The sequence below is a fragment of the Ursus arctos genome, unplaced genomic scaffold (genome assembly GCF_023065955.2).
Source record: "Ursus arctos isolate Adak ecotype North America unplaced genomic scaffold, UrsArc2.0 scaffold_25, whole genome shotgun sequence".
NCBI lineage: Eukaryota > Metazoa > Chordata > Mammalia > Carnivora > Ursidae > Ursus > Ursus arctos.
Genome location: NW_026622930.1, coordinates 20,436,261 through 21,589,693, shown reverse-complemented (window position 1 = coordinate 21,589,693; position 1,153,433 = coordinate 20,436,261). Strand labels below are relative to the sequence as shown.

The following is a 1,153,433-nucleotide window of genomic DNA, read 5'->3' as shown; positions in this document are numbered from 1 at the left end:
ACATTTACCCAGGACCCATAGCATCGTGCCCCAGATATTCTCCTTGCCAGGGAGACAAAGACGGGCAGAGGAAAACTAATGTGACTACATCCAACCACTAACTGAGTCAGTGACTCTTTCATCAGTAGTTATCATTCGCACACTAGTCACCTCTGCACATCCCCGTCTCCCTCTCCGGGTGCCCGATTACTTGGGCTAGTGATAGAGTCTGGCAATAATGTGATGCAAAACTAAGTAAAACTGGCCAACATTCCCTACCCAATATCTTTTAATTGCTTTGGTTATAAAGTGCTGGATACTTATGTCTTCATAGTCTCTCATCCCAATACACATAAAAAGTACATGGGCCAGTGACATAGTCTGGAGAAGTCTTGAGACATTTTTATTTATTCCCCACCCTCTTCTGTGGGCTTCTTTCATTTATATGTTTACCTGTTTGCTTTGGTGGGGGGGAAGAAGGGGGAGTTTTGAACCCAAATAGTGACTTCATTCAACATCTCCTGGGTCCTTGAGATCTCCTCAGTAAATATTAAATAAACTCCCTGGAGCTCTGGTGCCACTGCCCCAGATGGGCAGCAAGCCCTGACTTGCGTGAGCAGTCTTGTTTGAATGTCTGTGCATGTTTGCTTTCTATTGGTTCAGACTCACCTTAGAATAGAGCTGTGTCTCTTAAGCCTGAGACCTTGCCTCTGCTGCTGTCCAGAACATAAGGCATTAAGAAGTGGCCCAATGTTTGCCTCATTCTAAAGTCATTCATAGACACCTAGCAGCCTTCTTCCATTGGTGAGAAGTTTCTTTTCAAATTCTCCCAAATCAGTAGACCAAATGGTCAGGGCCTAGCTTTTCCCAGTTAGCAACTTCCTGACTCTCCCAGGCCCTACTTCCTTCTTTCATGGAGGACCTCAAGATACTCCAAGAGAATGCTGATCACCAAGCAGAGAATAATACTTGTGCCCATTCTGGATGTACATATGAAGCCTAAGTTTGGATCCTATTGTTAAGATAAAAGAGAAAGTAGGGAGAAAGTTGAACTATAACCAAAAACATTTTTGCTCTGATTTTTGGCAATATCATTTTGTTTTAAGTTACTGGAATTGGAATTCTTACTGTTAATCTCTACTGCTGAGAGACATGACATTGGACATGTTCTAAAAAGCTCTAAGTGCTGGAGAGGTTTTCATTAACTCTTCAATGGGACAGAAATTGGTGTCTACATTTTCCCCTTTGCAATGGCCATATGATTCTAATTTAGCTAATTTTTCAAACCATCAGTCAGATTTACAGAATGTAAAGTCCTGTACATCAGTGCATTCCTTTTGCTGTGGATATAACCCATAGGGCATGCTAAGAGCACCTTGTTTCCAGCTGGGAATTCTCCCAAAGGCATAGATATTGTCTGATATTTTATGCAGCAAGGCAGTACCCACACATGACCTCACCACAATTCATATTTTTTATTCAAGAGCCCAAATAGTGAAGTACACTTCAGGCAAAATAAAAGACAGCAGGCTTCTCTTCTTTCCTTGGTCATAGAATAGGCATTTTCTGCTTAAAGGCAGAATTTAAATCAGTAGGCCATTTAGAACTTGATATTACCAAAAATCAAGGGTACATTCTATAAACAAGGCGAAGACATAGTACCAGAGATCCAAAACACGAAATAAAAAGTCATATAAGTTAAAGGACTGTCACTTTAGCTATACAAAGAACAGTTACTAGTCTGCCTCTAAGGAGGTCAGTTACATCTTAACATCTATATCAAATATTTCTACATTATTGTGTGGGCATTCATTCATGCCCATTCAAGAAAGTCATTGTTGATTCCACTAATATTTTTTCTAAGCAATAAAATAAAGTAAGCTTGAATAGTTCCAAGACATACGTCTTTCAAACACTAAATGTTTGAGTAAATCCAGATGCTATAATATCTAATATCGCTTAGAAACTATTTCAGTAATAGACAAGCTAATTCAGTTTAAAAGGCTAAACTGATAGCTCCATGTAAACAGCCTATGGGAGACGGGATGTTTAAATCTCAATTGTTCAAAGGAACATACTTTACAAAGTATGTTTGAACAATTGTTCAAAGGAACATATTTTACAAAGACAAGATGGTGGGGTGGATATTGATGATCTAATAATTTCTGAGCATACCAGCTAAGCATTGATTCTCCTCTATTTCAACTAATGAGTTCTTGTTATGTTCATAAAAGATACACTATAGGAAATCATAAAAAATCATGTTGAGATAAATAGGTTATCTAATTACAGGTTTATCATAACTCTGGTAACACCAAGCCATTCTACATACTGTAGGATTCCTGAGCTTTGTCAATTCACTTTCTTCATTGGCCCCTAACTGCCTGTCTTCCAGAAAGTCTTCTATGTTCTATTGAACATATCTTTTTCCCTGATATTCAGCCTATGCCTTTGTATATTTACTTCCACTGCTTCATTTTTCCATTGGAATATCCTCACGGAGAGGAACTGCACACACACGACCTTCTTTTTCCTTAAACATATATCACGACTGGGTGCTTTTTCCATCATCCTTTTTTCCCAGACAACTAGCCCTGCCTTAGCCAAATCTCATCCCCCCACCAGCTTCTCTAACATCCTGTTCCATTATTGTACATGTAGAACAAAGGGGAAGTTTAAGGACAACGGGGCGAGTGTGCTGCAACCAAGTTTTCATTTTACTTTTCTAGGGTACCACATAATCTTGACACTGTTTTAAAGATAAAATTCAATGGGGCCCACTGAGCAGTCTGGAGTATAGAGTTTAACAACTGAGAACTCTGAAATAATCTGTTCTCCATGGGAATTTCCAGAAATTTGTTAGATGATGCCACATTTTCAAAATTTGCTTTGTTTCTTTGCGGGTGTGTTTTATAGACTTTAAGACATTGGAAAGGTTAAATGTTGCTGTAAAGAAAATAATCAGTTAAAATAGTACTAATGTATCTAAACAATAACTAGTGATATGACTGATACATTGCTCCAGTTCTGTTTTGTTTTTTTTTAATATACTTATGGTTCTTACACACTCAGTTCCCACCTTTTTCTTATTTCAGGCAACTAGTTCCAGAAGATATTTTCAACTTGAGATTTTTTTTTTCTATGACTTTTATTTTATGGTTCAATTATTAATGGAATGATCATAAGAACCTTTGATTGTACATATCAATACAACCATATACTGTGATTTGACAGCATCCTCAAATTTACAATAAAAAATTTATAATACAAAATTAATTGGTCTATTCTTTGGGGGTTATGATATTTAGATATTATATTATAGGTAAAACTATAGTAACTTTATTTTAAAGAGAAATATGGTGTGTGTGTGTGTATATATATATACACACACACATACATTGTGTGTATATATATAAATATATAGCATTACGATGATGATAAAGGCCTTAATTTACTAGACCTCAGCTAATTGGAACAAACGAAGACCCCAGTCCAAATTTAAATGTAAATGGGAATTCCATTTTGCCAAATTCCACGCCACTGAGGGTTGCCTTATATGAAAGCCTTCAAAATTATTAATGAGAATTGTCTCAAACTAACTTTCTCTTCCTCTATTTTGTAACTGAAGAAATGTTTATGCACCTATTATTCATTATAGTTCACCTAGTTTGGGAGGAGAACAGTGCTATAGCTGAATGGCCAGGGCACCTACCTCCCACAGCAGCTGAGAATATACTTATATATATTAAAGAGAATATATTATGAAGAATGTACTACCCAGCTCAGCCACCATCATGGAGACTGAGAAACCAAGAATGAGTGGGGCCACATCATAACTGTAGGAATGGAGAGGGACAGACCAGCACCACCAGACCTACTGGTTTTCCATTTAATCAGTATCATGGGGTATAATTCACCCACTGAAAATATACATAAACTTGTTTCAAAAAGAAATTATTTCTACCAAAGAATCCTCATAATTACAAATAATGAAGTACGTTTTTTTCCCCTTTCCATCCCTCTTTCTCCCTCAATCGAGGAGTATATCATAAATACATTGATTTCATGTGTATATTCTCAATGCTAATTTCAGTTGAGCTGCTTCTTTTTCTGGCCCATGCATGTTTTATGTTTCCCTGTTTCTGTGACTAACAAATTAGTCCCACTCTCTATAGCTTCAAGGTGAAACTCTGTGAAGCCTCCTCATCCTTCTGCCTCCTGTCCCTAGCTTGTCAATTTGATTTTCTTCTAGGGCTTTCCCCACCTGCCTAGAAAGGAACCCTCAGATTTCAGATAATCATCCTAATCCTCTGGGTAGGGATCATTCTTGATATCTGCAAATACACCTGTGAGTTCTGGGATGTTTAGACTGGCATAGAGCACCACATGGCTAGAAGCTAGAACAGCAGAAACTACTCGAACATTGTTAAACACGAAAGCCTTAACCACAAGGACTGGGCTCAAGGACTCGTTATAAGCAAATATTTGGGAACTTTCCAGATGGGCTCTATCCGTGCTGAATAAAGCATAGGCAATATCCCTTATACTAATAAGGACAATAGTTCCCTAACATAGTAGTTATTCAGGTAAGTCTTTTCTTCAAGTCCCAAAGCATGCATCAGCTGTATTACTTCTTTCCCAAGGCAGAATGAACACATGTTGAAACAGGGTTTCTTCCTCTCCATCTTGGGATCTTTTCACCCCGGGGGGCTCTTCACTAGGAAGAGTTGTCCTGGGGCTACTATTTAGCCAAACTCCATTTGAGTGGTAAAAGGAGCATGAAGATGTTAGAGGTTTATGTTCTTCTGACATGTAAATTTCCGTCTTTCAGCAAGACAATGGGACTCCGTTGAAATAGTGGATTCAGTTCTTAGTTTCCTTTTCTTTACATAATTAAAAAAAAAACTCTTTTACCATCATACCTTTAACCAGCTAATCTAGATTTCATCTTTTGCTGAAATTCTTCTCCAGCCAACGCCGGACTTCTTGAAGGTTGTAGCAGAAGGGACCCTTTCCTCCCAGATAAGCAATTTTCTGTCTCTGCACAATACACACACGTTCAAAGGCTACCCCATAAGCTACATTGGCATTATTGTCCATGCGGTCAGCCACAACTCGGCACTGGGGCGGCAAGGAGAAATGCTCCAGAAGCTGGTGGGCTGCTGCACATCGGTCTTCCTGGTTCCGGTGCTTCTTCACTTCAAAAGACAAAGAAGAATCACCAGGCACTGCCCAACCATCTGAAGGATGAGCCTCATCAATGTAGACCAACAGGAAGTCAGCCACTGATGAGAACTCTTCCACCAGTTTGCTGAAGGCTGGCAGCTGGCTGGTAAAAGGAGGTCAAGTGGCTGAGCCAAAGTTGACCACCAGTGGGCGCTCGGGGCTGGCAAAGTCAAGAAGGTGGCACTCGGCTCCATCAACCATCGTCACCTGGGCACCATTTCTACCGTTGTCACCTCCTTCAGAATTGGAGACATGCACCACACTGGAATTGGGGGCATCTTCACCCAATTTCACCTGGTGGTGAACAAAAGAAAAAAGGGAGAGAATACCGTATGAAATGCACTGTCACTCCATTTCACCGTATCCAAAAACACCTGGCTCTCATCAAATGTGGTATTTCCTTCAGAGGATATCATTAACATATATTGATTTAAGTAAAGAGGCATCATGGCAGGTAATGTAAAAAATGGCCCTAAAAGAGTAGAAGTCCTTTTCATTCTGTATAGTCACTGAGGATAATTGTTTTCATCATCGAAGGCACCTTGGTGAACTCTCTTCATCATTACATTGAGGCTGGTATTCTCTACCACCCTTTCTTTGCTGTCAGTGGTTAGCACACATTATATAACAAATGATTAATTGGCTTCATTTTAAAAGTTAAAAGTGAATGGTTTACTTTAAGAGAAATTATCAGAGTTGTGGGAGTTAGGTACCACCTTCTGAATTTTAAAATACTCCCGAAAGACCTTTTTATTCTTGCATGATGCTAATTCATTTAATCTCAACCAACGGTCAATGATCCCAATGAGATGTATTTCTGGCCGGAGCTAGAAAACCTGGGCTCTGCCATTTACTGGAAGAGCTACTCCAACTTCACGTCTTCAGTGCCTCGGCTCTTCCATCTGTAAAATGGTGATAATAGTGCCTGCCTTCCTTGGATAGTTATAGGGTGATAACATAAGAAAATGAGCTCTTGTACGCTATAAATCATCTTGTGGGTATAGGTGGCATTATTAAATGCCACCCAAACATGTGAAACAGCATACCATCTTTCTGGGAAATTCTACATTTTAAAAAAAGATTATCCTTAGAAATGATTTGAGCTCTTCTCAATATGATGTCCTTCCTGGAGGTTTCTTGAGCTGCTGCTGACTTTCAGGTTTCCTACAACTAGAACCTTACCATTTCCATAGAGCAAATTATTAACAAAAACATGCAATTATTCCAGAATTCTTTTAATTCCTCATTTTTCATGTGTTTTTGGTTTGGTTTTATTTTCTTGTTTTTATCTAGGAAATCACAAACCATTTACTTGTCTATCATACATTCTATTAGCAAGCTCCTCTGAACTATAAAATATTCAGGCAGGTATAGAAGAAGGTATGCAAGAAAATTGTTCCACGTGTCCCTTTGCAAGTGGTTTAAATAGCTGAACACAGACTGAAGGAAAGTTTGCTGGCCTTTGGATCTGTAAATTGATAGTAAAAAGCTGGCAACGTAAAAGAACCAATTACTTCAGTTTGAATTAACACAATCGGATCTTCCCCTAGAATGGTTTAATCAAAGCCAATAACATTAGGGACAACTTACGACAGCCCAGTTGATTTTTATACACTATACTTAATATTACAAAACACTTCCAACTGGATCGACTTATTCCCTTCATATAAATACAGCCACACATAACACTGCTAGTAATTGAAGGAAGTCACTTAGAAGTAGATGTTAAAGACCCAACAATCCAAACTGATGTAAAATACTCAAGGGCTTTTATTCAGAAGCTTCTATCTAATGTGAATGCATAACTCATTTTAACTGTAGAGAAAGAAGTAAAGAAGTTCTTTCTCTCCCTTCTGAAAAATCCTAGCAATGCAGATTTGAAATGATACTATTAGTTTTTCTAAAAAATCTTAGAATAACAACCTTCGTTTTTAAAAAAGGAAGCTGTTGGTATGATTTAAATAAATACGTTTTCAGTTAGTATCAGGGAGAAAGTTACTTTATTGATATTAATTTTCTTGGTTAATTTGCAAGCTACACTAGATGGAGAATCTCTTAAGCCACTTTCAGCCGGGTTATTTTATACGTGATAAATAATACCTCACTCATCTCTGAGGTGTTAAAATATACTTACAATTTAAAAATACACATTTTAAAGGTATCATAAACCTTTTAATCTACGGGTACTTCTTATACTTCTTTGTAGATCTAGGTTGTGGGTAGCATTACCATTACCTTCTCATTAGATTTTCCCCACTTAAAGTACAGGTAACAATTCCAGGAGGGCTGCTTTCAACAGTATTGTGCTGTGTTCCTCAATATACTGTCATGTAAAGATCGGAACGCATTCAGACGAGTCTAAATCCATGAACTGTCCTAGTGACTTCTTGTTAAGTAAGCAGCCCATACGAAGGAGAAAAATCATCTCTGGACTGTAGACTTGGAGGTTCTTGGTAGGTGAAAACAACCATCTGTTGCTGGAGTCATTTTAAAGACCTCTGACGCCCCTAACTCTCACCCAAGCAGAACTGCTGATCCTTGCATTATTCTGGATTATTCAACTGAGTAATCAAATCTGATGCTTCAGTCACAGGTGACTCTCTTATTACCTGTGGTTAATTTTCTTGGAAAGTTAAAGCACCTTCTCCTTCTTCCAGGGACACATAGTTCAGCCATATAATTCTTTTCAAAATACAGACTAGTCTACCTCAGAAAATTTCAAACAAGTATAATACATTCACTCTAAAATTTAAAAAGTTACCAAATACATAATGTGTGTGTGTGTGTGTGTGTGTGTGTGTGTGTGTGTGTGTGTGTGTAGTGCTGTGTGTGTAGTGCCAGGGGCAGGGCTGGCATTTTGTTAAGCTGGGAATTTTGCTGAGTGACTTACTGAATGAATGATAGCTATTATAATCCTAGGAGTAGGGGTCAATGAAGAAAGTTACACTTAATAATAATCTTGACCTGCAATGAACATAACTGTGCTTGGCTGATGGATATGCTCACTGAGTCAGACAATTTGGAAATGTAAATCCTGGAGCCCTATTGTAGAGTTCTGCCATCATCAACACCAAATACTATCAATCTGTTCTTGATTATCTCTGCTGGTCTGTGTATGAAATGAAAGTAGCCAATCCTCTTTATTTTGCTAAGCAGCCTCTTTATTTTGCTAAGCAGCCATGGGACCCTACTGCAGATTGGAAAGTCATAAGCAGATATCTTGTTCATGAGGGTGACTAGGTTAGAGAAAATGTGTAGGTAAGACCGATGACATTAATAACCCTATGAAGGATAAAAAGCCACACCCATTATTTGTAAGTCCCAACGTAAGCAGACCAGTGGTCTGCTTTTGTAAACCTCATCTACTAACTGTGAAAAACTTGTCCATTTTGCTAGAACGTTCTGATGACAACTTAGCAATGATAAAGAAAAAATAAACTTTAGAAATTTAAGAAATGAAAGTTCCCTTTAAACTACAAAAATAAATCTTTTAAGAGGACATTATTGTCCTTTCTCAATTGCCATTTGAGGCCAATGTCATTTCTCATCTTTCCATTTGATCTCCGTGACAATTAAATTCCTATTATGACCAGAGTTTCAAATGAAGACTTTCTTGGTTTGCTCAGTTGTATGCCCTGCTGAGACGGAATGGGAGAATCACCATTGTCTTCAATGATGGAAGATTCTTTGCTTTCCCCAGGAGCAAAGCATTCCTTGACAAAGAGCCAGAATGATGAAGAAAATAAAGTTCGTCCCACAATAACATTTGGGCTGCAGGAAAGACACTCAACAAAAACAAGTTATCCCCTGGTACTCCCAAACTTTGTTTTAATTTCCCACAGTGGCACAGAAAGTCTCCTGGCCACAAGTTACCTATCATCTTAATTTCTCCTTCTTAGAGGGTTTGTGTTTGGTTTTTGTCCTTAATGAGACATATTTGCCAAAGAGGCATTCAAAAGGCATTTTTTACTCTTGCGGAAGAGTAATTAGGTCGGTACCTCTTTCCCTGCCAGCATTAGCTGCTCTAAAGAGAACCCTGCCCAGTATTTAATGCCCAAACACAAGAAGCATCATTTCCACTAATTGGTCTTGAAGTTCCGATGTTCCCAAAGGGTCCCTTTATTTTGCAAGGATCAGAAAGGACATACGTAAAATGTAATATCGTCATCACTGACTTTCTCTCTCATCTGCGCTATTAGTTGTCCTTTCTTATGTTTGTGTAATCAACATCAACACACCACCAACAAGGGAGGTAAATAAAGGGTTGCATTTTTACAACACAGGGCATCTCTAGGCAGAGCGCAAATGTTGCGATAGCCATATTTATGAATATGAACAAGAGTGTAAATATATGGCATATGAATTTGACTCCCTTGATGATGGCATTCCTTTTCCTGACAGTGTTCAGTGCATGAGGAAAAGGATAATACTGCTTTAGCATGTGGACTGTGAAATGCAGGGCAAGGGGAAAAAAGAACCATTCATCAAGCAGAAGCTGGAAGTAGAGCATATACTACTAACCTTGTTTTTTTTTTTTTTTTTTTTTTTTTTGCCCTTTCCACAGCCTGAGAAAGGCTTCTGGACAAAATATCACCTAATCTCATGATAGGAAGTAAGACAAATGATAAAAATGGGGGTGGGTGGGTGGGTGTGTGGCAGAACAATATTTACACATCCTTCTTGCTACCCAAAGCCCTGCAATGGCTTTATTAACCATCAAGAAACTTCAGATTCTTTGACATAAAGACCAGGCTACATCAGTGTCCTTACAAACATGGCCAAACAATTATTAAGCAGCGATTTACCCATTTACTTTCAGATTGGCCAAATAAACCAGGTTGGAGAGGGAGCTACCTACTCTTTCCTCTGAGTCCGATTCCCTTTTGGTCCTTCTCCTTCCGATTTGTGCCTTGCAAACGTAGCTCTGAGCTCTATCACTTCCTACTGTTTTATCTAAGTGATGGATAAGCACTGGCTGTGGCTCCTTTGTGTTCCTTTGGGACCGTTTCTCTCTTAAAAGGGCCATTTTCCATTGTAGAAATTAGTGTCAAAAGGTTTGAGGTGAATGAAGAGGAGGAGGAGATCAGAGACCCTTTCAAAACCAAAATTATGTGTTCAAATGAATATGTTTTCTGTGCTCCTGCAACATTAGCTAACCTGCTTGTCAGCATCTATACGGTGTGTTTACTTTTACACATCATTTAGGTACGAGCCAGGCTCCCAGACAGGGTGGTTTGCTTATTGGTTGCATTTTTGAGTCCTGGAGCACGAGCACAAGGATGCAGTGTTAGATGCAATGACACAGATTAGGAAAACTTAAAGAACACACATCTGGTGTTCACCTCTGTCACAAGTTTCCGTAGACTTTATTTTTCATCAAAACCATGCACGGAACTCCCTCTAACCAAGCGCAAGTTCTCTTGAAAGGTTTCCCTCTGAAGTTAATGTTAAAGCCCATTCAATATTTTAATGTAGATGGGTTGTTTTATTTTATTCTGTTGATTTCCTTGCGGCCTCCTGCCGGAGCCAAATACAGGGATAGCACTGCTAGAGCACTTTTTCTAAATATCTTCCCAAATATCTGACCTTCCACAAAGGGAATTAGGAAGGACGTGCCTAACGTATCACAGGTGCCCAAACCCCTTCACCGGGAAAACTCTGCTTCTGCAGGTGGCAGCCTCAAACCAACGCAAGTCAGGATTGTGAAATATGGTGGTGCTGTGTCACACAGAGCCGCCTGCAGTGTGGCCCTACATCGGCTACACCCAAAGACAGTGGCACAGATGACAACAGCAGCCCGGAAAGTGATTCAACCTGTTCCAGAGATTCGGCGTGACCCTTAAATGCCACCACAGCTACCACCACCTTGTCATACTTGGGAGACAGAAGGAGACCTAAAATCAAGGCAAGCTGTGTTCACAACGTTTCTATTAATTAAACACCCAGTCCAGTCTTGTCTCTGGATATATGGGTTCTTGAGTTGCTTCTTCTCATGGTATCTATTATATAAACCATGAAAAGCAAACATAAGAACATCAGTTGTGAACTTGGTCACTAATCAAATCAATAGAAACAATACTGGAGAAGAATACATAAGCCATATGCGAAAGAAAAGAAAAGAAAAGAAAAGAAAAGAAAAGAAAAGAAAAGAAAAGAAAGAGAAAAAGAAAAATCACTTGTCCTTGTCAATTTCTTGGTCTACAAATCAAAAAATTGGAACACTATATAGTAGTGAAAAAAATAAATAATAAAGTTTCTTGAAGAGGAATTTGTTTTTCCCTTTTTATTCCAATAAGCTGGCTTAAGAGGAGAGACACTCTCACTTAATACTTGTGGGTAACAGCACAGCCCCCATATTTTACGTGAGATATTTATACAAAAGCATATATGCATATAAGTAAAATTCTTCCAAGTGGTGACTTTCCTTTTATAGGCAAAAAGTCAATTATCTTTCAAAGAAATAAGAGCTTAATATGCTGAGTTCAAGCCACTGGCATGGCCATGTTATCTTCCTAATACCTACAAAGTACAGATGTCAATGAGGGAACTTGCCAATTAATAACGTGCCTGACATACATGGCATTCTCCACCCTCTTCTGAAGTCTTCACTCCCAAATCAAAACATAAAAAGTTCACAGTCAGTAATACATTGGTGGGAATGTATTACTCCCTCCATCAACTCCCTCCATCAACTCCCCTTCGCCCAGCATATGTAACATAAAGGAGATTATATGGTTAGAACTGTAAGCATTGTTTCCTATTATTATAAAGGAACTTTCACTTACTGAAAAGAGCTCTTACCATTCTTTGGCCTTCAGGACAACACATGCAGACCTTCCACAGGTAACTTTTGATAACAAAGATGTGTGATATAGTAAAACGCCCCTAACTCATGATGAATATTTCCTTCTTGAATACTTGTTTCACTTTCAGTGGAACAAGCCTACTCTGGATTCTTTGTGACTAGAAGTTACTTCTGTTCCTTTCCTGGTGCGTAGATGTCTTTTTCTAGAGCTTATTGATGGGGGACTCATTCCCTTCCCCCTCCCTGATTCTGAGTTTTCACCCTGTTTCTGAGGTGTCGCTTGTCTATAATGTACCACTTCACTGGCTTCCCTACGCCTCCCAAACTCCCTTGCTTGGCATCTCGGACAAGGTCCCCCGTACGGTTAGGGAAAACCAAGGTTGTCTACTTTGACTGCAACTTCTGCCAAATGAGTCCGTTCTTCTTAATGAAGCCCAGAGATCTTTAGGGCTCATGTGGGCGGGCACAGGGACAACCAACAAAGGGGCATTTCCCCTCTGCCCCTTGAGATCTGAGTTGCGGATGTCCTACCAACATCTCCAAGGAGCCAAAAGGCTGGGATGTCAGTAAGTCTTAGGAACGACAATCAGCCACTCTGGTTCTGAGCAGCAGCCCCAGACGTGAGTTCCACAGCTAAGTGAGGCCACTGCTCCAGTGCTCCAGACGCGTGTTCTACCAGTTTTGAGACCATAACGAACCATAGACTTATCTGCTCTTTCTAGGACAACTTGTTTTCCTTTTAGAGGGCAAATGTGGTTTCCCCTACAAAGTCTGGATTTCTGACAGCTAGTTCTCAGCTCTCTCTTTTTTTGCAAATTGATATCCAGTAACCCGGGACTCGGGACTCGTTGCCTGATAACCACTTCAAAGGGTTCAAATCAAATAAGTCACGGGGATGAAAAGTGTAGCATAGGGAATATAGTAATTTTGTAATAACTTTGTATGGTGACAGATGGTAACCACACGTATCATGGTGAACATTTCTTAATATATGTAACTGTCGAATCACCATGTTGGACACCTGTTCATTGTATGTCAACTATTCTTCAATGACAAAAATGTCCGTGTAGAGGAGGACACTGCACGCAGGGCTGCTGTCATTAACTCTTACCTCTACCAGGAAGGAGGGGGCTATTATGCCAAACCACACAGGCTGTGACCATTTTCTTACATCTTGCCAACTCTGAGGGTTCTGCGCAGCATTTTCTTTTTTTGCCCTTGCTTCTCCGTGCCCACCACTGAACCGTCTTTCCCCACGCACCTCTGCGTTTATCAAGCAGAACGTCAAACTCCCAGTTCGTGGTGAGAGCAGGTTAAACGCAGCAGTCTCCCCTCCCCCGACACTTTCTGACTTTTCCCCAAGTTGTCTAACCGACACAAATATCCTCTACTCCAAAATTGCAGCGAGACAGGAATGACCCTTATTAGAAAGCCTCCTCACTAGGTCACGCAGAGTCATGACGGCTTAATACCTGTCACCCGCAAATCCAGCCTGTGTGACAGGTGTGGAAGGTGCAGGCAGGAGCTCCCCGGAACGTAACCACCAGCCCCCCCAAATAGAGCTCCACGGTCCCAGCCCAGGGCTCCCCAGGGGCTGCCGTCCCTGGCTTGCCAGCCCCTGCCCCTGCTGACCGCGGGAGAAGCCCCTGTCGGAGCAGCTCACCTGCTTGTAGGCATCGAGGAGGAAGCTCTTCCAGATGCAGCGCATTCCCTCTGAGGTCAGCATGCGCCTCCACTCCCCGCGAGTGGACTTGGAGCGGCTCAGCAGCAGCACCACGTGCTTGAGGAGAATGACCGAGTCATAGAGTGCCAGGAAGAGGCAGTTGGAGAAAAAAACTGGCAGAATTTGCAGTGTGATCAGCAAGTCTACGCTGAGGATGCCCATCTTCTCTGCCTCCCAGTCAGTTCCCTTGTGCGCTCTGGTTCCCCTTCACCCTCTTATTTAAAAGGGGGGTGGTGATAGAGGGGGTGGGGGAGATAAAGGGGAAGGCCGGGGGTGGGGGGAGAAGGAGAAAAACTAAATTAAAAGGAAGCCCAAGTTGTCTCCTCTTTCAAAGAAGCAGAAATGGCAAGACCAAGTCCAGTCTCTCCAGCCCAGCAGTTGGAGTGTGCCCATCAATTCATTCAATTCGGAGCTGCTGCTTTTTTTTTTTTTCAGGATTTAAGATGTTAAAAAAAAAAAAAAAAAAAAAACCACACACACAAACTGGCGTCCCCGTCCCTAATCCAGTTACCCCTCTCAGAGTCGGTTAAAGACGGGCAGTCCTACTTTCATTTCCAAGCACCTATGAGACTGTGGCAGAGACTGCAAAATTTTCTTTAGCTTTTCATTGTCTCTATGTTCAGAAACGTAGCCTGTTTCCTTCTTGAATTGCCAGAGTTTTAAAAAATGTGCTTTAAGGGTAGTTTTTCCCCTTCTTTACTCCGTTTTACACACACTTTCTGTTCTCCTTCTCCCAGGCTGTCTCTCTCTCCCTTCCCCAGGAGCGACTGACTCCTCTTTTCCTCACTCCCTCTGGCTTTTCCTTCGTGCTATCTGTCTGTGGTGCACAGTGCCTCTCTCTCTGCAGCCCAGTGAGTCTCCCTGAAGCCTTTTATACATTCCCTGGCTAATTGCTGCAATAGAGAAATGAAAGCCTAATCTTGGTAAAGATCTTGACGTCATTGAGAAAGAGGGCTTTACTTTGGCCAGAACTGCAGTGAATAGAAAAGCAAAACTCGACAACTTTTTTTTTTTTTTTAGAAAGGGGGGGGTTGGTAGAGGGACAGTGGAATTTTGCTTTGTGATTTAAAAAGAGGGAGAGAGAGAGAAAAAAAAATTAATACCTTTGACAGTTTTCAGGAAATGCTTCCAGACTTTGGGAAAACTAATTTAATGTAACTTGTAAATTGATAGGGAAACACTCTCTCCTCTGATGATGATGATTGTTACCGTTCATTTATGAGGGGGGTTTGGAAAGCAAGGATACTGGATGGCAGGTAGAAAAGAGGAAGAGTACTCAGGGATGGTCTCTGTTCTATTTTTTGGAAGATGCGGATGCTTACATCTGGTCTTTATACCTTTATACTGTGACAGTTTCTCGTCAGATTTGTGACCTAGGCTCTTTAAATATTTTTGAGTCATGATCTTATTTAAGAAAATTCAGAGTTGTGAGGTGGAAAACTTTTCAACTCTTTGAGTCCCATCACAGCATTTCTCTAAAGCTTTTTGCAGAAAATTAATACAAGTTTTCTTTTCAGTGTTACTGAAATTTCCAATGCAAAAAAGAAAAGAAAAAAAAAACTTCCAGACAACCATGAAAGTAGCTAGGTGACCAGACCTTTTAGTTCCATTTTGCCTATATGCAGATTAAATTAAACCTTTCTATCAAATGGCATTAAGATGCCATAAGACTGAGAAATAAATTTCTTTATAAGCGAGCTCTTTAAGTTCTGCACTTTCCCTGCTTCTATTAACATAATTCTTAAGAGACCTGAAGCTTTAGGGAATCTTCCTTTTTCCTTGAAAAAAAATTTTAATTAAACTTGTAGGTGGTGAGGAGCAGACTTTGAATGGGTTCAAGAGCCACACTGAGCATTGCTCCATGGCTTGCCTCTGCCACGAGTCTCCAGGACCGATGTCTAGTTAGGCAGACGATGCTTTGGCAGAATGCCATGACCCCCACCTCATTCTAGTTTTCCTTCCTCGCTTACCTAACCGATCATCTCTAAGAATTATGTTTTCTTGGAAGAAGGAGTAGTACGTACAGACACTGGGGTGGGGATATAGAATTTAAATTGAAAATTAATTAGGAGACCTTTCTATGTACACCGTGCTCTCATTAAGCACAAGCTAAGCAGGAGATGCAAACCTGTCTTCAGTATATTTTGTGTTTGGTCCCTGTGGCTATAAACTGCAAGATTACAGAAATAATTTAAAAGACTACAGCAGGGGTCATTAATTGGTGGGCCAATGGGCCAAATTCTGCACATATATGCACTTTATTTGGTTGGCACAGTGCTTTTTGCCTTGAAAAAAAAAAAAACAAAACAAAACAATGAGAAAGCTTTTAGTTTTCACAAGACCAGGATTCCTATCTGCTTTCTCCATTGCTCTCTTCCACCAGTTAGGACCATGCCTGGCACAGAGTAAATTCACGGAGGATGTACCGAATGGACCAATGGGCAGGGTATGCATTGCTCCACACTAGGGGGCACCATTCACATACAATATGATATGATTAGGCCGCCCCAGAATTGTACACCTGGCTGGCCCACGATGTGGCCCCTCCCATTGACACAATCCTGGCCATTCCCTAGTGTCTTAAAACCCGGATTCCGCCAGTTTAGCCCATTAGGAATCTTGGATTTATATTCCATGGACTACATTTTGAGAGATTTCAGAGCTTAGAAAAATGCATATAAACCACACAGAAAAGTATTTTCCTGCAACTAGTATACATTGTTGGCTAAAGAATACTATTCATATAGATCATATACATTTACTCCATTCAATCTCTCAATCTTCTCAATGTCCCTATTGAAGAAAAAAAAGACAAAAAGAGGGAAGTGACAACATGGCATTTTAACTAGCGTAGAAGGGAAAGCTACAGTGCCAGATGAAGTCCTACTCCACAATGACAGAAGGTCTGGAGGCAGGAAATGATGTTTCCACTCACTGTTTCAGCCTTAAAATCTCAAACATTCATTTTGACCTGTTTGAATGAAAGCAGTGCTCATTAAGGCGGAGACTTTAACAGCTTCTTTCTCACTTGTCATTTGCTTTCAAGGAGAAAGATATGATTAGAAACGTCAAGCTAAGGGGTGGAATTGGTAGAAAATCAGAAAAATGTTTTCTTTTTAAATGCAAAGTTCAAGGCACATCCAAACTACAAATGATTATAAAACAAAATGGCTTTTTTTTTTTTTTTGGTCTTTTTATTTTCCTTTATTTTTCTTTCTTTCTTTTTTTTCTTTGGAAGTCAGATGTGTTTGAGGGTTTTTTTAATATAGAAGAACAAATAAACACATAACCAACCTCTTCGTATCATTTCTCAGATTTCTCCCATCATTTTTTTAAATGAATGAATAAATGAACCACAAAACTGAGAGCCATTCTTTTACCTGTTAGACCATCTGTCCATTCTAGAAGTTACGTCTTTCCAAAGCCCTTTTTTACACACAGTTTGCTTGCTCTAATTATTAACAGTATTCAGCATTTGGGTTTTCAAGTGATTTTATAACCATAAAGTAAAAAAATAACACATATGTTGACAGAGAATGATTTGCCCCATCATATAGATGAGAGAAAGTGGATCATGAAGGCTATAGAGTCAGAGCTCATGCTAGGATATTTTCCCTAAAGCTGAACCTTACTTTTTTCTTGCGTAATTGTTTTGTGGGTCTTGGTCATACTCTGAAAATCAAAACCCTTGCCAAAAGTGGTTGTGCTAAATTATTTTACCTTCTAAATTGCAAAGGATATCTGGGATTTCACATCTGTTTAATATTGCCCCAATTCAAGCTCCTGGTTTAGATTTCATATGGTCATTTCAAAGGTTTGGATATCTTCTTGGCCATACAAGCATTCTTAGCAATCAACATTGTAATCAGCTAACGGCAAACCAATGTGTGGCATGTTGGTTGAACTTCTCCATACAACGTTGTACACAGGTTTCAAATTCTAAACAAAGGCAGCTTAGGGCAAAATGCTTTGGGGTTTTTAGTAAGTGCAGAACCGCTATAAAATTGTTTAATTGTATTCTCTTTCTATAGAAAGAGAGCATCATGCCATCATTGCTTCCTTCTGGTTGGAGAAGAAAGAATATGAGTGATAAGTCTTCCTTTGGTCCACCTTTTGTCTCAGGCTGAGACAGAGACCATGAAGGTGGATAACCTGAGAGCAGACTTGGAAATTTCAGGGGTGGAAACTGTCACTGCTATCTCGTTAGTGTTTTATGAAGGAGCCAAAGAACATCCAAAGAATTCTGTGGAGTTAATAATTCATGCTGCGGACTTTTAAGAAGTCTTACTTCACACAATTTTACTCCTTGTAATTCAAACAATGTTAAATATAGTTTAAAAATGGAGCTTAATTCTTAATAAACGTGTCAAATAAATAGATTATAAATAAAAAAATGTCTGGTCAGGACAGGTGTGTTGATTTGGGAATATGATTGCCATACACACCACCCCCCAAATATCACAGTTCGTTATCAGAGAAGGGAATCAAAAACCGCACGACCTTCCGTCTCTCCTAACTCCTGGTTGTGCGCAAGAGGGAGTTATAATGAAGGGTTTGTACTACCACTACTGAATCATTCAGAATTCCCTGTGGGCCCATCCATTTTACAAACACAGCCGTGTTCCCTGCCTTGTGATGAAAGAAGCTCAATGGATAAAATAGACAACCCCAGAGTAAACTCTGACACACCTTGAGCAAAGCAGCTCAGAGCTGGGGCAGAGAAGGCAGACGCTGTGGGAGGTATGAGCATTCTATCCCAACAGCTGGTCTTAGGTCCCTTTGCAAGCCCTGGCAGAAAACAACAGGCCGAGGTGTTAATGCATTTCTCCCGGAGGAACTGCTGCTACTCTTTTGTTTCCAGGCCACCTACTGGTAAAACAGAGAAGGGGAAAGGGAAGAGAGGACCGGAAGGGGAAAGCAGAAATGAAGAGAAGGAAGAGGAGGGTGGAGAGGAGAAGGGAAGGGAGAAAAGAGAAATTTCAATGAACTGCCTGCAGGAGGCTATGAGCAAGAGAGCCAATTAATGCCAATTGTGGCAATGCTTTCTGTGAGGAAGACAGCTGTCCAGAAACTGGATGGAAGCCATCATTTCACGGAGGCCACCGAACAGCTGTTTCAAGACAACAGCCTTCGTTTGCTGTTGACCTGGTCTAGATCTGAATTGATGGCTAATCCACACCCCCAGCTGCCCAAACCTCTCTGGTCCTACGAGGCTCTCGAGGCTCTCGGAATGTTATTTAGTTTTGTTGAGAATAGTTTATTAACCTCTAGAGACAGCCAAGGTTGGTGGTGGGAAGGGCAGGAGAATAGAGAAGAACACTCCGTAAAGTTGAACAAGATGAATTCCTTGAGGACAAGAAGCTCTCAGGATGAATACGTTGAACTCATCCTCTTCGCCTAAAATTTGACTCAATGTCTCCGTTCTCCCTAACTCTTTGACCCAATGAAGCAGACCAAAAGAAACAAAGGAAAATGGTCAAAAAGTCATCATCTTTGGAACAGCTTTTCTTCTACTTTGTTCCACTCTATAGCTCATAGGAAACCACCAGCTGATACTAGTTTTAAAATAAAATAGGCCATTCTTTATAAACGGTTTTACAGTTGCCTTTTAAAAAATCACTTCTACATCGCCTCACTCATATCCTGAGTACATGAACTGAGCATGACAAAATATATTAAGATTCATGCTGGTTCATGCAATTCCAGAGGCCACAGTAGCTTGTTCTTACTGAGAGCAAAGGAAGCCACACCTCCTCTCCCAAGAATTGGTAGACACTGATGCACAGAGAAAATAAGCTAGGTATTTTATTCTAATCTCAGTGCAGATGGTGAAACTAATAGAATTACCGTAGCATAAAAAAATACCCATTTGATATGGGGATAAAATACCTGCAATGAGGATGACTATACAATGATATATGTTACCAAGGGAGGTTATGAAAATGTTATCAGTGGGCTTATTTTCAAGGTAGGGAGAGAGGCTAAGAAGACAATCTCTCAAAACCTCCTTAAGCCCATGGTGCTCTTAAAATAATAGTTTAGAATTAGTATGCAACACATACATAAAACCATCCAACTGGGCTAATGGCAGAATACCATAATGATAAATTATTGCTCTGTTTCCATTTCAGTTTTAAAGACACATTTTTTTTTTGGTAAATTAAGTAAAACCTATGCTTTTCTAAAAGGTAGTAGGCAGGAAAGCATTTGTATGTCTTCTACGGACACAATATAAGGCATGAAACTCAAATCTATTTTTAAAATCCAGCCTCATTTATTAGACGGATACTTGTAGTCTTTTATCAAGACACAACCACTTAGCTAAATGATTATTTTAAAAACAGATGTGTACAAATTCCTGAATACTCTTATTTTGTTTTCTCAGGAGAAATTTTCTATCATGATTTAAAGACTCAAAATCTGTTTTCCCAAAGTAAAACCAATACACTTCATGATTTTTGCATCAGTAATGAACTAAATGATACACAAATCTAAGATGCTGAACTTCTCAACCCAAGTATCTCAATTTCTTCTTGATAAATGTTAAATAATAGCAGCTCACTTAGCAAACTGGCATTCAGCAATCATCAAGAGATGTTTTGTTCTAGCGGACTTCAATCATCAGAGACAGAATCTATTTCTGGGGCCATATAGGCCCATAGGATCAGAAACAAACCTCTGGATTGATTTTCTACCTATAAAATGGAGCTAAAGATGTCTTCCCATACTCATCTCATGTTGATGGCTAATGTATTCATGTTTTTAAGAAACTTAGTCTCGTTCTAAAAATTTTCAAAATAAAAAGCAATCCTGGCTGGTAAGTTTATTTGGACCTATCTGTATCAACAGATCCCCTCCAATAAAAACCTCTGGAAAAAAATATTCCTAGCAGGCCAGATCTGATTTTAGTATGAATTACCGACCTGTTCTAAATGATTTTAAGGAAACTTTGGTTACTTAGTGGAAAACAGAAAAGATTACCTGTAATGGTGGATATTAGGAATGCACAAACTTTGCCTAAAAAATAATAATAATCGACCCAAATCTTTAACCACACTCAACCCTGAAATGAACCCATTTGAGAGCACTTTAGAGAGGCATGTTCCTTAACTCTATAAATTATTCACCATATAACCACTCTTGCATCTTCCATGATTCTTGAGAGACTAGAAAGAAATATCCCTGGATCCTAGAAAACAATTGATCTCCTAAGCTTTCTTGGACCAGAATGGGGTAAAAAAGTGCTCAATAGCAAAGGACGAAAACCACTGATATTTTAATGGACAATGTATTTGTCAAAGTGAAGCCTCAACAAAAGCCAGGGCCTGCCATTATGTGTGGCACTACCTTGTATCTTATTTAAGAGACTCTACTCACCCAGCATAGAACTATTTCTCTCCTACATGGGACTTCAGAACTATGGGTCTGGGAGCTATCAAAGCTATTTGGTTTTTTAAACAAAATGACTTTTCTAGAAAGGGTTAATAGGCAGTGGGGGTGGGGGAGAAAAGGCATAAGGCAGAAAAATAGAAGACAAGGCTGGATTTAGAAGAATGAATATAATAAGGATTTGGGAGGGCAGTGCACATTCAATAACATTTGATTCTCTGATCACAATAGATATTGGATCTATTAATTAATATATTAAATATTGGGAGAACAGAGAAACACAAAGAATGTAGAGGTTAGTTCAGTGAAAGGACGAGAAATTAGAAGTCAGTGGGTCAAGTATTTTCCTCTTCTGTGTGTAGCCCCAGTGAAAGGATATGGGCAGGGTGAGAAGAAGGATAGGAAACAGCCAAAGTCATCTCCTTACATAATAAAATAAGCTCAAATTCACTCAAAAGGTCAGCCACCAGAAGACATTTATTCAATTTGCCAATCTACTTACAACAAACATTTATTAAAACCTACATAGAGCTTGTCATTTTGCAGGGCATTGAAAAGGATTACTGGCCTAAAACAAATTTGGAGTCCAGTAGGGGGAGACAAACGTGTAAACTAAAGAAGGCAACTCGTGGTATAGTTGCTATAATAAATAAAGTTGCAGTATGCAGTATGGTATAAAAGAAGAATTAGCCAATTCTACGTCGGATAAGAGTCAAGAAAGTGTTAATGGAGGAAATATACAAGCTGCACTAAATACAGTACTGCAAAATCAAATTCAGAAATGTGGCATTTGATAGAACCAGTTCAAAACAATATGTATTACTCTAATAGAGACTACTGACAAAATAATCTCTATTAGAGTTATACATACATAGTGGTTTTTTTTTGGCCTTGGAACTAAGTTATTTAGGTATAGATAACCTTTTCTTGATAAATGATAAAATTGTTATGGTTACACAAAATGAAAAAAAAGTTTGATTAAAGCTTTGTTCTGACAGATTCTACCAGTAACAGCCAGGAACAGGGACCTAAATGTATCTTTTCTCTCCTTGTATAATTGAAAGTTAGTATGTACAAGTTCAATCTTAATATCTGAATGTTATGGACATATCATGGAAGGTAGGAAGTACTTCTTGATAATGCTGTTCACATCCAGTTAAAGAATAATCAGTGACGGGGATAAGAATAATCAGATCAATTCTAGTCTAGTCTTCCAGTACCAACCACACTTGTATGATTTCAAGCCATTCGCTTCATTTTTAGGTTCTCCAGGTACATCACAAAGGCAAGCTCATAAAGTGCACTGAGATTCCAAATTAGTGACTATCTAATACGGTAGCCTTTGGAACCTTTATGCTACTACAGGGAAAAAATGGGTTGAGTAACTCAGAATCTAAATTTTCATTCTTCCAGTTCTCTTTAGTCTATAGCTTAGGGTATCCCTCTTGCTTCTTCTTTTGTGATTTTTATGACTTCTGTCTTCTCATGACAAATCACCCTGACAGTGTATAGGATGCAGGGTCAGAAACATTGAATATGTTTACTTGTTGGAAAATTTTATAAGCTACTGCAAGAAAGATGTGGATATCAAGATTTTATGAATATAGGAAATATTTATAAAATATAGAGACTGCAGTATACATGCACAAACGAACATTCTTGTTTCCATATTTAGAGTATAAACTCTTGCTGGGAAATAGTTAAATCCTGGAATTTTAGAAAAACTTATTATGGAAAAATTCAAACATATGCAAAAGTAGAGTGATGAGAATAAGGAATCTCATGTATCCATCAACCAACTTCAAGACAAATAAACTCATGACCAATCTTGTTTGATCTCTACCACCCTCACCCACTTCCCTGCTTTCCATGTAATTCTGAAGGAAGTTCAGGTCAGGTTTTTTTTTTTTTTTTTTCCCAAAGCATCTGTGATGTTTCTTTGCTTTCCTCCCCATTATTTTTGAGCTTGAATCCAATTTTTCATCTGAGTACCCCGGTGCTACAGTGATGGGTGTTGTAAAAAAAAAAATGCATAAACAATAAAACCGTAATATTTTTCATAAATTATTGAACCAGTCATTTCCTTTTTTCCCCCATTTTTAATGGTAGGCAGTACACATGTGGACTCAGAGTGAGATTGCTTTTTAAATTATGAGGTGGTCTCAGCTGACTCATTTACATCCATCCCAAAATGCACTGTGCTACAAGGTACAACATGAAATTGCCAACTAGGTCATAAGAATCGGACGATTGTGATAGAACAAAAGCTGATAAGAACTCAAGGAAGTGATCAATGACAAGCTGATATGTCTCTTAATGTGAAATTTCTCACAGGGAAACTTCATTAACACAAGAAAATCATGATATTTGCCATAAGAAACAAAAATCATATGAATGTAAAACCTAACTTCTTAGTGAAACCCATAATAATAGGTCTGTGTGCCTGTTGCCTAAAGTCATTCTCCTTCCCTGAGTCATCAAACATTCCCCAAAGGTAATAATCTCTTCCATTAGAGATTTTTCCATCTTCCCAACTACTTACCATTACAGAACAACTCCCAGCCTAAAAACTGTTGAATGGATGTTTGGAGGGTTTTATGGAAAATATAATACCTTTCCCCATATCACTGATCACTAAGGGAGAGTGTGGAGGGTGGGAGGGCAGAAGTGTGTGCATCTGTTTGAGTGTCTGCATCTTCTCCAACAGAAAGTATAAAATTTTACCTGATGCTGTGCCGGAATAGTGTACTTGCATATGCATGTACATTAAATTTTGTAGGTGTGCTTTGCTATATTGGAAAACATATTCAAATAATAAATCTCAATAAATGAAAATGACTTCCTTTTCCTACAGTATATAAAAATGCCAGGGCAATCTGCTTTCCACGTTCAGACACCAAAGAGCTAAACATTGAGTGATATCCAACTTTATGAGACACATAAAAATGAAATAAAAATGGGTAAGAAGATAAACATTTAAAGAGATAAACATTGTCAAACAGAAATGATTACAAAGTTTGTAACAATCTGCAGTTTTCATTGTTTTCTGTTTACCTAGCTTTCCCCACTATGAATTTCTTGAGCTCATTTCCCTTCTTTTAATAATGCATGTTCCCATAATCATTGACATTAAAGTAAAGGATGTGAAACAGGACCCAGTTTATATTTATTGGGAGAAATATCAGTAACTTGAAAATGCAAAAATTTCCTTATATACTTGAATGTTTCATCTAGCTACTTTCATTTAATAGCTCTGGAAAACTGAGCTCCTTCTTCACGGGGTGCTGTATATTTACTTGTACTATATGAAACCACCACATTCAACCTTTTTTGACCTACTAAAACGGCAATTTCATATTATTTAACCTAATAATATTTCAAATGTCAAAAGGTCTACAGATGCCACTGCACTTGAGCTTACATATGGTTATATATTTCTTGGTGAAATGCACAGAGAAAAATGGAAATATTCCCAATGGTGCACCCTTGATATTATTTGAAATTTTATTTTTTAAAAATCATATTAATAATGGAAAACGGATTAATATTATTTTTTAGTCTGGCCTGTCATTGTCTCTGTCAGTGGCCTAATGTAGCCCCTGGAAGAAATTATGTCCCCTACCAATTAGTGCAATATGCCCAGTGGTTCCTTCTTCAAAATGATGACACCTAATGTGTGTGAGAACACAGAATGTCACCAGAAAACCCAGTAATACCTTTGGCTAGAAAATGTTTTGTAGACAATATGCTGTTTTATCACTAACAAATTAGATGTCCTTTTACTGCAATAATGATGGGGGGAAAGGACAATCTAAAGTGTTAGAGGTAGAAAGACCAATTTGAATGGGAGACTGATATTAAACAAGCCAAGTCATTAAGGATGGTACTCAAATTCAGCAGGAAAAGATTTCTGTTACAGTCTAAAAATTTGAGATTTTACGTATATCCATAAGCAGTTGAAAAGTGACTCAAACATTTTCAGAGTATAGAAAGATTTCTTCTTTGAGAGAATACTACATCTCTGCTATTCCTAAAGCTATTGTTCTTAATGGGAACTTCTGTAAGAAGTTGGTTTCTGAGTTGCCCTCTCAATTTGGGGGTTAACTTAGTCTGTCCCTATTGTAGAAAAGTTAAATGAACTCCACAAAACAGATTAAACACATTCTGGAGACACTAAGTCACCACTTTACTTCTGTGACTCACCTTCATTAAATTTATCAAAGCAAAATAAAGTAACAGTAAAGAAATGTGGATTATATCATAGGCCACCAAGCAAGTACCCAATTATCTTCTCACATAATCCTTTTTTTTATAATATTGATAATATCAACACAAACAGCACCAACAAGTACTGATGGCTGACACTTCCCGAGAACTTCTTATATAACAGTAACTCTTCTAAATATTTTAATTGTATTGCGTCATTTAATCTTTGCGACAACCTTATTGGCCTAAATACCATTATTAGGCTCATTTCATAAGTGAGAAAATCAAGGCTTAGGGAGGGATGAAACAAATTTCCAAAGGTCACAATCTTTGGATCACAAAATCCTAATGCTGGAAGGTACCCATGAAGGAGGGAAACAGGTTATTCCTCAATTTGTGTGGTTGGCTAAAAAGAAACAAAAAAATAAAATAAAAAATAAAAAGTCTCCCCTCCTAAAAAAAGAATTTTAAATCCTAATTCTTGAAACCCATTAACTGTTACCTTATTTGGAAAAAGGGTCTTTGCAGATGTGATTATGTCAAGGATTTTGAGATGGGGAAATTATCCTGGATTATTCTGATGGGCCCTACATGCCATCTCACGCATTCTTGTAAAAGAAAAGCAGAGGGACATTTCACACACAAGCGTGTGCATGCACACGCACTGCCCCCCCCACCCCCCAAAGGCAATGAGAAGACAGCAAAAAGAGATTTGAAGACGTTGGCCTTGAAGACTGGAGTGATGTGGTCACAAATCAAGGAATGATGGTGAAAGAGGCAAAGTAAGATCTTCCCTACCACCTCTGACCTGACCGACACCTTGATTTGTGGCCCAAAGATACTGATTCCAGACTTCTGGTCTCTGGAACTGTGAGAGAATAATTTCTATTGGCTGGAGCCAACCAGTTTGTGCTAATCTGTTACAACAGCCTTTGGAAACTGACACAGGCCACAATAAAAAGAATATCTAAACTGTTGAAAATAAGTTGAATATTCTGGTTTTTAAAAACTCTAAAAAAGAGACAATTTTTCCTTCAGTAATGTATTACAACATTTGACCATCCCACTTTCAGGAAATAATCCCTTCTAATTTGTGAATCATTCACTTCCTTTTGCTCTGCTTTCTGAAGGAACAGATACTAGTCTGTTGCTGTTCTTTATGAAATCTTCCATACTCTAAGTAACTTTATGTCACTGTTATATACATAGGATGAACAATGCTCATTTATCTAGTCTCTTTATTACAGGACCAATTTCTGGTGTTACAATTATCTTTCTAGTTTTCCTCTGATATCCCACTGTAGTTATGAAATTCAGAAATGGTTCCAGAATTCAAATAAACTAGATTTTCTTCAAGCTCTAAGCATAATGGAGAGACATATGGGATGGGATGAATATGGTTGTATGATTTTCCAAATCAAATGGATCTTTAATTCAAAAACACTTAGATTAATTCAGTCAAAACCCCCGATTATGTATTCCATAAACATTCCTAACAATTCCACAAATTTACTTTTAGTCATCCATATGGACTGTAAAAAATTGTTAAATAATGTCATGTTATTTCTATATTGAGTTTAATCTATAAGATAGTATTACTAATTGACCAATATTACAATTAATTACAATTAACCAATATTTACTTAATAGCGATAGATAAGAATTTGTGCATACAAAGTCAGACCTCTAGTTTACTTACAGAAATTATAAAAATTACAGATACACTTACTTGCCTTAAGCTATGGCAGACTTTACACCTACTTGATTTCTCTAAAACAACAACTAGATTACTCCATCATAGAAGAGCAAGCAGAGGTGAAGATGTCCACCCCAACCCATTCCTCTTTCTCAGTGAAAATGAAAATAGGATTCAGCAATCAGAACCTGTTTTACTTGAGCCAGTTGAAGAAGCCATAATTAACAATGACACAAGAGACTTGGGAGCTCATGGTAGAAGGGAGGCATTTTCAGGTTGCCTGTAAAACTTTCAACGCATCATCATCAAAAGGATTTTACTTTTTCTACTTTATGTGCACTGTTTTAGACCAGGGTTTCTCAAACTCAGTGCTATTAACCATTTGGGCCAAATAATGCTTTGTTTTCATGGCTGTCCTGCGCATTGTAGGATATTTGGCGCTATCCCTGGTCTTTACCTACTAGATGCCAGTTGCAACACCTTACCTGATGCCCCAATCAAAAATGTCTCCAGATATTGTCAAATGTCCCAGGGAATGAAATTACCCCTAGATGAAAACAACCGTTTTAGAGCAAGTATAAATGCTAATGAATATAGCCAACTGGCCGAAAAGAGACAAGAAACAAAGAATGGAACTAATATGCCTCTTCTACAGTGGTCTTGTTTTAAAGGAAATCATATAGCTGTAAAGCAGGCAAACAAGGACCCCCTTTAACAGTAAAGATAAACTTCTTTAAAAAAAAACAATTGAGAGTTTATTTTTAATCAGACAACTCTGTGTCTGGTCTTGAGGCCAAAGGACAGCTTGTTCATTTTCCATATCTCTTCAATACTTCTTAACTCAGGTTTCTGAGAATGAGGATTTTAAAGCCAATCCTTGATTTACATGGATTACACGGACATTCAGGGCAGGTGTGCATCTATTCATATATGTATCTAGAGCATATGGAGGTGATGTTCCTGCATTAGACATTAGCAGTTTCATTAATTTAAGTGGCCAGGAGGCACATTTTTAATTCTTCTGGTGATTTAGAAATGAAGGTAAAGAGAAAAGGAATTAGGAGAAGGTCAATTAACATGTTTTTCCCTTGTTTCACCCCAAGATGGGATCTTTGTTCTTTCTATAGCAGATAAAAATAAAACTAAGGCATATGGGTGATAGGGCTCCTGAGAGTGATAAGCTATCATGACCTTTAAGAGAAATAGAAACTTGTGAAGCAGATTCTCAGCTCTTCATATTTTTTAAAGATTTATTTCTTTATCTGAGAGAGAGCAAGGGAGAAAGTGAGTACAGAGGGAGGGGCAGAGGGAGAGGGAGAGAAAAGCTCAAGCAGACTCCCCTCATAGCTCAGAGCCCAATGCAGGGCTCGATCCCACAACCTGGAGATCATGATCTGAGCTGAAATCAAGAGTCGACACTTAACCTACCGAGCCACCTCTAGGGGCCCCAGCTCTTTATTTTCAAAATAATGGAATAAATGTATAAGCACTAAAGTGTTTAAAATCCATCAACAGAATGGATTTTTGGGAATGTTTATAGAAATAACACCATATGAGCTGTCAGAACTTCTAGAAGTTTCAACTTGCACTGTGATTTCTCTTCAAATTGTGTAAATACTTGCTCTTGTCTTGCTTTTGTTAATAATACCAGGGGTTACATGATACACTCTAGACATCTACTTTACTTGCATTAGGGTCAAAAAATTACAACTCTGCTTTCAGATCTAAATAATCCTCACAACCCCAAAAGACAGTCATTGCAGTCTTCCTCCTATTACCAAGTGAAGGCAAAGCTTAATAACTAGCTTTCACTTCTAATACCCTCAGCCAGCCCTTCATTTCTGCTCATCCTGCAAAGATAATGCATGTATAAACAAATATGGGCAAGTGTTTATTGTTGTTATTTTTAATCAGACATCATTTGTGAGAGTATTTGGGCAAAGTTGTTGTAACCCTCCTGTTCCTGGCATCACAACCACTCCCTTCCAAGGCAGAGAACACAAGCCCTGCCCTAGCTCTTGTACCAGCAAGTCGAAAACTTCTGCTGAGGATCACTTTCACAGTCATGCAAAAATTAGTATAAGAAGCTCTGTAGACTGAAAGTAGATGGGGCCAGTTCTGTTGCCAGAGATATGCATTCCTGCCCCTCCTTCTGATTAAGTGTTTTGCTCTTTTGACTGAGGGAGTTTCAGTGGGTGAGGAAAGCTACCCTTGAATTGTCATCTCTTAAGAGGAAGCTGACAGTGCTAATAGTTCAAGCACAGGTTGATTGATGAGACTGTCCCAGCCTAAGAGGCTGGCAATCTTTGTCATTGTCAGGATCAGGTAAGCAGTTTCACCTGCCAAAATTCTCCCTCTACCTCATCCTACCTACCCCCAAAGAGAGAGGAGTAGAACTGTTACTGAAAATAGAAGTTCCATGTGATTTGAGTTCTGTTGACTTTGAAGATCCAAGGACTTTGGTTTGCAAATTGGAGAGTACTTTACCAGTTCTTTGTAGTGAATAAGGTAGCATAAGAGAGAACACAGGAATAAATGCAGGTTTTATGAGGCCAGAAGTTTCTATAGCTTGGGAGGGTCCTCTTTAAGAAAAAGAACATGTAGTTATAAATACAAAAATTAGGTATAAAAGTGAATAGCTGTTCAGAATGTTGAAAAGATATGACAACAAATTACAAATTTTAAAAGGCTGAGAAATACCACAAACATCACAAAATCCGGGAAAAAAGCAGAGTATTTTTTTATTAATTAACTACAGGATACTTTTCTTAAATTTTTGTGACTGTATATTCTTTGATCATCTCTTCATGATATAATAAATAATATTATCAAATAAAAAGATAATAGTCTCATATAAAATTGCAAACAGGAATACAATTTCTTCTTATTGCTCATTTAGAAGATTTCAACTGTATAACTCATTAAAGTCAATATAAAATTTTAGAAGGGATGTCAAATGTTCTTTCATAAGAGAGTTGTAAGGGTGGCTATTCCAGCAGTAAGCTTCTGATTTTATATATTTCCAACCTTATCTGTCTTGCACAATCACAATATCAGTTGATTTGTTATAGAGGGCAACATTCCTAGAAACAATTCCATACCAGGACAGCTAGCAGTAGCTTAACTATGCACCAGTGTCTGCAAATAACATAAATACATCCCACTAAACCTGAACTAAATGCATTTCTACTAAAAATATCTGCTGCTCTCTAACACCACTGAACACAAAAGTACGAAAGAATAAAAGGATGTAAAAAGACAGTTGATTTAACCAATTGTGGTTAAAATACCTCCCCTCTGTCCACACATTCCTATCCCTCCCTTATTTTTCCCCACATACTTCACACCCTGTACTACAAAGTGACTGGCAAAAAGCTTAGTCATGTAGTTTTCATTAGGGAAATTTCCAATACTAGAATGACTATATTAATTGTAAGAAGAAGATGTCATGAGGATTTAAACACACAGGATCCCAGGAACAGGGTAAAGCAAAGACATAGAGATGGTGTAGTTGAAGAAATAACTCATGAAGAGATAAGCACATGAAGACAACTTCATTCTGTACACATTCATTAAACTACAGGTATGATGTACCTGTTGGTCCAAGCACTTAGTGTTAGAGACAAAAATAGGACTACCATTTGGACCTTGCCCTCTGAAGGGGCCTCATTTTAAAAATAATTTGTGTAATTAAATTCACATGTGTGAAATATGTTTCTACATAAAAACTCATAAAACCATGAAAAAAAATTATGAGAAAAGATAGGTAAATATTTAACTTATCTCTTTTGGAGGATGGATAATTACAGCATATAATGGAAGAAATCACAAGGAAAATCTGTAGATATTATATGGAAATACTATTCTACTTACAAACTATTATCAACCAAGTTAAAAGGCAAAGAATAAACTGGAAAAAAAAGTCCAACATATTCATTGCAAATGGAGGGTAAATATAATTTCTCTATAAAGAGTTATTTAAATTAGTTGAAAAAAGATCAGCCCAATAGAATAAGCAAGAGACATGAATAGGCAATATAAGAAAAAATATAGCCAAAACAAATATATATGAATATACATTTAAAACAAATAGTAATCAAAGATATGTAAATTAAATCAATTGATTTTATTCTTCACTTAGAAAATTACAAATATCTTTTGTTTTTAAAGACATAAATTGGGGCGCCTGGGTGGCACAGCGGTTAAGTGTCTGCCTTCGGCTCAGGGTGTGATCCCAGAGTTATGGGATCGAGCCCCACATCAGGCTCCTCCGCTATGAGCCTGCTTCTTCCTCTCCCACTCCCCCTGCTTGTGTTCCCTCTCTCGCTGGCTGTCTCTATGTCTGTCGAATAAATAAATAAAATCTTTAAAAATATATATATAATAAAGACATAAATTAACCCTGATCAGGATATATTGAGATGACAACTCTAAAATATTATTAAAAGGAGTGTCAATTAGTATAAATATTCTGGTAGAATGAATAATGGCTCCCAAAAATAATGAGGTAAAAAATGAACAAATACTTCTTTTTAAAGTATCCTAAGAAATAATCAAAGATTTTTTTTTTACGATTTTATTTATTTATTTGACAGAGAGAGAGAGAGAGAACAAGCAGGGGGAGTGCCAGGAAGAGGGAGAGAGAGAGAGAAGCAGACTCCCCACTGAGCAGGGAGCCCGATGTGGGGCTTGATCCCAGGATACTGGGATCATGACCTGAGCCAAAGGCAGACACTTAAACAACTGAGCCACCCAGGTACACCCAAAGATTTTTTTTTTAAATGGAGAAACGCTGTTCATAATAGTATTACTTTCAATGGCAAAATAGTAGAGAAAAACTACATGCCCAATAATAGGGAATAATACAGTAAATTATGGTGTGTGCATATAAATAAATATTTTACAATCATGGATTTTTTTGAGGCTCATTCAATATTAAAACTATGCCATATGTATAATACAGAGATTTTTTTAAATAGATCATAAGAATGTATATGTATGAAAAATTTTACAGAATGAGGTTCATCACAGCTTGCCTATAATAATGGAAAAGGTGTGAAAAACATGAATGTGCAACAATAAATAAATTATAGTCCACCATGTGACAGGATACTATGGAGCTATATCAGGGACTACAGGTCACTTGCCTAATATTCATTCTACTCTATTCTTATTTCTTAATATCATAACCCCATTCTATTTGAGACTACTTACCAGATAAAATTCTATATTACCAACCCTCTTTACAGGTAGGTGATCCTGACACTACATCCTAGCCAATGAGATAAAAGCAAAATCTGTTAGGTGGAACTTCTGAAAATATTCCCTAAAAGGTTAGATAACTGGTAGGTTTTCTTTTTTCCATTCTTCCATTTATGTGTCTAACGAGGACATGGTGGCTAGCGTCCTGGCAGCCATCTGAGACTCTGTGACAAACTTGAGGAGGGAAACCACATGCTAAGTCTAGTAGAAGAGAAATATAAAAACATTCTAGGTCCCTAATGACCACAGAAATGCCAAACAAGCACTAGATGGATTATTTCTGGTCTTCTTTAATGTAAGAGAGATATAAACCTTTATGGTATTCAAGTCACTGGTGTTTGCTGTTTTAAGCATCCAAACTTAACTAACACAATAGTTATTTTAGAATTGTGTTTGGCGATACTGCCAAAATAGGTAATTTAAGCAAAACCTCCCACTGAAAACAAATAGAAAAGTTAGACAAAAATTTTTTTAAGATTCCCTGAAGCTGTGAGTCCTAAGGAGACAGTAAAAAATTATAGGTCAAAGATTTAAGAGAAAAGGCCCCGAGAGGTGTGTCTGACCTTTGGGGCCACTTTAATGGTAAGAGTGCAGATTCTAGAAAAGCCGCTGAGAGGCTAAGAACCTAAGAACAACTTTTGAAAAACTTTTATGGTAGAGAGACAAGAATCAAAATCCAAGATCCCAATGCTTTATATGAAGACCTCAAAAAGCTACACCATAAGAGTAGCAATAAATCAGAAATACACCAAACCTCACAGGGGATAAAGGTAATAATTTCAAATCCTGAAATTAGACTAATGTTGCCCAGATTGTCTGTGCCCCTATCCCCTTGTCAAGCAAATGTAAAGCCTTGCTGAGGAAAAGTAACATTATCCTTAGTTTACAAATTATTTATATACAATGCCTTACACTCAATCAAAAATAAATACACACATACACACAATACAAAACTGTGATGGGGGGCTGGAATGATAGTCAAAGAAACAAAGCAATCAAATATCTAGATAATGGAGTTACCAAAAATAAATGCTGAACCAAGTATCAATAATAGACAAACATTTGATGAATATGTGTGAAGAAATAGCATTCAAGTGGGAAGTGTTAAAAAAAAAACCCTAGAAATTATAAAAGAAGTGAATCAAATCAACATTTCAGAAAGCAAAACTACAATAATCAAAATTAAGAACTCAATGGATAAACAAGAAGAGCTAAGTTGCAGTTGAAGAGAGAATCAGTGAATTCAAAGACAATTGGGTAGAAGGAAAGGGTTCAGAATAAAGCACTTATTTTTAAAAGCATGGAAAAATACAAAAAAAAAAAACCCACTAAGAGAATAAGAGTCTAAGGAGATACATTAAGAAGGTCTACTGTACCTTCAGGACTACTAGAAGAAGAGAAACAAAGAGCTGAGAACATTCCAAAAATGATGAAAATGCCATAGTTTATTTAGTTCATAGTTTTTCTCATATTATCTTGACTGGAGCATGCTGAACTTCTTAAATCTTTGTAGTGCTAGCTTTCACCTGTTTTGGACAATTCTTGCCCATTATATCTTCAAATATTGCTTAAGTCTCATTCTTTTGCTTTTTTACTTTTTTGAGACTCCACTTATATGTTTGACTGTCTTGCACATCTCTCAAACTCTTCTTATTCATTCATTTCAATTTCTATTGACTCACTTTTGAGTTGTCTTATTTTATCCAGCACGTGCAACCTAATACTAAGCCATTCCCATGAAATCTTAATTTCAGATGCTGTTTTTGTTTTCAGACCCATAGTATCTGCTTGGAGAATTTTTTAAAATTATATTTATCTGTCAAAATTCACCACCTTTCCATCAAATTTATCCATTTTTTTCCCCTATTTTCCATAACAAATTGTAATAATCATTTCAAAGTCCTTGTCTACTAATCCCAACATCTAGATCATCTGGGGGTCAGGATATGTATTCCTCTTTGATTATGGATCACATTTTCCTCCTTCTTCATATGCTGCATAATTATTTTATGTATGCCAAAAAGGAAAATAGAGACTGGAGTCAATATTTTCCCTCAGAGGGCATGACTTTTCTTTGTCAGGCAGACATGGAGGGTGACTGGCTCTTTTGAACTAATTAGGAATTGAGCTGTGTAAACATTTTGGGTTGTCATTTTAGTTAGACTAAGTCACAAAGGTATGAGCTGTTCTGTGTTTATTATAAACTTTTCCACCTCACAGAACTTTGGCTTCTAAGTATTGCGACTAGAAATTTCTGGTTTTTATTGAGTGTTTCGGCCCAGTCTCCTTCCTGCAGAACCCTAGACAAGAGTCTTGTGGAGAAATATGGTGGGGGATAATAGCTATCCATTTAGGACCCACCCAGTTTCCAAGTGGCGATGCCATCCTTCCATTAAAAGCTCCTCTGGTCTCTCTTTTCCTCAGCAATTTCTGCCTGTCTGTGTGGAAACCTCAACTTACGAGTGGACTTGGTAAAAGCCCCCAGAGGAGCATGGCTGCCAAACTTTGTCCATGTAGAGAGTCTCTTCCATCTCTGGAAAGTAATTCCTCTAGACCTCTACACATTCACAATTTTCTGATGACTTTTGTAGACATAGATACAGAGATAGAGATATAAGTAACAGGTATACATAATTTTTAAATTCATCCAGGTTTTTTCTAGTTGTTACAGAAAAAGCAATGTTCTGCCACTATTTTATATATCTCAAAGGAATATAGAAGTTCTTGGAACTATAAAATAATTTAATTCAATTAAAATTTTTTTCTATTCAGAAAACTCCATGCCTGCATGACTTTGTAGATAAATTATACCAAATACTTAAGGAAGCACTAATACCAATCTTAAATAAGCTTTTCAAGAGAACAGAAAAAAAGAAACACTCTCCAACTCATTGTTTGAGGCAGCATAACCTTGATATCAAACCCTATAAGGGAAATTATAGCCAAATCTCTGTCAGGATTATAACTGTAAAAACAACACAAAACAACAAAAATTGCAAGATTTCACTCTAATCTAAATTTATTTGCAAACACCAAAAGAATAATACAACACAACCGGTTGCGTTTACTTCAGTAATGTGAGGTTTATCATTTGAAAACTTAACATAACTTCCCAGATTAACAGAGAAAGAAGTAAAATCATATTGAGTATCTCAATATAGTCAGAGAAAACAGTTACCAAAACTCAACAATTCATAATAGAAGCTCATTGCAAACTAGAAGAAAACTTCTTTAATCTGATGAAAGTTATTTCAACAAAATTACAGCAAATGCCCTACATAATAGTGATATGTTAAAGCTCTCCCTCTACTATCAGTAACAAAACAAGGATTCCCATTATCACCAATTTAATAAACATGTATGAGAAGTAGCAAAGAAGAAATAAAAACTGATAAACGATTTTATACATAGAAAAATGAAAAGAATCTACAGATTGGGGGCAAAGTCAGTATATAAAACTCAATAGTATGTTTTAAACATCAATGAACAGAAAATATATCATATATAACAACATCCAAATACATTACGTGTTTAGAAACTATTCTAAGTAAATATGTAAGGAGTCCCACACAGAGAAATACAAAACATTATGAAAAGAAATATGCAATATTCAAATGAGAGGCAAGCAGGTATTTTTTCTAAAGGGTCGGATATTAAATATTTTTACCTTTTCAGGCTAGATAGTCTCTGCCACAACCACCCAACCCTGCCCTGTAATGCCAATGCAGAAATAGACAACATGCAAACAAGTGGGTGTGGCTTGCTCCCACAAAACTTTATTTTCAAAAATAGGCAGAGGACCATACTTAGCCAATGGGCTGTCATTAAATAATCAGAGGAATAAAATATATTAAGATATAATGAAGATACAATAAACGTATCTATTCTCCTCAAATTGACCTTTCCATTCAAATTTCTTGCAGTCAAAATTCAGGAAGTGGGTTTTTGTTGTTGCTGTTTGGTAGAGAGTGACAAGCAAATACTGAAATGAAGTAAATTTACAAAGGGCACACGTTTGCCAATCTTGAAGGACAAGAACTAAAGGACTTCAACAGATGTTAGGACTTAAAGTTTCAGTGATTAAGGGAGCATGGCATTGCCAGCAGAATAGATGCCTAGATCAGCAGAACTGAACAGTCCATTCATACGCTTACATATACATCCAATAGGTTCATGACAAAGGTGGCACAGTGGAGAAAGAATGGCGGTCATTCTAAAAAATTATTCTAGGTCATCTAGATAGGTGTCTCATGAAAGAAAATATTCCTCATATTATGCACAAAGATCAACTAAAGGTACATGGTAGATCTAAACGTGAAAGATAAAACAGTGAAGCCCCTAGAAGAAACTATGGAAGAATATCCTCAGTAATTTGAAGTAAGCCAAAATGTCTTCATTAGGACACGTAGAGCATGAATGCTAAAGGAAAAGAGACTAAAATTAAAAACTTCCATTTATCAAAGGATTTTTAAGAGAGCAAAAAGGTAAGGTGTTTATTGGGAGAAGATATTTATGGAGACTTAGTCATATAGAAGATACCAGATGAAAAGACACTCAACATTAGGACACTTTAAGAAAATATAAACCAAAACCACAAGAAGATATCAACACACACCAGTTGGAATGGCTACAATAAAACTGGTGATCTTGGTGTTGGTGAGAATATGGGACATCTAAGATTCACACAGAGAGCTGCTGGATTCTAATTCACGGGACCACTCTGGAAACGTACCTCCTATGCTAACGTTGCATATATAGATGTCCTACTAACAATTCCATTTTTAGACTCATTTCAAAGAGAAATACATGTGTGCGTACACAAGAATGTTCGTAGCAGCACGATTCATGATAACCTCACGCTGGAAGTCGCCCAGATGTTAATCAATACTATAGGAGATAAGTGTTTTGTGGCACAGTTACTCAATGGAATACTACACAATAATAAAAATGAATAAACTCCTGTCCCACACACAATGTGAATAGAGCTCACCAACATAATATAGGAAATAATTTGCCAGACACAAAAAGGATGTATATTACTTCATTTAAATAAATGTTTAAAAAACAAGCAAAAGGAACTATGATACTCTAAATCACTACAGAAACATTTGTAGAGGGGAGAAAGTAGTCACAGAGAGAGCATATGAGGATTATCTGGGTATTTGCCATATCTATCTCTGGACAGGGCGATAATCACATAGATAGTTCCTTATTATTCTTTTATCTATGTGCATTCACATTATATTAAAAGTTTTGCTTATTCAGGCAAGTGAATAATGACTGTTTCTCTAATGCATGGAACAATGACTGAAGGGTAAATAGCAATAAAAAATGCTCATTTCTAGATGGAGGTTATGAATATTTATTTTAATTTTTATTTATATCATTATACTACTAATTTTCTTTTTAAAATAACAGGATCTTACATCCGTCTATACCAAGGAAAGTATCAATATGATTTTTTAAATTGAAAAACAACTACTTCAAGTTTGTCAGGACTGAATGAGAGGATGTTAAAGTCATTAATCAATATAGATAATAATAAAGGGAAAAGGGCAGGTTTTGGTAAAAAGAAAATCCTGCATGTAGCTTAATTTTGTGGAGGGTGAAGCAGCCAAATGGAGGAGTCAATCACATATAAACATTTAGTCAAGGCTGAAGGTATAGATTTAGGTCTTGCCAACAAAGATGTGACAGTTTACTGTGAGAATGGGGGAAATTTTTTTTTTTTTTTAAAGATTTTATTTTATTTATTTATGTGACAGAGAGACAGCCAGCGAGAGAGGGAACACAGCAGAGGGAGTGGGAGAGGAAGAAGCAGGCTCATAGCGGAGGAGCCTGATGTGGGACTCGATCCCCGTACGCCAGGATCACGCCCTGAGCCGAAGGCAGACGCTTTAACGACTGCGCTACCCAGGCGCCCCATGAATGGGGGAAATTTTTAAAGGGAAACGTAGATTGTAAATCTTGTGCCAATTTTTATCAAATATCAAAAGTTTTTGATTTTGAGAGCATTAACTATTTGGAGAGAAGTCTTTACCCTGGAGTATCTCCATTTTAATGTTTTTATTTACTACTGGGCTGAACATTGTATTACCTAGCACATTACCTTATACATGGTCATTTTTAAATAAATGCTCAATTAATGAAATACTTGTTTACCAAATTTGCTAATAATGCAAATCTAGGAAGAAAAGTAACACACAGATGTCAGAATCAGGACTGAAAAGATCTCCGTAGGCTAGAACAACGTAACCAAATTTCCAAGATAAAACAATAGGAATAAATGTGAAGTCCCAAATACAGTTTTTTTTTTTAAAGATTTTATTTATTTATTCGACAGAGATAGAGACAGCCAGCGAGAGAGGAAACACAAGCAGGGGGAGTGGGAGAGGAAGAAGCAGGCTTATAGCAGAGGAGCCTGATGTGGGGCTCGATCCCATAACGCTGGGATCATGCCCTGAGCCGAAGGCAGACGCTTAACCGCTGTGCCACCCAGGCGCCCCCCAAATACAGTTTTTAAAAAATTAACCTGACAAGTATAGGATGAGAAAGAAAATCTTATTACATAGACTTTTATGTGAAAAGACTTCAGGTTTGAAGTGACGCAGAGCCCAAGATAAATTCATGAGGTGTACAAGGCTACAAAAACCTAGGTCAGTTTTAGGCTATATCAATAAATGCAGTGTCCCAAACAAGAAAGTTAATAGTCCCATCAGACATTTTGCTAGCCAGAACAAACTGGAATGTTGCACTTGGTTCTGGCTGAAGTGTCCAAGGGAAGGTAGCCAAAACGGTGAGGTAGCTGGAAACCTGATTTAAGGAAGGGTGATTTTGGGGAAAAAAAAAAAAAAAAGCAGCCTAAAAGGGGACAAGGCAAACTGTCTTTGAGTACTTAAAAAGCTGCCATGTGTAAGCAGATCTGATTCTCTAAGACCAAATAAGAGTAAGAGCTGAATGTTTCAGCTTAACATAAAGAAAGAGATCATAAGGTAGACAGGTTCCAAACCAGAATGGGGTATTCATGAGACTGATCTGTCACTGAAACTTTTTTTTTATTATGTAGAAACATTTCATAAAGTGGTACATTAAACCAATTTCAAGATTAAACAATAATATTTAAAAACCCATATATTTAGCACTAAGGTAAAGGAAAAAAAATCAGCGGTATTTTAGAAGCCCCTGTGGGACAGAAATATCTTGAATTTATATTTATCGCATCTTTGTTTTTCTTAGAGTTTTAACACCTATGTAGGTTTCCCTAAATAATAGATTGTTAGTATTAAACTTTGTAGGAATTAACCATGCCAATATATTACTTTGCCTCATGTTTTTTCTCCCTTAACCTGCAATTTTGCATCCATGCTGACAGTGATGTGTTGTGATGGTTGGTTTGTTTTTGCTACTGAATAGTACTCCATTTGTCTGACTATATCACAATGCATTAATTAATGATGTACATTTCAGCTGTTCCCAGCTGCTCTTAGACATGACCCACTAAGAACATGCTTGTTTTGTATGTTTCCTGATGCACAGTATGGAGTTACTTTGGGTTCTAGAGCAAAGAAGAAACACACAAGTTCAACTTCGCTTGGTAACCCCAGACAGTTGCGAAGCAGTTGTACCAACTGACCATCCCGCAGCATCCGATGAGAGCTTCAAGTTATCACCATCCCTTGGTATTTTCAGACTTTTAAAGTGGCCCAACTGACTCTGGGAAACAAACTGAAGGCTTCAGAGGGGACAGGGGTGGGGAATTGGGATAGGCCAGTGATGGGTATTAAGCAGGGCACATATTGCATGGTGCACTGGGTGTTATACGCAAATAATGAATCATGGAACATTGCATCAAAAACTGGGGATGTACTATATGGTGACTAATATAACAAAATAAAAATTATTTAAAAAAATTAAAAAATTTAAAAAAACTAAAAAAATAAAGTGGCCCAACTGGTGTGTGAAATTTATCTAATCGTGATTTTAATCTGTTATTCTCTTAATGCAAATGAGGTTGAGTGGCTCTTATATGTTCATGAACCATTTGTGTTTCATATTCTGTGTAAACCTCTTCATGGTTTTTTGTTTGTTTGTTGTTTTCCTATTTCTCTACTGAGTTCTTATCTTTCTTTCTGATGTTAGCTACTAATCCTTTTTTGGTTGTTTGTTTGATCTTCCGGAATATGTCTTGCTGTTTTGCATTCGTTATGGAATTTTTAAATATTAATTTAATATCTTTAAATGTTAATTTAGTACCACTCATCAGTCTTTTCCTTTATGGTTTACCTTTATTTAACTTTTTAAAAAATTAATAATATATTCTTCATTATTGAATCCTAAAGTGTTCTCTAGTTTTGGCTTTGGCATTAAGTCTTTATTCAATCTAGAATTGATAGTTGATTATGGTATATGGTAGGGATTCGATTTATTTTATCATTATCATTTATCATTTTCATATGATCACTGATATAAAAGGTATTTGATAATTTTTTTGATAATTTGATAATTATTTTTATAATTGCATGAGTGTGAGGACTCCCTTTTCTGTTCCATTTGTCCTTCCCTGCATGTATATCACGTATGTGGCAGGGTAAGATGTACACACACACACACACACACACACACACATACACACACAGAGGCTGCCTTTCCTCTTCAGGAGCATGGGGCCTTAGTTTCTTGGACATATGCTCTACAAAATCTATTTTAAAATCAGCTTATCCAATACCAGAAAAACAAAACAATAGGAGAAATCTTACTGAGGTTTGGTAGAGAATTCCTAACCTAAAAATCAACTTGGAGAGATCTGACAATTTATGCCATTGAAATCTTCCTATCCAAGAACATTATTTAGGTTGGTTGGTTTACTGTTTTTTAATAACGAAAAAATCGTATCGTAGAAATTTTAAACACCTTTTGTTAGATTTTGTCACTTTCATGCCTTTTGTCGTTGCGTTTCATAGATATCAAACACCTCTTCTGCACCATTTCATTACCGCTTACTCCAGCCCTCTTGACAATGTAATTTCTAATCCGATTCGGCCAGCAGAATTACATGCAACCTTATAGATAGTACAGCGCCTTCGTTCATATTTCACACGGGCTAACACCTGCCCCGAGCCTCTCTGACACTCAGTGGAATATACTCATGGAAACTCATCCCACTCATCTGTAGGCGGTCTGGAAGTGCAAGGGAGTTAGCACTCCTGCGGCCACCCTTGAGCACCGGTGGGCAGGAACATATGGATAAATGCTTCCCCCCATCACACAGCAGGAGGACATTTCTGAGATGTGCTGCATAAGATCTTCAGAAGTTCTTGTGGCCAGATCACTAACACAGACTTACCTTGGCTTTCTTTCCTTTTTTATTTATTCCCCCATCTCTCACAACGGCTACACGGCATCACATTTTCCACTTACCTAATTGCACAAAAACCTTTGTTTCAGACTCTACTTCTAAACAAACCTAGGCTAAGACAGTAATTTCAAATTACAGTATCTAGTTGCTGATGTACAGGGACACAACTGACTTTTTTTTAACATCAATAACAATTCTACCATTGGAGTTTCAGGTGATAAGTGCTTTATGGACATTACCCACTTTAATTCCTCACAGACTCTATTATACAGCTATATTATCATACCCAACAATAAACTTTAGTATAAGACTTTTGTATATAACGATGTTGCTAAATTCATATTAATTATAATAAAAGTCTTTATAATAAAAGTCCTATAGAATCTTTAGAATTTTCCATCTAAATTTTTTTAAAGGCATATTGCTTTTTTTTTTTAAGATTTTATTTATTTATTCGACAGAGAGTGAGAGATAGAGCAAGTGTGCATAAGCAGGGGGAGGGACAGAGAGAGAAGCAGGCTCCCCGCTGAGGAGGGAGCCCGATGCGGGACTCGATCCCAGGGTCCTGGGATCATGACCTGAGCCGAAGGCAGACGCTTAACCGACTGAGCCACCCGGGAGCCGCTCCATCTAAATTTTTTTACTTCATTTGGTTATAAAAAGAAATACTTTCAACATTTCATGGTTAAATATGATGCTTTCCATAGGATTTTTGCAGATCCTTATATTAGATCAAGTTTCTTTTATTACCAGTATGCAAGGAGCGTTTATTTAAAATGGATATTCAGTTCCACCAAATGCTTTCCTTTTAAACCTATTTAGTATTTTGGCATTTGGTTTCCCCTCTCTGTTAATGTGATAATTTATTTAATTGATCTTAGACTATCATTGAAATAAACCTACCTTAGTCATGGTTATCTCTTTTATATAGGTCACTTGATTTTATTTGCTATTATTATTGTGTTCATACTTAATAATAAAATTGACCTAATACTTATTAATAGTTTTGTCTGATATTAAGTATCAAGGTAATATTAGCCTTATTAGATGCACTGGGGAATAATCTTTTCTGTCTTCTTCATGAGTTTATTTGAATTTAGAATTATCTTATCATTGACAATTTAGTAAAACTCGCCCATAAAGCCATCTGAGCATGGTGCTTTCTTTATGGAAATGTTTTTAAACTCCAATTAAACTTTCTTAATGATTATATAATTAGTCATATATTTCTTCTTGCGTCAGTTTCAAAAACTGTATTTTTCTCTAATTTATTGACTTCACCAAGGTTTTTAGATACTTTGGCATAGGTTATTTATAATATTCTCTTAATTTGCATAACATCTGTCTCCTTTTTCATTTCTAATATTGCTTATTTGTAATTTCCATCAAATTTTTCCTGATTAATCTTGTCAGTGTTTCATTTATTAGTATTTTCAAAGAACCAACTTCTAGTTTTGTGGATTTTCATATTTCCTCATTTTCTATTTTATTACTTTCTGTTCTTATTGTTTTCTTCCTTCCACTTTTTTAGGATTATCTTGCTGTTCTAACTTTTTTAAGTTCAATGCGTAAGTTACTTGAGTTACTAATTTTGAGCCTAATTGCTTTCTAATACCACTTCAAATACATAACAAGATTTCGACAGGAGTTTCATTATTATTAAATTCTAATTATATTCCAAATTTATGATTTGTTCTTTGACCCATGAGTGTATTTCATAACATATATTTTAAATTTCAATCATTTTTTCATATTTTTAAGGAATTAATGACTTCTGTCTTAATGGCACTGAGATTAGACAATGTGGTATTTATGTTATCAATCCTTTGAAATTTGTTGTAGTTAACTTTATGACATAGCACATGATCAGTTTTCATAAATATTTTGTATGTGTTTGAAAAGAATGATTGTTATCTAATTGTTGGATGCAATATTCCATATAGGTGAATTAGACCAATTTTGCTGTTCAAATCTTCTATACATATAGATATAAAATTATTTCAGTTGGCTTGTGCTGTCAAAGACAGAGATAGAGTGCCAATATTGATGGTTTTGTGTACATTTCTCCTTGCAATTTTGTCAGTTTTTAAATCAAATTTTTGAGGTAATTATGTACATAAAATTCGAGAATGTTTTTCCTAAACTTATCCTTTCATCATTTTTTTGTATTTCTCAAAATCACAAGTAATTCTTTCCCCTTCAAGTTTACTTTGGATGATACTGATGATACTGATATTGATATAGCCGCTTCTTTTGGTTAGTATTCAACTTGAAGTCCAGAGGAGTTGCATGACAGCCTCAAGTTCACACAAATAATTCACAGAAGTAGAGCTAAGACCCACCCTTCCTGACTCCCAGTCCAGGACTCTTGCTAAGGGTCCCAACAGAATGAGCAGGATGTGGTAGAGAGGGCAGGAGAGAATCAGAAGAGAGTGAATGTTACGTGCAAATGAGCAACGGGGAATGGCAGGCACAGCTATCGAGGAACAATGGGGGACAACTGAAGCTGGCACTGAGTTTGAATTTTATGACAAGGTGTCATGACAAAGTAGGATTTAAGGAAGCCTATAATTTTAGCAATATTCAGGAGAGAGAGGGAGAAGGAAATGAGACTGCTTACGAGGGTCCTTGGCCTCCAAATCCCATATGATGTCATGAGCAATTGAATCAAGGCAGTGGGAATGCAGAGGGAAAGGTAGACTCAAGAGCCACCTTATGGAGAAAATGACACATGAAAATGACTTCATGGATTTTAGAGATGGAGAAAATCATAGAGTCAAAGGCACTACACCTCATTTATGTCTGTCGTATCTTGACAGCTTCATTATTTCTTAGGTTAGAAACCTGAGTTGGAACACAGTAGTTGGCCTAGAGGAAGAGAGAAAATAATGAGTTTTCTCTCTATGCAGTGAGTCTGATATTTCTAGTAGACAACTGAAAATAGAAGACTAAGAACAGATCCAGATCCAGACGTGTGAGGGTTTTAATTTTCTTTTGTTGCTGACGATGAAGGGGGCTACCTGAATGGAAATGATAGCTGAATGGTTAGATTGGGCTCTAAGTTTCTTAAACACTTCTGTTTTTTAAAAACCAGGTATTTTTTTTTTGCCAAACTTTTTAAATTAAAAATGTCCGTAATTTATTACTGTCCTCTTTTAAAAATTGATATCAAGGATAATGGCCACATGAATCAACTTCTGGACAACCCAGTGTGCTTTCTGGGACAACCACTACACTCCAGGTTGCTCTCGAACGCTACTATATCAAAAAGCAAGGTTCATTGCTGCAGAACTTTAAAATTCCTTGTAGACCTCCCCTGAAAGCAGCGGCAAGGCTCAACCCTTTTTAATTCACAACCATTAAGATCAAAGCTTTAAGTGGTACATCTGCTTGTGTAATTATCACTAATGCCAGAACATGGCTTTGTGAATTTGGTCACAATGAACTCTGAGGGAATAAGCAGCTGGAAAGGCTCTAAGAGCTTTCTCCCCAGAAGTTTAAAAAACTGTACTCAACCCAGTGAATTTTTTTTCAGTGAGTTTGGTTTTGTTTTTTGTTTTTCCAACTGGATATAATAAAAATGTCTGAGATTTTGCTACATAATATGATCTTTTTGGAAGGGTCAACACTAATGTTTTAGGCCAGTTCAGCAGGCTTCAGTTCAACTGTGGAAGTGTATAAGTTTCAACAGGATTCTAACAAATCCACCCAAAAGAGCCGGCATTTGTCCATGGATTATTTATGTTGACTTCCTCCACTGGTAGAATAGGGAAGGCCTGGGGGAATCATTTAGTTGTCTGCGTATCCACTGTAAAATACTTGGAAGCTCTGAAATCACAAATCCAAATCCCCACAAGGCCCACTCGGCCCCCTCGGCCCTCCCTACAAGGTGCATTCATGGAATATAATGCTCTCTGCTAAAGAAGGCTTCAGGATGAGACTTTTATATTAATACAGAGCACATGGAACTCTGGCTTTAAAGATCCCCAGCCATATTAGGTATCAGGAGAGGCTTGTCTTAGTGCTCTCCGCCAAAATTTCTGGGACTCGGCTAAAGTTTTAGAGCCATTGAAAACTTGGCTATATATATATAATCTCAGATTAATAATAAAAGACATATTTCTTTATTTAAAATATCAAAATGTATTGGATATCTAGGGTAAATAAAGTGCTTCAAAAATGTCTCCCTACAACAGAACTAGAAGAATCTATATTGGCCAAGTTTTCACCTCTGAACTTCACATAGAACCATGAAGGATTTCCAAAAATTTTGGTAAATATAAAGTTCTTTAAAGTTTTTTGGAAAAAGCGATTTTCTTCTGTTTGTTTCACCGAGAAACCTGCTAGCTGTTCATGTTTATCTTAAAGCACCATCTCTTGCTTCTCTCACCCCTTTCCCATGCAAGAATGAATGGGGCATGAATGAGACTAATTGTAGTCTCCTACATTGCTCTCCACCCCCTCCCCACCCCGTGCATTTTCATGTGTGTTTCCTCCTGCTTCCTAGGTTGACCTATCCTACACTCTCTTTCAGTTAAGTTCTAAGGATCCTTTAGCACTCAGCTGAGCTATCCCTTCTTCCAGAAATCTCTAGAAACCCTAATTGTCTTTCTTCTCCTTTGACAAGGTTAGGAACCTTCCCCCAGCTTCCACAGTCACATTTGCTTCTTTCTGTCCTAACACTCCTCTGTGTGTCTCGCCCTCCGGTGAGACTCCCTTAAACACAGATTGCCTGATTTGTACCTGCAGTCCCAGCACCTAGCTGAATAAACATTTGTTAATAAGTACATAATGAAGTTCTGGTAAACTGCTTTTTCACTCATCTGGCAGAAGTACAAAAGTGGATCTTTTAAAGTGGTTAACAGATTGCATTCATTCATTAATCCATTAAAGATATTTATTGAGAAACTTCTGTGTCTGGCACTTTAGACGCAGAAGGCAGAGTGATGAACAAACCAAAAATTGTCCCTCTTCTCATAAGCTTGTATTCTCGTGGGGTGGACATACTACCAAGCAAACCAAAGCAAACAAACACGAAATCTACAAAAGGATGTCAATTAGTGTTAAGTTCTATGAAGAAAACGCTTTCAGAGCCAGGCATAGGAAGTGAATGTGTGGGGTGGGGTAGGGTGTCATGGGGGTGGGGAGCTCAGGGAAGCCCTTTCTGGCCTGGATAATGTGAATGAATGAGAGTTAGCTGTGGAGAGAAGAGCATTCCAGCTAGGGGAACAGGAAGTGCAAGGATGCTGAAATGTAAGCACGTTTGATGTGTGTGGAGAACAAGAAGCCAGAATGGCTACCGCAGAGAGAGTGAGGGCAGAGTGAAAAGAGATGGATATAAAGGTGGTTGCGATGAGATAGATACAAAGAGCTCAGACCATCCCTCTTAGGGACTTCGCATGGCATGCATATACTGCAACTGTGAAGGGACCCCTTTGCTAAGGGACATGATGTGGTCTGATATAGATCTTAGACGGAGCACACTGGTTGCTAGGTAGAATCAGAATGTAGGAGCACACGGAAAATTATAAGGACGTTCTTGGAGTAATCTGAGAAGGGATGATGGCCACTTTAGCTAAGGTGACCACAGTGGAGGTGGTGGGAAGTAGTCCGATTTCAGATCAATTTTGAAGGCAGAGAGACTAGGATTTGGCACTTAGTACTGTGAAGTTATGTTTTAAATTTATTACAAAGTAAATTGGGATCAGGCTAATCCTGTGATTGATTATAATACTAACAACACACACAGACACAGACACATATGCATAAGTACACATGTATCAAGCAGATATGACACAGAATACAGGAAGCCCTTGGTTTGGTCTGATCTGAGGCCTTAGGTACCACTTTCAGATGGTATGGGTGACTTAGGAGAACTGCTGAGCAATTGTTCCAAATGAGCCACCTCTGGACGCTCTGCCCATCTGATTAGTCTACGACAGTTTGTCAGCATTCATTTCACACATGCGTTGCCCTATGTGAGCCTGAATGTGAGTGTGCCCATGAGAGTTACTTCTACCCCTCCACTATCACAAAACCCTGGTTTGGCGTCAGCCCAGAGAGGCTGAGCTACCCTGACCTCCACTTCAGAGATATGATGGAAAGAGGAGAGGCTTGGAGTTTGAATCTTGACTCTGCCAATGAACTGGCTGAGTAACCTTGGATTGCTTCCTTAACCTCTCTGAACCTTAGTCTACTCATTTGTGAAATGCAGATGTTTAACAAACTTAAAGAGATGCAAAGATAGTCTCCCTTATTCTGCCTCCTGTGCTTCTGGACCTCATTCGAAGTCTTTCCCAGGAAAGTATGGCATCAAGGTAACACTGGTAAAACCACCGACAGGGACACCAGTGGCATATTCAACATTCATAGTCATGTCCAAGGCCAGAATCTGTCTCTGCTCTAAAGACCTTCAGCTTGGAACAACTCCTGTGTACAGTGACATCACCGGGACTGCTTGCTGTCTCGTAACAGAGTCCAATGACCGTTTCTAGTCTCGAGTTTCCATTAAAATCCTTGGCGCTCTTAAGGGTAATAATACTGCCAGCATGGCAATGCACACACAGATGATAATGATGTCTCAGAAAGGAGCCATCAAACTGAGATGTTCTCAAGATTTGGTAAGTCTGTCTCTTTATCTTGCTCTTTTGGTCACTGAAGGGCTAAGGCCACTTTAGTTTCATTAAATTTAAAGTAGTATTTTAGGATAAAGGCTAAAATTGCTCCAGTAGGAGGGAGAGAGAGGGTAGACAAGAGCCAAGGGTTGAGTGTTGTGCAATGTGTCAATACAAACAATGGAAATCATCAGCAGACACTGAGGGCAAATTGCTTTCATATATAGAAATTATACCACAATAAAAGACTGATAGATGCTTACACAGCTGTGGTTATTAGGGCGACATAATAGCGTTTGTTCAAAGCAAATAATGGAGTAACAGCAGGCTCGATATGACAGGCTTTCAGACCTTACCAACAATAAAGAAAGGACAAGTACCAGATAAGGCAATAAAATAATCAGGGACAAAGAATAAAGATCGAGCCCTGGGTTGATGTGATGGAGTGCAAGTGATGTGAGGAGGGTTTTAACAAGGTGACTTTTCTAGCGTAGTGGTGAATTCTAAATATCTAACAGGTTAACAACTTTCAGACAATTTTATAACCTGCGTGTAATTGAAATGGTGTTTGCGAGTTCGTCTGGTTTCTAATTGAAATTTGGAATTTGGACTTGTAATGATTGGTGTCAGAGGGAGATGGTACATGCAACGCGCTGGCAACTTGTCCTCTTTCGAAGGAGATGCCTATGAGCCCCACAGATAACGTACCCTAAAAAACTCTTTCCTGGCAGTACCTTAGAATGTATAATTTAGATAAAGTGTATTATTGGAAATGGTGGTCAACAATGAACTAAAATAAGTGTCCCTTCTGTTGACATCATCTTTTCTTTTTTTTAAGATTTATTTATTTGACAGAGAGAGACAGCCAGTGAGAAGGAACACAGGCGGGGGGAGTGGGAGAGGAAGAAGCAGGCTCCCAGCGGAGGAGCCTGATGTGGGGCTCGATCCTGGGACTCTGCGATCAAGCCCTGAGCCAAAGGCAGACGCGTAACGACCGAGCCACCCAGACGCCCCTGTTGACATCATCTTTTAATACCCCCCCAGGTAAAACTAGGCTCTCTCTTCTCAAGAAATGATACGTCTTCTTCCTTTCCTTGGACAAATTTTACCTGAGCAGTAGTGTTTGGTTTTGATAAATATACCCTTCGATGCCATAAGAAAGACAATCACTATATTTCCTACATGTCTCAACCTGATAGGACTCTGGAATGCTATGCATTGAAGGTGCCAAGAAGATGAACAACTTCACCTATTATATAAAGTTGAATATTATCATATAGTGATTATTACACAGTGATTTTTACAAATTTGTGGCAAAAAGCAGGATCTATAGCTATTGTTAAAAAGTTATTGGCATCATCACCCAAGCAACACTAATTGAAGGAATGCTATAACCCACTGACTAAAATCCCCTGATTGTATTTTCTGCAAGCTGTATTTCAGGCCCTGTGACACCCTTAAAAATGCCTTGTTCTTTGGAGCCTGAGAGTCCACTGGTAATGGAAGAGTTAATCATGAGTTTGTAAAGCTTAAGGGCTTCACAGTCTCATTTGTTTCTTTTTGTTCAACAGAAAGAGGCCTTGAGAAAGTTTGACTGACATTTATGATAATTACATTTGAAGATTAAAATAATTTAGGGTTTTGAAAGGTTTAAAAATTATACACCATATTGGGCCTCACATGATTATGGCTTCCTCCATATCATTTTAGTTGGGTGTTGAAATCCATTTGATGTGAATGTAATAGTCATTTTAATGGATATTGTTAATTCCTTGTTTTCAGCATAATAGATAAAGGGGATTTTAATTAAATTCATTGTGTGAGCACTTATCGGGGGTAAAAAGGTTCACAGAATTATTATTTTGCTGGCATGACATGTAAAGAACATTGTAAAAGGGAAGAGAGCAATATCAAAGTGTGGCTGGCAAGAGAAGTCAGGCTCGTTTCATCTCCTGTGCAGATGATGAGACGAGGCCGGCTTCAAACACTGAAAAAGCAGAGCCTTGAAACATAGTTTCCACAAGGGACCAGAGCCATGTAACAACATTGCCTTCTTTCTTCTTCAAACCTAATGGAACTCTTTAGGTCAGAGATCAAGTTTCTCCAAAAGTCTCAATAGAGAGCCAAATCCTAAGTCCCATTAGCAGTCAGCTAGAAACATGGCAAGAAATGGCAAGAGCTTGTGTCCCAGTGGTTCTGCTGCCCGTGCTAGCTCAGAAAACCAGCAGAGAGCCTCTCCCTCAAGGTTTTAGGACACTCCTGGTTATAATTACTGGGTGACTGAAGGGCTCCAAAGGAGCTGGTTACAAAGGAGCTATGACGTCGTGGAGGGTAGCATTCAGGGAATCAAAGGCCCAACAAGAACTGCTGAGATGGTGAGTTTATTTTGGTAGCAGAGAAAAGCCTGAATTATTTATTCTGTAGAATTTTTACAACATATTATCGATTGACCATATCTCTTTGGGTCATTAAGCTCAGAACACTGGCCTTAGCTTGCTACTCACAAACCTCTGTCATAAATTCCTCAACGTTGTTAGACTACATTCAAACAGCATAGTCATTAAATGTAAAAGTATATTGGGAGCTTCCACTGGAAAAAATAGTTATCAGCAGTTCCAACCAGCAGCCATAGCACACGAACTCTACAATAAATAAACCCACTACCCTCCTATCTAATCTTTAAAATTTTGAGTTAGGATGCTAAAAGTCATGAAATAGGTGTACACACACACACACACACACACACACACACACACACACACACACTATGGATATGCTAATAGTTTTCTCTGGGAAGAGGAATTACATGTGATTTTTTCTTTTTATATGACTATATTAAATGATAATATGTGTTACTTTTTAAAAATCTGTATGCATACTTGACAAATTGAAAAATTAACTAAGTAACTTATATACGAAGGTCTCTCCCTTTCTCTCTCTCTCCAACACTTGGGCATATATATACACGTATGTATCAGGTTTCCCAAGCCAAACTCAATTCCTTACACATTCAACATTTATCCTAACAATCGCTTCAAGATTCAGAAGTAGTTGGTGTGCAGAAGAAGGCATAAAACGTGACTCCATCACTTTTTTCAACTTTCTCAAATTAAGTGGAAGGGGTGGTTTTAATACGTATCTTGGGGGGAGAATTTCTATTTCTAACATGAGCTCCATGATACCACTCTTCCTATCTTGATTAAAATTCTCAGGGGCACTTCTTGCCAAGCTCCTTGCCACACATTTCTCAGTGTTTACCATGTGGCTTCTACCTCCCACCCACTAATCCCTTTAAACTCTTCCCCCAAACCTCACCAATGAGTTCCTAATTACCCAATTATGATATCTTTGCTCACTCTCTCTCTTCTTTGATCCTTCTGCTATATTTGACACTTTTGTATTTCCTCCTCCTCCTCCTTTAGAAACCAAAGGTAAATGGATTTTATTACTCAACAGTCTGGTCATTCTTCTCTAATTCCAATGGCTATTCCTGTCTTCTCTAATTTCAGTGGCTATTCTTTCTTTCTTTGTTTCAGCCATTCTCTCTCTTTCCCCGGCTCTGCTTTCTCCTCCCACTCCCCATGTGAAAGTCATTCCCAAGTCTGTTTCCGGTCTTCATGCCATTTTATTTCAGCAAACATGAATTTAAAAACTTGCTATATATTTAGGACTGTGTTAGGCACTGGTTTTGGATTGAAAACAGAGTGATATGCATACAAAGGAGAAAGTGGCAGATTCTGCTTGCAGAGGAGTTTGGAATGACCTCTGCCAAGAAAGGACAGTCTCATAGGTGATAATAAAGAGATTAAACTTCTTAGACTTCATCCCATGGATGAAGAGAAACTGAGGATTTTTAAGCCAGAAGTAACACTGATTTGCATTTTAGAAAGATTGTTGAAAGCAGTGGAAGCAATGGGAGAACATACTCAGCTAGAGATGAGGCGACATTGGAATTGTTGGCTGGGTGAGAACTGATGCAGGCATGACCTAAATAAGAATCAGGAAGGATAGAAAAGGGAAGATGGACAGGCGTGAAGGAAGTGGAGAAGAGTAAGGATCAAAAGGTAAAATCTATAGGATTTGACCCTGATTCCATATAAAAAGGAGGGAGAGAGAGAAAGAAAACCAAGATGACTCCCACGACTCTGAATGGATGCTGCTGGTGCCTTATCTTACAGACAGGCAATACAGGAAGAAATCTATGTTGGTGGGAAAAACAGTGGCTTGGGTTTTAGAAACAATGAGATCGAGATATCTCTGGGGAATCTGGGGAGTACTGGCTAGATGGGTCTGGACTTTGTGCTTTCAAGTGGAATATAATTTGGTACTCCTAAGTATAAGAGAGTTCAATCATATGATTATAATAGGAAAATAGATGAGGGAGTCAGGGGAAAAGAACAGAATAAAGAGAAAATAATACCAAACCAGAGTCCAGGAAGTATCAGAACTTAATTGATAAGCAGAAGAAAAGTCAGCAAAGGAAAAAGAAATGATTGCCAATTCTATAAACGTACCTGCAGTGGCAGTCACATCCCTGTATTCTTTCTTGCTACAAGTGAAGCGTCCCACTAGTATTTCCTACCCTCTCAAGCAAATTTGTAAATAACTCCAAAATCTGTATCAATTAATCAACCTCTCTTCTAAACTCCTTAAAAAAGCTCTCCAAATCTGAATCAAGTCTATTTTCTTTCCTACCATAACTCTCACATAGCCCCTGATTTTTAGACAATCAAAATTATCCCTTTTCTTCAAATTTTGCATTCCCTATTCTGCCTTCTGCTTTTGCTCAGGCTGCCCTCTCTTCTTGGGATTCCCACATACCCCACACCCAGCATCTCCACCAGCCATCATTCATCATCATTACCCATGGCCTACAAGAAGCTAAAAAGAGCCCAAACTGAGGTCAGTAACATCAAAGGGTAAAGGAGGAAGGGTACTAACATATATTCAGAATTTACTCACATACTAGAACTGTGCCAGGCTGTGAAAGTGTGAGTACTTGTGAATAAATATCACTGAACCTTCACGGCAACCCGAAAGAGTCCCTTTTGTATATGAACATACCAAGGCTCATTCATGACTTAATAAATATTTATCAAATAAACACCTATTATTTGCTAGGCACTTTGCTAGGTGCTAATGACAGCGCCTCCAGGTTGCACCTACCAAGGGCTAACATTGTGGGAGAGACAAATATTAAAAATATAATTATGTTAATGTATAATAGAAAGTTGGAGCAAGGGCTATAAAGTTGAAGGATTGGGAAGATAATTCAGGAAAGCAGTCCTTTTTTCTAAGATAGGAACACTTTAGCTAAGACTTCAACATTGAGTACCCAGGTGAAAGGAAGAACAATGATGTGTGAGGCAAAGGAAAGAGTCTTTTGAAAGTGTAAGGAACTAACGAAAAGCCAGTGAGGTTGGAGTGGCTGAAGCAAACTGGAAAGAGGTGCTCCTTGAGGTGGGAAAAGTAGGCAAGGACAAGATTTGCATGCCCTTATAGGCTGTGTTCAAGAGTTTAGATTTTAGGGGCGCATGGGGGGCTCAGTTTGTTAAGCGTCAGCCTTCAGCTCAGGTCATGATCCCAGGATGGAGACCTACATCACCCACATTGGGCTCCCTGCTCAGTGGGGAGTCTGCTTCTCCCTCTCCCTCTGCCTGTCGCTCCACCTGTTTGTGCTCTCTCTGTCATATAAATAAAGACAATCTTTTTTTTTTTTAAAGAAGAGCTTAGATTTTACTCACCAAGCAATTAGAAGAGAGTGAAGGATTTTTAAGCAGCACAGTTACATAAGGCTAACATTTAAAACAAATCAGGAAAGCTAAATAAATAATGTCATCCAGTTAATAAATGGTAGAGCCAAAGATTCAATGCTAGGTCTGGTGCCTACCATTTGCAGGAGGCTTGTAATCTCAGTGCAAACCTAATCCGAAAAATCTGGCCACCCCTTATTTGGCATGGGGGGTCTCAAGTCAGATTCTGATGCTTCTTGTTCATAGGCAAAGACTTAGCTGACAATCTGGATTATAGAAACTTTCCCTTTGCCATAGAGAACCCTAGGGCTATCCTTCAAGTGATGGGTGCCTTAAAAGGGCATCAGCCTTTAGTAAAGGCAAATGTGTATGCCTTTCAACTCAGGATCATCCCCTAGAATGACATTTGTGGTTCAACAAGGTGTTTGGGTTGGTGCCGCTGCTGTGAACATCAGGCCTGTCATCATCACAGTTTACTAGAAATACAGCCAGCTAACCAAAGCAGCATAGAGCGATGGAGCCTGATTGCCTAGGCTCCAAATCTGGCTTCACCACTTACTAGCTGTATAACTCTGGGCTAAGTGCTCTGAGCCTATTTTCTCATCTATAAAATAGGGATGGTGATGGTGATGATGATGATGATGATAAAAAACAACTCATAGTTGTAAGGATTAAATGAACTCATATATATAAAGCACTTGCAATAGTCCCTAGCACAGAAAAAGTGTTGCCTAAGTGACATCTGTTACTGTCACCAGCTAGACCCTAAGACCTGACCTTTACTGCTTACCTACTCACTGACTTTCGTCCCCCATTTTTCCTGAAGCTCTTTTTTTCCAGCTTATCTCTTAGCTCAGGCCAATGGAAACTGAAAACACCCCTCAAGTGGTAGTGTCTGCCCTGACAAGACCTCCACCAGCCCAGACCACCAAGGCCAGTTAGAACATGACCCCCTGACTCATATCGGCGCAGATGGACCTTTGGAGTGACCTCTAGAATCACCGATGACTATTTTTACCTCATTGTAATACTAAAGTCTCCACCCAAGGAGGGGCACAAGCCTCATTTACATAACATATAATGTATGTAAAGGCATGTTTCCTTAAGGTGCTTCCATGGCCTTATGCCCACCTCTACATAGATGACAGGCTTCTCTATCTAAAAATTCATCCTAACCCTAAATAAAAGGAACCCATTTACTTTTGCTCGGGGAGTCGTGGCTTTGGAAGTTCTTCCCCGTGATCTCCTTATTTGCTGCCAATGATGTTTACTGTGTGTGACAACTGCACCTGGTGTATCTGCGACTCACCAAGGAGCGAATGAACTCATGTTTTTGGGTTATATTATTACCAACAGTTATGAAGCATTCATAATTTCAGCTGTTTCTTAGGAAAAAAAGATGCCTCTATTCTTTATAACCATTGTTTCTAAATGGACTAGACTTTTAAGGTGGAGAATCCAAAACAAAGAGACATGGTCTTTCTTATCCCTACTGTAATATGTTAATGCTCGTGCTTCCAGATGCTTCAGGACCACTCTGGTGCTTCTGTCCCTACGTGAGAAGTAGGAAACCCAGCTAAATGGGCTCTGTTCCATCTGGAGTCTGGTGGAAAGTGTACCCTCACAGCACCACTTCTGAAAACACAGTGGCTGGCAGGATCTGAAAGCTACCCAGCAACCTTCTGAGACTGTTTCTGGTGCTTATCAAATCAACAGCCACCAATAAGGAACTGAAACAAAACTTAGAGACCATATCGGATTGCATACTTCACTAAGGGGAGCACTCATCAAAAGATTCTAACTAGAGTCTAGACAAATTACTTGAATAATGTTACAAGTGGTCTCCATACCTAATCCCTGCAAGAGAGAATGCAGAGCTGAAGGGGAGGGGCGCCCCTGATCCTACTACTACACCGAAGAAATGCAAAGGCTTTGAATCCATTGGTTATTTAAATGGCATGAGTTACTTTGGTTTATTGCTGCCATGTTTTGCCAAAAGTTGAATCTAGCCCTAAATTGATGTAGGGAGAGGAAAGAAAGGGAGACTTTAAAAATATTTACAAAACTAAGAGAAAAAGTGTAGAAGAAGTGGAAAGTGGATAAAATCACGGTAATCTTAATTTGGGGGGTGGTGAGGGGCTGTTGCAAGGAAGGGAGAGTAACTAAGCACAAACATACAATTTCAAAGAACAACAGGAGGGAAGGATGCTGGGGAAGGAGAGAGTGGCAATACCCCCTCCAGCCTGATGCCACTGTGTACGTGATGTGAGGGCGAGATCAGAGACTGGCTGATGTGAAGGCAAGGTCCAAGACTCAACTGCATACTTTGGAAATCTGACCTGCAACTCAACAAATCCAACTTCCTATTTGAAATGTTGACATTGGGGGCGCCTGGGTGGCACAGCGGTTAAGCGTCTGCCTTCAGCTCAGGGCGTGATCCCGGCGTTACGGGATCGAGCCCCACATCAGGCTCCTCTGCTGTGAGCCTGCTTCTTCCTCTCCCACTCCCCGGCTGCGTTCCCTCTCTAACTGGCTGTCTCTATCTCTGTCAAATAAATAAATAAAATCTTTAAAAAAAAAAAAAGAAAAAAAAAAAGAAATGTTGACATTGCAGCAAGAATTGCACCTATCTTGGGATTTTTGTATATATATATATTTCTAGTTGATGGTGTATGAGTAGAGTAGGTGGTAGGTGCATATTTTTGCATATTTAAAATATTTTCTAATAAAAAAGTGTTTTAGAAGGACTGAAACACTATTACATGAAATGTACCCATCAATTAGAAGATGCTTCACAATGCCAAAAATAATAACACACGGGGTAAGCCTGGGGGTGGGGGGAGGGGGTAGTCTGATGTACAGTCAAGAAGCACAGTGTTTGTGGACTGCTTCAAACAGCAGCAACCACAAACAGAGTAGAACCTACAAATTTTCTTTTTTTAAAAGCTTTTTAAAAATCAGACTTGGGGTTTTCTTAGAGAAAGGTACCCTTGGCTCATTTATCTTGTTGCCTTTATGTCAGGCAACTTCCTTCAAACATGCCTAAGGAATGAATGAGTTCCTTTCATGGTTTATTTGGAAATCTGATACAAGTTATGGACAAAACGACTGAGCCAAAAAAAAAAAAAAAAACCATGAAAATATATGTATTACAATATCTAGTCCAAACTAAAAACAGGTTGGAAAAGATAAGCTGAAAAATGCCCAAGGATTCAATTCCTTGTGTGACTCATTTGTTGATTTTAAATGAGAAGATAGTTCTTTAAAAATCTTCAATCTTAACATTTTATATTACTTATTTAGACTACAAAGAAACATGAATTTATAAAGTTTGGAAAACTTATTATATAAGTTATATTATAAACTTTGGAACTATAGACAAAATTAAGGAAAAATTTCAAGTCTCCATAATATGTCTACCTAGATAATCGTTAACCTTTTGACATGCATACTTATATTTTTCATGGATATATTTATATAAACTTAAATAAAATTGGAATTATCTTTATGTATTGATTTATCAGCCTTTCACTTAACTAACATTTAAATTATTACTCTTATAAATTATCATTTTTTATAACTACATAGAATCTCCTTATATGGCTATACTCTAAATTATTCAATCAATAACTCCTTGTTGGTCATTTCAATTGCTTGCAATTATAGTAATATTGCAATAAGCATCCTTGACATAATTTTGGGACTGTATCAGATTATTTCCTTATACTAAGTACATGGAAGAAGAATTATTAGGTTGAAGAATATAAACATTTTAAGACATATGATATATATTGTAACTTGTGCCATGAAAGTGTACCAATTTGCTTTTCCAATAACAGTATAATCTACATCGATTAAAAAACAAACTACAGACCCTGAATTTAAAGCTACATAACAATTTCTGCTTCTAGCTAGAACCAAACAAGAAGATGGCAAAAACAAAGGGCTCTAAGTAGTAAGCATAGTTTTTCTTAAATTAGTGAGTATATAAACTGGATACATTTATTTAGGCACTCATTCTAATGTTCTCTAAACTTCAATAAAAACCTCACCTAGTCTTTTAAAAATGTGGTAGAGAATGACTCGGAAAGGTTTTGGAGTGAGAGAGAAGTGGGTTCAAGTCCTAGTCCTCCATTCGAAAAGTGTGGGTTGCTGGAACTCCGGGAGATTAAATTCGTTCCTATGTAAAATGAGCATAAGCAAACTTCTCAGGGCTGTTGGGAAGACTGCAGGACATGATGGATGGACGTTGCCTAGCACAGTGCTTGATTCTTAGTAGGTCTTCACTCCTGGAGAATCTTCCACCTCTTTTAAACATGTTCCATTCATGGTATTTTTTTCAATACTGTGGGAATATGCTGGTAAGTTGTTGAAATGAATCTAAAAACTTTTGTACCCATTCATTTGTTAATTGGCTTTCTTTCAGCAGGCACTAATAAGAGAGAGGCCATAAATCCTGACATAAATATTTAAGAGAAAGTTTTATTCGTTCAATGTTTTAAAAATTAAAAGTACCAAATCAAACCAGAAAAATGCAGGATCTGTCCAGCAAATGCCACCTGTGTTATCTAAACTCTTTCTCCATTACATCTCTGTGGTTATGAAGGACTTTCCCTCAGGGAATCTGCCCACTAAAATAGCCATTTTGGTCTCTTTGTCCTCATTGTTTTCATATGTTGCCCACATCTTCTCTAATGATTAATCTTTCCCATAAAGCCCGTGCATCCAGAGTTCTTCCTTTCTGCTCCATTTTGTGATTTAAATTCTAGCAGGCAGGAGGGGTGGGGGGCCGAAAAGCTTATAATGAGAGACACTGAAGAATAAAGTGGTAGAGACTTGTCTAATACACTGATGAATAGCTAACATAATTGACTCAAACATAGGAACAAAAGAAAGTCATGAGAACTAAAAATGTGTGGGCATTGAAATATGTCATAAACAAGGGATTAGCTCAATGAGTCACAAAACCATGCTCTCTGAATATGAGAATATGGATCAAGAGAGGAAAATAGATGAATTTCCACCTTTTGCTCCAGAAATTTCATTTTTTCACTGTGAATAAATTAAGCTTTAACATGTTTAAAATTCTAATACTGAATGTGAGTGTATGTGTTGACACATGTCATTTTGTCGGCATTTAATGTTCACTGCAAAGTTACCCTTGGGAATCAGCATCCCATTCAAGAAAGCTATAAGTGACCAGATGTTCAAATTGGCCTCTGTAATGACACAAAGATGAATGCATTTCAAAGGAGGATGTTTGTCCTTTAGGTTTATATAAAATTAGGGATTTTTAAAAGGAGATTACTCAATTGTTGCTATAAACTGCATGTTTTTGCCCCTTCCCCCAATTTATAGGTTGAAACCTAATCCCCAATGTGATCATATTGGGAAGTGGGGCCTTTAGGAAATAATTAGGTGTAGATAAGGTCATGGGGGTGGAGTTCTCATGATGGGATTGGTGTCCTATGAGTTCAGAGCCACTATGTACCAGGAAGTGGGTCCTCACCAGACATTGAATTGATTGGTATCTTGATCTTAGACTTTCCCAACCTGCAGAACTGTGAGAAATGTCTGTTGTTTAAGCCATGATATTTTTGTGGTAGCAGACTCAACTGATTAAGACAGTTGTCAATATTGGTGAAGTTTGCCACAGTGCATCGATAAAGAAAAGAAAAAATAATAGGGTAAGGGATTTATTCTATGTGATTATTAGAAAATGGAAACAGGTAACATAACATTTTCCCAGTGAAGTTTGTTTTATTTTCTTATATAAACCAGATCATACACTTGCCAAACCTCACAGAAGTTTTGAAGGTAAAAGTAGAGGCCATACCATAAGCCCAAAACCAATACTGTATTTCTATGTTGCCAACACATCCAGAAAGTCTACTAAAAAAAAAAAAAAAAAATCTATTGGCCCCATACTTGAATGTCTATTTTTCTCAAATCGCAACTGTAATTTAGTGCCAGGAGTTACCCAAAGATGCAATTTATATAAATGATTGAAATCAAGATAATATTTACTGAGATGGTCACCCATTCCAAATGTTTAATCTTGAATAGAAAACATAAATCTTGTATCCGTGCATAGTAGACACCACCGGTGTTACCCTCTTTGTTTGCTAAGAGAATCATCATGTTATTCTTCTAGGAAAAGCAGTGTGTTCAGAGAAGGTAAGAACCTCCTCAGACATTATTGTTCCAAGTTAATCATAGCAATTCCATTTCTTTTTACCAGTAATTATTTAGAAGTAGACATCTGAACCTGTTCTAGCTAATGAGATAAGAGGAGTGACCTAAAAATAAAACCATCACACCAAGGTGGCAGGAGAGAAAAGTAAAACTCTATGTCAGTGCACACATCCTTCTAATACTGAATGAATCCTAAAATTCATCACCTTAAAACTTCTTGTGTAATGATATAATGCATATTTTTGTTTTGTTCTTCAAGTTACTTTTAATTAAATATTTTGTTACTTGCAGCTGAGATTATCATAAGTTATAACTGGTGAGACATTAGATATTACTTCCAGAAATGGCCATAAACTGCCCATCTACTTAGCTCTAGCCTAGTCCCTTTCTATATCATTGTGTCTTTGTCCATTATGTTCTTTCCATCTAGAGTGCCCTTCCTCTTTCTTCCCTGAGCAAATGGCCCAATATCCCCTTTGTAATGCTATCCTACATTCCCCTGCAAGAATAAAGTTACTCCATTACCTCTGTTTCTGTATTATTTAGCCATTGTAATTATTATTGCTGTTATTGTACAATTACCAAACAATATATTTATACTCTGTGCCAGACATTGTACTGAATGCTTTACATATATTACATCTTGTAGTAGATTGTATTTGTTCATGGACGTTTATCTGCTTCTCACTTGTGCCATGCTCCTAGAAGGCAGAGTATTCTTCCTTATCTATTGACTTTGGGCTTGGCCATGAGCCTTGATGTGTAACTGGATACAGGTAGTGAAGGAAGGTAAGGGGAACACATATGGGATGCATTAGAATTCTCCAGAGAAACAAACAGAACGGATGGATGGGTGAATGGATGGATGGATTGAGAGATATTACAGGGAATTAGGTCATGCAATTATGGAGACTAAGAAGTCCCGAGCTTTGCAGTTGGCAAGCTAGAGGCCCCAGAGAGCCAATGCATGACTCCAGCCTGAGTCCAAAGGCCTGAGAATTAGGAGAGCCAATGGTGTAAGCCCCAGTCCAAATGTTGGCAGGCTGGAAACCCAAGAAGAGCTGATGTTTCAGGTCATAAAAGACCCATGTCCAGCTCAAGCAGTCAGCCAGGAGGAGTTCCCTCTTACTCAGCCTTTTTGTTCTAGTCAAGTCTTCAACTGATTGGATTAGGTCTGCCCACATTAGGGACAGAGGTCTACCAATTCAAATGTTAATCTCATCCAGAAACACCCTCACAGACACACTCAGAATAGTATTTGGCCAGATGTCTGTGCCCTCTTTAGCCCAGTCAAATTGACACATTAAAATTACCCATCACACAGTATTCCCTCATGTAATGAATATACACTCAATGTGTTAAATGCCTACTCTATGCTTGAAATCAATCTTCCTATCAACATCCCCGTAGTAACTGAATTTTCATCTTTCATCAAAGAATTTTAAAAGTGATCTTAGAAACTATGTTGTTCAGCTGAGTCATTTATACAGGTAAGAAAAATAAGATTCAGAGATACTAAGTGACTTGCTCCAAGCAACATAATTTTACCAGTAAAGATAGAGGTAAGACTAGAGCCAAGGTCAAGAGTCAATGCTCTTTCCATTATACTACATGGTTCCACTTCTTCTCAGTACTTGATTGTGAATCCCAATCCCAGAACAAAAAGAAATTAATAGACATACATATATAAGTCTTGTGAAGTGTTTATCTTGCTGCAGATTTATACACACAAGCATTTATGAACACGGGCAGAGATAAAAGCTTTATTATAGCTTCCAAGCAATAGTAAAACACATTTTAGATATAAAAGACAAGATTCCCATAGATAAAAATGCATCCTTTGTAGTTTTTCATCCATTAGAGGAAAATATAATAAAACACCCAATTTCTATTCCTGAATGGACTATTTCAGAAGTTTAATTTTTCTTGCAAACATGCAAGTAACCCAATGATGTTCATCTAAAAATGAGGGTAAAAGGTATTAAATTCATCAGCATATAAATGACTTTTCTAGAATGTAAAGATGGATCACAGTGAAAGACATCCATGATTTCAAATATTATTACTTACCAAGGAAAAATAAAGTCAAGTTTTTTATGCCATCGTTTACAAACTATTTCACTGAACTGTACTTATATTACCACTTTCTGTTTTACGATTTTCCCTCAGAGAAATTAACTAAAAAATGATGTGTATGACTCAATATTCTTTAAATCTTAACACATTTCTTCTCTCATTGTTTCCCTAGACAATCCTGTCAGCAAAAAAACATTGGTAATTGACCCACACTGACTGAATATAAGTGGCACCAGCTCGGAGTGACTTTCAAAATGGTTGTCATCTTGTTTCCATGCCACAGAAAACATGATGTGACCACGAAGAAAGATAGGAATAAATGCCAGTGAATGCTTATATACTCTAGTTTAATTTTAGTACATAGATACATAGATAGTTGAGGACTATTATTTCATGATCTCTTATGAACTGTTAATAAAAGTATATGACCAATCAAAAATCTCTCATAAGCTGACGAAAGTTCAATTGTTTATTTAGCCAGTCACCATTTACTCAACAAGCATGTCTTGTTAGGCTAACAAAGGTCACATGCTAAGCCTGGTACTATCAAATATTTTAGAAGCTGAATTCATAAAACGTAATAACTAATTGGATAGGAGTAGGAAAACAATTATATGAATACAGTATGGCTCCTACATTTAAGGGGGGCACAGGGTTTGGGGAGGTCTAAGCAAATAATGGAGTCCAGGTATATTACAATACCCTATGGAAGCAAGGAAAGAGAACAACTACCTGCTCGACAAAGATTCAGATGGCTACTCAGAGGAGATGACACTTGGGACCTATCTTTCTTTATCCAGCAACGAAGAAGGATGAGGTTATTACTGAGAGTGTGAAGAATATCAAAAGACTTAGAGGTATAAAACAGCAATATAGTTTTTGATGAACACTGAATAGTTCAAAAAGAAAGGAGCATGTGCAGGTATGAAAGATGGAACTGAAAAAGTAGGTTCAGGCTAATCTATATTGTTATGCTGATATATTTAAATATGTCCCTTCAGTATTGGGGTTAACACTGAAAGTTTTTACACTGAAATGTGACAAGATTAATCATGACCTCTAAAAAAACAGTAGGAGGAGGAATTAAGAGAGACCTGAGTCAATGATCATAGGCAAATATAACCCAGGAAAAAAGAGACGAGCACCTGAAGGGAACAATGAAGGATGGGGATTCAACTGTTCAAGTGGGTCCTAAGTACCTGCGAGGTCTGTATTTGCAAATACTCCTACTTACCAAAATTTTTAGTAACCCTTAACTCAGTACATGTGTCCCTTTCATAGTCATTTGAGGACTTGAACAGGTTGGGGAAAATTTTGAGTTGTCCAATGTGCATATTCTCAGCTGAGATCAAGCAAGGTGATGCTCTGCTTTTTCTGTTTCCGTTTTCATACTGAAAATACGAGTTCTTTTCAGAGTCTATGTAGTGCCATGTTTTTCACATCTTTGTACTTTTTGTTGGTTATTTCATGGCTTAAAATGGCCCCCAAGCACAGTGCTGTCTAGAGTTCTTATGTGCAAGATGACAGTGATATGCCTTATGGAGAAAATACCTGTGTTAGATAACTTCATTCAGGCATGAGTTATAACGCTGTTTGCTGGCCATGAGTTCAATGTTAACAGATCAACAATATATCATAATTAAGGTGTTTTTAGAGAAAAACTCATAAATAAAGTTATCCATTATTTAGTTGACAAAAATTTTTACCAGAGGCTCACAGGAAACTAACCTTGTGTTTCCTCTAGGAGCAATGGTTCATATTCACTAATTCATTGTTCAAAGTGACTTTATAAAACATAACTACTGTGAATAATAAAAATCAATTTCATTTTAGACTTTATAAGATTCAGTGGTTGGCTAGATATGGAGGAGAAAGGAAAAGTCAAGAATAAACATTACTTATCTTGCTTGAGTATTTGAGAAGATGGTAATGCTATAACCTGCAACAGGCAGATGGGAGATGGTACAAATTTTAAGAATTGGTGTTGAATAGATTAGATTTGAATATGTTAACAGAAGAGACATACAGCCAGAGAAATTTAGAAAGCTTTAGGGCATAAAGGTGTGAGACTTAGGGGTGGTGATATAGACTAGAAAATCAGCAGCATGGAGATCAGGGTTATAGTCAAGGGAATGAATGGGTCATGGTAGGAAAATGTATAGTAAGAGAAGTGGGGCTGAGGAAGACCAATTCTCCTTGCAAAAGTAAACAGAGAGAGTTCTGAAAGGGAGCCATAAATAAGCAATAATTTAGGAAGAGAGCCAGGGGAAAGGGAAAAATAAAAACCAAGGAAAAGGAGACAGGCTAAGAGATCCAATTCTCCAAAAGAGTCAAGTGAGAGAGAGACTAGAAGAGACTTGGATCGTCCCAATCTCAAAATTGGGAGACGTTTGGTGACGTTAGTGACCCGGAAATGGTAGGAGAGAAGCTGGACTGAAATGGGAGGAGGAAGTAAGGAGGTTGACCCATCAGCAAAGGAGTAGAGACAGGTTGTTCCTGCAAAGACTTCGGCAGTAAAGGAGATATAGAATGTAGGCTCTCAGCTTGAAGACAAAGCAACTTACTGTAAAAAAAAAAAAAGGAGAAGTTCACGAGGTTTGCCTTCTGGGATCATCTGGAAGTTTTAAGTAAGATAAATGTATTCCTTTACCAACGGTATTTGGAAAACTGGATTTAAATGACTATTTCAATTCCATTTTTTTTAAATCGCTACAATTTACCTGAAGATTAAATTGCCATTTATCACTCATTCACTCCACAAAACATAGGAACATACCATGTGCCCAGCATTATTCTAGACACTGGGGATATAGTAGTGAAAAAAAAGAGACAAAATTCCTTGTCCCTGTGAAGATTATGTTCTAGCGTAGCGTATCTTCTAGGAAGAGAAATGGCATTCTCCAAGTATAACATAAGCCAATGGATGATATATGAAAGTCAGAAAATTACATACAAGATGAAATAAAAAATAAAGAGCAGGTCTCCTAGAATCGTGTTAAGGATAGGAAGGAGTTTCCAAAAAATCACAGTAAAGAATGATAAGAATGACCTTACTAACCAATAAAAATAGCAACTGAAGATCACTTCTGGCAGTTTCGTGGTGAATGGAATGGCAGGGAATGTTGGAACTCTACTTGCTTATTTAAAAACTATCAAGTGTAATTTTTCAACTGGCATACATGCCTTTTGAAGTACCAGCTAAGTATTATATTCCTTTGGCAAATCCCCAATAACCCTAGCATAGGGATGAACCCAGCTAATTTAATACCCCAAGGGCATCCTTATATGCCCCTCAAAGATAACTAATAAGAAGACTCATGATGGCTCTCCTTTCAAAATCAGAGAGAATCAGCCATCCTAGAGTGGCACGGCCCTGGGGTGGAATTCTAGTGTAAACATGAAAAAGTATCTTCAGCCTTTAAACTGCTTATCCCTTAAGTGACAGCTGAGGATAGACACAATAAGACTGACAGACCTGAATAGATTTTGTAACATTTTTGAGTATCCAGAAATATACTATTAATAGTGTAATACTTTTTTGCAGTTATAGCAATGCATAATGATGGTTCACTGATTTTTAGAAAATGTGTACATGTTATCAACCTATATAAATAATCTGATATACAAATAATTGCTTTGTTTGGATGTAATTTTAATCCTGGGAAACCCTGAAGATCAAAGTATTATGAAAACACTTTATTAGTTAATTCATAATCTACTCATTTTGAATTTTTGATAGATCAGAAAAAGACTAAAAGAAAAATGGTATATTAATGAAATGGCAAATATGTATGGTACTGCAAAGTTTATGTTTAACTGACTAGAAAAATTTTGAGTACCTCATTTTTTATCAATCCTTAAGTAATGTATTATGAATTCTTCTTATCCATTCACTTTTTAGGAATTTAGCAAATTCCTTAATGGCCTCTGACAAACACTTTAGTTATCAATTGGGGGGATTAAGTAGTACAAACTTCCAGTTATAAAACAAATAGGTCATGGAGATGAAAAGTACAGCATAGGGAATATAGTCAATAATCTATGTCATCTTTGGATGGTGACAGATTATGACCACCATTACCATGGTGAGCATTTCATAATATTTATAATTGTTGAATCACTACATTACACACCTAAAATATGTTATATCAACATACTTCAATTAAATACACATATAACTCAAATTTAATATTTCTGTGACTATGTCTCAATTAACCTGCGTTAGTAAGATTTAATGCCATTCCTATTTAGCTGCTAGGTAAAAGGCCTGATTTTTCTACATATCCTGGATACTCCTAAATAATTAACTTTTATTAGTCAATATCAGTAATTGTACCCATTTGAGATCTCAAACTACTTTGATTTCTGTTCTCCATAAAAACAGGCTGCCCAAATTACTTACAACAGTAAAACAGTTGTCAAAATATTTCAAAAGCATTAAGCCAGATTTTTAACTCTGCAGAGACAACTGTTAATTTATTCATACCAGGACACTGGAATCTTGATGCTACCAGTTGCCTTTTGAAGTGTTTGCCAAGAAAACAAAAGTGGAACCCAGACCAAAAAATCCACTGTTTTACTTATGAATAGATGATGTGAAACAAGAATTGAGATGTAAGGTAAAAGAATAAAAGGAGTTTGCTGTTTTTTTAACCAGAGCATCAACTTAACCAAAAGCAGAGACATCTAGGTATCTATAATAGAGGCAATTAAGGAGTCACTTTAAAAATGATATGAATTTGTACGGCTACCCTCCAGAAGAGCTAAAAGAAAAAGAAAAAAAACAAAATTGGTGAGGGAAGTAAGGATGCAAAGCAAATCTGAACTCACATGTGCTGCTCATGGTGTGTAAATGGATACAACCACTTTGGAGAATTGCTTGATGATATCTACATACCCTAGGGCTTAGCAATTCTACTCCCAGGTATAAACTCAACAGAAATGTACCATATGTTCACCAAAAAATGCACTGCAATATTCATAGAAGCACACTTCATAATTGCCCAAAACGAGATACTCCTCAAAAATACATCAATGGTGGAGTGAATCAATAAATTATAGGATATTCTCACAATGAAATACTATGTGACAATGAAAATAAACAATCTACAACTACAGGCAACAATGTGGATGGTCTCTTACAAACAAAACAGGTTAGTGAAAGAAGCCAGTTACAAGAATATATTATTCCATTTGTATCCAGTGAAAAAAAGTTGGGGGGGGAATCTAATCTATATTGTTAGAAATTGAGATAGTGGTTAGTCATGGCAGGCGGGTAATGGTTAGAAAGAGCTACATGGGGGTTCCTGGTATGCCGGTATTGTTCTATTTCTTGATTTGAGTGTTGGTTACAAAAGTTAAGTTCAAGTTTATTAAAATCCACCAAGCTATATAATTATGCTCTATGCATATTTTTAAAAATAGACATTTCTTAGAGCAGTTTTAGATTCAACAGCAAAATTGCGGGGAAGGTACAGAGATTTACCATACAATCCCTGACCCCACATGTTCCCCCTGCATAGCCTCCCCTATTACATTCCCCACCATAGAGGTAAATTTGTTATAACTGATGAACCTATATGGACATATCATTATTAACCCAAGTTCATAGTTTACATTACAGTTCACTTTTGGTTAAGGTTCCTCTGCCTTTTCGTGGCTCGACAGCTCATTTCTTTTCAGCATGAATAATATTCCATTGTCTAGGTGTAATACTGTTTATCCATTCATCTGCTGAAGGACATCTTGGTTTCTTCTAAGTTTTGGCAATTATGAATACAGCTTCTCTATGCATCCATGTCCTGGGTTTGTGTGGATATAAGTTTTCAACTCCTTTGAGTAAATACCAAAAATCATGGTTGCTGGTGCATATGGTAAGAGTATATTTATTTTTATAAGAAATGGTCAAATCGTCTTTCATAGTGGCTGTACCATTTTGCATACCCACTAGCAATGAATGAGAGCTCTTGTTGCTCCACGTCCTTGCTAACATTTGTGTCAGAGCTCTGGATTTGACCATCCTATTGGTGTGTAGTAATATCTCATTTCTGTTTTAATTTGCATGCCCCTAATGACGTGATGCGGAACATCTTTTCATATGCTATTTGTCATCTGAACACCTTCTTTGGTGAGATGTCTTTTAAAGTCTTTGGCCCATTTAATTGAGTTGTTCATTCTCTTATTGTTGAGTTTTAAGAGTTCTTTTAGGGGCGCCTGGTGGCTCAGTTGGTAAAGTGTCTGCCTTCGGCTCAGGTCATGATTTCAGGGTCCTGGATCTGGGATCAGGCTCCCTGCTCAGCAGGGAGTCTGCTTCTTGCTCTCCCTCTGCCCCTCTCCTCCGTCCCTCTGCCCTGCTCCTGCTCTCTCTCTCTCAAATAAATGAATAAACTCTTAAAAAAAAAAAAGAGTTCTTTGTATATTGCAGTAACAGTCCTTTTCAAATATGTTTTTAACAAATACTTTTTCACAGTTTGTAACACTGTTTTTGAATTTGCGGCGTTTACATTATATCATTATTTTGTATTAAGCAGTTTACCTTTGTTATTGTGGTATATATATATATATATATATATATATATATATATATAATGCAAAATTAGCTGCAAATTTAACCATTTTTAAGTGTACAGTTCAGTGGCATTAAATACATTCACATTGTTATGCAATCATCACCACTACCTATCTCCAGAACTTTTTCACCATCCCAAACTTAAAAACTCTCTGTCCATTAAACAGTAACTCTCCATTTCCCTTTTTCCCCCAGCCTGGAAAATTACTATTCTGTCTCTATGAATTTGACTATTCTAGATATCTCATATAATTGTGATCATACCAAATTTGTCCTTTTGTGTCTGACTTACTTCACTTAGCATAATGTTTTCAAGGTTCATCCATCTTGTAGCATGTGTTAGAATTTTGTACCTTTTTAAGGACTGAATACTATTTCACTGTATGTCACCATTTTAAAATGTCATATAAATGGCCATTACATCAAACTCATGAAGCCAAACATCCTTGGCCAATTAGCTGATAATTTGTATAATACCATGAGCAAGTTGGCCAGAATCATATGTAAATAGGTATGTGATAATTTCCATAGTATTATTTAAAGGAACTGAGAGTGTCCTTGTACCCTTAAATGTCTCTCTTCCTCACCTGTGATATGTTATTTAAAATTCTACACAGGTTATTTCTAAACTCAAATATTCCTGGAAGAGACTAACTTATTAAGACAGTAACATCTTAGGATGGTTTAGATACGCTGCTTTCTTTTGTGACAGGAGAAATCTTAAGAGGGAAAGAAAATAAACATTTCTTCTGTTTCAAGTACTCTGTGAAGTGCCATATAATGCTCATATCAGCTCCATAAAGCAGGACTGATAATCCTCCTCTTGGAAATGAGGAAATAGAGACTCAGGTTCAGCAACTGGGACCAGATGAACAACTGCTCTATGGGAAACTGGATTTCATTTTCAGGTCCAATACTTTTCTACTACACCATGCTGCCTACCAGGAAGAGAGCGGATTTACGAACGAAGAAGTAAAAGAAAGAAAATACCAAGAACAACTCTATCAACTTCCTAATTTTGTCTAAAGCTAGCATAGGTTGTCATTTCAACTGACCTATTTCACTAGAAGTTGCTTCTTATCATGGAATGACTAACATAAAACACATTAAAACTAATTTAAAATTTAGTCCATACTGAACTTTTCCAATCAAAAAAAAAAAAAAAGATTTGCTGAGGGAAAAAAAAGTATCTGATTGGTTCATTGGATTCCAGGGAAGTCCTCTGCCTCTAACCATTATGTCCACAGTGGCTCCCATGCATTGCTTTTGTCCTATGGATGGGGCGGGGGGGAATGCCAGGCTTATGTTTGGTAAGTCATGTCAGTGTTTGAAATCCTTATTCTTAGGAATTTCTTCCTTAGACATTAACAGAAATCTTCTTGCTTTAAAACTATTTCTCAGAGTTGATAGAGACGAACGGGCCATTATTTTTCAAGATTCTATCCTAGATGATTCTCAATGAGCTTGCTTTCCCCAGGTGAGATAATGTTAATGTCTTTCATCTTATCTCCTAAAATAATCAGAATTTTCTTAGACTTTAATAAGAAGTGTCAAGACTGAGAAAGCAACAGTTCATCCGCAGCCACTCAACATCAGGAATGATCCAGAAATGCCAAGTGCATCTGCTAACATCAAGAATAAACCTGAAAGTGGTTTTATTAGTTTAGGCACATTAAACTGAAATAACCTGAACTGATATTTATTAAAACATGGGAAGACATAAGCTATATCACCCAGATTTTAAAATGTATCTTAGTATGGTGTTGTAATTTTATAGGCTGAATTATATAGAGAGAGATACAGATAGATACAGATACGTGGAGATAGAAATGGAGGTGAAGATTATGAAACTCGATTGCTTTAGATAAGACCTGAAAAAAAAATCACAAAATCTATTGTTAAGATCTTTATAAAGTCCTAACATCAACTGTAGAGGAATCACAAAAGTTCTCAACTCTACAGAATGAAATAAAGTCTTTCATGTGTTTCTTTGAAATGTAAACAAGTCACATGATATACCTTTGTTGCAGTTTGTTACCCTACAGTATAGAAGTCAAGCAATATTAGATCATAAAATAGTCCAAGAAAAACCACTTCTCCCTTTGACCTAGTTTCAAAAGCATTTTCCCCTGGCTTTGAAGATGAATATATATGCTTGTTAAAGTACTATATCAGGCCATCCACTCTTAGTAATGGATTCTATTAATTATCAACTAGTCCCTATTAAAGTGATTTTAAAATTGACTTGGAAAAAAATCTTTATTTTTTTTTAAAGGTTTTATTTATTTATTTGACAGAGAGATAGACAGCCAGTGAGAGAGGGAACACAGGGAGGGGGAGTGGGAGAGGCAGAAGCAGGCTCCCAGCAGAGGAGCCCGACGTGGGACTCGATCCCAGAACGCCGGGATCACGCCCTGAGCCAGAGGCAGACGCTTAACAACTGCGCTACCCAGGAGCCCCCCAAAAAATCTTTATTGTATAAGCCTTCTAATTTCTTTCTTTCTTTCTTTCTTTCTTTTTTACTAAATGATTGCATATTGGTTGCTCAAGAGATTTCTAGTTATTCTTAGTCTTTGATTATCCCTTTAATAGAAACAAACTTGAACAATATTCCCAATGCTATACAAGTATCATGATTAAGAAACTTAAAAACAACCTCTCCTCTTAGCCCCCTTAGTTATTCCTGGAATGTTTAAATACTGGAACTACCATTTCCTTTAATAAAGACATTTCTTCAAAACAGCCATTATTATCCATTATATTTCTTAAGCACCACTATGCTTGTTATATAAGCCAGAATTATAGAAGATAAATTTTTGCCCAGCAACAGCTAAAGGAAAAATGTTAGTCATAATCCTTAGTTCTATTAAGACAAAATATTGGCAAAGAGATTGTGATTATTTCCTTTTCAAATTGGTTGGCATTTCCTAGCTCCAAATGCACTAGAAATTTAAAACTGACTTGGGAGAATAAGTAATTTCATACTTTTTGTCTAATAAATGGTTCAGTAGTCCTTCCCCTTTAGTATGCCATAAGTTCGTGTGCTAAGTGAATAATACAAATTTTAAGATAAGAATACATTTGCAAATGTAGCATATCCCCATTGCTATTTGGTGATATATATAGTTGGTTTTGGAAAGGTTTAATTTACCAGTATCTAAAAGGTTGTGCCTAAAGAAATCATCAAGTTATTTATCCTCTAGGTAGTTTAATAATGATAGTTTTAAAAAAAATTAGTTTTATACATAGGCAGTCAATACTAATTATTACTATGAATCTGAATGCTTGGAAATGTATCAGATTATTTACAGTTAAAATAAAAGTTAGAATACCCAAAGATTTGGGTGACTTACAATTGCCTTCTTACAAAAGAGTAAACAATTATCAAAGTGCATCTTTCTTTTGGTATCTCATGGAACTAATCATGTTCTACAAAATATTTAGCAAAGAGGAGTATTAAAACCAAGAAAAAAATTATCTTTAGCTTTAATAGGCAATGATGATATCTACTAGACTCTTTCAACCTGTTGCCATTCTACTTCTATTACCTGTCTTTGTGGGAAACAAACTTGCAACTCTGTGAAGAAAGGGCATAAGGATGAGAACACCTAAATTTTAGAGAAGTTATGTAAGTTGAGTGAGGTCACATTGCAAACAATGACAGAAACTTGATTCAAGTTCAAGTGGATCTAACTCAAAATTACATGGACCTTTTCTCATTATACCACTACATTATGCTTTTCTCTACAGCGAGCAGCAACTAATGCTATTCTCAATACCACCATCACCATGATCTTGCCTCCTAATTCCTTGAACTACATACATCTAAACCTTCACAACAATGTAGTATGCATGTTGTCAGGTGATTTAAAGTAGAATTGGGGGTTCCAGGGAACGGAGCCTAACTTGAAGGTGACTTCGAATCTAGGTATTTAAAAAGCTACAAACAAAGAAGCTTGTTCTGCATAATAGAAGCCTCCAAGAACAATAAATGCCAGGGTAAAAGGGACAGAGAAAAGCAGAGTGTAGCCCAGATGTTCTCAAATGTACCAGCTCTGTGCTGTCTCTGTGTCGGGGGTACTCTGTTATCTCACAGTTCTTCTAAAGAATCCATCTACACCAAAGTACTCAGGAGCAGTGCTGATTTTACTGAAGATTTTGTAGGAAAGATGGAGGAGGAGATTTAAATTGCACATCTCTCTAAAACCTTTAAAGGCTTCCATTAGATGTTTCTTTTCTTTTCCAAATGACTATCAAGACATTATTATTATTATTATTATTATTATTATTATTATTATTATTTTGCCTCTTCTCTTTCTCCACATGCTGGCTAACTTTGATTATTCTTCTCTTTCCTCCCCCAAATTCTCAGAATCTTCAAGCACAGCTCCTCTTCAGAATGCTGAAAATTTCAGCTCTGCCTCAGGGACTACCTCCAAATTGCACTCAATCCCCTTGACATGCAGAAAAATAAAGGCCTTCTGATTTACATCACTCATCTTCCATTAAGGCAATGAGAAATTACAGCATTTTCTGAAATAAACTTGGCTCTCTGGAATCAGTGTCCATAAAAATTTATCCAGAATCACCGTTCATGAACATTATGTGGACTGATGCTATTCTCTACAGAAACTCTGCCTGTCTCCAGTGCTCATTCTAGAGGTCCTCACCTCAATCTCATTCTCACCTCACCCTCACTTATTTCAAATGCTGAACATTGAGTCTGACTTTGGCCAAAAATCAGAATGGACCCTGCTTCCAAAGATGTCCATTGATAAAAATCAGCAACACCTCATTTACTTAGTATTTCCTGTGCACGTGGCAGTGTGGTGAACACGTTAAAAATAAGCGATTTAAACCTCCCAAGAAGTCTATGAAGTAGATATCACTGTTCACATCTGCCCCTTGGCCTTTCCCTTGCATGAAACAAGACTTTCATCGTGGTGCTCATACGTTAGTGATAAAGAGACGGTTTGCTCAGTAAGCAGCTGGGAACAGCACAGATAGGTAGGTAACAATTACTTAGTACTGACCTTGATCTCACATCTTAGTGATTTAATGGGACAAAGAAACTATGCCATTTTAAAAATTTAATTCACTGAAGTTATGTAGTGCTAAATAACTTCTCAAATGGTGTGGCCTACATAATCTTCCCCAAACTTCACAGTAACATTAAGAAGCAAATATTGTTATGACCCCATTTTCAGACACCAGGAAAGGAGACTCATAGATGTTAAGAAACCTACACAAAAACCTACTAGCAAATGGCAGATGTAACAGCTGTCTTAGAATCTCCCTCCAGACCTATGCACTTTGAATAATATTGTGACTCTGTATAACTATATTAACTATGTAGATAGTTAACTGTAGAACTCTATAAACCCACACACACAGCATAGTATGTGTTGTAGGGGCCAAGGCCGAGATGGGCCACTTCGGCATGAACATTATTTTGAGCTGAAGGCAATCAAGACCCTGCAGCCTCAAGAAAAACTTTTACCCCTCCCTTAACTATATAGAAGAATCTAAATTGGGCATCTTTCTCAGAATAAGAGTTATTAGCAAAGATAATTTTTATATAAGTGACCCATTTGTATGGCAAGGTAACATCTAATTATTGAACATCTGCTCTTCTTATTGCCCTGGGAATTGCATTCTTTCTTCTGAATTCCCAGACCCCTACCCCTTCTCCTTAATTCAGGATGACATATATACCTCATTTTGCCTGTCTTTCGAATTTCCATGTGTTTGTGGATTCCCTAAGCATATGCTATTAAATTTGATTTTCTCCTATTAATTGGTCTCATGTCAAATTGATTCTTAGTCCTGCTAGAAGGACCTTTGAGGGGACAAGAATTCTTGTTCACTGACTGTGTATATGGGTGTGACTGTGTGTGCCAAAGAAATGGCAACAGGCTTAACAAGGCTGACTTACTTAATGCAGAGATTAATAGCTCAACAGTTACCCCTCTGAAAAAGTAAAAAGTTCAAGTACAGTGAATTGACTCAGAAATTTATAACCATAGCATGAAAAATCTCCTTTAATTTCATCATTCAAAGCTCATATTTTTCATCTGTAAACTAGAGATTATTATTATACGATTCTGTGTTATTTCAAGAAATACAACTTTACTTTGACTTATGTATGGATGGGTCCTGGGGGTGGGGGCGTACCACAGTGTTTTCAGAGCTGACAACTTCTAAAATTCTGAATCCAGAGTTGATAATATAGAACATTCCTTCACACTATGTCTACTGAAAGGAGAAAAATAGGGCGATAGGTAAAAGGAAAAATGTAGGTAAGGAGCAACTTGAATGGGTAGGAAAACTGAAAACAAGACAACATATATTACATATATTACCAAGTGAATATGAACTGCAAAGTGCAGATCAAATTTCAAATACAAAAGAACTTCCGAGAAATGAGATGATGACAATGGTAACTATTGTTAACATTTCTCTCACAATGACAATTTGCCAAGAACATTATATGCATTTGTTTAATCCTCACATTGATTACACAAGGTATTATTATTATCATCTGCATTTTGTAGACAAGAGAGTAAGGCCTGAAGGGGTTATGCAAGAGCTCTAAGTCACCAGCCTGTGAATGGTCCTTGCCACCATTTCCAAAGTGTGGCCACCAGCAGCGGCATTCTCTCAGGCAAAAGGGAAGGTAGGGGTGGGAAGAGCAAAATCTGGAGCTGCCAAACCACGTGAATTTACAAAACAAAGAAATTAGAGTAATTTCAAACTCAGAAGTTAAAAAAAAAATGGAGTAATTCATGGCAGCTCAAACATTAGAAACTAAGGAAGTTCTGTAGCAACAGGGGCTTACTGAAATGAATAAGATAGACTATAAATAGATAAAATGTGTAATTTAACAAACGTGTTCAAGCTGGCTCCTCCTGTAGAGCAGCTATGTGATGGGGGAGGGGAAGGGCTTATGTGGGGAGGGGAGGGGAATCGTGACTGGAAAAGATACCAGAGACTCATCCTAAGAGTAATGCAAGGAATTCTCACTGAGAACAATGAAAAGAGAATAGGAAAAAGTTTCAGTGTCATAAAATCTCAAACATTTGGGCAAGTATTTGAGTTAATTGCTTGAAATAAGGTTTGGAAAATGATTGCTTAGCTAATGTCTTCTTAGAAAGAACAGAAGAACATTAAGTAATTTGATCACAATCATTACAAGCGAGGTTTATATAAAATCCCCTGCTTCTCAGAGCCTCACCTTAACTCTTGCTATTCACATCACCATTTTTGATTCCGGAGGACTGGAAACCAAGACAGTGCAATCATGAACGGAAAGTAAACATGCCGCGGTGGGTTTGTTTTCCCTTAGTCAGGGCTTTCCGCGGGGTGTATATGGCAGGGGTTCCATCATGCACAGCCAATTGTATTCTGTTCATCAGCTGATTATAGACATCCGTTCCAGGAAAGCTTCCATCCCTGATACGCTCAACTCTATTACCCAACTCGGAGGCACAATGAAAGATTCATGAGGACGATGACAGTATAGAGGTGTGAAATGTGAGATACCCAGGAGAAGATGAAATTCATTGCTCAATCACAATGTGTTTTCTATAATACAGTGTGGCAAGCCGCATACATGATCAAAAACATATCTTTATAAACTATGGCACCTCATACTTTAATTACCATCTCCGCAGATACGCAAAGGAATACCTCACCTACGCAGAATGCTAATGAGCAGAAGATGGTCATATCTCTGTCTAGCTCGTGCACACTTACTTCCAAAGCTCATACCTAAAACTTCCATATTTCATTCAGTGAAAAGTTTATTGGACTCTCACTTAGAACCTTTTTACTTTTATTTTATACGCAGTTCTAAGAAATTTAGTATAGCATAGGATTAACCTATATCAAAATCTCAGGCTTTCCCATCTATTAGTTGGTGAGGGATTTCATATTTCAAAGCCTCCATTGACTCACCTGTAAAATGGGTATTGCACAGAATAGGTATGAAAAGGTAATCGGCACACTGATGTAAAGTATAAACACAAAGCAAGTGCCCCAGAGTTTAAATGCAGATATTTTTTCATAGAACCTGGTACCACATTGTGAACCAACTACCTTACCTGAGCCTCAATCAGAGGAAAAGCAAGCCTTGCCAATGCCAAAGAAAAATGGGCTATTCTGGAATTCTTGAGAGACTGATTAAGGGGAAACTCCCTAGGGGATATTCAAAGGTAACTGTAATTTATAGGATTGACTTTTATTGCTAGTGTTGATATCTCCCTAAGAATTCAAACTGCACAGCAATCTTAACCTAACTAGCACAGGGGTAAAGACCTATTCCTAACCTCATGCACTGCGTTCTAGCACAGTATAGTAATCAGTACTCGTGATGATGAATAAGAAAGGGTGAAGTGTGTGTTCTTTACTGCTCTGACAAAGAAGACAACGTAAAGACACATGTTTAGCCAGATCACCCCTTCCAAAACCTAGCATTTAAACAGCATGTTTTTCAGGAAACCTAGGAGGTTTCAATCAAGAAAACTCATTCATTCCAAACAGAGCTGATCACAATGCCAAAATATAGGACCATTGTCTTCCCATTCATTTATAAAGATGGTGTAATACTGTTTTCAGGACTTGAACTCAAGACTACCAAGATAACTCTTTTTTTTGGTGGAAAGAAGCAATTACCTAAACATGCCCTTTCATGACCTTTGCCTACTGTATTAAGTTGTTGATCTTTTGTTACTCATTTGGAGGGCTTTCCAAAGGCCCTTGAGGATATTAAGGATATGAGCCTTTACATCTGAATTGTAAATACATTTCCACAGCTTACCCTTTGTTTTATGGTTATTATTTTTTTTTGTCAGAGGTCTTAAATTTTAGTGTCATGAAATATGACATATTTTTCTCTTACGATCCCTGAGTTGCTTTTCCAATCTGAGATGATTAAAATATCCTCCTCTACTTTCTCCTATTCCCTGTGTGCCTTTAGTTTCACACGTAAGTCATTAATTCAATTGTAGCTTATGTTTGCATCAGGCAAGGTAAACAAATTCCCAATAAAACATCTTGTTTGAAAATATAATTCTTTGTTTCTTAATCCATGCAGGTAAAAGCATGGGATTTTTATACTATGTCTAGGAAAAATAAGTGGAATAGCTTTTTCATGTTACTCTAAGTTATCAAACATTCATATCTGTTAAAATAAGTAAACATTTTGGTGTCATGATGAGAAGGAAGAAAGGAACTAACACTCACAGAATGCCAAAAATGTGCCAAGCACTGTCCTGGGTACACTATGTACACCATTTCATCAAATTCTAGTGAAGGTGAGATTCAGAGGGAATAACAACTTACCCCCGAGTCACGTAGCTGGTAACATGGAGCAATGGTTCAAAACCAGTTTGTTCTAACTTCAAAATGTATATTCTTTCTGCACAAAGACACAGAAATGTTACAACATGTCTAAGGGATGCATGATTATAATATCTAATGGTTAATGCTGTCTTTTTCCCCAAATGCTAGGTAGCCCATTCAATGCTTTGGATAACAGTTACTATCATCATGTTGTATCAAAGTATATAAAGAGCAAAAATGATAATATAAACGGAATTCTATTCCTGAGTAAGATGAGGGCTGGAAAATGTATCGTTATGCTTTTTCTAATTCTGTGTTCTGAATTTCTAGACTGGAACTTAGTACGGAGGTGACATGATAATCCACAAAAGTTGTAGGCAGTTGGGGAATTTTGTGCTTCTAGGTACTGCTCCCAGCCTCTATACACTCATCCGGAATGATTAAGGACCTAGGTATAATGGCTATGTGAAGTAAAATCAAAGTAAAGTAAATTCTGTTGTTTGCACATACAGCCCCAAAGAAATATTTATGTTAATGTTATGCACACTATTTTTCCTGTTAATACCATGTCAACACAAAAGGTTTAAGCACTTTATTACATGAAACACATCACGACATCCGCTATCACAACTGATTTCCACAATCACCATATAAAAGGAAAAGCAGGGCAGACATTATTTCCTCTGCTTTGACAAGGTGACAGAAGTTGCACTGCTTACCTAGATCCCAAGACAGGGAAAGGAATGAATGAAGGAGCAGGGGCTACAGCTCAGCTCCTGGGATTCCTAATTCAGTTCTTCCCACTTTGCTGTACTCCTTTAAAAAGAAAAGGAAAGAAAAACCCAGATTTCATTTTAAAATTCAATGAAAGTCTAATAAAATAATTTTTAAATAATTTAAAAATAATTTTTAAATGAGTTATTAACATCTGCTCTGTGGACCTACCCTCTTACAAAAAGAGATACTGTAATCTTGGTTCCTAGAGCTATTTGAGAAGTTAACAGGACCAGTATCTGTCCTTGAGGATTGAGAAAAATAGCAGGTTGACAAGAAAGTCTGCTGGGTTTCATGCTAAGCCAATAATGAATAGTCATAAAGGACTTACACCCACTTTCATATCTTTTTGGAAAAAGTTCAATTCTTGACACGCTCATACACTTCCTATGTACAGAGCATGTGGAGGGGTATTAAAAAATACAGTGGTAAGTGAGATGCTTGAAACCAATGTTTACTGTGGCTGCCTCTAAGAGTGTGAGATTTAAGGGAGTTCTTTGACATAACTCTATTTCCAAAAATTTACCTAATTGGCAAGCATGTGTTTTAGAATAAGAAATAAATAAATAGAAAACGTATGGAAAAGGATATAGTATTGTACGTTCTTATTTCTAATAGAATAGGCCTCCCATGTTAAGCCCCTTTGAACATGCTATCCAGCTATGTGGAAAGAGAGGAAAGCCACACTGATTGAGCAATGACTATGTCCAGGCATTTTCTTAGATGGTTAGAAACATTAATCTGATTTACTTCTCACCACAACTTCGCAAGGAGAACATTAACATCCTCATTCCATAGATTTAGAAACTGGCTCTTACTGAGAGTGTATGACTTGCCTTTGGTCACACAACAAGGTTTCAGACCCCAAGTACGGTACTCTTTGCACATTCCCATAATACCTTTCTTTTTAGTCCTATAGACAACAGGCTTGCCTGTTGCTGAGAATACCAGTCTGATTTACGACTACAAAGGAAAATCATGTGCAGTCCCTAGGAGCGCCATATTCTTTTTTATTTGTAGTTCCCTAATATACCAAATATCAATTCTTGATGAATTATTCCGAGTTGCAATGAATTATTACACCGAGTCTAGTACATCCGACCAATTGGTTTGATTCTTGATCAAGTTTTCCCAATAGATAAAATGGAAAAAAATGTCAGCCACTTGTTTTAAACTAATGTAGTTCAAACAATTGCCTGAAGTGTTCCATAATTGATATTAACTACACGCTTAGTACCACCCTGAAATTTGAATTCGCGCATTCCAGGTTAGAAACAAAACATGGAGCAAACAAATGATTCAAGTTGAATGTAGAGACTGTCACTTAATGAAAGAAAAATTCTAGAATTATAAATTAGCAAAACAAAAGGTTTGTTTTTTTTTTTTAAAGTTAGCTTGTAGTCAGGAAAGTTCAGATTGGATTAATATAGATCGGCAAGGTGCTGAAGGTTCCAATATGGGCAGCAAGATTAGCATTGACAGAAAAAATAAGTAAAATGATTAGATGTTTTTGAGAAATAAAATTACTTCTAGCCATCAGGAAAATGGTTTTTCTTGGAAAGCTTTAGTGACTGAAATTAGGGACTAATGGGATTTCTGGGGTATCAGTGAGGTTCTGGTGCTGGATCTCAATACTGGTTCAATGCGATGCTCAGTTTGTTTATTTTCTTTTTGTATATCCCAGTTCAACAAACATTTCTAAGAAATGACTCCTAGCAGTGAGGACAAAAACACCCTGACTGGGTTTTAATGATGTTTTTTGCATCTTTGCACTATAAATTAAAAAAAAACAGAGTCATGAGAATAGCTTGTATGGTGGATACCTATTCATTTGCAAAAAGCAAAAGACAAAATAGAGGCACCTGGGTGGCTCAGTTGGTTGGGTGTCTGCCTTTGGCTCAAGTCATGATCCCAGGGTCCTGCGATTGAGGCCCACATGGAGCTATCTGCTGGCAGGGAGTCTGCTTCTCCCTCTCCCTGTGCCCCTCCCCTGGCGCATGCTCACTCTCTCCCTCTTGTGCACTCTCTCTTTCAAATAAATAAATAAAACCTAAAAAAAAAAAAGGTGAAAGAAAATCTCTTAAAATCATTTCACTATAGGAAAAAAAGATGAGTTCTTCTTAGTATTCTGTAAGTATTTGACCTGGGATAAGAAGTGGTGATCTAAAGTCCTCAGACACAACAGGCCCCCAATTAACTCCCCTTTCTTCTTACATGCATATGCATACACGCACAAATACACTAACACACACACACACACACACACACACACACACACACGCATGCACTCCAAACATGTGAACCATCCCTGAAAATAAGTCTCTGACCTAAAGAGTCACTATTGAGCAGGACTCAGACACTTACATTTCTAAGAGTTAACTTTAGGATAATTTTAATTAGTGTCAAATCTGACAAGTCAAGAATGTGTTGTAGGGCTATTGCTGATCCATGAAACCCTTATTTCTAAAGTCAATTATTTTATTTGAACCCCCAATTCTATTGAAAGCCTATTAGAAGATAATTTTAAGATAGCACACTTAATTTCAACAGAAGCTAGTAGTTCTCTAACTTTAGCATTCATAAGCATTGTCTGGAACATTTGTTGACCACATAGACTTTAAATCTTTATGTCAGAGACCTTGATTCAGTAGATCTTTAGGGCCCGTCCCAGAAATCTATGCTTTCCAGAGCATGCCAGGTAATTCTGAAACAGATAATCAGCTCACCACACCTTGAGAAACACTGCCACTATTAGAACCTCGAATATTAATTTCCTGCCAAGCTCTGCATGGGATTCAGAGAGATCACAATACAAGCAGTGTGCATGGACCTGAAAAACCAGATGGTTTCCATCCTGGAAATCTAACAATCGATGATTTAACACCACGCTAGAGTAAAACAAGGGAGAACAGCACAACAGGACAGGTGACTTCATCATGTTCTCTTAGTAAGTTTGACAAGATGTACCCTGGCTAAAGTATTGTACATTTGTAAACTTTCTTCCAGTACTTTCACAAGCCTTCATCCTATGAGACACAATAGCTTATGTGAGAGAAAAGGGTTCAACTCAATAAACTTTTATGACACCCTGACCCATGGTTGGTTAACACCTAACAAAGACTTTGGCTAGCTAGGAGGCAAACCCTCCATTTGGAGACAAGTCCCATCCATGGAGGCTGTAACATACCCTGTCACAGCAAGTGTAAAAGCATTACATCTGGACTGTCATGGGCTGTCAGTCACAGGGTGGTTTACTAATTTTCTGCAGCTCAGAACCTCATCATGCTAGAAGCAGCAGCTACCTTGTTTACCCTCATTCTTAGGCAATCTTTCTCTGCATTATCATTTTGATCATTAATGTGCTTGCATTGACAAGAGCCAAAGAAAATTCAAATGCAACCCAGAAACAACAGAAATGTGTCATCCTGGAACGGACATGTGGTTCGTCCAACCTAGGCACCTGCTTTTTATGATGAGTAATGCCAGATGTTTCAGGGAAAGATATAAGTCTCTATTACACATGTGCTTTATGCAATTGTGCAATGATACATCACAAGGGAGTTTTCTTTTTCTGACCCTGGGTTAACCAACCATCAGTTGCAGCCTAATATTTCAAGACATCAGCCCTTGAACTCATTACCCCTACATCCTTTACAGCACTCTCTTAAGAAAGAAAAGAAAAGAAAAAATAATATTTGAATATTTGTTCAATATGTTTCCTTATCAACTCTGGACCAAAGTAATTATACTTGTAAACAACATTTTCTGGTTTCTATTAAGGAGATGGCTGGATATTTGATATAAGGACAATATTTGTTGGATACAGTAGGTAAATGAGAACTAGCTCACATTTGCAAATAGCTTGGAGATGAAAATCATTATGTTGTAAATGTTCAAAGTTGGTATTAGTAAAACCTTCCAGAATCTGTATAGCTAACAGCATAATTTGGGTAAAATGACAAAAACAAAAACAAAAACAACTAGCAACAATTGCAAGAATTGAAAAACACTAACAATTTCTCTTTGATTATATACTGTTGAAAAAATTCAATAAGAAATATAACAACAGTATGGCTTATTCATTTGTTGAACATGAACAGATACTATAGAGTACCTTCTCTATTCACTGTGTTAAGGACTAGGGAAATAGTCATGGGTTTTACCCTTAATATGGTCCAAGAGAGGAAATGGACAATTGTTAGAGAAAGAAATAGATTATATAATGCCAAATTGAGATATATGCTGTGAAGGAAAGCAGCATGGTTATAATAGACCAAAACCTGGAGGAACCTCCTTAGAGTGGTGAGGTACATTTTCTCCAAGAGGTGACCATTACGCTGAAATGAAAGGTTAAGAAAATTAAGATCATGCCCAGAGCAGAAGGGAAGTATTCAGAGTAAAGGAAACAATGAGGCAAGTCCTACAGGTAAAACCAAGTTTGATGTGTTGTAAGAACTGAAAGAGAGGGGAAGTCAGTGTGCCTGGTAGTTGGTAAGAATCAGATTTTGTAGGACTTTGTAGGTTATTGCGAAGAGTTGGGGCTTTATAATAAGTGAGATGGGAAGCCATTAAAGAACTTCAAGTAGCAAAATGGTATAAACATATGTACGTTTTTCAAAGATCACACTGGATACTGGGGGAGAATGTAATGGAGAAGGCAAAGAGAGTGTGGGGAGGTCTGCTAGAGCACTGCTTCTTTAATTTAAAGTACACAGGAATATCTGGTGATCTGGTTAAAATGCAGATTCTGATTCTTCAAGTCCAGGGTGGGACATGAGATTCAGCATTTCTAACAAGCTCCCACGCGATGCAAATGCTACTGGTCTCTGGACCACACTCTGAATAGTAAAGTATAAGAATACTTTCAGCGCAGTCCACACGTTTGTCTCTTTCAAGATGGTGGCTTGAGTTAGGATGGAAAATGTGGTAATGGAGGAAATTTGACAGATTTGAGATCCATCTGGGAGTTAGAACTACCAGATTTGCTATAGCATGCTTCTTTACATCATAGCAGTGTAGAATTAAGACCTCTGAAACCAAAAATTATGAAAGTAAAAGGGGATCCAGAAGTTGTAGTCTCAACACTGGGTATGACTGGAGATAACAGCTGAGGAATTAAAGGCAGAGGTGGAACTTTCAATGATAGACCAGAGCTTAGTTTGGGGGATAACTTAGAGGGGGTTGAAGGAGGTGGTAGGTAGGATAGAGCTGTTGCCTGGGGCTCAGCCTGACAGCCAGGGAGTTATTGACAGTGTGCCAGTGAGAGAAGATGAACACAGATGCACAAGAAAGAACCTCAAACCTCAAACTCAGAAACTTTGTTCTGCCACATTTTAGCTCTGTGTCTCTGAAAAACAAAAACAAAACCACAACACACCAGTCTCTTATAGCTATTTCTTCATTTAACAAAATATGATGCAATGAGAACATGCACATGAAAACACTTAGCATGACACCTTTCATAATGAGAAGGTATTAATAAATATCAAGCAAATGACACGTGTTTCCATGGGGGACCACTTCTGCTTCTTCTGAAGATATAAAAAGAAAATTGCTTACGTAGCTGTAGAAGGGAGTGATTTCATATCATGGAGTGTGTCCACGAGCAACCCATGTTATTTCTGTTTTGGTAAAGATGCTTTCCGACAGTGAAGTTGGAAAGCCTTTTCTTAGTTAGAGGCAATTAATAAGTATCTTTAAATTCAAAAATAGTCCACCCTTCTGCAAATGTTTCAAAGGTAATTTCCAATTAAATATAGTATTGTCAATACAGAACTTAACAGAGCTTATCCAATCCCTTCACCACATCTGAAAGCATCCCTAAAAGGTAGCCGACTCTGATCAGTTATCAAAACTCTTAAAAAGAGATTGGCAACACTGAGGCTGGCTCTTTCAGGTCACCCTGCAGTGACCATCAAGATGTTTTTCTTGATTCGATCTCAGTCTTCTACTGTTGTTTATTATATTACTTGTACTAAGAACAAGGCTTGCTGACTTTATCTTTCCTGCTTAAATTTAAAGTCATTCGTCTTTACCACACTTGCAGAGGAAATAGAAAATACCTGGTCACCATACTCTATTACTCAGGTCTGGTGTGAAGCGAGACTGACTTCAATTAAGCCTCTTTTGTAATTAACAGCAAATATTTGCATACAAGCAAAGTGCCAGAAGTCCCCCCAAAGCTGTTTGATCTCTAAGAGGGTAAAACATGACCCCTGTAAACATACTCTGCATCATTAATTCATAGTGATTATAGTTTTCCCAGTGATACAAAGGCAAACTCAGTCTTTTCAAATTATAAATATAAAACAATTAGCTTCTTTATAATCTTAAAAGTCATGGACTTTGTGACTCTCTCAGGATAGGGAAGAATTTACAAGAGTACAACTTGTATAGCCCTAGAGTTTGTTTACTTGGTGAACCCTACGCCTGAAATAAACAACCAGGGATTTTCTCCCAAAACCCACTGTATCCACCCCAGGCAAGGCAGATGTAGTCTCAGTGCCCACATTCTTTTTCTTTCTTTGCACTAGAATAATTCTCAGATTCCGAAAGAGGGCCTCTGAAATTTCCATTGGCAATCCACTCTGATAGAAAAGAAGTAATAATTTTGGTCATTAACATTGCGCACGTTCTCTTAGGCAACATTTAGGACCATGTCCAAAATGTCACATGCAACTCTAGCCCTCTATGAGAACTTGTCACAAAACATTTCTAAGTCAATTCCTCAATTGCACAGAACCTCTCCAACTCAGAGGAAACATCCAGGCATTTCCCACTCCTGCAAAACAATCACTGTCCACTTCCACTCACAACCAAGGCAACATCAAGGAACTAAATATTCCAACCACACAAACTTCTGAATCCTATAAACCAGTCCTTCCCTTTACTTGGTCTCATAATAAATAATGCCAAGTTTTTGGGTTTCAGAGTTGAAAAATCTTTCAAGAACCTAACAGGCACTTACCTCTCACGTATATTTCTGAAATGACCTTGATCAAGCTCTCCCTACTTCCAATTCACCTCACTGAAGTCCATCCTACACACTGACCCCAAAGGGAACTATCCAAGGTGCAGATTTGATCATGGTGCTCAGGCAATGGAAGAGCTTGTACTTAACACCTTAAACCCATTGATATTCTTGTCTGACTCTCTGACTAAACTGTAAAACCTTTAAGGCAAGGAACAAATCATATTCATCCCATTAATCCTACAAGCTAACACCAGCATGGCATTTAATAGATACTTCATAAATGCTTATTGAATGAGTAAATGTTAGTTCTTCAGAATCACAGAGTCCCAAAAATGGAGATCAAGGAAGAAAGTGGGGGGAAAAAACAGTAAATGACAAAGATGCCAAACTATAGAGTTTCTGTTGTATCTTCCTTTTGTTCCCCAGAGCAGTTACAGTAATATCTGAAGTAAATACTTTCTATCACAACCTCCTGCTACATTCAGAGCTTCTCAGATCACCATTACTTCCCAAGTGATATGCAAGGAAATCACACTTTACACCAACACATTATTACTGAAACAAAGCAAAGCTGTCCTCTAGGTTTTAAGTAGAATGGAATGGAATGATGTTTTCTGAACTCAGTTTCACTAAAATGGATTTCAGTACATATCCTCCAATAATGGTATCTCAATATCATCTGTCTGTCTATGCCCACCCCCCCCCACACACACATACAGGTTTTCGATACAGCAAATCTTACTTAGATATACGGGGGTAAAGCTTACTCACCCTTAACTACCATTCCTCCTCGGGCTCCCCTAACTGCATTATAATCATAGTCATTACTGCCTTAATGATAGTAATAATGCTTTGTGCTTCTACAGCACTTCTCAGATGATCTCAAAGCATGACTGCATCGTGACTGTAAAAATTAAGAACGTTTGCCTCCTCTGGAGATGGTGTTTATAATAAGGGCGGGAACTCACAGACTTGCCTGACACCCACAAGTCAAAATTATGAGGAGGCTTGCACAGATTCGTTTCTTTTATTTAGCTAGGAAAGGGTGATTTTATGGACACAGGTCAAGACAAGTCTCCAGAGGAGCCCATCAAAGAAGAAAGACCTATTTCTTATTCAACACTCTCTGACCTTATCAAATACATTTTATACTGACAAGGAGGAAGAAAAATTTAATGCTTCCATAGTTTAAATCTGCAGAGTGCCTTTCAAGTCGTGACAACAAATTGACCAGCTGCCCCATGTTGTCTTGTTCTTTGGTCTCAAGCCAAATTTCTGTAGGACTCAAACTTCTTGTCCCCATTTCAGGTGACACTTTCACAGCTTCCCCAATATTTCACTGCAAGTTCTATATGGTCATTATTACAATTATGTTTCCATGATCCCAGGAAATCACTTAGAAAACTCTAGAAAACATAAGGAACCCAATTCACCCTTCATGAGGACTAACCATCTGTGAGAAGGGTCCTAAGTTGTGAGAGGTTAAGATAGTTCTGCCCCAGTCTAAGAAATTTCCCTCACTCACCCCTCCAGGCTTTTTTCAGTAGTTATCAAGTACCCATGTAGTGCCAGGATAAGGCAAAGTACTGGGAACAATATGTAGAGATGTAGTCTGTGCCCTTGAGGAGCTCATAGTCTTCGTAGGCTAGAGATCATGAGAAGGGATAACTGGTCCTGCTTCCACACCATGACTGCCCCAAGAAATTTAGTCTCTACATGGCAGCAGAAAGAGGAATTCAAAATACAAATGAGATCATATTGCTCACCAGCTCAAAACCCTTTGATAGTTTCTCAGCACACTTAGAATGATATCTAAATTCTAACCATTACCTACACCGGACTCCCTGGATCTCTTGTTGCCTGCCTACTTCTCCAGTTTCATTCTTTTCCCTGTGAACCTTCCAACTTAAGGCACACTCTATTCCTCTCTGCATCTCTAAAAATCTAAGCGTAATCACCTCTAGGCTTCCATGCTTGCTGCTCCATCCTCTTATAACACACATCTAGGCCATCATATGACTTGTTCCCTCATTTTATTCAGCTCTCTCCTGCAGCCTTAACTTCTCAGAGAAGTCTTCCTTGACTACTTCCTCTAATGTGACTATCCCAATCTGTGATAGGTCAACTCTATCTTTATATATTTCTTCACCATACTTACCCCTATCTGGCATTACAATATATGTGTTCATGTGGCCGATTGGTCACCATGCATCCTCTCTACCAGAGTGTAAGCTCTATATGGGTAGGGATTTTATTGTGTTCATTACTGTTATCCAAGCACCTAGAATAACACTTTGCACATAGTGTCTGCTCAATAAATATTTCTTGATAAATAAATAGTGGAAAATTCTCTATACCAATATTTCACTTAATAACACCACTGGGTCACCTATTTGCTCCTAGTACCATAAGGATTCTTTAAGGTCTTCAAGATGGGAAAGGAAAGGGAATGGATCTTTACCTGTTAAACCCAAACACACTAAGGTGGGCTGCAAGTAATACCTATTTGCCCACAGTCATCCTTTACTGCCCATAATCCCAGGTGTCTTTCTTCTTTACATATAAGGCACTATAATTATGATTTTATTACTGGAGACTGGTTGTCCAGCCATCAGGGAGCATCCTTCACTGACATGTGTTGCCCCATGGATATAGATAGGACCGATAACTGTGCCTCTTTGTCTACATCTGCTTCTGTTTCTTTTGAGCAGGCTTAAACTTGATGCATTCACATATCCCAAGAAAGTTTCCTCATGAGAGCAATAACAGGAACTGGACTGTTTTCATAAAGCTTCATGTCAATCTTGTTAGCCCCCAGGGGTCAATTTTTTCATCTTGCTTTCTTATGGGGTATTTCAAACTATCAAAACAAGTTTGTGCAACGGAAAAGCCTACTTGGTTGGATGAACCAAGAGCCTGGCTGCCTATCTATAAACACACACAATTATTTGTGCAAAATATTCATGGGCAAAATGCAAGGACACAAAAGCTCAAGCCTATCAAAATGAGTACACAAGTCATGAGATATACCACACTGGTGCTTCTGAAGTTCTGATAGGTTCAAATAAGTCTTGGAACTTACTGTAAATGTCTCATTCATAATTGCCCCTAATTCTCTATAAAGCTGCCTCCCCAACAAAGATCACTCCCTCCTTTCCACCCCAATGCCCAATAAGGATATTGGTTCCCATTGCCAGAAGGCAGCACTCTGCGGCCTGTGAGAAAACAGGCTGATGGCATTGTTTTTATACCTCTTTTTTGCTTTAACAATCACTTAACGGTCGGCTTGATCTCATTGGCTGACAACAATACTAATTCAGAAATGTGGTTTCCAGTCACACAGGATAAGCCTTATTTTCTCAGCAGTATTTCATGCCATCACCTGTCTTTCTAGAAAATGAGGTAAAACACTGCAGTCTTACCAAAATATTTAGTAGGTCATGATGTTGGTTTTCTTTGAAAACTGTATTGGGCTGAGCGAAAGAGAATATCAAAAACTACTTTTCCATTTTCTGAACGTAAAAATGAGCCAGAGCTATGTAGCCACCCACCCATCTGTTCATCCATTCACCTAGCCCTTCTAACATGCACTAAACATCTACTCCAGGGCAGACCCTGCTGGAACTGAACTATAAGTATTAAAAGACACAGTCCTTGCTCTAAATCAATTATCTACATTCAACCAAAGTTTTTGTCTTCAACAATAGCAATAGCTTTTAGGTCCAAACGTATGTAGTCTGTGGAGCTTTACACCTACGAATTTCCGTTTCATGACTCTCTACCAAAGCTTTAACTGAATCCACGCTACATATCTGTGATGTTGGGATTCTCCTATTTCCTTGATTGATTATTCACAGTCCATGATTTACAAAGTACTTTTCACATATAGCGTTTCAATTAATCTTCATAACAATCTGTGAGTTAGATGTCATAAACCTAATTTTATTTATTATTTTAAACTTTTATTTTAATCACCCAGTGCTCATCACAAGTGCACTCCTTAATCCCCATCACCTATTTAACCCACCCCACCCCCACTCACTTCCTCTCTGGTAACCATCAGTTTGTTCTCTATAGTTAAGAGACTGTTTCTTGGTTTGCCTATTTTTTTTTTTTACCTTTGCTCCTGCTTTGTTTCTTAAATTCCACCTATGTGAAATCATGTGGTATTTGCCTTTCTCTGATTTATTTCGCTTAGCATAATACTCTCTAGCTCCATCTCCGTTGTTGCAAATGGGAAGATTTCATTCTTTATGGCTGAATAATATTCTATTGTTTATTCATGGACCTCATTTTATAGAAGCAGCAGCAGAACTTCAGGAATGCTGTGTCACTTGCCCAGGGTTACAAATGGTCTTCGGGGTAGAAATGGACATTTCTGACTCCACATAACTGTACTGTGGCTTCCAGTTATCAACTATATTATCTCCGTTTAGTCTTCTTTGGTTGCATACTCCATTAGCAAATATTTGTTAAGCATGAACTGACTGTGTGCAAAATATTTGCTAGGCAGGAGTATCCAATCCTTGCCAGGTTGGTCAGTTTCTTCAGTTCTGAAATTGATCAAGTTGTTTATCTCCGTGTTCCCTGAATTTAGAACTAGTTTTCTCTACAATTTCTAGACAAATACCATAAAATACCATGCAGAATCTGACTTTGTAACTAAATGTCCATTTCAACTCCATTTCAGAAAGGGTCAAAGCTTTTCTCCATAACTCATATCCTTTTTTAAGTTCTTTTCTTATTTCACATAGTAGTTTTTAGCCATAGTCCTTTTTCCCCTTGCCCCACCTAGAGAGAGACGTAAGTGGATTAGAGGAGAAAGGGATAAGTCATGTTGCAATTCTGCAGTACTTGAGAAACACAGGTGGATGAGCAACTAGATGTTCCAGAGCCCGCGGCAAGTGTAAATGGGAGACCATGAATGTAGATGACTACACCAAAGCTCAGGTTACATAGATAGTTCTGTAATTTCTGCCACTTTTTAACCAGAACCACTTCCCTCATTACCTTCATCTCACACTTGCTGCTTGTTGAGCAACTTTAAACCCTAGCTCAGAAAGATGGCCCTTAAGATAGATGTGAAATCAAAAGCAGATGCTTTAATGTACTGGGGTCATGTCTGGGTCTGGAAATGGAAACAGGGACAGCAGGTTTTTATATTCTCTTGAGCAAATCCCAGGACATTCTTTAAAATGAAGCCATCAAAAAATATAAATATTTCCATTAGTCAAAGGATAGCAGATCAAGGTTTGTCAAATCAGGAACCACGAGAATGTCTCCAAGTGGGGAGGTTTACATGAGTACTGAGGCACTCATTGTTACCAAGAACTTTTGTGAGACGTATGCACCCTTCTGCCTCACTTTCCAGATATGATGGCATGGGATGTTAAAGAAAACAAGAATTAAAGGACACAGGCACTAAAAGGAAAAGGGTGGGGAAGGTGAAAAGAAAGGAGAGAGGGTGGATGGTATTAAAAAAAAAAAGAGCAATTTTTTTTTAATTAAGATTTTATTTATTTATTTGAGAAAGAGAGAGAGAGCATGTGTGAGTAGCGGGGAGGAGCAGAGGGAGGGGGACGGGGGAAAGCATCCCAAGCAGACTCCATGCTGAGCATAGAACCCGACAAGGGCCTTTTTCAGGACTCTGAGATCATGACCTAGGCTGAAACCAAGAGCCAGAGACTTAACTGACTGAGCCACCCAGGTGCCCCCAAAAGAACAAGTTTTGAAATCAGATAGGCATTAATTTAAATTTTGGCTTTTGCTATGTGTCTTTGCCCAAACTGGCTCATCTCTACAGTGGACACAGTTATATTTACGTAGGACAAATGTAAAGATTAAATGAGATTTTGAATGAAAAGAGCCAGCATGGTGCTTGACAGAGCAGACCCTCAATAAAGACAGGTGGCAGTGACTTTTTATTTATTTATTTATTTTTAGGGTAAAAGATTGAAGAAAGAGAGAGAAGAAAAGATGTTCTCACTGAATGGCATGTCATTCTCAAACCAGATTTTTAAGAAATTTCTAGTTCTAAAAATCTACCTGGATAGTCCAGGATCTTTTAAATGGATTATTATTTGAACTATTCTGATAATTCTATAGTGTATGGCTACAAAGGTAAAGCTGCCCAAAATAAAAACTGAAAAAAAGTTTTGCGTGCACTGTTCTTCTCAATCAGAATCACCTGTGGAGCTTTTGAAAGAAATAAAATCCCCAGGTCTGACCTCCACCTAATTTGTTTTTAGTAGGTCTTTGGCAGAGCTTAGACATTTGTACTTTTTTTTTTTTTTAAGTTCCACAGGTATTCCAACACCCAGACAAGGTAGTACACTGCTGTTATAAACACTACATAGAGTTGGGCATTTGGGCAATGTGAGGCTCCTCCTACCACTATCCTAAATTAATGCAAAACATCAGCAGGGAAATAGATATTCAACATCGCAACTTTATCAGATTGAAACCGACAGTTACAAAATATTTTAGTTTCTGCATCTATTTGCTCAAACTTCCTCTGTGTTTATACCCATAGAGGAAATCAAGATGTACCCTATAAGAGAGACTATGGAAATACAGTAAACCTTTCCTCTAGAATGCACTCCAAGCTGTAACCAATCCTTCATGGGTCTATATAATGACATTTATAACTTAATGACATCTACTTCAAATGCGTAGAGAAGCACACCCTTGAGAATGGGGCAATGACTGTATGTAGCATGTCATGTTCTTAGGAGCGATGGGGGTAACATTATGTAATTTGACATTTTGCTTCAATTTGTTTGGCTGCCTCCAACTGCATGAGTTACCGATTGGTGTACGGAAAATGAATTACTTCACTTCCGAATGGGTCATGAGGGAATTAAAACAATCAAGGCTAAATGGCTAATAATGTACCATGTTCCAGTAGAAGACCCTTGATTGCCCACTGATCCTTGTGGAGTACACTTTTCATTCAAGATTATAGCTTTGATTGCTTAAAAAACTATCATTTCTACCATCCCAAAAGGAAAATTGTTATAAGAACACAAAGTGTTTATCCTTCTAACGTTAACCATTTTGCAAAGCCTTGTTTGCAAAACCCAAATGAGCTTATAATGCATTTGTTTTTAAATATGCAACAGAAATATTGTTCCAAATAAATTTTAAAATGAAATGCCAGAAACTTGGGAAAATGTACTCAGTGGGCCAAGAAAACAAAAGAATGGATGGTGATCAGAGTTTCCCTTCTCTTTCATCAGGTTCCACTTAGCTAAGGTCAGTCATGCAATTGCAGATAAACAAAGGAACTTACATCTAAACATGGTACATTCCTAACAGGACTTCTCAGCACAGGGGAGAGAGACCATCTCGGTGCTTCCCTACCTCATGGAAGCACCAGCTGCTCCTCATCACTTGGGGAGCAAGTTGCGAAGCACACTAGTGACTTATAATTAAAGTGAAGAAATTCCATTCAGATGTAATCATAAAGGGAAATGACAGAGACACAAAAGAAATGCAGAAATTAAAAAAAAAAATTAAACCCACTAAAACCTTAAAGGCCTGAAGTGACCCCAGATTATTAAAAAACAAAACAAAACAAAACAACCCAGATTGGCCTTAAAAGAATTTTCCCTTTTGATAGGAAAGCCACATCAATTGAGATGAATTCTGAGAAAAGAAGGGCTTGTTGGTATGAACAGATACCATGTTAATAGCTTAACAATGCAGATCAGCTGGTGGAAAAGGAAGGGTTGTGGCTCATCAATCGTCTAATTATTTACCTTCTTTAGGACACTGGAAGCTTTTACAGGAGTTTCCAACGCTGAGTTTATTAAATGCGTTTAGTCTTACCAAATAAGTTTAAGGTAAAATCACTTTGAGACACCCTGCATATCTTCCGTCTCTCATAAACATTTAAATATAATGGAAGTTTCTATTCAATAATTTTATTTTATTCCATGGCTCGTTTGCACTTTCTCTCCTTTCTTTCTCCCGCATCCTCTGTCTTCTCTCTCTCCCTCTCTTTTCTCTGAATAAAGAGAAAAGGTCCAATGTCTTTTTCACAATGTTCTCAAGACATCTAAGGAGAAACACACCACTGTGGTATGAAACAGATTAATCTTTCACTGAAATCGTCCTTCATACATTTTTTTAACCTGAAATAAAATTAACCAAACAACCTAGCCTCATGGGCATAGTGATGCAGGCAAGGCACCATCCAAAGTATTTGTGTGGGCCATTAGTTTCATTAGTACAATGGGTATATGGCAAAAGAGTGGCCTGATGTGGAAGAGGAGAGAAAAAACAATGATGCATCAAATATATTTGCACCATTTGTTTGCCAAGTTACCAAAGTACTGGCCTCCTATAGGTATCAAAGACAGCTGGGGCCCTTCAGCTTCACTTTCTATATTCCCAGACCTGAGTCACTGGCCCTACGTTGACTTGTATCACTGGGGGTAACTTTACATTATAAACAGCTAGTTCTACTATTCGAATAGTTGGGAACCTAAAACACTGTATGCAAGAAGAGACGTTAATGAAAGTCTATTAAAACCTGTGCACCAGACTCCATCAGCTCTCTTGGTGACAGCACATTCATTAGCTTCACTCTTCAGAAGCAGCGTGAAATAGAGGAAAGCACATGGACTGAAGAGCAGCGGAGACCACATTTTAGAAGCTCCACCACAGGCCATGTGACTTAGGAAATAACATTTACTGAGAAATTAGTACTTCCCAGGCATTGTTATTAGCACCTGACGTGTATTAAGTATAGTCTATATAATAGCTGTATGAATTAGATATTATTTTACTGATGTTGAAACAGAGTTTCAAATGGCTAATTAGTGAAAAAGCCAATATTTGAACTCATGGTGCTAGCTGGGAAGCGATGCTCTTAACCTCTATGCTATACCATTCCTCAGCATTATTTAATTTGTCTGACTCTAGTCTATGAGAAGGTAAGGATTGTGATGATTAAATAATACATAAAATGTCCTTAGCATTAAATAGTGCTACCCTGAAGGGGACTTCTAATTCCAGTCATGAGGAGGTAACATTGACCAGATTTATCCTCCTACCTTAAACAAGAAAATTAGTGGGGGATGGGGTGATGTGAAACAATGATATTCAAATATACAACTGGCAACACAGGCCAGTGGTCCCCGAGAAAAATGAAACCAAAGGATCTCTATGATTGCCCCCACCTACTGCCTACAGAGTTTTCAGGCTGCAGTACAGAAAAGGGGATCCCAAATAGAACCAGAGGTCTTTCTGAACTGAGGAGACAAGAGACTGGAGTTCAAGGAGGCTAAAAGAACTAGAATTAGTGGGGCAGAGTACCAGAGAGGGAGTTACACAGAGAGCAGCCCCCAGAAATCTGATGAGGGGGTGCCCTTGAGTTTTTGGCTGAATACTGATGTGCGTGCGTGTGAAAGGAAACTATCCAAGAGTAAGGGAAGAAGATGTGAGCAATTCCTGAAACTCACACAGGGCTGAGAATAGTTCTATTCCAACCACACTGATGGGAAAGATTGCCTTATACATGGGGAACTGAGTCTTCAGTATGGCATTACCTTAGAAGTAGAGCTAAATTAGTCTTAGACTACACACTGCATTTGGGTCTGTCCTAATGAAACTTAAAAGCAAGGCTTAAAAGGATCCAAATGATTCCAAGAACTTTAACTGAAAACTAGAACAAAGCCAAACAAAGGTCATCATTCAAGTACATATGATTCACACAATCAAAAATTACCAGGCATGCAAATAAGGGGGAAACTATGACCCATTTTTAGGAGAAAAATCAATCAATAGAAATAGATCCAGAGATAGAAATATGACAAAATTAGTAGACGAGGATATTAAAACAGCTACTATAAATAGGTTCAAGAAGGTAGAGGGGAAAAACATGAACACGACAAAGAGAAATGGAATATGCAAAAAGAACCAAATCTGACATGAAAAAAAGCACTGAATGCGATTGAAAATGGATTAGACATTGCAGAAGAGAAGATCAGTGAACTTGGAGACAGAGCAAGAGAAAATATCCTAAATAAAACAAAGAGGAAAAAAAGACTTAAATATGAACAGACAATAAACGTGGGACAATATCAAATGATCTAACAGTCAAATGGAGAGGGGAAATGTTTGAAAAGAAATGGCAAAAATTTTCTGAATTTAATAAAAACTATAAACTCATAGATCCTATAAGCTCACCACACCCCAAGCAAAATAAACATGAAGAAAACCAATCTAATGCACATATTTAAATTGCTGAAACCAGTAATAAAGAGAACATCTTAAAAACATTCAATAAAAAACGCATTACATATAGAAAACTGAAAGTAATAATGACAGCAGACTTCCTCTGAGAAACTATGCAAGCAAGAAGACCATGTAGTGACAGCTTTAAAAGTACTGAAATCAAAACACTTGCAACCAAGAATTCTACACCCAGGAAAAATACATATAAAAACTGAAGGTGAATTTAAAACTTTTTCAAACAAAAGCTTTAATAATTTATCACTAGAAATTCTTCAGACAGAGGGAAAATGATACCAGAGAGAAATTCAAATACCCACAGAAACATGAAGAGCACCAGAAATAGTAATATGTGAGTAAATATAAAAAACATTTTTTTTGCATTTGTTAAATTTTCTTTGAAATATAATTCACAGTTTAGAATAAAATTAATAATAATGTAGTATGGACTTTATAATATATGTAGGAGTAAAATGTATGATACTGATATAAAGGATTTGGTTTGGCATGAGTCAATTTCAGTTTAATGCTATACAAATGGGGGTATTTGCATTAATTCAATCACTTCATTTAAAGCACTTAACATAGGACCTAGCACATAGTCATTAATGCTAACAATTGATGTTACATTTATTCCTGAATAATTTGGATTTTTACACTAGAAGGTAGAAGTACATTATTCAGTGCCATGACAAACCATATTGATGTTGAGGAAAAAAAGAAAATCAGAAATGCTGATCCTGTTTTTATTTAAAATTTTGATATTGTGTTCACATGGACTTTTTCATTATTTTTTATTTTTTAAAATATTATATGAACATATTATTAATGGGGGAGGGGCTGATGCCTAAGTCTAGTGCCTCATCCTCATCCCAGCCCTGTAACTGATGTAAATAAAAGTAGTTGGAGAGAGGCTTATTCATTGATTACATGGCCCACTGATCAAATATTGGAGAGTTATAGGCATGGCTTCCCACTCTGAAAGAATGGGAGATGTATCCTAAGGGTGAAGTGTTTTTTCACTATTCAAGGCATTTCCTGTGCCTTCTTTCAAATACCCACTTCTCCTAAAAGTATTTCTACAAAGAATTCAGTTTACTGAAAAGTTGTTTGCACAACTCTTCATAAAAAATGTTTGGCTGGCAAAATGACCTCAAATAAGAATAGTAATTTGGTAACACTTAGTGTTCTGTTTGTGTCAAGTATTGTTCTAAGCATTCTACATATGTCAAATGATTTACTTCTCTCCATAGTCCTATGAAATAAGTACTATTTTTATCTCTATGTTTATAGATGAGGAAATTGAGATCCTTTAAAGTTCTCAACATCACACAACTGGAAAGTGACAGTCAGGATTTGAACCTAGGCTTCTTGACCTGGGGCCTCAGTCTTAACCACCACACTACATGGCCTTTCACTTCCAAACTTAGGAGGCAGAGATCCAGAAAACCATAGGATGTTGGTAGGCAGCAAACACATTTAGGACCCTTAAATTCCTGCTTTTTATGTTCCCAGAAATTGACTTGACTAATATCATGGATGGGTAAACCACATCAACAGCTGGTTCCACTGCCTAAATATTCAGGAATATAAAAGAACATTCTCCGTGATTTATAGTTAAATTGGCTGTTCATTGGCAGAAAGAAACACAGAACACACACACATACATCCTTCGAGTATACATGGGAAATCATTCCACTTGTCCAGAGAGATTTGTGTAGAAAGCAAGAACACTGGAATCACTTAGGCCTGCGCCCCCTTTTTCTCATTATGATATCTTTGCTGTCATGAAGTCCTCTGACAACATGTCAACTTGGAAAATGGTATCTCTGTTAAAAGCTTGATGAGTACATCTTATTTTTAATGCTAATTCCTGCTTGCAGATAATCCTCCTCAAGTGATGTTTACATAAGATACACAGAAATGACAAGACAAAAATAGTTACTATGAAATACTCCACAGGCTATAAACAGTTTTAACTTTTGGCAAAAGGACTTTATTATTTACATACTCAGACAAATATAGGTCATACTCTTCTCTGATTATTAATGTTTTTCTGCAAATAATTGACAGCATGTAAATATACCAATTGAACCCCTTACTGTGTCTTCATTAAATTCTAGCAATTTTGTTCAGAGTCTTGTATATTTGGTTTATCTTAGGATCATCATTAATATATATCAATAATATTATAGTCAGAGATCTTTTCTTGCCTTCTTTTTCTAAAAACAAATACAGCCAGAAGTAATTTATTTCCAATGATAGATAATGTCTAACTCCAAAATCTCAAGATTCCAATCTCCCACTGTCCAAATGTCCATAAACTTCAAATAACATCAACTCAAATGCCATAATCTTAGTAGAGAATGAGGCGGCAGATTCCATAACTGAAGTAAAGAACACACTGGTTTACATTAAAACAGTTGTTTCTCTGTCAAATCCTCACAGCAAGAACAGAATCTCAGTTCAACTTTTTTAGGCCAAATGAAGCATCATGTTTATAAATAAAGCCTTCAGTCCTTTTCCTCTCTAAGCAGTAAATTCTTTGCAACCTCTGGCATTTGCAGTATGAACATCTGTCTGATTTAGTTGCAGGACAAAGGTACTCTGTTATGGGAAAAGCAGCATTTCTCCACTCACCCATATCCCAAAACATTCCTAAAATGTAGGTGTCCTATGGAGTCTGTGGTAGGTGGAATAAAGATTCCCAAAATATGTCCACATCTTCATCCCTCGAACCTATGAATATGTAAATTATATGGCACAAAAGACTTTGCAGATTCAGTTAAGGTTAAGGATCTTCAGAGGATGAAATTATTCTCGATTATTCAGGTTGACCCAATTAATCACATGGGTATTTAAAATGGAAAACCTTTCTCAAATGGGCTTAGAATCAGAAAGAGAGATAAGACTAATGGCCAGAGAGATGCAGTGTTGCTAGCTTTGAGACAAAGCAGAGACTGGACTTGGGTCCCCATCATGAAATCCAGCATTCCTTGACAGCTGAACCCCTACGCCCTATGCCTGTTGAGTGGCATATCTTACAGGAATGCAGAAGCAGGATGCTTACCAAAGGAGGGACTCAGCTACAAAGACTGGTGAAGACTGGATCAAGGTAGGCCCCTGTGCTGACCTTTCATCTACATTTTCTCTCATTTTAATACTAAGAATTATGCCCAGGGGTGGAAATTTAATATGCTAATGAGACATGTACATGTTTTATCCACTGTGCCAATGGGCCCAACTTTCCGTATCTCTCCCCACCCCTCCATGCTTAGATGTCACTCCTTTCCTGCCTCAGCCTCTTTAAAAAGAGTTCCCGGTCTTTGTCCTCAGAGTCAGTAGGAAGGGCCCTTTCCTTCGTGCCGCCTCCCTTGTAAATTGAGCATAAGCCCCAGTAAAAACCTTGCCTGGAAATTCTCACTTGGTCCCATTTGACTCCACTTCTTGCAGAGCTCAAGGACCTGAGTCAGTAACAGCTTTGAAGATACAGGAAGGGACCACAAGCCAAGGAACATGGAGCACTCTCTAGAAGCTGGAATGGGCAAGAAAACAGACTGCCTCCTAGAGCCTTCAGAAAGAAATACAGTCATGTCAACTCCTTGATTCTAGCCCAATCACACCTGTGTCACACTTCCAACCTGTAGAACTGTAATAAATGTGTGTGTTTTAAGTCACTAAGTTGGTAGTAATTTGTTACAGCAGCAATAGGATACTAATACAAAATATATTCAAGTTAAGAGGCAGCTCAGCTTCACGAGGAATATGATTGCACCTTTACAATAGGTATTTTTAGCATCTATTCCTACCAAAGGAAATGCGTTGTGATGGGTTAATTTTATGTGTCAGATAGGCTAGTCACGGGGTTCCCAGAACAAACTCTATTTCTGGGTGTGTCTGTGACGGTGTTTCCTGATGAGATTAGCATTTGAATCATAGACTCAGTAAAGCAGATTACCCTCCCAAATGGACATCATCCAACCACTGAGGGCCTGGAGAGAACAAAAGGTGGAGGAAGAGGTAATTTTCCCCTTTTGCTTCCTGCCTGCCTAAATCAGGATATCTCATCCCCTTTTTTTTTGTGGTCCCAGACTACAATTTATACCCTTAGCTTCCCCAGTTCTCAGGACTCAGAATTTTATTTTATTTGAGAGAGAGAGACTGAGAGAATGAAAGGGAGGGGGGCACAGGGACAAGCAGACACCCCGCTGAGCAGGGAGCATGACTTAGGGCTCTATCCCAGGACCCTGAGATCAGGCCCTGAGCTGAAGTCAGACACTTAACCAACTGAGCCACCCAGACACACCTGAACTTTCTTTTCTTTATATAAAACCATGAATGCTATTAGGACATAAAGAATTTATTAATCTTCTATTTTCCAAGAAATAAACTAAAAGAGTGTTCTTAACTGAAACCAAAACCACAGAACTATAAACCTCAAGCTTCAACAATTTCTCATCTGTCCCTAAGATACAAGATCCCCAGAATTTTCTAACAATTAACTTCTGATTTTCCCTATCTTGGGTTTGCCATCAGGTTGTAAGGATAAGAGGTGGGGGCGGAGAGGTGAGCGCCATAGGCCTGACTCCTGGGTGATTTCCTTAAAGCACCAGAGTTTCACACCTACCTGGCAGATCAATTTATCATTTACTCATTCCTTAAGCAAATATGGATCGTGCCTCTGTAATTTTCAGGCACTGTGCTGGGTGCTGGGGATGCTGTGGTGAATGTGACAGGCCGTGCTTCCATCCCAGAAGCTGGTATTTACTGAGTTTACAGACCAATGAAAGCTAATTGGACAGTAAGACTTTCTCCCCAAGCTCATGAGTCGCTAGTAGAGACTTTTGCTCTACAAGTATGAAGAAAAATGACTTAGTAACTACTGAGACTCACTTCACCCTCCCGGTGACTTCTAGCTTTGCATCTAAACCCATTCCTGACCAGCAAGAGCAGTAAACCACAGAGGCCCTACAACTTTACTCTGTTCTCTGCTCTATAAAATGCTTTCCTTGTGCACAAGCTGAGCAAGCCTTTTAACCTGGTTGTTCTCAAATTCTAGTGTGCAAAAGAACCACCTGGAGTGCTTGTTTAAAATACAAGTTCCTGGGCTCTCATCAAGATCGCCTGATTAGGTGGGGGGGGAGGGCATGAAATCCAAGAGTAAGAATTTTTAAAGAAATACTCCCCCTGAAATCTGCTCGGATGACTACAGATTGCACTTTGACAAACACTGATTTAACTCCTACATTTTTCATATCCATAAGGCTATGCTGTTACTACCTTTTTAAAAAATTTTTTCATTCTGAATTTTAAAAAAGTTTTATTTATGTTGAAGGAAAAAAAAATCACGCAAACAAATCAGCCCACCTTCTACTATACAGAGATAACCACTATTAACACTTGGTAGGTTTTCTCCCATCTGTTTCCTAACTGAACTAAAAAATATTTAAGTCATGCTGTATATGAAGCTCTGGGTCTTGCCAATTTCAAGTAAGTATTATAAACAATTACTTACATGATTAAATCCTTCAAAAATAGAATAGCTTTTGACTTGGTGTTCTTTTAGTTTGCTTAGTAAAGCCTATAAATTTTCTGTCAATTTTTTTTTAAGATTTTATTTATTTATTGGACAGAGAGAGACACAGCGAGAGAGGGAACACCAGTAGGGGGAGTGGGAAAGGGAGAAGCAGGTTTCCTGCTGAGCAGGAGCCTGATGCGGGACTCGATCCCAGGACCCTGGGTTGATGACCTGAGCCAAAGACAGACGCTTAACGACTGAGCCACCCAGGTGCCCCAAATTTTCTGTCAAATATACATACTTTGTAATAACCTTATTCTTAGATATTTTCAAATTTTGTGATTATTAAAGAAATTGTTTCTATTATCTTTTCACATTTTAAAATATGAACATGTAGGAAATCTAATTCTTACGTGTTTAAGTTTTAGAAGGATACCTTGTTTCATTCTCTGCTGGGAATGGCCAGCAATCCCTGTACCGACGGGTGAATGATTACTCCAAACACTGCTATGAAAGAGAGGAGAAGGCAAAGGGGTCAAAGCTCAGAGGCAAAGACCCTTTGCTCTTCTTTGCTCCTGCCTTTACTGGTCCTTCAGGACAATCCCAAATCCTTATCACTGTTTCTCAAGCAGGTGATGCGTGACAAGGGTCTTACGGGAACTGGGAGGATCTGTTTACGGGAGAGATACGATATGCTAATCTCTGTGTTCTCCGAGGGCTGCTAAACACAGCCTTAGGGACAATGCCTGCATCTCTTAGATCCCAGGGCAGCTGTCTGGGCTAAGAAAGCTTCAGCAAAGGCAACTCCCTGGGGCATTCCAACTGCAGAGTGGTCACCCGTCCTCTGCATTCCAAAGGTCTACGCCCTTCTCCTTCCAACACCTTCACCTTCCATCACCCCCAACAGCCTCCGTGTTACATTTTAGCAAGCTAGGTATTATGACTGATTTCATACTCTACATTAACGCCAACATCTCCCCCTTTTTATTTCTTTAAAGTGGCAGCAAGCAGTTCCTGAGACAGTTGTGCTGTGTGAATATGCTTCACATCTCTGGCAGGGGATAGGGCGTGCATTCCAATTTTGCACATTATGATGAGAAGAAAAACAGTAATTACTATTACAAGAGCAACTCCTAAGAATCCCCATTTGTGGAAGAGAACCATGTGGCCAGGTTAAGCCATTCCTGATTGTTAGAAAGAGATTGCCAAGCTTCTGCATGAAGCTTATGATTTTCCACCACCATCAATGAGACGAGGATTTGATCCTTTAGTTGCTACACGTCAAAAGTTAAAATATCAAGGAGTGATCCATGCATTTGTTTCTTTATCTTTTCCCAACCCTGTATGGTCTGGCTCCAGGGCATGGGGATAACACAGATGGATCTGTGAGCCAGTCACATAAGAGGCCTTGCCGGTAGACTAAAGCTTCTTGTTTTTCCCCAAGAGGTTCAATAGCAGCTTCCATTAGTTGAAGACGTCCTAATATTTTTGGATCGATAGTTTGTTGAAGTTGAAATTCCCTTGTAGTATTAACAGCCAGGTGATCCACAAAGGCAGGAGTCTGAACTGAGTGAGAAAGAGAGACACCTGCCACACTAGTGGCGTACTCACTGAGATAGCTGCGGTAAGGCCAGCAACGCGCACACCCAGGAAGTGCTTGGATTGTCTAAAATTTCCTCGGCTTTCTGGGTCTTTTTTTTTTTTTTAAGATTTTATTTTATTTATTTGACAGAGACAGCCAGTGAGAGAGGGAACACAAGCAGGGGGAGTGGGAGAGGAAGAAGCAGGCTCCTAGCGGAGGAGCCTGATGTGGGGCTCGATCCCATAACGCTGGGATCACGCCCTGAGCCAAAGGCAGACGCTTAACCGCTGTGCCACCCAGGCACCCCTATGGGTCATCTTCTTGAGGTCTCCCCAGGTCATGAATTTGGCCTTGTGGGTACTGGGGGGCACTAATGGGTGGCTGTTTTTCTTCTAGATTCAGGTGACTCATCTGAGGGACTGGATTCGGCCTTGCCAGGCCATGGTAATGTTTAACGTGTCTAGCGGGGATCCACGCTGGTCAGTCCTGAGTGGAAACACAAGCATAACCTCGCCCCCATGTTATGAGTTCTACTGGTCCTTGCCAAATGCCCATGTTTGGGTCCTTCCAGAGTACTTGGGCTTGTGTTTTTGGTGGGGAGTGAGGTTTAAAATGTTTTTCTTTGGCTGGAGTTTCAAAATCAGAATTTAAATTAAAAAGATTTAGAGTAAGCCATGCTTTCTGTAATTGTGCTATAGGACCCATATCTCCCTTTTTTTGTTTTGTATCATGTGTTTAAGGGTAGAATATGCTCTCTCAATAATAGCTGGATTATGACTGATTTGTCTCCGAATAGCTTGCTGTAATTTATTGATGAATTCGATAAAGGTTATTGGGGACCCTGCTTAACACAGGCAAAAGAACCTTGAGAAGTGCCCTGATCAGGGATCCATTCCCAAGCTCATTTGCACAAAGAGAGCATTGTGCAAAGACTCGAGGGTCCATAAGAAGGTGTTGTCCTACACCTACATGTGGCCCCCTCCCCTGAAGCATATTAGCCACCAAAGGAACTCCTGCTAAGTGATTGAGGAGCTTGTTGTTCACATAAATGGTCATATTCAGTACGCCAGACCGAATACTGAGGGGCCCCAAGTCTGCTTTACATAAATGCTTTGTTGACAAATGAATATTTTATCACATTTCTGTAAGTCATTGATATCTTAAGAGAAAGTTTCCTTAATCTGGAAGAGCAAACATTACAGAATCGGCAATGTTTTAAATAAGACTCACAAAACTGTAATAATCTTTTAGTTCATTTAGTCCCATGTTACAAATTCTTGTTTAATTTGAATGCAGCTTTAGTTAGTTCTGGAAGTTTTTACCCATTTCAGTTTTTTTAAGTTTTTAAAGATATCAAAAACCTGCATTTGTCCTAAGTCTTTATATGAATTTCCTGGAAGATGGACCTCACTTGGTAAGAGAATAAGAACAATTATAAATGACAAAAACTCAGAAATGGACATTGTTAATGATCTGATATGAGAATTCTTTATGATGCAATTGACAAGGAAACTCAGTTATTTCTGCGACACATGAAACACTTCAATAGCCAGAATATCAAGTGTTCGGTAACATACCAAACAACCCTAATAAGTCAATGAGACTTTGTTCATGATTTAAATCTTGGGGAAGTTTGTAAAAACCTTAGAAGTTTTTAAAGCACGTACCTAAATAGGATTACAGATCATTACAAAACTCAACTTTTATTTGACCAAGGTGACATTAAGAGATTCCAAAGGCAAATATGTAGGGTTATATAGTTGTCAGCAAAACTTAGCTCCTTTAATATTGAGAAGTTTTAACTAAGTAATTGAAGACCTGATAATGATATAACATAGAAAATGGTTTTTTGGGCAGACAAAAGAGAAAAAAACCTTTGTTTACATTTTCTTATCAAGAGCAGACCAACAGTTCAAGAAAACTTTGTCTTTTGAACAGAGAGAGAAATTCAATCTTATACCACTATTCAGATAATTATCATCCAATACGTCAGAAGGGAGTTTACTAGCCAAACACATTCAGGCAAACCCATTCTGTAAGGCCCTTAGATTGGGGTCCTGGTGTAGAGCAATGAAGGCCTATGTATGAGCAATGGGCACTCTACGTCCATTTATCTTTAGCTCTGAAGGGATCTAACTGATAGAACCCACTGAGACCATGCAGTGTTACAGGAGATCAATCCTTTCCTAAGTTTTGCAATCCGAATTGTTTCCAGTGGGTTAAAAGGCACCCCAAGGGAGAGTCCTTGGGAACTGAAGAAAAGAGGTTCATTACCTAGAAAATCCCCCCGACTCCTGGGTGGTGTCCTATGAGGGATGTGTCAGAGGTTCCTGGTATCAAAGTCACCAGAGGCGCCCCCTGAACCAAATCACTATGACTACCGCCACTGACATAGGCCCCTGTAGGAGGGAGGCCTGTCCTCCCTGCACCCCGCTTCCCCATCATATTCTAGACTACCATGGGTGCTGGCGTATGGACTGAGATACCGTGGTAGTGTGCTTGAAGGTCGCACTGTGAAGGTCACGCCTTATTTTACCTTGCCTTGAAGGTCATGCCACAGAAGGTCGTGCCTTATTTTACCTTGCCTTGAGCCTTGAAGAACCTGCTGTTTTTAACCCATGGAGAACACTAGAAAAGTTTTACAAGGGGAAATCACCCAGTTTTGTAGTGTAAGTAGTTAGTAGAGGACATTGATGGAAAACAGTAAAGAGAGAAATCCATCATGGTCTAAGCAACATTCCAACACATATAGTCCTTAGAGTCAACTTCCCTAGGAAATGGTCCCCTGTAAGCATCACTTCCCAGATGTTGCCTCCAGTAAGTGTTGACTAAGTGAGGGGTGAAGGGGGGAAGGTAGTGGAATTTCCTAGTTGGGGGTAGGAGGGAGTTCTTCTTCTTTGCTGGTTCTAACTTAAGAAGTAAAGGGGCTAATTTGGGGAGCTGAAGGAGTCATAGGTTCCCCTTCTTTTTCTTTAAAAATACTTGAGGTGTCCTCAGTATGTAAAGGGGCCAGGGCAGACCTGACTAGACGCACATACTAAAGGAAGCAAGGGCTACCTCTGTACCTTGTTTATGGCAATGGTTCAAATTCTTTCCAATTCTCTCCCATACTTCTAAATCTAAAGTTCCTCAGTCAGGGAACCATGGGTTCTGTTCAATAACAGCCTCTAACAAACCCTGAAGTTGGTCCTCCTTTACAGAGGCCCCACTTACCTCAAGGAGCTGTTTCTCATTTATAGTAGCCCCATTAGCCTTTAAAAGTTGCTTTAAGGAAAAATATGATAAAGAAACAACAAAAAAACAAAAACAAAGCAAGGAATACATCATCGACCCAGAACAACCAGTACCAAGGCACACTTTTGTAAATTTACTGGTTTTTAAAGAGAAAGAAAAAATTCTTTAGGCACTCTGGGCATGTAGGCAAAAAAGAAATAAAATGAGATTCACATCATAGTCTTCAACAGCAATGCTTTAAGCCAGAAGGAAGTAGTATAACATAGGTAAGATACTCAAAGAATGTACCAAGAATTTATATCCAGCAAAACTGACCTTCTATAAAGACCCATTACTACCTTGCAAACACTCAGTGTTTTTTTATGAACCCTGGCTGAGTTGTCTACTGACAATGAGCTCCAGCCCATCAACATGCCTGGAGAGACATTGTCATGAGGACTGGTGGTAAGCACTCAGTATATATTTACTTGGAGAAGTAACACTAAATGATAGTTAAAAGAGAAACAAGTTTGTAGTGCCTATATGCTTTAAAAATGTAGTAATAGTACAGTCCCCCAAAGTGGTGGGGAAGGGGCATAGTAGATGCAAACATTTTTGTATCCATTCTCAGTACTCTAGTTGGTAGTGGCAGTTTTATCGTTGTTATTCTGAGACTGTCGCATGTATAAAGAGGCAAATCAGTTATTGTAGAATCTTTCAAATTTTTCATCTCCTGTGTCCTTGGAAACCAGTTACATTCCAGGTATGCATGTGTGTGTGTGTGTGTACTCTATAATCTATATTAATAAATATATAATAAAATCTATGTCTATATTTATATAAAATACCTAATTCTATTCACTAAGAAGGCCTAGAAACAACCAATCTAGTAGCAGTGAGCATACATAACACTCAGTTTATAGTCTTGAAATGCTCTTTCCTATTTAAGAAAATAGAGGGACCTCTTGGAAAAATTGATGATTCTAGAGGTGTGGCAGGAAATATACAAGATGAGCCTGGAATATCTTGTTTTACCAGATAATAAGGAAGCCACTGAGGCTATCAAATGGACTTAGAAGCCAACCTAATGTTGGTACAATTTCAGCTGCAACAAAGATTATAACTGCAGTCGACTGAAATGCATCAAATACATTTCAATAAGTTCATAATGATATTTGGCAAAAACACAAACTGATCACCTTCTGAAGATGGTATAGAAACAAATTATATTCTTCAAAACTATGTAAATAAAGCAGAAGAATCAAGTATTTGTTCCACCTTTCCTATATGAACTATACCACTGGGTGACCAAATAATAGATTAAGACAAACATCTTCTTATAAAATTATTACAACTGATACAGGAAAACAAAATGACGCAATATTGCCATTTTGCAACCTGCCGTGAATTAGTATGTAGCCATTGTACAACAATAGCAGCTAATAGCAAAGAAGAGCAAACTCTAGCCGTATTTGTGCTTCTTGATAAAAGAACACAGAATCATCTATAATCATGCCAGAGGGATGGAAACTGGACGACTCAGTTGCTAATATGCAGAAAATGCAGAGGGAAAAGGCCATGTTGAATTGGACTGTGAGGATGCAGTAGACAAAATCCAGACTTTGAGAAACTCTATGGGTCAAACAGCATAACAGATAAACTACAAGGAAAAGAACGCAATATGGGGGAAATCTATGGCTTAAAACACATACTGGTTTTTTTTTTTTTTAATGGGTAAAATGGAGCTATAATGTCTAGGGATGTGTATTCAAATGATTAAGCTAAGGAAATAATTACTATAAGAGTCAGGCTGGGAGTTACTTTTGGGGGTAGGGGCTATGATTGAGATGGGGTACATGGAAGGGCTCCTGGGGTCACTGGCAAAGTTTTATTTCTAGACCTGGTTGGTGGTTACCAGGATGTTTGCCCCCAAAATAATCACTAAGCTACACATTTAATTTGTATGATTTTCTACATCTGTGATTTGTTTTATAAAGTTTTTAAAAGATGAAAACAGAACTACCTAACTCACAGTGTATGGGTGTGTGCGCATATACACGTTTGAATATCTGGTTTCTGGTACATAGTAGGTACTCAATAAATATGAGTCCTCTTCCCTTTAATCCTGTTGAACAGCCTTGCCGGTGTGAATCAGCACCACTGCTAACATTACTAACTTGTGTGACTAATCAAAAACAGTTAATACTCAGGGCACCCGGGTGGCTCAGTTGGTTGGGCAACTGCCTTTGCCTCAGGTCATGATCGTGGAGTCCCAGGATCGAGTTCCATGTTGTGCTCCCTGCTTGTTGGAGAGTCTGTTTCTCCCTCTGACCTGCCCCCGTCTCATGCGCTCTCTCTCACAAAGAAATAAATAAAATCTTTAAAAAATAATAAAATTTTTAAAAATATAAAATAAATAAAAATTGCTTTAAAACCTTACTATATTGTCTGTGTTTGGAAAGAGAGGTTTTCCCCCATATCTGGAGTTCTTAGAGACCTTTTAATTCCATAAAAATACCCAAGCCAGAAACTTCCCAGAACTTAGCCCTGAGCAGGTGCCAACTTACTGCACGCAGACTTTTCGTTTTCGGGTAGTGCTTTCAGTGTCCGTTGCAAGATGATCACGTTGGGGTCACCACTTGCTGGGAATGGCCAGCAATCCCTGTACCGATGATGAAAGATTACTCCAAACTTTGCTGTGAAAGAGGAGAAGGGAAGAGACGAAGACCCTTTGGTAATCTTTGCTCCCGCTTTTATTGGTCCTTCAGGATAATCACAGATCTTTATCAATGTTTCTCAAGCACGTGATGTGTGCCAAGGGGTCTTACTGGAACCAGGAGGACCTGTTTATGGGAAAGATATGCTAATCTGCATGTTTTCCCAGTTCCGCTAAACATAGCCTAAGGGACAATGCCTGCATCTCTTAGATCACAGGATGACTGGGCTAAGAAAGCTTCAGGGAAGGAACTGCCAGCGGCATTCTGACGGCAGAGTGGTCAAGCAGGCCTCAGCATTCCAAAGGCCTACGCCCTTCTTTGAAACCTTTCCTGCCCTCAGCGGCCTCTGTGATACATTTTAGCAAGCCAGGTACTCTGACTGATTCCATGCTCTACATTAACCCTAACAATTCTCTTGCTAGTTAAATTAGCACTTAAGTTGATTTAGCTTTTTACATGATTTGCAAATAACAACTGTCTCCTCCTTTCTAATATTTATAACTCATTTATTTTTTTCTTATTCCATCTGTTAAAAAGCAATACTAAGTAAATTAGTAATAACATATATTTATTCTTGATTTTGACATTATTCTAGCCTTTTGCCTTTAAATATCACATTTTCTATTTATTTCAGACTGATAATTTTAGTATTTAAAGCAAGTTTTGGGGCGCCTGGGTGGCGCAGTCATTAAGCGTTTGCCTTCGGCTCAGGGCGTGATCCTGGCGTTATGAGATTGAGCCCCACATCAGGCTCCTCCGCTATGAGCCTGCTTCCTCCTCTCCCACACCCCCTGCTGTGTTCCGTCTCTCGCTGGCTGTCTCTATCTCTTCAAATAAATTTAAAAAAAAAATCTTAAAAAAATCTTAAAGCAAATTTTCTCCGGTCATAGATTACTAAGACTCTTATTTTTAAAGTCAAAAGGTGAAACATTTTACCAAATAATTTTTTGCATCTACTAAGAAAACAATATACATTTTTTTTTCAGTTTAGCCTAGTATAGTAAAACAAATTGAGAAGATGTCCATCTTATATTAAGCTTTGTTTCAGAGCATAGATATATCTTTTCTTCAGAGAATTAGAAGAATTTGCCTTTAAAACAATATTAAATTTCTGAGAATTTCTTTTTGATGCCATTATTGTGAAAAATAGGTTGAGTGAGTATAAAATTCTTGTCATATTTTTCCCTCAAAATCTAAAGATTGTCTCATAGCATTTAATATTGTAAAAGGGATGTAATTCATAAATGACTTGTTTCTTCTGCCTAATATTTGTAGGAATTTTCCCCTTTTTTCTTCAAATTTAAAATATGTTGAGGTTAAGTGTAGGTGCAGTTTCTTTTTATTTCACCTGAATTTGATATGATAATTGCTTGCAAGGTAGAAACTCAAGTGTTCACTTGTGGGAAACTTTCTCTTCTTCATTTTTAAAAATTATTTATTTGTCCTTTTTCCTCATATTCCTACATTGAATAGCCTGGGACTGCTCTTCATATTTCTTATATTTTCTCTTATACTTATTATTTAAATTTTTCCATGAGTTTTGTGATAATTTCTCAAAGATAGTTGAAGATAGTCATAACAAACTCATCAATGTGTTTTCAAGTTTGTCTTCCATGTTTGTTACAGCAGCTGTAAGTTAGCTAGGCATGTGATCTTGCTTCCTTAACTGAGGTGACTGTCCCTATAAAGTACTTCAGAGAGGTCTCTACTTCATTCAGTGGGCTGCTTCAATCAAGCACAAGCTATGGGCATCATAGCAGTAGCTCAAGGTGCACATCTCAGAGATTTTACTGAGATTGGTATTTGTGTGCTACTTCCTTTATCTGCTGATTACCCCACAATTAAATTGTCCCAAGTCTATGTCACTCTAAGGAAAGACCAACCAGCCTGTGAGTCCCCACAGGCAAAGAAAAGCCTGCCTGGTGAAATCCCTTTAATATTTGCCACCTCAAGCACTCTCCTTTATCAGATCCTTAAAAAAAATTAATTCTTTAATAAGATTATGGTAGTTAGACCTAGTTTTCAGTTGTGATAAGCAGTTTCCCTTCTTATTATGGCCTGTTGTCAAATGGACATGTGGGACAGAGACTACAGTGACAGACTCAGGCCATGTCCTCATATGAGAACACCATCATTCTCATAAATACCTCAACATAAAGACAAAAAAGAAAAAAAGAATAGAGGATTAAAACAAAGCATTCAAAACTGTTAGACAATAGCAACGATTTAACATGAAATTACTAAGCTCCAAGAAGAGAAAGAGAATAGAACATCAAAACCTTTAGAGACAGTGGCTAACAATTTTCTCAAACAAATGAAAGACAATGCATCACAGATCTGATAAGCTTAGAGAATCCCATACTGGATAAACATGAAAAAACACACACAGACACATCATGGTCAAACTGATGAAAAGCAAAGATAAAGAGAAAATCCTCAAGATAGACAAAAGGAATATACATAGAGAGAAACAAAGACATGAATTACAGTAGATATTTTGTCAGAGATTACACAAGCTCAAAGATAATAGACTCACATATTTAAAGAATTGAAGGAACAAAACAATAACAAAACAAATAACAAACAAAAAAACTGTTGACCTAGAATTTTATATTTAGCAAAGATAGCTTTCAATAGTGAAAGGAAAATCTTTTTCATAAACCTAAAGCTGAAATAATTGTTAGATGTGTACTTAAAAATTTTTAAAGAAAAATCTTCCATCAAAAGAAGTATGATACTATTTAGAAATATGGATTTTATATAGAAAAATTGAGGGCAGAGAAATAGCTTTTTAAAAGGATGCTCTATAGGAAAGATACAGTGCTCTAGCAGACCTATCCACAAAGACCTAGCAGGGCAGAAAGGACTACATGATATATTTGGGGTACTACATGAGAAAAATAGGCAGCCAAGAATACTTTATCCAGCTAGGTTGCCATTGAAAATAGAAGGAGCAATAAAAAGCTTCCAGGACAAACAGAAACTAAAAAAAAATTGCGATCACCAAACCAACCCTACAAGAAATATTGAAAGGGGTCCTCTAAGCAAAGAGAGAGCCCAAAAGTAACACACCAGAAAGGAACAGAGACAATATACAGTAACAGTCACCTTACAACCAATACAAAGGCACTAAATTAATATCTTTCAATAGTTATCCTGAGTGTAAATAGGCTAAATGTCCCAATCAAAAGACATGGGTATCAGATTGGATAAAAAGTCAAGACCCATCAATATGCTGTCTGCAAGAGACTCATTTTAGACCCAAAGACACCTCCATATTGAAAGTAAGGGGGTGGAAAACCATTTATCATGCTAATAGACATCAAATGAAAGCTGGGGTGGCAAGCCTCATAACAGACAAATTAGATTTTCAACCAAAGACTGCAATAAGAGATGAGGAAGGACACTAAATCATACTTAAAGAGTCTATCCAACAAGGAGATCTAATAATTGTAAATATTTATGCCCCTAACATGGGAGTAGCCAATTATATAAGCCAACTAATAACAAAATCAAGGAAACACATTGACAGTAATACAATAATAATAGGGGAATTTAACACCCCCTCACTGAAATGGACAGATCATCTAAGCAAAAGATCAACAAGGAAATAAGGGCTTTAAATGACACAATGGACCAGATGGATTTCACAGATATATTCAGAACATTCCATTCCTAAGCTACAGAATACACATTCTTCTCGAGTGCACACGGAACATTCTCCAGAATAGATCACATCCCGGGTCACAAATCAGGTCTCAACTGGTACCAAAAGATTGGGATCACTCCCTGCATATTTTCAGACCACAATACTTCAAAACTTGAACTCAATCACAAGAGGAAAGTTGGAAAGAACTCAAATACATGGAGACTAAAGAGCATCCTATTAAAGAATGAATGGGTCAACCAGAAAATTAAAGAAGAATTTAAAAAATTCATGGAAACAAATAAAAATGAAAACACAACTGTTGAAAATCTTTGGGATGCAACAAAGGCAGTCCTAAGAGGGAAGTATATAGCAATACAAGCTTTTCTCAAGAAACAAGAAAGGTCTCAAATATACAACCTGACCCTACACCTAAAAGATCTGGAGAAAGAACAGCAAATAATGCCTAAACCCAGCAGAAGAAGAGAAATGACAAAGATTAGAGCAGAAATCAATGAAATAGAAACCAAAAGAACAGTCGAACAGATCAACAAAATTAGGAGCTTGTTCTTTGAAAGAATTAGTAAGATTGATAAATCCCTGGCCAGACTTATCAAAAAGAAAAGAGAAAGAACCCTAATAAATAAAATCATGAATGAAAGAGGAGAGATCACAACTAACACCAAAGAAATACAAACAATTATAAGAGCATATTATGAGCAACTATATGCCAACAAATTAGACAATCTGGAAGAAATGGATGCATTCCTAGAGATGTATAAGCTACCAAAACTGAACCAGGAAGAAATAGAAAACCTGAACAGACCCATAACCAGCAAGGAAATTGAGGCAGTAATCAAAAATCTCCCAACGAACAAGAGCTGAGGGCCAGATGGCATCCCAGGGGAATCCTACCAAACATTAAAAGAGGAATCAATACCTATTCTTCTGAAACTGTTCCCAAAAAATAGAAATGGAAGGGAAACTTCCAAACTCATTTTATGAGGCCAGCATTACTTTGATCCCAAAACCAGAGAAAGACCCCACCAAAAGGAGAATTACAGACCAATATCCCTGATGAACATGGATGCAAAAATTCTCACCAAAATACTAGCCAATAAGATCCAACAGTACATTAAAAGGATTATTCACAATGACCAAGTGGGATTTATTCCTGGGCTGCAAAGTTGGTTCAATATCTGCAAATCAATCAATGTGATACACTACATTAATGAAAGAACGGACAAGAACCATATGATACTCTCAATAGATGCAGAAAAAGCATTTGACAAAGTACAGCATCTTTTCTTTATTAAAACTCTCCACAGTGTAGGGATAGAGGGAACATACCTCAATATCATAAAAGCCATCTGTGAAAAATCCACAGTGAATATCATTTTCAATGGGGAAAAAATGAGAACTTTTTCCTTAAGGTCAGGAACACGACAGGGATGTCCACTCTCACCACTATTGTTCAACATAGTGCTAGAAGTCCTAGCATCAGCAATCAGACAACAAAAAGAAATAAAGGCATCCAAATTGGCAAAGAAGTCAACCTCTCTCTCTTCACAGATGACATGATATGTTATGTGGAAAACCCAAAAGACTCCACCCCCAAATTACTAGAACTCATACAGGAATTCAGTAAAGTGGCAGGGTATCAAATCAATGCACAGAAATCAGTTGCATTTCTATACACCAACAAGACAGAAGGAAGAGAAATTAAGGAGTCGCTCCCATTTACAGTTGCACCCAAAACCATAAGACACCTAGGAATAAATCTAACCAAAGAGGCAAAGGATCTGTACTCAGAAAACTATAGAACACTCATGAAAGAAACTGAGGAAGACACAAAGAAATGGAAAAAAAACATTCCATGCTCATGGACTGGAAGAAGAAATCTTGTGAAAATGTCTATGCTACCTAGAGCAATCTACACATTCAACGCAATCCCTATCAAAATACCATCAACTTTTTTCACAGAAATGGAACAAATAATCCTAAAATTTGTATGGAACCAGAAAAGACCCCAAATAGCCAGAGGAATACTGAAAAAGAAAACCAAAGCTGGTGGCATCGCAATTCCAGACTTCAAGCTCTATTACAATGCTGTAATCATCAAGACAGTAGGGTACTGGCACAAAAACAGACACATAGATCAATGAAACAGAATAGAGAACTCAGAAATGGACCCTCAACTCTATGTTCAACTAATCTTTGACAAAGCAGAAAAGAATATCCAATGGAAAAAAGACAGTCTCTTCAACAAATGGTATTGGGAAAGTTGGACAATCACATGCAGAAGAATGAAACTGGACCATTTCCTTACACCATACACAAAAGTAGACTCAAAATGGATGAAAGACCTAAATGTGAGACAGGAATCCATCAAAATCCTTGAGGAGAACATAGGCACCAACCTCTTCAACCTCGGCCCCAGCAACTTCTTCCTAGACACATTGCCAAAAGCAAGGGAAGCAAGGCAAAAATGAACTATTGGGACTTCATCAAGATAAAAACCTTTTGCACAGCAAAGGAAACAGTCAACAAATCCAAAAGACAACCAACAGAATAGGAGAAGATATTTGCAAATGGCGTATCAGATAAAGGGCTAGTATCCAGAATCTATAAAGAACGTACCAAACTCAACACCCAAAAAACAAATAATCTAATCAAGTAATGGGCAGAAGACATGAACAGGTATTTCTGCAAAGACACCCAAATGGTCAACAGACTCATGAAAAAGTGCTCAACATCACTTGGCCTCAGGGAATTACAAATCAAAACCACAATATGATACAACCTCACACCAGTCAGATTGGCTAAAATTAACAAGTCAGGAAATGGCAGATGTTGGCAAGGATACAGAGAAAGGGGAACCCTCCTACATTGTTGGTGGGAATGCAAGCTGGTGCAGCCGCTCTGGAAAACAGTATGGAGGTTCCTCAAAAAGTTGAAAATAGAGCTACCCTAATACCTAGCAATTGCACTACTGGATATTTACCCCAAAGATACAAATGTAGTGACCTGAAGGGGCACCTGCACCCCAATGTTCATAGCAGCAATGTCCACAAAGCCAAACTATGGAAAGAGCTCAGGTGTCCATCGACAGATGAATGGATAAAGAAGTGATACACACACATATACACACAATGGAATATTATGCAGCCATCAAAAAGATGAAATCTTGCCATTTCCAATGACATGGATGGAACTAGAGGGTATTATGTTAAGTGAAGTAAGTCAATCAGAGAAAGACAAGTATCATATGATCTCACTGATATGTGGAATTTGAGAAACAAGGCAGAGGATCATAGGGGAAGAGAGGAAAAAATGAAACAAGAAGAAACCAGAGAGGGAGACAAACCATAAGAGACTTTAATCTCAGGAAACAAACTGAGGGTTGTTGGAGTGGAGGGGGGATGCGAAGATGGAGTGACTGGGTGATGTACATTGGGGAGGGTATATGTTGTGGTGAGTGCTGTGTATTATGTAAGACTGATGAATCACAGACCTGTACCCCTGAAACAAATAATACATTATATGCTAATAATAATAAAAATAGAAAGATATAGTGCTCTTATTTTCATGGTTTTAACCATAATTAACTGTCTAAAGCAAAAACAATGTCTTGCCAGATTTATAACATGTAAAAGTAAAATGTATGAAACAATCTCACAACCTATGAGAGAAAGGAAATGAAAGTACATTGTTGAAAGTTTCTTATGCTATCTGTGAAATAGTGTAACATAATTTCAATGTCAACTATTTTAAGTCAAAGATATAGATTTCAACCTTAGAGAAATCTTGAAAAAATTTAAAAGAGGTATAGCTAATAAGCTCATAATGGAGAGAAAACTGAATTTAAAAAGGGGGGAAAAGAGGGAAAGGACAACTAAGAATAGATGGAGCAAATAGAAGAGAAGCAACAATATGTTAACTCTAAGCATATCAATAATTACATTAACATAAATGGTCTAATATCCAATTAAAAGGCAAAGATCGTTAGATTGGATTTTTTAAAAAGCAAGACACAACTATTTTCTATCCATAAGAATCCACTTTACCTATAAAGACATAGGCAGATAATAGTAAAAGGTTGAGAAAAGATATACTATGCAGACACAAATCGGAAGAAAGTTAGAGCAGCTGTCATATCAGAAAGACCTTGGCACAAAGAATATTACCAGGCATATATAGGGACATTTCATAATGAAATGACAACTGTAAATGTGACTGCACCCAAAAGCAGAGCTTCAAAACATATGAAACAAAACTAAGAGAACTACAAGAAAAAGTCAAATCCACAATTGTTGGTTATTTCCAAGATCTTCTCTTAGTAATTCATAAAGCAGTAGAAAATCAGCGAGGATATAGAAGACCCGAACAACACTATCAACTAACTTCATCAAACTGATATTTATAGGCTCTTCCATTCAACAATAGAATGGCATGTTTTATTTTCTAGTGGTATGGAACATTCACCATGATAGGCTACACTCTAGGCCTTAAAGTGAATCTCAACAAAATTTTAAAACTTTAAATCATACAGGGGCGCCTGGGTGGCTCAGTCGGTTAAGCATCTGCCTTCAGCTCTGGTCATGATCCCAGGGTCCTGAGATCGAGCCCTGCATCAGGTTCCCCGCTCAGTGGAGAGTCTGCTTCTCCCTCTCCCTGCCACTGCCCCTCACCCCCCCCCATGCTCTTGCTCTGTCTCTCTCAAATGAATAAATTAAAAAATCTTTAAAAAATTTTTGAATCATACAAAATATAATTTCTGACCACAATGAAATTAAACTATGGCAATAACACATAAATATCTAGAAAATAACCCACTATTTAGGAATTACAAAATCGGTTTCTTATAAGTCTCTCAAATTTATCCTTTTTCTCCTGAAACCTAAGTTCATTTTTGGGTTTTTGCCTCGGAGGACATCACCAGCTTCCCATGCTCTAAGACATTAAATTTTTCTATTTTTTCTTTTTTAACCCCCCAACTCCTCTATCAAATACAGACTCATCTGTTGAAAGATTTGTGAGGTTACCTCGGAGAAGTCTCTATCTCACAATCCCACTTAGCCCCAGTTCAGGTTCTTATTACCTCCCCTGTGGCTATTTGCTTAACTTTCTAAACAATCTTCTTTCATTTACTCCTTCAATCCAGTCTTACAACAAGTGTTATCTTCCTAAAACAGGATTTCCAGTGGAGTGTGCACAATGATCTGTTAATCCTTTTAGATACACTATCACAAAGTATTTCTGTGACCAAAAGTATTAGGAAAACATAGCTTATTACATCTGTCTCTTTGAGTCTTACAACACCTCTTGGCATATTAAGATTATTTGAAGTATTGCAGTAAAAAAACAAAACAACAACAACAACAAACACCTTTTTAATGTTGCTTAACCTAGCACATCCCAAATTTGTTTGGAAATTAAGTTGTTGTTAGTTTTTCTTCATGTAATACCAATAATCTAAGCGTTGAAAAGAATGTCCTTCAGAAAATACTTTCCTAAATCACAACAAAACTTCACTTTTCCCCCTCCTTTAAAAGTCTGATGTTTAGAGCTGGTTATGAAATGACACCCAGGTTCTGTGGTTTAGTTGCAAGATCTTTCATGGTCTGGCTTCAAGCTTCCCTTTGAGCCGGTCTTCCTTATACCCCCCATGTTCAGTCCACCAAACCATTCATGATTCAGCCGTTCTGGACTAGTGCCCATGACTCAAAAATACCTGTACTTTCCTGCTGCTCCTCTTGTTCTTTCCCCTGTGTTCACCATTTGGTTATTTCCAAGATCTTCTCTTAGTAATTCATAATCCTATCCTTCCATCCTATCCTTCCATCCCTAGCACAAATACAGCATCATCGATGATGAGGTGTCATTCATTTATCTAGAAAACATTAATTAATATTTACTAAGTACTGGGTCCCAGGGTCTATTCCAAGAAGGCTCCAGCTGGAAATAATCTCTCTTTCCAAAATAATTCAACAGCAGGCTCTGCCTATGTTACCACTGTGCTTATATTTTATGTGTATTAAAGCACTGATCAAAAGCTGATCCTCAAACACACTAGGCTCTCTCTTGCCAAAGGTTTACGATTGCTACGCCCTCTCCTGGACTACTCTCCTAGGTATCTGTGTGGCCATGTCCTTACTTCTTCAAGTCTTGATACAAATGGGATTTTCTCCATGTGACCTTCTCACACCATTCTTTAAAATTGTAGCTGCCCTTCTCTCTTTTTTACCTTACTTTTCACTGTAATATTTACCATGTGTTACAACGGAACTTTTACATATCTGTGTGTTGTAAACTGCATAATCACAGGGATCTTTATCTATCTCGTTCACTGCTGTATGCTTAGTACCAAGAACAATGCTCACTACTTAGTAGATGTGATGGCTGATTTTATGTCTCAACTTGGCTAAACCATGGTAACCACATATCTGGTCAAACACCAGTCCAGATGTCACTGTGAAGGCATTTCTAGATGAGATTAATATTTAAATCAGATTTTTGAGTAAAATAGACAAGGCTTCATAAAGTGGGTGGGCCTCATTCAATCAGCTGAGGGCCATAAGAGAAAAAAACCTGAGCTCCCCCAAAGAAGGAGGAATTCTGCCTTCAGACTGCATTCCAGCTGCGACATCCACTCTTTTCTGGATCTCCAGCCTGCTATCCTACTTCACCGATTTCAGACTTGCCGGAACTCACAATCTTGTGAGCCAATTTCTTAAAATAAATCTATCTATGGATATAGATAACTTATACCCATTTGTGTCTCTAACTATCATCTATCTATCTATCTATCTATCTATCTATCTATATCTATCAAGAGACAGAGATTCTACTAATTCTCTTTTCCTGGGGAACTCTAATATAGCAAATACTCAGTAAATATTTGTAGAACGAATAATGACTTATTAGTTTTTTACAGCTTTGACTCTAAGCTACTAGAAGGGGGTATAACTTATATACCCTTCTATTTGTTTGGTGCCTAGCACCATGTTTCTTTCATTGATTCATTGATTCATTTATTCATACATTCAACATATATTGGTTGATTATTGATCTAGTACCAGGCATTAAGCCCATGCCACATACATGTCTCGTACTTCCCTACCTCTGGCTTTATCATCCCCGCAAATCCGTTCACTTATTTAATTCTACCTATCCTTCAAAATCCAGTTCAAATACAACATCTTCTATGAATAGGAAGCCATTCATCTATTCAGCAAACATTAATTAAATGTCTACTATGTACCAAGTACTGGGTTATATTTGTTGAATAAACATATGAGCTTCTAAAAAGAAAGTGTTACATAAAGAGAAAGGAGGCATGATTTTAAAAAAAAGCATACTTATTAGAGCCGAACTTGTTAGAGAGCCTATAGGTTAATAGCATCACAAACAGCAAAAATACATAGATCAATTGATTGGAATCACTTGAGCCATGTGAAATGCAGTCCGCAGGTAGCCAAAGGACCAGCACTGAAGCATTTAGTACAGGAAAGTAGCACATTCATATGAAATCAGAAGGTCAAGCAAATGCAGGAGGTAAGAAGTGGACAAGTTCAAATAGGAGTTGGGGTGAGAAAGAAGGAAAATGATAAAGGGTTTTCAAAGGAACATCACTTTTGCACCTTATCCATATTTCCCACCCATCAAAGGTGATTAGTCCAGGTTTAGCATCAGCACTAGCAAGCTAAAGCTTTATGTATGAGGTAAAGAGCAGTCTTCTTGGCTCCCGCCTCGCGCTGAAATGATATATGAGGATAACAGAGATTGACAGCTTGGAAAGGTCACTTGTCCAGTCAGCCCAGCGCACCTCATCTTGCCTCCACGTCATAATAAACTTCGCTTGCAGACCCTGTCTGAACGCACATCCGTATGCCTTGGACGCTCCAGGAATGGAAAGGTCATGTTGGACCTGAGTGCCTCTCGGTCACGTGTGGGTGCTCCTGGTCTCCCCTGACTTGCATATATTTGTATTTAAAGCCACAAGCAGGTAAGTTTCCATCTCTTGTTCAGCCTGTCAGCCCGGGTCTGAATCATAAATTATCTATTTTTTTTCATCTTATACTCAGAAAAATCTCCTCTTCAATGATAATAAAATCAGTGGACCAGATTCTGCCCTTCGTTACTTATGTACAAATCCGGCTGAAGTCAGCAAAACTTAAGGGCATGCAACTTTGGGCAGAATGTAATTCCAACTTTTTTTTTTCCTTGCTGGATTTTTATTACCTGACATCTTTCTGATTCCTCTGGATTGCACAATAAGGGAAGGGTGGCCCAGTTTGGGTAAAATAAAAAATGACCCAAACCACTGACCTAAATCCTGTCTTTGAAATTTAAAATTACATTTACTAGGAAGGAAAATAGTTTTTTGAGTGTGGGTGGTTTTCTCTTTCAAAACCCATTTTCAAAAGCTGACCTCCTGAATGTTATCATACCAGTTTGGATTGGAAAACAGAAGGGTAGGTAAACATTTTTTTAAGCTTGGTGGGGGGAGGTCATCCTTTCTGAATTCATTATCTGTGAAGAAGCAGGAAATACCAAGAACTTTTTTTTTTTTCCAAAAGATTTCCTGGTCACATTGCCAGATTTGACTCCAAAAGTAAATTGTCCAATTTTGTGAAATATTGAGACTTTTTGTCTTCCCTTCTTTCAAAGGTGAATTCAGGTAGTGAAGAAGCAAAGGCAGGAAAGCTTTGCTTGGGGAAAGAGATAAGAGATGGAGGTGATGAATTCTCCTTTGCACAAATAAAGGGGCCACATGCATAGTTGCCACATAGATGCCCGTCCTCATAATTTGATGTAATGACTCAAAGACTACCCCACCATAACCCTCGAAGCTTTTCCCTTGAGATGCTTACTGATGTCAGTCTTTTACAGTAAGATGCCATCTCTAGAAGCACTCTGTAAAATATCTGGGATATAGGACTCTAACTCATGATAGCCATATACTCAATTATTTACCAATTCTCTATCTGAGATTAGAGCCCTGACCTAATGGAACATGACACAGGCAAATTTTGATAAGAAAGAAGAAGGATAGGGGCGCCTGGGTGGCACAGCGGTTAAGCGTCTGCCTTCGGCTCAGGGCGTGATCCTGGCGTTATGGGATCGAGCCCCACATCAGGCTCCTCCGTTATGAGCCTGCTTCTTCCTCTCCCACTCCCCCTGCTTGTGTTCCCTCTCTCGCTGGCTGTCTCTATCTCTGTCAAATAAATAAATAAAATCTTTAAAAAAAAAAAAAAAGAAAGAAAGAAGGATAGATGTGATAATGGAGGAAGGAAAGATTTGGAACAAAGCCCTCTGTGCATTACATTAACACTATCCCACTGTGTTGTCATTCTTTGTATAAATAACTAGTCCTTGAACTAAACTGATCTCCTTAAAATTGGGGTCTCTGGTTCATTCATTTTTGTTTCACCAGTCCTGGACTTCGGGCCTGATAACATGGAAGCAGGTTAACACAGTGCTTTGATTTTACAGTCCTGGGCTTGAATTCAAATTTTGCCAATTACAAGTTGTATGGCTTTGGATAAGATATTGCACCTCATTAAGCTTAATCTATAAAATGGATGTGGTAATTCCTTCCTCCAAATATTCTTTTGGGAACAAAGTAAGATACACTTTTAAGTGCTTTTCACAATGCTTGACACAGAGTTCACACTTCATAAAAATCATTGTTATTACTATATATTCAAAAAGTTTGTTGAATGAATAAATGACTCTATCAGTGGATCAACCCCAAATTAAGAATTAACAAGGGAACAGAGAAAGTATGTGAGAGCTTTGTCATAGGGAGACATTTAAAGGGTCCGGGTGGGGAGTGCCTAAAATAGGCACTTCGTTCTCAGCACATTTTCAAAAACTCTTTGCATTTGGTGGGACACTTGAATAGAATAAAAGCCCACAAATAGTACTAAAGTAGCAATAATTTAGAATACCAGTGCTTCACAATGTAAATACGATGCGTTGGTAATCTTTCAGCCCTGGGTAACTATTCAAGTAAACTATGTATGTGCTCTTTTAAATTCTTATAGAGCAAAGTCACCACATGTTCTAGGAAACATGTACTCTTTCTTTCCTGCCGCCATGATGTTCATTAGGCCTCTGACCTCATCCCGGTCAGGTTATGTCTCATGCTACATCATAAAAAGTAACATTACAGAGCATTTACTATGCACTCAGCACACTTCTAAGTACTTTACATGAATCAATGTATTCAATTCTTACAACTTCATGATGTTAAGTGCTACCTATGTGGAAGTTACCAGTATCGACTTTATTTTACAGATGAGGAAACTGAGGCCCATGGAATCAAATAGCTTGGCAAAGGTCACAGAGGTAGCAAGAGCTGCAGTGTATATTTGAAGCCAACCAGGTAGACTCCAGAGTTTTTAACCACTATGTCATATGCCCCACAAGGCACACTAGCTCCAGCTGCCTAATGCAGGCACCATCAGACCAGTGTTTGTAAATTACACTGTAGCTAAATAAATTTTTCACATTGGTGGAAATACACCTGTATACTGGCAGATGCTCTCAACACATGGTATGAGATCTGCTGGCAGAGGCACAGTGTCTTATTGCCAAATTTTTTAAAATGTTTTTTTATTATATATATGTTAGTCACCATACAGTACATCCCTGGTTTTTGATGTAAAGTTCGATGATTCATTAGTTGCGTATAACACCCAGTGCACCATGCAATACGTGCCCTCCTTACTACCCATCACCAGCCTATCCCATTCCCGCACCCCCCTCCCCTCTGAAGCCCTCAGTTTGTTTCTCAGAGTCCATAGTCTCTCATGCTTCATTCCCCCTTCTGATTACCCCCCCTTTCTTTATCCCTTTCTTCCCCTACCGATCTTCCTAGTTCTTATGTTCCATAGATGAGAGAAATCATATAATTGTCTTTCTCTGCTTGACTTATTTCACTTAGCATTACCTCCTCCAGTGCCGTCCATGTTGCAGCAAATGTTGAGAACTCATTCTTTCTGATAGCTGAGTAATATTCCATTGTATATATGGACCACAACTTCTTAATCCAGTCATCTGTTGAAGGGCATCTCAGTTCCTTCCACTCTTTGGCTATTGTGGACAATGCTGCTATGAACATTGGGGTGCATATGGCGGCCCTTCTCTTCACTACGTCTGTATCTTTGGGGTAAATACCCAGTAGTTTATTGCCAAATTCTGCTTAGATCACAAATATGCCAAGGGCCAACATGCCAAGCTGAGGAAGTGAGGCAAAAATTGACCATATTCTCAAGCACGTAATTCTCAAATGAAATGTGGCCCATCATAAGATCTTAACAATAATCCCTGTTTCTACTGGGATGCTACTGAAGCCCTCTTCAACCCACTTTCCAAATTTTCTGTCAACGGAGCAAACCTACAGATAACAGCTGGGCAATTATGAGGCATAGCCAGAGCCCCTTAAAATCTCCTAGCTCAACTTCCAAATCATTAGTAATTCCTCGCTCATGATAATCTTGCTTAAAAATAAACTTGAGCATGACAATCACCAAAAGAAAGGACAACAATTATTAAAGACAGTAATCAACATGGGGAATACAGAATCTTCCATCCAGTTTGTGTTCTCGGCCCAGGCCTGTGTGTCTGAATACCAGTAGGTCTTGGCAATACTGTCATACACCAAGTTACTGCCCTCAGAAACTTTGCTCACACGTATTTTTATATCTGTGCATGAGCTGGTTAATAGAGCTCCCCACTTTGATTTGTTGCCCTTGGATTTATTGTATCTAGATACTAAGATTCAGCAATAGCATCCATTGTTAATTTTCTGTACAATAGCAGGATTCGGTAACTCTCGTCTAACTGAATATGTCAAAACTGTTGCAATTGTACACTGTATTGCATCCAAATAAAATGTTAGTTCTGTCCTAGAACAGCCAGATTGGATTGCATGTTTATTAAAATTGGGAAAACAGGCCAAAGACTTTGAGGAGCTCAACTTTGTTACCCCTGGGATCTTTACCATTGCAAGCTACCTTTCTCCTCAGCTGGAACAGTCATGACCAGTAATGGAGAACTGGTAAACTCCTTTGAGAGTCTCAGTTGAAAAATTCTTAAATAGTCCTTAGAATACTTTTAATTTTGCATATAACCTTTCATCTCTAGAGCTGTCCCTGCCGACTTATTCATCTTCTCCGTTGTCTCTATCTCAAAAGGGAGATGGCCCTTGAAAACAAGGAGCATTCCCACTTGGCAGATGGAGAAAATGGGCATCTGATTGTGCTCTACTCACATAATCAATATTCCAGAAAATTATGTGGCTCAAGATAGAATCCATGGAATGATAAGAGTGCCAATTCAAAAGTAATCCTTAGATCCCATTGAGGTTACCAAATAAATTGAGAAGAGTATTTCCAATTAAGATAAACACTGTAGAACTCTTAATGTTTGTTATTAAGCTTCAAATATCTTGCACCCAAGGAGTGTTAACTGGTCAAGAGGAATGTCCACAGTCTGCTGCCCCTCTTCCAGCTGTATGTCCATAAAAGGAGCAAGTTAGGTAATTGGCATTGGGTAAACAAAGCTAGGATAACATTAAATCCAAGTTACCATCATATCTTACCTCGACAACTGTAATACCTTCTCTACCACCATTCTTGCCCACCTCAACCCTTTCTCTTCACGTAGACTAGGGTTATTTTTACAAGTACTGTATCAAGTCCTACCCTGGCCCTAGCAAAAACTTTCAGGGGCTTCTCATTGCACAAAGATAAAGGTGCAAATTCCTTAGTGTGGCGGACAAGGTGCTTTATAAGCTGCTGCTGCTGCCTACCTTTCCCCCCTCATCTCCTTCATTATCTCATCGATACTCACCTCCTTTAACTTCCCAAACTGTGCCAGACCCTTTCCCAACTGACAGCATGTACTTTTCCCTCTTCTTGTAGCATACCCCTCCCTGCCTGTTCCCCTCTCCCGTATGACTGCCCTCCCTCTGACTCTTCTCATGATGACATCTTATTTTTCAGGTTTGCACTTTATTGTCTCTCCTGAGACAGAGCCTTCTTTACTAACCTAGACAGATCTCACCCACTCTTCCTTATCACAACACCCTATTTGTTTTTTTCATTCACCTAACAAATTTTTTTGTGTACTTGATATGCGCCAATAACTGTTTTAAGTGCTGTGGATACAACACTGAGCAAAGCACACCAAAAAATGCATACATTCATGAAGATAATATTTAATCAGAAAAGCATACAGTGTGCAAAATAACTAAGTCAATGAGTATCAAAAACATTTAGATACTCAATTTTAGATACTGGAGCTGGGGAATGTTTTAGGGAGAGGGTAACATGCGAGAAGAGACAGCCAGGGGGGAGGGGCAAGTCTCCTTGTGACTATTCAAGGAGAATGTGTTCCAGGCAGAGGGAGTATCAAGTGCAAAGGCCCTGAGGCAGGAAAGTGCGTGGAATATTTGAGGAAGTCAAGGAGCTGCACTGGCTGAAGTGACTAAGGTGGAGGACAGTTATAAGAGATGATGCTGGAGAAGTAATGGTAGGGTCAGATAGAGCAGGACCTTGGGCATCATAGCAGGTTCCTTGGCTTTTACTCTGACTGAAACGGGAAGCCCTTGGAAGTTTTTGAGTGAAGGGTGATATGATCTGCCTTGCATTATAACAGGATCATCCCAGTTACTCCCTGGGGGAATAATTTGGAGGACTTATGCAATGAATGTTCGTGTCCCAACCAAAATTCATATGTTGAAGCCCTAAAACCCAATGTGTGTCTATACTTGGAGATAGGGTCTGTGAGGAGGTGATAAAAATTGAACGAGGTCATAAGGATGAGTCCCTAATCTGATAAAGCTTGTACCCTTATAAAAAGAGGAAGAGACATGAGAGCTTCTCTCTTTGCGTGCAGGCACCAAGGAAAGGCCACGTGAACACATAGTAAAAAGGAGGCCAGAACTGGACCAGGCTAGCACCCTGATTTCGGACTTCCAGCCTCTAAAAGTATAAGCAAATAGATTATTGTTTAAGCTACCCAGTCTATAATATTGTATTATTGCAGTTCTAGCTGCGATACTTTTTATTATTTATTTTTACCAAGGGAAGGGAGCAAGAATGGAAGACTCTGTTTCCTTCCCAGTATTTAAGGGAATTTGTAATTTAAAAAAAAATCTGCTAGTGTGTATTTGTTTCAAGTCTTCAGTCAACTGTCAACTGCAAGAAGCTCGGCTCTGGGTCTCTCTCATTCACCACTCTACCCCCATGTCCCAGTACTGCACCTTGCAGGTCATGCACGCAGAATAAGTATTTGCTGAATGAGTGATCTGATGAACTTAGGACTTCTCCTAAAAAGGTCCCATGTACTTAAGAGATTTGCTTTTGAGTTACAAATATTTTGTTTGTGTTTGTTTCTTTAGAGCCTTCTCTGACCTGATACTGTGATGCTTTATTTGAATAAACTTTCCTCTTTTTGCATTCTTTCATTCCACAACCATTTATTGGATACCTGCTATAAACTGCCAGGGCTGGGGTGCAAAGATAAACCCTAGTTGCTTACTTCAAGCTGTTAACAGATTTTTGTTTTTCTTATTCGATATCATAGTATTTAATAAGAGTTCAGTATGCAAAAAAGGATATATTTTTACCAGAGCCAGGTACCTTTAATTTCTGAAATGTTTTTTACTGGACTACTTAGCAATCATCCGTGAGAACTTAGATGACACTTATTCAAAATGTAACTTTTGTATATGATAGACTACAGGTTTAAAAATTGAATCACTTTAAAAAACTCTTTTATTAGTTTCCTTGGGCTGCAATAACCAAGTATCATGAACTGGGTAGCTTAAATAACAGAAATTTATTGTCCCATAGGTCTGGAGCTAGGAGTCCAAAATCAAGGGGTCAGCAAAGCTGGCTCCCTCTGAGTTCTGTGAGGGAGAATCTGTTCAATGCCTCTCCACTAGCTCCTAGATGTTTGCTGGCAACCCTTGTCATTCCTCGTGGAAGCATCACCCCAATCCCTGCCTTTGTCGTCATGTGGCATTCTTCCTGTGTATGCTTGTGTCCTAATTTCTCCTTCTTATATATAGGACAACCAGTCATGTTGGGTTAGGAGCCTATCCCACTTCTGTATGACTCCATTTTAACCATTACATCTACAATGACAATCTTTCCAAATAAGGTCACATTCTGAGTGGAATGTGACAGTCACATTCTGAATGGGGGAACACAAGTCAGCTCATACCAACTCTTAATAAAGGAATAAATAAAAGTTCTTCTCAAAGACTCTCTCCTTCCAGCCCTTAATAACTACCTGTCTTTGAACAATGTGGGGGATCAAAGTTGGAAGAAAAGTGGAATTCTGCATTCTACAACTTATATAAGAAAAGCACCAAGGGGGGTGCCTGGGTGGTTCAGTCAGCTAAGTATCTGCCTTTAGCTCAGGTCATGATTGCAGGGTCCTGGGATGGAGCCCCACGTCGGGCTCTCTGCTCAGTGGAGAGCCTGCTTCTCCCTCTCCCTCTGCCTGCTGTTCTGCCTGCTTGTGCTCTCACTCTGTGTCAAATAAATAAATAAAATCTTAAAAAAAAAAAAAAGAAAGAAAGAAAGGAAGGAAGGAAAGCACCAAGGTATAGCAAAGAAAACACTTTAGCAGAAGTCATAAAGCCCTATTTCAGTCTCACATATCTGATAACATCTGATTCAACTAACCTTATTGAGGATATCAGTGAGGTTCCTCATCTATAAAAGGCAGGGTCAACTTTCATCACTACCAATGTCTCAATCTGTCCCAAGAAGAAGGAAATAAATGCTGTTATTTGTGGTAAGCAAAATTCTAAAATGACTCCCTTAACCTGCACCTCCTGGTGTTAGCCCCATGATTGCTACCTCACATGGCAATAAGGATTTTGTGGTTGTAATTAAGATTACCAATCAGTTAACATAATCACAGGGAGATTATTCATGTGGACCTACCCTAGTCATATGAGCCCTCTAAAAGCAGAGTTTTCTCCAACTGGTAGTGGGAAAGAAAGTCAGAGTCAAAGTATGAGAGGGGTCCTTGTAAGTGAGGTTCTCCATTGCAAAGATGGGATGGGCTTTGAAGACAAAGACCCAAGAGTGGCCTGTAAGAGCTGGGAGAGATATTGACCAACAGCCAGTGAGAAAGTAGGGGCCTCACTCCCACAAGCACTTGGCACTAAAATCTGCCAACTTAAATGAGATTAGAAGCAGATTCTTCTCTGGAGGCTGCAGATTAACCAAAATTTTGAGATTCTAACCAGAGAACTCAATCAAGTCCACCTGGACACTGACCCATAGAAATGTGAGCTACAAGTGGGTATTGTTTTAAGCCACTGACTTTGCAGTAATATGTTACATGGCAACAGAAAAGGAATACATTACTACATTATAGCGACAAAAGGAAGAGAGAAACCAGGTGGAAAGAGAAGAGAGAATGGAGTGGAGAAAGAAATCAGGTAAAAACTGAGTAGGATGGAGCACCATCAAAGAAAAGAAGTGAGGGAAGACATAGAGGTAGGAAGAGATAAGATAGATGAAGTTTGCCTTAAATGTTTCTACTTAGAGTTAAGAAATGCTTATATTTGTTCCCCTTTACTGTTCCCCTAACCATGAGCGGTTACTGCATCTGACACACACCACTTTGGACAATGAAACTGAAATCATGACCCATAGTATCTAGGAAATGATAATCTAATAAGAAAATAGAAGGGAAATTGTGCTCTTTGCACATGAGGAAAAGAGTAGAGGAAAGGAAGAGGTAAGGAAAGAAGAGAAGATGAAGGAAAGAGAGAAAGGCTAGGGGAAGAAGAGAAGGAAACTGCAAAGCAAATGGTTTTTAGAGCTATATAAAATTCTGTATTGGAAATTGAACGAATATGTGTCAGAGAGAAACATGGTGGTATCGAACTTCTCTTGAAGTTCTCCAGAAGCAATAGAGAAATTGCCATTTCCATTCTGCCTTTCAGCCTTTTTGAGCTTCACTGAGTTGCCTGGCTGCTTAAACAGGCTTCAATGCCATTAAAGGAAGCAAAAGCTCCACAGCCATGACATTAAAAAAAAAAAAAAAATGTCTTTACCTCATGTAGGTATTTCTGAATCCAATAATTATGAAAACACAAAATCACATCTGTTTGAAAGAGACGGGTAAGCCAATAGCAATGTTGGACATTTCCAATAAAATTCAGTAATTGAAAATAAGTTTTATTAGGAAAACATCATTTCTGGACTTTTCCTCAGCAAGGCAGAGAAATTACTCTGACATGGTCAAATCCCAAGGAGAATTTTTTCCTGTGTCCTTAATGGTTCTATGGCTCCTTTATAATATGCGGGGACATCTTACCCCATGTTCAAGGCCCAGTGACACAGACCAACCTCAGCGCATTGAAACAAAAACATGAAGACCAAGTGGGTGTAGAATTTACAGTAAAGAGCATTACAGAGCCAAAGTGGCCAGGCAATTAAAACAACAAGCACCAAAAGATGAACAAACTTTGTGCAGAGACAGCTAGTTTTGTGTAAGAATTCTTTTTTTAATTGAGCTATTAAACACTAAAAAACAAGAGCTGAATACACAGGACAAAGTTCAGCTATACAAGCTGGCATCCAAATAAGGAATAAGAAAGCAGATATTCATCTAGCAACTTCTGTTCAGGGTTCTGAGGAAATACCAACTCTATTTTCTTTTGTCTATGACTACCAATATTACTTGTAAAGCATTCTCAACAAGTTGGTTAAATAAGATCTTTTTTCCAGCAAGAGCTGAAATACCTCTAATGGAAGGATGCTTTCAATAGCTCCTCTTGCTGTGCTCAGGAAATTCTACATGATTATTGCCATTATTTCCTACATGGATGACTGTTATATAATTGTCTATTCTCTGTCTTGTGGCCTTGGGAGGACGATTAATGTGATGGTTGATGACCAGCCAAACCCCAAGACTGTCAAGTGACCCAAGGAGTTGTTTATGCCAATCTCAGGAAGGAAAAGTACTACATAATTACAAAATAACATATTTAGACCAGGGGTCAGCAAACTTCTGTAAAGCCCCATAGAGTAAATATTTTAGAATTTGTGGACCATGTGATCTTTGTCACAACTACTCAACTCTGGCTGTTAGTGTGAAAGTAGCCGTAGCTGATACATAAATGATTGATTGTGGCTATGTTCCAATAAAACTTTATTTATGGACAAAAACTTGTATTTCTTACAATTTTCTTATGTCATAAAATACTATTCTTATTTAGATCTCCTCCAACCACTTAAAAATGTAAAAACTATTCTTAGTACATATCCATCCAAAAACAGGTGGTAGACTGGAACAGCCAAGAGGGCCATAGTTGCCCGCTCCATATTTATAATATTTTATCTGATTCCAGAATCCAACCCATGATTATACTTTTAGATTGAGCACATGATATAAACATGATTAAAAATTGGCTCAAGTTATATACAATGGGTACCAGATGCACACTACTGAATTTTGTGAAATATTAATAGATGTTCACCTTTTCTAATATATTGTAATTCTTTTTTTTTTAAGATTTTATTTATTTATTTGACAGAGAGAGAGGCAGCGAGAGAGGGAACACAAGCAGGGGAAGTGGGAGAGGGAGAAGCAGGCTTCCTGTTGAGCAGGGAGCCTGATGCGGGACTTGATCTCAGAACGCTGGCATCGTGACCTGAGCCGAAGGCAGATGCTTAACGACTGAGCCACGCAGGTGCCCCATAATATATTGTAATTCTATTTACTTGGTGCTTTTAGAGGTTCTAGTCCATGAAGAAAATACAATGCAGAAAATCTGAAAGTCCCAACTAATTTGACTGCCTATCAAGTGCAATTTTTTTGACACTGAAATTCTGTATAATGTCATAAAACCCTGAGATTTGTTTTCCAGCAGACAGAAATTATCTCAGAATTATTTGGTGTTATTTATTTGGCTGAGCAGTTCTCTCAGAATTATTTGATGGTTTATCATGTGCGATAACACAATTACAAATGATCTATAGTCAACATCTGCCCTGCCCTTAGTCCTCTGACATCAGCGGTAGTATTAAACAGATACAACCAAAGAAGCGAGTTAAGGTTGACTCTAATTGCAGATCTTGGGGGCAGCTCTAGTGAGACTTTTAATGTGGCTCTACTATTATCCACACAGAGCGATTCATAGTTCAAGGCAACACTAGCCATTATTGCTGCAGCATTATTTGTAGGTATGTAAGTTGTCCAATGCATATGGCTGCATATTTTTCACATTAATGCAAAATAAGGCGATTGCTAAAGAGTTTTCTAACCCACTTCAACTCTATCAATAAATCAACCACCTTTTACCAACTCTGTGACTTATTTGAAGCTTCACAAAATTCTCTTTATGTCTGCTTCCCTTTCACATACCAGTGCAAGTTACCCCTTACAGTTCAGTAGATCTCGCGATGACTTTTCCCAAATTGTCATGCTTCCCTCACAACTGAATTTAAGTTTTAGGGATGTAGTTAGACTCCACTACCAAGAGAACATGATGCAAGTGTTTGAAAAAGAAGATAAATCCAAGTTTTTTTAAGCCTTTCCATTCTTAACAGGAAAACACACCTTCTTTTTGGCTACGCAGAACAATGCCACATCTTTTGCCTTTTCTTTAATTCAGCTCTGATTTATTCTTGCCTTCAAGTTTTCTTTGCTGTCATTCTTCTTCTTTCTTTTCTTCCCTTTTTCATAGTCCCCAATTTTTCTTTGTTCCTTTCATTTTTCCCAACCTTTCTTCCTGCAAATACTGAGTAGCTATCAGGCCCTGTGCTCCAGCACCAGATGCACAAAGATCAACAAGACACGGATGTGGGGGATGGAAGTGTCACAAGATGCACAGAGTAAGATGTGGCATGGATCTCGGAGTCGGCTCCTTTCTGAGCCTGAGACCCTATATGCTTCATTTTCAAGAGGCCCATGTTTTATCCCCAGTCTCTTCAGGGTCTTAAAATTCTCCCTCTTTCTTAGCACCCTCTAACTTCAAATATAATTATGCCTCCCCAAATTGAAAAACAATCTTCACTTTCATGTTTTAGTAAAATATTTCAAAAATATAGAGAGTAAAATAAGAAGTCATCCACAACCTAAATGAACTCATTAGAGTTTTGTCTTATTTAATTCAGGCTATAAAAAATAAAAATAAATAAAACAGCTCCAGTGCATTTGAAGCTTTCTTTGTAGCTCTCATTGGCCCCATTCCCACCTAACATCTCTGTCGGCTATTTTCCCCACCAAGTAACCACCATGATGAATCCTTCCCATTTTGTAGTTTACACTTTGCTACATATGTATGGGTCTGTGTAGTTTTGTTACATGTATATGCAGTTTTTAGTGTTCCTTTGAGTGTCTTACCTACGTGACATCATACTTTATGTTTCATTCTGAAATTTGTTCATTAAATATATTTCATATATTACTTCTATACTTGAAATTTATCCACATTGCTGCATAACTTCAATTTATTCATTTTACTTGATGAGTAATATTCATCATATAAATAAGACACAAGTTATTTATCTTTCCCTTATGACGGACATTTGCGTTGCTTCCAATTGTTCACTACCAAATATAATGTTGACATTCAGTACATGTCTTTTCCTGGGTGTGGGTAAAAGTTTCTCTAAAATAATTGCCAGATGTACCATATCTGGACCTCAGGCCATGTGCATTTTCATCATCACTAGATACTGTAGATAGCACCAATTGCCTTTCCCAAATAGTTGTTTCAATGTGCTCTCCCACTGTTAATGCTTGAGGCTTCCCCCCAGCCTTGCAGCAATTGATGTTGTCAGATTTTTACCTTTTATTGTCTGATGGGTTCAAATGTATCTTATCATTGCTTTCCAATCTGGTTTCCATCCCTATTTAGCTATGAAACTGTTCTTTCCATGGATATCTAACAATCACCTTCTTGCCAAATCACGAAGACTTCACTTGTACTCGTCATTCTGCTTGACCTCAATTGCATTTGGCATACTGGTAAACACCAAGTCCAAATTCTCTTCTCCCTTTGCTTACATTTAACAGCATTCTGGGGAAGAGAAGGCAGAGAACAAGATGTCCCCGTAGAAGTTCAGATGTAAATCTGGTAGATAAATCAGGGAATGTTTTCTTCAAAGAAATATATTTAATAACACAACTACAAACTTGGAAATTTTTTAAAAAATACAGGTAGCTTTCACAATATGAAATACATAAAATGAATATCAAAACAAATACTCCTGACTTTGGGTGTACAAGAAACAGCATGAGAATACATTCATAATACGTACTATACTTAATGCAACATTTAATAATTACTTCTTAATTATGTTTAATATAATTCATGTGTGATGTATTTTTTACTGATAAGCTTATTTCTTACTGAAATGTAATGTTTTATGCTTTAAAAATTAACATATTTGAATCTACTGTAATATCAAAAAGGGGGGTAGTGGGTGTCATGAAAGCTATTTATGATGATGCGTCTTCCTTTTCCATGAACTTTGGTTCATTCTGACTAAGCAAGCTAAAACACAGATTTAAAACTAAGATCAGGGGCGCCTGGGTGGTTCAGTCAGTTATGTGTCTGACTCTTGGTTTGGCTCAGGTCATGATCTCAGGGTCCTGAGGTAGAACCCAGCCTCAGGCTCCTCACTCAGTGGGGAGTCTGCTGGAAATTCTCTCCCTTTCTTCCTCTCCCTCCCCCTCTACTCTTCCCCTCTCCCACCCACCCCTCAGGCTCTCTCTCTCTAAAATAAATAAATTAATAAAATCTTTTTTAGAACACAAAAATAAATAAATACATAAATAAATAAAAATAAGATCATTTGACTTTGGCTCCAGGAACCTTTAAATGGGTCTAAATGAGTAGCTACACATGGAAGATTACCTAAAATACTGCTTACCAGAGCTCACATATATCTTGAACAGTCAGCCCCGCCATCCATTGCCCATCCTTGACATCACTGATGACATTAAACAAATATTCATTCAAGAAATTTACTCAACAGATATTTTCTGAGCAATGACTTGTCAACTCTTCTAGCTGAAGGGATTGAGTAGTGAATAAGACAGCCTCTTCCCTCACACAATTTGGATTCTAGACCTCTGTAAAAGTAATACCAGGCTCTGATCAGCCATCTCCTGTTTTTATAATTTCTTTAAGTGATGGGGGTTGAGGTATTTCTGCTTTGGGGGAAGGATAGGGTAACCGTCAATGTTAGCAAAAAGAAAACTCCAAAATATTATGAGACTGATACCAAGAGTCACAAACATTGTAAAAAGATGATGTCCAGATTTCTCAGTATAGTCCAAATACAGAGCAATGGTACACATGTCCTTTTTGAATGGCACTGGAATAAAAAATTTTAATAAAAAATCATACAAGCCAAAAAACATCCCAAACTATTATTTGGCCCACGCTTGAAGTTGGCAATTACTAAAACCTATAACCAAGAATCCTCAAAGACTGTGAAAATTTTACGTGAAGTAGCCCCTTTAATTGCAAAAAGTAAAAACCTTAACTTCTTTGGTGACTTGTATTAAACCTTGTATTCTGAAGTTTCCAAAACTCTCATGAAACAAACACTATGGTGTTTTTTTATGGAAGAAACACTATTCTTTATTAAAGAACATTATGGTGTTTCTTTGTGTAATTCCTGTAGTCAGTCTTCAAACAGATAACTCAGCAGAAAATACCATAACTCAAGTTTGGGAAAAAAATCAATCCTTACCTTTTGTTTTCTTTGATTCACTTGGTATAGTTCTATCACTGGGAGAGTCTATTCAAGTATTAGTTTATTCTGAACGTTTAAAGATTCTACTGAATGAAAATGACTTTTTTCAAACCTTAGCAACTACCACAAAGATCTATTATCTTCCTGATTCTATCAAAGTTTTTCTAAGCAAGGATCAGAATTAGGGAGGAGAAGGATTATAGTATATGTTTTTCCTAGCCTAGAAATATTGGGTTTGGTAATCTAGATTGCTAGCAAAAAAAAAAAAAAAATTGGAGAGGAAGAAAAATCATCAGTTTAGATGCCCTTGTGCCATTTGTCCCCAAGCAATGAACTTCCAAACACCACCAAGTTCTCTTAGAGAAGAACTCATCTCACTGTCAAGATAACCAGTATGAGAATAACAGTATATGAAACCCAGGGTTTTGCTTTTTTTTTCCTTTGCTTTGTAAAGATATGTATGCGGATCAAAAAATACTTGTGTTCCATGTTGAGGTCCTTTGATTCTCAAAAGGAAATATGCTTGGCTAAATTTATGAGCTGAAAGACCAAGTGACCTATTTTTGGAACACCAGAGAAAAGACCAACTGTGTCAAACTTAAAAAAATTATAACTGTCAGTGGATCTTGGCTGTTTGGCAGATATACTTTAAGCATGGAGTATACTGAATCTGAAATTTCAAGAGAAAATGTCCAACCTTTCTCATTATAACTAATTTTAAGCATTTATAGCCAAAACCAATTATGGATACTGCATATTAATGCTAAAAATATCTAATTATTGTCTCAAGTTGGTGAAGATTTCAAGGACAATGTCTCAAAAATTATTTTAAGGAGGAAAAAATTGAGTCTCATCTACTCCTACTGTAAGAAAAACATGGATGGCATTTTCTTGATGCTGTGGCTAAAAATCCAAGAAACTCACAAGAAATATGTTCTAGGATTGGACTAGACACAACTCGCCTGCTGGAGATTTTTAAAAGTATGCTTAATTCAGCTTCCAAAGTTAATTTTTGTGCAATCATAAGTGGAGTACAATATCACCCCAGACGAGGTAAACAGGCTTTGCTTGTCACTGTTCAATGTTCATCAAATTACACGTGACACACATTTTCTTCACTTTCAGCAAACAAGAAAAATAATGGTACAACACATTTGATACTGAAGCACACTATTATGCCTTTGTTTTCCACATAGCTTACCAGAGAAAATTTTATAGCAACTAAGAATATTCAAGTCTCACGTAATCGACTATAAAAAAAAAAATGAACGTAGGATTAAGGGTAGTTTTTTTCTTCTAACACTACCACTAAAGTGCTGTTTTTGCCCACTGACTTGAAATTGTAGAACTTTATGCATTGAAGCTACTGTCTTTCTAACCTGTACAATTTCTTTTGTGGGGTCCTTGTCTTATTACACTTTCCCACTAGAAGACTGTTCCAAGACTTGGCTCTTGGTCATTTTCTATCTTCTTCCCCTGACCTCCCTTCTACCTCCTTCCCTCCTTTTCTCTCTTCTTCCCTCCCTCCCTCCCTTCCTTCCCTCCTGACACTCATTCAAAAACCCTATCATTTCTCACAATTTGAACAAGGATCTCGGTGCAAAGGACTTCCAAATCTGTGTTCTTGACATTTAACCAAATCACATTATACATTTACTTCTTTCAAGTCATTCACCTAATGTGTATAGGACACTTGCCCTATACAGGTTTTGCCACAGGCATCTGGTATACAGGAAACAGTACAACAGAGCACAAAGCAGTCACTGTAGGTGCCTTTGGGGCTGCCTGCCAATGACCTCCTTACGTATGTGCTCAGCACACTGCATTCAACATTCATTGCTTAAAACTCATCATCTTCCTTTCCACTAGCTCTCCTTGATCAATGTTTTTTTTGTCAAAGCTGCAGTCCTCTCCTATTAATCCAGATGTGTAATTGTGGGGTTAACTTGAATATTGGAAGAAAGGTAGAGAGAGGACACTTTTTAGTTTCCACTCCACACCCATCTACTTTCATTTCATGTCTGTTTTTCAGTTCATTTTCCTAATGAACCCCTCAGAATTCAGGGTCTTTCTCTTCCAATCCCTTCTCTATAAAGGTGGCATGTTATTTTTAGAATATTATCTGTATCAGGTCACATCTCTGTTCAAAACCATCCTTGGTTCACTACTATCTAGTTGATAATATCCAAACCTGTCATTCTAGCAGTCAAGACAATCCACGAAGTAGAAGACCCTTCCCAACTTTATCTCCCATGACTCCCCAACATATATTTTCTACTACAGCCAGACCATTCTCCTCACTGCTCACGAAGCACACTTTAGTGTTTGCTCCTCCATAGTCAATACGTCCTGGAATGCTTCCCCCAGCCTCAACCCCCATTTTTTTCCCTAGCTGGCCAGGTTTTACCCCATTTAACACAGACCTACAGAGTCTGTCTACCTGCTTCTGAATTTGTTCCTTAACTCTTCCAACCAACATTCAACTCTCTCAGAAAACACAGACTATTTTATCTTACCCTCTTCATATTTTGATGATTTAGTTTTAAAAAGTGAACATATTTTATCTCTGATATCAAATTCAATTTCCTTAAGTTGGGGCCTTCATTTTTCACTTTTACAGCTCTTAACGTTGTGATTCTATTTGTCTAAAGGTTTACATTATGGAACGACCTGGCCTCTTACAGATTTAGAGGAACTGCAGTCTAATCACACACTATGAAAGCACTGCCCACATGAAATACATAAGATATTTATTTACGAAGAGCACAGTCGCATCCCCTTATAGCATTGTTTTCACGGGATCTCCTGCGTGACAGCGCTCCTTCTGTTTTTATTAGGTCTCAAGTCGAAGAACAACTCAGTGCCTCCACATGTACCATTCACGATGATCCAATTGGCAGGACTTTCGTGTCATCGTAGAAAATTAAGCATCATTTCCCTTCTTTCACGTGACTGTGGAACAAGCGGCAAGAATTGCATTCTGATTTTATGTTCTCTTTGTGGACTAAACTTAGGCGTTTGATTCTATTAACTGAATTAGCATGTGGAAAACCTCGTGAAAGGCTGGCTATCCAGACAAGTTTATAAACATCATTTGCTCTCTGCACAAAGGAGTAATGGTGAGAGATTACGGAGAGAATATCAGATGCACTGACTGTGACTAACAGCACTCACACGGCCCCGTTCTTGCTCCATTACTGTTTATTATCTGCTTTTCAACAGTGCTCTGCATTTTCTCCAAAGGTTCTGATGTAGAGATGAGCAGAGTGTTCCTCAAGCGAGAACACGCTCAATGTGCAGCACATTGATAGCGAAGCGCTGACGGACATTATTCAAGAATTTCGAGATGTCAGGAACTGCACCCCTGTGGCTCATAATGGGACTCAAGCGCAGCTATTAGATTTATTTGCCAAGGCCACACCACTTTGGCTGACAGTGCCAGAAGACAGAGGTCCTCACCCAGTGCCTCCCGATTAATGTGTTTACAATTCCTGTCATTCTCCTAAGCAGCTTGTGCCTGAAAGTCACAGATAATTTCTGTGGTCAGAGTAGCCCCATCTCCCTCCTCACCTCTTTCCAAGGAAAATAAGTGTCCAATTGGCCAGTATTGCTTCTGAATGGACTCCAAAGGATTTGTGGAAAGATCACGGTGTTAAGATCAGTATAAGCTAAAAGAAGAGAACTGTCGGCGGGACCAGAGCAAAGACAATTCCTGAAGATAAGAGTTTTCAACAGTTTTATAGGAAGAATAGGAAGCTTAATTCACAGTTTTTTTCAACAGCTTTATTGAAGTATAATTGATATAGCATAAATTCACCCATTGTAAGTATATGATTCAATGCTTCTTAGACAATTTATAGAGTTGTGCACCCGTCACCACAATACAGTTTTAGAGCATTTCTATCACCTCCAAAAGTTCCCTTGTGCCCCTTGTGTGCAGTTAGTCATTATTCCAACTCAGCCCCGGCAACCACTGACCTGCTTTGTGTCTCTACAAATTTGTCTCTTCTTGGTGTTTTATATACATAAAATTATAGACTATGTAGTCTTATGCATTGGGATGTTTTCACTAAGCAAAATGTTTTTGAGGTTCAATTACATTGTCGCTTATGTGAGTAATACACTCTTTCTACATTCCTTTTAGTATCCTATTGTGTGTTTGTCCATTCACCAACTGATGGCCATTTGCATTATTTCCCGTTTGGGGCTATGATGAATAATGCTGCTACGAATTTTCATGCACATGCCTTGTCTCTGTGTGGATGTCAGTTTTCACTAAAAATCAAAGTATTTGATTTTGATTCGAAATCAAAAAATCAAAATCAAATAAAAAAATTCAAAGTACTCGATTTTGATTCATCAAAATTAGTTTTTTTCCCTCAATGCCATAATTCTAAACTCCATTACAATGGTCAGATTCCACAGAAAATACCAATACCAGCGAGATTTTAAAAGAATGAAAAGCCAGACCAGATTCATTTCGGTCTACTGAATTCTTTACCTGACCCTTTCTCAATTTTATTCTGTGTCCAGGTAAGTGTATACAGAGAAATGACAAAAGGTCAACTCAAAATGCTAGAAAACGTAGCCTTTATCAGGGGTTATAGACTTTTTTTCTTCCAGGTGTACAATAGTCTAAAGAATACAATAAAACTTATTGGTACCAACTTATTCAGTGCCATAGATTTCTTGATACAAACAGAATAATAATCTATTAAGATGTGATTCTCACTTTAACTGTTTATTCTAATATGTATTCAGCTCTATGCTCTTTATCTCAAAACAGAAAAATCTGCTACCAATTTATAGATATGCAGAGTATTTTCCTTACTGACTGAATTGTGTCCGTGTAAAATTCATATACTGAAGTCCTAACGCCCAATGTGATGGGATTAGGAAGTGGAGCTCTGGAGAGGTAATCAGTTTTAGATGAGGTCATGAGGGTGGGGTTCTCATGATAGAATTAGTGCCCTTATAAGAAGAGACCAGAGAGCTTGTTCTTGCCCTCTCTGCCATACAAGCATACAGCAGGAGGCAGACATTTACAAGCTTGGAGGAGGACCCTCACCAGAACTCAACCACACTGACATCCTGATCTCAGACTTTCAGCCCCCAGAACTGTGAGAAATAAACGTCTTTTGTTTAAGCCACCCAGGCTACGATATTTTGTTATTATAGCCTGAGCAGACTAAGACAATCCCTTTTTATGACCTTCATTTCACCCTAAGAAAACCTCTTCCCTTCAAAAATAAAACAATACAAACAAAACTGTGGGAATTAAGATGAATATTATTTTGTTGTTTATTTCTAGTGTAACTTCTTGTCTTAAAATTTTGTGAAATTACGATCCAACAGGGCCATTTCACTTATTTCTGATACCTTCTGGATAATTTTTCAGAAGCCATTCTTTCAAAATAAATATGTTATTGCAGATTTTTTTACATTAAAGAATGATTTTAATTTGCCTTAGTGCCAACATTTTTAATGAGGGCACACATCCCTGAAATTATAATGTAAATCACTCTAAAATGTGCTTTTCTTTATAAAATGTGTTCAGAATAATTCTTGAGAAACATTACCCTTGGTAAATTGATGTATGCCAAAAATATGCATAATCACTCCAGTGCGTCTAGCCTTAACTGAGGTCTCTAATAATGTCCTTTTTAGCTAGCAGAAGGTATATGAGGGAAGAATGTACCATCACCAAATGCCTCTTGGGACACTCTGCCTCATGAGTCCAAACTATGTTAATCATTGATAACACAGTAGCCACAGCAATGACTTTGTGTATGATAAAATTAATAAGTATGTAAAAAAATCTATACAATCAAGAAAGCATATAGAATATTACCAGCAGGATATGTCTCTGGGACAATCAATAAACAAGTAGAGACTATGGGAATACCTCTTATAAAGGCACATGGCCAGACAAAAAGGATACTCCATAACTTCAGGCATAATCAGCAGATTTACCTTTCAAAAACAAATCATTATCATTGCAAAAGCCTAAGGTCTGCACTCAGAAAACATTTATCTGAGTAATAGGAGTTTAAACAGGAGTTAAGGGGCACCTGGGTAGCTCAGTTGGTTGAGTGTCCAGTTCTTGGTTTTGGCTCAGGTCATGGTCATGGGATTGAGCCCTGCATCGGGTTCTGTTCTTAGCACAGAGTCTGCTTAAAGATTCTCTTTCCCTCTCCCTCTGTCCCTCCCATTTTGCTCTCTCTCTCTCTGAAATAGATTTAAAAAATTAAAGAAAAAAAAAACACGAGTTTAATCTTTCTTCTTTTACCATCTTCTTTGTTGTCAGAAAAAAATAAATGGCATTCTTTTTATACTCTGCTGGTACAGGAGCAACAGATACTTAGGCCACACTGGAAGTGAGGTAGTCAAAGGATATCAACTCCAGGTATCCCACAGTTGGAAATAACAGTATGGAGCTCAGGAGAGAAATCTGGCTAGTGATTAACAGCTGTAGTTCATCAACATTAGGTTGCCAATTGAAGCCATGGCAATGCATAAGCCAGTGAAAGGACAACTTACAAACTGAGTAGAGAGCCAGGAGAAAATCTTCTTAAATGTCCAGATACAAAGAATATGCAGAGGAGGAGTCTGCAGACACCAGTAGGCTGTCTCAAAGTCAAAGGAAATTAGTATATAGCATGCATAGATGAGGAGGGGTGCACCAGCCATGCCAGATGCTACAGAAAAGTCATGGATCAAAAATCCTGAAAAGCATCCATTTGATTTCATAGTTACAAGGTTGTTAGTGATCTTAACCAGACCATGTAGACTGGGAAGTAGAGACGACAAAGAGAACAAAGATGCAACCAGTGGGGATTATTCTTTCAAGATGTTTGGCTGAAAAGAAGGAAAGAGATATGTCACCAGTGGGAGGAACAGAGGATATGAAATTAAAGACAATTGGTTATTTATTTAGGTAATTCCGTAGACTGAAAGAGGTTTGGGTACTAATGAGAAAGAAGAAGAGAGGAAAAGATGGAAGACACAAGAAGAGGGATTCTGATGAATTTTAGGTACTTAGCCAGTAACAAGTTTAAGAATGAGTGACCTGGTTCAACACTTCTCCATTTTAGATACAAGGATCCTAAAGTTTACAGAGATTAGTTCATTTGCCTAGTTGTGCTACTAATAATTGTCAGAAACAAGGTTCCCTCAGAGGTATACCATTTCACATCCCAGGGTTTCTCCACTGTACCACTCTGCCGGCTGTTCAACCCAAAGAATCTGCCAGGGTGTGCTTCGTGTGGTGAGGTGGTTAATTCAGCAATGTCAGTAAGATCTGAGGAGGACACACTCTAGAAAGCCAAAATTCCTGTTACAACCAGATCTAACAACTTCTCTATCCTGAAACAGGTTTCTCCCCATTTTTAAGATCCCCTTACCCCAGTTCATTGTGTGTGTTTCTGTTTGCCTCTCAATTTGCCTGTCTTGGACCCATGGCTCTTCCTTGACATCTGCCTTTGTCAAATTCCCATGGTAGGGTTGCTAGATAAAATCGAGAATGCCCAGTTCAATGTGAATTTCTACTGGAATTAAAAACAATAACAGGGGTGCCTGGGTGGCTCAGTCATTAAGTGTTGCCTTTGGCTCGGGGCGTGATCCTGGCGTTCTGGGATCTAGCCCCACGTCAGGCTCTTCTTCTGGGAGCCAGCTTCTTCCTCTCCCACTCCCCCTGCTTGTGTTCCCTCTCTCGCTGGCTATCTCTCTGCCTGTCAAATAAATAAATAAAATCTTTATAAAAAATAAAAATAACAAACGTGAACTTCTAATAAACAATATTTTCATTTAGTATAGATATGTACCATTCAATATTTGGAACATACTTACACTAAAAAGTTATTCATGTTTATCTGATATTCAGTGTATTCCGTATTTTTGCTTATTTGTTTTTTGCTAAATCTGACAACCCTATCCCAGGGGCCAGATAGCCTGACTGACTCTCTCTTTCCCAATACTCAACCCTTCATTGTGTAGCAGTCAGCTCATAACTCTATTCTCCAGTCACTACCACCTGACATCCAGATGGAGAAATATTTATATGCTCTACTGGTATAAGAGTCCCCCAAACATCTGATAGACCCTAAATCATATATATTTGTCTTAACGATGAAGTCTAGCATTGCTTTTTTTGTCTAGATTTGCTTCCTTAATCGTGTAGTTCAAATAAGGATCAAAATGTCTTAGTATTCTAAGACAAACACTAATTAATGGCAGATAAAGTCAGTAGAAATGGGAGAGAAGAAAGGAAACTGATTCATATTTCTGTTTTTCCTCTAATAATCCACAAAGCAGATAAGGACCAATAATCACACTTATTCACTGCTGGTTAGTTGATACATAAGGGGCAGTTTGGGTAAGAAAGTCAGGGCTGTATCTTCCTCATTCTGTCTCAGAGGACAGCCTGGAGGTCAGCAACTCCTGGCACTCATAGTTGCTGACCCAACATGATGGTTTAAATAATAAATGCAATGACATAAGGGCTCAGTTCACTTATGCAATCCTGCCTTGATCTGTTAACCCAAGTATATAGTAAGTACATATGGGAAAGAATGGTAGAAGTTCATGGTGTTTAGTCTGTAAAAAAACCAAAAACACATTTTGCCTCAAGCATTTTTCCCCTTCATTTAAAAGTTAAATTGTGTATTTCAAAGATAAATCTAAGCCATGTGTCTCACTTCTTCCCTTTAACAGCAAACTGTTCTAAAAGAGCTCACTGTCATATCAAGGACTTCTAGAATGTCATTTTTTATTCGAAATGAGAAAAATCACATTTTTCCTAAACACGCAACAACATTCAATCTCAAAAATACGTATTGTCCTAACTCATGTCTCATGAAATACAATAATCTATTTTCAGCTGATCAACCTATATCATTTCTGAAAATACCTGTCATCTGGTCAATGCCATCAGCAGTTTAACATTTATTTAGAGCCTATTATGTGCCAGGCACCAGACTATGTAACTTTGCAAATGTTAGTTCTAACCTCAATCACCCTGGTAGGGAGGTATTATTAATTTACTTAATAGATAAAAATATTAAAGTTTCAAGAGGTTATATAACTTGTGAAGCAAATAAAAGGCTAACACAACTTTTGCCTAACACATAAGGCACAGTCTTTCCATTTTTCCAGATAATAGTATGTTCCCCTACAGATAAGGAAAGTTAAATCAACCCTATTTTCTATAAGTTGATAGTCTTAATAAAACACATAGACAAAAGCATATTGACACAGAGTTGACTCACCTATATTAAACTCAGTGGAGAACAATGCACTAAAATGGTACATGCATAGATCTAAAGAATCCATCTTGATAAGAAATTAAATTGCAGAATTCACAAAAAAATATTCAGATTGTCTTTGTTAAGATGATGTATAATAAAGTCTATCTCCGGTACCGCTTTTTTGGAAGATTGTTAATTACATAGAGATTGTATTTTTTGGTATTATGAGGGTAGAAGAAAAGAGAAAGAGCATTTTCAAAGTGTATGCATGAGAGAGCCACCAGGGAATAGTGAATAAAAATTCACTTTCTGGATTCTGACACCCTTGGGTTCCAAACCAAGTTCTGCTGCTCATTTGCCAGTTATTCAGCACAGCCATAGTGCTCTATTTACTTCACTACTCTGTACCTCATTGTCCTCAGCTGCCAAATGGACATAGTAATACCTATCTTACAGGAAGGTTATAATAATTAAATGAGATTATATTTGGAAAATAGTTGCCCTAGTGCCTGGGGCAAAATAAGCCTCCTGAGAATGGTGGTTGTGGTTGTAGCTGAACCACCAAGTAGAAAACTTTGGCAGTCATGGTAAAGTCATGGAGGCCAGTGAAGCACTCTCAAACAATTATAGCCCGTACACAGGAAAAGGAGAAACCTAGCTGAGTGCTGGACAGCAATGGGAAGAGGAAGGGGGAAAGGGGACTGCCAGAACTGGCTCATACAAAGACACAAAGGGGCTTGTCAACAAGCATCGTATATATCGCAAAGACAGGCTACTTACATTTGCGGCCGTAAATTATCTCCCATCTGAATGTTTCACACAGGAAAACATAAGACATTAGAGAGATGATTTTCACTGGATTAGGAGAAATAAAAAATTAGGGGATTCAGAATTTGTATGGTTTAGCTATAGAAATAAGCACTAGCCCATGTGCCTCTTGCCTAAAAGTAACGCTTTTATTAATAATGAGAATCATACACTGGAACTTCTAAAAAGTGGAAGAGACAATCAATTGTCATTATTTTGTGTTTGTTTAGTAATAATGAAAACCTGCCTTTGAGGAAAAAACTGAATGTATCTGCTTTGGGTTGGTTTTCTTTTTGGTTTTATTTTGTTTTGCTTTGTTTTCTTAGAGCGAGGGCCAGCAAACTACAGCCTGTGACCAAATTGGCTCATTGTCTATTTTTATAAATAAAGTTTTATGAGACCACAGCCTCATTTGCTTTTTCCATACTGCTTATAGCTGCTTCTGTGCTACAATGGCAGGCTTGAGTGGTTGCAAAAGACTCTATGACTTGCAAAGCCTAAAATATTTACTGTGTGGCCTTTTACACCCACCGTGTGCTAACCTCTTTCTTAGAGCTAAAAAGTAAGTGTTTCATCTTAGTCAGCTTGGACTGCCGTAATAAAATACCCCACACCAGGTAGCTTAAACAATAGACATTTATCTTCTCACAGTTCCAAAGGTTGTAAGTCAGCCTGCCAGCACAGTTGGGGTTCAGTGAGAGCTTTCTCCCTGGCTTGTAAGTGGCCACCATCTCGTTATGTGCTAGCATGACTTGGAGGGGTGGGGTTGGAGGTGAGCAGGAAGAGTGAGCAGTAATTCTCTGATGACTCTTCTTGAAGGACACTAATCCTATCCTATCAGGGCCCCACCTCATTACCTCATTTAACCTTCATTATCTCCTTATAGGCCCTATCTTCAAACACAGCCATAGTGGGGGGTTAGGGCTTCAATGCATGAATTTTGGTGAGACACCATTCAGTCTCTAGCATGTTTCAAACCTATAAAATCTGATTTAGCCATAAATATCCATCATCTTTCATTCCCAATATACCTTCCAATGTGCCTTTCTACACATATCTGGAGAACAGGTTAAAAACAAAGTACAGTGGAAACCTCTCCTACTGACTGAGAGTAAAGAGACTATGCAGTAACCTTATCCCAAATGTTACCCTTAGCAAAGCATTTGAGCTTAGAGAAAAATAGAGATGAAATGACTTCTGGAGGGCAGAACAAATTCCTCCATTGAGAAACTGAAAGGCACCTATTAATCCATTCCCAAAATGGTAGTTTCCATCATGTGGATGCCCTTTAATCTTACTGAGAAAAAGAGCAGCGAAAGTACTTGGGGATAATCTGTGACCAAGTGGGGTCAAAAGATTCAAATAAGCATTGATGGGTCAAAGTCAAGTTGTAAGCTTCATCATTCTTGCACTATTTGCAAAGAGGTTATAACTCTATTTCTCTAACAACCAGAGTATTTTAAGAGACACTACCTCATTCATCTCCTGAATGCTCTTTGAAGTAAGTGTCCCATATTTTATTTCTATTTTATAAATGGAAAAACTAGGGCAGTGAAGAGTTGTGTGCCTCTCCCCAGAGTGAATCAATCACTAGAGATAGAAGAAGTTTAAGTCTTTTGTTTTCTATGCATTCAACCACGGATTAGAGTATTGAAGACCTCTCCATAAATAAAAAGTGTCTTATGCTCATTAGATATAGTATTACTTATACCACACTCGTGGTGTGTATTTCCTGCCAAGCCAGTATGGTGGACGACTCTCTCACTTTGGCATTTTTAAGGACTCCTTATCAATTATAAATAGAGAAACATGAACAACGATAGGAAAGAAATGTTAAACCAAAATAGGTTATGGCCAAAGCACCAAAAGTAGTACTGGATTGAGCGAGATCCCCAGACCACACGCCTCATGACATAGAAATAGGCTCTAGCACCATCTAGTGGGAGACCAAAATAACTCATGGATTATTAAGAGGGTTGTTTGTCATCCTGGGGGCTCCTTTCATCAAGAGGTTTGGATTATTTCCAGTTTAAAGCTTCCTTGGTCTTAACTCCTAAGTAAGCAAGTATATCTTTTATTGAAATCATTGTAGAAGTACACGAAGGGTTGGGCTTGGGTTACCTGTTGTAGTTTATTTCCCAATGACACAGAGTAAAAAGGGCAAGGACTAGAAGTAGAAGAGATACGAATTTAAATATATCCCACCAACAGCTCTTTGGTTTTACACAAATTACCCTATCTCTCCCAGGGTTCATTACTTCGCCAATATAATGAAGTTAGCGCCCATCTAAAGGGTAGTTGTGATGATTAAGGGAGATCAGTTTATTCCTATTTGTCTACACAGTGACTGTCAACAAATACTAGTTTTCTCTTTCCCCCAGAAGATTTCTGTGATGTTTCCATATAGCACTACATTGGTTTGTTAGGGATATTCTAACAAAGCATCACAGACTGGCTTAAATGACAGAAATTTATTTTCTCAATTAAAAAATAAATAAATAAAATTAATTATAAAAATTAAATTAAAAGAAATTATTTTCTCACAATTCTGAAGACTGGAAAGTCTGATATTAAGGTGTAGCAGGGTTGGTTCCTTCTGAGGACATGACAGACAGATCTGCCCCAGGCCTCTCTCTGCTTGTACACCACTATCTTCTCCCTGGGTATTTTCCCACTATCTTCTCTCTCTGCATGTCTGTGTCCAAGTTCCCTCTTCTTATAAGGACAGTAGTCATATTGGATTAGGGCCCATCCTAATGACATCATTTTAATTAACTATTTCTTTAAAGATCCTATCTCTGAATATGGTTGCATTCAGAAGCAGTAGGGGCTAGGACATCAACATACGAATTTATGGAGGGAGCACAATGTAGCCCCTAGCAAGCACAATGAGCAGACAGCCGTGCTGCAAGTAGATAGTAGAGGCAGGATAAATCCCCGGCCCTGGCCTAGTGTGCCGCCTCCGGAGAGAGGGAGTAGGAAAATCCAGTTTTACAGATCGAATGAAAGATCCCGTTTCCTTTGGTTTAAGGCAAACCAGTAAGGTCTATTTCCTCCAGGATCATAGGTTTCTGAGACAGAAAGGACTCTACAGGTACAACAATGTATTGTTAATTATAGCAGCCCCCTCAGGTACCCTGGGCAAATAAGGAGGTGAAATCAAAACGTTTGTTCTATCCCCTAAATGGATTGAATCAATGGTTCCTGAGTTATTATGGTACCCACCAGTGCTAAACCAACTTTGGGAGACTTCATTTCACCATTTAGCTGACTCAGGAAGGGCTTATTGTAACTTCTAGCTAATTTATAGTACAATTGAAAATCTTCAGCTGCTAAAATAAAACAAAAAAAAACAAAACAAAGCTGCATTTTCAAGTTTCCATTCAAAAAAAAAAAAAACAAACCATGTCTGCCAGCATTTTCAAAATGTATTTTGCGAGGTGCGCATATGTTAATATAAGTATAGCAGAGACTGTCCAGCTCGTTGCTCTCCTATTAACCAGATTTCCCTTTACAATCTCCCACATAGCCAGCCGCTGCGCGTCAGGTTTAGAGAGAACAGAATTTCCATGCTTTCCCTGCCTGCTGTACCGTGACTTTTACACTGCTTTTCCCTTCCAATCTCTCCACCACAGCTATTTGCATGCCCGGTATCCAGTCTTTCTCTGCCTGGGACAAAATAAAAAGTCATAATAATAAAACACAAACAGAATCCCAAACAACTGCGCTCTCCAGTTATCATTATCATTATTATACCATTGATATTTCAAGGGACTATTTGAGTTTACCTCATGAAAAGAGAGAAAACGCAGTGCAGAGAGCAATATCGAGCAGTACTTGGTTTTGAGAATCCAAATGAATTTGGGTCTTAGAGGTCAGCTAGGAATTTTTCTTCTAGAATTGCATATTCTGCTCAATTGCAAAGGTGGCTTGTGATATATTTGCCTCATAGTCTCAGCATCAATTTAAAATGCCTGGGTAGAGTCGCCATGCATACGAATGTCCAGTGTTTCACGTGGGTAACGAGTAGGCACCATGATTTATATCCAGCTTCAACACATCGTCCAATCCTCAGCTGTCATCCAACCCACTCCCTTCGTTCTTAGCTCTTGCTCTTCTTTCTTCCACTGGACACATAATCCCTTCCTTTCCTTCAAGCTGACATTTGCCAATATACAAATATTACTGCTTTTACACCCAGCGTCTAGATCTTGGTTTCTAATACCATTCTCCAATAAAGAAAAGGGGACTGGTTCTAGGTCTGACACACAAAGGGGGTATACAAGATGCGCCCGGAGCATTTTGTAGCATCAGAAAGTAAGAAAGTGTTCAATGAAAAGAACATTTTATTTTTTTAAAAGGATGGAGCATGTCAGAGAAACCAAGGAACCCACCTGAAAGAGTCCCAATGGCCAAAGCTGGGACAATTTGAACAAAATAAATAACATAGAATTAGATTATGACACAAACATAAAATAAATATACATGAGTCCATATTGATATAAATGATTGAATAAAGACATGGAAGAGAAGAGACAAATCCTTCATAGAGAAAAGTTACAAGTAATTTATGTAGATACTTCCCCATGTTATGTACTGAATATTTGTGTCCCTGCCAAAACTCGTATGTTGAAATCTTAGCCCCCAATGTGACAGTATCAGGATGGGCCATTAGGGGGTCATAAGGTGGTGCCCTCATGAATGGGATAGTGTCCTTATAAAAGAGATTGAGAGGGCTCTCTCTGCTCTCCACTATGTGAGGATACAACATGAAAATCGCTGTCTATGAAATAGGAAGTGAGCTCTCACTAGACACCTAGTCTGCTGGCATCTTGATCTTGGACTTGTCAGCCACCAGAACTGTGAGAAATAAATTTCTGTTGTTTATAAGCCACCTGGTCTATGGTATTCTGTTATAGCTGCCTGAACAGACTAAGACACCCTTCTAGAAGGTAGGGCTTAATCTCCCCACACCCTGCTCTACATATGAGCTGGATTTATGACTCACTTCCAAAGAATACAGTATGAAAAGGAAAAATCACAAACTTACAGTGGAGAAACCTAGTAAATACTATTTAAGCAAGTAATTAAGATTAGTATCTCCAGTGCTAAGTCATGTTGATACCATATACTCCCTCATCTGATATAATGAGAGAGGTATATTTGTAATATTTCTCCCCAAAACCCATAAGCCCAATCTAATCATGAGAAAAAACATCAGACAAAACTAAACCGAGGGACATTTTATAAAATATTTGAACAATTCTCTTCAACACTGTCAAGGTCAAGAAAGGAAGAAAGGAAGGAAGGAAGGAAGGAAGGAAGGAAGGAAGGAAGGAAGAAAGAAAGAAAGAGAAGAAAAGAAAGAAAAGAAAGAAAGAAAAAGAATGAGACAGTCACAGATCAGAGGAGGCTAAAGAGATGTGACAACTAAATGCAAAGTGGTGTCCTGGACGGGATCCTGGTACAGAAAAAGGACATTAATGGAAAAATCGGTAAAATCTGAATAAAGTTGGAGTGAATGTAATAGTAATGTAGTAATGTTACTTTCTTAGTTTTTGGTCTTGGTCCTGCAGTTGTATAAGGTGCTGACCTTAGGGGAAACTGGGTGAAGGACATATCGGATTTCTTTGTATCATCTTTGCAACTTTTCTGTAAATCTAAAATACTCTAAACTGAAAAGATTGTTTTCAAAAATTAAAAAGCAAAAATAATTCTGTTCTTTGACATGTTGTTCATCTACAACTTTAGTTTACCACTACAGAATCTTCCTTTAGGAAAGGGTAGTAAAAAGGTAAACAAAGGAAGAAAATAACTAAAATGAAGATAGCAATAACTCTGGGGGATAGAAGCATGCTCACATCTATCTATTTGAAACATAACTCACATACCATAAAATTGACACTTTTAACATGTACAACGCATTGGTTTCTAGTGTACTCACAAAGTTGTGCAACTATTACCACTATCCAGTTCCAGAACATTCCCTAACACCTCAAAAAGAAACTCCATATTCACTAGCAGTCATTCCCATTCCCCTCTCCCCATATTTTGTGTATATATGGATTTGCCTATTCTGGACATTTCATATAATTGAAATCATGTAATATTTGGCCTTTTGTGTCCATCTTCTTTCACTTAGCATAATGTTTTCAAGATTCATCCATATTGTAGTATAGTATAAATCAGTACTCCATTCCTTTGTATAGTTACATAATATCTCATTGTACTAATAGGTCGTGTTTTGTTTATCCACTCATCAGTTGATGAGCATTTGACTTTCAATTTTTTGGTTACTATAAATAGTCCTGCTATGAATGTTTCTTGTACAAGTTTTGTTTTGTTTTGTGAACATACGCTTTCTTTTTTCTAGGGTATATACTTCGGAGTGGAATTGATATTTTATATGGTAACTCTATATTTAACCTTATGAAGAACGGCCACTGTTTTCTCAAAGTGGCTGCACCATTTACATTCACACCAGACATGCATGAGAATTCCATTTTTTTTTTTTTACAGTCCTAACCAATGCTTATTATGATCTGTCTTTTATATTATAACCACCTCAGGGATATGAATTAGTAGCTCACTATGGCTTTGATTTGCATTACTTTGATGGCTAATAATGTTCAACAACGTTTTACACGTTTATTGGCCATTTCTAGATTTTCTTTGGAGAAATGTCTGTACAAGTCCTTTGCCCATTTTAATCAAGGTATTTCTTTTTTTTTGCTGAGTTGTAATCATGGTTTATATATTCTGGATTCTAGACTCTTATCAGATATATGATTTGTAAATATCTTCTCCCATTCTGTGGGTCACCTTTTCATTTACTTGGTAGTGTCCTTTGATGCACCAAAGTTTTTAATTTTGATGAAGTTCATTTATTTATTCCTTGATTGTTGGTGCTTTTGGTGTCATATCTAAAAAATTATCGTCTATTCTGAGGTCATGAAGGTTTACACCTATGTTTTCTAAGACTTCTATAGTTTGAGCACTTACATTTAGGTCTCTGATCCATTTTGAATTAATTTTTGTATGTGATAAGAAGTAGGGTCCTCTATATTTTCCTTTATGTATTATCATGATAATCGTTGGTCTTAGAATCAAAATTCCAAAGCTGAAATATTAGTCCCACCGATTACTAGTGTGAATGTGTTTCCCTTTTCTGAGATCCATTTTCTCACCAGTATTGGAGGGAATTAAATACCTTCTCTGGAACCTGTTTCAATTCTATTTGGGATTTTACAATCACTAAAATTTCAAGATACATTTAAGGAATTCATCCTTATGTCCTATAATTAAATGCTGAAATATTTATGGATGAAAATACAAGATGGATTTGCTAAAGAAAAAAGAAAGAAGGAAAGAAAGAAAGAAAAAGAAAGTAAAAAAGAAACAGAGGTGGATGAGCAGTGTTGCAGTCAGACAAAATAGAATTGACCATGACTTATGAACTATAGAATACACATGGATTTGTTATACTTTTCATAAATTTTATATATATATATATACATATATATGTATATATATGTATATATATATATTTAAGGTTTAATGAAAGAAACAGTATTGCTGATATTTAAGTAGCCATGTAAAAACATTTTTAAAAATCTATTATAATTATAAAACTATTATCATTATAATTATAATGAAAAAATGGTCTATGCCAAATAATAGGAGCAACACCACGTTTACATAAAGGGGATTTCTTTAATTTGGGGGAAAAGCATAGCTTCCTGGAAACTTCTTGCCTTGTCCTTTTGTTTTTCACTTGGCCATGGACCAGGACTGATGCCTAGTGCAATGCTTAGGAAGCACTGACTCTGATTATAATTCTGAGGAATGAACCATAAAAGCTCAGGTGTATGATTCTGTCTACTTTTTGATAAAGAAAGAATAGCATGGTGGTGGGAACTAGATATTCTCAGGTAGAATCCTGTTGATAACAAGCTTTCAATAAACCAGAGAGTGTTGAACTGTAGGAGACTAAGTGAAGCTCCAGCTTTATTCACAATACAGTAAATTTTTCATGAAGCACTCATGACTACAGACTAAATCAAAATAACTGAGAGACAAGGGGAAATTGAGAAGGGAAAGGGAAGTGTCCTATCCTTTCCTGAGGGTTTTTTTTTTTTTAATTATTGAAATTACACATGGGTTCAAATACTTTGTAGTAAGTTTTAAGTGTGTGTCTTTAATTGAAAATAAAGAAAATTCTAGTAACATACAAAGGATAAAATCTAGCAATAGACATAATTCATTTATTAATTGAACTAATTGAAAATTAAGAAAATTCCAATAACATACAAAGGATAAAATCTAGCAATAGATATCATTTATAAGATTCAATGTACTGGAACTGTTTGTATTAGAAACCTCTTTAATATAATAGTGTTGATTTCATAAATATTTTGAGGAAAACAGAATTATAATTTCCAAATCAAAGAATTAAAAAAAAAAAAGAAAGTGGACTTTTCTTTGGCCTCTGAAAGATCTCTAGACAAATAGCAAATTAGTGTCTCCACTAACTCAATAAATTTTAGACCCCTTATCCAAGTAAGGTAAAATGGTAAGATTTATCAATTCTGTAAAAATAAGGGTGAACATTTTCTGATGTATATATCACTTGTACTCAAGATTGGAACGGCCAAGGGAAATTCAAATCAAAACCACATTGAGATACCACCTTGCACCAGTTAGAATGGCAAAAATTGACAAGGCAAGAAATAACAAATGTTGGAGAGGTTGTGGAGAAAGAGGAACCCTCTTACACTGTTGGTAGGAATACAAGTTGGTACAGCCACTTTGGAAAACTGTGGAGTTTCCTCAAAATGTTAAAAATAGAGCTACCCTATGACCCAGCAATTGCACTACTGGGTATTTACCCCAAAGATACAGATGTAGTGAAAAGAAGGGCCACATGCACCCAAATATTCATAGCAGCAATGTCCACAATAACCAAATTGTGGAAGGAGCTGAGATGCCCTTCAACAGACAAATGGATAAAGAAGATGTGGTCCATATACAGTGGAATGTTACTCAGCCATCAGAAAGGATGATTATCCAACATTTGCCTCAACATGGATGGAACTGGAGGAGATTATGCTAAGTGAAATAAGTCAAGCAGAGAAAGACAATTATCATATGGTTTCACTTATTTGTGGAACATAAAGAATAGCGTGGAGGACATTAGGAGAGGAAGGGAAGAGTGAAGGGGGGGAAGGCAGAGGGGGAGATGAACCATGAGAGACTATGGACTCTGGGAAACAAACTGAGGGTTTTAGAGGGGAGGGAGCAGGGGAATGGGTTAGCTCAGTGATGGGTATTAAGGAGGGCACATATTACATGGAGCACTGGGTGTTATATGCAAACAATGAATCATGGAACACTACATCAAAAACTAATGATGTACTACTGTATGGTGACTAACATAACATAAAAAAAAAAAAAGAATGGAATGGAATGGAATGGCCAGGGGCACCTGGGTGGCTCAGTTGGTTGGGCTTCTGCCTTTGGCTCAGGTCATGATCCCAGGGTCTTAGGATTGAGAGCCCCGAGTCGGGCTCCCTGCTCAGTGGGGAGCCTGCTTCTCCCTCTCCTCCCCCCTCCAGCTCTCTGTTGCTCTATCTCTCTCAAATAAATACATAAAATCTTAAAAAAAAAAGAAGAAGAAGAAGAATGGAATGGCCATTAAACCATTACAATTTTGAACTTATCATAAATTTCTTTATAGATTTAGCATTTAGTATCATCTATATATTTTGGGGGGATACTCAACTTCCAAATTATCCCCTCCATCACCTTTTTGGATATCAGGTCTTACAATCTTTACAAAGGAATTTTGAACTTACAAAGTACTTATTTTTGAAGAAGTGATTCCTCAGCATAATCCTGCAAAATGGATTAGTCCTAACACGTGTATTTTATAGCTGAGAATTCTGGATTATTGAAAATTTCAATGAGATGCTTTCCTTAACTTCCTCCTTTTTCCTATTCCCATGCACCACTTCCAGACAATTCTCCTTTATTAGTGTTTGGATCACTTTCAATTAAACATTTAGCAAATATTTAATGGGTACCTACCAGGGGCTAGACATTATTCGCATTATATGGATATGGCAGTGGACAGCAGCAACAAAATAAAAAATGAAAAAGGCACCTGCACACCTGGAGCTTCCCCTGTCTTTAAAGAGGGGACTGACTGAATGAATGAATGAATGAACAAATAGAATATAAGGAGTCTTAGTTTAACAACTCATATAACTCAGCACTAATTTAGCCTTCTAGGGGTAGAGGGGGCAAGCTGGGCACAGGGGAGGTACCCGCTGTCTGGCTAACAGAAGACACAAGCATACTGCCTACACCACAGGAGGGCCATTCAGAAGGGAGTCCAGCTGGGCCCTTGGAGAAGGATCAAAACTAGACAAAATGGGGGATTCTAGGTACCAGGAAACCCAGAATCTGAACTTCAAGGACTTCCTACCTAATACCTCTTCCAGCCCCATGCTTAGGGCCCAGAACTCTCCAGGAAATGGTTGCAGAGCCTCATGTCTGTGTGGTCTCCTGTGACTTTATATCCTATATGTGGTTCATGAGCTTTTCTCTTATACCGTAATACAGGCTCATATCTTGTATCCTGACAAACTAGTTTGTCTCTTCATGACTTGGTATTCCAAAACTGTGATGGAGGGGTTAATATGAAAGTTCAAAGAATCACCCAGAAAATATATAACTGATACTAAATGCTAACGGTATAAAGAAATTTAGGATAAGTTCAAAGTTGTACTGATTTAATGCCCATTCCATTCTTGAGTGCAAAATGATATACATATAGCAGAAAATGTTTAACCTTACTTTTGTGGAATTTGTGAATCTTATTACCTTGCTTGGAAAAAGGGTCTAAAATTTATTGAATCAGTGGAAACACTTATTTGCTATTTGTCTAAAGATCATTAGGAGGCCAAAGAAAGATATGATTCTCAGATCCTACAGGTAATACTTTTAAATATTGCATTCTTCCTTAATTTTTCTAGCCCATTCAAGGTTGCAGTCATGCTAACTAAATCCTCATCATTCAACTGGTGCCTGACACCTGTGGCCAAGATCATGCCTCAAAGGACCACTTTGACACTGACCAGCAGCTGAATTGTTAAGTTCTATAAATAGCATCTTCCCTGCTTGTCTGGACTGTTTCCTCAACTGTTTAGAATAGTTTTTAAAATATCACCTCCCCATCTCTCCATCCAGTCAGGTGAGTGGATAGGACTTTAGAGGTTGGGACTTCAGAGGCGAGTCCATTTTCCTGGTGCTTAACCTTCCTGGTCTGGCTGCCAGGCTGACTCCTGAGCTCAAAACTCCCTTTGCAAATACAGCCCACACCTACAGGCATAGGCAAAAATCAGATGGGATTACCATTCTAAACTCAAGAATTCCCTGGATAAGCTCAGTTACTGATCCTTTTCCAAAGTTTATAACATTTTGCTCTGTAAATTCAGCATTATCTAAGAGGATGGCTATTAGAACTTTCTACTATCATGACACAAAAGTAATGGGTGTATTTTAATTATTCCATTGGATTAAATGCGAGCATTTGAACATGCAAAAATAGTATTTTATTTAATAAATTTCATAGTATTCAAAAGAGAAGCTATTCCTAAATGTAGGACGCTAAAAGAAGTCAAAGTAACAATTCAATAGTAGTCCCATCAATCAAGGGCAGGGTCTTTGAGGTCAGGATTGAGGTATTTTTGCAGCAAACAGCATGCACATGCGTCCACAAGTCATAATCTCCCTGATCATGCTACAGTCACACTGGATAGAATATTAAAAGGATGGGGAATGGGGACAGGTGTCTAATCATGGCTCTAAAATGAGCTAATCAGCTTTATCTTCTCACCAGTGTGTCGTTTGACTAAAAAACAATTTACTCATCTTCTGGAAGATGGTAAAATGGGAAACTTCTCCAGCATCCAAACGTTTGTCAGAAAATAAAAGTATTTGTCTTTTGGTTACTTTCCCACATCCACTCTCCCCTCCCCCTTCATAGTTTTGCTGAAGCAACAACAAGAAGTGTTAAGTCATACCCACGTAACAAAGGGAGCATTGCCACAGAGAAAGCAGACTGAAACCACGGAGTTCATTTGCCAAAATGTGACCGCTTCAGAATCATGTTTGTGAAATGGTTTTCAGGTACCATCTGAAATCAACTGAGTCAATCAGAATTTCTGAGGATGGGTTCATGATAGCTATATTTTTGGAAGATGGGCATCAGAAAGTTAACCTTGCCAACTCTAATGATACTAAGGTCTGAAAAGTATTAATAGTAGACACTTTGCCAAAGACAGAAGGAAGCCCCCGAGGTGGAGCTGGAATTGGGAGAAGGTAACTGACCTTGGCAGGGAGAAAGGATTCAAGAAGAATTTGGTGTTGGAACTGAGAGGAAATAATAATAGTGTATATCGTCTTCAGTCATGAAAAGGAGTCTTTCCTCACACATACTTCGAGCCTGAAAAGGTCATGTGTAAATTGCCAGAGATATTGCCCTTGACTTTGAGCAAGACTCCTTAAGGTCAGAGTAGCTAGAAAGGCATGGAAAAGGAGTAAGGGGAAAGGGGATAGTCTGAAAGAAAGTAAGATGCATTGCCTTTGTGACCAATAAGTGAATATCTAAGGAGCAGAGTATTGTGGATTTATGTGACACCACTGCAAAGAGCCACACAGAAAGAATTCTGCAATAAAGAACAGCAAGCATAGAAAAAAGATACTCTGCTCTTGATGAGGCAAAAAACAGGTAAAATAATTTTATCTAGAGTCGTCACACCGACAAAAATTTAAAAATCTCCTCTCTGTTTTGAAAGCAGAATCTATAGCAGAGATGCACATGTGTCTACATAACAGTGATCATGTCTCTCATACAGACGAGGTGAATGTATATGAGGAGATCAATTTCTCAGTGTTTATTAATAATTAACCTGCTCATTAGGTTGATTAGACAGGATTAATCCCTAACTGGAACAGAACAACCGCAAGGCAAATTATTAAAATAACTGATGGAACTTTCTTTCTTGACTTTAAAAGATAAAGCTTGGCAGCTCCACATATTTCTATGTCCGGTGTGAGAAAAGAATGGAGTTTTTGGTCTTAAAGACCGGTAAAGTGTGCCAGCTGTGATACATTTAAGTACAAACTGGATTCTTTGAGTACTCAAGTAGGGTTTAATACGGACACTGTGAAAAGAGAATATTTTAAACCTAGATATGTTTCTCTGGTAGGGGGGATGTTGACAATGAAGGAGGCTATGCACGTGTGAGAAGCGGAGATATATGGGAAGTCTTCGTCTTTCTTCCCAGTTTCTCTGTGAACCTAAAACTGCTCAATAAATAAATAAATAAATAAATAAACAAACAAAGCCTTAAAAAAATAGGTATGTGTCCGTGTATTGGCATAGCAAGTCTTCTACCCAGCACACGAGGCTGGTCACTATTGATGCCACATTTGTTAAGAAGACCACAGCAGTGTATATGTGCAGGAAAACATGTATGCAAATTGATTTCTTAAAACTATATCTGACATGGGTTTGATCTCTTAAGGTTTTCACAGATTTAATAAATAAATGAAGATCTCTTTCAAAAAATCCTTACTTGAAATTTTATACTAGAAAACTGAAGAATAAAGTCTGCCAAATATAAAAATATGTGATATTAAAGATTATTGTACCTAATACTTTATCTTATTTTTTCACTACCATCCCAAGTATTACCAACTACTTTAAAAGACTTATGGACTATCTCTTTTTAGATTCTGGGATATCTTTCCTGATTTATGCCCTAGAATATTACAGATAAAAAAAATCAAAATAACTCTTTGAAAAATGCCTGGCTCCATTGATTTTGTGGAGAGGCTCTTGCTTGGCTGAATTTAATTTAAATGTAGTCCTTTGTTATTGCTTCAAGAGGACGATAGTCGTTTCTAACAAGCACAAATTATTCAGAGCATGACCCTAAATGGTGTATTTCAAATAGCAAAAGAAAACAAGCTATCCTCTAACCTACTTCACATTGCAGGAAAAGAAGCTGTGTGAAAGAGAGCTGCAAAAGGGCAACCTGACCCAGAGAGATTTGCCTCACCGGGGCCCTCCTCCCAGCTTTCGTGGGTCTCTGGATGGGCCAGTTGCACAAATACAAGAAGATCAGGCCAGCATCCTGGAAGGGGGGAGGGGGCTTGGTATCACCCTCTTTGGATAGCTCTTTGCCAAGTTCTAGTTAACCCAGTTACAGTAAAGCCATTGTGGACTCTTTAGTGGAGCAAGCCTCGAATCTACATGGCATGCACGATTTTTTGATGGCCATGGCCACAGCCAGTAACTGCAATTTAGTGGCTTACACATTGTCATGAAAGGGGGCGGGCAAAGGCTCAAGAGCAGTGGATTTTACGGCAATAGGAAATAGGACACATTTTGTGCAGTCGCCAACTCCTTTGCATTTCTGAGGATGAAATGCCCCCTAGATCAAAGTGACAAAGTAGTTAGGATATTCACGGGACAGAAGACAAAAGGAGTTCATTCACTGCCAAAAAACAGCCTTCTGTTAAGTATTTAGAAGTTTAATAACAGTACTTACATGAGAAGCAGAATGCAAGAGGGTAACTTGAAAGTGTGCACAGCTTAACAGAAACTGGTCATTCTTCAGGAGAGCAGACAATCAGTGAATCACTTATTCACTCATCACACATATATTGAGCACCTTCTATATGGGGCACTGACCTACGCGTTATACGGAGTATAAATATATACAACAAAAGCCTCTACTTTTAAGGAGCTTGTAGACCTATATAATAATATATTTATTATACATTATAATATATTAATATATATACGATTAGCTTAATCATAATAAATGAAATTAAACCAATATATTATATATAATACATTGTATTATATTACATATATATACATATATAATCATATATTACACATATTACATATGTTATTTTATACATTATATATATATGTGTGTGTGTGTGTGTGTATATATATATATATATATACATATATATATGTATATATATATATATATATACATATATATATATACCGAACTCCAGGTGTCAGGCCATCTGTACAGCGCTTGCAAAGTGGATAGACAAAAACTAACTTCGCAGTTTTAGCCCAACACTCTCCTCAAGGGGATAAAAGGATTGTGTTAAAGAGGCAAGAAGAGAAAGTTTCTTTGGAGCGATTTGTTGGAATACTGTACATTTCCCTCTCCGTGTGCCCCCCCCACTCTATTAATGGAGAATTTGGGGAGTACTTCCTCCTTACTCCATGCCAAATGAAAGACATGTCAAAAGAACCACTTGGGGGGATTGGCCTGTTTCCCTTAGAGTTTTGGGGGTACAGGGTCTAATGTAAGACATATACCTGAAAAAAATCTCCAGGCAAGAAGCTGCCCAAGTCTACCTATAATATGTGATTTAAAAGCTGTATTGAGAAGCAGGTGGGCGGCTCAGTCAGTGAAGCGTCTGCCTCTAGCTCAGGTCATGATCTCTGGATCCTGGGATTGAGCCCCACATCAGTCTTCCTGCTCAGCAGGCAGTCTGCTTCTCTCTCTCTCTCTCTCTTTCCCCCATCACTTGTTTTCTCTCTCTCTCTCTTTCTCAAATAAATAAAAATCTTTAAAAAAAAATAAAAGCTCTATTGAGAGCAAATTGTGCTTCCCTTAATAGCAGAGACAAGGATGCACAAATGTTTTCTAAGTACTGCATGTGGTCCATAGCACGTGGGAAACAGCTGTCCTAGAGCGGTTAAGGTCCTTTACCTAAGAAGGCTTCCTAGAGGGACAATGCGTTTAAAGAAACGAAGGAGGATTAAGAGAGTGGACAATGAAGTTTCCTTCTGCCTGCATCGGATGGACATCAGCACATTCATTCAGCAGGTACATTACATTAAGGCAGAAAGTCTAAATCTCATTAAGATACTTGAGATACAGTGTTACGGGGGAAATTTTTTAAGTCACTTAAGACTTGTTATACTCTTGTGTCACTGAATAGAGGCTGAATCTACAAAGGTAGTATTGATAAACCGAAGTGGTCAAAAGAGAAATTTTAAGTTATTAGCCAGATATTCAGCTTGCCTTACTCCAAGTTTTTAGAAACATACAGAGTTTGGAAGTTTGGGAAACTACACTCTTTATCCACATGCCTAACAGGACACAAATAAAAAATGTAGACTCAGACTCAGTTTAAATGTATTTGGTCCTTTGGCATAAAAGGCCCTTACAGAAATGCCTTTTAAGAGTGAATCAAATAGGTAGTTATGGAGGGTTTACACCCTCTTTCCTGAAAGAGTTGAGATGGGGTAGAAATAGGAGAGAGAAAAGACAGTTTCTCCAGGCTCATCCCTGCTCCTTAGTATGGGGAGGTTAGGACATTCAGAAAGCAAGGGAAAAACCCTGCCTCATTACCCTAGCTTCCCTCCTTTTTCACTGTTAGACAGTCCCCCGCCCCCACTGCCTTTCTTCTCAACCCCCTTGATTGCTTAGCCGAACAGGCCATGCCTAGGAGTCCTTTCAAGGCTGAGTTCATGGTTTGCTGCAGTCCACAGACAGCTAAAGTCTAATGCAGAGGTCATGGGGTCTACACCCCTCTATTCTGAGGTTTAGAGAAGTGGCCCACTTATCACAGCATACAGGTTGGTGGCAGTGACAGAAGGAGAATCTTGATCTGTTGCTTCTCTGATAAGGCTCTTTTGACTACAGTCACACAGCACCACAGACAGAGCACTACACCGCAGGAAGGAGTATGGGGTCACAGGCACAGACACACCCCATTGCCCTGCCCCATTCTACATAGTAGTTTGGGGCCATGGTATTAGGTAGTAACAAAAGAAGGAGAAGAGGAGAAGAAGGAGAAGAAGGAGAAGAAGTAGAAGAAGTAGTAGAAGTAGTAGAAATAGTAACAGTAGTAGTAGTAGTAATTTGGAAAAGTCAAAGAAATTTACAGAACCATTTTATATACTCTGAAGGTGTACCACGTGTTATGAGTCAACCAACCAATTAAACTGGGAATGTCATGAAAATTCCATTAATGCTCATGTCATCTCTACCTAGAAAAATCATGAAATTAAGTAACTTCCGAAAAAACATTTCTCTAATCTCCAATCACCTGCAATTTTCAGTGTCCAAGCATGTAAATCTCATGTGGTTGTTGCCCGGTCTAGACAGATATTTCAGGCGAAGGGCCAGGGGGTTGTCTGTAGAGCCTGCGACAGAATTAATTTTGTTCTCTGCAGGGTTCCTCTTCCTGTGATGGTGCATGGACCCACGTCTTTCTAGGAACCATTCCTAGATAAGAGTCGATTTCAGCCAAGTCCTCACTCTGCAGTGTTCCAACCTCATACCAGTGCCTGCAGGCCTTCACAGAGGGTCCTTGCTCTAAAAGCAAAAGGCTGAACAGACCTGGCTGCTAAGAGTCTCCTACATTTGGAGGTGCATTCCTTGATTTGATCATAGAGATAAAACCAAATAGCTCAAACAAAACACCTAGGACTCCTGCACCAACTGTTCTTTCAATGGCAAAAAAGCAATTTTTTCCATAACATGAATAATAAAAAGATATGTACTAATGAGATTTACGCAATATTGGAAAGAAGGATTATGTATGGGTAATCACACTTTTAGGTGATTTACAGATTTCAACCAGTTCAGCCCCAGGGTATGATTATCTCATTAGTCCTGTGCACTCAGAATAAATACAGACTAGGTTGGGTGTGACCAGCGAACAACACTTTTTGCCAAAAACTTGTAAAGAACAAACTGTGGAGTCAGTAAGGTATGTACCAAGCATTACCTAAGTGGATTTCATGCTTAGGAAAGGTGAGCAGCACCTGGCAGAGCAAGATCTCCATGTTCAGAGCCATTCATACATCTGCCACATGGCCAGACTCCCAAACAAACTACATTGTCTCGCAACCACCCTGGGCCGCCCCTCCTCAGAGTACTCCGTGTTCTTTCTACACCACACTGAAACCACTGACCTACCTCTCCCTCAGGCCCTCTGCGGCTTGCTCCCCCAGCTGTCCCTGGACATGAATTTATTCTCATCCACCCTTATTCCTGGGAGGCCCATGAGAGTGCCTCTGGAAGTGTAGACCTACTGCCTTGGCTTCAGTTAGATTCTACCCTAGAAGAGTTCTCCTGAAGAGAGCCAGCTGGGCAGGGCACAGGTGACCAGTAGCAACTAGTCAGAAGAACAGTTTCGTCCATAATGGCTAGCATCAAATGAACCCCTGCTATGTGCCACGCACTATTCTAAGAGCTTTATCTGTATCAATTCATCTAATTCTCTCAACAATTTCACAGGGTAGGTGCTCCTAGAATCCCCAGTTACAGAGTAGGAAGTAGAAGTGCAGAGAAATAAAGTCAATTGTTCAAGATTGGAACGTTGGAACCAGACCGTCCTGCTCAATCATAGTACAATCAATTGGACACTCAGTTGGTTTCGTTAGTGTCAGTCGTGTGCCAGGCACTGTGTTCTAGGAGTTCCGTGACTTCTCTCTCTGAATTCCTACAACAAGCTCGGGAAGTAGGTGCTAATATGATGCCCACTTACACATTGGCCTTATTTTACCTCCAAAGTTCAGAAATGTTAAGCAGTGGATGGAAACCAAGGTTTGAAGAAAGAAAGATTTGGGGTTTTTTTCTCCTCACTATTGCTTCTACAAAGTTATACCCAGCTAGTCCCTAGAGAAAGTGGGTGGGATGCTGGAGAAGATGGGGAGTGCCCTATGACTAGAGCCAGTCAAGGAGGGGGCAGACATTTACTCAAACGGGGTAGCTTTTTAAAGTCCTTTCTGCATTCCCCTGTACCTAGGGAAATAGGTTTATATTCATTCCCATTGTTTTCATGTCTTTCTTGGATTCTTTTCCTCTCTGGTTTCTGTTTACTTACCTTGAGGTTGCAAACTACCTTTTCTTTTTCATTTTCATTTTCTCACAAAATGTGGGCCTCATCTTCAATAATTCTTGCTACTACTGCGGCCGCTAAGAAGTTTGGGATTATGGAAGGCCCTGAAAAACAAGTCTGAATTGTCTTCTTACAAAACAGACATCTCCTTGCGCAGTGTTTGTGCCGAGAGCGGGGATCGCATTGTTCAGACTTGTAATGGACTGGGTGCTCCGAAGACGGCGGCACCACCACACCCAAGCATGACCTCAGGGGTGTTTTCTTTCTCTTCAGATCCGGGGCTACAGGGTGACGTTAGGTTCCGGTATACTTGGAATTTCGTGATCAGTCACAGATTAGCATCAAGCGATCCACATTGATGATAACCCACAGGTTCTGAATCCATTATCGTCGTGGAGTCAGTTTCTCCAAGAAGGAGGATATCGTCACAAGTATAATAGTAATTATTACTTAATATTGACTAAGCACTTACTCTACGCCACTCTACTGACCACTTTACATTTATAACCTCAGCTAATCCTCACACAAAAAAGAAAATTAAGATATGTGTTAGGATCCATCACCTGGTTACAGGTAAGAAAACAGAGGCTTTTGAAAATCAAAATCAAATAGCTAACCCGGGGTCACACGGTTATGAGAAGTGAAAATAATATTTGAAAACAACCACTGGGCTCTGGAAGGCCTGTGTTCTTGACCACAACCCAACCCAGCCTCCCACCTCCCCAATAAAATCTATCAACACAGCATCCCAAAGTTGTGCCAAAACAAGAGCATTGATGGACGCTGCTTACGAGAGCTTCTGTGAGGGCCTTCTGTGTGGAGGTAAGTTCTCACTGGAGGTGAATTCCTGCCACCTTGACTATAAGTTCGAAATGGCCTTCACTCAACTAGACATTTACTGGGTATGTTCTCACCGTACTTCCAAATATTAACAAATCTGTACACTATGGATTTAAATTCACAGTATGGGGATTAAAGCCTATCTTCAGTAGGAACTTCCTTTCTCCTTATATGCTCGCTTACTGGTGTACAACCCTCCTCACAACTATAGTTTGAAGAACTGGAGGCAGGACTGTGTATGTACTACATGGACCCCACTTTAGGGGTGTCTGGGTAACTCAAGTTACTCCTGATTTTGGCTCAGATCATGATCTCAGGGTCATGAGGTGGAATCCCGTGTGGGGCTCCGTGCAGAGCAGGGAGTCGGCTTCTCTCCCTCTCCCTCTGCCCCTAGCCATTGCTTGTGCACTCGTGCTCTGTCTCGCACTCTCTCTAAAATAAATAAATAAAATGAGGAGAAAAAAAAAACAAGGACCCCACTTTAGAACACACAGATTCTTTTTTGTTTCAGTTACTGTTTGGTAGGGGGGATTTGATTTCACTTTTTGCCATCGAGTATCTTTTTAAGGTATTTAGCTTTGAAAATGGCGATTTTTTTTTTCTTTTTATTTTGGCCACTTGCTTCTTATAAAATAGTTTTAGGACATAGTTTGTGGCACAGACACCCTAAAACCATAGACATAAAGGAAAATTTTAAATATTATATATAAGAGGACATGGAACCAATCAGATGGAAGCTTAAACTAAATATATAAAACTTTAAGACTATGGAGACATGCATCAGGGAAATATAAATCAAAAACCACAATGAGATACCACCTCACACCAGTCAGAATGGCTAAAATTAACAAGCCAGGAAACAACAAATGTTGGCGAGGATGTGGAGAAAGGGGAACCCTCTTACACTGCTGGTGGGAATGCAAACTGATACAGCCACTCTGGGAAACAGTGTGGAGGTTCCTCAAGAAGTAAAAATAGAACTACCCTATGACCCAGCAATTGCACTACTGGGTATTTACCCAAAAAATACATACATAGTGATCCAAAGGGGCACCTGTACCCCAATGTTCATATCAGCAATGTCCACAATAACCCAACTGTGGAAAGAACCCAGATGTCCATCAACAGAGGAATGGATAAAGAGGATGTGGTATATATATACATATATACATATATATATGTATATATACATGTTATATATATATGTTATATATATATGTGTGTGTATATATGTGTGTAGGTATATATATATATATATATATATACATATATACATACACATATATACACACAATGGAGTAGTATTCAGTCATCAAAAAATGAAATCTTAACATTTGCAATGACATGGTTGGAACTAGAGGGTATTATGCTAAGTGAAATAAGTCAATCAGAGAAACACAATTATACGATTTCACTCATATGTGGAATTTAAGAAACAAAACAGGATCATAAGGGAAGGGAGAGAAAAATAAGATGAAATCAGAGAGGGAGACAAACCATAAGAGACTCTTATCTCTGGGAAACAAACTTAGGGTTGTTGGAGGGGAGGTGGGTAGGGGAATGGGGTAAATGGGTGATGGACATTAAGGAGGGCACCTGATGTAATGAGCACTGGGTGTTTATACAACTGACAAAAATCACTGAACGCTACCTCTGAAGCTAATAATACACTATATGTTAATTAACTGAATTTAAATAAAACTTAAAAGTTAAAAAAAAGACTGTGGAGACAGATGTAGCTAAGTAAAGATATATTGAATCCAGACTCTAAATTGGCTTGAAACAACAATATTGTAGAAAGTTTACCATAAAACCTTCTTAGAAATGCGCTATCCCAGTGCCCTCACTTCCAGGTGAGGAAAGACCGGGCCCGGTGGGTAAGGGGCCTCATCTGGGATGACATAGGTAGTCAGGAGCTGAAGCAGGGCCACAGCATGAAATCCCTTCTCAGGCTTGTCACTTATCCTTACCTCTCACTTTTTTTTCGTTTCTTACTTAGCTTTATCCCTGATCTTCTTTGCTTACTTTCTTCGGCCAGTGATATTTTTTTATGAAAGAGCGCTATGCCCCATTCAGCAAGAGATCCATATTCAACTTCCACCTCTGCCACTAACTTACTGTGGACAAGGCATTTACCACGGTGCTGGCCCCTTGCTGTAACTTTGCTCATCTCTCTCTCTCTCTCTCCTTCTCTCCCCTCTCTCTCCCTCTTTCACCCTCTTCTCCCTCTTTCTCTCTCATTGATCCCAAAACAAAAGCAATGACTGTAGCCTAGAGCCCAGGCAGCATCAACAGGGAAAACTGACTGAAGTTTACAATTTGGGAAGCCCTTGTATCTCAACCAGTTACTTTTTTAAGGACCTGGCAGCTACGAGCAAGTGATGTAACATGTTCTCTTGATAACAAGCCAAAGACAAGATTACATATTGGTCTTTCTCATGGACATTCAGCCAGAAGTCAAACATTACCTTCCCCCTTTACTATGGTGAAGTAAAATATTTGTGTCGGATGGTTCCAGCGTATTTCATCACCCTAGTTTTCCCTTGATAGGAACTCTTTTGTCAGAACAGATCAAGGGTGTTCATCAACCGATGTCAGGGTTCTGAGTAGCCAGCACCACATGCTGTTCTAGAAGCTTCCCTTGCCTTCTTCACACACTGGGGGAGCAGAGGGGACTGCTCTGTAAATGCCAGCGAGGAGGAAAGCAGTTTTTGTGCCTCCTGCAGACATCAGAAACCTTCTCGTACGGTCTCACACAGTGTCCCTAACTGCCACTGGAGATGGCACACAGAAAGGGGCCAGCTGGCAACTCACCTGTTGGCTGGCTCTCTGAGACAGGTTCAACTCATTAAATCAAAGTTAACAGCCAAGCCAAGATTATCCTGACCCTGCCTTGGAAAAGGCTGAAACCCTGCCCTGAAAGGAGGTGGCAGGGAACATGGGGAGGTAGTTCTGGGTCCAGAGTTTCTGGCTGAGCCGCTGCATCTTCTGTTCAATAGCCACATCTTCCTGGATCATGTTATGGTTGAATTCTGTTCATCTGAAAATCGTATGTTGAAATCCTAACCCCGAATACCTCAGAAAGTGGCCTTATTTGGAAATAGGGTTGTTGCAGATGTTATTAGTTCAGATGAGGTCATCCTGGAGTGGGGTGGGCCCCAATCCAATATGACTGGTGTCCTTATAAGAAGACACAGCTTCACAGAGAGAACACCATGTGAACATGAAAGCAGAGCTCAAGGAGATGTTTCCACAAGCCAAGGGATGCCAGTGATTGCTAAGAACCACCAGAAGCTAGGAGAGAGTCATGGAACACATTCCCCTTCATAGTCCTCTGATGTAACCAACCCGGCCGACACCTTGATCTCGAACGGCAAGCCTCCAAAACTGTGAGATGATAAATTTTATCACACACAGTCTGTGACAGTTGTTATGATAACCCTAGAAAAACCGCTACCGATCATACTTCCAGAGTTGTGAGAAACTTAACATATAAAGCTCTAACAATCTATATATTCTAGTAACAAGTTACTAGACTAGAAGAAGGTGTGCATAATTCATCATAGTTAGTATTTCTCCTTTTTGGGCGATGCACTGTTCATCTATTTCCACCCAACACATACCATCATTTGAAGGTCTCAAAATAAATTAAAACACCAAACAAACAAACAAACAAACTCATTAATGAAACTTAGATCTTTCTGCATAGCCCTTTCTAAAGCAGAGTGGCATTCCCAAAACGGACTTAAGATCAGCTAAGGACTTCCCATGATTGCACTGGTACACCTGAGATGTATATTCCTTTCTTCCCTACAAGTATTCCTGTGTGGCTACTCTGTGCCAGGCACTCTGATAGGCACTTGAGACCAAATAGTCTCAACAGCAGAACAGGTAGTTCTTGTCTTCACATGGCCCATGTCCAGTGAGGAAGATAGATTTTGATCGAATAGTCGCTCAGATATATAGAACTATTAAGTGTGACAGGTGCAAGTATTGCCACATTCTGTAGGCACCGGCTTTCCCTATGGACCTGTGGACAGGCAGAGCAGGGCTTACTACTCTGCATTCTATGTGAAGGCTGCAATACTATGAGTTTTCTCCCATCAAAAGAGAATGCTGAATTTTGCATTCGGGGGGAACAAACCACCTGCCAAAAATAATCATCTTAATAAAACAGGGGCCCCAAAAGAAGGAGGCGATAGGTGCTGACCTGGGTAAAGAGAAGCAAAGAGGCAGAGACCCGGAGAGAGTTAAAGAAATAGGAAACTCAAGACAAGATGCTGACGTTGAGTACCCCTCCCCCGCCCAGGATTCAAGAATAAGCCAGTGAAGACATATGCCCGGTGCTGTGAGCGTGGCAGTGGTGAATGGCATGTGGTCGGGCATGAGATTGTGTGCAGTTGGAAGGATGTTACCCAAAATAAAAGCCTACCTTTGTTTGCAGCTCTGTCCTTTTAAACTGGCACATCACTGTTCAGCATGCTCCTTGCTCTGTGCAATTGTGAGCCCTTTAGCCCGCTGCCAAACGACGTAGCTGGTCACCAAAGCGGCTGAATGCTGCTGGAAACGGGGAAGAAAATCCACTGAACTAGTCCTGAACATTGCAAAAGCGGCTGCCTCTCTCAATTACTTTGTCAAGTCCCATTATAATTGTAGCTCTGATCACATGCAAGGTTCTCCCATGGGTGGGGATAGAGCCAGTATCCTTGAAGTACTGACACGCCCCCCCACCCCCTCATCAGGCCACTGTGGACAGGTCTGCAGCTGCCGTATCACTTGCCCTTGGTGGAATTTGACAAGACACACTGCTTCCTTGGCATCTACATTACCCTTAGCAAGGGTTATTGCCTATTGGTGGTGACCAATTCCCATGGTCTACTTTGAGATCTCCCAAACAACTTATGCATAATTGATTTGAAAATACTTTGAAAACAACAAATGCATCACTATATGAAAACATAAACCCATCTGTTTTCCAAAATTTTTATTTAGGGAACACCTCTGCTGATAGCTGGAGCCTGGGTTGGTGAGCAAACAGTATCATTGGGGCAAAGAACTCCATCGTGAAACAGAAATAAGCTTGCATCACAGCACAGAATTTTACTGTGACCCATGCTTTGTCCTTGTCTGCTTGAGTTACATAATTCAGGAGCTGGACTGTGACAGTTGGAGATGTCCAACCATCCTTAGGTAACTAGTTGCAACAATAGAATGTCCAGATGACAACATGAGATGAAAACTAGGTATTTTGCTGCTGGGAAAATTGGATAGCTACATGCAAAAGAATGAAACTTGACCGCTCTCTCACACCATACACAAAGATAAACTCCAAATGGATGAAAGACCTCGATGTCAGACAGGAATCCATCAAAATCCTAGAGGAGAGCATAGGCAGCAACCTCTACGACATCGGCCACAGCAACTTTTTTCTTTTTTTTTTTAGATTTTATTTATTTATTCGACAGAGATAGAGACAGCCAGCGAGAGAGGGAACACAAGCAGGGGAAGTGGGAGAGGAAGAAGCAGGCTCATAGTGGAGGAGCCTGATGTGGGACTCGATCCCAGAACACCGGGATCACACCCTGAGCCGAACGCAGACGCTTAACCGCTGTGCCACCCAGGCACCCCCACAGCAACCTTTTTCATGACACATCTCCAAAGGCAAGAGAAACAAAAGAAAAAATGAACTTGTGGGACTTCATCAAGATAAAAAGCTTCGGCACAGCCAAGCAAACAGTCAAAAAACCTAAGAGGCAGCCCACGGAATGGGAGAATATATTTGCAAATGACACTACAGATAAAAGACTGGTATCCAAGATCTACAAAGAACTTCTCAAACTCAATACGCAAGAAACAAATAAACAAATCATAAAATGGGCAGAAGATATGAACAGACACTTTTCCAATGATGACATACAAATGGCTAACAGACACATGAAAAAATGTTTAAAATCATTAGCCATCAGGGAAATTCAAATCAAAACCACACTGAGATACCACCTGACACCAGTTAGAATGGCTAAAATTGACAAGGCAAGAAACAACAATTGTTGGAGAGGATGTGGAGAAAGGGGATCCCTCCTACATTGTTGGTGGGAATGCAAATTGGTACAGCCACTCTGGAAAACAGTGTGGAGGTCCCTTAAAAAGTTAAAAATTGAGCTACCCTATGATCCAGCCATTGCCCTACTGGGTATCTACCCCAAAGACACAGACGTAGTGAAGAGAAGGGAAATATGCACCCCAATATTCATAGCAGCATTGTCCATAATAGCTAAATTGTGGAAGGAACCGAGATGCCCTTCAACAGATGACTGGATTAAGAAGCTGTGGTCCATATATACAATGGAATATTACTCAGCTATCAGAAAGAACGATTTCTCAACATTTGCTGCAACATGGATGGCACTGGAGGAGATAATGCTAAGTGAAATAAGTCAAGCAGAGAAAGACAATTATCATATGGCGTCTCTCATCTATGGAACATAAGAACTAGGAAGATTGGTAGGAAGAAAGGGATAAAGAAAGGGGGGTAATCAGAAGGGGTAATGAAGGATGAGAGACTATGGACTCTGAGAAACAAACAGGGCTTCAGAGGGGAGGGGAGGTGGGGGAACGGGATAGGCTGGTGATGGGTAGTAAGGAGGGCACGTATTGCATGGTGCACTGGGTGTTATACGCAACTAATGAATCATCGAACTTTACATCAAAAACTAGGGATGTACTGTATGGTGACTAACATAATATAATAAAAAATATTATAAAAAATTCATATTCATTAAGCACTTAAAAAAAACTAGGTATTTTGAATGCTACTGTATCAGATGGTAAGGCTTAAGCAAGTTTGGCACATTTAGCACCATATTTGAAAACAAGTAGGGGAAAAAATGGTCTCAAAAGAGGAAAAAGAGATAGAAATATATGGCCTGCAAAAGAAAGAAAGGTGAAATGTTCTGTGAATGGGCCTTAGTGGGTAGTTAGTGCAATGGTTCTCCCGGTGTGGTCCTGGGGCCAGCAGCATCAGCCATACCTGGGAACTATTTAGAAATCCAAATTCTCCAGAGTCAGAAACTCCGGGGTCGAAGGGGGTGTTGTGCTCAGCAATCCATAGTTCAGCAAGCCTCCCAGTGGTTCAGATGCATGTTCACATTCGAGAACCACTGAGTTAGTGCACGAAGACCAAAGCACAAGGAAGAGAAAAGCAACATGGAGCAAACCTTCTTCCCCAAAGGAGGATTATCAGGGCTGAACTTCAATGTCTCCAGGGAAAGAAACTCTAATCCTGGAGTCTGGAAATTATCAGAATCAAAACAGTGATGATAAAGAGATGAAGAAAGTCATTAAAGAAGACTGATTGTTGAGTGGTTTTTCAGCCGAATGGTGACAGACCCGATCCCTATCCTTGTGACATTTGAGGAAACCCTACAAGTTCCCTACAAACAGTATTTTCATTCCCAGATTCTTAAGTGACTGAAATCAGCCTTAAACCCAGGCTGCTGAAGTTTTTGTGGTCTGGCAAGAATTCGGTATGACAGCCTTCACCTGAATCTGAGCATTTTCCTTCTGAATCGTTCACTGAGTGAGAAGAATTTGAAAGGAATTAGTAAAACACATTCTTTGAGGTTGGAAAAATACAATCTGCCCTAATCATAGAATGGCTAGGTTGGTACAAGCAAAGGACATACAGATAAGAAACACAGACTATTTTTATTCTACACGGTATATTCTTTCTAATTCCTATATATACTTAGGGAAATTCCAGGCAGTGGTCACCGGTCAAAGGTAATGTAAAAAGGATTGAAAATTCAGGAAAGGAAAAATGTGCTACAATAAAAGTGTAGAGTTAATGTGGTTTGTCCCACCTAAAGCTAAATGCCAGAGATATTTCTCCACTTTCCTCACCCGCCCAAATGTTACAAGCAACTCTTAGCTCTGGGATATTAACAAGAAACAGGTTTGTGTGAATGGAAGTTTCTTTTTCTTTTAAACTCCTTCATTTAGCATCTACCAAAAAGACACCCATGTGCCTGAAAGTGCCATCCATTTGCTAGTTTCATTCCCCCAAGCTAGGAAAGTAAATGTATATTTTGGCAAAAGTCCTAACTAGCACTCAAAGTTAGGTATACCAGAAATGCTTGAGAAATATTGTATTTATTCAGTGTTCCCCTATAATAGCAGGTGGTGCAAGATTAATTAATTTTGAATACTGGGAATATTCTAATGAAGTCTCTTTTTTGCTATGCCTAACTTTTTTTCCCAGGTATGACTGTGATCTCTACCACAAATTGACATTTCAAAAGATTCTTTAAGAGGACACCCAAAGGTGTTAGCTTCAGAGCCATCAAATCCATTTAATTTCAGTTTATAGAAACTATTTCACTGAAAAACTAACATTTGCTCATTCAAGTCCAACTCTATGAGTACAGATTCGGAATTCAATTTTCTCTACTAAATTCTTTTTTTTTTTTTTTTTGTACAGCCAGGGTGGCAGCCTATAGTCAGATCTCTGCCAAAAGTTTTGAGGGCACTAGGAAGTACAAAAATAGTAATTTAATATTTTCCACCTGTAGCTATAATTCTCCTTTAGTACTTACTGGTCTCATGCTGGCAAGACTCATGTAATGCTTTTGACACACCTGAATTTTATAACTTTTCCTACTGTCTTTTACTCACCACTAAGAATAGCCTTAATTGTTTATCTCTTGTTTTAGGACGATGCAGTTTTAGTCTGGGGTGCCTTACCAGTTCTACAGATCATCAGCCCAAACCCTAATTTAATTGGTTCACCAGTGGTCTTCAAAACTGAGATGGAAAGGGAACTAGTTCAGATCTCATGATGACTACTCATGGGGAAGAACCACTCTGAGAAGCACCAGCCCAGAGGGTTGCTCAAAGGAATTCAAAAGTTTGGCTGAAGTTTGGCTGAAGCTAAATTTCCTTTGGGACTTAAAAAGCTGACCAGTTATTTGAGCTGATACATGCCAGCTTTACTGTGATCTGTTCCTTATACTCCTTAGGCAAGTAGCTTTGCATGAGATTAAGGAAGCCAAATACCTCAAAGGACTCAGGTATCCAATGAATCAAAACTCTCTCTCTCTCTCTCTCTCTCTCTCTCTCACACACACACACACACACACACACACACAGTCGAAGAACCCAAATGCCTGTAGCACGGTGTTTCTCAACTTGAGAAGCACAGCGTTCTCTTGTTTTGCTCCCTGTCTTTCCACGATCAGCTAAATGGAGGTTGACATTAACTGGAGCCATGTGGATTGACGTGCTTTAGGTTTTGTCAATTGTATAAAACTTACTTCCTATTCTTCACATCCCCCTAAATTTTCACTCACACCATGCACATGATCTATGTCACATCTCCTCACTGTAGAAACCTTTAGAAGACAGACATTTCCAAACCTCTCAGCCACAGTCATGTCTTTTTCTCAGACAGTAGGCAATACTATAGTTTTCCATTACAACAAAATGTTCTGGACGGTCCTTGCGAGCTCATCTGAAAGAAATTGATAACTATAAGTAAACACAAATAATTTGAGAAGAAACCAAATCTTGCCATTGACACAGCACTCCTTACTTCATATCATTCCATAAAATCTGATTATGATTTACTGATTTACTTGGAGACACAGTATACAAGAATGTTTTCATGTAGACCACATTTACCCTCCATACCATCTCCTGGTTCTATCCCTAGTTTATATAAGTTATTCAGTCTCCCTGGTGTAAAATGAGGCAGCTGGCCTATTTAGTCACCAACTTCCCTTCTAAGCCCTTAAAGTCTCTGACTGTCTTCAAAGACGCTCAAAGATTCATATCTTTTTTTAAAGATATTTCATGGACTTTCCCTACCAAGTCCAAACTACCTCACCTAATTAAATTCAGGTCAACCCATTTACTCATTTAACACATATATATTGAACATCAAATATGTTTCAGGCATTTCAGAACCTCATAGTCTAGAATTTTATATATTTTATATTTGGTATTTATTTTTAAAAGGGCTACATATTCTTTTATGTAGTACATCATCCATTTTATGGGTGTCAGTGTAGAAATGGCCAACTTGGTCTGGCACCCTTGAGACTATAGATATCTTCAAATTCAGGAGACTATTTTATCAAATTTGGCCCTGTATACAAAGACGTTAAGAGACAATCTATACATTTAGTGTAAAGACAAAACAATAACAAATAGTTTATTCAAATGAATTAAGGAAATACTATAGATATCTTTCTTAAAATTTCCAGGTAAGCCATTGCACTACTGGGTATTTATCCCAAAGATACAGACGTAGTGAAGAGAAGGGCCATATGCACCCCAATGTTCATAGCAGCATTGTCCACAATAGCCAAATCGTGGAAAGAACCGAGATGCCCTTCCACAGATGAATGGATTAAGAAGTTGTGGTCCATATATACAATGGAATATTACTCAGCTATCAGAAAGAACGAGTTCTCAACATTTGCTACAACATGGACGGCACTGGAGGAGATAATGCTAAGTGAAATAAGTCAAGCAGAGAAAGACAATTATCATATGATTTCTCTCATCTATGGAACATAAGAACTAGGAAGATCGGTAGGGGAAGAAAGGGATAAAGAAAGGGGGGGTAATCAGAAGGGGGAATGAAGCATGAGAGACTATGGACTCTGAGAAACAAACTGAGGGCTTCAGAGGGGAGGGGAGTGGGGGAATGGGATAGACCAGTGATGGGTAGTGAGGAGGGCATGTGTTGCATTGTGCACTGGGTGTTATATGCAACTAATGAAGCATCGAGCTTTACATCGGAAACCGGGGATGTACTGTATGGTGACTAACATAATATAATAAAAAAACATTAAAATAAAAAAAAAAATTCCAGGTAAGGTAGAAATCAGTAATTCAAACTGTGATCGTGAAGACAATTGGGATGAGATTCAAATGAGATTTGAGCATTTAACATTTGTGCTAGTAAGTTATTTCTAATTCTTAACCATTACCAATTATTCCTTGAACTTGTACATAAATCCAGTATAAGGTTATATCAGTTAGGCAAATAAATTCAAATTTCATTCTCATAACATTTTTATCAAAGTCTAGTAATCTCCAAAGTCCGTTAGTTAGATTTAGAATTTAATCCAAGGCCTGTGAAACCCTGCAAAGTGAGCCTATGAGATAACTTATCAGCATTCCTAAGTATGCCAGACTATTATCCTTTCATTGTTCTTCATCCAATATCTTAGGAAACATAGAGCTGTTCATAGGTATAGGAATTTTAACTACACCAGATTTGAGAAACACTAGATAAATCACCATGCCTCTGAATATCTCCCTGACAAAAAATTATCTGAATTTCTCCATTAAAGATGCCTTCTTTTGGGTTCAGACAATGCATCATCAAGAGTGGTCTGGTTACAATAATGATGCCCATTTATTAGTGCCTAGTCTATTCCAGACACTGAGATAAGTGCTTTACATACTTATTTCCCAAAACATCCCTGTAAAATAAGTATTATCTTTTTCTTCCCCCAGAAGTAAGTGAAGTTAGGGTGGTCACCTAACCAGTGAGTCATGGAGCCAACATTTAGCCCCCACACTCTTCCACTGTGCCGGCTGGGGACATTGTGTTAAGCCACCATCACTTTTGGTGGCCCATCGTAAAGAATTTTATTATATTATTCTTCCAGATGGCTGAAAATAATGAAATATTTTCAATAGCAGAGAAGAAAAACAAATGACACATCTAGAGCATGGGGCATTTCTCAGGGTGATAGAATTGGTCTCTAGTGAAGAGTGGTAAAAAAGATATACACAAGTCTGCAAAATTTGGAGGAAATAAATACAACAATAATTATTATAGCTAGCATTCACTGAGGGCTTACTGTGCATATTCCCTGTCCTAAATGCCACACACATCTTAACTGATTTAAACTCCCAAGATAGAGAAAGATCTCAAACTTGGAGAAATCTCAGAGAAACATGGAGACCGGAAAAATAAAATATACCAAACAAATTTTGTCTGTTTCAAGGACATTCCTTTGCATAGATAGCTACTTGGAAAGCAACCTTGTAGCTATCTGGACACATCACACTTTTCTAATCTAGGACCTACAATCCTTTAAAAAGTATTTATATAATGGAGGAGACAGGTCGAGTTTAGCTTTAAGGTTTATGAAATTTGGGGGGGTCCTTCTTTAAGAAAAAGAATACAAAATTGGCTGTGAAAGTACATGGTGGCTATAACTGATTGTTGTTAGATTATCTTGCATTTTCAAATTTTGCACAAATATGTGATTGCATTGCAAGAGTTCTTGCTAGAGACTTGGAGGGGACCCTGCAAACAAGGGGTCTGAAAGCTTGAGCTTCACTTGAGTCACAGTAAACCCGTCTCTCACAATGAACAAGAGCGAAGTGAATACATTAAGCAGGATGTTAAAGAAGTCATCAGGGAAGTTGCAAATTGAAGTGATCTTTCAAATTAACCACCAATAGCCCAACTATTTAGTTAAAAGAACTTTGTTAACTGCAAGATCGCAGGAACTGAGATAAAGGTTGCAACTGATCATCCGACTGGAGACTGAGGCACATATAATCAAGTTTAAAAGTGAGGCTAAAGGCAGCAATGTCCACAACAGCCAAAGCATGGAAGGAACCGAGATGCCCTTCCACAGATGACTGGATTAAGAAGTTGTGGTCCATATATACAATGGAATATTACTCAGCTATCAGAAAGAACGAGTTCTCAACATTTGCTGCAACATGACGGCACTCAAGGAGATAATGCTAAGTGAAATAAGTCAAGCAGAGAAAGACAATTATCATATGGTTTCTCTCATCTATGGAACATAAGAACTAGGAAGATCGGTAGGGGAAGAAAGGGATAAAGAAAGGGGGGGTAATCAGAAGGGGGAATGAAGCATGAGAGACTATGGACTCTGAGAAACAAACTGAGGGCTTCAGAGGGGAGGGGGGTGGGGGAATGGGAAAGACCGGTGATGGGTAGTAAGGAGGGCACGTATTGCATGGTGCACTAGGTGTTATACGCAACTAATGAATCATCGAACTTTACATCAAAAACCAGGGATGTACTGCATGGTGACTAACATAATATAATAAAAAAATATTATTATAATAAAAAAAAAAGTGAGGCTAAAGGTATTTGCCTGGCAGAATGATAGAGTGACATATTGTTACACTCCTTAAACCTCTTCTGGGAAGAAGCAACCACCTCTCCCTCCTGGCTGTGTCAAAACACATCAGAGCATTAGAAAACAACTCAGACATTTACCACATTTCCATGCTTGTATATTGACCCAAGAGATAGGGAGGGGCAAGTCTTGGTGAGGCAGTGAGCTTCCTGTTACACATAATCCACCCAAGAGAACAGAATTCATTTCTTGAATTGCTATCACACCCCGGGCCCCTTTGTTTCTCAATAATAGATGGACTCATTTTTCCTTCCACCTTGTAAAATCCACTTAAGAAGGAATTTAATGCAGTCAGAGAGCACTAAAAAATTCCTTAGTGGGACCACCCATTAGTAATAACATTACCCTAGAAGAGATAAAGAATAGTGAAGTAGAGATATAAGAATCAAAGGGGCCAGGTGAACAGGATCCTAATGGCTTTCACGGAGAATGATCTAATAAAAGGAACTGGCATGGTTTTCCTTTCAAAAGCAATCTTGAAATGAAAGAAAAATATCTTGTGCAGAATGAAACATACAGTTGTAGATGATGGACACAGATGGACTTCCTTATTTGCACCCGTAGATTTTTCAGAAGGCTGAAGAGATTGAACCCTTCCCTGCTGTTTGTTTGATTCGGTCTGAGTTGAAGCCAAGAGATGTGGTGATGGAAGTTTGGAAAAACAATTAAAAAGAAATGTATGCAGTGGTTTTTCTGGGATCCTAATTAACTCACCCATTTCTAGGTAACATTAGGGAAGTTGTGGGCAGTGATTATTATCTCTTTAAAGTCCTAATTAAAATGTCAAACTGTAAGGTAGAATGTCTTCAAAGCTGCATGTAATTTGATTGTGTTGGCTTATTGGAAAAATGGCCTTGGAAATACAAATAAACCAGCCACTAAAAAGATCCCAGAAGTCCAGGCTTTATTCCAGAAGTATAATCTGTTGAACCAATAGCATTTTATAACTAACCACTCACCAAGTGGTAGACATCCAAATGTCAAAGCCAGTTTCATAACATGGTAACACATAACATGCTGCAGGAATGCCTTGCCATAGAATACTGGGGTTTGAAAGGGGTGTTGGCATTGGTTCACCTACAAAGGCTTATCACTCAGCTTTGAATGTTCTCATTTGATGAGCTTCAGAAATAGCTGGCACCCTACCCACTCTCTAAATTAGTCTGCTAGAGCTTTGGATCTCTAAAAAATTCCTGTATCCTATGGCAGACCTCTGTTGTTCTCAAGTATGAAAATCCCAGGCAGAAAGGAATCCCTATCACATTGGTCCAGAGCATTAGTAAAGCTGTCCTTCACTTAAGAAGATGATGCAGTTATGACACTTTGGGATGCAAGTGATGAAAGAGCCAGTCAAAAAAATGGCTTAAACAATAAAAACATCTGCTCTATAACAAGTACCACATTTGACTAATACAGCATCGCAATGATACCAACAATGGTGCACTTTCTTTCCATTTTTTCCACACTGCCACTCTGAGCGTGCCAGCCGCTCCCCTCCTGGTCACACTTTGCTTGTATGAGCTCCAGGTATCACCTCCTCGTATAATCACTTCCAAGGGAAAGGAACAGGAATGTTGCCTCCCATGCATCCCTTTTTGTCTTCTCCTAGACACCCCTCAGCAGATTTGCCGTCTTGTTTCATCGCCCATAACTGCATGATGTGCCAATGCCTAAAACAAACACTGCCAAAGGGAATTACTATGACTGGATTAGCTTAAACAAGACTCATCTCCTATCCCCAACCCTAATAGGCGACCCAGTCTCCCCTGACATATCATACGGATACTGTAAAAACAAATCATAATTCTATCTGCAAGGAAAAAAATGGAACAGTGGTTACTAGGTAGGCAACCAACAGTGTCCACCCCAGTAATTAATGTGTCTACCACACCACTGTCAGAGTCTGAGCACAGAGCTGCTTTTCTAACGGCGGGCAGATTTGTGTGGATGCATCCTTCGTATTCTCTCTTCTATCTCCACTCACGGCAACACTCGTATGAAATACCTAGCCGAGAATTTCGGCCATGAGTATGAGAAAAACTACTTTCAGCTTGGAATTCATCAATTCATTCTCTTGTTTATTCCCAAATATAGATTGAGCGTATCTACTAGGTGGTAGGTCCTGTGTGAGAGAACCAACAAGTCAGACACTGTCTCCAGAAACAGAGAGCATAGAGTGTGTTGGGGAGAATACATAAAGGTAAATGACAGTATAGTGTCATAGATCTTTAACAGGGAAAGCACACTACAGAAAGTACGTAAGTAGTACATTTTTGATAGCAGAAGTCCAGGGTACGACATAGATGCACGTACAAGACGTAGCTCACCCAAGTCTCCTAGAGAAGAGATTCCTGGGATAAGACGTGGAGAATGATATGAGGATGGGTTGTAAGCAGAAAGAGTTCAGAGGAGATTAAATGAGCCCCACAGCTTTGGCTCTCATCTAATTAATTTTGATATATTCAGCTAACTTCTCAAGAATATCTATACAACTAAAACAGAGATTCTTAGTTTGGGATACATGGATGTGATTCGGATTACTGAACTGGGGGAGGAAAAGCAAATACATCTTTATCTGCATTAACCACTAAGTGAAACTTAGGATTTCCTTCTATAATATATATGGGCAAGAACTCACAGTAGCATTATCATTACCAATTACTTTGTCAACAATAGAAATAGTGGATATGAAAACATTACATTACAGTTGATGCAGATATCTCAAGAAACTGTTCAAAATTATAGCATTTATAAGACCTACTGCTAGATCTTACTCTTTAAAGCATTCATTTCTTAAAAATGTGTTAACGGTTTTATTACCGTATTTCAATGTTAGATTCCTTTTGATTCTTTATATTTTATTTTATGCATCTAAAAAGCAATAGTCCAAGAGGGGTCCATAGATTTCACCAAATAGGAATGCATTTCTTCCCAAGTAAGACTCAGTGCTTATACATGAGAGACTTGAAAAAATTATGAATTTAACTTTTGTTAGTTAGCTGTGCATTTTTGTGTTTCGTTAATTGTGCATTATGTCCAGTTAAAATTTTGTATCTGATTTTCAGCAGTGTTAGCTCTGTAGCTACAAAAAATAAAATATTCTTTCAGCGCTGCAATAGAGCCTCTTTGAGTGTCTGAATTTGTCATTTTCTTTCTGTATGAGCAATCAGAAAATCCATTCCACACCAAAGTCCTTGTCATCATCATTACTGTCATAGTGGTCAAGGTCAGTAGCTGCTTAGGCACTCACTTTATCACAATCAATCACAGATGATCATTTGATTAAACAAGACGCTGCGGCATGCCATGGATTACTAGGACCTAATTTCAGCATTGTGTTCAAGCCCAAGAACATGACCAAACCAATCTCCAAATCCCAATTTTGGGGTGTCCATTTCCTGGGACCACTTGTGGAACCAGTTTGTTTGTTTTTTGTTTTTTTAAATCCGTCAAGTTCCAAGCAGTAAACAGAACCATCTGAGTTATTTGAACAGAGAGAATTTAATATGAAAATTTTAGATTCTAGTGTAAACTTGTTAACTAAGAAGGCAAGAATAGAACATTGAGGCAGGGTTCAGTAAACTTTCTGTATAAAGGACCAGATGGCCAATATTTTAATACAGTCATGTGGTCTCCATCACAAGAACTCAACTCTCCTGTTCCGGAACAGAAGGGGCAATAGTCAATATCTATGTGTAGTTGCCTACCACTGCATTAAAATATCACAAAGGTATCAATTGTAAGAGGCAACCACACTCCTTGGCCTGGCCCCTCCCCCAAAAAAATATATATATGAAGAGGTTGGAGCCTTTTAAACTTAGAGGAAAGACCCTGTGGAGCTGAAATGCAGACTCCTGAGGAGGAAGTACAGCTGGGGCTGAGGTCTCTGAGCTGGTGCCGTAACCCAACACTGTACGTGTTGGAAAAGATACAGAAAGAATCCAGCTGTTGTTATGCAAGTATATTGCGGATGCTAAGGGGAAGAAATATTGCACAGTAATAGGAAACAGGAAGGAAACAAACAGGAAACCCAGACAAAACAAACAGGATGGAAAAAATCCTCCCTGTTCCGTCCCCCAGTCTTGTCATCTATCTCTAGTGCCTCCACGGGCATAGCCTCGCAGGGAGCCAGGTGGCCATGCTGCAGCGTGGTTGGCAAAGTCTCAACCTCAGCATCACACGGCAGGATTTAGAGGAGTGAGTTTGCATCTAAGAACCAGTAGCTTTATAACTGGTACAGACATGGTTCCTAAGCTTCACCAGACTAGTAAAGGATAGACAGCACAGGAAAACAAGTGAAGAATGAACTAGCTCAACATTTTCATGAGCTCTGGTTACTGAATACACCCATTAAGTAGCCTGTATGAACTGTTTACTTCAGCAAACATTCATTTTTACTCCGCCCTAAAAGAGTATAGAGAAGTACGATGTCCCTCATTATCAGTTTGAAAGATAGAGAACTGTAACTGATCAGTAAATGCAATGACCCCATTCAGGTCACTTTTAAAAAAAAGAAAAGACCACTAAAGCTGAGGCAGGTTCTCCTGCTATCATTATTACTGCTTCTGGGCATATGCAGATGGTTCCATAATCTCTTCAAAATCTACTGGGAAATTAAAAGGAATAATAAATCAGTCTAACATTTTTAATAAAATAGTAATGTTTTTTAATGGAGTCCTTCATTGCTATGGGTGGCAGAAATGGACTGGAGACAGAAGAGATGATAATTAGTAAGCTATTTTATTTATGGAAACTAGTTCCTGGTCAAAAGGACCACACATTCTTTGCCCTTGGATAATTTCCACTATTAAAAATCACAGGGATTCTGAGTAATAAAAAAAATAATAAAGCACATTCCAGGTTGATATGTCATAGTTGGAGGGTCCATCAAATATTCCAGGTTCTATTTTTTCCTAGGATGTTTATACCAAACAACACAGAGGACCACATAATATTTGGAACTTTTTCCTTTTCTATCCCTCATTCTAGGTCTTTGTAAAGAAACAAAACCCTTGCAAAATTATATTAACTTCTTTGGAAACTCTCTCGACTAGTGCCATTCAACTCTCAATCACTTCCGTATACTGAGCATCCTCATGATATTTTTCAACATGGCATCCTCAGTCGACAAGCACACCCTGTGTATTAACTGCTTGATGCCCAGCACTGCCTGAGGGGCTACAGGATTCTCAGAATGACTTCCATTGTCAGAATGTTTACTATACAGTGTGGAAAGCAGAATGGGACGATAGGAAACTTGGATTCACCAGAATGTGAAAGGAGGTCATTTCTTTCCCAGCATCTTAGTTCACAGACTCATCCCTGGCAAAGAGAAAAGAAAACAAACATTCATGAGCTGACGTATGTAGCCTACAGTTTCAAGTTAAAAATAGCATTTAGACTGGGCCTTGAAGGGTCAGTAGACTCTAAACGAAGGGAAGTGAGGCCAAAGAAATAGTTGAGCAAAAGCACAGAAGCAAAAATAAAAATTCTGACTTAGGTGAGGCCAGGGCTAAATATCTGGGGAAAAAAACCCTATGAAATAAGGTTCATAACAGTTTATGGAAGTACTTGAAAATGATCAGTAAAGTGTGAACTTGAAGCAGAAACTTCAGGTTGGCAGGATCAGACATGCCGAAAGTGGGGTTTTGCAAAGACTGATCATTAGTATGAAGAACGTTTAGGCAAGAGGAGGGCAGACCTTGAAAGTATTGCCTAACAAGGGTCTTACACAGCGGCCCCAGCAGAGACGGGTTGTAGTCCTACTACAGCAGTAGCCATGGGAGGAAAGAGGAAGGCTCTCGACTATGGGGACTGAGGTCACCACGGAAGCTACACACCAGTAACTGATCACTTTGACAGTGTATTTTTCAGCACCCTTGGTCTCCTTCCAGTCCATCAACCTTTAGCGCGTCCCCTCCCAGCCGTCCGTGTGGATTGCTCAAGGATCTAAACAAAGACAGCACCATGCCTCCAGAGCGCGGTGATGAACGCTTTTGGGTGCCAAGCTGACCACGCTGACCCACAGCTTTCAGTGTTTTTTTTCACTGCATTCCTCTCATAGTGTTTACACCCACCTCTCATCTCCTGAAATCTTCCTTTCTGTCCCCCTACACTGAGAGAATGAATGTGCTTCCTGTTTCATGATCTGACTGAGGAACTGAGAGGCATCGGAGATCCTATCTGACTCTGCATGCTATGATCTCAAGCCCCATCTCACCCAGAACATTTGACTCTTTGTGCAGCAGGATACATCCTCGCTTTACCTGACGTCTAGAGCCTCTACCCCCATACCTCCTCTAAAGCATCACCATATGTCGTATAGGTACTCAGAATATTGGTTCGGTCCTGATCTTAAGCACCAGATATATAAGACTACACTATAGATTTTTATATTCTATCATCATCACCTTGTTTTATTTATCTTTTTTTCTCTATACTTGGATCTGCAATGTCGAAGCACAGGGACTTTGTCTTGCCTAGGTTTAGCATAACATTGCCATATCTCAATAAATTTTAGTAAATGAGCTAATATTTTATTTTTTTTGAAGTTTTATTTATTTGAGAGGGAGAGAGCACACGAGCTGGGGGAGGGGGAGAGGGAAAGGGAGGGAGAGAATCTCAAGCCAACTCCGCACTGAGCTCAGAGCCCAAAGCGGGGTTTGATCTCACAACACTGAGATCTTGACCTGAGCTGAAATCGAGAGTCAGATGCTCAGCTGACTGAGCCACCCAGGTGCTCCAAATAAGCTCATGTTTTAAAGGTTTATATTCCTTGCTAAGGAGCTGGGGATACAGATGTAGATATCTTGACAAGAAACCTAGAATTTCCAAACTCTAAAGGCATTGACTGTGCTAATAGTGGAGTGAAATTTCATAAAAGCATCTTTCCCTTTAATATGTGCTAAGAGATAAATTGTATATAAGCACAAACCCCAGGCTTTGAAATGTCACATTTAGAAAAGGCTCTTAATTTCTTGGAAAACAACTTTAAAGTAAAACAGAGCCCAGTGTGAGGACTATTTCTCTCTCTTTTTTAATATTTTATTTATTTATTTGACAGAGAGAGAGATAGCCAGCAAGAGAGGGAACACAAGCAGGGGGAGTGGGAGAGGAAGAAGCAGACTCCCAGTGGAGGAGCCTGATGTGGGGCTCGATCCCAGGACTCCGGGATTACTCCCTGAGCCAAAGGCAGACACTCAATGACTACGCCACCCAGAGGCCCCTATTTCTCTTTTTTTAAGCAAAATGTCATTTGTTCTTTGGCACAGTGGTCCCAAAACAGAATTTTATATTATAGTAAACTCTAATACCATGGAAGCTCAGATTATTCACAGTTAATGACCATTATCTTTTCTTGTTTGATTCACCAGGCACAGATTTTCATGGCCCACCCCTCCCCCCCACATTATTGTAGGATGATTCCTCCCTTCCCATTCTTTAACTCAGTTTCTCATAGTCTCCTACCCGTGCAATGTGCCTGCTAAACATATCTCATTTCCCAGTCAGTTGCTGCCTATCGAGTTGCAAAATGTTATTGTGACTGCTTTGATGATTGTTTCAACAACCCAGAGATATCCATTCAATCCAGCTATAAACTTAGAAGAAACTAATTTTTTTACTAACTATATTAATGCATCAAACCCGGCATTATTTAAACAATGTATTCTTCAGGACCAAGTTTCTGATGCTCCCTTCTCTGCCTGGAATAGAAAGAAAGAGAAAGAAAAAAACCTAGAAATATCTTTGATAATCACATACCCCAGAAGGAAAAAATATACAATAAAGTTGAATATGTGAATATTTTAAATGTTATCAAAAGGTAGAATCAGTATTAAATTGAATTAGAAAAATCACAGATACATGCCTTTTAAACCAGATATGCTATTTCTCAGGTTTTAGCCTAAAAAAACAATCTACATGGGTTTATATTGATTTTTAGAATAACTAACCTTAGAGAAATTACAAAAGAATTGGTATTAAAAGGTGCAACATAAAATAGAATAGCATGTAGCCATTACAGTCACGTAGGAAAAATCCATTTGATTATATGGAGAAACACTTGTGGTACATTAAGTGAAAAATCAGGCTGAAAATTACCAAACTTGATATTATCCCCTTGGTGTTGAAAGTATATACAAAATCTTGTCTACAAAAAACCTACAACTAACATAATTAATGGTGAAAATTGGAAACTAGATAAGGATGTCCACTCTTGCTATTTCTATGCAACATAATAGTAGAGGTCTTAGCCGGGGCAATTATGTGAGAATATTAAGTAAAATCTCTGGATTAGAAAGGAATAAGTAAAATTGTTTCCATTTGCCAATCATATAACCTTATACATAGAAATTCCTCTAGGAATCCACTTAAAAACGATTAGAGATAATCAATGAGTTCAGCAAGGTTGCAAGATATATCAAAATATGAGTATTAATTGTATTTCTATGTAGTAGCAATAATCAATCAAAAATGAAATCAAGAAAATCATTCCATTGAAAATAGCATCAAAAATACTTATGAATAAATTAAATAAAGAAATGTAAAATTTATACTCTCAAAATTACAAAACATCATTGAAAGAAATTAAAGGCCTAACTCAGTAGAAAAACACCCGTGTTTGTGGATCAGAATATTTAATATTATTACAATGGTAATATTTCCCAAATTGATCTGCAAATTCAGTGCAATCCCTACCAAAACACCAGCTGTCTTTTTGCAGAAAGAAACAAACGGATCTTAAAATTCATATGGAAATGCAAGGGATGAGAACCAAAACAATTTTGAAAAAGCAAAACAAAATCGGAGGACTCACATTTCCCAATTTCAAGAGCTACTATAAACTACAGTAATCAAGACAACGTGGTACTAGTATAAGCATAGACATATAGACAAATGGAATAGAATTAAGAACCCTGAAATAAACCCTATTGGTTTTCAATAAGGGTGCCAAAGGTTACACCCCTACCTCACACCATATACAAAAATTAACAAAATGGATCAGAGATCAAAGTATAAAGCTCTTAGAAGAAGATACAAGTATAAATCCACATGAACTTAGATTAGGCAATGATTTCATCAATATGGCACCACAAGCAAGGGCAACAATAACAAAAAATAGATAAATTAGACACATGTCATTTTTTGTTTTCTGTTTGTTCCCTCTGTTTTTTGTTTCCATTTTCTTTTTCTTGTCTTCTTGTGGGGTTTTTCATAACAGAATTCCATTTTAATTTATTTATAGCATTTTTTAGTTTCTCCCTTTGTTTAGCTTTTTAAGGGGTTGCTGGAGTTACTACATTATATATACATAGCTTATCAGAGTCGGCTTGGTATTGTCATTCTACCAGTTCAAGTAATGTGTAGAAACTTTACCTAGCTTTATGTCCCTTTACCCTCCTGTACTTGCAATAAATATTTCCTCTACATGTATTTAAAGCCTTATCAGTGTAATAATTTTTTTAAACCATCAAACATAACATCTGTTTAAAGAACTTCCTTCAGTCCCCCATTTATATATCTGCTGGCAACAAATTCTCTTAGTTTCCATTCATTTTAAAATGTCTTGATTTCCCCTTTCATTCTGGAAGTATGTTTTCTCCAGGTATGCAATTTGGCATTGAAAATTCAGATTCCTGTGCCCCAAGAGTTGCGTGGGAAAGAGCAACAGCACCTTTGGACTTCAAAGGATCATGGGCTTTTCAGGGGTAACCAGAATGAAGCCCACATCTCTGGAAAGCATATGTAGCCAAAGATTTCATCCTTGCATTACACTTATAAATAGGGAGGGAGTCCCAATAACAACCCACAGTGAGTTTACCACTATCTCTGCAGTATAGAAGCCCAGGACCAAATTTAATTTGATTCAAAAAAATAAAGTAACATGTCTTGCACACTTAGCTTTGTAAAATACAGTTAAACCTCTTATATAGTTTTCATTTATCAACATGTCTTGCACACTTAGCTTTGTAAAATACAGTTAAACCTCTTATATAGTTTTCATTTATCTGGCAGGGGAATGGGAACTCTTGATCCTAGAACTATTCTACCTACCTCTTTTTGATTTTTTTCTAACTTGCTCATTTCTAGATCACTGTAGCCTTCTATGATGCCCTGCTCTCAGGGTTTTTTTTTTTTTTTTTTTTTTAAGAAAACATCTAAAACAGCCAGCTTTTCTAACAGAGCTAGCATTACACACTGTGGAATGACTTTAGCTTAGGCCCCAGCGTTAAAAGAAAATTCATCAAAGAGAACATGTGATATTTTCCTCACCTTGCACCTGGAATGTCACCTGTAACTTTAAAGGTAAAAATGCCTCCTTTTATACTCTCTATTCCCTCTGTGGTCTGGGAATTGCAGACATTGCCTAGACAAGGTGAGTGTACTTTTGTAGTTTTACAGACCTGGTGGACATTATTGGTTCTATTTAAGAGTTCTGGTGTACCTTGTGTTCTTCCCAAGGCTGCATTTTTTCTATTACTTTTTTTTGGGGTGGGGGCTAGATCCTGAAACCTCCATCCTCATCTTCTGCTTGACATCTTTTAAAACCTGTTTCTTGCCCTCATTTTTTCTAATTATTTTCTCAACTAATTTAAAAATATTCGGGGCACTAGATAGATACGACAGTTATACTCTTGACTATCAAATAGTTATCTCGAGGCTAAGTTGGTCTGTCTCCCTGATGTCAGACGTGTATAACCTCTGTTACAACATACGGGAATTTCCCCAAGGATGCAGCAAATGTATTTCAGATGAAAAATACACTAAACTCCAACTTCCCCATTAAAATCAGCATCTCCTCCTGGGAGCCCCATCTCAGGAAATGGCAACACTGAATATCTAACCAGGAGCCCAACCTGTATTTTCATCCACTTCTAAGTTCAAACTGTTACCAAGACTTGAAACCTAAATATTATACAAAATTCTTCCCCCTCTACCCCCAGTGCTGCTTTCCTAGTTTAGCTTCCAATCCTTTCTCACCTGAACAGACTACCGCCATCACTGCTGCGTTCCTTGTGCTACTTCTGCTACTACTACTAATAGTAATAAGAAAACAGTAAATAACAGCCAGCACCAAGCACTTTCTATGAGCCAGGCACTGTTCTAAGTACATTACATGCTTTGATTAATTTCTTCTCCTCACGACCTTAGAGAGTAAATTCTACCTTTAATTCCAACGTAAGGAAACTGAGGGCACTGAGAAATTACATATTTTAACCAATGTATTACAGATTATAAGAGGAAGATCAAGGATTCAAACCCAGGAAGTCTGACTTCAGAGCCAAAACAGTTAGCCACTAACTCGGTGCCTCCAATCTCACCTCCCCCGTCCCCCAATTCCTCCTTCAAGCCACAGTAATGGTTTTAAAATGGAAATCTGACCATGCCACTCACCCATTTAAAATCCTGAAGACAGCATGAAATGGCTGCCTATATCATTCAAAAGCATTCATCGTCTGTACCGTCCAGGCTCACCTCCCAGAGCTCACACCCTCCTAGCATGTCCCAGTTACATTCGCCACATGTGGGTCCTTTCCCCAGATTCTTTTGACTTCGTTGCTTCCCCCCATCTTCTTCCCCTGGCTGAAGTCTATTCTTACTCCAAGAAGTAAATAGGTAGGCGGTAACTTCTCAACAGTCTCCAGGCCAGGTGGTTTCCATTAGCCGGGGCCAAGGTCCAAAACAGGTGGCAGGTGTAAGGCATTAGCTTAGCATTGGCAGCAGCTGAGGAAAAGGTGTCCCGGCCAGGGAGATATTTGGTAATAGCATCTTCTACAGCCTCTCTCACATTTATTGCTATGGCTTGTCCTTTTCCGTTTGTTGTCTTCACTGCTACCCAGGGAATTTCCTGAGGATGAGGACTATGGTTTTTACTTTGGATCTCGTTAGCAAGCAAGTCTGGCACATTAACGAAAGAATGAATGAACGACGATACAGTCCCTCCCACCGTAAATGGGGAGATAAATACTTACATAGCAAAGCGAGTAGTGCATTAGAAATGCAAAGGAGTGACTCACACAGCCTTGGGTTCCAAGAGAATAGAAGCCCCAGAGAGCAGGGTTTCTGTCTGCCTTATTCCCTAGTGTATCCCCTGAACCTAACAGAAGACCTAGATGTTACTAGGCACTCAACAAATACTTGTTGATCAAATAAGAGAATTTGCGTGGATGGAATTCCTGAACTCAGGAGTTGATTAAAAGTAGTTACACTTAATTTCTACCAGCTTGTGTACACCAGAGGCCAGCAACTTCTAAAACAGTTCTCAAAGTAAGATCACGACATAAGCATGACCTGGAGACACGGTAGAAATGCAAAGTCTGGAGCCCCACCTGAAACCTAGAGAGTCAGAAACTCTGGGGGTGGTGCCCATCAGTACATTGATTAACAAGTTCTCCAGGTGGTTTCAATGCACGCGGAAGCTTGAGAGGCACTGTTCGAAAGCAATGGTTCAAAACCTTGGCTGCACATTAGAATCAGCTGGTGTGTGTGTGTGTGTGTGTGTGTGTGTGTGTGTGTGTGTGTGTGTGTGTACCCTTTGGACTGAATGCTTGTGTTCCCCCACAATTCATATGTTGAAGCCCTAGCCCCCAGTGTGATGATATTTGGGGTTATTGGGAGATAATTTGGTCTGGAAGAATTCATGACGGTAGAGCCCATCCTTAGGAGGAGATCAGTGTCCTTATAAGAAGAGGCAGAAAGACCAGAGCTCACTCTCTCTCCACCATGTGAGGACACAAAGAGGAGACAGGTGTCACAAGCCAGGAAGAGGGTTCTCACCAGAACCTGACCAGGCTGGCACCCTTATCTTTGACTTTCGGCCTCCAGAACTGTGAAAAATAGATGTCTGCTGTTCAAGCCACGCTGTGTATGGTATTTTATTATAACAGCCAAAGCAGACTCCCACAGTGTTTATGTGCACGTATATGCACGGTTACATACCCAGATCCATACGTGTACACCTCTATATCAATCCTTGGTCTATCCTCAAGGACCCTGATTTAATTGTTACCGCACACACACTGCTGTTTCCTGCTACGGAGAATGCTGGAGGCCAGGTCTCAGAACACCTAGGCTTTCTCAGGCTAAGGAGCAGACCTGTGTTCTGAATCTCACAAATGTTTACTATCCCCCGAACATTCACTCTTCTCCTCTCCTCCATCATTTGCTTCCTTAGTTTTGGAGGCAGTGTATACTGGGATAAAAAGAGCATGACCTTCGAATCCTGAGACACAGATTTGGCTTTTATCCCAACTCTGCCTGTAAATGGCTTTGTGAACTCGAGCAAGTCGGCCTTTCTTAGCCTCAGTTTCTCATATTAAAAAAAAAAAGTGGAATAATACCTACTCTCTGAATTGTGTCGAGATTAAGTTACATTAAAATAATGTATATAACATTCCAGCAGAGCTCATAAAGCTAGGCAAATGCCACTCCTCTTTTAAAATAAGCATTCCTCTAAGAGATCATATGATAAATTTAAAGGTTTCCATTAACTTCATAATCATAACAACAAAATAAAACAAGGTGTATTTTCTTCATTTCTGACATATGCATATTGAAGTAATAGAATAGAGCTTTTTTTTTTAGAGAATATGCTTTCCTCAATGACAACCAACAGAATAGCTGCATAGTCACTAATAAATGACACTCCGGTTACAAAATATCAAGTGAGAAGAAAACCAACAATATTTTTAATAAGAGGTTTTAATAAAGAGTCTAAGACACGTTCCAAAAGCACACAAAAAATCACACTTGAAGATAGCCTTACTTCCTTGGAGAATGAACACAAGAAATTACATTTCATGGTTATATTCCCCTAAGCTAAGGGGAAATGTGAGCATTCCCTTCTCTTTCACTTTGCCTCCTCGGGAAGTAAGGAGACACACGAGGCTGCATTCCTTGTGAAAGTATAAATTACTCTCAGTTTCATGAAAGACACTTTAGTTTTCTTTTGAAAATTTTTTAAAAATCAGCTTTTTGAGGTGCAATTTACATACAATAACATTCACCAATCTTAAGTGAGCAATCTGATGAGAATAGATAAACGCACACAGTTGTATAAATGCCACACATAATTGTGATTCAGGATATTTCTGTCACAACAAAAAGTTCTCCTCTTGAAGTTAATCCTCTCTTCCAACTCCAGACCCTAAAACCTACAGGTCTGCTTTCTATAGTTTTGACTATGGTTTCTATAGTTTTCTCGATTTCATATAAATGCAATCATACAGTCTTCCATGCTTGGCTTCTTTAATCTAACATAATGCTTTTGAGGGCATTTGATTTGTTCCTAGTTCTTGGCTATTATGGGCAACTTTCCTATGAATATTCCTGTACAATCATGTGGACATATGTTTTCATTTCTTTGGATACCTAGGAGTGGGACTGGTGGGTCATATGGTGGGTGTTTTTTAGGAACCTGCAAAGTTGTTTGCCAAAGTGGCTGTAATCACTTTTCATTCTCACAAGCAATGTATGAGCATTTTAGTTGTACCACATCCTTGTCAACACTTGGTATTATCAGTATTTTTTATTTTAGCCATTATTTTGTACCTATAGTATCTACTTGTGGTTTTATTTTACATTCCTTTGATAGCAATTTTTTCATGAGACACAATATTTTCTATTAAAGCATATAATTTGTTAGGCTAAATATTATATTAATTTAATGTGAGTTTAATTATTAAATACGTTTAATATTAATATTATATGTAATACTTTTCAGCAAATATTGTGGTTTACATTGCATCACAGTTTAAAGTGTGTGTCTTGCACATATTTTATAAATTTATTCCTAAGTATTTCAGACTTTTATTGCTATTACAAATGATACTTTTTACATTTCAATTTCCATTGTTTATTGCTTACTTATAGGAATACAATTGATTTTTGTGCACTGGCCAGCATTCTATGACTTTGCTAAATTCACATTAGTAAACAATTTTACAGGACATTTCTTAAAATTTTCAAGATAAACCAAGTTGTGACCTGAAAATAAGGCAGCTTTACTTCTCGCTTTCTAGGAGTCACACTTAAATCTCAAGTGAAAACTTACTTTACATAATAACCATTCATTTAGCCACTCTTCACCATTATAGCTCTTGAAAAATTAAGCCACATTTTGAACAACTCCTTTGTTTTCAGAATAACATCTTGTTCACCCAAAAATATACCAAATAAATACACATAAAAGATGATATTTTGACATTATATGCTCACTAATTTTCTTGACACTTTCTTCTTAAGAAAAAAATTACAGAAACAAATTTAAATTGTGTGACCATAAGGATGAACCCAAACATTTCGCTTGTATACAAATGCTTTGCTCTTACACATGCCTGCAAAGTGAGACAAATGGAAAGGCAACATCTTTTACCACTCTTTTGTCTATATTGTATGTGTGCTATTTTCTCTTGTTTTTAAGAATTTAGTCTTTATGAGGCCCTACCAGTGATTTTTTTTAAAGATTTTATTTATTTATTTATTTATTTATTTATTTATTTATTTATTTATTTAAGATTTTATTTATTTATTTGACAGAGACAGAGACAGCGAGAGAGGGAACAGAAGCAGGGGGAGTGGGAGAGGGAGAAGCAGGCTTCCCGCTAAGCAGGGAGCCCAATGTGGTCCTCCATCCCAGGACCCTGGGACCATGACCTGAGCTGAAGGCAGACGCTTAACCGACTGAGCCACCCAGGCGTCCCCCTACCAGTGATTTTCTATGCTATAACTTTTTTAGGTGTAGTTTGATTGCAAGATAAGAACGAGCCTCAAATTATCACAAACTGTGTGCCGTAGGTTTCCTGTTGGCTTCCTGCCTGTTCTTACTTCTGTGAGCGTCCCCCTAGCAATGCTTTCATCTTGATAGCAGCAGACCCTTTCAGTAACAGCAGCTGAATCTAGTTTTAATCATTCTGATGTTGGTAGAAACATCCTCATCACACGCCTCCCCCCACTAAGGATGTCAGCACCAGCTAAGCACAGCGACTTAGTCAGAAGCCTGACTTCCAGCACCACAGGCCCTTCCTCCCAGCTCCTGGGGTTTAAAATTTCCAACCTCTCCCTCTTGCTCTCTCCCAGCCCTAAGGGAATGGCTGCTTCCAGCAATTGCTACCTCTGAGACACCCTAGTGTTCTTTCTGTTCCCCTCATTCTCCCTCTCTCCCTCATGGCCTCTCTTTTTTGCTCTTTTTTCTTTTCCTGGTATATAGATACTAATTTTAGTCATAGTTACTAATTCATTCAATCAATTCATTTCTGTTCAAAACGCTGCTATGCTTTGTTTTCTATGGACCCTGACATAAAGATATTGGTACTAGGAACAGTCCTGTGAAACAGACTATCAAACATAGTATATTGGGCTTAATTTGGTCATTTTGTGGGTTTGCATGAGTGTCGAGCTCTTTGTTAATGGGAAATGGATTGTTGGTGATCCATGACATTCACTGGCATATGATTAATCAAAGCATTATGTGTGATTGCTTGTGGTAAGTTGCCCACTGAAGTAGGTCCTTGGGAAACTAAATGGCTATGGCCTTTCAGCTACTGTGGCATTACAGGTAACAAGGACTGTGGTGAGATGGATTCTCTCAGTGCATCGGAACAATTACAGAGAGAAGATAGGGAATACTCCAAATGGATTCTAAGGATGTTAGACCAAGGAGGATGGAATAGAATTCTGGAAAGCACAAGAAGTATTGGTTTTGATGTATTGATGAGTGTTTATGGGCTTAATATATTGATTAGAAGTGGTTCTAATAGCTTATTCTGGTTGAGTGACCCTTGACTTTTTGATAGCCTGCATTTATTTAATGAGATCAAGATGCCAGAACATCCCTGGCAAAATGCAGAACAGATCCAGAAGGCTTGAAGAAATAAGAGTGTTACAGCAGATTTATCATATGTGACCTGCATTTCCACCTCACTACTACCCTCAACCTGTGCTACATTCACTGAGACAGCTTAAAGGACACTCACTTTACATTGGTGAAGGAGGACCAGAATCTTGAGAAAGCTCTCTGGTTGGTGTTCTCTGTAGGAAAGGTATGAAAATGGAAGATGCTGCCATTGAGATGTTCTCCTGATTTTCAGTGAGATCCTATAGTTACAGAGGTCAAGTGTCATTGCCCAAGTGACAAAAGCAATGTGGATACATTTACCATAATGGGGGAAGGAATAAACTGGTAATCAGTATATTCTGTCTTGTAGATATCTTTGGCAGTGGCAAATTAATGACAGTGTCTCTAGGAATGAAATACATAGACAGCTTACTAAAATGTTACTTGATCTATAAAATAATAATTTTCAGGCTGTTAGAAACCAGACGTGACTTGACACAATGCCTCTCTCCCAGTTTCCGTGCATAAGTCCAGAACCCTTTCATTAAAGGGAGAGGTTAGTTTCATTTGAGGGTACAGCCTGCTACTCTGCCACATATATATATACTATAAATTTCTCTTGATCCTTTTCCACTGTAGGCATTTATTAGTATGACTGTACTATAGGAAAAAGGATACTCAGATAGTTCAGGAGTTATTAGGCACTGGCTTTGAACTGGTTTTGACTTCTAAAAACCCTAAGTGTCACTTTGTCCACCAGCCATATTGAAGGTTCATGGTGTCCACATAGAAAGTAGAGTTAACAATGGTGTGCTGAAGAAAGATATAAGATGGAGATACAATTTTGGAGTCATTAGAATATAGATGATATTTTGAGCAAAGATACTAGATGATAATCACCAAAAGGTGGTATAGATAAAAGAAAGTTCCAAAGTCCAAAGATTAAGCTATTTTAATCAGAGAGTTAAAATTTTAGATGGTGACGATAAGAGAGGAACCAGAAAAAGAGACTGAAAGGCAATAGCCAGAAATACAGTGGGGGTACCAGCTGGATATGGTGTACTGGAAGCTAATGGAAGAAAAGTGTTGCAAAGGAGAGAATAAGCAAGCTGTGTCAAATGCTACTAATCAGGCAACTAAGAAAAGGACTAAGAGATGGCAACAACATTTCAGCAATGTGGTGACCAGAAGAAAGGAGTTTCAGAGCAGTGGTTGGTGCAGAAGCCTGATTTGACTGAGTTCAAGAAAAAAAAAATGAGAAGACACATTGGAAACAGCAAGCGCAGACAGCTTTTTAAAAGAGTTTTGCTGCAAAAGAACAGAAATAGAGCAGCAGCTGGAAAAAAAACAGTGAAGTCAAGAGGATGCTATTTGTTGTTATTGTTGTTGTAAGATGAAAAAATAATGGCATATTTTACATTGATGGAAATGTTCCAGTAACAAGGGGGAAATATGATGATGTAGGGAAAGAAAGGAGAATTGTCAGGCCAGTATCTTTGAGTAGGAGTAAAGAATAAAATATAATGCAAAAATGAAGAAGTCAGACATAGCTTTGAGCACAGTTTATCCATAATAGTAGGAGAGAAGGCAAAAAATATTAGTTCAGATTTAGAACACATATATAATGGAAATAACCTGCAAATAAAAAGTTATCCTACAATTATAAAATTCTTATAAACTTCATTTTATTAATTCTTATAAACTTATAAAACTTTAACATTAGGTAGAAATTCTTACAAACTTCTAAAATCAGTAAAAAACTGTCAAGGTTTGTCAAGAAAAAATTTGCTTTCATAAGCAAAACGAAGAAGAAAATAGATATAACCTAAAATGCTGCAGATATTTCAAAGATAGTAAAAGACTTTCATGACCAACTTTACGCCAACAAATTTGAAAACAAATGCTAAGAAAATGTAACTTAGCAAAACTGACTAATGAAGAAACGGAAAATTAGTAGTCCTATAACTTTTTAAAAATTGAATCTGTGATTCAAAATCTTTCTACAAAGTAAATTCATACTCAATGATAAAGTACTGAAATCATTTCCTTTAAGATTAGGAATAAGAGTAAGAAGAAAAGAAATCATCAGCATTTATATTCATCATTTTATTAAAGAACCCAGCCCAAACATTAAGGCAAGAGAAAGAAATGAAAGTCATGAGAATCAGCCAAAAAAATGTGTAAATACTCATAATATTCACAGATGCTTTCATTAGCTACATAGATAACCTGAAAGAATCAACAGAATCTAAAAGGATTAATAAAAGAGTACTGGCGTAAAAATCAGTGTATAAAAACCAGTTGCATTTTTATAAACTTTCAACAGAAAAATTATTTTTCAAAAATAATACCCTTTCAATAGTAATACGATTATAAATAATTAGAAAAGCACAAGACCTATGGAGAAAATTGTAAAACTATTGAAAGACAATTAAAGGAGATCTAAATAAATGGAGATATACCATATTCATGGTTCATGATACTCAATAACATAAAAATGTCTTTTCTTCCAAAATTAACATATACTTTCAGTGCAGTTAACAGGTTTGTGTATGTATGTGTGTGGGGGTTGGAGGGTACAAATGTGAGTATAAGTGAATAAGTGAAATCTGATAGCTAATTCTAACATCAACTCAGAAGTTTGAGGTTACCAGAAAACACAAAATTCTCTCAAATAAGAATCTACAATAGGGACACCTGGGTAGTTCAGCTGGTGAAACATCTGCCTGCAGCTCAGGTCATGATCCCAGCGTCCTGGGATCAAGCCCCACATCGGGCTCCCTGCTTCTCCCTCTCTACCCTGCTTGTGCTCTCTGTTGCTATCTCTCTCTCTCTGTCTCTCAAATAAATAAATAAAATCTTTTTAAAAAAAGAATCGACAACAGATTTAAAGGAAAAATAATAAAGTTACAATATTTAAAAAGAATCTTTTAAAGTATCCTATGACATTTTTAAACAGCTTTATTGAGATATAATTGAAGTGTAATAAACACATATTTAAAGTGTATAGTTTGATAAGTTTTGGTAAGTCTTGATACACTTGTGAAACCATCACCCTCCAGAAGTTTCCTTATGCCTCTTTGTAATGCTCCCCTCATCCCCACCCTGTATGGAGGCAACTACTTATCTACTTTGTGTCACTATAGATTAATCTTCATTTTTCTAGAATTGTATATAAATGGTATCATACACACTGCCCTATTTTTGTCTGACTTCTTTCACTGGGCATAATTATTTTAAAACTCATCTATATTGTCGCATGTGTCAATAGTTCCTTCCTCTTTGTTGCTGAGTAGTATTCCCAAGTAAGATTTGAAATGGTAACTGCCTAAACATACGGGAAAGCAAAGATGAGGCAGATGACCTCATATCCTAGAAATCCTCACAGGAATGCACATTCACAGGTTTTCTTATGTTGGTCCTGAATTTGCTAACCCATTTAGAAAGCTATGGTTTTAACTAAACAGATACTTCTCAAAGAGCCTGTTGCTAAACAGCATTCTTTTTATAGGATTTTTTTTTTTTTGGCTGAATACAGCATATTGTTATAAAACTGCAGCTATGAATGTGGGTTTAGTGTGGGCCATTTAGGTTTTACTTTATTCTATTTTTATCTGTAGCCCCATGCACCAGCTAGCTGATCTGAGCTTTTGATCCCAAGAAAGTGTTTGTGGATAGGTCAGCTGTCTTATTGCAAGAAACGCTACTGCAAGAAAAGAAGTTCAAAGTGCAAATGGATGGATTACCAGGACAGACAACACAAGCGGCAGAACTTCCAGCAGATATGTTATTTCACTCTAGTGCGGTCATGCAACTAACATTTACTTGAGTATTTTCTATGTACTTGGCATTATCAGAATTTTACATGTTTTGTCTCATTTAATCCTTAAATGCCAATGAGATTAAAGTTATTACTTATCCTTATTTTATACAGAGGAAACTGAGGCATGGAGACTATAAGGTCATGGAGGAAATGGCAGAACGTAGCAGAGCACAGACTCTAGAGACAAACATACCCTGGTGTGAATTCTAGCCTGACAGATAGTAATGCCCAGTTTTCTTGCTGGTTAAACAAGACTTCTGTAAAATAATTACCATAAAATCACAGTACTAGTTTATAAGGTTGTTGTGTCACTTAGATGATAGAGTGTATGCAAATACCACAGTGCCTTGCACAAAGTAAGTAATAAACGGTAGCGATAATAATTATTATCATTATCATTATTATTACCATGACCAAGTAGTAATGCTTTCAACCACTATTACCCTGAGTCAATTACTCGAAAGTAAAATGTTTCCAAACCTCCTAATCAAAAATGAGCTTGTGTCACTTCTAAATACTGGGCATTTAAGAAGCACATGAGATTAATATTAATTAAAATACATTCTGATTTTCCACCACGTGTTGATTTATACCCTGTCACTAAGCAAGTCTCTCTACAACATTGTAAGACAACTAATTTTCTTTAAAACACAGAGAGAGAAAAACACACCTAATATTTTAATCCAGTGACAAACGCGCTTGCCACATGGGTATTATTTGAGAGTTAGCAATTTGACTCCTTGTTCAACAATCCCTGCTTTACTTTGTTCAGTTCAGCCAACTCCCTTTTCTTTTACTTTTCTCAGCACATAATGTGATAAATGTTCCCACTGCAACGTGTCACAGGGTAACTGAGGTTGCCAAGATACACACACACACACAGTCTCACCAGGCGATGAGGAGGAGGGTAATTCAGCAAGGCTGCCATGGCATTCTGGAATTCTTTATGGCTAGGGAAACTTGAAGGCTTGCTCTTGAATACAGTTAACTTCATGGTGATTTTTAGTGTGAGTGCTTCCTTCCCCATACATCTGATCATAACCAAGGATTATAGGCTCTTAGCCAAGATAAGGTGGGGACCACTGGCTTGCCACATGCCCTTGCATGCCACATGACAAAATTAGCCTTGCCAGTTGCATCTCTCCCTATCCCCATTCCAGTTTAGGATTAGTGCAATGACCTTTTCTAATTGGTTGGCACAAATTCCTGTCTGGAGTCTTACTCTGAATTGTAGTTACCAGGCATATGACTGTAAGAAAATACTCAAAGCTGTTAGCACCAGGCAGCTGGAGGAGGAAACCAAGGTAGGAATCCTTGTTCTACAAAACCGTCCTTGGCTCTTTCTTTATAACAGAACAGAACTGGAAACACTGTCTCATCTTGTGGGAAAATAAAGATGAACATTTGGCAATCATCACTCATAACCATCAAGTCCTTCCCAAATATCTCCGTGGAAGATGATTTTACTAATTTTAGCCTCTTCTTGGAAGCAAGAAAGAGTTGGGAGGGACCTTAGTCTAAACCCACCACCTCCTCACGTTAGGTTTACTGGCCCAGTCATCTGCACTTCGGATCCGTCATGCCACTTGCTTGTCTCTCCCTCAATAATCCCCTCCTGCACACACAGCACCAAACTTTCAATACCATCCAGCAATACTGCGATGTCTCTTTTGTTGACTTCCTCTTCCATTCTTCATAAGTAGTATGCCCAACTCTCTACTCTCCTTCAATCTCCAGCACCCTCCCACCTACCAAAGACTTTTCAGTCAGTGACCTCTTCCTTCCGCTTCACAGAGAAAACCCAAACCTTCACAAATGGCAAACCTAAAAGAGGACATCAACACATGTAGTATCCTTCCAGAATGAAGAATGGATGATCTCTTTATTTGAGAAGATAATTCTTTTACCTGTCCTGTGGATCTTTTAACAGTCCTCCCTTCTTGTTTTCTTTCTTCTTTTTTACAGAGGGGGAGAGAGAGAGAGAGCACATGCAAGAGAGAGTGGGGTGGTGGCGGAGGGGCAGAAGGAGAGGGAGAGAGAGACTCTTAAGCAGCCTCCATGTCCAGCATGGAGCCCAACATGGGGCTCGACATTGGCACCATCTCACAGCCCTGAGATCATGACCTGAACTGAAATCAAGAGTGAGACAGTTAACTGACTGAGCCACCCAGGCACACGAACAGTCCTGCCTTCTTAAGAACCTAATCCTATGGACTGCCCCACATCATTTAATTCATCATCATCTTTTTTCTCTCTGTGGCCTCTTTGCTATCAACATTTAAACATTCTCAACTTTCTCTTCTTTTAAAAGGACAAAATCTCCTTTAACTGTATTTCCCCCACCAGCTACCTCTCTATGTTTTTATTCACAGACACTACTTCTAATTCAGTACCTTTCTCTGTTTTATTAGTTCTTCAGAATCTTGTCCTCTACCCTACCACAAATGCCCTAAAATGGTTCTTGTCAAGGTCACCATATATCATCAAATTTAATTGGTCTTGTTGTATTTATCTGACTTCTCTAAGGCATTCAGCACACACCTTCTTGCTGGAAACATTCTCTACTCTTGATTTCAGAACACTATAATCTCCTGTTTCCTCCTACCATAGACATCTCTATCTCAACTTCCCCAACTCATCCTGCTCTATCTCTCCAGGAAATGAAGGAATTCCCCAAAACTTAATTCTAGGCTCTCTTCTCATATAAAACTATAAACTGTCCCTAGATGATTGCAACTGTTCTGCATATTTTCATTTACCATTAATATGTTAATTAAGCTAAAATAACTTTGCTACTAGCCTTCTATGAGGACCATATCTATTTATCTACCAACATATTCATCCTGTGTACATATTTCAAAGGCACCTTAAATGCAACTTGTCCAAAACTAATTTCAATCTATTCTCCCAAAAGTAGTTCTTCTGAATCTTACCCGGGTAATAGTACTACTACATATTCAAGCTTACACAAGAAACTGGGGAAATATTCTCGACACTTTCTTCTCTTTTAACTGTCACATCCAATCAATCATCAGGTTCTGTCTAATAGAGAGAATTCCTATGTCCCTCTGGTCATGTGGCTTAAAAGGAACTTCTGGTCCTAGGAGAAAATTGTATTCAAATAAATCTTCCATTTCTTTTTCCATCCCTCCTTTCCCCACCCTCCTTTTTCCTCCTCAGAGGAGAAGAAATGAATTGCCTTATTGGTGAATTTAGGAGAAGGAGCCAGGCCATTTTATATTTCCCTCTTTTGGCTATTCATGCTGTAACAGTGGGTGCATTTTAAAACATGTAGAAACAAACAACCAAAAAAGTACAAGACTTTTACATTGTAAACTACAAAACATTATTGAAAAAAATTAAAGAAGATCTAAAGAAACAGAAAGATATCCCATGTTCATGGATTGGAAGATTTAATATTATTAAGATTTGCCCAAAAATGATCTACAGATTCTCTGTAAACCCTATCAATGTCCTGGCTGGCTTCTTTACTGAAATCGACAATCTGATACTAAAATTCATATGAAAATGTAAAAGAGACAATATAGTCAAAACAATATTGAGAAAGAAGAACAAAGTTGGCAGACTCACACTTCTCAATTTCTAAAACTTACTAAAAAGCTACTGTAATCAAGACAGGGTGGTGCTGGCACAGGACAGACAAATCAATGGAATCTATCAATTCTAGTTAGAATCCAGAAATAAAATCTTATATTTATGGTCAATTGATTTTCAACAAAGATGCCAAACAGTTCAACACAGGAAAGAATAGTCTTTCTAACAAATTGTTCTGGGACAACTGGATATCTGCATGCAAAAGAATGAAGTTGAATATCTGCCTCACATAATATATAAAAATTAGTTCAAAGTAGATCAGAGACCAAAGTGGATCACATTACCTAAATGTAATACACAACATAAAAACAGGTTTTAAAAACTGTAAAACTCTTAGAAAGAAAAAAAGGAATTAAACTCTATGACCTCGGGTTTGCAGTCATTTATTAGATATTACTTCACAAGCATGAGCAGCAAAAGAAAAAATGAATAAGCTGGACTTCTTCACAATCAAAACTTTTGCTCTTCAAAGAATTCCATCAACGAAGTGAAAAAGACAACTCACAGAATGGGCGAAAATATTTGCAAAACATATATGTGTATATTAAAAGAGACTTTTATCTAGAATGTATAAAAATGATCTCTTACAACAAAAAAATAAAAAGATAAATAACCCAACTAATAAATGTACTAAGAATCTGAATAGTTCTTTAAATAAAGTGTACAAATAGCCAATAAACACATGAAAAGATGTCAAACATCATTAGTTATCAGGAAGATGTAAATACAAATCACAACGAGATACTACTTCACATCCACTAGGATGAATATTATACAAAAAGACAACAAGTGATGATGAGGATGTGGAGAAATTAGAGCCCTTATACATTGCTGGTAGAAACGTAAAATAGCACAGCCGCCTTGGAAAACAACTTTGGCAGCTCCTAAAATGTTAAACGCAGAGTTACCATACAATCCAGATATTCCACTCCTAGTGATGTCTACGAGAAACAAAGACCAATGGCCACACAAAAATTTATACATAAATATTCATATCAGTATTATTCATAAGAGCCCCAAAGTGGAAACGCTCCAAGTGCTCATCCACTGGTGAACGGATAAACAAAATATGGCGCATCTATCCAGTGGAATACTATTCAGCTCAAAAAGGAATGAAGCACTAACACAGGCTACAACATAGATGACCTTCAAAAACATTAGATTAAGTGAAAGAAGCCAGTTACAAAAACCACATATTTATGACTTTGTTTATATTAAATGTCCAGAATAGGAAAATCTATGGGACACAATTATAGCATGTGTAATTATGCTAAAAAACACTGAACATTGAACTTTATACAGGTGACTTTTATGATAAGTGAATTACTTTCCTACCGTCTTTAAAGTTAGCAAAATCACATCTCTCTGACCTTAAGACACTGTCATATATTTCTTTCTAACCCCACCAGAAAAGGTTTTCTACTTGAAAATACGTCATAGGATTGAGCCCACCCGGATAACCCAGGATACTATCCCCATTTCAAGGTCCCTAAACTTAATCACATCTGCAAAATTACTTTTATCATGAGAGGTAACATCTTCACAGGTTCCAGCGTTAAGTTATGATGTCTTTGGGAGCCCATTATTTTGCTGACTACAGTAGGTAAATTATTTCTTCTTCTTCTTCTTCTTCTTCTTCTTCTTCTTCTTCTTCTTCTTCTTATTATTATTATTATTATTTAAGAGTGGGTACATTCTGCTCTTCTGCCTCCAGGAGAACATCTCCTAAGTCAAATCCCAGGTTTAGCTTCCAGGGGCAGTTTGGAAGCCCATGTCTCTCTGTCCCTGTGAGGGGGCGTGCACAGAGAAAAGACAGAGATCCTGGCAAAGTGGACCTATAGGCTACCACACTCCCTTAGTGCGCCATTTCACATTCTAGACTTGGACAGAGGCATTAGGAAAAAGCTGGTCACATACCCAAGTTTCCCTTGAATGATGCACTTGTCTCATGTGTCAACTTTCTTCAACTTATTCCAAACTCAGAGGTTAAAGAAAAAGAATTACTGTCTCTAGAAGCTCAAGCATTGATTTTGTCTTCTAGATAACACTCATAAACATCAATTTTACTCCATCTTTACTGTCACCATCTTACTTTAAATCCCCATCATGGCTCAATAAGATTATTAAAATAACTGCTTTGCATATTTTCCTTTTGTCTTCTAATCCAGTCTCCTAGATACAGCCAAAGTGACCTTATTAAAATGCAAATCTTATCATGTGATTCTGCTGATTAAGCCTTCACTTTGTTTCCCATGACTGTTGGGATAAAAATTTTAAATGTCTCACATACTCTAGATTCTAACCACAGTGCCAGTCTCCACTTGAGCCATTCTTTCCCTGGATCATGGCATCTCAGAACCCTCATATGCTGTTTTTTTTCCCTCAATGGACCCCTTTTCCCCTCAATTTTCACCTGTATGACTCCAGCATAGCCACAATCTCAGATTAAACTTTTCTTCCCAAAGCTCCACTCAAAGTTAAAAATCTTAAATCATGCCGCTTTTCTTTTAGACCTGTTCTCTTCCTTTGAGGCACTTACTGCAAATTTTAGTATCAGTATCAATGAATATTATCCACCATTTCCAATCCCAACTGGTACATTAACACATTATTACCAGTACATGAGAGAGAGAGAGAGAGTAACCATGGGGTTCCCGCTGTCCCAGACAGTCCTTTTCCCACCAGAATGACTATATAATAACTGAAAGAGAAATTCACCCTGGGGGAAGTGGCACAACCTAATGACTTCTTATTCTAATATAATTTTGTATCATTTGTTTGGTGGTAGAATTTATGTGTGTAATAGGACTATGAACATACCCATAAAAATAGGTCATTAATAAGCTTATGAAAAAATAGTCATATCAGTTGTATACATATAAATGGAATATTGCTCAGTCATAAAAAAGAATGAAATCTTTCAATTTATGACAATGTGGATAGATCTCAAGGGTATTATGCTAAATGAAATAAGTCACAGAGAGAGAGACAAACACCATACGATTTCACTTATATGAGGAATCTAACAAAATAAGCCAAACAAACCAAACAAAACAGAAATAGACTTACAGGTATAGAGGAACAATGTGGCAGGAAGGGGATGGGGAGATGGGTGAAATAGAGGAAGGGAATTAAAAGGTACAAACTTTGGGTTACAAAATAAATAAGACATGGGGATACAATATATAGCATAGAGAATAGAGTTAATAATATATAACAACTTCGTGTGGTGATGGATGGTGGCTAGATTTATCATGGCAATCACTCTGTAATGTATATAAATGTTGAATCACTATGTTGTATACCTGAAACTAATATAATATTATATGTCAACTACACCTCAATAAAAATAGCTATATCATAGAAGTATTTCAATGACATATGATATTTGTTTCTTCTACCACTTTCATTATGATACTTTTTTTTTTTAATGATTGGAATCATGGGGTTGGAAGGGACTTCAAGATATCACTAATGTTTTTGTTAAAGTAATTTATTAGCAGTATATAAAGAAATAGGTAGAAAAAGTCTTTAAATTTTGAGTCTTGACTATGCCACCTACAAGCTTCAGGTAAATTATTTAATCTCTCTTGGCTTCCATTTCTTTATCTGTAAAAGAGAAGAGATAATAATACCTAACTCAAATGGTTGTGAAGATTAAGGGTCGATTATGATATTTGTGAAGTAACAAATACAGATTGTCAATATCAAATAGTAATTCCTGGACTTGTAGATTTCATGGAAATTTTATATATATTATGTATATGCATATATATAACATTTGCATAAATATAAAATATAAAAATAATGTATATTTATATATACATATATTTGATTTCAGTAAGACCCACAGGATGTGTTGTTGCTTTTATTTTGTCAAATATTATTATAAAAAAATCCATAGAACACCATTATTTTACAAAAGAAAAGACATTTTAAAACAAAATTGGAAACATTCAGCTTTGTGTTATGCATTTCTCTATAGAAGGATGAAAACCTGATCTTAGACTATTACTAGCTTAAAGGCTGGATTTGGAGACCCGCAATTACAGCAACTACTTCATAAATGGGACTTAAACCTAAACATGGTCTTGGCTATCATTTCAGACAATTCAGTGTCTAAACCATTCAGGACCAATTCTCTCCTGGGCTCTTTCATTTCTCAAGAACAGACTCTCCTGTGACTCATGGCCAAATCTATATATGCCACATAAGACTACTTAGGGCTCTTGTGAAATATAACTTGTACAACTTTTTGGAAAGCAAGCTGGCAGCAACATAGTAAAAAATCTTAAAATAGCTATACCATCCAACTTGCATAATAATCCATAATAGAAAGCTTTATGAACAAAGATGTTCCTCTTAATTTTAATGACTGAAATTTGGAAGAATCCTAAAAATCCAAAAATAAAGAAAACTGACATACATACATGGCACGCACACTCACATGATGGAATATAATTATTAAATGTTCATAGAGTTTTTAGTTACATTGTATCACAGACATTTTCTCACTTAGTAGTTCTAGGCCAGCGGTCAGCAAACTACGATAGCCCATGAGCTAAACATATTCTGCTGCTTGTCTTTGTATGGCCCGTCAGCTAAAAAGTGACTTTTACATTTTTTAATGATCGAAAAAAACCAAAGGCAAAATAACATTTTGTGATACAAGAAAAAGATATAAAATTCAAATTCCAATGCCCATAAATAAAGTTTTATTGGAATAGAGCCAAGCTCATATGATTATGAATTGTCCATGGTTTATTTGGCACTACAACTACAGATTGAATAGTTGTGAAAGAAATTATATGGCTCACAGAGCATAAAATATTTATGATGTGACCCTGTATAATAAAAATTTTGCTGAACCCTGTTCTAAGCCACTGTGCTATTTTAGGTTGGTTTGATTCCAAACTCCTTCCTCATGCCATGCTGTCCTTCCACCCCCGCCATTGCCAATGGGGTGGGGTGAAAGGCAACAAAACAAAATGTTAACAGTGGAAAATTATCTTTGAGAGAACAGCATCTGGCCCATGATAAACACTCAATATTTTTTGAGTGAATAAATGTGTACATGAATACCAGTGCATACAGAGGGTTTGACATGGAATCAGGGTTCTTTAAATGTCCTATGTCAGTCTGTCTCTCTACAGAGAAAGCGGTCAGTCGATGAAAAAGCCAACAATTGCTTAAAGGAGATTTGGGGTTTCTTATTATGAGAGAATGTCCTGACTTTTGAACTTCTAGAGTCATGAAATAATGGGGAAAGTTTGGTCTTCTTTCATTCAAGTCTGGTTTCGGAGAAGGCTCTTCTGACACTATTGAGTATGTCAAGCTAGCAGGGTCATTGGAATTGAACATGCTTACAACAGAGGCCATGAAATAGAACTTCTGGTACATTAACTCGTCTCTAGACCTGTGCCACTAGCCACATGTGGCTCTATTTACATTCAAATGATTTAAAGTTAAATACGATTAATATTTCAGTTCCTTGGTCACACTCGCCTCATTTCAAGTGTGACTACCCACAGCTAGTGGCTTCTGTTTTGGACAGCTCAGAATAGGTCATGTCCATCTAAAAAGTTCCATTGAACAGCAGGACAATTCTTTCAGGCAACTGATGGTATGGTGTGGGATTGAGCATTTTTGCCCTGAGTCATCTGTGGGATTTGTTAAGCTAAGCTTCTGGTCCCAGTATTTTCCGTGACAACACATGTCTCAGTTTAGAAATCACTGGGAGAGATTTGTCTTCCAAACTTCTGTTTTCTAAATTTTAAGAATCAATGTATATCTCTCTTACTTTACGCTTGAGATCCAAAAATTAGGTGTGGCTCTTCATCTCATAGCAGAAACGCAAAGATTGGTTTTTCACAGCATATAATTCTTATTACGTAATTATGATAGATCAAGCTCCATGCATGCACATTGGTAATCATTTCTTTCCCTTTTCTACTTCTCTGTGATGGGTTTAAAGCCTTGCGGGCTATAAATCAAGTAATTGTTGAATGTGTACCGGCCTGCAGCCTTACTTATAACACTGTTCTCTACTCCCAGGGCCTTTTGTCCAAGCCTCTGAGAGTACTTTACCTCTCTGGACTCATTAGAACATCTCATTCTCCTGGATGGGTGACAGGGATTAAATCTGCTCACAGATGGAGAGACCAAAGGAAAGAGAATTACAAGATCACTATGTGACACTGACCATTCTAAGAACTGAATCCACTAGACCAACAATAACTGCCCCAGTGCTCATAGTGATGATTTGACCTTTGAAGAACATTCCTCATCCAAAACTTCTTTACAGGCATTTTTATTTCTGGAACCATTTTCTGCATGTGGAAAAGAGCAACTCTTTTTTCCTTTCCTTTTTTTCTTCTTTTAGTAATTGTAAAAGTAGTGAATGCTCATTTTCTTTTTAATTTAGCAAGTATAAAGGAGAAAAAAATCCAGAAGCCACTTGCTAATTAATTTTTTTCATCCACGAAATATTTAGTAAATGCTTAGTACATGCCACATGTACTCAGTTGAAGACAACTTTCCACTTCTCCTCTTGGTGCTTTATATAAATGTAAGTCTGGGAGATAGAGTATAGTAGAAAGAGTATGATCTTCAGCCTCCAAGCAATCTGTGTCCAAATTCTGGCTCTGACCCTTAACTGTGTGAAGTTGGGCAAGTCACTTAAACTCTCTTGAGTCCCATTTTCTCGTATGTAAAATCGGTATATTAATAGCAGTGCTGCAGTTTTTCTAAGGATTTGAATAATCTCTGCTCTGTTGGATAGTTTCTAGGTCGTTTGGGACACAAGCCCATGAGTCTCAACCAGGGTTTTGCTCTGCACCAATCTGGGGCAACACAAATGAGCAGGAATATATATTTTTAAATCATAAAAAGAATGTTGGAGCTGGGAATCAGGGGATATGGGCCACTGGGATAGTGGCCAAGTTTTTCCAAGATTCGGGAGGGATGACAGATTTTTTTTCCCTGGGCCAAGCTTGCAAATCCCCAAGTGTGTCACCAACTACAAAGCACCCCATGTTAACACACCATTCAGGGTGAGAATTGTTAGGTTCTCAAGCAAAGATGTAGACTCAACACAGAAGGGGATGTATGCAGGGCAAGTACGGCTGTGTAATCTTAAATTATAGTGAGTTAAATGGGAGCCTTTGAGAAATGATTAGGTTTATCCATAGTATTTGCGGGTCTCTGTTGCCAGCTCACATACTTCTGCCACAATGGGAATGAAGGAATCATGGAACCTTCCATACAGCCTTGCCAATTCTTTTTTTTTAGTAGGAAGCTGATTATTCAGTTTGGAAATTAACCCAGATTCCTTGTTTCTCTTTCTGCCTACTTTCCTCCACTGTTTTCTGATCAGTTCACTTATTAGAAGCTCTGCCAGAGGGTAGAAAGGAACATGTTCAGGAAGCATTGAGTCAATGTTTCATTGTTTTCTGGTTACACAGATAAAAGTTATTCGGAAGACTATACTCTTAAGACTGTCCTTTACTCCTGATTATGCAAATAACAGATCAATCAAAGCCTTGGTAGAATTATCTTGTTTTCTATACCAATACTCCATTCTTTAGAACTGGGCACTCAAGAGCTACCATCTCCTTTTCCCCTCATTACCATGGACAAATTAAAATCTGGGTGTACCAAAAATCTCCCAGAGGTTTTATATTTATTTTTAGCTCCACACATTGATCCAAAACTAGTTTTGGGGAAAAAAAAACCAAAAACAAACCACCAACAACAAAGTGAATTTCATCTTTGAACTGATGAGAACAATTTATAACATATTGAATAAGTTAAAGAGTTTCCAGTGTATAATAAAGTCAACGATTGGTAGTTTAGTTTCCTGCCTTATAACCTGATTTTACGAAAAGTACAGTTGTTCAGAAAATTAAGAATATAATTTTCTAACCATCTCGCCACCATACAATATTTACTGTTACTGCAGAGATTTCTTCCCCCCTCCCCCTTAGCCCCAGCTTGAGATCATTTTATGCCCTAAAGCACATCACAGTATGCCCTGGAGCATATCTTGGGAATCCGAAGTGAATCTTTAAATCACCTAATTTCACATCTCAGCAGCTATGGTTTGGTCAATATCTGTGCAAAGTACACACTGAGGCAGAGGTTAAAAACACAAAGACAAAACCTCAAACAGAGTGGAATAAAGAACTTGCCTTCAGGTAGCAACAATGTATTTTTGTTGATTTTATCTCTCATAATACCCCTTTTGAAAAAGATTAGCACTTCAACATCCACAAAAGAACATCCTCCTCCCACCAAAGTATTTTTAAAATAATTAGGCACTGTCTTTATTACATGTGAGTTGTCGAATAGAAGAGAGATGCCACTGGAATCTGCTTCCAGGTGATACATCACTTCTGATCTTTATTTGTTCAATTCCAAGACTATTGCTTTTCATATTGCCTGTGAGCCCTTGGAAGCTAAAAAATGAGACCCAGCTATCAGGACGTAGGCAAGCTATCTATTCAGAATCCTTTAGAAAGACTCAAGTATGCAGATTCAACTATGGCTATAAATATACTTTTATTTTATTCTCAAAATTATAGAAGAATGTACACAGATTTTGGAGACTGGCAAAAATTGCTGTGTGACCTTCGTCAATTTAATTAGGCCTGGCCTTTTGTTCTGCAAAATGGATTTAAAAATATCTGCTTCGTAGAATGGTTGTAAAGTTCAATGCTGTTCTCATTGTAAACTTTCAAGCAAACTTAAAAAGTTAGTTGAATATCTTCTTGTTATGTTACAGGCAGGAAAAACCCATTTGGAAAGAGAAATGCCTCCAGGGGAATATCGGTTTTTCTGAAGTGTCCAGAGAAGGTGTGTGCTGGGGGAGGGGGTTGTTTTGTTTGTTTGGTTTTGGTTTAGTTTTGTTTGCGGTCTTGCTGTGTACCACACATAAGGCCAGGCGTTTGGTATTTATTTCTGGGCTGCAGTAGTAGGGGCTAACTCCCCATTATCCACACCATCCCAAATCACTGGCCCGAGTAAATACTGCTAATTTCACACCTGTCAGTGATGGGTTCTGGAGTACCTAATTCTGGTATGGCACAAGTATAGGAGACAGGACACTTGCTAATAAATTGTCCCATGCTGTGCAAATTTCTGTCCTGCCTCTAGACTTGGTCATCTTGGGACGTAATGCTCAGAGCTACAGCAGCTGTCTTGCCCAGCATGAGGGTGAAATGAAAGCCAGGGATGGTAGAGGGCATCTCCTGACAACATCATGCAGTTACTGAAATAACCAACCCTAGGGTCTACTTTGCTAATGTACTTCTTATATATGTTACAACCATGTCCTTGCATAAGTTTGGGGCACTTGGATTCAACAAAACAAAACACTGTTCTAATTAAACGGAGGAGCCACCAACTGGTCCTCTTGCTGTTACTCTAGCCCCTCATGTCTATTCTCACACATTAACCAAAGTGACCTTTGAACTCATATCTTATTATTGCCTGGCTCATAATTACCTGAATACAGAATAAAATCCAAAATCAGTACCAAGGCTTACAGTCTTCTATAAGCATATCTATAGGGACCTCCAGGACAAGGGACAACAGCACTCTAGATCATCTGACTTCTTTCTACTTCTCTACTTTTCCCTTTCCTATCCTTCTTAGCCTCTCTAGCTCTGCTATCACCACAGTGGCCTTCCTCCTTCTTAAACAGCTCTTTCCCACCTCCAGCTCTACATTCTTGCTGTTCCGTCAGCCTGGACTGCTCTTCACCCGATTCTCGTTTCATCCTCTTCTCAGCTCAAAGTTGCCTTCTCAGAGAGGCCTTCATCATCCTACTAAAAAATAGCTTCCATACTCACCTAAACCCAGCCCCCCACTCCATTATACTACATTATTTTCTTCGTAGCATATGTCACTATCTGAAATTATATTATTCACTTATTTGTTTATCTTCCACACTAAAATGAAAACTCCATGGGAACAGAGAGCCCACCCGCCTTGTTTTCCCTTGCATCCCTCCCTAAGGCTGTGTATATGGTAGCATATAGCAGGCATTCAATAAGTATCTGTTGAATGAATGAAAAGCAGAACTATTGTAGGGATAGGAATAACTCAGCCTGGGATAAACAAATAATGCAAAGAGAGGAATTAAAGGAAACAGGGGAAAATATTCAAAAGAAATCTTTATAGGGTCATTAAAATGAAAAAAGTAGAAAAAGCAACATGCAATACAAAACAAATGTCTCTGAACACCAGAGGCTAGAGGTCTAGCTCTGAGAGAAAAATCAGCGGATGTTGCTTTAGTATGACAATAAATCTGAACATGAAGAGGACGACATGGTGCCCAGGTCCCAAGAAGAGGTAAGCCCCACTTGCCCAGGAAGTCAAAAGGCCCCGAGATCTAAACTGGAAGACCCCTCAGATGTAAATTCCATTGTAGTTGGTCAAAACAAAACGTCTGGGATTGCATATTCCCTCCCTTTCTTCTGGGGGAAAAACTATGAAAAATTGGAAAGAGATATGACCTCTGTCTCTAGGAAACTGCTAAAAATTTAGAGAAGTATGAAAACATAGGAGGGGCCCAACCTTTTAAAAGTACCTCTTTAAATAGTATTAGGATGACATGCTTTTTGGATTACACATAGAAAAAGTGAATCAGGAAAATGAACAGATATACAAGGAAAAAGGTGGACCCAGGTGAAATTAAAAAAGCTTTCTTCTCTGTTCACACAACCATGAGGCTGAAATCATGTCTTCCAAAGCTTAGAGATTAGTTTACAATAGTGAAAAAAAATTGTCAGCTATACCAGCAAGTAGTTAAAAGATGCTTGAAGGGAAGAGCAAGACACGAGCACTTTGTAACATACATTAAAACATGTATGAAGAAGGTGTCAATGCAGAAGAAATTCAAAAGCTTTATTTTTTTTTTAAAGATTTTATTTATTTATTTGACAGAGATAGAGACAGCCAGTGAGAGAGGGAACACAAGCAGGGGGAGTGGGAGAGGAAGAAGCAGGCTCACAGCGGAGGAGCCTGATGCGGGGCTCAATCCCAGAACGCCAGGATCACGCCCTGAGCCGAAGGCAGATGCTTAACGACTGAGCCACCCAGGCGCCCCTAAAAGATTTAAAACAGAGATTTCCATCCACATAAGCAGTTGGAAAGAGAGAAGAAAAGAAGTAAAATGTTCATGGACTTCAAGTAATATGGAAAAAGTAAAGTTGTTTTAAAGAAATTCATAATGGTCTTTTTGAACAGTTGAGCCCCGACCGGAGCTTACGAGCTATGATTTCATTGTTATGTAAAAGTTTACCATTAAGTCAAGGCCAGCAGTGTGATTATAAACAGATTGAAGAGAAAGTGTATTAACAACAGTAGTCTTCAAAAACAAACAAACAAAAACCTCAGAAAAATAATGTTTACCTGGCAGACATAAGAAGAAAGGAAAATAATAAAGCCATCTGTGTGGACCAAAGGCCCCTCAACTCAATCACTTGGAGCAGGAGTCCTGGTTGCCCTGGATATCCACAGGACTGAGACTGACTTGTAAAAGAAGGATAAGGCAGGCACTGCCAAAGGTTGCGCAGTCTTGAAAATTCTAGTCTCTTTCTACCATGTAAGATGCCTGAAGTTATTTTCACAGAAATAGTAGTAATAGCTAGCATTTTTTTAGTACTTATGGACTACCCGATACTTGTTCTAGGCATTTTGTACATAGGATCTCCTCTCTCATAACAGCACTACAAACTAGGTTCTCCTCTTCTCCATTTTATGAGCAGGAAAAGTACTCATCTTTAACATCACAGTGTCTGGGATATGACAGACCTCAAAATACCTACTAAAATAGGGATAAATTAGGGAATGAGTGAAAAGGATCAGAAGGAAGAAAAGAAGGAAGGAGAGATAGCCACAGAGTGAGAGAGGGAAGGAAAAAAGAAGAGAGAGAGAATAAGAGAGGTATGATTCTGGAACAACTAGAAATAAGAAAGATCGAACAGCATTAAGACAAACCAAAAGACTACAAAATAGTAGAGGAAGATGAAGGTCTGAGATGATCTTCAGAAAGATAACAAAATGACACCAGGAATAACTGCATAAAATGCACCAGAAATCTCAAGGGGCTGTAAAAACATCTAACATGCCAGACAGGATGTAGAAACACACAAGTCTAACCATTTGGGACCATGCTGCATGTACCTTGAGCATAGTTTAGACAAACAAGAGAAGTAAATCAGCCTACCGGAGAAGATGGAAATTCTTTCCTTCAAGGTAAATAAAATACAAAAAAAAAAAAAACAAAAAACAAACAGAGAGAGAGAGAGGGAGAGAGAGAAAGAAAGGGAAGAGGAAAAGGGAGAATGGGAAGAAGAGAGGAAGAAGAGAGGAACGAAAAGAGGAAGAAAGACGAACATCCTCATTGCATTTATACTGACTCCTGGCACCTGGATATTCGACAGTATAAAATTCTGCTCCGAAGTCACTGCCAAAAATAAAGGTACAGTTCAACATCCTGAAGCATGCCTTTCTCTACCAATTTTAGGAATTATCCTTGACCTGACCCTTGGAATCGTTTCCCCTCATCCTTCCCCTGTCTCAGATTGACCCAAGTCTTCAGTGCCTGTATCTCCAGCTCATCTTCAGAAGTACCCATCGATGGTATGCTCTTTACTTAGTACTTTAAATACTGTCACTCTGTTTATGTTTGAAAACTAGTCATTCATCTTTCAACAAAGATTTTTTGAACACCTACCATGGGACAAGGACAGGAGCTAGGAGTACAATGATGAACACAGAAGCCATCTTCAAGGACTTTATGGTCTTGAAACAACATAGTAACAATTAAGAGGGGGCACGAATGCTCTAATTTCTAAAATATCTATCTTAGATACGTAATTAAATTTTAAAGTAGGGCAAAGAGTGAAGGGCAAGGATTATTTTGTTCTTTCTTGATCCCCTTAGAGTACCAAGCTACAGAGCTTTTCTAGAGTAAGTGTTCAATAAACACTTGATTGTTTTGTTGTTAAATGGCCACTGCGTCATAAATGCCTTTGTGCTATGTGTAGCAGCTGAGTCTTTCACCCACTGTTTCCAATTAAACATTTGCTGAATGGCTATTATGTGCCAGGCATTGTGCAAGGCCCAGGTGGTCCTGGCCGTCAAGGAGAACGTAGTCTGGATGAGACAGGCATGTTTACACATAATTATGACAACACTTAAAATACACCAGAGTACTATGGGAGCAAAGAAGCATGACCAATTTCATTTGGGGGAGAAACTATAATTTTATATTATAATAAGATCTTTAAAGTATAAAAGTTTTGCAGGCAGAGAAAAGTGGGAAAGGCTATTCTAGGTCATAAGAACATCGTGTACTAAAGTACAGAGGCATGAAAAAGCAGATGGGTTTGGAGATTAGCAAAGTATTAAGTATGGATAGAATTGAGGTTGGGTGGGAGCTGAGTGATGAGAGATGAGGCCGCAGCTGAATTGAGAAGAGCTTTGTATGCCAAAGTAATGAACTGAGATATTATTCTATGGAGATCAAAGAACAAATGGAACAATCTGAGAATGGAAGAATTGTGATTGGGTGTTTTTATTTATTTGGGAGTGACCATCCCATGACAATGTGAAGATCCGTATATGCAAGGACAGCTTGGAGAAAGCTTGTAGAAAGGCTGGTTAGGAGGGGCGCCTCGGTGGCTCAGTGGGTTAAGTGTCCGACTCTTGATTTCAGCTCAGGCAAAGATCTCAGGGCCTTGAGATCAAGTCCCACTTTGGGTTCCACGCTGGGCAGGCAGCCTGCTTAGGATTCTCTCTCCCCCTCTTCCTCTGCCCCTCCCCCTTTCTCCCTCTCTTTAAAAAAAAAAAAGTCTGGTTAGGAAACAGATCCAGGCCCAAAATGATAAAGGCCCCAGGGTGGCTGGAGGGTGGATTGGAGATGTGCCTGCAACAGGGTTGATATGCCGAGTCAGTGGATGGGAAATAGAGGGAGGGAGGTAAACCAAGACCGTGCTGTGTCACGGCAGGAGCCCAAGGGGAGCAACGACTTCATAAAATGGGAGGAAAAGGCAAATTCTGAGTAGAAAGGCCACTACTGTAGATTTAAATCCTGTCTGGTGTACTCATTGCTCTGCAGTTTGGGTAAGGTAATGCGCCTTCCTGAGTCACAGCCGCGTCATCCTCAAAATGGAGAAATACTGTCTACTTCATGGGGTTGTCATGAGGTTAAACAGGAATAAAACATATGAAAACATCTAGCTTACTGCCTGCACAGAGACATTGCTTGATAAATATTTGTCGAATGAAGAAAACGGACAGAAATAGAATAAATAGCAGAGGCTAGTGTTTAAAAAGTAGGCTTTGTTGTGTGACCTTGAACATGTTACCTAACCTCCTTGACATTCGGTTTCCTCACCTGTGAAATAGGGAAAATATATCCTCTCTCACTGGCTTGTTGAGAAGACTGAATTGGAAACCCTCTGCAGAGCCTGAGCTAGTAGTCATTGGCACATAATTAGTGCTAAATAAATGTGCATTGAATAAAAATACAAATTAGCTCAACTGTGGTCAGTACATCTTGTTTAAGGAGGTAGAAAATGACCTCAGTTTACTAAATATTACATACATGCTCAGACATGTACTCACAGAAGAGGACATTGAGTCTGTTTCACATTAGAATTCAAAACTTTAAGATAGCATTGTTTGAAAAGTTAACTTGCTTAAGAAAAGTTTATTTTTCAAAGTCAAAAAAGGCACACCTCTCTATTTGTGTTATGTAAAAATTAGAAACTACCTTCATATCTTCTCATTAAAAACAAAACAAAAAACAGCTAAATCTTTGTGCAGAATGTACATGACCTGCCTAACTTTTGCTCCATAGATGTGATACTGAGAAAACCATTATTTTTAGATAACCCAGGTACGACCAGCATTACTTCATTTTTTATTTGTTTGAATGCCTTTGGTGATTTGTTTGGATTCTGTTCCTGCTTGGATAAATGCATTTCACTTTGTATATTGTGGCTGTGATGATAATGCTAAGAGATCCCAGTACACCTTCACTTCCTTTTAATAGACGAATTCACCTCTCCAAACTTCGACCTCCTTCCTCCACCCCATTTTTCAGAAACATGGCCTCCCAGCTATGGACTACATTTCCCAGCATCTCTAGAAGCTAGATAAGCTCATGTGCTAAACTTCCAGGCAATGGAAAAGAGTGAAATCGATATCTTTCATTTCTGGGTCATCTCCTTAAACACTTGCCCTGTACTCTCCTGTGTCCCTTCTTCTGTGGGCCATAGCACAGATGTGGTAGAGACCCAGGTTCGGTAACACTGAAGAACATGACATCAGCGAATGGTAATGCAGCAGAAAGGAAGGAACTTGCGTCCTTTAATGACCTAGAGGAGTCAATCTACTTCACCACCTGGACCAGCGGAACTGTAATGTGAGAAATACATTTCTATCTATGTAAGCCACTACATTTGGAGTTTTTTATAATATCGTTACTATTATAGCATCTCAATCTCTACCCCAAGCAGGGTTTTACCTTACTTTTCAAGAAAAAAAAATTATTTCAATTGTGAAAATTGCCTCTAGGACTTTATGGGACAAATAGATTTTTAAAGACAAAGGTCTGATGTGTCAGGCTGAACTCTGAATATTCATTACCACACCAAGGTTATTACCAAGGGCTTTCCATTGCTCCTTATTTGATAACAGTATTTTGAGTTCTAATGGAGAATGCTTAATTGTCAGCTTGCTTGGTTGTGATTATGATTATGTTGTTGTTTGCAATGAAGTAATATTTTTCCATTTGTTTTACCATCTTCTGCCGGTGAGTAGTGTTTGAATAAACTAAAGACCTTTCAATTAGACTTAACCTCAAATTAGATGAAAAACTGGGGGTCTCAGAATGTCTAAAAAAATGATTCACTAAGTTTTAACCTTGAAATAGTGTCATTTTGTATACCATAACCACCGATTTCTGTTAAGGCCATTTTTTTTTTTTTTCCACTAACGGGCAGTCAGTATTGGAAATAGAATTCTATTATATTGTTTTGCCACTATTGTGGCAAATGAGGTAAAATATGATTGAAGGTTCTAGTTTTGCATACCTTCAGCGTAGGGTATTTGCACCAGTATTTTTATTACTAGTGTCATGAATAGCCATGTGATGCTTAGTTGTAAAAAATAAAGTCAATAAAAAAGATAGGTAAGAAAAGAATTAGACCATCAGGGGATGGTGGAACGTAGCCGAATATCGACAGAACATATCACAATCATCATACATGGCCACCTACACAACCTAACCCAATCACACATAGGATTGTCTTGGATCAACTGATTTGGAAAACAATTGCGCTACTGACATTTCAGTCACTTTCAATAATTCTCAACTTCAAAAAAGCCAAATCAGTTTCTTCCCCTCACCTTCCAAGTAACCAGTGACAGCTGCTGTAGTGGAAAGAACTCTTGGCTAGGAATCAGGAAACTTTATTGCTAGGCTTGACTTTCCCACTTAGGAAGTGTGAATTTGGGCAGGTCATTTAACCTTTGTGCAGGGTGATTACGCAGTTCAGAATAGGATCACCTATAAGAAGTATTTTGGAAAATAAAAAGCTTTATACAAATATGCACTAGTATGTGTGTGTGTATATATATTTGTGTGTGCATGTAAGAAAAACTAACATCATCAATAGCAGAAAACCACCTATAAATGTATTTGTTCATATGCATATATGAACACATACATACAGATATATACATGTGTATGCATAAAGATACACACACATACACACATATTTACTAAATTAAAAACTTTTACTATTTAGGATTTATGTCCTGGCTGCTTCTAAAATGAGTTAAGGCAATTAAAAATTAACACACAATGCCAAGGTGCAATGAAGAGCTTTAAAAAAAGACAAAGTCCGTGTAGATGATATTTAAGAAGTATTTTTTAGTGGAGCCCCTTTGCTCTTCATTGATGGTTGACAGCAAAGCAGATAAGGGGAGTTTTGTTGTAATAACAACAGGTTACCAATAATTTATTGAATACCTGTGAATTCCCCCACCCCGAATGAAAGTTAGAATCTTAGCAATGACCTACATCAAAAAGTTTCACCCATATCCTATTCCTCTGTCTCCCCTCTCTGGGTGATAAAGTTAATAGGCCACGTTTGCCAGAGTTTTCAGGAAGTAACATCTGGGAAGTGTCAAGTTCCCATAGTGAATACAAGGCACACATTAGGCTTTTACCCTGAAGTCAGTAGGACTGTTACTGTAACAGTCTTTTGAACTTTTATCTTCGTGGTCATCTAAGATTAAGGAACAAAATGACAATCCTGAGAATAATCTTCCCCTTACCTAGTCCCACACCACCACCTGATAATTGTTGAGGACCCAATAATCTCCTCTTCTAAAATAATTTTAAGTGAGCTAAATTCCTTTTTACATAAATATAAATAAATTAGGAATGAATTGCATTGTGAGGCCGAGGGTAACACAAACACCTTTGATTCGTGAGCTCAGACAATGCCATTATATTTTGAAACCATCCATCAATACCCTTCGATTTTTATTTTAAAGCAACCAAGAGTAAAGCATTGAATTTTATGGTCTCAGTCCTCAGTGTGAGCAACAAATATATTATACTGTATTTTTATGGGACAGATTAGCATTGGTGGTCATCTACCTCAAACTGAAACTCACAGATGAATCACTAGATTAATTAGGACTAGCCAAAAAAATGGGATTTGATGTTTTTCCCCACCTCCCCCACTCTCAGCCTTTAAAAAAATGATCATGTGTAAAATGGGTTTGAAATCTCTGCACAGGAGGCAAGGAAAGAGAGAGCAAGAGCTGACCATTGCCTCCATTCTGTACTTTCTTCTACCGCTATGCTTAGTTTGCCTCATCACGTAACCAAAGCAATCACCCCAGGAGCATCTCCAGGCATTAAAAAATACTCACAACTTTCAGAAGTTGGAATTTCTTCTCCAGACTAATATTTCTATTTTCTGATACTCACAAAACAAAACAAAACAGTCCTAAGGAAGAATTCTGCAGCAATATATTCAAAGCTTGCCACCTTAGAACCATAATGTGCCTTTCTTCTAAAGGAGACCTCCAAAAGCAGTGACTCATTTAGTATCACGGTGTATTTGCCAAAGAGGCCGCAGAGAGCACCAGCCCTGTTTTACAAATGGAGGCCTGAGTGTCATCCCAGCCTCTCTCCATGCAGAGAGAACGAGAGGAAGCAGTGACAGCCACATATTCTACTCATTTCTTGAATGTGCATTTCTGAGCTCACATGTCAATGACAGACTCCTTAAGCAGGTGCAGAATAAACAAGCAGAATACATTGGGAATGCTGGTCCTTGTGATTAGAATTTAATCCGTCTCACGAAGCAACTGCAAAGGGACAAAACGTATGCAAGTAAACATAGTCTAATTGATTTGGAACTCACCTGACCCCTCTTGTCCTCTTGGAGTTGTAAATACCTGCCCAGATTGGCAGAAATCAGCTAGAACAAAGCAGGAGAGAGAGAGAGAGAGAAGACCCAAACCCTAAGTCTTTATATGCACCCCCCTCTCTGTTCAAACATCCTCTTCACTCTGATTGGCTTCTGGTTCTTTCACTGCTCCTTGCCTTTGAAATGTTCTCCACTCAGCAGTATGCAGGGTTAATGTCTCCAACTTCCCCCAAAGCATCTACGCACGTCCTGGGCACGTATGTGTATTTCCAGTGACCCAAAGTGACAGTCAGTGGGAGGTAGCTTCTTGTAACTTCTTTTCCTGGAGACTTGTCTCTCCCTTGCATGGCTTGTCTTGGCTCTTCTAAAAGGCTAAGGGAGGTTATCTACTCTCTTCACCCACAGGTTACAAACCATAATGTGGCTCTGTTTTAGAAGGATGGCCTGCATGACTAGCGTATCACTGCCAGAAAGAAAACTCAGGTTCTATATTTGAACCCCTACCTTGTCTTCCAAATCAAGCACCTCCAAAAATTATGAGCTCGTTAGTGCCTATTTGACATCTTCCTACCCAGGTTAACATTTCCTTTCTTAATCTGATTTTTCCACTTTTGTCTTCTTTATAAAGTTTACTTTATAAAGTTACTTCTGACACAGGTGAAGCTATGGGTTGTTTTCTGAAAAAAAAGAAAAAAGAAAAAAGAAAAAAGAAAAAAAATTCTTTTAATTCCTAGCTTCCCGTACCATCTTACAGAATGAACATATTTGATTTTCAAGGAATAATAACTGGAATAATTTTGTTTGTCATTTCATCTTCATTTCTTGATTGCACAAACGAATGTTCAGGTCAAATTCTGCCATAATAAGACCAGGGAGTTTCCAAGTTACTTTCTTGGGGTGAAATATTATTATACCCATTCTTCAAAAGAGAAGCTTAAGAATCATTCAGCTCAGGGCACCTGGGTGGCTCAGTTGGTTAAGTGTCTGACTCTTGATTTTAGCCCAAGTCATGATTTCAGGCTTGTGAGATCGAGCAACATGTTGGGCTCCACACTGCGCATGGAGCCTGCTTAAGATTTTCTCTCTCCGTTCCCCGACCCCCCTGCCTTAAAAAAAAATCATTCAGCTATGCATAGACTTTGCTATTACGATATTTGCTGAAACGGCAAATATCCAATATACCATTTTTTAAATTTCAGCATGACCAGTTTTGATAACCAGAATGTCATAGCATGATTATCTCCATGTAACTTGAATTTTACAGACCTGGTCTACACAGAGACTGGAAAAACATCTTTTCAAAATCATGTTCAATTGAATTTAACTGATTTCTGTCAAATAGATAAATGTCAGCTTTCCCTACAGTCTTTTATTCCAGTGAAATTCAATTAGTAATGAGATTTAACATTTTTAACAATAAGCTTAATCTAAGTGTAATCTTTTGAAGTCTTGAAACAGACTAATGTACCCCTTCTTCCCAATATTCTCTGGGATGGAGATGTACTGAATGTCCTCTCAGAATTCTCAAATGTTGAGTTATTTTTGATTCAGAACATTTCCACTGGTTGCCCTTGAGTAGACATGCCATATTATCACATTACCTTTGGAATCTCTTTAAACTGTGACCCACATTCTTAGGAAGGCAACTAGATATGAACACCTTCCTTTCCATCGACTTTTTTTTTAATGACATCTCCCTTGAGTAACTGGTCACCTTGCAAGGTCTCAATTCATTGAGCTGAGTACACGTGATACATATTCCTATGAACTGTAGGGACTTTTTGTTTTTCTTAACTTGGAAGCATGAAGAAATTGAATATTGCCCCATATATCTGAATTGTAACGTTCACAACATTGTCCTAGAGAATTTCATTCCTATTTCTCATCCTTTCTTCACACCCTGCACACCAATTACACATTTGTGTGTGCACTCACATATTCACAGTTAAAAACTTAAGTTTTAGGTTAAGTCTCAACTATGTAATTCATAATTCAGGCCTTTAGATAAAAGAAAATTTTCATTATGCTCTTAACATTTATTATTGCTCTCTGTGGATATCGATCAGGTTACGCTATCTTTCGCAACAGTCTTTTTCACGTGGTCTGTTTGAAAAAAATCTTGTGAAGTCATCGTCTCCTTGTCTTCACCTCCTCTGTCCAGGTGCCCAAACCAATCTTCAGAAGTGTGTTTAGCTAACACAGACTTCTGTCTACTCCCCAGATGTCTTGATTTTAATAAAGAATGAATCTTAATGAATTTCTAAATGACATGTTTCCAGATACCCTTAAAGGGGGTAGGGGAAATCTGGGGTGGAAACGTTCATTGCCAGTGCTTTGACAGGAAGATAGCAAAAAGAAAGTGGCAAAATGCATAGCTTGCAATTTTAATGAACAAAGTTCTATGAACTAATCATTGTATTTCCATACGCTATTTCTAATATTTACCCTGCAGAGTGGGTGTTATTCTTATTAATCTCACGTTTACAAATAAGGAAGCTGAAGCTCCCAGTTGTTTTGTGATTGGCCCAGGGTTAGATAGCAGTGAAGTGGCCCAGCCAGTATTCAAACCAGTTCTATGGATGCCCGTTCCCACCTACCTGCACTTGCACATTTTACTAGACTTTAGGGAAGGGTAAGAGAGAGCTCAAAATCTCCATGTATCAGCTCCAAGTAATTTGGAATTTGTACATGAAAGGATGTTCAGACCAGAAGGCACATGGAGAATCTAAAAATGCCCCTCCTTCCATCTCTTTAAACCTAAGGAAGGTATAAGAGTAAAACAGAAAACATGGACCTAGAAGTCAGAAAGCACTAGGTCAAATTCTGTTTCTGCCGGTTATGATACTGACTCTTACCTTGGGAACAGTTAGCTGTTTGGAGCCAGGTTCTTCCACATAACAATGAATATAACAAGATCGACTCCATTGGTCTACTATGAGGATGCGATGAAAATAACTTCGATGATCTAAGTCTCAACGTGGGTGCCCCACTCCTAGTAGGACCTCAATAAGTGGTCCTTCCCAAGAACCATTCTCCCATCCTCCCCTGAAAGGAAGAGATGGTCCTCTTTTCATCCATTGTCATAGTTTATTTATAACCTTCAAATAGTTGCAAAGGAAGATGTTTTTCAAGTCTATGACAACATATTCTTAAATGATCAGTGGACAGCAGCTACACCACCATGGCTAAGAGTATAAATTCTAAATCCTAACTGCTTGTTAAAATCTGGCTCTACTCTTAAAAAGTTGTATATCTAAGCATATTTGCTCAATACTTCTGGGCCTCAGTTTCTGTAATTGTAAGATAGGAATAATAGTAATAGCACTTACCTGGTGAGATTTCATAAGATTTAAATTCATTAATGCAAATAAAGTGATTAGTACAGTGACTGGCACTTAATAAGTGCTTTATAAATGCTATTATTATTAACCAAGCACACAATAGAGCTAAAATAGTAATTCTCAGCCAGGGGTGATTTGGCCCCCCAGGGGATATTAGCAATGTCTGGAGACATTTTTGGTTGATACAACTCAGTGAGGGGATGACATTTAGAGGGTAGAGGCCAGGGATGCTATTAAACATTCTAAAATACGTAAGATAGCACCTACAACAAAGAACTATCTAGTCCAAATGTCAATAGTGCCAAAGTTCAGAAATACTGAGCTGAGAAAAACCATCCCTGGTCAACAGAGATCCTGAGATACTTTCTCAGGGGGCATAAGAAATAACTAACCAAATATTGCTGGAAAATCAAATAGGTGTATAGAAACTATACCCTATTCAATGTCAAGTAAGCTAATATTGGAAAAAATCAAATGGTTATTGGATATATGGGACTATAACACTTCAGTATGTCTTAGAGTTATGTTAAAATATTCTTTTAAAAGAGTAATATTTACTTCTTATAAGCGTCATTATTCTAAAATTCATGGACTAAGAATTTGGAGAGTGGATAAGCAAGGATGGGCAAGGGCTTTAGAGCCTGCAGGTCCCATAAAAATTAATGCTTGCAAATTTATTGGGATTCCTTCCTCCATGCGACCCAGCAAGAGAAGATGGTCTGTGTATCATGGACACTGGGTAGGAAAGAAAGTGAGCATGAATTTTCACGCTCCTTTATATCTTCACCCTCCTCAACCTTTCTTACTTTGTGGGCAGTGGGATTATTTAAAGAACGCTAGAGAGGAAGTGCTCAAAGTATCGCTTTCCTCGCAGTCTCAGGTGAATTTAGCAGGATCATGAGCTAGGAGGACTCCTTATCAATCCTGTGGCTTTCTCTAGATGTCCTCTAGCTTGGGTTGAAGAGGACATGTTGGCAACTCTAAGCAGAACTAACTAAGCCCAGTGGATGGCCTTTTCTTAAGAATAGCCTTCAAACTGAGGAGGAAAGTAGGAAGCTCTCCATTAGGAGCACACTAGTTCCTGACTTTTGTTATTTGGGACCTGATGGTTGGTACTCAGGGAACTAGAAAGGTACAATGAGGTCTCTTCTCCAGTTCTTGGCAGGGAGATACTGCTCAAACACAAAACACTGTTCCAGTGAACAGAAGATACATGAAGAGGTAGGACTCCTTTCTAATGCTTGCAGGTAAGATCCACCAGTGAGGCTCATATGAGTTTAGGATGGACTCAGTATTGTCTGCCATATAAAAGAAGGACTCTGTATCATTCTGATTGTAATGGGCTGAATAATAGTGCATTAATATATCAGGTCCTAATCCCCAGAACCTGTAAATGTTACTTTATTCACAAAAAAGCTTTTTGCAGATGTGACTAAATTAAGACTCTTGAGATGGGGAGATTATCTTGCATTATCTGGCTGAGCCTTAAAGGTAATCAGGAGTATCCTTGTGAGAGGGAGGCAGAGGAAGATCCAACACACAGGGAAGAGGAGGCCATGTGACCAGGGAGGCAGAGACTGGAAGGACACAGCCACTGGAAGATGGAAGGGGCAAGGAATGGACTCTCCCCTAGAACCTCTGAAGTAAGTGCAGCTCTGCGCATACCTCAATTTCTGTCCAGTGAAAATGATTTTGGACTGTTGGCCTCCAGAACTGTGAGAAAATACATTTCTACTGTTTTAAGCCACCAAGTTGTGGTGATTTGTGTCAGCAGCCACAGGACACTAATACGGTGGTCATCACTGTGGCTTCTCTTCTCACAGGCGTCCATTAGCCAAACCTAAGTGGGAAAAAGGAAGTGGAGGACGAGGAAGAAGAGTGAAAAAGAAAAACAGAAAGCAAGCAGGAGATAGAAGATTGAACAGGATCAGGAAGAGAAGAAAGAGGAATGAGAAAAAAGTGAAAGAGAGATAATTCGCTGAATGGTATAGGTCATGTGTGAATCGTATTGGAGAGAAGTACATATAGTCCCTAAATTCCACTCTTATCTACATGGTGGACATTAAGGCTCTGCCTTAGGCTTGAGTCACAAGAAGAATTTTGTCTTTAAAACATCTTCATGATTCATCTAATGGTTATATGTAGCTCACTAAAGTTTTTCTCATCAAGGTTACCAATGACCTCCCTTCAGGCAAAAGGCAGTAACCTCTTAGTCATCAAGCTCTTTCACCTGACTTGCCAACACTAAACATCCGTCAAGATTCTGCTCATAACCCACTTCTTCCATAAAATTTCCCTTGATCTTTGTTTCTATTTTCTGATTTCCTATTACACTCTCAGGAAATGTGGCTTTTATTTCTGCCCCTCTAAAAAGAGGCCAGGGAGGCTGCTAAGCACCCTAAAATGCACAACACGACTCCCTCCAACAAAGAGTTATGATATTTTTATACCCCCTCCAGCACTTTGCACAGGGCGGGTGTGAACAGAGTCCTGCGGTGACTGACTACCTATAACTCTGTTCCATAGTACAGATGGTCTCATCTCCTTCATCTTCTACCGATTTATCATATTGTACAATGATGATTGATATTGAGAATTACGTCCCTGAGGCATGCTAGGCCTAAATCACAAAAAATAAACTGACAAAATTCATTCATTGTCTTGCTGGTTAAAAAAAATCTACTCGTACATTTCAGAAAGATTTCCAACTGGAAGAGTGGAGGCCAGAAAGCATTACTCACTCAACTTCATTTAACTCCAAAATTCAATTAACAGCTACTCCTATCCCAAAGACTCACAGCATCCGAAGGTTTTCTTATTACCAGGAGAGTTACAGGTTTGTCCTAAAATAGACCAGAGGGTACCAGCTTTCTGGTATGTATTTCCCAATATATGGCAACTCTTAGTATAAAAGTAAGCTTATTTTAAAATTGATTACACGTCCTGGATTAAAATTTCCCAAAGGAGAGTCTGCATTGGGGGGACCGTTTATATGTGTCATACTGCTCATTCGCATCCAGCGTAACTGAAATCTAAGTCCGGTTCAACGAATCATCCCACAGTAAGTGACCAGATAACTGCCCACGTGCAAACCATTATGTCCACACATGGCTGAAGAACCCGGTCAAGGACATAACAACTTTCTGAGCATCCCTCATGATTTCACATTTTAATGTTTATTATTTTTTGTTTTTTAAGCATAAAAAGACTTAAGGCACGTTGTGGCATTCCCATCACGTAAAAGCGGTTTAAAAAAAACACGTCACAAATTAAGAATCACAAACACACAGAGAATGGAAATAAATTAAATAAAACAAGCGAACTAATTAACACACTTCCCAAAACAGAAAACCAAGACTTAAAATATTGTATACCTTAGTGAAATAACAGCTGCTCTTATTAAAGACCATATATTCCATTAGTATAGTATTTTGTAATTTATTGCCTTTCCCACCTTGGAAAAATTATGTTACAGTTATATGGCCCCATATTAACATTTTTTTGGCCTTTTATAAGTAACAGTTTTGAAACTGGACGTTCGGCTATCCATTAAGACAGTCGCTTGAGAAAAGCTTTCATTTTTTTTTTTTCCGGCTGTTTAGAATGGTTCGAAAGAATAATTCAGGGAAATCATAAAAGGATTAATTCAAAATGATGAAATGATGAGATTATGAAATGTAAATGCACCCCTCTGCACACACCCACTCTGTTATCTATATATATCTAAAGCACGATGCACTCACATTGCCCATATATACCACAGATTTCTATTTTGAAGACATTAATTAGGCCAGAATAATGACTAAGGTCTAAAGTCCCACACACCATGAAAATCCAGGTTTAATATAGAGAAAAGGGTCCTTGACGAGGCTGATATTACCAGGCTTCTTTTCTCCACTTTCCAAAGAGAATCCTACGGGTTGTAGCCTGTTGTCCTGTTTGTTAAAGATAAAATGCCTAGTATTCTACTAGCACTTTCTGAAACTCTTAAACTTCACTGTCTTCCTGAGACAACCCTGCCCTGAAGGGAAAAACAGTTTTCTTCACCCAGCGCCTTTTTCCTTGTATTAATATTAATATCCCATGAGAATATTAGCTCTGGAGGAAAGAATTTGGTGGCAAAATTCCATATTTACTCATGAAATCCACCCCCAACTTCCACTCCCACATTTTAACAGGACAGTCAAAGGAAAACCTTCCATTCCTACTGCCCTCTCTTCATGCTTCCCCTCAGCTTTTTTTTATATAGATTTTTATTTATTTGATACGTATAGAGAGAGAGAGCAAGTGAGCATAAGCAGGGGGAGTGGCAGAGGGAGAAGCAGGCTTCCCGCTGAGCAGGGAGCCTGATCTGGGGCCCTCGGTCCCAGGACCTGTGATCATGACGTGAGCCGAAGGCAGATGCTTAACCGACTGAGCCACCCAGGCGCCCTGCCCCTACCTCAGCTGCTTCAGCCCTGCCCTGCCTTGTGCTTTGCAGAAAGTGTGTAGCAAAGCCTTGGGCATCAAATCTCAGTAAGACTTAAGCAATGTAGTGGGGTCGACAGCAGCTGCCTATCCTTCCTCTCCTAGAAATGCTGTTTAAAAGACTTGCTGATGGGAACTCCTTGGTGCTACCAAATCTTTAAAATGATTTTTTAAATGGCTATTTGCATACGTGGCTGAGTGACAAAGCGCATGAATTCCGGGGCCACTCTCTGCATTCAAATGTGGGCTCCATACTCCATCTTGAGTAAGTTACTCTATCTCTCTGTGCCTCAATTTCCTCATTTGAAATATAGTCTCAAATGAAAAATGGTAATATCAACCTCATAAGGTTGTTGTATTAAGTAAAATATGGAAAGTACTTCAGAATAGTGTTGGCATTTGGCACACAGTATGTGTTAGGGATAAAGCATCTACATCTCTTTCTCAGACGTCCATGAAGATTTAAAGACATGATTGTAGCAATATAGTATTTTGACCTCTGGCCAACGGTTGACCTTTGAACAACATGGGGGCTCGGGGCCCTGACCTTTCACTCAGTCGAAAATCTGCGTGTAACTATTGACTCCCCCAAAACTTAACTTCCAATAGCCTACTGTTGACCACAAGCCTGATAATATAAACAGCCAATTAACACATATTTTGTATGTTTTATAATTCATATACTGTATTCTTACACTAAGGTAAGCTGGAGGAAAGAAAATGTTAAGAAAACTATAAGGAAGAGAAATTACATTTACAGTACTGTACTGTATTTATTTAAAAAATCCAAGGTAAGTGGATCTGTGTTCAAAGTCATGTTGCTCAAGGGTCAACTGTGTGATGTATGTATATACATATGTATACTATATATACATAATATATAAATATACATCAAATATATATTTACAAACTTATGTATATAATATATATATTATAGCTATAAATGAACTGGCACTCAGGAAATAGTTGGTGAATTAATACCATCTAACAGAATAAGTGTATTATTGTATGTATGTGTATTAAGTGTATGTATTGTAAGAGTGTAATTAGCTTTGTCACTGTTCTATATTTGGGGTGATCCGTTGCTGTTAATCAACGGAGATAAGCATCGCAGAGTTCAGGGTAGACTTGTATGGATGAAGGGGCTCAGGCCTAGATGCAAAGAAAGAAACATGCACAGAGAACCACCACGTGCCATGTTCTGAGCTTGACAATTTTCATGCGCCATTACTTGTAAGTCTCTTAACAGCTCTTTTAAAGTAAATGCAGTAAGTTGTATCGTGCAGTTGAGGTCAATGAGCTCAGAACTGCTCAGTAAATTACCCCAAATCACACAGCTAGTAAGTTAGTGGTGGAGGTAGGATTCTAATCCTATACCACTTTTAAGAAAAAAAGCATAACCTGGGAAAAGGACAAAGATGGGTTATACAAGGGAAGTGATTTTACAAAAGGGTCATTACGAATACATCGTTGACAAACAAGGTTTATAATTCTAAGACGGTTTGGTATATCTTAGACTCAGACTTGAAGTAGATATTCAGACTACATACTATCCACTTTTAATCCCGTGACGAAGGCCATTGTACATTTCAATCGTAGACTCAAACATGGTCAGAGATGGAAAGCCACTTAGAAGACCATTTAATCCAACTTCCTCAGTTAACAGCTAAGAGACTTTGGAGGTGAAATGATAGGCTCAATGTCATGCAGGCAATCAGCAGCATCAGTGGCCAGGATTCTCCTGGACCCAGCACTCCTCCCCTTACTGCATGCAGAATAGCCAACTGGGACACCATAGTTTTAAATCCATCCATTTAAATGCATGTAAATTCTAGTTCATTTTAAATATTCCAATTCCTACTTTAGCATCTAAACCTAAAAAGAATATGAAGGTGATTCTTAAAATTCTCTGGGAAGATACAATAAATAATAATATTCTCTAGTGGAAAACAGAGTTTTATCCCTAGGAGCTTCTATTTTTAAAACCTGACTAAATTCTGGTACTGCTGTATGTTGTCAAATGAGAAAAAAATTTAAATACTGTCTGGGGGTAGGGGAACAGCCTTTTAAAAAGAAGGTCTTGTTTATCTTCATGCAGAGAGGAATTAAAAGGATTTTTAACATTTTTTTTTGTTAGATTGCATTCATTCAACAAATATTTAGAGTACCAAATAACAGTAATAGCAGGAATCCTACTTTCCTTGCATATTTCATAGCACTCTTTACAGAGCTGGGTTTTTGATAGTCATTGATGGGTGGTGCTTATTCCTATGTTCAGTCTATTAGATGGCTTCAGGACAATAGTCAGTGGTTATGTCAGCTACTACTGATGTCCTTCTGTGAAGGCAGAAGGAGATAACTCTTGACTATTCCACTGTTTGTGTTGTTCAGAACTTTGCAGGATGATATGCACTTTCTTAGTTATGTCATTATCAGTAATGTGAAGTCCAAAGGCTTACAATTTCTTTCAATGTGCATGCACCAGAAATTTATTAATAGCACTATTTCTTATCAGGCTGCCAAGCATGAGGCAGTATGATGTTACATATACTAAAAAAAAAAACAAAAAACAAAAAACAAACCAACCAAATACTGTACCATCTAGCTATATCAGTACAAACCTACATCATAGAGCCTAGGAAGCTTTTTTTTTTTTTTAAGATTTTATTTATTTGAGAGAGTGTGAGGGAGACAGTAGGAGAGTGGGGTGAGGGACAGAGAGAGAAGGAGACACCCCACTGAGCGGGGAGCCCGATGTGGGACTTGATCCCGGGACTCGCGAATCATGACCTGAGCTAAAGGCAGATGCTAAACTGACTGAGCCACCCAGGCACCCCTGTCTAGGAAGCTTTGTTATTGTGTGTTATAAAAGACAGTTATAATGTGAAAAGCACATTATCCATTGCTTCAGAAATATTGCATTATTTTTATAAAAGATTTTATTTATTTGAGAGGGAGGGGGAGAGCACCAGCAGGGGGAGGGGCTGAGGGAGATGGAGAAGCAGACTCCCCACTGAGCAGAGATTCCCAACTCGGGGCTTGATCCCAGGACCCAGAGATCAAGACCTGAGCTGAAGGCAGATGCTTAACCAACTGAGCCACCAGGGACACCAGAAATACTGCATTATTATAAACATAACAGAACAGCCAAAGATGCTAGATCTTGGGAATCTCAAACTTTTCTACCTAAACTTCAAAATGTGCCAAATATCATTTTGGTAGAAAGGGTTGCACTGGCAATGTGGAAAGGAAGGAAGTACTAAAGTAAAGGTAAAGACAAAGAAGGATGGAAGTACACAATTCTAAGTGATTTTTATAGCAGATGCTTAGCCCAAGTCAGCAAATAAATTGCCAACTGACAAGAAACTGGCATACGAACTAAGCAAGTTTTTCAGGCCAAACATCCAGAAATAAAGGAATGCCAATGGGACTGAATAGGCAGGGAAACCACAATAAGCCACAAGTCAGCTGGATATTGTAGGACTTATAAGGCCCAGCAAAGATTTACTTGCCATATTGTATAGGGGGTGAAGCCCCACTTCCCGAAGACGATATTGAAAAGTCAACAGTGATGGAGCAACTGATGTTCCTGCATCACGTGGGTCTATTTCCGTAAAATTCTATGTTGTAAAATCAATTTGGGATTTAAGGGACCAACATCACAATCTAAGGGATTTTGTTCCATATAAACCATCTGGTGGAAAAGTCCTGGTGAACTATGCGGTGATGACAGGAATCTCTATAAAAATCCATGAATATGATGGCCAACGCATACTCAGTCCTCAACAGCACACTTATACAAACACTAGGGAGATGGTGCACGCACCGATAACGCAGATACTTTATTGATACCCATTATGGGAAATCAGCACATTTCATGCTCCGTAAATTAGTCACTAATATTGGTGACATACAGATGTTATCTGATCAGTGTGGTTTTCCTGCCATTCAAAGCACTGAAGGCATAGTTGAAACCCTTAGGCAGAAATTCCAAGAACAACACTGTGATTTGAATTTTCATGAATACAATCAGGGAACTGGTCTGTTAAGTGCTGAAAGACACTGCAAATCTGGCTATCAAGATGTTAATAAACACCTTTTGCTTAGTGTAGAGAAAGATGATGGAGAGTGTAGGGTGGTTAGCGCAGTTAGTGAATATATGTTGAACACTTACACTCTGCTAGTTCCTGTGTTAGGCAAAACACAGCACCTTTTTTCAAAGAGCTTACTGTCTAGTAAAGCATCCTGCAATTTAGAAATACAATTATATTGATAGCATCTATACATACTACGTAAAATAAAGATGCTTTCTGGGTACCACTGGTTGATATGACAATTTTCTATATAGCTTTCAAAGATTCTGATTCTGGATCCATATTGATTTAAAGAATCAAGATGTTCAATCTACGATGTTATCAAAATAACAAAAAACTAAATCTTGGTTCCAATCACACACTTTTTTTTTTTTTTGGATGCTAGACAGACCTTTGTCTAATAATTAGAAAAATGAACTGCCAACATTAAAGTGGTGATTTTCTTCGGTCTGACCTTCCCAGATCCTACCTGGATTCCAAACATGTCCAAATGGCTCTTCCCGCAAGTTATGGGTAACTTGGGAATTCACTCTCCTGATGCTACCAGCAAAAGGTCAGTAATTGTTCTGTTGGTAAAGACAATGTTACTTTTGTAAAATTGATCAAACATTTGGATAAAGCTGTGGTGTTGAGATCAGTATCAAAATCAGCATGGATTTCATTCAGGTAGTTACCACCTTGATGAGCTTCAGTTACGTAATATCAGGAAAGTCGCTAAGTTTCAAATGTGTTGATTGCCCACGTGGAAGGACAGAACAAGATTCCTTTTGCATCCATGCTTTCAATCTGTATCTTGGGGTCAGGGGTCTGGGGGGGCTTAGAGACCCTGGAAGATGTTAACTTACTCTCCTGTATATGCCTATTTTGTTTACAGTTCACTTGAAATCACTCTCTGAGAAGAGCAATAAACACTAAATATTTAAGGGTAATGAAAATTTAGGCGGAATACCTACTTGTATAAACACAGCATGGGAAAGTTTTTCTCTAGCTGCTCTGTGGTACCAGTGTCTGCGACTGTACATCCCATGAGAAATATAAAGAGTCCCAAAGGATAAAATTAAGGGTAGAGAACATCTGACCTCAATCATGGGCGTCAGGATAAGAAATGCATAACACATGGTCACGACTCAAAAGCAGTGATCTCGAGGTTACTGCAGACAGAGGATGGCAGCTGTTCAGTTGGACATCTGGATCTCAGTGGCTCCAGAACTGGATTGTTCTCACATGAGATCTGTCTATGAGAAGCTCAGCTCATCTTCGGTAATGGTTTTGAGAATCTGATCTAATCTTCGTGTAGCGCCCAACAAATGGTAAATTTTTACATATACACCAGATCCTTGTTTCTGGAAAGTAAAGGTTGCCCAAGAGCAAAATATTAAAAGAATGATCACTGTGGGGTTGTATGGCTCTGTCCAAACTGATCCTTCACCTTTAGTCCTTACACTTCAAAGAGATCAAGGATAATGCAGGGTCTTGGCTGTCTTCCTGTATTATTTGATACCATCTAAATACATATAACTTTTTACCTACTTTTTAAAAGTTCAATTTTATTCCCTTTTCTGAGAAGAACAATAAATTGCAAACTGTTGATAGGTAATGAAAGTTCAGCATATGGAAGTCTGGGTTAGTATGTAGGTTTAGTTGTCATCGATTTCAAATGGTGTATTGTACAACTATTATAATTGGTAAGTAGGAATTATGAAGTATTTGTATATTTAAACATAAACATCCAGCTAATCAAATTTATCAGTGTGCCAAGTAAAGGAATTATATTTTAATTCTTAAAAATTACAAGGTTAAGACTGGTAATACATAGAGAAGACTTTTGGATAGACGTTTGAATTAACGGAAATAATTTCTTGGGTGGAAGGCCACCAGTGTGAAGTATCTTATGAATGTAAGTATGTTGGCATAGTCCCTATTCAACAATGAAAAATGTTTCTAAAGCAGATCACAAAAGGTGTAATAAGCTGCATTTGTATACTTACGAAGGCTTTCTTGTTTTTGTTTTTAAATTATTTATATAACTGGTTGGTACAAATCCCAAACCATAAAATAACTGAGATTATTTTAAACACAGTTTAAATGGTTAAGCTGTTTGCTCAATTTACTTGATATTGCTATTTATGTAAGAATTGTACATTTTAATTGCTGTAATTAGCTGGGGCAGGGGCTTAGCAAAGACTCTGAATGGGGTCAACCACATTACTGTAGTTGCTCAATAAATAAGCACCCTTCCAGAAAAATACACTTTCTTTAATGTATGACATAGTGTAATATTTAAATCAATTGTTCAGAAATTGAGAGAAGTTCTTGAAAAGATATAAGATACTTTAGAATTGGAGAATTCTGTATAGATATCGATTTAATCCATTCCTAAACAAATGAGAAGAGGAAGCAACTTAATTTCAAACAAATATTTCAAATTATCAGTCACATATAATGGGGGGAGAGGTACAACATGTAAGATAAAAGGCCAAGACAAATTACATATGGCCATTAATCACCAGTCTTCCAAGGACAAAGAGATGGAATGATGCAATAAATCCCCGATCGCAGTTGGAGACAGTGAGGAAAGCTGGATGAGACTTGACTGTTCAGGGGTCATCAAACCAAAATCTTTTTTAAGCTGACAATGTCAGAGTCTGGAGATGTTACTCTGAAACACAGCGTGGATGACTGCGAGCTCCGGTACAGACAGAACAACACGAACCTGCATGTGAAATGATAACACAGAACCAATGTCCCAAATCAGGCTGCTTCTGAGCACAGGGGAGGAAGGAAAAACAGGATCAGAACTCAGCCCTAAAGCAGTTCACACCGTTTGGATAATCAAATACCTGTTCTACACTTCAAGCCAGAGAGAGGTGTACACCGATAGGTCCTGGTTTACTGGGATGCCTCTGTGATGATCCTGATGAATGGGCAAAGAGTTCTGGTTAAGAGAAGTCAGGCAGGCAGAGCGGGTGGGGAAGTAACCTTGAGTGGTAAATCAAGCATCTTTGGAAGCTGCTTTAAGTCCTCCACCTGGGGGACCCAGAGGACTGGAGTCACAGCTTGGACACCTGGGAGAATACATAATACTGGAAACCAAATTTTAAAAGGGTACCCTTGTGCATCACGTGGAAAAGAAACCACATTCTCGTTTTGTTTGGGGATAGGAACTAAAGGTCAAAGGCAGCTATAATCAAATTAACCTTTAAGGCATGGCTCTTGGACTTGAGCATTCATCAGAATCCCCTGGAAGACTTGTTACAACACACTGCTGGTCCTGCCCCCAGAGTTTCTGAATCACTAGGTCGGGGGGTCACCTGAGAATCTGCAGTTAACCAGCTCTCAGGTGCTGCTGCCGCTGCTGGACTGGGAACCACATTTTGAGAACCGGGAGTTTAAGGAATACCGGACGAAAGGATATGTATCTTACAGAAAACTATGATTTGTTCTCAATGGAATCTAATCAGTAAGTTTACATGCAGTTAAAATTAAAAAATGAGCAATGACCACCACTGTTAATTTGCAACAGTCAAACTAACCTCACAAAAGACTTCTCCAATGGAAAAAATGGGAAACTCTTTCCACGGTACACATTGGCTTTATTGGCTGTGGTCTTAGTCAAAGCACAGAATGAACCTTGGCCAGCAGCATGAGGTCTCTCAAGCTCGCAGCTGTTGGGAGGAGGCTGCGCTGCCAGTGACTCTGGGCAGGAAGTGCCTCATTAGAAGTGATGCATCTATTTTATTCAGCTCAGAATAAAATAATAATAATAATAATAATAATAATAAAAAGGCAAAACTTCCTAGGTTTCTCCAAACTTCTTCTAAACTGCCCAGCCTCCCCAAAGCCACCATATGAGATGGCTTTACTGCCATGGCTGCCTGACTTCTGGTAATTGACAGCTTGAGGTTCAGAATGATGGGAAGTTTTCAAAATGCTAAGCCATAAATCAAGCCTGTATCTTCACTCACGATGGGCTTAATGATAGCGTAAATAACATGGAAATCCAAAATGACAGACAAGCACAGGGCACTCAGACTGAAAAATATCTGAAAGGAGGCCACTCTCCATCCAGACCCAAACTGCCAGGAAGCAGTCCACAGAGAACATTAAAGACGAGTGCAACTTGCATCAGAAAGAGGACTTAACGGTGAGCAAGTTCACGGCACTTCCCACCACGCCCCTTTCCAGGACCCTGCATCAGATAAAGGACGCAGTGCTACCGCAGTTTTTTTCTTTCAAGTAAACAGGTTAAAATGTGTGTTGTTGAAGGCAACCCAGCTTCCTCTGTGCTCATATCATTTTACAGAACTCCTGCCATCCTTCATTCCCTTCTCCAGCTAAGTGCTCAGCAATAACGGACAAACAAAATCTAAACTAGCATTACCACTACCCTAGGGATAACACTGAATACGAGTTATGCAGTATGATCTGATAATAGCTGGCTTCAAGAGCTCGGGGAAAAAAAACCACAGCCACCACCTTGTATAGGGGATATATTAGAAACTCAGAGTTTAATCGTATGTGCAACTGACACACGTTTTGGGAATTGCTCTTTTGGCTTTCAGGTAAAAAGGTGACATAAATAGGTTCTCCTGATAGATGAAGTATGTTTAAATACTGCTCTAAAAAACAGCTGTGACTCATCACACGGGGTGAAGAGAAACAATTTTGTTTTACCAAAAGGAGGACCTCACCCCTGGTGAACAGACCAGCCTACGTCACTAGAAAAAAAAATCAATTAGTTACTAATCTCACGAACTCTTTACGGTTGCCATTTATTCTGATGTCTTGAAACCCAGGCACACACAAGCTAGCAAGCATGACTCTAGCCCACAGGCTGGCCCAAGGAAAGGATATAAAGCTGCTTCCTAAGAGCCTTGAGGAAATGACTATGAATCCCAGAGAAAGAAGTGAGAGAGAGAGACACTTGGAGGAAATACTTCCAATTGAACTAGAGTATTTCAAGAACAAAGGGAGATGCACTAGCTCGAAGTACAGATTTTTACCTCGTTGGCCAAGTGTTTTAAAAGCCATTTGAACTCCCAGTGGCTTCAAAAATACACCTGACTCTAAATTGAAAAATTTGTAAGAAAAACAAAAACAAAAGGAAACTGTAATTTGATAGAACACCTGATACTATAACATTTATATTGTTCTTAAAAAAAAAAAAACCTTTTAAGAAAATATTAAATCAGAATAAAAGGAGACCATCAATTAGTGACTAATGAGCATATAATATAATCCTCCTTTCCCTCAAAATAAGATCTTTTCTTACTTTTAAATTATAACATCTGAACTGTTGGTAGTTTAATATCCACTAATTTTGTTTTAAAAAAAATATTGCTTCAAGCCGGTATTCTGATCTTTTATTTCCCATCAAGTACACAGCTAAGATGACAAAGGGCTCCAACATTTAAGGGTAAATTGTAACTTTTTAAAAAAATTTAAATAATGCCAGTCAAAATGCTTTTCTAAAGAATAACATATGAGAGGATGTCAAGTCGTGGGGATCTATGGAGTGATGACAGAAGACAGTCTGGGCACGAATGTCCGGCATCTGCCAGTTTGAGAAAGACAGGGCATTCATTCTGGAATAGCAACTGTGTGACTGCAATGCCTTAAAACATAGCAAGTTATTGTTAGAATTACAGGCGATGAGCGTGGTATGGCTTTTTTTTTTTTTTCATGTTCCTGCCTCTGTGCTCACTGTACAAGACTCTACCTCTTGAAAGGTGGAGGTCATCGGATTACAGATTGTTTTGACTATCCTCCTGAAAGGGAACTAACACGCGGCTATGTTTAGAAATCCAGTATTTTCCTGCAGAGAGCGAGGCAACAAGTTCTCATCTACCACTGTCACATGGCTTTGTACCATGTCAGAGTCAAGCTGTGTTACAGAAGATACCCAGCCACAGAAATATTCCTAGGCTTTCAGCCATGAGCGAAGACACTTGCCATTTAAATCCTTTTGCAATTGGCTGGCCCCGAAACACATGCAGGTGCTACAAACTTCTGACAGTCTGCCCCCTCATTGTAGGTCATGGTGATTAGACTTCAAAGGTCAAAGTTTGGGGCTGATCTGGTGGAGCGCTACGAGTGACCTGAATGGGGTCTGGATTTAGGGAGGATGGGGGCCTAGGTGTGGATAAAGCAGGAGAGGCTAAACTGGGGGCAGATGAGGTTAGAACTTGAAGGTCTGCTTGGTCTCACCAGAGCAGAGAAACTGGTTTACTTTGTTACTAATCAAAAGCAAGGGAGACGTCTCTGAAATTTGTTTGGGGGCTTGGAATCTGAAGTTCTGTTTCTAGATGTAAGCATTTCTCCTAGCCTTAAATTAGATGTGTCGTGTTTTGTACGGAAATGGAACTAAATGGAATCTTTCATGGTTTGAATTTCTTTTCTCAAATAGGGATAAGCCGATGTTTTTATTGCTAAACATTTGAGAACTTAAAAGTTGAAAGATGTAACTATTTTTATATCATACTTTGGTGCATGAAATGTCTTTATATACAAACTTTCCCAAATTTACTTTCCAGCTTACGGTTCATGGTTTAGTTTTGATCCAAGAAAACCAGATGCCTGCGTGAGGGCAGCTTCCTCATTTGAAGGCCATGAAAATCACAAATTTTCTTTTTTTCTTCTTAAAATTAAATTGAGAGGAAATACTGGGATAGTTTGAGGACAGGGGGGTAAGAATCTTAGAAAAGGAATAATTTACTCAATGATCATTCCTATTCTTGGCTATTATATGATGTGGAGTTGGGTTTATAGTACAAATCCTGAGACGAACAATTTGAGATTCCTAAGTCCTTCCTAAAAAAGGGTTTGCTAAGTAAATATACCATCTAGTTATATGCAAAAATTTGGTCCCATTTAAAAAATATTTGCTCTTTAACTATAAGATTCAATATAGATTAAAGAAAATATAATAATTACTGTGACTCTAAATACACCTTACATACCATTGACCAGAGCCTCAAAATGGAAATTGCATTTATCTTAGCTGAAGGGATAAAAATGAAAAAAAAAAAAAAAAAAAAAGTCTTGTTTTCTTGGCTAAGTAGGTAGGCACTTTCCTTTAAATCCAAATGCCTTATGTGTACTGTTTTGTTAAGCTATAGATTTTATCTTCTTTATTAGTAAAAATATATAAACTGTAACAATGAGAAAAGCTGGTGATTCTGGGAAACTGGATGCATAAGATGTTATATAACCAACTGGTTTCCAAACTTTAAATCAGACCCTAGTCAAGGAAATAATAATGTTAGCCAATGGGAAAAACATCCAGCCAGATTTCTCCCAGCTGTGTTTCTCCCCTCTGTGGCCTTCAGTAACTTCAATGGAAGTTCAGTGTGTTTAGGGAGAAAGATGGCCAGAAGAATCAAAATTATTAAACCAAAAAGGTCAATCTGCAAATTAAGTCTTGGACCAGGCTTACTGCAAGAATAAGGTTAATCCCTTCCAACGTCCCAGTACTAGAAGCAATATGGCCAATCAGCCACAACTCAAATGGGGCTGATATCACGAGTTATCCTGCCAAAGGAGTGAGTGAAGGAAAAACAGTTGCTGGCTTTGAAATGTACAAATCAAGCTATTAGTGTTTCCTTAGCATTCCTTTTGATTTCCAACTCGAGCTTAGGGTGACTGCAAGAGATAGCAAAAATCCTCAGAAAAGACAGGTCCTTGGATTTAATTCCATATAAACAGAGGGCCAAGGAATTTTGACAAAATTGTTGCTCACAAAAAGTTGACTTTGCCTTTGAAGTTCTTGTGTGTTCCGTATTTAAAGTCAGACACCTTCATTCATCCAACAGTAGCACAGGGACTTCAATAATATGATATAATGGCTTTATTTCTTTCGGATTAAAAAAGGTCTTTCATAAGATCCTTCTCTATTCTGTTATAAAATCATCAGCTAATATGTTTTCAAGGATTTGCCAGGTAAATAATCTGCGTTACCTTCAACTTTCAGGTCTAACTGGCCTGATGTAATTTTTTTTTCTTTTAATGGCCACAGATGTGCGAATAGCGGTTTAAATCAGTTCCTACTGAAAAGAATGGACTGCATGGAGTTCCTACTGACACATTAAGGGAAGAGCTATTTAACTTTTATCTGTAGGACTGAAATAAAACGTGTTAATATTCTCCCTTATTTTCTCCCCAGCTAGTCATTTAGATCCAAGGAGATAAAACATTATAGTGTTGGTCAAACATCAATGAAAATACTGACATAATTTCTCAATACCCCCAATATTCCTCCGGCGTGATGTAGGTTCTGAGAAGTACCATGACTGTGAGCCGCTCCTTCAAAAACCGGCTACTCCGCTTGAACCTCCCAGGGCTCATTAGCACATTAACGGCTTGAAGTCCTGAGGTTAGACAAAACAAAACCCAACCTGTTTAATGTTGTCTCCTGCAGAATTTCTCCAGCTAGCCTGAACACATCACTCCTCTTTCACGGACTCCCTAATGCCAAACAAAGTGCGGGTCACGCACAGCTGGTTTTGTGTCTCCGTTTTCCTTCTTAGCACAATGACCGGCCCCTTGTAGGAACTCAATAAAAGATTTCAGTAATGGATAAATGATCAGATGCATGGCTCTCCTCTCAGAGGTTATGTAGATTGTATTATGTAATTTTTTGAGATAAAAGATCTCTGTCTTCTGCACTAACCCCTGGCACTCAAGTTCAGAGACAGAGAGAGCCATTTCTCCCGGACATTCAAGGATAGTCAGTGAGTAAAACATACGGTGGTGGAAAAAGGAGCATCTTCACAACATATGAGAACTCTAACAAGCAAGTTAACAAACGCAGAAGGTCATTAGGAAGGTATTGCTTTATTGCCCTTGTCCTTCTGAAGAACATTTCATCATGGCCCAGTGGGATTCAGTTCGCGAATGTTTTACTCTTAGTTAGCATTTAATAGAAATCTTTCTCCACTGGTAGATTAGCATGTAAAGAGCACAAGTTCTTAAAAACACGTTGATGTTGAGAAAGGCTGAGATGCTGAAAGTACATAGCGCCAGATTATCAGAGAACTCTCACATGGCAGATCTCATGACGCAGGAGTTTGGCAACCGCGCGCTTGGTCAGAGTAAACTGAAAGACGGTCCAGAATATGACTGAAGTGATCGCAGTGAGATATTTGGCCACGAAAAGATAAATAAATAAATTGTGCTATGAATTCTTTACAGTGTTCTACAATTCAGGTATCACTTGTAAATTCTTTATTGCTATTAAAAATGGATGATTGGAAATAAAATTTTAAGATACCGCATGTAGTAACAGACTGCTGAGATGATGGATGTAACAATCCTGAGCATTTATAAAGTGGACTGTCTAATATTATATATGCATATCTCCGTGACATGTTATAACACGTGAGGATTTATTAGGGAGAAAGCATTTTTTAAAAATCAATTGTATATAAACACTCCCTGAATCTAAAGTGCTGGCAATGTCTGCCTCATGGGCAACTCGTTTCCCTCCTTTTTAGCCAGTCCTTTGTAAAAAAAATCCCAATTATAAATCCAAATTTTGGTTGCAACAATGTGACTGACCACACCTGAAGAATGAAAATGCAAAGTGAAAAGTATATCTCTTTCTCTGCTGGTTTAAGTTGCCAGTAAGTCAGCTGTGTGTCATTCGTGAGCTGATATTACTTGGATTGATTTAACTTCTATCATTCCCGGTGACCAAATATATTGTTCTTTCAGTCAGTGTTTGGCAATGCTCAAGAGCAGAAGCTGGGGATTCGTCTGCTGGGTAATCTGGGCCAAACTGCAACAGGGACAGATATGCTGTCCTTTGTAAAACCCTCTGGTAAAGCAATGAATTACATTTTGCCTTTTTTGCCTTCATATTCCTCCTTCTTAGATGGTGGGCTTGTTCCATCCATTGGCGAACTTGTGGCATCTTCCTTGATTGAAGGGGAATCTGGAGTAACTGTTCTTTTGGTAAATGCTGGCAAGGTGAGAGAAAAGACAAAAATAAACTTAGATGAACAGAACCCTGGGGCGACGAAATTGTAAGTAATCACTGTGTCTGACCTAGTTTCCTGTAAACTTTACATGGACTAACAGACCTTCAAGGTAGGAATAAACGTCCTACGTTTACTGTATTTTGGAAAACATCTATTCATAGGATTTAATTTGGGAGGGATTCGAAGAGTATCTCAGAGCAGAAGATGTGTGTTTGGTCAATACACCATGATATAAAGCACACACACAGTCTTGGAGGGAGAAATCTTCAGGGCCTTCTTTGTTAGACAAACTGAGACTAGATCCGGAATCTAGCTTTACTGTCTCTCTATACACACTTAACCTCTCTCCTGAGCTCCACCTGGGCCTGTCCAACTACCTACGGGAAATCTGCCTGCCTCGTTTCTAACCTCTGCTGCTTACCCATTCCTTACTTTCTCCATCTTACAAAGTGACACACTCATCCCCCCCAGCCCTGGTTTCTCAATCTTTGGTTCCCTCCTTTCTTTGTCCCGTCTGCTCTACCCATCCCATTTAAGAGTAAATTCTGAAGATTTTACCTCCCAAATTAACCCCAGGCCTCCAGCTCCACACATCTCCATTTCTATCACCTCAGCTCAAGCCACCATTTTCTCTCTTCCCATTTTCACTGTCCCTCTTCTCCATGCCACAACCAGAATTATCTTTCCAAAACGTAGATCCCATTATGTCACTCTCCCACATAACCCCTCCCCCCGAATCTTCCAGTGGCCTCCCAGGAAACTCAGAATTAAATCCAAATATCTGACTGTGGCTGAAAAGGCTCCTGTGGAACTTCACCTCTCCTCTATCTCTCTCCGCACCCCTCTTTCCCCCTCACTCAGAACTCCAACTCTCTAGAAGACCATACCCGATTCTTTTCTGCAGCCTTGGTACCTACTGCTCCCTCTATCAGGAAAACACTTCCCACCCAATTTTAACTCAGCTGATTCTTGCCATTTGGGCTTCAGCTCAGTTGTAACCTCCTCAGAAAGGAATCTCCCGATCACTAATCTAAAGTAGTCTGTTCCAGGTACTTTCTATCATTTTACCTTCATAGCACCAAACACCACTTAAAATTATTTGTTTACTTGCTTCCTGCCTGTTTCTTCTATGGGATGAGCTGATGTGTTCTGTCTTGTTCTCTTCCTGGATCTTCCCCGAGGCCAGAGAGCCTCCTGAATAACCGCTTAGCAAATACTGTTTGAAGAAGTGAACACACTTATGGGATTTTTAAGAGATAGTCAATTGGGGATTTTCTAGCTGCTTTCTAGAAAGTATAAGCAGAGTACCTTTTGAATTGAAATAATCAGAACTCAATTATTCAGAAATATCTGACACCTAACTGGTCAGTGAAAAGATCGTCACACACACAAAAGTCATTGTCACATGAACTAAACCTATAAAATGGAGACACAAATGTTGTGCTTCCATGAAATAAATAAATCCTTAATGGACAAGAAACAATCTTTTTTTTTTAACCTTTATCAGTACCCTACATTTGATTGCCATAAATCTTTGGCATTTTATTCTGCAAGTCTGAGGACAGACTACATATAAAGCAGTTCATTTAGCCAGTGGCTCCTGAGACACAACATAGAAAAGAGTGTACTATGCTTGCTGTGGAGAAATTATTTTTCATCAGAGGGACTTAAACCCCCGCTAAAGGCCCCTCAAAACACAAACTGAGAACAGTAACTTTTCTTTTCATAGCAATATAAACTGGGGTAAGAAAGCAAAAGAAAGTTCCTTTTAGTAACTTTCATTGACTTGCTTTTTAAAGAATATCAAGTTAAATTAATATGTAAGATTCACATTCAAATCCTACAATAATCTGAAGATAACATTCCTTCCCCCCCTCCCCCGCCTCCCCTTGAAAAATCACAGTTCTTTCTTTTTGGGTTTATGTATTTTAATAAATATTACTGACAACAGTTTTAGAATTACAGAAAATTTGAAATCTGCATTTATTTTTAAAATTTAGTTTAGAGATACCAACTCCACAAACATTAGGCATTTTAATCTCAAAGGACTCGAGATTTCGAGAAGTCATCAGATTACTACAGCCCTCCCTCAAATCCAGCCCAGTCCTGGCCCCGAGAGTGACAGCCCTGTCTTGGGAGTTGTGTTCCTTTAGCCTAAAAGAAGCTATACATGGAGACCAGTGGTCAGTCACTACTTATAAAAAGTAAAAATGACAGTTTCAAAAGCTGGCATTATAAGTCTCTCTTTCTAAGCCCCCACTGTCTAGAGGCTGAAGGTAATGGAATCCAAGCCTTCTAAAAGAGTGTCCTGAATCACGGCCATCACTTCCAGCCAGCCAGGATAAATTTGGTAGTAATCATGGCTCTAAATAATGGATTTCTGTGTTCCTATTTCCAATGGTAATATAAACTTACAATTTATACATTTCTTCCCTTCTTCCTGGCAGAAGGAATCTACCTTTTCTTGAATTGACCTGAACTACACAAAGCTGACATAAATTACTACTTAAAACAAACTTTCATTAATGCTGGATCCTTTCAGAGACCACAAATTATGCAGTATTTTCCCATTTCCTTTGTTTTTTCCATGGTCAGTGATTCTACGCCTTCATTTGGTCACAGTTTGACAGAGCCCCTAAGTCAGCAGAACGAACGCCTTAGCATCTCCGGCACACACAAAAGGGCCTCGTCCGGTACAAATCCCAGCTTGAGTGAGAAGGAGCCTGTTCTGTGGGCTCGTAAACTCTCGTCTGCCTCAGCCCCTACGGTTATGCCCTCCTCACGTCTCTGTACAGGTCTAAACTGCTCTCAACGTCAGCCCCCAGCTTTCATGTTCCATTCGGAAGGCCATGACAAAATCGAACACTTGCTAGTCAGACATAAAAGCTGGGGTGTTCTTAGTAGCATTTTATTTTTACAAGATGCCTTTTCAGCCAAACTGTACATGCATCTATCACATAGCACTGAAGGGCTACACAGAGGCAGCAGCCTCTTACCCTATCCCGCCCAGTCCCCCAATCCTGCACTCCAGAGTCAACCACAATCAACCTTTTCAGCTTTCTTTTCTGTACTTCTTTCACTTTTTGTAAGAAAAAGAAGCTTATATGGCTATTTTCTGACTTATCATTTATAGACATATTCACACCCATCCACTTCCCCTCACCCTATCCTCCTCATATAGTTACACTTGAACTTCTAGTTGTGTCAGTAGTATTTATAATATTATATAAATGTGGCTCACACAAACCTACTAAGTATACTATGACAACGTTTCTTTTCTTACCCATTTTTCCCCCTAGAGTTATTAATGCACCCATGTTTTTATTTTTGTTTTTTATTTGCTCTTTCTCTGTGACTATCCTTAATTATTTCTAATAGCTCAATGAGATCTGCCATATTCTAAGTGCTCAACTGAATCAAATAACCAAACATCTTTATTTTCTAAAGATTTTCCTAATGGAATCTTTCCTTTCTTCCATCAAGTTGAGAGAACTAAACATGAGTGTCCAGCTTAAAAGTGCCCGCCCATCAAAGAGCTAGAAAAGTGAATAAAGTAAGACCTGTAGGGAGGCAAATCATCACAAAATTCACTGGGGTTCAAGAGAAGATCCTAAAAGGTCCCAGGGCTGGGGGTTGGGGCATTAGTGGTGGTGGAGAAGATCACTTCAAAGGAGTGGAGATCAAAACAAAAAGACATAAGGTTTTTCAACAGCAACATTAGATTTTGGGAGAAAATAGTGCAATGACTTCAGAAGGAAAGTCACTTTCAACCTAGATTTTTGTAGCCAGCCAAAGTCTCGTCAAGTGTGAGTGGTGGAAGAAATCTATTTCCAGAAATACAATGACTGAAGCACTTACCTCCCTTTCTTTGATGTGCTCCCACAAAAGACAGAACCAAGACGAACAAAGGAAGGCATGCGTTCTGAGAAACTTGGGCACCAACGCAGGAAGGGGGTGAAGTTAAATCTCAGGATGACAGCCATGCAACAGGTACGGGCTGGGTGGGCCCTTCTAACCTACCTGCCCACTCCTGGATTTTGTTCTCTCCTCTCAAGACTCACTAATCAGGCACTGTTCCTCTTGAAGGGATTTTCTAAATATCTCTTTGCTGCTATTGTCCCATTCTTTTTCTTCTATTTCCTTTGTGATTTTCACAACTCTGTCTCCCACCTTTCTAGTTTTTCATATTTTTCTGAGGCCACTTATACTGTGCTCCTTTTTCATAGCATCTTGCTCTTATTTTTAATGGGCTAATATTTTCTATCTCTGAGGACATTAACGATATTTTAAAAGGCATATTCAGTTCCCTGTATGATCAATTTACCGTAGGTTCATTTTTCTCTTTGTTGGTTTTGACATCGCTCCTTCTTAATTTTGGAGGTTTAAAAGGAGGGTAAAGAAAAATTAAACGATAATTTCTGTAACTAAGCTGAAGTTGTTTGTGCTACAAAAATGGAGAATTCAGGGTAATCCTGACCCACCTCTAAAATGCCACATTATGAAAAAACATACAGAAAATTCAAGGTTTATCTGAAAACTAAATAAGACTAACTATGATCTCTAGAAATAAGTTTAATTCAATCACTTAAAATGATTAACAATAAGTTACCTTTTAAATTTTTAAAAGTATCCTTGAAAGCATGGAGGTAGGTATGGAGGAAAACCATAAAACAGACTTGTCAGAAAGAGGAATAGTAAAACATAAAGCTATGAATTAATAAATTAATGAAATAATTTAACAGGAAGTTAATGAAGAGGTTTAGTTTTTAAGCTGAATTTTTCAGTCAGATTTTTCAATGTAGACTCTAATAAGTACTTTCATATCCAAATTATGTTCTCAATGATATTTTTTCTTATTCTTATTTAACTTTGTTTCTTTTTGAGCCAGTATTTACATAGAAATCTATGGCTTCCTGTGAGGAATAGATAGAGAGATGACCACAGCTGGTCATGAAATGCTACTGAGTGTAAAGCTGGATGTTGTTTCTTTCACTGCCTGTCATAATAATAAAAAACAAAATTCTAAAAATCTTGATGTTTCCCTCTAATGTCTAACCACTATTTCCTAGGTGCCTTTCTAGGGAGCCTTATGAAAGCCACAATGGCAAAATGAAATAGCAGAACAATGATCTCTGTGCCCATATCATGGTGCTGTTTATCTTCTCCAGGCTCCTGAATGTCTTAATGGGTGGGATACTATGATGTTTGATGCTGTTTTGTCCTTACTCTCCGCCTACATGTTCACATGCATCTAGCAGACCTGAGGAAAATTTTCCGTTTCTTCATATGAAACACAAAACATTTTCGTATGTGTATCTCGGAGTCTGAGGTATTATAATCGGCTTGAGATACAATCTACATTGAAGGGCAGCTGCCAGATTAGAATAGCAGGGGTTTTATGCAGACATATAAAATCACTTAGCAAAATGGTTAGGACAGGAAAGAGAAAATGCTCAACCTTTGGAATAAAATAATCATGATATAATGAAAACCAAATCATTTATCAGAAACTGATAAATATTTATTCAATGAATCCATGAATATAAATCAGCAAAAATGAGAGTTATCACTTTTGGATCTGACCTACTTCTTTGTGGCTCATTTTGGTATTTTATTTTATAGCAAACCTACATTTTTTAAATGACAGAGTTGTCAGATTTAATATACAAACTGTATGTCTGTGGTAAATTGAGGAGCTAAGTGATTATTTAAATAAGAATCCATTAAATAACATTTGAGATCCAATGGTTTGGATAAAAGTGGACTTAAAAAAAACTCATAGACTCATTCATCTAATATTAATGGAGCATCTACTATGTTCCAACTACTATGCAGGACTCTGAGGAAGCAATGGGGAACAAAACAGAGATCTCTCCTTTTATCACAGAACTCACTCTTTGGTGAAGAGAATAATCACTAAGCAAAAAGTCATTCAAATAAAAAATAACTCCATAATTATTCTAAGAAGCATTTTAAAGGAAAATTGTAATGTGTTAGGGGCACTCATAACAGACACCATATTTAAAACCGTAGTTCCAAAGGCTTCTTTAAGGATATTACATACAAAATGAGAGTTGAAGAGTAAGTATAGTAAAGAAGAAGAGAGGTGAATGATGGGAGATGGTATCTTGGGTCAACAAACTCACCCCTTGTTCACACTGGTAACATTTTATCAACATTTAAGGTATATTCACAGAATGAAATCTAGCCACTAACAGTATTAGTATCCTTATTCTTTGCACAAGATGATGTATTTCTGATCAGTTCTATGAAAAGATTTTATACTTTTTGAGGATTTAAATTTTATAATAATATTATCTTAACTGCCTTTACCCACTCATCCACAGTTACCAGCAACCTCCATACAAAAAATTTGCTTAATTAAGATTATTACCTTGGGTGATTCATTTTAAGTTTTTCTGAGAAGTGTAAGGTCTAAAAAGAAGGGATTCCATACACTTTTTAGTAAACTGGGTAATATAAATGTATCTGGGGGGCATTATTTGTATGATTCATTATAACAATTCCTTCAAACTCCTAACATGACTATTACTATTACGTACTTGCCTTACATTTTAATCTTTCTATGAGTTGCATTTCCTTAAATCCAACTTAAAAACTGGTACAGGACTTCATTACTTACAATTCAAGTGTGAAAATCGTGGACTAGACAGGAAGTGACTGTGGTCATGCCAAGAGAACGAGTGCTCTAACCCATGAGCAAGGGGACTTTCTGTAAGGATTCTGTCATCCTAAAACAAAGAAGACAGCACTTCAGTTCAATAATTACAAAACGTAAGCATAAGGATTCATTTAAATGTGCCGAAAATGAAATTGAACCTCAATATATGAGCTATGTTATACAACAAAATTAAATTGTAAAAAAAAAAAAAAAAAAAAAGGCGCTCATGCTAAAGAAAATATTTAAAAAAAAAAATGAGAGAGAAGGAACTCACCCAACAGCATGACATATTTCTTTCTAGTCTTTTTTCCCCTGTGGATAGGTTTTGTAAATGTTGTTATAAAACTGTGTTCTTCATTCATTTACACTAATACTCTGAACACTTTTGACGTCACTATATTATCTTAACCTTTAGCTTATGTGTTACTCATATATTATCTAGTGGATAAACTATGCTTTCCTCACCGATTACTTTATTGGGCTTTTAGGTGGTTTCCAATGCTTTTCTCCTATAAATAACACTGTGAAAATACTTTTAAATATATAACCTCTTCTATATTTAGGACTATTCCTTATGACAAATTCTTAGGTGGAAATACTGGGTCAAAAAAACCCAGTTTGATGTTTTTAAATACACTTAGCTACACTGCATTCCATAACGATTATACCAATCCTCTTACTCATTCAACAAATATTTAATAAACACAAATTAATACAGAAAAAGGCCCTCTCCTCATGGACTGTATGAATGTGTTCTTGTACCCAAATCTTGGCTAAAAATGGGAATTTTAACTACAAATAATTTATTAATTAGACTGAAAACAAATGCTTTAATATATTTTTCTATAATAAATAGTGAAATTGCAATTTTTTTCCTCTTAGATGTGTTCTAATTATTTACACTACCCTTGACTTTTTTCTTTTTTTCACCCATTCATTCATGCAACAGTAATTTACTGGGCACTTCGTATGTGCTGGTCAAAGAGCAAACAAAACATTGGGGTATACAGTTATGAAACCTTCAGGCTCACAGAAGAGAAAGGCACCAAACAAATAAACTACACAAAATATAATGAAAAATTACGATGACTGCTATAAGAAGAATAGGAAATAGTTAAATTGAGATTAGAGGTCCAGAGGAGGCCCCTCAGGGATGTGATATTTAAAGCAATATTTTAATGCGGAGTATGAATCAGCCCGGAAAAAGCCTATGGGTGGAGGATGAGAATGTGAGAGGCAAGGAGAGCAGCAGACGGTGGTCAGGGAATGATGTTCCAGACTTGTGAGAGGGGCTGAGGTGAGAAAGTTTGGTGTGTTTGAAGAATTGAAGGCAGGCCCGTTGGCTGCAGCACGCTAAACCAGAAAGTGCTTACAATGAGATCCAGAGGTGAGATTTGGATTTGGCATTTTTTTGCTTAAGTACAATCAGAAGGCAATCAAAGGTTTTAAGGAGATTTCTATTTAAATTTTATGGAGATTTAGGGGTGCCTGGATAGCTCAGTCAGTTAAGCATCTGCCTTCGGCTCAGGTCATGATCCCAAGGTCCCGAGATTGAGTCCTGCCTCAGGCTCCCTGCTCAGCGGGGAGTCTGCTTCTCCCTCTCCCACGCCCCCTGCTTGTGCTCTCTCTCTCTCTGTCAAATAAATAAATAAATCTTTGGAAAAAATAAAGTTTAAAGAGATTTAAATTTATATTTCTCAAAGAGACTCTGGTCTCTGTGTGGAGAAGAGATTGAAATAGCACAAGTGTTGAAGTGGGAAAACCAGTTTAAAAACTGTAATCGTGGTCATCAAGATGGCGGAGGAGTAGGAGACACCGTTTTCAGCCGGTCCTCCGAGTCGAGCTGGATAGGTACCAGACCAGCCTAAACAACCACGGAACCAGCCTGAGACGCAGGAAGATGCATCTGGATCTCTACAAATGAACATCTCCAGCACTGAGTATTGAGGTACGAAGCGGGGAGCCATGAAACCGCGCACAGATATCGGGAGATAAATGGAAGGGGGAGCGAGCTGCCACGTTCGGGCACCGGGAAGCGGTAGCCACTTGCACGGGAGAGCGGGCGGGGCTCGCGGTCGGCACCCGCAAAACAGCAGACTGAGACCGTGAGCCGGGTGTGCGCGCCACCAGGCATCTCATCTCGCGGAACACCGGAATCCCGGTGTGCTCACCGGATCCAGACTGAGACCGGGAGATCCGGGAGCGCGCGCGGGGCGGCTGGCGGCTGGCGGTGTTAGAAACACAAAGGACAGAGACGCGCTGGCCCTGGAAGTGAGGGCTGGGACGCCAGGTGTGGGGCGCACATCCCGGGACGCTGCAGGGTTGAGCAGCACCAACAGTAACGGAGTTAAAGTGGCCAGAACATTAGTAGAGAACGGGCCGCAATCCCTCTGTTCTGTGACAGAGGCTGAAATTCGGCCGCTGCTGCTCTGACTCAGAAGAGGCACAGCAAACCGCCAGGGAAAGCCGCCAGAGAACAAAAGCCGGGAAATACCGGCTCAGAGAGTGCCCATCCCCATCCCCCCTCGCAGGGGACACAGAGACTCTACCCAAACAGGGTTGCCTGAGTATCGGCGCGGCAGGTCCTCCCCTAGAACACAGAAGGCAGGCTGAAAAATCAAGAAGCCCACAACCCGGGCACCTGGGTGGCGCAGTCATTGAGCACTGTCTTCGGCTTAGGGCATGATCCCGGCGTTCCGGAAAGGAGTCCCTCATCGGGCTCCTCCGCTGGGAGCCTGCTTCTTCCTCTCCCACGCCCCTGCTTCTGTTCCCTCTCTCGCTGGTTGGCTGCCACATAAATAAATAAATAAAATCTTTAAAGAAGAAGCCCACATCCCTAAGATCCCTATAAAACAAGGGGCACGGCCTGGGACCCAGTCAATAATTTGGGCTCTGGACAACCCCGCAACCTCTCCTCATCAGAATGACAAGGAGAAGCCCCCCCCAGCAAAGAAAAGACAGTGAGTCTGTGGCCTCTGCCACAGAAATAATGGATATGGATGTAACCAAAGTATCAGAAATGGAATTCAGAGTAACGATGGTCAAAATGATGAGTAGAATTGAAAAAAGTATTAACGAAAAGGTTACTGAGAATATAGAATCCCTAAGGACAGAAATGAGAGCGAATCTGACAGAAATTAAAAATTCTATGAGCCAAATGTAGGCAAAACTAGAGGCTCTGATGCCAGGGTCACAGAAGCAGAGGAACGGGTTAGTGAATTGAAGGATGGGTTAACAGAGGAAAAAATGAAAATAGAAGACGGTCTTAAAAAAATACACGCCCACGAATGTAGGTTACAGGAGATTACTGACTCAGTGAAACGATCCAATGTTAGAATCATCGGCATCCCCGAGGGGGTGGAGAAAAACAGAGGTCTAGAAGAGATATTTTAACAAATTGTAGCTGAAAACTTCCCTAATCTAGCGAGGGAAACAAACATTTGTGTCCAAGAGGCAGAGAGCACCCCTCCCAAGCTCAACCACGACAAACCTACGCCACGTCACGTCATAGTGCAACTCGCAAATATGAGATCCAAGGATACAGTACTGAAAGTGGCCAGGGCAAAGAAATTTCTCACGTACCAAGGCAAAGGCATCAGAATTACGTCAGACCTGTCTACACAGACCTGGAATGAGAGAAAGGGTTGGGGGAGCATATTTAAAGCTCTTTCAGAGAAAAACATGCAGCCAAGGATCCTTTATCCAGCAAGGCTGTCATTCAGAATTGATGGAGAAATAAAGACATTTCAGAATCACCAGTCATTAACCAATTTCGTAACCACGAAACCAGAGCTACAGGAGATATTAAGGGGGGGGGGGTTCTACAAAAGTAAAAAGGCCCCAAGAGTGATACAGAACAGAAAGTCACAGCCAATACAAATAAAGACTTTACAGGCAACATGGCATCATTAAAATCATATCTCTCAGTACTCAGTCTTAATGTTAATGGCTTAAATTCTCCCATAAAACGCCACAGGGTTGCAGATTGGATAAAAAGAAATGACCCATCCATTTGCTGTCTACAAGAGACTCATTTTGAACCCAAAGATGCATTCAGACTGAGAGTAAGGGGATGGAGTACCATCTTTCACGCAAATGGACCTCAAAAGAAAGCTGGGGTAGCAATTCTCATATCAGATAAATTGGATTTTAAACTAGAGACTATAGTTAGAGATGCAGAAGGGCACTATATTATTCTTAGGGAAGTATTCAACAAGTGGATATGACAATTATAAATATATATGCCCCCAACAGGGGAGTAGCAAGATACACAAGCCAACTCTTAACCAGAATAAAGAGACATATAGATAAAAATACATTAATAGTAGGGGACCTCAACACTCCACTATCAGAAATAGACAGAACACCCTGGCAAAAACTAAGCAAAGAATCAAAGGCTTTGAATGCCATACTCGATGAGTTGGACCTCATAGATATATATAGAACACTACGCCCCAGAACCAAAGAATACTCATTCTATTCTAATGCCCATGGAACATTCTCAAGAATAGACCATGTTCTGGGACACAAAACAGGTCTCAACCGACACCAAAAGATTGAAATTATCCCCTGCATATTCTCAGACCACAACGCTCTGAAATTGGAACTCAACCACAAGGAAAAATTTGGAAGAAACTCAAACACTTGGAGACTAAGAACCATCCTGCTCAGGAATGACTTGATAAACCAGGAAATCAAAAATCAAATTAAACAATTTATGGAGACCAATGAGAATGAAAATACAACAGTCCAAAACCTATGGGATACTGCAAAGGCAATCCTAAGGGGGAAATACATAGCCATCCAAGCCTCACTCAAAAGAATAGAAAAATCTAAAATGCAGTTTTTATATTCTTACCTCAAGAAGCTGGAACAGCAACGGAGGGACAGGCCTAATCCACGAGGAAGCAGTTGACCAAAATTAGAGCAGAAATCAATCAAGCAGAAACCAGAAGTACAGTAGAGCAGATCAACAGGACTAGAAGCTGGTTCTTTGAGAGAATCAATAAAATTGACAGACCACTGGCAACACTTATCCAAAAGAAAAGAGAAAGGACCCAGATTATTAAAATTATGAATGAAAAAGGAGAGGTCATGACGAACACCATTGAAATTGGAAGGATTATTAGAAATTTTTATCAACAGCTATATGCCAATAAACTAAGCAATCTGGAAGAGATGGAATCCTTCCTGGAAACCTATAAACAACCAAGATTGAAACAGGAAGAAATTGATTTCTTAAACAGGCCAATTAATTATGAAGAAATTGAGTCAGTGATAAACAACCTTCCAAAGAACAAAACTCCAGGCCCGGATGGTTTTCCTGGGGAATTCTACCAAACATTCAAAGAAGAAATAATACCTATTCTCCTAAAGCTATTTCAAAAAATAGAAACAGAAGGAAAGCTACCAAACTCATTCTATGAGGCCAATATTACCTTGATCTCCAAACCAGGCAAAGACCCCCTCAAAAAGGAGAATTACAGACCGATTTCCCTAATGAATATGGACACCAAAATCCTCAACAAGATACTTGCTAATAGAATCCAACAGTACATTAAAAGGATTATCCATCACGATCAAGTGGGATTCATACCTGGGATGCAAGCGTGGTTCAATATTCGCAAATCAATCAGCGTGATACATCATATCAAGAAAAGACTCAGGAACCATATGATCCTCTCAATCGATGCCGAAAAAGCATTTGACAAAATACAGCATCCTTTCCTGATTAAAACCCTTCAGAGTGTAGGAATAGAAGGTACATTTCTCAATCTCATAAAAGCCATCTATGAAAAGCCTACTGCAAATATTATTCTCAATGGGGAAAAGCTGGAAGCCTTTCCTGTAAGATCAGGAACTCGACAAGGATGCCCACTCTCGCCACTATTATTCAACATAGTACTAGAAGTCCTTGCAACAGCAATCAGACGACAAAAAGGGATCAAAGGTATTCAAATCGGCAAATAAGAAGTCAAAACGTCTCTCTTCGCAGATGACATGATACTCTATATGGAAAACCCAAAAGAAGCCACTCCCAAACTATTAGAAGTTATAGAGCAATTCAGTAACGTGGCGGGATACAAAATCAATGCTCAGAAATCAGTTGCATTTCTATACACGAATAACGAGACCGAAGAAAGAGAAATTAGGGAATCCATCCCATTTACAATAGCACCAAAAACCATACGTTACCTTGGAATTAACTTAACCAGAGATGTAAAGGACCTATATTCTAGAAACTATAAATCACTCTTGAAAGACATTGAGGAAGACATAAAAAGATGGAAAGATATTCCATGCTCATGGATCGGAAGAATTAACATAGTTAAAATGTCCATGCTACCCAGAGCAATCTACACGTTCAATGCTATCCCGATCAAAATACCGAGGACATTTTTCAAAGAACTGGAACAAATAGTCCTTAAATTTGTATGGAAACAGAAAAGGCCCCGAATCTCGAAGGAACTGTTGAAAAGGAAAAACAAAGCTGGGGGCATCACAATGCCGGATTTCGAGCTGTACTACAAAGTTGTGATCACAAAGACAGTATGGTACTGGCACAAAAACAGACACATAGACCAATGGAACAGAATAGAGAGCCCAGAAATGGACCCTCGGCTCTTTGGGCAACTAATATTTGATAAAGCAGGAAAAAACATCCGGTGGGAAAAAGTCTCTTCAATAAATGGTGCTGGGAAAATTGGACAGCTACATGCAAAAGAATGAAACTTGACCACTATCTCACACCATACGCAAAAATAAACTCCAAATGGATGAAAGACCTCGATGTGAGACAGGAATCCATCAAAATTCTAGAGGAGAACATAGGCAGCAACCTCTACGACATTGGCCAAAGCAACCTTTTTCATGACACATCCCCAAAGGTAAGAGAAACAAAAGATAAAATGAATTTATGGGACTTCATCAAGATTAAAAGTTTCTACACAGCCAAGGAAACTGTCAGAAAAACTAAGAGGCAGCCCACGGAATGGGAGAATATATTTGCCAATGACACTACAGATAAAGGACTGGTATCCAAGATCTACAAAGAACTTCTCAAACTCAATACACGAGAAACAAATAAATCAAAAAATGGGCAGAAGATATGAACAGACACTTTTCCAATGAAGACATACAAATGGCTAACAGACACATGAAAAAATGTTCAAAATCATTAGCCATCAAGGAAATTCAAATCAAAACCACACTGAGATACCACCTTACGCCAGTTAGAATGGCAAAAATAGGCAAGGCAAGTAACAACAATTGTTGGAGAGGATGTGGAGAAAGGGGATCCCTCCTACATTGTTGGTGGGAATGCAAGTTGGTACAGCCACTCTGGAAAACAGTGTGGAGGTCCCTTAAAAAGTTAAAAATTGAGCTACCCTATGATCCAGCCATTGCACTACTGGGTGTTTACCCCAAAGATACAGACATAGTGAAGAGAAGGGCCATATGCACCCTAATGTTCATAGTAGCAATGTCCACAATAGCTAAATTGTGGAAGGAGCTGAGATGCCCTTCAACAGATGACTGGATTAAGAAGTTGTGGTCCATATATACAATGGAATATTAGTCAGCTATCAGAAAGAATGAGTTCTCAACATTTGCTACAACATGGACGGCACTGGAGGAGATAATGCTAAGTGAAATAAGTCAAGCAGAGAAAGACAACTATCATATGATTTCTCTCATCTATGGAACATAAGAACTAGGAAGATAGGTAGGCGAAGAAAGGGATAAAGAAAGGGGGGGTAATCAGAAGGGGGAATGAAACATGAGAGACTATGGACTATGAGAAACAAACTGAGGACCTCAGAGGGGAGGGGGGTGGGGGAATGGGATAGACCGGTGATGGGTAGTAAGGAGGGCATGTATTGCATGGTGCACTGGGTGTTATACACAACTAATGAATCATCGAGCCTTACATCGGAAACTGGGGATGTACTGTATGGTGACTAACATAATAAAAAATCATTAAAAAAAAAAAAACTGTAATCGTGAGGACCACTATGGGGTCGAGGGAGAGGGGATCAAGAATGCTGTCAGAGTCCTGTAGAGACAACTGCAGGTGAGGTGGCCCCTACGGATTCCTCCAAACGTCACCCCACAGAATAGGGCCTCATGCCACAGGACCATTTGAAGAATTAGTCATTCTCTGTATCAAGTACCAAGTTTATATTCTCTCTTTGGCACACACGTATGTATGCAAATGCAAAAGAAAGGCCAAAAGGAACAAGTTTATGTATAATGGTAAGAGGCCCATTTATTCTGAGCTACAAGCATGGACATAATCTTCAGATCGTTCAAGATCATCAGCCTTCACGAACCAAAAGGGAGTTTAGGTCTACTTAAGATGAAGGCCCTGAGGTTTTTAACCAAGTGATTTATGGTTTTTACTAATTATGGTGATTTCATAAGAAACTAGAAGTCATTCACTGCAGGATCTCTGGAAAGAAAAGGATATACGTCATGTTCCCGGTGTACTTCAATAGCTACTTTAAATAAGCTGACACAGGGCGACTAGAGGCAGGGACAACAGAGCTAGCTTATCACAGTTCAGATGTGAAACACTGAAGGCCTGGACAGAGTTGGAAGATGCACAAATGAGAAGGAGAGTTATGTCCTCAACCCGTGCTAGAAATCTCCATTTAAGCATGGTTTCTACGAGGCATGAAAGAGAAAAGCATAATAAATGGCTTCCCGCTAACAGATGCTTTGATCATTATGGGCCAATAAGAAAAAATAAGGGAAGCAAACACACACTTTTTGCCCACTTGCACCTGGACTGAAAAAGATGGTGGGAGACCAGGAGTGGAGCTGCAGGCCTGGGCATCTTGCTGAATGAAACACAGTGCAAAGACAGCCTCAAAATGGGCCTACCAGAGGAAGGATAAAGCACCCAAAGACATTCAAATCCTATTCATCCTTCCCAAAAGTCATGGATTTAAATTTCTAAAACAAAATCAACTGGCATCAAGACATGAATTATATGTTTTCTGTTTACAGAAAAAGAGTAATTTATATTCTCTATGGCAAAACCAGCTTATTGGCATATGACAATTAAAACATGGCACTGACATATTTCACTCTTAGCAAATTTGGAAAATACAGAAGAAACTGAGAAGAAAATAATGCAATAAACTGAAAAGTAGACGATTAACCTAATTTAAGGGTATGTTTTCTGATTCTTCGTTATAAATATCTTTTTGTATTGAGATTACCATTTGTCCACAATTTTATTTCCTACTTCTTCATGTAGCATTATATATGGGAATTTTTTCTATCATCATCATCATCATTATATTTATACCATAGGTTACTTGACTAATCTCCCATTGTTGGAAATGTAAGGCTGATTTCAGGGTTTTTTTTCCTATTATAATTTGATAAACATCTTGGTATGCAAAGCTTGGTCCACATTTTAAATTTATTAACATAGATTTCTAGAAGTAGAATTATGAGGTAACACATTTTAAGGGTGTATTTGAATATCCACTTCATCTAAACTGTCAAATTTATTGTTACTATGCTGATACTCATAACATTTCCTAAATATCCTTCTGGTGTCTATGAGAGTTCTAGTAATATCCCTCTTTCATTCTTAATATTGGCAATTTGTACATTCTCTCTTTTTTCCTAATCAATTTAGGTAGAGTTTTTAAAATTTTATTGATCTTTTCAAAAAACCTGGTTTCATTTTCATGCCCCTTCCCCACTTTCCTGCTTTCTATTTCATTGATTTCTGCTCTTATCTTTATTATTCTTTTCCTTTTACTTAATTTAGGTCTGTTATTTGTTTTTTAGTTTCAAGCTTGGATTATCGATTATCAATTTTTCTTCTTTTGTAATATACACATTTAATGTTATAATTTTCTCTCCAAGCACTCTCTTAACTGAGTCCCACAAATTCTGATAAATTGTACTTTTATTTTTATACACTTAAAATATTTTCTAATTTTCCTTTTGAACCCCCAAAGGGTTATTTAGAAAGATGTTGTTTATTTTCCATCTAAGAATCTTCCAGATATCTGTTATTGATTTCTAGCTTCATTCCATTGTGGTTAGAGGACATACTTTGCATAATTTCAATCATCTTAAATTTATTGAGATTTGTTTTATTGCCCAGAATATAGTCTATTTTGGAGAATGTTAGATGTGCACTTGAAAATTGCATGTAATCGGCTGTTGTTAGGTGGAGTACCCTATAAATGTCAGTTAGGTCTAGTTGGCTGATAGTGTTGCTCAAGCTTTCTGTATCTTTACTGATTTTCTGCCTACTGTTTTATCAATTACTGAGAGAGGGAATGTTGAAATCTTCAACTGTAAGTATAGATTTGTCTATTTTTTCCTTATGATTCTATCAAGTTTTGCTTCATATATTTTGATACTCTGTTAATAGGTACAATATAATTTAGAACTGTTATCCTTTCCCTTTAAAATTGTTGACTTTTTCAAACTACTCACATGCCTTTTTTTCATGTATAGAAATGAGGAAGCCTAACTCTAATACATCTTTAAGTTGCAAAATTTTATAGGTCTCCAAAAGACCGTCAGACTCCCTCATATTACCTTGAAATATAACTAATGAAATGAACCCTAAAAGAATACCCTCAAAGAAAAACATCTCACAACCGTTTGAACAATTAACATACCAGAATTTGGAAAAATAAACAAACCAACCCTCCGTTTTCTCCAATTTTACATTGATATATTTAATTTGTGGAACTTTTTTTTTTTTAAGTTTATTTATTTATTTATTTATTTATTTATTTATTTATTTAACAGAGAGAGACAGCCAGTGAGAGAGGGAACACAAGCAGGGGGAGTAGGAGAGGAAGAAGCAGGTTCCCAGCAGAGGAGCCTGATGCGGGGCTCGATCCCAGGACTCTGGGATTACGCCATGAGCCGAAGGCAGACGCCTAACGACTGCGCCACCCAGGCGCCCCTAATTTGTGGAACTTCTATACAGCTAAATTTTACAAGGCAACCTTAAGATGAATGCTTTTTTCGAATTCTGACTCATCTTTCAATCAAATACTTAAATATTTAAATGGAAATGCTGGTTAAAAAAGGAAGTTTCTTTGCAATTTTAGGAATCCTAGCTTTTGCCTTTTACCAATTCTATATCCTTAGCACAAGGACCTATTTTTATTGCTGTCTTAAGTCTCAACAAGCTAGTTAGCCAGAATTCCCTGCAAAAATTCCACTGGGTGAAGGGACTTGCATTTTCTAATATTTTCCCTGGGTTTCTTCCACTTCTCTTTCATAACCCACATTGTAATTGGTTTCTTAAAAGCTGTTCCAACCTGACTAAATCTCTTTGCTAAACTGATCTCTAATGATTAATATTTAATGACGCCCACCAACTATTTTTCTCTCAGGAATATTATAAGTTCAAAGTTTAGAAGACAGATGATACATGTGATTTTTTTTTTTTATTTTAATTTATCCAACCCTTCCCCTGGAGAGAAGGAAAAAAACACTTATGTGTTTCTGAATCTGAGGCAGCAATGTTTTCCTGAGTTTGTCTCTTGCCTAACAACGTACCATACCTCCACATCTTCCCCAGTCTTAATTCCCAATTCACCATCAGTGCTTGAAAAAGCTTAACCTCTTCTTCGGTAAATTTTATTCCTATTTGGAAGTTCAACCTGGCAGATAGTTTACTTAAACCGTGTCTTCCCTATCTTGATCTGCATGGCTGCAATTTTAGCTTTTAACCTAATGAGGGTGAGGCTTTCCTTGTCTCGATCCTTCCATCTACCCATCCCAATAGTCCAGAATTTAGCACAGTGCCATTTGCATTAAGGAACTCAAAAATGGTCATATATGCTCATTTCTTGGCCAAACTGAAGAAATTAAAGTTTGCTATGGTTAAAGCTGGGAAACAGGAGCCCGGCACTCTCACATTCCAGTTTCCTCATGTCAAAAAATGAGGGCCCTGGAGCAGATCATGTCTAAATCCTCTGGGCATTAACATTTGATGATTCTAATCGGTCTGAACAGAACCACTGAAGAACCAGTACTCTAACTCTGCAAGCGAGCTTTACCACAGAAAATGCAAATTTATACAACAATACCATAAACACAAAGCCACACTTGTCCACAGATGAAGAGACTCATGAAAACACTGTGCCAGATCAGGCCATTTGACTAATTTACCTTTATCCAACTGATATTTTATTATATATAATTTAATATTTCTAGTGACTAATGAAAAATATTGTACTTATTTTTTTTAACGTACTTTAGATTTGGACCCATATGACTTTCATCCATTTTCAGAAACCAAATCTACTCACAGTGGATTAAAATTTGCCATAAATAAGGATACTCAAGAGAATGTGCCACTGACTTATGAAACAAAGGAGGAAATCAAAGATGTTTTAATCATGGTGCTTCATTGGAATCAGTGCTTCTCTTAAAGTGACCGCTTTAAAGGAAAAAAATGGCTATTGGATAAATATGTTATGACATTTTTAATTAAGACAAATAAGACATTTTCAGTATTCCTTATGTTTTTTGGCATCTAGAATTTTGAATTTAAGGTGATTAAAAGTGTTCACCTTTACAGGTGAATTTCTCCACAATCTTTCCTAATGTTGTTTAGTAAATTATTGGGAAAAGTGAAAGTATGGTGCTTATCAGGGAACTAAGTTTGGTAAAGGGGGGGCTCAAGTAGGTTAAAAAATTAATATGCTCATCTAAGTACCCATGTTGATTCCTAAATAAGCACCCTTGACTCATTGCTATTTTCAAATTTTATAACAAAGAAAAACTCCAATTCATTTGGCAATCTTTTGTTTAGCTTTTAAAGAGCTAGATGAAATCAACTAGTTAAATATTATGGCTGGCAAGTTAGTATTGATCACTTCAAAAGAATAAAAATCTCTTTAGACTTCAGCATGATTTGTTTGCCTACAAAGTTTCAGATGTGTCATCTAAGCAATACTGGAAAAACAGCATTTAAATTTTTGTTAGAATTCCAGAAAAGCTGAAGCGAGGAGGAAATAAAAACAACTAATCACCAATTTAGCATGTAGAGTATGCTCATTGTGTGTTCTGGAGTTAAAGATGGGGCAGGCAGTGTCCTCAAAAGTCATATAATCCTGTAGGACAGCATTTCCCAAATTTCAGTCATTACCTATAGTTATACTTAGTATTTTTTTATTGTTAACTTAAGATTTGCCATGCACCCTAAATCGCTATATGGGAGAGGCTTAAAGGATGGGAGACTGGTTGGGTATAGGGGAAGCCTGGAGCTATATTTGCATAGCAGTTTATGTATGATTTCTCATCACAGCATGGAGAGAGGTGGATATGAATGAGATACCTGGAGTATAACCTGGGGTTAAAGCTCCTCAAATTCTCCCATGGTTGCTACTATTGTTTCTAAGCAACATCTGTAAAATTACTTCCATTATAACACACTGGTGATATGTTTTACTAGTTATTAAATAAACACCACCTCTAATTTTGAATTGCACCAGGAGTTACGCATAGCATGCAGCAGCTACCGCTGGAGAAGATTGAAGCTACGTATAGAAATCGCTGACCCAAGAGAGGAAGTGCTAACAGCCATTAACTGCTATGAACAAAGTATAAACAAATCATGGAGAGATTCAAGGAGGGAGAAACAGCTTCCAGGAGAAAAGCATGTACTTATATCATACATATGCTTACATTGAACAAATATGACAAAGGGCTTTGGCAGACTCTGAATGCAATACACTGTGTCGAAAACCATTGTCAACACTTCCTCACCCACCTCATCTTATCCTGCAAAACATCTGCTTCTTTAAAAAGATGTTATGTACTACGTCTTCGAACTAGAAATTGAAAATCATGATTTTCCTTTCAGGAGAAGGAAGGAAGGGGGGGGGGGAACGTGCCTTCTGTTATTTTACTATAAACTCCACTGCTAATTAAAACTATATATTTAGTATGGGTAGAGAGCAAAAAAGGGCGGGTAGCAAATGGGGATTTTTTTTTGGACAAAACCACGCTCCTATGTGAATTCAGATTAGGAATGCTATGTTGACTTTTGAACATTCTGTTCTATTTGAAACAGCTGGGACAGCAAGGCAGCCGGTATGTTCTACAGAAACCCAATTAGATGAAGGAGAGGCCATGAAATGCTTCTGTTGTCTACACATGGAGAGAAAATGTCGTGTCAGATTCAGCTTTGAATTGCATTCTAAACATAAACTTTTACATCAGGCTTTGTCCAGTTAACTTGGTCAGCTTAGTACAATATTATATTATGCTCTCAGAAACGGTGGACATCGATCCTACTGAAAATTTTGAAAGGTTTGTAGAAATCTGATCATTTCTTTTTTTAGTTTTTATTTAAATTCCAGTTAGTTAGCCCACAGTGTGTAACATTAGTTTTTAGGTGTACAATATAGTGGTTCGACACCTCCCTACGTCACCCGGTGTGCACCATGACAAGTGCCCTCCTTAATCCCCATCACCTATTTAACCCATCCAGTCGCCACAGAAGTAAACAGCAGGAAGTTGCTGTAGCCTAGACAGAAAGAGCACCTGGCTTGTCCACTTCCTGCTCACTGCTCTCTCCACCAGCACTGGGGTTATGCCGCATGTCTCTCTGCCTTTTTACAACAGCAACAAAATGAGAGAAGCCAGTTGCCACAATGGTTCTGCTATTCCAACAGTTCCTTGTCTGTCAAGAGTAATGGCGTCAGGGTTCTACGACTGTAACGCTAATAGTGATCCTCTTCCAAACAAATGTGCATAGAACACTTCCGTGTGCCTTGTCATCACAAACCTCTTTTCAAAAGCCTTTGAAGCATCTTTCTTTTTTCCGAACACCCACAGCAACTTACTGAGGCCTCCTCTGTCACAGTATTTATCCCTTTGTCTTTTGCACTACGGTTTGCGTGAAGGCTTTGAATTCCTAAGGGGTGGTGATGACTTTTCTTCTTATGCCGTTCTCTCCAGCCCCCAGCAGAGTGCTTGTATGTAGTAGAAACTCAAATGTGTGTTGACTCTTGTACTTAAACAACAACAAACACCAATGTCCTGCCATGAGAATGGAAGCTCGAAAGAGGCAGGGGGCTTCGTCTGTTTTGTTCACTGATGTCAGTCACGTGCAACTAGTAAGTTCCTGGCACATAAATGACACTGAGTGAGTGTTTGTTGAATGCATAGCTAAGGATGATGACTTTCCAAAGAGCCTGGGAAGTACTTATTTGATTGGTTAATCAAAAAGAGGACATATTGTATAAATGTGCACAAGAAAAAAGACAGGGTTGGTAATTTCTCCTTTCTTTAGGCCAGGGGTTGGCAAACGTTTTCTTTTGAGGGCCAGATTGTACATATAGTAGGCTTTTTGAGCCATTCACTCTCTGCCGTACCTACTCGACCCTGCTGTTGAGTGTGAAAGCGGCCCCAGACGATGCGTGAATAAACGCGCGGCTGAACTTCAATAAAATTCTATTTACAAAAGCAGTCAGCAGGCAGGATTCGCCTCATGGGAGGCGGTGGGTTGACTCCTGCTCTAACACAAGGGGCCAGAATTAATCTATTCAGTGAGACAAATTGGTAAGTACTCTCTCCATGAAGACCATGCCTCCGGCATCTTTATACGTCCTGCATCCTCGCCTCACTTAGGTGGGACAGGGCTTTGCGGTGTGGTAGCAGCTCCGTATGTTTGTCGAATTAAACTGAATCCTACAGTAACTGATTTCCTGGAACCATGGTTGTCAGGAGAACCAACAAATTCAAGTCACTGCAATGTGCCTTTTCCTTGAAGTCTCCCAGCAAAATACGTGGGCAGTTAATAGCTGTGGAAATAATGTCATATAAAACTGGGGCACCTTCTCTCTTGATAGAGGACCCATGCCTCTTACTTGAAGCATATCCTTCCAGATGTCAATAATTAACCGGAGGTAGCTCTTCTGATTATCCGTGAAGCAAAGACACGATTAACAACTGTCTCACTGCCCGTCTGAGCTCCTGCTTTTTTGAAACATTTTCAGTGAATTACTTTCATAAAAAGCATATAAGCAAATCATTGTTGGTATCTACAACTGGCCAAAATGTGCTCCCACATTTTCTTCTCCAAAATATGATCTTCTCATGGTGCTGAGTTAGATTATGCATGATTTCGGGCCAGACATCTGTTACAAATGGTGAGTCTACACATTCATTACTGAAACGAATCAATGTTTTAAAATGTTTAAGTAATATTAATGTAGAACAAATGTCATCATAAAATGTGCTTTGCGGGCTTTTCTTATACTTGCACTACCTATTTGCAAAATTTTCAACTGATTTCTCATTTTGCTACATGTTGGCCTCACTTACAAACCAGGCCGGATTTCTTTTTCAGCTGCAAATGTTAATTTTAAAGAGAACTCCAACAAGATTACTTGCTGAACATGTTAAACATTCATAGCTTTGCCATATGCTGTTATGGAAATTACACTGATTTAAAGCCATCTGGGTGTCACTAGGTAGTACTGATTCACCTGATACCAAACCTAACAGTAGTGAGAAATAATGTTTTAAAGGTGTCCTGTGCGTCTAGACCTCTGCTGAACTAAGAGGCATGTACTGTGTTTATGTATTTTTGGAGACAACAGATTTTCACATATTAAAAATACCATCCTACATTTGGTGCTTTTTTCTAGAAAATTAAGGTATAGGAGGCCCACATTTACACTATTATAGCTTAGCAGTCAAGGTTATAGATTTAGGTCTTAATCCGGGCTCAACCATTTAATTGCTCTATAACCTTCAATAGTAAAAGAGGACAAGTATTGGTGCTGACCTGCCAGGGCTGCTGCGAGGATTAAATGAACTAACGCATGTAAAACACATGACAGCTACAAACACCACCTTCATGCGACTGCGTCAACAATGAGCTGGTAGTATTACTGGCTATTGCTGCCTAACCCTTGTCCTTCTGTTGAAGGTTTGCAGCATCCTGTGTAAGTGGTGGAGAAATGCTTGAGTATACGGGAACTGATGGGGATGTCGGGAGACGATTTAGTGAAATTAGGATCTGCTATACAAGACAACAAGGTCGCTGTTATAGTCAATAATCCCAGATGATAAAACAACAACAACAACAAAGGGAAAAGGCACAAAGTCACAGGGCGCCCTTTGCACAATAAGAGCATCAATAATGTGGCATAACTGTGTTGTTTTTATCCGGGATGGGGAAAGTGGAGAGCTCATTTTAAGCATGCTAGGGAAGGACTTATGGAAATGAACACTGTCTTTAGATCCACTGAGCATTCTATCCAATTACATTCAGAGGAGGGAAGACGCTTTTTAGAAATAATTACATTTGACTGTAATAAGCGAATATATACAGTGTAATGAATATTCATACATATTGAGGTCTATAAGAATATAAAAAAGACGGAAGAACCTTTACCTTTTTTTTTTTTTTTTCTAAACTGACTTGGGAGTGTACATTGGAATATAGATGGATTCTCTCTAGGTCAGTGTTCTGAATGGGGCAGGACAGTTCTGCTCGCTAGGGTATGTTTGGTAAGTGTCTGGAGACATGTTTGGGTGCCATAACTCGTGATGGAAGGCACCACTGGCATCTGGTGAGTAGAACCCAGGGATGCTGCTAAATGTCCTATAATGCATAAGACAGCCTCCACAACAAAGAATTATCTGGTCCAAATGTTAATGAGAAACGCTGCTGTAAGCTAATAACTGTTCAGGGCCAAATGGGTTTAAAATCACCCACACCCCAGGTGGATCTTGGGGAGAATCTAGAGAATGGTAGGCTTTTTTATCAATATGGTCAAATCTTCCCAGCCTCCTGTGTTGATTCCACACTAATGAACCAGAAGCTGAAGTAGTTGTATGCGGTTCATATCCTCAGGAAAAGCATGATTGTAAACACCAAGGTTATAGTTTACAAAGTACTATGTGTTACCTGACCTTCTGGAGACTTCAGCACTGAGAGTAGCTAGACTTACGCACAGAGGAGGGCAACCACCTATGCTGAGCCTCTGACCAACCAAGACACCAGGGTTCTCCTGGCACATGATTTCTTAAGCAACATCAATGCCAGAGACAGACAACATGTTTAGCAACAATGGCATAAAATCAGAGATAGTTCCCAAGTAAAAAATTATAGGTACGATCTCTGGAAATTTTATTCTCTACTCCCACGGAATTGAAGATTAAGGAATATCTTTTCTTTTACAAGCACCCTTACTCTGCAGGGGCAGCTTAGAAGGCTGTAGCCACAAACATGGATAATGCTCAAAGATGAAAATGTATATAAAGGACATTACTTTGAAGCCTCTGACTCTGTACTTGCTGTCATCTCGGCACTGCTGAAGAGATTCTCTGTGAGCTCTGTATTTAGAATATCTCCCATCAATTCTCTCAGAAAAACTGTGGGAATCCTGAAAAAAAAAAAAAAGTCAAAACCAGTATATGAAAGGAAAATCAGTACTTGAAATAAGAATAAGAAAGTATTGATAATTATAGGTGGTTAGAAAGATCTGGGGCAACGATAGTTGGCCAAGGAGAAAGAAGAAGATGGTGGCTCTATGCTACCTTAAAAATAAAAACAGGGTCCCACTTTGGTTATGTGCATTCTTTTCACAACCAGTCCTGATGCCTGGGTGGCTCAGTCAGGTAAGCATCTGACTCTTGCTTTCAGCTCAGGTCATGATCTCATGGTCGTGGGATCAAGCCCCACGTGGGGTGGGCTCTATACTCAGTGTGGAGTCTGCTCCAGATCCTCTCTCTCCCTCTCCCTCTGCCCCTCCCCACCTCGCACATGCACACACTCTCTCTCTTAAATAAATAAATGAAATCTTCAAAAAAAAGTTACCTTTAAAACTACAGTCCTCTTTCATCATTAATTCTTAAACAACATTCTACCCTGCTAACCAATATATTATGTAGATTTTTAAACTGAAGGATACTTCATCTGTTCTCAAAAGCATAAAAAGATTCAGGTAGTAAAGAAATTAAGAAAGAAAAATGTCAAACTCATTCATTCATTCATTCATTCATTCATTCATTCTTCTTTTCCCCCCGTCCTTCCCTTCTTCCCTTCCTCCATTTCTTGGGGGAGAGGATGGAACATCGCAGTCATGACACCCAGTTATTTAGACATTTCTATTACGGATTAGGGAGAAACTAGAATAAAATGAGGGCAACTGATTTGCATATGTAAGAAAAATTATCTATAGGATTTAGTTCCCCAAATAGTCCCAAGGAACTTATTGAGTGTTCAAGCTGGAGGGGTATTAGAATTCCAAAGTTCTCATTTATATATATAAAAAGTTATAGCCCAGTGGAAGTTAAGAATTATTTGCCCAAGACTAGGTAATTTGTGACAGATTGGGCTTGAAGCCCAAAGCTATTTCCTTTCTACCATACCAAATATGTAAAGTTTAAATGTGGAATTGTAGGGCTGAACCACTTCTTTCAAAACAAGGTTAAAAAAAATGAGAGGGTCTATGACATGTTTAAAGAAAAAAGCCAAGACTATGTAAATAGGATGAGATTTGTATTTACTATAGCTTATACTTACTTAGTCATAGACTATAGTATTATCAAGAAATATACACGTGAAATATATCTTCATGTAGATGCTAGTAATGCCAGTGTGAGTAGGAACCATAAAGATAATATTGCTCAAGCCCCTCATTCTAGGGATGAGGAAATACCAAAGATATTAAGTAATTTTGATCCGAGTACATGAGCTCGGATCAGAGCTTATGGCTTTGGGCTCTTGTTGACAGCATCCTGATTTTTAGAAAGTTTTAGGTGTTTGAACAACATAAACTACATCTCATAATCTAAAGGCTTTATGCATTTTTATTTAAGACCACATCTAGTTGTTTCCATTAAGTTGACTAAATAAGCTCTTTCTAATCACAGAGGGGACTTGAGAGTACATAGAGAGTGGGTTTCAAGCTAGAGGCAGTTAAGGCAAAGAAAATGGGCTTTGTAGTTAATAAACGGAACTAGATCCCAGTTCCAACGACTTTACATACTCCAAGCTTCAGTTTCTTTGGCTGTAAGATGGGGGGGGGGGGAATGCCCATGTGTAGGGTGTCCCTGAGGATCTGAAAATAAATATAATATAGTGTAAAATGTAGCTACTGCCTGCTCCATAGTAGTGCAGAATACTTGCTAATGAACTCCTTTCCATTTAAAGCTAAAGGTTTCAATTTTAATGACTAATTTTGGAAACTACAAGTACGAACTTTGAAAAATACTCTCCCTAAAAACTTCACTATATAGGCATCTTCATACGTGTGTGTATATATAAGCTAGACTTGTAGATAATCACTAACCCATATGATAAAACAAATAATAAAACCTTTTGGTAATAGTAGAGAACTTTTAAATTGCACTTATGAATATTCTGTTCAGTGTACACTCCTGGAGAAAAAATAAGCTGTCACTGGAGGTTAAATTTTTTCTTTTTTATGCTGGTATAAGTTAGACATCTGTTTTTCAGTGGCAAATGTTTCCAACACCTTCTCTTGTCTGCCCTTCCTTCCCTTAGATGACTTCTGTTAGCTACAGAGAAAAAAGTGGAAGGGATATGGGTGTAACTATATTGCCTGCTCTCCACATTGGGTAATATGAGGGTAAGTCCAAATCACATCTCCTTGGACACTGGTTTCATAATCACTGACAGGGATTTAGACTGCAAATATATAATCAAATCATGAGAAAGAATCAGAACTTTAGCAAAATGTACTAGAAACACTTTGTTCGTTCTATTTGTGATAGCCCAGATTTCTGGATCCTGTTCAACAATGTTTAGTTACTGAACTATCAAAATATTAATGAAAGGTTATTTTAAGATAGTGTAGATCTTGAGGGGTGCTTGGGTGGCGCAGTCATTAAGCGTCTGCCTTCGGCTCAGGGCATGATCCTGGTGTTATGGGATCGAGCCCCACATCAGGCTCCTCCGCTATGAGCCTGCTTCTTCCTCTCCCACTCCCCCTGCTTGTGTTCCCTCTCTCGCTGGCTGTCTCTATCTCTGTTAAATAAATAAATAAAATCTTAAAAAAAAAAAAAAGATAGTATAGATCTTGAGAGCCACGTATCAGTGCCTCTGATAATCAACATGGCAGGATCAGGCTGTATTCCTACTCATTAGATTCTCAAATAATATGTTAGATCTAAACAAAACTTAAATGTATCATAAGTTATATTTTAAAGCCAATGTGAAATAAGAGGTTCATGGTTTTCAAAGAATATCTCACCATTGCTAGCTTCAGCCACATGGGCCAAGGTATTATAAATCACTACAATTGTCCATTATATATGTGTCCCTAAAGGGATATGCAAGGTATTCTCTGGCCTGAACCTTGTCTGGCAGGACTGGTGACAGAATCACTTGTTTTGCATGTCTCCTCTATGAAAACTTCAAGAAGTTACAGTAGGGTAAATCCACACAGGCAATTAATTTTCTTGATAATGAAATGATTTGTGGCTAGAGTTCTAACAATAAATGGCATGGGATATAAAATCTAAAACTGTGGATTTGAATTCAAATACCATAGTATAGAGATAACCTGTGTATTATCATATCTCTAAAACAAACAGTACTCTGAAAATTTGTAATTAAAGAAAGAAGATAGCCCATATATTAAAACTGCTTGTCAAAAATGATCTATTGTCAATGTAATGTGTAACCTCTTTTAAATCTTAGGTGTTTCTAAATTAAAGTTAAAGCTTTAGGAAGCCAAATGAGCTTCTAGTATGAGGGTAAAAGTCTCTATTTTCCTCTACTTTGGTAATATATAAATTCCAGTATTTTCAATCCTGACTTAACAAATGTCAATAAACTCTGGTAAGATGGAGTATTAAGAGTCCCCAATGTTTTTTGGTCTTTCCTCCCATCCCTACAATCTTCTCTGCACATCAGGAAGATGCCAAACGTTCTCACTCAGACAAGAATACTGAAAGAGACAAGCCAACTTTTTCTCACTCTGAAGTCTTTGAAATCTTCTAGTAAGCTCAGTTTCTCAGGCACAGACTCCAGATGGTCCAAGGCCACTCGGGTACTCTGAAAAAGAAAACATAAGGAAACCAAACATTATAAAAAATTGATCAATACTCTCCGAATCCAAGTACTAAAAATCACTTGTACCATGGTTAGAAGCAGTTCAAGCTATATATTTAGAGAGTCCAATAAAAACATATAATAGTATTTCTAAGACATACATCTTTTTTCAGTCAGGAGAATTATTTCCTTTCACAGGGTATAAGAGATGCATTTGCAAAACTGATTCAGATATAAAAACTCTTCCTGGATAATTACTTTCAACTATATGCTATGAAACTTTCTATAGAGCATTTCATATTGATATTAATTTACAAACCTGCTTCAATGAACATCAGAAATAAAGCACAAAATAATATTGAGAAACAGATGAATTTGCAGTAACTTCGCTGTGGAGCGTATTAGACATCCTCATGTGTTGCCGTTACAAAGAAGAAAAGGGTGCTCAACAATTATTTTAGTTAAGAAAGAAGAGGTTCTCGTAAAACTTGGGAGAAACATCTGCAATTAAATATTTGCAACAAGGACACAAAATCCTGTTGATTATAAATCAAGAACTTCGTCTTTGATTAGCTGGCCACTGATATACACCGACCAATACAAACATTAAGAGGGAATGATCTGAACATTATTTTAAAGGCAATATGAACTAAGAAGTTGTAGAATAACCTTGAGACCAGAGAGTGTATCATAGGCATCTCTGCATTCTTAGTCCTGTCTCAGGGCCAGCACATCAATGTGTTCTTAGTCAATAGATATTAGCTTTTATATTTAAAATGAATTGTGATTATTCAATGAACTAAACTACAAACCCCGTGCCTGGTGCCTGGGAACAAAGCGAAGTGCCTTGTGAGAACCTGGATGTAAGTTTGCTCAGCGTTGTTGAGAAGTTCGTGGCCACCCAATATTCCAGGTACTGCTCCCCTACATCTCCCACGTGAATGGTTCTGAACAACACACCATGAGTGCAGGTGACATGTCTCACTTATAAGCGGAGTCAATTAAGAGCCTATGTGTTCCCGCTTCCATCCCAACCCCTGCCATGAGGACCTTGGAGGCCACGTGCTTTAGGTGGCAGAGCTACGAGAGAGAGGAGAGCTATCAGCCATATTGGACTTCATGTGAGTGAGACATCAACCTCTATTATGTTAAGCCATGAGATTTCAGGGTTTGCTAGTTATTACATGGCATAAATGCCTTAATTATTAAAAATAATGCCTGAGAATGACATAAACAGGTGGTCAACTGGCTCTTTTTTTTTGGTGAGAGGAGGCTCCAAATTATGAATATATGAGGATTTTTTCCTCAGAGGGAGTTCAGTTTTTCTGGAACCAGAAAGGATTAGGAACTGGTGTTACCACCATTTGGTATACCCACTTACACGCAATCTTCTTATTTTAAATCCTCTATCTCACCCTCATGCTGTTGTCTGCCTTCACTTCCAACCCAGAGCTTCTCCAGAACATACACGTATGTCTCTGCAGGGTTTGTGTTGGGGCTGGGATGTAGACGGAGAGTTGCGGGTCTAACTCGTCCTTGCAGACATTTTCAATATACTCATTTCCATCCTCTCCTTCTGTACTAAATGGTACATCCAATCCAAAAGCCTCCCTAAAATTCTGCTGGGTGAATGATATTTGCTTTCTGTTGGTATCCCTTTGACAGGCACTTGCGTTTTTACCTTCTCTGTTTTGAGTCATTTTATCATTTTTTTTCAGTATTCTCCAACTTGGAAGTTACACGTCTTCTAGTTGTCACTGCATAGATCAGTGTTTCTCTTTGTTCATATTCTTATGCTTCTAATGTGATTTTTGAGAGAGCAGAAAACCCTAACTTCACCATTTTGAAACTGGAAGTTATATGTGCTGTTTCTTCAAGTTCATAAAATCTTCCTTTTCCAGTTCCATTTAAAGGATTTAGTATTTTCTTCCTTCTGCTTAACATTTATATGCTTGTTAGTTTTTTTGCCGCATGTGCTCACTTAAACGCCCATGCATTTTAAATGGCTTCATTTAACTTTTTCGTGTGTAGGAAAGATTTATCAAAATGACATGTTCTTAATACAGGCCCCCAACATGTAGGTTTAGGAGAGCAAGTAATTTTAGCCACCATATGTGCTTTATTCATTTCAATAGTAAAATTAATAGATTTCCTCAACAATTATATTGGCCCTTTAACAATAAAATACAATCCATGCCATGGTGATTTTAAAGCAAACTTTTTTTGCATCAGAAAAATATCTTCTTCATAAAGAATGATTCCAATAGATTGGTAGTCTGGAAACTTTATTTCCCTTTTTTTAATCCCATAAATTTTCTCCTTCAGAAGTGACCCTCTGAACTAGGGAGAAGTATGTTAAACTCATTTTGTTCTTAAAATAAGCACATTATTTCTTTCCCTACTGTAAAATTCAGCATGTTATGCAAATATTTTTGTTTAAAATTTTCAATCAACCAGGTGACTGCATGAAGAAATTTTTTCTTGCGTATTCTCACATACTAGTTTATTTTGACTATTCGATAGTTCTTGGATGCACATTCAAAATGGCTATATTTTTTTTGAGTGAACCTTAAAAAGCTCCTTGGCTCCTACTTTCTTAAGTACAGTTATTTTTCTACTCTCCTCCCCCATCCCTTACATCTCCATTAATATCTTTAAACTTTTTCATTATCTATTTTAGTTGTGGTTTACTTTACACTCCTTTTATGTGTTGTTTCTTTTTTTTTTTTTTTTAATGGTTTCTGCAAATGGTTTCTTTGGGTTTTTTTTTTTTTGTTTTTTTTGTTTTTTTTTGTTTTTAAGATTTTATTTATTTATTTATTTATTCGACAGAGATAGAGACAGCCAGCGAGAGAGGGAACACAAGCAGGGGGAGTGGGAGAGGAAGAAGCAGGCTCATAGCAGAAGAGCCTGATGTGGGGCTCGATCCCATAACACCGGGATCACGCCCTGAGCCGAAGGCAGACGCTTAACCGTTGTGCCACCCAGGCGCCCCTTATGTGTTGTTTCTGAGTATCTTCCTCAATATCGGAAATAGTTTCTGGTACACATGCCTTTTCCTTCATCCTTACAGTCTTGTCAATCAGGTGACATCAAATGTATTATCTAGATATCACAGAAGGATCCACAAGACAGAGATGGCACAGTTCCTGTTCTTTAGGAGCTTTTAACTTACGGGGGTGGCGGAGGGGAGAAATTTGCATATGCAATGGATGCAAGAATTACACCAAAAAATCCACGGCATTTATTTTAAAGAAATTGCATATACAGATGCTGAGATTTTTAAGGCATCTGCAACAATAGGATATGAAATAATGAAGACAATGAGTCCAGGCCTGCAGGCATCTCATGTCTCATAATTTCACAATTAAGTGATATTTGGGGGGTATATTTATTTTCTGATTATTGTCTCTCTCTGTATGCATGTGAGTGTGCTTAAAACCATCACTTTGGCATATAGACTTTATGCATACTCACGTTCCCTCTTTTTTTTTTTTTTTTTTTAATAACATGAGATTGTCTGAGGTTCTATGATTAGAGTCTGGTCACATTACATGTCACTTCAAGTTCACTTTTCCCCAAAAGCTAACAGTGCTGGAAAAATGGAACCAATAGCAGATGAATAATCTAAATAAGGAACTTGTTGGTTTTCAGATGCCATAAGGACCTACACGGCATGTTAGTTCCTAGGGCAAAATACCGCACGCAGAGTCAGGGAAACTTTTTATTTTTTAAGTTGGTTAATTATTTCTGCTTTACACAGTTTAATGCTTTAAAGGGCAAGTCCCTACTACTAGAATTAAGGGAATAATTTCTCCAGTTTATTCAGTCATGGCACCAGCAAATGACAGGTGCTTAACCTGTCTTTAATTTTCTTAGGTCAATTTTCTAGAAGAACTAAATGAGACACCAAAGTGTTTAAAGATGATTTCTCTTTTGAAAAGTTTACAAGATACTAAATTTCATATCAAAATTGAAAGCAAAAATTCACAATTAAGAATCCATTTAATAAAGAACCAATGCACTGTGTAGAAGACGTGGTTTAGCTCAGAGACTTAAGGAGCTGGACTTCCACTGAGCTAAGAGCAGTGGCAAAGCAAATGATCAATTACTCCTAATTCTGTTTAGTAGCGTGATGCAAGACTGAACCATAAAAAGGTAACTCCATTTCGAATATACTTCTTAATCCTCACACCATCGTATGCTGTAGATATTATTGTTATTCCCATTATACAGATGAAGCAACTGAGAACCAAGGTGTAAATAACCTCGTCAGTCATGTGGTGGCAAATCTGGGATACAAATCCAAGCAGTTAGAATTCAGAAATGGCAGTGTTCTTATTATAGAAATACTTTCATGGTAAATCCCCAGGACCTGAAACACTGTTTAATGTAAATTCCTAATCCCTCTCCAGCTATCAAATTTTGGCACCCAGAACTTTGGAGTTATGTCCCTGATTGGCTTATTAATGGAAGAGACATTTCAAGATGCACACGGGAACAGGTTCATCGGGCCAGAGCAGAAGAGTCTGTGCTCCAGACCACGCATCCAAGCACACACCAGCACAGAAGGGCTCAGGATTTTCCTTCTTTTCCTTTGAAGTTAGCTATGAGATTCAGTTTTTTGATACTCACTAACACACCCTTATTTCTTTTTTCGTAACATTTTGCAACAGCATAGCACACTATCTGGCCACGAGAGGTGCTCTGGTAAATGTTGGCTGTAAAGACAAAGGCAGAGTTACCACTCTCTGACTGACCCACCAAATCTTGGCTTCTTTATTAAAACCTGAGAAGCGGAAGTTTGAGGTTTCATTTATTTTCTGTAGACTAAGGCAAGATCAAGTGGTAGGAACAACAGTGAAATTCAGAAATCGTGTCCACTTGGCTCTGTGGCTTTTGCACCTACAGGCAGGTTTAGCTATCAATCTGTCCAAGAGGGCAAAGAATAAGCTGGCAATTTTTCTATTCCAGAATCTTCAACACACACCAAACTGCCATGTACTTGAGCAGTTTGTACTGGTCGACGGTATATTTTTCCTTAGTTGTTCCTTTGTTTCAGACTACAGGGAAATGGAATAATGAATGTAGTATGACAACGTAAGTAGCAGCAATTAGGAACTAGGAAGGGGCTTCACTGCGGTTGTTAGTTTCCTGTCTCCTGCAGAGAAAGCTTAAAGAAACAGATTTAACCATGGGTATACTTTGGTAAATATTCTTCTCTTTGTAAAAATGCACATGTGTTTATTTTCTTCGGAACATATAACAACTACCATTTTCTGAGAGTGCTACTGCAATCATACGTTTTGAGGTTTAGATGATAAATTAAAGGAGATGCTATATTTTTATTTTAAAAGTAAGTGTGTGCATTTTTGGCATTATACAGATGTTAAATAAACAAGGTTATGAAGCAGTTTATTTGGGTTCAAAAATGCAATTCTATTTCATTTGGAAAGAGATCCACTGCAAAACTTTCTTGACAAATGGCTGAAAGCTGGTAAGAGGACCTGAGTAAACAAATTTCAAGGGGAGGAAGGGTGAAATCATAAAAAGGACAGACTGTCTGCCTTTTTACTTGTGGGGACTCTATCCAGCACAGCTGTATCGGCTTTCTAGGGCCCTCTTTTCATCCAAACTGTATCAGGCACTCACTGAAACCAAATGGAACAGTAGCAGAGACTAGGCCGGCAAGTTATTTTGTGGACGTACATCCTTCAGAGGGGCCTCAGTGCTCGGAGTTGTGTGGATTTCTCGGAATACCAGAAAAGGCCTCTATTTCTAGATTGTGTACTTTAAGAGAGTTCTAAAAATCAGACACCCACTTAGATACAAGTGTTTATGTGTATCTTGGAGTAAGAGGGTAAATAAGGCTTGTTATATAAAAACACCAGTTCATGTGGCAAAATGACCTCAGTGACTATATTTGAGCTAAAATGCAGAATTTTTGTCAACAACAAATTCTATGTCTTCATATAACACCATTCTATTTACAAGTAGTAGAGCTCCTTTAAAAAGCACCCGTCTATAAAATTTGAGAACAGGTGGCATATCTTCATTAAAAACTAGAATGAAGAAGGGTTTCTAGATCTTTTCCAACTCTCATTCACAATATTTTTAAGTGAACTATACGAAACTTACAGAATTTGCTATTCCAGATTACTGCTTTCTTATTTTTAGACATGACCAAATTATAAGTCATAGTCAACCCATGATCTTATTTTTAGATTAATTGGGGAGGGTTTTTTCAGTAATACCAAGAATGAGTTGAAGGGAAGACAGAAGGAATAAACAAACATATCTCTTCCCCTTGAGATTCTCTTTCTATGATTTTCTTGCCACTCCCTGATGTGAGGGAAAAATCACATCTGAAGACAAGTGAGGACGAGTTTAGTGTTCTCTGTATGTCCTTACCCCCCGGTCCACAGGCAGGAGGGTCTTGAGATCCACAATCTAATTTCTGTGACATCACTTTATTTCTTAAAATTGAAAATAAAATTTATTCCCAAGGCCAAGAATTTTAAGAACATTTGCCTCCCAGCTGTGATTGCATGTTAGCCAGGGGCACACAGTATATGCAAAGACTTCCTGGAAGTGATGGGGTTTAGCCACTTCTGCTACGGTGGCAGGTAAAGAGACCGCGCTTCTGATTTATTGTTCCCAGGCGCGCGTTTCACTCTGGCAGATGAAGAACAGTGGTGAGGTGGAAGGCATGCTGAACCCGAAATCCGCATACCTGATTTGTGGATATGCGTAGTTCCAATAATGTTACTCATGTTTTTGTGGTTTGGGGAATATCACTTTTCCCTGCCCTTCTAGGCTTCAGTCTTTTATTTGCAAAACGGGGATAAATAGTGATGGTCTTTATTATCTCATACCCACAGGGTAGCTGTTACTATTAAGTAAAAGAGTGAATGTGAAAGCACACTGGAAGTTGTCAAATACTTTCCAAACAGCAGATATTTTAAAAAGGCTGATTTGTGAGGTACTGTCAACTCCGGTAATTCTCAAATGCAGAAGAGGAGGTCAGTGACAGTCTAAAATTACAACTAATAAAAATCTGTCACAGAGTTTGATGCAGAAACAAGGCAAACTTAATTAAAGCTATATCCAATGTTTAGAAATACATTTGCTGTTCTACAGACATTATCCAAAACACAAAAGTAATAGGAGTGTAATGGCACATAAATACTTTTATACATACTGTGCCCTCAGTGGAGAACGTTCCCTCCAGTTTCCTTATCTGGCTAAAATTTTTACCCCCAACATTACGAGCACTTTCAAGCATATTGGAAATCTGAAAGAAAGTTACAGAGATCACCCATATACTCATCATCTAGATTCTACTATTAACATTTCATTATATTTGCTTTACCACATATTAATCCATTTATCTATCCCTGTGTATCCACTAACCCAACTTATTTTTTGAATGCCTTACAAAGTAAATTATATACATTAGTATACTTTCCCCTACAGACTTCAGCATGCATATCATCAGCTCCACTTGGACTTTTAATTTTTAAATGTAAAATTTATGTTCAATGAAATATACAAATCTTAAGTAAACCGGTTACATTTTATTATCTTTTATTACTTCCTTAGGGAAGGCTCCCCTTCCGTTACTGATCCCATCAAACGAGCTCTCCACTGCACCCTGAGCCTTTCCTTTACAACACTACCAGAATATTTGTGTGATTATTTGATTAATGGTCATGCTGACACTGGGAAATAAGCATCACAAGGTAAGACATATCTGTCTTCACTGGCCACCGTGCCCCCAGCACTCTACCCAGTGCTTCCATAGAGGTGGTATTCAATAACTACTTCTTGAATAGATGAATGAATGAATGAATGAATGAATGAGTCTTATTTAGTGATGGAAACGTTCTCATCCATTTATTCAATCTGCAGACATTTAGTGAATGCCTCCTCTAAATCGGACATTGTTCTTCTATAGTGAGCTGAGAGCATACAATAAGATGAGGCCAAAGATACCTTTGGGGCAAGATCTAAAGCGGGCCTGTTGGCTGCAGTAAACTTTTTATATTTAATTCTGGATGAGATCAAAGGTCTTCTGAGGACTTTGAGCAGAGGAATGATACGCTTTTATTTACAGCCCAAAGTAAACCCTCTGATGTAGTTTTCAGATTGCTGGTCCCTCACCCCCATGCAGGAGAACTCCTGGAGTCTGGGGGAACTGTGAGAGGGCGAGACAGGCATCTCATTCCCAAGTTAGAGTCCTGCTGAGCAGTAGACACTCTGAGACCCACCTCACAGTCACCATCTGGGTGCAGCTCCATGAGAAATTTACGAGACAATGCACCGTATCCCTAGAAAGTGACTGGTGCCATATCAAAAGCCCTTGATTTACCTAAAACGTACTTTCTGACTGTAAGCATCTGAAAATGTCCTAAATGTCCACAAAATGGTTTCTCTAATAACGTTATTTAGATTAATCAGATAACATTTTTATTGTGGTAGTCTTCTATCTGAGGTGAGGCAGCAAGATACAGTGGAAAAAATCACTGATTAGAAACCAGGAGATACAAAGTTCTATCCTACTTTGCCATAACCAGTTGCAAGAACCGGGAAAATAATTTAACCCATGGGCTTCAGTTTCCCAATCAGGGAAATAGGAAAGTAAGATCTAAAAATCTCTAAGAGACCTTCTGACTGTAGCTTTAGTCACTGTGGCTTTATCTTCTTTTCCACAGTATGTTGGAGGTCTGATTTTTAAGCCTAAGAGGTTGCAAAGAATGTAAAACATGGTTTTTTAAAGAGAAAGTAAAATAAGGAGAAAATCACATATGGGATTTTGAGAGTTAATACATACCCAAGAATACCTGTGGGTTGGAAAAACCTTCACTCCTTTATAGCAGAAAGCAAAGCTAATGCTTACATAAGAAAAACAGGAAGAAAGACATTTTTGATCTTCTTGGGTGTTTGCCCCAGCAAAAAACTCCAGATAGTTACCATTTTGTATTTTTAGAACAGATACTTCCAAAAGCAGGGGAAGAATTGCTTTCCATTTTTTTTTCACTTTATAACTGCCCTTAAATATGCATATATACATTCATTCATATATATCCATCTAAATACTGCTAATCGGCTTCCAGTTCTATTATCATGAATATTACTCCATACTTCTGTTTCTGTCCAAAAAGCTTCTGTGCAATCATGACTTTGCACATGAAGCCCATCTGTCTGAATGTTCTCCACACACTGCTTAAATTAGCTCACGGATTCTCCTTCTGCAAGACTTGGCTTGGTCGCTACCTTCTCTAACATGGCAGTTAGAAGCATGGGCTCTTGAGGCTGGGCGGCTTGACCTGAAATCCTGATTTAGTCACCTGCTAGCTATGTGTCTCTAGGGAAGTTCCCAGATCCCTCTGCACTGGGACTCAGTATCCTCATTTATAAATAGGAATGATAATAATACTCATAGTGTAGAATTATTTTAAGGACCAAATATATCGGCGCATGTAAAGTACTTAGAGCAGGGAGGGACACTAGTAAGCACTCAGGAAGCACTAGCTATTGTTACAATGATAATCCTAGTTACTCTTCTGTGAAAGGCTCCCCTAAAGTCTGGGTTAGGTGCCTATCCTCCGTGCTTCCTACGCACACGTCTCCTGTCCTGTGTCTAACATTTCCTAACTGTGTGCTTGCTTGTCCCTTTTGGCAGACAGCAAATGCCTTAAAGGCAGGACTGTATTTTTCCCTATATTTCTAGTGCTAAGTACTTAGCATCAACACACAATATATTTTAGTTTAATGGGGGGGAAAAACTCTTCTCAACACAAAGATCAATAAAGGCACAATTAGAACTCAGACATGTCGTGGAAAGAAAAATACACTACAGATTTGTTTTTTAAAGGTAGAACTTAAAAAGCAACTGTTTTTGAGGTATAGAGAATGTTTCTAAACAGACTCAAAATTGAAGAAATAACAACTAAAAACAGAACTGGAAGAAAAATGAGGGACTGTAAAGTTGAGTGAAAAAGTGTAGACAAGAGTTAAGACACAGGAAGACGAGAAATAAGACCCTCTTGTGGACCTAAGAAGCTGGAGCAGGAAGCCTTCGATGTGGACGGCACCCTCTTCCTGTGGACGAGCCGGCAGGGGCTTAGCCACGCTAGGCCATGACGGGCACACCAACACAGGGCAGATACTGAGCAATGCTAATCATTTCTCTGAATCCTGCAAAGCCCCCTTCCCAAGGCCTCAAGACACGCCAGTGCAGGCAATCATGGTTGTCTCTTCTGTATTTAACATGGATCAGAGGGTCCTGACATGGAACACTGATAAGGAATGATAATTGTTCTGGTTGAGGTAGGGTCCAGGCTAATTCAGTTAAAAGCGCCTTGGTGAGCTGAATATAATTAATCTTCTCTGTTCTCAAAATAAAGGGTTATTTTCTTCTTAAGAGATGTCCTGTGTTCTCAAAGAGAATGACAAAACAAATTAATCATTTTCCATTACTCCACACACAGCACTTGGATTTTGAAAGAGCATGTGAACAGTTAATCCCCTATATGGATGAGTTTCTGGTGACAGGCAGATCAGATCTAAATAGAAATCAGGCAAGGTATTTTATTTTTATCATTGTGGCTTTGAGACTTAATTCAAAAATAACTGAGCTCAACCCTGCCTATACTTTTAGAGTTTGCTTTCATAATTAATCCTTTTTTGAACACTTAGAAACACTCTTTTGGATCTTGTACAAAGCATTCCCCTGGCCGACTGCTGCCAAAGCAGACAGAAGCAGAGACTATCTAGAATATTTTAAAACCATTGAAAATTCAACTGAACTATCTCTTAAGGAATCCCAATTGCCAGGCCATACTTAGTTCAAAGTACTAATAATTTGACATTAGAGCAATACATTTTGGCAGGTAGCTTACCTAAACAACTAATGTTAGAGGTGAACTTTAACTATGTCTGAGACGCTCTGTTAAGCTATGTCTTGAATGGTGAACAAAGGGCAAGAGGGCACAGATGGAGTATATGTGAGCAAAAGTATATATATTTTCACTAAAGCCAACCCGTTTCTAAATTTTCAGCCATTGGCTGAGAAAGGTGGACTATGAAAGCCAGTGGGCATAAAACAGCTGACAATATGATTTGGTGAGCAAATTCATCTGACATTTGCCACAACCAATTGTTTTCCTGAAACTTAAATTGCTAGAAAGTTTTTTTTTTCTTTTTCCAAATGAAAGCCATGCATTCATTTAACTGGACAACAGTGAAGCTCTGTGGCCTCGTGGTTAGTATGAAAAGGAGTTGGTCTTGCCAAAACAATGTGAAATTTTGAACTTAGGCTCCCTCCCCCCACTTCATTTAAATATACTCAACTAAAAGGAACAAGATCTGCAGCCTCTACTGGACACATTTAAAAAAAAATACAAAAAAACAGAAGTGGCCAAAACCACATGACTTTGGACATTTCAAGTATGCTATGAAAACTCTAGAGAACATGCAAGACGGGAAATTACGCAGGATTTCACAACATTTACTATACAGAAACTAGATGAAACATCAGTCTTCCCTTCCTGCAACAAGAATTACTAAGCACTTACTATGTGCAAATCAAGCTATATAACATCACTACATCAGACTTCATTCTGCTAAAGGTGCCCAGATTTGGTTCAAGCACATTCTTTTGCTTCCTGAATGAAAATAAGTTATTAGGGCAATAGAGAGAAATATGTATATTGCTTGCACTGTAATGTTTCATTAACTGACTTTTTTCACCATAACTGGGAAATTTCAAGTATAGTGACTAAAGCTTACTATTCTTTGGATCTATGGTGTTAATACAGAACAGCTACTCAATAAATACTTATTGAAGTTGCTGCTGGAGTTGCTTCGCAGCCATCCGGTAACTATATACATGCAACGATATTTTTAAAATATGCTAATGTAAAAGATAATTTGTATTCAATTTGGGAATGATCTCAGATGTTCTCCAGTGAACATGGGTGTGCCAGGAGTTCTGGGATACACTCTTAAAAGAAATAATGAAGTTGCGACAATAAATCAAATTATGTGAGAAAAGTATTCAACTCTGAGGATGCCTGCTCTCTGCATTTTCTTGGGATATACTAGGGCAGGATACCCTTGAGAAGTACCAGTCAGAAACACCAAATGTGAAGTATTTTATATTGCTTTATACTCTTTACCCTCCCCCCCCTTTAGTTGGAGACCAAAGGTGAGAGGTTTGTTCTATATTATTTCTAAGAAGGTGCAGACATAGATACATATCACAAAGTCATGCAGAACACTACTTTAAATATAAATATGCTCTCTCTCTCTCTTAAACTTAGAGGAAATCCAGTGATTTAAAGGAACTTTCTAGGGATGCAAACAAGATACCTATTGATAATGAACCTGTTCTATCAAATTTACTGTAATATCATTTGAAGCCAGTTGCAATTTGCACACTGTGGAAACCATAGGAGATTCATTTGTAACAAAAGCAAACAAACAACAAACAAACAAAAAGAAGGGAATACAGAACGACACTTTGCTCCCAGATCCTGGAACACAACAAAGTACTTCTGCTTACTCTTCAGTGTATCAGAAAAATGAGTCATCGCCATTTACTCTGGTCCAATGGGTGAAGTTTTTTTAAAAAAAAATCTTAATTATATGATAAATAATTTAGAGAAAGATAGTAAAGAATAACTTTGTTAGAAATTTTAGTAAGAATTTAAGCATATTATATATTCCCTGGTATGAAAGGCATGAATGCAACTGACTTCTGATGAACTATCATTCACAATTCTGGAAAATACCCATCTTATAAATAATGATTTCAGATTTCAAATATATTTCTAATGAGTCCTAGTTTACCATTACTTCTGGCTCATTATTCTTGCACCTGCATCTTCAAAACACAATACTTCCAAAAATATGACCGCTCTTAAGTGTCTTAAATTGATAAAGCTACTTTTCAGTACATAATTATAAATTTTTCATTTTGTAGATTTATAAGCATCAATTAGAATGGTCAATCCAACAAAAGTTTTCTTTTGTGTACATCTTCTCCTTCTAATCCCATTTTTATACAACCTGCTTTCAACATTTGCCCACCTATGAGCCATATAAAGTAAATTTTGGTGAAAAAACATAAATTGAAAGAGTATTAAATACATTTTTTTTAGCAAAATGGGCTGGTCCAGATTCTTGTTGCAAAATATTACATGATGAAGTCCTTCTTGTTGAATAACTAACTGGATGAGACTATCCTATTTCCTTTTTGTCCTTAGAAATATATTGTTCATTCATTGATTCTTCAATTTACAAAATTCATCTAGGATATTATCATTTGAAGACTCATAATCTGACTTTTTGCTTATACAATCAATTTCATCATCTTCATTAGTTTCTAGAGTGCCGCTATCTGTCTCTTTATATTCATCTTCTGATTCATCTAATAACTGTGAAATGTTTTCCTCTGTCAGTTTCCTTCTCTTTGTCATTACAGAAGAAAATGAGAAATTCTGAATTCTCAACCTCCGTTCAATAAAAGTAATAATAATAATGAAAAACACTACAAAGCTTCTTCTTGAAAGGTAATAGAACACTTGGGAGGTACTTCTCCATGACACTGCTACATATCTTGGGATAGATTTTATCCTAGAATAGCTTTTCAAGGATATTCGTATAGCAAACAGAGACAGTGTCCACCTCCGGTACAGAGGTTGGATAAGATTTCTTGTAGTTCTCTTGATAAGACTGGGGGTTACATAACTTTAGGGTTCCTCAGCTATAACACAAATTCACTTCGTGTGGAACAACCACCTAGACTCATATGCATTGCCCCTATGGGACTTGAGAAGCAAAGGGAAGACACAAACATGTATGTAGTTCATGGGGCCTGCTGTGCCATGAATAATAAAAGTCTTTTGCCTTGTGTCCTTTTCCAGCATCCATCAAAGTGTGTCAGGATAACCTGGTGAAGTACAGATAGGGAAAAATCTTTTCATTTCTTGACAGACTTTGGACAACACAGTAAGAAAACTGAAATATTATGTAATAGTAATGATTTAGTTCATTTTTTGCAAATCCTTCTGTGTGATTCCATTATTCCTCCACTTTCATACTATTTTAGTTTTTCCTAGCATAGTCGGAAACAATCGATGAATAGCAATAATTCCTAGGATGGTGAAACAGGAAAAATGTTTCAAGAAAATAAGCTCACCAAGATCCATTATGTATCTTATATTTATAACATGGTACAATAGACCCATGTGGTATTTGCAAGATACAATCAGTTTTTTCTCTTTTAAAAGTGAGGAAAATCTCTCTTTATTTTTTGAAAGATATTTTAAAAAGAATAACAGTAAAAACAATGACAAAAAAATCAATCCTTACCAAAAGGAATGGAAAGACCAAGACTGGGTCCAATTGGTATAGTGAAGATTAAATCACCCTTTTAAAGCTTTCCACCTGTTATCATCACCTCTCAGAATCCTCTTTATCCATTTAGTGCCAAATTTCTCTTTCCTTGAAGACTTCCTAAACTGCTCCGGGGGCAGGGGGGGCCTGATAGGAAGTCTGACAATTCATGAAGCATGTGTATGGCACTGCCTTGCGAGAAGGCTAGCTTCCCACTCAGTCCTGTACGCGGAGCATCCATCTGGTTGTCACATGTTGAATGGAGGAGTGGCTGAAAGGTAACAAGTGTGATGCTATGAAGGGGATCAACACAAAGGTAGTACAAGGAGAAAGAAGAAATGAGGAAGGCAGGTAATCGACGAAATCTTAGTCGCTATGCCAAAAGCAAATTGATAAAAGAGCCAATTTTCCCAACATACTGATGTACAAAACAACTTGTTTTGTAAATGTTCATACAGTTTCCGAAAGTGTTGTTTTTATAAACTGCCTGGTTTGTCAAAATTTGTTAAAATCAGAGAATTAGTCATTTGGCAAATTCCTGATTAGATAAATTTGCCCTTGAAGTTAGGTCTGGCAAATTTAAATATTAGTAAGAAGTTTGAAAAATTAAGGAAAACAGTGTCTGAGAAAGAATCTTACAACTGTTTTGGTAGATTAGAAATACTAGAGACAGAATATATGATATTAGCAGTCAAAAAGGCATGAAATTAATTCAGTGGAAATGAATAGGACTAAATCCAATAGACATGAAGGCAGAGTAGCACCGGGCCCTAGGGAATGGACCATAAGGCATATTCTTAAAGGGCACGTTGACAATGGCCAAAGTCAGTCATTTTCAACCATAACTGCACATTAGAATCATCTGGGGGAGCTTGAAAATAGACTGGGTCCTATCCCAGGTCAACCAAATCTGGGGGCTGAACTAAAATTATCAGGATCGGAGTGCCTGGGTGGCTCAGACAGTTAAGCATCTGCCTTCAGCTCAGGTCATGATCTCAGGGTCCTGGGATGGAGCCCTGCGTCAGGTTCCCTGCTCAGGGGGAGCCTGCTTCTCCCTCTCCCTCTGCTGTCCCCCCTGTTCCCCCTGCTTGTGCTCTCTTGCTCTGTCAAATAAATAAATAAAATCTTAAAAAAAATAAATAAAATTATCAGGATCATTAGTAAGATCCGTAAATCTGTATGTCTTAGAGCCAACGTTTGAAACAAGCGATTTATATTTTGGGAGGTAAATTTCAGATAACATAGTTTGTCTAGACACATAACCTGTGTGGTGAAACTCAGATCAAAGTTCTAATGTCCTGATGAATGAGCCCAAACTTTCTAGTCCATATACTGCTTCTGTGACTGGTGAAGGTAACGCACACATAAGGGAGGAGTATTTTTAAAAATTAGAAGAGGACTTTCTTATCCATTATCTCATTTGCACTTCTCTGCAAAACGATGAGACAAGCAGGACAAGTACTGAGCTCATTTTATAGCTAACAGAAAAAGAAGGCTCAGAGAAGTTCAGGGAGTTGCCGCTGTCAAAGAGCCAGGGCTCACAACCAGATCTACCTCCCAGTCCACCAAATCCTAATCTTTCTTTAAGAAATCTGGAGGTCACCTGCCTTGCGTTTCCCTCTCACTCAACTGTGAACAAATCCACTCTTCTCCAAGACTAAACAAATGTCTAATGAGGAGCTTTGAGGTATTAGAGAACAAAACAAGTTCTGAGTTAGAAATGATAGAGAAATGCAAATGATGAAGACAGGAAGTTCTCTGAAAAAATTTAAAGGGAGTCCTTCAGGGACTCCAGGTGTTTTGTCAGTGAGTCTATCCTTAATGTGTTGTAGACAATCTGGTTAATGTCTGATGACAATGAAACAAACAAGTCAAGGATGTGTTTCACTGGCCTTTGCCGTGGATAGGTAGAGACGGAAAGGACAATAGTGAAAAACACTGAAAAAGCTCCAGAAAACCATTTATGTAATACCAGCTATGCAAAATAATTAGGAACAGAGCCTGAAGAGAATAATGAGGGAAGGGCTATTTTGATGGTTTGGCCTTTTACTGTTTGATGTTCAAATATAATGTAATTGGGGGCAATGATAGGTTGAAATCATTCACTAATGTTAAATAATTAACATAAGACCACTTTGGATATTTATATTAATAGTGCTAATAATGACAATTTATGCTCTCTCCAGCCTTTCATCTGAGATCAAAGTCTATTAAAAGCCCTAAACAAACTTTATAAACACTTGTGTAAGTAGAATTAGAGTTGGTATGCAGATGCATAAAGTAAAACAGATCAACTGAGGCATTTAGTATCACTGAGCAAGCTCAAGACAGAACTAGTAATGCAATCTAGTGGCACGCCAACTCTTTTCTTCAAAATTCAAAAAGCAAAAAACTAGTTCAAAGTTGCTTTATAAAACTTTATTGACCAATGCGTTGAGGGCATAGTCCAACAACCCTACATATGGTCCACTAATGTCAATGTCCTATTTATAAGTCCACTTCTAGCCCTGCTCAAGGTAAATACAGGATCTGGCTGTTGACTTCCCTCCTCTTCACTTTGCACATTCACCAGACCCTTGTAAAGTGTTCCTTACTCCTGTCTTCACTGCTCTTTACCAGTCACAAGAGGAGTATGCAGAATGGAAAGAACACTGTGTTACCATCAGAACACTTGAATTCTAGCCCTAGTTTTGCCACATTTGGCAATTCATAAACTCCTTTGGCCTCCACATTTCTCATCTGTAGGGTGAAGGGTTTTGGAAAAGACCTCTAAGACTCCTTCCAGCTGTCATGTTATCTAAAATGTGAGACTCATGGCAGGAGGGACCGAATCTGCTATATACTGAGGGGTGTAACCATGGTAGAGATTCAACAAGTTCCTGGTATATAATATTATTTAATTAAATCAGGTACACTGCTTGATAGTAACTATTAGTAAGTCAGAAATTTTGAAGACCAGAATTTTTAATTCCTTCTAGACTAGACCAGAGCTTATCAGGGAGGGGACCTTTCAGATATCACCTAGCCCAGCCCAATCATTAAAAAAATAAGAAAACTGAAATTTCGAGAGGTTAAACTACTTGTCCTGGATTGTGTGCCTGGCCATGGAGAGAGATATGACCAGAACCTAGCTTTTCTGACTCTGAATCAGATACTATTTTTACCATATCACCATCATTTAAACTAGGCATGAAATACAAGTTTCAGCTGAAACTTGTAACCGGTTAAAACTAGATGCACAAAACGAAAGTTCCCCCAAACGGTTTTCCATTTAAAGGCTACTTCAAAAATGTAACACACATTACTCCCACCAACCATATATTAAGGGCATAATATCAATATTTTGTTTTATAGTTAAGTTAGGATCTTAAGAAAGACTTAATACACTATTACTCTGAGATTTCACCCATACATGCTCTCTTAGAGAAAACAGAAAGCATTTCTTCTATGTATTATATTTTTCAGAAAGCTCCTTCCATTGTGTTTTGTAATATACACTCATATTATCTGCACAGTACAAAGTGAGAGCTTCTTCCAATGAGAATGCCCTGTTATTGATAGTATTTAAAGCAGGGCTATGAAGTCCATTGTCTAGCAATGCAGTTAGACGGGTGGTGTGACTACTTATCGGCATCAAATATGAAGCTGTCAGTCTGACCTCCAAACGCTGAGCAATTCGATAATATTAAATTCACCTGCCGGTGAAGCCGTATTCATTATGTAATTTCTCAAGACACTTTCCCTATGTCACCGTGTTTATGAGAAATTTGACAGGGCTGTAAGAAACCATTTTTGCAGGCTGAAGGAAGTCTTACATTTTTAAATTGGTCATCACCTTTTGCCACAAGGTTGCAACTCCGAACACACAGCCTATTTGTTTGAGTAGCATTTTCTTTGCTTGATCTTAAATACAGTCATGTTTCAGAACTTTAACCCTTTGAAGATGACTCCATTATTGGAAAACATACATACTTTAATTCTGACGAATGCAGAAAACAGGCTCTGTATTTTGGGACAAGGTGGCGAAAGGAGAATGTCTAGATTGTTTCCACCAAGATCCCTCATGAGAGATTCATGAGGATATTTCCGTTTGCCCTCAATGCGAATATACAGAAGGTAGACTAACATTAGAGCAGTGGGAAACTTGGCAGAACGGGCTAGGACAGGGTTTGTGCAAAACCTTTTTCCGGTTTCAGTTTGAATGGGTTCCCAGGAAGTGTCAAGTTCGAACAAATCCAAAATTTTACAATGTAGCTCAGCCAAAACTGCTGAGATTCACCTGATTCTGGGTCAAAACTGTACAGAGCACACTGCGTTTTATTTGGTGTAAAGCCAATTTGACTGAACCTTTCAGGCAACTTCAATGAGAGGCTCATAGCCTTGGCAAAACCAAAAATGAACCTAGCTTGATCTTTGGTTTTGAAACAGCAAGTTCTGGCTTTATAAAGAGATAATGGCAAGTTTTACTTAGCTTTAAGATTCTTACAAATACTTAGAAGAAACACTGCAAATAATTAACAGTTATTTGGCCAGATTTACATTCTCAAGTCAGTTATTTCCTGGGCTTAACACTTCAGTAAGTGCATTAACTCTATTGGCACCATATACTCCTAAGCGCCGTACAGCAGACTTTGGTGTTCCAACAGAGAATAATGGTCCTTCTTCAACAACTTATGTGCCTGAAGAGTGGATCGCACATGTAGTGGGATGAAGCACAACTAGTGCTGGCTCCAGGTGGGAAGGAAACAATTAAAAATAAAAACTCCAACAGCAAATGTCTACTGTAATGGCAGACACGTGAAGGAAGAATGTATGGCATTGCTTGGTGATTTCCACAGAGACACACTGGCATTCTCTTGTACTGTTGGACACCAAGGTCTTGAAGATCTACTGGCTACTAAACTGTTACCACTAGTATTAGCTGATAGAATCCTTTCGAGGTGTGCCAAAGGCTCCAACAGTCTTTTAAATCAAAGCCATATTTCTAAGAGTTTTCAGTGTTCTATAATTTTTCTCAATATATGTAAATGTATGTATCTATTTCTCCATATTGCTACAGGTTAGGATTTACCCTGTAAGTTATACTATCTCTTTGAGTACACACTGAAAACAAGGGAGATTAGATTACTTTAGGTCACTTGGATATGAGAAGCCGATTAAACACTGACAAATTACAGCTATATGATTACACATTTGTTCCAAGTCAATGATTGTCAAAATTTGAGTAGAGACTCCCTAAAATAATTTTTTAAACTATATATCTCCCTTACCTTCCACCCCCATACACATTTTTAAGTTTTCTAAACGTTTTCATCATAAATTTAGATAGGTGCAAAGGATGAAATTTCTGGACTATTGTAAATACCGACATTTTCAAATAAAACTCTTAAATTACTCATATAAACTTACCCAGCAAACTTCAAATACTTCAATAATTTGTTACCACCATTTATCCACTGACAAGATAACTAAATAAGATCCTCTTTAAAAGACAGAAATTTTATATTTTTCCTTTGCCCTTTGAATTTATTTCCCATCTATTTTCCCCAACAGACTTTCATCCCAATACAAAAAAATATTTATGCTTGGAAGTCTTTTTATTGGTTATTCTATCATACTTCGTCTTCTCTGTAAGAAAAATGTATATATACAGAGAGAAAAACTGATTTTTAAAATGCCCTGTGACTGTAATGCTCCAAGTGTTATACCTTTTTATAGATTGAATTATCATTACAATATTAGGTCTATTAAAATTTTTGAGAAAAATTATTAAATGTAAACTTTATAAAGACCCCAAGACTTCTAAAAGTATATCCCTTTATGGGACGGATACTGCGCTCTCTTCTCCTGTACTTAATTAGCTCATGTATCCACGGGTAAGTACTAACTTTTGTTTGAATAAGACAGGATTTCATTTCATTTTTATTTCTATTTTTTTGTTTCTATAGATTTAATCACTGAGAAGTCTTGTTCACATAAAAAAGTACATGAGAATGAAAGTAGTTTGGTTATAACAATGTCACTCAATTTCTTGAACGCCTTCCTAGTTTTATGGCAAAGATTACATAGTGATCTGTCATCAAAAATTAATTTTAATGATCTATCAGCTCGATTAGGTCTTCCTTCAATTTTGTTGAAAGCAAAGAATTAGAAACCACTTGACTTGCCAAAGGACTGTAATGTAGTTATTAAAGTCACTCACTTTCTGTTTTGGAAGGTATATGAAAGAGGTTTTATTTACCAAGACTTGTCAAATGACTACAACTGCTCTTCTTTCACTTAGAGGCATTTCAATGAGTTCTACATATGCAAAAAGTACTGAGAAAAGTAAAAATCTTATTAATGTTAATACCATTCTATCAGTATAAATTTTTAATACTTTTATTTTATGTTAGCATTAAGTATTTTCATTAAAACCTTAAACCTGTGAATTGGCAAAGCTAGTCCTTGTTGTCAAACCAATCAGCTAAATCAGGCTTACTTTCTGGCAGAAAAAAAAGTCTGACTTCATGTGCCCTGTGATAACGGCCTTTTGAATTATAATCCTAAAACAGATAAATAAGGCATGGAGCCAGGCCAAAGTTTGTCACCTGGATGATATAAGACACTTTCAATGATTTCTTTCCAAGACTCAGTTTTGTTTTCTGGAGCTATACATTCTCCGATTATGGTAGGGTGATAAGAGAGGTGAGGTCATCAAATAAAATTGGAATTCCTCCCCCTCATCATCAATCAACAACATATGTTGATTTCAGAACACCCTCTTCCCAATACCTCATCTATCCAATAAAACTCTTTGTCTTATCAAAAATATATGTATGACTAGCAGGGACAAGGAGGCTTACCTTAGTCACTTGATTAAAGAGGACATGAAAGCGTCAAAATCATCAAGTGCCCCTTGTTTGGCAACTTGAAGTGCCTGGGGGAATCTGCCATCATGGAACCCCGGATGGGTGAAAGGTAGACCTTTCTCTCATAAAGTGGGAGGAGGTTGAATAGGAAAAGTAAGATGGCCTCTTCAAGCAAAGTCATTTCAAGGACTCTGCTGGAAGTACCTGTAGAAGCTGAGGATGTAAAGATGGATTCTCTTAAAGCTATTTGTGTCTGAAGACCCCTTGGAAAATCTTTGTATACTCCTCGGGGTGTACTATTCCAGTCTGAAGACTCTAAGTCATCAGCTATCTTTGAACATTACCTTCAGGGACAGCATTAATCATTTTGTCATAAAATTAGGAAAAAAAAAAGTTCTGCTAACATGTTTCCGTTCCCTCTGTTTTTTGGCAAAACATGTCACTGGCACAAAAGAGTACATAAAATGTATACATGTAATTTGAAGAAAATGACAATTCTTCGTGGTTTTAATTAGCATTTCCCTGTTTACTAATGAATATGTTCATATATTTCTTTTTCAACTGAAATGCTTGCTTATGTCTTTTACTAGGCACATTTAGACTTTTTGCATCTGAGATAACGATTCAATTTCGTCTTTTTTTTAATACTACCTATTGAAAAGTTCCTCCTTTCTCCCTCAGTAGGTGATGCCAGTTGCATCAGAGACATCAAGTTTCTGTTCACAGGTATTTCTGTTTCTGGGTAGTCGATTTGATTACATGGGCCTATTTTTATATTCCTATCTTAATTTTCACAGCTTTAATAAGGTTTGATACATAGTAGGAGAACTACCCCCAACTTGCTCATCTTCAGAAGTGTCTCGACTATTCCCGAATGTCTTCTCTATGAAGAACTTGTATTTTTATTGCTGTTAGATTTTATTCCCCCCATGTATTTTGTATTTTTTTGTTACTTTTGTACTGGTATACTTTTAATTACATTTTTTCTATACTTGTTGCTGGAGTCAGAAGGAAAAAGGACTTTTGTAAAAAGTTTTTATAGAAGGTTTTTATAGAATAAACTTCTTAAACTCTTTTTCTTGATTTAACTACGAATTCCTAGAGTTTTCTGTATAGACAGTAACACTATTTAGAAAATAACGCTAGTTTCTGTGCTCTGGCCAGGACTGCATGCACAGTATCTAATAGAAGCCGTGGAATGGGCATCCTTTCCTTGTTCCTGGTCTCAAAGGAGGACTTTCAAAATGCTAAGGTAATGTTTGCCATTGAGTTTTTTCATATGACTTAGATTAAGTCAATTCACTTCTATTCTTAGTTTGCTAAAAGGCTTTTGATGATGATAATGATATCATGGGAATAAATGCTTCTTATTCATCTACTGAGATGACCTTATTAAATTTATTTCTCCTTAATCTGTCACATGGTAAATTACATTGATTGATTTTCTAATATTAAACCAACTCTGAATTCCTGGAATAAACTCAGTTTGTTCATGATGAATTATCCTTTTAATGCATTCCTAGATTTATTTTGCTAATATTTTGTGTATAATATTTTTGCATCCATGTTAATGCATGAAAAGTCCCTTAATTTCCCTTATTTATACTTTCTATGTCTGGTTTTGTCTCGAAGGTTATGCCAACTCATAATGAGTTTGGCATGTTCCCTCTTCTTCTAGTTTCTGGAAGAGTTTTTATAAAATTAAAATCATCTGTTCCCATAACATTTGGTAGAACTTATCTATAAAATTTACATGGGCTTTGTGGCTCTTTCTGGAGAAAATTGTAATTGGTTAAAAATTGTTGATGAAACTTTTTATTATTTTAAAAAATTTACTAATAGTATGTTATTTCTTCTTAGTTCTGGAAAATTATATTTTTCTAGGCATTTAGTTATTTCTCCTAATTTGCAAATGTATAATTACAAAATTATTCACAATACCCTTGTATGTGGCTAAATTCTCAAATAGCTATAATTATACCCACTTTTTCATTCTTGTATTATTCATTTGTATCTTCTTTTTTTCTTCATCAGTCATACTGGATATTGGTCATTTTTATTCTTTTTAAACAACCAGCTTTACTTTATTGGCCCTGCATGCTGCATGTTTGTCTTCTATTCATTATAATCTTCCATTTTTACCCTTTTTTTTGTTTTTAAGGTTTTTGTGCCATGCTTTTAATTTATGTTGTGTGATATGTTCATTATTTTTTATCATTCTTTTCTAATATAAGCATGTAAGCCATTAAGTTTCCCATAAATACTACTTTTGTTGTATCACGCATTTTATAACACAGTGTTGCTATTATTCTATATATTTCATAATTTCTACTGTAATTTATTTTCTGAACTTGAGCTGTTTAGAAGTTTACTTTGAAAATTCCAAAAGTCTATGCCTTATCTCGTTCTCTTTTTGAATCCCAGAGTTATAATCATGTCACTGAATTCTGGCCCATGGAAATGGACAGAAATAATATGGGAAAATTCTAGTTTCTACTAGAGGGAAGTTACGTGCTCTCCCTTCCTTTCTTTTTTCTTGTTACAATGCAAATATAAGGGCTGGAGGTGGTACAGGCATCTTGGCTCAGGAATGGGAAGCAGTATTTTGAGGACAGTGGAGCAAAAAGGCAGAAGCAGTCTGGGTTTCTGACACCGTGTCTGCCAGAGACAACATATATTTAGATTGTTATACAAGACAGAAATTAATTTCTACCTTGCTTAACCCATTATTACTTTTGGCTTTCTCTGTTAACTGAAGTTACGCCTAACTCTAATATGAAGGTATGAGAATATTATGGTATTAATGGAAATGAAACTAAAGATATATTTGAGAGTTGACATGAAAAACTGAATTTACATCTCCAAGCTGAACTGTCGTACATTCCTTTTAAACTTCCTCAAATGACTCTTACTGTACTGTCTCTATCTCCTCTTCATCCTTGACCTCCCACTCACTAAATTCACCAGTTCCCTTCTCTAAACAAGGGCATCCATTTACCTCTGCCTTTTTGGCACCAAGTGCCCAATCCCTAATTTTCCAACCACATTTCTAAAGTTGGATCATCTCCAACATGCGCTTTCTCTAATCCTACACGCAGTCTTTCACCACCGCACTCTACCCCGCACAGAACTACAACAGTTGCATTCCCACACACATTTACCAGCCACAGGCCCTGATTAAAAACTATTAATGGCTCCCTATTGGCTCTAAGGCCACGCTACCACTTTAACGCTCTGTGTTGTAGGTAGCTGATAGCAATGCAAATGATTCTTGTTCATAGACATGCAAATAAATGCTGTCTGGGGAGGTTCAACTGATTCCATTCCTCCACTTCCGAAGAAGCAGCCAGTTTTGCATATATTTTAAGTTCATTTCAGCACTCTAGTGCCTACCTATGTGGTTCTTTGCTCCTTTAAGTGAGAGGTAACATTTTACTCATCCTCTCAAGTAATGAGTTAAATAAACTCACGTGTCGTGACTTCATTTCATATTTGTGTAAGAGTCATGATTTCATAATCTTACTTTTTTGGAAAACTATTCTTTTAACAAACCCTTTTTGTTCCTTACTATCTTCAAAGTTTCATTACAGACCCAACATGGGATGCCTTCTCGGGCTCTTTCTGTCTGACACTGATTCTTCGAATTTCAGAGATGAATCTAATCTCCTCCATCAGGTCCTCAAACTACAAAATCTGTGGTTTTCATAGAACCTAGACCATGATGACGTCTTATTTTACAATTTTTTTTTTCTTTATAAGAGCTCCTACGAAACGCATTGTGTTTCATTCATGTGGTGTAGACAGTGTATTTTTATCTTATATCATTAATTTATTTACATGTAAGTAACTTCTCAAAGAACAGTTTCCTCGAGAGAACTGATCACAGTGCTTCCTTTCCTCCTCTTCAGTGTCAACACAGTGCCTTATACGGTATCCAGTAAATATCCACTGCTATGTTTCATCCGTGGTCCATCAACTGGGGCGATCAATCTAGGTTTTTTTCAGATAATTACTTAGCTTTATTTGGGGAATCAACCTACCATATTTTGGCAGAAAGTTGGTTCCTTCCTAAAAAAATCACATTAAACTTTAATGAAAATCATAAGAGCTTTTGTGAAACATCAAATAAAGTACAATACTAATCAGAAAGGCTAGCGAAAAAAAAAAATAGATGTGCTTCTGGGGAATTTTTTTTCCCTCAACTATTGAACTGGTTCTGTGCATACCTATATTCATAAAAACAGTCTTACTTGAGGGTCATATATACACAGTTTAACCTTCATCCTTTCCTTCTACAAATGTTTACTGATTGTCCAATATATATCACGTTTTTGACAGGCCCTGGGATGCATTTGTAAGTAAAATGTAATTTCTAATCCAAGAAGCTTACCTGCTAGTGAAGAAGGAGAGGGGAAAATTGAGGAAGGGGGGGAAAAATGGACACATGATTGTGACCTAAGCACTTGGATCACTGGTGACAAGACATATCAAGGTGCTCATTATGATGAAAAGACCATCTTATTTTCATGTATTGTAACTATTGAACCTTTTAAATTTCCTAATGAAACAATGAAATTTCAAACTCTTTCAGATTTGTATCACCATAACATACACCCTACATTTGACACTTTTTATGTTAATACCAACCCAACCAAATGTAGACCACCACCATTTTCTACAGTTTAAGTGCTGAGTTAGTGAGAGAATAATAAATGATCGAGACTACTTTCAGCATATTTGATTTTATGAACTATAAAACACTTTACCAGCTGAATAGTCTACCAAGTGTATTAAATCTGCTGCTTATAATGCCAAATGAAGTCAAAGAACTTCCTAATATTTGAGCATTAACATTATTACTAAGCATCTTCATTTTTATGGTTTTACTTACGATAATTATTTCAAATTAAAACCATCTTGAGAAAACTGCCACTGTAAAAAACCTCGTCCATTTAATCAGTTTTATTTTTCTCATGATGACTTTTTATTTTTACCTTTATTCCTCAAGAAACCCTTAGGATAAGGCACTTAAGATCATACTCCATAGTACTTTTAGTAAAGAGATTATATAAATACAAAAGACTAACAAATGTTAATAAAAGTTATAGGCTTTTGGTTGTTTATATAATTTTCAGTTTTGCATGGCATATTGGCATAATTAAAATGATTAAACAAGAAATAATAAGCAATCACATAATGATAACCTAATGTTTACCTGGCCCTAAATATTTTCACATATATTCTCACAACAACCTGACAAAGTAAGTTTAATTATTATTATCATTTTAAAGATGAAGGAATCAACAAACAAGTGATTTGCTGAATGTTGTATAAGTGGTATTTTGTATGCTGAACCCAAGTCCTCAGACTCAAAATTTGTTTTTGTTCATACTTTTAAAAAGAGCATTTAATTCACAAGCCAAATCCTGTTGGCAAGACACTTCCTAAGGGTAAGTAAAATATATGTGGAAGAACACTAAACATTTTATTCACCTACAATGTCATCATACTGGAACTGAGAAGGTCAGTGTAATTTCCAAATGGCCCAGTTAAATCTAAGGAATAGATTATTTACCCACGAGGGTCTGGACACTGTCAATCAAAATCACTTGCTTACACAGGACTAAAATGTGCTTCATTAGCATCTTTCCATTTCTCACACTCACAAAATAAATCTTTTATTCTTTATTGGCCACATTGTTTAAAGGTTTCTTATTTTTTTTCTTGTTCATTAAAAACATATAAAGAAAAAAAAATCAAAATCACCACTGGTCCTAAGCCACTCTTAATATTTTGTGTGCTTGCTTTCTGAAAGTCTTTTTTAACACAAAATATTCAATATTTGCATCATACTCTTCATATGCCAGTATATTCTACTCCCCCTTCCCCCCCGTACAACAGCATGGCAATATTTACTTTTGAAAAATATGACTTTTTATGGCTGAATAATCTTTCGTCGTAAGGTGGTACCATAATTTATTTTACCATTCTTCCAATTCACATGGTTTTTATTACAAAAAGGTTTATTTATAAAAGGAATATAACATTTTATAAAACTTGAAAAGACAGAGAAAGGAATGAAATCACAGTCCTAACTCTCGTCTAACAAGTCACTTTTATGAGTTTTTCTCAGTCTCTTCTATTCTTTATTCATGTCTGTCATTACATGTTATCACTGAAGTACACACGATTTTATTTTTTTTCAGTTGGTTTTCTATTATAAGCCTTTTCCGTAACCACAGTGGTATGCTGGGTGGAAAAGTTCACACTTTATCTAACCATTCAGTACTACATTGTCACACAATAAGTTGTCCCCCCTTCCTAAAATCATTTAAAATAAATCATTTCACAATCAATATTGAAAGCACGTAGTCTTTACATTCACGCACCTTAAAAAAATCTATTCCCTAATGCTAGATTCCTGCAAGTAAGATTATTGAGAAAAAGGCTGACTAGCTTTTAACATTATTTGGGTATTGGTGAAAACAATGTACAGAAATACTGAGGTTCAATATCTACACTTCAAAGTATAAACAGCACCCCAATCTCAGATTCTGATCAACCAGTCCTTTTAGTGATTGGGAAATACAGACACAAATATATAGGCTATTGATTACATTTAATTACATTTTCCATAAATTAGTACGTTTGGTATCATCAGTCTGGAGAGAGCAGTGACCATTTATATAGGCACACTTTTGTTTTTTCTCTTTTTTCACTTTAAAAATCTGTATCCACATACCTTTCAGGTATAGTTTAGCTTATTCTCCCCTTTGAATCCTAGATGTAGTTTTACAAATGCTTTCTGGAACTGCTTCTTTGGGGAGTGCTCTGAAATCCACCTCAGGACACAGCAGTAATTCTGACAGAAGGAGAAAGAAAATGCCCCAACTTACCGTTTCTAATGCATTTACACGGTCCTGCAAATAAAGCATAATGCAGAATTATAAAAAAGCTATAAAAAATTATTTCAAGTTTACTTAATTTTCAGATTTTCTACTTATCCTCCATTAGTAATAATGTTTCGAAAATCTCAAAAAATGAAAACTCCTACTCAGGATGACTTCTATGATAGAAAGAGTCATGAAACGATCACTGTACTTCTCATCTCAGCTAGTGTTCAGACTGCAAGGTTGAATTTAACGGTAAATATCATAAACTCATATACAGTGACCAAATGGTAATAAACCTTACCACTTTTGCACTGGTAAAATTATTTATCTACTTAAGGATTTATAAGTATTACATACATTTGAATATATGAACAACTAGATGACAGTAGTGATATAAAAAAGGACTTTGGCACACATACCAGTGCTCAGTTAGGTACACATTAAAAAGTATGACTTGGAAAGTAAAGTTCAGATGTAAGAATAACTTCATCAATTAAAATTAAGAAGTAATTTGTTAACTGAAACAAGGCAGAAAAAATAAGCAAGAAAGATGTCGCGTGCAGCCAATCTTGAACCCAGATGGGCCTTGGCCTTCTCCATCTACAGTATCTTCGAAGGTTCTACAGAAATCTGGGTTTTAAAAAGGGTCCCTGACAATATTACTACAAAGCTAAATGATTAAGTACATGGTTGCATTCTCAAAGCGATAGCTATATTCTCAACTCTTTTCAGAATTGACAGCTACAGACAGGAAGTCTTTGCCAAAAAAAGAGGCTGAATTTGAGAGAAGAGAGTCTGAAGCTTTAAGAAAATAGAAAGCCATCTTTTTTGGGAAAATCAAGGCCACTCTTCCTTCTTTTCTCCCTTTTAAGCAATGGGAGATGTGTGGCATCTGGATTTCCTAAGAGGCAAAGAGGGGAACTGGCACAGAGAGCCACTCAGCTCAGATCTCTCGGTAGTCCTACAGGGACCGAAGTGGGCTCTGGACACTTAGGACCACCAAGAACATGGCGCTCACTGACACACTCCCAGCCTTACCTAACACATACAGGCCTTGCCTTTGAGGACTTCCACAGTCCGACCTCCCACCCTCAGACTGGGAAACTGAGTTGAGCATTTATACCTTTAAAACATTTGGCTATGTGGGTACAAGTGAAATGAATATATTATGCAAAATCAGCCCAAAGCAGACTGTTCTTAGCAATATAATCTGTTTAACTGCATTTTGTTGGCATACTTGAGAGAACTTCACCCTCACCCCCATAATTTTCATGAAATAACTGCTGTTTTGTGGGTGACTTGTGTACGGTCACTTTTGAATGCTTCATAATAAATGCATATAATAATGCCTTGAAGGGGAGGCTCTGATCTGTTGTTACCAGGCATCTTATTCACAGTCCATCTGGGACAAAACCATTCAGCAATGCTTTATCATCCTTTGCAGATTGAACAGAAGAACCTCATTAGATACCTCACACGGACAGAAATAGCCTTTGGGCAGTATCACATTTATATGAACCATCTTGAAAGGCTCAAAACATTTACAGCCACTATTTGGGCCTTCAGTTTTCCCCATACTATATATTTATGGGCTCATATTATTTAGGATTAACACATTTTAAAAGCAAACATACAACTAGTTTTAAAAGCATACATACAGCTAGTTTGAAAGCAGAGTTTTCATATGATGTGAAAACAGTAGAATTAAATTTTGTCTGTCTTAATTCAGATTTCCGTTTGGCGAAGATAAACTGATATAATTTATGTATTGGTGTCTTCATTTTACTTGAATATTTGCTACAAGATTTTAAAAGAAACACACACTGCCATGGACTGTGTGTTCATATCCTCACAAAATTCATGGATTGAAACCCTTATCGCCAATGCTGGGACCTTTGGGAGGTAATTAGGTCATGGGGACAGAGTCTTCAGGATGGGATCAGTGTTCTTATAAGAAGAGACAGAATGTTTGCTTCTCTTTCTGCTCTCTGCCATGTCAGGACATAATGAGAAAAGATGGCCATCTACAAGCAGGAAGAAGGCCCTCGCCAAGGACCGAATCCGCCAGCACCTTGATCTCGGACTCCTCAGCCTCCAGAACTGTGAGAGATGCTCGTTGTTTAAGCCACCCAGTCTGTGGCAATTTGTTGTAGCAATACAAGCTAAGACATGTGCCTAGTCTTTAAGACTATGAACACAAACTGTCAAAGAAAACTCCATTTTGTTAAAATACAAAGATGAAGAAATGATTTACTTCAATGTAATTTACTTATGTCTTTTCATCTATAACCTACTTCATTCCAAATTGGTACTGAGACAGCTTTCTGTGAAAAATGTAGTATGTTACCAAAATGAGAAAATTAGGGCAATAGACAATTCAGTTCATTAACCTGAATTTCAATAATTCCATTTGCCAATCAACAGCAGCTAATAGAATACCAGCCATCGCTGCCAATTAGTGAGCTTTGTCTAAATGATACAGTTGTTTGGTCTTAATCGTAGGCTAGCAATAAAAAGAAACTACTCCTAGTCTTTATGGACTTACTAACTTGCTTTTAAAAGTTAAGAAGTACGTTGAAAATATAAATGGCTGACTTCTTTTTGGGCAGATAAGGTTATTATAATTCTGTATATAAAAGAATTAGGCTACTGCAAATATTTATTCTCAAACAAAATATGTCCACACTCCTTTCTGGTTCTTCTTATTAAAATAGAGGTACCTTAAGCCAATACTGTGGCACTGATGCAGCCCATGAAACAAATGCTGGCATATGTCCTAGAATGAACATGTAAGCACAGTAAATTCTATTCTTCTTCACCTCTCCCACTCCCACCAGAAGTGCAGTGTTTTCCTGTTGTTTAATCTCCAATTTTCATTTCAACAGATTTTATCTTCAAGCTCAACCCAAAGGTTCAACACTCGCCCCCTCCCCCACTGTGAACACACACTCCCACACTTGGATCCTGAAAAGTACTGGGACATTCAAAGGGGGGTTAGAAGGTAGGAGGAGCCAGGAGGGAAGACAGCCTCCAGAAATAGTGAAGATGCTCTCACTATAGTCCTGCTGCTTTGAGTGGTTTTAATACATCAGTCGTTATTTTTGTAGTCAGGGACTTTTGAGAATCTGATGAAACTTGATCTTGTCCCCAGGAAAATGTACATTATCCACAACATATACATAATTCTGCATACACGTTTAGGAGAATTGCAGACTCTCAGAGGTCTTCAAGTCCTTTTACCAACCCAACAAAAACACTTGAAATAAGATGTAAGAATATCATACAAATAAATTATTTTATTAAGCTGAATCTATTGATTTCTCCTATATGAAGTATTTCTGCATAAATAACACCAATAAGAAAGAAAGAAAGAAAGAAAGAAAGAAAGAAAGAAAGAAAGAAAGAAAGAAAGAAAGAAAGAGGAGTGGAAGTTTAGACAAAAATCAAAGGAAAAAGATCTTCTATGTTTTGAAGAAAAAAGTTCTCGGGGGAAAAACCCATTTTGTTGCTATTGATTTTTTGTGACAATTCTTTCATTCTATCTAAGGAGGGGAGCAATCTAAGAAACACCTAAAATGGCAACAATTATTTAATGTTTACTCTAAAAGATTATACTTGTAGTCACTGATAGCCATTGAGTTCCAATGTGAAGTGCTAGCTATTCTTTATAATGTGAGTATTACACACAATTTCTGAGTGTCAATAATGCTGCTAGACAACACACCGTAATTCATTCCGGACTTGGCAGATCGAGAAGGGAGAGGTATATTTTGGAAGAGGTCTGTAACACATGTACTATAAAAAGATGTATTTTAACTTTTTATGATCAGGTTAGTAACCTGCCTTGAGCTGCTTATATGCCTTTTCCTCCTGGTCACAATGGGTTGTACATTGGAATTTATGACTGAACTGAGGCAAATTCATTAGCATCACTGGAAATGGGCAAATATTTATAGGCTAAGTTAGGAAATGAGTGCTATGTGGATCGTTGGTATTTGAATCCCTGATCATTAACAGTTTGATTTAGCCAAGCCAATCAATGAGACCCATTGATTCATCCATCCCATCTAAGAGATGAATTAGACGCCTGGTAGGTCTAAATAATCAGAGTTTTGCCTCTGGTAAGTATAGTTGAACAGGCCTCGTGACTTTATCACAATAATGCAGCATTTTCCAAGAATGCTTTACATATATCCATTGACAAATGAAAAGGCACAATACTGGTATAAGAATATAACAAGAGTCTCTCGCTCTTCCAAGTCTAAGGATCTTTAAGAGCATAGAATAATTCTGAAAATGTCTCTGGAACTGAAAGACCATGATGGACCAATAATTTTCAAAAACAAAGACCCACAATGGGGACTCCTTCCATTACTGTTCCAAAAGCAAAAAGCCTCTCTTCTGAAAGAAAAATCCACTTGGCTTCATCCAGAGATACCACTGCGTGGCATTTTTCCCGTCAGTGTTAACTCTGTTTAATCACTACTCACACTTTATTTGCTACTTTCTATATAAATAATATAAAATGAAATACAAGTTTGTGCATTTTTTTCTCTATGAATTTTCACATGGCAATCCATTACATTTAACACATTTTCCACCTTTTTTAATAATTAAAGCAGCTTGAAATAATTCCAAGTATATTCTTTTCTAAAATTGAGAATATTAAAATGAAAGAAAAGACCTTTAGTAGTCATCACAAAAATGAGTGTTTTACATAGTGATTTAAAATAAAACAAAATAAAGAGCTAAAAACTGCAAACAACCTTAATGTTGCAACACCAAAAAAAGTTTTAAAATATAGCCTAAATTGATTTTGAATATACCAAATGAATCAATGATCTGTATGTAAAATTGCATGTTATCTATTAAAAGTCAGACAAAATTATTCTACACTTAAGACAAACTTTAGAACCAGTGGCATGAAAGCAGCATGCAGTGGTTTCCCAACCATCCAGAGTTCATTTTATCCATCACTGGATACGTGCAGTGTATCCTTGTTCATTCATTTCACCAGCTGTTTAAGTGTCCTTTTCAAATAATCTACTACAGGATCCAAAATAACAACAAAGACATACTGAAAAGAAAACCACAGCAAGGCATCAAGATTTTGTCTAGAAAGTTGTCAATAATAACCCTGAATGGGAAGAGATCAGAGAGGGAGACAAACCATGAAAGACCCTGGACTCCGGGAAACAAACTGAGGGTTGCAGAAGAGAGGGGGGTAGGGGGACAGGGTGACCGGGTGATGGGTATTAATGAGGGCATGTGTTGGGATGAGCATGTAACCCCCTGTTACATGCAACTGATGAATCGCTGAACGCTACAACAAAAACTTATGATGTACTATACGCTGGCTAACTGAACATAAAAAAAAAAAGATAAGAAAGTTGTCAATAACCCTCCCCAACACTTAGACTTATCAAGAAAAGCCAGTTTAAAGGGATGTATCATTTCCTAGCCTAGAGGGAGTACCCAGTAACACTCCTTGTTACCTGCTTTTCACTCAGGGTGTGACAAATCCCTGACAAAATCAGAAGCAGGATTTACGAACAGAGTCAAAATATGTGCTCCACATTTCTGATCTGTTCTTTCATCCACTACCACTGTCCTGATCAGACTTGAGACAGCCAGCTGTTCTTCTGTAGGGTTCTGGGTGGCATTTTGGGTTTGCAGTCTTGTTATGAGGCCATCACCAACCCTTCTGTTCTGACACTGTTTGTGTCGCTGTTTGACCTTGTTCAGAGAAGTCTGAGATTGCACTTGCCTGGAAGTGGGATGTGTACATGTGTTTGTTGAGGCGGGGGTGGGGCAGGGAAGACAAAGAGAAAGATAGGGAAATGGGGCTCTGCCGGTTTGTTTCAACAGATTTCACGCTGGAAAATGCAGCCTGAGAGGCAAAGTAGGGTTTTGCTTGAAATCCCTGTAAACACTTCCAGTCAACTGTATAAAACTAAAACCAGAAAAATCTCACATTTACCCTTTATGTTTCAGATCACGGAGCAAAGCAATGACGTTTCTTTCTTTCTTTTTTTCCCCCTTTAAAATGAAGAATCACGTTAAGATTCTGCTTTAATGCACAATGTAATGTGGTTGGTGCATAGGTGCCTAGAGGATAAGACTACAAACAAAATGAAGGGGAAAAGATACAGAACCTTCTTTCTCCCGGAACTGTGCAATTCCACAGTGAACCTGTTGGTAACAGGTAATAAGAGTTCAGTGAATGACATCTGGACTCGGGAACACTGAAAATTATTTGCAGATACTATAAAGGCTATGATGGTGGTTAGGGGCAATGCAAATGACAACCAATGTAATTGCAAAGCCTGACTGTCCCCCAAAAGAGATGCAGGCACAGTAGTTGAATAGTAGGGGGAGAAAGCCAACAACCCAGAAACAAACATGCCATATTTTTTCCCCCAAGGATTTACATTTTAAAAAATAAAGTACATGTCTCCAGTGGTGAGCTTAGTCATATATCAGCTGAATATGCTCTGAACTCATATGCAAATCACAGTGCAGTAGTGATTACGGCATAAGTTATGAGGAGGTTTATGTCATGAAGAACTTGTGGAAAACAATTGGGTATGCTTTTTTTTTCAGGGTGTGTATCTGACTGTCACCAAACACAGCTGGCCTAATGAGACACCCTGAGGCTGACATCTCCTCTGAATCCCTCAAGGACACACATCTTCCAGACTTCGAGGTGAAGCATATTCACAGAGAAACCTATGGAACCCACTGTCCCAAGCTCCTCTTCCTGAATATTTGAGAATCGCAGCACTTTGTTGTTGACTATCACGCACGTCACACGCTAAGTCATTGAAAGGTATGAGCAAACCGCCCACTTTGAGAATTAAATTGCTTACCTTTGAGCAATTCCAGTAAGTCACATCTCAATTTACATGCAGTTATTTACTCAAGTGTTTTCAGGAATTAAAGCACAAGAAACAAGTATTAGAGGCGCTCTCACCCTCACTTCCACAGTCCTCCTGTGGGCTTCTGTATCGTTACCGCTCACTGTTCTATACTAAAGGGACAGACTGTTGATAAGAATAATCAGACATAAGCAGATGGTTTTAAAATAATATATTTGGCTGACACAAGTTAGGTTTTTCTTGCTTCTTCTTCAGTTCAACTAAGATTAAAACTATTATTAAACTCCATTTCCTGATATATAAACACAGGTAGGAAGAAAAAGAGAGTTAAGGGATTTAAAACTAAGCTCAGATTATCAGTCCTCTGACCATCAATGGTGCGACTATTCTTGGTACCCAAGAAAACCAAGGAAAAACCCCAACAACTAAGTTTCTACTTAGACTACTGAGATACATACCTGAAGGCTGACTTATCCTACATGTCCTAAAATAAAGTAGACGTGTTTTGACTATTCAGTTCCAAATATCCTAAATATTCCTACTTATGAAATACTTAACTGCTTTTTCTTCAAATTGAGCTTCATTCTGATTTTTCATTGCAGTCTGACTAGCATCTTCCCAAGGTGGAATTTTAAACAGTTGCTTTGGCTGTTTAAGAGAGATTTGAGTAAAGAAAAAAGTTGGAAAACTCCATTGTCTTAAAATATTCGAAAGCACTATAAATAGTCATAGCTATAAAAATAACACTAATAGGACTATAATAATTTCTACTAAATTTTTAATTTCTGCATTTAGAAAATGATATCACACTGTGCTCTTAAAATGTTTTCCCCAAATAATTGCTTACCCAACTTAAACACACAAATTTTAGGGAAATCATTACTTGAAATTTAAAGCATTTTATTCTTCAGGAGTATAGAGCTAAAATTCTTCAGGATTGTAGAGCTAAAGTATCCTCAAACTGTCTTGCTTTCAAACATCCGTAGAAGTAACTAATCATAAATTCCGAAGTCTATGATACGAAGGAATAAATAAGGTGGGAGCTTGCTAATGGACACACCTGGGCAGTTTTAGCCAGTCATGAAAGCTACTTTTAACACTCACAACCTTACTTGTGGATAATGCAGTGCTGATGTAATGTGCTTTTAGGAGTTCAGGAAGGTCTGATTACTCAAAATTATGCTTTCCTTCCATTTGCAAAATTATTAAAAATTCTACCAATAGAAATGTATTCTTTGCCTCCCCCCACTCTAGTTCATCTTTTCAGAGGCAAACAATCATGGGATAGAAAACCATTAAACTAGTTCATTCTAAGGCAGGGGTCAGCAAAGTAGGACAGTAGGCCATTCTAACCTGCCACTTGTTTTTATAGGCTCACGAGCTAAAAATGGTTTTTACACTTTTATTTGGATAAAGAAAAATCAAAGTAAGAATATTTTATGACATGTGAAAATTACATGGAATTCAAATTTCAGTTTCCCTAAATAACTTTTATTGGAACACAGCCCACTCATTTCTTTACATATTGTCTATGGCTGCTTTCTTTCTGGAATGGGAGAGGTGAGTCATTGGGAGATAGCATATAGCCTGTAAAATTGAAAATATTTAGACTCTGGCCCTTTACAAAAAGTCTGGCAACCATCTGTTCTAAGGTGTTGGTATCCTATAGGAATTACTTCCTGCCTCACAGAGGAAGTTCACCCTATAGCAGAACAACCCCTGTCAGTTTCTGGAAGGAGAAGATAAGGTGAAACACACTGACCAGGGGGGCAAGAAAAGACAACAGGAACCAGAAAATTTTTACCCAACTTTTAAACTTTCAAAGAACATTGAACAGTTGTATATGCATAAATACATATACCCAGAATATAAATCATTCCTCAGGCCATAAAGTTTCTTCTTTTTGTCCTTTATTCTTTTTCTCCATCATTTTTTTCTTTCCTTCCAATGTCTTTCCTCCCTCCTTCCCTTGCTTTCTCCCACCTTCCCTCCTTCCTCTCACGTATTCATTTAATTAATTCATCTATTCATCCACATTTATTGAGGCAGACACTTTTTTGGACATTGGGTACACAGTTATCAACAAGGAAGAGAAGGTCTCTCTGCCTTCATGGAGTTTACACTCAAAGAAGAAGACACATAAATAAGATACTCAAAAACCGTGATGGGGGGTGAGGACAGAGATTTACTTTAGACAGGTTGGTCAGGTTAAGTTCCCATGAAGAGGTGACATTTGAGCTGAAACTCAAAGGATGAAAATGAGCTCTCACTGAAAGAGCTAAGGGAAAAGCATCACACAAGAGAGGAAGTAGCAAATGCAAAAGTCCTGGGACACGAAAAGGCTTTGCTTCATTTCAGGAATAAAAGGGAGAATGGTATATGTGTCGTGGCTGTTAACAAAAACATCCTTTTAAAGTACCAGTATCATAAAACTCAACACTATTTATTAAAAGCTTATTATTTGTTGAAAATATGTTTTCATTTAATGCTCCTGCAAACTCAACAGGTGAATATTATTAATATCATTCATTGTATAGTCAGAGAAACAGACTCAAAGATATTAAATGTATTGAATTCCACATTGTGGTTGAGCTTAGACAGGAATCCAGGTCCACGTGACTCAAAGGAGTCTATACTCTCAAAAACAAATTAAAATCCACATTAAAAAAAAACGATATATTTATATATTTATCTATAGAGACAATACTATTTATTACCACTAGGGCTCTATTTTGTGTGTGGTGGAGATTAGGGTTTACACTGGAAAACTGTTTCAGAGCCTCTTTCTCAAAATTACACTTGCCAGAACAGCATTCCAGAACTTTATTTTTAACAGATGTCAGGTGACGGTATAAAAAAAACACATACTATATCACAATAAGATTTAATGTTCAAATAAAAACCATTATTTGTACACATTCTTAGAGTTATTTACCATATAATCAAAGGGATTATATTTTTGCCATATGTCTTTCTTAAGCAAGTTGCAACTGCTTCTGACTTCTGGGTCTGACATTAGGCCAGCTGAAGCACACACAGCCAATACCACCGGCAAAACATCAGAAAAAAGGATGAAGAAGAGCAAAGATCTAAGCGTAATTAGCTGTGATGCTATACAGCCAACTGGTACCTCGACTGTGCTGGTCTCCCAAGTCCTTCAGGTCTGGGCTGCGCGAGTTAGATTCATTACCGAGCTCATAAATGGCCTCTCCCCCCAGCCCTGTTTCACTGGTGACAAATTTATTAGTTCTTTTCTAACAGTGAAATGAGAACTAGGGATTTCAATTACACCCAGAATGTAGTAAAGGCATGGAATCTCTTGTAGGTAATATTTTTCTATTCCATTTTATGAGCAAATATAGAATTCTGTTAATAGATATTAAATGTTATTTATTAGCATGCTAATAAGCCTTCACACTTTTAAAAGTAAACACTAAACTTCTAACAAATTACATTTAGAAGACTAAGTGTAATGCAGATACTCTGGAAAGGGAATGCACTTCAGAATCAATTTTTAAAAACCCATATCATCACTGATTATGATAAAAAGACAAAGATATGAGGAGATGCTTATTACTCATTCTTTCAGCTCATTTTAGTTTTATCACTTTTTGCACAATTTAAAATTTATGCAAACGTTTTCAATGTTGCCTTTAGTTTTTGCCAGAATATTTTGAACCTGGCTTAAAACTGAAATTGAAGAAGCCTAAGGAGGGCTTTAATAACAACTTTCTTTGGTCTGTTTATTTAAAACATGATGAATAAGCAAAAAGAAAAGGTGCAGCATGGACAAAGAAAAATGATCCCTTCTCCTTCCTAGAAGTGCTTGAGATTACTGGATTGTTCATAATCTTGCACCAGGAATTAAAATCTTCCCCACATGCCACACACACACACACACACACACACACACACACACACACACACACACACCAGCTGCCATGTGTATGTAAGCTTAGAGCCTAAGGGTTTGTAAATAGTTTTAAAGTTAATAGAGAAGCAGTGAGGACTTTCACTAACATGAGCCTCTAGTACTGCCTGATTTTATTTAATGCACTTCCAACAAATCGTTTAGCTTTTCTTATAATCTTTTTCTTGAGAAGGTAAAGGGCGAGTCAGTATTTTACCACACTAAATACTTAATACGTTTTCTAACGAATCATTCTCTTAGAAAAAAAAAAAAAGATGGAAGAAATTCAAAGAAGGAAAGGCCAAGAACTGAAACAAACGAAGTGTGGAAATTCTTTTCTCCATAAGCTCTTCAGGCATTTAAGTACACAAGTGCAGAAGATAGGCAGATTCGTATTTATCTTGCAGAAACGGTGCAAGGAGTCAATGACATAGATTTAGAAGTGTCGGCACAGTGTATGACACAAGAGCATTGTCTGGCACCATTAAGATTATTCATTAACCAGCCAGGGAGGGATATTTTCTTTTCCTTTGATGCACAGACCATCATCCTTTGGGATCGATTTAGCAAAATCTTAATAGGAACGAACAAGTACTAAATCAGTCTTTGTTAATAATTGAAACATAATATTAGTCAGTTTTCAAGATCCCAGTCTGGAGAAATCCTCTCCAATGTTTCTTCATATTCTGGAAAATCTGCCAGAGGTAGGGATGGGAGATAATCCTAGAAGGGAGAACTATAGTTTCTTTCAATGATCTTGTATTAATATTTGGAACCTCAGAGATTTGTTTTACAGTCAATGGAAACGGTTTCAACCAGAAACGTATAATTGCTGAGCGTGTGTTCCTAAATCTGCTGCATGTTCGTCATTCCTTAGAATATTGTTTTCACAACTGTCACTGTCATCAGGAGACAGAAGACAAAGTGGAGAATGGGGTGTTATGGCATGAATGTTTGTGTCCCTCCCTCCCAAATCCACAGGTTGAAATCTTAATCCCTAAAGTGATATCAGGAGATGGGGCCTTCAGCAGGGGATTGTTCATGAGGATAGATCCGTCATGAATGGGATGGTGCCCTTAGAAAAGATTCAAGAGTGTTCTAGCTGCTCTTTTCCTGCTGTGACTCCAGAAGTGGGCCAGATATTGAAGGCAGGTACTGAAACTGCCTTGATCTTAGACTTCCTAGTCTTCAAACTGGGAGAAATAAATGTTTCTAGTTTAAGCCACTCAATTGACAGTAGCTTTGTTATAGCAACCAAATGGAAGACACACGATTATTTATCCAAAGTTTGAGGCCTATCCAGGGGTGTGACTGAGAAGAATAAGCAGATACACATAAAGGAGAGTAGTCCTGAAGTGATTAAACTGAGATCCAAATGAAACTGCCCCAAATTGTAAGGTGATAGTTGACTCTGGAAACATGGCAAAAACTCCCAGACAAGCTTAACAATGCAAAACATCATAACATGCTTAGACGGTTTTCATTTTTCACAAGAAAACATAAGCTGTTCTTTCATCAGCCCCAGTGCTCATGGAGCCCAGAATTCAGACTCTGACAAAGGCACTAAGGGATATTTTCTGGAAGTGTTGCTTTTCACAGAGTCAATGCAGAGGGGTTGGTATATGGAGACACATAAAATAAATTCCCCCCTTGTGGGAACAATTTACAAAATTTATAACACACACTTGGCTCATTTACTCTACAAGTTTTTAGAAAACTTTGTCACAGAGTAAAACTTGGCACTTCAACTCAAAAATTACACTTCATATTTGCATTTTTAAGATGTTTCCAAAGGGCGTCTATTTTTTTTAGAGGCTTTTGTAGACACTTGACTCAAAGGAGACAGCTGAATCCTGAAGACTTGTGCTTTGCATCTCTTTGGATAAACAGAACCAGCCACATTTTCATTTTTTTTTTTTTTTACTCTCCAAAGAAAATATCTAGTCACTCAACATCCATATATTCGGACATAGACTAGTTCACTTTCAGGATCTTCTACTTTCCAGTTTTATTGCCATAAATTTGGAATTAAAATTAAGTTCTAATTTTACGTAAGATAGAGTGATAAAATTTAATGGTCATTAAAATTTCAAGTGGAATTGATTTTACTGAGCTTGGTTCCCAGTTTTCCTGAGGCTTCTTGACATAGTAAATGGAAGTGTGCAAATCTAATTGGCTGAGACCCTGCCTGACCCTAATACAGACTGCTAACGTTTTATCTCTGTGGAGACCTCATACTGAATTTAAGCTTGGTAAGCTTCTTTACCTTTTGAGAAAATAAAAGATTTTAATGGGCCATTAAGTCAGCTAGTCCTCAAAGTGGCCAGTGTTTCCCAATCCTTCATCCTTCATAATCACCCATGTTTTGCTTCGTTTATGTTATTATTTTTTTAATCATATATCAGAGAAAAAAAATAGAGACATATAGTGATTTGCCTACATTCTTGCATCTTGGGAAGAATATGCAGGTATGCATTATGTTTGATTTCTAGAATTATGGAAGTTGCATTTTAACTCTCATGGGTCACCCTAGGGAGGAGCAGTATACTGCATTTACCTTCTAGCTTAATGAACAATCATAATTTGTCAATTTATTCAAATCAGGACTTCTAAAAATGTACCTTAGTATCTCCCAAGCAAATCAGAATTTCTAGGGCCATTTAAGAATTGCTTTAATGAATCCTTCAGTTCTTCTAGAGAACCAGTGTTAGAACACAGCCTTCGACTTCAGCCTTACTTTCCCTTCTCAATTAACTCAGGGATTCTTAGCAGTCCCATCTCTGCATTTGTACCCATAATCTCTAAAATCCCCAAATCACTAAGTGGTTTGAAAATACAGGCTCTGGGCATTCTACAGTTAGAAGAAGAAGTGATTGACAGCAAAATTACGGAAATTATGCAGTCGGTCTGTTACTAGCCCAACTTATCACATGGTTGCTTAGCAGGAGGACTGGCCGTCTATGGGTACTACTGAGAGGTTAATGCATGATCCTGCTAGCCTCAACCAGGGTGCATTTTTATTCAAGTCAGCTTTTTGTCTTTGGTGTTTTTCTTGCCCAGTTTATTTCCAACAATGTATCTGCCAACTCTACACTGCAATTCTTTTTCGTAGTATAATACCTCTATGTTAATATTTATTAGACTTCCAAAAGAACTAAGAAATTCGAGTTCTACTTTGCCCTCAAACACCATGCTGTCATAGGTTACTCCGTAAGTAGCTGAAATGAAGTAATGGCTGAGGAAAAGATTATCTTCTCCTTCCGCTCATTTCAGATGCTTTTGCCTGAGCACTACGGAGGCGACAAAACCAAAATCAAACACCTGTCCCTCCACTCCCAAAACATTTCTAAAAAATAAATCAAGTCCTTCGAATGGAAGGTTCCAGGCTATTTTTAAAGCTACCTGGGAGAGAAATTAAATCAAATTATGGGTCATCTGAAAAACAGCATGTCAGTAATGCCACTTTAATATCTTTCAAGGGCATATGTAGCTTCTGGAATGTCTCAAAAAATTTTCTATTACTTTAAAAAAACCCACAAACCAATGTTTTTAATTAAAGGAAGGATTCTGCTCATTTCTAATGAAAATACTGATACTGAAGAAAGTATCCAAAAATACTGGTGACATTTTTAGATCCTACAACTAAAATGTTTCCTTCTTCCTCTTAAATAAAGAGATTGATGTTCAAATTCAACCCATATAATCAATTTCATTATTGCCACAATGTATCTTTTTTCACTGTTTCATTATATTTAGTAGCAATCCAAAGATGTAACATTTCCTTTAATCTGACCAAAATCTGAATTTAAAATCATGGTTGCCCAGGAGTAAGGAGGGTCAGAGAGAGGGAGAGGGTGACTCTAGGAGGGCACAGGGACATTCACCATTATATCCCAGTATGCAGGACCACGTCTGGTGTGCAGTAGGTGCAAACAGTGTGTGGAATTAATATTTATGGAAGACCTGCCAGGTACCAAGGTTTGTTTTGCATTTCTTATCCCAATTAATCCTCTTAATAGTCCTATGAAGCATTATCACTGTCCCTCATTTATAGATATAGATATTGCCTCAAAATGACCGGAATATGGCTTAGTAAAAGAGGAAAGTGAATAGGAAAATCATGTTCATAATCATCTACCTTATTTGAAATAAAATGAAAAGTGAGATGATTGTGAGTCAGCAAAGGAGAGGGGGGCATATGTGTTTTCCAGATACTCTGCTTAGTGACAGTCGTAGGTAGCAATTTGCAGCTTTTCATGACTAAGCATGGTACTCTTTTGGTGTGATCTGCATTCGGGGTTCACAAAGCAAGGAACTGATGAAAGGTGAACCAGGCAGGTTGGTACTTTCAAAAATGAAAACAAAAAGCAACAGCAGCACCTACCATTACCAGTCATGACAAGTAAGGTGAGAGTCACTGAATATTTTTCGACTAAACTGAGGAAAATGGATTACCTTTTGTGTCTATTTAAAATGTTTCAGCTGATCTCAGAGCAGATTAAAGAAGGGATTTGCTTGTTTCAATGTACCTCAAACCCATATGCAAATAGGACTCTGGTACCGTACCACACATTTAGAGTCAAAGACAATACTTTGTTTTTAAGAAGAACAGCAGATAATGTAACTGCAAAGGAATACCACACACACACACACACACACACACACACACACACACACAAAACCCAGCCAGACAATGTTAAGCTCCAGTGAAGAATTTTGGTAATTACCAACTGTATTATAGAAATCACTGTCAAATATGTTTGTTTCCATTGTTTGTGATTCCTCTTAAGACTGAAAATACTCTCCTCGCTGTTGCCTGCTTCCCTCACCATTATATCCTCTTCCTTTGCCACGGATTATTACAACTCATGCCAAATTACTCACTTACTGACCTTTTGGTTCAATACTAGATTCAAAGAAGGAGGGGGGAATAGAGCAGGGTAGAGAAAAGGAGGGGGAGTGAAAGTGTGTGTGCGTGCGTGTATGTGTGTATATATAGGAAAGGTAGAACTTAGGAGCCCCCCCCTCCTTTTTAAACAGAAAATGAACTCCAGGACAGGGATGGTTGTTGTTTTTTAATGGGCAGACCTTATGAAGACCAGAAATAGGTGCTAAATCAGAGTCCAGTAGGTGGTATTCATTTGCTTATTTGATCAGAAATTTACTGAGTACCTACTATGGTGTGGTGCTGTGCTAAATAGTAGATATTTGGGAACGTGCAAGACAAAAGTGGCTGCATAGGTATGATAGGAAATTACCACTTATTGTATGGTAAATTTTCATTTTAAAACCTAAGCCCCTTAGCTAGGGGGATTCAAGGATTTATTTACTCAATTTTATAATTTTTCCCTTGAAATATGCTTTCCCATGTTTCATGATACTATGAGCTGAAATTATTTTCTCTATGTCTTAGACTGCTTTGCAGGATTTTCATTCTTAGCTTGAAAGTTAAGTGTGAGTGTTCCTTATGGTTCTGGCCTAAGTTTTCATCTCTTTATTCTGCATACCTCCCCTGGGAGATCCTCATTGCTCCCATGACTTTTTTTTTTTTTTTTTTTTGGTAGAGTAAGCCCTACACCCAACATGGGGCTCGAACTCACGACCCTGAGATGAAGAGCTATAGTCTCCACCTACTGAGTCAGCCAGGCATCCCACTCCTATGACTTTTAGTATCATCTATATGATATGGAGACCAATCTGCTGACAACAAAATCGGCATGTCCAATTCACACGTCTTTTGAGCTCTAGACTCATGAACAAACCCCCTCTTGACACTGCCACCTGATGCTTCAAGGCGCCCAAACTGAAAATAACAAAAAATGACGGAATCAACTTCCCTTTCTCTCACTGACTAGCACAACCATCCATGAAGTGGCCCAATCAAGAAACCCAGGAGTCATTCTCAACCCCTTCCTTTTTACTTCTTAACAACCAATCTCAAAATTCCATGGAACTTTAGATCTTAAAATACATTAAGAAACCACCCACTCCTCTTCATGTTCTCGCTACCACCCAGTACAGGTCACTATCATCTCTTGTCAAGGTTCCCACAAACATCTGCTTATATGGTCTCTCTGGTTTCAATCTTATCTGCCCCCAATTATTCTGCACTTTGTAGCCAGTTAGTTACCTATTTAAAAAAATGAAGATTTGAGGGGCACTTGGGTGGCTCAGTCAGTTAAGCTCCTGTGTCAGACTCCCTGCTCAGGGGGGAGACTGCTTCTCCCTCTCCCTCTGCCCCTTCGTACTGCTCTCTCTCAAATAAATAAATAAAATCTTTAAAAAAAAAATGAAGATTTGATCATATTGTTCTCTTCCTTCAAACACTTAACTGGTTTCCCATATACTCAGGGTAAAATCTTAACTCCTTTATGAGGTCCTCTGCTTACCTTACAAACACTCCTGTCTCGCTCTCCTCTCTCAATGCTACATTCCCCCACACCAAGCTTCTCCTACTTCCTCAAACAGGAAATTGGTGTTCTTTTACCTCAGGTCTTCCCCTCTCCTTCACACTGCCTACAACTTTTCTTTACTCCAAACTTGCCAGGGCTAACTCCTGGTTGTCATTTAAACAGTGGCTTCCTTTGGGAAATCTACTAGGTTTGCCACTCTACCCAGCTCACCCTACCCACCACCTTCCACCTCCTACACTTCCACCCAACCCACTCTGTATCTCCACCAAATAAAGGCCACTGTATTATATGTTCCCACAGTGACTTGTACATCCCCTATAATATAGTTTTTAAATATTTTATTATTATGTAACAGATACTTTCCCAGGGCAGGAAGGCATCAGTAGAAGCAGCTTTCTTTTGTATCCCTAGCACTCAGTACGATGAATGTGTGAAACATCCTTTATTTGGAGAAAACTGGAAAGGGTATAGAGCTAAACACCCCCCATCCTCAAAGAGGACGCCATTAAATACAGAATGTCTGTGATACATAATCATATGATGATAGTGAGTAAATAAAACTGACTCCAATTTGGATACATGGGGATTTGTTAACATTGTAAATTGGAATTAAATATTTAGCTCTCCCTCCTAGGATAATCTAATCCACACTAAACACTTCTGGAAGACAGTTTTATGATTTTATATTATAGATGAGAAAATAGGCACAGCAAAGATAATTGAGTTACTCAAAGTTGCCCAGAAGCGGAGCCAGTATTAAAATTCAAAGTCGTCAATTTCCAATCTTCTGCTATCATTTTTTTTAAAACTGTTTTGTCTTTGACTCCTCAAAGTTCTACTGTGTGATTATAGGACTTCAACCTAAATACTTTAATAGTCTTCTCAAAACTATCACCTGCGATATTTATAATTTGAATACAGAAATGCAGGAATATAGGTCTTTTCAATGAATTTTCCTCTAGTGTTAAAATGAAAGGTTTCTGTGATGTGTCTCTGCACTCTTGTGCATTCTCAGAGGTGTCAGTTTCTTTGTTCTTAATAGACTGTTACTATCAGGCACTAATTGCCACTATAAAGTGCCAGCATTGAACTTCCCTGCTGTTGGACATCATACTGGATACTCTACATGTATAAAGGTCCATAGTTAGTTGGCTGGTGCACTCTATTGCACTCACTGGACATTTTGGTAGAAAATGCTGCCAGTTCGTAATAAATATTTGAGAAGCAACAGAGGATATTAAATTTAACAGGATTACTGGTTCCAACATTTGTATTGTGAGAGAAGTAAACTCAAAAAGGTATGTGCTGTCATTTCAAAAGGCCATATATGTACTATCTACTTAATAAATTTGTTTATATGTGTTATTCTGGTAAATACAATGCATAACCAAAGTGCCTCAAAAAAGACTTTACTACCTTTTCAATATATACATTTAGTATACATGGAAGCTCTGCTTTTCATGACTCTGATATTAATTGCTCAGACATAAGACAGGGTGAGTATACACTAGAGATTTTTCCTAGCCCCAGACAGGACCAACCAGGGCTGTTTCTTTTTAACCTGACTATAGCTGAAGATATTAAAATTTGATCTGTACAGAATTGTGGCCAACATATGCCCCTTTTTTAGGGATATAGAACTATCTTCTTCTTCTTCATTTTAAGATCAATAATATAATTTTCTTGTAACAAATACACGATTAAATAGATGAATCCCCAATTATAGAACATTTCCCTTGCTCTTTGGGCTTCACTTGACCCATCCTTCATTCGCCAGAAGCAAACATCTTTACCTCTAAAGCATTCAAGCCAGCTCATTATATCACTCTTCAGTCCTGCCTTGCAGTTTCCAGGCCCAGGAAGAACTCTAAATGTCCAAAGTATTTACTGTTCTTGATCCCCAGCGTGACGTTAAGTGAATTGGTTCTGTCATGTGAGTATAACTGATTATGTTTCCCCTAATAAACACAGACACTTGAGTTACCCATCTGCAAGTTAGCCCGATGTAAAAGGAAGAGAGAACTAACACTGTCAGATGCCAAGTTAACATCAATTGCTCATACCATGGAACTGTCAATTAAAATTCTAGAGTAATCTTTCAAACACAATTTTCCAGTCCAAGAACTATGTATAAATCCATAGTGATGTAAGAGGCATACGAGGTAAAGTCTTGAGCTCCATATATGTGTTAATAGTCTTGGTTGGTCATTGGTAGATGACATTCATGGAGCCAGAATACTCTTGACTTTCACTCCAAATGTAGATTCCATGAACTCATCCTCATTCATCAGGCCTGTTTTTTGGGGAAATGACTTTGCAAAGATGTTGCTTTCATTTCTTAATACTGCGGCTCCTATTAAGCTATACCAAGGAATAAAGGTTCCTTTCAAGAGTAGCATAGGGGCTGACTTGGCTTCCCGCTTCAGGAGATTACAAATATTCTCACATGCTTCTAAAAGGAAGCAAATTCTAACTGGGGCTTTAAAATTCTGACATATTTTTCACTCCATTTGTCAGAGGTCTGAATATGGTAACAATAAAGGCTAACAGAGTAAAAACAAATGTTTTTATCCCAAGGATACCTCCCCTATTGGAGAATTTACTTTACCTGTAGAGACTCCATTTCTTCATCTTTTCTGTGGGTCTCTTCCAGGAGATCTGTAAGAAGAAAGCAAAGTGTCCATCAAGATAACGTGAAAATGAGTTGCCTCTTAGTATCAAACCCAATTCAGTCAGGAGCTTGTAAAAACTGTTGCCTGGAAAGAGAATTTGATGTTTAAGTGTGAAAAGGAATGTAAAAAAAAATGCCCTCTGATCCTAACTGATGAGATGGGGCAGAGCTCTGGACTCTGCCAATCCTCCGGCTAGCTGAGAAGCTCTGGGAGGTCTGGACTCTCTGGAGGTACCAGAGAAGAAGGCCAACTAATTTACAAATCCAAAATCATACCAATATTTTAGGAATTTGGCCCACTGTTTATATAACTCTAAAGTAACCCCAAATTTTCTTTTAAAAAAAACTTTTTTCTTTTTAATGAAAAATTAGAAACAAACCATTTGCTCTTCAAATAAGCTCCCAAGCCAAGTCCCACCTCTAGAGTCAATTTTTATAACCAAATTAAAACATCCTCGAATAATAGGTGTTATTAATGGAAGCAGAACACCACCTTAACTGTAAAGTCATATTAATTATCATTTCACACTGAGAAGGTGGGAAGCACTGAAGCTACATCTGACCAAGAGCTTGGCATCATCTCAGAGAAATTAGTGGCTGGAAGGGAAGGTAGTCAACTGAAGAGAGTTCTAAATGCATGCATATAGCCATGGTATTTCAGTGCCCTACATTAATTTACAAACTTGCTATAAAGGAAAATATACTTGGCAAGCAGAATTTTCTGCCTGCAGCTATACCACCCTGTGCTATGATCTTATTAGATCTCACAAACCTAAAAAGGCCTGGGCTGAGTCAGACGTTGGATGAAAACAGGCAAGAAACACCTACAGCAGTGCACATTAATATGAGCATTTGCCTTGCTCTGTGATTGATATAGCTTACCAAGAGGCTGTGCTGCATAAAAGGAAACTATAACTTACAGAAATTCAATATATATCTCAGAAAGGCAAATGCAAATGTTTTTAGCAAGTGCTATACTACATACAGTAGGAAGCAATACTACTGTGAGTAGCCAAGTCACACTGCTATACGTCAGAAATGAACAGGCAATACCCTGAAACTTCAGGAGACCTGGCAGATGGTATAACTGATGGTGAGACTGCATGGCTAATTCAGCTACAGAGGAGTTGCAAACAACCCCCTCAAGACACAATGTACTGGGATTCAGGGAAAAAGGTGATTTTTGCTCTGTACCCCACAGAGGAGCTGACTTTGGCTCCCAAACTTTCCATAATCAGAGTTACGTCAATAAAGTGAGAGGAGAAAGTCAAGGCTTTAGGCTGCATTTTTAAAGGGGTCTTTGGTTGGCACATCAGGTTCTTTAGCTATACAGAAACCAACTTGGGGGTGGCAGATTGTTCGAGTGCCTTCAAAAATTCTTCATCCGGAATCCTTGCTCATTTGCATTGCGACATTGCCCCTGCTACCATGAGGAGGTCACATATATCTACTTTCTACATCTCACATCTGGGCTGGCCTCCTGACTTGACTGGATAAATAGAAGACAGCAGAATCTGTGCCCATCTGCACTGAGAGTTCAAGAGGCCTTGCACATTTTCACTTTCCCACTTGGAACTCTCTCACACCATAGAACAAGCCCAGGACAACCTGTCGGATGACAAGGGTCCAGGACTCTTCCCACCTATGACACCCTGCAGGTGCCCTTAATCGGCAGCTAGCAAATGCCCAGAAGCATAGCTGTCCACTGGCCTGAAGATGATTATGGATGACTCAGAAGGGAAGCTCAATAGAGACCAGACAAACTGCCCAGTGAGCCCAGGGCCAACTCCAACTCACAGAATCATGACCTCTATACCTGGAATTGGGGGATGGTTTGGTAACTCACAGCAACCATTTGTTAACTGTACAAGAAGCATTCAGAATTTATTAGAAGGATATAAGAGTAAATAATAGATGCATGGGAAAAGAGGATCCAGCTCTACAGAGAGTAACAACTGGTCTGGGATGGTAGGGATGTAAGTAGCATGAACTAATGGGCATTTTATCCTGGGTGCCTCTAGTCTTTGTGTCACTCCACTCTGGATGACATTCCAGAAACAGAAAAGCTGATGAGCCTAGCTCAGATCTCTTGCCTACTGCTTGGCTAGGGGAAAGGATGGAGCACTTCACTGATAATCCCAAAAGGATTAAATGAAGAACAGAAAGGATAGTTTCTAAATGAAAGATCAGGGAACTGTTAAAAGAAGGAGGAATGGGTATTAGGCTAAAAACAACAGTTTCAGTAAATTGTGTCTTCAGCACAACTCTCTTGAACATTCACAAGATATAAGATCACTACCATGTCCCTATGTGAACCTGGCCATTTTGATTCACTACTTCCGGATTATTAGAAGGTTCTCTGAGCCAGGCTCCTTGTAGTGAATGACACTGTTTAATGGTACATTGGACCTGGAGTGATGGATAGCAGGGTCCATCAACCATCAAAGGAAACTGATCTTGTTCCTCCAAACTCAACTTGGTATAGCCGACACCAAACACCTTAGCTAAATCATAGCAGATAAATAATGGGTACTGGATCTCTTGTATAATCAAACTCAGCTCACAGATTTAATAAAATTATAACTGTAAAGATGTTCAGTCACCCTCAGAACTTCACAGAATTATTGCAATTTAAAAATTATATTCTCAATTTTTTCCAAATACACAGAGGTAATGTTGCTTTTCCAACAAAGCTAATTCCAATTGGAATGCTTGATTTTGGACAGCTGAAAAACAACAAAAAACCCACAAAGAGATTCCTACAATTGGCATTTAAAATCTAGAACTCCTAGACTTTTGGGAAAGATGGTGGGGTAGGAGAACTCTAAACTCACCTCCTCCCATGGCTACTACTAGATACTAGCCACATCAGTGTAAATAACCCAGAAAATGATGCAAAGACTGGTAGAACAGACATTTCATAGCTAAACGTAGAGGAGAGGACACGCGGAAAAGGATAAGAAGGATGGAGATGCTGTTGGGAGCTAAATAGACCCTCAGACTGTCCTCAGGAGGGAGGAACACCTTGGGCACAAAGAGGGGAAAGAAACAGACCCTCACACCAGAAACCCCAGGCATGGGGAACCTGCACAGGAAAGAGGAATCCCTGTGACATTTGACTTTGAAAACCAGAGGTGCACAATTTCAGGAGTTCTTAAAATCAGTGGCACTTCACACCTGAAACTTTAAAAATAATCATGCTGGGCTCTGGGAGAGCCAGGAAGGCAAGAGGAAACGGAGTCTCTCCCCTTAAAGAGACAGCACAACAAAGAGCCTTGTGGAGCCATGGCATAGAAGCAACAGCCTGAAAAATACCTGGGATATACTCCGGATTGACCCACTAACAACACAGGGACCAAACCCTGTCCACAGGCAAAACTTGGTAGAATTTCTCTCCTTCTGAAGCCAGAAGCTTATATTAGCCTGGTGCTTTCCAGGCTATTTCCTACTATGCCAAAGGAATCTGTACAACAGCAAAGCTGGTAAAGAAGAAAGCAGAGCCAAGAGATAAAGAGTAGGCTGAGGACAAGATCCACCCTTGGCTGAAGCCCACGTTAACTCTTGAACTTCTAACCCTCCTCTCTCCCTCCCTCCATCTCTCTTTCTCTCCCCTCTTTCTTCTTTTCTTCCTTCTGTCCTTCCTTCCATCTTTCTCTTCCTTCCCTTCCTTCCTTTCCTTCTTGCTTGTACTTATATTAGGTTTAGTTGGATTGCTGTCAGTTTTAAAAGTCTCTGGTTGTATGGCTGTATTGAGCTTTCTTATCTGCATTCGGAAACTTGGAGAACTCAGAACTGGCAAGAGTGTTCTGTTTTACAGTGAGCACTTCATTCTACAATAAATAAAGACATGAGGCTCAAAGAAGGCAAATGATTTGCTTGAGATCACCTAGTTAGTCTAAAGGCACAGCTAGATCTTTGCTCTCCTTGCAATCCTAGAGCAATCTCCCTGACATATATATATCACATCAGACTCTCCTTTGTACCACTCGGTACTTAATTCTACCTTTCTTAATACTGTTATTTTTAAAAATGCACATGTTTGTATTCCTCTGATTTCCTTTAGGAGTTCTCTGATGTCAACGATCAGGGCTCCGAGGTCTTCATATCCATATCCGTATCCTCCCTAACTACTACCTCTCTACCTCTGCTGCTTAACTTGGATCCCCAAAATTGTCTTCTCCACTACATCACTGCTCTGTGCAATTGCTCTCTTGTTAGGTCCCTTGTTCAGGTACACACGTTTGGGATGATGAACAGAGTTATTAACCTGTGCTGATAAAACATGGCCACTGGGCTTTGCTGAGAAGCAATGATGCTGCAACCACAAGAGGAGACAATATAGGTGAGACCTCTGGACAGCTGATGTGATAGATGCTGTGACAACAGAGTGTGATTAGTGCACCTAATGAGCAATCTTCTTGTTGTTCGGTCTTACCGGCTTTAGAACAAACGGTCAGCACAGAAAAAGTGGAAGGGCTGCCCTGCTCCCTTGCTCACCACTGGCATGTTCCTGTTTTGCTTTATTATTCTCTCGTTTGCTGTTCAATACAAACAGCAATTCAACTGCCATGCAAATTGCTGTGGCTAAATGTGCTTCCATCAACATTAGTTAATGAAAGTTGCTTGTTTTTTTTTTGTTTTTTTTTTTTTTTTTGTGAAAAGGGCAGCAGTCCTGCATATTTCCCTTGGACTGGCTCCAACTCTTTAAATGAGTTGGTACTAACTCATTCTGACATACAGTCATTAGAGGGGGAAAAAATCCCATTTTAAAAAAGCAGGCCATCGTGGATGAGAATTGGAGAATCCGGTTGTGCTGTTTTGTTTTGTTCCACTTTGCATTTCTCTGGCACATTCAGGGTAATATATCATGACCATGTTTTTGGCGAAGACAGTCTTGTACTACTTCCTTCACAGTTTTTGCAGCTAGCGGTCTGGCTGTTTAAGGAGCTTTGACACTTTTTTATGTTGATTCTGGTTCCTGGGAGCCAAGGGAGCAGACAGGTTGTTTGTTTGTTTATTTGCTTTTAAAACGAAAATCATGTCCAGCTCTACATGAGTGACCTATCTAGCAACCTGACCCTTCACAGAAAGGTTGGAGATCAAATTTAGAAATGAGCAGATTTTTCCTTGTAACCTCTACTACAAAATATCTCATCCATATTATAACTCCACCCAGCTGGTCATGGACAGAAAGTTCTAGAAACAAGGGCTTCAGACACGGCAACATTTATAATAGCAGCACTGGACAGAGGAGCATCGGCAGCAGAATATGGCAAATTAATGATTGCAGAGAAAAGCATTTCGCTTCTGGCTCCTACACCTCAGTTAGTAATCAGTGCGCCTGTTCAGTATTACCCGTGTCCTGACATTTACCTAAAACAACAGACAGTGTAAATTCTCAAAAGAATGTAAGCTTTTTAAAAAAGTAAATCTATGTCGTTCGTCTTTGTGTGTGGCAGTTGTGGTGTAATAAAATCAATCAAATAAAAGAGCACCTTACAACCCTTCAGAGGTCATAAGTGATGGCCCTAGCCTCCCATAGTTGTATACTAGATACGCGAGACACTAGCTACATGCTAAAGACCAGGGCCAATTTCCCTTTCTCTTCTTTGGCTCCCCAGTTATTAGAATCATTAATATTTTAGGGACAGAAGGGACCACTGAAATAACCTAATCCCAGGGTTTTCAACCTTTTATTTTTTAAAACAAGTAGAATTTTGTCTTATGAATGAAATCATATACACTTTCAAGTGTATACAGTATATAAATAAATACAGTAATTTAAAAAGCTGAAAGGAAGCTTCTTGGGTGAAAGCAGAAGAGAGGACCTGGAGGCCAGACTGTCGGGGGCTCTATTCCTACCCTGGGATCAAGCCCTCTGGTGCCGTGGTAGAGTTATAAGGCTCTAAATTACGCTGATTGGAAACCACTGGTCTAATCCAACTTCGTCACATTTTATAGAAGAGGACTGAGTTGCCAAAAGGCAAAAGCCTCTGTCAGTGTCACACAGCTAGTGCATGAACCTGACCCCAGGGCTTTTAAACTGGATCGGGGTCCAGTACTTTTTCTCACAAAAAACTGACTGTCCTCCTTTGCTTTTCAAGACGTATTGAAATGACATATTACTCCAAACTCTATCATAAGTGCTCATACATTGTCCAATGCCTCCCCAAACTGAAACGAAACTTGGTTAGAGCAAATTGCATAGCAACGATCTGGGAGAAGACCTATAGTTAATTGCTGTCCAACATGAAATTCCTCAACCCTGGAAGAGGACATCAAAAGATGTGGCTTTGACGGAAAGCAAATACTTAGAATGTTTGAAAAGGCAATTGTTTTTGGCAAAGTGTGCGCATCACACAATGTACAGAATATCTCACAAAATAAAACAACAACAACAATCTCTTTAAATAAATGGCTGACAGCTGAACAGTTCCTCTGCTTCATATAATGTTTATCAGGAAATGTTTTTTTCTGTTCTGTTACACCAGTATAGGTAAGTAGGATAAATGAATAATAATGTAACTGTACACTAGCCAAAATACCCTGAAAATAATCAAATGTGTTATTTTTAAATTAATATATGTAAAACACTTAAAATTGTGTCTGATACATAGTGAAAATTAAATATACGTTAACTGTTATTATTATTTTAAAAATGACCCTTCAGTATGCCTGCTAATGTCAGGAAAATGTGTGAAAAATAATCAGTTGCATTTTAAAACAAATAAACTAAAAAAAGCCCGCAAGTATACTGCATTTAGACTCCATCTATGATTGGTAGCTAAACTCTGCCATATCTACTGCCACCCACTGGCACATATCTGGATATACCGCCATGAGTTAAGAGTTTTCTCATCAGGCCTGACCACAGAAAACACACAGATTAAAAGGAAGAACAACATTCACAAAGTATGGCTATCCTCTGTGGTTTGTCTCAGACGCTGAAACAACATACTGGTCTACAGATGGAGCCCAGAGAGCCCAATAAATGAAAGGTTTATAATCCACTGTCTGTCTTGGGTATGTGGTAAAACATCCAAATACAGGTACTCATGTTTTATTTGATGTCAATTCATTTTTGGTGAAACTTTCCATCTTGACAGCTTTAGAGATTTAAAACCTCTTCTCCACAAAACTGCTACCCTACAGAAAACAACACAATAATCTACCCCATTCCATCTCATTCTTGGCTCTGGCTTGGAGAAACACCAAAATGCAGAACAAAACGTTCTGACTCGGCCACCTATTAAGACTTTTATCATTTTTATTAGCAACACAAGCAGAGAAAGTAAGAACATATTCTTTAGTAAATAAGTCACTGTTCTAAATTGGTCTGAGGGCTGTCTTGGTCAATGGGACTACATGTCACAATTAGCAAAATGAGGAAGAGAAGCTCATAATCTATTGTGAACACCACTCCAAGAATAAGTTTCATATGCTCATATCTAGCCATAAAATCATGCTTCTTTTGGCATATACTACATCTAAATTGTGTTCACTTAATAGAAAGTTTGGCTTTTACTTAAATTCCTTAGGTTGGAAGGCAAGTTATCTTAGACCCTGTTTTGGCTCTAGACTCATAAGGTGCGAGTGAGTGTGTATATTTGGGCTCATAGAAATCCTAGGTTTATGACTTGTTCTTCAATCATCTCCTGTTTATGGAAGCTACAAAAGTTTACGCTGGTTTTTTCAGGCACCTACTACTCAACTGGGCATTTCAGACTCCTGCCTGGGTCTACCCTACATCTAGTCCAAACATCATAGACAAAGACTGAAAACCAAATATGAAGAACAAATCTTGAAAGCAATGAGAGAGGAACAATACTTTAGTTATAGGAGGAAAACAATTAGAATGCTAGCGAATTTCTCATTAGAAACCGTACAGGTCATAACACGTTTTTTAAATGCTGGAAGAAAAGAACCAACAACTCAGAATCCTGCAAGCAGTGAAAATATCCTTCAAGAATGAAGGTGAAGTTGAGACATTCTCAGGAAGAAAAATTAAAGTAATTTGTTCTCAGCAGACCTATACTGAAACAGTGACTACGGAAATTATCCAAAAAAGAGAAAAATGATTTAAAAAAAAAAGGAACCTTAGAAGATGAGAAAGATCACAGTAATTAAAAAAATACAGATAAATTCAATAAACTTTCCTTCTCCTGTTGATTTTTAAAATTATGTTTCATGTTGAAACAAAACAATCAAACACTATCTGACATGGTTCTAAATGCATCTAGAGGAAATATTTATATTATATATATATTTTTTAAAATTTATTTATTTTTTTTAAGTAGGCTGCATGTCCAATGTGAGAGTTTAACTCCCGACCCTGAGATCAAGAGTTGCATGCTATACCAACTAAGACAGCCAGGGCAAAAGAACGTGAAGAAAGAAATTAGCTACACTTTAAACTGGTAAAATGACAATACCAGTAGACCGTTAAGGCTGTGTATGTACAATGTAATGTTTAGAGCAACCACTAAAAGAGTTATACAAAGAGATGCACTAAAAAACACAATTGATAAAATGGGATTCTAAAAAACAACAACAACAACCTGCTCAAGTAACCAACAATAACGACGGGGGCAAAAAGCAGAGAAATAAAAAACACAGAAAACAAGCAAAAATGGCAGACTTAAGCCCCAACATATCAATAATTACCTTATCTGAAAATGGTCTAAATACACCAATTAAAAGATAGAAATTACCAGATTTGAGTGATCTCTCTGCCATTAATCTGTGACATGATTCATGGACGATATGCTGTCTATAAGGAACTCACTTCAAATATACTGATTTGGCAGGATGCGAGTAAAAAATGAAAAAGGTTACACCATGCAAACATTAATGAAAAAAAATCAGGAATGATATATCGATAGGAGACAAAGTAGATTTAAGAGCAAAGAAAACTAATGGAAACAGAAAATGACATTATATAATGATAACGAGAGCTAATCTACTAAAAAAAATAACAATCTTATATATGTGTATACTAAATAACAAATCTGCAAGAAAAGTGATGAAAAAACTGATATAATTGAAAGAGAAAATAGAAAAATTCAAAATTAGAGAATTCAGCATCCCTCTCTCAACAAATGATTGTACAATTAGACAGAAAATCATCAAGGATATATAGAAGCACATATCGAAGGTATATTTAAGCATAAATATAACAGGAAAATCTCTAAACATTGGAAACTAAACAATATTAAATAATCTATGGGACAAAGAGAATGTCTCAAGGCAGATTAAAAAAATACCAAGAACTGAATAAACCGATTGTGGGACATGGCCAAAGCAGTGCTGAGAGGTACATCTATAGCACTAAACGTATGCATTAGAAAAAAGGTCTTACAAATACTCTATACCTCAAGAACCTAAAAAACAAAACAAAACAAAACAAAACCTCAAGCAGCAGAAGGAAGGAAATAAGAAATAACAGAAATCAATGAAATTAAGAAAAGAAAAACAATAGAAAAAATTAATGAAGCAAAGATCTGGTTCCTTACACAGTTCAAGAAAACTGACAAACCTTTAGTAAGATTGAACAAAAGGAGAAAGAGATATTGAGACAGAAAGAAAGGGGTGGGGGGAAGTTACCAATATCAGGTATGAACCAGGGGATATCACTACCAATCCTGCAGATATCAAAAGGATAATAAGGGAAGACTATGAGCAACTCTTCATATGTAAATATGAGAACATGGATGAAATGAACCACTTCTTTAAAAAGCATAACTTACCCAATATAAAACACATAATTTGAATAGCCTGTAAGTATTAAGGAAATTGGATTTGTAAGTGTAAAAGCCCCAGGAGAGAAATATCCAGGCCAGAAGTTTTCACTGGTGAATTCTACCAAATGTTTAAAAAAGAATTAGCACCAATTTTACACAATCTCTTCAGAAAACAGGAAAAAAGGGAATACTTCCCAATTCATTTTATCAAGCTAGTATTACCTCAGTACTAAAAATATACAGTTAAAAAAAATAAAGAAAAAAATTGCAGCTCCCTCCTAAATACAGATGCATAAATCCATAACAAACATTAGCAAATAGAATTTAACAACATATAAAAAGAATTATATTTCATTACTAAGTTGGATTTATTCTAAGGAGGTAAGATTGGCTCAATGTTCAAAAATCAGTCAATATAATCCATCATCCTAACAGAGTAAAGAAGAAATATCACATAATCATATCAATTGATGTGTAAAAATCTACCTGACAAAATTCATAACACATTCAAGATTTATAAAACAACTCAGAAAAAAAAATACAAGGGAATTTTCTGAACCTGATAAAGAGTACCTACAAAAAACCCTACCACTAACATTATACTTAACATTAAAGAAAGATGACAGATGGACTATTTTCCCTTTAATATCAGAAATAAGGCAAGAATGCTTTTTCTCACAATTCTTATCGTGGTTTGGGAAGACCTTTCTAATGCAATAAAACAAAGAAATAAAAGGTATACAAATCGGAAATTCTCTATGGAAATAAAATGTAACTAGAGTAGCTAAAAGAGTTTTTAAAAAGAAGAGTAAACTGGTAGAAATCAGTCTACTCAATTTCTAGGTTTATTAAATAGCTACAGTAATCAAGACTGTGTGGTCTTTGTGGAGGTATACATACAGAGATTAATGGAATAGATAGAGAACCCAATTACAGAAAATGAAGAACAGATTAGTGGTTGTCAGGAATTAAAGATGGAGTGAGGGTGAACGGGAAGTCAGTGTGGCTGTAAGAGGCAACATGTGGGATCTTCATGTGGATGAAAATGTTCTGTATCTTGACTGTATCAATGTCAATATCCTGGTTGTGCTATTATACAATAGTTCTGCAAGGTATTTCTATTGGGGGAAAATGGATAAGGGGATCTTTTATATTATAGGATCTCTTGACAGACTCACAACTTCATGTGAATAGAAAATTATACTCAAAATAAAAATTTCAATGAAATTACTGTTATTTAACATAGTACCAGAAGTCCTAGCCACAGCAATCAGACAACAGAAAGAAATATAAGGCTTCCAACTCAGCAAGGAAGTAAAACTTTCACTCTTAGCAGATGACATAATACTCTATATAGAAAACTCAAAAGAGTCCACCATAAAACTGCTAAAACTAATAAATGAATTCAGTGAAGTCACAGGATAAAAAATCAACATACAGAAATCTGTTACATTTCTATACACCAATAATGAAGCAGTGGAAAGAGAAATTAAGGAATCAATCCCATTTACAATTGCCCCCAAAACAATAAGATACCTAGGAATAAACCCAAAGAAGTGAAACACCTGTACTCTGAAAACTATAAAACACTGATGAAAGAAATGGTATATGACACAAAGACATGGAAAAATGTTCCATGTTCGTGGACTGGAAGAACAAATATTGTTAAAATGTCTATATTACGGGAGCCTGGGTGGCTCCGTTGGTTAAGCGACTGCCTTTGGCTCAGGTCATGAACATGGAGTCCTAGGATGGAGTCCTGCATCGGGCTTCCCCCTCAGTGGGGAGTCTGCTTCCCCCTTTGATTCTCCCCCTCTCGTGCTCTCTCTCTCTCTCAAATAAATAAATAAATAAATAAATAAATAAATAAATAAAATCTTTAAAAAAATGTCTGTATTACCCAAAACAATCTATACATTTAATGCAATCCCTATCAAAACACCAACAGCATTTTTTCACAGAGCTAGAACAAACAATCCTAAGATTTGTATGGAACCACAAACACCCCAAATAGCCAAAGCAACCTTGAAAAAGAAAAGCAAAGCTGGAGGCAAAACAATTCCAGACTGCAAGTTATATTACAAAGCTGTAGTAATCAAACAATTCCAGACTGCAAGTTATATTACAAAGCTGTAGTAATCAAAACAGTATGTTACTGGCACAAAAATAGACACATAAATCAATGGAGCAGAACAGAAAACTCAGAAATGAAATCACAATTGTATGGTCAATTAATCTTCGACAAAGCAGGTAAGAATATCCAATGGGAAAAAGGCAGTCTCTTTAACAAATGATGTTAGGAATACTGGACAAGAATATGCTAAAGAATGAAACTGGTCACTTTCTTATATCATACGCAAAAATAATTCAAAATGGATTAAAGATCTAGCTGTGAGACTTGACACCATAAAAATCCTAAAAGAGAGCACAGGCAGTATTCTCTTTAACACTGGCCGTAGCAACTTCTTTCTAGATATGTTTCTGGAGGCAAGGGAAACAAAGCAAAAACAAACTGTTGGAGCTTCATCAAAATAAAAAGCTTCTGCACAGTGTATGAAACAATCAACAAAACTAAAAAACAACCCAGGGAATGGGAGAAGATATCTATAAGTGACATATCTGATAAAGGGTTAGTATTCAAAATATATAAAGAACTTATAAAACTCAACACCCAAAGCAAATAATCCAATTTAAAAATGGACAGAAGACATGAATAGACATTTTTCCAAAGAAGACACCCAGATGGCCAACAGACACACAAAAAGATGCTCAACATGACTAATCATCAGGGAAATACAAATCAAAACCACAATGAGACATCTTACACCTGTTAGAATGACTAAAATAAAAAACCACAAGAAACAACAAAGGTTGGTGAGGATGTGGAGAAAAAGGAACACTTGTGCACTGTTGGTAGGAATACAAACTGGTGCGGCCATGGTGGGAAGTAGTATGGAGATCCCTCAAAAAATTAAAAATAGAACTACCACATGATCCAGTAATTCTACTACTGGGTATTTACCAAACGAATATGAAAACACTAATTCAAAAAGATAGTATGTACCCCTATGTTTATTGCAGCATTATTATTATTTACAATAGCCAAATTATGGAAGCAGCCCAAGTGTCCACTGATAGATAAATGGATAAAGATCTAGTGTATGTATGTATATGTGTACACACACACACACACACACACACACACACAGACACACACACACTGGAATTTTACTCAGCCATCGAAAAGAATGAAATTTTGACCTTTGCAATGACATAGATGGAGCTAGAGCGTATTATGCCAAGCAAAATAAGTCAGTCACAGAAAGACAAATACCATATGATTTCACTCCTATGTGGAATTTAAGAAACAAAACAAACGAGCAAAGGGGGAAAAAAGAGAGAGGGAAGCAAACCAAGAAACAGACTCTTAGCTACAGAGAACAAACTGATGGTTCCCAGAAGGGAGGCGGGTGGGGGTAGGTGAAATAGGTGATGGGGATTAGGGAGTACACTTGTGATGAGCACCACGTGATGTACGGAAGTGCTGAATCACTATACTGCCTGCCTGAAACTACTATTACACTGTATGTTAACTAACTGGAATTTAAATAAAAAATCATAATGGCTCTTTAGACAAAATAACAGATAATGGATATTAGAGATCATTAATTAATTACTTTTTGAGGTCAGAACCTCAACATCTGCCCTTTCCTGTCCATCCTCACTACAACTCTCCTCATCTACACAGCCATCTTCTCTTTTCTAGACAACTATGATTACCTATTATTTCTAAAGCAAAGTATATGGCTTGACACTGTAAAACTACTAAAACAAAAGAAATAAAAAAAAAAATAAAACCTTGGACAATCTGAGGAATACAGAGCATGAGCTTTGGTGTCAGAGTCATTTAGATATATAATCGTATCCATCTACTCCTCTTTCCTTCACTCTAAAATGGGGACAAAAATGCCAACAGTATATAACTGTTGAATCATTATATGAAATAATGTACATACCTTTTTCAATTAATAGTAATTATCACTATTTCATCACACCTGTACAAAGATATCACAATAATAATTATTAATTATGAATATAAATTGTGTTGATGATTAGAGAGCCCTGCTTTTGTAAGAGAGAAAATAAATAGGTAAAACCACACATTGATAGGATAAAGACCATCAGTATTTTCCCAGATAACTGTATTTTGTTCTGAAGACAGAGACTCTACAATATTATTCCCTCCCCTTCTCATATCTTGTAAACTAGAAATTAAGTCCTTTGTTGATCTGAATTTATGGGAATCTTTATAGTAGAATGCTATGAAATATACTATGCAGTTTTTATTAAATCCCAAATGCATGCTATGGGGGGAAAAGTTGTTACTAAGACTTTGAGAAAAGCAATGATACCTTCAAGTTCCATAAATGCCATTTCAAAAACATGTTCTAAAATTCTCATCCGAAACACTACAATAGCATCTTGGCTATGTTCTCTACCCCCAGTGTTGTATCATTCAATCTTTCCCCTAGATTGCCCCGAGTGATGAATCTAAAACAGATACGTTCATGTCACACTTTGTTCAAAGATGTTCTGGGGCTTTGAACTACTTAGTAGTGTTGGATTCCATCTGTGCTGCCATAAATGATTGACTGGTCATGACTTCCTAGAGTGTATATGGTCAAGTATTCTAGGGTATGCCTGAGCTCAGTGGAAAGAAGGTCTTAAATTCAGTTTTGATGTCTTCATGGATATATGGGTAGGGGAGAATAGTAAAATGTAGAGGTCTAGTACTTCCCAGGCTGAGAGAAAGTCCAAAATCCTTAGTACATAATTTATAAAGGATCCCTTTACAGTTTACTTCCAAGACCATTATCTGTTGTCATCACCTCAATATCTCCTTACATTATCTATAATGTCCTTCCCAAACTTCACTATTTAGAAAATATCTAACCATTCTTCAAATCCCAGCTTAACAAATACCCTCTGTTGACTTTCATAAGCCATCCCATGGCCAATACCACTCATATTCCTGGAAATACTGCTTCGGCTTCCATGTTCCCAGAATACTTTCTTTCATTATTTATTCTATTATAGTTAATTGTTATACATTTGGATCTGTCATCAAATTCAAACTCTTTAATAAGTACCATGTTTAGGAGCTTTAGCTCAGAGTATAATACAAGCTAAAGAAACATTTACCGAGTAAATAGATTTTTAAGAAAACAAAAAAGCTGAATTTCTTACAAATATTCACACAGTAAGTGGGGGAGAGAGAAGAAATATTTACTCCTACTTTGCTGTACTCTGGTCTTCACATCTATATACCATAATATCCGGAAAGCTGGAGAGGCCAAGAGCTCACTATCTTGGACATCAATATAGAAACATCACAGATTTGATATATGTCCCTCAAGATAAGAACATCACATGACAAACCAGATCCCTTTCTAATAATCCTGAAACAATTGGGATTTCCTATCCCAAAAGTAGTTATCCTCTGGCAAAAGTCAGGAGAATCTAGTCATATCTGTAACTGGGATAACTTGACAATTAAGATAATCGTGGCAAAACCCATGATCAGCCAATCAGCAATGTTCAAGTTCATGGCCAAGTTTCTACCAAACCCATTCAAAGAAGGTATGGGTTAGTCACTGTGGTGATACCAGAATGACAAATACCAGAATGACAATCAGCAGACCCGAGTCCTAGTTCTTCCCCCCTACTATTAGTTAATAGAGTTATAAGAACGACCACTTGATCTTTCTTGGTCAGAGTGATTACATCAATAAAATAAAGGGAGTAACCTAGATTATTGCAAAGATCCCTCCAGCACTGAAACTTGTACTTTGGTAAATTGCTGCATGGTCTCTACATATCAGTTGTTGTTTCTTAGTTGAGTGGCTCAATCTGTATGAGTAATAATTATTCAGAATTAATACGGATGACAATCATTTCCGCAAAACTTTTTATAAACCCAGATTGTTCAGTTTAAGTAATTATTCATATTGTTAGGACTGTTTATAGATAATGAACATGTGACAAATTCATTCTCATTCACCTCTAATATCTATCTGTTTTCTTTTACACCCAGGGTAAATACACTTTAGATAATTACAAATCTTCCCTTTTTGTTCTTCAAATCCTCACAATTACAATAATTCTTCTATATCTTCTTATTCAGAGTCCTTTTTAAATTCTAATAAACAAATTAAATCAACTGTTTTAGCTGGAAGTAGAAAACAGTATGAAGTGGATTTTTACACAAATGAAGATTATATAACACAAATATTTTTATTTTCCAGATCTGTTTCTTTCCTTGACAGTGTCAAGGCAAAAAAAACAAAAACAAAAAATAAAAAGACCAAGAATGTCTTCAAAGGCATTTGACAGGCATTAGACAGACCTTCTACAGGGCACCTGGGCATCCCAAACCCAGTTCATGAACAGGTAGGATTGGGATTTCAATGGTTTTAGTCCTCTACTATTAGTGAGAATTTAAAATGTGCATCTCATTTAAATAGAAGGGATTTAAAAATACTCAACTGGTTAAAAATAAATAAATAAAGACTAAACCAAAACAGCCCCCAGGGTAAGATTATACCATGAAAAGAAAAATCTTAAATGAGTGTTTTCTTTTGGTGTTATGTTCAGATGGCAAACAGTTTTCATGGATAATCTCACATACAGGTCATTGCTTCCTTTAATTAGTAAATTTTGTTAAACATAAAAAAAGCTTCAAGTTATTTTTAAAACCGATTACAACTGCCTAGTCCATTAACAAATTGTCACATTAACATTGGTCACATTGCACTGCCTATCTTTAAAGGTTACTCGATTCATTTTCATAGATTTTAATTAGCTTTTCTTTTCCCATTAGGGTTGATCATGAAACAGTGACAGAGGCATTTTGTCTTTTTTGCTTCTAGATCTAGAGCATTTTGGCTGAAAAACAGGACCAGAAAATGCAAAAGACGTGGATCCCAAATTAGTCGGTGGTGACTTATAGATATATTCAAAGAATCCAGGCTCTGTGAACTCCACCAGCAAACTGACTGAATCGATTTTATGTTGCCACCATACTTCTGGAAGTCTCTTTAAAATTCCTATTTCCATCAGCAGCTTCTCTTATTTGCATTAGCTGGGAACTGTACATATAATCATAACTGACAGGCTAGAGCGAGTTTAGGCTTATAAAACAGAGAAAGGAAAGGAAAAATGCTCATTGTTTAGATTCCCTAAAGTAGAAACTGTTATCTTTGTTTCAGAAATAGATGTACTATACTTGCAGCCCAATCCATAAGGTTTAGGCAAATCTACAAGTCTGTAACAGATTCAAGGGTTCTATTCTCAAACAATGACCTCTTTTCCCAGCACTTTCATATGTGAACATATGTAGAGACCAGAAGAACCTCGTTCTTGAACACTATTATTATGTATATATATGTAACACACACACATATATACATATACACATATGTGTGTGTATGATCTCTGTTCAAATGCCATCTTATCAGAGAGGCCTCTCCTGATCTAAAAAGATCTAAAACAGTACTTATAATCGTCTTTGCTATCATTACTCCTTATACTCTTACCCTGTTTTGATACTGATATACACATTTATTAATATCAAAGGCTATATCTAAATATGAACACATGTAGCTCATCTTCAAAATAAATAAGTGCTATGAAGAAAATAACTATATACTAAGAAAAGACTGAAGCTGTATAATAAATATGAGCAGTTACAGGGTAAGCAAAATAACACAAAATTAAAGAGGAGGAGGAAGGAGACAGAGAGACAACAGCAAAAGATACATGGGAAGGACTACTATTCCTAGAGCATTTCCCCCTTCTCCCAAAGTAGATCTCATTTTTTAAGTCCTGTCCTCACATATGCAACCATTCTTTCAATATGTCCACTGGCTCTCTCTCTGCTCTATTACAGCTCTCCTCCCTCCAGTCTCAGCTCCAGTCCTACTTGCTTCTCTGCTCTTGTACATGCCATTTATTCTGCCTCAGGGTCTTCGCCAAGACCGATTCTCCTGCCTGGAACAAACTTTCCATTCAGGTCTCTGCTCATATTGGAAAGGACTTTCCTGATCTAAAAAGATCTAAAACAGTACACACATCTGTCCCTTCCAACCTACCCTGCTTTGATTTCTTCTTAGTCCTGACATACAGAATATTATCTGTATCTCTCTTAACTATTTATTGTCTTTTTCCTTCCACCCTCCACCAGAATATAAGTACTGTAAAAACATGGATTTTGTTTGTTCAGGTCACTAAGTATCTTAGTGCAGTCTAGAGCAGTGCCAGGCACAAAGAGGGTACTCAGCAAATACTGGTTGAATTAATGACTCTAATTCTAGCCTTCCTACTAATGCAAAATTGGATTTTATACAACACAAATTACATCTCATTTCACATCTTCATTTTCCTCCAACACCAACCTAACATTGCTTAAAATACCTTAATCAATCAGTTCCCCATGCTTTCAGACTATCATCCACATCCCCTTTATGAATTGAACTCCATTTAATTTTCCAGTCTTATTTTTCACCATCCCTTTTCATATTCTAAATTCTAGTCATATTAAACTCTTTGCAGATTTAAAATGTAGTATGCTCCCTTCAACTTCTAAGTCCAAGTTTGTTTTTTCTGCACAGAAAGCCCTATTTACCCCGCTTACCCTGGCTAATTCTTACTTGTCCATTTGGGGTTAGATACCCTTTGTAACTGCTCTCACAGTCACTACCCTGTGCTTTGATTCCACACACCACCTTCACACTATTTTTTAAAATAATAATGGTCTCCTTATTTATCTGTCCCACCTCCCTCATTGCATGAGGGCTCTTTGGGGACTGCAAAGTATCTCTTTGCATTTATTCAACATAGTACCTAGAACTCAGTCAACACTTAATGAATATTGACTAATGGAGATATATTATAAATGTGTATTAAAAACTAAAGTATTCTGGTTTTTGAGATTTGAGAGCCTGCTGAACAATGACCTGAGAATACTGGAGACATAATATGATACTGCATAGACTAAGATCACAAATTCCTACCTTAGAGTCTTCATTATCAATAAACTACATAATCAAATATTTGTTATATGCAATTTGAAATATACAGTTGAGGTATTTTAAACTTGGTAAAGCACTTGGATAAGTAAATATTATGTAATCGGGAAGGGCTAGGCATGACTCATTTTTTTTTTTTTTGGGTCAAAATGCAACCTTGGTTAATATTTCAAGATTTGCCTATAAACTGAACTTCCTTGCCTGTAACTGACTTTAAAAACCTTTTAAAACCATAACATTAAATCACATATCTTGAACTTTACAGAACAATACAAATTTAAGATGTGAACTTAGAGATTCCAGTACGATAGTACCCCTCAACCACCCCCCCTTCCCCATCAGCTGGGTGAGCATTTGGGTGTTCATTTTCCCACATGCTGATGGATTTGCACTTCGCTTCATCAGGTCTCCCTTGGGCCAAGAACACATTTTAGACATAATTATGCGAGAGTCTGTGGCAGTGGAAAACCAAAGCTAACTGAACCACATGGAAATAAAACCCATGTCATTGGTGTCATTACCAGTACACCCTAACCAACAGAGTTAACCTCAATGTAAATACCAGGCAAAAATAGCACAACACTCCATCCTTTGGAGAAATCAGTCCCCTTGGAAAGAATGCAATAAGTAGGAAACACCTGGACTCATATTTTTTGGACCAAAAAAGGACACAAGTATTGATTTTTTTTTTAAGTTTACATGTATGTAAAAAAAAGTAAAACAGCTGAAAAGAAAGTTTACAGTGAAGTTTCATGATCTATATAAAGAAAGGAAAAGGACTGAAGAAGGTATAAGTGACAGTAAAATAAAAACTTTTATTTTTTTATTCTTAAATAACCTAACAGATAACAGCTTGTTCAAAATGATAATATCAACAATGTACTAAATTATGTATGCTTTTCTATGTATCCTATGTGTGTATGTATATGCATGTACATATATCTATGTTTATGTATGCTTACAATAAGCAAAATAAATGATAATGATATAAAAGATGTGAAGGAGAAAAATTAGGATTATTTTGGGATTATAGGGTACTTATACTACCAGTGAGGTGGTATAGTGTTATTTGAAAGTGGACTTGTATTAGTAGTAAATATAGATTACAAACTCTAGGACAAACACTACAAAAAAGAAGTATAACTAATATACTAAGAAAGAGAGGAAATGGAATCATATAAAATACTAAAAACCACAAAAGGCAGAAAAAGAGTGGAAGAAAAACTAAGAACAAAGAACAGGAGCAATAAACAGAAAACAGTAACAAATATGGTAGGTATTAATCCAATTATATTCAAAGCACTTTGAATGTCAATAGTCTAAATGCATGCAGAGATTTTTAGAGCACATCAAAAACACTGTGACCCAACTATATGTTATTTACAAGGAATCTACTTTAAAATATAAAGACATATACAGATTCCAAGTAAATGGATGGACAAAAATAAACCATGCTAACAGTAATCAAAAGACGAAGGAATAGCTATATCAATTTAACACGGAGTAGACTTCAAACGAAGGAAAGATATTAGGAATAAAGAATGGTATTATATAATGATGAAGGGATCAATTTTCCAAGAAGATAAAATAATTATTAACATGTATGTACCTAACAGCAGAGCATCAAACTACATGAGGCAAAAACTGATAGAACTACAAAGATAAATAGATGATACACCCATCATAATAGCTGGCAACTTCAAAAACCCTCTATCAAAAGTGGACAGATCCAGAAGGCAGAAAATCAGTAAGGATATAGTTGAACTCAACACCATCAATGAACTGGATATAATTGACATCTACAGACTATTTCATCTAACAACAGCAGAATATATAATCTTCTCAAGCTAACACAGAACATTCACCAAGATGGACCACATCCTAGGCCATAAAAGATACCTTATCAAGTTTAAAAGAATATAACATACAGTGTCTGCTCTCAGACCACAATGAAATTAAACTAGAAATCAAGAACAGAAAGATAACTTGAAAATCCCCAGTACGTAGGTGTAAAACAACACATTTCTTAACACATGGGTCAAAGGAGAAATTACGAAATATTTTGAACTAAATGAAAATAAAAACAGCACTTACCAAAGTTTCTGGGATGCTCTGAAAGCACTGCTTACAGGGAAATTTACAGTATTGAATGAATGTATTAGGAAAGAAGAAGGATCAAAAAATCAATAATCTAACTTTCAACCTTAGAAATCTAGAAAAAGAAAGACGAATTAAATCCAAAGAAAGCCTAAGAGAAGAAATAATAAGAAATAGAGCAGGTATCAATGAAATTGAAAACAGGGACTCAATAGAGAAAATCAATGAAACCAAAAGCTGGTTCTCAATAACGATCAATTAAATTGATAACCCTCTAGCCAGGTTGACTAAGAAAAGAAGAGAGGGCACAAATTACTAATATTGGAAATGAAAGAGGGGGCATCACAACAGATCCCATGGACTTGAAAAGAATAATAAAGAAATACCATGAATAGTTCTATGTCCACAAATTTGAGAACCTAGGTAAAACAGACCAGTTCCTTAAAAGATACAATCTGTCCAAACTCACACAAGAATAGACAATATAAGTAAGTCTAGATCTATTAAAGAAATTGAATCAATAATGAATATCACCCCCCCCCCAATATAGAAAGCAACAGGCCCAGATGAGTTCACAGGTGAACTTAATTATAAAGAAGAAATTTTACCAACTTTCTACAATCTCCTCAGAGGATAAAAGCAGAGGGAGTACTTCTTAACTCATAATATGAGACCAGAATTACCCTAGTGCCCAGGGTAGGCAAATATATTACAAGAAAACTACAGACCAATATCTCTTATGAACATAGATGCAAAAACTCCCATCAAAATATTCAGAAAATAAATCCAACAATGTCTAAAAATAATTATACTCCACAACCAAGTGGGATTCATACCTGATATGTAAGGCTAGTTTAACATTTAAAAATCGACTAATGTAAGCCATCACATGAACAGATTAATATCAACAGATTAAAAAAGCACTTGACAAAATCCAATACCTATTCATGATAAAATTCTCAGTAAACCAGGAACAGAGGGAAACTTTCTCAACTTGACACACAAAAAAATTATAGCTGATGTCACATATTTAATGGTGAGAAACTTGAAGATTTCCCATTCAGGATGTCCTTTTTCACCATTCCTTTTCAACATTGTTCTGGATCTTTGCTAATGCAAGAATGCAAGAAAAAGAAATGAAAGGTATGCAAATTGGGAAAGAAGGAATAAAACTGTCTTTGTCCACAGATGATATGTTTGTATATATAGAAATTCTGAAAGAACACACAAGAAAAAAACAAAACTACTTCCTGGAACTAATAACTATAGGTAAAGTTGCAGGATACAGGTTATTATACAAAGGTCAATTGCTTTCCTATATACCATCAATGAACAAGTAGAATTTGAAATTTAAAACATAATACTATTTACATTAGCATCCCCAAAATGAAATACTTAGGTATAAGTCTTATGAAAGATGTACGAGATCTACTTGAGGAAAATGACAAAACTCTGATGAATAAAATCAAGGAAAACTGGATAAATGGAGAAAGACTCCATGTTCACAGATAGGAAGACTCAAATGGTCAAGATGTCAGTTCTTCCCAACATGATCTACAGATTCAGCGAAATCCCAATCAAAATCCCAGGATCAGGATTTATTTTATGGATTTTGACAAACTGATTTTAAAGTTTCTATGAAGAAACAAAAGATCCAGAGTAGCCAAAACAATATTGAAGGAGGAAAACAAAGTGGGAAGACTGATGCTACCTGACTTTGAGATTTACTATAGAGCTACAGTAATGAGGACAGTATGGTACAAGAATAGATCAATAAAATATTAAGCTGAGAAATAACCCTATAAATACAGTCAACTTATCTTTAACAAAGGAGCAAAGGTAATAAAATGGAGCAAAGATAGTTTCTTTAGCAATAGCGCTTGAACAACTGGGCTTCCCTGTGCAAAAAAGTGAATCCAGACACAGACCTTACATCTTTCACCAAAGTTAACTCAAAATGGATCACAGACCTATAATTAAAATGCAAAACCATGAAATTCCTAGAAGATAAAATAGGAGAAAATCAAGATGACCTTGGGTACGGTGATGGTTTTTCAGATACAACACCAAAGATAGGACACATGAAATAAGTGATAAGATGGACTTCGTTAAAGTTAAAAACTTCTTCTCTGTGACAGACAACATCAATATTGTGAAAATCATGCCACAGACTGGGAGAAAATATCTGCAAAAGACACATCTCATAGAGGACTGTTACCCAAAATATACAAAGAACTCTTAAAACTCACAATGAGAAAATAAACATGATTCAGAAATGGGCCAAAGACCTTAACAGATACCTCACTAAAGAAGATACAGAACATATGGACAGATGCTCCATATACTACGCCATCAAGGAAATACAAATTAAAACACTGATATTACACTGCATACGTATTGGAATGACCAAAATCTGGAACACTGAAAACAACAAATGCTGGAGAGGATGTGGAGCACTCGCAATGGTGATTAACTGCTGCTGGGAATGCAAAATGCTACCCCAACTTTTGACAACAGTTTCGCAGTTTCTTACAAAACTAAACATACTCTTGCCATACATATCAGCAATAGCACTCCTTGGTATTGACGCAAAGGAGTTGAGAACTTATGTCCACACAAAAATATGCACATGGATCAGTACGGTAGCTTTAGCTTTATTCATTACCGCCAAACTTGGAAGCAACCAAGATGCCCTTCAGAAGGTGAATGGATAAACTGTGGTACATCCAGACAATGGAATATAACTCAGCACTAAAAAGAAATGAGCTATCAAGCCACAGAAAGACATGGAAGAACCTTAAATGCATTTACAAAAGCGAAAAAAAAGCCAATTTGAAAAGATTACATTCTGTATGATTCCAGCTATATGACATTCACTGTAGAGACAGTGAAAGGATCAGTGGTGCTAGCAGAATGGGGGTGGGAATGGAAAAAAAGGCAGAACACAGAGGATTTTTAGGGCAATGTCAATACTCTGTATGGTATTATAGTAATCGATACATATTATTATACATTTGTCCAAACTTAGAGAATGTGCACTTCATAGAGAGAACCCTAATATAAACTATGGATCTTGGGTGATTATGATGTGTCAATGTAGGATCATCAAATGTATGACTCTGGTGGAGGAGGTTGCTAATGTAAGAGGCTTGTGTGGGGGCAGAAGGGATACAGGAAATCCCTGTACCTTCCTATCACTTTTGTTGTGAATCTAAAACTGCCCTAATATTTTCTTTCAAAAGGAACCTTCATTCCTCAATACTCAAACACTGACTCCTCCTCTCTTAGGTAACCACAAGTCAACTTCTATTACTACTTCCTAAATTTCATTTCCAGCTCATTGTATTGGCATGTGCATATGTGATGTGTGTGTATATGTGCACAGTCCTCTCCCTTTGCAAGTTATATACCTGTTGGGTTTTTTTTCAATGTAAATCTTTGACCCATCTGGCATTAATTTTGTTGAAAGGAGTGTGGTACGGATCATACTTTATCTTTTTTTTTGGACATAAATTGCTAGTTGTCTTAAAACCATTTATAAAATTACCAAAATTTTACCCACTTGCTTGAAATGAAATCTCATTGGGAACAAAATTCTGTATGTATTTGAGCATATATCCAGAAATACTACTGTTCTTATATCTGTTTGCATAGTTTTTTGCTACTACCATTAATTTAATATTACTTTATGTTTTAATAACTCAGGAAAAATATAAGAATCTAACAACATATCATGTGGTAAGTGACAAAAAAATGGTAGATGTGGCATTATGATATGAAAGCTCGAAACTATACTTCATGGGGCACTTTCATCAATCCTGAATCTCAAATATTTACATATAAAATAGGGATAAAATCTTTGGTTTAACAATCAAGTAAAAAGTATGAACACATTATTATTGTATGAATGAGGAAATACACATTTTCATTCATTCCTAGCAGGAGTGGAAATTGGTATAACCCTATGGAAAGAAATTATACAAACACTACCAGAATGATCCATCCACATACTTTTTGACTTAACAATTCTACTTCTGGGAATTTATTCCACAGCCATACTTTTGTTTGTGCAAATGACATGTATATGTCTTTATTCATTGCAGCATTACAGCAAAAGCTGAGAATATATTAAATTCACATTGGCAGGGAAACTTGTTAAATGAAGTATGGTATATTCACTGAACGGAATTTCTACAGAGTTGCTAAAAAGAATGAAGTTCATCATACATTAATACGGAAAGATCTCCAAAGCATATTAAGTGAAAAGCATGATGTTGAACAGTGTGGAGCATGTTGCCAGCTAGGTAAAAATTAATAGAAAAATTATATGTATTTTTATTTTCTTTATATGCATAAATTATTCCTGGCAGAATACATAACAAAATAGGATGTGCAAATGTGTGGCAAAGGAACAGAACTAATGGTAAGATTTTTAAATAAATCTTCTAATGTATCGTTTTGGTTTTAAACCTTGGAATCAATAGTAAATGTAAAGTATTTAATGAGAACCTATTATATTACAAGAATCATAAGGAATTTTCACTTTCATTATTAAATTTATTCAATGCATCTTTATTAAATATTAAAAGACTAAAGAGAAAATATTAAGAACTTTACATTGCCATGCATTTTGGGGGAAAAAAAAAAGAGAGAGAGAACTGGATACCAACATCTAGCAGCCCCCTCCCCCCCATAAAAATAATTCTATCTAAAGTAAATTTTAGTTTGGAATGAGAAAGTTCATTATTAATTATGGCTAAGTAAATCAACAGTAAAATCTAGTGAAAAGTGAAAATCAATAAAATATATGGATAATTCAATTTAACACTAATGTCATAGCATCTTAGATTATGGTTCTTTTAAAGTATAACATTTTGATAAAATTATAGCTCAATTTCAAATATTCTGCAGTTAAGTGATAAAATATTAAGCATTTTAAATATAAGAAAAATCAGTAAGTAATGTTCTTAAGAACTTAGATATAAAAGTACACGCTAGCATAATAGCTACTATCTTGCTGTTTTATGTGCTATAAGCCACAAAAGTATAGTCTGACTTTTAACTATTCTTTAAACAATGGTAAGTATTTCTTGTCCAATATGCTTGATAGATTTCAGAGTTGTTTTACTGGCTTCTATGAAATTATGTTATTATATTAAAATAGTTGCGTTAAATATATAAATAAATAAAATAAGTTAATATTAAAATAATCTCAAAAATCTCAAGATGACTTGGTGAAAGAAGTCAAAGAGTAAACAGAAAATATAGTTATGTATACATATACAGTGAAAGAATGAAAAGGCAGAATGTTAAATTCTAAGACTAGGAATAGCACGGACAAAGAGAATAATCATATTAATCTGATCAGTGTACTACTCTTGTTATGTATAGTGCTCTTGGTGATTACCACATTAGATCTTACTAGATCAGAACATTATGATTCTCATCTACTTAAAAAAGTACCATGAATTTTCATTTGAGATATAACCAGAATTCAAATTTCAAAAATATCTAAGGATAATCATATTCTTTGAGAGTCTATGAATTGCTAAATAATACTATATTGTGGAGACTGAAAGCAAAATGGTGTATCAGAACAGTAGTAATCAAAACTAGCCTGAGGAGGAAAAATGGACCTAGTAAAATTTAGATACCTTAATAACAGTAGTGAAAATTAAAATGGTACATCAGAGTTACTGCTAAAACATTGCATTCACCTAAAATCAGGAAAGCTTAATAGATCCAATTATATTTTGGAAGTAATTTCTAAAATCCTTAAACATCAGACAAACCAGAAATACTGTTCTTAAAGGGTTAGAAATAAAAATAACTGCTAGGTAACGATGGCTGTGATCTTGCGGTTTTGTGTAGCACAAACTACATATAGTAACTGCCATTTGCTTCAAAACTATTCCGAAACAATAGAAAGCATTTTAAAAAGTATTTTCCAAAATCATTATCCAAGTGACCCTTTACAAGAGATGCTCTATCTCTCTTTCTATGTATGTGTGTATATGCACGTATATAATATATACCATTTCTAAATGTAAATTCTAAATGACTCATTATATTTTGATTAAAAGTCATTATGAATTAAGATAGCACATATACCCAGGAATAGGACTAGAGTAGAACACTGGGTAGAAGACAGCAACAGGTAGGAAACAGAGTTATTTACGATGGGAAGGTTGAGATACGTGCAAATCCAAATGTGCTTCTTTAACATCATCACAAGTACAACGGAAACCACTTAATTGTTTATATTATAAGCTAATCTCATTTAATAAAAAAAAAGTGGTTGTAGAAAAGATTTTATACATAATTTTCCATGATAAAATAATCTCTTTCATATTTAGGAAGTTAAGGTTTCTAAGTAATAGGGGGAAGGAGTTACAGATAAAGAGAAAGAGATATAAGAATTAATAAGTAAGAGACACAAAATACAAATAAAATGGGAAGGAAAAAATTGAGGTAGTTAAAAAAGGATGAAAAATGAGGACAAGTAACAAAATGACTTACTCAGAGATAATATAGTTTATTTTGTTCTATATAAATTATAGCAGCATGACATCACCTCCATATACTGCTGAAGCCAATGGATATCTTTCTATTCCTATCTTATTTGGGATCTTTGAAACATTTGACACTCCTGATCACATTCCCATCCTGGAGACTCACCTTTCCTTGGCTGATGTGTCACTGCTTTCCGAAAGTCTCTCCTAACCTTTTGTCACTCACTCTCAGTATCTTTTGACAATTCCCCTTCCCACGACTAAACCTTAATTATTACTATTTAATCGTTCTATCCTTAAACTCTTCAGGTTAATATCCAGGGTCTCTGCAGATCTTGTTCAATAGAAGTAGCCTAATTTCAGCTCCCGTGACCCACCTGCAAACATATCGCACCCTGTCCCATCCAGGTAGGCTGCCTCATGAGATCTTGTTTTCATAATCCTGCTCCTTTTCTTCTGAATGCCTTTCTTGCATGGATAACTACTACTTAACTTTTAAAACTCTGGTATAGTGTCATCTCTTCTAAGAATTTTCTCATAAATCCCTAGTATTTTTATGACTTTTCTCTGTGCTTCCACAGAAATCTGCTCATCTAATAGCATTCAACGCTATTTAAAAATTACTAATTTACATATCTGCTTTCCTACTAGACTATAAATTCCTTGAGGTCAGACCACATCTTTTTTTTTTAACTTTTTTAGTAAGAAGTATAAAGTGCACAAACAAAAGGTTATCAAATGTACAGTTCAATGAATTATCACCAAGTGTACACCTGTGTAACTAAACCTAGAAAGATCATATATCTTACTTGGATTTGCATCCTCAGTGATTAGTGCATAATAAACAATAAATATATGATAAATAGTATTCAATGACATTAATTAGGTTTGGAGTAAATCTGCAAGAAATTTACAAGAAATCATCCCAGTGCTATGATCCAAAAATCAGACTTTAGATACAAAGATTAAATATCATTTATAATGGGGAACCTCTATAGTCACATAAACTAACAATAGCATAGAACTAAAACTTGCAATTCAACAATATGAGGTCAAATAACAACTCTGCCAGGAAACTAAAAATGTAGAGACCTTGGCATCAAAATCCAGGGGATGATCAGAGTCCATCAAATATTGCTTTCATCAGCATTCGCTCTTCTGGGCTGGCCAGTTAGCAGGGACAGCCATAGAAGATCTCTAAGAGTAAAACCCAGAGATATGCAATCAGCCAACAGCCAAAAAACTTGGCTTGTTAGCACTGAATATATCTAAAGGATTGATGAAAATGGAACAGTTACCCATCTGCCCCATGGTGAGGAGATGTGGGAAACTGTGAGAAAAGTGGCCAGGAGCAATGCTATCAGGACACAAAAGCACAACTCCAAGAGTCAATTGCTTAGAAGTGACAGTAGCAGACAGGCGCACTGGTGTATAGGACTGAGAGACAGACAGTCTCAATTTATGTAAGAATACTCCGCAGCCTGGGAGGCTAAACAGCACAAGCTTAAATGCAAAAAGGCTACACAGTTGACCTCTGAATGACACCAGCGTTAGGGGTACTGACTCCTGAACAGTCAAAAACCCACATATAACTTCTGACTCCCCCTGTTGACCAGAAGCCCGACGATAACATAAACAGCCGATCAACACCTGTTTTGTATGTTATCTGTATGATATACTGTTTCCTTATAATAAAGTAAGCTAGAGAAAAGAAAATATTATTAACAAAGTCCTAAGGAAGAGAAAATATATTTACAGTACTGTACTGATTTAAAAAAATCCATGTATAAGTAGACCCATGTTGTTCAAGGGTCAACTATATAAGCAACAACAGCAACTGGTAATTAATGGGACTGACTACAAATGTACTTCACTTATTTTTTTTAAGATTTTTATTTATTTATTTTGAGATAGAGAGAGAAGAGTGAGCAAGAGAGAGAGAGAGACAGCACAGGGGGTGGGCAGATGGAGAGGGAGAAGCAGGCTCTCCACTAAGCAGGGAGCCCATCATGGGGCTCAATCCCAGGACCCTGGGATCACGAACTCAGCCAAAGACAGACACTTAACCAAATGAGTCACTCAGGTGCTCCACAAATTTACTTCACTTAGAATGGGTTTCCTGTGTCCTGTGCAACTTTGCTCTTGTTGATGAGAACAGTGAAGGAACCAGACTCAAAAAACTGACACAACTAAAAAAATCTGCATCAATTTCAGCATTACATTTTTACTTCCCTGGTAGTTCATTCAGTGGGAGCTATTAATAGAAAGGAAAGATGCTTAATAGGAATCATCATGGTGACAATGACACTAAGAAGAGCTAAAATTTATGAGTGCTTACTTATGCTACAGACACTGCACTGAAGGTGTTCATGCTTTTGCTCATATAATCCTCACCCTACTATGTAGAGACGATTATTTCCCCTCATTTTACAGGGGAGAAAACAGGCTGGGAGAGAAACTCACCTTCACCACTGGGAATTAGCAAAGCTGGACATCTAATCCAAGACGGACTTAGAATCTACACTTTTCTATGTTATGCTAAATCACCCAAATTCAATGATTTCTTTCTGTGATATAAGTATTTTAACAATCAAGTACTTGCATTTCCAGTCATGATGACCGATGCTAATGAGATTCTTAATAAGCAAAGAGCCAGCGGTCATCATGTGAGATGACCAAGTTTACCTTAGTTCTCCGGACAACAGCTATGAATGTTTCAAGTTCACATCATTATACATCACAAAATACTAGATGGAGTCTTGCTGAGGAAAGAGCAGCAAAATAAGATTGAATCATTAAGATTTAACTGTCTGTGGCTGAAAAAACTAAATTATTATGAACTACTGGCATTGAATGAGAACAGCAGAGCTACAAAAACATTTAGAGAGGATGTAGTTTAAAAACAAACAAGAGAAAACCGAAACCCAGGAAGAATAGGTGACATAATAAATAGCCCTACCGCCCTAGTCAACAAAACAAAGACTATTTTGTTTCAGACTTCTTAGTCCAATGATGCTTTCTGTTAATCACAGGGCCCCAGTGGACATTACTTTGTCCCCTAAACAAAAACTTCCAATAGTTGGGTTGGTAATTTTGCAATCAATAAACTGCATTATAACCGCAGAACAACAAATTTTGAACGGAGTATAAGCCAGCCTGCTTACCATAGGGAGGATGCTTTGGCAGCAAATAGTCTTAGGTTCAAATTCAACTCTGATTCACTCAAGCAAAATACTTAACTTATGTGAGCACCATGTCTTAAAAACCATAAAAGGGTGGGGTGACTGGTAGGAACTACTCGTAGGACTGTTGTAAGCATTAAATAGGAAATGGGTGAAAGGGCTTAGCATGACACATGAATCGTGTTTGTTCAAAATGCTGTTTCTCTTTTCTAGAAGGAAGTATGGTGTATTGGTTAAAGCATCAGCTCTCTAGTTGGGCTGCATGGGTTCAAATCCCACTTCAGTTAATAGCCATGTGATCTGGGAAAGATCCCTCACTCTCCATGCTTTAGCTTTCTCATCTATAAAATGGGAATGGACTATTTCTAAGGACTTCATTAGATGACACATGTAAAGCACTTAGCTTATATTTCAAGACATATTAAATGTTCTTGAGAGCAATTATCTTGATTCCATTTTGCTATATGCAAGACCTTTAAGCAATCAACACTCCTATTTTTATTCTATAAAAGATCCTATGTCAATACCTTTGCTTCAATTTTTGTTCCCATATCTTTTGTGTCTGTGTGAAGATTTAAAGAACCTGGGATCATCAGGTAATTATATAAGGAAAATTGGGGGCCACACATCAATTCTCAGTATTCAAATTTAAAACAAAATGTGTATTCACTATTCAAGATAATATCAGTATATAACACGAACAATTTAGCTAAGTCTTCTGGCAGTACTAGCTATGCTAGAAGTCTTCTTACTGCCAACATCTTGAAATTCTAAATAAAACACAGTTGAGTTCATAAGAAAAATGAGATGTCCCTGAATGCACAAAGAGTAAAGTAAAATGACAACCCGAGATGGACAAATAAGTTGTTGCTGCAGCAGACCTTGAGGTCGGGACAGGACTGGGGGGAGGTCTATCAAACCTGAGGATAGAGTTTCAGATTTTAATGCCCATTAACTGACAGGAAACAAGGTTCTGAGGCCTGCCTAAATGAGAAAGCAAGCTGGAACCGAGATTCTTGCATGAAGTTGGAATCCTCTCTAAGGCTATACTTCCCAAACTTAAGCATTCGTAAGAATCACCAGAGGGCTGATTAAAACCTAGAGTCCTCAATCTACTTCCAGAGAGTCTGCCCAAACTCTGAATAACTCTGCTCTGCAGGCTGTACCATTAGTGAATAGGATCCTTAAAATGATCTTTCCTGGGGCACCTGGGTGGCTCAGTTGGTTAAGCATTGGACTCTTGATTTCAGCTCAGGACATGATCTCAGGGTTGTGGGATCAAGCCCTGAAACCGGCTCCATCCTGGGTGTGGAGCCTACTTAAGATTCTCTTTCTCCCTCTCCCTCTGCCCCTCTACCCCTGCACCGCCCCACCCTCCACCCCCTCTGCTGGCACATGCCCTCTTAAAAAAAAAAAACTTTCCTGACCAAAAGAGATGATAAGAAAGCTTATCTCTGACCTGACCAGGGCTCCTATGTTGTATACTGGTCTGGAGTAAAAATGTACACTGCCTGCACAGTATATGAGTGCTATGTGTAAGAAATTACCATTTTAAAATTGGTCATGGGTTGGGGACTCCTCTCAGGCATATGAAGAAGTAAACATAAGACTGCTTTATAGGAAAACTTTCACAAGCCAGATTATGTAAAATTCCCATATAGATAACTCACAAACAATAATTACAAAACACACAAGGAAATGTTCACTATGAGTAAGAGTCTACCAAAAAAACAAACAAACCCCCCCAAAATCCCCACAATTTGAGGTAATAGAATAACTGAAAGAACCTATGAAATAAGTGTTCAATTATTTAAAGACACACACACATAGAAGAATAGAAAACATTAAAAAAAAAAGAACTTGTAGAAGGAAAGATAATAGTCATTACTATTAACATTTCAATAGCTAGGTTTTCGTTTAGAGACTATTGAAAAAAGAACTGGTAAACCAGAGGAACTGTCTAAAGAAATTACACAGAATGCAGCATGGGATAAAAAAAAATAAAAGATACGTAAGAGCAGTGAAGGTATATTAAGGTTAGGACAAAAAATTCCAACATTTGGCTAATGGACGTTTTATTAGTTGGCTAAAAATAGAAGCAATTTTGAAAGATATGAGAGTTAAAAATCTTTTAGAACTGCAATTCTGGGATTAAAGAATCATAAAACCAAGCATAATAAATAAAAATAAGTCTGTACCAAATATATAAAAATAATAAAACCGCAGAATACATTGGCAAAAAAGATCTTACAGGGATGAAAAAGGTAAGCCCCTTCATTTGTAAAGAAAGTACAATCTGGCTGACAGGAGATAGATAATAGCAAAACAGAGACTGGAAGATAATAAAGTATCTTTCAAGTATTGAGAGAACATAACTGTCTGCCTAGAATTCTCTACTCAAGTAAAGAACCATTTAATAATTAAGATAAAAATAAAAGACATTACCAAGACAGAGAATCTACCATTCATTGAAAGAACTACCCAACAATGCTTTTCAGTAAGAAAAAAAACTGAGCCCAGAAAAAAAAAGAAGGTGGGTAAATCTAAATAAGCATCATGATTAAAACAATAATTAGCTTAAGAACATTTAAAAACAATATGTAACTAAAGCTAGATAAATTCTAACATGCAAAATGGGGTGCGTGAAGAGAGTGAGATTTTAATGTCTAAGGAGAGAGATACTAGTACTGTATGCTTTAAGTAGACGTTATAGTTTCAAAGTACATACCCAAATAACAGAAATAGGATGCACACTTCCAAACATGTAGAGATGAAAAATGGAAAGAACACTGAAACAAGCTCTGAATGCATACATAAATAGTAAAAGTATACATATACCCACAAGAATGATACAGGTCATATATAGTGGTCACCAATAAAGACTGTGAGAAAGAGAGGGATATGCTTGGGATTCTAACAATATACACCAATTTCACTAACATATGGCAAAATGTTACCATCTGCCAAATCTAGGTTGCGGGTACAGGAACTTCCGTCCATCATTTTGATTTCTGTATACTGTGTGTTGAAATATTTTATGATGAATTTTTTAATTTAAGAAAGCAAATCAGTTTAGCTAATCCAACTCAATAAGAAAGGCTTAGTTAACTGGGAAGTAAAGAACCTACCATGGATTTGTTTTCCAAAGGAAGTCAGAATGGGCTAAAGTAATTAGGTAGCAGGCCCATGAAAACTAAGTTAAAACATGTTTAATACATATTCTCTTTCCTCTGGAATTTCTTCCTATTTGGTTTGTATAAGACTCTCTGATTGTAGAAGACCTTATACTGAAAAAAATATACAGCAAAATGTGGTGTTCTTATTCCACCGATGGTTGCATCTGTGGTTAGCAGAGGAGATGAATGGATAAGAGATGCCGTCATATGGGATTTAAAGCAAATGCTACAGATGAACCAAAATCTTGTAAAACTACTTGAAGGGTGAGAGCGCTATTTTAACCAGTTTAAAACAAATACATAAGAAAATCAGAAGACTAAAAACAGGTTGCATTTTAGGTTAGTGTTTGAGATTCATTAGTTTTATTATTTCTCAAAAGTCAAGCTCCAAATCTGCTGTGATATATTTTTTTACTCTGGCTTCAAAAGACTCTAACCTCAGCATTTTTCACTGATAACTCAATCCTTCTGCTATTTCCACTCAACACCATATGAAAATCATGCTTCTTTTTTTTTTAATGACTCATACCTTACAGTATGTTGTTTATTAATTCCAAAACAATTCCTGTTAGTGACTCTTAGCTTATTCCCAAGAGAATGAAGGCTAAAATTAGACCTTTTGGCTTCCACTTTGTTCCTGGGCAGGTATGTGCATGCTTTGACCTTTGCCCCCGCCAGCTGCTCATTTCTTATAAGGCAGCAGCATAAGGGCAGAAGTCAGAGAAATGGAATTGCTTGCCTCGCTTTTAAAATTAAAGCTGACAGGTACAACGGGGTAAAAGAAAAACACGTGCACACAGATGTGGTCAAAGACTTCAGAAAGCCGTTTATGGCATTATTTATGCAGCTAAAAATAGGCACATGTAATGGCAGTGATTTTTTGTTTGTTTGTTTTGTCATTTGTTTGTTTTTTGCCTGTAGACAAAAATGGCATCTTTTCAAAATACTTATTTTTCATTGAAATGGACCTCTAAGCTACCCTACCCCTTTGCCAATATCATTTATTAAGATTTAAAGCACTGTTTCAGATTTCATCAACTCTAGTCTAGAAATATAAAATGCTATAACATTCATATTTTATATAATAAAAACAAATATATTTGCCAATGTCATGATGCAGAAGAACGGAAAACTAGAATGTCACAGACTCAGCACACAGGAGGCACTCAATAAACATTTGGTGAATTCAATGATGAACTAGAGCAGAGGTCAACAAACTTTTCCTATAAATGATAAGTATTTTAGGTTTGTAGGCCACAGGTCTCTTTTTCAAAAACACCCAACTCTGCCATTGCAGTGGGAAAGCAGCTTCAGACGATATATAAACAAATCAATGTGGCTGTATTCCAGTAAAACTTTATGAACACTGAAATTTGAATTTCATATAATTTTCATGTGCCACAAAATATTATTCTTCTTTTGATTTTTTTTTTGACCTTTAAGAATGTAAAAACTACTCTTACTCACCAGCCACATGAAAACAGGCAGAGAGCCAGAGGTGGCCTGTGGGTCATAGTTTGCTGACCCCTAAAAGAGAGTTTAGTGATTTCACAAGCCACCTGATCTTATTCTTCAAAATTACATGTGGAATGCAAAGGATTAAATTGAAGAAAACCGTAAGAAATGTGGATAACAACTGAAAGGATGAGCAAAGTAGTTTAAAGTGTATATACAATTACACATCTTTTTCCTTTTGAGTAGCTTCACAAAAGACTAGTAACCTTTGATTCACGTACCTGTAGGCTGAAAGCAACAAACATCTTAAAAATGCAGATGCATTGCTTTGAGTTGAATTTTATAACAATACAAACCTAAGGATATATCTAAGGCAGGAATTCTTAATCTGGGATCTATACATCTATACTTAGAATTAATGGCTAGTCTTCAGGGGTTCCCTGAATTTTTTTTTATTCTTGAAGTTATAAATATTTGTTATATATGCATTTTTAATGTAGAGCCAGTGAAGCTTTCATCAGTTTTCAAGGGGCCAGTGGGTCAAACACCAATGATCTAGGAGATTAGAATTGATTAGCTAATAGGCCAAATTATTATTCCTTTGAATCTTCAATATCCAAAAGAAATATCATTAAAAAAGCAAATACCTAAAAGCTTGATATTCAAACTAGTATTAAATGGAACACATATTTTTAAAAAATCATTTCCTTCTAGAATGACTTTTTAAGGTATGAAATTAGTTTTTTCATTCGTGCCAAAATCAAGCAGGTCTGTATTACTCTTAAAAGCCACAAAATACTAAATAGGAACTGTGGTAGACTGAATAATAGCCCCCAAAGATATCCAGGTTCTATTTCCTAGAAGCTGTGAGTATGTGATTTTACATGGTAAAAAAGATTGTAGATTTTAAGGATCTTGAGGTGAAGATACTATACTGATTATCCAGCTGGGTCCTAAATGCAATCGCAATTGTCCTTATGAAGGAGGAGGCAGAGGGAGACCTGCAGGAGAAGAGAAGTCTATGTGACAATGGAGCAGGGGTTGGAGTGATGCACTCTGACAATGCGGGAAGGGGCACAAGCCAAGATGCAGGCAACCATGAGAAGCTGGCAACGGCCAGGAAATGGGTTTTCCCCTCAGAACTCTCAGGCAGAACCAGTCATGTGGACACCTTACTGTTAACACTGCAGAGTGATTTCAGACTCCTGACTTCTAGAACTCGAAGAGGAAAGAGTGGTGTTGTTTAAAGACACCCAGTTTGTGGTAATTTGTTACAGCGGCGGGAAGAAACAAATACAGGAACTCTTTATTCTTGCTTCCACCAGAAGGTAATAATTGGTCCTGCACCTTTTCACCTTAATTTTTATTGAGTTTAATCTCTGGTTTCTAGGAAACAAGGATATGGACAATTTGATTTTGAATTTTATGTTTATATGTTTCACAACTAGAGAAATACAAAAACACAACCAAAATGAAGGGTCTAAATCCAACCAACTTTTCTCTCCCTAAAGTAAATCCCATAGATGAATTTGTTGAATAACCGAGAACTTTCATATAAGTTATGTCCCAATTTTATACTGAAAATATCTGAAAAACAAAATAATTTTAGAAATTATCAGAATACAGGGGCGCCTGGGTGGCTCAATAGGTTAAACGTCTGCCTTCGGCTCGGGTCACAATTCCGGGGTCCTGGGATAGCCTCCTGTGGACTCCCTGCTCAGGGGGAAGCCTGCTTTCCCTCTTCCCTCTGCCCCTCACCTCTGCTCATGTGCTCTTGCTCGCTCTCTCTAAAGTAAATAAAATCTTTTTTTTTAAAAAGAAATTATGAGAATAGAAACAAAATAATTTTAGAAATTATCAGAATACCATATGCCTTCTCCAAATACCTAGTGATCTCAACTTTTAGAGTGCAATCATGAAAACAATAACTTCTCTCCAAAGACATCCCATTTTACCTTCTTCCCACCACACGTAAGTTTGGGGGACAGGGGGGAATGATACTGAATAGTCCAAACAGATGCCCCAGAATCGATGCATCCAAAACATCAAACATCATATTCACGGGTAAAACTCTCAGCGTTTTCCTCGGACCATAAGGACTTTCATATTCCATAAAATCCTGACTGGGTGTTTTCTAGGCCAACGATGTTTAAAGAAGACAATCATACTTGGGAACATGGAGATTCTGGGAAACTGACAGAAGCATGTCCTCTTGACTGCTGGAAGAAGCAACATCTCAGAATATGGAAGGAAAGAGACATGGGAAATGTTAGAGCACGGAGCAAGAAGAGCAAGTAGGGCTACACCTCGGTTGATAATGAGGATAATTATTTTGTTAGAGTACAATCATCCAGTTGGGAACAACTGCCCCCAAGTCATCACATAAATGCTTGGCATAGTCTGCTTAAGAAGGTTAAGGGGAAACAAGGAGCTGTTAAGGCCCTTATTGAAAGTCTCAGACGTGATTAAAACAAATATTCATGCTTAAGGAAGTAAGCGTCCATCACCCGAAACATTTATTTATTTACGGCACCAATAATGCTGCTGGCAGAACTTCGTAGATCGTCATCTGCCACTTGATGGGTAAATTTATGAATAAATAGTGAATTAAATGAATATCACTTATTGCAGATATGCTGATATAAGTGCAGTAAATTATGTATTAATTAGGTTGTATTTAAGAGAAATATTTAGAAATTATCTAGTTCAGGAGTAGTTTTGGAAAAAGAAGAAAAAAGAGAAATGAAGATACTTAGAAAAATAATTTTCAGTTTATTTTTTAAAAGCTGTAATAAAGTCAAGCCCAGTGCCTGCTCACTCAGATTTTTGGTGTTAGATAGAACTAGAGCAATAACCCCAGCAGTCTATAAAATGAAAGTTCCATATCGGAGATTGCATTCGATTTCCCTTAAGAGTTTTTCAAGTAACCGAACACATTTACCTCACTCAGGCTGTGTGTGTGTTAAAGTCATGTTCAAAATCTCCTCAGCAGTGCTCAATTGGAGGCAGTTTATTCTCAGGAGTAAGCAGACCAGTGAAAAAGCTTAGGTTGCAAGGACAGAAAATTCAGAGAGCTTTATGCTGCTATAGACCCATCTGGTAGTTTGACAGATCAAACTAACCCCTAAAGGGAACTTTCCATCTGAATAGTAAGTAGATGATTATAGACATGTGCTTCAGGTTTTATTTAGAAACATAGATTAACGCACCTGCTATCCTAAATAGCGAATGTTGGCAATAAAGATTTTCCTTTCTTACACTTGGGATCACTACAAATATCTGTTTATTGGTATTCTCTTGTGTTTTCAACATAATGTACATTTTCTTTAGCTTGACTAAATGTCTTTAGACATAGTATCAGGTATCAAGTATTAGGAAAAGCATTTTGCAAAATTGATTGCAGTAGAAGCTAGAGAAGAAAGGTATTTCAACATATTTAAACCAATTTCAAAATATGAACCGACATGGCTGTATTTAACAGGCTCAGTTCTTAACATAACGTATAGCTACAATGGATGTCTATTGGTTTTGCCTGTCCAGTGTCCATCTTCCCCCTTCCCCTAAAGAGTGACCAGATTTTGCTTTGGCAACCACCCTTCCCCACATTCACCCTATCAAGTTCTAGTAGGGCTAACCCCACTATATGGTTTTAGCTTTGGACAAGTGACTGAAAACTGGTCAATAAGCATACCATAACTGGGAATGGTTTAATGGTAGTATACATGGTTAGGTAAATCAAGTCAAGGAGCATCAGTCCCAAGACTTTTACTGGAACTACTGAAAATTAGCCTTTGCTTGCTATTATTGCTTGTTATGATGATAGGATGTCAGCCTACAGCTAACTAGGACCATGCTGTCACTACTTAAGAGCCTTAAAAGTTAACATAAAAGGAACTTTAAACATAAAAGGCTTATTGGTCAATACAGTAAGATTTTTAGATGACACAGTGAATTTTCTTGTGCCACAGTTAGACTACATTTGTATTTTTAATTCCTAAATCAATTAATAACCTAAATAACTCCCAGCTCCTTCTTTTTCTTAAGCCAGTTTTTTTTTTCATTGAACTAGGTTTAATGTCATTTCAACCAAGATTACTAAGACAACAGCTCCTACCATTCACTATTTCTTTCCAAATGACTTTGACATTTTGTTATCAACAATCAAAGAATTGGGCTTTGACTACCCAGTGAGGCTTGGGTTTTAATCCTAGGATCGGTAATGCGCACTGTATGGTCTTTGATGAGCTATGTCCTCCGAGGCTGGTTTATCTATTTATATAGGTATATTATTATGTACTTTGCAAGGCTGTGTTGAAGATTAAATGCAGTGTACTAAATGTCCAGCAGATTGGACACTTGGTAAATTGCATTTCCTTTTCCTTTTTTGAGAAACAGAAGGGCTTTTATTTATTAATTTAATTTAATTTAATTTTTTTAAAAGATTTTATTTATTTATTTGACAGAGAGAGACAGCCAGCGAAAGAGGGAACACAAGCAGGGGGAGTGGGAGAGGAAGAAGCAGGCTCATAGCAGAGGAGCCTGATTTGGGGCTCGATCCCATAACGCCGGGATCACGCCCTGAGCCAAAGGCAGACCCTTAACCGCTGTGCCACACAGGCGCCCTTTATTTATTTATTTTATTATTTTTTTTACATTTTGTGGTGAAATGACAAAATGGTTCCTCTGAGATAGGGTTCTGAAATTCAAGAGACAAAGGTAATCCTTAACACATATATTAGAAGAGAGTGTGTGTGTGTGTGTGTGTGTGTGTGTGTGTGTGTGTGTTTAAGGTAGGGACAACCCTGTTTTGGGGAACTAAGAAACAAAAGTCAAGAAACAAAAGTCTAGAAATAGGTAAAAAATAAAGGATCTAGTAAACTTTTTTCACATAAGCAAAAGTCTTATTAATGTACATCAACATGAGGTATATAGTCTGGAGAGACCTACGGTTTGCATGGAAGTTTTTCTATGTGGTTTTATTGTTTGTTGATTTTAATTGGCTTGAGGCTTTTTGGCTTGTTTGCTTTTCTTTTCCATCAGTGACTTACTCACTCTCAGTGTCTGTAACTTTGAGTCACATATTCCTGACATACTATAGTTCTAGAACAACATGAGAATTAGGTATCTTGGTAAAAAACATTTTGAATTGGTTTTTAGCTTTTTAAGACTGAATTTAATGTGTTTTAATCATGTGGTTTGCTATTCACTGACCCAGTCATGAAACTCTGTAATGAATTCAATGAATTTGAAATTTCTAAAGCCATATAAGTTTAGGATATTTTAATATTTCTTTTATCTTTGAAACCCAACCTAGGTGATATGTTCATGTAACTATTACTCCCCCTCAAAAGAAAAAGCAATCTGTAGTATTAGACACAGAAGAGTCCCATCCACTCCATTTGACATTGCTCACACCACCACTACACACACACACGCTTTTAATGGTTTAAAAGCTGATAAAAATTGTAAACTATTACTCTTAAACACTCACATATTTTTATAAACTGTGGTGGAGGCTTCTCTTAAACAGCATTAAGTTACAAAAAAAATTCAATTTTTTTTTTTTTTAGATTATTTATTTATTTATTTGACAGAGAGACAGCCAGCGAGAGAGGGAACACAAGCAGGGGGAGTGGGAGAGGAAGAAGCAGGCTCCCAGCGGAGGAGCCCGATGTGGGACTCGATCCCAGAACGCTGGGATCATGCTCTGAGCCGAAGGCAGACGTCTAAGGACTGAGCTACCCAGGTGCCCCCAAAAATGCAATTCTATAAGCTCAAAGCAATTCACTGTAATTATCTAACCTATGATTTTGGAGATATCATAGAATTCTGTAAGCAACTAGAATTGAACACCTGTAATTACCAGTATGGAAATGTGACATGATATTTAATATTTAACTTTTCTGTAGGCTTTCGAGTTTAAACTTAGATGTAAGATGAATTCATTAGGATAGTAGTTCATGGGTAGTCAATTTAACAATTAATATTACGAAAGATTCTTTAGCATATGAAAATGAAACTCTTAAGAAGCAAACTGAGGGCCTAAGAGGGGAGGGGTTTGGGGGAATGGGATAGGCTGGTGATGGGTATTAAGGAGGGCACATATTGCATGATGCACTGGGTGATATACGCAAGTAATGAATCATGGAACTTTACATCAAAAACTAGGGATGTACTGTATGGTGACTAACATAATATAATAAAAAAATATTATTAAAAAAAAAAGAAGTAACCAAAACCTACCTTTGTAAAAAAACTGAGTCATATGGCAAAAACACAAGTTACAATAGAGGTTGCCTCGTTACAAGCAATACAAACATTGTTTCTGAATTATATAGATAATGAAAACCTCCAGCGTCCTAGACCAATAAACAAATATTTCTATTAAAGTCACATGATTTGTTTTCATGGCAGAAAGTAGTCACGTTTTTATTTTGTAAGGACTGTTCAATATAAAGAAAATAAGTTATTCAATCTAGATGCAGAAAGACAAAGAAATAAGTCTGTAATATCTAGAATCACAAAAATTTACTGTCGGGGCACAATCTGATACAATGTGAATAGAAGGTAATATTAAGATTACAAGAGACATAATCTTACAGTGTCAAACAATTTTCCGTAAGATGTTTTATTTGGGCTTCTGTTTTTCACCGAAGGACCAATGTAAAAGAAGACCTGCAACGCCAACTTACTAGGGGGTAATTTTTACCTTTGTAGCAAGAGACTTAAAAATATTCATACTTTTTTGATCCAGCAATTCCACTTAGAAGAATAATCAGAAGTGTACAGAATTATATATATGTAAAAATTATCATTCTCTTGTTACTTATAAGAACCCCGTTTTCTAGAGAACCTAATATCTGGCAACAGATTAGTTATTACCTCCTCTGAGAATGTGATGAACACTAAGGATTCTTTACTCCAGAAATATACACATTTGCTTTGTTTCTATAACACACTGAATATAATATGAAAACTGCATTGCCATCTAACTTTGAAAACTATTAAAGGAGTCAATAACAGTTTTATAGTGTATAGGAATAACTTTTAGGATTATGGAAGCAAGAGAACGCAGTTTTCAAGAAGTGAAAAAATGCAATTCATTTGGTACTGAAATTAAAATGATTGGTCTAAAGAACTTAGAGAGATAGCAGATAAAATTCAAATTAGAGACTATAAAGGTGCTCATATGCTACTAAGGTTTATTCATCTCTATTTCTTGTATTTAAAAACAACAGTACTGATATCATTCTATATATGACTCAGAGGCTGCTAAGGTTAATGAGTGAAGCTACAGAAAGCTGAGCTTTGTTTTTTGTTTTTTGTGTTTTTTTTAAAGATTTTTATTTATTTATTTGACAGAGATAGAGACAGCCAGCGAGAGAGGGAACACAAGCAGGGGGAGTGGGAGAGGAAGAAGCAGGCTCCCAGCGGAGGAGCCTGATGTGGGGCTCGATCCCATAACGCCGGGATCACGCCCTGAGCCGAAGGCAGACGCTTAACCGCTGTGCCATCCAGGCGCCCCAAGAAAGCTGAGCTTCGATTTGAGATTGCAAATGTGATTGCCAAAGCTTGGAACGATTTGTATTTCTCTTGTTCCATAGACGTACAAAGTAGAATGTTCACTTATTCATGGAATTCAGTTTAATTCTATCCACATATTCATCAACTCAATTCCATAAACACACCTACTACGTGCCAGATTTAGGTGCTGGGTATACTTAGATGAATAAAACACAGAGCCTGTATTCCAGAGAGCTCACTATTTTAAGAAGCATTCATAAACATTTATTTCCAACAGCAAGAGGGTAACCTGCATGAGGACAGGGATTTTTGTTTATTTTACTCAGTGGTATATCTTGAGTACCTAGAACAATTTCACAATTACTAAAAGTGAGGGGCAGAATTTGGAACACGGTTTGCCTGACTCCAAAGTTCATATTCTTAGTCAATACATTATTCAGCTCTCTGATATTCTGACTCTTCACCAAACCACAGATTAAACATTGGCTTATTCTAAAGCCTATAAAATCATATATCTGAAACACAACAGCAAGGACATTACATAATAATAAACACAGAAAATTCAGAAAAATAACCAGGATAGACCACCATGACCACTATTATTCAGAATTGTTCTTCATAGTTTTCTATATACATATATCTCTAAATAATATGTTTCATTTTACTGTCTTTTGACATTGCATAATTATACTGGATGTGTTGGTTTGTGACTTACTATTCTCAACTTCATAATTTTGAGACTGCCACAGTGGTGTGTTGATATATATAATTTGTTTAAAATGTTTTTTAGTATCCTGTTGTATAAATATGCCACAGGTTTGTTTTTTTTTTTAATTCTTCTATGGGTGGGCATGTAGTATGTTTCCAATTTTTTTGCAGTTACAAATGGTGAGTATTTATGTGCATAATCTGGTTCAGGTGCACAAAGAGTTTCTCTTGGGTGGATGCCTAGGAGTGGAATTGCTGACTCATGTGGCAAGCATACATTCAACTTTATAAAATAATGCTGAGCTATTTTCCAATGTTCTTATACCACTTTATAAGTACGCCCTAAGAACGAAAGAAAGTTCTATTGTGGCAGTCTGCACCACATTTGTTCCTTTTTTTTTTTTCTTTCAAGTTTGCTCATCTAAAAAGAAAAAAAAAAAAATCTTCCTTTTATGACTTTCCTCCAGAGGGATAATACATGTCGGCACAAGAGGACTGCTATGTTGGTAGTTAATACTTCTCATTATAAAAGTTTCATCATAAAGTCATATGGGTATTAGGATACAAATCTACTCCTATCACTCTCCTGCTAATAGCACCCCTGCTCCTCTATGTTGGACAAGCAGGACTCCCACGATGTGCTCCCATCTACCAGCTGGACTGCGGGTTTTGTGAAGTTGGGGATGAACTCTACCTCATTCACCACTGTATCTTCTTTGCTTCAAATAAGTCCTCAATAAATATTAAAATGGATAATTAGATGTTCCTAGTTAAAATAGATCTGCTCCTTAGGAAAGACATCTGCTCTTGATGTGAAAAAAATCTGCATCCTTAAGTCTCAGTTATCAGACCCTAGACCATGATGAATTGATCAAGGTTAAGGGCGACTGACATAGCCCTCCCGAGAGGAGTCTTTCCCGGGTGCACATGTCTAGAACAGGAAGTACCTGGGTCACATGTGTCTTCTTTAATATTTGAAATACCAACAATTTTCATGGCTGGAGGTATGCAGGGGTCAGGAGATGAGACTAGAACTGTGGGTCACTACGGGTCCCGCATGCCGCTTTACTGAGTTCAGTTTCCGTCCTACAAGATTTAAGCTTAGGCAAGTTATGACTAATTTAGGATTTCAGATAAACTTCTCAGGATGCTTTATGGAGGAAAAAAAAAAAAAACTGTTGAGAAACAAAGCTTCTTGCTGGAAGCCCATGATGTCAACTTTTACTTTACGTTGACTATATTCTCGTAAATGAATGAATCCTTAATATTTTCCTCCTGGGAGCACTTTTTGGATTTTGGTACCAGAGATTCCTGAAGGGCATGTCTGGGCGGAAATTTTTAAAGCAATGGAAATGATCTCTGAGGACATTTGTGACTATTTTAAAAGATCTGAAAGTGGCACTAACATCAATGTAGAAGTTCCATGAAGACACAAATAGAAATGGAAAGTAGTCATTTGTGCAACTTTTCAGTATTTTATATTTTCTCAGCTGGTGAGTTAAGCTTGGTAGGTATTTTCTTCAGATTGTATCAAGTAGAAGATCGAACTAACGTTGCTATTCTCCCTTTACTCTAGCCATCATTTATTCCTAACTTCTGATTCAGAGAAGCCAACCTCGTACTCTCAGTGATCTCTTATTTCTTTCTCTTTTCTCTCTCCCATCTTCTACAGAGTCACTCATGTGTCTTTTTTCCCCCTATTTCCACAGCTACCACTTTGGTGCATCTCCTGACACTTGGATTGTAACAAAAGTCTTCAAATGGTTTATCTATATTTTCTCTCTAGTATATTTCCAACACAGTCAAGATGATTATCTCCAATTTTCATAAGACTGAAATTTCACAACCTTTATAAGATTTTCCCTCTTATATAAGAACCACCAGTAGCTTCCCACAGCCTGGTTTATCAGTCTGCATTTGCCTTAATATTCTCGGTGATCCATTAATATATGACCCTGTTCCAAAGCACCAGCCCTTCAAATTCATAACTCAGTGTTTTCTAAGTGTCTCCTCTCCTCCTAGAAACTGATTCCCTCTGATCAATCCCGCTATCTGCCTTCTTCATTCCAGCTACTTCTAATACACTTACCTTTCGATAGCCTTAAAGAACTGTTCCTGGCTTTATTTCTTACAACTCTGATCACTTACTGAGTCTGTCAATGAAAATTCATTACAATGTTCTCCTTGGAGCCCATACTCAATTATAGATGAGATATTTGCTAACTGAATTTCTCTTTGATTTGGACCTAGACTAGATATGACACACTGAATCCGATGCACAATACATCATAGGAAGATTTGACATCATCACTGCCTCTGTGCATTCTCTCTTCCCTCTCCAGAATTTCAGCTTCAAATTCAGCCTTTCCACCATCATTCACAGCACCCAAACATGACTCTGTTATTGCACGTATTAAATTTTTAGTCCCTAAAACTAAAATTTTAGATTTTGAAGGCAAGAACAAGATCAGTCGTTACACTAAGAGAGTACAATGTTATACAATGACTAATATTAGGTTTTCTTTTTTTTTTTAATATTAGGCTTTCAATAAATTAATCAATCAATCCATTTACAGAGCAACCATTATGTGTCAGACACTGGTTTAGGTAATACAGATTTTTCAGTGAGCAAAGCAACTTAATCTTTAGGTATCCTGAATGACTTCATATTCCTACTACTTATCGTTCCTTATTTGTCCTCTTGTTTTCTGAAATATTCTATATCTGTATCTATATCTTCTACCTTTATGATGTTATTGCACAGTATGAGAGCTGTATGTATGTATGGTAGTCAGTGACTGCTTGCTAGATACATGTATGAAACATAAGAAAGTTATTCTTACTAATACTCAAATAAGTAAGAATGCTACCTCCCAACATAACACCCATCTCCACTCCTACTGCCCACCACTATCGTTCTCCAGGAACACAGTTATATTTTATAGTATAAAGCTAGAGTCCCACTCTTTTCTATTTTTCATATGCAGTTCTCAACTCATGCCAATCCTCACTCCAAAAGTCTATTTTCATGCTCCCTGCCCCCCCCTTCTACGATACAGTTGCCTCCAGGCTATGCAGAAAAACAACATGTCATTTTTTTCCCCAAAAGCTGCTCCTCTGCTAGTATTCTCTTTTTCAGGGAAGAGTACCACACAGTCTTTTGGTTCTGCATGCCAAAAATGCACCCCTCATCTCTAATCTATCATACAGTCTCTCTGATTTAAAATCTCTCTCAAGGCCAGCTGCATCTCACCATTTCCATTACCACTACTCCAAGCTAAGTATATTTTCGCTGGGACTGGAATGGCTTCTTAAGTGGCCTCTTCAGCTCTTCTCCACCTTTAGTTAGAATTATCTTTTCGAAATACAAATCTGACCATATGTCCCCAGCTTGCTTAAAACCCAGCAGTGGACTATCAGTGCTATTAGGATAAAGCTAAAATGCTTAACAGGATCTGTGCTACCTGTGGTAGACAAAATAACAGCCTGCAAAGACTCCCCCATCCCAATCCCAGGAATCTAGGAATATATTAGATTACACGGCAAAGGAGAATCAGGTTTGCAGATAGAATTAGGTTGTTAATCAGATGACATTAAAATAAGGAGAATATTCCAGATTGTCAGAAGGATCCTTAAACATAAAAGAGGGAGGCAGAAGAGTAAGAGGACGAGATGTGAGGACAGAGAGGACAGAAGCAAGGTTGTCAGAGTGACGTGATGCAAGCAGGACTCAGTCCACTCTTAGGGCTATGAGCCAAGGAAAGTGAGAAGCTTCAGGTTCTCCCCTAGAACCTCCAGAAAGCCCTGCTGACACCTTGATTTTAGCCCATTTTGGACTTCTGACCTACAGAACTGAAATTCATAGAAATAAATTTGTATTATTTGAGCATCTAAGTTCGTGTTAACTTGGGAAAGCATCAGTAGGAAACTACTATACCACCTAACACTCCTCTCAGCCCCTCCTTACAGGTGCCATGCTCTCTGCTGCCACAGGGCCAGCAAATATTTGTCATGCCTATTGCATAATCTTTGGATTAATAAAACCATGTCCCTAACTAGATGGAAAACTCCTAACTAGGTGAACACAGTGTCTCCTTTTTGTTCACTATTCTGTCACAAGCTCCCAACCCAGAGTCTACAGAATGTAGACCAAATAAATATTTGTTGAATGAATACAGCCAAGCATTTATGTACCATCAAACTCTTGACTACCGCCCCCTAGTGGACTATTAGTGGACTATTGCTCCAGGGTTTCTCCATTCTAAAGCATTCTATACATGACTCCTAGATATGGTCTCCTAAACTACAAAGCACATGGTACCTCAATTTAAGAGCTGACCTCATCTCAGGAACCGATCATGGATCAAGGTCAGTTATAGAGATGTTCATCAGTGAAGCAAATTGCAATTCCCCTTTCACCACTTCTTTGCTGAGTTAAGTGTCTTTAGATAATTTAGTTAACCCCTCTGGGCTTCAGGTTCTTCACTCTTAAATCATAATAATCTCATGGAAGTTAGGGATCTGGACAAGAGATATATGACTCTGTAATTCCTAATCCTTGTATTATAGGCTCTCTGATTTTGTCCCTACTTTACTCTTACTTTCACCCTCTATAAGGTATAAATTCTATAAGGTTAAGGTCTGTGTTTGCTTCCATGTCTATAACTGTGTCCTACCTACACAGTGTCCATTGCAGACATTTGGTAAATATTTTCTACTGCACAAACACAATCATTAAATATTTGCTAAGCACATAAAGGAAATATTCTTGATAAGAACTCTTATATTTTTGTTAGATTGGGCTCTGTATTGTAAATATGCTTATCTTCTCCATAGTGGGTTGAATGGTGGCCCTCCAAAAATATCAAGACCTAATATCTGGAACCTGTGAATGTTACATTATAAGGTAATATTTTTTACAGAGGTAATAAGTTAAAGATATTGAGATAAGGATATTATACTCAATTATCAAGATGTGATTGAATTAAGGATCCTGAGATGAGGAAATTATCCTAGATTATCCACGTGGGCCCTAAATCTTACTGCAAATGTCTTTATAAAAGAAAGGCAGAGAAGGATGAGACATACAGGAGAGTAGGAGACAATGTAACAACAGAGGTAAAGACTGGAGGGATGTAGCCACAAGCCAAGCAATGCCAGCAGCCACCAGAAGCTGATGAGACAAGGAATGGGTTCTCCCTTAGAGGCTCAGAAGGGACTGAGGCCCTGTTGATACCTTGATTTTGGCTCAGTAAAACTAATTTTAGATTTCTGGCTTGATCTTGGGGTCCTGCGATTGAGCCTCGCGTAAGGCTCCCTGCTTAGCAGGGAGTCTGCTTCTCCCTCTCCTTCTGTCCCTCCCTCTGCTCTCTAATAAATAAATAAAATCTTAAAAAAAAAAAAAGAATACACTCTCTTTTGAACTTCTGATCATATTCCTATCCTTTCTGAAATGCCCTTATTTTCATGTGTTAATAAATGTTCGTCAAATAAGTAAAAATAAATGGCTAAATCCTACAGTTACTTCAAGTATTACTTCTTCCATAGAGCAGTCTCTGGATATTTAAGGCCATGTAAATCTCTTCCATCTGTGTGTAGAGATGATAAATTCTATAGAATTTAGCAATCTGGGCCTCATATACCCACTGGTATATTTTCCTAATTAACCCACAGAAGCAATTCAATGTTTAATTTTCCCTGGTGTCCCTCAGGCTATGCACAAAGCCCAATTATGGGCATGTAGGCCTGAAATGTTTTCTTCCCAGATGTCCACAGGGTTCCACGCCTCTCTTCACTCAGATGCTCCATTGTCACCTGATCAAAGAGGCCTTACTGGACTACCCAATCTAGAAATAACATCCCTCCCCCATCCTTCTACTTCCTTACTCTATTTTACCTTATAACACTTTTCATATACCCTGACATGTTTTTTGTTTATGATGGCTCTTCCCTTTCCACAATGAGACAGTGAGCCCCAAGAGCACAGGGACAGTGACTAGCACATTGTAGGAATTCAGTAAATATTAACTAAATGAATGATGAATGTAAAGAAATTCCTAATATTAATCTTCTTATTAGCCTTATGAAACTAAGTAATCTGGACATAGATGATTGAAGTAATAGCTCCTAATATTTGAAATACTATCTCTGAATTCAACCAAGGCCCAAATTTCAACTCCAATAACTCTTTTATTCAGTTTCTTCTGACTGTCTGAGAGTCAATGACCCATTGCAAAACCACTTACAGGTAAAAAAAAATACAGTCCTCCTTTTCTCTTCTTTTTGGTCCCTTACACAGAAACTCTAAAAGTTGAGATGTGAAGAAAAAATTATGGAATGCAGTTCCCCAACTCTCTACTGTGTGGATGGTTGGTTATATTCCATATGAAATGTCCAGCTGATGTGGGAAACAGAAGCAAAGAAAAATTAAATTTCCTCATTACCTACAGCCCACTGACAAGTCCTTGAAATAGGCAGAGTAACATTCCTCTAGGAACTCAGCTGCCTCAATGTTAATACTTTGCTAAGGGCAAAAGGCAACCTTAGCCTGATCCCTAGGGTCCTGTAAGTCTACTTTAACATTTAAAAATTCCTTTGGAAGCTTCCTTTATCTCTACCCTCCCACCCAAGATACATGTTGGCAATCATCCCCCAAGCATATGACCCACCGATATACATCTGAAGGGTCTCATGACTAAGGTTTTACTAGACAGTAATAAATGACCTTTTCCCAACAATAGCTAGCCCCTCAAGGCCCTGGAATCCTTGCTTCCAAAGCTATCCCTAACCCTCTCCCAACCTGAAAGTATACAATGCGCCACTCCTCATGACCCCAGTGCAGCTCTTTCTTCCCACAGGTCCTATCCTTGTGCTTCAATAAAACCACCTTTTTTGCACCAAAGACTTCTCAAGAATTCTTTCTTGGCCACCAGCTTCGAACCCTAACATCTTTCTTACATCAAAGCAATGACAAATAGACCATTTGTCAGTGAACTATGTTAGAAAACGGTATTAAAATAAAAAACCAAATCAATATTGAAATCAAACTCCTTTATCTATTTCCACAAATAAGATTTAAACCCATTTTTACCTTCAAATAACCGAAATGTTTCTGATTGCAAAGTTAACTGTACAAAAATAACTCAAACAATCCTCATTCTGGCAGCAACATACAAGATATGGTTCAGAAACTGAGTTCAGACAAAACGGTTTTATGCAAAGGCTAACAAACATATGGGATAAGTTACCAAAAAAGAATTGCTGAAGCAAAAAAAACACCAATATGTTCCGCTGAGAGCAAGAAGGATATTTACATACAATTCAAATGAAGAATGTGGGAAAAGAGTAAAATACAAGAGAACTGGAATTGTCCCCAGAAATGTGTGCCTGAAGTAAGTTCATTGTATTATTATAATTGAAAGACAATAAAGTATTGTATGCCCTCCTTAAATATGTTTGTTGTTGATATTTGTTAGATCCCTTACAATGAAAATATGTGGACCACCCAAATCTTTTTATTCTACTACAATTTGTCTAAAATTAACACATTACTGGACATTCTTAGTTTCTATGTCTTAGAAACAACTGACTGCCATCTTTCAATAATGACTAGTCTACCTTGTGCGGTAAAAAGGAAGAGCTGAAGAGATAATACAAACTTCCCTGCTCCTCTGAGTAGAATTAAAATCTCATGGTAAGCCATGGTTTGTTTTGATGGAGGACTGTGTTCGTAGATTGGAATAGGTAAGAGGAGCTGACAGCGATCATCACATGCCATCAGGACCAAAGAATAAACAATAAAGTTGAACTCAGCCTCTCTGACTTTGTACAAAATCAAGTAACATATAATCAAATTCTTTCTTATAGAAAGTACTTTTCCATGGACCAACACCAACAAAAAGCAGTCGCTGTATGACATTTACAGTAACCTCAATAACAACGCATTGTTTTTAACCCCCATCCTTTGGAATACAGAAACATCTTTTGCTATGTTACCTTGAAAGGGTATTTACCGTAACAGATTTTTATTTCAAATGGGATAGATCTCCCTGTGATTAGTCAGTTCAATGGCTAGACCACAGTACCAATAAATCGAAGTCTAATTCGGGTACAGAGGAGGTAACTTCTTTCTTTTCCAGATCAAAAAGTATGTCTTTAGTGGTAGGTGGCATCAGATCAGAGATGGAGGATAAACTTTCTTTTTTATCCACTATTTTTACTAAAAACAAATTTCACGTGGCACCTGGGTGGCTCAGTCAGTTGAGCATCCCACTTTTGATTTTGGCTCCAGTCATGATCTCGGGGTCCTGGGATTGGGCCCCCTCTTGGGCTCCACGCTTGGCATGGAGTCCACTTGGGGATTCTCTCTCTCTCCCTCTCCCTCACCCCCTCCCCAAGGCTCATGCCCTCTCCCCCTCACTCTAAAATAAAATAATCTTAAAAAAAAAAAAACAAATTTCACGAGTTATTAGTAATAGGTGAAGACTGCTACTTTCATAAATGGAGGACAGTGCATTCATATTATTTTTACTACCTCATCTATTAATTTCCCAAGCTATTATAGAGGGACTCTCACCTTTTCTTAAAACCACTACAAATTCTCTCCCAATGTTTAGTCCAATGGGCATTTTAAATGACTCACCTCACTTGACCTATCTGTTGCACTGGATGCTGTGGACATTTCCTGAAATTACACCCCCCCACACACACACAATGTTCTCTCCTCTTGTCTCTCTGAACCCCACTTCTCTGTATGTTTCCCTGGTTCTGCTTCTTTTACCTTAAATGTTGATGCTTCCCAGGGTTCCATCTAAAGCTCTCTTCTCACTCCAGACTCTGCCTCCAGATAATCACAAATACGAATGTGGCTTTGACAAGTACACATTATTTAAACAACTGTCAATTTGGCCCTCCCAAAAGACCCATCATTTTTCTGAGCTTAAGTTCCAAATTCCAACAGTCTCTTAGAAGACTTGCCCTAGATATTTTAGGGTACCTAAAACATAACACCTAAATCTATATATGTTATCCCCTACCTGTCCTCCTAAAAATTTAAGAGCATGAGTTTGTCAGCTAAAGAAAAAACCTAGTTCTGTCACTGAGTTAAACTTATTTGTATTAACTTCTTGTCACTCCTTGAGAATTGATTCCTAGCTACTTTGAAGGGCTATTATTAGAAGAATTGAATTATATTACATAATGGCCTTCCATAAACATAAGTTTCCAAGGTTAGTTCTGTTTCCTTATAGTCTGTATCTCAGTTGAAGGTACAAAAACTACCTAGACACTCAAGGTAGAAACCTGAGAATCATTCTGGACGTCTCCCCTTTTCCCTATGTCCATAACCAATTAGTAATAGACTATGAACAGTCTACCATCTGCAAATCTCCAGCTTCTGTGTAACTACTCTCATTTTAGATTAAATCATCATCATTTCATATTGCAACTGTCCACTGTCATCCATGCTTCTAATTGAACCTTTACACTATGCCTCTAAACATAAAATATGCTATGGCTCCCTATTGTACAAAAGCTAATATTTTATATGCTCAACATAGGGTCCAAGTGCCTTTTCCACTTGGCTTCCACTTGCCTTTCAGTTTTATCAAGTGCCAATTACCCCAGTACCTTAAGCTTCAATCACAAACTACAGATGTTGTGTTGTCATTATTTCATTATTTCTCCACCTTTGGACTGTGAGCCTCTTTACCTTTTTCCTAGAGTCTGATACAATACCTGGCATGAAGTTGCACTGATAAAATACTCATTGAGTTTAAAACCAAACTTGAAAGTATTTATGGTTGCTGATGAGTGCTTTCTGGGTCTAATGTTAATGGCTGTTAAAAGGTCAAAAAAGAATATTTTCTTCCTACTCAACAGTACTTATCTTAATAATGAAAGAAAGCTCTTCTGTAAATAATTAAAATAGCCATGTCAGAACAACTTGGCAAATAAATTCAACTCAGTACTACATGTGTGGGATGGAGGAAATACAAAAACATAGGGAGCTGGTCCTACCTTGAACTTAAGTTGCAAACCACTAGGATTCATATCAGCCCAGAGATATTTGAACAGTAGGTAGAGAGAAGCCTGACAGGAACTGGTTTGCTTGAAAAAGAGGACTCCCCTAGAAAGACCTCATCTTAAAAAAGAAGGGGTGAAGCTTTGTCCAGTAATAAAGCTTTAGCATTAATGAAAACAGGTAATTCTTATACAACATGGGATGTGTAACTAGGATTTATTGCTTTAGAACCTACTTTATATAAACTCAAAAGAATGCTGTGAGTTTCCATGAGTTTCCCAGGCACCAGCAAGGTTGCCACAGGTGAGTACAGGGCCCAGTGGGAAATGACAGTATGCCCATCAGTAATGGAGGCCAGAGGCCCCACAGAAATTAGCAAGGACAGTTGGGAGGCCTCACCAGTGTGGCACATACCCTAGCTCAGGCAACAGGACTTAACGACGATGGTGGTACGTGGAATACTCAGCAATATGCAGCCAAAGGAACACTGGTACCCAACAGAGACAGCAAAGCCTGGCAGAAGCAACAGCATGTGGCAGAAATAAACATATTCCCAGCAAAGGGGACAGAAAGCTTGGCTCATACCAAGTATCATGCATTGAACAGTGACCTCCCCAAAATTCATGTCCACCTGCAGCAACCTCAGACTGTGACCTTATCTGGAAATAAGGCTAGTTAGAGATCTCAAGAAGAAATCATTCTAGATTTAGAGTGGGTCCTAAATCCAGTGACAAGTGTCTTTCTAAGAGAAAAGAGAGGAGATACGGATGAAGCAACCTAGGGAAGAAGGCCATGAGATGCGGAGGCTTACTCTGTCAGGCAAGCAACACCAAAAACTTCCAGTCACGTGAAGCTGGAGGAGAGGAAAGATTCTTTCCCAGAGCCTGCATTGGGAGCAGGGCCCAGCTGACATCTTGATTTCTGACTTCTAGCCCCCAGAACAGTGGGAGAATAGATTTCTGTTGTTTTAAGATACCTGGTTTGTGGTACTTGTGATGGCAGCCTTGGGAAACGAATATAACACAGGTTACTAATTAGACAGGGGTATATGCACATCAGAGACAAATACTTAGGACTCCCCCAAATACTTGTAACAATAGGAAAGAAGACTTTACTGAGGGAGTGGGACCTGCAAAAGCAAGTAAGGACAAAGGCTAGTGAATTAGGGGTGTTATACTGTCAAGAGAAATACATTCTACTTTGTTGTCTACATTTCCCTATCACTACTTGTTTCTGTTGTTTCAAGAAGATATTACTGTTTCAGAAATCTCACTGAAGCAAAATAATGAGATTCAAAACTCAAAAGTCGGAGCAGCAATTAGTAACGATCATTATTCATATTAGCCTCGTTTGTAAATATTCAACTCAATGAAACAACACATTACAGTATTAACAAAAACCCTTCTTTTAAGGTAATAATTTAAATACTATTTCTATAAAATTAAGCTCATTGGAAAAGTGAAAGGATGTGAGTCATGACAACTGGCCTTTGGTTAATGTCTCATATGAATGAATGAATTAAATAATAAAGGTACAAAAAAGAGGCACATAACATATATATTCACATTGCTATTTTAATGAAATAGGACATTTTCAATAATACGCTCTTAAATCACAAATTTGCATTTTCTAGGAATAGAACTCATTTTCAGAGAACAAAACTAATCTTATTTGACTCAGTAAAAATGGGAGCAATAGCACAGTTTTGAGGAAAGACTACAAAAGGTGATAAATGAGACATATCACAATTCTACCTCTTTGATGTGGACTGAGTTATCACAACACTGCATCCCGGTTGCCTCACAAATAAGTTAAAAAGTTAACTAGGTTAGGGGCACCTGGGTGGCTCAGTCGACTCTTGATTTCAAGTCAGGTCATGATCTCAGGGTCGTGTTGAGCTCCCCAAGTGCTGAGTCTGCTTGAGTTTCTCTCTCTCCCCCTGCCCTTCCCTGCTGCACACACTCTCTCCCTCTCTAAAATAAATTTAAAAATCTTTAGGAAAAAAAGTTAACTAGGTTACTTTTCATTCTAATGAGCTATGATTCTATGAACTACATATAAACCCAACACTATTTTACCCACTTCTCAAAAAAAATGAAGCAAATGATATACTATGGGTACATTTCTAAATGGTTTTATTTTTTAAATGATTTTCACCTGAAAATATAACCCCAATTCTTCTATTCAAGAAATGTTAATATTTATAGTCTACAAAAATGTATTAAGTATTGCATCTTACGTAAAAAAATGGCTGCTGTCATCAAAGAGTTAATATTCTAATAGGAGAAATGAGAAAGGAATGTGAGTCTAAATCAGTGGTAAAAATGAAAATAATTACAGTATGGAGTGGGGAGGTACTTAATGGGTTGGTGAAGGCAGTATTATGGAAGCTGAAGCATTCGAATTGGGCATTTAGGACAGAAAGGAATTAAAATAAGAAAAGAATAATGACAACACCAAATGCTGGCAAGGATGTGAAGCAACAGGAATTCTCATTCACTGCTGATGGAAATGCAAAATTCTGCAGACACTCTGTAAGACAGTTTGGCAGTTTCTTACAAAACTAAATACATCTCTTCCCATTGATCCAGTGATTGTCCTCTTTGGTATTTATCCAAATGAACTGAAAACTTGTGCCCACATAAAAACCTGCACAAGGATGTTTCTAGCAGTTTTATTCATAATTGCCAAAATTTGGAAGCAACCAAGATGTCCTACATTAGGTGAAGAGATCAACTGTAACACATCCAGACAATGGGATATTATTCAGTGCTAAAAAGAAATGAGCTATCAAGCCATGAAAGACATAGAGGAACCTTAAATGCATATTACAAAGTGAAAGAAGTCAACCTGAAAAGACTACTACTCCGTGATTCCAACTATATGACATTCTAGAAAAGGCAAACCATGGAGACAGTAAGAAAATTAGTGATTTCCAGTTCAGGGAGAGGGAGGGTAAAATAGGCAGAGCACAGAGGCTTTTTAGGGCAGTGAAAATACTCTGTATAACACTATACTGGTAGTTACTTGTTGATATACACTTTTAATAACTAAAGAATGTACACCAAGTGTGAACCCTGATGTAAACTATGGAGAGTTATTAGGACATGTGAATGTAGGCTCATCAATTTTTAACAAATGTAGCACTCTGGTGGGGGATGTTGGTAATGGGGAAGGTGGTGGATATGTGGGAGTAGGAGATACATGGGAACTCTGTGTACTTTCCATGACACTTTTCGCTGTGAACCTAAAACTGCTCTAAAAAATAAAGTCTATTTTATTTATTTTTAAAGATTTTATGTATTTATTTATTTATTTGAGAAACAGAGCAAGCAAGAAAGAGAGCACAAATGGTGGGGTAGCTGCAGAGGGAGAGGGAGACGCAGACTCCCCCCTGAGCAGGGAACCCAACATAGGGCTGGATCCCAGGACCCCAGGATCATGATCTGAGCCAAAGGCAGATGCTTAACCGACTGAGCCACCCAGGCAGTCCTGAATATAAAGTCTATTTTTTAAAAAAGCAAAAGTAGGGGCACCTGGGTGGCACAGTGGTTAAGGGTCTGCCTTCGGCTCAGGGCGTGATCCCGGCATTATGGGATCGAGCCCCACATCAGGCTCCTCTGCTATGAGCCTGCTTCTTTCTCTCCCACTCCCCCTGCTTGTGTTCCCTCTCTCGCTGGCTGTCTCTATCTCTGTCTAATAAATAAATAAATAAAATCTTAAAAAAAAATAATAATAAAAAAGCAAAACTTGATGGAAAGACTTAGAAGATAATATATTCTAAGCAAACACAAAAATATCAACAACAGTATGGAGCTAGAAAACCACAGTGGTTACTAAGGGTTCAGGTGATGTTCAGATTGGTCAAAATGTACAGTTCTTCTGAATCAGTAATAGAATTTATCTTTAATGAATTTATATTTAATGAATAATTGCTCCTTAATGAATACATCTTTAACATATAAACCCACATATACACTGAGGAAAACATATGTCATTATACACACATACATATGATATCATACATGATATTGACATATATACACATATATATCAATGTCATCATTGAAAATGAATGTATAATATTCCATTAAACACATTCAAGAATGTAATCAACAAATATTACTGAGTGCCTACTATGTCTAGTCACTGTTCAGATGCACTAGAATTTATTCAACATTCTCTATTTTGGCCAATTATGTTGATTTCACTTATTATCATAACACTGAGATGAACATACATGTACATCAATCTTGCACACCACACTTTTTTTTTTTTTCTAAGAGCAATTACTTAGGTAGAATACTGGGCCAAAGAATACTTATATTTACAAGGCTTTAAATATATGTGTGTATACACACACACACACATATACATGTATATGTATGTGTGTATATATATAAGTAAATAAAAAGTAGGAAAGCTTAATTATAAGGTTAACATTAAATTGCGGAAAAAGAGGCCTGGCAAACTGATAAGATGCTGCAGCTATCTCCTGAAAATGTACAAGAGTAGGGTGATGGAAATGGGGTAGGTGAGTGAGGTGGGTGGACTCTAAAGACTAACATTAAGGACTAGGGCTCAAATTGCATCCCCAATTTCCTACCCTCCTTCTCCTCTCCCCTCCCCTGCAACTAACAGGTTCACAAAGGGCAGGCGCTACATCTGTCTTCTACGGTCGTCCACAATCTGACTCGTTCTATTTGATACTACTCTCTCTGATAGAGGTAAAGAGGAGGGGGGAAGGCCTAAAGAGCATGTCTCTGATTTCTGGCTTATGACAAAGGATGTCATATGTAGAGAGCGTAAAGAATGAAATAATGAAAAAATGAAGTGCAAATGAAATAAAGATGCTAGTGCAGTAGAGAAAATGTGAGCCTGGCGAAAAGAATGGATTAGATGAATGAGACAAAGAGATGAAGGGGAAGCAGCAGACTTCTGAGCCTCTGCAACCTCAAAACAAAAGATTCTAAAGCCATTCAAAGTATGGTCTCCAAGCCACTCTTAAGGGGACACTGTTAAACAGTCTATTCTAGGGCCCCACCTTGCAATGACAAAATCAGAATCTTCTGGGGTGGGTCTCAAAAACTCACATTTAAAAAAGCCTCCCCAGGTATTTATGCATATTAACTTTTGGGAACCACTGAAATAGAGGATAAATCTAGTCCTGATTTAAAAAGCAATCTTCCAAATCTCATCTGAAGTTTTTCACCTTGTAAGATGTGACCCATTAGGGGATTGTTGTATCAATCTGTAAGTTTTTTCACTTTGTAATGACAAAGAATGCATAGTATTAAAAATAAAATCACATCCTGGCATAAGGAAAGTATTGTTTCATGAAACTTTTGTTTCAGTCATAAATACGCATGCAGCGTGTGTATGTCTCCACTGTTACTCATATGTAGTGGGTAGTGACATTGAATGCATTGCTTATGAAGGGTCAGGGTCAAAGAAATGGGAAAGACACTGGCATTTAGTTCTTGACCTCAGGAAGAAGACATGAGCATTTGTGGTTGGTGATTTCCTGCTGTGTCCTATATGGGCCTGACATGACAAATTAGAAAGTGTGCTATTTTCCCATAGCAAATATTAGATATATGATCTGACAAGGCTCATCAAGTCCACTGGCTGCTATTTATTATTTCTGATTCACCTGGCCATGAATAATATAGTTGGAAAAAACTGGAGTATATGTACAGTGACTCTGAAGCCCAAGATAGGAAGCTGAAGGGTTCGGGAGATATAGTTTTCATTTTTTCTTTTAGTTGAAGGTCGAGACATCAAAACAGAAAGGGGAATATGGGAAGCAAAGAACTAACAGCATAGATGATATAGGACAAAATGAAGTTGGTTTTCTGAACCAAGGATATGAATCCATAATGGGCTTCTGGCAAGGAAAGAAATTTATCACATCATTACAAGAAAAAAAAAAAAAGATAGGATTTTTATCAGAATGCCAAAGAGGATTTTGACTTGAAAATGTGGACAAGTGGGGGGAAAAAGTTGAAAATCAGATACTACATGAATCACTATTCAAGGTGAGCTACATATTTTATAGGAGAAAGTAACCAGGGAAAGGTGATGGACTGTACAAATATCCACGGACACCTACATATCAATATGGAGAACACGGGTGATTGTCATTGTGAACTTACAGTTGAACACATGGAGAGAAAGTCAGTGTTGTAAATATCATTAATGAGGCCCACTTGTTCAACAGATACTCATTCAGTCTCTTCCCTTATTTAGGTAAGAAAGAAACAGGTGTCACCACTGAGGAAGTTCTACTTTATGAAAACTTACATATACAATTGTATTAATTAGAACATGATTGCTATCAGAAAAGACGCAGATAAACTGCAGTGCAGATAAAACTCAGAGGAAGGAGAAAAGACTTGGCACGGAAATTAGGGAAAGAGGTAGCCTGCTTGCTTATGTATGTATGTATGTATGTATTTAATGAAAAATAAATGAAACATTTATTTTTGGTTGTACATTCTCTCTCCAGATTTGATGAGTATAACAATGATAATTTTATAAAGAAGAGCTCTCTCAAATAAAATTTTCTCTCATTCAATAGTTTGATTGCCTTCATCTCATAGAATATAAAATGAAAACAATTTTGATAGACAAAATAAAATAAATAATTATCACTGATTTTTATGTCATTTTTATAGAAGAGGTAGCTTATTTTGAAGTAAGTCTCACAAGAGGAGTCACACTAAAAATATAGATAGATAGATAGATAGATAGATAGATAGTTAGTTAGATCCAATCTGGAATGGGATAAAGGAATAGAATACATTGTTTTATAAACCCAATGCAAGGAAGTGGTACGACTAGTGATATCTCCCATTATATTTATATACTTATGTGTATTCTCATATGTGTATATCTACCATATATGAATAACATGGGAAGTATAGGGAACATCTTTTTTTTTTTTTGTATATAAAAGAAATGAAATAAATTGGTATTTCTGGGGAGGACATTATATCCTGATCTGTTAAACAGAAAACACAGAAGACGTCTTCCCAAAACTTATTGTAAAGCCAGACTACAGAGCAAGATGTAGTAGTGAAGGAAGACACAAATGTTAACACAAGGTCTCACCTAGTCAGAGACTGTGTCTTATTTATCTTTGCATTTCCTATATACCACCCATCCATTTATTCCCATCCCCTAGGTTGAATAGTGTGCATTTAACATGTAAGTATCAGTTGTGCAAATTATCAAGAGAAAAAAATGAACGTTTCTAAGAAGAGAGCCCTTAATAATTCTAGACTAGCTAGATCGGAATGCACGGATCACGACCAGGAAACAGCAAGACTTGCAGTTTGGCTGAAATACTGAGGACAGACCCTGGTACATCATTAGCTAACATGAAAGACTTCATAATGTGGCTGCTGTTTCCACTCTAGCCTAGTCACCCACCATGTGCCTTTCCCTCTACTCATATCTGTCTTTTGTAATTCTATTCTCTCCCTCCCACCCCCTTTGTCTGTCTGCCTAGCATCCTCCCAAGGGACTCCAGGGGTAAACACATGACCCAGGCCTGGCCATTCAGGGAACAACTTCTTCCTGGCCACAATGATTGGTTTCCAGGAAGACAGCTAATTGAAGCTAAGTTAAGGTGCCGCTAGGGGACTTTTGCTATAACTTTCAGCAAAAAGGTACCTAGCCACCTGGTTGTTTGGCTGGTAGAAAGACAAATGGGGGATGTTGGCGGTCATCTTTGCCACCATTTGGGAGAAACAGAGGACAACGGAAAAGAGATGAAGGCAGATTCCTAACTACAGACCTATGTTAGGCTTTTGGGTCACACGAACCAATGGAAGTCCTTTTTTTCTTTTCTTTTCTTTTTTTTTTTCCCCACTTAAGCCAGTTTTGAGTCTTCCTTTTGTTGCAGCTGAAAGTATGCTACTCATAAGAGGTACTTTAAGGAACGTTTGCTAATCTAGTTTATTTTATTCATCCTTTTTCTCTGTCGAGTGCTGCTGTTTCTCCATGCCAAGTATCATGCATCTGGTCATAGAGTTAGACAAAAACTATCAAATACTTCAAAAGAAATTTTACATCTTTGGCAAAGTCCAAAGTTAATTTTCTATAATAAAGCTCTCCACTGAGATTTAATGAGTAAGCAAGGGGAGGGGAATGTCAATATTAATGTGAAGGATCCTCAAATATTTATTGAAAAATCCAAGTTTATAAAAAGAAACTCATTCAGGACAACAGCTCCCCTGTTTTTAAAATTCTCCTTCCTATAGCTGAAGCTATAGACTGCACTTAGTGAACCCTGCTGACAGCAAGGGAATACCATGAGATAGAATATTAGAGTACTGCCTAAAAATAAATAGGACTGAAAAGATAGGATTCCTTTTTCTTACCCTTCTTAATCATGGAATTATTTAGAAACTAAATGTGACAAGCTCTAAGTTGCCTCAGAAGACTCTTAAATATAGCTTTATTCTACCTAAATCTAATGGGAAATTTGTGAATAAGCATTCTTAAAATCAAAAGAAAACCAAATCTAAATTTAATTTTTGGTGACCAAGAAACAGACCAGAATTAATATTTATAGCGTGTTACTAAATTCCCCTCTTCTGGTCATCACCTAACATCCAGGTTCCCATTTCTTTTTACTGGTCCTGGGTCCACCTAAGCTCACTCATACAGACCTTTCCTGTTCCGAGCTGTCCTGGCCTAACCCTAATGTGATGTAAATAGAACTTAACCAGACAGACAAACAGAATACCCAGTAGGGTTTGACTAGTTGGAAATCCGTTCATTTTCTAAGAATACATTGAACTTTTTTTTTTTTTAATGGTGGCATCTCAGTTTCTTCAAAAGGCAGAAATCTATTTTGGCCTTATATATGTGGCCATTAAGTGGATATTAAGATTCTTCAAGGGAAATGACATAAAGCAGTAGCTCTACTTACTGTGTATTTTATACATGCAATTCCCATTAACACTAGAGAAAAACACATAAAAAATTTATGGAGGGAAGGGAGGGGAAAAGGGAAATTTGAAGCTCTTTCTAGTAAGGCAGACAAGGGTCAGTTTTGAGCAAGAAATCTTTTGCAACCCAAAAGACTAACAGGTGACGTGTACTGATGTTAAACAGGACAATAAAACATACCTCTAAAAACTCTTTTTAAGATAAGGACTCTTGAGTAAACCAAGTTTAAGCTGAAAGTCCCAGTTAACACCCCGTCTCCTCTTACTGTGTATACTTTAAGTTTTTAAAAGCTATCACCAAAGCCGAGTACTTTAGATTGATAATTTAGACCTTCCAAGAACATGGGAAAAAATTAAGTTAATTGGTTTTTAATTCACCTAGCACAAGTTTTAAAAAGGTAATTTGTCATTTTTGATCTGACATTGCTTATGGGCATGGCAACTATAGAAGAATTATGGCAAGGGATATAGAAAATGATAGAGAGAGGAAATTGGTTTTGAGTCTTCTTAGGTTTTGCATCAACATTCTTTTGTTGTTGTTGTTGTTTGCAAGCTTTATTACCCTATTCATATCTATGCCTGTCAGCAAATTTCCCTTGGCTACATTCAAAAGGCAGCTGTTCCTCCATAGACCCCACTGAATAAAGGATATATCAAAGCCAATTCTGGGCCTGGTGACATGATCTGACTTGTAGAAGAGTTGCCAGCTTCCTCCTTTTAAGATACTCACAGTGTGTCCCTTGGACTCAGGCAGCCTACATATTTATTTATTTTTAAATTAACCATTACCATATTCCAACAATACTGCAAAAGTAGGGTATCACTATAGAAATCTGAAAGCTCAAAGCAAGTAGTAATTCCACTGTTTAAACATCTCTATGGATGTAGACTGTCTATAACACCTTAAAAAAGAATAAGGCAGATTCCTCTTTAAAAGGCTGTAACAGGTACAAAAGATGTGGTACCTTTGTGAGAAGAGGTATGGCTGATAGAGAATTAAAACAGGCCCGAGCAACTGACAGACCCTGGTACATCAAGAGCTATTTTGATTTGGGAACACCATGGGCAAAATCATATTAGCTATAAAGATGTTCTACCATCATAGATGAGGTCTCAGCTCCCAAAGTAATGCTTGCAGTTACCTAATGAGACTGCGAACAGGGGACAGGAACAACCAGGCTACACAACAAACTTTTGTTTCCATGTTAACTGACCTACATGTACATAAAGTGTAAAGTGGCCTGTGAACACTTGAGGAAATGAATTGAGAGACATTTTTAGAAAGACAGTGGACAGAGTATTGTGACAAGTGAGAAAATGATTTCAAAGGACAAAATCACTGAAGAACTTTGTTCTCTTCAAGGAGATGGCAGAGCTTTTCAATGAAAATAAGCTTTGCTAATGAAGACAAAAGTCATAAAGTGGAAATAGGGCATAGTTAGGTTTCTTGGAGAAGACATGCTAGAGAGAAAGTGGCAAGACTTGGTAATAATTTTGCCCCACGGCAGGAAAGGAGTCAAGAAATATAGGGATCCCCAAATGCACCTCTCTGCATCAAAATAATGTATCTTAACATGTGTTAGTTATAATTTATTATTATTACTTGCTTCCAGCTCTGTCTGCTCCATTGGATGGTATGCTTCCCGAGGTCATGACACATAACAAGGGCACCATAAATATTTGTTCAGTGAACGAGGATACACATGCATTCATGTGCCAATAGAAAATCACGGCAGTACTGCCATCACTTATGGCCTTCCTGCAGGTCACAGGCCTCAGTGATATCTATAATTCCCCAGCTTACTCACTTGAGAGCTCTACCACCTTAAAATTTTACAATGATTAAACTAAGTATAATAAAATGCACTTGCTGATTTAAATAATTATGGTTTCCTACTGAAACATAATAGTGACATTTCTATTTTAACGAACAGACCAGTACCCAACTGGAAATGACTGAATCAGGTATGTGTTTCATTAGTGGCACTTGCTTTTTAAAAATTCCTATGAAACTATTATAAATAATGATGATATCCATTTTTCCAAGTCAGATATGCAATTACATGACAAATCAGCAGTACTTATGATTCCTCAATTATTATGATGGATTCTGAGTAGCCTTGTACTGAAGTACAACCCAAAACTTTCCCAGATCCAAGGCCCCCTTAACTGCAATGTTCTCAGGGCCACAGAGTGTGTGCTCAAAGTCGTGTTTATCAGAGACAGCAGACGTGAGGTAGGTGGCAAATACTTATAAATGGATGGGTGGGTCTTTTAAGCACACTAAGGATACTGTGAATTATTAAGATTACAGCATTTTCAATCTCTTCTTTACCCACATACTCTAAATCCTCAAAGATAGAAGACGGTCTGGCTTTGAGATATGGAAGATGTTTAAATAACAGGATGGGGCTCAGAGCACTTCAGAAACTTCATCTATATTTTGTCTTCGTAAAATTAAAAGTCTTCAGTTTGGACATATTACCTGAATTAACATGTCATCTTATCATATGTTAAAATGTTCTTTGCTTATTGACCATATCAATGAGTTCAGAGATCAAATGCAGTAACTGACACCCGCACAGTAACCGTTACACCTGAGTCAGTTATGTGCCATTTTCCACATTAAACATGCTTGCCAATTACACAGACCATAAAATTAGTTCTTCTATCAGATCTTATGATTGCAGTGATAAATCTGGAAGAGCCCGTAACTCACATAAATTTAGCCTGCATCACATGTAGGTGTGGACAGACGCATACTAAAGAGCAACTTAAAAGTATTCACAGATCACTGCCATGTAGACTACAGCGATCCATAACGTTTACTGAACATTTGGTATTTTTAGGTACTACGCTAATAAGTACAGTTATCTTCACAATAATCTTATGAGGTACTTAGTATTACTTTAATCCATGTTTTATGCATGAGAAGAAACGGAGGGTCAGAAATGTTAAAGAACATTCCCAATGTCGCATGGAAAGTAGTAAAGCTGAGCCTGTGTTTCTATAGCCATTTGGCTCTTATTCTGTGCCCCTAGCGCATTTTCCTTATACATATGCTCTGAAACATAGAGATGTTTTATATCAATTATCACCTAAAAAAGTCCTACCCAACATCTGTAGTGGAGTTATATCACTGCTTAGAAAAAATAAAATCCATACTCTCACCTACTGACTTACCTCTGTCCTTCTACAGACCTTTTAACAGGTGTACTAGAAATCCCATAAAAATCAGGGCCATGCTGAATACCAAGAAAAGTTCAATGAAGGCTTAATTGTCGAATGAAAGTTCATTTGCCTGAACGCTGGCTTGGCCACCCAGTGAACTCAAAATAGGAGGTTAAGAAATGGAACTACTAAGTACTATAAAAACAACAACAAAAAGGATTCAATCAAAAGTGCTCACTGACCAAACAAAGCAATGGCATCAGTTTTTCCGTCTTTACTGCTTCATTTTTAACAGTGCTATGCCATTATTTCCATGTGTTTAAAACTAAAGAGTCTACTGGCTTGTTGTGCTAATATGTGTTATTCCTAGGACCACCCCAAGATCTTAGGGTCACCGTCAATATGCTTCAAAGATATGAGAGGCCCTGGACAAGCACAGAAGCAGAAAGCTGTTCTGCCGAATGGTCTGAAGTCATGAGTCTTTTTAATTGGAGATAGGTCTCTGCTAGTGATAGGGGCTAAACTGAAGTCTCCCTCTTAAGAATAAGAACAACAAAAATAGTGCAAATTATTGTCAAGGGGAATATTTATATAATTGAGAGACCAACCTGTTTGCAAGAACTTCAGATGCACTTGTTACCTAGATACATATAAATAAACTGTAAATACAGGCTAACGTTGTTCCTAAAAAGATATTGTGAAATTATAATTGTTATCTTTTCATTAAAGAAGGTTTTTGTGGGTGATCTGACTTCAAATAACTATATATATTGAGGAATTTAAGTACTTTTTTCTAGAATGCCTTAAGCTTTATAATTTAAATTTTTCGCTAATGTTGCTTCTCAACTCTAATTAATGAGATTTAAAAATGATCAGAATAACCAACAAAAATGAATTCAAAGTAGTTTTGGGGAGGGCAGATGAAATTGCTTAATGGACTAAAGAACATCAATTGCTTAATTATACAGAATACATTGGGCTGAAACAATATCACTCAGTTTCTATCAAATCTTCCATCAGCAGAGACAGAAGTTTTCTGGCTGCTTAGACAAATGCTCTTTCCAGTTTGGACAAAACTACAAGATATTTAGATATGAGCAACTTGATGTGAGTCAAACACATGAGAAAGAGCATGACAATATTTCAAGTGACCCCAATATCACAGGACAACATTTGCTGAAACATCTCATAACTAATTAATGAAGAATGGGTATGTGCATCATTTGTGGGCCCTAAAACATTTAGGAAGTTAGTCTGAACAGTTCGTGCCATGAACAGTGGCTGACTTATTTATGCCACAGTGGTGACTCTGATTATTTCTTTTTAGAATAGAAAATATTAAGCATACTTTCAAATATTACAAACTCAAACATTTCAAACTCTAAATTTACCAAGGTAATATATAACACTGCTATCTCTAGATATGGTTATTTTGCCACATTTTTAAGTAATGACTAATTATAAATATTTTTAAAATCAATTATCTTTAAGGAATTATTATTCATTCTGGTCTTAGTCTTTGGAAGAATCCAGATGGACTACCAAGAAAAATTTCTGCCTTGCCCACCCACCAATATAAAGCCATTCATCCAGGCTTAATTTGACAGTATGCAGCTAAATGGAGGATTTGCAACATTGCAAAAAAAGAAAAATGGAAAAACAAAAGGGTAGGCTGTGTAATTATATTCTTTAACTTGTAATGTACCTATGATATTCCCATATATAACAACCAGAAGACAGGTAATGGGATAATATATTTAAAAAACAAACTGAGAGAGGAAAAATAAAACATTAGACATGTCCCTTGAGATAATCTCAGATAGGTCTTAGGGACCACACTGATATTTATTCCACTATTGTTCCAGAGAACTTTCTGTGATGATAGAAATGCTCTAGATACGTTCAATACAGAAGCCAGTAGCCACTGGAAATGTGGCCAGTTCAATTAAGAAATTAAAATTTTAAGTTAATTTAATTTTACATAGCCTCATGTGGCTAGTGGCTTCTGTACTGACAGTACAGTTCTATATGCCTCTTCGTTACCATCCTTGACCATGACACTCTCATGTGTGAAATACAAAATATGAGAACTCGATCACTATTATCAGGCTTTGTTGCAGAAACAATAAAGTCAATACTACGAGTGAGTAGAGACTACTTTTTGCCATGCTCCATGCTATCTTCACTATATGCTCCAGGCTGAGGGGGCAGCCCCATGACAGAAGGGATGAAAAGGGAGACTGCTGACTGCAATCTGGCTTTTGAAGTTTCTGTTTAAAAATAATTCATGCCACTTCCACCCACATTATTGGCCAAAACTAGCAATGGCCTCTACTGATTTCAATAGGATGGATGGAGCCTGGTGTCACATGGTAGAGCTAATGTCCATGGGACCAGGCAATATAATCTTCCTCCAGGGAGCAGTAGCAAAAATCTTCAACAATATTATAATCTACCACAAGAATAAAATTTTTATTTCATTCGGTGAACATATACAGGTTATAGGACATGAGCAAGTGGAGAAAGAGCCATCAAAGGGATGTAGCCAGTAATGCTGATACTCTGTCAACACGATGAGCTGGAAAGCAGAATAAGGAAATGAGGCAGTAAAAACACTACATTAATTATTGATCCCAGCAGACATGTGCTAAACAACTGCTTACAATAGTTCTTGGATACGGGCATTATTTATCTTCATTTTACAAATGAAGAAACCAAGGCCACAACAGAATAAATTCATTGTCCCCATCACAGAGTAGAAGGGACACGATTCAAACCTGGGTCTATCTGACTTAGAGGAGAGGTTCTTAACTTCTAACGTCAGTATAATTTTTGGAAAGAAAAAGTAAATAACTGCCAATTTAGGCATGCCTAGAATCACGACCATAGAGCTGGTCAGCTGACTGGATCCTAAGAAATTGTTTCCTAGGGCAAATTTCCCTTGTCAGATGTTGGAATTGGCTGGAAAAATGAATGTATCATCTACATTTTCAACTTTCCCTCCATGAGCACAGGTGATGGAGATCTGACTGCAGCGTGATTGCAGTGTATTTCATTAATCAGTGACTTAGCCGAACCTTAAGGCAGTCTAACAAGTGGACACCAATAAGCTAATGCCTCTACCAGCAATAAAGGCTCAAAACCAGAGAAATAGTGTTTAAGTAAGAATCTATAATCTTAGATTGGATTTTCTATAACAGCACACAAAAAAGTCAACTCCAAGTGTCAACGAAATATACCCAGAGTGTGCAGGTAGGTCAGGGGCAGTCTGCTTTAATTAGTTGGATGTCAGCTGGGTATTTGGTATAGCATTGAAACCTTACCGTATTTTAAAACAAATAGATGAGCATTTCCTAGTAGCACCAACAGTCAAAACTAACAAGAGAAGACTAAGAATTGGAAAGGGAAATCTAATTAATTGGTGATGGCCAGGAGACATGGAAGTTAATTAACTTGGGAGAAAGGCAAAAGGCAGAGACTGAAAGGGGAAAAGAGAGGACTTTAGATAAAACAGATTCTCTGGGCTTCACCTCTCACCCCTTTATTGTAAGGTACTATGGGCTTATGATGGGGGTAAAATCAAACTCATGCTATCATTTTAAACTGTATGTAGCAAGTTGAAAAGCTAAAGTTTCAAACTCCAGGCGCACCTGGGTGGCTCCGTTAAGTCTCTGGGTCTTGGTTTTGGCTCAGGTCATGATCTCAGGGTCCTGAGATTGAGCTCTGAGAGCTCCACACTCAGAGAGGAGTCTGCTTGAGATCCTTTCCCCCCTCCCTCTCCCTTCCTCTTTGCTCTTCCCTGCCCACTCTCTCTCTTCTCTTCTCTCTCAAATAAACAAGTAAAATCTTTTTTTAAAAAAAGTTTCAAAGTTCTCCATAAAAAGGAGATAATCCACAGTTTAAGCCTGAAGAAAACACGATAGGGTATAAGGAATTCCCATCTTCTTAATAACCAGAATCATTGTCTATTATTCTTTGTTCCCTAATCTCTCCTCAGAAAAAAATTAATAAATGCAGGTAACTTATACTAGATATAGAAAGATACTTTTCTTAAACAAATGAAAAAAATGTATGAAAATTGAATGAATAGCTGAGAAAATGCACATTTCTCCACTCTAGGCCCCAAATCATAAAATGACAGTTATGAAATTAAATAAATAAAAAAGGTACAGCTATGCCAGTACTAGAAAGCAGAAAGTATGCCACAGACTGACTAGAACATGAGTAATTATTGCAACATTTTAAAGTAGATAGAAATGGAATACCAGAGAAAGGAGAGAGGAGGAAATATTATCATCCAGAAGAAGGACAGGAGAAAATCACCTTTGAGGTAGGAGCAATTCCAGGGCTTTTCCAACATCAGAGTAAAATTTATTGAAGAATGAAGAGAGGACCACCAGGTTAGTTAATTTTACAACTCCATTAAACTGATTCAAATCAAGTTTGCTTAAAGTGAACAGCAGAGGGGAGTGATATGTGCTCCAATGAGAAAACCCTAAATAATCATCTTAAATAGGTCAATAGCAGAAAGGATAGCAGAAAGGAAAAGAAAGCTGGAGGCATTAAGCTCCCTGTTTTTAGACTCTATTATAAAGTTATAATAATTAAAACTATATGGTACTGGCATAAAAATAGGCACATAGATCAACAGAACAGAACAGAAAGCCCAGAAATAAACGGCCAATCAATCTATGACAAAGGAGCCAAGAATATATAATAGGGAAAGAATAGTTTCTTCAATAAATGGTGTTTGGAAAACAGGACAACTACATGCAAAAGAATGAAACTCAACCACTATCTCATACTGTACACAAAAATTATTCAAAATGGACTGAAGACTTGAAAGTAAGACCCCAAGCCATAAAACTCCTAAAAGAAGACATAGGGCTTAAGCTCCTTGACATTGATCATGGCAATAATTTTTTCAGTCTGACAGCAAAAGCAAAAGCAACAAAAGCAAAAATAAGGGCGACTACATTAAACTAAAAAGATTTGTACAACAAAATGAAAAGGCAGCCTACTGAATGGGAGAAAATATCTGCAAATTATACACCTGATAAGGAACTACTATTCAAAATACATAATGAACTCATACAACTCAATAGCAAAAAAAAAAAAAGAACCCAATTAAAAAATGGGCAGAAGATCTGAATAGACATTTTTCCAAAAAAGACATACAGATGGCCAACAGATACATGAAAAGATACACAACTTCATTAATCATTAGGGACATGCAAATCAAAACCACAATGAGATATCACTTCACACCTGTAAGATTGGCTACTATCAAAAAGAAATAAGTGTTGGCCAGGATGTGGAGAAAAGGGAATATTTGTGCCCTGTTGGTAGGAATGTAAATTGGTGCAGCCACCATGGAAAACACTGTGTGGGTTCCTCAAAAAAATTAGAAATAGAACTATCATATGATCCAGCAAATCCACTTGTGGGTATTTAGCTAAAGTAAATAAAAACACTAACTCAAAAAGATACGCACCCCCATGCTCACTGCACCATTATTTACAATAGCTAAGATATGGAAACAACCTAATTGTTCATCGATGGATATATATACATACACATACATACATACACACATACGTCCATCACAATTTATTTGTATATTTAAAGTAGAATATTATTCAGCCATAAAAGAGGATGAAATCATGCCATTTGCTACATCACAGATGGACCTAGAGGGCATTATGCTAAGTGAAATAAGTCAGACAAAGAAGGACAAATACCTTGTGATCTCTCTTATATGTGGAATCTAAAAACAAATTAAAAAAAAAAAAAAACAAGCTCACAGATGCTGAGAACAGATTGGTGGTTGCCAGGGGCAGGGTATGAGGGTGGGAGAAAAGGGTGAACTGTGTTTTTCTTTTTTTTCTAGTTTAAATAAATTGAGTTTTAATTTAAAAAATAAAATTAAAATAAATAAAACAATAGTATGACAAGGAAGAAAAAGGACAAGCATAGATTAAATTTCCAAGTTCTGCTAATGCTGAAGGAAGAGAAATGAAGGGAAATACCTGACTCCAGCTAATGGGCCAAGGACAAAGCACTGAGTTGCCTAATCAGAAATAGAGTTCTGACATGAGTCTCACAGATTTTATTGTGGGGCAGGATTGTTAAGACAGGTCTTGGTAATTTATGTCCCCCAGGAGCAGGAGAGACTTAATCCCCAGGAAATCAGCAAGACTCATAATCATCTGGTCATATGGCCTGTCTCTCTCCCAATCAGAACCACCTTTCACTGAGAAATTAACAGAGCTATAATACACATTAAACAGAAATCCATCAATGGTGAAACATTTCAAGAAAAAAACACCAAATTTTACTCATTGATTCTACAAATGTTTAAGTACCTACTACGTAAGTAATGGGAACTTCCTAAGAGCATAGGAATATAGTAGGGAACAACACAAAGTTCCTCTGGGAACGTATGTTCTAGGGGGGAGGATAAAAATATCCAAAAAAAACAAAAAATGCAATATAGTATGAATCCCAAGAGAATTAAAGTAGGGTAGAGAAACAGGAAGTAACAACTAACTGATAATAAAGTTAATTTCCCAAAAGATAGAAGAGAAGAAATAATATAGATAAAAGTAGGCACTAAAAAGCTTCCAATCAGAATGACACAGTGGATTCTGCTCCCCTGTGCTCTAAAAACACACCAGTGATGAGTAATGTATAAAAACAAGAAATCAGTAAGCCATTTCCAGGACTCCAGGATAGAAGACAACTATCTCCATGAACATGAGTCCTCACAGGTCAACGATGAGCATGGCTGAAGCCACACACCTGCTTGGCTCCAGATCAAGAAAGCAGGTGGTGGATGGGGAGTTCAGCTCCTGTAGGATAAGAGTGACCCAAAGTGCTCATTCAAGGAATGGGCCCAGGATCTCTGCCTGAAGCCTAAAGCTTGGAGTAGGGCTACAGACACTAGAAAAGAGGCTGATGAAAAATGCTGCCTGATGCTGCCTGAGGCTGTCATGGCTACTGAAGCAAAGACACAGACACACCTTGCAAATGGGAACAATGGAGTAGCTCAGGGCCTCAATAATTGGGTGTAGATTCAGCCCATATGTTCCTAGTGCAAGAACTCAGAATCAATTATCGGCAGGATTTTGGAATGTGGGATAGAGGTAACTATAAAACTGTTAGACAGGAAGTGGGGAATCTAGAGGAGGGGAGACTATAATAGTGACAATCAAAAAAATCAACATGAGTTTTCAAACCCAAATTCTAAAACACTTGAAAAAAAATCTACAGCTATAAAGCTGGCAAACAAAATCAACACTCAGAATATGAATTTCTTTCAGATTAAATTAATGATGCTGATGACGAAGATTATGATGGTGGTAGTGATGATGCTGTCACTACCCATAATGTGCTAACAGTAATTGAAAACTTACTGTGTAGTTAGACATTGTTCAAAAACATCTTATGTAAAGTCACTCTTAAATTCCATAAACTGTCAAAATAACATATATTTATATTATCCTGATTCTACTGATGGGGAAATGGAGGCATGGTCTAGTTAAGTAAGAAACTTGCCTAAAGAAACACAACTGTTACATGAAGAGCGGGAATTCAAACCCACACAGGCTGCCCCCAGAACCTATGAATTTAACTACACCAGTTTTCCTGAAGGAATAAAAAGCATTGAAATCCCTTTTAAAAGAACAAGAGATTATGAAACACAATGTAGCAGAAACGAAACAAGAATTTTTGGATATAAAGAATTACCAAAGTGAAATATTAAGTAATGAACACATAGTAATTCAAATAAAAATTAATTACATGTGATAAATTCTGGACCACAAAAAGTAAATTAGAGAATGGAAAATGAAAACTGCTGAATTCATTCAGAATACAGCACAGAGACAAGAATGCGGACAAGAGATCGTTAAAAATAATATGAAAGAGCAATTATGCCTCATGAAGGATAGATTGAGAGGTTCCAATGATTGGTTATTAGGCGTTCCTGCGGGAGATAAAAGGGATGTTAGAGAGATATAATGTGGAAAAAAATACTGGCTGACAATCTTAAGAACTGAAGGAAGATGTGAGTTCTCAGAAATACAAGGTGGGCTTATCACAGTGAAATCATGAAACATTAACAAAAAGTGACAATCTGAAAGGTGACAAGAGAAAGATGATGTGAAGAAGAAAAAAGACAACTAGACTGATAGCAAGATTTCTCTTTGGCAACAATAGCCCCAAGAGAAAATGGTATAATTTTTTAAAGAATTAAGAGAAAAATTAAATTAGAATTCTGTATTCACTTGAGTTAATCATTGATTCATATTATATATGGTCCTTTCTCATGAGAGAATTATATATACCCTCACCCATTGACACGAGGCCATAAGATTTACTTTGGCCAATGAAATGGGAGGGGAACTGACATGTGCCCATCTGCGCAAAAGCTTTAAAAAACATAGTTTGGAACTCCCTTGGTCTTTCCTCCTTGCTACAAAAATGACATATTCCAAACTGCGGCTGCTCTAGCCTGATTCCCAAAATGAGTCGACACCAGCAGCTGACCTATAGTGAACACGTAACATGAGAAGAAAATATGCTTTTGCTATTATAAAGTACAATAAAAAGGCAAAATGAAGACATTTCCTGATATACAGAGACTGAGATTCTTACTAAAAAGAAAAAAGAATTATTAAAGTATTTATTTCAGCACATGGAAAAATAAGGGAAAAGTGATATAGAAATAGATGTAGCTTAAAATTGAAAAATTAGAATTAACTACTGAGTCACCCCCCCCCAAAAAAAAACCCTTTCGTGTGATTCTTCTTCAAAGCTAAAACTAGAATAAAATCTATACCTTTGAAAGCATCAAACAAGGGAAAGGGTAATTATAGAAGATGTTACCAGTTTAATTCAGGTCAAAAACAAAAAAAAAGAAAAGTGAAGAATAATAAACAAACATCACACCCCAAAAGGGCAGAAGTTCTAATATATTATTAATCACAATACATACAGATGGACTCAACATACCTATTAAAGATATATTTAAGACACAAAAACTGCTGCTTATAAAAATCTCACCTAAGGCAACACAGAGGAGTGAAATTAAATTGGTAAGAAAAAATACAGCAGACAACAATGAACCACAAAAAAGCCACTGTGGCATTTTCATATCAAACTAAATTGTACCAGGGGTGTCTAGGTGGCTCTGTTGGTTAAGCATCTGACTTTTGGTTTCAGCTCAGGTCATGATCTCAGGGCCCTGGGGCTGAGCGCTGTATCAGGCTCTGTGCTCAGTGGGGTGTCTGCTTGGGATTCTCTCCCTCTCCCTCTATACCTCCCCCTACTTGCGCTTGCTCTCTCTCCCTCTCCCTCAAATAAATAGATCTTTAAAAAAAAAAAAACCAAATTATACTGAACTTTAGCATGGAAAAAGAGATAACATTTTTTAAAAAGTATAAGCCACAGGGGTGCCTGGGTGGCTCAGTCAGTTAAGCATCCAACTCTTGATTTCAGCTCAGGTCATTGTCTCAGAGTGGTGAGATCGAACCCCAGGTTAGGCTCCGCGCTGGGCATGGAGCCTGCTTAAGAGTCTCTCTCCTTCACCCTCTGCCCCTGCTCTCCCAGCCCCCCACCCCCGTCTCGCACACACTCTTTCCCTCTCAAAAAAAAGGAAAAAAATATATACATATGTGTATATGCCACAAAGAAGATACAAATTAATGACCATATATACACCTAGCAACAGAAAGTCAAAATATTAAAAGCAAAATTGTTAGAACTGCAGTAAGAAACACACCTATCCACAATCTTAATGAATGTTGTAACATACCTCTCATAAAAAGATGGAACGAATAAAAAAATAGGAAATATTCTAACAAAACTAATAAGTTAAACCTATTACATATACAAAATCCTTAATACTACAGACAGAAATAATATCTGCATATATATATTTTTTAAATATGCATGATATATTTACAAAAGTAACTTTTAAAGATCAAAATGGGAAATTATTTGGCAGACATTTACTTCACATCTAGAAGAAATAAACATCATAATGAGAGAAGCAAAAATTTTAAATTGATATTAGAAAATATAAAAGACTATCATTATGAACTCAGCAAAATAAAAACAAAAAATCTTTTATTAAATAATTAAAGCCATCATAATCAAAATTAAATACTGTGTATTTATATATTTTATATATATATAAATAAACACAAAGATATAATTTTTTTAAATGGGCAGAAGAAAGAAAAATGGCCCATACACATGAAAATGTGGTTTCACTGGTAATCAGTAAATTACAAGGTAAAGCAGTAACCAGATATCATTCCCCAGCCATCTGATTTCCTGGAAGTAAAAAGTTTGCAAATGCCATTATTGTATAAAAATCTAAATCAAGAGAGTGATAGAAATATATACCAAACAACCACTTTGGACTGCAATTTGATAATAAGTTGAATTGTGCCTACAGCTTGGCTTTGATTCAAGAACTCTACTTCTAGGCATCGATCTTGAGGAAATTATCTCGTGTGATGCTCAGTACAGAAATTGCTTTAAAAGTAAGAAACTGGAAGGAACCTAAATGTTTTTATAAACAAAAACTGGAAAAACCAATTATAAGATAGCTACAATTAAAATGAATGAAACAAAACTATACTATATGGTCAACAGTAAAAATTAAAAATAAGATTTACATTGTATGGAAAAAATCATCTGTATAAAGTTTAAAAACCTACAATCAATAGTATATATTTTATTGATAAATAATGTATAGTAATAAAAGTACATAATATGTTTAGTAACAATAAACACCAAATCAAGATAGTGGTTACCTCTGGGTTTCTCCCGTCTCAGAAAAAATAATGGAATTGGGAAGAAGTAGTAATTGGTTATAGAGGCATCAACTGACTTCTTTAAAAATAATAGTAAAGTAAATCAGTAAAACCCAAAGCTGTTTTATTTTTCTAAAGACCAACAAAATGGAAAGATATTTGCCAAATCCAATTAAAGAAAAAAATACAGAAGACAAGCTGAACAGCATTTAGGAAAGAAGACCTACACATTTGTGCAAGTCCTATACCTTCTGTTATGGGCCAAACCCTATTCCCTCAAGATTCGTATGATGAAGTCCCAACCCCCAGTACCTCAGAATGTAACAGTGTTTGGAGACAGGTCCTGTAAAGAATTAAGGTAAAATGAGGTCACTAGGGTGAACCCTAATCCAATATGACTGGTGTCCTTAAAAGAAGAGATTTTAAGAGGGAAGCTCACACGCATGCACATGAACGCACACACACACAGGGAAAACTCTGTGAAGGCAAAGGGAGAACGTGGCCTCCACAAGCCAAGGAGAGAGAATATAACCAACTCTTATTGATGCCTTACTAGCCTCCAGATTTGTGATCAAATAAATTTCTGTTGTTTAAGCCACCCAAGCTGGGGTACTTCATTATGGCAACCCAAGAAAACTAATACACACAGGTCCCCTTATTAAAAGAGACAGGGTGCATTAGGCTTTCTGCCACTTCAGAACACTAACAAATCCTAATACTTTCAGTCATTTTATCTTGGTACACCTTTTCTTTGAAATGTCTTGAAAGGGCATTTAATTCACTGCAAATACATTTTAATTTGCAAAATTTATACTATTTGAGAAAAGTACTAGAAAAACTTTCTCAGAGGCTCAACTATTCTTTACATATGAAGAAAATGCCGAAGTGCACATAATTATTTCAAACCTCTCCTGCTCTAAAGAACTGCAACCGTGGCTTGACCAACATCTTTGGCAGGATAAAATGTATCGCTAATTTAAAAGCTGGTGCTTTTTGAAGATTTATTTTGTGCAGACTGAGATGAACTGAATCAAATTCAATTATTGATTTGTTCCAATTTTATTATAATACAAATCTAAGCATTAAAGTTTACTAGGTCCAACATAAAAACATCCAAATCCAGAAAAAAATAATTCAGCTGCTCACTGTTTCTTAAATATAACAAAAACAAATTATCACAACAAATTATTATTTGTAAGAACTTCAAGTTGCAAATAATAAAGAGGGAAAAAAACTTATCTTCAAAATAGCAACTACGTGTTTATGAGAAGATGAACATGCACTTTCTAGATATCCATTAAAAGTCTGAGGGTTGCTAAAGGGAAGGGTGGTGGGAGGATGGGATAACTGGGTAATGGGCATTAAAGAGGGCACTTATGATGTAATGAGCACTGGGTGTTATATACAACTAATGAATCACTGAACTCTACCTCTGAAACTAGTAATATACTATACGCTAATTAACTCAATTTAAATAAAATTAAATTAAATTTTAAAAAGTCTGAGGGACTCAGGAAAATTTAAAAGAATTTGGAAATAATCAATTGTAAATGAATATATATCTAATTAATGTGGTCAATACTATTATATTTATATAAAGTCTTGTTCATTCCAACAAAACTGGAAATCATTCTGCTATTCTGTGCTATTCTACTGTTACTGTATTGTATTGTTGGAGGATTTGTTTTATGAGAAAAAAAATCATCTTGATGCTGCTGTTAAATAGAACGTAACACTGGTCTGCTCTCTCCCCAGGGTCTTCCTGCTTTGATTGCTTTCTGGTACTCAGATTTTTATCAATAAAAAGTACTTTAAAATAGAAAATTTGGAAGAACATGGCTATAATACATGATTATCCAATTTCACCAAGAAGTTAATAAAAGGGCACAGGACTAAATGTTTCAGTGTGTCTAACCTACAAATGTGAGATGAAACCAAAATCCCAGATATGCAGTAGTATTTTAACAGATCAATATTTCGAAAACCTAAAGCCATCACACTTCATTCATCAGCCACTGGTATACACCCTCACCTCCAACTTTCAGTTCATTTTTATAAAGATCCATCACACCATTTTTTAAAAATAATATAAATTAATTGAAAATTAAAATTGTAAAGATTTTTATTGATGAGAAAAATGCTATACTTGACTTTTTAATATACATTTGACTCAATGACAGCCATCTTTTTTTTTAAATTTTTTTAATTATATTATGTTAGTCACCATATAGTACATCCCTGGTTTCTGATGTAAAGTTCGATGATTCATTAGTTGCGTATAACCCCAGTGCACCATGCAATACGTGCCCTCCTTACTACCCATCACCAGCCTGTCCCATTTACTCCCCTCCCCTCTGAAGCCCTCAGTTTGTTTCTCAGAGTCCATAGTCTCTCATGCTTCATTCCCCCTCAATGACAGCCATCTTGAGCCATAAGAGAACTATCCTATTCAGCTGCTTTTTAAAAATTTTTAAAAATTCTTTTACTGTCTTAGTTTTAACTTCTACTAAATGAAAGAATCCTTACTTAAATCAATACATCATCATAGGAATGACTAGAAGCATAACGTAGCTTTTTAGGATGTTGTAGATAATCAAATCAAAGACCCAGAAAGAGTATACGAGTTTGCCATAGACAACAACTTCTAGCATTTTATCAAATAGTAAGCAATCAAATATAACACAGTCAAAAGTTAGAAGGCTAAATATTTCCACTAGGGGTATAAAAGCAAATAGATTCATGAAAGGTAGTCTATTAAACTGATTGTCTTCTTGAATTAAAAATAAGGAATGAGAACTACAAACCACAGCTCTATAGCTAAACAGCCTTGGATTGTAGGTAAGGTACTGATGGTATCAGACAATCTTTAACAAATGCCAAGTTCTTTGACAGCCTTCTCCATTAGTTAGTAACATATGGCTTGGCTCATCAATAATAAAAATATCACAAGGCAGACTTCTGGAGAAGGGTTTCAAAACTAAATCTAAGATTTAGTGACCTTGTGTCACGTCAAACCAGCACACAACACAATCATTGTGTCTACAATGAAAATAGGACCCACAGACCTTTTCTATACCTTATAAATAATTAAAAGATAAAAACCCCCTTTCTGGGCCAAAGACAAGCTATGGGAAATGAATAGAACTAAGCAGGCAATTGACTGATAACAGACCAAAAAGAGTTTGGGTATGTGAACAGTTCAAACTGAAATTCACCACTCTTTTTGCAAGCTGAGCAAGTTGGATGCTTTATTTTAATGAGCCACAGAGAAGGACTGATTGATTATAGGGGATGTTGCTTTACGGTTTACTGTTCACAAATCACTGATCTCCTTATTGTATTGTCTATATATAGTAATCTGTTTTCTCCGTCTTGCTTTTTGGGGAAAGAACAAAGGGGACAGGTTGGGAGAATTTTACATCTTCAAAATTATCCTCACATATCAAAACTGACAGGCCCTTGAAGTTTAAAAGCACCTTTCACAATTCCAATTTAGTAAAAGCAAAAACAAAAGATTTACACCAAACAGATGACACATATAAATTGACCTTGAATCCCAGTGGCCTGCCAATTATAAGTTTCTTATATTTCTAAGCTTCTTTTTCTGGCAATACCAATAGAATACACAAGCTAGTTACTGCCTGTAAAATAAACAAGTCTATGCCATTTACGATAAATTTAAAAATTCAAACTAGAAAGAAATATTGCTTAAAATTATCTTCACAAAAAGCATAGAAGTCCTCTCTTCTTGTTCTCTGAAATTAACTTGACATTAGCATTAAACAAATTTTAAGATACTTATTAAGCAACAAAAGAAGGTGTACTGAAAATGAACAAAATGTTTTTAAAACAAATAATATCACAGAATTGATAATACTATTGTCAGCATATTAAAATACTTGTTAAATTTAAGTTCTATGAAAAGGAACTACAAAGATAACCAACAATTTGAATTAACAGATCCAACATTTTTAGGTAGGATTTTTAGGTAAAATATTCACCTACAAAATGTAGGGGGTGGGGAATGAGGGGAACCATAACATTTTTGAACGAAGTTCCAATGTTTTTAACACTTTACTTGGCTCCTTGTTTTTCACTGCCAACTACAGACATTTGTGCCCATTAAAGGCACATCTGTAGTACGGTTTATTTTCACATTTCTTCTAAAATTTCATTGACCCCTAAATCAATTGATTAGTTTCATTTCACAAGAACAGCCCATATTTGCTAATTCAAAAATACATTTTTTTCTAATTTAAAAGTACTATAGCATCTGGAGAAAATATTATATATCACATGAAAATTAAGCAAAATCAAAAGATAATATTTCTCTGCACAATAATTCCACTGTAGTTTGTGAAATTAGTGAATTAAGTAAAAACTATCAGTGGCAATTTAAGTCTTATCTGTCTTTATCCTCTCCACATAATCTATTCTGAAGCCCAAAGCTTCAAACTTTATCTTTAAAATATTTGAAGTTTAAAAAAAAGAAAAGTGTGGGACACCTCGGTGGGGTTTAAAAAAAAGAAAAGTGTGGGACACCTCGGTGGGTCAGTCAGTTAAGCATCTGCCTTCTGGGCTCAGGTCATGATCCCAGGTTCCTGGGTTCAAGTCCCACATCGGGCTCCTTGCTCAGCTTCTCTGAGGAGCCTGCTTCTCCCTCTGCCTGCAGCTCCCCCTGCCTGCGTTCTCTTTCTCTCTGATAAATAAATGAATAAAATCTTAAAAACATAAAAATAAAAATAAATAAATAAAAGTGTAATGGTTAGAAATATTTTTAGAAAAGAGAGGTAAATATCTAGTATGACCTATGTAACAGCACTTCCCATATTTAGGGTGTTTTCCCCCTGATATCTATTTTAGGGACAGGATTAATAATAAAAGGGAAATTTACAGTCTAAGCAAAAATTTAAAATTACCATTCTACTAGAAAATTTACATAATTATAAACCATTTTAAAACAACTCCATCCTGAAATCATAAAGGAACTCTTTGTGGTATTTGTTTGCATAATTAAAGGAAGCCAGAATATTCATTAAAAGAAATATATTATCATTTCTTGCTTCACTAAAACTATTGTTTCATTAATGAGCTGATAAGCATTTTTAAAACGCATTAAAGCAAAAGAATATCACATTCAGAAATGTAAAACTGCTTACAGCCTATAATCCTGGCCTACTTTTGGTGTTCCTGACGGAGATATGTACGCCTTTACTTTCCTTTTAAGCATAAGAACTCTAGAAAAGATAAGCTTCCATAAACTCCTGGATATTAATTAATAAATCCAAGAACATGCTATCTTCACAGCAAAAACAATAAATAAAGGATTTTGAATCACTGGTCCTTTATAGGAAATTGACAGTGCTTCTGATTGGCAAATTTTGAAACAATTCAGCAGAAAAAGTAAAATAAATAAATGCATAAATAGGACTATGAAAAGGAGGTCCATTTACTCTTCTTTTCCTACACAAAACAATCTTTTAAAAAGTTTCTTGAATACTCATTCTATTTTTTTTCCACTTTGAAAAATGTACACATTTTTGATGTAGAGAACGGGTAAAGGGCTAAAAGATTTTAATCCAAATACCTGGGTTCCGAGCCTAGCTTTCTTTTTTTTTTTTTAAGATTTTATTTATTCATTTGACAGAGAGACAGCCAGCAAGAGAGGGAATACAAGCAGTGGGAGTCGGAGAGGAAGAAGCAGGCTCCCAGCAGAAGAGCCTGATGCGGGGCTCGATCCCAGGGACCTGGGATCATGCCCTGAGCCAAAGGCCGAGGCTTAACGACTGAGCCACCCAGGAGCCCCGAAGTCTAGCTTTAGACATACCAACTGTGTGATCTCTCAGCCTATGAGGATAACAATATCTAAATCAAAAGACAATTGAAATGATTATTAAAAGCAATTAACACTATGCTTAGCATTCAATAAGCAGCCCAGGAATGACGTTATTATAATAACTGTTCCTGCAATTATTTACTATCATCATCATCCTTACAGATATTTTGAAAATCACATCATTATAAAAATTTTCCACCAACAAGTGGTCCTACAATTTTCAAAGTCTGTGACATATTCCATGATTTCCATAAAATGGACTGCTAAACTCTGAAAATATTCAAAGTTAAATGCAAAATATATCTTAAATATATTTTATATTTTATTTTATATTTTAAATATATTTTAAAATATAAAGTATATTTTATATTTTAAAACACATAAAAGAAAATGTTTAAGGGCTCATTTTTCTGCTCTTTATATAAAAGATATTTCATTGAGTTTTAGAAAAGCTCTACAGTTTTAAATGAAGAAAAAATGTCTAAAAAATGTGTGTATGTATGTACATATATATTTATGTATATATATATACCAATATATATGCGAATGAGATAGAAAATAAGCTACATTTTATACTATCTTGCTTTGTTTTATTCCACCACTGTCTCTGACCTATTTCAGAGAACAGAAGATATTAAGGTAAAATAGTCACAACTGGCTTAACCAACAGAAAACTTATTTCATATTTTCCCCTGTAAAGTGAACCAAACACCTTACTCCACTGTATGAGATTAATATACAGATACAATTCCTTGTTAATCCATAAGTATACTACTCATGTAGCACATTACTTACTTCTTGTTTAAAGTATAGAGTTGCTGTAAAGCTCAAATGGAAACCATATATTCAACTTTAATGAAACCATTAATTACAGCCATTTTGCTTTAATCTCACAATCACTCCCACTCCTTTTCACTCTCTCCTGCTCCCTTACACGATCTTTTTTATTTAAATCATTCATTCATTCCTTCTCATTTATAGAAAATTTCAAACATACACAAAAGTAGAGAGTATATTTATAATGCCTTGCTATTCAAGGTGTGATGATGAACATTTGAGTTCTTTCTGCTATTTTAAACAAGGATTCTATGAACTGATTTTTCTATTCTAAACAGTGATTCTATGAACATTCTTGATCATACCACCTGTTACACAGGCAAGAGATTCTCTTGGGTAAACTCTTATGAGTAATATTCTGGAACAGATGATATGTGAGTATTCAACTTTAGAGTACAATTTTTTTTTTCAAGAGAGGTTTAACCAATTTATACTACACCAACAATTCATAAGACCCTGGTGATCCATATCCCCTCCAACACCTGAAGTTGCTAGATTTAAATTTATGCTAAATGAGTGAAAGTTGGATTTTATTGAATTAGCAACCTGCAATTATCTCATTTCTTCATAGTTACTGGACCCTTAGGACCTTCTTCTATTACATATTTGTTCATGTCTTTTGCCCATTTTTGATTGAGATGTTGCCTTTTCTTATTGATTTGTAGTTCATTTATTCTTGGTATTAACCCTGACTAGGTTAAATTTTACAAGTAACATCTATCTTTTAACCTGTAGTTTGCTGCATTATTTTTTTAAGTGTCTTTTGATGAGAAGTACTTAATCTTAAGGTAGCCAAAACTATCAATGAGTTAGAAATTCTGTTTTTTTTCTATATATATTAACCATTTTTCCCTACCACATTTACTGAATGGTCCTCCATTTTTCCCTAATATGCCATGTAAACTGCGTCATATGGCAAAGTTTTTATACATATATTCTATATATTAAATTAGAATCATATTATAATTAATTCTAATTAAATTGGAATTAATATCACTAAATCTATAGGTTAATTTGGAAAAGACAACATTTTTGTGATATAAAGTTTTCCTTTTCATAAACATGATAGTTAATGATTTATTATCTATTAAAGTATGTCAGTAAAGTTTTACAATGTATATGTGCACATTTTACACATCTTTTCATAGATATATTCCAAAGTATATTATTATTATATTATTTTTGTAAATGGAATCTTAAAAACTATGTTTTCTGGTTGTTTGTTGTTAATAAATAAGAATTAATTGATTTTACATATTGAATTTTATATCCAGACCCTTGTTAACTTCTTATATCATTCCTAATAATTTGTCTACGCATTCTTTTTCTTTCAATAATCACATTTATCTATAAATCATGGCAGTTTAACTTTCTCCTTTCCCACCTTTATACCATAAATTTATTTTTCTTATTTTATTGCACTGGCTAGCATCTCATACTAGTATAAGGTTGAATGAAAGTAGTAAAAATGAGTATAGTTTCTCATACCTTTTTTTTAAATAGTATCTTCCTATTTAAAATTATCTATTTTGTTTTAAATCAGGTTTAAAAATGCCCTTAATTTTCTAAGAAATTTTTGTAATATGTATTTGGTAGAAATTAAGCAAATATATTTTTTTCTGCAACTATTGATATGATGTGTTTTTTTCCATCTAATCCCTTAATTTGGTAAATAATATTTATAGATTTTCTAATATTAAACTATGTTTGTAGTTCTGGGACAGAGCCAACTTGACCATTATATATTATCTTTTTTATATAATAATTAAGTATTTGCATTTAAATGAACAAACGAAATACCTAAAACACTCTTTTCTTACTCTGTTCTGGATTTAATATCAAAATGCATACATCTAAAATATAGATTTTATATGTAAAGTTGTTCTATCATTGAATTACCTATAGAGAGTTTATTTCAGTATTTCTTCAAACTTTGGAGTATGCATATGTTTGTGTGTGTATGCATCTATCTGCTTCCTCTCTATTGATAACCTGTTCCTTATCTATGGATATATTAGCCTTAACAAGAGCTAGAAAGCAATTCTCCGACCCAGGTGGTTTTAATCCAAAGAAGGCAAGTTTAACCAAAAATCTGCAATGAAGAATAAAAGAAATTAATGTTATTTAGGTAAAGAAAATAAAAATTTAAGGAAGTTGTTTTAGTTATATAAAAACTAGCATCTTTTGCATATTTAAATGAAAGTATTCTTCCTCTAGTAACAATCTGAAGTTGATGACATGCCTAACTTGCCCAAGTCTGTTGAGCTCAATTAAAAGATAAAAGATAAAGATATTAAGAGATATATATCTAGGGGCACCTGACTGGCTCAGCCAGTAGAGCATGTGACTCTTGATCTCAGGGTTGTGAGTTTGAGCCCCACTGGGTATAGAGATTACTTAAAAATAAAATCTTAAAAGAAAAAAATAAAAGATATATATCTAAAGAAAAACAATATTATTTATCTCACGATATATTAAAGCCACAAAACCTTAATTGGAATTAGGATTTTAGATTGGTATGAAAACAACATATAATTTAAGAGCTTCCTTTATAGTAAGAAAAATGTCTGGATGCTCAAAAATGTTTGAACCATCTTTCATATGTTTTAGAATTACATAGTAGAGTCCTTAAAATAAAAAGCTAGGATAAACTAATCTATATTTTTCAGATTTTCTTGGCTTAAGAAAAGGCTGTCAATTGCTATCCACCCTCTATTTTCAACATGGACAGTTACTGTTTAAGAGATATATATGCTCAAGGGAAAATTACACAGCAGTTGAAGTCATTAAGAACTATCCATCAGTTAAGCACAGATTCCCCCAGGTGATCTGAGAGCCCCAATTCAATTAAAATGAAATGGAACAGCATGTATACAGTAGATCAAGACTTTCCATCACTTTTTCCTTAGATACAATCATTGGGGATAATCTGTAATCCTGCTGTGAAAGAAAATAAACACAAATGCTACTTTCACATAGAAGATCATCTATCAAAAATATCAAAAATGCTTTTACATTGCTTACTTCAAAATGTTCTAACTCCATTCCTTAAAGAAAAGAAAGAAAAAAGCAAACTCTAAATATGTATGATGTTAACCAGTTAGAAGCTGAAAAGGTTCGAGTGAATTCTCCCCAGAAATGAGATTCTACTCATGCTTGAAAATAAACCTTTGACCACTGGATGCTTGCTATTACCTGATGACATGTCCTATTCTTTGAAAAACATAAATCCATAATAGATTTTTTCCATGTGACAGGTAAAAAATATATATAGCCTAGGAATTAGCAAGAACTTTTTTATGCCTCTATGAAAAGACTTAAATCATTTATTTATCTTTTTCTCTTTCTGATAGTTGCTTTATCTTATTCTAGTTTCACTTTTAATAGACTAAGTCTCTATCTGACTATCTATGTCGGTTCTCCAATCAGCTCTTTTATAAAATACAGACTTGTCATGGTTTCAATTTAACCTCATCATTAAATATTTTCCTCTACCAAAATGCATGCTTCCCTAAACTCCAGGCTGGCTAGAACAAGTATTAAATATTATATTAATTTTACTTAAAACAACAAAAAATGTTTCTAGATGATCAGTAACTCCTTCATGAGGTCTGCAGAATTTCTCCTAATCCTTATGCTCCCTGGTCTCGATTGTCTAGTCCAGAATCCATATGACCTTAATTGTCAGCTCTCTACTACTTTGTCCTCGTTGTAAAAACTGCCTTGTCAAAAGTGTGAAGAATGTATGAATTCAATTATTCACTAGCCTGTTCCATTTCTGTGTAATTAAAATAAATGAAATCAACATTATTTACTGACTTAATAGCATTAGGTTTGGCAAGAAGCTCTTTGAAATAGTTCTTAAACCTATGATAACAAATGTCTTTATACTAAACAAACTTTCATATTTGTTACATGTTATTTCCCCAATAGTAAGATTAGATTAAGGCATCATATGGGAAGCTCATGGGAACCCTTCATTCTTATTAGTTGATGACAGGAAATAGAAAGGATTAAAATACTAGAAATATTTCCCAAAGACGGTTTAGAAATAATAATAAAGTGATCATTCTGTTTCTACTTTGGTATGAATGAATGAATGAATGAATGAATGAATGAATGAGTGAAAGGAGACCTTGCTTTATAAAGCTTTGGAATAACTAAACCAGATAGCTTTAGTAAATTCATTAGAACTCTCTGATACTTTATTGTAATTTCATCTATACATCTCCTCACCCTCAAGGCTGAATTATATCAAATCCTTTTGAAGGCAGACATTAGATGGATCCAAGAAAAAAAGACCAAGAGTTAAAGATAAAGGAATCATAAGGTAGAGATTTTCTCAGCAAACATAATTATCCCAAAACATTCATCAAGAAACTACTATGAAACTTCACAATACACTAGGCACTAGAGATACAATGATGGATAAGAAATGCTTCTTACCCTCAAGTTATTCACAGGCCAAGTAGGAGGAGACTAAACTACATTAAGGTACAGTTGGATGTATCACTGAAATGAAATGAGCAAGTGAATTTACAGTGATCTCAAGTAGGAGAGGGCAGAGCTAGAGTTAGAGGGCCAGGAAAGCAGCAAGATTTCTAGGTTATTCAAACTGCTACATATTGGAGTATTATTCCCAAATTCCACTCATCTGTATAACAGATGCAACTGTATTTAAATAACACAAATGTTCAAAAACATGCCGAATATATGTCAGATTCTTAGAGTACATACATTAAAAACTTCAGGTTTTGAGCAGCTTAAACAATACTAGGGTACTTTGGGGATTGCGTGTGCACATATACTTATATATACTTTATGTATAATATAACAGATATATTAGAGGCCAAGGAAGTTCTTTTCTAAAATGGTTAATATACTAAAATATTTTAAAGTGAAAGCATTCTTAACTTATGCATTTATAATTAAAATTTATATATGATAGAGTCAAAAGATGATAGATTGATATTAGTGACTTCCCCAACTATATTCCTTTTAAAAAGTCATATAATTTAAGGAAAAGGACAAGAGGAACAAACATACCAAGTAACAAAGCAAGTCTGTGATACTGAATACAAGGCATGACAATCTTGAAAATTTCAACCATCCATTCTATCCTAACCCTTCCACATGCTGTTGCATTAGCAAATTAAGTTCATTGTTTTATACTGTTTTATATTTATGAATGATAGAAAACAGTTTGGCAGACATATATTCTCACTTAAGTTACTCAGGAAGAGAGCTGAATGCTACGTAGCTTCAATCTTCAGGAAATTAAATTTCTCACATTAGTTGGCTCAGGTATAGATAAGATCATAGCAAACACACCTTGTCTAAGATATTTAAAGGCAAGCGTAACAAAAAGCTCTACATCATGACATGCACCTGGGTGACAAAAAAAACCAACATATTTCTTTTTATGTGTGTGTAATTCCAAAACAGTGCAATTCCAAAACCCAACTATCAATATATTTAATACCTTACTATATAACTATTACTTTGTGACTTTGCACCCCTTTACTGTACTACTGATGTCTCTTTACCATGAATCCACTTTGAAGCTCAAAATAATTTTATGAAATACTGCATTCCTATTAAATGAAAGATGTTAAATATGATGAATTAGTGGGTCAGAAATCTTTTCTTGCATTTTTTTATTCCTTAAAAATAAATAACCAATGTTAGAAATATAAATTTAGTTTAAATATTTGCCACAGAATTTTAAAACACAGACATATTTTTAATAGATGTGAAATATATTATTTCCATTAAGATATTAATGTGAAAAAAATAATAATGCAATGTCTTTCCTATTTCTCCATCACAGCACAAATCTACCCTAACAGGAGAGTAATAAATAATCCCACAACTTTTGTATATTCGATTAGAACAAGTACTATGACCTATGACTATATGTAGTATCATCTCATTTTGAAACCATTAACACAGAACTTTTGTACTAAACTCCACAGACCAATAAATATAAATACAAACTCATCTTAAACTCCTGGCCTTTCCAATACCTTAAGAATGTTTATTTTTTTCTTCTTCCTTAAATGAGGCAAAATTTACTTTAAAACTTACTACAAGCTGACAAAGACAAATGATATTAACCAGTGGTGTCAATTCTTTCTGGTTAGAAAAATAACAGCAGTCATGCAGGTGCCCAGAGAGAAGAGAATGTCATAGGTAATTCCAAATCACCATCTTCTGCTCCTTATCTAGGGTCAGACTCTCAGGGGAGGATTAACCATGTCCAAAGTGACAGAAGGACCTAGAACATGCTCAGCTTATCCATAAGCCTCAGTAACTAAACAGATGAGTGGGGCTGACTGCCTGGCAGGAAGAGAGGAGAGCAAGCTGTTTAATTCTCTCACTAACAATTTAGACCTTCTTAGATTTATAAAATTTCAACTTAAAAAATATTATCCAAAAAAAGAGGAACAAAAAGTTACCCACTAAATCTTCACAAATAAAGGGCCAACGGACTAACTGCTTACCTCTAGCACTGAACCACATGAATTGTAGTATTATAGGTCCAAACAGCTCAATCTAAGTTCCAAAAACATTAAAAATTAGGACATGATAATTATAATTAAATGAAAACTTAAATATCTTGCATTTATTGCCGAGATACAATACTTTAAAAATATTCTACATCCAAAAATATTTAATGAAGTTTAGTAACTGTAGTGAATCAAGGAGAGCCACCAAAAAAATATACAGAAATCTCAACAGGATTAAAGGCAAATAAAATATGAAACATAAATAGTGCCATTCCCTCACAGACATGGAGTGAATGCAAAAGAATCCCCAAAAGATTAACTGTTATAATTGATCACCCACACAGAGAGATTTTTGGAGAGAAGGTAAAAATTGAACTTGGGGGTTTGACAGTTTGCTGAACAGGAGAAATTGTAACTAGTTATCACGAAAGGTCAGGATGCAGGACCTAGCACGGAGGAGGCATCAGCCTGTTAGGGAATGCAAAGAAATAAAACAACACCCGTACAAAGTGATAGAGGGAGCTAAGCAGTAGACAGAGAAGTCTGGTCTGCTAAGAAATTTTGAAAGAATTAAAGATCACGGTTCTGAATCATATCCAAAACTCAAATTCCATCAGTCATCTTTATATTAATAAATGTCAGGAAAACTCTGCCTAAAAAGTAAAATTAAGCTACTGATCTCAGTCATTCAAAGCAGTGGCTCTCACGTTTGATAACCAAAGAAAGGATGTGTACTCTGAATGTTAAAAGTATAAACAGATACAACTCCCACGAAAATAAGAGATTTAGGAGAATGTCTCCATGACAGCGTGAAGAGTTCACTGAATTTGGGGGAAAGAAACTTCATCGGTAAAATTAAAAGCACAAAGTATGGAATGTCCTTCTCCTCTATATCTAGTCAGTCATTAAGTGGTATAAATTATTCTAGACCATACTAAGTGGGCTATGATCTCAAGCAACAATAAATTTTATTCAATAAATATTTAACTTTTCTTTTGGGAGAATTAGATTTCTAATTCTAGAGAGATAGGGTGGGACTAGATCATCTCCTGAGGTTCCTTCCAGATTTAAAACAACGTAATTCCAAGTGCGTCTACTCATTAATACCTTGGTTTTGCATCAGAAAGTTTGTTCATGTGGTACGTGAAACTCCCCCAAACCATTTTTACAAGGAGGCTTCCCATCTTTCTCTAGTGAGGGAGCATAATACTCCACTAGTCTAAGGCAGTGCTTCTCATACTTTAATGTGTATGTGAATCACTTAGAAATCTTAAAATGCAGATCTGAATTCAGGAGATCTAGGATGGGGAATAAGATCCTACATGTCTAACAAAACCTCAGGTAATGTAAATGCTACTGGTCCATGGAGTGAGTAGCAAAGGTCTGAGATACTCTATAGGTATCAATGGTTTTTTTTTTTTGGGGGGGGGGGAAGCAGCAGCAGCCTACACCAGGTTTCTTAAAAGTCTGCAGAACAATAGCTCAATAAGATATTTATAATCTAGATCAAATCTAAAACCTATTTCCCAGTTTGACTTATTTTCAAGACACAGTTTCCATTCCACTGCTAATATTTCATTTTAGGTCCATAATTTAGTGGTGTTGGTTCGAAAGGAACCTACATCTACATGTCAGAAAATACAAGTTATAAACAGCTATGTTCTATGTTCTATGTCAGAAGCAGTAGCATTGGCATCAGGGTTCATTCACAAAAATTCACTTTATCCCTTAATAAGACATAACTCAACTGAAATCTATTTTTTTCTATATGGAATTTATTTTTGGTCATTGAAAATCAACTGATATCATTACTTCTGTTTGTAAAAAAAAAGCATCAAATATTTTAAAGATGCTCTACAAAGCAAGAACTAGAGGCCATACTTGTTAAAAAAAAAAACGTGTCCAATACTAATACAAGTCATGAGATCTAATAATCAAAAATATTACAAAAAGGCAGTTCCATACTTACTAACATGTTTAACTGAATCTATAAGTCAGTTGTTTGAAATTTAGAGCATAATTTCCCACTTAAAAATGATGTTGTCCCTTGGATAGATGATAATGCATATTTAAAGTAATACTTTGGTTGAAAATATGGGGTTTGCGTTGCCAAAATAAATATACATTTAAAAAACTTAATAATAAGAGAAAAATACTGCAAATGAATAAGAAATCATTTTCAATTTACCTTAGGTGCTAGTGTTTCAGAAAGGATGTTTATTTGGATGAAAATGGACATAGCAGAGACTCCTATGTATCTCCCACAAATGCTTCAGACTCTTCCTGATACATGACTTCACTTTAAGACTTGATTTTTTTCCTTAAGACAGAAGACTTCATTTGCATGGTTTCCATACATTCATCACAACTAAGGATTATTTGTTTTTGGAACTATTAAGTTAATCATATTATTTGCAGTTTATGAATGAGGAGGTAAAAAGGAAAGGGAAGTAGAGATGTTTCTGAGGGCAAACCTTGGAACAGAAAGAAAGAGAAGAAAAAAATTTGTTGCAGGGGTTACATCTGTGCCCATGAGAGAGAAATGTGAAATGCAAGACAGGAGAAGTGGAAAGCATGTGAATACATGACCTCATAAAGGAGAAAACAGGATTTAGGAAATATTGGGTCAGAATTGTCTTCATTGGTCTAGACAGAGGTTGGAAAAAGACCAGGCAATATTTCAGAGTAGGTGACACATAAGTTGAGCTTTAAGAAATAATTAGTTCACCAGTAGCTGAAGATGGAATTCTAAACAGAAAAGAAGAAGAAGAAGAAGAAGAAGAAGAAGAAGAAGAAGAAGAAGAAGAAGGAGAAAAGTAAAGAAAAGAAAAGAAAAGAAAAGAAAAGAAAAGAAAAGAAGAAAAAAGCATTACCAAAGGGTCAAGATATGAAATGGGAGGATGTACTGAAATACTGTCAAATGGTGTCACTGGAGGGCAAAGTATCTGGGTGAGTAAGAGTAGTAATAGACTTAAAGGGTCCAAAAAAACTTTAAGGGTCGGGGCGCCTGGGTGGCACAGCGGTTAAGCGTCTGCCTTGGGCTCAGGGCGTGATCCCGGCATTATGGGATCGAGCCCTGCATCAGGCTCCTCGGCTATGAGCCTGCTTCTTCCTCTCCCACTCCCCCTGCTGTGTTCCCTCTCTCGCTGGCTGTCTCTATCTCTGTCGAATAAATAAATAAAATCTTAAAAAAAAAAAAACTTTAAGGGTCATATGATGTACCCCTTATACAACAAAATACTATGCAAAGGATTAGGCAGGGGTAAACATCTTCAGATTTCTTTATGGATCAAACACTCTGGGGTATTATAAAGAACAGACTGGATGGTAGAAAGACTTACAGACAGGGTATGTGCCATGCATAGAATGCAGAAAGTCTGCACCACAGTTCAGTAGTAACTGGGAAAACACAATAACAACAAAAAATGGTGGTGGAAGGGGTGAGGTGTATGGATTTTCAAGCCATGAGAAAGGTAAATGAGGACCACTTTGTGAGAGCTTGGTTACTGGGATGGGAGGAATATTGGGAGGATACTGGAAAGACCTGGAGGTTTCTAGATTGGCTGAGTGGGTAGAGAGGGAATAAAGGAAGACAAATAGTATATAAAAGAACATAGTACATTAATACTCAGACACAATGCATTTGAGCTATTTGTAGGATATCCAAGCAAATATATTTGAAAGATAGTAAGATACCCAAGTCTGAATACTGAGGAAGAGGTTGTGGCTAGAAGTCATCACCATTTGGATATTTAAACCATAAGAGTGGGCTAAATCTTCCCAAGAGCACATGGGATATGAAAACATAAGAGGGTCCAGAATATTTAGCAAACACCAAAATTTAAGGAACGGAGAGTAAAAGGAGCTGGTACAGGAGCTTGGAAAATGTTGAGAAATGCACTTGGTTGGGGCACCTGGGTGGCTCAGTTGGTTAAGCGTTCAACTCTTGATTTCAGCCCAGGTCATGATCTCAGGGTCCTGCTTGTTCTTGCCCTCTGCCCCTCCCCCATTCATGTGAGTTTGTGTGTGCGCTCTCTCAAATAAATAAACAGAATCTTTAAAAAACATAAAGGTAATGCACTTAGTAAGTAGAGAAGAGTGGTGTCAAGGGTTCACTTAGAAGAGAGCAGCCATCAATGTCAAGTGCTACACAGAGATGAAATGTCAAGTCCACTGAAAGGGGGGCCTTTGGATTTCATTTCACAATTAGGATATCGCCACTGATCTTCATGAGAGTGGTTTCATAAAATCAGTAGGATGAGAAATCAGATTTCAGTAGTTTGATGAAAGAATGCAGGAGCTGAAAAAAGCAATGAGCAAGATGGTTCCTCACAGACCTTTGAACATGAGCAAAATTGAGTTGGGGTATAAAATTCAGAAAGGGTTGTTGGTTTGGACAGAGCAGACTTTAGCACATTAATATACTGGAGGAAAGGAAACATTACAGAACATGAGTACAAAATACGGAAAAGAGTGAAGATAACTACAGATAATGAATCAGGGCAGAGATAGAAGATTGTGTATATTATACCTGGATTAAACCCAAAACACCGCTCCTTGAAATTAGCTGTTCATTTGAATTGCCAGTGACTGAAATTTAAGAAATAAAAAAGTTTTCCAAACGTCAAAAGCAAGGAACTCTTTAAATCAATTTGACCTTTCAGGGATACAAGATTTCCTTCTCTATTTTTAGCTTTACTATAAAACAGATCTTATTGATGAACCAGAAGTATAATGGTTGTCCTCCTTACACAATAAAAAGAAGTTAGAGGTACTAAAGGGTAGGTAATGGATTTTCTATTTTCATGCCATAATTATATCTCCCAAAATGTATCTAACAGTCATTCAATTGAATGTCTTCAAGCACATCCTTTGAAACATCTGAGATTAGGGAATTGTAATGAAATACTTTCCAAATTATCTATTTTTCCCTCTCTAAACTTATTACTATTAAAATCACATTTGAAAAACCTTATTTAATTGATTTTATTCTTAAAATAAGACGGCACAGCCATTTTCTTTTTTGTCTGTGCTTGCATTTTGTTTTTAATAACTTGGGCTAACTTGGAAAATGCTGAATAGAAAATAGGCTAACATTTTTAAATAGAAATATAGAGGAAGTCATGCTGTAACATCTGTTCTATCTCCTTACCTCAAAATGTGAAGATATGTTAAGTCAGATTTTGAATATGATTTGTTTTATTTTATTAAACAGAGTTTAGGGAAGATCACAAGAAGACTCACTGAACAAAGAGGGCTTAAGGCAAAAGATGAAAACCAGACACACATCAACATTTGGGGAAATATCATTACGTCATCAGACATAACCAAAGCTATTTCACAGGACTGTGTACTTGCCTTTATAAAAAGAAAAAAAAAATATATATATATATATTTCGGAGACCATATATAATTCTAGCTATAGATTTTTGTTTAATTATTAGGTTTTAAGGGCGCCTGGGTGGCTCCGTCGGTTAAGCATCTGCCTTTGGCTCACATCATGATCCCGGGGTCCTGGGATCGAGCCCCACGTGGGGCTCCCTGCTCAGTGGGATGTCTGCTTCTCCTTCTCCCTCTGCACCTGCCCTGCCCCCAGCTTGTGTGCTCTCTCTCTCTCAAATAAATAAAATCTTTCTGAGTAATACGGGCTTTGTCCTGGTCATTCCAAAGCATCTACCTGAGTGGAGGTTACAATTAGTTACTAAGGGTTTTGTTTTGAATTAGTAACTTAGGATTTTGAGGCATGAGGGATTCAAACAGAAAGGACAATGTAATATTAATATTCATCTTCTTTCATGCAAAATAGGATTTTTGGAGCCAGATACCAACTTGAGAGAAAATACCGTCTCCCAGGTTAGCAAACCAAGGGACAAGCTCGTTTAGCTGACCACAGAGCTTTAATGTAAGAGATATCCAAAAGGAACAGGATATGATAAATAAGAGAGTGTGTTCCTTTTGTCTCAAAGGAGGGCAGGGAAGAGAGGAAAACAAACAAGACTGTCTCACATATGAATTGATTTTTCCCGTCTCTGTTCTCTGTCTAGAGAGGAAGAAGCTTATTAGATTAGCAGGAATAAAACTGAGGGGAGGGCACGGCTCCAGTTTCTTGGTTCTTGTTCCACACTGTGAAAAGTGACTGCCTCGCAAGCTGCCCCAGACAGCAAAGCCACATCGCCTTGGCAGGAGAGCACCGTCAGGTAGAAAGGGTACCCAAGGTTTAATCTGCTGATTAGCCTTTGGCTCTTGTGTTGTCTAAAAGAAAGCAGAAACCACTGACAGTCTGGCCGAGGCGCCTACCTGAGAGGCTGTCATAATGAAGGGAGGCTGCAAGCAGAGGGTTCTGTGGAACCAAAGTGGACACACATCCAGGTCTCAGGGGAACCAGGGGCAGCAGCGAGAGGAGAGAGGTCGGGCTGGCCAGTGCTACGGGAGACACTGCCCGAGATGAAATGCAGCAGATGACAGGTTACACCAGCTACACACTCCAGCCATCAAATAAACGCCAGCAGGAAAGCAACACCAAATGGATGAAGAACTTCACTCAGGGACAGAGGAGCCAGGGCAGTAAGAGTCTTCTCTTCTGCCTCAAAGATGCATAAGCTGGCCTCTCCCAGGATGCTGAGGAAGTTGTCTGAGAGACTTTGCTTTCCTGGCCTAAGTCAGACTGAAAAGGCCTGTTTTCAATTTTAAACTGTATTTAGTTCACTCTTTCCTGCTCCACCATCAGCCTTCCCACCTCAGAATTGGAGAGTCCAACGTTTCAGCTATTCAGGCTAAAATCTTTATTATCATCTTTGACTCCTTTCTTTTTCTCGAATTCCCCAACTACATGCACACCCTCCCCCCCCACCCTGCCCACTCTACTCAAAGAGGCCACACTGGCTTCTTTGAGGTCCCTCAAATAAGCTGGACATACTGCCACCTCTGGGCCTCTGTACTACTGCTTCCCTCTGCCTGGGATGCTCTTCTCCCGGATACACACATGAATTTTCTTTCATTCTTTGTTCCAACAGCCCTTTCTTAATGAAGCCTACTGTGATGATCTTATTGAAAATTACACTTTGCCTTTAGTAGCATTCCTTAGCCCTCAAAGCCTCTTTTCCACGCCTTTTCCCATGGCAATTATTATCTTCTAAGGTACTCCGTAATTTACTTGTTTTTGTCTACCACCTGTCTCCTGCCAATAAAACGTAACCAATACAGCTATGGGGATTTTTGTGTATTTTATTCATTGCTATATCTCTAGTTTCAAGAACAGTGACTGGCATTAAAAGGAAGCACTCGATAAATATTTAGTGAATGGATGATTAACCAAAGGTACGAGATTCAAGAGGAAAATCAGATTATAAACTGAATTAAGGAAATCCACCTTTTTCTCACATATCCCTTTGCCCTTGACATTACAGGTGCTCAGAGATGATTTATTGATTCCTCGTGTGTATACTCCTGATCATATTCTTATTGTCACCTTTCTCCCATCCCCCAGTGTAGCTCCTGCACTAACTGATGTCTAATAAGAGTTAAAATCAAAACTTGAGCCATGTTTAAAAATAGCAGCTAACATTTATTGAATGCTTCCTAGCTACTAGCTACTATTTCAATCAATTTTTCATATCAGCACATTTGATACAACAATCCTACCAGTTAGACAATATTATTAATGCAATTTAACAAATGAGGCAACTAAGGAACAGAGAGGTTGGGAAAGCTTCCCAAGGTCACAATGTGGTAGAGCAGTGAGACTTCAGAGGCCATGCCCTTAACTTCACCCTACAGCACGTGCGTGTCCGCAGGCCGCTTGGATACCCTGCAGCAACCACCTGCTTATTTTTTGCACTACACTATATTAAGAGCTACTTCTTTAAAATCAGGCAAAAAAAAAAAATGTCTAAGAGAGATACAGTAATACAAATACATAAAGCAAAACACTAACCAAAGTATCCACACACAGCAGGGTTTTTTAATCACAGAAATGTTACAGCCTAAAAATGTACACTCTAAAAAGATTATTTGTTTGTTCATTTGTCTTTACTATTCTTATGGTAACTTGGAGAGAACAGAACTAAAGGAAAAGTTATTCAAATAGAGGTTACAAATACACAGATTGACAGATGAAGAAAAAGAAGGTCAGAAATAAAAAGGTAGGCAAAATCAATCACTCACTACTGTGTTAAAGCAGCAGAACCTTGGAAAAATTACTTAATCTTTCTAGGTCCATTTTTTCATTTGTAATAAAGGCAGTTATAAACACTAAGGTAGAAAGGGACCCTAAGCTGTGTACATAAGTTCCAGCCATCTATCAGGAGACCACATTCTCTGTAGTATCCCAACTGTGAACATGCCTTCAGTTTCTGAAGACTTCCAGAGGACCTTTTGTTTGTCATGGCATATTGAAAAATCTTTTTGCTGAACAATATCAATTTTTAAGAATTTACTCAGGTCTTTCCTAATTTAAAATTTTAAAAATCAAAAACTGAAAAAAAAATCAAAAGCTAAAAACTAGGAAATTAGAAAAAACTGTGTTTACTACTTTAACTAGATTTGATGTCTGATTTTCTTAAAACAGTAACTTCCCATTCAAGAATATTAAAATGAATGTAATCTATTTTTTTCAGCTTTTATTGTGAGATAATTATAGATGCACACACAGTTGTAAGAAATTATAGAGAATGATGTGCTTATACTCATCGCCCAGTTTCTTCCAATGGTACCATTTTGCGTAACTGACATTCAATATCGCGGCCGGGAAGTTGACCTTGGATACAATCCATAAACTTTATCTGGATTTCACCAGTCTTTAACCTATACTGTGAGTGTGTGTGTGTGTGTTTGTGTGTGTGTGTGAGATGGATTTAATTCCGTGCAATTTTATCATTTTATCACATGTGCAAATTTGTGTGAACACCAAGAGAGTCAACACACAGGACAGCTCCTGCACAAAGATCCCTCATCTTACCCTTTTATATACATAGTTACCGCCCTCTTTCTCTATTTTCTTTTCAAAATAAAACGCAAGAAAATTGTTTGGGCAATAGCGTCTTAATTTAGATTCAACCTACAAAATGATTACTGATAAAACTTTAAACTACAGAATTAAGAAACTATTTAGATTACCAAGACAGAGGCCTCTGTAATGGGAAAAACACACTAAACATAACACCTTCATTTCTTACCACACAATTAAATTTAGAATGACAGTATTCCTGGGAAATAATTTCAATATGTAGTCCCAGATCATTAGAAGATTTTACAAAGATTAAATTGGGATTTAAGAAGCCAGTATTCATTTGAAGAATAAAGCAAGCCAAGGGCAAACAGCCCAGTCAAAAAGTTAACATTTTAGCCAAAAGAATATTCAATCCAAATTTTCTAAGAGGTAACATAAATAAAATTTAGGATTTAGTTATTTGAAAATAAAATTATTCCTAACTTTCGAAGATAACTGCCATACTCTTATCACACCTAAAAAATTAATATTTAATAGTATATTCAAATATTAGGCAGTTGGTGTTCATATTTCCCTGACTTTTTTTTATGTTTGTTTGAGGTGGGATCATGCAATGCAATTTCATTCATTGCACTGACAGATGGGCCTCTTCAGTCTCTTTTAATCTACAGATTCTCCCTCCAGCTCTTTTACTCTCTTTTTACTCTCTTTGTAATTGTAAAAGAAAACAGATCTTTTGTCCTGTCGAGTTCCCACAGTCTGAATTCTGCTGACTGAAATGATTTCTAGGTATGTACTATAAGTTGGTAATTAGATCTAGAACCTTGATCAGATTCAGTTCTGTGTGTATGTGTGTGAGAGAGGGGCAAGATTACTTCATGAAGAGTAAAGAGCCTGGTGGTTCTAAAAACATCTGAAAATCTTTAGCTTCCCCCACTGAGAGGGGTGGGGGGCTATGGAGGAGGGATGAGTCCCCTCCCTGAATATGGACAGGTTTGTGAGGAGCTTGTAACCAACAGAACACAGGGAGGTGAAGCTGTGTCACTTCCAAGGCTAGGTAAATGCAGCTTTTGCACTATTCCCTGGGACCCAAGCTAGGAGCCCTGAGTCTGCCCTGCTGTGAGGAAATGGAGCCCCGTGGAGAGCCATGTGGAGATTCTCTCAAAGGCAATTACAGCCTTCAAATCAGCCCAGCCCACATACCAGACAATGAAATGACATTTCTCTTCACTGCTGCATATTACTACCTTCTAAATGCACCACTCTTTCTTCAACTAGCTCCCTCCTGATGGACAGAGCATTATTTCCAGTCTTTTGTTATTAAAAGTGATACTGCAATAAGTAGTGTTATGCAATGGGCCTTTTGTATTGTTGCCACTGAATATCTTTTTTTTTTTTTTGTATCTTTAGAATAGATTCCTAGTAGGACTGAGGAATCAAAAGTAAATAAATGCTTAAGAAAATTAACTAGATTCAAAGTCACCTTCAAAGGAGTTGTAATGTCCCACGAGCTATGTGTATGAAAAGGCCTGTTGCCTCACAGTTCCCAGATTCACAGACATTCTTACACATTTGGACTTTCCAATAAGTTGTTTACATATTAGGGATATCACCTCTTGTCTATTTTAAGACTTGAAAATACTTTTCTAAGTCTGTAATTTGTCTTTTTCTTTTGCTTATGGAGGGGGTTTTCAGCCTTTTAAAAAAATTTCTATGCAACCAAATTTATCGTTTTATTCCTTATTGCTTCTGCATTTTAGCTAGTAGTTAGGTAACTTTTGCCTACTGCCAGACTCTAAAGGCATTTGCCCGTGCTTTTTCTAGTATTTGTATACTTGGTTAACACTGAAATCTCTGGTACATTTTAAATGTAATCTGGTAGGTGGTGTCAGGAATGGATCTCACTTTATCTTTTTTCCATAGAGATATCCAGTTATTCCAGCACACTTATTAAAAAGTCTATCCATTCCATTGATTTAAAATTCCAGCTTTATTTTAGACTAAACTTATTCAAGCTTTTGGGTCTATTCCTGAGTTTTCTATTCTGTTCCACTAAAATTTATATATATATATATATATATATATATATATATATATATATATATATATATATATATATATAAATAATAAAGATTCACAACTACTCTTTAACCATGCTCTTCTTTTTCAGGATTTTGCTGCATATTCTTTTTTTTTTTTATTCTTCCAAATGAATTTTATAATCAGCTTTCCAAGCTCTGGTTTAAAAAAACAAACAAACAAACAAACAAAAAGTGAGAGTATATGTGTATGGGATTGTATTAAATTCATAAATTAAGAATAAATGATATCTTTATGATGTTTGAGACTTCCTATCCAAGAAAATGGATACTTTCTTCTAGTAATGACTCCTTCCAGTATACTTCTTTTTTTTTTTTTTAAGATTTTATTTATTTATTTGACAGAGAGAGACAACCAGCGAGAGAGGGAACACAAGCAGGGGGGTGGGAGAGGAAGAAGCAGGCTCCTAGCAGAGAAGCCTGATGTGGGGCTCGATCCCCGAACACTGGGATCATGCCCTGCGCTGAAGGCAGACGCTTAACGACTTAGCCACCCAGGCGCCCCCTTCCAGTATACTTCTATGTCTTTTGGGTGTGTTCTTCAGTTTTCTGCATATGGGGCTTTACATTTTTTGTTAAGGTCAGTTATACCTAGGTATTTTATTTTCTTCTTTGATAAATAAGGTTTTCACTTTCATTTTATTGACTGATTTTTTTTTCTGAATGGTTCAGTTTCTATTTATTTATTTATTTATTTATTTATTTAGAAAAAGAGAGAGCACATGCAAGTGGGGAGGGGCAGAGGGAGAGAGTGAGACAGAATCTGAAGCAGACTCCATACTGAGCACAGGGCCTGATGTGGGGCCCGATCTCACAAACCCGAGATCATGACCTGAGCTAACACCAAGAGCTGGATGCTCAATCAATTGAGTCACCCAGGCACCCCTGAATGGGTTCTGTTTCTTCCTATCAACAATTTTGATAGTCTGCAAATGAAATGTCACAAGGAACATCTGCCTTGCTTAGAGATGATACCTGATCTATGGAGGATCCTCTAACTGTAGACAATTCATTAAGAAATAAAACATAATCTGGAGCTGTAAGAAGTTTATAATGGGATCAATATGTATTTCACATTTGCTTCTATAATCAATTCACAAAAACCACAATGAGATCGTCATCTTCCTATCACATACTATAGAGCAATATGGCAAATCTAAAAAACTGGGCGACCAACTAAGAACAAGAGAATGGCTGAAACGGGAATTCTCTTGGGGAAAAAAAAGTAGCCAGCACAACAATTAATTCTAGGCTAATAATTATTTTTGAATCCCTGTCTTTGGGTGGAAGAAACAGATATTCTGTACCTATAGCTACTTATAAAAATCAGTGATTTGTTAGGGACAGGTATGGACAATCTCAGAATGAAATCATTTTGTAAAACGGTACACACATAATCTCCATCACCAAAGGGTTTTAAAACACAGGCTGTACAGTTTCTGTGTTCTTACTGGCCTTACTTGATAATTAGTTACTAGACAATAGAGCTTATTGACTTTATTTTCTCATGTGAGATCCCACAATTGTAGTGTGAAATCAGTATATCTTATTAATATAGGATAGAAAAAAAGTTAAATTCTGATTAAATACTCAGAAAAGAAACAAGATATACATACTCCCATCTACTTCAGAGTCTACTGGATTCATATATATCTCTGTAAACCCACCAAAATAATAATAGTAAAAAATATTGTTGTGAAAAGTAACAATAACTTGTTTATATCATAAAACCTAATTTCTTAGACTTTCCCACAAGTTATTTTGGAATATGATATATATTAAAAGAAGAGATATCTTTATTTGCATACTTTTATTAAGTAGTATTCAAGTAAATATAAAATAAAGCATGTCATTTCTAATTTAAAGTTCTCCTAGAGAAGATTATCTAATTGACCCCTTGTTGGTTGATGTACACATCAACCTGCCAGAATTCCCATAATTACTTAGGAATTTTATACCATGTACAATCCATTGACTTCAACTGGATACTTTCTTGAATGGAATAAAAAAAAATCAAAAGTAATTTAGAATAACTAGAACTGGCATGTGCAAACTATAAAACATTTAACACAGAACAATTTTAAGACCATAATATAATTTTGGAAATAAACCATCTAATATGCAAATTGTCTAATAGTTTTCTTCTTTAAAATGATGCAAAAAATTATAGGCTAAAATCATCAACTTGCACACTCCGGAGCATTAAAGTAAATTGTGATAACTCACCAAATATAACAAACATCCATCCTACTCAGAAAACAAAGTAGGGCACCCAAAACCAAACAGTCCTTTAGGCCTGCATGAAAAGCTATCTAATTTTGTTTCTCTGATCTCCAGAAATGATTTTCACTGTTTCTGTAGATTGAGGTAAATGGTATATTGAGGCAATATAAAGCCAACAAATTCACTTAGGACACCTTTCCTATTCTAAATCAGTCCCTTTTTACTTGTTCTTTTTTTTTCTAATGAAGGAAAAAGAACACTCCCTTTTAAGTGTGGTCTGAAGATTCACATATGAGACTAGGCCATGTATATGCACACAAATACAGTGAGTGTGTGTGTGTTTATTGTGTATGCACACATACATTGTTTTGCACTCTAATATGATTCTTATATAACACCAAGTAACACATAAAACATTACCTTCTCTTCAAACAAACATAAGAAACTAGCATTAAGAGAAAACAATGAAATTATAGTAATAGTATATTTGTTTTTTTTTAATGGAGTGAGAATAATTCCATAGGCCTAATTGCATTTACTTATTTAAGTATTTTCATGCCAATTCACTTTTTAATTACCTTCTTTTACTACAAACATAAGTACATGAAATGAACTTGTTCATTCTATTCTAAGTCCAGTGACTATACCTGGCCATTCTAAGGAATCAGTGCATAAGAGCATAATGCAATAATCCTCTCTTTCTAAAGAAACCTTTTAATTTGCAACTTAAAAGAATTGAATATAAGAGGGTAGAGAACTTTGAAAATGCAAACGCTAACGTTAAGATCTGTCTCCAACACAATGAAGAGTCTGAGACAGATAATTTTATGAGTAGTGTCTATCTTCTCTAAGGAGCTCAGTTGACATGTCTCAATTCTATATTGGAGCCTCTTGATTGTTTTAACTTCTGCATTCCCAACTGATCCTATCAGATCTAAGCAGGCTGTCCTTAACATTTTCAGGGATGTAAAAGGAGGTCCTATAGCCTGTGGTCTCCCTGTTTCATCCCAGACTCCATCTAGCACTGGGGGGACTCAGCCATGAATGTGGAAACCACTGCACACACCCAGCCCCTGTTGTTCCTTCAGATAGCTACTTTTCAACCACCTCTTGGGCCTAGAGTTATTCACACTGGCCTTGAGAAGATATATCCAGGAATGAGGCCTGAACTGTTCCTCTACACAGGCTCTGGCAGTTTGAACAGGGAATCCTGGACTCTAGTAGCCAAAGCATGGTCTAGAAAAGGGAGACACTGTAACTATGAGTGGTCAGTCATGTTTCCATGGCCCCATATACTCCTCATCCCATAGAACAGTGCTCTAAAGCACAAGACCCAACGCAGGTACTCAGATGTACCCTCAGGGCAGCCAGAGAACACAATAATCAAGACCTACATACTTGTTCAATTAGAAACATTCTTCAAGCTCTGCCAATCAACCTATCTCAGTCAGGAACACATCAGCTATCCCATCATTAATATTCTAAAATAACAACCATGTCAGTAGCCAGGTTGCACTTCCCCTGAGCCTTGCATTCCCCATTAGCTGCAGCTCCAGCTGGGCCAGCAGACTACTTCCAAATGCCACATAACCTACAAAGGGTACACTGAAAACACCTGGTTGAACTAACTGCATCTTTTGCCAGATACTGCCCTGACCTACCTGGAAAGAATACAAAAGTTAAATGTAACCCTATCACAGGGTAGTGGAGATAGACACAGGCATACTAGCAAGTTGAATAATACTGTAGGTCCTTATTAGTACTGATAATAGAGCAGCTATTAAAAAAAGCACTTTATGTGGCAGGCATTATTGGTAAACAGCAGTTTCCCCATGGCTCCAAGCATTAGCCTACAAATAAGTAAAAGGAATCATCACACTCACTCACTAGAAAACATCTGGCCGTTGCTAGAAAACACTCTTCATACTCTATTTCATCTTATTTTATTCTGCCTGTCCCACTATATTCATCTGCTGAAATTTTCTCCTGCTTCTCATCTAAGGAAGCTGTTATCTATTTGTGTCTTCCTGAATTTTGTCCTATTTCCTGGGCAAACATGGCCTTTTCAGAATTCTAAGGCTTTGTGTAGGCTGTTTCCTTTGGCTACTTCTTCACGTGGCAAATTCCTGTTTAACCTTCAGAGCCCAAATGAAATACTTAGTTCCCTGACCCACACAGGTAGAGCTAGTGCCTTCGTTACGCAAGTATATAGCATCTCGTTCATATCCACAGCAATATAGATGATGGTGCACTGAGGTGAATATCTAGACTACTGGGCCATAACCTCCTCTAGCGCAGAGACATGGTCTTGCTATTCTTTGAATCCTCCCAGTCATGCACACAGTAGGTTTACTTTTGTGTATGCATTTAAAGCATCAAATGTTTTTAAATACAGTAACTTCTATTCAGCATCCTTATAAGTACTGGATAAGAGAGAAGGTTGAAAGTAATGTTAGTGATTTCGTTTCTAATTTTATGTAGATTGTATTCATCCTCCTACAAGTAGCCTATTTGCACAAAGAATCAAGAGTCAGCTGCGTGGAAAATCTTGGTTATTAGAAACGATGTAAAAGCAACTGGAGCCTGGCCATTCGGTGCTGCAGTTTTCTATTTTGTTTTTCAGCACCTAGTGTTTACCTCTCTTGCTCTGCTGAGTGGGGAAAAAATAGAGAACTCAATTCAATGAATATTACTTATGCACGTAGGATCCAATTTTAATATTCTGAAAAAAATTAAGTTACTTGTAACAATACTGAATATCATATTCTTTCTCAATACAGAAGCCAGCAAAATATCAAAGTGCACATCTCAGACATTTAATTGTACAATATACTCCTTTCCTAAACAAGCCCATGTTTTCTTTAGGATGTATGTATAAAAGTGGAATTTAAAAATTTCCCTGTAAGTGTACATGGGTTGCATCACCATCTCTCTCTTCTCTCTCACACAGACACACACGCACGCGTGCGCGCGCGCGCGCGCACACACACACACACACACAGTTATTTCTCTCATTGAGAATATAAACATCGCCATTCTGAGATGGGAAAGGCAATAGAAAAATAAGAGAAGGAGGCCTATTGCTGAAAGGACATTATGTAAGTGGAGCATTAAGGTGTGTTTCTGTGCATATGTGTATGCATACATAACTACATGTATGTGTGTTGACCCAACTAAAGGATATAAGGTAAGACTGATACAGCAGGTTTTCTCAGTGGTAACTCAGAATCAACTAAGAAGAGATCCAGAAAATTACTCAAGCTCTTTCATATTTTCTCCATGCTGACTGTAGCTACTTCAAGGTCCCTGTAAAACCAACAGCCAAGAACTGCTCTCCCCACTCTTCACACTCTACCCACACCCCACACAGGAGAATAATAAAACCACAATGTAGAAGCAGCAGATTGACGCCCTAAAAAACATGGAACACTTTAAGAAGAGCAATATTGTCCAATCAGCCAAATATGCCATCAAAAGGCCAGTTCCCCCCTTAAAACATGAGTCATTAGGGCATAAAAAGAGCCTTCCCACATGCACTTTATCCTCTGAAAATTGGCCTCAACCATAATTTGGAGAATATATAAAATCCTACCCTCCCCAAGTCAGTAAGTCAGAAAACAAAATTTTTTTGAGCTCCTATTATTTGTCAGGCATTGTTCTACTAGGCAGGGGCAAAGCACATTACAATTAAAAAATAAAAAGTTAATTTCAAATACTGATAAAGGCAATGAAGAAAATATATGAAAATGTAAAAGCAAGTTGGAATTACTGAAGATGGCTTCTCTGTGGTGGTGACACTGAAGTCAAGAATGATGAGAAGGAAAAAACTCTAGAGGAAGAGCACTCCAAAAACAAGGACTGAGTACAAATGGACCAAGAATGATCCTGGTAGCCTGGAAATCAGAAAAAAAAAAAAAAAAAAAAGAGGAGCAAAGGAGACTATGTCACTAGAGAATGTTTAGCCAAGGGGTTTCTTGATCTACTTTACCTAACAGCCATTTACTTGCTATAGTACCTTGGGCAAATTACTTCTCTGTACCTGAGTTTTCCCATCTGTATAATGGGGACAGTAATAGTACCTACCACATACAGTTGTGGTAAAGATAAAACCAGTTAACATTTTAGTAGTTAGAATAGAGGTTGGCACCGTAAATTGTAAGATGAGTTAACCACTATTTCATTAGCATTAATATTACCTATATTATCAATAATTTAAAAATAATCACTCTGGCTGATAGATGAAACAAACAACTGCATGAGTGGAAGAGTGCAGGCAGGTAAACCAGCGAGGAGGTCACTGCGGTAACGTCCAGGCAAGAGCTGATTCTCAGCCAAGATTACAGAATGGGACAGATTTGGAGTGCAGTCTACAAGTAAAGCTGATAGGACTATTTAAGGAATTGAATATGCAAAGTGCAGGAAAGAAAAGAAATGACTCTTAAGTTATTAACAGCTTGAGATATAACTCACACACCATATAATTAATCTACTTCATGTATACAATTTAATGGCTTTAGGTATATTCACAGGGGTGTATGACCACCACCAATTCTAGAATATTTTTTATTACCCCCAGAAGAAACCCCAGACCCCTTAGCTGTCACCTCCCACTCTACTGATCCTGCCCAGCTGTAGGCAACGACTAAGCTACTTTCTGTCTCTATACATTTGCCTACTGGGGACATCTGATACGAATGGAGTCATATGTGGTTCTCCATGCTTTCTTTCACTTAGCACAATGTTTTCAAGGTTCATCCATGTTTTAAAATTTATCAGTACTGCATTTCTTCATATTGGTAAATAATATTCCATTGTACAGCTATCCCACACTTTATATACCCAATCACCAGAAGAGGGACATTTGGATTGTTTCACTCTTGGGCTATTATGAATTAGGCTGCTATGAATATTCGTGTACAAGTTTTTGTGTGAATATGTTTTCATTTCTCTTGAGTATATATACGTAGGAGTAAAACTGCTGGGTATTATGGTTTATTTTGAAGTAACTGCCAGACTATTTTCCATAATGGCTGCACTATTTTACATTCTTAACAGCAGTATATAAGGGTTCCAATATCTACACATCCTCTCCAACAGTTATCATCTGTCCTTTTGATTATAGCTGTCCTGGTGGGTGTGAAATGGTATCCCATTGTGGTTTTGATTTGCATTTCCCTGATGGCTAATGATGTTGAGCATCTTTTCATGTGCTCATTAACCATTTTTATATCTTCTTTGGAGAATTGTCTATTAAGACCTTTGCCCATTTTTTAATTGAGTTATTAGTCATTTCATTATTGAGTTGTAGGAGCAAAGCAAAATACTTTAAGCAAAGCAAAGGTTAATTGAGAAAGAAATAATGGTCAAATCTAGTATGTCATGTTAGTTCACAAAATTTGTAAGCTTAACAGCAAAGATTCTGCCGTAACTCACTTTGAAGGATACTTGTCCCTTACAGAGTGACTAGCAGAATCAGAAGTAAAGTATTTTAAAAAGAATAAATGAAAATACTGGAAATAGAGCCCTTGAAACAAGAAGGAAATACCATTATCTTCAGTTCAGATATAAGACTGTAACATTTAGAACTCATTTCCTACAGATACTAACAACTACATTTCACTCCATGGATCAATTTAAATCAGCTGGCAGTGGCTACCTAGAGCAGTGTTTTAGGAGGGATACTGAAGTTGTGGCTAACTCAGAGGAAGCTAAGTTTATTAGGGTCTGTCATGAGCACCAAAAAATGAGAATGGTGCCAGCATGTTGTAGGGCACTATCCCTAAGTTTATATATCTTGAAAACAGAAAAGCAATGCAAGAGGTTTTTTAAGGCATAAAGGTTAATTTTTATTTATAGTATACTTTTAGTGTTTGAAAATGACCAAATAAAATCCAAAGATTAAGCTTCTACCAAAATATCACTTGGTACCATTGTCAGAACCAGAATATTGAGTCAAATGGATCATAGATCTAAATTAGCATGTCATTTTTTTTTTATTTTAAGATTTTATTTATTTGACAGAGAGAGAGAAAGCAAGAGCAGGAGAAGTGGCAGGCAGAGAGAGAAGCAGACTCCCCACTGTGCAGGGAGCCTGATGTGGTAGTTGATCCCAGGACCGTGGGGATCACAACCTGAGTCTAAGGCAGATGCTTAACCGGCTGAGCCACCCAGGCAACCCTGGTATGTCATTTCATATGCATCTTCCTCAGAGCCTAAATCACCTAATCCTCATTTTCACATGACTTAATCAAACCCAAATGGTGAGCCTGTTATTTTCCCGTGTAGTTGAACATGTGAATCAGACTAGAAAAATATCCACAAGTCTTACACGATTCAGTAGCAATGATTTTACTGACATAAAAGATGGTCTGTACAAATTATTTGCAATTCATTAATTTTAGTATAGGGATAATTTCACATTAGTATTTATATTGCTTCCATCTTTTCAACAAAGTCTCACAATCATTACTTCTAAACTCTAGTTAAAAAAAATGCTGATTTAAAAAATAATTTAGGTTCAACGATCCAAAATTTATATGGCATAAAAATACAATAATTTTAGCAATAAAATGATATAGTCTATAAGTTATAATCATTGTATAAGTATATGTATATATACATATATATATGTATATATATGTCACATTACATGGATATTTGACCTTTCTAAGTTTTCAGAAATGGAAGGAATAATAGTAAGAATAGAATGCTGGACAAAAAATACATAGCAGCAGAAAAAGTGGAACCACCATTTCCAAACTAAATAAAATTAGTTCAACATGACCTTGTAGTGATATTGGGAAGTATTATTTAATATAAGAAAACAAAATAGATCCTGTCAGTCCCTGCTATGTGTGGTTAGGGGTATGACTGGGGACATTAAACTGTTAAGACTCTGTTTGTAAGGGAGGGAGAGACAAGTTTAAATAGTTTAAGTCAAAAAGGAAAGAATAAAATGCAGCATCTGATCAAGAAGGGCACAGGCATAAATGAGGGCAAATGGGGACAAGGGCTTGACACCAGCAAGCCTATCATTTGCCCTACATCTCTAGTTCTTTTCTGAGTGCTTATATGTCTGCTATTACAGTTTTTTTTTCTCCTTGCATGAAATATGATCTCTGACAGAGGTTTATAACCTATCAATACCATGTCTGAAGTATAAAAAGAGGTTCGCTCTCCTATTTTGAGTTTGAAATTTTCAATCAAGGAAGGACTCAAAATGGCCTAGACTGGATCACATTTCTTGCAAATATCCCTGTGGTGAGGGGCCAGCGAGCCACCAGGCCAGGTCAGCCTAGTTATATCACCATCCATGTGTGTCAGGAAATATGGTCCATTAGTACAAAGAGGGGGATATGAGGCTAGGAAGTCAACCAATTAGTATTTATTACAATTTGGCAACATTAGCAGATAAAACGGAGAAGTGAGAAAATGAACTCAGGATGGACACTTCAGGATGTAATTATGGCAAGCCAGGTACCAAAAGACAAATATTTATTCCCAACATATAGTATCTGTGCACCTCCCACAGCAAGGGCAACAGATTTGGTCACTGGCCTTATAGAGTTTACACTCAACGTATGAAGGACAGACGACATAGAAATAAATACACGAGCATATCCAAATAAAATTACAGTTATACATGCTCTTTAAAGTAAGTGAACAAGGTGCGATGACAGAAATAATCAGACTGGGTGGTGAAGTAAGGTCCACCTAAAGAGAGAACATTTAAGTAAGCTAAGACCTAACGCAGCAGAAGAGCAGAGCCATATATGCAGGGGAAGTGGGGGAAGCAGGAGTATGCCACGGGAGGGGAAGCAACAGGTGTGAACATTGTGAGGCCAAAATGGGCTGGGCAAGTAAGAGGAACAAAAATAAGGGCAGGATAAAATGTGTCTAGAACTTCATGCTCAAGTTGAGATGGGAAATGGATGAAGCCAGAGCACAGGGAGGAGCCAAATCAAGAGGGATGTTGTGAATCCTGGTTAAGAACCTGGATTCTCCCGCCTCCCCAGCTCACTAAAGGGTTGAGGTAGGGTGTGATATAATTTACGTTACAAAGTAATTACTCTAGGCTGCTGAGTGGCGAATGATAGTTTAATGGGAATAAGAAGAAATAGAGTCATTTCCTGCACTTCCAGTCAAGCCACATTTTACAAAGGAATCTCTTATACATTATCCATGGATCCAAAAGCTTGTCACTTAACCTCTCATAGTTTTAATTTCCTCATCAACAAATCAGTAATAAAAATACCCATCATAAATAAAAGATTATCTGAGAAGTTATGTAACATGCCTAACGCAGAGCTTGGAGTGTGTCAGGTACTCAGAAAACATTAGGTCCCTTTTCATTTACTTCCTGTGTAGCTAATAAAAACCTTTGCAAATTCATTAGCAAGTGCTTAATTTTGAAAATCAAAACACTAGAGCCAAACAACTTGGTCTAGACAGTCGAAACAGAGCCTTAGCAATTTAGACTCCAGAAAAAAAACCTTGACCAGAGCAAAATATTTACTAAGCTCTACAGTCTAAACCAAAGACAACGTGACCCGGGTGCTCCAAAGAATAAACTCTGTTTTTAATAAATATCCAAATTATTTACTGTAAACTATACAACGTAGAAAAATGCAGGGTAAAAAAGGCAGATAAATCCTGAAGTGTCCTTCCTTCTAACTTGTTAAAGTGAACTTTACTACTCAGCTACATAAATAACTGTGGTATTCTCTACCATCTGTTTTTAAAGAGAAGTAGAGAAAATGGAAAAATTCGAAGAACCTAGCCTATTCAAATCATTTCTGTATATCTTTAATTTCCCTTCTGATAGTTTGGTATTGTGGCTATAGTATTTTTCATAAGATGCCTTAAATCATATTTTAGATATAAAGTAAATATTTGTTTGATAAATAGAATATTAGAGTATGTAAGCTTCTATTTACAGTCACCATTTTCTACTTTCTAAAGAGTCCTCAACAATCCTGGCAATCCTACTACAGATGAATGTCTCATCACAGGAATGACGAAATGAAATAGTAGACAATACAATGGGTCTTCTAGGGCTGTGCTGTCCAATACACTAGCCATGAGCCACACGTATGCTACTGCGAGTATGAAACGCAGCTGGCTGGAACTGAGATGGGCAATATGGGTAAAATGGCTGCCAGACGTCAAAAGTTCAATATGAAAAAGAGCTCTGATTTTTCATATTGATTACATGCTGAAATGATCATAAATATGATGGGTTATATAAAACACTTTATTAAAATTAACTTCACATTTTCTTTTTACCTTTCTCAATGTGGTTATAAGATAATTTTAAATTACATATGTAGCTCACATTTTTGTCTAATTTTTTTGGACAGCACTGCTCTATAATGAAGTACATTTTTTTTAACTAACAGCTCTGTATAAGTCTACATAAGTCAAGATATAAACAATAAATGAATAATTAAACAGGTAAAGCTCTTGATATGATATCTCTGGTTAATTTCACAACATGGCTTAATAATTGTTTGATGGAAACGCTAAGTTTAAGTAATTAGGTAAATATTAAAGTTAGTATCGTAATTTATCTGATAAACATGTATTAAACGAAATGCTTATGGATTATACGCTGTGATAGGTCATGGAACACCAATATATTTAAGACAAGGTCTATGTTCTTATGTGGTTCATAGGTTTATGGAAGGATATAAATAAGAAAATAAGTAAATACAAGAAAATGTTTCTGGTGCTGTGAGAAAAGAATCTAATAGTTCTCTAAAAGAATTTGGGAGGGGGGAGAGTAGTTTCCTTCTTTCAGAGAATAGATAGTGCTACTGGTATTCAGTGTTTGGGGACCAGGATAATCAGATGTCTTTCAATATGTGAGAGCATCCTGCACCACAAAGAACTGTCCAGTTCAAAATATTCCTAGTGCTCCTACTGAGAAACATTCAGTATCATGTCACGCTGTAGACACGATCACAAGTGCAAAACACAACACAAACGTGGCAATTATGTTCTAAGGCTGGTTCCTGAACACTCAGACTCCATTCTAATAGTGCAGTCAACATAAGATTACACAAAACTTCTTTTGTTCTTTGGTATATAAATATATATACTCGTACACACATAAACATAACATATACACTTATAGATACGGTGTGTGTCTATAACAACATATTTTGCCATTCTCAGTCTAAGAAAAAAATAAGTTACCTGAAGCATTTAATAGCTATAAAACAATATTTCCATATATGAGCAAATAACTTCTTTCAAAAAAAATTTTACCATTTACAAATACTTTTATTACTGAAACAGGAACACCAACCTTGCCATTCTTATCAGACTCCCAACTGGAAAATAAGCAAAGAAAGAAAGAGAGAGAGAGAAACCTTCTCTCATTTGTCAACAGAGCAATCACTATTTCTTTTAACCATTAGAAAAGATATTGCCAATCTAGAATGGTACAGTAAGTAAAAGATAGTAACTACTCAATACAAAATGCCAAAAACTTTAAAGGAAAAATGAGTCAAAGTACCATAATTAGAAATTAAAACATTCATTATCTGAAAATAATAGCTTATAAATATATATGAAATCCATAAAAAATGTCATAGCTAATGTCAAGCATGCTCACCTCTCCCACCCAAATCAAAGAAAGATCCTTTGAAGAACTTACATTCTAGAATCTTATTCAGGCTTGAAGCAACAGGAATGTTTTAATCCATGCTTAAATCTAGGGTAGCAAAGCTATTTGCCTCAAAAATAAGGGTGTAGTGCCCTTTTCAAAATGCCTTACTACATAATTATCTCTATAAGAAGCGCAAAACTTTGAACCATAAATTATGGAGGGAAATCTAGCATAATGGTGGAATAGTGTCCAAAAACTGATACCCTTATTGCATTAAAATATTCAGGGCTAATTGTGATTTTAGCACTTGTTTTTATCCTCGCTTTGTTCATTGGCCAAACTTAAACACTTCTCATCTCCTTCAATGAAAAGTGGTGCTATTATGTGTCTGGAAGCATGAGCACGGTTCCTCAAAGCCTAATTTTAAGGTCTTAATTGGCTGAGGCAATGGGAGACCATACAAAGCCCACTTCAGAGAGAAGGGCAAGATTGCCAGGTCACTTGAGAACAGATGAAGAGCTAACTAGAAGCTACTGCTGAAATCTTACAGTGCTCTGGGAAGTTTTACCAAATAGTATCTTACACAGAATGGAACATAATCATCCATCATAACACAGAACCCAGAAAGGCTGAAGATGGCTTATAGAAACAGAACAATTAAAACAGAAAGAGTTATCTTCACTTAATAATTGAGGACCCTAACAAGGCAAGCAAGTTTTATAGAAACAGGGTACTGTGATTGCTTCTGTGGTGTGTTGTGGATATCAAATAATTGGCTATATCTTCTCATAACCTCTAAGTCTCAGGAACCATGAGCATATAATTCAAGAGGGTACTACTTAGTAACACTTTGGCTTATTTGTTACTACTGGACCTGTAGTCTACTTCTACCTTTGCAAAGATGACCAGTCATTCATCCATCCACCCAACATATGTTGTGTGTTATGTGATAAAAGACATGACATCAAATAAAATTATCTTGGCCCTCAAGCAGTTCATTATCATTTAAAAAATAATACTTAATAATTAGTCAACATACATATATTACAAAAACACCTAATTTGGAATAATTTTAAATAAATTAATTCATTTATCATCAATGCTAACCACTGATAAGTTCTCCAAACTAACCCAGAGAAGACAAATTTTTATTTGTGAAATTCAAGATTATGAAAGACGTTAAAAGTCTAGAATTACCCTATAAAGGTCTTTAAAATTATTTTATTTTCACATTAACAATAAAGATGCATAATAAAGATATCAAACGATATATACTTTCGGGTTTGAGGACAGTGAGACCTTAGTACTGATTTCCATATGTTATCAGACACTCCTGAAATTTCAATAAAATGCTTATAAGTTTGTTTCAACCCTTTCTGTTAGAAAAAGATCTAATAAGAGGCTTAATTATTTTTTTGAACCCATGAAATTAATACTTTCTGATTATTTACCCTAGACTACATACCCTAATTATTTGCTCCATTGTTCATTCACCCATTATGTCACTCAACAAATCTTTACTATACGTTGCTACAAAGAACAAGAAAAACCAAGCTGCCTATTATTAAGTTCTACCTCCAACTGTCTCTCTTGGACACCAGAGGTGCTTTTGTTTATTTGTTCTTTTTTTTTTTTTTTTTTTTTTCCTATCAACCACTGGAACTCAATTCTTAAGTTAGGTATGCTCTATCTCATTCTTATTTTCCCAAGACCTTTTACTGCAGAAAATTTGCTCCTTTATTTCTATTACCTATTTCAGAACACAAGTTCCCTCTAATTGAAATTAGTCCCAAAAGGAATGACCCACATTTGACAAAAACTGAATATACAAGGAGGAAAACTTCTATAAACCCAAGAATTATAACATGCTGGAATTTTTAAAAAAATTATTTATTTATTTATTTACTTGAGACTGAGAGTGTGAAAGGGGGAGGAGAGTAGAGGGGCCCAGGGAAAGGGAGAAGCAGGCTCCCCGCTGAGCAAGGAACCCAACACAGGGCTCAATCCCAGCACCCTGGTATCATGACCTGAGCTGAAGGCAGAGTCTTAATCGACTGAGCCATCTAGGTGCCCCAACATGCTGGAATTTTGTATGAGAGAAAGTTCATGTTGATCAGAAGATATTGTAATTCATAATCAAAATCAAAATCTAAGAGGAAAACCTCCTTTTGGAAAAAATACACATCATTTAAAAAAGTGGAAATCTTAAATGGTACTAATTCCAACTAATTAACTTACATGGAATAATCAGACATTGGTATTTTTCAGCTACATTTATAGATCTTTAAAAATTACAAATGAGGGAGATGAGATCTAAAAAACTATTATCCCCCAAAATAACTCTTCCCCAATAAAGGCTCTAATCATTCACTTATTCTGCTCCTTCACCAGGAATAAGAAAAGGGAAGTAGTAGTATAAGGTACAATGCATAAAAATAAAAACCCAGAGGATCCTTTTTGTCGGCAATTGGCACACCTTTCCCCTTATCCTTCCCAATCTCCAAATCCTCCAAAGCATAGGTGCTTCTTTCCTTACTTGTAGGCAAAGAAACCAACAGACTTCTCCTATCTCTACTACCATAACAGCTATGATATGTCTGATTTAGCCAAGCAACAGGTGCTAATAACATCTGACTAGTAGGGAAACTTCCTAGTAACAAAAATCACAAAGACAAACTTCTCTGTATGAATGTTACAGTAATCTACAGTTTATATTCCTCAGGGCATTTATAGCATTTCATAGAGAAGACAGAAAGAATCATTCCTTCAGTGGCTGTTTCCTTGGAAGCAACAAACCTACCTGAAAAAAATAACTTTAGAACCAACCAGAGCCACTCCATCAACAACTTCTCCCTTCTGTAGAACATACACCCACAACTATATAATCCTTTTCATAGCTTTCTATATAAATGCTTGTGTAAATCCTTATCTGAATTAGAATTTTAAATTCTGCGTAAAGAGTATATCTCTGTCACATATGGAACACAATGGAACACCACACACTCCAAAGACACTAATAGGTAGTCACTGAAAATGAGGCACTTTTGGCTTTCTTATGGCTTGCCTGAGCAAGACAAGTACTTTCATTAGCATGAATTGAACTGAAGGAGAAAAATATAAACTATACAGCCAAATGTGCCTTATACCGCAATGGATCTCATTTAATTCTTCTACCCAGGTAATAATAAGAATAAATGGATATTTCAAAAAGAAGGTGTAAAAAAAAAAAAAAAGTAAGTACAGTTAGTGACTAAATCCCAATTTCTTACAAAATGGACTTTGGAATTGAGATGCTGAAAAAGTGAGTAAAATATTTGAGAGCCAGAAATGTAAAAGGAGGGAGGCCTTTCAAGGTGCCCTAAAAGAAAACTGATCTGAAGAAAGACTGCAAAAAAAAAAATAAATAAAATAAAATAAAAGCAAATGAAAAATAAACTAGAAATTTAGATGAAGCTAGAACTGTGGAAAAGTAATAATGATGGTTTGTCACCTGGACATGGTTATGGAGGCATGAAGACCGAAGGACCGCTGTGATACCATCATGACAAGAGTGCAGACTGGTTTACCCGGAGCTGTACAGCTGAGACCCAACAACATTTAAGTCTTGTCTAATGCTGACCCTTCAGCAAGACTTACACAAAAATAAGGTTATAATATGATGTGGGGGTGGGGGATGGTAAAGAACTTAAATAGTAGGGTATATTAGTTTAACATGGAATAAAGATCAATTTATAGTAAAGTTAAAAAAAAAATCAAGCAATAGGAAAGCTTTGAGTGCTGAAGCCTCAGGAGGAAATACAAATCTCCATGTCAGCTCCTTGCAGATGTCTGAGCCAGTGACACAAAGGCAGAGAGAACAATCCTAAAGCAACCATTTGCCAGAAAGTACATTTCAAATGTGTGCTCCACAGATTCAAAAAAAAAAAAAAAAAAAGAGGAAAAAGAGTACAAGTCCACATGTCTATTGGAACTTTGTAAAAAGCATTAGAACTGAATTCAAACCCGAAGGGCAGAAAGACATTTCAAATTCTTATTAGTCTTATTTTTAAGGTATTTAAATCAAAGCTTTTTTATTCTTGCTTAATAGTTGATTAGATTATTTCTCTGCCTGGATTAAAAGAAGGGCAAAAAAAAGGTGATAATTCTTAGATTTAAATAGAAAATTAGAATAAATATATATGCAGATAGGAATACTGCAGAACAGTATATAAATACAGTAGGCCAGAGTTTTTACTTTGATTTCTAAATGGAATGTAAGCAAATATTAATTAGTTATATTTTCCCTCTCTCAACAGTTTATTTTTTCAGAACAACTTTTACATGAAGAATGTTTGTTTGGAAATCAGGCATTTCATTGAAATTGCATTTGCCTCTTTTCCCTTCACAAACCCCATTCTAATAAACATATTTAATAAATTATTATAAGAATTTATGTGTTTAGAGAGTACCTCCAAAGTTGTATTACACACAGCAGCCATTCTCTCTTCCCTCTACTGTCCTAAAAAACTGTCTAACCTCACCATGAATGAAGACACAAATACTAAAGAAAACCTCATTGGAGGCTTTACTGACATGGAGGAACAAGAGACCGTGTTACTTAGACACACACCTCTGTGGAGTGTTCATATTAAATAACCAGAGCCCCAAAGTGCCTGGAAAGCAAGAGCAGTCTTGCTTCAAATGAGAGCTCACAATTTCAGTTAAAGAAGAATAAGGAAATTAACTCCTATATTTATTCATAATCATTAGCATTTTGTTGCAACTAAGTCATACTACACAGTTGTGTCTTCCTCTGAAGATCTTTGAAGGACTCCTTCCTACTTCCATAGATACTTTAGCTCTAGTAACCTCCTAGTTTCAAAGTATTCTTACACCTTAGCTAAATCTTTCCAGCTGCAGTTTATACCTCTTAAGATGAAAGTGCTTCTTTGTTAAGCTATGTTGAGTCATTCTCCATTCAGAACAGAAGAAGGTAGAGAGAGCTGTGAGCTGAGGGCAGTTGCTAAAACACTGCCAGACTCCGCTGAGGTTCCTGTGGCAAGTAGGACTGCGTTAAAAGGGGGGAAAGTAAGAAATCGTAGATCACAAATTGGATATATACCTGTCCTGACCCCAGTGAATTCTTGAAAGCTCTGAAGAGAGCCAAATTTCTCATGACCATAAAAGCGAAGTTAGAGGAGTTCTTGGAATCACTTGTTCCATGGAACTGAAGTACATGGAGATGAAAACTAATTGGTTGCTCTGAAAACTATAGTGACCTTTAATCACTCCGAATTTTAAAACCACAACAGAAAGATGTGGTCTTGGGTAACTGATTAGGAAGTAGATATCACATTCATGGTAGTGGCACATATGAGAAAAGGTTTGATATTAGTTTCTTGTTTATGGGACAGAAAGCTCCTATATCATAACATTAGAATTAGTTTCATTAACACCTAAACTAATAGCCAAAAAGACTGAGATTTAGACAGAGCAGTTTTATTTCTAACATTCTTAACAAAAACTTGATCTCTTTACAACTTCAGAGAAAAGAGCCCAACAGAGTGGGGAAGGATGGGTTGTTTCCAATTTACAAGGCCTACTGAGCTTGACTGAGTAGCACTGGTTCATTCTGATATGTGATATGGTAGTAGAAACACATGACGGATCTTCACAAAGACCTCTTCCATACATAATTCACTGTCCCACCTTGTGAGAAAAAAACCTACACTTTTTTGCATCCCAGACTCAGCTGCCCGACTATAAAATGGGATTCATAATCTTACAAGGTTGTTTTAAGGGTTAAGTCAGGAAATACAGTAAGCCCTCAAGAAATAGTTTCATTCATTCCCCTAAAGGCCATCTCAAAGACGCTGAGAGTGAATAGTTGAACATAAAGATTTAACGTCACCTGCAGGAAAGGGACTGTGATGAGGAATCCTTTCAAAGTATGACATCATTAAGAAATGAACTTTAAATACTAGAGTACAAGTTCAATAGCCTCAACAGGAAATAAGTCAAATTTGCAATCTCTCACGGCTGAGGTGATGAACTGTCATCAAATCTAGAACGGCGAACATATATATCAAAATCTTTCCAAATACTATTAGGGAGATAGGAGAAGGATTCTCTTATTGCCAATTATCCTAGTTTCAAAAGGTTTAGTGAAGACAGATAAGCCAATAAAGGACATCATCAGCGTAGTTTGGGGGCAATTCTGAGTTGTTGTCTAATACCTCATGTTTGTTCCTGTGTCCTGAAGCAGAAGAAAGAATAAATTAATATTGATGTTTGTTTCCTTTTTGATTGGTAAAACAGACCTAAGTATCTAGACTATATATAGTTAGAGGGTAGGATTTCTGATGATGATACCATAATAATGGAATAAAGAGGTAGGAGGCTAGATCTGTGCTATCCATTTATCCATCCATCCATCCATCTGCACACCTACTAAAACATTCCAATAATTATGTTTATTTCCTGTTTAAATATAAAAACTAGTACAAAATGCCATGGAAAGACAAGGGTCTATAAATGAGATTAAAACTTAATATAAAAAAATACACATGTAGATACCCAGAATAAAAAGCTATAAATGGCAAATGTCATGTAACTGTATCCAAAAGTTTTTTTTTGGTTTTTTTTTTAAAGATTTTATTTATTTATGTGACAGAGAGACAGCCAGCGAGAGAGGGAACACAGCAGGCGAGTGAGAGAGGAAGAAGCAGGCTCCCAGCGGAGGAGCCCGATGTGGGACTCGATCCCGGAACGCCGGGATCACGCCCTGAGCCGAAGGCAGACGCTTTAACGACTGCGCTACCCAGGCGCCCCTGTATCCAAAAGTTTTAATAGTAATGGGGCGGTAAAAGGAAAAAAGTCTGCTAGCAAGGGTAATAACAAGGGTAGAGTTTTCATAGGAAGAGAAGAAAATGGTAGATTTCTATAAGGGTTTGAACTTTATTTGTTCACAAGTGAGAAAGCCACTGAAGGTTTCTGAGCTGAGGATCTCACACTCAAAGCTGTGTTTAATGAAGATTCATTTGGCAGAACTGATTAGAACAGCAGTTGTATGTGCACGCACATGTGTGCATTTTCTCCAGTAAAATGCTATTGAATGGAGGGAGGTCAATTGTGGGGTGTGTTGCAAGTAATTTATTATAAAAATACAAAACCAAAGTTTGAGAATGATTTACTTTTCTGTATTACTCTGAGCACATTCAAGGTTATTTCTAAAAGATGTCATCTTTACCACATGCTTTATTAAATAGAGAAATGGATGAAGGATGGCTTGGGCCCAGGGAATGGTATGAACTTGAACACATCCACTGGAGTGTGTCTGCTTGGGAAAGTCATCTGTCTTGGGAGTTCTGGCGGACTTATAGGTGAGGACCAGTGAAGTAGACTAAAGGCTAAGAAGATCTTGCAAATAAGAAGCTTCTACAATCCTTGAAGATGAAGTAATACAGAGCCAAATTAGATAGAGGTCATCTAAGTGGAGGGAGGAGTAGATTCAGAAGATACAACCAAGGAAAAGTATGTAAAGTCACTAGTTGCAGAGGACAAGTAAATGAGAGAAAGTAATCTTTCTTTCAAATCATAGGTTTTATTTTTTTTTTATTTTTTTTATTTTTTTATTTTTTAGAGATAGAGACAGCCAGCGAGAGAGGGAACACAGCAGGGGGAGTGGGAGAGGAAGAAGCAGGCTCATAGCGGAGGAGCCTGATGTGGGGCTCGATTCCATAACGCCGGGATCACGCCCTGAGCCGAAGGCAGACACTTAACCACTGTGCCACCCAGGCGCCCCTCAAATCATAGGTTTTAAATGCTCTCAGGAAATCGTTCAAATTAATAAAATAAGAAAATTTTCCTTGGCGTTTCAAATTTCATAGCTATAAGGCAATACATGCTTTATATACGATATGTTGGCAGCCTCTATTTAAAAATATTTCCATTTTAAATTTTATGACATACATATGTTTCTTCTCCACAACCATATCTGGTATCTAAAGCATTCTGGATCCCAACCTACTCAATCCTTTATTAAGAATAATCAAACTTCAAATATGTAGTCAAGAATTCAAGGATAGATTTTTTATCTACCCAAAGTATACCAGTCATCTGAACACTGAGTCCACTGTAGGGGCAGAAGTAACTTCATTAAGCCTACTATGTGTACAGCATTAGGTCAGTTAAAATCTTTGGGCTTGCACTTCAATCTCCTTATGTCAGCATGCTTCAGCCAAGCTCCTTCCTGCTTCAGCCCTTCACAAACACTGTTCCCTCTGCTGGGACAACACTGCCAACCATTCTGGACCTGACTAATGCCTACTCAGACTTAGGATCCCCATATGTGTCACGTTCTAAGGAAATCCTGTCCTCACGCCATACTCCATAAAGTCAGATCCCCCATATGGTATTACAGCACAGCCTGTATTCTTCTATCTGAGGCCAACTTCTCCACAGGCAGTGTCTCTAGCCAATGAAAATGTATTCATTTTATTATAAAACCAGAAGAAAAATGAATATAATAATTAATATGTAATAAGAAATCCAGCCTGGGTTATATTCATCTTCATATCACCATAACCAAAAATTTCATTATTTCATGGAGGAAGGGGCCCCAAGGTAAAGTGCCTGGGGACTGCAAAAGTCATAACATGTCCCTAGTTATTTTGTAGAATTTCTACAAAGAAATGAACCTCTAATCACTGTTTTTTGAAATCTGAATGATAATACCTCGTTGGGGATTAATGAAATAATAAATTGCTTATAGCACTTAGTATCTGACACACAGCAATACACATTAGCTCTTATTACTATCTAAACAATAACTGGAGACATTGTTATATTGCTTATAGAAAATGAATATAATATATTCCTCTTGAATTCAGTTTCTAGAATAAATTTCTCATAGGAGTTTCTGTGCCCCCTTTAACTAAGATGACAAGAACCATGTGACCCAACATGGTTGAGTCTTAGATGGATTCTTAGATGTCAGAAAACTCATAAGTAAATTAAGTGATAAAGTACAATAACTCCCTTCAGGTGCCAGGGACACTGTTTCTCTGCTCCCTATTTTTGTCTTGTGACTTTATTTTTTAATTCCCTTCCATGTACATGTTAATTCTTATACTTTCACCCAAAGTGGAAGAACAATAAAATGTAAAGGTGGGAAGGGCTATAAATGAAAAAAGGTGTCCCAGCAGCCAAAGCCAGTAAGTATCTATATTTCATGTTCATTCACGACCCAATGTAATTTCTTTAAATTTTCTTGCTATATTTAAGTGAAGAGGACCAAATATGTATAGAGAGGTAAAAGGAAATTATATTCATTTTGAAAGTACCACATTTCACACATTTTAAGAACTGCCTCAGTGCATTTCGAAGTTAATTTTAGTAGATCGAGAGTAATATATGTATATTCCTAACTTTCTGACAAACATCCAAAGATGGGACACATGTATCCAAGGAGGTTCAAGCAGGCTTCAGAATTACTTGATATGCCATGAATCAAGAGTCAGAGAAACTATCACAAATCTCTAATTTCATGATTTTATTGGTGTATTAGTTTACCATGTATCCTGTAATCAATTACCATAAATTTAGTGCTTAAAACAATGCAAATTCATTATGTTACAATTCTGTAACAGATTAGAAGTCTGATATGGGTTGCACTGGGCTTAAAACAATGCAAATTCATTATGTTACAATTCTGTAACAGATTACAAGTCAGATATGGGTTGCACTGGGCTAAAATCATGTCAGCCAAGGTGCATTCCTTTGTAGAGGCTCCAGGGAATAATCCATTTCCTTAACTTTTCCAGCTTCTTAGAGGCCACCCATATTCCTTGGCTTGCAGCCCTCCTCCTTTATCTTTAAGGCCATCAACAGTAAACTGAGTCTTTGTAACACTAACTCTGACTTCCTTTTCTGCTTCCTCTTTCACTTTCAAGAACTCTTATGATTACACTGGGCCCAAACAGATAATCTGAGACAAACTCCCCTTCTCAAAACCCTTAATTTAACCACAATCACAAAATCTCTTTTGCTATGGAATGTAATACATTAACAGGTTCTGGGAATTAGGATGTGGACATCTTTGAGAGAGGTGAGCTTTTATTATTCTGCCTGCCACAATCAATAACTATTATGTATGCAACAAAATAGGAAAGATATAACACTGAAAAGATACAATGTTTAAAAGAACTCAAACACAATAAGGATATGCTTTGAATTTAATAGAGCTGACCTAAGAACTCATTCAAATCCATTTTAGCACATGTACCTCTATCTTACTCTTCTTCCTGAGTATGCTCATGATTCAAACTCAAGTAGACCAGCTTTGTTGTACTATAAAATAGCAGAAAATAATGTAGATAATCTATTAGAGGATGAAACAAGAAAATCTAAGAATTCATTCATATATTTAACATTTGTGGATTTTCCAAACTAGAGTCCAGAAAACACACACACATACCCAATAATTTAGAAGGGGAAAAGTGTAAATTTTAAATATCTGAACTCTCCATCCAGTCAATACTTAACTATTACCAACTAAGCATATTACTGGAGATATTGAATATATTTGCCTCTAAAATTAAGTTTAGCCAGTAAGAGTATAAGCATTAGGCTCATTACACAGAAGGGCAGGTGGGCAGAGATATTTATAACTAAAGAATAATTAGCCAAACTTTCTTTTGCCAATTTACTAACAATGTAAATGTTGATTTCATATTCAATTGAAGTTGACACCTGCACAGATCTGTGGATCAGGAGCTCCAGGCATATCATTAATTTATTTAATTCTGGTCCTAGAAACACTCAAAAAACAGGGTTTAATTTCAATTCCCACTGACCTACCTGGATTTCAAATCATAACATAAAATGCATAAAACCTTTAAGAAATAAAATTACTTAAAAAAAGAAATAAAATTATCATAATGAAACATATACAAGTAGAAACACAGATGGAGATTAAAACTAAATTCTAGTCTGACTCAAATAGTGGACATAATTTTTTTAAACTATTTCTCAATTGGTTTTTGAAAGTAATTATGAAGAAAGTCTGAAAATAAAAGAGAGAAGATATAATTTCATATAAAAAAATGACAGTTTAATGAGTTTAAATAATTTCCTCAATCTATCAATCAAAATAGTATTTAATTATCTCTAATAATCAACATCACTGAACTTCTGAACTGGTGACAATGTAAAATAAAGTCCTAAATAGATTTTTTTAAATTAACCAAAATCCAAATAAATTATATTATACTTAGAGATCATCCCCTAAATTAATTTAAAATGTTTAATTACACTTCAATATGAAAGAGAAAAAAACTGGTTCTCCTTGTTGTCAGACTAGACAACAATGACTAGTATTTATATAAATGCCATGATTATCAAATACTCTTTCAAATAGACCAAAAAAAAAAAAAAAAAAAAAAAAGCTTGAAGTGATGTGGGAATAAGTAATAGATGAATGCATGACTGGTGGGAAAACTAAATCAATAAATAAAAGATGTCATACACAAAATATAAACCATGCAATCCCATGTCTAGTGTAGGAAACACGCCTTGGTTTGCAAGTCCCTCCCTTATTTCTGTCCCACAAATGAATTCTACGAAAGTATCCTCTGTTCAGCCATCCACCAACTGCAGAACTGGTACAGACATTCAGACGAAGAGTAAGGAAAAAGAGAGAAATCAGCTGAAAGGACTTTCTCAGAACTCTAGGAACACTGAAACCAAAGGAAAAGCCCTTTAAAAGTTGAGAGCACCATGGGTAGAGACAAACCAGGTAAATGAGAAGCTGTGAAAATGCAGAGTGTTTTTAGAGTCAGTGCCTTGAACAGCACAGCAATTTTAGAACACTGAAAAAAACTGAGTCCTATCTCTATTCTATAGTAAAAATACTCATCCTCAGAGACATTCTATAAAGCCAGGATAATGAGGGTACTGTATACAAGCTTCATCACTAAGCTGGCTCCAACACTTGGATATCCTTCACGTGACAAGTGTTAACCTTTGGAAGCAGCTTGCAAAAAATATAGTCATAAGAAACACGCTACAATCTGGCTTCAAATGTACAGGGCTTCTATTAAAACAGGTCTCTCAGACTTACATGGCAAATCCAGTAGCTACCTCTCATTCCTTCCATCCTTTTCTCCAAGCAGGTATTAAGCATATACAAGGCAAAGATCAATTAAAGCCAATCACAGATGTTGAGGAACAGTCAAAATAAAGAAATCACTACATAATTATTGTGAAAAGTGAAAATGCCAAAAATAGTAGTGTATTCAAAGAGCTAAAAAGGTAAGGAGGAAAAGCCAAAACTCTTTTCCTTGTTCTTTCCGAGATTCATTTTTCCACTGTTACTTTTGACCCCATCCATTCTTATACCTTCTGACATCCTGCTATACCAATTAGCCCTTCTTTTATCTGTTCAACCTCTCCCATTCTTGGATCCTTCATACTCAACATTTATAATGATGCTTAAGCTTGTTTATCATCAATAGCAAATACAAAGCTATAATCTAAAAACTATATTCATTTTACTATTAAGGACTGAAACTATTTTAGACATACACATAGTTTTAATACTGTTTACTTTTTTGGTATTCAGGTATTTTAAAAATTTTTTTCAGATGTTATACTAGAGAGCTAACTCAAATCACAGTACAAAATGGGGCTAGAATTACTACTAACAATGTTATAGCATCCCTAAATGAATCAGGAGGCTCTTAGAAAATATTGTCACGAAATGAATAAAAACATAAATGGTTTAAATACTTCTACTGCAAAATGTAATACATAACTGAAATATTAGGAAAGACAAATATTGTTACCTAATCCCAGAGTGTCATAAACAAAATGTAAACCATTCTGATTAAATTATTTAACTTCTGCCAAATATTTGCTGATTTGCCTTTTGGTTATGCAGAGCTTATTCTGGTTACATAGCATACATTGTTTTTTGCTCTTATGTTTGTTTGGGTTTTTTTGATGCACCTTTTCTGTAGTGTCTACTTCTTGGCTAAAGGCATAGTTCCTAACCAAAAACCATCAAACAATATGAGCAATTACTCTTCTGGTGCAAAAAAATATTACTTTCTGAAGTGGCCGAAGAACTATTTCCCTTCTTCCCTTTTATTCAGAAAAGGTAACTCCCTAACAAAGAGGCCTTGACAATGGCCTATTTCATCCTTGCATGTACATTCTCAATAAGTGATATATGACAGGAAGAGCGAGATTAGAGAAGCCTGAATCCAGAGTGCACGCTGCTGAGAATTACTATCTTTCTAGGCATTGTACCTATCATAGTATCAGGGTAGTACAGCTTGAGGAAGATCTCACCTAATCGAACAAAGCCAAATGAATACAACACCTACTCAAAACTAGAAACTGGATAAGAAAATCAAATTTCATCTTTAAGGGAAAGGAATTTCAGAGGCCATGTCAATTTCTAATTACTCCAAGAAGAAAAATTATGCACACTAAATTGTCACAGCCACAACCACACAGTGCCTGGAAAGTAAGACGGGTCCCTTATTTAACTAAAACTTCATCATTTCAGTTTAAGGAAAACTATGTTAAGAAAATTGTCTGCTATATTTGTTCATCATCATTAGCATTTCATATAGCAAGAATGAATCTAAATCGTCCTATACAAATGTCCCTCCTTCTGAAGGTCTTTGAAAAAGGGAATCCTTTCAACTTCCACATAAATGTTACTTTTTAGCAAACCTCATATTTTCAAAGTATTTTTACAAAGAAATACTGGCACATACAGGGGCAGTGGCTTATCAGAATATTAAGAAGGTAGACAGCAGTTGGTTTAAGAAATTACTAAAAATAACTATCTACACAAGTGAAAATATACCTAAATGACTCCCAGCTACAGTTTACATCTCTTTACTCTTGTCTTTGTTGCCATTCATAACAATGATGAATTTCTAAGTCAATAATTACTGAACTTCTAAAAGGGCCATAACATTAACTTCTCATTAGAGTTCCTCTCCTTTTTGAACACACCTGGCCAGATCTACAGGCCTAGAGCAGCCCAGGAAGCACAGACAATTCAGATCAACAGATCTGGCAGCACTTACCAATAAACTCCTTCTACACGGGTTTCAGTTAACATGGCACATGTTAGTTAATATGACATTAAATCAAACTAAAAATATTAGTGCAGAGAATGGCAACTGCAATGAATAGAAAGCTTCCCTGTCGTATTTCTCTTATAAATAGGTTAACCTTGTTCTATCTAACAGGCAAGTTTCCAAGATGGTGAAAGGAATCAATTTCTACAACAATTCATTTCGATGTTTCAGAAATACCTAATTTAATCACCAGTCTTGCTGCCCGTCACCTCTCCAATGTATATACCATCGTAAACAAACGTAAAGGACCCAAGAAGAGATCACTATGTAGATAAATCCTGCACAGAATCTTTCTTCCTCCTCTCTTTCTTACAGAAATCCTGCTACATTCTTCAAGATCTAAATCAAAGGACATGTCTTACAAAAAACTTCCCCATACTGGCCTCTACCCAAGTAATCAATACCCCCGTTTTCACCAGAACACGTTGCTTGTATTTCTAGTAACATATTTATTTCACCCTGCCTCCTAATAAATATGTTTATGCGTTTCCAACTGTAACAGCCTTTGCTTATTCTTCATTACTGATATTAAGTCCGCACTATTTCTGAATCACGGACAGCACCTAATACATCTTAATATACATAAGGCAAGAGACCACCATATCATTTCTTTGTTAACAAAAGTTTCGTTCTTCCCAAAACTTTTTTTCATTTATGACTTTAAGGAATAGGTAAAAAATAGGATCCCTCTTTCTCTGCCACCAAATCAGCCCCTACTTCCCAACTTTCTTATTTCTCCCAATGGCAAAACCACTGAGACTTGGAGTCTCCTATATGTGTTCTATCACCCACATTGCCCCATCTTGTACTAATTCCTCCATAATACCTTTTGCATTTGTTGCCACTACCAACACCCTTCTTCTTTTGCTTTGAGACTATTACAATAGGCTCCTAATAGACACATTTGCACAATCAATACTAAAATAGACCTAATAACAGCCTCAAAATATATGAAGCAAAAAAAACCCCCAAAACTGACACACATATACACCATCAAAGTAAATAGATAGTTTAACCATCCTCTATCAGTTATTGATAGAAGTAGACAAAATCAGTAGGGATACAGAAATCACCAGGGACAGAGAACATTATAAAACAATTTGACATAACTGATATTTATAAAATATTTCACATTAAATGCAGAACATAACTTGCTTTTAAGTACACATGGAAAATTCACTAGGACAGACCACATTTGGGGCCATAAAACAGGTCCTGGTAAATTTCAAAGGATCAAAATTATGGAGAGTATATTCTATGACCACAAGGGTATTAAGTTAGAAATCAGTAATAAAATATGCCAAAAACTCTCCACATAATACTTCTGAAATACCCATGGGTCAAAGAAGAAATCACAAGAGAAATATTTTCTCATTCAAACTAAATGAAAAGAAAACATGACATTGAATCATTTGTGGAATACATTTCAAGTATTTCTAAGATAGAAATTTAGAAAACTTTAATGACAATATTAAGAAAGATAGGTATTAAAATAAGGCTTCTGACTTAAGAATCCAGAGAAAAAAGCAAATGATACATAAAGTAAGTAAAAGAAGGGAAATTAAAAATAAAAGTAGAGATCAACATTAAAAAGAGAAATAGAAAAAAAATTAAATGCAAAGGCTGTTTCTTTAAAAATATTAATAAAATTAAAATCTTCAGCAAGACTTATTAAGGATAAAAGAAAATTACCAGTATCAGGAATATAATAGGAAGCATCAGTACAGATCTTAAAGAAATTAAAAGAATATAAAAGGGGATATTATGAGAAATTTTAAGCCAACAAATTTGACAACTTAGACGATATGAGCAAATACATTGAAAGGCAGACATTACTAAAACTGACTCAAGAAGAAGAAAAAATCCTGAATAGCCGTATAGCTACTAAAGAATTTGAGTTTGAAATTTAAAGCCTTACCCAAATGAAAACTACAGGCCCAGGAGGCTTCATTAATGAATTCTATCACGCATTTAAAAAGAAATAATACACACTTTATACAAATGTTTCCAAAAGTAAAAGGGAAACACAACTTATTTTAAGAGTTCATTGCTATGGTAACATGCAAATCAGATAAAGACAGTACAAGAAAAGAAGCTACAGAACAATATTCCTCATGAACACAGATGCAAAAATTCTTAATGATTAATAAATCAAATCCAGCCATATATATAAATGGGAAAATACATTTTGACAAGTAGTGTTGACCCCAGGAATATAAGGTTAGTTTAATATATACTGGAGGTCCCATCCAGTTAAGACAAAAAAAGAAAAAAGAAAAAAAACCCATCAGGAGAAGCAAAACTGTTCTTATTTGTAGGTGACATGATTTATGTACAAAGAAAACCCTAAGTGCTAAGAAATCAAAAATGATAACAAAAACAAACAGCTACTATAACTAATAAATGAGCTTAACACTGTTAAAGAATATAAGGTTAATACACACAAAAATATCAACTGTATTTCTATATACTTGAAAAGAATGTTGGAAAGTCAAGTTTTGAAATGTCATTTAATGTAACATCATAAATCCGAAAAAATTAGGAATAAATTTGAAAAAAAAAGTTCAAGACCTATCTGCTGAAAAGTATAAAATATCCATAAGTAAAGTTAAAAACCTAAATAAATGTATAGATATACCATGTTCATGGATTGGAATACTCAATATCAAGATGTCCATTCTTAAATGTGTACATTTAACAGCCTTATTAAAACACTAGTAGATTCTTAAAAAAAAAAAAAAAAAACTGACAAGCTGATTCTAAGATGAATAAAGGAATCTAAGTGCTCTATGGATACAAAACAAGCAATAAATTTTTATTAAATTTGCATAGTAGAAATAAACAAATCATCTTGAGAAATTATAACCTTTATAAACTTATCTTCTGAGGCTTTTATGAAAAAGCTGGGCATTTAAACATAATTATTTCAGTGCACAAATATTTGGTTCTTTGCTTTTAGTTTTGTCCTCCTAAGAGTTATAGGTATTTATAATATACTATTGCATTAATCCTTATACAAGAAAATAATTTACTGGGTGATAATATTGATAATGTTTACTAAAAGAAAAACCAGGTTGCAATCTAGTGTTTGTAAACAGTCTATAACATGTATAGAGATCATACAATGTTTTATCTATAAAGTCCATAATTAGATTCTATTGTACTGTCATTAAAATATATATATATACATACATATATATATATATATACACACACACACATAGAGAGAGAGAGACAGAGAGAGAGAGAGAGGCATCCTCTGACTTCTACTACTAGCACAGTTTACATCTTTCAATTGCACTATAGCAGCAGTTTGCAATGGATGGTTTAGGAACCATCCAAGATCCCTTATTAACAATACTGAGATATTACTTGCCTTTTTTCACACTCAAGTTCTCATAAATGTACAGTTCAGTTTTTCCACAGGTTACATGACGTGGAATATAACAACGGAATCAGAAGCAAACATGAAAATGCAGCTGTCTTCTTTAAAGACAGCATTGAAAGAGAATTACGAAAGTGCAAAACAATGCCATCATCAATATTTTTGTATTGGAAGTAGTTAAATGTCATTCATTTTTATGTTAATAATGTAATGGGTTTATAATTATTATTTTAAAGGAATTAACATTTTTAAATGCTCAGTTTCAACTTTTAATATGATAGATATTAATGCATATAACACACAGTGATTAAAGCTCTTTGAGTTCTCAAAAATGTTATGAATGTAAAGTGGTCCTGATACCAAAAAAATCTGAGAATCACTGCATATAGCAATAAATAATTTTTAACTGGTACCTGTAGAAGGAATAATCCTGATAACTAAAACGAAAAACCAAAAAAAAATTTTAGAGGGGCTATCATATGTTAATACATTATTTTTCTCAGTGAGACATCTATTAAGCTTCTTTCTGGTTCTTTAATTAATAAAGTTCACCAATAAAGAAAAGACCTAAGGCCAACAAAACATCAGAAACACAGCGGATTTCCATACATAATGCTGTTTTTCTTCTTCCCATCATGATGTATCCCTAGTTGAACCAAAAACGAAAGCTATTTTCCAAAGTTCTTGTCTAACTTTTAAAGTATTGCCTACATATTAAACATATTAAACCCTGCCCCCTGCTCTCCCAAACTCTTCTTCCCCTACTTTATTGTTTGCACCATTGTGCTTATAACTTTCTAATATATTAAACAATTTACCTATGCATTACATTTATTTGCTGTCATTTCGCTCTCTACAATGTAAGCTAAATAAGAGGATTTTTTTTTTGCTTCATTCATGATGTATCCTCAGTACTTTTAATAGTGCCCAAGACAAAACAGGCACAGAGTAAATATTTATTGAATAAATTAATGAATATTGTACCGAAGTAAAATATAAACTTCAGCATTTTATCAGGGAAGAACAAACGTCTGACCAAATTAATACTTGCAAATGGCAACAGACCCAGTGCTGTGTACACAGGAGAGATGCACAAGCTGAAGGAAAAGCTCTCAGGGAGAACAGCTTTCTCTTCTGCACCCAGAAATGAAGACAGATACAGAGATGAGAGACAGAAAATGAGAGGGATTTGGAAATAATCCAAAGTAGAGACAAGAGAAATGGGTTTTTCTTTCAAATCCTAGGATTCCACAAATACAAAGAAAAGTAAGAGTACGAATGGCTAACACACCTCTTTTCTCCTGGTGTATTTCTTCCAGAAGCTGCTCTTGTCTTTCTATCTGTTCAAAGAGACACTGGAGCTCAGATTCCTTGTTTTCCGTCATGTTCCTCAGCTGTTGTCTGCACAGCATCAGCTGGTGCCGCAGATTTTTTTCTCGGTTTTCTCTCTCTTTCAGTTCCTCACAGAGCCATTGAAGTTTAGTCTAAAAAAATGACATTTATATTTCTCATTTTTTAAAAATCTAGAAAACAGTAACATTTCAAAACATGAGGGAAAAGTCATGCTAATCTGAACAAATATAAACAATAAAAAATTTAAGCAAAATAAACAAGTACCGTTTTAATTTGATAATGATTTATATTAGTTAAAAGTTGGTATAGAAATTAAGCCATGATTTTCTTGGATGTTTATAAAATATTTGATATTCTCTACCATCTTTGGAAAGGCAATACTATGGAAAAGTTTGGCCTACTGAACTTGCAATCATAATACAATTTGCTCCCTAATGTGATATATAAAGCTGTCTAGTACATTTTTAAGCATTTTTAAAGTAAAAAGTACCCCAGAATAGAACACTACAGACTTGTCACAAAAGACAGTTTGAATTCAGATTCGTTCCTTCAAAAAAAGACATCAAAAAGAATGAAATCTTGCCATTTGCAACGACGTGGATGGAACTAAAAGGTATTATGCTAAGCAAAATAAGTCAGTCAGAGAAAGAGAAATACCATATGATTTCACTCATATGCGGAATTTAAGAAACAAAACAGATGAACATAAGGGAAGGGAAGGGAAAATAAAATAAGATGAAAATAGAGACGGAGGCAAACCTTAAGAGATGGGGAATTCCAGGAAACAAACAGGGTTGCTGGAGGGGAGGTGAGTGGGGGGGTGGGGGGTTACCTGGGAGATGTTAACTACATGGAATTTAAATGAAGAATTTTTAAATTAAAAAAATAATAATAAAATAAATTTTTTTAAAAAGATAAAATTCCTAGGTTTGGTTCCTAAAAATGCATATCCCCAAGGGTCCAGCTAATCATGTAGCGATATTATATATAGTATGAGTGAGATAAAGTCAGTTTTTGTCCACATTTAAAAGACTAGGAAATTTAATTGAAGCAACTCCCTTATTCATAGACTCTAACCTTACCATCTTTATTATTTAGATATTTAAATCAGGGATGAGGAAAAACAAATCTTCCACCTTCACTAAAACAGGATTTCAGACAGCTCTTAGGGCCTTTCCAAGTGAGGCTACCCTTCAAATTCTAGTTGATTTTAAATAATCTAAAACCGTCTTTATTTCCACAAGAAGCAAAATAAAGGAAGCAGTGGACCAAACAGGAAAACTAGATTAAGCTAAGGGATAATTTCCCTGAATAGCATTCATCAGTAAGCAGGAAAGTTCTAGGCCTCCAGAAATCTAGGAGGTTCTCAGGATATGCCACAGTATATTAAAACTGGCTGTGACAGTTCAGCCTATGATAAAATGGGACTGGGATATGGCCCCTAAACTGGGGGCTCCCCACATATATAAGTTTTCAAACACCTCCAGAACTGACCTCTGGTCAGAAGGTCTGTCTAGCAGACAGTATCTCTAGGACATAGAACAAATATCATCACTAGTCAAATTGTGGAAAAATTATGTACTAATATTGTAAGGTAAACAATGCATAGTATGTGAATGTGTTAAGTGAAGGGAAATCATGCTTGTAAAGGCAAAACCTAGATCACATTTATTATAAATGCTCATGAAAAACAAAGTGGGGACTGCACAGAAGTTCCATTTCCAGAATGAGGGCAGGAGGAGTTCTGCAAAGCTGCTCTTAAATGAAAATGTTAGGTAGAAGCAAGGAACACACCGTGTGTGACAAAAGCTCCACTCCACATTCCAGAAGGGTATTGCCAAGAAGACAGGGCTCCCTATCCCCAGTTCACAGTCAAGTTATATGGTATTGTGGCATAGTAAGAAAGACACTTGGTCTTTGTCCCTAATTCTTGGCACAGAGCTCCTAAAGTCCTTGGAACCTCCACAGTAAGAATGTCCTTTGTTATTCATAATAAGCTCTTGGATTAGAGTTCAAGCTACTGTGGTGGTTTAGGGTGGGGTCACTGAATAGCCTCAGGATGGGACTGGTGATGAGAGATTTGGAACTTTCAGCCCTACCCTTCAACCTCTAGGAAGTGGGGATACAGGGGGCCACTGGAGATTAAGTTCTATAAAAATTCTTGAAAATGAGACTTGATTAGCTTCCATGTCAGTGAACACATCACTGGAGTGCCGGGAGTGTGAAATACCCCCAAACTCTATGCAGACTCTTTGGGACCTTACCCTATATAACCTCTTCATCCGGCTGCTTATATTTCTATTCTTCATAAATAAACTGGTACTTGTAAGTAAAGTATTTCCCTTAGATCTAGGAGTCATTACAGCAAATTACTAAACCTGAGGAAAGAGCAATGGGAACCCCTCCCTAATTTGTAACCAGGTCAGATGGAAGTGTAGGTAACCTAGGGACCCATTACTTATGATTAGCATCTGAATTGGAGTCTGAGTCCTTAACCTGTGGTATCTGCTAACTCTGGGTAGTTCATGTCAGAACTGAATAAAATTGTAGGACACCCAGTTGGCATCTGCAGAGAACTGGAGAAATTACCTCATGTGGAAAACTCACACAGTTGGAGTAAGAAATGCTGTGAGTAGAAACAGAACATAATAGTAGGTATTATGGACTAGAAGAGCAGACCACTCGAATTATTCATTTTCACTGATCTGATTTGTGTAGGCTACAGTCCTGGCAAGTGTTGTGGAGATACTATGGATTCCCCCTGCCCCCAAACCCTTGCTGACAGGGTGGCCACTCTACCTCAGACACAGCAGCCTGAGAATACTGGGATCCAAAATGCCATTTCCACAGATATCTTATAAGAATTAGGGACAAAAGCCACGTGATCATATCAAAAGGTTCAGGAAGAGTGTATGATGAAATTCAACACCTATTCACAATAAAGTCATTCAACAAACTAGGAATAGAAGGGAACTTTCTCAACCTGATAAAACATATCCATGAACAACTCATAACTATTATCATACTTAATGGTTAAAGACTGAATGCTTTCTCCCTAAGCTCATAAACAAGAAAAGAATGTCTGCTCTCACTACTTCTAACATTGTATTAAGAGGTCATGGCAGGGCAATTATATAGGAAAATATCAATATACATAAATTATTTGTATTTCTATACACTTGAATCACTTGAATGATCAACCCAAAAATAAAGTTAAAAAGATAATCATGTTCATAATAACATCAAAAGAACGCTTCATAACATACTTTTTAAAAGAAGTGTAAAACTTATACTCTGAAAACTGCGAAACGCTATTGAAAAAATTTAAAGAAGACTTAAATAAATGAGAAGACACTCCATATGTACATACATCACAAGACTTAATACCTTTAAGATAGAAACAGTCCCCAAACTGATCTACGGATTCAATGAAACTGCTATCAAAATCACCACTGGCATTTTGGAGAAATTGACAGGGTGATCTTAAATTTCATATGGATATTCGAGGGATCCAGAATAGGCAAAAACAGGTGTTGAAAAAGAAGAACAAAGCTGGAGGAGTCTTAACACTTAACTGATTTCGAAGCTGACTAGAAAGCTGTAATAATCAAGGCAGTGTGATACTGGCATTAGAATAGACATAGATCAATGAAATTAAATTGAGAGTCCAGAAATAAACCCATATATACATGGTCAATTGATTTTCAACAAGGCTTCCAAAACAATTTGATGAGGAAAGATTGCTCTTTTCAACCAACAGTTCTGGGACAACTGAATATCCACATACAAAAGAATGGAATTGGACCCATACTTCATACCATACACAAAAATAACTCAAAATGGATCAAAGACCTAAATTAAGAACTAAAAATAGCAGATTCCTAAAAGAAAGCACAGGGATAAGTCTTTGTAAACTTGGTTTGGCAATGATTTCTTAGATATGACAACAAAAGCACAAGCAACCAAAGAAAAAAAGCTGATAAATTGGACTTTACCAAAATTAAAAACATGTGCTTCAAATATCACATCAACACAGTGAAAAGACAACCCAATGAACAGGAGAAAATATCTGTAGATCATATATCTGAGAAAGAACTATTTAAGATACATAAAGAACTCAGTAATTAAAAAGACAAATAATGAAATGAGCAAGAGACATTTCTTCAAGGATACACAAATAGCCAATAATCACATAAAACGATGTTCAATATCATTAACCATCACAGAAATGCAAATCAAAACCACAATGAGATTCCATTTCACACCCAGCAGGATAGCTAGAATCAAAAAGACAACGGTAACAACTGCTGGTGTGTGTGTGGAGGAATTAGAATTCTTATTTAATGGTGGTAGGAGTGTACCATCATGGTGCAGCCACTTTGGAAAACAATCTGGCCATTCTTCAAAAGGTTAAATGCAGTTACCATATAACCCAGCAATTCTACTCTTAAGTATATATTTAAGAGAAATGAAAATATGTTCATGAAAAAACTTCAACTCAAATGTTCATAGCAGCATTATTCATGAGATCCAAGAAATGGAAATAACCCAAAGGAACATCAACTGATAAATGGATGAATGAAAAGTGGTGAATCCATACAATGGACTACTATTTAGCAAGGAAGTACTAATACATGCTACAATACAGATGAACCTTGAAAACATTCTGCTGAATGAAAGAAGTCATTCATAAAGGACCACATATTATATGATTCAATTTGTAGGAAATGTCTAGAACTGGCAAATCTATAGAGATAGAAAGCAAATTACTTGTTAACCAGGGCTGGGGGGGTGGGGAATGAGTAGAATGGACAGATTTAGGAGGTGATGGCTAAAGGGTCCATGTTTTCTTTTTGGGGTGATAAAATGTTCTAAAATTCATTGTGGTTATGGCTTCACACTTCTGTGAATATACTAAAAACTAATGAATGGTACACTCTAAATAGGTAAATTGTATGGTATGTGAATTATATCTCAATTCAGCTGTTATTTAACAAAAAAAGAAAAAACAAACAAGAGATGAAATAAGAGGGGACAGGAAAACAAAGCTAAAATTAAACCTCCTTGCAGAGATGAGACCTGGCTTTAGTACCTGCTACATAATTTATAGGCTCCTGTCTTATCTGAATGTCACTGGGTAAATACAGGAAGTCTCCAACTTAAATTATGATTGCAAAAATTTAATGAGGACTGCTTCATTTCCCAATATCCACTCTGAAATACCCATGCAAATACAAAAAGATAAAAAGCTTCCTTAGGACAGGAAACCAGGAAACACAGTCAACTCTTTGCCAGATAAAAGGAGCACATTCTACTACAACTTTTCTCTAAATAAGGTACTGAGGCAGAATATAGGGTCGACGGTGAGGGTGAGCGATATACCACCATCTCCATCTAATACAGTATGAGGGAGACACAAGAAAGTGAATTGGACTGTTCTTTAGAAAGCTTGCTCTTTATATAGAGTGAAGCCCATACTGGAGACTAGATAGAATTCAAGAGACTGTTACCAATATTCGAAACAAGAGAAAATGGTAAGGAATGGACCCGTGTGTGTGTGTGTGTGTGTGTGTATTTGAGATTTAAATGTTAGGGATAAAGGAGAGAAAGGAATCAGTATTGATGTTCAAGTTTCTAGCTTAAGAAACTGTGAAAGAGGAAACCTAGAAGCAAAGATTTAGGAGTTAAAACAGTTAAAAAGTTAACGGAAGATTGGAATAAACTGAGGTTGTTAGGATTAAGACAGAAGTGTGAATGACTGGATGGCTATATGGATCTAAAGCTCGAGAGATACGGACGAGAGATACAGACTGAAGAATCAACAGCATGGAGGACATTCAAGGCATAGGAACAAATAAAACAGCCCACGGAGTATCTATGGAGGAAGGAGGGGAGAGTTTCAAAGAGATGAACAGAAGAGAAGCCTAAAAATAAAGCTGAGAAGAAGAAATTGGAAAGGCATGAGGAAAATCTAAGAGTCTGGGGTGACAGAACCCCAAAGGAAGAAAATAAAAATACTACAAGAAGATGGATATGCTTAGTGTCAAAGACTGCCCAACAGGAAGGGGCTGGTAAAGTGGGCAATTAAAAAAATATACATCTATGTCAAAAACAACTGTAGCTCAGCCCACCAAACCAAAACAGGACTGAAAATATGAACACCGAACTCTTCATGATGATTACGCCTGCTAGGGAGAGAGGTACAACCAGGGAAATGAGGGTAGATACTCAATGCTCCACACCTATATTGTTAAAATCTTGAAAATGAGAATATGTTCAATGTACTCTGTAATAAAAATTATTCTAGACAACTTAATCAAAATTTTAGATACAAGTCAGTAGGAAAATGATTCTAAAACATTACTACGTAAGTCATGCATTAATTGATAGTAACTAGGAAAAATAAGGGAAGGTCTATGCTGTTGCTGCCGGCTTCTGTGTTAAAACAACAATCTGAATCTACAGATCGTACCTTCTGTTCACCTCATCAAAACTTACCAGTTACTCAAGAAAAATAAATAAACCAAAAAGCCCTAGTAATTATATCATTAGTGGCAAGATAAAAGGGAAAGTTTAGATATATAGTTTCTCGAAAAGATTTATTTTCAACCAAATCTTTTTGCTGCTTATTTGGCACCTTAAACACGTACACATATTTATTCTTGTATATTAAAGAATTTGACGTACTAAATCCTCAAGATTGTTTCCAAGAATTTTAAATTACTCTTCAATTTAAAGCACCTTGGGAATGGATGTGTGTTCACGTTTGTAGGTGAGCACACACACTACAACTAATACAGCACTCTGCACATAGTGAGGACAGGACACATGCAACTAAATGAAAAATTAGATGCTGTTAATTTCTTGTAAAGAGGTAATAACCCATTTAGGACCTGAATACTACTGATCTGGATTATAAAAATACAATCATGAAGAAGGGCTGGAAGGAAGCCCCTTCTACGATCATGTCCATGGTTCTTCTCAGCTCCAAAAGTTTCCTATCGCATAAGAATGAAACCCTAATGTCATCAGATCTTCTGATATCTCAAAAGGAGAACAAATTCCATGCTGGAATTTATGCAATTGAATTTTTTTTTAAATGTTCACTACCAATTTTATTTTTTAAAATCAATGTGGTCCAAACAAATTGAGTCCTTGGGGATCACCAGTTTCAATCACCCAGTTTAATCTGTTCTTGCCCAGTGATTTAAGTGCAAATTTAGAAAATAACTGCACATTTCCCTTTTGTCAAAGATTTCCTACTTACTCCATCCCAATCCTTGACCTGTGCTCAATACCATTGCTATTGGTTGATAATGGAGAAACAACAAATCCGTTTTGTCATAAAAGTAGTCCTACTGGTTCTGACAAAAGCAAAAGGATAACACACACACACACACACACACACACACACACACACACACACACTGAAACAAAGCATTAATCAGGTTTGGTAATGTGTTATGGACTAATCGTGTCCCTCTCAGGTTTGTATGTTGAAGTCTTAATCCTCAGTGTGACTGTATTTGTAGTGCCTTTAGGGAGGCAGGCAATAAAAGTTAAAGGAGGTTACTACCACAGAGGGGCCCGAATCCTACAGAACTGGTATCCTTAGAAGAAGAGACACTGTCTCCTGACACTCCCAATTCTTCCAGTAATACTCTCAATCCCCCAAATGCTCCTCCCCCCAACATGAAAAGTGGCCATCTACAAGCCGGGAAGAGGCCTCACCAAAAACTGACCCTGGAACCTTGATCTTGGACATCTGGGCTCCGAAACTGTGAGAAAATATCTATTTTGTCTGTTGTTTAAGCCACTTCGTTTGTGATATTTTATTATGGCGGCCCGAGCAGACTAATATAACATGACCTATGGCTTCAGTTTATTCCTATAAAGCCTTTATTCCATCACCATACAAAATTTAAAAATAGGTTATAGTTAGATGCTTATTATGAATTGAATATGTAAGAATATATCATTAATCCTACAAAACAAAATATCAACTTATGGAAATTTAATCAACCAATAGTCAATTATGAGAATCAGTGTTTGTTAGAGAAACACCCAACATCTTTCATTAAGTGTGTTAGAGAAACAGCTTGGAACACAGTATAGGAATAACTTTACCAATTTCAAATAATTAGCTGACAAGGCTATTAATCACAGTGCAAACACCATTCTATTAACCACTCACAAGAGCATCTTAAAGATTCCATAATAGGCTCATTTATTTCACTACATTAAGTATTGTTAAATTAACTAAAATAGAGAAAGAATTTCTTTTTTTTAAATTTTTTTAAAGATTTTATTTATTTATTCGACAGGATAGAGACAGCCAGCGAGAGAGGGAACACAAGCAGGGGGAGTGGGAGAGGAAGAAGCAGGCTCATAGCGGAGGAGCCTGATGTGGGGCTCGATCCCATAACGCCAGGATCACGCCCTGAGCCGAAGGCAGACGCCCAACCGCTGTGCCACCCAGGCGCCCCAGAGAAAGAATTTCTAAATAAGGCAGTTTTTTACCTTCATAGTTGACAGCTTGCAATTAGGTGGGAATAAGTATCTAGTAAAACAATCAAAATGATCTTTTTAATCTGTAAGAATCCCCTAGTGAGGTTTAGTGTAATAATACACTAAAGTCACTAAGGAATGACTCAAAGCTAAAACCTAGGGAAACAGAAAATTTGAATAAAAAGATTATAGCTGATAGAGTTAGCAATTATATTAAGGCCCATAATTTTGCTGCTTTTAACTACTAGACTTCCTTTGTCAAAACTCAAGAAACAATTCTGAGAGGAAATGTTTATAGAAGAACCAAAGGTAAAGGAAGAGAATGGGAATTCTGAAGAACGTGGCAGGCCACCAAAACAAGAATTAAACTGGAAGTACAAAATTCAAACCCAAAGCAACCTCAAAATATAATTCTTTTGGTAATACTCTCCACTTTTCTACATAGTTATGAACACAATTCAAGAAGAAAGAAAAAATATCTCCAAAATAAGAGTACATATGTAAAAATACAAAATACTTTTCTTCAGTTAAACTGAATGTGTTCCATGCACACAATCTAAAGTATCTTTCCAACAAATGAATCAAGATACCTGAGTTCTGTATCTCATTTTGAGGTCTACACTGGAAGGATAAAATATTAGACGTTTATTCACATCCTTCAACAAGAATTAAATACACTGGGTGTAATACTCCTCACACAATGACTGTTGTAAAAAATCTGTACCACTAAAAAGACAATATGCATAAATGTAAGGTTTATATTCAAATGTAGATTACACGACTAATAGAAAGAAACACTGGCACAGAATTCAGAGACCCAGTTTCTAAACTCTTCTCAGTAACTAATTAGCTTTAGGTCCTCAGGTAAATCTCACAATTCCCAGAGCCTTCTTCTCGAAGTTCAACTACATGATCTCCAAAGCTACTTCAGTTACAATATTCCGAAAATGGCAAGGAAAGGCAACACCTAGAACACATTTTACCAGTAAAAGTATGACTTTTTAGGATGACACCAAATGGAGCAATAAAGGAAAATCCCCAACTAATTTAGAAGTGTATTTCTTATCTATATCATCCTTAAAGTTTACGGCTCTGATCAAATGAAACAATATTTGAGAGTTAATAAACTTACTGAAATCTAATCTGCTTGCTATTCTTTGGTGATATTCAAACTGAGGAAGTAACTTGAGTAGAAAAATGTAGTCTTCCTAATATAATTACTCTTTTTAAAAACATTTTTATTGAGCATTTAAGTAGGTATTGTGGTAAGTGCTCAAGATGCAATGAGGAACAGGTTGCACACGGTCTTCCCTCATGAAGCTTGCAGACTAAAGAAAGAGGAGGAGAATAAATGAGATAAAGGCGAAGAAGGAAGAGATCTTTACAGCCAAAGAAGCATATAAATTTACCTTTTTGCATCTTGAGGAAATAATTAGTACTGGACTCCCCAAATTAAATGTGTTCTTCTGTAAACAACAGAGCACCCAGGATCCTGCCTTGTGCTAAAGAGCAGTTTAACCCCAGCTTTTCTTTCATTTGCTATCATAAAATGATACCTGAAGATCTGGGATCAACGGTGATACTCTCTAATATTGTTGTTCCATCCTGAGAGGGACTGCCTGCTCTAGATTTGAAATTTGTCCACATTTTCTGGGAATGTTTTTGCTACTTCTCGTTTCTTTCCATGATTTGAACCTAAACTCTGATCTCTGCCTCTGACCCTGCTTCTCCTTGGGGCTTTCTGTCCAAACAGGACTTTCTAGATTCAATCCCAGTGCCAGAAACTCTTTCAATACTTCTTCTAGCTTGCCTAACTAGGACTCTGTATGACCATCTATTCAGAAACCAAACTTTGAGAGAGTATCTTCTAGTTTGTCTTGAAAATCCTAGACATCTCCTTCTCTATCACTCCGTCTGACATTAAACATCTCTTGTATATTGTCACCATAACATTACGTCAGTCTGTCCCTTCCTCTGAATCTCTACAATTTCCTTAGTTTGTGGATTTTCGCCCCAGAGATGTTGGTCTCATCCAAAGACCTCTTAACTGGTCTCCCTGCCTTTGGTCTTCCCAGCTTTAATCTACCTTTCACATCACTATCAAAGTAATGCTTCTTATATGAATATGAGTAAGTCAGTATCCTGTTCAAATCTCCTTTGTGGTTCCCCCTAAATATAGAACTGAACTTAACCTTTTAAATGGCATACAATGCTCTTCTTGGTGGACCTATCCTCTACCTCTTTCTAGAGCCTCATCCCTACCATTCTCTGCCTCACACTGTCATACTATAGTATTGCCCAATTACTTGGGGTCTCTTTGTATTTATCATGCTGTTTCTCTTCCGTACCATTCCTGCAATTGTTTACTCTTCACACATGGTCTTTCCTCTTTATCTGGCCAGCTTTAAGATTCATCTGAGGGATCAGACTCCATGACAGCTTCTGCACACCTGTAATTCAGCTCTTATAGATAATATTGAAATTATCTATATGCCAGCTTTTCTAGAGAAAAAAAATGTTCCTCGAGAGGAAGTATCATGCCAAATTCATTATTATGCCCAGAGCATGTAATATAGCATCTGGGACATAGAGCTACTCAGTAAATTCTCTGTTAAACTGAATAAATTTGCCTCTAAATGCCTTGTTGGGATTTATGATAAAAACAAATTCCTGATCTATGGGAACTGCTTGCCTGGTATTCCTTAATGACTATCTCAATCCTCTTCCTCCCTGAAATGTATCGTTCTTACAGTTTTTTGCTTATCTTATCTGTGAGCCTGACCCAACTCTTAGCTGGACTTCATATTTATATTATGCGACCAATGCCACAAAGCAACAGTGACACTATCCTCACCCAATCCTCTAGTTCTTCTGGGATTAACGCTAACAGAAGAAATTCATTTGGCAGATTTATGAAAACAATTACCAAATGCCCTGAGAGGTCCTTCTAATACTGCAAAATGTCAGCATGGACTAGCTGAATAGCAATTCTACTTTCCATATAGTTTTTGTCCTCTGATTTCAGATCTTATCTTCAATACTTATAGAGCTGTCCAGTCATAGTTCATGGGAATTACAGTATTGTAGCCCATCAATAACCTAAACCATCTTTCTAGTAAATAGATTCAATTCCTCCTTAGTCAGTTGGTCAGCATGGTATTGCTTATCATGACCCTTTTACACTGTAGAGGAACACTTGTCTCATGCAGTATTAAAACTCGTCTGATCAGAAGTTCAATCCCATTAAATGATAAGGGAAAACTGCTCACTAGCTCCCAAATTAAAGAGCTATGATTAAGAGTCATCTCTGGCTCTCATAATTTAACTGAACAACAGCAGTGAAAGCTTTCTGTTCAGAAATGATAAAGACTTTAACTTAAAAGAAAATTCCAAGTACATTGTTCTTGTTGTCACAATGGAGGAGTTGGGGAAAAAGAAAAAAGAGAAATGCTTTATTAATGCACAACAAAAGTTTCTAGCCCCAAATTTCTTAGACAGCAAAACATGTATTTCTAAATTTCCTATGCAGGTGGCATAAATACGAGTTTGCATTTGGTTTTATCAAAATGGTTAGGAATGAACAGCATTGCTGTACTTAATGTAGGAGGAAAATTTTACAAGGTTGGGTAAATTTCAATGGTCAGTCATAATGCTGTTAGTTTCTTATTAAGAATTTTTTTAAAAAAGAGGTTTCTTTAATGCACAGCTAACCTTCAAGGGTGAACCCTGTCTTTCCACCACCTCCCACCTGTGCCTTACTCACCAAGCTCAGGGCATTATCTGTGTTCACTCAGATATTCTCAATTTCTTGCCATTATTATACCTATATTTAGCCAACTGGAGAACTTTTGCATATTTTTTGTATGATCAGGTTTAAATACTGCATTTTTGCAGAAACCTTCTGTAACACGCTGGAAGCATCGTACCCCCCTAATATCCTCTCACAGAGGTTATAGTCAGTTCTTCCTCCTTTTGTGTTTCCTTGTCAATGTTTGTATATTTCTATAATAATATAACACACCTTAAGGATTTTAAAACATTTGTATACATTTCCATTTTCCTTATTAATTTCCATGGCTTGCTAACATTTATACCTCTCACGTTTATATGCAAAAAAAGTATGTAGTCAATAAATCTTGGCTGAATGAAAACTTTAGACAGTAATACACACAATGGTAAGAATATTAATCATGAGTCTAACATGCAATCCATTTTCCCATTCTTTATATGGCACTGGAAATGTCACATAGCTTTTCTAAAATCTCATTTTTCTCATATTTTTTAAATTAGGATATGGGACAAACTTAGAAGTTCTTTCTTACAATAAAATCCTAAGTTGGCCCACAATTGTTCAGGTTTCTAGTACAGTTGGTTTTCTCATAGAATTTAAATGGGATGGAAGATCTTTTGCTTTAGCGTCTTAAAGCTGAAAAAAACTAGTTTAAGGAGGAATACAAGTGCTTAAGTGTCAATACCTTAAGATGTCAATATACAGACATCTACATCTTATATGGTCATGATTTTCTATATATTTTAATTAAGGAATTTCCAAGTTGATGTGATATATGAGAATAGGTGGTGATTATCCCATAGTGCAGAAGAATCTTCTTGCTAAAATTAGCAAATTGTTCGATTTTATTTAGATTTGCTTACCTGCCCTTTAAATTTAAATCATCAAGCGAAAGAACCATGAAGCAAGAAAGTTATCTTCAGAACGTAAAGTTTACCCTTCCCATTTTGCAACTGAAGAAACAAGATATCCAGAGAAATGAAGGGATTTGCTTGAGCCACATAGAGATTTGGCAGGCTTTGAGCTTACCTCTAGGAACTAGAATATATTAAGTATCTATTTGTAAATAAAGGTTGGTTATATCTGCCCTGACCTTTTACATACTTCCCAAGACATTGCCTATTTCAAGGAAAAGGCAGAAGAATTTGTCTGACAACAGTTTTAATATTTCAACAGTTTTACCTTCCTTTATTCTCTCATTCTGTAAATTATACTCCTATATAGTTAAGCTAATTTTTAAATGTTAAACTAAAGGAACATGGAGGTTTCCTAAATGCATGACAACGGTATCTTCCCCAAAACAGTTTCATATGTTCTGTTCTATAACAAAATGTACGGCTGTCCCAATAGAACACCTTGAAGTTCATAAGTATTATGGTAACTTTAGGACTTAAAGATAAATTACCTTGCTTTCTGCTAACCAGCGATGTGGGTCATAGTTAATATCAGGACTAGATGAAAAAACCTACAAAAAAAAAAAAAAAAAGGAAATAAGTCTATTAGAAGTAGAATTTTCTCTGAAATGAACTTACATAAGTGAAATTCTTCAGCATAACATCCAAAATTTTAGTTCCTAAATTTAAAGGTTTCAAAAGAAAAAAGTTCATATCAAGTACTCAACCAATTCCAAACCACCATTTATCTAATATGTCTATTTATGTACACATGTATGTATGTATGTATGCACTGACAGTAAATATTTAGCTCAAATACAGAGACATGAATCAACTCTCAAGTGTTATCATCGCTAGAATCTCTGAAGGCGGATTCCATGGAGTTCTGGCAAGCAGCCTCAATTAAACCAGTGTACTTCATTTCTGTTGGTTTCTTGGCCTCAGTCTTGTTCCACGTAATATATTTCACAGTGGGTTAGGTGTAATTACATGGAAACTTAATTCTTTGTCTCATTTATCCTTCTTTAATTTCATACTATGAGGGCCATTTTGTCTCATTAATGGTTGTATAGAACTGACAGAAACTAATCAACATGACTCTGTGCAAACATTGCTTTATATTTCACGATGGTAACAAAATCCTACAATAAATAGGTTGTCTATACCAGCTGCCTTGATTTCCTTCACATTTATAAAATCCCTTGCCATCTGGTTCTGTCTTATTACCAATAAAACAGTGCTCAAAGGCTGTCAATGACTTCATGATTGCAAACGCAAAATTTTTTCTCAGTTCCTACTTTCTTTGAAACAGGTGCTAACTGTGATATTTTTACAGGTCTCCTCTCTAGAAATTTTCTGCTTAAAAATACCTCACCCTTTTGCAAGAGATGTCTATTTCTATTCTTAAATATTTCCATACTTCCTGATGTGTGTGCACATCACTCCCCTAAGGAGTATCATTAGGTAATTCATTTGGACACATGATGAATACATAATGATGCCGGCCATATGCCATAAACAAGAGTGCTGTATTCTCATATCCAACTTTTCTCTCCTCCACTTTCCTCATATTCAAACCTCACCCAACGCTCATGCCTCCCTGACTTCAGTGAAATCCTGCCTCTAGTTCATACTGTTTTCTTCCTCTTCGAACTCTGCTATTTGTAAGCATCCATTTGTCACTGATTCTCACTGATTATATGTTATTATTGTTCTTTTCCATTCATCTGTGTCATAGTTTCAATTAAAACTTCAGTGACCTAAGATGGAGTATTCAAGATTAAAGTCTAAAATAATTTGATAGGTATAAGCAATGTTCATATTTTGTGATTTTTTTCACAAATTTATACATAGTTTAGTGTTTAAGAGAACAGCCTTGTCCACTTACAAGTGGTGTGACTTAATTTCTCTAAGCTGCAGATTATCATCTATAAAGTAGGGACACTGCTTCATAAGGCCAAATAAAATGAGGGTTAGCACAGTGCCTGGCACATAGAACAGTATTATTACTACTAACTGCATATAAAGATGTCATCATCAGGAAATAGACTTCAAGGTCTATTGTGACAAGAGCACTATAACAACAATTTGTCATGAAAAGTTAAAAGAAACAGAGGGGCCTGGGTGGCTCAGCCAGTCAGGCGTCTGCCTTTGGCTCAAGTCATGATCCTGGGATTGAGCCCCACGTCGGGCTCCCTGTTCAGCAGGGAGTCTGCTTCTCCCTCTGCCCCTTCCCTACCACTCACTCTCCCTATCTCTAAAGTAAATAAAATATTTTTTAAAAAGTTAAAAGAAAAGAGATATATAGATAAATATACAAATATATATGAATATATGACCAATAAAATGTACTCCATAATAATGATAGCTAGCATGAGTTGAGTATTCACTAGTACAAGATATTTCACTCCATAATATGCACCTTAGATATTTTATTCTACTTTATCCTCAAAATAAGCCAACTTATAAATGGGACATGAATTCTTAGAGAGAAGAGAAATTGCATAACTTGTCCAATGACATACATTAGCAATTTGGAGAGATGTAATTTAAGCCTATATCTGTCTTGATCCAAAGCCTATTCTCTATATGCTCTACAAATGAGTGAATACTCAGACCAAGTGTTATGAGAAAAGCTCTTCAATTATCAAAGACTGGTCTGTGAATATGATGTAACTTTAATTCAGACACTCTCCTAATTGTTTTATAATAGTGGTGGCTTATTGTTTGTCCTTAAGTTTTCAAACTCTACATGCAGTTACTAAAGTGGCATAAGGAATAAATATGGTGGCTGGAGAAAGAAAAAGGTAATTAGAAATAATATCAATATTCCCAAAGACTTTTCTCGGCTCATTTGTTACATATCTATTACCCAATTCATACTATAGCTGTCACTCTCTACATAAAATGGCTAAAAATTTCATCAGCAATATATCAAAATCAACAAATGACAAAGAATAATTGGAATTATTCCATTTTCTAAAACATTTTATAAGGACCACCATTCTCCCTTAGATCTCTGAACTATAAAGCATAGAATCAATTTTATTTTAACAACACCTTGGGTGGTTTATTTGAGGTAAGAGCAAATGTTATATTCTTTGGTAATTATTTTTTTCCCCAAGTTTACAGGAAGGTAACAACAGAGGTTCTAATAGAAAGAGACCCACAATGACAAAAAAACTCTAAACAAAACAACAACAACAAAGAACTTAATAGAATTTCCATTCTTTTAGATTTACTTTCCACCCATCACTTGGATTGAATCAGTCTTTCTCTAGGGGCAGAGGTGTAAAGACCCATTACCAAAATCACTCCATTCCTGAAAGCCTATTAAAAAATAGAGCGCTTTTTGGAATATGTTGGAAGGATAATTTGTGCCTCAAAAAGAAATAAAATATTTAAGCAATCTGCTATCTACCCACTATGTTTTAGACTATAATTGCCCATAACAATGTTTACGTATCTTATAGCATGATCCAAATGATACCATTTCTCCGTCTCTATCTGATTCAAAATAAGCCATCCTGACACAAATACTTAAATATAGAATAAATATTTCATTGTTAATATGTGCTTCTTTTAGATGAAATTGGGATCTTAAGGCCACACATCCTTTAAATATGGGTAACCATGACAAGTCTTAAGTAAAAAAAAGCAGCAGCAGGCAGGAAATAGAATAAACCATCATTATAAAAGGTCCTATAACAAAACTGAAAGAGTTTTTCCTCTAAAGCCAATTACTTCTCATATTTGGCTCAAAGTCCTCTCAAAATGACATCTGAGCCTTTTTAAAAATGTAGAAAGGAATACATATTGTAAAAATTCCATCAACTCCACCAAATTCTATCCGTTGAAATATTACTGTTAAAGATGAATCCTAAGATACCTTCCACTGCAAGAGTAGAAATATAGTTCTATTTTCTTTAAAACAACACATAAGAAAAAAAAAAAAGAAGAAGGAAAAGGATAAGAAGGAAGAGCAGAAAAAAGAGGAGAAAGCAGAAAAAAGAGGAGAAAGCACAAAAAACAAAAAGAGATCATTTTATATGAGGAAAAAGATAAATGACAAAATAAAAAGAAGAAACACCTGGAAAGTATTAAAAACTAAGAAGCTCTTGGGCATGACACTATAATTTGAGTCCTGCCATCTCATCACATGAAATAAATACAGGGTAAATGATGGCTAAATGCTAAGTGTTATGGTCCCACTGTATCGAAGCAACGCAACACAACACAGCAGTACTATGACCTAGACTGAAGGAGGTGTTCGCCTTCAAGGAATTAAAAACATTCATGATCAATTCCTATTTTTTTTTTTTTTTTTTTTTTTTTTAAAGATTTTATTTATTTATGTGACAGAGAGACAGCCAGCGAGAGAGGGAACACAGCAGGGGGAGTGGGAGAGGAAGAAGCAGGCTCATAGCGGAAGAGCCTGATGTGGGACTCGATCCCGGATCGCCAGGATCACGCCCTGAGCCGAAGGCAGACGCTTTAACGACTGCGCTACCCAGGCGCCCCCAATTCCTATTTTTATTTATCATTTCATTAGAACTATAAATTGAAGAGCAATAGTCTATTTTAAGATAGAAAAATTCGAGAGATGCCTGAGTGGCTCAGTTGGTTAAGTGGCTGTCCTCGGCTCAGGTCATGTTGGGATGGAGTCCCGCATTGGGCTCCTTGCTCAGCAGGGAGCCTGCTTCTCCCTTTGCCTGCTCTGCCTGCCACTCCCCCTGCTTGTGCTTGCGCGCTCTCTCAATCTCTCTCTCTCTGACAAATAAAAAAAAATCTTTAAAAAATTAAAAAAAAAAAAAAAAAAAAGAAAAACTCGAGTATAATTTGTCTAAACAGGGAAGGCAAATAGCATAGGGGTCATGTGTTTAAGTTCCAGGGTTAGACTCCCAAGGTCTAAAAGTCCTGGTTCTAGCATTTAACTAGATACACGGCCAGGGGCAAATTACTTAACCTCCCCAAGCCAGGCTTTCTCTTGTCTAAAATGAATTTAATCAGAGCACCTAAAGGACAGGGTAGTGTTAGGGGTTACGGGAGAGAACCCTATACCGTAGCTACCACAGTACCTGTAATACAACTAGTACTCAGTAGATGTTAGCCATTAATATACTAACAACAACAAAAAATGGCCTGTGATAACAAAAACCCAGGCCTCTTGACTCCAAGGATATTTTTTTCGTCAGAACTGCTGCTCTCTCACATAAGACATTTTCTTTTACAGAGTGAGATAGAGGCAATTCAATGAATTAACAGTACACTTTTTCTCCGAGGACTGTGCAATAGATACAGTATCGCCTTCTAAAGAGTCCAAGATGTTATTTTGTTTCATAAAACTTTCCAGAATAAAAATGTGACTACCATGTAACTATGCATTAAAATCTTATTATAATTATATATTAGGAAACTAACTGAAAGGCACAATAACTGAAAGGCACAATAAGAACTCATAATTACTTTCAATTTCTCTATCGAGTCTCTGGAGAAGGTTTTACAAGCTGCATCAATTTCCTTTCCTATGACACCAAGAATGGATTCCTGTTCAGTCTCCAGGCAAAGAAGTTGATCCTTGAGCTGCAATCTGGCCTCTTCCATCCTCCTTAAGTGCTCTTCTTCATTGCTTATATGCTTTTCCTAGAACATCGATAAGAAAAACAGAAGTTAATTATTAAGTAAACGCAAGAAACACTTATAATATCTGTACAGCCAACACAAAGGAGTGTAGTAGAAAACAGATCTGACTCGGTCAGGCTTCTCACTTCACTAAAATGAAACAGTTTTGCCTACTCATCAACTGAGGTCAAGTTACAGAGAATTCAGAAAAAGGGCACTGAGTGAGTGGATACTTGGCAAAGAAAATTAAAGTAATTCTGTAACCAAAAGAAAATGAAGTTTAAAAAAAATCCTTTACATTTTAATAACATAATGCCATTAATGTACTGGAGAGTAAAAGCTGATGCCACGAGCAGACTTTGAGCTTTCAATAAATATTAGTGAAACACTAGAAAAAGTAAAATATAAAATAAGATGTTAGTTTCTTCATTTCAGAAAAAAATACCTATTACTACTTTATCTCATCAAAACAGTTTGTTTTTTTAAGGATTTTATTTATTTATTTGACAGAGAGAGACAGCCAGTGAGAGAGGGAACACAAGCAGGGGGAGTGGGAGAGGAAGAAGCAGGCTCCTAGTGGAGGAGCCTGATGTGGGGCTCGATCCCAGAGCACCAGGATCACGCCCTGAGCCGAAGGCAGACGCCTAACGACTGCGCCACCCAGGTGCCCCAAAACACAGTTTTTAAAATGTCTAAGTTTTCAAATGCAGTCATACTGCATAAACGCTTTGAGTCATGTAAATTTGATAAAAGCAAGATGGAAGTACTTCTCAAGTAAGCAAATATATTTAATGAAAAGAGGTTTCTTTTTTTTTTTTTTAAGATTTTATTTATTTATTCGACAGAGAGAGAGACAGCCAGAGAGAGAGGGAACACAAGCAGGGGGAGTGGGAGAGGAAGAAGCAGGGTCCCAGCGGAGCAGAGAGCCTGACGCGGGGCTTGATCCCAGGACCCTGGGATCACGCCCTGAGCTGAAGGCAGACCCTTAATGACTGAGCCACCCAGGTGCCCCAGAAAAGAGGTTTCTAAGAATCCTTTAAGAGACTACAAAGACTTGGGAGCCCCCCTCTAGGCAAAGTAAGTCTCAATCATGATTGCACAATTTTATTACTAGAGAAATTCTAGTGGTGTAGCAAAGACCTGAAAGAAAGTAACAGAACCACTAGAATTTTAAGTATAAACAATGGCCCCAAAAGTCATGGTGGCTGGCTACCTTTGCTTTCACTCATTACACAGTAACCTGATCATTCTTTACCTACCCTAGTAACACAAGCAGGAAGATTATATGGTCAAAAACCCCAGCTTGAAATTAAAATAACAAAGAGATCCATCCGCTCAAGGAAAGCTAATCATGAAAGGAAAGACAACATTTTAGCAGAATCATATTTCCTTTCAACTCAAATTACTTTTTAAAAAAATGAATGAAACACCCTCTGCCCAAAAGAGAGTCCTTTCACAAACTGTCTTCTACCCTTCCCTCCAGCTTCATACCTCCCTCCTTCCCACTCTCTCATATGTCAACTACTTGCAGCTTCTCAAATATGCCTTCATATGTCTCTCCAACCACATCTAATGTGTACAACACTGCCTGAAGCTGCACGATTTGAAAATGGGGCTGGTAGCTAAGACACAGCATTTATCCTGATGACTACATCCTCCCGGTCTGTACCTCAGCTTTGTAACCTTAGGAACTGGATCTTCTTTTCCTTTTGGTACCCTGAGTGGAGTCATCTTTAAGCCCACAAGAGACTAATGGACAAATTAGAATGCCACTCAATTAACTACATCAGTTTACAATGAGAGCCATAACTGCCATATGGATCAGAATGTTCGTGTCAGCATAACCAGTACATTTTCTCCCTGCAGGCCAATCTGGATGGGAAGGCAAATTATAATCAGAATGTTGCTTAATGAATAGGAAACTGGAGCGAGGGGAGTTTGTTTTATGAAACAATTTATGAACGGCATCACGCTAATGGCAGCCTGGCGTGTCCATCGACACATCAGGGATTTACAAACCACAATAAGTGTTCCATTCTCCTGGGCAGTGTTTGGATGGAAACTGAAGTACATCTCCCTAACTTTCTTCTTTGTTCACATTCAGTTTCTGCCCAAACACTCCCTCCCGATTGATAAGGCATCTCTTTAGAGATATTGATATCTTCAAAGTCTTGCTCTCATCTAGGAGCCTTTCTGAAAAATTAACATCGTGGCTCTGAACAACATTTGATGATTTTAAAGCTTACTTACTAGAAAGCAACCCTCCTGTCAAGTCCCTAGGTGAGGATACTCACTCCTGTACTGTTGGCTACGTAAGTACCACCTATACTTCCTGTCCTTCAAATTTTATCCTTCAAGACTTAGTCTCCTTTCTTCACTGATTTCCCAAAGCAGAATGTTCCCAGAGCATATTATGTATATCACAGTTTAAAAAAAAAAATTATCAAGCTGTAATATAATTGTTTTTGCACCAGCCTCCCTCAATAAACTGCTAATTTCAGGAGACTGCAAAACATGCTTATAGTCATCTTTAAACTCCCCAACTTTGTTGAATAGTGATTTAAAATTTTTCAAAGACTCAAACACTGGAGAGATCATTTCATCAATGACCATGCAGACCTATATACACCCAGAAGCTATTGAGGTGTGCTTGGAGGTTCCTTCTATGCATACATAGAGCTCCAGACTGCAGCTGTATTCTCACTGGTGTGATATTATTAAAGAAAATACTCAGTTGACATTACTGAAGTATTTAGAGGACAACTGTTGATATTCTAAACCCAGATAATTCACAATGATGTTCTAACTGTTCTTTCTTTTCTCATTTCCCTCAGAGCCAGCTTTCTTCTATCCACTATCACTTTTTAAGAATACAAAACTAGGGGCGCCTGGGTGGCTCAGTCGTTAAGCATCTGCCTTCGGCTCAGGGCTTGATCCCGGAGTCCTGGAATCGAGCCTCACATCAGGCTCCTCTGCTGGGAGCCTGCTTCTTCCTCTCCCACTCCCCCTGCTTATGTTCCCTCTCTCGCTGGCTGTCTCTCTCTCTCTGTTAAATAAATAAATAAAATCTTTTAAAAAAATTAAGAATACAAAACTAATTCTGTATTTTGATATTCCTAAAAATGTTGATACTGTCAGAAAAGGCTCTATAAATTCAATCTCTTTAGCAAAGACTGAAAACTTCATTATTCACTCTGCTATATTCTATGAGATAGGCCACAAGCCATGTCTAACCAACTTCCCTTTGAAGTAAAGCTCACAGAACTATGAACTCACATGGACCTCTGCGATCAATAGGTCCAACTACCATGTTTCAGAAACAGCTCTATACGTGGAACAAGCACAGCTAATTCTGAGGGAGAAGTGGGAAACTGGCTGACATTAATCCAATCATCCTGTCTGATTTGAGGGTATATGGATTAATAAGGGGAGATGAAAATATTTAGGCACTATGATGACTATTCCCTGGTTCTCTAGTGAATTCAGAAGAAGTAATTCTACAACAAGATTAATCAAAAGCCATCATATTTCTATAGAACTAGAGGTAACTCAAGGCACTTTAGAGACTATTTAGAAATGTGGAAAAGTGGTTTGTAGCACAATGGTTAGGGTGTTGGACTTCTGGAAATATGGAAGTCCATATTCAATGGACTTGAAGTCCATTGAATGAAGTCCAACTTCAATATTTCAGCATGAATGGACACAAATGTCTGGGTCTTGGGAACATAAAAGGAGCTTCTCTGTGCAGGAGAGGATGGGGTTAAAGAGATAGATACAGATGAAGCTGACTATAGCAGTCTACATGATCCAAAAAGAAAGATATCCTAGACCATGACTGAGTTTGAGAAAGAACCTTAGAGAACAAACTCAACCGTAAATTACACAAATGAGGAAATCAAAGTTCAGACAGACTAAATAACTCGACTAAAGTTAAAGAGGCCATAACCCTTAACTTTAGTCCCCTGGTTCCAGACTAAGTGCTCTCTATTAAAATGCCAGATAAGTTGGGTTCTTAAAATTGGAATTTAGAAAGCCAATGTGAAAAACTCAGGAAAGTTATCAGCAGGTTATGTGGGGACTAATATAGCCTTAAAATAGAAAGAACAGGGGCGTCTGGATGGCACAGTGGTTAAGCGTCTGCCTTCGGCTCAGGGCGTGATCCCGGCATTATGGGATAGAGCCCCACATCAGGCTCCTCCGCTATGAGCCTGCTTCTTCCTCTCCCACTCCCCCTGCTTGTGTTCCCTCTCTCGCTGGCTGTCTCTATCTCTGTCAAATAAATAAACTAAAAAAAAAAAAAAAAGTAAAAAGAATAACAAAAAAATACTTCTGAATGAACATAGTTACAAAGGAAATATGTGACATATTGGGAAATTCAGAACAAACCAAAAAAAAAAAAAAGAGAGAGAGAGAGGAAAAAAAACCATCAAGCATGCATAACATGGCTAAACTTTTAGGGGCTATCCATCTAAACTGGAGATGTACCCTATGTACACATAAAATCTAATCTTGGCATTTTTTAGTCAAAATGTATACTAATCACACAGTAAGCAAGGTACAGTTCCACTGTTAAGAGAGCAAAGATTTTATGAAGCTTCCATTTCAGGACAGGAAATGCTTACACTGTTCACATTTGTGTCTAAAGTAAATAGAAAAAAAAATACTGCTTACAATCTCATCAAGCACACATATGTGCACACATACAATGTTGACTGGCTTCATCAATGGACCTGTAATTCAAAGTATGAGAAATGTTCCTCTAATTATATATTTATGTTACAGCACGCTCTTTACAACTCAGAACATTCACTTTACCAAAGGCTGTAAAGATTATAAGAAGACACAATCTTAACGGAAATAGAACTTCAATAAAACTAGAGCATGTCTAAAACGTTATCTCCTTGGCAAAAGTTTATGAGATTCCTTCAATGTCTTAAGAGTTCCAGAAGAGCCACTTTATTTCTGATATGGTTATTATGGGACATGAAAACAGTTCTTCACATACCTTAAAAGAAAGATTTTAGCAAATAAACACAGTATGCTTAAATAAATCATTAATTACAAAGCTACTGTTGTTCCTTTATTGAAAATTCACTTGAATAAGCAAATAAGACAATATTTCAGCCCCCAGGCCATCTTTAATACATCAGCAGTGGGTACGGGAAAGATAGGATGAGAGGCAGAAAGAGATATTAAAGGCTGGGGTTAAAACAAACATAGCGTAATTCAAAGTTATTGGAAGCATGGCATGTTGAAACTATAGGCCAGCACATATCACCTAAAAAGTTTTGAGAAAGAATACTTCTGTAACTCAAGATGACTGCTATGCCTAAGCCTTAAATCCAGGACACTAGCATTACAAGGCAAATTATGAAACTACCCTGAACAAAAATTGGATCTGTCTGGAAGCCATTTATCTAACTCTCTAAAGAAAGCTCACATTACTTATGCCAACAGAGTTGACTCAGCTACAAGGAAGTTAAGTTACAGTGAAATGCCAACCAAGGCAGAAACTGCAGAACAACTAAAAGAGAAGGATCTACTGTGGATATTACAGGGTATCTGAGAAGAGTTTAATCTAGAAAATTACCACTCTGCAGTTCAAACTGTCTTACAAAACAGGAAGCAAATAAATAAACAAATAAAACATTAAGTCTTGGTCACACCATAACTACTTATTGCAAACGCATTTCTTTAAAATACAAGATTTTATATGATGCTGCATTTTTTAAATTCAAAGTATGGCTATATATTAAATGTTCAGACTGGTATTTAAAAATAAAACAAACAAACAAACAAAAAAAACAAAGCAGCATCCAAAATCAACAGTTCAGATCAGTTTGAAAAAGTCTCCATGTATCCAACCTATGTATATCTTTTGCCCTCAGTGAACCCAGCACTACTCAGGAATAAAGAGGACAACGGAAGGTCATAAACTGAATTTTTTACCCATTATAAAAGTGCAGTAACATGCATTTCCTTCCTCATCCACGCAGATATTATAACAACAGATAACTTGAGCTCTTAAGAATAATAGGAACATCTGCCCCTTCTCTTGCCCCCAAGGCACTTTATAGGAGCTTCCCCTAGGGTTCCTACTACTTTGTGTGTCTTTTATGTCTGTCTCCTTACCAGACTGAATTCCTATTGGGTAGAGATCTTATTCTTTATTTAAACATCCCAGTATCTAGCAGAGTGTCTCACATAGCAGTCAATCAATAAGTCTTTCTGAAACATATATACCCTTTTTTGTTCCATTCGTTCTGTGAGCATTTTTTGTATATGCTCTATGGGCCAAGCAGAATAGACCCCGACTATATGACAATGAAAAAAACAGAATCTCTGAACTCAAATGACTTCTTGTGTTTCTGTAAGTTTGCTTTTGCAATAAATTAATCAGTAAACTCATTGAGGGCAATCATCTTGTCAGTTAACAGGTTATTGTAAACGGCAAGGCCAGTTGATGTCACAAGAGCTAGGGCACTGCCAGTAGTAAGAAGCAATCAGATGCAGAGTAAGTTTTAAGGATAGAACCAGTAAGATCTGCTAATGAATTAAGTATGGATCCATGTGTGAGTGAATGACATGGTTCTTTATATGTATTTAATAAGCAAAAGAACACTGTAATTCCTACTAGAAGATTTCCTAAAATAAAAGGGCTAGTATTTTGTGGGTTAGATACTCTTTTTTCTCCTCTGTAAGTAGATGCTTTACACTATTTCCTTCAAAGAAGAGGAAGAAGTTACAATTAATAGTATGCTAAGAATAAGAAGTAAGAGCATCAGTAAAACAGTAGAGCTAATAGAAAAAAAGTAAGGCATAATTAGAACACTGGATATATGATTTGATACACATTAAAATTGGGGTATGAAAGATTTTCCAATCCATAACCTAGTTTTAGGCAGGCGCAGGAAAGTTATCCATAAAACAAAAACCAAAAAAATGCAAATTCAGATTTAAACTTCTAACCCCACTTAAGGAAATTATTCTTGCCTCAGGCATTTTACTATCTTTTTCTAGGAGAATATTGAGCAATACAAAGATCATTGGCAGCATAATCAGAAAGGTGTCAGGATATGTACTGGATACATTCCTAGAAATTAATATTCAAAGTTGGAAACAAAAATACCGCTAAAGGGTATTTTATGCATTCATTAAGTTTTAGGACCATTTTGCAATTATTATGTATTTCTCTTAAGTCGAATGCTAGGAAACAGAAATAACGTTGTTATTTAAAATCAGCCACTTTTGATGCATTTCTATTTCTGAAACAAAATATGGACAAGGAAACAAACAACTAGAGTTTTAAATTATGCATTTGGAACGAACATTGTTTAATTTTCAAAAGAAAAAAATGTATCATTCATCACCAGAGAAATGTTTATAAGCTTACAGTGTCTTTAAAAACCATCAGCATTTCTTCTCTTTATTTTTTCTTAAAAGATACTTAAGCATGTGTTTGTTCTTATGAAATAATATGGGAAAACATGTTTAAGAACAAATTTCCAAATAATATAACTTATGTAAACAATGAGTACCTTCTGGTTATTTTCCTAAAATTTACAGAATATTGCTCATTTGACATTAAATGACAAAATGGAGAGAGTCACTTTAAATTGTGATTTAAAAAAAGAAGAAGAAGAACAAAACCTCACTTAAAACAGACCTGGACATTCATTTTATGCTCCCTTTTAGGGTCTACCAAAGCAAGCAAGCTAGGACTACCTAACTCCTGACAAAGCACTGAAACAGATATAATATAGAACACTTCATGCAACCTATTTCCCTTGGCTTTCCACACCACAACCAACTGCATGTACCATTATTTAGCCTAACTCCTACACTATGGGTATCACTCACAATCTCAAAATTAAATGAAATCAAACTAACAGTACAGGATTTTAAAGGAAAGTATTCAAGAAAACTACTTTCCTTTCAAGCCCTTGTAGTTTTCAACCACTTGATGAATTAAGGATTAAATGCCATGCTTCTCAAATCAAGTCCAAATCAGAGATGGAAAAGATGTAAACTTTGACCTCATTCATTATATTCATTTAAAATCAACTTCTTTGATTCTAAACAGTTGGTAGAAAAGTCACTGCCAAGGAACAGAGTTTGAAAATGGCTTCTCCACACTTATGTTCCATTTTGGAAAGTAAAGACCACATGTACTTCTATACAGCCTTTATTTCTAGCCCCGTCCTCTGCCACAGCTCTATGTATAACTGTCTCCCACCCCCCATCAATGCATAGTCACTTCACCATTGCATTCTAAACCTGTTTCTTAAAATCTGGCATAGTGTTTCATACATGGTAAGTACTCTGATGTTTCAGCCAACTCTCTGTAAGAGTCAAGGACTACTCTGGACTTAATGACTATAAGTGATTCAATTAAAAGCACTTTATAATAACAAATACAAAATTTATAATTTTACCTTTAATTTGACCATCTTATAATCTTCATTGCTTTTTTTTTTTTTTAAGATAACCACAATCTCACAGGAAATTACTCATAACATCTTAGTCAGTGTTTATATAGAGTATAAATTAACACATGGTAGCTACAGCTTTATTCTCTTTATTCTACTCACAATATTTAAAATAGATGAAGCACCAAAGAAAGAATAAGTCCTGCCTAAAAATGGCCTAAAGTATAAACACTAAACACTAAAGTAAATGAAATAAATCAACAGCTCACTTGCTTCTATTTCTTTCTTGCGGTTCTGGAAAAAAAAAATTAAAATCAGAGAATTCTGTCTGCTACAAGGAGTTCTTAGTAAAAAAAATACGGAACTGTGATTTTGCAAAGTAGTGAATACTTTATAGAATAGACAGCTGACAATCATATATATTTTTCCACATGATGATAAGTACCAATCCTAAACAGATGGTCACATTAGAACCAAAACACAAAATTAAACAACACTGATTCATTTTTTCCTGCCACTGATATATTTTATGTGGCAATATCAGGTTTTAATTAGATTTTTCTAACAAAATCACTGATCTGATGACTTCTTTTCCAAAATTGGTGTCAAGCTAAAAAATAAAAGAGTATATGGTAATCTGTTGAATATAATAACCCTAAATTTAAATTCAACACTATGATTTCAATGAAAAGATATAAATGTGAGTCATTTTACTGGCAGTCAATAAAGGGAAAAAAATAAAAGGAATTTGTGCTCATATCCTGTTTCCACCACAAGCTATGCAATGTTGGGCAAGTCACTGTATTATACTCTCAACCTCAGTTTCCACCATCTGTAAAAATGGGCATCATAATTACATTTGCAAATGAGAATTGCGATTTTTCAAAGATCCATATTTTGTGTAAGAAAAATATCTCCCCTAAGTGTTTTTATCCAATACAATCGTAGCTTTAAAATATGTTGCTAGGTATCACTTCACAAATAATTGGAATAAAGCATTTCATGGGAAGGAACAAAAATACATGTGTATGAATCCTGATCTACTCAACACTTAGGTTCCTATAAACCGCTATAGCCTTGGATGTTACAAAATCTGAGGCCTTAAGGTGTCTCCTAATTGTGTCATCACAGTTTCTCATCTCCTGAAAGAATAACAGAAAAAAAGTCCTGAGAGAATTCAGTATACTACATAAATTAGCAATAATTAATTATATGAGCTAGTTAATTAAGAATCCTAGATACCTATATAATCTATATACTGGTTCTTATAGATTCTGGTACAACAGAAAAAAAAAATAGAATTGGTAAACCTGATTCCTCTATCCATTCTACCAAATGGACAGCTGGGAGCACTTGGGCAAGTCTATTAACTCTTTGGGCCAGACCTGCCTCATCTATAAAAGAAGGTGGTGGAGGGTTAATATTGTTTAAGGTTCTTTTATATCTCAGAATTACACTGATGCCAAATGTTTTGGGAAACACCACCTTTGCACAATATTCCAGTGCAATCTTGTAAACACTGAGACACTGCTTATTAAAAATAAAAACCAGCACATAGATTTTTTTGTGGGGCAGAAAAACAAACTACTGAAGAATCATCCAACACTGCCATGACTAGCTATAACCACAAGGTATGTGTACCCTGTGACAGCATCTCTCATAACGGGGGAAGTTCTACATATGGTTGTGATTACGGGTGGATTAAAGGCAAAAAGCAAAATGAGGAGCATGGATACCTCTGGTTTCCTCCAGGTCTGGATATCTAGTAGCAAGAAGCCTGTCTGCAAAATTCTGCTTAGAATTAAATCAGTAACAAATACAAATGAAAGCTCCAAATATGGAAAGTACTGGATCATATAGGACAGAAATTACTTGATCTATAATTTTAAAATAGAAAAGACACAGTAATGTACTCATAAAGAGAATGCCATATTCACCAGATAAAATATTGGGTGTCAAATAAATTTGATTTTGAAAAACGTTCACGGACACAGGTAAATTCAGAACACAAAGCTGTGCATGGTGAATGATCCCAAATGGGATCTGTGTATCTGTGTGTGTAGAAAAGAACCCCGAAAAGAATTCCACCAGAACTCGAATGCAAGAGAGTTAGGTGGTGAGATCACAGGTGAGTTTTTAAACCTTCTATATAAAGTACCCTGCATTATCCAAATGAAAATCGGTTTTATAATTTTAATGTTCCCTTTTAAAGAAGAAAATATTTTTCTAAACATAATTTCAGAATTTATAAAAATGAATATAATCAATAAAATTACTTTCTCTAATATCTGAAAATTAATGTCTTTATTATGTCTACATTGGACATAGGAAAACAATCTCAGAACATTACTATCATTTTTTATGCCATTTTCTCACTGCTTATAAAAATACCTGCCCAAAATATTGTATACATTTTTTCATAAAACAGCCATACTTCCAAAACCTAAGGTTCAGGAGAATAGACACAATATAAACAGAATAATCTACAAACTAATATTCTCTTAATTTTAGACACCATATTTATGTCTAAAATATCATGTAAACATGCTCAAAATTAAAAACCATGTTTAATACTTACACTACAAAATTACTTGGAAAGCTCCACAAAGATGGCCAGTATCATTAGTAAACTCATACCTACTTTAATAAAATTTTTTAAAGTTGGATCAGATATAGGTCTGTATAGATAAGACATTTAAAATCTTCACTATGTAAACTTTGATGCTGACTTGCTGAGCAAAAATGGCTTAATTATATGCTAACTCTTTTGATGATTCAGATTCCAGTGAAACCAATAAAAATATATTTCTGATAAAACAAACAGCATTATGAGTTTCCAGGTAAATGCCAGAAGAATTAAAAAATTAATATTAATAAGATCCTTTTAGAACAAAAGAAGAAATCAAATATTTTCCTTTAAAATTTTAAGCAAAAGGAATAATAAATTTCAATGACACTACAAAGTTCTATCTAACATTGCATGAGAGGTTTTTCCCAGTAAAAAGTTAATAAAGTTTTAAATGCATATGTAAAAATTCTGTGGGTTGCACAATACTTGTGCTCTTTGTCATGTAAAATTGAAAAATAACATTTGATGTTAAAGGAAAATCAGATGTTGGAAAAAATGCATTTTATTACTGCATATCACCACTGAATACATGAGGAAAATATGCTGAAGTTAGTTATTCTGTACATATATACTAACAGCAATCTTCTACTGCTGATTCAGGCTGCTGATGCTCATGGCTTTATATGAATTTTGATGCAATTTTAACATTTCTTAGCTTACCAAGTAATAACACGACAAGAAACAAAGACCTAAAGTAAGCTGTCAAAAAAGTAGCAAGACATTTAAAAAAGAGGGGAAGTGCCACTTATGCCACTAAGATGGGCATGCGAGAATAATGCTGTATTAGGTAAACAAGAAAGGCTTCCCTTTTGATTACAGCAGAATCACATTTGAAACCCCTTCAATCCATAAGACCCCATTTATCAAGTCCATTGTATTGCTTACATAGTAATCTTTGGGCTACAAGTCATGGGGGCTTTTTTTTTTTCACTGAAAATACATTTTCGTCTTGTTTTCTTGTTTTTATTTTCCGCAGTCTGCCCTCCCACATACACACACACACACACACACACACACACACACACACACACTGAATGTACATATACCCATAGGTTATCCATATTTTTTATCTACATATTACACATATGTGCAAGCATGTATGTATGTATACACACGCACACACACACCTCTTTCTCCAGAATTTACTTACAAATTACCTACTGTGTATCTGGCTCTGTGCCTGATCTTGGAGATGCAAAAACAATCAAGATTTGGCTCCTGTCCTCAAATAGAAAACATAATTATAAAACTGCCCACTTGTTTGGTTTGCTTAACACACATGCTTTCAATATCACTTGCTAATAGAACTGCCAGCTCTTTTCACAAGGGATCCTCCTTTGTGGGCCATCTGTCTCATGTGATTCAACACAGTCTGGTTCTAAACTTCCAATTTGCATAGTTCTGCAATAATTCTTACTTCCAGTTCCCTGGCCCTTCACTACCTAACATTATTAGACGGACCAGAGGCAGTCAATCAATACTTGCTGATTGGTTGATTGCTTGGCTGAACCACTAATCAGCATTTATTTGGAAACACAACAATAACAAAATAATGGCATTTACTAATTGATAGCTTATTAGATATCGGTTACTCCGCCAGGCACTTTATGTATTTTTTCACATTTAATTCTATAATAGAGGTATCATCATACCTTTTTTAAGATGATAAAACTGAGGCTTTGAGTTTTAAGCAATTGGCTTAAAACCATAATACAGCCAGAAAATGATTTACACTCAACGTTCTGCCCATAGCCACTAATGTTATGCCACCTCTCAGAGAGAAGAGCCCTATCTAGAGACGGTGGGACCCAACAAAATTTTGATTCATAGGTAACCATATACTAAGGCACAGATCAACATGAACAGCTAAGTGAATCCAAAGTACATAATAATCACGTACACAAAAAATAGATCTTAGAGAAAAGCAAGCATATAAGCTACATATACTTATGTTTGTGCGTTTAAGATTATTATATCTTTAAGATTATTTATCAGTTTAGATTCCAGAGACATCTTTTCTCTGCATTAGCACACATTGTCAAGACTCGACTATACAGTTTTAACAGCTGAAAGCGATTTTGTTTTTCATGATCTGGCTAGGAACATTCAGTTGCAGACCCGTGTCTTATCTATACCCAATCCTCCGCACCCAGCACAAGGCCTGACACATACTGGATGCTCAATACATAGCCATGGAATACAATCATTAACTCCTGAAGCTCTGTCATAAGGTGAACGCTCCACTTATACGAACGTGTGATAGCACGTATATATCTAGAACATCACAAATAGAATCAGTGAAGAAACATTTATTTTAAGCAGAACAAGGTAAACTGACATCCCAACATAAGAAATTTTCACCACTATTTTTTAAATGCAAATACGTAAGTATAAAACACGTTAATACACTCTTCTGGCTAGAATTTTAATTATGGAAAAGCTGGAAAATTTAGCATTATCTCCACAGCAACTACACCCTGGCAACAGATACAGTAAATATGTGTGAATACGGGACACACTCAAAACAAAGCATGACATGAGAACTAAATTGCAGCAGTTGTCAAGATTGTAGGCCTATATTTAGCAATGTAATTTAGCACGTTTAATCAAAAACACCAAACTTATATCTTATTTCCTTGATTTTGACAATTACTAGAAAGGTAAAAAAATATACCTATAAAATATAGTGAATTTTTCAGAAAACATAAAGAGGAAAAGATCAGTAAAGCAGTTAAGGAAGTTTTATCCTACAGGTGTGTGAAGCATTTTATGATACCCCACCCAGTGGTGGCACCTTCCTCATACACGTAACCTTGTCAAATACAGGACTCATTTGACCCTGTCTATCTTGTCTTATCCTACTAACATTAAGTACTTCAATGATCATCTTTACATTTGACTTTTATCATACTAAACTATAAATCCTTTTTATAGTCTTCCTTTTATAATCTTCCAAAAAGGAAGTTAGCGGAAGAAAAATATTCTGTCTTCTATTCCTAGTTGACTTTTGCCACAAAAGTAGTGACTCTCTCAAAGTCCCTGGTATTCTACCCAATGCCTGATATATAGCAGATACTCCAAATAAATTCACACATCTACTGAAAGGAAAGCAGTAAGCCTACTAGGAATGTTCCAAGTTTACCAACCTTCTTAAGCTTCAGTCTCTGCAACTGCAAAAATGAGCATAATAGTATCGATTTCATAAAATTACTATAAGCATTAAAAGTGCCTTGCACATAGAGAGCACTTAACTATTACAGTATTTGTTGTGAGCCTCAGTTTCCTCATAGGTTAAAAGGGATCAATAAATCTAACCCAAAGAATTGTGAGAACTGAATGAGCACACATATATAAATCAGCTGGCATAAATACCTCACATACGGCAGGTCCTCAATTAACCAGAATTCCTTTCTTTGCTACCTTGCCTCTGAATTCCTATTTTAAGATCCAGAAGAAATTTAAAAATCATATGTAGTAGAAGGTTAATAGTTGGTTGAAAGAACAAAAATCCAGCATTCTAATAAACTATCATTTTTTGTGTGGCACCAATATAACTTTCCTATGAAAGACTACAATTAGTATTTATTAATACACAAAATAGGGGCACCTGGGTGGCTCAGTTGATCAAGCAACTAATTCTTGATTTCGGCTCAGGTCATGGTCTCAGAGTCCCGAGATCAAGCCCCACATCGGGCTCCATGATCATGAGCATGGAGGCTGCTTCAGATTCTCTTTCTCTCTCTTCCTCTTCCTCTGCCCCTCCCCACCCCCATTTGTGGGTGTGCACTCTCTCTCTAAAAAACATTGCATAAAATATATTCTAGAAGAAATACTGGAAGAAATCTGAATAAGTCTTTAAAATTTGAATTCATTCATATTTTTACCTTTTCTTCTAGCTGGTCCTTCAAAGCCTGATATTTGAGCTTCAGTTTTCTGTTCTCATTTTCATTCTGGGTTAATTCCTCTGTCAGCCTGTCACACTGTGATTTCACCTTCTCTAGCTGACAACGATGGACTTTAGCTGTATTCTTATCTTCTATGCTTTCTGCCTGAGAAAAAGAGGAGAAAAGAAAAAGTCCACTGGCCACAGCCAAATTGTACACCAAACAAGCTACATATTTTATCAGTGGGCAAAAACTTCAAGATTTTGCTCTAAGCATCTGTACATAACATACACACAAAGGAAAGGAAATCCTCCTTGCATTTATTCAATCACTCCTTAGTGCTCACTGAGCACTTACTCAGTGAAAGGATGTACTAGGTGCTGAGATAGCAAATATGAACAGTAAATTGCTAGATGCAGCTACTGATTCTACAACAACGAATGAGAAGTGCTTAACGAAGACAGAAGCAAATACTGTGCCAACCCAAAGTGGGCACCCCAACTCTGCTGAGAAGGAAAGGGGTTGTGAGAGATGTGTCCCAAAAGGGAAATACTATGACCCAGTACTGACTGATCAGTTTCCTCCTCTATAAAAGGAGCTTTACGACATTCCTGTTCAACCTCTCTCCTGGGTTTTATGAAACTGTGTACTTTCAGTACAACAAAATCACTGATCCCACCCAGTAAGGCTGAAAGGATTATGAATTGTAGCATCCAAGAAACTACAAGTAACTGAACTCAAAAAGGAGTTTACCAGTGATTATTATTTCTGTACCAACAGTGTAATAAAGTACCTGGTTTTTTTTTCTTTTTTTAAAAAATATAACCTGAATCAACTTTAAGAAAAAATTAGGAATAATCTATTCTGTGTACAGGATTCAGTAAAGATTTGCCAGGTATGTGAATTTTAAAATTTTTAAAATAACAACGGTGCAAACACTTACTATATGTCAGGCACTGCTCTCAGACCTCTTTGTATAGTTCTTCCTCATTGTGTCCTCACAACAACCCAACCAGAGAGGTACTACTACTGCTTCCTTCTTTTTTGAGGCTGAATCCCAGAGACACTAAAACTTGCCCCAGGATATGTAATGAGTAACTTCAGAGCTAGGATTTGAACCCAGGAATTCTAACGTCCAGGCTTTCAACTACTCCGCCACACTGCCTTTAGGAAGGTACGTTAATCATTTGTAAAAAGCCGCTGGGTACAACTTGGCAGTGTTAACTGGTCACACCTACCAGTTACTAACAGCTTGTAAGCAACTACCTATGATCTGTTTAAAAGGCATGTTTTAATTTCTAAAATATATGTTTCTTTTCTTTTTACAAGTGCATTGTATGTGTGTAATCAGGTATGTAGGAATTCAATCACTGGAATCAATTTCCTGAGAGGAAGTTTTGTCAGCTTTAGACAAAAATCTGTATTATATTCACCTCACAAAATTCACCTAAGACTGGATGCCATTTTAAATTAACAAAGGAATTGATTTTTAATGAGGAATCCTGTTTTCACAACCCAAAAACAAAATTACAAAATAAAGTCTCTCCTCAGGAAAATTGCTCAATTATGATTTTAAGTTTCAATAGAATGCTTTGCCTTTTCTTTATGGCTAATGAAACTCTTGGGTACAGAAGGTTCATTGCCCCTAAGGCCAGGGGCGAACTGGAGTTGGCTCAGGGAGCCTTAAGAACCAGCTGTGCTCCTCTCTTCCCAACACTGTCCCTCTCTGATGCTGTCTTCTTTGATAGCCTGAAATCAAATGGGATCTAGATACAATACTGAACTGGGCAAATGCTACGAATCAGGGTTTCCCCCTTTACCCTTCCGGAGAGCCTATTTTAAAACATTTACCTGCAGGCCAATGCCTAAATCTGACTAAGAACTTACTTCTTGTGGTTTTCTTAGTACATTTACATTTCACTCTAACTTTACAAAGTGATGCTGTACTAGCAAAAACCCTGTGATAAAGACATTACTAGTCCATGTTATCGATGAGGTGAAAAAAGGTTAAGTAACTTGACAAAGATCATATAGCCAGCAAGTAGCAAAAGTACAGAACTCAAATCCTTGGTCTTTTGATTAAAAAAAAAGAAAAAAAAGAAAAAAACCTCTTCCCAATGATTTCTGTTGAAATCATAATGAGGTGATAACCCAATATCTTTCAAATATTAATAGTACGTAGAATATTTAATTAAAATATTTTATATTTAAATTTAGATATAGGCATAAGAAGAGTAGTTCTAGATGGGGAGCACATATAATTCGTATAGAGAAAAAATATGGGTAACATATCAGCATTTATTAGACCCAGAAAAAGTAATAAAGGTGAAGCCAAAAGACAAAGAAATAGAACATTTATAGAGCTACTTGTCCAAAGTCCTCTTGTACAAAATTCAGTATACTAAGTCATCTGTGATGACCATTATTATCAACTCCTTTTAATTAACATAAATAAGTAAAAAGTATAGGATTATGTTAGTGAAATAGCATGAGGTAGGGATTGTTCCTTATGGGCAACTCATTCAGTTTACAGTGAAAGTACTCACAATCTCTGGTTCTCCTTTTAAGTTCTTACGATGCTTTTGTACCACATTAAAGAGTGGTTGAAACACCCCTCCCCTATTTCTGTCTTCCAAATTAAAAAAAAAAAAAAAGCCTAAAATTTTCAAAATATCTAGTACTTTTAAGTTATATATTCTTTACATACAGGTAATTTCTCAAAGCTTTTCTGTCATTTCACTACACATGAATACAAAGCATTTCCTAAAAAAGGATGGGGGAAACCGCCCCGTCTCCTGTTGAATATTATCCACTCTGTTCTGATCCAACCCCTCACATTTCCTCACGGACCTTCCCTAGCCATCTCTGACAAATGGAATGAACACGATTTTAGTTCTTCTTTTAATCTGTCTGCCACATTTGACACTCTTGACTTGCCTAGGTTTCCAAGACACCATTCTTTTCCTGTTCCCTTCTGTCTCTCATGGGTCCTTTATTCTTATCTGCTAGAACCTCTTTCTCAGTACTTCCCTTAAACATCGCTGTTCTAGAGTTTCAGCCTCTTCTTTCTCCCTACATGATCTCATTAAAATCCCATGACTTCAACTACCACCAATGGGTCACTGGATCCCAAATATTCAAATTTAATCTTACTTTCCTCCTCAATGTCTAACCCATTATGTACTAAAAATTGCTCCGCCTAGACTTTCATGCTTAAGCTTCTGTTCCTTTCCACCTAATTCGACACGCTAAAAACAAACAAAAAACCCCAAAAACAACCAAAAAAAACCCAAAAACTGGAATTACCACTCTTCTCTCCAAATCTGTTCTTCTGTCTGCATTATCTCCCTTGACAAACGCCCTCATTAGTCACCTAGTCACCCATGTCTGTGCCTAGTCATCCTTGATTCTAAACCTTTTCAACTACAGAAGTGCAGTTAAAAACACAGCAGGCACTTGACTACCTAGGTTCAAACCCTGTCTCCGCTACTTTCCAGCTCTAAGACCTTGGACAGTTAACTTTCCACGCCTCAATTTCCTCATTAGAGAAAAAATACCATACAATCTGCAGGGATCATGTGAGGATTAAATGGTTAACACATGTAAAGTTCTGATAGTAAGACTGGCATGAACTAGTGCTGGAAAAAAATGTCTGCTAGTATTACTGTTATTGTCACAATCAATCAACATATGACATATATTTTACTTTCAAGATTAGCTCTTCTCCATATCTCTGGTTCTACTTTTGTTTATGTCCTCATCAACTCTGACAGACTATTATGCCATATTTCATCAATATGAAGACAAATTTTCCCACATTTTACCATCTCTGTCTTGGGATGTTGTCTTGAAGTTGACAGTATGTTATGTTTTCAGAAGGAAGTATTTTTTTTTCTTAGTAGCACATAATGATGAGCCTTATAACTGATGGTGTCTTAGGTTGAATGAAATATAGTAAGGGCCTCCTACCCATTCCCCCAATCTCCATTCTGCTCTGCCCACCCCCAATTAGTAACCCCAAAGCCACTATTGCCAGTAGGCTATATGGAACTGGGGAGAATTCAAAAAATAGCTGAAAGCATTCTACCAATGTCAGCTATTTCATTATAATTTCATCTTTCATCATAAGCATTTTTATGGTAGTTGTATTTCAAGGAATTTTGAAAAAAAATTATAATTAAACTTTGAACACTTATCTATTTATTCACCTATTCAACGGATATCTACAGTGTTCCAGGAACTGTTCTAGGCACTGGAGATACAGCTATAAACACAACAGATTCAAATCCCAGTCCTCATGGAGTTTTCATTCTAATAAAGGGAGACTAAAAAACAAGTACTATGGAATCTATATCATATGATGATAAGTACTATGGAAGAAAACTAAAGCAGGAAGGAGGGACAGACTTATCACACTCCTGACAAACATGTTATAAAATAATTCCCCTGCATGGGGATAATGCTAATACCAGTAGACCCTAGAACATTTCCCCAAATGCAAGATCTCAATTACTCATTTACCCAGGCCAACTATGATTTGGAAAAGAAAGGGTAAATCTCAAAGCCTTGGGTTTACACAGCTCGTAAGCTGATTCACTTTAGTTACCATACTAATAAGGACTGTGGTTATAACTTCTATGGCCTTGACAAGTCTTTGCCTTTTACATTTTAGGAGGTCACAAATGTTGAATGAGGGCACGTTTCAGATCCACAACTTACTGCCACCTCTGCCTTTCCTGAACTCCCAAAATAGCTAAACGTTCTTTTTAAAGGGCTTCAGTGCTCTGAAATAGGTGCTCCCAGGTGGCTGCTATAACTCATTTCAACCTGGCCGAACAGGCATGAATAAGCCTCTTTACTGTTAGTTTTATCTTCCCTTCAGTGCTTAGGAATACAGAATGATCTCTAGAAGTTTACGCCTTATTAACTTCATAAGCCACCAGAAAAATTCCTTCAGTATCATCAGGATAATTCAGCGCAGGTACCTTCAGTGTCCTAATATGATTCTCAGCCTCACTCTTTTCTTTCTTAAAGTGCTTCATCAGCTCCTGGATGTTCTGCTCATGTTTCGTTTTCACACTCTGCAATGACGATGTGAGATCTTCCAGCTCCCTCTGGTGAACGTCTCGTTCTAGCTTTAACTGTGTAATGATCGTAGCTGTTTCTTCATCTCTGGATTTTGCCTGTGTCTTGAGGTCAGCAAGGTTCTTAAGCACCTCTTTCCTGGCTCTCTGTTCCTCGGCCAATTTATTAGCAAGATCTGCCCGGATGGCACTCAAGTTCTTGACGGCCTCTTGCATCTCGAGAAGTTGGGCTTTGTCCCTGGCCTGGCTATTTTTTAGCTCTGTGATTTCTTCTTCCAGGTGAGCTTTCTCGACTTTCATCTGGCTTTGAATCTTACTCTGATGCTTCAATTCACTTTCTAGCCTTTGGATAGTGTCCAGGGAATCCTTGACTTCTAGTTCAAGGTCAACTTGATGAGCCTTAACGTCACTTAGTTTCTGCTCCTTACAGTGAAGCTCCTCTTCTTGAAGGGCTCGCTTGGTTAAGACATCGTTCAATTCCTTTCGAAGATTCTCTATTTGTTGTAATGCTGTATAAAGCTGGCTTTTCAATTCATCCTTTTCTTTTAGAATCTATCAGGTTAAAAAAAAAATCACTGTAAAATCCATCAGAGAGACTGTCAGAAAATAAAGTTTAATACACAAGGAGGAAAAAATCCATAAAATAGTATTTTGTATTTTTTCCATTTTTTAATGAAAAATAGTTTTCAGGCTAGAAAAAGAAAAATACAATTACCCTGAAGTAGCACACACTGAAATAATACGTTGCAGATTTTGATCACCAACACATATCAATCCTTGATTATAAATAATTATTTAAATGTAGGATAAAATTTAGCAAAAGAATGGAGAAAAAGATTCCTATTATAATTTACCAGAGGTTGAAATAATATAATGTTACTTAAAATAACAGTTCTATGCATTTCAATTACATACTTTTAAAAAGGAGAAACTTCAAAATAGATAAGGAAGACAATACAGGGAAGCATGCAGATACAATCTAAGAAAGGTTATGTGGTACAATCAATCATTATTAATAAATAAAGTCAGTAGGGACAGGAAATACACCAGTTTGTAACTGGGACTCTTGAAGCCCCAAAAAGGAAATAAGATTAAGATTAGGATAGCTGGGGAAGGGACATAAGAGAAAAGTCAAGGGACCAGATGTCCATCACCCTCTGCCAGCCTCTGCAGGGTGAAGGCTGACACTGAGGGAGGCCAAGAACTACCCTTCTCATCCTCATCACCTCCCAGTGCAATGAAAAAGCCAGCAGGTAAGGAAGCTAGAATCACAACACTGGCACCAAGAACAATCTCCATCTCCGCTTATGGTAGCCTGCCATGGCTTGAACCCGAAAAAAGAAAATTAAGATTCTCATTTCAGAATTAGAAATAGTGAGTAAAAATGCAAATACTTACAAGGCAGTTTTTACACTTTATATTTTATACTTTAGTATGAAACAATTCAAGATACACTACAATGAGTCAATCACTCCAAAGAAACAGTTTCCTGAAAACCCTGTCAGTTTTAGCAGGGAAAAACAGCATGAAGCCAGCATGAGAAATAATAAAAGGAGGTGGTTAAGCAGTTGAGCTCTGACCACAGAAAACTGAATGTGATTCTCAATCCAGTCATAAGTCATCCTAGGGCCTCAAGGAATTATTTATCTTTATAAAGATAATAGCACCTATATCACAGGATTGTGTTAAAGACTAGTGGGAAAGAGGAATAAAAAAAAAAAATGGGCAGAGGATTCAAGTCAAAGGAGAAGCCAGAATCGCAGGGAGGTATTCCTGTAAGACAGTAATCAGATCTTTGAAGAGCAGGTATAACTGAGAAAGCAATGCCCCTGAACTGGAAAGACTCAGGACCACAGAGGAAAGAGTTTACTTTGAAAGGCAGGAAAAAGGGCTAGCAATATAGCTAAGTCTAAGGATAGATGTATTATTTTTCTATTGCAGTGTAACAAATCCCCACAAATGTAATGGCTTAAAACAATATCATTTATTATCTCCCTGTTTCCACAGATCCCAAGTCCAGGAGAGGTACTGTGCCCAGGGTTTCCTAAGGCTAAAGTCAAGGTATCAGCTGGCCTGGGCTCTTACTTGGAGGCTTTGGGGGAAAATCCACTTCCAAGTTCATCCATGTTGTTGACACGATTTAGTTCCATGCACTTAACACTCTGGTCCCTATTTCCTTGCTAGCTTTGGGCCAGGGGTTGCTCTGAGTTTCTAAGGCCACCCACACTCCTTGGCTCATGGACCCCTCAGAATCTGAAGCCAGTAACACCACAATAATCTTTCCCGTGTTTGAAACCTCCGACCTCCTCTTCTCTCAACAGCCAGAAAAATTTCTATGCTTTTAAGGACTCCTGTGATCAGATTAGGCCCACCAAGATAATTTCTTTGTCTAAAGGTCAACTCTACCATAAAACATAAGCATGAGAGTGATCTCTCATCACGTTCACAGGCTCCAGGAATTAGGGTGAGTCATCTCTGGGTGATCACCCTACTTACCATACTAGAGAAGACAGAAACTGAGAGAATCGAGTCTTGGCTATAAGAATAATGCGAGAGGAGCCTGAGAACGAGGAGAGGTGGCTTCAGGACAGTGATTAATGTTTGGAACAGATAACACAGGCCTCTGGCCAGGAGTTAACAGACTTCCATGCAGCCCTGAAGATAAGGATGATATTTTCAATATGAAGCTCTAGCAGGTAAAACATCTTCGATCGCAAAATACTGTATTATCTTCCTAACGTTGGTTTTAACAGTAAAGGTATTTATTTTTCTTACACAACAGGAACACCAGAGATGGAGCACTTCAAGAAGAGTCCTTCAAAAATCAGGCACTGCTACTTTACAATTTTCCAGGTTTTGCCCTCAATTTCAGTATTCCAAGCATCACATCAATTCATGACAAAGGTGTCAGCCTTAGAGTGGACAGTCACAGACTATGTTAGTCAAGTTTGCAATTTCTTTGGCAATATAGATACTAAAAACTAAGTAAGTTCTATTTGCTTTTTGTTTAATTGCTTGGCGAGTAGTCACAGCCCAAGATTGTCTAGACATTGTCTCTGAGTCTGAAAATGACAGTGTCTTAACTGCCACCTCAATATCCTGGACATTCCCAGGGGCCCTCAGTTGAAGAGGCTTTATCTTGAGGGAACTCAAAACAATAGATTTGGATCCCCTTTGTCTGGCCAGGAATGCTTAAGCAGAAGCACTTGAAAGGGGCCTGAGAAATCAGGCTTGTTCTTCACCTCATTTTTTTTTTTTTTTCAGCTAAGTTTCCTACTTCCCTCTCTTACTTGGACTAACTTCAGCATGGATAGATCATTTGGCTATTCCAACACTGAAAAACTCTAAATTATTCGTATATTTGGATTATAAGACTGCAGATTTTCAGTCTCTCTACCCTCCAAAAATCTTGCTCTCTGCTTTTATTATTTATTTTTCTCTGCTTTAGGCAGGTTTCAACCTATACTTGTCTTTCTCTTGTAGAACTTTTCTGAAGGCTGCAGTAAGATCACAGTGCAGGCCAACATCCTAAAGTTTTCATACCAGTCACTTAATACCCAACTCTGAGGCACAGCATCACTGACCCATGGGAGGGTTTCTGATGGTTCAACTAACTACTACAGCACAGCTTGCCAACTTTCCCTTTAGAAAGGTATGATCCTCCTGTCCCCACTTCATTTCTCCACTCAGTCAATCCCTACATTTTAGGCTCTTTTACTTAAAGCTCTTTACTCCGAGAACTGATGTTTCATATCAGCTTGGATATCTTCTGCTGAGTGTAAGAGACAACTCCATTGCAAGTTGACTTAAGCTACAAGGTAATCTAATATCATTCCAGGCAGAACTGTTCCAGACATGGTGTCAAAGCTGTAGGTCCACCTCTCTGCATGTCTCTTGGCAATACCTTCTTCTTTTTTTTTTTTTTAATTTTATTATTTATTTATTTACCAGAGAAGGAGAACACAACAGGGAGAGTGGCAGGCAGAGGGAGAAAAAGGCTCCTCACTGAGCAAGGAGTCCGATGAGGGACTCAATCCCAGGACCCTGGGATCATGACCTGAGCTGAAGGCAGATGCTTAACTGACTGAGCCACCCAGGCGCCCCTTGGCAATACCTTCTTATGTGTGAGACTTCATTCTCAGGACCATAGCAAGACAGCCAACTTCGGCCACTGCAAGTATCACAGCCAAATACAACAAAACCGGAGAAGAAGAAAAATCTTTCTTATGTGTGTTCTTCAGGAGTGAGTACATGTTTACCAGAAGCTTCCCCAACAGACTTCATAACTCATTCTTCATTGCTCAGAACAGGGTCATGTGCTTGGTAACTGTCCTACATTAGTTTTTGAATGGATGGGGATAATCAGGACCACTATAGAAGCCAACCGATGTTTCTAGGTAAGTTTTGCTGGTACTATTCAGGAGCAGAAATGGGAAAAATAAGAGCTGGGTTGATTCCAGATTGAAGATCAGTTAGATGTACGAGGTGGAAGAAAGAAATCGAAGATGCTGGTGAGCATGTCATCAGAGTAGCCTTTCACAAAGTCCAGTCTGACAGGAAAAAACGGATTCCAGGAAATGACTGGTCAACCAGAGGAATGTAGAAAGATCAAAATCATATGGTAATGGTTAAAAAAGGAAAAGGAAATAAAAGAAATGTGTAAGATCAGAGACTGAAATTTTGGAACTAAAGATTTGAACATAGAGAAATTACAGATGAGGACAAATTTTAGCCACAGAAATTAGTTGCTGCGTGATTTGAAGGTCACTGTAACATGGGAAATTAGTGAAGTTTAAGGATGCTGATGTTTAAGGTTGCGGACTTGAATTTTGTAATCACCAAAGATGATGACAAGAATTACATGTAATGAAACAGGCTGAGGGGGAGCCAGGTACAAAAATCCTTGAGAAATATGGAGGCATAATGGAAAAATATGTAGCAGTCAGGAACAATGAGAAGAGAATGTTCTAACCCAGCAAACCCAGCTTCCAAAGAAGAAAAGCTGTAAGAGAAGATTATGAAGGGAAGATTGAAAATGGCTGTGCGAAGCCAGAAGAATGATACTGCCTAAAACCATAAAAAGAACAGAAGCCAACTCCTCAAAAGCCTGACCACAAAGTATGCACAGGTTTTGGGGTTGGTTTGTTTTGTTTTGTTTGAATTAACTAAAAGGTAGACAAAAATTTTTAAAAGAAATAAAACAGTTATTTTTCTGCATATGAGGGAACATGTTGATGGATTGCTGGATTATTCTAATGTATCAGTACTTTAGCCTTTCTAAAATTGCATATCGATAGAACCATATACACATTTAAAATGTATTTTAGCACTGATCCTTCGTACTTTTCAACCTTTAAATTAAAAAATTCAGCTTTTAAAAGACAGTATATATTACATATACTCCTTTTTTCCTCAGCATGAAGGCAATACAAAAAAGGAAAAGATGGCAATTTAAGATTCTTGAAGTCAAATATTATCAAGCAAAAAGCTCAATACAAGGCATTCTGCCAACTCAGCAAGAAAAACAAACAACCTAAGAAGCATTTCTATTATCCATATTAACATATATATCTACAAATTTGGAAATATTCAGAAAAGCATACATTGTGATCAGAATCCAAGGTAAAATTTTTTTCCTTTATCATTTTCAAAACAGGTATAAGAACCAATAACTTCAAATAGCATTTTAAAAGATAAAGACAAAAAAATAAAAATTAAAAAAGATAAAGACAAAAATAGCACAACTAATGATTAGATTATTTGTATCTACAGAATTCTAGGTCTTCCATTATATGTTTATCTACATATCCCTAAACAACATCATATCACGGTGTCCTGATGTAAACATCCGTGCCATTTTCTTTCAAGGAAAATATAAAATCTGATCTTTCTGGTTTTTTCTGGCAAGGATACGCTATTTGTTTGATATTCCATGTCATTCGCTAACAAAGTAGTTTTGTAACAGGATATGTATCTAATAATCTAACAAATTTCCAAAAATGTAAAAAACAGGAAAAAAAGGAAATCAGAGCAATTTTTAAGAGAATACAACCCGTTAGCCTTCTACTACATTTTTAAGTGGCAAATCTTAAAGCAGAAAATAAATTATGCTGGAAAAAGAAATGGAAGTAGATACAGAAGTATTCAAAAACACAAAAACTTCATCGTTTGCGCATAGAAAATGGCTCAACAAGGCTACTTATTAAACAATTTACTCCGCAAAACATAAAGTGTTTTATTTGGAATTTAGTATTATTTTTATTTTAATATATACTTCCAAATATACCCTACAGTCACTTTTTGAAAATAATTAGTCCAAAAAACCAAAAAACAAAAAAGAAAAACACAACAAAAAAAGAGTATGCTGTATTCCTAATGCCTTAGGGTGGCTTTGCGATTTTATTAAGAATTAAATACTCCTTAGAGGTATTATTCAGTAAGATATAAACACATAAATGCTTTTTTCCAAAATTATTTACAATGTATTTCCACATCATGGATTTACCGGACACTTGCATGTAAAATGAAAAAGCTGTTACCCTTTCTTCCTTGATTAACCACTGCTCTAACTGCAACATGCCGCATTCATTTTTAAGGCTTTTAAAGTGGAAATTACAATGCCTGCTGCGATAATTGTGATACTATCCTAACTGTGGCAATCACTTTAAAACTACTTCTTTGCTTATCATTAGCAATGCTAAGTGATAAAAATAATTATATCTGGAGCATTCTGGGAAATAATTGTTTAACAATTTTGAATATTCTAAAAAACCCCATCTAGAAAACTCTGCACCATGGATTAGGATACTGTCTGATGACTTGGACCCTTCTAAATTTCCTCTAATTAAGTAAAATCCCCAGATGGTTTTCAATCAATCAATCCCTTCCACCCCCCTTCTTTCTAGCTACCTCCCCTACAGTCATGCTCATTGAACCAGTTGCCAAACCAGACTGACAACAGAATAATCAAGGTAGAGCAATTTCCTGGGATCAGATCAGTTCAGATTCAAGTCTGAAAGCTTTAGAACTGCTTTACCTCAGGGCAACTAGTCACCCAGTATGTGTCAGATGGGTTAAATTGAAAAGCACTCCACAGTGAGTGCAAGGTGATCGCTTCCTCCATCCTCTATATGTCCACGAAATTCACATCTAAATGGTAAAGCATCTTTTCCATGACAGCTCATCTGAAATAAGCATCTGTCACTCTTAAGTGCTGACAATTGATTTTATAAACATAATTGCCCTACACTGTGTTTTCCTTTGAAAGAAAGTCAACTTATCCAAATGATTATTCTTCTGGAATGTTCAGAATTCTTGACAAGTGACAAATGACAAAGCAGAAATGATAAACCAAGACTAAACATGGATAAAAATCAACCCTGATTTTCCCGTTTATTATCTTATAAACATCTAGGTTTAATTCAACCTAAAGATATAGTTAAGAATCAACACAAGAGCATAAAATCCAGTTAAAGTAACTGATTATACAGGGGAAAAGATGATGTGCAATGCATACATGGATCAGTGAAATGCTTTTTGTTGCGATCAAAAAGGCACAAAAGCAGAGTCTTAAAGAGGCTTGTGACCTGATAATACTGTTCAGTCAGTGAGACTGTGAACGTCATTCATTTAACGAAACCCATTATAGTTGGTGCCAGAAAATGGTCCAGTAGTAACTACTACATTTTTAATGTTCCTTTCCAACCAATACTTAAGTTGAAATTTACTTAAAAATGAGATTTTAAAATACATGCCCTGGGGGAAAAGTCAGGTGATATTATGGAACACTTTGTAATTTTTTTCCATTTGAACATTAAAGAACAATTTCAACTTAGGGAACTAAAAGCTAAACTGGGGGAGAGGGATGGATCTCTTTAAAGGCCAACTCTAAAAACTCACAGAATGTTAAACTATGAAAAAGACTTTAAAAAAGATAAAAAACTAAATTACTTTTTACCTTGAAATAGCCAAGACATATAGACTCTTCTATCAAGGACATCATGATAGATTACATGCACAGCATGGCACTCAAGTGTTTGTTCAAAGGATGGATGAATGAATGGTTGATCACAGCAAAAATCATTCCTTAGGAATTTGGTTTTTATACCTGATTATTCTTGTCTGTCAGTTGATCGAGAGTTTCAGACTGTTTCTCCAATGCTCGCTCTAACTTCTTATGCTTAAGCTTCCACTGCCTGATGGACTCCTGAGCTTTCAGTTTCAGCTCTTCTCTCCTCTTCTCTGCCTCCTGTCTCAGGGCCTCTGACTGCTGGAACTCGAGAAGGTACTGCTCGGCCTGCTTGGTTGCATCCTCAGCATGGTGAGTCAGCTCTGAGATCTGAAGGTCAGCATGCTTATGTTTGGCCTCACAAGTCTCAAAGTGATTCTGGATCTCCTTAAGTTGATCCAACATCTGTAGTTGCTCCTTTTCCTTGTGCTCCAACTGATGTGTTAAATTCTGGAAATAAAGCACGAGAAATATTAGGAACATGTTCTTGTCAAAATTGGATGTCCAACATCGCATCAAACGAGAATCTCTAATGTCACTGAAATGGGAATCATCTGTACCAAATTTCATTAATTTACCAGTCTAGAAGATATGAGTCCCTCTCCACGTATTTTACAGGCACATTAGTTGGGAATAATTTTTTATAGAAATAGTTTCTCCTTTTTAGACTACTTCATTATCCAAAAAGGGAAAATATGTATTTTCCAATTGACTGTCACTAAAATAGAAGGTCTTTTGATGAGAAAAACAATGTGCATTACTTTAGTAAAGAATCTAGTACTCTGTCCAACTGAAAAAAATGTCAGTGTTTTAAAAACTGTCAGATTATTACAGCAGTCATACATAATATTTCACTTTCTGGTAGCACATAAAATTTTGTTACAATAAAATAAAAATACCTAATAAAAATGAGCATTGATAACAGAAACATCAGTATAGATAATACTATACTTGAAAGTCCATTTAAAAGACTCTCAATAAAGTGTTTATAGATATGTTATTTCCAGCTAAATCTAATGTTATAAATTGTTGAACTTAGTTCAAGCTTACAAGAATCAGTGTAGGACAGATTTTTAAACAAACTTAAATTTATTTGGAATACATAATAATTAAGAAAAGCAAACCTGAACTCTTAAAATCTAGTTTCCCAGAATGGGTCAACAATACATTTGGAAATTGCACTAAATCATCATGTTTCATACATAATTTTAATTTGAGAAGAATTGGTAAAGATCTATTTTTAACTTCAAAAATGAGAAGACACTGCTTTTATAAAACATTTTATACAAATAAAATAATATTGTAATCATTAACATTAAGCCACTCTTGTAGAGATTTAGGAGGGAGTGACAAATTCAGAAATAATGTATCCCATAAGCTGCCCCTCCTGAGTCTTACTTTCCAAATACTTCGGTTACAAAGGTTACACAAAAAGGACGTGTTCAGGGGACTAAGATGATACCTGAGCTGGACAAAAAATAAATATCATCCACATTGTTCTAAGGCTCCTACAAAGACTGGAAACATTTACCAACTTCCTCTGACTCTCACAGCAGAATGTTCAGTTCCAGATTCTATTATCTCTGTACCGTGGCTCAAATAAAGTTAAATACAATTTCTTTAATGGTTAAAGTAAAAAATTTGACATTATGGCAAAAAAATAAAAATAATGCCTTGAAAACAAGTTTCATTTTCAGAGCAACAGGTTTGCATTTACTCCGTTTGCTAAATTCAATGCAGCCTGGAAGAGATGAGTCACTCCTTTATCTACCCAAACAAAATAGTAAATTGAGAACTGTGCACTTGTTTGTGTGGAAAATTCTAAAATGAAATCTGAAAACCATAGTGGTAGTGGTTTACCCTTTTGCCCTTATCTAAAAGTTTTACCACAAAGCTAGAAATCAACTTTACTAACCAGCAGTATTCACGTGATTTCTTCATCAGCAGAGAGGTACCAATATTTTTTTTCCAACAAACACTTCGGAGAGTGGGTACCCTTCCTACATGTTAGGCACATATCTTAAAGAGTGGTTAATAAGACCTGGCTTTGAAACCAAAAAAGTAAATAATATAAATTGGGGAGATACTCACACTACCAGCTAGATTACAACAGCAGATAATGCCAGATGCTAAAATGATGGATAGTTGTTACCTGAAGGGGCCCGTATTCTACATTGTGGCTGCGGTGGGTCTCTTTTGGGAGATGACATATGAGCTGAGATCTAAATGAGAAGGAGCTACCAATAATAATTATTATTACTAAAGTTTACGGAGCACTTGAGTTGTGCAAAGGATTGAGCAAATGCTTTATAAGAATGACCTCACTCAGTCCCACTATACTATCTTAATTTTAGAGATGTGTAACCAATTCTTGGAACTTGCTCACGATCACATACCTAATACATGAGGGAATGGGTTTTTGACCCAGATTGTCTGGCTCCAGAACCCATGTTTTCAACTCTTTGCTAAGTGGCCAGTTACTCAGATGACCCTAACTCCTTGCCTCTTTGTTACCTACTCACATAGTTCTATCTTCGTGGTTTTTCTCAGAACTGCCACCTATGAAGCAAGAGGTTATGTCTCCGTACTAGCTTCTCCCCACTAATCCCTCCTCCCATCCCTTCTCCCCACTCCTCAGGCCTTTGGTTTTATCTACCCATCTGCCCAGTTCCCTCACTCCTTTTCTTCTGATACATCTGTTCTTTTTTGTCAGGAAGATGACCACGCCTTGACATTTCTTTTGCTGGCTTTAAATCCAAGTTCTTGGACCAAACTTCCTTAATTTTCACTTTAACCACTCTCTTTTCCACATTTCAAACTCCATTTTAAAGCTGAACTTAAGTGGCAAAACCACCAGCTCTGGGGGAATTAACAAATTTCCTGTTTCCTATATCAGGTTACTGAATCCTCTAAGGAAAACCACACAGGAGTATCAGTTGATGCGATGGCACACAGAGAGGCAATCCCTCAGTGTCCAGAAATTCTACTGTATGCCTCTTCCCAGTCCACACGGTGGCCCTTCCAAAATGTCCTGCCTTGGACCTCCCATCGTTTCACTCACTTCTAGTACGTAACATAGCTCCTTCTTAAGAAATAAAATTGAAGCTATTATGTAAAACATCCCCCAAATTTCCTTAATGTACCATTCTGAAACTTACCAATGGCTAGTCTGTACTCCTCTCTAGCCTCTGAGGAAAAGGGATCTTTCTTAGACAAATAAGCCTATCTTTGCAATTTCCTTCCACATCCATCAAAGGCTTCACTACATCAATTATGTCCTCTCTTCCTTGTACTGAACCTCTCCTTTCCTACTGGGTTTTTTTTTTTTTTTTACTATTCCCAATTTTTAAAAATATATCACAGTAATAATTTTTTCTTAATGAAATAAATTGAAGAGGATACAAACAAAAAGATATTCCATGGTCATGAATTGGAAGAATCAATATTGTTAAAATGTTCGTATTACCCAAAGCAATCTACAGTTTTCATGCAATCCCTATCAAAATACCAAAAGCATTTTTCACAGAACTAGAACAAATAATCCTAAAATTTGTATGGAACCACAAAAGATCCCAAATAGTCAAAACAATCTGAAAAAGAACAAAGCTAGAGGTATCACAATCCCAGATTCCAAGATACACTACAAAGCTATAGTAATCATAACAATACGATACTGGCACAGAAATAAGCACAAAGATCAACAGAATAGAATAGAGTCCAGCAATAAGCCCACATTTTTATCGTCAATTAATCAATGAAAAAGGATGCAGGAATACACAACAGGAAAAGAGTCTCTTTAAATGATGTTGGAAAAACAGCACAGCTACAGGCAAAAGAATGAAACTGGACCACTTTCTTACACGATAGGCAAAAATAAACTCAAAATGGATTAAAGACCTAAGTAAGTATGAGATCTGAAACCATAGAATTCCTAAAAGAAAATGTAGGCAGTAATTTCTTTGACATCAGCCATAGAAACAATTTTTCTAAATACGTCTCCTTTGGCAAGGAAAACAAAAAGCAAAATTAAACTATTGGGCCTATACCAAAATAGAAAGCTTTTGTACAGTGAAGGAAACCATCAACAGAACAAAAAGTCAACCTACCAAGTGGCAGAATATATTTGCTAATCATATATCCAATAAGGAGTTAGTATCCAAAGTAGATGAAGAACTTACGCAACTCAACAATAATCCAATTAAAAAATGGACAGAAAACCTGAACAGACCGTTTTCCAAAGACGACGTACAGATGGCCAACAGACACATGAAAAAATGCTCAACATCATTAATCAGCAGGGAAATGCAAATTAAAACCACTGAGATATCACTTTATACCTGTCAGAAATAAAATAAAAAACACAAGAAATTACAAGGTCTTGGTGAGGATGTGGGGAAAAAAGGAACCTCCGTGCACTGTTGGAGGGAATGCAAATTGGTGCAGCCACTGTGACATATGGTATGGAGGTTCCTCAAAAAGTTACACCTAGAATTATCATATGATCCAGTAATTCCACTACTGGGCATTCACCCAAAGAAAATGAAAACACTAATTCAAAATGATACATGCACCCCTATGTTTACTGCAGCGTTATTTACAATAGCCAAGATACAGAAGCAAGCCAAACGTCCATTCATAGATGAATAAAGATGTGATACACACACACACATACATATATATCTATATCTATAGATATATTTATAGATATATAGATATAGATATGTATCTACCTACTATGGAATATTATTCAGCCATTAAAAAGAACAAAATCTTTCCATTTGCAACAACATGGATGGACCTTGAGGGTATAATGCTAAGTGAAATAAGTCAGTCATAAAAACACAAATACCATATGATTTCACTCATACGTGGAATTTAAGAAACAGAACAAATGAACAAACAAAAAGAGACCAAAAAAATCCAGACTTTTTTTTACAGCTTTTTTCTATTATGTTCAATTAGCCAACATATAGTACATCATTAGTTTTTGATGTAGTGTTCAACAATTCCTTAGTTGTGTATAACACCCAGTCCTCATCACCACATGTGCCGCCCCCCTTAATACCCATCACCCAGTTATCCCATCCCCCCACCTCCCTCCCTTCTGTAACCCTCAGTTTCGTTCCCGGAGTCCAGAGTCTCTCATGGTTTGTCTCCCTCTTTGATTTCTTCCCATTCAGTTTTCCCTCCCTTCCCCTGTGGTCCTCTGTGCTATTCCTTATGTTCTACATATGGATGAAACCATATGAAAATTGTCTTTCTCTGCTTGACTTATTTCACTTAGCATAATCCCCTCCAGTTCCATCCATGTATTCATCCTTTCTGATGGCTGAGTAATATTCCATTGTATATATGAGCCACATCTTCTTTATCCATTCATCTGTTGAAGGGCATCTTGGCTCCTTCCACAGTTACGCTATTGTGGACATTGCTGCTATGAACATTGGGGTGCACATGCCCCTTCTTTTCACTACATCTGTATCTTTGGGGTAAATACCTAATAGTGCAATTGCTAGGTCGTAGGGTAGCTCTATTTTTAACAGTCTTGAGGAACCTCCATACTGTTTTCCAGAGTGTCTGTACCAGCTTGCATTCCCACCAAGAGTGTAAGAGGGTTCCCCTTTCTCCACAACCTCGCCAACACTTGTTGTTTCCTGTCTTCTTAATTTTTGCCATTCTAACTGGTGTAAGGTGGTATCTCATTGTGGTTTTGGTTTATATTTCCCTGATGGCTAGTAATGTTGAACATTTTTTCACGTGTCTGTTAGCCATTTGTGTGTCTTTGGAGAAGTGTCTGTTCATGTCTTCTGCCCATTTATTGACTGGGTTATTTGAAAAAAACAGACTCTTAAACACAGAGAATGAGCTAGCTGTTGTCAGAGAAGAAGGGGGTAGAAGGATGATGAGGGAAACAGATAAAGGGGATTAACAGTACATCTATCTTGATGAGCACTGACAAATGTGTGAAATTGTGGAGTCATTGTGTTGTACGCCTGAAACTATTGTAGCACAGTGTTTTAATTACACTTGAATTAAAAAAAAATCACAGAAGTAATTTTTTTAATGAAACAAACAAAAACCTTTATCAATCTAACGTGATCTGACCAGCACCCTATACTGTGCTTCCTATTAAGCCAAACTCCTGGAAAGAGCAGTCTATACCTGGTACCCCACAGTTTTATTCCTAATTCATTTCCCCATCATTGAATTTGGATTCCACCCCTATTATACAATTAAAATAGCTCTCATTAAGATACCCAAAGATCACCTATAGCCAAATACAATGGACTCTTTAAAAATCTACCCTAGTTTCCTTGTAGCATGTGACACTGTCAATGGCCCCTTCTGATTTTTAAGTCTATCTTCTGCCCTGACTTTCATAATACCCCTCTCTTCACTAGTTCTCCTTTTTCTTCCTGCTCTTTAATAGCCTCCTTTCCTGGGTCTCTTCCATTATTTAGCTTTTAAATACAGATAACAGTACAAGGTTCTAGTATTCTATCTATAAAATATCTTCAATAAGTAAGCATGTAGGTAGACAAAGATATAAGTGATTTCTAATTCAGAAGCCAGACTGATTTTCTAAATTCCAGATCTTCAAATAATAAATTAGATAATGATGCCCTACATTTGGGAATCCCATAGGAATCTTAATTTTAGCATGTCAAAAAACTGAATTTATTGGATGTCCTACTCCTAACAATTAAGGTTGTCCTACTAATCAAATGGTGGTAAAGGCTCTCTCTGCTGAGACAGTATAGAAATGGGAGTGGAATTGTATATTTAAATAATGAGAAAGTCTGAAATAACTGCTATAGGGAAAGAGAAATGAACAAGAGATAGATGTTTAAAAGCTAACAAACAGAAATAAGTTCACAGTTAGATAGTCTCAAATTTATAACGGACTCAAATATACAAAATTCTTCAAATTTCTCCAGCAAGCTTTTGAACCCAGGAGGAAAATAAGTTTAGCACTATTTATTCTTCCATAATTACAGAACAATAAGAATAGGCACATGATTAACATATGTAAACCCAGAGCTTAAGCACATAAATTTCATTGTTCTCACATTTTAAAAATTACAGACTTTCATATTAACATATTACACACAATAACTCACTTAGAAGAATATTTGAAAACATCATGGCATTAATTGGGTATATAAGTATAAATGAATGAAAAGGATGTGGTTCTAGTTGTAAATAATCGTGGTTCTTATTACTGATGGGAAAGTAGATTTGAATTTGAACTGGATGAACACTGCCTCTAACTGCCCTGAGTCTGGAAACTGTTGCTACTGATTTGCTCCCAACCATCTCTCTGTATTGTGCTTCAGGTAAAACCTGTCACAGAACTCCTTCCTATATGCATTCCTTGGCAGGTCTTATTCAGCCACTGTTTTGACACTGTCTTTAATCCATCTTCCTCAAATAACCAATCAGAATAATCTAATTGTTATAAACATTTCTCCCCCATCAATCAAGAGATTATATTACAGAACCCTCACAACAATCCTTCACATATGCACACATCTATACAGGACACAAAGTGAACAAACATAACATTAATCCATGGATAAATGCTTTTAGGGTAGGCACGTATACTAAATATTAGTATCTTCCTATGTACTACATGAAATGCTAAATGAAAAGCAATTTTCTTATTTATTCCATTAGGATGATTTTCAATTCTGTTACTACTATCATATATTCCTGGAAGCCTCTTCTATCCTAAAGAACATGTTATAGTTAAATTGTGTGAAATTATCTCAGCCACTAGAGCAGAGTGGTTAAATTTCATATCATTTAATCAAGCCTATTAACCCAACTGGAGACAAACGCGTTCTTTCTTTGTGACATTTGAGATTAAGCCATCCAGCAGGGATCAGGGGACAAGAATTCCCAGGCTACCAGAAAAGTTTGGCTAGAGTAGAGCTTAGAGGAGAAACAAAAAGATAGGGCCCCAGTGGCAGCCCTTCATCTATTATTTATTTCTCACTATACAAGTACTGTCAAAGACAGGAACCATCCAAAACCATAGAAATGTCCTTTTTTTCCCCAAGAATTCCTTCCAGTTATATGGGAGAAAAAACTTTTAAGTTCCTAAAGGGAACTTTTTAGGTTCTGTAGCCAGGCCTGAGACTTAAACTAACATAAGACAGATTAACAGGAGAAAAGCACACAAATTTTATTTAATATTTTTACACATAAATAAGAGCCTTTGTTGGAAAAATGAAGACCCAAAGAAGTGTTAGGACCAAGAGCTTCTAAAGCCTTAAGAGAGAATTTATGGAAAAATGACAAGAAAAAGGAAAGGGATCTAATAAACTTCAAGGGGTAATAAACTATGGGAAAGTGGCAAGGAAATATATGGGGGAAACTAATTGAAGATCAGGGTTATTTCAGAGGTTTCTTCGTACAGATCCCTTTTGGAATCAACTCCCAATCTCCGATGATAAAAAAATGTTATCTTCCAGGTAGAGGGAGTACACCTTCCTCATGGGAAATACTATGACCTCCTTTAGGTAGAAAAAGAGGTCAGAGTACCCTTCCTGCACCTACTGTTTCTCAAGTGCCGTCAGCTCACAATAATTAAAATAATCAATGTGCCAGAGTGGCACATTTTGGGGTGGTATGTTCTGATCCCTTTCACAGCACCTTACCAAAGGTTTATAAAAGCTCCAACTCAATCTAAAACTTTACACATTTCTCTTTTATCTCTTTCTTCAGGTGGGAAAAAAATGTTAATGAGTAGTTGTGTTGAGGGTCTTAGGTTTGCTGATAGCTAGAAGAATTCACTGGATTCAGCAAATAGTCATACTTATGCTAAGATTTATTAGACTGAAAAGATATAAGACAAAATCAGCAAAGCGAAGACAATATGGGGCATAGTCCAGTGGAACCTGGGCCCAAGCTTCCAGGAGTCCTCTCCCTGTAGTCACACAGGGTGTGCTCAATTCTTCCAGCAGTGAATTCTGACAACATGTGTGAGGTACTGCCTACCAGGGAAACTCATTAGAGACTCAGTGCCCAAAGTTTTAATTAGAAGCTAGTCACTCAACTACTGTCAGCCTAGTATGTACCAAAATCCAGACTCCCAGAAGGAAAGCAGGTGTTCAGGAGAAACCATATTCTTTGTATAAAAGGTCTAGGCACCATGAGCTACATCTTATCATTTAAGGAAAGTTTCTTAGTTGATTATCATTAAAGTTCCCAGATGCCAAACAAGGGCCTATTTTGGAAGCAGACCTAAGGAAATGGTCTCTGGTCTACTATGTTAACTCCTTTCTTCCCAGTAGTAAAATGGCGAAAGAATAGACAGAAAGGAAAAGAATGTATTAAAGAATACGTTATAACAATGCATTTAGAAGACGGTAGAAAAGAACTCTCTTCCTTTAAAATTGATTGGCTTTGGCTACCAATGGCTCCCTTTTTAATTACTGCAGTGGTTGCATTCAAATTATAACTACAGACAGCCTACTCATTTGAATAAGGCATATGAATAAGGCACTAAAATGAAAATAGAAAATAGAAAAAGAGATATTCTATTTTTAAAAAGTAGTGTGGATGGGATCCACCATAAATTCTAGCTTTAACTGTTCACACATCTAAGATCATAATTTCATATATGTGGATTATAAAAAAAAAATTGGCCAACTTGAAATTACAAAAGTGGAAAAATTGGACTAGGTAGGAGAATAATGGAGTAAATTTACAGAATAAAGAAACCAGTTTCGTCTGGTATATGAGAATCTTCCTACCTGCCTTCTTTCTGTTTCTCATATTCATGAAGAATTACTAAGCCTACATTGAAACAGTTTCCATTAAAACACAAAAAGTAGACTACTGTGTAGGTGACAACAATGATTATTTGTTCACTGATATCACTAAAATATAACACAATTTCTCCTCTACTCTTATTTGATAGTCAATGCATACAAAGAATTGGGCACCTTAGGGAATATTTAAAAATGAAAACTTCACCCCAAATAAGCCAAGGTACTCGGAGTAATATTTATTTTAAATAAACATTTTCATCTACGGTATTATGTACTTTGTGTGAGACTTGTAAGGGTAATGAGAAAATAGCTACACTTTAATGACTCAAAAACAACATCCCAGGGAAACAGTAGCATATCATGGAAACAACATGAGTCACAGACTTGAGATCAAATCCCAGTTCTGTCACTCTATGACCTTAGGAGAAGTGCTTACCATCTGTGAGCCAAGGCAACTAAATTTATAAAGAGGACTCAATAACATCTACATATCAGAAGAATGATGACCTACACAAAATCAATTAGATAAACATCTAGAAGACTGACTGGCACATTTTAGGAACTCAACAATGGCAAGGGTTTATTACTAACTAGAAACAACATCAAAATTTGAGACGTAGGCGCCTGGTGGCTCAGTTGGTTAAGCAGTTAAGTGTCTGCCTTCAGCTCAGGTCATGGTCCCAGGGTCCTGGGATCAAGCCCTGCTTTGGGCTCCCTGCTCAGTGGGAGTCTGCTTCTCTGTCTCCCTCTGCCCCTTCCCTCTGCTTGTGCATGCTTTGTCTCTCTCAAATAACTAAATAAAATCTTTAAAAAAAATTAAAGAGGTAATCCAATGTCTATATTTTAAAGATGAGGAAATTGAGGTCTAGGTACCATGAACTACATCTTATCATTTAAACATAAAAACAAGGGGTGCCTGGGTGGCTCAGTCTTTAAGCGTCTGCCTTCGGCTCAGGGCGTGATCCCTGCGTTCTGGGATCGAGCCCCACATCAGGCTCCTATGCTGGGAGGCTGCCTCTTCCTCTCCCACTCCCCCTGCTTGTGTTCCCTCTCTCACTGGCTGTCTCTCTCTCTCTCTGTCAAATGGATAAATAAAATCTTAAAAAAATAATAAAAATAAACATAAAAACAAGGAGATAAAGTAATCAATCCAAGGTAAGGGAAGTAGTTTACAGCAGAGAAAGAACCAGCCACAGGTCCCTAACATTCAAACTAATATTGATTACACTTCACTTTATTACTGACTTGGATACTAGCCAAACAACCTCTTAAATAATTAAATAAGTTACCATGTTCTTTCCTGAGATAGGAGGAAATCCTAAATAGGAATTATATAATCTCTGATGCACGGATGTTTCTGGAACACTTTTAAAACTGAGAGAAAAAAAAAATCACAGAATAGAATTGACTTGGTTAAAACACAATGAGGCACAGACTAGTTATCCCCTTCTATGTTCAAGACACTGGCGAGGCACTGAGGAAAGTATTGTATGAGAAATACTGACTGGGACAAATAAGATCGAGCAGAAGGGAAGTGACCATCAATGTTAGCTAGTAAAAACAGGATTTAAGTTAGTAAATTCAAGAGAAACTACTCTGATCAGGAAGAACTCATAAAGAAAGGCACATAAAATAAGGAGACAATGAGCAAACTCAAGTGTGAAGAAGAGAAAAGATTGGGTCACTGATAAAGGACAGGCATTTAAGACCAACGGTAGCATGCGTAAGAGCCGCAGCCTGGGCCAACAGGGCTGTACATGAAGAGTAAAAAACAGTTCAAGACGGCTAAAAAGAGATTAAAAAGTAAGGTCAGAAACCAGATTGGGGGAATGCTGAAATTAAGTTTAAGCTTTCAAAAGTTTTTCAGCAAGGGAATAACATGATCAGATACGTGCTTGAGAAAGATTAATCACCAAAGGACATTATGCTAACACTAGGATATTAAAATATTATAGCAACACTAAAAATAATTGAAGATCATCCTTTTAAAGCAGAAATGGACTTTAAGAACCAATTTTTTTCTCATCTGAATTCAATTTCAGCAATCAAATTCAATAGAGCTGGCTTACAATAGATAAGAACCATCTATGGCATTCAAGAGACTAGGCGGGGGTCAAGAAAAAAAAAAAACACTTGTCAGTCTCAGTCTTTCTGAAGAAAATATAGGTATGTTTCCATTCAATCCAATAAACATTTACTGCACTCAGCAATAACCAAGCTGCTGAGACACAAAAATGAATAAGACGGCATGGTTCTACATTCTACTGCTACAGAGAGCCATACAGTGTGGTTAGGCAAACAGACACAGAACAGTTATTTATAATAAACGATGCATATGAGAAATTTTTTCTTCTGTATTTCAAATTCTGCTTCTCTTTCCAATTTATGCTACCTTATCTATACTTACATTTCATTCTTCAGTGTCTTCATCTGTCCTCATCTTCATATAATGTTTTCTAACAATGATTCTTTGTCAAAAAGAAAAGAGCCCTGAGCTAACACCATTAGGTGGTGGCTAAGGGAACAAAAAGAAGATAATTCCCAATTGCTAGTGAAAGTAATAAAGACAAAGAGCAAAAAAAGGGAGGCAGGGGGAAGAAAGAGGCAGAAACATAGCCAGAGAGAAAATGAATGGCTATGCCAGCCAATCTCAGAATTCAAACAACAACCAACACCACTAGGGCAAGAGTGTGCACAGCACTCCTGTCCTCTGTTTCCCTTTGGTGCCTTCTTTCATGATCAAAGTGCTCATAAGATTGGTGTTGGCAGGGGAAATGTGGTTGAGTGGAATGGGGAAGAAGGAAAAGATTAACAAAAGAATCTGATCAACTAGACACCTCTCCCAAAAAGTCTTTTGTAAGAACTCAAAATAACTTGATTCTGTAATATTTGAAAAAGAATGATCCCAAATTAGGGGCAAGCCAAATGGAAATACAGTCATTTGTAAAGGCTCTATTTACAAATGAAAAATTAGTGGAGAGAAAAAGTCAATTGTTCAACTTTCCCAAACAGTTAGATAAAAGCCTCTTCGAAATCTAGGACAAAAAAATTACTGTAAATTTTTCTTTTAATTTTTATAATTGCTAGCCTTTGAGTTTTAGATACATCACATACATGGTACAACAGTTATAGATACACAGAGGCACACATCACATGCTTTTTAGTACACGAGAGTAAACATATATACTGTAAAATTATGTGTTTGTATTATACTCACTTTATCAAAAATCAAAAAAGTTTAAATTTTATTATAAAGATTAAGAGTTTTTATATCTTGGCATTGATGACAAGTTCATTTTAAGCATAAATGTCCTGGTTCCCAAGTCTCCTTGGTTGGAAACGCCATTCTTAATTATAAAATTTCTCATATAAACACACACAAACCACAATAGAAGGATCTGTTTCACAATACAGTTTCTAGAAACCCAGCACAGTAAAAAGTAGCAACTGCCTTACCAAAATGATACACTAAAACAAAAATGATATTTAAAGTATAAGCAAATTTAAAGCTTAATTCTTTATAAGGACAAAAACCGTGACATTAAAGTTAATAAGTAACAAACAAGCCTCAAGTAGAACACCGTTTGAAACAGAATTCAATTATCTTAATACTGACTCTGTGAACAGAGATAAAACTAATTCCAGTCCCAAATATGACTTCCTTAAAGCAGACACAAGATGAAAACACTGACTGAATAGGGATATTGTATCCAAAATGAAATGTAAATATCTCAGTGAGAAAGAGGGCTGATTTAAGCACAGAAAAAAAAATTAAAATTTTATTTATATTTTCTGTATTTATTGTAATTAAACTCTTTTCCAGCATGTTGGAACATTTTAGGTTCCACGTGACCAGTTAATTGCATGTGTAGATGATTTAGTTTTAATTAACCTAAAATGGACAGAAAGCTTTAAAAACAAAAACCTGCAAAGAAATTACACATTGAAGGGCACCTGGGTGGTACAGTGGGTTAAGTGTCTGACTCTTAGTTTTGGCTCAGGTGGCAATCTCAGGGTCATGAGATCGAGCCCCATATTGAGCTCTGTGCTCAGCCCAGAGTCTGCTTAAGACCCTCTCTCCTCTCTGCCCCTCCTCCCCACGCTCACTTGCTCTCTCTCTCAAATAAATAAATAAATCTTTAAAAAAACCAAACTACACATTGAATATAACATTACTAATGTGTGGATAAGTATTTGTAAATGTGACATTAGGATTGACATGAATTCAACCAGCATTCGCAGAGTGCCAACTATGGACACAAGGCTAGGCTCAAGGGCTATGAAAAAAACAAGGCAAGGCCATGTTTCTCAGCTAAAAGAAAATCTGATTATTGGCACTATGGTTTATGACCTGATCGACAGCAGTCAGCCCCCATCTATCTCCACCTCCTTCTAATACACTCTCCTATTCCATAGAAGCTACAAAACTCAATGTTCAGACTCCCTTAAGCTAGGTTGGGGGGGGGGGGGAGAAAATTAGACTCAATATAGGGAGAATCAGAATGTGGAAATGAGGTAGAGACAATATACTTGCTAATTTGGCTTTTTGTTATTGGCCAGCAAGGTCTTAGTGATATAATTTATTTTGTTCTATAGTGAATGTCCTGCTTTGTACTATCCCTTCTTAGAAGTCTAAGCAATGCCACATCTGCCAGTATTATTATAAACAACTATTGCATAAAATACCTAGAGCAGTTCTATTTCCCACACTAATCCCTAAATGATGTTATAAAGTTTTCTTTTACTGTGTAAACAAAAGAACAGATTTAATAGGATTTCACCTGAAATTCTTGGCTTCTCAATTAAGCCAAGCCCCACTCACCTCTATTGGGAAATTAGCCTGACATATTCTTGCATGTCTTGATAAACTCATTCATTTTTGTATAATTTAGGTGTTTTATGAACTGATAGTGAGAGGACAACTAATCAATTATCCACAGTCAGGAGAACTAAGGGAAGTCTCTGAATAAAAGAACTCAAACCAATCAAAACAAGTATGGTAGCCTGGAAATATAGCTACAGGAAGCTAAATTAGGCCATCACTCATTGGGATCTTACTATTTAAAACTTTTTAAAGTCATGATTGGTGGACAGTAGAATATATACTTAAAATCTGTGAGTCAAATTTTCTTAAGCAAAATACATATTAATAATTTTTAATAACTGATTCAAACCCTTTTATGAGTTAGGGATCGCCACATAAAATATCAGGGGCTACAGTAGGAACAATGTCACAAATAATTCTTCCTTTACAAATAGAACCTTCTGTCTTTTCTATCCTTCTAATTTGACTACGTATACTGTTATCATTTTCCTTTTACTAAATGAAGCAGAGACACATAAAAGGACATTAATCCCAAATAACAGGTTCCTTGGTCTTTCTCAGTGATTAAAAATAATTATTTCTCCACAAATCCTATGAGAACATATCTGCTTCATACAACTACAGCTTCCTTGTACTTTTTAATGAAACATGATACTAAGCTTAAGCAAAGTACAGAAAATAATGTTCAATTAATTAAATACATTCATCTCTTTGTGAAGAAATAAAATATTAACTTCTGTTTCATTAGCCATGATGTTCACTACACGGAACATTTTAAATACACATTTCTTCAGAGTGTTCAACTTATTACACAAGAGGACATATAATTAACATCTAGGCCCTAGCAACACACTGGGGAAATTCTGACCCTGGCACACATATCTCAAGTACATTTGTGTTTTCGTTTTTCTCACACTCAATTAGACTGATAATTTTAACTCTGTAACTCTGATGTTTAACTAAAGTAGGCACTTTGGGAGATGAAAATTTGAATGTAGATAGGATAAAACTGTTCTACTTTAAGCAGATTGGTATTTGGGACTGCTTTTGATTGAGGTGGAAAACCTCTGATTACACATTTGCTATGAAATGCAATAGGATAAAGCAGGTATCAATAAAAGACAAACACCTGTGTCTTGCCAGTGTTGATGTGGCAGCTGAGAGGACCAAGATAAAGTACATAGTTCAACTAAAGAAATGTCATCTCTAATTACATTATATATAGTGAAGAGGAGAACTTAAATGTAACCTAATACTTAATATTATTTCTCTACATCATTATAGAGCATTATGGATTATTGGAAACAGATCAGACACATTATCTTACATGATACAATAGCACTGTGCACTTAAGAGAAATCTACTTTTCTTGATTTCTCAATTTTGATTTCTTGAGAGAAATCAAGGCTAAGGAAGGCTAGATGAGATAAAAGAGCCCCATTTTCTTTTTTAAAAGTAAACACTGTTTCAAACAAAAATAATAATCTCTTGAGATGCCACCTCACATCCATAGGATGGCTACTATTAAAAAAAAAAAAAAAAAACCAAAAAACAACAACAACAACAAAAAACAGAGAACAACAAGTGTTGATGAGGATGTGGAGAAACTGGAACACTTGTGCATTGTTGGTAGGAATATAAAATGGTAGGGCACTGTGGAAAAAAGTACGGCAGTGCCTCAAAAGATTAAATACAGAATTATCTCATGATCTAGTAATTCTACTTTTGGATATGTACCCAAAAAAACCGGAAGCAGGGTCTCGAAGAGATATTTATACACTCATGTTCATAATAGCATTATTCACAATAGCAAAAATGTAGAAGCAACCCAGAAGCACAGATAAGCGAAATGTGGTATATACATAGACTGGAATGTTATTCAGCCTTGAAAAGGAAGGAAATTCTGCAATATGCTACAACATAGATGAACTTTGAGGACATTATGTTAAGTGAAGTAAGCCAAGCACAAAAAGACAAATACTGTATAATTCCATTTATATGAGGTACTCAGAGTGGTCAAACTCATAAAGAAAGTATAATAGTTATAATGCTGGTTGACAGAAACTGGTGGGGGGGAGGTTGGTTAGGATGGGGAGTGGGAGTTATTATTTAATAGATACAGAGTTTCAGCAGGGATGAGGATGGATGATTACACAATAATGTGAATTTGATACTACTGAACTGTACATTTAAAAATGGTTAAGATGGTAATTTTATGATTTGTACATTTTACTACAATAAAAAAAAAGAGAAATAATAAACCCTTTCCTGACTCCAGTTGATTTTCAAGGAAGGGCTGGCTATGAGGGATGTTTCTTTAATCAGCTCTCGATAAAATCCAAGACCACCACACTTCTACCATATAGCCATGTTATATTCAGACCAAGGAAAATCAGTGTGCTTTCTATACCAATGGGAATTCACAACATGGCTCCTAATCCAATTTCATACCATCCAATCACATTCCCACCTGTTAAGTTCCACCTATATTTAAATTAAGTAAAATTAAAATTCAAAAGTCACACTGACCTCGTTGCAAGTGCTCTATGAGTACAGATGACTAACGTACTGAACAGCACAGATAGAAAACATCTCCATCATTGCCCAAAGTGCTACTGCTAATCTAGGGCAACCATTGATTCATATCAACATGGCTTGATATTCTTTTTGATTTTTCTTTTCCTTTGCATGTATAGGTAGAGCTCCTTTCTTGTTCTTAATGTCGTTTATATAATCTTTTAAAAAAATAAATTGCATACATTTTACCTGAGAGAAAAAAATTCTATTTGTTCTCAAAAATCAATACCTAGGACATGTGTTTTGTGGAAACAATGTGACTGAACATGATTCAGGGGCTTGTTTTCAGTTTAGATCTGACCAAAGTTCGTTTTATTTTGATATTTGGTTTTAATTATTATCTTAGCTGAAATATATACCCGACTTGTTAGTTTTAATAATTTACCTATAGTGTGAAATTTTTAAAATATCAATTGGAAATAAAGAGAGAATTATTAATTCCTTTCCAAACAGATACCTTTTTTTTTCCCTTTAATTACTGCCTGGACTATTAGCCCTATTACACTGTTGAATAGAATGGAAGTGTTTGCTTCATTTCCAATCAGTATTTCACTATTAATACTGCATGTGTTATAGGTTTTTAGTAGATACTCTTCAGTATCAGGAAGTCTTCCTCTCTTCCTTTTTACTAAAAGTTTCCTTACTAATGGATGTTGAATTTTCATAAATGCTTTATCTCTATCTATTGAGACACTAATATGATTTTCCCTTATACTATTACAAGTGTTAAAACAACCAGGCACTGCTATAATGAACTTAATATATAGGAATGTTATATAACCATGATACCAGTCTTTTGTTCCATATATGATCTGTGAATATCTTCCCCCAGTGTGGCTTGTTCTTTCCATTTTCCTAATGCAGCCAAGTGTAAGGAAGAAATTCTTAATTTTGTTCAAGTCCAATTTATAATTAGTTTCATTTATGATTCATGCTTTTGGTGTCCTAGTAAAAAATCTTTGTTTACCCAGTGTTTTAAGTCATATTGCAGTCATATAAGTACATACTAAGTACACAGTAAGTCAAGTATGACTTCTTTTGGAAGGTTTTTTTGGTTTTGTTTTGTTTTATTTTTAAGTAAGCTCTACGCCAAACCTGGAGCTTGAACTCACAACCCTGAGATCAAGAGTCATATGCTCTACTAACAGAGCCAGCCATGCGCCCCTGGAAGTAATTCTTTACCTGTTTCACTTTCTTGCTCTGTATTAGTTATATATCTATTACTCTTCTTTTAGTAGTTACCCTGGAGATTACTATATGCATCCTTCAATTTTTAACATATAAAGTAGATTAGTAATTTTACAACACCCTTCATTTAGAATCAAAGACCCATAGAGGGGCCATCATCCCCAAGATGAGTGTGTGGAAGCTCTATTCCAAATAGACATAGCCAAAGAATTCAGGTTTCCTTTTCCCAAACAGTCCTCCCCTACCCCACCCCCACCCACTCATAGGGCAGAAAGCATCGTAGACTCAGATTGCTCCTGCCCCAGTTCTCACGTACGGGGAAGGCTCCACACAGAAGTGGCCAGCTGAGGAGCTGGAGTATCACCCCAGAGGGAAGCGGGCTACAGTTCTTGAACTCAGCTCCAGTACAGTGATGCAGAGGTTCTATTGGGAAGAAGAGGAAAGTTATATAAACAGAGAACCCGACAGGGCTCGATCTCACAACCCTGAGATCATGACCTGAGCTGAAATCGAGTTGAAATTTTAACCAAGTCACCCAGGTGCCCCCAAAATCCAAAAACTTAAATATAAATCAATGGAGATTCATCTGAAGAAGAGAGAGAAAAAAGAATAAAAATGAACAAACCCTCAAAGAAATGTGGAATATGAATATATATGCAACAGAAATACTAGATGGAATGGAGAAAAAGAAACAAACAAAAATATAAGAAAAAATAATGGCTAAAACTTCCCAAATTTGAAGAAAAACATTAAGCTATATATCCAAGAAGCTTGATGAACAAGTAGGATAAATACAAAGAACACTCACCCAAACACATGACAGTCAAACACTGAAGGCAAAAACAATGAGAAAATCTGGAAAGCAGCAAAAGAAAAGTGGCTCACCATGAATGAGGAATGCAATAGGATCGAAAGCTGACTTCTCATGAGCAACAAGAACAAAAACCAATGGGCTAGCATATTCAAAGTGCTGAAAGAAAGTCAACTAAAAATCTTTTATCCAGCAAAATTATCTTTTTAAAATGAGGTGCAATAAAGACATTCTCAGATAAACAAAAAATGAGAAAATGCGTTGCTAGTAAACCAGCCTTACAAGAAATATTTGAGGAGTTTTTCAGGTTGAAAGCAATTCATACTCAATAGTAATTCAAATCCACACATACAAAAAAAGAGTGCCAGCAGAATCCCGTGACTCCAGCACCGTGGTCACAGATGACTGTACCAATGGATTAATGATGAACCCAAAATAGCGATGGCTCAAGTTTTCTTATCTTTGCAATCTAAAGAGTCTCAATACAGCACTGTTTTCTCCATGAAGCCCGGTAGGGCAGCTGTGAAGATGGTTGCTTGCCTCCCCACATTAAACCCCCATTTGAGTGTTTCCCAGTTTCTTGTAACGTAGAAGGAATAAACAAATATAACTGGACAATGTGGTATAATAAGCCTGTAAAACTAGAAAACCCTTGTTCAGATTTTTAATCACCAAATACCAACTTCTATTTGAAGATATTCCTGTTTTTTGTCTTCCGATGACTCTTTGCTTTTCCGTTTACCATTCTGTCCTCAGAGGATGGGGTCCATCTTGGCACGGTAGGGATGGGTGCTCCTCATGCCCACTTCCTAAGGTTCAGACTCCCCATTCCCTTGTTCTCCATTTTAAGTCTCACTATGATTCTGCCCATCCATGTTGAAGAGGGCCTGGCTTTTCTAGTGAAGTGAAACTTCAGGGCTAAATGTGAGTTCAATGATTGTGTCTTCACTGAGGGCAATGAATGTTGCTTTCATTGGTGTACTCCCAGATTCTAGCACCAGACTCAATACCTAATAGACTCTTAATCAAAATGTATTGAATGAAAGACTGAATAAACTGGGGAATTTTTTTGCCAATCAGAAGATAGAAAAACAGATCATAAAACCAAAAACCAAACCGCATGTTAAATTATATAACCTAAACATACATATGGATGGAAGCCTCATAAGATTCCTCAGAGGAATAAGAAAAATAAGAAAAAAAAATATCTAATTTTTGGTTAAACGCTACCTACCTATCCAGCTCTTAATTTCAGTTACTATATATTTTGGTTCTCAGATTTCTATTCTTTTTATAGTGTCCTGTTCTCTGCTAGAATTAACTACCTTATGATCTAATTTCTTAACATATTAATAACCAATGTCTTAAAGCTGATTTCTGTCAACTCCAATATCTGGACAGTCTATATGCCTATTTCTATTTCTCACTTATATCTTGTTTTTCAGTAATGTGGTTTTGTTTCTTGATATGACTGCTAAGTTTTTATCAAATGCTAAACACTGTATGACAAATTACAGAAATAATATGAGGGCTCTGGATGATAATGCTTTCCTCCTTGAAAGACCTACTTTTGTTTAGGTGGGCAGTTTGGGTAGGGACGGATAACGTCACAGCAGAGCCAAAGCTATGTTACAGTGTTTGTGACTGTTAGTGCATTTCCAGCTTACCCAGACTCTAGGGTTTAGCCCTTTGGGTATCCCAACTGAAAGTGTGGGGTGATTAGCAGGGCCCTTCTTCTTTAATGGGCCTAAGTTCTATTGTAAGCTTTGTTCAGTCTGTGATTTAAACTTTTCAGGGGAAAAGTGGTGCCAAGTGTCAGACCATCACTCTGCATTCCACTCCTCAACAGAATACATGACTCCTCCTGTCCTTATACCCAGGTAACTCTCTGATAACTTCAAACATATTTTTAAAAATATATGTCATACCCAGCTTTTCTAGTTTCTCTCAGTAGGAAGTTTGTTCTGCCACAAGCTAATCCACCATTAACAAAGGCAGAAACAGTTCTTTAATCAGAATTGCCAAAAGTTTACCTAATATGTTAATCTTTGCTAAGGAAGAGTAAACTATAGTCTAACACCATTACAGGTTCCCCCCAAATAAGTACTATATCACATAACTCAGACTTCATGCAAGTACTAGAAATTAAATGTGTTTAATACATTTGAAAAAAATTGCTAACACTGACCTTTGCTTATGTTAGCCATGTGTTACTTATTAAAAACTTTTTTTGCAAAGATAATTTATACCATTTGAACATTTAAGAGTATAACAGGCCCACTGTTTTCATTGTTTAAGGCTGAGTATAATCTTATTTCTCCTTGTAGAAAGCTGCCTGAAAACAAACATCTAAAACACAATTTAAGTCTCCACTTAAAATGATAATGCTATCAAACTAAAATCACTCTAAAGGTAACTATAAAGACTATAGGAATAATGCATGAAAAATTAAAATATGCTTATTATAGGGGCGCCTGGGTGGCACAGCAGTTAAGCGTCTGCCTTCGGCTTAGGGCGTGATCCCAGCGTTATGGGATCAAGCCCCACATCAGGCTCCTCTGCTATGAGCCTGCTTCTTCCTCTCCCACTCCCCCTGCTTGTGTTCCCTCTCTCGCTGGCTGTCTCTATCTCTGTCGAATAAATAAATAAAATCTTTAAAAAAATATATGCTTATTATAAAGTCGACTTTATATCCCTTTAACGGCATTTGTAGTGGTCAAGAAATGAACAACTTTCAATTACTAAGATTCTGCAAAAACTATTACCTCATTTGTTACGGATCACCTATTTTTCCATAGCAAGTCCTTCAATAATTATTCCCAAAGGTACATGTTATCTTTATAATTGCTTTTAACATCAAATCTATCTATAATTAACATAAGTTATCAATACTTCATTGTTCTGTGAGGAATGGAAGTTTCTCCCTCTCCCTCACACCCCGACTTCCCGCACGTGTCCACCCACATGTGCATGCACACACACATACAATCCCAGAGATAAACACAAAGGCTTACACATTCCATTTATACATAAAACACATGAGGCAGAAATTATCATGACTTCAGAAAATAAAGAACTTGAAAATCGACGCTTTTATTCCTAAATTATTTCTTTACTGACCTTATTAAATAGTAAACACTGTGATGTCTTAAAGGAAAATTTAAAATATTTGGTCCACTTCTACTTTCTGGCTTGACGGAAATACTCATGCAACTCTGAGTTACAGAAAACAGAAGAGCTGCCTTTCTTCACAACTCCAATTTTTCCATATAGATGAAAGATTTGAGAATTAAACTAAATCTTCTCTGAAGTGTAAAAGTTTACTTAGTTTTGGAGTTTTTACTTGTAGGGCATTTCTGCCAGTAGTCATCTTCATGAAGACCGTGGAGCATAGAGCATTTGTGGACTTAGCAATATGCTTCATTGTCAGTTAATTTGGTTAGTAACAGAGGCAGACCTCATCGTCTCCACTAGGTTTGACAATTTTAGCCTGTCTATAAAGTCTTGCTGCCAATATTTGTTTTCTTTATAGTCTGTATATTAAAAATTACTTAGTACTCAGTACCTTATTTTACAACAAGCACTGGGATAAGGAAGAAATTATTAAGATAAAAAAGAACAATAGAAAATTATAGACAGGGCAATTAAGAAGGGCTTTAAAGTAGTATTGAAGGGGGCATTAATACATAGCAAAGTAGCCAACTTTATATAAGAAATGCAAGAATCAAGAGTTTACCTTAAAAGCATGTTAAAAGGAACAACCTTCCTTCTGTTCCTAATGTATTAATCATCAAAAAGAAAAGTTATTATTGATTATCATTTCTGTTTTCCACTACTTTCTTTTTAAAAGTAAATTATGGCATTACAGTTCCAAGTTTCTGCTAATGAATAATCATGTCAGTTGTCACTCAATTATCACTTTCAACACTTAATCTTAATTATGTACAGCACCTTGTTTTTTTTTTCTTTCTTTGAAGTTCCTCGTTGAATTTAAAAGTCAAATTTTTTTCTTCAAGAAAAGTAAGTTGATGGAAGATGGAGGCTGAGATTAAATCAGGGGGAATCATTGATCAAGGATACTTGGAATTCTTATGAATACAAATAGCCCATCAAGGTTAATGAGGTTCAACTCAAGTTTAGAAGAAGAAAAAAATGTACTTAGTATTTTCTATGCATATACAGATTTAAGGTTTTAGGTACAATCTGAAAGGTAAATTATGTAAACCCAAACTCAGTTTTCATTCTGGTTTTTTACAAGCTATTTTCACTGTTTTTCTTCAGTGTAAAACAACTGCTTAAAATATATACTCTGGATCAACAAAAACTAATGCAACTAGTGAGAAAGAGCAAAGGTCCCCTTGAATACTGACAGACAACTCTTCCAGAAATTAATGTGCTTTTAAAGAATGACCAGACAACAAATGTTAGCTTTGAAAAATAACCATAAAGTGTTCCACAATTCACTATTTCAGTCAACAAATACTAATTGAGTCCTAATATGGGTAAGACACTGTCAAGGGGCACAAAGAAATACAGAGATAAGACCTGGTTCTTAGCCCATACGCATCTATGATTTGAAGAAGGATATATGTATTTAACTCATACGTGGCTTCCAGAATGCCCTAAGTTTGAATTACAACATCAATGCATACTGGTAAATGGCCCAGAGCAAATTCTGTGCATAGCAACATATCAAAAGAAAATGCAAACGGAAGGTTGAGCATCAGAGTGGAAGCAGAGAAGATTGTTAGAAAGACAAAAGGAGTCAGTTCAACACACTCCAGAAAGAAAAACAGAATTGGGTGAAATAAACTGATCCCTGATTAGAAGGACTCTGTTAAAGAGAGGTAGAGGGTGGGAGAGCCTTACCATAGTCAGGAACAAACAGTCCTTTACACATCATTTTTCCCCGATTGCGTTCACCAAGCAACTTTTTGGTTACTAATTCACCTTTCTAAAGCCTAGGTACAGGAAATTGGGAGACTGGTGCCCTGCATAGAACAGTGTTTAAATATCCATATAGAGCCCCTACAGGGTACATCAGTGAGCTGGCACTCTTTTATACACTGCTCTCTGATGGGTTTCACTGTTAGTATGAACCAGTCTCCTCGGCCACATTAATTCTAGGACACAGAAAATTCAAGTTTCCAGATGTGAGGACAAGACCTTGAAACATGAGGTCTTCACCAAAGTAAGGACATTGAGGTCAGACTTGTCTTAGTGACAGGGCAGCTTTCTTCCGCAGTCCCCTATCTCCTTCATTTCAACTCATTTTGAAATTTTAAAGACATATATCTATATACTTTAAGGCAGTGTGACAAAGGTGCCATAAGAGCATCAGTGATACGAGTAAAAGGACGGGGTACAGAAGGAAGGATTATCACCTGTAGCTGGTACAGTCAAAGAAGGCTTCAGGAAGGAAAAGGCTTAGGATTTCCAAAAAAAGAGGACATTACAGAAACAGTGAACAATGGGAACAAAGACAAAAAAAAATGGAAATGAATAGGAAAGTTTAAGAAAAATGAGTTGACAAGACTGTGTATAAGGTTTTGTAGGAAAGGTGTTAGGAAGTTGAGATTAAAGAGAAAGAGATTAGTGACTGAACAAACCACAAGAAAGAGTATTACAGCAAATGTTTTGGGGCCTGACCAACAGTCACATTTTATACATGTTTTCTTATTTATATTTGGTTTCCAAAAAGCAACTAAAGAAGATTAATCTTCATCATAGAATGTATACGGCCAACACCATTTTTTTTTTTTTTTTAAGAGAGTGAGTGCAAGCAGGGCAGAGGGAGAGAATCTTAAGCAGGCTCCATGCCCAGCGTGGAGCCCAACGTAGGGCTTGATGTCACAACCCTGAGATCATGTCCTGAGCAGAAACCAAGAGCTGGATGCTTAACTGACAGGCACCCAGGTGGCCCCAACACCAAATATTTTTGAAAAATAAAGCAGAAACGAAATGCTTTTCAATTAAATTTCAATCAAATACCCAACAGAAGTCACACTGAGTGATCCATGACAGATACCCTCACAAAGCCTGCACCAGATATCATTTTGAGAACAGCTTGGAGATATTCAAAGGGCCTTCACAAGGTATGAGAAATAAGCCATAATCAGAAGCGTCACAAAATCTAAAACAATAGATATAAATTTAATTATAAAGTCAGGCTGAAAAAAACTGGTTAATGGGAATTTCTTCCAGAAGAAACAATATCTTTTTGTAATACCTCTTTAATGGCAACTGGGGAAAAAAATATTTTATTCTCCAAAAGGAACTTGAATTAGACTTGAGACAAACTCAAAGAACTTTCTGCATCAATTTTAGAATGTCACATGCACAGAGACAGGGAAATCTGCCTGGCTTTTGTTCCCTGCCATGTCACCACCACCTAGAACAGACTTCGCATGTAATAGACAGTCATTAAGTATTTGATATGTGAATAAATGTTCAACCTCTCTGTCCAACTTTCTTTCGCATCCAAGCCCATACAACCAATCCAAACTAACCCAAGAGAACGCTAACTCTTTTCCTAACCCAGGTGAAAATGTAAAACAACTATTGTTAGGACAGGGGGAAAGCCAGACTCATTGAACGAGAGATTAGGTTATTGTAATTTTTTAAATGCCTATGAATGTGAGAGTTTTTTTTTCAATTGATTCTGCAAGTGGTAAATGAAATGAAACAATGGAAAGTAAGGAAGGGAAGACAGACAGACCAATATGTGGTTATAAACAGCTTAGCGAGCGATTTTTCTACCTTTGATATTTATTAGCATAGGTTTTTTTAATTTTTAATACCTAACTTTGGCAAAATAATATATTAGCACTTTTGTCAGCAGGACCAAGGGCTAAAATAATTAATACCCATGAAGCAAACTTTAGAAGTCCTATAATTACAATTGCTCTGATAATATTTCTGTTAAGTATTTGTTATATATGTAGAGGGCTTTGTAAAAAGTATGTCAATATTTCATTATCTTTGCAATCTGAATCTTGATCCAAATCTAAAATACATTTTCCACTGATGCACTGACAAGATGAAAGAGAAACTCAGACTGCAGTAACATTAAATATTTCCTTTGGATTATATAAAGTTAAATATCTTTAACACCAATTTTCTACCTTTCATTATAATTTAGAAAATTCTTCAAATGTGTCACCTTCTTACAATTAGAATATAACTCCACTAATAAAAACAGATATAGAAGAGGACTGATACATATCTATTTCCAAATGTGTCATCCATGTTGGATACAATATACACAATTCTATTGGAATTAAGACATTTCCTTTTTATGAAGTTCTTTCTTTTGATTTTTAATATTTTGGGATAATTACCCCACTTCTGCCTCCTGTAGAGAAGTGAGAGATTTAAAAACCTTTATGGTACCTTCTTTGCTGTGCCTTCTACCAGTTTCACCCCCAAGTAAAGGATAATTCACCATTCCTTCAAAGAAAGGCCCCTTCTATCTGAAGGAAGGGCTCAATTGCCACTACCACAAAACCATTTTCAAGTTTAATAGGTGCCTGGATTTAAGGTTCAAATGAAAGAGAAATGAATCCGTAGATATTTCTATGTGTAACTGAAGAAGTCATCTACATTAACTTCGCATTATGTATGCTCAAACTAGAGTTCATAAAATACCACAACATTTCTATTAAAACTTCATTAAGCAATTCTCTGAAACAAAACCAAAGTCCTTTGTATACAACTTAAAAATAGCAAAGTCACCTCTATTTGGGCTGCAAACTGCGCTTTCTCCTTGTCTTTTCGCTCCATGCACCGCTTCGCTTCCTCTAACTCAGATGCCATCGCACTGAAGTTCAGCTGCACCCTCAAATCTGACATCTGCTTCTCCAGATTCTCTTTTTCCTGCTCAACCCCTTGAAAGAGAAAATGTAAAGCTTGATTGTTGTTCTTTATTCACAGATTGTACTTTCAAATGGTATAAGGCCTTGATGTTGTAATATTCCAGCTAACGTAACCCACTTATTAACACAGACATTTCAGAATTTGCCAGTCTATTGTTTCAAGGCTCACTCAATATTCTAAAATACATACACTGATGTGTTATCCAATATTACTCCATTTTGATACTAAAACTTGAAATGTTATCGGAGTTCTGGTACAACTGAGTTCAGGAAAATCCTACATATTTTTTCTTTAACGTTCCTTACATCTGTACCTCCAAACTCTAACACAGAAATACTGGAAGAATTTTCAACTAAGTTATACATTAGCTGGAAGTTACTGAAGTTGACACACAAAATAATTCTTCCTTGCAAAATAAAGAAATGATATTGTTAAATCTCTATGTATGATCACTAACTATCTTACTAATTCTGGAGACTACCATCTGAAATTATATCACTGAACAATACAGACAGACTTAGTATTTAATTCAAAATGCTTGGTCTGTGATATCCAGGACACTCTAATACCATCTTCTTCAAACATAAATAACACAAAACTTTTTCTTAATGACCTTATACTCCAAGAATAGAAACAAGACATATAAAATACTTCCTTGAGTCTAAGATGTCAAAAATTGGTACATATAGTATCAATTTAACTGTTTTTCTGGTAGTTTCCTTTCCAGAAAAGGAAAGGAAGGAAACACTAGCAAATTAAATTTATACATCATTTAGGACACATCTGTAGTTAAGAGATATCAAAGTTTCAAAATTGTACATCTTGGATGTACATGGATGAAAGAAGATACATAGGTATTTTAATAGCATGATAAAAGCAATGACAGATACTATACAGACATCTTTACAGATACAGTCATCATACAGAAATAGTACAAAGGATAGAGTGATTAACTCTATCTTGATGAAAAACTCAGTTAGGAAGAATTAGAAACTAAGTTAGATTTAAAGAATGAATACAGAATCTCACCAAGCAAAGGAGACGGGGAGTTGGGATGATAATTCAGAGAAAGGAAGAGGCATAAAGCACAGAGGTACAATACTGGATTTAATACTCAGGTAGCTGCACACAGTACTTCCACATAGCTACCACATATGAGGGAAGGAAGAAGGAGAGTCAGCAAGGTGTTTACACATTGCTAGGGAGCTTAGAAATTACCTATATACCAGGAGTTACCAAACATTTTCTGTAAAGGGTCAGACAGGAAATATTTCAGCCTTATAAGCTCTGCCACAATTACTCAACTCTGCCATTGCGTTGCAAAAGTAACCTGAACAGTGAATAAATGAATGGAAATAGCTATATTCCAATAAAGCTTATTTACAAAAGTCTGGATTTGCCCCTTGGGCCGTACTTTGCACAGCCCTGCTAGGTTTCCCACCTGAAAATATGCATATTTGCTTATGGGTAAAAGCATTTATTCATTTTACAAATATATTTTTTAAATTTTATATTTAGATAGGTATATATGTTATATGCACACACATATGCATACATATCTCTAGAGTGTCTATCTTAATATATAGACATACATTCCAGGATATTAGTGCATATACAAAGTAACAGGAATATATATTATATAAAATATGGAGATACTAATGCATATGAATACATGTACAAATACATATACATAATTTGTGAAACATATTTTTAATGTGGAAACAATTTGATAAGTTTCATAATCTACACATAAAATAGTATGGATATATATAAATATATACCTACACACATACACATTCACATATAACGAAACGTTTAGAAAAATTAAAATACTTAAAACGTAAGGTATAAAATATAAATCATGTTACTAACACTCTCCTCTCACACCCAGGGGATTGTCTCATATGCTCACTTTGAAGAACACTTGCTACAAACATAATGGGTCAGTACAGCATACCGGTTAAGAGTTCAGGTTTGGGGAGAAAAAAATTCAGGTCTGTTAATTCCCACAAATATGACCTTAAGCAATCTCTTTGCTCTTCAATCTTTCTTTTTCCTTATTCAAATGGAAATAAGACTAGTACCCTTCTTAAAGTATAGTTCCAAGAACTAAAGGAGATAATGTAAAATGAGTAGCAAAATGCCTCATGTGTAGTTAAGAACTCAATAACGTATAACAAAAGATTTTAAGCAAGAGTAACATGAATAGTTTGTGGCTTCAGAAGCATCCCTTCAGTAGCAGCAGTATAGAAGACAGATCACAGAGGAGCTGGAATAAGGCAAGAGGGTAATACAATGGGACAAAGCATGCCTAAACTGGGGTAGTGGGAATAAAAAAGAAGATGGGCCAAATTCAAGAAATACCAAGATCTATAAATAAACAGGGATGAAGCAGACAGAGGAGAGAAGGAATAATTTCAGATGTTCTTTGTATTTTAGCCTTGGCTATCTGGATTAAGGATGGTGGCATCAATTGAAACAGGAAATAAAAACAGGTTTTAAGGAAAGGATGAACTCAGTTGTAAATCTGTTGACTGGGGCATTCTGTGGGACAGCACATGGAGATGTCCCATGAGAGACTTTAAATGGGGGGGCTGAAGATTAGTGGATTTAAGATTTAGGGATCATCGTTATAGATTATAGCTAAGCATAAGATTTAAATAACAACCTCTAGGGAGAACTATTAAGTGAGAAACCCCATAAAGAGGATTCTAGACAACACCCAGCATTTAAAGGACAAGCTGTGAACAAAGGGAAAAGATTCAAAGAGAATGAAAACAAGGAACACAGAAGAACCAGGAAAGAGTAGAAACACGGAAGTCAGTGAAGAGGAAAAAACAGGGGTCAAGTAAGAAAAGTAACAGCACAATTCCTTTGAATTGGATGAGAAGACCACTAGTAAAGTAAAGCAAAGTCGATTTCATTTCTTATTTTTTTACAGATTTATTTGTTTGACACAGAACACAAGCAGGGAGTGGCAGAGGGAGAAGCAGACTCCCTGTGGAGCAGGGATTTCCGCCCCCCTCCCTCCCCGCCCCAATGCAGGGCTTGATCCCAGGACCCTGAAATCATGACCTGAGTCAAAAGCAGACATTTAACCCACTGAGCCACCCAGGCACCCCAGCAAAGTCAATTTTAAAAGAAGACCTGGAAGTTATTTTTTAGTGGGTGGAGGAACAAACAGCAACCACAGTGTGACTATGAGTGTGATTTCTCATGCAGATTTAAAAAAATAATAATACAAGTATTCTATAAAGATGAAAATTCTAGAACCATTAAGAGAAGGTGAAGAAGTTCATTATCATATTGATATAAGAACTTTCAGATTTTTTTTAACCCTGGTAAGTAGTTAAGAAAAGTGACATTCTTCTAGTCCTCAAAGACTTACACCAAGAACAACTAGATTTTTATAAGGCGAGAAAACATGTAACAAATATACCACAGTCTTTTTCCAAACAAGAGTTCTTATGTGCACCTTTATGAAAATTTGATGAATAATCAAAAACCTTTGGATTTTACTTTTAAAAATAAATTTTAAAATATTTGATGTCAAAACATATTTCAATTATAACATCACATGAAACTTAAGTGAACTTAATGGCATGCAATTATGTTAGGATAGGTATGTCAGAATTTGCCTAGCGAAGATTTTCTGGCAATGTGGAAACTCTAACTTAGGCAACATACTGAGTTATGTTTGGGGAATCTGAGAAAAATATTTATCTTCCCTGAATTTGATAGTACACCAAATGCTTACAAGAGTTTCTCCAATAATTTAGGCATTTGAGTAGGAAGCCTCATTACTGAAATAATTTACAAGCAGAACAATCTGGACTAGTCTATTAGAAACCATTGTAAAATTTCAATATTACCATTTCTGTTACAAGTAAACCTCCAAAAGGAATACACCCAGACTCACTGAATTCCACAACGTAAATCAATGTAAATCAAACACTTTGTGTTTCTCAAACACAAAGTATTCTTAATCTCCATAAGAAAAAGCCAGTCATATGGTCAGGAGCACTTCTGCCAGATGATTAATTTTTGTCACAGATCTCAGTTTTAATTGTTTGTACATATTTTCAAATTGGGATAAAGGAAAATGAAAACATAGGGGTATTTCCAATTTAAGTACAAGGACAAGTACACACACATTTAGGCATGGAAGTAAAAAGCTGGAAAAAATTCCACTACTAGCTTTGCTGGCTCTTTCTAGGAGAAAGCCCCAGGAGATAAGCATGTCTGAAATAGGTTTAAAAATAAAGCAGAGGAGAGATTAAAACTGGATGCTAGTATCAGCAACAAACAAGTGAAATTTGAAAGTAAAAACAACACCAATTACATTTGCATCCAAAGAAAATACCTAAATATAAATCTAACAAAATCTGTATGAGGAAAACTACAAAACTCTGATGAAAGAAATCACAGTTGAATGAAATAAATGGAGACACAGTTCATGTTCATGGGTAGGAAGATGCAATACTGCCAAATGTCAGTTCTTCCCAATCTGATCTACATATTCAATGCAATCCCAATCAAAATCCCAGCAAGTTATTTTGTAAATATCAACAAACTAATCCTAAAAATATATGGAGAGGCAAAGGATCCAGAACATTCAATGCAATATTGAAGGAGAAGAACAAAGCTGGAAGACTAACACTATCCAACTTTAAGACTCACCATAAAGCTACAATAATCAACAGTATAGTTCTAGCAAAAAAAAATAGACAAATATATCAATGAAACAGAACAGAGGCCCGGAAATAAACCCACATCAAAACAATCAACTGATCTTTGGCAAAGAAGCAAAGACAATACAGTGGAGAAAAGGTTGTTTCAACAAACAGTGTAGTGCTGAACAACTTGGACACCCACATGCAAAAAAATGAATCTAGATACAGACTTCTAGGCATTTGGAAACAAGAATTCCTTTTACAGGAGTTAATTCAAAATGAATCACAGACCCAAATAAAAAACACAAAATTACAAAACCTTTAGAAGACAGGAGAAATTGTGGATAACCTTGGGTTTGATGATGACTTTTTAGGTAGAAGAACAGAATCGTCATCCATGAAAAAAATAACTCATTAAGCTGGACTTCATTAAAATTAAAACTTTTCAGTTCTGCAAAAGACACTGTCAAGAGAATGAAAAGACATGGGGCGCCTGGATGGCGCAGTCGTTAAGCGTCTGCCTTCAGCTCAGGGCGTGATCCCAGTGTTCTGGGATCGAGCCCCACATCAGGCTCCTCTGCTAGGAGCCTGGTTCTTCCTCTCCCACTCCCCCTGCTTGTGTTCCCTCTCTCGCTGGCTATCTCTCTCTCTGTCAAATAAATAAATAAAATCATTAAAAAAAAAAAAAAGAATGAAAAGACAAGCTATAGACTGAGAAATTATTTGCAAAGACATAGGTGATAAAGGATTGTTATCTAAAATATCAAGAGGACTCTTAAAATTCAACAAGTCAAACAACCTGCCTAAAAAATGGGCCAAGACCTTAATGAATATCTCATCAAAGAAGATATACAGGTGGAAAATATGCATAACAAAAAATGCTCCACATCATATGTTATCAGGGAAATGTAAATTAAAACAAGATACCATTATAAACCTATTAGAATAGCCAAAATCCAGAACACCTGACAACTGCAAATACTGACAAGAATGTGGAACAACAGAAACTCTCATTCATTGCTGGTGGGAATGAAGAAATGATACAGCCACTTTGAAAGACAGTTTGGAGGATTCTTACAAAACTAAATACATTCTTACCACACAATTCAGCAATCATATTCTTTGGTATTTACCCAAAGTAAATGAAAACTTACACCCATACAAAAACCTATATACAGATGTTTGGTTTATAGCAGCTTTACTCATAATTGCCATAATCCGGAAGCAACCAAATGGCCTTCAGTAGGTGAATAGATAAACAAACTGTGGTACATTCAGACAATGCTAAAAAAGAGAGAGCGAGAGAGAGAGAGAGAGAGTGAGAGCACTACCAAGCCATGAAAAGACATGGAGAAAACTTAAAGGTATATTACTAAATGAAAGAAGCCAATCTGAAACTCTGTATGATTCAACTACATTAGATTCTGGAAAAGGCAAAACAACGGAGACAGTAAAAAGATCTAGTTGCCAGTGGTTAGAGCGGCAAGGGGGATGAACAGGTGCAGCACAAGGGATTTTTAAGACAGGGAAATTATGATACTGTAATGGTGCCCGAATGTCATTTATACATTGTCCAATCCCATAGAATACACAACACCAAAAGTGAATCCTAATGTAAACTATGGACTTTAAATGACAACAATGTGTCAAAGTAGGTACATCAGGTATAACAAACATACTTCCAGCGAGGGGAAGTTGACCGTGTGGGAGGCTATCCATGTGTGGGAGCAGGAGGCATACAGAAAAATCTCTGTACCTTCTGCTCAATATCGCTGTAAACACAAAACTAAAAAATAAAGTCTGATAAAACACTGATGCTAAATTATGATTAGTTTATTGAAAAACCTTGTAGTAGATCAAGAAATAAGATGATGAGAGCACAATGTATGAAATGCAATTCTGAAAATGGGAAGTATTTAAGAAAGATAAAAAAAAAAAAAACCCACACATTTACAAATCAGAATTATACCTCTCCTAAACCTCCAGTCATCTCCTTGTTCATCCTGATGGTTCAACTGTTGCTTGGACATCTGAGATACTTGATGCTGCAAACCCTTTCGATCACCTTCTGCTTTCATAAGTTGTGTACGGAGCTCTTCTACCTAAATACATACAGTCAAAAATGACACTTTTATCAGTTTTAAATGCAGAGAAAGAATAATTGAACTTACAAATTATTTCAAATTACTTTTCCTAGGGAAAAATATTACTTCTAATGGGCTATTGTCAGCACAAGTTGAAGCCAAGTTAACCTCCTTGTTATGCCAAGCACAGTGGAATAGTCTCTTGCTCTATTTCTTTATTCCTCCTATTCCTTCCACAAATAATGAGTGTCTTTTCCCCTTCTCTGTGTCTACGGGGACAAAGAATTTGACACCAGAAAAAAAAAAAAATCGTTTATTGTGAACTCAGGCCACTCTACCACTATTAGCCCAAAACCCCTCCATAACTGTTTTTATAGTTTTCACTCCTTCTCTTCTATATGAATATGATCTATTGATTGATAAACTCAAGTGAAAAGATCACAAGTTAGCATATTTTAATATCAAAGTACTGTTCAAAATAAGAAATAAATGCCTTTGTATAAACTATAAACTCCTTGAGGTCAGGGACTCTGTTATTCATCTGTATTTCTAAGGACTAGCAAATTTCAGATATGTCCCCAGTGACCACTGAACAAATTAAGAGTCTCAAAAAGACTCCGTTAAAGTCACAAGGACAACCTGAACACAGTAATCTCTTACTTCAAAAGATGAGATCAGAAATCACAAGTCAGAGTTCAAAAAGAAAAAAAAAAAAAAGAGTGAAAAGGACTACAAATGCAAACTTTCAAAAAAGAAAGTCTGAACTCTGCCAACATTAATTCCATTGTAACAATGGTTGCTGAACGAAGCCAGTGAACATTTTTAAAGTTTTTGTAAAAGAGGTCTCAATGGTTTTCAGTACTAATTGTCAAAATGTAATACTCCTTCTAAGCTTGACATCTTTGCCTACCTAGCAGACTACACAGCGAGTTATGTAAGTCACACCACAAAACAGAGAAAGGTACAAGTGCAGTTTATATTAAACAGGCAGAGAGGCAGTTAGAAACATATATGCCCTTATCCAATGTATGTGAGATGACTATTTCAAGTTACTGAACTTTAAACAGCAGAAGCACAAAACTTTCATTATAGGCTAATGGGTTACAGAATGTTACACTTTAAAATTAAGCTTTATCTTTGTTTAAAAGGGGCAGGTAGCATCTTGAAAACGTAAACATAAGACAATGCAAAGTAACTTGAATATGTAAAGGTCTGTTTCATGTATTTTATTCTCCCTTCACCCTCCAATGCCTCCTTGAGTAAAATTAAGCCCCTGGGAAAATTTCATCTTACATGTCCACTCTCATTTTTACACTGGTTATGCTAAGAGAGAGAGATCCTAAATTGGAGCAGCAATCAGCAAGACACACTATCACAGTGGGAACTTGGTCCAGTGTTTTGTACCAGCTCTTCTCTGACTCTTCCGGAAAGGATTTCATCTTTTGCTTATGTGTTTTAATATACATTCCTTAGGTACAGAATTTTTTTTTCCCCTAGGTGGGATTTTTCTTCTTCTCACAAAGACATTTAATAGAAAAGGAGATTCAAACCTGATTTAATTTAAAAACAGATTATCATAGCTTGCATAGACTTACCTGATGCAGAAGCGTTTCTCTGCTGCCTTCTGACTGATTCAATAACCTTCGGGATACCTCCAATTCCTGTTCAAGCTAGAGTTTCAACAAAGGATAAAGAAAAATGTCCAGTGGGCAGAAAATAACTAAATTATTATGGGCATAGTTTCAGAGGAGAAAACTAGAGAACTTTTCAGAAGATATTTACAGCTAATATGAAAAAATATCTTGCTATCAAAACATATCAATGCCTCCCTGAAAATGTTATTTGCATAACAAAAAGTGAACCAGACCAGACCTCAGGGGGTCAGTTCCATCTCAATTATGACACTCTTTTCCTTAGGTCTCCTTTCTGTCATCTCTAAAATAAGGACTTTATATTAGATAATCTCTGAGATTCCTTCCCGTTCTGAATTATTGTAATCTAAATTCCAAAGCAATGTTTTCCTTTAGTACATGTAATGTCATATGAACTGAATTAGAATAAAAATTTGAAGGACCCAATGATTAAAGTATATTTCATCCAATTGAGTATTTTGTATATTCTTAATATTCCAACATTCCTAATATTTCCAATATTCATAACATTCCTAAAATTTAAAAATACCTAATTTCAGAATAAGACATTTAAGCTTTCCTTAATAATATAATCTAAATATTCACAGAAAATGTGCTAATTAGATAACCAAATACCTAAAAAGTTTGAATGTGCCTAGCTTACTACAAGTTGAAAATATAATAGGATATGAAGGGGGGAGGAATATGCCACCGCCCTCCCCGCCCTGCCCAAAATATGCCTCTTTGGCATAAGGATTTTTTGATGTGAAGGGAATCAAGACACAACAGACTCAGGAAAAGCTTTTTACCTCTTCCTTAATTACATTAAAGAAATTAGAGAAGGAGTCTGTACCAGGCAGAGAGCTATTACCAGAGATATATATGAAAGACTTATCTGCAAGACAAGGCAAACATTTTTTACCAAACATTTGCTCTTTTCTTCCTGTGAATTGTCTGTCTCCCCTTGGAATCCCAAGACCTCTATCCCATTTCCTCAGCTCAGGATGGTATATAAGCCTCAACTGCCTGGCTGCCTTTGTGCTCATATTTTTAGGCAGCTCCTATAAATACAAAATCAGATTTGTTTTTCTCCTGTTAATCTATTTTAGGTCAACCTAATTATTAGATCGGCCAAAGAACCTTGAAGAGTAAAGGGAAAATTACTTTTTTACCCCTACAGATGGGACACATGTTTGTTAAAATTCCTGAGATTACATATGCTAGACATGCTTGCATTTTGTAATAGTAAGGCTATTTTGTGAAACCACAAATTTATATTGAGATGTTATTAAGTGCTTAGATTTGTGATAGTTATCCTAAATTATCATTTCACTTGACCAAACTCCTACCTATATATAGTCCTTTAAAGTTTGTCCATGAGGTAGCTATGGCTATCAAAGAGTAGCATAAAGGAGCACTGTAGTTCTGATCTTCACTGTGGTGACAGTTATCGTGAATCTATACATGATACAACTTCATAGAACCACATACATGAATGAGTGCACTTAAAGTTGGTGCAATGTGCATAAATTCTGTGGACTGTACCAAAATCAATTTCTCAGTTTGGATATGGAATGACAATTATGCAAAATGTTACCACTGGGGGAAAGTGGGTGAAAGGCACATGTAACCTCTCTCTACATTCTGTCTTCCAACACCTTATGAATCTATAACTATTTCAATAAGATTTTTTTAAAAAGTATACCTGTAGCCAATAAAATCATACTCTAAAAAAAGTAAAGTATATATAGAGTTACAGAATCCACACAAAATATTATCTCACTTATCCTCTAGTTTCCATGGAGAAATAAAGAGGGAAAGAATCACACTTCAATCAAAATGTTTTCAAAATCTACCAAGGCCCATACTGGTCACGCTCCCTGGATAATACCAACTCCTCAAGGGCAAGCATGAAGGCCGGACACGACTTGCTTACCATAAAGGCAGGGTGGATGCAAACTCAACATAGGTTGGTGAAATAAAAATTGAGGAGGAAATGGTAGATTTACCGAGTGATACAGAGCAAAAAACATTACATCGGGGCAAATTTCATTTTATCATGTGCTACCTTGGGCTCATCCTTAAATCCATTCATTTGCAAACTGAGGAAAGTTGGCAGTCCTCTAAATGCCTAACTGTAATGTGCTAGGCTCTATAGATTCACAGACATGAATATATGTCAAAAGTCCTTAATATTTAATGTACCTACACCGATTTTCTATGGGGAAAATGTATACATTCAAAATCCCCACCCTTTCAACAATAGGTATTTCCTAAATAACCCTGCAGCAAAGTCAAGCTCCCTAAATGTTCCCCAGCAAGGAATGATAAAGTTCAACAGCTGGCCTCTAGAAAGGGAGTGGCCAGGTGACAAGGTAGCAAATGACCTGTACATATTTCCCAGAGCAAGCAGGAGAGAATGGCAGAGCCATCAAACCAAGCAACTCCGCATCAAAACATAAAGGCTTCACTGTGTTCTAACAAATGATCTCAGGGACAACGTTCAAGGCACTCAACAAATATCACTGGCGCCATTTCAAACAGCGTTACTCTTTGAAAGATAACTTTCAAAATCTTACTTGACTCTTCTCAGTTTCAGTCTGTTTCAGCTTATTTTTCATGACACCCTCATTTTCATCTGCTTTAGCTTCTTGTTTCTTCAATGCCTAGAATGAAAGATATGAAAAAAATATGTATTATTCGAAAATACACATAAAACTGAAAGACACTATTAGGATTTATTAAGAAAAGGGGGGAAGAAGATGATTATGAGTTGTACAATATACATAAAGGAATTACAACCCTCTCATTCACTGTGGTCCTAAGAATACTTCAGCAGTGATATATATTTTTTATATATCAAATATAAACAACTTCTTGATCTTCCTAATCAATTTCCACTTAGTTTCACTTTTTCCCATCTTTGTGTATTTTGTTACACATTTAGGGACTGTAGATAGCTAACAGTTCACTTGGAAACAAAGCTTACTGCTTGGTGAAATAATACTATAAAAAACATTTTATCTGTTCAACTATTTAGACATAATAATAAAAATCGGCTCGCTAGTTTTTCAAATTCTGAAAAAATATCTTGAGATAGAAACATGCTTATTGCATCATTATTACAAGTATGATATTTTATCACTACACAGAACTAGCTCTTCAAACCATTCTTCACAAAGAGAAAAGAAAGCATTCTTTTCTACATTTGTCTCTCTTTAATAAAATGGAAAAAGGAACTTGAAGAAAATTCATATTTCAAAAGGTAACCAGAAAAATGTGTATTTTGGTTTGCCCTACGTTAAAACAAAATTAAACTTAAGGAAAAAAATATATACTTGGAGCAATCTTTCACGACATTTAAAAGGCATTCTATTTGTTTAAGAAAAATTTTGATAATTCTAGCATTTAGACTTAGCAAGGTATACGTGCAGAGGCCACCCAAATTGAGAAAAGCCAAATGCCTGAGGTCTCCCAACAAAGACCTATGGTGTTCAACAGAAAAATTATTTTTAGACAAATAGCAAAACATGTTAAAACTGTTTTGATGCAGGGGCACCTGCGTGGCTCAGTCAGTTAAGCATCTGACTCTTGATTTTGGCTGAAGTCATGACTTCAGGATGGTGAGATCCAGCTCTGCCTTGGGCTCCATGCTCAGTGCTCAGCAGAGAGTCTGCTAGAAATTCTCTCCCTCCCCCTCCTCCTCTGCCCCCCTACCCTCACGTGTGCTCTCTAAAATAAGTAAATAAATCCTTTTCAAAAAAACTGTTTTGATGTAAATATAATCAATCATATTCAACTTCCTTAACTTACATATCCAACGAATAACTCCTAAGTGCATTTACTATGTGTCAGGCATGGTGCTGGGGCTACTAATATACATGCATATAAAATAACCATGGCCCCCTGTCAGGAAATTACTGCTCCTTCTGCCATGGCTCTAACTCTAATAAAAAGGAACTGAGTAAAAAGTCAGAGAGGCAGCATCAAAATGAAAATTTTGGTTTGAGGACAGTAATAATATTATAACACTTAACACTTCACTCTACGCAGGGGTTCTTCTTCTTACATATTAAATACATTATATATATTAAACATATACATTTAATCTTTATGATGTGGGAAACAAAGGCAAAAGAAAAAATTAGATTTGCTTACTACCTACAGCCCACTGACAAGTCCTTGCAACAGGCAGAGTGGTTCCTCTAAGAACTCAGCTGCCTCGATGTTAATGCTTTGCTAAGGGCAAAGTGCAATCTTAGCTTAACATTATCCTCACCCCCAGGATCCTATAAGTCTTCTTTAACATATAAAAATTCCTTTGAAACTTCCTTTATCTCTAGCTCCCAAGATATATGTTAGCAATCATCCTCCAAGCATACGACCCACCAATATACATCTGAAGGCTCTCATGACTGAGTTTTCACTAACCAGTAATAAATGACCTCTTCCTAACAATAGCTAACCCCCTCAAGGTCTTGAAAACCTTGCCTCCAAAATACCTTGGAGGCTTGTGCCATTCCTAACCCCCTCCCAATTTGAAAGTATATAATTGGCCACGCCTCTTGATCCCCGTGCAGCTCTTTCTGCCCACGGGTCCTGTCCCTGTGCTTTAATAAAACCACCCTTTTGGGACGCCCGGGTGGCTCAGTTGGTTGGCTGACTGCCTTCAGCTCAGGACATGATCCCAGGATCCTGGGATCGAGCCCTGGATCAGGCTCCTTGCTCAGCGGGAAGCCTGCTGCTCCTTCTCCCTCTGCCTGCTGCTCTGCCTGCTTGTGCGCTCTCTCTCTCCATCAAATAAATAAAATCTTTAACAACAAACAAACAAAAAAACACCCTTTCACACCAAAAACATCTCAAGAATTTTTTCTTGGCCATTGGCTCTGAACCCCGGCATTTCAACCTACATCATTTATAAATCCACAAGTTAATATTAAGCCAATTTATTAAGAGGGAGAGTGGGGTACGAGTAGTTGAATCGTACTGCTTTTCAGGTAATTATCAAAAGATTTTGATGTTTAATATTTGTCCATTCTTGTAGGGTAGGTGGAATTTGTAATAATATTTAATTCCATATGGATAATCTATTCAGGGTGGGATATGTTTATAAATTTTGCCTTCATGAAATTACACTAGAAACCTGAAACTGACTGCAGGCATCTTTATTCTTTCCATGCTGCTTTCCCCAGCCAACACGCATGTGTAAGAGAATGAAAAGATATAAAGATGTTGTTATTACATTTTTTAATCATTTCATAAAGTTTTGAACTATTTCACTCCTCAACATCATCATTTCAACCTAGCCCTATTTTGTTTTAAATGGGTTAAACTTAACTGGTTATCTTTTCAATATTTCTTCATTGAGCTAAAAAAACCAGCCTGGGGTTTTCCATGGTGGGGGTAGGGAGTTGTTACAAGGAAGACTTCCTCTGGCAGCTGGTAAGTTTCATCCAACCATAAACAGCTTCTGATTCTGGATTCAAACTCCTCAGCAAAAGCCACTCCAACTGAAAAGGAGAATTAAGCTCCACTTTCCAGAGGGAAAATATCAAAAAATGTGTGGTGCCATGTTAAAAACCACTAAAGTAATCAACACTTGTTTTGATATTTAATTTGAGGCTAAACAAATATCCTTAAAGTTTCACCCAACAATTTTAGCTCAAAGCCAGAGCAAAGATAACACTATCGGGTCTTTTTTAGCCTACAAAATTTTCCCCCATCAAACCTTATAATCTAATGCCACCCAGATTCCTAGTAAATTAACTCAGAGGTCAGTGCTCACCAGCACGTAGAATGCTAAAACTTTCTGCATTTACCCCAAGATAACTTGCTTACCCCCAAAACACTAATAAGTGATCTGGAATTTACATAAAACTGTTATAGATGGATGGAGTACACTCATCAAAGCTCCACCAAACACTGGCTGTTCTCTTAATTCTCTTGGGCTACCTCCCTGTCCCCTTACATCTTGTCCATCCTCATTGTTTACTTTCTTTGCACCTGCTGGACCTTCCCCACAGCCTTCTAAATCTCCCTCTCCAGGTTACGCAGAGCAGTTTGCCTTTATTCGAGTTCTCAATTTTGAACAGTTATACTAGCAACCACACCCAACACCCTTACTTCCCTGACCCTGTGAAGTCTTATCAGTTACCAGAATTCATTCCCCCAAAAGGGCAATGTGAGAAATTATTATTTTCATGCTCATACTAATAGATATTTAATCTTCATTTCTTATAATTAGTATAAATATTAATAATTTTACTTGATGTTAAAGAAATAGAAATCAATAAGCTGAACTTTAATTAAACAAATAGTATGTTATAACATGGAATTATACTTTATAAAAACATAATTCTTCTGAAAGTCAACTTTTTTTAAAATCCTAATTTCCATACATGAGCTTGTTGAATAAAAGAACCTCTAATTATTTTCCATACCTAGGAATCTGCAAAAAAAATTTCCTTTCCTCCTCACTTTCTACCTTCAACATCTGACCAGTTATTTATAATATCCCTTTTCCAAATAATACATTTTTCTATTATAGTTGTACTTTAGTACCCAAAATGTTATTTAATACCCCCCTTTTTTATTTCTCCTTTTACTCTAGGGATATATAAGTCTTAGAAAAATGTAGTCAATGAGAACTTAAATTGTATTGTTTTCAGTAGAGGAGCCAAAGTGAAGTCTTAAGGAGCAACTCAAAGCAAATTACTGTATTTCCACCATATCATTTAGAAATGTCATTAAGTTTGAACATTATTTCTGCTTCCTACAGACCATCACACATGTAATATTCTAGCCCAGACTACTGAACATATTTTCTACATTACCTAGTTTAAAATGAAAGACAAAGAAAATCTGACTCTTAAGACCCAGTAAATACATATTAATGCATTTTTAACTTCTGAAAACACAAATAACACTCAAGGAGAAAGACTTTAAAAACTAACTGAATCGAAATTACAAGCTATTTCTTTAAATGCTAATAATAAACTTTAACTCACTGACTATCTTTTTAAGTGTATAAGGCTGCACTAGATTTCTTTTCCATTTGACTTAGATCAAGCAATGAGAATTATATTAAAACTGACCCAGTAAGAGCAGTTATAAAAAGAGGGGAAAAAATCACATGCCAATGAATTTCTATTATTATGTTATTTTGCTTTTTAAAGCTTGTTTTTTTTTTTTTTTACTTAAAAGCAGTTTAGCTATAAAGCTATCATGTGCCCTGCTCCAGGATTCAGATTGTCTTTTACACCTTTAAGATTACAGCAACAACGCTGAGCCTTAATAGTGCGTCCCTGGAGCACATTCAAATCTTTAATAACAACAATTTTTCTTCTTTTCCTTAAGTGTGCCTATTTCCATTAAAAAGACTAACATATTGAGTATTATACTACTATAGTTCTTTAGAGGTAGAGGATTCTGAATTCTTGTGGTTATATATATATATAACCACAAGATGATTGATAGATAGATAGATAGATAGATAGATAGATAGATAGATAGATTTTTTTTTTTTTAAGCAGCCTTTTCTTTTAGGAAGGAAAGGAAAGGAGAAAAGGAGGATGTTTGTAGACGTCTCATCTGACCATAAAACCTCCCACAACTTTGACAATAGGCATGTTTATCATGAGGCTCTAAAAAATAACACACTCAAAAATAAAGAACAAATAGGGAATTAAAGGCCTTTTGTCTACTGTAAAGGGACCAGCCAGCCTGGGTAAGAATGATGGAACTGGAATGAAACACAGGTAGGGGCGCCTGGGTGGCTCAGTCATTAAGCATCTGCCTTCAGCTCAGGGCGTGATCCAGTGGTCTGGGATGGAGCCCCACATCATGCTCCTCTGCTGGGAGCCTGCTTCTTCCTCTCCCACTCCCCCTGCTTGTGTTTCCTCTCTCACTGGCTGTCTTTCTCTCTCTGTCAAATAAATAAATAAAATCTTAAAGAGAGAAAGAAAAAAGAAAGAAAGAAACAGAGGTAGGTCCTATGTTAACTCCCACACAGGCCACTGAAATTTAAAAAAAAAAAAAAATGAACATAAACTATCCGGTCTCATCCTAATCACTCAGCAGTGCTCCAAGTGCATGCCTTTGATCACAAGGGCAAGAACATGTAGATGACTCACTGGTAAACCAACAAGACTATAGAAAAACAAGTCTGCTCACACGGAACAATAGGTCAGTAACATTATTCTTTAAAAGGTACAAACCTCCAAGTCAGATTTTTCCCCCAGTAATAAAGAATGAAGTCATGTCACTGAGAATTAGAAAACTATTGCTCTTACTATATATCATTAAAGACTTTTTTTTTTTTGAGCAGTTTTAGGTTCAAAGCAAAACTGAGAGGGAAATGGAGTTCCCATATACACCAGTGTCCTCATACATGCATAAGTTCCCCATTATCAACATCCTTCAACAAAGTAGTACATTTGTTACAACTGATGAACCTACAATGACACATTATAATCACTCATAATTTACATTAAGGTTCATTTTTGATGCTGCACACTCTATGGGTTTGAACAAATTTATGACAGGTATCCATCATTACAGTATCATAGTGTATTTTCATAGCGTATTTTCACTAAAAATCCTGTGCTCTAGCTATTCATTCCCTATCTCCCAAATTCTGGCAACCACCGATCTCTTTACTGTCTCCATGGTTTTTCTTTCCCAGAATGTCATATAGTTGGATTCATACAGTATGTAGTCTTTTCAGATTATTCTTCCACTTAACAATATGCCTTTAAAGTTCCTCTATGTCTTTTCATTGCTTCATTGCTCACTTGACTATATTTTATAATTAAATTCTTCATGTAGGTACAAAATAAAAGTCAGGAAATATTTTAAGCTTCACAATATAATGCACTTCTGATCCAAATGAGACAACATGAACTATAAAGTTAAAAGTTTATATTTATGTATATGAAAAATTTTAAATAGCTTTAAGAACATTTGTTATATTTCAAATCAAGAAAAAACATTATTAAGTACTTAATATGTATAAAATACTGTAATAAACATATTTAATTGAGTTTTTTTTAAAAGATAGAAATCTGGTGTCTATTTCCAAAATTCTCTTTTGAAAACCTAAATCACAACTCTAAAACCATCAAATATCAATAGAATAATACATATTTTGAAAAGATATATGCATAATGCAGCAGGATTTTATTGCTTGAACTAATACTACTCACTTAAATTAACATAGATTTTATTTCTGTCAAGCTCTGTGAATTTCTAAATTTTGTTTTTTCCTAAATCAAGTTAGAGATTCCTCCCACATGAGAACTAGCTAAAGTCATGGAAAATTTTAGCCTTTAAGTTCATCCAGTTGGGGATTATCTGTGCCAACAAAAACCAAACAAAACAAAACAAAAAAAATTAGGTTTCTTTTCAAGGCAGAAAACAATGCATTCATATTCTAAATCCCTGAACCAGTATCTAACTCAAAAATACCTAGATTTTACTTAATTGTTCAAAGAAATTTATTTTTCAGTCATAACCAAGGAACAAAATGCTATATAAACAACTACCGCTAAAAAAAAAAAAAAAAAAAGGTTAGTAAGTTAAAATAGAATTAAATGATAAAGTCCAAAGAGAATCCAATAGTGATCATTACTACTATACCACCATACAGATTTTGGGATACCAAAGTGAGGGAGAAATTCTAAAAACCTGCTGCCAGTTGAATTATGTGTATTTTCCAGACGGAAGTGGTAAGCACATTGTGTGTGGAGTCACAAGATACAGCCATTCCTGCTTTTCAAAAGGCAGAGTAATATCAAGTATCATACAGTTAAGTAAGATTTATCAGTAGTTAAGTACATTGGTATTACTTCTGATGATAATTGTAATCCTTAATGATGTTTTTTAAAGATACCTGAGGTTTTGAAACATAAAATTTAAAGCTTCTCTTTGAGAATGGCCCAGATGTCTATTTTTTTTTTCTTTTTTGTCTTCTTATGCTAAGGTGTTTATTTTTTCAGGAATCTGAGAGCTTTTATAGAAATTATTGTGGTAGGATAGATGGTCACTTATTACTGACCTATTTTCCCCCAATGAATAGGAAACTTACTGTTTCTACTATGTCCATATTTATGGAGTCTGTGACTGGCTGGGGCACCCTTTGCCAATGAAGCTAACCAAGGTCATGGGTTCAATCACCATGAGAGCCAATTCCCTTTGCTCTGTTCCATGGTCATAGTCTTTACCCTAAACCTTAGCCAAAGGCCACATGGAAGACTAACTAGGCCAGAGACCCTGGATGAATCAGCAAGATCTACCAGGACTATAAAAATAACTCAAAGGTAAAACCCCTATTGACTACTGTCAGGATTTCATTCTTTAAATGTTATTAAATTTGCCAATCTGCAAAACAAAACCTTAATTACTGCCTACAAAGTTGGTTTGCTAAAAAGACATACAAGTCTTTTGCCTTCTTTAATTCAAAAGCAACAATGGTAATGAGTATTATTCCCTAAAATGCCACTGCTTTTACTGGAACAGATTTTATTTTTATGCAATCTTTTACTTAAGAAAAAATCTTGCAAGTAAAGTTAAATGTGAGCCCAACAAGTGCACTTTCCAGGATTTCCTTCAAAATCAAAAAGCAAAGGCTCTTAGTGGAGGGTCTGTTTTTATCTGAGTAGTTTCCTCTTTGAAAAAGGACACTCAAGAGTTTTATTAGAAACCCCAGAGCAATAGGATACTTCATTTGACTTTCTAAATACAGGACCTCTGAGTTAAAATTGTTGACAAACAGAAGATCATAGATAATTATAAAAATTTAATTTAAAATTTCTCAAGTTTAAAAATAAAATAAAATAAAATTCTATACGTATTTGAGCAAAATGCCCTGTAAACATACAACACCTTTCATTGTTTAGAGTTAGAGGATGTTATTTTATGCGTTTGGATTGTTTTTTTCACTATTTTCTAATCAAAATAAAACAGTACCAAGTCAATGAATATGTCTATCTGTAGCAGTGGTCTTTGTTTACACAACATTACTATGCACTCAGTAGTTGCCCAATAAATATTAATTGATAATGATGGAAAAGGGCTTTATAAACAGATGGTCTAGAATAAATTCACTGAAAATGTAGATAGAAACATTACACTCTTCAAGAAAAGCACAAAGTAGAAATTAAACAAGTCCTGCACTCAGAAAATCTCAGGCTATTGTCAGGCAGCTGTTCAGTCAACAAGAGCACAGACATTTTTCATCATCATCATAGCATTAGCAGCATTAAATGTCTATTTGCATATGGTGCTACACAAAGGGACCCGCACAGATTCATGCTAGCCTTATTTGTTATAGTTTACAATGACAATATTAGCAAGAACAAGTAAGTACACAGAGCAAAATAAATGTGATTAAACAATACTTTAAGATCTAGTCATATATGGTATGAACATAAAATGTGTCAGACTTAAATGCAACTTACAGCAGCAATAAGAGTATTTATTCATAAAGCAAACCTCAACTATTTCCAAACACATTCTGAGGCACTTTACAAGAACATCTATACACACACTTAAAGAATAGGTGAAATAAAGAAAGGAGTCAGAAGCCATAATGGCCATTTTAGAGAAAATAAGAAATGACTCTTCAAGAACCTAGAGAGCAAATGATCAGGGGGGGAAGAAAGTAGAACAAAAAAATTATATAAGGACTAACTTCAATGAGGATAGGAACAAAGAAGCTACCAGCAAACTGATCAACCCAGGAAGACATCCTGAAAAACACATCTTATTCAAAAACATCTGAATAATAAAATATGTTACACACACCGGAGGATTTTGACGAAAGATCACTGAAATGGAGAGGTGAAAGGGGATAGAAAGTACACTGCAAACATTTAATAATTAATACCCTTAGGTAATATTTTCTTAATAGAGTAAAAAGCCTAAGAAGAGACGACATAAGTGTTAATTATACAGCAATGAGATTTCATGAATCTCAGGACAACTAACATCTACACATCATCTCATAAAACTGCACCCTTCAAAGGAACCCAAAACCTTCCTAGCAGGCTAACACTTGGCAGCTTACTTCTCTAATGATGTAGGATACAGTTCTATACTCTCAACTTTTGTTTTATCAATATTAAATAGCAGGCTCCTGAAATATATGATCTGGAATATTCCTTAATCCAGCCAGCTATTCCTATCACTATTTCCCAGTAAAAGAAAGGGAACATGGCTTGTGCAAACTGCATATAATATGCATGAACCACATGGGAAGTTTGCTCTGTGAATGGAAATTCAAGTACTGAGTGAGTACAAGGTTGAAAAAGACAATATACAAGATCTCTTCCAGCTTCTCTTCTACAAGGAGTTTTGGGGGAAAAAATATATTTTCCACAGAAAAAAATATTAAAAGGGTTTTAGTGTCATCTGAAATGATCAAAGCCTAATAAAACAGACTTACAGGTTAAATCAGCAGGGGTGGGGTGCAGGAGGCAAAGAGGTAAATCAAGAAAAAGACTAAGGAAGAAGACTGGAGAACATAATATATCTTGGACCTGCACATTTCAAGCTGTGCCAAATAGTGTTCAACCAGCTTTGAAAGACAAATCCCATAATAGACAATCATTCTTTTCCATCTCTTTCCTTTTTATCAAAATGGTAACATTAATGGTTCTTTCACAACCTTACAGAAAAGTGTTTACTTTATCCTTGTAAAAAAATAAGTAATCCACAGGTAACAAACATAAAAAAGAGAAGAAAATAATTAACATGGTATAAAATAGTAAGACAGAGAACAATATTGTAAATCAAAACTATAGTGAGTCAGACTTTAAATATGTATTTCGGCTACATGTAGTATCATGTAGCAAAGCAATGGGGTAGAATCACATTCATAAAAGAAATGCCTAAAATGATTTGAAAACACAAAGTCTCAGCAAAAATCCCACTTCTTCCACCCAAATTTTCCCAAAGGGTTAAGAAGAAATAACTATTTCCCCTCTGGGCTCCTCTGAAGCCTATTTCAAAACTGAAATAATGCCCTTAGTGAATTACAGAGATTGTTAACATTTCTTTCTCAGCTAAACTGGGAGTCCCTCAAAGTCAAGACAATGCTTTAAGTACCATTAAATCTCTAGTCTGCAGCACCACACCTGGCATATACTAAGTATGTGAAGGTATAAGCTGAATATTTTACTATGTATAGTTCCGACTTCATAGTAGACAATATTTATTCATCCCTTCCTCCAAGAAACACTTATTGGGCCCTTATTCCATGCCAGCCATAGCTCTAGGTACTCTAGATACAGCAGTGAGCAATGTGCCTTGCCTTCACAAAGCCTGCATTCTGATCAGGGGGCAGACAAATGACAAGTAATAAAAAGTGCTAATTAAAAATATATATATGGCTGTATAAGGAGCTCAGGAGTGAAGAATGGGTTTATCTAGAATAGTTAATAAGGCCTTGCTGAAGTAGGGCTCTGAATGACATGAGGGTAAACAGCAATGCAACTGTTTCCAGAGTTGAAAATTCCTGGCTCTGGAAATGGAAAGTACAAATGTCCAAAAGCAGGAGGGTGCCTGGCATGTCTGTGGAAAAGCAAGAAGGCAAGTGTAGTTGGCCTAGAGTGGACAAGAAGAATGACAGAGAATTAGGGGAGTGAGCATGCAGGAACCATAAGAGACGGGTCTTGTAGGCTAAGGATTTTACATTTCATTCTGAATATGATAAGGAAACCACTGAAGGGTTCTGAAGAATGATGTGGCACTATCTGATTCTGTGGGGAAAAGACTGTAGGAAGGTAAGAATGGGAGCAACGGGGCTGGCTACTGCACTAGCCCAAGCAGGGGAAAATAGAGACAGAAGGATAGATGAAAGTAGTAGTGATACAGGGGGTGATGAGTGATCAATTCAAATATTGCTGATGTGGTGCCTGGGTGGCTCAGTCGGTTAAGCATCTGACTCTTGATTTTGGCTCAGGTCATGATGTCAGGGTCATGGGATCAAGCCCCGTGTCCGCTCAGCATGGAGTCTGCTTGCCCCTCTTCCTCTGCTCTTCCTCCTGCGTGTGCTCTTTCTCTCTCCCTCCATCTATTCTCTAAAGTGAATAAATAAAACCTTTAAAAATAAATAAATAGAGCTGACAGAATTTAATGACGGACAGCATATGAAGGGTGAGAGAAATGGCAAAGGCAAGAACATAAACAAACCACAAAAAATTTTTTAAATATAAAGTTAACATTGTTTTTGTCATCAAGATGAGTATCCATCCTTTTAGAAGAAATAATCATAGGAGCTACTTAATAGGCTGAACCACACAAAAAGACACAGTTTGGCACCTTCTATACAAGTTCCCAGGTCAGGAGGGGAAAGAACAGGAAATGGAGCTCCAGCAACCCAAGTCTGCCCAGGCTTTGTGGCTTTAAATCACAGCACCACTCTAATTTGATTCCCATCCAAGTCTGATATTGGCTAACAGTGCTTAAGGATCTCTTTCTCAGATGAAAAATAAGAAACTGAACAACTTTTTCTCACTGCCAAATAAGCCCATGGAATGATGACATAAGGTTATAGGTGTAAATAGTGTTCTACCTTGACCATGAGAGATGTTACAAAAACCTAAGCAAATTCTCATTTCTTGAGTAATAAATAATAAATACCACAGCTTCAGTATTTACCAAAAAAAAAAAAAAAAAAAAAACCTAGGGTATTGAATACAAATGTAAATTAACTAGAAATGCAGGAAGTCATGCACCTATAAAAACTGGTTTTTTATCAGGTAAAAGAAACACAAACAAACAAGATTACACAAAGGAAAATCGAACATGAGAACACCAGTGGAAAATGACTGTAACTGGGTTGGGTGGATGACAAGGTACAAAGGCAGTAATGATTAAGGAGAAGAAAATGATAATTAGGAGAAAGAGTTTAGATCTATGTAAGATAAAAATGTAGAGAAAGTATCTTTGGGACATTCCTGTATAGATTAGATACAGGACCCATGGACAAGGGCATGGGAATACATGATTCCAGTGACAGAAACTCTCATATCAAATTATAGTCTCTAATTGTTTTACTATACGTAAAAAGACTTTTTCCACAGAGGGAGGGAGGGACTGTAACTCTAAATAGGAAGCATGAAGAAAGTCCAACAAAAAGGCATAAAAATGATAGTTTTAGTGTTAAATATAACAGATGTCTTAATACATAATACTCAATGTGTCATATTTTATTTTTCAACAGTAGAAAACACTGTTTCAGATTTAAATTTCCATAAGCAATAGTTAGATAATTATATTCTTCTTCAGTTGCAATGTTTGTGCCAAGTATACTTTCAGGGAGTTCTAATAGTTGAGAGATATATATATTATAATCAATTTTCAAGAAAGTTTAGCAACTTTCTTGAAGGATGCCTGCTGGGTCACAATTGATGGTTCAATACTGACGACTAGTGGTCAAAAAAAGGTAGTAATTTCCTATTTTTGAGTATTCTCCCAAGACTTTTAACTAAATTTGAAAAATGTAGTATAAATTATGTGAAAAACATTTATTAAAAGAAATTTCAAACATTCTGAAAATTACAAAGGAAAAAACTGTATCTCTTAAGTCTTTTCTGTCCATTATTTGTTATGTCCCCAAACCAAGATCAATCAGCCTTTGATATTGACCCCTAATGGGAACAACTCCATGAGGTGTTGGTTCATTCACATCCTCACAGTTGAATTAACATTGTTTCGGAAATCCATAGTTAATATTTTAAAGAGATACTACTTTCAGAATTCATATATCTGAGCAGTTCTAGTCTGAATTTTTTTCTAACTTCATCTATCATCCATTAAGAAATCAGAAATTTAGCTGTCCTAAATTCCCAATATAATGCGAAAAACAGTAAAGTGCCATATCAAAATATACTTTCTAAAGAGTTAAAATTTAATTGTGATTGCCTTAATTCTTGAAGAATGCTTGTGAAATTTCAGTCAAATCATTTAAACTGCTACGTATTCAACTTCAAAGAGGTTAAAATTTGTTAACACTCACTTTCTTCTCTGCAGGAATAAGAGCAGTAAGATAATACACCACAGGTAAACCTTGAAGAGAGAAAAACACTTGTTTTTTTTAACCAAGAGTGTTACATGCAGCCAAATGGTCACTCACATGTGAAAACAATGGTCATTCCTTCCACAACTATTCACAGACTGTCTGCTGTGGGATAAACACTGCATTACATGCCCCAGAAAACAGGTGATGGACAAAGTTCCTGCCAACAGAGTTCCCATTTTAGTGGGGAAGACATACAATAACATAAATAAACAATTATAGGTGGTGTTAAGTGTAATGAAAAGATAAAGTAATATGATATGATAGAAAACAATGGGGTAGAAAAGAACTATTTTATGTTATTTTTTAAAGATTTATTTATTTATTGGTGGGGAGGGACAGAGGGAGAAAATTTCAAGTAGACTCCCTGCTGAGCACTGAGCTCCACTCAGGGCTTGATCTCAGGACCCTGAGGATCATGACCTGAGCCAAAATCAAGAGTTGGACACTCAACAAAATGAGCCACCCAGGCACTCCAGAAAAAGAGCTATTTTAGGAAAGGAAGGGGGAGGGCAGTTCTCTCTAAAGTGGTGGCAACAATTAAACCTGAAGGATGAGAAGACAGAAGTTTGCTGAGGGTCAGAAGAAAAACGTTCTGATAAGACAGGGAGAGGAAATCACTGAGCTTAGAGCACAGATTTCTTAGAACAATTTGTTGTTATAGACGCAATGTTTAAAATTTGAGAATAACCATCTAAAAATGGAAATATGATCTAATATAATCAAAGCCATAAGTATAAAAATGAATATATAACACATTTCAACCCAGTACAAAAAAAAAGGGGGGGGGAGGGAGGGAGGGAAAAGAAAACCAACAACAAAAAAAGAAGAGATGGTAAAAAACAAATAAAAGGATAAAAACACTTCCAAATGCATCAATAATTTTAAGTATAAACTGACTAAGCCAGCCATTAAAAGACATAACTTATCAAATGAGATTTTTAAAGCCCAGCTATAAGGCGTTTATAAGAAACATAAAAAATAAGTTAACAAGGAAGGATTAAAATATGGCAGAAAAATCATATGCCAAGAAAACAGTAATTCAAAGAATGCTAATATCAAGAGGTACAGTACAGATTAAAAAATAATTGACCAAGAAGTAATTAATTCATATCCATGAAACCAGTCACAAAATACAGCAAAACTAAAACTAAAAAAAAAACTAAAAAAATCAAGAGAGAAATTAACAATCCTTAATATACTGAGAGGCTTTAGACACACATATTTAATAAGAATACAAAAGAACAGAATACAATTTACAAACCTGACTTACTAAATTTATAGGAGTGTGTATGTATGTGTGTCATATGCTAAATTGCAAATGTGTTAAATTTTTGTACTCACATATTTACCCAAAAGATTGATCATGGTACCAGGTGTCAAAATGGAAGTTTCAACAAATTTCAAAAGAATTAAAAATTAATAATAAAAAGAGTTACATGAGCATACACACATCTGGATTTTTCAAAAGGCATTCCTAAATAAGTTATAGAGAAAATCATTTAAAAAATCATAAAAGATTTAGAAACAAGCCACCATAAAAGAATAGCATATCAAAATATACAGTTATTAGTGAAAATTTGCAGTAATTTTTAAAAACAGTAAAATCAGCTAATGTTTCAACTTGCAAGTCTAAAAACCAAAACAGAGTAATCCTAAAAACAAAAAAAGGAAGAAAAAAATAATACAGCTAAAGAAAGAAGTCGATGGAGTAATAAAGCTAGCCAAAATGAAAAAATCGTATGTATATCTAGCAATACTAATAAGAAAAAGGAGTAAGTAATATTTGAGCTTCAGAGAAAGATTTAAAAATAATAAATCAGGGCTATGCTTGCTTTTTAAAATTAACTTCAAAATACAGGCAAAATGGGTAACATAAGAAATCATGAATTACCAAACGGACTTTAAAAATAAAAAAGCTATATAAACCAAAAACAAACAAAAAAGAAAAAAAATGGGGTGCTTGGGTGGCTCAATCAGTTAAGCATCTGCCTTAGGCTCAGGTCATGATCAGGTTCCCTGTTCAGCGGGGAGTCTGCTTTTCCCTCTGGCTCATGTGCTCTCTCTCTCTCTCAAATAAATAAATAAAATCTTAAAAAAAAAAATTGAAAACCTCAGCCATCAGAAAGATAACAGGTACAAATGTTTTTATGGGTGAGTTTTAACAAATATTCAAGAAATAGGCAATCCCTCTCTTAAACAGAGCCAGAAAATAGAAAAAAAAAATCTACCTAATTCATTTTATGATGAAATGTATTCACTTATGAAAATGTAACCTTGCTTCCAAAACCAAAAAGAGCAGTACAAAGAAAATTATAAGCCCTCAATCATAAACATAAATATTAAAATCCTAAGAAAACACTAGCAAATTAATTCAGCAATGTATAAAAAACAATACATTATGACTAAATAAATGCTAGGATTTTATCTATTGATAAAATCAACCATATTTCAATATCAAAAGAAAAATATAGCAAGCAGAAAGAGTACTTGATAAATTCCACAACACCTCATAATTTTTTTAAAAAGAAGCAAACAGAAACAACTCTTGGAAACCTAGGAATAGAAGGCAATGTTCTTAATCTGATAAAGGATAGCACTGAAAAAACTGGGAGCAAACAACGTGCAACAAGATTAACACTTCAGAAGCATCCCTATAAAAACAGGAATAAAGCATGAATTCTTGCTATCTTTGTTTCTATTCAACATTGCACTTGAGTTTCTAGACAGTGCAATAAAGCAATGAAAAAGAAAGAATTATAAAGTTAGAGACTAAATTGCCTTTCATTTCATATATGATTATCTACACAGTATATACTACATGACAGTAATACATGAAAGCTGCTTAACAAATTATAAAAGGAGATTAAGCAAAATTGTTGCATACAAGAACCACATATAAAACCAACTGCACTCCTATATACTACAGATAACCAATCAGAGATGTAATAAAAGAAAATATTCCATTCACAATAGAAAAATCCTAAGATACCTAGGAATAAGTCTAACAAAAGATGTGTAAGACCTTTATATACAATTACAAAACATTATTGAAGAACATTAGAAAACACCTCTCTTCAAATTAATCTATGCAGTCAATAGAATTACAACCAAAATGCCAGCAGGATTTTTCAAGGAACATGACTAGAGATTTTCATTATCATTTACCAAAATATAATGAAAGCTATAATAATGGAGATAAAATGATATCAGTTTAGGGGTAGACAAACAGATCAATAGAAAAGCATACAGAACCAGAGAGATATCATGGGAAACTAGATATATAACATTTAAATCAGACAGAAAAGACATTTAAAAATTAAAAAAAAAAAATTAAAAAAAAAAGACATTTAAATCAGACAGAAAAGAACAAATTATTCAAAAATGATGCTGAGGCAACTCATTAGTCAGATAAAAAATAACAGATTCCTTCCTCGTGCCATTAAAAAGGTAAAATTCCTGAGGGAAAACACAATAATCCAATATTTTCAAATGAACAAATGATAAACAAGCTATCTGTACAGGCACAAATGCAAACTGCCAAAAAATATGTGAAAAGATGTTCAAATTCACTAATAGAGAAATGCAAATATAAAAATGAGTTAACACTTTATACCCATGAGCCTGGCAAAAGTTACGGAGAATGTAGGGAAAAGGGCCATTTTCAACCATTTTACTAACAGAAATGTAAAAGGTTAGAACCTTTTGGAAATATAATCTGATAGTCTCTATTATAATAAAAATCCACCTGTGGCAATAAAAAATTAAGTTTGAACCATGTCAGCTAGTTCAAGGAATTTCCAGAAAGCACTGATGAGAGGAAAAAGCAAAGAGCAGAATTGTGTGTGTGTATCAAATGTGATCCCATGTTATTAAAATGAAACATACAAAAAAGTCCTATATATGCAAAGGTATATGAGGTCCATATACATCTATCTAGGATAATTAGGAGTAATGATTAAGGAAAATATAAAGGGATCTCTCCCAGGCTGTTCACGCTGGTTCCTTTTTCTTAAGGAGTGGGGTTAATGGTTGATGATCAGAGAATACAGAAGAGATGGGGGGGTGGGGAATATGAGCCAAGCAAATAAATAAACAAAACTGCATTAAAAAGAGAATGTATGAGCATTTATGATATGATCACATTTAGTTATATGCTTATTTAAGTTATATATGATTAAATACTTTTCATGCTAAATACTTAATGAAAATGTTAAAAGAAAAAATTATGTGAGAAATAAAACTAAACAGTGGATTAAAACAATGTATGAATGTGGTCACTACTTAGCATTTGACAAATATTTATTAAGTGCAAACTATGTCAAATGTTAAAAATGCAAAATGTTCAAAACGAGTACAATTCAGTATCAAGAAATAGTAATTAGTAATAACTTGGGACAAAAAAAAAACTCGTGTAAAATAGATCACTAGAAACTGAACACTGAAGAGAAAACACCTATTGTTGCAAAAGGAGAAAAATAGTAGATGGGATTAGGGTTTATTAAAAGAATAAAAACCAGGACTTAAAATAAGGCTCAGATTTATCCTACACACACGGCTCCATCCCATGAAGAATAAACACTAGGGCAGGAGTTCTAGAATTTTCCCCAGCTATACACATTTTCCTATAGAATAGTACATGTATAGTTGTCCTGTTGTGATACTCTTTCAGGCCATTGGTAGTCTGAAGGTCCTGCATGTCACCCTTACTGTGTTACTCAGTGCTTGCTACATTCCACCTGGTCACCAGGGCTTGAAAAGGACCACATTCTAGAGCTCATGTCCCAAGGATTGGGAAAATAATGTGCATCTTCTGGGCCTTTCCTCATGCTTTCCACGGAACTTGTATTTTAAACTCCCATTGACTTAAATATTCTACTGGTCTTTCTCAAAGCCCAGGGAGACTATTGGGCTGGTCAACATCAGACTGATTTATTGGGCATTTATATAAAAGGCATCAAGTAAAACCAGTGGAGAAGGAGATGCTTGTACTATGAAATAAATATGTGAAAGTGTCAGGACACTGACTATGGAAACAGGAGGGTAAAGTGCCAAGCAAAAGTTATACAGTTCAGCCTTGGAAAGATAAGTGAAGCCCAAAATCTACCAGTCTCAGAAAGGCCTCCTTGTCAATCCAAACCAAGTAGGAGAGTCTCAAAAGGAAGGGGTTAATGAGGCCACCTTAGAACATTTGCCTAACTAGATTCTCCTCTGAATTGACACAGAAGTCTCAAAGGAGATGCTAAAGCTATTAAGTGGACATTAGGAAAACATTCTTGGCTTGCTTAGAAGCTTCTCCCGTAATGAGTCCAAACTAAATACATTTATAAACTGTACCCAAGGCTTTTCTTAGGTGAAATATCCATATTACTCAGCATCTCTGGAGCCACAATGACATTTCTGGGAAGGAACAAATAGCTATTTCTTCATTAGGTTTATCACAATTGGTACAGATGCCAAAAGATGAAGAAAAATATTGGAAAAAAAAATCTATCAATCACTTTAACTTTTCTGTCCAAGGCTTTAACATTATTGAAGAGGCTCATATAATCTGGTTTCTCATAGATGTATGGACTAAAAACCACTAAGCTGAGCTCTCATCTTACACTTAACAATTCCCCACTAATCTTCACCATCTTCAGTTAAGATTCCATTTCTTCACCTTCCCCATAGACTTCTCCATGAAGCACCTTTAAACCCTGAGACACATGATTCACCCTAGATCACTGGTAAGCATGGATTATTACTGGTGGGGGTAAGTGGGAGAACTAGCACTTTAATATGCCTTGAAATGTTTTGAAAGGCATATACAAATATGCACCCAGCATTTATCTCATGTATTTCATCTTAAGTAATTCAAATGAAGACGAAGATATAACATTCAATTTAGTCTGAAGGCCAGTGAAGATCCTTATCAAGTTAAGAAAATCTGACATTCATGTGACATCAGTAGCACATGAATAGTTGAGACTCAATAAAGGAAGCAGATTCCAGAGTGTCCACAGCCCTCCTGGTTAGACCAAGAGGGGGAAAAATACACACAAACACATTAAAGAGTGAACAATTCCTTAAGACCTCTAAACAAGAAGAGGAGAGTGGCCGTTCCTTAACCAATTTCCAATGATTAATACTGTGTTTTTCATTAAATGATAACAAATAAAGCTCCAAGGACCTAAGGACCTCATTAAATCACCAAAAAGAAGCAAGTTTTAGCCAAAAGTACATATTGCCTCCTCATAATATGACATTATACCTAGAAATCTCTGACATCCTGGAAGTTTTAAGGAATACTCCTAATCTCTTAACAATTTTTAAATGTCATAATTTTCACTAACATTGAATTACACATTTTAGGGAGGCAGAAGAGCATAGTGGCTGAAAGTCCAGATCTCCTTCTCACCTATAGATTCATTTTCTCACCATAGCCAGAAACAAAATATATCAATTACTATCATCACACAGTATAGGTATTTGCAAAAGTATTTTTTAATATTGAAAAGAAAGCGTTTCCTCTCCTTAAACATGACCTTTCCAGAACAGCCTAAGCCACTTAACTTGGGAGTAAGAAAACGTATCAGCCTAAATTAATCCTTTCCGGCTTCCACTGCACTGTTTAATCCAAAAACCACCTTTTAAAAGCGTATAGGTCACCACTTATATTAAAGTGACAAAATATGAAATTAAACATTTCTTATCAATAGTGATCCTCTACTGTATTGTCAGAGATGGAATTCCAAATCACAGCTCAAGCTTTTAGTCAAATTGACAATTACAATGCAAATATTCAGGCTCTGGTTTCTCAAGAATAGGGGTGGGAAGCAATCTTCCTCTCCCTCTTTCTTTGTAATTTTGTGCATTCTGCAAAGAAAGAAGAAAATAAGTATGGAAAATTTCTCTAATTTTCTCTTGCAAAAAAGAACAATTGTCTATTCTTATGCTCACCAGATGCAATTTGCTTTGAGAACAAATGTATAAAAATCAAGGTTTAAAAAAAAGGCTACCCACATGCCGTATCTAATTATTCAACAAAGTATCCTCTTCAAAGTAATTACCAACTTGCAAGGGTATGCCTCCTTTTGTGAAATGGAGGAAAACGGAATTTTAGAAAACAAAAGTAGATTTTCTATCGCTTACATTATAATTTCAGGACTGCCATTTTTGCTCCTAATTTTCAATTGGCAGTGTCTCCTAATAATTAAAAAAATTTTAATCCATCAATTTATAAAGGTCAATGATCTTCAAGCATACATAAGTGCATCTGTAGAACACCACTTTTAGAGGAAATCATTTTGTCAAAGAAAAAGACATCCTTTTTAAAATCTTGTTTCAATTTTTTATACTTTATATATATATCTCAAACTCATTAAAAGGGAAATTCAACAAATTAATTTTCTATAACAATAGTAATAAAATATAACCAATGTTATACAATGAGAATTCACAAATCTACAGCAACAATTAATTAATTAATTAAGGGAAAAAGCAAAGCCTTTCCTCACAGTAGGAATCCAATTAATAAACGCAGAAAAAAGTGATGGAATGTGTAAAAAGAAAATCACCATTTAGCATCACTTATAGTAATAACTATTTCATTAAAGAATATTAATAAATGCTAAAATCTACGGGTGAAAATACGATAATAAGCTATTTTCAAGTTTCAAAGAATCTCCACATAAAATAACTATTTGAAAAGGCATAATAGTAAAATTTGCAGTGGAGAAACCTGGCAGACAACACCTTAACCAAATGTTTAGTTTTCACCAGTAATGGGACATATGGACATTATATGCCTCCTAATAAGATACCCGGGGAAGATTGCAACTCTAGCTCGGGGTTTCCTGCCAAAAGTCCATAATCTGAATTTAGTTATGAGACAATATCAACAAACCAAAATGCAAGACTTCTACAAAATAACTGGCCAGTACTCTGCAAAGTTGTCAAGGTCATAAATGACAAAGAAAAACTGAAAAAGCTGTTCCAGATCAAAGGAGACTAAAGAGACACGATGGTCAAATGCAATTTGTGACCCTGTATTACATCCTGGACCAGAAAAGGATGTTAGTGGCAAAATGTGAATAAAAACTATAGTCTATATCATAGTATTGATCCAATGTTAATTTCCTGTGATTATGACATCATATTACTTAGGTATAAACTATTTACATCATGTCTGCAACTAGCTCAAAAAAAATATATATATATATGTAATATATAATAACTGTTATTTATTATTATTATAACATACATATAAAATGTGAATATTGGAGGAATCTAGGTAAAGGGTATACAGAAATCCTTTGTTCTAATTTTTCAATTTCCCCCTAAGTCTGAAATTTCAAAATAAAAAAGTTACCTAAAAGGTAAGTGATCTCAATTTTGGAATGGTATGACCAAAGTCTAGTCCAGGGGTTGGGCCAGACAGTCAATATGTTAGGCTTTGTGGGTCATATGGTCTCTTTTACAACTCCTCAGTGCTGCCACAGTGTCAAAAAACCACCCACAAACAGTAAATGAATGGAATGGCTATGTTCCAATAAAACTTTATTTACAAAAATAGGCAATGGGCCACATTTGGTCCAGTGGCCATGGTTTGCTGACCCCTGGTCTAGTTCATGCCAAGGAAAATTGATCAGAGTAATCATACTTTCAGTTAACATTTTTGAGCATATGCCAGATATTATATTAAGTGCTTTATAAGCATTAATTCATTTATCCTCACACCAACATGATTAGGTAAATACTATTATTATTTCCATTTTCCACAGAGGAAATGGGCCTAGAAAAGCAAAAGAACTTGCTCAAGGTCACACAGCCAGCAAGCAGCAAACTTTGGGTTTGAACCAGGTAGGGCTGTCTTCACACACTGAACTAGATAACCTATATGCTATATATTTCCCAGATGGACTGAAATATACATGCAACGACCAAGGAACTCTAACCATTTTAACAATGGCTAAATAACTATCCGAACTCAAGATTTACATTCTGAGAAGTTATTTTTCACAAACCTCCTGTAGCTGCAAAGAAATAAGTCCCAGCTGATCCTGACGTTTTTCTACCAGCTCTCTTTCTGTGCGCATCTCTCTTTCTATTTCCTGAAGCCGTCGTTCCACCCGGTCTGAAACCTACATGAACAGACAGAAATAGTGACATTACAGAGCTGTTAAGCAAAAAGAGAATATACTGAAGAGATATTTTATGCCAGATACACTACCACCTACAGCATTTAAGAATGGTTTATTTATAGTGTCCTTTTTAATGCTTATTAATGTTTTAATAAACCAGATCACAAAAAAAAATAATAGACTGAAAGTTACAAAACAATAATTAGTCTCTAAATAATCCAAACCTGGATCCCAATAAAGGACTTAAATCTTTCAAAGTATAATAATTCAATACATCAGAGTTAAAATAGACTAGAAAAGAGTGCCCTCTGGTGAGCTAAAAGGAAAATACCAAGTTTGCCAATGACTGCATTTATTACTCTATTAATGATAAGCTGTTCTATTTAGTTCTTTTTCATTTTAATTATCTATAAACATGACCTGCCTAAAAAGGTTTTGATGTCTATGAGCAGGAAATAATTAAAAGCATTTTTCATTAGCTTGTCAATCTTTTCTACTGTGATCTACTGAAAATAAACCAGCTGTAAAAGATCAAAAACTAAAGTCAAACAGAAAAATGTTTAATTGGGACTCTCTAAAATTAACATGAAAAAATTTTTTTTCTCTGATGCAAGATTTTCCTTGCTAAAAGTTGTACAAATTCCAACACATTTCATGTGTATCATCACATAGTCCCCTAAATAAAATTTACGTATTTGATGATGTGTATATTTCATGCAGGAGGCTATGGGTGATAAAAGACATTTGGATTCATTCAAAAGAAGCAATAAATCCAGCCCTGTTATAAGAAATCCTTTACCAACAATTCTACATAGCCAGAAGGGTCCTGGTCACAAGGAATCTTACTAGGATGATAGAAATGTTCTAAACTGGATTATGGTGATGGCAGTATAACTCAATACATTTATTAAAAATCATTGACTTATGCACATAAAGCATGTTAATTTTATGATAAATTATCGCTCAAATCAAATTGTTTTTTACAATGACACTGGTAAACATAAGTTTAGTCAATAAGCTCAGCAAAAATAGTCTATCAAAAAAATTAGCAGTTAGGGGCGCCTGGGTGGCACAGCGGTTAAGCGTCTGCCTTCGGCTCAGGGTGTGATCCCGGCATTCTGGGATCGAGCTCCACCTCAGGCTCTTCCACTATGAGCCTGCTTCTTCCTCTCCCACTCCCCCTGCTTGTGTTCCCTCTCTCGCTGGCTGTCTCTGTCTCTGTCGAATAAATAAATAAAATCTTTAAAAAAAAAAATTAGCAGTTAACATTTACTAAGAATGAAAATTCTTGGTTTTCCACCTTTTACTGCTTAAAAACTATTAAGATATTTACTGTGATACTCACAGTGCTTTACTAAAAACTCAAAACACCCTTCAGCATCAAGCTTCTAAATTATTGTAGTAATCAACCCTAGTATCCCAATAAACAATTTACTACTGCATCTGAAATAAATGTAGTACCTGCTGTAATAGAAAACAATATTGGGTAAATACTAAAAAATCAAAGGTTGTTAATTCATGCAATTTTTACAAAATGGAAATACCTTTATAATTCACTCTGAATGTAAAAAGTAATTAATAGCAACACTTATCAGAAAATAAATAATACACAATCATCTCAAACTCATTAGGGTGGCTACTATCAAAAACAAACAAAACCAGAAAATAACAAGTGTTAGAGAGGAAGTGGAATCTCGGTACGCTGTTAGTGGGAATATAAAATTGCACAGATCCTATGGAAAACAATATGTTGGTTCCTTAAAAAATTAAAAATAGAATTACCAGCAATTCCATTTCTAGGTATATGCCCAAAAGAATTGAAAGAGGGTCTTAAAGAGATTATTTGTAGACCCATGTCTATAGCAGCATTATTCACAAGCGCCAAAGATAGAAGCAACTGAAGTGTCCATTCACAGATAAATGGACCAACCAAATGGGTTACACATACAATGGAGTATTATCCAGTCTTAAAAAGGAAGAAACATCTTACCCATGCTACAACATGGAAAAACTTTGGAGACATTATGCTAAGTGAAATAAGCCAATCACAAATAGACAAATATTGTATCATTCCACTTATATGAGGTTCCTGGAGTAGTCAAATTCATAGAGACAGAAAGTTGAAAGGTGATGTCCCGGGACTAGAAAAAGGGTAGCATGGGGAGTTGTTGTTTAATGGGTATAGTTCCAGTTTTGCAAGATAAAAAGAGTTCTAAAATGGTGAATGTGCATAATACTACTGAACATTTAAAAGTGATACAATGATAGGGTCGCCTGGGTAGTGCAGTCATTTAAGCATCAGAGTCTTGGTATTGGCTCAGGTCCTGATCTCATGGGTCGTGAGATTGAGTCCCACATTGGGCCTTGCGCTCAGTGCAGAGTCTGCTTAAGACTCACTCTCCTTCTCTCTCACCCCCCCCAACCCATGTGTACTCTCCCTCCGTAACTTCAACTAAACTACACCTTAAAAATAAAATAAATCTTTGAAAAAAAAAAAAGTGAGGAGTACCTCGGTGGCTCAGTCAGTTAAGCCTCCGCCTTCAGTTCAGTCACGATCCCAGAGCCCTGGGATCAAGCCCCAGGGTCTGGCTCCCTGCTCAGTGGAGAGTCTGCTCTCCTTCTCCCTCTGCCCCTCCCCCACTCCATGTTCTCTCTTTCTGTCTCTCTCTCTCTTTCTCTCAAATAAATAAAATCTTTAAAAAAGTGGTATGATGGTAAATTTTATATTTTACCACAATTAAAAATAATAAAGAATGATAAAAAGAAATATAATCTGCTAATAACCATCCATGAAGAGAAAAACACTGATAAGTATATTGTTGTATACTTTCAGAAATTTTTCTATGCATATGTAAGCATGACTAGTCAAACACATATTCATTTCACTTCTTTAAATAAAAATGAGGTGTTATACATAATATTTTATAAATTTTTTGCAGTTGACATATCATGGGCAACTTTCCATGACAACAAATAAATCTACATCCTTTTTCTTAACAAATGCATAGTTCTCCATAATTGATTAAAATAATTTCCTACTGATAATGGGATAACAATTATTTATTTTTGCGAGTAGATGCTACGGCAAATACTCCTATATAAGATCATTTTTGTAGATACAACCTTTAAGTGGAACTGCTGAATCAAAAGGTATGAATCATTTATAAAAAAATAAAACATGAAATAAAATAAAACTGAGAGGTAGTTTGGATTTTTATCCAAATCTTTTACTCTAAAAAGAAGACTGAGAAGATGAAATTATTAATCAGGGGTCACATAACTAATCAGTGAGAAAAAGAAGCCTAATACAGGTCTCCCTTTCCAGCAGTATCTTATAAGCCTCAGGTCCATTTTCATGCATTCATTCAACAAACATGCATGGACACTCATTTGTTCCAATTGTTGTGGTAGGCAGGAATACAGCATTACACCTGCTGTATCCAGACCCTGCCTTAAAATAGCTTGCTACTGAAGACCAACACTGAATGAGCAGTTAGAATTTCTCTCATTAAATTCAATGAGTTGAATGATTTCTGTATTTCAGGAAGGAAGGCTGTGCTTATTAGTAACCTATCAAAATTAAAGAAATTCAGAAATCCAAATACTGAAATAAAACCCCAAAATTATTAAGACAGTTTCTTCAATAAATGGTATTGGGAAAAGTGGGCAACTATACACAAAAAATTAAACTGGAACTCTTTTTTGGGGGGGTACAACTTTCTTACACCATATACAAAAGTAATTCAAAATGGATGAAAGACTTAAGTGGAAGACTGGAAACCATAAAACTCCTAGAAGAAAACATGGGCAGTAGGCTCTTAGAAATTAGTCTGTGCAATATATATATATTTTTTGTACCAGTCTCCTCAGGCAAGGACAACAAAAGCAAAAATAAATAAATGGAACTATACTGAACTATAAAAAGCTTTTGCACAACAAAGGGAACCATCAATGAAATGAAAAGGCAACCTACTGAATGGGAGAAGATAATCTGCAAAACATATAACCAATAACGGGTTAATATCAAAAATGTATAAAGAGGGGGCGCCTGGGTGGCACAGCAGTTAAGCGTCTGCCTTCGGCTCAGGGCGTGATCCCGGCGTTATGGGATCGAGCCCCACATCAGGCTCCTCCACTATGAGCCTGCTTCTTCCTCTCCCACTCCCCCTGCTTGTGTTCCCTCTCTCTCTCGCTGGCTGTCTCTATCTCTGTCAAATAAATAAATAAAATCTTTAAAAAAAAAATGTATAAAGAATATAATTCAATATCAAAAAATCCAATTTAAAAATGGGCAAAGGGACTAAATAGACATTTCTCCAAAGAAGACATAAAATGGCCAATAGACATATGAAAAGATGCTCAATATCACTAATCATCAGGGAAATGCAAACCAAAACCACAATGAGATATTACCTCACACCTATCAGAACAGGTGTGCTCAAAAAGACAAGAAATAACAAGTGTTGGCAAGCACATGGAGAAAAGGGAACTCTTGTGCATTGTTAGTGGGAATGCAAAATGGTGCGACCACTTTGGAAAACGGTACGAAGGTTCCTCAAAAAATTAAAAATAGAACTACCATATGAAACAGCAATTCCACTTCCGGGTATTTATCTAAAGAAAAGGAAACCACTAATTCAAAAAGATATATACATCCCCATGTCCACTGTAGTGTTATTTACAATAACCAAGCTATGGAAGCAACCTATGTTCACCAATCGATGAAGGGATAAAGATGTATACATACACAAAAAAGAATGGAATCTTGCCATTCATGACAAATGGATGGTTCTAAAGGATATTATGCTAAGTGAAATAAGTCAGATGGAGAAAGATAAATACTGTGATTTCACTTATATGTGCAATCTAAAAAAAAAAAAACAGACTCAGTGATACAGAAAACAGTCTGGTGGTTGCCAGAGGAGAGAGAGGTGGGGGGTGGATGAAACAGGCAAGGGGAACTAAGGGGTACAAACTTCCAGTAATAAAAAAAAAATCCAAAATTATTTAGACATTAGCTACTTCACCACCATAGCTAGTACACTGATGATGTCGAGTTACCATATTTGGATGATTCTGTTTTAAAATTAATATTTGTGTTAAATAGCTTCTGACATGGTTTCAATGGTTTCTGCTTCCTGGTATTCATCTACCTGCATAATTTCTTCCCCCTGAATGTGGACTGGTCCTAGTAACTTCCTTCTAATGAACAGAAGACAGCAAAAGTTATGAGATGTCACTTCCATAATTAGGTTACAAAAAATTGTGACTTCCATTCTTGCTAGCGCATTCTCTCTTGCTAGCCCTCTCTCTTGCTTGCTCTGATGAAGCAATCTGCCATGTTGTAGATGCTCTATGGAGAGGCCACGTGTCAAGTAAATCAAAGAAGCGTCTGACCAACAGATCATAATGAATTGACACTTCAATCCAATAACCTATAAGGAACTGAAGGAGCTAAGAAGCAGATCAATTAGTCAAGCCTTGAGATTACTATAACCTGCAAGAGATCCAAAGCCAAAGGACCCAGCTAAGCCAAACCTGGATTCCTAACCCAGAGAAACTGTCAGATAATAAATGTTTTAATTCAGGGATAATTGTTATGCAGTCATAGATAACTAATGCAATTTTTTATCTGTTTTCAAATAAATCCTCAACCAGGAAATAAGCTAGAGAGCCTAATATATGCATATTCCCCACTCCAACCACAAAATTTCTATTTCATAGAATTTTGTTCTCAATTTCAAAATATTTTTATTTTCTACTAGTATTAGCCTTCTCTGTAATCCAGTGATAGATGGCCACCTCTTTAGTCTTATCTGTGCCACCCACTGGCCTTGTGATTACTTTTCTAAATGAAGTACATACTAACTGAGCTGTACAAGTAATTTAATCTCTCAAAAAATCAGCATCATCTTCCATAAAATGGAAATAATAACTTGCCCTGCTTGCCACATAGAACTGTGTGGACCAAAAAGTACAAAAGTAATGGGACAAAAGTATAAATGTTGTGGTAGATATTAATAGTTGTTTTCCAATACCTATTTCCCTACTCCCATTTTTTTCTACAGTAAAGGAATTTTTAACTAGATAGGTGGCTGCCAAATATAAACATTTTCTGGCCTTGTGACTTAAATTCTGGCAAATGGGATACAAGTATAAGTGTCAAGTGACGAGTTCCAGAAACTACCCATAAGAGATGGCACAAAAGCACACCTTTTGCTCTCATACTCATTCCTTCCTCCATCTTGCTGCCTAGTACACACATGCTGCCATCTTAGATCATGATTTGAGGCCATAACAGGAAAAACAACAACAACACCAAGAACATAACAGAAAGAGCCAGAATCCCTTACATATTGTAGGGAGCACAACATGGAACCCTGACCTTTCTACTTAAGACTTTCCCATAAGAAAGAAGTAACTTTTGTCTAAGTCACTGTTATTTGAGGCTTTCTGTTATTTATGACTGAAACTCATCTTAACTGATAGAAGCACTTAATGAACTACAAAATGCTAAGCAAGTGCAACTACTGCATTATACAACCATCAGAACATGGGCACATCAAAATATACTTGCTCTATTTTAGTCAAGTCTGAAGACAACAATAAGTAATAAAAATTAGTAGACATTAAAGTCAGTGTTCAGAAAAATAAAACATATGCACAAACTAGCATGAATGAAAATGAATAAACACAGCACTTTAGTAGTTCCAATAGTGGTAGAATTATAATCATCGTATAAGGCCACCTGAGTGTCTTCATAAACCCAATCATCTAAACAGATCAATATGCTCAAAATACATTCTTTTTTCTACTGCTAAGACCCTGAGTCACACAACTCCACCTAAGCCAACAAAAACCAAGGACCTAAAATACACATTTGGATGTGCTTGTTTTCTTTTTGTCTATTCTTTCTCATCAATTTCTATTTACATGACTGTACTAATTAGGGTATAGTCTAGGTTCTTTCAAAAAGACCAAATATACAGGAGCTTAAATAAGGTAACAGCTTATTTCTATCTCATATTGTAGTCCAGAAGAAAGCAGGACAAGTAGAGGCTACTCTGTTTCCTAAGGTCATTCCAAGATCCAGATTCCTCCCACATGCTGCTCTACCTTACTGTAGATTGTTATCTGCAACCGTAGCTTGTCACCTGCAAGGCTGGAGCTGAGTAAGTTCTACATCCCCATTTCAGCCCACATAAAGAGAGGGAGGGAGACAAATTACTGGACAAATGGCTTTGTTTTCAAGCTCAGAAGTTGCATGCATCAGTTCTACACACACTTAGTCTCCTGGCCATAACTTAGCTGCACAGGGAAGCTGGGAAATGTCATCTCTACCCGAGTAACCATGTGCCTGGATAAAACTTCTGGGGTCAGGGAGTGATAAGGGGAAGAGTATGGGAAGCTGATACCAAAGGGAAGAAGAAATTCAGTATTAGGGGCCGGTTAGAATTAAAATAACACATATAATTTTAAGGTAAGCCACCTTTCATTCTTCTTAGAAAAGGGGAAGATAAATGCTAATTCTCAACTGCAACTATTAAAAGAGGGCATTTAAAATTGAGCTATATGTAACAAATTACAAATGCACGTACTTTAATTCCTGTAAGTCCACTACTAGAAATTTATTCTACCAATTTACTTTTTCATGTGAAAAATGGCACATGTACAAGATCACTAATTGCAGTGATGTGTATAAAAGAAACAGACTTAAATAACCTAAATGTTCATCAACTGGAGACTGATTAAATTATGGAACATTCATTCAATGGAATGCTTTAAATTAGTAAAAGAAAGGAATTAGAAAGCTCATTAGATGCTAATATGGAATAATCACAAATCTCAAAAATACATTAAATGAAAAAGGCAATATACAGAACAGTGTGTTTAGTATACTACCTGCTACCAATTCTGTAACAAAAAGGAGAGGAGAGCAAGGCCTCTCTCAAGGTGGTACAGTTTCACTGGAGACCTGAATTACAAGAGGAGGCTAGCCATGCAAAAACTTTAGGAAAGAAGAGAAGCCATGGCAAGGAACCTAATGTAGAAATAAGTTTGACAAATTCAAGGTACCTAGGGAAGCCCAGATAATATAGGTACTATCAGCCATCACAAGGAATTTGGAATAGAAGCAGCTTAGGTAGAAATTTACACAGCAGGGATATAATTCACTGTGATGACAATTTTTTAAAAATCACTTGGTTAACTGTGAACAACAGTATGGAGGTTCCTCAAAAAATTAAAAATAGAACTACCATATGATCCAGTAATTCTACTATTGGGTATTTACCCAAATAATATAAAAACACTAATTCAAAAAGATATGTGCATACTATGTTTATTGCAACATTGTTTACAATAGTCAAATTATAGAAGCAACCCAAAACGTCTATAGACAGATAAATGGATAAAGAAGATGTGGTATAAATACACAATGGAATAGTATTCAGCCGTAAAAAAGAATGAAATCTTGCCATTTGCAACAACATGGATGGATCTAGAGGATAGAATGCTAAGTGAAATAAGTCAGTCAAAGACAAATACCACATGATTTCACTCGTATGTAGAATTAAGAATTAACACAACCAACAAATTTAAAAAAAGACAAACCAAAACAAAGACTCTTGACTATAGAGAACACACTGATGGTTGCCAGATGGGAGGGGGGTGGTGGGACGGGTGAAATAGGTGAAAGGGATGAAGAATATACTTAATGTGATGAGCACTGAGTAATGTAAGAATTGCTGAATCACTATACTATACTCCTGAAACTAATACAACACTGCATTTGAACTCTACTGGAATTTTAAAATGAATGAATGAATGAATGAATGAATGAATATCACTTGGCTACTGTGAGAAGCACAGATGGGGCAAGCGTAAAGAGAGAGAACAAGTTCAATGCAGGCCACCACAGTCAACATAAATGACAGTGGCCTAGACAGAAGTATTAGACAGAAGTAGATGGAACTGGGCAGGATTTCAGTAATAAAAAGAACTAGATTTTTATAATGGGTTGGGACTGTGGAATGAAGAAAAGGATCTACAGTGATTATTGGATGACCTCTGGATGGCTGTGATGTCATTTCCTGAGATGGTGAAGACCAAAGGAAGAGCAAGTAAAAGTAGTTCTAAATGGAAGGGCATGGACTCTGTACCTAATGACACAGCATATATGATAACTTTTGAATAAGATAACTCCCAACAAGAATTAAAGAATACAATTATTAATGCCTCCTCACTTTTGTTTTCCATTTCCGATACCTAAAAGAAAAATATTAACCATGTTGCTTAACACCAAAAATTCATTTTTATCAGAGTTGATATGACTCAATTTACTACTAAATGAAAAAGTCCTAAATCTCTATAGATATAAAAATAGTAAAATAGCAAAATACAAATAAGAATAGCTTTTAATGTTAGCATTTAAATGAAAGAAGGCAAAATAAGAGAAAAAGCATTGTTTATGGGATTGTATTATGGCTTTTCAATATGCTGATTCTTCATACCTTGAACAATATCTGCTGGTTTAAAATCCATTTCAGTATATACTTGTTGTACATTCTGTTGCTGTAATCTACGCAACAACCATGTTATCCTAAATGCAGTGCTGACAGAATTCTCAGAGTTCAATTAATGACCAACTCTTCCAGCAACAGCTGGATCCATGTTTAGATTTTTAATTTAAACAGTGACCCTCCTATAGAAAACTAAAATAAAACTGACTTTTCCTCCATGAGTAATCAAACTTAGTAAGTACTCATATCACACTCAAATGGATAGAATCTAGACAACTAATGAACTGAAATTTCCCCTGCAGTATGAGGCCCATGCAATATTGATTGCTTATTACCAAAATTAGGTCTTAAAAGAAAATATTTTCCATAACATCATGTTATAAATAACTATGCCCTTCTAATGGGAAGTATAAAAGAAACTAAACAATCAAAAGTCTATGAATCATAAAGGATTAACAAATCAAATCTTGGCATGTCTGATAGGAACCAACACTTTTTGCCTCTCACAGGAAATTGTGTCCTATAAACTTTTATAAGATATATTTTAGTTACTGAGAAAATGCATGATAAACAACTGTAGCCTCAGAATAATGCACAATAAATGTGAATAACAGTGAGTACCAACAGAAACCAAAATTGGTGAGAGATAGTGGCAGTCATTCATTTTTCTTTATATATTTGTACAACATTTTAAAGTTTTCCAGTGAACATGCATCACTTTGGTAATTTTATTTCGAACTTAAATCTGGAGAGGGGAAACAGCTGCAGCCTCTGAGAAGTTTAACGTTCAAATAACAAAACTGCATGTTCTCTGACAGCATGCGATCATGAATTCACAAATACAACACAATATGTCAAACAGTTATAAAATGTAAATGTTGACTTCAATTGGAATAAGTGACTCAGAAAATCTATATAAAGCCTTGTATAAATTGGAAGCAAGCACTATGTGGCCTTCAGAAGACCTTCTAAAATTCAACAATATGATTTTTAAGTTTGGCATTAGACAATTGTTTCTTAATCAAGACTACATACACCCACAGGAGGTATGAGATGCCCTCAATTAGGAGACACCCCTACTTTGAAAGCAAATTACAGAAAACACAAAACAAGCTGTAGCAACACAACTTGATGGGAGGAACTAGCAGTTGAACAATTCAACCAAGGGCACAATTAAGTGTCTATAATTTTCTAGGTTTAGACGATATAAAAGAATATGTCCTAATGAGCTGGGCACACTGGACAGCTAGGTAAACTGGTGAGTTGTATACACCAATTACACCAATGAATTGAGCACTAGTGAGGTGTGACATCCAGTTGTGCAATCATAGCTCTATCTGATGTGTAGTAATTCTTGATACATGGTGATAAGGGTAAAAGAAGCTGGACTTTCTTTGAATTCAGCTGTTAACTTTTAGCTCAGTAATTATATTTCAGACCCCCATTAACACTCTTGACTGTAGATAATACGTACTAGTTTTATCTGCTATATAAAAGAAATAAAAATGAAATAACTCTTCATTATGGGTTCTTTGTAATCAGTGAAAGGTAAAACATTAACAAATGTAATGTGCACTATGCAAATTAGTATTTTCAAACTCCAAACTCAAACTATCCTAACTAACATCAAAAAACAGCATGACAGTACAACTGTCCACAGCTTACTCAAAACTACAAAAATCTCAGAACATTGGGGATACCTGAGTGTGAAGCAAAGTCTTTGTTATAAGCATGCTCACAAGTTGTATACCTATGCACCAAGTTAAAGGAACTTCATACAATGCTACAAAATAGCAAAACCCTTTTAGAAAAAGTATTAGAAATCTCAAATATAGTAATAAAACCATATATATACAAAAACATTCAGGGAGTTTCATTTCCAAAAATGACAGCCTAGATAATTCAGACCAAACTTTTCACTAAAAATAATTTTAAAAACTAGAAATTTTAAACAAAAAACAGTTTTAAGGCACTGGAAAGATATATGAGACCAAGATGAAAGAGAAGAAAGAAACTCAGAGAGGTTAGTCCATCTTTTCTCCCTGAAATATCAGCCCACTTCAGAAAAAGCAGTTGTGATACTGAGAAGCCAAACAGAGTTTTTAACAGACGCATGGGGCCACAGGGGAAAAACGAGTTGAGAGCCATTCCAAAAAAGGGTGTGCCTAAACTTCCCCAACCCCATCCCCAGCCTTTGGGCTAGATTCCTGAAGGGTCATCCACTAGCAATAAGGTGATCTAGGAATAGATGAAATCCAGCACTGACGTTTTAACACTGAAATAGCTCAACAAAAATGTAAGGTAATCCATGATTGCTATGGCCCTTAATCTATAACAAAAATTAAATATATATTCTTATACATAATAATTATCAAATTACTTATCCTTATCAAATAAGAATGAAATATATTTTTTGTCAAACAAAAGTGACCAGATAATCAAAAATAAACAGTAGGCAAAAACAATGTGATCAAAATCCAAGAAAAATAAGAGATAACAGAAATAGAAACAGACCTTGAGAAGATCTAGACAATGAAGTTATGACACACAGATACACAGATTGAGGATTTTGGCAAAGAACTACAAAGTTAAAAACAATGAAATCAAAACTCTATAAGTGAAATATGTGATAACTGAGAATACAAAATCAGTGGGTGGGTTAATAGAGTTGATTCAGTTGAAGAAAGAACAAGTAATTAAAAGGTCAGAAGAAAATATTCAAAACAAGGAAAAAACAACAAACAAATATTTATTAAAATGAATATAAGAGACAAAGAGAATAGGCACAAATCAAAAGAACACAACCAAGCTTATCATAGTAAAACTACGGAGAAACAAATTAAGAAGAAAAACTCAAAAGCAAATTAGAGAAAAATATATATTACCATACAAAAAGCACCAACAAGACTAACAGCTGACTTCTCAACAGAAACAACAGAAGTGAAAAAATGATTAAATATCTTCAAAATACAGAATAGGGCGGGAAAAGGACTATCTAGAATTTATATCCAGTGAAAATCTCTTCCAATAAAGAAACTGAAGTAAAGACATTTTCAAACAAATACAGAGAGGATCTGTCACCAAAGAACCCACTCCAAATGAAATCCTAAATGGGATTCGTTCAGGCATATGCAGATTCACTCTGAAGAAAATTTCAAAGTATATTCTTAAGGCAGATGAGGAATCTCAGGTTGCAAAAAGGAATGAGACATGGAAAAAAATAAAGAAACCTGAAGATGGGGCACCTGGGTGGCTCAGTCAGTTAAGTGTCCAACTCTTGATTTCAGCTCAGGTCATGATCTCAAGGTTGTGAGATCAGGCTCCACGCCTAGCATGAAGCCTACTTAAGATTCTTTCTTCCCCTCGTCCTCTGCCCCTCCCTCCAAAAAAATTATTTAAAAATTTTAAAAAGACAAAGATTGTTAATATTTTTAATCTTAAGTGATATTCCATAAAATGGCATAAAAATATCAAAGTCAAAAAATAAATCTTAAAATTAATGTATAACACATAGGATCTCTAGATAAAAAAAAAACTTTAAAATATTAATGGAAGAATTTGCTCTGTTCATGAAAAGGAAAATTCAACATTATAAAAAATGTCAATTCTCTCCATGTTGGCCTATACATACAATGTAATCTAATCAAGATCCTAAGTTTTTAATAATTTCACACGCTGACTCTAAAATGTATGCAGAAATGCAGCATAAAGAACACACAGGATAATCTTGAAGAACAAAGTAGAAGGATTACTCTACCACATCACAACTTACCATAAAATAACAGTAATCAAGACAATGTGATATGGGCACTGGAATAGACAAGTGAACCAGAGGACTGAATAAATCCAGAAACAGATGCCTGCACATATGAACATTTGATTTACAACCAAGACAGGACTGTAAAGTAATAACAAAGGGGTGGTTCTTTCAATAAATGAAACTGAATCAATTAGATATTCATATAAAATGTATGATCCCTACTTCATACCTTAAACATCAGTTCCAAGTAGATATTAGATCTTAATGTAAAAGGTAAAAAAATAAGCTTCTAGAATATTACATAAGAAAATATTTTCATGATCTGAGGATAGGGAACAATTTCTTAAACAGGTCAAAAAAACACCAACCACAAAAAAAGAGATAGAAAACTGAACTAGATTAAATTTCAACATAAGACCCATTAAGAGAGTTTTAAGAATTAGACAAAAAACTCTAGACAACTGGAGACAACACTGCAATATATATAACTGACAGAATGCTCATATACAAAATAAAGACCTCCCACAAATCAATAATGAAAAGACAAGCAACACACACACACACACAAAAAAAAGATGGGCAAAAGAAGCAAACTGGCATCTCAAAAAAGAAAATAACCAATAGCCAACAAGAATGGAGTGGATTCCTATTTTGAAAAAGAAAACCAAAGCTGGTGGCATCACAATTCCAGACTTTAAACTATATTACAAAGCGGTAATTACCAAGACAGTAAGGTACTGGCATAAAAACAGACACATAGATCAATGGAACACAGCAGAGAATCCAGAAATGGACCCTCAACTCTATGGTCAACTAATTTTCAACAAAGCAGTAAAGAATATCCAATGGAAAAAAGACAGTCTCTTCAACAAATGGTGCTGGGAAAATTGGACAGCCACATGCAGAAGAATGAAACTGGACCACTTTCTTAGCCATACACAAAAATAAACTCAAAATAGATGAAAGACCTAAATGAGAGATAGGAATCCAACAAAATGCTAGAGGAGAACACAGGCAGCAACCTCTTCAACCTCGGCTGCAGCAACTTCTTGCTAGACGTGACTCCAAAGGCAAGGGAAACCCCAAGGCAAAAATGAACTATTGGGATTTCATCAAGATAAAAAGCTTTTGCACAGCAAAGGAAACAATCAACACCACCAAAAGACAACCGACAGAATGGCAGAAGGTATTTGCAAATGTCTTATCAGATAAAGGGCTAGTATCCAAAATCTATAAAGAACTTATCAAACTCAACACTTAAAAACCAAAAAATCCAGTCAAGAAATGGGCAGAAGACATGAACAGGCATTTCTCCAAAGAAGACATAGAAATGGCCAACAGACACATGAAAAAATGCTCAACATCACCGGCATCAGGGAAAGACAAATCAAAACCACCAGGAAAGAAATAAAAAAAAAAAAAAAATGAGAAACCACCTCACACCAGTCAAAATGGCTGAAATTAACAACTCGGGAAACAACAAATGTTGGCGAGGATGCGGAGAAAGGGGAACCCTCTTAACTACTGGTGGGAATGTTGGTGCAGCCACTCTGGAAAACAGTATCGAGGTTCCTCAAGGAGCTAAAAATAGAGCTATCCTATGACCCAGCAATTGCACTACTGGGCATTTACCCCAAAGATACAAATATAGTGAACTGAAAGGGCACCTTGCGCCCCAATGTTTATAGCAGCAACGTTCACAATAGCCAAACTATGGGAGGTGCTCAGATGTCTGTTGACAGATGAATGGATAAAGAAGATGTGATGTATATATACAATGGAATACTACTCAGCCATCAAAAAATGAAATAGTGCCATTTGCAATGACATGGATGTAACTAGAGTGTATTATGCTAAGTGAAATAAGTCAGTCAGTGAAAGACAATCATCATATGTGGAATTTAAGAAACAAAACAGAGGATCATAGGGGAAAGGATGGAAAAATAAAACAAGATGTAATCAGAGAGGCAGACAAACCATAAGAGACTCTTAATCATAGGAAACAAACTGAGGGTTGCTGGAGGGGAGGGGGTGGGAGGAAGGGGTAAATCGGTGATGGACATTAAGGAGGGCACATGATGTAATGAGCAGTGGGTATTATATAAGACTGATGAATCACTGAACTCTACCTCTGAAACTAATAATACATTATATGTTAATTAACTGAATTTAAGTTAAAAAAAACAAAAAACAAATAACAAAAAAACAAAACAAAACAAAAAGAATGGAGTGGATTCCTAACAGACAATTCAGTAGGAAATTGGAGAAAAATATCAATGATGTGATACATAAGGCCCATATCAGGCCAAAAGATGAGAAACTCTAGAAAAGAGAAAATGTGAAAAACGCTCATCATCTAGTAATGATGAAAATGCAAATTACAACCATGATGAGACACTATAAACATCTAATATACTGGCTATAATTGAAAGACTAATAATACCAAGTATTGGAAATGATGAAAAGCAATATAAATTCTCCTAGATTGTCAGTGGGAGTGCAAATTCATGCACTCTGGGAACCAGAAACCACTTTGGAAACCTATTTATCAGTATCTACTAAACGTGAAAGCACCTAACAATTGCACTACATGCTACATATCAACAGAAATGCATGTACATGTGCACTAAAATCATGAATAAGATTAATCACAGCCAGCCTTATTTGAAATAATTCAAATAGCATGTTAAAATACATTGCAGTAAATCCATACAATGGAATACCAAAGAGCGGTAAAAATGAACAAACTGGAAGTGCTTGACACAACGCCCAGAAATATCATAACCTTAAGGATTATCAAAAAACAGATACAAAAAACCATGCCCTATAGGATTCCACTTCTACAAAAAATTCCAAACAGTCAAAATTAACCATGGGGTAAAAAGTCAAAATAGTCATCTTTGAAAAAGAAGGAATAATTAGTGATTGGGATAGGGAATGAGGAGGCTTCTCGTGCACTGGTAATGTTTTATTTCTAGATCTGGGTGGTGATTACATGGGCCTATTCACCTTGTAATAATTCACTGAGTTATACACTAATGCATGTACTTTTCTGTAAGTAAATTATACCTACAAATTTAGAAAATTAAAAATTAAAAAAAAAAAAAGACAGAGCTTCGGCAGGTTCTGCTGCCAGGGGACAGGTTCCACTCTAGAATATACAAGAAGATCATTTAGTAAATTATGAAGGATCTGGGAGCTACATTCTTCAAAGTGTGTGTTCAGTTCCTGTTTAGATAGTATGTAAATCAGAAAATGGCATAGACTTCTTGCTGTGTGAACCACTGCAATTAACAAAGAAAGGCACCAAACGTGTTAATCTCAGAAAAAAAATTTTTTTTTGAAGTATAATAGTTAAAGTATTTTAGATTGGCACAAATTAAACTGAAGGTTTTGGTGTGCCTTGGAAAATCTAGGACTTTATGTAAAAAAAAAAAAAGAAGTACCCCATTTCCTGATCACACATCAGCATCAGCTGGCATATCATTATGCACTAACTGCAAAGATTTTGTCTATTTCAACAGAAGACAGACATTATATCTTCACCTCTCTGGGAGCTTCGCAAAGAAATCAGCACCAAAAGCACAAGAGGAATGTGCTTTTATGTGGCCAGATGTTTATTCAAATTTTTGAAATGGGCAAATTTCCCTGCAAGAAGAGTAACTAAGTTGATCTCTTTGAAAATAGAGCATATCCATCTCTTAGCATATGTGGCTAATAAATCCAAACTCCAAAATAAACTCAACATATCTACATAAGGAACTGTAAACACAATAAAAACTGCAGAAAAAATATCTGCCTATATTTGGAAACTTTCAGTTTGAATAAAACATGTTAAGAAAAAAATTCTGTCTGCTACCATTCCTGGTCTTAAAAAAACAAAAGGTACTGTGGGATATGAATAAATACACATTGCTCCTGATGCTGGTAAATTTCCAAGTTGAGTTGACCATTTCTATTAATTTTTTTCTCCTAAAAAAAAAAAAAAAAACCTTATAATGCAAAGAAACAGACACTGTATGTACTTCATTTTTCACTTTAATTCAACCAAGGACAGTGATTTGATAAAAAGAAACCACTGAATAATGACTGTCAACAACCTGAGTTTGAGATAATGAAACTTGAGAATTAGGGGTACTTTTAATTGTCATCATGCCAAACAACAACAGACAGCAAGGTCTCTGCAGCAATTGTGATTACACACGTTATGTGAAATGAAAATACTTAGGAGAGCTACAGAGTCACTATCAAGAAATTCCAAATTTCTCAAACATCCTTTAACAAAAGCCATGGAATCACTGGGTCTCTTTTGAATATTCATAAGGAAACTCTAAAAATTAAACAAATAATAATTCTATCTCTAATATATTACCACTGTAAACATTTAAAACTTTAATACCCAAAATTCATGAATATTTTACAAGAAGTGCAAGAATATATTTTAGACAAAATGGCACATACCACCCAAAAAGTTAAAATCACATCACATCAGTGTGATTACAATCAACCCAGCCACACTATCATCTGCATATGAAATAATTTTTTTTTTTAACAAAGAGTTCTTACCACATCTTGTTTTTGGGCTTCATTAAGTTTTTCAGTCAATTCTTCCAAAGCTCTTTTTGTTTCAGCATCCGACCTAGGCAAAGAAAAATATTTTAAGTTGGCTGTTTGAGAAAATATACACAATTAGTTAAATTTACAACATAATGTTATCACATAATATTCTACTGCAGTGGTTCTTAAACATTAGCCAATATATGAAACACCCAGAGGACTTAAGACGGACTGTTGAATCATTAGATCCGCAATGGTGCCCAAGAATGTGCATTTCTACAAACCCCTAGTTGATGCCGATGGTGATTTGGGAATTATACTTTGAGAACCAATGCTATACTAAAACATCATCTTCAATAAACAAATAGGCTGCAATATGTCTCATTTTAAATTAAAAAGGAAGGGTGAGGGAGATGGAGGACCAAAACCTGATCTCACATCCTTGCTAGCAACAGGTAATCAAATTACATCAGAGTGTGCTATCCTTACAAACTTACCTCCCATTACCTTTTTTCCCAACAAATTAGTAACACACATGATAAATACTCAAATAGTACAGAAAGACTTAACAAATAAATGCAAAGCCCTTCCTCTCTCACACCTCTTTACCTCTGGTTCCACTCACCATTGGCACCCATGCTCAACCATTTCCATACTTCATTCTTTCAATGGTTAACTCCATCATTTTCACCTATAGACATTGTCAATTGACTATTTTGAAATATTTAGCTGATACCCCTCTCCAATTTCAGATACACTCATTACCATTTTTAGTTTTTCTACTGGTAGCCTATGTAATTTACATAATACATTTATACCTCTTAGGAATTATTCCATCACAGAGAATTGATGCTTTTTGCTTACATTCGATCATGTTTCCATATTAGTCAGCTTCATATCTGCATCATTAACTTAACTGCACTTTTGTTTTTTCTAGAGTTTCTCATCTTTTGACCTTATATGGGCCTTATTTATCACATCATTGATATTTTTCTCAGACTTCTTACAGAATCATCTATTAAGAGTCTACTTCCCTTCTTCCTGACTACATTCTTCTCAAAGGATACCTACTTCCTGCTCTAATTTAGAGTGAATTATTTCCTATATGGCTATCATTCTGGGGATTACTTTCACCAAGTTTCTGGGTTAGTTTTATTATTTCTCATAACCTGTACCTTCCTCTTTCTTGGTTATCCTCTTATTTTACTTATATGTTCTTAGGAACATCCTCAGATATAATTTACCCTAAAAGGTAAATTTTCTAAGTCTTTAAATCTCTGAAAATATCTTTACTTGTACCTCCTTCTCGGCTTTTTGGTTCTACGTACTTCTGGATGTCCCACATCTCACTAGCTGTTCCTTCTCAAGCCCCTCCTCTATGTATATAAGACTTCTAATGTTGGAACTTTTTGACCCTGAACCCTGTCCTTCCTGCTCTCCATACAGTTTCTAGATATCATCCCTTTCCAAATACCACTTCTCTATGCTCACCACTCTTAAACTCACATCCCTAACAGAGACTTTTCCTTTGAGCTCCAGAGTAAATATCTAGCTGCATATTTTACATCTGGACGTCTCACAGGCATCTCAAACCTCACACATCCAATGCCAAACTCTTAATTTCTATACCTGACCTATCCCTACCAGTTTTCTGTATTTCAGGAAGTGGAATTACCATCTACCCAGCTACTCGAGTCAGACATCTGGGAGTCATCCTTGGTTTATTCTCTTTTACCCCCCATATCCAATCCACTGCCAAATCCCTACCTCTTCGGTCTCAAAAAAATATCTTGAAACACATCACCGTCCATCTCTTCCTTGCCATTATCGTTGTCGAGCCATCATCTCTCACACACTAATGTAACAGTCTTCTAACTTGCCCTTCCCAAATCAATTTTCCATATGGCATCCAAAGTGAGTGAGTTCTAAGTTAAATTTTATTTAATCCTTTCTAAAAGCTTGCTTTCTAGTGTACTTTTATTCAATGTACCTTTTGTAATAAATGTCAAAAAATGAAAAATCAGTAATTAAATGAGAATGTTAATCTTTCTGAATCACACAGGAAGTTAAATCTAGCAACATTCTATAAATATTTTTATAAATATAAATTAAGAATTTGTGGTACAAGCAAAGCAGAATGGAATCCTAAAATCTTCCTCACTCACAAAGTTAAGTCACCAGGTTTCATAAGAAACTTGACTCCTAATCTGGCTTAAGTTTCTCTGCTTCTGGGTCATACAAACTCTTAGCAGACAGTACCAGCCCATGGATCAGAAAACTCCCAGTCTACCGTTGCACATCCAAATGATCATTTAAACTAAATAAGTAAATCATCTCTACAAGTTCCCTTTTGTCTTCTTACAGGACAAATTCCTAAAATTCATGTTCCTAGTGCTTAATTTGTACCCTTTCTTCAAATGTGTAAAAGCTACACAATAAAGCAATCCAAGAACATACTACATTAGAATGTTGACACCATTCTGCTGATTTTATCAACTTGTCAAAACTAAATACCTAATTTTAAATTAACTATCCCTTACCGGCTTAAAAGATTAACAATAAATATAGCTCAACAATATAGCTCAAAATTCAGGAACTTCATTTCTTTATTCATACCAGCTACATATAAAAATGATTTTGAACCACAGGGTACTATAAGTGGTAAAGAGCAAATACTCTGGGGCCATATGCCTACATCTGAATCCTAACTAGACCACAAGCCCCATTTGCATTCCAGCAAGCTGAGTTACTTCATCTCTTCGTGCCCCTTTCCACATTCAAAAACTGGAAAAAATAATAATGACTACCTCATTAGGGTTGTTGTAAAATTTAAACCTAAATCTATCTGGCATGAAGTAACTGTTCAATAATACTAACTACTAGTACTAGGAGTATTAGTAAAGTATTAATTCTTACTACTAAATTTCCTACCTTCCTCATTTAAAAGCAGGTAAATTATACAGACTACAGCTGATAATCACAGCTTTACATTTATAGCTCTGACCCTTTTTCCTATAGCAACACAAAACTGGTGTGTGGAATGATTTTGTCAGCTGGAATGGGAGTTAGCAAGTGAAGCTGGTAAACAAACTTCCACTCAGCTTTGCTGTTGCCTCATCACTGCTGTATATAGATTGTGACTCTTGAGAAGGGATAAAAAGTTTGGTTTCTTGTAAAAATAGGGCCTCCAAATGAAAACCAACTGTCACTGCTGATGATGCAAATGAAAAGATAGTGAAGAAACTTTAAATAAAGTGATACTTGTTGGGGATTACCCAGAATTGATAAAACTGCAAAGACTTGTCTGATATAAACCACTCATCACTTTTGAAGATTTCAACTGAAAGCTAAAATAACAGATTGGTCTCTGCCTCTATCTTTTGCCCTCTCCATCATATTTGCAAATCGACCTTTTTGCTAAGGTCTCACAATGCATCTCTCTGTAATGGCAGCGCTCCACTGTAGTAAGTTAAAATGTTTTTAAAAATATGAAATTAGGGGAGCCTGGGTGGCTCAGTTTGTTAATAGTCTGCCTTTGGCTCAGGTCATGATCTCAGGGTCCTGGGATGAAGCTCTGAGTCGTGAGGCTCCCAGCTCAGTAGGGAGCCTGCTTGTCCCTCTCCCTCTGCTCCTCCCCTCAAATAAATAAGTAAAAATCTGAAAAAAAAAAAAAAAACATGAAATTAATTTGTCTAACATGGAGTCATGGTACATTCTAAATTCAAAGGATTTGTAAACTGCTCTATTAATAAATTTTAAAATACTCGTACAAAAACAGCACTGATTTTTAAATTTATGTAAACATGTCAATTACAGAACTTATTGTGTTCTTCTAATAACTCGTGCCTACAACAAAAACCATATTCTGCTTTTACCGGCTTCTTCTGGCAAGTTCCCGATTGAAATCATCTCCAAGCCGAACTTGTTCACTGCTGAGGTCTCGGAGGGACTGATGAAAAGCATGAAGCTGGTAAAGGCAAAGCATAGTTATCCATTTAGGATTCTGTTTAATTCTTCCATGAAGATTTACTGAAGTTAGTAAGAACTTATTTTTTGCACTAATGCCCAAATTTTATAATGTTATTAAGACATAATAAAATACATGTCTATTCTGAAATAAATATTTTCCCAAAGAAAAGCAATTTTTTTAAAAAGTTATATGTAACTTTTTATATATAAACCATCACAGCTTCTATGGTACGGTAATTAACCATCACATCCTTTATAGTCCAGTAGTTCTGGTCCTTTTAGATACCCTAAAAAAAAAAAAAAAGAAGCCAGCGGGGCGCCTGGGTGGCACAGCAGTTAAGCGTCTGCCTTCGGCTCAGGGCGTAATCCCGGCATTATGGGATCGAGCCCCACATCAGGCTCCTCCGCTATGAGCCTGCTTCTTCCTCTCCCACTCCCCCTGCTTGTGTTCCCTCTCTCGCTGGCTGTCTCTATCTCTGTCAAATAAATAAATAAAATCTTAAAAAAAAAAAAAAGCCAGCAAACTTTTTCTGTAAAGGGTATAACAGCAAATATTTAAGGCTTTCGGGCTATATGACCTCTGTCAGAATTACTCAATGCTGCTATTTTAGCACAGAAGTAGCCATAAACAAATGAGCATGGCTGTGTTACCCAAGAACTCTATTCAGCTAAACCACATGAAACAGTATCCCAATCTACGCTGCAGAGAAACTCTTGCCCACGTGCACCAGGAACCATGTACAAGAATGTTTGGAGCAATACTGTTCATAATGAAAACATTGAAAATAAACCAAAAGTCCATTAAGAACAGAATGGATATAAATAAATTGTCATATATTTCCCCAGTGGAGTATAATACAGTAGTAAAAATGAAATGATCAAACCTACCTACACATTAGTAAGGCTGAATGTCAAAAACAGAACATCAGTTGAAAAAAAGCAAAAGAAGACATACAGTATTATTCCACTTGTACAAAGTTTAAACGCAGGCGATACTAAACAAGATGTAAGTAATGCAAATGTTTTGTTTTAAAGCTACAGAATGATTAATATACAAGTCAGGGTAGTTGATAGCCCTTGGGGGAAGGAGGAGCATAAAAGAGCCTTAGGGGTATGATAATACTCCGATTCTTGGCCTGCGTGGCCTGGGTGGTGGTTACATGGATCTTTCTTTAAATTACTGTACTTCTAACTGTAAATATGTATACCATATATGTATGTGTATACTATAATTTGTGACCAAAAAATTGCAAGTTATAGAGATTTGCAGAAAAACAAATTGATTTTTTTTCAACAAATGAATTTAACATTGAGCAACTAACCAGTGCTGTCAATTTAGGGTAGGAAACAAAAGGGCTCAGAATTTAACATGGGAGATAGACATGCAAACAAAATGACAAATGATATGCAGGGCATTAAGAAAGTACACAGTCAATGTGGAGCTAAAGGTCATCTTTAGAGACTTAAAACCAGGAAGAACAGTTAAAAAGAAAGGAGTGGAGGTAATACAGTAGATGAAAAGCAGACCATTCACTTGGGTTTTGCCGTGATTTTCCAGTTTTGCAAACCAGAATCCTAGGACTCAACTTTGACACCTCCTTTTCAATCATTCCCACCCTCCCCAAATGGTCATCTGATCTTCAAGACCTTTCATTTTACCCACCAAATACCTTTTAAGTCTATTCCTCCACCCCATTCTCTCCAACTCCATTTATCCTAATCCAAGCAACTAGCTTCTCACAACCACAACACAGCAATATCCTCTAAATTGGTTTGCCCACGATTCCATTTTTCCACACTAGAAGTGGAGTGATCTTTTCAAAATAATTGTCACCCCCTTACAAGACTATGCACAGTCTCGGCCCTTCATACGTCTTCAGCCACATGCCTTCTTTAAGTTGCTCATAGGTGTTAGGTTCCTTCCTGCCAAAGTATTTGTTCTACCTAAAATGGCTCACTCAACCTTCCAGTCTCAGCTCCATCAGCCTTTTTCAGGAAACCTTCCCTGACTGGGGCAAGTCCCTCTACCACACACGCCCATGGCCCTATGCTTTCTGTTGTAGCATGCAACTCAGCTCACAATTAAGGGTGTATTTGTGTACCTATTCGATTAATAACTACCCCCTCCCCCCCCCAGATTACAAACTCCACGAAAAGGCAAGGTTTTTACTTATTCCTGTTTCCAAGCACAAGCACTGTCCCAGAACACTAGCACTAAATAAACAGAATGAAAGAGTAAATGAATCATGCTAGGATATTGTTCTCTGCTCCAAGCTTCATTATATAACCCACTCTAGCAAGTTGGACCTACCAAAAGAAATAAGTAACACAGTAAAGGAAAAGTTCCTACAAGGTGTCTTCTCGTACACTTGGTTCTGTTACTTCCATCTTATGCTATAACAAGTAAAAGCTACAGGAGAGTATCCTGACAAACTTTGAGCCCACAATCCTGAAACCACCAAAACAAAGATGTCAAAGTCAGCAACATCCTCTAGCCCTTATCTAATTAATTTAGCTACCCAAGGCAACGAGAAAAAATTTTTTCAGCTCTTGTAGGAAAGTTTAAAGAAGTAGAAAAAGAAATATATCTGTAGAACCAATATGCCCAAAACCCTCAGTGAATACATGAAATACATGAAAAAATATAAAAGTTCCTGCTTCTATTAAATAGCTCCATCAGTGATTCAACAATCAGAAAAACACTAATGAAAAAAATCAATAGGCTAACCACACACAGACTAACTTGCTTATATGAAAAAAAACTAGCTGACTTAGCAGGGCTTACAGAAGAGTGAGCCACTGGTACAAGGAAACAAAACATGTCCAGCTAAACTCACCTTTGAATGTTCCACAAAACATCCTCCTCCATTACAAAATTCAAAATAAATGATGATAATTATTTATTGAAAATCAAATAGTTTACTTGGTTTAAAAAAAAAATCAAATACAGATTACAGAATAATACAAAGTACCTGGCCCACGTCGTCAGTCTCCCGAACAAATCGGACACCAGTTCTAGACCTAATTCGCTTAGTACCCTGTTGATCCCCATAGTCCTTGAGGGGTGAGGTAGGTGGAAACCGGTAGCTCTCTTCAGAGATGAAAGAAAAAAAGAGAATAAAAACATGCAGAAGAAGAAACAATCTAAAATTTTGTTCAGAAAATATATAGCAGACATGGATATACACCCAGGCCCTAACCCAGACTATTTCCCAAGTATTTTGCTAGGGCCACAAAATCGGCACCGATCTTGCTCTTAAAATAGATAAAATGATCAAGAGAAATAATTTGGAGATAGAAAACATCACAGGTTTTAATTTGCTATACTTTTCAAAGATATAATATAGTATTTCCCTTGTTTAAAAATAATAAATTGGTAAATAAAAATAACTTTTATGTCTTTCTAAAATGTGACTTAATACCAATAAAACAATTTTTCAAACAACAAAGTAATCTAAAATCTGAACAGTTTAAAAATCAATAAAAACTATGTAAAAAATAGCTAATCATGTCCAATTTTTAATCCTTATTATGATCAACAGCAATATTAATACAGGCTACTGATGCTCACTTCTACGTAAATCACCTCTCTTCACTGCAGACTTTTCTATTCTATTCTAAGTATTTTCCATTCAACTGTGATCTCAGTGTTGTAGGAAAGTATTGAGTAAGATTAACTACAGGCAAACCAAGTATTACATCTTTAATCTAGCCATTGAAATCTAGCTGCACACCAAAGATAAAATTCACCTGTTCTTAACAAAAGTCATAAAATATTTCTTAATCAGACTTTGAAAAACTATGATGCTGGGACAAGACTTCTCATCTAGAAAGTACACCACACAGTAAATCCTATTTGTGTATTCGTTTTGATTCGAGGCAGACAATTAAATCCAAGTTTCGTCAAGTAAAACTCTATGCAGTCCATGCAGTCTGAGAACAAAAGTAATAGAATAACAAAGTCCCACTGAACACACTTCAAAATAGTCACCACAAAATCACTGACAACTGCCTCTTCTTAGCCTTATTTATATACACGGGTCCTATTTCTCCAAAGATTAAATGTATTCAATATGGACTTCAGAAATATTTGTACAACAAAAGAGAGTTTTCAAAACATCTGAAGAGTTTACCTGTCACAGTGCCACCATCAAGGTCACTTGCACTCAGACTTGTAACAGAAATACTTCTCCCTCCTGAGCTTCTCAATAAACGTTGACTCCGCAGTTGGCCTATTGATTGTTCCAAGCTTTCTTTTAACTAAATTAAAGAATATAATGAAGGAAAAGTTATTCTCTCTAAACAATTCCAAATACAAACAGACATGAGATTTTTAAAGTTATTTCTGAAATAATCTGAGTTCCCGAAGAGAATTTATATCAGAAAAAATTTTGAAGCAAGGTATGTTAACAACTATAAACATAGTAAACATAAAATATTCTCAGAATCAATTCTAACACTTGGTTTTAAATAGTATCTGTTGCTACCTATTCCGTCTTTCTATTAGCAGAGGTGAAAAACAGGTCTACTACCTAAGGGCTTTCAAAACCAGATTAAATGTCTAATTGATGTGCCACCCAACTTAAAAATATAACAAGGCCATATATCTGAAAGATGGGAGACAGTCTTCCTCCCTTCTAAATATTCCTTCAGAAGCCCCAGGTCTTTAACGAACAGGAAACTAACCAGCTATCACAGTGACTACTGCTATTAAAATAATGTGCATTGCCCAATTGTATATCAGAACATCTTTTTCATTCATTCAAAGACTTCAAATCCCAGAAAACTATGTGGTCAGATGTCAGACTGTTAATACATACTAGGGAATAGAGTTGTCCAAACTCTCTCTTCAGATTATTAAGGAGTCAGACAGCAGGGGATATAAGACAACTTTTAGACCTAAAGAGCTACATTAAATAAAAAGACACTAAATATAAAGAATAATGTCCAGAGCTGTACACAGCTACAGACTTGAAAAGAGGATTCAACTGAAACCCAAAGTAACAGAGAGTACCACAGACCCTGACCTGCTGGGCATCTTCAGGTCTAGATATCTTATCCAAGGATAAATAAAAAATAATAAAAATTATGCATAGATCCATAGAACAAGTCACCCATAACTCTTTAAAGAGAATGTCAAAACAAATGATTGAGAGGACAGAGTTTCCTAAATTCGGCCAGAATTAAAGAGTAGAACTCCACTTATGGAGAGAACAACTTGGTTTCCTTGGGGAACTGTGCAGGAAAAAAAAGTAGCCTTGGATGAAGAGAAAGCACGGATGAATCAGAATATGGACAACAAATAAGCAAATCCTTTCTCATTTTGGTTATTTGGATTTAGCTCTTCTGCAGCACCAAGGATAAAACAGTCTGGATTAAAAGAAATAAAATTTCAGGAATGCACCTCTAATGTTGCTCTCATTTCTGGGGGGGGGGGGGGAGGCTAATATTTTCACACTCTCTGTCCCCTGCTTCCCTGAGTTGGGTTATACAAATTGGGTTCTCTATTAATCCAGAGAAATACAGAGAGAAGGCCGAGGAAAACAAGGTCTACCTTGAGAGGTATTATATGTAAGTAAAATAAAATTAAATCTAACATGTAAGTAGACCAAAGATTTTATACAGTGAACACAAAATAGTGTATCAGTAACCTCTGACAAGCTCTGAATAAAATTAAACCATGTTAAGAAGTTCAAATCTAAACTGTAACACGAAAAAAGGACTAGAAATATAAAATGACTTTAGATCACACAAGTTAGTGACAGAACCAGCTCTATTAACTTTTTCTGTGTTTATCTTTATTATTCACATCTTTCAAGTGAAGTCTGATGTCAGTATCCTTTTAGAAACAAAGTAAGCTGTTATTTCTTATTACTGCTTTTTTTTTGTGGGTAGTCTGTCCTTTTTAAAAAGCTCTAATTATTAAGATTTCATTTGACTCTGATTGTTAATGGTTTTACTCTGATATAACAATGTGAAGTTTTATTTGTAGTTAACTCATTTTTGACCCAGAGATCATGGAATCTGTACCTTGATATCTTTCCTGTGTTATAAATTCTCAGCCATCTCTTCAAACATTGTTTCTGCCCCTTTCTCTCCTTCCTCCCTCTCTTTCTAAAAATCGTTATATTCCAGTTACCTTTTTACCAAATCCTATATGTCATTCATGCTCTTTTCTATATTATTCATTCTTTCATTTGTTCATTTTTCTTTTTTGGGTATCTTATGCTGGCCTATCTGACTCATTAATTCTCTCTTCAATGTAATACCAACTGCTATTTAATCCATACTTTCACAGGATTAGTTTTAATTTATTTATTTGCTTATTTTACTTATATTATTCAGTTTCTGTAATTTTCATTTGGTTCTTTTTTAGAGTTTCCAATTCTTTGTCAAGATTCTCAATCTTGTCTTTTAATTTCTTGAATGAGTTAATCAGAATTTTTTATATTCTCATTTATGTTACTATTGTCTGTTTTTTTCCCTTGATTTTCAGTTACCTCTGGTATTTTCTTATGCCTAATTATTTATCATGTGATAGACATTGTATATGAAAATTTGTGGAGATTATTTAAAGCTCTGGATGATGACATCTTCCTCTAGAAGGGATCTGGTTTTGCTTCTAGCAGGAAGTCGGGCTAGGGTCACTAGGAAACCCAAATAACCTTAACCTAGTTAGGAACCAAGACGATTCAAAGCTGAGCTTCTGCCCCCATCAGGACAGGTCTATTTTCAGTTTATCACTTCTCTCATTTTCAGCTCATCATTTTTCCTAGGCTATCATTCTTTGGGGTCTCCAGTGAAAGCTGGGAAATTCCTGAACTCCAGTGTTGGTCTCCCTGGCCTCTCCAGTCTATTGATAGCTTTGATTCGATCCTCTCTGCTTCTAAGCCATCTCTTTTGAAATCAGCTGCGCCTTAAGGGAAGAGTCACAAATGCACAACTCATCCTTCTGGACTTCCATTTTTGACAGATCTTTACCAGATCTAGACTACAAAATTCCTCACTTACTTGGTTGTTCTCTAATAGAGGCATAATATTTTTTACTTTCTTTTTTTTTTTTTTTTTTTTGCCTCTCTAGTTGTTCTGAATAGGAGAGGTTATCCAAAATAATCTTACCTACCAATGCCAGAAGCACAACTTGCCATCATCCTTTTCGTGTGGGCTTACTGCTAACAAATCCTAAGCTGTAGCTAAAAGCTGATGAATAAAATGAATTTCCACACATACAGACACACAACCCCTACTGACAACAACAACAACAACAAAAAACCCATCACGGAACCATATGGAAAATATTACAGAATAAGAGAAATGATACATTACCCCAAAATCTAGAAGTAATAACAGATGTTGGAAATATAATCATTTCAGAAATAAGATAAAAAGTAAGACAAACTATTTGGCAACCTCCTTTTAAAATTTTAAAAAGATACATCAGAAGCCATTGAATAGATGAACAGGCTGATATATAAAGACCAAAAGCTATAATGTAAAAGGTAAATGAGATAAATATTTTTTAATTACGCCTACAAATATCATGGCAAAAACAGGTCCTCCACCTAAGATACAAAAATGAAAATATAATTGAATTAAAATCTACACTTACTGGAGCGCCTGGGTAGCTCAGTTGATTAAGCATCTGCCTTGGGCTCAATCATGATCTTGGGTCCTGGGATCAAACCCAGTGTCCAGCTCCCTGCTCAGTGGGTATCTGTTTGTCTCTCTCCCTCTGACACTCCCCCCACTGCCTGTGCTCTCTCTTTCTCACTCTATATCAAATAAATAAAATCTTTAAAAAAAAAAACCTACACCTAAAGTAGCAATAGCACAAGAGATGCCGCACAAAATCTGTGATGCATGAAACCGATCTGATAACTCCTAAAACACAAAAACAAAGAGATAAAGAAATAATACAATTATAAAAATTGTTTTAAACTCTTTAAGAATTTAACCCCTAACTAGGTGCTAAAAGCAAACCAAACTTGATATGAAATGGAAAAAAAAAGCACTAATAAAACTCAATTTAAGATTAATTTACTGTGATGGATGAGGTTATTTTGCTGAAGCCAAATCAATGCTCCGCACAAGACTGTGGTACTGACTCCAATGGTACATGTTCTAAGAGTTTAGCGTGGCTAGCTGTGCAGGTACCAAATGATGATTCCATTTTCCACCTAGTTCCCCTATCTAAAATACTGTAAAACCAGCATCATAGAACATGCTATGCCATATTTTTCACCTCAACTTGAGATGACTGTATTCTTTACATATTAGGTCTATTCATTTACCTCCGTTCATTTGATTTTAGACTAAAATCATTGAAACATTCCTACTATGTACTGGTACGAATACAAATAAAACTTGGGCACTGAAATTGAATGGCAATTATAAAGATAGTTTATCCAAATTGTCAAGATATGATATTTTTTTAGGATACGATTTTAAACTTTGAAGTTGAGAAGTCTCTCTCTAGGCAATGATGAAATAATTTGAGCATCAATGGAAATATTAACTACAATGGATTCAAACACTACAAATACGCATAGATTTGTGAGTTAATGATCCTCAAAGAGAAAAAAAATCATTGGTCACTACTAGAGCATGCTAGGAAACCGACTCATTATTCTGGAAACTAGTAGATAAATGAAATTGTGTAAAACTACATAAGCTTTTAGATTAACATTAAAATAAAAATATCAGGATGCCTGGGTGGCTCAGTCGGTTAAGTGTCTGCCTTCAGCTCAGGTCACGATCTCAGGTTCCTGGGACCGAGCCCCACATTGGTCTCCCAGCTCAGCGGGGAACCACCTCTCCCTCTCCCTCCACTGCTCCCCCTGCTTGTGCTCTCTCTGTCAAATAAATAAAATCTTTAAAAATAAATTAATTAATAAAATAAAATAAAAATATAAAACTTTAAAATTCTCATAGAGCTCTGTGCTCTCATAGAGAAAGTTCTGTGATGGCTCTACGTAAAAGACTCTAATTAGAGACAAAACAGAAGTCAAGTTTAATGAACTGGAAAAGAGTATATCACTCAAAAGGACTGACTACATTGAAAAGCAAGTCTATGAAAGGAAATCACCCAGGCATCAGTGGGTACTCCAAATAAGAGGTATGATCATTGAAAACATCATGATTCCAAAAGACCAGGGGGAAGCCTGGCAGTGATTCCCTCAGCTGTGCTACTTTTGTTTCTGCTTCTGTTCCTAGCCACATATTTCACAACATAGCTAAAATTCTCACATAATTGTTTTGAGGGCACAATAAGACACTGTATGTAAAATAATTAGAACAGTGCCTAGGGAAGATTAGTTTGCTCAGTATATAGAAGTTTTTACTACGGGGGCGCCTGGGTGGCACAGCGGTTAAGTGTCTGCCTTCGGCTCAGGGCGTGATCCCGGCGATCTGGGATCGAGCCCCACATCAGGCTCTTCTGCTATGAGCCTGCTTCTTCCTCTCCCACTCCCCCTGCTTGTGTTCCCTCTCTCGCTGACTGTCTCTATCTCTGTCGAATAAATAAATAAAATCTTTAAAAAAAAAAAAAAAAGAAGTTTTTACTACGATGATTGTAGGCAATGAATAGAAGAGCAAAAAATAAATGGAATGAAAAATGGGATGTTTTAATCTGGAGAAACTCTTTCGGAGAATTTGTCATTCCCTAAAAATGATTTCACTAAATGTCTCTGGCGTATATCTAGGGACTCTTGAATAGCAGCAGTGCCAATATTCCCACTATGAGCAGCTATTTCTTTATACCTCCACACAGAATTCCTTCATAATACGATTCACATTTCACTTCCAGCACTATCGCTTTTCACTTATTGTTCCACTGTTAGCCGATTCCTTTATTATTATTTATTTTTGTAAAATAGCACACCACAGGTTTATCATTAGAAGACAAGGAAGGAACACAACATACGTTTTACTATCTGTGACCAATCAGCAACGGACTTCAAAAGCAGTGATCTGTTACACAGTACTGTGTGACCTGAAGAGCTAGCAGCAAAGGATGTACTTTTTGCAGTTACTCATAGTTAATAAACTTTGTTAACTGAAATTCAAATTGTGTTGTTTGGGGACTGGTGTTATTGACCAAACCGGGGAATGAAACTCATGCACATCAAAACCATGCAACAAGGACTGCCTGCATTTACTTTTCAGAGTCCTCAAATAGCTGCTCCGTGCATTCAGTAGTGGTTTTATAGAGTACCCAGTGAGCAATATGCTAACTCTACCTACCTGGGCCTGGAACTCTGGTTTGTTTTTTTAAGTTAAAAATACTGACTTTCCAAAATTCATAGCAAACTTCTTGACCAGTCCCTAGGAACATAAGGTTTCCAAGCAATAGTAAACAGCAGGAAACTAAGGCACCACCTCCACAAACAGTATCAGAAATGCCTAAGAAATACATCATTCAATAAAACTTGGCTTCAATAAGAGAAAATGAGAAATGGTAAAGAACCACATGTATAATCTTTCTTGGTAAATACAGAGCAACAGTAACTGCTTCACTAATAATCATCGTATCTCACAAATTCACATTCTCAGCAAAACTAATTCCATATTTGACTATGCTCATTGTGGGAGAGAAAAAGGAAAATCACACATGGCAAATACGCATAGATTTGTGCATAAACATAATTTGTGCAAAACATAATCACGAGAAAATTCTTAAAAGATTTACGATTATTGGACAGAGACCATAATAGAAATAAACTAGGAGTAGTCATTATTCACACATACGTATAGTAGATACTAAACAATCATCAAATAATTAGCTTCCACACAAATGAAAAACACAACTTAAAAAAAAAAAAGCCAGCAATAACCTTAGTAAAAATTATAAATGCTGCACTTTAGGCTTGGGGTGCCTGGGTGGCTCCGTCAGTTAAATGGCCAACTCTTGGTTTTGACTCAGGTCATGATCTCAGGGTGCTGAGATCAAGCCCCACGTTGAGCTCTGCAGTCAGCGCAGAGTCTGCTCAAGGATTCTCTCTCCCTCTCTCCCTCTGCCCCTCCCCCTGTTTGTGTGCGTGTGCGAACCCATGAACATTCTCTTTCTCTCTCTCTCTCTCAAATAAACAAATCTTAAAGTAGGCTTGAATTCTGGAAACCATGTAAAGATCCCATTTAGTTTCTTCAGATACTTTTCTTACTCTAAATTGTCTCTTATTTTCATACTAAGAAAAAACGTCCCCTAACATATAGATTCTACAGAAATGCATGCAAATTTGCTCATGTTAGAGAACTGCACTCACTTAGCAGCATAGTTAGCAGAAATTGGAAAATATTCTGCCTAAAGATTGAGTTTTCTTCTCACCTAACACTAAAGAGTCAGTATTTAGCAAACATTCACACTTTATACATAGCACCAGTGACCACAGAAAGTTTGTGTTATAAGTTTAGATATATCTAAAGTAATGACATATTAAAAAAAAATTAAGTACTTCGATTTACAAATGTTAGAGGTCTGCTTGACAAAATCCAGGGCAAAAGTACAGCAGAAAAGAGGTGATTTAAAAAATTTTGTCCAGGATAATGATGTCATCCACAGGCACTCTGATTAAGTGCTTTTATGCCTGGCTTTCCTTCACTGCTTATTTCTCTACAGAATGCCAAAGTTTATCTGACAACAGACTGCAAAATACATTGGTTGTAGAGCAGTTAATTGTATCAGCTCTATTTTGGTTCCTTACAGTCTATTTGTCTTCTACGATTAAAAACAAGAAGAAAGGAGGAGGAGAGTTTTAAAAAATTAAACAAGAGTGCAAATTTATGGTTTGCATATTTCTCTGGTCCCACCATCTGTTGCTAAAATGTATTTTTAAAATGGTTCCTCCTATTTTATTTTTTTATTTACCAAAAGATCATTAGCTCGGGCTGCTTTGCCTAATCTTTCTCCATATGCTGATTCATGGAACTATAAACTCATAACAGTATTCCTGAAATTGAGAATTCTCTTTCAAATGATACATCATTTATGTAACTATTTTGGTTTTTTTTAATGTTTTTTTATTATATTATGTTAGTCACCATACAGTACATCCCTGGTTTTTGATGTAAAGTTCGATGATTCATTAGTTGCGTATAACACCCAGTGCACCATGCAATACGTGCCCTCTTTACTACCCATCACCAGCCTATCCCATTCCCCCACCCCACTCCCCTCTGAAGCCCTCAGTTTGTTTCTCAGAGTCCATAATCTCTCATGCTTCATTCCCCCTTCTGATTACCCCTTCTTTATCCCTTTGTTTTTAAATGAAATCCTACATATTCAAAGCCCATATATCACACACATTCTAATCATAATTTTGAAAGTATTTTTAAAATATTTGTATGTAATATTTTAAGTACCAATAAATGAGCACTCATGGAAAGTGGAATGTGCTCTTAATAGATAGTATACTCACAAACAGAAGATAGACAAAAAGCAATATTATGTGTGTTGTCTAATTTAGCATACACGTTGAAGTCAAAATAATCAGACATACATATCCCTGTGAGTATTGCAACACATGATGTTGCTTATTGTCACAATGATACACAAATGAAACTGAGGTTAGGCCCAATGAATTCAAAGAAAGGAAAGTAACCTGTTCTGAGTGCCTACAATATACCAAGTACAACATTAAGAACATAGCAAATGCTTGAAGGTAGGGATTATTGGATGAATTAAAGAAACAACAAAAATATGAATGTTTAGCAAGTGTCTAAACAGTGTGACCACATTAATAAATGTTAGTCATAATGAGGGATATAGGACTATGTTCATTTTTCAGATGATGAAACTCAAGTTCAGAAAAGTTTAATACCTTGTCCAAAGTCACTAAAATGGTTTCTAGTGGAAAAAATCAGGATTAAATTTCAAATCTGACTCCAGAGTCTACATTTTTCCATTAGTCTCAAAGCAAAATTCTAAAAAAATTATTCTCCTGTCCAGCAATTTCATGAAGGACTTGGTAATATAACTTTAAATATAAGACTCTAAAAACCTAATTCCTTTTTTTTTTTTTATTTTAAGATTTTATTTATTTATTTGACAGAGATAGAGACAGCCAGTGAGAGAGGGAACACAAGCAGGGGGAGTGGGAGAGGAAGAAACAGGCTCATAGCCGAGAAGCCTGATGTGGGGCTCAATCCCGTAACGCCGGGATCACGCCCTGAGCCGAAGGCAGACGCTTTAACCGCAGTGCCACCCAGGCGCCCCTAAAAACCTAATTCCTAAGATCCGAAATATATTTACAAAAAGAAGGTTGTAGCAGAATTTTTAACTGCTTGATTATAATTTCTTATCCATAGACTCTTACATTAAACTGAACAATTCTCACCTTCAGGACGATTAGTAAAACTTGGCCAGAAAAAAGGGGACAGATACCTTCAGCTTTGAGATATTACGAGTGGTTTGTGCCTGGCCCTAAACCATTACCATTATCCTTCTGGGATGTCACTAATTATATTTGAGAACTGAAACCTACTGAATACAAGAAAAAAACCTGCACTTTATTATTTAACATTCAAATTCTTTCAAATCCATATGCCAGATGGTAACATCCTATTACTCCCAAAGGGAAATTTAAATCAGAGTACTTAATTAGAAGAAAAATTACCTATTAATGCAAGTCTCTAAGTTCTAATTCGATATTACTATGTTCTCATCAATCTTTACATTAAAAATGAACTTAATCAGTCTGCTGATTTGAATCAAGACAACTGTATTTTTCTCATATAACCAGTATTAACTAGTGTAGCCTCAGCTGCAGTCCAAATTTCCACTGCAGAAGGTATTAACTTTTTATGTTGAATATTTTTTTAATATTATTCCTTGAGGCATTCCATTTTTATAATATTAACACAAAAACAGACACTGTTCTCTCATGAATAGGAACACACAGTTCTAGAAATATTTTAAACACTAAGCTTATCAGTTGCACTATTTAATACAGGAATACAGTAAGTTCCAAATCTTCATAGTAAGCTTTCAAATAAAACCTTCCCCACAGGTCCTCTTTTGCCCAAATGTTTGCAGACCTCCCAAGAAATTTACAGCATGAGAAATAACTCAAGATGACACTTCCATAAAGTCATGAAGTTCACTGCACCCAAAGACCGTAAGACATACTATCCAACTAAATATGGCTCATTGGCTGGAACGGCTGCAAAAAGGCTAGTGAAAAATCAATGGCTGTTATTTAGGGGGAAGGGAAAAATTGATGCTGATGTAGACAACTTGCAGAACCTTCCAAATTGCCTAAGTGGCAGCTAGAACCGCCAACTTTGACAATCTGTCAATGCCAATCCTAGCTCAGTGCCATATTTCCTCCCAATTCTGTTTCTGGATTTGATCCATCTAACTCTCATTCTGGACGTTGTACCAGCTGTAACAGTAATGATGTGTGTGACACTGGGCTTCTGTTTTTCTATCAGTTAAGATAATCTCCAAAATCTAGGTTATCAACGTAAAGTATATAAGCCTTCAAACTTTGAATCCAAAATCCCAATTTTCAGAAATACGAACTCACAGTATCATACAAATGTGAGCAACCATGACTCAGTGAAGTAAATGAACCCTGATGCTAAGCTTCAGGATAACATCCTATGCATGGCTCTGTCACTAACTAGCTGTGAAACCATGGGTAAGTTAGCAACCATTCTGTGCCCCGATTTTTTTATCATGTAAATGAGGATAATAATAGTATCTACCTAATAGGATTGTTGAGAGAACTAAATGAATAAATATAAAAAAGTGCCTGGGATATACTAATAAGCATATGTAGATATTTCCAAAGAGCCTATGAAAAGGGAATTGCTGCTTTCTATGAGACCCCATGGACCCTATCACCAATGTTTTAACACTGCTCAACTCCTCATAGAGAGGCCTTCACATATAATAGGCAAAGAAATAAATTTAGGATTGGCAGTTATAAAGATTTGAAGGAACAAGGTGAAATTATGGATAGTTCAAGGAAAAGTCATCAAAAAAGTGACCGAACATGACTCTTGACCCTTAGGCCTTACAAACCAACAAGAGTAATTCTCACAGTTCTCTTGTTGGGGGAGATCTTCCCAGAATGGAAACACTACATCAAATATTTGTATTTCCCGTCACCCACTACAAATTAGGTTCACAAAGTTAAATAAAACAGATATTAAATATGCATAGATATGTACATACACCTCACTTATCCATTTCCTGAGGTTTAGCAATAGAATCGTTTACAAAATCTAGGTTAATAATAAAAATTCTTGTTTTCCCTAGAGCAAAAGAATTGGCCTCATTTTCTAGGAAATCTCTTCTATTTTAAAGAAGAAATGCTAATTTCAATGAGGCAACGTATATTTAGAATAGAGAAATTTTTAAACAGTTGAACACGGGTTAAATACCGGATTAACCAATTTCAGGATGTTTAGAAAAAGAAAAAAAAAAACAGCAGATTCTACAGCACAAAGACTTGCATGAGTTGCAGCATAGCCACCAAAAGAAAAAAAAAAAAAAATCACTCTCCATGGTCCCTCCCTAAACAGAACACACACGGATTTAAAAAAAAAAATAAAAACAAAAAACCTCATTTTGGGATATGATATATTCCATAGCAGTTTAATGCCAAGAAAGCAATTTTCATTGAAGAGCCCATCAGAATCACTTGTGAGAAATATTCTTTCCAATTTACAGATATTCCCACAGATTATGACAGATACTCCCCCAGGTAATTTACAGGTGGCAGGGTAAAAATCATTCCTCTAATGAGTAAGTATAATACAAGGCAATGAATGACATACTCTTCTGGTATGCTACAGGGAAAAGTCATTGATAACCAACTGTTTTAACAGAACGAGAATTTGGGGAAACGAAGGAAGAGACTGTAGACCAGACTAAGGAATGGCCTACAGCAAAAGGAAAAACTCTTGCTCCCTATGTCTTATTTTTAATGAGTAGCTTTGCATTCTATGTACTTATAACTCAGATGGAAATGAAATACCTGTTGAGTTTATTTACTTCCCATGTATAAAGCCACACCCCAGAGTTCAGCATTATTTGACTAGGCCTACCAAAGAGGCTTAACGCCACAGAATACATTTTGTTTTAAATGTTTATCTATACAGAAGTTTACCTAATACATAATTTCATTCCTCAATTCCTCCATTCAAAGGAAATCTGCTACCATAATGAAGCATGTAGTATTCAGCATGAGAAAGTAGGTTTGTTTCCGCTACTAGTTAATACTGTTTAAGCTTTCACCAATAAATGAAAAAGCAAAGAATTAACTCTCATTATTTATAAAGTAGTTATGTATATACATGCATAGAAAATGCTCGGAAAGATACACAAGAAACTGTCAAACTGTTACCTCTTTGGAGTGGAACTAAGAAGGGCTAAGAAAGGTTTTATAATTTTTTTAACCAATGAACATATATTACTTTAAAATAAACCATCCATAAAATTCTTAATTCCCAAGAGGGGTAACAGCAGCCCTTACTAAAAAAATTTAGTAAGTCTCAGTTTAACTAATGTCCTGAATTCTTCCTCCTTTGACTTTAAACTTTCAAATTCAATAGAATCTAATCTATATAAGCTAGCTGGCAATCCATCTGACAAGCTAACCTATTAAAAAATAGTAAAGAAATGCTAAAAGCTAAAGCTGTTCTATCCTTTATCTCACCTCCCTACTTCTCAACAATTGATTTCCAAAAAGGTAGGTAAGAAAAATACAAACATATGTAAACATTTCTCACATGTTCTATAGCACCCGCCTGTCCATTACTATAGTCTCGATACTGTCCAAGCATCTGGTCTACTTGTCGCAGGTTCCGACTGGTGTCCTTTAAAAAAGAAAATGGATTTTATTAATTGTTCCAATGTTTTCCTCAGTCTTGGTAGTATGTCAAATAGCTAAGTCAACCATTTGTGAAAGGTACAATTTATATCACCCTTAAGTTGGATATTAATATACTTTATAAATCAAATAAATATTAAAACCACTGAGAGAGAAACCCAAATCAATCCACAATTTACTGAAGCACACAATTTAAATCCTTATCCAAGGTTCCATAATCAGTTGGCAACAAAAAGACTCTTCATTATTAATTTGTGTACCTCAACTAATTCACACCTTTTTTATAGAAAAGGAATCCTGAGATAACAAACCTAGTAGACTGTGTATAAGAGAAGCGAATCATTAGGATCAATGTTATTTCAATTATAACTTCACCTCAGAACTTGATTAGGAAAAAAGAAAAAAAGTATCCTTTAACCTTTAGCTATAAACAACAAATTAAGTTCTAATCACAACAAACACGGTTTCTACCCAAATATGCCAGGTTTTACCTGAGAGATTAATGAAAGCATTTCTTTCAAAAATATATACTTACTAATATGTCTTATCAGTGGGAAAGCACACCAAAAATCCAGTGGTATTCTACTTTACATAAGCTTAAAAAGAAAGACTTTCCGAGTTTTAAATCAAATTATGGCCTCTCCACCAGAAATTAGCCTCTTCTTATCCATACTAACTCAAAGCAATTAAAAGCCAAAATCTTTGCTTATCCAGGCAAAATAAGAGAACAAGAGATTAATGGGTAGGAAAAAAAACTCTAAGTTTTCTTTTGCCCAGTTTGGTTGTGTTACCAAGTCCTTTCTATGAAGAAGATATAAACTGCCTCCATTCAAAATTCCAAACACAGTCAAAAGTTAGCCTCTGAATAAAAATGGCATCTCAATATTGTTCATCCATGAATAATCTGTGTAGCCAAAATATGAGCAACTTCTCTAAAGGCACATGTCCACAAGAAGATAAATTGTGGTAATTCCTACTCGTTTCACTCCCACACATTTTACTTGGACATACTGCCTTATCCCAAAACACTTCTACAACCTATCATATATTTCAAATATCTTTATTGACTGTGTTAGGCAGAATACTGGTCCCCAAAGATGCCCAAGTCCTAATCCTTGGAACTTGTATATATGTAAGCTTACATGGCAAAGGGAATTTTGTAGATATGATATATATCTCAAGTTAAGCACCTTGAGATGGGGAGATATCGTGGATTATTGGGTGAACCCAAGGTAATCACAAGTGTCCTTAAAAATAGAAGAGGGAAGCAGAAGATAGTCAAAGTGATGTGACATGAGAAGGACTCAACCCACCCTTGCTGGCTTTGAAGATGAAGGAAGAGGACCTCAGAAATGTGGGCAGTTCCTGAAAGCTGGGAAAGGCAAAGGAACAGATATTCCCCTAGGGTCTCCAGAATGGAATGCAGCCCTATGGAACCCTGATTTTGGTCCAATAAGACCACTGTCAGGTTTTGATGCACAGAACTATAAAAAATAACTTTGTTATTTTAATTAATTATAAATAATAACTTAATTATACGATTAGTTTTGTAGTAATTTGTTACAGCAGCAAAAAAACTAATACACTGACCAAAACTCTTTCTCAGCCTAAACTATTTAAAATCTATTAAATGCAACCATAGTTTAACTAACCTGTAAAGTACTTGTTATAGTGTTGACCTTCTTGGTGACGCCTACTGTAGGACGACTTAGAGATTCCCTGCATGTTGACCTGGCAGTCCAACGACTCAATCGATCACGAGAGCGAAAGTGGTCTGAATCGCTGGAGGATTCTGCCATTGATGTACACAATCCTTAAAACAAAACCAGGTCAAGGTCAATCAAATAATAAAGAGCATGGAAATACGAGATTAAATTAACCATTTGCATTTTGATCTTTTTAAGTATTACATTAGTCCTTTGGCATATCATAATTTCTAAACATGTAGCTTAAAAACACAAGTCACTTCCCCATGTAATTCTCTCTCCTTTGTTTTTTCTAAGACAGAAATTCTTCAGATATGATTTTCGTCATGGTTACAAATAATAATCCCTTAGTTTTGTGTAATGCTCCTAAATTTTAAAAGCACTTTCACATATAGTATCTAACCTAATCTTACTAACAACAGTGCAAGGTAGAAGGGACTGGTAGATTGGCATCTCTACCATAGGAAAAAAAAAAAAAAAAAAAGTTATTCTCTAAGCTAGGACCTGCAGGTCTCAATACTGGTCTGAAGTCCATTCTGCCAAGCTGTAAAAATATGTGTATCTTTAAACAAAAATACAACACTCATAGAATGACCTAAAATAAGAGAACTCCATTCAGTGTATAGTGAATACTCTCATGCACCTTAATTCATTTATTTTTTTTTAAGTAATCTCTACACCCAATGCAGGGCTTGCACTCACAACCCTGAGATCAAGAGTCCCATGCTCTACTAACTGAGCCAGTCCGGTGCCTCCCATGCACCCTAATTTAAAATACAGAATTAAACAAATGCTATAACAGAGGTACAAATTCCATAATAACAAATATGTGAGAAGATGGCATCTTCAACATCTCCACCAAAATAGAAAGCCAAACATCCTCAGTATAGTTTCATCAGTAGAAAATTCTCTAAATATGCTTTCTTCCCATCCTTACCTCAATAATTTGATTTAATGCAAAAGAAAATTATTTCATGCAAGACAACCTCAAAAGTTTCAAAAAATCTTTTATGGAATTTGAAGAAAAAAATATATTTGGAACAGAAAAGCATAAGAGAACACTCATTGATCAAAAGTGGACGTTTACTGAGTATTCCAATTTCATTTTTTGCTTAATGGAGGCTTAACAATCTTTAACGCTGTTATAATCTTACGAAAATCTATATGGCCATTTTTTCTGGATTATTATATACACTGGGATGAAAACTTTCATTAATGATCTAGAATATTCTAGACTTTTTGGATCTTTATTCTGAATGCATCTGGGAAGTACATGACCATACATCTAAAACAAAGATAAAGCGAATCTGCTAAATATAAATAGATCCTAGAGCAATTCATGAAAGCAGTTATGTTTTTAAAATGTTAGATAAAGGGGCACCTGGGTGGCTCAGTCGTTAAGCGTCTGCCTTCAGCTCAGGGCGTGATCCCAGAGTCCTGGGATTGAGCCCCGCATCGGGCTCCCTGCTCCGCTGGGAGCCTGCTTCTTCCTCTCCCACTCCCCCTGCTTGTGTTCCCTCTCTCACTGGCTGTCTCTCTCTCTGTCAAATAAATAAATAAAATCCTTAAATTAATTAATTAATTAAAATGTTAGATATAATAAAACTAAATAAAAAGATAAGCAAGGACCGTTGCTATAAGTTGGGGGGGCGGTTAAGTGAAATACACTCTGTCTTTGTAGCATCAGAAAAAGAACCAACAGAACATCCAACTTCTGACAGCAGAGAGAGGGCCAGAGATTACACTGTCAGACACCTGTCTATGCCCTGTGCAGGTCTCTCAACCCCCAGCCATGCCCATCTCCTCTGCTTCATGCCTCCCATCTCCTGTCCACAAGTTCAAAGGTACAGTGCCTACAGTGTAGTTGCTTCTCACATCAGGAAACAGGAACCAGAAAACAGAGGCCAAAGCAATTATTTGGCTCTGCTTTCCCTGGATCACAATTGTTTAAGTCCAAAAGAATGTATTTGAGGAGAAATATTAAAGATAAAGCTCACCTTTTAAACTTAGGAAATCACTTTCTGTGTATGTGTCTCATAAATTGATACCACATGACCTAAAATTGTTTACTCTAAATTAAAGTACTTTCCAGCATTCTCCATTAGTGAAAGCAGGAAGAATCAACATTTTCTGATAAAAACTCTCCGCAGTGTAGGGGTAGAAGGAACACACCACAATATCATAAAAGCCATATATGAAAAACCCACAGTGAATATCATCCACAAAACTTTCAGTTTTTCCCTTATGGTCAGGAACACGACAGGAATATTCACTCTCACCACTCTTATTCAACATAGAACTGCAAGTCCTACCCACAGCAACCAGACAACAACAAAAAAATTAAAAGGCATTCAAATTGGCAAAGAAGTCAAACTCTCACTCTTCACAGATGACATGACACTCCATGTAGTTACTCCATGTAGTCCCAAAAGACTCCACCCCAAAATTGCTAGAACTGATACAGGAATTCAGCAAAGTCACAGGATGTAAAATCAATGCACAGAAGTCAGTTGCATTTCTATACCCTAATAATGAGGCAGAAGAAAGAGATATCAAGGAACTGATCCCATTTACAACTACACCAAAAACTGTAAGATACCTAGGAATAAACCTAACCAAAGAGGCAAAGGATCTATACTCTAAAAACTACAGAACACTAATGAAAGAAATTGCGGAAGACACAAAGAAATGGAAAAACATTCCATGCTCATGGATTGGAAGAACAAATATTGTTAAAATGTCTATGCTACCCAAAGCAATCTACACATTCAATGCAATCCCTATCAAAATACCATCAGCATTTTTCATAGAGCTAGAATAAACAATTCTAAAATTTGAGTGGAACCAGAAAAGACCCCAAATAGCCAAAGTAATACTGAAAAAGAAAACCAAAGTTGGAAGCATCATAATTCCAGACTTCAAGCTATATTACAAAGCTGCAATCATCAAGACAGTATCAGACTGGCACAAAAACAGACACATAGATCAATGGAACAGAATAGAGAACCCAAAATGGACCCTCAACTCTATGGTCAACTAATCTTCGACAAAGCAGGAAAAGAATATCCAATGGAAAAAAAGACAGTCTCTTCAACAAATGGTGCTGGGAAAATTGGACAGCCACATGCAGAAGAATGAAATTGGACCACTTTCTTATACCATACACAAAAATAAACTCAAAATGGATGAAAGACCTAAATGTGAGACAGGAGTCCATCCAAATCCTAGAGAAGAACACAGGCAGCAACCTCTTCGACCTCGGCTACAGCAACTTCTTGCTAGACATGACTCCAAAAGCAAGAGAAACAAAAGCAAACGAACTATTGGGACTTCATCAAGATAAAAAGCTTTTGCACAGCAAAGGAAACAGTCAACAAAACTAAAAGGTAACCTATGGAATGGGAGAAAATATTTGCAAATGTCTTATCAGATAAAAGGCTAGTATCAAAAATCTATAAAGAACTTAACAAACTCAACATCCAAAAAACAAAAAATCCACTCAAGAAATGGGCAGAAGATATGAAAAGACATTTCTCCAAAGAAGACATAGAAATGGCCAACAGACACATGAAAAAATGCTCAACATCACTCAGGATCAGAGAAATACAAATCAAAATCACAATGAGATACCACCTCATACCAGTCAGAATGGCTAAAATTAACAAGCCAGGAAATAACAAATGTGGCGAGGATGTGGGAAAAGGGGAACCCTTTTACATTGTTGGTGGGAATGCAAGCCGGGGCAGCCACTCTGGAAAACAGTACGGAGATTCCTCAAAAAGTTAAAAATAGAGCTACCCTATGATCCAGCAATTGCACTACCAGGTATTTATCCAAAGGATAGAAATGTAGTGATTTGAAGGGGCACCTGCACCCCAATGTTGATAGCAGCAATGTCCACAGTAGCCAAACTATGGAAAGAGCCCAGATGTCTATCAACAGATGAATGGATAAAGATGGGGGGGGGGGGATGTGTGCGCGCATGATATATATACATGTGTGTGTGCACACACACACACACACACACACACTGGAATATTATTCAGACATCAAAAAGAATGAAATCTTGCCATTTGCAATGACATGAATGGAACTAGAGGGTATTATGCTAAGCAAAATAAGTCAGAGAAAGACAAATACCATATGATTTCATTCATACATGGAACTTAAGAAACAAAATAGATGAACATAGAGGAAGCGAAGGAAAAATAAAATAAGACGAAAATTGAGAGGGAGGCAAACCATAAGAGATACTGAACCTTAGGAAACAAATTGAGGGTTGCTGGAGGGGAGGTTTTGGGCCGGGGGGGGAGGAATAACTGCATGATGGACATTAATGACGACACTTGATGTAATAAGCACTGGGTGTTATTTGCAACTGATGAATCACTAAATTCTACCTCTGAAACTAATTTAAAAAAAAAGAGAGAGAGAAAAGAAGCCATAAGTGACTCTTAACGATAGAAAACAAACTGAGGGTTGATAGAAGGAGGTGGGTGGGGGACAGGCTAGATGGATGATGGGTATTAAAGAGTACACTTGCTGTGATGAGCAATGGGTGTTGTATGTAACTGATGAATCACTGAACTCTACTCCAGAAATCAATACTGAACTGTATGTTACCTAACAAAATTTAAAATATATATAATTATTATTTCTGATTCTGACATGTATCCTTCTAATATTTTTTAAACTATTCGGAATGTTATAAATAAAGTCTTAGTACCTTTCCACCCCGCCCTCCACCAAGTAGTATTCCTGCCTCACATCAGGGACAACCACTAGCATGATTTCATGTTTAACTCTCCAGGACACATTTTTGTACTTTTACCACAGGTATATGTACCTCACAGTCTTTCTTAAGGAACATACATTTTAATCAGTTGATAAATATTAACAAGTGAAAACATGAGGTATCTGAATTTAACTTTGAAACAGAAAATCTTAGCAGCATTAAAGAACTGAACTAAATTATGTGTAATTGTCACACAATACAAAAAAAAAAAAAAAAAAAACCCTCTCACTTACCCCTACTAGGGATTACATATTTTTAATAAGAGAAAAATCACACTTTCCAGCATGAATTTCACTGGTACACACACACAAAGTCTCCGGCTATTAATTTCAATTACTCTGAGCAATAAAAGATGTTCAAACTCCTGCATCTGATGGAATTCCTGTAAAGATATCAAGATGTAAGATGAAATCGATCTGAGAATTCTGCATGGCTTCTTTTTAAATATAAAATATGAAACATTCAGCAACCATCTAAGCACTTTAATTATACATTAATGTCATAAATGTTGAACTAAGAGACATTAAAAAAATCCATAATAAAAACAGAAATTAGATCATTTTCTTTGTTGATAGAACCTGAGCACTTTGTCCGACTATTACTGACAACTCACAAGGTCAAACGTGACCCTCAAAGCTAACTGAGAGAGCGCCTACCCTAAGTGTCACAACACAGAAGGCAGCTGTGGTGGCAGAGATCCAACCTTATCAAAAGATGCCATGTCTCATGAGCCAGCACCACCACTCCCCAGACACAGAGTTGAAGGAGGGAGAGAGAAACAAAAGAGAAAGGAGCAGCAACTAGAACTGGCAAGAGGCTCGTGCCAGCCACACAATCAGAACTTGGAGTGACAATATGGAGAGCCATTAAAATAGTTCCAAAGAGCCCCTTAATATAACTGAGTAAAAAAGAAAAGCACAAAGCAGTAAGTGCCAATTACAAACACTTTATTCCATTAAGACTGTCTTATTTTATATTACAATTTTAAAAATTTAAAAAATATCATATATTCTATCAGTGGCATTAATGAAAATGGACCAGGCCTCTGAAAAGCTTCTCCCCAGTGAAACTGTACCCAGAGCACTAGATTTATTCCATGTTGATAAAAGTTTATTGAGAGCGGTCACATAAGTAAACACTATGCATGGCTATAAAAAAAACTGTTCTACCTAATTAACCTAAAATGTAAATTAAACAATGAGATGCTTTTCTAGCCTCTGAAGTTGTTTCCTGTTAAATAATAATGTCTATGGTTAGCCAGGTTGTAAGGGAAAGAGCACACCTCTACGGTCCTAGGGGGAGTGTGTAAATGTGTATGTATCAAGGGCAGTTTGTACCTACCACCTACTAACTACATTTCCAAAAATATCCCCTAACAAAATCATCTGAATACATACAGAATTTATATGTAAGGATATTTACTGAGAAGTTATAATAGAGGTAAAATAAAAACTTAAATTTCAAATTATAAAAGAATGGTTAAAATACAGTACCTCTCATGCAATGAAACAGTATACAGATACTAAAAAGTCTGTTTCTGGAGACATTTAATAGCATCACAAGGACAAAAGTATGAAGTCTGTAATAAACATTATATGTTATCTAGATATGAATATAAATTATCAGTAAAAAAAATTTAAAGGAGCAGGAAAAGGCAACAACAAAAGGGTAAGAAAATAAACCAAAAGTATATTTACCACCCAGCATTTATAGTAAATTTCTATGTTTTTAACATTCCTATCTTTCCTGAATTTTCCACAATGACTGTATAATTGGAAAGAAAAATATAATATATACTTAAAAGAAAGAAAAATATAAACATAACCTTTAGAGACAACAGATTAATAACAGGATGACAGCCTGGAAAATGTGTTTCAATAAAAGCTGTATTCAGAATTCCCTTTTTCTTGATAGTTGTTTCCTTCTCCCAAACAACTTTCTTGATCTCCTGACACCTTCCTAAGTGAGGTCATGTCACTAGTCTTCACCAACTGATGAGCTAAAGAATCGGGATCACAATGTCAATGTCTACTGTTCCATACTGGAGAATACTGGCTGACAAAAGAAACCATTTGTCATGAGTTTATGAGCTAAAAGAATAATTTTTTAAATCATGTATGATTCTATCTTTGCAATTGTGCTGAAGGACAGTCATTAGATTCAAAAATTAACTCTCTTAAAGAAACATTCTAAATACTAGAACAAACCTAAAAGTTGAAGGACTATGTGAAAGTATACTAATGTGCACTGACATGGCTTATGCAATCAAATTCTGCTTTGGGAAACAAATTAAAAATGGTTCGAGAATGATATTTAATCACAATTACAATTTGAAACCCAAAGAGAAATTATTAATCCGAGTAGAAAAACATCAATGTATACTCAAGAAAAATCTATCATTATGGTTAAAGATTTAAAGGAAGAACATTCCGTTGGATTAGAACTCTGTTCTCACCATTATAAGAAATACGAGCATGACATTTGTTGACAGAAAAAAAAAGAGTTGCTAAAATTGAGGAACGCCTGAAGAACTCTTTCAAGAACTATTTGTTTATTTAAGAACAATTTAAAGAAGCTGAACCACCTAAATCCTAATTAAAGGTGAGAAACGCATTTCCTTCAACTGAAGAAAAAACAGTACGTGTTCTCTGCAGCTTACTACCACCTACTGGTACAACAAAACTTCTCATTGATGAGAAAAATGATAATATTCATGCTTTCTGCTTTTCAGATGCTGAGCTTTTTCCAAGACTCTAGAAAGGACTCAGAGGGGTGACCTTGGGTGAAAGTCTCTAGAGTCTTAGAGAAAGCTCTTAGTCTGAAACCAGATGGTACAATTCTTAGCGTAGTTTATTTAGCTGTTCCCAACACATCAGTATTTAAAGGCATAAATATTGTTGTTTCTGTCTTAATGAACCTTATAAAGAAGACAGACAGCCACCAGAGCAAGTAATGAACCCTCATCAATTCACTCCCACTGAGGATCTATCAAAAACAAATGTCCATATGCAAACCTGAACACCGACCAGAGAGTAAAACTGCGTTCAATCCTGTAGGGGGACTGGCAGGGAGTCTTTACAAACTCAAGTCCACCTCTTTTGTTATTTGACCTAAAGAATCATCAGACTGTCTTCATTGTAATGATGCACATTTGTATGTATGAGAGCTATAATTTATTGATTCTCAAGTCTCTTTCCCTCAGAGCCAGTTTAAAACAATTAGGATTTGCAAGCTGTTCCACAAAAGATAAGCACCCAGCATCAGGGGTGATATTTCACAAAGGCTGACTAGTGCATGTTAAGTAGGTGATTGCTTCTGTGGCCTTCAAGCGCCTCAGCCGTCCCTGCCCAAGGCAACTGTCCTCCATGTTCAAGGTAATGATGCTGATATTTAAGGATGTTGGGGGGAGGTGGGAAGTGGATTTTAAGCTTAATCACTAACCAAGTTCAAATTTTAGAAAGCATTTCTCACTGTTTCAATAGCTGTAGGACTTGAGAGCTTTACTTTCTCCTTCAAGAGAAAAAATTAACAAGCCAGCAGAGGTTACCATGTACAATTATCAATTGTACCTATCTTCTTTATACCAGTGCTCCTCTATAACTTCAAACTCTCAAAAGCTTTTGGTAAGTTAATATAAGGTCAAAATTAACAGTCTAGTCCATCAGCCAGTTCTCTATTAAGTCAGCAGATAATGTAAGACATAGGCAACAGAATCAAAGAGATGCAATAGATTCCTGCATTCATCATTTACTGAATTGTCACCACCTTAGAAACGGAAGATGAAAGTAAATTTAAAAAATCACAGTCCCTGATGGGAGAAAAGGGCTTATGAAAGTACTATACATGGTGAGATAAGTAATATAACAAAATGCCAGGGGAGTCAGGTCAGGAACCTTTCACTCATCTGGAAAGATGAAGAAAAGTTTGACAGAGGAGAAGGAAACAGGATCCAGTTAAAAACCATCTGTCTCAAAGGAACTATGGGGCGCCTGGGTGGCTGGCTCAGTCAGTTAAGTGTCTGCCTTTGGCTCAGGTCATGATCTTGGCGTCCTGGAATAGAGCCCCTTGTTGGGCTCCCTGCTCAGCGGGGAGTCTGCTTCTCCCTCTCCCTTTAACCCTCTCCCCCACTCGTGCTCTCTCTCACTCACGCTCTCTCACTGTCAAATAAAAAAAATATATTTTTAAAAATATTTTTTTTAAAAAAAAAGGAACTAAAGAAGGTACAAACAAGCAAAGCGCTCACATCCTTTTACCAGGGTATAAATTTAACTGTCTCCAGATATTGGTAAATGTCCCTAGGGCAGGGGCAAGGAGGGGGTGGGTTAGTTAAATCATTCCCAGTTAAGAACTTTTTAGAGAATTAACACTTACACACACACACACACACACACACACACACACACACAGGATCTGATTCTTTATTGTATATTCCACTTATTCGTATTGCTACCATGCATTTCTTCTTTCTCCCACATACTCCCACGCTCCTCTACTGCATGGGTGAAGCCAGGAAGGCTCACCCCTCGGCTGCATTTTGCTCACTTTACTCCAATACCTCTGAATTCAAGAACAGAGTCACAGGGACCAGTGCCCAGCCAGCAGGAAGCAGGGATGTTTCTGGAAAACTCCATGCAGCATACAAAAAGACTGCTTACTCAGACATGTAGAAAAAAATTAGTAGCTGCTCAGATAATTATATATGTGCCAGCTGATAAAAATCAGTGCTGTATTAAAAGAAAATAAAGTTACTTAATAACCCCCTCCCTGTCTCACAATCAGAATGCTACAGATATTTTAGATTTATACACCCACACACTTCTAAAATAAATGAAGCAGCTTACAAAATTAAATAGAAAATAAAACATGTCAAGATAAAAAACAACAAATGAACACTCAAGAAAAAAAAAACTTACAGAAAAAGGATACTAACAAACCCAAGATGGATTTATTACTTATAATTAAACCCTAGATTTGCACTCTTGCATTTATTTGCCAACCAAAAGATATATATATTACAATATTCCCAAAATAGCTGATGAGAATGAAGTCCTCTGAGGGTACAGATGACCTCTACTAATTGTCCAAACTGCTTCAGACTGAGCAAGATATCAGCATGGACAAAGATGGTGCTAGCATCCCCAAGTTTCTGACACCGTTTCGTTTAAATTGGAGGAAGAAAACTGGAAGACATACCAAATCCAGGCAACAACCAACATGTACTTAAAAATAACACTCACTGTGTTACTTTAAAGCTTTAATTTGAAAACAGAGATTTCACATAAAAATTCCAATTTCCAGCTTCTCAAAAAATCCAGAGATCTGGCAACACTGGGGGTGAATTTTCCCATGGCAACATGGACACAGTACCTGCCCTAGAGTCAGGCACACACCTGCCTGTTCTCCCCAATCCCCACTGGACCTGCTTCATATGGTAAGTTACCTGACTGGCCCCACTTAGCAGTTGAGCTTGCAACTTTATTTTTTTTTCCCCGATGTGTGTTCCATGATTCATTATTTGCATATAACACCCAGTGCACCATGCAATATGTGCCCTCCTTAATACCCATCAACGGCCTATGCCAATCCCCCACCCCCCCCTCCCCTCTGAAACCCTCAGTTTGTTTCCCAGAGTCCACCGTCTCTCATGGTTCATTCTCCCTTCTGTTTACCCCCCCTTCATTCTTCCCCCCTTCCTTCTCCTACCGATCTTCCTATTGCAACTTTATTTTAGATAAAGAACCAAGACAAAGGAAGTTTACCAGTCTCCTTCCTCAGTTAAAAATGAGCAGTTCAATCATGAAGAATGAATCAAGGTTAAATGCCCAAAAGATAATGCTTTCCTGTACAGACAAGAAGGAAAAATGGATAATACAACTTTGATATTAGCCATCCCTACGGATTATAAAACCAGAAGGATATACTACTACTGAGCAGAAGGACTAAAACTACTTAGAATGTTTTCCCACTTAGAATGTTTCCCTATTGTATAGATCAGAAAGTACTTTCAGAACAAAAGTGTACTACAGTGCATAATTTGGCTTTCATTCTTCAACCCTCCCTGTATACACTGCCTTCCTACCATAGATGGAGTTACCTGCCCATGGCGTTATCAGCCCAGGTCCAAGCAACTGGGCTCAGCTGGCACAAGCAGGGGTTTAAAATGAAATTACGCACTGGAACTTGCTCTCCTGCAACAATCCCATCACCGTGAGGATGTGGCCAGGCTATGCTGTTGGAAAGTATGGGATCCATGGTTGCCCAGTGGCTGCCAGCTTAGATCAGTAGATCAGTCGGCTGAACATAGACAAGTTAGTGAGTCTAGGGATGATAACCAGACAGCTTAGCTAACCCATCACACAAACAATAAACATGTATTGTTGTATGCCTCCAAGGTTTGATCTGTTAGGCAGCAAAAGCTAACTGAAAAATATGGTTTCCTAATAAATCATTTGGTTTGGTTCAGAAGATGGTTAATTTCCTGAAGTTTCCTCTCAAGCCTACTCTCTGTGAGAAAACAGGTTGGTTTTAGGCTGCCTTCTAATGGTGGAAGAAAGAAAGGACAGATTCAAATTAGGATGCACAAAATAAGCATAAGCAGTTGATAAAACAAGTGAAAGGATAGAAATTTTTGAGAAAAAAAAAATTCTGATCATAAATAGCAGTTGGGGATATTTGTTCTCTCTATAACTTTAAGTTTTTTTAAAGAAACAAGCAATTTCTTAAGTATATTATGAAGTACACTGTTCTCTTTCCTCCTTATTTTTAAGGTACAAAAAGAGAGATGCCTACGTGGCTCAGTTGGTTAAGCGTCTGCCTTCGGCTTGGATCATGATCCAGGGGTCCTGGGATAGAGCCCCACATGGGGTTCCTTGCTCAGTGGGGAGCCTGCTTCTCCCTCTGCCTGCTGCTCCCCCTGCTTGCGCTGACAAATAAATAAAATCTTTTTAAAAAATAAAATAAAAAAGTATAAAAAGAAACTCCTCTTGACTTTCCTAGTGAACAAAACAACACTAAAAATTTTAAGAAAATATTTTGGGGCACCTGGGTGGCTCAGTCGTTAAGCATCTGCCTTCGGCTCAGGTCACGATCCCAGGACTGAGGCCCACTTCAGGCTCCCTGCACAGCAGGAAAGCCTGCTTCTCCCTCTCCCACTCCCCCTGCTAGTGTTCCCTCTCTCGCTGTGTCTCTCTCTGTCCAATAAATAAATAAAATCTTTTAAAAAAAATTTTTTTTTGAAAAAAAGAAAATATTTTATTGCTATTTATACCTTAAATTTGCATATTGCTTTATGGCTGACACAGCATTTTCATTAGCCTTTTCTCTTTTGATCTCCATTTCAATCCAGTAAAGTTGGTACAATTACAACTCTTTACTTTTGCTGAAGAAGAACAAAGCTTTGAGTAAAATATTTGTCTGTGATGACTCTGCTAAAAAGTTGCAAAAACAGAAGTGGAACCCACATCTTTCTGCCTCTAAGCTAGTGCTTTTTCCACTGCATTCTATCCATAAAAGAATGTAAATTCCAAATACACTGCCCAATCACTGAAGCGTTTTCTTTGTCCTCTCCTACTATATTTCTTATGATCCATCCTCCCCCTCCAAGAAATGCATTTAAGGCCAGAATGTTCCATATGTACTTGTTTAAAGTTTATACGATGAATATAAGATAATAAAGTATTGAAAACTTAAATGTGCTATAAATCCAACTTAGTACAACTATTTTAAGACATCTTTTAAATAATCCTTTCTCTTGTTAAGAATATTTACAACCCATTTCTGGCAGAAAAGTGTACCTATTTTTTCAGGAACCATATCCTAATACTTTAAACTTTAAAAAAAGATATTCTCTTCCTGGTGTATATGTATTTTCTATTTCTCTTTTTCTGCCACTCTCAATACCCATATTTCTTTCTGGCCCCATTCTTCTTTTACTTTGCATCTTTCGATCTTTCCTTTAACTCTTTTATAATAAAAAAACTGGAATATATTTTTACTGTACTTATTGATATGTTCATTTAACAGTTTGGCATTTATTCTTATTTTTAGAAGTGGATAAATAGATGATTTATATTTTCTTTCCAAAGTATTAAAGAAAAAAACATTTACAAAATTTATTTTAAAAAGGTCATTGGAGTTCTTAAGTTTGATTTGTACCATGAACTGTTTCTGGGAATGTTTTTAAATGTATGAACAGAAATTTTAAAACCTATAGGGTTAGAAATGAAATGCACTATAATATCATTTAAAACCAATTACATTTAAAAACTGAATTACTGGGAGTACATAGAAGTAGACCCCAGTTAAAAACCTCAATTTCAAAAACCTTTTTTAAAAACAAAAGTTAAAATAATATTAATGCTGAATAACTAAGGCTTTCACACAACAGATTACTGTATGACAATAACCCTACAAAGTAAATACTACTGTCATCAAAATATATACATAAAAGGCTTAAAGAAGCTAAGTTTAAGTGTCCAAGGTTATACAGCCACCAAGTGGCAAGGCTGAGTCTTAAACCTTTCTCCAAAACCCACATTCCTATTTATCCCTTCTCATCGCCACTGGCACCACTCATCATTCAGGACTTTTCTCAACTCAGTCCTAGCCACCAAAATGGTTTCTCTAACTGTGAGTCTTTTCCTAGCCATTTCAAACTTTCACAGACACTCCACTGCCCATGTAAGATTGAGTCTAAGTTCTTGAATCAGGAATTCAAGACCCTCAGCTAGTCACCCCCTTCTCCAACAAAAAAACCATAGATCGGCTATCCTCCCTAACTTCCCCCTTTCCTAATATCATTAGTTCTGTCTAGAACACCTTCTGCTGTGTACTACTGCCACTTATTGAAATTCTACTCATCTTTCCAGGCATAGCACAAATAATAACAATCTCAGTGAAGCTTTCCATCTCCAGCCAGAAGTGATCATTCCTCCCTCTGCATTCTTATAGTTCTATAATCATAGCAAGACATTTATTAAACATGTCCTTAAAATGTAATTATTTGTGCCAGGGAATTTTTTTTTAATTCCTCGAATATGGCATACTCATTTCCCTGCTGGATTCATAGCCTAGAACAGTCTTTCACTCCTTTTCCCTTAGCTAACTCTTTTTCCTTCAAATCTCAGTTTACAGGAAACTACCCTTAAAAAGCTTTCCTTCACTGCCCCAGCCCAACTCTGGGCCTACCTGCCATAGTGGATACTACCTCATCACAGCCGACGGACTGCTAACTGGCTGTTTACTTGTCTGTTCCCTCAGTAGACTCTAAATTTCATCAGAGATTCCATCAATTTTGTTTATGGTTGTGTTTCAATACCTTGCATTGTGCTGGGCCTGTAGTTGGAACATTTTTAAATGAATTTACAATTTTCTTTATTATCCTGTTTGATTAATCCAGAGACAAATTTCAAAGTACAGGACTTTGCAAATAGCGTGTACTAATTAAATAACTGCTGCATGAAATAATTCTAGCAGTAAATGGCCTAGATTAATTATCTTAAACCTTCAAACAATAGGGATTGAACTGAAAAACAGCATAAATATGAATACTTGATAATGTCTATTTAGAGTAAACAAGAATAGACATTTCAAATTGACTAGAACACTTGTTAAAACTTATAACTGAATCAAACCTAGAGGGTTTCCTCAACGTACCACAAATCACTTTAATTTATCATTGTCATCTGCAGATACCTGCATTCCTCAAATATTATTTACCTGTACTATGGAACTCTAAACTCCAAATTACCTAAGCTCTTTATCATATGGGTCCATTCTCAGTACTGCTTCAATGTACCAATTGCTGCTCACAGGTAAACCCACTTTGCCATTTTAAAGGCCTCACTCTTCCACCATCAAGCTTTTTCTTTCTTTCTAAGACCTATAAAATTTGCCTATCTCCTCTTCCTTTAAAATACTATCATAGGGCTTTTGGTGTTTGGCTCTGAGGAGGCCAAGGTGCAACCGCCTTCAGCTATCCCGAATCCAAGTTCATCCAACATCAGCCAATTCCACCATGCCACCTAACTTTGACCCCAACGAGATCAAAGTCTTATTTCACACTGGTGGGGAAGTTGGTGCCATGTCTGCCCTGGCCCCAAAGATCAGCCCCCTGGGTCTGAATGAAGTAGTACCTTCTGCCTCTGCCCTGATTATCAAAGCCCCCAAGGAATCACCAAGAGACAGAAAGAAGCAGAAAAACATTAAGCGGGGCGCCTGGGTAGCACAGTCCTTAAGCGTCTGCCTTTGGCTCAGGGCATGATCCCGGCGTTCCAGGATCAAGTCCCACATCAGGCTCCGCCGCTGAGAGCCTGCTTCTTCCTCTCCCACTCCCCTGCTGTGTTCCCTCTCTCCCTGGCTGTCTCTCTGTCACATAAATAAATAAAATCTTTAAAAAAAAAAGAAAGAAAGAAAAACATTAAGCACAGTGGAAATATCACTTTTGATGAGATTGTCAACATTGCCCAACAGATGTGTCACAGATCTTTAGCCAGAGAACTCTCTGGAGCCATTAAAGAGATCCTGGGGATTGTCCAATCTGTGAGCTGCAATGTTGATGGCTGGCACCCGCATGACATCATAGATGACAACAACAGGCGGTGCAGTGGAATGCCCAGTAGTTAAGAACTACAAAGAAAAACATTTTAGGGACACCTGGGTGGCTCAGTTGGTTAAGTGTCTGCCTTCGGCTCAGGTCATGATCCCAGGATCCTGGGACTGAGTTCCGCATTGGGCTCCTTGCTCAGGGTGGAGCCTGCTTCTCCCTTTGTCTGCCACTCTCCCTGCTTGTGTGCACAATCTCTCTCTCTCTCCCTCTCTCTCTCTCTCTCTCTCTGACAAAAAAATAAAATCTTAAAAAAAAAAGAAAAATATTTCAATAATGGATCATTTGACAACCAAATAAATAAATAAATAAATACTAATCATAGGTCACTTCTTCAATGACATCTCTCTTCATTCAGAAAAGTCTAGTTCAGGCTTACTTTAATTTGCTCCTCCATTCAGCCCTGAGTTCATTCATCCATGAGCACTCATTCATTCATTCATTCATGAACACTTACATGAATACTTACATCGCTAATGCATAGGGTAGACTCTAAATGTTCTAAATCCAGCTAACTCGATTCATGTAACCACAAATACTCCCATCTCCCAAACACTCCAAGCACCAGCATTGTACGGATCTACATTAAGAGTTACAAGAATTTCAGGGAGGTGTGCATATCTGAGAAAGGCCTGATCAGTCTTTTAGGATCATTGGTAACCATTAATAACAAGACACCAGAAACAAGGTTAACAATCTAAAGGACAAACTGAGAAATATATTTACAATATGTGAGAATGAAGGGATAGGAAAAAAAAACAACAGTGCAGTAATAAAGGATACAAAATGATATGTGAACAGGCTATTCACAGAATACATACATCCCTAACATATAACATAATTTCACTAATAATTGCAAATTAAAATGATAAAATCATATTCTTGTTTCTCTGTTTTGTACAGATGAAAAAAAACTTTGGCATGGGTACACCTTGCTATAAGAGTATTAACTAGAATAATTTTTCAGGGTGCCTGGGTGGCTCAGTTGGTTAAGCGTCTGCCTTGAGCTCAGGTCATGATCTCAGGGTACTAGGATCCAGCCCTGCATGGGCTCCCCACTCAGTAGGGAGTCTGCTTCTCCCTCTCCCTCTGCCCCTCCCTGCCCCTCCTGTGTGTGTGTGTGTGTGTGTGTGTGTGTGTGTGTGTGTATGTGTGCACGCACTCTCTCTCAAATAAATCTTTTTTTTTTTTTGGCACTTTTAATTTCTATTTAGGATTCACTTGATGGCCAAGGACTAATGTGTAGGATAACCACTTCATTACTGAATATGTAAACTCTCTAAAAAAATAAATAAATAATATAGAATAACTTTTCTGGAAAACAACTGGCAAGACAAATAAAAATAATATGCATGTTTTGACTCAGAGATTCTATGTCTATAAATATTATTCCAGAAAAACAAAAGAAGATGGATGTATACATTTTGTGTGTAGGTGTGTATATAATTTCACTGCAGAATTAGGAAAAAAAAAAGAAAGAAAGAAAAGAAAAAACAAACAATACATTAAATGGATCTAGTCATTGAGACACTGGTAGCAGTTAAAACAGACAAGGTGGAAATTTATGTGCTAACATGTAATACATTAACAAGAAAGAAAAACACATTATAGAATAGCATGAACAGACTGAAAACATTTCATAATAGAATCAACCCAGTGACAATATTATACGGATAACAACAAACTCTAGATTATTTTCATATTACTCCCAGATGTATCAAGACTGCAGTTGAGAATTTTTGGGCTAGATTACCCTATCAGGCTCCTCTAACTCTAAAATTCTTTAATTCTAAGAATTTTGTACAACATAGATCTTGTACATGGTGTTATTGCAAGGTCCCAATGCGTCTCCCCTCCATGTTTAAGGGCCCTTTATCAAATTTCAACATTGAAATATCAGGACTCCTGGGTGGCTCAGTTGATTGAACATCCCACTCTTGGTTTCAGCTTAGGTCATGATCTCAGGTTTGTGGGATCAAGCCCCAAGGAGTCAGGCTCCATGCTTAATAGAGCATCTCCTTGAGATTCTCTCTGTCCCTCTCCCCCAGTCCCACCCCCTCCCAAATAATAATTAAATCTTAAAAAAAAAAAAAAAAAAAAGGTTAACAGAACCATTTGAACATATAGAGATAAATAACAGTAAACACTGCTTATGTGGTATGTCTAATCTAAAAATGTTAACTGTAAATCAAATCTGATTAGAGAACAATCATAAACAGCAATGGGGCCTCTTTGCAATGGGCAGGGCTGGGATTTGTCAAAATATCTGGTGACAAAGACCACTGTTTTGGCACCAGATAGCAAGCAAGTAAAAAAAAAAAAAAAAAAAAAAAAAAAAAATCTATCTGAACCTCAACTGCCTCTATTGTAAAATGAAAATAAGAATAAAAGTATTATATAGATAACATGTAAAGGGTGCCTATTACATTGCTTGGGACAAAATAGGTTCTCAAATACTTGTCTAACAGAAACAGTTACTTCATTGTTGCTTTTGTTAAGGTATCTAGTTTGTTGCCCTGAATTTTTGTAACATCAAATCTGTTTTGTCCATCTGAATTTTTGTAACATCCCTTTCACAACCATCCTATTTTATCTTTATACCGCATGTTAGAAAAGAGTTTCTTGCCCCCCAGAAGTCTACCTGTTGAAATATTCTTACCCACCATATGTGAAAATCTGTTAACTCAGAAACTTAGGGAGAAAACATACTTACAAAGCACACCCCCAAAACTCCGTGTTGTTCTCCTCTGTGTTCTCCTCAGTGCTCTTCTTAGGCACATATGTCTGCCTCCTATCATTTCTTCATGAGGTTCAGGGCAAAAGGCCTAGTCAAGTAGATGATCTTTGGTCGCCTCTACACTTTCCCCAAACCACCTATAGATAAATGAAACAAGGGGGTAAAATACAACTACAATCTTAATTTTTTTATATAATAAAAGATAAAAACCCTCACCATGCACAATTTACAGCATAACAGACAACAAAGAAAGTGTTTCTTGGATCGTGCAAAAGCCCCAGTGAACTCACAGGAATTCTTCACATCTAAGTACCCAGCCAGCATACTCTTCACTGATCCACTCATGCCTGGTCACCCCTTGGGCTGGCTAGTGTGAACTGTAGCCCAAGTCCGGCTAACTATACTGTCCCTGAGCATGTCTATCTGTGGGGTAAACTCGCTAAGGCAGATAACGAAGTTAACATGTTACTTCTGAATTTAATGGCCCAACTGTATTTCTAGCCAGTAATGAACTATCTGTTAGTGCTCCTAAAGGAAATATTTTATAAGCTGCCCAACTCTTCCGACGCTGATACAGCGTTCCCGAGAGCAGCAGACTTTAGTTACCATTGAACAGGTACAAAACGTCAAGTTATATCCCAGGCAAGTTAACACCAGAATGAGTCCAATATCCTTGACAGCTCAGGCTTCGCAGCTGCTAGCAACAAGACTAGCTGCCCCCCAAAAAAGAACTGCGTAGTTCAAATTCCCTGGATAACCTGACTGTGAACACTCAGCTGAGGGAGGGGCGTCGGGACAACAGGCACGCTGCCTCCCCCCCACCTTGGCACACACTCCACCCATCTCGGCCATACCCCAGATTTCCACGCAGCTTTGGCGTCCCCACCTCTGGGACTAGGGGAAGCGGGACCTAAAACTTATAGGATAGGATAGGGAGATAGTAAAGAAAGGGCGAGGAGGCGGTTGGGGGCAGGTACCTGAGATAGAAGAGGACCCCAGGTCCTTAAAGCCGGATCATCGCCGAGGCCCCTCCCGGCTCCCACGGCCGCCAGCGACCCAGAAGGTGCAACTGACCTGACGCTGCGGCGCAACCGACTGTGCTCTCCCCAGACTCGCAGCTATGGCAACTTGAACTAGCCGCCTAGCCACAGCAAGAGAACAAGACCCCGCTCCTGCCGCTTGGCCCTCTGGGAGTTGTAGTCCATCTTGTCCTCAAAAGTGAGGAGTCGTCGAGAGAGAAGCCCGAAGAGAAACTTCAAATCCCAGGATGCCATATGACAGGCTTTAGAGCGACTTTACCGGAAGAAGCCGGATTAGCTGGCACCTGAGTCCCTAGGCCGCGCCCTCTTGCCCTGTTCTTTTTTTTTCTTAAAGGGCCAGTAGCTTATATAGGAAGGAAACACCTGATGGTGAATTAGCTGCCTTGCCCCCGACTGTAATTTATTCAGAAAAGTCTAAAATATTTACTTTTTTAAAAAAAATAAGAAAAATTCAAAGTAGTTACAATAATAACAGACTCCGTTTCTTTCATTCCTTTCAGAATAGGGAAGAGTAATTTCCAGAAGTGAAATGTACAAATCCCCTTAATACCAGAGCCCAGTGTCTTTTTCTGAAGGCTCACAAATTCTTAGAACTGGAAGGGAACAGAAATTATCTAGTCAAACCCTTTAGGCCCGGAAGGAGTGACTTACCCAAGATCACATAGCTCATTAACAGCAAACCAAAAGTCTATAGGGCTGTCACTGCAGGATTGCTGCTACATTCAGTCTAGGGTGTCATCTCCTCAGTCATTCTAGAAGATGAGAGAGACGCATTCCACGGAGAGCAGTTGGTTTCAGTCGAAAAAAAAAAAAAGCTATAAAGAACTCAGCAAAGAATTCAACTTTGGAAAAACTAAGAAGAAGTGAAAATCAATTAGTCATGTAGAGCTTCATTTCCTTGTGCTCTGCCAAAAACACCATTGATTGCTTCCTCTTCAAGGCTAAAATCAAAATTTACTTTATCTATAAAAGCTTTCCTGGCTACCTCAAGAAGAGCTAGATCACTTTAAATGCACAGTTTCCTTGTTCTAATAATTTTGCGCTGTAATTATCCATTTCCCATTTGGTCCCTTCCATCAGACTCAGCCTTTCAAAGGCAGGAGCCAAATCTTTTAAAATCAGTATCTCTCTTCTCAGTCTTTCCTCACTTCCCACTCTCCCTTCACCTCTCTCTCTCTCTCTCTCTCTCCACCCCCCCATACACGCACAAAATCATAAATAATTAGCATACAAATTTGATATATTCGAATAATTCAATTATTTTCTCTGGCCAACATTGAGGGGTAAAGTTTATTTCATAACCAGTTTAAACATAAAATAATTCTTCTAGGGGCGCCTGGGTAGCGCAGTCGTTAAGCATCTGCCTTCGGCTCAGGGCCTGATCCCAGCGATCTGGGATCGAGCCCCACATCGGGCTCCTCCACTGAGAGCCTGCTTCTTCCTCTCCCACTCCCCTGCTGTGTTCCCTCTCTCGCTGGCTGTCTCTCTGTCACATAAATAAATAAAAAAATCTTTAAAAAAAATAATAATTCTTCTAAAAATTACCTATGTATTTTCATCTGTCTTCAAGCTGCTTGCTCATAGTCATATTCAAGAATATACTCCACCTGATACAGAGATTAAGATAATTAGGAACAGCCATAAAGTTGTCCCATTTGCATGCAGAAACATAATAAATCCGTTTATCTGTTAACATTTTAATTTTTCAAAACAATCGTATTCATTCATTTAATTCAGCAAATGTTTGCTGTATCTTTCTAGCATCTAGACACTTGTATTAGACACTAAAGATGCAGTAAACATGAAGAGATGAACAACAGTTTCTGCCTTCATGTTACTCAGAGTCAAGTGAAGAAATATACTATTAAATAAATTTCTACAAATCTGGGTGATAAAGTACTGTGTAGGTTTCCATGGAGAGACATGAAAGAGAAATTTTTAAGGAAGTGATATCTGATCAAATGCAGGATCTACCAAAAAAGCTAATGTCATCTTGGTCTGCATTAATAAAAATTGTCCACAACCTCTCTTCACTGGTCCAACCTATTTAGAGAATAGATTAAATTCTGGAGACCCCATTTTCAAAGTGATATTTAACAAAATAAAGCAAAATCAGAGGACACAACTGGGAATAATGGGGGGAGAATCAGATTTGAATTCATTATGACCAAGACATTTTACAATCACTATTAAATTAAAGCGGCTTTTTATCATGTGCTATGTTCTCAATTCACAGATATGACATCCAGGAAATATCTAGTGAAGTCAGATCATAGACTCTTTCTCCTCCTTAACAAAACAGACAAAATAAGCCAACAAAAAATATTTTACACAAAATGTGTCTTATAACTCCCCAAAACATTTATTGCTTTTAATCAGTGTGACAGACCCACATTATCCAACCCCAAAACCACACTCAAGTTGAATCACCTGATTTTAGATTTGGAAAAACCCACAAAGATTATGACCTGCAGAACCCTTCTTTTGCAAACAGTGTAGATAGAAACATAGAGAGATTACATTGCTAGTAAATAGAAACAGAGAGATTACATTGCTAGTGCTGTTATAATAAAATACCTGATTTTAGAGTTGGAAAAACCCTAAAGATCATCACCTGCAGAACCCTTCTTTTGCAAACAATGTAAATAGAAACATAGAAAGATTACATTACTGGTAAATAGAAACATAGAGAGATTACACTGCTAGTGCTATTACAATAAAATACCACACAACGGGTGGCTTCAAAAAACAGAGATTTAATTCTCACAGTCCTGGAAGCTGCAAGTCCAGGAGCAAGGTATTAGCAGGTTTAGGTCCTCCTGAGGATTCTTCCCTTAGCTTGCAGGTAGTTGTCTTCTCTTTTTGTCCCCACATGGCCTTTTCCCCATGCAGGCAGGTGCTTGATGTCTCTCCCTCTTCTTATGAAGACACCAGTTATTTTGGATTAGGGCCCATCCTAAAAACCTCATTAAACCTTAATTACCTGCTTAAAGGCCCTATCTTGAAATACGGTAATATTGATGCTTAGGGCTTCAACATATGAGGCCCGGGAGGAAGGCGGATGCAAGTCAGCCTATAACACATGATTTCCTCAAAATTGTACCCATTTACAACTAGTGTCATCAATGATCTTCCCACAACACGATACCCTGATAATGGTAGATGTGGCAGATATTTTTGACATACCTCACCCATATCACCCCTTAGCTTGAAATGATTCCACCCACAGTGTTGGGCCCCAAAGCCTTGTTTATATTATACAAAGCCTCTTCTCTGACCGTGGCTGATTGGCCAAAGGCTGAAACAATTTGGGGGTTTAAAGTTGGGACTCCAGCATTTAATCTGTTGCCTGAAGAGTCTTGATATACGGGTACAAGCTGAGGCTGTCATGGTGAGGGGGCCATCTTCCTCAACCTTCAAGGAGAAATGGAAAAACCTAATCTTCAGAGAAAGAAAGAAATGAGTAAATCAGCAAAAGTAAACTGTGCAGCCCCAGAGGAAATAAGCCTAAGAGGACAGAACCTTGGCTGCTGACAATTTCCAAGTTCCTGGTTTTAATCTCTTGTGTTCTGGGATACATTAGAGGCAGCCAGGGGTGGTTAAATGCACAGATTCTTGATCCAGAGCACCTGGGTTCAAATCTTGGCTGTAATACCTCTCAGCTGTTTCACCTCAAGCACGTACCTAATCACTCTGTGACTTCATTTCTTCCCCTGCCAAATGAAGTTGATAAAAATAGTACCTAAAATGTTAAGTTGTTTTGAAGGTAGAGGAAATGAATGTATATGAAGTATTTCACCCAGTGCCTAGCCCATAGTAAGCCTTCAATATATGTTGGTTGATATATAATATGATATCCCAGAATGTTAGCTCCATGAACATTGAGACTTTATTTATTGTTTTGTTCTAGGTACTTAGATCAAAGACTATACCTTGTTGCCTTCTGAAGATTTCCCTTTGAAGCTTAAGTTCTGTTGATTGAAATCCAGAGACCCTTGACTAAGATTACATTGGTGAAGCCTAATTGTCCAGCCTATGAGATCCGAGGTCCTAACATTACATTAATATTTTTGAGCAGTTTCATCAGAAACAATCTTGACCCATACTGAATATTAAACATGTAAATGGGCTAATCAATAGGAGGTCGTGGGATAGGGCTAGTCTGAAAGCATTGACATGAGCATCATACCCTAACTCATCTAGAATGGATAAGCAGAGACAAGAACAGACATCTACCTTATTAGAGGCTGTTGGATAGTAGACATAGGCAATGTTATTTCAAGTAAAAGGAGCAGAGGTCGTGTTTTGCCAGTACCTTGAAAACTCATACTACTGTGAAACAACAGCAACAAATTGATTATTTCCATGTGACAGAAAAATATAATTGGGATACTAACCAAAAATTTCCTCAAGTATTCTCTTTTCCCACTTGGTCCTTCTCCCACCTCTATTTCAGCCAGCTAAGCTGTTCTGCGCTTATAGCCTCAGAGAAGGTATGTGACCACAGGAAGCAGAAAGGGAGAAGAAGAGGAGGAGAAAAAGAAGAAAAAGTTTTCTCATCCTGGCTTGTGAGCATTAAGCATCTATATTCTCAGATAAGACTGACCACATAACTTGTGGGGCCCCATGCAAAATGAAAATGTCAGGCCCTGTTCAAAACTGATTCAGATTGTCAAAATGGTGTACGCAGAGCCTTAAACCAAGAACAGGGCCCTGTGAAATTGCACAGATCACCAGTGGAACAGAATCGAGAGTCCAGAAAGAAACCCACGATTATGGTCAATTAATCCATGCCAAAGGAGGCAAGAACATACAATGGGGAAAAGACAGTCTTTTCAATAGTGGTCCTGGGAAAACTGGACAGCTACATGCCAAAGAATGAAACTGGACCACTTTCTACCACCACACCAAAAACAAACTCAAAATAGATTAAAGACCTAAATGTGAGACCTGAAACCATACACATCCTGAAAGAGAACACAAGCATTTCTCTGGCATTGGCCATTGCAACATTCTTCTAGGTATGTGTGGTAGGACAAAGGAAACAAAGGCAAAAATAAACTATTGGGACTACATCAAAAATAAAAAGCTCTTTCACAGTGAAGGAAACCATCAACAAAACAAACCAACCTACTGAATGGGAAAGGATATTTGCAAATGACATATCTGAAAAGGGGTTAACACATAAAATATATTTTAAAAAAACATACAAATCAACACCACAAAACCTCCAAACAATCTGATTTAAAAATGAGCAGAAGAGCTGAATAGATACTTTTCCAAAGAAGATATACAGATGGCCAACAGACACATGAGAAAATGTTAAACATCACTAATCATCAGGGAAATGCAAATCAAAACCACAATGAGATATCACCTTATATCTGTCAGAATGGCTAAAATAAAAAAAGACAAGAAATAGCAAGTGTTGGTGATGATGTGGGAAAAAAGGAACCGTCTTGCACTGTTGGTGGGAATGTAAATTGGTAGAGCCACCAAGAAAACAGTATGGAGGTTCTTTCAAAAATTAAAAATAGAAATTCCATGTGATCCAATAATTCTACTACTGGATATGTTACACAAAGAAAATGAAAATACTAATTCAAAAAGACATGTGTACTCCTATGTTTATTGCAGCATTATTTACAATAGCCAAGATATAGAAGAACATAGGTGTCCATCAATAGATGAATGGATAAGGAAGATGTGGTATATATAATATGATCATGTCATTTATGACAACTTGGAGGGACCTAGAGGGTATTATGCTGAGTGAACTAAGTCAGATTGAGGAAGAAAAATATCATATGATTTCACTGATGATTGCCAGAAGTGAGGAAGAGGGAGGATGAGCAAAATGGATAAAAGGGAGCAGGAGATATAGACTTCCAGTTAGGGATGAATAAGTCATGAGAATAAAAGGCACAGCATAAAGAATATAGTCAATGACACTATAATAGCGTTATATGGTGACAAACAGTAGCTACACTTGTGAACATAGCATACCATATAAACTTCTTGAGTCACTATATTGTACACCTGAAACTAATGTAACATTTTGTGTCAACTATACACAATTTTTTTAAAAAACTGCACATCACAAACCCATGAAGCCAATCTTGCTCTCAGAAAGGAGTTGGGCCAATGTTTATAAGCTAAAGATTTGGAAGAAAATATCATGAACAAGAGCAGTCCCCCAAAATAAAAGTGATTCCTGATGGGGAACTGTGATAAGACCCAGAAAAGAGAGTTCTCGAATGGGAGTTTGGGGGACAGATGTGAAAGTGTTGAAGGAAAGCTCATGTCCATAGAATGCCCAGCCTCCACTCAAGACTCAAGCTAGTACTATTCATAGCCTGAACCTAGCCATCCTGCCCATTGGCATTAAGAGAGAATGTCCCTTCAAAAGCAGCCTGCGTTTTGTCTAATGATTGTCCAGCACAGTAATGACCATCAGTAGTATTCGACTTTGCTTGGTTCCATCTAGCCACCACAGATGGGCAAGCTCCCATGTAATATCACAGGACAATTATAAATCATAAGAAGGAAGATGAAACACAAAAATGGGATGCTAGGGTGAGGTAAAGGAGAAATCTCCAACATCCTGAATGGTTAGGACTGAATGAAACTACTCAAAATTCTCTCTGAACAAAGACAATGATGAAAGCCACTCTCTTTATGCCAGCACAAAGTGATCATAAATGGTTCTTGACCTTTTCTGCAATCAAGTTTTCAAGATAACTGCAAGTCTGAGAAGAGTCAAAATAAGAGAAGATATTCCAAAGATGGCAATGCCCACTTCTGAAAGAATTATCATCAACCATTCATTGTGTAGAAGTGCTGTTGATCCCATAAAGTTCTTTTAAGTCACACATTTACTAATTGTAAGCATTTGTCACTGTCAGGAGTATCATGTATAAAAAATCACAGCATTTTGTATGCATTCAGGTCAAAATGAACAACTACTAATGTACGAACCCAAAATTATAAAACATTTTCATCAAAGCTAAGTAATACAGCCTTGCTCTACTTTAATAGACAACTTTGGGAAAAAAGAGGAATTCACACTAAACACTCTTTTCTGAAATTTGGACCATGTTAATGGTTCTTCTACCAGAAAAAAATATGTAATGTCCTATAGTCATTCTCATTCATCTGTTATATTTAAAAGGTTTTTTTGTGGTCCATATATACAATGGAATATTACTCAGCTATCAGAAAGAACGAATTCTCAACATTTGCTGCAACATGGACGGCACTGGAGGAGATAATGCTAAGTGAAATAAGTCAAGCAGAGAAAGACAATTATCATATGATTTCTCTCATCTATGGAACATAACTAGGATGATCGGTAGGGGAAGAAAGGGATAAAGAAAGGGGGGGTGATCAGAAGGGGGAATGAAACATGAGAGACTATGGACTATGAGAAACAAACTGAGGGCCTCAGAGGGGAGGGGAGTGGGGGAATGGGACAGACCGGTGATGGGTAGTAAGGAGGGCACGTATTGCATGGTGCACTGGGTGTTATACGCAACTAATGAATCATCGAACTTTACATCAGAAACCGGGGACGTACTGTATGGTGACTAACATAATATAATAAAAAATCATTAAAAAATAAAAAAAAATTTTAAAAAGGATTTTTGTGTGTTTTTAATGGATCTGAATGCTAACACTTCTCTCTTTACTTAAAGTGGTTCATCTTCTCATCCCATGTGTTCATTTGCCCTAGTTTAAAAGTTATGCTAAGGAAAGAAAATTGTTTTATTGATTATCATAGCAATTTGTTGAGCAGGCTGTTAGAACATGGTTATCCTGAAGCCTTGTTCCAATTTACTGAATTGAAACCAGTAGACATAGGAGATTTTACCTGCATTATAATTGCCGCCAAGCCAATTTCATGCAGTCAAAACCCTGATTAAAATGTTACAGATCTCAGCATACCAGTTCTGTTCCTGGCAGAGACCAGATTTACCCTCCCACCAGAATCAAACAAACAAACAAAAAAAGCAGGTAAAAAAACAAAGCAATGCTTTTTAAGATGGTAAACATCAAACAAAAAAGGGCAATGATCCCTGAGAGACAGGAAACAATTAAGATTAGCTTTAGGATTGCCAGAAGTTACTGCCTTGAATTTCCAGGATGTGGTACCAGGAGAAGGAAGCCAGGCAGAGCCCAGTGCATGCTCTAACTTGAGGAAACAGAGCTGAGAATCTGAAAAGCCCAATGTAACTGGAGTCTGCTGGACAAAAACTGGAGAGAAGAGAGCTACATAGAGAGAAAACTCCAGAGAACCAAGAAGGGTCTCTGTGGAGTATATTACAGAGCACACATCTTCACATGCAGGTGAAGAAACCGAAGCTAGAGAAAGCATCTAATAAGATTGGAGGGGAAAGTGTCTGTTACACAGGACCAGGAATAGTGACTATTCCCAACAGCTGGACTGAAACGCTTCATTATTCATGGACCATTAGGTAGACTACTCAGAAAAGTCTTGGCTCAGGAATGGGGAATATCTAGCGAAAGATCAAATGTTACTCTGGTCCCACCTAACAAAACCTTGAAAGCAAGTTCCAAAAATTTCAAACTGTTTCCAAGTAATTTAACCATACCTGGCAACAAATATCAAGAATATTTATATGAAGGCAAAGACTCCAGCACCAAAAGAGGTAAAATTTACAATATCTACTATCCAAACAAAGATTATCAGGCATGCCAAGAAGAAGGAAAATGCAACCTTTTTTAAAGAGAAAAATAAACCAATCTAAACTGACCCAGAGCTAACAAAAATGTTAGAATTACTAAACAAGGACATTTTTCGGGATTGAGTTGCGTCCCTCAGAAATATATCTTGAAGTTTTAATACCCAGTACTTGTGAATGTGACCTTATTTAGAAATAGGGTCTTTGTAGATATTCAAGTTAAATTGAAGGTTATGATACTGGATTGGGGCTCACCCTAATCCAATGACTGGTGTCCTTATATGAAGAGGGAACTTTGGTCATAGAGACACACAGAGAGAACATCTTATGATGACAGAGGGGAGACTGGAGTGACGGAAGCCAAGGGACATCAAGGAATGTTGCCAACCATCAGAAGCGAGAAGCAGTAAGGAAGCGTCCTCACCTAGAACCTTCCATAGATCATGTACCTGACAACACCTTGATTTTGGACTTCTATCCTCCAAGACTAGGAGGGACTTATTTTTCTGTTGTTGTAAGCCATCAGGTTTGTGATACTTTGTTACAGCACTAAACAAATACTGGCATCAAGATAGTTATTACGTTTTATATGTTCAAGAAGTTACATAGAGACAGGGAAAATATGAAAAAGGCTTAATTTGAAATTCTAGATATGAAAACTTCACTTGAGATGAAATTTATACTGATAGGATTATTGGTAGATCAACTATTTCAGAGGAGAATAAAAAGAATTTGAAGACACAGCAAAAGAAACTATCCAAAATGAAAAAGAGAGAAAAAGAAAATTTTAATGAAAAAAATATCAATGAGCTCTTTGTGAGACAACTTTAATCAGCCTAAAATAAGTATAATAATCAGAATCCTTAAAAAAGTGGGGGCGCCTGGGTGGCGGTTAAGTGTCTGCCTTCGGCTCAGGACATGATCCCGGCGTTATGGGATCGAGCCCCACATCAGTCTCCTCCGCTAGGAGCCTGCTTCTTCCTCTCCCACTCCCCCTGCTTGTGTTCCCTCTCTCGCTGGCTGTCTCTATCTCTGTCGAATAAATAAATAAAATCTTTAAAAAAAAAAAGAATCCTTAAAAAAGTGGAGAGAGATAAGGGGATAGAAAAAATATAGAGAGAAATAATGGCTAAAAAATTTCCAAATCAGATGAAAACCATAAATATACAAATTCAAAAATCTCAAAATACTGCACAAGAAATGTGAAGAAAAATACATCAAGGTACATGGTAATCAACCAGTGATAACGAAAGTCTTAAAAGCAGGCTGAGGGAGGGAAAAAAAGTGGGTTACAAAAGAACACAGAAAATTATAACAGAATATGCATTCTTGGAAACAATGCAATCAACAAAACAATGGAGCAGTATTTTTAAAATACTGAAAGAGAAAAATACTGTCAATCTTCAATTCTATGTGCAGCAATGATATACTTAAAAAAATGAAGGCAAGATTAATACTTTTTCAAACACACAAAAGCTGAAATCATTCATCGCCAGAAGATCTGTACTACAAAAAATATTAATGAAAGTCTTTTCTTATGATTTAAATTCCTTTAAAAGACAATTGACTATGGGGCGGGGGCACCTGGGTGGCTCAGTTGGTTAAGCAGCTAAGCATGTCTGCCTTTGGCTCAGGTCATAATCCTGGGATTGAGCCCCTTTGTTGGGCTCCCTGCTCAGGAGGGAATCTGCTTCTCCCTCTGCCCCGCCTCTCCTCCTCCCTCGGGTGTACATGCTCTCTCTCTCTTTCTCTCTCAAATAAATAAAATCTTTTAAAAAAGATAATTGTTATCTCAACAAATAACAATGTATTATGGGGTTTATAACTTATGTGTTGGTAAAATGCATGGCAACAGAAGCAAAAGGCTCTAGGCGGGAAAAAATGAAGTCAAGTTCTTAGATCATACATAAAGTGGTGTATTGTCAACTGAAGGTACACTATACTAACTTAAAGATGCATACTCTAAACCCTAAAACAACTGCTATAGTAACCAGACAAAGAGTTATAGGTGAGACAACAAAGAAGATAAAATGGAATGATGAAAGTTCCTGGATAATGCAAAAGGAGTTTAAAAAAAAAAGGAGAAAAAGATCAAAAAACAGGTGAGACAAACAGAAAACTAGTAGCAAGATTATGGACTTAAACTTATTATCACTAATGACTTCATATATAAATAATCTACACAAGCAAAACAAAAGGTAGAGATTGTCAGGTCGAAAGCAAACCTAACTCTATGGTATGTATAAGAAACGCACTTCAAATATAAAGACATAAAGAGGTTGAAAAATAAGTATAGAAAAACAATAGCATGGCAACACTAATCAAAAGAAAGTTGTATTGGCTCTATCAATAAGCAGATTAAAGAACAAAGGGTATCACAAAAAATAAAGAAGTCCATTTAATAATGATAAAGACATCAATCCACCAAGAAAATAACAGAGTTCTTAAACATTTACGTACCTAACATCAGAATGTCAAAATACACAAAGCAAAAACTGACAGAAATGCAAGAGAAAAAAAGATAAATCCCCAAAGTAGCAAAAAATTTCAGTACCCACATCTCATAATTGACATAATAAGTAGATAAATCATAAAAAATATATAAGACTTGAACATTATCAACAATTTGACCTATTGACAGTTACAGAATACAGGCCTTGACGAGAGCAGAATGCACATATTTTTCTAAATGTACACTGATCATTTATCAAAACAGACCACATTATGAGTCACTAAATTTAAATGTTTTCAAGTCATAAAAACTATATTCTTTCTCTAAATGGAATATTTTTAGAAATCAGTAACAGAACAATATCAGGAAAACCCCCATATATTTGGAAATTCACACACTTCTAAATAACCCATGAATCAAAGAAGACATTTTTAAAAATTAGGAAGTATTTTAAGCTGAAGGAAAATAAATTTACAAGATCTCAAAACTTATGAGATGTCTCTAAAGTAGTACTTATAGGGAAATACATAGCACAATATATTTATACTATTATCAAAGAGAAAAGGTCTCGAATCAATGCCTCCAGCCTTCAACTTAAAAAACTAAGAAGGACAGGGGCCCCTAGGTGTCTCAGTCCATTAAGCGTTTGACTCTTGATCTCATCTCAGGTCTTGATCTCAGGGTAGTGAATTCAGGCCCTGCATTGGGCTGCATGTTGGGCATAGAGCCTACCGAAAGAAAGAAAGAAAGAAAGAAAGAAAGAAAGAAAGAAAGAAAGAAAGAAAGAAAGAAAGAAAGAAAGAAAGAAAGAAAAGGAAGGGAAAAAAAAGAAAAGAAACTATGAAGGACAAATTCAACCCAATGGATGCAAAAAAAAAAAAAAGCAATAAAGATCAGAGCATATATCAATGAAATAGAACATAGAAAAACAACACAGAATCTATGAAACTAAATGCTGCTTCTTTGAGAACATTAATAAATTTTAAATTATTGACATAAATGTGTCCATAATATTCTCTTGTCATCCTCTTCATAGCTGTATACTATGTTCTATTGTCAACTTTCTCATACCTGAGACTGGTACTTTGTGTTTTTTTTCTTTCTTTCCTGATTAGCACACCTAGAGCTTCTATTTTTTTGGGGGTGGGAGGGCAGAAAGAGAGGCAATAAATGAGTAAACTAATCAATAACAGTCACCACTGGTAAGTGGTTTGGTGACAGTGAAATGAGGTAATGCGATGGGCATAGTCACTAGATAGCATCTTCAGAGGAAATCTTCCTGAGGCAGTGATATTTAAAGCAAGATTTGAATAACGTGAAGATCAGGGTACAGATCGTTCGCAGCGTAGAGTTCCAGCCACAACAAATCCCAGAGGTGATAATAAACTTGTCTTGTTCCAGGTCCAGCAAAGTGATGGTAGGGGCTGGACCTTGAGAGGCAGGGATCAGCAAACTTTGGCTTTCAGGTCAAATCCTGCCCCAGGGCTGTTTTGGTACAGCTTACAAGCTAAGAATGGCTTTTATATTTGTAGAGGGTTGTGTAAAAAAAAGAGAAGGAGGAGGAGAAAATGTGACAAAGATCGTATGTGGCCCACAAAGCCCTAAAATATTTACTATATTGTTCTTTACAGAAAGGGTTTACCAGCCCCTACAGCAGCCTTACCGGTTAGGCTAAAGAATTTATATATAATTTTCTTTCTTTTTTTTTTTTTAATTTTGTAATCCTCCCTTTTTTTTTCAGAAGAGTATTCCGTTGTATGGATGTATCACTGTTCATTCATTACTTAGTCAATGAAATTTTGGGTTGTTTCTATTTTGGGGTGATTATTAATAAAAGCTTGTAAACTTTGAAATATTTTAAGTGTACAGTGCAATAAATTTTAATAAACGTATACATCCACTTAACCTCTAGTCTAATTAAGATATAGAGCATTCCCATAACCCCTGTGAGTTCTTTCCCGTCTTTTTTCTGGTCTAGTCATTATTCGGATTTCCATCGCCTGTCCCTGTCCCAGAAGAACATATAAATGGAATCACACAGCATATGAGGAGCTGATATTCTCTTTAGTCCAAGGAGAATTTAGTAAGCAACTAAGGCTTCAAAGAGGGAAATTGGGACAATCTGATTTATATTTTAAATAACCTTTTGGCTACTGCGCAAAGACTCATAAGTAGACGGTAGCGTGCCACGTCCGTATTCTTTTTCTTCCCATCTCCGGGGGAAGTGGGGGCGAGAGGGGCAGAGTACGGCTCAATAAAATTCCTGGGCAGACCAGAATTGACTGGTCAGCTTCAAATCCCATGGCAAAGCTGGATTCAGAGTTCCGATGAGGACACAAAAGTGTTCCTGCAGTTCCCATTCTCCACAGCAGAGGGCGCCAGAGCGCAGTTCCTGACCCGCCTCGCCGAGTCCTCGGCTGCCCTGGAAGCCACGCGCCTCCAGGCGACTTCGCGCGCCCATTGCTGTGCTTGTGGCGGCTCGCGCCCAGCGGTCCGGGTTTGCGCTGAACTCGGCGGGCGGCGAGGGTCTGCTCGCGGTGTCGCGCCCGGCTGCGGCCGCACGCCGGCTGGCGAGCGAGGTGCGCCCGCCTCCGACTCCCCTCAGAGGCTTCTTAGGTCGGGAGAAGCTGAGGTTCTGCAGGAGCCCCGTCCGCCTTGGGACGGTCCAGCCGCGGGGACTTTCTCTGGCTGAAGTGCGTGCAGGTGGTCCCGGCAGGCGGTGCCTTTGGGAGGCTCCCCACGGAAAAAGGTGGACCCCTGGGTTTAGAGCAAGGCGGCGTCTAAACTAGGCTTTGGAGAGAACTCCTGGGAGGAGCGAGCGGGGCAGGTTGGAAAGCAGAAGGGACAGCCCGGACTGGTGTTGAGTGTCAGGAACCGACGGAGCGGGCTGCGTGGCTCGGGGCACGGAGAGTGAAGCAATTAGGTTTGTTTGGGTGGAGAGTTGCCTAGGGAAACAGAACACTTAAGAGCCACTTCTTTTCCCCTCTCCAGCCTCCTCTTGGGTGCTGAAGTCACTACCCCAGTGAGGCCTCTCTCCTCCCACGCTCCCTCCGTCCTTCAGCCTGCGAGAACCCCGGGGCGCAGAGGGCCGAGAAGATTGTGGAGGATGAAGAAATAGCCTTGGGACCCTTGGAAAATGAAGCCAACGCCCCTGCTGCTTCTGGCACTGCTTCTCGCCCTGCCCAGGACCCTGGGGGGGAAAGGGTGTCCGTCTCCCCCCTGCGAGTGCCACCAGGAGGATGACTTCAGAGTCACCTGCAAGGATATCCACCGCATCCCCAGCCTCCCGCCCAGCACGCAGACTCTGTGAGTACCTGGGAGAGGAGAGGGTAGGATCAAGAGGCCAAGGACAGCTGCAAAAGTGGACAGAAGTGTACAAAAAGAGCTTGAGAATAGGCCAAAAGGGCGGATGTGTGTGTATGTGTGTCTGCAACGAGTAAAAACTCAAAGGCCCAAATCTGGGATAGCTGACACCCCAGTTACTCGTAACACAGGAAAAGGTAACAAAACTTTCGTTTTGTGAGAGTTATCCTTTCTGAAGAGCTGCTATTCCCCAATTTTCCTGGGCCTGGCTGACTCTGACTTTCACTTGAGATATTAACATTAATAGCAACTCAAGAATTGACCTCTAACACGGGGGCCCTGTCTTTCAACCCTGAATTCCTTGTACCCAGCAGAGGACCTGGAATTAATTTAGTGGTCAAGCAAAAGCTTGTTGAATGAACAAATGAACAAATGGATATGCTAGTCTCAGATTGTCCATTATGTGATGGGGAGGAAAAAAGGCTAGAGACATCACTTCTTCAGAGACTGCTTTAAAGGGGGCAGAATTTCAAGTCATGGAAGGGAAATGGCTTTGACCATGGATGGGAACTTAGAGTCATCCTGTTTATAGTTCTATCAAAATTGAGGAGGAAGGATGATGTTGGAGGAAGAGCAACGGACCAGGAGTCAGGAAACCTGCATTCTCTTCATCCCTCTCTCACTAACTGTGAAATGAGGTGAAATCATTTATTTGGGAAGACCCAAGATTCTGGGTAAAAGAGAGGGTTCAATCAGGTGTGTTCTGATGTCTTTGATGCACGTGAGGGATCCACTGAATCACAAACCGTAAGAACTAGTGGGGAGACATTGAAAACCATCGGGGGGGGCAGGGGGATGGTGTTCTGAGGAATGAAATTATTCCGAGATACAGAAGGAAATTGATGAAAAGCATGGGTGAAATGCCATGCCAATTTAGACAATGGCCACAGCCATCTGCAACAGTAGCAAAGTGAGTTTCAAATCTTCGGAGGGCAGTAGAACTCTTTTGACAAAGGAACGCTTACCAGAGAATGTAAAGCTCACGATTATATTGTGCTTATTCCTATCCTCAGCACTTTATACAAATTCACCCATTGACTCCTCACAAAATCCAACTGAGTAGATAATTTTACCATTCTCATTTTGTAAATGGAGAAACTGAGGCACAAAAAGTGAGGCAATTTGTTTAACATCATGCAGTTTATAAGTTGTGGTGCCAAGATTTGAAATAGCACAGAGCTGTACTCTGAAACCCCTGCTCTCAGATGAAAGCAGGTCTCACCCAGCTTTTCCCCAGTAGGGTCATGAGAAAGAAAGAAGAAAGGAGAGAAAAATGTAAGAACTCAGAAGAGTAGGAGGCTAGGGGGAGGAAAGAAAAAAGAACAGAAAGAAGGAGGGAAGAGGAAAAGAGAAGATGGGAGGGACAGAGGGAGGAAAAGAAAGACTGTATCTAGGTTATAGAGGGCATTTCCTGCTGAAACAAACCAGACCTTTGTCATTAAAAACCTGTTCTGGGTGGTAACCACTTTTCTGAAACTCCATGCTGTATAACCAGTGCCTAGTTGTTTTACAAATTATTATGGTGCTGAGAGCATTTTTTCCTAACCTTATCTTCTATCCATGTATTATGGTGCTGAAAGGTAAACAGATTGCCCCTTTCTGCGTTTACTCATAGACTTGCCACGTGGTCTGGCAGATGGATGGGAGAGAGTTACACTGTGGCTCTCCCTGAAACAGTGGTTCTAAATCTTCTCCGCTTCCCCCCTGCCCCCCAGGGGGCATGATTCACTCTTATTGTAACAATGGTTCTGACTAGGTAGGAAGTAAGGGAGAACTGCTATTCCTACTCCCTAGTGGAACATTCTAGAATCTTTGATATACAGGTAGTTTGAAAAAAAATTTTTTTTCCTCCTCATTGAGAATTACTGATTTAAGGGAAATTAAATTAAGCCAGCAGAATAAAACTAAAAATTTAAATGTTGACATATAATTATAGGTCATATTACCTCAAAACCGAGGATAGCAAGTTGGACCCATTACCCTCATTCAGAGATTTGCCATTTGCTACCTGTGTGCACAAGAGGACCATCCCTTCTCTGCATGAGGAGGAAGATGGGGGTTTGACAGTCATTCTGGATTTAGGTGGATTCTTCCTCAGGAAAGGGCTACCTTGCCTTGTCTTGTCTCTTGACCTACCTGCTTTCAGGCTAATGATGGTGACATCCACTCCCTCCACTCCCTCCAACTCCCTCCAACTCCAGTGGAGTGATGGTTTGTCCATCACACACTTGTGTTCCTTCAGAAATGTTTCTGAAGGAGCTGTTGTGGCTATTGTTGTTTTCAAGTTCTGGATTTTGCTTCCCATTTTTGCATTTTGCAACTGTGGCTCTAACTGACGGATCAGCTCAGTTTTTCTAAACTGAAGACACTCACTCACTATCTTCAGGATTTTTGCCCTGTGTTCCACCTGTGCTCTTATTCACTCATTATCTTTAAGTGACTCACTTCTTTAACAGAAAGAAATTTATTTAGAAAGCTTATATCATGACAATAAATGGGAAATTAGCATGACTTGCTGTAAAAAGGAGGTAATCCAGAAAGCTAAATACGTTGAACACACAAATGTAATTATATTCTAGCTCAAGACTATTGCCTGTGAATGCTCTAAGCCTGAGGCTGACTTTCTTTTGTTAAAAGGGAAGAGTGATAGATGTTAGAGAAATATTAAAGAGATACCAATTCAACTTGCTGTCCTTGGTGGTATCAGAAGAATTGAAAAACCATGGAAAAGGGAATCACTTTTTCACTGTGTGATTCAATATTGTTTAATGCCATGTGGGCATTCCACCTAAAATAATCTCCTGTCATACCTGTTTTCCATGCTTAGGGAAATGTGGATTTATCCCATATTTCACAACTGTTTTAGTTACAATCAGTAGTCATAACCTGAATAACATTTGACTTCCAACCCCAAGAGAAGCCCTCTGCTTTAGCACCCACATACCTGCCAAATACAGCCCAATATTTTCTGTCTTACAAAGGTGGCATCACTTCATGCTTGTAGACTCCATGCTTTATTCTCATTATCCGCTGTGTGTGTGACTCAAGATTTTTGATGGAAAGTAACAGAAAACCCACTCTGTCTAGCTTAAGAAGGGAATAAATGTTCTGAAACAATAACATGTAATTTACAGAATCATTGTAGATCCAGGCTTTCAAAATAGGCCAGGCCCAAGGCAGGCAAGGAGTTGGAGCCATAGCCAACCATCTGGTTGGAACAACTCCACAGACAACACCACAACCACAGCCACTGGACATCTGTGGTGCTGGGCACCTCGTGCTGTTGCTGCTATGTTGTCTGTACGCTGCCATCAGTAATTTCTCAACTGTTCCTGCCACTTTGAATCACTAGCCAGAAAGTGATATCCTAGATGGGAGCATCTGATTGTCTGCCATAGGTTTCCTGCTGTGTCCTACCTGTTGGGGCGGGGAGGGGGTAGGAGGAGGGAGGCCCCTTTCCCCTGACTTTCGGTATCTGTTGTGGGAGGTGAAGAACTGGGTCCTTCTAACAGTACACACACACACACACAATAGGGAATTTTTCACCAAAGAGGGGCTATATGCCCTCAACATTGCTCATGACTTCCTTCACTCTGCAAATGTTTATGAAGCACTGGCTATGTTCCAGACACTGCTAACGCTCTAGATTTGGTGGAGAACATCAACATGTCCCTGTCCTCAGGGATCTTACAATCTAGTGTAGAAGCGGAATATTAATCAAATAATCACATAAACATAGAATTGTGTAAATATGCTGAGAGTATATTTGGTGGAGGTGGGGGTGGGGACTGACTTAAACTTGGGTTCAGGGGAGGTTTTGAGCTACAGCCTGAACCAGTAGGATTTGGGCATAAGGAGTTGTAGGTGGAGAGGTGGAGGTGAGGAAGTGGTGCTCCAGGGGATGGACTGCTCATTTGAAGAGCTTTGAAGAATTCTCACCTGAACAGTGAAAGAGTTGGATTTATTCACTTAGCACGAAGATACTGATGGGCAACAAAATATGTTACTACTTTCTTTGTAACACAATACAGGTCAAGGTGAATTCTTATGTAGCTGGGGGCAATTTTTGTGCAAAAAAAAAAAAGACTTACTGGGAGTAACTGGTTTTAAAAACAAACATTTGATTCATTAAAGTAATGAATGTAAAGACTAGTTCTTTTTTCACTTTTCCATATATTTATTATTTTATTTGTAAATTTAATTAATGATAATAATTACTTCAAGGAAGATTTTATAATGTAATAATATTTTAATAAATAATTTAATAAAATAATACATAGTTTAAGTACAAATGTAGTTTATTTTCTTTTAAAGCCCCTAAATGTGCTTTGCAAGTACTTAGAAAATCTAATAAATTAAACTTTATAAGTACGAGGAATCCAAAGTTTTTCAGATGTCCCAGTGCTATTTATAGGGGCAAGAGAGTAAAGTGGTGAAGAGCACTCTTTCAGGAGTGAGATCATCTTGGTAGAATGCCTTGCTCTGCCCTTTCCTAGGCATGCTTTTGGGAATGTAGAAAAGGGAAAAATATTTTTCCTTCTATTCTTCTAATTTCTTCTATTCTTCTAAATTCTTAGCTAGGGTCTGATTTAGATTTTCATTTCTTTTTTTAATACTACATTTTCCCAAGCCAAAAGATGTTTATTCATTAAGCAAGCTGGACTCTCCCCCACCACTTATGAACTCCGGTTCTTGATGGTACCATCCACTGGCTTCCTAGGTTCCTTATAGGTAGGGTTACCCCATCTAAAAGGAGCTTCCTCTTACACCTGTTATCCAGGTGTAATAGCATTCCTTGCACTCTCAAAGCTGTCTCAGATTGGAGGATGAATTACCAATAGGTCTCACTAATAGACCATTGAGTCCAGAGGCTCATGGGACATGCTGGAACATTCTGAGCCTTGTTTATTATCATCATAACTGGGAGTCAATAACTTAAACAGGGGTTGGCCTCTTGGTATTGCCTCAAAATCTGCAACCCCCACATCAATGGTAGTGAACTTCCTTCACAGTGTCAGCTGAATTTTGCATTTCATTGGCTCTCTTAAAATACCTGTCTTCCCTTCTGGCTTATTCCAAGAGCCACCTAACAGGTCTCCTGCTTCCACCCTTGCTGGACCACTACAGGCTAGTCTTCACACAGCAGCCAAAGAAATTTTTTTAAGATGTATGTCAGGTCATGTCCCTCCTTTGCTCAGAACCTTCCAACAGACTTCCTAGTTATCTCAAGAAAAAAAAAACAGAGTCCTTAGAGTTGCCCCAAGGGCCCCACATGAGTCAGACCTTCTTTTTGTTTCTTTTCTTTTTTATTACTCCCACTCATAATTCAGCTTTCACTCTACTGGCCTCCTTGCTCTTCCTCACGCTTGTCAGGCTTTCCACATTAGATTCTTCCCCGTGCCTCAAACCTTATTTTCCCAGATGTGTCCATGGCTAATTCTCTCACTTCCTTCAGGTTTTTGTTCAAATGTTACCTTCTCAATATGGCTTTCATAATCACTCTCTTTCAGATTTAGCACTCCTGGGGCACCTGGGTGGCTCAGTCAGTTAAGCATCTCCTGTCAGCTCAGGTCATGATCCCAGGGTCCTGGGATCAAGCCCCACAGTCGGGCTCCCTGATCAGCAGGGAGTCTGCTTCTCCTTCTCCCTCTGCCCCTCCCTGCCCCCCCCCACCCCCAGCTCATTCTCTCTCTCTCTCAAATACATAAATAAAATCTTTCAAAAAAAGAGAAAAATAAAATTTAGCACTCTGCTTTTAAAAAACAAATCCATATGTACTGTATGCTGACTAAGATAATATAATAAAAAATCATTTAAAAAAAACAAATCCATAGAGCTTGGCACCTTTTCATATATGACATAATTTGTTTGTTTTTATGTTTTGTATTTATGTCTTTGCCCACAGGGCAAGGTTTTTGTTTTTGTTTGGTTTGGTTTGCTTCGTTCAGTTATGTATCCCAATTGCCCAGAAAGAGCCTGGCGTATGATCGTTCACCAATAGATATTTGTTCAATAAATGAATGCATGGACGAGGGTCTCCAGAGGCCCTTTTATATCATTCCATTGGGTTCTTCAGACCCTTTCATTCTTTTTCAAAGTCCTTGAGTTTTATTGCCCTGTTAAAGTAGAATGAAATTCTACCTTTGTTTAGTATTTTCCCTGGCTACCCGAGAGACTAGTTTTTTAGACACTACAATGACATCTAATGGGGTTCTACATCTCTCACCACCTATCTGAGCCAAATTCACATGACTAAAACCATGTTAAAGATGCTCCTTTGAACAGCCAACCCCCAAGAAATTAACTCCACCAGTGTTTCCTAAACTTTCCAAATGTAGTATCCTTAAGGAAGAGGAAAGTGGAAGGGGGCCCCCAGGACAGCTGGGACACCCAGAAGAAATCCAGAGCAAGCAGGACATTCCTTTGAAGTCTCTCATTTTACTATTTTTTTAAATTTAACTTCTAAAAAATTAGTGAGAATTTTGAATTCTTTTCCATCATGCAACTTTTTCATGTGGCTTCATATATAACTTTCAGAGTATTCGCTTATGCCTTTAGGATAATGCAGCTCTATAGGGGACTATCCCAGTAATTTGACTCAGGTGACCATGGAGAGATTGGTGGGTGCTGCAAAAGGCCAGTAAAGTACTTTAGGAGGCAGTGCTGTGTGGGCTCACAAGCCCAGACTCAACAGTCAGACCTGCTCGGCACGGGTCACGCCCACTCCGTCCTATTCTCCGACACCTGGATGCAGAATGTCTAGTTATTGCACCTGTGTGAACAAACCCTGGCTGGCCTGGAGTATGAGTCTGTTTTCTTAGATAAGCTCTGAGGAGGTACTAGACAGAGAAAACTAATTCATAATACATCTTGTTAAATGAGTGAATTTTATTTGGATCTATCGGTTAATTGAAATAGTGGGTTTTTTCCCTCCAGAGCTGAGAAATTGTTAACTTCCAACTGATCTAGTTGATTATTTTAATATTTCCTAATTGTACAAAGTATGTTAATTACTACCCTTCAGATTGAAATTCATTAACCAGAAGTTCATGGCCTTCCTTGGTGGTCCACGGTTGTCCTCCTGGAAATCTGTGATTAAATGAAAATTTGTGCACAAGTACATCAGGGCACTGCTGAGAGAATTAGTAACTTCTCTCAGATTATTAAAGGTGTTCTTGACTGCCCCCCAAATTAAGAAATTATGTTTTAGAATAATTTGACTTTTTTGTGTGACAAGTGTACGTTGGTATTAACTATGATTTAACCTTTTTATTTTATTACAAAGAATGCTAAAACATATATTTGAAAAAATAACCTAAAACTTCCTGACCTTTGAATGTGACTTTTTTTTTCATGAATACAGTACAATGGTTACTTTTTTATGCCTCACACTGAGCCTGTCCCATGAATAGGCTCTTCTCACAGAAATTCACTTAATGTGTCTATTCTTCAAGTTAGTAATTTAAAAACAGATTTTACAAGTGTCTAATGCCTCATATCTGACATTAAATCCTTTCTACCAACCCTATGTCTATTCTCACTGAATCTGTTTGGTATGCTTAATTATTCTTTTGCCTTTCATTACTGCAATTAAAAAATAATTGAAGGAAATTTTGAGTATGGGAAAAATGGTTCCATTTGTTCAGAGCTACAAATTAGATTGCAAAGTGTTCCATTTTGATGTCAAACTCTACTTACTTTGCTTCATTTCTGTAAGAATATGTGGGGTGTTCCCAAAATTTTCAAAGCAAATCCTTTTCTTAGAATTACAAAGCAGGCATTTGTGATTTTTAAAGCATCTTATAAATGTTCTCTTACATGTAGCGACATGTAAATCTGCCCTGGATTTTTCTGGTACAGCCCTCTTTAAAATATTTTGCCATCAGAATATTCCAGAAATTCAAATATTTTAGCATCATCATTTTAACTAAACTTCCCACACCCCTTTTGCACCTGGAAAGAGCTCCCTGTGTCCCAGTTTGTCTTTCAAAAACATGATCTCTGTATTTATATGATACATGAAGCTTTTGGCTAACATTTTTGCAGGCATTAGCTTAATTTTACCCACACCCGAGTATTATCGTAATTACTCAACTCCAGAGAGGGATTGAAATTGTCTTTTCTTATTGCCAGCTACTGTCACTTTATATTTTGTTATTTCAATCTTTTCATGAGCTGGGAAACTAGAAACTAGAGAAAAGATCTGTACATGACAATAAATAAAGGATCTAAAAGGAGGGCACAAATGAGGGGTTCTCCTGTGACAAAGTCTTTAGTGGTCTTTGTGGCTGCTCTGTTTCCCTCTCAACACCCTTTCTAATTACTTCTGAATACGAGGCCACGATCCAAAGATTTGCGATGGCAGGAAATCTTACTCTAGACAGGTGGCGTTTTATTGTGGTTAGTGTTTGCTCTTTCCTTTCTTCTTCTTCTTTTTTTTTAACCAATATTTATTGATCACCTAATATATGCAAGTACTATTCTAGGTATTGGAGAGGTATAATAAATGGCCTCCCTGATTTTACATTCTAGCAGAGGGAAATCACCAAGAAAATTAGTAGTAAAACATAGAATGTCAGATGGTGGTAAGTATAATGGAGAAAAATGAAGGAAGGGACAGGGAGAAGGAAGGCTGGGGGTTGCCTTTTAGATGATCAGAGAAGGCCTCACTGAGAAAGTGGCATTTGAGTAAAGACCCGAAGGAGCCAAAAACACTAAGCCAGGCTGTCATCTGGATGTTGGGGGAAGGATTCTGAAAGAATGCAAAGACCCAGAGCAGAGGGGACATGGAAGGAGCATGCGTAGGATGTTTAAATGACAAGGAGGAAAATGTGCCTGAAGAAGAGAGGTTTGTAGGAAATGAGATCAGATTAGTCATGGGGAACAGAGCATTTGTACTTTGTAGATCATTAGAAGGCATTAAAAATTTTAAGAAATAAATACAAAATAAATATATCAATGTACAAGGATATATTACAGATGTTATTTTTTTTCTAAATGAGGTAAGAAGCTATTAAGGATGTTGAGCCCTGCCCCCAAAATGGCATGAAGTGACCTGCATTTTACTAGGAGCACCCAGGCTACTCTGTTAATGAGGTGAGAAATGACAAGAGCTCCAACCAGCTTACTACCAGGGAAAGTGGTGAGAAATGGTTGAGTCCTGGACTTATGAGGAAGGCAAAGCCAACAGGATTTCCTCCCAGAGTGTGTGGAGTCCGAGTGAAAGAAGGAGTCCATAATGTCTCAGCCTGGATTCTCCAGAAAGCAGAGCGGGTGTGAAAATTCTTACTGGGGAGTGTGATTCCAGGGAGCAGAAGGGTGAGTTGGGGAAGTGAAGCAGGGAGGGAAGGAGAGTTTGCTGCTGCTAGAGGCAAAGGGTTGCTGATCCCACAGGGCCACCTGAGAATGACATGCATCTTGGACCCTTGCTCTTTTATCCTGAGCTCTGGTCTGCCCACCCCCACCCTATAGATCAGAGTGGTAACTCCACCACCCTTCCAGGATTCTTGTGCCTGGATGATGAAGGAGTCCTAGATATGAACAGAAGTGCCCCAGGGTGGAAGGTAAGGAGAGCATCAGGCAGGGCTGAGGTGCAGCTCTGTCAGGTTGCACCTGGATGAAGCTAGTCAGCACTCACAGAGATCTGGTGGCCACAGCGTGGCTGGAATAGGACAGGTAAGGCTGAGAGGATCTCAAGTGATGTATTAAGAGGTCTCCAATTTAGTTCGCCCTTTGAACTGCTCAGATCTTCCCAAGCTTTCCATTATGTCTGGCTCTCATATTAAAATATGGGACATTATATTTTGTAAAAATAAGATGCCCTTAGGTCTTTTCTCAATTAGAGGGGGACATAAGTCCAATCTGCCACAGAGCTCCCTCCAAAATGCCATCTTTGCAAAGACATTAATGCAAGAGGGCTTGCATAAGAAAATACGCTAAAGTGTCCTCTGCTGTGGCTGACCCCAAGATTGTAATTGATAGTCATATCTCCCTTCAACTCCAATTTTAGATTTCTCTTACCCTTGGCTTGACTTTGGCCAGTGATTGCCTAGTGGAAGGACCCAGACTTTCACCTTCAAGGGTTCTAAACCCTTGGTTGCCTTGCCCTTATGAGCTATAGTTGCCCTCGTTCCCACTCACCATTATCACTGGCCACAGAAGAACCAAGACATGTCCCAGTGCAATCCCTGGGTTCTAGACATACTCCTCACTGCTGATGTACAGCAGCTACCCTAGCTTCTCATGGTTCTTTTATTCCTATCAGTAGAGAAACTCCTTTATTTGCCCATTCATCCACGGTATCATGAGCCCAAACGACCAAGTGCTCATTATAGCATCGGGCTCCCTATGGAGGAAGTACTCTTTCCACCCAGAAACTAGGACCTCTAATATGGCAGGAACAGAGACAAGAAGTCCAGATTCTGAATATAGGTCACTGTAGTGATGGTGAGAAGGGTCAATCCTACCAACAGCCCTAGGTCCTATTCCAGTGACATGGGTAGTCTAGCATATATTGGCTACTGGTTCAGTGTGTATACTTCACTGGGTCAGATCCCCAACCCTGCAGGCTTTGTCCCCAAGTTGGAAACTTAGCTGAGCCTTTAATGGGTCATTCTGCCATTCTATTAGGCAGTCTGTTTCTGCATGATTAGGAACATGCTAAGATTAGTGGACACGATAGTCATGTGCCCTTTATTGCACCTTCTCTCCCAAGAAATGGGTGTCTTGGTTGAGTGTTGTGCTGTTGCAGGGTGTGCAACAGTTGGTTCTTTCAGTGCTGTGTAGATTTCATACTGGTAGATCAGGCAATCTATAAGCCCCTGAATAGTCATTCTGATGGAGGCAAGTAGGTCAGAGAAGGCAAACCCAGATCCAAAGTGACAGTTCTTTTTAAAATGAATTACTACTTTCGACAGGTAGAAAGTGTCCAGTGTAATCAAACTGCCACCAATTGGCTGGCTATTCTCCGTGAGGAAATATGCCTTGCAGTGTAGGGTCCTACTGCTGGTAGTTCGGTCATTCCCAGAGGCAGTATCTTGATGGTATTTGATGAAAAGGAGCCAATGCTGGGCTTCCATCCCTGTCACCATGGCCATTTCACTCACGCCCATTGTGCCAGCACTGAGTGACATCCACAGAATGAGTCATCCTGTCCACCTGGTTGACAGTCATCTCTGTGGTGACACTGAAAAAATTTCCTTAAAGGGATCCAGCCTCCTTTTCAATCAGTGGATTTCTCCTTTTAGAGCTATTGAAGTTTTTCTTTCAAAAATCTACATCTTAAATTGATGAAAGTTACTTTTGATGTAATTCAAACACTGTTCCAGAATGAAGCATTTGCCATAAAATTAATTTTTAGGTTTAAATTAATGCCTTGATACCAGGAAAATAAACTATAAACTATGATTACAAAAACATCTAGTTCTTTAGAGTATTTGGATTTCTGAAAATTGCCTTGATTATCTCTTATGAATTATTAATCTGTTACTTCTATTACATAATCACAGTTTGAGCTATAGTATGAATTAAGTGGGTTTTGTGTACTGCCTTAACAATATGTCACTGATGTGTGTGTGTGTGTGTGTGTGTGTGTGTGTGTGTGTGTGTGTGTGTTGGCTTAATTGTGTACTGTGTCAACTCTGTGACCAGCCCCAAGCTATGTGTTTTCATATATGGTATCTCACTTGGGACTCAAAACAGCTCTGTTTGATTCTACTTGAGATGAATTACCTGAGACCCAGAAATGTCATCTCTCTTATCTTTAATGTCACAGGCAGTAAATGAAAGAGTATTCAAACTCAGGTCCCCTAACTCCAAATCCAAGGCTCTCTCTACTCTTCTGTGGTAGCTATCTTCCTAAATCTGGTCTCTTCCCCTCCTTTTTCTTCCTTCCCTTCCTTCCCCTTCCCCAACTGACATGAAATTCGTACAATATACCATTCAGTGGTATTTAGTACATTCACAGTGTCGTGCAGCCATCACCTCTAGTTCCAAACTAATTTCATCATCCCTAAAGGAGATCTGTACTGATTAACCAATCACTCCCCATTCTCCCTCTCCCCTTACCCCCTGGCAAACACTAATCTGCTTTCTGTCTTCATGGATTTACCTATTCTGGACATTTTATATAAATAGAATCATACAACATGTGACCTGTGTGCCTGGCTCCGTTCACTTAGTATGTTTTCGTGTTTCATCCATGTTGCAGGAATAGGAAGAATGTGGGCCATTAGACAAGTGGCTCGATGGGAAAACAGAAGTGAACAGCCAAGCCTTATGTACTTTCAGGACTTTCCAAGCAGGTTCATTTGTAGCATCCTCCTGTAGAGAGTAGTCCCGTTCCATGTCTAAATGCCTTATACTTAGATATAATCATTGGAATGCCAAAAATGCCCATAGCTATTCTCTCAGGCTTAGAGCTACAAAACTACTTTCCCATGTCAAAAGGTTTTTAAAGTACCCGTCTTATGAAGGAGAGCGTTTCTAGCCAGCTGGCTCAGCAACACCATGTGCTTATCCCTTCTGCATCCCATGGCAATCCCAGTCAACACTTGTGACTTAATAGCAATGCATGAGCCATTATCCATAACTCCTTTGCTCTTTTAAGAGCCAATACTTTCCAAAGGGCTTTTCTCTGTTATAGGTGAGTTGTAGAACTCAAACAATATCCCATTTGTGATGGTGTTTATCATAATAAACCAGAATAAAGCCTGGTCACAAATGCAGTAGTGGGTCTGAGAACTTGTGAGTCCTGGCCTGATTTAATGCTCGGTGTGGGTATTATATTGGTTTGGAGAGGGCACGCTTCCATCAGGGACCATTCAGCAGCTGTTTGGCTTGAGGATTGTGCAGCTCTATTAAGATCAAACACTTGCCCACTGTGCAAAAAGCACATTTTAAATATTTGTAAGATTGCTTATCTTCTTCCAGAGAGGTTCTTCCCCGGGGAGTTACTGTCAGTAGGGTAAAGTGACAGAAATTCTAGCTGGGGATGGGGAGGGGAGGTTGTCTGTCCCAATAGGGCCCATAAATCTGTAAGGATCTATTCTGTCTTGTGTCAGAGTTTGGCTGAAAAGCCTGTTAGGATTTCCAAACTCTCCAGATGCCCCTGTTTAATGCTTGGCTGGCCTTCTTATGTAGCATAACCAAGTTGCCATTTCACAATCATTCTCAATCCCTGGAATCTAAAACAACAAAGCCAGAAGCTCTGAAATGTGCACTACGAAGCACGAAAGAACCTATTAAGGTTCTGTCTGATTCAGTTCTGTGTGACAACAGAAGTTCTAATGTACTTACGAAGAATTCCTTTTACTCATAAGAAACTTGGCACTTTATAGAAAGTATGTATCTCATGACCAAAAAGACCCAGGGTGGCTTGGAGGGGCTATGCTTTCTTTTCATATCATACCTAGTATCTTCATTTTCAATAGCAACAGAGGGAGGGGAACTATTTTGAAGTCAGCTAAAGTCGTGGTAAAAAGTAGGAGATGGGGGGGCACCTGGGTGGCTCTGTTGGTTAAGTGTCCAACTCTTGATTTTGGCTCAGGTCATGATCTCAGGGTTGTGAAATTGAGCCGGACATGGAGCCTACTTTAGATTCTCCTATACCTCTCCCTCTACCCCTCCCCCCAAAAAAATTTTTTTTTAAATTTAAGTAGAAGATGGAAATTTCCCACTTAATAAGGAAATTGTTTATGAACATTTTAGCAAAGCACTTAAATCTTTCTTTTATATCTGTGAAATGAAACCGTAGGCTCACTCTGTCCTACTTTGGAGAACTGTTGCGAAGACCAAAGAAGTAATTGTTCAAGTGTACAAGGTGATCTTGGTTATTCAGGGACTGTCTTTCTCATTCAACAGAGTAAGAATATGGGGGGTTATGCTTTATCAAATATCCGGGGGAACACAGATTTATCACACAGGGACTTTGAGAGAATTAGATTGTAAAAACAAACAAAGCAAGAAAAACTAAGCAACTTAAAAGTATCTCCACCTATCGTTTCGTCCTCTACTCTTCCACCTGCATCCATGCCCCCTGCTCTCCTCACTCCCTTCTTTGACTTTTTCCCTCTCTCTCCTCTCCCAGATTCTTTCCACTGTTGTCTAAATATACTCCAGTCTCTTTCTGCTAAAACAAAATTCCTCCCTAGTTTTCACATCTTAGTCCATCTGCCACTACTGTTTCCCTACCTGTCCCCTTTCCTTTGCAGCTGAATGTTCATAAAGACTTTTCTCAAGATGTTCTCTTGATGTTTTTACTTCCATTCACTCTTTAACTTACTGCAATCTGGCTTCTGCTCCCATTACTCAATTGAAAAGGCTCTTGCCAAAGTCACTAACAACCTTTGTTGCAAAATCCAGCGGACATTTTTAGATCCTTTCCTGGATTGAACTGATGGTAGCTTTTGTAGTGATGACCACTTCTGTCTGATTCCCCCACATCACACTCCTTGATTGCCTGGTACCTCAAAGTGCATCTCTGATCAGCACGGGAGGTAGGGCTGCTGTTGCACAACAAGGGCAGATACTGAGATGTGAGCCAGTTAAAAGTGCTGCCTGCACCCCTTGCATCTTAGCATCAAGTGCATTCTTTTTTTAAATATTTTTTTAAGTTGTGTATGGTTCTTATTTTTTTTATAGATTTTATTTATTTGAGAGAGAGAGGGCATATGCTGGGGAAGTGACAGAGGAAGGAGAGGCAGGCTCCCCACTGAGCAGGGAGTCCCCCCTGGGGCTTGATCACAGGACCCTGGGATCATGACCTGAGCCGAAGATAAGACACTAACTGACTGAGCCACCCAGGTGCCCCTATAGTTCTTGAATTCAGTAAAGTTTCAGGATACAAAGTTAATTCCCAGAAGTTGGTAGCATTTCTATGCACCAATAATGAAGTAGCAGAAAGAGAAATTAAGAAAACAATTCCATTTGCAATTGTACTAAAAAGAATAAAAGATGTAGGAATAAACTTAACTAAGGAGGTGAAGGACCTGTATTCTGAAAACTATAAAACATTGATGAAATTGAAGATGACACAAACAAATGGAAAGATATTCCATGCTCATGGACTGAAAGAATCAATATTGTTAAAATGTTCATGCTACCCAAAGCAACCCAAAGATTCAATGGAAGTGCATTCTTCAATAAAGGGCTCACCTCCATGGCTGCCACAGCCCACTCCTTGTGCTATGATCTACTTCCTCATACATATTTGGAAAGCAGATCATCCAGGATTCCAGTGGGTCTGTCTTCCTGCAGGAATTTAGAAGAGAGGTTAGGGGGATGAACTCAGGCCCCTATTGTTGTAGTTGATGTCAGGGTCACAACTGATGCTTGCGTCTCTCTCCCCTGTCCACTCTAAGTCCCCCTCATACTCAGCTTTTACCTCTGCTGGTCTTGATGACTTATCTGCTGGGACAATCCAAGCTCTTATTCCTGAGGGGTCTGAACCCATGGTAGCTATACTCTTTCCGGTTGGGCATTGCTGGGATTGTTTGTTTTAGTCATAATTGAGCAAGTGCTATGGCAGCCCAAGTGGATTACATGAATTCCACATATGTTTCTCCCTACTGTCATTGGGTCACAGCAGACATATCTCTTCCCACTGATCAGGATCAGTTACTCCTACCCAGATAGTAACTCTTCCTTTAGTCTACTGGTCCCTGGATATAAGAAGTCCAAAATACCCAGGTGGCAGGCATAGCTTCTAGTTCCCTGAAGAGCCTAGAATTGTAGGGACTGGAAACACAAAATCCCTCAGTGGGTCACTGGATATAAAGGGAACTAGGGCCACTCCTGCTTTTGCCCCTTGATTTCCAGACCTGCATATTCTTCCTAATGGGACACAACATCCAAATAGAGATTTGTGATTTAATATACAACCTGCATGATGATATCCCACCATGGCAGAGTATTGCCTACAAGTTGTGCCTTTGGCAGGCTATTCCACTACTCTATAAAACCAATTACTTCTGGATTCTGTGGTACCTGATATGACCAGTGAACTTATCCATGACCATGAACTTACCTCCCTATTTCTTTCTCTGTGAAATAGGTCTCATGATTATATGCTGTGTTATATGAGATTATATACCTGGATCACATACTTTGAAATCTCCCAGATAGTGGTGCTTGCCTGAGATTATAGAGTCAGGAAGGGTGAACAGTTACCAAGAGTAAGTGTCTACTACTATGATAATAAACCACTGGCCCTTCCGGAAATGGCTCAGTGTGGTCAATTTGCCACAATATGGTACCCTCAAGTAATAGCACCACATTGAATTCTGTTGCTAACTGGTTGGACTTTCAATAATGATAATAGACAGATCAGCCTTGGTTAATGGGGGTCCATGCTATTGATATGTAGTCTCCACTCTGTTAATGTGCCAGTTGTGCTAGTTCTGGGGTGGCCAGTGACAAAGACTAGCTACTCTCGACTGATCAACTCATTTTGTCTTAGTTATTCAATGCTTATTCTATTGTGACTGCTTTCTGTGGTCATTAATATCTTATACAAAGATCTTCACATTTCATGCCCACTCCCATATACTCATCCGTATGCATCTAGCCCAGACTTTTTTTCTACAATCTTCTAGCCTTTTTCTTCCCAGGCTCTGACCAGCTCGCCAAACCATTTGCTCATGAGTTCATATATATTCCTATCCTAGGCTACTTTTTCATGAAATCCACCCATTGGGAAGATTTTCCCTTGCTGCTGTTTTTCAAGGCCCCCTCCATGTGCAGCTCATGTCCGTTTTGGGTGGACATATTAACCAACTTCTGTATACCAAACCAAATGATCCATTAACCAAGCTCTGGCTTTTGTCTTTTTCCTTTAGCTGTTAATATGGGACACTTCATATAGCCATAGCTGTGAGTCAAGGAAAGGACAGTGATATAATCTTAGTAGCTGACTTGGAGGTCTAGGATACCAGCTCATACAGCTATTCATGCTTTGTAGTCCTGCTCACCTTTGATCCTCGATGTACTACTTTCCATCTGATTAATTGTTCCTGAGTCTGCCTGATGTTATGACTTAGTGGGTTCTGGAGAACTCAGCTCGCAATGGGCAATTTAGGGTGCATGGTCACTTGACTTCCATAGTCAAATGCTCTGTCTCGTTTGACTGAAGGTCCAGCAGCATACCAAGAGCTGTTTTTCTGCACTGCAGATGTGTGGACTTGCTCCAGAACTCTGGGGAACTGCATTATGAGTCTCCTATGAAGGCTTACCTTAAACTCCACACCACACTCTCTTTTTCCTCTGTTGACATCTCCAACACAATAGAGTTTACCATATCATATGACCCAAGCTGGAGTGCAGAGTCCCTACTCCAAGCTGGCAGACTTCCATGTCAACTGAAATATGGTCAGAGCCATCCTTGTACAGTATTCCACTGACTGAATAAACTATAATTTATTTGACTATTTTCCTACTAAGGAATAAGTAAAAGCATAACTGTAAGTCCTGAGATTGGTCTTAGCTTTTTCTGTTTTCCCACTGACTAGGTAAGGGCTTTCACATTTAGTTTTCAATTGTTTGTTAGTTGTCTCAGGTTTTCATCATCTGTCTGTAGTAACTTCAGTACAACCTAATTGAAGGCAGCTGATTGCATGGATGCATTGCTATTCTTCAATTCCCTCATTCCTACCCCAACCTACCCCTGACATGCATACTTTCCTATCCTAGAGCATGAATCATTCCATAGGCTGCATTTTGTCTAATTTCCACAGCTTTATCTTCCAGTTCATTATTCTTCAGCTGACTACTCTTCTGTTTAATCCATCCAGTATTACTGCATGTACTTATATTTCACTGTGTTTTTTATATTTTATTTTTTTGTGGTTTTAGTAATGTCTTTTATGTCCTGGATTAATTTAAATAAACTTTATAGTCACTATGAAATTGTTCTATCTTCTGAAATTCTTGGGGACTTCAATTTGCTAATTGTTGGGTCTACTGGCTCTTTCATGGTGAATTGTTACCTTCTTATTTTATAATTTTGGAGTATGAGCTCATCTTCAGCATGACTATATCATTGAGAATGTTGTACAGCCTGGGCTGAGAGCAGGAGTCATCAGGGGCAACATTAAGAATATCAACATTAGGGATTTCACCACTCAGGACCATATTTTATGTTACTGTCTCAGCTTGGGAGATGCCTCAAGCAGGGAGTAGTTTAAATGCTATCCAAAATACCCAAGTCCATGGGTAGAAGCATGATTCCAGATTCTCAAGAAATTTTTAAAATACAGAACATATATAAGAGATATACAAACTTTGGTCGGGGGCAGATCTTTTCTCTCTCATATTTTCACTAAGTATATAGCCTTTGGACATTACCAAGTTTATAGCAGTATCTTAATTCCAACTCTGCCTTTCACATATGCCAAGGTCTGTTCTTCTGACCTAGTGCCAGCATTAAAAGCCAAGCTGCCAGCCTACTGAGTTTGGGGAAAACTTCCCCACTATACCTTCCTGCTCCTAGAACACTCATAAAGCTTACCATTCTGTTTGCGGTTCTTTCTGGATACCTGGGGAGTTCTCTTCCTTCCAGGGTGTTCAGCTATTCATTGAAAGAATTATTATGTCTTATCCAGCATTTATAGTTGGCCACAGTGGGGAGGCTTTTGGATTGGGCAGACTCTAGGAAGTCTCCATTTTTCAGTTCCTAGGTTATTGATTCTACAGCTATTTATTTTTTCAGTTGCTATATTGGGTATTGAAAACATTATGCTAACAAAAGGAGAAATAGATCCTATGTTATCAACTTTTATGATATAAATTAGACATCAGTTTCTCCAGGAAGATCCCCTGGACCTTTCTCAAATCTAGATTACATAGACCTAATCTAGCACTGTATATTTCCTCATTCTATCTGACTATTTCAATTGCATGTTTAAGTGTTTGCATCATCTTCTAAATTAGACTATAAGCTCTGAGATGGTAAAGAATGTCTTCTCAATTAATGATTCCAAAGCACCTTGAAAGCCCAGCATACTGCAGGAATTAGAAAGTAATTGTTGAACACAATTATTTCTGAAAGCACTTGAAAAATGTCAGTGTCTTTATGAAAATTCCATTATCAGCCTTTCATTTTCCCAATCATTCTTACATTATCAACCTTTCCTTTCTCTTAAGTTCTTTCTTCTCTGCAAATAAATTTGTTCAAGCCTCCTTTATCCTTACAGAGCAAAGCAAAACAATAATACCTCCCCTAGTACTTGACACCCTCTCAAGATAGTATTTCTGTCTTCTTCAGTTAAGTGCTACTCAACTCACCATTCCTGCAACTGCAAATTCTTAAAAGCCAGGCAAAGCAGTCCTGGTTCTTCCCATATGCCATTTCCAAAGTCATACTGGTCCTCTATGAGGCAATATGCTGTAGCACTCTGGTACTCTGCCTGCATTTTATGACTTCTGCCTGATTCCCTTACTTTCTGAAGCCTTTGCTTGCTCTTCTGTGTGGGTACTTGAATCTTGGTTCAATCTTCTTATATTCATTTGTTTTAAAAAAACTTCCCACACTCTTTAATTGACAGCACAGCTCACCTGGGATTCCTCCACCAGGTCACTCTGCTGGAAGTTCTCTATGGTCTCCTCCATAGCTGGCAGACTGACACTTCAATTAGCTTACATTACCAATGTTAACCTTTTTGTTTGATGTAGTCACCCCTTAAGTTCACCCCTTTCACTCTCATATTCCTCACTGCCACTGTGTGTTCATTGCTTATCCCTTTTCAGAATGACTTCTGCCCCCATCCTTCTGCCAAAACTTGCTGTTCCATGGATACAAGGGTGTCTTTTCAGTCTTCGTCTTCGAGGTGATTTCTGGTATTTAAAAATAGTGCCCTTTCCTTTCCTGTATACCCATGACATATTTATTCTAAGAATTGGAAGCTCCATCTAAAGTTAGCTACTTCAGCGGTTTTCAAATTTGACTATAGATTGAGGTTGCCAGAAGAACTTGAAATGGGCATTCCCTCAGGTATTCCTTTTGGTCTTCTTTTCTGTCCATATTTTCTTCCTTGACAATCCCTCCCAGGCCCACAAGTTACTTAGAAAATGCACTCATACCTCTTGCTCCAACATTTCAACCTAGTCACAGTCCAATATTTCTTCTACTATTTAGACATTTCTGTCTGGCTGTCTGGAAGGACCTCACATTCAACATCAAAATAAATTTATTTTCTTATCAGCAAAACTGCTCATCCTTCTCTCTTTCCTGTTATCCTTACGGTCTCCTATCATCCTTGACTCCTCCTCTGCCTCTCCATTGTTACTGTACCTCTGAGATGTTCCACACTTTCATGCTCTGCACTTCAGTTTTATTTATGTTACAGAATTTTGCACACTAGTTTCACTTCCAAGTGTTTCTCCCTCCCATGCCTACTGCTTACAGGCTGACTGGGGACACCGTATTTTATTTATTTGTGTCTTCTGCACCTCACTCACTGCCTGGAACATAGCAAGTGTTCTATAAATACGCTGAGTCAGAGAAAACATGCTAAAGCTCAAACTTAATATGCAGTTGGGATCTTCCATTTTCTACTTTACTGGTCTCTTAAATTTAGATATCTATCTACCCCTTATTTCCACCAAATTGAACTATTCACTGCTTTTCCTGTATTTGCATTATACTTTTCCTTTTGTATTCCTTTGTATCTGCTTTTTCTGATGCTTAAAATACCCAACTGCCTCCTACCTGCCCATCAAAACCCCACAAATCCTTCAAGACCATATACTTCCTTTTTCATAAAAGCTTCCCAAGTCTCTACCGCCCCGTTACCACAGCACTTGGATTCAGGGAACGCACCTGTCGTACAGAACTGGTTAGAGTCTTCCTTCTCTTAGACTAAATTTATAGAATCACAGAATTTTAGATGTGGAAGGGACTTTTGAGGTTATCTAACACAACCTTGTGTTTTATAGCTAAGAGAACTGAGGCCCAGAGAGAACAAATATCTCACTCAGAATTAAATGTCAGCCAGTGACTAGCTGAGCCAGACCTGGAAACCAACTCTCCTGAATCCGCTAGAGCTATGCTGTCTATGCAAATGTTCTGTCTTTTGTTCTGGACTACTAGTGCCTAAGGCCAGAGATTGAACTTCGTTCCCCTTTGCTTCCCTTACAGTTCCTAATCTAGTGCTTTGCGTACAGGAGGTTCACAGAATTATCCTGGATTGAAATGAACCCTTAATGTGCTGGTTAATAGATATTTTTAACAAACAGCCAACCTATTCTGGGTTCCCCAGATAACAGAGTCTAAAGCAGAGGTTACTTGCTGATGTGAGAATGAGGAAAAGGAGAAGTAGGCAGGGAAGGCTAGAAAGCAATGCACTGGTTGCTGCTTCATTCCCAATGACCCATGAGGAACCCAGCAGGTTCTGTGGCAGGTGCATCTGCACAGCTGTGTGGGGTATCTGTGGAAGGCTATTTGGAAATATCATGCTTCGGAGCAGTTCATAAGAAAGAGCTTACCCACTCCCTCCCACTTCCTGTTTCCCATTGATCAGAGTTGCCCTCCCCACCCCCATTCCCACCCCACACTTCCAGCTGCCACCTCTGGCCCTTGGGTGACTCCTTGGAAAGCTGGATTTTATGCCCTATTGAAAGGCATCTTGTTTGAGTCAGACTAGAAGATGCACGTGATATGAGTCTGACAAATGTCCCTAACCCTCAACCTGTTACAGCTGTTACTTTGTTAAAAGTTTTTGAAGTACACTGATGCTAGAAACACAGAACTGGTGGCAGTTTTCTTTAGACAGAGGCCTGAAAGAGGAATAATTTTTAAATGTTTTATACAAGTAAACAGTGATGTTCATGAATAAGAAGATTGACGTGCAGATTGAACAAGTCCTGATTTTTCTCTCTTAATCAAGAATAATTGGCAAATGCATTCGTAGCTCTTAAAAATTAGTGTTTTCTCATATGGTATTATGATTCAAAATTAAAAGACCTATAAACTCCTCTTCCCGTTAAATTACCCGATATAGCGTAAAACAGTCCATCCTTTTAACCTGTCACTCCATCCTCATATGTTACTCATACTTTTAATGAAAGTTACTCACCAGTGCACATGACAAAAAAGATTTAAGTGCGGAGAATTCTTTTTTTCAAAAAGTGGTTATACCTACTTACAAAAAAGACTTGAGAGCTTGGACACACTCCAAGAACCTCTGAATATTTTTCTTCAACAGAAATTCCAGCCCAGACGTTCAATAACCCAGGTTTGTTTTCAAAGAGGGAATAAAGAAACAAATTTCATAAGGACGGGCCAAAATTTGAAAGCAATTAATGGTGACAGGTCCAAGGATTTTACTTCATTTTATTATTAACACTACCACTCTTTCCAGATTTTATTGTCAAATATTGGAGAAGAGGAGGGAAAAGGATTCTAGCAATTGAAGAGAAAATTCAACAGAAAGGGGCATATTAAAAGCCATGTTCAGAGTAGAGGAAGAGTAACTAAGGACTCAGTGGACTGCTAGGGGACACTGGAAAGTTAGCAAATAACAACAGGTGACAAACAGAAGCCTAAAGAAGGTCTTCTCATGGATTTCAAACTTTGAGAAGGATATTACAGACCAAGATTGGCTGACATTATAGGTGGAGAAGTGGCTTTAAATGAATTTACACCAACAAACCTGGAGAGATTATATCCCTAGGTACTAAAGTGATTAAGTCATAAATCTCTGAGGGCACTATGTAGAATTTCTGGGGAATCTTGGAAAATAAGTATTGAACCAGAGAAATAGGATCACTTTGTCCTGGTTTTCTAAAAAGGGGGAAAAGATACTTCTTATTTGCTGGGTCACTTAACTTCTCCGAACCTCTGGTTCTTCTGTAAATTGATGACAATTTACTAGCCCTATTATCCATCAGAATTGTTTTGAGAATTAAAGAAAATAAGATATGCAAGTTAATCACAAATTCTAAATCAATATAAGAATATTACCAATTATTGAAATGTCTTCCTTCTTTGTATGTTCATTGCACCTTACACATGCCTCTATTACAGAGTTTAACATGTTGCATGATGGAAAAGTTTATGACCGGTTTGGACATAAACTGGAATGTGAGATACTCAAGAAAAGAGACTGTGACTTATTTTTTTATATGAACTTACAGCCCAAAACACTGATTAGCATTTAATGGGGGCTTAGTTAAGTTTTTGTCTAATGAGGCAACATTAAAAAATAATCTCAGTAGGCTGTGCTGTAAGTCGAAATGCACAGGATGATATTTGAGAAAAATGTAAACTCTACCTTTAGGTATAAAAAATACTTGCACAGTTACAGGGGTAACTGTAAAAGTCAACTGGTGAAGTCTGAGCCCAGAGTTCACAGTAAAAACCTCTGGGAGCTGTAGTCAACTATAAGAACAGCCAAAAGACAGATGAAATTTCCAATAATATTAATATTAATTTTGTCAATAGTACATGGCATCCAAATCAAGAGAAATGTTAATCTCATGCATTCAGTACAAGCTGAATCATATTTTAAAAGGGAATTGACAAACTAGAGTAAATTCAGGTGACCGCCATTTACGAGGATATATTACAGAGTCAAAAGAGCCCAAGTAGGGCCCAAGGGAAGAGAAAAATAAAAGATAGACTTGAGCTGTCTTTCAATGCTATCCACTGTTGCCTCTGTAGGTAAAACTTAGGCCCCCTCAAAATTGTAATTCCGAACTGGGTTGTCACATGTCAAATTTAGATGCAATATAAGAAGGAATGTACTAACACCTCTTCAGCAATGGAATGGACTCTTCTACGAGATGGAGAGACTGTCAGGGATTCAGCCCTCACTGAATGCCTCTGGTTTAAATATTTCTTATACTCCTATCCATGCCTAGCATAGTGGTCAGCACACAATCCATAGTCCCCAAATATTTTTCACAGATTGATGCCAAGGAAAATAATCATATTTAACCATGAGTATGTGCCTACTCTGCCCAGTAGAGTTTAGAACTGAGCCAGTCATGTACAGTAGTGATCTCCAGGTCTAATTCATTGTATTCCTATCAGTGAAATTTTTGAACACGCACTCCTAATATATATATATATATATATATATATATATATATATATATATATATATACATTCCTTTCTAAATTCCATGCTATGCAACCATACTAATCGGCACATCTTATACATGTTTATAAGACACATATAGTATAAAGGTAAAGGTCTGAGGAAAAGAAAAAGAAATTTTAATGTGTTTTTTCCTATATGAAAGAGCCCTATTCAGTCAGCCCACTTTGCAAAGCATTGGTGGACAATTAAGGAGCTTCATTTACCTCTGTCTCAAATACTTGGACATTTTGGACCCTTCCTGGTGTTAATTATCTACAAATTAATCTTAAAGTTTTCCATTCCCCTTTTCTTATAACTAGACAAAACTAGTTAGGTGCGGTTCTTTTGCTTTTGTTTTTTGAAGAATGTTAAGTGATTTTTCTGGAATTTCTGTATGTTTTTTGTGAGCCTTAAAAAAATAATTGTAGAAGTCAGTTTCCTATTTTTGATCCATGGTTTTGATCCAGTTTTTCTATTTTATGTCTCAAAAACAGGTGTGTTCCCTCATAAATATAATACATTTTTCAAAATTGTAACTGTGTGGTGTTCTATTGAGATGAGAAATTCAAATTAATTGCATCAGCAGGAACTGAATTGTTAAGTCTTCCTCCTTTCTGTCAAACTTTCAATTGAATCCCAAAGGCCCAACATAAACCCAGCAGCCTTGTGTGAATTTTTAGATGCTCTCTGCTTCACCAATATCTTCTCCGTTTCCTGGAAGATTTGAACTATTTTAAATGAATTGTTATGCAATATGATGCTACACATTCCCATGATTCTTCTTTATTCTTGGAAACTTTCTTCTATGACCTAGTGAGTGACTACAATTTGTTTATTGCAAAATTTGTGAATCACGTTGCTCTGTCGCAAACCAGTGGGAGGAAGTGCCAAGAGACAAGCAGGTTTCATCTAGAAGTTTACTTCCAGTTACCTAAGGGGCCCAGAAAACATCCACATTCAGACTTGGTTTTCGTTGGGAACAAGTGTTGTCCTAATAATTGGAAAAACCTGGGTGTTAAGCAATGGCACCACTAAGAATCCAGCCTCTTGCCTAAGGTTTCTTGGGATTCCTGTAGCAACAGAGGAGGAAAAGTCTTTTGTACCAGTCCCTCCTGGGGCCTCCGGGGGCTCCTGTTTTCTCAAATCCTAAAGAAATAGACCCTATGGACTGAGGTGGGTGGGATGGTAGGATGGAAAGAAAAAGAAAAAAGTTTCTTCTTGTCTAGCTTCCACTCATCAAGTGTGTTTTTCTCAGAGCTAATACAAGACAAAACCCTGGTCTCTCACTTCTCTGCTCTCTGGGTCCCCTGACAGCAAATCAGTAAGTTACTGAATATCAGTTTCTTCTACTGTAAGGAAGACACAATATGATGATGATGGCACTACTATTACTATCCACTTGCTAATTCTGTCTCCTGCACTTAATCTCATTTAACCCTCACATCTGCCCTATAAGCAGGTTTTATTGTTCCCATTTTACAGATGAGGAAACTGAGGTTTAGTGAGATTCATGAATGCAGTCAAGATCATATCTCTAGAAAGGAGTGGCCTTGAGCCTTGAATGAATCCTGTCTGCCTCCGGAGCACCATGCTTTGCACCTCTACTGGGAGTAGGAATAATACCATATCTTTGGGTAAATACCCACTAGTGTGATTGCTGGATCATAGCATAGTTCTATTTTTAACTTTTTGAGGAACCTGCATAACGTTTTCCCCAGTGGCTGCACCTGTTTGCACTCCCACCAGCAGTGCACAATGGTTCCTTTTTTCCCACATCATTACCAACCCAACCCCTGCTGTTTCTTGTGTTGTTGATTTTAGCCATTCTGACAGGTATGAAGTGGTATCTCATTGTAGTTTTGATTTGCATTTCCCTGATGGTACGTGATACTGAACATCTTTTCATGTGTCTATTGGCGATCTGTAGGTCTTCCTTGGAGAAATGTGTTCATGTCTTCTGCCCATTTTTAAATTGGACTATTTACTATATTGTACACTTGAAACTAACACTGCTTGTTATCTAACTGGAATTAAAAGCAAAACTTAAAAATAAAATGTAATACCATCTCACAGTTACACCTTACAAAAGCACTTTGATCTTTATTATCCCCACCAGAATAATTCCATGAGGTAAATAGGACAAATATTAACATCTGCTACTCCCTATCCCTCTATACCTCTTTAGCCCCCATTTAAAAAAAAAAAAAAAAACTAAGGAAACCAAAGATCAGAAAATGCAAAGGATTTTTCTAAGGTCACATAGATAGTAAATGGAGTTGGGACTGAATGTGCTTTAATCCTGTGATTGCTACACCACATTTCTTTGTCACCTAGAGATAAAGAGATCCAGCTTTGCCTCTCACTAGCACTTTAACCCTAAAATGGTCATCTAAACCCTGCAGTTTTTGCATATGCACAATAGATGGGAATAATAACAATAATAATCAGTACATTAATTATCACACAGTGTTATTACAAAGATCGAATGAAATAATATACATAGGCATTTATGGAATGAGTAGATAATATCCAAAGCAAGATAATTTTATTATTAGGACTATCGCAGGTTAGAAACTAGATTGTCCAGCTTCTGCCAAATTGCAAGACAGGGCAGGTGTTTAGAACTACCCATCTCCCCCGCCTCCCAGTTCCCAGGTAGCACACACTCTCCTGCTGCCTTTGTTCTGCCTCTCAGAAAGGAATTTTGCCTGAAAAGACATCCAAAGGTATATAAGCAGCAGGAGATCTTCCATATTTGCCTACATTTTATGATGAGGCTGCTTGTCTCCACTGTCCTGTGAGGTGGTATGTACCTACTTGGGAAGCCATCCACAGCTTATTCGCCCTTGTATGGGACATGGAAGCGTTTTTGTTGTACTTTACAGGGAAATCTTGAAAGCTGGATGAGGGGTCCTTACACCACTATGAACTGTCCCAGTGCCTATTTGATACAGTTGATAACAAAGATCAATGAAGTAGTTTGAAAGGAAGAAATAGAATCTTTGTGCTGATCCAGGATATTGGGGAGAACAAAGTACTGCTTTCTTTCTGCAATTTGTGAAACAAAAAGGTAGACTGTTTCTGTTCTTTTAAGGATTGTTCAAAAAAAGTGTGTGTGTGTGTGTGTGTGTGTATCTCTGTGTGTGTGTGTGTGTGTATGTGTGTTATGATGTGGAAGATATAAACAGTGTTGGAGAGAGCAGGTAATCATTTCATTGCTAGATGTATTTATTCAGTATTTTTTGGGTACTGACACTGTGCTAGGTCACAGAAATGGAATGCTGAATAAGACAGATAGCTTGTCCATACTCTCATGGAATTTGCATTCCAAATGGACGGCCAACATTGATCTAACACTTACAAGTTCAGTGGGTATTACAAAAGAGAAAAACAGACTTCCATTATAACTTTATTTGGGAGCACTCTGCAATGTCTTAAAGTTCTTACTTATAAAGATCAAGTAGAAGCTACTGCCACATACTAGAGAATTCCAAATGATTTCCAACAATGAAAAACTTGAACTTCTTAAATAATAACTGTTCTAAAAAGAAACTAGAATGGCTAATCTTGGCTCTCAGTCTCTCTAAAGCCAGTGTAAAGGAAACAAGAGATACACTGCATTATTTTGACCTCGCTGACCACTAGATAGCCCAAGAAACAGTGCAGGCAATATGGTAGAAGGAAGGATCAAAGAATGTATTTTATAAGGCTAATGAATTCTGCTGACTTCTCCCCTTCTGGGTTATAATAATTTCAGCCTTTTTTGTAATCATACCCTGTTGGAAAGCCACATGGCCTGGACTGATTTTTGCCTACTACAGATTTTGGTTTCCAAAAGTACATCTCCATGACTAAGGAAATGGGCAGTCTCAGGTTGGCTGGCTCCATCAAGAACACTTAAAACTTGATTGCACAATTGTATGACCAACTGGGGTCTTAGCATTAACTAGAATTTTCTCATTGGCATCTAATTTTGAAGATATCATATTGCTTGGGGAAGAAAGAGGAATACTTATGATTTTTATGGACTTATAGAGTTTTAGTACTGGAAGAGGAACTTGGAAACCATCTACTTTAAACTTCTACCCAATGTAAGACTCTCCTGAGCTTGATTCATGATATTTATCCTTTGAATACACATTAGAAAGGGAACTTACTATTTCATTTTTGAAGAATTCTGTTATTCCTTCCTACGCTGGAAAAAAAATCTACCACCATTGGTCTTGGTTGTGTCTATTAGAGCTCCATAAAACAAATCAGAAAGAATCTCACTTCCATTTAATGATTTTTCCTCCCTCCCTTAAGTCTTTTCTAGGCTAAACACACCAGTCTTTTTCTCCATTCTAAATGCAGCATGACCCTCCAAACTGCTACCATTTTGGATCATGGAGATTGAGGAAACGGGAGAGGAGGGAAATGTTTGTGTCTCTCATGGAACATACCTGCTCTTTCTCTCAGTTTTGTAACGCCAACAGGTCTGATCAGCATACAACCTGTGCCGCCATTCCCACTGATATTTACACTGCACAGATCTACTTTAATTGTAAAGATAAAGGCAGAATTTCTCCATTAATATTGCCAGATGTGGTGACTCCCCAATTCATTCTCTTTGTTTCTAGAAAATGCCCAATAAAATAATATTGACTCTAAAATTATGCTCTGGGTTTGCCATGCTGTTGAGTCACAAGAATATAATATTTTTTAATTTCTATTTTGCTACAAATTTTAGTAAGCTTGGCAAAAGAAATATAAAAACAGCAGTCCCCAACTTATAGGGTTGTTTTCCAAAAGTCAGTTGTTTGGAATGTATTTTACATGCATGTTAAATTTTCTGGCTAGCCTACCAAAGACCTTTTAACCCCTCAGATGCCTGGCCTTGTAATACCATACCGGAAATCAGCTGCAAAGCAGAGCACAGACTTGAGTTTTTGGTTTAACTTGTGCTTTGAGCACTGCACCACCAGAAATACTTTCGTAGCCAACACTATGTTAAACAATGTTTTTCTGGATTAATATGTCCAAGTGACTACTGGGAATACCAGGAATGTTTTCATGCTTCCCCTCTCCTATCCAGTTGAGTTCAGGATTCCCTGCACCAGCCAGGGTATAACCCTGGGGCTCCCAGCAACCTGAGCCTGGTGGTGGCTGGAAAGGTGACACACAGTGATAGATGCTCCAGACCTTCTGGAAAAAGATCATACCATTGAGGTATATTTCTCAGTCTTAATTGTTCTACTCAGGCTCCCATTATTTTCATCCATGTCAGCCTGATAGAGTCTCTTCTTCATTCTCAATCTCTCTCTCTTTCTCTCTCTTTTCTTGGGCATCAGGATGAAATCTCTCCATTTTGCTTCCCTTGCCCCTGAAATACTCTCCAGGGTGTTAGAAGTTTTCTAAGGATTTTTCCTTGGTGGTAGCAAAGCGAATAAGTGAATGAATGCATGACTATTGCTAGTCACAAAGGAATTGTAATTATTTTTAAAATTATAATTTTTTATAAATTATTAAAAAATTATAAAATGTTTTATAAATTATTTTAAAAATCTCTCTTATAGAACTCTCTGTCCTTCCATCTCTCTCCCCCTTCTTGGTCTCACCTGTACCTGGAAGGGAGAGGCAGAATCACCTTGACCCTGCTGGGTGGGTCAGGAAAAGCAAGGACATACCATTCTAGACCTTAAAAGGAAAAAAGTGACATCTGTCTGGCATTTGACCTTCGCTAAGAAAGCAGAACAGAGCTTTTGTGGGAGTTGGGAAAAAGGAGCTGGGGCCTAACCTCTTTGGTCTTCCTTTTGCCCTGTTTCTCTTTTCACAAAGGAGCAGATGTTCCTAACCTTTCCCAAGACCCCGCTACCAGCTTCTCATCTTCCTCTCCCTGAGAGGAGGGGGCTATTATAGGAGCACAGTGGCTAATCTGTAAGTCCAAAATTCAAACAGCACTGACCCTTGACAGTGTTCTGGTAACTCATGGAAGCAGAACTTGACCCAAACTGATTCAAGATTATTTAGTCCTTATTTATTAATAACATTTACTACAAAAATATCAATTACCAGTGTGGCTGTGTTTCAGGTACAGCCCCAGACCCTGGTTGGCTCTAATAAAACATGTGTATATTACCTTCCTAAAGGCTGGTAATTTCTGAGTTCTAAAATACATTTGGCCCCAAAAGTTTCTAGTTAAAGGATTATGGCCTGTTATGTCTTATTTTCCTGTACCTTCCTCTCTCCAGCAAAGTGTAGAAGTGAAGAGTATAGACTCTGGTGCCCCAGGATGGATTCAAATCCTGTCTCCGATAGTTGTGTGTGAACTTGTTCAATTTGCTTAACCTCTCTGTGCCTGTTTCCTCATTTAAATAGGGATAATAATAGTGCCTACCTCGGTGTTGTTGTGAAGATTAAAATGAGTTGATCTAGGCAAAGTGTTTAGGATAATTCCTGGCACACAGTAGGCACCTTATGTTTACTGTTACCATCATCCTTTGTCTTTCACCACTACCTACAAATATTATCCAATATCTGCACGTAAAATTCCTATCCTACTCTGCCTCCTCATAGTTAACCCTCTATCAGTTTCCTTCCATTCTCTGTCATAAAGGAAAACCTTACTTTCTCTTTAGGGATCATACTTTCTAGTTCCCATTTCCTCTTTGACCTGCTAACATCTCATTAGTCTTCCCATTACTTACCTTACCTAGAGATCCCTAATGACTCAACCACCTATTTGAAAGGTTGTGGTACAGTTTCTATTCTGCTTGATATTTCTGTAACATGTGATATTTCTATAACCAATAGACTCTTCTACCTTGTCTCTGTGCTAACTCTCCTGAACTTGCTCATTAAAGGTTGACCTTCTGAGGATTTCATTCTTTGTCCTTTTTGCACACTACGAGGCTCCACAGACAATCTCATCCAGTGTTTGTCTTTCTGTATCTGGCTTATTTTAGTTAGCATAATGTCCTCAAGATTCTTCATGACTCCACTTATGTGAGATATCTAAAACAGTCAAGTTTATAGAATCAGAGGGTGGAGTGTGGTTGCCAAGGGCTGGCAGGGAGGGAAATGGGGAATTCTCATCAATGGGCATAACGTTTCAGTTAAACAAGTGAATAAGCTCTAAAGATTTGCTGCACATTGTTTACGAATAGTCAACAATACTGTGTTGTACACTTAACATTTCATACACTTAAAAATTTAAGAGTGTAGATCTCTAAGATTCTTACCACAACAAACTCAAATTTAAAAAATAAAAATAGGGGTGACTGGGTGGCTCAGTCGGTTAAGCATCCAACACTTGATTTCAACTCAGGTCATGATATCAGGGTCCTGAGATCAAGCCTTGCGTCAGTCTCCACACTCAGTGAGGAATCTGCTTGAGGATTTTCTCCCTCTCCCTCTGCCCCTCCCCCTCCTTGCTTTCTCTGTCACTAAAAATAAGTAAATAAATCTTTAAAATAAAAATAAATAAATAAAAATAAAATAACACTTAATACTTAAAAGAAAGAATAAAAACTAGCATTTCTATAATGGACAACCAGATCGGTAAGTTTTTCTTAGCATTTTCTATAAGGAAAAGCAGTTTTGGGGGGAAAAATGCCTAAAATTCATATTTAAAAATGAAAACAAACAGCATATTATGGTTTTTGTGCAAGATATTTATGTTCTCTTGAAACAATATTAGAACAAATTATCGTGCAGTTCGGTAACATAATGAGCACATACTGGAGTTAATCTTTTAAAGTCAATTCTGGCACAATCATAATAAAGTAATAGAGACAATTAGTTATTTATCTTGCCGCCTTACTGCTTGTTCATTTCACATTGTTCTTTTAATGTTCTTCAGTGAATCATATATGCATTTTATAAAAATTTCAGTCTTATAAAATGTATCTATATTGATTGATTTACTTAGGCTCTGTTTACTGTTAATCATATCACCAATGAATCATATTTAAAAGACATTTTAAAATGTTCTGTGCTAAACTGATCTTTCCTAACAGAGTCATAAGAAGGTGTTTTAAGTACTAAGATGTAAATGAAGTTGAATTTTGTGATATAAATTCTTTTTGGTGGATAAATCAAAAAGAAAAATGAAAAAGAAAATCTCATCCAATTTAACATGTCAGCTATCACCTGGGTAATAATGACTGCAGACTTTATCATTAACACTGAACTCTTCCTTATGCTTCAGACTACGTTTCCTATTGCTTCATAGACATGTCCACTTGGATGACTTATGTGAATCTCAAACTCAACTCGTCTCACCCAAACTCATTATCTTCTCACTGACATCCTGCCCTCAGTCTCTACTCCCAACCCCCAAAGAATCCCACATTTTACTTCCTCTCTCCCCCTTTTTTTTAAAGACTTATTTATGTATTTCAGAGAGAGTGAGAGAGAACACCCACATGTGCGAGTGTGAGCGTGGGGAGGGGTAGAGAGAAAATCTCAAGCAGAATCCCCTCCCCACTGAGAATGGAGCTGGATGCGGGGCTCAATCTCAGCACCCGATCTTATGACCCATGAGATCTTGACCTGAGCCAAGATCACCAGTCGGAGGCTTAACTGACTGAGCCACCCAGGTACCCCTTACTTCCTCATTCTTAATCTCAGTTTTAAGGACATTGCACTCGAGTACTAGCTTAAGCTAATTCTGAAACTGAGTCATCACCTTTCTTTACCTTCCACATTCAATTAATCACTAAATCCCATGAATTGTCACTATCATCACCAGAATCTTCCTACTGCTTTAGTCAGGGCTTCCAACAATTACCATGCAAACCAGTGGCTTGACACTTTGGACCATGACCCATGGTAAAAATATACTTCACATTGTACCCCAGGATACAGACATATTTATGTATGTATGTGTTCCATTTTACTTTATTTCATTTTTCCAAAAGGATAGTCACGATACAGTGTATTGATTTCATGATCTACAAATGGCTTACAACCAGCAGTTTGAAAAGCACTGACCTAGAATAATGGCACCTTACCACCCACCCACTCCCATGTCTGTAACAGTGTCTCTATACATAACACTTCCTGTGTATCAGAATCTCCAGGAGCAGAGGTTGCAATCTGAAGAAGAAAATGGTCCCCACTCTGATGGTGGTTCTGATAGCTCCCATATCAGCTATCAAAACAATTATGAATACTGGGATGCCTGGGTAGCTCAGTAAGTTAAGCATCTGGTCAGGTCATGATCCCAGGGTCCTGGGATCGAGTCCCACATCAGGCTCCTTGCTCCACAGGGAGCCAGCCTCTCCCTCTGCCTGTCGTTCCCCCTATTTGTGCTCTCACTCTCTCTCTCTGACAAATAAATAAATAAAATCTTAAAAAAATATATTTATTAAGCATCCGTTTATTAAGCTGTATACAGAAAGCATATAGCAGTGGCCCCAATAAGCATGCTTTACTTATTTGCCTATTTTATTTACATTTCCTTGCAGTCCTCACAGGTCTGAACACTCCCAGCGTTTTCACACTTCCATGGCTGTGCACATACTCTTCCCTTTGCTTGGAAAGCCCTTCATACTCCCTTTCAGCAGGCAAATGTCTACCTTTCTTCATGTATGCAACAAATCTATTTGAATACCAAAGTCAACTCAGTAAAAGAGGTACCAAGCCCAATTTACGTGCCTTTCCAGTTACTCTGTTTCCTGGCGACAGCGGTCCCAGCATCGGCTCCTGCCATTCCTTCCAGTTCACCCCATAAAGCTGGGGTGCAGCAGCCTCATTTTGCTCTGATGTGTTCTAACTCAGAGGTACTAAAGTCAGGCTCCAGGTTTGTTGATGAACAAGGAGAAAGATAAATCTGAGCAGTGTGTCCTGCTGGTTTTACAATCACATGGCTTTCTGATTAAAAGTTTCCATCCTAGTTAACTCAGGGTTTCCTCCCCATCCCTCTCCAATACATGGGAGGTACTCAGATGATCCCCACTTTAAGGAGGAGAGTGCTTGGGCACAGAAAGATTGAGGAATTTGTGCAAGGCATGTAAACCAGTTAATAGCAGAGTCCATAGTTTAAAAATGTCCCTAGAGATGAAAATGTGTTGCTTGTCTCTGCTTTGGTATTAAGGGAAATAAAGACGAAGAATCCAGTTTATACTTGTCCACCTAATGGCCTCATTTCTCCTGCCTTCTAAAGAAGTGGTCTCCAAACCCTTTTTTGTGCATGTTCCCAATCAGCACTCTAAAATATTATGTATGTGTGTGTATGTGTCTTACAGATACATATTATTGTGTTAATATACCATGTAAATTGTAAAACACGCACAAAAACAGAAAGTCAGAGTATGAATTTTTTAAATTACAAGTCAAAGTTCTAATATTTTTTATGTACCACAAAGTATTGCCTTAGACACTGCACTTTAGAGACCACCTGTAATGTATCATACTTAATAGAAAACATGTTTTCCTTCATTTACAGAAATAATATAGATTCACAGTCAATATTTGTTTGGAACTGCTTGTCAAGGTGTAGTGTTGGTTTGCATGTCACATTGCCCAGGGCACCATGAAAGATAAGCATCTGCAGTCTGAGATGGCAAAGTGGATTATAACATGCCACAGAGTATGACCTAACGTGCCCTTGGAACTGCTGGGTTACAGAAGTTTTAGGGTATAGGGTCAGTTAGGAGTGATAGGAGGAGGGTTGGATTAATAGCTAACAAGAGCTCTAAGTAATTTGACCTCTGCCTAAAATAGCCATGGAACTTGGGTAAAACATTTAATGATGAGTCTTTTAATGACATTGTGTTCATGTGTATTAAACCCCTTGCTGTCATAATAACCCTGTGAAATAAGTAGGGCAGCTTCATTTGATAAATGAGCAAAGGCTTAGAGAGCGCAAGTAACCTGCCGATGTTGTATGAGGCATAACAACTGGGCTTCACCGTGGCATTTTTGACTTATATACTGCCTTGCTTAATCTTTTTGGGCTTCACTTCCTAAAAATGAAATACTGATATTTAAAATGGTTTCACGTTTAACGGGAAGATTGTGAAGATAGTATGGGTAGTTCCTAGATACCCCACACCCAGTTTCCCCTCTGTTTTAGTTTGCTAGAGCAGCCATGACAAAGCACCACAGACTGGGGGGCTTACACAACACAACACATTTATTTTCTCCCAGTTCTGGAGGCCAGATGCCCTAGATCAAAGTAGAGGCAAGGTCGGTTTCTTCTGTGGCCCTTCTCCTTGGTTTGCAGATGGCCCACTTCTCACTGCATCCTCTTGGAGTTGTCCCTTGGTCTGTGTATTGTCTGTGTCCTAATCAACTCTTATAAGGGCACCAGTTGTACTGGATGAGGGCCCACCCAAATGATCTTATTTTTAACTAAATTACCTTTTTAAAGGCTTTCTCTCCTAATACTCATATTCTGAGGTACTGAGGGTTAGGACTTCAATATATGAATTTGCAAGGCATGCAACTCAGTCCACAATGCTCTATTATTAATGTCTTATATTAATATGATACATTTGTCATAATCAAATGAATATTGAAACATTATTATTAACTAAAGTCTATACTTTATGCCTATTTCCTTAATTCTTACCTAATGACCTTTTACCCAATGACCATCCAGGATACCACACTACATTTTGTTATTGTTATGGGCTGAATTGTACTCACCCCACCACTAGTTCTTACATCAAAACTCTAACCCCCAATGTGATGGTATTTGGAGGAGAGGCCCTTGTGAGGTAATTAGGTTTAGATGAGGTCATAAAGGTGCGGCCCCTATAGCAGGATTAGTACCCTTATAAGAAGAGATAGAGAGACCAGAGTGTTCCCTTTCTTTCTCTGCTATGTGAGGATAAAGTAAGAAGACTGCTGTCTGCAAGACAGAAAGAGAGTCCTCACCAGGAACCAAATCTGCCAGCATCCTGACTTTGGACTTTCCAGCCTCCAGAACTGAAAAATCAATGTCTGCATAAGCCACTCCACCTATAATATTTTGTTGTGGCAGCCTGAGCAGGCAAAGTCAATCATCACATTTCCTTAGGCTTCCCTTGGCTCTGACATTCTCAAAGTTTCCTTGCTTTTGATGACTCTGATGGTTTTAAGAGTACTAGTCAGGTATTTTATACATTGTCCCTCAATTGGGACTTCTCTGATGTTTTTCTCATTAGACTAGGGTTTAGGGTGTTTGGAAGACCACAGAGGTAAATGCCCTTCTTGTCAAATCATATCAAGGGTACACACTATCAACATGATTTATCAATATTGATATTAACCTTGATCACCTGGCTACGGTAAGGTTTTTCAGATTTCTCCATTGTAAAGTTACTATTTTTCTCCCTTCAATACTGTGCTTTTTGAAGTGAAGTCACTATGGGCAGCCCACACTTAAGGAGTGAGGAGTTATGGCACTTCACATTTTTATCTGTAAACCAGTAGGGCTGGATTAGTTGATTTCTAAATCGATGGGTTTTTTCCCTTATAATCAAAGATTAAATATGAAGTCTGTAGTCATAGAACATGGTGAGAGCAGGATCACTTAGGTTCAAACTTGTAATTCCAACATCCTTAGCTCTCTGATCTGAGGGACTACAAAAAAAAACACATTGTGACAGTAGGGCAGTGTAATGGTCTACCTCATTGCAAGTTGACCCTAATAATATTGATCAGACTTGGACAGATGACTTAATCCTGGTGTTCAGACTCACTCTGAAAGCTTCTGGGTGTCTGCTCTTCACGTTGATGGCAGAGAATTGGATGCAAGTCACTGTTTTTAGTAATTGGCACTCAATAATTATGTTGATTGCTGACTAATTGCATCTGACAAACACAAGAAACGCTTAGTACCATTTTCTATAACTAAAGGGTGAAACTTACTAGAAATCTTACCTCGAATACAAATTCTATGTAGTTTATGTTTTTTTATTTCACTGTGTGACGCATGCATTGAAATTACATGAGTACGTAAAATAAGGCAAAACAAGTGAATGTTGAATGGAAATTAAAGTCCTTAATCTTTATCATAGATGAATTGTTCTTAAAAGGTGGAGAACTGCTGTTTCATATCAACTTCCTATTTCCTACATCAGCTTTAAAGGTATTTGCGTTAAGAGATTCTTAGAAACTCAAATTATTCTAGAATGATGGGCATTTTTCTCTTTAAATAATCAGAATAATAATTAGTTCTTTAAGAGGATTTCCTTTTTTAATGACAATAAAAGTACATCTGTCTAGGACATACAGCAGTGTACTCATGCAGTATGAGATTGTATTTTCCCATAGACAGTCCTCAGAGGAAACATAATTTTGTTTTTTTTCAAATGAATTAAAATCAAATTTAAGCCCCATTAAACCTGATTACATAGTCAAAATGCCCACATTTTTAAAGGAGAGCTCTATGATGTTAATTTAGAAGAGTTATTATAGTTAATAGCTTCCACATTCTCAGATTTTTAAAATGATGTCAACATAATCCTTATAATTTATGGGAGAGGAACAAAATGATCTTGTCTGGGATATGGGAAGATTTTTTTAAATGATGAAGTTTCTGAGTCGCCAGATGTTTTCCAATAGCATCATTTGGCTAATAAGTCACATTTATTCATATACTGGCTATACCCTACATATTAATTATAGGTTCTTTATTATAGATAAAGATACATATGCATAAAGATACACAGTGTCCTATATGCATAAAGATACACAGTGTCCTATAACAAATACCCACTCCAAGGAATGCCATTAACAATTATGTTTAAAATTTAAAATGTTAGGGGCGCCTGGGTGGCTCACTCATTAAGCATCTGCCTTCTGCTCAGGGCGTGATCCCAGCATTCTGGGATCGAGCCCCACATCAGGCTCCTCCTCTATGAGCCTGCTTCTTCCTCTCCCACTCCCCCTGCTTGTGTTCCCTCTCTCACTGGCTGTCTCTCTCTCATAAATAAATAAAATCTCTCAAAAAAAGATTACTTAAATAAATATTTTTAAAAAATTAAAATGTTAGGGTGGCTCAGTCGGTTAAGCATCCAACTCTTGATCTCAGCTCAAGTCTTGATCTCAGGGTTGTGAGTTCAAGCCCCATGTTGGGCTCCATGCTGGGCATGGAGCCTACTTAAAAAAAAAAAAAGAAATGGAAATGTTACAGTTGAGTTCTTCTTGGTTCCATTTCCATTCCTTCCTTCCTTCTCTAGGTCTTCCTTTGCTACAGTTGACATGCATCATCTTTATTTTGTAGTTGCATCATATATGTCATATCCATAGATACCATAGACTAGTTTTATAATTTTTTTAAAGATTTATTTTTTTATTTGAGAGAGAGAGGGAGAAAGAATCCCAAGCAGACTCTGCACTGAGTGCAGAACCAATGCAGGGCTCGATCTCCCGACCCTGAAATAATCACCTGTGCTGAAACCAAGAGTCAGATGCTTAACCCATAGCTACCCAGGCACCCCGTGGTTTTGTAATTTAAGATTTTATTTACATGGTATAATATTTTGTGTATCATTGTGCAGCTTATTTTCTTGACTCCATACATGAGTTCAGGAGAAATTAATGTTGATGCATATAGTCTAGTTTATTATAATGGATGCAGAGTACTTTATCATGTAACTATACCAGAATTTATCCATTTCCCTATTGATGGACTTAAAAGTGGCTCCTGACTCTGGTAAAGAATGCTGAAGTGAACATCCTTGTACACTCTTCTGTGTGTCACTTTGTATCTGTTTCTTTGGGCTATATATCTAGAAAAGATGATTTGTTGGGTTGTAAGTTATAGTTAACTTCAATTTTAGCAAACCACCAAATTACTTTTTAGAATGTTTGTAGCAGAATTCATTCCTAAGTGTATGAAAATTCCTATTTTTATATATCCTAACCATATCTTCAGGTATTATATATTTACCAATCTGATCAATAGTATTCTTACTCTCATTTTCCTGATGACTAACGAGGTTGAGCATTTTCCATGTTTATTAATCATTTTAACTTTGACTTGTGTGTTTATTGCCTTATCTTTTTACTGCTGCAAAGTGTTCTTTATATATCCTGGGTAATTATGCTTTGGTATACAATTAGTAAATACCTTTTTCTAGCCCATAACTTGCCCTTTAACTTAAATATATGTATTAACTAGGAAGTTATATTCTGGTCAGTTAACTTTAATTATGCAATCTTTTATTAGAGAGATAATTTAAATTGTGGTATGGCTGAATATATCTCTAACTTCCTATCAAATCTAATAATTTTCTCCATTGAGGTCTTATATGTCTTTCATTTATTTTTAACTATCTTGTACTTGTGTTTTTATTTTTTTATGAGACTTCTTAAAAATTATATTTTTAAATGATTTTTGTGGGTATATGAGTGCTAGTGATGACTGTTTATTAATCTTGTTTGCACCAATTCTGCTGAACTTCGATCTTCCCTACAGAAAGATATATAAATACAATTATTCTGTTTCTTCTTTTCCAGTATTAATTACTAAATTTTTGTCTTAGTCTTAGTGCATTGATTAGGACCTCTAGTCCAGTGTCGAATAGTAGCACCTTCTCTTCCTGACCTTAAAGGCAGTGCTACTAAAGTTTCCCTATTAAGTATCAAGTTTGCTCTATTTTTCACTAATCCCCCTGTTATGAGGTGTATCAGTCCAGATTTGGAGTTAGAAGTCACAGAAGCTCACCTTGACTAACTTCATCTGAAGTTGGACACATCCATTTCCAAGGATGCTGCCAAGGACACCATTATAACCATTGCTGCCTCTTGGCACTGAGTGCAGGTTCCATCGTGGTCACTGCCACAGCTACCAGAACAACACTTCCCCACTGTTCTTACATCTTGTGGTCTCCTTCTCAAGATTCAAAGGCCCAAATGAGAGCATCCAATTAGCTAACGGTAGAAATTAAGCATGATTGGGTTGGGCTTTTTCTTCTTGTACTACTCAGGTCTACTTTTAGTATCAAGAGTGTATGAGCTTCATAAGTCAAGATACCTTCCTTTCTTTCTTTCTTGTTCTCTTTTCTTCTCTTCCTTCATCTTTCCTTCTCTCCCTCACTTCTGTTCCTTCTTCCTTTTTTTCTGCAATGATTTGTACAAGTAGGAGATTATCAGTTTCTTGAAGGTTTTGTAAATTGTAAATCCATTCAGGCTGGTGCCTTTTGGGGGGATGGGGATAGATGGATAGGTGAAATTTAATCATTATTTTTCTATTCAGTTTTTTCTATTTTTATTTTTGGTTATTTTTTTCTAGAGACTTATCAATTTCATTTACTTTTTAAAATTTACAAAGATAAAGGTACTTTTTTATTTTTATAAATTTTTATAATATGTGTAGTTGTAACCTCTTTATCCATTTACGGATACAATTCCTAATACAATTATGTATTATGCTTTCTCCTTTCTCCTGTTCAATCTTGCTAGATGTTTGTCTATTTCATTAGATTTTTTCAAAGAACCAGCTTTTATATTACTTTATCAAGTTTTTAAAATTGTGGTACAACATTTATGGCATAAAAGGAATAGTAATTAGAATTTTTAGTCATAAGTAGTAACTTCTAGGAAGAAGTTAATTTCTTTGTTTCAATGACACTGAAAAGTCCCCTGGAAAATATGAATTAAGTTTTTTTTTTTTTCCTATGTAGTTCTTGCGAGGAAAATCTTAACAGATGTACATGACTACAGAGACATTCAGGCATTTTTTTTTGATGAACGTATGCTTATATAGGATTTATTAAATAATCACCATTGTGATAAACATAGTTGCTACAAAGATAAACATACATACCCTGTCCTCTAGGAGTTTTCAAACCAATGAAAAATTATAGCCACTCTTTATTGTCCACTATACTCTGTTATGAGTTAAGGCCTTTATGAACCAAGTTCTCATGACACTGGGCACTGGTTTTTTGGGAGAGTAAGTGACTGGCCTGGACCTCACAGCTTACTCTTCATAGCAGACCACACAAATGGCCCAAAGAGTGATATTTACTCTGCCCTTTTAAAGTCCAAGAAAACATTATTTAGTGGTCTGGCATCATCTATATTTACTTGGCTTGATTTGGGATAGAGTATAATCCTACTTCTTGATGAAAGGATTTTCATGTATTAACCTTTTGGGTCATGATATTGGTGGGATTATTTCCACTCATAGAGTGATTTGTGGAAAAAATATGTACTAATCCTTAATTTAGGATTAAAATGGATATACCCATGAGAAATGGGTCTATAAAATTCATCTTAATTTGAGAAGTGAAATAAACATTTCTAAAATATTCTGTTGGCCCAGTTATTTCAGCCCAAAAGCCACTTGGAGATCTGTTCTCTATCAAGGTTTTTCAGCCCCTTTGTGAGAAAGAGCTGTTCTTCATTTGGTTGTAGCCTTGAAGAAGAGTCAAAACAACATCAGGGATGGTCCTCCTCAGAGCCCTTAGAAGGTCTGCCTTTAGCAAGTGTTTGTCTCCCCGGGTGGAAACCAGATGAGCTGAGTTTAAGGGTTAGACCAGAGAAAGTGCTGGGTATCAGCAGCTAATCCATGACTTTAGAGGTTCACTGGCTGATTTGCGAGATGTCAAATAATAACTATCTTTCTGTTGGGTGTCAGAGTCTAGGAAGTGGGGAGTTTGTACCTGGGAGTAAAGGAGAACAAACGAGATAATGTATATTAAAATCCTGGTAAAATCCATGAAAAATAGTCTTTCATAGATTCCTTCTCCACTTTCCTTCTCCTCTTCTTCCTCTCATCCTTAGCACTCCCTGGACTTGTCTATGCAAGCTCTAAAGGTTTGATTGAACAATGGCACTATACTGTTAATGCTACTGGACTCTTTAAGATGTTTTGATTGCCACAGTTTCATTGGATGGAAGCATTTTGGTTGACAGCCAAAATAAGGCTAACAAACTTTGTCATAGAATTCCCACACCAAGTAGGACACTTAAAATGACTTGGAGACCTGGTCATAGTTCCTGCTGCAATCAGTCATGGTGTGTTAGTGGAACACAATCTCAAAAAGTTATTTCCTACATGCCTTCCAAAGACCTGGTTCTTCATATAGATAGTTTTGGCCAACTGTAATGATGGGGAGAAACTAGGGTGTCAGGAAGAACAGAATTTATGCTTTAAGTTTAACTTTGTTTCGGATCAAATGTTCCTTAAAAATAAACCTTCACCTGATCCTAATTTTCATTTCAGTTTCCTAGACTTGTGATTTGAGTATCGGGGATAGAGTTCTTAAAATCTGTTTATGTGGTATGAACACAGAAATGGTCTGGTTCTGAGTATTAGGATCATGATCATTGTTTTGATATAAACTCAAAACCTCTCTAAGTCACGTGTTATTTTTTGAAGCATAGAAATTGGACTTTGCAAACAACATAAATCCCTTTGTTTGAGAAACTTTAAATAAGCATTGAGTTTTCTTGCCATAAAGTTCTGCACTGTATCTAAAAAGCTTCTTTAAAAAATAGCTCTGAAAACCTGAGGCTGGCAAAGAAGTTGGATAGTTGAATGGGAAAATGATAGAGAATTCTGTTTTGTGGTAAAGGAGAACAAAAAAGAGGGGGAAAGTAATTATTGTCAATTTAAAATGTTATATTAAATTTCTAGTGTACAGTTTTCAAGACCGGCAAAAAAACTTCAGTTTGTTTTATCCCAACACAGTTATACTGTTAGATGTGCACTAGAAACCCAGCGTGTGAATGTCACCTCCTTAACTTTTAATAACAAAAGAGATGGGAATATCAAGGGAATAAAGCTTATAGGCTCTCATAGTTGGTGGAATGTCAAGGGCACTTGGGGATTACAAAGGTAAACTAAGAAGGGAAATGAATTTGGGCAGTGCCTTGCTTTTACCCACATTACAAGTGTCAGCCAGTCCTAATGTTCTGCTAATATTCTGTGATTTTATAGGATGGTAAGTTTGGATGGTGGAGGAACAGGACTGGACATCAGGGTAATGGCTGGGTGAACCCTGGTAGAGTTCTAAGTAATCCAAGGGCAGCTTGAGGCATCAGGAGTACATGAGGAGGGAAGGGAGTATACAAAGGGACATCTGTCCTACTTTATAGTTTAAGCTAAAAGCCCTGCCTGACTCCACTGTTATTTCTCAAAAGGTCGCCCAGGACAGCTTGGATCCACATTACCTGTGGGCCTGTTAATAATCTGTTTCCAGATGACGCTTCAATTCAGTGGAACCAAAACACTGGGAATGGGGCCTGAGAATATGAGTTTCAAACAAATAGCGTAGATAATTCTCAAGCACATTCATGTTTGATCTCTGCACCAAAGAGTAAGAGTAAGAAAGGAACTTACAAACACCATACGTAAAAATGGCTGTGCTCGGGCCCCCACAGCTCTTAGGTCCAAGATCCCCTCTGCAATTGCCTTCAGAGTCATTGAGAATATTTCAAATGTAGATTTTTTGAGAAGCTCTCATATATAGGTAAAAGAAGACAAGAATTGCAAAATGCCAAATAAGGAGAGAAATGCCACTTATTGGAAAAGAATGGCCAGAGCCAGTTTCATGTCTCTCTGTTTCCTTTCTTTAAACCTGTAGTCTGTCTATACTGAGCTGACTGCATTTCCCCAGATGGACCACGCTTTCCTGTGCCTCCATGCCTTTGCACTGGTTATTCCTCTGCCCAGAATGTCCAACTCTGAGGGCAGATTTCCATTTGTCATTTACATCTTAGTTCAATGTCACTTCCTCTCAGAAGCCTGAGCACCCCAAATTTCATAATTGACCATTTTCTATAATAGTATTTAAAATACTCTACTGAATTACTTGTCCTTCCCATTAGCTCATATATTCTTCAGGATCATCTCTTAAACTTAACATAGTGCTTAGTTCATGAATTTATTTAACTTAACATAGAGCATAGTTCATGAAAGTTGCTCAGTAAATGTCCTTTAAATCAGTAAATGATAAATGTCTTGGTGTCCCAAAACATATTCCTTAGCCAGCCTGAATATTTTCATTGGCTAAGATTCCATTTGGGATAACTGAGAATTTTGGCTTAATTAATGAAATCCATCAGTTATCCAGTAGTGTGAATTAATTCCACCTTTGGTCTTCCAAAGATGGGAGAGGAACTACACATAGAGAATGAGCAAAGGGGGATGTGGTAATTTCGATACAGAATTTTTAGGGTTAAGTTGGTTCTGGGTATAGCACTGCAATGAATGAGGCCAGAGGATGAAGGGGCTTTAGGGAAAGCCACAGAGGGGTGAGAAAGGATGTATGTTTGGTGTGCGGGGGAGCAAGCCGCCTATTTCAAAATGTTACCTAGAAAAAACCCTGCACTCATATTGGAGAGAGAAAACCCTCCTCCTGTGATGGCCATGGCCTCCTCGGAGTTCAACACAAAACTCAAGCTGGTCCTAATTCCATTATATGAATAGGTGAAATAGGCTTTGGGGGCCTTGGCGTCAGAATTTGACCACCCTATGGAAAGATACATTCAAAATCCCAGAAAACAGATTTACAAACAAACTTTGGAATCTAACCAAATCAGAAATTGGACAAGGCCTAGATTACATTTCTCTTGCAAATCAACTTAGCGATAAAAGCAAGTTATATTTGTGAAGACAAAGGTCAGGACTCTAGAAACACAATAAGAGACATTTTATGGGATGGAAACTAGATGCAGTCTGAGGGCAGGAGAAATTAAAAGAAAAAGTATATTTCTTAAATAGTAACAAAATGACCATATTTTCTTTTTTTAAAAGATTTTATTTATTTGAGAGAGAAAGAGAGAGAACATGAGTGGGGGGAGGGGCAGAGGGAGAAGGAGAAGCAGGCTCCCAACTCAACCTCAGGACCTTGGCATCATGACCTGAGCCAAAGTCAGAAACTTAACCAATGAACCACCCAGGCACCCCATGATCATTGTTTCTGAATACGAAAGCAGACACATGATTTTATAAGTTGTATAACATGAGTTGGTAAGCTCCAGAGAGCCAGTGGTAAGATCAATATATAAAGAGGGTGATTGAAATTGTGCCAAAATATAAGCAAGACTGAACAGACCCCCTAAAAATGTGGATGGTTTAGTACAGGCCAATCTCAATTCTAAAACTCAGTAACAAATATTTATTAAGTCTGTGTGTGTTTGTGTTACACTAAGGCACATAAGAGGTGTTTAAGAAATATTATTGAATGAATGAGCTTTCGCTTTGTGTCAGGTGCTGTACCGATACTGAGGAAGAGTCCTAAGACACAAGTGGTATTTGTTCTCATGGACATTAGAGTAGAGTGGAATGACAATTAAAGTATCATGTGCAGAAAAGGAAGTACCAGCTTCTATTGGAACACATGGAAGTGGGTTTAATTTAGAGGGTTAGATAAAATATCTCTATGGAAGAGTGGAAGGGAGAGAAGGCAGGGGATGGGGTTGCAATGTAGAGCTGTATAGGTAGTGCACTGCATAATCCTAGGAGGTACCATTTATATACGAGTTGGCCATGGAGGGAAGAGTAGGATGGAACAGTATATGCAATGGTCTGGAATATAGGAGAAGTATAGTAAACGTAATCAAGGAACTGTAGAGAGGCAAGGGAAAAGCTTAGTAGGATGAGGCTAGAAGAAGTTGACAGTGTCCTATTCCAAGGTTAAGGATTTGGGACTTTATTCTAAGAGAAAGGGAAACCACCTACAGTTTTGAGATTTATGTCTTGAAAAGAAAACCAGCACCCCTGGTTAAAGGGTAAAGAGTGTTCTGGAGAGTGGCAAGAGTGAACTCTGAGCAGAGGGCTGCAGTAGGGTAGGCCACAGCGATGGGAGAGAGAGTCCAGCTTATGGAGTATGATCAAAAGATGGGCCAGTTAGTTGGGTTTGGGGATTAAGAAAAAGAGTCAAGTATATGAGTGGGTATGAAATTAAAAGAAAAGAAAACCGTAGGTGTGCAAAAAAATTTTTTTCTTTAAATTAATTTAAATTGTATACATCACCCAGTGCTCATCACAAGTGTATTCCTTAATTCCTATCACTGATTTTACCCATCCCTCCCCCCACCTCCCCTGTGGTAACCATCAGTTTGTTCTCTATGGTGATGTATGGAATTGTTCAATCACTATATTGTATACCTGAAACTAATATAACACTATATGTTAACCATACTGGAATTAAAATTTTTAAAAAGAAAATTACAGTTTTTAATGGAAAAAAAACATTTTTTAAATTGAACTCTGAGCCTCTCTTCTACTCCTCTGTGACTCCCTTTCCATGAGTTTATAACTAGAGAATGAATGGAAGGATCCAGTAACTACTCAACGCAAAACACTCTGGGAGGCTCCTCTAACCTCCACTCTATACCACTAAATACCTGTTGTTCAAGCCATGGCAAATGGGTCACAGAGGTGCTTTACTGAAACTGGGAGCCCCAGTGTTTATGATGGAGCCTCCTAGATATTCCAAGCAGCCATTCCTTCCCAAGTCTTGGCTCCTACCAAGACACGACCAGATGGGGAGGTGCAGATTCTACTCTAGGAACCAAGACCTTTCAGCCTTTCTCTTGCATGAAGGATTCCTCTTCTCCCTGCCAGCACCCAAAGGCACCTTTACCTTTCTCCTTTGGGACACTGGATCCCTGTAAGTAGAGTTTTAGGGTTTCAAAACTGGGGTCCATGAACTTGGATGGGAAAAATTTACATCTTTCAGATTTCTAACTATAAACTGAGCGCTTCCTTCAATATGAATGTAGACAGCAAATGACAGCAAGTCACTTCTTGATGACAAAGTTGTAAATACTCCTACATTTTGCCGAGTTTCTGGCTTGAACAACTCATGGAGATATTTACTGAGATGAAGAAAACTGGAGAAAAGGCAAGTTTGGAACTGGGGTGGGTGGATGGAGATGATATCATGACTTTAGAACATGCTGAGATATAATTAAGTTCAGTTTACCTGTGAACTCAATCCGTTATATTGAAACACAGAAAACTTCCATCATCTGTTGTCTAAAACTTTAAAGCAAAGCTAGAATTCTGCTAAAAATATGCAGCATTAGCCGTGAAAGTCTTAGGGTGATGTTTATTTTTTTAAAAGCCATTTATGAAGTAAAAGTAAATCTATTCTTTGAAATGGAATTTATTGCCTAAGAGAGCTCCTTTCTTCCTGTCAACTTTACGCTAACTAAAAGGACTCGAGTGTGGATATTAAAGAAAGTAGTCATTATGTTCAGAAGACACTTGTATAATAATTCAGCTGAGTATTCTTAACTGATAATTTTAACTATGTAACTTCTTCTGAAAATCTACTTAGTATCAAAACAACTTCTTTTATTCTACAGATGTACATACACACACATAACTTCCCAATCTTTTTATTAGGCCAAAATATATGGCATTGCCATTTTTTGGTCAAAAAATGGTGGAATATGAGTTGTTTCGTATAGGTTTCATATGGTTTGACCTAAAATTCTGGAACAGTACCATGAGATCTCTGATATAAACAAAAGGAATCTCAGGGGTGCATGGCTGGCTGTCGGTAGAGCATGCAACTCTTGATCTCAGAATAATGAGTTCAAGCCCCACATTGAGTGTAGAGATTACTTTTCAAAAAGTTACCGTAAAAGGAATCTCTGATACTCATGTCATGGGACAATTTCAGATCAATTCTGACTAGATAGACAGATGAATGGCTAGACGGATGAATGGATGGATAGATATCTATCTATTTTCCTGCTGAATCTGAAGGAAGTATATATTTATTTCTATTTTTAGCCATTTTGATTTTCTTAGAAACATGGACTGTTACACCTGGAAACAACTTCAGGTACTCACTCAGTGAGTTTAGGTAGTTGTTCAAGTCAATAAATGTTTCGATTTATTGATGGTGATTATGGACATGGATTTTGAGGTCAAAGAGATCTTGGTTTATCTATTTATTTGACAAGCTATTTTTAAGATTTCACCATTAAGCCAGATATTAATGGAAGCCAACTTAAAATAGTAAGCAAAACTTCTCACTAGCCTACATGGAATTGTTCTTATGGGACTCAGTTTTCTCAGTGATGGAGATCAAAAGGATAAAAAATATACATAATAGAGTTGCCATGTCTATTAAATGAAGTTAATACATAGAAAGTATCAAAATGCCTAACGTAATAAGGTTTCAATATATGGTATGTATTGGCAGTACTAGGGGCCAATCCCTCATTTTAAAGCTAAAAAATAGTATCACCGAGGTCTTTTCATTCTTCTCACAGCCCCACCCATCTGTTACCTCTGCAGAGGTTTTATTCTCAGACAGCCTTGCCAATGTGGTGACAAAGATGGGCACCAGTAGCTCTAGGCTTGCCTGGTCCTCATTGCTAATGATCCCAGTGAGAAGACCACTTCTTTGCATAGAGAATGGTGGGTGGCTAGCAGCAGATAGGGGTCAGCCCCATTTGAACCACGTGCAATGGATTTATGAACAAGAGGACTTCTATAACTAGAAAACAGGATGAAGGAAAGGCAGGCTAAGCAGACAAGAACCATAGCTACCACAGTTCACTTTAGGGAAGCAAAGGGGGAAAAAAAAGAGATGTGTATGTGTGGTTGTGGTGCCACTGGTGGTGGTGGTGGTGGTGGTGTGTGTGTGTGTAAGTGCATGTGCATATGTGTTTGTGAACTGTGATTATGACTTAGATGAAATCCGAATAGACTAGAAACCACAAAAATGGTCAGTTCCTAAAGAAGAAAATGAGTGAAGAGTGAGCTCTCAAAAAAAGGATCATATTTGCATTCAGATTCCTTCATTTTACACTATTTTGCACAATTCCTTGTTATTTAATATGGAGATGTCAACTACAACATTACGGATTAGAGCAATCAATCAGACTCCTTTGGTTTCATTACCAGAAATCTATCTCAGACTATCTTCTCCTGAAGACAAAGATTGGAGTTGAAGGTAGGCATGGACCTAGCTGGAGATCACAAAGCCAAACCAGATTCCTGTACCAGTATATGCAAGTGATTAGTCTGCTTATATTTGCAAAGACAAGATCAGACAGGTACACTCAAAAGATTTAGCTCCTATAATATAAAAGAACAGGAAAGGTAGAACTTCTTGAAGAGATTCCATAACAATCTGAAGTTGATATCACTAAAACACATTGGCAACAATAGAAACTTTCTAAATGAATGTGAGTAACCCCTGAATGAGTTTATGTAATAAGCAGAATCATCAAGAATTTATACAGTTTTACTATGTTGATCATAATTTGCATCAACCCAACATCCTTGATCTCAGAGTGATGCTCAGAAATATTAAGAAACATATCCCAAAGTCACGCAACTTATAAGTAAGAAGGCTAAGTTGGGAACCCAGTTTCCCTGATTTCTACCTAGAGCTCTTTGTCTATCGTAGTGGTTGTCAAATGTGAGAGTGCATCAGAATCACCTAAAGGGCTTGTTAAAATACATATATTGGACTCCCAACCCCAGAGTAAGGGCCTAAGAATTTGCATTTCTTTCAAGTTCCCAGGTAATGCTGATGCTTCTGGTTCAGAGACCACACTTTAAAAATGACAGGTTTATACAAAACCTACTATCTTTAATATTTCCTCAATAATAAATATGGTATACAATTAACTGCCAACCCTTACTGAGAACTTACTTTGTGCCAAGCACTGTTGTAGGTATCTTATGTATATTAATCCCATTAGACAGGTATGAGGCAAGTAACTTGCCCAAGGTCATACAGCTAATATGTGGCAAAGCTGAGGTTGCAAAATCAGGCAGTCTGGCTCCAAAGATCAGTATTTAATTTGCACAATATAGTCCACCTACAGTACTTCAGTAGTACCTGTGGTATATAAGTTTACCCTTGTCACATACCTGGTATAATGTCAGTAGATTGAGAGCTGATAGAGACATGCTGGCGTACAGAAACAGACGTAATGAATGAGAAAGAATTTTTCTAGTAATATCTATAATCTCTCCATTGCCAATAACTCTACAAAGAGTAATTGCAATCAGTCATAGTCTTAAAATTATCCAACTGCTAATAATTCCCAAACAAAAAAATGTAAAATATTAAACATGAAATTATGTAAGTACTAATCTGAATATTGACAAATGTTCAATTTGGTTGCTACTTTTTTGGTTAACAAGAATATGCAAAGGCATCTGGGTGGCTCAGTCGGTTAAGCGTCTGCCTTTGGCTCAGGTCCTGATCCCAGTGCCCTAGGATTGAGCTCCATGTCAGTCTCCCTGTTCAGTGGGGTGTCTGCTTCTCCCTCTGCCTCACCCCTGCTCATTCTGTCTCTCCCTCTTTCTCTCTCTCAAGTAAATAAATAAAAATCTTTAAAAAATAGTCCAATCACAAAAACAAATTATTTTTAAAAAAAGAATATGCAAGCAGAGAGTCAAGTAAACATAAAGGGAAGTGAGAACAAGAAGCCTGAGAAGAGCTATCCAAACAAGTTGTCAGAACAATAAGGGTTGAGAAAGATATTGGAAGCTGGAGTCTAAATCCATGGAAACAAAGAGCTAGACTGGGAGAGCAGGAAATGGTGGATGTCATAATTTGAGTAATTTGGTTGCCAATCACAGAAAGCAAGCTGGGATGCCTTAAGAAAAAATGTACTAAAAGACTATGAGGTTACTCATATTAATTCCCTCTAGAATGTATCTCTTTGCTGATAAATTCCTAAAGCCCAGCTGAAGTGTCTCCTCCACCAAAAAGTCTACAAATAACATAATTAATCACTATTGCACTGAAGAGTTCATGCCATCAACCTGAGTCAGTTGTTCTACCCGTGTGTCTTTCTCACTAGGATAACAGCAAAAAGATTCTGTTTTTTCCAACTTTGTTTCCTCCAAATCTGATTGTAGTAGGGGAGAGGAGAAAGGGAAGAAAAGGAGTAAGGAACAGAAGAGAGGACAGTAAGGGGGAGGAGGCAGGGAAAATAGTGAAATAAATCATGCTTCTCTGTATCTAAGGAAATTATGGTGGATGAGAGATCTCGTAGCCTGGTTGTTAGATAATCAAAACCTCAATTCCCCCTTATACTTAGTAAACAGTGTTGAATGACATTAATTGCTCTACTACTCTGAGAATAAATCTGTAATTTTAAAATGCTTTGGATCAAGTCTTTATTTTTATGTTTTTTGCAGCTTATTGAAACCACTTAGCACACTTCTAAGCATGTGAAATATATAATCTGACTCATGATAAAGAAGAAATTTTCTAGATAACAGTATCAATAAATATATGGCTGCACTTTCAATTAAGATCTACTTTTTTTTTTCACTAAGTTTACAACCTCACTTTCTCAATGACTGGTGCTACTCAAAAGCTAGTACTTTGCATTCATTGATCTAAAACTGGACTTTTAAACTGCAGTTACTGGTATGGGTGTAATGGTTAATTTTATGTGTCAACTTGACTGGGCCACAGACTGCCTAGATATTTGGTCAAATATTATTCTGGTTGTTTTGGGATGAGATTAACATTTGAACAAGTAGGCTGAGTAAAGCAAATTGCTCTTTCTTGAGTGGGTGGGCCTCATCTAATCACCTGAGGGTCTGAATAGAAAAAAAGGCTGACCTGACCCTCTTTCAGTAAAAGAAAATTCCTACTGCCTGATTGCTGAGCTGGATGTTAGTCTTTTCCTATCTTTGGAATTGAACAAAAATACTGGCTTTTTTGGGGTCTTGAGCCGCAACTTGGACTAGAACTTGTAGCATCACCTTCCCTGGTTCTCAGGCCTTTGGACTCAAATTAGAACTATGCCATCAACTCTCCTAGGGCTCCAGCTTGTCCACTGCAGATCTTGGGACTTCCCAGCCTCTGTAACTGCACAAGCCAATTCCTTATAATGTATCTTTCTCTCTCTCTCTCTCTCTCTCTTTCTTTCTCTCTCTCTGTATAAATACAAATATATATATATTTATATACATTTATACTCTGTATAAATACAAATATATATAATATATAATAAAATAAATATATAATATAATAATATATTATTATATTATAAATATAAATATATTATATTATAAATATATAATATAATATAATAAATAATTATAATATAATAAAAATAAATATATAATAAAATATAATATATATTATATATATATGTAAAACTGGGAGTCCAGATGCTTGAGTTCTACAATTAGATTTGTCCTACAAGTTAAATATGAGACCTTGATGAAATCACTGAACCTTTCTAGGCTCAAGTTCCCTCACTTTAAAAGGAAAAAAATGGGATATTTAGTTTCAGGATAATAAAGACATCCAGATCCTATACTCCTCTCTGGAAATCAACCAAAATCAACAAGGAAAATTAGCAGCAGACGCTCTCATTTGCGATTATTAGAAAATCCTCATTAACTTGAACTATAATATACATGAAGAACAGCTGTCAAGTACAGCAAAAATTGAACCAGAGAAAGGAAGTAAACTGAAATAAGGGGGCTACTGGAGATTACAGGCTGAGAGGGCAGAGTTCTCTGAAGTAGGTGGCACATATCAAGGGGCAAGGCAGGCATAGAACAAAATGGCTGGGCTCAAGGAGCTCCTGAAATCCCACAAGATACCCTGCAGAGGCAGGGGATGTGATGATTCATGAGGGCATTTGTAGACAAGCTAACTCTTCAAGAAGGTATCTTTATGTTTCGCAGAGTAGATAAGAAACTGTAACTAATAAGCAGCCTGAGGCTCTCAGTCTTTATCATCTACAGAATGTAAGCTCCATAGAGGCAGGTTTTTTTTTTCTTCTCCATTTTATTTACTGCTATATTCCCAAAACCTAAAGCTGCACCTGACACAGAGTAGGTGCATAATAATATTTTTAAGATAGATGGATGGGTAAAGAGAGGTTATGGCTAAAGCATCCCATTAATATACTTATATATGCATACAGAGAGAGAGAGAGAGAGACCATTGTATTATTTGGGACCTTGTAAACTGAAAAATTTTTCTACTGTCTCAGGGTGCCTCTCTGGATCCGAGGGAGAAGATGGGAAGTAGTTTAAGTATACTGGTTTTCTCATCTTCAGTGTGTATTGTTTAGGGCTAATCTAAGATCAAGTACATAACCAAACAAAAGTGTAGCAGTATAGAAAAGCAAGGTGGTGAAAGAAACAAATTATTCTTAAAATGTTATCATTCAGAGTAGGGAATTAATAGATTGGTTAAAGAAAGAGAGAACTTACTATATTATATAAAGTCATATTTTAAGCAACAAGAAAATTACGAAGAACTAAAATTGGACCATAAATCTTGCATATTATGAAAAAGAAATATGTACACATGTAAAATGAACCTAAGAAATCACAAATCAATGGTAAAATATTAAAAATAAAGTAACAAGGACTTCTGCTTTTAAGAATATTCATAATAATTTACACAAAATGTACACATAATATAAACCACTCATGAGAAAAATTGACAAAGCGTGATAAAATAACTTTTTTTTTTAATTTCACATATCAAGGTAGCAAAGAATTATGAAACAGGAGGAAAAGGAAACCCAGAGCAGTGAATCCTAGGAGTGGCTGATGATTCTGGAAGAGGTTAAGGGAAGAATTAAGCAGAGGTTTTGGCAGCCCCAGAGGGCTAAATGGTTAAAAAAAAAAAAAAGTCAAATCCAAGTTCTGTCAAGAAGGGATCTCTGCTAAACCCCCACACATCGAGTTGGGATCTCAAAGGGCTCCACCAAAGAGTAGGGAGTACTGGGAAAACCTGGGACTGAAGTGATTTCAAATTATTTCAGTCCCTATAATTGGAATAAGATGATCTAAGATTGCTGGTGCCTGTGACCACCTGCCAAAGGCAAGTGTAAATCCTCTTTGAAAGAAAAAAATTCTAGGACTCAGATTATTTCAACACTTTTTTTCATGTACTGCATAATGTCTTGCACACAGTAAAAAATAACCAAACAAATAAGAGAAGAGAATGTAATTTAAAAATCAAGAGAAATAACAGCAATAGAAAAGGATGCACAAGAGCTCAGATAGTGAATTATCAGACTCAACTTTAAAATTTTTAAGAGAATTAAAAACCCAAAATTGATTCTTTGAAGAGAATAATAAAATTGATAAACCCTTGATAAGGCTCGTCAAGAAAAAAAGAATCAGAAATGAAGAGATATATCATTACAGAGCCTACAGATACTTTAAAAATTATAATACCATTTATAAATATTAACAACACTATAGTCCTAATTTGAAAATGTAGATAAAATGGACAAGTTTCCAGAAAAAAAGTACAACTTCCCAAAACTGACACAAGAAATAAAAAATTTGAATCATCTGATAAACTTGAAAGAATTAAAAACCATAACAGACACATTGTGATATCCTCAGGGTTATTACACTCACTTGTTTCTATTTAAATTTTTTTTTCATCTTTTTGAGAAAGCATTCCTTATTTTGGCTATAGGAATGTTTAAGGAATTTAAAACATTATGAATACCTGTTTCCATCTTATTTTACTCGATGTTATCAAAACTCTTCTATGATTTACTTCTGAGGATTATGTGTATTAGCTTCTCAATTACATTGCAAACTATAGGACCAGAGAACATGAGGCATAAGAGTTAAGGAAGAACAGGAGAAAGACTTGGAAGGAGGGAGGAAAGAGAAAACTGTTCTGAGTTGAATTATAATTCCACATCCACATCCGCTATAGTCTGTTTATAGCCTCTGACATATAATAGTCATAAATACCCACTGGTATTATTAAATGTAAGACATATTCAGAGAAGCAAGATAACAAAGTGATTAAGATTTGTGTGTGCTTGCATGTGGGTTTGTAGTCTTGCAGCCCTTGAGCAAGGTCCTTGGACAAATAAACACTCTAATTTTCAATTTCCTAATCTATAAGATAAAGATCATCATGGTACACCTCACACTTCACTGTAAAGATTTAGTGAGAAAATACATGGAACAGTATTAACACAGAGTCCAGAAGAATTCTATGAATAGTAGCTATTATTTATGATTATGATGGGAAGAAAATAAAAATATGTATGACTTGATTTTAGGTTTTAAAATGTGTTGATGAGGGGCACCTGGGTGGCTCAGTCAGTTAAGTGTCTGCCTTTGGCTCAGGTCATGATCTCGGGGTCCTGGGATCGAGCCCCACATTAGGCTCTCTGCTCCGCGTGGAATGTGCTTCTCCTTCTCCCTCTGCCCCTCACTCCCACTCGTGATCTCTCTCTCTCTCAAATAAATGAATAAAATCTCAAATAAATGAATAAAATCTTTCTCAAATAAATGAATAAAATGAATAAATGAAAAATCTTACTTCATGGAAATAAAAATTTTCTGTACTAAATGGTAGAAATGAGTATGGCAATTCTGGGAAACCTTCTAAGTTGGGCTACCTGGTAGCCTATAAGTTGATCAAAACATTTGACATTTTTCTAAAGAAAAGAGGGTGAAATAACTTAGTCTTTCTTTAAAAAAAATATACCGGGGACTCTTCATCCCTGCCAGTTGTCTGTCACATGGTTTGTTGAGACTGTCCAACGTTGTCTGGAATTTCCATGCCTCAGCACTATAAAAATAATTCACCAGAACTTCCTCCAAATAATTTTATGTTGTGTAATTATTTAACACTGCACTTCAGACTACAGTATGGGGTGGATGTGCCGGGAATTATGTTGGGTTCACTGAGAGTCCTACAAAAAGCCTGCTTTGTCATAAAGAACGGCCCTGATGTTTAAGGAACAGTGTTGATAGTTTCTAGAAACTTAGAACCTACAACTACTGGAGCATATTTATCACAGCAAAGAAAGCAGTTGAGAATGACTGAAAAAACAAGGTCACTAATGTTCCAGCATGAACCCTCAAGAGCCCTTGAAGAAAAAAATCACTGTCACAGGGAACTTTCAATTGCCTGCTCTCTGATGTCTAAACAAAATAGACCAGATTCATTTTTTTTTTCATTGTATCTTGGCTAAAAGACCACAGAAAATGGTCTTCCACTTCATTTCCAGAAAAAAAAAATTGTATTGCTTTTGGTTAAATTTCATTTGAAATGGAAAATCATGTGGTTTCATTTTTGTTTTTCAAATGGAGAGGATTGTCAGGGAAACGAAATGTTTATGTAGCTTTACTATCTTTTTTTGTTTTAATCAAGTGGATTGTCAATAGGAAATGATTTCTGTATACAATACACATGGAGCAAACGTGGCTTTTTGGTCATAATATTTTTCCATCATGACACTGGAGGTTTCTCAGGGGGTGCAGACCATGTTTTGCTTCCCTTTTCATATAAAATTATACCATCATAAAACTTCAGGCCTGTCTGTGAAAGTTGTAGTGGGAACCAGGAAGTTCTGACCCATTGCCTTGATAAAAAACAAGAAACAAAAAACAAAACAAAACAAAAACAACCAGGAAATCTCTAGGTTTTTCTTCCATAGATTTTTATATCCAGGCATGCCCTGCATATGCCCTGGATCTTAGAAACCTGTCCATACCCTTGCAACTGGGGACAGGGGAGACAGAAAGCTGCTCTGTCAGTGACATACACAGCTTTATCTTGGAAGAGCATGGGTTCCCTCCACCCTGCCACTCTTCTCTTTGCATCAAATCATCATCCAGTTTGTGTCCATAGTTACAATCAAACCTCTGGAGGAAATCCACGTATAGGAGGCAAAATGGGCATGGGCTCTGAGTATCTTCATTAATGAATATGTTTATCAAAAAACTTATTTTAATAAAATAGTAATTTGCATTATAGGAAAAATATCAAGTGTGTGGTGTAGGAAAAACATTAAGCTTCAATTTTGAGAAATATATATATATATATATATATATATATTTTTTTTTTTAAGATTTTATTTGTTTATTTGAGAGACCACAAGCAGTGGGGAGGGGCAGAGAGAGAGGGAGAAACAGACTCCCCACTAAGCGGGGAACCTGATGTGGGGCTCAATCCCAGGACCCCAAGATTTCGACCTGAGCTGAAGGCAGATGTTTAACCAACTCAGGCGCCCCTTGAGAAGTATATTTTAAGAGCAATTCTATCTACATTGTTTCTCATTTACTTATACTTTGCTACTATAGAACACCAATAGAGTATCTTGTTTCAGATCTCAAAAGATTGTTGTTGTTGTTAAATCTGTAATTGCCTCATTCTCTTTCAATTCTATTTTAGTATCTTGTGTATTTGGAAAAACTTCCTAAAACATCCTTTGTGATTCAGAAAGAGACATAGAACATTAAGGCTGAGCTTACTCTTCACTCCTGTGCTGTCCAAGAGAAATATCATGCAAGCCACATATGTAAGTTATAATTTTCTAGTTGTCACATTAAACAAAGTAAAAAGAAACAGGTGAAATTAATATTAACAATGTATTTCATTCAATTGATGTATCCCAAAATTATAATTTTAACATGTAATCAAAATAAAATATCATTAATGAGATATTTTACTTTTAAGTTTTCAAAATCCATTATGTATTTTATACTTACAGCACATCTATTCAGATTAGCTGTATTTCAAAGGCTCTGAAGCAGCCACACGTGGCTATGATTATTGTGTTGGACAGTGCAGCTCTACTCTCTGAAGGGAGCTTATAGCTACTGTATTGGGTTGAAAGAACCAGTACTTCCCTCTTTCCCCTATCTTAACCCCCAATTCTTAACCCACATGCTTTTGACCTTTTAATGAAGGAATAACTCTTCTAGAACTATAAAGCATACTTACAGTTATGAATAATAACTATAACTATATAACTATAACTATGAACGATCAATAATATTGATCCAACCCCATTCCACCTGTTCACACTTTTTAAAATGGTTTATTAATAACCAAAGTTATTACTTTCATTATAAATGAAATAGATGTTTTTTGTAGACAAATTACAAAGTATAGATTAAAAAAGAAAATTTTAAGTATCTCTATTCCCACTCCCTGAGAACTTCTACTAACATTTGTTGTACATCTGTTTAGAATTTTCTTGTATAACGTATGTAAAACAGTTTTATAATGCATGTGCTCTTTTGTAACTGGTCCATTTTTACCTAATATTACCTTTTAAACATCTTCTCAGGTTCTTTTCTACACCATGTTTTTCTACACAGTGTTTCTTTCTACAGCTACGCCATACATCTGAATAAATTTTTTTTTAAGATTTTATTTATTTGAGAGAGAGAGAGTGAGCAAGAGAGAGAGCACAAGTGGGGGAGGGGAAGAGAGAGAGAGAGAGAGAAGCAGACTCCTTGCTGAGCAGGGAGACTGATGTGGGGCTCAATCCCAGGACCCTGAGATCATGACCTGAACCCAAGGCAGACACTTAACCAACTGAGCCACCCAGGCGCCCCATCTTCTGGATAAATTTTAATGTCAGAGTAGTATTTCGTGTAGTAGATGTACCATAATAATTTATTTAACCAATCTGTTGTCTTTGCACATTGCAATTATCTATCTATCTTTTTGAGCCTATTCTTTGGGTTTGTTTTGCTCATATTTGGAGTGAGGCAACAGGGAAGTTTTACAGGTAATCCAAAGAATTGGGAGTTAGTTGCAAATTGTATTTTTTTGATTTGGCAGATACTTTGAAATGTTCACTTTGGTATATATAAAGGAGCACATGAAACAATCAGAAAAACCGTACATGTGTTTAAAGATTGAATACATTTTAAATGCTTTTAGGCTAATGAAAGAAAACAGTATAACAATTATAATCTCTTCCTTTTCTCCAAGTAGATAGTCTAAAAGAAAATAAAACAGGTAAACACAACCTCTTTTATAATTTGTTTTTTGAGTCATCATTTCTGTTTCAATGAAAACATGAATCCAAACTCATTTCATTTTCTGAATAGGCAGGGAAGCTAGAAATCTAAAGGGTAACTTCATGAATGCAAAACATCAAGTGTCTCATTTCTAGCGTGTTGTAAGGAGGGAAGACAGTTGGTTTAGTCCTCTATCTTGCCCATAAATTATTGAAAATCCATAGAGTCTGCCTTTTTTCACAAAGTCAGTTTTGCTCCCTGAGAGCAGGTAAAAATAGCTGACTGTTGCAACAAAGCCACTACTTTTCCAGATCCCTGCATGGGATGAAGTGGGTCTTCAAAGAAAGAAAATCTTATACTCAGCCAAGCAAGGTCCATGTTTGGATGCCTCAAATTATAATATCTCAGATTGTATTCTCGTGACAAGTAATTATTTCTATAATGATCAGATTAAAAGGGATGACCCAGCCACAGATCCACCCTGCAGAGAACTCCTATTAGCGCCATAACTGTTTAAACTCACGCAGAGTCTAGGTCAGAGTCTACATTGCCCTGCCATTTAGCAGAGTCCATCAAGGGAGTCCCTAGGTGTCTTTCCTTTTAGTAGATTTCACTGAGAACCATCTCCATCCTTTAGAAAGGTTCTGGTCACATCTCAGCTCAGGAGGGAAGGGGTGAAAGCTTTCTTTCCCAGGAGACCTTGATCGTTGTATAAACTGTCTCACATCTTCCTCAGTGATCAGCTAGCCCTTTTGAGCAAAAAGGTAATGGAATAGAGAGCTTCATCAATCCACAAAAAGGTTTCTCTTACCTTTTTCCAGGACAGCTTCAGTGGGCCTAGTTTCAAATCTATGCCAATTCATTTGCTGTGTGACCTTGAGAAACTCAATTACTCTTACTGAAACTCAGTTTTCTTAGCTGTGAAATGGGAATACTCTAGGTCACAGGGGTGTTGTGAGGTTTACATAAAATAATGAATTTGTAAAGCACTTAGCCCAGCAGCAGGCACCTAGTGAGCTGCCAATATCTGTTCCTATGTTACTTACCTGTACATTAATTAAGAGGGGAATAGCTGACACTGTGGTACTGCATGCATATTAGTCTAGGTCCCTTCTACTGTTTCTATGAATCCCTTCCCAACTTCAGTATGCTTTTACTTCTGGAAGATCATACCTGCTGCCTTAGAGGAATACCTGGAGCTGATCTGGGGAGTTTACAGAGGACTGAAGTAGGACTGTGAAAGCCCACACTCTGAGTTCGGACACACTCTAAGGCGTGATCCATACTTCAGGGCTCCTGGGTAGATCCCTGCTGAGGTTGGGACTTGGCCTTCTCTTTTCTGTGCTGCTTCCCTCTGTCCTCTACACTTTCTCCTGGGAATACTTCCTTAGCAAATCACTTGCACACAAATGCTTGCTTCAGGGCCTGCTTATGGGCAGCAGGGACTAAGATGGGGAAATCCGGTGACTCTTCTCAAAAGGAAGATCTCATCCGAGGTGCACTGATGTCTTGACAATGTTAATAGCACTTTCTTTTGTGCACACACAACTCAAGTCTGCTTAATTGGATACTGGCTACGGTAAAAATACTAATAAAGATTGTAAGGTTGGGGGCGCCTGGGTGGCACAGCGGTTAAGCATCTGCCTTCGGCTCAGGGCGTGATCCCAGCGTTATGGGATCGAGCCCCACATCAGGCTCCTCTGCTATGAGCCTGCTTCTTCCTCTCCCACTCCCCCTGCTTGTGTTCCCTCTCTCGCTGGCTGTCTCTATCTCTGTTGAATAAATAAATAAAATCTTAAAAAAAAAAAAAGATTGTAAGGTTGAAGTAACAATAAAACCTTGTAAATCATCTCATGGGGGAACAAATGATGAGTTTTTGGCCATTTTTAGGTGACTCGTTTTGTCCTCCAGCTGAAATGATTTCAGAAAATTAAAAAACTTATCCCTCTTAGTCTTGTGAAACTCTCAGGAGCTGTGTGTTTACAGCTTTATAAAAAGTAGTTGATTTTTAAACTGTTGTAAGAAAGTATCTTTATCATCTTAGTTATTTTTTTAAATAAAATTGTTTGCAGGGACAACGTTTATTAGCTTGTGCCTCCCTCCTTACCCCCAAGGAAGGCTCTCTTTAAGCCATTTTCTTATATGATCTGTGTACAATATCAGGAAAATGGGTAGAGTAAGATAGTATCTAAAAAGGAGGCAGAGGGGTGCCTGGGTGGCTCAGTCAGTTAAGCATCTGTCTCTTGGTTTCCACTCAGGTTATGATTTCAGGGTCCTGGGATCGAGCCCCCCATCGGGTTCCACACTGGGTGTGGAGCCTGCTGAAGAGTCTCTCTCTCCCCCTCTCTTTCTGCCCCACCCTCCTCTATAAATAAATAGGCAGAAACAACCAATAAGTCTAGATCAGTTTGCATAATGCAACATTTTTAAGAATGAATGAGATAGAAAGAGAAAGGGAGGAAGAAATTTGAGAGTTTTGAAGGTTTATCAGGGAGTGGCTTTGAAAGAAGGTGAAGTAGAGGAAGGAATTTTATTTATTTATTTATTTATTTTTAAAGATTTTATTTATTTATTTGAGAGACAGCCAGCAAGAGAGGGAACACAAGCAGGGGGAGTGGGAGAGGAAGAAGCAGGCTCCCAGCAGAGGAGCCCGATGTGGGGCTCCATCCCAGAACGCCGGGATCATGCCCTGAGCCGAAGGCAGACGCTTAACAACTGAGCCACCCAGGCACCCCTAGGAAGGAACTTTTAAAGATGTGTTGTGAGGATTACAAATGGTTCTCCTTTAATGGAATTCCTTTTATTGACTTAACAGTATTTTTCTTTTAAATGACATCTCAGTAAGCCTAGATCACATGGGGCCTTGAGTTACTTTTTGAACTAATTTCAACCTCTACCTTCCACTATTTTCTAAATCAGAACAAAGTTCAATTTGATTATGAGAGACCTCTGTTCTTGCTAAACCACTTCTTTATCCCTATGATGGTGGGGGGGGCAAATATTTTGAGATAAGTAGTTAAATGCTTGTTAATTACAATAATTATTAAGATTATTATAATCACAATCATAACATTTTCTATCTGACTTGAATTAGATTATTTTACCTGATTCTCATTACAGCCCTGTGGATTAATGAAAAAAAAAAAAAACCCTGTTTTTCTCACATGAACAAAACATTGAGGCTCAAAGAGTTTATAAATTACCTAAAATCACAGTGATAGTTATTAGCAGAGTTGAGACTGACCAGTCCAGTCAAAAAGCAGCTGGAGTCTCTTCTCCATTGTACTGATGGAACACAGGTGGTAGGATAAACACTGACAGTGCTACATGGAGAAGACCCATTCCGAGATTGCCTCTTACAAGTTATTAAACCCTATTATTATCCAAATTTTCAAGTAATATTACAACCAGAATAGAAATAATAAGAGGAAAAGAGAAAGTGGACTCGAAGCTTAACTTCTATCATTCTATAGGTGCTTATTATATCAATTCAACTAATTTTATCTCAGCTTGGGGAGGTTTACTATGTCGAGATGTAGCTACTCTGCTGCTCTTAGCAATATGTGATACATATAAAAATCCTAGCACAATATCTAACATATAGTAGGTGTTTTGGTTATCTATTGTTGCATAAAAATTTAGATGTATAAAACAACCATTTTATGGCAAAATGGATGAAAGGGAGTGGTAGGTACGAGCTTCCAGTTACGGAATGAATAAGCCATGAGCATAAAAAGTACGGCACAAGGAATACAGTCAATGGTATTGTAATAGTGTGTATGGTGACAGACTGTAGCTACATTTGTGGTGAGCATTGCATAATATAGAGTTGTTGAATCACTGTGTTGTACACCTGAAACTAATGTAACATTGTGTGTCAACTATACTGCAATTTAAAAAAAAAATTTATTATATCTAACACTATTGTGTGTCAGGAATTGGGGAAGATACAGCTGAAAAATTCTTATGGCATCATAAGACTTCACTCGATGGTATTCAAATGACAAATGGCTATGGCTGGAGTATTTTTCTCTGTGCACATATCTGCTGCCCTGGTTGGAGATGGCTAAATGCTGGTCTCAGGTGAGACTTTGACTCCAGCTGCTATATGTGGCTTCTCTAAGTGATCATTTCAGGGTAGTCAAGACTGCTTTTACGAAAATTCAGGGCTCTAAAGGAGAGTATTCCAGAAGACCCAGGCAGAAGCTCTAAGACTTCTAATACAACCTCAAAATCCAACAATGTTACTTCTACCACATTGTTTGTTCAAGCACCCAAGGCCAGCCCAAATTCAAAGAGAGGGAAATTTGTGGCCATCTTTTACTAGCACAGTGGACCTCACTAAATTTTTTTTCCTTGCAAGTAGCTGTTTCTACATTATGTTATCTCTCTGTGCAACAGGAATGAAAATTTTAAAAGGAAAGGAAATATGATCCATAATAAAGAGTAAAATCAGTTAATAGCAGCAGACCCAGAATGACGGAGATGATGGAATTAACAGGCAGTGACTTTAAAGCATTTGTTATAAGTCTTCCAAATAAACTCAGGGAAATAAAAGAAAACATGACCATAATGAAGAGAGAAATGGAAGATATAAAGAAGACCCAAGCGAGACATTTATGGCTGAAAATGTAACATATAAAAAGAAAAATTAACTGGATGAGCTTAATAACATTAAACACTACAGAAGGAAAAAAATTTAGAACTCAAAGACTTAGCAATAGAAACTATCCAAAATAGAGCACGGAAAGAAAAAAAAGATATAAAAAAGGGAACAATGTATCAATCACCTGTATGAAAAAATTGAGTCATTTAACACACATGTAATTGGAGTTCGAAAAGGAGATGAGAGAGAAAGGGAACAGAAAAAAAAAAGATATTTGAAGCAGTAATGACCAAAAGTTTTCCAAATTTGATAAAAACTCTAAACCTACAATTCCCAGAAGCTCTAATGAACCCCAAGAGGAACAAACATAAAGAAAACTACATCAGGGCACATTATAATCAAATTGCTGAAAATCAGCTATAAAGGATATTTTAAAAAGAGAAACTACACAGTTTCTCATGCAACAAAATGACATCTTTAACTACTGAAAGAAAAAAAAAAACCCGTCAGCCTATAATTTTACGCCCCATGAAAGTATCTTTCTATATTGAAGGCAAAATAAAGTCTTCCAGATAAAAGTTGGCTGAAGTCATTGCCAGCAGACCTGCACTAAAAGCAACCACACCATGTTAAAGGAAGTTCTTTAGACAGGAAGATAATAATACCAAATGGAAATCTGGATCTATATAAATGAATGAAGAACAGTAGAGATTGTGGGTAGGAAAAAGATGGTTTTAAATCAATGTAGAACAGTTGAAACACAAAAAGGAGAATTAACTCATACAAACTGTTAACACCTGAAATGCAAATTAGAAATGGAAAGAACTTGCATTTTGGTCATTTTTCAAATAAAATTATTTTTCTTCTCCGTAACAAGAACAACAGAAACAAACATATAACACACATATACCTGCACACACACACACACACACACACACACACACACAAACACCCCTCCTCCAAATATATTTGACCTTAGTATTCAACATTCCTGAATAGAAAAAAGTAGATGATGAATATATGCAAACTCTCTCTTAAATGTCTAGCTCATTGTCCTGATCTGAAACTGGGAACTGATTTGAAAGTTTCCTAAGCCAATACATTATTTTCTCCCTGGATAAAATTCACGGAAAATACTTTGAAATTTTAATGAGAGACAGTGAACTTCTGAACTTCCAATTGGCATGTAAGAACCAGGAAAAAAAAATGTGACCCTCTGCCAAAGCCTGCATTTGCCATTTGTAAAATAAAACAAGAAAACAAAAACAAAAAAACTACTTTTAGAACACTAGACAAATGCCAAGTGTTCACCAAGCTGCTTTTATCTAGAAGTACATACTGGATGCCAGCTATGTTCACAGCATCATTTTACATAAGACTTCTACATTATAATTTCTGACATTCATTAGTATTTTGCAATATCTAATTCACTTTCCTATCCACCTCACCTTAATATAGCCCTTTTTTGGTTGAGGTTCCAAAAGCCCAATCCATCACCCTGTTTCCTTCACTGACATTTCCAATCCTTCAGATTCTGTTATCAGCTGCAGCCTTAGATCACAGCTTTAATCAGTTCCTTGGAGAGGACTTGTCATACGCTTGCATAGATCTGTACTCTTCCTACAAAGCACTAACACAATGATAATAGTATAGTTATTTAAATAGGTTTTTAAAAATGTCTTGTTCCTCCACTGGTCTCAGCTTCACCAAGGCAGGACCTTCATCTGACTTGCTTATCCTAGCATTCCCCACACCATGCATGATGGATGCCCAGAACATGGTAGGCACTCAACATGTATGTAGTACTAAATATATGCTGATCCCTGAAGTGTGTCTGGGTCACGACTTCATAGCAAAGGAAAGAATCTGTCTATAGTTATGTAGCTTCAGAATACCATATCTATATATACTTTATAATGAAAAGCTTAAAGGAAACCAGACTGCCGTTACTTAATTATATGAACTTAAGTCACTCGACCTTTCTTCAGATTTTCATCCATAAAATAACAAGATTTGGACAAAATACATATGTTTTAAACGGTGTTCTTCAAAACCTAAAGGATTCCACAAGATTTGAAGGAAAGTATTAAAGGAAATCATTTCCATTTTTTTCCTTTTAAAAGGAACACAACACAAATTAAACTGTCCAACGACAGGTCTATAATAAAATATCCCCAGTAATATTGAGGCTGCACTGTAATCACTAGAAAATTAGAAACAAATGAAATATATAGAGTAAATTTCTTAAGTGACACATAATGGATCATATTAGAGATATATAAAATCTGATAATGAAAACAGAATGACCCTCTGCAATATAGTTGAAGACAAAATCCATCAGGCAGAGGATTGGTCAGCTGAAGGCAAGAAAAAGTGGAGTCACAGATGAGAATTGTGGAAATTCTCATCTAGTCAATGTCCAGGACAAAGAAGACTTTAATCAGTGGATGCTTAAACCAGTGGATGTCAAGCCGCACAGGCAACGTCATTCCTTGTAAGAAATGGTGATGTCAGGCTCTCTTAACCTGGGAACACTAAAAAGCCATTTCATCTCCTTGTTTTGATTGATTTCATGCCCTTCGAGCAATCTTCTGAATCTATCTTGGTTCACCACAGTAGACTGTCCATAAGAAAAAACAGACATGAATATTCTGGTCCACATGACAGTTGTATTTCTCATCATCAATTAATAATTGGCCAGTCTATTTGTATTTTTTTGTTTCTTTAACAAAAATACTTATCTATTGTTCACTGTGGGCCAACATTGTTCTCTAACTGCTTCCAGTAATAATTTATTAGATCTTCATAGGAAGCCCACGTGGTAGGTATTATTATCCACATTTTACATTTTGCAGAATTGCAGTAGAGTATGCTAAAGAATCTGAGGTCTTTTTCCCTGTGATTGAAACCCTGCTCTCATACCACTGTGTGGCTTTCACCAAGTTATTTAACCTTTCTGTATCTCAGATCATCATCTGTAAAATGGGTTAATAATATTACCGAACTCACAGGGCTATTATGAAGAAGTAATGTAATGCACTTTTATAGTGCTTGGCATTGTGAGTGCTGTGTAGGTATTTATTTTTTTAATTTAGATGCTTGTTTTATTAGTCTGGGCTCTCCAGAGAAACAGAATCAAGAGGAGGTATGCCTGGGCATTCCAAAGGCCCACGCCCTTCTCTGAAACCTTCCCTGCCCTCAGCGGCCTCAGTGTTACATTTTAGCGAGCTAGGTGTGTGTGTATATAAATGTATGTATATGTATGTATGTGTGTATGTGTATATACACATACATACATACGACATCTTTATCCATTCATCAGGCGATGGACACTTGGGCTGTTTCCATAATTTGGCTATTGTAGATAATGCTGATAAATATCGGGGAGTATGTATCCCTTTGAATTAGTATTTTTGCATTCTTTGGGTAAATACCAAGTAGTGCAATTGCTGGATCCTAGGGTAGCTCTATTTTTAACTTTTTGAGGAACCCCCATACTGTTTTCCACAGTGGCTGTACCAGTTTACATTCCCACCAACAGAGCAAGAGGATTCCCTTTTCACCAACATCCTCACCAGCACCTGTTGTTTCTTGCGTTGATTTTAGCCATTCTGACAGGTGTGAGGTAATATCTCCTTGTAGTTTTTATTTGTATTTCCCTGATGATGAGTGCTGTTGCGTATTGTTTCATGTATGTGTTGGCTATCTATATGTCTTCTTTGGAAAAATGTCCACTCATGTCTTCTGCCCATTTTTTAACTGGATTATTCATTTTTGGGGTATTGAATTTTATAAGTTCTTTATATATTTTGAATACAAATCCTTTATTGGTTATGTCACTTGCTCATATCTTCTCCCACTCAGCCTTTTAGTTTTGTTGATTGTTTCCTTCACTGTACAGAAGCTTTTTATTTTGATGTAGTACCAATAGTTTGTTTTTTATTTTGTTTCACTTGCCTCGGGAGACAAATCTAGAAAGAAGTTGCTACCTATGATGTCAAAGAAGTTACTGCCTGTGTTCTCTTCTAGGGTTTTTATGGTTTCAGTTCTCACATTTAGGTCTTTAATCCATTTTGAATTTATTTTTGTTTATGGTGTAAGAAAGTGGCCCAGTTTTCCCAACACCATTTGTTGAAGAACATTTGTTTTCTCATTGCATATTCTTTCCTGTCTTGTCAAAGATTAATTGGCCATACACTTGTGGGTTCATTTCTGGATTTTCTATTCTGTTCCACTGATCTATGTGTCTATTTTTGTGCTGGTACTGTTTTGATTACTACAGTTTTATAATATAACTTGAATTCCAGAATTCTGATGCCTCCAGCTCTGCTCTTCTTTTTCAAGGTTGCTTTGGCTATTCCAGGGCTTTTGTGGTTACATGCAAAATTTTAGGATCGATTATTCTAGCTCTGTGAAAAATGTTATTAGTATTTTAAAAGGGATTTCACTGAATGTGTATATTGTTCGGGTAGTATAGACATTTTAACTATATTGGCTCTTCCCTTCCATGAGCATGGAATGTCTTTCCATTTCTTTGTGTCATCTTCAATTTCTTTCATCAGTGTTTTATAGTTTTCAGAGTACAGGTCTTCCACATCTTTGGTTAGGTTTATTCTTAGATATCTTATTGGTTTTGATGCAATTGTAAATGGGACTGATTCCTTAATTTCTCTTTCTCCTGCTTCATAATTGGTGTACAAAAATGCAACAGATTTCTGTATATTGATTTTGTATCCTGCAGCTTTACTGAATTCGTTTATCAGTCCCAGCAGTTTTTTTTTTGGTGGAGTCTTTCAGATTTTCTATATATAGTATCATGTCATCTGCAAATAGTGAAAGTGTTACTTCTTCCTTGCTGATTTGGAAAATTTTTATTTTTTTGTTTTTTTATTTCTTTTTGTTTTCTGATTGCTGTGAGTAGGACTTGCAGTTCTATGTTGAATAAAGTGGTGAGAGTGACATCCCTGTTGTGTTCCTGACCATAGACAAAAAGCTCTGAGTTTTTTTCCCATTGAGGATATTAGCTCTGGGTTTTTCATAGATGGCTTTTATTATGTTGAGGTATGTTCCCTCTAAACCTACTTTGTTGAGGGTTTTTATCATGAATGGATGTTGTACTTTGTCAAATGCTTTTTCTACATCTATTGAAATGATCGTATGGCTCTTATCCTTTCTTTTATTAATGTCATGTATAATGTTGATTCATTTGCAAAATTGAACCGCCCTTGCAATCCAGGAATAAATCCCACTTGATCATGGTCAATGATTTTTTAATGTGTTGTTGGATTTGGTTTGCTAACATTTTATTGAGAATTTTTGTATCTATGTTCATCAGAGATATTGGCCTGTAATTCTCTTTTTTAGTGGTGGCTATCTGGTTTTGTATCAGGATAATGCTGGCGTCATAGAATGAATTTGGAAGTTTTCCTTCCTTTTCTATTTTTGGGAATAGTTTGAGAAGAATAGGCATTAACTCTCTTTAAATGTTTGGTAGAATTCCCCTGTGAAGACATCTGGTCCTGGATTTTTGTTTGTTGGGAGTGTTTTGATTACTGATTCAATTTCTTTGCTGCTTATCTGTCTGTTCAAGTTTTCGATTTCTTCCTTTTCAGTTTTGGTGGTTTATATGTTTCTAGGAACTTATCCATTTCTTCTAGATTGTCCAATTTTTTGGCATATAGTTTTTCATAATATTCTCTTATAACTGTTTTTATTTTTGTGGTATTAGTTGCTACTTCTCCTCTCTCATTTGTGATTTTATTTATTTGAGTCCTTTCTCTTTTCTTTTTGGTAAATCTGGCTAGAGGTTTATCAATTTTATTAATTTTTTCAAGAACCAGCTCCTGATTTCATTGATCTGTTCTATTGTTTTTTTTAGTTTCTATATCATTTATTTCTGCTCTAATCTGTATTATTTCCTTCCTTCTGCTGGCTTTAGACTTCATTATTGTTTTTCCCTAGCTTCTTTAGGTGGTAAGATTAGGTTGTTTATTTGAGATTTTCCTTGCTTCTTGAGGTAGGCTGGTATTGCTATAAGCTTCCCTCTTAGAACTGCTTTTGCTACATCCCAAAGGTTTTGGACCATTGTATTTTCATTTTCATTTGTTTCCATGTAGTTTTAAATTTCTTCTTTGATTTCTTGGTTGACCCATTCCTCGTTTAGTAGCATGTTGTTTAACCTCTACGTATTTATGTTCTTTCCAGATTTTTTCTTGTGTTTGACTTCTAGTTTCATAGCGTTTTGGTCAGAAAAGGTACATGGTATGAGCACAGTCCATATTTTGATCCAAGTCCTGGTCTGGAGGATATATGTGTACATATATACTTATACACACTAAGTATATAAGTATACATTTAAAGATGTGTGTATCTTTCTGCATGTAAATTGTACTTTAAATTTGTATAAAAAAGTTTTAATACAAAAAGTATCCCAAATAATGAAATAAAACCAAATTTTATTTTATATATATGATATATATATATGTGATATATATGATATATTTACTTAAATCTGGTGAACTAAACCAAGTGTCATATATAGAAACTCTATCCTAGATGGCCTAAGCTGGATAATTTCCATACAGCCAAACCTATCAAGCCATTGCTTGAGTTTCTAAGTCTAAAATCACAAAAGTTAAAGCCCAAATGGAAATTAACTGTCCCAAAATGATGATTCACAGCTGCCTTTGGAATCTGGTGGTGTGTTGCAATATCATACCTCGGATTGTAGGCATCACCTGGTATTTTTGTATTATTTGTAAATAATTCATCAGGGACACTGACTAAAATGCCATTCTACTACGGAAACAAGAAATATACATAGCACAGATTGAAATGTTTCATATTTAAAAATATAGTCTATATATTACATAAAGAGTCCCAAATGTTTGACTGCATGATCCTTACGGATCTACATCCCTGACTTTAATTCCTGTGCTTGCTACATTCCTCATAACTCACCACAACATATAAAAAAATGCACAATAGTAAAACAAATTCACCAATGAGAATCTTTTCAACAAAGTAAAAACAGTAGTCATATGATAAATGTCATATTAATGTTGTCCATTCTATAATCCATAGTTTCACACTATTTAAGTATCTGGATTATTTGCACCAATTTCTTTTTCTATTACCCGTACTTTCTATGGTCATGTTAACTAGTTCAGTGCTACATACTTGACACAACTCAGTGAAATATTGGTTGATTGATTGACACAGGTATTTAATACAAAAAGAGGACTTTGAAATGCAAATGAGGATATTAAACAAACAAGCTTGATGCAGAATCACAAAATATTCTTAGCCTGATTTCCAACAGACCAAAAATGTGAAACACAAATGGGAAGTTGGTGTTTCCGGCCCACACAAGCTTAGCCATGGCAAAAAAGATCAACCATGTTTCTCAGCCCAGTAAAATTCGGTCATGCTCATCCGTTCATACTTTACATTCTTTAATAAATAGGGGCTGTAGTAGGAAACATGCAGCACTGAGCAACTAAAACTCACACCCACATGTGCACACATACATACAAACTATGTATTTATGATTACAGAGAACTTGTACAAAACAAAATGTTGGAATGTTGATTAGATTTACATGTTGCTAAAGTTTCAGTGAAATGAGCCTATAATCATGTGAAAAATGTAATAGCAGAAATTGTTCTTGTTGGAACATAGAGAACTGTCTGTTCTCTTTGCTAGCATTAACCAGGTTTCCCTCCCCCGTTGCTACTGCAAGAAAAAAAAGACAGTCCTTAAAATTGGATCCCATTTTGCACATCTTCAAGTCAATCAGTGGCACTTCACATGCATTTCTAGTTCTGCATTATATCTTCTAAATGCAGACATTTGGCAAGGCCCAAAGGAAATACTTGATTCTAAGTCATACCCACATTGATCATTCTTGGTTAAATAAGTCAAAGAAAAATACATTAAATTGCATTGTCAGCTTAAATATTGATTCTTTCTTAAACTCATTGTAAAATACATTTATTATTATAAATAGTTATTATTTTTTCTTTTCATATGCTAAAGCCAACTTGTTTAACTACTACATGTACATATTTAGGATATAAAACTATAAACTCTTTTCCCCAGTGAGTTGTATGTGATGCCTTCATCATCAATAGTAAATACTGGTACTATTTGTATGAGGCACATTTTCTGACTTTTTTCATTATATATTAGAGAGCATAATCACTGCCTTCTCATTTTGAACATCAAAAGCAAATAAAAAACAGTCTCTTCAGTCCCTAGTATATTTTCATATGACATAAACACTATTTTGATGCTAATTCTTTGGACAATAGTGTAACACCTTGAAGCTTTTCTGATGTTTTTGTCAACAGAATATATACTTAGATATGTATTCTTCCTTTTCCACAAATACTCAAAATGTATTCTGAAAGTAAACATATTCTAGCCAAATAATCACAATCATTTGCTTTTCTTTCTCTTCCATCTGCTCTTAAAGCAGCAATCACAATGTTACAAGATTCTTTGAATAAATGTTTTGCTTTTGAAAATGCGGACAATGGAAAGAACATCCAGCTGCTTGCTCCTATGGGAAGGGACAGAGAAACAGGTTGATAATAACCACTTACCAGTTAGCTCTAGCTACAAAATTACTGTCTAACAAAACAACAATGAAACCTCCTTAAGTTTTAAGGCTCATGCATCTGGGGTCAGCTACGGATCAACAAGGCATCCACATGTTACAAGGATATATTCTCCACGACCCTCAGCTTATAGTGAAACTATTGGGGAAAATGGATCAGAGGCTCTGTAAATAAACATGCTATCCTTATTATTTAATTAGCTAGATGCCACATTCACAGCCAATTATTTTTGCTTTTTATTTGGAGAGAAGTACGTACTTTGGAAGAAAACTCTTCCTACATGCTTTCATAATGTTAATCATTTTAAAAGTTAGGGAAGAAAGTGAAGGAAAGCTTAAGCTAATATGTAGTGAATTTTAGAGTTGCAACTAAGATAATTTACACCAATTTATATTTTTTAACTCACTAATGGGTTTATCTTTCCAGATAATGTATACATTACTATGAATATATCCAGGTAAAATGTACAACTGAATTTGGCAATTTAAATGATCAGTTGCTATTCTGATAATTCATTCATTTAACATTATTGAAATCAGTCTTCTATCTCAGGCTACATTATAATCATCATGATATTAACTAAGTTCATCCAATAATTGATAATTCATTTTCATCTTAGGCTGGGATGGCTGGCATTTCCCCATTCACTTTTGTTTAGGATTGATTGTTCATAGTGTATCATTAGTAAGACAGTGGTTCTGAGACCCATTATCCTTCTTGGTCTATTTGTATTGGCGGGCTTTCTTTGGTGAGAAATCTGGCTGAAAAGAATGAGTAAAATGTTAGCATTTCAAACATTTCTGTCTTGTAAAACATGTTGTGCTTTGTAGAGGATGAAAAAACATCTTTTCCTACTCTTCTAGCTTCTCAGCTACAGCTCAATAACCGAAGAGAGATTAACAAGAGAAAGCATACAAACTTCTTTAATGTAAGTTTTACATGACATGGGAGCCTTTATGAAAAAATGCAGACTTGAAGAAATGACTAACCCCGTGCATTTGTATGCTAGGTTCAATAAAGAATGGAAAGTGGTGGTAAAATGTCATAGGGCAAAGGGGTATGAGCTAAAGATAGTAAACTTGGGGAAACTTAGCAAGGCCTATTTGTTCAGATTCAACCCTTTGGCATCCTTCTGTCTTCAGAAATAAGGTTACTCGTTTCCTCTGGGTACAGGGAGGGCACCTCTCATATGAGAGTCTTATGACCTGCATCAGTGGGGAAGTGGGGTCAGATAGTTCTTCCTGAACCTGCTGTTTCTCAAATCCCTCCAGCTTAAAATATTCAATATGCCCACGGGTCATATTTTGGGGTAGCAGGTTCTGAACCTCATAATTCTCTCATCTGAAATTTTCCCCAAGAAGTCTGACAGTCCAGAAACTTAGTTGGTAGATCATTCCATATCCCAGTGAGCCAGTCTCTCACTCCTAGGAATAGGTCAGTCCTAAAGAGTTGTTTCATTTCGGAAGGTGGTGTTATGGGTGGGAGTAAGGGTACCCACCTAAGTTAGGTTAATGGTATCAATAATCTTAATGAGCGACATTTCTATGGAAATAAAAGTAAAACAAAAGTTAATGGTCCCAACAAATTATAAATTCAGTTTTTGAATCCAGAGGGCAGTCAGTCAAGATTTCTAGATGTCAGGCTGAAAGCATCTTTAGGTAGGGTAGTAAGGACAGGCAGTAACTATTGATAAAACTTTTGGTTTGTAGTTTGAGTGTCTCTGGTGATAGCATTGGACATTCTGGTGAAATTTTTGAGTGACCTACATAGCCATAGGTACAAAGAGTGCCCATACATGATCTGTTATGGTGATTCCCTAAAAGTTTTTATCATCATCCAGCTTCAGCTAATAGGACTTTGGGAAATAGGTAGTTTTTGTTTCTGGTGATGCCAAGTCAGGAAGGGGAGAGAAACACTGGATACATTAACAAGTGACAAAATGCAAAAATGGCAGAATCCGATTTACGAGGAGATGAAAATAGCTCAGAGGTAATGAACATTCACAACGGCGGGTAACACTTTTTCACTGAAACAACATTTTTCTCTACAGTCATTTCTACCAAAGATAATCCAAGACTATTTTTATTTGCAAAAATAAATCTAGTCTTATTAAACTTGGCCTAACTATTTATACAAGTGCAACAAGAAAAGGTGATTGGTTATATAGTTTCTTTTTAAGTCTGCTTTGCAGGGATCCTCGAAAAGCTCAAAGTTAGTTCAAAGTCAGAAAAGACTTTATTTAGAATCTGATTTTGGGAAATTTATCAAAAATGTCAAAAGATTTGAACACTTAATTAAATAAGATCTTGGCCATCTATTTAGCCAAAATGACAATAAGGCATTTTAAAGACAAATACAGATGGTTACATAGATGTGAACAAAACCCTCCACTCTTTTAATATTAAGAAGATTAAATTTTCTTACATAATCAAAAGACCTTATAAAGACAACATGAAGCACAGGAAATTATTTTGATAAAACACAGAATCTTTCTTTCCTAGGCAGCTTTCTTAAAAGGTAACCAATGACCTGCATATCCTGGCAGGTAAAAAGCAAGCAAGGCTCTCAGGACACAAAACAAAACAAAATGAAAAACCCAAACAAACAGGAAAGCAAGAGCTGTCCCTGGAGGGAAAGGATCAATAAACAATGGGCACTCAAAGCTAAACTCACAAGGGTCATAATCCAAAGAACTAATTCTTATGAATATTTTTCCCTGCTAACCTGAATTTGGAAAGGAAAGGGCAAGGAGAAATGTTTACGTTCCTCTCTCAACTAAGCACTAAGACAGAGATCTAGGAAACTGACATGTTAAGAATTCTTACCTTCTACTGGCTTTCTGTCAGTTGTCCCAGACTTCAGCTGCAGTCTCCAAGGTGAGTGGAGTATCCGCCTTTTACTATCCAGTCCCCATCACCAGAAACTGTAGGGGAGGAAAATAGTATGTTTTTACTTCTACCCTTCTAGTTCCTCAGCTGGGGCTTTGTAACAAAAGACAGATTAACAAGAGAAAAACATAAAAATTTATTTAATTTTTTTATGTGTCACAGAAGCCTTCATAAAAAATGAAGACCCAAAGAGGTGATTAAACCTGAGCATTTTTATACTAGTTTGATGAAGAATGGAAAGTCATGGAAAAATATGATAGAACCAAAGGGTATGAACTAAGGGTAATGAACTGAAGGAAGCTTAGCAAGGTTTGTTCGTTCAGGTTCCTTTGGTGTTTTCAGAGATAAGGCTATAGGCAGGGCACCTGTCAAAAGAGGGTCATGACATGCTTTAGAGAAGAAGAGGAATCAGAGTCCTTCCTACACCTGCTGTTTCTCAAATTCCTCCAGCTTAAAATGTTCAATATGCTAAGTTACCATGTTTTGGGATACTTGCCCTGAACTACATTAACTGTAACTTAATCAGTAGTAGGGAAAGATCTTTGTTCAAACTTAAAGCGTGTATGTGTTTATGTGTGTGAAAGAGAAAATTCAAGAAACATGAATTACATATTTCAGAAATTCATATATTGGGAAAGGTTATAAATGTTATTTGAATCTTGAATCTTTTTTTATTATAATAATATTTTTTTATTATGTTAGTCACCATACAGTACATCCCTGATTTTTGATGTAAAGTTCGATGATTCATTAGCTGCGTATAACACCCAGTGCACCATGCAATACGTGCCCTCCTTACTACCCATCACCAGCCTATCCCATTCCCCCACCCCCCTCCCCTCTGAAGCCCTCAGTTTGTTTCTCAGAGTCCATAGTCTCTCATGCTTCATTCCCCCTTCTGATTAATCTGAATCTTGAATTTTTTACTGGAAGTCTATTAAATTACATTTAGATGGATTTCTGTTCCAAGTCAGACTTCTTAGATACCATTGTAAACTTACTCTAATTTTCTTCTCAATTAAATATGTCATTTTCTTTTGAACACGGAATAAACCCCTCCGGTTTTAGCCAATGAAAGTTACAAATTAGGTCCACATTACCTACAAGCAGTATGTGCTGTCTTATAAGTATGCCCTCAGATCCATGCCTTAGGACATGCTGTATAACATAGACTATCTTTGAGCTTGAGAAACTCAATCTCCTTGGATGATACGCAACAGGTGTGCATCCTATCCTTTGTTTTCCTTTGGCATGGCCCCATTTTCCTGGGAGATTTTAATCAAATGACTTGTTCTCATTTTTTTTTAACTTCAGAATCTTGGATCTGGACCAATACCTTTTAATCAATCCAATTAAGGGAATGTAAGTGGGAGACCTATGAGGAAGGCTGGGTAATTTATGGGACTTAAATTTTTGAAATCATATAAAGGCAACAATGGGCTTCATGCTGAAACACCAAGAGCTAACAATTTACCCTTTCGTCATTCACATCACCCCCCCCCAAGTTAATAGATCCTTTTACAAACTAATTTGGTCCTGCTGATGCATTGATTAGGCAAATTGCCGATATATTTCTTGATAGACAGACATGATGTACTAGGTAAAAGGAACTGCCATAAATATAAGGCCATTAGTAATGTGATGGTGAGGTGTTGGGTGAGGGGAAGTGTTCTCTAATCTTGTGATTAGGTCTCAGTCTTTTAGTGAGCCTGTGCCTCCAGACTCTGAACTTTACCAGTGTTTCTCAGTTGGTTTTTTTTTTTTTCCTCTCCTCTTAAGTAGCACAGGACTGCTAGAGTGACCTGGAGTTGGGTATTTTCCCTTCCCCAGGTCAGTTAAGCGCTGGTTAATAGTGTCCCCAGAGGGCAGGCCTGGGTAAGAACTGTGTGCTCTGGTATATTTCCAAATGGTTCCTTTTCCCCTCCCTTTGCCAGAAAAGCAAGAAGATATTTTTTTCCTAATGCTTAGAACTTGTTTGAGCTCCTGGAGGTAAATCTCACAAAATTGTGGAGGTCCCCCTGTGACTGGGTCCCCCTGGAAATTTATCAGCACTGTGCCTCCGGCAATTCATCAATCCCAGTATAGGTTTCCTACCCTGACACTGGTTCTCCCTGTGGTTTCCATATATCAGTCTCTGTTCTGGGAATCTGGGACTCTTCATTTGCCTGGCTGTCTTGGGAACAGCAGTTTGCCCTGTCTCTTTCCTTCTCCTAGAAGAGTTGTTGAGTTTTCAGTCTGTTTAGTCTGTTCAGTTCTTCACTTATTGTTAAGAGGGAGAAGTGACTTCCAGGCTTCCAGAACCAGAAACCAAAAGTTCCAAGTGTGTTTCAATGACTGCAAAAATTAGTAGTTCAAAGAATTCAGAGATCAAGGAAATAGATTGTTGAGGGAAAAAACCCTGCAGCCTAGAAGGGAAGCACACAATTTTAGTCTAATACCTTTAAATAACGTAGTAAATGGATGATATGTGATTACCCATATCTATATGGCAAAAACAGACCCATGGAGAAGATGGTAAGTGTGGTGAGGCATTGTCTTTTTGCAAAATGAGTTAGGACACCTTCTTTCCTATAGTATTCTATCAAGCGTTACAATATTAACAAAAGGAAGTAAAAAATGAAACACCTTGGGATGCCTGGGTGGCTCAGTTGGTTAAGCGTCTGCCTTTGGCTCAGGTCATGATCCCAGGGTCCTGGGGTTGAGTCCCGCATCAGGCTCCTTGCTCAGCAGGGAGCCAGCTTCTCCCTCTGCCTGCCGCTCCCCCTGCTTGTACTCTCCTTCTCTCTTTGACAAATAAATAAATAAAATCTTAAAAAAAAAAAAAAAAGGAACACCTCGGTGGACAGACATCCTGAAATGCATGAAGATGTCTTATTACCTATAAGGAAAATAATCTCGGCCTTCTGAAAAGTATCCGAAAAAGCAAACTGGAAGAAAAGCCACAACCTTTAAGTTGCATATGCAATAAAGATGTCACAAGAGAATTAGCTCCTTGTTAGTCAGTTATTTCCAAACTGTAGCAAGTGGATAAGATCAAGGTAATGATTGAGGAGACCTTTGGTTGGGCAAAAAGACTGTAACCATACCACTATTTTTAATCTCTAAGATATATCACATGCATTTAATGCTCTTAATATGTTCTTCATGTATATTCCAATGACATTCCAAGACATTTCCATTGACATGCGCATAATATGAACTCAGCAGTCCTAATAAACTTATGAATATGTTACATTGCCCTCCAGTTAATAATTTGAATCTGATGTCAAACAAAGCATACGAGTTTACTGCAAATTCAAAGATGACGTTTGAAGTTTTATTTTCTGCATTTGAGTCCCACTCTCAATTCTTGTTTTGTTGGGGGAAAACTGTATGTTTGTTTTTCCTTAAGTATTAATTTTGTTGATTATGTATGATGAAATATATATCATAAGGATCGGCCTGCTTCTAATAATGTATTGTTCATAATTAAGGTGACTTATTATAAAAGTCCAATGATTAAATCTCTAATTGTGTAACTTATTTTCATAGGAAGTTTACAGAGACTCATCTGAAAACCATTCCCAGTCGTGCGTTTTCAAATCTGCCCAATATTTCCAGGATGTAAGTCATTTTTCTTAATATAAATAAAAGTTTGCAACTGTGCCATGTTATTTTCTAAATGTGTTCTATCAAAACAAATAATTGATATCTATTGTACTTGTATTAGTCAATATCTACATCTCCAATGTATATGAAAAGTTTTATGTATGAGATGTTTATTTGATTTTGTGACCTCTCTAATCCCAAATTTCTAAATGATTTCCTAAACCTACTGCAAATTTAAATTCATTTGGTCTTGAGAACTTAGTAATTCTCCATTATTTTAACGTATGTTGGGATGTGGCAAAAACCTTAGCCAGGGATGTCTCCCATAAATAGATTTATATATCTATCTCCAGTCCATCTTGCCTAGTTACCAATTCTTGATTCACTTTTTACCACTAGGACAAATGTTTTACATTTTGTCAGAAATGTACATAATGATTTCAGACTTCCCTCACTTAAAAAAAATAATAATAATAATTCTAAATCTTAGAAAACTGAATTGTTATACACTCAAGAGCAAGGATAAAAAGGACTTCCATAATGAGTTAAGAGTATAACTGTGTATGAAATGAATGAGGGCCTTTCTTTGATTAATGGATTCTGACAAGCAATGAAGATAATTCAGGCACACCAAATGACAATACACCCAGGAGCAACCTGTGTGACTTGGGCTAAATTCATTCATTTCATGATCATTTTTATCTATTGTGTCATTTCAGGGGTATTTGACATTTTTAGTTGTTAGGAGAGGAGGGGGCTACTGGCCTCTGTGGGTAGAGGTGAAGGATGTGCTAAATACCCTGCAGGGCACAGAATATCCTTCCACAACAAAGGATTTTCTAGTCTCAAATATCAGCAGGGCTGCAGTTGAGAAAACCGTCCCAGCTAAACATCTCTGCAGTCTTTGATTCTCCTGACCAGCCCTTCCTTTTTCAAATTCTTGTCTCCTTTGATTTCCTGGATATTGTTCTCATCCTTCTTTTTAACATCTTACCTTAGCTACTCTTCCTCAGTCTCCTTTCCCAGCTTCCTATTTCATTTCATTCAATTCTTTGAAGATCAGTTCATTATTTTGTCCCAGTGCCTTTATACCCTCCTCTCCTTGAATGAACACTCCCATCCCTTTGCCTTCAGTATTATGTAACACAACTCATTCCTAAATGAGTGTCTCCAGCCCTGACTTGTTCTTACAAGTCAGGCCTGCTTTAGAAGCTTCGTTCCAAGTATCATCATCTTGAGTCACTTCAAACAGCAAATCCAGAACAAACCCATCATCTTCCTGCTAAACTGTTCCTTCTCCTTCTCCCTTTAATGGCATGACCATTTAGTGACCTATAAGCTAAACACCTCAAATTCCCCTTTCACTCTTCTTTTTTCCTCAATTCCTATATAATTGCCTATCTGGTGTCTCTACTTGGACGTCCCAGTAGCTTGACCATTACTTTATTCATTCATTCAACAAACATTTATTGAGCCCTACTTTGTGTCTGGCACTTTGCTAGATGCTTCACATACAACAGCTGACAATACTCATGGAGTTTCCACTTTCCTTCCTAAGAGAGTGATAGTGCTATGATGGGGTCAGTCATAGAGTGCTACAGAACTCATACAAGAAGCATATTATGTGGATGGAGAGTGTGGTCAAGGAAGGCTTCCTGGAGGAAATGACACCTAACTTGTGATATGCATTATCTGGGTGGTGGGAAGAGGGGGGAGGTAGAAAGATAGTTCCAAGCAGAGGGGAAAGCTGGGCTATCAGTTAAATTAAAATAAATTTGTTGAGGCTGGAGCTTAAGCTGGGAGAAGGGCAGTAGAGAAAAATGAAAGCAGGGAATGAGCAAGTTCAGGGCCTTGTGAACCATATAAAGCAGTTTGAAATCTTCCCTAAGGGCCAAGTCACTGAGTGGTTATAAGCAGGGAATAACAGATCAGGTGCTTTAGAAACATTCCCTTGTGCTATAGAAAGGGAGTCAAATGGAGTAAGACTGGAGACAGGAAGCTAGTGAGGAGGTTGATCCAGTGTCCCAGGGAAGAGGAGATGGTGAACTGAGTGATGATGGTTGAAGGGAAATAAAGTGGGCACATGTGAGAAATAAATAGAAAGACCCAACAAACTGGAAAGTTGATTGATTTGGAGGTGGAGGGAAATGGAGAAGAATTTCATCCGAGTGTCTGACTAGGACATCTGTGTAGTTGATTAGCATATTCACTGCACTAGAGACGTGTTCTGTGGATTTGCTGTGGAGGGTCAGGGAGCAAGTCAGGAGTTCAATTTGGGGCATGTGGCATTTGAGGTGCCTTTGAGGCATCAAGCAAGCTATGTCCAGCAGACATCAGGACACAGACATAATTTTTCATTCATTCATTTGACAAGTATTTATTCAGCCCCTACTATATGACAGTGACTATTCTAAGAGATGAAGATACATCAGGGAACAAACAGACAAAGATTGATGCCCCTGTGGTGTTTACATTTGAATGGAAGGAAATAGACAATAAACCAAAACCATAATAAATATGTACTGGTTTATAAGGGAATAATGGATGTGGTTAAAAGAAAAAAGCAAAGTAGAGTAAGGAAGACTGGAAGTCCTGGTATGGGGGATGCTCAGGGAAAGACTCAGGTAGGGGTTTTTTGAGATTTGAGAGTCATAAACAGGCAGATGTAACTGAGACCAGGGAAGGGCATCAGGAGAGAGAGAGGCTGAGGAGAGTGAAGAACAAACAATTTTAAGAGTATGAGGTGCCTGAGAAAGCAAGAAGGGGTGGGATCCAAATAGAGGAATTGACTTGCTACAGGAAGATTGTCATTTTTTACACTGTCACAAGAAAGAAAGTAGTAAGAGATGAGGCAGGTGCAGGTATATTAATAGGCTTATTGGTGGAGAATTCAAGGAATTCTCATCTCGAGGTTTCAGTCTTTCCTACAAATTATTAAAAGGTAATCTGCTAATATTGAGGGTGAAGAGTTGGAAATTTGAGGTTTGAAATAAAAGTGATGGGCAATTAAAGAGGGAGGGTTGGTTGAGATACACAGGACACCCAGGCAGATTTGAAGACCATGTTGAGACTTTCTCCATGGAGACTATGCTGGATTCTCCAATCTGGTTAAATGTTCCCTGATCCATATCAGTGCACTTATCACTCTACATGCTAATCCCATTTACCTACCTATATCACCTACTACTGTGACTTCCTTGAAGCTAGGGAACAGATCTGTTTTGTCAATGCCCATTTACTGACACAGAGTAAATATTCAACAGATATTTGTTGAATGAAAGCACACAGAGATACATAAGTAATCGTTAAAGATATGATATGTGTAGAGGGGAAGAGAGAAATCATTTGGGTGATCCTAGATAGGTTTGCCTGGGACAGGACAAATTTCCACCTATTATTCAGGTATAATTATTAAAAGCAGCCTGTGTAACTCACAAAAATATCCTAGTTTGGATGATAAATGACATGTCACTGTACTGATTACATAAGATTTATAGGCTAAGAAGAAATTTGAGGAAGAGGGGGTATTTGATTTTTCCTATTAATAAAAATGGGATAAGCAAGCAGGGAATCACTTCTTTCATCCCACTGAATAAATGGTTCCTACATGTTGTCTTCACAACTGAGCTATAAGAGCCCTTTAAGGATGTATAATTCAGTTGGAGAACTGGAACTTCAGTTATTATGACATGGGCAGAATGACCATCCCAGTAACCGACTGAGAAAGCTTCACACTTCTAAACTAAGAAATTCAGGAGAGAATTTAGAGCAATAGATAGGACCTAAAGTTAGGTAAACAAGTTTGCAGCCTTCAAAATTAATCTTGTCCTTCAGATGGCTCAGCTTTATCCATTATAAATCTTTGCAAACCCTACACAATAAATTAATCTTTTCAATGTGTTCCATTGTTTCCTCTACGTTAAAGATATACTTGGATCAAAATAATTTATGTAATGTTATCCACAAGTGGCAATGGTTTGGGAGACCTGATAAATCAAAGGCTAATTGTTTAGAGAATAGATAAATCAAAACAGAACGAATAGGACCATTAGAATTTTCACAATGACCATGGCAAAAACTCAAATGAAATAGAACTCCTCTCATAAACATAATGTTAATGAAAATATTTTGCTTACAGACTAATTCAAACTATAGATGAGTGGCCCTCAACCCTGCCTGCACATTAGAATCATCTAGGATGCCTTTTAAAAAATAAAAGTATTCGCATGTCATCCCTTATAAACTCTGACTTAATTATCCTGCATCATGTTTTGGACATATGTAAATTTTAAAAGCCTCCTGGGTAGTTCAACTGTATGGCCAGGGTTAAAGAATCTCTGCTGTGACTACAAGTGGACACCATCTATTAATTCTTAATTTTCCCAAATATCATAGAGATGGCTGCATTAGTCATTCTCATTACAAGAATAGAATTTGTGGAGATTATTTGAAACAATATTCCTACATATTCTTGACAAGTTGTACTTATTTCTCTTTTCATCCTTAATACTTTTATTTGAGTTATCTTTTGCTTACGAACATTCAAGACAAATCTTGAATGTTCCACTTCATCAAAATAAAGAAGAGAAGTCTTGAGTGGATGTGGAGTCACCACCCTATGTAGTGTTCCTCTATAGGATTATAGATTTCGCATCTTTGCAACTGTATTTCTAATCCCATGCTGTCACATACTCCATTAAAAATGCCTCTTTTTTAATTCTTGTGTTCTTTTCTAATGTCTTTCATTTTCTGCTATTTTGAGTAATTCATCCACTCATTCATTCATTACCTTCACATATATTTATTGAGCGTCTACTAAATGCCACACATTATGAAAGGCGCTCAAAATTCAAAGGACACCCAAAACAGGCACAGTTTTCTATTTTACAGAATGCATAGCCTAATCAGACAATAAAAATCAAATATTATCCAAACAATCAGAAAGTTGCACTGTGATAATTAGTGAAAGGAGAAGTTCCTGGTGCAATGAGATATACTTAAGGGAAATTTGACCTAATCAGGAAATTTAGGGAAAGCTTCTGAAGAAGTATAGTTGAATGAAATCTTAGGGGTGAATAGGACCTAAAGAATTGGGAAGCTTTCAGGTATCACAGGATCTGAAAAAAGTATAACTAATTTTAACATAATTAGGGAGAAATCATGTTGCCTGATCTGGGAAGCCCCTGACAAAGCAGTTTCATCAAGATTAGTATGTTTGGGGTATGTATGGCATTTACAACCCTACTAACTGTCTACTTTGCATTATATTTTTGTGACATTCAGCTACTTGTCAATAGATGCTACTCTGCAGCGGCTGGAATCACATTCCTTCTACAATTTGAGTAAAATGACTCACATGTAAGTACAATGAAAAGTGCAGCATAGACTGCGCCATAGCCAGTCTTGATTGGTAATTCTGGGGCTCTAGATGGTTGTAACAGCTGGGTTTTTGACCATGGGTCAAAACTTCCATTTATGATTAAATTCTAAACTGGTTCTCACAGTTTATTAATCCATCCAAAATTCCACTTCCACAGTTCAAAGGTAAAGACAAGGGGCACCTGGGTGGCTCAGTCAGTTAAGAGTCTGCCTTAGACTGAGGTCATGATCCCTGGGTCCTGGTATCGAGCCCCACGTCAGGCTCCCTGCTCAGCGCAGAGCCTGCTTCTCCCTCTCTCTCTCCCTCTCTCTCTGCCTGTCTCTCTGCCTGCTTGTGCTCTCTATCAAATAAATAAATAAAATCTTAAAAAAAAAAAAAGAAAGGTAAAGACAAAACTAGGAGTTCTCTTCTGAAATTGTCATTTCATTCTATTACTACTGTGTCAGCTGATTTCACTGGTGTGGATGTCAGTGAGTCAATAAATATTTACTGACTACTGACTTGATTCCAGGTCTGTGCAAGATTCTGCAATCTAACATTTTTTCTCAATTAGGAAAGAGAAATGTAGCTTCATGGGATTAGAGCAGGAGTGGGGTTAGGAACTCTGGCCTTGGAGTTGGTTAGAATCAGGTTTGAACCCTGGCTTCTCTGCCCACTCACTATCTAACCTTGCACAAACATGTAATCTTTCCTAGCCTTACATTCCTTATTTGTAAAATAAGGGTAAATAAGAGTTTTACCTTCATATGGTTAGTATAAATATTGAATGATATAATGCATGTAAGCCCATGCCTAGCACATTAAAACCAGTCAGTACACTTCATATGTAATTATTCTATTTCTCTAATACATTACAATCAATTAAAAGTTGTACATAATCACATTATACTCTTCTAAGGAGCCATTTAATTTTATGAAATGCTATGAAATATTAACTATTTTCATGAAGAAACAAAAATACCTATTACGTATAAATACTATGTTCTAGGGGTGCCTGGGTGGCTCAGTCAGTTAAGCAACCGACTCTTCGTTTGATTCAGGTCATGATCTCATGGGTCATGAGATCAAGCCCCTCATCAGAGTCTGCACTCAGTAGGGAGTCTGCTTGAAAGATTCTCTCCCTCTGCCCCTCCCCCGGCTCTCTCTCTCTCAAATAAATAAATCTTTAAAAAGAAATACATACTATGTTCTAGACACTATGCTAAACATTTTGTTTTCTGTATTTAACCCCCTCATTTAAGGCTCAAAAAACAACCCTATCAAGCAGAGATTATTTTTCCATTATTTATATAAGAAAAATATAAATTCATAGAGGATAAGTACGTTTTCCTTAGTCACACAGTTACTAGGCAGTAAGAGCAGAATTTTTATACCATAAATGTATCACTCAAAAATTCTTACCCTATGCACTATATTATACTGCTTTCAAGAACACTGAGGCTCAGAATGTTACTTCCAGCTATTGTAGGCAGGCTTACATCAGATCAACCATTACTCTGAAAGCAACTAGAAAAGATGGACGGAAAAAAAATCTTTAAGGGGTTTTAAGGGGATTTAAGGGGAGAGAAGCAAATCCCAAAAACAACATTAGATTATTTTCCTCTTGTGGTATTCTGTGAATTATAAGCAACAACTGAGAGGCTGAGGTTGAACAAGTTTAGGCAATCTCATAGGGCTAGCAAACCAAAAACTACAGTTCAGGGTTTATGAAGGAGGGTGGCTCCTTAGTAAACAAACACCCCAGGATTTTAGTTGCAATCCCTAAAAAGCTTCATCCCATAAGTATGGAATAATGGGAAATAGATCAGCCCTCATGAAGGCTAAAGCCTAGCTATGAATCAATAAAAAATAACCAGGCATACAAAACAAAATGAAACAAGAATATGTGGGAAAAATCAAGAGAAGAAAACAAACAACAGAAAATGATCATAGGAGATTCAAATATTGGCATTTTGGAGTACTGGAGTAATGAGGCACAGACTTTAACTGTAATTAATATATTCAAAATTTTAAAGACAAGATAGAGAATTTCAAAATAGAATTAGAAATGTAAAAAAGGATCAAATAGAACCAAGAACTTAAAAATTCAATAACTGAAATAAAATCTAAACATGAGTTTAACAAAAGATTAGACACAGCTCAAAAGAGAATTAGTAATCTGAAAGATAAGTCAGAAGAATATATCCAGCCTGCAGCATGGAGAAAAAAAAGAAAATTTAAACTATATGGCACAGTAGGGGTGCCTGGGTGGTTCAGTCAGTTGAGCATCTCTTAGTTTCGGGTCAGGTCATGATCTCATGGGTCATGAGATCAAGCCCTGCATTGGGCTCCACACTCAGCAGGGAGTCTGCTTGAAATTCCCTTCCTCTGCCTCTCCCCCCATGCTTGCGTGAGTTCTCTCTCTCTCCCCCACCTCAAATAAATAAATAAATCTTTAAAATATATGGCACAAAAAAAAATCTAGCATACCTATCATTGGGTCTCAAAAAAAGAAGAGAGGGAGAATGAGAGAAGCAATATTTGTAGAGAATTTTCTGAAACTCCTAAGGGAACCAAGTTGCAGATATAAGAAGTACTGGAAACCCCAACAGGATAAATACAAAGAACCACATCAAGGTACATCATGGTAAAGGTATTAAAAACTAAAGACAAGGGATGCCTGAGTGGCTCAGTCAGTTAAGGGTCCAACTCTTGGTTTAGGCTCAGGTCATGATCTCAGGGTCCTGAGATCGAGCCCCACTTTGGGCTCCCAGCGCATTAGGGAGTCTTCTACCCCAGTCTCTCTCTCCTTCTGTCCCTTCCCTCACCCATGCACACTCTCTAAAATAAATAAATAAATCTTTTTTAAAAAACCAAAGACAAAGTAAAAATTATTAAAAGCAGCCAAAGGGGGGGGGGGGAATACACACAAACTTTCAAAGAAGTAGCAACAAGATTAATAAGCTGACTGTTCATTCAACAGAAAAGATAGGATCCATAAAAACAATAGAAAGATACCTACAATGAGAAGAACAAAAATAAAAATAGTAAATATCTGCCAACCCACCAAAAAGGCTTCTTCGAAATTAAAGGCAAAAGAAAGACATTTCAAGCAAATAAAAACTGAAAGAATTCATTACCAGTAGGCTCATATTAAGAACCTACTAAAGGGAATTTTAAGGTTAAAGAAAAATAATGCTAAATAGTAGCACAGAAGTACAGAAGGAAATGAAAAACAACAGAAAAGGTAAGTATAGATGAACCTTGGCTGCACAAAACAAAAAATATCTTACTGGGTTTAAAAAAATAGTCAGTCCTTTCACTGCATGATGGTATGGGATCATGAAACTGCATGCTGAAACCATACAAAGCGATCTTAATATCAGTGAAAAAAAATTACGATTGTTTTGTGACTTTAAAAAATTTTTATCAAAACAGTAAAACCTCTCTTACTATTGGTTATGAATGTATAGAGAAAGGAAAAATAGTAAACTGATACTTATTTAGCATACTGTAATTTTAAACTTTAAAAACATTTAGAACTAAAATGTTTTATTTCTTTGTAAAATACTTATCAAGAGTAGTTTGTACAGTGCATGCCTTTTTTCTCTTTACTATGTAACTTGCAAGAGCATCACATCGATGTCTTGGCAAACTGTCATACTTCTTTCTAGATCTTAATCAGCTTCCAAAATGTAATTCTCTGTTCTTTCACTGTCATAAAATATTTCTAAGAGTTCCTTTAATGTGAATTTTTTTTATCAGCATCATTTCTTTTAGGACATCTTCATCGTTTTATTTGCAACCACTTTCCTCACTGATGTCAATAATTTGCCTTCACTAAGTTCCTTTGATTGAATATCTAGTGTCTCTCAAACAGTGGCAGTATCAACATTTGCATGGTCAGCTACTTCTCCTATGACTCCATTTACGTTTAATTCAAGTTTCACTTCCAGCATTATCATATTTTGTTTCTTTGCTGCTCTTTCGTCTCTGCTGGTCAGTTCCCTCTTTCAATTATCCACTTTTATAAAATGTCACATGGGTTTATCACTGGAAGACAAGGGGGCAATTCAGCTGCACAAACTGAATGACAGATGCTCAGTGACCAATCACCAATGACTTTGAAAGAAGTGGTGCAGTTGGTCACCTATCATGACATGCATCTCTTATTTACATAGTGATGTACACACTGACGAGCTAGCAGCAAAGTTTGTACTTTGTGCAATTATTCACAGTTGATATATTGTGGTAGCCACAGCTCGAACCATGTTGCTGGGACCAGCTATTATTTAAATTTAACTAAATATTATGCATACTGAAACCATGCAAAGCAAGAACTACCTATATCCACAGAATTAAAAATACACAATAGCAAATAAACAAAGGTTGAGAGGTTTATACATGGTGTTAAAGTGTTCTAAAGTCCTTGAGTTGTCTGAGAAATGCTAACAGTACTAACTTATATTAGATTTTATAAATAGCGAATACATGTTTTATTTTTAGTATTTTATTTAAATTCAATGAATTAAATATAATGTATTATTAGTTTCAGAGGTAGAGGTCAGTGATTCCTCAGTCCTATGTAATACCAAGTGCTCATTACATCACATGCCCTCCCCAGTGTCCATCACCCAGTTACCCCATTTCCCAACCCAGCAACCCTCAATTTGTTTTCTTTTTTTTTTTTTTAAGATTTTATTTATTTATTTGACAGAGACAGCCAGCGAGAGAGGGAACACAAGCAGGGGGAGTGGGAGAGGAAGAAGCAGGCTCCTAGCGGAGGAGCCTGATGTGGGGCTCGATCCCAGAACGCTGGAATCACGCCCTGAGCCGAAGGCAGACGCTTAACGACTGTGCCACCCAGGCGCCCCCTCAATTTGTTTTCTATGATTAAGAGTCTCTTATAATTTGTCTCCCTCACTGATTTCGTCTTGTTTTATTTTTCCCTCCCTTCCCCTATGATCCTGTTTTATTTCTTAAATTCCACATATGAGTGAGACAATATAATAATTGTCTTTCTCGGATTGACTTATTTCTCTTAGCATAATACCCTCAAGTTCTATCCACATTGTTGCAAATGGCAAGATTTCATTCTTGTTTTTTTGACGGCTGAGTAGTAGTCCATTGTGCTTGTGTGTGTGTGTGTGTATATCTATCTATCTATCTATCTATCTATCTATCTATCTATATCTATATCTATATCTATATCTATATCTATATCTATATATCATCCATTCATCTGTCAATAGACATCTGGGCCCTTTATCCATTCATCTGTCAATAGACATCTGGGCTCTTTCCATAGTTTAGGTATTGTGGACATTGCTGCTCTAAACATTGGGGTGCAGGTGCCCCTTTGGATCACTACATTTATATCTTTGGGGTAAATCCCTAGTAGTGCAATTGCTGGGTCATAGGGTAACTCTATTTTCAACTTTTTGAGGAACCCCCATACTGTTTTCCAAAGTGGCTGCACCAGCTTGCATTCCCACCAGCAGTGTAAGAGGGTTGGTTCCCCTTTCTCTGCGTCCTTGACAACATCTGTCATTTCCTGACTTGCTAATTTTAGCCATTCTGATTGGTGTGAGGTGGTATCTCATTGTGGTTTTGATTTGTCTTTCCCTAATGCCGAGTGATGTGGGGCATTTTTTCATGTGTCTGTTGGCCATTTGGATGTCTTCTTTGGAGAAATGTCTTTTCATATCTTCGGCTCATTTCTTAACTGGAGTTTTGGCTTTTAGGTGTTGAGTTTGCTAAGTTCTTTATAGATTTTGTATACTAGCCCTTTATCTGATAAGACATTTGCAAATATCTTCTCCTATTCTGTAGGTTATCTTTTGGTTTTGTGGACTGTTTCCTTTGCTGTGCAAAAGCTTTTTACTGTTTCCTTTGCTGTGCAAAAGCTTTTTATCTTGATGAAGTCCCAATAGTTCATTTGCTTTTGTTTCTCTTGCTTTTGGAGACGTGTCTATCAAGAAGTTGCTGCAGCCGAGGTCGAAGAGGTTGCTGCTTGTACTCTCCTCTAGGATTTTGAGGATTCCTGTTTCACATTTAGGTCTTTCATCCATTTTGAGTCTGTTTTTGTGTATGGTCTAAGAAAGTGGTCCAGTTTCATTCTTTTGCATGTGGCTGTCCAATTTTCCCAACAGCATTTGTTAAAGAGACTGTTTTTTCCATTGGATATTCTTTCCTGCTTTGTCAAAGATTAGTTGACCATAGAGTTGAGGGTCTATTTCTGAGTTCTCTATTCTGTTCCATTGATCTGTGTGTCTGTTTTTGTGCCAGTACTATACTGTCTTGATAATTACAGCCTAGTAATAGAGCTTGAAGTCTGGAATTGTGATGCCACCAACTTTGGTTTTCTTTTTCAACATTCCTTTGGCCACTTGGGGTCTTTTCTGGTTTCATATGAATTTTAGTGTTATTGTTCCAGCTCTGAAAAAACTTGATGCTATTTTGGTAGAGATTTCATTGAATGTATAAATTGCTCTAGGTAGCATAGACATTTTAACAATATTTGTTCTTCCAATCCATGAGCATGGAATGTTTTTCCATTTCTTTGTGTCTTCCTCAATTTCTTTCATGAGTGTTGTGTAGTTTTCTGAGTACAGATCCTTTGCCTCTTTGGTTAGGTTTATTCCTAGGTATCTTATGGTTTTGGGTGCAGTTGTAAATGGGATCAACTCCTTAATTTCTTTCTTCTGTCTCATTGTTAGTGTATAGAAATGCAACAGATTTCTGTGCATTGATTTGATATCCTGCCACTTTGCTGAATTCCTATACAAGTTCTAGCAATTTTGGGGTGGAGTCTTTTGGGTGTTCCACATAAAGTATCATATCATCTGCAAAGAGTGAGAGTTTGACTTCTTCTTTGCTGATTTGGATACCTTTTGTTTCTTTTTGTTGTTTGCTGAGGCTAGGATTTCTAGGACTATGTTGAGGAGCAGTGGTGATAGTGGACATCCCTGCTGTGTTCCTGACCTTGGACAAAAAGCGCTCAGTTTTTTTCCCATTGAGAATGATATTTACTCTGGGCTTTTCATATATGGCTTTTATGATATTGAGGTATGTTCCTTCTATCCCTACACTGTGAAGAGTTTTAATCAACAAAGGATGATTTTTCTGCATCTATTGAGAGAATCATATGGTTCTTGTCCTTTCTTTTATTAATGTGGTATATCACATTGATTGATTTGTCGTTGTTGAACTGCTCTTGCAGCCCAGGAATAAATCCCACTTGGTCACGGTGAATAATCCTTTTAATGTACTGTTGGATCCTATTGGCTAATATCTTGGTGAGAAATTTGGCATCCATGTTCATCAGGGATATCAGTCTGTAATTCTCCCTTTTGGTGGGGTCTTTGTCTGGTTTCGGGATCAAGGTAATGCTGGCCTCAGAGAGTTTGGAAGTTTTCCTTTCATTTCTATTTTTTGAAACAACTTCAGAAAAATAGGTATTAATTCTTCTTTAAATGTTTGGTAGAATTCCCCTGGGAAGCCATCTGGCCCTGGACTCTTGTTTGTTGAGAGATTTTTGATTACTGCTTCAATTTACTTGCTGGTTATGGGTCTGTTCGGGTTTTTAATTTCTTCCTGTTTCAGTTTTGGTAGTTTATACATTTCTAGGAATGCTTCCATTTCTTCCAGATTGCCTAATTTGTTGGCATATAGTTGCTCAAAATATGTTCTTATAATTTTATTTCTTCAGTGTTGGTTGTTATCTCTTCTCTTTCATTCATGATTTTATTTATTTGGATCTTTTCTCTTTTCTTTGTGATAAGTCTAGCCAGGGGTTTATCAATCTTATTAATTCTCTCAAAGAACCAGCTCCTAGTTTCATTGATCTGTTCTACTGTTCTTTTGGTTTCTGTTTCATTGATGTCCACTCTAATTTTTATTATTTCTCTTCTCCTGCTGGGTTTAGGCTTTATTTGCTGTTCTTCCTCCAGCTCCTTTAGGTGTAAGGTTAGGTTGTGTATTTGAGACCTTTCTTATTTCTTGAGAAAGGCTTGTATTGCTATATACTTCTCTCTTAGGACTGCCTTTACTGCATCCCTAAGATTTTTAACAGTTGTGTTTTCATTTTCATTTGTTTCCATAATTTTTAAAAATTCTTCTTTAATTTCCTGGTTGACTCATTCATTCTTTAGTAGGATGTTCTTTAGGCTCCATGTATTTGAGTTCTTTCCAAATTTCCTCTTGTGATTGAGTTCAGGTTTCAAAGCACAGTGATCCAAAAATATGCAGGGAATGATCCCTATCTTTTGGTACTGGTTGAAACTTGATTTGTGACCCAGTATGTGATCTGTTCTGGAGAATGTTCCACGTGCACTCAAGAAGAATGTATATTCTGTTGCTTTAGGATGGAACTCTGAATATATATATGTGAAGTCCATCTGGTAGAAAATCTGTGGTGAAACCAGAACATTTCACTACTGCTTTGGAGAAGGGCTATTATACAACATTCAGTCAGCTGAAGATGGATTGGTAGAGAGGTGTGTATACATAAGTTTCAAGTCTTTTTTGCTTGTGCAGAATCATCCAGATCTTCCCAAGACTGAATGGGTAGTCCTGTGGCTTTCTTTGTTTTCCATATTCCCAACAAGGCTACATGAAGTTCAGCTCTTGATGAGCCACTTACAACAGCATTCCTTAGGAGCCAACATGACAGGTGGATCAGATTTCCCTATGAAAAACAAACTGACCACCTATAGCAAAATATCAAAACAGACAAGTTCTTCTTTCCTTTTCCTTCTGGTTATATATAATATGTCTCCTTTCAAGACTCTTATTCCCATCATACTGTTCTTTCACAAGCCTAAACCTTGAGGTGATATGAAAGAGACTGACATCAAGATAAGAAAATTCAATTCAGAAATGAAGAAAATGGGAAGGTATACAATACACCCCCAAAGCATCTCAATAATCCCCGCTACAGTACAATTCAGTGTACTGCTACAGTCCATAGATAAATATTGGCAGTGTGGAGGAGTTTATCTTTTTTTCCCTCTGGTGGTTAAAGGGCACCAAATAAATACTGGGCAAGAGGAGTTTGCTGGGAGAGTTAGAAATAAAAAATTAACCAATTTTTATCCCTGTGATAATTCAATGCCAGTAGGAGGCAAGAACTGGAGAAAGGACAACTTTCATGCTAAAAAAAGAATTCCTCTAACCATATGTCACCATCTCTTATTAAGAATCCAGGGAATCCAACAAATAGAAAATTAGTTTCAGAAGACCCCTGTGGCACTTTAAAGCCTTAAAAAAATTACAGTAATAATAAGTTAGCTATTGCTTTTCAGAGGCTTACAGAGCAGCAGAAGCATGGAAATCAGGTTGAAAAAGTTATGTCCAGATTACAAGCTTCCGGAGCTGCTCTCTTAAGCTTAGTTGAATCTCCAAATACCTTTAAAAAGACATACAATTTAATGCAGATGGAATAGATCTTTCGTTTAGTGGTAGTGTGAAATTTTGTCCTTACTGGCAGCAGCTGGTCGTCATCCTTTTCCAAGTCAGGTTACATTAATAAGTACATTAAGACAATACATCAAAGAAATACTACAGCAAAGGGGGGAAAAAGTCCAAACTGACAAACACTTAAGGACTCACTAAGTTCTCTTGCAGCCTTCAACTTGGATCTCCCTCTCGGTTTTTCTGTGGAGAGGTGTAAATCAGAATATTTTTCTCACAGATGCTAAACCATGGCATCAAATGGACAAAATGGTTATCAAGGGACTTTAAAAATCTGACCCCAAGGAATCCAGGACCCATAAAGGTAATTCAGAGGTATACTTCTGATTTGGGACAAATTCTAGATTAAAGAAGTGATCATCTTGGGTAAATGTTATAATTGATGAAACTAAGTCCAGGTTGTTTGGTTTTTTTAGTGTTCTACCGCCCTCAGCTATCAGTCATCTCTGACAGCTCAAGCAGAAGGTCATCTTCATCTTTCCCAGGATCCAAGTCAATCTCAGCTTCTAATTTGCCTCCTATAATCTCCCATATTAGTTTCTCAAAATCATCCTCCACAGAAAGCAGGGGCTTTCCTGTTGAGGTGATCTGAATCAGCGAGTTTTCATAGCCATCTGGGATGAAGAAGGGCCAGATGGTTCCGGTGGGGAGGAATCTGAAGAAGACTGGGTTGGAGGTAGCACAAGATGGTCTCTAGGTTTTTCCATCTCGGGAATAGTGACTGACTTGTCCTCAGAAAGGAGTGGGATAACTGCCACAGCTGCCTTTTGGTGGGGCTTTCCTGTAGGACGCCACTGGAGCTGAGTGGCTGCACAGCTGCAATGACAGCAGGGTGGACCGCCACTGCCTTGCCTTTGGGGGCCAATTTGGGGGATGAGACAACTTTAACCACAGATGGCTTCACATTGACTTTGGGTTTAGATTTACCCCTTTTTTCCAAGGTCTGTGCTGCACATTTCACATTCAATATTGTGTCCCCAGTGCCTGAGGTTTTTACCTCTGCCTTTTGGGATGACTTTGTGGGAAGCCGCTTTATTAGGTGCTGTGTGATGCCCGGCACAGCAGTGAGCACTGGCTTCTCTGCTATCTGAGTATTCCAGGAGTCTCCATCTTCCCAAAGGGGTGTCAAAACTGATTTTTCCTTCTGTGAGTTTCCCCTCTCCAGCTATTTCGGCATGTGCTTCTCTCTCATGGTCTCACATCTCTTGACTTGAATTTTGGTGATGCCAACTCCTGTGGGCTCTACTGAAGCCTCTTTATCCTCTGTTCTAGTAACACTGCTCTGGGAAGCAACTTCACTTCCTTCTTGAACTGTCTTCTCTTCTTTTATACCTGGTTTTGTTTTTGTTTTGTTTTGTTTTTTGTGATTTGGAGAAGCTGCCTTGCCCTGGAGGGTGGCCTCAAGCTGAGGCTGGGAGCTGGTGCTGGTCTCAGAGCTGCTATACCCGTAGTGCCTTCTCCTGCTGAATTTCCTCCAGCGTCTTGACATGCACCACCTGCCTAGACTTTGTTCCACCTGCGAGCTCCTCTGATTGTGCTTTGCTGGTAACTACAGGTGGCAAAACCACTGTTTTTTAAATTTCACTATCGGTCTTCAGCTTGATGCAAGGTTTTTTTGTTACATTATTTTTGCTTTTTTGTCTCTCCGCTTCCTGCTGCTGATGTTTCTTTTCAGCCAGGACCTCAGAGAAGGTTTTGATTCAGATAGTGGAGGGGCTTCTTGTTCCTAAAGTAAAATCATCAACTTTTGGAGGTCCTTCTGTCTTGAGTTTAGGTTGCAATTCTCCACATCTCTGACTGGCTTTTTCAAGAATTTCTTCTAGAGGCGCCTGGGTGGCTCAGTCGTTAAGCGTCTGCCTTTGGCTCAGGGTGTGATCCCAGCATTCTGGGATCAAGCCCCACATCAGGCTCCTCCACTGGGAGCCTGCTTCTTCCTCTTCCACTCCCCCTGCCTGTGTTCTCTCTCTTTCTGGCTGCCTCTCTCTCTGAGAAAAGAAAGGAAGGAAGGAAGAAAAGAAAGAAAAAAAGAATTTCTTCTAATGTCTTCACATGGATCTCACCAACTTTAGTGACTCTGCTGACTCGTCAGTGTTTGGACCAGCTGACATGCCTAATCGCTCCTACAGAGACTTGGAAACGTGAACTTTCTTTGGTGCTTTGTCAGCGTTAGTGCCTAAGGCTTCCACTTTCTTCCCTAACCTCTGTGCAAGGCTACGCTTTAATGGAGGATCACTGTCACCACCTACTGAAAATTTTCGTTTTCCCAGTCTCTCGGTGAGACTCAATCTTACCAAGGATTCTTCTCCTTGTTGGCTGGAAAGAGTTACTCTCCTCACTACAGTCCGGACATTCTCGTTTTCAGGACCTGGAATGGGCTGAGGTAGGAGTAAAAGACTGGAAACTCCGGAAGAAACTTCACCTTGCTTCTTGGATTTTTCTTTCATTTTCTTTGACTTAGTTTCCTCAAAAGTTTTTATTCCAAAATTCGAACATTCACCTGCTTCAAACTGACCCCAGGTTTCTGAGTAGAGGCTGTCTGTAATCCATCATGAGCTTCAGACGTGTGTTGGTTTCATCACCTTCCTTACAAAACTGATCATCACTGTCTTCATCATCATCCACAGCTTTGATTACAGCTGGTAGATGGGTGGGGCCAGGAACATTTTCTGAACTTTGTACTTTCATAACATTCCGTAGCTGAGGGGAGGGATTAGACTGGACAATTTGTTCTGTGGAACTGTGAGCTGGTTAGCCTTCACGTCCTCTTCTGGTGACTTAGGCACAGTGGACAACACAGTTTTGTTTGGAGGTAAGAAAAGGCCATCAATATAATAACATCCTCTGTTGTGATAGAAAGGCAAGGACCAGTTCCAAGTCCTCCTGAAATGGATTTAATCTTCCAAAAGACAACTCAGTCACAGAAATCGTCTTTAAAATGCAATCATTAGCTGGTTGCTCTCCGTAGGAACCTCTGTGTCTTCCCTGAGTTCCAATCTATTATGCCTTTTACTCACACTTAATACGAGTCCATTTTCCAGGAAATTTTTGGGCAAGGAACATCCCCAAATCCTAAAAAGCATCACTATTACTAATTCCACCGCTTCCTTCTCAAGATCCAGAACCAAGGCTGCAAGACATCAACAACATGGGCCTTCCCCATAGGAATCTGCACCGATCATGGGAGTTTAGGGGGTGTTCTTCATGACGGTTTCAGCAATCCAAACCGCGGACACTGTTCCCGACTCCCGCTTGCTGCCACACCCTCCTCTTTCTTTCTTAGCCGCTGCCACCCACCCTCCTCACAGCAGCAACACCCTAATGAATACATGTTTTAATCCACAGGGCAACAACTAAAATAATTGTAAAAGAATAGATTACTAACAAGCTAATAGTAGTGAGGAATAGAATAATAAAAATTAATTAATACTAGGGGCCCCCAGGTGGCTAAGTTGGTTAAGCATCTGACTTTGGCTCAAGTCATGATCTCAGGGTCCTAGGATTGAGCCCTGCCTGGAGCCCGCATTGGGCTCCACTCTCAGTGGGGAGTCTGCTTTCCCTCTGCTGCTCCCCCTGCTTGTGCTGTCTCCCTTTCTCAAATAAATAAAATCTAAAAAAAATTAATACAAAAAAGGGCAAGAAATTTGAAGTAATGAAGAACTTCTAAAACAAATAGTAGATTTAACAGCAAATAATCAATATTTACATTAATTTCATTAAATGTAAAAGGACTTAATATTCCAATTTCAATACCTACCAGGTAGGTTAATTAAAACAAAAAATTCAAGTGTATGCTTCTTACAAGGGACACAATGATATAGAAAGACTAAAAGTATAAGGATAAAAATATTAACATGCAAACAATAACCACGAGAAAATAGATATAAATATGCCACTATATATTAACCCCAAAGTCTTACTATATATAAAAAGGGAAATTTTATTATGATAAAAAGGATTCCTATAGAGAGATATAATGATTCTAAATTTGAGTATCTGTAGGAGCAGAGCTTCAAACCATGTAAAGCAGAAACTGACAGAACTGAAAAAATAAAATAGATACCCACCATCATAGTGGGGATTTGTTTCAATAGAGCTTTCTCCAATAGAACATGCATACAAGAAAAGTAAAAATACTGATAAGAAATTAATAAGGTTTGACCAATATAATTTGCCAACTTCACCTCATTGACTTGTATAAAATATTGTATCCAACAAGTGCAGAGTACATATTCTTTTCAAGGACGCATGGAACATTTATCAAAATTGACCATATGTAGGGCCATGAAAGCAAGTCTCAATAGCTTACAAAAAATTAAAATCAAGTTCTCTGACTAGTAAACAATGCACTTCTAAATAAGCATGAATCAAAGAAGAAATCACAATAGGCACTAGAAAATAATTTTAGCTAAATGACAATAAAAATATGACAAATCTGGGATGCCTGGGTGGCTCAGTCTTTGGGCGTCTGCCTTTGGCTCAGGGCGTGATCCCAGGGTCCTGGGATCGAGCCCCACATCAGGCTCCTGAGCAGGGAGCCTGCTTCCTCCTCTCCCACTCCCCCTGCTTATGTTCCCTCTCTCGCTGGCTGTCTCTCTCTCTGTCAAATAAATAAATAAAATCTTTTAAAAAAATATGACAAATCAAAACCCATAAGATGCAGTTAAAGTCACACTCAGAAGAAAATGTATAGCTTTAAAAAGACATAGATTAGAAATGAAGGCTAAAAATAAATTATGCATCTTTCACAAGAAATTTATAAAGGAACAGTAAATTGAAACTAGAGAAAGTACAACATCCAAGAGAACTGAGAATCAAGGTCAGTAAGGACAACATTAAATTCAAAACAAAATCTTCAGACTCGAAATATAATGTTCATTTATTATACCATTTTGATTCTCTGCCCCTTTCTCCAAAAAAATCAAAGAAACTAATTTGTAACAAAGCTCTATATACACCCTGCAGCTCTTAAAAATAACTGTTTTGTTATTATTATGACCTTTCCTCATAAAGATTCTAGTTGATAACATTTCTCTTAGAAATATCAATTTTCTCCCTCTGAGTGGAACAGTTAATTTCGTAGAGCAAAGAAAACTACTAAATACAAAAACTAAAAAGAGGATGAATATTCAAGTGGATTTTTAAAAGGATATTTCTCTTATGTATATGAGGTATTCAGTTTAATATCTTAGAAAATAAGAGAATAACACATTTTGCATTCTCCAGATTTGCCTAATATATATCCTACATTATCATCTGCAAATGGTTTTAGTTGGCACAAAGGGTAAGTAAAGACTTCTGGACTCCTGCCACACAACTGCTTAATACCTTTATTTTGTAATCATTTATTGAGCAATGAGTATAAAAGCATTATGCTACTCGCATGAGAGAAACAGAGCTGAAAAATCCCTCTCCTTCCCTCAGAGAATTGAGATAGAAAGCATGAAAGCAAATGTCAGTATAGAATGATTTGTCTCATCTACTCCTCTACTGTCAACCCAACTTCCCTGGCACTCCCAGCAGAGAACTGAAGCCCTCTGATTTATTTATGCAGCAGAGTCCCTCACCAGGTTGGATTTGCTGCGAACATAGATACTGAACTAAGGTGTGCTGATGCCCAATGTCATTGCATATTGCTAGCACTTACTGAAAAGCCTCAGTGCGAACATTAGCAAGTTAAAGAACATAATGTTACTCTGTTGCATGGATGTCCTTCCTCAGCTGCCCTCCCTCTCCCGGTCCCTTTTTCAGTGGTGTGATTTGGTAAATTGGCTGAGTTAGGGCTACGGAAGGACTCGGAGCTCATCATCCCCACTTCTAACCTTATCCTTTCACTGCTTTCAAACTTCTCCTGCTAATGCACTATATTTTTCCTATGAGCTGGCTTCCCGGTTCTTGCTTAGATTGTGCTGATAGGAATTGCAAGGGTAGAAAATATGCACTAAAATTGTTGGGAACCTATAGCTGGCATTCCAAAGATAAAAAGCTACCTATTCAGTCAATAAATACAGTTATGTTTAACACAGTGCTAAAACTGTGGTCATTACATCTTACAGCTATACACAGGATTCAAAATAGTGGATCATTCTATTCTTACCCAAATCCTCTTCCCTTGGCCTCTGTGAGTCCACATTCCTGGCCATCCTCTACCACTCTAGTTGGTCTCGCTTATTCTCCTTTGCTGGTTCATTCTTCTTCCTCATTTTTAAACGTTGGGGTTCCATATGACCCAGGCCTGTGTCTTCTTCTCTTCTTACTCTACGATTCTCCTCCATGTGACCTTATCCAACTATTCTCAAGTTTACATCACTAGTCCAGTCCTCTCTTTTTAGCTTTGGGCCATTTACCTGTCAGCCTCCTTGATGTCTCTTCTGAGATGTCTCATATGTATCTCACTACTTAAATGCCCCAAGCTGAAATCGGCCTCTCCTCCTCCACCACTCCTCCATCTCACTGCCAATTCCAGGTGCCTGAGGGGTATCACTGTACCTTCTTTCCTTATCACCCCCTTCTAATCCTTCACCAAGTCCTGTTGCTTCTACTACACTAATATATAAAAAATGTACCCCCTACCTCTCCATTGCCATGACCCTTGCACAAACCATCATAATTTCTTTCTTGGAGTATAGTAATTTCATAGATTAACTCATCTTTCCAGTTTGGGCTTCCTCTAATTCATTTCTGCACCATAGCCGGAGTGATTTTGCTCTTAGGATAAATCCAGGGTTTTCAACAGAAACTTCCAGGCCAGGACCATGGCTGGCCCCCGCCCACCTCTGCCTCCTCATCTTGCTCCATTCCTGCACACCTGTGTTCTTTAATTCCTTGGACGGTCCAAGATCTTCCCCACCTGAGGGCCTTCAGATGCTTTTGCCTGTGTCTGCAAAGTTCTTTCGTCTCTCTCTTTGCCTATTAACTATACTGATTATTTATCTTTTCTTTCTGAATATTACTTATACATACCCTTGAGCCCACCCCCATCTACATTAGATTTCCCCACCTGAATCTATCATTGAATCCTTTATTTTTGCTCTATAGAACTTACTAAAATGTGTGATAACAATACAAATGTATGATGATAATAGTTTCCACAAGGCAGTATGTTTTATGTGCCAATCACCCACACCTAACTAGAAGAAACCATCAAACCAAAGCCCCAAAAGGGAACAATCAAATATATTCTGAAATTGGTCTTTTAAAATAATGAACTAGGGGAATGGGATAGGCTGTTGATGGGCATTAAGGAGGGCACACATTGCATGGTGCACTGGCTGTTATACGCAAGTAATGAATCATGGAACTTTACATCAAAAACTAGGGATGTACTGTATGGTGACTAACATAATATAATAAAAAAATTATTAATAAAAAATAAAAAATAAAAAAAATAAAATAATGAATTGAAAGAGAAGACCTGTATGAATTAATGAAAAATCTGATTGATAGAACATTTGGTATCTGTTTAGCTATCCCTAATTGAGAACATACTATGTCCCAACACTATGCTAAATGTTCAGCACATATTTACTCAATCTGCACCAATTCTCTGACGTAGCTACTATAATTTTGCTGTAAAAACAAACAAACAAACAAACAACTGGGTTCCATAACTCTGTGACTTTATATGTACAGTATATTTTATGTAATTGGACCTTGCTTTAAATCCAGTTTGATGATCTCTGTCTTTTGCAGTATTTAACTCCATTGCATTTACTGCTATTATTGATACAGTTCAATTGAAATCTGCCATTTTCCAATTTGTTTTCTGTCTTCTTTGTTCCCTTATTCAACTCCTTTGTCCTCTTTTGGATTAATCAGGTTGTTTTTGCTTTTTTTAGTATTCTATTCAACCTTTTCTTTTAACTTTTTAGCTCTTTGTAATATTTTTTTGTGGTTATTCAAGGGGTTACAAAATGCATCCTTCATTTATCATAGTCTACCAAGAAGGCTTATTATACCAATACTCATGCCTGGTAAGAAACTTTTGAAATTATTATTGCATTTACCTCCTCCCATCTTTTGTGGTATTTTTGTTATATATATTTTTTTCTATATAGGTTATAAATCTCACAGTACATTGCTATTTTTTAAAGAGTTAATTGACTTCTAAAGAATTTGATTAAAGAAAAACTAGTCTCTTATATATACTTGCATATTTAAAGTTTCCAGTGTTCATTCTTTCCATAGATCCAACGATCCATTTCGTTTAACTTAAGGGACTTCTTTAAGCATGTTAGTGTGGTCCTGCTGGCAAGAAATTTTCTCAGCTTTCTTTATCTGAAGATAATTTTATTTTACCTTAATATTTGAAAAGTATTTTAGCTGGGTATAGAATTCTGGCAAGGCATTTTGTTTCAGCCCTTTGAAGATATCTTTCAATGTCTTCTGGCCTCCATTGCTTCCAATGAGTAGTCATTCCTATTCTTACCATTGTTCTCCTGTAGAGAACACGTCCTCTTTTCTCTGGCCGCTTTTAAGATTTTATGACTTTGGGGAAAAAAAACTAAACAAAACAAGATTTTATGACTTTGGGGGCACATGGATGGCTCAGTGGTTAAGCATCTGCCTTTGGCTCAGGTCATGATCTCAGGGTCCTGGGATCAAGCCCCGTGTTAGTCTCCCTGCTCAGTGGGGCGTCTGCTTCTCTCTCTCCCTCTGCCGCTTCCCCTGCTTGTGCTCTCTCTCTCTCTGTCAAATAAATAAAAATCTTAATTTAAAAAAAAGGACTTTATGACTTTGGTTTTCAAAATAATATACCTAGGTGACATTTTCTTTGTATTTAACCTACTGGGGGTTTTCTGGACTTCCTGAGTCTATGGATTTCTGGTTTTGTTCGAATTTTGAAATGTTTGTTCAATACTTTAGTAGATTAGGGTGGAAGTGACATCATGCATTTTCAGGCCCTGTTTCTAAGATAACTGGCACATTTCACTTTAGATACTTGGAGCCTTAAGCCACTATGTAAGAACTCTGCTGAAGGGAAGACCATATGGGGAGGCCCTGAATTATTACATGGAGATGTGGAGAAGGGCCTAGCTGAGCTGAGCTGCTTGGTTTTTTTAAAAAGATTTATTTATTTATTAGAGAGATAGAGAGAGAAGGAGGTAGGGGCAAAGGGAGAGGGAGAGAGAAACTTAAGGAGACTCTGCACTGAGTGTAGAGCCTGATGCAGGGCTTAATCTCATGACCCTGAGATCAGACCTGAGCCGAAACCAAGAGTTGGTCGCTTAACCAGCTGTGCCACCCAGGCACTCCTAAGCCTAGCTTTCTAACAATCACCTTCAAAGGGCCAGGCATAGAAGCACAGCTATCTTAGACCCTCTATATTGATCCAGACACCAGCTAAAAAACAACCAGTGATCCCAGTGGAGGCCACATGAAGCAGAAGAAAAACCCAGTTTACCACTGCCTGAAATCCTAATCCACAACATCATGAGCTCTATAACAAGATGATTGTTATTTTAGCCACTTAGTTTGGGGTAATTTGTTATACAACAAGAGATATTCAGAAGATGTAGCAGTTACATATCAGTTAACAATGGTTAAAAGACATTGAGGATTTATAAGAGAAAATTATAATAGCGGTTTCTTTATAAGTTATTGAGAGTCCTAAGTGGAAACAAATCAGTTCTCCTGGGTTTTAAACTTCAGCTGGGATACAGTCTGGCCCCCCCAAATATACTTTTTTTTCAAGGATTCATTTATTCATTCGAGAGAGAGAAAAGGGGAGAGAATCTCAAGCAAACTCTCTGCTGAGAATGCAGCACAGTGCAGCACTCAGTCTCACAACCCTGAGATCACAACCTGAGCTGAAACCAAGAGTCAGATGCTCAACCAACTGTGCCATCCAGGTGCCCCCCAAATATACATTTGATAAAGACTTACACCTGTAAAATGGTGAAACACTGGCCACTTCCATCTTCTCTTTCATGTTTTCTATAAAGAAGCTAATAGCACATGGATTGTTGCCATTATTATTCCTACTAATAGCAGCTACCAATTACTGAATACCTTTTATGGGCAAGCACTCTGCTAAAAGGGCTTCACTTATCCCACTTAATCCCACTTAATCTCAGTAAGCGTCAGTTTCCACTATATAAAATGAAGATGGTAATATGTACCCCACAGGGCTTTTGCCCAAATTTACTCAGCTAAGCATTTTCAGAGTCAGAATTTGAAACCAAGAATGCCTCCAAAACTAATGCAAAACCATAGTATCTCTTCAGTTAAAAACAGAAATAAAGAAAACGCTACCCTCGAAGGATATTTTTACTTTTATGTGGATTTTTTGAAAATCACAAGTAAATAAAAATTCTATAATTAGGTAGATAAAAAGTGCAACTTATGGAAGATAGTGTGATAAGGTTTAATATTCACTGCTTCACTAAATTGAGTCAAGTGGATTTATTGGGGGTTACAAGAGTACCAGTTTTAGTCCTGATAATTAGATAATTATGCAATTAGCTGTATGCATCTTTCAGGCAATTTGGAAAATCATTTTTATAATGTCCTATTTCTAGTGGAAAACCTACTGGTAAACTTACATTTTCTTCATTCTGCTTTAAAAATCTGAAGATATAAACTCTCTTTGAATTAACATCTATTATTTTTTAATTCCTCAACCAATTAAAAGACGCTTCAACATCATGAATATCACCTTTTGGTTACAGATTATTTTTCCCTTAATTATGGAACATTAGTGGTGAAATACTTCTTTGGTAATTACCAAAGTAGAATAATTAAGATTTCTCTCATTGAAAAGTCTTGATAATTTGGGAATAACTTTTTCTGTGAATTTATAGACTATTGCTGAAAAGTTACTGCTAGTCTAAAAATCAGGACATTAGAAGCTAAGGATCTAGTATATACCAAGAGCTTCGACAGACTTTATACTTTTTGACCTAGTAATTCCACTTCAATAAATTTTCCCTAATAAACAGAGGAGTGAGAGTTTACATAAAAGCCATTTGTCTCATAGTTAATTTATAATAGCAAAAATTTGGAAACTACTCAAATGCTCAGCTAGAAGGGTTTAATATGAAATAATGAGCAACCATGAGAAATCTGTTGTCACAGACTATTTACCCCAGAGAAATACTTTTGATATAATGCCGTTTTAAAAGCATAAAACATACTTAAAGACAGAAAAAAAACACTGATTTTCTTTATATCATGGAATAATGAGAGGTTTCATATCTTTACTGATGTGAATGTGTTTAAAACTTCTTACAATGTATTATTTTTGTAGTCAGATGAAATAAACTTTTTAAAAATTAAGGGTTCCTTCAATATACAGCAATCTTAAAATTAATACTTGATGTAAAAATACTACACGGGTGACTTATTATGTGATTTAAAAAAAACTATCAGAAAATGTTACTTTAAAATTAATTTACCTAATTCTTAGCCCCATTTTTCACCTCAGGATTGTGCAGGCTTTAAGGTACTTAAGGTAACAAAATTATGCCTTTGCCAATACATACACACCTTCTTTTTAAAGTAGTTAAGTAATCAGTTACTACTTCTCTCTACCTCCCAGAGCACACGGTAAAGTTGCACATAATAAATGTCCAATAATTATTCCTTTAGTTTTAACCAATCTCTCCCCACTAGAGCAAGCAGACCTAGTCAAAGACAGAGTGGCCTTTTTTTTTTTTTTTGAACTACTGGTATTTAAAAGCAGACTAGAAAAAAATTGAAAATCAAATTGAAGTAAGTTGAAAAGAAGCTGGGGGATGGCCAAGACCTAGGTTTTTGGCTCTTATATTCGGTTCCTTGTTTTACACAATGTAGTCTTACACATTACTGCATTTGTGTTTCTTAAAATTCCAACTATGCTAGCTGGGGCAGCTTCTCTTCTCTTCCTGTATCTTATTCCAATTCAGGGTCCCTGCCCGTGCAAGCCTGCAACTTTCTCATCTCCTTTGGTGCCATCTTACTTTGCAGGTGAAAAGCGATGTCAGTTTCATTCTTGCCCTCAGTTTGTTTCCCAGCTTGGCATACTTTCTACTCATGAACTGGGGGTGTTGAGGGTGTGGGCAAATATCTCTAAGACTAAGGATCATAGTCAAATGCCATGATCTAATGCCAGTCGAATAGTTAAGAGAGAAAAGGGGGCACAGGACAATGGAAGGAAAAAAGAAGTTGGAAAGTTCTTGATAGTAGAAGGATTTAAGCCTTCATATCTCTTCCCTTTGCCTTTCTCTCCCCAACCTGGGGACTCTCTTCTGTCACTTTGCTGATTTCCCACACTGTGTGGGGTGCAGGCTGGGGTGCTAAGTGCCTGCCACAATGCCACCTGTTTTGAACAAGCCAATTTCTCTGTTCTTTTCTCTTATGAAGAATGAACAAATGGGGGCACCTGGGTGGCACAGTAGGTTAAGCATTGGACTCTTGGTTTCAGCTCAGGTTGTGATCTCAGGGTCATGAGATCAAGCCCCCCCACCCCCACCCCCGTTGGGCTCTGGGCTCAGTGTGAAGTCTGCTTAGGATTCTCTTCTCCCTGCAGTGCCTGGGTGGCTTAGTCGGTTAAGCGTCTGCCTTTGGCTCAGGGCGTGATCCCAGGGTCCTGGGATTGAGCCCCACATTGGGCTCACTATCAGCGGGGAGCCTGCTTCTCCCTCTCCTGCTCCCCCTGCCTGTGCTTTCTCTGTCAAATAAATAAATAAAATCTAAAAAAAAAAAAATTCTCTTCTCCCTCTGGCCTTCCCACAGACACTCCCTTGCTCTCTCTCTAAAATAAATAAATAAATCTTAAAAAAAAAAAAGGAATAAATAAATGTTTCCCAGAAGAAGAAAAAGCCCAGAATCTTGCCCTAGGATTAAATGAGCCTAATGTATGCTAAATTATTGATCTGCTGGTTTGTGAAAACACAGCACACTTGGCGTCACTGTTAACACTTGTCATTGAAATGTCCATTTTATTTGAAATCCAATGAAGGGAAATTAAGCAATAGGATGTATTTAAATTTCTTTTTAGTTTTGGTGGATGATCTCCTTTAAACACCATTAAAAAATAATGATAAATAAAACAGTATGTGGAGTTAGAAGTCCTAGGTTAAGGCCCGGGGTTGCCTCTGTGTAACAGGAGATCAGTCACTTACTCTTGCTAAATGTGTCTTCATTGTTTTGCCTGCAAAATGAAGAGGATTATTACCTGCTTCACCCCCTCATGGGTAGAACCATCCTAAGTGATAGTGTACTCAGTCCCTGGTTACCTTTACTCTCCAAGGCTGAGCTTTTCTAATCAATAAACTCCAAGATCCTCAAATATTTTCTTGACACAGCTAAATTGCCCCACTCCATAGAAGAGCATATTTGAACATTGAAGCAGACTATCTGGCACTTTATATATTTTAAAAAATTTTTATATAGAATATATATTCCTTTGTGGTTTTTTTTAATTGGGGGAATTTTTTGTATGCCTTTTATTTCGTTTTTTAAAAATTTTTATAATAATATTTTTATTATATTATATTAATCACCATACAGTACATCCCTAGTTTTTGATGTAAAGTTTTTTAAATTTTTAAACAAGATAAAATAGGGGCGCCTGGGTGGCTCAGTTGGTTGAATGCCTGACTCTTGGTTTCGGCTTGGGTAGTGATCTCAGGGTCCTGGGTTTGAGCCCCAGCAGGGTCGGCAGGTGTCCGTTGGGCTCCTTGCTCAGCTCAGGGAGGAGTCTGTTCTCTCCCTCTCCTTCTGCCCCTCCCCTCACTCACGGATGCATACACTCCCTCTCTAAAGTAAATAAGTAAATCTTAAAAAAAAAAAAAAGATAAAATAAAAAGTGAAACGTACACATTCCTAGCCACCAAACCTACCTACCAGAGACAACCACGATGAACACCATGTTCTGTATTTTAAGAATTGTATTGATGCTTATTGTATTAGTTTGGGTAGGCTAGTAACTATAAGAAATAGACAAAAATTAAACTCTATAACAGCCCGAAGGGAACTGAAGGTTATTTCTTGCTCATGGGACAGTACGGGGTGGAGGGGAAGGAGGGCAGGTCGGTGCTCTCCCATGCCCTCAATCAGCGACCCCGGCTGCTGATCCAGGGACCCTGCCATCCTCAGCTCTTGTTCAGACCCCTCTGGGGGACAGCTCTATGCCAACCTGCCGTGCTGGAAATATATACATGTTTCCTTTCTCTCGGTGTCCCCAGCTTCCTGGCAACAAAGCTAGCCTCCTGCGCTCTCAGGCTGTGATTGCTTAACTCAAAATTGAGCGATTCAAGTTCACCCCCCGTGCAGGCTTGGAACGTATTCAAATTTGGACTCCCCTGTCACGCTTGTCCTCTTATCAGAGGTTTGGGAGTGCTCACCTACTGCTCCTCTCTGCTTTCTATCTTTGAAAAGGTTATACCAGCTGCATTCACTTCTGACACCATTTCCATATAGCTAAGTGGGCAGTTCATGCGCCTTCCCCTTCTCCACTTCAGGAGAGATTTTATTTTTCTAGCTTTAAGATATAATTGACATGTAAGGTAAGGTTAAGGTGAACGATGTGTTGATTTGATACGCTTACATTACTGCAAAAAGATTACCACCAAAACATTATCTAACACTTCCATCCTGTCACATAATTACATTTCTTTTTTATGGTGAGCACACTTAAGGTCTCTCTTAGCAACTTTCAAGGATGTAACGCAGTATTCTTATTATATTATTAGCTATAATCGCCATGCTGTGCCTTAGATCCCCAGAATTTGTTAGTCTTATAAATGGATGTACGCTTTGACGCTGTCCCTCCCCAGCCTCTAGTAACCACCACTCTCCTTTCTATTTCTCTGAGCTTGGCTTTTTTAGATTCCACATATAAGTGAGGTCATGAGGTATTTATCTTTCTCTCAGCAGAGATTTTTTTTTAAGTCACTTGTGAGCATGAGCAGCTGACTATCTTCTTACCTCAGAAAGCGGCTTCTTTTCCTCGATGTTTTCTTGTGGTAACTCTTGCCTATCTTCGATTTCCCCTAAGAACTCCACCTCTTCTGGGTCTCCCCTCTCCTGGCAGCCTCTCCCGCCTCTTTCAGCCATGTTGGCTGCAGCCTACTTCGGTCAGCTGGAGCCCACAGCAGTTTCCCATTTCTCTCGTGCGCTCTCTCTAAAGCTGCTTCGGCTGCCTGCCTTTCATTGTGACATTCTCTCAAGTCCGGCTTCTTCAACATTAGTCTGTCCTGGAGCAGTTTGCCAAACCACACTCCGTTGCCAAACTCTCCTAACTGGTTTATATTTGATTGACAGCAGTTCAAACCCTTCTCCCCCCACGGAAAGCTCTGGCGAGGAGTTTATGGCTCATCATGCAGAGAGAGGGCACTTCAACTCGGCAGCATCTAAAAGTATCTTAGAAGGGCAAGGCGGGAGCAGCTATTGTGCAATAAGGTAGCCAACCATCCCGGTTTACCCAGGACAGACAGAGCTCCAGAAATACGGGGCTTTTGGTTTCAAACCAGGACAAAATTTTAAATCTACTCTAAAGTGGTTCCTTCCATGCAGGATCTTGATTTTGAGGTGAGGGATTCTAAGGGTCTTGGGATATAAACTGTTGATGGTTTCTGTTGAAGCATAGATGTGTCTTTCAAAAAGTTCCAATAAAGAACAATAAAGTTATCTGTCCGGGCAAAAATGCTAATGAAGACAATGGACTAGTAAGTTTATATTAATAAGACAGTAAGTTGAGGTGGGGGCAAGAGAGTTTTATTATTATTATTATTATTATTATTATTATTATTATTATTATTATTTTTGAGAGAGCAAGTGCACGAGCAGAGAGGTGGGGGGGAGGGTGCTGCAGGGGCAGAGGGAGAGGAAGAGAGAGAGACCCTTAAGCAGGCTCCAGGCCCAGGGCTGAGCCCAACACAGGCCTTGATCTCACAACCTGAGATCATGACCTGAACCAAAATCAAGAGTCTGATGCTTAACCGAGTAAGCCACCCAGATGCCCCAGTAGTTTCTGCTTCTAGCCTCTCCTTCCCAATATCTGGTTCATACTCCACATCTTCAGTCAAATACCACACCTAGTGTTTTGGGGTTTTTTATTTTGTATGAACATGGCAGCACCTCCACCCTCAAGTCTCTGATGTCTGTTCTAGCTTTCATTCCACTCAGGAGAATAACAATAATAAAACTGTTGTTCATAGAGCCTTCACTGTGTGCTAGGCTACATGTCAAACCCTTTATAGATATTATTTTATTTTCACAAGAGTCCTGTGAAAGATGTTCTATTATTATCCCTATTTTATAGATGAGGGAACTATGGCTCAGAGAGGTCAAGACACTTGCGCAAGGATATGTAGCCGGAAGGAAGTGGCAGAGAGAACATTTGATCTCAGTGCCATCTGACCATTCAGCAGTAAAAAGGAGCAAACTACTATGTACACCAGCTGTACATGAAGTTTATGCAAATTCTTCTTCAGTAAAACCATTTTTAAAAATCCAGGGCTGGATTCTAAGTCTTCTAGTTGTTACTATCAGCGAGTTGATGCAGGTTCCTTTAGGCTTAGGTGCCATCCCTACGGGGAAAGGATACGGGTCTTATGGGGTTCTTCTGTCCCCTTCATATAAGCGTAGAGAGTACCTTTCAACTCTTTCAACCAATCTACATGTGTTGAATACATTCAGTTATACTGACGAGAACCTCTTTCTAACAGTCATGAGCCTCACTAATGCTAACTGTGCACTTTGAGTGGCATGTAAATAACCCTAAGTATGGAAGTTGCAGACATGTGTAATATCACAGCATAGGTGCCGAAGTCTTCAGTTACTGGTATAGAAAAATCAGCTCGAGTGAACTGTTAAGACTCACTACATCCACTCCCTCTGAAATAGCAGTGGGACAGAGGAAGCTCACCGCCCTTACTGCCTTGCTGTCATCCATCATTTAGTCTGCTCAGCTTCCCGCTCCAAGGCCAGGATACGTGCTATTGTTAATAATAAAGATATCAGTTCTCAACAAACCATTGGAGGAGCTTTTCTTTTCTATTTAAATATAAAAAGTTGGGGGAGATGGGAAAGGCTGTGAGACTACAATTAAGAGAAAGGTCACCCATACATTCAAACGGACTGGAACTAAGTCAGTTCAGGGGGAGGGCAGAATAGCCAATGTGTCCCTGGGACGAGCCAGGAGGAGCTTGCTGCTGAGGGGACGGATTCCTGGCAGAAGCAGTCCCTGGGGCACCGCATATACGTGTACTCTTATGAACGTTTGTCAAACCTGTTTCATATTATTTTAACTTCGGTAAGAACAGAAATGGATGTGTTATAGCGAATGTGTTTCCTGTAACTCTTACAGAGAGATTCGGAACACCAGAAGCTTAACTTCCATAGACCCTGATGCCCTAAAAGAGCTCCCACTCTTGAAGTTCCTGTAAGTATTAACTCCTATCCCATCCTACCTTTTTTTTTTTTTTTTGAGAGAATTATAATGCTGTTATCTGCCAGGAGTCTCCCTAGGATGATGTGGGCCAGGGTCATTTTAGTGGTATATGGCCTGAGACAAATCACATCCTGTGACTTACTCCCCACCCTTTCCCATCAGACAAGGTATCAGGTGAAATGATCCACATTTGAAAACCCTATTTAAAAGTCAGCACATAATGCTGGAACCAAAGACTTGATCCAAGAGACATGAGGGAGAAAATACCATGATGTATACATAGTCTTTAAATGGACTGTAACAGAATAAAGAAAAACAAAAAACTCTGAGAGTCCATTGGTTAATTTTATTAGAAAACGGGTATCAAAACAATATTAAAGTGACTGTTACACAGAAAGAAAAAAAAAAGCCACAAAGGGCAGAACCCAAACTCTTGGAGGCTGGGGGGACAAAAATGGAAGAGACAACACTATTGCTCTGCTTTGGCGACACCTTATGAGCTAGCTATAAACTCCCTGAGGGCAGGAAGCACAGCACCTTATGCTCTAGTGCATCTTTACAGCCTGGCACAGAGTAGGTGCTCAATAAAAACATGTTCAGTGGGTGTGTATGTATGGCCTTGGGTCTTCTAGGCACCAACGGGAAGAACCTGTCCCTTCTTCCCTTCTTTCCTGCTCACAGGCATTGTGAAAGATTAGAATACAAAAACTTTACAAGAGGAAACAATTAAAATCAACCTTAATCCTAATACCCAGAAATAATCATTATTAACATATTAGTTTGTGTCCATCTAGGGCTTTTAAATAATAGCGTACATCCATAGAAGTTACCCAGGAAAAGAAGGGGGAGGGGTAGGAGAAAAACACAGGTGGAGGGACTAGCATGATAAAGACACAAAGGTGTGGAACTACATGGCTCATCTGGGGCCCTAAAAATAGTTCAGGACTGAAGAGGTGGGAGTGGGAGATGCAGGGAGAATAGACGAGCACAGTGATGGGAGATGTGGCTGGAGGGGTATCTGGGAAATAATAAAAACTTATGGGACAAGCCAATCACTCCTGTGTGGACCCTGAGTTTCAGTCAATCAATAATTCTTTGATACGATGATCCCTTAGTATGTGCAGGGCTCTGTGGGGAACCCATAAGATAACATTGTCCTTAACTTCAAGAAGCTTACAATGTAGTTGGGAAGATATTGTACATAAAATTAAAAAGTTCCTTTCCTACTGGAGAATAATGGTAAGTGATAGAGGTACATACATTATTTGGGGGACAGTTAATTAGAGGACACATCAAAAAGGAGATGAACTTGTTTGGGGTTTTGAAGAAAAAAGAGGTCCTGGTCCCTAATCTGGCATTTCCAGCCCCACTATATGGTCCCCACTTAACTCCAGGGCCTCCCCCCACCACACACACTTCCACATGAACCTCTCTTGCAACTGACTAGTTTGTTCACTGTTTCCTGTTCTTCTAATATTCTTTATGGAATCTCCACTCTCTCCTTTGCTATCTGGAATATCCCATTTGCTCTTTGTGAGACCTCTGGCTCCTGTTTTTCTCTTCAAATCTTATGCCTTCCCCTCTAAAAGGAGTCAGGTCAGAATTTACCTAAGAAGATATATCAATGAAACCAGAGTTTTCTCTGCTGGAAGACTTTCTTTAAAGGTTTACTGGTAGTGCCTACGTCTTACCCCATGCCATGCCATGTGTCTCAAACAACAACAACAACAACAACAACAACAACAACAACAACAACAAAACACTGCATTTCCTCTACCTACATTCTAGCAGCTGCAATGAATGTTAAATTAACCAGGAGCCTGAGAGTGGCTGTATTCATGCTGTTTTGTGTACATTTTTAGTCTTGACATTTTACCCTGATGACACACACTTTGGAAAGTGAAGACAGTTGTCTCTGATTGATTTTATCCCTTGTCTAGACATATTTTCTAAATGGCACTGCTGCCATCCTACTCCCAGGTGACTGCCATGGGAAAATAACTCTTGGCAAAATAATGAACATAATATAATGTGAAGGTTGAAAGAGGAAGCCTGGCTTGGAGTTGGGTATTATATTGTCTTTCTGCCCATCCTCCCCTTTTTCCACTGCCCCCCCCCCAGTAATGCTCTCCAATTAAAACAGGGAAATATCACACACACATGCACACATGGAAGGGAATCTGAAAACCTATTTATAGGAAGCCTACTTTGCTGAAACAATCCTCATATTCTTCTAAAGAGAAAAAAAATGTATTGGCACTGGTGGACTGAATTAGATGCTCGTACCTTGAGGGAGCAACATCTCATCCAAGGGTCGGAACTTGCCCATGGTCACTCACATATTTAATGAAGGAGTTAGGATTTGACTGTCTGACTTCAGAACCCATACTTTCAGCTACTACATTATCTACTTCCTATGTGTTGGTTTTCTTCCCTTACTTCTATTCTCTCTTCTTTTTCATGCACTGTAGTGGGATTTTCAACACTGGACTTGGAGTATTCCCTGACCTGACCAAAGTTTATTCCACTGATGTATTCTTTATACTGTAAGTATGCACACATGCAATATTTGGCAGTATTTTGTCACTGACAAGTAGGGTGCAGCCATAAGGGTTGGTTGAAACCAAGTGAAGCAATTGTCTCACGGGGAAGCAGTGATCAGCTGTGACAAATGCACTGGTGGATGAAGTAAGGCAGAGACTGAGAAATGACCATCGGGTTTAGTAATATGGGGCTTTGGTGATTCTGACAAGAGTAGTTCCAGTGGCGCTTTAGGGTGAAGTCTGGTTGGAGTTGGCTCAAGAAAGAATCAGAAGGGAAGACTGAGAGAAGGTGACCATTACAAATTCTTTTGGGAAGTTTTACTATTAACAAAGGGCAGCAAATATCTCAGTAGTTAGAGGATAATGGGTTAGGAGAAAAGGTTTCTTTTTATTGTTTGTTGTTGTTGTTTGCTGGGACAAATTATGGCATGTTTGTTTGCTGATGGGAGTGATCAAGTAGAAGGAAAATTTGATAATAATGATGGTACTTCATTTTCCACATAATTTTTAATAGCTTTTCAAACGCATGCATTATCATGTTTGCTACTCTTGACCACCTTATAAGGCATAAAAGGAAGTTATAATTTTTTCCATTCTATAAGTGAAGAAACAGAGGAATAGAAAACCTAAGTGATTTTGTCTGAGCAGAGTCCGAAGGAGCAGGAACTGGTGGTGGTCAAACTACTTCCTGTGGCTTCTGATTGGTGGCCATGTGCCCTTTTCCAAAACCTGCAACACAGTCAAGTGTCTTACCTAGTTATATAGAAGTAAACAGACTTATGCAGCGTTACAGGGTGAGTCTGCAATACAGAGTCAGCAAAATGTGGAGTGATCGGATCTGAACTCTCAGGATTTTGCTAGAAAAAAAAAATTGACACGCTTGTTTGCTGCCAAAGAGCTCAGTTCAAAAATGTAGGCAGTCTTCTAGCAACTAGACTGGCACAGAAAGTTCTCCAGGAGCATCTGTCTGGCAGTGGTTTGCAAGGAGAGGACACTTCAGTAATACTCATAAAAAGAAATCCACTGATCTCATTCTACCAGCCCTTTTTAGAGGTTCCATACACTTAGAAAACTCTAGTTGCTATGGACAAAGTATTTGTCACAGATTTATAGAAGTCTCTAAGGCCCACCTGCTCCCCTTGCAAATGAGGATTTAGTCAGGGACTTCAGCCCACACCCAAAGCTCACTTGCTTACTGCACATTTGGAGTGCATGTCCCCCTACAACATCCATCCCCACCTCACCAAACCTCTGAGGCACCAGCAGTTAAGAAGGGTCAATGAAACTTAAAAATAAACAAGATCAAACTAAATTGCATCAGGTTATTTATTTGAGTTCATAGGTCGAGCAAGAGCCCAGCGCCAGAAAGAAAGTATTTTTTTTTTCACCAAGCGTTTTTGTCCCTCCCTTGCAGTGAAATCACAGACAATCCTTACATGACTTCCATCCCTGCCAATGCTTTCCAGGGGCTGTGCAATGAAACCCTGACACTGTGAGTATTGCCACTTCCACTCCTGCCAACAACTGAAATGTTATTTGGACCACTGTCGTATTTTCACAGCCTCTCCAAGAAATATACTGCAGGATGTGCTCTATGATCTACTAAAGGTTTCACAGAGTTAAATAAGAGGATTGCCTTATGGTGTGGTACTGTAATCAATGACAAAGTGGTTTAAGTAACAAGACAAGTATTCCCTTATAGAAATGGTCAGCACACTTGATCTAGAAAAGACCATTAGGTCTTACAGACCACGTGGCCTTTGTGGCAACTGCTTACCTCTGCCATTGTAGGGAAAAGGCAGCCATACATGATACATAAACTAGTGAGCCTATCTTTCCAATCAAATTTAACTTACAAAAACAAGTAGTGGACCAGATTTGACCTGCAGACCTTGTAATATACTGTATTCTATTATCCCCATTGTATAGAGGAAGAACTTGGGTTTAGAGCAGTGACTTTTCCAAGGTCACTGAATTAGAAAATGGTACAACTAACAGCTTCTCATGCTCTTTGCACTCACACTCAACTCCAGTCATACAACTACTATGAAGTTCCTACAAAGCCATACTGAATAGAAAACAGTGTTGCTCAACATCATTATTTTTCAGAGTTCAAATAGGTTCTGCTCTTCCGATGTTCAAAAGGAGATGTTTATCAGAGAAATTCATAAAATGTTCTAATAAGGAAGCCTAGTAGAGGTATAAAAGATAAGTTAATTCTCCAAACTGGTCGAGAACTCCCCTCTCTCATCAAATTAGCCACAAACTAGAGTTGTCTAAAGGATCCTTCTCTCTAGCTTCAGTACCACTGCCCAAGTTCAGGCCTCCTGGCTTTTTTGCCTGGATTGTCGCCCAGCTTCCTTTCTCAGCTCACACTACAGTCCAGATGTTCTTTATGAGATGCAAACTTGATTGGGATTATTCCCCAGTAAAACTGATCCAAGCATCCGCACAACTCTTGTAAGGGGCTGCTTCCAAGCCATTCTAACTCTATCGATCTAGGCCCTATGAAACTGCCTCAACCTCCGAGTCTCTATCCACAGTGGAGCATTTCAGTTCATTCTTCTCCTTGAAACATGGGAAGAGGTCTTTTGAAAAGATGAGAGACTCTTCTTGGCCACCATTTCATTTGATGATGCAGCAACAACCTGGAGTCTTAGCCTGCTTAGTCCCAAACCTCAAGGCCATTTGCCTCCTCTGTAAAGGTTTCCATTGTGCCACTTAACCATTCATTGTATGTATACTCCTTTCTCAATTTCTTTACCTTCCCTTTTTGGCATTTTTTTTCTAAGGACCCCATGCCCCTAGCAGCCCTCTCAAGTGAAAGCAGCTCTTTTTCCCACTGAGCATGGGGCACAGTAGGCATTTAAAAAACATCTGAATGAAATCAAGAGTTGGGAATAGCATGGGTTGCCCATTATCTTTTTGGATGATTATTTTTACATTCCTGAAAAAGTCCTTGCTTCTTTGAAGCTCATGCTCTAGAAACTGCATGAGAGGGTATGTGTCCAACAGTGAATTTGTACGCATATTCCTGGCAGGATAGAGTTTCAATCAAAGTTTGCAATCCTTTTTTTTTTATTCTTCACTATTTTTTTCTTCCTTCATTATTTTCCCTTTCTAAGGCCTATTTGTCTATTAGGAGTTTTATTTAATCTCTGATGTAATTCCAACAAAGAATATTTTCATTGTCTAGGACTCTTTTTTTTTTTTTTATGTTTTTTTATTATATTATGTTAGTCACCATACAGTACATCCCTGGTTTTTGATGTAAAGTTCGATGATTCATTAGTTGCGTATAACACCCAGTGCACCATGCAATATGTGCCCTCCTTAAAACCCATCACCGGTCTATCCCATTCTCCCACCCCCCTCCCCTCTGAGGCCCTCAGTTTGTTTCTCAGAGTCCACAGTCTCTCATGCTTCATTCCCCCTTCTGATTACCCCCCCTTTCTTTATCCCTTTCTTCCCCTACCGATCTTCCTAGTTCTTATGTTCCATAGCTGAGAGAAATCATATGATAGTTGTCTTTCTCTGCTTGACTTATTTCACTTAGCATTATCTCCTCCAGTGCCGTCCATATTGCAGCAAATGTTGAGAATTCATTCTTTCTGATAGCTGAGTAATATTCCATTGTATATATGGACCACAACTTCTTAATCCAGTCATCTGTTGAAGGGCATCTCAGTTCCTTCCACAATTTAGCTATTGTGGACAATGCTGCTGTGAACATTGGGATGCACATGGCCCTTCTCTTCACTACATCTGTATCTTTGGGGTAAATACCCAGTAGTGCAATGGCTGGGTCATAGAGTAACTCAACTTTTAACTTTTTAAGGGACCTCCACACTGTTTTCCAGAGTGGCTGTACCAACTTGCATTCCCACCAACAATGTAGGAGGGATCCCCTTTCTCCACATCCTCTCCAGCAATTGTTGTTTCTTGCCTTGTCAATTTTTGCCATTCTAACTGGCATAAGGTGGTATCTTAGTGTGGTTTCGATTTGAATTTCCCTGATGGCTAATGATTTTGAACATTTTTTCATGTGTCTGTTAGCCATTTGTATGTCATCATTGGAAAAGTGTCTGTTCATATCTTCTGCCCATTTTATGATTTATTTGTTTCTCGCGTATTGAGTTTGAGAAGTTCTTTGTAGATCTTGGATACCAGTCTTTTATCTGTAGCATTATTTGCAAATATATTCTCCCATTCCGTGGGCTGCCTCTTAGTTTTTTTGACTGTTTCCTTGGCTGTGCAGAAGCTTTTTATCTTGATGAAGTCCCACAAGTTCATTTTATCTTTTGTTTCTCTTGCCTTTGGAGATGTATCATGAAAAAGGTTGCTATGGCGATGTCGTAAAGGTTGCTGCCTATGTTCTCCTCTAGGATTTTGATGGATTCCTGTCTCACATCGAGGTCTTTCATCCATTTGGAGTTTATCTTTGTGTATGGTGTGAGAGAGTGGTCAAGTTTCATTCTTTTGCATGTAGCTGTCCAATTTTCCCAGCACCATTTATTGAAGAGACTATATTTTCATTGTTTAGGACTCTTAACAAAGTTTGGGAAAACAGAAATCCCAAATGTATAATTCTTACACATACATAAAAGAACTCTAGTTCAGAAAAAATTAATTTATCTCTCAGAGCTTTCTTCAGTCTCTGTGCCTAGCACCCCTGTGCACTGCAGTCCTCACCCAGGACACATTAGTAGCTGGAATTAAGCTCTTCGTTGTGTGATTATTTAAAACAAAAAAATAACAACAAAGATTACTCTCAATTCTCCACAACTACAGAGGATAAATCCAAGTTTTGGGGGTATTCCTTTTAACATGGTCATCTTTAAGTGCCCCACACTGATAAATATATAGCTATTTGATCCAGCAACTTTTTGATTAGGTATTATTATCATATTCTTACAGATAAGAAAACTGAGGACAAGAGAGGTTGAGAAATTCTCAGGATCCACATACAATGAAGTGACAGAGACAGATCTAATTCCAAATTTAGAGTCTCTTGTATGCTTCCTAACATGTCACCAGAGTTGACAGGCGGTGGACTACAGTCATTTTCAGAGCTCCCCTACAATTGCCCCTAGTTGTACTTGACTGTGGTCATGGCTGCCTTCTCTTACCACATGCCAATAGCCCCCATGCATCCTTATGGAGAACAGAGCTCCCACAGCCAGGGCTCCTTTTCCTTTGAGTGGGTGGGAAGAATCACTTTTGAGGTCAGAAAGCCTGATTCCCGATAGGTTCACATCAATGTGACTTTCTTTGGCAAGTCACCTCCATCTCTCAGTAGCTTGACTAGGAAACAGAGGAGATGACACTTCAGTCCAGTCCTTAGAATCACTGCATGACTTAATTAGTTGCAGAAACATAGCAACGATTTAAAACACCAAAATTTCCACAAAAGGGCATGGTCTATCTACTTTCTTAGATTTGTCTTTGAAGTTCAACTTAAGTCAGCTGACAACCATTAAGCATTTAATCTATGATAAGCCCTGAGGATAAAAATATGGATAAAAAACCAGTGTGACATAACTTTTTAAATAGAAAAATATAAAATCTATGCATTCAGATGAGCAATGTCTTTAAAAATGTTCATCTTAAGAAACTAAAGTTATTCCTCCATTATTGACATTGGGTTAACTATTACCTGAAACTCTTCTCTTTTGAGTATAGGTAGAATTTTTTTTTTTTAATTCCTAATGGTGGCAAATCTTTGCTCTTCAAAATGAGTCACTTCTGAGAAACAGCTTGAAGTTACTAGGAGCTGTCTGGAGAATGGGGATTCAAACTGGGAAATAGTCTATGTTCCAAGCAAGACACACTGTAAAGTTTTCTTGTGGGACCTGAGAACCTTCATGCACATTTCTGACACTGCAGAGATGAAGCCCAACCATCACCTCTTATGGGTCACTGATTTCTCCTCTCTCTGTTGATTGTAGGAAACTATACAACAATGGCTTTACTTCAATCCAAGGACATGCTTTCAATGGGACAAAGCTGGATGCTGTGTAAGTCAAGGGTAGCCATGGAAACAACTATCTTCCTCCACGCTTCCACCCCCATCCAATGGGGGAACATCCAGTGGGTCAGGATTCTGTTAGCGATAGGTTCTACCAGAGCATTCCTCAACCCCAGAAAGAGTATGACCAAAACTTGGGGATGGGATTAAGGAATTTGGCAAGAGCAGCTTTCGAGAACACTTACAGTGACTCCAATTCTGAATCCCAGGGCTTCTATCCTTGATAAAATGGAGCCATGGTGTCACCTTCAGTTTTCTTGCAGGGGTGTGTGTGTGTGTGTGTAAATGTTCACGAAGGTCACACTATATGTACATGAAGTAAAGCAGGCCTTTCATTAAGGCCAAAGCTGTTCAGAAAGTAAGGTTTTTCTTTTTAGTTTTTTCTAACACGTTTTCAAGAAAGATTTAGTTTATATTTGATTCAGTCAGAAATAGATGAAAAGCCATATCCAACACTTGCCTGCCCCCAGAATAAATAACGCCTAGAATAGAGGGTTGGCAAAAAGACAGTCACTTACATGAGGTTCTGTCTTTGCTGTATTTTCCTGTCGGATCTTTGCGGCCCCACATCTACACAGGGCATACTTTGTGTCTAACAGCTTGTAGACTGGTTCAGCCACACTAATTTGTGTTTTAACCTAATATCTAATAAGTGAAAAAATAGCTTTCGTAGACAGAGTCTGCTTCCACACTGTGGTGGACCAATTAATTTGCAGGGCCTTCCTACTACAAAACACCTAGATCATCCATTAAATAAAATTTTATGTCATAGTTCCAAGAGAGAGAAATAAACTAACAAACCAGGAGCTGAAACCAAAGTGGTGGGTGCTTCCAGAAGGTTGAGTTCACTGGGGGCAGCTGCCAACATCAGTCGTGCCAGGAGACAAGGCTTCGGTGCAGTGAGAAGACAGGGAAGTGACATAAACCTGAGACTCCTGGATGAAGCCAGGGAACCTGGACAACAGCTGGAGTGGTATGACCTGCTGATTCCTGGCAGAAATAAATGCAAACCTCTGCAGAGGGAAAAATACCAATGCAGGCCCCCAGCTTTTTAAAGATCTAGAGCAATCAAATGCGAGCTCACAGTCAAAAATCACACACAGGAGAAGAAAAAACCACCGCGGTAAGAGTCAGCTAGAACAACAAAGAACAGATTTTTGTGTTTGTTTTATAACACATCACTGAGTATTTTTTTTTAACAATTACATTTTTTCAATTCCAGAATTTCTATTCGCTTTTTTCAAAAAATGTGTGTGCTCATTTTTGACAGTCTTATTGCTTACTCCCTTTTGTGATTCCACCTTTTTTTTTCCCCCTTTAAACATTTCATACACAGTTATTTTATATTCTGGAAGTGGTCATCACAAACTCTGAAGGCCTATGGTTCTGGATCTGTTGTGTTGTACAGTGCTTCTCCAACTTTATTGAACATATAAGCCATCTGATCTTATTAAAATACAGAATCTGATTAAGTAGATGGGAAGTGGCCCCAGGATCCTGCCTTTCTAACAGGCTCCCAGGTGATGATGACGATGCTGATCCATGGACCACTCTTAAGCCGGGGCAGGTGAATAACCTGCACAGCCATATGCAGGGGCCTTGGATGCAAACAAACAAAACACATGTAGGTGAAGTGGTCTTGTTCTGATTTGGGAGTTACGTGTTGGGTTCTAGTACGATTCCATTTTTAAAGAATAAATGCTAATAAGTTTTGAAATCATCATACCTCGGCATGGCTTTCCGAGTTGTTTGAAGTGGGGTCTCCCTCTTTGCCAGACTTTTGGGTTTCCTCATAGTCTTTATCAAATCGAGATTAGAGTACCTTTCTCTAAGTTGTCTCATTCAGGTTATTAGTCATTTTTTTAAAATGCACAATTATAGGTGGAGTCTGAAAAGATTCAACAGAGTGATGACATGAATACTTATACATCAATTTTATTTATAGTATTGGAAAGACCTTACTTCCACCTTTACTTTATCATACAAATCTCACATAATCCTTCATCCATTTTTCAACATTTTTATTGAACACCTACGATGAGCCAGGTACTGTGCTATTCGCTGCTGATACAAAGATTTATAAGAGCAATGTGCTCCCTGCCTACACTGGGCTTGCATTCTAAGTGGTGTCAACTTGAGGGGAGCAGTAGTAAGGGTCAAATCCAAAATACGCATTTAAGATTGAAAATAACTAAACACTAAATGTCCAGTAACACTGCCTCCTTACTTGGAGATACAAGCATGAGTTCCCCTAGATTTATCATATATATATTTTTAAATTACTAACATTCAACTTTAACATTACGTGAATCTAACCAAATATTTTCCTCTTTGATTCAACTATTCCTAGAAAGCAATGGCCTTAAGGGCAATAGGTTTCCCAATTCAAATTTTCTGTGAAGAAAGTGGAGAATTGAGACTTCTTAAAATAATTAAGATGATTTGCAGATACTTAGGATATAAAGATTTCAGAGGAATGTCACACCATTCTAGACAGCAGGTGCATCAAGATGGTAGCATTAAGGCAACAGAGAACCACATTAGCAAGGGCAGGGGTAGGGACAGTGAAGAAACCTTCAACCAGGGAGACCAGAGCTGGTAATAAGGCTCCTGAAATCAGTGTGTCCAGCTGACTCCTTTCTGAACCAAAACTGCCTTTCCAGAATGCTGGATGAGATAAAGAACCAGAAACAAACCTTGGGTATAGGGTCATTTATTAGTAAAATTTTTTTTCACAAGCAAAAGATGTTAAAGCCCATGATTGGGAGCTAGGTTTTATGTGATTTGCGTCTTTATCCCGCCATACATAGTCATTGGAAGGTCTCACCCCCAATCACACCAAGTTATCGTTTTTAAGGACAGCCACATGGGGTTTAAATTCAGCCTTTACAGTCTACACAGGGTAGTTCCCAATATTGGCTGAAAATTGAAATTGCCTGGAGAGATTTGAAACCACTGATGCCTAGGTTTTACCACCAGATATTCTGGTGTCATTGGTTTGGGTGTAGCCAGGGCATAGGGATTAAAAAAATCTCCCTAGATGCAGCCAATGTAAAGCAAAAGTCAAGAACCAACCACCCCTTACGACCCAGCAATTGCACTACTAGGTATTTATCCAAAGGATGCAAACATAGTGATTTGAAGGGGCACATGTACCCTAATGTTTACAGCAGCAATGTCCACCATAGCCAAAATAAGATAAGAGCCCAGATGTTCATCGACGGATGAATAGATAAAGAAGATGTGGTACACACACACACACACACACACACACACACACAATGGAATATTACTCAGTGGTCAAAAAAGAATGAAATCTTGCCATGTGCAATGATGTGGCTGGAGCTAGAAGGTATTATGCTAAGTGAAGTCAGTCAGAGAAAGACAAATACCATATGATTTCACTCATATGTGGAATTTAAGAAACAAAACATGACCATAGGGAAAAGGAAAAATAAACTAAGAAGAAAATTGAGAGAGAGGCAAACCATCAGAAACACTGAACTCTAGGAAACAAACTGAGGATTGCTGGAGGGGAGGTGGATGGGGGAAAAGGACAATTGGGTGATGGGCATTTAGAAGGGCACTTGATGTAATGAGCACTGCATGTTAAATGCAACTGGTGAATCACTAAATTCTACCTCTGAAACTATTAAAACAAAAAACAAAACACAAAACAAGAAGTCAAGAACCAGTGCTATGGAGTATGTTATCAGTCTTCTTGTCCAATAGTCACATTTTGGGTACAAAGGGAAGGAAGCCCAAAGTGAACACATGGCTTTTTTTTTTTCTTAACATGGCTTTTTAAGTTTAATAGAACTAGCTAGTGGCCAAGCCAAAGCCAGGACCTGGATCCCCTGGTTCAAGACTCTTTGCTACACCCTGCTGGGACTCATTGTTGCTGACTTAGCAGCCACTACCAAGGCTTGGACAACTCCTCTGGCTTACTGCTGCCTGTTATTTAGCCCAGGAGAATGGGCTAATAACACTGAGCTAAGAACACTGCTTAGCTCAGTCTATTACAGGCACGAAATACAGAAGCTCAGATATCTTGCAGCTGAGAAGAGTACACTAATGTGAGGAAAGAGTCCGCTTAAAACTCAAGGCCTAACCAATAGACATTTCAGAGAAGAGTCACACCAAGCAATGGTGTCATTCACCAGTGGAACCTGACATTACCAATGCAACAAGGTCACCAACTTAGTGAACTTCCAAATGAGGTCTGAAAGGGAAACACCTAGATGAAATGGCTGGCATAGTAAAATGTTATTAAATTCAAAGTTAGGCCATGCATGTTGACCATTTTGCTTCAAAACATCTCATGCTTAGTCATAATTGGCCTTTTGGTCATGTTTAGAGGACTCCATGAAGACTTCAAGAGATTTCCAAAGTGAATCTTCTGTAATCAGGAGGTGGCTATGCTATGTGGATCTCAGTGTAAGACTATCAACATATTATTTTGTGGCTTCAGTCAAAAAATCAGCAACAGAATATCAAAGGAGTTTAGAGACATTTTCTACTGAAAAGAAGGAAACAAGAACAAGGGAGCAATAACTTCTATTCCAGATTCCCCCCAACTCTTGTGGCATTTTCCAAATTATGTTCCTTGAATTCTCTTTCCATGGTAAATTAATGGATGTTGCTTCTAAAAAGCTATTCATAGCCTTATAAAGGTCAACAGAGTATAAAGGTTGACTTCTTGGGTCTTTTAATAGGACAATCTAAATTACTGGTATCCAAGAGGGAGGTACAGTATACAGAGCTAACCAGGGAGCTCTGGGTTCTAGGAGCATCTCTCTGAACTGGTGTGCCACAGAACATTTTTCAGGAAATGCTACTCAAGAAAGAATCTTTTGATATGCCACCTTGCTGGTGGCAGATAAATTTAACAAGGTTTATGTTAGAGGCAGCCTGTGGAGAATCTAAGAGCCAGTAGAGTTTCAGATCATCTGGTGATCTTCTGAAATTAAACCTATGAACACGTTATGTAAGAAGATTCTCTCTACCTTCCCATCATTTTCTCCTCTGACCATGGGCTCTGAGAGGTTTGGCTGATGGCAGAGAATTATTCCATTGGAGACAATGGATTTTAATTCACTGGTTCCCTGAATTACAGCCTTTTGTAGTCACTGTAACTATCCCTTTAAACATAGGAAAGAAATTAGTGCATCACATTCACCATACTTTCTTGACATTTTTATGTGAAATATTAAAGTTTTTAGAAGGATTTTTAACAATTGTGGGAAATAGTTAAGTAAGAATCATTTGTTTCTTGGCTTTTAGAAATCTAGATCAGAGATCAGCAAACATTTTTGGGAAGGGCCAGATGAATATTTTGGACTTGTGGGCCATATGATCTCAGTTGAAGCTACTCAGCTCTGCCATTATAATGTGGCAGGAGCCACAGACAATGCATAAACAAATGAGCCTGACTGTGTTCCAATAAAACTTTATTTACAAAAAAGGGGGCAGGCAAGATTTGACCAGATGGTCATAGTTTGTGGACCTCTGTTCTTGATGGGGGTATTCAGTGAGGATGACCATTGTGTGATGAAATACATAGTCTATTTCTCCCAATTCCTGGTAAAGGTCAAAGGCAAGTATGGACTAAAGATAAGTATCTGGACAAAAATACTTTAGGGTTTGAAAGTTCAGATCCAATCATAATAGAAAACAAGGATCTTTTTGTCCAATTAGTATTTTGAATCCAAACCTGAAACTCTGTTCTAAAACAATGTTCTATCATTCTGCTCTAAGTTTCTGATTCCTGGTTGATGGAAACTTATTTTTTCTTAGAGTTAAGCACTTCAGTAAAATGTATTGTGTAAATCCAAGGTAAAATCAAATGATGATGGTGCTACGGAGGTGTGAGACTACAGGAAGATCAGGGTTGAGTAGCAGATGGAGAAAACAGAGGTCAAGTTTCCACAGTAATAATGAAATAGTTTTCACTTTGTGATTTTAACATAGGGCTGATGCCTCCGGTCTCAATGCTAATTGTGATCCTAAACTAATGTGAACACATCAATATCCTATAATGACTCTATTTGTGTAAAAAGATTACACATGGCATGTTAGCAACTTGGTAAATTCTCTAGAAGTATGTTCAAATATCTGTAGGTTCTAATTTAAACAATGTGTCATCCTCCAAAAGAACAATGATTCCCCATCATCCACCTCCTGTCAGTTTACTGAAATTAGCAGATTTAGCCTCATTTAGACATTTTTTTAGTGTAAGTGAAGCCAAGTTGACAAATTCCACATTGAGAACAAGCACTGATGCCTCAGCAGCAGTCGGGTAATTAGCTAAAAGTTTGTGAACATTAGGGCAGATGTGTAAAGCACATGGTCATGTGATTTCATATGGAACCAAGCACACTGTCATCACTCAGATGTGATATTAATAACAATACAAGGATCTCTTGCTCAGCAGAAGTTGAACTGCTCCCAGTCGTAAGCGAAGTCACACATTCATTCCTTGGAACCTCTTTTCCATCCTCCCTTTCCACACAATCTGGCATGGGGATATGTTGCTTATCTTAGAATGTCTGATTGCCTATATTGTATTTTCTATTGTCAAACACTAGTAACTAGCTACTCTCTGACAGTAAACATTTGGGCAGGAAAAAGATACCATTTCGATCTGCCAAAAACATACAGAAACCCTAATTATTATGAACAGAGAAGTCAACACAATTCATGTGCTAATTAGCATCACACATTAGCTGAGTAGAAGCAAAACACCACAGCCTGGAGCACTGGGACAACATGACAGTAGAGGAGATTATGGGATGAAGCAGGCTATTACTTCTCATGGAATCTTTGAACAGCTGGTCGAATACGCTCCAAGGCTGGCTTTTACCTCTATTGAAACCTTGACCACTTTCTCACCTGTTACTGTTTACACACAGGTCTCCTGATTTCTGCTACCAAAAGGATTTCCATGGAGCAATGAGGGCTATGCAGGGGTTCCCTTTAATTCTTCCAAATAACCAATGCTATGAGGAGGAAACATGGTTCCTTACAGAAGTGTTCCCTTGAGTCTCACAACATAAGCAGGTGCCAGCCCAGGTTTACTCGAAAGGGACTGTGGAAATGCAGGCTGAAATTCCATCTTGGAGCTGAAATGTATCCCAAAACTCCCCAGAGAGCAAAGCTCGGCAGCAGCCACAACTTTCCTTGCCACAGTGTCACACCCCTCCCTTTGACATAGGTCACTTCCTCCCCTAAACATAATATAGAGGGTGCCTCTAGGTAGGAGTTAGTTATCCAACAACTGGACTTTCATTTGTTCATCCAGCAAGTTTTTACTGAATGGCTGCTATGTGCCAAGAATGAGTCCAATGGAGAAGCATGTGAGCTACAATATTGTATCTGTCATACTAAGTTCATCAATTGGATATTCTTCCCCAACTCAGTTTTGACCATCCTCATTTTTCTGACCACATTGTCCTTCCTTAACTGTGAGATATACAGCACAAACAGGATAAAGGCATTGAACACACACACACCAGTGTCTATATTATTTTTAAAGGAAATGCTAGTTCTTTTCTCATAAGCCCCTCACAGTATTTGTACTTAGAAATCCTGGCTTTCTAGAAGTCTTTCCTCTCAACTCTGAATCCAAGACTTTATACTGTATATTAAGTTCATTTATGTCTACCATGTCCTTGCAAGAGATAGTTTAAATGATCACATATCCCACCCCTATAAAATAATGATTGTCTGGAGTAGCTTACCCATAGATCCTACTAAGATTTGTGACTGATTTACCCGAGCTGGTTTATAGAATGTGGATTCTAGGGGAATCAGCCTAAGTCATGGTGAAGAAATCAATCTAAGTTGGCTGACATTTCCAGGTAACATTATATGATAAATGGGGATGATGGAAGCACTTTCTTCTTGGATATTAAGGGTTTTATGAATATATGGCTCCATCCCATCCTCTTAGCTTCAAATGGAAGGTAGGATCAGCCATCTGAACCCAAGGTAAAAACTTTATGGAATTATCACATTCTGTGATAATAAGCAAGCCCTCCAAGCTACACATGGAGTGATCATTTCATTTTTGAGCACCTAATTATCTCTAAGAGATAAAGTGCCCAACAACCCTGCTGGTTTTAGAGAACACGGCCTCCCCCAAGATCCAGTTCATCTCCGTTCAAGCTGGCTGCACCTCCATCCTCTTTCTCCCCCCTGGACTCTGGCTGGCTTTCTCAGTTTGAAATCTTCTGCAGCGTTTCTGGTAAACTGCAATGCTTATCAACCATTCTCCTTATCCTTGGGGGCGTATTGAATATCAGATGAAAACACTACAGAATTGGACAAGCAATTATTTAGTTTTACAATAATTTCTAATGATTAGAGCAAGCTGATTTTCACTTGCAGCAGTCTGAGATGAAGAGGAAAAACTGAGATGAGCTCACCGATCCTCACTTGATTTTCAGCAGTCTGGGAACAGAATGTGATCTGCAAGTTGCATGGTCCAAAGAATACAAAACAAGATGTAAGCCAGTGCCGCACTTATCCTTAGCTTAGTTGTCTTTTTACAAAATCACGCTGTTCAGGATCTTCTCTCCTGTTGTTTCTCCAAGGTGGTTCTCGCCCACTCTAGCTATCACTGACCAAAGGAATTCCATGGCACTGTGGGTTGAGGGACAAACATTACCAAAGAAGCCTGTGACTGACAGCCTTACGATAGCCATTCAACCCAAAGGCACAAATGAGCTCCTGTAGGATCTTACTTGGGTCTTTGTATATATATGGGATTAATGAAACCCCACCATTTCAGACTTACCAATGTCCTAGAAGCTGAGGGTCCAGCCACTGCCTGAAAAAGCCATGTCTGGGCCATACCCTATGGCATTTGTAATCAGCTGCCTTGTCACTGCCATCAAGAAAATCAATGGGCCACCACATCATATGTTGAATCTTCCCTTCTTTCATTCTCTATTACTTTTTCCTTAAAGCAATCACATGTGTTACCCACTCACTATTTCGGAAGAGAGGTACATTGATTTTTTTAATTCACTCATTTACACATTCATTCTCTGTAATCTTATCGGTGTAACCTACCCCCCCCCATCCAAAATAGGATTGTCAGAGAAAATATAGGACATTTCATTCCATTCCATTTGAATTTCACATAAATGACAAATAACTCTTTAGCACAAGAATGTTTCAAAAATTACATGGGGAATACTTATGCTAAAAATGATTCATTGTTTTTCTGGGCATCTTATATTTTTACTTGCTAAATCTGGCAACCCTGCCCCCAAGAAAATATCTGAGTCTCTGACAGTCTTCATTACAGATACTGCATTTTGCAAATTGAAGGTTTGTGGGGACCCTGCCTCAAGCAGCTCTACTGGTGCCATTTTCCCAATAGCATTTGCTCACTTTGTCTCTGTGTCACATTTTGGTAATTCTCAGAACATTTCAAACTCTTTCATTATTATTACGTTTAAATTCCTGCAATCTCATGATAAAACTCAAATGGATGAGGACTGGCTTCTTATGGGTGAGCAGTGGTTTCTTGAGATGGAGTTGATACCTGGAGAAGATGCTTGCGAAGATTGTTGAAATGACAACAAAGGACTTAGAATATGCTTAAATTTAGTTGATAAATGAGAGGCAGGGTTTGAGAGGACTGACATCACCTTTGAAAGTTCTGCGGGTAAAATGCTATCAAATAGCATCACATGCTATAGAGAAATCGCTCTTGAAAAGAAGAGTCAATCAATGCAGCAAACTTCATTGCTGTCTTATTTTAAGAAATTGCCACATCCGCCCAGACCTTCAGCAGCCACCACCCTGATCGGTCAGCAGCGGTCAACACCGAGGCAAGATCCTACACCAGCAAAGAGATTATGACTTGCTATAAACTCAGATGATGGTTAGCATTTTTTAGCAATCAAGTGTTTTTAAATTAAGGTATGTACATTGGATTTTTAGACATAATGCTATTGTACACTTAAAAGAATACAACATAGTGTAAACGTAACTTTTATATGCACTGGGAAATCAAAAAATTTATTTGACTCACTTAACTGTGGAGGTCTGGAACCAAACCTGCATATCTCTGAGGTATGCCTGCAAATAGGTAACTAGGTAACTTTTATAAAATCTAGATATGCAAACTATATCATAAACGTGCTCACTTCCAAAGACATCTACCATAATTAATATGTATAAACCCTACACAATTAAAACTTAGAATGTTTTGAGTACTTAAGCCAGAAGAAGGTAAGTGTTTTCCAGAATCTTAAAAGCCAATTAAAAGGGACGCCTGGGTGCTTCAGTTCATTAAGCATCTGACTCTTGATTTCAGCTCAGGTCATGATCTCACGGTCATGGGATCGCGACCCACATCAGGCTCCATGCTTGGTGTAGAATGTGCTTGATATTCTCTATCTCCTTTTCCTCCCCCTCTGCCCCCACCCCTGCTTGCCCTCTCTGTCTTTCTCTCAAATAAATAAGTAAATCTTTAAAAAAAAAAAAACACCGTTAAAAGCTAGGGAGACCATGCTTACATTTCATTTTGGTAATTAATTTGCTGAACCTCACCTAATTCATTCTCTCTCTCCCTCTTTCTCTCTGCCACCCCTCTAGTTACCTGAACAAGAATAAATACTTAACAGCTATTGACAAAGATGCATTTGGAGGAGTGTACAGTGGACCAACCTTGCTGTGAGTAAGACATACAAAAGAATATGTCAGTCTTTATTTTGTTTTATTTTATTTGGAATGAAGGGGGTCTCTAAGAGGAGCAGCTGATGCTTATGGGTAGGGAATGTTGATGTCTTGGCTAAAGACTTCGCTAGAACTCTTCGGCCCAGCTGTATAGGCTACTGCTTGGCAGAAAAGTCCTTGTTCTTTGAGACTTAGAAGGCCTCCCACTCCACCATGCCATCCTGATGCCTCATCAGGAAGTCACCTTGGTGTGGACATTCATGGAGGCCCTCTGTGGAAAAAACCAGCCATTTTGAGCAGCTGCTATTTGCAGAATTCTAAGACACCAGATCTACAAATAGGTGGAATGTACTCTATGCAGGGAAAAATGTGTGTGAATGTGCATTGCACAATGCCTGGCATGAAGAAGGAAGAGTAAAAATAGTTTGATTCATATCTGGTAAAACTTACAATCACTGGAAAAGATGGGACATAATTATTTTTAAAACAGCATGAAAAGATATCTATTTGTGCATTTCTCTGATTTGCATCCCCACAGCTAAGAGGTGATCAAGTTCTGTCAATTCTGTCTCTCTCAAGGATCTTTGTCAGTGTCACCTTTCCTATCCCCTGGTTTTACCTTTAGAATCTCACCTTTGAGCATCTATCTGGTCAAGTTCTTGCCAAAGCAGAACACAGCACCCCAGGAGAAATACAAGATAATCCATTAGAGGCAAGAAGAAATATTAGAGGTTCTATTTATACTAAGTTTTAAAAAATAAGAACAAATTAAGTTTTGCTACTATTTTATACACAGATGACTACGGTCCCTCAGGTGTCAGGTAGGGCATGGAGGCATCCGCAGGGAACAGGGGTGATCCACAGTTCAAAGACTTAACATCCACAACTCTCACTTTTAACAATTGTGCGTCCCTTTCAGATTGAATGCACCTAGTTAAATGAATTCACGGCCTTATTTTCTTAACAGATAGGCTTCATAAGAGAGGGCAGAGTGACCCTGAAAATCTACAGTACCACATGGGGGTTCTTTGTTAACTCATGGCAAAGTACTTCAAGCAATATGAGTTTTTCTTTCCACAAAAACACAAATGAAAAAAATGTGTTGACCTTTTCTGTGATTTTTTTAACCTTGAAGATACTTTTAAAAGACAACTTTAACTGCTCCTTCAAGAAGGTGATATTTCACTAGCAAATGTCATTTTCCTGAAGAAATGTGTGCTTTGGAAAGGGCTTTTAAAAACAGGTATTTAAAAATATTTCCATGTTATGTGATTTTCCTGATGAGAATAGTGAATGTCACTTTTGAAAATTATGTTTTGTTAAAACCAGAAATTGAATTTTACCCTGTTGAAGAATATTTCAAATTAATAATTACAGGGGTGCCTGGGTGGTGCAGTCATTAAGCGTCTGCCTTCGGCTCAGGGCGTGATCCCGGCGTTATGGGATCGAGTCCCACATCAGGCTCCTCCGCTAGGAGCCTGCTTCTTCCTCTCCCACTCCCCCTGCTTGTGTTCCCTCTCTTGCTGGCTGTCTCTGTCAAATAAATAAATAAAATCTTTTTAAAAAATTAATAATTACAGTGGGTTTAAAGTCCATGTGTATAAAATATGAAAATGAAACACCTTTAGGTTAGTGTACAAAGACAACTGATTGACATCTGAGAATATGAATTTCAATAAAAACATGTATTTAATTCCTGAATTGGATTGAGAGATGAGAATCTTAATTTAGTAAGTACAGCCAAGTTTGCCTTATTCCATGTGGAACCATCTATCTTTGTGAGGTAACTTTTTGATTGACAGCCATTTAAACCAAAGCCAAAATAAACTGAACCAGAAGCAGACCTCTGGAATAGGTATATCGGAAAGGGTTAAACAGCAATTTTCGAAATTAGTGAAGTATATTTAATTACACTGTTTTCGCTTTAGTGAAAAATTTTTAGAAGTATTATTTATTTTTATCTTGTCCTTTTAAAATGTATGTTTAGTGCTTTTGTAATGTATATAACATGTATTACAGTAATATGTGTGTGTAAAGCTCATAAATGCACATATGTTAAAAGCACATACTCAAACATTTTTTACTTGTGAATATGTGACATTGGAAGAATTTAAAGGCCAGTGATGAAGACTACAACCACTCACACTGGGGGTCTGCTACAAGGTGAATGGCTGGCCCCAGAATTTACATCAAACTATAGCTTCCTTTATGGAGAAAATCTTCCTGTGAGAGCAAAGTTGCCCCAACTAAACAGTGTGCTTCATGAAGTAGTTGGCTTGCATTATACCATAAGCTTCTTACTCTCTTGTCAAGGACTAAAGAATAAGTTAGCCAATGGGCACCATGCTTTGAGTAGCACTACTCTAGGATCTTAACACGTAATGCTGGTCTCCCATACCCCTCAGGATAAAGATCTTGGTATGGTATGCAAGGTTCTTTTATAATCTTCAGCTTTGTCTCTCCCACCCTAGACACCCCCGACCAGTGATCCATCCATATTAGCACCCCTAATGCTCCAATCTACATTTGTGGCTATGTTAAACTCCTGTTTTTCATACTGCTTGAAAAATCCTATCACAGCCTTATCTGTCTGATGAGTACTTACTACCACTTTGATATTTAAGCAAAAATCTCCTTCTCTCTGAAGTCATTCTTGACCCTTCTTCTCCTTAGGTAAAGATAAACATTTCTTTTTCTATACTCCAGTACCTCTATATATGTATCTCAAAGCAGCAGTAACATGTTTCTGTCTATCTCTCTGGGAGTTCCTACAGGGCAGGATTATGTCTGTTTTATTTCTACAGTTCTACTTCATCCTACAATGCCTGAAACACAGTGCTAATTTAACAAATGTTTGCAAAATTGATACAGTATACAATAAATATTTGAATCACACTTCTGTAAATGCTTAGCATTTAAATATCAGTCACATGATGAGGCACACGTGACATAATCAACCAGTGATGTCTACAGATTGAAAGTAACGAGAGATTAGGGCTAGAGATGTATTCGAGATGCTTTGGAATGTAGGTGGTAATGGGAGATGTGAGTATGGAGGAAATCTCAATAAATGGATAGAATGGAGACTTCTGATATCCCTCCCCAACAAAGTAATTTTCCCTGCTCCTTCCTTAAATAATATTAAAATGGGAGTACTTTATGAAAAAAGAGCATAAATTAAAAAGCATAAATTCTCAATGACAAAGTGAGTAGAAGAAGTGACATATAAGTAAGTGGTCTTGAAAAACCAAGAGAGTAAGTAGTGTCTTGAAAAATCAAGAGAGAACTGCATGCTAACTATGCTGATTCAAAATCACTAAATCTAGGAAATATTTCATCAGTTAAATCATAAGTATTCTTCAGGTGGGTGTATAGGTGACACTGGAGTTGGAAGGCTTTAAGAACTTCACCTGTTCCCTAGAACTCCTCTCCCACCCTGCACAGGTGAGCAACTACTTTTTATTGACCCCAGAAGAAAAGTAGAGTCTACTTTCTGTTAAAATGTCATCACCACAGTTGAAGGATAATAGGCACAGTTGAGGTAAAAGTGAAGCACTGTTCTGCAAACAGGATTATGTGAAAGTTTACATACTAAAATGCAAGACCAACAAGTTTCTTATCTATTCAACTCACAGAATGCTATCATCAAAGTTAATACCTTCCAAATAGGAGATTACAGTTCTGGGGAGGCTGACAACCCCAAGGAAAGAAGAAACCTACAAAAATGCTCATTGATATTTCCCCAAAGACACAGAAGTAAAGCCCATCAGGCAACAAACCAACACACGCAGAGCTTTCCATAAGCCTCCCCCACAAATATGAACACACATCCAAGGATTTCCAAACCTTAGGGGAAAGCTGTTGACATGAAAAACAGAGACTAGAACAGAGAAGGGAATTTTAAAGGAATAGAGATAAAGCAAGAAACAGAAAGCTTTAATAAAAAATTATAACAAATATCCTCAGAGAGATAGTTTTTCATCCATAACTTAACTCCTTATATAGTAATATTCTGAAAACAAGAAAAAGCTTTTGACTCCTAGAATAAAACACAGGGAAAACTTTCTTGACATAGGTCTTAGCAAGGATTTTTTAGATATGACACCAAAAGCACAAGCAACAAAAGCAAAAATAATCTAGTGGGACTACATTAAATGAAAAGGGTTCTGCACAGCAAAGTAAACACTCAGTAAAATGAAAAGGCAACCTACAGAATAGGAAAAAATATTTGCAAATCATATGTCTGATAAGAAGTTAATACCCAAGATATATAAGGAACTCTTACAAATCAATAAAATAAATAATCCAATTGAAAAATGGGCAAAGAAGGTGAACAGGCATATTTCCAAAGCTCCAAGTAAGAGGCAATTTCCAGTTACAAGTTGAATAAGTTTTGGAGACATACAAATGGCCAAAAGGTACATGAAAAGGTGTTCAGCATCAGTAACTATTAGGAAAATGCAAATCAAAACCATGAGATGTCACCCCACACATGTTAGAATGGCTATTATCAAAGAGAGAAGAGAAAACAAGTGCTGACAAGGATATGAAGAAAAAGAAACACTTGCGTGCTGTTGGTAGGGAAATAAACTGGTACAGCCATTACAAAGAACAGTACAGAAGTTCCTCAAAAAATTAAAATTAGAACTATCACATGATCCAGCAATCCCACGTCTGGGTGTATATCCAAAGGAAATGAAATCACTACATTGAAGAGATATCTTCATTGCCATGTTCATTGCAGCATTATTACAATAAGTAAAACATGGAAACAACCTAAGTGTTCATCAATGAATGGATAGATAAAGAAAAGATGGTATGTGTATATATATATAACGGAACATTACTCAGTCATGAGAAATCCTGCCATTTGCAACAACATGGATGAAACTTAAGGCCATTATGCTAAGTGAAATAAGTCAGACAGGGAACAACAAATACTATAGGATCTCATCTACACGTGGAATTTATAAAAGCCAAACTCATAGAAACAGAGAGTAGATTGGTTGCCAGGGGCAGAGGGTGGGGGAAATGAGGAAATGTTGGTCAAAGGGTACACAATTTCCAGTTATAAGCTGAATAAATTCTGGGAATCTAATGTACAGCATGGTGACTATAATAATACTGTATTGTATACTTAAAAGATGCTTAGAGATCTTAAAAGTTCTCCCCACACATACATACAAAAAGAAATGCTGGCTGTGTGAGGTAATGGATGTGTTAACTAACTTATTGTGTTAATCACTTCACAATATGTACATATATATTGTGCAAATCATCACATTGTATACTTTAAACTTACACAATGCTATATGTGAATTATATCTCAATAAACCTGGGGGGGGAGAAAGAGTCCTTGGAAATGAAAAATATGGTAGTTAGGGTCATAGGTAAATGCATATATAACTTTAGGATGTATTCTTTTAAGATTTTATTTATTTATTTGAGAGAGAGAGAGAAGCAGACTCCCCACTGAGCAGGGAGCCCAATGTGGGGCTTGATCCCAGAACTCTAGGATCATGACTCGAGCCCAAGGCAAACACCCAACTGAATGAGCCACCCAGGCGCCCCCAACTTTAGGATATTTTGACAGCCCATTCCCACAAAGGGTTTTTATCAGTCTGAGTTCCACCAACCAATTATTCAGTGTCTGTCTCTTCACAGGCTTTCTTTAATGTCTAACATTCTTATGGGTGATAGGTAAGAAATGGTATCTCCATATAGTTTTACTTCACATTTCTCTAGTTATGAGTATGGTTGGACATCTTGCTATCTTTTTGTCTGGTTAAGTATATCTATTCTTATTTTTTCCACATTTTTCCTAATAGGTTTTATGTTTCCTTGCCCTAAAATTTTTATAGTTATTTATAGACCATAGTTATTATATCTTTATATATGATATCATTTGTAAGTACATTTTCCCATTTTGTTGTCAGCTGATTTTGTTTATAGTGGAGGAAAAATATGATAGCCAAGGCACACACAAAATTAAGCAGTTTTCAAAGATAGAGTGGAAAACATCTCCCAGAAAAGAGAACACACAAAAATAAGATATGGAATAGAGGAGAGAAAAGATAAGAAAATTTTAAGTTCAAACTAGGTGGTCCAATACCCAAGTAACAAAAGTTTTAGGAGGGGGAAATAAAAACAAAAAAAGGAAATTGTGGAAGATGTTTTCCCATAAATGAAGGAAATGAGTTTTCAGAATAAAAAGACCCAGAAAGAATTCTTGTGAATGAAAAAGAGCTCATGGAGGTACTTCCTAAGTTATGAAAATGCTGTGATAAGGAGAATATCCTAGAAGCTTCTAAAGAGAAAAATCACGTTACCTGTAAAGATTGAAGAATCAGAATGCCATCAATCTTCTTAACAGTAACACTGAAAGATAGAAAATGATAGAATACATCCCTCAAATTCTGAGGGAAAGTGATTTCCAAACTATCAAGGATAAAGGTAAAATAAAGACATTTTCAGACATGAAAAGTCTCAAAAACCTGATTTCCTATTCACCTTTTCTTGGAAAGAAAAGAAAGAGAAAAATGAGGAATTCAGAAACAGTGATTAACACAGGAAAGAAACAAATGGAATTCCCAGGAGGATGACCAGAGGTCCTGGAAATCTTGAGACTAAGAAGTCTACCCTAGAGCTGAAGGAGAGCTCCAGGAGAAAGTTCTAGAAGTAAAATGAATTGCTAGGCTGTGATAGCCACACAGGATTGACTGTATGAAAAACTGTTTTGGTAGATGTTTTAGAGAATTTTGGAGCATATGCAAGACTTAGCAAGAGGTCCGCTCAAACCAAGGTATGTAAATAAAAGACAGAGAGAGATTTCATAAAGAAAGAAAGCTACACAAGAAAGGAAATGAAATCAGGATATGCAGAGTTGTAATGAGCAAAATATTAAATCTAGGTTTAACCAAATATGTCCTAAAACTATTTTGGGAGATTAGAGGGAGTGTCAGGAGAATGTGTGTGGGGGGTAATGGAAGGGAGCTAAATCCTCATCTTCCATAGCAGGAAGTCAGTGGGTGAATCAAAAAACCAATAAATCGAGAAATATTTACAATTATGGGAAAAAAATACCTGTGAAAAGTTAAAAGTAGTTGTTTCCGGGGCATCAGAAAGCAGACTGCGGGGAGAAATGGCCCAGCGGCCTGCTGTTTGTATTACCAAGCTTCCAGTGTAAGTTGCTTTTTAAAATAGGTCCACACATTATTTTAATGAAAATCAGAATTTAATTTAAAAAGAAAACCACAAAGCACAGGGAGAGAAGACAATGGAGATGGCAGCATTTGAAAAGCCAGTAGCAGGAAAATACAGAGTGGACAAAGAGTTCAATCTCACTTTTCAAATTTCAAGCACAGTTGTCTTAAAATGCATGTATTAACTAACTATGTGTGGCTTTATGACATCACCTTAATTCTTGTCTTGAACTTTTGTCAAAATCTTTGTTACTGTATTTCCCACAAACCTTCTCCCCATTAACTAGATTTTAAGATCCTAAGGAAATCGATTATGTCTTACACTTTTTGTAATTCCCCCACTTCAAAAGACTAGACAGCATGTACTCAATAAATATTTGATAAATTGTAACCTCATACCAAATAGCCATGAGTATGGCTGTGATTTGGTATAAAAGCCAAGCTTGGAAAATCCTAAACTCCAACTAAAAAGAATAGAAATGGATGGTATACATATTTCTGCTTCATAAAGATATTAGAACACAGTCATTTCTAACAGTCAACAAAAACAGTCAAACTTGCCCATTCATTTTACCATCTTTTTTCAAGGTCACTTCTCAAAAAAGAATCTAATTCAAAACAGGTGCAACATCTAAAGTGAGATCTATTCTCCAATCATTGCTATTTGAAAAAAAAAATACCCTTTTAAATTTAGTTCAGGAGTTTAATATTTTTTACTTATTGATTTTTTCAGTCAGGATATGCAATCTCATTTTCCATTTTTATGCTTTCCATTTTTGATTATCTTGTTTTCGTTTAATCTTATTTTGAAAGAGAAGCTCTTGGTGTTTATAATCCCAAAGGAAAGAACACACTGAAATGCAATGCCTTCCATAATAACCAGAGTTCTCTAAGGTCTAAATTATGTAACCCACATTAATAAGCACTTAACTTACTATTGAAAATTACTATAATAGTCCCACTTACTATTATAAGTATCTCCCAAGAAGAGGACATCTCTGTAACAATATCCTTGAGTTTCTAGAACATGTCTCAACAAAAATAAACTTTTGTTGCTGTTAGCTGATCAAATTAATCATTTAAAATCTAAAGGTCATGGCACTGCCATCTTGGTTTACAAAAGAATAAGCTTTTTATGTTCTTTTCTTTACTCAATGATCTTCACAAAATCATACTATTAGGTGGCTGAAAAATGGTGGCAGAGTTCTTTTTGGCGTGTCTGAGGTCCACAGGTATGCTGAATACATGATTTTCTAGGTTGATCCTGGATAAAATTATTTTTTATTGAGGTATAATTTACATACTATAACATGCAGTGTACAGTTTGATGAGTTTGGACAAAATTATGTTATTGTATCCTAGTCCAGGCTTAGAACATTTTCATCACCCAGAAAGTTCCCCTCATGCCCCAGCTTCTATAGACAACCACAGATCTATTTGTTTTTCTTGTGTAAAAATCTAGGAGTAAAGTTGTCAGGTCACAGGATAGATGTACATTTAACTTTGTAGGAAATACTGTCCCCCCAAAAATCCCATTTTCTATTCAAACCAGAGTGGTATGAAAGTTTCACACTCACTAACCTGTTATTTTGTCAGTCTTTTTGATTTAGCCATTCTAGTTGCTATAAAGTGGTATCTCATCGTGGCTTACTCTGTTTTTCCCTGATTATTAATGATGTTGAGCATCTTTTCATGTACCTAGTAACCATCTGTATATCTTTTGTCAAGTGTCTGTTCAAATATCTTACCTTATTTAATTGAGTTGTCTTTTTATTATTGAGTTGTGATCCTGAGTGAATTTTAGGCCTAAATGAAGTCAGTTTTAGTCCTAACCCCCAGCCCTCTACCATCCATAGTTATCCTCTCTTTCCCTTTTCTTTTTCCTTTCTAAGGAGAAATAGCTAATCTGAAGCTTACTCATCAAAGTGTTCATTTACTCACTTATTCTGCAGGCATTTTACTGAGCACCTACTGAACTCCATGAATGTTATAGGGGTAAGACACAACTTCTGCTTTTAAAGAGGTTACAGTTGGGGCGCCTGGGTGGCTCAGTCGGTTAAGAGTCTGCCTTCAGCTCAGGTCATGATCCCGGGGTCCTAGGATCAAGCCCCAAGTTGGCTCCCTGCTCAGTGTGGAGTCTGCTTCTCCCTCTCCCTCTGCCCCTCCCGCTCCCCCTGCTTGTGCTTGCTCTCTCACTCTCTCTCTCAAATAAATAAAATCTTTAAAAATAAATAAAGAGGTTACAGTGAAATTCAGGAGAAATGTGCATAAGCAACTATAAGTTTAATGTAAAAAGAGCCATGAGAGGTAGTTAGAGAATCAAGATACCATTTCTAGGTAGGGTGACCAGCAAAGGCTCATTAAAGGTGATATTTGAGATGGTTTTCAGATGAGGGGTAGAATTGCAACAGACAGAGATGGAGTTATGAGAGAAAGAACAAAGGCAAGTCTATAGAAAAACACAGGATGTGTTCAAAGATTAGTAACAAAAAGAACAACAAAACATAACTTGGGCCAAAGGGTGGTGTTGGAAAACTGTGTTGTGTTGAAATCATATTATGGGGAACATGACCTGACTCAGGAAGTTAAGGATGGCTCACTGAAGAATTAGCATGCAAATATTAGTAATAGCTATATAATCCATTCCAGTTTGTGGCCCTCTTCAACGCACCCCCATCTTCTTTCCTTCACCTTTGCACACCCTCGGCCCTTACTGTCTTAGTCCTGAATACTCGTGTCCCAGCCACTGTGCCGTGACTGCTCGTCTGCACCTCCTGGCTATTTGGCAGGCACTGGACCTCCCCAGAGAGCAGGGAGATTGCACCCAAAGACCTAATCAGCCTGGCACCATTTGTCTCCTTTCTGTGCATGCCAAGCAGCTCTCTTGGAGAGGAAGGGAACCTCCTAAGGTAGAAAACCAGAGGAGGTTTGTCTGCTCGGCTGCTCTGCTCACGGGACTGAGAAATAAGCTGCAAAGATAAACATACTCTTATAGTTCCCGGCTTGGGTATCAAGCCAGACCTGTGCCACGGGAGCCAAGTTATTGGGCAAACAACGGAAGCAGGTCACCCCTCCCTCCTAAGACACACAGCTGTGTCTCCAGAGACAAGGAGGTGGCTTGTGACCATTTTGTGGAGCCCTTGAGAGCTATGAGGAAGGTCACAGAAGAAGTGGAGGAGAAAGAGTAGACAGCTACCTTTCCAGAATTGTGTGCATGCTGGCTTCTTGCTGATCACAAGAGGATAGTCTACTTCAGCCCTAGGAATCTTCAGACTGGGAGAGCTGTGTCAACAACTCAGGATGGTTGGATAACACACAAAAGATCCAAATTTATTGACCAGTAGCATCGCTTACTACTGTAGCCACTGATATGAGAAAACAGGGCTAATACTTAAAGCCACAGCGATCCGTCATGGTAGGGTTACGTTTTAGAGAAATTTACATTTCTGCATATACATTTACAGAGCATTCCCAAACTAGAGTGCTGACTCTTGGTAGGAGAGAGATGATGGCGTTATGACAAAGGTCCTCAAGGTCGTAGAAACATTTGTATTTCTTCAACTGACTAAAAGTGCAACTACTATCATCCTCAAAAGTCTCTTACTTTAACTAAAAGAGAAGTTCTCCAAAGCACTGAGCGCCACTGTCCTAGAGCAGTGGCCTCAAATGATCATGCATCTTACTCCAGGGGATTCAGTCTGAATAAATGTTTTCATATCTACGCCAAGCTGAAAAGTAAACTGGAATGACTTTTCATCTCTAAGAAAGAATAATTCACAAACCCATTAACTGTTTCTTGTAACATGGTTTTGCTAAAGTTAATTCTTTAAGTAAGAGCTTGTCACCTTGATCAAAACCGATAGAACATGAAAGAAGATTCGCTGAGTCTGAGTTCTAGGGGGAAAAAAATGCTTGCAAAATATTCTAAATCATATAAATTCTGAACAGTTTTATTAACTTATCACTGCTCTTTAGCCAGGAATCCTCAACAGTGAAAAATCTTAAGAACAAAAAGTACGTAGGAGTACTTTTTCTTTGCAACTTTAGGTGTAGGTGGTCTACACGTTCGTAAGTGCCTGCTAGGCTCTATGCTAAACATTTGTATATAAACTATTTTATTTCATCCCATCGACCCCAAAGAATTCTGACCTCTCTAACACTACTTTTCTCATATTTTTTGGTGATGTCACCCATATCAAGTCTCAATTACTTGTGCGGTTAAAGAAGAAAAATAAGATTGCATAGGGCCAAATAGCCAAGGCAAATATAATGTTATGTAGAAAGTTATACTCATGATTTTATAATTAATTAGAAGATGCTGGCAATAGGCTTACTGATAGGAGGGGTAAATCAACCTAGGATTAAATTTTTCAATAAATAACCCATAACATAAGCACAAGAAGCAGTTTTTGGTGTATACAATGAGGCACTCAGTTCTTCCCAAGTAAGTATGGATGAGTGCTAAATTCTTTGATTCTTCTGACATTTTTGCTCTTAGGACAGATGGAAGGAAATAAGGTAGTTAAGGGTTTTCATTCCGACACAATATTTCTGTCAAGTCACTGAAATCCATTTCGTTAATTCTGTTCTGCTCTTGAGTCTAAAGGAAATAAACACCTTAAAAGAAATTGGACTTTTCATTTCTCACAAGCAGCATTGAGGTCAATCCTTTAGCCACTGTGGTGATGGTCATTGTGTATGTGTGTTGAGGAGGGAGAGAGGATTCAACACTGAGGACAAGGATAGGTTTGTGTTTAGCATCTGGCTATTGGCAATAAATTGCCACCATTTCCTCTCGTCATTGTGTGGTAGAGAGCCGAACTTACTGAATTACAGTATATGGATAGTTTGTCTTTGAAGAATCCATTATGCTAAGATAGTAAACTCTGTGAGATTTTGTCTCACAGGTCATGGAAGCTACAGGCTTAAAAAAAACATAATTATATAGGGGCACCTGGGTGGCTCAGTCGTTAAGCATCTGCCTTTGGCTCAGGGCATGATCCCAGCATTACAGGATCAAGCCCCACAGCAGGCTCCTTCGCTGGAAGCCTGCTTCTTCCTCTCCCACTCCCCCTGCTTGTGTTCCCTCACTCGCTGGCTGTCTCTATCTCTGTCAAATAAATAAATAAAATCTTAAAAAAAAAAAAGAAATGTAATTATATAAACTCGAGAGGGAGAAAAAGAGGATAACAAGTGATATCTGACTTACAAAGCAATTTTATATATACACAAAGACTTCAGGGAAAGATTAGAAGTTTATGATAATCTGCATCTTTGGACTGACATTTTCTTATTATTAATGGCAGCCATTATTGAGCTTCCGCTGTGTTCTCGGTTCTTTACAGATAGTAGATCGCATTGAGCCTTTTTAACTCTTCACTGGCAGGCGTTATTATCCCTATTTAACGAATGAGAAACGGAGGTGCAGAAATGTTGGGGCGCCTGGGTGGCACAGCGGTTAAGCGTCTGCCTTCGGCTCAGGGCGTGACCCCGGCGTTACGGGATCGAGCCCCACGTCAGGCTCCTCCGCTATGAGCCTGCTCCTTCCTCTCCCACTCCCCGTGCTTGTGTTCCCTCTCTCGCTGGCTGTCTCTATCTCTGTCTAATAAATAAATAAAATTAAAAAAAAAAAGACATGCAAAGTCTTAAAAAAAAAAAAAAAAGAAAAAGAAATGTTAGGTAAGTTCCCGAGGTCACGTGGACATAAGTGATGGTTCTAGAATGCAAATCCAGCACTAACTAACCCAGAAACACCATCGCTTCCTTGCACACGAGGTTAATCCCTCTCACATGGGATTATTTCTGCATCTCTTGTTCTCCAACTTTGCTAGACTATTTTCTTAAATTTCTGCTTAAAATGGTCCAGGTCTTTAGCATCTTCCTCAGAAAAAAGCCAAAGTCCTCACAAATAGCATTCAAAGACATCGCTGTAACAGCCTCCTACCCATGACCTGTTCTCTGATTCCACCTCCTACTTCTTCCCTCCTCATCACGCCACGCCAGCCACACTGAACAGTTCCACTTAGGGGTTGTGCACTGTCTTCTCTATATAGAAGGCTCTTTCCCCAGATATCCAAGAGGTTTGCTACTTCACCTCCTTCAAGTTTTTGCTTAAAAGTTATCTTCTTGTTGAGGTCTTCCCTGAACACCCTATTTAAATTTGCAAGCTGCCCACCACTCTTCATCGCACTTCCCTGCACTGTGTTCCTCCATGATGCTTATTACTCTCACCATCTGGATGTCTAACAGGCATCTCAAACTCAGCCTGTCCAAAACTGAGGCCCTGATCTCTCCCTCCACACCTGCCTCACTTGCAGACTTCCGCATCTCAGGAAATGGCAACTCTATTCTTTTAGTTGCAGACCAGAAATCTCAGAGTCATTTTTGACTCCCCTCTTTCCCACCCATATCCAATCCATGAGAAAGTTCTATTGGCTCTACCTTTTAAATCTATACAAACTTCAGCCATTCTCAGCATCTCCAGTGCTCCCCCTCTGGTCCAAGGCATCATCCTCTCTATTGTTGGTCTCCTTGTTTCCACCCTTTGCTCTCTTTGGTTTACTTTCAAAGCAATAGCCAGATTGATCCTTTTAAAATAAGTCCAATTACACCATTCCTCTGAAGACTCTCGATCTCACTCTGATAAAAAGACAAAGTCCTTCTGATGGCCTACTATGCACACATAATCTGGCTCCCCATTACATCTCGGACTTCTCCCATGTTTCTTACTCCCCCGCTGTCTCAGCCCCCACCACACTGGCCTCCTTGCTTCTCCAAACACAGCAGGTACACTCTCACCTCAGGGCCTTGGCACTAGCTGGCATGTCTGCCTGTGTTGTTCTTGCCTCATATATCAACATGCTTTTCTCCCTCACCTCCTTCAGACCTCTGCTCTACTATCTCCTCCCTGAGGCCTTTCCTGACACCCTCCCCAATTGCACCCCCACTTTTGAGCTCTTCCTTTCCTCTTCCGTATTCCTTTTCCCCATAGTTATTATTATCAAATATACTCTGTGTTTTTTTTTTCAATTGTCCCTCTCTTTCCACTAGAATATAAGCATGAGAAGATTAAGAATTTCTGCCTGTTTAGTTTACTGCTATAGCCCTAGCTCCTAGCATCAGAGATCAATATGTAGAAAGCAATCAATAACTATTTGTTGAATAAATTCATATCATGTTTTTAAATCCTTATAATCAATCAGGGTCACTCTCATGAATGCAAAACTTTTAATCCCTTAATGTATTTCTGAGTCAGCATTAATAAATTAGTTAAACTGCCTTTTAAGCAGTAAATTAATCTTCTTTCTGTTTTAGATGCATTTCATCTACCAATTTGCAAATGTGACTACACATCTCTAATGGGTCAGCTTCTGCCTATTGACCTTTAGAAAAAAGCCCACATTTATTACAAGCAAACATAAGAGACCTGCAATTGCTACCGAAGCACTGGCAAGCTAAGTAGTGCTTACTTCACTGCAACTGAAGTCATCAAAGGTTCATCTTAAATAATAATGACAATACATCTCACAAAAATGGAATTTGTTCCAGTGTTTGGGGATGTTAGGGTACATAATTGCTTGAGGAGCAATTTGTTCTTCGTATGACATCGAATATCAATTGGCTGTTTTATGTCTTCCTGGCATCATTCAGACTCCGTGATATTCTTGCCCTGTGTATAACCCTGCAGATCTCACCCTCTCCAAATTCATGTCCTGTTACTTTCATTAGACACTTCACTTGAGATGGTTCCCATGAGCTAGACAATTAGGCTTCCAACTGTCTGCCAGGCTGAGCTCAGCTGCATTCTGTTTTGTGAGTAAATACTTGCTAGAGACAAATTCTCAGGAAGCTCAGAGCCCATCACTTGATGAGCCCTTTGTGGAAAGTGCTCAGGTCACTAAGAGAGAGGGCAGCCCTCCAGCTTGCAGGTTTCCCTCCATATGGCTGTACTCGCAAATCATTTCAGACCCCTTTATTGCTGATAGCTACTCTCCATATTCTCTCACTTGGAAAACAAAATTTTTAATTCTACATTTTGAAAGTTTTATTTTAGAAAAGAAGGTACACTATTAATAAATCCTGGATTCAAAGTGGTCGAATAAAAATTTTGGTGAATGAGGAAAGATACAATTTCAAACAGCTTAAAGTGATCCCTGCCTGGTTGAGTTCGGGGCTTTCGGCAGACTGAGGCTCTTTCTCTCCATCAACTCCAGAGATGGGAAACTGTTTAGTTGTCCAGTCATCTGGCTGACTCAGCACTCAACGAGTATTTGTTCTAAGCTCTTGTGCAGGTATACATGCTAAATGGAGTAATGATTAAGAGTAATACATTGAACCTAAGCTTTTATTTCCTCTCCCTCCTAAGAGACCCCTAAAAAAATTGGAAAGGAATTTTTAATACACATAAGTCCACAAGGACGGAGAGGACAGATGAGGATATATGGATGGTCTGGCGAGCTACAGAACTCTAAAAGAAAAAAAGGCAGAGGAGAAGGAAGGTGAATGTAAGAGTACTAGTCACCGGAAGCATGTATCTGGAGGTAGCTGCCTTGCCTGCAGAACATCTGAAGGGCATGGGACGGGGCGGGGTGGGGGGGGGTGATGGGTGTGGCATGTGGCAAAAATGAGACATGGGACTAAAGACAGGATTTATTGAAAGTCTACATCTGGAAATGTTACCCCACTGCCCTTTTCATGCAAAATGCCAGCAGTCAAGAGTACCTCCCCTCTAAGCTAGAGATTTAAAGTCTGTTTCCTGAAGAATCTGAAAAACTCTAAAACAAAAGAGACTTCCATATTATGGCATGTTAGGGTCCAACAGCATAATGACCAGCTCCCCCACACAACTGCCCTAAAGCAGAGTCTGCCAGTGGACAAGCTCCCAATCAGATTTTCGGTCTCGCTCTTAAGCATGAACGTGCAACCTAGGATCACCAGTCAAAGAATGCTTATACCATGAAAGATCGAAACCAAGATAAACCAGGGGGGTGGAAATGAGTCTGGGGGAGCCAAACACATTTCAGGGAACAGAAGAGAACTTTTAACAAAGCCACCATTAGTGACCTGAGATAAATCTGGGAAAACATTTCTCATAGCAATAATGACAATAATGACAATAGATATTTATTGAGAACACGCTGTCAGTTATTGTTTAACAAAGCCAAGATGAAGAAACTGATGCACAAAAGGCTTCAGTGACTGATAGTAAGTGCAGAAGCCAGGAATCAAATCCAGATAGTCGGAATTTAAAAGCTATGCTTCTAAACATTATGTGTGCTTCTTCAAATACACTATAAAAAAGGAAGAGAAGGGGTGCCTGGGTGGCATGGTAGGGTAAGTGTCTGACTTTTGGTTTCAGCTCAGGTCGTAATCTCAGGGTTGTGAGATTGAGCCCCATTTAGGGCTCTGTGCTCAGCATGGAGTCTGCCTGAGATTCTCTCTCTCCCTCTGCCCCTCACCCCTGCTCACATGCTCCCTCTCTCTCTCTCTCAAATAAATAAATAAATAAATCTTTTAAAAAGGAAAGGAAAACATGAAAGCTCTTCTTAAAATGAAGCATCTGACAATTATGTATTCAGAACCTTCTGTCTTTCAAGTACCAGCCTAAGTGCCAAAAATATGGCAGTGAACAGAACAGTCTTCAAACTGGAAAGCAATACAATGAGATCCAAGTTTTAGAAAGAACATTCTGTCTTAAGTCTGAAGGTGGGTTCTAAAACCAATCAGGAAGTTTTCACACAGCTCAGGCAAAATGTAATTCAGACCTAAACTAAGGTGGTAGTAATGAGAACCATGAGACTGTAGACAGCTACAGACATATAAACAGCTAAGCTAACATCTGATTAGAGGGTGTAGTTCAATTGCATCTTACTATAGACATTCTTGGCATAAACGTTGGGCAAGGGCAAGAGAAACTCCATGAAAACACAAGTCCTAGAAGATGGTGGAGAGAAAAGAGGAAATAAACACCAGTAGGCTTGGAGGGAAGAATCATCCTAGTTGGGATTTTTTGAGTGGAGAGGAAGTGCTACAACCATTTTCAAGTATAACAGAACTACCTGCCTTTCTGATAGCAGCCAGACTATCTGATTAAAATTGTAGATCTCTGCAAGAAAGGTTAAATCCCAAAAAAGGGGAAAAAGCAATTGTTCCCCTTGCTTGACTCTATAAAGTACCAAAGTAGCAGGAGTGGAGCAGCCTGCATCAGGAAAGCATAGCAGCTCAGGAGCACTTCAGGTTAACAGCAGGCCTAATGGCTAGTCAGAGCTACATCAAGTGGCTTATGCCAGCGAGGACTGAGATGGCTCCAGATAGATTCCAGTTTGGGCAGAAGGGGCCTTAGGTCCCTGAGATGAGCTTGGAGGTGTAGGCAAGGGCCAGATCTTCAGGACATTACAGGGCATGGTATGAAGAGTAAATGTTATTCATGGTACATTGGGATGTCACTGAAAGCTTTTAAGCAGGAGAGCGACCTTACTCAACCCCTATATTATGTCTGACTACTCTGGCTGCTGTGTGGAGGATGCATTGGAAGGGAAGGAGGGTAGACAAGAAAGCTATTGCAGTGTAAGCTAGAGAGCTTACACTGGAGAAGCAATTACATGGATTTGGGATTTGGGGAGAGAGGATTTTTGGTTTTTTTCCCTAGGTTAAATGGAATAGGTTAGGTGGGGCTGGGAGATCAAAAGCTAAGTTTGGGATGGACCTGTTAGGGTGGAGTTGCCCAGGAGGCATCCAAGATGAGATGTCAAATAAGCAGTTGGATATACCAGTCAAGATCTGGCCTGGAGCTGTATTTGCCGGGTTCCTTGTTTCTGACTTGTGCTGAAATAAACCCGAAATTGGGCAAGAAAGGAATTGACATTCATCGAACACCTACTACATGCCCAGTTCTCATTATGTTATAGATGTCTCAATCATAAGTTATACACACATTTTCCAACACCTGCTTTTCTCCATGCCTGTCCAAGCACTCTCCCAATTCAGCCCCACTGGGACCCAACTGGAGGCCACCTGAGATACGTTTGTTTTTTGTTTTTTTTTTTTTTTAAGATTTTATTTATTTATTTGACAGAGACAGCCAGCGAGAGAGGGAACACAAGCAGGGGGAGTGGGAGAGGAAGAAGCAGGCTCCTAGCAAAGGAGCCTGATGTGGGGCTCGATCCCAGAACTCCGGGATCACGCCCTGAGCCGAAGGCAGACGCTTAACGACTGCGCCACCCAGGCGCCCCTGAGATACGTTTGTTAAAGACACTCAGACAAACCATGGAATCAGTTCCTCCCTCCCAGATTCCTAATGAGGCCCTGGAGGATTGCTGCACCTGGATCTGTGTTCACAAAAGACTCCAGAGACCTGATGATAGGGGGTAGAGAAAAGTTCCTAGTGCACTGAACCCAAACTCAAGCTCCTAATTACAGTTATGGTTCCACTCTTTGTTTGCTGAATCTCTTTGGATATAACATGCCTCCTTTTCTTTGTCTCAGCTTTAATATCCACCTGCTTCATAAAAATGTTCTGAGGAATTGAAGTGAGATTCTAAATTACCTAGAGTGCATCTTAAATAATGCAGATTCCTGAAAACAGTGTGGAGGTCCCTTAAAAAGTTAAAAATTGAGCTACCCTATGACCCAGCCATTGCACTACTGGGTGTTTACCCCAAAGATACAGACGTAGTGAAGAGAAGGGCCATATGCACCCCAATGTTCATAGCAGCAATGTCCACAATAGCTAAATCGTGAAAGGAGCCGAGATGCCCTTCAACAGATGACTGGATTAAGAAGTTGTGGTCCATATATACAATGGAATATTACTCAGCTATCAGAAAGAACGAATTCTCAACATTTGCTGCAATATGGACGGCACTGGAGGAGATAATGCTAAGTGAAATAAGTCAAGCAGAGAAAGACAACTATCATATGATTTCTCTCATCTATGGAACATAAGAACTAGGATGATTGGTAGGGGAAGAAAGGGATAAAGAAAGGGGGGGTAATCAGAAGGGGGAATGAAATATGAGAGACTATGGACTATGAGAAACAAACTGAGGGCCTCAGAGGGGAGGGGGGTGGGGGAATGGGATAGACCGGTGATGGGTAGTAAGGAGGGCACGTATTGCATGGTGCACTGGGTGTTATACGCAACTAATGAATCATCGAGCTTTACATCGGAAACCAGGGATGTACTGTATGGTGACTAACATAATATAATAAAAAATCATTAAAAAAAATAAAATAAAATAATGCAGATTCCTGGGCCCTACCATCAGAGATTCTAATCCAGTTGGTTTGCGTCGTGGCTCAGGAGTCTGTATTGCAGGTAATTCTGATGCTGGTCCAGGCTGGTGCCTCAACAAGAAACAATGATTTGCAGAGTGGTAAATTGCCAGTTTTCACCAAATATCTGCCTCAATGTTATCTATCCCCACCACTTGGATCACTATAGAAGTTTTAAAATAAGGCCCAAAATTCTTTGACACTCCTCCCATTGTGAAATGGGTTCCATGTTCCCCACCTTTAAATCTACTAGTTCTCTTGGGACACCACAGATGCTTCCTCTCAAAATGCCCCCTCTCAGAACTTGACCGCCATGATATGAGAAGCCCAAGACCCATGGGGAAGCCACATTAACAGTCCCAGCTAAGCTGAGCTTTGAGTCATCTCAACTCTGGCCCAGACATGCAAGGGAAGGAGTCTGCAGATAATATCAAGCCCAGTCACTAACTTGCCCCAGCCTTCAAGTCTTCCCAGCTGAGCCCCAGACATCACGGAGCAGAGAGAAGCCATCCCTGCCATGCCCTGTTCAAATTCCTGACCCAAAAGAGCTACGCTAATAATAAAAAGATTGTCATTTGATGCCACTTAGTTTTGGGGTGTTTGGTGTGGAGGTCAGTAACTGGAATGGTTCCTAAAGTGTTCTCTCAAGAAACATTTATTAAAATGCAAACACAGTACTTGGAAGGATAAACTCTTTCAGATGAACACACGCAATCAGTGTATCCAACAGACAGCAAAGCAGGGAAAATGAGCCAAGAGATGCTCTCTTGTTTCACTGACATGAAAGCATCACTGGATAAAGAGACACATAAGTTGCTTTCAGAAAGCTGAAGGCAGAAAGATGGCAACCCCTCGAAGACAGCATGGCTAAAAGAGAAAATGCTGCATCAAAAGGACCGATGAGGCAGGAGAGCAGTGTCTAGCTTCATTTACTTCCCAACAGCATTTGTGGCTGGCTCCAAAATCCCTCAGCTCTCAGCAACTACAGTAAAGTTGTTCATTCATGCCAGTTTCCCAAAGGTACTTGCTTAATGTTAAAAATTACCTGGGATCACATAGTAATAAGAGCCAAGGGTAATTCTTACCACCAGGCAAGTTTAGGAAACGCTAAATTATAGAATTTTTAAAGTACATACAAAATAGAATAGCAAATGTGACACCCTTCCCTAAGAATCACTGTTCTGTATAAGAATGAGCTTGATGTGAGAGCTTCATGTTTATAAAAAACGACTAGCAAATTCTAGCAGCCTTGAACTGTGAGTATATAAATCCCAGCTAAGTCAAATTACAACGATATGGAGGAAAAAGCTGTAAATACTGGCATTTTCTTGCTAAGAAGATACTACTATTATATTAAACATTTTTAAATTGTAATTATTAAAGAATTGTAAAGCAGGGGTGCCTGGGTGCCTCATTCAGTTATGCGTCAGACTCTTGCTTTTGGCTCAGGTCATGATCTCAGGGTCGTGAGATCGAGGCCCGCATCATCATTGGGCTCCATGCTCAGCAGGGAATCTGCTTCTCTTCCTCTCCCTCTACCCCTTCCCCTTCTCTAAAATAAATAAATAAAGCCTTTAAAAAATGTAAACATTATAAAATATGTAAAATATAAGAATATTTAGTGAATATTTTAATTGATAAAATACAAAATGAGAGATATTAGGTTAAATATTCATGGTTTTATTCAAGCTATTATTCAATGCAAGTAAAAATGATGGAGTAAAACATATAACCTGGACTCTCTGGGACTGAGAAAAGAACAGGAAATGTCACACTGCAATGTGAATTAATTCTACTTTAGTAATTAACACTAATGTCTATGTTCCCAGCTTCACCACCCTCCCCATTGTTTTTAGAAGTATCTTAAATCTCATTTCTCAGATTATTAATCTAAATAATCTTAGATTATTAGTATAAATACTGGAGTTTTCTTTCCATGAAATACACTTATAGCCTTCTAAAGAAACTCTGGGGAGTTTGTTCTCAGTCATGATTTCACCATGTAACTGGTATAACTCCCAAATTCTGCATCATTAGAAGGATTTCCATGATACTAGTGTTGGTCCATATCAGTGAGCAGTTTATTAATCCCAAATCCCTAGTCCTCAGAGAGACTGAGAGCAATTCAGTCCCGTTTAAGCCTGTTCAAATATATTTCTCTTGCCTCTGGAGACCCTTTAGTAGTTATGTGGTGTAATTTTCTGGAGCAAAATTGATATCTGTCTCTGATTCCAAGAGTTTGCGTTTATTGCAATAAATAAAATATCTGCTAAACTGTTATTTGTATTGATGCATACCGGAATTCCAAGTAGTAAAAATGGGGAGTCCCTTGTAACATATCAACTGAGAAGCCAAATAGCCCTCCTTCGACCACTGGCAGGATCTAAAGAACTGAGTCTATGTTCGAGAGCAGAAAGGAGCAAGCCCCTATTAATCTCAGGCTCACTTGACCATCTGGTCAAGAAGTAGAAGGCTCTGGCTGCTCACCAGATCTGTGTTCTCTCCTTCCCAGGGACGTCTCTTACACCAGTGTCACTGCCCTGCCATCCAAAGGCCTGGAGCACTTGAAGGAATTGATAGCAAGAAACACATGGACTCTAAAGAAACTCCCACTTTCCTTGAGTTTCCTTCAACTCACACGGGCCGACCTTTCTTATCCGAGCCACTGCTGTGCTTTTAAGAATCAGAAGAAAATCAGAGGGTAAATGGCAGGTGTCTGGAATAAGTGACAAGAGGTCTTGGTGGAAGTTGAAGTAATTTCTGGGTTTGGGGAAGGTCTGTGGTTTGAAAGCCAGGTGGAAAGAATTAAAGCATCCATAAGAAACATGAACTCCATAGGACACAATGCCCCTGCAGACTCGAAGTAACTGCAGATGAGAAATAAGACCAATGTCACTGGATCACAGCAGGGAGGTGTGGGAATCGTGTAGAATCTCATAGAGATTATACTGCACTATTCCTAGTCTCCAGATTCAACACATATTAGATGCCACAACAATGAGGACAAACTTAGAAACACAAGCAATTAAGACTTTGCAAATGTCACAGCTTACTGGTTACCTGTGTGTGGGCTTTGGAGTCAGCTGGCTTTGTACCTGAGCTCTGCCACTTTCTAGTTGTGTTATTTCAGCCTACTTACTTAACTTCCCTGAGCCTCTGTGAATGGAGATTGTAATGTCATCATTCACAGAGGTTTTGGGAAGATTAAATGAGAAACTGAATAGAAAACACCTATTGCAATGACCTGGAATATTTTAAATTCTCGATAAATATCAGCGTGTTATGAATTATTTTATCAGGCTGCTTGCAAGCTGCAAAGGAGGGACAGCCTTCTTCTCTCCACGCTTTCTCTGCATCTTGTCTTCACCTACACTTTTACTCCGCTTTATTCCCCCTTGCGTCTCGTGTAATCCCGTTGTCCCATCACCACCTTCATTTCTCATTTATTCACTTCTTCTCAGTGTCTATACAATATCTACAGGCTGGCTTGCTGACTCATATTTGCGGTCAGAAATAAACTGGGATCTAACTGTGGGGGAAGAAACAAAAGGGAAAGTTAAATGGCTATGCAAAGAAAGCCAGTATGGGCCTAACACCTGCAGAAAGCAAAAAGTGGGGTAGGGGGCTGGTGATAGCAGGCTTGATAACTGATGCCATGTGTCCCTGGCTAGAAAAGGACCAGGGATGGGTGGGAGGCTAAAGCGGATCTCAAGGGCAGGGCCCAGATTTCTCATTAACCTCCAAACAGTTTGGAATAGGCAGTCCATTCGACATTTTAACTAGAGCACAACAGATAAATCAACATCACAGTAGCTGAAGCAAGTTAAAGAATCCTTTGTGATGTCAGTATGGTGGGCTAGTGAAAAATGAAATCTCACTTTCATGAGCATGCCTGCATGATAGTATCCATTTATTTGTTCAATAAATATTTATTGAGCACGTACTATGTGGCTGGCACTGTCCTATCCCATAGCAATGAATAGGTCGGACAAGAGCCCTCTTGCATTTTGTTTACACTCTAGTAGGGGAAGTCAGAAAATAAGCAAATAAGAAAATATCAGATATTACTATAAAAGAAATAAACATAAGGTAGGACAATTTATTTAGGGAGATCAGGGAAGGCCTCTCTGAGAAAGGGACACTTGAGTGGGGTGGGGTGGGTAATAGGAAATGATGTAGGAGAAACAGGCCTGACTAGGTCATGAGGAATCTTGTCAAATCATGTAGATCGTAGTAAATATTCAGCCTATTTTGCTAAGTGTTATGGGGACCATTAGGGGTTTTCGGCAAGCAGTGACTTATTTCTGTTGCCTTGCAGAATCCTTGAGTCCTTAATGTGTAATGAGAGCAGTATTCGGAGTCTGCGTCAGAGAAAATCTGTGAATGCTTTGAATGGCCCCTTTGACCAGGAGTATGAAGAGTATCTGGGTGACAGCCATGCTGGGTACAAGGACAACTCCAAATTCCAGGATACCCACAGCAACTCTCATTATTACGTCTTCTTTGAAGAACAAGAAGATGAGATCCTCGGTTTTGGTCAGGAGCTAAAGAATCCTCAGGAAGAGACCCTACAGGCCTTTGATAGCCATTATGACTACACTGTGTGTGGGGGCAATGAAGACATGGTGTGTACTCCCAAGTCAGATGAGTTCAACCCCTGTGAAGACATAATGGGCTACAAATTCCTGAGAATCGTGGTGTGGTTTGTTAGTCTGCTGGCTCTCCTGGGCAATGTCTTTGTCCTGATTATCCTCCTTACCAGCCACTACAAACTGACTGTCCCGCGCTTTCTCATGTGCAACTTGGCCTTTGCAGATTTCTGCATGGGGATGTATCTGCTCCTCATCGCCTCCGTAGACCTCTACACTCACTCTGAGTACTACAACCACGCCATCGACTGGCAGACAGGCCCTGGGTGTAACACAGCTGGTTTCTTCACCGTCTTTGCCAGTGAATTGTCAGTGTATACACTGACAGTCATCACGCTGGAGCGCTGGTATGCCATTACCTTCGCCATGCGCCTGGACCGGAAGATCCGCCTCAGGCATGCATATGCCATCATGGTTGGGGGCTGGGTTTGCTGCTTCCTGCTCGCCCTGCTCCCTTTGGTGGGAATAAGCAGCTATGCCAAGGTCAGCATCTGCCTGCCCATGGACACTGAGACACCTCTTGCCCTGGCATATATTATCCTTGTTCTGTTGCTCAACATTGTTGCCTTTATCATTGTCTGCTCCTGTTACGTGAAGATCTACATCACAGTCCGAAATCCCCAGTACAACCCGGGGGACAAAGACACCAAAATTGCCAAAAGGATGGCTGTGTTAATCTTCACTGACTTCATGTGCATGGCCCCAATCTCATTCTACGCTCTGTCAGCACTGATGAACAAGCCCCTCATCACCGTTACCAACTCCAAAATCTTGCTGGTTCTCTTCTATCCACTTAACTCCTGTGCCAATCCATTTCTCTACGCTATTTTCACGAAGGCCTTCCAGAGGGATGTATTTATCCTGCTCAGCAAGTTTGGCATCTGTAAACGCCAGGCTCAGGCATACCGGGGCCAGAGGGTTTCTCCGAAGAACAGCACTGGCATTCAGATCCAAAAGGTTACCCGGGATATGAGGCAAAGTCTCCCCAACGTGCAGGATGACTATGAACTGCTTGAAAACTCCCATCTAACCCCAAATAAGCAGGGCCAAATCCCAAAAGAGTATAACCAAACAGTTTTGTGAGCTGACCCTACACTACTCGCATTGGTAGGGGAACTTCTAAAAGGCTGGTTTCTTGAACATGTATTTGAACCCATTACATACACAAGACAGCTGACCTAACCCTTGTGCACGTGATGTTTCTTGGGGCAAAAGTTCATCTCTGGAGAAGGGATAGCATTACCACTGAATCATTACCTCCCAGAAGGAAGGGAGGCTACCAGCATGTCTGAATCCCAAGTGATATCAAAATAATGGACACTTTCTAGAAAACTTGCTTGACGCTAACTGCAGTGACAACATCGTGTAAGATGCTCAACAGACATCGGCTCAACCAGGTCAGCATTGAGCTGCTCACTTGTAGCTAGCGTTTCATACTAAAGATTCAGCAAATGGCAAATGCTATTAACTTAGTTGGTGACCACAAGATAAAATTAGCCCCATGTTGGCTTGGTCCGCCTTCATGTTCCCGGATACAACCAAAGACAATGTGAATTCCTCAAAACTGAAAAGTCCAACAGGATACATGCATGGAGCAGCTATTATGAGGTGAAGGAGGGGAAGGCTTAGCTTTGAGTTGTTTTTTCAGACTCTGAAACTATTAATCATCTCTTCACAAGGATCTACCTGATATGACCCAACTATTATGTGTTGCCCAGGAAAAAAAAAAAACTGGCAATATTTCAGCTTATGTGGCTGAGCAAACTAAGAACTGTTCTTCTTGGCTACTCTCACAGAATAAAAGACGTGAACTCTAGAAATATTTCTAAGTAGCAGCAAGTGGGAATTATGAGCAGAGCACACTAAATCACCCATTGATTAATAAAGCAGCCTGGACACACGGTAACTGCTGGCCCTTGGGCAAATCACTGGGCCACTTTTAAGTCTAGAAATGAAAAAGCTGGATGGCCTCTTCCAATTTTAAAACTCTACGTATATCCCTTTCCTTTAAAACATGTTTTCATGACCAAAAAGAAAAGCACTAAGAAAGAAGAATCAGTTTTTCCTATCGTGTAGGTCTGCCATCTCTTTCTCTTTGGAGCCTAGACATATGACCCAGGAAATTTCTTCTGTTTCCTTTTTGGTTATGATGTCTGAATCATACTGGGCTGGATGTGAATCACTCATCGAATTACCAGTTCTACACAGCTACAATTATCAGGCCAAAAGCAGATCGGTTCATATAATAGAATAAAAGCTAGCTTTGCAAATTTTGGTTATTCAGAGTTACTACTTCACTGTGCAGATTCACCTGAAAACATTTAACTTGTCTTCAGGGATTGATTTCTTTACTTACTTGTTTCCAACCCACGATACAGCACTAAAGCTATCAAACACTTCAAGCAACACTAAAGTTATCAAGAGAAGTTTCTTCTCTCTGAAACTGCTAGCTCTTTCCAACCTGTTGATCATTGGACGTAATCTCTATTCCCCAACAGTGCTCCCTTACTTAAAATGGTTAAGATCAGTCTTTATCCACAGATGGACTCTCCAGATTATTTGTCAAAACAGCCCCTCAATTTCGTCCCAAACAGAGATGGCATTTGCTTCTCAGTGCTCATGAAGCACACCAAGGAATTCAAAGCTTTTGTTGTTTTAAGTCTGTGGAGTGGCGTTAGTGGGCCCAATGGGCCCCCAAAGATGGTCCCCCTGACTCACCTAGGATATCCCCATAGCAACACCCATTTCTGATTATCATTGAGACTTGGACGTCTTCATAGAAATATTACACACACTTGAAATCATGACTTATCCACCCGTTCACTTGTAACTAACGAAACTAAACAGTTGTGTTATTTTTTGGCATGTGTTTCTCACCTGTGATGTTCTGAAACATTATCTTGAGTAGTTGAAATAACACTTTGGAAACAGTCCTAGAAAAGTAACTTCAACACAATTATTACTAAAATTTGCATTCACAACATGAAATAAATTTTCTTCCTATGAAATGATTGTGCTGAGTCCTACAGTAATGCTTTTGCAATTTGTGAGCTTCTTTTAGGGTTATCATTATCTGTGTTATAACTCAAAACAGGAAAAAAATTGGCAAATTTGCTAATTTATTCATATTAATAAATAAATTGTTGAGTATCAATAACAAGTATAAAATTGTATCCTGATTATAAATGGTCTTTATGTGAACAATTTACTCATGATGAATTGAATTATGATCCATTGACAGGCAGTGATGGCTAAGAGAAATAATATGCTTATTATTGACATTAGGAATTTAAATAGTGCTCTAATGAAGATGACAAATCTATAATACTTGGTCAGAGTTTAATTTATCTAGCAGCTTTCAATTATCTAAAGATAGACCCAAATCACTAAGGGTAAATGGCCTTAAGCCAATCACAATAGATGTCGCAAAATTCATGCCCTGAAGTTTATACATGTTGCCCAAAGGAGTGTCTCTCAAAACACCCTCAAAGTTTACTGACTCTTGCTTTAGGGATAATCTACTTTATATCAGAAGCAGCCAGTTAGAGGAAAAGAGTGTAATTCAGAATAGCACCATGTGAGTGGCAATAAGGCAAAAGTGAGGGCAAAAAATGAAAACTATAATCACAAGAATTCAAAACAATAACAGTTTGAGAAGAAATACTCTTAAATGCTTAGAGTCTTTGGGGGGAAATATATTACAACACACAGGGTTTCTTATCCTGAATACTAAAGGGGCAAGAAAAACTGAGTAGCAATGCATTCTGTTTCAAAACATAGAAAAGTTCCAGGGTTCCTGGGTGGTTCAGTGGGTTAAGTGTCCAACTCTTGATTTCGGCTCAGGTCATGATCTCAGGGTTGTGAGATAGAGCCCTGAGTCAGGCTCCACACTCAGCAGGGAATCTGCTTGAGATTCACTCTCTCCCTCTGCCCCATGCCTCTCTCTGTCTCTCTCAAATAAATAAATAAATCTTAGAAAAGAAGGAAGGAAGGAAGGAAGGGAGGGAGGGAGGGAGGGAGGGAGGGAGGGAGGGAGGGAGGGAAAGAGTGCCTGGGTGGCTCAGTTAGTTAAGTGTCTGTCTTTGGCTCAGGTCATGATCCTGCAGTCCTGGGATTGAGTCCCACATTGGGCTCCCTGCTCAGCGGGGAGTCTGCTTCTCCCTCTGCCCCTCACCCAATTCGTGCTCTTTCTCTCACTCTCTCTCAAATAAATGGATAAAATCTAAAAAAAAAAAAAAGAAAAGAAAAATTCCAGCTCAGAGGGGTGAGCTGAGTCCTGGCACCTACCAACCTTCTTATTTCAAATTCCACTGAAATGACAGTGAAAAAGTATAAAATGGGACCAAGCCAAAACCATACTGTGAACAGGAGGAGTGACACCAACAACACCAAAGTCTCTGGTGGCTCTCTGAAAGATGGAGACGCTATGGCCTGGAGTTGATGGATAACAGAGCGGAGAAGGCTGCAGCTGGAACACAGTGACTGGACAAGACTGCAGTTGTGGAGGGATGTGTTCTTCCCTGCAGAGTCCCACAGAGACCCTGAAGCCTAAAAGTCACAGGAAGGAGGGGCTAACTAGAGTAATGAGTTGCAAATCTGTCTCACGTGGCCCCCTCATCACCTCTCACTACATCAGTTAAAACAACTGACACATTCAGTGTTTGCCCCAGGCTGAAATCAAGAAAGTGATCTTAAAGGAAATGAGTGATCAGTGTAGATGGGGCCAAGCTCCAGGTTTGGGGTAGGGGCAGACCCAGCCCACTTACCTACTTCTGCCTTTGCATCATAAAACGTAGCCTGGACATTGACACAGGCATCACCATCACCCCCCCAGTCAGGGAAAGGCATCTTGGGGAAAATATATATACACCATTAACCTGACATGAACCATCCTTATCTTTCATTCAAAAATATAAGTGAACCACAAGAATTACCAGACATTTGAGGAAAATGAACTGTACGTCAACAGCACACACAAAAAGACCAAAGTGAGCAAATAGGACATTTCTCTCTCTCCCTCTGCCCTTCCCTCCATGCGCGCTCTCTCTCTCTTTCTCTAAAACAAATAAATAAATCTTAAAAAAAAAAAAAGAGAGAGAGAGAGAGAGAAATAGGGGTCTGTTTTCTAAGGTTATAAAGTCAACCAATTAAAAAAGCTAAAGTTAATACTAGCAAAAAAAATTTTAAAGCTGGGAGTTAGCAGATAACATTGTCAACTGATTTCTTATTCTTCATTATATTCAGCCAAAAGTTATAGTGTCTAAATATCTATACCCTAAAAAAACACATATTTAAGTATGTAACAGAATTACGAAAATAACCACCAGAAGAGTTAAAATAAAAAATTGACTGAAAGTGGTTTTCTCTGGTAATTGAGACTAGGGATTGAGTGGTGTTATACACTGAATTGTGTTACCCTCCTAACCCCCAGTGTGCCTGTACTTGGACCCAGGGCCTTTATGGAGGTAATTAAGATGAAACAAGGTCATAAGGTTGGGACCAAGTCCTTATGAGAAGAGGAAGAGCCACCAGAGATCTCTTTCATTGTCATTCACTCACAGAGAAAAGGTGACAAAAAGTCACAAAGGTCCACAGTCAGAGGGTGGCCACTGAAGAGAGCCCACACCAGAAACTAAATCTGCAGGCACTTCAATCCTGTACTTCTAGATTCAGAGTTTTGAGCAAGTAAATTTCTGTTATTTGGGCCACCAGTGTGGTATTTTGTTACAGCAGCCCAGGTAGACTAACACAGATGGAAAATTGTCAGTTGGTACTCTTCTGTACTGCTGAATTTTTTTTTATCATGTGCATACTTTTTTTTATAATTTTTTATTATGTTAGTCACCATACAGTACATCCCTAGTTTTTGATGTAAAATTCCATGATTCATTACTTGCGTATAACACCCAGTACACCATGCAATACGTGCCCTCCTTACTACCCATCACCGGCCTATCCCAATCCACCACCCCCCTCCCCTCTGAAGCCTTCAGAGTCCATAGTCTCTCATGGTTCATTCCCCCTTCTGTTTACTCCCCCTTCCTTCTTCCCCTTCTTCTCCTACCCATCTTCCTACTTCTTATGTTCCATAAATGAGTGAAACCATATGATGATAATTGTCTTTCTCTGCTTGACTTATTTCACTTAGCATTATCTCCTCCAGTGCCGTCCATGTTGCTGCAAATGTTGTGAAATCATTCTTTTTGATGGCTGAGTAATATTCCATTGTATATATGGACCACAACTTCTTAATCCAGTCATCTGTTGAAGGGCATCTCAGCTCCTTCCACAATTTAGCTATTGTGGACAATGCTGCTGTGAACATTGGGGTGCATATGGCCCTTCTCTTCACTACATCTGTATCTTTGGGGTAAATACCCAGTAGTGCAATGGCTGGGTCATAGGGTAGCTCAATTTTTAACTTTTTAAGGGACCTCCACACTGTTTTCCAAAGTGGCTGTACCAACTTGCGTTCCTACCAACAATGTAGGAGGGATCCCCTTTCTCCACCTCCTCTCCAGCATTTGTTGTTTCCTGCCTTGTCAATTTTTGCCATTCTAACTGGCGTAAGGTGGTATCTCAATGTGGTTTTGATTTGAATTTCCCTGATGGCTAATGATATTGAACATTTTTTCATGTGTCTGTTAGCCATTTGTATTGAAGAAGACACAAAAAGATGGAAAAATATTCCATGCTCATGGATCGGAAGAATAAACATAGTTAAAATGTCTACGCTACCCAGAGCAATCTACATTTTCAATGCCATCCCGATCAAAATACCAATGACATTTTTCAAAGAACTGGAACAAACAGCCCTTAAATTTGTGTGGAACCAGAAAAGGCCCCGAATCGCCAAGGAATTGTTGAAAAGGAAAAACAAAGCTGGGGGCATCACAATGCCAGATTTCGAGCTGTACTACAAAGCTGTGATCAAAAAGACAGCATGGTACTGGCACAGAAACAGACACATAGACCAATGGAACAGAACAGAGAACCCAGAAATGGACCCTCAGCTCTTTGGGCAACTAATCTTTGACAAAGCAGGAAAAAACATCTGGTGGAAAAGTCTCTTCAATAAATGGTGCTGGGAAAATTGGACAGCTATATGCAAAAGAATGAAACTTGACCACTCTCTCACACCATACACAAAGATAAACTCCAAATGGATGAAAGACCTCGATGTGAGACAGGAATCCATCAAAGTCCTGGAGGAGAACATAGGCTGCATCCTCTTTGACATCGGCCACAGTAACTTTTTTCATGACACATCTCCAAAGACAAGAGAAACAAAAGAAAAAATGAACTTGTGGGACTTCATCAAGATAAAAAGCTTCTGCACAGCCAAGGAAACAGTCAAAAAAACTAAGAGGCAGACCACGGAATGGGAGAAGATATTTGCAAGTAATGCTACAGATAAAAGACTGGTATCCAAGATGTACAAAGAACTTCTCAAACTCAATACAAGGGAAACAAATAAACAAATCAAAAAATGGGCAGAAGATATGAACAGACACTTTTCCATGTGCATACTTTTTTAAGATGGTGGAATGGAAATTATTATAATAGTATTATGCTTTAAGATAATTAACATTTAAAATGTGGCATTTTTTAAAAAGGTGCAGAATGGGCAATTTTATCAGATAGTTGAGTTAATATGTCTTTAGGATTATCAGAGAGGGAGGCAGATATCACACTGAAAATGACTTGAACAATAATCTAGTCATTACAGTTTAGATGTTCAGGATGTGATAAATCTAAGCCAGTGAGTCTTAACTTTAAGCCTATTTGGTAGCTATATCTGGCAAGCTAAACAGTAAGAAAAGTAAAACCCCTTTATAATTTATTCTATTGGACGGCCTCATCACATTAAACCAGAATTTCTGTTTCCTATAAAAGCATTGCTGTTTAAGTTGCGGCGGGAAAAGCAAGCAACTAATTGTTATCTGTCATATGAATTTAATAAGTAAAAAGTAAAGCTTACAAAGTACAGTTATCAAGATAGTGTAAACAACTTGGATTCTATCACCCATTTAGTATAATTTGGGGATCTATTTGGGGAATATTTAGGAATACTGTATATCACTGATGGCAATTGCTGTTTGAACAGCACACAATAAAAAAGTTTAATTGTATGTCAGTCATGTGCCTCTCAGTCTTAAATGACAACCGCATGGTTCCTTGTAGCCCATTTGGAGTTAGTAGAGTCACAACGCACTACAGAAATAGCTCAGGCATAGGAAACCCACGTTATGATGTATTAATAATTCACCATAATAGGATTTAAACAAAGGATTCTAATCATTAGGAAATTTACAATCGAAAACAGCACTACAGATCTGCCCCTCAGGCAGGAAGTATTTTGACAAAAGCCTATTTATAACTTATTCCCATGACTCCGTTTTCTTTCACCACATCTGAATCTGCAGGGCTAACCCCAGAGAGAGAGTTGCAAAAAATTCTGAAAGAGCCCCAGTGCTCTAGGAGGCTTTTCAAGTTTCTCAGCAAGGGCCATATTAAGTAGATGAGGTAAAAATTTGAGAAAAACAAAACCATATCATCCCTGTTTCTTTTTAGCAAGTCCCAGGTGTAAATTTTATTATATTCCACCTCAGTGCTCTGGACATCATGTGAAAGAGGCTTCTGGTATAAGAGTGGACAAATTTAGATATTGTCTGACTAGATTTGTGGATCTGTGGGAATATGGGACTCCTAGGAATTGTTATTAATAACAAATAGAACCACTTCACTCTGTTTGCTTTCAGATATTTCTCTGATTTCTCCAAGTGTTCCTTAAGCATTCTGACAGTAAAAGAACTCGGGAAAGTATTAATAGCTTCACCAAATGTTGGAGAAATGAGATACCCTGCCCAATCGATGCCATGATCCAGATGGAAAAGGAGCTGCCTGACATCATACCTGTTTTCACCATCTGTGGGCCAACTCTGGAGAAAGGGAAAAAGTGAGCACACACCTCTGGCACTCTCAGGTCCTCCCAGACATCCAAGCTGAGCCACTAATGGGAGCAATAACTGAAGGAAGTTGGAAGTATTTTCTTGTGCTTCTTTAACTGACCATCCAAGCTACATGGTCTTCATGAGTTCTCGCTAAGCCCACTCACCCTGCAGCCACACCCTATCTACCATCTGGAAGACCTTCAACCTACACCACCTCTTCCATTCTATCTCGGTCCCAATACCCTCTCTCCAACCAATCATTCTATTCTATCCCCGAGACCTGAAAACACCACTTCTAGACCCCTCATACCATGATTAAAAGGGGAAAGGGGCCCCTGGTGGTTGATGTATCACCTGGGCTATATTCAGAAACTTCTCAAGAATAATTATAAGCTGGTAATGGCGACAGTACAGAGTATAGGAGTAGGAATGGTTGAATGGTTTGAGATTAGAGATGGTAATTACATAGAATGAAAATGAAACCTGTGGCTGGTGCTTCTTATTGTTCGTCCCAGTTAGCTGAAAAGGAAATTCAGGGGCTAGTAATTTCATACTCACATGGCAGCCTCAGAAATTGTGTAGTACTATCCATCATTTTCAGAGAAAGATTCTTTAACTTTTTAATATAGTAATAACAACCATCAAAAAAAATCAATGCTTGGAAAAAATGTCCACAAGTATCCAATCCACCTATTTGCTTTAAGGTTTTATTAAATTAACTATCTCAAACGTGCCTAAGACAATCCTCAGTTTTGTGTTGTGTGTTAAGAGATGTCCTAATTTAAATGATAATGAATTGAAAGATAAAACTCAATTTGTTTATTCCAAGTCTGATTTTAGGGAGATACCAGCAGGCTGGAAAATGAGTAGATTATCTAATGTTGGTCTTAATTCCACAGAGAGGTTTGGAAACTTCTTTTGAAAAATCTCTGCTAAAACCTTTTAACTCTTTCTATGATTTTGGCTTTCCAATTACAAAGCCTTCTGAGAGTTGCCAACTAAGTGTTAAATGGGAACTTGGAAGTTGACAACAACTGATTTATTTCCTAGTCCCCTGTATTTCCTCTGATTGTGCTTGGTCCAAATTAACTAAGAAAGGGAGGACAAAGTGTACAAGTTGGTATTAGCCTTAACATACAGAAATACTTCTCAAGGGAAAAATCATCATCTACCTTGTTGATAATATAATTACTGGTAAATAAGGCTAATGATGATAGCTCTAAGGTCAGCATAATGATATCAAGTGTCTCTAATTTAGGAAACTTTAATAAAGAGGAAAATTAAGGTCTCAGCTCAGCTTCTTCAACACAATTGGGTCATACAATTTATCCCAAAAGAAAAAGTCCTTCTAAATTCTAAGGTGGCAAACAAAATTGTCAATTAAACATCAAAGCCTTTTTACAGCTAGTTATTCTAATTAAATTATTTTTGTTATCTCTGTATATTATTAACCTTGTATAATTATGGACAAGGCTACCTATATTCTGGTAAATGCAGTATAGATTTTCCTCTTTGAGGTATTGTAAAGTAATAAAGTAATCATTCTTTGGATTTTCCTCCTCTATTATTATCCCCCCAGCATATAAACATGGCATTGTTTTTCCTATGTTAAAAAAAAATCTCTTCTTGACTCCACTTCTCCCCCATCATTTCTTTGGCTCCTCTGTCACAAAGCTAAAAACAGAAAAAAAAGAGTTGTCTTTTCTCACTGCTGCAAATTGCTTTCCTCCTATTCCTTGTTAAACACACTCTAACTAGGTTTTCAATCGCACAGCCGCATGGAAACTGATCTCATTAAGGTCATCAGTGAATTCATATTACTAAATCCAATGGTCAATTTTCAGTCTTCATCCTAATTGATCTATTAGCAGTATATTGTTATAGCAGTGTCTGGTATATTGTTCACTTCCTCCTCACTGATTCCCTTTCTTCCCCTTGCTTCCAAGAGACCACACTACTCTGGTTTTCCACTTAACTCCTGACTGCTTCTCTCTTTGCATCAAACTCTTAATGTTGTGATAACCTGGGGTCCAGTCTTTGGTTCTTTTGTCTTTTCTATCAATGCTTATTCCCTGGCTGATCTCACGAAATCACAAGGCTTTAAATATTTTTATCTATTTGTGATGATTCCCCAAAGAATATCTCCACACCACACCTTTCTCCAAACCCCAAACTTGTACATCCATCTGCCTCCTCACCATCTCCACTTTGATATTTAATAGGCATCTCAAAGTCAACATGTCAAAAGAAACTTCTGATCTTCTCCCTAAAACCCACTTGGCCTACAGCCTTCCCTGCCTCAGTTGTTGGTAATACACTCTTCAAGGTGCTCAGATGAAAATCCTGAGATCATCCTTGATCCTTCCCTTTTTCTCATACCCCACATCCAATCATCAGCAAGTCTTTTTGGCTTAACCTTCAAGATGCATTTAGACTAGGACCACTTCTTACACTTTAACTGCTGTCACGGTGGTCTAGATTATCATCTCTCTTCCTTGGATTACTAAATGGTCTCCACTGTTCTTCTTTTATCCCCTTACAGTTTATTTACGAGGTTGACAAACTACTGCCTACTGGCCAAACTGGTCCAACTTCCTGGTTTTGTGCATCCTGAGAGCAAAATTGGTTAAAGAAATCAAAAGGAGAAAAAAATTTTGAGGCAACATGTAAATTACATGCCACTCAAATTTTGGTCTCTATAAATAAAGCTTTAATGGAACACAGCCATGCTCATTCATTCATGTGTATGGGTAGACATATGCTACAACAGCAGAGTTGAAGAGTTGTGAGAGAAACTATATAGCCGACATAGCCTAAAATATTTACTCTCTGGCTCTTTAAAGAACAATTTGCCAACCTCTGGTATATTCTCAACAGATTAGGATAGAGTGGTTCTTTTAAAACTTCAGTCAGATCAGGTCATTCCTCTGCAGTCTCTTAAGTGGCTCTCCAGTTCTCTCAAAACAAAAGCCAAAGTCCACATGATTTGGCCCCAATTGTCTCACTGCTTTCATTTTGTACAATCCTCCTTGTTGACTTTGTTCCGACTGCTCTGCCTTCCTGCTATTCCTTGATCACACCAACAGACTCCCTAACCAGACCCTTGGCATTGACTCATCATTGGCTGGAATATTTCTGCCTGAGATAGCTCTATGGATAAATCCCTCGCCTCCATCAAGACTTTGCCTAAATAGCACCTTTTTAGTGAGTCCCGTCCTGACTATTCTACATAAAATTGTAACTAGTTCCATGATGCTGTGGGTTTTCTTTCTGTTGCACTTATCAGCTCCTAGCAGACTATATAATTTATTTATCATGTTATAGTAAACATAACAGGACATAAGCTCCACAAGAGCAGACATTTTTTGTTGGTTTCTATCCACTGATATATCCCAAGAGCCTAGAAAAATGCCCAGCACATCACAGATGTTCAATAAATATTTGATGGTTTGAATTGAATTTCTGATATGTTACTGTTCATGTCTATAACCTTTTTAATTGATCCTGAGCCCTTAAATGTATGTCATCCCCAGTATAACACCATATCTCTGGTATAGCACAACTATTTGGCAGTTATCTACTTTATAATATAGTTAAGCATCCTCTGTGTTAAAAATTAGAGATGGCCTTATAGGAATTTTAAAAAGACATGAGACAAAGATTCTACCTTACACCTTTTCCTCTGCAAGAAGTCCCATTTATTGAGGCATCAATCTTACAGAAGGAAGAACTGAAAATTACTAACCTAAAACTCCTGAAACTCTTAAATTTCAAAACTTCCCTTTTAAAAACCCAGAAAACTGGCTATACTCACCCAAGAAAAAGCATTTGAATGGGGCTTTATTTGGCTTAACTCATTATGCATTTGTTTGAGTACTTATTACATGTAAGACATGTAAGTCAAAGATTTTTTTAACTATATCCCAGTCTTTAAGAAACTTAAAATCCAGGAAAAAAAAGACAGATGTATTCACAGTAGTATAAAAAAAGATTACAAAGAGTTTCTAAATGTTAGTATAGAACAGTGCTGTCCAATAGAAATATAACGCAAGCCACTACACCTTGCAAGTTTTCTCATAGCCACATTAAAGACAGGTAAAAAGGAACATGTAGGGAGGAAAAAAAAGGAACAGGTAAAATTAATTTTAATAATATACTTTATTTAACCCAATATATGTATAATAAGATCATTCTGACATGCAACCAATATAAAAATTACTGAGATATTTTACATTCTATTTCTTCTTACTAAGTCTTCAAAAGTCATGGAGGCTAAACAACATACTACTAAACAATCAATGGATCAACCAAGAAATCAAAGAAGAAATAAAAAAATACATGGAGACCAAAGAAAATGAAAACACAATGGTCCAAAATGTTTAGGACACAGCAAAAGCAATTCTAAGAGGGAAGTTTATGTGATATGGGCCTATCTCAAGAAAGAAGAAAAATCTCAAATAACAAGCTTAATCTTACACCTAAAGGAACTAGAGAAAGAAGAACAAACACAGCCCAAAGCTAGTAGAAAAAAAAGGACACAATAAAGATTGGAGTAGAAATAAATGAATTAAAAATAAAATAATAGAAAATATCAATGAAACCAAGGATTGGTTCTTTGAAAAGATAAACAAAATTCATAAATCTTTAGCCAGACTCATCAGAATATAAGAGAGAAGTCTCAAACAAATACAGTCATAAGTGAAGGAGGCGAAATAACAATTGACACCACAGAAATGCAAAGAATTATAAGAGAATGCTATGTAAATTGTAGGCCAACAAACTAGACAATCTAGACAATGGATAAATTCCTAGAAACATACAATCTTCCAATAATGAATCAGGAAGAAATAGAAAATTTGAACAGACCAATTACTAGTAACAAAATTGAACTGGTAATCAAAAACTCCCAACAAACAAAAGTATAGGACCAGATAGCTCCACAAGGTGAATTCTACCAAACATTTAAAGAAGTGTTAATACCTATTCTTCTCAAACTATTCCAAAAACTAGAACAGGAAGGAACACTTCCAAATTCATTCTATAAGGCCAGCACTACCCTGATACCAAAACCACATAAAGATTCTACAAAAAAAAAAAAAAGAAACTACATGCAAATATGTCCAAGAAACACAGATGCAAAAATACGCAATGAATTATGAGCAAATGTATTCAACAATACATTAAAAGAATCATTTACCATTATCAAGTGGGATTTATTCCCGGGTGGTCCAATACTTGCAAATCAATCAATGTGATGTATCACATTATTAAGAGATAGGATAAAAATCATATGATCATCTCAATAGATGCAGAAAGAGTATTTGACAAAACACAACATCCATTCGTGACAAAAACTCTCAACAAAGTGGGCTTAGAGAAACCATATCTCAACATAAAAAAGGCCATACGTGAAAAAAGGGGTCTCAGCCAACATCATACTCAATAGTGAAAAACAGAAAGCATTTCCTCTAAGATCAGGAATAAGACAAGGATGTCCATTCTCACCACTTTTATTCAATATAGTACTAGAAGTCCTAGCATCAGCAATCAGACAAGAAAAATAAAAGGCACCCAAACTGGAAAGGAAGAAGTAAAATTGTCACTATTTGCAGATGACATGATACTGCATATAGAAAACCCTAAAGACTCTGCCAAAAAACTATTAGAATTAGTAGATGAATTCAGTAAAGTTGGAAGACACAAAATTAGTATACAGAAATCTGTTGCAATTCTATGCACTAATAAGGACATAGAAGAAAGAGAAATTATTAAAACAATCCCATTTACAATTGCCCCCAAAAGAATAAAATATCTAGGAATAAATTTAACCAAGGAGGTGAAAGACCTATTCTCTGAAAACTGTAAGACGCTGATGAAAGAAACTGAATCTGACACAAATAGAGAAATACAACATGCTCATAGATTGAAAGAATTAAGATTGTTAAAATGTCCATACTACCCAAAGCAATCTACAGATTCAATGTAATCCCCATCAAAATACCAATAGCATTTTTTCACAGAACTAGAACAAATAATCCTAAAATTTGTGTGGAACCACAGAAGACCTCAAAGAGCCAAAGCAATCGTTAGAAAGAAAAAAGTTGGAGGTATCACAATCCCAGATTTCAAGCTGTAGTAATCAAAACAGATGATATTGGCACAAAAACAGACACATAGATCAGTGGAACAGAATAGAGAGCCCAGAACTAAACCTATGTCTCTATGGTTAATCAATCTATGACAAAGGAGGCAAGAATATACAATGGGGGAAAGACAGTCTTTTCAATAAATGGTGATCGGAAAACTGGATGGCTACATATAAAAGAATAAAACTGGACCACTTTCTCATACAATACACTAAAATAAACTCAAAATGGATTAAACACCTAAATATGAGACCTGAAACCAGAAAACATAGGCAGTAATTTCTTAGATATTGACCTTAACAACATATTTATGGGTATGTCTCCTCAGGCAAGAGAAACAAAAGCAAAAACAAACTATTGGGACTATGTCAAAATAAAAAGTTTCTGCACAGCAAAGGAATCCATCAAGAAAACCAAAAGCAACCTACTGAATGAAAGAAGATATTTGCAAATTATGTATCCAAAATACATAAAGAACTTACAGAACTCAACACCAAAAAACCAAACAATCCAATTAAAAAATGGGCAAAAAACCTAAAAAGATGTTTTTCCAAAGGAGACATAAAATGGCCAACAGACACATGAAAAGATGCTCCACAACACTTATCATCAGGAATATGCAAATAAAAACTACAATGAGAGTGGGAGGCCTGGGTGGCTCAGTTTGTTAAGGATCCAACTCTTGATAATCAGCTCAGATCTTGATCTCATGGTCATGAGTTCAAGCCCCATGTTGGGCTCCACACTGGGTGTGGAACCTACTTAAAAAAAAAAAAACTACAATGAGATATCACCTCACACTTGTCAGAATGGCTAAAATCAACAACACAAGAAATAACAGGTGTTGGCAAGTATGTGAAGAAAGGGGAACCTTCTTGCACTGTTGGTGGGAATGCAAACTGGTGCAGCCACTCTAGAAAACAGTATGGAGGTTCCTCAAAAAGTTAAAAATAGAGCTACCCTATGATCCAGCAATTGTACTACAACATATTTACCCAAAGAATACAAAAATACTAATTCAAAGGATTACATGCACCCAGGTGTTTATAGTAGCAGTATCTACAATAGCCAAATTATGGACACAGCCCAAACATCCATCAATTGATGAATGGGTAAAGAAGTGAGAGAGAGAGAGAGAGAGAGAGAGAGAGAGAGAGAGAGAGAGAATGGAATATTACTCAGCCATAAAAAAGAATGAAATCTTGCTTTTTGCAATGACATGGCTGGAGCTAGAGAGTATTATGCTAAGTGAAATAAGTCAGTCAGAGAAAGACAAATACCATATGATTTCACTCACATGTGGAATTTAAGAAACAAAACAAATAAGCAAAGGGAGAAAAAAAAGAGAGAAAGAGGCAAATCATGAAACAGATTCTTAACTATAGAGAACAAACTTTAAAATTTAGGGCAGAAGTCTTTCTTTTTTCAAAAAAAGACATACAGATGGCCAACAGACACATGAAAAGAAGCTCAACATCACTAATCACAGAGAAATGTAAATCAAAACCCAATGACATTTCACCTTACACCAGTCACAATGGCTAGTATCAAAAAAGATAAAAAATAGTAAGTATTGATAAGGATATGGAGAAAGGGGAACCCTTGTGAATAACTGGTGGGAATGTAAATTTGTGCAGTCACTATGGAAAACAGTACGGAGAGTCCTCAAAAAATTAAAAATAGAAACACCATATGATCCAGTAATTCCACTATTGAGTATTTTCCCAAAGAAAATGAAAACATTAATTTGAAAAGATATGTGCACACCTGTGTTTATTACGACATTATTTACAATAGCCAAGGTATGGAAGCAACCCAAGTGTCAATTGATAAATGAATGGATAAAGAAGATATGGAATATTAGCCATAAAAAAGAAAGAAATCTTGCCATTTGTGATAGTACGGATGGAGCTACAGGATATTATGCTAAATGAAATAAGTCAGAGAAAGACAAATACTACATGATTCCACTTAAATGTGGAATCTAAAAAAACAGAACAAAAACAAGACTTTTTTTTATAAGATTTTTAAGTTTATTTATTTGAAAGAGAGTGAGAGAGAGCACGAGCAGGGTGAGATAGAGAGGAAGAGAAAGCAGCTGACTTCCCGCTGAGCAGGGAGCCCAACACAAGGCTTGATCCCAGGACCCAGAGATCATGACCTGGGCCTAAGACAGATGCTTAACAGACTGAGCCACCCAGGCACCCCCAAAAAACAGACTCCTAACTACAGAGAATAAACTGGTGGTTGCCAGAGAAGAGGTAGGTGGGGAGACTGGTGAAATAGATGAAAGGTACAAACTTCCAGTTATAAAATAAATAAGTGACAGAGATGAAAAGTATAGCATAGGGAATATAGTCAATAACATTGTATGGTGACAGGTGATGACTACACTGACTGTGTGGAACACTGAGTAATGTATAGAATTGTCAAACCAATATATTATGCACCTGAAACTAGTATAACATTGTAAGTTAATCATACTTAAAAAAAAAAAAAAGCCAGTGTATCCTTATGGCACACTGCAATTTGAAAACCAAGTTTTCTTCAGAAATACTTGATCCATATTTCTAAAAGTTCATGAAATTTACAGTTAAAAAAATAGATTTGCATACCCAAGTTGCTCTAAACAGACTTAAAAAATTTTTCAAAATCAAACTGAGTATCGGTATTTTAACTTGAAATTCAATTACAGGAACCGGCCCCCGCCCCCACTTTAACCAAAGTTCAGTTACCCACAGACAACTGCAGTCCAGAAACACAATCCTTCCTCTGACATATTGTCAGAAGGTCAATAATAGCCTCATGCTACATCACAACACATCATTCGCCTCCCTTCATCTCATCACATAGGCCTTTTATCATCTCACATTATCACAACAAGAAGGGTAAGTACAGCACAGTAAGATATGTTGAGAGAGAGAGAGCATGTTCACATAATTTTTGTTACAGCATATTGTTGTAATTGTTCTATTGCATCGTTAGTTATTGTTGTTAATTCCTTACTGTGCCTAATTTATAAATTAAGCTTTATCATGGGTATCTATGTACGTATATATAGGAAAAACATAGTATACATAGGGTTTAGTACTATCCATGGTTTCAGGCATCCGCTAGGGGTCTTGGAATGTATCCTCTATGAATAAGGGGGGATTATTCTAATTAAAACTTAAAATTCCATTTTTTAGTCATACTAGCTACATTTCAAGTGTGCAATGGCCCATGTGGCTAATGGTTGTCACATTCGACACCATAGGTTTAGAGCAGCTTCCCTAAGGACTAAGTGGTTCAATATTGAGGCACATTTACAACACATTTCAGACATACTAGTTATGCAGTTCTGCCTCCGGACTGCCAACTCCATCTGCAGAAGATTCTCTTCCTCTTGGGACTCCCTCATGAATTATCACTGACCTCAGGCAGGGCCTGGTCCTCCTGTAGCATTTGATCCAGTCATAGTTATATGACTCTTCATTTGTTCCTCCATAGCACACCCAAGGCCACAGCTACCCACATTGGACATTTCTACAAATTAGAAAAGGGTACCCTTGATCTGGATGGACACGCTCCAGCACTGGGTGTGACAGCAGCCAGCTGAGATCAGGAATATTTAATTAAGGTTTTATTAAAAAGTCATGGGATTATAGAAATAAGAAGTAACATGACTCAATAATCAACCTGCTTCTTGTGCTTAACTCAACTTGGGGCCCACAAGAAGGCTGGCTGCCTTCTTACCTTGCTAGACACCTTTCAGCTCTCCCACCAGACACTGCTCTTGAGACCCTTTTAGCTGGGTCTGGTTCTACTGGCTGGCTCTTCCGTAGGTAGCCTGGCCTTCTATGAAAGTTATACATGCGTATCAAACTATATTTTCATCCTCCCATCTTATGCTGAGCTTTAGGATCTATCTTGGTAACATCCAAGATTTCGGGAAGTTGGGCCATGTCTATGCCTTCTTTCTTGAAGCTTCTACTCCTACTTCTGCATCTGGGCCTCCTAGTAGCTAGGCTCATCCCATTAATCCAACAACATATTCCAGAGTATCAACACACTTATCAAAATCATTCCCTTGCCTGCCATGGTTGGCAATAAAGAAGGCAAGGAGAGGAAAAGTAGAAGTTGAAGCTTTAAAGTTCCAGTACCTTCTCTTTGTGGAAGGTCTCGCTCCTTGGCCAACTTAAATCTAGGCTTGATTTTATTAGGGAATTGACAGAGAATTTTAGTTTTTACTTCATGTAAAGTAAGTATAGGAAGGTCTCCCATGAGTCAAATTCACATGCTGTCACACTGGGGTTAATGCGCCTCCTGACTAGTTACATGCCTTATTTGTATACATCTACGTTCTCGCTTCTGTCCTGGGTACGTCCAGCTGCTGGACAGGTGCACTCTTTAATAGCAGCCCAAAACAGATCGGGCAGACTCAGCCTCAGAGTCAAAATGTGGCAAGGGATGAACTCTTTTCCAAACGTGGGTAAGGTTAACATGACCTAATACCAAAGCTCCTCTGTTCCTTGCCAAATATGAATGAGCTTTTTTGAGTAATAAAAAAAGAAAACCTTAATGAGACATACCTGCGTCACTAGGTGTGTTTTCCACAGACACTCAGCTAGTCTGTCAGGTCAGTGGTGAGGTCAAGAACTTGCCCCATTGAAGGGCCATCATCAACCAATGGAACAAAAAGTGAAGGAGAAGAAGGAGGAAGAAAGTTAAGTAGCTTTGAGCTGAGACATGAGGCAGTTTCCTACTTAGAGCTACTTGAAAATGTTTCTCCCCTCTGCTCTTGCCAGCGAATCAGGGCCTGTCAAGATAGTCACAGTTGACTGGTATCACACACCAAATCCTCACCTGGAGAGCACTCTCTCCCTCTGAAGGCTGCACAGCTGGAACACAAGGAAGGCACGTCCCCTCAGCTGTCCCCAAGTGTAACCGACATGTTCCCTGTGTCCCTTACCCTTAGATGTCATTCTCTCAGCCAGCATATTATGACAATGACTAATTGCTCTGCTGCTGATTCACAGAGTGTGTGGGCCTGAAACTCAGTTATGCTTCTTGACCTTTTCACCTTCATCTGTAATATAGGCCATAAGTTAGACACTAAACATGTTAACATGGCCCCATTGGAACCAGAAAACACCAAATTAAGGAGCTTTGTCACATTCCATGAGACCTTTCAGCACCTTCTTGTTTTAGTTAAAACTCCAAGATTACTTGTCCCATTTGCTAATGATGGTAGATTGCATCACTCTCCCTTCTCCTCCTCCTCCTGCAGCGAACTGCTCAGGTGGTTTGAAAACAACTTCCTTTCTTTAGAAGGTGGGGCACTGAATCCAGGCAATCTGACCCCAAGTTACCTTGTGACCTGTCAGGAGGCAAGCTGTTCTAAGGAAAGAATTGTATGACATAGGGATGTTTCTTGCAACCTTATAATTCACATCTTGCATGTTGAGCATTAGACTTTCACAGGACTGCCTCTCCCCAAATTTCCCACAAGAATCAGACTGTATTCCCTGAGTGAAGCCAAACCCCTTTACCTACCCCTCTTTCCCATCTGTATGCTGAACTCCTGTGCCCAACTGTTGTCAAATCCAAAACAACACTATTACAAGAAGTGCTATCAAAGAGAGTGGGCAGACTTGAAGAGCTGCTCTACATCTGCTAGATCCAGCAAACTGCCTACAAATCCTGAAGTTCGTAAGCAAAAGGGCTTCGTGCTGCCCAACATTGAAGCGCACTCCCCAAGCCACAGGGAGGCCTGTGGCAGCAAACACCAGAAAGTGTCAATGATTAAGCTTCTGTTAAACAATGTGACGTTTTTAAATATAGTATTGAAATGATGCATATTTATAAGTAAATTCAACTGATAACACAAAATGTCAACAAACTTTTTCAGTTAAAGTAATGCAACATTTATACTCTATTCATCACATAAAATAAGAAGCAAGCTGTGTGTTGAAACCATGAGTTGTTCAAACACGTAAATGAAATAGTGTTTAGGCTATAGGTCTCATGCCGATGGTTATTAGGAAATAACAGAATATAATTAACTTGGAATAAATATGATCACTACATATTTTAGTTACCCCTGTTATCTTTTTCATACTTGCACACGTGATTAGCTATCTTACGGCAAACACCAAGACATACACTCACCATCTTCCCTACATCCCGGGCTCACAATTACACATACATCTCCCAGCCCTCCTTTCAGTGACTGAAATCTGGCCAATGGAATACAGACGGGGCAAGGAGTGACACATCCAGCTATATAAAACCTCCCACACAATCCTCCTATGCTCTCTACCTTCCTTCTCTGTTAGACCAATGCAAAGGATCCTGGAAAAAGGGAGATAGCGAAATCCAGGGAAAGATAAAACCACTCCATGGGAGAAGCTTACGCTCCTGAATCACTGCATGGAGCAGAGCCACCTTTACCAATTGTACTGTGACGTGCAGAAATAAACCTTCACTGAGTTAAGCCCCTGAAATCTTGGGAGTTTAAGGAACATTACATAAGTTCACCTTCCCTCACTAATTCATATTCTTACACTGTATTCTTATCCCTTTACTTCAGAAACTGAGCAACTGGGAACAACATATATTTATTTTTTCCATAGTCAGAATGTGTTTGAACTCTTTGTCAATGTACTCAAGTTCCTTCCACATCAAAACAATTTGACGGCAGATAAATAATCTGGAATTGTGCAATCATCTTTTATGTAGCCCTTTTGACAATCACGTTGACTCATGATGCTAAATTTAGAATAAAAATGCATAGAGTCCAAATATGCGGAGTTGGAAAAAATCTTTTAAATAGTGTTAGATACCTCTATTAATCATCCTCTAAGGGTCATTTCATGGAAAAGTAAATTTTTCCCTTAATATACATTACTATCAACAAATACCTGCAAATTACACAGGAAATAAGTCACTGCTATTGCCCCAACGTCTAGGACAAGGAACTTTCAAAAAATGTTTTCCTAAAAGGAACAGTTTTGGCATTATTTTTGACACATGTGGTAATGCTATACAATCAATAAAACCACGTGAAGTACCTGGACTAAATCAAGGATCGGTATGTGTCCGGAGGAACTCAGTCTTCGTCACCTGTACATCTCCACCAGTCCAAGGTAAAACATCAAAACTGGAATAACCAAAATGTGTATTTTCCCAGTAGAATCAACTTAGGAGGCTAATGATAGTGGCATCCACAAAAAAATATTCTTGACACCACTATTTTGTTATCTTTGAATTTTTGTTCCATATTTATACATAAAAAAGGTTTATTGGGCTATCACCTCTGAGGCGAGACAACTAAGCTGAGATCAAAGCTAAGATTTGTCCTCATCTATATAGAGGAACTCCACTGTGGACAGTTCACAGAGTAACAGAATTTTGGTCTAATTATACTTGTTTCATTTTCTTTTAAAAGTTCTCACACAAATGTTTTTCTCATGGTTAATATTTAGATTCGTCCATCTGTACCAATTTTCTCGCTCTCCATCCCTTTTTTCCCTACCCCCCTGCCATAATCCTTCCACAATCTTTTTTTCCTGAAATTCATTATTTAGTAGTTTTTTTCAGCCTGGACCTTAATAAATAGTAATCATTTTCCATTTTTATCTAAGCTTATCTTTATTTCTTCCACATCCAATAAGAGCTTCAGCTGGAGAGCTGCTTCTAGGTTGAATTATTGCCTCTGAGCGCTCTGAGTACTAACTAGGTCATCGCTCTTGTTTTTGAGGATTAATCTGTTCTTAAGGGGTAAGTAGTTGGTCTCTAAGGTCAGCCTGGGTTCAAACTTGGCTTTACTTGCTGTGTGGCTTTGAGCAAGGTACACAATCTTTCTGACCCAGTTTCCCTATCTGTAAAATGGGCAGCAGGGGTGGAATCTAAAGCATACTGCTTTGAGTTATTTAAGATTCATACCTGATCGGTGTCTAGAACATAAAAAGCATTCTATACATATGCTTAGAGCTTCAAGTTTTCATGGGTGGCTTTTTGTCTCTCCACCCTTTCCTATGAGGACATCTGATAAATGTAGGCTAGGCTTTCTGGCATTCTCCTTACCATCTCTATGTCTACAAACCTCTCCTGCTTTTATTTATTTGTTTGTTTGTTTATTTATTTTTTATAGAGTGAGGGGGAGTGTTAGAGGGAGAGCAAGACAGAGACTCTTAAGCAGGCTCCACGCCCAGCGTGGTGCCCAATTTGGGACTCAATCTCACAACCCTGAGATCATGACCTGGGCTGAAATCAAGAGTCAGATATTTAACTGACTGTGCCACCCAGATGCCCCTCTCCTGCTTTTAATATCTTTACCTCTGCATGCCATGTTTTAGGTAATTTCCTTATGACTGCTTCCCCAGTTCACTATTACTCTTTTCAGTTATGACTAATCTGCTGTTTAACTTTTTTGTTGTTAATTTTAAAGTTATAAATTTACAGGTGTATAAATTCTAGTTGTTTTATTTTCAGATATGCCTGCTTTTTTTCATAGTGTTCAGTTATTTCCTTGTGAGTATAGAACTTTATCTATTTAGTCATTTTACATATCTATAGTCTTTTTGATACGATTTTTATCTTGAATTTAATTTAATTTTATTTTATTTTAAAGATTTTATTTATTTATTTGACAGAGAGACAGAGAGAGAGCACAAGTAGACAGAGCGGCAGGCAGAGGGAGAGGGAGAAGCAGACTCCCCACTGAGTAAGGAGCCGGATATGCAGCTCGATCCCAGGACCCTGGGATCATGACCTGAGCTGAAGGCAGACACTTAACCGACTGAGCCACCCAGGCGCCCCTATCTTGAATTTTAGAGTATTAATCCTCTTGTTTGTAATATCTTCTGATTCTCTCTCAACAGTGAACTGGATCCTCATGTAATTTTTCATTCTTCCCCGAGCGCAAGTCTTTAGCCAGGTTTGGCTTCTCCTATGGGAGCTCCGCATACCCCAAGGGGTGGCAACATTGTGGACAGAAATTTGGCATTGCTTCTGCTCTGCACTCCATATATGTCTGGGATCAATTTTTATATTATATTTTTTGGCTTCAAGATTCTTGAGTCAATGCTTAATGTAAATTTAGATTCTATACATATGCTCAGAGCTTCGAGTTTTCATGGGTGGCTTTTTGTCTCACCAGAGCCCTGGCAGATAGATGCATGCTTCCTTGAAAGGTAATACAGGATACAGACTAAAAGCACCAACCCTAAACACTGCCTGGGTTTTCATCTTCATTTGACTTCATAATCAACACTGAGCCTCAGACATGTTCTAAACAAACAAACAAAGACAAAAAAACCTGTGACAATTTCCCTGTCTACAGCCCTTCAATGAAAGGGAATTAGAAAAACTCCACATATGGGGCGCCTGGGTGGCACAGAGGTTAAGCGTCTGCCTTCGGCTCAGGGCGTGATCCTGGCGTTCTGGGATCGAGCCCCACGTCAGGCTCCTCCGCTATGAGCCTGCTTCTTCCTCTCCCACTCCCCCTGCTTGTGTTCCCTCTCTCGCTGGCTGTCTCTATCTCTGTCTAATAAAATAAATAAAATCTTTAAAAAAAAAAAAGAAAGAAAGAAAAACTCCACATACTGGGACACCTGGGTGGCTCAGTCAGTTAAACGTCCAACTCTTGATTTTGGCTCAGGTCATGATCTCAGGGTCGTTAGCTCGAGCCCCATGTTACACTGAGCATGGAGCCTCTCTGAGCATGATTCTCTCTGTTCCTCTCCCTCCACCACTCCCTCCCCACCACCCCCAAAAAACTCCACATACCCGCACAGCAATATAGCAGTCACAGCTCACGAACAGCACGTAGTATGTGCCCTGCACCATTCTAAGCGTTTTACCTATATTAACTCATTCAATCCTTACAGCAACCTTGCCAGGTAGGCAATATTATTAATTTCATTTTACAGACAGGAAAACTAAATCACAGGGAGGTTTTGTTTTACAATATGAACTACCTCAGGCATATTGTTTCACACTCAGTTCTGTACATAATCTTTTTCCTTCTTGTGTACAAGAAAAGACTTGGCAGACTGGCTGGGGTAAGGGATGAGGAGTGGGGAACGCAGCTCACACTCGCACAGTCGCAATGCTGCCAGTCCAAAGTCTGCGATCAAATGCTTGACACTCTTTCCATTCAAAGCCATTGCTAGAAAAGGCTCATTTCCCAATACCAAAAGTTCCTTCTGAAGTCATTTCTTCCCTAATGCCATTTGAGAGAGTGCTTTAATTTTCTAAAAGCTTGCAGACAACCGATGGCCATTTCCAGAGCACATCACTCCTCTGAGCTGAAAGCACTTCTAATCTGTAGGACATGTGCAAAGGCTACCCAAAGTCACTTCCAAAACCCCTAGCCTCTTCCCCAAAATCACCTATCTTAATTATTAAACAAAAATAATCTTCCTAGATTCACTAGGATCATTTCATATAATGGAAGAAAAAACACTACAATATATTCGTCAAAAATATTTTGCTTAAAAGTTCAAAGAAATGAGTCAAGCCAGAGACTTTTTCTGATAGAACCAACCTTTTTTTGTCTACTGTGTGTAGGAAGAAATAACGAAGATTATTGGGAAGAAAAACAATATCAATAAAATTTAACCATCTAGAATTTAAACTGGTGAAATTTCAATACTGCTTAAAACCTGCTATGATTTTCTAAACCATTTCTCTGGCAGCTACAAAACTATAGGGGGTAGAACCAGCTGTGAAGTTCGTCCGTGGTGCCCCTCCATTCTCCCATCCCAAGGTCCTGGTGACAGAAGTTCATGGCAGCAGAAATGGGGTGGAATGGAGTCTCACAGTTAGCCCTCCACTGAGAATCAGTGACTGAATCAGGGCTCAAACCTGGGACCTGATATATTCAGGTCACTCAAACCTTCATTTGTAAAATGAGGGACAACTTAAGTATTAGCCAGCCAACTGATGATACCCCAACTCTCTAATCTTACAGGTCACCATTTCTTTTATATTTAAATTTAAGATGGCTCCCATTCAAACACAGAGAAGAAAGCAGCATGTGGGCTCCCACCCTGAATACTTCTGGAGAGTATCCATTTCTCTGGGTAACCTTCTGCTCAGATTTCCCTGAGCCCCTAAATCTTCAACTCCACTCACATCTTGCCTCCTGCAGTTTAATCTTCCCTCCGCTCTCAGTAGCCCAACAAACAAAGCAACCCCTTTTTCCTTTGATTCCCCAAAGCCACCATGATGACAAGCCTTTTGAATATATCAAACCATTTTTTGAAATCTTAAGAGTAAAAGGGATGGGTGGTGATGGGGGTGGGGGGAATGCCTCACATCACAGAATCATACCCTCATAAGCCTTAAATTTGAACTGTAGACACTGCTGTTCTCAAAAGTCCCTCAATCATCCTCGACTATGGAAACTTGTTGCTGGCTGTTTTTCTCCTCAGGGATCTCCACGTAGCTCAGGACTAGCCCTCTCTACTTCTCTTCCTTCTTCTCCAAGCAAACTTCAGGTTCCTACAATGTCTTATCATTTTTCATACAGCAGTTCTTCACTCCTTACCCTAAAGCTTCTGCAGCCTACTTGTTTACCTGGGAAACTCATTAAGGTGCTTCAAAACTTAATTAACTAATTAAGTAATTAATAATAAAGGGCCATCTATTTTTCCCTATTCCCTAGCCCCAACCGCAAACACATTCCTGGAAGTGGCTAAACTTGAACATCGATGTCTTTAAGGAGAAGGGAGCAGTATAAAGACATATCCTTCCTCTTAAATGAATTGTGCTACTTCTTCCTGTTATCTCCCATGAAGAACCAGACAGTCCACCTTTTGTTTTAAACAGCAATGCTTCCCTTCCCACCGCAGGGAGTAATACCTGTTCTCCAGTGGACGTGAGGGTGACATATGTGGACAAGCATATGCAAACTGCCAGGCCTGTACTAAGTGCAAGGGCATTCTGGTTGCTATGATTTTTGACTGGTATCATTTCCAACCCTCCCCTTTTGGAAATACATAGTAATCTTTAAAAAGGGGGGGGGAATAAATCATATCACCCTCTGCTTTCAACTCTCCAATAGACTCCCGCTGCACTGAGAATATAATCCAGTGTCTTTAACACCAGGGCCTACAGTCCTACTTCCTAGCTCTTCCTTACTCTTCCACCTCATCTCCTAGCACTCTTCCCCTTATTTACAACACTCCAGGTGTATGGGCCTTGCTTCGATGCTTCTGTTCAAGACACGTGCATTGAGCATCTACTGGGTCCCAGGTAATGTTTTAGATACTTGAGGTATATCAGTGAACAAAACAGAAAAGCTTTCTCACCTGGAAGGTATTGTAGCTGCTCTTTCCTTTTCCTAGAACGTGTTTACCCCAGAGCTTGGCAAGGTCCAGCTCCTCCTCATCCTTCGTGTCTTAGCTCACATGTTACCTCCTCCAAGAAGACTTCCCCAACCACACTTTGAAGTGGTGCCCACTCCCCTGATCACTGTGTATTTCATCATCCTTCTTTGGTTTCAATTGCACTTATTATTTTCCAATATTATCTTGTTCACTTATTTATCTATGTATTTAATTTTTAAATTTTACTTATTAGTCATCTGTCTTTCCCAGTTAGAAGGTAAGCTAAAATGAGAGCAGGGACTTGGTCTGTTGTACTCCCTGTTGTATCCCTAGCCCTACTGTAGGCACTCAATAAATTGTATACACTCATTTGAATGAGTGAATGAATGGAGGAATGAATGAATGAAAGAAACTATACCTACTTTTGCTTGAGGACATTTTTCCTGCTCCATGTAGTCCCTATTGAGTTGTCAATAGTGGTACGGCCCTGCCATCCCTGAATAGAGGGGGACATGTGACCCAGCTTAGGTCAATTATGGACCTGCATTCTTTTGGATACGGTGATTAGTCCAAGTCAGGCCAGCTGATGCACTTTTCCAAAATTTTCAAAATAGGAGGTTAAGAGGGATATACAAGCTTTAAGGATATATTTGTAAAGCTACTGGTGGCCACCATCTTCCTTTGACATACAGTCTGTCAACGGTAGACCAGAATGAGACTAAAATTTAAGGTGAAACTGACCAAGAGATAGAGCTAAAGAGAAAGCCTTAATAACATTAGTTGAGCCTCTGTTTCCAGTCTTGCTTAAAGCCTGATATCCCAAGTCATTAAATTTCTATTTTTGCTTAAGCCAGCATGAGTTGGATTTTTGTACCACGCAACTGAAAGAGTCCTGCCTATGAGTTGGTGCGTACACAGGTAACTCCCATGCCCCTCTACTCCTCTTTTCCAAATGAAACAGTCAAGCACAGAAGCCCCAAGCAATAACCATGGCATATGGCCCTGCCATCCTTGAGTGCTGTTTAAAACCTGAGCTTGAGAAAGGCAGTCACAAGTCTACTCCCACAATTCAGAGAAGCTGCAAGCTGCTTGAGAGGTTGCCCCAATTTTCCCTTCCTCTCACTACTCAGTAAGCAACAAGGAGCAAGGTTTATGGTCAATGGAGTGTGACTTTTTTCTCCCACCCCAGACCCGCTCTGAAGAGCATCCTTTGCCCCAGATCTGCCCATCGATAGCACTGGCAATGGTTCTTTTCCTCTCTCCATTTTCCCCCAACCCCAACCCCTTTCCCACTGGCCAGAGCTCAGATGAGAGGCAAACCAAATCTTACATCTAAGCGCAGAGTGTGGCTGGCTTATTTATTCTATTCTGTGAAAGAACAAAAGCAATGACACCAGTTGGGATGATTATGCCCTCCTGGTTGCAAAACACCTTTCCTGCCAAAACCAGAGCCTGAGCAATTCACACTGGGTGCTTTAAACCTCATCAGAAAACCCAAAGCAAAAAGCAGCAAAAATCAGACAATAGAAACGAGGCCCTGATCTTGCTAAGCTTAGCATTTGACTGGGCCACTTGACTTCCCAATCCAATTCTCCCTTTTCTTGAATATATTTATAACCTGGCAGGGATCTGGTCCCCTAAGTACAGTGCTACAAACAAGAGTGCATCAGAAACAAAGGCCTCCTCACCTTCCTATTCATGAACTTTCTATAAGCTGCCCAGATCTAGGGGCAAGAAAACACTGAAATGAAGGCGCTTCTAAGGTCTACCAAATTCTCTGAACCACAAAGTAAAAAGAGAAGATGAAGAACCACATTTGCCCTGGCATGTGAGTAGGGAGGAGAGGCCTGTACTCTTTCTTGGATATGCTCTGCACAGATCCCAAGGTATGTACAATGTTTAATAGTCATACTAGTGGCTAGCTGTAGCAGATTGACTGGCGGCCCCCAAAAGATAGGGCCATGTCCTGGAACTTGTAAATGTGACCTTATTTGGAAAAAAGATCTTTGCAGATGTAATTTAAATTAAGGATCTCGAGATGAGATGACCCTGGATTACCCAATTGGGCCCTAAATTCAGTGATGGATGTCTTCATAAGACTGAGGCACAGGGGCGCCTGGGTGGCTCAGCCTATTAAAGGGCTGGCTCTTGATTTTGGCTCAGGTCATGACCTCAGGGTCCTGCAATTGGGCTCTGTGCTCAGTGGGAAGTCTGCTTGAGAATTCTTTCCCTCTCTCCCTCTCACTCTGCCCCTACCCCTGCTTATGTATGTGCACTCTCTCTCTCTAAAATAAAGTAATTAATAAAAAAAAAAAAGAGTGAGGTAGAGATAGGAGTTATGAAGCTGTAAGTCAAGAAATACCTGGGCCATCAGAAGCTGAGGAGGAAAGGAAGGACTTCCCTTCGGGAGCTTTCAGAGGGGACACAGCCCTGCTGACCCTTTGACTTCGATCTTCTGACCTCTAGAACTGTGAGAACAAACTTCTGTTATTTTAAGCCACCTGGATGGCAGAAAATCATGTTGGCAGCCCAGGGAGACTAATACACCAGCCCACGGCATGCTTCATCTGTCCGATACCTATGCTAGCGGCTTTGCGGTCACTTTCTCCTTTATTCACGGCAAAACATCCTTACAAGGGAGGTAATTCATCCCCCTTAAGCAGACAAAGGGTTTAAAAGCCTTGCCCAAGGTCTGCTGAGGAAAGGTGGCATCTGAATTTGAATTCAAATCCATCTAACTCTGAAGCCCAGGCTCTCTCCACCACGCCACTATTTCTGTAGTTGCTACAAGCATTTGTTTTCAATCATTAAAGAATCGGGTTTGATCTGGATGCCCAGTTTCTAGCATATCTGACACTAGGACATCTCATTTTTTAACACCTCCCCTTCCTTCATAGTACACAATTATTTTCGGTAATAGTCATGAAATGAAACAAATATATTTGTTGATGGACTAAAATTTGCATTTACCAAACAACATGATTGCATTTCATAGTTTGCACTGTTTCACTGTTTTATATTTAAACACATAAAAACTCCCAGTGGTCACATTGAAGGACATAATTAAATAACTAAATTCTGTTTCTGTTCTTACAATTGTTGTGCTCCAACTGTTTCTTTCTAATCTACTGTCTACCCACCGATAAATATAATAGCACAAGAGTTGGATGGTGAGTTGAGCCCTAAATGCGAACAATTCCAAACCCGCAGGAATTTACTCTCGAAACAAAGGAACATGGCTGTGCCCCGAGTGTTGGGGTCTGTTGGGGTCTGTACAGTCAAGAGTTGTCCAGTTAATTTCTATACTGAATACAATGTTTATTAAAAGATACATCGGCCTTTTTTTTGTTACTGTGGTAAAAACCCATTAAAAAATGTAGCATCTTAACCATCTTTAAGTATATAGCTTAGTAGTGTTAAATATATTCATACTGTTGTGCAACCCATCTCCAGAACGCTTTCATCTTGCAAAAATGAAACTCCCTCCCCAAACAACTCCCCAGTCCCCCCTCCCTCTGGCCTGTAACAACCACTTTCTAATTTCTGTTTCTATGTACCTCACACCGTTAGATACCTCAGATTGGTGGAATCATACAGTATTTGTAATTTTTGTGATTGTCTTACTTCATTTAAGTGAAATGTAGAAAATGTAAAAATATTTTTTTAAATACATAATACAGAGGAAGCTAACAAATACATTATTATTAAAACAACGCTAATTGTGGTATTTAGGCCAAAAATACCAAAAACTTACACCAAAAAACTATTCCTTATATACAGAGCGATCGTCATTAACACTGCTGAGGATTGCTGCGAAATGGAATATCACAAAATACAGAATTTAATCGGCTTCGTTATCGTGTGGAAACTCTGTGCCAATGGTTCGCTCCCTTCTTACGTGCTCTGGGGACAGACTGCTGCCCACCTTGGGCATGCCCTGCTGCAAAATATGCTGAGGGGCATGTGAAGCTTCAGGCACCGAGGGCTACCATGCTCACCTACCTAAATTAAAAAATGAAAGTGGAGTTTTTTTGATGACCAGGCCATTGGCCTCTGTGTTTCGACATTCCTGCTGCACCCTGCTATGAGACCCTCGGAAGCCAGTGCCCACTTTAATTGCGTTAGGGAGCTCTCTTGGGGATAAACTTCCAGAAGAGAAGCGGTGTAAGTTGAAGGGAGACAACGCTCCCTCAGGCAAACCAAAATATTGATTCTTTTTTCTAGAAACACACTCTTTTCCTTTAACTCGTTTAACCTGACCCTAGCTGTAGAGGGGAAAAGTTGTAACTCGTCACTTTGCTGATCCCCCAGCTCAGCACAGAAGCACTGTCCAGAGTGACTTCGCCACCATGGCCCCGGGGCCCTTGGATTTGTTCCCTGTCTTTTCAGAATGGTAAGTATGGACAGTAAAGACTGCAGGAGCACTCCCAGAAGAGAAGTGCATCCTCTGAACAGAAACAGGAGACCAGGCTGCAGCAAGAGCCACAGCCTCTTCTCAGCAGGTTTAGCTGAAGTGGATACAATTTGTTCCTACAAACTGAGGGTTGGAGAGATCTATCTAGTCCTAAGTATGATTTTGACTTCAGTCGACCCACCAGCTCCAGCCTCACTATTGTTTTGCCAGGTGATCTGAGGCAAATTACTTCACCTCCCTAAAGCTCAGTCAACCATCTGTAGAAGGAAGATATATAAAATCTTTCAGTGACCTTCTCCTTCCAAATATAATGCCCTCCTTATTTGAGAACAAGAACTCCTCATACAAGGGTCCTTGATTGTGGAAGTAGAATTCTATGGGAAAGCTCCAGAATACATGAAACATGTCAAAAAGAAGATCATAAGAATACAAAAATAACATTACGTACTGATCATACACATATTCCTTAAAATGTAGGACATATAAACTAAATGCCATCTCAGGGTAGGGCCTGGTATCTTGATTTGTGTCCGCACCAAGAAAAGAGAGAAACTTTGGGAGCAAGGGATCCAGTGCAGGCAGACTTGGGCTAGAATAGGTTTAGGGAAATATTGATGACTATGGAAACTCTTAAGATTCTTAAGACATGCTTTGTTATTTCCACAGTTTACCAAAAGATAAACGTGGAAGTGTGTGAATACTGGAGAGATGTGTAACTGAGCATGAAGCTTGCATTGAGCCATGCAACATATACTGCTTTGGCATGATAAAGCTTCTCATTCCAAAGGAATGCTTAAGGGGGCTCATTCCCCGATCAATCGAGCTATACCATCAGGGCTCGTGGTTGCAAATAAGAGAAACAGACTCTAGTTAACTGAAGTGGAAAAAGGAATTGATTTGAAGGGTAGAGTAGTCTGCCAAATTAACAAGAAGCCTGGAAAACCAGCCTCAGGGAAGAATCAAGCAAGGGGAAGCAAAACCACAGCCATGCCCCTGCAAAAATTTGCTTAGAAGGCTGACACTGGCACCCTTGCCCCAGTCACTGTCACACACTGGACCTGAACATATGTAGGACTGCTGACTGCTCCTATTCCTTCATTTCATGCCCTCAAGGGTCAAAGTCCTCCAATTTTAAAACTTACTACAAAGCAGCAGTAATTAAAATAGCGTGGCACTGGTATAAATACAAAATACAAACCCTGGAATAGAGATTCCAGAAATAAACCCTTACAAACATGCTCAGATTATTTTTGAGAAGAGTTCTAAGGTTATTCAATGGGAAAAAGACAGTCTATTCAACAAATGGTGCTAAGAAAACTTGATATGTATATGTAAAAGAATGAAATTGGATCTTTACTTAACACCATATACAAAAATTAACTCAAAGTGAATCACATACCTAAAGGCGAGACTTAAAACTATATTTAAAAAAAAAAAAGCAGAAGATAACTCAGGGCAAAAGCTTCATGACATTGGATTTGGCAAGGAATTCTTTGATGTGATACCAAAGGCACAGGCAACAAAAGGAAAAAACTGGCAAACAGGACTTCATGAAAATTACAAAATTTTGTAAATCAAAAGACAGTATCAACAAAATAAAAAGGCAAACTACAGAATGGGAGAAAATAGTTGCAAATCATCTATCTGATACGGAATTACATCCAGAATACTTAGAGAACCCCTAAAACTCAACAACAACAGCAACAACAACAACAAAATCCAATTCAGAAATGGACAAAGGACTTGAGTAGACATTTCTCCAAAGAAGACACACAGATGGTCAATAAGCACATGAAAAAATGCTCAACATCACTAAACATCAAAGAACTGCAAATCAAAACCACAATGAGATACAACCTCATACCCACTAGGATGGCTACAAAGAAAGAAACAAACAAAAACAGAGAACAAGTACTGATGAGGATGTAGAGAAATGGGAACCCTTGTGCACGGTTGATAGGAATATAAAATGGTACAGCGGTTGGAAAACAGTATGGCAGTTCCTCAAAAAATTAAACATAGAGTTACTATACAATCCAGCAACGCCACTTCTGGTATATACCCTAAATATTAAAAGCAGGGTCTCAGAGATATTTGTACACCTATGTTCATAGCAGCATTATTCACAATCACTAAAATGTGGAAGCAACCTAAGGGTCCAACCACAGATAAATAGATAAGCACTTGTTGTGTATACATACAATATAATATTATGAAGCCTTAAAAAGGAAAGAAATTCTGACACATGCTACACACAGCATGGTTAAACCCGAGGACATCGTGCGAAGTGGTATAAGCCAATCACAACAAGACAAACACTGTCTGATTCCACAGAGGTACCATACTTAGTTAAAATCATACAGAAGTAGAACGGTGGTTGTCAGGGGCTGGGGAAAAGGAGGAATGGGGAGTTACTGTATAATGGGTATAGAGATTCAGTTTTACAAGATGAAAAGAGTTCCAAAGATGCATGATGGTGAGGGTAGCTCCTTATAAATGTACTTAATACCGCACACTTCAAAATGATTGAAATGGTAAGTTTTTATGTTTCTGTCCTTCACCACAATTTAAAAAAACCAAATTAAAAAAAACGGGTCACAGTCTTGAGTGCAAGCATCGGATTGGGCACCTTGAGATTTTGGCCCGTTTCTGAATGCAGAGGCAGGTAAGGGACCACCTGCCCCATCCCACTTCCATAACAGGAAGTATAGCCCTGCCCTCCATCCTGCTTGGCATGAAGCAAAAGAGGCAGAGTGTTCTGTGAAGCCTCAACAAATCTCTCTCATGCATCCTGCTCAAATTAAACAACCATAAGGAGCCTTTATTCTCATCATCTATCAAAATGAACCTGGATGGAATTCTTGGTTTTCCTGGCCCTGCTTGCCCTGCCCAGGGCATTGCCACCCTACCCTGTGGTGTCCTTAGTGGGGACGTGTTGGCAGCTGGGCAGGAAAGTCAGTGGGCTCTTTTCAAAATGAAGGAGATGGATCTCTGACTTCCTTCCCATTAACCAGCACGTCACTTTTATTTATCACTCAGTCGTTCATCACACGTGTACTCCTGTGTGCCTGGCACAGAGTCCAGTCCTAGAAATACAGTTATGAAATTGAAAGACAGTCACAGCCCTGATGGAATTTATAGTCCGGTGACCCAATATTCACCCCTAAGAAGCCCTAGAAGATTCTTTTCTGGAGCTTTTAATAATTGCCTAAATTCTGATCGGCTTCATAGCCTCCAAGCAGCTATCCCTAAAAAAATAAAAATGATCCCAATGACCACTCAAATTTCCCTCAACTTATGGGATGTGTAAAGTGTTCAGGTGTTGAGCTTTTTCACATTTTAGAACTCTCGTAAACAGATGATTATTAAGGAATGGAAATTACTCCCTTCCACGGAGTTCCCTGAGGTTTAAAACAACAAAGCAGCCAGCTGTGCCATTTCCCTAATTACAGCTAGGCGTATTTCACACAAGGACGTACAAAGCTAAGCAGACATAGACATTCTGGTGATCCCCAGGTATCCCCCTAGCCCCCCATACCTTGCCCTGTGGCAAAATACAATTTACTTTTATTTTGAAAAGACAACAAAGCTTTCGTAGCTTCTCACTGATAGGCCCTGGAGAAAACAGAAAGGTCTAGGAGGGTAACTACTCAATTTTGAATTAAATGGGATATATATATATATTTTTTTAATGGGATATTTTTATAAATCATTTTGCATTTGTTCTTAAAAACCAACAGGAGGGCTGACAAGTTATCACATAGGACCACAGACTCAATTGACAACATTGGTCAATTTGCATCCCTTTTGGGGGTTTTAAAGTCTCGACTCTAGACTAGGAAGCTTAAACCAGAAGAACCCTAAAGCCCTTTTTGCTAACAAAATATTTTCAGAGTCCAATATGTGCCCTACACTTTATACACAATGTACTTTACAACAAGGATGCAAGATAACCATCACTGTGTCCATTTTTCAGATGAGGAATCGAGTCTCAGAGACTGTAGGTAGAGCTGGCACTCGACTTCAGTCTGGTTCCAAAGCCACCCTGCAGAATTTTCCACTATGTGTCTAGGGCTATGCTTACAGGCCCCTGCAACTCTAGGGAAGCAAGAGAGTAAAGACACAGTCTCATAACCTAGGCTTAAACCAAGCCAGGAAATCAACAGGGGAAAATGCAGAAAATTGTATAGCTACAGGAAGGCAAGGGCTGGGGGTGGGGGGTGGACAGAAATAAAGAAAAAGAATGGTAAACAGAAAATATAAATTCAGAATCTCTGATAACTAGAAATAGAATAAATTACCCACTTAGCTGTGTAAATAAGGGCCCTGTTTCTTTCCATCTTCTGTTCTGCCTCCCTATGTCATGTGTTTATTAAGCTTGGTTCTCCTCAAGGGCATGGGATAGCTGCTCCTGCAACTGGAGCTTCGTGCTTCCTCATTCAAATCTGCCAAGAGAAAGAGACATTTTGTCTGAGCATTTCAAGCAAGAGTCCTGAAGTTCACAGAATGCCTTCTTAGGTCCCACTCCAACCCTGAATCAATAACCATGGCCAGAGAAGTAGAGGATACTGAAGCGTCTAGCACCCAATCCCCGCTAAAATACTGTCCTTATGGAGAGCTTCTCCCCTTTCTTCCTACTTTACTGGGCCTTCCCTCCTCATTCACCCTACTGATTCTCAGGACAGCTTCAAGGATGTGTGACACAAGGCCCCGCTCTTGTTTTTTTTTTTTTTTTTTTTTAAAGATTTTATTTATTTATTTGACAGAGAGACAGCCAGTGAGAGAGGGAACACAAGCAGGGGGAGTGGGAGAGGAAGAAGCAGGCTCACAGCAGAGGAGCCTGATGTGGGGCTCGATCCCATAACGCCAGGATCACGCCCTGAGCTAAAGGCAGACGCTTAACCGCTGTGCCACCCAGGCACCCCCGCTCTTGGTTTAATGCTCTGCTGTCACAGTCTTGAAATTCTTAGTAAGGTTTGAATAATGGGCCCCACATTGTCATTTTGCATTAGGTCCCGCAAATGATGTAGTCAGTCTTGTTAACTACTCCTCTTCCCAAATTCTGCCTTGGGAGTGCCTCTCAGGTTGGTCTTGGACCCTCTTCCTTTCTCTATTATCTGTGTTCTGGTTTAGGTGAATCATTTCTGTGGCTTTAAATGCTCTCCATCTGATAATAATTCCCACGGATACTATTTGGCTCAGACATCCCTGCCGAGCTCATCTACTTATATCCAACTTGCCATAGTGATACCTCAACCTGGATGTCTTAATGGGCACCACACACTTAAAAATATATCAAATATGAGTCTTTTTATTTCCTCCCCCAAGTATCTGTCCTCTCCCATGCTCACTACAATCAAGCCTCTTTGGGTAAACTTCTTCACACACCATCTCCCTTTCCTGACTCAAAGCATTTGTGTGTTTCTTGTTCCCTCTGTCCACCAGAACGTTTGTATCGATCTACACTTCCACAAGCAATCTATCATAAAGCCCATTTACCCAGACCGTGACCATGACAGGTTATTCTCTCTTCTAGTCATTTGATAGGTGGAAAATGGTTTCTTATTGTCTTATTTCCTATTCTTTCAATTATGAAAAAGGTCAAGTGACATTTGCCTTTCTTCTTTGAAGAACTGATCTCTTTGTTCCATGTGTCCACTTCCTCTGACGGAAATTAATGTATGAGTCCATTATATATGAAAAATATCAATTGTTTGTCTTAAAGTGAGTTAGAACACACTTGGAACAAGGAAAGACAAATAATTATCAGGTTTCAATGTAAGATAAAGCATGGTAGAAGCAGTAGGAATGTTCTCGACTCTGAGACCATAAAGATCGAAAGGGAGAGTGTTGGGGCGTTTGGGTGGCTCAGATGGTTAAGCGTCTGCCTTCAGCTCAGGTCATGGTCTGGGGGGTCCTGGGATCAGGCTCCGTGTCAGGCTCCCTGCTCAGTGGGGAGTCCGATTCTCCCTCTGCCCCTCCCCCTGCTTGTGCTCTCTCTCTCTGTGCATATAAATAAATAAAATCTTAAAAAAAAAATAAAGGGAGAGTGTTGCAGGCAAAGGTCAAAATCAGGTATAAATGACTTTAGAACTTAAATTTTGTATGCTTGTGTCATCAGATGGGTCTCTATGTGGTTATCACTTGTGCGTCAGAACTTTGAATTCCACACCGACATGAATTAATGGGCTTTAGTGAGACACAGCTACTGAAGTCAAGGTCAGCAAGAGAATGACAGGCCACGGTAAGGCCCTCCTCCGATGGACACATTTGAGATCCAGTTGAGGGAGACTGACCCACTGTGTTTCTCCCTTCATATGAAAGATCAAGTACAAGAAGAAGCTTTGTCAGATGGTTGAGGGCAGTCTGATTTACGGGTGACTTAGACTAGGTACCAGTGAAAATAGAAGGTGTCAACATATATATCGACAGTAGACCCAGCAAAACTTGCTGATAGACTGGATGTGGTAAAGTGAGGAGAAAAAAGGGCTTCTGGGATGACTCCTGGGTTTTGAGCACCTGGTAGACAATAGAGCTATTTACTAAAATTGGGTAAGACTTGGGAAGAAACAGGTTCAGATGACACTAAGCTTCAAATCCCAGTGAGTGGGGAAACAGTAGTTACTGATAAATGAGGTCTGGATAGGGAAATAGAAATGGGAATGAGGGGCGCCTGGGTAGCGCAGTCGTTAAAGCGTCTGCCTTCGGCTCAGGGCGTGATCCCGGCGTTCCGGGATCGAGTCCCACATCAGGCTCCTCTGCTGGGAGCCTGCTTCTTCCTCTCTCACTCACCTGCTGTGTTCCCTCTCTCTCTGGCTGTCTCTCTGTCACATAAATAAATAAAATCTTTAAAAAAAAAAAAAAAAAAAAAAAGAAATGGGAATGAATTATTTCTGTAACATTATGTTTGAGGAAAAGGGCTATTCCAGAAGTGTTCAGGAGGTAACTGGTATTTCAATTCCATAACCTTCGGAAAGGTGAAGTTTGAAGGTAAGACTCAGAATGTTGATTCAAGAAAGCAAAATGCATTTTCAATGTGAAGATCACAGCTACACTTAAGTTTCTAGAATTGTATATTTCTATTGACAGAAATCACTGTCTTCTGAATCCCTCAGTTCAATTGCAGAAGCATCATCACAGGCTGTCCACCTGTTTCTATAAAGGTAGGAAGATAAGGAAAACACACATAAGTAATGTAGGCCAACTAAGATCTTCTCTGGGACCATTATTCCTTACTAAAATGTGTGGGTATATACACCCCTATTGAGTAGTTAGCATGTGCCAAGGACTGTGTTAAATGCAATGTATGCGTTATCTCACCTTCACAACCCCCAGGTGGTTAGGTTTGGTAACACACCCAAGTTCACACCATTATTAATCCGATCTACACTAGAATTAGGACCCACACAATTCAACCTCACTGCTTTGAAAAAGTGCAATTGTCTTACTCATCTCTGGGTCCTCCAATGGTATTAGTCACAATTCCTGGCCCATGAGAGAGCACTATAGAGTGAGTTGAATGAGAATTAATATATGCTCTGTGCTCAATTTCTTCTCAGACTAAGGAAACTGTATTTCAAAACAAACAAAAGTAATAAAGTACTTATATCTGCCTCTTCCTTGGCTGAGGAGTAGGAGGGCTGACACAAAGGCCATTTACCTCCAGAAGTAGGACTGCCAACAATCATTAGGAGAGGGATTCAGGTCAGACTCAGGGTGAGGTAATCAGAGCTTCAAAATCTTTCTGTAACAGTATTTTAGTATCAATGTTTTTCTCCATTAAATGAATTGGGAAGAAGCCACTGACATTTAGGAGAATTGTGTAATTTTTTAAAATGCTGCAATTCTATGAATTTTAGTTTTGGGAAAATTCAACCTATTTTAGACCTATAATTCAGAATATGTTTCCTTTAGGGGGAAAAAAAGAAAAGCTTAAATTAGCCTTCTAACCATGTTTCATTTTACCCTCTCCTATACCTGTCCACTTTTCTTCCCTCAGCCACGTTCTGCTACAATCACTGCTTCACTAACCCAACCTCCCTGGCTTCATTTGTTTAGCGTAACCAAATCTTTCACTGCCTCAACTTCATCAGATCGCATTCTATTTTGCTATTTTTCACCATTAAAAAAAAACATTTTGCAGCTCCACTAATCATTTTAAATTATGTAAATAATTATGAAATGTATATGTGACATCTGTGTGCTTGCTGCTACCAAGCACAATTCTAAGAGCTTTACATACATTATACCTCAATCCTCAAAACCACAGTCATCATTTTACAGATGAAGTAACTGAGGCCAAAGTGGTAAAATTATCAACATAGCTTAAAGTGCAAAAATACAAGATTTGCTGGCAATAAATGTCTTTATTATGATTGTTTTAATGGTTAAAATTTGCTTGTTTCCTAAAGTAGTAACAGGATAAAAAAATTACAAAAAAGCCACCTTCTTAATGATTCATTTTAAATAACTATAAAATTAAAATACCTGCTATTTAATACCTTCTAAAATAACACAAAATATATAATATGTAATACAAACCTCAATAATCCAGTTCTCCTATTATGCGATTATTTACAAACTCTGAACTAAGGAAAAGATTTAGCTAAACAGAGTAATTAAAAAACAAATATGCCCTCAAATTATTTTATCCTAAGTAATCTATTCTTTGGAGAATTACTCATTTATTACAATATGTTAATTATATCAATTTTTAGTTACATTTTGTTGGGGTGAATTTAGCCCAATTTAAATTCCTGTGTGTCTAGAAAATACAACTATTCTTAAAAGCTACTAAGAACTTGTAACACAGTTTAATATTTCAGATTGACATCCCACCCTACTTATTTTGAAGATATAGAATTTAATGTACCCTTTTCTTTTGATAAATGGAACTTATTAACAATGTAAAGCATTCTCCTTTCTAAACTGTATAGTTTTATTCAGTTATCTATATAACAATCTTATACACTAGTAAGCAAAGCAAGCAACATTACTCTTTTTTAAATAACATCTTTAATTAAAGTTTTTGCAAAGGTAGAATATTAAACTTAAAATAGGTCTTAGTACATCAAAATACTAAGTTCTCTAATTGTATTCCAAGATGGGTCTTTAAAACATAATATCCTGTATATCACAGAAGAGCAACCTTGATCTGCAATTGTACAGAATGAATTTTACAAACATAATAAATATATTTACGCCCTTACACATAACAGTATGTACAACAGCAGTTGACAATAGTAGCTCAGAACAGCAAAAGGATTAGCCCCTCCCCCAAAATTGTAGCCCTGACACATACTGGACCGATTTAAGGAACCTTGACTAAAATAGTAGTTACTAATTCAATGCAGTTCTTCCCTTAAGGGAAAAAAACCTTTCTCTTGTTCCTCAAAATAAACACAAATATTAAGTTCGGTGTGTTCTTCCTTAAATCATAAAAAATGACAAAAGATAGGCTAAGGCAGGCTTAAAAAGGGAATTATAAACTTCAGAATAATTTCCATAGCATAATAGATTAAAATGCAAAACTATTTAATATAAACTCATGAGGAACTATTTAAAGCAACTATGTTTTAACCAATGAATTCAAAATCTGAAATAGCTGACTCAGACAGATAGATGGGAAACAGACATGAAATAAAATGAAAATGTACAAAGATGGATCAATAAAATATTCCATTGCACAAAAGTTCAAAAAAGTTCAAGATGAAATAATCTGAAAATATAGGAATTTTCTCAAGTGGAAGAAAATGCTAAGTTATAAAGGGAACTCCCAAGAGGAAATTATGTCTATTTTCCTGTACAAGGCATATTTACCTTTTGAAAAGATGGGTGACATTATTGCTGTAAAGTAACCAAAAATTACTCTTAGAGGGAGACAACCCTTTTTTATTCCTCCATAAAAGCCAGAAAAAAGAAAACCAAATCTTTGATTTTCAATATAGCAAAAGAAAATCTTTATACAAAAGCTATTATATTTTTATGTTCTTGCTAAAACCAAAATCTATTAGAATATGCTCTTCAAGAACACATTTTAATCACTATACACACCGCTCAGATCCTGATGTATTCCAAAGAATAACATCAAGGTGGCTTTGATTTTAAGAGAGGCAACAATATAAATGTGATATGATGGCATTTAATTAACAGAAAGAAATGTGAACATTTAAAAAAATATAAAAGCCCAATATAAAGATCCCCCTCATATAACAGACATTTTACTCCAGAAACTAATTGCACACTAAAGTTGTTTTAGCCACATGTGGCTCTCCACAGAAATTAAATGTGCTCTCAGGCAATTCAAATGGTCTGATTATCCAAACGACCACCAAAAAAGAGTACATATACTGAAAGGCACACATTTCCACACGTTACCTAGTAATTTTGTGTCAATTTTCCTTAGCACTGTTAACATTAATCTTTTTATTGTAGTAAAAGGTGCCATCACCATCTGTGCAAATCTAAACAAATCCTCTTCTGAAACCTTTACTTATTTCCATAATACCAAGTCTGAACTATTTTCCCTCTTTGAATAAACATGTTATTTCCATTTTAAAATTCTGAAAGTGGGAATCCTTGCCTTTTCAAAGGAATGACATTTTATGGAACCTAATGAAATGATTTGTTAAATACAATGTAAAAGCATGATTAAGAATTCAAGTACAGTAAAAGATAAGCAAGTGGCATTCTTATAGCAAGCCACTATAATAAAACCAAAACATTCTATTTGATTAAAAAGGAACACGATGCAGTAATATATAAGAGCACAATTTGGTATGCAGTGTTGTTTGGACCGGCTTTCAGAATTTTCACAGGTAAAAGAAAAGCATTTGCCAAGTACACCATAATTAATATGCAATACACAGGTGCAAATACAAATGGTTATTTCCTGCTTCAAAATAACCCTAGTGAGTCACTCTGAAAGCAGTGGTTGTTCATGTTCGAAAATAACGTTATAAAAACAGGCCAGTATACAACTCTACTATGAATACAAATGTTTGTCTACATAGAAGGCCCAAAACATGAGCTGTATATCATATAGTAATCCAAGGTTCAGTAGCAGAAGAACTACGATATAGCCAAAGAGTTTCAATCAACATTGCAGCACTGCTAAACTTTTATAGGTAGTTCAGGTCGTTGACTTCTTCATTGGGTAAATATAAACCTACTAGCAACTATACTGAAGACAACTGAACAACAAGACTTCTGTGATTTCACCCCCTCCCTTCTCTTCTCCCAGACTTATTAACAAAAACAAACAAAAAAACCTGTGTGTGCTTTGAGAGTAGTGGGGTAAACAAATAAACCTCCCCTCCAAAAAACTAAATTAATATAGTAAAAATCAAAACCGTATTACCAGTTAATGGTATCTAAATAAACCTAACTACTAGCATGCTAGAAACCATCATTTACACCAAAGTTCAGAACATAAGTTAAAGGGACCAAGCTGGTACGTGGGGTGGGAAGTAGGCAAAGAAAGAAAAAAAGAAAAAGAAAAGAAAAAGAAAAAGGAAAAAAAATTGATTAGCCTTTTTAAGAAGTTTAAAGATTTGTGTTAAAAGAACATATAATAGCTCACAGTTTTTCTTTGCAATGTGAAGTGTTTCTATGTTATTTCTGGAAACACACACAAAGGCAAATAAAAGGAAGACAAAAATGGAAGACTTAAAAAAATATATATACAAGTAACTTAAACACATGTGAATTTTGTCAAGATAGACCATGAAAAAGAATCAGTTATAAGAAAACACAGATGAAGACAAGTGTTCCTACAATTCTCCCAGGCAACTAGTTCACACAGAACACAGCACTGCCATATTGTTCTTTAGAGCCCCTTACAGAATACAGAGCTGTGCATTCTTAATATACATATTAAATTTCTATTATTCTTAATATACAAGTCAAATTTCTATGCTTTCTTCTCAATGTGCAAACTGGAGCCCATGTCTACATTACCAATGGCCTGGAAGGGCCACCAAATGAAAGAGAGGTAAATATGTACTTAGCGGCCCAACCCTCTCTAACCCCAAAATTTCTCCCTCAAATTACAAAGTTGCAATTAAAAAACTTTTGTTCAATTAGAATAGTTTTTAAATTCTTTACTAGTAAACACAAGAAACTTTTATAATTACTAAACTGTTTTAAAAAAATCCAGGTCCTCACTACCTGCCCAATGCTTCAGTCAATGCACAGAATGCTATCTGAATGTCTGTTAAGCTTAAAGATTAAACATATATAAGCATCTACTTCAGCCCATCAGGAAAAAAATCTCTATCTATTCTTATGTATATAATTTCAGCTAGATGGTACCTCTGTGAAATAAAACTGTATTCCTGAGGAGCCACTCTGGGGTTTCTTTATAAGGTATGGGACTAAAAGAAACAAATATTTTTCTGTAAGGAAACCAAAGTTGTCATTTTAACTCTGTTCAACTCAATGAGGCCCAAGTCTTTCAATTATATTTAATGAGTATGAAAACCTAATTAAAATAAATAACCATTCTTGGGTCAAATTCTGTCTCCAAACTGTGATCACTGATTACTTCCTTTAACTCTTAGATGTTTCATAAAGCAGGGAAGGAAGAGGTATATATTACTGAGGGAGAATAGCTAGTAAAAATATTTAAGACCTATAATGAGTTCTATATTGTTTCCTTATACAAGTGAATTAAAATTCAACACCATAATTCCTACCCTTTTGTAAAAAGCTCACACGCAATTTTTACCAAATATAACCACATACAATAAGCAGTTTCAGTTCAATCTATCAAAAGGGAATTTTCTTCAGTTCGTTCCAACAAGTATCTTCTGATTGAACCCAAGTTGGAGGAAGGAATATAGACAAAGCTTTACATGCTAATTACTGGTGGCAGGTACCTGTATTTAAAATCAACAATTATGGTTCTCCAAAACCCCAACCTCCCCCACCCCAACAACCCCAGGTGCTACAGTTCCATGGCTTGCCAGTTAGTAGTGTCTATGTTGTCAAGGTCTCTTTGTTCCAGTAGCTTTGAGTCTACTGCACTTTTCTGACATGCAGAAGTTAAGTTTTGGTTGGTATATGTCCCAAGTTTCAAACTGTCCACTTTAAATTTTTTTTAAGTTTCTTTGTTTTATTTATAAAAGAAAAGAACCAACTCTTCACCATTCCGCATCTCCAATGGCTTTGGAAAATATATAATCTCTTCCATTAAGATTCATAATGCCATCCTTGAGATGAAATTTCCATTTGTTTTTACTTCTGTGTATCTAAATAAACAAAAAAAGAATGTAAGAGATACAATCAAAAGAGGAAACAAAAAACCCATTCATACACCAAAAAATCTTTGTCTTGCACATTATTGCTTTATAAATTGTTCTTTTAATTGACAGGTAATTGACATGTAACATTAGTTACAGCTGCACAACATAATGATTTGATATTTGTATATATTACAAAATGATCATAAATAAGTCTAGTTAACACCCATCACCATATATAGTTACAAATTTTTTTCTTGTGATGAAAATTTTTAAGATCTACTCTTTTAGCAACTTTCAAGTATATAACATGGCGTTAACTAGTCATCGTGCTGTGTATCACACCCCTATGACTTATTTATTTTATAACTTCAAGTTTGTACTTTTGACCCCCTTCACACATTTGCCCCAATCTCCACCGTCTGGCCTCTGGCAACCACCAATCTGTTCTCTGTATCTGTGAGTTCAGTTTTTGGTTTTCATTGTGGTGGTGGTGGTGGTGGTTGTTTTTTTTTTGGGGGGGGGGTTTGCTTGGTTGTAGAATCCAAATACAAAAGTGAGATATTATGGTGTTTGTCTCTCTCTTATTTCACTTAGCATAATGCCTCAAGGTCCACCCACTGTTGTCATAAATGACAAACTTGCTTTCTTTTTTATGGCCGAAGAATATTACATCATGTGTATATAAATATATACCATACTTTATCTCTCATCCACTGATGGACACTTAGGTCGCTTCCATGTCTTGGCTACTGTAAATAATGCTGCAATGAACATGGGAGAGCATAAACGTTTCAGAGTTAGTGTTCTCATTTCCTTTGAATAACTATTCAGGAAGCAGAACTGCTAAATCATATAGCTATTCTATTCTGGATTGTCAAGGAACCTCCACACAGTTTTCCATAGTGGCTATACCAATTTACATTCCTACCAAAAGTATGTAAGGGCTCCCATACTCCACCACCACACCAACACTTGTTATTTCTTATCTTTTTGATAACAGTCATTCTAACAGGTATGAGCTGATATCTCACTGTAGTTTTGATTTATATTTCCCTGACGAATACTGATGTTGAGCACCTTTTCATGTACCTGTTGGCCATTTTATGTCTTCTTTGGAAATATGTCTATTCAGTTCTGCCAATTTTTTAAATTGAATTGCTTTTTTGCTATTGAGTTGCATGAGTTCTCCACACATTTTGGATATTAACTCTTCATCAGATATGATTTGCGAATGTTTTCTATTCTCTAGGTTGCCTTTCCATTTTGTTGATCGTCTCCTCTGCTGTGCAGCTTTATAGCTTAATGTAGTCCTGTTTATTCTTGCTTTTGTTGCAGTTGCTTTTGGTGACAAATCTAAAAAATTATCACCAAGACCCATGTCAAGGAGCTTACTCCCTATGTTTTCTTCTAGTTTTATGGCTTCAGATCTTACATCCAAGTCTTTAATCCATCTTGAGTTGATTTTTGTTTATGTTGTAAGATAGTGGTCCAGTTTCATTCCTTTGCATGTGGTTGTCCAGTTTTCCCAATACCATTTATTGAAGTGACTGTCCTTTCCCCATTGTATATTCTTTTTTTATGTATATAGCTTCTGATTTTATTTTTTTGTAATAATTTTTTATTATGTTATGTTAGTCACAATACAGTATATCCTTAGTTTTTGATGTAGTGTTCCATGATTCATTATTTGCGTATAACACCCAGTGCTGCATGCAATGTGCCCTCCTTAATACCCATCACCGGCCTATCCCAGTCCCCCACACCCCCGCCCCTCTGAAGCCCTCAGTTTGTTTTGCAGAGTCCATAGTCTCTCATGGTTCATTCCCCCTTCTGTTCACCCCCCCTTCATTCTTCCCTTCCTTCTCCTCCTGATCTTCCTGCTATTTCTTATGTTCCATAAATTAGTGAAACCATATGATAATTGTCTTTCTCTGCTTGACTTATTTCACTTAGCATAATCTCCTCCAGTCCTGTCCATGTTGCTGCAAATGTTGGGTAATCGTTCTTTCTGATGGCTGAGTAATATTCCATTGTATATATGGACCACATCTTCTTAATCCAGTCATCTGTTGAAGGGCATCTTGGCTCCTTCCACAATTAACATTGGGGTGCATATGGCCCCACTGTATATTCTTAGTTCCTTTGTTGTAAATCAATTGAATACATATGTATGGGTTTACTTCTGGGCTCTTTTCTGTTCCATGGATCTGCATGTCTAATGTTATGCCAATACCATACTGTTCTGATTCTTACAGCTTTGTAATACAGTAAATAAAAAACAAAAATAAAATCAGAAAGCATGATGCTCCTCTCTTTCTTAAGTTTGCTTTGGCTATTCAGGGTCTTTTGAATTTTATAATTATTTGTTCCATTTCTGTGAAAAATGCCATTGACATTCTGATAGGGATTGCATTGAAACTGTTGAATTTGTAGATCACTTTAAGTAGTACGGACACTTTAAAAATATTAGTTCTTCCAATCAATGAACACAAAATATTTTTCCATTTGTTTCTTCTTCAATTTCCTTCATCAATGTCTTATAGTTTTTTGTTGCACACGTTTCATCTTCTTGTTAAATTTATTCCAAGGTATTTTATTCTTTTTGATGCAATAAATGAGATTGTTTTAACTTCCCCCTCTGATAGTTTGTTATTAGCATACAGAAATACTAATATATTTTGTATACTGATTTTTTTATCTTGCAACTCCACTGAATTTGTTTATTACTTCTAACAGTTTTTTGGTGGAGTCTTCAGGGTCTTCTATATATAATACTTGGTCATCTGTAAATAGTGAGTTTTACTTCTTCCTTTCTCATTTGGATGCTTCTTATTTCCTTTTCTAGCCTAAATGCGCTGGCTAGAACTTCTAATACTATGTTGAAAATGGCAAGAATAAGCACTCTTGTCTTGTTCCTGATCTTAGAGAAAAAGCTTTCGGCTTTTCTCCTTTAAGTGCATTACTTACAGGTTTGTCGTGTATGTCTTTTATTATGTTGAGGTAGATACATTACCTCTAATACCCACTTTCTTGAGAGTTTTTAATCATAAACTGATGTTGAATTCTGCCACATGCCCTTTCTGCATCTACTGAGATGACTATAAGAATTTTGTTATTTATTTTGTTAACATGGTCAGTTACCACATTGATTTGTGTACCACATTGATTTGTTAACATGGTCAGTTACCACATTGTTGAATCATTCTTGGATCCCCTGAAATAAATCCCACTTGGTCGTGGTCATGGTATATGATCATCTTATTATATTGCCGAATTCCGTTTGCTAATATTTTGTTGAGGATTTTGGCATCTGTGTTAATCAGGAATACTGGCCTATAATTTTCTTTTCTTGTGGTGCCTTTGTCTGGTTTAGGTGTCAGGGTAATATTGACCTTGTAAAATGAGTTTAGAAGGGTTGCCTCCTCTCCTATTTTTTGGAAAAGTTTTGAGAAGGGCTGTTATTATTTCTTCTTGAAGAATTTCTTCTTTATTCTGGTAGAGTTCACCAGTAAAGCCCTCTGGTCTCATGATCGTTTGCTGGAGGGTTTTTTATTAGGAATTTATCCATTTCTTCTAAGTTGTCCAATTTCTTGGCATATAATTGTTCATAGTAGTATTATGATTCTTTGTATTTTTGTGGTATCTGTTATAAGAACTCCCCATTCACTTCTGATTTTGAGTCTTACCCCTTTTTTTCTTGGTCAGTCTAACTAAAGGTCTGTTGATTTTATCTTTTCAAAGAACCAACTCTTAGTTTCACTCTCCTTTTCTGGCGTCTTTTTAGTCTCTACTTCATTTATTTCCACTCTGATCTTTGTTATTTCCTCTCTTCTACTAACTCTGGACTTCATTTGTTCTTTTTCTAGTTCTTTGAGATATAAAGTTAGGCTGAGATGTTTCTTGTTTCTATTAACTTCCCTTCTAAGAGTGCTTTTATTACATCTTATGAGTTTTGGTATGCTGTATTTCCATTTTCATTTGTCTCAAGATTTGCTTTTTCTTTTGATTTCTTCTTTCACTCAATGATTGTTCAGTAGCATGCTGTTTAATCTCCAAATATTTGTGAATTTTCCAATTTTTTTCTTGTAATTGATTTCTAGTTTCATACCATTGTGGCTGGCCAAGTTGTTGGTTTTTGTTTCGGTTGGTTTTTTTTTTTTTTTTTTGACAAATCGGTTTCCTTTTTTCCTTTACAAGATTTATTTATTTATATATTTATTTGACAGAGAGAGAGAGAGAGAGAGGGCAAGTAAGTGAGCAAAAGCAGGGAGAGCAGCAGGCAGAGGGAGAAGCAGGCTCCCCACAGAATAGGGACCCCGATACGGGGCTCAACCCCAGGACTCTGGGATCATGACCTGAGCCAAAGGCAGACGCTTAACCAACTGAGCCACCCAGGCGCCCCCAAACTGGTTTCTTAATAACGTTAAATTTGACAAAAACAACAAACAAACAAAAAGTCCTATTCACTCATTAGGTGAGTTTTTAAAGAAATAAATGTATTTGCAGTTAGTACTATTTTACAGCTCTCAATAGTTGTGTTCATTAATAATATATTTCTCTGCAAAGTATCTTATCTTTGCCAGGTTTATATATACATGTGTCCCTTTTTTCCATAGGAAAATTTTATCCTGGTAAACTTTTAAAATAGGAATACCCTTTGTTTTCCCTGATGCTTCTAGACTACTATTTTGCCTTTTCTCCATAACTCCTTTTATGTCTACACCATGTAACCTTAGGCTGTTCTTAATTCTTATCTAGACCACCAGGACACTTTCTATCCTCAATATTGGAATCATGTTTACAACCATTCTCTTCCTCACATACAGTAACAGTTTCCATATTGCTAACTCTTCTAATGCTATGGTCCAACATTAATATCCATACTGATATTAATATTTCTAACCTCTAATTACTTTATCTCTAATTCTACTTTAGTTGTCTACAGGACACCTGGCAACTGTTTTCTCAATGGCCATCAATCATCTTCTAGTTTACCACATCAATAGCCTATTGTTCTGATTTATTACAATAACTTTCCAACTGATTTCCAGGCTTCACTCTCGCCTTCCTTCCAATTCCCTTATAAACATTGTTGCCAGAAGCACAGTTCTAACCAATCATTTCTGCTTGACTATTTCTATTTCTAAATGACCTGGTAACTCATCTTCCAAGCTTACCTCTTACCTCCACATTCCTCAAAGACTATATTTCAATCAAAAGAAGTATCATTCCTTGCTCCCATTTTTACAAATTCAATTCCTATTTCAAGATCCACCTCAAAATTACTGTGTTCTCCTCAAAGCGTTCCCTAATCACATCAGCTAAAAGTAGTCTCTCCTAATAATTAATTTTCAGTGTCATTCCCAACACATTTCTAGTATCATTTCTAAGTATATACAATTATGAAGAATTTCTTCTACCAAAGTAAAACTCCTATAGTTTTCTCGAGACCTAACATGGAACTTTATACATGGCAGTATTTAACAAATACATCTCAGGGAATGCTGATCACCCAGTCACTTAGATTTCAAAACCTATGTGCATCTACAATTAAGCCAAAAGGGGAAGGGCAGTGTTCAGATTGGGCCAGACCCTGGGCACTCCCTCTTTTACCTTCATTTACAGTTTTTAGTTGTTTGCAATTCATAGATTTAAGGAGAAAAGGAGTTATAAAACTTAAATCAACTGAAATGACCTTTCTTCCCTTTACCAATAAATCCCATGCATCATTCAATTTTCAGCTTAAGCTCCATATCTTCAAAAAAGGACCCATGGTTCTCCCTCTTCTCTGATCTAAAGGGACCTCAAAATTAAGTAGTTAAGGCTTTCATTTTCAAAAGAGATAATCATAGCTTGGAGAGGTTCAATGAATTGACCAGGGGCATATTGCTAGGAAGTAAGTGGCAAAGATGATTCTCAAACCCAAGACACTTCTTACTAAATCAGGCCATTTCATATTAATAATCCAGAAATGCTCACTATGTATAGATATTTTCTGAGAACCCATTCATAAAATTTCATGGTCTAACTTCCCAATACAAACATTTCCATGGCATATTCTTGGCAAGCCGTTGTTCAGTTTCTGCTTGAGTATGATTAGAAGCAGGCGACAAAGAATTGCAAATTAAGTTATTCCATTCTGGGCCTATTCTCTTGTTAAGTCTTTCATACTTTTCCCCTTACTGAAATCTGCTTCCTCCAAACTTCCACTCACTGATCCTAGCTCTATCTTCTGGGACTTAATTAAAAAAAAAAAAAAAAAATCACACAACACTATGTATTATTTGAAAACTACACCCATGCTTTTCCTCTATACCACTGAGTTAAGCCATATACACATTTATCAAATTTTTCTTCTTATTACAAGAAAATAGAACAAAGTAAAGTTAAAAGAGCAGAGCAGAAACTCTTGTGCTAAGTGGTCTTATATTTCTGGTCTAAAAATACACTTATGTAGATAAGATGTTAAACCTAACATCTTAAGATGGATGATATGAATGTCCAAAAGACATACCAAAACTTGTCATGTTCAAAAACAATCACTCTCCTCACCCAAACATGCTCCATCTTCGGCCTTTCCCACATGAGTTGATGGCATCTCCATTCTTCCTTCCGGTTCCTCACCAAAATACCTTGGAATCATTCTTGATTCCCCTTTTTCTTTTCTACCACTTCTCAAGAAGAGCCAGAAAATCCTGCTAACTCTTCCTTCAAAACATATCCAAGATGCAGCTGCTTCTCACCACTTCTAATATTATCCCTCTAGCCTAAGTCACCACTGTCTCTCACTTGGATTACTATAATATCCCTCTGTTAGTCTCCTTGTTTCAACTCTGCTTCCTCTACACAAGGCCTCTCTCAACAAATAAGGCAAAGTAATCCTTTTAGAATTAAAATGTAAGTGATACTACTTCTATCTGAAACCTTCCAATAACTTCCCAATTCGCTCATAAGAGCCCATGTCCTTACAAACTTCCATACCACCTGTCCCACTTACCTCTGATTTAATCTACTAACTATATCCCTTCCCCTGAATCCCCAGTCCAACCACTCTGGCCTCCATGCACCCCTCACACACAACAGGCAGGCTCTGTTACCAGATAATGATAAGGCTAACTCTCCTCAAGGATTCATTCAAATGTCATCTTCTCAAAAGATCTAACAAGACTAACCTTTTAAAAACTGTAACCTATCCCCTTTGCTACCAATTATCAGCTTCTAACATACCATAATAATTTACTTATTATATTTTACCATCCGTCTCCCTTAACTAAACTTCCCAGTGGCAGGGATTGTTTTACTCTGTTTACTAGTGTATCTCAACCTCCTAGCACAGTGCCCTGGTACATCACAGACACTCTATTTGTTGAATGAAAAGACCTCTGTCTCCTTTTTTCTTTGACTCCCTATAGAGAAAGTAGTAAGTATCCAAAAGTGGGCATACAAATTTACTTCCAACATGAACCAAGTGACTGCAACTTGAAAGACAATGGGATTATATAAGCAAGAAAGTGATGAGTAGCCATGAAAAAAAATTCCCCAGACAAGTAAAGAAAGTGATCACATTCTGCTATATTGACAACTTGCAAAAAGGAAGTGTAGAAAAGCTTCAGGATTAAATAGTCCATATACTCAGCCCTTCAGAAACAAGGGCTCTTAAATTTCCTAATGACAAACATATTAAGTAAAATTACCAATAAATAAGTTGAAGCCTCAACAGTTGATGCCATCAGTCCTTATCTATCATAATAAGGGAGAACTCTGCTTCATTATTACGTTTAACTACAATTTTGATTTGACTAACAACATAAACTTCATTATTCTTTCTACAATGGTTACTAAAATTGACTCCTTGTTGAAACTCTAAAGCTTAGGCTTCAAAAATAAAATCCTAAAATTCAGGTTGGCTCAAACCATATCCAACCCCATTTTAACCATTCATAGAACACCAGCATTCTTTATTATTGACTAAAACACCAAGCCCAGCCCTCAAGAACTCATTTGATTCTAAAAATTAGATCTCTGTAAACTTTAAAATTGTTTATCGCTCAACAAACTACTTAAAGCTATTTTCGATTTCTGTCTAAAACATTAAAATGTCTCTAGAAGCAAAACAAACCAATTTTAACATTTAAAATATTATGTGTACAATTTGTACCAAAGGAGAATACAACCTTTCTTACAATATGAAAATGTTTAGAAGTATATTCTTCAATCTAGCTAAGGTAAAGGTCTCTTTTGCCTGATAAATCTGACATCTTGTCATCATGAAACTGTGTTCTGGCTAATTTGGTTGCATGAGGTTCCTTTAAGATTTCCTGACAACATAAGGTTTATGGGTATCGATTTTAACATTAATACTCTTCCAGTACACAACTGTAACAAAAAATTACATCTACTATCATGTCCCTGGTGTTTTTAAGAATGCTCACCAAAAGTAACACAGTACAAAAGTGGATGCTCTGATAACTCTGTTTATGAGTGACTTCATTGACGTTACTCTGTAATCTCACTGCAAGTAACTGGCTTGACTTTACCTTTTCATTACAAAATGATAAAACTGTTTTGACATTTCCCCTATAGATATGTTTCCAATAAGTATGGCTATTTATATGCAATAAGCATGACTACTTATAAGATTCATTTCTATAAAAGCAACACAAATTCAATATTTTCATCATTTGTAAAGGAAATTCATGCAAGGCACAATTCTGCATGATCACGACTATAGCTCCAGTGTCTGGCACATGCAGACACTTAAGAAGCATTTGTTCAGCGAATGAGTACTGCTTACAAACAAAAGCCCAATTGCCTCTGTTAGGGTTTTCATCATTTAGTAAAAACCACTGCTGAAATTAAATTATAAATGCAATATAATTTGTGGATTTATTATAAATTTAATGATTATAGAAAACAATTTTATTCCAAATTAAATGTTTTAATAATTAATAAAATCTCAACAATAATGCCAATAACTATAACAAAAATACTTGGCAAGTAGCATCCTTTTGAAGAATTAGGAAAAAATAATTCAATATCTAATTCTCACAGACCTACTTTAAAAATATCTAATGCTACTGAAAACACAGCAATGATAAATAATTTTAAAAATGATTTCAGTAAAAGCATATCTATTTGTTAGTTAGCAGTCCTGTTTATTGCCCTAGTTCACTCCTTAGTAATAAAAAAAGTGACAAAATTCAATTAGAGCCTTTTAGTTTTGAAGTAGTTTAAACTAAAGGGAAAACAGGGTTGTTCGACTGGGTTATTAATGTTAAAGGACAACCCCAAAGTGACTGTTAACTTTGTTAGCGAGTTAGGACACAGTATAAATTGAAAGAAGCCTCCCTCTCCTCATGATTTCATTCATCACATTTTTTCAAATGTAAAGCTACACAAATAATTTCTCGTTTTATTAAAATAATCTACTAAACCATAACAATGCCTACATTCACCCTGTTTATACTGAATATGAGAGGCATCAATCAGCTGCCCAAATGTTTGAACAAGTTAGAAAAGATATTTAGGGAAGAAATTACAACAGAAAAAATGTCAGTAACCTGATAAAATCCTTACCTTATCATATTGGCATACAACAACATTTTCTGTATCAAAGAGTTCCTGTCCTTCTTCATCACTCACATCATCTTCACTGTTGAGGGGCTCCTACGAATAAGAAAGAGGAGTATTTATTTATACTTCATGTATTACTAAAAAAAGGCCCTCCTAATATTCAAGGAAAAGAAATACAATGACCTTGATATTCTTTGAGAATGAAGGTTCAGACAGAAGCATATACACACACATGTATATACCATAAATGTATTTATAAGACTTTGCCAATTTTACTGAAATTCCAGCAAGAATCAAAAATAAAAATAGTTAAGCTATATAACTTTTAAGTCAGAAAAGATGTTTATTTGGGGCGCCTGAATGGCTCAGTCGTTAAGCATCTGCCTTCAGCCCAGGGCGTGATCCCAGAGTCCTTGGATCGAGCCCCACATCAGGCTCCTCCGCTGGGAGCCTGCTTCTTCCTCTCCCACTCCCCCTGCTTGTGTTCCTTCTCTCACTGGCTGCCTCTCTCTCTGTCAAATAAATAAATAAAATCTTTAAAAAAAAAAAAAGAAAGAAAAGATGTTTATTTCCTTCATTCTTTCAGAATAGCACAAAATTACTCTAATAACATTTAAGATGCCTAGAAGAGACATAAGAAAATATGAAGGTTTAATGAGATAATGGTTCTATGTACCATGAGCAGCAGCAGAGTAAAAGGGAAAACAGTGGTGAAGTTGGAGGAGAAAAGGGGGAGCCTAGGAATCTGGCTTGTCTATACATGGAGGACTAAGACTCTATTTATACTATTAGCATGTCTACCATCGTGATGGTAATGGTGGAGGCCTGTACTGCAACTAAGGCATTTAGATTAAAAGGATACATGTGGGAGGGGTGAGGTGGAAGGGGGTCTCAGTCCCAAAGAGAATTAAAGGCCAAATCTAACTAGAGCATAAAATGACCAACTATGTTAAACCCGACCTCAGTTATTTGAGGGGGCGCCTGGGTGGCACAGTGGTTATTTGAGAAGATAAAAGATATAACTCAGATTTCTAATTAACAGAGAAAGAGAAGACAGGACAAAATAAAAGTGGAAAGGAAAACAATCAAGATGATATTAAGCATAGGCTTATACCTCACACACATGTATGTATACATATTCTTTAAAATAGATATCACCAATGTAAATGTAAAACCAATTTATTAAGATAAAATTCATATAACATAAAATTCACCATTTTAACAATTTTAGAGTGTACAACCGGTCATACTTAGTAGATAAATAATGTATGCAATTATCACCACTATCTAATTCCAAAACAGTTTCATCACCTTTACCATTAAGCACTTAATCCCCATCCCCACCTCTCCCCAGCCCCCCAATAATCTGCTTTCTGTCACTAGATATTTACCTCTGGATAGTTCATATAAATGCAAACATACAATATACACATGTAACAATATGTGGTGTGGTTTCTTTAACTTATAATGTGTGAGGTTCATCCATGTTGTAGCATAAACCAGTACTTTGTTCCTTTTCATGGCTAAATAATACTCCACTGCAAGGATAACTCACATTTTAATTTATCCATCAATTGATAGACATTTGGGTTATTTACATTTTTGGATTTTGGAAACAGTTTTGAACATTCGTGTACAAGCTTTTGTCTGAATGACATTTTCAACTCTCTTATAATATATTCTTAGGAGAATTGCTGGGTAATATGATAATTTTATGCTTAACATTTTGAGGAACCACCAAACCATTTTCCATAGCAGCTACACCATTTTCCATTCCCACCAGCAATGCAAAAGAGTTCCAACCTCTCTACATCCTCACCAACATGTTTCCTTTTTTATCTTTTTTGATTACCACCATCCTGGTAAATGTGAAGTGGTATCTCTTTGTGGTTTTGATATATGCATTTCTGTAATAATTATTGATGTTGAACATCTTTTCATATGCTTGTTAGCTATTTGTACATCCTCCTTGGAGAAATGCCTATTCAAGTCCTTTAGCCACTTAGGAATAGAGTTGTTTGTTGTTGAATTTAAAAGTTTTCTATGCTGGATATTAAGCCCTTATCAGACAGAGGATTTGCAAATATTTTCTCCTACTTTTTAGGCTGTCTTTTAACTTTCTGGATATTATCCTCAGACATACAGAAGTTTTTAATCTACTAAATCTGTTATTTCCTTTATTGCTTGTGTTTTTGGTATCATACTTAAGAAACTATTTCCAAACCCAGTGTTATGAAGCTTCTGCCCTATTTTCTTCTAAGAATTTTATAGTTTTAGGTCTTACTTTTAGGTCTTCAACCCATTTTGAGCTAATTTTGTATAAGGTGTGGGGCAGGAGTCTAATTGCACTGTTTTGTATGTGGATATTCAGTTGTCCAAGCTACATTTATTGAATAAGACCATTCCTTTCCTACTGAATAGTCTTGGCCCATGTAAAAAATTTTTAAGATGACAGCATACATGGCAGTATTCCACATAAAAAAGACACACCTAAAGCTTAGGGATCAAAAAAATTTCAAAAAAATTTGAAAGTAAAATAATGAAAAGAGCTATCCTAACTGAAACAAAGTATGATTCTAGTAATATCACACAAAACAGACTGTATGGGCAAAAAAAATTACTGGAGATAAAGAGCAGGGAACTACATAATCATAAATGGCTCAGTTCACTGGAAAGTGTAAGTTTCAGCTTATGTGCATCGATTTTTAGGTTCAAAATATAAAAAGCATAATGACAACAAAACAAATAAATACACCATCACAGTAGGAGATTTGAACATATCTCACTCACTAATCTGTAATGGTGAAAGCACGCAAAAAATGTCAGTAAGGATATAGAATATCCAAAGAATCTAATTCTAATAGTACATACAGAAGACAACCAACAACTGCAAAAAAATCTTTTCAAATATACAGGAAGCATATGCAAACACTGACCACATAAAGCTAGCCCCAATCAATTTCAAAGGATGCATACATTACACAGATCGTAACTCTACAAATAAAACAGTTAAGTCTGAACAAGAATTAATAAAATAGAAGAAAATACACTAGAGAGAATAAAGCTAAAAGTTGATTCTTAAAAAACATTAATGAAATCAACATACCTCTGGCTAGACTGAACAAGAAAAAAAGAGCAAGAAGGCACAAAATCAGAAATGTGAATATAAAAAAGGAAATGACTACAAAGGATTCTGGTATCAAAAAGATGATTATCATTAATTTTATGCTAACTTAAAAATTTACATATATAGCCCTAGGAAAATATAACTCATCTAAACTGTCTCAAAAAGAAACAATACTTGAACAGAGTAAGGACATTACTAGAATCAGATAATTTTAGCAGCATGCTTCAACAAATACTCACAGAATTAAGTATATCTTAAAAAAAAAAAAAAAAAGTCCAAGGAAGACAGAACACTCGCCAGAATTCATTTTATAATGCTATCACAAACCTGAAAACCTAGTAAGAAGAGTATGAGAACAGAAAAATCACAGACAGTACATGAATGTACATGAAAAAGTCCTGAACAAAGTGAATTCAGCAATTCATAAAAAGGGTAATCAAGTTGTGCTAGCCAATGAATACAAAATTGGTTATAAGTAGAAAACCAATTAGTGCAATTAGTTATTAAATAACAGATTAAGGATAAGAAGTTGTATGATTATCTAACAGTTGCAGAAAAACTTTAACAAAATTCAACAATCATTTAGAATTTAAAAAAGCAAAGCTCTTAGTTAATCTGAATAGAAGGGAACTTCTTTAACCTGATTAAAGGTGTCCATAAAAAGCCTATAATAAACATTATACTTAATAGTGAATTATAAAAAGGGTTCCTTTTAAAATTAAGAACAAGATAAAGGTGTCTGCTATTTCTTATCAATATTGTTCGGGAGGGCTAAGCCAATGAGGCACGAAAAACTGCCATTTTTAATATTTGGTTGTCTAAAGAGAAAACATGAAGAAATCAAAGATGCTAAATCTCATAAGTAATCAAATTAAAACCAAAAGCAAACACCATTTTCTTCCTATTAGACTGGCAAAAATTAAGAAGACTGACGATATAGTACTGGTGAAGACTTATTAGTACAACAATTTGGCATTTTATTGTAAAGTTGAAAATGTGCATGCCTTAGAATCCAGTTTTTTTTTTTAAAGATCTTATTTCTTTATTTATTTGACAGAGACAGCCAGCGAGAGAGGGAACACAAGCAGGGTAAGCAGGAGAAGAAGAAGCAGGCTCATAGGGGAGGAGCCTGATGTGGGGCTCGATCCCATAACGCCGGGATCACGCCCTGAGCCGAAGCCAGACGCCTAACGACTGTGCCACTCAGGCGCCCCCTAGAATCCAGTAATTCAATGACTAGGTATGATACTTTTAAAAAAAAGTCATGCGTAGGTGTCCCCAGAAGACATGCTCCAAAATATTTTATAACTGTTAACAGTAAACAAATAGAAACAACCCTAATGCCCATCACATCAGAAAAGAAATGGAGAAATAAACTATGGTATATTCAATAATGAAAATAATTACCAGTATATACAACAACTTAGACGAACTTCAGAAATACCACCTTGAGAAAAAAAAAAAGCAATCAACTTGCAGAAGAATAGAGAATTACTCCATTTATGTTATAAATGGGTGTTCAAAACAAAACACTATGCTCTATAGGAAGATAAATACAGATGGTAAACATAAAGGCAAGTTAATGATAAACACAATATTCATACGCATGGTTAACCTGATGACAGAAGGAAGAGGATGGGGGTTGGAGAGAGGTACTTAGGGACTTCAATAAAATCATGGATTATGTATTTTTTTAAAGATTTTATTTATTTATTTATTCATTTATTTATTCATTTATTTATTTAGCACTGGTAAGCTGGGAGAGGGGTAAAAAGAGATGGAGAGAGAGAATCTCAAGAGACTCTGTGCTGAGCGTGCAGCTTGATGTGGGACTCGATCCCACCACCCTGAGATCATGAACTGAGTGGAAATCAAGAGTAGGACTTTAACTGACTAAGCCACCCAGGTGCCCCATAATGGGATTATTTTTAACTAGACGTGGACATAAGGGTGTTTTTATGTGAAAATATTTTTTATTCATTTGTATCTATTCAACATTTAATAAAACAGTATTTTTTAAAAACATTAAATATAAAGATTTTTGTCCTAAAATAAAATTACATCTTAAGTTGCAGAAAGCAATTAACAACGAAAACTGTGGTTAAGACAAACATCTTGAACACAAGTAAATAAGCGGGAACACCAAAGAAAACAAAGATATATTTATATGCTTCTACAAATATATAACTAAAGATGAATAAGAGAGAATGGTTTGTTTAACTCAAGACAGACACTAAGAGTAGGTAAAGTGATGTAAGGAACTAGTACAGAATACAGACCAAAAGGAAGTTATAAATAAATCTGTAACATTTAGCTTTTTCCTCAAGTCTCCTCTCTTCCCAGATGTTGCCATACCTTTTCAATTACTGAAGCAAAAGATTAACCTCATTTTATCTGTTCTACCTATGTCTTATGTGTAAATCACATCGTGAAAGCATAAGCCAGAAAATTAGAATTACTTGTACTTCTACCCCCTTTATAAATACAACTCAGTATGATATACATTTATTTTTTATTACTAGCTATAAGAAACAGTATTTTACGATGATAAATACAACCAGAACCATCTAAAAACCTTATTAGGTTAGAACAATCTAACTTTATATTTAAAATCCTATATTGTACAACACCTTAACGGCCTCTGAAAAAATTGAATATACTTCATCAGTTTGGCACCAAGTAAAAGAAATGATGGAGTAGTTTCTCATTTCACATCTTTTACTATAAACTTACTTCTTCTACCTGCCCATCCTCAGCTCCATCTTTCTCTTTGTCTTCCTCCTCATCATCATCATAGTCTTCTTCTTCATCTTCATCTTCTTCAGATGATGTATCCCCAGTTCCATCAACCTGTAACACCAACGGGGCTTGTGCTTGAGCAGGCTGGGCCTGTGGTTGCTGTTGGCCAGTTGCAGTTATCTGTGCTTGTGCCGGTGTAGGCGCAGCCACCGTTGTCGGTATAACTTGAGTCTTATTTCCTGTAAATAAGATTTGCTGTGGCTGAATGATAACACCCGTCTGTGGTGAAATTCCTCCAGGAAGAGGGGCCAGTACCTAAGGCAAAAGAAAACCATATTAGAAACTAGTAAGAAGACTAAGTAGCTCAGTTTCAATTTATGGCACACAGAAATAGGCGTTAATGCTGAAGAATCACCAAAAATGCCATATCTCATACAGTTAAAACCACCAAAGCATAAAAGGAATGTTTAACTAGTTTAATGATCCCACTTCCATTTTACCATTCAAAGTCTGACGGAAAAAAGATTTTCTGAAAATATTTATTGAGCACTTGCTATGTACACGGCAAATTCCAAACCAAGAGTTATGCATATGGTTAATTTATTTGCTTGATGTATGGACAAGTTTAGTAACTTACCAAGCTTGTAGTCACTAAGAGGCAAAATATTAACCCAAGCCGCCTGATTCTGCTCTAATTATTATGTTACACTGCCTCCCTGTGGAGAACACTGCACTGAAAATGTGAAGTCTTGGGCCTCAGTTTTGTCTAAGATCCCAGATAGAGATATAGCAAAGGCATGTCATTTAACCTCCTTTGGCTTTCATCACTTCACTGTCAAACTAGGATCAATGGTTCTCAACCCTGGCTGCAAATTACAACTACCTAGTCACTTAAAAATACTGGTACTTGGGCTCCACTCCTAGTATTCTGATTTAATTAGTGTGAGGTGAAATCTGATCATTTATAGCTCTCTAGCTGATTCTAACCATGCAACCACACCAGATCAGATGATTTCTAAAGTTCCTTTCTGTTTCTGCATCTAAAATTCTAAGGTAAACCATAACTCAAAAAGAACGTATTAACAAATATTAACTCTATCTTTTACAATAAATATATTTATAATTATATGTATTAATAAATTAATAAATAAAAAGAGAATACCTAGTGGTAAATAAAAAAAGTGAATGGCAATTACTTGCCTTTAGGTTCAAGGAATGCAAAAGAAGACAGTATTTCCCTTAAGAAGTTTACAGATTAATAGTGCAACAGACAAAGCAGTAACACAACTGAAAACATAGAAGGTGTAACAGAAGTATGATATGGTGTTATGAGAACACAGGAGAGAAGACTAAATTCAGACAAGGTATGGTCAGGGAACCCTTCTTAATAGGTAATACGTGGGTTCTTTTGTGCTTGGAAGATTAGCCAGGCTTTTCTATTCAGTTGCTCTGTTTGTTGGGGGGAGTAAAGGGAGTTGCTAGAAGGAAGGTCAAACGGCATTCTAAGTAGAAGAATAACATTAAGTGAAAATTTGGAAAGCTGTAAATCGACTATATTAATGCTTCTCTGATCTTACCTCAATCATCATACTATAATATGGATATTACATATTTATGTGTCTCTTTTTAAAGTACCTAAGTTCTTTAAGAAAAAACCATTTCTCTTTCGTCTTTGTCCTCACAGTACAAGAGTTTAACACAGAGCACAGAAGTAGGTACAAAGATTTAACTTTGATCTAAACAGCAGCTGAAGCAAATAACTAGAAGGATGGCAAGAAATAAACCTGAAGAGATCAAAAAAATAAGATCCATAAAAAACAAAGATCCTATGAACCATGCTGAGGACTTTAGACTTTTTCCAACAGGCAATGAGAAGTCATTAAAAGATTTTAAGATTTTTAGAACAGTAACTATAAAATACGGAGTAACAAGTTAGAAAGCCTAAAATTAGAGGCAAGGAAATCAATTAAGAGGGTAATATATCGTATTTTTTATACACACACACACGCTAACATTATACATAGGTATATATATATATTATTGAGAAAATAATAATAGTATTTTAAGTGGGAAATTATGAAAGCATGAACTAAGGAAATGACGAGAGAGTCCAAGAAAAGAAAACTAGTTTCTAACATTAAGGAACTGCGAACATGATAAAATTGCAGTCTGAAAAAAACAAACGACTAAGAATTAGTAGGACTTCATGATACTTTGTATATTAAAAATGCATAAGCTTCATGAAACTGGATTCATGTCTGCCTTGTTCACTCCTAAATCTCCAGTCCCTTGCAAAGACTCCTGATACACAACCACATAGTAAATGCTTGAATGAATGCCAGATAAACTTGGAGGCTTAGGAGGCTGGATGGAGGGTGGTGCCATGACAGAAAAGCGTGTTCAGAGGAATGAAAGATAAGCGGAGATAAATAACAATTTAGTCTTAAACATAGTTTAATGAGGAATTTACAATGACAGGATGTATAGCATTGGAGAATAGTCTAAGAATTTGTATAGATAAAGGCATGGGAAAGGGGAAGAGAACCACCCAGAGAATTCATACAGAAGAAGAAAAAAAGAACCCCATCATGATCATAACTTATTATTCTATTACCTGTTGTATAACAGGAGCTTGTACTCCACCAGGCTGCATTTGTGGTATAACTTGTTGTTGGAGAACTACGGACTGCTGAGGCTGAAAGATATACTGGGCACCATTGGCTGCTCTGACTACTTGAAGAAGCTGGCCTAAAGCAGAAAATATGTATTACAAGTTACCATTTTAGCAGTGACCATCTCAAAATAAATGAATTCATAATGAATGTCAAGCCACCAAAATGCCCTAGAAATGATCGAGCAAGAAGTCTAACAATTAAGGGCTGCCATACACAGTAAACTATAATCTTCACCTTCTCTCAGTTCCCTCCATGTTCAAATACATTGCTTAAAATGTTTTTCCTACTTATCATCCATATAAAGCTCTTTTCCAATAAAGTTTTAACAACAGATTATGAGAGTTGATTAGAAGTTTAAATTATCTTTACTAACATGTTAAGAGTCATGTAAGAGCAGTAAGATCAGATGTTTCAAGGGTTGTTTCTTTTTAAAGCTCTAAAGACATGGAAGTGTAAACAGTTCATTAATATCCTGAGCCAGAGCACCGGGATACTTAGCTTCAAAATGCTTAAAAAAATAGGGCGCCTGGGTGGCTCAGTCATTAAGTGTCTGCCTTCGGCTCAGGGCATGATCCTGGAGTTATGGGATCGAGCCCCGCATCAGGCTCTTCCACTGGGAGCCTGCTTCTTCCTCTCCCACTCCCCCTGCTTTTGTTCCCTCTCTCTCTGGCTGTCTGTCAAATAAATAAAATCTTAAAAAATAAATAAATAAAAGTTTGCTGAACCAATTATCATTGCCACATAATACTGAGTGTATGCCTGGCTTAAACACAGAGAAGTGAATCCCTCCCTTTGTTGTTCTAGATGATACAGAATCTTCAATTAATTAAAAAGCAACAATTATATATTAATAAAATATGTGGCAAGATAAACCTCTGGTTAGTTCTTTACAAATTTAGAATCTTATTAACAAAATAACAAGATATTCTATAATTAAGATTACAGAGAAAGTACTTAAAATCCATGTAAATAAATTCTTCCAACATCGATATGCCAAAAATCACAAGTAAATTTTATCAGTCTATGCAGAGATACTATGTAAAACAGAATGCAATAAAATACTATATGATTTAGTTTGATATCACAAATTCATTCATATGAGCCAAGGTTAACTTATTTGGCAGGTTAAATGTGTTAAAAAAAAAAATCTATGTAAATATTCCTATATAATCATACTTCATTCAACAATAGGATTCTCATTCACAGATCAAAAGCTCAAGTGCAATTTTCATCTTCTCTATTGCATCCTCAGCAAAAATTATCATTTAATGGGCTATAGTACTCAATCTTATTTGAATAACCTAAGTCAAATGGTACAAGAAGTATTGATTCTTTCAATGAGGCCAAAACGAAGACTAGATGGTACAATTTTCTGAGTTATACATATAAATAATGGTTCTGTTACTCCTCATTACCTGAATTTGTTAGTATCTGCTGAACAGGAGTCACACCTGCAGGGAGTGCCAAGGTAGCAGCTGTAGCAGCAGCGCTCTGAAAAAACAAAGGAAAAAAATCAAAACCACATATGTGCATAACGGTACCTCAATTTATCTCTGGCACATTTTCATAGTATTTATAATTTATCATTTAGTATACACTAAAATGAAAAGTTTAAACAAGACTAAAACCCATTTTATAAAATGATACAATAAAGAGACCACCTAGCCTAAATGCCTTACTTAAGTACTTCAAACAATGAAGCAGAATAATATAATTGGGGTGTTTTTTTCCCTTGAAGAATGTGCTCTAAGGAAACCTCACACATACTAACAATGCTGTACAATATATAAAATATCCACTCCATTATTTCTTTTCCTACTCTATTTCCTTACTCCCAATTCCTTGTTGTCAATTACAGTTGACCCTTAAACAATGCAGGGGCTAGGGCACCAACTCCTCACACAAGTGAAAATCCACATGTAACTTTTGACTTCCCAAAAACTTAAGAGCCTACTGCTGACCAGAAGCCTTACCAGTAATATAAATGGTCGATTAACACCTATTTTGCATGATACACGTATATATTATATACTGTATTCTACAAAATAAACCAGAGGAAAGAAAATATATACCTTATTTATGGAAAATAACCATATGTATTGAAAATATTTGCATGTAAATGTACCCATACAGTTCAAACTCAAATTGTTCAAAGTCAACTGTAATATACTTGAAGCAAAATGTTAAGTATCTTCATTTTAGAAATCTTAATATTTTTAATTTATGCTAGAATCAACAGGGCTTTAAAGAAAACCTTTTATCAGAAGGCTGAGCTTATATAGCTAGCAATTCTATGATGCCCTAAGATGACAATATTGGCACTATATCTAGGTGAAACATATTAATAGTAGTTTTATTAACACAAAAAATATCTAAAAATCTTTAAAAAAAAGTCACCAACTTTAATTTCTACATTTTTTTAAAAAGATTTTATTTATTTATGTGACAGAGACAGCCAGCAAGAGAGGGAACACAGCAGGGGAGTGGGAGAGGAAGAAGCAGGCTCCCTAATTTCTACATTTTAAAATGGAGGTAGTATCTGACATTTAGGTTAAAAAAACATATATGGGTATACTCTGAATCTCTTTAAATCCAGGATAAATTTTTCATTTACTGCTTCTGGAGACTTCTGTTCTCCCCTTTCCTCCAAAAGAATTACGCCACATTTTTACTGGTTTTTTTAATTCTATACTCAAAGTATGTACATGCATCTCACTGTAACTATATACGAAGGTAATTTTTCCCCCTCATCCTTTAATCTTTTTAAAGGTACCAAGCCTTCACATACCAATCTAACATATACATTTTCAGAAACACTTCTATTTGGTAAGCTCTGAGAAATAAATATAACTGTGCTTTGAAGATGCCAATGCCAGAGAAGTCAACAATATTTGGAAAATTATACACAAATAGGTTCATGACACTACTATCTAGTCTAGACTGTATGTATAGCTTTCTAAGAAAATGTGCTTCTTCTTGCCATTTGATAGGTCTAACTAGTTTCTACATCTCAAGCCTCAAATTCCCACTATGTCCCCAGAATCCAGCCATAGCCCCACCAGATTCTCTTCATGAAATGCAGGTTCTGCATTTTGTTTATTTTAAATAAATCTTGTCTGTATAGGCAAAAGAAAGGTAATCTAAGTCTAAGGAACACATTAACAACCACTTACTAGTAAGAAATACTATTCAAAGATATTTATATTCAGATTTTAAAAGATTAATAGATCTCCCTCTATTGACAAAGTGACAACTGTAGTTTCTATACAGCACACATGACACAATAACCACCTGCACACCTCTGTACATTCCAGATGCTATCAATAAATATTTGTTGAGTGACATACTATACAGAACTCATCTTTTATCAGTGCTTACTGAAAATTTCTTCTTGTATTTTATGAAATAGCCCTAAAATGAGTAACACATCAGAGCAATTATTTCATAAAGAGAACCTGCAAAACTGGTTTGATACAAGGTCCTGTCTTGTAGGTTCCCTGAAATAGCTTTCTACCTAATATATTATCGCTATCCTACATTCTTACCAAATAACTTTTCAATGTTCATTTCCAAAGCATGCATAGTTTTTTAAAAAAATCAAAACTGGAATAAAATCTGGCCATCTGCAATGACATGGAGCTAAAGTGTATTACATTAAGTGAAGTCAGTCAGAGAAAGACTAATACTGTATGATCTCACTTATATGTGTAATTTAAAAAAGAAAACAGATGAACATATAAGAACGGGGAAAAGAAAAACAGGAGAGAAGGAAACAAGCCATAAGAGACTAGAGAACAAACTATGGGGCGCCTGGGTGGCTCAGTCATTAAGCGTCTGCCTTCGGCTCACGGCGTGATCCCAGGGTTCTGGGATCAAGCCCCCATTGGGCTCCCTGCTCTGCTGGGAGCCTGCTTCTTCCTCTCCCACTCCCCCTGCTTGTGTTCGCTCTCTCCATCTCTCTCTGTCAAATAAATAAAAATCTAAAAAAAAATAAAAAATAAGGTCTATCCCTCTAAAAAAAGAGAGAGAGAAAACAAACTAGGGTTGATGGAGAAAGGTGAACAGGGAATGGGCTAAATGGGTGATGGGTATTAAGGAGGGCAAATTGTTATGATGAGCACTGGGTTTTGTACGTAGGTGATGAATCACTGAATTCTACTACAGAAACCAATACTGCACTGTATGTTAACTACCTAAAATTTAAATTAAAAAAAGAAAGAAAAAGGAAATCAATCAATCAACTGGGTATCTTTGAATCAGGAATAATTCAAACCAACGAAATCAAAAACAAAACCTCTCTAATTTGTAAAGAGCCTACAGTGCTTATATTTCAGAACATATAAAATACATGGGGCAAACACTGAAAACACCAACTAAAATACTAAAATACACATAAATGCTAACACCTTTTATTGACAGGTGTTTCTGACCTATGATCTGTTTAAATACATGCTCTTTAGAATCGAGACAATAACAAACAAGTCAGAGATGGGCCACTAATTTTTCCCAGTCTCTTTAAACACAATTTTAATTCAAAATTATCTCCCAACACTTAAAATCCTTAGAAATCAGATGGGCCTACTGTAAGTGATTCTACAAAATTTTCTGTTTTAAAAGGACAAAAGTCGGGGCGCCTAAGTGGCTTAGTGGGTTAAGGGGCCAACACTTGATTTCAGCTCAGGTCATGATCTCAGGGTCCTGGGACCAAGCCTTAGTGTCTGCCTCTGCACTCAGCAGGGAGTCTGCTCCCTCTCCCTCTGCCCCTCCACCTGCGTGTATGCGCGCTCTCTTTTTCCTTCTTATATGAATAAATAAGTCTTAATAAAAGGACATAAGTTATTCCCTAGGAAACAGTCTCAATAGTACCAACTACAATATAGATCCTACAATAAGACTTTCTTTTTTTTTTTTTAAGATTTTATTTACTTATGCAACAGAGATAGAGACAGCCAGCGAGAGAGGGAACACAAGCAGGGGAGTGGGAAAGGAAGAAGCAGGCTCATAGCGGAGGAGCCTGATATGGGGCTCGATCCCATAAAGCCGGGATCACGCCCTGAGCCGAAGGCAGACTCTTAACCGCTGTGCCACCCAGGCGCTCTAAGACTTTCATTTTTAAGAGTGAAGGTTAAAAAGAAATTTGGGGCCTTAGACTTGAAATGGAATTTTCTGAATGATAAAAATTCTTATGATTCCATGAAAGGCTGGAATTTTGTGATTTTAATGAAGAACTGATTCCAGCAATTTGAACTAGGACAAGTCGCTATCCTTGATTCTTTTGTGAATTTAAAAACTGCAATTTCTACTATCACGTAGAAATTTGTAATTCTGTCAAGCTATAAATTTGTAAGGCTGGTATATTTAAAAAGGAGTGATCAGTCTAGTAGGTGAGCCCTGTTTCCTATTCCTAGCTGGCTTATCAATCACAGATGAGCTTTTTGAGGTTAACTACTCCTCACCAAACAGAAGTGATTTCTTAAAATACTGTTTTGTTTTTTTGTTAAAGATTTTATTTATTTGACCGAGAGAGAGAGAGAGAGAGAGAGAGAGACAGCCAGCGAAAGAGGGAACACAAGCAGGGGGAGTGGGAGAGGAAGAAGCAGGCTTCCCGCAGAGGAGCCTGATGCGGGGCTCAATCCCAGACCTCCGGGATCATGCCCTAGCCGAAGGCAGACGCTTAACGACTGAGCCACCCAGGCGCCCTTAAAATACTGCTTTTTCAGGGGACCTGGGTGGCACAGTCAGTTAAGAGTCCAACTCTTAGTTTTGGCTCAGGTCATGATCTTAGGGTCACGAGATCCAGCCCCCCTTCAGGCTCTGCATTCTGTGGAGAGTCTACTGAAGACTCTTTCCCTCTCCCTCCTCCCACCCGTGTGCCCGGGCACGCTCTCTCTCAGATAAATAAATCTTTGAAAAATATATATTTTTGCTTTTTCATTAAAAAAAGAACTATCTGGAAAAAAAAATCTCATTGTTAGCATTAGGCTAAGAGATTTTTTAAAAAATGATTCTTGCCTTTAAATAAAAGGTTTGGCTGAATTTAAGAATGAAATGTCAGGAGTGAGACTCCACTAATAGTCTATTTATTGTAAACAAAACAAAGAAAAACCATTTATGAGAAAGTAATGGAATAACTATTCCAATAAGACTTCATTTGAATGTCTTATTTTTAAAAAATTTAAGTCTATAGGTAAAGATTCTCTAAGAATCTGTAGTAGTTTTTCTAATTTTAGTTATATGGTACTATAGTTGATGGGAAATACTACATGTCCTAAATCAAATTTGAAATTTGAGGACTTATGTTCAGTGAATAGCCCTCAGAAATTCCAAAAAACTAATGCATAATAAACTCAACTGGTTAAAATGTATTTTAAAGTAGTAATAAATCTTATTTATTGTAATAAATCTTATTAAGCTATGCTACGGTTAAATCAGAGCAAAAATTTTGAAAGGTTTGGTCTTAGGAACAGTTACCCTGAACTATCCAAACAGTTCATTTTCATTTTTAAAGTTTATAATTCTTAGCATTCCTGACTTCTAGCAATTAATGGGTCTTCTGAAACAGAACTATAACTGGCACATTATGTTTGGGAGGTCCCCTAAACCCATTTTCCAAAAATAGCATGGGATGAAATAGTTCTCACAAAGCATCATTCTTTTGGTATTTTCAAGATAAAACTGCATAATTTTATGAATCTCTATATCTAAATATCAAGCTAAACTTAAATCTGTGGCTAAATCCAATAATTAGAAAACCAAATAAAACAGCCATTTTGTTCAAGTCTTGAACAAACTTCAAGTTGTTAATACACAACATACCTGGGCATAATCAAAATTCTGAGTTAGAGTAAGTAGAGCCAAACAAAGTGTTATGTTCTGAGTCTTACCATGTTTGATGCGTTCATATGCTGTATCAGCTTAGAATCAGGAACTATAACTTGTGGTGCAGCAGCTATTAAAAAAAAAAAAAAAAAAGTACAAGTGCAAACAAGGAACCACAAGGCTGTTTCATAATCGTAAGAATGCTATACAATGCTGAAAACTTTTTCCTGTTTTCTGTATTCAAATGCATTCACCCATTTGATACCTCAGAATGTTATAAATTTCTATGGTAAATAACAGCTGTGATAACATCTTATACTGGAAAACATTAATTAAAAAAAGATTTGAGTAACAACGCCTACGGATACAAAGGAATTTGGGAACATGAAGTAGTAAGATACCTAATACCTGTACATATACAGCTCTGTGCATTCTTAAACTGGAAATTTTCAAACAGAACATAATTGTCTTGTGAACTTAATATTGTTTTACTGATAAAATACTACTGTTAGAATGAGTTAGTAACCCATTAAGAATGAGCTCAAAAAAACTATTAACTAGTTTTTTTTTATCTACATAGCTCTCTTTTCCCATTTGACAGTTGCCAGAATCTAAAGTTACTTCCAACAACTTTTTAAAAAATATATATCAGAAATAATGGCAATATTTAAAAAAAAAAAGAAAGAATGGCAATGTTACATAAGTATAAAAGGAACTAAGTGTTTGATTCCGCAAATTTCAGAGAATAAACAGATAATCCCATTATCCCAATATTCTCTGAGTGAAGAAAATCAAATTTTAATTTATGATGACCTAAAATCCTAGAGCCAGGCCTGAAGGCAATAGGAGGAACAGTCATCAAAACAGATCAAAAGGATAAAATTATTCGATGCAGGTATAGAATAAAATTAAAAGTCTTATTTGGTATAGACAGTAAAACAATCCAGACATTTCTACCATACATTACTTACTATATATCACTATCAATTTTAAGTCTTATATATTCTCAGATACTCTCAAATGAGGCAAATGGGTAACTAAACCATTACCCTGAAATAAAACTTTTCGTTTACTTTCATTCTCCTCTCCAGTCACGATTTACAAAACTCAAATGCTTGGGAAGTTTCATAACTGAATACATTATGTGTCATGACAGAAAATACTTATTACATGTAACAGGCCAAGCTTCCTAACCTTCTCAGGGCCCAATTTTCCTTAGCATCGAAATGTTGGAAGAGCTCCTTTACAAAGCCTTTTGTAAAGCTTCAATGAAACAAACCTGTAAATTTACTTGCACAGTACAAAACACTATGGACACAGTCTATAAATACTTGGTTTTTCTTACATTTAAACCAAATAATACAAATTATTACACACACACACACACACACACACACATATACTCTTCACTTAAAAGAAATCTAATTCGGTCAATTTACACTTAAAGTATTAGGAAATTGAAATTTCAGACTGCCATACTTACAAAACTCCCCCAGTGTTTAAAATATATTTATAAAAACCAAACTCAAATGTCTTTGAATAAATCAATTTCATAAAGAAAGTAGGTAACGATTTTACCATATAAAATAACAAAACCCTTAATAAATAATCTTTATGACATATTTTAGGAAATCCACCATTAAGTAGCCTTCTCAAAAGAAAGTATTAATACACTTACATCATCTTAGGCTCTCAATTAACTACTTGTTTATCATTACTACAATACAAAATCCATGTTTTATACAAAATGTGTACGTAAATACACATATACAGACTATCCCCTCAGTCAAAAGAAAGGAAAAACCTACAGTATTTCTCTTCTTTGAAAATGACAAATTTCATTTCCAAGTTGTAAGTAGAAAAATATATCCAGCCTCACCTTGCTGTGATGCAGGAATGAGGACCTGCTGGGTCTGCGCTTGCTGAGGTACCGTCTGCTGTGGTTGAGTTTGCTGATGGTGGTGGTGGTGGTGATGTTGCTGTTGCTGGGGTTGATGTTGCTGCTGAACTTGTAATAAAAGCTGCTGCTCTTCTGAATGAAATCCATCTACTGCCCTAGACTGCATTAGTTTATTCTCCCACAACTAAAGCAAAGAAAAGCAAAGAACATTCTAAGTGAATGTTAGTAAAGATAACTCTGGACATGTGGACAAAACATATTTTACTAGTCTATTTATAAGATTCTTCCATTTTCAAAAACAACATAAACCACAAAATAAACCAATCTCTAATTCTTACCCAAATATATACAATGAAAATTAACCTTTAAAGTATCAAATTTATTTTTTGCTATCTTAGAGTAATGAAGAATTTTGTTTCTTTTTATATCTTCAAACTTTCTACAGTAATTCCTTAGAAATTTCAGGCAGAATTTCATATAAGCTATTTTTTAATAATCAAAGATTATTCTTTTTTTAATGTCAAATCAATTATTAACTATTTTCATGGAAATCTCCCTTTAATGAAACCTCTAACTTTCAGATTACACATGCAAAACAAATTCATCCTTTCTTGATCTGAACAAAGAGAAACAGCCTAACTTTCCATCTATCTGATCTTACACAAGGAAAGAGAAACGGCAATGCCTAATGCTTTTAGAGGCACTCTCAACCCACCACACCTTTTGAAATTCCCCTCCATCTTCCATCATGACAAGGAATAACAATCCTTTTCTGCTTTGCCACTTCTCTATTTTCCCCTCTCACCCTAGACAGATATTATGGTGGGGAAAAAAATCAGACATGGGCAAAAGACAAAAAATAAAATATGTACGACTATTTCATCCCTCTCCCTAAACACATTTCCTCTCTACCAGACTTATTGTTCAATCTGGAGAACCTCAATCCTTATAAGAAATTGCCCAAGAAAGAAACAAATCATTTTTTAAATATACAAATTAAATATAATTCAGTTATTTGGGGGCCACCTGGGTGGCTCAGTCAGTTAAGCGTCCGACACTTGATTTCAGAGTTAGGCTCTGCACAGTGTGTTTGTCCCTCTTCCCCCTACCTCCTTGCCCCCACTCTTGAGCATACACGCACTCTCTCTCTCAAATAAATAAAATATTTTAGAAATAATAATAATTCAGTCATTTTATACACAAGCACCTAGCACCTACACACACTTTGTTTTCTCCCCTGGGAAATGCTCTTGGAATATTGCCTAACACACCTGAGACTTTTATCAGATTCTTCAAAAAGTTTCTTTTACCATACTTAAAATGATTTTTTATCATTTCCCGACACTTCCAACTGTTTAAGAAATTCTATTATTTGTAGCTACATGCTAATAACAATTCCAGTATATCTCTAATGGCTTGCTAAAAAATCATGTGATATCTCCCAAAGCAACCTATGCCCCTTACCAAGCTCAGTATTTAGACTTGCCTGAAGACTATTCTTACAGAGACAGTAACAATATCTCTCTCACAGGTTGTTGTGAGGACTCAGTAACATATTTATGTAAAACATTTATCAGAATCTAGCATAAACTCAGTGACCAATAAATGTTAGTTTTCATTATTATGGTGGTGGTACTATTAATTGTGTAATAGAGCATTACACCAGAAGCCAGAAACACAGTCCTGGTTTGGCCATTATTCGGCTTTGTGGACAAATTATGTATTTTTCTCAGGCATTTTCCTCATCTAAAAAGAGGACAAATTGAATTACTTTTAAAATCACTTCCAGCTAAGAAATCTAAGTCTCTGAAAAATCTCAAATTAAAAACAGCTAGAGTTCTTCCTAGGGTAATAAAGAATTATTTTCTGAGAGCTCAAGTTGTATCTGGTTCATCTCTGTAGAGTGGCCATTAGCATAGCACACAGGACAAAACGGACACTTAACAATGAATAAAATACATTCCAACTAACATATATACAAAGACTCCCAAACAGTCTGCACTCACCCAAAACTTCTATACTTCTTTTGCCTGTTCTAAAACAAAACAAAACCTAGCCTCTGGTAAGCCAAAAATCAAGGTACCATTGATTGATATGCTTTAAGAAACCGTTGTTTAAACCATCATTTTTTAAATTTAAAGCTTCAGTTGGATCACCTCCCATTGGTCTATCCACTACAATATGATCCATTCACATCACTTCAATGAATCTTCCATGGTAATGGCAAATATTAATGATTATATATTATGTGCTAAGTACCAAGTACCACTACTCACCTAGCCTCCCAAGTCAGCGGCCTGAGTCAGAATCCACCTCAACACCATCATTACTGTCACTATCCCTCCCAAAGCATTGCTCCGCTCTATCCTTACTGGTATGGCCCTGCTTCAAATCCTTTCCTCCCACCAATACTACCATAAAATGTAATGACTAAGCCCACTGAGCTCCCCACATCAAGTCATAAATTCTACAAATAATTACTGATATCTCCTATATACTATACACTATTAGACGCATTGAGAACAGTGAACAAATCTGACAAAAATCCTTCTCCTCACAGAGCCTACATTCTAGTGAAAACCTGCTCTTCCAATCTATCCTCTATAAATCTGTGGTCCTCAAAATGTGGTCATCAGCATCACCTGAGAACTTGTTAGGCATACTAATTCTCAGGCCCCACGCCAGACCTACTGACTCAGCAACTCTGGGGATGGAGCCAAAAATCTTTTTTAATAACCTGTCCAGGTCACTTTAATGCATGCTATTAAAGTCTAAACCAATGCTTTTCAAAGTGCATATTGTAACCCACTAGTGGGTTGTTAAAAGTCAACTTAATTTTTTTTTTTTTTTTGGTATATGTAATTGAATTAAAAAGAAAATGTCAGACTGTGCCTCTATCAGGTCAGACTCTCTGGAGCAGAGGTACAAAAATCTGCATTTGAACTAGCACCCCAGAGAATCTTTCTCACTTTAAAGATCAAGCTCCTTAATACAGAATTATATTAAACCTCTCTAACTGCTACTATAACTTGCATTCTACTTTCCTAACAGTGTCAAAGTACTTGCAGTTCCCTGAATATAGCATACATATCTCATGTCTAAATCTTAGTAAACTATCCCGTGACTAGCAGTATTCCCTCATTATTCCCTAAACAATGGAAATGTCAAAGTCACATAGCCTCAAAAGAAATCACTCACTGCCTCCAAACCCTAGAAATATTTCAATCATACTTTTCACACTAAGTTTACCTTCTCTACTGAAATATGAACTCTTTCAAGGCTGAGACTGTCTTATTCAGGAACTAACAAAATGACTAAAACTTACAGACATTTAGTATTAATTTCAAAAAAGAGAAGGGAAAACAAACTGTTGTTTTCTAGCATAATGTGTCTCTGTAAGGATGCTACTGACATTTTGGCCAGGACAATTCTTTATTGTACAGGATAGTGCCACAGGAAGTGTACAGAAAAAAACAACATTCCTGCCTGTAGCCGACTAAATGCCAAAGGTGCCCACTAGTCATTAAGACAAGCAAACATGGTCCCACACATTTCCAACTGCTGGGGGTGGGTAGGGAGCAGAGGAAAAAGGGGTGTTGGAGTAGTCAACACTGAGAATCCACATTTACTAAGTACCAAATACTGTCCTAGGTAATGTGAAAAATGCAAATATAGTACTGTACAAATACTTAGCATTAAACTTATAATATCAAATAATATAAAGTTCAAATTGGCTAAATGTTTTGCTTTTCTCCAATTTATTTTAATTGTATTTATCAAAAAACTATTTTTTAAATATCAGCTATTTAAAATAAACAATGCAATACTGTTTTCAGCAACAATAATCATATTAATACTACTGACAACAATCAAGAATACTGAATTGTTACGTATTTATTTATTTTACTTAGGAAATAGAAGAACTTTTTTTCTTTTATAATACTATTTTTCCCTCCAACACAATAACTATTATTTCTGGCAATCCTACTTCATCAATCTTTTCCAGGTCTCCGAAATTAGACATGGAAAAAAATTCATTTTCTGTCCCCCAAATGGCTATAATGTACATCTATGTATCATATAGATATATGTATAGATATATATAAACACATGTATATGTATATACAGATATATATATATATGTATAGCTCATTCAGCAAATGGTAGAGACTCATTTTTACAAAATCCTGTAACACAGACATTGTTACTATCTCCTTTTTACAGAAAAAGAACCTGATACAATAAGCTAGGTAATTAATCCAAGACCACCAACTAATAGCAGGCAAAAGTGGGATACAATCCAGGCAGTCTGACTCCAGTGTCCCCAGTTAGGGAACCTGGTCCCTGACAGTAAAGACTGAATGTCCTTTAAATTCTACATCCTAGACCCCTCACTTGCCTTATCCTAATCCCAGCTCTGGTCCAAGTTTTAATCTCTATACTATATTGCTGTTATCACAGCAGGCCTAGTACCTTCCTTTCTACTGGTAAGTATTGTATATGTCATCTGGAGACAAAAGGCCTACGTTCAAGTCTCTACCATTTGCTAAATGATCTTATCAAAGCATGTTCCCTCTGAGTCTATTTTTTGATTCAGAAATCTGTGATTAAATCTACTGTTTCCTGGCAGTCTGCCAAGCTAGAAATTTGAAGGACTCTACTTTCACAAAACATCTAAGTCCTAAATAAAATACAGGAAAACTGCATTTCTGGGCTCCCTTGAAATGGTGTTGGGGTACAGAGTTTTCCCTAAGAATAAATAAAGTAGAAAATAATAGATTATTGTTCAAGTTATGTCCCAGATATTTATATATAACTAGAGTATATTTAGAACACTGGTTCTTAATCAGGAGTGGTTTTGCCCCCTGGGGACATTTGGCAAGGCATGGAGACATTTTTGGTTGTCAGAAATGAGTGGTACTACTGGCATTTAGTGGGCAGAGGCCAGGTATGCTGTTAACATTCTACAATGAACAGAACAGCTCTCTACAACAAAGAATTAACAAATGACAGTAGTGCCAAGGCTGAGAAACCTGATCTAGAGAATAAACTGAGTTTCAGATTTGTCTCCAATTGAAGAAATTCTTCTCATTTTATTTTATTGGGAAGAGAGGCCATGTTTTATATCTCCCACAGTACTTGCTGTTTAGATATGGGTAGGTCTGACAGTGTAGAAATAAGGATGATTTTATCATTCACTTTGAACAAGATTTCTAGACTGTCATTCCCACCCATAATCACTAATCCAAAACACAATTTACATTTAAAAACAGATTAAAGACTATCAAGACCATGTTTTAGGTGTTTTTTCTATCTCCCATAGTTTATACATTAAAGTTGGTCCAAAGCGTTTCAAGAGATAACCTCCAAGAATTGGGCTGATAATTTTTTTAATCGCCTCTCTTCCAGCATTATCTAGTTAAACTTCAAATTACATGCACAGTCATTACTCATCTTAATTCGTCATCTAATTCACCACTGTATCCTTTGCAACAGTGGTGAAGTTTTTGATACAAGTTTGTGAAACAGCCAAAAAGTAAGGAGGAAGGGGCTAGAACTAATGACAAAGTCCTTTATAAAACATAAAACACAAAATCAATGTTAGTTTTTGTTAGCAAGAATGTCTAAACCTGTAGAATCTAATATAATATCTACCAGTCACACATGGTGATTTAAATAGGAATTAATTATAATTAAAAATTCAGTTCTTCAGTTCCATTAACTACATTTCAAGTGCCTATAGCCACATGTCGCTAGTGGTTACCATACTGGAGAGCAGAGATACAGAACATTTATCACCACAGATAGGGCACATTCTGGACATTCTAATGAGATCCTGAAGAAATTTAGTACAGAGAATTAAAATAACATAAACTCAATTTAGTATAACAGTTTATTTTTAAATCCAGTTACAACCCACAATAGAAGAGTATGCCCCATCTGAAAAACAGCGAAAATATTAAACTACTTTGTTCTGTTAGATTCTGGAGCCATGTTTGTTATTAACTAACTTAATTAAATATTTAATGAATACCAACCACACATTCGAGGCACTGTGCTAGAGGCTAGGGATTCAAAGTCGAATAATTTGCAATTTTTGTCACTAAAAACTAGCCATCAAACAAACAAATCCATGTATAAAACATATATAATATTCAGATATTATATACTACATTATATATATTACACTAATATATATTTGAAAAATCAAATGTAATAAAAATACAGGTAGATCTATTTAATCCCAAAGACAGCTCCTTCTCTTTGGAGAAAATGCTTTGATTCTACCAGTAGGAAAAAATCAATTCCCCACACTTTGTGAAAAGCAAGAGTAGATAACAAACAACCTGGATTGACTACTAGTTTGATTTAGGGTAGATTAAAGGCTTTGGGGCTTGATTTTCTACATTTAAAAATGTTATATCTTCTACATAAGGTCCAAGTACTTCAAGGACAACCACTATATGAGTGTAAGATAAACTGCAAAGTATTCGCTCCACATAACACAAAGGAATCTTATTCTCTTATTCATAACCTGAGATACTTTATGCTATTTAAGCAGTTTATACTGCGATTCTTCCAACTCATGCCTCAAGAGCTGGCATTCTTTCACTTGACTTTTTGGATGTCTACTCTTCACTTTTAATAACCATTATATTTCTCTCATGGTAAATAAAAATTTCCTCATCTTACTTAAATCTATGTATTTTTCCTTCCTCGCACAGGCAGTCTTATTAAAAACTCCACAGAAGTTTACCCACAGATGCCTAAATGCTCTAAGACAGATTTCATCACCATAATAAAGGTGAGGTTTATTTTATTTAAAGTAAGTTCTTAAGCTGCAGCCTCCACACTTCCACTGAATAGATAAATAACAAAACAAATGTTCTTAACTGTAATTGTGATTACTTATTCGTACCAAGGAGCTCAATACCCAATTTCTAAGCCAGCAGTTCTAAAACTTCTGAGTCTCAGGATCCTGAGTGATAAACTTTTAAAAATTACTGAGGACCTCAAGGAGCTTACTAAGCTGGATTTTTTGTTTGTTTACAAATTCATTTATAAACAGCAATGTAGCCATTACATGTTAACATAAATAACACATTTTTTAACAAAAATAACCAAATCAAACTCAGTGACAAATAGCTTAAAGGAAAAATAGCTGGATTCTCCTATCTGCTTCTACAACCATCTTATTGTTTTGGTTGAATATACGAAGAAAATCTGTCTTCACACACCTAAGCAGTTGGGAAAAGAAAAAGTATTTTAAGTGATGGTTTCTTAAAAGTTAGCTACAATGCAGAATCTGAAACCATACACCAATGAACTTTTCATACTCTCAGATTCAAATCCATTAATTTATCTTTCATTTTGAAGGAATTTTGGAATATCATGCATTGGTCATTTGGAAAACATAAGTTCAGTGAATTATTCAGTATCCCAAATATTAACACATTTCATTAAAGAATATCAAATAATTGCATTTCTTAATATTAACAGTGACCTCATCTTGATTCTTCAGTAAACATCTTTTTAATATTCACTGCATCAAAATAGGAAGCATACATAAAGCACTGTGCATATTGTACAGTTATCTCAAGGAAAAGTACTTGTGCATTTGAGTAGCAAGTTTAACTGGCCACTTTTCATAAAACACAACTTTTACTGAAAATATGACAAACTATGATTATTCAGACTTGGGCATCTGGCCAACCTCATGCACCTCCTGAAAGAATCTGTGGGGGAAACCTCAGGACTCCACAGACCTTATTCTGAGAACCACTGTTCTGAGCAATAAGACAAAAATATTCCATGATTTCATGAGTCATTACAACACCAAGAAAACACAAATGCTAAATAAAAATATCTAATTATTTCTGCTTAAATCCAAAGAAATCCAAGAGACAGAAAACCAGCTCCCAACATAAAATATTTCATAAACCTAATATTTGGCCCACATTAAAAAAAAAATCAGACTTAAAAACATGAAATTCTTTTATCTAACACTTATTTAATCTCCACAACATAAACACTTTTTAGAATACAGGTACACTAAGACCATGAAAAAAGGAAAGAAAAAAACCCCCACAAAACTACAGGTATATCAAATAATTAGACCATAAATACACAATGTTAATGGTCCATTAGTAATAGTGAATGCTATTACCAGGCACTGTGCTTATGCACTTTATATGGTTATTATATTTAATCCTCAAAACAAACCTATATGGTTAGTCCAACCAATTCCCATAACACACATAATGAAACTGAAATACAAACAGTGTGCCTAAGATCAGAGGAAGGATGGATAGTAGACCTATCTAAAATTAGCATCCTTCACCTATCCATACACTGCCTCCTGCAGTAGAGTTGAATGTTCATCCCATGGAAAAATTATGGATCAGTCTCTGGCTGAAGAGTATTTTAAGGGGAAAAAAGAGTATGACTTTTAAAAACAACGAAAAGAGGCAAACTCACGGTTTTTAGTTCCATCAGAACTTGTTCATCAACTCCATCATCCAAAAAGATGTCTCTCACATCATTAATAACATCTTCAATCACAGATCTGTACAATTTAGGCTTTAAAGGAAAAATAAAAAACTTGAAAAAGATCATTTTTCACATATTCAAAACAAATTAAATATAATACAATCATTTTTCCAACTAACCAAAATTTATCTTAGAAGATACAATTTAAAGATATGGCCATGTTAACAAATATCACTTGCTTCAGTTAAAATGGATTATTTTATGACTGCCTATTTTAAAAGTCTTAAAGACTATTTAATGCAATTCGTATACAGGAGGTCCTTACGCATACAAGGTTCACACAATTTCCATTTATAATTTCCTATGTTGTTATAATCAAATACCTAACGTGACCCAATAAATAGCCTTATGGGTTGCTTATGTCTGGTTCCTATTATTCTTCCTTTGTTTGACTCCTATATCTCACAACCTCCTAACTAAGCCTTAACCTAGAGAACCTTACATCCTGCAGTCATTTGCCTGATAATATCTGCAACCTAATTTAAAAATCACATAATTTCTATTTTCTGTTAACCAATCTGTGCCTTTAAGCTACACCATTAAACTGTTCATATACCCACAATTAAAGGTCTCAAAGCCCCAGATGAACAGGCACACTGATCTCTTTCCCAGGATTTCTTTCCTTCAACTACTGCCCAGATGATCTATGAAACAGAATCATGGACAACCTCAATGTTTATTTTTCTAATTAATATTATTACTATTATTGTTGGTAGTACTTGGGAAGGGTTGGAGGGGAAGATTGTTTCTAAAGGTTGCCAGAAGAATAAAAGGAGAGTAAATGTGAAAGCATTTCAAAAGTATAAAGTAGTTTTTAAAAATCAAAAGGTAATGGACAATAATTTGCCCAACCCACATCCTATTTTTAGATGTTAGGCAAGAAGTTTGCATGTCAGTGTGATAAATTAGAGCTATCTTGTTATAAATCCATTATCACACCCAGTTAAGGTTATCAGCCTTTTTCTTTTGATGTTTGTCACGATTTGTGTTTTATATCCTGCTTAAGAACTACTAGTTACCCAATAAAACCAAAGGTTTGCTCTCATAACCAAACCTGAAACAGAAATGTTTCACTAGCATCTCTATCAGCAATACTGTTATCACAGGAGAACCCTCTAAGAAAATGTGTTCTTGCACTGCCGAAACTACAAACAAGAGTTCCTCTGTATAACTTACCTCAACCATTAAAATTTGTTCCTTTTCATCACAACCAGAAAAACAATATATCTGGGTTCTTACCTTTGCTATTCCACTCACTAACCTGCTTTATTTTACCAAATAAAGTGTAAACTTTATTCATGTGCAAAATGTGAAACTCCACAGGGCTCCTTATTTTAACACTCTGATCTATATAGAAGGAAATTGTCACTGACTCTAGGTATCATTTTATCTATGGTGATTTAATCACTGAATTACAAAAACATTTAAAAAGTGGTTTTCTTTAAGCCCATAATGATCCTTAATGCACTATAAAGAGGTGGTGTAATTTTTAATTGTTACTATGAATCTTAAGTTGATGATATAAATTATTTTTTCAGCAAACTGGATGTTTGGTGTTTTCTGAAGTCAATCACTCCTAAAATTCTTCAGCCTGGAGATCCAGACATTGATAGCTACAAAACTTGCTTTCTTCTGGCACTCCCTATTTAATGAATTGATCTTGTTTTAGGATTTTGCTTATGTGCCTTAGTTAACCCACAACTTGACCATTTAATGGATTCACAAAAGCACTATAAAGAGAACCGTGTATTCTTCATGACATATACACACAGAGAATAATTTAGCAGAATTGTTCAGAAGTTGATAAGCCCCCAATAATACTGATGTTTTTAAAAGCATGGCGGTACATAGGCACTATCTGAAATAAGCAATTTCCAAGTTATTCTTTAAAATGCTAAACATTACTTGAGCCAAAGTTTTTGTCTTTTACAAAATAAAAGTAATTTAGGTTTGTCCTGGTTTTGAAAACACAGATATTCCAAACCTAAAAACTGGTAAAATAAAGAGTCCTGACTGTCACTATCTAATGCTTATTTAGAAGGTTCCTTTCCAAAGTGTTAGTTCCCTGGGGGAACACTGGAAAATAAATCAGATTAACTTCCATCTAGAATATCAATATCCAATGAAATAAAAACACTGTCAACTTACAATTTTAATTTTTTAAGATCCATTTTGCACTAAGCCTCCTCACTCTCGTTACTCACATTCCCCTATACATAAATGTACTGTGGACATAAGGTCCTATTGTTGAGGCTTTAGGCACTTTACTACTTCTTCAAAAAGCTTCGTGTCTCCAACATTATAGAAAAACAATGACATATTAGAAGCTTTATTTCTAACATATTTTCTGAATACTTGAAGAACAGAACACTACCAAAGTCAAGTACCCTGCAGCTAACAGTTAATGTAGGAAGCATTTTTTTAATTTCCCGACAATAACGCATTTTCCAACACAAAAACGATTAGACATCTGAGCTACAGTTCTCTTTAAAAGCAAAAATAAAAATAAAAAGAAGGGACAGCATTCTATTTTCCCCTAACAAAGACAGGAAACCCTAGCTGCTGCATCAAAACAACAACAAAAAACTTGGGACTCTGAAAGCGGCCCTGTTGGGTGCGAAATTACAGTGTAAGGAGAGGACCTAGAAATAAACTGAGCTCTGCACGCTCCTGCCTCTCGCCTCGGGAGCACGCACCTCCCAGCCCCGCTCTCAGCAGCTCTCACTATTTAAAGCCGGATCTAGTGTTTAAATGGAGAGGCGGTGACGTAGGCCTGAAAAGCACCTTCCCATCCTGGCAGAGTCTATATTAGAGAGCGGCAATGGCTCTATATAAACAGGGCAGCCAAAGGGAGGAGGACCACAAGGCTCAGGGACTGAAAAGCAGGGTAAGCGGCCGCAGCCATGATGGATCGACCCGAGTCGCCAACGGTACGGAGTCGGGCGGCCGCGGGCTTGTCTGCGGTGTTTGGGACCGGGCAAAAACGTGTTTTGTTGTCAGAATAAAAATAAGAGTGGGGTGGACTAGTGATCACATTGCGTTGGTGACTGACAAGGTTATTTATGTGACTGCTTTTTGCAAACCTACGTGATCGCAAGTTACCAAAAAGGGACAAATGGGGAGAAGTAGGCAAATTTCAAGGCGAAAGCAGGGGTACTTTGACCACTGTAAGCTTTTTTTGTTTGCTTTGGTGCTTTTGCTAGTGGAAGATACGATGGGGGTTTTGCTTCCCCTTCGCCATTTTACCGATTCGGAAGGAACCGAGATAAGTGCTTTTCAACCTTCGTCCTTTTTTTTTTTTTAAAGAAATATAAAATGGCCCCAGTGAAGGCTCCCTAAGCACAACCGTCAGAAACACCGCAAGTAACCCCCAAAGTAGCCGTTCACCTTCCACTGCAATGAAGTGGACCACGGTGGGTCTTGGGGACTCGCCCAATTCCCCAGACGCGGTTTTTGTTTTGAGGCTGCTCGGGGTGCCCTTCTCGAGTCAGCGCGGCCGGGCCCGCTTCAGGGGGGGAAGCGGCGGCTTCCCGCCCTCCCTCCCTCCCGGCGGCCGGGGTCTGGGGCCAGGGCCGCGCGCTCCCCCCGGCCCAACGGCCTCCGCGGCCCGGACCGCCCCGCGGCGGCCCCAGGCCCCGCCGGCGCCCCCGCCCTCCCGCCGCCGCCGCGAGCCCGAGGCGCCCCCCCGCGCCCGCCGCCCCGGCCCGCTCCGCCCGAGGCGGGAAGCGCCGGCGGCGGCGGCCGCGCGGGCGGCTGAGGAGAGTAGAGGCCGGGAGTCGCCGCCGTCCCCGCCCCCGCCCGGTCCGGCCGTTGCTGCCGCCTGAACGAAGCCCCCGCCGGCCACCAAACCACGTCCTTACCACGGTGTTTGTATTTGCCGAGTTCGCCATTTCCACACACAACACAAACAAGAGGGGGGCAAGCCCGAGAAAACAAGATAAAAAACAAAACCAAAAAAGAAAAAAGAAAACCAAAACACCCGGAGGGTGGCCCAAGCCACCGCAAGATTGGGGGTAAAAATTTCAAACAAAATCGAATCCTGAAAGAGTAAGAGGGGAGCGGTGAGAGGAGGAGGAGGAGGAGGGGGGCAGTCCTCCCAGAGCTAAAAACCTCGAGAATCGCCCTTAAAAAAAAAAAGCCACGACCCTTCTGGGGTCCAGGGGGCGTTGCCCGCTCCCCACCCCGCGCCAAGGAGGGAAACCACCACCGGTCGCCGCTCCCCGCGCCGCCGCTGCCGCCACCGGCTGCAGCTCCAGCCGTCCGGTCCGCCCGCTTCTCCCCTTTATATAGTGAGCCAACGAGCTGCGCGAGCCGCCGCCGCCGCCGCTGCCGCCGAGAGACAGGGCGGAGGGGGAGGGAGGGGCGGAAAGGGCGGGGGCACAGGTGGGCGGGGCCGAGCGCGAGACACCGCGAGAGCCGGGTGCGCAGGCGCGCCAGGGCGGAGGCCGCCGTGGGCCGCGTCGTCACGCGCCGTGGAGGGTGCTGGGCGGGCGGAGGCAGGGGACTGGAGTAGTCAAGTCGGCTTGCCGGCTTCCCAAGTCTCGCGTGACACGTGGTTTCCACCCAGGCGGAAGTGTCCTACAGCTCTTTTAGGCTGAGGGACTTGAAAAGCATTCCTGGAAGTGGCGTGAGTTCTGGTGACACTCGAGTCCAAAGTTACCTGGGACCGACTCTTGTCAGGTGTTTCTGCGTCTCCCTGAGCTGGAGAAGCTAGGAAATATGGAAGGGGTGGTGCGGCTGCCTGTCTAGCAATGGCTGCGGAGGACCAGTCACGTGTTCCCGCTTCCGGCCCCGAGAGCGCTCGGACTCTGGGCAGAGTTTTAAATGCGGAGTCATCTCAGGGTTTGAGCTGCTCTTTGACTCCAACCTCTGAGGCTTTCGTTGCTCTCCTGAAGGGTGGGCCTTTTTCCTGCAAAATCGTGTACGTCTTCCTGAAGAGGAAGAAAGCTGATTTGGGCCCACTGTTAACACATTTCAGAATTAGTAACCCCTGAACTGGCTGAGTTGTTTGTCTCCACCAGTACAACTAAAAGTCTCTGGGCTTACGTTTCACCAAGTTTCGGCCACTCAGCCACCTACTAGCCTACTAGTACTTTAAGTGACTTAAAACGGTGGTGGAAATGCCAAAAAAAAAAAAAACCCCACGAAACACGAGCCACCGGATTATGACAGCATGATAACGTTTACCCCCCCCCCCACCACCCCTTTTTTTAAATACTGCCAAAATTCTGTAACCTCATGGCCGGCGTGTAATGACTAACATCTGAATTACTTCCCCTTGACCCACCAACTCTCGTGGCCTCTCGCTGCGAGAGAGCGGGCAGAAAAAGTCCATGTCTTGGAGTATAAATCAATAGGCGTTTGACCTGCTCTGCTCAGGCAAATCCCGCCTTTATGGCAACATTTCACGCAGAACAGAGAATGCTCTGTTTAGAAGCCAGAACTCACAGTACCTAATTCTCTTGTCCTTAGGAATTTTGAGAGACATGGAATGTAGTCTGGACAAGAGAAGGAGTTTATCCTCATAAAGCAAAACGAAATGTCAAAGCATATTTGGAAAATATCAAAGACAACATACCAGAGAGAGGAAAAGATGCAACCTGCCAGGACCTGAAAGAAGAAATTAGAGAAAGCAGAGACCATTAATACTCAGAAAATGGGAAGTTGTCGGTATGTTTGTGATGGGCATAGAGAATATCAATTAATTTTGAGATTTCTTTTAACACTGCCTGATCCTACATTCTTGCCTTACCAGTTGCATTTCAGTTCCCTGCAGTTTCCTCCGTGAAGGCACGTAAAAAACAGTCCTAGGAAATCATAGTGTTCTTGATACGTAAAAATAGGGTACTGTCACCATTTGTAATTCATTTAATATTCAGGTGACCATTAGCCCGAAAAGTATACTAACCAGTACCAAAACTGATAAATTTCACCGCTTATTAGGACTTCTTTTTACCTCTTCATGTGTACGTACTACCAAGTATTTGCCCTTGGAATCCCTCACCTTCCACCTCATTTTCTTCCCTAACCGCTTGGTCTTCTTAACTAAATGATAAAATGGTTTGCCATCTGTTAAGATAAAGACCACTGCATACAAAACATGGGTTTGAATCTATGAGATTTATTCTCCACGAACTTATTCCCAAGGGGATTCGTGACCATTTTGCTCTAATTGAGTCTGACCTGTGAAGTAACAAAATATAGTTACTGGATTAAAAAGACAGAAAACCCAGTCCTGGACTCTTTAAGACCTTCATACTTCTGGAGGCTCTGAGATGGCCTCTCTTTTTACACACTTTAAATTGCAACAATGCTGAAGCACTAGACTAATATTTACCCAGATCTCTTCCCTTCTCTCTCCAGTGTGCCTGGCGTCTAAGTAACCACCATGGATTCCATTCCAATTTACTGTTTTCCAGTTCTCATTTAGTTGTCATATGCCTTCAGTCACTATATATGTGTGCTACCCAGTTTAGTTTCAGAAAGAGACATTTCCTGATCTTGCACCAAAATAGTGGGTCTGAATAATTTGAAGGGTACAGCTGTTTAATTCACAAAACTGGAAATCTGTGAATAGAAAGCTCCTCCCATGTAAGGCTAAATTTAGCATTATATTTTAATTGTTTTTATCTGAACTTTTTCTTGGGGGAAGGGAGCTTAAATAACTTTTCTAATTTTAGCAGCTTCTTGTACCATGCATGCAACATTTATACTGGATTTTCAGTTTGCGAACTCATACTTTGTAACAGCCATATACTTAAACAGATAAATACATATAGTGCTCTCTTTCTTTGTAATGGATCTTTGTTTTTTTACTTCAAAATGTTTTCTACTGGATGATAAAAAGTTCCTTCTTTCTTTTAATGTTAATATTCTGCCTAAACACTGGATAACTGCCAAACAAAAGAAGCAATGGAAAAATGCAGTGCATGAATTTTAATATACCATAAACAAAATGACACCAAACCTTATATGTCCAAACATTAAAATGTTTACTGTCCAAATGACTATTTTAGCCACAATACCAAGAAAGAAAAAAAATCTAAAAAGACTGCTCATGGAAATTAGCTTGAACTAAAATCTGATTATGTAACTTACCTTCAGTTCCCACGTTCTTAAATAATAGCTAGCTAGCTAGATAGATAGATCAATAAAGCTAATTATCTGACATATTTAGGAATCATGCAGCCCTTATATGCTCAGTAGTATTGGACACTTTTGGAGAAAACAGAAGTGAAGAGGGAAGATCTGGTAACTCAAGCTTACCAATCCTAATGAAAGTTTCTATTGTATAGTGCATAATTACAGCATTCATTCAAGATATTAAAAGCACTGATGTATTTCAGTACTACCAAAAAAATTATATTCAGATTCATACATTTCTTAGGCCTCTACAAAAACAAAACAAAAAACACCTGTTGATTTCCACACACACTGATGTTTGATGCAGTGTATAAAAAGAACTTACTGGCCACACCAATTACTTTTATACGTGTGAAGAGGAGATTTTTTTAACTATTTTTTTAATGTTCTCTTCCTTCTAACTTACTATTTAAAATTGCTACTACATGTCTTAAAACAGCAACTAACTTGCAGTTATTTTTTGTATAGGGAAATATAAGCCAGTTAGTGGTGGCTTAGCAAAAATAACTTAGTGCCGTCTGTCCAATCAGGTTTGACGATGCCATTACCTTACTGTGAGACCTTCTGCAGTGACTCAACTTCTCTGTGCTTGATAAGATGAAACAGTAACCACCACCTTTGGATTGTTGGGAAGATCAAAGGTACTAGAAAGTGCTTTGGTAAGTATTGGGTGGATGTTTTTATTATTAATGGTAAGTTACATCAACAACATCAAAGCAAGGGGAAGGTCTTTTTAACTCACTTTATAGAGCACTCCTGTGAGATTTTAATAATGCTGCCAGTTGTTGATGATTAATTTATCCACAAAAAGTTTGGCCAAATTTTGATAACTAATGTGGTGAGTATACAGAGTAATTTTTGTATGTAAATATAATATATGCCACTGTGAGATAAGGTTCCTTAAGCTAAGGGGCACCTTAAGCCTCCAACTCTCGATTTGTGACTCTGGTCATGATCTCAGGATCGTGAGATCCAGCCCCATGTTGGGCTCCACATTCAGCAGGGAGTCTGCTTCTCCCTCTCCCTTTACCCCTCCCCTCCAGCCCTGCTCATGCACACTCTTTCTCTCTCACTTTGAAATAAATCTGAAAAAAAAAAAAAAAAAAAGTTCCTTAAGCTAAATGCTGATTTATCATTGGAATTCATCAAGTTGCTTGGTTACACATGTGTACAATTATACCTAGCAAATTACATATGAATTTGCCCACTGACCCAGCAATGCCAATTCTAGGACTCTATCCCACAGATATAGTAGCAAAAATATGAAAAGGTATATGCCCAGGGCTATTCATTATAGATGACTGCTTGTAACACCAAAAGAAAGGAAATACCCTGACATGTCCATATAAGTGGACTGGTTGAATAAAGTGTGGTACTTGCACACAGCGAAATGCTATACAGCTATAACAAGGGATAAGGAATATCTCTTTATACCACTATGGATTAATCTTCAGGATATAGTGTTAAGTGAGAAAAGCAAGTGGAGATAAGTGTTCTATGTATGCTACCATTTAAGAAAAGAGGAACTGTAAAAATGTGTGTACATACACTTACTTATATTTAAAAAAAAAAAAGGAAAGATAAACCATAATTTTTTAAAAGGAAGGTTACTTATAAGGACAAGGAGAAAATATTATGATGAGGACAGGAATAAAAACTAGGCTTATTTAAATATATATTTTATATTTGACTCTGGAAACCTATTCACTTAATTATAAAATTAATTGTAATTGGTCTCAAAACTGAAATAAAATGAAGCAAATGAACCTGATAGTATATTTAATAACACGCAGAGAGAAACCTTTTCAAGTGACTTTAAAACACAGTAATTTGGGGAACCTGGGTGACTCAAGTATCCACCTTCGGCTCAGGTCATGAACCCAGGGTCCTGGGATCTGGGCCCACATCAGGCTCCTTGCTCAGTGGGGAGTCTGCTTCTCCCTCTCCCTCTCTCCTTCCTCCCTGCTTGTGTGCTCTTTCTCTCTCTCTCTCTCTCTATCTCATGCTCTCTCTCTCAAATAAATAAATAAAATATTTTTAAAAACATCTGTATCTTTGGGGTAGATACCCAGTAGTACAATTGCTGGGTCATAGGGTAGCTCTATTTTTAACTTTTTGAGGAACTTCCATACTGTTTTCCAAAGTGGCTATACCAGCTTGCATTCCCACCAACAGTGTAAGAGGGTTCCCCTTTCTCCACATCCTCTCCAACATTTGTTGTTTCTTGCCTTGTCAATTTTTGCCATTCTAACTGGTGTCAGGTGGTATCTCAGTGTGGTTTTGATTTGAATTTCCCCGATGGCTAATGATGTTGAACATTTTTTCATGTATCTGTTAGCCATTTGTATGTCTTCATTGGAAAAGTGTCTGTTCATATCTTCTGCCCATTTTTTGATTTAATTATTTGTTTTTCGGGTGTTGAGTTTGAGAAGTTCTTTATAGATCTTAGATACCAGCCCTTTATCTGTAGTGTCATTTGCAAATATCTTCTCCCATTCCGTGGGTTGCCTCTTTGTTTTGTTGACTGTTTCCTTTGCTGTGCAGAAGTTTCTTATCTTGATGAAGTCCCAAAAGTTCATTTTTGTTTTTGTTTCCCTTGTCTTTGGAGACGTGTCATGAAAGAGGTTGCTGTGGCTGATGTTGAAGAGGTCACAGCCTATGTTCTCCTGTATGATTTTGATGGATTCCTGTCTCACATCGAGGTCTTTCATCCATTTAGAGTTTATCTTTGTGTATGGTGTAAGAGAATGGTTGAGTTTCATTCTTCTGTATATAGCTGTCCAATTTTCCCAGCACCATTTATTGAAGAGACTTTTTTCCATTGGATGTTTTTTTCCTGCTTTGTTGAAGATTAGTTGACCATAGAGTTGAGGGTCCATTTCTGGAGTCTGTATTCTGTTCCATTGATCTATGTGTCTGTTTTTGTGCCAGTACCATGCTGTCTTGGTGATCACGGCTTTGTAGTATAGCTTGAAATCAGGCAAAGTGATGCCCCCAGCTGTGTTCTTCTTTTTCAACATTTCCTTGGCAATTTGGGGTCTTTTCTGGTTCCACACAAATTTTAGGATTGTTTGTTCCAGCACTTTGAAAAATGGCATTGCTATTTTGATCGAGATGGCGTTGAAAGTATAGATTGCTCAGGGTAGCATAGACATTTTAACTGTTGTAGTGAAAAGAAGGGACACATGCACCCCCATGTTCATAGCAGCAATGTCCATAATAGCCAAACTGTGAAGGAGCTGAAATGCCCTTCAACAGACAAATGGATAAAGAAGATGTGGTCCATGTATACAATGGAATATTACTCAGCCATCAGAAAGGATGATTACCCAACATTTGCATCAACATGGATGGAACTGGAGATTATGCTAAGCGAAATAAGTCAAGCAGAGAAAGACAATTATCATATGGTTTCACTTATTTGTGAAACATAAGGAATAGCAGGGAGATCATTAGGAGAAGGAAGGAGAAAATGAAGGGGAGGAAAACAGAGGGGGAGATGAACCATGAGAGACTATGGACTCTGGGAAACAAACTGAGGGTTTTAGAGGGGAGGGAGGTGAAGGAATGGGCTAGCCTGGTGATGGGTATTAAGGAGGGCATGTATTGCAAGGAGCACTGGGTATTATACGCAAACAATGACTCATGGAATACTACATCAAAAGCTAATGATGTACTGTATGGTGACTAATATAACTTAATAAAAAAATAATTTAAAAAATTAAAAAAACAGTAATTTGACTATATATCTGTAGTGAGATATTTTCTAAAAACAAGAAGAAATACAAAAGTGTTTTTTCACTCTTTGTATTGATGTGATAATATTTGTATATGTATTCTGGTTTTTTAAATGTGAAATGTGAGATAAATAAAATGAGTAATTATGTGATGTTCTAATTATATCATCTTAATCATTCTTGAAAACCAGGATTCCCAACATGGGGGAAAGGAAATGCAGATGTAAGATATAAGTGGATAAGTAAAAATTCTGTAGTCCTGAATTTGAATTAGAAGCATCATGATGCATTTTGTCTTATTTTTTACCCTGCCTCTGAAAAGGCCTAGAAATAACCCAGTAGCGATGAGTACACCTAATACCTAAATAATGGCATTTCAAGACTAGTACTCCTTGGAGAAATGTCTCATTCTGATTTCAGGTCAAGACCAAGAAATGTCTTTTTTCTAAAAAACAACAAAACCCAAACCCAATGTTTTAGCTTATAAAATATACATAGCTCTGAAAGGACCTAAACACAGTGACCAGTCTAGCAACTGTGAGCATCTCTAGCTCTCAGATTATGATCTTGAAATATCATTTTCCACTAAAAGGAATCAAGCTCCTTGCAGATATTGCTGACTCCAGGATTAGAGCAAGAAAAATATCAGTTTGAACCAGATGAAATTGCCAATTATTGCCCAACCTAATACAAAATAAGTCTAGAATATCTCTTCATACAGATCCCAAGGAAGATGTATTAGTTTCCCTGGGCAGTTGTAACAATGTCCCACAAACTGGGTGGCTTAAAATAATAGAAATTTATTTTCTCACAGTCCTGGAAGCTGGAATCACAGTGCCCGCCAAGACCATGCTCTAACTGACCCTCTGAGTAGAATCCTTCTTGGCTGGCAAGCTCACCTCTTGCCAGCTTCTGGTGGTGGCCCTCAATCCTTGGTGTTCTTTGGTTCATGGTCGCATCACTCCAATCTCTGCCTCCATCTGTACATGGCATTCTCCCTGTGTCTTTACATCATTTTCCCTCTATGCATGTCTGTCTCTGTGTCCCAAATTCCCCCTTTTGTAAAGATCCCAGTCATATTGGATTAGGGCTTACCCTAAGGACCACATTCTAACTTAACGGTCTCTGGAAAGACCCTATTTCCAAAAAAGGTCACTTTCTGAGATACTGGGGTTCAGATTTCAACATCTCTTTTTTGGAGGACACAATTCAACCCATTACAGAAGATACCAAAGACTGCTAGTGTCATGTCAAAAGAATTTAGGAGCCAACATGAAGAGGCCCCCACTGGCCAAAGGTGAGACACTTTGAATACCAATAGGATAGAATTGTAGCAAGTTGAAGTACATCAAATAGTTAAATCCATTAATTTATAATACTGTTAAAAAAACAAAACATGAAAATTCTAATTGGTCACTAATTGGTCACTATTGCTGGGGAATTAACTCATTATTTTGAAGAGTGGTAAATGAAGGAAACTAATCAAGCACTCATCTAGCCTTTCCTACATGAACTGTACCACCAAGTACCAAATAGCAGATATTGTGGATTGCATGTGGCCCCCAAAAGAAAATGTCCATGTCCTAATCCTCAGAACCTGTGAATGTTACCTTACTTGGATAAAAGGTCTTTTTTGCCTTAAGATCTTATTTATTTATTTGAGAGAGAGAGAACGAACAGGGGCAGAAGGAGAGAGAGAAGCAGACTTCCCAGATGAGCAGGGAGCCCCACACAGGGCTCAATCCCAGGACCCAGAGATCATGACATGAGCTGAAGGCAGATGCTTAACCAACTGAGCCACCCAGGTACCTCAGAAAAAGGGTCTTTACAGGTATAATTGTGTTATGGAGTTTGTGATGAGATAATCCTGGATTACCCTGGTAGGGCCTAAGTCTGATAACACCAGTATCCTTATAAGAGATACACAGAGGTGAGCAAAAAGAGGAAGAAGAGGAAATGTACCCACACTGGTAGAAATTGGAGTCATGCAGCCCAAGTAATGCCAGCACCTACCAGAAGCTGGAGGAGGCAAGGAACAGATTCTCCCCTAGAGCCTCCAGGAGGAATGTGGCCCTGCCAATACCTTTATTTTAGACATCTGGCCTCCAGAACTGCGAGGGAATAAATTTCTGTTGTGTTTAAGCCACCAAGTTCATGGTTCTTTATTACAACAGCCTCAGGAAATTAATCCAGTAGATGAGAGGAAGTTTCTCATTAAAGAAGTATTCCAACTAGTAAGTGAATAAACAATGATAAAACATCACCATTTCACAACCTCTAATGAATTGAGATGGAGGCATTAAACACCGACATCTGCTAATATCACAAAAAGGGAAACAACCAGACGTATATGGTTCCTGATAAAGAACATGCTACCACTAATAAGGCGGTCTTACCCTCACGGCCACCACCCAAAAACATAAACCCTGAATCTGACTAAGCTTGTAGACCCAGCTAACAATTTTCAAAAAATACAGCGGATGCAAGGACATTGCAAACTACATATCTGGAATGCAATCGACAAAATCCAGATGCTGGGAAGCTAACGGACAAATGGTCCAATTTCTTCAACAAATAAATTTAGTGAGAGAGAGGAACCAATAGATTAAAAGACACTTAAGAGACATATCAATCAATCACAATGTGCAGAACTTACTTGGATCCTAATTCACATAAACTATAAAGAAATGACAATTATGACAATTGGGAATTTGCACACTTACTGGATATTTGATGAAATTAAAGAGTTTCTGAATTAAATGAAATTGTTCATGTAAAATGTCAAAAATAAGTCCAGTGAAGCTTTATTTTACAACCAGTGACAGTTCCTTCTCCAGAAGGCTTGTCTTCCAGTCGAAAAATAGTTCATATACCCAAGAAGACCTGGTATTGTGTTTTAAATGTAATTAATATTAAACACTGTTTAATTACATAGATTTTTTCTTTCTCTGATTCTTGGACTTCAGCCACATACACCTTATCTTGATTCACAAGTTGAACAGCTGTGATTCGGGACAATTAAAAATGGTGAAAATTAAGGTGCTCACTCTGATGTTTTTATAAAAGTATTCTTCTAGCAGACAAATTACCTTTTTTAAAAAGGCTTTATTTGAGAGAGAGAGAGCGCGCGCGCGCGCGCGCGCGCGTGCACATGAACGGGGGAAGGGCGCAGGGAGAGGGAGAAGCAGACTCCCCACTGAGCAGGAAGCCCACCTGGCTCAATCCCAAGATCCTGAGATCATGACCTGAGCCAAAGGCAGATGCTAAACCAATTTAGCCACCCAGGTGCCCCCAAATTATTTTTGATTTACACGCCAACTTTATCTTCTTATTCATACATCTTCAACTTGATAGAGGCTTCTGATATGACAGATAATTCTACATAGATAACTTTCTAATAAAACACAACATAGATAAACCTGTAGTTTATTTACAAACCATATCTTAGAGAATTATTACATAAACTGGAACTAGATGGACCATTTTCAGTTCTCCAGAATCTACCTTCCTCAAGTACAGCTTGTAAAAAGGGAGGGGGCAGAAATACTCTCATAGATTCCAGTCCAGAATGGGAGGAATCTACAGAAATACTGAGGACTGGTCTTCCCTTTAACAGTTTTCTGTGAGAAAATCAAGGGGTGTATTTCAAATACCTTGGTGTGAACATGGCTCTGGATGTTGTAGGATGTTTCTTCAAGGTAATGAGATAGCCAGCAGGCAAAATATAACAGATGCTTAAACAGGAAAAATGGAGATTAAAAAAAAAGTGAGGAATTTGCCACTTTGTGTTCCTGCCAAGAAGAGAAGCAATATAATAATAATGGATTTACTTTAAAAGCTTTAATCACAGGGTACCTCCTTTAAAGCTTGTAGCAGTCCAATGAGGTAAGTGATATGATCCCGTCATTGTGGATGGGAAACTGAGACTCACCTTCAGCAGTGACTTGCCCAAGGTCATATTGCTGTTTACTCGTGAAATTTTGGAGGTACAAGTTCAAGGCTCTTTCCACCTGTCTTAGAAATAAGAAACTATCAATCCAGGAGAATGCAGAGGTTTTGAGTTAAATCATGTTGCTCCTTAAGTTTGTCAAATGTATGTTAATTATATAATGTGTTAAACTTCATTTGGGAGAAGAGAAACTCTGTGGCTTATGCAAAACTGAGACCTGAAATGGAGACTTTGCCCTGATTAAATATAATTGCCTTCATAAAAGCGTCATCAAGAAGCACTTATTAAATCATTTAAATAACTAATTTCTCTGTTTTTACATCAGTTGAAAAGCATCCATTTCCCATTTTAAGTAGCACCTACTCAATTACTGAGTTTGTCAAGAACAATCATTTTCTAGCAAGATTCTTTATAACCAAAACATTTATGTCTAGCTTTATCATTACATTTTAAATGCTTTCATAAAACATGAAAATAAAGGATGACCATTTTTAGTGGTTGAACCTTAGGAAGGGGAATCCTTTCTATTTTACCTAATAAGCCAGTGGCTTAACTCTGATTCTGTAGATAAAAAATATATATTAAATTGGGCATGTGCTAATATCATTGCACAATAATAAATCAGAAGAGGCAGTATATATCTAAAGGTATAGTGGTCTAGCAAGTAGCCATGCATGTGGACTTCACAGTCATGTACAGTAAGATGCTTGTTCTCGCTCTGACCATGGGCAAGTTACCTCATCTTTAAGTGGCAGGTTAGTGATAAAACCTACTTTGGAGAGTTGTGTGACGATTAAGAGTTAATCCATGTAGGGGCGCCTGGGTGGCACAGCGGTTAAACATCTGCCTTCGGCTCAGGGTGTGATCCTGGCGTTATGGGATCGAGCCCCACATCAGGCTCCTCCACTATGAGCCTACTTCTTCCTCTCCCACTCCCCCTGCTTGTGTTCCCTCTCTCGCTGGCTGTCTCTATCTCTGTCGAATAAATAAATAAAATCTTTAAAAAAAAAAAAAGAGTTAATCCATGTAAAGCCCCTTTGCACAGTGATTGGCACAAAGTAGGTCCTCAGTAAATATAGAAGACCCTAACAACAATAACAATGACAACAATAATAATAATGATGGTACAGAAAATTAAATGGGTTCCATTATGTCTTTGTCTAGATCGTGTTGAGCAGTGGAGCAAATGGGAATTAGAACATACTTCTGAACTGAGTTCACCAATTAAGCAAAGCCATCTCTCTCTTGGACATGTAAGGTGGGTTTTTTTTATTTTTTTCTATCTGTAAAATTAGAATCAAAGAAAGAAGCAATTCCAAGTTTGAGAAGAAACACATACTACACTCTGAATTAGTAAATTTTTCACCAGTCTCTTTGAGGTTTAATCATTTGAATAACTGATTTCAGTTTCTAAATCTGTTGAAACTCATCTATTTCCTGAAATGACTCAGACTGTTTAAAACTAGAGGCCTTATATAAATCTCTAGTCAAGAGATATAATTGCTCATTTGTCAAGTGTAGAATGCATTACCATTCCTCAATAAATGTTAAATTGAAATGATAGATTTTTCAGCCTTTAGATGTATTGTAGTGTGTGATAAAAGACAATCAATACTTTATTTGGCCACACGAGGACAAAATACACCTGAGCCCAGATAGAACACAGACCTAGGAAACCACAGTCCCTAGAGTGGTGTTTCATTTCTTCTTCATATATTTTGTAAACTCCTTAGGGATATTTATCACTAACAATCGTTTTATTTTCCAAGGATAGAATTCATTACATAATCGCTTCTTAATTTTCGCTAATTTTAGTGAACAATACAATCAATTGCAAATCCCTTCTTCCTATCTCCCCTTTGCCCTGAACTTACCTTCCATTCTCCCTCCCTCCCTCTTGCCTCTCATTGTCTCCATTATTGTTCCTTTGCTTTTCTTTTTTCTTTTTAATACAATAGTTCCAGAATACCAAACATAGCCTCTTTTCAGTGCCCTTAATATATTTGCATGCTTCCAATATTGGCTTAAAAAATCAAATCGGAATTTCTGTCTGACTTTTTAAAAATGTGACTGGATAACGATTATCAAATACAGACCATTTTCAAAATCTCAGTATGTTCTTAGTCTCTATATTTAGCCCTCTGATTTCTTTTCCTGAACCAATCGTGACATTCAAAAAATACTTTACTGGTGAGGAAAAACAACAACAAAACAAGAAAAGTTAAATTACCAAAAGCCAACACATAAAAATTATATAAAATAGAAGATGAAACCCATGTATTTCTGTCTTTCCAATCATACTTTTTGAACACATATGTGTTTTTTTCTTATGCCCACAAAGCATCTCTGGATATATATATATGTAGATAAATATGAGTACACTTCGTGTTTTACAAAAAGGAATCATGCTTTAAATTTTATATACAATTTGCTTTTTTCTTTTTTTTAAAGATTTATTTATATATTTGAGAGAGAGAGAGAGAAAGCACAAGCAGGAGGGACAGTGAGAGGGAGAGAGAATCTCAAGCAGACTCCATGCTGAGCATGGAGCCCAACATGGGTTTCAATCTCACAACCCCGAGATTATGACCTGAGCCGAAACCAGGAGCTGGATGTTTGACTGCACCACCCAGGCGCTCCAGTTTGCCTTTTTCATAGACCCGGTATATCACAGACCTCTTTCTAGACCAGTAAATTTCACACTGTCTCAGGTGACTTTAATGGCACCTCTGTAGGTCCACGATGGAATAGTTAGGCTGTTTCCTTTTGAGCTATTTTAAACATTGCTGCAACAATGTCCTTCTGAATATACTGTTACACACTTTTGCTATTATTATTTGTAGGATAGATTCTTAGGAATGGAGTTGATGGGTCTTGGGATTTCTACATTTTAAGTACTGATCGATAGTCACAAGCTACCCATGATAGGTTGCCCCCACTATCTCTCTGACTTTATCCAGGTCCCACATAGCTGTCCTGTAAAGTTGAGACCATCTCCATTCTCATTCCTCCAGAAAAAGGAATTTTTAAAAAATTTGTTTCTGTATCTTTCTTCACATCACACATTTAACAATGTCTTTCTCCACTTACCTTTTTTCCGTTCTAGAGAAATCCAGCTCCTAGAAGCTTTAATTCCTTCCATTATTTCCCCCAGCATTGCTTCTCTATATATTTATAAATTATTTGGAAAGTGATAATATTTTATATAATTACTTGTGTACTGTGCTTCAACGTACATTTTAAAAGGAATATTAAGACAAATATTTTTACAATGTTCTCTGTTCTTGGCTTATTTTTCTTTCATCCAAAAAGAAAGACTAAAGTTGTCTCTAATTCCCAAGGTCTGGAAATACTCTCCTTTCTAAATTTTGTACATACTGCCATTTAAAACAATGTATTATAATTCAATTTTTGCATGTCTTATTTCCACTAGACTTTTCTTCCAATCATTCAATAAATACTTATTGAGCATCAGGCCCTATTTTAAGCCATGAGTGTATAGCATAAGACAAAACAAACTGAATTCCCTTACTCATGAAGCTCATGAGACTGGTGAAACAGACAACAGACAAGATAAATAAGTAGAATATTTTATGTTAGGCATTTGTAGAAATCCAGGTAAGAAGAGTAGAGATAGAAAGATTCATCATATGTTTTGAAAAGGGTTCCAGTAAACCTTGCTTTGTATATCCATGATCAGAAGTAGCAATTAGCAGTCAGAGCACAGACTCCCTGTGTTGGGAGGACAGGGTCCTTCGTGTCTACTGTGGCTCCTGTGAGTGCACACAAGCTGCTTCTGGAGTATGTGCAGGGCTGCCTGCCACAGGGCTGGGAGATGGGGGATGGGTAGCTGTGCTAAGAGCTGACATTGACTGAAACTAACTGCAATTTACCATCCAAGCCTTTGCCTGGAAGTTGCAAGCCTTCCATAGACTCCAGAGTTCCAACATGGTTTATCAGATTCTGCCAATGCAATCAATGTCTAGGTGGGGAGACAGATTCCTGGTGCTTACTACTCCACCAACTTCCCAGAATCCTTTCCTCAAATGATTTTTTTTGAAGGTGGGATTTATTAGAGACTATTTCTGGGAATAGTCAGCAGGAAAATAAAAAACATAATGATACAAAAGAAATTGCCTGTTATTACAGTCATCACTCTTTGAGAAAGGCCAGTAAGGATAGGCTTCAGAGCAAAAAGGGAGGTGTTCATCTTTGCTGGGAACAGAAAGCTTCCATATACTGTAAAAGGAGAGAGGGTGAGAACAAGGAAAGTTAGAATTGATGGTGGAAATGTGTAGGTAAGTTGATAGATTTGATGGTAGGAAGCAAAGGAACTTCCTGTGATTAACATTTTTTCAATAAAATACAAGGGTAAGTTATCAGCTGAGAGTGCAGTGTGAAAAGTGGGAAGGAATTGTTAAAGGTTTGAGAAAAAAGGAGAAAATATGAAATAGTCATTTTTTTGCAGGCAGAACATCAAAGGTATTTTAAAAAGTATATACAGTTGTTATGGAGAATCAATGGCTTTCTTGAGATTTAGGATAAGAATCAATATGGCTGTGATGCTTTTCTCTGGTATTAGCTACTTGTGGGAAGGTGTAGAGTGGATAGGTTAGAGGCTTAACTAATGTGACAGAGATCACTAACTTTTCCCAAATATCCATTTTCCCCTTTCCTTTAGTAATAAAGTTCCCTGCATGTTAGCTGGTCTTGCCCAGCAAGGGGTTACATTTTTGAGCTTCCTTTGCAGCTAAGTGTCACCCTGTGCTTACATTTGATCCAATGCACATAAGAGGTGATGTGGGCAATTGCTGGAACATCTTCCTAGAGTAAGCCACGTGCCTTGGGCCTCAGCGAGTGACTCTTGTCAAAAGGTCATAAATAACAGAAAACCAGTGAATGACCAAGTAGTAATTCGTTAATGTTTATTGTGCACACACCAAAATACAGTCTGCAAACTGGGAGCACTCAAACCAAAACATGGAATGAGGCTTCTGTAAGGGGTAGTTTATATAGTGGGAAGGCTGTGATTATTTATACTTCACAGTGATTGGTTATAATACTAGAGTTTTCTTAAATGATAGGGAATTGGTCTGTGAGGGAATTGGACCTCATATTAACCTTGGGAACCAATTCAAGTTTTGCTTATGATTTCCAGACACACAATCAAGAAATAACCCAGGTCAAGTTAGTCTTGCAAAATAAGCTAAATTAAGCTTGAAGATCAAGGACATAGCAATATTTGTGGTTGTAGTGTCTGATAGCATGAACTCCATAGGATCTAAGTTTTGAAGAGGAAGGAGAATGATTTATGAAGCAAAGAGGATACCACTCTTCTCTCTCATCTTCAAGCTCACAGATACATGGCATAAGAAAAAACAACACATCCTCTTGCAAGGACTGCAGGGCAGTGGGAGCATGTGCCCTGAAGGGGATAACAGTGTCTCAGTTGGGTTGGAAGTGAAGGCAGATGGGAGTGAAGGGACTGTCCAGAGAGGATGTCAAAGATAAAGAGTATTGATGACAGGCCTTGAGTCTTAGAGGAACAGGAAGTGTCCAGGGAGCTAGGGAGGAGTGCAAGAGGAGACGTATTCGTGGATGAATTGGGGTGATGAGTGAAAAGATTTGGGATTTCTAGCAGTTCCTGAGGCTCATGGAAACACATATTGGCACAGTGGTCCTAAGGTCCAGTTAGAGGAAGGTCAGGAATTGGTTTAAGGTGGGAAGCATGGATGACCCAGCACTCTTGTAGCTAGTTGAGATCTAGCACCTAAAAAGCAAAGTTATCTTCTGAGAGTTTGGGCTCTTGGACAGTTGCAATGATGAGACAGCCACAGGAGCAGGAACTCTGTTAACTCACATTAGTTAAAGTCTATGTGCTTCAGTTTCTCAATGACATGAATGGGATGGGGATGGTAATGGTACTTATTTGATAATTATGCAATAGATTGAATGAATGGCTTCAATTCTTCACCCCTCCCTATGTGTACTCCCTTTGCCTATGACTTTGAAGAATACTAAACAGTCTGTTTTCTTTCCACATTAATCTGGGCCTGGTCATGTGAGCCCATTTAGCCAATAGAATTTGGTAGAAGCAATGGTGTGCCATGTCTGACCTAGGCCCTAAGAAGCCTAAGTATTTCCACTCTTGTTCTTGTGCTCCTGCCTCTCCATGAAAATGACATACCCAGGCAAGCCTGTCAGTTCCAAGAGGAGGATAAGAGACACATACAGTGGATCTGCCCTAACTAAGATGCCCCAGCCAAGCCCAGGCTTAGGGCAGAGCTCCCAGGCAACACTTAAGCACATAAGCGAGCCCAGCCTAGGTCAGCCAATCCTCAGTAGACCACAGATAAGTGAGCTTTAAGAAGCAGGAACTATTGTTTTAAGCCACTGAGGTTGGGAATGGTTTGTTATACAGAAATAGCTAACCGATATAAAATATAAGGCATCAAACATGGTACATGGCATCTGGTAATTAATTAATGTTAGTGTTCTAGTTACTATGGCTATGTAACAAATTACCCCAGAACATATTGGCCTGAAACAATTATTTATTATGCTTATGAATTATGAGGATCAGGAATTTGGACAGAGTACAGCAGGAATGGCTTGTCTCTTCTCTGTGACATTGGGTACCTCCATTGGAAGACTCAAAGTCTGCAGGGTGGAATCATCTGAATCTCCATGTACTTATGTGTCTTGGTTGATTCCAGCTGTCAGCTGAGACCTTAGCTAAGACTGTTGAATGGATTACCTACATGTAGCCCCTGGACATGACCTGGGCTCCCACAAACATGGTAGCCAGGGTGGAAAGGTGAGTGAACTAAGAGAGAGGGAGACAGAAACTGCATCCTGTTATGACCTCACCTTGGAAGTCACATAGCATCACATCCACGGTGCTCTATTGGTTGGAGCAGTCTTAAGACCACCGTTCAAGGCCCAGATTTAAGGGGTGGGGAAATAGACTCCACAATTTGATGGGGGCTGGAAGGTTCTGGAAGAGCATCTGGGACTGGAAGTTTGCTTTTTTATTGCATTTATTTTGGAAAATATAGTCTGTTATAGTTAGCCATTTTTATTTCTACTATTCTCATCAAATAGACATACTGATTATATCTAAATCCACCATTTATACTTAATTCTGCCTACTTTGCTTACATAACGGTGTTCCCCCTACTTGTTATGCACTTGCCCTCCTCACCATGCCTGCTTGCCTTTTGAAGTTGTACCCTTTCCTTCAAGAGTTGGCCCAAAACACATCCCTTCTCCAGATCTTTTCCCTGATTGCAATAATTCATTTGAATTCCTCCCCAAATTTCTAAAATCTGTCATTTTAGTGCCACTCATTTAGCACTCTTTGTATATACCTTGCATTATACATTATCTTGCTGTATATAATTCTTTTTGAGGGCAAGAATGACAATATTTAAACTTTTTAATGTACTTAGCTAAAACCAATTATTTTGATAATCTTAAGAATTCCCCAAACATTTATTGTTTTTGTTGACGATGATGATAATATCAGGGAGTGGACAAGAATAGTCTGTAGTGACGTGACAAATGCAACTTTCTAAGTGCATAATACGTCTTGCAAATACATTGCTGCATAGCATGTATCAATGTAGCACAGCTCCCTGAAGCCATTCTTAGGAACATTTCTGCATGTGCTTGTTTAAAATATACATATCGCCTTTTCCTAAAGTTTCAAGATGAAGGGTGTGCTCATTCTAGTGTAGGTCCTTCAACCATCCCCTCTTCGCTGGTTTTGGTTTTCCGTTTGTGGCTCCTCTTTTTTTCCCTTCAAACCCTTTATACATCATCTTTGTTGTTTCTTGTAGGCTCATCTCTCCTATGTTCACAGATACGGGGATTAAAATGAAATATTAAAACTTTGTTACTACTTCTGTATTTCCTTATGTATGGATTTATGTTTTCATAACTTCTAGGCTCCAGATATTTAATATCTATTTTTACCTTTTTTTTTAAGTAGGCTCCACACCCAGCGAGGAGCCCCACAAGGGGCTTCAAATCATGACCTCAAGATCAAGACCCAAGCTGACATCAAGAGTTAGACACTTAACCAACTGAGCCACCCAGGCTCCCCTTTCATGTCTATTTTTAAAAACTAGATCTCCGTAAGCTCATGATTTGGGTACCAGCTATAGAACTGAGGATGCCACATACTAGTGTGTAGTTTTTATACTGCACAGAAGGACTCTTCTGAGACCGTGGAGGTGAAACCGCGTGCCCTATCTACTTGCAGTATTCGCTATGTCCTGATGTGGGGTTTTTCAGCGCAGAAAGTGGGATGCCCTTTTGTAACTCAAATGAAGTTGTCAAATGTGCTGCCCTGGGTCCTGATGATGCATTTGGTATCAAAACCATCTTCTGAATAAGGTATTTCTGAAGGGGGTGGACCATATCTCATTTACTTCTGCATCCTTCAAACCTAATAGAACACAGAATGGTTGTTTCAAAACATTCTTGAATGACTACTGTATTAGCAGTTATTCCAAAGAAGAGGACTTTGGAGATATGTCAGTCATTGCTGTCACCTGAAAGTGAGGTGACCCACTCACAACCTTCCTGTAGGTGGCAGAGTAGCATAGATAAGAGTATGCTGATTGCTGTCTGCTAATTCCTGTTGCTTTCGGTGCATTTTTGTTGCATGCCCAGAAGACCAATTCTTTTAGTCAGTGATTGCTTTTTAACGAGGAGGATAAACCTAATAAATAAAAAACATTAAAAGGCACCATGCAACTGTTAACAGGAAGCAGATGAGCTGTGCAATTTGTTCAAAAAGAGTTCAAAGTGGAAAGAAATAATTGGAGACCATTTATCAGTCTCTGAAATATGTTCCTTTTTTCCGCCAGTGCCACCACACTCGTCCAGGCTCTCAGGATTTTACAGCATTTAGTGAAAAGAAGAGAGAGGAAGAAAAGAAGAGGAAGAGGTGAGGGAGATGCAGGAAGATTTAAAAAAAAAAAAAAATGTAACCCCTGGGGTTTGCTTTCTACAAGTAAAAGATTTTATCTCATTCCCTTCTGTTGACCTAGACTGCGTGGGGAAGGAAAGTACATGTCTTTCAGCTGAGTTCTTCTAAAAATAGTATCTGTAATTTTTTTAGACCTCTAAAGAAAAAAAACGTGAGTTTATGTAAGTTCTTTTTGGAGATCTAGGATACACTTCTCTTTGGTTTGGAAAGATCCTTCAATGGGTCCATGACAGGATGCAATGGAGTGGAACTAAAAATTGCTTTGCATAAGAAAGTGAACTATAATGGAGACTCATTATACTTCCATTCAAGTTATTTAGTCTGCCATTCCACTCAGTGGGTCTGTGAGGCAGAGAAAAGATGCCGTCAAGCCTGAAACAGTCAATGCATGTTGGTAAAACTCAGGAAATAATTGTGACTCATTTTAATGGCTTCCCCACATTGACCATGAACTGGAACACATTGTTCAGGTGACTGGGATTTGGGGCGGTGATGACTCTGTCAGTATTCTCAATGAAGAAACTGAAAAATTAATTGAGGGTCATAGGGCAACTTCCATTAAGGAAGACTTATGCCTTAGTCTACTTCATTTTATGGGCACTTTGATTTCCAGGAGTGTTGACTTGAGAACTTAATCCCCACTTAACATGAGATTTTAAGAATTTTTCAGTTTTCCCTTGGCAGTCAGGGAGAACACAGTTTGGGGACTTGAGGTGTTGGCTCCATTTACTCAGGCTAGAGGCGAGGGAGAAAGATGTTTAATAAGGATTCCCTCTGTGGGGTGTGAGCAGTGAACTTTAAGAGCAGGGATGTCTGATATTGAGTTTTAAGTACTTTCCTGCTTTGTGCTGTACTCACTATTAATTGCTAACCTTCGATAAATGTCAGTTGTACCATCAGCCTTGAATTATCAGTACCTTGCAGAATGGAGAGAGGGGCTGCCTTCATTAAATATGAATGCATCTAAAATACTTAGTACACGTGGTTGCGCCGGTATAAGCGCCACATAAATGCTAACTCCTGTTATGTTTTGGGAATAGAGAAAGCGGCCCAGCATGGAGGTTAAAGAGGAAAGTAAGAGGTGATCAAGAAAGAGGTGGGAGGAGTTTGGAAAAGAGCTGACGAATGGCACTGAGGACATTTAAATTCTCATCTTCACTTCCTCTCATTCCCAACTTCTCTTCCCACAAATCCTGAAGAATACTAGGAAGCACACTTGGCTTCAAACAGCTACTTGGATATTATTGAATATTATTCCACTTGAATATTAAAGTACAAGGGGACCTTAGCAGGCTGAAACCTTGTGCCAGTGTGGGTCCCAGACAGGTCTCAAAACTTGCTCAAGAAGACTCTGGGCAGATAGCAATGAAAGAATAGGGGGAAGGAGTATATTATTCTTCAGCTAAGAAAACTTTATGCTGTTTTTGGCCATGAACCCTTCTGTGCACTGCTACTAATATCAGTTAATTTCATACTGGCTAGGCTATACAATTCTGTGTTCTATTCAGGACAGAGTTCTCTCAATGACAGGGGGCCACTTACAGATCATTGTATTTTGCAGTAAGATGTCCATGGCCTATTTGGACTAAAAACAAAAAGCTGTTTCTTTCTTTCCTTGTTTACTAAAAAAACAAAAACAAAAACAAAAAACCCTTGATTTTCTTTGCCCTAAAGCTTTCCTCTAGTCCAAAAATATCCAGCACATTGTAGAGAGATGAGTCTTTCTAGAATAGTGCCTTATTGGTAAGATTCTAAAATGGCTTCATAGCATTTACTGGGTTGAGTTGACCTCAGGCAAGATGCAAGCCCTCCCTCAGCTTGGCTTCGCTACCAAACTTACCTTCTGATGTGCACGAGCCCTTCACTCGGGTCAGGCTCCCCTTCCACTCATCCAGCATCCCACTTTGACACCTGACTCTTCCCAGTGCTAAACTCCCTTCCTATTGCCACTGAGACCTCCAGGTCTCACTTAAAAGTCATCTTTCCCGTGAAAACCTTCCAAGTATTCTAGTGCCTATTGGTTTTTTTTCCCATCTGAGTTTATGTTGACATTAGTCATTTGGAGTCATCAATTGATCAAACAGTTATTAGCTGAGTGCTGACAATATGCCAGGAACACACTGCAGATACGGTATTTGATTACGTACTCTTATATTTCTCACTTATATGTGTATGCACTTATCGCCAAGAAAACCTTAAAGATTATATAATTTTGTTTTCTTACAGAATTGGCCACAAAATAGGAACACAGTAAATATCTCTTGAATTGATTAAACTATATATGAGATAAACTAGGATAAACAGTCGTTAACGTGTCACTTGTTAACTCATCATCTTACGATCATTAACTGTATTAACTGCGTTATGGGCCTTCTTTATAACAAACATTTTTCCTTATGCCTCACCTCATTCAATCTTCCATAGTAACAGATTTTGTTTAAAAATTTTTATTAATAGCTCATTTTCATAGCTCAAAAAAAAAAGAGTATTACAGACGATAATCAGAACAATTACAAACAAAACCTCACCTCCATAAAGTTAGCCAGTGTGTAGACTTTATTACATAGGCACATATTCTTTTTCTTTAAAAAAAAAAAAAAAAAAGTAAACTGGTTTTACATAAAGTTAATCACACTAGTACAAGAAGTTACATCAAATGAGGATGGATGATGAAGGAAGGAGAATACAAGCCTTGGATCAGCTGAATCACTCATTGGATCTTGGGTCCATCCATCCTGACAAGATTGAAATTCGCTGATGGACATTACAAAAATGGAGGGGGAGGGGGAGAGTTCCTCTATCACACTCCCTGGCCAAAACACTGATTGTTTAATTTCTTGCATATGCTGAAGTTTTCTCCAGGTTCTGTTGGCCGGTGAACACAACGGTCAAATGAATACTGGCTTAGGGTCAGAGGAGCTCACCATCTTCTTCTTTTACCTCCTACTTCAAAACCCTTAAGCCCTTTGGTCCAAAGGGTTGCTGTCAGGATCTGTGCACATCTGCTTTCCCAGAACTCGCATTAGATACTGCCTGGGGACGCTGATCCTGAAGCACATGGAGGCAAGACGATGGTGGCTAGATGGTGTCCATGACTAGCCTCGAGGGTTTGATCTGAGGCACAGCATGGGACTGACCAGGAAGAGGAAGCTGGAATTCCTTGCTCTGTCCAGTTAGAATAGAGCCATTATATTTGACCCCATTCTAAGTACAAGTAACTAAAATCATACTAACACGACATACCACAAAAGAGATGGTATTTTGTAGCTTCTGGATGTTTAAAAAAAATTTTAATTACGTTTTCATGTTACTAATAGACAGCGAGGATGCAGAGAACTGACCCTTGCTCCCAGAATGTTTACAGAGCATTTTTTTCCTCCCTCAATTTCTGCAGTCTTTTGTGTACAAGGACATGACTATAAATCATAGATCATCCTAATGTGGCCCCTCAGTACCTGGGAGGGTTAGACCTACTTCTGCTTCAAGTGATCCCCAAATCCTACCATCCATTTCGGAGCCCTGTCTGGTCTGTTTCTCATCACACTCACACCACTGTTGAGCTGGGTGATGCTGGTGGAACTTACAGAGCAGTGTTCCATCACCATCAGTTTTGATCCTCCAACTACAAAATAGAGGGCTGCAGAGTTTTCTGTTTGTTGTCCGGGCAGACAGTAAAGGGTAGAGACACGAAAAAGAAAAGGATGGTCCAGCTGATCTTGGTTCTTAAGACTGTAATGAAGAGTCCTACTGACATGAAGTATCACTGACAATGGCACCAAAGGATCTTTTATAAAATAATCCATAAAACTGGAGCTGGCAGGGACCTAAGGGGACCATTAATCCAGCTTTCTCACTATTTTAGCTGAGGTTACTGAGACCCAATTGTGAAAATAGCAAGTTATTTCACATGGTGATTGTCTCCATGACTATGTCCTTCAAAGCTTCATAGAAACCCTAATTTCTCCTTGGTAAAGGGCACTCCCTCCAATGACTTCACATCAACAATTCTCAGTGTCCTTGGCTTTGACCTTACCTCCCTTTAGGGAAGCTGGGTGATAGCACAGAACTTTTGACACTTGATAAACATTTGTTGAACTGAAATCGTTCTGTTTCTCCCTGGTACATAATCTTTTATTTTTCCTAGAGCTCCTTACTTTTAAGGGATGCCCTCTAGTTCAAGTATTTTGAGGTTTGGTGGCCAGTGCTGTATTTGTCACCTCTCTACACTCTCTCTTTCCATACTGAAATTCTAATTTTTAAGTCTGTTCTTTTATAGCTTTTCATTATATACAGTTATTATTTGCCTCTGTGCAGGCACCAAACACATTACTATGGATAATTTCTGTCTTTACAGACCTGGAATTGCAAGTTCAGAGATACATGTGCTTTGTTTTGTTTTGTTTTCCCAATTTTTAAAACAAAAAAAGACTAGACTCACGAGCAGATTTGCTAAGGCACACTAGAAGAAGTGTGAAAATTCCATAGTCCTTCTTTTAGTTAACACATGGGAAAATATTACTGATACATTTATTTTCTACATCTTGTTCACTTTTAATTCCTTAAATAGATAAATACAAGTCACAATATCCAAAGCAAGTTTCATTCATAAATAGCACAATTAGGAAATGATGAAGAAATGGTAATTTGTAGGGAATTGGCACTTCAACATTGGTAATGTTTAGAAAACACCTTTAAAACTTGGTGAGAATGCCATGACTAATTTTATATAAAGAGTGGTCATGGTTTGGATGGGACTTGGTAGAAGGTGTTAAAGATGATTTGCTTATACTAGGTGATATTTTTTTGTGGATATAATCTTTTGGGTCAATTTTGTTCAAATTTTCTGTTAAATTGCATTCTTAACATGACCTAAACTCTAGAAATGCTAGAATTAACTATTATCACCGTTTGCAGAAGAGTTAAAGTTACCAGCCCCAAGTGGGAGAATTCTAAAAGTAGGCTAGGTGGCAGTGCTTCCTACTCAAATTAATTTAATATTCCCAAGGCTTTTAAGAAAAAAATTCAGATCATCCTGTGCTTTCCTACCACTTAACCTTATAATGAGACTAAAAGCAGCTGTGAAATCATGATTTCATTTCATGAGTTTCATTCTCTCAGACCTCCATCTTCCTAGGGTGACAAAGGAAGTACCCAGTAACACTGGTCAGTGGTTAACATTGGGGAAAACAAGGACCTCGCACACCAAGACGGGCCGCGCCTTCTTCTCCTGCTGGCTATTCAAACGGGCAAAATCTGTCTGGCTTACAGGAACAACATTGAGTCAATAATCTTCACTATGGATAGCATCTGTGCTATTGTATTCTGGGCACAAAAATGGCTTTCAATATGAATAAGGTAAACTGTACTTTAAATTCAGCTGAAAGGTAAGTGCTGACAGTTATCATTAGTTGACAGGGGAAGCAGGAATACAAAAAAATTTAAGTCTTCCAGGAAACAGCATGCTTGCTTGCTTTAATAGAAGTATCTGCTGACAAGTAAGGGTTAAGTATCTTAGAGTTTCAGGGTCAGTGTTCGTTCAGCAAACTTATTGAATACGTCATCATTTCTTTTTTTTTTTTTTTTAAGTAAGCTCTACACCCAATGTGGGGCTCAAACTCACGACCTCAAGATCAAGAGTTGCATGCTCTACCAACTGACCAGCCAGGCCCCCCTAATAATTTCCCTTTATTTCATTAATATATGTTTGTCCTATCAGCAAGGATTTAAAGTGGCTGAAACCTATTATACTCCCAAGCTTTGTCCTAGGTCCTGAAAACAAAGAATAAGATACATTCTTTGCCATCATGGATCATCTTTCTTGGGGGCATTAATTTCTAGGGAAACAAACTTTTGCTCTCACCCACTGGATTTGAATAGAAATTACTCCCATTTCAAGTAGAAATATATTACATAAAAAAAGTTCTCAAGAGTTCTGAGTCCTGCCAATAATGCAGGAATGCTGAGAGCAGGGAAAGAACCAAATAGAAAAAAAGTTGTCCAGATAATATTTAATATAAGTGAAATGCAAAATTCTGATAAGAAATAACTAGTATTATGTTTACAAGAGTGGCAAAGGGGGTTTAATGCCCCCTTCCCACAAAATATCTAACTTCTTGTTTGACCTATTGTAACGAGTACATTTCTTATCCTCTTTCACAATAAAGTCACAAAGCAAGCCACCAGACTCAAAAGAAAGCATAGCTCTTAATATCATGTGACATCTAATTTATGTTCTAATAGTAATACTATGTATTGGTAAAATGAACTTATTTTTAATATTTTCACATTACTGATAACATAGACAAGGATTTTTTGTGACGACACACACACAATCCAGGTCCAGAGAGGCAAACTTAGGATTCGCACACCAAAAAGTAATTTGCCTAACTGTGTTTTCTATGTGGCCTATTAACAAAACACTAGGTCTAAAAATATATAGTATTATATTCCCCAAACCCCTAAATGCTACCCATAATTAGTTTCTCAAAAATAGTAGTGGGAAAGCAAATTTGATGAAATCAAGGTGATGGGTTTTTTAAAATTAATAATAATTTGCTTGCTGAATGTGGATAGCATGGAAAGGATTTTCCTAACCCTTGGTTTAAAAAAAAAAAAAAACAGGTAAAAGCACAAAGGCAATGAGAATTAACTAAGGTGGGGGGTAAAGGTTCAATAAGCGATGCTGGCAGGTGAGGCAGAGGATCTGGAGAGGGTGCACGGGCACTGACCTTGGGTAGGGAAGGTGCCAGAATGACCTTCACCTTTGCCAGTTCTTCAGCCCATCTTGATGTTCCTATGAGGAGTCTCATATGCCTCTCGTACAGCAGGGGAAGGGCTATGCCTCACTTGACAAAGACCTCCAGGGAATCCCACTGTATTTCAAAGAGCATACAGAACCACTTATCAAAGAAAAAACAACTAGAGTTAGGGAGTCCTATTACTACTGAGATGAACCTATATGCACAAGGGATCTTGGGAGCCATCTATCCCCAAGCCAATGTCCCTTTCATAGCATCTGGGATGGGTGGTTATTTTAACCTTTGTTTGGGCATTTGCCATTACAGGAAATTTTACTGCTCGAGTCTATTCCTCTTTAGAACCACTCTTATTAGAAAATTCTTTCTTATGTTGGAGCAAACATCTGTCATCTATAAAGTTCCTTTGTTCCCATTTTTGCCCTCTGAAGTTACACAGGGTAAGTCTAATTCCTCTCCTTTTTTATGACTCAACAGAAATTTCAAGGCAGCTATATTATTTTATTCTCTTCTATTCCCCTGTTCCTTATGTCATCAGACCCTTCACAACCCTGGTCACCTGCCTCTGGACACAATTTATTATTGTCTCTCTTAAAATGTGGTACCCAGAATTGAACTCAGCCCTCCATCCAGATGTGAACTGACCAATGCGGCATGCAGGGCTCCCTGGGCTTCTGCTACCACAGGCTGAATGCTCTGACTTTGTGAACAGTCATGATACATTCCTGATTCAACGCTGAACTCCTATTTCCACGTGAACTGCTATGAAACCAGGACTTTTCAACACCCTTCCCATCAACACACACCTAGGTAATACCACTCTGTATTTCGAGGGATGCATTTAAGCAACTAGAATATAGTTTCTCCTGAATGCCTACTGAATTTCATCCTTTTAGTTTCAGTCTTATGTTCAGGTAGTTCAAAAAAAATGGTAATGATGTCTATATTCTAGCGTCGATACGTAGTTCTAATTCAATGAATATTCACTGAATAAATTAATCCTAAATCTGCCAGTCGAGACTGGATATATCGTTTATTTCTCTGTGTCATCTGACAAATTGGACAAGCATGATTTTTGTCCCCTTACTCTATTCTTCATGGGAGAAACAGACAGATAGAACCTGCCTGCAAACTGTCCCCTTTGGGATGGCCAATATCGGTCCGTGTATGGTAAGAAAACACCAAGATGTGAGTAAGAAGTGGAGGTACAGAATGTAAACGGGAACACATGAGGGGAAAGAAGACTGAGTGTCCCAGACTCTTGGAATCGGGACTTAATATTCCCAACATTAGAAAAATATGGCATTCCCCCATCTCTGCCCTAGAGACTTCTGCCTTGAAGATGTTACAACACTGTGATTATCAAACTCTGAATTTGGGGGAAAAGTTCATATAAGCTTAGTTTTAAAATAGCTTTTAAAATGATCTTTTCCACTTATATTTCCTGTAAAGTCTGAGTTAAAGAGACATGCAACTGTCTAGAGGCTTGAGGTATAAAAAGAGTTCCCAAATGCTCCTGACAAATGCCTGAGGTAAAAAAAAAAAATATATATATGTATATATATCCATTTGTTTCAGGAATCGGAAATGACCTATATTTTTCAGTGTGAATTTGGGAATTCACTGAGATCGAAAATGTCTCCTGAATTGAATATAATCTTACAATTAATGTCCCTTTTCCCCCAGAATGAAGAAAAATAAGCTCAATTTTGCTTTCCCTTCCATAGCCACCCTCTGCGGAATGTGGGGCTAATCACAGAATTAAAAAGTATCCTGTTGTGCCTCTTTTCCATTGTCTATTGTGACTCAGGGTGGTGAACCCCGGGACTAGAGAGATGGAAAAAGTGTTTCCATCAAAACAATCCAAAACCAGGAGGGAAATGTCTTGAAAATTTCTGTTGCATAGCGTTAACATTGAAAGAAGGGAGACACGTACAAAAAGCCTAGTAGACCCAAAGAGGAAATGTGTTTTGTGCCTCTTCTGAACTTTTTCTAGAGGGTGTGACAGAGGGGGATTCTCAAGACTGTGTTTTCTAGAAAATCAGGGAAGTGACAGGTGAACACCAGAAGGAAATCCTGCCGACACTGATGTGGAAGGTTCTCTTCCTGACTCCAGTAGTCACAACAAACCACACTCAAGTGCTAAGAGATAAACAGAGCAAAGAGAGGGAGGCTTAATTAGACAATAAGCTCCAAAAGTCAGGGGAACCAGGTGTTTCAGGCATATCAGAGTCTCTCCAAAGCAATCACCTCAAGGTGTCCTGTTAGGTTATCGGTAACTACAAACAGGAAGGTCCAGTATACTGTTCCCAGCAGGGAGTAGCCATGGTAGGTACTGCCTTGAACTCCAGCTGCTCAGGAAGACATCCCATTATGATGCTTGGGTCAGGCCCCCCTACAATAGGGGTTCTTCACTGGACCCCACACTCCTTGGGATTTTCCATTTCATCTCCTTCAAAGTCCGGCTTCAAACTCTTTTTTTGCTCAATTTCCACCTGCCGAGAGTAGAAGTTAAAAAAAACATTAGAAAGAGGAGAAAAATATCCCAATAAGAAATGATCCCAAAGAGAATACCTCACCAGGTTCTCTGCGATTCCCCATAATTTTGTCACTGTTTTGGGCTTTAGCCACGCTGGAGCTACTGGCCCTGAGTACGTCAGGATTCTCTCTCTGCACATGCTCTTTGCTTGGTCTGGAATTCCCTCTTCCTCACAGTCCACGTGGGAAATCTTTATTCTTTGCCTTGCACAGCTGCTCAGAGGTCACCTCTTCTGTGAAGCAGTTCTCAAGTCATTAGGGAGTTCGGTGCTCCTCCTATGCATTTTTCCACTGTCCCTGGTACACGTACCCGGCTCCAGCCTTCCACAGGCTCCACAGGACGGGGGGCAGACCCTAGTTTACTACTGTATCCCCATAATGCAGGCATGCAGCAGGTAAGCACAAAGGTTTATCAAATGAATGAATTCCTTTCCAACCAGCTGTTTATACTCTCTATTACTTCATCGCTTTACAAAGTCTCCAAACTGGTAAGTACCGTAGTGTTTACAGTTCTACTTATGTAATATTGTAGCTGTAACTATAAAGGGATTAATAAATTCATCTTGCCTTGAAAGAGACACGCACTGAAGCCTTTGACAATTCAGAAAAGAAATACGTCAAGCAAGAGAGTTTCACAATTAAAGCTGCTCCTCTCTTTACCACTTTGGATACTTATGATGAAGCAGTTGACTAGGGTCATTGCTTGATGAAAGTGCTATTTTTTTTTTCCTGGCCACAAGATGGAGTATTTGTTCTTTTCGGTAGTTTAAGATTTTAGATAACACAACCAAGGAAACATTTAAAGAACAATAAATAACCACAAAAATCTAAGGGTATTATTATGAATAAAAAATATTAAACCACTTTGCAAAATAGTCCTTCAATAACCCCCACTTTCTGTCTTTGACATTTAATCTGCTATTGAATTTCTAACACCTCAAGATAGAATTACTACGTCAGAACACTCCAATTTTGTTTTCTCCTTCCACAGCCCTGATCTTGTTACTATTACAGAAGCTTGCTTGGCTTTTGAATTTTGTCTTGTTATAGCCCCGTGACCAGGTCATAGGTGTCCGGACTTTAGTCAGATCTACTTCTTCAACTCTGAAGCTGAAATACATGCTTTGGGTTAGCACTTTCTTGAACTCCCCTCCACTTCCAAGTTCACAACTTCTGCAACATATATTATGAATGAGAATGTAATATTATGATATACTCATTCGTCATATTCATATTATATATAATGTACAATATATGATATCGTATAATAATAATAACCCCTTTACCCCATGACTCTTTGGATGTTACTCATGACTGAAAGACATCATACTCTCCTCTTTCGTCTGCCTTTTTATTTTTTTCCCACCTTTCTCTTGCTCGCTAGAGAGATTAGTCATTCAAATCGGAGCAGACTCATCCACAGCCACGTGTGGTGTACCTCTCTCTGAGGCAGTAAGACAACACTTGCGTCCATGGCAGGCGCTGCTAAAGGGAACAAGATGGGGGGCGGGGGGGCAAACAAATGGTCTTGGACACATGAGCCAGATGCCTCCCGACGCTACCTTGTAGCTGTAGTGTGCGGAATAATTGACCCACTTCCTGACGTCAGTCTTGTCTTCCACGGAGATGGATCTTACAGCGGCTTTGGAGGCAGAAGTCGTGGGCATGCTGAACTCCACGTTCACGTGGTTGGCAAATCTGGAAGGCACTTCCCGGTCAGAGCCAAGTTCAAGGTGGCAGAAGAAACAGTGTGGGTGACCAGAAGCTATGAAAGGAAAAGAATCTAGGCATTAGGTTCTTCGGAGCGACGTGGAAGGAGAGGCCCAAAGAGCCACCTTGATAACAAAGAAGGCCTGAAGACTGCCCGCGAGCTGCACACCCGGCCGTCCTTCAGAGGGAGGGTCCAATGCCGAGCGAGGATGTACTTCAACAGAAATCACACTGCCTGTGCCTCAGACCCTTTGATATAACTATCTGATTACAGGAGCTTGTATCCTAGCAATAAAACCCACAGCCTGAAAAACGGGTCATTCTGCCCGCTGAGGTCAGGGTGATATGGGAACACAGCACAAATACCAGAAACAGAGGCACAGATCTGTAGATTGGCAGAAAGGAATAAAAGGGAGCAGCACTTAGCACCTAATAAAACATCGAGGACAGCCACATGGGGCAAAAGAACGGTTCCCTTTGAAAGGAGAATTTTCTCAATAGCATCTCGTATTTTTACAAAAATGCTTTGGCACGTTCGTGTGGGTAGATGGCATATGTAAATGAAGAAGCCCTTATAAACGGCATTGATGCATGAAGGGTGTGTGTGGTGCACTGGGTAGGACGCAGACTAACAGGACACTGTGTGTGACTCCTGGCTCTCCTGCTAAGTGGCAGAGATCCTGCCCAAGTCCTTGGTTCTCTCCTCGCCTCAGATCCCGATTTGGAAGGTGGGGACATGGGGGATGGGTAGTAAAGGGGCGGCTGGACAATGCCAGGCATAGTCCCTTCCTGTTCTTTAATTCTATACATCTATGCTAGTTCTACTGTGCTTGGATGGAAAACTTAGGTATTTCCAGTTGAGGATTGTTATTAGATATCTGAGTCAAGAGAAAGATCAGTTCCATGGCTGTAACGTCTGAAAGCATGGTTTGCTGAGCACTCTGTACTCTCTCAAATGCTGCCCGCTCACCCTCTCCCTGCATCTTCGTAACAATCCCTTAAGGTCATAGTCATTACATTCTACAGATGAGGCCACAAAGGCTTTGGGAGGGAAGTAAACTAGCCAAGGTCAAAGCTGGAAAGTGGCAGACAGAGGACGGAACCCAAGCGCTCTGACTCCAAGGTGTTTTAACCACTCTGTCTGAGTCACAGCTTCCCATAGGATCCCCAACCTCAAGACCAGGTTTGCAGGGTGACATGAGTGGAGAAGTGAGCTCTAGGAACCCCCCATACGGCAACTTGCCATGGATAAACAACGTGGCATGGCTTTGACTTCCTTATGTAATAGCAACGGCCCTTAGTTATCTGAGTTTCCCCAAATAAACAATTCCAGTTTTCTTTATTAGTCTGGGCAGGACTTTTTAATCTCAGAGAGCGAGGACATGCACACCCGCTCTCCAAGGAAAACACTGCAGAGTGCAGTATTTGTTTTGCTCTACTTCACAAAAAGCATATTTCAGTGGTTACTTCCAAAGAGGAATACTCTGGGAAACTGAGCAATTTGCACTGGTTTCTAGGAAAGAAATTTTAAATTGGATACCTGTAATAGGAAAAATTACATTATCTAAAAATGAATCCATGTGATTTTTTAAAAAATTACAGTTGCAATTACATAGCTATCTGTTATATTTATTACAGGCCAGAGACTGTCCTAAACACTTAAAAGCATTATCTAATTTCTTTCTTAACGAGCTAGGTATTAATAACCCTCTTCTGTAAATGAGGAAAAGAAGATTTCTTTGAGAGGTTTAAGTAAATTGCCTGAGGTCGCAGAGTTACTACATTGCAGTGCTGGGAATAAAACTCAGATCGGACTCTGAATTATGTGCTAAACTCCTCTCTGCGTATCGCTATAGATTTAGATCACTACAAATCACATAGGAGGAGGAGTTTCTTTAATTTGATGGCAACCTGAACAACGGTTTTACCTAATTATCCTTATTTGCACATTGTTGGAATTATGAGAAATCATTACTTTCCACAAAGCTCACCTCTCCAAAGTCTATTCACAGACAGCTCTATGAAAGTGGCATTCTTTCATGATTCCCGGCATCAACTAATGCCTGTGCAGGGCTGGTGGACAGGTAGGAAGTGCAATTCTGAGAGCTGGTATAGTTTAATTTATGGTAATGAACTAAGTGAGCCCACGCACTTTGTCATCTTCCTTGATGAACTTGAGAAAATTTAACGTTAAAATTCAGATTTCTATTTTCCATAAAAGGCGAACTATATTGAAATTGTTTTCTCTTGGTCTAATATTAGAGAACTGGAGTTCCAAGCAAAGAAAGCTACCCGTGCAGGACAGAATGTTTGGTTTCCTGGCGGATGATCTGGGAAAGCAGTAGGACTTCTTCGGGTACCTTCTAGGATTAAGAAAAGCTTCTGGGATCAGGGTGAAAGGGGTCCTTGAAGAGCCCGGTGGGAAGGCAGGGGTGGCTGTACACGCACACGGCAGGGCTGGACCTGCCAGTTTAAACCACGCTGGGCTCCCAACAGCAGCTTGTTAATCGTTCTGCAGCAGGGCTGGGATGAGCCCGCTGTGGCTGCAGCAAGTTGGGGGTGCTGACCGGCGGTCCCATGCTGCCTACGGTCTCACTGTCCTGCCTGCTGGGGGCTGGAGGTACAGGGCCACTGCAAGCAGGAGTAAGCATGCAGAGCTTCTGGTCTCCTTTACTGTAAATGCAGGTGTGAGAATGATGAAAACCCGTAAAAAGCACCTTCCCAAGGCTATCTGAAGCCCAAGATGAACTCAGAAAAGGGATGACAACTAGCAGAGGGCACACTGGATGGGGACAGCAGGAGCTGCTCACAGGGAGCACTGGCAATGCCAACAGCCTGCCATCTGACTGCAGTTCAGTTCCTGTACATCTTGAGTTTCCAGAAAAGGGTCTTGCTGATTTCCTGAACCTCCCCAGAAATATAGGATTGGCCAGGAGTAGTATAAGAAGCCCTTTTTGGGTGTGTGTGTGGCGGCGGGGGGGGGGGGGGTTACTAAAAATGTCTAACCAGGACTCCTGGGTGGCTCAGTCAGTTAAGCGTCTGCCTTCAGCTCAGGTCATGATCCTGGGGTCCTGGGATCGAGTCCCGGATCGGACTCCCTCTCAGTGGGGAGGTCTGCTTCTCCCCCTGCCTGCTCTGCCTCCTCTGCCTGGGCTCTCCCTGCTTGTGCTCTCTCTCTCTCTTTCTGACAAATAAATAAATAAAATCTTTTAAAAAATAAAACAAAAATATGTAACCATGAAAGCAAAAGCAGTCGTGGCAGGGTAGCTTACGTGAGAAATATTCCCAAATATCCTTATGCTGTCCTGTATTTCAAAAATCTTTCACAGATAAAGGTTCCAGTAATCAGGAAATACATTTGCAATAAATAAACCGCATTTCCTTGGCCTTGGGCCCGCCGAACACTAACCTGCTGGGAAGCATTAAGACAAGTGTTTGCCGAAGACGTATATTTTCCCTTGTCCTGCACCCATTCCCCCCTTTCTTTTGGTAACAATCTTTTTTCCTCTCTTGCTTTGGGAAATAATCTGCCCCAGCACCGCATGTCATGTCAGTCAAAATGCGCTATCTTCCCCTTGACTCCTGAGCCAAGTGGCAAGGACAGAAAATGGCTCATGAGGATTTATCCCAATGGCTGCAGCCTGAGGAGACATCTCACAGTTCTGCTTTCAAGAGCCTGCTTGCTCAACCTTTCCAACCTTTCCTTCAGTTCTCCGAGCTACCCTCCAACAATCTATCTTCCTTCCTTCCTTCCTTCCTTCCTTCCTTCCTTCCTTCCTTCCTTCTCTTGTCTTGTCTTGTCTTGTCTTTGCTGCTTACAACCAAAACTCCCTCACACAGTATTTACAAATATTTGAGAGAAAGAACTTCGAAACAAATGAGATAGATGTGTACACACTGAGAAAACTACAAACCTCTCTTCTCTTAGAGGAAAGTCTTTCATGTTTCTGTCTATCTGGTGTCCTCTACTAAGAGGCAGCTGGGGTATTGAGAAAAGACCCCTGGATGTGGCTTTGTGACTTCAGGTAAGTCCTGTCGTTCCTGGGCCTTAATTTTCTCATCTATAGAATGAAAAGGTTTGACTGAGTTATCCCCAAGTCCCCTTCCAGCTTGAAGACTCAGTAATTCCATAATGGAGTGAACTGAATCCATGCTTAACAAACTGAAGGGCCAAACATTCCGATAAACGTAAACCTGAGGCCTTGTCTTTTTGGATGTCAAGTCTCCAGCAGGTTCAACGGTAGCTCCCCCCCCCCCCTTACACCTCACTTCTCTTCTCAAGGGCTTCTGTGCCAAAGGAGAGTTCAGGGCTTTTCCTCTCCTCCATCAATTCAGACAGGTCCCATGGCTGAGGTAGAAATCACAGCACTATCACCAGGAGAACACAATGCAATTTCAGGAGAAATGAATAAGCAAGCAGAGAGAGGAAGACTTTGTTTTTTAAAATCCCATCAGTTTAGAAACGGGGATGGGGGTGGGGGTGTTTGGCAAATCCAGCCTCAAACACAGAGGTCTGATTGTCTCTTTATTTTGCACCGCTACACCCAGTGTCTGACACAGAATGCCCCGGTGTGTGTGCACTGCCTGGACGGCTTGGCGAGGTGACCAGATTGTACTGCCTCTTGCAGTCACATCACGTCCCATTTTGGGTATGATGACACAGCCACTCCACACGCAGAACAGGAAATGAAGACTCTAAACATACTGTCAGGGTTTAATAGTGAGAACGGAAGGGGAATAGCTGCAGAAGAGAAGGACATCTCCATCAAGAGTTCTTCCAAACCTTCCCCTTTTTGCTTGGCTAGGGCATCTAACTTCAGGTAATGAATGGGCAAAGTTTACAATAAACTTTGAGAAGTGGTTTAAAGGATCATAGGATCACGGGCTTAGTGCCTGTCATTGAGGTCACTCAGACTTACTCTAAGAAATAAGGCTATTAGAGCTGGTTGGATTCCTCCCTAGTTTTGTCATTTCATTAAATTCACTGGACCCCCGAGGAAAGTCATCGTGTTCTGTGCTCACCCAAGCACAAAAGCTCCCCTGATAGCTGTGAGCAAGCCACCCAAGCACAAAAGCTCCCCTGATAGCTGTGAGCAGCCAGTAGAGGACACCAGATAGGACACGGTCTATTCGCAGGCTGTGGATCCTGCCAGGGCTGGTAAGCCTGCTTTCTTTGTTTAAATCAAGTGTACCTTCCTTTACTTTGTGTCTGACAGAAGTTAGCCCTTTTGGACCTTCTGGTCCTGGCTGGATCTCCAGTCTGATCAGAGGCCATTTCTCCTCTTCCCCACCCTCAAATCCCAACTCTGAGTTGGAGATGTTATGACTGACAGGTCTCGCACAAGAGGACTGGAATCATTTAGTCTGACTCCTCACCCCTACTGTATATATGACTGGCCATAAACTGACCCCTTTACCTACACTCAAGGCGAGTGAGAAAGATACCTCTTCAGAACCCAGAGGCTTTCTAGGATCTGGAAACAGCTTCTGGCACCAGAGATAATACTTAAATGAGTCAGAATAAGAATACAAATTCATAAGTTGCCCTGCAAATCTGCTTAACAACTCAGCTGAGAAGAATAACGCAGAGCTTTCTAGAAGTAGGATAATAAGGGAGTGAGAAAACGGGGGGAACTGGGTCATTCATGTTTGTTACTTACTTTTTGCTGAAGTACTTTTGCTTCTCTGGTCCCACTTTTCCATTACCATATTTCTGTCACACAACAAACCCCAGCCCTTCACAGGGGAGCAGAATGCCGAACTCTGACCCCAGTTCTCGTGTGACCACGTGGCAGTTTTCACAGAAGAGAAACCTCTACCTACCTGAGTTTTTGTCAGGCAGTCGGTTTATCCTCCACACAATGGAGTTGAAGGCATGTTCATACTTGGCGGTTCCCAGAGTTACTCTCATGACAGGCTCCGAGCCAGACATACTAGTTGAGCCAAAACTCGCCCCCCGGTTCACTTTGGCTTTTAAAGACTTTTCCCCCAGGACACTTTCCCTGCGGAAGTTTTTCACCCACTCGCTGGGCACAGGGTAACGAACCATCACATTCTCGCAGGGGACCTGAGTGAGAGGGTCTCGGTTAGAGGAGAAGCCGGCTGACATCCGAAGCCAGCTCTGCACCTCCACCTCAGCCCCATTGATGCTCGCTGCCGTCCTGAGCGTGAAAGGCAAGGTCTTCTCCGCAAACACCGTCCTGAACCGCATGAGCTCAAACCGGCAGGCATCCAAAGGGTTGAACAGGATAACCCGTGAGTTGTTGAATACGTCCTCATCCACACACCCGTGAAAACGGCACTGATGGAGCTTGATCCACTTTGTGGTGGTGGTGGGCATGATGTCTTGCCGGGAAACGATTTCGTTCCCTTTGACGAGGACATCGTTGAGGCCCAGGCGGCACTCTGCCAGCCCAGAGAGGAAACTCAGAATGTGGATCCGCGTCAAGACATGGTGCTGGAGAATCTGGTTGTCTCCTTTGCTCACGATGCCGGAGAATTCATCCTTGACATCCACGGTAATCTCCTCTTCCAGGTAGTTCAGGCCAACTGTGCTCAGATCCATCGACAACACTGGCAGATTCATGAGCCGGTCCTGAACTGCGCGGACGAAACTCAGGAAGTCATCATAATTGGTGGTGCCCAGCTTCATCACCTGTTCCCTCTCTGCTGTGTGGGCCACTGCAGGTTTGGGCTGGTATTTCTTCTTCTCCTTGTACGTGACACGGTCTATTCGCAGGCTGTGGATCCTGCCGTTCTCGTCATAGTTTTGGAGCCGAGGTTCCGAAATCTCATGGCAGATCTCCAGCTTGAACTCACGGAATGGTTTCTCCAGCCCCTGCTCATAATACAGCTGCAGGTAACCACTGTCTGTCAGTTTGACGTAGATGGGCCCCCAGTGCCTAGATGACATGATGTTTTTCTTCTCAGGGATCCTTAGCATCATTGGCCACCCATCCCTGGGCTGGGACAGTGCTGAACCAGGTGGGTGGTCATCTAGTTCAACCCAGGCTACCGGGTCATCATCTGGAAGTGTCGCACTGCCTAAATGATCCGGATCATCGATCTGGAGTTGTTTGAGTTTTTCAACAGCATCAGAGTGGGACTGGTTTTTGCTTGAGTCATCAAAACTGATGGCATCCTGGTAGATGACAATGAGAGAATCTCTTTGGCTCTTGCTTGTGGCACTGGAAATGGAATTGTTTTGGGAGCGCCTCTCCTGCTCCTCAAAGAAAGCAATGAAAGGGTTGATAGGGGAGGGTTGGACATCCTGCAGAGTCTCATTCAGGAAAGGATTGGTTGCCCTCCAAGGTGGAGCCTCGGTTATGGAAGGCGGCTGGTTTAAGGATGAAATGTCCAGCTTCTGAACTTTGGAAAAGTTCATCAAAGTGCTCTTGGGACGTTCCCTCTTCTTAAATGACCCAGCTGAGTGATGAGGCACATCTGGAATGACAGATGCAACAGGTGGTAGGTTTGGCTTCAGGGGAGAGGTGACTGGTGGCAAAGGGCAGCTGACCTCATTGTCATCAAAAGTGACCCAGCTGGGGAAACGAGCAGAGGTCATTGGAGTGGCAGGATGTCCATTCATGGCTGGACTACTGGCCTGCCAGCTGATGGCCTCCATCTCTACCTCTTCATCTTCCTGGACTGAGGAAGAACTGTCTAAAAGAAAAAGGAGAACATATGAGGACTGCTATTCAGGGCCTCTTTGAAGTATGGGAAACTGAGGTATGGGAATGAAGGATGATTAGAATTTTATCTGGAATCCAGTAAATTCCAAAGCAGGTCATTACCTGTGTCAAGTCCTAGTCTGGGCACAGATCTCATAATTTTGTAATAAGCACAGCACAGGAGCCACACATCAAATGCAGTAAGAATACAAATGGGTCTATCAATACATAAGCACCGACAGGATCAAGGTTTCTTGTAGTTTAACTCTTATACATTCTCCCTTTGATAGAAGTTTCTAGAATAGATGTTCTTAGCATGCTCTAAAGTATGTATTAATTTTTAGACATTGAAAACCACCTCCTACATATAATGATATAAAGCTGATCTCATCTCATTGAACAAAACAAATTATCTGTTCTAAGTGATTGCAAATAATGTAATTGGAGGGATTCTCGCCCAAATGTGATCAATAAATATTAAAGACAAAATATTAACACCCTTAAGATGAAGTAAGTTCATACAAATGAATAAGAAGACTATAAAAACTCTAAGAGAAATATAGACAAAGGACATATACAGATAGCTCAGGAGAGAGAAACTAAAAATGTCTAATAAGCATGTGAAAAAATGTCCAATCTCACTAGTAATAAAAAAAATGTAAATCAGAAACAATCAGTGAAGACTTTTAAAGTTTTTAGTCTTCAATGAGGGTAAAGGTACCATGTTACGAATAGTAAATAGGCCTTTAATGGGACTGTAAATTGCTATAAACTCCCTATAAGTGGTTTGGCAATTTGTATTATTATTTGTTTTACAAATGTGCCTAAACAATAACTTTGTAATTTTGCCCTAAGGAAATAAACCAAACTTGTGAACCAAGTTTTGGGTAAATGGTAAGAAACTAAGGTATACAATAGAATAATACCCAGCCATTAAAACATTTACAAGTACGCAGTAACATGAGAAAACGCTCATAATATAATCTATTTTTTTTTCTCTAAAATACTTTTCCACCTTGGGGCTTATTTATTTTATGGGGAAAAAGGGGGGTTATTATAAATAACACTCCACCTTAGCAGGGCCTTCAAGGGAGGGGGATATAGGACTTGAGTTTCCATGTGGGAAAGATCCAAAGTTTCCAGGTAGCATCAAGACCCTGTGTGTCTACTGGGATTGTGGAAAGGGGGGGGGGGATATTGAAGCCTTTAGCAAGGAGTGGATTGTGACGAAGGAATGGCACAGAAAACAAACCCGTGTCTGGTATATAGTAGATACTCGGTAAAAAGTTTGTCGATTGAATAAGTGAGAAAAGAGACCTTGCATTAGGGCAGTTCTATTTTCTCTGTCCCTGGAGGAATGCGTATGGGGATCTCTGCCACCATTCCATCCACTGTTTCTACTGCCAGTAATCTGGCATCAAAGGAAATGGATGCTCCGTGGTTGAGTCAAGTAGTTGAGTTTTCTTTTCTTTTTTTTTTTTAAAGATTTTATTTATTTATTTGACAGAGACAGCCAGCGAGAGAGGGAACACAAGCAGGGGGAGTGGGAGAGGAAGAAGCAGGCTCACAGCAGAGGAGCGTGATGTGGGGCTCGATCCCATAACGCCGGGATCACGCCCTGAGCCGAAGGCAGACGCCCAACCGCTGTGCCACCCAGGTGCCCCAAGTAGTTGAGTTTTCTGACCACCTCACTATACCTTCATGAAAGTCATATCCAGCCAAACCAAATCAGCAATGCCACACGTAACTGCAAGTGGAATTACATGTGGGTGGGATGGCTAGCTTGTTATACATCTTTCCAAGTGTATTTATTCAAAGAGCAATTCCCTCTACTGAAAACGTCACTTTGAAAATGTAGGCTAATATGTGAGCATGCATACACACATACCCACGCTCACCCCAGAAATATAATGGGTAAAAAAGTGTTTTCTGTATGTACAGCAACCACAAAAGGAATTCAAAACATTTTAAAATTAAAGATGAGACTTTCCTTCAAATTAATCATTAATCCACTTTTGTAGATGTGTGATTTATTTTCTGGAAAATGAAAGGAAAAGGGTCAATAACCCAGGTTTGTAGAATTTATATTTTATGTATTATCATTATCATTACTACTACCACTACTCCTACTACTATTATTGTATCAAAGGCTAAAGGGAACAACGTGGCCTTGAGTAAAATACAATCACTTCCTTGGAACATAACTGATCCTCCCTAGACAGCTGGAAAAGGAGTGCATCTCAAAACTCATCAATTTTTTATGAAGCCGCTCTAAGGAGCTTTTGTAACAGTACTGTTCCCACCCAACAGCCTGGTACTGACCCAGCCCCTGTACCAGGGATATCCTTTTTGCCTTGGGGCTCATCACCACTCCCTAGTTTGAACAAGCCAAAGTCCTTTTCCTTTGAAGGGTGCATTTCTGTCAAAGCTGTTTATTCTTGCTGCCAAAGGATTCCCTTCTATGGAGAATCTTGTCCCCAAAATAGCGTTTCTCATTTTCCTCTATGAAACCAAAAAAGAAAGGGAGTGGGGAAAAAAAAGCCTTGTCTCCACTGAACATAATTATTTTTTTACAATAAATGCCTTTTTAAATGAAGTTATTTAAAATCACACCAAGTCCTAGACAGTTTTGAAGCATGAGACTTAGAATATAATTTAAATGAAGTTTCTTTAAATCTGGAGGGAAAATTTTTAATTAAATTAATTTCTAGAGAGTCTATAATCTCTTTGACAGCCATTAAAAAGTATCAAAAGACTTCATTACAAAATATTCTCTCCGTTGGCAGTTTCATCTCCTATTATTACAATCCGTTTTAAAAATCCATCATTTGGGGCGGTAGTGGGGCATAGGTCAAATATCTGGAAATGAGATTATTTTTCTACAAAATCATTTATAAAGAAAAAATATCTTAATAAGGATACTTTTGCAGATGAAAAGCAAAAGTGGTCTCTAGTTCACATGAAAATAAAGCATTTCTTGGGGTGAACCCAAGGACTGACAAAGACCACTTTCAAAAATAACCCCTTATTAACACTGACTTCCCTATTAAGCTCTTAATTTTCTATCATTTATCACTGACTGAAAGACAACATCAATTGTTTTTGCAAAGATTAGGTCATATATTTTCTGAGCCTCTTTTTATTAAAATCTATTATTTTTTTTGAGACTTTCACATTTAAAAAATTCTTATCTGTATGTCAAATTTCTGGAGGAAGATATTTGTATCATATATGACAAAAACTTGGTATCCTTTATGTAATATGACAGTGTATTCTTAATAAAAATGGTATACACCTGGGGCGCCTGGGTGGCTCAGTCGGTTAAGCATCTGTCTTCGGCTCAAGTCATGATCCCAAAGTCCTGGGGTGGAACGCTAAGGCAGGTTCTCTGCTTACCAGGAAGTCTGCTTCTCCCTCTGCCTCTGTCCTCCCCCAACCCTCTCCATTCGTGCTTTGCTCTCTCTCAAATTTAAAAACAAAACAAATTCTTAAAAAAAAAAAAAGATACATCCTTACCGAAAAATTAGATAAAGTAGGGTAAGAACAGATAATTCGCTAATGAAGAAACACAAATGTCTAATAACTATTTGGGAAAAAAAGTTTAACCTTATAAAACAATAAATACAATTATCTCTGTGTCAAAGAGACAAAAATTTAGTATGAATAATAATCATTATTTGTGGCACAAGGAAATTTACACTCTGATGGAAGTGTTCAAAAAATCTTTCTGAAGGGCAATTTGAAAATTTGTATAAAAGTCTCAAAAAATGTGATCCAAAAATTCTATTCACAGGAGTGTAATATAAGGAAAGAATGAGACAGGCATGCAGAGTATACAGGGGTATGTTTATCACAGCAATGTTTCTATCACAGAAAAATTGGAAACAACCTAAATGCCCAATAATGGGAGATTGGTTATATTAAATATCATACCCCTAAAATGGAATCGCATGTAGCTATCAAGACAATGCTACTGATGCATGTTTATTCACATGGAAGCTGATCATGATATATTTTGTTGAGTGAATAGTAACTGGAGTCAGATTGCCTTGGTTTCAATTCCGTACCTGCAGCTTATTAGCTAGGTGACTTTGGGCAAGTTGTTTAATTTCTCTGCAACTCAGTTTTCCCATCTATGACGTTAAGAAAATAGTAAATCCCACCTGACAGGGCTGTTGGGAAAACACAGATGTTAGACTGTGCCTGGCAAGTGATAAATGTTCAGTAGATGTCAGCTACTGCTGCTACTACTAGAACGACACATTTTCATGATCTAAAATATACATGTATTAAAAAGCTTTGGAATATAATATTTCACAATATTTTGATGTGAAGACAGATGTCTCCCGTGGGGTAAGACGTGATTTAAAAAATAATAAATCTGTATTTAAAAAATACTGTTTGCTTATAAAATAAATAATAAAAGGTTAAAACACATCTTTAGCACTCCTACTAATTAACCTCAGAGAAAGGAGCCAGTTTAGCTGTAATCCACGTTGGTAAAGCAGTAGTTAGATTTTTCCCATGACACTTATGACTGATGTGGCTCATACTGGAAACAATGAAGGGGGGGCAGGGAAACCGGCAAATTTCTCCAGTAAGAAATAGGCAAAAAACTAATTATCTTCAAAACAAAATTAACTATCATCCAGAATTCCAATTTATTGACTTAATAAAATAAAACCAAAGTCAAAAAAACCAAAGTCAAAAAATCCAGCATAATTTTAATTACTATCTCTTCCACTTGCTACCTCCAAATTACTTTTATTATGAGTTGGGCTGCTGCCAAACAAGCCATGTATAAAAATCAGGTTCTCATTTGACAGCACAGGGAGAACTGCTCATACCTAAGAGCTTCCTAATGTCTTTACTGATGCAAACAAAAAAAGAAATGGTGCTAGAACTCATACAGGAATTCAGCAAAGTGGCAGGATATAAAATCAATGCACAGAAATCTGTTGTATTTCTATATACTGAGACAGAAGAAAAAGAAATTAAGGAGTCAAACCATAAGATACCTAGGAATAAACCTAACCAAAGAGGCGAAGGATCTGTACTCAGAAAACTACAGGACACTCATGAAAGAAACTGAGGAAGACACAAAGAAATGGAAACATGTTCCATGCTCATGGATTGGAAGAACAAATACTGTTAAAATGTCTATGCTATCTAGAGCAATCTATACATTCAATGCAATCTCTATCAAAATACCATCAGCTTTTTTCACAGAGCTGGAACAAACAATCCTAAAATTTGTATGGAACCAGAAAAGACCATGAATAGCCAAAGGAATGTTAAGAAAACCAAAACCGGAGGCATCACAATTCCAGACTTCAAGCTTTATTACAAAGCTGTAATCATTAAGACAGTATGGTACTGGCACAAAAACAGGCACATAGATCAATGGAACAGAATAGAGAACCCAGAAATGAACTCTCAACTCTATGGTCAACTAATCTTTGACAAGGCAGGAAAGAATATCCAATGGAAAAAATAATGTCTCTTTAACAAATGGTGTTGGGAAAATTGGACAACCACCTGCAGAAGAATGAAACTGGACCATTTCCTTACACCATACACAAAAGTAGACTCAAAATGGATGAAAGACCTAAATGTGAAACAGAACCCATCAAAATCGTAGAGGAGAACACAGGCGGCAACCTCTTCAACATCGGCCACAGCAACTTCTTGCTAGACATGTCTCCAAAGGCAAGGGAAAAAAAGGCAAAAATGAACTATTAGGACTTCATCATGATAAAAAGCTTTTGCACAGCAAAGGAAACAGTCAACAAAACCAAAAGACAACCGACAGAATGGGAGAAGATATTTGCAAATGACATATCAGATACAGGACTAGTATCCAAAATCTATAAAGAACTTATCAAACTCAACACCCAAAGAACAAATAATCTAACCAAAAAATGGGCGGAAGACATGAACAGACATTTCTCCAAAGAAGACATGCAAATGGCCAACAGACACATGAAAAAATGCTTAACATTACTCGGCATCAGGGAAAGACAAATCAAAACCACAATGAGATACCACCTCGCACCAGTCAGAATGGCTAAAATTAACAAGTCAGGAAAACGACAGATGTTGGCGAGGATGCGGAGAAAGGGGAACCCTCTTACATTGTCGGTGGAAATGCAAGCTGGTACAGCCACTCTGGAAAACAGTATGGAGTTTCCTCAAAAAGTTGAAAATAGAGCTACCCTATGACCCAGAAATTGCACTAGGTATTTACCCCAAAGATACAAACGTACTGATTCAAAGGGGCACCTGCACCCCAATGTTTTATAGCAGCAATGTCCACAATAGCCAAACTATGGAAAGAGCCTAGATGTCCACTGACAGATGAATGGATAAAGATGTGGTATACGTGTACAATGGAATACAACTCAGCCATCAAAAAAAAAAGAAAGAAAAGAAAAGAAAAGAAATCCTGCCATTTGCAATGATGTGAATGGAACGAAAGGGTAGAATGCTAAGTGAAATAAGTCAATCAGAGAAAGACAATTATCATATGATCTCACTCATATGTGGAATTTAAGAAACAAAACAGCAGATCATGGGGGAAGAGAGGAAAAAATAAAACAAGATGAAATCAGAGAGAGAGACAAACCATAAGAGACTCTTAATCATAGGAAACAAACTGAGGGTTGCTGGGTTGGGGGAAGGGGTAACTGGGTGATGGACATTGGGGAAGGTGTGTGATGTAATGAGCGCTGGGTATTATATCAGACCGATGAATCACTGACCTCTACCTCTGAAACCTCTACCTCTGTATTACACTATATGTTAATTAATTGAATTTAAATTTGAAAAGTGAAAAGAAAAAAAAAAAAAAGAAATGGTGGATTCTTTCAATGTTAAGACCACAATCTACTTTAAGTTCCCCAAAGATTAAATGATTACCATGGTAGTCAAAGTCACCAAACCGAAGAGTAAGTCAGAACTATGACGGAAGATTAAGTTTCTATATTTTGAATACAGCAGATACCCTGTCATTTCCTTTCCCCATTTGTTAACCTAATGTGTGCATTCAATGACAAATGCTAAAAACTTACTGAGAGCTATTCACTGGAATTTATTTTCAGTGGCAAGAACACATATTCTGAGATCACTGCAGTTTTCTCAGGATGAGGCAGCAGTCACGGTTACACAAGAGCAGATACTTGAAACTGTAACCAGTCCCTTACATATTCGTGAATCGATCTGTAGAGTGAAAAGAGGAACACAGAGTTTTCGGGCTTGAAGAGATTTTAGAAATAATGAAACTTGCGCCCTTCATTTTGCTGAGAAGCCTGAGGCTCAGGAAGTGTAAGCGGACTGCCCAAGGAGACATTTAAAAAGTCCTACTTTTATGTTTACTAACCCCGGTATCTTCTTAATGCTTATTTGTTAAGCTAAAATCCGGTTAATTTTTCCCATTGCCTTTGAGATTGGCGAGAGTTACCTCGGCCCACAGCTTTTCAGGAGCATTGTTCAGTAGCCGAAAAGAAGTTAACTAAATAAGGATTTACATCCGTTTATACAAAGAAGCCTTTGGGCATAAGGTCAGGTGATGTCATCTCCTGACGTGTGAATGTGTAAGGCTGAGAAAAGAGTACTCTTCTAAACCTTATCAAGGGAGCTTCTAACGGAGATAAAAGCAGCTGAGACCTGCTTAGACAGCACAATACATTGATAAAGAGAGCCGGAGGGTTTGAGTCTATTCATCTGTCCTTAGCATTGTCCAGCAGACAGGATGCGTTGATGCTGGTCAGAAATATCCTCCAAGGAAAGAAGCCCATTCATAGAACCACCACTTAGCTACCATTTGACTGAATCCTTAGCAGGAGCATCTGCCACTACAGTCTAGCTTCTATTTGCTGAGAGGACCTATGAAGCAGTATGGAGATGCCCTGCCAACTCCCTCCCTGCTTAACAAGATGAGCTGACCCAACACATTCTCTTTTTTTTGCTCAGAAAAGCAAGCATCTGACTTGAAGTTTGATGAATGTCCCAGGAACTTGTGTGTTCCTGATGACTCGGTTCTCTCTGGTTCTAAACTTTCGCTTCTGTTTTAGCCCTGCCCACTTTGCCAGTACTCAACCTTTGGATCCCTGCTTTGGCTTCTTCCTCTAACAACTAGACCTCCACTCAACTGGCTTACTGGTTCCTTGGCTTAATACATCTTCCTGGTATCAGCTTCTCATGGCATTTTAGATGAAGACGCTTTCCTGCAACTCCCACCAGGACAAAGATCTTACTATAACACCTTGTTGTTGTCTGAGGGAACCAATTCCAGTCCCCCCGCAGAGGTCATAGACAGGGAGCAGGGATAGATTCCAATATCTATAACAAACTGAAAAATCAACGTTCCATTTTATAAATTAATCTCTTAACGTTTTATACATTAGGGTACATCAAAGACTTAACTAGTAATAAGGCCTGCTGGGAACCTAACCTGTGCTTTATTTATTTGTTTCTGCCATAGCAAAAAGCCTCCTGTATTTCCCTTCCATCCTTGCCTATTTGAGCACACCAAAGAGGGGTGAACAAAGAGGACTCTCTAGGGTCTAAGCCTTTTTGGATGGGCAATGAAGCTCTGCTTAATGGACCATAACATTCTTCTGTGATATCCTTAAATAGACATTTCCCCAAGAAGACATACAAAATGGCCAACAGAGGGCACCTGCATGGCTCAGTTGGTTAAGTGTCTGACTTTGGCTCAGGTCATGACTTCGGAGTCCTGGGATTGAGCCCTACATCGGGTGACCCACTCAGCAGGAAGTCTGCTTGAGATTCTCCCTCTCCCTCTGCCCCTCCCCTCCACTCATGCTCTTTCTCTCTCAAATAAAATGTTAAAAAAAAAAAAAGACCAACTGACATATGAAAAGATGTTCCACATCACTAATCATCAGGAAAATGCAAATCAAAACCACAATGAGATATCTATCACCTTACACCAGTCATAATGGCTAAAATAAAAAAGACAAGAAATAAGTGTTGGCAAGGATGTGGAGAAAAAACCAACCCTCATGCACTGCTGGTGGGAATGTAAATTGGGATAGCCACTGTGGAAAACAGTAAGGAGGTTCCTCAAAAAATTAAAAATAGAAATATGATATGATCTATTAAATCCACTACTAGGTATTTACTCAAAGAAGATGAAAACACTAATTCGAAAAGATACATACACCCCTATGTTTACTGCAGCATTATTTACAATAGCTGAGATAGGGAAGCAACCTAAGTGTCTACAGACAGATGAAGGGATCAGGAAGATGTGACACACACACATATTCTTATACATACACACACAACGGAATATTATGCAGCCACAAAGAGATGACATCATGTCACTTGCAATACCGTGGATGGACCTAGAGGGTATTATGGTAAATGTAATAAGTAGGTTGAGAAAGACAAACACCGTATGATTTCACTCATATATGGAATCCAAAAAACAAATGAAGAAACAAAAACAGAATCAGACCTATAAACCTATAAATACAGGAAACAAACTGATAGTTGCTAGAGGGAAAGGGGTGGGGGGATGGGCAACATGAAAGAAGGGGTATGAGAGACACAGGCTTCCAGTAATGGAATGAATAAATCACAAGAATAAAAAACACAGTAGAGGAACTATATAGTTAATGGTATTGTAGTAGCGTTGTATGGGGACGGATGGTAGCTACAGTTGTGGTGAGCTTAGCATAAGGCATAAAGAAGTTGAATCACTATGTTGTGCACCTGAAACTAATGCAACATTGTGTGTCAACTGCACTCAAATAGAAATTCAAAAAAACAACAGCTCATCTCTGGTGTGATGAGAGGTGGAAAAGGTTCTTTTGGTTCAGGAGCTTAAAAGAGAAGGAGAAGCATCCAGAAGTTACTGTAAGGGAGAACGTATAGGAGGGGCAAGGGAAAAAGAGGGTCTCCATCCTGACTTTGAGTCAAGCAGAGTTTTTATACTGTGGAAGTGCCAGAAGTGGGGACCAGGACAAGGACCGTCTGCAGGGGCACTGGGACAGTGTCCATACCCTTACTGTGACCAGGACAGGGGACTCATCAGGACTGCCTGTCCCTCTGCCACAATGGAAGTCTCACCCATGTGTGCCCCCATATCCTGACTCACTATTCTTCTGGCTGCCACGTGAGGCGACACCCCAGCAAAGACCCGTTTGAGCCTCAGTGACAGGAACTGCAACTTCTCCAAGGCTGACTCTGTAAGTTCAGCAGGGGGCTTGTGATAAGGGCAAAGAAACAGAGCTGGGGGCTCTCACACAGCATTATATACACTTGGGTATGTGTGTGCTGGGGATAAGAAGAGCGGGCACTCGGACTGAGTCTGTATCGAGCCTACCTTCCATGTGTTAACTTTGCTAGGCTATAATATAGCTTCCAGAAGAAATTCAAAAGGTCTGTTGGTGTCAGGGGTACCATCAGCTGGTCTGAGATCACCCATAGAAAGGTTAAGGGCAATTTCCACTAGGTGAAAAGATCTCTATAAATGAGCCCCTTTCACCTATATTGCCCAAAGCTCATTACTTTTTATATGGACTTTCCAGCAATGACGATAACAAAATACCCAACAGCCTCTGTACGCAGTAAGCCACTTCTTTTCAATTGAATTTGGACTTGGTAATTTGATTTCATTTCAGTACTTATCCAGCTCCCATTTAGTTACCAAGATCAAAGGAGACATTCTACTTTTTTTTTTTTTTGGAGAGAGAGAGCGAGCACGCACGAGTGCCTGTATGCATGCACAGGGTAAGGGTGTATGTGGGGGGGAGAATCTTAAGCAGGCTCCACGCTCAGTGTGAAGCCTGACACAGGGCTCAATCTCAGGACCCCGAGATCATGACCTGAGCCGAAACCAAGAGTCGGAGGCTTAACCTACCGAGCCATGAAGGCAGCCCAGGAGATGTTCTTATACAGACTGATGGTAGATGAAATGTATAAACTGTAAACGTATCAAGTTAAGATGCTTTCTTAGAAAAACAGGAGAGCAACTAATTTCTAGCATGACATAGATTTATTCTTGCAGGTAGACATCTATTTTTATTTCTGAACATCTCAAATTTTTCAGAAGCCCTCATGAGGTAGATAATCTGCAGGCAAACAGTGAAATGCTATTTCCAGATGGTTCACCCACTCGGTACTTTCCTGACTTGCTACAACATCTACACTGTCGGGCATATATACACCATGTCTCCTGGGTGGGCCCAAGGCTCGTAAAAGAAAGGCTAGTTTAAAAGTGGTTTGTGCTAATGATGGATTGAATTCCTGGCTTCATGCTGGTCTCTACTGCCTGTTTTGTGCCATGTGGAAAACAGAGGGTAAAGCTTGGGCCCTGGAGTCAGATCGAGCTGGATCTGCGATTAGAAAACTATGAGCTCTTGGGCACCCTACTTCGCCCTCTCTAAACCTCAGGATTTCTCAACTCTCAAGGCAAATAGTAACAGTTCCCACTTCATAGAGTTGTGAGAGTAAATGAGATCATTAATGGACACCGAATTTAACTGCCCCACACCTCAATAAATGTTAGCTATCACAATAAAAAATATGTAAACATTATTTCAGAGTTCTCAAGGAAGCAAAAAAGAGAGAGGGAAGAAAGAGAGGAGAGAGAATGCCTTTGAAGTTGTATTATTAATCTGATGGAGATTGAAGGACAGATTGAAGAGGGAAAGGAGGAAGAGAAATGGGAGGAAGGAAAAGAGGGATGGAGAAGGAGAGACGGATGACTCAGCTTATGATTCCATGAGTCCAAATCTGCCCATAATTATCGCATAGGTAAATCCCCAAAGGCTTGGGGATTACAAGAGATACGAGGGTCTGCATTCACAAAGCCCTTGTGGCTACAACAAAGCAGCCCTAGTCTATCACGTAAGAGAAGTGTTAAGTCTTGAGTATACACTCTGGTCAAGACAGAACATCCAACTTCCTATTACCCTCTGGTACTAAGAATTGCTTGGGGAATTGTTGGGGTTGGGCAGGTCTAAGATGTCCAGACAAGTAGTCCCCAACGTGGTGGAATGCACCCAAGGAGGTACACAGAATGATTCACTGGGGTATGGGAAGAAAATATCAGAACTTCTAATTTTGTTCACTTTTTAACTCAGCCTTTAAACACTTCTAATTTTTGTTTACATGCTATAAAACATTTACTAAAATACCTAGTATGTTCATAATTTATAAATAAGTTCATAATAATTTACACACACACACACACACACAATTAGAGGCTCATGATGAAGTCTCTGGAGAAACATGACCAAACATTCAGAGAAAACTGGTATAGTACGTTAGGCATGTTTCAAATACTTAGCATGACTTCACGTATACAAAGGTATCACCTCTTTTCTGTCCTTTGTAAGAGTGGGCTACTGTAACCAGAAAAATGGTCTTGGTTGTCAGTCCAAAGGGAGAAGTATTTTGCCAAATAAGAAGAATCTATTATTCCCTCAAACTCTCCTATTATTTGGGCAATAATTCAATCCTAAATGCCCCAGCTCCCTGTGGTCATGCTAATAACCTATCTCAGGTTTTCCGTGTTGCCTAGAACTTAGCTAATATGCTTTCATCACCACTCCTCCTTGCTTTCTACAGAGTTTTAAGAACAGTCTTCCAATTCTGCAGAAATTATGAAATTAACCTAAATAACTGTCAGAGTTGCTGCCAGAGCCAAAGACTGTGTGACCTCAGCATCAAACTACCACTCTTATCTTCCTTTCTGGTTTATCCTCTTGGTGACCAGGGAAGACACAGCAATGACAGGAAGACGGGATGTCTGTGAGCCTGTGAGATCCTGACCCACGCCAGGATCATCATTAGCACAGCAAGTGTCTTTATTTTATTTTTTTAAAGATGAATTTATTATTTATTTTAGAGAAGTGAGAGAGCACGAGTGGCAAGGGCAGAGGGAGAGGAGGAGAGAAGCTCAGACTCCATGCTGAGCGCAGAGCCTGACACGGGGCTCCATCTCACAACCCTGAGATCGGGACCCAAGCGGAAACGGAGAATCAGATGCTTAACCAACTGTGCCACCCAGGCACCTCTCAGCAAGTGTCTTTAAATTAAATGTTTTAAATGTCCTGTTGTTCAAGTAACAGGTTGAGACTCTTACTTTTGCTTTCAATAAAGTTTTAGAGGAAAATTCAACCCACAGAATTCAGAGCAGAAGGACAAAGTCAATAGAGTGAACAGTACAGATGGAAGAAATTGCGTACTGCCTCTCCTGCACCCTCCCCGCGACTTTGGGCAACCACCTCACAACCGAACCTGCCCCCCTCTCATTCAAGGCTTCAGCCATCAAGGTGCCCCACCCCTGATGCATACGACCCAAGCAAAGTCAGGTGCTTGTTGGAAATCTCGGATAGTCTGACGCCAGCACAGGAAGAAAGCGGGAGCTGAGGTAATCAGATGGAGGCACACTCAAGAGCCTGCACATTAGTTCGTGCTGATTGAGGCTTTAAGTTGCCAAGGTTCCTGACCAGCTGTGGGAGAAAGCCAAAGTGGCCTCGGAGTCTTCCTTCCTCTGTCCATGCTCTTGGGCAGTCCCTTCCCACACGGACTCCGAGCTGGAGCACGGGATTTACTTCAGTCAGGAGCAAACAGATCACAAGCAGAAACCTGAAAGGAGCGTGTGTGCTGGGGCTTGCCCTCTTTTGTTGTGCTTGGAACCCCAAGACCATGATGAAGTGAGCGTGCAGGGGGATAAATGACCATGTGGAGGAGAAGCAAGGCACCCTAGCCAACCAGGCACCTGACTGCAGACCCATGAGTGAGCCCCTATGGCAATCAGCTTAGCCTAGCACCGTCCGGGAACCGCTCAAGCTTGCCCAGACTGTGGATATGCAGAACCTTGAGCTAAACAAATGATTGTTGGGGGTGGGGGAGGGTACTAATTTTCAGCGTGGTTTTTATGTAACACAGTACAAGCTGACATACCAACTTCCTGAAGCGTGAATTCTCAGCTTTTCTTCTGATTCTGTAAACTATTATATCCTTAGAATAAATTCCTTTTGCTGTAAGTTAGTAAAGTTGGCTTCTGTTGCTTGCAATCCAAATTATTTAGTAGCCAGGCAGGAGACAGAGGACAAGATCTCTGTAGGAACCATGGGCAGATATAAATTTCTAGAACCTTCCAAACGTGTCTGGCTTTGAGCCAAACTATTTTGTTGCTCCTCTCCACTCTCCCTCATTCTTTTCACAAGGAACTAGAACAGTATTTTTATTGCTTAAACAATACAAGACACATACTTCAAACTCTGGTAAGGTTGGAGGGGAGGAATTTTAAGGCTCTTCTCTGAAGAATCGTCATCTTTGGTCTGGGTCACCCTAGGCAAAAACAGGTGAGATATGGATTGGTTCTGACTGCACTGCCAAGCGGTAAATGGGCTGTGGCTCTAGGCTGGTTCATATCCTGGCTACTCCATCTACTCACACTGTGACCTTAGGCAAGTTACTTAAATGTACTAGGGCTTTAGTTTCTTCAACTGTAAAATGGAGATAACAGTAATACTTACTCTTTTAAAAAATTTATTTATTTATTCATTTATTTGACAGAGAGAGAGAGAGCACAAGCAGGGGGAGTGGCAGGCAAGGGGAGAAGCAGACTCCCTGCTGAGCAGAGTGCCCAATGCAGGGCTTGCTCGCAGGACCCTGGATTCATGACCTGAGCTGAAGGCAGACCTTTAACCAACTGAGCCACCCAGATGCCCCAATATTAACCTCTTAAGTTGTGGTGAGGACTGAGTTAACACCTGTAAAGCTTACACAGCAAACATTTTATAATATTTGGTGTTATAATGATTATTCCTTAGAGTCTAGGTACCCTTGGGGAACAACTTGGAAAGAGACATCTGGCACTGTGGGAGCTCCCATAAAGCCACGAAACAGGTTTTATTTCTAGTCAGGGCTCTGCCACAACCTTGCTACAGTCGTGGGCAAGTCTCTCTGTGCCATTTCCCCACCTGTAACATGGGATAATCATAATCCCTGTTCTAGTTTGGAAGCAAATATGAAATAACACGTATGTAGGAATGTTTCTAAACATTGAACAGTGCTTAAGTGCTGTTTGGTAAGGTCTATTATTACTATTCAGAGAATGAGGTATTTCCAGGTTCCAGATAAGTCCTACAATTTCTCATGCTGTTTGAGTAGGTCCTGGCTGGGTGGTTATTGCATTTGAGATAGTGAGAGAGAGAGAGAGAGAGAGAAAGAAATGCAAAAAGCAATCTTAGAATAAAGATTTATTTACAGATATATTAAACCAAAACCTGTGTGTTGTGAGGCTTGGTTATGTATCAGATCAAAGAGGTCATAGCCTTTTCAAAAGTCTCCCAGAGACCATTAGTATTTCTGAGAAAGTAAATGAAATCAAGTAACCAGAGAGCAGGGGAAAGTGGAGGGCCAAGAACACACTCATACCTTGCTACATCCTGAGCTGCCAGATGCCACTTAACTGACTTGTTCCCCAACTGTCCGTAGGACCAGGGTTGAGTGTCCTTTGCCTCCGCGGGGGTAACTCGGGATTTAGCAAGGCCCACCGAATCGAATGCACTCATCTGTGAATTCATTTTAAAGCACACTGCTTTTTATAATTGCTCCAGCCACCAAGTTCTAAACTAAGTAACACTTGGCTTCTGTAATATAAAGATGAACTTTTTTGATAATTTTAAGGAACAAGTCATATTTTAGAAAATTTGGATGGTGCAGAAACACATAAAATTAAAAGCACCTGGGGCACCTGGGTGGCTCAGTCGGTGAAGCATCTGCCTCTGGATTGCAGCTCAGGTCACGATCTCAGAGTCGTGAGATCGAGCCCCAGCTCCAGCTCCGTAAAGGGTGTGGAGACTGCTTAAGATGAAATAAGAGCACCCAAGTCTTGCTGCCGCCTGAGATTACTGATGTCGTATGACAGTGTTTCCTTCACGCCGTCTCACTAGGTACATCTGCATTCATGAACACGCACCTAACTACAAAGCAGGGATTCTTCTGCATATGCAGTTTTAGAGCCCACATTTTCTTTTGCTTAATATTCGTAGATGAGAGTTTTCACGGGACAGCGTTCAAGACCAGCAGTGTGCAGGACAGTAAGTGGCAGCAGCTGTTGGCAGTGTCCGAGCAAGCTGTTCGAATGAGCATTACGTACGCTAAGGGAGTCTGGAGGCCAGTTGGTATTAATTCCAGTACAAATATGCAATGTCTGGCTGCCTTGGTAGGGACATGCAGGATATGTGAAAAGTAGTAAGGAACTGTGATCGTGGATAAAGGGTGATCAATGCTGATCATTTGTTTCACGAAGTAAATGTGAGGCGACTGACATTTAGTCAGGGACTTCAGTAGACAGCAAAGAGGTAATGGGATCAGGATTTCTATTTTCAAATCGAAAGCTTGCCTGGCTGTGACAGGCTGAAATGTTGACAAACACGCTGCCTTCCACTCTTTAAAAATAGTAACCTTTGTTTCCCACACGGAGGGCATTTCCTAAGGTCAGACTGAGCCTCTTCTGCAGCTGGACACACAGCCGATCGGTGTGTGGCCACTCATTGCCCCTTCTTTGCATAAATGAGAGAAGTCGAGCGAAGGACATAAAGCTGGAACCATCTGCCCACTTCAAAGCATGAACCTCAGTGACGTTAGAGGGCAAGTTGCACAACATAAAACAGAGGTTTGCTTCCTCAAAGACTTTTCAAGAGCATGCACTGCATAGCGTAGAGTTTCTATCCTATCTCCAAGAGCAGACGGGGGCAAATACACTAGTCAGCATTCGATAAAGGCTGTTAGCAAATAAAGAATAAACAGTCCCAAAAATATTTAGAGAGGAGGAATGTAACTACTCTGTCTAAAAACCTTAAGATTTCTGGTGAAGATTAAGGGGGTAAGGCATGTGTGAGTGAAGAGAAGCACAAACTGAATCAGGACAACATTGAGCCAAGGAAAGAGATCTTTATGGTGTTCATTTTTCTGCAAAGTATTGAATCTGGGATTGGATTGTCTAAACCCCCATAGCCCCTGGTGACTTCTGGAGTGTGTCTGTAGTTCTGTGGTGAGCAGGGGAGTAGACTTGAGGTTTTAGGAGAGGAGAGGGAGCTGGAAGGAGAGAGGGATAATAACCCGCCATGCCTCCACATTCAAGACAACAGCAGTGGCTCGGCTGACGCTCACCAGTCATGTACCAGATGCCAGGTGCTCCGCCCGACTGCACTGGAACTCTCGATTTGATCCTGGAACACTGATATAGGGTAGGTCCTACATTGGGGACGTTGAGGCACGGAGGTTAGATGACTTGACCAAAGTCACAGACTAGCAAGTGGTGGAGCTAGGATCTGAACCCAGGAAACGGGAGCTCTCCACCCTCAGCTTGACCACTCTGGGGTACCGCAGCGCTGACCGCCACTCAATGTCTGTGGAACTACCTAATCTCCAGCAAGTGACTCCATTTCCAAAGTCTCAGTTTCTTCACTTTAAAAAAGCATAATAAGGGGCGCCTGGGTGGCACAGAGGTTAAGCATCTGCCTTCGTCTCAGGGCGTGATCCCGGCGTTCTGGGATCGAGCCCCACATCAGGCTCTTCCGCTATGAGCCTGCTTCTTCCTCTCCCACTCCCCCTGCTTGTGTTCCCTCTCTCGCTGGCTGTCTCTATCTCTGTCGAATAAATAAATAAAATCTTTTAAAAAATAAAAATAAAAAATAAAAAAGCATAATAAAAATCATCTGCCCACCACAACATGGCTGTGACAACCAAAAGAGACATGGGAATGCATGGGAATGCCACTTGTACCATAGGGCATGCTTTCCGTCTTAAATTACTTTCATTATTACTGATGAAAGAGAAAGAAAGAGGGCACTATTTCTTCATTCTGAGGTTTGTTCTTTGTTTTGTATGAACATTTTAATTTTAATAATCAACATCAGGCAATGGAAGTAACCGATATTCACATTAAGCATTGAGGAAAAGCAGAAAACATTCCCTCTCTCAGGAATCGGTGATTAGAAAGAAAAACAAAAACTGATTATTTTGACAAGGCAGTGACTTAGAATGGCTCTCTGGGGGGCTCTGTAGCCCCCGTGATAAAGCCTGCTCTCACTGCTGGCAGGCATTGGACCCTCCCTTTCTGGAAGTGGAAATGAACTCTCAAGGATTTGTGGCTCTCCAGATAATGACTTCCTGTTCCACAAAAACAAAGCATAGCAGGGGGAAATCACAGCCTATCTCTGGTCCCTATTCCACATGTTAGGGTTATTCTCAGTCCAGTCCAAAAAGAGGCTTCTCCAGCTCCGGGCCTCTAAATCCTCAACTGTTAATTGGATGGACAAAACTGCCAGAATTTAAAGCCAAGGTTAGATAGAGTTACCTTTGAGCAAACTCACCCTGGACTCAGATCAATCTGCTGGGAGTCATTAAACTCCTGAGCAGGGCCGAAGTCTTTGATCCATATACTTCTATCACAGTACGGCACAGGCATGATCTCTTTGTGTTTATTTTCCCACTCTGACCACTACATAACAGGCTTTTGAAGTGAATTATGCTGGGAACTTCATCTAGGAAGCTGGGAAAGTTGGGAAAAAGGAAAAAAAGAACATCTCAAGAAATTAAGTGACAGAAGGTCAAGAAAGAAGAGTTTAGTCATCTACTATTAAATGAATTCTTTTTTCAGTCAATCTATACACATCCAAGTTTTATTACAAAGTATGATGGGCAGAAAATACAGTACTTCTTATACAGGAGGTGGAAACAGAAGGAAAGGGTGAAAATTAGGTTTAATGTACTCAGGAAGCAAGAAAGAAAGTCATAGATGTAACACTCCACTTTCGGGTGCCTTTGAAGTTGCCTTCAATGGAGGTTTGCCATTGTGGTTTCACAGCACAGTGTTAACATTTTATTACGAGCCCTGTGTACAATCAGTCCTGTGATAATAATACTTTAAAAAGAAAAAATGGTGGGGCACCCGGGTGGCACAGCGGTTGGGCGTCTGCCTTCAGCTCAGGGCGTGATCCCAGCGTTCTGGGATCGAGCCCCACATCAGGCTCCTCCGCTATGAGCCTTCTTCTTCCTCTCCCACTCCCCCTGCTTGTGTTCCCTCTCTCGCTGGCTGTCTCTATCTCTGTCGAATAAATAAATAAAATCTTTTAAAAAAATAAAAAGAAAAAAAAGAAAAAAAATGGTGATTGTACATTTCTGCAAGGGGAAAGCTTCCTCTCCACTGACCATGGAATGTCACAAAACCTAGAGGATAGAGGAGAAGTTAAAAAGTTTTCAGAAGGAACTGATAGGAATGGGTCTAAAGTCTACCAATCTGTAATCTTATTAATTACACAGAAGGTTAAAAAACTTTCTTTTTAACACAAGCAATCCACGGTCACTGAAGAAAATGTAGAAGATACAGGCAAGGGGGGCAGCCCAAGTCCCATGTTTACCACCATGATAAGAGACATCTGTGCTATTATAAAGGTTGATGAAGGAGAAACTGAAAATAACAACAGCCAAAAGTGTCCACAAATTAACTGTGGGACTCAGGTAGGGCTCATGGGACACAAAACTGTGCATGGCACTAGGATCTGGTGGTCACTTTGAAAAACGAGCCTGGACTTTTGTCCTCTTCCGCAACTCCTCTGAATATCTGTGGAATATTACAGAAGTTATTCACACACGCGTAGAATAATGTGTTGTACAAGAATACCTTGTGAGACCATCACAATAAATGAAGAAAAAGTAAAATTAAACACCCATTAGTAATAAAAACTCTCAGCATACTAGAAATGGAGGACAATTTCCTCGATCTGGTAAAGGGCACGTATATAAACATAAAAAAAACTCAGCTAACATCATAATGGTGAAATATTGAATGTTTTCCCCCGATTTCACTGCATGCATGACAACACGGTAAGGGAATGAAAAGCAAAAGAAAGAGATAAAACTGTCTTCATGGGTGGCATGATTGCGTACTCAGCAAATCCAAAAATATCAACAAAATCATAGAAGCAATGAGTGAATGCAGCAAGGTGGCAGGATACAAAGTCATTACTTTAAAAAAAAAAAAAACTAATTATATATCTAAATACTAGTAACAGGGGCAGCACCTGGGTGGCTCAGTCAGGTAAGAGTCTGCCTTCAGCTCAGGCCGTGATCCCAGGGTCCTACGAATGAGCCCCAGGTCAGGCTCCTTGCTCAGCAGGGAGCCTGCTTCTCCCTCTCCCTTTGCAACTCTCCCTGCTTGTGCTCTCTTGCTCACTCTCTTGTGCTCTCTCTCTCAAGTAAATACATGAATCTTTAAAAATAAATAAATACTAGTAACAAATAACTGGAAAATGAGATTTTAAAAATTACAATGTCATAAAAATTTCAAATATACAGAGTAAATTTAATGAAAGATATGTAAAACCTCTGTGCTTGAAAACCACAGAACATTAATGAGAGAAATTAAAGAAGGCCTAAACAGTGGAGAGATTTCATGTTAATGGATTTGAAAACTCAAAATGTTAAGATGAAAAAGTTTCTGAAATTGAATTATAGAGTCAAAGCGATTCCAAAAAAATCCCTGGACTTTTTTACCCCTTTGGTAGAAATTGATAACTGTCACTTTTTATCAAAGTCTGTCAATAGCCAAGATCATCTTCAAGAAGAAAAATGTTGGAGGGCTTATATTAACTAAATTTTAAGATTTACTATTAAGACTCAGTAATTAAGATAGGATAATAGGAAAGACAAATAAGTTAATAGAAGAGACTAAAGAGTCTAGAAGTAAACCCATTATATATACTCATTTGGGTTTTGACAAAGGTGCCATAGAATTCAGTGAGGGAGGAAAGTTCTTTTCAATAAAATGTGCTGGAGCTACTAGACATACATATGGAAAAAAACAGACCTTATCCTTTTCTTCTCTCTATATATACAGAAATTAAAGTGAGAAAGATCATAGATCTGAGAGCCAAACTTGTAACACTTCTACAAGAAAACATAAAAAAACATTTCATGACCTTGCAGGATGCAGTGATTTCTCAGGACACAAAAAGCACTACCATGAAAGAAAAAAACTCAATAAATTGCATCATATCAATTTATTTACCGAGATATCACTTAAAAAGTTAAAAGGCAAGCTACCAAGAAAAGACATAGCCAGAATAAAGAATTCCCACAAATCAATAATAAAAAGCAGAATAACCAATAAAAAAACAGACCCTCCTAAAAGAAGCTCTATGAATGGCCATAGAGCACATGATAAGGTGCTCAACACCACCAGACACTAGGGAAGTGCAAACTGAACTACAGCAAGATACGACACATGCACTAGAAAGGCCAAAGTTGGAAAGCATGATAATATCACGTTATAGGCTAGAGAACAACGAGATCTCTCTTTGATTGCTGGTAAGAGTATGAAGTGGTAAAATCACTTTGAAAAATGGTTTAGCAGCCTCGAATAAATTTACACATTCACCTAACTTATGACCCAGCAATTCCACTACCATGTTTACATGCGAGAGAAGTGAAAAATATGTCCACAAATAGAGTTGTTCAAGAATGTTCATAGCAGCTTAATTCATTACAGTAAAAAACTGGAAACACCCCAAGTGTCCATCAATAAGAGAATGGAAAGCCAACTGTATCATATTCATACAACAGAGTCCTACTGTAGCGATACACCTAAGTGAACTGTTTAGACATACAGCAACATGACAAATCTTAAAACCACTACCTGAACCTCAGAAGTTACAATCACACCATCACTTACCCTGGTTCCATTGATTCATTTAATCTCATATGAGTCCTATAAAGTAGATACTATTATCCATCAGTTTTAACAATGAAAAAGATTCACAGAGGGAAAATAATAGCCAAGATCCTATTTACTCATTCATTAGTTCATTCAATGTGTACGGAGCATATACTGTTCGCTAACAGGTGGTGTGTCACAGGCTGAGGACAAAATGTTAGCAAAACCAGACACAAGACTTAAATCCTGTCCTTCCACTATGTACCACCACCAGGTACGGCGACAGGCCCTACATAAAAAAAAATGAGTAAGACACTATCACTGCTATACAATTACGATACAATACAAAGTGCTCTTATAGGTATATGCAAAGTACTGTGTGAACCCCAAAAGGGAAATGACTGATAATTCTGCCTGAGTTGGTTGAAGCCAAACTGGCAAAGGGGCTGACATTCCCATTGGTAATATAACAGCAGACAGAGTGCTTTCAGGCGTTGAGAAAGAGTAGAAAGAGTTCAAGATTTGGAACTAAGTCCTCCTGGTGGGGATGCTGGCTCATGTGAGTAACCATCCAGCAACTTGAGGGATGGTTGTGGGAACTGGAAATAATACCTAAACATCTAACCACATGCAGAAGAAACTCAATTTATAGCAGCCTTTAGTTTTTGAACAACTAACTGGTGTTAGTCATACTGCCAACAGACATCTCCTATTGCAGGTGGTGCGTCAGTCTCCAGAAAGGCTTACCTCTCAAAACAAGGATGTGATTACCTTTTAAGGCTGAAAAGCTTAAGACTAGACCCTCGACCCACACAGTGATTTGCTGGCTTTTGATCTCCCCCTCACTTGAACATGACTTGTGCCCAATATACGCCATGAGATTGTGTTACGCGTAGTTGGCTCTCTCGGTTTAAGTGGCTTATACAGGGTTAGAGGCCAGGACCCCAAAACACTTGGACTAGTGGGAACAGCAGCCACCCTGCATTGTGCCTTTTCGTACAAAACCACTCAGAACACGCACTTGATCGCTGCCTCCTGTGCGCCCAGCTCATAGCAATGCTCCCTTTGACCGGCATCACGCAGCCCTATCCGTCTACGGACTCCTACAACAGATGCTAGTGCTAAGTATTAAATTAATCTGAGAGAGACAGCCTAGGAAGGGAGGGCCAAAGTGGCAGAATTTTCTCAATACACAGAGGCTCTTCCTGTGGCGCCTGCATCCAAGATTTTAATCTAGATAATGAAATAGGTTCGGTGTCCCTTCTGATGACCCAGCAGGTTAGTGGTGCTGAATATCAAGGCATTTACAAAACAAGAGGTCAGAAGTTGTTTGCGAGGCTGAGTGGCTCTTTATTGACATTTCCAGCCCAGTTAGAATAATTACAGCGAGAGTGGCCCTGGCACCAACCTCTCCTAACCACACAGGTTTCTATGTGCACCGTTGACTGATGAACTGACGCAGAAGGGTGTTTACATTATTTAATCATCAGAGCAAACACTGCAAACAGCTCTGCAAGGAGCACGGTACAGGGGAGAGAGCAGGCTTGCACTGGACCACAAATGGGCTGTGGGTAACGTCAGGCAAACGGTTTCCGTTCTCCAAGCCTCAGGTCCCTCACCTATAAAATGGGATAATGACGCCCTGCAGGATGTTGTGAGCGTTACAGAGAATGTAGGCAAGTGCCTGGCATAATGCCTTGCACGTACCAGACACCTAATAAATGGTTGCTTCTGTTATCATAATTAATGGAAGGCATGGCCATCGAGAGTTTTGGGGGAGCCAAGAAGAAGATATATGCTACGAGTTGATTGCTTTTGTTGGCTAAGGGCCATGTTAAATGGCTCGTAGCCTGCTTAGGTGGAGTGGAGTTCAGGGAAGGGTTGGTGTGGGATGGGGAGGGGGTGGGTGAGTGGAGGATAATAGGAGAGACAAAGAGGGGAGAGAGGGGGAAAATCAAGAGCTTTCAGGAAAAGCACATATATCTTGTTACTAGACTATAAGGTATTTGAAGGCAAAGCCCAGGTCTTACTTTATGTACTTTTTACCCTGTTTCTGCTCATTATTACAAGCTCTCTCAGCATCGAACATAATACCTGACACCCAGCAGACAATGGGTAACTGTTTACTGATCCACACCTGGATCGGCACCGACTCGCACTCGCAGGTGTGGCTCTGACTAAACAGGAAAAGGAAACGGACAGTGGCGGTGTGGGACAATGGTCGAGCAGTGGTTCTGATAAGCAGAAGTGCCCTTCGTCCCAGCCGCTGAGTCACTGCGCCATCACACTGACAAATTGTGACAGGTTCCATTCACAACACCAATAATGATATGAGGTCATTCCCTCGACAAAGCAATAAGCCCCAGATAAAGGCTCCAAATCTTTTTTTTTTTTAAAGATTTTATTTATTTATTTGACAGAGAGAGACAGCCAGCGAGAGAGGGAACACAAGCAGGGGGAGTGGGAGAGGAAGAAGCAGGCTCATAGCGGAGGAGCCTGATGTGGGGCTCGATCCCATAATGCCGGGATCACGCCCTGAGCCAAAGGCAGACGCTTAACCGCTTTGCCACCCAGGCACCCCAAGGCTCCAAATCTTAACACGGGAAAGGTCTGTCTCAGTCTGTCACCTTCTACCCCAGTTAGCATATCAGGTATGTGAACTATTTTACTGTCCCGTCCTGGACTAGGCATTCTACATACTCTTTGTTCATTAATCCTCGTGACAAGGCTATGTAAGGTATTTAGTATAGTTTATCGGTGAAGAAAATGGAATTCACAGAGGTGAAGTAACTTGCCTAAGGTCAAATATCAACCAGGCTTCAAAATCATAGACAGAAGGACGTATATATCAAAAGTTTTCACACACCGAGTACATCCATGTAACCAGTACCAGAGGAAGAAATAAATCCCCTTGTATCCTTTCTTGTCATGCCCCCTCCAAGGGCAGCCCCTCTTCTGACTTCTCTCAACTCTATGAGTTTTGCCCGGAACACTCCAACCTACAGTCATTTCCCCTTCCACTGAATTCTTAAGTTTTTCTCCTCTGTAATTTCCCGATACCTTCTTGGAGTGTCAGTTATTTGTTCTGTTACATACCTTGTCTTTCTAATTATGACTGTTAGAAGCACCTTGAGGCCCGGTTTTATACTTCTTTACATCCCCTAGCACGCCTAGTATGGAGAACTTACTTCACAGTATAATGTCCCTAACAGTTACTTTCTGCTCTCTGTGTATCTGGCACTGTTATAAGCACCTTACTTGGATTATCTCATTTAATCTTTCCAACAACCCAGTGAGGTAGGTACTGCTGTTTTCTCCCTTCAAGAAATGACAAAATGGAGGCACAAAGAAGTAAGCTGCCCAAGGTCATACAGCTAGGGCGGGATAGTCGGGATTCAATTGAAGCATTGTTACTCCAGAGAATGCATGAATTGGAGGGCTTTCATTATTCTGTTCTCTTTTCATAAAATTTTTATTCAAGTGTAAAACACACACAGAAAAAAGACAACATAAATCACATATTTAAAGTTCAACACAGTTTGCATAGGGGGAGAAAGCGACTATGGGGACAAGTCTTCAACTAAGCACTGGGATTCAGCTCCTTCATTTCCAACACGGAAGAAACTTACATCAATTCCCTGGACCCTGAAAAGCTATTATAACACCCCTCTGATAAAAACCACTGGCTCAGGGTCTGCAAGCTTCCTTATCATTTTATCAAGGGCAGAAAGAATCATCCTGATGTCACAAACAAATTGGCTACTCTGTCCCTTCGATGTTCCCAACCAGGTTCCTTGGGCCAAAAATCAGTCATCATATCTCAAGCTGTGATGATAAAAGTTGTATTGAGCAGGATGTTGTCAACCAAACCAGGAACCTTGGACAAGAGTTCTGGCTGACAGCACATGGCAGTATCCTTCTTTGCGATGAAGACTGGGATAAAGCTCTGTGGGAACAGACCAGCACCCCATTTGTCTGGGGCACAGCCAACTACTGTGGCAACAACAGCCCTGCAAGCAACACAGTTATGGCACGTAACAGTAACCTGGCGTCAGGCATGTGTGTTCCCACGTCTCTGCTTTATGTTCTGACATGGAAAACCAACAGAAATGCCCAGTAACGGAATATCTTTCTCATCAAATGCCAGACCCTAGAAGACTCTTGCTTCTTCCTGCTACCAGTGAGTTCTTCGTTTTTTTCCTCCTAATTTAATTATAGAAAAATAAACTGTGACTTTTTTTTTTAAAGATTTTATTTATTTACTTGAGAGAGAGAGAGAGAGAGAGAGAGAGCGTGCACACAAGCAGGGAGGAAAGGGAGAAGCAGGCTTCCCACTGAGCGGGGAGCCCGATGCAGGACTAGACCCCAGGACCCTGGGATCATGATCTGAGCCGAAGGCAGATGCTTAACCAACTGAGCCACCCAGTGCCCCAAACTGTGACTTTCTGACAATTACCTTTTTTATTTCCTCCCTGCTTTGAGTCCTCACTCATTTTATGCAAGAAAGAATCCCCAAACTCAGAAGAACGGTCTCAAATAAAGCATCAATGTAGACAGCTTGAAAAAAAAAATTTTTTTTAAATAAAGTTGAATGATTTTTACAAAACGAAGACACTTGGATAATTCACACCCAGATCCAGAGACAGAACATGATCAGCACCCCAGAAGACCCCTTAGTGCCCCCCATTCTAGTTACTAACTGCACCCCTGCTCCCCCAGGGTATTTGCTATCCTGACTCTTCACACCATATATTAATTTATTTATTACTGAACTTTATATAAATGAAATTATATAGTATGTCCTCTTTATACTGGTGAGATTCATTCACTTTGTTGCACGTGGAGTGTTAATTTACATTTCTATGTCATACTGCATTTTCTATGCTGAAGTGTGTGGATGTGATGTGACTGATTTATGTATTCTGGTGTTGATGGACAGTTGATGGATTTCAGATTTCATTAACCGTAGTTAATGCTCTGTGAACACACCTTTTGGTACATAATATGCGTGCGTTTTTCTTGGGTACGTAACCAGGTATGGAATTGTTATGTCACTGGGTATGTGCAGTTGATCATACCAACTTACCCTCCCATCTGCAGTGTTTGAGAGTTCTGCTGACTCTAAATCCTCACCAACACCTGATATTGTCTGTCATTTTCATTTTATTTATTTTTTAAAGATTTATTATTATGAAGTTGTACACCTGCTGGTTATTTGGGTATAGGTCTTTTCCAAGTACCTTTTCAAGGCTTTTGTCCATTGGGTGGTCTGCTGTTTTAGAGTGGATGTGTTCCTTATATATTCTGGATACGAGTTCCCTATCAGATAAATCCACTGCAAGTATCTCCTCTCATGATGTAGCTTGCTTTTAACTCTCGTAATAGTATCTACTGGTAAACAGTCTTAATTTTAATGTAGTCTAATTTACCCATTTTTTCCTTTATAGTTAGTACTTTTCGAGTCTTGTTTAAAATGCATTTTTTAGGGGCACCTGGGTGGCTCAGTTGTTGGAATGAAAATGAAACTGAAAATGGTTGACAGCACTAGAAGAAACCATCTGAAAGTCCTTGCCAGAGGCCCAAATTCTGTTCTACCCCCCCTTCTGAGTATGGCTTTTCAGCTTGATTTCTGTTTTTCCTTCAATTCTGCGAGCACACCCTTCCCCTTACCCCTCCATCTCCTTCCAATAAACTCTCCTTCTAAAAAAATGCCTAATTAGCCAGAGTCTATTTCTGTTGCTTACAACCAAAGAATCCTACTGAATCCTGCATTCACTCTCCCTATAGTGACCTCATCTATTTTTATATATGGCACTAAACACAGAAGTACAGCTTGACTAGTCACACTGTGCAAACAAGAAATCTCACCTTCTTGAAACTCAGTCCTCATCCTTTCATGACTGAAGTATGATTTAAAAAAACTATGATAGCTTTCTGACATCCCAGGGCTGGTTGTGCCATGACACTCACATTAAGAAAAACAATGTCATTTTCAACTCATTGGCTCCTATAGGGAAATGAAGAAGGGGAAATCTAGCTAAAACTGCACATTCTCCAATAAAGCGGACAATAAAAAGGTACAATAGAGCATTAACCCCTTAACAAAGTATCCAGCAAAGACAGCTCTGCAGCTGTGCCTAAGCATGATAATTACTACCCTTCTTTGCTGATGGCTATAATAACGAGTACTGATAATTTAAGTGGAAGAGCAAACAATACGTCATTGTGTAGAGTATTATTTAAATAAGGAGCACTTCTAAAAATTAAATTATCCTGAATAGGCAGCGTGGGGGAAAGGGGTGACAATCTGTAGAAACGCTGTTATAATGGGAAGGGTGTTTGGGGAATCATCTCAATAATCACGTGCTCAGGCCCTTCATGTTTCACAAAATTAAGAGCACAGACCAACGTTAACAAGAGAGATTTTTAAAAACAAACAGAAACTATAGCTCCGAATGAGTCTGAGCTGGCAAGTCATATTGCACTGATGCAATTGTAACATCAGGCATTTCTGGATTACACCTTTTGGAAATGTTTTAGAAACTGTGGTGTTTTCTTCAGCATGACCTTAGTGGTGGCAAATCATTCCCTGAAGTTGACTGGGTTTGATTTCTCTAAAACATTCAAAACTCAGAGTCAAACCTGGTGGGTAAATTTCTTTAAGTATATTTCCTTCTTAAAAAAACATAGCGTGGGTTTCAGAGTTAGAGAAATCTGTACTCTGACACTTCCTGGTATGTGATCTTGAACACAAGACAGTCTACTTGAGTCTCCATTTCCTTCTACATAAGAAGGGACTAACGGTCTTTCTGATGGGTGGGGCTGATAAATGAAATACTGTATCTGAAGCTATTGTATCTTTAGCTTTTACTCTTGTGACTAAGGAAGGAGAATGGCTTTTGTCTGTCCAGTGCAAACTGGTTCTGAAGGGACTTCATAAAAAAAGTTTACAGATTTTAGGCATCACCATTAGTGAATGACAAGACTTGCAATGTCTCTGGATTTAGGCAATCCAGCTCAGACCCAGAAATTATTTTTAAAAGGATTCTAAGAACAAAACACAATCATAGGGTCCAAGTACTAACGTTGGAGCATTTATGCGCAGAGCCGCCTGTTGGTGTCAGAGGAGACCCAGACACCCATGTTCTAATTCTGAATCCATCCGTAGCAATGCCCATGAAGGGGCCCATGAACAAAGGGTAGCTGCTGGTGCAGAGAAAATGGAAAGAACTGATGGAGGAAACAGAAGTTCTCAAAGGAAACCAGATTCATCTTTTACCCACAGACATATACGCTAAGGGCCTGCGGGAGGATCGGGGCAGAATGGCTGCTTTAATAGGCTGCATCTTCAAAATTCAGAGGGCGGGTTTCTAGGATGGTGCTAGCCAGGCAGAATTGGCTGGTCTTCTGATAGTGAAGCTTTGTTTGGTTCAGCAACGGGGTTAACAATCTTTCCTTGGCATTTGCCCAAAACCTTACTCTGCCCTACTTCCGTGGGAACAGAAATAGGTCATCAAACACCCAAAAAATCTGGTTACCTTGACCCCTGGTTACCATGGCCTCTTAGTGTCCTTATTGATAAAATGAGAAAAATTACACCTACCTCATGGTACTATGTGTATTAAATGAGATCTCAAGAAAAGCATCATTATAGTGTCTGACACATAGCAGTTGCTTGATAAATAAGTAATTACTCACTTTAAACAAAGAAGGAAATACCAAATGTTGCAAGTGAACTGCTAAGAAGATAATCTATAGATCAAGAGAAAAACTTAGTCTAGTCTGGATAATTCTATAATTTGCTGAATCTTGGTTTTGAATAATTGCTATTATATCTTGAATGCATATTTTCTCTAAATATTTTCTCTATACCTTCTTGTTTTATCTACATATATCTTAAAATTTTGCTTAGTTAAAAAAATTAAAAATCACTTAACCCATCATCCTTGAGAAAATCTATTCATAAATATCCAGGTCTTGTGCTCTGCAGATCTAACCTTTTCTTTGAATTACAGAGCTAGAGGATGAGGTTCCATAGAGGATGGATATTTAATAGATGATGAAATATTCCTTCAGTCAATCCTCTGGACCAGGTATGGAGTTCAGAGGTCTGAATCTGTTTCGATCATGACGGTGTATCTAAGAGCATACAGTTAGTGGAGGAGTTCTCCTTCAGAGGGGAAAAATAGGAACTGTTCATTCTGTCATCATTGCCTCTTTTGCATAATAGATGTGTATTTCCTATGGCCAGTCAGGGATAATGTGCCAAAGACCGGAAGAGACTGGGTCAAAGGTGTCATTATCTTGTTTGAGAATCCTCCATGCAGATGACCACCCTTACATTTCAAAAACAATGGCTCTCAAATCATTTGATGTCCATGGTTACTTTGGAAGGGCAATAAACAAAAAGACCACACATAGAGGACCCTGAATTAGGCCTGGAAGACCTGTCCCTCTGCCACTCAGAGAATTCATTTAACACCCTTGGGCCTCGATTTCCACATCTAGAGAGTGAGGGGGTTGGATCAGATAACCCTGAATTTGTCTAGTGTTTAAAACTCTATTAATTTATACCCACTCTTCCACTTTTCTATTGTGAAAAATAGCAATGAAACGCACCCCGCTTTCACCAAATGAATTAAGACATTGCTTTGATGAGACAAATGAAAAAAATAATAAAATATGAATTCATGTTAAAGATAAAAATATGTACAGTGCCATCCTGCAGTCATCCCCAGAGATGCTCTTTCTCACCATCTACGGTAACGACAGAACAGTATCTCTGAACCCCCAAAATAGCTCATTTAATTACAACTTACAAACTGTCAAGTTTCTAACCAGAGCTGCAGACAGACAGGGTACTTGCTTCCCACTAATTGTGGTCAACGCGTGAGCAGCTGATAGCATCAGTCGCAAGTGGTGACGTTTAAGTTATGTTGAACTGGGAAGCAGAATTGGCATCCAACTGCAGAATGGCCAGGGGTTATTCATGAGCTAATCATGGCTAACATTCTTGAGTATTTACTTTATGCCAGCACTTAAAGTCATGTGCTTTATATATGTTATCGAATGTTTGATCATCCCCTGTACTGTGTGGTCAGGAGACCAGGGCTATGGCAGCTCAGGGTTCTGGCCATGCTATTCAGTGGCATTATAATGACCACTCTTTCACAGAGGAGCTGGACAGGGGCACACCTGTTTCCTTTCTCCTGCACCTTCTTTCCAGGACCAGTGATTCACATTCCTCCCTCTCAAGCCCTTGAGTCCTGAGCGATTGGACAGCTGAGAAAGTTTGATACTCGACCTGCTCTTTGACTTCTTACAAGTGTTTTCCTCTAAGTGCCAAATGGTTCAATGACTACTGCTGTCTTCCATGAGCAAATATACTGGTACCACTGGTATCCCTAGAATGCTTATTGTGTTGGACATTAGTTCACATGGTAGGATTTGAGCTAACAACAAGACATGTTGCAGACTTGGAGAACAGGTAAAAGGGGGCCCGGAATTTAGATTATCACTTCCTGGAAGACACAGCTGAATCCGCATTGCTTTGTGCACTGCACTTGCACTGCACCTAGTTTTGTATCCCGCCATCGACAGGTACAGACCAGTATGGTACAGTGGAAAGAGCAATGGGATAGGAGGGAGTAAAGAACAAGGTCACAGGTCTCCATTACCCCCATTCCTGCCCAGTCATCTCTGCTCTGCTCTCCTCTCCCCACACTGGAATAGAACCCTGATATTAAGAAGTACAAAATGTCAAGGGGTGTTTCTAACTCAGGAGGGGCAACGAAGAAGAAAAAAGGCTGAAATCTCTTTATCGGATTAAAACACTAACAACTTTTATTTATTTTTTTTTTTTTAAGATTTTATTTATTTATGTGACAGAGAGACAGCCAGCGAGAGAGGGAACACAGCAGGGGAGTGAGAGAGGAAGAAGCAGGCTCCCAGCAGAGGAGCCCGATGTGGGACTCGATCCCGGCACGCCGGGATCACGCCCTGAGCCGAAGGCAGACGCTTTAACGACTGCGCTACCCAGGCGCCCCTAAAACACTAACAACTTTTAAATTCACACTATGTGCCAGGCACTATGCAAACAAAACTTTTCTTAGATGATCTTGTTTGCTTCCCACAAACTAGGCTTTCTGAGAGAGACATTCTTATTGACGCCATATAAAGCCGAAGTAAATGAGGCACAGAGAGGTTAAATAACATGCCCAAGCTGTACAGGTAGGAAGTGGCAGAGCTGAGATTTAAGACAAGCTTTGCCACTGAAAACAAAGGGATTTGCTTTGTAAAGAGTTGTGTGAATGTGCTAGAAAGGGGCAAATTCCTAGGAAACCAAGAGACTGCTTGGAGCAGACCTTCTCTGGAACTAACTCGGAAGGGGATATCAGAAAGGAAAACACCACGTTCCCACATACTATCTTTGTTGAGTATATCTTTGTAAATGAAGGAGGGGTCAATTAACATTGTCCAGTGAGACACATGAGCCTGACGGCTTGGCTACTTGTCAACCCAACACAGTTATTTCCTGGTCTTTGGCCAACATGGCATACCATACTGTGTCTGCCTAACGAAGTGAGAAGCAGAATGGACACACGTGTGTGTGGGTGTGGGTGTGTGTAGGATTTGTGCAGTGTGGGCGCAAAGCCCACAGGCACACCTTGCATTCTTGGCTAAAATTCCTTCCTCCTCATAAAGAAGAGAGATTATGTGATTGTTTTAGTCCTTCTTTTCTTCCTGGAATGGCTTTGGGAGGGATATAGTCTGGCTGGGGCTTAAGCTCTCAAGGGGACCAAGCACAAAGGCAGGCTACCAACACCCTCTGTGTCTGTGGGTTTGGTGAGAAAGGGAGGCTGCGACAACAATGTGGGCAAAGGCTGTCCTTTGCTGCGAAAGCTGAACTCTCTAAGGAGAGGAGCCAGAAGAGAAACTTCACCTTATCTCAACCGTCCAGACTCTCTACCTCCACCTGTTCTCAAGATAAATTGAAGATTTGTTGAAGCTAGAGAGTTCATGCTCTCTACAGAAACGTAATCAGTAAATCTCCCCTAAGTCATTCCCCCTACAAACTGCACACTCAGTGAGACCAGAAGGAGTTGTATTTTCTAATTCTAATTCTAATTTCAACTCCCCCCCATGCCTCCTGTACCTGGTTGATGAGTGAGTATCCATCACACCTCCAACCCAAGGAATTCTTGCTTTTCCCTCCCGGCAGCATCTAGTCGAGGCTTGCTGCTTAAATGTGCAATGGCTAGCTCTGGTTTCCTAGTGGAAATGCTTGTACTGATCATAACTGTACTGGTTTACAGGAACCTACCAATCCTCTTGAAAACTGGTATCCTTCTGGTTTGTAAAGCAAAGAGATTTCTGGAGCCCTGTCAACTTTTTGTGTGCTTATAATCACCTTTTGGTTGCAAACCTTTTGTGTTTCCATTACTCAACACTTAAGGTAAGAATTCTGTTTCAGAAACATGTCCTTGCTTATGAAGCCCATCAGTCAAAAAAAGGACACTTATGGACAAATTAATTAAAAAGATAGAACCCCATGATTTCAATGTTCTTCTTGCTATCTTGTCCTCATTTCTCCCTCCCTCTCTCTTTCCATTTTTCCTTTTTTTTTTTTTTGGTCCACCACTTTCATTCTGTATACTATCCTCTATAACCTCCTTCCAGGACCTTGCTTTAGTTCATGGGTTCTGTCACAAAAGACTAATCAATCCAATCAAGGAAAGTTAAGATCTGATCTCATGATCAGATCAATGACAAGAATCCAGGGTTTTTTGTTTTCATTTCTTACAGCATATTTTGGGTGTGGGGTGGATGGTAGAGAAGAAAAACAGGATAAGTAAATCTGAAGATCCTTAAGGGCAGAGAATGTCCTGTTATCATCTTTGTACCCTCCAGAAAGCCTAATGCAGCACCGTTGAGCCTTCAACAAATGCTTACTGAGGAGCTCCTATGCAGAGTCAATGGTGAATAACATAGACTTGGGTGCTTGCCTCCCAGAGTCCTCAGTCTCAGAATGAGAGAGAAAATTGGAAAAAAACCAAACAAACAAAAAAACAATCCAACAAACAACCCCCCCCCACCAAGAAATAGATCATTACAAACTGTGCTAATTGTGATGAAATAAAAGAACAGACTTAGTAGGGAGCAAAAGCCAGGAGTTCTGCTCTACCCCGGGGCAAGGGTGGGGAGGGCTTGGGGGGGAGGTCAGGGAAGGCTTCCCTGAGGAAGTGACACTGAAGTGGAGACCTGAAGTATGAGTAGGAGTTAAGGGAGCTACAAATTATAAGATCTTCAATAAAGCAAAGGCTTTTTTCTACTTTTCAAACAACTGGAGTACCACTTTTTGTGTGTGTAGGAGAGACGTGAATGAAATGTTAGCAATTCATCCACATCTTTCATTCCACATGCAATGGAATTAAGAATCCCCATATGAGCTGCCCAAGGTCACTAGACCTTTAGGGGTGCCTGGGTGGCTCATTTGGTTAAAGGTCTAGGACTAGACCCCCAGGGCTGCTGGCTCCCAGCCTAAAGCCCTTAGGACTACACCACAAGAACAGAAGTTTCGGTGGCCACGCCAGACTTAAAAAGAAGAGCTCAGGGAACTCTGAGACATAGACGTAGGGCTTATCCCATATTCAAATGGTATGTAGTGGGTTGGGGATAAAAGATATTTAAAGGTGAACTTTTAAATTTTTGTGTAAGATTTATTTATTTATTTGAGAGATAGAGAGTGCACACGTGTGAGCGAGCAGGCTGGGGGTGATGGCGGGGGCAGATGCAGAGAGGGAGGGAGAGGGAGAATCCAAGCTCAGCGCAGAGCCCAATGCCTGGATCTCACCACCTCAAGATCATGACCTGAGCAGAAACCAAGAGTCAGGTGTTTAACCAAATGAGCCACCCAGGCACCCCGAAAATGGAACTTTTAATAAAAGAATTCAGTGCTGCTTCTGCAGAATGGCTGGATATGTTCAGGTATTTCTGACCAAAATGTTTTTGTAAACCAGGAACAAAGAGGGAACCAGGCAGATTTCGCTGTCTGCATGCAATGTGAAAACAGTACTGTTGTGGCAATGTGATCCAATCAATTCAAAGCGATATCTAAGGTCTACTGACTTCACCCATTAGCCCAAGAAGAACTACAATGAGCCCTAAACTCTAAGCTTAACCACACCTGAGAAGCAGCCCTGAGTTCATAGGCCTGGCAGTTTCTAAATGCCTGTGACAGCTCCTGGCGAGCTAATACCGCCTAAGCAACTTTCCTCAGCAGCTTCCCCATCTTCGTTCCTCTCTTTACAACACTGCTACACCAAGACTAACACCTCCATTTCTTCGTCTCCGTTAGCTTGCCTTCTCAGTACACAACAAAGATCCAGAGTTGATTAGAAGGACTGGTGAATACAGAGGGGAAAACCTCCATTCTGGTCCACTCCGGCTTCTCCAAACTGAGAAGTGAACACAACATGGGCAATAATCCAAGAGCTTCACCACCACCCTATTTGTTAAGCAAAGACGGTAAGAGAAAGGTTTCCAAAAGCTGCCAGGGGGCGTCTTTCACAAGAGAGGTCTCAGGAAGAAGGGAGGAAGAGATACTGTTGAATACCACTAAACCTCAAATCCTTCCCCACTTCACACCTCTTCAGGAGACAAAAGATTGGAAATGTCCCTCCAATCAAAACAAGATCTCTCTCTGCCTTTCCATGATTCTTAGCCCCTGCTTTGTGTTGGCCTCTTTGTCTCTGCAAAGAAGCTGCTTCATTGAAACATCACAGGGGGGGAAAAAAACCAACAGTTGTCCCCCAGACAATGAAGTCGCCTGCACACAGGCATTTCCAACGTAGGCAGGAGGCAGGCGACAAAGCCTGCAGAATTCTCAACCTGTTGCTATAGTAGCAGAAAGAATGTGATTCAAGCAGCTCTGCTGAGATCCATATCCAAATCCCTCCAGCTCTGAGAGAGAACATTAACCCTTCGCTGCCCCTTGTTGGGGGCAGAATCACCTGGGAAGAACCTTACATTTGTCCTGGGCACTGGATATCGCAGTCCTAGCATCCACTCACTCGCGCATTCACCCAATATCTATTTATTTAGATTCTCTTGCGCTGGGTCCTAGGTTGTCAGTGGTAAACAATGCAGATGTGGCCCTTGGCAATGAGCAAGAGGAGGAGTAGGATATTAAACCATTGCTCAAACCACAACAGATTATGCAGCATTAGTGTTCTTGGGGAGACACATGAGGCTCTCAGCAAAGCCATCACCAGAATGGAAACAACCTATGCAAGATAACCAGCTCGTAAATTAATTGTAACAGACTCTACATGGTCTGGGCCACTTATCTGATTGTTTGCATGTGCTAATCCGACAAGAACACCACTAGAAATGCCTGTTCCAATCATATCATGCCTCCTACAAAGCATTAATTTGAATGAGTTTTTTAATCAAGTCGGCTTTCCACATAAAATAGAAAGAGCACTGCTTGTCAGAGAAACCACTGCAGGCACTTGCTGAACAATCACCAGGCAACAGCGGTGGCAGGTGAGGGCTCACAAAACACATAGAAGAAGCACAGTCACAAGGACCCTCTGAGGACTGTTATCTCAACAGTCCCCACCCCAATTTACATCTGTGGTCGCGACAGTAACAAAGAAACCTTAAGAAAGAATTTAGAAAGGACTTCCAATCTAGCTTACTTTCCCTAACACTGTAGTGCAGAAATCTTACAGAACTGAACACCTTCCTGCTGGACTTTTTTATTCCCATGGAGCATAAGTACAAGGAGGGAGGGGTTTCTTAGGAAGCTAAACTCATTCGGTAACGATATCCTCATTCGCTTTTTGTGAAACAAGACAGCATCGATCAGACTGCCGAGCAAAAGTGGAAAAACCACAGGACAGGTTGCTAATCTCGGATGGCCAGTAAATGTGATTTCGTGGAAGTTACATAATCTTTTGTCCTCAGTTTCCTCAGAGGTAAGTCTGATACACTCGGTAGATATAAAGACACAGAACGATCAACAGCAATGCCTACACATGAGTGGCCTGGCATAAAGTACAGCTGACCCTCGAACAACCTGGGAGTTAGGGGAGCCAACACCCCACAGAGTTGAAAATCCACATGTAACTTTTGACTCCCCAAAACGTAACCACTAATAGCCAACTGTCGACCAGAAGCCTTATTGATAACATTAACAGTAAGAGATCTTCCCTCAAGAAAACCATATAAGTAAGAAATCTTTCCTTAAGAAAATCATAAGGAAGAGGGGCGCCTGGGTGGCTCAGTTGGTTGAGTGTCTGCCTTCAGCTCCGGTCATGATCCCAGGGTCTTGGGATGGAGCCTCATGTGGAGCTCCCTGCTCAGTGGGGAGTCTGCTTCTCCCTCTCCTTCTGCCCCTCCCCCTACTTGTAGCTCTCTCTCACTCTCAAATAAATAAACAAAACCTTAAAAAAAAAAAAATCATAAGGAAGAGAAAATACATTCACAGTACTGTAAAAAACCCATGTCTATGTGGACTTCTGCAGTTCAAATCCGAACTGTTCAATGTTAACCGTACTAGTTGTTATTCTTAGTAACACTGTAAAACATAGTTTCTGCCCTGGAGAATACTTGAGCAGCTCAATCATATTTAAGAACACTAGTTTCCGATCTTAACCAGAGGCACGTCTTTCACCAAGCAATCCAGGGAGAGATGGGCCATCAGAAAGGGACATTCACCCAAATCTCTTTTAACCACTGCAACACTGGGCTAAGATTTAGGAAAAGGTCCCAAATGATTCAACTAGATGGAAACTGGTTTCTTTTTGCCTAAGAAATGATGGTAGCAAACATGTGTGATCTAAAGAAATGACTTCACCTGACTTTGCAGTTTCTCTCTGCGAATCTATATTTCCCTGGCCTTTGACAATGGATTTGCCCATGTGACCTGCTTTGACCAACAGATGTTAACAGATTAAAGACATAATCAGAAGCTTGAAATGAGCTTGCTCATTGTGGCTTATGCTTTTTTTTTCTTTTTATGTCTGCAATCACCATGAGAAGAATGTGCCCAAGCTAATAGTTGATCCCAGGGAAAGGTTGAGGGACATGTTGAATAAAGCCACCCCCAATTAAGCCAAGCCAAGGTCAGTGGATTCTCCCCACCCTAACCTGCAGAAAGAGGAATTAATAAAAACACACTGTTATATGCTACTGAGCTTTTGTGGTTTTTGTAATGTAGTGTTATTGTTGCAACAACTGATACAGCCACTATAGTAAAAATTCACCTGTAGTTTAAGGGTCAAAACCATGTTTGCTTTGTTTTCTTAATATGTAACAAGTAACAGAATTCTGATATTTCCCCCCATTGGACTATAAGGTCCTCAAAGCAGAGTTCTATTATATCCCCAAAGCCAAAGACTTATTCATGCAGTCCCTGCCATGTTCTAAATCTCAGGGGATACGATAGTAACATACAGCCATCTATCTGCACCTGTGAATTTTTGCCATCTAAGATCAGGTCAGTGTAATTGCCCAAAGTTGATCACAAAGTTTACTTATGTGGCTTGAAGTGTATCAAATCAGTAAGGAACTCTGAACCACTGGAGTGTTGCCTGCCTAAGTACAGAGGAACTGGAATCCCTGCATCTTTCAGTAATGGACAAGACCAACAAGATCACTAGCTTGTTGGTTTTCAATCCCAGGCAATCATTAGAGCCTTCTAAATTACAGATTCCCAGTCCCCATATATAGATATTTGGTTGAATAATCTGACATAAGACCCAGACATGTGTTGGGGTTTTTTGTTTTAAAGATTTTATTTATTTATTTGAAAGACAGCAAGTGAGCACAAGCAGGGGGAGCTGCAGGCCGAGGGAGAGGGAGAAGACGACTCCCCGCTGAGCAGGGAGCCCGATGTGGGGCTCGATCCAGGACCCTGGCATCATGACCTGAACTGACGGCAGCGGCTTAACCGACTGAGCCACCCACGTATCCTGACCTGTGTTGTTAAAAAGGTCTCAAAGTAATGCTGACGATCACAAGAACTGTAAATGCCCCCCATCTAACAGAACCCCTCTAAGCGCTGACTGAATTTCTTATGCTGAGCTGCACTAAGCACCTGTGATGATGTTAACAGACCAAAAAGTGAACACAGAGGTACCATCTCCAGGTGAGCACATGAATCCATTAGTTGTTAGCATCACAAACCATTCCCAAACTCAGGAGCTTAAAACAACAGGCGCTCATGACTGCTCCTGAGTCTCGGGTCACTTTGTGTGATCTCTGCTGGGCCCACTCATGGGTCAGGTCAGCTGGCTGGTCTAGGATATCCTCACTCACATATCTGCTATTAGATCCCTATCCACTGGAGAGACAAGGGTCTCTGGACCACAGCAACTGAGTCCAGGGGCGTCCATAAGGTGACCGGGCTGGACTCTAGGTGAGCCAGGAGACCGGTGTGAGGCCACCTACGACCTATGCTGGGGATGGTACATATGCACACTTTCACTTCTGCACATTCTACTCACCAGAGTAAGTGACAAGGCCTAGCCCAGGTTCAGGGTCTGGGTAAACACACCCTACCTCTAGATAAGGGGAACTACAAAGTCATCACAAGAGACAAGCTTCAAAGTCTATTATACAACCAAAGGGAGAAAAGGCTGCCTTAAGCCAAACGGGACTTGTAAGTGTGGGCCAAAGTTTTCCCCTAACATCAAAAAGTCATACACTCCCCAGGGTGAAGTTTCGTCTGATATTCCGCATTTCTATTCCTGCCTGCATACGCACACCTTACTTATTCCTCAAGACCTCAGTCTCAAAGGAAAGCAAAAGAAGTCTATGGCTCCTCAGCACTAGTTCATATTATCCATTTAGGGTTTTTAAAGATGATGTGGATGACATGCCGTCCTTATGAGGACTTGTTGAAGGCGAGTCTCCCTGTGATGTCTCTTCTCGGCATAGGATGTGCCTACAGATAAACGTGACCAAACGATCCTCAGGGCTACATCCTGCAAAGGGCTCCACAGCATTCTCACGAGGAGCACCAAAGTGTAAGAAATATTGCAGGAAAAAGATAACACACTGGGCCAGTAAAGAGCCCCGCGGAGCAGGAAACGGGCGCTTACTGAAGATTATAGGCTGAGGCTAATTATATTCTGGCTGCCGGCTGCTTCACTCACCCGTGCTTGACTGTGCTCCCCTAGGAAGTGCAGTAAAAGGACGGTGGCTGAATCCACAACTGTGTCCCTGACCCACGCCCTAAGATGTACGGAGCCTGGCTGGGATGCAGCAGGAGTTAGCACAGCATCCCTACCACTGAGGTGTTGCTTTCTGGTTTTTAGAAAAATTACTACGACCTTTGGGTTAGTTCTACTCAAATTCTCTAAACACCTACTTGTGAGTTTTGGGGACAGCAGAGAGTGGTAGGGAAAAGAATTCCAGCAACCAGAAAACACAGGATGGCAGACAAGTGGCCAGGGCTGGGTCGTGCCTGGAGGCTCTTTGGAAGGGACATGGGGGATGGACGGAGAAAGCTCATGCTGCCCACACATAAGGTTGTCTCAAGTGCATATATGGTTCCCATTTATATGGCCAGTTTTTACTCTGCTTGGTATCACTGCTCAGAAGACTAAGCAAGAGGAGTGGGTGAAAAACAATGAAATGAAAAGAAATGCTACATTCACCATAAAGATGCTTCGGAAAAGCCAAATTCAAGAAGATACTGCATCTAATTTAGTTTGAGAATAAAATCTACAAAGTTCTAAAAATGTGTGAAACTGGGGCGCCTGGGTGGCACAGCGGTTGCGCGTCTGCCTTCAGCTCAGGGCGTGATCCCGGCGTTATGGGATCGAGCCCCACATCAGGCTCCTCCGCTGTGAGCCTGCTTCTTCCTCTCCCACTCCCCCTGCTTATGTTCCCTTTCTCGCTGGCTGTCTCTATCTCTGTCGAATAAATAAATAAAATCTTTAAAAAAATAAAAAAATAAAAAATAAATAAAAATGTGTGAAACAGGCCGTCAATAGGAGGGAACACTGCCCACTCTCCTCTAAACTGTCTTCCGCTCCCAAGCACGGAGCACTGAATCTGGGAGACGGGAGACAAGCAGGTGTTGTAGCACTAGTGATATTTTTGTTGGTTTTTTTAAAGATTTATTTATTTGAGTGAGAAAAAGAGAGACCACAAGTGGCCAGGCAGAAAGAGAGTCTCTAGCAGACTCCCCGCTGAGTGTGGAGCCCGACAAGCGGTTTTGATCTCATGGCCCTGAGCTGAAACCAAGAGTCGGACGGACGCTTAACCGACTGCGCCACCCAGGCGCCCCGCGGGAGCCCGATGTTTTCTACCTGAATGCGTAGTAACCAAACTGCAAATGCTCACAAAGGCTGGAACTGCTTCCAGGGCTGTTCACTCCACAGGCGGCTCAGAGTGGCATCCGTTTGCTTTTCAACCACAACTGAAGAGAGTCACAAAATAGAAACTGCGCATCTCCAAGTGAAATCACCATAAGGGATCCCACCCCCATCTTCTGCTCACTCGGCAAAAAAGTAAGTGGCATTCTCGATGGTCTTTTATTTTATTTTATTTTATTTTTTTTAAAGATTTTATTTATTTATTTATTCGACAGAGATAGAGACAGCCAGCGAGAGAGGGAACACAAGCAGGGGGAGTGGGAGAGGAAGAAGCAGGCTCATAGCGGAGGAGCCTGATGTGGGGCTCGATCCCATAACGCTGGGATCACGCCCTGAGCTGAAGGCAGATGCTTAACCGCTGTGCCACCCAGGCGCCCCTCGGATGGTCTTTTAATGAGCTGGCTGATTGGGCTGCAGTAAGACTATGCTTTTGATTAATTAGCGAAAGGGAAACCAAAGCGCTAAGAAAGCAAGCTACTGGTATTATCACCACAGGGACATTGACAGTGACACTGATGGAAGAATTAGGGATTTCTTTTCAGAAAAAGACAGAATGTCAGAAGAGGGGTGTGCAATCTGAGAAGGGGATCTTCACCCTTCTTGTGCTCCTCCCCACTTCAACACGCGTGCACGCACACACACACCCCCCACAACTTCATACCCTTCTTGGTACGCTACTTTTTAGGGCTATTTTTTACTGCTGCTCTAAAAAGCTAGCTATGTGAAGCACGGGCTGCTGCTCCTAGAGTAGTCCTTACGTTGCCCGCACCACGGAGCCCAGGACGAACCCCTGCTGCACCTGCAGGGCCATCCGGGCACAGGGCAAACTTTCACACGTGTCGTGGGAGTGCCTTGGCTCTGGGCAATTTCTGTGGCAGCTTCTCCCCTGCTCCTAGGAAACCCCTTAGCTCAGCATCTTCACACTCTAATGTAACCACAGTGTAATTCCTTGTGGCTGTTCAAGGAACGGGGCCATCGCAAATATACTCTAATAGGGTAGTATCAAATTCACATTACACATAGCTTTATCTTTCCTACAACCTTTTTCCTGAACTCTCCCCAGGTATTAAAGTTTGGGCCAGGCCAGGAACCAGAGGGAGCAGCTTTATTCCTTCACATTCAGTGCACTCAACGGCTTGTGTTTAGAATAAATATTTGAAACTCAGAAGCCTGTTAACAATGCAGCACTTGATTACTCTGAATTACTCTCACCCACAGCAATTGAGGGAGAAGTCCTTGGCACCAGCCCCACGCAGAAAACCTGCTTCCCAGCCTGCTCCATTTGCCTTCCAACGCTCCCCTCAAAGAAGTCTCAACACACTATACAAAGATCTCAGTTTTCTCCCTTAAATACCACATGAATCCCACATCGAACATCTGACTTCCTTCTTCCCAGAGCACTACGGTTTGCTTCAATACTTCCATGTTCATATATATTTAATCGGACCAACTTATCTTGCAACTCTTTTATGCAAACCCCTCTGCTAGCGTCTTTCATTCAACACTGAAATCTTTTTAAAAGGGTTTTTCTGTTTGCTCGTTTTGAGACAAAACGTCATCTTGGGTCTATTTTAAAGCTATAGTAACAAGCTACTTTTCAATTAGTCAGAGGTGCCCATGTATTAAAATGGCCACAATCCTTCACTTTTCCTCCTTCAAAACCTAGCTGGTAAATAAAGTCTTTTTTTTTTTTTTTTTTTCAAAGAGGGCCAAAGGGTAAACTGTACTAACCAGAAGTAATTAGTATGTTAAGTTTTGTTTCAAGGCCAGGCTATCAGGTTACAAGTTCTAATAAACCCTGCTGGAGGAAGACATTTCTTTGTCTTGGGACCACTGAGAACTAACCAATCAACCAAACAAAACACCTTTAATTCCATCGGAAACTCCCCATCTAAACACAACTGAAAAGAAAAGCCAACACCAAAGCAAATAAAATGAATGAAGTGTTCCTGCTGCTGGCAGCCCTTACCATTGGGAGCAGAGGCCCCCTCCGGACCCTCGCAGGGACTCTGGCTCCTCCTGGGGTGGGGTAGGGGTGGCGAGGGGTCCAGGCCCTGGGTGCAGGTAGAGGTATGCTCCGTGCATGCTTGAACAGGACTCACCGCCGTCTGCCTGCCTGTCTGCCACTCCGTCCTCTCGTCTGGGTGGGAAGGGCCAAGATGGGGAAAAAAAAAAAAATGTGCAGGTTACTCACTGGCCTTCCCAGGCGGGCACACCCAGGAGGAGGGAGAGGCCAGGCACAGACACGGAGATTCTTCAGAGGCTGTGCCTGAGATCTTGCTTCTGATTCCTTTTGTTAATACTTCCTGAACTTTAAACACAATCTGCACAGGCGCGGGTATTTTGGGGGAGGCAAATAACACTTGGGTAATTAGATTCCAAGAGCTTTGTGCAAAGGTTACTTTGAAAAGGCAATGCTTTAGTGCACATACTTTTATATTTAACTCTGCAATTTGTTTCCGCTGTGTGTGAGCATTAACACTAACACACACACACACACACACACACACACACACACACGCACGCACCACTAGTACAGGAAATGAGAGCAAGGGGCAACCTTGGTGCAGGGCCTAGGAAGGCCTGGAGCAAGGCAAACCTGGGTGTGATTTAGACAATGAATTTCTCTATCTTTTAGGCTCTAACTTTTAGAGAAACAGGATTCTCCACTGTCTCCCAGAGCCGGTGAACCTTCCCTTATACAAGAGACACATTCTTGAAATAGGTACCCAGAAATCAAGATTTTAGAAATGGCTTCCCATTGAAGATGCAAGAACTTGTTACGTGATAGCCCGGCCTCTGCTAAATCCTGAAATGAAGCCTTTCATAAATGGAGTGATCCTTCAGCAACTTGTCTGTATTTCAGTAGAAGGAGATGGAGAGATGGAGCCCAGGGTGAGGAGGAGGGAATCAACCCGTATTAGTACCAACCACGGACCAGGTTCTTCTCTCATTTAATCCTGAAATGCCTTTAGGAGGGAGGTATCCTTCCTCCTCTCTCACATGTGAGCATACTGAGACTCAGAGGTTAGGTAACCTGGCAAGGGCTCGCCCAGCTAGGGAATGGAAGACCCAGGATTTGGGCTCAGGTTTGCTTGAATCTAAGACCCGGTCTCATCACACCATACCACCAGCTCTGTCACCCACAATTCCTGAAGAACTAGTCACCTTTTTCCCATGTGTAGTTGACCTAACGCTAGGTTACCTTTCCTTAAGTTTTTTTTACCAGTTCCAAAACGAATATGCCATGAAATAGAACTCTGCAGGATGTTAAAAGGTATAACAAAGGTTAAGAAGAATATTCTATATAGGTTTCTTTATGGTGGCTTTTCACAATCTTTAGTATACTGACATGTATTGTGACTCTCCAAGCTCAGGACCTAGTGTGCCGTGTTTCCTTTCTCAAAGCCTTTTGAGTGGGAGGAGGGGATCTTCTGGGTTTGGGAGACACTGTTCTAGAGCTGAGTGGTGGTTGTACTTTTCTCCCCCTCTGCTACAATCTGAATGTGTCCTTCCAAAATTCACACGTGGAATCCTAATGCCCCATGCGGTGTTAGGAGGTGGGGCTTTGGGAGGTGATTACACAACAAGGGTGGAGGCCTCATGAATGGGATTGGTACTTTTCTAAAGGGGATTCCACACAGTAGCCTAGCCCCTTCCACCACGTGAGGATACAAGAAGTCTTCCTCCCAAAAGAGGACCCTTACCTGACCACAGTCTTACCCTAGTCTCAGACTTCCAGCCTTCAGAGCCATGAGAAATAAATTTCCCGTAATAACAAACCACCCAGTCTGCGGTACTTTGTTATACCCGCCCAAATGGACTAGGATACTTTCCTTGCCCTTTTTTTAAGTTTTTCTTTTTAATTTATAAAAGAAAATTCATGACAAAAAAGTTCAAACATTATATAAGGGTATAAAAGAAAAAGTAAAAATCAACCTATTCTTTGTAACCACAAGTCCCATCCCCCAAAGGGAACCACTGTTAGGAATTTCTTAGGAATCTACTTTAGACATTTTTATGCATAGGGAGCATATATGAATACCCTTTTTAAAATAACACATTTGGGATTAAAGCATACCCATGATGTGCTACCTGGCACTTAAAAAAAAAATACTGATGTAGTTGAAACTTTCCACACAAGCATAGAGCATTGTTACTGATAAATCAGAGCCAATAAAGTAAAAAGTAGAGCTATAATATGAGATTGCTGTTTTATAAAAGGGTCCCTGTGTGGGTCACTGTATGCTTCGTGACTCAGCGTCAGAAGGCCAGCCTGCCCTGCCAGCTCTCTGTAGTAACCTGCACACTTGATCCTCATGTGTACGACAGGAAGGATCTAAAATCTACCTCATATCACGGGTTGCTGTAAGGATCAATAACCATGATGACAATGACACCCCAGCCACCATTTATTGAGCAGTTACTCTGTGCCACGCACTTTCCTTAACGCCTTCTATGTATTAATCTGACTAAACCTTGCTCTCGACAACCCTGTGAAGTAGTTGTTACTATTCGCCCATCTACAGACTGAAAGAGCCATCCCACCGTGCGTATCCAGCACACGAGTCCACGACAAATGCCTGAAGTGGGATTAATTAAGTAAACGTGATGTCAGCAGCCCTGATCTTTGCCACAACAATACTTCTCAAATTAGCACTATAAAGTGGATCCCATTGTTCCCTTAAGAATAATGTTGTAATTAAGGGTTCTGTTCCAAACCCTCACCTTGCCTTCCTATACATTCTAGACAAAATAAAATCTTGTAAAAACAGAGCTGCAACAAAATCTCATAATCACTCAAAATAACAAAATGAGGTTCCATGGCTCAGAGATTTTGAGAGCCTGGCTCCCACAACCCCTCCTTTTTACTGATCAATGAAATCAAATCCAGAAAATACGTGGGTCTTCTCGAAGGGTATATACCTTGTTACACTACCTCAGCCATGAAATGATTTTTAAATGTACATACGTTTCAACCCCCTATGATTGCTCAAGGGACTCCAACATATTCTATACATATGTACAAAATATATTGCATCACAAATCTGACATAAGATTAATACACAAGTTACAACAAGCATTGAACATTTAATTAGAAGTAGCCTTCTCTGCCTTAGAATTTCAAAGGTCATTTGAGGAATGGTTTGACTGACTCACTTCTCTTATAAAAACTCTCCAGGGATAATGTGAATCAATACCACCTTATTCTCTCAATACATTTTTCTGTAAAACACACAGGCCTTCAAAATTAGTCTACCGGGTACGTTCCCCCATTAACACGGTAGCGGAAGCATCTCTGGAGTTTGAGACATCACTCCAGGCCTTAGCTTTGGTTCAGCATGTCCATGCTTTGGCCTGATCCTCCTGTCAATCTCTGTCTCTCATTCTTTATTTTTTTTTTCCCTCCCCACCCACCTTCTTACGCAAGGAAAGCCTGGAAGGTGAAAGGGGCAGACTGAGAGAAAGGAGGAGGACGAGAGACTCACATTCCTTTAGTGTGGTTATAGCTGAGTGGATACTATGCATTTTACTCTAAGGGTTTAAAAAAAAAAAAAAGGCAGGGACCTAACTCTTCCCCTCTTCCAGCTCTGACCCTCACACCCATCTTAGATGATAGCTGTCAGCACAGTGCAGAGAATATGGTAGGAGCTTGTTCATTTGCGGGGGGGGGGGGGGGGGGGGATTTGTCCTCATCTTGTTAGCATAACCTTCATGTCCATTGCATTATTTCTTATTCTCAATTACACTCAGCACTGACCGTCCTTGCAGAGAGAAGTCTACATGGGGTATAGATAGCGCAGCCCTGCTCTGACATATGCACACGTTTAAAAGACATAAACGCTTGCTTTGGCTGCTCTGCAATCAGGAGCTGGGAAGGAACAACAGCGCTCGACAGCATCCAAGACAGGGCGTGGGTCCCAGCTCTACTTCTGTTCTGATCAAGTTACAGGTCAGAGTTCCAGTTTCCCGGTCTCTCGAGTGAGGAAAAGATCATCTCCCTCACAAGGCTGTGATTGAAGATTAACCGTAAAACATTTCATGAATGGCACAGCAGCACACAAATGCCAGGTAGGCCGAGATCAGTCACGCAGAGAAAGACAATCATCCTATGGTTTCGCTCATCTATGGAACATAAGAAGTAGGAAGATCGGTAAGAGAAGAAACAGAAGAAGGAAGGCAGGGTAAACAGAAGGGGGAATGAACCATGAGACACTGTGGACTCTGGGAAACAAACTGAGGGCTTCAGAGGGGAGGAGGATGGGGGATTGGGATAGCCCTGTGATGGGTAGTAAGGAGGGCACGTATTGCATGGTGCACTGGGTGTTATAGGCAAATAATGAATCATGGAATTTTACATCAGAAACTAGGGATGTACTGTATGGTGACTAACATAACATAATAAAAAATTATTATAAAAAAAAAAAAATACCAGGTAGTGACCGTCACTGTTCCTGGCTCTCTAAATGCATTGGTGGGAGAACGCGCTAATTGCTTTAAAAGTGGAACCATGTTGTTTCTGTTGTTCCTGATCTCCCAGCTCATGGCCTAGTCAGCTGCGGCTCCAAGGTAGGGCCATCAGGATGCTAATTAGAAGGTGAGCACAGTTCTAGTAGAAAACAGACCCGCTTATTTTCATGAGAACACAGACCTTCCTCCATTCTTCTTGCTTTATCACACCATCTGAACTACTTATTTTTAGCAAAATTATAAAACTATTTTTAAACTTAATTATAAAAAATTTCAGATGTATATGAAAGTGGAAACAAAGGTGTAACAAACCTCTACACATACGTCAGCAGCTTCAACAATTACCGATTCACTCAAATCTTGTTTCACCGATTTCCCTACCCACTCTGGATTATTTTGAAGCAAATTCCCAGTATCGTATCGTTTTATCCATAAACATTTTTGTATGTATCTCTAAGAGATAAGGATTCTGTGTGTAAACATAACCAAAATATTATTACATCCAAAAGGGAACTATAATTACTTAATATCCAATATCCTATCAGTATTTAAATTTCTCCAAATCTATTAAAGGTGGGTTTTTTGGGTTTTTGGGTTTTTTTGGCACTTTGTTTAAATCAATCAGGCAATTGATTGGTAAATGCTGTCATTTTTAATCTAGACCTTCTTTTTCCATCTTTATTTTTTCCTTGCAACTTATCTGTTAAAGCAGCTGGTTCTTTTGTCACAGAGATTGCCCCACAATCACATTTTGATTTGATGGCGTGATTTATAACATGTTCCTCTGCCCCTATATTTCCTGTGAATTCATAGTTAAATCTAGGGGCTTGATCAAACTCCTATTTGATTTCTGGATAGAATAGTTGATTACTCCGTTTTCATGCACTTAGCAGCCACTGAGAATCAGTGTCTAGGCATTTCTTCGTGGGGCCTGGAAAGTGGTGATTTTCTCCCATTATTTCTTCATCTATTAATTGGGATGCTATTATTATTAAAAGTCTATATTTGACTGAAATGAAAGTATGTACTTCCCATGTCCATTTTTGCCCATAAAGTGTTGGACAATATATCAGTTCCTTTCTATCTACATATCTTGATGCTGAAAAGATAATTTTAAAGTTTAATTTTTAAAAAGACGACTCCATCAGATTTCTGGGGGAAACAACTGGGAAACATTATTCAGAAACCTTCAGTCAAAGAGCAGAGAAGGGCAGGTCCGCAGTACATCATTCAGATTCAAATGTGATTCTTTCAATTGTGAGCTCTAGGACTCTGCTCCTCAAGGTTTTTGGCATTCTTACCCTCAGTTTTCTCATCTATAAAGTAGGGATAGTAACTCCTACCTTAAGACTTGCGTGAGGATGCGTAATAAAGTATTCAAAGAGCCTGTTCCAGCCTCTGAAAAATCGCAGATGCTCAATACATTATAATTACTACTAGTTGCACCATTGTCTCCCCCCTAACCAGCACAGTGCCTGGCAAACAGAAGTAACTCAATAAATGCTGAATGAATAAATAAAGTGTTGAATGACTTTGTCCCAAGCTGATGATGCTTTAATATTTTAAGATACTGGGGATATAGAAGTGAACAAAAAGTTCTGCTCATGAATTTATGCAGGAATGGAAAAGGGAATTATTTGCTCCCAGGGTAATTATTCCAGTTGGCATTTTTGAAAATAAGTGCCCACGGGAAAATCAGTAACCCACGGGATCAGGACAAGAGAGGGGAGCATGACCTCAACTACATAGGAAGAGATGAGAAGACATCAATTCTCACCAAAAGAAAAATACACCCGTACAAATATGTGGATCATATTTGACTTGACCTAAGGCGCATTCAGTGTAGTGGGTTCACCTGTGTCCCACAAAAATTCAGGCTGAAGTCCTAAGCTCCATATCTGTGAATGTGACCTTATCTGGAAATAGTCTTTGAGAACGTAGTCAAGTTAAGATGAGGTTTTACTGCATTAGGGTGGGCTCTAAATCCAGTGACTGGTGTCCTTACAGGAAGGGACCAGAATCATCGAGATACACGGGGAAAAAGAAGTCAGAATCAGAGATAAGAGTTATGCTGCCATAAACCTAGAAATGGCAAGGATTGCCAGTAACCACCAGAAGCTAGAAGAGGCAGGATGGACTCCTTCCTATAGCTGTTTGAGGGAACAGGGCCCTACTGACACACTGTTTAGGATTTCTAGCCGCCAGAACTATGAGAGAACAAATTTCTCTTATTTTAGGCCACCCAGTTTGTAGTAAGTTGCTATGGCATCCCTATGAAACTAATATGTCCCGTGAACCGAGACCAAAGGTATGGACCGATCAGCCTAGCTTTGGCTTCAACTGTGTAAGTAAGAAAGAGAACAAAGGCGGGGGGGGGGGGTGATCCTAAACAAGAGAACCTGATCCATTTTAATTCATCTCATTTCAACTGGGTTTATGACTGGCTCTTCAAAGCTATGCAAGTACCAACAGGCAAGCCTGCTTTACCTGAAAAGCAGGTAGGCAGAAGTCATGGAACTTGTTGGCAATGATACTTTGGGAATAAGCACACTCTCTGTGGAGTCTGGCAGGGAGAAAGGGGAAACAATGCTGTCCGGGCAGGCATGGTGGGGGAAGCACGCTAGCCTAGGCACCCACCCTTCTATCTTCACTGTAACTCAGGAAGGCTCTATGGTCTACTGGTGAAAATCCCGAGCACTCCTCTAGTCGTCTAACCACGCTGAGCCTCAGCATACCATCCCCTGTACTGTGGGAAGTCAATGCAATGATGTGGTAGAGAACCTGGCTTGGTACCCTTAACAATACCATTGTCTGGATATTTGTAATACAAGATGCGGGGGCGGGGTGGGGGGAGGCATTCACAAGCTTTCACTGAGCCCCTTTTTTGTGCCAGGCACTGGGCTGGACACTGGAGAAACTAAGAACTAACAAAGAAACTAAGTCTTTGATAAATTAGTTGTATTAGGGATGCAGGATTAGGGATGGCTTCTTTTTTTTTTCCCTTAAAATGTCTTTTAATGTTATAATAATGTTTTACAATAAAATGCTTAAAATTAAAACTCAGAGCTATTTTTTTTAAAAGATGTGGGAAAAGCTGTCACCGGCAGCTGTTTTGTTATTATTTATTTAACAAATACACGTGTATATATTTACAACATTGCTCAATCCTTCGGCAAGGCAATGCCCTAGGTACCTAGGGAGACAGTGCTGCCCTCCAACTCACCCCCACCCACACTGCACACTAACACGGAGTCAGTAACACATGATTTCACACTTAATTGGTAGCTAATTATTTCAGATGTGCTAGCTTTATTTTCCCCGATTAGCTCCCCCAGGGCAGGAATTATCTCCTTTCGTACCATCTGTTGGCACCTACTCGAAAGCCCACCATGCCCCCGGATTAGCTGGCCTTGCAGATGGAACTAGGCAACTGACTTCTCTCTACCCTTCTGGAAAACGAGCCATGACAAGCTGCCCAGTGGTTATGTCAGGGCAAGGAAAGAGGCAGAAGAGACCATGACTAAGTGTCCTGCTCACTGTGAGGGTCGGCTTCATCATTTCCTACCGGTTCACCCTGAAGTGGTACCACTGGAGACCATAGAGCAAAGCATGCAAGTGGGACTAAGGGATCCGCCTACGAGGCACCAGTGCCCAGGAGACAGAAGTGAGCGTGTCTGCAGACGTGCGTGCACGTGTACCACACCTGAAGCCTAAAGCTAAGAAAGGCCTTCTGGGTGAACTTAGCATTTTATTGTTCTATTGTGACAGCCACACATGCTTGGGATACTTGCTGGAAGCCACAAGGAGGACTTGGCCCCACACATCTTTAGGAATGTGGGTAGCAGTGTTATGTGCTAGACATTGTGCTAAGTTCTTTACATCTACTCTCATTTATTCCACTCGGAGGCCTTACCAGGTCTCCCTAAACCTGTTTCAGTGGTTGGGAAATGGCCCAGAAAGGGCAGAGTCTGGATTGGATCTCATGCCTCGGTGAGTCCAGCACGGACTTTCCGCATGATACAGTTCAACACTACGGCAGGGTGTGCTGACAGACCCAGGGGCAAGCAAAACCGTTAGTCCCTAGCCATTTTTCTTCTGTACTTGAAGACATCGTTCACCAGTGAAGTAATGAACTTTGGAGACTCAAATGATTCCACAAACTTGGCCTCTAGGCATATGTCCAGCCTTGGACAGAGGAGAAAAAAAGAGAACCCTGCTGTAGCCACCAAAGTAAGTTGAAAAGCGGCCTCCTCCCTCCCCTGCATGCATAGCAGCTAATTGAGGTTAGAGCCATAGAAACCAAACAAAAGGCTCCCAGGAGCCCACACAGCCTGGCCTAACTGCTGCCAGCCACTGTGGAGGGGAAAAAGGGAGCCCCTCCCTCCTTCATTCCTCAACAGCTTAATGAAGATTTGGCCTGTCATCTTCCCAGGGAGCCGCCTTTGAAACCAAAAGTCAGCAATAAAATGGGTCATAAACATGTGAGGTTATAAGCCCTTCGAGAAGGTGACTGGATTTCTCCCAGCCCTTGGGCCTATCAAAACCAAACTCCGGAGGAAGTCCCTCAATGTCACCACTGGGGCAAGGGGGAAGGCTGGTGGAGGTCACGGCTCTCACTGCACTACTAATACTGATGGTGTGCTTTGTAGGCCAGGACCTCCTTGGGCTCAAAGCCACAGGCTTAGCTGCCTGCTGCCATCTACCAGCAAATGAGAATATCCAGCTTGCTGTGGGACGATTCTGAAAAAAGTCCCATTCACACTCTAAAACGTCCGAGATTCTAGCACATAAATGACTGAAGGAATGAATGAACAAGTCCTTCACATACAGCATTAAGCAGTATTATCTTTGAATCCAGCAAAGAAAACCCAATCATTTTTGTGCTAAAGTTATTATTTTTTTTTAAATATTCTTTAAATCTCTCTTTTGGGGATAGAAATTCCAAGGAAGACATCGTCATTATTCAGATATTACAGTATTTTATTATTAAGGTCTCTGACTGGGTCTGAGTATGTCAAACCGACCTCAGTGCCTTGAAAGTCTTTGTCATCTCCTTAGAACTAGGCTGATAAGTAAACTATTTCTGGGACTGAGTTGTGTCTAAAAAGGGAAGAAGTTGTCATAGGGAAAAAAAAGATACATTTGTCCTTTATGGATCCAAGACATGGGAATAATGGTAACGATAATAATAATTATTATGGTTTTATTGGCAGAGCTGACATCTATGAAACTCATCTACTCTATCAAGCATTTTTCTAGGAGTATTAAATACAGTCTTTTCATTCACCTTTGCAACAACTCTCTGAAACTGTTACTAGGTTCTAATTTAGTATACAAAGAAACTGGAGCTCAGAAAAGTGAGTGTACTATACAAGGCCAAACTGCTAGTAAGGAAGGAAGCCAGTGTTCGTTAGGCAGTTAGCTGCCACAGGACTAGTGGGTAGATGGCAACGTGATGCCTCATTCACGGCATGCACACGGCATGGGTTCACTCTCTCGAGAGTGAGTGCGTCCTTCAGAACAAGACGTGTCAGGCAGTGACCACCATAGTGAGAACCTAGCTTCACTTGGGACCCTGGCAAACGGCCCTCCCAGGTCCCTGGTGACGCTCAGTTCTTCACATTCCACGGTGTCCCACTACTCAGCAGCCCCCGATCTTATTTTCTAGCTTCAGAAAGATTCTTTAGTTTGAGTTTTCCTCTCTGGCAGAAAGTATGTCATTTAAAAAGCAGAGGAGCAGCCTGTCACCACAGGTGATATTCAGATTTCCATCTAAAGAAAAGATTGAGGTTTGCACACCTGTTCTGAAACCATGTCTCTTTCTTCACCTTGGAAGCAGATGGTAAACACGTGTTTGTCCAAGCGGCTGCTCTGAAGCCGTCTCTGCAGTGAGGAAGGTTCTACATGGCACCTGCGGCTCACTGACTCTGAAGCAAGTGCCAGTCAGAATGGATGTCGAGCTTCGAGTACAGCAGTGAGGCTAAAGATAATCCTGGTAATTAAAGGCTGTGTTAGACTCCATGAAACCAGCCTTCCATAAGCCACCATGCCACCTCCAGGGCATTCGTAACTGGTCAAACCAACACCCACTTCCTCTCCGTTGGAAGTGCTGAATCTAAGAAGGACCTATAAAACAGAAGTGAAGGAGTAGATCTGTTGAAAGACTGCTCATTGTCTCCCTATTTTTTTCCTTCTCTTCATTTACTTAAATATTAGGACACCATTCAAGTCCCATCACACACTCTAGAGCTTTCGAAACAAAGGAATTTGATAATGTATTAAGTTCATCATCCAGCCTTGAATTCATTAAGATGAGAATCCTCACCAAGTTTCCAGAACCTCTAAAACAGTGACGACAACCACCAGGTGTTTTTCCGAGGGCCAACAACCAGAACTCTAGGCCCTCCGCAAGCTCTTCCTAGCTTCCTCCCTTTCTGCTTCCAGTCCTTGGCCAACTGCCTCCAAAATGCCTCTCGTGGGCACCTGGAAGGAAAGAGGGATGTATCTTCATTTAGGGATCGGAAGCACAGGGGCTGCTGTTTCTTCCACGACTGAGGCTGGTACAAGGAAGCCCTGGCAGGCAGAAGGCAGAGAGAGAGAGAGCCGAGGGAAGACGAGGCAAGAACAAACACAACGGGAGTGTGGAAACACCCGACAGCAACTGGTGTGCCACCACGGGGAGCCAGGCTGCTCTTTTGAATGAAGACGTGCGGCCACTGCCAACCCATCTCACTTGGAAAAGAAGTAAGTCCCAGGGATGGAATGTACAACACGACAAGGACCGCTAACGCCACTGCAGGACATACAGGGAAGTTATTAAGAGAGTAGATCCCAAGAGTCCTCATCACAGAGAAAATTTTATTTTCTTGTTCCTTTTCTTTTATACGAGAAAACGGATGTGCGCTGAACTAACTGTAGTAAGCGTTTCACGGTTTATGTATCTCAAACCATCAGGCGGTACACCTTAAACTTATATAGTGATGCATGTCAACTGTTTTTCAATAAAACTGGAAAAAAAAGAATGCCTTCCCCCTCTCCCCCCCCAAAAAAAAGACTTGCTGCCAATTTTAACTACAAGAGTCGGCACTAAAAATGGTGATCCTTTCCCTGTGTGAAGACTGACTGTCCAGAGACACGCTCCAAGAACCAACTCTCTGTTGGTAATGGAAAGGCAAGGAAAAAAGGAAGAGAGAAAGAACTGGAAAAAGAAGCTAGGGAGCAAGAGGTCTCGGTACAAGCCCTAAAAACTGACCAAGTACGCCCCTTCCTACCCCAACACTTCCTGTTGTCTCCATCTAACAAGATATGCAAGGGTGGTCCGGAGAAACAGAGGTCACAAGGGAGGAAGATGCTGGGTAAAGAACAGACACTGTTTCACTTCTCAAGAGCTGTTCTTTCTCTTGGTTCTGTGGACATTGCTGGACTGTCAGTCCCATTGCCACGTGAAAAATCCTGCATCTACAAGGGAGATAAGGGACAGACTAGAGGGAGGGAAAAAGATCTAAATTGGAGAAGACCAGGATTTCAGACCACACCTATGGGTTCCACAAGCTTCATAAATAATATTCTTGGATTTACTATGAAGTCCGTCCTGCCAAAATTTACACTAAGACTTGAAACTTAATCGAGGAAGGTCTTTCAAAAATGTCAACATGAGCAAGGCAAGATTGAAAAACCTTTTGTTAAAAGTAAGAATTAATGAAGCATATTTAGGGGAGACAGAATTTAGGGATGGGGAGAGAGAAAGATAGACAATGTGCAAGGGGGTGGTACTTGAAGGAGCAAGGTTCTTGATGAGGTAAAAGGATCAACTCAAGACTTTGGTTTTTAGCAGAGCTCAGCAGCACAGGGACTCTGAATGTCTGGTAGGGGTTACCCAGGATCGACAACTGTGTGGTGGAAGGTCAAAGAGTCAAAGAATTCTAAAGCTACTGGCAGAGCATTGAAGAAAAAACTGCCCTTGGGGTCCGGCCTGGGCTGGGAAGCCAGAAAATCACCCAGAGAAGTTCCAGCTGCAAATGAGAGCCAACGTTTGGCATGCCGCAGAAGAGCTAAGAGGGCAATTGCCAATAACAGCTGACGTCTCCATAACGTTCACGGCTTATAAGGTAACTTGACATTGCACACTTCACTTCATTCCTCAATAAACCCTGTGAGGTAGTCAGGGAGAGGGTATCACTATCACCATGTTCCAGATGAAGACACGGAGGCTTACAGGGGCGAGGCCTCCAGAGGAGCTCTTCTGACTGCTAGTCCAATCCTCGTTTCACTACACCGTGACTCCAGAGGACCGGAAATATCCTTAAGGGAAAGATAGGCTTGGAGAGGATGTAAGTGAAGAGCCACAGTCACTAGTGTGACATGCATGACCTGGACAGACAGCGACAGAAGCGGGCACTGGACATTCGTCTGGAAGTGTGGAATGATGGCAGCTCGACAGTGGCAGGAAAGCCATGCAGAGGAATGGGGATTATGGGAGTCCTCCCCAGGTTCAGGAAATGGGGGCTACAGAGCAAGCAGGGAAGCCAGAATCCCTCAGGGCAAGGAATTATAAGGAGCACACTTACAGGGAGAGAAGGCAGGACTATTTCCTCACCAGCAACAAGGGTTGAAAGCCACACGATGGCTCAGGGTGGAGTGAGCGAATGCATGAGCGAGTGAATGAATGAAAGCCAACGGAGCAGGGCAGAGGGCTCGGACCAGCGACGGACGATCGGCAACGGCAGGGCTGAGCAAGACCTCAAGCCAAGAGGTGGCGAGGCTCCATCAGTGACAGGAAGGGAGGCAGCTGTAAAGAAGTCATGGAACCTTCCAAGGTTCTAACTAGAATGTTAGCATGAGGAGGTGAGAACTGCTATGAGCTTCAGATGAGACAACATATTTACAAGTATCTGTTGGTGCCTGGTAAACAGGAGATGCTCAATAAGCTTTATCTGAACCTGAATTTGAGTCATGTGGGCCTTGGGGAATTTTCTCCTCACTGCTGACTTTCGTACGTCAGTCAAATACTCACTGACACTATTATAGGCAATGTGTTTGAGGTGATCTAATAATGAATCAGACATTGACCTTGCTCTTAACCCCAAGGCACATCTCATAGAGACTGCAGTGTAATCTGGTGGGGAATAGTCACTTGTTCAGCAAATAATTCCTAAGCACCTGCTACGTGCCAGGCGCTAGTGATACACCAGTGACATCACAAAGTCCCTGCACACATGGAGTTCACGTGGGCACGACCATCAGAAACAAGCAGCTATCATCAGGTGGGGTTAAGCGCCATGGAGACGTACAAGCGGGGTAAGGACAGCGTAAGTTGGGAGCAGGAGACCCTGCGTCAGATGCGGTGATCACGGAGGCAGCAGACAGCAGAGACCTGAATGCAGGAAGGGAGCGAGCTGTGTGCGAGTCCTGCTGAGCGTTCTTGCAGACAGAGGGGACAGCAAGAGAAAGAGCCCTGGGGCCCAGAACAGCAAGCGGGCCAGGCTGGGACGAACATGATACAGCAAAAGGTGCTCAGCGACACAGTGGAGCTGCTGTGACAGAAAAGTGACTCCCACCTTGGGGTGTCAGCGTATCTGCGGGAAGCATGACGAGAAATCGAAGGGGGCTTCCCGGAGGTGCAGGTGCTTGGGCTGGACCCTGACAGAGGAACACCATTTGACAACCATAACAAAGGAACCAAGGTCCAAAGGGAGGAAACCAAAGGGTCTACGCCTGGGGAACAAAAAAGAGTTTGGTTTGGATGGAGAGCACATTTGATAGAGGAAGTGGTTAAAAATCAGACTGGAAAGGTAAGATAAGGCCAGAAGGCGGGGTTGGGGGGTTGGGGGGAGAAAGGGCAGAAGGAAAGGAAACATGTAATTTTTGAACATGAACTATCCGCTAGGCATGGGGATAAGTACTTTGTAAGATTTCATTAATTTTACTTCAATAATAATAATTTATTTCATTCAGTGAAAGAAATATTTCCTTTAGTAAACAGTTCCTGCTATACATCGGCAGCCCCCTGTGATAGGCGAGACACTGAGGCCAGGAAAGGTAACACCCCAGTGTGAGCCGTGGGTGTGGGGTAAGGAGGTCTAAGGTTGGGCAGGGGAAATCACAGAAGGTTTGTGGGCACAGGAGGGCCAAGGGCAGCTCCGTGCCACCCTGGCATGAACCGGGCACCCAGCAGGGACGGCAGCTCCAGGACCAGGGGACACGCAGATACAGGACAGTGCCGATCTCAGGCCATCGAATTCTGGGATTAGCCACCTTGTTTCTCTTGTACGCCCCAGTGCGCAGTGCTAGGTCTGCCTTAGGTGGTCAGTCCTTGGTTAATAGTCTACCCAAGCTGAAGTTCAAAAACAAGAAAAGCACCACACGTGCTCCATCTACTCCTCCCTTTCTTGTGCTGAGGGTTATGTCTGAGACACTCGGGGCTGTTCCTCCTGACCTGCCCAAAGAAGGCTGCGCATTTTAGTCTTTTCAGACTGTCAGGCAAAGAATCAAGAAGGAATGACTTACGAGTCCTTTAACACTGAAAGTTGCATTTGTTTGTCTGAAATAAAACAGACTGTAGTATACCAATATAATGGAACGCTACTCATCGATAAAAAGAACGAATTACTAAACGTACAACATGCCTGAATCCCAAAATAATTACGCTGAGTAAAAGAAGCCAAATGAAAGAGCCTATTGTAGGATTCCATTTCTACAGAATTCTTGAAAGTGCAAACAGATCTGCACAAAAGCAGAGAGTGGGTGCCTGGGGTGGGGGGGGGCAGTGAGAAAGGGGGGGTCACAAGGGGACACCAGGAACGATTGGGCACGGCAGATACGCTCTTTATCCTCATTATGGTGATGACTTCACAGATGTGCACACGTGTCAAAGCTCATCACACTGTCTGCTAGAAATACAGTTAGTGCAGTCCACGTCTATTATTCCTCAGTAAAGCTGGGCAAACACGTGTAATGATATATGGATCTAAACAGGGGCCCTATAATCATATGCATTTCCATAATTTTGGGGGCAGAGATTTGTTGTATTCATGAATATTGCTGTTCTCTGCTCTCTGGTCACATGGTGAGGCCACATTTTCTAGCCTCTCTGGCTGTAAGGCGTGGCCAGGCCCTGAGCTCTGCCAACAGAGCCTCCACCCCCCACCCCACCACCACCTGACTGGAGGAGCCTCTGAGGACACAGAGTAGCTCAGGTCCCTGACTTCTCGAGTACAGCATCTGTCCCCATCCTGCATTCACAGTGCTGTGAATGAGAAATAAACTTGGAACTGTGTAGAACCACTGAAATCTCAGGCTCGTTAGAGCAGTTAGTCTCTTGGACAAGGACACTATGTAAATTAATTAATTATTACTAATATATACCAATATATAATATACAGTATATTAAACATATAAAGTAAAATGTAAAGTATATCATTAATAGAACATGGTATGTAATACATATTAATAAATCAGTTGGTGTCTTAATATTCCTAATACCAACATTAACATTGATAGCAGAACAGAGGGCAAATCATTGAAAATTAATAGGCCTTAGTTTTCTCCTCTGTGAAAAGGGAGACTTTTCTGCGTATCTCACAGGCTGTGTTAAAGAATGAATAAAATTATATATTTGAAAGCTTTTTGAAAACAAGTGTGTCTTTCACCTACAATATAATTACCGTAACTGCTATTACGAATGTCTCTACTTGATTTCCTAAGGCCAAGTTCATGGTTTTACTTGTCTAGTGAGGTCCAGGTGACTTTTCTTTGTTCTGAGTCAGAAAGACTTTATTCTTAACTCCAGCCAGTGCCTTATACTTGATATGATCTGAGAAAATATCATCTGGAAACCATTCATTGGGATCATTCTTTTTGGTACAAGATGGGAGACAGACAGGTAGGTACATTCGACTGTAAATTCATAGATAATGGATACATTTTTTAAAATAAAAATAGTATCCACTATCTCTCATGTTAGGAGCTTTGTTTGTATTTTCTCATTTTATAAGTTTTTTCCCAAGGTCTGGCCATGAATTCGATATCTGGAAGGTCACAAGGGAAATGATGCAAGACAGACGTATTGATAACACAAACCATCACTACTGGAAAAAAAGGCCTCAAATTTCACTGAATGCTAGCAATTTGGCAGCAGCAATGAGAGCGATTGGGCAAGTACGGGGCCCATACGTGCCCCTTTAGAGAACTCCAGTCAACTCCTGGGGTTTCTTCCAGACTCTCCTGGGTAGCGCTACCATGCATAGAATAACAAAAAGCAGTGCCAATATCATAATTAAAGTGCGTCAAGTCAGACACTTCAACAAACATCACCTCTTCATTCTGGAATTAGTGACCTTAATCTAAATTCTGCCACAGTGAATAGATAACCCCAGAATCTCAGTGGCTTACAATGACAAGGACTTCTCTCTCCAATTACATCCATCAAGAATTGGCTGCAGCTCTGCTGCACATCATTCCAAGGCCCGAGCCAAAAGAGCAGACCCCTTCTAGAACATCAGACGCATTGTGAGCATTGGCGGGCACTGCCCTGAGAATTCAGATGCTGGCTAAGATAGGTCTTAGTATTTAACAATACAGACCAAGTTAAAAACTGTTAAATAGGGATGCCTGGGTGGCTTAGCCAGTTAAGTGTCTGCCTTCGGCTCATGTCATGATCCCGGGGTCCTGGGATCGAGTCACGCATTGGGTTCCCTGCTCAGTGGAGAATCTGCTTCTCCCTCTCCCGCCACCCCAGCTCGTGCTCTCTCTCTCAAATAAATAGAATCTTTAAAAAAACCTATTTAATAAAGTATGTCCTATCCTCCTTGACAAATATATGTTCATAACAACCCAGAAGACCAAGCTGGAATGGCAACTTGTTAGACCCGTCGGGGCTCCACACAGAAACAGCACCATGCAGGAGGAAGGGGCCCTGCCTGAGGCCTGCTCCCTTCCTTTTCTTCCTGCCCAGCCCACCCCAGCCTGCACCATGAAGGCTACCTGTCCCCACACTCAAGCTCTCTTCCCAGCCCCTGGAGGCCTGGGGCTGCACATACCAGCAGCGTGGGCTGCATGTGGTGTACAGGTCCAGGAAGAAGGCAGGACACAGGCCCAGGGTCGTTTAGGAAGAGGATTCTGGACTGTGCTCCAAGAGATGGGGACTGGGGACTGGGGACAAGTGAAGACAAAGGAGCACCCAAACAGGGTCCAAGCCAGGGTCTGGCATGTGGGTGAGTCTGACAGAGGGAAAAGGACTGGTGGTGGAAGCATCTAGAACTTGATGCCATAAGTGTCACTTCCACCTGCATTTCACTGGCCAAGCCTGATGTCAGCAGGGCAGGGACATGCTACTGGGGGCGGGGGGTGCTCCATCATGGAGAGGGACAGCGAGTATTGTGACCAGTAATATAATCTTCTTAACTTAGACACCAGTACTGAGGTGTTTAAGGAAGGAGGAAAAAATCTAGGAGTTGAAAATAAACATTAATAGCTCACAACTGGTTGCTTTCTGAATGCAGTGAAATGAGACAGTGCCTTGCAAATAGCACTCAGTGAGGGGATTGAAATATGCCAAAGTGGAAAATGCCCCCACAATCCCAGCATCCTCTGCGGGAAAAGGACAATTACTTGGCAAAGGGAAAGCAGTAAGTCTCCCGGGATACATTCTGGCTCAAACTAATAACGTGTTGCTTGAGGCAACCAATTTGTACAAACAAGCCAATGCTGAAGGGGCAGGGGGAGCAACTCCTGGTGGTTGCTACCTAGCCCCACCCCCACCCCCGCCAACCTTCCCTCCTCACCTTCCCTCCCACCTCTTCTCAGCAAACCTTTTCTTCCTGATTTCCATGCAAAAAAAAAAAAAAAAAAGCCAAAGACACAAGTGGTTTCACAAAGCATGCTGAGTGAGCCCACCCTTCAGTCAACAGGATCTGAGAGAATAAAAGAAACTGTCCTTTTGTAAAGGTGCTTTATAAAAACTAGCCAAGGACATAACACAGAACTTATCTGGGGTTTGATTTAGCTGTTTTTCCACAACTTTAAGAAATTTTCTTCCCACAGACTGAATCCTAGCTCTTAAATATGGGGAATTCTGAAAACGACATTATATGGCTACCATCATAATGGCTACTCCTTATTATATTTCAGGAACTTTATGTGCCTGGTCTCATTCAACCCTCAGAACAAACTTGCAAGCTCAGTGTTACCATTATTACTTCCATTCTGCAGCTGAAAAACTAAAAGTCAATGTGATTAAATAATTTGCTGAATATCACAGAGCAGGAGAGTAGGAGAGATGGTGTTTGACTCCATCAAACCCAGAGAACAGTAGCTTTCCATTACACTGTATCTGCCTCCTGCCAAAAGTACACAGCTAACATTATGTTGGTGAAAAGTGAAACACAAGTACATGACAGCAATATCGAAATACTAGCCCCCACCCCAAATAAAGACACCAGCATTTGACAGCCCCCCCACACACACAAATAAGCCTGCCCCCAGACACATCATTAAAAAAATTTAAAAATAGCTCCAGTAATACATTTAATTTTCTAAACGGGAATATTTTCATTCTTATTTTTTTTTATTTTTTAGAGTGATCTATGAATATCGTACATAATATATATCCCACAGAAATAAACACAGTAAGGAAAGTCCCTGAGATAACCAATATTAGCTGTTTGGGATACATCTTATCAAATTTTTTGTATGTACTTAGAAACAGAAATACACACACACTTACAGATACACGTATACATATATACATATGTACACACACACTAATAGAGCAAAACTATATATAGGCCAATATAGCAAAATGATGATATATTCTATTCTCTAACCTACCTTTTTCAATTAAAAATATAATTGACACACATTCTATGACTGCAGAGCCTTCCATTTTATTTGATTATTTGGTTGGCTATGTGGTTCTGTTTGCTTTTACTAATGAGAGTAGTGCTGCATGGCCCACCCAGGCACATGTCTAGCTATTTCCCAGGGATAAGCTAAGAATTACAGAGTGTGACATTTAAACTGACACTAAGGGCCAGGAAGGTCTTTCCACACTGCTGGCGTGCAAAGCCCCAACTCTCCACTCCCCACACAAGATGCTTTCAATCATTTAAACTCTACCAAGGCGACAGACCCTTTAATCTGTATGCCTGAATGGGGACTAATCATCTCTTCATAGCACTTCTTTGCATTTCTTCTTTTGTGAACTAACATATTTACTTTTGAACTGGCATGGAAGCCAACCAGTCGAGCAGGATAAATTAATCCTTGGTGACCCACCAAGCCGTTCTGTAGATAAGCAGGTGAAAAGGCTGACTGAAGGATTAAAAAAAAAAAAAAAAAAGATTTTATTTATTTGAAAGAGAAAGAGAGCCTCAAGCAGACTCTGCGCTGAGCTCGATCCCGTGACCCTAAGATCATGACCTCAGCGGAAGTCAAGAGTCAGACACTTAACCAACTGAGCCTCCCAGGTGCCCCCGTGAGGGATTTATGAGGCAAAGCCAACTCCTGTCTCCTTGCTGCCGCTGAGGGACGTGGTGGAACATCAGATGCAAACTCCAGTTTCTACAGCAAGGGCACTGGTAATGATGGCTCCACAAAGACCACAGAGGATGGGTTTATAGTGTCAATCTGTGTGTCTTGGGCAGGCAAGGGAGGAGACTTCTAAGTTGTGTCTGCATAGTGTTATGGGCTGAACTGTGTGTCCCCAAATTTATATGTTGAAATCTTAACCCCTGGTACCAATGTGACTGCATTTGGAGACAGGGTCTTTAAAGAGGTAGTTAAATTAAAATGAGGTCTTGAGAGGGGGCCCTCGTCCAGCATGACCATCCTTATAGGAAGAAGACATCAGGACACAAACACACCCAGAGACAATACCACGTGAAGAAACAGGACAGGGGCTTCAGAAGAACCAACTCTGTTGATGCCCTGATCTTGGAATTTTGGCCTCCAGATTTATGAGGAAATAAATTTCTGTGGTTTAAGCCATCGATCTACAGTACGTTGTTATGGCAGCCCTGGTAAACTAACACACATAACACTCTACATAAAACTGAAAAAAAAAAATCAATTGTCCATTTCACAGCAAAAGATCCAATGAGCAACCTTTGGTGCTACTGGGGAGGGCTGACATCTTTTTTTTCAGAGGTAGAATTTAGTGATTCATCAGTTGGGTACAACACCCAGGGCTCATTCCATCAAGTACCCTCCTTAATGCCCGTCACCTTGTCACCCCATCCCTCCTCCCCCCTCCCCTCCAGCAACCCTCAGTCTGTTCCCAAGAGTTCAGCATCTCTTATGGCTCACCTCCCTCTCCATTTTCATCTTATTTTATTTTTCAGGAAGGGCTGACACCTTGTTGATGTTTATAACCTTGTGTTTAGCACTTCTTTCTGTTTCTAGATGAACCACAAGGTGGTGACGTGAATTGCTCTTGAGGCTCATGGCAGATGTGAATTTTACCAGCAGCTGCCTTTTTATAGGAAGTAGCATAATCTGGTCCCTCACTTGACCCGTAATCGGCTTCATCATTTAAACTGAGAATTCATTCTCTCCCTTGAAACAAGCACGAAAAGTTAACTTTCATTTTTCAAGAAAGCCTATGTTAATAAAACATTAATAAGGAGCTGTTCTAAGCTCTGAGGAATCTGCAGTAAATTCAGGTTGGGTGAGAACAGATCTGTCAGAAAAGTAGCTCTTCAGCACCTTGTTCGTAAGATGGCCTGCAGCGCCCTGCACAGGGGCCCCACAGACAGTGACAAAGACCTAGACCTTGCCCACTCCCCTCCCCCCACCCCCCACCCCCGACTTCAGGACCAGGAAAAGAGTTGTGTGATCTAAAACACATTAGCTTGGGAGACAAGAGACTTTCCATGGTCATGTCTGGTGTCAAAATTAGTAAGGAAAAAACAAAAACAAAAAAGGGTTCCTTGGATCTGAGGGACCTTGCATCTCCACTGGCTCCTCCGCTCTTAACTTTTTCATGAGCGAACTGAACCCTCATGAAAGAGGATCCATTGTTTAATTCAGGAAAAATTTAAAAAAAGAAAAGAAAAAGAAGATGAAACGTTCAGAAAGGAATAAAATGAAAAAGAGCCAGTTGTGCCTGGCCAATCTCTTTTTAAGTAATCCAAAGGGGGGCAACCTGATTAAGCATCGGTTAAGCATCTGATTTGGTTTTGCTCAGGTCATGAGATCGAGCCCTACGTTGGGCCCCGCGCTCAGAGCACAGTTGGCTTGAGGTTCTCTCTCCCTCTCCCTCTGCAATCCCCCTCAACCACTTGCTCATTAAAAGAAAGAAATAAATATCTTAAAAATAATAATAATAATTCAAATGGTGGGTGAGGGACAAAGAATTATAAGGCTTGGCTCTGCTGCTAATACTTAGGCCTTGACTTCTTCCCCCATAAAATGAAGACCCTGAAGTAACGTCTTACATGAAGTAATCTCTTAAATTCTAACTGTAAAGGTCTGTGATAGTTAAAGAATCCAAACCAATCATTATGAGCCTCAACCAAATACAAAGACATCTATTTCCAGAAGGCTTCAGGAATAATGACAACGAACACTTGAAAGGGCACGGCATACCAGCCTCTGTCGTCTGGGCACTCTATGTCCACTGGTATTTTGTTGTGCTCGAGTTAGCATTTGATTACCTGAAAAAAACATAGCTCATAATTCTTTTTGAAGCCCAACTTCGCTGGGTGTAGAGGGATTCGCACAAGAGCTTTAGTGAGCAATTTCGAATCTCCTTTCAATCCGTGACGTTTATCACTCATCAGGGAAGCTACTTGAAGTGTGAGGTAACATCCTTAATGGGCGAATTTGATGACATACATTTAAAATATTCTGTAAAAGAACTCAAAATTATGACCTGATAAACTCACTTCTGCTTTCCTAAGTTCTCTTTCTAGATAGGTGTACCTAGGACCAATGTGTCTGAAGCCAAGCTTTTCTTCTTTTCTGAGGTCAGAGGCAAGGGTATCCTACAGATGCAATTGGACAAAGAGAGATGGAACTAAAAACCGGACATCTCCTTAGTTCCAGGCCTTTGTGCTAGAGCCCAGACTGCTGGGACAACCCAAGAATGAAAATATCATTGTTGCCCTCAAGGACCTGACTCCGGTCAGAAGATGAAAGAACCATGCCACCAAAACATTACAGGTGGAACAGGGACCATGACCTCCAGCTCCCAGAAGAACTCCCTCCGGGTAGCTCACTCTGGAATGCCCAGTCTTTAGGACCATACAAGGCACAAAGTAAGGACTTTGCATGAGAAAACCTCACTTGAATTTCATCTTAAACAATCAGTAGGACTTTGTTACATGGGAACAAAAGGAGTTATTCAGGGTAAAAAGCAAGAGTAAGTAGAGACTTAGAAATGGAACATTTTGAAGTCTAATGGGAGAAACAGTATGACTGGGATTCCGTCTGTTCTAAATACTAAATGTTTTTTGAATCTGTTCAGTTTCCTCTAACCTAATCCAGTTGCCTAGTCCAGGCCACCATATACGTTACCTGGATTACCGCAGCATGTTAAACCTACCAGTAATACAATCAATAACTACCATGCTTTCCAAGGAGCAATGAAATAACTGATCCTTTGTGATGTGTGTCATAACTCTAATGTACTATGGAAACACCTGTGATTTCTGTTGCTGATTAAGTGGGCGGTATTGCTAAGACCAATGGGGTTTGTTTCCTGCATCCATAATCGACCGAAATGCTCATTCACTAACCTCCCTAGAGGTGAGAGACAATAAAGACCTATCATCCAAATTCATGGACTCTCTGCATTCTACATGGTTGCGAATACCCAGTTTTGCTCACCTCTTTGGAACAGAAAGGACACAACATCTTAAACTCAGCCCTATAAGACTGGGTGAGCTGCAGAGTGTTGACAAGCCTGGGGTGAATCCCAATTTTGTCACTTAACAAATGTGTCATTCCGGGGCTGGTGTCCTCATCTATAAAAGGAGGATCATAAGACCAAAAAGCACAGCACAGAAGGTGATCAATAAAAGGCATTTCAGCTGTCACCTCCTCTTTAGGATTAGTGCTGTAGCAACTCTACAAGGGACTCGCAGAATCTCTGGTTGGAGGCCACAGGCTGGTAATTAAATGGTCGCACAATATCTAGTTTAGAACACAGCATCTTTTTTAAAGATTTTATTTATTTATTTGAGAGAGAGGGTGCATGCACGAGTGGGGGAAGGGGTAGAGGGACAGGGAGAAGCAGACTCCCGTCTGAGCCAAGAGCCAAGACCCCGGGATTATGCCCTGAGCTGAAGGCAGACGCTTAACTGACTGAGCCACCCAGGCGCCCCTGGAACACAGCATCTTACGCTCTGCCTCCCTTTCTCAGATTTCGCTCCACACAGTTGGTTCAACAGCCACAAGAACCCATTTCACCACCACAGAAAAGCCTTCCCCATCTCACCGTCTCTGCAGTGTCTGAGATGGCTGAGCAGGGAAGGGACATGCAGAAAGTGTAAGATAGGCGAGACTCTGAGACTCCCAACTTAGGGAGCATCCCCCTCCCACCATAGCCACATACAGTCACGTGCATGGATTTTTAAAAAACATTCAAAAGGTTATAATAATCCCGCAAAACAGAACAGGAAAAACAAAATGAATGGAGACTACTGGAGAGTTGCCTAACATTTGAAAACAGGAGAAAAGAGGTCTCCTTCCACACTAGACGCTCCTATTCTCTTTTCATTCCTTCCCATCACGAAGCCACATTTCAATTTGGCAAACACCTTTAGGCCTCAGTAACTGGAGAACAGGTTTGGGAAGACGGGTCTTACAGCCCTACATCAGAATAGTTCATTTCTTCCACAAAGATCCCCTGTATCATTTCAATGTGCCAGGCAGCGTGCTGAGAATATAAAGTGAACATTATGTGGTTCCTGCTTCCAGGAAGGCCTCGGTCCAGTGGGACCCCTAAACGAGTCACGGGCGTCCAACGAGATGAGCGGATAAGGCAGGTTTGTACTTAGTTCCCTGGGAACACACAGGAGGCAGGAGCAGGTGTGCGGAAGGCTCTCCGTGACCGCTTCCCACAGCTCACTGGGTCAGCAACACCGCCTCTCACTGTACCAGGCACCAGGCAGGTGAGCCGAGAAGACAGCGGGGCTGAATCCCAGCACTACTCTTTTAAGTTGTGTGGCTTTAGCCAAACCGTTTAATCTCTTTAGCTATTGTTTTTGCATCCATAAATTGGGGTAGCAATATCTACTTTTTTAAGATTGTGAAGACTGAATGAGATAATGTGTGTGTGTGTGTGTGTGTAACACATTCCTGTCACATGACAGTTATTCTATAAATAGAAACTATTTGAAATTATGTATGATGGGGCACCTGGGTGGCTCAGTAGGTTAAGCATCTGCCTTTGGCTCAGGTCATGATCCCAGGGTCCTGGGATGGAGTCCCATGTTGGGCTCCCTGCTCAGCAGGGAGTCTGCTTCTCCCTCTGCCCCTTCCCTCTGCTCATGCTCTCTCTCTCTCTCAAGATAAATAAATAAAATCTTTAAATAAATTAAAATTATGTATGAAAATCCTTTTTTTAAAAAATTATTTGAGAGAGAGAGAGCATAAGCAGGGGCAGGTCCAGAGGGAGAAGGACAGACAAAGAATTTCTAGCAGACTCCAGGCTGAGTGTGGAGCCCAACTCGGGGCTCGATCTCATGACCCTGAGATCACGACCTGAGCCGAAACCAAGAGTTCAACACTTAACCGACTGAACCACCCAGGCACCCCTTTATGAAAATCCTTTTAATGGCAAAAAAAACCTGTTCTCAGATTATCAGTTTTTTGTAGGAGTCCTGGGATATAACTTACTCATTTTTGTATCTGTAACAACTGGTAAAATACCAGTTTTACTCAATAAACATTTGTGTTTCTGAGAAACTTTTGAACCTCTCTGGAGAAACTTCCAAGAAACCAGTCATTAGAGGGGTTTCTTTTGTTTGTTTTTCAGCACTGATTAAAATACAAAATGCACAACTTAATGGAGACAAGAATATCAAGGATCCTCGGGCACCCTAAACACAGAAATGAGGCCAAATTTATATATATTAACAAAAGACAAAAAGGATGTAATTTGTTCTACTGTTCTTTGATTTTGAGGAGGAGACTACTGTTCAGGAAGACTACGAATACTGCTGAAATTTGTATGTAGCTAGGCAAAAGAATTTTAAAAACAAATTAACTCTATTTTTGTTTTCCAAGAAAATATATTCAAGGTAAAAAAAAAAAAAAGTCATGAAATACGAATGTGTCTTGAGAACAAGAAACCCCCATGACCCCATCATGCACAATGATAATTACTGTTTACTGGGAATCTGGGCCCCTGATTCCTGTCTAATGCTCTAACCAGCTGCAGCAGGACTAGGAGAAAACTGACAACAGAGAAACATGTCACATCCTATAAGGAGTCACGCAGCCCTGATGATGCTCTCCCACCATTCTTAACTAAAAACAACCAGAGAAACTTTTTGAGCATCTAAAAAGTTCTTGTCACAAAAATTGAGGTCTCAAGTCCATAGTTTTCTACCTCGTATAAACTTTTGCTTCTGAGGAAAAAAAAAAAAAAGTCCAAAATCCCTGGGGCTATCCTACTGCGCGGGCAGAATTCCACTGTGATCAGGTCAATGCAAATGAAGCAAGAACAGACGATCTACGTTTGCTTTAAAAGCCACGAGGGTTTAAGTACAAAGAAAGTCTGACAAAATATAGTAGTCTCGGGTCTGCTGAATCTAGAATTTTAAAAAAAGGCCAGGAGGTGTAGCAGAGCATGAGACACAGCAGGGCTCATTTTGTAAATCGAGACCAATTCATCGAAATATTTGTTTCTGGTTTCTCTGGTTTCCCAACACTTTAGCAATGGCATGAACCTCCAAGTCAAATTCGCCAATGTGTATGTATGTTTGGATTTCTGAACATTGAGATCTAACCAGGGAGGCAGTATGGGCTAGTGGAAGGCTAAATGTGTTTTCATAAGCACATAAATATATGTGTGTATAGGTACACACGGAAATTACGTGCACATATGCATACATAGAAATTACACATATACACACTACACACAATTTCAGAACTTATGAAAGTCTCTAATAATCTAATACTCCTGTGAAACTCCATCAGAGGGGGCCCAGCATGACCTAACATATTGGCCCCTGGCACCTCGGTTTTTCTTGAACTGCCGCATGGGATACACTTGGGGGGAATGCTGGACTCTTAAACCCAAATGGGACACAGATGTCTGGGATGCAGACGACTCTCCCCACCTGCAGTCTCCCTCCTTTCATTCAAGGATCCATTCAACGGACAGTTATTAACACCTGCTATGTGCTTCATCCAGGCTTGATGCAAACTGAGCATTCTAATCCTGCACTTGAACTCTCCACTTACCCTGTATATCAAAGAAAACCAAAATGGAAGTCCATCACTTAACAACAGCATGTGCTCCTGCAAACATTTCTGTGTTTTCTCTTTCCTGCTTGCCACCAACTTCCAAAGATTTATTTTTATTCCCCCGACACTCTTCCTGTTTATCATCCCGTGTAAAACTATTGGCGTTACAGAGCGAGGCTGCCTGGTAAAGATGACAGGGTGTGCCTGTCATCCAGGGAAAGGGAGCCCCCGGGGAGGCAGGGGTGAGAGAGGAAACAAGTGTTATTAAAGATCTTGCCTGTTCCCAGTTCTCCTGCCATTTGCTCTGGAGAGCTGAATCCCAGAGCAGATATCAACGTGCCCACCAGCTCTGCCCATGCCCTGTGATGTAACCAAGGTGAGGGGATTTGTTTGCCTTCCTCCTCCTAATTACCCCCTTGGTGAGAAAATGAGAAGAAAGTACAGGTTGATCACAGAGTCTCGCCCTCCCACAAGTATGCTGGGGATGGGATCGCCAAACCCCTGCAGAAGTCCTTCTGCAGATGACGGGAGGAGTCCGCGGCTTGCTGCGGCCCAGCAGCGAGCAATGGGGCCAAGGTAAACAGGCTGGGCCCGGGCCCCCGTAACCCTCTGCACACAGGAGATGAATCACAGGGCTTCTGCCCCAGCTGCAGGCTCGCACAGCATGCTGCCAGGGACAGCCCGGGGCCACCTGGGCCCAGGGAGCTCCCGATGGAGGCTGCAACTCTTCCCCCTCTACCTCCTTCTGCAATGCTAAAAGGCATGGGGCAGGGGGCAGATAAATACCAAAAGTCTCCCCAAGGCAGCTCCTCCCCAGGACCCTCAAGCCCTTGGTACAGAAAGTAACCCCCCGAACTTCCCGCAGCACCTCTCTGCACGTCCCCATAGCTCACTCCTGAAGACTGCAAAACCCTTCTCAGGTCTCATCCCACCACGCGGACGGTTTACTGTCCTGTTTGGGGTAGTATTATCCTTATTTCCCATGTCAAAAGGACATGAGGCCCAGAGCTGTGAAATTAGGGTTTTAAAAAAATTCCTGGGGCGCCTGGGTGGCTCAGTCATTAAGCGTCTGCCTTCGGCCCAGGGCGTGATCCCGGCGTTATGGGATCGAGCCCCGCATCAGGCTCCTCCACTGGGAGCCTGCTTCTTCCTCTCCCACTCCCCCTGCTTGTGTTCCCTTTCTCGCTGGCTGTCTCTATCTCTCTCTCTGTCAAATAAATAAATAAAATCTTTTAAAAAAAAAATCCCTGCTATGCTCTGCAGTGCATAAAGCAGCTCCACACGTACCGTGTTGCCCGGCCTGGGCACGGACACTCGGCCCCACTTCATGGATGAGGAACGGTGGCTCCAGGGACAGGACGTGCCCCGCAACAGACGAGAATCTGCTCCCGACCCTCATGAAGATTTAGTTTACCCTCACTGAACCACCCGGCCTCCCAGTAGAGCTTTCCAAGAGGCTGACCACTGGCACGGGCCTGGTGCCAGCTGGTGGACAGGTAGTCACCTGACTGGGGGGCTTTCCAGTGTGTCTGGATTTCTTTGAAGCTCTCAAAAGCTCAAATGAAAGCATTTATAAATTCCCTACTACTGAAGTAGAAAGATAAATGCCACAGGTTCAGAAATATCTGGTCATTCTCCTAAACCTTGTTCTTCCTTATCCAGGATGAGTTAAAGGCTTTTCAAAGCTGAAGTCCACCTTGACTACACAGGTCAGGCCGTTCAGAAAGAGACTCCCGGGTTTCTATTTCTGGGGCTGCATCCAAACACTGTGCACACAGCCTGGGCCGGTCACGGCCTCTCGCTTTTCCAGGGCCCCAAGGCACGCTGCTTGCCACTTGTGGACCTGGAAGAGCGGGTGGAGGTGAGGTGGGAAGGAGATGGAGGCACTCCCCTGTGCCAACCTGGGCCCTTGGCTGATTACTAAAGAGTGAGGAGACTTCTTTTCAACGTGGAGTGTCCAGAAACTTGTTTACATAACCCAATACCGCAGGCAAACAGCAGTTATCCAGAAGCACTCGTATGTGTTAAGGGAATATGAACTTTTCCCTCAGACGCCACTTACTACACATCTTATTTAAAAACCTTTTGATTCTATTTCTGTCAAAAATACACCCCATGGTTGGGGCACCTGGGTGACTCAGTCAGTTAAGCATCCACCTCTTGGTTTCGGCTCAGGTCCTGAGCTCCTATGTTGTGAGATCGAGCCCCGCATGGGGCTCCTCGCTCAGCAGGGAGTCTGCTGGGAGATTCTCTCCCTCTGCCCCTTCCCCCACTCGTGTGTGCACACGCCCTCTCTCAAATAAATCTTTTTTAAAAACTGAAAAAAATAAACCCCATGGCAAAGTACGTGTGTCTGTACAGAAGGTCTGGAAGGCAAGACAGCGAAAAGATAAACACAATGACTCTGGGGCACGGCTGGGTTTGGGAATCATGGTAAAAGGCTTTGGAATGTTGGTTGAAATCCAGGGTCATCCATTTCTTAGCGGTACTGTCTCAGACAAGCATCTTCACCTTCCAGACTCAGGATCAACTAGGAAATGGGGAGAAAGATATCTGCCCTGCAGGACTGTTGTCAAGGCCCAGGATGATACACGTCATATACCAGCACACAGCACTGACTCGGGAAGTGGGGCTATGATTTATTATTACTTCTGTAACAAAGGATGGTTGCCAAAAGGCGTACCTCTAGCCTCCCGTAGCTACAGAAACTGTCCCCCACTAAAGGAGGGAACTAAGAGCATCACTCCTCATTCTACTGTCTAGTTTGGCCTTTGCTTCTCCAGAGTGACCCTAGACTACAGGCAACTGAGCTCCCGGTAGAGACGAAAGCGTGTGGGCTATTCTGCATTTGCTTCACCTGCACCCTCACCCCAAATCCATTCTCCCCCACTTCTGCAGCAGCTCTACGGCCTGTGGGCTGACCTCTGTGGGCTGCCCTCTGACTTCCAGCTGGGCTCTGCCAGGGGGAAGCACTAGCACAAGAGCTGGGCATTTACTCTGTCCTCACTCCCCACTCCACCAACTCTCTGGAGGTGGCTCTGTCCTTCCTACACCCACAGCACCTGTCAGGCAGTCCCTCTGCCATGACTCTAGCTCTCGCTGCCTCTGTGAGCAGTCCATTCATTAAACCCTCTCCAGATAAACCTTTTTTGAGGATGCCATCTGCCTCCTGCCAGGACCTTGACCAGAACAATGAGGGAAGAGGTTCTCTCAGTGGGAACTGTAATACTGTTAATGTGCCTTCAGAAAAGCGAGACACTGAAAATAATTATAAGCTGTGGAGACAGATTAATCATGTCCAGCTCAGAGTAGGACTCTGATTTTCATCACTGGAACCTCTAGGAATTGAAGCAATTTTCATCTGAGTAGAGAGGTCACTGGAAAAAAACAGCCCGAGCCTAGAGACCCTGACTTTTCCACAGTGGGGAGCCCACCTCCCCCTCTCGAAAGCGATAAGAACCCAGGGCAGGAGAGGGAAGAAACCAAGTCCATGCTGATCACTTCTGTGTCCGGCATCACGTAAGTTGTCTTACATAAACTGTCTCACGTGGAACGGACAACAACAAGGTAAGCAGGACTATTAACTCCACTTTTCAGGTGAGGAAATGCAGTCATAAAGATATTAATGACCTTGTCCAAGGTCACACAGCTAGTAAATGGAAGGAGGAGGATCTGAGCCGTCTAACCCGAGTCTGCGTGCTCCTCATGGGAAGGCTGGGAAAGGCAGCTGAGAGCAAGGAGCCGCGAATGGGGGGGGGGGCGCGTACAGCCTCTTCCCAACCGCCTCGGCTTCTGATGGTGCCTTTCCACCACGAAAGGCTCCTCACAGTGGAGATGGGTTGTAGGGACACATTTCAGCCACTGTCAGTGATCATCAGCCACAGAGATTAACCAGAATGGAGAGTGTATGAAAACAAAATGCTCTAAGGGTCTGTGGCTTGTGAAGAGAGACTGTGATAAACTAGGATTCTTTGCAGTATTACCAAATACCAATCCAAATCCTGTCTGAATCCTTTAGTCTGCAAGAAATCTCTCTATGTGTAGACCCCTCCAATAACACACAGCATAGAGACAAACATTACCTAAATTTGAAAAATGATCCAGAGACAAATTCCTAAATAATGTTTTTGAGAAAGAAAAACAAATATTGTTGGACACACCTGGCAAATTCATCCACAGAGGAATTATCGGTAACTCTACCACTTTCAAAGGAAAATAATCCCTTGGGCCAAATAAAAGAAACACCAAGAACACAATACATCTATCCTATGCCATCCTAAGTCTAACCCAAGTACAGTGCTTGTTAACAGGCCCTTATTCTACCTGCAAAGCCAGGCAGCATCCTTCTCACACTTACGAGAAATTTAATATATGGCGCATAGCTCGATTCAAGCACAACAGAATAAACATAACCGCAAAATGATTTGTAGTCTGGACACAGTGGCTGAGTGCTGATTCTCATTCTGCTTCGCATGGCATTTGCTTTTTCTCTGCTTAAGTCTACCTCCCTCTTGCTGAAAAGGGAAGGTGCACAGGTGAGTGGATGAAAGATTCAGCCTTGTGCATATTACATATGGTTCGGTCATCCAAGGAGAAAATAAACTGACAAGAAACAGTACTTGTACTAAATAGTAGAAAATAGCACATTAAGATAAAATGTCACGTGGTTTCCCAGTATTAACACTCTGCCAACCAATCCACCAATCTGTGTACGTGTTTTCTCCTAATGCAATTTTGAACCACTCTATTCTAGCTTTTTGACTGGATGACTGATACACTGAACCCATTCTGCAACCCAAGCTGGCTGCAGAGATTTTAGGACCGGCCAAAGGTCACTGAAAGTGCTATGCAAAGCCCTCTGGGCTCCATCTTACCGGTCGAGTCAGCCTGAGAAGCCTTGGCGCTCATCTGCTCCTCGGCACCGATGAGCTGCAGGTCTGTGTATGAGGGATCAAAACTAGGACTACTGGTGTCTTCAGAACGTGTGGTCCAGCTGCTCTCGGAGGTCAGAGGGCATCTCCTCAGGGAGTCGAAGGAAGGGCACGTCCAGCAGGGCATGGTCAATGGTAGGGCTGGGGACAGACCAAAAACCAAAAGCATACAATATAAATAGTTGTGCTGTTTGTCTTTAGTGCTTGTCTTACTTGATGGTGCTCAGATCCTATGAAATCTTGACAGCCAGACACAGCAAGGAAATGATGGAAATATCACTTATGATAGACGGGGGGGAAACGACTGACTGAGAGCCCCCGGTGAGTCAGTATCAAAACCAGTACCACAAAGAAGGGGGTCTCATGACTCTCAAATTGAAGAAAATCTCACTAAAGAAAAGTACTGATTTTCAGCTCTACCTCTATTTCTAAACAGAGATTTCAGCTTCATCCAACCCAAAACTTCATGAATCCTACAGTTTCACCCTTACCCTGCCTCAATTCTTAGTGGCATGCCAACAATCTCAAGAAAACTCAGCAAATTACACTGCAAAATCAGAGCGAGGTTAGGTTAAAGGATAAGAGAAGATGGGTGAATATGTATGTATTCGCCTAGGAATGTCATATGCCTCTGCTTGAGCCTGACTGTAACTGGAGAGTCTGTAGACCATTACATATACAAATTGAGATTTCCTGGGGCTGCTGATCTGTAATACAATGAAGGAGAACTTCCAGCGGGAGATGCACAGGGCTTGACTTTCTCTCCTGAGCCCTGAGCACCAAATCCAGCCTTTCAAAACCACTTTAGGAGATTTCTTTTCTTTAAATGAAATTTTCTAATGTGAATAACCTACCACATGGTTTCTCCATGGCGTTACACGAGGGTCTTACTGCAAATTTAGTGATAAGTACTAAACACAAGTGCCGGAAGGAGCATGGACGGGGAAGAAAGAACAAAAGAGAAAGAACCAGCATTTCTTGAGTCCTCATGAAATGTCAGGCATTTTTACAAATGTTACCTCATTTCACCTCCAATCCTGAGAGACAGGCAGTGGTCTTATTTGACACAAGGGAAAACTGACTCAAGAGAGGTTAAATAGCTTGTTCAAGAAGGGTCAGTTCTCTGGGGCGCCCGAGTGGCTCAGTCGGTTGAATGGCCAACTTTGCTCAGGTCATGATCTGGCGGACATGGGATCGAGCGTGTGCGGGCTCTGTGCTCGGTGCACAGTCTGCTTGTCCTTCTCCCTCTGCTCCTCCCCCTCCCTCAAAAATAAATAAAATAAGTAGAATCTTAAAAAAGGGGTGGGAGGTTAGTTCTCCTAGCTAGAGATTCAAAATTACAGAGCTGACTTAAGAGAAATTTGGGTTAAGAGAAAATTGGGAAAAAAGAATAAAGAGCAATATATGTGACATGGAACAAATATGAAACCACAGAGAATTTTCATTCTGTATTCCCTTAGACATTTACAAGACACGTAGGTCTTCTCTGTCTGGAATGCTATGGCTAACCCCTGCTTTTTCCTTAAAAATGTTACCCTCTCAGTAAGGTATTCCTGAGCTGTTCTCTCCAAAGATGCAAAGTCCCTTCTCTGCTTCATTTCTCCTTAGCGTTATCACCATTTAATGTACTACATATCCAGTGTCTTCCCCACCAGAAGTTAAGCTCCTTGGTGGGAAGGCAGGGATTTTGGTCCATTTTGCTTACTTCTGCACCCCTGTTCCTAGAACAATGCCTGGTGTGAATAGGTATTCAATGAATATTTATTGGTTATGTCAACAGAAGCACCCGAAATCACTCATAACAGTCTGTGCTAAGTATAGACTGTTAAAACTACATTTGTACCTATAAAACTCAAAAGGCTAAAGAAGAAAAAATAAACAACCAAAAAGCCAAAAGCAAAGCTGAACTTGTAAAGGCTTTTTATAGGACTGCTATTTCCTATGGTATAATGGATTAGACACTTTAAACTATTGGGGAAACAAAATTAAAATATTAGGCAAAATGTAATAACATTATTTAAAATACATTACAGGGGCGCCTGGGTGGCACAGCGGTTGAGCGTCTGCCTTCGGCTCAGGGCGTGATCCTGGCGTTACGGGATCGAGCCCCACATCAGGCTCCTCTGCTATGAGCCTGCTTCTTCCTCTCCCACTCCCCCTGCTTGTGTTCCCTCTCTCGCTGGCTGTCTCTATCTCTGTCAAATAAATAAATAAAATCTTTAAAATAAATAAATAAATAAAATAAAATAAAATACATTACAGGGTGAGCAAGAAAGCAACGAATTGTCAGAGGCTAAGTTCAAGTTAGAGCCCAGAATGGTAAACAGCACACAACCTGATTTTCATACCCTGAGGCTTTGAACAAACGGGAGACTCCTGAGTTTGAGCTTTTTAAAATGTCTTGTGAAGAAAGTAAAAGGAGGAAAAACCTATAGGGCTAACTCAAGATGGGAAATCTAACAGAAGATGTGATGCATGAAGCTTGAATTCCCAAAGGAATCCGTTCAAGCGTAAATTAGGAATAAGTCCCACCCCCCCTGCTAAGGATGGCAAAGAAAATTGTCTGCCTTAAGTCTGGGTGCAGGGTAGAGAAAAGAAATCTCCTGAGAATTTATAACTATAGGCTGGCCCACATAGGGGCTTGCAGCTAAAACTACTTGTGTGGTCTGAAAACCTTCCAGTCTGAGAACATAGTTGAAGTATTTCCAGGTTGGTAGTGGCCTCAGGCACCCGGGAAAAGCAACTACTAAGCCTTTCTGGAGGAAGATACCTCAAAGCCAGCCTTCCCAGACAGAATGTTCCTCAGTTCTACATGGAAAAATTAAATAAATAAATAAATAAATAAACAAACAAACAAACAAACAAATGAATAAATAAAATCATGAAATATGTAAGAAACCAAGTTACCATAAACACAAACCAGAGAGCCTATGGGGGGGGGGGTGGAACAGAATCAGACCTGCAAAGAATTCAGACACTAGAATTATTAAGCAGGAAATGTAAGTATGTTTACTATGCTTAAGGAAACAAGAAGAAAAGAAAATGAAAATATTAGAAAAGAACACACAGAACTGAAAAAGAACTAAATGAGCTTCTGGAGAAGAAAAATACTACTGTAAATACAAAATTGTCCAGACAGCATAGAAAGACAGAGAGGAAAACATGAAACACAGATTAAAACACACAGAGCGGTGCCTAGCTGGCTCAGTGCATAGAGTGTGTGACTCTGGATCTCAGAGTTGTAAGTTTGAGCCCCATGCTGAGTGTAGAGCTTACTTAAAATTAAAATTTTTAAAACACATGGGAGCCAGAGTGGGAAGGTCTTGTAGGTATCTATATAACCTGAATTTCTAAGGAGAAGAGGAAGAGAATGAGAGGCAATATTTAAAAACAAAACAAAACACCGACTGAGAATTTCCCAGAATTTATGAAACATTTTATTTGTCAAATTAGAAATCCCATGGTATCTCAAGCAGAGTAACCAAAGATAACTATGCAGGTAGACATCAAAACTATACAAGACCAAAGACAAAGAGAAGATCTTAAATAAGATTACTTTCAAAGGAACGATGATTAGACTGACTACCACCTTCTCAATAAGAGAAGCCAATACACACTTCAATGAGCTGACAGAAAATAATTGTCAAACAGGATTATGTACTCAGTGAGGAGATCTTCAGAAGTCAGGGAACAATAAAGACAATTTAGACAAACAAAATATAATTAATCTGAAAGAAGGATGAGAAAAAGAAACATACGATTACAGGAATAAACTATACCAGTGCTTGATAATAAACGTAAATGGACTAAAAGTTCCCACTAAAAGAAAAAGACTATCAAGCTGAAAAACCAAATGAAATCCAATATTCTGTTCACAAAAGACACATCTAAAATACAAAGATTTGTCAATGATGAAAGTAAAGGGATGAGAAAGTCACACATGACAAAATATTAATGAAAAGAACCTGATATATTGTAGCCTATAGACTATAAAGTAAAAAGAAGTACTCAAAGGGCCACAATAAAATTATATGTTTTAATTCATCAGATATATGATAATTCTAAATTGGCATATACTTAATAACTTTGTCTTAAAATTATTAATACAAAAACTGACAGAACTGCAGAAAGCAAGAAATGTCCATCATCATAGTGGGAGATTTCTAAATACACTTCTCTCGGTAACTGATAGATCACAAGCAGGCAGAAAAATCAGCAAGGAAAGAAGATATAAACAACAAAATGAACAAGCTGATCTAATGGTCATACACAGACCAACAGATGAAGATTACGTATTCTTCCTAACCCACACCTAGAACTCTTACGGCAAGTGACCACATGCTATGACATAAAGCAGACTTTAACAAAAAACAAAAACTGGTATCAAACAGACCACAAACACTGATTACAATACAATGAAGTCTCTAGTTATCCAAATCACTTATCTAGCTATAATTAGCATCTATTCATCTAAACTAGATAGAAGACAATTTGAAAAATTTAGAAACTAAGAAACATACTTTTAAATGATTTGTTAGTCAAAGAAGAAATATTAATGAATATTAGAAAATATTCAGAACCAAACAATAATGAAAATAGTGTATGTGAAAATTTTAAGAATGCAAGTAAGCAGTACTATCAGGAACAGTTGTATTGCTTATATTAAAAAAGAACTGAAATTTAATACAATAAGCTTCCAACTTATTGAGTTACAAAAGGAGCTGCAAAATAAAATAAAGAATATTAGAAAGGAAATAGTAAACATAAAAGCATAAGTTATTGAAATTAAAAAGCACATAGCTAAAAAGTTCTTTAAGAAGACTATGTAATAGACTTGAAGAACTGCCAAGAAAAATCAAGGAAAAAGAGGGCACAAATAACCTTAAGAATGAAAAAAAGGCACATAATTACAAATGCTATATACATTTAGAAGGCAATGAGGAGAAATAATGAATGTCTTTACACCAATACATTTGAAAAAAAGATAACACTGTAGAAGTTCTAAGAAATTATAACTTCAAAACTGGATTCAAGAAGAAAGTTAAAAACCTGACTTGTCCAATAATTGTCAAATAAAGTTAATCAATACATAAATTATCATAAGGAAATGTCAGGCCAGGTGGTTTCACTGAAAAGTTCTATCAAACTTTAAAGAAAAAAAAATTTCAATCTTTCAGAGTACAAAAAAGAGAGAGCACTCAACTCATGTTATGAGCTTAGCATTTCAACATTAAAACCTGACAAAGTGTATCTGATTTTTACTTATATTCTCCAAAATGAGAATTACAGGTCAACCCCAATCATGGACATAGATACAAGAATCCCAAATAAATTATTATCAAAGAGAATCCTTAGACTGATGAAAAGGAGAATTACATCATGACTAAATTGAATTTATCCAGTGAATGCAAGGTTGGTTTAGCACAGTATTTCTCAACTTTTTCTCATTACTGCCCCACTGACATTTTTTCCCCAATCGTCCTCTCCCTTGACATTCCTCCTCCCCAGCAGAATATCATGACCAGGAAATTGATATTAATACAATCTACCAATCTCACTCATATTTCCCCAGTTTTACATGTACTTAGGTATGTAATATTTAGTTCTATGTCATGTTATCAGTGTGTAGGTTGTGTATCTACCATCACAGTCAGGATGCAGAACAGTTCCATCACCACAAGGAATGTTGACCTTTTATATTCATTTCTACCTTTTCCCCTCATGCCCTGTTCCTAACCTAGGGCAACCACTAATTTGTTTTTCTATTTCTATAATTTTGTCATTTCAAGAATGCTATATAAATGGAATCATGCAGTATGTGACCTTTTAGGATTGGCTATTATTATTCATCATAATGCCTCTGAGATTCATTCAAGATGCTGAATGTATCAATACTTCATTCCTTTAGATTGCTGAGTACTGTTCCACGGTATGGACTAACCACAGGTAGTTTAACCATTCACCTGTCATAGAACATCTGGGCTGTTTCCGGTTCTTAGCTATTGTGAACAAAGGTGCTTTGAATATTCACATATGGTTTTTGTATAGGTTTTTGTATGAAACTAGGTTTCCATTTCTCTGGGATAAATGCCCCAGAGTACAACTGCTAGGTCATACAATGGATCATTCATGTATTGTTGGTGAGAATGTAAACCCTAACAATGACTTTGGAAAATAGTTTGACAGTTCCTCATAAAACTAAACATGCAATTAATTTCTCTGCATCCTCACTAGCATTTAGTATTACCACTATTTTTAAGTCATCTAATATGTGTGTAGTGATAACTCATTTTATTTGCATTTCCCTTTTGGTAATGATATTGAACCTATTTCCAGGTGCTTATTTGCCATCTGTATATCCTTTTCAGTGAAACATATGTTTCTGTCTGTTGCTCATTTTCTAATTAGATTGCTTGCTTTTTTTTAACTGTTGAGTTTTGAGGTTTCTTTATATAGTCTAGATATTAGTCCTTTGTTGGATAATGTAGTTTGCAAATATATTCTCCCAGTCTATAACTTCTTTCTTTATCCTCTTAATGGGGTCTTTTATAAAGCAAAACTTTCAATTTTGATGAGGTCCAGTTTATCAATTCCCTTTTAAATTTTAATAGACAGATATATTGTATATCTATCATGTACTGTATATATAACTATGCTGTACACATAAAAAGAATAGGATTTCTTTGCCCCCCAAGAACTTTTTTAGCCCCACTGGAGGTAATATCACCCTGTTGATAATGTGTGGGTTAACATTACTAAATTAATGTAATTAACCATAATAATACATTAAAGGATTAAGGACCATATTTTCATCATAATACATATAGAGAAAGCACTGAATAAATTTTAGTATTTATTCATGTTAATTTTTGGCAGACTAGAAACAGAAGAAGTTCCCTAGACATAGTAGAGCTAACCCCAAAACCCTATGGCAAACACTATGCACTGCTGGAGAGCTTTCCCTTGGAGATCCTGATCAAGATGACAGGTGCCCACTACTCCCACTTCTATTCAACATCCTATGTGTGGTCAGAACCTTCACAGTAAGGCAGGAAATAAAAAGGAGTGAAAAAATAAAATTCATTCTTTGCAGATATTTTTTATATAGGAAATAACCAGAAAACCCTAAGAAATTATCAAATTAATAATTTTAGCAGAGTGCTTGTGTTTTTAAAAATATAAATAACTGCATTTCTGAAAATTAATAAGAAATATATAGAAAATTAAAACAAGATAGCATTTATAACAGCAACCAAAAAAATCAAGTGTATATCATAATAAATCTAACAAAAGATGCACAAGTCCTCAGAGGAGATACTTCTAAAGTTTATTAACAGATTGTACAGATCTAAATTAGTGGAGAGATATAATTAGGGTTTTAAAAAGTTAATGTTGTAAAGATGTTAATTCTCCCCAAATCGGTTTACAGATTTACTTCATTCTCAAAATCCTTGCATATTTTTTCCTCATATTATAAGCAGAATCACACTATTTAGATATGAACAAAGCAGAATTTTAATAATATATGTTAAAAATGAATAAAATAGGGGCGCCTGGGTGGCTCAGTCGTTAAGCGGCTGCCTTCGGCTCAGGGAGTGATCCAGGAATTCTGGGATCGAGCCCCACATCAGGCTCCTTCGCTGGGAGCCTGCTTCTTCCTCTCCCACTCCCCTGCTTGTGCTCCCTCTCTCACTGGCTGTCTCTCTCTCTCTCTCAGATAAATAAAATCTTTTTAAAAAATGAATAAAATAATAGAAATAATAGTAAAACACTATATAGAAAAAAAATGAAATTAAACTCCTACTTCACACCAAATGGAAAATTCAATTCTAGGTGGACTGAATGTCAAAGCATAAAAGGCTCCACAAGAAATATTTTAGTGGTGCCTGGTTGGCACAGCCAGTTGAAGTCCAACGCTTGGTTTCTGCTCAGGTCATAATCTCAGGGTCATGAAATCAAGCTCTGCATTGAACTCCAAGCTCAGGGTGGAGTCTGCTTGAAACTCTCTCTCCCTCTCCTTCTGCCCCTCTCCCCCATGCTCATGTGTGTTCTCACTCTCTCAAATAAATACATAAATCTTTTTATTCATTTGAGAGAGAGAGGGAGAGAGCACAAGCAGGGGATGAGACAGAGGGAGAGGGAGAAGCAGGATCCCCGCTGAGCTGGGAGCCCGACGTGGGGCTCGATCCCAGGACCTTGAGATCATGACCTGAGCCAAAGGCAGATACTTAACCATCTGAGTCAGCCGGGTATCCCTAAATACATAAATTTAAGAAAAAAGAAAAGAAATATTTTAGAAGACATATCCCCACACACGCTCATGACTTCAGGGTAGGGAAAGATTTCCTTTACTGAGACACACAAAGCACTAAGCATAAAAACAAACAAATTTCATATCATTAAAATTAAGAACTTCTTTTTACAAAAGGAACTATAAAGAGAGTGAAAACACTATCCGCTTTATCCTACATCCATGTGTACGATATACTGCCATATATCATATCCACAAGGAACTCCTAGAAATCAGCAAGAAAAAGGGAGAGACCCCAACAAGAATACACCTGAATAGGACTTTTATGAAAGAAAAAAAAAATCCAAATGGAAAAAAAAAAAAGCTCAGTCTCACCAATCTAGAAAATGCAAATTAAAACCACATGAGATACCATTACTCTTCCCCTTCCCTTTCTCCATGCCTCTTCATGACTAAAATAGAAAAAAATATTTAAAAAAAGAAAAATATGACAATCTCAAGTGCAGACAAGGAAGTGGTGACTCAGCATCTTTTATACATGGTTGACAGAGTAAACTAGAACCATCTTAGAAAATGGCTTGGTGTTATCTCCAGCCCAGCAAGTCCCCTCTGACTCTTACATGAGAGAACCACTTGTACTTGGTCTCTAGATTGTATGTTTAGAATTTCTCATAGGAAGGAAAAAAAAATGCTCATAGAAACACATTCTTAAATGCCAAAAGTAGAAACAAGGCAAATACTTGACAGTAATAGAATGGATAACTGAATCGTGCTATATTAGTATAATGGAATACACAGCAATAAAAACTAAAGGAATTATAGCTGCAGGTGACATGGAAAAATGTCATAAATAATGTCGTGTTAAAGGAGCAAGCTACAAAATAATACATTCAGTATTATTCCATTTATATAAAGTTCAAAAAGAGGTGAAATTAAATTATATCATTCTTGATGCATGTGTAGGCAGAAAAGCTGTTAAGAAAAATAATGTAGTTTATATCACAAACTCCAGGAGGGTAGTGATACAGGGAGGAGGAACAGGATGTCTGATATGATCAGCGGGGAAACATGGGGGCTTCTGAGTGATGACAATATTCTATTTAGTAAACTGGGTGATGGGGTTGTACTGTTGTTCTTTCTCATTTAATATATACTTTAAATATGTTCCTTCATATTTATTCAATAGGTAAATAAAGCTTATTAAAACCACATATCAAAAGATACTGAGAAAGAAAGCTAGTTTAATTATTTGTATTTTCACACTGGTGTTTTACATTTGTTAGGATAACACTTCAGTATTTCCCTGAAAGAGTAACTAGAAATAATGCAGCTGGGAGAGGCAAAGTCCCTACATCTCAAAAGCACTGTTCTCATTTGGTCAATACACGTTATTTACCTATCAGCTTAGAAATCTTAGATGAGGGGAGCCTGGGTGACTCAGTCAGTGAAGCGTCTGCCTTCGCCCAGGTCATGATCCCAGGGTCCTGCATGGGGCTCCTTGCTCAGCGGGGAACTGGCTTCTCCCTCTGCCTGCCACTTCCCCTGCTTGTGCTCTAACAAATAAATAAAAATTTAAAAAGATCTTTAAAAAGAAAAGAAATCTTAGATGAATCACTTTATGTAGGTTCTGAAGTGAATGTCCTCAGGCCACAAGAGGAGTTGAGCTGTGGAGAGGAAGTGTGGAGCCTGGGGCTGACTCTCCTCCCAGGGGCCAGGCCTTGGACACCTGGGCCGGAGGGCAGCAGATTGCTGACACCGGGGCTCTTCACAGCCACATCCATCCAGCAAAGAACACAGTAAAAAAAGATAGAAATCTGCGACCCCTCCTTTCCTAAGAGGTTAGGTGCCGGCACCCTGGATCCAGACTGTCTGCCTCATTCTACGCCCAGTCTTGCAACCTGAGGCAAGTTACTTAACCTATCTGTTCTGCTGTAAAGTTTTCACCTGCAAAAATGGGGCTGACAACTGTACCCACTTCACAGGGGGATTAGGTGGATACTGGCAAAGCACTTGGAAAAGTGCCTGCACAAAGACGCACTGAAAAAGGGTCAAGTGGGTTATTACTTCCAGAACTAAACTTATGTCCAAATCTACCTGAAATCTCCACGTAGGTCTCCAGCCTTACCTACCTGAAACTAAGCTCCTGGCAGCCCCTCCACACCAGTTCCTTCATCCTTCTAGGTGCTCAGAACAAACCCTTCGAGCCACCCTTGATTCCTCTCTCATTTGGTCCATCACAACTTCTCCGAGGCCTCCCTTCAAAATACATCTGGAATCCAATCACTTCCCACCATCTCCAAGCTACCACCTTGACCCAAGACACTCAGTGTCTCAGTGACCCAGACTCCTGGACAAAGCTGTAGAGAAATCTGCATGACAACGTGACATCTTCTTGAGCACAGCCCCGTCCCCCATTACTCTTTCTTGTCTAACCTCACCCTTAAGTACACCCTTGGGGCCTAACGTCCTCAATCAGCACAGGAGAAATGACTGTGACACAGCACTACTCTCAAACATTCCCCCTGGGGTGGTCCACCCGGACTCCTCCCCAGCCTCTAGGGCTACAAAAGCCAGGTCTTACGGGAGGTGGGGTCATAGAGATCTATTCGGCTTGCAGCTGCCCAAGACATGCTTCTGTCCCTAAGTCCCTTTAATAAACCATTTCTTGTCAAGGTGGACCTGTTGGCCTTTCTCGCTGGCCTTAGCGCTCCTGTGGCCGTTGGAGGTTATTTTTGCATATCCCTCTTTCATGGAACAACCATCCCTTCTGGATGGTTCCAGAGGCCTCCCATCGGGTCATCCTGCTTCCCCAAGTGTCCTCCTCCTCTCAGTCTGTTCTCAACAGAGCAGCCACACAGCTTTCACAGCATTACCTGTTCGAATCAAAGTCAGACCTTACCACATCACTGCTCAAAATCCTCCCATGGCTTCCCCCCTCTTCCACAGTGAATGCCAAGGTCTTCCCTGTACCCTCGAAGCACTTCGTGGTCTCAGTCCTCATGACCTCTCTGCCTCATCCCCTTCTCTCCTCCCCATGTCACCCCACTCCAGTCGCATACCATCAACAAGGACACCGCACCCTCTCAGAGGCTCATCATTTGCAGTTCCATTCACCTGGACAGCTCCTTTCCCAATTACTGCAAGGCTCACTCCTTGCTTCCCCCATGCCTTCGCTGAAAAGTTACTGCTCAGAAACTCACTCCCTGATCATATGTAAAACTTCACATCCTCCCTCACTCCACTCTCTCTTTCCCTCATGTTTCTCTCCCTCCTGCTAACCATGCTGTTTAACACACTTACACTGTATCTGCATCTTTACTGTGTTTCTGGTATGGCTCCTCCAGCGGAAAGTATGCTCCATGGGGCCAGAATATTCCACTATCTCCCCAGTGCCCTGCGCAGTGAGAATTCAAAGCACCATTGGTTGAACGAATAATAAACTGGCAAGCTGTCAGCTAAGACAATACAGCAAATAAAATATTTTCTTTTTATCCTTCGGGATCCTAGACTAAAACTTAAATGCTTACATACATTTTGATGCCATATCCTTTATTTATACTTTGATGTCTACTCACTAGGGCTATCGGACTTTTCCAATGCTATGAACATGCCCACCCATTAATATAAAATAGATCTAACTGCATTCTTCATTTGTGGCTTCCCTGCTCGCTCATAGTTGGCAATACCAAGAAGCTGCCCCAGGACTGGTTCAGAGGAGCTCTTGCTTACCCCAGAAGGCTTCACTGGTAACAGACCGCCCAACCGTTAGGTAACCTCCACGTGGAGAACAGGGACTTTGGCCAATTTTCTCATAATTGCATCCCAGCACCTAAATATCTTTTGCATGAATGAACTAGTTAATTAATGCATGCCTGGCATTTATTGCATTTTGTGTCCCACGCTGAGGGTGAGATAGGCCACAGAGAGCCCCTGGGTAAGCTACCACATTCTGGAAAAGGAGAATATTGGAGTTTTGATAAAATACTTTAAAGTGTCTTTTAGATAAATGGAAGAAGTCATTTTCAAGAGATCCTCTCTCCTGCACAAATGGCATGATGGTGGCTTCAAATATGACAAAAATATAATGGACAGTTATAATTGTGCTCTTTAAGGCATCTCCCGAGGGAAGTATGTGTCTGTATAAGTATCATGATTGTATGTTATGCATATATTATACATACATGTGTATATAAGCACATGTTATGCACATATACTGTGTGTGTATATGTATGTATGTCTGTGTGCTATGTCTACTCACGTGTGTGTGTGCATTGTGTGTATAATAATGGGAAATCAAAACTGATGATAACTGATAAGCAAAGGGCACAATGGGGAAAAGGCCAGCCTACTTTCTCTGCCTACTTTGTGAAAAAATAATAATAATTCACTGGACTGAGGATGCCATGCCTCAGATTCTACCTAACAGCTCATTTGCCCCATAAATGGGAGTCATTCTGCGGGATGTTTCATATACATCTTTCATCTTTCATTCATTAATCCAACAAATACTGAGTGAGTTCCTAGTAAGTTCCATGCTCCATATTCTGGGATGGAGAGTGAATGAGATAGATGACGCCTCTCTTCTCTAGTGGGGAAGACAGACAATAAACAAACAAACATAACTTAATTTCAGGTAGAAACATGGGCTGTAAAGACATTTAATGCAGGAAAAAGCTAGGGAGTGGGGGCGGAGGGAAATGATGCTTGAGCAGAGCTCTGAGTGAAAAGGTAAGGAGAGTTCTGGGGGCCAAGGAAACAGCAAGAGCAGAAATGAGCTTGTCAGGAACAGCAGGAGAGGTAGTGATTAGAGCAGAGTGGTGCCCAGTGGAGAGGGGCAGAGGGCATCAGGCCCCAAGGAAGAAGGGCCTTATTAGAATCCATTCCTCAGTACGCCACTGTCTAAGATGGATTCCGGAAAGGTCATTAATTGCTCTTAAGAGCAGAGAACAATTCAAGGTATTAAATGAAAATAAAACATCCTCTGTTGAAGAGGGAAATACATATGCATGCCAAATGCAATGGGCCTTGGCTACATATTCACCAAATGGCTGGGATCTTATTCCACTCCCACCCACCAATTCACCCTCAGTAGCCAGAATAAAAAGTATGATACAAATTAACCGCTGGGCCAGTCTTCTTCAGGATTAAGTCTCTCAGCTGTCACCCCTGCCTCCCTCTTAAATGGCTGACATCATCTCTGGTCTTCCCCCAAACAAGCGGCTCTTTCTCTGGTCCCAGATAATTAGATTCCCCAGACACAATGGGAAGGCCTTAGCCCAAGCTTTTGGGGAAGACGTTTGAAGCACAAGGGAGTATTAGTGTTTTGCTTGGGCTGTGGAACAAATGTTCCGGAAATGAACATTTTTTTTTATATTTATAATTATGCATATCCTGCAGCATCTGCATAATGGGTCCAATTCAGCCTCGGCCTTGCCGCAAAATTGCAACGTCTGTGGAGGAAGGTCAGCGCGTAGCACGATGAGTGAACAGGAAGCTTCATGCTGAAAACAGTGCCACAATTTTTTTCTTTTAATTTTGGGAATGAACTTTTGCTCTTTCAAGTCAATTTATCTGCATGCATTTGCAAACATATTCTAAGCACACACATACACTTGTGAAATGCATATATATATATATATATATGGAATCAGCCTTTGCTCTGAGAGGATCTTTATAAAGATTTTCGGTGACATATAAGCTGACTGCTACATTCTTCCTGGTACATGGTGGAATTTTAAAACAGAGACAAAATACTAAATTAGGAAAACTTTTTGCCACCAGAGAAACTCAGAAACACTACTTCTAAGGGACCCAATGTGAACAAAATACCGCCAAGGGTTAGGCTCATTTTCAAAACTATTTCTTTAGAGAACAACATACAGATTCAATTTTGACTTGAACAGATTCACCAGAAGTTTGGTGGGTCGGGTTTGTTTGTTTTCTTGTTTGTTTGAACACTTTGGATCTGCTGTGTCCTGCTGCTGTTCTCAGGTGTAGCAGAATATCTATCAAGATTCAGGGTTCAGCAAATAAGTTTTCAGTTAAATTTCTTGACCTTTTTTCAGTGGGTAACCCAGTTCAATCGCATGGCATTTTCAGACTAAAATGTGAACAGTATTCTTGTGGCTACCTTAAGTTTTAAGTATTGCGCAGTTAAGGTTTTAATAAAAACCTTTAAAGAGAATATTTATCAACATGGCCTGAGCCAAAGTGCTCTTGTTAAGTCAGAGAGATATGAATCCCACACGTGGCGTCCATCGAATTTCAGACAGAGGTTTTAATGGAGGGACCCATACTGACAAAGGGGGCATGATTTATATGTCCCCTATTCCTAACATCCTCAGGACAAAGAACTGATGACAGCAATCTTTCTGATAGATGTGGCTGCAAAAAGGCTTTGTCCCTCCATTGACTCATCTTATTCTTTTTTTTCTGAGAGAGATGATGTGTCTCCTTTTTCCCAGACCAACCATGATGGTAGTTCTTCATTTCAAACCCTGCACTAGTTGAAATCCAAAACAAAGTTGTCCCCTGATGGACTTAAAGCATTTCTGGAGGTGTCGTCCCCACCAGCTGTGGCTCCTCGTTATCCAGGCAACCCTGGTATGCTTCAGTGCAAGATAAAATCAGTAGCCAGGTCACCAAGGTGGGGAGGAACAACTCTCTGGCTTACATAAGTTCCCCAGCGCAGCTTCCGACAATTATATGCCACAAAAATAAGAGATTTACCACTAATGACAGTCTCTTTGTCCCTTACTCCACTGTGCCTTCAGCCTCCTTGCATTTTAATTTGGGCAAATAGTACAATCCCATTCCAGGCTGAAATCCAACACTCCCTTGGTTTTATTCGTAGGTGGCACAGCTTAAAAGATAAATCCTTTTGTTTGTTTGTTTGTTTGTTTGTTTTTTGCTCTTCTTCTGCCAGAAAAACTCTGAACAGTGCAGAAATGGGAACTGAGGGAAAAGGAGTAACCCACATAACATTCCTCCACCTCACGACCCCATGTGTGCACGCGTGTGCTATCTTTCACAACTTCTTGCCAGCCTGGATGTGAGGGTACGGACCAGCTGGCTGAGTAAGACTCCACTGTTTGCTTCCCAAAATCCAGACTAGGAATAGCTTTATTCCATTCCATTTATCCTCCTTTCTTATCCTCCCTCTTTCTTTTAGGTCAAGACCATGATCATCTCATTAAAAATTTTTCACAAAGAGGCTGCATGGGACGGGGCTGAGGGGTTCAAAGCAGGTCTCCTCACAATGTCCCACTTTGGCATGTGGATTATTTTGAGCTGAAGGCAGCTGAGACCCTGTGGGCTGGAGAGAAACCTTTGCCCCTCCTTTTACTACCTAGAAGAATCTAAATGGAGTATCTTTCCCAGAATAAGGATTATTACCAGAGATAAATTTTATCTGAGTGACCAATCCACATGGCAGAGCAAGCATCTAATTCTCAAACATCTGTTCTTCTTCTTACTGTCCTGTGAATCGGCCTCCTCCCCTTTGAAGCCTCAGTCCCCTCCCCCATTCCTTAGCTCAGGATGGCATATATACCTCATTTTACCTGCCTAGGAACCTCTTGTGTATGTGGGGTTCCCACAGTACAAAATTATATTTTATTTTCTCCTATGAATCTGTCTCATGTCAATTTAAGTCTTAGACCAGCCAGAAGAACTTTGAAAGGTAGAGGAAACTTTCCTTCTCCCAAGTCCAAAATGCACATTTTCCCCTTTCTCCTGACACAGAGATATCTGACCAGAAAGTGCTAGGCACGTAACAGCAACACACAAGACATGGGGATAAAATGGGAAGAAACAAAGGAACTGTAGCTACATTATAGGGATGAGAACTGGTTTGCTCTGGTGATACTGATGTGGCTGGAAAAGATAGCTGAAGCCATAAAGAGTTTCCACAGATTTTCCTTATTTCTGGCTAAACTTCACCAACTATATGCATTGAGACACACCGATACCTTCCACAGTTCACCAACAGATTCCCAATTTCTGCACACTTAAATACAGCACATCAAGTATCTCTCTTGCCCCAATTCTGTTTCATTCATGGGCTGTCCATACTAAAAAAAAGTTTACTTAATATACACAGGGTGAAGCTATAGCCAAAAACAGGCCCAGGGTCTGCTTGCTGGAAATTAATAAACTAAGAGAAGCATTTTTTTAGAGTGGATGAGAAATTGATGGACAAATCATTTCTATATTGTCAGACTAAAAAGAACCAGATAGCCACTCATTTTGTGGAAGTTGGCCATCCAGCCAACACATCGTTTTCTCCAAGTGGGCACCACTGATCTAAGGCAAAACTGAACAGGAGCTCTGGGGAAAACCCACAATCAAATGATAATAAAAAGGGTGGATGCTTTAAATGCAGACTTTGATCCTTCCCAGGAAGAGACAATCGATGGGCCTGGTTATAAAATGAACCATTTAGGCAAGCAATTCTCCCGACATCCACTTCTTCCTTTGCTTCCTCAAAGTACCTTCAAGTTCTCAGCTACCATGAAATGGAAAATATATATATATTTTTTAAGACATGCAGTAACTGAAAGATGGTCAACTGGGAGGCAGACGGGGGAACCATGGGAGCACAGGGTGGCTATGGATTCCTACTAGAGAGGACCCAGGAAGAAGCTCAACGGACTTCTGTTAAATTCCAAGCACTACGTTACCCAGTTTTGTGTTTGAATACGTGCACCTAAGACAATTACAGAGAGGAGGTACTGAATAAATATTCCGTGACTCAATGAATAAACTATAAAAGGCTATAAACTTTGGAAATAAAACATACTGGCTTACACAGCTGCTTAATAAATGGTCTGCACTATTACAGATGCTCCCCTAGCCCAGACTGACTCATTTTCAGTCTTATGCAAATGGTTCCATTTTAGGATTTTGGAGATTTGGTACATTAGTTTACTGGGGCCGCTGTAACAAATTAACACAAACTTCGTGGCTTAAAACAACAGAACTTTGTTGCCTCCCAGTTCTGGAAGCCAGAAGTCTGAAGTCAGAATCACTAGGCCGAAATCACGATGTCTGTCTGGCAGTAGTCCCTCCAGAGGCTCTGGGGGAGAACAGATTCCCTGCCTCTCCAGGCTTCTGCGGGCTGCCAGCGTTGCTCGGCTGTGGACTCATCACTCCAATCTTCAGGGCCAGCATCTTCAAATCCCTTTCTGTTCCGTCTTCACATTGCCTTCTTTGTGTGGGCAAAATCTCCCTCTGCCCCCCGTTTATAAGAATATAGGTGGTTCATGAAAAAATGTTCAAAATCATTAGCCATCAGGGAAATTCAAATCGAAACCACACTAAGATACCACCTTACGCCAGTTAGAATGGCAAAAATTGACAAGGCAAGAAACAACAATTGCTGGAGAGGATGTGGAGAAAGGGGATCCCTCCTACATTGTTGGTGGGAATGCAAGTTGGTACAGCCACTCTGGAAAACAGTGTGGAGGTCCCTTAAAAAGTTAAAAATTGAGCTACCCTATGATCCAGCCATTGCACTACTGGGTGTTTACCCCAAAGATACAGACGTAGTGAAGAGAAGGGCCATATGCACCCCAATGTTCATAGCAGCAATGTCCACAATAGCTAAATCGTGGAAGGAGCCGAGATGCCCTGCAACAGATGACTGGATTAAGAAGTTGTGGTCCATATATACAATGGAATATTACTCAGCAATCAGAAAGAATGAGTTCTCAACATTTGCTACAACATGGACGGCACTGGAGGAGATAATGCTTAGTGAAATAAGTCAAGCAGAGAAAGACAACTATCATATGATTTCTCTCATCTATGGAACATAAGAACTAGAATGATCAGTAGGGGAAGAAAGGGATAAAGAAAGGGGGGGTAATCAGAAGGGGGAATGAAACATGAGAGACTATGGACTATGAGAAACAAACTGAGGGCTACAGAGGGGAGGGGGGTGGGGGAATGGGATAGACCGGTGATGGGTAGTAAGGAGGGCACATATTGCATGGTGCACTGGGTGTTATACACAACTAATGAATCATCGAGCCTTACATCGAAAACCGGGGATGTACTGTATGGTGACTAACATAATATAATAAAAAATCATTATTAAAAAAAAAAAAAAAAAAAGAAACCACACTAAGATACCACCTTACGCCAGTTAGAATGGCAAAAATTGACAAGGCAAGAAACAACAATTGCTGGAGAGGATGTGGAGAAAGGGGATCCCTCCTACATTGTTGGTGGGAATGCAAGTTGGTACAGCCACTCTGGAAAACAGTGTGGAGGTCCCTTAAAAAGTTAAAAATTGAGCTACCCTATGACCCAGCCATTGCACTACTGGGTATTTACCCCAAAGATACAGACGTAGTGAAGAGAAGGGCCATATGCACCCCAATGTTCATAGCAGCATTGTCCACAATAGCTAAATCGTGGAAGGAACCGAGATGCCCGTCAACAGATGACTGGATTAAGAAGTTGTGGTCCATATATACAATGGAATATTACTCAGCTATCAGAAAGAACGAGTTCTCAACATTTGCTGCAACATGGACAGCACTGGAGGAGATAATGCTAAGTGAAATAAGTCAACCAGAGAAAGACAATTATCATATGATTTCTCTCATCTATGGAACATAAGAACTAGGAAGATCAGTAGGGGAAGAAAGGGACAAAGAAAGGGGGGTAATCAGAAGGGGGAATGAAGCATGAGAGACTATGGACTCTGAGAAACAAACTAAGGGCTTCAGAGGGGAGGGGGGTGGGGGAATGGGATAGGCTGGTGATGGGTAGTAAGGAGGGCACGTATTGCATGGTGCACTGGGTGTTATACGCAACTAATGAATCATCGAACTTTACATCAGAAACCAGGGATGTACTGTATGGTGACTAACAAAAAAAAGAAAAAAAAAAGAATATAGGTGGTTGCACTTAGGGCCCCCCACCCCAGATAATCCAGGAATATCGATCTAAAAATCCTTAACTTGGGGCACCTGGGTGGCTCAGTTGGGTAAGCGTCTGCCTTTGGCTCAGGTCATGATCCCAGGGTCCTGGGATGGAGTCCCACATCGGCCTCCTTGCTCAGCGGGGAGCCTGCTTCTCCCTCTGCCTGCAGCTCCCTCTGCTTATGCCCTCTCTCTCACTCTGACAACTAAATAAATAAAATCTTTAAAAAACAATAAAATAAAATAAGTAAAAATCCTTAACTTAATCATATCTGCAAAGACCCTATCTTCAAATAAGATAACATTTACAGGTTCCAGAGAGTGGGACTTGATATCTTTGGGGGCTGTTATTTTGCCTATATCATACCAGGAAAACTCAGTTATTACCAAAAGAATAAAGCAGGCAGCAATGACTGTAAGAAACCTCAGACTGTCTCTATCACTGGGAGGATACTTGCTGCACACATCTGTGTTATTTTGGTGTAAATGCCCACATTATTTGGTGTAATGCAGTTACATATATGATATTACTGACAATGCACAGGGCCCCAACCTTTTGGATGTAAATTAAAATCTGAGCTGCCCAACAGCCATCAGAACGGAACTGTCTATCTTGGGGGATGTCTGCATTACCTGTGTTAACAGGGTCGAAGCCTCCTTTCTCCTTATCACACGGCCTTAGCTCTATCAACCACTCTTGTCAAACTCAATCTGTGCGAGGAAACCCATGAGGGAACCAGCCTACACGGGTGGGGCAGACGGGGGTAATAGGGAAATTGATGGGTCCGGCTGGGTATTGACAGGAGAGGTGGAATTGGAGCCTCGGATTTGCTACCATTTCCTTTACCACTCTGATGCTCCAAGCATGGTTCTTGGGTCCCTGGAACACTACCTGAGGTGGAGCTGGCCCTACGCATGGTTTATTCCTGCTTTTTGCCCACACGGCAAGCCTCAAGTCTGCTGGAAAACCAGCCTACAGGCTCCTCCTGAGTCAGACAGCTCCGCCTCTAGAAGGATGAGTTAAACCCATATATGGAAACATAGAGAATTATTGTTTGAGTAGTTTTCAAGCCACGATAATGCTCTCAACACATTTGAAAATTGTCATTTCTGGATTTGTTCTCTAGTAATATCAATACATTCCATAACCTTATTATAATGCAGATCAAGGACTAGGGTAAGGCAAGTGAGGCACACCTCCTTTGGGTACAAAATTTGGGGAACCAAAAATCTCAGGAATCAAACAACATTTTAAATACGGGATTTTACTATACACTTTTTTTTTTTTTTTTTTTTTTTTAGTAAGCTCTAGGCTCTACGTGGGGCTTGAACTCACGACCCCAAGATCAGGAGTCACATGCTCCACTGACCGAGCCAGCCAGGCGCCCCTTAAATGCAGTATTTTAAAAATATCAATGAGCAAATTATGGCCCAAAGACTAACCACCTATTTTTGTAAATAAACTTTTATTGGAACTAGGGCCAGGATTACGGTAAGGCCAGTGTGGCAATCATGCAAGTATTGGCTGAATCTTGTTTTTAAAATACTGATATTTTGCTCATCGTGGAGGGTTGTTGTTTTTTTTTTTTTTTGCATTGTTTTCATTTTTAAAAAATAATTTTAAAATAATTTTGATTTTTTAAATGAATTCTTTTTCATTAAAAAAAATTTAGGGGCACCAGGGTGCCTCAATCAGTTAGGTGTCCAACCCTTGACTTTGGCTCAGGTCATCATTTCAGGGTCCTGAGATCCAGCCGCAACCAGTTCCACACACAGCACAGAGTCTGCTTGTCCCTCTCCCTCCCCTGCTCTCTCTCTCTCTCTCAAAAAAGTAAATAACACCCATTTTCCTTCAAGACAACCATTATACTTAAGTATGGCACAAAAGTGCTTTGTCACAGAGAACATTAAGAAGATGTACTCGGGAATCAAGATTTAATCAAATTAATGATTTTTACTACTACATCAAGGGTATTATGTGAAACGGACTTTTTTTTTAGTATGAGTCCATGGTAGCCAGAAGTTTTACTCACCATTTCTTTTGTACCATCGATGCAAATTCTAATGCAGTGAAAAGGGCAATCTTAGAATTCTTATGAAAATGATTTTGACCCCACAGACCCCTTGAGAGACTTTTGGGCAATCCCAGGGATCTACAGACTTCGAGAACTGCCGCATTAAAAGGTTTTAATGATATGTCAAAAGCACCACTAATGACAAGCTAAGATCCTTGGTCAGATGGAGGCAGCAAAAGTATGACTAACCCGAGGTATTTGCAAAACTAAGTGCTGAGGAACTGAAGCAAACTGGCCATCTATGCAACCACCGTAAACACAGCTCTGAGTTATCAGGAAATCTTTGAAGATAAAGGTAAGGTATGAACGAGATGCGAACAAATCTGAATGCCATAAATATATGGCATTTAATGAACTGAAAGCATGGCCAGTTTGGGGCAAGTGAGTAGAGGAACACCACTGTACCCATCCCGCGCCTCCCCTGCCTCCTGGGAATCAGGGAGCAGAGGAAACCACAGCAGGAACAGCAGGAAGGCGGACACGAACAGACCATCGACTGTTCCAACATCTGGGGGCCAGCCTGCCTATCTTGGAAGCTCTCCCTTGTCACTTTCCAGCATACAACCTCGGGCAAATTCCTAAACCACTATCTGTTTCGGTCTCCTCATGTCCAATATAAATATAATATTCATGCTCTCCTCATATGATTGCTGTAAGAGGTACATGAGAGAATGAAGTCAAAGCGTGGTGCCTGAGACAGTATTTGGTAAACACATCTTACGAAAAATAAGAAACTTTTTTTAAAGATTTTATTTATTCATTTAAGACAGAGAGAGAGCACAAGCAGGGATGGGGTGGGGACAGGGAGAAGCAGACTCCCCGCCGAGCAGGGAGCCCAAGGCAGGGCTCAATCCCAGGACCCCAAGAGCATGACCTGAGCCAAAGGCAGTCGCCCAACTGACTGAGCCACCCAGGTGCCCCTAAAAATAAGAAACTTCTGTACTGATTCACTCCCCAGTGTTGGGTAACTCTTCTGCACATGGATAAATGCTTCATCAGCCCACTGTCCTGCCAGAGTTGGGTGTTCAGTAAAGCTTACTTCCTCCCTCCTCCAGCCACACCAGGACGCCTGTCTGGACCTGTCATTTCATCCATGCTGCTCTGACTGTCACGGCTCTCTCACCAACGATTCACTAACAAATCTGATGTTTAAATATGAACAAGTAGAGAGGTGCGTGGGTGGCTCAGTCAGTTACGTATTTGACTTTTGCTCAGGTCAAGATCTCAGGGTCCTGGGAATGAGTCCCCTGTCTTCGGGCTCCCTGCCAGTGGAGAGTCTGTTTGTCCCTCTCCTTCTGCCCCTCCCCACTGCTTGTACCCACGCGCACATGCTGTGTCTCCCCCTCTCTCTCAAATAAATAAATAAAATCTTTTAAAAAATATGAAAAAATATACATAATATGTAAATTATTATGTAAAAATGGAAGTGGTTATTATATAGAATTATGCTTTATATTTTCTTAACAATTGTTTTATTGGTGCTGAAAACATGTTTGAAAACCAAAAGAATTGTTTTTAAAAATTAAAACTAGGGGCACCTGGGTGGCGCAGTTGTTAAGTGTCTGCCTTCGGCTCAGGGCATGATCCCAGCGTTCTGGGATCGAGCCCCACATCAGGCTTCTCTGCTAGGAGCCTGCTTCTTTCTCTCCGACTCCCCCTGCTTGTGTTCCCTCTCTCGCTGGCTGTCTCTCTCTCAAATAAATAAATAAAATCTTTAAAAAATAAAAAAATAAAAAATAAAATAAAAATTAAAACTAGCAAAACATTTAACCCACCAACAACAAAAAAAACTATCAACCTTACTTTTCTCTAGTAGGTCTCTGTGGTAGACAAAATAATGTCTCCCGAAAGATGTCCATGTCCTAATCCCCAGAACCTGGGACTATGTTACTGTACATGGCAAAAGGGGCTTTGGAGACGTGATGAAGTTAAGGACCCTGGGATGGGGTGATTATTCTGAATTATCTTGGAGCGCTAAACGTTAACCACAGGGTCCTTAAAAGTGGAAGAAGCGGCAGAAATCAGAGGGAGATGGGATTACAGAAGAAAGGCACAGAGAGAGCAGCACTGCTGGCTTTGGAGGCAGAAGAAGGGGCCACATGCCACGGAATGTGGGCAGCATCGAAAAGCTGGAAAGGGCCAGGAAACAGATGCTTCCCTAGAGCCTCCTGGGAGGAATGCAGTCTTGCCAGCAGTCTGAATGAGCCCAGTGACACCACACCCAACACTCGGACTTCTGAACTACAGAAATTGTAAGAAAATAGTTATGTTGTTTAAACCGCTAAGTTTGTGGTAATTTGTTACACAGCACATGGAGAACTCAGACAGTCACAAAGGTTATCCAGTCAGCGTGGGCACGCGTTGGTGCACGATAAAATAAGCAGCCAGGTCACCAGGGTGGGCACTACCAACTCCTCTGGCTTTGCTAAGCTCCCCCGAGCAGCTTCTGGCTACTGAAATGCCACTAAGTAAGAGAATTATCATCAGCGATAGTCCCCACCCCTAAGGATTTAGATCTAACAGGTCTGGGACACAGGTATATCCATGTTTAACTTGTGACTCTACTAGAAATTGATGGTGGTCCATGCTCTGAGAGGCATTCATTTCTGCTTGTAAGGAGCTTATAATTTAGGTGCTGAGGAAACATAATTCCAATACCTAATAGATAAATAAATATGCATACTTCCAAAGACAGGTCAACAGCCAGGGACAAGAACAGAAGGCTAGAAATGGCCCAGAGCACATAAATCCTTCCATAGGCTTTGATAACAAAGCCCAGTTGTGGAAATGAGCCAGATGAGATCTCTGCCAGCGCTCCTGCATGGCCGGTGCCGGAGGGCTCTGGTAGATTCCTGGCAGCCCTGGTACACCTCTCATGGCAAAGCATCCCTGATGAGCACAGACCTAAGCCCAAACCCTTCTCAGCCTCCCACCTGTCTCACCTGTTTCCTTCTGAGGTGGTGATGTGCTGGCCCAGGGGGTGTCGTCTTCAAATTGAACCCAGTTGCTGATGGCCGAGGCCAGGTCCGGTGAGGGCTGCTCGGGGCTCCCAGGAGGGGAGGTGGCTTCAGAGATAAGGCCCAGCTTTTCGGAGGAGTCATCCTGCTCCGAGTGGGAAAGCTCCTGAGAGCCTCCATCTGCCACGTGGTTCTCCCCAGAGGAGCTCTCAGACTGGTCTGAGTAAGATGACAGTGCTGGGAGGTGCTCTTCGGTACCCCCTGAAACACATACCAGATACCACCATCAATCACGTGAGGAAGGCCACCCTTCAAAACCCTCATGGAGGAAAATCCCAAGGATAGGTAAAGGGTGATCACAAGACTCACCATCCCGGTGGGTTCGGGTGAAGAAACAGCCATGCCCACCTGTCTCCATGCTAAGAGAGTGTTTTCCTAATAACGCGTACGAAGGATAACCTCAGCATGCCCACAGCCAGGATCCAGGCAGGCTGAGAATGGAAATCTTATTCACTATTCTTATCCTAGCATCTACTCCAGGCCTTGAGGGTCACAAACAACAATGCTTATAGAGGCCAAACAGAAATATAACTGAGGGGAAGGAGAAAAGCTAAATGCAAGGGACTGACGGAGACTTTGGCTGAACAGGAGGGCTTCTGTCTGGACTAAACACATTCAAATTCACACTTCCAACTCTGTGCAGTCCAAACCACATGCATCTGCAGACCGCCAGGTGCAAACTCTGTACCAGCGATCAGCTGAATGAGGCCCCTACCTTTCTAGCACTCTATGGCCTTCTAACAGCCTTCAAAAAAAAAAATTTTTTTTAAAGAACTATATCCTAATTGTGGTGGTGGTTACACAAATCTAGACACGTGCTCAAGTTTCTCAACTGCATGCCAAAAGCAGTATAATTGTACTATATGAAAACATTGTAAAAATCAAAGTACTAATATAAAACTTTCTTCTCCCATCACGAGCCACACAAACTAGTCTACCTGCATGTACCCAAACCCTTTAGACTGGTGCTGCCCAACAGAAATAAGAGCTGAACCACATATGTAATTTTAGTAGCCACATTTAAAGGAAGTAAAAAGAGGTGAACTACTTTTACTAATATAAATTTCAACTCCGTATGTTGAAAATTATTCTAATGTAATTAATATAAAAGTTATTAATGAAATATCTTACTTTCACTAGGTCTCTGAAATTCAGTGTGGGTATTTTATACTTAAAACATGTTTCAATTCCGACTAGCCACATTTCAAGGACTCAGCAGCCCCACGGCCACCATACTGGATGGCTCACCTGTCCGCTCACACTTTCCACGTGCTGTCAACGAAGCTGAGCTGATAGCAGTTCGCAGCGGTAGCTGCAGTAAGACAGAACCAGCCAGCGAGGCTCTGCAAATATCTCCCATCCCCTATCGTGACCTTCATCCCTGAGGACCAGGTCCCCAGAAGTCAATTTAGCCATCGCGATGGTGGATGACAATTAACTGAGCTCTTTCCACATGCCAGGCACTGTTCTAAGCACTTTGCATATATTAATTCATTTAATCCTCACAGCCCCCCCCCCCCCGAGGAAGGTACTGTGATTACCCCTCCTGCACTGATAAATGACTGAACAGAGAGATTAAAGAGACCATCTACCCAAGGACACATCCCTTAGCTGTGTGTGACAGAGCCAGGGTCCGAGCCCAAGCAATCTGTCTCTAGCGCCTGTCACTCTTCACAACGATGCTTTAAAAACTGAGGAGATCCAAGGGAGTAACACCCTGAAAGGCCGAGTATAAAGTAATGTGTAAATACGAAGTTTACGCTCCTTGGAAGAAAGCACCCAATACTTTTGGGATTTCCAGGTCCTTTCATTTGGGACTCGAAGGTTCCTAAAAATGATTCCTCCAGGCTTCTAAGTGGAAGAAACTGCTCCTTAAGAAAGTGACAAACTGGCTCTTTTTCACATATTAAGATCCCACCCAAAGAATGATCAAGGAGAAGTCATTATAAACAGTGTAGTTCTTTGCTAAATATTTTTACTTAAGAAATGAGAGTTCTCCTTACCCTCGGAAGGGACAGGAAAGAGTGGCTCCTCATTGAAGGAGACCCACTCTGACTGGTGGGTGGCGATCACATGGTCCAAGGTCGTCATGCTAGGAAGGCACTGGTCATCTTCACACCGATGGCCTCAGGCAAACCCCAGAGCAATGTCTGGGGTGGGGGTATGGTAGCACGGTGGACTTCGGCCCCAGCTCTGTTATGAAGGTCTTGTGAGGGCGGCACTCAGAACGTAGACAGACTGGCCCCTCTTGCCTTTGTCTAATCGGCCAAGTGGAAATCTGTTTAAAAAATAATAATAATAATTAAAAAGGACAACTATCACATTATATCCAATCCACACAGGTCCAGAGTTTTCAACGCTGCCCACGAGGGGGTTTGGGTGGTTTCCAACTTGTGTTACTTCTCTCTGCCCTGTCTTGTCCCCACTTCTGTACAGAAGTATCTGCCTTTAGCATCAAGATCTCTGTATAGTCCTTCAGACCAGACTTGTAAATAATCATGCAAATTTTAGCAATCAGATTCCCAAATTTCTCCAATCATTATATTTTGAAAATACTTTTATTTATAATACAATGCCACTGTTGTAAAACAAAAATTAAAACTTTTCAAAGTATTTTCACTTTTTTTTTTACTAGATGGTAAAATAAAAGCATGTTCTTTCCTACTAAATCGTAGCACTTTCTTGCCTTAGGCAGGTAGCTCTTTGCAAGCCTGATTTAAATCTTTGGCAGAAACCCAGACATCTCCAGATGGTACCTCCAAGCATGGTTTACCAATCAAGAGAAATAGAAATGGAGTCATCTTGTTCATTTGGAGTAAATGGGAAGGGAATATTTGCTTTAGTAAAAAATGTGAGTTAAAGAAACATTTTCAATCTAGGCCAATTTGAATTAGTACATAAAAGTCTAGCCTTTACTCACACTGCAATTATGTTCTATGTATATAGAAAGATACTTAATAGACTCACAATTCTGTTTGCACTATTAATGTCCATTTACAATTTGAACCTAGCTCTTGCTCTTATGATAAATTAATAAAATCTGAATTAATGCAAAATTAATGTGTTTCCACAAAAGAGCTACTATTTGCCCTGAACAATATCAGTTCTTACTAATGGAATACTTACAATATTCATTTTAGTCTAGAAAAATTTAACTCACAGCCTTCTGACCAGTACATAACAAAAAAAAATGCTGAGGAAATTTTAGTACAGATTATTACCTGCTATAAATAATCTATGCTGGGGTTAAACAGAACAGAAATATGTAATAGTTTTTGTCTTTTTTGGTACCTAAAATAGTTTTGCTATACAATACCATCTAAAAATAACTGCTTGCATACGTTTATAATTTTCAAAAACATATTTTTTATATATATTTGAAAGATTTTATTTATTTATTTGAGAAACAGAGTGAGAAGGAGAAAGAATCTGAAGCAGACTCCACACTGAGCACAGCCCAACACGGGGCTTGATCCCACAACTGTGAGATCATGACTGCAGCTGAAACCAAGAGCCAGATGCTTAAGTGACTGAGCCACCCAGGCGCCCCAAAAACATATTTTCGTACCATACTTCATTTAATTCGACAGCCATTTTAGTTGAGTAAGGCAGATAGAACTATAATTCCTTTACAGATGAAGACATTTGGGGTGAGAGGAGTGATTTATCCGACATTTACTGTTTACAGGCCCTTGTTTGGTGCCCTAAGATGTTTCTTCCAGACTTCTAACTGGAAGAATTCACACATCCCAGAACAGGGACAAATGGACTCTTTTTTCCTCCGTGATAAGATCTTATACACAGAATGATCAATGAGAGGCCATAATAAGCGGGTGTGGTAGATGTACGAAGCCAGGAAATGATCGATACCACCCCGAGACCTGGGTCTTCTGGTGCCAAAACATTCTGATCTTTGGATCACGGCCACACACACAAAAAAGTACCAGAATACATGCAAAATCACCCAACTAAAGTACTTTACAAACATCAAGTACAACAGAACCATAATGAAACGATCTGTGAAACTCCCCATGTGGAAATCTGCCAGGCTACCCCAGCTGTGCACAGAATGGAAAGCCTGGAAATCTCTCTTCCAAGTCCCTCTCCAAAGATTCTTACCAACCACGGGACCAGACATGTGCAAACAGCCTGGAGAGCACAGCGCTCCAAAACCAGATCTCACCAGAGAACCACGCAGAGCCCAGAGATCCTAAAGCTGACTCTGGCGGACTTGTGCCTTAAAGCCGTTCTCAAGCCCCATCAAACATTAGTGTCACTCAGTGTGCTCGCGGCTGCAGGCCAAGACAAGACAGCAAAATAGAAGAGTGCGACTCCTCCTCTCCCCACAACAGCAGCATGTAAGCCAGGTCCAACAACAACAAAAAAGCCACAACACAACACATGGGCTGACACATGCAGCGTCACAGCCCAATGGGGAAAACATCCTCCCGGCCCCGTGATGATGAATCCAGCAAAATTCACAGATGAGTGTGGGTGGGGGAGGGGACAAGGGAAGAGGAGAAGGGAAAGGATGAGGCCAATGGGACAAATACAGAGAAATTTTAGAGCTCAAAGATTTTTTTTTTTTTTTAAAGATTTATTTATTTATTTGACAGAGAGACAGCCAGCGAGAGAGGGAACACAAGCAGGGGGAGTGGGAGAGGAAGAAGCAGGCTCCCAGCGGAGGAGCCTGATGCAGGGCTCGATCCTGGAACGCCGGGATCACGCCCTGAGCGGAAGGCAGACGCTTAATGACTGCGCTACCCAGGCACCCCTAGAGCTCAAAGATTTTAAAGACCAACGGACCAACTCTCAAGTTCACAGATGAGTAAACTGAGGCCCAAGGAAATCAAACGTAGCAACAGAGAATGAGGGCATGGGCCTGGGATTTGAATCCTGTTGGCCTCTAAGCCTCATTTCACCCCTGTACAGTAGGAATCACAAGACTCACTCTATAATTTTAAGGATTAAAAGAGATAATATACATGGAATGCTTAGTACAGGGAGTAATGAACCCCCTGTAACAATCATGATGGTAATAGCAGGTGACCGCACAGAGGGCTTTCTACATGCCAGGCCCCAGTCCAAATTCCTTATGAATGTCTGCTGTAGCCGTCACTGCTGTTGTTAAACAACTTGCCAGAAGTCACACAGCTCGTTAGTGGAAGTCTCGGGACTAGAATGCAAATTTCATGAAACCACCCCGTTTCTGTCATTTCCACATTCTGGCATTAGGGATTTTTCTTTTCAATCATTTTTAGAGCAGTTCTCCCAGATGTTACATGGAGTCAAGCACTCAATCCCCTCTTTACTGAAACAGGCATAGTCTGGCTGAGGAACCAAGACTACCTCTCAGAAAGTATGAGTGAAAGAAGAGCCCCAAAGGTTTATCTACACTTCCTTAGCTTGTCATTCCAGATCCAGACGTGGGCTGGTTACAGATAATAAGTAGCCCCAAGAAAGTCTGGTGGAACAAATTTATTACAGGGAACCTCCTATCATAATCCTGTGAAATGGATTCTGGGTATTTGCCATGAAACAGCCACATCCAATAAGCCACGAGATGTGGCTGTGCCAGCAGCTGGAAACCACAGAGGAACCCAATAATTGTGAGGCTAAGTTCACACTGCTATTGGGTTCTCTATAAAAACCTCACCTCATTTTTAGAATGTGAATCATAAAGTGAGGCTTAAAATCACCACAGATTGGTAGTGACTCAGTATCAGCAGCAGGGCTAACCAAGAGACACAAGTTTCATTGAAGTCTCTGGGTTGCCACTTCGGAGGTCAGCTTCTTTCTCGGCATCCCTTACACACTAAAATCTTGGGGTGAAAACACAGTCGGCTGATGAGATGAGTCACAGAAATGGATCTGTTTTGTGCCAATCCTCTGACACACATTCATGAGCCCTATGTGTTTGGACATGTACAAAGCAGCCTTTCAGACAGTGACCCTCAAGCAGCTTACAATCTAGCTGGGGACACGGAAGAGCAACACAACAAATCTGGAAATAATCCTGCTGCAGGACACACTAGAAATGCTGTCTAGCCAGAGAGAGATCTGCAAGGGCTGGAACCATAAAGAACCAAGCAGATATCTTGGATTTGAAGGATATCCTTGGTTCTGGACCACCGGAAGATAAGAGTCAGGATATCTGAGGACATCCTTGGGACAGAGGATCAGCATAAGTGAAGATTAAGAGTCGGACCTTTGTGGGCTTGTTTTTAGGCCAGTGAAGAGGTCAGTCTGATGAAAGCTGAGGAGTCTACTGAGGAAAGGTGGGGAGAGAGGACTGGTAGCCTTAACAGCTAAGAAGAGTTCAGTGGGAAATGGTAAGCTGCCTAAGGTTTAAGAGTGGAGAGTGACTGAAGAAACGTGCCTACGGGAGATTAACGTTCCTCGGATTGCACTGACAAGGACCTTGGAGATAGAAGCTATCGGCCACAACAGGGCCTCAGTGTCTTGGGCAAAGTCAGGGGCCAGCATCATCAGAAACGTGTACTGAGTTCTCTGTGCTGAGCCCATTTTAGGGCCTGATGGTACAAGGAAGAAAAAGACAGCATCGCTGGCCTCAAGTAGCTTACAGCAGATGGGGGGGGGGGGGCAGGTATGGCAGCAACATGAAACAGTAACACAGCTCTCTAACCTATTTTGACAGGTTATCCATCAAAACAATGACAGCAGAGCATAAAGGGATTAAGAGACTACTGGGGAGTAGGCGGTCATGAGCTACACCTTAAATTGGAAGGGGGGGCTCTGAGCAAAAAGGTGGAGGGACAAAGCCATTTTAGGAAGAGGGAGCAGCACTGGCATGTCCAGTCAGTGAGTTATGTTCTGTTGATGGTAGAAAATGGTAGGAGTGGCGTTGAGTGCGCTGGAAAAGGAGGGGCTGGAACAGTGACAGCTCTACATTTCAGAATGAGTTTGAACTCTTGAAACAACCCTTTCCATTCCCACAGCCAGTCCCTTGATTCAGCCCCTCATTGTCTCTCATCCAGATAATCACCTGTCTCTTACCTTTTTCCTTGCCTTCATGGTCACACCCCTCAACCTATTAATCTACTGTGCCAGAGTGCTCTTCCTAAAACCTGAAATGCCCATGCCATAGCTCTGCTTAGAAACTCCTCAGGGGCCCCTCATAGTCATAGACTCCTTTCCTCCTTATGCTAGCCTGAGTCAGTTTCTGTTGCTTACAACCAAGAGCTCTGATATATGGGACCTTCCTTGACTCCCACTAATCCCACTTATCCCTTATCCCCCATATATTCCATGTGCTGATGGTATCTTACTTACACTAATTTATCAAATTATAATGAAATTATTTGCTAATGTGGCTCTCATGCTAATTAGCACGTAAGCTCCCTGGAAAAGGGGACTGGATTACTTTCTTGTTGATGTCTTCAACTCTTAGAATAGGGTCTTACATTTAGTAAATATTGAGTAAATGGCTGAATTAGTGAATGAGCAAATTAACTTGTTTTACAACTCTCCAGGGTTTTGAGCAGGCAAATGTTTTGGTAAGGTGAATTTAAACACTATATATAAGATAGCTTGAGGAACATTCTAGATATAGGGCAACATGTTCATTTTCCTTTCTCTCTAAAACTGTGCTGATTCCAATACAGCAGCTACTAGACACAAAGTAACTACTGAAATGTGGCTCATCCAAATTGAGTTGTTCTTTAAGTATAAAATATATACCAGATTTCAAAGAGTACAAAAATGTATAAAATATCTATTTAATAATTTTTATATTGATTACATGTTGAAAAGATAATACATTAGATTTACTGGGAACAACAGAATATATTGTTAAAATTAATTTCACCTGTTTAACATTTTTTAAATGGGGCGACTAGAAAATTTTAAATAATACACATGAGGTTTGTACTCTATTTCTGTTGAACAGCATGGCTCTAAAATAGTCCATTCTTTATTTCATCTTTGTTTTTGAAAGACATTTTTCAGTAGACATAGAATTTGAGGTTGACTTTTCTTTTCCTTATTTTGTCCTTTGGTCTCTATTGTTTCTGATGAGGAGTTGGCTTTCTCTCCTCCCCTACTGATGTGTCATCGAGTTCCTTGACTCGTTCTTCTATCATCTTTATTTCCTGTTAAGTTCATTCCGTGAATTTTTCATCTCAGGTATTCAACTTTTCTATTCTAAAATTTCCATTGGATTCTTTTATAGTTTCTATTTCTCCCTTGAAATGCCCTATATGTTCATTCACTATGACAATATTTTCTTTTAGCTCTTTGAACATATTTATAATAGCTGCTTTCTAGGTTTTGTCTGCCATATCCAACATCTGGGACATTTGGGAGTTAGTTTCTGACTTTTTTTTTTTTTACTACTTTAATATTAAAATCAATATTTCCCTATTTCTTTGCATACCTACTAATTGTTGATGATACACTGAAGACATTCTGGATTTGATCTTCCTCTGCAGAGTTAATTTTTGCCAAAAGTCAAAATGCTTGCTCACATTCCTCTTGTATAGGCTTAGTCTTCCACTTTGTTGGATGGATACGGATTTGTGAAAAGCCAACAATGTCTCCTACGCTTCTCTAACAACTGCAGAACTCAACTTCCAAACTCAAATCTCCATGGCAGATTTCAGCAGCACATGGCTCTAGGCTTTGTTAGGGTGGGTTTAGAGTAGGTCTTACTCTAGAGCAGCAGCTGGCAAACTACAGCCATGACCCAAGGCTGGCCCTCCGCCTTTTTGGTAAATAAATTCATATTGAGACAAAACCATGTGCATTCATTTACATACTGTGGCTGCTTTTGCTCTACAATTAGCAAATTTGAGTGGTTATAACAGATGCTGTATAGTTCACAGGACCTAAAATAATTACCATCTAACTCTATAAAAGAATTTTACCAACCCTGATTGAAAGCATGTTCCTTACCCCTAAGAAGCAGACTTTGTGTCTTTTCTGGATGCTTAGAATGTTAATAATGTGTTAGGGAGGTCTTTCCAGTGTGGCTGGGCTGGACTGCCAATGTCTCCCAATACTGCTTGACCTCTAGTATTTCAGTCCCATTCTCAACCTTGGAGCCACCACTTTTGGTAAGTCTCATATGGTTTCAGACTGTACATTTGCACTCCAGCCAGGCCAAGGACTCCCTGGGTATACCCAGACACACTTCTGCTCCCCATTCCCCCATGCTACTCTCTCTTCTCTAATGCCTTGTCCAGCAGATTCCAGCTGCTTCAACTGCCCTAGACTCTGATCCCTGTTTCCTTAGCTCAGCAGGACTGCTGTGCTCAGTGTAGACTCCAGCATATGATGCTGCATCAGGAAACTCTCCCCTGGAAGACAGCCAAGGTAATCATCAGGCTCACCGCATGAGCTTTCCTTCTCTCAGGATTGAAATACTGTGATCTCTGTTGACCAATACCTGAAAGCAGTTGCTTCATATATTTTGTCCAGTAGTTTCATGATTGTACACTACACAAGGACTAGTTTGTTACCAGTTATAGCCCAAATTGGAAGTCCTCCCCTGGAACATTTCCTTCTGACTTGTAATCATTTTTAAAAAGAAAAAAAGAGGCCAGTTCAGATCATCTAAATCATGGTGATTTTATAGTGACATCCTGTAAATCTTAATTAGAAGTTTTAGAAAAGTTTCATAAATCATATGAAAAGGAAAGGAGGGTTTCATATAGCTATATGGATTAATTCCATCCCTTCAGAGCTGAGAAAATGTTTTGTTTTGTTAGGTTAGCTATGCTTTATAATACTGTAACATAATTCTTGTTTGCTTAGTGATCCACAAAGGTTATTTAAATCTGAGAATTTAGCCAGCTCCCTCTTATATCTCTTTGCCATATGTATTCTACTAGGCAGCTACTTTGGACATGCCTGCATCCACTCGCTGGGTTTTGAGGCTACTGGCAAACGCTATCCAGCCATCTGTTTGGGGTTTATGCAGAAACATTTCAAACTAGATCCTAGTGCCTATTCCAAACCCCAAAGTAAGGCCTAAGCCTTTTTCTGATCAAAGACAAGCATCTCAAGGTCAAAAAGAAAACTGGGACAAAAGTAAGACTGAAAAACTAAGACCACATAGATCGTATGTATTTCTGCAAAGCTTTCTTCTCAAGCAAGACATTCAACAAACTTCCTGAACAGCAACTACGCACTCAAAATTTGCAATGTATGATACAAAATAACGTCAAGCATGGTTTTGTACTCTGAGACCTTTGTCACAGTGGGCTAAAGAAATCACAAAGATTTAATCATGAAGTTAAAGTAACCATGCCACTTGTTTCATAACTTCTCAGAATAAACAGAAGCCCGGAAGGCACAACTGTCCTATGACGAAGACCTATATCAGATTCAGGACCTGGAAGACTGCTTCTCTTCCTTCTCCTAAAGTCTTTTCCTTTAGGAGAGAACAGAGTTCATTTTAACAGAGTCTGAACACTGAAGAACACACACACACACACACACACACACACACACACACACTTTAATTAACAGGGGCTTTGATGTTCCCAAAGGAAAAGGTGAGTGGCTTTGGCTGTATGCTTCTACTATCTTTTCACCATTTTTTCTTTCATTTAAATATATTATTCTTTAAAAATTAAAAAAAAAAAAAAAAGACTGATCACTCTTCTTCCACTGGAAATTGGTGAATGAATAAAATGAACACCCTGGCCCCAAGTCAACCATACATAAGAACTCCAAAAGGAATATATATCATATTTCAACCAACATCAGTATATATCCATGATTCTCTATGAACTAACCCCACACTCTTTCTCTTTCAATCACATACACCATAATTCCCCATCCCTAGATGTCTCTTTTGTCCCCTCTAAAGTCACATTTGTGTGTATATACACATACACATATATACAAATACATACACATATAAATATATATATAAATATATATGCATATATATGTATATCTCAAGGTTATAATTACAAATATTTTATTATTTAATTTTTCTTCAAAATAAACAATCCCGATAGCTATGTTATGAAAGAAATCTAGGGCCTCCCATTCAGAATCAAGGGTCTAAGTCACGCTTGGCCTAAAACACAGGCTGCATCTGCTCTTCGGTGCATTCCTGAGGCAGTGACCCTGCAGGACGCTCCCAGGTGCCTGAACAGCATGTTACATTCAGAATGGAATGAATAACCCTGGCTGAATAAAGGTCACCCTTTAAGATTTGCAGAATATGTTCTAGTACCTCAAACTCTTAGGAGGGCCTGGCCTACTCCGTCTAGTCAACTCAGCTTAGTTTCATATCTGGAATAGGAACACTAATATTTTGCCTGTATGAAAGTAAGAAGTTGGTGCAGATAATTTCTTTCCATCTGTATTTTAGAGCCATAAGTCTATCACTTCAGATGTTCCATCATAAGACTCTCAGTTGCCTAGGCATCTATAGGAATCTTGCAATCCCAATGGTGGCCATATTTCCTAAGCATAACCTTAAGACTTTCCAAGAAGCTAAACAAAATAGATTGTAAAATGCATCTCATTTTAGAGATCATAAAATATTTTTAAATATGTATATGTATATGCATGTGTACACACAGACACACACACACACACACACACACTTCTTAAAATCAAAGAAGTACTCTTATTTTTATACCAAATACCAAAAATTACAATTAGTATATATTTCCAGGTTGCAAAGAACTTCAGGGATTATGTCAATTCATTCTTACAATAACCCTCAGATAAGTAAAGCAGACATTTCTCTCAATTTATAGATACATGAACTGACTCAGGGAGGTTGCTTGACTAACCTAAGGTTACACAGTGAACCATGACAGAGTTGGGACAGGATTACAAGTCTCCTGACTTTAACTTCTGTACTCTTTCACTACACCACATTCTGCCTTTCAGGAAATAGGTATAACAGAAATGTTAGCTGGATCCCCAACATCCATTTCCTCTCCTCATCCAGCACCAGGGGGTGGTTGGTACTGGTTAAGCCAATCACAAAAAATTTCTATTCCTGCTTTCCCACCTCCCTTGCATCTAGGGGTAGCCACCTGACCAAGTTCGGGTCAATGAGACATAGATAGAGATATGATGAGAACTAAAGTTCTGAGAGTGGTTTTTGTCTTTGTTTTGTCTTGCTTTGCATCGCATGTCTCCATGAAGTACATAGATAACACTCCTGCAGCCCGGATCCTTCTCCCTTTCTCTTTTTCCCTATCTCGAATATGGCTGTGATGGCTGGAGCTATGATAATCACACTGCAACCACCAATGAAAGGACAAGAGAATCACAGTCACTGAGCCACTAATCCAGGATCAATTATCTTTCATCTCTACATTTATTATGTGAAAAAAAATGTTTTTCTTTAAACTACTGTAATCAGGTTTTCTGATACATGCAGATGGAGGCAATTCTAGATTAACTGTGGGGAATTTTAAGATGAGCCCCATGCTCTCCACATCCTGGTGCAATTCCCAAGATTATGTCATATTACATGGTTAAAAGGGATTTTGCAGATGCAGTTAAGGTTGCTAAACAGCTGACCTTAAGATGGGGCGACTAAAAGCAGAGAGTTATCTCTCCCTGGTAGCAAAAGAAGTAGTCAGAGAAATTCAAAGTGTAAGAGGAAGGTTCTCCATTGCTGAGACAGAGACGACCACAGGGCAACTACAATCCTAAAACCACAAGGATCGGAATCCTGCCAACAACAAGCATAAGCTTGGAGAAGACTCTGAGTTCCAAGTGAGCACGCAGCGGGCCAACCCCTAATTTCAACTTCGTGATACTGTGGATAGAGAACCCACCCATCCCATACCAGCTTCAGAGTTTAAAAATGGGAGGAGAATTTATTCTAGAGCTCAAAATCTCGAGGAACAAGCCTTTTAAAAATAACCCCCTAGTATGGATAAGGGACTGAACTTCAACTGACATCAACTATTATCCCTAGTAGGGAATAAATAAAAAATAATACAAAATAGTAGAAGAACACAAAATTATACATGTAGCATTTTGGAACACACTACGTAGGATTTCTCTCTCCAAAAAGTTTAATGTCTTTTTCTTCCTTGGTTACTTAGACCACTGCAAAATTAGCTTGCCTTTCCAGAGACATGGGGCAAGGATGGAAGAGTGATCATTTTTAATAAAAAAAAAAATTAAAGAACAATTTTGGGTACCTTTCCTTTGAACATCAGGAGGCTAATGAACATTCAACCAGTTTACTGGTGCAGTAATGATGATATGATACCAATGACTCTTCCTCACAACAAGGGATGTTAACATTTTGGAATGTATTAATGGCTGGATGAGAGGAGAGTGAGCAAAAGGGAAGGCAAGGAGAAGTAGAACAGATGTGGAATCTCCCCTCAAACTTTTTCTTAATCAAGATATTTATTAATTCATCCACCAAATTGTTAGCAAACACCTGCTAGATGTTCAGGATACAAAAAGTAAATAAGATAGGGGCGCCTGGGTGGCACAGTGGTTAAGCGTCTGCCTTCGGCTCAGGGCGTGGTCCCGGCGTTCTGGGATCGAGCCCCACATCAGGCTCTTCCGCTATGAGCCTGCTTCTTCCTCTCTCACTCCCCCTGCTTGTGTTCCCTCTCTCACTGGCTGTCTCTATCTCTGTCAAATAAATAAATAAAATCTTTAAAAAAAAAAAAGTAAATAAGATAAATATGAAATAGATAAGCCTTCAGGGGGCTTATATCCAAGAGGGGAAAACAAGGATGAAACAAGTTAGCTATAAACAAGTAAACTACCTACAAATCAATACAAGGTTAAGACAAGAAGTAACAAGGGATCTTAGTTATTAGGGTGATAGGAGAAGATCTCTTTGAAGAGGTGACATGTAATTACTACTTCAAGGATGAGAAGAAGCCAACCATGACTGGACAGGAAGTAGAAAGTATTCAAGGTAGAGGGAACCAAAGGCAGAGTCTAAGACAGAAACAAACAAGAAAAGCCTTGAACTGGGAGCAGAGTGAGCAAGGAGCCTAAGATAAGGTTATAAAGGCAGTTCGTCTTTAGGAATATAAGATCTTGCAAGCCAAATCAGATGTTCAGATTTTATGCAGAGCCCAATGAGAAGTCAATGAAGGATTTAAAGAACAACAAAATTTAATTCGCCTTTTCGGAAGTGGAGTGGAGAACAGATGAGAAGAGGAAAGAGTGGAAGTGGACAGAACAATTAGGAAGCGGTCATACAGTTGAGATGAAAGATGATGGCAGCCTGAAGGGGTGCCTGGGTGGCAGAGTCATTTGGCGTCCAACTCTTGGTTTTGGCTCAGGTCATGATCTTCTGGTCATGAGATCGAGCCCCATGTCATCCAGCTCCACTCTCAGTGGGGAGTCTGCTTGGGATTCTCTCTCTCCCTCTGCCCCTCCCCCAACTCTCACAAACACACTCTCTCTCTCTAAAATAAATAAATCTTTTTTAAAAAAGAAAGAAAGAAAGATAGGTAGGTAGGTAATGGCAGCCTGAAAAAATTCAAGTGCTTATCCCCAGAGTTATGGATAAACAAAATGTGTGATCTACATACGACGGAATATTATTCAGCCTTCAAAAGGACGGAAATGCTGCTACAACAAGGATGAACCTTGAGGACATATGCTAAGTGAAATAAGCTTGTCACAAAAGGAAAAATACCATATGATTCCACTTATATGAGGGCCCTAGAGTAGTCACATTCACAGAAACAGAGAGTAAAATAGTGGCTGCTAGGGGCTGAAGTGGGTGGGGGTGGGGAGAGTGGGGAGGTAGTGTTTCATGGGTATGGAATTTCAGTTCTGAAAGATGAAAAGAGTTATGGAAATAGATGGTAGGGATGGTTGCCCAACAACGTGAATGTACTTAATGCCACTGAACTTAAAAAACACTTAAAAATGGTTAAGATGGTAAATTTTATATGTATTAGAACACAATTTTTAAAAATTTTTCTTAAAAAAATGACCATGTAAGTTGAAACTATGCAAAGCAATTTTCATAATCAAAGGGAAAAATGATTGTTTTGTGATCTTTAAAACTTTTTTCCAAAGCATTCAGAACTCTCTTACTGATTATAAATGCATAGGGTACTAAAGATATCATAAAACTAACGTGACTTAGTACACTGTAATTGAAAACAAAAGTAGTTTCATTTATCCAAAAAAAAAAAAAATTATAGTGGCCAGAATCAGGATGAGGGCAATGAAGATGGACAGAACGAAGCATATCTGAGATAGATGTTGGCAGTCGGGTCTCCAAGTTTCTGATGGATGCCATATGTAGGGACAGCAAGGGTGGAACAGTAACTCCTGGATTCTGGTTGAGGACTAGGTTGGATGGTACTGCTATTGACTGGGTTAAGGGAAGGAGTCAGAATTTAGGGGTAAAATAAATATTTCCTTTTAAATTTGATGCTTTTGGGATGCTTATTAGACACCCAAGAGAGAGGTCAACTGCATACTTGAACATGCAAATCTGGAGCTCAGGGCTACAGACAGAAATTGGAAAGTCATCATTACACAGAATGAATCAGGTCATCCAGAAACTGTAGCCAAAGAGGAGGGTGGCTGATGTCATATGCTTGGGCAGTTAGAGAGACACACCATGAAGCTCTACTCAGATCCCCGGACTATGGGATTCCAACTGGACCGAAAAGAGGAGGGAGCCCGAGTTAGGGAGTGCTGCCATGCTCTGCTCTTCAATAAACGGACATGTGGGAGGCAGAGGTCCTGGACCAGCCAGGCCACTCTACACCTGGCCACGTGGAAACAGATAAAGAGTTTGGAATGGAGCGTTCTCCATGAGAGATGCTTTGAATCCCAGGGTTGGAGGGGAAAAGAAGAAAATGCTGCTAAAGAACTCAGTAAATCCAGGAGCAAATACCCTCAGTGCTAACTCTGTCGGCAGGAGAGGCGTAGGTACCAGGCATGTTATAACAAAGGCAGGAATTTCCTGAAACCACAGGCAATTTTACAATTCTGAATAATTATTAAGTGAGACAATGTGGGTGAGAGTAGTCAGTAGGTTGCAGCATTATTCCAAAAGTAAGGTCTGCACATGGTTGTCAATCAAGCAACAGAATAGGGAAAGGGTGAGGGCCCCAAAAACAAAGTCAGGTGCTTTGGCAACCGCCCTGGGGCCACCAATCATTCTGCTGCACGGCCAGTTGGGGAGGGACAGGCACAGGGCAGGGCAGCAGCTGGAGTGGCTCTCCCTTTATTAATAAGGATGCCCACAGACCTATCTCCTACCTCCCCAACTCTGTCCGCCAGCACTCTTCCTGTGCAAGCTCGCTTCTGTCATCCCACAGATAAGACACATCATCTCCTTTGTTCCTCCAACCGACCTTCTGAGGTAGGTATTAGTAATATCAACACTTTAGAGAGGACAAAAGCTGAGAACAGATAAAGTAACTGGCTTAAGGTCACAGTGCTAGTAAATGGTAGTCACAGTGCTAGTAAACAGTGCTAGTAAATGGATTCCAACCAAAATTATTCTAAATTCTCAGACTGTTCTCTAACAATCATTGGCTCACTCATTCAGTCAACCAACGGAATTGAGAGCCTACGACGTGCCAGCCCGACTCTGTACTAGTTTCAGGGATAGAGAAATAGACATTACAGAAGCCGGAAAGGCCAACTAGCCAACAGCCTCATACTCACAAAGGACTTTAATATTATTATTTTTTTAAGTGGAGCTCAATACGGGCTTGAGATCAAGACCTGAGCTGAAATCAAGAGTTGGATGCTTAACCAAATAAGCCACCCAGGCACCCCAAGGACTCTAAGATTACTAAAAATGGAAGCACCCATTTAGTCAAAGGAATATACTGAAATGATTGAAAGAGGTGCCTCCTACAACCTTCAGTGCATGTCCCATTACCAAACCACTCTGCCTAGAGAGTTCAATGAACATCATTTACAACTCCTGTAGTTATCTTGTGTATAGCAAAACTATATTTCATTGTGGGTTTCTGTGTATGAATATGCATTAAAGGCTTTACCTTAGTTAAAGGCAAATACACAAGAAAAGTCATATTTTCTGACCCTGTCTTGGAACTTCCTCAATCTTTAATATATTGGGAACCACAGAAAAAGGAAGGAACATAGGTCTCTCTCCACCATCTCTAAGAGGCCCTGAACTTGAATGAGAGTATGGGTTACTGTGGAGGATGACCAAAGGTCACAGGGGTGGAGGAGCCTGGGGAGGCTTCCTGGAAGAGGCTATATCGAACGTGGGTCTTAGGAAGATGAATTGCACACTGATTCAGAGCATAAGCTCTGTTTGCAGTCGGGCAGGCCAAGCCCCTCACTGTTAATTATAATCATGAGAATATTTCAAACTCTCTAAACCTGAATGTTACCGAATAGTTTCAGAGAGTCCTGTGAGGATGAAAAAAGACGTGAGACTTTCAGTACAGGGAATAAAAAGCATTCCACTGGGGTGCCTGCGTGGCCCAGTTGGTTGGGCATCCGACTGTTGATTTCAGCTCAGGTCATGATCTTGGGGTTGTGAGATTGAGCCCCGAGTAGGGCTCCACACTCAGCAGGGAGTCTGCTGAAGATTCTTTCTCCCTCTGCCCCTCCCCCCACTAGCTCACACAGGTGCGTGCACTCTCTCTAAAATAAATAAATGTTTAAAAAAAATAAGCATCCCATTAATGTTATCTATTACCATTATTATTTCTACTAAGGATGAGTGGGAGTTGGCCTGGCAGAGAGACAAGGCAAGAACTTGCTGATTTCATTCCTGTGGTCATGGCATTCAGGAACTGAAAGTGGAAGGAAGAGGGAGACCTTAGAAATTTGGGGAAAAAAGGAAGTAGTGATGTGAGCTTCAGTCTGACACAGGAAATGGCTCAGCCAGCTGGATGCGAGGCATTAGTTGGCCTGGAAATGCCTAACAAGAGAAGGTGCAGGATGCAGGGACATCACACAGGACAACTCTGGGACTCCATGTGCACGATCATCTACGTGGGCAGTGTCTGTGGAGGGTATATGGCACAACCAATACAGCTGAAGACACCAACTTGCCTGGACAGGTGCTCCAAGGGTCCCCGAACAGCAGACACCACTGTTAGATAGTTGTCCCACTGCTGGTGTGGCCCAATCATCTGGGGTGTTTCAGTAAACGGGGCAGCAGAGGGACCAGCACTGTCACCAATCCCTTTGGGCCATATGGAAACCAGATCTAAAAGAGTCCAGTTGTCACAAGAGAATCTGGGATTATCCCAATGTATCGGCCCAGTGGCAGCAACATGGAACCTTCATTTTAGAAATCCTTGCCAACGCTCCCTATATCAACAAGAACAAGAATCAGAGGAAAACCAAGGTCTAGGCCACAGATCTCAAGCTTGGTGGGAGGCTCTAAATGACGTCAGCTCAGTGCAGATTTGCCTAGAAAAACACAGAGCTTTATTCTCTCAGGTAGAGGACAGAGAGAAAAACGATTTCCCCGTATTTCCCTCTTTCATAGAATATATCACTTTGCTCCTGGGCTGCACTGCCAACTCCCTTTAACTCTTTCCCCACCACTCCACCCTACAGCACCCCCCCACCCTCCCACCCCCGCCACCCCCGCCGCCGAAGCCCTCACCAGCACTCCATCCGCTGGCACTCGAACACTCCTGCAGCCCAACTGTGGGAGGCGCCATTCATGCATGTACAAGGCCACGGGAACAGTGCCTCTTCATGGGAATGCTGCCCCCTGGAGCCATGCACCCCAGCAGCCCCGCACACATCTTTCCACCACTCATGCACACTTCAGAAAAAGCAGGGAAATGTCGAATGCTCAGGAGGAAACCCAGACCGGGAAAGAAGATGGAAGTACATGCCTACAGCCATAGGAATCCTCGAGCTTATTCCTCATTCAACAGAACAAAAGAAACCACAGTGAAAGGAAATACAGTGCCGCCTGGGTGATCAGCGAGGGCAGCCCAACTGAAGGCAGCGACGGCCCGGGAACCGTCCTAAGGAAAGGAGGAGCGTGGAGGTAACTGGGAGTGGAGGTGGGCAGTGAGTTTTAATTGGGGATATGCTGACGCTCAAGGACTGTGGAAGAAAAGGGTGGATCTAGAAAATGGAGATCTGGGGCCTAGAGAAAAAATCCAGGGCAGAAAGTTAGATATGAGTCACACACACACAAACACACACACCCACAAGATGATACATGAAGCCGGGGGAAGGAACAGCTTATCAACAGAGGAAGAAAAAGACAGACCAAAGAAGATGGCTGAGTCCTGGGGCGTGCCTACCTACGGGGAAACGGGCTGGTGAGAAGGAAAAATGGGGACACCCAAAGTGACAGAGGCAGCTGGTGAGAGAACTGAGAGGAAAACCAGAGGCCTCTGGGTCATGAAAGCAAGAGAACTCTCAAGTAGGTAGGTTTCTCTAGTGCCCAATGCTGTGGACAGACATTACGGGGGGTCATGGTGACCGCTGACCCTTAAGGACATTAACTGGAGTGTCAGCTCCTTGAGGGACGCTCTATGCCCTTTGTCACCACAGTCCCAAAGCTCAGGGCCGACCACACAGAAGGAAAGCAACAAGCATTTGTGGAACAGAGTAAAGCAGCGAGACTCGAAGCCCCATTGTAAAAAGTTAATAATACACTGTGATTACAGTTTAAAGTTTAATGACTCTTAATACAGCTTTGTACAGGAAGGCAAAAAAGTCATCCGCGCACACACTGTTAATCCCCATGACAAGCTTCTACGGAGGAAGCACTTTTCTTTTCACCTGGCACGAACTGAAACTCACCTCAGAGAAGGAACAAGAGGTCATTTCCTGGGCTCTCCGCAGCCACAAATTCTCCGAATGACCACAGCAAAGTTGTAAACCCTTTCCGCTTTTGTTTCCACAAATTTATTAACCTGGGATTAATATGAACTGATTTGTAACCTTGAAAACACTTGAAAGATGGGGAATGGATTTAACTCGTCTCCAACCGTATGTGACTCTCACACGTCCAACAAAATTAAACACCCAGCAGGTAGACACTGCTTCCGCGGAAAGGGTTAGCATGCCTTCCCACCTGTTCTAGCGAGATTCAAACTGGCCTGAGTTTACCAAAAAAGCACCTCTTAGAAACCCAACAAAACCTTTAAGGGCTAAAAAATATCACATTATATTTGTTTCCTACACAGAGATTAACTCTCTATCACTCTCAAGTTGTAATTAAAAGGTAGAATAATAATAACTCCAACAAATAGCTTCTGCTTGCTTACTCTGTGTGGCCCTGCGGTGCTGAGGGCCTATGTGCATTTTCTCATCTGATCTTTGCAACTGCCCCATCGGAGTGCTATCGTTAACGCCTACTTCCAGGTGAGGAAACTGAAGTTCGGATCGGCCAACTTTCTCAAAGCTACACAAGCAGTAAGTGGTGAAGCTTGGCTTTAAACCCAGAATATATCACACATCCTCACAGGATCAATCTTCTCAACTGTATAATGTTCTGCTGCATCACTGACATCCAAAGATATATGTTTGATTTTTTTTTTTAATTAGAGAGATTTTTAAAAATAGGAAATCATGAAACAGATGGCCAACCTACACAGGGACCAGATCCACAAGTTCCGAATGATGGATCTTTTACTACTAATGGACCCATCTGCCCAGTTCCCCTAAAGGAGGGCCACCAATGCTGCACGGGAAGAGAGGGCTGAAGGCTCAGACCCTCAGCTAAGCCCAGTCAGATCCATACACTAGAGACCACATGACCTAGAGCGCTCCTCCCTCTTCTTCTATCTTCACTGGCACCTCTTTCTCTAGGGAAATAATGGTAGGTTTGAATGTGTCTTATGCTGGGTTCCTTAGACATCAGAGCCTGAGACCAAGCTTCTAGGACAGTGCTTTATGCAATCCCAGGGAAGCTAGAGTTAGAAAAAGAAACAAGACAGCAAAACCAAATTTAAACGGGGTGGGACCAATCATGACTTCACAAGAAACAAAACTTCGCACTTGGTCATACTGGACACCCCCAGAGAGGCTGGTAGAGACTGCAGACTCCCAAAAGTTTCCATCAAACGGAGCAGTGCTCTGAGAGGGAAAGTATCTGCCAGCTCCTGCCTGTTTCTTGTTCCCCACTGGGCCAAAGTTCATTCCATGGTGACCCAACTTCCCCCATACTTTTGGGGTGTACTGTCTGGCTCCTTCAGCAGCAGATGGGAAAGCCAGATCCCATACCCTACAGAGTGATGCTTCGTCTGAGTCCAAAAGTGGTGGGAGTAAGCCCAACATGGCTTTGGATGGTAGAATGGTATAGTCCAGCAGAGCTGGTTACCAAGGAAACCCAGAGGCAAGCGGGGCTAAGAGCATTTCAGGTGGTGCCTAAGAATTAGCCAACAGAGGAAGGTTAAACTTTGCTAGGAACCAGTACCAGTATGCAATCCCACATACACAGAAAATGGAAGAGATGACCTAATCTTCTTAGACTCTGGGTTATTTGTGCTCACTGAGCTTCTGTAGGTTCTTAGAATTCTGGACTGCTACAGGACATCATCCGTTCATACATTCTTCGTTCATTCAGTAAGATTTCTGCAGCATCTCCTATAGCTAGGCATGTTCTAGTGAAATTCTAGAGATAGAGGACTAAGACTTAGACCTTGCCTTGGAGAGGGAAACAGGCAAATAAGCAGATAATCACAAAACAGTGTGATCAGGGTACCCCAGGAGAATCCAACAGTGCCATGAGCACACAGAGGAGTGGCACCTCGCCCAGTCTCGGGGTCAGTGAAGAATAACTGAGGGAAGGCGATGCCTGGGCAGGGGCTTGAAAGATGAACAGAAATTAGTTGGGGGCAGAGAAAAAGGAGATTCCAACTGGCAGTATGGCATCTACAACAACAAAAGAGGACAAGGCAACATGGTTAATTAGGGGCTGCCATTTGACTTAGCCATATTTAAACAGTTGCATTACCATGCCAAACTAGTCTGGCACCAAAATGTGCAACAGACATTCACGTATCTTACCTTCATCCCCAGACCTCCCTGCTAGCCCTATTCTTTTTTTTTTTTTTAAGATTTTATTTATTCATTCGACAGAGAGAGAGACAGCCAGCGAGAGAGGGAACACAAGCAGGAGGAATGGGAGAGGAAGAAGCAGGCTCCCAGCGGAGGAGCCCAACGTGGGGCTCGATCCCAGAACGCCAGCATCACACCCTGAGCCAAAGGCAGACACTTAATGACTGAGCCACCCAGGCGCCCCACCCCATTCTTGAACGTCACTCATCACTGATCCCAAGATGGGGTAGGATCTGGAGATAAGGGTAAGACATGGCATGAAGCAAAGATGATTCTAAGAAATTGGTTTTAAGTTCAAGGATGGCCTGAGATTCAGGAGCAGTGTTAGAAATGGGGCAGGAAGCAAGGATGGGGTGAGGCAGAGCTAGAGTGTTTTGTACATGACTTAGAACCTTGAAGTGTAATAGTTTTTAATAATTTCCCCCACTTAAAACGGCTATAATAAAATGTAATATGTTCATACAGAGTCTAGGAGATGAATGAAAGCATGTTGTGTTTTCTGAACTACAAGCTGCTTCGTTTGACTGAAGAAATGACCCAGGAGAATAGGAAGACAAGAGGATGGAAAGATGAGGAATGGGGTCAGACAGCCATGCCAAGAAGGTTGGGTTTTGTCATAAGGGCAATGGAAATCAATTAAACAATTTTAAATGAGGAAATGATATGATTCAATTGTATTTTAGCAAGATCATTCTGGAAGCAATGAGGAAGACAGACTGGAGGGTAGGAAGACCAGGTCGTAATCACAGTGATCAGGCATTCAAGATGAGGGATAAAAAGGAAAGATGCTTTTTATGAGCCATTTAAATGAAAGATCATCAAGACGTGGGGATAAAATCTATCTGAAGCTCATTTAGGTCGAGGGAGTAGTGACGTAGTAGGTGGATGGAAAAGATCTTTAGTGGGGCGCCTGGATGGCTCAATCAGTTAAACATCTGCCTTCAGCTCAGGTCATGATTCCGGAGTGCCTGGATCGAGTCCTGCATCGGGCTCCCTGCTGAGCAGAGAGCCTGCTTCTCCTGCTGCCCTTCGCCCCGCTTGTGCTCTCTCTCTCACTCTCTCGCTCTCTGTCATATAAGTAAATATAATCTTAAAAGAAAAAGATCTTTGCCAAACTGGATACATCTCTGGCCATTCACCATCCTTCAGAAGGACTTCTTGGGGACGAATGACTGAGGGGTGACAGGGGAATGAGGAGTTCAGTTTTAAACCCAATGAGTTTGATGGGCCTGCGGGACAACCACACTGAGCTGTCTTAGGGCCTGTTAAATAGATCAAGAACTCATTAGAAGAAAAGTTAAGTATTAATAACACGGATTGAAAGGTCAGTGGTAGCCATGGGTTTGGAGGGGGTCACCTAGAGAGAATGTACAATGGGACGAGAAACAAGAAGCCAGGGTGGGAAGGTCAACATTCATGTGCAGGGCACAGATAAACAGCCACTGGGGAGGGCACTGTCCATGCGTGCTCTTGTCGTCACCATGAAGGTTTGCACCAGTGCGAACTTCCATTGCAACACCAACCTGGTTCTCTGAGAACCCAGAGGAAGATCAGGTCAAAGAGATAGTAGTGGTCACTTCAATAAGGGAACTCTTCAGGTGACAGAGTCAGGGCAGCTCTACATGAGCTCAAGGACAATGGAAAAAAGAGAGGGGAAGCATTAGAGAGAACTGCAGGGAGTGTGCACTTCTGGACTTCCAGCTCTCCGGCACTTGAGGAAGTGAAACCTTCCTCACCTTTCTGCAGCATGGGCTTCTGTGGGCGCGCCTACGCTGTTTCCACACGGACACCAAAACTTCCACTACACACACGTGTCATCCATTAGAAACAGAGCTCTAGTTAGGGTCAGGGCCAAGATGTACAACTCAAACTTGAACATCTCCCCCTAGAACTGGTTCTTCACTTTTTTTAAAAAAAGTATGGATCTCTGGATCTGTTCGGCGTATCATTTAAGCCAGAGACCCTCATCTCCAAGTAAATACACATACATGCAACATATTTACAATTTCGGGTGCTTCCCAGACACCTTTGCCCAAGTTCCCTCCATGAATCCCCTAGGGGTCCCTGGACTCCCTTGTGGAAAGCTCCACCCTAGAACAATTTATCTAGCTCGTGTCACTTTCAGACTGTTCAAAACAAAACCAAATCATTCCAGAAGAGCACAGCAGAAGGAAGCCAGGCACTGTGGCTTCCACTGACCCTGAACTGATAATTCCTTATTTCCGTTTTCAGCAATGCAGAGGATATCTCCTTCCCTTTTCTAAGACTCCCTCCCCTCCCGCTTCCCCCTACAAAACAGACCACAGGCATATAAACCAAAACAACCCAGCCCAATGCTAAAACTCAGGCCTCTACAGCAGGGTCCCAGGCCGACTGTGACATGATCCCCATGCAGCGGGCCCCTTACAAACAAGAAACATCCGTAGTTCATGTCTGCTGACAGAGGCAGGGGGACAAGGGTGTCTCCAACTGCTGGGGACAGTGGCCAGGAATGTGGCCACCCTGGGTGGGCTTGGCACAGTGCAAGAGTCGAGTAACTGTCTGTTGACTGAGGGCTGGCTCTGCTTTCCCAGCGCAGGTCTTGGGTTTTGATGGGTGACACATACTGTCGACACCCCGTACTTTTTTGAAGATTGTAAATTTAGAGAGCAGATAAGTTAGGAAGTGTTACAACTTCGAGGACAAAATAATCCTCATTATAAAAATGCAACCAACTCAGCACCTTTAAATGGTAACAATTCACCCACCTCCAAGCTCCTGATGAATTTCTTTTTTGCATCTAGTTTTCTACTGTATATATGTTGTTACATATACGCTCTCAACTAAAGAAAACTTGGGAAACAAAAAATATAACCACTGCTGAACTTCTGAAATGATGTGATTTATAAAAAATTCCCTTTGCATGTACCTTTTTCAGCTTCCCAGGGACTCTTCATTGTTTAAGGGTGAGGCGTTCCTTTTTGGGGGCGGGGGCTGTCACCACAGACAAATGGGACAGGATCCTTTGGCCTTGTGACTCTCTGGGCTCTCACCTCATGGCCAAGAATCATTTATCCTATTGTTATTCCTCAGTTGATGGAAATTTCCCACCATTTACGCCTATTCTCTTTACTTCCTCAACCTGAAAGACCAGAAAGAAAAATGTAATCACTGGAAGCTCTTTCCTATTATTTTTTTCTGCTTCAGTCCTCACACCACCCACCTCCATCTGGAGAAGTTTTCTCAAAAATTCTAGCAGGGATTTAGAAAGCAACCACACCGTTGTGCGTATTTGGTCCTGCCACCACTAAAGTTGTATTTCTTCTGGTGGATGTCTCACTGACGGTAACTCTTGCAAAACAGAAAAGCCACAAGTTCAAAGCATATAAACCATAAATGCAAACACAGCAGACATGCTAATTAGAGAATCCAGAGGAAGACTTCAGAATTTGATTCTCCTTGCCTCTGAATTCTTATTTAGCTCTGAGAGGGAGACTTTTTAAAAAGCAGACCCAGAATTGTATTATTTGCTGAGTGAAATCAAGGATCTCGGATGCATTTTCCAACCAAGTGTAAAACTGGAATCTAAAACAGTAAGGGAGGGTCAGTTAGTTTATTAGAGAAAAGCGAGAGCCTTCTTACCTGGCTCGCAGTGGCAAAGAGCACACATGAGGTTAATGTATACGATACTGAAAAGCTGTCATTGCCAAGATATCCTTTTTTTTTTCTGTGTTTCAGTTTTCAGCTCTCTGAATGCACGTGTGCCTGTGATTCACGTACCAACTGCCACATCCACGGGCCAGACTTGATTTCTGGATGCAGTGCTTCAATTACAGAGAAAGCATACACGGCTGACACGTGTGCAGAATTTATTGCGGTATCTTCTTGACCTCTTTTACTTTTAATAAGAACAAAAAAAAAATAGCAGTATGGGTTAAATTGAAATGTGGTTTTCAGTTCAGGGGAAATGCAAAGGGCTTTAAAAATGTGTGAGCTGTCACCACTCCTCACTTCCAACACGCCGGCACGAACAGTGAGAATTCTACAGTGATAAAGCGATTAACAGCTCCATAGCATTGATACAGCTGCACTCACTGAGCCCTCAAACCTCTGAGGTGGGCATTTTTACTAGAGTTCCCATCTCTAGATAAGGAGACTGAGAGTCAGAAGATAAGTCGCTTGCCCAAGGGCACCAGGGTAGGAAGAGGTCAAGTTGTATCTGACCCTAGTCTATTGACTCTGAAGTCCAAGCATGACAGAGTTCAAGCCATAAACTCTCCAAAGGAAAATGCCAGCGTCACAGTTCATTTCACACTAGCGAACAAAGAAAAGAACAAACTGGAAAAGGAGAGCTGGCTTGACTTTTCCACTGGAGCTGGAATGCCTCCGGGGTTCAGCCCCATGCCCCCATCTCTTCTTAGGTCTGGTTTAATCCCTTCGCGGCTTTAGCTCCCATTTACAGCCAGAGACCCCCACACAGAAGTTTCCAGTCCTGACTTCTCCCCTGACTCTGATGCCCACTGAGCGCCTTCACTTCCATGTTTAATAGGCCTCTCGAAGGTCACATATCCATAACTGAACAGCTACTTTCCCTCCAAAGCTGCTCTACCAGAAGCCTTCCCCATCCAACATGATGGCAGCTCTATCTTTGCCGTGGCCCTGGACAAAAACATCAAGTCATCCTGGACCTCCCTCTTCCTCCTACACGGTTTCTCTCGTGTTCATTTTACAAAAAGACAGTGTACAAACAGATGTCTCCCATGCTTCTTTAAAACGGCAAGGTCCTCTCGTACACGTAATAAGACATCGTTTGCGTACAACCCGTCACGAGCATCTTCCCTAAAGCAGTTAGGTGGGCTTCACCCATCATAGCACCATCTGCCAATAGACAGTGATGTTCACCTACCTCTTCTTAGGGGCTACTTGATAACACACTATGTAACACCTCCTTCCTAAAGCCCAGACATTGATCTCCAAGTGCTTTACAAATAACGAATTCATCTAATCCTCCTAAGAACTCTCTAAAGTAAGCACCATTATTATCTCCTTTCCATAGATAAGGAGACGAAGACACAGGGAAGTTAAACAGCTTGCCCAGGACCACAGAGTTCAAACCTGGACAGTCTGGCTCTGGAGTCTGAGCCTGTAACCACTTCACCACGCTCCATCCAGGAAACACAGTTTTCCCCCTGGAAGTGCAGAAATGAACCTATTCTTTTATTTTGCTTTCTTAGGGCCAGGGCCCACCTCTGCCAAGTTCCTGGCCAGGACTGACTGCACATTCTGTCCCCTTCACTGGAAAGTGGTAACCAAATGACAAGGGACCAAAGCCCTGATCCCCCGGGCACTGTACTGTGACCTGCCAGGTCACCCAGCTGAGTCGTCTATGTGACACAAATGACTCTGCCTCCTTGGAACTGCCACCCCAAGGCCTGCTCAGGGATCAGGAACTGAACACCGACCAAGAGCAGAGCACAAGGGCTCCAGGGCCCGTGAGTGTGATGGATGACGCAGCTGGGGGGCGCTGCTGTGGACAAGACTGGGCCAATTAGGCTGCTGGTGAGTGACTGGGATGTGCTCAATTTACTCCCAACACACACCCCCTTTTAGATGTGGCTTTAATACCGAAAATATTAAGGAGAAAGAAATAGGTAGGAGACAAGCAAGTGTGCTTCAACGGCCCTGCTCATAATGTGAACTGACAGCAAAAACAAGGACAGTTTTCCCTCAGCAGGATCTCTGTGGGTGTGCCCAGCATCAATGACGGCCCCTGTTAACTCTTTAGAGCACTTTTCCTTTTGTTTCCAGATACAACAGCGGCTAAGGGCACAGCTTCTAGAACTAAGAGGTTGCGGTGGGGTCAAAGCCCTATCTCCAGGACAACCTCTGACAGATTACTTAGCACCCGTACTACTAATTCCTGACCTCACAGAGTTGAGGCGGAAATTAAGTGAGATAATGTGGAGTAAAATGCTAGCAGGAGACCTGGAACACAGTAAAACTCGATGAATGGTGGCTACTGAGAGTGATTTTGATAATTTCACTAATAAAAGTTGTTCATACCCTTCAACTGTTTAGAGTCTTAAGTAGAGGGTAATGTAGGGACAAGGAGAAATGTAGAAAAAAACTAATACTTTATGTTTGGTCAAGGACGGGAAATACACCAATAAAACTGTATTTCTGACAGCTCTGGCTCACACATTTAAATAACATACAAATGAAAAAGCTCACCGGCCATGGATCTGCCTCGCTTTATCCACTCAACTACAGTATTACAATCTTTCTCCTTTAAAAACTCAAGTCAAGAAAGACAAATATATTCAGTTTCTAAAGCAAACAGAGGAATAAAATCTGTTTTCATTTAAAGCATCTCACTTTTTTTTTTTTTTAAGCAATTAGCTAACTTCAAAGGGCAACCAATGGAGTGATTTTATCAAGCTGGCAAGGGTCTGGTGTCTCACTTCAAAGTTCAGGCAGATTGAAAGCCACTGATAGTCCTGCTATACTGGCTGGCATTTGGCACAAAAAGTGCTGAGAATGCCAGTCCGCTCAGATGGTGTGTGTGCACAGACCCACAGCACGAAAACGGTACCTCTTTCAGTGACAGCCAGGGTTCAGCCTGAAAGAGAAGGGTGTAATTATCCCACCCCCAAATTAAAATTAACGAGGGTCTTTTGGGGTTCCATCTGAGAGCCTCCATGGGATATAAGAGTAGAAGGAGAAAGTCCTAATTAGATAGGAGGGGCCCCAAGTGTTTAGTGCCCCCATCCCTATGAATATCTGTCAGGCAACTTAAGCGGGACACGACCAAATGCCCAGGGAGGTGGGACCAGTGAACACAGAAGTGCTGGGAGATTCCTGCATGACTTGAAACAAGCTGCTTGACTGTCTCAGGTCATTTTGCAAGCAAAGTGAGACCAACCGCCTGCCAGTCTGACCGAGTTTATGACAGGATTAGATTTTATTTATAAAGAGGTTTGAATTCCTTAGCTCCACAGCGCCTTCCTATTACTAAAATGAACATGTTAAGAGCTCAAATTAGAGTCAAGCGTTACTCATCTGCTCACAAATCACCAAATGGCTTCATTTTTCAGGATGTGATACGAGCCATCAGAATATTAGAATTAGACGATCACGTGGCAGTCAAGAAAGGAAGACTTTAAGAAGTGGTCTACCTCACACTTCCCCGTCCTCTCCCACTTGACTCCTGCGCCCCAGACACAGAAGTCTAGCCACAGACCTGGAACAAGTTTGTGCAGACCATCGGAGCCACAGTTCGGTGAGGCCCATTTCCTAAAACCCACTGGGCCCACCTAAACCCTATGTCTACCTCCAACCCAGCTGCTCCTCCGTGAACCTTCCCAGCCCAGCAGAACCTCAGAAAGATTCCCTGTCTTTGAAGTCACAGCATGTGGTGCCCCCTTTGATTGTACTATTGGCCTGTTATCTGACTACTATTCATTTCACATAAATATTACGCACTTTCTCCCTCAGATTAGAGGCTGTGTCAAAGAATAAGCATCACACTTCTCTGAATTCCTCCCATCTTCCCCAGAGCCTTGTACCCAGAAGATGCCCAGTGCCATTCCCATGAAGCAGCCTTCCAAAGATTTTACTGGGCCATTAGCAATCTGCAAAGTAGTTCACACTCATTATGAGGACACTGCACCAAGAACACTAACCTTCCCTTACCTGTTAGTAAAGCCACCTCAGAGCACAAGTCGGGGTTAGTCTGAGGCCAGCTGGGATGGTGGAGGTAGACACAATGAACAAAAAACTCAAGGGACTTTGAGTTTTCAATCCTGCTCTTCTATTATCTGTGTATAGATTTTTGGCCAACTCTTTCTCATTAATCGCATTTCAGAAAACCAGCGATAGCACAAGAAACCCACCTCTTGAAATGGCTAGAGATGTGAAAAATATATATATAACACACTTAATATTTATTCAACATAAACACATAGAGAGGATACTATTTATGATGCAGTGGTTTAATGTGCATTTTTCTTAAATATCAAATTGCCAGATAAAAGCTATCCCACGGGGAAAAGTTAACACTTTCTAATAAATACGTTCAGTATTTTAGATCCCTCCTGGCTAGTTTAAGTGTCCCTTCCCTCACTGACTCACTCAGGCCTGGGGTTTTGTCTGCTACATCTTTTGCAACTTTAGACCAAGCTTTCTGGAGACTTGAGATTGAGGGAGCTACAGGGTGTCAGGGTAGAGCTGACCAAGGGAAGGCCAAGTCTGCAGGAGGAAGGGAAACCGTTGGCGTTCCAAAATTACCTGAAGAGGGAAACAGATCAGATCAGACCGGCAGAGATGGCCTCGGGCCTCTTGGCTAGAGGTCCTGGTTCCCAACTTTCTCATCCACCTCTGGAGATATGTAGAATCCTCAGGAATTCTGCTATTTCAGAAAGCACACCTGGTAGGTGCGGTTTGTCAAATCGCAATTAGGGAAAGCGTCTCTTCAAGTATTACTCATCTCATTTTATAGTCTGGGCCCTCCATGACATATCTTATTTTACACAAACTTCATACACATTTAACATCTAGTGCAGTCTCTCCACTCCCCAATGGGCCACTTTACTCACACATCACCTTGATTGTAACCTGCTGGCCAGCACTCAGGATGTGACTCTGAAAGTATGTCATGCATTCACATGGTGTGGGCAGGCATATCACTGATTATCAGGAACCCTGGCAGAGTTAACACTTTTTCCACATCCAGAATTGAGAAAAATAGAGTAAAAAGAAAACAAAGCCTCACTGTGTTTTATTTCTTGTGTCATGTTGTACATGCCAACATATTTTCTCCTTCACGTCCATTCTTGGAATGCTCTCTCACTACAGGAGCGGTGAGTCACTGTTAAAGGAATTGTTGCGACCTGCTCCACCCATTAGTATAAGCTAAACTATGGACATCTTGAGTTCTCAGGGGGTTATTTATCTTGGGAGGGTTAATCACACTTTGTATGATCATATGGTACAGATGTTTATTCATGAAGATGACCTCAAGTGAAGGAAGAAACTTCTTGGTCTGACTATTTAAAAATTCAGCCAAAAGTCCACCCAGTGGGCAAACCCCAGTTCCAGAAGAAATTAAAGCTGAGATAACCAGAAGTGTGATGGATCAGGACTGATGCATGCTGACAGACTTGAGTGAGAGGTCTGGAGCCAGACAAAAGAGTGTGTGCTCACTGATGGGGGGAGGGGGAAGTAGTCAGGGCAGAATTACAAAGGGAGGGGATATAAAGTAGCACTTTTATGCTTCTTCTGTGAATCCAAGCTTCTTTCATTTCCTCAGGGTGAGAATTACATCTGCAATGTAATATAAACCTAGAGACACAGTCACTCTCACAGACCCCACTGCCCTTGCCAGCCTTTGGCAAATCTGCCAAATGGAGAATGCTGGGCCCTTCCAGACTCTTCCTCCTTCCATTAGGCCCTTCTGTTCAGGCCTTTCCCTCAACCACCTCTTAATTTCTCCCTTTAGCTCCGTGGTTTTCAAAGTGTGGGTTTTGGACTGGCAGCATCAGCATCACCTGAGCACTTGTCAAAAATGCTAACTCCCAGGTGCCACCCCAGACCTACTGAGTAAGGAACTCTAGGAGTGGGACCACAGATCTGTGTTTTCTCAAGGGCTCTGGATGATTCTGAGGCACACTAAAGGTTGACAACCGCTGCTTTAGATGACATTATAAAGTAATGACTTTAAGATGAGAGCACATGTGCATTGTAGGAGAGGACTTAAAAGGAGGGAGTAATTTTCTAACAGTGGAATCTCAAGTCATGTGACAGATAATGAGGGAGATCTGAGGCTGCAGAATTCGTTTGGGCCCTCACCATCTCTCACTTTTAACCTCACCCTTTTCGGTCTTCTCCCCACATTGCCACTAGAGACATGTGCTTGGCCTGAAAAATCTGACCATGTCAAACCCCAACTTAAAAACCCTTCAGTGGCTGCTCCTTGCCCATAAGATAAAGTCCCAAACCCCTGGCACACGACCCAGGGCCCTTCATCATCTGCCTTGGGCCACCTCCCTGGCCCCGTTTCCTTCTGCACTTTCCCTCCTACTCAGCCATACCTCACTGTCTGTGGCAGGTTTATACTTCCCTATCCCACTGACATGGGGTATGGCTATGTGACTTACCTTGGCCAACAGCATAAGAGTTGAAGTGATGTCTGCTACTTCTGAGCAGATATTAAGTGTCATATTTTTGTTTTATCATGTTCCCTTTTTTCCCATTCCCATAAATGAGATCAGTATTGTCCCAGAAAGAGGCTGTTTCTTAAGCCTCTGGGGGTCTCAGAATGAAAACAGATAAGGAGCAAAACCACAACTGACCTGCACTGGACATGGCACATAAGTGAGAAATAAGCCTTGTAAACCATTGAGATTTGGGGGCTATTTGTTATTTTGCCTAAGCAGACCATTACAGCACATTTGATACCCCAAATCCCCTGTCTGTAATGTCTTTCTCCTCCGCTCTACCTTTCCTTCCAATCCCACCTCAATTCAATCACTTGCTCATCATTCTACACTCAGCTCAGGTGTTCTCCCCTCAATCAAGTCTTTTTTCGTTCCTAAGTATAACTGATTGACTCTCACCTGTAGGATCCCCTTTGGATGCTACAGACCTGTAACTATGTCCTTGGAACTTCGCTGGGGACTTTCCATTCATTAGCACCATCCTTAGAACAACTCCTCTTAAAAAAAAAAATTAAAAAATTTGAGCCCTCATTTTACAGAGTGGGAAACTATGGCTCAGAAAAGCAAAGCAACTTGTCCAGGTTTCCCAGCCATCAGCCACAGAAACAGTTTTTCACCGAGTGTGGGTCTGGCTCTGAGCTCAGCAATCTTTCCTGTGCCCCACATACCTCCCTCCCTCCTCCATCAGCTAGCTTTCAGATCCCCCCATTCTGGTGGAGAGAGTAAAAGTCTCCTTATCAACAACTTAAAAGGTTGTGGAATTAATTTGACACTTGAAAGACTTGCATCTGGAAGTGGGCTTCTTACCCCCTGAGAAGATAATCACTTTCTCTAAGTGGATAGATTTATTCGAAGGCTCCTGGCAAAAGCACTAGGGCACTTGGAGAACTGAAGCATTTTGTCTGTACCTTTCCCAGGTAGTGTGGTGTGCTAAGACAGGCAGAGTCCCAATGACATTGCCCTAAGGAACCTTAGGAAAGGTCCTTTTGGGTTCGTCACAGGGTAGCATGTTAAGGAGAAGAAGGTTCAGAATTCCAATTAAGTCAGCTACATCTTGATGTTTTTGGTAAATGAACAAGGAAAAGAAAACAAGGATAGAAAAGTGACACAGTGGCAAAGAACTGAACCAGACCACCCAGGTCAGACACCGGAATAACTGCCTAAAGTGGGAACTGCAATTTTAGGTTGCTATGAGCTGCTGGCATTTTGTCCTGCGGTTGGGCTTTTTATTTGTTTTTCTCCTCCTTCCCCTCTCTTTAAATTTGCATAAGGGAGGACTGTTAAGTATAAGAAACTTCAAGTCCTCTCCCATCAGCCATACCAATCAAAGATGAGCATTCAACAAAGTACCAAGAGAGTCCTCTCACACGACATTTATAACAATTTTTTCAAGGTTTACAAAGCGTTTCTCTGTTACTAATTGGAATCCATTTACCTCCTTCACCATTCCAAAGGAGTTTTTTTTTTTAATCCCTCAAAGGATGCATTACCTTTAAATGATACCATCAGTAACATTAATAATAGCGTTTTTCCCCTTTGAGTTTAGAAAGCTGTTCAGAGCTCCAAATGGTCACTGGGCCAGTTAGCACACATCTGATTTACACTTTAAAAGACCATCCACTACGCATAACAAATAAGATCCAGCACTGACTGGGTACTTAGCGTTGCGCTCGGTGTTTTTCCGGGCGTTGGTTTATTTAACCCTCGAAACGACGCTATCGAGCAGGTGCAATCATTTCTCGCCACCTTACAGATGAGGAGAGTGAGGCACATAGAGCATGAAGGACCTGCCTGAGGACGGGTGTCCCTCCCTTTCAGAGGCCAGTAAGCTGCACAACAGTTAATGATTCACCCACAGCCCTCAGGGAGCTCCTTTCAATAGGGGCAACACATGCACTTATACATTCTCTCTCTCTGTCTCTGTCTCTATCTCTCCCATCTTCAACTCTTCTTCACCCAGCAAGAGGCGGGTGTCCAGCAAATTGCTTGGCAACGCGCGGAGGAAACTCCATCCAAAGCCTGGGTCCTGCCGGGTCCAGGCTGCCTCTGGGCGCTGTCCAGCGGGCAGCGCGCCTGAGACGCCAGGCAGGGGTTCTGTCTCCGGACACTCCGAAGGTGGGGCGGAACGCCAAGGCCGGGTTTCACGCGGGGGGTGGGGGGCAGGCCCCGGGGTAAGGCACCGTCCCCAGGGACACCTGTTGTCGCCTCCCAACTCGGGCCAATAAAGATGTCTCAGGGACTCACATCTCAGGGAAGCCACCCGTTGGCAACAGTGTCCGTGTAGGGGTGAGGGGGTCGCAGGTGTCTTCTCCGACCCCCCCACCTCGCCCGCCTTAGGGGGGCTCACCTCACCCCCTCACATCCCTGGACACCAGCGGCTGGTGGAAATGTCGCGCCTCCCCGGGACTCCGATCAAGGCACGCGCGGAGGGTTGGGGGCGCGCCGGGCGAGGGGCAGCACCCGCGGCGCTAGGACCTAGCGGGCGGCCCGCCCCCGCCCCCACCCCTCGCCCGCTCCACCTGCGGAGTCCCACCGGCGGGGCACGCTCGCCCTCCACCGCGGGGCGGGGGCGCTGTTACCTGCGACACCTCCTGCAGGGTCCCAAGTGTCGGCCGGAACGCCGCCGCGGTAGAGCCAGCTGGGCTGGCCCGGGGATCCTCGCCCGGCCCGGCTGCTCCCGCTGCCCTCCCTCGCGGCCGCAGCGCCGCCGCCTGCTCCCGACTCTCTAGGCTCGCTCCGCGCCCGCCGGCTCCTGGCGCCGCTCCCGCCGCTCCTGATTGGCCGCAGCGCGCTCCCGAGCCGCACCCTGATTGGGCGGCCGGGAGCCGAGGCGGTGGGACGGGCGGGGCGCCGCCTGGACGCGCTCCGGGTGCCCCCGGCGCTGCTGCCTTGCGTCCCAGCTGCACCTCCCCGCCGAGATCCAGACACGAAACCGGGATCTCGCCGAGTGAGGCCGGTTGTGGAGGCACGGGATGGAGCGGAAAGTAGCACGAGTAGCAGAGGGGTGGCGGGGAGTGGGGATCGCCTTGGAGTGTCTCCCACACACCATCCCAAGGCAGGACGGTAAGAATCCTTGTTTCTCCGGCCTCACTCCTACATGGGGTTTTGACTTTGTGTTCATTTTTATACTTTTTACTTTAAAAAAAGGCGTAGGACGCAGGACAGTGTCTTGTAAACAGTGAGCGCAAAATTGTGTTTGTGGACTTAGGCTGGACTTGACGCACAATCTATCTCTATGGGGTCCAACCAGAGTTCGCAAAAGGGAAGCAACTTGTGTGAGGTACTAATCGCGTTAACAAATTAGTAAGAGCGAGAAAGATGGTGAGATAGATCTTCATTTACAAGGACCTTAATAGCTAGCTAGGGAGATAAGGCTGAATAATAATGGTAATAATAATAATAATAATAATAACCCTAAGTTTTCTATGGCACATATTGTTTGCCGGGCACTTTTCTAAGTGCTTTGCATATATTAATACAGAACTACAGAAAACAGCTGACCTAAGGATGTCCACATGTCCTGTGAAACGTGTGGCCAAGTGACATCAGTCGGGAGTGTGAGAGATTTTCATCTGGAAGACACACCAGCAGTCATTCAACACTGCAGTTAAGAGGCACAAGTTAAAATGGAGAGGGAGCAGAGGGAATTAAAATTGTTTCTATCTTCCATTTCTTCTCCCATAGTTCTTTAGCCTGCCCAACATTTTCTCTCACCTGAACTGGGCCTTTCTAAAGAATAAGAACAACCACTATAAATTCAGGGTGCTGCCAGAACTTTGTTTACCACTCACAAAAGGAGCCTCCAGGTAACAGTGAGTAGAAATAAGTAAAACCGTTTATATTTTAGCACCTTTGGCTTTGGTTGCATTAATACCTTGAATATGTAACCATTTTCCTACAAGTATTTCCTCCAGTTCTATTCTCCTATGTTGACAGAACTCTAGAGGGAGAAATTTGGGGTGGTAGAGAAAGACCAGAATGAAAACCAGCTTGACCTACTCGGAACAGCTTGATTTTCACGCTAAAGTAAGCTTTAAGTCATTTATTTGGAGGAGCCCAAGACCCTAGGAAGAAATTAGCTCAGTTTTCCCAGTTTACATCAATGGATGAGTGATCAGTTCACTCTATATTGAAAAGATGGACTGGCCTAGGTGGAGCCTCCCCAGATAGGAACACCAGAACAAAACAGACTGTGGGGAAGGTTCTTATACCAGTATCCCTCTCCAAGTTTAGAAGCTCGTGGAGACATCAGCCCATCATTCCAGTTTCTCACTTTTCATAGCTGTGGCTTTTGCCAAAGCAGAAGTTCCATTTGGATTGGTCACACTATCACTCCAAAGAAGAAAGGCTATTTTAGGTGGAGAACTAGGTTGACCCCAGATAATTTCTTAAATCGATAGCCCTGGTTGCATCACACTAAACTCAGCCTTCTGAAGGATGAGAAGTGAAAGAGGAATCTGAATTCCACTATGTCCACTCCGGAATCTTCTTGCAGGCAGGAACTGTTTGTGAATCTGTCCCCTATCTCATATCGCAAAATACTTTGCTCAGTTGTGCCTCCTGCATCACATTTCTTCTCCGGCGACTCTTATTTAGCACTCAAGACTCAACTAAAATATCCTGCCTCGGTGAGGCTTTCACTAACTCTCCCAGGCAAAGCTAGTGATCCCCTTGCCCCTTTTATAGTCTCATTACAGTACAAAGCAACAATATTCTGGTGATCCATTTACGTGGCCATCCCTCCAACTCATTGTTACCAATGCCTGGCCTAGTACATGGAACTCAGTAGTAAGTACTCAATAAACTTGAACTGATTGACTAAAATTCCTTACAGGTAATAGAGTGGCATTAAGGAGACTGGGGCTACACCCCTATGCCATTCAACAGGGCATCCTCCAGTGCCAGGCTGGATGGATATTTGATGTGTGCCGAAGTGATCATCTGCCCAGTCTAAGAGTGAATAGGTAGTTTCTGGATGTTAGGCACTGTCAGGGAAAGAGAGGAGTAAGGTCTGAAATGTATACAAGATGAAATGATGCCGCTGATTTAGAAAATAGTTTGGTGGTTCCTCAAGAAGTTAAACACAGAGTTACCACAAGACCCAGTAATTCTACTCCTTGATACATACTCAAGAGAATTTAAAACATATGCCCATATAGAAACTTGTACATGAATATTCTTAGCAACATTATTTATAATAGCTATAAAATTGAAACAACCCAAATATCCACTAGCTGATGAATAGGTAAACAGAGTGTGGTACAGCCGTGCAATGGAATATTATTCAGCCATAAAAAGGAATGAAGACTGACAGATGCTACAACAAGGGTGAACCTGGGAAACATCATGCTAAGTGAGAGAAGCCAGACACAAAAGGCCACATATTGTATGTTTCCATTTAGATGAAATATACAGAATAAGCAAATCTATATAGACTGAAAACAGATTTGAGGTTGCCAAGGAGTCAGGGGAAGATGTGGAGAGTGACTGCTTGCTAGATATGGGGTTTCCTTTGGGGTTGATGAAAATGTTCTGGAATTAAATAGTGGTTATGAGTGCACAACTTTGTGAATATACTAAAAACCACTGAGTTGTAAAAAGGAAAACAAAACATGTCCACAGCAGGCATTCAAGGAGTTTGGAAACCATCAATGAAGGAAATGTTAGTTAAATCCTAAAGTGTTAGTAGCTAACAGTGTAAAAGTCTGGAGGAACAGAAAAGCTTGTAAAACACAGTTAAAAGTTGGCTTGTCTCACCCCCATGCTCCCACGTTCAGCAACCCAGAGGGGATTTACTCCTTAGATCTTCAATGTCCAATCAAACATTCTATGTTAATGGAAATGTTCTTTATCTGAGTTATTCAGTATGGAAGCCACTATGCACATGTGGCTATTGGGCATGTGAACTGTGGTTAGTACCACTGCAGAACTGAATTTAAATTGCATTTAAATTTAAATACCCACAAGTGGCTACTCTACTGTCAGCGTAGCTTTTGCTGGTTTAGAGGACTGAAACCATCTTAACTGGCAGTATGGAAAAATACTGGAGGGAGAGTCGATGTCTTTATGCTCCATAGCCTGACTCCAGCCTGTATCCGTTAGAAATCCTTCAATGAGATCTCACTGCTCCCACCCTTCTGCCTTCTATGAACTCTTAATGAACTTTAGTCAATAATACAGCATTTAGTTTTGTCTTTATGGCAAGGTGCTTCCATTCCACAAATATTTATGAACTAAGCACTCTGTGGAATTCTGGGAAGAGGGATTGTAGACAATGTCAGCCAAATTCCAAAAGGTTGGTCTCAAGAAGGCAGACGGGGAGAAGAGACAAGAGAAATTCTTCATAAGGACCCGGCTCCTTACTTCTTTCCCTCCAGTCTCTCCTATCCACACACACACACACACACACACACACATACTCTATTGAGTGGAAAATCTTGTTATTAGGATGCTGAAGTGATGTTGAAGAATCTTTATTTAGATTTCCTGTTTCCAGCCCAAGCCTTGTAACATCCTTAACTCCTTCAATACACCTTCCAGTTCATGTTGATTTTTCTCTTCTTTGAACTTTCATTGAATTTGAAATCGATAGAATGTAATGACTTTCTAAGTGTTCTTTCTTAATGTGGTGTCCCCACAGCAAGATTCATTTGTTGCACAAGGGTTTATTGAGCTCCTGCTTATTTTTGTGCCAGAACAGTCCTAGGAGCTATGGATAAAAAGAAAGACAGGGTCACTGGGAAGTTTAGGGCCTAATGAAGAGGCACACAAAGAAATTATTCTGCAAAGTTTGGCCTAAATGTGTAGGAAGGTTCACTGAAAGCACAGGGCAAGGAGAAGCTGAGTGTACACAGAGAAATCAGGGAAGGTTTCTCAGAGGAGGTGACATGTAAGCTAAAGGAACTTGAAGGATGAGTAAGAGTTTTTAAAACATTTTTGGGGGCGCCTGGGTGGCGCAGTCGTTAAGCATCTGCCTTCGGCTCAGGGCGTGATCCCGGCGTTCTGGGATCGAGCCCCACATCACGCTCCTCTGCTGGGAGCCTGCTTCTTCCTATCCCACTCCCCCTGCTTGTGTTCCCTCTCTCGCTGGCTGTCTCTCTCAAATAAATAAATAAAATCTTTAAAAAAAATTTTTTTAATGTAATTCATTTATACTGCCCACCTTCCAAAATTGGATTTGAAGTAGTATATTGGAAGTTTTGAGGACCAATGTTTGAAAGAATGAATTAACATCAAGATCCAGTTCAACATCTGTGACGACGTTTTGCATTGCTGACAAGGGTACTAACTGGACGATCATTCTTGCTGCCCTCAAGGAGTACTCCTGAGTGCAAAACAAAATAAATATAAGATAAGGCTCTCTGATCTCAAAGGATTTAAGATCTCTCACCTCTACTATTGCAATATCCTTCTTACCAGTCTCTCGAGTTTAATCTTATTTTCTTCTTTTCTGGTGTATCCCAAATCTCAGTCATTTGGGTCCCACTGTCACCAGTCTTTCCATATCCATCTCTCATCTGCACTATCATGTACTTGTTTCTTTACATTGGCTCTGCTCTTGCTTAACTTCATTGAAAAGGAATTTTTATCTCATTATCATCCGTGAAAAACAAGTATCACTTGCCATAAATAGAATGTTAACCACAAAAATAGTACAATGAAAGTAAAACCACATTATCTAATCTTAGCTGGCTATTGTTGGCTGCCAAAAGTTCTGAGTTTGAGGCCCTAATCTTTCTTTCATAAAGACGAACATTATCAAGACTTAGAGAGGTATTAAAGACATACCAGCACCAAACTGATCATTTCTGCTTGGCTAAATCAAACAGACTGAAAGAGAATTGCAAAAAGAATAACTCTCTCACTACATGAGCTAATGAAATTTAATGTCCCTTTTCCATTTCACTTACAATCAGCTTCTGCACCACATAAAGTCTGCTCATGCTGGGTACCACATATTTATAAACACTGCTCTGATCCATCCCTCTCATAGCCATCAGAATGATCTAACTCAATGTTATTATTTCTCTCCCCCATTCAAAATCCTTCAATAGCTCTTCATTACCTAAGGAAAGAAATCTTACTTCCTTACCATGGTCTATAAGATCCTCCTGGATCAGGCTTAGCCTACCTCTCCACCTTCAACTTTTGTCATCCTCTTTAACTTTATTCCACCAACACTGAACTATTTGTAGTTCTCAGAATGCACCATAGACTCTCATGTCTCTGTGCTATTCCCTCTACATGGCATGCTGTTCCCCAACTACACCTACCTTATCCTCTTTCATTTCCCTTCTATGTTCATTTCTGTTTATTGCTTAGTGCCCTACAAATACACACACATACACACACACATGCACGTGCAAGACATACCATACCAGCTCCAAACCACAACAGGATTCCTTCCGAAACACCTGCCTCTTTTTGCTGCGGGATCTTCCTCCACTGCCTCACCCATGTGTCTCTGGCAGGCACCAACAAGTTCTCACACAACTCCACACCTCTTATCACAACTGATTGGGGTACAGGTGGTCAACCGAACCAAGGTGAACCAGCCAGAGTTCCTGAGAATTTCCTGTGAGAAGCAAAAAATTGGCATCACTCTTTCTCTGCTTTAAGATGTAGAGAGAAACAGGCAAACAAAGCAGAGAGGGATTCTCCACTCCATTTGTGCTGCAGACCAGGTATTTCCTTGCCACTCCTTCTTTCAGGTCATTCACCTTATCCTTTTATGTTATGAAAGAGACCCAGTATCTCTACAATTAAGTCTTTTTCCTAAAGTACTTCGAATTGAGTTTATTTACAACCACGTAATCTAATACATTCCTAATTATCCTTGAAGTCCCAACGCAAGTGCTACTCTTTGGTGAAGCCTTCCCTGACTCTTCCAAGCCAACAAAGTGCCCTTCTTTTATGCCTTCCTGCGTCTTGTAACACTGGACCCCATTTCTAACGAGTATCTTTGTCATCTTGACATTTTTGTGTGAGAAATAGTGTTCTATCCTCTTTGCCTGTTTTGATTATTCCATTTACCACCTGATGGGAAGGGAAACTTAGAACATAACAACCTATTGACAGTATGCCCTAAGTAAAGTTGATATTGAGTGAAAAAAGGGCTTTTAAGTTTCAGCTGTTCTACTACGAAGAATTTTTTTTTAACCAAGTTGAATCCTAAAAAGAACTTTAAACAACTTTCAACTACAAGAACTCTCTTCTGCTGCCCAACCAGGATGAAACTAGAAATGCACCCCATAAACAGCAACCACCAAGGGGGAGGTGGTGCCTGGATATGCAGCAGAAAGACTGAGGAACACCCGGAGGGGAGATTCAGAGAAAAAAAAGGAGGTCTGGGAGAGAAGGGACTATAGTAGTCCTATCCATCGTTGAATCTCTGTGAATGAGAAGCAGGCCCATAAAGGAATGTTTTCCACCATCCATGAATGTTCATCTGCGATTGTACTTGGCCAAGACTGAATTCTCTTAGGTAATTGATTGAACCTATGCACCTTTTCAAATGTTACAAGGCATCACGGGGTCATATCTGTTTGCATATTGATCTCATTTCTAGACTGGGCACTCCTTTTCAAAAGAGATTCTTTCAGTCTTCGCACGTTGGGCATCAGTGTCTAGCCCACTCTTGAGTCGGACTTTGATGCTTACAGCCTATATTTAAGTTAGGAATGCTTTCCAGCTGCAGGTATCAGAATAACAAGTCATAATGGTTCAAACAGTAAAGACATGTAATTATCTGACATGAACAGTCTGGATGCTGGCAGCCCCAAGGTACAATGCTCCATGACATCTAAAGGACCTAGGCTCCTTCTGCTCTTCCACCCTTGGCTTTTTGGCTTTATCTTAGGCTGCTTGTCTTGTGAATGCAAGATGGTTGCTACAATTCCAGGTGTCTCATCTTCAGAAAAGCATATACAAGAAAGGAAGAAAGTGGACTGAGTAGGTAAAGAAGTTTTCCTTTATCAGGGAGGAAAAATCTTTCTCAAACACCCCTTCCACCCCACCTGGTAAACTTCCTCTTATATCGCATTGGCTAGAACTGAGCCACATGGCCATCCCTAGCTACTAGAGAGGCTGGCAAAACTAGTGCAGTCTAGGACTTTTCCATAACTGTGAAAAGTACTTGTATTGCTTGAAGGATTGCCCTTAGACAGGCAAATGGGGCACTGGCTTTCCCCGCAATTTTCCCATTTGTGCTGGAGACTGGCGGGGGCTAACAGTGCTGTCTAGGTGGAGTATCTTGAGCCTAGGCCGGGATCCAAAGGTACCTCTTCCCTCATTACATTTCTTGCTTTGGGCACTCTTGGACCCTCTATTCTGCACATGGAATTGATTGGAGGCCCGGAAAAGCTCTTAGATTCATACCTATGGGATCTCTTTACCAGCCCGTGGCTGGATCCTTCATCCAGAAGAGTGACCTGGAGCATAGATTGCCTCACTGGCCTCTGTGTCACTTCCTTGGAAGGATTGCCCAAGATTGGGCTGCCAGAATGGTACTGGCATGCTGATTTGGGGTGACTCTCATATCATACACAGGATGAATTTAGGGCTCTGCGTTACTGATGGTTCTCTGCCAAATTTTGACTCTAGCTGTGCGTGTAGGCCCACGCATTGGTCCTGACTGGCCATATTCCAACTGCAGTGCTGCTTCTGGTCTACCTGAGGGCAGCTGGCGTGGGGAGCAGGCACTCTTCACTCTGTGCTGGCACCCAGGGCAGTTACCCCTTCTTCTCCATGGGTTCCCCACCAGGTTTTCAGCGGTGGTGAATCCCTCCCAGGGCTTTCTAGTTCCACAATGCCAGCAGGCCCTTCTGGTTGGGGTCCTCTCTTGCCTCTGATCAATGCAGTGACCTCTTGCCCTTCCTGATCAGTCTTCAGCCAAGTGGACGAGGGATGGCTGTTCCTTGTGCTCTTCTTGTCTATCCTCTCCTCCCCACCAGGAGCAGTGTGTGCAGGCAGGGGTGTGGTCAACACTGAAAGAGATAGCATTCTAGGATCGCAGGGGTTAGATGTGGAATTCAAGAGAAGACCTGGGGCTGGAAGATGCATTTTCTACCTTGATAAGGTTGCTGTGAGAGTCAAATGAGATTGAAACCATGAGAATCCTTTGTGATATATACAACTGCACACGGATAGTAGTTATTTTTACTTGAAATATAAGAAAACGAAAAAGGAGGAAGCTAAATGACCCCCCAAGATAAAAAGACCCCATGGGAATATTTTGGGGAAAGAAAGCTCCGATTTTAGGCAGCCTGGGATTGACACCAAGCTCTGCCTCCCCCCAGCTGTGTTAGTTTGGTTTCTGGGCCCTGGTTCCATTTTATAAAGTGGGGATAATAATAGACCTCCACTAGAGGATTTGGGTGAGCATTAAATGAGGAGCTGCTTATCAAGAGCTTAGCCCTGTTTCTGACATATAGTAGATACTTGATAAACAGTAGTCATTGTTCTCATTTTACTGCACAGGTATTTGTACCACAGCTACAGATCCCCTGGGAGACAGCCCTGCTCTGCACTAGAAATAAATTGCAAGAAAGAATTTTCGAAATGAGATTGACAGAGGGGCACCTTGGTGACTCTCAGTTAAATGTCCACCTCTTGGTTCTGGCTCAGGTCATGATCTCAGGGCTGTGAGATTGAGCCCTGAGGGCTCCATGCTCAGCACAGAGCCTACCTGAGAGTCTCACCCCCTGCCCCTCCCCTCACTTGCACGCGGGTACTCTCTCTCCGAAATAAATAAAATCTTAACAAAAATAAGATTGATAGAGGCTGCACCAATCTGTTAGGGTATCTGGCATTTGAGAGACAATATAGCAGGCGGGTAGGAGCACAGACTTGAGAGCCAGGAGACTTGGGTTTGAATCCTGGCTCAGTCATGTAATATTTATAAGACCCTTGGGAAGTTGCTTAGCCTCTCTGTATCTCAATTTCTTCACCTGTAAAATGGGTCCTTGCGAGGAGTGAGTAAGTTAAGGTCCATTAAGTGTTTAGGATGGTGGCTGGCACATAGTGTTAGAAATTATTCAATACTGGGGTGCCTGGATGGCGCATCTGACTCTTGATTTTGGCTGGCGTCATGATTCCAGGGTCATGAGATTGAGCCCCATGTGGGGCTCACACTGGGTGAGGAGCCTGCTTAAGATTCTCTGTCTCCTTCTCCCCCTGCATCTCCTCCACTTTGCTCCCTCTCTAAAAACAACAACAACAACAACAAAAACCAAACCCAGAAATTATTCGATACTATTAATTTTATAATTTTGAATTCATTTAAAATTCAAAGTAAAGTTTGTTCTTAAAAATCCCAGATGGCTTTTATTTCAAGGGGCCTGCATTTTAGCAACTGGAAAAAAAAAGCGCAGAGATATACCCCGTGTCTTTGTGTCACTGCTTATGCTGTCCCCTTTGCCTGAAATCCCTCCTTTTGACCCACAAAACTGCTGCATACTCTCTCCTCCCTCAGGACCAGAGCTCATTCTCTCCTGCTCCCTTCTCTCAAACCGGACTGATGTCTCCTTTTTAGTCATCTGTGTATTTCCTGACATTCCTGATAAATGTTTCTTCAACGGAAAGCTGAAAGAGAGTAAGGTGCATGATTTTAAACTCATATTTTGCAGACAAATACAGAATTGTGGTTCATCATGGAGCTGACATCCTTCCTCTCAGAGGACTCCAGGACATGGTGCTTCTAAACCCCAGGAGGAAAATACACAAAGAATAACAAACCATCCCATCTTTAACTAGAAAGAGCTCCAGCTCCCACGGCTGCAACAGTCAGGTAAAGTGAACAGGAGTGGGCTGTAGGTCCAGGAAAGTTTTCGTCCAAATCCCAATTCTGTCATTCAGTGGCTGGTGGCCTGCGAACCAAACATCTGAGCCTATTTTCTTACCTATCTGTTGAGGTCAATACCAGCCCCAAGAGGTAATTTGATGATAAAATGAGATAGTGCAATGCTGGCATGTAGAAAATGCTTAATGAATTGTTAAGTGAATGAATGGTGCTTTAAAACAAAACAAACAGTACTGTTATTGGCTGAAGCTACACGGCCTTTGAAAGCACAGGGTTGCTTAACGTTGTACACGACTTGTCCTTCTCAGCATATCGTTCCCCACCTTGTCCTGGAGGGCCTTCACACAGCTTCTCAGACACGCAGTCTGGGGTTAATCTGCCATCGAGAAGCCCAGGCAGGCGGAGATTTGGCAAACCCCTTCCCCACACCCCTCTCCTCTCCAGCTGGCTCAGAAAAGCTTCACATTTGCAGCTTCCATGGCAATTACAAGAACCTACCCCCTTTTATTGTTTTTCTTTTCCCAGTGATGGAGCAATCACATGATTTCAACAGGAAAAACAACTCTGGAATCAGAGACTGTCTGGATTGAGCCACAGACTTTCTGGTCTCCGTGTCTGAGTCCCTGGAGAGAAAAGACATTGGATGCTGGTGGGACGGGGGATGAGCTGGGCAGGAAGCTGGGCCAGCATATGCTCACACCAGGCTGGCCAACTGAGCAGATTCTGTCTTGGGATCAAAAACAGTCCAGTTCCAACGAGGAGCTCGTGTTTCCTGAGTGTGGAGGAGCGGGCACTTTACAGGTGGTGTCAAATTTAATCATCACAACACTCTGAAAGGCGTGTTCATCATCTTCCCTACATCAGTGAGGACAGTGAGGCTCCGAGAGGGGCCTCGGAGGAGCGCACAGGAGGCAAGAGCTGTGCCCGCATTCCACACCTTCTACAAGCCCCCGGAGCCTGTGTGTTATCTCCTGGCCCCACCAAACCCTAAAGAGCACACGGATCTCCTGGGATCTTGGGGGAAATGCAAGTTCTGAGTCACTAGGTCCAGGAGAGGGCCGAGACTCTGCATCTCTAACAATCTTCCCGGGGATGCTTCAGATCCAGGGGCTTTCACTGCCAGGGTAAGACCAGTGGGGCTCCCACCTTGGATGCACATTGGAATCACCTGGGAGCTTTCAAACATGCTGATGCCCAGGCCCCATCCTAGAGCTGGCAACTGGATAGGGTACAACGCTGCGCAGGACTGCTGAAACTCCCCGGTGGCTGCTTGAGCCTCTAGGGCCCAGACCTCGCTTCGCTGGGGGGTGAAAGGGTAGGGGATATCTGCAAGCTCCTGAAGCTCCGGGGTCACCCTACATGCCCCTTTCCCAGACACAGAGGCTCTAGGGATGGGCTCTGAGGTCGCCCTTGCAGTGGCCTCTCTCAGCAAACTTCCAGCCTAGGACGAGGCCAGAGCCGCCACCTGTTTCCTTGAAATAGTTCGCAGCTGTGCTGGTGACCTCACCGCCCTGGCTCAGTCTCGGGCCAAGCTGCGATCTGGAAAGCCCTCTTCCCCAGTCCTTCATTCAGGTCGGCTTGGGGCTCCCCCGCGCGGCCGGGCAGCGGGGGCGGGCTGGGGGTGGGGGGAAGAGGCCCTGGCGAGGCGGGAGCTGCAGGGGAGGACCTGCACCCTCCCCCCGCCCCCCCCCCCCCGCCCCCCGGGACCCAAGGTGGCCGGGCTGTGAGCGCTGCTGGCAGCCTCGCCCCTGGTCCCTCCACAACACGGGAACTGATGAAATCGCACGTTCTCCTCCTCCCTCTCAATGATGTCTAAACAAACACACGTTGGAGTACACAAGCGAAAACGGAAAGGATGTCTCCTCTTCCCCTTACGCTTCCTAGAGGCAACCACAGGTTTCCGTGGGGCTCATAGCCAACCAAACTTTTTGCTATGCATAAATACGTATATTTACACACACGTAATTACTGTTTTATAAACAAAAGTCACCATGTAATATTTTCCCAAACACTATCTTGGATATCTTTTCCGTACATACACATACACACACGTTATTTTAGAGTATCTCAAACTTGTCTGGGAATCAGAATCTCCTGGGGGCACTTTTTAAACACACAGTCTCACCCCAGACCCGCTGAGTCAGAATTTCTCAGAGGCCTGAGAAGTATTTAGGGATTTGTATTTTTAATAAGTGTTTTGGGTAGTTCTTTTTTTTTTTTTTTTTTTAATTTTAAAATTTTTAGGGGCACCTGGTTGGCTCAACTGGAAAAGCATGGAACTCTTGATCTCAGGGTCATGAGTTTGAGCCCCAAGTTGGGTTGGGTATAGAAATTACTTAATTTTTAATATTTAAAAGTTGAGATATAACTGACATATAACATTGTATTCGTTTTAGGTACAACATTTCAGGTGGTTTTTGTGGAAAATGTCTTGCCTTTTTATTTATTTTTTAAATAATAATATTTTTTTATTATATTATGTTAGTCACCATACAGTATATCCCCATGTCTTGCCTTTTTAATAATTGTACCTGTGCAATATAAGGATGTACCATTGTTTAATTATTGGCCCCCAATTGTTGAACATTTAGGTTGTTTCAGTAGTTTCTTCAAACTCTACACAATACTACAAACATATGCACTATACAGGTACCCATGAATGTGTTTCTGAAGAACTGAAGGATGGTTTCCAAGGAGCAGAAGCTTCCCTGAAACTTCTTGTCCCATCTCAGAGTGTGTGTGTCTGAAGCATGGAACCTCAGAGCAGGGCAGAAGCTGGAAACCTGCATAGTCAAGACCAGTACCGTCCACCGAATATGCAAGGTGAGTCGCAGACATCATTTAAGCTTTTCAGTCACCACATTCATTTTAATCATATATTTTATTTAAGTTGATATATCAAAAGTATTATCTCAACATATAATCAAATGAAAATTACTAATAAAATACTTTACATTTTTCATGCTAAATCTTTGAAAATCGGTATGAATTATACCCTTGACAGCACCCCTCACCTCAAACTAGCCACAGTCCAAGGGCTCAGCAGTCCCATGAGGCAAATGGCTATTGTATTGGGAAGTGCAGATCTAGATCTTTTATTTTCCTGGGGAGATAATTGAAGGGGACAGGAAAGGCACAATTGTGTAGCGTCTACACTGCACTTGTCCCTGAAGGGACACTTAACATTCATCATTGTTAATTGAGGGGTGAGATCTTTGCAGAGGATTAAGCTGAATAATATTTCGGGTTAAAGACATCGTCTCTTCAGAACAGCCCTATGAAGAAGGCAGGGCATGGGTTCTTGTGATGCCCATTGTTTCAACTTGAGGTTGATAATTTGTGTGGATCACAGAGCTGCAAACACAGAGGAGGAACCAGAACCATGTCTTTAGATTTCAGAGTCTGTGCTTTTTTTCTTAATCCCACAGATCTCTCTACAACAGTTGTTTAAAATCCATTCTTATGTTAACGCGAAGAGAGAACTGACAACAAATTAAGAGAATTATGAGAAGTCACATCATCAATCTAAAGAGTGTGCGGTTCTGGAGACTCGTGGTTAAAAACATGTGTGCTGACGCCTCCTGGTGGAGATCAGAGTTATTGCAAGCCACTGGGAAATGCGCCTGTGGGCCTTCCTAGTTCACCGAGTATACAAAAATAGGACAACTATTACATAAAGGTCATTGAAATAAAAAAAAAAGATTCCTCGTACTGGGAAAAGTTGGGAATCATTGAGGTAGATGTCTTTGTCTCAGACTGTCAGAGGGATGGTCACAAACTGAATAGCTGCGGGTTCTGCTTCAGATATATCTTTTTTAATTTTTAAAGTATGTACAATCATACTTGGTCATATCTCAGTTCCTAAGTTTACAAGTGGGTGTGTTAGTGTGTCTATTCTCCGGCTAGGTTGTCAGCTCCTCAAGGGGGAAAGACTTGAACCCTAATTTAAGGCTCTGGACATTCTGGGCACGTGAATGAATATTGTTGATTGCCCGGGGAAAAAATGGGTTAAGAGCATAAAATAAATATGGTATTTGTAATGGAAGCTATTGATTTTGCCCACCCTGAATCCTTTTCTTTCCCCCTCAAACCACAGAGCCCAGTGAGGCTGTCAGTCAAGGACCCTGCTTCTCCTGGCTGACGGGTGGGCCTAGAGATTTGGCTCTTTCTAGATAGTGACAGGGCAATGCTTCATCTTCAACAGCCGGGCCAACAATTTCTATTGACTAGATCTTTAGGCTCTCTAATGCTTCACCTTTTTCTAGTATGATTCTGAGACCTCCCTCCCCCTGACCCCCAGCCTAATGATACATTCCTTTTTCATTATTTCCAGAATAAATCTAAAATATAATGTATTACATTCCCATTTAATTCTGCAAGCATTTGGAAGTTTGAGCAAGTTCTCATAAGCATCAAAGGAATGGGAGACTCCTAGTTGTCAAACATGCAACTAGCCGTTTTCCTCCAGAGATCAAAATGGCAACTAACAACTCAATGGGTAAGATTGTCTTTTAAAAATGTTATACTATAATTTGGTAATCCCCAAGGGTCTTGGACACCAGCAAGAGCTGTTAGGTGAGGACAAAGAGAAACCCTTTGTGATTTGGCTTCAGACTGGGGCCTGTTGAAGCTGGAGGACTAGCAGTTCAGGCTCCTGGTGCTGGAGCCACACTGCACCCCCTTTAGTCAATAACCATGACTGCAGCAGGCTGACATGGGGAATTCGGTCCTCCATCACCCAAGAGAGACCCACTGAGGTCAGCTGCCCTGCTGACACTATAGGTCTTACCCCTTATGACCTCTCCCTCCCTACCAGCCCCACACTCCTGACCCACCACAACCCCTCACTAACCCCAACGCCTCAACAGGAGGGGACACATCCTGACCTCCACCCACAGATCCTCAGACTGGGTCCCCACTCTTGGCCAGGCTTCAGAGAAAGATCTGGGTCCTTCCACCAAAGCTAAGGTGGCAGCACTGAGTTATTTTTAGAGACCATATTTGCAAGCACTAAAAAATCAAATATTGGGGCACCTGGGTGGCTCAGTCAGTTAAGCATCCACTCTTGATTTCAGCTAAGGTCGTGATCTCAGGGTCATGGGATCGAGCCTTGGATTGGGCTCCTCGCTTAGAGGGGAGTCTGCTAGAGATTCTCTCTCTCCCTCTGCCTCCACCCTCCACCCAGTGCTCTCTCTCTCTAAAAAATTTTTTAAAAAATCTTTCAAAATCGAATATTAACAAATTCAAGGTGCTATAACAACAATACCAACACAATGATGTCACCGCTGTTGACTATGGACAAGCTACCATATTCGTAGTGATTCTACAACCTGTGAAAAGAATGTCAGTAACCTCCATGTTTTTTGGGTTTTGCTCATTATTTTTTTTTTTTTTTTAAAAGATTTTATTTATTTATGTGACAGAGAGACAGCCAGCGAGAGAGGGATACACAGCAGGGGGAGTGGGAGAGGAAGAAGCAGGCTCATAGCAGAGGAGCCCGATGTGGGACTCGATCCCGGTACGCCGGGATCACGCCCTGAGCCGAAGGCAGACGCTTTAACGACTGCGCTACCCAGGCGCCCTCATTATTTTATACAAGTTAACCATCAACAAAATGCCCTAGCAGTGGCTTTTGGACTAAGCCATGGGTTTTATTGGGAGTGGAGTCAGCGCTGAATGCATGAATCCATACTCAATGCCAGTTGATGGCAACCTGATGACGAAATTTAGACAAGAGCTTAATGAGGCTTCATTCAATTGGGTGGCAATGTTAATGGCAGAAGGGGGAAGTTTCCAGACACTGAGCATGTAAAGAGCTCCTCACTGTCTTCTGATATTCTGTGCCTAGGAAATGAGTCACTGAAGGCAAGAACGTTGGAGGAAATTTTGGTTGCAGAATATTCACCAAATCAGGCGGGGACTCTTTGCCCAAGAACAGAAGTTACTGTGGCAAGAGTGAAAAGTCATTGGCTGGGATTCACATCCGGCCACGTGGCAGTTACCTGTGTGCTTGAGCAGAGAGATGAAGATGGGAAGTCCAGGAAGCTCCATTTTTGAGCTCCACACAGAGTTTCCTTCCAGCTGGGGGAGTGTTATGGGAAACCCCGCGGTGATAAAATCTGACCCCTGTGTTGTCACAGACACAGACAGTGGAGACAGAGCCCCCTGCTGTTCTAGCAAATCCTTAAATCCAGCTACGGAGAATATCCTTCCATCCTTCCATTGGTGATGTAAAAGGGGGACAGTGCTGGTTTTGCCAACACTGTTTAAAGAAGATGTACCAAAAAGTACAAATGCTGTTACATTCAGATTTTTTCTTTTTAAAAAAAGAGGGAGGGAGGGTGTGTCCACATGTGCCTGGGAGCGCGAGTCTGGGGAGGGGCAGACAGAGAGCGTCTCAGGCAGACTCCCTGCCCAGTGCCAGCTGGCACAGGGCTCCATCCCACGATCCATGAGATCACGACCTGAGCTGAAACCAGGAGTCTGATGCTTAACCAACGGAACCACCCAGGCGCCCCAGTTTTTTGACTTTTGTCAGAATGTTTGCATAGGTGACATAATCACATGGTTCAGGGTATACAGTCCAAAGTGTATCTCCCATCTCTGTCCTGTCACCACTCAGTTTTCCTCCTCCAAGCACACCGATGTCACTAGCACCACATCTATTTTTGTCCTGCGGTAACTGAGGCACATATGCGTACATATGCATTCGTCCTCTCCGTTTTTACAAGAGTAGAGCCATTTTGTAAACATTCTGCTCCTTGCATTTTTCATTTAATATATTTTGGAGATCTTGTCATATTAATATGCAGGAGGACTCCTACTTTTTTTGTGGTTACATAGTATCATATTCCTTGGGTGTAGCATAATTTGACCAACCAGTTCTTACTGATGGACATTTACATGATTTCTCATCTTCTGCTATTACCAGCAGTGTTGCAATCCCTTGCACCACACGTTCTCAACAGGGACCATATCACATCTAAAGGGATGCGAGTGTGTTCTTGGCAGGGGGAAAAATCCTCCTCTATTTATAAAGCACAGATACACACAGAGTACTTAAACACATATTCAGTATATGTGTGGTATCAAAATTTTATGAGGGTGGAAGCAGGTGATTAGGGGAAGAACAAATCCACAAAAGTTCCTTGGGATACCAGCAATGCAACAAAGTGGCCAAACACTCACACTGCCTTAGTCCAGTCCCTGCTGCCAGCAGGACACAGGATCGCCATGACTGGCGTAGACCTGGCACAGACTCTGGAACTGGGCACGTTGATGTTGGAGCAAAGCTGGGATGCTACCGGCAGGAAGATGAGGGTGACTGACTTTAGTCTCGAGGCTGCTGGCGTCTGGACCAGGCGCATCCTACTCGGAGCACGAGGACCCTGGGAGCCTCCCTTCGACTCTCTGTGTGAGGCCAAGGACCTGGGATGGACGAATGAGCACAGCTTTCCAGTGACAACCTTGCCTCTTTCTTGACTTATTCAGAACCAATTGAAATAGTAACATAGTTTTCTCTTGATTTTGGAGTATCTAGATTTTAAGAAGTCCTCACAAATGTCGTCACTCAGTCAAAGTCCATTTATCCCTCCCCGCTGACTTACTCGTTCAACACCAGTAAGAGTTTAGGATAAGTCTTAACCTCCTTTTGACATTCTTTGAGGAAAGGGGTAATGAATTTGCTAAGAGAGTAGAACTTAATGTTCTCACGCACAAAAGAGAGAGAGAGAGAGAGATCCATTTGTGAGGTGATGGTTGTATTAATTAACTAGAAAGGGGGGGACCCATTCCCAACGAATATGAATATCAAACCACCACCATGTACGCTTCAAATATCCTAGAATTTTATATGGCAATCATATGTCAACGAGCTGAAATTGGGGGGAAAAACCAATTAAAAAAAAAACAACTATTGTGAGCCCTGCTCCTGTTCAGGGCTAGTTAACACAGGAGAGCATTTATCCCCTGAAGACATGTGGGGCTCACACACATGTGAGCCTCCTGTTTCTCTTGGATCCCCTTTCTGGGGCACACACAGAGACGAGGGAGCCATTTCCCTCACCACACCCCGCTGTTTCCTTTCTCAGTCCGTGAGACTTGTTTTCCTCCTCGCGAAAGATTGCCAACCCTTGCCCGGCCTTCCTGGGGCGGAATCGGCTTCCTGCTTCTGACCTGCGTCTATTCTTTCCTTCATCAGGAGCAGAGCCAGGTGGGAGGGTTGGCCAGTGGGGCGGATCCCTCAAGTCACGAGGGGCAAGAACATGTCACCGAAATGCTAAAACCCACCCATGAAATGCAACCAGGTGAAGAACACCTTGTTTCCAAGAATTCCTCTCAGGGAGGGTGCACCCTGGGGCCGGAAGGGCTGCTTCAGGCAGTGTCTGGAGGGAGCGGCAGGACCCCTCACGCACCCACGGCACCTGCTCTAGGAATCCCGCTGGCCCCCAGCTGCTTTCCAGGGAAGGGGGTCCCTTTTACGTAGAACATGTTTCCTGCTTGAATTATGCACATTCAGGGTGAGCTGGAAGGCTCAGGATGGTGGGGGAAGGCTGAGTTTCCCTCCCACCTTCCACCTCTTCTCTAAATGGAGTTGAACAAATATTTATTTATTTAAAAAGATTTTATTTATTCATTTGAGAGAGAGACAGAGAGAGCACAAGCAGAGGGAGCAGCAGAGGGAGAGGGAGAAGCAGACTTCCTGCTGAGCAGGGAGCCTAATGTGGGGCTGGATCCCAGGACCCGGAGATCATGACCTGAGCTGAAGGCAGATGCTTAACCATCTGAGCCACCAGCCACCCCTTGAACAAACATTTAAAGAATATTACTTTGATCTGTGTCCATGATTAGCCTAGGGGTCCCGGTCTAGTTGTAATCGGTGTTCATATTTTCTAAGACCTTTCTTTGTTTGTTGGAAACATACATTTAAAAAGAAAAAAAAAAGTGGGGCACCTCGGTGGCTCAGTCAGTGAAGCATCTGCCTTTGGCTCAGGCTCAGGTCATGATCCCCAGGTCCTGGGATCAAGCACCCCCCCCAATCGGGCTCCCTGTTCAGTGGGGAGCCTGTTTCTCCCTCTCCCTCTGCCTGCCGCGCCCCCTGCTTGTGCTCTCATGCACTCTCTCTCTGTCAAATAAATAGATAAAATTTTAAAAAAGAAAGAAAAAGAAAAAAAAGTTTTCCAATAATCACTCAAGTCCCCGAAGCCATAAAGGAAAAAATTGATATATGTGACTCCACAACCAAAAGCATGATGACCGAAACCACCACAGCCATAGTCAGCAAATATCAAAGTGGGAAAAGACTGCGATTCATTTTACAGCAAGAGGCTAATTTCCTTAATATATAGAAAACTCATAAAAAATCAATAAGGATCAATAATCCTAATTGGAAAAGTGAACAAACGACACGATGAATGGTCCACAGAGAAAGAATTCCATGACTCCCGGTACGTGGGGATGGTCATCTGCACTCAACAGAAATGCAAGCTAACAGCATTGCAAGGCCCTGGAGATTCTTACTGGAAAAATGAGATCATCTTTTGTGGCAGACATTCTCCCTGCCCATTCTGAGTTAACTGTAGTGAGAGACACGTCCTGTGCACAAAGAGGTAAACTGAGGTAAGCTTAAAAAGATGAGTTTATTTGGGGATAACAGAGGAACTGGAATTCGGGACAAGAGAACTGTAGCAAGTTGCAGGTGAGTCCGTTGAGGGTTTGGGGTAGCTATGTGTGTGGGCAGGGAATGGAAAGAGGGGAGAGATCAGTTAAAGTCCATTAAAATTTAAAAAATAATGGAGACCAGCTTTGAAAGCTTCCCAAGCAGACAAAACTAGCCCAGTCACACAAACAAAGCTCCAGTCAGCCCCTTTGTGGGACCAACCCAACCTAGTCATCTCCTGCTCACGCCTCTGGGGAAACTTCCCAGGGTTGATACGAGACGACCTCTGATCAACTTCTCATCCCAGAACATTCCAAAAACTATCACTTTTCTGTAAATCAGGCACTTATGGGAAATCCGTCTCTTAGTCCTTAAGTTTGGTCTCCCTGAGGGCACATGCATGAGATTTTCCATTTTGTTCCAGTTCTATTTTAGATTGAAATGGTTTCACACCCACCACAAGGGCCTGCTTCTGTCTGTTTCTTAGCTTCTCGTGGGTGTGGAAGGAGTAAGACTGGAAGACGGAGGACAAGGAGGCTTCGGGAGGCAGCGTATGGAGGGACCTCTGGGAGCGGGCCTCTGCTTCCCACGTCCTCGCATCCAGCAGCAGGGTAGACAGGACGGCGCGTGGGGCTGCTGTCAGACAGCCTCAGCCTTCTGCTACCTCGGTGTTTTAAAAACGAAACAGCACAAGAGGGGCAAGGAGACTGCGCTGATGTTGCCAAATGGAGGCCCAGACGATAAACACGGGGAGTCTGGAGGGTGGGAAGATGACTGTGTGGGGGTGAAGGGACACTTCCAGCACGCCTCGAGGGCCCTCTACGTAGAGGCAGGGGGGCCTCTGTTTGAGAATCCAAGCTGTTTTTGCTTTGTCTCAGCATCTTCGCAGGAAAGAACTCTCTGAGAGCAGTCAAAGCACAAAGATACGGAGCAGGGACGCTGGACTAGAGATGGATGAGGGGACACATTTCAGTACAGCCTGGGGTCGGGACCTTAGTCTGTCCCTGATGCCAGCTTCTGCGAGAGTCTGGGGGGCAGCTGTACACCCGAAGGAGCCGCTTCATGAACGTCTCTCTTCAGGGCGGGAGCACACGGTGAAGCTCCTTTGGAGCCATTGACTGGAATGGGGCTGAGGGACACATTCTCCATGGGAAGTATCTCCGTGCCCTTTGGGGCAGGGGCCCACATCGTACAAAAGAAATATCACCCCTGGAGAAGACGGGAGACATTACCTGAGTTAGCAGGAGATCCCAAGACCATGTCTGAGGCTGCCTGGAGTCCAACTAAGTGGAGGGAGGTGGGTCCAGGGTTCTCACAGAGAGTGGAGCTGGAAGCCAAAGAAATATGTCGATGTGATAATATTTTTACCTCTGAGGTGACAGTATCTGCGAACACACTGGGTTGGTTAGATAGGAGACAGGTGGAGTAAGAAGGGCCAGGTTGTTGGGATTCTGGCAGCAAGCTTGGGGAGGGCTTTAGCCTGTAATGGTGAGCTATGGATGGTTCTTGAGTGGAGGAAATGCGTGTCTCTTGCAAATTGTTTGAGCAAGATTAGTCTGATATATAGGGGAGATCGAAGGGGAGGGGAGCAGAGATGACATGGAGACGCTAAATGGTAGGACTGGAAGATCTTAGCCAACATAATAATAAGCAGGAGTGAAGAGGGTGGAGGAGGTGAGACAGAGCACAGGGGAAGCATCTGTTTTCAGATGGGGGTGTCTCCTCTGCCTCCAGCCCTTGCCTCCCCATTTCCTGGCTGACTCCAACTTGTCCTCTACACTCCAGCCCTTCTTTCAGGAGATCCTCCAGCTACCACCTCCCTCTGCCAGCCAGGGGGCGGGACCCCACCTCCATCACTCCCTCAGAGCCAGGGTGGGCAGGGGCCACCGCCATCACTCCCTCCCAGCTGGGGGGGGGGGAGGCAGAGCCACACCACCTCCATCACCCCATCACCCCCCTGACCCACGGGGTTGGAAGTGTGCCTTGGTCTGCCCCCTCTCTGGGCTGTGTGTCTCTCTTAAGGGCAGCGAGCTTGATTTTTCAGCGTTACATTGTGCGCCCAACATGCATGTTATATGTGCTTATGGGGCTAGAAAAGAGGGAAGAGTCTAAAATGCCTCACCGGTTCTGGTTTTTTTAATTTTCTTTTTGTTTTTGTTACATCTTAATTTTTTCAGATGTCGTCTTAACAAGTGAAAGTCGTACTGATGCGTGGGCAGCATAGGGGTAAGGCCGTGATTCTCAACGTTTCAAAACCTATCATTATGCAATGGAGCTTTTTAAAGATTCTTTTTCACCTAATCGTCTTCCTCCCAGCTCCCCATGGATAAAATCTTAATGCCGCACATTCACTGTGTATCTGTGTGTGTGCTGGGGTCCTTGGAGGGTGACAACCGACTGTAATATCTAAGACTTTTTCACATACTCCCTCCCCCAACAATAAAAAATTTTCCCCCTTTGGGAACATGTCACCCCTATGGAGAATACATGGTGTGGGGTGAGTGCATTTGTTTCTCTGGACTGTTGTAACAAGTTACCACAAACATGTGGCTTAAAACAGCAGAAATTTATCGTCTGACAGTTCTGGAGCCCGGAGGTCCAAAATGAAGTTGTCAGCAGGGCTAGGCTCCCCCAAGGCTCTAAGGGGGAATTGTTCCTTGGCCTCTTGTAGCTTCTGGTGACTCTGGACACTTGCTGGCTTGTGTCTGTGTCACTCCAGTCCCTTCCCATGGACTCTCTCCTGTCTTCCCCTTTTCTGTCAGTGTCGAATCTCCTTCTGTCTTTCTCTCAGAAGGACATCTGTCATGGGATTTAGGGCCTGCCCTGATATTCCAGAAGATCTCATCTGGAGATCCTTAACTTTTTCCAAAACAAGGCCACATTCACAGGCGCCTAGGTCAAGGAATGAAAATGTCTTGTTGGAGCCACCACTGAAGCCACCACAGTGACTAAAATATTTTTAGGGGACGCCTGCCTGTGTCAGTGACACAAGCAAAAAAGCTCTGTGAACATTTCACAACGCACAGTGCTGGTCCGGTGTGGTTATTCAAATTCTGCGGCGCTTCTAGCAGTTACAAGGATTTTGTTGGGGGAAGCCGGGGAGGATAGGCCCCTCAGATTTCCCCCATCCCCAGAAAAGACCTCATTTTTTTCCCTCCGCCCCCTCTCCTCAGGTGTAGCCATTTGGTGCCCTCTAGTGGATCTTTTGGTAACTGCAAGTCTTAATTTTCCCAGGAAAAGATTCAGATTTTAAACGATTAGCTATAAGAGCCATAGAACAACAATTAAACAACGGCAGAAGGGACTTGGGGCATCTACATTATAACCCACCACAACTTACCGTCCACTCTCGGAGAAGCGGAGCGGGGCAGAGGACGCTGGCTGCGCTGTGGCTTCTGTACTCTTGTTTCCTGCTTTTCAATTTGCAAAGGGCTCTGTCCCTTCAGTGGGCTGCCTTCAGTGTGCTGTCCTGCCCTCTGTCTGGAGCACAGTCACCCCTCGGAGGGGCCTCCAAGCCCGTGAGAGCACCCGCTTGCTCTCCCTGCCCTCAGAGGGCTTCGTAGCAGGGATTTCTCCTCCCTGTGTGAATGGGGAGAAGAGAGCAGGGGGAGCAGGGCATCTGACTCCAAGTGGGTAAATCACACAGTAATAAACCCTGCAAGGAAGTTCATCTGCATTTAAGCAGGTTTTCTCAAGGGCTGACTCTGGCTCTTAACCGTTTTTTAATAATGTTATTTTTAAGTCCATCCACAAATTCAAACATTAACCGAATTGATTTGTGTGTCAGGCATCATGCCAAGCTCTGGGCACGCACGAGTGAGCCAGGCGGAAATGGTGTCATTCTAACTCCGATTTGCCAACAGGGAGACCGAGATTGAACAACTGCTGTGAATCATCAATGATAAGAAGGGCTGTAAAGGGAGAACACGGAGGGAGGCACAACAGGTGAGCCAGATTTAGTGTGGGGCTAGGCAAGGAACTGAGCAAAGCCAGGGATGAACCCTGCGCGTACACACACTTCTCCCCTGGAGCAATTCATCTTTTTCACCAGTTCAGCTATTTCAGGAAAGCGGATGTGGGAGGTCTCCTGCTAAACTTGTAGACAAATCAGGTAGGGGCATCAGGTAGGACAGTTACATTAATGCTCTTAAAAATTGAAATCAGGGGGGCGCCTGGATGGCTCAGTCGTTAAGCTTCTGCCTTCGGCTCAGGGCGTGATCCTGGCGTTCTGGGATCGAGCCCCACATCAGGCTCCTCCACTGTGAGCCTGCTTCTTCCTCTCCCACTCCCCCTGCTTGTGTTCCCTCTCTCGCTGGCTGTCTCTGTCAAATAAATAAATAAAATCTTTAAAAAAAAATTGAAATCGGGAACAGCAGCTTTGGTTCCGAACTCTTGGGGGCCATTTTAAAATGAAGTCCTTGAGGATGAGCCTTGGTGTCTCTGATTCCCTGGGTCACCCTATTTCTCCACAATTCATAACAGGAGGTGCATAGAGAAGTTATCTAAAGCAAGTCAAACACTGATCTCTCCATAACCAACAGACTATTTGTTAAATTCAAAGTTTGCTGATGCCGGGAAGGAGAACAAATGTGTGATGATGGCAGCCTGTCCCCAAGATGGTCCCCATCAATTCCTTCCCGCTCTGCCCGCCCATCGGATTCTCCACTGGGAGGTGGCATCTATTCCTCCGCCCCATACCCCGTGGATCTGGGCTGGCCTCGGTGACTCACTGACCTGTAAGATGCAGTGGAAATGATGTTGGGGACTTCCAAGGCCAGGTCCTAAGATGTCATACAGCTCCACCCGGGCTCTTGAGATGCTCTGAGCCCCGAGACCCCCACACATGATGGGGCCATCCCAGCCCAGGCACCAGGTGTGAGTGAAGGAGCTGTCTTGGGTATCCTGGCCTGGAGGATGTCAAACAGAAGCTGTTCAAGCCACCCCAGCAGGGGCCTCAGACAGGGTGGCACGGAGATGAGCCCACCTCCAAGCGCTCTAGATGTTTTCTCCTGCCTTTAAACTTGTAAAGCCACAGAAGATGCCTGGAGACACTGCTTTAGCAACACAGGCTGAAAATAGAACAGCGTGTTAGCAGGGACTGGAGCAACGCTGACATGTGGACTGGAGAACGTTGCAATATTTGGTTGTTACTTTTTCCTGTTCCTCACAGCTCTGTGTTCACACCTCCTCTCTAAACCTCCCCATGCTGCATTGAGGAGACAGCATAACACGCTACTTAAGAACTTGGGTTTTCTAGTGAAGTGTCTTATGTGAATTCCAGTTTTACATTACACTGAGTGGCCTTGAGCAAATGGCTTAGCCTAGACCTCAGTTTCCTCATCTGTTAAATGGGAATGACACACATAGTACCAACATCATGGAGCACTTGAGATTAAGTTCAATAATGCATGTAAAGCACTCAGTGCCTGTCATCTCTTCACATTTGGTGATCAGTCAATCCAGTGGTGGTTGGTGGTGATTCCCAGAGCACAAGGCCTGATCTTAACTCATCTTTAAATTCAATGTACATTTCAGTGCCTGGGACACAGTGATTAATAAAGGCTGTTGCATGTATGACAAAGTGAAACCTTATGTTATAAACTGTAAGATCGACCTTTTTACCATAAAGGATAACTTTGCCTGTAAATTATTTGGAGCTAAGCACTTTAGGTCAATGGAATATGTCATTTCTATTATGAAGTCCTGTAAGAATCGGGTGTCAGTGGAAAATTAACTAATTTCCATTGCTTTTGGCCTTTGAAAGCTCCAAGGGCTGGACAGGACAGGACTTTAATGACCATTCCTTGCAACCTGTCTCATGGTGCATATGTAAAGGGAGTGGTTTGCCCCAGGCCACCCCGCTGCTGTAGGGACAAGAGCCCAGTGCAGAACTCCTTCTGCGTTATGCTGGTGAAGGTGATGGATGGAGTCCTTACCCTCTTCCTTTGCATTGCAGGGCCATTCCGTGTGGTCAGGACCGATCACTAATCTCTTCTACAAAGGGACGGCGCACCTCTGGAGAGGCAATGGGAGAACCTGTCGCGAAGGCAAGAACCACATTTAGGCCATGCATGTGGTGTGGGGACACTTCCTTTATGCATCTGTCCCACTTGTCATCATGACGCTTACACCGGAACAATGACTCATCGGTAAAAAGCCCCTTTTATTAGTACTAATAAGTCTGCTGGGATGCAATTTAATTTTTCTGTAATTAAGGTTGGGGTTTCCTCCTGGTTCTTGGGTCTTTCTTCTATTTCACTGCTTTCAGGCATAAATGTCCTGTTCCTAACTTCCTTTACTGTATGTCTGCTGAGACTCAATAGATTCTTCTTTGGTCTAGCAAACACGAGGACATAAATTATCAGTTAAGTTAGTTATGTAGTTTTAATTGTTTTAAGTTTTAAATGAGTGAGAAAACACAGATACCAAGTAAACAAACTTAAGGCTTCTTCAACTGCTTTTTTTCTTGCCTTTGAACTCATAGAGGCTGCTGTTCACAGCTCTGGTGTGGACAGTTCTGCTTATGGCACCTTTTAAATTTAGAGTCAAAATAGGGACTATAGGAAGATCTTGCACTGTTTTCACCTCTGCGTTCTGGCAGCCAATTTCTGTGCGTTGTGTAAGATGATGCCAGCCAAAGAACACTGTTCAAACAGTACGGAGAAGAAAATAACATATTTGTGTAGGTTGGAAAAATTCAAGTAAATTCTTTACTAGGGCATAAGGATAATAAGACCAGCTGGATGAGTCCCTTCCCCCTCCTCCCTTGCACAATCAAGACTAGTTTCTATTTGTTTTAAAAGATTTCGTTTAGAACAAAAAAATTCAATTAATGAATTTTTTTCTAAGAAAAAAAACTACACACAAGGGCCTGGGGGGCGAGTGGGGAAACCCAGATGTGCCAACTCTGAAACCCACAGCTGTGCTTTCAGATCTTGAAATAAATCTGTTTCCAAGAATGGAGGTTTCTGTTGTTCACATTTATATCTTGACTCATGCAAAAACATCAATGACGTCTTTATGTTCCAGGTTCAAATCCTTATTTAGGACACTTGAACCTCATACCTAGCACTTACAAGACTTCTGAGACATTCTTTTCAATCCTGACAGGCTAGCAATATTGAGAGGTAGGGAGAAGGCAAGGGAAACTGCAGTGAGCAATAACAGAAGATAATTATATGAATGTTCTGAAGTCAACTAGCTGACCACATTCTACGAGAAAAAATTATATGGGGTTTTAAGAGTTTAATACACAATTCAGCATTAACTGTTTAAAAGAAATTAATCCAGACCAAAAATATTTGGCCACTAGGAAAATCAAGAGTTTGGCTCAAAATGTAATACTAACAATAAATTACAAGGTTGGTAGAATCCCAAAAATTCGTAAGATTAACTTGACTTTCTAAGTGGTGGCAGAAATACTTAAGAACACAGCAGCACCTCCGTTTGAGCTGGTAGATTCTAAAGCTCCTTTTTCCTTGCCTTAAAAAAAAGTTGTTTGTTTTTTTAGTGGCTTCTACTACAGAAATTACTTCTAATTATTTACTTGCATATATTCACGTATATGCTGTTACATAGCATTAGCAAATGTCAAGGCTAGTATAATCAATCAAATTATCGTTAAGGAAGTTAAAGGAGAGAGGCTGCTTCTCATCCAGTTGCAGACTGAGGACTCATTTTAATGACTTCTCAGAAAAAGGCTAAGGGATAAATAGGCATCACACCAACCCCAAGTTGAATGGTCAAACTGTTGTTACAGCTCTGATGTCCAATTTCCCCACAACATTAATTATAGCCAAGGTCAGTCAAGGTTCTGTGGGGTGGCTGACTGTGCTCCCAGAAGCAAAATTTGAGATCCAATTTCTCACTGTCCACAATTTGCATCATCTGGACATTTTATCCAAGTATCTGATGCTTCTCAGCTGGAACATTGTAGCTCAATTTACTTTTTGAGTTGGCTGCTAGGAAATTAGGGCCAGATTTATAGCCTATTTCTAACATGCATTTTGTGTGCCAAGTTCACTCCTGGTTTAATGCTTTCACTTCCCCTTTATCTAGATTGTCTTACTTAATCCACGTAAACATTATCATTGTGTGTGGCTCTGCAAGCCCTCTCTTAATAACTTTTTGGGACAAGGCAATGAATAAAACTTAAGATACATCTCACTATATATCACAGGCTAATTCAGGTTGAAGACCTCACAGATTTAGAAGGTGGTAATAGAGGGACACCTGGTTGGCTTGGCCAGTGGCAGCATGACTCTCGATCTCAGGGTCATGAGTTTGAGCCCCAGGATGGGTGTAGAGATTACTAATGAAGTGGTAATAGGGCGAAATAGGTAAGGGGATTTAGAGGTACACATTTCCAGTTATCAATATTTGGCCACTAGGAAACTCAAGAGTTTTGCTCAAAAGTGGTAATAGGGCTAGATAGGTAACGGGGATTAAGAGGGACAAACTTCAGTTATAAATCATGATATAATGTACAGTGTACGGAATATAGCCAATAATACTATAACTTTATACAATGACAGATGGTGACCAGAATTGTGGGGATTTTATAATGTTAAAAAAAAAAAAGGTAACATTTCTTAGCAAATTCATATTATCCCTACAACAAAATTCAACTTATAATAATCTGAATTTGGAGAGTTAAAAGTAAATGAAAGATGGATTCGAACTGCCCCAAATGAATGTTCCCAGAAGCTTCTAAAATTCCAGAAAGGTCCATTGAAAACGGAATCATTCAGATTAAAAAAAAAAAAAAGTCTGACTGGAAAGGTGCTTGGTCATGGCACGTTATGGCATACAGGATAACCAGAGGTGGAGTCTTTATTTCACAAGTTTCAAGATACAGTACAAAACGAATCTGTACATCTCTCTATTAACAGGATTTGTTTACACAATTATATTACACTTCACCAGCCTTTATACCGTATTTAATTAAATACAAAATAAATTTACAAAAAAGTCTACCATGGTGTTCCTTCCAATGCCAGCTGATGGTCTTTTTAAACTTCTCCTAAATATTGATAGTGGTTATACCTTGATCGTATCGACATTATGATTTCTTTTTTTAAATCAAAGAGACTAGTGTCAGCTTGTCTGTCATTCCAGATAGGAAAAACAGTGCATGTGAGATGACTTCCTGCACATGACCAGGACAACCTTCTCATGCACACAAAATTGGGAGTTTTGCAAATTGTCACTTTAAAAATACAAATCAGTTTTGCTTGGGATATTTTAGATTTTCTTGAAATACCAAGTGAAAGGAGAAATTTAGCTTCAAGAACTATTACACATTTAAAATTCAGGTAGTGACTCAGACACTATGGTGTTTGGAAATTTTATATTTCCATTTATATTGGAGAGCAGTGACTGAGGAAAAAGATTTTCATGAAGACAGAGGTTTCTTTTGCTTTATTTCTTGCATTCTTCTAGTCCTAATATTGTGCAACACATGTTAAACTCACTTCCAGAACAAATACGAGCTGTCGTTGCGGCAAAAGTAGCCCACATTGCTCTTCTTGGCAGGTAAAGGGGCTGTTTATCTGACACTGTTTTGAAATGTGCACGTGAAACATTAGTCCAAACCTCTGTAAAGGAAGTTTTTTGCAGATGGAGCTCGACAGTACTACACATGCCACACACATGAAGAGCTGTGGTCTCCATTTACAGGCTTGCATGCATGCTTCCAAAACGCTGGTTTGAAGAACAGATATAAGGAGCAAAGAAAGGAGGGAAAAATGAAGCAAAAAAAAAAAAAAAATCCTACACAAAATACTTAGGTTTCCTGGAGGCAACAGCAGCTCCTTAATTAAATAAAGCATCCGATCATGGTCAGATCACGGTAGAAGTTTCTACAACTTCCCAATGGTACAGAGCTAGAACAACTGAGCAGTAAAACTTCCACAAATTAACCTTATACGCATGAGGGTAACAAATCCTCAAGCGTATTAAGGTAAATGATTCCAAAGTTAATCTCATTCAAGTGCTAAAATGATGAATTTTGGGGAAAAAAAAAGGCATTTACTTTTTCTGTGCCATTGAATATTAACCAAAAATAAGATAAGCCTTACTCAGAAAACAGAAACAAAAGTTTCAAACACAGAAAGAAAACAAAAAACCCAAACACCAATGCTACCTTTGTAACATAAAATAGAATCAAACGGTGGTCTCGAGACTCTGAAAACAGTTAACTAACCACAAACCAAACACAGGAGAATATAAGCTAAGTACTCCTGTCGTGACCTTCGAAGGCAGGAAGACAGGCTAATGGGGTCAGGAGACAGGCTACCACAGAGAAACGAAGCTGCACTCAATCTGCTAACTCTAAATTCTAACATTAAAACTCCTGAATCCCGGAGTTAGTTTCATGTCACTGACATTAACTAGCTTTAGTTACTGTCATTTTATTCAAATGGATGCCATTTGATTAGGTAAGTATTGAGCATTATTTTAGGAGAAACACCAAACCCAGTTCCTACTTGCCTAGGTATTATGTCCCATGAACAGAGAAGAAAAAGGGAGCAGAGTATTTTGCTACAGTCGTGAGGACTGAAGTCACAAGCCATAGAACAAAGTTATTTTAAATATACTGTTCAAATTTCCTGTTGCAAATGACCCAGGGGTCAAGCAGGCAGTGGAAACAAGCCAGGAAGAGGCTATGTGGAATATCAGTAATAAAAAGGACAGGGCAGGTAGTGGTACACTAGCAGGAAGTCTGTTATTGCATGAAGAACACGACCGCGCCTTCCCACTGGCTTTAGGTAGTGCACGCTGCTTTAGGAAATGTCCCTTCGAAGCACGAATGGAGGGAAGTAAAGCCAGAGATACAAAATGTGGCTAAAGGAGAAATCAGGTGGATGGATGGTAGAGGGGAAGGAAGGGAAGTTCAGTCATCTTGGAGGGTTTTAAAACATTTAAATACATTAGGACAGTTCCTTCGAAATGAAACGTGGCCGCTCCCGTGAACTCGACTCATCTTTGAAGGGTGGGGAGAAGAGGCAGTGGTGAAGACACCAACGTATTGTACCAACCGCACTCAAATTTCTCTCAGCATAAGGGGTCAAACCCGTCTTACTATTCAAGAGCTGCCCAAAGCAACAGGACGCTCTGGAGGGTCAAACTTCCTACCTTTCAGATATGCTCTTATACACATGGTCCTGCGACCACCTCTTCAAATTTGGAAGCAATTATGTGGGAGTAAAGTTTGCTTACCAGGTTTCTCATAATACTCTAACACACACACAAGAGCGTACGACTTCACATTGAAAGCCTTCATGTTCATTACAGACTCATTAAATCTAGTTCTAAATACAACCCCAACTTCAAAAACCAAAGTCTTACAACTCTACAGGTAATAAGCTCTTCAAGTTTTCTGGCAGATGAGGGATTATGGAAAAAAAGAGTAGAAAGTTTACTATAAACAGACTGAGGTCAGGAGGCATAGAAAGCCTGCTCAGATACTAACGTAGTCTCAGACTAGACCTAGGCTGGTGAATACCACCATCTGACAATAAAAAGAAATACAAATTCGGTGTACATTTAAATTTCTTCATTTGTAGGATATGTGAAGTCCTCGATTTTCTCTGTTGTTGCTGTGCTCCACACTATTTAACCAGGCAATTCTCAAGTGTCACAGCCTTGATTTTTCTACAGTTACCAGTGGGAGGGTGGTGCATAGGACAGCTAAGGAAGTGGCTGACTTTCTACTGTAATAGAAAACTGCAGAAGTAAAAATCGACCTGAACAGTATAAACAGGCTTTGGCTTTCCTTAAGCACTGAGTTTAATGCATCTTAGTTCTCTGAGTTTCAGTTTTGTAATGGTAGTCACTGTATGCCACATCCTGGCAATCATATTTCAAATCAAAAGAATTCAGGAGGGTGAGATCTGTTCTTTTGCAGTAAGAAATGCAAAGTAAAATCCTGGGAACAAATGCTTCATCTTTCGGGAAAGTGTGTCTATCATCTTGGTACCCCACCCAGAGTTCTTTAATACGGTTTTCTAATTTCTCCCACTTAGTCCATCCTCTGGCTTCTGGATCAAGGCTCTGTATACTCAAAACAAACAAGCAAATTACAGTGAGTAAGTGGGGGCAAATTCACATGTTAGCTCAAGGAGTCAGTTCACGTTTTATATATTCCATTCCAAAGAAGTGAAGTTCACATAAAACTCTTTAACACGCCTTTCAGTCTTTGAAGGAGAGAAGTATGGCATAAAGTATGACAATCACCAATAAGAAACCTCCCAGCCTTCCCTTTTAAAATAACCAATATGTGAGTATGTACACTTGCATGTGGATTTGGTAAGAGTTCCTCAGTTATTGCAGTTCTGAAACGATTTGAAGACTTTTTTTTGTTTGTTTTTTTGGTTTTTTTTTTTACTTAAAAGGCAAGTTCTATTTTCAGACTTTCAAACATGTTAAGGTTAAACTTGCAACTAACTGGTTTTTCCTTTTTACAGTGATCAGTTTTTAGTGTTGATGCGCAAGACCTTAAAGGTGGTTGATAGAAGAACTTATGCACATTGAGAGAATGACCGAAAGGACCCAAGAAAGACAGCTGGGTACAGCAGACATTGAGTGTCTCATATGTTTCCAGAAAAAGGGGGGGGGCACTGAGAGCTGTTATTCCATACGGCACTGAAACAAACATTCAACTCAGTTTAGGTGAGAGTTACTTATCCCTGAAAATAAAGGCATCAGATTCTAAGCAGCTTTAGGAATTCAATGCTTCCTTGTGCCTCTTCCAGGAGGTGACCGCTGATCCGAAGTCCTAAATCAAATGCAAGTGTTCTCAGCAAACAATTTCCTTGGTGGTCACTGATCAAGGCTGGACACGGTGGCTGTTACTGTGGTGGCTGCTGCTCTGGTGGCCCCTCCTGCTGTGGTGGCACTGGCCGTGGCCCTGGAGGCCTGGGGAGAGGCATGTCTTGGTGCTGCCTCTGCCTGTAAGCTATAACTGTTCCCAGGAGCAACGCGATGATGGTCATGAGGTAAAGGTCCCACTCAGGTCCCAAAAGCTGGTCCATGTCAAGTTGGGTGAACATATCTCGAATCTTAATGAGAATAATATAAAAATCATTATGATCACTAAAATGTCAGAGAAGGAACTAGGAAAAAGTTACATCACAAATTAGAGATGAATACAGAATGTATTAAAGTCATTGGTTTTAGGAATATTTCGCAATGCAATTTTAAAAAATGGCTTTAAAAGCTTTCAACTGAAACTCAAAAAATAACTCGTCTCAGGAACTGAGTTATTATTTTGTAACAGTAGGTGATACAAAGTGTCTAACAGAGTTCCTTTCCATCAGTAATCCAACTCACTCATTTCCTACCATTTTTCACAGAAAATACTTGCAAGGAATACTGGGGACAGTGGAGAGCCAAGGGGGGCAGTGATCAGTGTCTCTGCATGCCTGTCACTGAGCTGTCATGGCGGCACACCAGCTGAGAAGCCCCGTTCTCATGACTGCAGGGGATTTCACGTCTTCTATCATGTAACTGACGACAGCAGGAATTTCAACGTTTGGTAGCTGAATGACTAATGCTTTTTAAATAGGATTTCACTAAATCTTTAACACCTGAATTTGAACTTAAAAGTTATGTTCTTCGTCTATGATACTTTGTTTTACTGTCACTTAAGAGAAGTCACTCCTGATACTTTCGGACTGCTGCCTACCTACAAAGGAAATAAACATGGGGTATAAGCCTTTATATCGAAATAAAGTTATATTTAAAATGTCCCCATAATATATATTTGTAGGTACAGCTGCTAAATTTTTCTGGAAAAAGATTATAAGAAACTATTAACTGTGTTTCCTGGGGTGGGACCTGTAATAGGAGGTTTTGTGTTTTCTGTACTTTCTCCTCTTATCTTACTTATCACTCTCTCTCTTTTTTTTTAGTTGGAATATCTACATGGTAGGATTTTGGAGCATTTTATTGTCTTCTTTATACTTCTGTATTTAAGAAAAACAACAAAAATTGAATACCGCCTGACCAAATCTTGGACTATAATCAGCAGTTTCTTAGTCCTACAAACTGTGAGAGACAAGGGTCTGCAATAGCCCCGAGAGAGAGAGACAGCAGGCTGCCACACTGTTAGCTTTTCAGTTAAAGGAGCAAAGATTGTTTCCATTACTGGAGGGTACACCACGCCTGGTTCATGCTATCAAGCAATTATATACTTGCCATTACAAATGTATAAGCAATAGGAAGGACGGAGTCCATGCATGGAGGCCCTCAACAGCACAGGATAGGGCTGCAAAAAGGAGCAGCATGGACTCCAGTTACATCTGTGTCACACAGAAGGAACAGCCTGTTCTGGAATTGAATGCTCAAATGGTCTATCAACCTGTCCTGAAAGATATTAACAAAAGGTTGAAATATCATCCTATCCTGGTCTGGAGTGAACTCAAGTTAAATAGCCCTTGTTTCTGCATACATTTTAGGATTTTCAGAGTTAAATCCTGCATCAGTTAATCCATTATGAGGAAGTAGAGGTAAAGCACATGTAAACCAGGAGAACCCAAGAGCACCTACCCAGAAACACAGGTAACTTAGGTCAGTGGTTTTGAAAGGAATGGGGAACCCACCTCTTATCCGGGTTCTACCATCAGCTTATTTATGTAGTTCAAGGTATTTTTAGAGAACAAAGCTCCAGTGGTGTTTTAAACATGGTTCACACTATCAGAAGGACCTGAAGTACAACAGTCTGAGCAGGTTCTTGCATTCTACTTCTCCCCTTTTTAAAAATTCTCTTTTAAGGGACTGGTCTGAGTCATTGCTGGGTATTTGACTTACTGTTTACTGAATTTAGTTAACTACTGTTTCAAATGGCCAAGGGTTGGTCTCTGTTTTCTCTAAATCAGAAGACACCTGCATCAATGAAAACTGCTTAGCACCTGGAGCCACTGTCAAATGCTACCTGGAAAGGTACTGCTCCGTGGCTACCTTCAGCCCATACCCGATGCAGTCTCCTGCTACTTCACCTGGGGGAAAAAGGGAAAGCACCAGACACTGGCAGGATACAACTCCCCTCTCCCCAAACTTTTTAGATATAAACCTCTGGACTGAGCAGCTTATATCATTTATATTTTAAATAGAAGAAGAATGGAGGGGTGCCTGGGTGGCTCAGTTAAATGGCCAACTCTTGATTTTCAGGTCATGATCTCAGGATCCTGGGATAGAGCCCCAGGTCAGGCTCCATGCTCAGCAGGGAGTCTGCATGAGGATTCTCTCCCTCTGCCCCTCCCCCCTTCGCACATGCTCTGTCGCTAAAATAAAAAAAAAAATCTTAAAAAAAAAAAAAAGAGGCATGGAACACTTACATTTGTTTCCCGTATGTACTGCAAGAAATACACCACACCCAATTTGCATAGTGCTAGGAAGACTGGTACTTGTGCGTCTGGGCTGGCTTCAGCGGCCATGTCATAAAAACGTTTTGCAAGGTGAATATCCTAGAATATAGGTAATAAACCAAAATTCATCTCTTGTTAAAAGAAGTAAAAATAAAATTGTTTAGTTTACACATTCAGATATCAGTTTATATATTTAGAACATTTATTTTACCTTTTAGGTTTTCATTTTAAAATTCCCTGTACCTAAAGGAAAAACCCGACCTGTAATTGGGTAATATTTCTTAAATTATCTAACTGCTTAATTTTGAAAATTTTAACTGAAAAATTTTAAGATTTAGCTCATGTTCCTCCTGCCTAATGTCCCATTTGCTGTGCAGATGTGCTGTATACAGCTACATACCTATGCATAACATAGGTCAGTCTCAAGATTTCTGGGGGCCACCTGTTAAGTCTCGAGTTAATTTTTCTTACTTAAAACTTCAGTCAGTATAAGCAATTTCTGGTTTCAGTTTGGAGCAGCGATCTTCGAACCTAGTAACATGTTCATGGATAGTGTTAGGGGACTCCCATTCTGCGTTTCTCTGACATAGACATATTTCTGTAAAAGGTGAAACAAGTCATTATGAATTCTGGCCCAGACTGGAGTGCTCTGCATACAGATAAAAGCAGAACGGCACAGTGGGGTGCTGTGAAATTTTCATTTTACAACCTCGCCTTTTCTATGCCCCAACTATTGTCAAAGAAGACCGAACTCCAAGGAAAGAAGAATTCCATGAGACATGGGAAAGAAAGGCTAAACATTAAAAAGGACTTTTTCCACACAGTTCAACATAAGCAGTTACTTTCAGCTATTCCCTAAACTGTCGCTAGGGTGTGTCATTAGTTAAAAAGAAGGTTCTTTTCTGTTACTAACAGTTATAATATAGTTAGTCTGGTTTTTAAAAAAAAGTACCAAATTTTTTTTGGATTGCCACATTTTTCAAGATCATGGATCAAACTTTATGTGATAACATCAACTTCTGTGTGGATGATCTAATAGGGTAATTAAATCTTATCAATTACATCCTGAATTATTTATTCCATATAAACCAATCCTCATTTTATCCTTAATATTTTTCTAGCTGTACTAGATGCTGGACTGAATAGTTTTTAGTAGTATGAATGCTTCTTTCTTTAAAAAATGGGGGAAAAAAGGAAAAGGTGATCATAATGTCTTACAAAAATGAATGGAGTCATTCTGATTTTTATACACAATTAATTATTCTTAAAAGTTGCATCCCAGAGTTCCCTCCCCCATTCTCATCTATGAAATTCTATGTTTTTTATCATAATCTTTATTCACGAGAATTTACATAAGCTTATACATTATATTACAAATTAAATTATGAGAATTCACATTGATTAATTTTCTTGGCTTCTAATCTATTATAAAACCAGACTGTTAGAGTTCTATTACTTAAATTTTGATTGCTTTCAGTAAATTATCACAAAGTATATCCCATAAAAACCGTAACTTTGTATCTTTATATTAGTCATCAAACTATTAATTTTATTTGAATTAAAAAAATGAAGTCAGACTTGCTGACAGAAGCCAAGTTTTATCTGGCTGACTGGCCTGACAACTAAGAGAGGCTTCAGTAACTTGGTAACATGGCAGAATCTTCCCCAAGCTGAATGCACTCTGCCTGCAGTTCCAGAGTATTGATAAAACTATATTTAATATTGAATATAAATATATACATATATTCAAACTATAATATTAATATAAATGTAAAATATAAAATTTACATATAGGGATTAAAAATTAATATTCAAATGTAGTAAAATAAAAGGTACTGGGACAAAAAATAGTGCATTAGCAAAATGAAAACGAACAACTTGCCCTTAAGCACATTAGGTCAATAAAATGTCTCTAAGTGACAGAGTGAGGAGTATAATCAGTTATTTGATAAATCCTGGTGAAGCCTTTCGGCACTCCACCCAGAAACTGAGAAGGTGAATGACTCCAGTGACCAGGGAATAAACACATTTTTTGCAAGTCTCTAGTTTCCAACTCCTTGCTTTCAACAAGAGTGAAGGGGGACTTAACCAAGTTTCAGTGATAGATCATTGAAAATAATTTTAATGACAGATCACTCTGATTTTTGGCACATGTTATAGACTAAATGTTGTGTCCTTCCTAAACTTCTATGTGGAAAATCTCCCTCCTGTGAGGGCTGGGATTAGGAGGTGAGACCTCTGAGAGGTTATCAGGATGAGATAAGGTTGTAAGGGCAGAACTCTCATGAATGGGATTAGCATCCTTAAAAGAGTCTCTTAAGCGCCTGCTGCTTCTTTCCTGCTCTTTTCCCAGGTAAGGACAAAAGCCAGAAGACCTTTGTCTCTGGCCCAGGAAGCAGGGCCTCGCCAGACACCAAATCCACCGCCACCCTGCACTGCAACTTCGCAGCCTCTAGAACTGTGAGAAATCCTGCTACTTAAGCCGCCCAATCTATGGCATTCTGTTATAGCAGCCCGAAAGAAGACCGCACATAACTCTAAAGCAGTTTAAAGAATTAAGTGACCTTGCTCTAAGATTCCTCCCATTCGTATATGCTTGTTTATGCGAACAAGATTCCAGTCATACATTTGTAAAAATGAAAAATGAAATTCATGCTAAATCTACTCAATGATGCTGAAACTAATTTTTAAAAGATGCTCCATTCATCTCATTAAAAGATGCATTTTCAGTAATTACCACAAAAGGAAAATTTTATGAAATTTATAGTATTATGTTGATTTATTCAATACTGTATTGATAATTAACCAACTATGACTAATAATATCTCATGAATTTTTCTTAACACTTAGAGCCTATCATCATAGGAAATAAAATTTAAAATCTAAGTTTAACATGCTTTGTTTCAGATAAGTATAATCTATTGATAAGTAAAATATCTAAGTATTAAAAACATTACATTACTATGTGATGTTATGGGAATAATGGACTGAAAATATGAATTCAGGAAGAAAAGGAAAAGATACCATTTTCATTTAATAAATTTGCTTTAAAAAATTAATGAGAGTATAAAAATTTTGGTATTTAGAGTAATTTAGTCACTTTTTTTAATTTTTAGAGAGTGTTGGTGCTTAATATAGCTAGAATTTAGACCCTTTGGAGCTTCTGATGAAAATTTTTAATGTCAAATTAAAAATGTGTAGGAGAACACACAGTTTATTAAAATTCTCTTCAGGGCATAAAGGCAAAAACTTAAGCCCATGGGTCTAAAGAACATTAGATTGTATTAGGAAAGCAGAAGACTCAGAAATACATTTTTATCAGTACCAAACGTCTTAATTTATTTTGAAATAATTCAGAAACAATAGAATTTGGCTGAACATGGACAGACAGTTTCTCAAACAAGGAGTTACCAATCGAGGCAGCACTGCATTTCCGTTTTAATCAATCTGTTTTTGGCTTACTATCCTAAACACAGCAGTGTGTGTTTGATGATGAGAGAGATGCAAGGATGGGCTTCTGAAATATTACAAAACTGTCTCATAACTTGGTACCTAAAATCTGAGCACATTCCAAAGAAAGCCCGTATTCTATAAAAATGCAGACGATTCCCCCAAATCACAGTTACATCAGTCAAACATTTGTTTTGAAGCCACACTCACCTGTTTAATGCCTAGTCCTTTCTCATGCATATATCCCAGATTAAACATAGCTTGTGCGCTGTGTTGCTGCTCAGATGCTAGACGATAATGAATAAATGCAGTCTCGTAGTCTACATCAGTGCCAAAGCCATAGAAATGGTAGTCTCCAAGCTTAATTCTAGCCACGGTATAGCCTTAAACAAAAATTAAATGCAAAATGCCAATCAATAAAGTGTGTTTCAAACAGATCAAACCATTATTTTTCCTCCTGTTAACATGTTTACATAAAACAGAATTTTAATTTGTAGTACATAGACTTTACAACTAATCCTTCAGCCAAGCTATAAATTCAAGCAAGACTTAAACTAGAGGTGTTGCTCTTCCGAGGAAGGCTTTGTAATAGTCAGGGAGAAATAAAACAAGGTGGGTGGAAATCCCTACTTCACAAGAACACTCTTCAAATGAGCATGTTCTAGTCTATCATGCCATGTACACCGGGAAGTCGTTCACCTGGACCACTGTTCGGGTCTGAAGAAGGGAGAGCCAGGCAAAGCTGAAAGGAGCATGTGTGAGAAAGAAATATTCAAACAAAAAAAGGGGGGAAAGGTTAAAATCTTTGGGGGTTTTAGGCTCGTATTTTATTACATATTCTATTCGATTCTCATTTTACACAGCATATTGGCCTCAAACTAAAAATCAAAGAGTAAACCAGAACATGATATAAATGTCCAGTACAAAGACCTCAGAATTCAATTTAGAAACCTGGGGACTAGAACTTCTGTTTGAAGAATAAATAAATCACGATGCAAGTAAGTTAAGCAATAGTGGGTCTGTCTGCTTAATCTTAAGTTGACGAATGACATTATTTTTTTGTGGGAGATAAGAAAACAAAACGGAGACAGTGAAGAAAGGTCCTGGGTGAAACTGTTTCCTAGATTGGAGTGGCCACTCACCTTGCGAGGCAGCCCTGTTCCAGTGCAGCAAAGCTCTGGGGTAAGTCTCGTTCTCCCCCACGATGGTTGCTTCCCCTATGGGGAGACGAAGTAAATACAAATCAGGCACTTAAGAAAGACAGGCACTAGACTTTAGGCTTCATTTATAAGCCAGGGTGGATATGTGGAACATAATTTAAACAAGAATTGGGATATGGCAAATATTAAATGAAAAAAGCACTGTACTGACATTAAACCAGGATTAGAATAAAATGCTGAGTTCAGAGGAATCCCTGCCTCCGTCTAGGACGCACTACTTCCTGCAACATGTTGTATCCACAGAACTAATAAGGAGACTAACTACTGAGCAGCTTCTAGGGACCTGTGTACCACTGGAAAAACAATGCTGTTATATCTGCTGTATTTTGAAAGATGGATTTACTGGAAGCAGTTAACTTTGTGACAAATGGCAAATCAATTTCTACTGTCAACTCCAACATATAACACTAACTTGGTTGGCTTAGGGAGCTGAGGGAAATTACTCAAGCACGCGTGTTGTTAACGTCTATTTACAACAATAAAGAAGTTTCTTTGTGGCTTTTTTGCTTTAAGCATGAACAGGTTACCCAATGTGAGCCTTTGTATTCTAAAGCCAAGGCAGGATGGCAGTGAACCTTACTCTGGTCGAGAATGAAGGCTGCATTGCTCTGCGCCACTTCGTAGCCCTGTTCGGCCAGCAGGAGGTACTGGATCACGGCGGCATTGTAGTCGCCGTCTTTGTAGCTGTTATAGGCCGTCATAAGCCTCTCGGACCAACGGCCTCGTTCACATACATTCTTAAACAGCTGTGAGAACGAGAGGAAAAAAACCCATAACAAAGTAAGGAACATATACCTGAAAATCAGTTTTGCACCTTGACTACAAGTGACTGTTAAGCTACTTGTGAATCTCTGGCAGCTTTATTAAATACATACAGAAGTCTGGGATTTTATTTGAAGCTTTCAGTTAGTCTTTAGAAGAGGTTTATAAAAATAATAGTAAACAACTATACACCATTACCCTCACCAGGCGCTGTTCTAGTGCTTGTTTTATGTACAGTATGTACAGAATTTCCCTCAAAGCTCCCATGAGGTCACGGGGGACACTCTATGAGGTAAGTCCTATTAACTGCCCCATTTCACAACCAAGGAAACTGAAGCACCGAGAGGTTAGGAAATTGTGCCAAGCATTCATCAAATGCCACTCTGAAGTGCCAGTTATGAGAGCACTAAAGAGGAAAAGTTCCCTTTGGGAGACATCAGCATTCCCCTTTACAACATTCATTTTTGGTGCTGTTTCAGGTACTTTCTAGGTGCTAGAGAGACTGCAGACACCACCACCTCTCCTTAAAACCTTGGATTCTGGGGGGAGAGACACATGTGATAAATAAGCACGACAGTGACACAAGGGCCCCGAGTCTTCCCCCAGTGTATCAAAACTAATAGGCTGAGTCTGTTTCTACTTGAGACAAAATCATGCAAAGAAAACCAGAATGAAAATGACAGACTTTCCTCCTGGGAAAATTAATTTCCTGGGTCCAAGTCGGTAGAAAAGCCCTTACCTCCACTGCAGTGTGACACGATCGCATCACACCTGTGCCGCTGGCGTGCATCTGTGCTAGGTTATAGAAAGCCAAGATATGGCCTCCCTGAGAAGCTAAGTTAAAATACTTCAAGGCCTGTTTATAATCCCTCTTGACTCCAATACCATCTGTAAGGAAAATCACACAAAAGGTCAGAAATAGTCTTAATGAAAATTTAGCTGAAGCACCAGAGAAGCCTTAAATAATGAGTAAAATTAAATGAAATTCAGAATTCTTACTCAGGAAAGATGTGAATCTTACTAATGCAGATTAGTATATTAATATAGATTAACATGATTTACAATGAAAAACAAGATGCACAAATCATTGAATTGGGAGAATATTAATCAGCCAGAATGCAATAGCTCTCATTTCCACATCATAGCGGCATCTAGTGGAAAATAAGTAATTTAGATCTTGGTGTGTACAGTGTTTAACACCAATGTTACTTACTATAGTACATAGAGCCAAGCTGCAGTTGCCCATCCACCCAGCCTTGTTCAGCAGCTTTCTGGAAATACTTTAATGCCAGATCATAATTCTGTAGGAAAAGAGGTCACATAATCACATGATGAGAAAACTCAAAGGTTCACATACTCAAAAGTTAGGAGAGTCATTCATTAAAAAGAGTTAACAAAACACATAATAAGATATTCTCAAAGAGCCATTACAAAGACTACCTTCTAAATTTTTATAATATACAGGTGGTAGTCTATGTCACGGATTAATACATTTAAGACTGTGAACAATCTGTATGTTCACTCTCACAAAGCCTACATAATGCTAGTTCTGGTTCTTTGGAGAAACCTTGGAACGTAAGACTAGGACTTAAGAAACACTCATTTCTTTCCTATTAACTAACAAATCTTTTTGAAACCTCAATTTTTCTAACATTAAATAAGGAAAATTATTCTCTCCTTATTTATTCTTTCCCTATGTAGCTTATTAAGCACTATATGGTTATTAGATTTCAAATATCATACCTATCCACAGAGAAAAATTAAAACAAAGATCACTACTGAATTTTAGTGTCCTAAAATGATGAGAAGGAATCAAAATAAGAACACCTACAGATTAGAATCCTAAACCTAACTCTTCATTTCAGGCCCAAATTAAATACATTTTACTTGGAGAGATCATACAGAGAAGTGGAAAGCAATGAGAATCTCAGGGCATCCAACATGAGGAAGTAGTACAGAAGAATGAGAAGTAATGGCCTAGGAAAACCAAGAGAACTTGCAGAATTCCAGGAAAGAAAGAGTTCAAGTGACGTAGAACCAAAAAGTCAACAGGAGTTGACATTTGGGAGGTTACTGGTGACCTGCATAGAGCAGTTACATGAGGCAGAAGCCTGACTGCTGAGAGCTAAAGAGTGAGTTCATTCTTTCAAGAAACCTGGCTTTGTACTGATGGACTGGAGAGAAGAGAGGTAGTAGATAGAAGGGCAAAGAATAGAACAGAAAGCTTTTCTCCTTCTAAATGGGAGGAACAAGCATTTTCTTAGGCTTGAGCAAAGAAGTAGGGAGGGAGAAGTCTTGGAGGGATGGAAGCATAGGTAGGGTAGAGCACAGACAGAATGAGAGACAGCTTCACATCTTTAGCGAAAGTGCCAGAGACAGAGCCATTCGAAGAAGGCAGTTAGTATGAGGGTACTGGGTACTCAGAGAACGGGAAAAGGTTCAGCTCTAGTTATAGAGGAAGGATTTCACCCAGGCTGGAAGCTAGTTATACTTCCCCACTTCACCAGCTGACTGCTTAAGTCAGAATGTTAGACCGAAAACTTACAACTTGAACTCCTCTCCCGTAGAGGTAAGCCATCCCGAGTCCACTCTGTCCAACTGGGTTGCCCTGCAAACCAGAGACAAAAGAGTGAAAGGATTCATTCAAACAAACAAACAAATGAACAAACAAATAACAGGCAAGAATAAGTGACTACCAAAGAAATAATTTACAAGCGTATTCAAAAAATGTCTTTGCATTTTTCAATTCAAAATTCTCCTTCCCAGCAGGCTAAATGTTAATACCGACTTTCAGAGATTTGGGGGTCTTCAGCAATTTGCTGAAAAAGAGCAAAGAGTACATTTATCTAGAATTGAATTTTGGTGAGTTACCTTATGACCATCTGTTCCATGAGTTTATGATAGAAAACATGACTACTGTATTTCTTCTTCTTAAAATTAAAAGTAGGTCACTTTTTGGGTAGTTTTTCATTGGTAACCTCCCTCCCCAATAAAGAAGGAAGATGCCATAGTGTAAAGTCAACAACCATGTAAAACAGCATTACTGGGATCAGGTGGCAAAGACACACTTAAGATTACTGGAGTGTCACAGAACAAAGATAATCGTTGGTTTGAGACCTGAAAGAGAAAAATCTAAAATTCAACCTAAACGTGGATGGACAGAGGCATCTCTTAAAAAGTGTCACAGCGCTCCCTTGGAAAATACTCAACTGACATTTGGAACTAAAGTAATATGAAGCTGGCAAGGAGATAAGCATACACACTGGAGGCAAACAGGGTCTTAAATATTCATATGTAGTTTTCTCTGGGCCAAAGAAAGCCTAAATTTTATATTTATGATTATCGAAAGTACCCAGTTATGTAAGTTTTAAACCTCAATTTGCAATACAAATAGGGCAAATTATAATAACTCTCAATTGCATCACTAAAATCAATACTTCCCCTATGAGGAAACTTCTCAATGAAATTGAAACAGAGGCTTAATATTCAATAATTTGCACCCCCCCAAATAAATTGCTTTATATTGGGAAGTTTTTTTTTCCTTCTAGCCAGTCCATTCCCATGAATCACATTTACAAAAATACTTTCAATAATTTGAGACATGAGTTTGTTATGACTAATCCTTCAGTATAATAAACTTATTTATTAAAATAATAATATGGCACACATTTCAATACACTGAGTCATGAGGTCTTACCATGTCAGCAGCTTTCTTGAAGTAGTGAAGAGCTGTCTCATTACTCTGTGGTACAATATCACTTCCCTCTGAATACATCTGGAAAACAGAGCCTAATTTTATTAACAGCTATACCCCTCTCACCTATAATGTATTTCTATCTCAGGTCATTCTGGTTTTGTTAGGTATCATGAAATCTTTGAACAGTTTAAAATTCCCCATAGGATATTTAGATATTTTAGATTTATTTGTCATAACAAATTTATTACTTTTCTATAAACATGAATATATTAAAATCAGTTCACAGATCAATCTCAGGAGGAGAAAACCTTTAACTCAGGGTGAATCTTGTCTCTCACTCTATCCCAGGGGAGTCAAATGGTTCATGAGTTGCTTGGGGTCAGTGATTACATGAGAGAAAGGGGTGTTGATGACAATGCCACTTCCCTCTCTCTTCCACCACAATTTCCCTCAGGGTAAGATACAGAGTAGGTCTTAAGTTCAGGAAAAGAAATAACTAAAAGGTTATTTCAAAAGGTTGCAAGTACTGAATGATTAGAGTACCAGGTACGGAACAGGATAAAAGGGCCAAGAGAAAGAAGAACAGAATGATCGAAACTGTTTTCATCCACATCATACATTAAGAAAACAGCAATGGAAATCTTTTTTTGAGACAGGGTTAATTAAGAATTCAGAGCAAGAACTGAAAGGGCTAGAATGGAAAGTTCTTAAAGGCTTGACAAAAATAGATGGGAGGGGAAGGGGGTAGGGAGTGACTGGGATAGGCTGGTGATGGGTATTAAGGAGGGCACATATTGCATGGCGCACTGGGTGTTATACACAAATAATGACTCATGGAACACTACATCAAAAAGTAAGGATATACTGTATGATGACTAACACAACATAATAAAAAATTATTATTAAAAAAAATAGATGGGGAATACCAATTTCGATCCTGTAATAGTTGGGATATTTACATGGATGGTTCTCAGGCCCCAAATCACTGGTTGTTGATTATGTGGCAAATACTGACGAGACTTTTCTATTTGTAAGAACCTTTGTGACATTTATTTTACCTGAGCATCCTAACCTTAGATTTGGTTTTGGATGAAAATATCCACTGATTTAGACTGTATTTGTTTTCAAAATGATGAAAAAGGAAGTTCTGAAACTGTGCCATGTCATACAGAATCTATGTTAGGTCTCTAGACTTTAGTGTTTCCTTGCTTAGAAAAGAACCACACTGATAGGTGGGTGATGGCCATCACACTGAAGATGATTAAAGCCTGCAGACTAATTCCAACAAACTCTAGTTGCCTCTACTCAGCACGGAAGAAAACAGGCAATTGGGACAGACTTAGCAAAAAAAAAAACAACTGCACAGCATAAAGAAAAATTCCTCATTATTGCATATGATACACACAAAACAGGAGCTCAGTGATAGCTAATTTCAACAGAAAATTAACATACTGATGAGGAAATGTTGTCTCCCTTACGTTACCTAAGAAAATGCCTCGAAATCATACTTACCTTACCACAAGACACAATATCCTTGTATTGGAAATTTTATTTCCAGTTTATTTTTGGTAAACTGTAGATTGTAACTACAACATGTGCTTTTTATGCAAACACCTCTTGCTATTATGTAATATGTTCACAGGATGTACAGTACCTTTCCCAAGAAGGCCATAGCATGTGAATTGCCAGCATTAGCTGCTAAATTGAAGTAGTCGAATGCTCTCTGTGAGAAAAGAATTTATTAAAATAATTAGTTTTTCTAGAATCTGCCTTTGGTTTTTCACCAAAATAATCATTTCAGGAACTTTAAAAAAATCTTACAATATGGCAGTATCTCAGTTTAAATAACAGCATGACATCTCTTGCTTGCTCAAGGTACCCACCCCTCTTCATGCCCAATCCATCACTGAATCCTGTAACTTACATCACCAAATTCCTTTTGAATCCACCTATGATCCTCCACTATCACAATTCTAGGCTAAGCTTCATTATCTCGCACCCAAACTTCTGGAACACTTCCCTCCTTGGTCTCCCTGCCTTTAGTCTTCAGTCTAAAAGCAACAGTTCAAAACACTTAACATGCTGGTCCTTACAGCCCTTGAAGTTTTGCAGGGGATATACTGGCATGATCAGACACTGCTTACCTCAGTACTGTTGAGCTTGCTCTCTGCACTCCGGTCTTTCCTGCCTCAGGACCTACGCACATACCACTCTTTCTGGCCTGGAATGATCTTACCTCTAGGCTTGACTTAAATGTCATCCATTTCTCCTCAGAGACAACTACCACCTCCCACTTGTTAACTTGTTACTGGACCCTTTCTTTCTTCTTAATAGCAACAATCACAATTTATTACATGTTTCTTGGTGTGATCATTTAAAAAAATACCTAATGTTCTAGTTCTATTAAACTTGAAGCTCTGTAAGGACAGAAAGACCAAAGCTATTCCGTCTAGCATTGTATCCTGAATGCCTAGCAAGCAGTGAACAGGCACATAGCAGGCACACAAACTATTGACGAATTAATACAGTTATGTACTGGGAACTCCTTTTATTCCTTCTGAGAAGCTGGTGAAAAAATTTACTGTTGTGTAGGTGTTTCTCAAGTAGGCAGCATACACCAAGAATATCCCAAAACTTGTATAAAAGGGATGCAGCAAACTTATCATCGGAATTGTTCTCTCACCTGACATTTTTATTAGCCAGTTCATCTGGCCTAACGACATACATTTTAATGACCTAAAGACAAGGAAAGCAGTCAAAATGCCATCTGAATTAAAAACAAACAAACCATGGATATTTGGTATAGTTTTAAGTGATAAGTGTATTTTGTTATGATCTACTACTTAGAGTTGATGGGATATGGAAATGAGATAACCTTAATTAGAAAATTTAACTGTTATGGCAGAATAATAGTTTTATTAGTCTAACAAACATTTGTCAAGAACTCATTATGTGCTAGGCATATAATTCCCTCAGGTGCTGGGAATAAAGTGGCAAAGTCCGTGCTCTTTCGCAACTTAAGTTCTAGCAGAGGAAGAAACTTAATTACATGATTAGTGAATTTACAATGGGTAAGGGCCATAAATACAGATTTTCAGAAACTGTAACTGTGGTACATGACCTATTCCTGGAGTGGGGTTAGGAGTCTAGAGAAACATTTTAGGGGAAGAGGTATTAGAGTTGAATTCTAGAGGATGAGTAGGAATTAGCTACATAAAGAAAGGAGGGGGGATAATATTCACTCTAGACAGAGGGACTAGCATTCCAGAAATCCTGAGATAGTTTCTTCATATTTTCAAAGACCTGAGAAAAAGTCCAGGTGCCTGTGACTCAGAAAGCAAGGGGCTGGTGAGGTAAACAGAGACTGGTACAAATCCTGGAAATCATGTTAAACAAAGGATTTGGTTTTTAAGTGACTGGCAATCATGGACCACTCAAGAGTTTTAAGCAAGGGAACCACAGGATCAGGTGTGTGGTTTACAAACAGGCTACTGCACAGGAAATGCATGCAGGAGATGCTCACACAAGTGGCAGGTGTACTGATGGATACAAGGGAAGAGATGAGTGAGACTTAGGGCATAAGGCGCACAAAAGCTGGATACAGATCTGACTGCTACAGTTATATACTCCTAATTTCTCACAAACTCAACAATGACTTTTCCTCAGTTCTATGAAATATTTTTTTTCCCCCAAAGATTTTATTTATTCATGAGACACAGAGAGAGAGAGAGAGAGGCAGAGAGAGAAGCAGGCTCCCCACAGGGCAGGAATCCCAATGCGGGGCTCCATCCCAGGACCTTGGGATCATGACCTGAGCCTAAGGCAGACACTTAACCAAATGAGCCATCCAGGTACCCCTGATATATTTTCTAATAGGAGTTTTAAGACATACTTCTACCACATACCTATAGGAAACCAAGATACTGTGTATGTATTTTTGGCAATATTGAGAACTAGGTCTCAGAATTAAAAAAACCCTTCCCACCACTATGAGGTATAATTACATTTTTAGTCTTCAGTTTTCTCAGGGGTCAGTTGGATCCTGAAAGATCATTTGTGATGATTGTCTAAGTAACATAAACTTGATATTGTCATTGATAAGAAATACATCTAGAGCACTGTTTCTTTCTACCACATGAAGTATAAAGCCCTGGGAACAAGAAAGTTACCTGATGATTTTGTTCTACTCCACGCCCTCCGTGCAGATGCAGTTGTCCCAGACCAACCTGAAAATTCACAAAAATGAGCAAAAGTAAATGGTAGCATCTGGTGTGCCATTAAATTAGACCAACAGGAAATCATTTGGTAGTAAAAAGTTTTCTCTTCAGAATTCAAAAAAGTGAAGACTTAGTCTTAACTCCTGAAGATATTACTCTACATTAACCTACATTTTTTAAAAACTGAAATTCCTGCTTTTAATTACAAGGTGTCTTTCTGAAATAAAGATGAAATAAAGGCAACTTCAGGCAAACTAAAACTGAATTTGTCACCAATGAACCCACTCTGAAGGAAATACTAAAGCATGTTTTTTAGGAGGAAGGAAAATTATCCTGGGAAGCCTGAAGATGCAGTAAGAAATAAAGACCAATGGAAAGTTAAACTTATGAGTATATCTAAATTATATGGACTGTACAAGAATAATATCTTGCAGGATTCAAAAGCATAGAATTAAAACACATACAGAGTACTCTAAAGTTTACATTGTCCAAGAAATGGTAAAAGTGCTCATTCATACTAGACTTTGGTAAAAGAGTAGTAAAACAAAGTTCAACTATCACCTTAGTAGAGGGGAGGACATACAATAGTAAAAACACAAACCAAGAGAATATAAGAAAAGAGACATAAAGGAGCATGGAAAAGCAAAATGAAAGAAAGCAAGCAACACAGAAAATGTAAACACAAATATATCATTCGTTACTTTCAATTAAAAGACTGTCAGAGTGAATAAAAAAAAATAAAAGTAGTCCGATGATGCTCCAAGAGACAGACCTTAAACATAAGAGGTTGAATACAAAAGACTGAAAAGATACTACATGTAAATACTAACCAAAAGAAAGTGGCATAGCTAGCTAGTATCAGACAAAGTACGATTTAAAGCAAAAAACATTTCTGAAGATAAGAGAGGACACTTCATGATATATAAGCTAGTTTAACAGAAAGATAACAATATTAAGTCTATATGCACTCGACATGGCCTAAAATACATTAATCAAAATTGACAGAAATACAAGACAGAGACAAATCCACACCAAAGTGGGCAATTTAAACAATACTGTCTCAACACTGGACAGAAAAAGCAGACAAATTCAGTAAGGATTCACCAAATTTGAACAACAGGATTAAGAAACATAACTCAAAGGACACATAAAGAATGCTAGACCCGGAGACTGTAAAATTCATATTCTCTTTAGCGCACAATATTTGCCCAAACAATGAAGTATACAGCAAGTCTCAGGAAATCTCAGACAAATGAAATCATACATAGCAGAGTTTCCTTATTTTTTTATTTAGATGCAGGCTCCCCACTGAACAGGGAGCCTGACAGGGGGGCTCGATCGTAGGATCCCGGGATCATGCCCTAAGCTGAAGGCAGACCCTTAACCGACTAAGCCACCCAGCTGCCCCAAGTAGAGAGAATCTCAAGCAGACTCTGCAAAGAGCGCCGTGCCTGACACGGTGCTTGATCTCACAACCTGAGCCAAAAACAAGAGTCAGATGCTTATTAACCGACTGTGTCACCCAAGTGCCCCATACAGAGCATATTCTGACTGTAGTGGATTAAACTAGAAATAACAGAAAGGGTAAATAATAAAACCCCCATTTATATGAAAACTAAGCAATTCACTTCTAAAATTACACATGGGTCAGAAGAAATCACAATGAAAATTAGTGCTAAATATCATGAAACTATGACAGCAGGAAAACGCGTTCTACCACATACCAAGATTTATAAAGTTATACGAATTTAAGACAGTACTGATGCACAAGACATGCAAGAGACCATGCACAGAGCATTATCTGCAAGCACCCAAATCTGGGAAGAGTAAAATGGGCAAGTAAGTTGTGGGATTTTTATACACTGAAATACTATAGGGCACTGTAAATAAATGAATTTCAGCTACATGAAAACACATGGACTGATTTCATAAACATAATGCTGAGCAAAAGAAGCCAATACCAAAAAATGCTATATGAATTTTCTTTAACATAAAATTCAAAACCAGACTAAACCGATCCGTAGCTGTAAGAAACCAACTCAGTGGGCAACCCACGAGGAGGAGGGCGGCTTCTGGGAGGCTAGCTGTGATTCACAGTGGGCTCAACTGGGGATTAACCAGGGGGCTGTATGCTTCAGATTTATGTACTTTTCTGTATTAAAGTTGTAATTCGAGTAGTAAAAAGAACAAAATGATATACTATACCACACATGGATTGTTCTAGCTTGAGTTTTCCACTGAATACACTGAAGTCAGCTTTCCACAGTGAGTAGTATTCTACGTCATTTTTAATGGTTGCGTGAAATTCCACTACATGGAAGTGCCATAGTTAAGCTAAGTAATTCCCTATTTTGGGGCATTTAGATGGTATTGAATTTTAACTGACCTCTGATATAAAACAAAGATGTTTAATTAGACAAGATAACTTTATTATAATTTCCATGAGCTAAGATTTGGATCTTCCACTACAGTTTTTTTTTTAAACGTAAGATTCCCTTCTGTTAAATCTTAAAATCAATTGTTCTCAAAACGTATGTAATACTCATCTCTCTAGATGTCTAAAAGACCTATAAACTGCATAGAAAAAAGGCAGATGTTGAAGTCCTTTTATTCCAGGATTATCAACCCACGAAATAACAAATTATACACAGTACTTTGATGGATATACCATACAATTTACATTGAACAAAGCTACTCTGTCCTTGACCTTGAGGAAATTATGGTCTAAGATGAGCAAAGGAAACATGAACAGTAAATGGCCCTGAAGGGCATCTGAAATTCCAAATGTTCCAGAGACTTTTTGTTGAGAGAAAGTGGCAGTTTTCATCCTTGTTGACTCCAATAAGAGCCTTCATCATCAATAAACACTGCTCTGTTCAAGCAGTGGTTTCCAACCATGGTGCAATCGCCTGGCCAGCTTCTATGAACTATCAATGACTAGGCAACATCCTAGATGAATCCAAATGGAAATGTCTTGACAGTATGAGACTCTTGGTACTTTTAAAAATAATGCTACTCAGGTGATTCTAATATGTAGTTAATAATGGCTCAGAGCAATGGAAATGTTTCTTACAGATGTAAGTGCTTGCTCCATGACTGTAATATATAGTGCAGAGACATACGCCATGAGATATTTAAACACATACCTGTGCTTGTACATCACCTTTTTCTGCTAGGAACTGATAGTATTGAATCAAATCTTCTTCCAGCATTCCACTATTCATTCCTGGATTTTCCACCTCGTCAGGCAGCCGTATTCTCTGTACTACTGAGCCTCCGGTGAGCGAGATATCACTAGCAACTGAAACAGGGGGTCGAAGTAATAACAAGGAGGAAGGTCAGAAGGATTGTTCCACAGAAGGAAATGGAATTTCAGCTGCCAAACATTGACAGACATTATACTAACAGTAATCTATAGATTACAAAATAGTAATCTATGCAAGCCCAGGGTTTTCCACAAAATATTTAGTAAGTGGAATCCAAAGTGCACACGTACACGTGCACACGCACACAAAGGAGATCTTAGTCAACTAGCGTAAAGATCATTCCACTTAAGAGACTTGATCATGATTATTTCAAGTAGTACAACAAAAATAGATGTATTTGAAGTTAATTCCATTGTTTTTTGTTTCTTTTGATAGGGTGAAAGGCAAAAAAAAAAAAAAAATAGATACCATGATTGGCAACAAGACGATAATGAGTCAGTGCTGATTCACAACTCTGGAGGACTCCGATGCCAGCCCAGTACCGATAACCCTGTGAGACAAGCTCTAGTGAGAAGACTGCAGGTTCACACGCTCCACTGGCATTCTTGTCGGAAATGAATAAAGCCACCCACGCTCAGAATGTAATTCTGCAGTCCCTTGATCCCAGTACATTACCACCTCGTTTATCCTGACTTTTAGGTTCTGAGGTAATTTATTCAGCAACTGCAAAAACCAGACTGTAGCTAAGAACTAGGAAATAATGAAGTTCCCACAGAAATCAAAATAGATGCTGTGAACTTTACGGATGAAGTGTGCGCATCTCACGTGTAAGAGAAAATTACTTAGATTCTTGCTTAGAACACATTCTAATCTTATGTTAAACCTGATTTTAATAAAAGTGGGTTGATCTACCAAACCAGCAAAGAAGCAACAAATTAACAAAATAGGGAAGATGAGAGACTACTAGGAGCAGGCACAGTAACACGAGCAAAAACTGATTTCAGAGTGAGAAGGAAGATAGCTAACTATAAAGAACAGAAAAAAAAAGTAGAGCTCTCTTGAGTCATTCAGCACAGATTCAAATAACTTTACAGATTTAAACAATCCTTAGGACACTACCGTGTAATAACGTGTATCATATTTAATGTTCTTATTCTGTAGTCACTATTTAAGAAGACTGGTAAACTAAAAAAAGATATAGGTCAGAAATATTTAACATACTTTGGCCATATAAAAATATGCTTTAAATTTCTAGAAAATTCATCTAAAAGGAACTTTTCAATTACTGTTTGAGGAATAAATATTACCACAGATGAAAAAAGCCAATGCGGAAAAAAAACTTCGAAATTAGTGAGGAACTTCAGAAAGTTGGAGCAACATCCTTGTTTTTCACTGGCTTAAACTATGTTTACGTCTGTCACAGATAGGGTCCAAGCTCCTTGGCATGACATATAGCCCATTTATGTGATTCCTGATGAATTTCCTGACATTCTACTCTCCAGCCACACTAAAGAGCTGATGTTTTCTTGCAAGTACCACATTCCCTCATCACTGCCCCTCTGCATATATTGCTCCTGCTATATGAATGCCCTTCCACTTCTATTCACTCACTGCTTTTTATCCCTCAAGAATTACTTTAGTTACTTCTTTCCTCAGAAGTATCTCCTTTAACTGCTCCTTCCAACACCAGTATGGGGTAAGTGCCTTTCGAGGTGATTCCTATACTGTAACGATCTCCTTACTTGTGTAAATTTAAATGTAAATCATAAGTCAATTTTCGATGTAAAATGAATTAAAATGTAAAACTGTGATAACTCAACTGAAGAAATGATTGTGACAAACATTTCCAACTTATAGAAAATAAAAAAGAGCCATTTACCACAAGGCCAATCAGCCAGAGTCATCATTTTAAAGAAAAATTGTGGACTGTACAAATTTTCATCCACATGTAGATGGAAGTGTTGTACCCATTAACAAGAATTTGAAGAATGTTCAACTGAATATTTGATCTTAATGAATACATCTCATTCATGAAAGCTGGAAAAGCTGTGGCCCCTCATGAACCAAAAATTCCGCTCCTCCATGTTACTAAAGTCGTACTTACCAAAACCATGTGCGCTATTAGGTTGCCCCCAAGAGCTCCAAAAGTATAATATACGAGGGCCTGGGAAGGAACAAAATATGCTTAACTGAACACAGGCATACACTGACCCAATTCAAATGGCAGTATACAAAAAAGTTTTAATAATATTACCTTTGCTTGACTTGAATTAACACCAAGTCCAGAGGCATAGAGAAAGCCAAGAGCCTGAAATAAAATGACAAAAGTAAGAATTCTTCCCTAGTGGAAGTTTATCCACAGACACAGTTTTATGAACGATGAAAAGATGCAAGAATCTTTAGATCCTGGTAGACTTGAACAGTCCAAGTATGTACAACTGTGGAATTAATTGAAGAGCCTCCAAAATGCATTAAAGTTTTTACAAATTACACAATGAAATACAACTGAACAAATCAAAAAGTTTGGCTTGAAGATTAAAGACAGCTTAATAAAAACATTAGCTAGAAAACCAAAGCTGAACACACTTGAACATGGCTTTTCCTTTATCTTGATCAACAGCTATCACGAGAACCAAACAACCCCTTTATCATTACATCAACACATTACCTATCAAAGGAGAACAGACAATGAAAATAGTAAGAGGCTACCAAGATAAACAGTCTAGCAGTAAAAAGGGGCGGCAAGGGTCACGTTGAAGGGTTAAGAGAGAAAGGTCACTTTACAATGCTGAAGCACACACCATTTTTCATTACAAAAACCCCCAAAACAAAAAACTCCAACCAACCAAACAACACATTGATAAAGTTCAACCTTTGCCCACTGAGGACCATCCCTGATGACATAAAAGTAAAAGCTGAAGTCAGAAAGGTAGGTGTATCACATGCCAGCGTTCATCAAAATCCATGAGCTCTTACTACATTACCAACCCCACCCTCCCGTTCTTGGGTAGGGCCATGTGTCTAGGATGTGGCAAAGAGAGATGCAAGCCATTTTTAGGCCTGGCCATTAAAAACTTTTCAGAAAACTCTCCAGCTCTCCCTCCTCCCATCATGATGGCTCGAAAGGCCCATGTTTGAGATGCTGCAGCTACATGACAGAAGTGGCCCATGACTGAGTCAGCATCAGGAAGAGAGTGACACAGGCAGGGGAACTGCATCGACCCTGGCGAGAATAAGGAATAACTCTTTGTAAAGTGGAGCCACTGTGATTCTGGGGCTGTGTCTGTTACATTAGCTAGAATTAATTACCATGGAGAGAGTGCTTTGCAGTATTCAGTATTAAGCACTGTGGCATTGTGGGGTGCTATTATTAGAGGGGAAAGATGCCTTAGATACCATTCTTCAGAGCCAAACGTGTCTGTAGAATAAAGAATATATGTGTGAATGTATATAAACTGACTTACACAAAGAAGGGGAAAAAAGCTTTGAAAACAAAGGGGGAGCAATTAAGATATCACCTGTTTATAAATTAAACTAAAACTGTCTAAGAGTTGCAGACTGTAGGTACTCAGTCCTATAGAAAACATTGGTCACAAATCCCGTTACTGTTTACATAGTCTGAAAACAGACTTCCCCTAACCGTGACTAGAAATTTTATATTTAAGCAAATCCCACACCTCCAATAAACCTGAATTACTGAGAGCATTTAAAATAAATGTGGTGGCCTCCTAAATCCAGGTTTCAATCTTACTATTACTGATGAGAAATCAAGCAGAGATTATTTATCAAATGGTGTGATTCAATATAGAACGCAGAGCATCCCTCTATAAGGCTGTCTTGGCCAAAAATACTAGACTTGAGTTCATCAGCCTTTAGCTGTGACATCCTCTACTGGAAATATAGATGATGAAGACCAGAATAAAGGACAAAAGGAAGAAGCGAAAAGACAAACTGAAGAAGGACATTCTGCAGAACAACTGGCCCTATCTTTAACACAGGCAAGAAAGGCAAGGACTCTGCTAGCATTAACGACCGAACAGAATGTGTCGTCCTGGACTGGATACTGCTTTGGACAAAACAGGGATAAAGGAAATGTTCTGGTTCAATGCCCTATGAAGACTGTATGGGTATTACATTTACTGGACTTGAATGATGAGGGCTATTTATTGAAAGAGCAAGGAAGGGAACAGTAGACAGTGACATCCATTTTAATAAGAAGTTCACATGTATAAATACACAAAGAGAAAGGTCAAGAAGGGAGTGCATGCATTAACATGTTACCAATGTTCAGGTCTGGGTGGTAAAGATATGATGTTTTCTTTCTTAGTTGTTTTTTTTTTCAGTTTGTATTTCTAGTTTCTTATAATGATCATGTATGCTTCTGTAATAAAATATATCTTTTAAAAAAACACCAAGATTACCAAAAGCTGGAGCATCTGAACTTTGGAAAAAAGGCAATGGGGAGTGATTTCAGATAAAAAAAATGATTACCTTTATGTTTCATTCTTTACAGATTGAATTTGGGATACTACAAATATAACTGTGTTAAGATGAAGCTGCAAAAATGCCTTAGGTGACCACCCTGAGGAAGAAGATTGGTAAAATGATCTGCCACAGGATTAGTATTTAAAGCCATTTTACCTTCCAGCCTTACTTGTTAAGGGAAGGCAGAGCATAAAGAGTAAACTGCTGTGAAAATAAACAAGTGCTATGTGCCAAGAGCTTCTGCAGTGAAAGTACACTTACAGTTTGTCCCTTAGGAGAGCCTTCCTCCGTCAGTTTCTCAAACATCTCTTTAGCTGCCTGGATATTCTGTGTCAGGTAATCACCAAACAAAAGAGCATATGACACTCTCTCCAGGGCCTTGGTATGATTCATGCCTGCTGCCTTTTGAAGATACCGATATGCTCTTTAAACATAAGCAATTAAAAAAAACAAATTAGCAATATTTTGGAACTCCCATTAAAATTTTTACAGAATCTGGGGTGCCTGGCTGGCTCAATTGGAAGAGTATGTGACTCTTGATCGCGGGGTCATGAGTGTAAACCCCAGTTTGGGTGTAGAGATTAACTAAAAAAAAAAACTTAATTTTTTTTTTATTTTTACAAAATCTACTAAAATGCAGAATAAATAATTTTACAAAATCTACTAAAATGCAGAATAAATAATTTCTTTATTCTATAGAATCCCTCTGATATTTGATTTCCATTAAATTATTTACTTATATATATATAGAAAACATTCTGGGCTACTTTTGTTTTTACGTAAGGTACCAGTTCTGTTATTCCAATATTTTAGAATAGTCTAAGAATGAGAGAGAATTATAATAATGTAGTATCCAATAAATAATCCAACGATAACCACTGCTATTTTCTTTTAAAATCTTCGCACAGACTATAACAAAAGTCAGCTGAAATTAAGGGACATAGAATGTTAAAAGACAGTCAACTTATTTTACGTTCTCTCCAAATTCCTAAATTCTAGTGTTTGTCTGCAAGATAATTACAAAGCAAAAACAAAAAGACAAAAAAAAACACTTGACAACAATTCTTTTGTCTTATGTCATTCTCAATTCTGAAGAGTATACATATTTTCTTGGCTCTCAGAAACTATTATAATTTTAATTATTCCCATTTTGCTTATTGTTCATTCTTGTGATGAGTATTTATAATCTTTTTAGCCCAAAGAGCTGAAATCTGATAAAAGTAATGCCCCTAACTGTCCATTGGTCATATCAGGTTTCCTTATAATACAGCCTAAGAAATCCTCTGTCTTTGGCAGTGCACCTAAAAAACAAGTACTTAAAGCTTTTTATCTCAGTAACAGCCTATGTCAGGGGAAGAATGGACTGGGCAGTGCTACCTACTCTCTTTTCTGGCTTTTCTTGTTGCTTCCGTTGAGGATTTTCATCCCTGTCTGGTACATCATTTCCGCTTCCTGCATTTGCCGCCGTTTAGCTGCCTCCTCTTCAGCTAAAAACAAAATGTAAGATGCTTTTAAATCAATTTTAATTTTAAACCAATTATTTATCAAACATCAGTATATATTCTTTCTTCTGGGTAGTTACCAATACAGTGATCTTTCACTATTTCCCAATCTGATTTTAAGGACACATGTTTTTATGTGTGGCCTTTATCTGACTGAAGTTAAGACTTTTTTTAAAAAAATAAAACTCATTAAAATCACTTCCTTGTAAAGAAAGCTGTATCAACCTGTTTTTGTTAAGTGCTTTTCTGCTAGTAATTCTAAAAGTTTTTATATAAGTCAACTAAAATTCCAGTAGAGCCTTATGATTATATGCCAAGGTGAGCTAAAATTGAAGGACAAGAGAACAATAAAAAAATAGAAAAAATACTGGTGTAGTCAAAGGTGACTCTAGCCTCACCTGAATGGCTGTGTCTTTACAAGGAGAAAATATGTGACTAATTACATAACAAAAAATTAGTTGAAAAAAAGGATTTTTATTAAATATAGAGTTTAATAGTCAAGTTCTGTGTTTTTCCTATGTACTGATACAACACTGAAAATCATGGCATTAGAATAGATTTCCCCAAAATTATTTTGCTACTATAAGAAAGCATTTTAACAGAAATCTAAAACTCACCAAGAGACATTTGAATATTTCATTAGGAGTATTTATAGAAATAGAAGTGACTTCTTCTTATAATATAAAAACAAAATTTGATGTATTAAACAGGAGTACCTGATCGTACTGGCCCACATCCAAAGACAGACTATATTTGATGCTATCTCTAAGGAATGCCTAAATATTCTATCAGAGTCATTACTCTGAAAATGTCATCTGGTATCAAAAAAGGTATGTTCAAGGTTTTCTTTGTTCTTTTAACAGTTAGAAAGTCCTTCCCGAAAACACAGCTTGCCTTTAGAGGCAATACTGACGTTAACATTTACGGCAGTTAAATATACTCTATCTGTCAAATATTACCTTAGCACAGCACATTTCACTCAAAGTATTTAAAAAAGGTATTATCTATTTGTCTTCTAAGCACTATTAATTAACCTCAGCATAATGTTCTGTTTTTCTTTCTTGCCAAAAAACATTTTACATTAATTAATTTAGCACCCTGCCCGAGGGCTTACAGAACAACCTGTGCACACCAACGGAAAATCATCTCTAAATAAAACACAAGTGTGATAAGCTGCCCAAGTGATAGCCCGGAAGTGAGTATACTGCATGCTTCCTGCTCTTAAGCCCATTCTTTAAGACTATACCTACGTCGTTGACGCGGACCACTTCTGACCAAGGTGCAGAAAGAATGGCTACAAAAAGGCCTTTAAAATGTTGTCCGAGACATAAAGCAATGTGGATATGCTTCCTACTGAGCAAAACTTACTTTCACAAAAGCCCCACTTTTCATCTGCTTTGTAGTCATAGGTTGTAGCACACCACAATCTGCCATCTTCCCTCCCATCTGATGTACATTCGTCATATTCCTTATCCAGGAACAGAAAAGGGAAGTGGCAGGGCTCCCCATGTGCTGTGCCTTCAATGGCGGTCAGAGCTGAAAAGATAAGAAAAAACTCTAAACATGAATAGCACCTCTGCTATCTATGGATATAATACTGTCAATTCCAATGGTAAGAATTTGAAGACAAAAATACATGATTTGAAATGGGAAAAATGAAAGAGGCAGCATCAGTTTTCTGTAGGATGACTTAAGGGTGAGTCAACTTAGTGAACAGGGCTGGCTTAGTGTACATGGCAGCTCTGTATCCAGCTTAGAATTTCTGAAGGTCTTGAGATGTGATACCCTCAGAATGTTAGAAGTCTATTGTAAAACTCCTGGCTTACTAGTGAGCAAGAAATAAGGCAAATACAACCAGATCAATTCCACTGCTCAGCATATTTCCTCTGTTTTCTATCTGAATGTTATAAGTCAGCTTCTTTAATAATATAAAGCTATACAGGGAAAACGCTCCCCCACGTAAAGTTCATCACTCATGTATGCCTCTGTGATCCCACAGCATTTTATCAGAGAATATGATACCTGCTGAGGTTCTTTCTTTATCCATACTCTCGCTCCCACTACACCCCGAGCCTGTTAAAAGTAGAGACCATATCTCTGATTTGTTAAGCTCTTTCCGACTATTTTCTAGGTGCTAGGAATTAGGTGGAACAGAGGTCTCTGCTCTGTACAACGTATTGCCCAGCAAGGAAGAGAGACATTAAACTGAAGTGTGATCACTAAAGTGATGTTATGGAAAGGAAAACCTCCCCTATCAGGTACTGAGGCTTACCACTGAACTTCACGGGTGTGTAGGAGTAGATGGTGGATGAATTGCTTCAGGGTGGGGTGGCAGAAGTACTGCAGACAGAGGGAATGATGTGCGCTAAGAATCAAACGAAAGACAGCATGGCACTTTAGAAAAAATACAAGTGTATCTTCAGTATGTTAGAACATGCAGTTTTGAGTGCCCAACCAAGTGGACAAGAGAAGAGGCTAAAGCTAGAGCGGCACGAAGAAGCTAGACTAAGAAGGTCCTGATAAATCTAATTAAGGAGTTTGGACTTTACTCTGAGAACAATGGAAACTCACTTAAGAGTTTTAAACAGGAATGACATGCTCATACTTAAATTTTTATTAAGAGAGTGGACAACGGAATGGAGAAAAGCAAGGCTGGATGCAAGGCAACCAGTTTAAAAGTTGTGACATTAGTCTAATTGAGAGGTAATGGTAGCCCAAAGAGGATAACGGAATGAAAGAACTGGATGTACTCAAGTGATGCTAAGGAAGCAGATATGGCACCACTCACTGATTGACTAGATGTGCAGATGAGAGGGGAGGAGTCACAGAAGGCTCCCAGATATTAGGCTTCAGGAAGTAAGGGGATGGCTATCCTCACTAGGAGAACACTAAAGGAGGAGTAGGTTACTGGGTAGGGATGAAATGGATCAGGGCAGAGACAAGTTAAACTTTGATCCTGCTACATTCAAAGTGGCTATAACAAACAAAACCAAAAACAAGATGTCTTAGACATCTTTTCAGCTATAGTCAAAGAGAAAGTTCTCCGGTTCACAGATAAGACTGGAAACCAAGAGTACACATAAGAGTACCAAGTGAGAAGTCCATGAGAACACCAGTGGGCCAAGGTTGAGCCCAGAAACATACACGGTTAAGTGAGTACACGTCAACTTCCACAGGTTGCTTTTACAGGGAGAATGTAACTAGGCATCGGAGCTTAGTGATTAAGAGTACAGATTCTGGAGTCAGAACGCCTGATTCAAACCCTACCACTTACTAGCTGTACACTTTGAGCAAATGCACTAATCTCTTCCCTTATTTGTAAAATTATCTGTAGATAGCTTCCTTATCTACAAATAGGGATAAGAGTCCTTGCTGCACAGAGTTACTCACAAAGATGAAATGAAATAAAACACGTAAAGGACCCACTATGACACCTGCCTCTTAACGTAATAAGCCTTCAAGAGATGACACTGCTACTATCACAGGTGCTGCTGCTCCGAAAGCACAGGAAATGGACGCTCCTTCTCGCCCATGCAAAGAAAAAGTCATACTAATTTGTTTCAGTAAGTTATGAAAGGCAAAATTAATTTCAAACTGTTTGCCACTAGGCAAATGTCATTCACCATCCTGGTAATCACTGACCAGCGGCAAATACTTTGATCTGTGTTTTTAAGAAACGATCTTTAGTACAATATATAAGCAAAGTACTTACCCTTTAGCAACGACCTCAGAGGGGTCATTTTAACTAGAGTTTGAAAAAAGGCACTTCTATGCACTGCTACTAGATTCAAATTTGAGAAAAATAGTACCCGTAAAATAGCAGTTTGTCAACCCGAATTTCAAATTAAAATATAATAGTCTAAAAGAATATTTTTTTTGATAAGAAATTTTTGTTTTAAAAACAAATAGCTTGCCATAAGAATCCTAGTTTGCCAAAGCCTTCTAAGTGGTGCAAATGTATGAAAGGATTCTCTTTCATGTGATGGAACTATACGCCAGCAAAGAAACTAGAAAGAACGCAAAAGTTTTTGGCAACAAAAGGTTTTAACCTACTGCTGACTCAGCACTAACTTAAGAAAGAGGAATCCCCAGGGTGCCCTTGCTTCACCAATTTAGTGACAGTGAATCTTGGTCTAAATAATGTGTTTATTAGTAAGTAACTAGAAAGAAAATTTGTATCTCTCAGGTGTCTTCTTCAAGTAAAATCACAACAGGGAAATTGCTACTACCTTTTTAAACTTTTTGAAAGTCTTCTAAAAGTTACTGACTAGGACTTGCCAGTTCCAAGTCAATTACCTCAAGTAGACAGTCCTCACAATAGTGTTAATTTTGGTTAATTTTCTTTCCATGGAGAAATTCTGCAAGAATTTCGAAGCAATCATTTTAAAAACTGTCACAAAAATAGTACCAACTTTAAAAAAACAATGGTAATCACTGCTCTGGCACAATGAAGCTGACTGATTATGCAATTTAAGTTAATGATAGCCAGTTGTCAAACCTGACTCTAAAAATGAAAGGGAGAAAAATGTGTCATTAAGTCAATTTTACGCCTTCCTGTAAAAAATCACAGTTCTAGATAAGCAATCATATTTTGACTCTACAATAATGACATAATACCACATATTTAAACCTTGACAGATTTTTATAACTTATATTATATGAGAATTTATAATAATTAATAGACTGCTTTATATTTAAACTAGGAGAGTTGCTCTTGCAATTCTAAAAATTCTAAAAATCATTCAAGCAAGCTGGAAAAAGTTAAAAAAAAAAAAAAAAAGGACAGCCCAAACAACCCCAAACCTGAAGTTGTTCAGTGCCGGCCAGATTACAGGTAAATGGGGACTTTCATACTGCTGGTAGGAGTATCAATTAGTACAACCTCTTAAAGAGGGCCCTTTAGGAATACCTATTAGAATTTATACAGTCCATACTTTGGATCACGTTATTCCATTTCTAGGATGTTTAACTTGTAGAAATGCTCCCATAAGGATACAAAGAGATATGTGTAAGACTGTTATTTGTGTATAAAGATATAAAATCAACAAGAATTCAAAGGTCTGTCAACAGGAGACTGGTTACATCAGCTACAGTGCAGCCATTACACAAAAGCCTGGTATAGATGGGAGCAGAGGATCAAAGGCTGGGTGTCAGGTTAACCTTGCATTTCAAGATCTGGCAGATTCCAGAAAACCAACAGCTAAGTGATGAAAGCATCTTCAGAGTAGGAAAAAATATGTGAGAGGTCAGTAAGATGAGGACCAAGAACTGACCAGGTATCCAAGCAAAGAGAATGTGACTGGAGCAGAGTGGATTTAGAGGTCTTGAGGGGACCAGAGCATCCTGTGAGTTGGATGAGAGAATGGGAAGAGAGGAAGTGAAATTAGTGAATACAGACAACTCTTTCAAAGAACGATGCTATTAAAGGGGAGTGAAGTAGGGTAGTTGCTGGAGGGGATTTTGGTTTTTAAAATATAAGCTATTACAGCATGTCTGAATGTGGATGGAAAGAATCCAAGAGAGAAGGGAGCAGCCTAAGTGTGGCTAGAATGTAACTACATAAACTGAATTAAACGTCCTGGGAATAGCGACACTCACTATCTTTTCCTCATTTCTAAGGGTAAGATAAAAAAAAAAAAACAAAAAACAAAAAGTCAACTTTTTGATCCATAATGACAAAGGCAAGGGATTTAGCTTTGCAAATTTCTCATCTTAGGAGCTTTTACACTGCCAATAAAGTCTGATATTGTACCTTTAAGTTTATATAAGTGTTCTGTTAATAAGAAAACTAATCATGCTGCTTGTTTGAAGCAATTTTGTACTTCTAAACATACAATGGTAAAAGTAACATTTTAGTAAAATGTATTCGTAGTAGAAAATAGTTGAAATACAATCATTTAATGTTAAAAAGCTATCAACCTCAACATAACTGTCCCACAGCATTCATCAATTTTAGTCAACACCAAGATAAAAACTCAACCAACCAACCATCAGCCAAAATCCCCAAAGTATTAAGAACAAAACTAAGTACTTATGATTCAAGGTAAACAATACTTGAGATAAAGTAAATGGTATAGGCCAAATAAAGAGGTATTTACTGTGGAAATATGGGACAGCAATCTCTTAAGGAAGATACCAATGTTATATAATTGCTACAAGAGATTGCTTTCACTCAATGCTGAGAATTACTAATACAGTTGAGAAATTACATATGTTAATGAAGGGAGGGAGGAAAGACAAGCAGACTATATGCAGGGAGGCCTTGCTTTAAGGAATAAAACCTAATTTTCAGAAGAAGAATGAAATGTAGTAATATGGAAAATGAACAAAACATGAAGATCAGAGTTTACAAGCTCACTTCTCTCTGTGAGAAATAACCAAAAATTTTAAAGTAGAAATAGAAGCAAGCGCTGGCCCATGTGCCCAGAAGAAGGTGACAAGCTTCATGACACTTAAGTGACAGGCACTATCAGAAACCAAACAGAGTGGAAACTGCTGTTTAAGGAAAACTGCTGTTTAAGAAGGTAGCTTCTCTGAATAATGGCTTTAAAGATAGTTCTTAAGTTTCAAATGCCCCTGGTGGTGTGCTTTTCCACAAAGATGGTCTCCTAAAGGAGTTTTCTTGCACAAATAATTTCTTGTACAACTGTACAAAATAAAAGAAACAACTCAGCATCTGTTGTAGGGAATGGCCTGTTTCTTTAACCATTTATCTTCTGTTAAATCTGATCACTAAATTAAGGGTTATTTCCAGCCACCCCCATGCAAGTGTCAATGAGGTAGCAATGCCATCTTACTACTCAACCAGCTTATTTTAGAACCCAACTTAAGCGTGATTTGGTTAAGTTTAAACTTAGTTCTTAATGTGCTACTCAAAATAGAGCAAGAGGCTCATTATTTGACTTAATTGTTCTAATTTTTTACGACTACCTGGATAATGTGTTAATTGTAGCAAAGACAATCCAAGCAATAAGAAAGGATACAAAATTAAAGAAAAATCACAGTCATCTTTAGCTACCACCACAAATTCCCTTTTTTCTCCTAAGGTTAACAACTGTTAATAAAAAAGTAATTTTTCTTCTTGCTTGCAAATATATGAAAAAAAAAAGGCTTTTCTTTCACAAAAGGGACCTATGATGGTTGAATGTGTGTGTCAATGTGGCTGGACCACAGTGTCCAGATATTTGGTGAAACATTATTCTGGATGTTTCTGTGAAGGTGTTTGTGGAGATTAGCATTTAAATCAATGGACTTTGAGTAAAGCAGATTACCCTCCCTAATGTGGGTGGGCCTCATTTAATTAGTGGAAGGCCTAAGAGAACAAAGACCTCCTTTGACCAAGAAGTAATTCTGCCAGCAGACAGCCTTTCATTCTTTTTCTCTGGAGAACCCTAACCAATACAAGGATCATACTAAGGGAATTATTTGCAATGTGACATTTCACTTAACACTACCATTGTTCCAGGTGGCAGACTGCAGACTGGCTGTCAATTCTTAACCCTTTCCTCACCTTCCATAGATCTAGGGATGGTGAAGTGATTGTCTTGGTAGTTTTACTAGTGACTTCTGGGGTTGGCTCCTGCCCTTCTGATGCAGGTATCACTTCTTCCTGAGGACCCAGGATCTGGAGGTACAGCCATCCCAGGTGTGACCACATGGAACAAACATAAAGATGAAGCTAATTTCTAAGGAAACTGAATAGGAGAGAAAGGAGCTGGAGTCCTTGATGACAAGAGTCCGGAACTATGGAACCAAAATAAACCTCTGCTTTTGCCACCATTTGATGGATTTTGTTATCTGCAATTATAATGTTCCTTTTAAAATAACTATGAGTATTCTACAATAGGAAATACCACAATGTAATAATTTCCCCTCTTGCTGGCCATTTATTCATTCATTTTCAAAAAAAGTTTACTGGGATGATGTGTAGAAAACAGTTACCACAGGTATAGCTGTTATCTTTTGAAAAGCAGGCCCTTGCCTAGAATCTGGGAACTTACATTTTGGGAGGGTTCCCACTACCCTGATAGAAGTGCCTAAACTGTAAAATATGGTTTATGCTCAACATGTGGTTTCCTTCTGGGAGCTTGCAATTTTGGTACATGCCAGGCGGAGAGTGATTACATGACTAGTATCCATTAAAAACTCCAAGCACTGGGTCTAATGAGCTTCCCTAGAAGATAACATTTCCCTTGTGTTGTCACATGTGCTAGGGGAATTAAGCACATCCTGACTCCGCTGGAAGGACTGCTGGAAACTTGCACTTTGTCCTTTGCACTTTGCCCCATGCTGATTTCACTTTGTATCCTTTTGCTACAACCCAAAGCTGTGAGTACAACCACATGCTGAGTCCTCCCAGCATATCATGGATCCTGGGGCGGTCTTGGGGATCCCTGAAGTGGCATCAGAAGCTGGCATCAGAAGTAGGATTGGCCAGGATGACCCTGACTCACTGAAACACAGTGCAAGCACTGTTTGGGAAAGGAAGGGTAGGGGACAGGGTATGATGACTCTTTGGTGGCCAGGTGGTTACACGGTCATCCATAGTATGCAGCAGCAGCTGAGCTGCTAACTGTTGTGAGAGATAAAAGTTACCTATGGAACCTGAAAATGATAGATCCAACTCAGGGAGAGCAGGCTAGTTGCTTTTGGCCATGGTGGCTAAAGTGATGCCTTTGGGTTTTATTTTCTCCTCCAGATAGGAGAAAGGGCCTCCAAATTCCCAAAGGTAAGCAGGCCAAAAATGTTAAAAGTTTACAGTGTTCTCTCCTCCGAGTGGGGTAGAGGGGCAGGATGAGGGGGTAAGAGGGAGTAAAACTAGGTCCTAATGATGTAGGAATGATGTTGGGGTTTGGAGCCAAGGGCCAAGAAAAAATTCTGGAGACGTCTTTGGTGCAAAAAGGTGGTTTTTGATGTAGGAAAGACGATGTTAGGGTTCGAAACCGATGGCCAAGAAAGAATTCTCGAGACGTCTTTGTTGCAAAAAGGTGATTTTATTAAAGCACGGGGACAGGACCCGTGGGCAGAAAGAGCTGCCCTGGGGTCATGAGGAGTGGCCCATTATATACTTTCAAGTTGGGAGGGGGTTAGGGATAGTGTAAGTCTCTAAGGAATTTTGGAAGCAAGGTTTCCAGGACCTTGAGGGGGCTAGCTATTGCTGGGAAAAGGTCATTTACTACTGTCTAATAAAACCTGAGTCATGAAACCCTTCAAATTTACATCGGTGGGTCCTCTGCTTGGGAGAGGATTGCCAACATGTATCTTGAGCGATACAGATAAAAGAAGTTTCCAAAGAAATTTTTAAATGTTAAAGTAGACTTAGAGGATCCTGGAGGGTTGGGCTAAGATTGCCTTTTGCCCTTAACAAAGTATTAACGTCGAGGCAGCTGAGTTCCTAGAGGAACGTCACTCTGCCTGTTTTAAGGTCTTGCGAATGGGCTGTAAGTAGTAAGGAGATTTAATTTTTCTTTTGCCTTTGTTTCCCACATCACTAGGGCTGAAGCAAAACTTAGGTAAAGCAGAAAGAGAAGGGAAGAAGGCTGCACTCCAGCAGGATTTTTTTTTTTTCAGTCTAGCTGCTGCTACAGTGGCCTCCCCCACTCCCCTACCTCCCCTGCATTCCAGCCAGGATCTTCCCTGGCAGCTGTAACGTTAACATGCAAATGATGAATTTACCAAGTAAATTTGCAGTAAGAAAAAGAAAAAGGATTTTTTTAGTGGCTTTGTATTTTGTGGCTATCACAACTGGATGCATGATAAAAACTGGTACATAATGTTAAATGCTTATAATTCCATAAGTGCCTAAGGAATCACCCTAATCAGGGGAAGCTGCAAAAAAGAAATGTGTTAGTGGGACAAACTTCCTTGCTTTTTGCTGCCAGTGGGTGGGCTGGAATTTAAACTCCTGAGTATTGGAAACAGTACAAGTCTCTGTAATTGCTGGGTTTTGCTATGGAAGATATGGATGTTTGCTTAGTGGAGCCCCTGTAAAAAGAGAGAAAATAAGAAAGAGGTGACTACAAGTGGAAACACCCTTGTGAAGTTCTAACGAGCAGGTTTTAGTTGGCTAGTGAGTGCTTCTGAAGGTAGAGGTCTGACCTTAAAGCCTGATGCACATGCCTTTGTGTGTGTGTGTGTGTGCGCGCGCGCAGGGAAGGAGGGACAGAGAGAGAGAGAGAGAAAGTGTGCACTTGTTCACGAAAGTGCGAGCCCAAAGACTGACAAGACAAAAGGTGTGGCATAGCCTTGCCTGCCACTTGGACTTTCTGGCCCTGCAGCATCTTGCCTTTGCTGCTGAAGAAAAGCCTCTGGCTTTTTAAAATCGTGAATTTACAGATCCTATTTGCTTGAACTTGATTCAAAGCTAAAACCTGATGCATCTGGGACAGGATTCCAGCCTCAGTGTGAGGTCATACCGAGGGCAGCCATAAGCTCAATAAACAGAACTCAGACGCTGCAGCCTCTGGACATTAGGTCACCTCTCTGTGGGGCCTCACACTGTGAAGAAAATCGTGGCTGCCTGGCCGGACTGTCTGGGTCACAGACAAAAGTTCACAGGAGAGGGCTTGTTCTCTGATGGGAACATCTGAAATCAAGCTGCTGACTGGCTGGGTATTTCTGATATAGAGACTGACCACATTTTTAACTTGTAACTATTGTCCGAAGCTGTCCTCTGGGAGAGGATACATCACAGGGACTGTGACCCTCTATTTGCTCCTGACAGGTCAAGCGACAGAGGGACTTCCAGACCCCGTGGAGCAGGTCTTAACTTATGCCTGGCTCTCCTGATAAGCTGCCATCTCCAAAAAGGAACTGATTACCTGCTTCCCTCACCTCTCTCTCTCTCTCTCTCTCTCTCTCTCTCTCTCTCTCGTGCACACACCTTAGTGCAACCTGATTATTCGATGCAGCTTTCCTCAGAGAGAGGCTGATCTTTTCTAGGCTGCTTACTGGATAAGTGATCTGGGTGAAAGGAGTGGGAGGGGACATAAACCCATTTTGAAATTTTTTGAAAATTCAGGATTTTTGTCCTGACCAATTTTTGAACGTGACGTTTTTCTGGTTCAGCTGTATAAAGATGCTTTCCTGTGAAGATGCTTTGCCCCTCTTACACAGAACCCCTCCAAGCAAAAGGTCTGGATGAGAGAAGGCAATGACTGAGAAAATAAAAAATTATGATTACTGAATGGAAACACTGATTTTGTTAACAACCAAGGAAAATAAACTGAAACCCCCGTACCTAGAGAGGCACGAGTGAGGGGAGAAGAAATGATGGTGTTTGTTTTTTGAAACTATTTCTGGAATCTTCTTCCCCTTCCTAAAGGAAAACTCTCCATGCAACTTTCCAAGCTGTTGAGAGTGCTCTGCATTCAGACTGTGGAGCCTATGCTCATACCAGTCAGGGCTGACTATGAGGCAGCAGGAGGTGGCCCAGCCCCTGCACTTGCCATGCAGAAAACCTCCAGATGTTGTCCAAACTCATGAAGTGGATGAACTGGTGTCATGGACAACAAAACGGTTTGGAACTGACTGGCAGTCCCTCTGGAACTAAAAACTGAACTAAATTACTTGGACTGGAAACTCTAGGACAAGATGCCCGTGGCAGGAGGCCACATCATCCTGTCTAACATATGTATTGGTTGGGTCGCCCCAGTGATGGTAAACTCCTTGTTTCCAGGGTTACCACATGTGTCCTGTAGGACTATAGTTCTGTATGTGCACCCTATCACAACACTGCCTCAGCTTCAACTTACTGGTCAGTTGTGCTGGGCCTGAATTGATGGCTTAAGGCTAGGTAAAAAAGTTTAATATAGATATTTGAGGGGGAAGCCATCTGACCTTTATGATTAATGGGACTTGTTAACTGGCTAAGTGCAGGACTCATGAAGGGCATAACTGAAATCAATACTGCAGATTGGTCTCACTCTATTGTCTGGGTCTTACTGAGAGTAACTTTGCCATAAAGACAAGATGGCCTATGACTGAGGGGGTAGACTGTGCAAAGAAGAGTTCACATAGCAGACTTAAACTTCTGTCCTTGAAAAGGCTTATAAGGTTAGCCCTTGGCTGGTGTCTGGGAACTTAAGATTTTGGAAGGGTTCCCACTACCCTGTTATGAGTGACTCATCCCAACTGTACAAACAATATGGTTTATGGTGAACACCTGCTTTCCTTGTGCAAGTCTGCAATTTCGGTATGTGCTAGGCAGAGACTGCCTACATGACCAGCCCCCTAAAATGACTCCGGGTATTAGGTCTCTAATGAGTTTCCCTAGTACACAGCATGTCACACATGTTGTCACAACTTGTTACTGGGGAAATTAAATAGGGTCTGTGTGACCCCCCACCCCTTCCCAGGGAGAGGACCTTTGGAAGCTTGCATCCGGTTTTCCCAGACTTCACCCATGTATCTTTCCTTTTATTGATTTTGCTTTGTGTTCTTTTGCTGTAATAAATCATAGCCCTAAATATGACTACATGCTCAGTCCTGCGAGTCTCATGGAGAATCATCGAGCTGGGACTGTGCTCCTGGGGATCCCAGACACAGTTGGAAACAAGTGTGAACAAAGTGTCAACAAACAGCAAGAAGGCAAGTGTGGCTGGAGACACGTGAGTGAAGGGAAGTGGCAGAAGATGAAGTCAGAGAGATAGGAAGCACTTGATCATGTAAGGCCTTGTTTGGACTTTATTCTGAATGTGACAGGAAGCCACTGGAGGCTCTGAACAGGAAGGAAAACTGGTCTGGCTGCTGTTAAGAGAACTAACATAAAGGGGGAAGGGGGAAAGCAGGGACACCAAGCAGGAAGTTCTTAAAGACATGAGACTCTTCAACTGCCCTTGGGTGGTTCAGATCTGCTTCAGAAAGGAGAAACTTACGTTCATCTTTAAGGATGAACAGAAATATGATAAACTTGGGCAAAGGGATGAGGAACATATTCCAAGCAGCAGGAAGAACTTGTACAAAGACCTAGAGGCATAAACTGCATGGTGTACTTGAAGACTGGTGAAGAGCTTGATACAGCTGTAAGAGGGTCCTGGGCAGAGCTGTGGGAGATGAAGTCACAGAGGCCAGCAGGCATGCCGCACGTGGAAGGCTTTGGGAATCATGCTAAGGAGTTTGTGCTTCATCTCACAGGCAAATGGGGAGACAATGAAGGGTTGTAAATAGGGGAGTTACAGATGAAATTTGGGTTTTAGGAAGATCAATACGGCAGAGATATGGATGAGAGGCCAATAAAGGAAGCAAGTCTAGAAGTAAATGTCATGTTACCCAGTTCTAATGTAGTTGGGACTGCACACACTCAAAGCCATGCATATGTAACTTATGTTACATATAAAGAGAGAGAGAGGTGACATGATCAAATCATGTTAGAAACATGCTGATCAAGGACCTTCTGTCAAACACACTAAAGGTATTTACTCCCAGGAGGGTTCTCCTTATCTGTGGAACACTTTAGCAGGATGGATGTGGTGTGTCTAGACTGCTCACTGCACATAAACCTGGGATGTATATATTTATGAAGAATGACTTCCTAGAAAACATCACACAAGCTCTGTAATTATCAGAGAATAAACTGGGGATGTTTCATAATGGAAATCACTCCCTTTCATGGAAGTGACATTCCATATACATCATTTAGAGGCCTCACATGTTAAAATCTGGGCCAAGGTACACCCTAATCAAGGCAAGCAGGACCTGGGAATAGCCCTGATAGTCACAGACTTCTCAACACTTCACCTGTGTCTTGTGATAATTACATCTCTGAAAATATTAGTCAGGTTTGGTACTGGGTAAGATCTCTGATTCTTGAGTTCACAATTTGTCAATGTGACCTACTGGAATTTCTCACAGTATTTAATTCAAACTGGAAGACCCAGGATGAATGATACATTTCCTAACCGTATTCACAAAAAAGAGTGACCAGTACTGACAACTCAGTTGCAATGCATGTCCCTGGTGCCTAGATTGTAGTGTCTAAATGCAATTTCCCACTAAAAGGAATGTGGGGTGTTTTGGGTTTTTTTTTTTTGAGAAATGGCTGATTCATTTCTGGGTTAGGAATTGTGTAAGATGAATTTAAGACATCACATCTTGCCTGAAAAGAAACAAGTTTAAAAGTCACCTATGATTAGTCCAAAAGAATGGACTAAAAGGGACTCTTGGTATGCAAAAATGGGATAATGTGAGCAATGAAAAAGAAGGACTGCAACTGCATGAAGCAAACATGTGAAACCCATGGACCTGGAATGATGCTTAGAAGCAAAGCAAACAGAACAAACAAAAACGTATTTACTGGAGGTTGCTAGAGCACCAAATTATTATTTGAAAATATTTCAAGGGAAAGAACCAAGCATCTATCCTGCTTGTAAGGACTGTGTTTCAAGGTAACCAAATAGTTGATGAGAGCAAGTTTTTCTTTATAAAAGAATCCCAGGTAACAAACGCAGGAGGAATTATATGTTAGAAAGCCATCACTTTGCAATTTCTAGTGAAATAATGGATCCAGACAATAAACAAAATGGTTGTCAAAACCTCTAGGTGAAAGGTCAGCGAGGAACTTCTGAATGGCTGGATCAGGATGATACCACCCAGCTTCACTGACCAATTTCTAGGAGTGGAACAATCAGATACTCTATGCCTCCGGATGTAATGTGAAAGGAAGTACACAACACTCTATGAGATAGTCTCAATAAATAACCAGAGCTAAATCTACCTAAGCACCTAGAGCTAACTTCCAGTTTACAGATCAGACAGTAGATGGTGGAACAAGTTCAATGACATTACAAGGATATGACCAGCTAGATCCAGAAATGAGGGAAACTGTACTGCCCAAAGGACATTATTTCTTTACCAAAGAAAATGAAATAAAAAACAAGGGAGAGAAAACTGTTATAGGTTAAGAGAAACCTAAGATCTTGGTGGGGGATCCTGATTCAAACAAATCAGTTCTAAACAGATATCTGAACCAACAGGGAAAACTGCATAGAGACTGGGGATTAGGTGATTAAAGAACACTCGCTAATTTTGTGGGTGTTAACCACTGTGGTTTTTTTGAGGGGGAAGCCATATTTCAGAGATACATACACAGGTGAAATAACATGGAATATGCTGTAAATACTCTAGGAAAGAAAAGAGTAGGAGCGTATGGGGTGGCAGAGATGCAGCAAGAATAAGAGTGTGGCCAGCCGCTGACCCTGGGTGATGGGCAAGGGGGTCACTACACCCTCCACTTTTGTGCACATTTTGAAGTCTCCCTCATAAAAAAATAAAAAAGAATGAATTAAACTATAATATTTGGCAAAAATTTAAAAATGATAATATATACTTGGCTGAGGCACAGGAAAAGGAGTCATTTTGAAGGCAGTAAACAGAATTACTTTTCTGAAGAACAATTTAACAGGACAGGATCAAATGTCTTTTAAGATTTTACATTCAGGGGGCGCCTGGGTGGCACAGTGGTTAAGCGTCTGCCTTCGGCTCAGGGCGTGATCCCGGCGTTCTGGGATCGAGCCCCACATCAGGCTCCTCCACTAGGAGCCTGCTTCTTCCTCTCCCACTCCCCCTGCTTGTGTTCCTTCTCTCACTGGCTGTCTCTATCTCTGTCGAATAAAATAAAATAAAATCTTAAAAAAAAAAAAAAAAGATTTTACATTCAGTCCAGCAAATTTATTTTAGAAAACTAATTCTCAGAAAATTTTCATAGATGTGCACAAAGATGCATCTAAAATGATATCCCAGCCAAAAAAAAAAAAAAAACAAACTTGTAAACGATCTATTTCTAATTCATGGTATATTTACATGTAAATTTTTAAAGTTTTATTTACTTAAGTAATCTCTATGTTCACCGTGGGGCTTGGACTCATGACCCCAAGATCAAGAGTCGCATGCTCCTCCAAATGAGCCAGCCAGGTGCTCCTACCTGTAAAATTTTTTACAGCCATTAACCATCAAATTGTAAAATACTACTAAATGATAGGGGAAAATGTTCAAGACAAACTGTTAAGCACGAAACACAGGCAGTAAAATAGTATATACATTTTGACCCAATTTAGTCTTCTTAAAACTATACATTTAGAAAAGAGCCTGAAAGAGTTTTTTCCATGATGTTAATAGCTGTGATGTCTAGGGACACCTGGGTGGCTCAGTCGTTAAGTGTCTGCCTTCGGCTCAGGGCGTGATCCCAGAGTCCTGGGATCGAGCCCCACATCAGGCTTCTCCGTTGGGAGCCTGTTTCTTCCTCTCCCACTCCCCCTGCCTGTGTTCCCTCTCTCACTGGCTGTCTCTTTCTCTGTCAAATACATAAATAAAATCTTAAAAAAAAAAAAAAATAGCTGTGATGTCTAGCTGATGAGATTAAGGTACTTTTAATTTTTTTAAACATGGTCTTTCTATTCATGGGTATGGATAATTATAATAAAAAAATTATATTTTTGAAAAAAAAAGTATTTTTGAAAGGTAAAATCTGGATCAGTTTCTAAAAGTGGCTAGTAACAGAGTAATAAGTGGGTATCGTACTGATCTTTGAAATAATAAAATGACAGAAAGTTGGTGGGACACGGTGGAGTGGATTAATAATTAATTCTTAGAAGGACAGGTATTTAGCACACTCTTATGAGAAAGAGCAAGTTTTAAATTTAAAAATAGAGGGTGTCAAGAAGGTAAAAGTTAGAAGGGGAACAAAGTTTATGTAACCTTTGGTTAGATAAATACATCAAATTCCTAGGGTGATTGGGAAGGTTATTGTAGTAAAAACCCTAAAACAATTCTGAAAATAACCAGAGCAGCATATTAGATAATCTTTCTTGAGTTACCATTTTGTGTACTACTTGGGCAGGTAATTACATACTGGAGTACAAAAAGAGGATGCTATGATACTAATATAATATAAATGCAGTTTTGATTATCAAATTCAGGTTATGTAACTTGGGTCATATCTGTTAAGTGAATAACTGATACATAAAAATCTAGAAAATCATAAACTACTACACTCTACACATTATGTGTGACTCATAACCAATAAAACCAGACTTTTGCATCTTTCTACACTACTTTAAAATTTCAGCTGTCTCCTTCCTAAATTAGGCAAAAGCAAGGAAAATGTCCAGACTACCTTGTTTCCGTACTTTCGTTGGTTCTTCGTAGTCCTTGTTTTCTGGATTTGGAGATTCTAGAAAGCTGATTTCTTCTGCGACACTTTCCCCTTCGTGGCTTCTGAGGCTGTCTTCCTCTTCTTGAATAGGTGATTCTAATTCTGATTCTTCTGAATCAAGAAATATCTGACCAGCAACTACTCTGCCTGCTGTGTTGTGGTCCTTTACCGACTCATCTGATGGCAAAGAAGTCTGAGAATATAAAATATTTTTAGTTTTCAAATAGTATCAGGGCTGTCTCCAACCCAATTTGACCATTACTTTTACTAATCCAGATATATCTCCTTCAGCTGTGAATCTGTCATACTTGCTCATCTCTCTATAAAGTTTGGTATACGTTCATCACAGGCCTTCATCACTTGCCTAACCTGACTCTTCCAATTTCAACTTAGACGTTATTTCGCCCCAGAAGCATTCCTTACCTCCTGAAGCCTGAATTAGGGTTCCCTACAAACTACCAACATAGCTTATACTTCCCCTTATGATAGCCCTGTACTACAACTCTCTGTTTCTTATCTGTATTACCTCAAACCTAGAGATCAGAAATCATAACTGAATGGTATCCTTGGATACATAATCAGCCTTATTCACTGAACTAACTAATTTAAATGTATTAACTCTACAGATTTATAAAAATTGATAGAAATGGAAACAAATGGCAGAGGTTAAGTCTTCAAAATTAAAAAAAAAACAAAAACTAAAAAAATAATAAAATCAATCTCTCACTAGGCAGTAAGAATGTTACTGCCTTCAAGCTCTTACACAGCACATTCAAGTTAAAATCAAACCTAATAACCAACACTCTGAATGAAAATATTTATTATTGTCTCCTACAGGTCAGTGATTTTTCCCACCCCCAGAAGAACTAGGGTATTGATACCAGTGATGTTTTTCTTTTCCTAATTCTTAATCTAATTCTGTTGCTCAAAAGATAGATTTCATATCCTTCCTAAGACACATAATTCATGCTTTTAAATTGGGCATCAAATACTGGTCAATTTTAGTACACACCTTGGAATCTAAGGATTCATCCTGACTGCCTTCTTCATCTGTAAAGAAATTTTAAGACAATTTCATCATCCTTCTTGATGGGAAATCACAAGTATTGTTAAAGCACTTGATAAATACAACAAATAATAATTAGACACTTGATAAATATATCTAGAATTATCTAAAAATCGGTTGTATTCAACAACTGTGCAGAAAAAATTAGGTAAAAGGGAAACAAGGGGTTAGATGGGGGTAGTTCTTTCTCTTTCCCAGGGAAGGCACTAGCTTCGTCTGTTATTCAGGTAAGACCAACTACCATCACCACCATCACCCAAACCAGGAACTTTTTCAGATACCATCCAATTTTTCTGTTCATATTTAGTCTACTACTGAGTTACTAAACTTATAAATCTCTGATTTTGTGGTTCATGGTTCTACCTATTATTTTTCACTGTTCACAATCTGGAGTTTCAGAGCTTATTTTAGTGCTGATTAGCATTTTACTGTTCACTGAGATTACTAAAGATGGACACTAACAATTATTATTATGTGACAGAAGAGCTGCCAGACTAAAATATTTAGGATTTGTGTTCTACTCTACTGAAGAGTTAATCAGATAAAAGCAAAAAGTAGCATCATACCATCATGTACTTACTCACATGAGATCTATTTATTTAGAAATCAACATCTCATATTAAATAAACAATGAATCTAGCCCCTGGTTACACTTTCTTCCAAATTCATATCTGCTGCTTTAGTTTTGTCCAATTATGTTAATTTTCCTTCCATTATTCTGCGTTTTTCTGCTCTTACTTCTATTCTAGCTACTTGTTATTCTTTTTCCTGATCTTATACAAATACATTGAGCACAATGTCCATATGCTTACGTTTGGTCATTGTATTCCTGGCCAGTTTAAAAACAACAACTGTTAGATGATCTCTAGGTTTCCTTCTTATTCTTAAAACGATCTGATTTTATCCACGAGTGAGTTTCAGTTATAAGCTCATAACCTACATGAGAAATTAACCAGTAGACAAAATGCTATAAAACCATGTGTTTACCAGAAAATTTGGTGTTATGGTTGCCATGTATCTTTACTTCATATGGTTACACCCTAAATATTATTCATAACTCGTAACTCTTTCAAGCATAACAAAAACATGCTTTGGAGTTTGTATTATCAAAATAGCGAGCTAGCTTTAAGAAGTATAAACAACTCATTGTGTATAAAATACACAACACTATTTCATAGTATTTGTTTCTTTCGAATATTTGAGAAAACTAGTCTACTAGTGAGTTTTTGCCATATAAGAAAAGTGCTGTCAATTCAAAGAACACTTAAACCATAGCTATTTTCACATTTACTACTTTCAGACTACCTTCCAAATATGTTTTATTTCTGATGGGTGGGGAAGAGAAGGGTACAGCATGTATTAATCCCACAGTACCGGTAACATTTAGGTAGTGATGGCACTTAATTAACAATCATCCTTCAGGCTAACTTCTTCACAAGTTTTACCCAAAGCCCAAATTCTAACATACGGTTCAAATTCCATTCCCAGCAAAACTTTGGATGACGCAAAAAAAAATTAATCTCTATTATATATTAAAGTTGTATGTGTGGATGTGTTTAAATAATCACAAACATCAACTAGTTAATATATCAAGTGCAGACATTAAATGTGTAAATGTATACAGTATATTCCCAAACTTCAGATGAGCTGGAACTCTTAAATTACTAATCACTAAATCATGAAATTTAGTACCTTCTCATAACAGGTCACGCATGCAGCAAATAAGTATATAACACAGATACTTATAAATAAATTTGAAGACATGTACATTTGAGACACCATAAGCTATTACACACTCAAGTAGCAAAATGTGTTTTTGAACTCCAAGAGACATGGAAACCTCTGACATCAGGGTTATTTCACGTGAATTGCATCATGCTTGTCTTTCTTGTCTTCAAACTAGGAATATATACTAAGGTTACTGGTAATTCTTTCTCATTTACTAAACTGGGAACGTCTACTCCAGATGGTAGTCTTAAAGCATAAGCTATTTTCTCTTTCAAACTGATACATCCATTCACATAACAGTTTTACAGAAGTGCTTATAATCTAGAATCTTTTGATATGTAGTAGTCAGGTAACAAAGAATCTGAAGTTATGCATAAACAAAAAGAAAAAATGCTTTTAGCAGAACACGTACATCAAGAAAAAAATGCAAAAAAATTCAATGAAGAGTTATAGAGTTCTCATTCAACAGTATCACATCCAAAATATAATGGTTTACATTACTTTAGTAATTGTACACCTTCTTTTGAAAAAAGACCAATTTTCATTTTTATTATATCAGCCAACCAAACTGCACAAAGTACCAGGGATATTCTTTGAGGGAAAAGTAATCATCACAAATTCATTTTCCAATTTGTCATGTAAACTAAACAGACTGATAGACCTTCAAACACAGAAAGTCCTAAGAGTTTGGTGAAAAGAGAGCAGACATCCTGTTCTCTGCTTTACCACTGAATCTGTGCAGATCCTACAATACTCCTGATTTTTAATTACTCCAAAATCGAGTCCTGGAGAGCTAAGTTCAAAACCTGGCTTCATTACATATTAATTTTATACACGTGGTTCAGTATAGCAAGCTTGGTCAGCCTCCTCTTTCTCAACCTGTCAAAAGAGAATAATACCATCTGTCCTATTGACTCACAATGTTTTAAGGAACAAAAGAACAATGACATTAAACATCATCTGCAATCTGAAATTTACTCTTTGAATATGTGGTAACAGAACTATTACCTGAAATACTTAGCAGTGGACCTAATTTAAAAGATTCTATAACACTGTTTGGCATAAAGAAAAAAAAAAAAAGCAAACCATTTGTCTCTTCCTGCTGAAAATAAGAAAACAAGTATTTCTAAGTGAGAAAACTTACAGCATTTTTCATTATTGAGGAAATGGAGAAATATCTGTTTAACCTCTTCTTGTATTCACAGGAATAAGAAAACATTTCAAATAAAAGTGTCACATTTTTATATGCCTTTAAAACAAGATATGAAATAATAGCTACTAACAATGATAGGATCAAGATTCCCTTTGTTGGCTGGTTATACCTGGTAAATAGGCAACTTGTTTTGGTAACCACTAACATTCAAACTTTAAGTCAATGCAAAATTATGGCCCAAGACTTGATTTTTAAATAGGAGCAAATCTTTAATAATGAGGCTGACTTCCTGTATACATAAGCAATTTATTGAATAAATAAAGTCAACTGAAAATCCATGTACTCAATTTCTAAAACTTTACCTCACATAAGCGTTGTACTATAACTGCACTTCACGTGAGCACAGTAGTGCCTTTATTACCTGTCAGCATGCACATCTCTGCTGTTTTAGTTCTGGCTAAGTATGGATTCTGCCTCTGCCACAGAAATGCTTTGGCACAGGTGAACTACGATGGAAATCAGAGCAGACATTTTTCGAACCCAGTCCTCTGCTTACATCAACACAATCCAAAGATTTAACACTTCAGTATTAGTCATCTTCTATTATAACATCCCAAGAATCCCAACTGTTGATTAAATGACTTCTTCAAGAACCACCTCCACTGACATGAAGCTCTTCAGTATATGAAATCTAGTTAACGGAAGACACAGGAAAATGTCTGTAGGCTTTAATTTTCTTTAAATTCTGCAAACTGAATTCAGAGGGATACTTAACCATGTTCTTTAACTAGTCGTTCTTACACGTTAGTGTGAAGAATTACTTGTGAAGCTTGTTACCTACAGATGCCCCGACCTGTTCCAGACCTAAAACTGTGTGTTTAACAAACTCCTGAGAGGAATTCTGATGCAAGTGGTCTAAGGCCCATCAGGTATCTATCCATTACACTCAACAGTTTCATTTCATACTTCCTTTGGTCAAATAATTACTAGCAGTGCTTCAAGAGGTAGGTAGAGTTTTGGAGCTTTGGTCGTGAATACAAACCATCACTGAAAAGGGGAAAGGCAGTCCTCAAAGCATGATGTTGGCAGTAAAGTTACTAGCATATGCTTGTTGCTTTTGAAATGGTATCTCAAACCACAATATGGATAGAATTTTAGGTTTAGAGCTCTTATTTTAGAAACAGAATGACGTTATGGCATTGACTTACAACTAGGACAGATAATTTGGGGATTCAAATAACCATCTGGGAAAATTTCTGTTGGGAAAAAAAAAAAAAGAGTTGACATTTATACCCTGCCTTGTTCCAAAAAAATTTAAAGCCACAGAACAGCTGTCTTGTTAACTAAACTGATGAAAATTCAAGAGCTTTATTGTACTAATTGTTTCTTTACCAACATTTAGAAACACTAAGTGCTTCTTTATCAACACTTTCAAAATAAAAGTTTTCAGATGCAGGCAGGTTGAACTATTAAAAAAGAAAAATACATTTCAGAACCATAGTATTAATCTGCTAACTGGAAAATCAATTCAAAGGCACATTAATTTTTATATCTATACAAAACATGAAAATCAGCTGCTATACATTTTAAACTTATAGGGACCAAGATTTTCTCAAAAATCACAAAGTTAACTGTCGACAAACACGGGGCAACTCAAACATTGTGACAGAGATAAACACCTTTCTCGGGAATATTTCCTAAAAAGGGATACAGTGGACACAATTACATCAAAAGTCTTCCTTTCTAAATAAAGGGGCCACCTCAAATGCTAAGCAAATCCACCAACCACTGTCAACATCCTGGTTTTGATGGACCTGGCTCTGCTCAGTGATAACCCCAGGTGTTGTCAATTACTTAACTTACAAATCCCAAGCACATAATCTGTCTGAGGGTTGAGGAAGTTCCAGTAAGGCTCAGGTGTCACTGTAGATCTAAGCCAGCTGTCGGGATTCATTCCCACAGAGTCAATTCCTCATTCGCGAGGAGTCGCGTAAAGTTTGTTAAGTGAGGAGAGGTGTGGGGCAGGGTGACCGCCCCTTCTCTTCCTCCCCTCTCTAGCTCCCTAAACACCCCCTCTAGCTCAGGCCAGCCAAGGCCCGAGGAATGACAGCGAGCGACAGGCTAGTGCGAGGTGTGACTAGAGAGAGTGGAGTCCCCAGCTTGAGCCCCCACGGCCCTGCCCCGGGATGGAGGCCGGGGGGGCGGTGGCTCCCGGCCTCCAGTCCGAGGGGGCGGATACTGACCCGAAGACGCCGAGGCCGAGCCCAGCAGCACCGCACAGAGCAGCAGCGTCAGCCCAACTCGGACCCGCATCCTGCTCTCGCGGCCGCTGCCACCCCCTGGAGCTGTCGCTTTCGCCTCTGCCACCACCGACTCAGCCACCGCCGCCGCCTCGCCGCTGCTCTTCCTGCTCTGGTCTCCTTCCTCCGCCCCTTCCCAGGCCTCCCTGCCCTAGTGTGGAGCCAATCCCCGCCCGCCGCCTCGGGCTCTGTGCCCAATCGTCGCAGTCTTCCCGCCCACCTTATTGCCCCGCCCCCGGGGTCATACATTGACCAATCATTTTGCGAGAGTCCCACACCAGCTTTCCCGGTTGGACCACGGCGTCACGACATGGCCCCAGCTAATTGGTAGATCCTGGGTTCAACCATCCCGGAATTGGAGCGTGAGTCCAGGGCCGGGAAGAAAAGAAAAGTCACTTAGGACTACAATTCCCACAATGCACTTCATGGGCCTCTTTCGAAGTGTCCTCTCAGAAAACGTAGCCCATTACGGAGCAAGATTTAAAAGTGCAGGTGGTGTTGAAGTTAAGAGAACTTACTTAGATAACACCTGAGCTAGACATTTTTAGCTCAAGGCCACGAACCCACAGCCAATTTTTTTTTTTGAGCCAACATATATCAAGGAACACACATTGTAAGATTAAGAGTTTGTAATGTGTTAAGCTCTTCTTCCTCTTTTTTGGAAAATTTGAATTGGATACAGTGATATCAACACTTAGGAAAAATACAACAGCTAGACTGAGTTCGAGGTATTTTTTTAAACTTAGATAAAACAGTGCCATATATAGGGAAACCAGAATGGAACTCACTACCCCTCCTCCTTTTCCCTGACAAAACAAAAGGAAAGAAACCCCATCCAATGCAGATCATTTCAATGCTAGTATTCATTTTTAGGAGGACCAGCAGGTAATAATCATCTGGCAAATGTGCCAACAGCCTTTGCAAAAACTCTTTCAAACACTTGTCCTTATCCCTCTCTTTTTGTGAGTTACACTGTTCTCTCCCTCAGTGACTGAGTTCAGGAGGCTGGAGCAATGTTTTTGGAGACAAAGGTGGTGGTGATTGCATTGCAGACAACAAAATAGTCTTGTCTATTAAGTACCAACTCCAGGCGTGCTCCCACTGGGTAGCAGGGCAGTGGCTTGGAGTTCCTGCCCCTTCATCAAATTGTGTCATTCTGTTTTCCCTAGCATCCACCCACTGTCAGCTCAGTCCTGGTACTGAGTTGAACTCAGTCCTCAGCTCAGTTTGAGGTCAGAGTTCGGGACACGTCCATACTGGCCACATATCCTGATACCCCTAGGCATTTTCTTCCATCTTTTTTGATAGAAAATCCTCTTTTCCAGGATGAGGATAAAAAACTAACTGCTAAAAAAAAAAACCCAAACCAAAAACAAACCTAACCCCCCCCCCCCCAGACCAAAAAACTAACTGCTGTTTCACATTCACATCAGAGGGGATGAAGGAAATTATATTGTCCTGTTATTCTCCTACTATCTCCTTGACACTCATCTCTATTTCTGTCACTAACAGTGTTTCCTCAGGGTTCTTCTGATTTTAAATCAGAGAGTAAGTTTTTATATATTTTCCTCCCCTTTTCAACTTATCAATCATCACATCCTAACAATTTGAGCTATTTAATTACACTCTTATTATTTTTTAAAGATTTTGTTTTTTAAGCAATCCTTACACCCAACGTGGGGCTTGAAGTCACAGCCCCGAGATCAAGAGTTGCATATTCGGGGCGCCTGGGTGGCTTGCTCAGTTAAGTGTCTGCCTTGGGCTCAGGTCATGATCCCAGGGCGCTGGGATGGAGCCCCACGGCAAGGTCTCTGCTCAGCAGGGAGTCTGCTTCTCCCTCTCCCTCTGCCACTCCACCTGCTTGTATTCTCTCTCTCTCTCTCTCTGTCAAATAAATAGATAAAATCTTTAAAAAAGAAAAAAAGTTGCATGCTCTACTGGCTGAGCCAGCCAGGTGCTCCTGTCATTGTGAGCATTTTTCTCTTTCTCATTGGAAATTTCCCTACGTGGGGGTCTCACTTCCCCTTACCTGCCTGAAGCACCTGGGTTCTAGCCGTATTCACCAACATCACTCTTTTTTCACTCTCACCAAAGCCACATAGAGCCAGACTAATTTTGCTTTTAAAATTAAATTTCAATTCAGTTCAAATTAAATTACAATTCCTATTCAAAAATTTTCAATGACTGCCTTTGTCATAGAATCAAAAAACGTTTGAACTTCTGACAAAATAGGAATTTGGGCTGACAGTTCTACTCTCTCAGGGAAGTACTGGAAGAAACTTCTGCCTTCTACAAGAGAAGCAGTTATTATCTGATTGACAGACCAGGGTATGTTCACTGCTTGAGACTCAATTTCTCTTTTCATCTTTTTCTTTCCTAAGTGCTGCTTATATTTAAGGCCCCATGCTAAGTGCTGCATGAACACATTTCCCACTTCTCTGATTGCTTTTCTGATTTCCACATGAACACACTCTTGCCTTGTCATAGGCTCCTTTACCCTCTCCCTACTGCCCTTGCTTCTTCTGAGCCACAACCATGGCATCCGTCCCACTTTCACTTGTGTTTCATCTTGGCTGAGCCTCTTCTCTGACCAGGCCGGTTCTCATTATTCTTTATTTCTCTAAGTGTTTACAGAACATTCACAAACTTGCCTTTCAAGTGGGATGAAAACTTTCTGTGGCCAGAGACAATTATATAATTCAGTATTAGGTATATAGCATTGGACTTGCCATCTACTAGCACCAGATAATTTTTGTCGATTGGTAGGTATGCCTTACTTATAAAGTATTTTAATGATAACATTTTGAAAGTACTTGCTGTCTGTTATAAGTTTAATCTTTTTTTTAAAAAAAAAAGATTTTATTTATTTATTGAGAGAGAGTGAGAACAGGGGAAGGGGCAGAGGAAGAGGGAGAGAGAGAATCTCTAGCAGACTCTGTGCTGAGTGTAGAGTCCAATGCAGGGCTTGATGTCACTATCCTGAGATCATAACCTGAGGTGAAATCAAGAGTCAGACACTTAACCGACTGAGCCACCAAAGGCACACCAAGTTATAAGTTTAATCTTGAAATATCTTACAGGGACATATTAAGTAACATTTGCATCTCTACAATACAGGAAATTTACTTCACTCTTCTGCATCTCTGTAGAATGAGTATATTAATAATTCTCTTCACCAGGTCTGTTGTGAGGTTCATATCTCAAAAGAGATATGCAGGAAAAAAAGTACTTCTTTAATTATAGAATGTTCTACAAATATTATTTCTTATTGATTGCTTGGTTGAAGCACAGAAGGAAATCAAAACATTAGTTTGTATAAAATTAGTTTTATTCCCTTAATATGAAGAAGTTTTAGAGCTGCTAGAGTTATTGTCTTTAGCCAACAATGAGTCATCGATATCTTTTGAGAATGCTCATAGGACCTTGACTTTTTGGGAAAATTCCAAGTCTCCAAAGCAGGTCTAGAACACGGTGTGGGAAAACCAGATTTATTTTTTCAGCCTGCGAGGTTGCATAATGATTAATTCGTGAAAAGGTTGTGAGTTCTGCATGGCCTTATCTAGTCCAGGCATACATTCCTCACGGTTTCCTGCCAACATGCCCAGTTAAACTTATGTACTCACTGTACTTGTCCAAAATGTTAATATTATTTCTTAATTCATAGACTTCTTGAATATTTGCTCAGCTGTCTTTATTCTGTTTAACTTGTCCATATCAGTGTTCTGGGTCACTGTCATAGATTTCCAAGTTGCAGAAAACCTGTTTGCTCTGCATTACAACACAGCATCGGCCTCCATGGAGGTAGATTATAAGTGACTCTTCAAGCAGATGACATGGAGGTGACCTTAGTCTATTGACATGAATCAAGCAACCAGCACATGTTAAGAACCTCCTGAAGTTGAGGACATAAATCCAGTTTGCTCTTTGCCTAAGGATGGTAAGACAACTCCCAGGGCCTTTTCCTGAGAATGCGGTGATTGTCACTAACTCTAGTCAAGTATATCCTTTCCTGTGCCATTCTTAGGCATCTATTCGGTTGGCCATGTGCACAGGCTGTCAGCGCTTGTACCAACATATCTGCCAGGGCAGAATTAGGGAGAGACAAGGAGCAGGATATTCCCCGCCCCCCCCCCCCCCACAATTTAGAGAAGAATGTACTTTCTTTGATAGAGATGAGGCGCATTAAAGTCCTTATTTTTGTGTTTATATCTCACAGATAAATGAAAACTGAAATCGTTGCACCGTATCGTGAGATAGAACCTGGCATCTTCTCATGCACATTCTGAACTCCTTGAGTAAATGGACAATGGCTTTATACTTCATTGTATTAACTATACTTCCAGGATGGTAAATAGCAGGTACATAATTATAATCAAGTAAGCTTTCAATGTACACATAGCTTTCTATAATTATAATTGTCATAAAGGTCATGGGGCGCCTGGGTGGCTCAGTCGTTAAGCGGCTGCCTTTGGCTCAGGGCGTGATCCCTGCGTTCTGGGATCGAGCCCCACATCAGGCTCCTCCGCTGGGAGCCTACTTCTTCCTCTCCTACTCCCCCTGCCTGTGTTTCCTCTCTTGCTGGCTGTCTCTCTTCCTGTCAAATAAATAAATAAAATCTTAAAAAAAAAAAAAATAAAGGTCAGAGTGTAGATCCCCACTGCAGGGCACAGTTTTCAAAAGAGCGAAGCTGAAGCTGGTAGAATGAGTAGGCGTGGTGTGGGTGTGTGTTCGGGCTCCAACAAGTTTCATTGGTGGAAGCGACATTTACTTTGGAGGTGTATAGTCTTTCTAAGCAGCGTGGACTCATGCCAGGTAGAAGGAAAAGCTAGGATACCTTTATACCCTGAATAAATGGACAGGCATCTTTTGGTCTAATTTTTTCACAGATTTGTTAACTACCACTTCTGGAGAGAGACTGGATTAAAACTGTATTTCAATAAGAACTTGATGAAGTGAAACTTGTAAGGTGGAGATAACCAGCTTAGAGTTCCCATTAAATTCAGAATACTTAACTCCTGAGTAGATGGCAATGTATTCAATCAGTGAATGTTGGGTTAAGAACATTATAGTGTGGGGCACCAGGGTGGCTCAGTCGGTTAAGCTTCTGCCTTCAGCTCAGGTAATGACCCTGGGTTCCGGGACCAAGCCCCCTCCCCCCTCCAGCATTGGGTTCTCTGCTCAGCGGGGAGACTGCTTCTCCCTCTGCCTGCTGCCCTGCCTGCTTGTGCTCACTCTCTGTGTCAAATACATACATTTTTTAAAATCTAAAAAAAAGAAAAAAGGAACATTATAGTCAAAGGATAACCATTACTTCTTCCTTCCTTCCTTCAATAAATATTTTCTGGGCACTGTCAATGTCCTTCAGCCAAAGGCTGCCAAGGACACACCTAGAGTTGAACACATTAGGTTTCGTACTTCCTGCAATGAGGAAGAACACCGCATGCCATGTCTCAGGAAGGGAGCTTTAGAAAGAACCTATTTGGTTCTTTGGGCTTTGGTTGGGTAATTGGTGAGAGGATCCAGGGAAGCTGGGTTTGCTCTTTATGTATGTCCTTGCCATTTAAGCCTCTATCAGTAATAACACAAAGGAGATGCTCTAGTTATCCCTATTTTTGTGGGCGAAGAAACAAAGGCATAGAAATGTTTAGAAATTTGCCCCAGTCTGCAGCTCAGAAGGTAGGCCCAGTATTTCAGCCTGGCACCTGACTTCAGGACCAAGCACAAAAGTGGAGGACTCCCACAAAAGTCCATCCTTGCCTCACAGAATAACTCAGAGACATTTCTGTATTTCACACAATGCATGCGAGGGGGAGGGCGTGCATACATACGAGGAAGGATTCTTATGCTGAGTCAGGAAATAAAGGCAAAACAGGATTTATGAGAAAGAAAGAGAAGGGAGAGAAAAACTGGAGACTGGAAACAATGAGCATTTTTAGCAATTTTTTTTAGCACTGATTAGCTGGCAACAAAGAAGGAAGTCAACCTGGGTATTCTGTTCTTGAGCAGTCCTTCTAAAAAAGGTCAAACTTTCAATTTTTTATTGATTCTCCAGAAAACTTTGGGAGGTTATCTGGTGAGCAAGGGAGACAGGTGCCCCCCCCCACCCATTAAAGAGGGCCAGGTTCCTTTGTCAATGCCTCCCCATTAATTGGCCAGATCCCCACCATTTCCCTCTTATCAGAATTTCTCATTTGTCAGGTTTAAGGACTGAGTTCATTATTTAATAACAATTGAATTTATTTTGAAGTCCTGGCAATTCATGTCACTTAATGTTTCCTGGAAGTTCTGTCTGCTACCATTCCATTTCTGTGGTCACTGTCCTGGTCATGGCCCTCATAACTTCATGTCCCATAAACTTGTTGATGAGATTATCATCAGACTCATTTTCCTCAATCTCTCTGGCTCAAGAAGTCACACGGATTTCCTATAACCTTGAGCAATCAGTTCCAAACTCCTCTGTATGGCCACCAAGCATCTTTCTCCCTCTCCTCCTCTCCACCTCCAATCCTATTTTTTCCTTCCCCCCTAATACATATGTATGAGTCAGCTCAGGCTGACATAACAAAATACCACAGACTGGGTGGCTTTGAGAACAGGAATTTATTTCTCACAGTTCTGAAGGCAAGAAGCCTGAGATCAGGGTGCCAGCGTGGTCAGGCTCCAGCGAGAGCTTTCTTGCAGACAGCTGCCTTTTGCTGGGTCCTGTGTCCATGCCAGTGAGAGAGAGAGAGAAAGAGCATGCTGTCGGGTTCTGGCGCCTCTTCTTCTAAGGACAGTAACCCCAGCAAAGGGCTCTGCCCTCATGACCCCATTTGGGAGATTTCCATCTCCAAATACTATCATGTGGAGGGGGAGGGCTTCCACATGTGAATTTGGGAGGGGGGACACAATTCGGTCTGTAGAAGCATGTATTCTGTTTCAGATGCTGTTATACTTGCTTTAATCCCACTGGTTCCTTCCCTCGGGTTGACCTGCTTGCTTTCATTGTCTGATAATCTTCCTTTTCAAAACCCGACCCTGAATTCGAAGAAGCACAATCCCAGTTTAATCCTTCTTTTGTTGGACTTTCTCCCTTTTCATAAATATTCCTTTGTGCCATTTTAGTTTGTATATATTTGATTTTAAGCATTTTTGCTATATATATATATTTTTTTTTTTTTAAGATTTTTTATTTATTCGACAGAGATAGAGACAGCCAGCGAGAGAGGGAACACAAGCAGGGGGAGTGGGAGAGGAAGAAGCAGGCTCATAGCGGAGGAGCCTGATGTGGGGCTCGATCCCAGAACGCCGGGATCACGCCCTGAGCCGAAGGCAGACGCTTAACCGCTGTGCCACCCAGGCACCCCTTTGCTATATATTTTTATTCTAAAATTACAATTGGGTTGTAGTGAGGCAAGTGCCATGTTTTGAAGAATAAGTACTGCTATAAAGAGAATCTCTTTATTATGAAAAGATTTTGACAGTCTAACTAACGGGCTCCCTATCTTTAGCACTACAAGACTCCATTATAAGCAAGACGGGGCAGGGGGGCGGGGGGGGGGGAAGAACAGTAACTGAGAGTTGATTTTGGCAAGATTTAGAATCGTAAGATTTTCAAGCCTTTATCTGTCGTATTACATGTTTGAAAACCTCATGCTTTGAGAAGTGACTTGTTTAAGATCACATAGGTAGGTAATGGTGATGACACAGACCCAGATGTCTCGGTTTCCATTCTATGATTTGTTTATTAAAATGTAGTTTTTCTTTGGAGACCTAGTTGGGTCTATTAGTTTTCTGTTGGTGCTTAACAAATTATGACAAATTTAGCAGCTTAAGACACACATTTATTTTCCCATAGTTTCCATGTGTCAGGAGTCTCAAGCACGGTGGAAATGAATCCTCTGCTGAGGGAGGGTCTCACCAGGCTCTGACTAAGGTGTCTGAGAGCTGGGGGTCCTCCTCCAAGCTCACGTGAATATTGGCAGAATTCATTTGCTTGAAGCTATAAAACTCATGGCAACAAACTCATTGCTTCTTCAAGGCCAGCAGGAGAAAGTCTGTTGCTTCAAATCTCTGGATGGTAAACCCTCTTTGAAAAGGCTTACCTGACTAGGTCCCATCCTCCCAGGATAATCTCCCTTTTGATTAACTCAGAGTCAACTGATTAGGGACCTTATATTCATAAGAATCTCTTCACTTTTGTTATATAATGTAACCTAATCATGGAAGGGACAGAGATCATATTTGAAGGTCTGGCCCACACTATAGGTCAGATGGTTATACTGGGTATGTACATTGAGTTAATTTTTAAAAATCAAAAAAAGCAGCAGCAGAGAAAAAGAGTCATTTCTCGTTTGGCTTTGTGAATAAAACACCATGATGTGTTTCTTTCTAGGCATTTGTTCTTGTTGCTGTTCCATACTCCCTTTGGGTTTTTTTTTTTTTTTCATACCTTAAAAATAGTCATATAGTATATATAACTTAATTTGATATTTATTCATTTAGTATTATTTTGTAAGAATCTTTACGTAGTTATATATCACCCCCACAGACATACTTTTTTCCTTTACTAACCATGTCTTTTTTTTTTCAGTGAGGGAAAAATGGAAAATATAGATAAGCAAAAAGGGGGAAAAATCAACTCCAACTGCAATATTCAGAATTAAGCCTTAGTAACATTTTGTGTTACATACTTCCATATTTTTTATCTTGGTCTGAGTATATGAGCATACTCATATATATTTCAAGGTGGAGAAAATTTTTTACCTTATGTCTCAACACTCAAATTTCCCTTTGGGGGAGATGTCACATTATTTAAGAAAAATATTCTGGAAAAAAAAAAGAAAAATATTCTGATAATTCCTTGGGGCATAAGATGGGATCCTGAATTTCAGGGAATTGGATGATGTCAAGATTTCAAAGGAGGAAGCTGCTCTGCAAAGAAGAGGAGCAGAATCTGGAGCCCCCAGGAGACATGGGAGGTGGGGGGTGAAGGGCCAAGGGCGGGAGAGAGGGCGAGAGGCAGACAGGCGATGGTACGCTGCTGGACACTGTGTGATGTGACTGCCCATGTCCCTTTCCCTGGCTCAGTTTTCAATACATCTGCTAAAATTTTAAATTCTTGGTGTGAAGGATTTGTTGATGCAATGCAGGGTTTCTCAACCTTGGAACTATGGACATGTGGGGGCTGGATAATTCTTTGTTGTGCGGTCCCTGTGCACTGAAGAGTATTGAGTATCATCTCTGACCTCTACCGGCTAGATGCTGATGGCAGCCCACTCTTTAGTTGTGACAACCAAAAGTATCTCTAGACATTGCCAAACATCCCACGGGGGCAAAGTCAGCCCCAGCTGGGAACTGTTGTCGTAATGGAAATAGTAGAAGTGGCTACGTTTTGTGTTAGGTGATTATGTTGGCTTTGTAATATGCTAACGTGTCTAGGCTGAACTGCATTCTCCACAGTCTCCTTTTCTGGATGTTTCTGGTCCAGCTATGTTTCTGGTCACCCTATTGGTGCAAAGAAGCAGCTGGACCCGCAACTGTTCTCTCCTTGAATCCTTCAGCATCTTCAGCCCTGGGGACTTTGAGCTTCATGGAGAAGGGCTCTGGTTTCTGGAGGATGTCACTGTCATTGTATTAGTTTGCCAGGGCCACCATAACAAAATACCACACACTGGGTGGCTTAAGCAACAGAGATGTATTTTCTCAAAGTTCTGACGGCTAGAAGTCTGAGATCAAGGTATCGACGGGGTAGCTTTCTTCTGAGCCTCTCTCCTTGCCCAGTACGTGGCTTCTTCTTTCTGTGTCTTCACACAGTCCATCTTCCCTTGGTGTGTGTGTCAGGATTCTAATTTCTTCTTCTCACAGGGATACCAGCCATATGGGATTAAGGCCCACCCTAATGAATTTTTATCTTGTTATCTTGTTAAATATTTTTTTAACTTAATTATCTTTTTAAATTTTAACTTAATTATCTTGTTAAAGACACTATCTCCAAATCTGGTCACATGCTGAGGTCACATGGGGTGTATTATTTAGGGTTCTCTGGAAATGGAAAAACAGAACAGTAAGACGCGCACACACACACATATAAAAAATATATAATATATAAGTAGGATATAAGTGTATATATAGATACATGTGTATATATACCTATATATGTACTTATAGATATATCCTATTTATATCATATCAATTATAATATAATTATAATAAAATATATTACTATATTTTTAATGTTATATATACAGTGATATATATATATATAATATATACATATATACACACACATAGACACATGGAGATTTATTATAAGGAATAGCCAGTGCAGTTATGGAGTTTGAGCAGTCCCAGGATCTGCCCCTTGGAAGCTGGAGATCCAGAAAAGGCAAGAGTGTAATCATAGTCTGAGTGTAAAGGCCTGAGAACTGGGGAAGCTGCTCCATGGGCTAAATGCCAGTTCAAGGTCAAGAGAAGATGGATGTACCAGCTCAAGCAAGCAGGCAGGAAGAGAACTCGTCCCTCCCACTTTTTGTTCTGTTCAGGCCCTCTTCGGATTGGATGATGCCCATGCCCATGGGGGGGGTACCTACGTTGCTACGTCTACCCATTCAACTGTAATCTTGTCCTGAAACAACCACACAGACACATCCATGAATAATGTTTAATCTGGGCATCCTGTGACCCAGTCAAGTTGATACATAAAATTAACCATCATGTGGGAGTGAGGATTTCAACATATGAATTTGGGGGTAACACAGTTCAGTTCAGCTCATAGCAATGATCACAGTCAGAGGCCGCAAGAACTGACGTGGGTTCAGCCTGTCATTGTGCACCCCAGCTCATTTGTGTGGGCTCCAGAACGTCCTTCTTTCCCCATTTTACTTCATCTTCCCTTCCTGCCTGTCTGCCCTGTGGACTTCAAGTTCTAATTATCAGATGCAAAGACAGAGTATTTAATCAACTCCCACAATTGTGTAAGATCAGACCTCTGTAACAAATATCTATAATATATGTAAATACCCACATTTGAAATCTGCTTCTCTGATTGATACAGCAGGACAGAGGCAGAACACCAAGGAGAAGAGCCTGGGGGGTGGGGAGGACAAAGAGACATAAATGCCATCCACCCTCCCCTGCTACCTCCCATGTTCCTTCTTGAGCATGGGACGAAACTTCACACTGCACCAGGGTAGACAATTAGAGGGGTCAAAGACATTTTCTTTTAAGAGAGAGAGAGAGAGAGCAAGAGCAGGGGAAGGGGCAGAGGGAGATGGAGAGAGACTCTTAAGCAGGCTCCAAGCTCAGCACAGAGCCCGAAGTGGGGCTTGATCTCACAACCCCAAGATCATGACCTGAGTCAAAATCAAGAGTCTGACGCTTAACCAACTGAGCCACCCAGGTGCCCCCACCCTTTTTGGGGGGGATAGTCTTTTAAAGTATTAATCGATGCACTACTTTTTCACCTGCCAAGAATAGCTGTCATTCTTCCTAATTTGGTAGCTAAAGAAAGAGCATCCACAGCTGTGGGAACAATTTATAGGGTGAAACAAAGATGCCAAGTTCTTGATTTCTACTACTCTAATGTAAGGCAGGATGGATTTTGATGTGGCACAGAGGAAAGAATTTATTTTCCTATTCCAGGAACAGGAAGAAAGAGAGAGGTAAAAGGAGCCCCTGATCACTGCAGCAGAACTGATGAGTGGCCATGAGGAGAGGAGGGAGAGTGTTCTCCATGCCCGCACCCTCCCTCTCCCCACACACACCTGTCCTGGTGTAGTGTGTACCTGTGTGGGGTGGGCTGCTGGCAGTCATGAGGAATGTCCAGGACAGGAGAAAAATTCCTTCCTTGAATTGAAGGGTTTGAAATAAAGACATTTTGTGCCTCGTTTTCTGCTTGGGCCTTTTGAGATATTGTGTTAGTCTGTCTGGGCTGCTCTAACAGAATACTGTAAACTGGGAGACTCATCAACAACTGGAATTTATTACTTCTCGCAGTTCTGGAGGCTGGAAGTCTGAGACCCACGTGCTGCACAGGTGGGTTCTGGTGAGAGCCCTCTTCCGGGGTGCAGCCTGCAGACCTCTCACTGTATCCACGCAGGGCGGATCGCAGAGAGGGAGAACGCTCTCGGGGGACCCTTAAAGGGCGCCAATCCCCTTTAAGAGGGCTCCATCCTCCTGACCTCTCCAAACCTAATCGTGTCCTAAAGGCCCCACCTCCTAATGCCTTCACAGTAGTGGGGGAGAGTTTTATGTATGGATTCTGAGAGGTCATAAACCCCATAGATTCTCTCCTCCTATAAGGAGGTATAGAGTGGCTGCGAAAATGGGGACACGGCGCGTCTAGTCACAGGAGGATCCCGATTGCGCCTTGGGGCGTGGAGAGGATCTGAATGTTCTTCTGTGCCCAAGGAGAGGGAAAGTGGAACCTGAGAACCAGCAGGCTGGTTGCCCGGAACAGAGAGGGTGGACAGCCATAAAATACGAGGCTGAAGTCTCACAGACTCTTCTGTGTCCCCTGGGCCAACTCGTGAGCCAGGTTGGCAGGGGGAGTTCAGAGCCACTGCTGGGCTGAGAGAACAGGGCAGGAGATCAGGGACCAGGGATGGCTCCCCCCCCACCCCCCGCACTCCCCCAACGGACGCTTTGTGATGGCAACTTCCCCTGAATTTAAGATGTCCCCAGGGATGGGGGGGGGGGGTTGCGACTAGATCTTGGATTGGTTCAGTTTTCAAGTGGAGGCAACCAAAACAAAACCAAAGCAACCAGAAACATTTGCTTTATTAGACTGAAGAAAACGTAACCTCTAATAGATGAAATTAAATTGCCTGCTCTTACTAAAGAGGCTGGCACAGAGTTGAGAAATTAAAATGAGTTGTACTGCAGTTTATTCGGGGCTGTGACGATGGCCGTGCACATCTGGTGTGTTCTCAGTCGGCCTGACGATCCTTACACATGACTTGCAAATCAAAGGCGTGGTTTTCCTGTTGCCTGCTACTTTCCAGGGGACCCGGACCTCGGACACACACACCCTTCCAGGTCCGTGTCCCACACTGCGGAGCGCTCGGCCTGGGGCTCTTGATGGCCTCAGGCGCCCCCTGGTGGTCATTGCTTGATACGGCGCCCCGTTCTGGGTGGGAGGGAAGACGCTCCTTCCGATTTGGTGGTGGCTCATAGGGAAAGTGGCCTGAGGTTCCCAAGCTTATGGATGGCTCTTGGTGACATACACATGGCTATTTCCTGCAAAGTATGTCCATGGCATCAGGATGGCTGAGGCAAGATGAATCAGCACCTACTGTGCCCGGAAAGGTCTCTCCTAGAACAGTCTGAGCCTGGGATGATTGTGTCACAAAACCACCATCTCCTTCTCTATGGTAAGTGTCTTCTTAGCTTCTCCTTTCCTGCTGGGAGACCTCATCTGAGGCCATTTTTGTCCTTCTGACACATTCTATTACATTAAAAAAATGTATAAACCTTTAATCTTAGATTAGTTTTAGATTTACAGAAAAGTTTGTGAAGATAGCAGCGTTCCCATATATTCTGCACCCAGTTTCCCCTATTAGTAATGTCTTACAATCCTTTTTTAAAAAGATTTTATTTATTTATTTGAGACAGAGAGCAATCGAGAGAGAGAGAGAGAGAGAGTGCGCACAAGCGAGGGAGGGGAGGAGGGGGAGAGGGAGAGGGAGAGGGAGAAGCAGACTCCCCACTGAGCCGGGAGCCTGATGTGGGGCTCAATCCCAGGACCCCGGGATCATGACCTGAGCTGAAGGCAGATACCCAAAAGACTGAGCCACCCAGGTGGCCCAACATCTTACATTCCTAAGGGACATTTGTCACAATGGATGAGCCAGTATTGATACACTTTTGTTTACTAAAGTCCATACTTTATTCAGTTTTCCTTTTTTACCTAATGTCCTTTTTCTGTTCCAGGATCCCACCCAAGGTACCACATTACATTTAATCATGTCTCCTTAGGCACCTCTGGCCTGTGACAGCTTCTCAGGTCTTCCTTGCTTTTGATGAGATTGACAATTTTGAGGGATACTGGTAGAGTATTTTGCTGAATGTCCCTCAATTGGGATTTGACTAGACTGAGGTGATGGGTTTTGTGAGGAAGACCACAGAGGGGAAGGGCCCTCTCCACCATGTCGTATCAAGGGTACATATGACCAATATGACTCACCATTGTAGATGTTGACCTCGATCACTTGGCTGAGGCAATGTTCATCAGGTTTCTCTGCAATGAAGTTCTCCCCCCTTTCCATGCTGCACTCTTAGGAAGGACATCACCATACACAGCCCTGTTCCATCACTTTTGGAATCTCAGTGAGGGAGAGCCCATGTCTCTAGTGGTCGCCGTGTTTCTCAGAGCCAGTCCATAAGCAATTTATTATTTGTGGTACAAGGCACATTAAAAATTGGAAAATATTAATCAAAAATGCTGTAAGAACTTCATGGCAATTCAAATTGTTATAGCCTCAGCAGAGTAGCTTCCCCAAACTGGAATTAAAAAACCATCTAAGAACTTCCATGACCAAGAAAAAAATCACAAATTGGGCACTACTGTCAATAGAACAGAAATTTTGTGGAAAATCTGATTAAACAACATAATTAGAGATATTGCTGAAATTAAGGCAAGAAAAATAAATATTTTGGAATTAATGTGTAATTTGTAAATTCCATATGTCTTTATGACTCACCCAAACTCGACCGCAACAGAACACCCAGGCATGTGTAATAATAATTAAATTCAGCTGTCTGATATTTGCCCATTTGCAGTTAAATGATTGTAACTTTGCACATTTTTTGTGAAGATGTGTTTGTTTTGACAGGAGGATAGAACATATTTTGCTTAATTTATAACTTTGAGTTTCTTAGAGACATGATTTATGGGCCTCCATTTGTACTCACGCCCTGAGCCCCGAAACGCTAGGGGTGGGCCTGGCAGGTGCGCCCGTTGGTGTTGGTCAGTGGAGGAACACAAGCATCGAGCATCTCACTCAGCATCGCCGGTGGAAATCTTCCTGCCTGTCTACCCTGAAATCTATTTAGCTTCTGTGGTTTTTAATGTGTCTGAATAGAACCAACCGGAGGAGGGTGTAAGTGGGTTATAGCTGATGGGTTAGAAGTACAGGGAACAACTTGGATCCAGCCATTGCACTACTGGGTGTTTACCCCAAAGATACAGACGTAGTGAAGAGAAGGGCCATATGCACCCCAATGTTCATAGCAGCAATGTCCACAATAGCTAAATCGTGGAAGGAGCAGAGATGCCCTTCAACAGATGACTGGATTAAGAAGTTGTGGTCCATATATACAATGGAATATTACTCAGCTATCAGAAAGAATGAGTTCTCAACATTTGCTACAACATGGACGGCGCTGGAGGAGATAATGCTAAGTGAAATAAGTCAAGCAGAGAAAGACAACTATCATATGATTTCTCTCATCTATGGAACATAAGAACTAGGATGATCGGTAGGGGAAGAAAGGGATAAAGAAAGGGGGGGTAATCAGAAGGGGGAATGAAACATGAGAGACTATGGACTATGAGAAACAAACTGAGGGCCTCAGAGGGGAGGGGGGTGGGGGAATGGGATAGACCAGTGATGGGTAGTAAGGAGGGCACGTATTGCATGGTGCACTGGGTGTTATACACAACTAATGAATCATCGAGCCTTACATCGGAAACCGGGGATGTACTGTATGGTGACTAACATAATATAATAAAAAATCATTAAAAAAAAAAAAAGGAAGTACAGGAAACAACTTGGGCTTGTGACCAGCATCTGAAGCAGACTGGGGTGGGAGGGGCAGTCTTGAGGGAATGAGCCCTTCACCTGAGGGATCTGAAGCTGTCTCCAGGTAGAGAGTGTCAGAGTTGAGTTAACACGCAGCTGGGGTCACAGTATTGCTTGGGTGTGATGAGGGAACAGAAGGCAAGCTGAGGACAAAGCAGAAACTGACGCCCTGCAACCCCCCCCCCCCCCCCCCCCCCGCCCCAGGATGTGTGTGACATTCCTCAGGCACTCCTGACTGCCTAAAGGAAAAAGAAATAGTTAATCTATAGAGACCACAATCCTGCAAGACTTGAGTCTCCCTCAGTTCACAAATGTTTCAGCAGTCTACAAGAACAAAGCATTTCTGTCAATAACCTAGCTTCCAGAAGGGAATGTAAATACAATTAAATGTCTTTATAATCTGCAGCCTCCAGGAAGTTCCCAACTATCTTCATGTTAATTTCTTACAAACAACCTTAACTTGACAATGGCAAGGCCTCTGGTATCCGGTGAGTCTTCTTTAACATATGGGAGTATTTTCTCAACCTCCCTGTTTCCTCACCTCCCCCAACCCCATGGTATAAGATCAGCCGCCCCTCACAACAGGGGCAGCAGCTCTTTCTGCCCACGGGTCCCATCCCCGTGCTTTCATAAACCACCATTTTGCACCAAAGACGTCTCAAGTATTCTTTCTTGGTCGTCGGCTCCGGACTCCACCCCATTGAACCTCACCTATATCCCAAAACCCCATCAGGTGCCCCCCCCCCCCCCCCCCCCGGCCCCATGTCAGAAGCACAGTGAGTGTTGCAGCTTTGTGAGAGTAGGGAAGAAACCCAGCAGGACTGAGGTTTTTCTTACTCACTTGGTTATACTCCATGGCACTTAACCTGGTCTGCAGTGAACTTTTAATTTACATATTATCTGTTTAACATTTGTTTTCTTTGTTGAGGTTTGAGGAAGATAATAAATCTCACCTTCTTCCCTTTCCGGGTTAAGAAATAAGGCACAGGAGTCAGACATAAAACATCGGCATTAATACTGGTAATGAAACTACTCCAATAACTTTGCTCCTTGCTGATGTTCATGACTCATTCAAAGAGAGGTGCCTTAGTTTTTGCGAATTTGACTAGGTCCTTGGAGGATATACACAATACTCACAATCCCCCATTCCCCACTTTTTTCAGGAGGTATTGTAAACATTTCTGGGGATTAAAAATTAATCATAATCTAGTTTTATTTATTTATTTAGCGAGTGTGAGTGGAGCGTGGGTGGGGGTCGTGGGTGGGGAGGGGCAGAGGGAGAGGGAGAGAATCTTCAGCAGACTCCACACCCAGCGCAGAGCCCGCCCACGGGGCTCAGTCTCACACCCTGAGATCTGCACCTGAGCTGAAATCAAGTGTCGGCAGCTTAAACCACTGAGCTACCCAGGTGCTCAAATCACCATCTCTTTTAATGAGAACAGTTGCCGTATGGTGTGTGGGGAGTAGAACTGAAAGAGAGAGGCCATGAAGCTCTGGACAACCAGCAGGACAGGGTGGGAGATGATGGACAGTGTGTGCACAGCGCCTGCACGTACGTGGGCACAGTGAATGGGGCTGCTTCCTAGAATGCACAGGCCGCCACTCGTTCTCAGAGTGTTGGGCTGCGGGTGATGGAGACAGATATTTAGAGGGGAAAATCGCCCAACCCTCCAGAGTCCTGAGCCTATTGGCACCCTAGCATTTCTGGCTTAAAAAGGAGACCCCAATTTTTCACTCCTTTTGCAAGGATACTTTGCAGGAGGGAGATTGTGTGAGGTTGCCAGAGGCCATGAACTGGGAGAGATAAGAAGGGAGTGCAGAGAAATAAATCGGGGTAACTCAGAATACTCAGAGTAGAAACTTTATATATTCATTGAGAGTTAAGTAAAGAAAGCCACATTAATGCTTGCACTGAGACTGTGGGCTGGGAAATGTCAGCCTTGCTGAGCGCAGGAGGTGAGCAGGTGGAGGTGAGCCTGCAGCTTCATTTGCAGAAGGTAAATTAGAGGGAGAAGTTGTAGGAAGATGTGAGAGGGCTTGCCTGGCATACAGATCAGAGGCAAGGAAATAAAAACACCGTTACCTCTAACGGAGAGGCTCGGGACCCCACAGCACCCCTGAAGGGCTGCTGTTAGTGGAACAAACTAACAGCTTGTTGCTCTCAAATGGGAGTTGAGTAAAAAGCCACTGCTAGAAGGAATGTAAGCAAAAATTGCCAGTTAGGCCTTAAGGCCAGGCAGCCGCCCAGAGAAGAGCATTTCCTGTGTTTGAAGCTAAAGAAACAATGGTTCAAGTTCAAGGTTCTGTGCAGTTTTAAGTGATTGCTCAGTAGGGTTGACTTTAAAAGGGCATCTTTACACACAGCCCAAATGACCCAAATCACGCAACACGACAAAGCTCAGGCAGCAGCTGAGCAAGCCGTTCTGTCCACACGGGGCGTCCCAGCCATTCCTTATTTATTCATCTAGTTTTGCTTTAGATCCCAGTTTTTACTGGGACTGTAGTAGGAAACGTAATAAACCCAACCTTAGGACAGAGTGGACTTCAAACATCTAGAAGCAGTCAAGAAAATTAACTGTCTTGTGCAATTTTGTGGGCAGGTAGCTGGGAAGATGGAACTGAGTTTGCAAACCCGAGGCTTCCAAAGCCATTGGTTTTGAAGGCTAAGGGGTTACCTAGGGTGGCTATTTGACTTTTTTAAAGGGAAAGTTTAGAGCTAGATTGGCCCTTTGAGATCTTCTAATCCTACCCTCTAATTTTAGAAAACATTACAGACCCACAGAGGTCAGGGTTTTTGCTAAAGATGACAACACCTAGTTAGCAGTCGACCAGGATTCCCATAACTCGAAGGTGTCTTTGATAAGACCGGAATATGGGGAATCTATGTTTGCGGGGTATGTGTGACAAGTTGGTCAGCAGGGCCTCCTGACGGTGCCTTCAAATCCCTCAACCCACTTGTCCCCATGCATAGGTCTTGTGGGAATTTCTGGCTCTCCAGATAGCCATGGGGATGACTTGAAAGAGCCCCTAGGCCCATTAAGTGAGTCCTGCGTGAATGGTTTCCTGCATGAATGAGCTTCCCTTCACCACCTGCCCTGGTCTCTTGCTGCCTGCAGTGGCCAGCGGACTAGGAGGACAGCAGAGGCCTTTGTGCTGTTTTCTTTCCTTAGCAATTTCTCAGGAAGAGAGCTGATACACAGGCCAGGGACATTTGGGGATGGGGGATTCAGCTTCGGAGACTCAGACATCGGATTTGAGAAGAGGAATTCGGTGCATCCTGCAATTGATCAGCTAAGTCTGCAGGATTGACCTCCTGCCTCTCCCCTTCTCATGGCCTCTTTTTAGGCAGGGGCATTTTCTTTAGGCTTTAGCTCATCACCTCTGTCCCTCTCTGCTATACTTTGGAAGCCTTTCGGAAAGGTGCTTCCCTCCTGTAAGAGAGAAACATCCAGGGATGTCAAAGAGCTGAAGGCTGCAGGGAGAATATAAAGCAATGATGTCAGCTTTCCTTCCATTTCAAACCCAACCCCAAAGCTATATTAAGCTAGTGCACACAGCATTATTCAACAGATCTTGTTGATTGAATGAATACATTTGCAGTAACAAAGAGAAGATTGAGGTTTCAGAACACGGTGGTATGTTTAACATTGATTCTCTGATCTCGGCGAAAAGAAAACAGAAAGGCAATTTTCATCTAATTTCAATCAGAATATTCTGGAGATGAAAGGCATCTTAGTGATTATTTGGTTTCTTTGTTGTTTTACAAATAGGAATTTAATGACTTGCATTTCTTGCTGTCTGAACCTTGGTTTAATAACATATATGCAAATATTTTCATTTTTTGAATTGAATGTAGTATATATTGGACAGATACCCAAACTGGTCTTCCCTCAAATTTCCCATTCCTGTTCAGGTTTCCTGAATATTTGGTTGTGGAGTGGCTCATTAAGCTGGGAAACAGGTAGTAGCTTTGGGGTCTTAATGCCTTAATCCTAAATCTTGCCATTCCTCAGTGGGCCCCTTGACAGTTACAAAAACTGCCTGAGGCTCAGATTTATAAATACTGACAATGTTGTTGCCAGGGCTGTTTTGAGGAGTGCAATTAAAAAACTCAGCACACAGGCCTCACCCCCCCCTTTTTAAAAAACTATTACATACTACTAGCTATTAAGTAATTTAGATAATCTAGAATGTTAATAATCAAGACCCATGCTCCAAAACACTGCACAAAAAATAGATGCAGGATGGCAGCGCGGTTCCGGCTCTTAGAGAAGTGAGGGGAAAGGCAGCAAAGTGGCCGCAAGGCTTTAGGCACATCATTCAAACTGTGGAAGCCTCCCTGCAGCCTGAACCCTGTTTGGCACATAGTAGGTTCTTAATAAAAGCTTGTTAAGTGATGAACGGGTAAATCTATAAAAAGAGAGTGCTTTTCAATAATGAGCTAAAAACTGTATCAGAACGAGTCTTAACCTTTGTCCTGCTTGAGCACCATCCAATGATACATGTGCATGGCAGGCACTCAACACATGATATATACATTGTTGCAAAGCTGCAATTGCTACTTCTCTCGTTCATCCATTGAACAAACGTTTAGTGGTATCCACTACCTGTAAGACACTAGAGATAGAACTTTGAACAAGTTATGCTTGATAATAATCATATAGGAAAGCATAGGGGCTTTGGAACTGGACATACCTGGGTCTGGATATGCTCTTACTACGTGGGCATACTAACTTCCCTGAGGCTCGCTTTTCTCGTCTGTAATGTGGGCATATTCGTAGAATCATTAAAAGTTGGGTTGTTATGGTAGATTAAAATAACATCTGTGACATTTACAAAGTCACAGAAGGTGGTCAGTACACATTTATTACCAGCAGTATTAGCAGTGTAGGAAGTTTTCCCTGGGATGTTTCAGATGTTTTGGCATTTGCCCACGGGAGGGCGGTATAACCACACTGTTTGGAGCCTGCCTTTCTCCCCACACAGATGGCTCTCAGCACTCAACAGTGTTACTTTCCTATTGAGTTTAACGCAACATTCAAAGGCCTAAATAGCTTAGTATAATATTTTAAAAGTGGCAGGTTCTAACCTCCAGGCTTCTATTCAACTGGGTATTGATAGGAACGATCAATTAAGTATTCTACATTCCAGATGTTGAGAATATTTTTGCAATTAGGACTCAGCTGGATCTGAATTTTTGAGTCTTAAAAATTAGGCCAAGTTGTCTAAAAGCATCAGACTGTCTTTGCCTATTTCCAGAATTTCATGGAATTGGCCAAGTGTTAGACTTAGGCCTCCCGCCTGCCATTTGAGATTCGGATTAATTCTACACCCTGTATGAGACATTCTACTAGCTAGAAGATAACAAAGATGCCATCTTTCATTCCACAAGTGCTTATTGTGCACAAACTACGCACCTGGCACTGTTCTAGGTGCTGACCATTCAGCAGGAGATTGCAAAAAGACAAGTTAAGGCATTATCACTGTCATTAAGCAATATATCAAATGTATCAAATTTCTAAATGGAAAGTAACACGAAAGCAGCAGCCAATGTGCTGAAACAATAGGGCGGGGCTGCTGGTTCTTGCATCAGGGCCTGTGACTGACTATTGCAGACCCCTTTGTTGGAGTGGCCCGGCATGGGCCCTTGCTCATGGCTGATGCCCTGGACCGATGCGACATCCCAGCAGTGAACATTTGCATTAGTGATTCTAAATCTTCATGCCATGACACACAGGTGTATTACTGGGAACTGTAAGGAGTAAATAAGGGGACATTTGCTGTGACTGTGTATCTCAGCATGGAAATCAGGCAGCCGAAACTGTAGCCAGCTTTATGCGCCTATGAGTCATTCTCATTTCATTTTGTTCCCTCCTTCTGTTAGGATGGCAGAAACTTCATTTAGTCATTTTGTGCCTCTAATTCTCGGGTGGGTGGTGCAGCAGGGGGCAGAGGTTGGTGTGCAGACACTGGTGTGTGCGCGGAGGCAGTCCTTTCAGCCCTGGATGTCATCTGGGTTGTGGGCATCTGTTGAGAAGTCCATTACTCATCTGGTCCCTGGTTATCAGTTCACTCAGGTTGCCAAGGAGACACCATCCTCTCTCCCATAAGTTTCAGATTCATTAGCTCATTCTCCTACCTCCTGTGACTTTAGGGGCACAAAGATTGCTTTATTCCACTCGGTGAGGCTGCTGTGGCCCTGTCTAGTTGTTCTAGAAACACCAGGCATCTCTTCCTTCTCTGAATCTTGCCACCTCCCAGGGTTCTTCCCTAAGAGTGGGGAGCCTTTTTCCTGCTCTCTGATGCCTCATCTCAAGCCTACCTGGAGATTTCAGTGCCTCCTTGGGATTGGCCCAAAGTGGCCCTTCCTCTGCATTCCCAGCTTCTGTGATCTCATTGCCTCCCCTGAGGCTTTCTATCTCAAGCTTGGGAAAGTCTTCTAAATTTAGGAGTGGAAGGGATCCTTGCTCTTTTCTTCATGATTTCTCTCTAAACACCTGCACCCCAAATTCTCTTTGTTTCACCCAATGCCTGGTCTTCCGGAAACACCAAAATCTAGGATGAAACTTGAAGGCTCTTTGACTTTCCCCTTGCTGTGTCTCTGTGCCTCCTTTCTCCCCAAAAAACAAATCCAGGCTAACCTCTCTGCTCAGGGGTGGGCAGGAGGAGAAGGGTAGAAAGGTGAAAAGGGATACAGAGAAAAAATATTGGTTAGCATTTCAAATACATTATCCTGCCAGACCAATAATAAAGTACCAACATTTGTGAATGATTCATCTTTTTTACAAATTGGAGTGGTTTCAAGGTTATCCCTACAATAACTTTCATCCCACTGTTCCTTCGGATTTTCAGTTTGATCATTGCTTCCTCAGGGAAGGGTCTCCCGACCCACGCTCTTTCATGCTCTCGTAGCACTGTTTTTCTCCCTCTTGTAACACTTACTCTCATTTAAAAAAATTGTAGTAAAGTACAAATAACAAAATTTGCCATCATCGCCATATTTAAGCTACAGTTCAGTGGCATTAAATACATTCACATCACTGTGCCCCTGTGACCACCAATCCATCCACAGAATTCTTTTCATCTTACAAGCCTGAAATCGTTTTAACTTTGTGTGATTCTTGGATGAATGTTTGCCTGCGTCATGAGGCTCTAGGCTCCATGATGGGTCAGACTGTGCTCTGTTCTCCTCATCACTGTATTTTAATGTCTGGCACAGTGTGTCGAGAGAGCAATTGCTCACTCAGTACTTACTGAATGAGGGGGTGGTTCTCACTTGCTTCCCCTTACATGCATTCTTGAGTAGGAGAGAAAGGGAATAGGTACAGCTACTGTGCCAGGGACTTCTCACCACCCTGGGTGCACATGGAAGTATGTGGTACAATATAACAAAATCTAGAGAAATTTGGGGTTAACATGGTAGACTCACACTGCACCTTTTCCCCAAAACCCAATGAAATAAGGAAAAATTGTAAAAGCAAATGCAAGCAAAAAACAGTCACCAAAGGAGGAAAGAGACATAATATAGATCAATAAACTTAAAACAAAACAAAACAAAACAAAAAATTAGCCACTGTGGAGACACTCAGAAGATGCTGGAACAGAGTAGAATCCCAGGCTGGCCTGGACTTTCTAGAAGCCAGACTCGCTAGAAGATAAGATAAGCCAGAAGCTGTAAAATGCTGAGAAGTCTTACAAATCACCCCAATATGAAGAGAAGGAAACTGAGTAAACTGACCTGATATTTTTCTCCACCCCACTGAGAGATAGTGGGAATGGAGCCTGAAAGAAAGAGGGGACTGGTGGTGGGGGGGCGGGTAGCTCCATGGTTCGGCATGAAATTGGAGGAACCCACTGAAGTGCCAGATGCCTTGAGATGTGAATGAAATACATACATTGCCAAAGGGTGACCCTTTGGACAGTACAGATACCAAAAGAGTGGGAAGAGAGAGCAGAATTCAGCTTTCTAACCAGAGCTGCTCTGCCCACCACCATCTCCGGTGAGCTGTCCCATCTGTGTCTTGGGCAGGAAACGGAGCTGGTTTCAGATATAGTGGGAAGAGAGTCAAGAAGACAGCCTGCTACATTGGACCAGCTAGGACGTCTATTCAGGGCTGTTGAGCATGAACAAAATATAAATGGCATGGCAGATATGCAAACCTGTTCCAGCAAAAGATACAACAAACCACAAACCAAAGTGAGTAAGCAAGAAGTATATTACACAGAATCTGTTTTAGAAAAAACGGGAACAGAAGAAAATTCTTTACAATTGCTTTATGTTATAGAACAATTTGGCCTTATAAGAGAACAAACATAATACATCAATAACTTAAAGATAAAACAATAGAGTACACTCAAAGAGTTATGGAAGCCTGTGGAATTCAACTCAAGAACTAAATGAGGTCACTATGGAACTAATAAGAACATCAAAGAACAACATTTAAACATTGCTGAGAGTTGAATCATTAATACAGAAAGGCTTGAGACAATCTTGGTAAGTGTAATTAAAAAGACAAAAATTAAAGCAATCAGGGGCCCCTGGGTGGCACAGCAGTTGGGCGTCTGCCTTCGGCTCAGCGCGTGGTCTCGGCGTTGTGGGGTCGAGCCCCACATCGGGCTCCTCTGCTGTGGGCCTGCTTCTTCCTCTCCCACTCCCCCTGCTTGTGTTCCCTCTCTCGCTGGCTGTCTCTGTCTCTGTCAGGTAAATCTTAAAAAAAAAAAAAATTAAAGCAATCAAATGGAAGCTAATAGATAAAAAATGCAGAAAAACAAGTCACATAAAAGTAGGGGTGTCTCTGAAGACATAGTCAAGGAAATAATGAAGGAACTGTTCTCTGAATTGAAGACAAAATCGAGTCTGCAAAACCAAAGGGCGTACTAGGTTCTAGAAAAATTAGAAGCATAAAGCTCAGCACTAAGACAGATTTTAGTTAAGAAGCAATTCTTTAGGAATCTAGAAAGGAAAAGCAAGTCATCTACAAGGAGGGAAAACAACAACAACAAACCAGGCTGGTCTCGGGTTTTCCCACAGTGTTTAATGGCAGAAGACAATGGAACCAGAGCTCTAAAGTCTTGTTAGGGAAACATTTGACCTTGGACCCTTCTATATGCCTAAGATGATGTACAGGTGTAAAGGGATGTTGAAACACAGAAGAATTTAAAGAATGCAGCACCTGTATGAACTTCTTGGAGGAAAAAAACGACACGCAGGCAAAGCCAGCCACTTCATGTGTGAATGAAAATACAGAATACAGGAATGGAGAATCCCAGGCAAATATTGTGTGGAACCCTGAATTCACATAAATGTAGAATTCACAGTAAGCAGCCATGAGAATTATGGGTAAAGAACAAAGTGTGAAGTCCGTAAGCATGGACACTGTAAAAATGATACTATAACTAGCAAACATCAGGAAGAGGGGAGAGGATGGGAAGATGTGTGAGAAGATGGAAGTCTTCATCTTTCATAGCAAACAGCATGGAGTGAAGAGAAACTTGTACCAAAATAAGTAGCTTTAAAAAAGACTTGCAATCCTCAGATGTTTTTTAATAAACCAATTTCTTTTTTTTTTTTTTTTTTAAGATTTTGTTTATTTATTCGACAGAGATAGAGACAGCCAGCGAGAGAGGGAACACAAGCAGGGGGAGTGGGAGAGGAAGAAGCAGGCTCCCAGCGGAGGAGCCTGATGTGGGACTCGATCCCACAATGCCAGGATCACGCCCTGAGCTGAAGGCAGACGCTTAACCGCTGTGCCACCCAGGCGCCCCTTAATAAACCAATTTCTTAACCTCAGAGATATCTTTTTTTTTAAGAGTGTGCACTCACGCGAAGAGTGGGGGAGAGAGAGAGAGAGAGAGAGAGAGAAAGGGAGAGAGCAGGGGAAGGGGCAATGGGAGAGAATCTCAGCAGATGCCCTGATGGGCTCAGAGCAAGGTGGGGCTCAATCCCAGGACCCTGAGATCATGACCTGAGCTGAAACCAAGAGTTGGATGCTTAACTGACTGAGCCACTCGGGTGCCCCTAGAGATATCTTTTTAAAAACTTTTTTTTTTTTAAAGCGAGGAACCATTTATTTGATGTTCAACAGTTCTGCTGTTTCACTGTAGTTTCTTTTACTTTTGCAAACTCAAAGTAAATTTCAAGTTAATACTTCATAATAAAAAATGCACATATAAGAATAACCCCATTTTAATAAATGCAGTTTCCCTCTCATTCTCTATTTATCTGTCTTTTCTTCTGTGTTTAGGCATTGAAGGACATGTGTGATCATTTTAACTTAATATGAAGTTATTCCTGGCTGTGGAATTTTTATTTATATTTTTAATTTCTGGCTTCGTGTTTTCTATATTCTTCACATTTTTATAATAGACATGTAGCATTTTGACCAAAATGAATAATTTTTAAATTTAAAAACCAAAGAAAAGAGTGGAGTCAACATGACATATTAATAGTGGTCAACTTTAGGTGGGTAGAAATTGGGTGATTGTTACATTTTTGCTTTGTAATTTCTGGATTTTTTTTTTAGTTTTCAAAAAATTTGTAGAGAGGAAAATAAAAAGAAGGATAAGTCAAGAACATCTGCTTCATGTCAACTGAATAGCAATCATGCTTGCCTCATTTATGGGCTGCCTAAGAAATGTAGGGACAGGTTGATAGAAGGACTGGCTGACCAGAATGGGTTGTAGGATCTGTCATAATAAGCTGCAGGATGACAAGCTGGTGTGGCACATGGCTACTCTTGGGTGGTCTAGGAGAAAAGTGACAGGGTCTGGGTACTGGGAGTCTCTTTTGAGGGACTCAGAGAATTGCAGAAATTTCAAGAGAACAGTCAGACCTATTCATCATTGCATATACTTAAATATGCCATGACTCAATTTTCCCCTTAAAGTATAACACCTAGTAAAGTCTGGGTACACTTATAGGTGTTAATTTTTTCATTGACTTTGTAATGGAATTTTATTTTACTTATTAAGCATTTGACACAGAGAGAAATACATCAGTGAAAGCCAGTGAGACAATAAAAATTTTATACTAAAAGTAAGAGCAGATTTTGTTATATTAATAGGAAGAGGATATGATATCTCAACAACAGGTAGGACATAAGTGTAGTATGGGTCACAAGTAGCTGCACACTCATAATGTCCTAACCAGGCTGGTCCGATTCTTTACTTTGTGTTCTAGACAGGCAGGTATGGCAAAGGCGAAAGTGCATGAAGTTTAATGTCAAATTCCCGCTCCTCCACCTACAATTTCCGTCTCCAGGAAGTGGAGAGACTAAGGCCGACGTTGTTGGGTTTGATTCAGATAACGTGTGTGGAAAGCACGATGAATGGTTCAGTGGAGGTGATGACTACTGCAGCGTGTTGATGAGTAAGGCAAACCTCTTCCTCTTCTCTGGGCTGACCATTGACCAGCTGTTACTTGAAAGATGCTGTCTTTATTTCCAACTTGACCAGTTACCAACCTGTACAGGGAGTCCACTGCAAAATTAAACATGAATTAAACTTTGAATATTCAGAGGGAGCGGTGGGATGTTCTAGCTGATGTCCCTGAAACCGTAAGAGAAGAACGTGTATGTGAGGCCCGTGTGTTAA

At 38.5% G+C, this 1,153,433-nt stretch overlaps 6 protein-coding genes, 5 long non-coding RNA genes, 1 other non-coding gene and 2 pseudogenes across 30 annotated transcripts; 7 read left to right on the top strand and 7 right to left on the bottom strand.

Annotated features, from left to right (window-relative positions):
* Positions 1-3,108: 3,108 nt before the first annotated feature.
* Positions 3,109-14,565, bottom strand: DIO2 (iodothyronine deiodinase 2). Its single transcript, XM_026519403.4, is given in 3 exon segments — positions 3,109-4,926; positions 4,929-5,499; positions 13,674-14,565. Coding segments are annotated over 3 exon segments (816 nt in total). The 5' UTR covers positions 13,896-14,565; the 3' UTR covers positions 3,109-4,903.
* A 203,620-nt stretch (positions 14,566-218,185) lies between these two features.
* Positions 218,186-250,228, top strand: LOC123002151 (uncharacterized). Its single transcript, XR_006411729.3, has 4 exons — positions 218,186-218,379; positions 233,772-233,862; positions 243,181-243,275; positions 247,175-250,228. It is a non-coding gene; the product is annotated as an uncharacterized LOC123002151 (long non-coding RNA).
* Positions 242,123-742,525, bottom strand: CEP128 (centrosomal protein 128). Of its 7 annotated transcripts, XM_057318321.1 has the most exons (30): positions 742,122-742,525; positions 708,731-708,828; positions 620,991-621,052; positions 620,097-620,197; positions 618,382-618,542; positions 605,299-605,447; positions 600,217-600,377; positions 598,464-598,550; positions 585,863-585,989; positions 584,702-584,820; positions 581,636-581,727; positions 577,770-577,842; positions 559,806-559,922; positions 537,299-537,385; positions 534,684-534,758; positions 532,974-533,106; positions 526,191-526,342; positions 499,376-499,726; positions 491,170-491,820; positions 486,185-486,349; positions 471,087-471,263; positions 466,133-466,192; positions 452,368-452,560; positions 319,970-320,019; positions 307,597-307,686; positions 300,164-300,187; positions 271,939-272,016; positions 268,262-268,375; positions 249,930-250,038; positions 242,123-243,267 (listed from the first exon to the last, which is right to left on the bottom strand). In XM_057318321.1, exons 7-30 carry the CDS (start codon positions 600,361-600,363, stop codon positions 243,140-243,142), a joined length of 3,399 nt encoding a protein of 1,132 aa, XP_057174304.1. In that variant the 5' UTR covers positions 600,364-600,377; positions 605,299-605,447; positions 618,382-618,542; positions 620,097-620,197; positions 620,991-621,052; positions 708,731-708,828; positions 742,122-742,525; the 3' UTR covers positions 242,123-243,139. The 7 variants fall into 7 exon arrangements, with proteins under 7 accessions (XP_057174304.1, XP_057174303.1, XP_057174305.1 ...); XM_057318320.1 differs by lacking the exon at positions 605,299-605,447 and having other exon boundaries at positions 742,122-742,524; XM_057318322.1 differs by lacking the exons at positions 620,097-620,197; positions 620,991-621,052; positions 708,731-708,828; positions 742,122-742,525 and adding an exon at positions 619,383-619,629.
* LOC130544774 (uncharacterized) lies at positions 260,090-268,786 on the top strand. The gene is made up of 2 exons (XR_008961332.1): positions 260,090-260,296; positions 263,465-268,786. It is a non-coding gene; the product is annotated as an uncharacterized LOC130544774 (long non-coding RNA).
* On the top strand, positions 294,419-307,573 carry LOC123002152 (uncharacterized). The gene is made up of 3 exons (XR_008961331.1): positions 294,419-294,519; positions 302,161-302,262; positions 306,764-307,573. It is a non-coding gene; the product is annotated as an uncharacterized LOC123002152 (long non-coding RNA).
* Positions 633,007-791,129, top strand: TSHR (thyroid stimulating hormone receptor). 5 transcript variants are annotated; one of them, XM_044391340.3, is made up of 11 exons: positions 633,007-633,348; positions 633,591-633,905; positions 712,325-712,396; positions 717,665-717,739; positions 744,505-744,579; positions 747,060-747,134; positions 748,546-748,623; positions 753,080-753,148; positions 763,771-763,848; positions 785,839-786,027; positions 787,645-791,129. In XM_044391340.3, exons 2-11 carry the CDS (start codon positions 633,736-633,738, stop codon positions 789,056-789,058), a joined length of 2,295 nt encoding a protein of 764 aa, XP_044247275.1. In that variant the 5' UTR covers positions 633,007-633,348; positions 633,591-633,735; the 3' UTR covers positions 789,059-791,129. The 5 variants fall into 5 exon arrangements, with proteins under 5 accessions (XP_044247275.1, XP_044247276.1, XP_026375185.1 ...); XM_044391341.3 differs by having other exon boundaries at positions 633,020-633,178; XM_026519400.4 differs by having other exon boundaries at positions 633,020-633,292.
* Positions 727,339-742,250, bottom strand: LOC123002148 (zinc finger CCCH domain-containing protein 11A-like; annotated as a pseudogene).
* A 37,023-nt stretch (positions 791,130-828,152) lies between the features above and the next one.
* Positions 828,153-872,776, bottom strand: GTF2A1 (general transcription factor IIA subunit 1). Its single transcript, XM_026519398.4, has 9 exons — positions 872,294-872,776; positions 868,362-868,463; positions 859,863-860,067; positions 858,049-858,113; positions 852,580-852,655; positions 851,104-851,237; positions 848,484-848,804; positions 842,627-842,716; positions 828,153-833,056 (listed from the first exon to the last, which is right to left on the bottom strand). The coding sequence occupies exons 1-9, from the start codon at positions 872,321-872,323 to the stop codon at positions 832,949-832,951; spliced, it is 1,131 nt and encodes a 376-aa protein (XP_026375183.1). The 5' UTR covers positions 872,324-872,776; the 3' UTR covers positions 828,153-832,948.
* On the bottom strand, positions 858,701-858,844 carry LOC113270430 (small nucleolar RNA SNORA79). The gene has a single exon (XR_003321840.1). It is a non-coding gene; the product is annotated as a small nucleolar RNA SNORA79 (small nucleolar RNA).
* LOC113270271 (uncharacterized) lies at positions 871,265-894,876 on the top strand. 3 transcript variants are annotated; one of them, XR_007190197.2, is made up of 6 exons: positions 871,265-871,363; positions 873,906-874,103; positions 876,107-876,235; positions 884,427-884,520; positions 891,529-891,662; positions 892,139-894,876. It is a non-coding gene; the product is annotated as an uncharacterized LOC113270271 (long non-coding RNA). The 3 variants fall into 3 exon arrangements; XR_006411722.3 differs by having other exon boundaries at positions 891,256-891,662; XR_008961496.1 differs by lacking the exon at positions 871,265-871,363 and adding an exon at positions 873,014-873,113 and having other exon boundaries at positions 891,256-891,662.
* STON2 (stonin 2) lies at positions 894,692-1,068,462 on the bottom strand. Of its 7 annotated transcripts, XM_026519394.4 has the most exons (10): positions 1,044,879-1,045,010; positions 1,035,728-1,035,983; positions 1,035,015-1,035,227; positions 1,012,129-1,012,403; positions 1,010,051-1,010,326; positions 985,795-985,992; positions 954,006-954,176; positions 909,087-910,925; positions 903,116-903,318; positions 894,692-901,510 (listed from the first exon to the last, which is right to left on the bottom strand). In XM_026519394.4, the coding sequence occupies exons 4-10, from the start codon at positions 1,012,214-1,012,216 to the stop codon at positions 901,427-901,429; spliced, it is 2,859 nt and encodes a 952-aa protein (XP_026375179.2). In that variant the 5' UTR covers positions 1,012,217-1,012,403; positions 1,035,015-1,035,227; positions 1,035,728-1,035,983; positions 1,044,879-1,045,010; the 3' UTR covers positions 894,692-901,426. The 7 variants fall into 7 exon arrangements, with proteins under 7 accessions (XP_026375179.2, XP_057174719.1, XP_044247246.2 ...); XM_057318736.1 differs by lacking the exons at positions 1,035,015-1,035,227; positions 1,035,728-1,035,983; positions 1,044,879-1,045,010 and adding exons at positions 1,065,989-1,066,083; positions 1,068,097-1,068,462; XM_044391311.3 differs by having other exon boundaries at positions 1,035,015-1,035,983.
* LOC113270425 (gametocyte-specific factor 1-like) lies at positions 925,323-936,765 on the top strand (annotated as a pseudogene).
* Positions 1,045,181-1,059,201, top strand: LOC123002145 (uncharacterized). The gene is made up of 5 exons (XR_006411724.3): positions 1,045,181-1,045,362; positions 1,054,926-1,055,086; positions 1,055,624-1,056,222; positions 1,057,748-1,057,921; positions 1,058,527-1,059,201. It is a non-coding gene; the product is annotated as an uncharacterized LOC123002145 (long non-coding RNA).
* Positions 1,068,463-1,073,570: 5,108 nt separating the features above from the next.
* SEL1L (SEL1L adaptor subunit of ERAD E3 ubiquitin ligase) lies at positions 1,073,571-1,126,223 on the bottom strand. The gene is made up of 21 exons (XM_026519390.4): positions 1,126,003-1,126,223; positions 1,120,825-1,120,862; positions 1,119,774-1,120,005; positions 1,104,032-1,104,199; positions 1,102,543-1,102,648; positions 1,101,423-1,101,585; positions 1,098,931-1,098,984; positions 1,098,781-1,098,840; positions 1,097,145-1,097,226; positions 1,096,617-1,096,771; positions 1,093,423-1,093,479; positions 1,090,908-1,090,976; positions 1,089,254-1,089,331; positions 1,088,102-1,088,164; positions 1,086,770-1,086,857; positions 1,086,296-1,086,444; positions 1,085,375-1,085,540; positions 1,084,717-1,084,791; positions 1,083,785-1,083,957; positions 1,080,095-1,080,223; positions 1,073,571-1,077,817 (listed from the first exon to the last, which is right to left on the bottom strand). The coding sequence occupies exons 1-21, from the start codon at positions 1,126,070-1,126,072 to the stop codon at positions 1,077,608-1,077,610; spliced, it is 2,385 nt and encodes a 794-aa protein (XP_026375175.1). The 5' UTR covers positions 1,126,073-1,126,223; the 3' UTR covers positions 1,073,571-1,077,607.
* Positions 1,126,224-1,153,433: the final 27,210 nt, after the last annotated feature.

Bases quoted from the DNA above. Each gene is read 5' to 3' on its own strand.
- CEP128 (XM_057318321.1), bottom strand. From the start codon at position 600,363: ATGGCAGAATCCTCCAGCGATTCAGACCACTTTCGCTCTCGTGATCGA. The intron at 486,350-491,169 runs GTACCTGCGCTG...TCTTTTTCTCAG, and splicing joins ATCATATTAGGACACTGAAG to GCAGAAAGCATAGAAGATAA. The intron at 452,561-466,132 runs GTAATTTATCTT...TCATTTTTTTAG, and splicing joins GCTGGTTAGCAGAAAGCAAG to ACTAAACTTCAATGGCTCTG.
- TSHR (XM_044391340.3), top strand. From the start codon at position 633,736: ATGAAGCCAACGCCCCTGCTGCTTCTGGCACTGCTTCTCGCCCTGCCC. The intron at 748,624-753,079 runs GTGAGTATTGCC...TGTTGATTGTAG, and splicing joins TGCAATGAAACCCTGACACT to GAAACTATACAACAATGGCT. The intron at 786,028-787,644 runs GTAAATGGCAGG...GTTGCCTTGCAG, and splicing joins AATCAGAAGAAAATCAGAGG to AATCCTTGAGTCCTTAATGT.
- GTF2A1 (XM_026519398.4), bottom strand. From the start codon at position 872,323: ATGGCGAACTCGGCAAATACAAACACCGTG. The intron at 848,805-851,103 runs GTAATAGAATAA...CTTTTGCCTTAG, and splicing joins AAGCTCCTGTTATACAACAG to GTACTGGCCCCTCTTCCTGG. The intron at 833,057-842,626 runs GTAAGGATTTTA...TTGTTTATTTAG, and splicing joins TTGTATGCCAATATGATAAG to ATACACAGAAGTAAAAACAA.
- STON2 (XM_057318736.1), bottom strand. From the start codon at position 1,012,216: ATGACGACCTTGGACCATGTGATCGCCACCCACCAGTCAGAGTGGGTC. The intron at 985,993-1,010,050 runs GTGAGACAGGTG...GTCTGTCCCCAG, and splicing joins ACCACCTCAGAAGGAAACAG to CCCTACCATTGACCATGCCC. The intron at 903,319-909,086 runs GTAGGTAGAGGT...TTCCTTTCATAG, and splicing joins ACTGCCTGACAAAAACTCAG to CTTCTGGTCACCCACACTGT.
- SEL1L (XM_026519390.4), bottom strand. From the start codon at position 1,126,072: ATGCGGGTCCGAGTTGGGCTGACGCTGCTGCTCTGTGCGGTGCTGCTG. The intron at 1,090,977-1,093,422 runs GTAACTTTCTTG...CTTTTCTCACAG, and splicing joins GAGTAGAACAAAATCATCAG to AGAGCATTCGACTACTTCAA. The intron at 1,088,165-1,089,253 runs GTAAGACCTCAT...TCTGGTTTGCAG, and splicing joins TCAAGAAAGCTGCTGACATG to GGCAACCCAGTTGGACAGAG.